The following is a 925,054-nucleotide window of genomic DNA, read 5'->3' as shown; positions in this document are numbered from 1 at the left end:
TAATTGTTCTATATCTTCTGCCAGACGGTAACAGTTCAAAAAAGTTATAAGCAGGATGGGAAGAGTCTCTCAGGATGCTGTGTGACTTCCTCAGATAGTGGGATGTGAAGATGTCATCCAGGGTTGGTAGCTGGAGCCCGATGATATTCTGGGCAATTTTAATGGTTCTCTGTAGAGCTTTTTTGTCCGCTACAGAGCTACTCCCAAACCATGCCAGAATGCCATAGGTTAGGACACTGTCAATGGTGCTACGATAGCAGGACAGAAGTAAATGCTGTGATAAATTTAACTTTCCGAGCATTCTCGGGAAATACAGCCTCTTCTGTGCCTTCTTTATTAGCATGTTGGCATTTATAGTCCATGAGAGGTCCTCTGAGATGTAAGTACCCAGAAATTTAAAACTACCAACTCTCTCCACTTCCTCACCGTTTATGTACAGTGGTAAATGTACATTTCTCTTCCTCCTAAAATCAATCATGAGTTCTTTAGTTTTTTTGATGTTAAGTGTGAGATGATTTTCTTTACATCATAGTATCAATCTTTGTACTTCCTTTCTATAAGCAGACTCATTGTTCTTATTTATGAGTCCCACCACTGTTGTATCATCCGCAAATTTAATAATTGCATTGGTGTTATACAGTGGGGTGCAATCATGTGTGTAGAGGGAATAGAGGAAGGGACTTAGCACACAGCCCTGGGGAGCTCCTGTACTTAGTACCAGGGTAGAAGAATGGTGAGATCCCATCCTTACTGACTGTGGCCTATCTGTCAGAAAATCCTTATAGGGTTTATGATTATAATTATTGTCTGTTGTATGATCATATAATTGTTGAATTTTATTTTTTATTATCGTGGGGTACTGAGAGTTTGTGAGTTTCAATCTTATGTAAACCATCCAGTGTAGCACTTGTACTAGTGGGGTGATATTTAAATCAAATGATTGAATGAATAATTTTGAAGTTCTTCAACTTTACTTTCATTTTTTGAACACCCAGTTAATAGTCTTTACCATAATCTACCTCTGTTTTGTAGTGAAAATAGAGCTTCTCCAATCTCTGCTTTGAATTATATAGTCTATTCTATTTCTATATTGGCCATCCAGTAAGATCCATGTGTATAGCAGTCAATTTTTTTTGCCTGAAGCACATAATTGCAGTGAAAGAATCATTGGCTTTGTGGAATTATCTTAGTCATTCTCCTATTTCGTGTCTAACAGTACAAATTGTTCAACAAGTTTTGTTTTGCTTTAGTTCCTACTTTTGCCTTCTGATCACCTATAATTTTTTGTATATTCCATTTTGGTATGCGAGCATTTTCTTCTTGGACACATGCATAAAAGCTTTTGAGTTCTTCATCTGGCGGTTGGCATGTCTTCTGATATGGGAATTTCATCTTCTAGCACTATATTTGGATTCATTTTGAATGACCTCATCATAGGGTTTTTTTAAAAGTACGTATGAAGATATTCCAAAGTGATTTCCCTTTGCTGCACAGTGCTAACAAAAAAAATAGTTGTCAAAATTTAACTTTTAGGGACAAAAGTCATTGCCTTTGTCCATAAAAGATTCTGCACCAGTGTCACTTTCCAGTACTTCTCCCGTCCGATAGCTATCTTTCAAGAATTTATTTGTCCCCCACCACTGCTGAAATTATGAATTATTTTCTTCTCACGTGGACATTAGTTCCTGAAGAACATGGATGCATCATAGTGGGGTGATTCAGCTTTGACCATTTCATTTTGGATGAGTGCTACGAGATCCCGATTCAGGTCCCCACTGAGCCATGCTTAACTAGCCATGCATTTAGGCCAGTTATATATATAAAATTGGGTGCCATTTATGCCACTTTTTAGGGTTCCCTAGGTAAGGAGTACTTAGCAGTAGTTAGCCATTTCCTTCTTCTGGGGGCACTTCTGGAACTGTGCAACCCGCTGGAAGGTTAGCTTTTCTGGGATGCACAGAGAATAAATGAACTCCCAACTTCTGGCTCCACAACCAAATACCTAACTCATTAGGCTACTTGGACATGATAAATTCAGCCATAGAGTTGCAGAACTTGAATATAGTCCACGAGCCAAGCATTTCCAATGCATGCAATCTACAACAAGAATGTCTGTAACAGATGTCCATCTAATCTCTGATTACTAACTTAAAATCTTACATCTACTCACATCTGGGATGGGGAATATTGGACTTTCCAAATGCTTCTCATGAGCAGCTTCTATTAACTTTCCCCACTAGTGTGCCACCGAGGGCAGCTGGGAATTGTATCTCAACAACTCCCAGAAGAGCATTGGTTGCTAATTTCTTTGCAAGTAAGGACAAATTTAAACTGGAGAAAAAATAGTGTAGTGGAGCCAGGGATCCAAGAGTTGAAGTACTGGACCTTCTTGATTAACAGGGGCAATGATCTGTCCTTTCAACCTACACAGACTTCCCTGCAATTCCCTCTGAGTTCAGCTGCCGTCTTCACACTAGTTAGTGGGGAGCATGTTTTTTCCCCAGAAGCAAGGTATTGTTGCCATTTTGCTCTCGTCTGCTATAGCTACAAGTGTCACCCATCTTATATTTGTGCATTTCATTTTTCTCTAGTCTAAATTTATATTTTCCCTATTGTCTCTCTTTGTATTTGGTTGACCCATGTCTCTAATCTGTTTAAGTCATCTTGAAACTTTCATCTTAGTCATTTTAAATATGCTGAACAACCATAAGCCCAAGACAGAATCTTAGGGTACGCCTAATGTCACTTTTCTCCTGAATAATGTCCTGTCGGGTCAGGGAATCTGACACCTGAACATCTCCCTTGGAGCCCAGCAGAACTTTATTGACCTCCAGGGAAAAATCAGAAGCCTGCGTTAGTCAAAATGGCATTCATCCCAATTAAGGATTAATTCCAGAATGAAATCAGACAATAATTTCCAATGATATCAAAAATCAAGGTCTTTTCATCCTTGCAGTGATTCGAGACAACATCAGTTTGTCTCATTTTACAAGCTATATTCTACATATGTTGCTTCTATGTTCCATACACACAAAAATAAAATCCAAAATATTGAAAACATCCAAAAGTCTTATGGCTAGGGAAAAACTATAGGCAAGAATACCTAAACAGATATCCATCTTTGCAACTTGAGGAATGTTGCAAGAGTGACTGACATCAAAGTTCTTACAACTATGAGAAGCTGAAAATAAAAATTCAGTCAAAACTAAAACTTAAGTTGCAGGCAGATAATTAAGTCAAAAACATATTTCAATTGTAAGTTTATACCTACAGAAGTTACAGGCAAGAACTTAAATGATACTTGAATCCAAAAACAGAGGAGCTTATAGCCTAAAAGAGGCATGTTGAAACAGCAGAGAAAGCTTATCCAAAACACCAAAGTTCTTAAAAGAAAGAATATATAAAATAAAATTCATTTTTTAGCCTTTAAGTTTATTATAAACACACACAGAGACACAACTGCTCACCTACCAAAACCAGTTTGAACTTATGGAGGAAAATGCATGTTCTCCTTGTCTGCTTCTGCTGTTGTTGCTACATGATTGTTGTTGGTATCCAGTATGTGTGTGTGATGATATTTCCTACTTTATATTTCTATCAATGTCCACATCTCCCCTGATCTGTTAACAATCTGTTTTCCAGGGCCTGCAATTTATAGGAGTCTGATGCACCAAGGAAACATTTTTATAGGAATCTTGGTGGCGCTGTGGGCTAAACCGCAGAAGCCTGTGCTGCAGGGTCAGAAGACCAGCAGTCATAAGTTCGAATCCACGCGACGGAATGAGCGCCCGTTGCCTGTCCCAGCTCCCGCCAACCTAGTGGTTCGAAAGCATGCAAATGCGAGTAGATAAATAGGTACCACCTCGGTGGGAAGGTAAACAGCGTTCCGTGTCTAAATCACACTGGCCATGTGACCACGGAAAGATTGTCTTCGGACAAAACGCTGGCTCTATGGCTTGAAGAGCGGGATGAGCGCCGCCCCCTAGAGTCGGACACGACTGGACAAAAATTGTCAAGGGGAACCTTTACCTTTACCTTTACCTTACTGTTTTTACATCTCTTATAACTTCAAGGATTTGTAACTCAAAATTTGGCAAGCTGCCCCAAAGATAATAAATATCCTTATAATGGCTAAAATTCATAAAGCCTGGAGGAATAAAGGTATATTCAGTGAAGAATCTAGTATGCCAAAGTATTATAGAACCAGAACACAGTAGTTACAGAAAATGCAGATTACAGGATTTGCAAACACTCTCTCTGGTCATATGAATAATTGCAACATAAATACGTTCAACTGTCAGCCATAACCAAAATTCTTTTGTAAAACTATTGTATAATAATCTAGCTCCCAGGCCTGGCTGGAGAGCTGTGTGTTTTTCAGCTACCCTTAACAAACTGCTGTTCAAACCTCATTTTTGAAATGCTGTACATTTCCAAGATTGCATTTTCTATACCCCCTTAATTATTTTAGTACACACTATCACATCTTGGCATTTCTCCCTCCCCACTTGCCAGACAGCTGAATGTGGGGATGGTTTGCTCACATATTTGTTCAGTTGTTAAAAAGTCCATTGGATAACCTCTAGTGCTGGAGTTGAATTGCCTCTGTTCAGATGTCATCTGCTTTTGATGACTTGTAACTTTTCTTGCTAGGAGAGCAGAGTCATCATTCTGCATTGATCTTCTCAGCTCTGGATTCAGCAAACAGAGAAACCACTGCTGAGTGAATCAGCAAGACCACAAAGGATATAAACATTTGCATGAGCACATGTGCCACTGACATCACTAGGGCTTACTTTATAAGCTGCCACATATTTAATTGTGAAGAAAGTTACTTAACCACCCACAGTGGTCTTTCATGATTTTAAACCCCACATCACCATCTTTCTCCTCCAAATAGGTTTTACCTGGGCAGTCAACCTCACTACCATGAAAAAAGAGGGGAAAAGAAAACTTGTTTTAGTGAATCATCTCAGTGATGGATTGGGCTGTGTAGCAAAACAGTTATTTGGGGCACCATCTCTGAAAACTTAGAACTGGAGAAACCTGTTTCTAAGCTTGTTCAGAGTGCTTCCCCCCCACCATTAGGGGTTTACTGCCCACTTCAATGGGCACGAAACTGAAACCTGAAAATAAAAGGCTTTTGTTTCAATATGGAGTGGTCACTTGACTATTTAAGAATGATATCATTTGTTGAATTGTTTTAATTCCTCCAATACTAAAACTAGCAGGATTTGATGTCCTACCATTTGACCAACTGCGCTTATAATATCTGGTTTCACTTACTTGATCTCTTGATGCTTTGGTTCCCTTACCACAAGATGGCTCTGTGACCCAACAAATGGGTTATCAGCCTGACTTTCTGCATAGAATTCACTCAGTGGTACGGATTTTATTCACCTGGAATTAACACTGTTCACCCAGTTGGTCTGTCAATCTGCTGTTTGTCGAATACGATGAAGAATTCTGGCTTCACAACTGAAATAGGGTAGGATTGACATCACCCCCTGCCACTGAGGGAAGATCTCTCCAGAAAACATCGCTGTCTTGGGAAGGTGTTGTTATTCTGCCTATATTGCACCTGATGGGTGGGTGGCAGTGGGGATACCTATTGCTATATATTGTCTCAGCTCAGTGTGTGCAAGCCGCTCTTAAAATGGCACAGCTTGGGGAAAATTACTTTGTGGACTAGAACTCCTCACCAGTATGGCCAATGATATTCTGGGAGGTGCCGTTAAAAAAGTTACATTTTTCCAGGTCTGGAAAAGGAAACCCTTTATGCAGCTGGGAGTTAATCTTTGCCGTTCCTGTCTCTGTGAACCCTCTCTCTGTGTCTCTTTCTCCTGGCCAGATACAGCTAGTGTTGATGCTGAAATGACACATTCAGCTTGTTTCAACAGTAGTAGGGCAAGGAAGCTCTAAACACACCTGCTTTTTCATTGGAAAAAGAAGACAAAGCTGTTGTGTGGGGAAGAAAATGATAAGAAATGTGACAAGGCTAATTGAGAACATTATCTAGTGAGCTCTAGGGAAGGTACGGGAGTCAGTGGTTGAGCATGTACTATAGTTCAAATTTTTGGTATTTCTAGTGTATAGGATCAGGTGGTACATGACTTCCTCCTAAGGCGTGGAAGTAATGTGCTGTTAACATTGGTGTTATCTCTAACAAGAGAAGACCATTTGGAGGGGTAATGTGGCCAAAGCAACTTTTATTGTTCTGAAAGTGTCTAGCCGTGGAATTACCTTTTTTGGTAGCATATAATCAATCAAGATATATAATCAATACTTCTAAAACTTTTGTGTGGAAATTTTTCTTAACTGTTTTTTAAAAAAATACTGCTTCTTCTACTAACAATAATAGAAGCAATAACATAATTAAAAAGTAAGACATTATAAATGCACCAGTGTTAAAGTAACAAGCAAAGAGGAATGAGTAATGTGCTTCTTTCCAATAATAATGATGTCTAACACAGAACTAAAAAAAATTACATTACAACTTCTGCTTTTTCCTAAGAACTGAGAGAAATGCCACCTGGAAGAGTATATTGCCCTGGGTCAGCTCAACAGGTTGATTTGCTGTATATCGGCTGCCTTTGTTATTTCCCAAGATTGGAAAAGGGGAATTTGAAGACGAGCTACAGTAAGTGCCAAATCCTGAAAGTGGTACAAATAGTTTACCTTGAACTTTAAGCCAATTTTCTCTGACTCTGCGTCCTCTAGATGTTTTGGAGTGTGATGTCCATTATGGTGAATGGCCATGCTGGCTAGAGATGATACGAGTTAGAGTCAACACACTTGAATAGTGCTATACTGAGTACCCTTCTAAGTAACTAACTAGTGGGCAGGAATGAGGACCATGACATGTATGCCAGTGTAATCATCAGCTCTGGTGGAGGATAAAGCAGGAAGAGAAAGGAAATACTGTATTTGAGAAGGAGCCACCAGTTTGCATGATCACCTTGGAGAGCTGAGCAAAGATGAGGTGCTGGGAAGTGGAAGGGGATTACTCCAGCCCTGTGGCTCAGAGGCTGTTGACAGAACTGGGTTTATTTGCTGGCAGCAGCATCTGTCAGTTTTTGCTGTGCAGAGATAATGGCAAGTTTACATTTACATATCTACTGGTGATCTGTATGGGATTGGATTGTAGAGAGAATTTAATTGGGGTTTGGGGTTTATGCATGTTTAACAAGCCTTTAAAAATATGTTGGTCTGTTTTCCATGGTTCAGTTCTAGATACAGCTTCACCTGTCTGATTTGTGTCACCTCAAAGCCTGATGTGCACCAAAGGTAGGTTTGTCTGATGCATGGTGACCTGTCTTCTCACTTGTGGGCATGAGTGAAAACTGAGGCTTATCATTCCTGCCACCAATGGCTCAAATGGAAACATGTGGCTCTTGGTAAGGAGAACCCTTGATGCCAATTCCTGTCTAGATTGAAAGCAATCTCTCACTGATTACAATGGCAATTTATAGTGAAGATACAACCATATAGGAAGCTAATCATAGCACCCACACTGCTTCTCTGGGTTTCCAATGGAGGGTGCTCTTCACTCCATTGCCGAATCTCTACTAGTGTTGCTACTGCTTAGAAAATGGATGCCTCTAGGTTTCTATTTATTGAAATACAGGCTTAGCAGGAAAGTGGATGTGCAAACATACACGCATAGTAGAGTTTGTGTTGTGCTATTATTTCTCTGTGGAAACCCTTGAACCCATTGGAAAATGCTTATGTTGCTGCTTTTCCCCAAACCTGTAGGAGACTTGCCCTAACAGCCCAGTGTGACAGGAGGGAACAACACTGTATTAATTATGCACATCACCAGAATAACAATACACTATTAGAATGCCGTTTGGACAATGAACCCTTGATTATTTTCCTGAAGTTTTTTTTTTTAAAGACAAGCCATTTTTGCTGTTTTTCAGCAGGTTGGTATAATGTACCATATTGTTAATCACTGGAATTATTGTATTTGGAGATAATAATTGGTGGTAAGTGGTGGTGGAATAAAAGGCGTGTTTTGTGCAGGGAACTAGCAGAATAAGGCATCCACTTTCATCTTTTCATCTTTTTGTTGTGTGTTCAGTTTGTTGCAAACCAGTGGAATCAGCCCTCCTGTAACAAATAACAATTTCAGTGTCTGTAATTTCAATTGGGACCATGCTGTCAATGAAAACAATACGACCTTCCTCCAGATACGTTGTTGTCCTGATTATCTTCTCCAAACACCCCAACTGCTATTTACAAGTTTAGTTTTGTTTTTCTTTGCTTGTTTTCTAGATGATTCAGACACCAGGAAACATTTTTTTAAAAAAAAAATTATGAAATTGTCAATATTATGTTGCCTATACAAATCTGTAGTGTAGTCACATCTGGAATACTATGTGTATTGTTCTTATCACTGTACTTGAAAAGGGACATTGCAGAGCTGGTTAAGGTATAAAAGAGGACAACCAACATTTTCAAGCAATTGGAACAAGTCTCCTAAGAGGCTGTTACATTGTTTGGGCTATTTAGCTTAGAAGAAAAGGGGAAAGGGCAATGGTGCGTTGAGAGTTGGTAAGGAGATTCCCACCACCACGACTCAGACCTGGAAGCTGAGATCATCTATGGAAGCTGATGGGAGATTTGAGGCGTGTTAAAGGAAGCAATATTGGACACAGCCTATAGATACGTAGCTATGAAATTTGCTACTGCCAAATGGCAACTAATATGGGTCCCATTCAAAGGAGGTGGAACAAAATTTTAAAAGGATAGGGCTATCAAAGGTTGCTAATCATGATGGGAAGATATTGCCCATCCCCTCTCCTCAAATCAGAGGCAGTAAGGAACACAAACAGGAAGGTGCACCTGTGCTCATGTCTTGTTCATGGATTTCCTCTAGGCACCCATTTGTCCACTGTGGGAACAGACAGCTAGACAAGATGAGCATTTGGCCTGATCCACCATGGTTCATCTTACATTCTGATGCACAGCTCACTCATCATAACAGAAAACAGCATTTGCATACAGGAGACACTGATGTCAATGAAGCACTCAATCTACTCCAGATTAGTCCAAACTCTGAAATGTGGAATCTATTGGTGTGTGGGGAGGGGTTTGGGTTTGGCACTTTGGATAGCTGCTGTAAAGTGAGCAATAAAATCCAGCATGGATTCATGGACCCAGCAGTCTCCATGACTCTATGGCAATGACATATTGCATTTGTCACCAGTGTGTGTGCGGAAGGCAAGCAATACTTTCCTAAGATATTTTCTCCCCCCCCCCCCCCCAATAATAAATTCCACAGTGTAAACAGTTGGGAAAAAAAGATTCTTGGATATATATTTTATTTGAGTGGTTTAGAATATCATACAGTAAACAAGATTTCTGTAAAAGTTAATTTATCCATAGTGGTGCGTTTCATAAAAATAGTTGCTCACTTACAGCCTTTCTGTGACTATTAATACATGGAATTATATTTATAGCAATAGAGCTGTACAAGGTAAATTCACAGCTAACACTACACAGAAATATTATCTGGAATGGGGTTTAGATGATGTGCTGTCTTCACAGGTTATCAATTAAGCTGCATATAGCAAGAATTGCACAAGGAATTGCTGGCCCCTGTGCAAATTAGAGTTTATGCAAGCATAATCTCAACTGTTGGTTGGTTTTCTTCCCCATTGATTTTTTTCCTCCTGTTCCTTATGTGTAAGAAATAATATAGCCGGACATGCATTTCCATTTGGATTAGGAATGCTCTATCCAAAATCCAGATTTAATAAATTAACTGCAAATTATGCCAAATATCTAGATTGGGGATAAAGATATCTCTCTAATTTCTTAATTAAAAACTATATATATATTTTTGTAAACAGCTACATATCTTTGTGCTTTTTAAAAAAATTATAATGGGACTAGTTCTTAAATAAGCATTTTGTTTCCAAAGGTGCAAAATCCTTTCATTCCTCTTTTCTAGCTACTTTGATAGAAATATGTCTCCATACCTCCTGAATGACAAATGGAATTCCAGTTGCTCTCCCTGAGAAATGGTTTGGGAGAGTTAGTAAGATACCGTTCTCTTCCACCACTTCAGATCTTAAATGGCTAACACCTCCTCACCTCCTCACACTCTTCTCCAACGCAAAATGTCCATTGACCTTAAACAGCAACTGGACTTTGCTCGGTCAAGGAGCAGTGTGTTCTCCAGATGGCCTGAGGGTTTGCTAAAGACATGTCCAAGATATGCCCATCTTTGTGATTTTTTTTTTAAAAAGCCACTACATTATTACTGAGTGCATTTTTTTGCTCTTGTTTGTATTGCTGTTGCTGATTTTTAATTATTTTTACCATTTTTTTTAGCAAACCTCTCAATGGACTAATGGAGCTCATTGGAGAAGCAGCATTTCATCAGTGCAGAATGAAATGTTCTTATGGCACATGAGATTAGAAAGTTGAAAGAAAGAAAGAAAGACACAAGTAAGACTGGAAAGAAGAAAAGCAAAGCACAAGACAAATGCCTGGTGAACATATACCTTGACATAACAAACAAGGTGGGTTAGAGTTTTTTGGATCTCTGTTCTCAGATTCTTAGAGTGTGATGGCGGAACAGAAGTAAAAAATGGTCATACTAAAAGAAAGCTGACCAAGTGCTGAAACAGTTATGAGTTCCTTCAGGAGACAGAAGTTGTTCTGAAAGGAAAACGCAACTTTGAATCTTTGAAGAATCTCCCTCAATATCATAGTGGTCAGGCAACTGTATGTTGCAATTGTCAGTGTTGAAACTGGTGTAGTATCTGGTAATCCATATGGGGAGGGGCAGGGAGTAACCTGTGGTAGACTGCTTTTGAGGCTAGACAACTCCACCCTAACTCTTTTTTTCCTAACGTACAGAAATATGATTTATTCACACAAAAAATGGCAGTAGAAATGGTATCGCACCAGCTAATCCACTAGAGTTTTTCACCTTGCATAATGAATTATGCTACTGGTACTGAGGGGCCTATTCCGAAGTGTTAACAGTGGAGACATGTCATGGATGTACAGTTTCAAATGCTTCAAACCCTCATCTGGATATGTTGAGAACAATTTATATACAACATTTAACTCAGGTAAAAGATTCTATTTCCACTTTCAGCTTGCTTCGTGCAGTTTTATTTTAAGGCGATGTTCCAGTTTGTGATTGCTCTAACTTCTTCCAGTTTCTTGATATAAAGTTTGAATGAAAATCCCAAGTCCTTCATGCAGTGGAAAACAACATACTAAAGCTACACTGCACTGTCCTTGTAGTCAACTGTCCTTCATATTATTTTGGTTTCTTCCATAGCTGCCAAAAGTCTCTGAAATGAAACTGGGGACTGTAGGGTCACATTTAAATACTGTGTGACTACATGTTGGATCAAATGATGGAGATGCTATGCACGTTGTCATGGAATTACACATCACTGCTTCCATTCCTCAGTGTTTTGAGTGTGTATGTGTGTGACTGTTAAAATAAATAAAACTAAAAATGTGAGACAGAAGCTAGGAAGGATGCTCTGCATCACTGTGAAACAGTTAGAAGACAACAGTCACAAATTTATCTGCTCATGGCAGAAGTGCCAGATTTTAGTACACCAGGTAGCTTATCAGAACCTGGAATCTTCCATGGTCCTGGTGAGACAGTTGCCTTCCGAGCTGTCGTGTTGGTGCTGCGTGTGTTTATGGAGTGGAGATGTCCCTTCCGTGGGAACTCACTGGGCTTCCTGTCCAATTCCTTCTGATTGTGATCCACATCACTTCTATGGGAGCTGCAGCTATTGCTACTGTATGCCTTCATAGCACCAGTGGGATCTATCTTGGTGTGTTCAGAAGCTGCAGCCGATTTCTTCTCTGTAGCAACATCAGCATCTTTTGTACCAAGGCATCCTTTACCTTTATGGCCTTCCAGCCACTTTGATCTCCCAGCCAATTCATCATTGGTTCCAGCGCACCCATGATCTCGTACTCCAGCCTCGGCCATCACGTTCAGTCCAGCCGCCTTACTTTCTGACATTGGCCTGCTACTTTCGCTGGTCTTACTTTTTGCTTCTGAGCTTCCTTTCCTAGAAGCCTCTTCATGCTTTGACCTGTCTACCTTCTTAGGACTCGCAGACCTCTCTCTTTGCTCTCCTAACCTTTTCTTTTTGTGGCCATTTGCAGAAAGCTCCTTTGGTTTTCTCATTTCATGTTCCCTCTTAATATCCCAGGTTGGCTCTGGGTTTATGTGGTGGGAAGGGTCAGAGGGTTGGGCTAGATGTGATGAAGATAATGGTGAGACAATGTCATCAAGGGAAATGGTTACTTCCGGCAGACCTGGGGAGGTGGCAGCGGGAGAGCTCCAGGAGTTTGGTTCGTCTGTGGTGACAAAAGAGAATAAGTGTTAGTTCCATGAGTCCTTTGCAGAATACACATTCCAACGCTTACTATTTCAAAAACTTAGATTAAGTCTCCATTAAAAAACAAAAGGGGGCAAAGTGTGGTCCTCCAGATCTTTTTGGATTACAACTTATATCAGCCCTCATCAGCATCATCAATGGTGATAAGGAGTAAAAGGAACTTCAGTCCAACAACAGCTGGAGGGGCTTATTTAGCTCACCCCTGATTACAAGGTTGACATATCGTGGAGCGAACACGGGAGCAACATCAATGGAACTTTCAGCTCAGTAGCGATGGTTGTTTTTTGGAAAATGAGCACATCTAGATGGCACTGTAACTCTCTAGCAGACAGATTCTAAGTATCTCATAAAACTAAAAATTATTTACGATGAAGTCCTGTGAAACTGTTATAACTGGGTAGAGAAAGAACACTCACAGAAAGGAATTCTAAATGTTAGGTTTCAACATAGTTCTTTTAAACTGTCAAATCAAAGCTATAGTTGGCAAATTTGGATACAAACTGTGGCATACAGTGGGTGTTGCCTCTAGGGCCAAAATGCAGCCCCTGACACTCCAGGGGTTGTCACACAACTCAAGTGAAAGTTTTTTGTTGTTGTTTTTTGCTTTAAAAAACCCCTCCCATTTATGCCCTCCAAGTAATGTAATTCTGGCATATTTTGACCTCTCAGCACACTTGCTCCCTCCCAACCTCAAAAATCCTGTAAATATTCTTAAAACTTATTTGGCCACTTGAGGGCAGGAGAGAGCTTCTTAAATTTTGCAAAAGAAAACAATCTTTTAAGAAGAATATTTTTGGTTATGGGTTGTGGTACAGGAGTGCCACTCACCCCCCCATCCTAAAGCTAACTACATGCCCTTTTTGCAGCTAACAAAAGGGGGACTGTTAAAATGAGGAAATTGGCCGATTTGGGAATACTCACTAAAAGCATCCTTCTGCTACAGCCCTACTGCTGCCTGGCAAAGTTACCTGTGCCCATAGCAATTTCCAGTGAGACACTGGTCATTATGTTTAACTTTGGGGGAATGCACCAGATTTCCTAATTCAAATGGCTTACTTTGTCATCTAGGCTGCAATCCTATGTATGTGTACTGTACTTGGAAATAAGCTCCATTGAACACAATGAGATTTGCTTTGGAAAAAATAGGTGCAGTGGTGGGTTTTTAAACTTCATGGTGCTTTGAGTGCCAACTCAGCCAACGAACCAACCTTCCAACCAACCAACCAGTAAGAAACCACAGTTTAGGACCTGTGTTTTCTAGAACACACCTCATTAATAACATTCCTAGGCTTTTATATGCAAGTGCAGAACAATAAAACAGTACATTACCAGAAAACCAAAAGTAGACTGGGGAGGTTACCCTTCTGGGTCTACCGCTTGCTAAACTCCAAACTGTGGGGCTATGGGGTTTGTAGTCTTAGAAACAAGCTCTGTTGGTATTTGTATTGCCTTGGGGACTCAACTGCCACCCAGTTCTCCTGTGATCTGCTAGGGCAATGAATGAGCCATACATAGTAAAGCAGGGTGCATTGTTCCAAGTGTGCATTTGGAGCTTTTGAATACAGGTACTGTTTCTTGCAGCATGCAGCTGGACCATCACAAGGGTGTATTGAACGAGACATCTCCTTGAATCTATACTGCCATAAGCAAGAAACCTAAGTGTATCCGTATCATAGCTTTGGGCTGATGACAACTTCCTTCAGTCTCACTGGTGATACTTTGCAGCCAACTATGAAAACATATGTGATTCCTGATTGGCTGGGCTCAGATAGTGAAGGCAAGCAAAGCATCACAGTTAAAGCATAAAATATGCCACCAAAATGGCAGCAGTTAACAGAACAACAGTTGCAGAAAATGAGAAAGAAATACTGTAGGTATTAAGTATATTACGAACACGTAGAATGCAGGGCTTTAGTTGGCCGGGTTTTGCTTTGCTTGTTGTGATTTTCACACTACTTAAACGCATACTTCTTGCCTTTAAAATATTCAAGGGTACAACATTAGCATCACTCTTCTTCCATCTTCATAAAAGCTGCAGTTTGCTTTTTCTCCGAGTCATCATTTATAATGTGTTGATGGTGGAGGAAAAATCAAACCATCCACAGTGCTGGTCTATTCATTATTTACTGAGCCAAGGCTGTACCAAATGACTGACCACATAAGGATAATTATTTAACACATTTAAGGCTAATTTCATAAATTATATTCATGTTGATGATGCCAAACAGATTTTAATCCCTGCCTCTTCAAATTATCTTTAGCAACGAGATCATTCTGTGCCCTGAGGGATTAAACTCTCAAGTGTGACAATGAGAAGAGAGAAAGAAGGGGAGGGGGGATGAGAGAGAGAGAGAGAGAGAGAGAGAGAGAGAGAGAGAGAGAGAGAGAGAGAGAGAGAGAGAGAGGAGTCTGTAAAGGATAAATATGACAGAATGAACTTCATACTACTTAGGTTTTCATGCATCTAGGAACAGGCCCCTGGGTTGGTATAAACAGGCCTCACTGCCTACTTCTGCCCGTGGCAATCCCTCTAGCTCTCTAAAGAGCCCACATGGCAGGTCAGAGATCCTTGCTGAATGAGGTGAACTAGCAGGGAGAATGAGTTCGTTGAAAATCAGGTGGAAGTATATTTTTCTGTGAGCAGAGCCCCTTCCTCCATAGAAAGCATATCATGGATCTGACTTAATGAAATTGTTCGTCATCTGGTTGTTTTGAACTATTTGTGCTTTTTGTATTCTGTGACTTTTAAATTTTTATTCTTTCATTTTGATTCCTGTGCAGTACATCTCCCATTCTCTTGGCAACACAATTGCTCAATCACTTGCATTATTCTAGAGCAGTGGCAGCAAACCTTTTTGGGCCAGAGTGCCCAAACTGGGACGGGGGGGACACCAAAAACCCAGCGGGTGGCGTGCTGAAGCGGAACCGGAAGTGGCGGCAGAAGGGGAAATCCCGGGCATGGAGGTGCCTCGAGATCCCACTCCGGATCCGCTGCCTGGCCTGCTGCCTGTCGAAGTGCCAGCACTGCAGCTGCAGCTGCCTCCTCAGGTTTGGCTGCGGTGGGGGGGGGGGGAGAGCAGCGATCCGGTGACTTATGGCTTGCGTGCCCGCAGAAAGGGCTTTGCGTGCCAGCTGTGGCATATGTGCTATAGGTTCATCATCACTGTTCTAGAGGCATGCTGCCAATTTGGAAAGTAAATTAAGTGAGATGGAAAAAATGGGCTTATAAAGCTGCAACCCATTCTTTTGGATTCTGTGGCTCTGAATGTCCCAGCTTCTCAAAATTCTTTTGTGCTTTAGCCAAAACGCATCCTTGTGGATAAGGCAGTAAAAGGAAGACTTGTAGAGTTAACACCTAAAGCAAGAAAAAATAGGAACGGGGCCTGTCACGGGAACAATCAGGAGCACAATTCCAGACAGGCTCAACTGAGTACCATGGGACTTGATCCCCAGTAAGTGGTTATTAGGCTTAATAATGTACATAATAATGTAACTTCCTTGTATAGTTACATATGATAGAGATGTGTAGGAGGCCCATACGGTCAGATGAAGGCTACAGCTGCTTCTTTTGATCAACTCATTCAGAGCAGGAACAGACATAACAGAGAGTCCATAATTAGAAGATGAGATTTCAGAAGTTTCTGAAAGCACCTGAGTGCACATCTTTTTCATCTTAAGTCACGTGTAAATATGCTTTGATCTGTTATTAGTCTTTGGGTATTAAGCTCGTGAAGTGTGATTTAGTGAACAAATAAACTGCCTGAATCATTTCTCTTCAGTACTAACATGGCTTCACCTTTAATCATGGACTGTCCATAACATATGCGAGATCCAGTGTGGGGTAGTCGATAAGAGTGTCAGGCTACAACTCAGAGACATAAGTTCAAACAGAAGCTCTTGGGAGTGGGGAGTAGGCAGGTGGCACCAGTAAAACTACTCCTTAAAACATCTCATACACCTTGAAAACTTTAATAGCGTTGCCATAAGTCTCTCTCACAATATCACCTCTTTTGAGGACCATAGTTGTCACCATCTCCTATGAATCTGAATATAGGGAGAACTGGGCTGAATCAATCTGGAGCAGAACATGAACATTTTACTTTCTTGGAGAACTCCCAATAAGTTGATATAAGTTAATTCTTTCCAGCTCTGACTTGGTGACATGATTTTATATGTGCACTCATCCCTGCCCTCATCTGCCTGGGAACCACTTAGGCCTTTCTTTCTTCAGCTGAGAACACCCTGGCAAGTTGTCGTTGTTGTAGTCATCATCGTCTTCTTCTTCTTATGGAACAGTTAAAAAAAACTAGGGTATATTACAGGACGTTAAGATCAAGTGATTAGGATGGACGTCCGGCTTGACGCTGCGATGAGACAGCAGCAGGAGGACAGAGCTCTGTCCCCTGGGCTGAATTCTGACCTGTTTGGGACACCCCAGGGTGTCGAAACCACCCCGAAGAGGTGGTGAACTGTGGGGGGAAGCCTGTTGATCACGGAAGGGGGGGGGGAACGGGACGGTGGTCATCCCCGTTTGATCCAGGAAACTCCATAATCAGCCAACGGGCAGAAACAAGCAGCTTGGAAGCTTGCTTGCAAGTCGTCGGCAGCCGGCTAAGAGAAGCAAGAATCAGCTATCTGGCATCAGTGTTACTATCGGGTGAGATATATTTTTACAACTAATTGCTTATGATTACCCCTGGAGAAGACAGTTCCTATATACAGAAAAAAGAACTTGCTATCAATCTCAGCAATCATAGAGCAGCAGAAAATCTGGAGAGAGGGATAGCTGATGCAAAGAAAATAATTTAAAGATTAATGGGACATTAACTACTCATTCAAATACATTTAAAATATACTTCAATAATATTATAATTTGGCGTTATAAGTTAAGAAATTTTCTCATAAGTTATACTTGAGTCTGGAGTTTGTTTTGTCTACCTGAAGTCTTTTGGCATAAAGCCCAGGACAGTGACCTTGAGTACTCTACTGCTGCTTAAAGCTTGGAAACCTGTTTATTTCTTTTTGATTTTTTTCTGCCTGGCTAGATAAATTAACCCTAAAGTGGACTTTTAAAAAACTGTGCCTTGGGAATTAGTAAACCTGTGGGAATTAGGCCATCAGGCCACGGATACAACCACTGCATTCTACCCTGGTACTTTGGGGGTTTAAATTTGGTTCAGGCCTATTTTATTTATTTATTTATTTATTTATTTATTTATTTATTTATTTTATTTATATCCCGCCTATCTGGTCTGATTGAGACCACTCTAGGTGGCTTACAAAACATATAAAACAGCATATATAAAACAATTCTACGTTAAGAGAGGGTTTCAACAATGAAGGCAAAAGGTGAGGAAAGGGAAAAAAAGGTCAGGAGTTGATTAAGGGCAAGGCCTGCCGGAACATCAATGTTTTTAGTTGTTTTTTAAAAATACCCAGTGAGGGAGCCGCACGAACATCAGGAGGTAGATTATTCCAGAGGCGAGGAGCCACCGCCGAGAAGGCCCGATTTCTTGTCTTTTCCTTCCAGGCCTCCCTCGGTGTTAGGCTCCTCAGCCTCACCTCCTGGCTCGCGCGAGTGACACGGGTAGTTCTTGGTGGGAGAAGGCGTTCCGCCAAGTATCGAGGCCCTAAACCGTTTAGGGCTTTATACGTAAGCATCAAAACTTTGAAGTCGATGCGGAAACGGATGGGCAGCCAGTGCAATGCGGCCAGAGTGGGTGTGATGTGATGGTATTTTTTCACACCACTGAGAAGTCTGGCAGCAGCATTCTGCACCACGCCAAAGCGGACTTTTTGAAATGACTCTGGAAACTTGGAATATCTGTTTAGCTGGCATCAATTTGCCAGGGATCAATTAGGACACAGATACAATTATCGATCTGGACTGTGAGACTCGGGGACTTCGAATCTTGGCCTAAGTGCTTGGGCAGCTGGAACAGAATGGCACAAAAAGGACAATTTTGGGATGAAACAAAATCTACCCTTCAAACAATACTAGAAATAGTGAGATCCCATTACCAAGAGGCAAAATTATTCAATCAACATCTGAATTGTTATAGTCAACAAGTGACAGGGAACAATGAAGAAGGAAATGAGACTGTGCCGGATGATGTATGCCAATCAAAAGAGGAGCTGGAGAAATTTAATGGGGAAAACCTAAGAGAAACAACGTCAATCTTGGATCCGAAGAGAGTATTAAGGGAAGACAAGGGGAGAAAATCAGCAAAATTAACAACAACAAAAAAAAAGCCTGGAAGATCTATTGAAGATAGACCAAGTGCATAAAGAGCTAGTGGACATAAATCAGATGCACAAAATGGTTTCAGAGGGCATGAAAAATGGCAGAATGCCTAGAGACACAGAAACACAAAGTGAAAAAAGAGAAATGAGAGAGGGAATTACTTACAAAGATGAAAAAGGGGAAAACAAGAAGGGGCCCCTTAATGTTGAAAAACATGTATATATTTAACATTGGGAATAGTAAAGGGGTATATCCTTTATATTAAAAAGGAGAATTAAATTGAAATAAGGGAGCCCTAATCAGGGTAAAGATGTAATATGGTGGGTTTTCATTTTAGGTAAACTAAACTAGATTATAAAGCTGGGGCATGGATCTGGAACCACTTTCAATAAGAATGTTATTAGAAGACCTTGATAATATTGTACACTATGAGAGTAATATTATGATAGTAGTCATATTATATACTAAAATATGTACATGAATGGTTTGAATGTCTGAAAGATGTCTGGAATTTGGGGGGACAACCGGGAAGACACTGAGATGTAAAAAACAAATAATTGTAAGCAAAGCATGTAACACGATGTTTGACAAGCACAAACCAATGTAGATAGATTGAAAAACTAATAAAATGTTAAAAAAAAGATCAAGTGATTAGCTTCTCCAAAGGAAAAATCTTCAAAGACCATTATTCAAACCATAATGGTTCATTTGAATTTATTCAACCACCAGTAAGAGCATTGTTTTTCAGAACATATCTAAATATGAAAAATGCACGATGTTATGCATTCAGATTAATCATTTTGCTGTTTCTGTGCTTACAGGAAAATTTCAGGGACATTTGTTACTACTCCTGAAGCCTGTATTTGTCTTAATTCTTTAAGATGTGGCAGAGAGATAAATACAAACTTTCACTATCTGCATCAATATCATATTTTCCCTTTCCCTAGTAAGCTTATCAATTGTTCAAAGAATGTCACAGCATTTTTCTCGAGCAGAAAATGCAAAAATTTCAAATTCTACAGGCTTGCAATACCTTTATCAAAACCAAGTTGAATTCAATGATTGTGGGAGAGCTTTTGAGTTCCCCAGAACTCCTTAATCAACTAGGGCAGTGTTTCCTAACCTGGGGGTTGTGATCCCCAAGGCAGTTGCAAAGTGTTTTCTGGGGGTTGTGGGTCACCATACATGTTTTGCAGTCCTTGTTAAATAATTTCTTCCTTGACCTTTCAGAGCGGGATGTTAAAGTTAGCAAGTATGTGTATGTATGAGAAACAGGCCCTTTGAGGAAGAAAGAAGTCTCTACTTTTGGAGAAGGAATGACTTTACCCTATTAGAAATGCCTTTTTATGCAAGCGTGGCGGGGGGGGGTATCGGTGGTTACTTGGCTATTATAAAAGAGAGTTGAAACTTGAAGAAGACTAGAAACCACTGGGCTAGGTGGTTGGGGAGGGGAAGCAAGTAGGGGAAAGATGTAGTCTAAAATATGTAGCTAAGACAGAGAGTGCAGGCTTGATTAGTCATTGGTAGGTGTGCAGGTATCATGTCATAGCTAGCTATGCTTGTGGGAATGAAGTGAAGATGGTGGGTTGCCAGATGTGGAAAAGTAAGTCTGGCAGCAGTTCAGACATCTGCAGAGGTATGCTTGCTTTCCCACAGACTCTTAAAAAAATCACCTAGTCTGATAAATCCTTCTTTAGGACAATAGATTATGGGTGACATGCAAAAGCAGCAAACATTAACTATTTGTTTGTTGTATTAGAGTAGTTTTACTACTGCAGCTGTGAAGAGGTTCTTGAGGGATTTTCTACCTCCTCTGCCAAAGGACACTGGCTGGCGGTGGAGGAGACATTGCTCATTATTCTACCTTAAACAGTGAAATCTCTTGGGACAACTTTCCTTCTAGCCATTATTCCATATGAGGTCTGCTAGGCTTTAAAAACATTCCCAGATGTCAGTGACAGAGCTGGAAAATACCATGCTACAAGTAACAATATTTGCCTGTTAACATGTTGTTTTTGGGATAGCAATGCTATTAATGCTTTTATTATATTAAACAAATTAACAAAATGCCTAGCAATTTTCTTAATTTGTATTTTGCTTGTTTTTAACATGCCACTGTTTTGCTTCCGACTTATGGTGGCCTTAGTAGGTTTTCAGTGGTTTAGGTATCTGGCTATAGAGCCAGAAGTTGTGTCTCTGTCCGTCCTGGGAGAAGAGTCATCCTGTGTCTCCTTGGGCAAGCTGCATTGGCCCAGGATACTTCCAGAAGAAGGGAATCATCAAATGAGTATTCTCTTCCTGGAAAACCCTGGAAAGGGTTGCCATGAATCAGAATCAACTTGATGGCACACAGTTATTATTTACTAATGCTCCTTGCCAATGAGCTTCCATGGTGTTGCAGAGATTTGAACTCAGGTCTCCTGAGTCCTAGTCCAACACTATTATACCACACTGGCTCTCCACTATTGTTTTCTTAGTTGTTTGTATTTTAATTGTATGTTTAAATGAAGTAATAAGGAACTAACAAGCAATATAAAATATTATGCCGTTTTTATACAAAGAGTAACTAGAACAGCTAACGTCTCAGGAGTAACTACTAAGGAGTTCCACTTAAAAGCAACTTTCCAACCTTTGAATCTGCCTTCACAGGAAAACCAAAGCAAACCTGCATTTGAAAATCAAAATAGCCTACATAATAATCATGTCTACCATGAAGCAAGAGGTTGGCAGAAGGCAGGACACTTTACTCTTTTGCAGCTATAATTATGTAGAAAACTTGTTGATTTATGACATGGCTGCAGTGGTGTCATATCAGAAATTATATCTGAGCCCTTTGCCATGAAATTTAGCTTGTGACTGTCATAAAGCTGACATCTTGTAGTCTTTGATGATTCCTTTCTGGTAATGTGATGTCCATTACTTATTTGTTTGCAGCTTTCACAGCTCTTGAAAGTCTGTGGTTCAATCAATCAATCAACCAGTCAGTCAGTCAGTCAGTCAGTCAATCAGTCAGTCAATCAATCAATCAATCAAAAAAGCTTAAGTGGCAGGAAAGCTGCATCTGGGCCTAGTGTCCTGTTCATAAGTATTGTGGCCAAATCTAGCACTTGGTTTGATCAGCTTCAGTACATGAAAATCGAGGGAGGCATAGACCTCATCTCTTTCTTCACCTCAGGCAAGCACAATGGCTCGAGTTAGCCCTGGGTCACCAGTGGGTATGGGTAAAGTTACATTTGGAAGGTGGGCTGGGGGATCCTGGGCCTTCTAGCTTTGGAAGCAGCTGGCTTCTGGTTAATGGCAGGGAGGGAAGGGTTTCCCTCTCCTTTCTCCTCCTATCTTTCAAATGCTACGATACCGGGGTGTTAACAAAAAAGATGAAGAGACAGAAGAAGGATGAACAGAAGAAAGACAGAAAGAAAGAAGAGGGAGGAAAAAGAGGCCTCACATTCATTCTTACCAGTCCTGCAGTTGCCACTATAGCCAAAGCTGGCTTAGTAGCAGCTGGGAAAGAGCATGGGAGGGGAGAGCCCATCAGGCTATACCGCTGGGAGGTACAAGTGCACTAGATTCCAAATGGGGCTTAGCTTAACAGAACCATTTCCCCCTGTGGGGGTCCGGAGCAGCTTGATTGAGCACACCCAGCTCTGGGCGAAACAATGTGTATATATGCAAGTAAGCACACACATGTATTTGACACTAATCTCTCAGGGAACACCCCCCCCCCAAGGAGAACAGCTGACAATGCTAACCATTGTGAAAGCATTGCAACAGTCAGTTGGTATGTGCAACCAGATACTTTTTGAATTTCCTTTTTTTGCATTTTCTTCCTTTCAAAAGAAAGAAAGAAAAAAGACATGAGTCATAACAGCACTCTAAGAGCCTACTCTATTCACCTTTGCTTATCTTTACTCAAAAGAGGCCATTGTGTGTGTGTGTGTGCACGTGTGTGTGTGTGCTACGTGCTGTTAGGTGAGAACTTGAACTCTCGAAAATCATTGATGCCTCCTGTAAATTGGAAACACTATGTCGGAAGGCGAGATGCTTGCTTAAAGAGGAATGAAGATGAATGTTCTGCAGAAATTACTTCTCAGCAAGGTACCATGAGATGGATATCAATGTATCAAGGGGGAAAACACCTTTCAGTTCAAAGAGAATGTGGCCTTAATGAGAAGAACATTCTCAGGCAGCCTGAACGTTGTTTTGTGCATCCATTTTTTATAGAAAAGTTGCTCTACCAGGAAAGGAAAAAGGCATGGATTTGATTCTGATTAGCCAAGAGATGATGACAGATCAGGAAGAAAATCATTGCAGAATTTAGGTACTGCAATGAATGACCTCATTTGGGGAACATGGAACTCCTCTGATGAATATTATTCTCATGCAAAGCCCATTACTGGGCTTTTGCTATCACTCCATTTACAGGGATCCGCATTATTTCTTAATGGATAAATCTGAAGCAACAGCGAAAATACATCATGAATTTTCAGCGCCATCTCTGTTTCCAGGATCATTTATCCTTCTGTAATAAAGTTAATGACAACTATTCTGCCTCATGGCAAAGTCAATTTGAATGTTGGCTTTTCTTTAACAGCCAACTACAGAGGGAGTTGCTGCTTTTGAAGAGTAAAGAGCTAGCGGCAAACTTTAAGTCCAGAAGTTATTGCAGCATTTGAAAGCAGCACAGTGTCTCAGACTGAATCCATTATGATAATCTGTGCAGCTTATTACCTCTGCACACCTATAGTCGTTTGTGGGGATGGACACAGAAATGGATTCTAAACACCTTGGAGCAGGTGGCTGGACTAAATCCATACTGCTGGTCAGATGCTGAGCCCAGCAGAGCGTTCCAATGGGCCCCAAACTCACTGTTCAGTGATGTTCCTCCATAGCGCAGGCATTTTCACGCCCTCGGTAAGCGAGGGCAGGGTGCAAAAACGCTGCGCGTGGCCATTTTGGGTCTTCCGGCGGCCATTTTGGAACCGCCGAACAGCTGTTCCCCTGACATCGCAATGCGAGGATTGGTAAGCGAAATGCTTACCCATCGTCCCAAAGCAATTTTTGCCCATTGGAACCATCGTTATGTGATCGCATTAGCGATCCAAAAAACGGATCGCTATGCGAATTCGTCGTTAAACGGTGCGCTCGTTATGCGAGGCACCACTGTATCAATAACATAAACCAAATGAGCACGGCCTTTGGAGGGAGTGTATCCAATGGAACACTCAAGCACTGAGCAGTTCACCTGCCTACCTGCTCCAGAGTCCACATATGCTGTGAATCCTTATTAACATATTAGAGGAAATAATTTCATTTCTAATCACATGTGCTAGAGCCTTGACTAGCTGGCAACCATGATAGCCTTTCTTTTACCATGCATAGTGGAAAGTAATGGTCCAGTGAGCGAGCAGGAAGGCAGTGCCAGCAAAACAGGCTTCAAAGGAGAAAGCAGTAAGATGGCAGGGAGGTCCTCCCTCTGAAAGCACGTTGTCTGAATTTCCGTCAAAACCAGCAGTGCTTCTGCTCCTTTGTTTCACTTGGTTACATGATAGCTACGGCAAAATATCTGAATCTGCTGGGTATTCTGCACATTGAGTCCAGAATCCTATCAGAGATTTGCACCAGCATAAGGGTAACTGCATAAACTACAGTTGAGTATTGCCGCTTGCCTTCTTGGTATTTTGCCAGTCACATGAATCCTTTATTTATTTATTTCATTATTTACTTATTTGTTTTTCGGCTTTTACTCCACCCATCTAGATTCAACGAATCTACTCTGGGCAGCTTACAGTCTGAATATAAAACAAGAATTAAAACAAACAATATCAAACAACAAGATGGCAAGATATAGGGAACTAAGAAATGGAAGGGGAGGGGGAAGGCCTGCCTGAAGAACCAAGTCTTCAGCTTGTGAGCAAATTAGTGAGCAGCAACTCCTTAATTAGGGTCAATTCACTGCCACAGTTTACCCAATTACACTTTTCCCAATGTAAATCCCAAAGGATTCTGGCTCTAGTTACCTTGCTAGGACCCTATTTTGATTCTACTCTCTAGCTGATCTCTCTGTTTGAGCTTTAGCACCCTGGTTATTCACATTCACAGTTTGACATGTTAAAAGTAATTAAAAAGGCAACTTTCATATTAATAATTCCACTTTCTTCAAAAGCATTTTGGCTAGGGAGAAAGAAATTCTGCCAGAATGTCTCTTACACAGAGCAGAAGGAAAGCCGTGAAACCTATATCCCAAGTTGCTGTAAAATTAGAAATTATAATGAATTTTAGATTAGTTTTTGTTAAGGTAATTAAGTTATGTTCAGTCACAAGAGATACTCATAAATAACATCACAATATTGTTAACAGTAATAAATTAATAAATGAACTACACACACACACACACACACATACTGTATATATATATACACAGTGGTGCCCCGCATAATGAGCGATTTGTTTAACGATGAATCCGCATAGCGATGAGGTTTTTGCGATGTTTTAGATGGCAAAACATCAAGCGTTTCGCTTACCGATTATCGCATAATGTTGTTTTAAAAACAGCTGATTGGTGGTTCCAAAATGGCCTCCGGGTAAATAAAATGGCCACCCGCAGTGTTTTCGCGCCCTTTCCTCGCTTACTGGGCAGCGAAAATGGCGGCCGGATGGAGGATTTTCACTTAAAGGTGAGTTTTCCCCCCATAGGAACGCATTAAATGTGTTTTAATGCATTCCTATGGGCTTTTTTGCCCTGTATAGCGACGAATCCGTATAGCGACAATTTTTTCGGAATGGATTATCGTTGCTATGCAGGGCACCACTGTGTGTGTGCGCGCGCGTGTGTGTATCATAAGTATCATAAGCATATTTATTAACAAAGTCCATAAGGGGCTGTTACTTTAAGCAATCAAAAATGCTGCTTAAGTGATCAGCTACTGAAAAACTATGAGTTAGTGAGGAAAACAGGAAACTATGTTTGCATGTATAGTAATAATACTGAATTATGTGCAGAGATAATAAGCTGAGATATGAACATGTTTTGAGGCCCTGTGTTCTGGATGTTTGCTTCTGCTTTGGGTTAATAGGGAAATAATCTAAGACGTCATCCATCAAGTTTTGTTAGCTTATTTTGTTGAAACCAGGAAACTATGATTAATAGTTTTGGTATTATCCCAAATATTATGTCATGCCTGGAAACTGGTTTAATATCTTAGCTTGTCTCAAGCCTGTTAACCATGTTTTTCAAGTTAGGGCAGGAGAGGAAACTCTAGCTAATAGAAGACTTCCTGGTTTGCTCACCTGCTCACAGGAAGGGAACGGCAAAGTTCTGCACAGATAGCCATAAGGTTTTTTTTCATATCTCAGTTTAGTAAGCTTACATGTGATTGTTCACCATGGTGAGAGACAGTGTCACATTTTATTCCATGGCTGTTTTAAAATAGACACTTAAAAAATTTACAGGGTAATTAATTACCATTAAATATGATAATAGCCACCAACCTAGAAGGTTGAAGACCATTTTCTGCACTTATCTTCATCTTATGAAAGTAATATAATGGCTGAAATCCTGTCACTTAACATAGTAAGCTGCAGATAGAGTAGGCTCATTAAATCAATGGAACCTATGGAGGACTTGACTTACCAAATTCCCACTGATCCAGTGGGCCTAACTGTAGTTGCTGCTTACTACACTAAACAACAGGAATTCACCCATTGTTTAAAATAACTACCCTCTTACTCTCTTCACAGGCGCGGTACCATTTATTATCGACACCTGTATTTTTCACCTTGAATAGTGGTTCACTCAGAGGCATGAGACTGTTAGAATCTTTTGGATATCATATTTTAATTGAGGGCTATAGAACAATATTATTCACTCCCATTCTAATCCATGTAATTAATCTCTTCTTTTCCACACCACAGGTTTTTGAAATTGGTATTGATAGAAATGAGAGCATTGCTACTGGGAATGAAACATTAATATGAATGAATAGTTTGAGCTCAGTCAGGGCTATCATACGAGCAAATGACAATATAAATTTTTTACTTTTTTTGTCGCATCCAGTGAGGGCGCGAGAGATGGTACCTTAGGAAGTAAGAGGAAGGAGAAGGCTGCCATCGTTAAGCAACAACTAAGGGGTGCCTCCTCCCCTTACCGGTAAGAGACCTGAAGTAGACAGAAGTGGTGTGAGAGAGTCAACCGTCTGGGTCCCCATGCAGCCCCTGTGGCTATAGTTGGAACTGCTAGGTAATTTCCCTGGTAGTGAATGGAAGTATTTACTTGAATTGGGGCTGAGAGCTGACCTGCCAAAGAACGACTTAGTGCGAGAGGAAGCACCTCATTTCCTGGCAAGCAGGCGCCTTCCCCTTTTCACATGTTTTTGGCAAGGTAGCCTCTCGCAGGCAAAGGAAAAGAGAAATTTCTCCATTTACTTGCAGAAAGATCACCAAAGAGAGGAAGGCACAGAAAACAGAACCAAGAAAACTGAAGTGAGAGAGTAAAGGATCCAGAAAAAAATGAGAGAGAAAAGCCATAAAGAGGAAGAGGGAAGCAGAGACAAAGAAAAAAGAGAACCAGGAAGGGCGGGTTGGTGGGTGGAGGGAACCACCCTACTTTTTTGTCATTGAGCAAGCTCTGAGAAAAGACATCATATCACTCCAATCACCCTGGGATTGCAAGTGAAATTTGAAGATGCAGCGTAGACAGGTGGAGGTTGTCCACAAGAACTTGTAGATGGAAATTTAAGAAGCAGAAGAAAATGTTCCTTAACAAACATATCTCACTGTTTGAAATATAAGTCTCGCGAAACAGTCAACAAAACAATCTGTGTACATCTGAAAATAAACTACACTTCCATGTGGTACTCATTAAGAATTTCGTGCCATTTCCTTTTTATTCCTCCAACAAGAACAAAAAGCTGGTGCTTATTTCACCACTGAGTCTCTGGTTACCTTGCATACCTAGCTATTATGCTTCATTAACGTCAATTTACTAAGCGAGCTCATCTTTGGGCTCAGAAGACAATTCCAAGGGTTTTGGCAGGGTGATTCATGCCTTTTGACTAAGCATGTGTCAATTTGAAAAATGGATCCCCTAATAACACAGTACATTTCTCCACAAATCATTATTTGTTTATACCAGTCTCCACTGCCTTTATAGTAAACACCCACTCCACAGTAGATACACAGATATAAAATTTATGAATGATGAATAATTCTGGTTGTTTCAAGATTACAGATGACATCCATCTCATACTTCTTGAGATTCATTGCAGACAATGTGCTGCCTAACTACAAAATTCTGCACTCCTGTGAAATCTGCACTGCGTTTCATGTGTATTCGGTCATGAACCCATTTAAAAAACATGAACAGTTAAAAATGGGTACAACCGAAAACTTAATTTAGTCAAGGGAGGCAAATATGTACAACATCATACCTACGGTGGATAAAATACCAAGACCAAAATCCAATTACAAAAAACAATGCACACAAGACTAATTGTGCAGAAACTATTCTCTGGTGTGTTGACCTTTGTGTGATTGGTCACACTAGTGGTGACTTTTCAACCTGTGCACAACTAGTCACATGACAGAGAGCCTGCTGGACAGGAGGAAGAGGGAGGCTTGTGCAATTCCCTCTTCCCAACTTTGCAAGTGAATGGGATTCTGGGTGAAATCTTAAGAACAATTGCAATGCACTGTTGTGGCTTTTTGTTTTGTTCTGAGCTGAAAAGCCAATTTTAACAGCTTCCCTTTTGCCAGTGAGCTGTTCTCTCAAACTGTCCTGCATTATGGGATGCACTGATGAGTCTGGAAGAAAAGAAAGGCATAGAGAATCTTTTGGCTACTACACCTCTTATCTCTATAAATTCTGAACGTGGAATTTGGAATCAAAACTATAATGTCTAAACTTCTAAATCATCAGTTTTGGCTACACGAGAACTGTAAATTTGCATTCTGGAAAACTTTGTGATGGAAAACTGCATCTGAGTCGGAAGGTCTTTTATTCTGACCTCTTAATTAATGGATGAAAAGTGCATATGGTTCAGTGTATCGTTCTGCCAACAGCTTGTTAAGCTGCGTGTCAAATGAACTGAATAAACTGAGGCCTAATGTATATCCAAATTATCTTTGCCTTCTAGCCATAATCTGTATGCTGCCCTGCATCTTTCAGTACAATCCAGTAATATTAAACACCAGGAGGAAGCCCACAAAATAAACTCAAAAATAGATGAAATCAAAACCAACCACGACCCCCCCCCTTTGAGCCAGCTACAATTTGCAGAAGCACTCAGTACATGGGCCACATAGGGCCACCTATTCTGGACCTCCACATCAAATATGAATATAGTAATAAAATCCTGTTGTTTTGTTCTCTGAAACCAGAAGTGGGCTAATGGTCTCATTTGCTTTTATCGCCGAGGCATGCTGTGATCTGCAGTAATTGGGGTGGGTGTGTCTCCCCCAGTCCCTTCAAGCATGCCCATGTTTGATTTATAGGAAACTTAGAGATAAATACTATGGATGTTTATTCTAGTTTCAGTTCAACTGAATTCAAGTAGACTTTTCCCCAAGCAATATGTACAGTGGACCCTCTACTTACGGAATTAATCGGTATTGGAATGTTGGCTGCAGGTCGAAAAAATCTGTAGGTCGAGTCTCCATTGACCTACAATGCATTGAAAACCGATTAATGCCTTAACTGGCCATTTTTGTTCTATTTTTGTTCCATTTTGGGTTTTTCTGGTCTGTAGGTCGATTCTCTGGCTGCAAGTCGAACTTAAATTTTGTGGCCAGAGAAGTCTGTAACTCGAAAAGTCTGAAAATCGAGCTGTCTGTAAGTCGAGGGTCCACTGTATAGGATTGCAACCTTAAGTTCATGCTTAACTCTAGAAATCAATGAGATGACAAAGTGCACATTTTTAGCAGAGTAATTTTCTATGCTATCATTTTGTAGGCTTGAAAGGGCACTTCTAGCTCAGAAATTTTTGATAGCACTGCAAGGAGAGAGTTGAGCCAATAAAAGCTGATACAATGAACCAGGTTTTTAAAAAGACATTAATTACAAAAAGCATGGAGGAAAGCAGCAAAAATTCCATACACATTATTCTGCAAGTGGAAATGGACTATTTTACTTTGGATCAATTATGAAGATGATGCTATAGATAAGACATACTAAACTGAACATCAATGAAGATAGTACACATGTTTTAGGAAAAGTGGAAGTGGACAAAAATACAGCCAATTCAATTTAAATTGCAATCCTAAATGCTGAAGATACATAGGAGCAAGCACCAATGAACACAAAACCTATTCCTGAGTAAACATGCATAAGATTTGTGCCCAAGACACCTAAGAGACGTCACAACAGAACAACCTACTGATTTCTACCAGTTCAAGTTCCATGAAACTTTTCCCCCACCACCATTTGTATGTTAAGCAGCATATGAACTTCAACATATCTGAACTTGGGAAAACTTATCAGCCAAACCATAGTTCAAACAAAGCAAGTTCAATCCTAGCTTGATAACAAACCGTGGTTTAGCAACTAGTATTCCTTCAGTTTGAGTGTAGTAAGATACTCTGGTTAATTTGAAAGTTTTGTAGATGTTAACCAGTTAGTTAGTTGCAGTTGGGCCAGAGAGCAGCTCAGAAGACAAATCCATGGATCACTGCTTCTAATGGATATACATAATATGAGCCATGGTTTAACATTATGTTCAAACTGGGCCTATGAATTCAATGAGGCCATCTAACCATATGTAAGATTGCAGCCTTAGAACATTTCATGTTTGCATTTTGGAATTTGTGTTACAAAACAAATATTTTTATAAGTTTCATAAAAACACATGAAATATCCTGAAATGTGGTGGAAATTAAAGGATCAAAGCACAATCTTATTTTTTTTAAAAGGTCATGGTTTTACTTTACACTTTTGTATTATAACTTTATTAGTTTATTATATTTTCAGCTTTGAGGATGTTTTAGTATTAAAAGGCAAAAAACAAGTTAATATGTAAGAGAAAACTTGGCAAAGGCTAGTTAAACTATCCTGTAAAATGAAGGTATATTAGTGAACAGTAAATATACATGCAAAGTTTACACACCGTGTCTTTAGGATGGCCCAATAAGTAGAAATATGGGGAGCCATGCTTGTCACTTTTCATGCACATGGAGAGGCTGGAAGGTACCATTCCTAAAGGAAGGGGAGGAACAGCCTAGGACCAATCATTAGAATTAACAGAACCAGTGACATAAAGACATTTATTATTACTACTACAGTACTATTATTATTATTGCAAAGAATTATTAGAACAGCTCAGTAAGATGTTTATAAGCAAAAGCCAACATTTTATAATACAGATTAGACAAAGAAGCATGCAGACAGTTAATATTAGTGAAATAATGACTAGCTACAAATATATTACAGAAGCAGACTCTAGAAAAAAACCCTGAAATGTGACATTCTAGAATGCAACAAATGTTTTCCCCCCAAAAGTTGTCCTGAGTCAGAACACTGAAAAAAAGAAGGTTACTTACCTGTAACCATAGTTCTTCGAGTGGTCCTCTGTGAATTCACACATATGGGTCTTGTCTGCGCCTGTGCTGACGATCTCGGAAGATTCTAGAGCCAAAAGTAACAATTTTATGGTGTGATCTCCCATGAGGCAATGCTCCTCCTACCCACCATCGCCCTCAGTTCCTAGGATATGTCCGCTGGGCTAAAGTTATGGAATTATAAAGGCACCATGACGGACAGAGGGGAGGATGGGTGGGTAGCGTGAATTCACAGAGGACCACTCGAAGAACTATGGCTACAAGTAAGTAACCTTCTTTTCTTCATCATGGCCTCTGTGAATGCACACTTTTGAGTGACTAGCAAGCTTAACTTACTGGCAGGTGGGACATCATGGTAGGAAAGAAGCTAAGACAGCTCTGCCCAAACCAGCATCAGTGCGTGCTCTGACATCTAGCCAGTAGTGCTTGACAAAAGTCAATGGAGTAGACCAGGTTGCAGCATGGCAGATATCTGGAATGTCTGTGCCACGTTGGAAGGCAATTGAGGTGGAAAGTGCTCTGGTGGAATGACCCTTGAGCTGGTCAGGTGGTGGTTTCCCTGACATTTGGTAAGCAATAGATATAGCCTGCACTATCCATCTGGAAATAGACTGAGAAGATGCTGAGTTTCCCTTGTTGGGGCCATAGAAACAGATAAAAAATCTGTTCGTGGTCCGGAAGTCCTTAGTTCTCTTCAAATAGAATGCCAGGGAATGTCGAACATTAATTTTGTGGAGCATGTGTTCTAGAGAAGATGATGGAGATTTGAAAAAGGAGGGTAGAATGATTGGTTGGTTTCTATGGAAATCAGTTACAATCTTTGGGAGAAAGGAGACATCAAAGTACAGAGTCACCTTGTCAGGATGAAATTGAATGAAGGGAGGGTCTGACCTAAGGGCAGCGAGCTCCCTGGCTCTCTTAGCTGAAGTGACAGCTACCAAAAATGCTGTTTTCTAGGTAAGTAGTTTGAGGTTGCATGTGGCCATGGATTCGAATGGAGGGTGCATAAGCAAATTCAGAACAATTTGCAGTGACCATTGAGGGGTAATACGTTGAGGTGAAGGGTGGGTGTTTTTAAGTTCTTTGAGAAGCTTTTTTACAGCTGGATGAGAAAAGAGTCTTGCAGAAGGGGAGTCATCAGTTTGGTGTGCGACGATCGCTGCAATGTAAACTCTGAGAGTTGGGAGAGATAAGCCCAAATTGAAGAGATGAAGAAGGTAAGTGAGTAAAGTTTTGATGGAAACAGGTATGGCAGGTAAGTTGTTGTCCTTCGTGTATTTAAGGAAGGACTTCCACTTGTTTTTGCACAGGAGTCTGGTGGGTGGCTTTCGAGCTCCATCTATGACTGATTGAAGGTCGGGAGTATCCTCCAAGCTGTCAAGTGAAGGGACGATAGGTCAAGGTGGTAGACTATCCTGTTGTCTAACGTCAAAAGATCGGGGAGCAGAGGGAGTCGAAGTATGTCCGTCGAGATCGATTGCAGGTAAGGGAACCTCAGCCGCCAGGGGGCTATCAAGATTGCATTGGAGTGGAAGTGATGGATTCGAATCAAAGTTCATTGTATTAGTGGAATCGGGGGAAAGAGATAAAGAAGTCCCCTTGACCAATTGATCATGAACACATCTCCTATGGAACCGGCATCTGTTCCAGCTCAAGTGCACTAAGTCGTGCATTTTGCGTTTGATCTCGAGGCAAAGACATCGACATCTGGTTTTCCCCAGAGGTGGCAGAGGAGGTGGAAGATCGAAGTCTTGAGGGACCACTCATGTGATCTCAATGTGAGGCGACTCAGATGGTCTGCTAGATAGTTCTCCTCTGTGGAGATGTGCACCACAACTGGAAAAATATGGTGTTGGTAGCACCATTCCCAGAGGTTGACTGCTGGGTGGAAGAGGGAGGAGGAGTGGGTGCCACCCTGTTTGTTGACGTAAAAAAGGGCAGTGGTGTTGTCTGTTGCCAGCTGGTCTACATGGCCTCGAGTAAGTGGTAGGAAAGCATGGAAAGCTTTTATGATTGCCATGAGTTCCAGATGATTTATGTGTAGTGTTGATTCCCATTTCATCCAGAGTCCGTGAACTTTGTACCGGAGGCAATGAACACACCTTCTGGAGGGACTGGTGTCTGTGGTGATTTGTACTGTCGGTTGAAGAGGACGAAATGGACAGCTGGCAAGACAATTGGATGTTGTGGTCCACCAGGTAAGTTGATATGAGAGTTCCAACGTTACTTGCTTGTTTGTTTGCAGATCGAATTATGCGAGGAACCATGCTTGAAGAGATCTGAGCTTGAGTCTTGCATGTTGGATGACTGAAGTTGTCGAGGAAATGAGTCCCAGAAGATGTTGGGTGTGCCGAGCTGTGATCAAAGCTCAAGGTCGAAATGACGCTATGGCATGTTTTAGTTTTATGATTCTTTCTTGCGGAATGAATGCTCTGGCTTGAATGGAGTCAAGTCGGGCTCTGATGAAGGTAGTCATTTGGAATGGTTCCAGATGTGATTTGGAATGATTCACTTGGGGACCAAGGTTTTGAAGAGTGTGTAGGGTAATGCGAGTAGCTCTTATGGCGTCAAGATGAGAGTGTGCTACGATGAGCTAGTCATCGATGTAAGGGTAGATGTGGATACCCTGGAGGCAGAGGAAAGCCACAATCAGTGCCAAGCACTTTGTAAATGTTCTTGGGGCCGTTGAGAGTCCAAATGGGAGGGAACAGAATTGATAAGCCGAGTTGTTGAAGTGGAAGCGGAGGTACTTGTGGTGGGCTGGATGGATGGATATGTGAAAATAGACGTTCTTGAGGTCGATCAGGATGAACCAATCTCCCTGTGAAAGAAGGGGAATAACAGTGTCAAGTGTGAGCATTCGAAACTTTCAAGGTTGGATATAGGTATTAAGATCCCTGAGATCGAGGATTGGATGGAGACCTCTGTCTTTTTTCGGTACTGTGAAGTATTTGGAGTAGAAACCATAAAGGGAGTCACTAATTGGAACCAAAATAATGGCTTGCTTGTTAGGTAAAGTGGAAATTTCCTCTTGAAGGATGTCAGAGTATGGAGTAAATTTGAGATTACTAAAAAGAGGAAGGGAATCAAACTCAATACAATAACCTGATGAAACACTTTTAAGAACCCACTTGTCGTTTGTGATGTGTTTCCAGAATGGGAGAAAAGGTCGCAATCTTGGGGAAACTGGACCAGAGAGAGTTAGAGGGGCATGGATAGGGGTATCAATAGCGTCGACAGCCCTCACCCTTCCCTTGTGTCTTTGGTAGAGGTTGTTGTTGTTGTTGCTGGTTTTGAACACGGGCCGGTCGAAGTCGATGGTCCTGGTGTTGAGAGAGGTGTATTGGATTGTTGGTGTCCAAAAGGTCGGTATGATTGAAATTGTTGGAATGGTTGGAAAGGCTGTTGATAATATTGGGATAATATATTGCAGCTTGTAGGAACGAAAGGATGACTGTTTCATATATGTCTTGGCTGTTTTATGAATTTTATGAAGATTCTCCAGGATGTCATCTGTTTTTTGATTGAAAAGACCGATGCCATCAAAGGGAAGCTGCTCTATTTTGTGTTTGACATCATCATTAAGAAATGTAGACCTGACCCAAGCGTGTCTATGAATGGCTATAGAAGACACTAGAGATTTAGAAGCGGCTTCAGCAGAATGTCAGGCAGCGATCTTCTGTTGCTTTGCTAAGGAGGTGGCTTCCGCATGGGAAATCATGAGGTCTGTTTTGATGGATTCTGGTGCAGACTCAAGGATGGACAGGATCTTTGCCCAGAGATGTCATTGGTAGGCGCCCATCACTGCCTGGTAGTTAGCTGTTCTGAGCAGAAAGGACTGTAAAGAGTAGATTCTTCTGACCAAGACATCAAGTTTTCTCCCCTCTTTGTTAATTGGTGAGATTGATGATTTACCTCTCAATTTGGGTAAATTGGATTTGACTATGATGGAGTTCGGGGTGGGATGCTTGGCTAGGAACTCCATGTCAGGACTGTGGGTTCTGTACATGTTGTCTGTACGTCTGGACATACACAAATTTGAAGATGGTGTATCCCAGGCATCTCGAATTATTTGTTTCATGGCAGGTATAAAAGCCAGGCTGAGAGGCTGTGATTTCTCACTATGGATGTCATCGAAGATGATATCCGCTTCAGGGGAAGGAGGTTCTTCAACCTGGAGCTTTAGTGCAGCAGCCATGCGAGCGACCAGATTGGAATATGAAGTAAAGTCCTTCGATGGAGAGGATGGGTGTGTGTCAATAGAATCAGATTTGGGAGTAGGGATGTTGGGAGGAGATTCTGGTGATGATTCTGCATCGGTGTCATGATCTGAGGCTGATGGAGCAGGTGAGGAGTCATCACCTGAGTGGGAAGTAGTTTTAGATGTGTGTATTTTAGATGGTACCAGCTGAGATGTCGAAGTTGGTGTAACATGCCAATCCTTTAAAGAATGCTTAGGTTGCTTGAGTGGTTGGGCACTGGCGGAGTGAGAATGGCATTTCCTTGATGTGGAGACTGATGTCGATGTCGAAAGGAGTTCCGTAGGCTTCAATGTCAGTGTTGAGGGTGGAACCTGCGAGCGGTGTGGCGGAGATTCATGGACCGTTTCGCGGGGGTTGTTTGAGAGAAGCCATGATACGCTTCCATTTGAAATTGGTTAGCAAAAGGAAAAAAATTGTCCATGCCAAGTTGTTGAAAAGGAAGTTGTTGGTAGGCTGGGAAGAATGGAAATTGGTAACATTGACCAAATTGAGATATTTGGAGCTGGTGGCTCGACATGCTTCTTCTTCTCCTTATGTTTCTTTGGAGACTGAGGAGGAGATTCAGGTTCGGATGGCTCGGTGTCAAAAGCCCGCCCTGAAGTCGGGCTCGAATGGGCAGTGGCCGGACTGGATGGAAACTCAGTCCCGATGTGGCCAGTGGAGGAAGAGAAGCTACCAGGCAGGGTTGGAGTTTGTGCTGATGGAATATGCACCTCATCCCTTTCCACTAAAGAGCCTGGAGCCTCCATAGTTGATTCTTCCAAAATCGGAGAAGGTGTATGTTCTCCGGGTGGATCCAGGCGAACAGATGTAACTTTTCTAGACTTTTTGGTCACAGGTTTTTCTTTCTTTTTCTTAGATTGTTCGTGCTGCTTCGTGGCTTTAAATTTGGAAGCCCTGGATGTATTGGAGCCTTCCTTGGAGCGGGGCGAAGGAGTAGAATGCCCCGGTGTGGTGGATGATGCTTGCCGTGGAGGAGCTGCTTCTGAATGCGGAGCCTCGCCTGGAGCAACGGCAGCAGGGTTCATGGCTGCTTCCCAAATGTGTGATCTTAATCTTTGTAGCCTGTGTTTAAGCGCAGGTTTGGTAAAGCTTTTACAAGCTGCGCAGGACTGGGTTTTGATGTTCCTCACCCAGACAAAATAAACACTTATCGTGGCGGTCTGTAGATGGAATTTTATAATTGCAGCCAACGCAGTGCTTGAAAAGAGCTGAAGAGGCCATAAAGGGCAGGAAGGGAGGAGAGGGGTGGTTGAAAGTCCCGGGGAGGAGAAGGAAGGGGGAAATTCTGGATAATTGTAGGGTTGATCGAAGAGGCAATAACTCATGGGAGATCAAACCAGGAAAGAAATCATTGAGAAGATAATTGAAAGAGGTGATTGATTATTAGCAGCAGAAAAAAAGGTCAAATCTCTCTCTCTCTTCCGTAGAACCTTTCACCATGGCGGAAACTGAGGGGAATGGTGGGTGGGAGGAGCATTGCCTCATGGGAGATCACACCATAAAATTGTTACTTTTGGCTCTAGAATCTTCCGAGATTGTCAGTGCAGGCGCAGACAAGACCCATATGTATGCATTCAAAGAGGCCACGATGAAGAAGTTTAATTTTGTGGTTCAAACCTAATATTTTAAAAATGCAATTTTGGCCCTTACAAAATTATAGGATGGAAATCCAAAGGTCACTTGAGATTGGTGCACTCACTTCCTATATGGGTTACACATGGTATGATCCCTCACTTCATATGCATGTAAAGGGACTATCGTACTCAAGGGAACTACAAACTACCCAGCATTCAATATTAGTGCAATCACTGACTACGTATCACTTCTCTTCCTCATCTTCCCCTCTGACAACACATGATTGTACTGGGAGTCTCCAGTTCGCTAACTGGAATCCTGCCAAGAAAGAGAATAACTGTAGACTAACTTGTAGTCTGCTTTAAAAAAAATAGCTGGTGTCCTACAGTGTGCACACTTGAGTTCATGTGCCGTGGGAAAGAAGGTAGGCATAAAGGTTGAAGTAATCGGTGCAGTAATCCTCCTAAGGGAACATGGTTGCTTGTGTATAGTCATAGAAGCACAATGCACTGCAAGCTATCTGTTATGGTCTATTTATTTTATGGGAAACCAGTTCCATAGTTTGGCCATATTTCTGGATCCCTAGGATTCATAGACTTGGATGCCTAGTTCAAGGCATTTATAAGAAGTTCATAAATCACGTCTCCATCCAGAAAAAGGATTTTCGGATATTTACTACAATTTTTGAAAAATACAAAGCCTGAACAGCAATACTGTGAAATAGAGGGGCATGAAACCAGTTTCAGTTTCCTGAACTTTTTTTTTCTAGAGGTATTTGATATAACCAATGTAACATTCAATGAGTAAACCACTTGTGTCATATAAAGGAAGGAGAATATGAGGCAAAGATACCAGCATCTGGAAAAGTTGTTGATTTCAACAACTTCCAGAAATCTCCTGATAGTGAGATCACAGGAACGCTGGGAGCTGTTGCTGAAAGAAAGTATTTCTACCAATGTCTGAGACAAGCCACTGCTTCCTATGCCCCACAGGGTGGGAACCAGCACGATAGAAAGTGTGTGTGTGTGTGTGTGTGTGTGTGTGTGTGTGTGTGTTTTGATTGATCTGTCTCACAGCCTTTGAGATGCCATGCTAGGAAACATATAACTGTAGACTCAATTGCATCTATTTGGTTTATTGCATGATCTTCAGAGGACATGATTTCTCTTTTACAACAGCTATACTGCTTTCTCCATAATTTCTGGGCACAATTCCAAATGCTGGTTATTATCAGCTATAAAGCTCTAGATGGTCTTCATACTGGGTTTGAATGCAGGCTGTGATATGGAAATCATCTGACTGACAGGTAATTTATATTATTACCATCTTTCAGTTTCTGTCTCAGCCATTGGCTGGCACATAAGAAGAACTGGTGTTTTCTAAACTGAGTTTAGGAGAACAACATGAAGGCCTAAATGACCACAGATCACTTCATGTAGCTTTTTACAATCAAGAAAAAAATTACTACAGCTGTACCACTATTGATATGTACTGGTGCTGGCCACAGGGATCACATAATCCTTCTGTTACAGCAGCTGTGCTGGCTGCCGATCTGCTTCCAGGCACAATTCAAAGTGTTGGTTCTAATCTATAAAGCCCTATGCAATTTGGGTCCAAGCTATCTCAAGGACTGAGTTGCTCACTATGAACTTGTTCAGGAGTTAAGATCATCAAGAGCGGCCTTTCTCTTGGTTTCACCACCTTCACAGGCATTTGTGGTGGGTACCTCAGACAGGACCTTCTCTGTTACTGCTCTCAGACTTTGAAACTCCCTCCCACAGGAGGCTAGACTGACTCCATCTTTGCTGTCCTTCTGCAAGCAGGCAAAGACCTTTCTCTTCAGGCAAGTTTTGCCTCAGTGACTGGCCACCTTAGTGGGTTTTTTAAAGACATGCTTGTACTTTGCTACTATATTTTGCTGCTGCTTTTGTTTACTATTTTTCGTGTGGTTTTTTAAAATTCTTTTTAGTATTTGTATATTTACTGTTTTTAGCTTCAAATATTATTATTTTAACTATACAAACCATCTTGGGTCTTTTTTTAGGAGAAAGGTGAGGTAAAAACATTTTAAACAAACAAACAAACAAATAAACAAATAGGCAGAAAAAAAATAAAAATCAGAACTGCCTTAAACAACTTGTACTGCTCACTATTTTGATTCTCAGAAACTTAAAAAAATTCCTCATTACACATTACCTCTAAACATGGGGAAAAACAATGTACACATTGTGCATGATATGTTATTTGAAAATTAAAACCAAAAAAGTTAATTCTAATTTTCAGTTATTTGTTCCATTGTAACAACTGGATTGCCAAATCAGCAAAATCTGATTCTTTAAGATTTCAAGGCCAGACCATGAAACTTCAGCAGGTGCACTTTTGATGTAACTGGCAGTAAACCATTCAGTAATAATTAGAATATTGTGTGTATGTGTGTGTGTGCACGCGTGTGTGCGTGCATGCATACATATGTTTGTGTGTGTGACAGCGGGAGAAATAAATGATTCCTCAGCCTGAGACTTGGGGCTAAAGCCTGAGAGGTGCCACTCCTATATCAAAGCAAGATTACACTTGGGGGTGGGAAATACATTCAATGAAAGAGATAGAGTGCATCTGTATTGCACAGTTATAACAGTCTGATCACACTTTAATGACTAAGAATCCATCTACAGAGTATATGTAGTTTGGTGGGGTACTTAGAATTCTTCGCCATGCTTCTGGGGAGGGCACTGGAGCTCTTTAGTAGATAATTCTAAGTACTCTTCCAAACAATAAATCCAAAGAGCCTACAGGACACTCAAAATGTTATCAAATGGTTCTAAATATGAAGCAGAGATACTCTCATTCTTATTCTGACTTCTGGAATGCATCTATTTCTCAGATATATTTCACAAGGCCTTCATTCTTCCTTTCAGCATACCTGAGCAAAACAATCTGAGCAACCTGGACATCAGTTTCAGAGGGTTTTTCAAAACTGCATTTCTAGTCTGTGTTTATTTTAGAATACAAATTTACTCTTAGCTGAGATTCTGTTCTCTTCCCCAGTTTAAATGCAAACATGGTACATAAATATATGCTCTTTGAGGTGGGTGGGTGCCCAATTAGCATTTTATTTGGCTAGCATGAAAAGAAAATGTATTTTTGGTCTTGAATTCTATTTGCAATCCCTGATCAAGCCTATAAGTCTTAATTAGGGCATTTTGCAATGCAGCACATCTCAGAAGTCTCCATGTTAGCTGAAAAATTGAGCTACCTTCTGAAATACAAGATAAGGGTTTGGGCAGAGAAGTCAGTGCCAGAGATGAAATGAAATTTTCAGAGTCAGGAATTAAATCTTCAGGATGCCACGCTGAATTTTAAGTACAGCTTTGCAATCCGAGAGGCAAGCCGCCATTTCAAAACGAGGTAAAGCAAGCAAATGGCTTTGATGAAGTGAGAGCTTACTTCCATCCCCCAACAAAAAGAAGGGGGGAGGGCGGGCAGAGGAAGGAGTGGAAGGATTCCAGTGAAAAACTGTCAGATAATTTAGCCTAGAGTGGATCTCTCCCATCCCCATATTTCCCAGATACAACAAGGAAATTACATCATTGGACTAATTGGATATAAAATACCCTTTTCAGTCTATAATCAGCAAGAAATCCCAAAGAGATGCACAGTTAGTCAAGCCAAATCCCAATCAGCCTTGTTTTGGTGTAAAGCCTGGAATTCCCAGTGTGGCATTTTGTGTAATGCCACAAGCAAGTTGTTGTTGTTACATGCTGTCAAGTTGACACCGACTTACAGTGACCAAATATGGCTTTCAAGGTAAGTGAGGTATCTAAGGAGTGGTTTTATCAGTTCCACCTCTCACCAGTGAGTTTCCACGACTGAATGGGGAATCAGCCATTGATCAAGAGTCCTGGTCTGTCACTCTATCCATTCCACCACATTGGGTACCCCCATGAACAAGTTCATGCAGGGAAATTGACATCTGGACTGATTAACTATGCAGCTTTTCAAGCCAGAAATCTAAGATCGGACTTTGGCAAGAACTTAGGAGTTGTGGTCTTGTCCCTAGAATGGTTACATTTACAACCAATTCTTTCCCATGAATGTGCTTATCACTTCACTTCTGCCATGGACCACCAAATCAGCCCTTAAAAATGCAATGGAATGATCTCAAGTGAAAAAAGGTTTTACTGTATCTTCTGTTTGAGTTTGTGGCTCATGAGCCAGAAGCCAAATTGGGGATATTCAGCTCCTGCCTTGCAATGCCAGAGGTCCTTTTAACAGCAACAGAGCAGGAGGCATGATGGACTGCATCATATATGGACTGTTGCTTCTTCTCTATGTATGTGGTTCCAGGGGACCATGGTCTTAGCCTATCCACCAACATGACTTCACAACAGCAATTTTCGCTTAAGGCTATTGCTTCCAGCGATGTTCAATCCCTTTGTTCCCTTCTCTGCCTAAATAACAGGAATGCTCCTTACCTGGGAAAGTACCCAGTGTTCTGTTCAGCCACAACTGTGTGAATCAGGACTTTTCAGAACTGTGGGTCAAAAGGGGGAAGCCCTGAAAATGGGTTCCAGCCCACCAAGCAGCAGTTCAGTTTTTCAGGGAAGCAACAGAATCTCTTTCACTGAAGATTCTATTTGGAGAGTCAGGATAAGTCTCAAGCAGGAATGGCCTTCAGAATGTACTGTTTTCTTTTTCTTGCTAACAAGACATGTATTTTCAAGCCAGAATACCTACAAAAATGCAGGGAACTTTAAATCATGGATGCAGCTGTGTAATAGTTAGAGGTGGCAAAAAGTTGCCTTTGTACTAGTTTCTGGAGCATCTCGGCCACCATAGCCAGTAGTCAATCTAGCTAGCTGTTCTTGGACTTGAAGTTGGAAAAAAAATTCTCCCCTCCAGTAACTGCAAAACTGATTTGAGAATTCTGGATTTCATAAACCTGCGATCAAGTTTTTGTTAACTATTTATAGAAAGCATTTACTTATCATTTTTCTGTGCTTAATGTATAACACATTCTTCAGCAGGTTAAAAACAATTTGAAAAACCCGTTTTCAAACCAGCCTTAAAGACTAAAGCCAAATGGAACACTTGATTTTGGCTGCCTGTTGAAAGCTCAGCAGGGATGGAGCTAATATGATTTCCCTTGGGAAGGACTTGTGCTACCTAATTTGCATTGTCAAAGTTTCTGTAGAGAAAAACCCCCAGGCTCCTGGGATGGCTGGATGTGCAACAAGGCTTCTACTGAGGAGCTTAAATTCCAGATAGGCTTAGACTGGAAGAGGTGATCTTATAAATATTCTGACTCCAAGTTCTTTAGGACTTTGTAGATCAAAACCGGCACCTTGAATTGCGCTGAGGAACAAATGGGACGGCAATGCAGTATGTACAAGACTGGTGATGCATGGCCTCAAAAGTGCTTACTAGGCAACAGTCTAGGCGCTACCTTTTGCATTAACTGTAGCTTCCAGACACTTTCCAAGTGCAGGCCCATGTAGAGCACATTATAGTAATTAAAGTAGGAAGTAATTAAGGCATGATTCATTGTGGACAAAATGGTTTTCCCTAGGAAGAGGTGCAGCTGATGCACCAGAAAAGCTGGGCAATGGCACTTCTTAGATTAGGTATTGTAACAGCAAAGCCTTGAAACTTCAGAGGGATAGTAACTCCACCCAGAACAGGCTATAATTCCAGTCTGAAGCTTTTTTTTGTTAATTAATTAAACTTCTGTCTTGTCTAGATTAAGCCTCTGTTTGATCACTCCTATTCCACCCATCACTGTATCAAGAAAGGCATTCAATATTTCCACAGCCTCTTTTGTATTAGTTGTGAATGAGAGACAAAGTTGGTTATCATCAGCATAGTGGTGAAACTCAACCCCCCAACTCTGGATCACCTCTCCCCATGGCGTCATGTGAAAGTAAACTATTCTATGGGAAAATATTTAGCCTATGCTAATAACCATGAAGCCAAACAGCACCATCTTCTGGGAGTATTTGACCAAATATAATCAGAACCTCCAACTCTGATTTCAGCTAAACAATCCAGAAGAATACCATTAACCATGGTACTAAATGCCACGGAGAGGTCTAATAGAACTAACAAGGATGCACAGCCTGTGTCCAGTTCCTGGCATATGTCTTCCACCAAAGTGACAAAGTCTGTCTCCAAACTAGCCCTGAAGCTATACTGGAAAGGAGCAAAATAAGCAGCTACATTGAAGAAAGCCTACTGCTGTGCTGCCACCACTAGTTGCCCAAGGCCCAATAGGCATGCACATGGTCAGAATCGTCTTGTTTTTAAAAAGCATCAAGGAACCAAAGTTCTTGTCATAATCTGTAGTCATATGCTTTTATTTGCCTAACAAAAACTGATGCTCTAAAGGAACCAAACATTATGTGTCTTAAAAAAATTATAGATAATTATTTAAATCCCCCTTTTGAAAATAAGATTTTGTTTCAGTTCTGAAAACTAACAGTTGTTTTAGTTTTGAACAGATTTATGGTTTTCTAACTGTATCTTCCTGAGTATTTGTTAATTTTTTAAAAGTCACAAAATAACACTAGGGGTATATGTGTCCTATGCAGAATATTACAAAGGGACGCCTGGTTAGAATAAAATGACATCTCCAAACATATATTGATGGCTTCTTGATGGTTATATGCTGCAAAAACCTATATATGGATCATCATATTATGCCTTCTTATATTAAATTGTACTTTAAAAGCGCATTACAATCACAACAATAAAATCAATTAAAGCCCCTACAAACAAAAGAAAAATAATGGCCAAAATTCTATTTCTTAGAATAGTAAATCACGCTACAGTAGGCCTACTGAATCAATGGGGATTTAGTGCATCAACTCCTCCATTAGTTGCATTGATTCAAATTGGCCTACTCTAACTGTGACTTACTTTGCGATAGTCACAGTTAGAGTAGGCCATTTTGAATCAATACAATGTATGGAGGAGTTCACTCACCAGATCACTATTGATACAGTGGACCTTCATTAGTGTAATTTACTATGCTAAAGGATATGAGTTGGCCAATAAAACTAGTGCAGAAACATCAACTAACTAAAAACTAAGCATCAACAGACAAAATAAAATTCACATTCTGGAAATTTCTTATGATGAAAATGTTTACAAATATTTGATTCTAGGAAAATATTGCTTTGGTTATCAGTTGCATTAGATATTTTCCCCACCTAACATGCATATAAAGTTCTGTTCAGGAGAAGGTTGTGAAAAAATGATTAATGAAATGCCTCTTTGGAGCTGATAACATATTTTCGCATATATCTGATGGATCAGAACATGCAAATGTAAAGCAATTGATTCTCTTTTGCAGGCAAATATCTACAGAAAGCATACAACTATTTATGTATATCTATGCCTGGTGCTGAATTAGACCGTTTGACAGTGATGCATAGCACTGAATGACCAGAATTGTACTGGTGTTTGTGTAAAGTTTGTGTAACTTGTACAGCTAACTGTGGTTAACTGACAAGCTACCAGGGTGTGTCTCGGTCACAGGCTTGGTTACAGAACCAGCTGTGCAACTCAAGATGCACCTCAGGACATCATCAATTTGCCACCATTATCTAGGACAAGTTACACAAATCTTACACAAATGACAGCAGGATTCAGACAATGGATGTAGTCAACTTTGTCAGTGAAACAAGCACACTTGTAAAATGGATTTTCTTTTTCTGCTGTAATACACAGGCACCCCAAAATCTTCTCCAAAGGGTTGAGGCACCCTCCAGAGCAGATCTGAAGGGGAAACAGAAAAGAGGAAAGGAAAGCCTCCTGAGATAGCATTGGCTAGTATCCAATAGATATAATCTAAAACATAAGACCATATCATCATCACCACCACCACACATTCAGAGCTACAAAAAATGGCAATATTAGGAACAGCATACATACTGTGCATTTAACAGATACTTAGGATTTTGGTTAAAACTTGTACCTGTTCTATAATACCAGCCAATGTCTTTATAATTTTGACTGTGTCTGTAATAATAATAATAATAATAATAATAATAATAATAATAATAATAATAATAATAATAATAGGAAAACTCACCATATTCTGGGACCTGTCCAGTTCCACGTTTCAACAGCAATCGCACTCTCCTGCCACCAGATTTAATTAGTTCTATTGCTCTGGCATGTGTCATGTCCCTTGTGCTTTCCCCATTAATTTCAATTATTTGATCCCCTACCTGCCAGGTTAAATTTAAAAAAAAAAAGCAAGTTAGTCAGCGGTAAAAAAGGACATGTCATTTTACATATGCACAAACAGAAATATAAAAATATAGCTATCAATAGAGCTCAGTGGTTTAGTTATCTGGCTGCAGAGCCCCCAGAAGAAGGGAATGGTATACCACTTCTGAGTATTTTTATTTATTTATTTATTTATTTATTTAATTTATTTATTTACAATATTTTTTAGCCGCACCATTGCCATTGGCTTTCTCTCTTGAAAACCCTGAAAAGGGTTGCCACAAGTCACAAATGACTAGATGGCACGTGAGTATTATAATACAGTGGTGCCTTGACTTACGAACGCCCTGACCTATGAACAAATTAACTTACGAACAGCTCCGGACACAAAATTTTGCTTTGACTTGTGGCCGGAGCTTTGACCTATGAACAAAAAAAGTCAGAGGAAAGGGGTGGGAAATTTAAAAAAAAACTAACCGTTGGTGGCGAAGAGGGTGTTTATTTGTAGTTCCTTCACCCCAACAGTTAGGGAAAGGGATGTGGCGGTGGTGGTGGTGGGGTCTGGCCGGGAGGCAAGGACCCATCCCAGCCGTGCTCTGGCTCCTGGCCAGATCCCAGCCCGAGCGGCTGACCATGGCCAGGAGGCTTGAGAGGAGGCTTCATGGGGAGGTAAGCGTGCTCCTTTTTACAGTTTTTGGTGGCTTTTGCAGGGTGGGACTGGGCTGGTGGAGTTATATTTGTGTTTTGTTTTGGGTTTTTGCAGCCCCAGGGGCTTGCAGATTTTTATTTTTATTTTTTTGGGGGGGTATTTTTCCCCCCGGCCCATCCCAGCCAGGCAGCAGTGGTGGAGCCCAGGCCAGGCAGTGGTGGAAGGCCGGGTGAGCTCCCGGACGGCTCCCTGCCGACAATGGTTTTGATGGCGGTGGGGCCCGCACAACTGCGGGGAAGGCCGGGTGAGCTCCCGGACGGCTCCCCACCGATGGTGGTTTTGGCAGCAGCGGGGCCCGGGCGGCCAACCATGGCTGGGAGGTTTGAGAGGAGGCTTCATGGGGAGGTAAGTGTGCTGCTTTTTACTGTTTTGGGTGGCTTTTGCAGGGTGGGATTGGGTTGGTGGGGTTATGTTTGTGTTTTGTTTTGTTTTTTGCAGCCCCGGGGGCTTGCAGATTTTTATTTTTATTTTGGGGGGATATTTTTTTTCTTCAGCTGGAACGGACTAATGGGTTTTCAATGCATTCCTATGGGAAATGGTGCTTTGACTTATGAACATTTTGACTTATGAACACCATTCCAATACGGATTAAGTTCGTAAGTCAAGGCACCACTGTAGATGGTTGGATCCATGATCCATGTGCTGGTGATCTCAAAGACTATTGCAGCACTCATGGGGTTTCCCTTGAAGCTGATTTGGGAGCTGCAGCATATGCAGAATGTGGCAGCCAGTTTAATCATTGTGGTCGCTAAGTTTAATCATTATCTCCTCAGAGCTAGCTCAGCTGCATTGGCTTCCTGTGTCCTTCTGAGCCAGATTAAAGGTGTTGGTACTAATGTACTCTTAATGGTTTGGGAACCAGCTATCTGTTGGAGTACCTACCCCAAAGAACAGCAGCCTATGCCACTTGATCCACCCAGGCTGATCTCATATGAGCCAAGGGAGGCACAGAAGATTTCCACGAGGAACTGAGCCTTCTCAGTAGTGGCCCCATCTCCTTGGAATGGTCTTCTGGTAGAGATCCGGCAGGCTCCCTCCTTCCCAGAAGGATTTTATTTTTTTATGTAAAAATCCAAACTTTTGTCTTTAGAGATATTCCCCCCCCCCCCATTAATTATGGCCACTATGTCACCTTGATTGCCATTAGTGTGTTCTGTGTTGGTTTTGGTATTGGCTTGATTTAGGGTGGGAGAGAAGTTTGTTTGGGTTTAGAGGTTTGGCTGGAAAGGTTATTTTATATTATTGTTAATCACCCTGAGTAATGCATGTCACTATACGGGTGGTATATAAATTAGTGAAGTAAATAAAAATAAAAAAATAAATAAATAAAAACCATACATTTGAATTGACATGGCCACACATAATTATTATTACAGATATACAGTAGACATAGCACTTCACAGATAATATTACATTTGTTCCCAGCTGCAGTACAGGATTGGTCCAAGGTATTTTGTAGCTAGAGGTAGAACAGCAAATGGTGCCACCTTTCCTAAGCCAAAACTAATCACAATATTTTGACGCTTGGTCTAGAAAATCCTGGAAGGTCCCCACCCCCTCTCTCTAGCAGTAAAAATACAGTAGCAGTTCAAGAACCAAATAAATGTCTGGGTTTTTTGGGATTATTTTTTTTGTGACTTCATAATTTGCTTGAGGGGGCCTAATGGTGTACTTGGGCTTGTTGAGGTACTGAAGAATTAAAGAAAAGAACTTTTTAAAAAGGAGCCATTGTGTTATATAATTCAGAACAGAGAAAAGAGGAGTTACCTTTGTGGACTACACTTCCAGAATATCTCAGCCAGAGTGGCCAGTGACTATGTATTGGGGATACTCTGGGGGATACAGACTGAGAAGCAACATTTCCCATCTCTCGTTGAGAGTATAACTTGCACAGGCATGCAGGAGAAGAAGTATTCTTATACTGAGCAATTGATGAGCATTCTATAAGTATTCAACAGAACAACAAAATAGATGGCACCACCCCAAACTGAGTGGCACCCTCCAGAGCAAACAAGATGTGCACAAAAATTACAGAAAATAAATCCTGAGAAAATCTCAGCAAAGGAGCAAATTTAAACCCACTTATTTCAACAGGACAGGGTTAATTATACACGTAACTTTCTTTTTCCGAAATATCTGCATAGCCCATTCTTTTTATCCCACCTCTGCCTTGGAAGCCAGAAAAATTATGGGTCTCATGACTAGTTTAAATTATGTTTCTCAGTCCCTCAGAGTCTGTATCTCTGACTGCAAACATCCAACTCTGTAATTCTTGATTCTAAGATCTCAGGATGTAGAGCTATCAGTGTAGATGTGATGGCTGAAGGTTAAACCCTCAGACTTAACAATAGAAACTGATGAGCTTCAAGTGAAATATAATAAGCTAGGGGAGGCTGAACTCTGTCTAGAAGCAAAAATGGCTAAACCGAGGCTTTCAAACTTTGGGTACAGCATGAGAAGACAAGATTTGCTGGAAAAGACAACAGTGCTAGAAAATGTTGAAGGCAACAGGAAAAGAAGAACAAATACTGTATGTGATGAATGAGCTCAACAAAGGAAGTCAGGTCCTTCAGCTTGCAAGAGCTGGGAAGGACTATCAATGATAGGATATTATGGATGTCACTCAGACATAGGTCACCAAGCTGGAGGTAGCTTGATGGAATATAACAAAAGAGATGGGGGTCTCTGGCTGCCACATGCATTTGTGAAATAAAAAGATAAGCCAAGTAGATAAATAAATATGTCTTCAGCTGTAACATAAGTAAGCTTAAGTGTAAGAATCCTAAACCACGCCTGTGATCATTTATCTGATTTTTTTTCTCTTTTGAGAAAAAAAAATTATTTGACATTCTTTTGAAAAGGAATCTGTTCTCTATCAAACTGAATGAAAATGATCAAAACTGTCAAGAGAGAACTTTAGTACATAGCATTAGTGTGTTTTGGAAAAGCAGGATGGAGATTGTGAGTTGTCACTTGTCATATCCTGTTAGGAAGAAATAAGTTGTTCAGGTGGACCTCTTTCCCTGCTTGTTTATGTTCTTTAATTCCAGTATAATTTTAGATTATGCACTGGGTTAAGACAAATCACGAAGTCTGAACTGAATCATACAATCATAAAATTGGGTTGAAAGGGGCCTATAATGCTGTAGAGTCCAATCCATTACTCAATGCAAGAATCCAAATCCAAATTTATCTGATAGATGGTTGTCTAATTTTCTCTTGAATGCTTCCAGTGTTAAGAGCATTCACACCATATCCAGACAACTGTATGATGTCTCAACTGAAGAGGAATGAACAGATTCATTTGCAGGGTGAAGTAAACCAAACTTACAAATCATTATGGATTGGGGGAGGGGAATGGAATCAGATGGGGACAAAAAGCTTTTCAGCCTAGGATAGCAAACTTTAAAGTGGCAGTTTATGCAACCCCCCCGAAACTAGTTCTCTGAAATTTGGCAGGTTTACTCCTCGCTGTAGGGCTTATTGTGTTGCCAAATTTCATTTATATCAATGCAAAATGAGAAAAGGTTATAGCCCTTTTATTTTTCCAATGCATTGACTCTGAAACTTTATAGATCAGTTTTGATCTGGGACACAAGTTAAATTTGATGGGATGCAAATTGCTATGAACACATCCAGAAGCTCTGAACCTACAGACTGAATTTGGGGGGGAGGGACTGTGCACAACCATGATATAATTCCTATTTAGCAAAATGCTTTTTTATACTAGAAGTACAAGCACACCCTTAAGCACAGGCACCACTGGCATTGTCTCTCTTGACAAACAAATAGAAACCAGAACTAGTATGGTCATTTGTCAAGCAAGGCTGTCCAGTGAAGAACAGACAATGACACAGAATGGCTCCCTGAAGCCCACCACTGAGCTACCTCTTGAAATACTGTACCAGGGGTTATCACTCACATGGGTAAGTGAAGGTGGCATCAGTCAAAGAAGTGTGGTATCAATACAACAACAGGCTGCTCGTCAATATTTTCCACTCCAGCTAAAGAAAACTGCAATTCATTTGGCTGGGACATTTGATTGTGGCAGCACAGAATGACAGGTAACTGAAACAGGATTTTAAAAAAAGAAAAGAAAAAGGCAGTACTGCTGGAGGAGATGACACATGGCCAAGCTGGTTAGATAAACACATTTATCAACAGTAGCGCAATATGCCTGGTGTTGCAATAGCTTCAGGTAGGAAGGGGTTTCCTTGCCAGCACAGAGAGAATTCTCACTATAGGGAGTAGTATCTGGCTATGAATTGTGTCATTTTAAAGATGATAGATTGCATGAAGGCACTCTTTTCAGACAAAAAGCCCCCCTGTATTTGTTTATGGAATTTAGTAACCACCCCATATCAAATATTTCAGAGTACTGTACAAGAAACGATGGTTTACAACAAAACCAGAGTCCACAAAGTCTTTGTTGTCCTTATTGGTATTTGTTGCCTATTGAGAAACAGCTGCTCTGGAGACAAGAGGATTCTTGGTGGGCTTTGGAATTACTTATTAAGGTGTCTTGCAGTGTTAGGAAAGCCTAGACTGGTGAAAATGAGGAATGTAGTTTTTCACACTCCCACACATGATCAAGTCTAGTTCTGAGGCTTCCATGTTTCAAGCCCGCATTCCCCATATCTCAAACAGAACAAACATGAGGAAGGGGGAATGTGGCAAAATAGCCAATTGTGCCTCTGAGGTCATGTAATCAGCTGTTTTGAAGCTATTTTTGAGATAGATATTTTGGGAGCAAATAGGGGTTCTAGGGGATGCATGGGGCTTGTTTCACTCCCTCCTTTGCATCCCGGGACAGCAAGACTGAATGTGGGAATCTCTGCATACAAACCATGCATTCTCCATCAGTAACTATTTCCACCTAACTCTATCTCAGGCTGTGGAGGACCACTGGAATGCTGGGCTACCACTATTGTTAGGTAAAGGGGAGGTGGCAGCATTATTCTTGACGGTATTTGAGGCCCCAGTTTTAAACATTATCTGTTCAACTTGTCTAAAAAGTACTTTATAACCCGAGCTTCACCCTCACCTGAACATCTCCTGCCTTTTGTTCTTCAGAAGGGCGTTTTGCCCCCTTAAGCCCTGAAAACACTCAACTGTGTGCACCAAACAATGCTCCTAGTGATTTGCAGTCAATACCAAATAAACAAAATATCATGTTCCAGTGAAATAAAGTAACCAGTGAAATCGTCAATGATTTCCATTTTCTGTATAACTGCAAGTTACATTTTAATTACTCTTTACTTTTACACTTTTCAGAGCAGGGAAATGCGATGCTTAAAAGAAAAAGCCACTGTGGTTCAGATTAATTCAGATTCACCAGCCATGCACTAGAACGACTGAGCTATGAAATTGGGCAGCCTGTTTTGTGACAATAATGAGGAGATAATATTCCTAGGGAACATCTAAGTGACATTATTATTGATAGGTTAATTACAAATAAAAGTGTAAAGCTTTTAAAAACCACTAAAATAAAGAGACTTAGATGCATACAACGTTTGCATGTATGTTTTTTTAAAAATGCCTCTGGTTAGTAGGTAAATCTACCAACTTCTCCCAGTGAGATCAGGAAATGTTTATTGATTTTCTTTGACATATCAGGTTTGCTCAGACAAGCATGTTTATATTGATCCTGCAGAACTCCGTATCTCCCAAGTTTGGCCTCTATCACTGTATGAGAAGTAAGGGAAGAGTGTGTAGAATAAATAAGTACTGCGCCAAAGGATCCCAGTGTAATAATGTAATAGAGCTGGGAAATTCACTTTTTTCAGACTACAACTCCCACCGGCTATGCTTTGGATTCTGAAAGTTGTGGTCTAACAAGTAACTTTTTCAAGCTGTGCATTTTAATATCCAGTTGTGCACCCACACAAGTCTGAGGTGGCTTGCTATGACTACAGTTGTCTTTCAGCTTACATGGGATATTATTGTATTGCACATTTATACAGGCTAGCACAGACTGGCCCATGGACAGTCTATAAACTATAGACTGAAAGAGATGGGTAATAATGCCCGCTGGAACCTACTCTTTCAGAACAAATGTGCAGATGTACATTGGGGTAGGCAACATAATCCTCCAGCTGTTGCTTGACTGCAGTGTATAGGGAGCCAGTGACATACGTAGACTCTAGTGCTGCCTCCTCTACTTACAATCTCTCTGCATTGTTGGGGAAGACCTGAAAAGCAGTTTAATGAAGTTTGGCTGAATGGTAATGTAGAGGCTTCCTATCACATACGGCTTTGTCAGGTACAGCTGAACAAAACTAGAGTTCTTTTTCAGATCTTCCCCAGCAATGTAGAGAAGTCAAGAGTGCTGCAGGAGACTCTACAGCATGCGTCCCCTCTGCTTGCTTATAAAGTTTAACAGGCCACTTGATCAGGACTACTGCAAAATGCATGAGATAATTCTACAGTACGACACTTTGGAAAAGTGGCAGGACCATGGCAATCTGAAAATAAGAGCAAAAGGAAATATTAGGAAGACTGGGGAAGAAATGGACTGTGATGGGGTCAATGGGAAGGGCAGGTCTTAATGGAAGCCTCTGATAGCTTGTGACAAATGTAAGTTATTACAAATATGCAGTGGGTTAGTAAATATTGCATACCGACATGCACGGTTATGCTTATGACGTCTCAAAAGTAATTACAGTGACCTGGCGTACACCAAGCTGCTTACTCTGCCATTCATGAATTAGCTATTCTCTGCCAACAAAAAAACTCATTACAGGTGTACTGCTTCCCTGCTGCACCAGAAATAAATGCAATTGCAGGCGCAGGCTTTCAATGTATGTTAAGTGAGGAAATGTAATGGTAGAAACAGTCTCAAATGATTGTACATGAAGGACACTGCTGTCTGTCACCTTCTTAATGCATTTTATAATTAAACCTCTTGAAAGAGACGAAGTATGGAACATGACATCTCCTGTTTCTATATACATTGAGGTTTCCAAAGTCAATATCTGATACCTTATTATTATTTCCCTGCCCTGCCCTGTGGGAAATTCCTGCCTAAGGTTGTGGCTGTGGTTCTGTTTCAGTGAAGTGCATACGACACAGCATTTGGCCTCAGCCATGGCTACCTCCTTGAACCCCACCTGAGATTGTAAATGTTTTTCCTGTGGCAAGGAGGGGCACTTCAGACAGGAATGTAGATTGACCCCCCCAATACACACCCTTCTAAAAATGCCCCCAATGTCTGATCACTTAATGACTACGTCAACTTATCAAATTGCTTTTGCAGACTATGTTGGCGACATACGTTTTAATCCACCTAAAGACCCTCGCTTAACGTTCATTCAGCAAGTAAACCCTCTACTTTTCCTCCCTTTTCATTTCTACTCTTCTCCCTGATGCACTAACTGTTTTCACTGATGGTGCACCTGCCCAGCGTGCAGAATTTGCTGCCGACTCTGTTCTTTGTTCCTTATTCAGTTCTATTGACAGCCATTCCTTTTTTCATCAGAGTGCTAAAGAACTCCATAAGCAATTTTCCACTTTCTCAAGCTCAAGACATCGTTTCCTCCTGCTCTTCCTGTTCCATGTCTCTCATTTCCTTTCCTTTTGATGCTTGTTAACCCGTGAGGAACGGATGCCAATCAGCTCTGGCAAATGGATGTCACTCATGATCCCACTCTTGCTCCTCTTTCTTATGTTCATCTAAGTACTGTATTGATACTTATTCAGGATACATCTGGGCTACCCATCTTCATGGCGAGACCTCTCGCCATGCCATACAACATTGTTTATGTACGTTTGCAACTATAGGCCAGCCTCAAGCTGTAAAAATAGACAATGTTCCTGCCTATACCTCTCACACCTTTACCACTTTCTGCAATGAATGGGACATTCCCCCTTCCCATGGTATTCCCTATAACTGCACAGGACAGGCTATTGTAGAATGAGCACACCACTCTTTTAAATTTCTACTTTCAAAGCAAACAAAAAACATTAAGGGATTAAGCCCCACGATGTCCCAGATGTAGTATCAATAGCATTATTCACATTAAATCATTTAACTGCATCTACAGGTCAACATAGGTTGTTGCCAGTAGAGAAACACTTTCGTAAGAAATTCCCATGGAATAGACGCTGGTGACTTATAAGCAACCCTCAGTGGGAGGGTCCAGCCCCTTTACTAACATGGGGCCGTGACTATGCTGCTGTGCTTACTCCCACAGGTCCCTTGTGGATCCCAGCTCAGTGTGTGAGGCCATATCGTGGGAAGAATGAGTTGGCTGAATGCTGATGCAAAAAGAACTCTAAATCAGCAGCAGATCCCAGAAACTCCTGAAACTTTTCTAGCAGCCATTATCTCACAGCTGAATGCCAACTCCGTAACGCTGTTGTGTTGTGTTCTCATTCTTGGAACTGTTCCAATAGGTGTCACAGAGGCTCGAGAGTATTTGCATGCCTGTTTTCAATGTAACTTATGGGAAAGGTTGGCAGAAATTGTGAACATCTCTCACTTCTGTCTGCAGGAGGCATACACTATGCATGGATTGTTGTGGTCTGGTCAAACCTGCATTTGTTCCCTGAGCTTCTGGAAGCCATTCTTGGAAGGCAGCTGTAGCTCACTACAGCTGCAGCTCATCAGAAATTATGTAAATAGGCGTCTCGGTCCTGTATACAAGGAAAAACGCCAGCACAGTTGGTGTGGGTTAGAATGGATGTGTAGGAGTGCACGTCTGCTGTTATTTTCTAAAGTAAAGTGCCTCTGAAGAAGACTTGCTTTGCTTGTTGTGCTTCTTTCTGCTGGAACCTTTGCTGAAAAGGCATAACCCTTACATCCAAAACACAACAGGTTATGGTCCAGCCTACGCTTCTGAACGCTGCAAACAACAAGAGAAAAGCTGTTGAGAGCAGTAAGTGGCTTTGGTGAGAAAATAGTGACAGAATGTCGGACACAGACGATGGACCAGAGGTGTCTGGAGGAGCGAGAGCACCAGCCCAGGTGCCAACTATAATTCAACAGACTACTCCTTATCCAGTCTGTCGCCTCACTGAGACAAATTATGCAGCATGGTCCCACAAGATGCGTCTGCTACTGAAGAGGGAGTCGTTATGGTCAGTAGTAGAAGCAACACCCACCCCCTTAACGGGAGAAAATCTTCAAAAAGATAAAAGAGCACAAGCCCATATCGGCTTAAGCATGGACGATGAATTGCTTGTGCACATACGAGGCCTGACCACAGGAAAACAATGTTGGGACACGCTCAAAGAAATCTACACACGCCAGTCTGTGGCCTCGAAAATAAGCCTGTCCAGACGCCTCTACAACACGAAATTAGAGCCTGGAGGTGATTTACGAGCACATCTACGTCTCATGAAGCGAACACTCAAAGATTTAGAGGACGTAGGAGTGAACATTCCTGAGCTGCAGAAAGTGCTAATTGTGCTGGGCTCATTAGATTGCAGCTGGGATGTTTTTGCTCTGACCCTGGAGGCGATACCAGAGAACACATTAACCCTTCAGTATCTCACTAGCCGATTGCTGGAGGAGGAGAAACGACAAGAGCAAAAACAGGAAGGGAAGAGGGGAAAAGCCCATCCCTCTACAGCAAGGACATCGGAGAAGGAAGAGACACCGCACGTATATGCAACACGGAGATGCTATTGCTGCGGCTCGACCTCTCACATTCAGCGCTACTGCCCGTCTAAAGAGTCAAAACACCGTGGAAAGACTGCAGGACGAGGCAAAGTTGCAGTGGTGAGAACACAGGATCCAGAGGAAGGACAATGGCTAATTGACAGTGGTGCCAGCTGTCACATTTGCTGTGACCCGACACGATACACCAGTTTGAATCCCTCCGAGAGGACTCACGTGAGCTTGGCTGATGGAGCCTCTGCAAAAGTTAAAGGGACTGGTAAAGTGTATGTACCTGGTTTGCAAGCTGTAGTATCTAACGCTTTGTGTGTACCCTCCCTCAAACAAAGTTTATTAAGTGTGTCATGCCTGTTGCAGGACGGGTTCATTGTGCAATTTAAAGGGAAAACATGTAATATTACAAAAGGGGGCAAGTGTATAAAGGTGCCAATGAGAGACAATCTCTTTGTCCTCGAAGCCACTCCAAAGGCTGAGATGGCTAGAGCATTGTGCACAAATAAAGAAACCCATAAAGCATGTGCACATCTGTGGCATAATCGCCTAGCTCACTTAAATTATAAATATATTCAGAAAACAGCTGAATTGGCCCGTGGTATCCGCTTGCAAGAGTGCCATAATTATGTGGATAGAGGAGGAGAATTTATGGGCAGTGCTATGCAATCCTGGCTTGAAAAGACAGGAATCCAACATCGGACCACAAATCCGTATTCACCTGCCGAGAATTCTGTTGCTGAAAGAAAGGCAGGAGTACTACAGGTCATGAAAGATGCTTTGCTAACTCAGTCAAGGCTTGGTCAAGCATTTTGGGGGGAGGCTTTGCAATGTGCTACACATTTGACTAATCGCATATATAGTAGATCTATAGATAACATTCCCTATAACTTGTTATATGGGAAAACACCTGACCTATCCTACTTAAGATGTTTTGGTGCTAGTGCTTTTGTACACATACCAAAATCCCAAAGAAAGAAAGGTGCCCCCAAAACTCAAAGACTTTTGTGTGTCGGATACTCTCCTTTTACTAAAGGTTATAGATTCCTAACCAAAGATAAGCGTGGTATAGTGATATCTAGATCTGCAAATTTCTGTGAACAGGAGCTATTGCCTCAAATAGAAGAAACTTATTTCCCTACCTCAGACATGCCCTTCACATTACAGGAGAGACAGAGTGAGTTGCCAAGGCAATCTCTCCCAGCAAAAGCAGATAGCGGGGATGAGGAATACAAACCCTTAACCCCTTCTGTGACTCCAGAAGCTATAAAACAGGAGGCAACACCGCCTATTGAGCACAGCCCCATAGTACAGAAAAGAGAACTCCCACCAAGAACGATGAGGGGTGTACCACCCCAACGGTTCGTTATAGGGGAAGCTGTGGCATATAATGTACAGCTTGAACCCCAAAAATATGAGGACATTCTCGAGTTACCAGTCAGTGAAAGGAAAAAGTGGTTTGAAGCAATGCATCAAGAGATGCATGCCATGAAGACACTTGGTGTCTTCACCCCCTGCAACCTACCACCAGGAAAGCAAGCAATAGGCTGCAGATGGGTATACAGAATCAAGCCCCAGGAGGGGGCAGATCCCATATACCAGGCCCGCTTAGTAGCCAAGGGATTTTCCCAGAAGAAACATATTGACTATGAGGAAATATTTTCGCCCACAGTAGCAGCTCAGACCATTCGTTATGTTCTAGCACTGGCAGCCCAACGACAGTGGCACGTGCATCACTACGATGTACAAACAGCATATCTGAATGCCACACTGGAGGAAAATTTATATATGGAACAAGCACCCGGTTTTGAGCTACCAGAAGTAGGCACAGAGCATAAAGTCTACCACCTGAATCGCTCGATATATGGGCTGCGACAATCAGCTAGAAGATGGGCTCTACATCTAAAAGCAAAATTGGAAAGTTTGGGCTTTAAAGCCACAAAAGCAGATGCATGTCTATTCATTAAAGGAACAGGTACTAACCAAACAATACTGATCTGTTATGTTGATGATCTCCTAATAATGAGTGCTGATGTACAGCAAATAGAACACACGGCACTATGCCTAGAGAAAGCTTTTACTTTAAAAGCACTAGGTCCAGTAAAACAATATCTGGGTGTAGAGATAGAAATAATACCAAAAAAGGGGTTTGCTCTACATCAAACCCAGAAAATTAAACAACTCCTAGAAACATGGAGAATGTCAGAATGTAAGCCGGCTAGAACTCCTATGACGGTAGGAAGCCAAGTTACAGAGGAAAACACTGAACAATTTCCTCACGTAGAACAATACAAGTCCTTATTAGGCAGCCTGCAGCATATAGCCATATGGACAAGGCCTGATATTTGCAATGCAATTAACATACTAAGCAGGTATTCCAATAACCCAAGTCACAAAAACTGGACAGATCTAAAAAGAGTTTTAAGGTATCTAAAGGGTACAACAGATCTGAAACTGAATATTACACCAGTGGGTGCACTAACGATTAAGTGTTATGTAGATAGTGACTGGGCAAATGATACAGAGGACAGAAAATCCACGTCTGGTAATGCCATAATGTTTGGAAACACTTTAGTTGATTGGTCTGTAAAGAAACAAACATATACAGCCTTATCTACATGTGAATCTGAGTTTGCATCACTTTCGCAACTATGTACAAGTCTAGTATGGATAAAACAATTGTTAACAGATCTAGGCATAGACCAAAAGGAACCAATAATTGTCTATGAGGACAATATGGCATGTATCAAATTAGCCAGCTCCGAAAAGGTGAAAATCAGGAGCAAACATGTGGACATTAGGTACCACAACGTTAGGCAAACGGTACAAGAAGGAATAATTACCTTGAACTACTGTCCAACAGAAGACAATCTGGCAGATATACTGACAAAGCCTCTGTCAGAACCCAAATTCAATAAAGGTATACAGATGATGGGTATGAAATGCATATGATGTAATATGTACAATATTTACCGTATTTTTTGCACCATAAGACACACTTTTTCCCCCTCCAAAAGAGGGGTAGAAAGTCTGTGCGTCTTATGGTGCGAAGGTGGTGACTTCGCCCCCACTGGCCCCGTGGAGGGGAGCGTCGCAAGGGTCCGAGGGAGCCTTCCAGGACCCTTGTGATGCTCCCCCACCCCCCCACGGGGCCAGCACAGGCGAAATCGCCAGCTTCCAGGTGGGGGGAACGTTGCAAGGGTCCTGGAAGCTCACTCAGACCCTTGCGACGCTCCTCCCACCGGCAAAATCGCCAGTTTCTGGGAGTGTTTTGAGGCTTCCCAAGCCTTCCCAAGCTTTCCAGCCTCTCAAAAGGTCCTGGGAGCTGGCGATTTCGCCAGGGCTGGCCCCCTGGGGGGGTGGGAGCAGCCTGGCAAGGGTCCTGGGAGGCTCCCAGGACCCTTGCCAGGCTGCCCCCACCCCCCCACGGGGCCAGCCCTGGCGAAATCGCCAGGTTCTGGGAGTGTTTGGAGGCTTGGAGAGCCTCCAAACACTCCCAGAAGCTGGCGATTTTAACCCCCCCTGGCCCCGTGGGGGGGGGGGTAGCGTGGCAGGGGTCCAAGGGAGCCTCCCAGGACCCTTGCCAGGCTGCCCCCACCCCCCCAGGGGGCCAGCCCTGGCGAAATCGCCAGCGCCCAGGACCTTTTGAGAGGCTGGAAAGCTTCTCAAAAGGTCCTGGAAGGTTGCTATTTCGCCCATGCTGGCCCCGTGGGGGGTGGGGGGTGGGAGTAGCGTGGCAAGGGTTTGGAAGGCCCCCTCAGACTCTTGCCACGCTACCCCCCCACGGGGCCAGCGCAGGCGAAATTGCCAGCTCCCAGGACCTTTTGAGAGGCTGAAAAGCTTCTCAAAAGGTCCTGGAAGGTCGCTATTTCACCCATGCTGGCCCCGTGGGGGGGGTAGCATGGCAAGGGTCTGGAAGGCCCCCTCGGACCCTTGCCACGCTACCCCCACCCCCACGGGTCCAGGGGGGGCAAAATCGCCACCTTCTGGGGCTCTTTTGAAGCTTCCCAAGCCTTAAAAGAGCCCAGAAGGTGGTGCATTTGCCCCCTCTGACTCCCGGGGGGGGGCAGGGTGAGTCTCTAAAGGGTCCTGGAACACACTCTAGGACCCTCTGGAGGCTCACCCTGCCCCCCCCACTAGGCTAGAGGGGGCGAAATTGCCACCTTCTGGGGCTCTTCTGAAGCTTTCCAAACCTCAAAAGAGCCCCAGAAGGTGGTGATTTTGCCCCCTCTGGCCTTCAGGGGGTCTGGGTGAGCCTCCCAAGGGTTCTAGGTTGTGTTCCATAAGACAGACCTCTCCATAAGGCTCACCAATTTTTAGGAGAAGAAAACAGATTTTTTTCCTGTTTTCTTCTCCTAAAAATTTGGTGTGTCTTATGGAGAGGTGCGTCTTATGGAGCGAAAAATACGGTAAGCGAAATGTATCTGTACAGTATACCTTAACCAAATGAAGTTTTGTATATATACAAAATGTACTGTAAACAATATATGTATCAACCAGTGCAAATGAGATATAACAGAGAAAAAGACCAGAAACTCAGAAACAAATGGGAGGAGTGTTGTGGTCTGGTCAAACCTGCATTTGTTCCCTGAGCTTCTGGAAGCCATTCTTGGAAGGCAGCTGTAGCTCACTACAGCTGCAGCTCATCAGAAATTATGTAAATAGGCGTCTCGGTCCTGTATATAAGGAAAAACGCCAGCACCGTTGGTGTGGGTTAGAATGGGTGTGTAGGAGTGCACGTCTGCTGTTATTTTCTAAAGTAAAGTGCCTCTGAAGAAGACTTGCTTTGCTTGTTGTGCTTCTTTCTGCTGGAACCTTTGCTGAAAAGGCATAACCCTTACATCCAAAACACAACATGGATTACCAGGAACTTGTTTTAATTCCTGTCTGTAAAGAACCTTGCAACATTGCTATTGACACTGGGCTAGAAAGTGGTTGAATGCTACTGCCATTACAGTGGTGCCCCGCTAGACTATTACCTCACAAAATGGTTTATTCGTTAGATGATGAGTTTTTGCAATCACTATAGTGCTTCACAAATTGGTGTTTCCTATGGGCGATTTTTGCTGGACAATGTTTTGGTCTGTGCTTTGCAAGACTTTTTTTGGGGGGGACCAGTTTTCGCAAGACGACGATTTTGATAGCTAGGTCCGCGATTTGCAAAATGGGTGTTTTTGGGACTGTTTTTCGCAAGACAGCGATTTTGACAGCTGATCCGCGCTTCGCAAAAAGGTTTTCCTATGGGTGATTTTCACACAACAATGACAATTTTTCCCCATTGGAATGGATTTCAATGCATTCCAATGGGGAACCACATTTCACAAGATGATGTTTTTGCAAAACAGTGATTTTCGCGGAACGAATTAACATTGTCTTGAGGGGTACCACTGTAGGTACACTAATTCTCCTAAAATACTTGTATGTAGTTCACAAATACATGAAAGAATATGTGCCTTTGCTTAATAAACAACAAAAAAGGGAGATGTGGGAAACTCCTGCCTAAGGTTGTGGCTGTGGTTCTGTTTCAGTGAAGTGCATACACTCCTGACAGGATGTAGCAGCGGCCAAGAGGTGGGGTAGCTCCTTCTTCTGCCCTACCACTTAGAGATAGAGCATAAGATCAAAGAGTGATTTTAGTCAATCCTAGTTAATGATTAGGTAACCACTATCCTATCTATTGTGCAGTCATGCTAAATCAATAAAAAGAGCCCTCGGGGCGTTCCATGTTACTGACAGAGACAATTGATAGGAAGCTCAATCTTTCATCATCCTGCATAGAATTATTGGACTTGAACCATATTATTTTCATGTCCCTTGTGATGGTAGCCAGGAACTGATGGTTTGTTTGCTTTTTAGGTTAATACTCGAAGAATCTTATTATGTTCATTTTTCTGGAGCCCTTATGATTACCCCTTGAATGTCTATGAAAAAATTGGAAAACATGTAGTAGCAATGTTTTCCAGGTTCCAGTTAAAATTACTTAGAAGGTTAAAACAACAGGTATCTTGCCCATGATGTTCTGCCAATAGAAGCCTTAAAGAATGCCTGTTTAAAATCTTTCATGGATTCTGTAATTTTGCAGACATCATTCCAGAAATTTACTAAATGCCATAATGATTCAGTCTGCAGAGCCAAAAATGTATGTATTAATGCAGGCTTTAAAACAACTTTACTTGACATTTCTGTGTATTTTAGTTTTTTATAAATATTACATTAAATATGATTAAAGCTCAATTTTCTTTTATGGAGGTTATTAAGGATTTGTCTATGAACTTATGGAATTACAAATACATTTTGTAAACAACCTGGGTAGGTTTTCTGCTAAGTAAGTTAATAAAATCTGTAAAAAGATAAACCTTTCCCTGTTCTCTTTATCTTTCATTGAATAAATGCTATGGAATTTTCTCAGCTTTGGTAAAAATACAGTATAACATCACTCAATTGCTCCTGATTTTGAATGGAATCAACTGTAACTGTAGAGCTGAAAATAAATGTAACGTCCTAACTATTTTGCATTTCTTTGCGGCACATGTGATACATCCAAATAATTGTGTCTCTCAGTCAATACACACTTCCTTGGGATCTGCCAATTGTGGAATACTGGGGAAATATATGTCTCACCATATTTCAGGGTGTTACATAGCTATAGCTTCAACATTCACATTGATGCCAAGAATTAAGAGATCAATTAGAAACCAGTGTCAAAATTAGTTGATAACGATGGATACAGCAGAGAATTAGACTGATGTTAACCAAACATCTCTGACATCAGTGCTTTAGAAAGCAAATTATGCCAAAAACAGACTGCAAAGACTATTGGGATTTATTGGAAGTAGACTTTGGATTAAATGTACACTGTAGAGAGACAGACAACCTTATGAGGCAGGATTTTATGCTGAGAGTGGCTTCCTAAGCAATATTCAGATATTTATGGAGTTGACTATATAGATGCAACTCCAAATAGCTCTCCTGTTTTATCTTTCCAACAGCCCTGTAAGGCAGGTGATGCTGATCGGTCAGTGGTACTGAAGGGCTGAAAAGGGTTGGACCAGCCCAAGTCTAACACTTGATTCATGACACCAGGAGGAGTGAACTGACAATGAAGCGTGCACAGAGGATATGTGGAGGGAAGCAAGCTCTGGCCATTCACTAGAAAGTGGGGAAAAAACCAGTGCAAATGCAAACTGTAGACAAAAGCCCTCAAGAGAACCCTTCAAAGGCAGCAAAAAGCCATCTTTCAGGATTTGGCATTATAGAAGACTCCTCAGCAGCTGAGAAACATGTCAAGAACAACCTCCTTATATCACACACATTGATTACAGATACAGAATCACCTCTGCGTGATCTGAGTTGGTTCCCTGTTTGTTTTCATGAGGATCTCCACATCGGTATAAAGCTAACTTTCTTGTTTTTCTCAGATATCTCAGTAACTAAATGTTTGGATGTTCTCCAGGGCAAGCAGAAAATGAGATTTTACTGCTCTGTTGTCTTCAGAACTCAGGGGATTTTGATTTATTGCACTTGTTGAATGCAGACATAATCTGTTTTCAGAGTAGAGTATGTCTACATTCAACAAGTGCAATAAATCAGGATATTTGTGTGATTCCAGAGTAACTACAACACAGCTTCCCCTGGAGGTGTGCGTGTGTGGGGAACATCTATGGATCGTTTGTTTTCCATTCAGCACTCTTTGGGTTAAAGAGTTTTAAAAGAAGCCCAGCAGTCTGAACTGAAGAAACAGGGAATGGAAAGTATACACAGTGCTGGAACTGAACTGCTGGTGTCAAAGGAGAAGTTGAGTGACAGCTGAACCCACCAATGAAGTCCAAGACAACCCCAAGACAGGGAAGGCGAAGACTGAAGTCACCATGTAGTATATCTCCCCTTGCAGCTGCTTGGCCAGCCCTTGTCGAGCAACAGGAAAAAGTGAGGAAAAAATCTTCACAATCCCACACAACATGTTACACCTGCCTGAAATCAACCATTCACTATGAAGCACTTTAAGCAGCTCCACAAAAGCTTAAGCATCACCTGTATTACGAAAGCAGTTACAACTTCTGGCCTGTGCTGATAAGTGCAAATAGATACTGAAAGACAACAACATCCATGACTCACATGGCATCTTGCAAGACACTGGTGCAATATATGGAAAATATATTCACTACTCTTTAATCAACTGGTATTAAAATGGAGGGCCAGATTGGAGAAAATAAGTGGAAGAATGAGGAATAGTGCACACCAGTTCCTGGCACAAATCTTACATATAAATATGAAATAGGTAATAGTTCCCCTCCCCTCCCCTCCGTGGGATGCTAATACATTGTCACAAAGAGTAGACACATGCATAATCTATGATCAAACAAAAGATGTGTTTATCTGTGTATTATGTCTTCCTTACAAAAAGAGAGTGCTTTTGCATTGTTATATTTCAAAAATATGACTTCTCGCTCATTACTGACACAGAAAAACCAACAGCTTTCTTGTCTGTAAGTTTTTCTAAAACATTCTAGCTTTTCTGCAGTCTGTCGGTGCTATCTGACATTTTAGCTCCCCAAGAAAACTCTTTGTTGTGAAGCTATTACCAAGAAATCATGGTTTTAAGAGCTCAAAATAATGTTTTCCTTAAAATATTTTTCTGTATCAAGAATAAAGGGCATCCCCTAAACATCTGGAAACAATCATATAGGAGTAAACAGGCACAGGTTTGCATCTCCCCCTCCCCTTCTTACAGGACGATTCTTTACACGTTTACCCACACATAAGTCCCACTGAATTAAGTATATACAGCACAGATAACCTGTCACTAGAGCTGAAATCAGTGTCCAAGAAACAAGAGTGAAGCAGCATCTTGTATTTGGAAAATCAGAGTTACAAAGGAGGAATGTATGGTTTGAAGAGCAATCATAAGGCAAAACAAGCTAATTTTCAAAGTATAGGAAGTGAGAAAAGTTCCTGCTGGGACAATCACACACAATCAGCACTCCAGAAATCCCCTCTCCCATCAGTGGGTTAATGTATAGTTTGGTCCTTAGAAGGAAAACTACTGAGGAACCTACTTCCAACTAAGTATGCAAGGAAATGCAGCCTTACAATTTGATCCTCTCCATGTTAAATTGGAAGTCACTTGATATTTATTTTACTACTGGAAACTGCCCAGAGTAGTGGAAATACGACTAGATGGTATGTATGTATGTACAGTGGTGCCTCGCACAGCGATCACTCCGCTTAGTGAAGAAATCGCTTTGCTCTGGACTTTTTGCCATTGCAAAAGCGATCGCTTTGCAATGGTCCCTATGGTTTTTTTCGCTTTGTGATGATTGCTTCCCCGTGATCATCGCAAAGCGCCCATTTTCGCACAGCTGATCAGCAGTTTCAAAATGGCCACCGGGTAAACAAAATGGCTGCCCGCTGTGTTTAGGGACGGATTCCTCCCTTTAGAGGCACTGAAAATGGCGGCGCTATGGAGGATCTTCGCTTAAAGGTAAGTTTTAAGCCCATAGGAATGCATTAATTGTGTTTTAATGCGTTTCTGTGGGCTTTTTTATATCGCTTAGCGACGTTTTCATTCTGCAGCGATTTTTGCGGAACGGATTAACGTCGCTAGGCGAGGCATCACTGTATGTATATATGTATGTATGTATGTATGTCTATGTGTAGATATGTGTGCATTATGTATGTGAGTGTATGTATATGTACGTATGTATGTCTATGTGTGTGTGTGTGTATGTCTATGTGTAGATATGTGTGCATTATGTATGTGAGTGTATGTACAGTGGTGCCTCGCACAGCGAGGTTAATTGGTTCCAAAAAAAACATCGCTATGGGAAAACATCGTTAAGTGAAACGCGTTTTCCCATAGAGATGCATTGAAAACCGGATAATCCATTTCAATAGGAACGGATTATCCGGTTTTCTCCCCCACTATCGGGCGCAGCCCTTTGGGAGAAGCCTCGGGGGAGGGGGGAAGACGGCATTGGCTCCTGCCTTCTCCCCCACCATCCGGCTTCTCCCAAAGGGCTGCCCCGACTGTGCTTGCAGCAGCGGAGGAGGTGCCCAGTGGAGGAGAAATGACAGATCGGCTCCTGCCTTCTCCTCCACCGGGCACCTCCTCCGCTGCTGCAAGCACAGTTGGGGCAGCCCTTTGGGAGAAGCCGGGCTGTGGAGAAGAAAGGCAGAAGCCAATCTGATCTTCCCCCCTCCACACTGGGCGGCTTCTCCCGCTGCTCCCGATGGTTGGGAGGGGAGATCAGATCGGCTTCTGCCTTTCTTCGGAGCAGCCCGGCTCCTCCCAAAGGGCTGCCCCGAAGTTGCTTGCAGCAGCGGAAGAGGTGCCCGGTGGAGGAGAAATGACAGATCGGCTCCTGCCTTCTCCTCCACCGGGCACCTCCTCTGCTGCTGCAAGCACAGTCGGGGCAGCCCTTTGGGAGCAGCCGGGCTGCTCCGAAGAAAGGCAGAAGCTGATCCGATCTCCCCCCCCACACCGGGCAGCTTCTCCCGCTGCTCCCGATGGTGGGGGGGGGAAGATCGGACATGGCTGGGAGTTGCCGCTGCAGGTTGGATCCAAGCCGCGAGGGGAGGGTGGGAGGGAGGGGTGATCTGGATGCCTTTCAGGCATCCCGGGCTTGGATCCCACCCGCCGCCAGTTACCCATGGCTTGGGTAACTGGCGGCGGGTGGGATCCAAGCCTGGGATGCCTGAAAGACATCCGGATCCCACCACCCTCCCCCCACGGCTCGGATCCAAGCCGCGGGGTGGTGGTGGGAGGCATGTAGTAGTCCACCACGACTAGATAGGCGGGATATAAATTAAATAAATAAATAAAATAAATAAATGTCCGACTCTTCGGCAGCCGCCACGGCTCGGATCCGAGCCGCGGTGGCTGCCGAAGAGTCCCGCCATGCCGCCCACCCTCCTCAAGCCGCGGGGGGAGGGTTGGGGGATCCGGATGCCTTTCAGGCATCCGGATCCCCCCACCCTCCCCCCTGCGGCTTGGATGCGACCCGCGGCAGGCTACCCCAGGCATGGTCGGACTCCTGAGAGTCCGACCATGGCTGGGGAAGCCGGCCGTGGGGAAGGGGAATCCCGGCGGTGGCCTCAGAAGGACCCTTCGGAAGGGTCCTTCCGAGGCCACCGCAGGCATTTTCCCCCAGCTGAGCTGCGGGAGCGCTCCTTCGGAGGCTCCCACCGCTCAGCTGGGGGAAAATGGTGCCTATGGGGAAAACATCGCAAAGCGATTTTTCCCCATAGGCAACATCGGTATGCGATCGCAAAAGCGATGGCAAAAATGCCATCGCTATGCGAATTCATCGTTAAACAGGGCACTCGTTATACGAGGCACCACTGTATATGTATGTGTGTATATGTGTATGTATGTATTTATGTATAAACAAACAAATAAATAACGTTTGCACCTTCTCCATTCATCTTACCCTCATTCTCCCATTTCTTATTGCTGGCCCATCTTCTGCCAACCTCAACACATAAAGATCCATTTTGTACTCCCGTCCTCCTCGAATACTGAATCCAAATCCTTTGGCTCCTTTTTCCATGTCAACGGTAAAATAATCAAAATCCTGTATAGTCAAAGAACATTGGAAAAATAGATTAATGAACAAAAGCATTCTTTTTTAAAAAAATTGCGGATAAATAACAGCTTGCTTGGATATAAACAGTTGAGCCTAAATCCAATGTAATGCTAGTGGAGTGAAACCCTCTCTCTCTCCCAGTACAGTTGTCCTCAATTTTGCTGTTGCACAAGAGCATCTCTTGCCCTCTTCAGAAGAGCCCCCCCACTTAAGCCTTGAAATCATTTAGGTGTGTGTACCATGGTGAGGGTTCAAGTGGAAAAGTTGTTTTTAGACAAGGTGGATGGATCATATTTAAAACTGATTTTGCACAAATGCTTCTACAAAACTGTACTGCTGGCCACATTTGTACTGCCTCTGAAAATATCCAGTTACTCATACAACAGAACTTTCCCTTTGTGCCATAATATCATTGAATAATCAAGATGATTGACTGGGTTCATAGTAGGGCCCATTATGTACACTTATTACTTTGTGGCAGTCTTGGTGCTGTGGAAGGAGGGCACCTAATATAACGTACTCCAAGTGAAGCCCCCATAAACATCATTAATCTTTCATTCCATTTTTTAAGGTGGAAGAATTATGCAAGGATGGTGTCCAGGTGCCCAGCCCTCAGAATGGTGTACCTTTGTCTAACACTTAAGGAGGACATACCTACTTTATCACTTGTATGTATGTATGTATGTATGTATGTGTGTGTGTGTGTGCGCGCGCGCTCTGCCTTTCTCCTGAAAAGGACCCCGAACGACTTACAGTATTAAAAAACAAACAGTATTAAAATCTAAGAACATTAAATTATTGAAGTATTTAACAAGAATGAAAGATATACAATGTTAAATCTAGTAGATGAAAAGAATTCTAAAACACATTAAAAAACAAAAACACAAGTCTTGTTTTAAGGACTTTCTCTTAGGCAGACGGACACAAAGAGAAAGCCTACTTGAAGACTGTGTAGACTGTTGCCATCCAGTAAGCATTCAAACAAGGCCTAAGATTTACTGACTGCATTTAAGGATAACATTAAATCAAAATTTGTGGTGATGCAAATAGGTCTAAGTGAGCCACAGGCTCTTGTGTGCCATACTCTCCACACCTCTTCTCAGGCTTTTAGTATGGCTGAGAGAAGATTGTTTTTGATTAACCCTAACTTGCTGTGTTATTTGAACAGGACAAAACTGTGGTTGACCTTAGCAATAGTTTATGTGAAACAAGGCAGCTTCAAATAAAGTCCAAACAAGCTCTCAATCACAGGCTAAACTGAGGTTAACCAAATACAGAAGCAGGGAGGTTCCTGAGTCCTCATGTTCACACCAGAGGAAAGGAGGGGAGACTGGAAGTATGCAAGTGCCCTTCCTATCATTGTTTATTGATTGTGATGTCTCAACCCAGACAAAACACTTAGGGTATCAGCAGAATATGTTGCACTCACCCCCTCAAGAAATTTGTGTCACTAATTTCTATTAGTAAAAGGATAGGCGAAAGCCCCTAAGCAACAATCAATACAATTTTGGAAAGGAGGTTTGTAATAAAGAATTCCCATAAAAGGGTCCCGTGGGTATGGGGGTACACTGTGTTTTAGATTGTATTAGTAAGTATTTTGTATTGTTGTATTTGTTTTGGAAATTTAAATTTTTTTTAAAAAAATTGTGTCACAAAACATATTATTCCAGCATTGTGGCTCATTAAAATCTGCCTCAAGCGGGAACGTCCATATAAATAAAACTGAAGAGAGTGGAACAAGCTTACCTAGCAGTAATCCCAGTGAATTGCATGGGATGTACTTCCAATGAAATGATACAGGATTAGGTTTCAGATTGGTTTAAATCTTAGTGTTTCAATTGTAGATTGCTGATAAGGCTGCCAAGGAGATTTTGGGAAGATTAAACACTTCTCTTAGAACATTTGGAAAGGCTGTTTACGCCTAACTTTCAAATGCGATGTTTTCTCATCCTGAATCTCTGAGGAACACCGATTTGAATTATACAACCATGTGTTATACAACCTGTATCACTGCATGCACAGAGTCTCTTTCCCACACATAGTTCAGACATGATCTACTAAATTAACCAAATCAAGGAAAAAAGCTTTCTCTAGATTGTTTGGAGGATGGCAAATGTTCTCCCACTAAGAAACCCTTTGCCAGCTTAGAAAATTTGGAGAGATCCCACACTACATGCCTGCTCTGTTAATTGCCAGCTTCCTATGGGAAGAGAGCTTAATATCATCATCTTAGAGTGGCAGAGCTGGAAAACCCTATGGATCATAACTTCCAGCCCCTGTCAAGGAGACACAGTGGGAAAGTGAACTCTTAATCTCTGGCTCTGCAACCAGATACCTAAACCTCTGAGCTATCCAGCAGTTCATATGAAGGAACATTCAAACATGGTCTTCACCAAGTGCTGTCTAGAATCAGTTCACTTTGGGAAATCTCTAGGCAATTCTGTTCATGTCAATAAACTGGTCCACACAGAATTACACTATTCTTAAAGCTTTTTCCTATGTTCAGTGCAGTGCAAATGATTGATCCAGTTTAGGTTCTAGCAAAAAAAAAAAAAAGAAAAAAGAAAAAAAAAGGATATACATGTGAGTGCATGTTACTTCCTTAATGTAAATCACAAGCCTTTGGCTTCATCCATCTGCCCAGTTCCTAACACTTACGTCTTAAAGGTAAAGGTTCCCCTTGACAATTTTTGTCCTGTCGTGTCCGACTCTAGGCGGCGGTGCTCGTCTCCGTTTCCAACCCATAGAGCTAGCTTTTGTCTGCAGACAATCGTCCATGGACACGTGGCCAGTGTGACTAGACACGGAACACCATTTACCTTCCCACCGAGGTGGTACCTATTTATCTACTTGCATTTTTGCATTTTGCATGTTTTCGAACCACTAGGTTGGCAGGAGCTGGGACAAGCGACGGGGGCTCATTCTCTGTCGCGTGGATTCGATCGTAAGACTGCAGGTCTTCTGACCTTGCAGCACAGAGGCTTCTGCAGTTTAATCTGCAGCGTCACCACATTCCTTTAATATTTATGTCTTAGGATCGGGTAATTAGACTGCTGAGAATGAAAATGACAGGATCTGAGAGCTCTGTGAAGAGAAGCACCTCTTCCATTTATGCACAGATAATGGCAGCTTGCATAGTTCAAATCACAGCGGAAGGACATGCACCCACATGATCTTTGGGCACGGAGTAGCTTCCCTTGAGAGCTTTTGTAGGAAGTTTCTTGACTGCTTAATTACAAGCAGCCCACATCTACAGCAGTGATGAAAGATAAAATACCAGGCAGTAATTCCATTTTGTTTGTATTTGGGCAATCGAATGACTGTGTCTGCTTAAAGGATTCATATTTACTTATACTGTATATAAAATAATTTTCTTAGATTTTTTTAAATAGCTGTGGCCTCCACCTTATGCCATATGTAGGACCTGAGTCTACCAAATATCACCTCTTGTATGGATGGTATAAAAGAAACCATTTTTTAAATTTCTAGGAATTTATAGTGCATGTTTGTAATGTTGGCACTAGTGACTTCCATTAGAAAATAAATAAATCAATGCTTTGATTCTTTAATATATTTAGATTCTACCCTTCATCTCAGATAAGCTCTCAGACCAGCCAACCTTTAAACCAGTCATTCACAACCTTTTTTTTGCCACGTTTTAGGAGCTCTTCCCAGGTTCTATTAAAGCAACAAGGGTCAAACTGTTGTTCAAGTGTAGAAATAACTAGATATTAAAATACAAATAAGAGAATACCAGACACAGAGTGGGGTTATTAAAAATGAACCCAGAGCCAGCAGGATAAAAATGCGTAATGAGGAAAGCCTTCGCCTGATACTAGCAAGGTTAGTCAGCACCAGGTTTGCTTCTCTATAGAGGGCTTTCCAAAATACACCAGAGAAGAAAGCCCTTTCTCATCTCATCACTCATCTCACAGATGGCAAGAGGATCTGAAAAAAAGGCCTCCGAAGGAGATCTAAGGGTCTATGTGTGTGAGCAAGGTTTTTTTTTCTTAAGACACTTATTTTAACATTATTAAACATGGGATTGTGCTTGGAAACACACTGAAAGCTAGTGCAGAAAGGATTTCATTCACCTTTGTGTGAGAACAAGAAACCACAAAAAGTTTCTCCTGGCCTATGAGAGCACGAGAGACCACCTGTAGGTTTTGTGGCGCTGCACAAATGCAGAAACAATTTTAACACAAATAACCCATGTTGTGCAAAACTATGATGGCCGATTTTTTGTTTTACGGACATTTAAGAATTAGAAGCACGGGATGAGTTGTCTGCATCTTCTTGAAGAAATGCCTCATCCTTCTGTGTTTGCCATCAATTACAAGAGAAGGGATCAGGTTACCTCTGTTCAGGAGGGATCAGAACTGTCACATCTGCTTGTGAAAGATGCTTTGTGCCTTGGAAGTCCCTTGGGCCTTAAATGGTAGGTAGAATATGATAGCGTTCACAAGAACCATAGAATAATTGAGTTACAAGGGGCCTATATGGTTATCAAAGCGTGCTGCTTATACACCGCCCCATAGTGCTTCAAGCACTCTCTGGGCGGTTTACAAGTTAATTATGCAGGCTACACATTTGCTTTATCAAGGTGAACCCCCTGCTCGATGCAGGATTCAGACCAAAGCAGATGGTTGTCCAATTTTTTCCTGAATGCCTCCAGCGCTGGAGCACTCACCACCTCTTCAGGAAATTGGTTCCATTTTTAACAGTTATGAAATTTTTCCTGATATTCAGTCTAAATTTGGCTTTTTGTAGCTTGAGCCCATTATTACTTGTCCTGCACTCTGGGATGATCAAGAACAGAACCTGCCCCTCCTCTGTATGACTACTTTTCAAGTACAGTGGACCCTCTACTTAAGGAATTAATCCGTATTGGAATGGTGGCTGCAAGTCGAAAAGTCTGTAAGTTGAATCTCCATTGACCTACAATGCACTGAAAACCGATTAATCCCATAACCAGTGGTTTTTATTCTATTTTTATTCCATTTTGGTTTTTTTCTGGTCTGTAAGTCGATTCTCTGGCTGCAAGTCGAATCTAAATTTTGCAGCCAGAGAAGTCTGTAACTCGAAAAGTCTGTAAGTCGAGCCGTCTGTAAGTCGAGGGTCCACTGTACTGAAATGAGAGCTTGAAGGTTATTTTAAATAAGCAAGTAGTTTCTGTTATAGTTGAAAGTTTTCCTTAGAGTTAATCAGTTATTGTAATGACTGTAGTTTTAAAAATGAAACTCAGCATGACTCACTTAATGAGGCTATATTCCATGTAACCATAAAAGTAATTTTAAATACTAAATTTAACACTGCAAAAGGAGTGAAATCATCCCATATTACATTAAACTGCATCCATTGGTTCATGTTTATCATGACTCTGGAATTTGCAAAGCATGCTAAAGCATGCTGCTTATATACCACCCCATAGTGCTTCAAGCACTCTCTGGGCAGTTTACAAGGCTACACATTGCCTCCCCAGCAAGCTGGGCATTCATTTTAACAACCTCGGAAGGATAGAAGACTGAGTCAACCTTGAGCCGGCTACCTGGGATTGAACTCCAGGTCATGAGCACAGTTTTGGCTGCAGTACAGCGGTTTAACTACTGTGCCATGAGGCTCTATATTTGTGCCACGAGCTCTCTAATTTGGAATTTTTCTTTACCAAAATTTTTATTGCTTTCTATTATTTATTATTTTATTGCTTTCTGTTATTGTTATGTTTGGTTGTGTTTGCTGCCCAGTAGCTTTGCTACTAGTTGGGCTGGATAAAAAATGTAAAGAAAGAGATGAAGAGAGAGAAAAAAGAAAGATTTACTTTTGTAACTTTATAATTAAAAGAAAGGAACTACCTGTTATCTGTAAGTTGTTTCTCTTAATTTCTGCAGACATGTTGATGTTTAATGGGGAGTATGTCAACCTGTCCTCTCTCATTCTTCCTTGGAACTCTTTTCAGTTGTTTAAAGCATCATTCAGTCCCCAAAAATGCTTACACATGGATATGTCCAGAATGAATTGAATGTAAGAATTCACCTCCTACTGAGTCAGGCAACAGTTCTATCCAATTGTGCTAATTGTCTGCTCTAATTAAAAGCATTTTTCATAGATCTCGGGCTTCAGACTTTTCCATTCCCTCCTTTTAAGGAGAGTGTCAGTAGCTTTCTCCACATAAAATATTTGTCCTATCATTCAGGCTGTTTGAGAGTTCAGATGAGGCTTGGGCCATTTCATGTTGTGAAGTGCCCTTATTATTTAGGAAAAGGAGTAGAAATAGTTTAATATAAAGACTGACCTTTATGTATAAAAATGTGTAGAAAGCATGACAGTCATGCAGCCTTGGCTGAGGCGAGCCCCACTGTGATATGAGGCCTGGGCCAAACTGTCTACCATCATTAAACTGTGCCCCTCTGCCTCCCTCTCTCTCTCTCTCTCTCTCTCTCTCTCTCTCTCTCTCTCTCTCTCTCTCTCACACACACACACACACACACACACACACACACACACACACACACACACACACACACACACACACACACACACACACACACACACACACACACACACACACACACACAGAAGCACCAAGTTTGAGTTTTCCATTTTACGTTAGGATAAAGAAAGTCTGAAGTTCATTCCAAAGTGCTTTGCTTTCATGCAAGAAAGGCTAAGAAAACTAGATACGAAAGTAAACAAATACCTGGGGCTGCCTGTAATCTGACAAGGGATATTGCCTGGTATCAGGAGAATGTTGCCTGTAGTCTATCAAAGGAGGCTGCCTGTAGTCCAGTGGAGGTGGTTGCTGGTAATCCAACACTGGAGGATGTCTGTAGTCTATCGGAGGCTGCCTGTAATCCGTTGAAGGCTGTCTATAGTCTGTAAATGGAGGTTGCCGGATGTCGGGTTTCACATCCTGCCTTGCTTTTACCTCTGACCTATAACTAAGTACAAAAGAAATGTTATATTCAAGCCTCTCTTTCTTATGTGAAAAGCATATTGTTGGATTTTAAAACAGAGTCCAATGGACTTTTCAAAGCAATAGAGGCGTAACATTTGTGGTACTGCATGTTGAGGATGAAACCACATAAATGCTTACCTAGCGCCAAGTGGCACACTGCTTTCCGGCTCACAGACTATTTCCCAGCAATTTCCAATAAGCAATTCTTCCCTTTACTCTTCTTTCAGTTGCCCCATCAACAAATAGTCTTCTGAGTTGCCCCTTTGAACCCCACCTCTCTTGCCACCTTGGTTTGCTAATCTCTCAACTGAAACAAGTGACAGCCGATGACTTTTGGCACTAGAGAGGCATAAAGGACCTCATACCTGAATTGATGCACTGCACAGATGTGCCAGAGATGTCAAGGACCTGATATTTGTGCTACTAATGGGTTGCCAATGTACCAGGGTCAGAAAAATGGTCATTAATACCAGCAACGGACTCCTTGTTATAGATAACCACAAGGTAATTATGCAGTCTGGTAAAATGTCTTATGTAGTTACTGACGACATAAACACATACTGTACATTCTTAGAGCCCAAGCCTAGATGTTATCTCCTCAGCAGTCAGTCAGTTGAATTTAGTAGGGCTTGCTCATAGGTAACTGCATATGGGAATACAGTTTTTACAGCAGAGCCATAGGGGAAAATTCAGCTGACTTCCTTATAGAGATTTGGGAAATGGATACTCATTTGGTTAACAAAAAGAGGCTACACTTGTCATATATTGATATATTGGACATATGTAGACCAATGGCAAGAAAGAATCTCTACTTGATTCAAGAGAACTTCTCCCTCCTTCTGACACTTCATCCATCCTGTCAACAGTGCTCCCTGACTTTCTGTGTATAATTTCCATGGGGTGGAGGGGCTGCAGTGTTTGGGAAGACAAGGAAGTATGCTTCTATGAGCCCAGTTGCACACACAGGGATCAGGATCCCATCCACGAAAAATTAATAGCTCCTACTGGGTCTACCTCAAGCTATTTGAAGCCTAAGCTTATACAGATTTTGCAGAACTTTCACCCCAGCCTCCACTATATTACATGAAAATAAGTCCATACATTTTACTGAAATGTGTATCACCAGGACAATGTGTTTAGAATTGTAGCCTAAACCTTGTAGGCACGTTAAATAAAGCTGACATGCAGGACTCTGTACTTGAACCACTACTAATTAGTTCTTTCTCTGGCACAGTCCAGAAACTTTGAAACTGTCATATACTGTTGGGTCAAGGTTTTAATGAGGTACATTGGTAAATCAATGATGTGAAGTAGGTATAAAGATAATGTATTTTGTCATGTTTTAGAAGAGAAAAGTTAATCCAAGGACAAAATATAATTGTCTGAAAATTATTAAATGATCAAAGAATTTTTTAACCTCGTAACGTCTTCTGAACTAGCACTTCCATACTTTTACCTGTGACTGAATGGATGGTAAACAGCAATAACGAACCAGAAAAGCTATTTAGACTGAAACTATGTCACAAAGAAAGCTCTTAATTGTCTCATGAAATGGATTTATAAGACTGCTTTCTTCTTGCAGATGGTGAAGGAGTCAGTTTTAGGACTGAAAAGAAGTAAAATAATCATGACCCTAACAGAGCTGATCTTCTTGTCCACTTTTGATGTGGCAAAATCATCAAACATACTTTTTGTAAATAATTCCCACCCCCCCAGGTTTTTCTGGGACCTTATAGCAAGTCTTCTTTACCAGAAAAAGGGATAATTCTATTTTGACTAGTGGCAAATGAAAGCATTGGCAATTATGACACAGGCTACAACTTCTCCTGCAGTATTTTCTAGATTCCTCATCTATTGCATTCGACTAGTACTGCTGGAAAAGTAAACATCAAACACTTTCACTGACTTCAGGGGTTTGATCCAGAGATTCTATCAGAAAGAATTCTGATCACAGGAAAGGCGAGAGTCGACTGATTTCCCATTCCTTCTAATCTACCCTGTAAAAAGTGCAGTTGAGGATCGGAAGAGCTTTCAGAAGAGTGTGAGAGGTAATGTTGGAGACTCCACAAAGAAGAGGGAAATGATGAAACTCCCCTTCCATTCCTCTCCATGAATGGCAGAGTCTGCTGGTTCACAGTAAGAGGGCTAGTGTGGTTACATGATAAAACACTGAATATAACTGAGCTGTCTTCATTAACCCCCCACCCCCCATGAAGTGGGGCCCAAGGTGAACCATTGAGTTTCATAGCCAAATGACAATTTGAATCTACAGTAGGTCTCTGGAATCCTAGTCCAATACCACCTCTCCTACACTGGCTCTCCATCATGGTCTTGCATTGCACATGTTTCAGACACTGTTTTACCCTGTGCATCACATGAAGCAGCAAAAAGATGGGTTGTCTTTTTCCCCTTACCTGTTTTCATGTCCTTGAGGCTGGAGCGGCTGTGGAGGTGTTGGCTGTGCTACGGGGCTTTGCTGTGCTACAGGACTCTGCTGCGAAAGGGGACTTTGCTGAGCCATGGGGCTGTGCTGTTGCGCCATGGGGCTGTGCTTCTCTGAGCTGGGTGCAGAAGCTGGGCTGTTCAGCTCTGCACAACAGAACAAAAGAGAGCAGAGGGCTGACACAATAAGGCATTTAGTAAAAGGGAAAAGTGAGGCAATTGGTGCTGTTTCTGCCTTTCACTATCTTGGACTGTAATTAGTTTTTAATGCAGTTATACCGAGTTGGATTTGACACAAAGGTTCCCTTTCTCATAACTCCTTTTAAGGCCTGGGAGAACTTAGGAAACGTATGATGTCCCCAATGTGAGAATTTTATTCACAGTGAACTCTATAGTGACAAAGACTAAATGAACCTTAAATGACTTTAAAAGCATATCTTATATTGAGTCAGACAACTGGTCCATCTAACCCCAAACGGGCAACTCTGACTGGCAGAAACAGCTTTCCAAGAGCATAGGGATGGTCTATCTGAGTTGTGTGTGTAGACCAGGCCTCCCCAGTTAGAGGGCATGACTACTGGGGCCTGGTAATGCTTCTGGAAAATTAGACATTTTCTCATCCCATTCCTAAAAAATCCTTTTAATCATCAGGAACTTGGGGGGGGGGGTCCACAGGACAGAAAGAGAGATGACTTTACTGGCAGCTGCAGTTTCCTGTATTTTAGTACCTCCTCCCTCTGCCCTGAAGCTGCCATGGGTTCCCAACAATGAAATGGCATTACTTAGGACCACTGGGGACTTTGAGACAGGAAGGGGAAATGTTTAGTTCCCAACAAATGGTCCTGACTGAAGATAGCATCAGCCTTACATTGAGGTAGACTGACTAGTGGGGTTTCAGCCAATGTCTGGTAAAAATATAAAAACAAAGCGACTGATCACTTTTTTTGTGTGAAATCACCCAAACCTGCCAACTCAAACAGGTTATTTCAAAGAATTTGCTGGAAAGGTCCATCCTGCTATCACTGCACTGCACAAAGATTATACAAGTTGAATATACTAGGAATCCTAGTCCTACTAGGAAAGTTCAGTGGTTTAGTATCTGGCTGGCAGGGTCAGGGTTTGGGAGTTGGATTCTCCACTGGGCCTCCTTGACAGGGGCTAGACTTGATGATCCATTGGGTCCCTTCCAGCTCTGCAGTTCAAAGATTATTATATTATTATCCCTTCTAGCTCTGCAGTTTTAAAAATGATGATGACGACAACAACCTATTGAACCCAGTGGGATTTAAGCCATGGCTAGCTTTTCACACAAATTTCACAGGGAGCTACGTAGGTACGACCGAGTCTGACTGCCACCCTTATTAGTATTGAGCTAAGTCAAAAATGCAGATAATCAAAAATGTTAATGCTCTCACTCATTCCAGAAACAAACAAACAAACAAACAAACAAACAAACAAACAAACAAACAAACAAACAAACAACCCCACAGAATCACAAAGCAAACAAATAGGAAGCGGGGAGGGGGGGAACCCAAAATAAAAACACTCAAGCACATTAGCTGACATCAGTAGAACTGCAATAATGTAAAATGGGGTGAGGACAGAAGAGGGGCTGTGAGTGATGATCTCCAACTACTGCATAGTGTTCATTCTCCCACAAGGGAAAAGAACAGGCCTTGCAGTGCTTTATCAAGAGTCTCCCCCCCCCCACCCGGGTGGTTCAAATATACTTTTTTGCCATTTGAAGTGCTTTTGCAGGGCTTAGGCTCTCTTCAGGCGAGGTCTGAAGGGATCAAGCAGTAACATTTATATAATACCCCACACTGGCTGCCCATATAACAACTTCCCAACACTCCCAAAGGCACAGTTCAGATTAATTGGTTGCTACTTCTATTTTCCTTTTGGGTTTTAAGGGTCAATTACTTACCCTCCTGAGGAATGATGCGAAGAGTTACACTAAGACCAGCATCTTTAATTAGCTTCACAATATCTGCATGAGGCATGTTAATAATAGACTGGCCATTCACAGCTAAGATCCGGTCTCCAACTTTCAGTTTCGCACAGCGGTCAGCAGGGCTCCCATCAATTATCCGACCTATTTTATGGGGTACAGCTGGAAAAGAGAAATATATATATGCATGGTAACACTAGTCAGCAATCAGCACAACATTGTAATACATACAAATGTTTATATACGGGTAAAATGGCTTGCACTGGGAAAAGTCTAGACTGTCTCACTGTGTTCTTAAGTGGCTGGTTCACCCAGCATTTGTCTTTCTCTATCTCTCCCTTCCTTTTCTCTCATACACAAGCTTCCATCTTCAGCACACTTGCCTTTTTGTTTAGCATTTAGCTGCTAAATCAGTGTTACTGGAGATAACGCCAGTAACATGACAGAGAACCAACAGTCACTTTGGAAGCCATGATATTCATTATAATTGACTGCTCTTTTTGATATATCGACCAGATAGGTGGGATATAAATAGAATAAACAAACAAAGAAATAACTATTAATCATGGATAAAATGTCCTTCTTTTTCCTGCACTCATATCTTTGCGATTCATGTATTTGGCTGAGGAAGGTAAATTGAAAGGGCAGAGGTGCAAATGCCCTTTGAGTGCTGGCTATGACACTAAGTAGGCCAATAAAATAGTTTTTTGTCGTTTCCTCTCATGGGACACATGGATGGAAAGACTCAAAAAACCAAATGTGGGGTGCTATATGTATATCCTGCTTCTAATGAAATGCACTATATGGCTAACTTCTACTTGCTAGCACATGTGTTTAATTCAGATTTCAGCCAAAATAAGCGCTCAAGTGTCCTATTTAAGCACTATTAAATGCAGATTAAGTAAACATGTGTAGAGGGCAAGAGTATGGAAAGGAATCCATGGAAGTGCTTTACACAGTTTGGAAACCCAGTTTTCATATGAAGTTTCTCCATGGATAGAGGAGGCTCTCCCCTTGAGATGGTCAGTCTCCACAGCTGGAAGGCAACATAACTGGTAACAGAGATGAGGCAGTGCTAAAGCAGTCCTCTTCCTCCTAATTTATTTACTTAATTCATATTTAACAATGCCTGAACAGGACTAAGGTCGGGTCATGTTTCCTTGCCTGCTATTGAGATAGCTCACAAACCTGCAAATTTAAATGGACAGATCTTTGACTTACAGCAGCCTTGTGTTTAAAAAAAAATGGGGAGGGAGCGCTAAGTCTTCATCCCAGTATAAACAGCAAGGTGTAAGGTGACATCTACATCCCTGCCTATGGTTCATTCTGTCTATAGTTTCAGCATTGGGCCTGATTCTGGCTGTAGACCTCATGACCACATCTTTGGAGCCTTTGGTTGCTCTCCAGTACCTGCCTTTTGTTTCACCTATTCTGACAATGAATTCTGAGGAACTCAGAAACTTGTGCATATTTATGGCATTTTGGTTGGCACCTATTAAAAAACGGGTTCAGTTTTGGATTTTGTTTCCACTGGCATAGCAGTCAGTTGTTCCCTCATGAACAAGTTAATCATTCATGCAAGAAAGCAAAGTGCAGACAGTTAGCAAACTATTTTGGACTGGGATGTATGTGTGTGTGTGTGTGTGTGTGTGTGTGTGCATGCGTGCGTGCACGTATGCGTTTTCTCTGAATGAGCAATGCACCTTCCTTTTTGTTTAGGGTAGGAATATTTGAGTGATCTTGGTTTGGTGGAAACGGCTGCATTAAGGCTGAGAATCTCAAAGCTCATTCAGGTCCTAGATTTAGACAGTCAAAGAAGTATGAAAGTAACAGTAGTAAGTCAAGCTGGAAATCTAGGTTAGAGGCATCTGCTAAATCCCACTCAGTAATTCCCATACACTTTTGTATGAAACTAATTAAACAAGATGAACCAGTGTTCTCTGTCCAGAGAAGAAGTTGCCTGCTTTTGGTTCCTGCTGCTCTGGTTTTGGTTCTTTCCAAGCAATGGCCATTGGGAATTGATCACTCTGATATACTACTCAGCGTTCGATTTTGGGTGATGCACTTTGAGGTCAAAAAGGAACTTAGTGGTCCTGCTGTACCATCTGTCCATCATCTTGCTTTCTACATCTCAGTCCAATCCAGCAGGGAGAGGCAAATCAAGAGGGAATGGTTTCTTCTTCTTGCTTGAGAATTGTTGTTGTTTAGTCATTTAGTCGTGTCCAACTCTTTGTGACCCCATGGACCAGAGTATGCCAGGCCCTCCTGTCTTCCACTACCTCCTGGAGTTGGGTCAAATTCATACTGGTAGTTTCGATGACACTGTCCAACTATCTCATCCTCTGTCGTCCCCTTCTCCTCTTGCCCTCACATTTCCCCAACATCAGGGTCTTTTCCAGGGAGTCTTCTCTTCTCATGGGATGGCCAAAGTATTGGAGCCTTAGCTTCAGGATCTGTCCATCCAGTGAGCATTCAGGGTTGATTTCCTTTAGAATGGATAGGTATGTTCTCCTTGTAGTCCAGGGGACTCTCAAGAGCCTCCTCCAGCACCACAATTCAAAAGCATCAATTCTTCGGCGGTCAGCTTTCTTTATGGTCCAGCTCTCACTTCCATACATCACTAAAAGGAAAACCATAGCTTTGACTATGTGGACTTTTGTCATCAAGGTGATGTCTCTGCTTTTTAAGATGCTGTCAAGGTTTGTCATCGCTTTCCTCCCAAGAAGCACGGGTCTTTTAATTTTGAGGCTGCTGCCACCATCTGCAGTGATCATGGAGCCCAGGAAAGTAAAATCTGTCACTGCCTCTATATCTTCCCCTTCTATTTGCCAGGAGGTGATGGGACCAGTGGCCATGATCTTAGTTTTTTTGATGTTGAGCTTCAGACCATTTTGGCTTGAGAATAGTTTTGCAATTTCTAGATGGCAGAGAACAAAATTAAGAAATCAAACAGGGCTAGGAGGCTCTAGGAGTCAGAGGTCGGGGCTCTGCTCTAGTATAGCCCTTAGCAAGTGTCTAAGATGCCAGTCCTTGGCACCAACCTTACTAATACATCAATGACACTTGCAAATTTGTAATGTGAGTTGTGCTGGTCATCGACCATCTGGGTAAAGAACTGATCTGATCTGAACTGAATGATTATATCTGCACCAGGAATTATTGGATTGTTCAGTCACTACTAATGTATTATTGAGGCCATTCTACAAGCTAGTGCATGCATGTCCTTGTGGTGAGGGTCCCTCAGAAGTGTTAAAGTGTGTGTGTGTGCGTGTGTGCGCGCACATGGCTGGGATGCTCTACAACTATTGCTTTTCAAAATACGTGCCCAGTGTAATTCTGTGGGATTCTGTGGGACATGACTCATCAATGTGCATGCTTGCCACACAGTTGCCCACGAAAAGGGAAACCTTCCTGTATACAGCAGGAGTGACACTTCGCCACATACAACCATCGGAAACACAAGTACTCAAGTCCTTGATATTCCAACTTGAAACTAAGGTGTAATTTCATAAAGATATGAAAACTGCCTCAGATACACTCTTGTTTGTGTGCATTTCCAGATCCTGGCATAAAATGAATGGAAAGCATTTTCTTCTACTCAGTTTCATCACATTATAGATGCAAGGGATGTAAAAAGGAACTTTGAGAGTCATGTGCCAAAACTTGCAAGATCAGCAAACTGACATTGTTAAGTAAACAAATGAATTGCACTGATCACTGTGCTAGTACAATACAGGGCATTTTGTCAGCACTTGCCAGGGTATATTGCTTGCATGGCTGAACAGATCAGCCAGTGCATACTTTTTTAGTGAGTGAAACAAGTAGCTAACATTAATTTCATGATTTGCAAGACCAGCAAAGATTCTAGGTTTTATAGTGAAATGAATTGGATGTTTGCAGTTAACTCTGAATACTTAACTTTCCCATTGCCTTTACACTTTCTCAGCCTGCATGTTAAACCTGAGATCCCCCATCCTAAGCCAGGGATGTCTTTGTGACTTTTAGAATCATCTTCAAGATAATGCAAGACAGTTGAGCACATTGATAATAGAGTTAACCCTATGACATCATAATCATCTTTTTCTGGAGCTGACACAACCAAGTTGTTTATCCCTCTCCTCTGCCATAGAACCATGTTTGCAATGCTTGGAAGTATGTGTAATCTTACACACATAGTTCCTGGGCAACTATGGAAGATGTGATCAAAAAAAGTAAATTATCAAGCATTGCATTTTTGCAACAGGGTGCCGCTTTGCTGTCAGAATTGCATAGCTTGCCTCTCCAATTCCTTGTGAGGCCTTGTTTACAGCCCCAGATCCATTTTTGCTTTTCATAAAGGCCTGTAAGATAGAGGTCATGATGTTGCTTATTATGACTCATTTCATTGAAGCTATAAAATGGCTGTAAAGCTGACTCCAAAAATAGGTACCTAGATGTTTTTCCACCTAAAACAAGAACAAGATGGTGCCTCTCCCCATTCCTTGTACAGAAAGCTGGCTGAACTGACACTTGTATGTCAACATTAAAAACAGGTGAATTTTTTCCACTATACCTGAGGACAGCTGATTTTTGTAGAGTGCATAGCATGTGTACAATATACAAGGCGCAGCCCTCTAACACTTTGCCACCCTCATCTGAAACTTTGGTTCTTGAGGTGACTGCCCCATTTTTGCCTAACAGTAGGGTCAGGAAGTAGTAGCAAACAGTAGCGTGGCAAATCTGTGTAGTAGTGACATAGCAGTCGAAAGGAGGGCTATTCATACTTCTACAGTGTGACATCTTACAGATGTTGGCACAGCAGCTTTGTACCCTTTGTATTCAGAATGGCTGGAGCTTAAATGACTAAAGCTCTTCCACAGTGACAGAATTTAGATCGCAAGAGGTGCCATTAAAATTTTTGCCTTTTTCCAAATGAAGGAACTCTGTGTCACAGAAAATATCCATCTTTGAAAACAATACAAGGTCAGTAAGAAAGTAAGTTTTAATATCAGTTTTAAACTCATTTAATTTTGTACCACAGAGTTTAAAACTCATTGGTGCTAAACATTAGCTTAAAATGGAAGTGTCACGTTGGGAGCGTCCCTGCCTTTTCATCACAGTTTTCCCCCACTCCTGAAAACTTCCTGAATCCATATCAAATACAACTTCTCAAACTTGCTGATAAACTAGTTTTTCGAACAAAAAGTGCTTTCATCATGTTTTCTTCTAGCAACAAGATAATGATGCAGAAGCTTTTAGCACAGAATTAACTCCTTCTCATTAATTTCTAGTGATTTACTTTTAAAAGCACTTTTAATTAAGCAAACTGTAGTTTGATCTAATGCTCTGGTTTAGTAGAAGCGACTTCATTGTTCAATGGCAAACAAATACCAGACAGACTTTGTCTGGTGCTGGACCAGACGTGTGAGACTGAATGGACATTTGCAAATTACTAGATTTAAATAATCTCCTGTCCTCAAAATCTGTTAATTTAGCAAAGGAAAAATTGATGTATGCCAGGAACTGAATTATAACAGATGTATTACATAGGTGAAATGACCTACAGCAGCCATACGTGGCACTAATTTTAGTCAGCCTTTTCTCCCTTGGTCTTGTACTGTTATGGGCTCCAAAGGTTACATGGGCCTCGACATATCCATTGTTTTTCTGTGAAAGATAACCTGGATGGGCTGTTTGCAAGCTTTGAGGAGTAGTTATAGTGAAATTCTGTAAAGTGTAAAAATAATGGGAAGTTTCAGTCCAGCAGTTGTTGATGAAGTTTCCAAGAGTCATCCTGACGCATCTCAAAAATGCACACCAAACAGTTGGACTTGTGAGCCCATAAAAATCAAGAGAAGTCCATGTGGAGGCATTGGATGCACCACTTCCCCTTAGAACTGGATCATCTCTAGAACGTACAACACACACACACTCCACATGCCATGATCTTCACAATTGCTTTGGGCCTAGTGAAATCTATTTATTTTATTTATTTATTTAAAGTATTATTACCCCACCTTTCTCTTTAAGAAGAGCCCAAAGTGGCTTACATCATTAAAAGATAATATTTAAAGCTAAAAACAGTAAATAAATATTAAAAAGCATCAGACAAATATCACACTAAAAACAGTAACATAAGCAACACTAACAACACATTCAAAGCATTTGCCACCCAGAGTAGACCTTTGGTCTAGCTGGGTGGGGTAGAAATGTACTAAAATAAATAAATAAATAAATAACACATAACAATCCATTTGTTAGTGTGAGCAGGACAGAAATTTATTAAATAATCAATCAATTTAAAAACACCACTCAGGCAGCTTGTCACTAAGAGAAAGCTTGCCTAAAGATAAAGATCTTCTTCTGCTTGTGGAAGGACAGTGAAGATGTCTCTCTCTTTGGTAATCATAAAAGTATTACAAAAAGGTTACTGGTAATTATAAAAATCTCTCTTCTTTTGATAATTATAAAAATAAAATTTTCAGCTCTACTCCAGCTGACTGCCATTTAATCCACTTCATAATTTTAGGCACTGCATAGTGCCTTCCTCTTTGGTTCTTTTAAAATATTTATTGCAATTTATCATCTTTCCATTTTTCTCTTCCTGTTGCTTCCCCAGTCTTCTCTTTCTCCTTCACATTGATCTTGTACCTACATTGTCAGTGTCATTCTGAAAGGAATTATACATAATATGAAGCTGTGGGCATATTTTCCTTGGCTTCAGTTTAAAAAAAAAGAAACAAAAATAAAAAATGGCCTAAAAGGGCACAATCTTAAGCAGAAAGCAGGAACGGTGCTTAATCCTTTCTCCTATGGCCATTTTGCTCAGTCTACTCTCCCTGGCTTTTAGTTGTTTTCTCTCTGCAGGTGAAAAGATAATGACAGGACCCTAAGCTATTCCACTGAAGGTGTGGGTAAAAAAACAGACCGGAAGGGCAGAAAAATATCTGAGGAGAAAGAATTAGGCATTCCCCTCTTCTCAGTCCCACACTCAACAAAGCCACCTTCAGTTTTAGAAAGAAAGAAACGTAAGGGTAAACGTACACAAGAGTGCATATAGTGTGACATTTCAGTTTTGTCCATGAAGCAATCCATTTACTGCAATTTATTCTTCTGTCAAAATTTATAAACCAATTAAATCAGGAAGACATGGAGAAAGCTTCTAGAGTGATACAACAGATTTGCAGAGCACTGATGTTTTTAGAAGAGTACATGCCTTCCAAAGGGGCTTCTCTGAGGTGATTCAAAGCCACTTGATTTGGTCTAAAGCAGTGGTTCCCAGCTTTGGATCGCCAAATATTCTTGGACTGCAACTCCCAGAAGCCCTTGCCAGCACAGCTAGTGGAGAAGGATTCTGGGAGCTTTAGTCCAAGAACCAGGGAACCCAAGGTGGTTAACGACTGATCCAAAGGGACTGAGAAACATTTGCTCTCAGATATCATCGGGTACAACTCTCACAATTCCTCATTATTGGGCAGGCTGGCAGGGACTGATGGGACTTATAGGCCAGGAGCACCCCATTATTAGCCCAGTGAGGAAATAACCTCAAAGTGTGGTGGGTAAGAGTGGCTAACTCATTACTCCCCTGGCTGCCCTGACAGAACCCCTACTGCTGCTACGCCATGCATCTTTCCACAACAGGCTACTTCATTAACTCCTGCCTTCCCTACCAAAGATAGCAAGGATAAGGCAATGCCACAGTGTCCAGCAGTGAAAAGGGGGAAATTTTCATGTCCTTAGACACAGTTCCTATGGGCTCTTCCTCTGAGAAACCTCAGAGCCAGGCATTTTAAGGCAAACATATGCCTCTGGGCTGGCTGGCATTTCCTCTTCTTGGTGGTGGTGGTTTTTTCCCCTCTCCTTATGCTGTAGTCCTAGTTGCCACTGATGCCACTACTACTGCACCACATCCTTATTTCTGGTAGCCAAAGAGATGGCCACGGTGCCCTCGCTTGCCATGGTGCCCTCACTTTATTTTCTTTTGTGAAGGACTTTGGGGGGAGGGGATTAGATTCCAACACGGCACACTGGAGGGCAGCGCTTTGCTTGTCACCTCAGGCAGGAGCAGACCATGGGTAGCTTCCGTTGCAGGCCAAAACATCTGGAGGTCCAAAGATTCAACTCCTCCACTGCTGTGCAGAAAGGAGCAGAGTCCTCCCCAGGTGACAGCCTCCAATGTCTCTGGATACATTCTTGGGCAGAATGAGCAGGGCGAGTAAATGCCACACATTCTCTGCCCCGGTCCTATGCCAATTGAGGAAGGCACCCTATGTCCCCCTTTTTCACATTTGGAATGAGCAGAATATGGATGGTTTAAATTACAGTCTCTTATATTAAAAGAGGCTTAGTGCATATTTCATTAGCACGATAATAATGAATCTCTTTTTTACATTAGCCTGGTCTCCTGCAGTCATTCCACACCCCACAAGACCTTTGGCTGCCAATTATCTGAGCTGTCAGCTGCAGGTATGGGTTCCAATCTAGAGAGGTTTGCAGTTCGTTCTGCAAGTGCCAAGGGATTTTTTTTTTTATGCCTTCATTCCCTGACAGCGAACTTCCTTGCCCCCACTGCTTTTCAAGCAGCTTCTGAAATTCACAGGAACTTCAAAGCCATTTTAAAAGACTCTGTAGCACATTACTAGGGGAAAGCCCCCTCTCGGCATAGCAATGACTTTCTGTGTGTCAAAGGGCCCTTGGTGGGCTGCAATCACAGGTCAGAACAGAAGGCTGCTTTCAAAGACAGAACATCAGACAACCCCTGATTTCTTATTTTTCAACAATGGAAAAAGCAAAATATGCTGTTTATTGCCAAATTTTGGCAATACTTTAATGATATGATCTAGACAAATGTATTTACTGCATTTATATCCTGTCTGCCTTCCACCATGGAACTCAATTGAGCAGGTAATGAATACTCAAAAATTTTCCTTGTCCCCCATTTTAAAAAAAGAAAAAGAAAAGAAAAAGAATAAGGAGGGGAATCACTGCAGTATAGCGAGAAACTGAACGCCTGACCTCTGGCTCTGCAGCTAAACAACTAACTTACTGAGTTACCCAGCCACCTATAAATGTAAACAAATATTTGCAAAGTGCTGCCCCTCAAGTGAAGCATGGATAGGATTGCCAGATACATGGGTACCAAAGGGAGGACATAGAAAGACAAAAAAGAGGACAGAGGAGGACGTACTGAATGTTTCATTTGAATTGTTCCGGATTAAATGCGCAATCAATACAATTTTATTACAATAGCTGTCAATAAATGTCTCTTAGTGAACCGACCAAGAAACAGTCATGTTAAAAAATAAAAATAAATTCAATGGAGGCTTTTTTTCAAAATACCAAAAAGCATTATTTAAACAGCCAATTGTACCCAAACCCACCCCGGCCCGGCTGTGGGATCCCCCGGCTGCTCGCATTCTGCACAGGCTCAGAGGCAACCTTGCTTATCTGGATGCCCAAACAAGGCTCCGGCGGAGGCAGGGGGAAAGCAGTGTTGGGCAAAACTGAATGAGGCAACCTCCCCTCCCCCAAGGGTCACATGTTCAAGACTGGGGAGTGTGGGAGTTGGAGTCCCCAAAAGGGACTTTGAACACACGGAGTCCGGATGCTTGCCTTCCCATTGATGTGCTCGGGTGCTGCTTGCTCCTGCTTGGGTCAGCGGGTGGCGCTCTGCTCGTGCTGCCTTTCTGGGCTCCACGTGGGCTGGATGGGCATGGCGGATCACTGAGCAGCTGCAGAGGTGGTGGGAGGGGCAAGGGCTGTGCTCCGGCACCAGCGGCAGGTAATGGGCAGGCAGGCGGGCAGGGGCGGGGAAAGAGAGGGGGAGGGGGGTCCTTCTATCTCTCCCCCTCCCATCCAAAATTATAACATAAAATATACAAAAGCCTGACATTTTTAAAGGTTTTTATTTTTGCCTGCCAGACGGAGGACATGAGGCTAAAAAGGAGGACATGTCCTCCGTTTGCACGACACCTGGCAATCCTAAGCATGGAGCATCCTTTGTGTGCATAACAGCAAAGGGTTTCAGTGTAAAAAATCTCCTTAGATTTTCACAGAATGTTCTCACTTCTTTCAAATCTCATAGTTTCTTCATGGTTTGATGGAAAGTTAAATGCCAAAAAAAAAAAAAAAAAAAAAAATTTACAGACAGTATTTTATGATTACCATGATATGCTTGTTTCCCTCAACATTTGATTCCAGAAAGCCCAAGGAAACACTGGGTGTCATATACAGGATGGTACTTTTCTGTTTGTTTGTTTTACAAAAAAGAATAATACTCTTGACAGAAAATCACTAAACTAGTAGTGAGCTCCAGCTAATATTACAGCATGGCCGCAGACGGCGCTGATCATTACAAGCTGGTGTCACTGACAAATACTGCTTCTCACTTTTACAAGTACCATGCCTTTTAATCCCTTCTGTATGTATTTCACCTAACAGTTGAGGGCATGTTTTGTATATATATTAAAAAGCCTTTTGCTGTCTTCTCACATCGTTTTCATACAATCAGCAAATGTCAGACATTATCAGTTGAAGAGGAGTGCACTGCACACATGTGTAAAAACCCAAATGAAAACCCAAAAGATCTATATTTCTATATGTACTGTATGTCAGATAGTATTTCAATGTTTTAAAAGAAATGTAAAGTAAAAATGGAAAACGAAGCAAAGACTCCAGAGCCAACTGTCCTTTCCTATATATTAGTACTCTGTCCTCAATTCTCCACAGTCTTCACTAACAGAGTGTCACAATTTAATTGGGAGAAATAACATATAATCCATTATGCTAGCTTGTTCACTTTGTGGGTTTTTTGCCATCTAGTGCCAAATCTGTTCGGGTATGAGGTCTAACCAGGATACAATATCTTCATCATGCAAGTGGCAGGCACATGTGTGCTGGCCTTACCCCTATACCCCATAGTACTGGCTCAGTGCTTTCACATCAGGTCCTGGAGCACCACTGTTGGAACTGCAAGACATGGGGCCAATGCACCTGAGGGAATAGGGATGAGGCCAGCATGCATGGCCCTATGTCCCACTCATGTACTGGTTAGGTAACACAGCTGAATACAGTGGACCCTCTACTTACGGAATTAATCCATATGGGAATGGTGGCTGCAGGTTGAAAAGTCTGTAGGTCGAGTCTCCATTGACCTACAATGCATTGAAAACTGATTAATCCTGTAACCAGCCATTTCTGTTCCACTTTTGTTCCATTTTGGTTTTCTTCTGGTCTGTAGGTTGATTCTCCGGCTGCAAGTTGAACCTAAATTTTGCGCCAGAGAAGTCTGTAACTGGAAAAGTATGTAAGTCGAGCCGTCTGTAAGTCGAGGGTCCACTGTACCGCTAGTTTTTCCTGCAATCTTGTCTCCAGGTTTCCAAAATTTGGAAGCCCAAGCAAAGACCCTAAATGTTAAGCCACTGAATTTTGTGGACTTACTGTGACATGGACCTGTATTTACAAAGCCTTAAGAATCCAAAACAGTTGGCTGGAAACATTAGAAGCTCCTTTGTTCTCTGAGTCCCTCAATGTTATGGCCTAACAAAAACATTATGTGGACAGCACTTCATTTCATCAGAAACATAAGTTGCCTGATTTAAATAGGTTTACACAGGCCTAACCCTGCACTAGACTTAGACCACAGCACTGAAAACAGAATTATTGATGTTGCTACACTAGTCTGTTGTGATGACAATGCAACAATTCCTTTCAGACATCTATAAGAATAGTTCTGTGGAACAGCACATACTTCCCAGCATCCATCCCCAGTATCGTCTAACTAAAACCTTGGAAAACTATGGTTGGCTGGCATAAACAACTCCAAGCAAGATGCAACGAAGCTCCAAGTTAGTCTACAGAGCCTCCTACATTTTCTCTACAACGGGTCCTCTACATCAATTCCCAGGATACTGAGAAACATCACTAGCTGGACTTTCCAGGCCAACAATCACTGCAGTGGGGCAGAAGGAAATGCAGACACTGGCAGAAAAAATGCTAGGTTATTAAAGCAGTTCAAAGTTATTCTAAGGCACTTGAAAGCTCCTTGGGCAGAGTACCATGATTAGGGGCCCAAGTAATATACTGACTACTCTTTTCCATTTATGATAAACAAATACACAAATGCACATTAAAACCATACAAATATGACGGCACATTGTTCAGTTCTACACCTATTATAAAAGAAAAAACATGCTTTGTTTCTCCTAAAAAACCCCAATGAAAATCCTATAACAGAAATTCAGATTAGTCCTAAGATTGCAGCCATTTTGTTGCCAAAGCTCGTCCTTCCTCTTTGCTCTTCATTAACTAGTTAGTAGGATAGTCATTCATAGCCTCTGACAAGCTGTTGCTTACAGCTATTAAAGTTGAAGATTTTCACTTCAAATCTCACTTCCATTTGCATGTGTCTGTGGGGTGGAGGTAATTGCTTCATACTATTTTTCAATAGCTAAGCACAATTTTAAGAGTATTAAGGGCAATTAACTATCTTTTTGCTATTCCATGCAAAAAAAAAACACATTGTGCTCTTGATAATCTGCTGGAATGTGACAGGGATGATGGGAGTAATAACCACCATAGACTGGGAATCCTATCCAGAAAGGTACAGCCAGACATTTAAAAAAAATGGAGGAATCAGGTGAATGCTCAAATATAGTGGGCACAATCCAGAGAAAGTGAACAATGAAATCAATGGGACTCAAGCACTTATCTACAAACTTAAATCTCATTGATTTCAACTGAACATTAGCTCACTTAGCTTTCTCTTGATTGCATCCAGTGGCGTCATCCAGCCTGGTCCTCTTAAAAGGCTTCTGGGAGCAGCAACAGTCCCAGTAATTTCCCAAAACATCATGCCTTCACCAAGGGAGCTGAAAAAACAAAACACTTCACAGCAAATTCCTACAATGAATTCCAGCCACAACTGCAGTTGAAAGCAATCAAAATTAGATAATATTCATATTCTTGCAAGAATTTGTAGGATTTTTGTTGGATTCCCCCCCCCCCAATATATTTGTTGGATTCCACACACACCCCAGCTTTTTCTAAGGGCCACACTAATGTTACAATTTCAGTTCATAAGACTTATCAGACGGGTCACTCTTGGGGCAAACACTACAATGTGAATTTTTTTGTATCCCACAGAATATGTTCTTATGATGGACTCATAAGTGGACATTGTATATCCTTCCCATCATATGATTTTTCGTAACAAATTATGCAAATGGGGGCACAAGTATCAAAACTTGTAATGCTATAAGACTTGGTATATTCAATTTGTAAAGTATTGTTTTGGAGGTTCAGGGGAAAATATAAACATATTTTGCATGTTTAATATTTTACACAATTTGGAATATAATTTCCTATATATACTTCTTTCTTTAATCAGATCAGAGCATTGCACAATTTAAAATGTATTTACATTAGATATAGATACACAAACACTTCAAGTTATTACTTTCTGGTCTTATAATTTAAAAGTAGATAGTTGTGTGCGCTAAGCAGTGAAATTTGAAACAGCAGACTCATTGGGCAGATATATTGAGATCAATGGGCAAAATCCTGCTGCATAGCTATGTCAGCATAATTCCAGGTGGTAGAAGCAGTTGCAAACTTTGCAGGAAGGCAGAAGTCATATCTAGCAAGAAGTTCTTCAAATGTAACTGCACAACTAGTTGTAAATTAGACACCCAGACTGCCTGGTATAACTCCTTGTGAACTTCCGCAGCCAAAATCTTATGCTACACCAAATGCAATAGGATTTCAGCCCTTAGTATTTAAACAGGTCATGACTAACTCTAATTCCAGTGATTTAAATGGGTCTACTTTCTATAGAAAGTTAGAAATCTATGAGAAAAGTCTTTTGATCCAGAGAACATCTAAGAAGAGACAGCTTTACAGATGCTTAATTCTTTGCTTACACAATATCTAGCATATGCAGTTGACAGAAGAAGGCTCGTGGGACTTTTGCAAAAAAAAAAAAATAGAAGAATAATTGAGAGAAATATTCCACTTACTTATTGTAGATCCCGATTCAGGTCTGTTCAAGGAGCTAATGATAACAAAGCCAAACCCTTCACTCTCTTTGCGATGGATGACAACATCACTTGTTTGCAAGCTGTGCGAAGCAAAGCCCTCTGGGGGTGTAGCGTTGCTACTCGATCCAGCATGATTGCTGTTCGCATATGTGGCATAATCACTTCTTGGAGAACTGTGGTGTGTGGATACAGAGCCTGGACTTCTACCATTCTCTGGACATGGTTCTCCTAAAACATAAATTATACAAGATTATATCTCATTTGTTTATTGTTAGAAGACATGATCACCAAACTCAAACCTCTCCACCCCTACTTGCTTCTGTAGTGAAAGAGTTAATCTGAATTCATGAGCAAAAGGAGCAGCCTAGCCTTGCCCCCTTTCATCCTTCCCACTTCTCATATGTGGAGAACTAAATCTGAAGAGGAGGGTAGTTTCTATGTGAACAGGAACTTTGATGCATCAGGGCTTCCTGTCAGATGGATAGCTTGCATGGGTAGAGATAGCTCTCTTTCTCCATTCAAGAGTCACCTGTAAGTTGATGGAACAAGTTTATACCTCAACTCATGGATTTGGATTCACCTTTTTATTGAATGGCCGAATAGGGCTTCTCCCTTTCTAGAACACAGATTACTGTACTAGAAATAGCTGAGAAAAATGATTCCACCCGACCACTGTATTTTGCAGAATTTCCTAGTAAGCATGGCCAACTGGGGGATTCTAGGAGTCCAAAATTAACTTTACCAAGCTCTGGCAGAGAGTACTAAAACAAATAGATCAGGCATGGAATATTGGGATTCCTTTTGGATGAGAAAGACAATATGGAGTCATCCTCCTTGTGTTCCAAAATGGAACTCTTAATATGAAGAATAGATGAACATTGGCGACACATGACTCAAATGAAGCACCCTCTGGATTTCTTTGAAACAGGAAATATTTTCTTATAGGGCCTAACCCGAAGATAAGTCCTGTACCCATACAATTAACACTCTTTCTCCTTTTACTGGGTTTCTTAAGATACTAGTCAGTCAGACCCAGAGCGTGGAAGTAAAGCATTATAAATAACAACTTGTAATTAAATACATTCCCAGTAATTAATAAATAACTTTGCGACACTTCAATTGTAACACAATGGATAGCTTTTTTTACAATATAACTGTAACCGTTTTTAGCTACTTTTAAAGTAACACGATGCGGCTTCACTACTTAGGGTATGTTTTGTACCATAGGGCAACAGCTTGCAGTATCCTCATGTTACTTTTTTTAACTAACCAAAGTAATGTTTTAAGTTGTCATATATAAATACGGTAATAAGAAAGTAAAAAAATATTTGAAGTTAAAAATTATAAGTTTGGCTACTTCAGGGTGCTTGAAACTATAATTGTAATGAACCATTTTTGAAAGTAACTTTCCAAGCATTACTCATACTATGACTACAGTTAACACCGACAAGCAAGAAAGGAATTAAATGTTCTATCAAAGCAAGGATGTGAAGATCTATGACTAAGCAAAGAGAAGCAATGAAATCAGTGGTGGCCTCACCAAGATGGTGCTGATTTTAGTATCATTTCCTCAGAGACATTCCTCTACCTGGTGTTAAAACTCGTATGTTTTCAGATGAAATCCTTTTAATTTTCCAAGGCCTTTAATATGTCACTTCTTGTTCTGTTTCTAGCTAGCTGTGTTGTTGGTTGGGCTTTAGAACCACTGGCGTTGTTTTTATTTGTTTTATCTATATAGATTTTAACTTTTCCTGTAAGCTACTCTGAGACTCTCCTTGAAAGCTCAGAATCCAGACTAAATGAGGTATTTACGCAGGCACTAACTGGAGATGAGTTATATTCAGGCTTCTGAATAATGTGGCAGTCCTTTCACTACTATTGACCTTAACATATCTTTTGACTCCAGGGATAAACAATAACTAAATATTATGGGGTTTTGGTTATTCTGTAGAACACAGTGTACATTAATATCACAGTGAACAGTGTTATAGTTATGATATATTGCTGTGATAGGATGGGGAGTTTCATGAAAATGAATCCGGTGTTTCCTTGACGATCCTTGTCTATGTGCTCTATCTCATAAGAATGTTTAATTAAACATCTAGTTCAATATTAAGGTATTTGCCTTCAAACTAAAAGAAGTTCATTAGGCAACTAACAGAGTAATTAGGATTAGCTGCATGGTATGCTTTTAAGGAAAGAAGCTCCCATTCAAAAAGATTCTTGTGTCTGAACTAAAGGCATGATTGAAGGAAGACTAATCCTAAATAATTATTCTGTTGTCAAAGATTGGGTGGTTATTTGGTTGGGAAATAGGATGCTGATCATGCATACAGAACTGGAATAATTAGCCCTATTTATGTGACAGATCAGAAATACTCAAATAAATGTAGAGACAATGTAAGAAGAGAGTAATTGAGCTCATAATATTTTTATCTTTAGTGTTCAATGAAAAGTGAAAGGGAGTGAGAGAGTGCATGCTAAACTTGTATTTTGGACAATGCATTGACTTGTATCTCAGGCAGAAGCTTTATTACAGATGAATCTGAGCACTCTGCGGCCTAATCCATTCTACAAGCAATAATGAAAATGGTCTCAATAAAGGAATAGAGGTTGCTTCACTATGAAGACTCACCACTACCACTCATTGACTTTTTCGGAACTTTGCTTCTGCCATGGAGTATGGAGGCAACAGTCTCTCTTGAGCCTCAGCTTGCCAAACTGAGGTGAATAAAGCTGGCAGCACAATTGTATAAGTCATGGAAGGCTCAGAGGATGCACCAGGTAGACAATCATTTTATTGTCTTGCTAAACTACTAAAAAGAGCCATGAATCCAGCAAAATTATTCCGCTAGCACAAAGTCTCCTGTGCTACTGAAAGTGAATATACAGAATTACTGCAGGAGTGGGATCCATTACAACTATCCATTTTGTAACCTGGCACACAGGATACAGTATTGTACACCATCTCCAGCACGTATGGAATGGGTGCTGTGCTAGTGAAGATTTTATGTCACACAGCATATAGGTCAGACAACCTTAACTCCACAGTTACTGGCAAATCGTGTCCCACTTAGTGACTGAAGTATACACAATGCTGTCTATGTCTCATGTGTACCTACTCAGAAGTAAGCTCCTCTGAATTCATCCCTAACTTTATATATAGAAGAGCTACACTCAGGAACTAGCATTCAGAGACAGAACTGCCTGCCTGCAGCTACACAACAGAGATTGATCCCATAGCTGGATGGCTGTAGTTTTATATAAAAGCAAAATGAATGGCTTCAGTGATAAAGAAGCTTATTAAAAACAGCTGACTTGTTTTCTTCCCACCAGACATGTCATATATAAAACAAGCAATATTGTCAAAGTGCAAAATCATGTTTGGTTTCTCTGAAGCAAGGTAAAGTTGTTCTTTTCTCCAGCAAGCAGGTATGTCCTCTAGCCTTGGGCCTCCAGATGTTCTTGGACTTCAACTCCCAGAAATCCTGGCCACCAGAGGTGGTGGTGAAGTCTTCTGGGAGTTGTAGCCCAAGAACATCTGGAGGCCCAAGGTTGAGGATCACTGCTCTAGTCGCCTTCCTACAACTTTGAAATAAAGTGATTAGCACAAGTACAAGGAAAGGAAAACAAACAATCCATTATGCCGCTATGTTTCGAATTGAAAATCTCCAGAAGTTACTGAACCAGAGCAGCAACTAAATGCTGTAGACAGTGACAAGAAAGTTCTCATTTTCTGGCTGTCACGTTTTAGAAGGCTGAATGCGGTTTATGTCACTGCCAGTGCAACTAAAAGAAAATTATCTTACCCTGCTGAATTACCAACTGCTGCCTCTGCTATAAATGAATGGAACAGATTCCCATTAAGTACAGGAAAGAATGATGAACCAGGCAGAGCAGATTTTATATTGCTATTGGATTTCCATCTATTCTCAAAGATCTATTCATGGGGAAAGGAAGGAAATGGGAAAGTTTAGTTCTGTTCCCTGCAGAAAGTAGTATTTTAATCCCTCTGTCCCTTAAAAAGTCACTCTTTCTTGACTATTCCAGTCTGAATAGTTGGCAATTCTCTTCATTTCTTTTGAGTTTGGAAGGTATTATGACTCTTTTTTGAAAAATGTATGAACTAACTCATTCTGAGAACATTTAATAACCTGGACTGCATGTTTAAATGTAAATCCCTGTATGGGTTTCATGTATGGGCTTATTAGATGTCTTTCCTTCTCACAATATTCTCCACTATACCTATTCTTCAGAGGTAGCACAATGTTTGAAATGTGGGGAAAGGTATTTTCCGGCCGTGACATGCAAGGTGGGAGTCCTTCCACTTAGGTTACTGTTTTTAAAGAAAGACTGCATACTTTTCAGCTTAAGATCCCACCCCAACCCCCTTTCTCCCCAGCCATAGAGTAGCCCTGGGTTTGGCAGGCAAACAATCCAAATGACTGAAGGGTTGGTGTCTTCTGCCTCTGTTAGTTGCTATGCAGGGATGTCTCAAGCTCTCCCACTATTTGAGGAACAAAATGAGGTGCCATCCCCCACAAGCTGTGTGCCCCACAGTGCAAGGAGGTGTTCCTGCCCACTAACATAGGAAGGACGAGATGGCGGTGGCAGCAACAGAAAGGAACTGCTTACTCCCCTTTGGAGAACACTGAGGGAGAGAAGGGGAAGAGCAACACTGTCCTCCTGGACAAAGGCAGGAAGAGGCAGCAAGCCACCTCCTCTGAAGAAATTTCGAATGACATGTGACGGCAGGTAGGAGCAGCCAAGGCCATGTGAAAGTTTTGCCCGCTCTCGCTGCTAGAGAAGAAGGAAGATGCTTGGGAGGCCACCTCCCACCATAAGTCAGCTCTGTGCAGAGCAGGCCACTTTTTTAGTTTAGGTTTTGAGTGGTCCTTCTTGTTCCAAGCAGAGACACTATGGAAGGAAAGATCAGGAAATTTGCCCACTGGGATTCTCAAGAGACAATCCTCCCAATTGGTTCTCCCTGGCACTTAAAAAGATCACAAGATCTGTAAAGAACTGACTTTTGAACAGAAGAAAATTTGTCTATAGCCACCTTATCAACCATCTTAGAAATGCAGAGCTGGAAGGGACCCTATGGGTCATTGAGTCCAGCCCCTGTCAGGGAAGCACAGTGGGGAATCAAACTCCCATCCTCTAGCTCTGTAGCCAGAGGCCTAAACCACTGAGCTATCCAGCAGCTCTGTTTTCTTTTCCTTCTTCTGGTGGCCAAAGTGTACAATGTACACAGCTTGTCCTGACTGCTATTACCTGCTGTCCCTTTTCATTGTTACTGCCTTTGCTGCCACTCATTTTTTTTAATTCTTCAGAGTAATTCATTGTCTTCTGTCCCTCCTCTCCATCTTTCTTGTGTGTGTGTCAAGAGATGAGACCAATGCTGAAACACAGCCCCAGATGAAGACAGAGAGGGGTAGAGCAGAAGTTACATTACTCTGGAGCTGCTGGTAGCATTTGTACTCTTCTGTTTCTTGTCTCTTTGTTGAAGAGGCAGTGACGCAGCAGTACTACTCCTTTCTCACAACCAGGTCAGCTTGGGCCCTTCCATGGCAGTGGCAGGGATGGGACAGGAGCCCATTCACAGCCCCCACCACTGCTACTTGAGGCAACCATCACACCTAGCCTAATGGTAGGGCTGGCCTCCATTGCTAACTCTAAAGATATGGGGGGGGGGGAGAACCAACTTTTAATGTCTCGGCCTGCTAGATGGAGTTCTAGACATAAAGGTCCACCCTCTCCACATTCTGCTAGATGGCCACTGCCTCCAAAAACTCTAAAACCCTTTTCATCTAGCCTGATGGACTTTACCAAGAAGGCCCTTCACAGGGCCAAGAGATTATCTCAGCTGCAGCCGCACATCCAAATCTATTTTGGAATCAAGATACATAGTACCTGTAGCCAAACTATTCTGCTACACAAAGCTAAGGTTTGAAAAGTGCAAGAAGAAATAATTCACTATGAAACTTGTTGCCCTGTTCTTGCATTCCAGACCTATGCGGAAGCAAGCTCATTCTGAGTACCAACCTCAGTAAACGATCCTAAAATTCCTTAAGCTGGAACTATGCAAGTTAAAAGTAATAAGAAATTAATTTAATGGTGGTACAATTACACCTTTTTGCCTACTGGCCTGATGAAACATCTTGGGAAGGGACAACGTATTCCAGATAACCTGCAATAAGCTTTTTACTATGGGTTATATGCAAAAAGGCACAAAAGAGTAGTCAATTGACTAGATGGTCAGGGTGTAATTGCGATAGATAGATAGATAGATAGATAGATAGATAGATAGATAGATAGATAGATAGATAGATAGATAGATAGATAGATAGATAGATAGATAGATAGATAGATAGATAGATAGATAGATAGATAGATAGATAGATAGATAGATAGATAGTGGCTATTTTAATAGCACCTTTTAATTCCTCACATGAACATATTTTTAATTGCTGAGAATTATTTCATGAGAATTACAGCCATTCTCATTCAACAGATGGAGGGGGAAATCCTGTAGGGAAGAATGTCAAAAAGCATAAATTATGAGGTAAATTCTTATGAATAAGTTTCAGTGTTCTTGCACTTATCTTACTTGTGAGGAGGGCGAAGCAGCATTTGTGTGTGTGTGCGTGCGTGCATGCATGCATGCCTTGTCTTTCACTATATAGTCACCTCCCAGCTCCTACCAGTCCACACTTCCTCAGAAAGATGTCACAAGGTAAATTGTTTTATGCGACTTCCCACTGAGGAGTTTGGAACATATACACTTGTTCCTAGTAGTAAACTGTTTAGTGCATTAATCTAGAAAAGAAAGGTAAAATAAAATTCTAGGAAATGGATCCTGCCTAGCAGCGATGATGCAGGTCTTTCATGTTGCTGTACCCTTATGTGAAATGCTTGATGGAGCAGCTGCATGGGAGTATATAGCATGTTGTGACTCAAGTCTGAATCTTCCTTAGTGCTTCAGTGGTTGGCATGTCCATGGGAGTTCTTGGGATTTATTGGGAGGTTTGGCTGTCATGTATTTTCTCTGCTAGCACCAATAGCTCAGTCTTTTTTCATTTCTGTTTCCTCAGTTAGTGCCAGAACTACTGTCTTTGTTTTAAAAACCCCATGAATGCTGGACAGAACACAAAACATGTATGAGGGTATTTCTCTGCCTTGTGGGCAGCGTGCAGTGCTTTAGTCCATCCCATAGTTCTCTCAGAACTATGATTTGGTCTTCTTCCTTCCCCCCCTTACTTGCACACTTCTGTTATCTATGATTAAACAGCAGCTTTCCTCTCAGAAATTCATTCTCCCTCTAGTCAGCAGAACTTACTACTGAATTTTACTGATTTGGCTGAGAACTTCCAGAATCCCATGGGCAGTATGACCTCTGCCATTTTGAGTAGAGGATTCTGGGAGCTGCTGTTGAAAAAGTATCATGTGCAAGCTCTGATTTATTCACTACAGACAAAAGCAGTTCTACTATAACTACTGCTGACATATCTAATGATCACTTCCACCAAACATTCCTTCCACAATTTTACAACCCACAATGTATGCCTGCTTACCCATGTATTATTCCCGTTACTTCAACTTGCACCCATTTTTTTTGTCATCTTGGCAGACCGAACTCAACTGCCTATTTATCAGCTTGTTTACCTACTGTGAGCACCAAACGTCCTATTTGGCAGATTCCAGTATGCCATTTGGCTCCGTAATAAGACAACACAACTGTGTGCCAAACTTTGTACAGCTGTGCAGTGCCAGCACTATTTCGAGCCAGAAAATTCAGTCAGCAAACTGCTCATGGACAAACTACCAACAGCAAATTTGTCGAATGAGTTCCAGACTGGGACCATCATCACACGAGTGTCCACCTGCTTGGCTCATTTTGCTCCACCCTCTGGGAATAATGGCACTGTGGCTGGTTGGCAGAACTATCATCTTTACATCTGCCCTGGGTCTGTGCTACAGAGATTATGAGCAAACAGATTCTTCGCTTCCAAGATGTTGCTACAATGCAGAGGAGGGGAATGTGTGAACCTCCAGATGTTACTGAACTTGTACTCCCATGAGCTCTAGCCAGCCACCAGTGATGGGAGATGGTAGTTGCAGTTCAACAACATCTGAAGACCCACATGTTCACCATCCTATCTATAATGGAAAATGCGACTGGGGCTTATTTTCAAAGACAATTATCAACTGACACTTCCAAACATGTGTCTGTGGGGGCAGCAACAAATAAAAGTGGACAGTCTCACAAGCACTGGCACAATTTCCCCCAGAGAATGAACCACCACCTGCCATATCTATTACCTTGGTTACTGGCCATTTTCCTAGGGTTTGGGGAGCTGCTAGGGGGCGTTGCACCAGGTTGGAGAGCATTTTTCTGACTCCAGGAGTCTAAAATGGGCAATAGAAGAACATCAGTCTTCAAAATGGAATGACTGCGACAACAGGACGGGGGGCTGGGGAGATTGTGCCCCAACAGAAGATGGCACTGTCAACAATGAGATGGATTTGAGTGTATGAGACTTTGGGGGCATCTGAAGAACATGTGCTGGGAACATAATGCAAAGACTAGGCAGAGAAAAGGGGAAAGGCGAGACTTTTAAGGTGAAAATAGGGATATACACAAGGGACATGTCTGCTTATTTCAACATTTCCTAGGCAGGGTGCCTTCAACTGCTATGTTTATAGGTATCCTCCTACAAATGTAAAATGCAAATGTGGATGAACAAGCATTAAATATACATGTAAAATACAGGTGCACTTTTTAGAGACTTGCTACAGCCTCTTGCTGAGTGCCTGGTTTGTTGTTGTATGGTGTGTGGGATCGCTCACATCCCTACCTTCTCTTGTTCTAGTCAGTAAACATAACGTACTACAGAAATATCCTCCTCAGCCTGTTGGAGGGCAAGATCTGCTGCAGATGACTTTTTATACAGATTGTACCTGCTGTGCAAATTACATGGCTTGGGCAATTTGAGTTACAGTACTTACTCATGACTGCAATTATTGCTGCATTGTTAGGTGGATTTAGGGGAATCAGAAGCATTGGGCAAGTAGTTTGCATTCAAAAATATATATATTGCCTTATCATTCAGTGCTTGTCATGTATGCATGCTTTGCATTTTAAAGAGACATGACACTAGATTAACTCTTCATTTTTGATCAAGAGAAGTCCTTGTTATCTCGCTCTCATTCTGGAGGCGAGGAATCTTGCAGGATTTAAAAATTTCTCACTAAGGTAGCATTAAGACTATCCAAAGTCATGAAAATAAAGTATTTTGTGAACATTCTTCAAATCACTGATGTGAAGGTTATATAGCCTGATGTTAGGTTATGTAAAATCTAAAATAAAACCAAAGAAAATGTAAAAAAAAAATCTAACTTCTTAAGACTGAAATAATCCCATACCTATTCTCTAGACTTCAGTGCAATAAAGCTTTTTAAATAGAGATATGCATCTGTTCTATTTTTGTTTTTTGTTTCTCAGTTTGGGTCCAAAGGTTTATAACTGTGCTCCTACTGAAAGGAGTGAGTAGAAAATTCATGAGATGATTTTTTTCCTTGAAGATCTAATAGTTATAATGGTTATTTAAGCTTCCTGCATTCTATTGGTGACATATGGATGTGAACAAGACAGTTGGTAGCAGTACTTGTATGCAGTGGCACTGCTGCTGATGGAAGAACATAGAATAATATAACATGGAACACAGAAACTCTCTTGAGGGTTGTATTTCAAGTATTCTTATCATCCAGAGGATGGAGTTATCTAGTCTTGCCCTACTTCGTCATATCTATCAGCATCTTACATGTTTTTTTTTTAAATTTAACAAGGGGTGACAAAAAGGAAAAGGGGAATTGAGGTTAAATGGGAAGAGGAGAAACAATAACATACTAATGTCCATTCGATACATATTGCCATATCAAAATTCCAAATTACTCTTTTTACTATTTTGTGCCTTCCAGATTTAAGTTCTCATTTCAATATATGCTCTTCATACGCTGCCTGTTGACTCAGTCCATTTGTAGAATAAGTCCCATCTTTCTGTTGCCTTTTGTAAAGGACAGTCCTTCATCACTTCTGATAAAAAGCATCTTGCATGTGAAGGGCAATGAATCTGAAGAGAGAGTGCTCTGTTATTTCTACACACTCTCTCCCACAGGAGGCAGGAGCCGGAGCCTGATTCATATAGTGAATGTGGAAGGACCATGGAGCTCTTCCCTTTCAGACTTCCAACTTTCCACATTTAGAAAAGTCAAAGTAATGTTGGCTTGGGGGCCAGAGTGAGAGCACTCCATTCTCACAACTGTTAAATACTGTCAGTTTAATGTTCATACTCTTTACTCAAACCCCTCATTGTATGTGTCACAAAACAAGCATTGCAAGATGAATACAAATATTTTCACCATGTTCCTTCCGAAAAGGTACCTACTAGTTTTCTGCTCGCCAAAACTTCATACAACTTGTTCTTGACTGCATTGAATCTTTTAATATGAAACAGCTGAGTTCCCTTCTCTTCAACATACCTGTGGGTAGCACCTTTCTTCTCACAGTTAAATTCACTTGCCCATTTCGAGCTGCATTATGCATGAGATCAATCACATATCGGTGGGTTTTGCCAGCCACTGGAATTCCATCCACATAGACCAGCTCATCACCAGGATGTAGTCGGCCATCTCTGTCTGCTGAGCCCATGGCAATTACTGCTCCAATCAGAATCTAAGACATAACACAAAAAGAGTATTACAAACAGAAGTTCAAAATGACAAGGAACAAAAGAAATCCCAACATGTTTCTGGAGATGAGTAGATGGAACTTTCCTTTCCTCCATTCCAAAGGCAGGTTGGAGACACTGTAGAAGTTCTGCACCAACTTCCTGTGGGTAGTTCCAAATTTTTATGCTTTTATTGAAGTACCAAAGTCTCATGGCGGATGTTGGGGCTGGGCTTAGTTTCTTAGATGGAAAGAGCTGCAGTCTGCAAGAGGCCTGTGGGAAGAGGGTGTGGTTCAAACTCTTCCTTAGTTGGTCATTTGGAACACATGGTCTTTTCCCGATTTTTTTTCTGAACTGTTTGTAGAAGATCAGTGAGAAGTATCTCTAATCCTGCAATAACTGGAGAAATCTGTAGCAATTAATATTATAGACCAAACTCTGCAAGTGACCTTTGGAACCCAAGTTTAGCAGAATAGTGATTTATTTCTTCCCCACTCTTGCTTCAACAATGAATGATTTTTTTTTTAAAAGAAAGGAAACAGAAACCCAGTTCCAGGGAGTTCCCCGGACTTCTCTAGCATTTTTAGGGTGCACAGGGGGCTGTGGAGAGGGAGAGGAAATTGCTGATCCTAGTGGAAATCAAACAGAAGCACATCACTGTATTGTGATAGCTCCTTTTCCTAAAGAGCAGTCAGTTTCATAATTCAAATAACAATGAATTTTCAAGAATAAACATGCTGGTTAAGTGCTTTTTGGAAGGTTCACTCCATTGGCCATACTGCTTCCAAAATTGATGCTAGCCATGTCTGATTATTAGACTCATGTACCACGCATAATTCTGGCATACATATTAACGTTAGGCAATGGTATGGTGTTGCGGCTGATTTCCATGCAGAATGAGGTTATGGACAGCCCTCTGCAGCACAAATATGAGCTCCTCATTCTCAGCCTGTCAGACAAATTAAGTTGTGCCATAACCTTCCTTAGGCTGAGACAAGACATTAAACGATCAGCTGCTGCTGAAAATAGCAACCATGCATTTCATTCCTTCTGTCAAAACATATAGTAAAACTAGGCCATATCCTGATACTGAATCCCATTAGCCATCAATGAGATATGATGTGTATATTCAAAATGACGAGGTAGCAAAATATGAATCAGTTTTGCAAGATATTAAATCCATAGGTAGTCTGTGGCACAAGCAGAGCAATTAACCTGAAGTTTGGGGTGGGCTGCTGAAACCAGAGCCACACCAATTAAATGTCCAGTTGATACTAGCGGCATCCATGGTTTTAATGTTGCTATGGCCATGACTTCCTTCACAGTCAGCTGCAGACACTTCATAAAGTGAAACGGTGTGCATTTCACCATAAAACAGATGTATGAAGAGGTTTTTGAGGTTAATACAAAGAATACAAAGAACAAAAGTGCCAGAGACTTTTATTTTACATTTTTTTCTGTATTCAGCCATGTCTTATTCCTTATTTTAGGCTTCCCTAATTTGCCGTAGGATCCCAAAGGGCTAAAAATATGAGCAGAATATACCATTGTGAAACAAAATAAATAACCTTCCTTCTTCAATCCCTAATGCACTGTAGGCTGTAAATCCTTATGGCTGTCATTGATTCCAGAGAAATATCATGGGAATTAGAAGCATAACATTTCTATTCTTATACCATCATTTTCAGTACATGACTAATGAAAGTCATTATCTGATGTACTTTGCAATGCAATGTGCATCATTCTAGGATGTATTGAATGTTTTCAAGAATGAGTAATATGAATAGTAGACAGTTTCAGACTTCAGAATGACTATATTTGTCAAGCAAGACATCTCTCAGGGCTGGAAATCACAACATGACATTCATTTGCTCCTGCAAAATGTGAAATGTTATTTTGCTGCTGCTGCTGTTCAACAACAGGGCCTCAACCATCCCCAGAAACCAGCCGTGTCCTGTAAGTCAGTAACTGAAAGATGCCAAGAAAACAAAGGACACTGTGTAAAAGGCTGGGGACTTAACACAGGCTGATTCACAATGACAGCTTGTAGATGGAGATGCTGATAGCTTGAGAGTCCTGTCTTTTTCAATGTCTGAACAAGAAAAAGTACCATTCAAATATGACCATTATATGAAGTGATATTTTTCTGACTAATACAAAGATACCAGAGATGCAGAGTGGAAAGTTACAAGAAAGCAACTTACTGGCTGTCCAGGTTCATCTCCTCCAAGAATTCTGAAGCCAAATCCAGACTCCATTCTCCGAAGGTGAACATCCAATTCTTTATAATCTGGACCTGATTCAAAATAAAATCTTAATGAGTTGCAGTATGTTTTGGGTTCCCTTACTAAAAACCTAGCTGCCTGATGTTTTGTTCATTAATTAGTCTCGCCAGAGCCAGTAGAAAGAGCAACGAGACAGTGGTTTCGAACACTCTGAGGCAGGAAATACAGATACTTGAGCATGAAGATAGCTTTGAAAATTAAGGTACATGGGAGGATGCCTGAACCTGACACAGAAACTCATTATAGATTGTCCGACATTCTCCAAATAAGATATTGGGAAGTTACTTGGAGGAAGAATGGGTATAATTACATGTTAAAACCATTGTAACTGAGTAGTAGTAGAGTGACACTCTGGGTCTCAATGTATCACCTCTCAGTTATGGACAGCTTCATCATGCCATTGTATGAACTCTTTTTACTAGAAAACCAGGTTCAGACCTAAATATAAATATGTATGTTTAGAAAGTATTGTTTGCTATGTTTAGGAAAATGTGGCTTTGCCACAATGTCTGCAGTGAAATACAAATACTTTTCCTGCCATGGATGCCCAGATTGATTGGGGTGACACTATAGGAAAAGATGTAATGTGCAAAGTGGCTGGAAATGCCATAGTTTTTAATGCATTTACATCCAAACCTGTTTAGAATTGCTGCTCTAATATCTTCTTGGTGCTGTTTTTCTCATTATTTCCTGCCCCAACCAAACTATCTCATAAAAAAATGAGACGTGTCCTCCAGGATCAATTGGAAGCCTATCTAGTCTATACCACATAGTGGCCAAACAGATGTCTTAGAGAAGCCCATAAACAGGAATAAAGCTCGGAAAATTATAACTTTTAAAAAAGCAACTATATTGACTGGGAGGTCCTGGGAGTTAACAGTCCCAAGAAGTAACTTTTCTAAGTTCAGAGTAGGACATAAAGGTAAAAGCCTTCTTCTTCTCCCCAGATGCTACTATTCCTTGGCAGACTGTTTCTGAATATGGAAGTTTTATATAGCCATCAAAGCTCCTAGCTATAATAGACTTGTGTTATTCTAATATCCTAAGACATTTAAACTTGTGATCATTGCCAAATCATCTGGCAGCAAATGGCATAATTTAACACAAACATATAGGCATTTTATTTTAAATTATCATCATTGTTAATTATGTGGGTTTTTAAAATAATAAATAAAATCATATTATTGTTAATTATGTATCTGTAAAAGTTATTTTATTGTATTAGTTCTTTTCCCCTTTAAAAACAACTATGTATGTAGTGCATGAGAAAATTAAACAAAATAAATTCATTGCAAAGAAGAAAAGCATTTTTTAAAAACCAGAGTGGTTTTGTAGGACTCTAAGCTTGCTGTACACTTTTTAATTCTGTGGTTGAGAATGTGTGACACCAAGAAATGACATCAATTCTGCTAAAAAAAAAATGGCAAGAGTAGGCGAATTTTTCCTGTACTCACTGTCAACGCCTCCATCTTGAGAAATGCTAAACTGCTGTAGCAGCATCTTCCCAAACCAAATATATGAAACAGAGTGGGTTCTTTCCAACCCATTAAAAAAAACCTGGTATGTAAAATATCGTATACATTGCCTTTGCTAAGAAGATGCATGGATTATGTTTCCTTTTTTTCACATAAAACTAGACAGGTTCAGTAGAAAATCTCTGTGTTTAAACCTAGTTATTTTCTATGTGATTTTAAGAGCAAAAGTGAGTTTTACATAGAGAATACTAACATCCTCTCTTGCGTTTTAGCGCCCAACAATCTCTTGCCTACAAGCATGTTCCCATTAATGCAGATGCCAAAACAGAACTGGACCTGCCTGAGAGAGTAGATCTGGATTTATAAGTTGCCTGAAAATAATAAACCAAGGGCAAAAATGAAGACACTGCTGCATCATGGTACTTTCACAACTGTAGCAGATGTGGATTGAAAAACATAGAATTGCTGTAATTTTATCTGGTTTGGGCCTGAACTATTGAAAAGTTGCCTTAAATGCATTCAGAATGCTTTACAATGTGAATAGTTTTATAATTCATGATGACTGATGACAGATAGCTCTTTAGAACACATGTATTGTTTTAATATTGATCTTGAAAACAAGGTAATAGTGCTTAATGGTCAATGGGACAGATCAAAAGATTTCTACAGATGTTTCTTAATGGTCACAGATCTATCACTGCCCTCTAATGAAGTTATACTTCCTGTAACCGAGTAACTCATTCAACAACATAATATGGTGGAGCCCCTGCAACAGCATCAGACAACAAGGTAGCATATTACATTGCTGAATTTTTTTCTAACTTCTGGAAACTAAGAAGTAAAAAACTTAAAACAAGCACACTGTAAGAAAATGTTCTGTCCTACCTTCCCTCTGATATGCCAATGTGAAAATGTAGTGTTCTTTTTAAAATATGGACAGTGTTGCACTGGATTAAAATTTGCTATCTAATGTGATATAACAACAGCTTTATTATAACCTAAAAAAGTAAAGATTCCCCTTGACAATTTGTCAAGTCGTGTCCGACTCTAGTGGGCGGTGCTCATCTCCATTTCTAACCCATAGAGCTAGCGTTTGTCTGAAGACAATCTTCCATGGTCACATGGCCAGTGCGACTAGACACAGAATGCCGTTACCTTCCCACCATGGTGGTACCTATTTATCTACTTGCATTTTGCATGTTTTTGAACCGCTAGGTTGGTGGGAGCTGGGACAAGCGACGGACGCTCACTCTGTCATGTGGATTCGATCTTACGACTACAGGTCTTCTGACCTTGCAGCACGGAGGCTTCTGCAGTTTAACCCACAGCACCACCACGTCCCTTTCATATTATAACATACTGTGGTTAAATCATCCATGAACTTACTATGTGTTTCATGAAACATGCTCCAGATGCTGCCATTATACACATACTCATTTCTACCCATCCTACCAAATAACTTACAGTTGTGTTCAAAATTATTCAACCCCCACTGAAATTGAATGTTTTGGCCATTTTGACATTGATTTTGATCATTCAGTCATCTTGCTTACATTTACATGAAAGAGGCACTTGTAGGTCAGAGAAATATAACCTTAAGTTTATAATGAAATAACCACAAATGTCTTTTCTGTGCTCACATCATTATTAGTTTTTATTCAACCCCCAAGTGACATTCAATCTTAGTACTTAGTACAACATCCTTTTACAGTTATAACAGCTTTTAAACATGAAGCATAGCTTGACACAAGTGTCTTGCAGCGATCTACGGGTATCTTCGCCCATTCTTCATGGGCAAAAGCCTCCAGTTCAGTCAAATTCTTAGGCTTGCGCACTGCAACTGCTTTCTTTAAGTCCCACCAGAGGTTCTCAATCGGATTTAAGTCTGGTGACTGCGATGGCCACTCCAAAATGTTCCAGCCTTTCCTCTGCAACCATGCTCTAGTGGACTTGGAGGTATGCTTGGGATCATTGTCCTGTTGAAAGGTCCAACGTCTCCCAAGCCTCAGGTGTGTGACGGACTGCATCACATTTTCATCCAGTATCTCCTGGTACTGAAGAGAATTCATGGTACCTTGTACACGCTGAAGCTTCCCTGTACCTGCAGAAGCAAAACAGCCCCAAAGCATTATTGACCCTCCGCCATGCTTCACAGTAGGCAAGGTGTTCTTTTCGTCATATGCCTTGTTCTTCCTCCTCCAAACATAGCGTTGATCCATGGGCCCCAACAGTTCTAATTTTGTTTCATCAGTCCACAGAACACTATCCCACAACTTTTGTGGTTTGCCCACATGACTTGTGGCATACTGCATTCGACTCTTCTTATTCTTGGGAGACAGCAAGGGGGTGCACCTGGCGGTTCTGGCATGGAGACCTTCATTACGCAGTGTGCGCCTTATTGTCTGAGCTGAAACTTCTATACCCACATCTGACAAATCTTTTTTCAGTTCCTCAGCAGTCACACGGGGACTTTTCACCACTCTACGCTTTAGGTAGCGCACAGCAGTCGAAGTCAGCATCTTCTTTCTTCCACGACCAGGTAGCATTTCAACAGTGCCCTTTGCCTTGAATTTGTGAATGATGCTTCCTATGGTGTCTCTTGGTATGTTTAACTTCTTTGCAATCTTCTTATAGCCATTGCCCTTCCTGTGAAGACAAATCACCTCTTCTCTTGTCTTCCTGGACCATTCTCTTGACTTCACCATGTTTGTAACCGCACCAGTAAATGTCTAGAAGGAGCCGAGTATCACAGTCATTTTAAAGCTGCCTAATTGGTGGTTATTATGCTTGATTGGTGCTCAGTGACATCCACAGGTGTTTTCAATACCTGATCGAAAACACCTGAATGAACCTCTCTTCTTCAGAGTGGTAGTCTTTAAGGGGTTGAATAATTGTGGCAATGAAGAAACCACAAAAGAAACATTTACTACTGTATTACACAAACAATTGATGTTATTTTAGTTGCATTTGGTTCTTTAAAACGTCCTTGTAGGATTTCATTCTGAATACAATTCCAAATGTACACTATAGCCCCTAAACCCCTTTACAGCATTGGGGGTTGAATAATTTTGAACACAACTGTAAGTAGCATTTATGTTGAGAAGACCACACAATTACTAAAAGGTGCCTTGTGGTGCAATAGTTAACCTGCTGTACTGCAGCCAAAACTCTGCTCGCAACCTGGGTTCAATCCCAGGTAGCTGGCTCAAGGTTCACCAGTCCTTCCATCTTTCTATGGTCAGTAAATTAAGTACCCAGCTTGATAGGGGGCAAATGTGTAACCTTCATAATTAAACTGTAAACCACCCAGAGACTGCTTTAAGCACTATGAGACAGTATATAAGCAGCACACTTTGCTTTTGCATTTATTTATTGAATCAGTGGAGATTTGGTGTATCAATTCCCACGTAAGTTCCATTAGTTCAAATAGCCCTGTTCTAGTGTAACTTAGTGCACTAAGCAAGAGGATTTCAGCCACTGAGTAGGAGTTCCCTTTACTCATAAAGAGTACTAAATATCTTCTGCTAGCACGGTTTTATCTGTGCTAGCAGAATTACAGCACCGAATAGCTGCCATTGATTTCAATAGGGATATTTTATGGTCAAATCTAGTGGTGTACTTCTGAGTGGCAATGTTTGCAGTGCATCTTAAAAGCTGTCCCAGAAGGCTAGAAATCCCATGGAGCACATTCGCTGGCATTCAGGCAGTAACAGGAGGGGTAGGAGAAGTCCCTATTATATTGGTGTTGAATACCAAAGTGTATTGGTGGATCTTGAAATAAAGATGAAGAATAGGGTTAATGGTGTCTGGTGACTCCATTTTGAGGGGTACTGTGAATCCATTGCAGCTTTTAATTTGCAATTTACAGGAGGTATCCAAGGTGCTGAATCTATTTGGGGGATAAGTTTCAACACACTGGATAACTTTTACAAAGTTCAGACTAAAACTCAGGGTGGACTCATGGCACTCCCAAAATTGGAGTCGCCGGCCACCTTTGGCACATGTCCAACCCAGTATTTTCTGTTCAGCAAACACTTTTCTTAAAGTTGTGCAGTTTTCATATTAATAGCTCCAAACTGGCAACAATGCAACCAATTCTTTTTTTCTAGTGTGGAGGTGCAAGTTAAATATGTAAAGAGATCTGCCAGAAGGAAAAAAAATACAGTAATCTTCATTATTTCATTGCCTGCCATTATGAGATATCACCTTGATTTGTTTGCATTCTTTTTCAAAAAAAGAGAAATGTATTAAGATCAAGTGTTTCCAATACATTGTTCTTAATGTTACGTCCAAAAGGGCATAGCTAGCACTTAGTGTAATACCATAATGTCAGGGAAGTGAAATGGATTATCTTAAAGTAAAAAAATAAGTGGTACTTCAGAAAGATGACTGCATCAGATTTATTATAGGTTTCATTCACAAAAGTGCGATGTCCAGAGATTAGGGAACCAGGGAAGTTGGCTTATTTTGTTCTTTCTGTAAGGGAGGTTAGTCTATATTTTTGTATACATTTTAAACAACAGTTAACATAAACAATAATTCTTTGTTGTTACTGATCATATGAAAATGGACATGGTTAAATGTTTTCACATATATATTCTTTGAGGGTTAGAACAGTTGCTCCTTCAAACAACAGGGCCAGCCCTACCATTAGGCAGTAGATCATGGATGGCGTGAAAGGACAGAAACGTTTTGGTTACTTAGTTAAAACTGGATTTTTACTGTTGAAGAGAAGGAGAGGTGAATGTGGGGTTTTCTGCCTCTTGTGCTAAAATAATGGGGCTGGGGTTGTGTATGGTGCATCCATACTTGGATGGATATGGGGGACAAACAGCCCTATTAACTATACAAACTAAAAGGCTATATTATGCAGAATGGTGACTGGACACTCATGATGAATCATGCCTCTGAGCCATGATTAAAAGAAGCACAGTCACTTAAGACATGGAGGACAGTTACGTTACAGCACAATGAAGGCTGAAAAATACTTGCCAGAGGAATCCATTCGAAAACCAGTCCTGGGCGGCACTTGCTCTGAATAGGAAAACGTGGAATTAAAGGTGATGTACATTTTTTCCAGACATTTAAATATGCAATACTGCCCTCCCTGCTTTCATATGAAATAACATACTATCAATTCAGTAGCTTTGAACAGGTAGCTTTTACTTTGAAAACTTACGCATTCAGTTTTAAGCAGTGCTTTGAAAGAGAAAAGAAGGTTAAGAAAGACCTTTAATTCAATAATGTGGTAATTATTGTATTTTTTTTTTTAAAAAGATTATGCTTTGTTTTAAAACCACAGCTATCAGGGTCATTCATATGAAAAGAAAATGTCCTGCTACATAAATTTTCAGTGGTGTAAGAGTCGGATAGGTGTGTATGCTGCTGATCACACTTGGATATGGACAAAAGTTATTAAATTTAACAAGTTCTGGCTTGGGCTGAATAGTTGTAGAATTACCTGTGTCTGTACAAAGTGAAATATTGATGCGTGAGGAGAAATATAATCAATCAATTGTTATCAGGACAGTTTACTATTTCTGGCAGCATCTTGAGAGTCTTTACTCTTTTTGTTACCTGGTATCTCTATACCCCTACTCAGGCATTCCTCTCCTTTAGCATGGTGAAAACGCTTATGGGTAGTACCTAACTCTAGCCAAGCATTCTGCAACCCAGGGCTGTTAACTATGATTAGAAGAAAACGCCTGTTCCCTCCCCCTCCAGATTGCATTCTTCATAGCTACTGAGCTGGGTCTGAGAATAGTCCTGTTCACATGTAGGCTCCATATGTGAGGAAGAACCCAGATTTTCTAGGGAAATCACATGAAACTCTTCTCTGCAGACCAAGCAATAAAACTTGGAAGATGGAAGGATCAGGGCTGGGCACAGCCCTCTGAGGGTGATCAAAGTGCCTGCACAGTAGAATGCCTGAACAGGCTGTGGCCAATCCATCAACTTGATCCTCGGATGAAAAAGAGATTGCCATGAATTCCTAAATTTTTCTATTCACTACTAAGCCCTATTTGGTGAAACACAGCTCTTAAATTAAGTATATGTGCATAGCGCTGCAGGCTAAAGTAGCATCAAGTTATTACAGTATGATAACTGAGACAAAATTGTCTCGAATGGTGACGTTTTTGACAGAAAACTGCATTATACGACACTATAAAATAATTATATTCAGCCGTCCATTGAGAACACTTTTGCAGTCAAGATTGGGTGAGTCAGTTAAGATATTTAACTTGAGTACAATGGTGGGTGACCTTCCTTGAAAAAAATCACTATACATTTTCTTAGAAATGCAAACAAAAGCACTACCACACCGCAAAACAGGCTTAACAAAAACCTACCCCACCAGAACACACAAATTGGCTTAGCTTCAGCAAGAAGCCTTTTCAGGCGCCTACCAACTATAAGATTTCAGAAGGAAAAACAGGAAGCAAAAAGTTGTTTCTAGCTTACCATACTTCCCCTTGATGTTTTAATACGTAGTTTATAGCTTATTTGTGTCTGATGTGTTCCCAAGTGATTGATCTGATTTAGCCCCCAAAGTGATGCACATCTGATCTTTCTTCTCCCCAGGAAAACCTGGAAATTGTTATCTCCACAGGAGAGTGTAGCAATTCTCAGCAACCTTAGCAAATACAGTTCACAGGATGCTCTGGGGGAAAGTCATGACAATTAAAGGGATGGAATACAAGGTAAATATATATTATAGCTACATTCCAAGAGTCTGTGGGAGTGCTTTTAAAAGTTAATCATTGGGAGCAGGGGGAAAACCATGCTGGGATTTGTCCACTAAGAGACAGGCATATTTTGATTAAGCTAGTCAAATTGTAAATCATCTTGTCTGCACTAGATTTACTCGCATGCCTTCTGTACCCATTTCAGGATTCACTCATAATGTAAAGACTGGAATATTGAAAACAACAACAAATTAGGGGGAATCAATGATATGAATATGAATGCTTATCAATCTGGAGCCTTTGCAAGTGATCTATACATTTCTGTTCCCCCTTAATTTCAATTAGGTAGGTTAAAAATGCTCCTAGGCAATTTTTATTGGCACAAGAAATTATTACTTGAACATCAATATTTGTTTTATAATTCATTTTCATCCCAGGTATATTCGCAGTAAATCCTATGATACCATATTATGACTTATTTATCATTTATTTCTAAAGCACCAAAAATCAGTCAAGATTATATAAATCCAATTTCTCTTTCTGGATATATAGTAGTAAAGGTAAAAGTTAAAGGTTCCCCTTGACAATTTTTGTCCAGTCGTGTTCGACTCTACAGGGCGGTGCTCATCCCCGTTTCCAAGCCATAGAGCCAACGTTTTGTCCGAAGACAATCTTCCGTGGTCACATGGCCAGTGCGACTTAGACACGGAACGCTGTTACCTTCCCACCGAGGTGGTATCTATTAATCTACTTGCATTTGCATGCTTTCGAACCGCTAGGTTGGCAGGAGCTGGGACAAGCGACGGGCGCTCACTCCGTCACGTGGATTCGATCTTACGACTGCTTGATCTTCTGACCCTGCAACACAGGCTTCTGTGGTTTAGCCCACAGCGCCACCACGTAGTACCATATAGATATGTAGATATCGGATACTTGTTTAATACTAAGGTACTGAAATTTAAAATTTAACTGCTATTATCCAAATCAATCAATCAATCAATCAATCAATCTCTGGGCACATTTCCCCCCATCAGACTTTCCCCCAGAGCTTATTTATGAATTAATGTGCATAATTAATGTGGGGGTAAGGAGAAATAATTAGAAATTGTTTGATGACAGTATTAAAGAATATTGCCTATTCTATCTACCTTGTTTGAAAACCTTTTCATTATATCATTTTTCTCATTTTGATGTAAATTAAATGATTTGAAACATGATCCTCTGTTGGAGAGCAAATCAGAGCAAGTTACAGTTGTTTCACAGAGCTCCAAGCCCTGAAATTAATCTTTCGCTAATATGGGTATTGCTGGCAGAGGCTGACTGCATCAGGGCACGACACAAAGACATAACAAGCAACAAGTTTAAATGATTGTCCAGAAACACTCCTGGCTGCAATAAGACAGACAAAGACTAATCAATGTAAAATAAATAATTGAAAAATTTAAAATGCATGTAGTCAATGGGGCTGACATTTAGAGCAAGAATCTAATATTCGGGGATTCTCTCTACACAGTCATTTAAGGAACAGTCCAATACTCTTGAACCTATACTCTTGAACATCGTCGTAAAGCGGATTCGTCATAATGTGGGGCAATCGTTAAGTGAGGCACCACTGTATTTCTGAGTAATCACAAACAAGATAGATCCATGTGGTGCCACTCCAATGCATGCTTACCTTGGGGTAAGCCCCAAAGAACAAATAATTATCAGCAAATGTTATAAGATTCAGTGTTAGAGGATTAGAAACAATGACTTTAAGTTTATGTGTCCATTCACCTAGCTACATGAAGAAAACGCATGCATTACACCTTAGCACCAAGAACTCTTCTAATTTTCTAAATGTGAATAAGGACTTAGGCAACTTTTGGTAAAGCATACAGCATTTAAGGGAAACAGAGTGCTGTATTTTAAATGCAGCCATCAATTGTAGAGCTGACAGTTTCTATTAGCGTAATTCCTCTGGGGCCTTCTTGCCAGCCGGCAATCAAAATCACTTCTCATCCATAGCACTTTCTCTAGCGTTGATATTTTCATAATCTCATCTGAAAATGCTTTTGGATATATTGTCAGCTCCTATAACCAACCAAAATATTTTGTCATGATGAGTAACTCTTTTTGCCAAGATGAAGAGTATGGGGGAAACAGTCTTCACAGTTTCCATTTTCCTCTCCATTTGAAGTGTATTCCCTGGGATGTCAGGAAGGTTAATGCTTATTTTGTATTCACAAAATGTATCTGCTCTCCCACTGTGCAGATCTGGAGTTGGGGAGGGAAAAAATAGTATCTTTGTGTATTTGCACATGTATGTGTGGAGTGGATGTGACACGAAGGTTAGGCTGCTTGAATGTGACATGTTTTGGAAACACTGTCCAAAAAAATGCACCGTGTTTTGTATTACATGTCAGAAACCATGCTTGGCAAGAAGTGGCTTAGCTTCCTTTTTATAAGAATAAAGGCCAATAAATGATAAATCGTAAAAAACAAGATAGCGCCTTTAAACATTCATTTTTTCAACCTGCCTTTTTTGGATAGATACATAGACTACAATGTTGGCATAGCTGCCGCCAGAGCAACTTCCTTCCACGAAGACAAGATGCTTCAAGTCACATGACTACTGCAACATTACATAGCGTGGATGCTTTACTTTAGGGACAGTGTCCATCTGGAGAGGACCCTAGGCTAGGTGTCCTGGAGGGTCTTCCATAAGACTACCCACCCTGTCCTATCATAAGGGGTAGCACTCTCCCCTTGTAATAGATGTAATTTAAGTTGGCATTCGTCTGCTTTTTTTGTCTATTGTCTTGCTTGTCGTTTGCTGTTAAATCTTGGTTTGTGTTGTGAATGCTTTTCTTGCAAGCCGCCCAGAGTAGTGGCCTTGCTACTAGATGACCGGGGTAAAAATTGAATTAAAAAATAAATAAATTATAAGCTGATTAAACCAGTGATTTCCAACCTTGGGTAACCCAGGTGTTCTTCCACTGCCGCTCCTAGAAATAGTGGCCAGCACAGCTAGTGGTGACGGCTTCTGAGAGTTGCAACACATGAACACCTAGTTGGAACCCAAGGTTGGGAACCACTGGACTAAATGATAGAGAATGGCAGCATTTCAAACAATAACCTTTTTGAAAAACAAACAAACCACCCTGTACTGATAGCTAAGCCAGCCTGCCATAGCCATAATCCCTTTTTCTTTTCTTTTTTGGTTAATCCTTCTGGACCAGGCTAGCACTGGAGTGACATTATACTGGGGACCAGAGGCATTGTAGGAAACAAAGATGGCAGTGTTGGCTGCACACTTCCTATCCATGCTGGGCTGTATAGAATAGCTTCAAATTAATTTTGTTTATTTCAGTTTCATAAATAGCTTTTTGCAAAGCAAGCATTTAACAGAAAGAACCTGCATAACCAAACAATACCTATGTTGGCTTAGATAAATCTGACACAAATCTGACACAATAATAAACCTTAAAAACTAGCTCTCTGTGCTATTCTCCATTCAAAAGTCCTTATTTTAACATATGGAGATAAATAAATTTTGCTGAGTCTAAATAAATGAGACGAAACCAGTTATGAATGTAATATCCAGAATTTTCATGAGAATACAAAGTATATTCCTTTAAGAATTGCCATCGAACATTAATCCGCCACTACACTGCACAAAGGGTCATACCAGGGACGTGCGACTGATTGCCCAGTTCCACAGAGCAATGCCTTGTGGCCTAGCACATTTTTGCCAGCCTTACATTATACCAGCATGAACAGGATACAGGTCATTATGTAATAATTTCTACAAGCATCTACCCACTTTAAAACATGCTAACAGGTATGCTCAGAATATGGCCTATTCCTGTATCCAGAACTTGGGGAAAGGTACTTTTTTTGGACTACATCCATGGCTATCAGCGAAATAAGCGACACGTTCCATACAATGGGTTATAGCAGGCACTGTAAACTCTGCCGCAGCACTCTATCCATCTATTCTGGCATCTCCGTGTACTGATTAGAACCTAGATGGCCCAGGTTATTTTTATTTAAGATAAACTAAGGTGGTTTGACTGTAGCTGAGATCGCTACAGTGACTTGATTTTCCTTTTATTTAATAATCTTCTCTGAGAGCCATGCTAGACATGTTCTTCAACTAATTTGCTTGATTATATATATAACAAATTTGCAAAGTATCATATGCGGTTATATATGGTATGATATAGAAAAGTGTGAAGTATACATGAAAATGTATGAGCACATCATTTGCAGAAAAGGATATGCACTACATTTCTATAGACATTTTCTCAAAAATTCAGTTCCAGGGAGCGTGGTGGGCTTTAATCCCAAGAAAATGGATACAGAATTGCACCATGAGTTACCTGTTCATTTTTGTAGACTAAAGCCAAATCACTCATGGTCTAATTTCATTTTTAATCCATTCTTCTCACTCATTTATAGCATGCTCATTTAACAGTATCGTTATGGCACACCTCAGTCCTGGATTTCAGATTCAAGTGCTAGAAGTCTGTAATAATAACATCTATATATTTTAAACTCACACAAAAAGGCTCACAATATTGTTTTGTGGGGCGAGTAGGAGAGGAAACCACAGAGGATATTCCACTGTACACATATGAATTTGTGTGGATTTCTAACAACTTTATACTTCAGTGCATTATTGATGTTTTAATCTAGGAAGCTTCAGGGAAATTCTCACTTTCTATTCAGCAGTCAGTTTTTAATGCAAAAAAGAAAAATGAAGGAAGGAGAGGAAAACTTACATATTATCTTGGGTTCATTTCATATAAAAGACAAAGAAAAAATAACAGCGCTCTACTTCTGCAAACCATGCCTCGCTCACTTCATTCCACCTATATGATTTCACATGGCCTTTCCTTTGCTTTCATCCAGTTCGATGAAAGGAACACAGTTTATGTTGCAAGAAGAGGTGGATGACGTGCCTCCATTGGGTAAAGATTGTGGAGTCTATAAGCAGTGAATTCACGTGAGCCTGGATGGCATCTATATGGAACATTAATTTAATTTCATTAGTCTACAGCTCCCAGAATCCCACAGCCAGCACAGCTGAATGCAGAGGGATTGGTTACTGCTGGGGTAAGTGACATAATATTACGTATTTCTATTTATTTTATTTTACTGCTAATTGTTCTATACTATTCTTTTGTTTGATTCTTCATCATTTTTGATCCATATGTTTTAAACATACCTCCTCTTGCACAGAAGCTGCCTCTTCCTGCCTTTGGATAAGTGCATAATTAAAGTTTGTTTTTAAAAAGCAAGAGAACTTAAATACTGATACTCTTAGTTATTTCCAGCGCATTGCTGCCCCAAAATATATTATACACAAATTTAAATTTTATTGAGTTCTTAATTTACTTGGCTTTTGTTTTGCAGTGAATCTTTTGTTTTGAAATTTCTCTGGAGACTGAGTGCTCCTTCCCCTCAAAAGTATTTCCTGTATTTCTAGGAGATACATTGGAATCAACCAAAGGACTCACCTTGGTACTTATAGGAAGTGTACGCCTGGGAACTTTCACAGGATAAAAAGTTTTGAAAGCTTCCTCTAAAGACAAGCTAACATTATTTCTGTTTTGCAGTGGTCACCTCATTTTCTATTTAGCTTTAAGGTTTGGGATAACATTTAGATCTAAAGACAAATTAAATACAACCCTGTCTTAACAGTGCGATTCTATAGATGTTTAATCAGGAGTAAGCCACCCTGACTTCAGTGAGGCTAACTTCTAGGCAGTAATTGTGCATAGGACTGCAGGCTTAATATGGCTGTGAAAATCTTGAAAAATGTCTCATTTATCTGAAGGTTGACAGATCTGTCTCTCTCCCACTGATTCATGCCTTTCTTCCTTCTTCACATCCCTTCCACTGATTTGTCCTTTCCTTCATTCTTCTTTATAACTGAAGAATGTGTCTGTGTGTGTGTGTCTGTGTGTGTTTGTGCTCCACAAGCACACAGGCTGTTTTTCCAGGTCAAAGATAGTTTTTACTCTCCACCTTCCTGCTCTGTGGACAATAGTTTTATTCAAGAGCCTCCCTGCTGAATAGCAAGTGCAAGAGTCTGTGAAAAGATTCCATTTACTACTGCGTGACTCCCATACAGGGAGCAATTATTGGGAAAGGACTGCCCTGTCTTTAAAGTATTTAGATCAAGTCAAGTATCTTTCAAAGAAAGATGCTGAGTTACCACAAAAGACTTTTGCTAATTACAGGCCCTCCCTTCATTCCTTCTGACAGCCATTCCCAGGAGGGGGATCACTGGGGAATAACCTTACAATACCACATCCTGATTCTGCTGCTCAAGTCAAGGCTGTATAGGCAGATTTTTTTTTTTAAAAAAAGCCAAAAGTCAATTCATCCTTAAGAGATTTCCTAAAGATAAGATTGAATAAGGCCATCGCTATTTCCATTTCAAGACTCCCTATGCACATTTGCTAACTAGGCCTAGGGGGATTTTTTAGAAACATCAGGGACAATTTTAGAAACATCACAGCCCAGTCTGCACACTTATTCTTATTCTTTACAAGACTCTGCGTGCAAACAGCTTCCTCCACAAAATAGGCTGTGGGGAAGGCCACCGCAAGTGTATCTTTCTCCAGTCTTGGAAAAACTCTAATATTTCTAAGACAGTATTTCGCTGATTGGTGGGCAGTATTCCCTCTCAAGAGAGAAGCGCAAGCACTTCAGGAGGACACAGATCTCAGCTAAATGTTTGGACATTACACTGAACCACAACTCAGCGTTGGGGGAACCAGAGAAAGCGAGCCTTGGGTTTATGCACCACTTCTCCTCCTGTCGTGCAGTTGTGAGAAGCAGATGAAATGTTTTAACTTACTACGTCCAAGCTGAGAGCTGTGGTTATCTTCAAGTATAGCTTAGGGAACACGCATGGATGGTAAATATAGTTTGGTTTCATACTTCAAACTAAGCAATCTGGGTGAGTCCAGGCCTTTGAAATCTAGGAAAAGGTAAAGGTTCCCCTTGACAATTTTTGTCCAGTCGTGTTCGACTCTAGGGGGCGGTGCTCATCCCTGTTTCCAAGCCATAGAGCCAGCGTTTGTCCAAAGACAATCTTCCGTGGTCACATGGCCAGTGTGACTTAGACACGGAACGCTGTTACCTTCCCACCGAGGTGGTCCCTATTGATCTACTTGCATTTGCATCCTTTCGAACCGCTAGGTTGGCGGGAGCTGGGACAAGCGACGGGCGCTCACTCCGTCGTGTGGATTTGATCTTATGACTGCTGGTCTTCTGACCCTGCAGCACAGGCTTCTGCGGTTTAGCCCACAGCGCCACCACGTCCCTACCTTTGAAATCTACTGTAAGCCATATCTTGACTACCAAAATTCAGCAACAAACCAGAGACACCGCTTTAAAAAAAATAAAAAGATGCCCAAAGAGGTTTTTCACAGCTTGTGTTTAAACTTCAGAGTCAAACTGAAAATCCTTTAAAAACATTTTAAAATGATTTTAAACTCCTGGTTTGCCCCTGCAGCACAGTCTGCCACTAAATTTTAGTGGTGATATTTGAGGAGAAGGGGCTGGGAGCCATATATGGTCCATGGGTCAAATGATGACCATTGCAACCTGAAATGCAGTAGAGACTCTGTAGAATTTGATAGATGAGCTGCTGTTCACTGAAACAGACACTGAACACCTTCAATTTTCTTGGAGTTGCACTGTAAAATTGGGTAGTGGTGGCTGCACAAGCTTATGTATAGAATGCTATGCGCTGCCCACTACGTTAATGTGAAGTGAACTAAAAAACACAATTTAGGTTTTTTAAACAGGAACCCATATGAACACCTGGGATGCTAAGAGACTCATTTTTTAAAAAAGATGAAATGTGATACAGGACAAAGTATTGTTTTCATTCTAAAATCAAAGGCCTCTTGATATCCAAATGAGGACAGAAAAATGAAGAGGACACACCGACATTGCAGCACTACTGGCATTGCGGAAAAATGTTGGAATCAGCTGAGTGGATTGGGATACCAACTTTGCAATTAAAATGGAAATGTCATATTCTAACACGAATCTGCCTTGAATCTGAAGATAGGCTAATGTCAACAGAGGGAAAGCACACTGTAACATCAGACCTCCACCAGATATCGGTGAAGCCACAATTCAAATCAAATTATGTTTAAACAAAGTCCTGCTTCCTGTCCAGTGGCTTTTTGCACATAGCATCTCCCGAACACGAGATGGCCTGTTTCTCCCACTGTCACATCTAATCTTCCTCTAGGAAACCTGGAGAGATGTGCACAACACTCTTTGTTACATGCCAGTTGGAAAGATATTTTATATCAATGCAAACCTATGGGCTTCATTTTCCCCTGTGCATGATTACAAAAACATCAAAGAATATACAGCAGATGTACATATTTAATGACTTTGAAATCCAAAGAAAAGTGGCATAGTAGAAATAGTTTGATTTCGATAGCTCTAGGTAGAGATTCAGAGCAATCAAGGTTAATGAAGTGCCTGTTTTTATGAGAACAAATTACTAAAGGCACAAAGCAGAAGACACAGCTGTTGTACACTTCCCCTCCATTTCTACCAAAAATTACCAGCAGAAATTTTCATTTTTAAATGAAGGCAAATTTGGGATAAATGTATGGTTTATTCCCCTACTATCCAAATTAACTGAATTCTTTCTTTGGTGCCAAGGTATGTATTACAGATAGCCCATGTTTAGAAGAGGGAATGCCTTAAATGCTGAGAACATCATAGCAGAAATATATCCTATCTTCTCCAATTGCTTGTTTTGTTTCTGTCCATTCAGTGCTGATTTATATGCAAATATTATTTTTCAGTTATAATATCAGTGCAAACCTATGGGCTTCATTTCTACCTGAGCATGATTATCTATCTATCTATCTATCTATCTATCTATCTATCTATCTATCTATCTATCTATCTATCTATCTATCTATCTATCTATCTATCTATCTATCTATCTATCTATCTATCCATCCATCCATCCATCCATCCATCCATCCATCCATCCATCCATCCATCCATCCATCCATCCATCCATCCATCCATCCATCCATCCATCCATCCATCCATCCATCCACCCATCCACCCATCCACCCAATGCACTATTCATTACATTTTATTTACAAGAGTAAATAAAATGTAATGAATTATAAGTAAACAGTAAAAATTAAAACATTGAGACATGAATCATGTACTTCAAAACCTGCTGCATCTCTGAACACATTAATGGATTTCTTCTTCTAATAATGGGCTATTTATAACACAGAGTTTCATTTGCTGTAAGCCAGGTGTAAATTCATCCATATGAACCCTTGGTTTCCTTTAAGTTCTAAAACTAGTGCCTTTGTGTTGGCTTTGGAGCTTGTAAAGACCAAGGTTTCCAAGTGCTCTGCAGAGGGAGGGAGCGGGGGACTACAGTTTTCACTTACGCCTACTTTCATAAATAGCTCGTGATTTCTCATACAGCTCATATGGGTCAGGTTTTCTTGGGTCGAAGGCCTCTGTTGAATCAGGAAAAGAACTCCTGTGAAGGGTAGGTGGAAAGGGAATATTCTGTGGTATAGCTGGAGCAGATAAACTTGTCTGTGGACTCCCTTGATTCTCCCATCGTTCTATCATCTATAATAAACAATAGGAAGACAACAAAACAACTTTTAGTTGGAAAACCTACAAGCAAGGTCTAGGTCTTCTTAAAATAAAACCAAGCAAACCAACAGATGTACAACAATGAGATGTTTTGCAGTACAGTTCTATTCAGCTTTACTCAATATTAAGTCACTATGAGTGTAACAGGACCTACTCCCAGTTAAGCCTTAGACATTTTATAAATAATAAATATTATTAATACACAAAACGTATTTTACAATTAAATGTTTTCTATGCTTTCAGCAGTCACATGCCAGAACTCATGCCATTTCCTTAAGAAGTTTCAAAATGGGGTGGACTTGTAATTTGTTGGGGAACTGCTGAGCAATGTAGCTGAAAGAAAGTAGCATTTCTCATCTCTTAGCAGTCTTGAAAAGCAGCCTATTGAGATGTGAGGCTTTGGAACTTAATTTCCCAGGAAGTCTGAGCCTTATCCGTTTACCAGAATAGGTGTGGCAAATCTATTATGTAAAAGTCACAGTGGCATACCTGGGAAATAAAAACAGCTGAATCTAAAAGCATTTACACACACACACACAAAAGAAAAGCCGAATTTGTAGTTGTAAAAAGTTACTGTAACAAAGTACTGGGAAATCAGAAAAAGTAAAAGCTATATCTTTTATTATGTTTACTTTCTTTTGGGCTTGGGCTCTTCTTTAAAAAAAGTTGAGTCTGCACAGCGCAAGTGTTCTTTATTGTATTAATGGAGTACACCAAAGAGGCAGGGAATCCAGATTATACAATATCCACATTTAGTTGCCACTAGAAGCAGCAAATATAATGGCTGGCTGGATAGCTCAGCGGTTTAGGTATGTGGCTACAGAGCCAAGAGATAGAGAGTTCAAGTCCCCACTGTGCCTCTTGTGAGTACAGTCAGTCTGTGTGGCCTTGGGCAAGCTGCAGAGTCCCAGGATGGCACCTGAAGGAAGGAAGGGTAAACCACTTTTGTGCATTAGCTACCTGGAAAAAGATTTCCATAAGTCATGAAAAATGCAACTGCTACTTTTATTTAGCAAAGGGTGTCACATTGAAAGTTATGATTCTAAGGTCAAAGGCATGAAATGTTGAAGATATAAATGTTACAAACAAATGGGCATAATGAAGACCCTATACTATTTTTAAATACAAAGCCATTTTACACAGGACTAATTTTATGCGGAGAAGAGACAGGAAGGAGAGAATAGTGAGAGAGCTTAACTCCTTCCCTGGTTGCCATATGCTCCCTATGGTTACCATAAGCATGCTCAGAGCACAAGTCTCACCTTCCTCTGCCTGCAAGTACATACTTTTTCAAGTACATACTTTTTTTTTACAGCTTGAATGGAAAGATATGGTTTACCGTAAAATGTACAAAAATAGAAATAAAGTAAAATATGCAAATAAAAGCATATATTTAACCATTAACTGCATATAAGAAGTATACTGTATTTCACCATAAGCATTTTATGAAGGCATGTTTCACCACAAAATACATAGCAGGTGTATACATTGACAGCTGTTCTCCACTTCCAGTTTAATGCAGGATCCAATGGACTTGTGAATAAAACTATGCAAAACCGCAATGGAACAAAAATAGTTTGATTTGTCCATTCTTATTCCATAGACGGCCATAACAGGGACATATTCATCCATATGGGTTTCCACAAGAGAGCTCAAAGCAGTAATAACTCCTGCAAATCTTTGAACAAAGACAGTGCTGGTAGGACACTGATACACACAGGATACATGTCTAATGGCCTGTATTGTAGCACATTCAACCCTGAGCAATTCTTTCAGTGTTGGACAGAAGCTAGAAATAACAGTCAGGGCCTACGTCACCTCCAAAGAGGTGAAGGCAGTCCAAGGCATATTCTGTTAGAGTCTATGCTTTCTTAAAGTCAAATGATGCTCTGTGCTCCAGAAGGTTTTAATATTTACTGTTATTGGCAATATCTCTGTGTAGAGCCCATTTTCCATGTTCAAAACATTATTACACAACAACATCAACAATGTGCCATCAAGTCAATTGTGATTTATGGTAACCTTTTCCAGGGTCTTCTAGGTAGAGAATACACAGAAGTGGTTTACCATTCCCTTCTTCTTGGGGCACCTTGAGACTGCACAGTTTACCCATGATTGCACAGGCTGGCTTTCCTCCCGAGAAGCACAATGGGGAATGGAACTCTGCAGACAGATACTGAAACCACGGAGCTAAGCTTGCTACAGAAATAGTTTGACACTCAAGAAGTGCTGGGAAGTGTTTGTTTTGTCATCATACTACAAATGAAGGCATTGCCTTTGGCCTTTATTTCTCATTATATTGCTCAACTGATTAACCCTACTTCAGTTCTTACCCTCACTTCTGTGAGGCAAAATTAGCTAAAATGGGATAAAAATGATTAAAAACCAGCAGGAATGGTTCCTTCCTTCTCAGTATAACATCAAGACAAACAACTCCAAGCATTTCCTGCAGTGTTGCTTGACCAAGGACACCTTCAGGATTCTCAACAGTCAAAGTCTGGTTCATGTTGTGCTTCTAAGTTCTTAACAGAGAAATGAGGCACTGACTTGAGTTGATGGCAACTCAAGCACAACATTAACATGGATCGGGTCAGAAACTATGTTAATAAAAACCTTTTGTAACCAGGCTAGGAAAGAGCTAAATATTCCAGCTCCTCTATTTCCTTGATTAAACCAAAGAAAATGGCTTAAACAAAATCATTGTTTAAGACGCTCCCGGACCACGCATCTAAATTGTTGTTATCTAGCTACATAGGTCTGAAATACTTGTCTGCAGCTAGAGCTCAAGGCAATCAGGATCTCGTGTAATTTGCCTATCTGTGGCTAAACCTGCTGAGAAATGGTTTCTGACTTATCCTGAGCAGACTGAAGGATGCAAAGAAGACGGTTAGTGCATATTCAAATACTAAGCTAATTGCCTTCCTCAGAGGTTAGACCTATCCAGTGTCATTCTGTTTGTTTCATGAAGAAAGTAAAGTAGTTAATTATTGTTATAGCTGAGTTTTAAAAAGAAGCATTACTTTCTCTGGTTCTATAAAGTAATTATTGTGTTTTTAATGATGTAAGCTGCCTTGCGCCCTTTTTAAGGAGAAAGAGGGGGTAACAATATTTTAAATAAATACATAAAATAAAATAGTTATCCTTTAATTAGTTTTAAAAATCTTACTGCTACAATGTTTAGGCGTGTGGTATCAATCTGTATTCCTTCCAACTCACCTTGTTGTGGCCTTTGTACCCATGGATTCAACGTATTAACTCTAGTTGAAAGAAACAGCAGCATCTATCTCTTGTCTAGCTATCCATGCTCTGATAACCTTCACTACATGCTAAGTATGACAGTGCCCTGTATGCGGAACTGGCTTAAAAACAATGGACTGAAGCTGGTCCAGAACAAGGCTGTAAGTTTTTTTTTAACTGAAGTTGGGAGGTTTTCCCACATTACACCTATCCTTTGTCAGCAGCACTGGGTTGAAGCACTCATACATCATCAAATACTAATAAGGTAACTGTTTTTCTCAGAGCTTAGACCTACTCAGTATAGTTCAGTTTGTGTCATGAAACACAAAAACCTCCACACCTTTCATGATTATTACCAAAACAAGTTGTTGTCCCCATCACTGGCCACGTCTCCTCTATATGGAATGGTAGTGCAGCCCTTGAAGGGGCCTGGCCTAGAAAAATGGCCACCAGATCCCTGGGTCTTGTTAATGTTTGATCTACAGTATTTATGAACTGCTTAAGATCCAATAAATTCTGGGGTGCTGTCTAACCGTTTTTTAAAAAAATCTATAAAAGGATACAAATATGTATTTTTAAAACTCACATAATACTGTGGCTGGGTTTTTTTCCCCAATTAGGAGAAGCTTTTTTGAATAAAGAGGTATTTCAGCAGCTGCATGAAAGAAACACTGGTGCCTCGCTAAACCACCCAGCAAAGAATTCTACAGAGAGGGCCCTCCTACACGAAAACCTCAGGTTAAGAGCGGTCTCTGACTGTATCTCAAGCCCATATGGCATCACCAGGTGTGCCTCTTTCCAATGACCTCTGTGACCAGGCAGCTTAATGAAAGATAAGGTGTGCCTTCAAGGATATCCTAACAACATAACCCTAAACCTGGCCCAGTAGGCCACCTTCTTATGCAAATATACTAGAAACAAAGATGTACATTTTACTGATCAATCTTAGGCATTTAATTCCTATAAACCTCAAATTAAATATTGTGGGATTCAGCGTCTGGTACTTCTAGTGAGAACAGCATCATCATGAATAGATGCCAGGATCCTGCTGGCTTGTGTGGTTGTGGAAAAACTGTTGTACAAGCGGTGCTAGCTACTCTGGCAATTGTCCATGACATATCTGGCTGTGCTCTGGTTGTGTAACTGAGTACATGATAGACTGATGGCAAAATGCAAGGACATCTTCCACAGTCATCTTTATGCATGTGGTGATACCCGACAGGATTTTGGACAGTGTTGCAACCGAATTAAAATAAGCACGAACTGCTTTCAGTGAGAAAAAAACATAGAGCTAATTCTATCCCAGTAAAATTGGTGAGATTGAAAAGCACTTTAATTCATGCCCACAAATTCTAACATAAGTAATTTCTCAAGAAAACTTACAGGCTTTGGAGTCTTCCATGGTGAAAAGAATCCTAAAACAGAGAAAGAAAAAAGAACATCAGTGCATCTGTCTTTTATTTTTATACCCCAGAATGGACAATAATACAATGTTTTTCTGGTTAGTGCAAATGTGCATATTATGTTAAGGTACAGAAGAGAGCATGCCCCTGGGAGAACATGACTACTGCTGAACAAAAGCTGAGTATTGCAGGTCACCATGACTTGCACTCAGTGAAGTCAGAAATACATCTGCTGTTATCTTTAGAAGCAGCAGTTCAAGCACACATCAGCTAATACATGCTTGGCTGCTTGTTTGTTAGATCGTGACAATCAAGAACATTATTCTCTATATTTTTGTTGGTTGCCAAACTAGAGATGGGCCCTTTGTATTTGGGAGACGAGTATGAAGCTTGCCACCACAGGTGGCCATTCCGATTGGACCCTTCCCCCTGAACAGGGCATCCATTTACCGTTTGTGACATGGTGTGTGAAGCCATCATCCTTCATGCCACACCAATCATGGAAATAGCCTGGGTGGGGCTTCTCTGCACTGCTGACCAACCCAGCAAAGGGGCAGGATGACAAACCTCCCCCTCAGCTGCTGATTGGTCAGCAGCACAAGGAGGCGGGGAAGCCCTAGCCAGGCTACTTCTGTGAAGGACGACAGCCATGCACACTGCACCACAAGTGATAAGTGGACGCCTGGTTCAGGGACAAGAGGGTCCAATCAGACTGGCCACTTGTGGGGGTGAGCTTTGTATTCGTCTCCCCCAGGAGCCAAATACAAAGCTCCTGTCTCTGTTCCAGACAGCTGATTTCAACATACCCAACAGAATAATATTTAATCTGGCCCGCAACTTGGAAGACCTGCAGTTGTTAATTACAAACGATGCCAAATGCTTATATTAAATGGTAACGGTATGTTTTCTGTCAGGCAATACTGCCTACAGAAATCAAACAAGCATGTCTTTTTTTCTACACAGCAAAAATCATGCAGTTGTTCCTTTAGTTAAATGTATTATTTTAAATAACGTCAATAAGAAAGCACCTATCAGGCCTATGACAATGATACTACAATATCATTAATTTCATTCAATCCTGAGAAAACACCACAGTATTTTATCTGTATTGCATACAAGTCACAAAACTAAATTTTAAAAGCTCTATTTTGCAACAGAATTAGATCACAGGGAAAAGCATGGCTTCATATACAATTTAAGAACATTTTAAAAACAAAAAGATATATGAAAATCTGCATTAAAAAACTTGAAAAAAGGGCTTTATTTTAGCATACTTATTATTGAGGAGAGAAATAATTTCCCCAACTATTGCATTCTAAGCTTCAAGGCATTTTGCATGGCTTTTCTTTCCAATGTATAAGAAACCCACCACCCCTGCAATTTGAATCCTAAATTTATTTTCTTTTCATAGAAGGAGCACTCATTTGTAGAAATACAATTGTGCTCATTTTCTTTAATCAGAAGTGATCCTTGTACGAGCAGAACTCTCTTCTCAAAAATGGAAGCTCCTTGTTTTTAACAGGGAAAAAAACTGGGATTCATACCTGCCAGGGAAAACATAAGCTCTCCTGAAAGCTGACTGATAGGAGTCGGCGTAATTGCTCCATCTGTGAAGGGGCCTATAAGATGGTCCCATTCATAACAGAGGATGCAGAAACCCCATGGGAGTGGACATTTTGCTGATAGAATGGGCTGAATTTCGGGACCTGCTAGATCTAGAGTCCCTCAGACTGGGCCATAAGACCTGTGCGTTAATTTTACTTCCACAGTTGAGTGTGGTTGTTTGTTTTTAGGGGGAAAAGATTTTCCTCACTTCCCTCACAGGATTGCCAGCAGGTTTTGAGAACTGGCAGATCTCCTGCTGTGTGCTTTCCATTCTCCTTTAAGATCACTCTGCTCATTGTTAGATGTATTCATGAATTTACATTTGTACTGGAATTAGAGATGACAATGAAAACGACAACAACAGCAATGACAACAATAGTTGTTTATTATTATTATTATTATTATTATTATTATTATTATTATTATTATTATTATTATTATTATTATTATTATTATTATTATTATTCCTCAGACACCTCTACTGTGGGCTCCTGATTTGGATGCCACTGACATAGAAGCTGACCACTCCCATTATGGTTATGTTCTGGTCAAATTCTGCCATTTTATCCTATGCTAATGTTTGCCTTCTCTTGCATACAGACCCTGAGTATGACTTCTCATTGGGGATCACGGCACTAAAAAAAATTGCAAAGCCTAAGATTATAAGAGCTGCTGGATAGGTCAGGGGTTTAAGTATCTAGCTGCAAAGCCAGACATAGTGAGTTCAGTTCCCCGCTGTGACTTCTTGAGAGGGGCTGGACTCTATGATCCACAAGTTCCCTTCAAACTCTGTACAGTCGTGCCCCGCTGGACGATTACCCCATTTAACAACAAATCCACTTAACGTTGAAGTTTTTGCGATCGCAAAAGCGATCGCAAAATGATGTTTAGATTGGTTTTTTTGCTTCACGTTGATCGGTTCCCTGTTTCGGGAACCGATTTTTCGCTTTACGAGGATCAGCAAACAACTGATTGTCGGGTTTCAAAATGGCCGCTGGCTTTCAAAATGCCCCCCCACTGATTTCTAGGATAGATTTCTTGCTATACAGGCACCGAAAATGGCCACCATATGGAGGATCTTCACTGGCCGAGCAGGTATTCAGCCCATTGGAACGCATTGAACAGTTTTTAATGTGTTTCAATGAGTTTTTAAATTTCGTTTGATGACGTTTTCGCTCTACAGCGATTTAGCTGGAATGAATTAACGTCATCAAGCAAGGCACCACTGTAGTTCTAAGCGTATTGATGAATCAGTGCTCATATCTATGCAACTATAATGCACACTGACCCTTGTAATAACTCTTTCTGTCTCAGGTAGTGCTACCTTTGTGCTCTATGTTTTTTCTTCTAGAAACATATTTTTGATAAGTAGAGAGAAAATGCAAAGAGTTCTACTCCCTTGTTTATTCATGTCCAACTTCCAATCTTGTATGATCTCATCTATGGATGAAGTTTATCTCAAGGAACCAAGTGAAAATTAATGAAGAAATTCATACTTGTTCTTGAATCTATAAATATGTACAATTCTTTTTTTGTATTATAGTTGGGCTTTCTACAAAGGATAGAAGGATCATGAATTTCTGTCCTAAGGCATAGCACCAACAGCTGTGCAGCCCTTGAAGCTGAAGACCAGTCCTGTCCCACATACTACCAAGTAGCCTGTCTTCTTTCCTCATCTGACAGTGCATATTGTTAGCTTAGGTGACCTCCTCACAGTCCTGGAGTCAGCATGGTCTGACAGCAAACAATGCATTGCCTGGAAAGACTCCGTATCAAGTGTGTCTTGTTTACTTCACGCTGTTAACCCATTCTAATGCCAACTCCCAGCAAGCACTGGGGGCATCTTCCTTTTCCAACAGGAAATCAGGCCAGAGCTTAGCCTGTCCAAAGCCATGAAGCCTTCCAGCCCAGCTTTTTCCAAGATGAGTACAATTTAGGTATCTGTCTGGCATGTGAAACTCTAAAATGGAGAATACTGGAATTTGGAGGACAAAACAATGATAAATGAACATGCCAATTAATGTCTCCAATGGTTTGACAGCACAAAGAAAGGTATGCTATATTTCTCAGAATTTATGCAAGCAAAGTAACAGAATATTTTTCAACAAAAGTGCTTAGATAAATCATATCATATTCATAGCCTTTTCTAGACATATTGAAACAGCTCTTCTGTTCAAACTATCCTCTCTGAAGAGTCTCTATTCATCTTCTCTTCTGCTACCTCATTTTGTCGCCTGCAGTTTCTCCAGTTACCATATTATCTATCTAGCAATCCCAGGTTTCTGTACAACACAGTTCTATCCACCTTTAGTTGAATGTGAATCCCATTGAATACAAGTAAGCTCAGTGCTTCAAAAGTTACTTTTCAAGAAGAATTCTAACTATTTGTTATTGATACTGTATTTTCCACCAGTGTGAATTTCATCATTCACTACAGGACATTGATAATTCTTGCTTTCTATTACTGTTTAGTTTCCCTGGCTGGGTCAGTGGGTGGGAATTCATTTGATTTTTTAAAAATGTCTAAAAGTCTAGGCAACAATCCTCTCAATATGTGAGCCAAACACTATCTGGCCCTCAAAAGTAATAGGACAAAGCTATAAATATTCATTGTTTACATGTCTGTTCTCATTCTCCCAACACTCAGTTTGAGTGGATGTCCCCTTGTTCTGGTATTGTGTGAGAGGGAAAAGAGCTTCCCTCTCTCCACATTATCCATCTTCTGCATAATTTTATACATCTCAATCATGTCCCCCTCTCAGGCACCTTTTCTTTAGACTAAAGAGCCCCAAACACTGTAGTCTTTCCTCATAAGGGAGGTGCCCCAGCCCAGTCATCATTTTAGTCACTCTCTTTTGCACCTTTTCCAGTTCCACTATGTCTCTTTTTAAAGGTACAGCAACCAGAACTGTATGCAATACTCCAGGTGCGGCTTTACCACCGTTTTGTACAATGGCATTATAATGTTGCCTGTTTTATTTTCAATCCCCTTTTTAATGATACCTAGCATGGAATTGGCTTCTTCACTGCTGCCGCACACTGGCTTGACATTTTCATTGAGCTGTCCACCAGCACACCAAGATCTCTTTCCTGATCCATCAAGAACAGGTCAGAACCCATTAGCTGATAACTAACGTTTTGATTTTTTGCCCCAATGTGCATTACTTTACATTTTCTTGAAATGCGTTTGCCATTTTGTCATCCGTTCTCCCAGTTTGGATAGATCCTTCCGGAGCTCTTCACAATCCCTTCTGGTCTTCACCACCTGGAAAAGTTTTGTGTCATCTGCAAACTTGACCACCTCACTGCTTATCCCTGTCTCCAGGTCATCACCTCTATCCATTGTGAAAATTGCCCATTGACACCTACTCTCTGTTTCCTGGTTCTCAACCAATTCTCAGTCCATAAGAGGACCTGCCTTCTTACTCACTGACTGTGGAGTTTTCTCAGCAGCCTTTGGTGACGGATCGCATCAAACGCCTTCTAAAAATCCAAGGATTTGAAGCCTGTTGAGGTACTTAGGATTCTCTTCTGTGGTTTAGGGGAGTTCACTGGAGTTCTCTAGGACAGTGGTTCTTAACCATGGTTACTCAGGTGTTTTTGAACTGCAACTCCCAGAAACCCCAGCCAGCACAGCTGGTGGTGAAGGCTTCTGGAGTTGCAGTCCAAAAACACCTGAGTAACCCAAGGTTAAAAACCACTGCTCTAGGAGATAACCTGAAGCCCATGTCAAACTGTAATTCCATAAGATGAAGCTGTAGCACTTAAAGTGACATCAAATTGCTGTCGCTGTATAGAGTAGGTATACCCAGTATTGCAAAATTTCTCCCTTGTAGGCCTACTTTTATATGAATTCTGCTACAGAACATGACTCTGGAGAAACTTAACGTCCCCTTCAGAAACAGAAGGGTTAAACTAAAGTTTGAGAGATGCCATCTCCTGTCTTGTGAATGATCATGTAGGTAACACTCTGATGATCATAGTGCCTTTTGTCACAAAATTGCATCCTCACATATGGCTTCCTTTGTTTATTTGTCTATGGTACTGCATAGAACCTACATTACCACAAATGAACAGATGGCTTTCCAGCAGTTTCTTGCAGAATAATTGAGTCTTGGCATGTACTTTTAAGGCCTTGGGTAATACAGGTTTTAGTTAATTTATAACAAAAAGTTTCCATAAATGTCATTGGTTTCCTGCTCAGTTTACATTTCATTTTGTTACAGAATTGGATCTATGTGCAAAAGGACACATTCCATACTTCATCTTTGGCTTTACAGTGTTAAAGTGGAGGTACTTGAATATTCAAAACCTAGGAAAGATTCTGAGTTGAATCTTAAAGATACTCCAGTGTTCATGACAGGGCCTTTGATTATGCTGATGTGAGCAGCTAATGGAAACAGGAAAGCATTTTTAAAAACTAAGTCTAGCTGCTCTAATTCCCCCTGCACTCCCAGCAGGACTCTCAGTATATATAGATGTGCATGGAGGGGCACATCATGAAAATTACCTCCCACTTCGTTAGCAGATACACTATAAGGAGTGCTCTTTCAATGAATGGGAAATAAACTATAGCGATACAGACCCAACAACCTACATGCTACAGGTTTAAGATTCTTATTGCAAATAAAAATAAGAAGTTAGTTTGATATTCAAATTCAAAGTTTACAATCATTAAGGAATTTTAAAAAAATGCAAATATGATGGTTACACAAAGCAAAAGAATGAAAAAGATGGATGGCAGAAGAAAACAGTCCAGGCACCAAGCACAACAGGCTAGTTCAACTTTTATCAAACTCTGCTTGGTTGCTTATAGAGTACCTTCAGAGGAAATGCTTCCTACTATGCATAAAACCAAGTAATATGGATGAAGGAGGTACATGCATATCATCACATATATCCAGTTCTGATTACTAAGTCTCTATTTTTGAGATAGAAGGTTACAATGGTTAGGCACTGTGGGTGTAATAACTCCTAACCCTTTCTTTATCAGCACAAAAGAAGATGGTGTGGCTGCATCTAAGTGATGCTTGGAAAATTATTTTTAAAAGAACTAAATTACAATTACCATACTAAGGAAGGCAAAATAGTTAGTTACTGTTACAGTTAAGTTTTTAAAAAGTAACATTACTTTCCCTGGTTCTACAGAGTAATTAGTTAACTTCTAGTTACTTTTTAAAAAATCTTACTGCTACAGTTTTTAGGCCTATGACAAATATGTACTCCTTCCATCTACCTAGTTTTGGCCTTAATATCAATCTCAGAGCAGGAAGAAGCAGCACTTAGCAAATAAATAAATAAATAAATAAATAAATAAATAAATAAATAAATAAATAAATAAATAAATAAATAAATAAATAAATAAATAAATAAATAAATAAATAAATAAATAAAGTATCATAGATTCAATACATCTGTTCTAGTTGAGACTAACAGCAGCATTTTTCATTTGTCTAGCTATTCATGCTCTGATAACCTTCACCACCTGCTAAGTATGACAGTGCATTGTATGTGCAACTGACTCAAAAACAATGGACTGAAGCTGGTCCAGAACAGGGCTGTAAGATTTTTTTACTGAGGTTGAGAGATTTTCCTCCCCTTAAGCCTATCCTTTGTCAACTGAGTGACTCCAAGTTTCGAGGTCCTATTTACTTTACTCTTTAATGCAAAAAGCACATGGAAACAGCTGTGTGGTTCCCCAGAGTGGGGGATACCTTTTATTGGACCACTAAAATCAAACAAATTGTAAGTTTTCATAGAGAAAATGCCATTTCTTCTGGCTTAGCCCAACCCCCTCATGGATAGTGCAGAAAAAATAGTACACACCTTTAACACAAGTTGTCTTAAAGACTACCTTCTCTCATTTCTACATACCCAAATTGAATGTTCTCCGAAATGAAAGGAGGGTTTATTTTGATGATGGCACCCTGGAAATAGAATAGCTTCACAAGGTAAGTTAATCTGGCACCTAATTTATGATCTTTTCCCAGACAATGATCTTCATATTCACCCAATCCTTTGAAATAAATGATTGTCTGATTCTCTCAGAAATCAGTGTATTATGTGTTTGTTACTAATATTTTTATTAATTTATTATGTATTTACGGATGCCTCTTCTCCTACATAACTACTGTTATGGGGCAGGTGTATAAATACAGTTTATAAATAAATGATATTAATAAATTGTAGGAATGTACACCGAGATCTATTGATACAGGGCTGCTTAGGAATAATTTAACTAATTGAATAAAAGTAAAGTCACATACACAAAAACAGATAACAGAAACCGATATAATTACAAGTGAAATCTTTATGGCCTAATTGCAATTAAAAGGTTCCTTTTTAATCGAAACCTTTCTGAATAGCTGTTTTGGAAATTATAGCTGCCTACATTGACACCAGGTATGAAATATGGCAACATTTAGACATCTATTAGTCTCATGAATAAAAGTAATCACCACAACTTCCCACAAGCAGCTAGAATTAAAGCGTTTTACCTTGCAGTCAAGAGTAGATTAGAGGTGATTGAAAGCTTTAAAGCTCTTCATAAACAGCTAACTGGTCTTTCCAGCTTAGAATGATGATGCTGTGCCATCGAGCGTGGCTAGGCTGACTTCAGCCTTCTGTGATCTGTGTTTTGTTCTTACCAGAGCTCAGGGTCTATGAAGTAGAGGTTGTCCTAAAATGACCACCTCTGGGCAGACTGAGCCAATCAGAACAGGGTGGCTCAGATGCAGAACCAATCACTGTCACCTTCTGCAGCTTCATACACCTTCCTGTACAAATATTGTGTCCACGTCTGCTATTGCAAGGTTCTAAAATAAAGCAAAGCAAAGCATGCTGCTTATATACCGCCCCATAGCGCTTCAAGCACTCTCTGGGTGGTTTGCAGGCTACACATTGCCCCCCCCCAGCAAGCTGGGTACTCATTTTACTGACCTCAGAAGGATAGAAGGCTGAGTCAACCTTGAGCCGGCTACCTGCGATTGAACCCCAGGTTGTGAGCACAGTTTTAGCTGCAGTACAGCAGTCTAACCACTGTGCCACAAGGCTCAGTTATAAAATAAAGCCCTCAAAAATGCACCAAGAAAACTCCAAAAGTTTTTGGGCTTAGTTTTAACAAAAGGCCAGTCAGAGCAAATAATTTTCTAGACACTCCAGCCTCTGATCTGGAAATCTTTGCCCATAATTTATATTCCTACAGCTAGTTATAGTTACTAATCCCTAATGAGGGAGAATAATCTGTCAGTGTTCAGGTTTTGAGAGTTACTTTTTAGTTGCAATTATAGTTCCGAGGCCAGGAACTAGTTAGTAAGTGCTATGGTTGTATTTGTTTTAAAGTGACCATTTAAAACCCTTACTGTTAAATTGAAAAATAAAAAAGCATTATCTCCTTAGTACGTTAATTACATCTGAATGCTACAAACTATTGAGCACTATCTGTGGCTACAGTGCTCCCAGCAAACTAGGAGGTACATCGTAAGCCCAAACTTGAACCGTGTGATATTTCTCCCCATCATTTAGTGAGGCTATTTTTTCATTACTACTAAAGTAATGCAAAATTACAAACACACTATAAAAGGATGGATATTATCTTTTGTTAAGTAACAATTGCAATGGAATGTAGTTATTCCTTTTTCATTACAAAAACACATTTCTACAGGTAGCTAGTTATTTGTAACAGGTTGAAATATTTAACAGCTTAGGAAGCAGATAGTTGTTTGTAACACATTAGTTTCAACCTGCTGTACTTAATACATGCAGCTGTTTCATGTTTCTAGAAGTTTCCTGTCAAGCAACACCATTTGACACATGGGATCATCTGCACAAATGGCAACACAACTCAAACAATGACTAGACTGTGGGACAGTCTGCTGGCTGAGGAGTAACACCCCCTCCTCCATCTCATTGTTTTTTATCCGTTGAAGACTTTAATGCTGCTGAGCTTTAGCTGGAAGTGGCAGATGATGTTTTTATTTTAACTTAAGTCTCCTTAATTGACTGCTTTATAGTATCATTCTTCTGGGATAATAATTTTCAAACATTGTACGTTCCCTGTGGTAAGAGCAAGATATAAATGTTTTAATAATATGCTAAATAAAATAACTTGCACCAGAATTAGAATGTGCTGGGTTTTTTTTAAAGAAGCAAAAACCCATAACATATGCTTGCAGAGTAGATAACATGACAAAGTGAGCCAAGCCATTGATTATCTAAATCATACAAGCTCCCACCCAATCCAACATATGGTTAAGGATGAAAACATATAAAAGATACTAGGAAGCATTTTTTTCCCGCTTTCAAGATGTAGAATAGTAAGACTGAAAGACAGTTTGCCCAGCCTTGTTAGGTACATCTGCGCCACAGAATTTTTAAGCTCAACCAATTAGCAAACCAAGCAGCATATCCATGGGCAAAATAACATTATGACATCCTGGGCTTGCCAGACACTCATGAGTTCAAATGCTACAAAAAGATCCAGTAAGACTAGACACAATTCTTATTCACGAAGGGTCAGTCCTGAACACAGAATCAGTACAATTTGTATGAAACTGACTTACATTGTCTTGCTTCACCACCTTCCTCCTACAAAAAGAGTCTGGAAGCAGAGTGGTCTGAAAGTAGGGCATCTTTGCATATGCAGGTTTCTCTTCTTACAAAGCTTTGACTCTGTGAAGGTTCATGAAGCTTTCTGGAATTTTATATTTTCTAAACATGATTTGAGGAATACTCAAATTTAATGGGTTTAAGTTGTAGGGGGATAGATGGGAAACAGGACTATGCACAGATATATTCTCATTTATTATAATATACTGGAACACAGAACAACATCCAATTTCAAGGAAACACAAAACTTAACTTGCTCTATCTTGGCCTCTCTGGAGATGACACAGGTCTCGGCTGTTCCTCCCAGCTTCTGTCCCAAATGGAAAGCATTCCCTTCTGTTCCTCTCATGTTAGTCCTGAGGTCTTTGGGGCATGCCTTGTAAAAAGGCAGCACAAAGCAGGTTTAGTGTTTTAACAGGCAAAGCAGCCATTCTACCACCAGCCACATTGTATAGTCACTCCTATGGTCTCCAGGCACTACCTGTTTCACCATGTGCCACGAAATTCACCAAACAAATGAAGGAAGACAAAAGCAGCCTTTTCACATTTATGGTTTTCCAGTCTAAAATGGCAGCCACCAAGTGCTTCTCAGCAATCACATTATAATAAACATGTGACATTAGTTGGTTTGATTTATGGGTTTACAGATTGAATCCATGAGACCATCCTTGTTATGTTATGTGGAAGTTAAGTCACGGCAACTAGACTTCTTTCTTGCTAGATTGGAACATTTCGCTACTCATCCAAGTAGCTTCTTCAGTCCGAGGAGAGCTGGTAGGAGATCCCTGATATATCCTCCACGTTGTTTTCACTTCCCCTGATCTGAAAGGCTCATTAGAAGGACAAAGGACTGGAGGTGAGGGGTAATCTCACTTCTGCAGTCTTTGTCATGGGTCATTAACAGTGGTGTTTCTGGTGTGTGCTCCTGATCTTTCTGGGGATGGATAAAAGGGAAGCATGATAAATAGGAGACAGATTGTATCTAAGTCCTTCACCCCTGCTGAGTGAGGGATTTCTATATGCACATATATGGCCTCCCTGACCTCACTCTCAAAACACCTATCTTCTCCATCCCAAATGAGTCATCAAATGAGTGTCCTTTGTCCTTCAAATGAAGGAACACTGCTGATTGTGGTCCTGACCCACTGTGCCTCCTGTGCTGGGCCATTCTTCTATTTGGTGGCTGTTTGGTGTCTCCAATATAGAGCTCTGAACCAATGCAGTCTTCTTTGCATTGGACTGCATATACTATATATGCTCCTGCTGTGTTTTGGTGTCTGGCCTTTTGGGTGGGTGAGTCTCTGCCTTAGTGTTTGTGGGTCTGAGGTGCACAGGTATGTGATGTTTACCAAAAATCCTTTTGAGACACACCTGACACGTAAGGAATGACCAGCTTTTTCCGTTGGCTCTGGGTTGCAGACTGTTCCATTATCCTCCTGGGTTGGGACATTGCCTTCTTAAAGGTCAATTTTGGATATCCACAGGCCTTAAAGGCTGTCTTCAGATGTCTTTTTTCCTTCTTTTTGGCTTCTGTGGAGGTGGGGATGTTTCTTGCTATGCGGTTTAATGTCCTGATGACCCCTAGTTTGCGTTGCAATGGGTGATGAGAGTCAAACTGCAGATATTGATCAATGTGTGCGGGTTTTCTGTAGATTTCTATTCCTAAGCTGCCACTGGAACCTATGATGAGTGCACAGTCCAGGAAAGCCAGCCAGCTGTTTTTGGTGTCTTCCCCGGTGAACTTGATATTTGGGTCCACCGCGTTTATGTGGTTTGTACTTCCTGAATCTTAATCTTACCCCAGGTGTCATCCACATAACTGAACCAATGGGTTGGAGTTATCCCATGGAAAATGTATAATGCCTTCTTTCCCACTTCTTCCATGTATAAATTGGCAATAATGGGTGACACCAGGCTCTATAGGTGAAGTAAGTGGTACTCAGACACAGGTCCAGGAGCAGGCGTATCTGGTCAGGGTTGAGGCTGCTTCTGGTAGAGAGGATATTGCCTTTTTCCAATCTCCTTTTGACAGATGTTAGGGCATTGGAGGTGGGAATGCTGGTGAAGAGGGATGTGGCATCATGGTTTCATCAGTATTTAGTTTCAGTTCCCTGACCTTGGACACAAATTCCTCTGATGTGGTGGTCCAAGTGTCTAACCAATGGTGCTAAGATGGTGTCCAGGTGTTATATGTTACCGAGTTTATGCTGCTGCTGCTGCTGGGTCTGAGGGAGGCTCGTTCCTTGTGTATCTTGGGAAGTCCATAAAGGCAGGAGGGGCCTTCCCAGGATACAATTGGTGGTAGGTCACCCTGTCAATGACATAGTCCTTTTCTAAGTATTTCAAGCATTCTACCGTTTTCTTCCTGTAAATGGTGGGGTCCCTCTTCAGTTTCTTGTATATGCGTTGATCTTCCAAAAGTGACCTTGTTTTTCTATGGCAATCTGTAGTGTTGGGGATGACAGTGGACCTTCCTTTGTCCACAGGCAGTATGGTGATGGTCTTATCCCCGCTGAGGGATGTCAGAGCACTTATTTCCTATCTGGTGAGGTTTGATGGGGGTGGTTGAGTGCTGGAAAGTGCTGTATAAATTTTATCCGGAGTTGTTCAACTTCTGCCACTGGTATATTTTTGTTCCGGACAGCCAATTCTGTGGCTGTACTGAAGTCCACAAATGGAATCTGTTTGGGTCTGATAAAGGTAAAGGTTCCCCTTGACATTTTCAGTCCAGTCATGCCCAACTTAAGGGGGTGGTGCTCATCCCATTTTCAAGCCGTAGAGCCAGCGGTTGTCCGAAGACAGTTTCCGTTGCCACCTGACCAGCGTGACTAGGGAACGCCGTTTTACCTTCCCACCGAGGTGGTACCTATTTATCTACTCACATTTGCATCCTTTCAAACTGCTAGGCTGGTGAGGAGCTGGGACAAAGCGACGGGAGCTCACTCCGTCACATGGATTCGATCTTATGACTGCTGGTCTTCTGACCCTGCAGCACAGGCTTCTAAGGTTTATCCCCAAGACCATCCACTCTGACTAAGTTCCCTGTCTGAGAAATTCTTCACCCATTTGTCCTTTGTGTCCTCTGTTGTGGTCCCCTTGTCATCTTTCTTCTTGTTGAGTTCCCCTGCTGACTGTTTTCAGAAGATAAGAATATCAAATTTATTGGTTTGCCTCTCTGCCTTTGAAATGCCAGGCCAGTTGTGCTTTGTGGACAAAATATCTAGGACGGCATCCAGTGCTGGTTTGGGTACCGTGGGAAGGAGTTCTTCGTAAAGACGGTCTACTCTGTGTTTCAAAGTGTCTATGATGAAGTGGACCAATCTGATCCTTTCATTAAGCAGCTGTTCTTCTGCCTTCTGAATGATCTTGTTCCCCTGTTGGCTTCTTACAGCAGAACGCAGGTTCTTCTTGGGATGATGTTCGGTTTTCTGCCTCTCAGGTTGAATCACAAGTGGTTCCTGTAGTCTGCCAATTTTCTTGCTGTCCTTTCATATTCTCACACCAACTTCAGGGTATCTGCCCCAAATTGTATGGCAATATATCTGTGAAGATTCCCAGTCAGCTATTTTGCCATTTGTGGTGGAAAATCCCACAAGCACCTCTCCCTATTTCTGACACTAAAACCACAGTAATAACAAATGAAATATCTATCCATTATCTGTTCTTGCATAACAGTTAAAACTCCCTGAGGAGATTGCCTTACTCTTCCTAATGGTCGGGCTGGCCTTGGGAATCAGCCAATGTTTTGATGATACTGAGTCACTATAATAATAATTCAGAATATCTTAACTGCTGCTGAAGCAATCCAGTGGGCTTATGTTTCCCAGCAGGGATGTGGCTGTCAGTAAAGGTCAAATGCTGACATACTGGTGATTATGAGCTCATTTCCATTGGAATGAGCAGCCTGCTATCCATTTTATGTGGCTTCCCATTGCTCTGAGAATTGCCTATCAATATCTTTAAGAAACTTCCTGGATAATCAGTAAGGACCCCCAGTTTCCAAGGACTATGAATATAGCACAGAGTTTTTCAAGCAAGCTCATGTTCAAAGCAGCATAAAATAAATGCTAGGACTGGCCAGAGGTGTTTTGTTTCCTGAGCCAAAGACAAAATGGCACCCACTCTATTCCATGCTCCTAAACAAACTGGTCTAGAAGGTGAATTTTATTTATGCACTGCTGATGTAATTGTGTCCTCCATGACATCTAGTTTCAGAGTCTGCAGAACAGACTGTGTGACACTTTCTAACTGCGGCAAGAAAATGTAATGGCTGAGAGAAGGGTCCATAAGGAACACTTTGTTACTTGCTATTGCCACTCCTTCCTATCAGTGTCTGTCATACTACTTCAGATATTTGTCAGAGTGTGCCTAATGTTGGGCTGGGACCTGTTCTTGTGTTTAATTTAATCTAAACTGATTTAAAAAAACACAACCTATCAAAGAACAAGCACTTGTCACTCAAACATATTTTTAATATAAAGACCTATAACTAGACTGACTATTGAGTTTGCTTTCAGAAAAGTATTTTGAGATCAAATGACTTTAACCTGGAGGTAGAAAACTGAAGTTCAATTCCCTGCTCAGTCTTATTGGGTAATATAATAGTTTGCCTTAGAAAACTTTATTATCTCTCAGCCTCATAGGCATACCTCTCACTTTACAATGTTACTTTACAATAATAGATTTGAAACAGAGCTTGAAAGGTTGCTTTTTTGGACCGTAGCTGCCAGAATCCCCAAGCCATCAAACCCCTAGATCTGGTTTTTAGACCTGCTACATTTGACAGCATTATGCTTACACAAAATATGTCACTAGGTAAATTTGAAAACTCGAACACATGTCAAATGAAAAGTCTGGGAAAGTCCAGAAAGCATTTTCCCCCCTATGGTGAATATTACCTTGCTACACAATGGAAATTAACAAGCCAAATCTCTGCAGTTACTGGTGGGAACTGGCTTGTCAGAGTTTCTTTTCCCATCCTCTCCACCAACTATCAAAAGGTGATGCTTCATCAGCTTCTTACTGAAAAAATGGCTCTCTGTGTGTTTTGTATGCCCACAGGAGATTCTTCTCAAAAGCAGACAGAATTTCACAAGCAGATGTTAGATAATGATCAGTGACAATCAATCTCCTCACAGTTTCCTTTGCAAAATCCTCCTGTCAAAAGCCTTCAGAGAGCAGCAGCTAACACCTCATTAACTAAAAGCACATACAATGAAATGTTTCTGTACTGAACAATGCTAGCAAATGTGAGAGTGGGCTGCCTTATGAGTCCCATCATGAGCCTGAAAGAACTCCCAAGAGCACAGGTGATCGGGCTGCAGAAAAGACAACGCAGTGCTGTGTACATTGTGGCTACAGACAGCAGCAGAAGCAGCTCAGGTCAATGTACATAGATTTTAACCTACTAAAAGTTCTGCCACCATGACCAGTGAATGGTGAGAGGGAAGAAATAATATTGAAAGGTATTGAAAACAAGGCTCACATAACAGGGTCCATGCCAATATTTTCACTGGAGCGTTGACAACACCCAACTATAATTCTCATGAGCTTTAAATTGGCAGAAAGCCTCTAAATGGTGAACACTGATTTAATGAATATGTTGAACAGCAGCCCAATAAAAATGGATTCTAGGTTGTGACGTCTACATAGCGAAACCACTGTTCTTAATGGTAAATAGGGAACTAGAGACAGTTGCTACTCCAAAGGCTTGTCTATAAAGGTTACGTATCTGGTAGCTGAAAACAGCCCCCCCCATTTGTATTACAATAGCAAAAGGAATACTTATATTTCTTATTAACAATGCATGGATTTAGACATCCATGTGCTCTAGTTTGTGCTTAGGCCCAATTCTGCTAGTAAAATACACACAGAAAGCAAACACGCAGAAGAAGAATGCACTGGCATTCTTAATAGACTAGCCTATTGCCAGGCACAAAGTGGGGTGGGATGGGGAAAGCATCCTTTGGCAAATCAGGAGCTGCAATTAATACTGATAAAGAAAGAGTGTTTCATTATCTGTTCTAGAAGATTTTCTGGTACTGATTTCAAGCTGGATGGCTGGTAGTTGCCAGAATTTTCTCCCCTCTCCTTTATGGAGACGGGAACAACATTTGCCCGGCTCACCCATTTCCCAAGAATTCTCAGTGATTATAAACAGTGGCTCTGAGATCACATCTGCAAGTTCTTTTGGTACCCTTGGATGTAGTTCATCTGACCCTGGAGACCTGAATTCGTTTATAGTAGCTGGGTGTTCCTATTGATACCCTTTTGCATAGCTGGGGCTGTAAACCTCTCACTGCATCACTGGTTCTGTTTTCCCCAAGTTGAGCACTACTTCTCTTGGAAGTGGTGGGGAGGGAGGTAAAGCAAGTACTGTACTGGGCAGTTCTGCCTTACCTCTGTAACTCATTATTAGCATTTCTCCACACCTTCCACACTGCAGACCTGTCACTTCCCCTTTCTTCCTCCAGCTTCACACAGAGCGTTTCGTTATTTTTAACCTTTCTCAAGTCCAAACTAATTTTAAGAATCAGTTCTCCTCACCTGGGTACCTAGAAATATTGGCCACACTTCTGTACTCCTCCTTGGTGTTTGCTCCTCCTTCCTTTTCCTGTATATGCTCCTTTTAAGCCTCAGTTCATTTAAAAGTGCTTGGTGCAGCCATTTTTTTCCAGATACATCTCACTTTTCTTTCTTGTACGAATTGTATGGGATTGTGCCTCCAGCATCTCACATCTAAAAAGCTCAGTTCCATTGCTTTGAGTATGAATGACCATGAGATCTTACTCAGTATGTCTTGAAGCTTATTAAAATTAGTCATCTTAAAGTCCAGTGTGTGCATCACAGTCGTCAGTTACTCTTTCCTTAGACTGATGAATCTGAAGAGGGCATGACCACTTCCACCCAAACTTCCCACTATTTCAATCCTGCTACTGTAATTGATTTCTCCCTATGGGTGAGAACCCTGTCTATAATAGTTTATCTCCTTGTAGATTCTTCCATCTTCTGGAAGATGATATATAATGCCAAGGAAGTGACAGATGACTGAATAGCTCAGTAATCTGTATGCACGCAGAGCCAACAACTGGGATTTGATTCCCCACTGCTCTTCCCAAGAAAAGAACCAGACTTTGTAGCTTTGGACAAGCTGCACAGACTCAGTACCTCCAGAAGAAGGGAATAGCAAACTACTTTTGAGTATTATATATATCTATAAAAAGTTGCCATAAGTCAGAATTGACTTGATGGTGCACCATGATTATTATTATTCAAAAATACCAGACACAGTCAATTACATTTTTCAAAACATTGACTGGTATTATATAACAGATGCAAGTTTTAACCAAAAACCTATCTGTTAAATATTGGCACAGTATTATGCTGTTCCTAACATTGCTGGCTTTAGTAATTCTGATAGTGTTATTTCTGAGATCTGCAACTGCTTATAATACTGTGTGAAATTTATTGATATTGTTACCAAAGCCCCAATGACTATGGGGACCACTGAAGTGTGTTTCTTCCAGAGGCGAGATGTTTCGATTGCCAGGTCTCTGTACTTTGTTAGCTTTTCCAATTCTTTATTTCAACTCTGGCATCCCCTGGAATTGTAATGTCAACCATCATTCTTTTTTGGAAACCATGGGCTGTTGGGTATGCCTCGTAATAACATTTCATAATTTCTATCTTCGGCGAGAGTCCCAGTTTTATTTATTTTATTTATTTATTTACAATATTTTTTAGCCGCACCATTGCCAGTGGCTTCTGGGCGGCGTAAAAAATTTTCTGTTGGAATGAAAACACACAATCTTGTTCCAGTAGCTTTGCAGCAACCTGTCCAGGTCCATCAACAGGGTCTGCTGAGCCCTGTAGCCCACTTGTCACAAGATGCCCTGGGGCTGTAGCATCTGGCACGGTTTATTTCCTCTCATCATAATTGATGGTTGGTGGACACAGCTGGTCTGGCTTCTCAGCTGAGACCTGTCTGGTTTGGGAAACCCTTGAGCACAGCTCTCAACCTCACTGAAGCACGCAAGGCCCTCTGCCTCAAAAAGGTCCATGGAGGGATGATGATGATGATGATAATGGTGGTGGTGGTGGTAGTCATCTTGGCAGAGTTGAAATTTCAACAAATATGAGGGCAATTGAACTCATTTGTTACTGTTGTATCTCTCCTTTTTGAGTGTTTAGTAATCTGATCTAGGAGTGCATTATCCAAGTGTTTACACTGGCTAAGAGGTCTGTATCAGCCCTCCACAATGATGGCACAGTTTTTTACTACTTCTTTGATCTTTACCATAATGCTCTCCCCTATGAGGAAATATTAAAAGAACTTGCCATGTTTAGCTTTGCGAAAAGAAGACTGAGGGGGGATATGACTGCACTTTTCTAATATTTAAAAGGCTGTCATTCAGAGGAGGGGCAGGATCTGTTCTCGATCATACCAGAGTGCAGGGCACATAATAATGGGTTCAAGTTACATAAATCCAGATTTCAGCTGAATATCTGGAAAAAACATCCTAACTGTTAAAGCATTATAGCAATGGAACCAATTATCTCGAGAGCTGGTGAGTGCTCCAGTACTGGAGGCATTCAAGAGAAATTTAAACAACCACCTGCAGATATCCTTTGATTGCATTCTTGTATTGAGCAGTGGGTTGGACTTGATGGCCTTGTAGACCCTTTCGAACTTCATTATTCTATTATTCTATGAAACACATTTGAAAAGAACTCTCAGCAAAAGTCAACTCAATTCAACAAAAGAAGATGGCAAAATTTCATTGTACTTCATCTCTGCCAGACCAGGTGATACATTCAAAGACATCTTCAGTTCATACAAATCACACAGGAAGTTTGTATCATGGAGAGGATGATGGTAGTAGCATGAATAAGAAAACATTGTGGAAGAACTAAATGTTGCCAACCACAATAGTGGGCTATACCAGTAATTTCCCTATGGTGCATTAAATTTTGGTTCCTTTGTCTAAGATATCTTAAGATACCAACATACAGGTATTTTGGGATAATGTTAATTTCACAATAGAAACCTATTCTTGTAACAATGGGGAAAAAAATCAGAATTAATTGTACTGTAGCCTGTTTCTAGCTTGTCCATTTTAAAGGAACAAAACCTAACAATTGACATTAATGGCTAAATCATATTTTTAAACAAAGCAATGTTGTATAAGTTCAAGCTAATTAGATCTTGTTTGAACAAAAACAATTTACTTAAATTATCAAGTTAGTTTGGCTTCTAGATTGTTTATTTGATTACATCTACTTGTTTGGACAAAAATGAGTCCAGTTTTTTAGTGCTATAAACTAGGTTGAAGGTTCTTCTTCAGTATGTCACGCCTGTTCTTAATTAAAGCTGAAACTGGATGTTTACATATTGGTGGAGCATGCTATATATCTTATGCTGTTGCAACTGTAAAGGTCAGGGAAGTACTTTGGGACCAATCAATCTATCGTCTATAGCCTACGCATAATTGAACTGTCTCCTCCCCTGCCATCTTCTTTTATTGAGATAAATTACGTCCAGCAAAACAGATTAGTAAAGTACTTGCCAATAGCAAGGAAAGCATGAGATTACATCAAGCAAAACTTTAGGGGCTTTTAATCTAAATGTTCACTGGTATTAAATGATTGCACTCTGGTCTTCTGAGCATGTGACTCTAATTTGCAAACAACAAAAACTGCAGTGAGTATTTAGAAAATAACCTGCCTTCTTGTTAGGTGTAACATGTATGTAAATCTGGATAAACATAGAGATAAATAGATTTTCAGTGGTCAAAGCAGAACTTCAACAACTGCTACGACAGCCAGTTGCAGCTGTCTATCCAGATTATCCACAAGTTCTTGATTTTCTTTTCTCTGCCTTTCTGAGAGTTTTTCAATCCTTGCAAGCAAGTTAAGCAAGCAAAAAGCTAACCATCCCATATAATTCCAGTCTTGTGGGGACACTGGCTTCTAAAAGTTTAAATTAAGAGATAGAATTTCTTCCTTTTCTTTAGAAGTATGGCTTCTTTCCTATGCTCACCTTGTAACGCAGGAGTCTGTGGGTTAATCGGAGTGATCCTGAATAATAGCTATGCAAGATAACATCCATAAATAGGGGATATTTTCCCATTGCATCATAATTAATCTAGGAGCTGTGTACAGATCAAATAAAGGAAAAAAAGATCTAATACAGACAAAAAATCAAGACCATTTATAAAATATAATGGCTACATCTGTCAATTAAATTTAATAACATGCTGGAAGAATATTGTCTTGGAAGAATCTTTCTCTCTCTCTCTGGTTACATGGAATGCAATGTAAACATTTAAAGATGGTAATGTGTTGTCTCCTCCCCTCTTTTTGTTTTATTTTGTATACCCCCTGAAGAAAGCCTTGAATTCATACTGAAATACTTTGGGAAATTTTAAATCGAAATAAAGGATTTCTTTTTCTTACATCCTGAGGCTGCAGTTCTTCCTTCTAAATCAGTTACAGTTTTTGAGAGGCACATTGCTTCTCCAATTGCAAGGGGTCCATAGTTCCATATTGTACATTAGGGGCCTCTAAACAATTCCTTGAAACGTCTCCATATGGCCTCCCATTCCTGACTGATTATTTTGTCAATCCGTAAGAAAATGTCTGCCTTTAAAAAATTATAATATTTATTTTATTGTTCTAATGTTAGCATTATTTTTATTTGTTTGTTGCTAGCCTTCTGGTTTTTGTTCTCGAAGGAAGGCGAGATGACAATGCCATTACAACCAAGGTGGGCTCAGCATGCCATTCCTTTCTCCTATAGTCATAACACATAGGTCACAACCCTAATCAAGTTATTATTTACACAAGGCTGGTTTGTTCTTTTTCTTGGCCATGAAATGATATGCAGTCCATCACGAACTGGCCCATCCCTGATCCATGCCTATCCACACCTTTCTGGGTCCTTGTCAGGGACTATTTTATTTTTGTGTAGATTGGGTTACTCTCTTTTGGTTTGGTTTTAGTGTGTGTGATCAGTAGGACTGAACCAAAACTCATGGCTTAAGATGTTACTTTTCTTAAGCCACCTGATGTCAGGAAATTCAAGGCTTCCTTCTGCTCTCCCATGGAGAGGGAGGAGGAAAGCCCTCACCAGGCACTGCTAATGTACTATGCCACTTAAATTTTTTTTAAATTTAAAACTCCCTCTTCCAACCTCACGCAGGAGGAGATAGGAGGGAACAAGGAAGAGGATTCTGCCTCCCCTTCCTTTCCTCTTAACGGCAGGAAGGCCAAATAAGTTTGTTTTGAGATGCAGTGTAATTTCCTGCCCCCACAAGCCACCCTCGCACATGGATTTAAAGACTGCCTCAAGTGACATGCCACACCTTAAAGAAACTCTGATTAGGATGATCTAGCCCAATACAGGGTGGGACAATTTGGCTATCTAATCAAACCGTCAGACGTCCTAATGTTTATTGGCAGATTTTCATGTTATACTAGATTTTCTAATGGGCTCTGCTTGGCTATACTCTGACTCACATTTGAATATAATTATACTGAATACACAGATGGCTGAGGCTTCTGATGATACCTTTTCATTATATTTTGTATCACAATTTTTTAAAAGTTTTGGCTATTATACCCAGGTTGTTACTATTTTGGTAGCAAAAGATGATGGAGGCCAAACAGGTGTGATATTTTACTGGTCTATGAATTGCTGCATAGGACTGTCATTACTTCTTCTACTTCTACAGCAGTACTATAACACGAGACATTCCAAGTGCTTATATTAACTAAATCTTTGAAGTCTGTCTTTTGGGTGGAGACACTATTTCAGCAGTAAAAAAAACACACCTGTCAATATGGAAACCATTTCCTCAGGAACAGGAAATCATACTCTGAAGAAAGTACTATTCGCTGCCCTCCTATTTTTTCAGAGCACAACTCAATCACGTCACTGGATAAATCCCAGTAAAGGTCAGGCATGACTGGGAACAGAGCTACGTATGGGACCCACTGAGTGCTTCACGGTTGTCAGCACCATAATGTTCTTCATTTAACTTGTCATGTTTATGTGCCATTTCCTATTTCTCTAGTATTGAGGGGTTATTTCCATTTTGTTAGGCATGTCTTTTAAATCTCAACAGTCTGAATCAATTTCTGTCCCAAAGAGATATAGAGTACTGTCAGAGGAGGAATGTCACGTGTTCACTGCTTTCAATATTGATATTAAGCTCTCCTCAGGCATATTGCTTTATTGGGGCAGACCTTTCATGTGCTTTTTAATTTTTTTAAAAAAATTAGCACTCCACAAAACACCCTGAATGAAATTTATGTAATCTTTCCAGTCACAACAAAGCTCTGATTGTTTCTAATCCCTCTTTACTGGACAACATCATACAATTACTTGGAGCTTCGGTAAATATGAATAGCATAGTTACCTGGAAAAAAAGTCTTGAGGGAGGTTAACAAGGGCATAATGAAAACATGTCAAAAGTAACAAAATTAGGTAGAATATATTTGTGAAGGCTTTCACGGCCGGGATCTAATGGTTGTTGTGGGTTTTTTCAGCTCTTTGGCCATGTTCTGAAGGTTGTTCTTCCTAATGTTTCGCCAGTCTCTGTGGCCGGCATCTTCAGAGGACAGCACTCTGTGCTCTGGTGTAGTTGGCTTGGGAGTGCACAGAGTGCTGTCCTCTGAAGATGCCGGCCACAGAGACTGACAAAACATTAGGAAGAACAACCTTCAGAACACGGCCAAAGAGCCCGAAGAACCCACAACAACCATTAGGTAGAATCAGTTTTAGGGGGAGTGTACGCTTATGTAATAAGTGAAGTTAGTAGTAGTAGTAGTAGTAGGAGTAGTAGTAGTAGTAGGAGTAGTAGTAATGTTTTTGTTAAAAATTTGTATCTGTTATATAATACCAGTCAATGTTTTTATAATTTCCATTGACTGTGCCTGGTATTTTTGAAGAATATGCCATCAAGTCAATTCTGACCTATGGTGACTCTTTTCACAGAATACTCAGAAGTTATTTATTTCTTCTGGGGGAACCCCAGGACTGTGTAGCTTGTTAAATAGCATTTTCAGAGGCACTTTTACTTGAATGCAGCAAATTCAAAGCAATCATTTTATCATGCATAGGCCTCCTCCCCAAGTAATGAGTAATGTAGCACGTTACTTTTTTACACATTGTACTGAGCAAAATCCATTAATTATTTTCAAGCATTGCATTAAAGGAAACTAATTGGTTTTTAAAAGTAAATTTCCAGATTCTCCTTTACCACTGGGGAATCTTCAACTGCATTCTTGTCAGTTTTTATATTAAAAAACAACCACTGCTTGTCCTTTTTTACATATTTGTTTATTATGTGATAGAACATCATAATACCTTTCAATTTTATATGTTCTCCCATTTCCTGTCCTCTTAATTTTCTATATATATTTTTTGCTTTATGCTCAGTGTTTTCCTTGGTCTACAGCATAGTTATGGGGAAGTGCTTCCTCATTCTGAAAATTAGAAACCACACATGAGCTTGTCTTGATCAACTGAAATGAGTGGGAAACATATGTTCATATTAGGCAGAATTCAAAGAACAAAAGAACAAAAATTACAACAGAAACCTTGTGGCATTTCTTTGTTCTTTGGATTTTGCCTGATATGCCTGCACATTATATGTTCAGAATGTGTAGAGCACATTAAATTGTAACAAAATGCAAGAAGTCAAGATAAACAGACATTGCTGTTTAAGTTTGTGCAATGATGTTGTCTGGACTTGTAAGCCATCTCTCTCTCTCTCTCTCTCTCTCTCTCACACACACACACACACACACACACACACACACACACACACACACACACACAGAGAGAGAGAGAGAGAGAGAGAGAGAGAGAGAGAGAGAGAGAGAGAGCATTTGCGCTATGGAACTCTCATGGTCAGACCATGCACTACATCAACACATTGTGCATACTAAAACCAATCTTTTTTTATTCTAAATGTCCTGTATGTAGACTTGATCCAGATCAGGACCAACATATACAACATTTTCAAACTTCCTCCTCCATCTTTGTTTGTTTGTTTGTTTGTTGAAACTATCCACTCCCTTCACTGGAGAGGCTCAAGAATTTGGAAGAAAACTCTGCTTGGCCTACGTTGCAAATTGGGACCATTTGCCAAATCAATCAATGCAGGCTCATTAAAAAGCTTTGCTAAGGCTGAATGGTAGAAGTTGTTCAGCTTGCTGGACACAACCTGGGTAATGGGGACAAGAATACTCCAAAATGAATAATACTAAAGTATGGGCAACTGAAGGCCATTCAATAAGTCTTCCCTTTCAGTGTATCTCCCTTACAGGGAAAAACATTTACTGAATTTCTGCCTGAAGTCAGCTCTGAAAAATACTGGTCAAGAAAGCAGTGACAGGTAATCTCAACTCCTCAGAGAGCAAAACAACTCTGCTTTCTAGCCCCCAAAGTGTTGCACACAGAAACATTAAAGTGTTTGTTTCCAAGATGATGCAGATTTACATATGCAGATATATTTCAATATGCATGTTTAACATATGCTGTAGCTATCATTTTGGATCTTGTCAGGAAGTGGCTTTTTTCCCAAACGTATGCATTTTCTTAATTAAGTTTCTGTAGCATCAGCCTCTGGCGCTTAATTGCTTCTTATCTAAAATATTTGGTGCTATGCCATAAGTATGACTAGATTCAACTACATCATGACAGAAGCATAAGGCAATATGGCCAGAAATAGCGGCTTCTATAATGTAGAATAAAAAAACATGAATAAAAGACAATTTAAGTGTTCTAACATTTAGTGTTAGGAGATTTAAGGCAGCAATCATACCCTTTTTGGGGGGAAGAGGAGACCCACTGAACACAATTTTACATAAAGGAGAGAGACCCACTCAACGTACTTTTAAGAAAAATGTTTCAGGATTGTTCTATGAATAGATTTGTATTTTTAGGCTACTAGGGAATCAGTCACATTGTACACAATGTGATCTACTTTTCAGCAAACACACCTGGGATGTTTCCCATTTCAGAAGTGAAAACAAGAGGAACATATAGTGTCCTAATTGTTATACAGTGGTGCCTCGTTAGACAGTTACCCCGCATTACAGTTTCTTCACTAGACATTGACTTTTTGCGATTGCTATAGTGATTCACAAAACAGTGATTCCTATGGGGGAATTTCGCTGGACAATGTTTGGTCCGTGCTTCGCAAACCGATTTTCACTAGATGACGATTTTGACAGCTCCCTCCGCGCTCGCAAAACAGGTGTTTTTGGGACCTAAGCTTCGCAAGGCAGAGATTTAAACAGCTGATCGGTGGTTCGCAAAGCGGCTTTCCTATGGCTGATCTTCGCTAGACAATGACGATTCTTCCCCATTGGAACGCATTAAACAGGTTTCAATGCATTCCAATGGGGAAATGCTTTTCGCTAGACAATGATTTCGCTAAACAGCAATTTCAGTGAAATGGATTATCATAATCTAGCAAGGCACCACTGTACCGAGTTTCACTGACCAAGTAAATAGCAAGGCACTTAACCTTATCAGTCACATTGTATTTAGGTGATCTCGGTTAGCCCCTCTCCCAAGAAGCACAGTGGGCATTTGACCTGGTGCCTCGCTCCACAGCCTCATACTCCAAGCAACTGAGCAATAACATCTCTTTTTTCTAAATAGTTGTGAAAACAAGACAAGACAAAACAAAAAACTCCACACATGTCGTAATCTAATAATAGTTCTATGCAAGATGACTCTAGAAAGCGAACACAAGAACTTTATCCAGTGTCTAGTGAATACTTAATGCTGCCTCCTTTGTGGCCGAGATCTCCACAGAGGGTCAACCATCTGAGGTAAAGGATAAAATGGTGTTCCCTATCCTGTTCCATATGCAAAAGATGCCAAAACTGGTAGCTGGATCTTACTTTAGTGATGGCAGCCTCAGTACAGTACTGTACTAAAGGTGCAAACCATGTTGTATGACATGTATTTAGTTTTGGCCTCTCACATCTTACAACTTCTTCCTGTCTGCCAACATCTGTCACCTGAGATGGCTGCCTCATTTGCCAAATAGTAGGGCTGACCCTGGAGCCAATGTTCAAAGACTAGGATCAGGATATCTAATATTAGGACATCTAAAGGACTCACAGCAGGCAAGTGGAACCTAGAGTGAGATATCCTGTTCAGAAAAATATAGCACTATTTGTGCATTATTGCCTGAAACCATGGAACAAGGAGCTGGACTCCGCATGTTAGCACACCCTAGTCCTACCCTTGACTTCCCATTTTGAGCAGCAAGGTGTCCATACATTCACTTAAATGTGCTAGGAATCTTCTCCCTATTCTGTAACTCTGATTTATCAAAAGTGTCAGCTATAGTAAGGATTATTTGCAAAGGTCAGAATGAAAGAGGTATGTGCCAGGTCTGCCCTACCCTTTAATTAAAGAGCTGAATATGGCATATATAAATTCAAAATGAAAGAGTAGGAGAAAATTTGGTATAGTAGCACATGACGAGGATCAGACAAACTTAATGTTATGTAAACAACTGTAAAAAATCAGATCAAAATCAAGATTTATTTAAAGTCACTTGGATTTAACAACCTCACATCATGAACAACTAGATTGTACAGCACTGTTTCATACAACTTTTGCAATTCGAAACATAACCCATTTATACTAAAGTTTGGAAACGGTTTACTTTCTTTCTGCAGCTCACTAATCCTGAATGAATTATTCTACATATATTTACTTCCTTCCTCCACAGCTGCACTGATTTATGTTTCCTAGCTATTAGCGGACCATTCTCCTAGAAATGCTGAAATGTTAATTATTTCTGCTCCCAAGAAATGGCAAAGGATGTGCTTTAAGACTCGTGTGTAGAGATTCTGATTACGTTCTATTTTGCAGATACATGTATGGATTTTTTTAAAAAATAGTGACAATTATGTAACTAACCTCATCTCTACTTTGATTAAGCACAAAAGAGGAAATAATTTTATTAAAAAAAACCAAATAAGGATCTTGCTGGAGCCCGCAAGTAGAATTCACATAATAACACTGTTACAAAAATAGAAATGTATTATTTTCCATATATATAATAATAATGTATTTTCAAGCTGATTTTGACTTATGGTGATCCTTGACAGGGTCAAGGGGGTACAAGATAAATTCAAGCAGAATTTGCCTCAGAAAATTGTTAAAGCATGCAGCATGAAAAAAGGGGAATGAATGGATTAAGATTGTGACTATGAACGGTGAAGTCTCCCCTGCAGATTATTTTCATGATCATATTTTGGCACATGCCCATTTTCCAATACCTCCTATATCAAATTTCCCTGAATATATGCTTCTTTGTATTTTTCCTAATTGTATGCATCCTTGCGTGCACGAGTAAATGGAGAACTTCTCACAAACTCAGGAGAGTGTGAAAACCAAAAGATCATTTGCATTCTGGCTTGTATATTCATTTGGGGAATGCAGATTAGTTTGGTTTGCATTAAAATGTCAAGCAAACAATTTCTCCCCCATCCCTTGGATAGAATGGAAGTGTCCTGTACCATCAGAGTAACACATAGCACTCACTTCTGATACATTTGCGAAAGGTTCTGGTTACACCTCTCGCCATAATGGGCCCTGAAACTGGTTGTTTGGGGGCATAAAAATGTCTGGGTATAAATCTTTGCATGCCTCATGTTTACATGTGAGATCAATAAACTACCTTCCCCCCACCTTGCCTGCAAAAATAATGGCAAATAATTTTTTGCTGGTTTCAAACAATTTTTGCACAAATTCACCAAAATCTTGTTGCTTAGTCCAACAATGAGAAGCATAATTGTACAAGTAATTGGAACTATGAAAGATGACATTGGAATAATGTTGGTGTGATGTTTATTTTCAATAATACTGTATGTGACAAATGCCCTGTAAGTATTTTTGAAAGAATATTTGCTGGACCTTGCAGGTGTTACATCACTATTGGCAATTTTGCACTTCTTTTCATGCAAGATGTTGTACTCTTATAACAACACGTGCCAATGTCACTGAGCAGGCTGGATGGAACAGAGCTCACAAAGTGAGAATAGAGGGGGGAGAACTTACTCTCTGAATGTTTTTTTTTTCAGCCCCTTGGTGTCAAATGTCAGTGCAACTTTCTTCACCTTTGACATCCCTATAACTGGTTGTAACTGGGTAATTGCTAACAAGTAATGTTAAAGATGGAGGAGTCCACTTCCTGTTGCTGTCTTAGCACAGGCCATTCAATGCATTACTTGCAGGTAACTGTATTTAAGTGGAACGTATGAAAGATCAGGATCAAAGGCCATTTCCCTCCAGTTTATTTTAGACTCACCCTCCCAAATTCTACCTCTGATATCTATCACAATAATGATATCACTAGTTTCATAAAATCTTAACACGTTTTATTTCTGTTATTTCTACAAAATATTGTTCTGAGATTACAGATCACATTCTCTACAACACAATGTACTCCAACAAGAGCTTGAGAAATATAACAGAGAGATTATTAAGAAGATAAACACAGGCCATGCAGATCAAAAGAACAGACATTCAACGTATTATCTAATCATTATATATGCCCTAAAAAAGAAACAGCATTCTTTTCTGTTTGTTTAATGTCAGGTGTCTCCGATGACATCCCAGCATTAAGTATCATCTTAACCAGTCTCCCCAGATGTGAAGAGTAAATTTGCTCTGGTTTTGGATGACAAGCTGCAGGTTAGTTTACTTTCACCATATATCTGCCTCATTCCACATCACAGTTAAGCCACATCTCACAATGACAATTGCTGATGCCCCCAAAAGTTGCCATTTCCTCCCAGGACCCATGACATGGAGATCTCAGGCACTCCACAATAAACAATTACAAAGCTTTCAAAAAGGACACAAAAGTTCAAGCCCTTCTGCTCTGACCCACTGTAAGCCTTCTGTCTAATGAAATAGTTTTGCTGCTTAATATGGAAAGAAATGTTCAGATTCTGTCCCGAAGCTCTTCTTGGCAATATTTGAATAGCTACATAATTAAAATTGCATAACATCACCACCATTTGCACACATAGGCTTTACCGTCTAATTCTGCTATTTTATGTAACAGAAGTGCCACTATCTGCATAATGGATATTTCTCCCCCCTTTTTAAAAAAAGCTTTCTTTATAGATTTGCTTTTCCTTCTGAATACAATGTAACTCTCATTAATGCTAACAAAAGTTACACTAGTTGTATATGTTTATGTATATATTTATATGTACGCTATTCCCCAGTAGCTGCACCTTAAATGAACTAACTACTGCTTTTTGATATACGTTTCTTAATATGCTTGAATAACACTGCTTATAAAGACAGAGACCATTGTAAATACTAAAGCCTACCTTAAATATGCAAGAAAAATACATGGCTAACACAAAAAAGCATTACTATACATAAATACACCTCACAAAGGGACAATAGTAACAAATGATATTCATTTCATCTTGCTCATATTTTGGGTGCAAGTGACACAGTTTTTATTGCTAAGCACTACTACTAGTTATACTTAGGTTAATAGCTTCATTACAATAACCTAATTCCAACATATGTAGAAATTACATACTGTTATATGAAGATGTACGTCAAAAGTATGTCAACAATTAGTGCACACTTTGGTGTTTAAGTCTGACTATATAGGCAATATGAAAACCTATGAATATTGGCTCTCTACTGTATATATTTGACCCTATGGCAGTAAAGGTGGTTAAGAATAGAATATTACCAGCTGAGAGTTCTGGAAAGATTTGCACTGACCACTGCTTTAAAAAAAAATGGTAAAAGTGCTACTGCCAAGATTTCCAGAATACCTCTATCTGTGGAACAAAACAGGTTTGAAGCTGATATAGCTGAACTTTTGACAGAATATTGAGATGAAAAGTATTGAAAGAAAAAGTAGAAAGGTAAGTATTTCTTAGGCTGGGGAAAATTAGTGACAGGCTAAGGGATAAATTGAAGGATGCTGATATCACATTGCATGCTACCAGAGAGATTGGAAAGATAAAATGTTCATGGAATTGGATATTTAGACAGTATGGATAAATATCTTTATTTGTCATCTTTAGTTGCCCAGCAAGTCTCCAGATATCTTTCCCTGCCTATGAATGTATGCAATGTATTATTTTGCAAAGTTTTTGTTTTGAAGCCTGTATTACACATGCTCATTTTTGTAACAAAGTGACTGTTTTTCCTTTTCTGAAAGGCCTTTTTTGAGTATCAGTACTTCAGCCCCTGCAGCCTGGATTCTTTCCAAATAAAATCATGTGAATGAGGCCAAATATTCACTTTCATGATAAGCAAGATTAGTAATTTCAGTTTATATGATCTTTTTAAAAACTGGAGTCATTTAGGGCCACCTACTTCTGAAGGGGGTAGTTAAAACAGTTTTATTGTTAAAAAACTCGTAACTCAAAAATCCTTTGTTCAAACTTCCCCAAGTGTGTCACAGAGGAAGAACAGACTGTCTGTGACAATTGTGCCAAGCCTGGTACCAATCTGAACTGCAGTTTCAAAGTTATACTTTTTTGCTTGGGCTGTCCCATTTTTAGAATTGCCTTGTAGCAATCTGATTTGCTCTGGTGCAGAGTACCACATCCACTGTAATACAATCAATAAATATATATATAAGGAATGAATAGGAAGCAAAATGGAAAAGTTATAACTGGCACTGTAGGACATGATCTAAGGAGACAATAATTATTTTTTCTCAGACCAACATATTTCTCTAAATTATAGTGTTGGTTTTATACAATTTTAATGACTTGATTGTTAAATCTGTTTTACTTATTTTTCTTTTTTTATGATTTTTTTTTTAAATGAAGATGCCTTAAGCATCACTTTGTAGTGGAAAGGCAAGACAGAAATGTAATAGCAAAATCCTATTGAAATCTTAGGCTGGCATAAAGCAAATATTGTAACTTTTTAAAATGAATCACCTCAAATTAAGAAATCACTATAGACATTAGCTGTTGCATGCCAAGTCATACAACTCAGTTTCATTAGCCCATAGAGGTTGCATGTATAGAGGAACCTGTCCTCTTCATACTGTCACTCTGGGCCAGGGTATATAAAAATTGGTGATGTTTTTAATTTTTTAAATTTAAATCACAATTTAAGTCAAAAATCATTTTTAAAACTTTAAAATGATTTAATTGTGATTTAAATCAAATTGATTCAAATCAAATTGATTTAAATCAAATCCACCCTGCTCTTGGCTTTAGAATAATAAAGATATGTGAAGAAGTCAACAAGTTTTAATGCAAACCAAGCATACGACCACAGAGAAGAACTTATTGTTCATCTTTCTCTTTTGTGTAGCACACAGAGTAGTTCCCAGATTTTGAAAATTGATTCCTAAAGAGATCTATTGATCTAACTCACTTAGTGCTTACAAAAGGAAATTATGGGTTGCCATCCTAAACATAAAACATTGTGGGACTATTAGGGGAACACACATAAGACTGATCATTAAAATCTCATCACTAAATCTCTCACCAGATTACAGGGAGCATATACAGAGGACAGATATTCTTCTGCATTGGTACTAGAAATAGGAATTCGTTTCTGGATTTACCTACTTTGGGGTACTGAGATCTGAAAAGCTGTGGGACATTTGGTTTTGTCTAATAGCTTTTCTACTTTTGCTCGATGTTCAGTTTTCCTTAGAATCCACTTTGCTCACTTTACTCTTTGGTCAGAATCCAGAACTGAACTTGCTAGAATTTGAAGAGCAGCCTTTGAGACCTTGTTTTCTAGTCTGTCATAAAGAACCATGAGATTAGTGTACACCAGCTATTAAGGCTTTTCTAGAATAACCTCTTATCTTTGAAATGGTTTACTTGGGGAAAGGCCAGCATGGTTTCCTTTTTGCTGGCCTTTATAAGGCTTTTAAGAACCTCTTCATTCCAATCTGCCTTTGGTTTATTTGTGACATTATTTGCTGCTATTGTCTTTGTCTTTTTATCTTATTTACTATTTTTATGATAAATGTATTGAATATTGTATTTCTTATGACTTGATTACTTACAGTATTAATAATCTTCAGTATTAATGAAAAAGAAACAAATTTGATTATGGGAAAACTAGATTTTAAGCAAGAAGTAACAATTGGAAGATGGATGATACTATAATTGCCTTATGACAGTGTTATCCTGAAGAACAGGCTAATCTATGAAATAGATAAATAAATGTATTCAAAAACACTGTTATGGGGACAGCATTCATATGCAGAAAATCCTGAGGCATACTCCAGTTATTTTCATCTTTACTTCCTTCTTAATTAGCCATGCTCTTCATCTTTAGATTTAAGAAGGAAATGTTCATCAATTCAGTTCCACCAGATAATCAGTTCTCTTTGGTAGACTTTTCATTCCTCCCATGACTAGCTGTTTCATGATTACACTAAAGCTGAGATCATGTGTGCAAGATTTCCAGATCACTAAGATCACCAGCAGAATTTTCCAAACTACCAGATTGCCAAGCCATACAGAAATACCAAGACTGTGATTAGCTTTGTTTCTGTCAGTCCCCAGGAGTTGCTGACACTCCAGATGTGCCTATGCTTTCTTGATTTACAACAGCAACAACACACACACACACACACACACACACACACACACAGAGAGAGAGAGAGAGAGAGAGAGATCTGTATTTTAAAACAAAACAGATCACTATTCAAATTAATATAAAAATAGCATTTTGAAGATGGTAAACCAAAAGAGTCTTGAATGTTAAGTGTGCTGCTGTTGTTTCATGTAAAAAAATCCAATAATAATGCTGTGAGAAGTCACTTTTTTTCCACCTGAGATATCAAATATCTGTAATTAAGCTGCTTCACCATTGGATTAAGTACTGTATTTCATAAATACAGAAAACCAAGAAAAAGCTCACTGGCAATTTAAGCATAAAATTCTAAGATTTGTCAGGTTATATTATGTTGGTTGACCAAATGTGAAGTTGAGGAAAAAGAAATGGACTGCATATCTTCAATAATCTACATATCTTTTTATCTTTTCAACTTAAAAAAAGTATTTTTCTTTAACTGAATTGTCAATTTACTTTGCTATTCATTGCTTAAAACACTGATTTAAAAACTATTGTTATTTTAACGAAAATGCAGGCAGATTAGTAGTTTAAGGATAGATATGTTCCAATGTTTGTTTAAATATATTAAGAAAAAGTTGCTTTCCCTTTTTTTGCAGGAGAAAAACATTACTTCCTGCTGGGGCATTCCATGCAGAACAAATATTCTGATGGGCAAAGATTAGGCAGATGTACATGTACGGTAATAAAAGCAAGTTACATGTAATTAAAACATCCTTCATCTTCAGCAATGACTGAACCATACATGCACCTGGATTGAATTTTAACAGTTTGTTATACATTTTATATGCATAAAACAGTTAAAATGAATTGTGCATCGTAAAATGGGAAAGAACTTGTTTTCAGGAATTTATGAAGTCAGAGTACTAAACTGGACTATTAGACTAAGAATAATATTACTTTTGCAAGTAATTCCTATAAAAAGCAGATGAGAAGGGAATTTCAATGGGGTATTTTCTCCAAAAGAGAATTCAGAATAGCTCCAACAGAGTCCTTTAGATTATCTGGTTGACAGATACTGTAATCAGATTATACTCTACCTCATAAACCTAACAAGCTACATTAAACATATTTTTTACATATCTTAAAATAACACTAAATTAAGGAATATTAAGAGAGATGCTAATAATTTTGCATGTCACTATTGTAAATAGTGAAAGCTTATACTTAGAAGTAAGCCCCAATGTGATTAATAGAGCTTACTCCTTGGTAAATGTGGATAAGATTGCAGCCTCACTCCCATGCTGAAGTGCACCTAAGGAAAAATAATAATTTTTTAATGTTCCATAAACGGTATAGTTTTTTAAAACATAGAAGAATGGTTTCATTTCAACATTTCTCCAGTTAGGAACTGAGTTTTAATATGCTATTGAATTTATCAGGCCTTTTGTGGCAGAAAGAAAGAGAAGAAACTATTACAGTAATTTCAGAAGAAGACCCAAATATTAGAATGTGAATACAAAAAAAAAAAAAAAAAAAAAAAAAAAAAAAAAAAAAAACCTGATCCCAAAATGTATACAAAAACCTTCTCGAGCAGCTGGGCCTAGTATATGATGCAAAGGCAAAATAATCTTGAAATTAAAAAAAAGCTTTGGAAAACTTAAGAAACCATATTGCAAAGATGTAGAAGGAGGTACGAGAGGTAGGGGTTTTTGGGGGGGTTGTGTGTGCAAGCAATGTAATACAGTCATATGTTTGCAATGAGTTGCCAAATAATTGCATAAGGACTTTGGCAACTACTTAAATTTAAAAAAATACATAGAAAGAAAACCAAGCAGATACACTACTAGAGGTGCTTCTCATACAGATAGCATGATATGATTTTGGTATGGAAGATGCATGAGATTGACATGAAATAATGACTTAAGAAGAACTGTGGCAATGACATGGAAGAATAACGAAGCCCCTAAATAAGATGGCGTCAAAGGAGGCTAGCATAAAACATCTTTCAGTTGATACGAAGCTAAGAAGAGCCATACACCAATCTACTTCACTATTCTCTTCCCATAATGATTAATCAGATGTCTATCAGGGCCCATAAGCAAGATATGAATGTAACAGTATTCCCTGTTCATGTTCCCTGGCAGATGTTATTCATAGACATATTGCCTTTGCTAGTGGAGGTTGCATCCACCCATTACAATAATAGAGCTTTAATAGTCTTCTCCTAGGACTCCTTCAATCTTTTTCTAATGACCTCCAGGTTGTTACTACACACTACACCTTTTGGTAGCAATTTCCAAGTTTAGCTATAAATTTCCAAGTTTAACTACAAATACAGAGGTATTTTTTTCTTGTATTTCCTCATTCAGCTTCTATGGAAAATTCTTAGGTCCTAGCATTATGAGAAAAAAAATTAACTATCTCTCTTTACCGTCCAAAATTTTATACTTTTCTTTTATGTCCTCCCTTAGCTCACTTATTTCTTAAATTAAAGAGCTTCAAACACTCTAATCTTTCCTCACTGTTGTTATCATTTTGGTTGCCCATTTTTTGACCTTTAAAAAAAATCTCTGCAATATTTTTTCTAAGATGCAGTAACTTTAAGTATACACAGCATTCCAAATGCGGTAGCACTGTAGATATGTATAAAGACATTATGATGTTGACAACTGTATTTTCAATTTTTTCCCTAATAATTCCAAAGATGGTGGCCATTGTCAGTCCTTTTCAATGAGGTTATGCAGAAGCCTATATTCTCAACATTTCCCCCCAGATAATATAAATATAATGTAATTGGGGTGGAGGAAAAGGGATACATTTAGTCTGAATCACAGTCTTCCACATTGATGCTACTCTTAAACCAGGATATATAATCTGGAAAATCTGAATTTTAGTAGGATTGTCAGGTTTGATACCCTATTTGTTTAGGAAAATTAGAACAATTAGGGGTGGAGGAGTTAGACTGTTTCCTAGAAACTGTCCTAAAATTATAGTACTTCTAAATTAGTGACTTAAAATGATTGTTTTCTACAATCTTGTCCAGTAAGCAAAGTCAGTGAGATCATAACAATTCTTTGGCAATCTCTTATTTTGTTTTGCTATCCAATGTACACACAAGAGATATGAAAATAGTAAGCACCGACGTAAGACTTGGTGTAAATACAGGCAATTAACTGCTTGCCATCAGAGATGATAACATACGATTGTTTATTCTTCTGCTTATAGGCAGATAGCAGAAAAAGTAAACAAAGCAAATATTTGAAAGCAGTAGTCGCCACTGAGAAGCGGGGGGGTGTATTCACTGCTTTATACAGTGTAAGATACATAAACAAAGATTAAACTAAAAATAACCTTGGAATTTCTCACTCAGTGTGAGAAGCAATATTTTTAGAGACAATATAACAAGAGTGCATATTGTAAATTGACATGAGGCATGAGAATATCTGCAATGGATTTTACTTAGTGAACTGTACTCTCGCTGATTTGGGTGAGAACAGTTTGGATTGATTTTGTGTGTCTAAACATGCTTAAAGGCTCAGAAATATTTTTCATTTTATCTTTTTGAGAAGTTTGCTATTTCTTCATGAAATTTTAAGAAGTTTTATAATGTTTTAATTTTTAATTGAGTGCTTTTATATGGATTCTTTGCCCTTTGGGGTTATAAGCTTCTTAATTTTATACTGAGTGTTTGTTAAGTACAATTAAAGTTTGCATTTTAATGTCTGCAACCTTTCATAGTTGTGAGACTTTGAATCTTGTTTAATCATATGTGCCTACAGCTTTATATTTATTTATTTATTAATTATTTATTTATTGTCATTGTAAGTATATACACAGTATACCCATACAATGAAATTCACAGACACCCAGAGACCAGACACATGCACACACATAAAATTCCCCAAACACTCCCCACCCACTAAAAAATCCCCCAACACTCCCCACCCACTAAAAGTCCCGACTAAAAATACAAACATCTACATTTTAAGTGTATGTGCCTACAGTTTTCCTCACAACGGTAAGACCGTACTCAACATATTCTGAATTTGTTATTTTTGATGGATGTGTAATATGGAGGAGAAAGGTATTCTAAATAATCAAGCTGAGTTTATTAGTTCAAAGCACTTCTGTTATATTTAAACGTTATCCTACATTGCCTACACATGACCAAGATGCATATTTGGATGCAAAGAAAATAACTGGGAGTAATTCATTAAAAATCTGATATTCCTGCATAGGAAGAAAGATTCATTAAGATGAATCATATTACTTAAGATGTACTACTGGATTTTGAAAGGTTTAGGAAAATCGAGTCCAGGACATTCACCCTCAGCTGCAGCTCCGGGATAAAAATTTCCGGAAAAACATACAGCGTTGGGGGGAGATAGGTTTATTAGAGGTCATAGATATGTGAATGGATGATACAAAATTATCACAAAAAACCCTAAGAGCTAACATTCAGGAACAATATAGATTTTCATAATTTGAATAGTTTCCAGTTTAGACAATGATATCAGTCTGCTGATGTCAGCACTACTGGGAAGCAAACAACTACCTGCATACTCTCTCTGAGGGCCTGGGAAACACAAAGGGTATATATGTGTGTGTATATATATATGTGTTTCCTTTGTGTTTCCCAGGCCCTCAGAGAGAGTATATATACCCTTTGTGTTTCCCAGGCCCTCAGAGGCCCTCTCTCTATATATATAGGGGAAGGGAGGAAAGCTCTGCTGGGCTGGTAGCCGTCCACTACTATATACTCATAAATAAACTAAACTAAGTTATTTAATGAATAAATGCACAGGATTACTTTACTGTTTCCTCTGATAATCAATTTGCGTTAAGACAAAGTTACAAAATCCTTACTAGACAATTCTTACTAGGGATCTAGGCATAAATATGGCAGATGATTCTTTGACATGAACAGTCCCCCATGAAAATAAATCATACTTAAATCTAAAAATTAGCTTATATAATATTCAGCAAATATGACTCATAATGTCTAAGAAATTTACAATGCAGTTGGATAAATGCACACTTTGAAATAAGCCCCACTGAGTTCAATAGTACTGTCAGGTAAGAGTGCATAAGTTTGCAATTTAGGAGTAAAACAGTGTATGTATCTACTCAGAAGGAAGTCTTGTGAATTCAATCCCAGGTAAGTATATACTGTACAGAATTACAGTTCAAGTCATAGTTATCAGGGTGTAAAAGATATGTCTTGGTGAGGCAAGAGACTGCCTTTATCTACTTGAAATGGTCTATATTCAATATACAGTGAACTTTGATTTTGAAAAATATAAAAGATATGATATGGAAATTATTATTCATTTCTTGACTGCTGCCAAAATGATCATTAACCACAGATGGAAGCAAACAGGTACTCTTCCCTAATGAAATTATTGATCAATATGGAAGTGATTATGATTGCTGCAGCCATCCTACCACAGTCAACCAAATATATTCAAGGTACTGTACAAACTCTTTACATTACATCAGCAGGACTTAATTAATTCTTACAGCTGAGATATGGGATTAGTTTGCTTATTATTGACATGATTCAGCAGTTATTTGCAAAGATATAGAGTGGGGTTTTTTTTAATAGAAAAAAACCTCACCGGCACCAATGACATACAGTAAGTACTAAATTATCCTTACCCCCCATCTACCCAACTGCACCTTAGAATCCAGTTTTGGCAATATATAGGAACAAGAACCAAACAAAAAGTGAAACTAAACCTCAGATTATCAGATGGTATTTGTTCAAACCTTCTCTTTATAAAGGGCTAAATCCAACATCAATGGATTGCAATGGATTTTTTTCCTCCTTTCTCCCCTTCCCCTTGCTCTCTTTGCCAGTTGAAAATTGACTCTGGAAGGTTTCCCAGTTTTCTGGAGGTAGTTTTCGGGCTGCTTGGGAGGCTGTAATGGGAAGGGAAACCACCCCTCTTCTGGATCTTACACACCACTGTTCTACCAGCACTGGATCTTGTTTATATACATTCCCCCCTTTTATCATTTTCAAATCTAAATTAGCAGGGCTTTTATTCACTGATTGTTGTTTTTGGCTAGCTGGTCCAAGTTGGTCTCAGTCTTGCCCCCCCCCCTTTTCACAGAATAGGACATGGTGGGATTCACTGAGAAGTCAAACAGCAACCTCTCTCCACACAATAAGCCATCCATGTCCCCAGATAGTTACATCCTCATGTTAATTGAATGAATTTCTTCCAAGTTAATCATGTGTCTTGCTCAGCCGACATCTTCCCCCAGCCACTGACTTTCCCCAGAAGTAGGAGTGAAATTGGGGAGGACTGAACTGACAGTTGACCCTATGTAAGGATAATCAAGGCCTTTGCTTAAAGTACATGGCCTGCACACATTACAATGTGCCCAACATGCCAGCAATTTGCACTGGATAATAATGGTTTCAAGATGGGAAGTAACCTTTTCTCTCTGTATGAAAAAACATATTGTAAGGATGCTTAATCTCTTATTACTTAAATTAAGTCATAGGTTGTATGTTTTTTCATGTGCTGCACTTTACCATTTATTGTTTAATAGAAGTGCTGAAATTCACTTTAATGACTACAGTTCATTTAGGACCAATTTAGACTTCTCCTCAGATCTGCGTATTACAATTACTTTTCTTTTAGGGGGATGTCTCCATCAATTTTGATTTCATGGGATAGCTTCTAATTAAAACTAATCTGGAGTAATTGTTCATGTATTATTATAGATATAAGTAATAATATGTTTTATGCCACAGGTATCATGATCAAATGTGTTATCAAACCTCCTAAAATAGATTGAATCAGACATTAAAATTTCCAAATCAGAGAATGCTCTTAGAACCAACTGCTATGTCTAACACCTGTAAAAGTTTTATATGTGTATGTATAACACAAACAACTTGGCTTCTGGAGAAACCAGGGATTTTTAGCTAACATACTGGTAATCATTAGATTTCCAGTCCACATATGAAAGTTATACTTAAATACTGCAACACTGGGCAAACCCAAACGTTCTACATACATAGATGTCATGCAGAGGAATGGGATGGGTTTGGCGAATAGGGTTTGAAACAATCAGAAACACCTTCATTTCCACTTACAGAGACAAAAATGCTCATGAGTGCTTAATGTCCTGAAACATAAGAAAGAGGGGGTGTGGTTTATACTATAGCACTACATCTTCCCCGTGTGCCTTATTATGTTGGCATTTTTTTTTCCAGAAGAAGAATTTTCATTCATTTAGCACACAGTAATATAGCAAACATATTTTAGATCCTTTCATACATATTATTGCAATTGTGCAGACTTTCTAGACTTACCTCCTCTATGGATAATCAAAGAAGTCTCACTTCCAACTGGACATTCTTTAAGTATATCCACTACTTCTGCATGGCTCAGGTTCTGTACATTCTGCTGGTTGATCTCAACAATGAGGTCACCTTCACATAAACCAGGGCACCCCTGAATGTCTAGAATTTGCTTCACTCTCTGTCCTGTGGGACTGTCTGCTATAGTGAAGCCAAAGCCCTGGGCCCCTTTCACAATGGTTAAGGTCATGAGTTCAGCTTGCGTGGCCCCCGAAGAAGCCATTGAAACATTATCATCATGAGCGGGTGGTGGGAATGTGCTATCAAGCTGACTATCTGCTGGAATGGAGTGCAAGGAATGTGGTGGCCGATCTGTTACATCTGGAACAGACTGAGAAGTTCTAGAAATGTATTCCAAATAAGTTTCATAGTTATGTCTTCCATTTACTACTACTGGAGGCCTCTCCATGACTGCAAGTGGTGGCACCAAGCTGTTGGCAGGATCTTCAGGATCAAAGGGCAGAGGGTATCCACGACAAAGCACCAGGTTGACACTCTGACCAATGGGAACAGACTGGAAGAGTTTGACTACATCTGCGTGAGTATGCCCAAGGACACAAACTTCATTAATATAGACAATGACATCACCTAGAAAGAGAAAAAAAAATAAAGTCATGAGAAAACTTCAACTAGCCCTGAACTTTAAAAAATGAATTAATTTGGGATCTCCAAGATGGATCACCACTCTACTGCAGCTTCGGTTGCAATCAGTTTAAAACAACTGGTCCTGCAGTTGTGTTTGCCTGCAAAAATAATGCTGGTGTCTTGAGACTTTGTCTCAAGTTTAGAAATATTTCTTAATGAAAAATAAAGACTTGAAAAAGATAACTTATTATTTTATGCACAAAGCTGCAGTTTATGTTTTCCCCTTACAGGACCTGATATTTCAGGCTGGCTTATTTTAGCTAACATCTAAGCCTGTGCACATCAGAATTCACCATCATTTTACATCTGACATGCTCATATATTTTATTCTCACAAAAAATGAAGAATAAACTTTTAGTCACAGATATTCTAAGTAAGAATGTGATGATCGCTTTGTCCCAGTATCCACTATTAAACCCAATACATATAACTCAGATGTATTGAAGGCTAAATATATCTACATACTTCTACTCTACAGCTAGGAGAGTATCACAAGAACCACAGTCAAGCCTTCTAATACAATTGCATTTACTCCAGCTGCAAACAGGTCTTGCACTTTAAAGATTCACAAAAAGCTTTTAAACAGTACAGTATATATCTGATGAAATGAAAAAGCACACCAACAAGGCCATAACTTGCAGTTAAAAATAACCTACTTCAAGAGTGACCCTGAAGGGAAAGTGACAAAACACTGCTTATGATCTACAGCGCCCAGCTAAAACCATTCTAAGATCTTATCAGTGATCTACAGCTGATTATGGACAGTGAATTTCCCATCTCACTGGCCTTGGGTGATAAGCTGAGTTTGCTAACATAAAGCCTTCTAATTTAAAATGGCTATTCAGCATCAAGAAGCCACCATATAATAGGGACACAAATACAGAGAAGAGATTCCCCTCAGATGCAAGCTCTGTACTGTGACAAGGCCTAATAACACAAATCATGATGTCAGGGGATGGATTCATCTGATTATCCTTCTGCAGGAGGTACTGATTGTGAAAAGTAGCCCCAGAGGAGAAACACATTGACTCCCATTCCAAAATTAAAAGGTAGTGAGGCATGCACATGAGCTATGCACTTGTGCAAGGAGAAGTGCTCCTGCTGATTTAATGTATGTAGTTCATAAATCATAAGCAGCATTAAATACCAGAAGGTAAGTCTATAAAGCACACACTGAATCTATAGTGACTTAGCTAGCTACATTCCCAGGGGAGTTTAACATCTCTTCCAGAGCCTGTTGAGGTTTATCTTTTTCTTCAACACCTGTCCATTATCCTCTGTCTTGAAATAAAGTACCCATGTCCAGGATCTAATAATTTAGCTCTCCCATTGATTGGAGATTACTGGAGACTAGTAGCTGAAGCTTCTAATCCAGCTGGCTGCAGGGAAATGTAGACAGGACTATAAAATGTAGACAGGACTATTGCAGGAGCCCACTTCAACCAGACCAGCTAGGAGTTCTAATGGTAGTGTGTCTCAGCACCAGTGACAAAGTACAGTGGTGCCTCGCTTAATGAGCGCACCGTAGAACGATGAATCCGCATAGCGAGGGGGTTTTTTCGATCGCAACTGCGATCGCAAAGCGATGGCCCCAGTGGGCGAAACTTGCATAGCAAAGGTCGGTAAGCGAACGCTTACTGACCTTCGCTTTGTGACCCGCGGATCAGCTGTTCGGCAGCTCCAAAATGGCCACTGGAAGCCCCAAAATGGCCGCGCGCAGCGTTTTCGCACCCTCGGTAAGCGAGGGGAGGGCGCAAAAATGGCTGCCGGCCATAGGAAAACATCACTGAACTGTGAGTTTTCGGCCCATTTGGAATGCATTAAACATCGTTTAATGGGTTTTCTTGATCCGTTCAGCGATGTTTTCACATAGCGAGGGTTAATCCGGAACGGATTAACCTCGCTATGCGAGGCACCACTGTACCAGGCTTAAGAAGGAGGAGGAAAAGGAAGAGCAGCACCACCAGCACCCCACAAACGAGTGTGTGCAAGTTTAGCAACAGGGGACAGAGAGTACGTCAGTTCTCCTTTTCTCACCTGTGCCCAGTAAGTAACTTCCTCTTCCTGGTATATAAACTGTTTTAAAAGTCTATGATGGTGTGCTGGTGATAATAATGATGAAAAAAGAAAAGAAAAAGAAAACTAGCTCAAAATGTATCAAAACAGTGGGGGGTGGAAGATGGCCAGTTTATTGCTCTATCACATAGTGTTATCTGCCTGGTACACAAAATTGGTGCAATAATCTCCTAGACCTGAGACATGAAACATATTCCCTTGGAACCGGGATTGCTGAGCTGGAGAAGCTGAGTGAGGCAGAGACAAAGGATGATTACTCCTGTGTAGTCCTGAAATAATTCGGTTCTTGGAGAAGGAGTACGGCACTCTTTAAGAGAGTGAGTAAGGACCCATAGTTTGGTGGGCAAACATATACTAATTTGTGGCTGTGAGAGAGTTGATCATAAGAAACACATTCAGGTAGTTTCTTTATAATTTTGTAGACCACGTGGGTTTATTATGGGCATGTAGACATCAACCTGGTGCAAAGTTTTTGGTTCCATGACTCAATTTGAAGAACTCAATGAATGGTAAAGCTAGCCAAGGACGTTTTCAATGAAATGTAACTTGTCCTATATCCAAGTTAAGCTACATAGGCAAGGTTGAAGCCTGGCAATAACAATGGTATGAAGAGGAGGGCTTTAGGCATATTAGGCATTGGGAAACATTTTAGATAAGCTGGGGATATACAAAGAGTTAGCCTTAACCTAAAATACTGCTGGCATTTAACATTACAAAATAAAAATATTTTTAACATTGTCAGAAAGCTGACAAGAAATGAGTAAGAAAGGTAGTATCACTTTGTATAACGAAGAGCGCGTAATGTCAGATAAACAGGAAATCTTAAAGTGTGCTGAATAATCCATAGAATGACTGCACGTCAAAATACCAGGCCCCAAAAGTGACTTAGTTCTCAAGACATGCTACCATCCCACTCACTAAAAATAGTCTGGATGATTTTAAGACGAGAATGAAATCAGAGAAATATCCAGAGAAGAAAGTCTATTCATAAAGCCCTAAATGGCTTGGGTCCAAGCTATCTCAAAGACCGTATTGCCCATTATGAGCTGGCTTGGGTGTTAAGATCATCAGGAGAGGCCTTTCTCCATAGGTGTGTCTGATGGGGACACAGGAGCGGACCTTCTCTGTTGCTGCTCCCAGACTTTGAAACTCCCTTCCCACTGGAGGCCACACTGACTCCATCTTTGCTGTCCTTCTGCAAGCAGGCAAAGACCTTGTTCTTCAGGCAAGTCTTTATTTAGTAACCAGCTACCTGTGTGAGATTGTTAGATAGATTGTTATGCATTACTGCTTTGACTGGATGTTTAGTACTATTTGTGTTTTCCATGTTTGTGTTTTCCATTTCTCAGTGACATTTTTTTAAAAAAATGTATACTTATTGATCTTTGCCTTAATATTGCCTATTAATATTGCCTGTTTCCTTAGTCATTGTTCTTCTAATGATGTTAACCACTGTTTTATACTCATTGTTTTCAACTTTAAATATTATCTTTCATTTTTGCAAGCTGACTTGGGTTCTTTTCAAGGAGACAGATGGGATAAAAATATTTTAATTAAACAAATAAATAAATATAAATTCATAAATAGCGTCTTCTGTTTTCTTACACTGACAGAAATCTAAATCTGTGCTCCAGTCATTACAGCCATAATATTCTAAATTACTCTGGAACAGAACCATTTGCAGGGAGGTGACTCTTCTAGATGTAATCTAAACCAGTGTAATCCAGTACCTAGTGCAAAACTAGTGAGTGTTGTGGAACCAAAAGAGAAGAGTGCTGCAACACCATCATATTTAATTCATTATATAAAGTAGAATGTGTAGAGGAACTGTAACAGTCACTTTGCCTTTGAATGAAAAACCTTTTCCCAAAGGAAGGAACTATTGCAGAGAAGATGAAAGGAAAAGTGAAAAGGGTGAAATCTTTGTGGAGTAATTGATTGTTAGTTAATCACAATCCAGGCCCAGCTACAGCGTATACTACAAGTAAGAGCTCACAGCACAATGTGGAAGAGGGCACCAGTGTGATTAACAAGTAGTATCAAGAAAGGTAGTAGAGGGAAGAAAGTTAATTTTACAAACTGAAATCTTGCCCAAACAAGAGAAACAAAAAGGAATATAACATGGACAAAATAATTACAAACAAATAATATAAGATTAAAAAACAAAAACAAAAAAGAAAAAAGGATTTTGATGAGTCAGTTGTTAATGACACCAAGACTGACAATAAATAACTCTTTAAATATATTAGGAAGAGAAAACTGGCTAGGGTTGATTCCCACAAAATTAAAGGAGTGCTCAGTGGGGGCAAAGAAATCTACATGAATTGTTTTCATCTGTCTTTTCTACAGAAGATATAGGGCACATGTGTAAAAAAGTCGTGATAAGAGAAGTTCTACAGTCTAACAAACAAAAAAATTACAAACCACCAGTTCCAGATGGGTTCCATCCACAAATATTTCAAGGACAGATGTGAAATTGCCGAATACAAAATATGTCACATGTTCCTGTAACAACAGAGATGGGAGAGTTCAGGGGCTCCCTTGCTCCAATGTTAGATAAAAGCAGGGTATGGCGTACCTGAATATTGCTTGTGAGAGTGGGTTGTCAGTGATATACAGCTCCTAATCGTTCTCACTGGGCAAGCACAGGAAATGTTTTCGCCTCTTTTCACAAACCATTTCAAACAGATAAATCAGTGGAGTGACTTTATGGAATAAAACTAAATGCCTACATGGAATCACAATGAAATACTTGACAGTTTACAGGTTAAAAAGGGAAAAGGAGAAAGCAGAAGAAGGAACAAAAGGCCATTTCTCACACCACAGTGGAAGCGCTTACATGTTAAGGAGGGAGGGTTGGATCCAGACTAAATTAATTTTAATCAGGACATGTCCAGATGGAGGGAGGTGGAGCTAACTGGTTTATGCTTAAAAGGTTCTTATCTTTAACGCAGTCTATTTTATCTCACACTTGAATGATCCTTTCACTCACACTGATCAACATGTCTTCCCCCATGGAAAGGGTCCAGACAAGTCTTTGGAGAACTCCAATTTGACCCTCTTTCAATTAATATCATTTCCGCTCCCTTCCCTGAGTTTTACTGATACCATCATTCAGTGGGCTGCAGCAACATTTCTTTTTTGTTGTTGTTAAATGAAGTTACATAGTGCAACATCAATGAATAGTGAACCATATGCCCAACTGGACCATCCCTCTGTTTCCAATGAATCCAACTGGAGGTGAATTTAGTTATGAATATGCTGGCTGAGGCATTGTGGGAGTTAAAGCCCCCACCCCCAAATTTTCCATTTTTGCTCCTCACGACTAACACATCCCATTGATTTCATGTTCTCTAAACTGACAAAGAGAGTACGGCTCAATAAGAAGCTGACAGCATATACCAAGATCCAGGTCTATAGAGACTGTGTCCTGAGTACACTCCTGTACTGCAGTGAGTCCTGGACCCTTTGTGCACAGCAGGAGAGGAAGGTGAACATGTTACATATGTGTTGTCCCCGACACATTTTTGGTATCACCTGGTAGGACAAAGTTCCAAATAGAGTAGTCCTAGAACGAGTTGGAATTTTTAGCATATATACATTACTGAAACAGCGATGTCTATGTTGGCTTGGGCATGTTGTGAGAATTGCTGATGGTTGAATTCCAAAGGTTCTTGGAGAAGGAGTACGGCACCTGTATGGAGAATTAGTGCAGGAAAATCACCCCAGAGGGAGACCACAGCTGCGATACAAGGACATCTGCAAGTGGGATCTGAAGGCCTTAGGAATGGGCCTCAACAGATGGGAAACTTTGACGTCTGAGCTTTCAGCCTGAATTAGAAGAGACCCTTGTCCAGCAGGTAGAGGCAAAAAGACAGTCCTGAAATCAGCAAAATCAGGGAGCTGGACAGGGGACATATTGTATTTGTCTTCAGTGTGGGAGGGATTGTCACTCTCGAATTGGCCTTCTCAGTCACACTAGATGCTGTTCCCTGACCTCTATTCAGAGCACATTACCATAGTCTCTTGAGACTGAAGGATGCCTACACTCCATGTTTCTGTCAACCTGCTTAAACTATGTGTCAAGAAAAGGCATCACTACATTCCTCCAGAGATGAATGCAAAAATGTTCCACGCGTCATCTCTGAGAATTTAATGTCTATTAAAGCAGCAGCTATTGATCAGGAAACAGCTGCACTTTTTACACTCACCACTCTGTGATTAACTCAATAATACAATAAATGATATTTTTACAGCCATCTGTAGAATTAAGTAGGCACAATGGAAAAGAAGAAATCCACAGAACTGTTTGCTGCTTGTCTACTCAAAAAAAGTATCATGCCCTCAAATTCTGCCTGATGTAATTAATTTCAGGCCTCTCTAGCTTCTTGTGCAACGAGGGTTCCTGCTTCTCCCTTGAGGTTCAAATCTCTTCATAAGAATCGGCAGGCAAACCAGAAATTTATTTATTTATTGGACTTTTACCCCGCCCCTCTAGACCGTGTCTACTCAGGGTGGCTTACATAGATAAAACAGAACAATATAATATATAAAATATATAAAATTATAAAATTAGAATTACAGTTGGACAAATAATTTGAAGATTACCAAAATGGCATAGCATAAAAGGGGAGAAAAATAAGAAAGACTTAATTGGCTGGAGGGAAGGCCTGCTTGAATAGCCAAGTTTTTAGCTGGCTTTTAAAAATTGTGAATTATTTTCTCCAGCGGTGGCTTATGGATTGAGAGATGAGCGAGTCTCATCCCAAAATTTCCAGCAGCTATTCCTGTTCCAGTCATGAGCCATTTATGTTTCTGGAGGTGAAACTACATTGTCAGTTTACCTCACAGTTTGTGTTGGAGTTGGCATGATTAAAATCAGATTATTTACTCGTGATTACATGGTGTAAAGCATGAGGGAAACCAATCTTTCACATGAAGAATCATAGCTTTTTGTTCAGATGGCGGAGGTGGTTTATTTTGCTCCAATTCTGCTGGGATCCATTTTCTCCATTTTCTGACATGAATTATTGCATATCCTGATGCAACGGGCAGCCAAGGGATGTCTATGGTGATGCTTAAAGCAAGGCACAGTATTATAACAGGATGATTCCCCTCAACTGAGCACTTCTTTTCTCCCCTCCTTCAAACAAGTGTTCTAATTTTTTTATTATGCATGTCAAATTTACTGCTGCATCAGATAACTGCTATGTCACTTACAAAGAAAAAATAAAGTAAAAGAGGATGAAGGGAAGGGGTGGAGAAGCTGGAATACTTTCTTTCTTTCTTTGCTGCTTATTCAGAAATGAACAGGAACAAGATTACATGCAAGACAAAATGTGAGGAGAAGGGATTCAGTGACTTGTTTTTTTGCTTAGAGTCATTGGGAGGGAGGTGGGAGGACAGAAAGCCATGCTAAACTTGTTGCACTATTGTACGACAGAAAAAATTTAAAAATTGAAAAAATATAACCTTCCCACTCTGCCGAACGTATCACCTCAAAACATCACTCCAGGACACTGCATCGCCCCCCACACCCCTATTGATTGCTAGGAAGCTATTGATCCAGGTGAAAATATTATGTGGTTGAGACTCTAGGAATAATCATTTACTATGTAAATAATTAAAACTATCTGAGCAGCAGAAAATCCTACCAATGTGGTTTTATTATGCCCAATCAAGTTGAATAAACATGGGGAAAACTTCTCTTTGTAGTCGCACCCTCATACTAACAAAATGCTACCCCAATCACCTCCTTCTATCATTCTGCACAGAGTGAAATGCCTGAAAGCTGGTATTATAATCCTTAACCTGAGAAACAATGAACATGGTCACATAAAATAAAAGTTGACACAAAGTTCTGGAGGTAATAGGTTAGAAGAATCTACTGATAAGCTACTGAGTGGAATGCAGGAGACCAGTATTTCTAGAACACATGACCTCTGAATATTTTGGATTTCATCGTGGCCAATGTTCAGGAATGCTAGAAAGTATTGTCCAAAATATCTGAAGTGCATCAGATTGGGAAAAACTCTTGGAAGTGATTTGCTATCAACCAGCAAGGGCAAAACAATTCTGGCCAATAGGTTGCAAAATGATGAAATCCAAATTCTGACAAGTAGCAGATCAACTAGGTTTAACTGTATGTGTTGATCCAGAAAGGTGCCACACATTAAGAGCCTGCTCAAATGAATTAAGGCATATCAGGACAGGACATCATGCCAACTGCAGTGGTAGCTTAATGCAGATACACATGTGCCAATTGAAGACAGGTAAGTGGCACCTCAAGCTAGAGAGGGATGCTCTTTGCCAGCTCTCACTGGTGAAGTTCTGAGGCAGCCACCTAGAAGCAGGAACGGTCGGTTCATCTACACTAGAAACTGGACAAAAATAGCTATAACAAAACCGTAGAAAAGTAGTAATTCAAAATCAGTATAAACACAATAGTTGCAACTTTATGGAAAATACAATTGTGTTTGGAGTGTTAAACCTGTAAAACACCAGTGGGAATAATATATTCTAGTATGTATGCTGATTTATTTATTTTTCTTTTAGTACCTTTCGAAAAGACCTGCAAAGCTCAAAATGCTTTGAGACATTTTTGAAAAATAAAAGTACAGTAGTATTAAAAGAAAAAGATTTTGCAACTCTGAAAAATAAAAGCAGCACTTTTCCTTTTTTTAAAGAAAAAGATTGTTGGATAGTCTTCTCTTGCTTCTGCTAGGTTACTGTGCTTGTCACACTGTTGTGGCAGAAGGTGGTTCAAATAACTTTCTGCAGCTCCTTGGCACATATGGGCTGGGACAAAAAAAAAAAACCCCAATCCTAAAAGGAATACAGAATAATTTTTATAAAGGTAAAGGGACTTTGGGGTTTATTTGTTGTCAATTTAAAATGTGGCTGCTGAGTGTAAAGAAGAACAGGAAGCAGATATTTCCTCTGTGGAGCAGTCATTATACATAGCCTTCCCTTTTTCTTTTATACAAACCTGGTGTAATACTGCTTCTACCCTATGCACATATTTTAATTAAAAAAGCTGGATTTTCAAAAATTTTGTGCTAAACCAGCATGCACCTGGTAATTACGCCCAGGCAGATATGGATTAGTCAGAGAGGCCATTTACATTTCTATTGTGTTCTGCATACGGTTGTGAGATCTATTTAAATGAGAGCATTTAACTCTTCTCTCTCTTTTTTTTTGTAGGAAAAGAAGAATAAAATAAATTAGGAGATTCTAAAGTCTTTGATTATTTGCTGATGTGATAAACATGAAACAGTGTGGATTAAAACTGCAAAGACAGCACAAAGGTAGAACAAAAAAAAAGCTAGAGTGTAAAGAGGAGGCAGGTCCCCTTTACAGATTCCAGGCAAAGAAATGGTCCTTGAAATCTGAGCTCTGCTAATATATTAGAAACTGAAATAATAAACCTTTTCAAATAAAGACTGCTTGAAATAACAACAGTTTTACTTGCTAAGGAAGCATTCATACCCATTAAGTAAATAAGGCTTGACGTTTGGAAGCCGTTTATCATAAAAAAAACAAACCTTGTGGCTAGTGAACTGCAGGACAAAGCATCTGTGGATTTGAAAACCATAGCAAACATTATCTGCCACACTTGCTCCACTGCTTAGAATCACTTGGAAATGTCTTACCACATGTGGAAAAAGCACACATGTGGACAGGCATGCATGCGTACACATTTTTTAAAGGTAAAGAGATCGGCATTTATAACACACTACTCAAGAAGCTATGGTGTTGTTTCTCCCCATGAAGTTTCACACTGATCTAGGTAACGGCTTTGAGCAGCAGGGAAGTAGCTCAGCTAGCCTCCCAGCAGCCTAAAAGCTCACAGGAGTAATGACAGAGCATGAGGTAACTACAAAGCAGCCACTGTAACTGCCCAGGAAGCCTGGCAAGAAGCCATGTATCCTCAACAGATGAAAATCTTTAACTGCTTTCTTAGCTGTGCTGCCCTGCAATTCTCAGTTCTCCTCAGAAACAGCTCGGTGGGAAAGGGAAACAAGAAATGGCCATAAATGAACTGAGATGGAAAAGAGGGAAATTTAGCCACTGCAACACTCCAAAAAGTGTATAATTTAACCTGAAATGTTGACCAGTTTTACAACAGAAAATTAAATTTCTAATTTAGTTGAGTACAAAATCCTTTCAGTGGTTATGAGACAGGAAGTTGGTCTTATTGGAACGATCTGTTCCTGGTAAACTCTGTGAATTAAGTCTGTGCCTTAATTCTCCCAAAGCATTCAACTTTTTCCGACCAGTAAAGCCTGCCAAACAGCCTGCCAAACAGGAGAAGCCAAAGTGGTGTGACATAGAAGATAAAGGAAATGTACCAGGATGAGAGGCCTAACTAAATGGATATTTTAACCAATGCACCTAATAACTCAATCTAATCATTATTATTTTGCAACATGGATAGGATGTCCCGTACCCAGTGCAATTACAGTGCCCCACAGTGGTGGCTCAATCCCCAAATTCTAGTTTGGGGTAGCTTCCTTGCTTGGACCATGGGCTGCCTACATCATCATAGGCATCCTTCAGTCTCGAGAGACTATCGTGACATGCTCTGAATTGAGGAATGTCTTCTCCAGAGCATGAAGCCCGAGTAAGGTAATATAGAGGATAGGCTGTTACCCAAGCAGCAGATCCCCCCTCTCCACATTGCTGAAATGGTCCAATGGAAAGGCAAGAGCCAATACAACTGGTTCCAGCAATGTCGCAGGAGTTGGCAGAATGACACGAGCTGCCTTCGGGACTCCAGCTCTGGATTTTTCCTCTAGGTTAACTCCTGAAGCCTTTTCCATGAGTGGATATAGCCACAAGGCAGTGGAGGTTTGAAATTGGAGTTTTCCTTCTCCTAGATGGGCTGCCTTCATGGCTGACGAGCCCCACCTACCCGGCCTGCTCTTTATTAGTGTGGAAGTATGATCTCACCCTTAAAACTTTCCTGCCTCCCAGGTTTATGCAAATCTAATTGGATTTCCTATTTACCATATTAAGGCCAGAGATAGAATTTGAGAACGGTGCGCGGGACATGCTCTTTTAAAGCAGAAAGTCCCACCCCCTAGGCCCCACCCCCAGGCCATGTGGTGAGGAGACAAAAAGAAACCCTAGAAAAAAACCTCAGCAAAACATCCATGCAAACATACCTGGCCTTCACCCTCAGCCAAGCTTCCTAGGGAAAAGGGTCCAGGGTCCTGGGACATGCTCTTTTAAAGCAGAAAGTCCCACCCCCTAGGCCCCACCCCCAGGGGGCTGCCTACACGGCCCCAATAAAAACAGTAAGCCTTCAAAAACTTAGATTGCTTTAGACATCCTAAATAATGTCTACAGAAAGAGTCATGAGATAATTCTTAAGTTTAATCACATACATCTTTTATAGTAGTGTAGGATCAAAACACTGCACTTGAAGTCATACAGACAACATCATTCTGTGTAATAATATTTTAATGTGATTGAATAATTAGTATTCTTCTGTGCTCTCAAGTTGATAAAGAATATATGGAGCAGAGTTTGCTATGATCCAATACAGCAAATCTTATGTTCCTGCTTTGATTTTTAAAAATAATTTTCACATTAATTAATGTAATATCCACACCCTTCTTCCTGGGTTTTAATAAATAAAATGGCACCTTTAAAAGTCATATTTAAGATATCCAGTTTTAACAGTTTACATCTAAAAATGTGTCCACACCACTGTAATTTAATTCATAATCACAATAGTTTAGTGCTTCGTGTCCCTTCATCATAAGTTGTCTGCATGGCAGCACAGCTACCATGCATTCCCTCCCCCTCCTCTCTCCAGCTCACCCACTGACCTGCCGATGCACACCGCTCCATCCCTCCCCATTGTATGATATTCCAGTCCAGGCTGGAGCCCAGAGGTCCCTTCTTTGCCTCCTCCAGCAGCTGGCCTCTCAGGTGAGTTGGTGGGACAGGGGATTCTCCAGCTGCTGGAGGAGGTGGAGAAATGAAGTCGGGGCTCCTGCCGGGACTGGAAGAATGCACGATGGAGAGGGAAGGAGAAGCACACAACAGCAGGTCAGTGGGTGAGCCAGTGGGGGAGGGAATGTGCAGCAGACAACTAATGAGGAAGAGGCACAAAGTACTTTGTGCCCCTCCCTACTCCGGATCTCTGTCTCATGGAAGACCAGACTGGTCCCCTCCCTGCTGTCCTTCTGCCAGCAGGCAAATTTATTATTTATTTATTTATTTATTTATTGGACTTATATACCGCCCCATAGCGCTACAAGCACTCTCCGGGCGGTTTACAATTTTAATTATACAGGCTACACATTGCCCCCCCAGCAAGCTGGGTACTCATACCTTTCTTTTCAGATAGGTTTTAATCTATAAAGTTGCTCAGAAAGGGGCTTTAAGGGGGGGAATTGTCATTGTAATTTGTTTAAAATATGTTTCTGAATGGGTTTAAAGGGACTTTACTGAGTGTTTTTAAAATTAATATGATTGTTTCTTAAATAAAGTAATTTATCATATTTGTAACTGTTTTGATATTTGTGTTTTCAAAATCACTTGCAAGCCACTTTGGGGTCCTCAACAGGGAGAAAAGTGGGGAAGAAATAAAGATCCATCAATGCACCCATCAGTCAGTCAGTTATTTTAACTTTGACTTAATATCACACAAAAGGTAATCTTATTTTAAAAATTCCTTTAAATTTATATCTAATATAAACCTGTTACATATAATTTACACTTGATAGGTTAAAGCAAAACGTGTGCAAAGAACTAAAAAAAATCTCCCTCAGTATTTTCCCTATGAAAAATTAAATCCTTAGTAACCCTATTTCTATTACTTTACACCTTCTAGAAAGATTATCCAAAGATAATTTGAATCAAACTGCTCTGTTAAAAATAAGGAAAATATTACTGTTTTCATCCCTTCAAATATGCATTTTGATATGTAAGGTGACAGCTGAGTCTCAGATTTTATCACTGCCCAACTGGAAAAATAGGAGCTGAATTTAGCAAAGGAAGCTGATTAATCCTTAATGAATTTCAAAGTTCATTTCATGAAGAAGTACAGAGAATTTAAGCAGTAGAAAATGGGAGCAGCTTTTTTCATCTTCTTTTAGCTGCAAATATATCTGCGCCATAGATTTTAAGAGGCTGCTCAAAAGGCATAACAAGGAACAAATTAAATCGGCTAAGTCAGGTGCACATGTTCTCATACACCAGAAAAACACTGATTAAAAGCTACCTTTGTTTCTTTTTTTTTTTCAAAGAAAGAAATTGCTTATGTGAACATTGTATAATGTCTGCAAACTTCCTGTCTCCTAAATTAAGTAACAGAAGGTTTGCGTAATTCAAACTCAAAAATACATGAGATTCTAATGGGCACATGAATAAAGCAGAGTTTTAAAACAAGTGACTGAAATTTAGATAATGCACAGGGCAAAATACTTAGAATTTTGATCTCCACTGCATTTGTATTAAACATTACAAGAAATAGCATTTCATTTTAGTAAACATTACAAGAAATAGCAATGAAATGTAAAAAAACATTTACAATGGTGCCTCGACTTACAGACGTCCCTGCTTACAAACATTTCGAGTTATGGAAAGCTCCGGCCGCAAAATTTTGGTTCGAGTTGTGGCCAGAACTTCCACTTACGAAAGGAAAAAGGCAGGGGGAAAGGGTGGGAAATTCAAATTTACTAACTGTTGGTGGCGAAGAGGCTGATTCTTTGTAGCTCTTTCACCCCAGCAGTTAGGGAAAGGGGTGACCCAGAGCCGGGAGGCTTGAGCCTCCTGGGTGCTCTGGTGGCAGCAGCGGGAGCGTCGGAGGCAGTGATCAGCCAGCGCTGGGAGGCTTGAGCTTACCAGGGTGCTCCAGCCACTCGCCCCCAGCCGCAGCGGAGTGCAGGGAGGCTTAAGCTGGCCGGGGTGTTTCGGCTTCTCACCTCTGGCCACGGCAGAGGCAGTGGAGCGCCAGGAGGCTTGAGCTGGCCGGGGTGCTTTGGCCACTTGTCTCCTGGCTTGCCTCCCGCTCACTCCTTGCCACCCTCCGCCATTTGAATTTCCTGCCATGGACAGAGGGTGGCGCGGAGTAAGCAGGAGGTGAGCCGGGAGGCATGCGGCCGAAGTACTCTAGCCAGCTCAAGCCTCCCGGCGCTGGGTGACCGCTGCCTCTGCCGCAGCCAGGGGCGAGCGGCTGAAGCACCCCAGCCAGGCTGAAGCCTCCGGATGGCGGTGGTTGCGGTGGCGGTGGAGCCAGGGCCGGGAAGAAGCAGTGGAGGTAAGGTGCTGCTTTTAACTTTTTACTGTTTTTTTACTGTTTTGGGTGGCTTTTCAGGGTGGGATTGGGCTGGTGGAGTTATGCTTAGGTTTATTTTTAGGTTTGTTTGTTTTTTTTTTGCAGGCCCAGGGGCTTGCAGTGTTTTATTTTATTTTTTTGGGGGGGGTATTTTTGATTTGGCCAGAACGGATTAATCCGTTTTCAGTGCATTCCTATGGGAAATGGTGCTTTGACTTACGGAAATTTCGACCTACGGCTGCCGTTCCCATAGGGATTAATTCCATAAGTCAAGGCACCACTGTAATTGGCAATCCTCTATTTTCATGTGAATAAGCCTTATATTATTTGAAATGTAATGTTCCTATGAATTTTTCTATTTAGGTTTTTTTAAATCCCAAACTCTTAGAAGGAAGACTGAATACGGAAATAGTGTTCATACTTCAAGTAGACCAATGTGGTCGCAGCATTCGCTTAACACCAACATGGCTATACTGGCTGAAGGATTCTGGAAGTTGTAGCAGGAAGTTGTGGTCCAAAAGGTAGCTTGCTTGAGCTGTGTACTCATAATAGCCTTGACCAGATCCAGGCAGGAACACAACTTTGAGCAATACTAGCACAAACAGTACAGTTCCAGTTTCAGGGATCCACAGTGTGCTTTTCTGCTAGAGTCTTGGTCCCACCAGTTGGGATCAGATGCAAATCAATGGTTCATAGCAGAATATGCTTAGCAGAGTTAAGACAGAAAGTGCCTCTTCTTTAATAGGCTTAGACTCAGAATTCCCAGGATCAGAATGAATCAGAATGAATCAAAACAGAACGTGCAATTTTCACACAAACCCTATCTCACCAGTTTTCCTTCACTTCAATGACCCGATTTGTAAAGGGAAAGGAAACCTTCTGGTTGTTTGAAGTCCTATTGCTTAGAGATATATTGAGAATCACTCAGAAATCACCAATAGATGCTGATCTATCTTGTTATCCCAACTAAAGGAAACAATAAACTAATTTCAGATCCCGTTTTGTCATGTATTGGTGGACCTGGGACAGGACCACATCAACAGTACTCTGAGGATGAATTGGGGAGAAGGACTCCATAGACATCCTCTTAAGCTCCTTGGTAGAAGGGAAGGGTACAGACAAACAGCTACAAGAAATATGATAATTCAACAACAAATGTTAGATACAGATTTCCAGAGCATTTTTACCAGCTTGTATTGTCTATCTTTAAAATTGGTTCTTTTTCATTTAAGGGGATTTCTTTTAACTATCTAAAATTTCTTATAGTTCAAAATAGAGGAATGCCTTGGAATGGCATTTTAAGTCCTGCTTTTTTGTAATTTTTATGGTAGCCTTACATAGTAACTCCCCTCTCTTATGTTCCTTCCTAGCTTGAGCAATTCAATGGCTGACAATTTATTTAGTTGCAGACATTTTTTCCCATCTCTGAAACAGTCTTGTTTTAGACTGTATGCTGTAATGTATGCTGCAATAAAAGCAATGTATGCTGCAATAAAAATAAGCCTTAAAAGTTAACCTGATTTGGATAGTGTTATTGCACACTGCATGTATGCATGCGTACATGTCTGTCAAAATGCATTTTAATGTAAATGAAATTATTCTGTATGCCTTTAAATCCAGTTGTTTTATTTAGTTCATGGACCATAATACATTCTTGACCGAGTGACTGACTGACCAGGAGAACTGGTCTGAAATAATGAGATGAGTGAATTATAAAGAGCAAGAATCTTGCTGATTTCCAAGTTCTGAAAGACCTCAAATTACATTAGCATTTGGAGGAGCCTGGAAATGATCCAAATCCACACAATCAGTCTCCTAATGCATTTTTTTTTGGCCACAGACTAGACATCTATGGATTTCTGATATAAGTGGAGTTCTCACACATGTATGGCGATGTCCATGTATTTTAATGGAGGACTAGTTCCATCCTGCACTGAAATGAATCTACGAGTCTGCACATGCAAGATGCCCAAAGAAACTCCAGTGGAGATGTTTGTAGTCATAATGGTCACAAAGTGAAAAAAAAACCAGAACCAGCCATGTTCATCCTTGAGTGAAAGCATAGTTATATGGAAGTATAACATTATTGTTAAAATGTAGAAGTTAGAATTGTGCTCACTGGGAGGACAGATCCTGAAGCTGGGGTTCGAGGGATAATCCCACTTCTGCAGTCCTTCCCCACCCATTGCCATGGGTCGTTAACAGTCATTAACAGTGGTCTTTCTGGTGTGTGGGGACAGATGAAAGGGCAGCATGTCTCCTATTTATCATGCTGCCTTTTCATCACTCCCCAGAAAGATTAGGAACGCACAGGGATCCCCTACCAACTCTCCTCAGACTGAAGAAGCTACTTGGATGAGTAGCAAAATGTTTCAAACTAACAAGAAAGAAGTCCAGTTGCCATGATTCAACTTACAGATTAAAGGTAACATAGTACATCAGCCAAAGTTTTCATCTGAACTGGGGGAGGGCGAAGCAACCTGAGAGGGTTTTTTTTCCCCAATGGATGTTTGTGATTTGGTGTTTTTAAATGTTTTTAGTATTGATTTTATTGAGCATTTTTAATATAACACTTGTTTAATTTTTAAAAAATATTTGTATATTTACTGTTTTTAGTTTTTAAATATTTCCTTGTAATTGTTGTAGGCTGTCTTGGGTCTTTTTAAGGAGAAAAGCAAGGTAAAAGTATTTTAAATAAATAAATAAATAAATAAATAAATAAATAAATAAATAAAATATAATAAAATATAATAAAATATAATAAATAAATAAATAAATAAATAAATAAATAAATAAATAAATAAATAAATAAATAAATAAATAAATAAATAAATAAATAAATAAAAATCAGGAGTGAAGTCATAAAAGAACGGAAAAATTGCTGGAAACACAGTACCGTAATATTAAAGCAGAAATGCAAGATGGGATATTTCAAACTTAAGTTAAATTTCAAAAAACTGTTCTGTGCTACTAATCTGCATATATCATTAGAAAATCTCACTAGCTTGTCATTTCTTTAAGCAAGGTAACTGGATCTTTTTATTCTGTTGACAGTTGCTGTAGTGAAACAATATTCATGATTCACCATTAGTGAATAGGATGAGTAATTAGTTGATGACAACTTTAATTTCCATCACAATTTTTTACACATTTTGCAAATAAAAAAACACAAAGGAACATTACTATGATTTTCACAGACGTGATCCCCTGCTTTGATCAATGTTCTTGACACAATTAATGCAAAATGATAGGATTGCATGTTAAGTCTATGCTACTAGGTTGCAGCTAAAGACTCATCTGTTGGGCTATTTTTGTGCCTTGCTTGCATGGTCCAGTTCATTTCTGTGTGTCTGTTCTTCAATGAATTGCTTATCTGTGAAGCCTACAAAAAAGTAAATACCGGTAGATTCTGTAGTTTTTTAAAATGCTGGATTTAACAAAAATCATAAAGCAACCAATGATGTACTGCTATATTCTGCTTGCATTGAGGCTTTTTGATCTGTTTCATACAAGGTATATATCCCCCATCTATTTGAGGACTGCTGTTTGCTGTACATTTTTATGGCAGTAAAGGTGATGATGACGATGACGATGATGACGATGACGACAGCCTTGTTAATCAACTTTCAAATATCGGGTTAGCCAGGAAGTCCAACAACACCTGGAAGGTAAGGCTACTAAACTAATGACAAATTAGGAAAGCAAGGTATTCCTTTGTTGTTTATGGGGATTCTTCTCCACACACGCTTCACTTGGACTTGTGGTTCTCAACCTTGGATCCCTAGATGTTCTTAGACTACAACTCCCAGAAATCCTGGTAAGCACAGCTAATGCTCTGAAGCACTGGCTATCTTATCTATCTTATATATCATTTTGGTATATATATATATGGGCCCTGTCCTGACTGTATGGATTTCCTCTTGTAATATTTTTGTTTTGTTATTCTTCTATTAAAATAATAAACTATGAAAGATGGGGAAAAGACATGGTGGATTTCAAATACCCCCCCCCCCCCGCTCTATATGTTTTGCTCACAGTCTCAATTCAACTCACAGTATTCCAGGCACCAGGAAAACCAGTTTAGTTGTTCTATCTCTCCTTCTCAACCTTCAAGGAAATTACAAGCCCATCCATCCTTAGATTAATCACTGTTTTTTTTTTTTTTAAAGAAGGCATGTGTACACTTCTGTGACTCATACCATAAGGGAAATAAATACATTTTGTGCTGTCTGCCCTGTCTAGATAATCTGATATTTACAAACCTTGGTGGGTTTTTTAAATCATGTATAATCAAGTAATGCGATGCCCTCCTTCTCCAGAATGTATTTCCATTCTGCATAAGAATGCAGGAAGGCAAAGAAAGCAATGTCAATTTATTATGAGAAACACGAACCCTCAGCAAGTACAAGACAGAAAGGCTGAATAATTTATATTATTAAATCTTAACACCAGATGACTACTTTCTGTGTTGCATGATTTATTAGAAACAAAGTGTTAACTATCCATAACAGCATGTTTAGAGCCATTCCCACAGCTTCAAAAACAGAATATGGTCAGTTATTTAATAAGAAGCAACAACATGGCGTGGGGAGGTAGCCGTTATGACTAATTCTCTATTAAATCCCCAGATCTTACTCCAGGAAGAGATATGAATTACTACAGGCATTCTTTTATTACACAGTACAGAGGGTAACTATAATAAGATGCCATTTCATAAGTGTGGAGCTAAATTAGGCCTCAAATAGAGTAAACTGGAACATAGCTCACAGCAGCCTCTCCATCTTCTACGCTATAATTCCCAGTATTCCTGGCCAGTGGCCATTTAGCTGAGGCTGATGGGAACTGAATTCCAGAATACCCGAAGGGCACCAGCTTTGTGAGGACATTTACAAATCATGGCATGTCGCTGCTAGCCAGTAAGAGTATCAAGCCTAATAAGACAAAGGCCCTACTCTTGCATTGTGCTCCCACAGAGGCCAACCAAAAAATGCCTGCAGTAGGACATGAGTAGAGTAGCATTCCTCCTGTTCATGTCCCACAGCAACAGATATCCAGTGACATACCAAAGGAAACAGAGAGCCATCATGACTGGTAGCCATTGACAGTGTTTGTCTCCATTAAGTTGTCTAATTTCATTTTCAAACTGTCCAAACTGGCCATCAGGATTACATCTTGTGGTAGCTATATCACTGCATATCCTGAGGCAAAAAGATGAGCAGAATACCTTTTCCACACATCTGACTTATGCTACCTGAGTGGAAGCAGTAAATAGATGCCTAGTTACCAAGGTTAGTCACATTATTCTGGCAACTGAGACAGAAAATCTCACCCAGTGACATCTGTCTTTGAGATTACAAATACAGCAGCAGTAACAACAACACATTAAATAACTAGTAATCTGTTGGGTTTTGATAACACCCAGAATCAGCCACTTGATGTACCTGCATCAGTCTGCCTAAAAATCTGGACAGTCCTGTTAGCCAGGGCAAAATGAGCGCGTGCAAATGGCTAAAGATGTCTGTTTCAATACTTGCCTTACCTTTGGAGATTGGTGGATGTTGGTGCTAGTAGGGAAGGATCCCCCCCTCCACTTGAAATTTGGCCAGTGTGTTTTTAAAAAGCCTTCCTAAATTGTTTCGGGGTAGTTTGACCACTTGCCCTGGTGTTATACTACCTTTACTGGCCCACTAGGGAAATGTTCAGGAGCCCCTATTTCCCACTACTTTTTATGTTACTCATTGCCTTTTGTTACCATGGTGGTGGGGTTGGGGGTAACCCATGCTCAAAATTCCTTGCCCAAAAGTAATAAAATTTTTTGAATGTTACAGGTTGTACAGGGAAAGCTAGTTATCTGTCATTACATCACTTTGCAAAAGACACATCATTATGATCTCATCACCCCCAAAATAACATTACAAGATTATTTTTCTTGTAAGACATTACTTTCAAGCTCCCTGCAACTGCCTGGAGGGGCTTAAACTCCTATGTACATACAACAAGCCAAAGAATTGCAAGAGAAAAAAAAATCTGTGCGTAGATTCAAGAAAGAATGAGACAGTACAAAATATCAAAGAGAAAGGTAGCATAGAGAAATCTATACCCAAACTGAACTGAAAACCCAAACAATCATGCATGGACATGCAAGGACGAAGATAATATTTCATATAGAAGAAGAGGGGAAAGGCAAAAATGACAAAGAAAAAATGGCAATGGTACAGTCAAGATCAAAGAAAATACAGGAACTTTTGGGGAAAAAAGGAGGTAAGTAATTAATTTTTTTGCCTCTAGAAGCACACATACTGATGGAGTGCTGAAGCTTTTATTTGAAGATTCTGTCTTCTGCAAATTTAAACTCTTCCAGATAGGCCCCAAACCAATGCCTCTCATATGATATTTCACTTCTGATTCATATCCCATTATTTTTCATCACAAACGAAGAAAGTCCTGAGCTCTGCAATATTTGAAATCTTATTTGAAACTGTGGCTTATCTTAGGTTTTCAACAGTGTGCAGAAAATATAGAGAACTGCCTGGTTCAGAAAGCCGAAGGGAAGGGGTGGGCATCTCTGAAGAAAATGCAATAAAACTGAACCCACAAGGGGATTTGAATTCAATAACTTGGAAATACAAGCGAAGACTTTATCCAGAGATTTTACTTAACATAAATGGGAATATACAGGTATTACATTGGCACTGGAGAGGGCTCAGATTAAATGAAAGTGATAGAATTTCTGTGAGGTTTTTTTTTTTAAAGACACATGTGGTCTGTGAGTTCCATCTACCCCTCCAAGGTCATATCAATACAGGCTGAAACAGGTATTTAGAGAGCATCTTCCTTGAAGAAACATAAGAATTCAAATTTCTGTGCACATTTTTGATGTGAGGCTCTGCGGAAATGTCTAACATGCAAGAGAGAGTGAGAAAGGAAGGACTTTGAGGAACACTGATGCAAGCACTGTCTATTTATAGAGAATATGACACTGAACTCTGAGTTCCACGGAGTTCAGTATCAGAACGTCTCCCTCTGCACCTTTCCCACTCTTTTTGCCCTGTCTTTTGCTATCCAACAGTTGCCTCCTCTTGCTTCCAACACGGCCCCCTCTAAACATGCTCCAAGAAAGTACATCCCAGTGAAAACATACTATTAGCATAATTCCCAATGCATTCTGGCAACATGCTATGTGGGGAGTAGAATGAATCACCTGCATGAACTTATTTGCCTGTTAGCAAGTTATGTTTAACTTTATTGACACAATCCAATGCTTCCTATTTATTATTGAAGGGGTGGACTGGATACGAACTGGTTGAAATAGTGGTTGAAATCTAGTAGTAGGTTGCAATTATATTAGGCCCACTGAATCAACAGGGTTCTACCAAGTCAATCCCTCTATAAGTTCCACTGATTTTAATGTTTGTATTCCAGCTGTGACTGGATTTTAATCAGTGTTACAAAAAAAAATCAAGTTTTACTTTTCTAAATGTGTGCATGTATATAGTAAAACATAAATGCAATCCAAGTGTTCCTTAGTCTGACTGCCTTGAATTCCCAATCCTTATATGCTCGCTGAAATCCTTTTGGCGCAGTTCCATGTGCACAAGGCTGATGACATCATCAGCCATGGCCTTTTATCACTAATTTAAAATTCCCAACCCTCTACAGGGCCTGAGGCTTCCTAGAGATCTCTTTTATCAAGGGTTGGTCTTTGGAGGTCTCTGGTTGGGGGTGGGGGGCAGTAGTAAGTGTCTAAAAACCACAGCCCCTGGTCCCAGCCCCAGCCACTTTTCATCACCAATGCATATTGCTTGTGTCTGTTTTATTGTTTTATCTGTAGTTTCGTAGCAAACAGCCACCTTAAAAGGACCCAAGGTGGCTGTTTGCTGTGGAACTGCTAAGGTGTACACAGGCTACCTGAAATAGACCTGCTGGACTGTGGGTGTCTGATAAGATTACTGAACATGTAAATACACACATATGCTACATAAAGTTGCCACTGCCCAAATAGTCTATGAGTCCTAGTGTCTTGTCTTTGGCCTGATCAAAATAGCTTTCTCAGTTGTCTTGGCTGCTCAGGCGATGAAAGAGGCTGAATTTAAAAAACAACTTGATTAGCTACTACTGTACTTTTGTTTCAAAGCTTATATATACGTACACAAACATTTATATAGAAAGCAATAACTGAGAGCTCGAAGTGTTATTTTCAGACTATAATGCACTGGTCTTACCCATTGCTTTTTAAAAAAAAGACTCCTTGCTTTTCGTTTTAACAATGGTAGGCATGGTGCTTTTATAACTAAATTTCAAAAATATATAATATGATTCCCATGCAAAATAATGTTTTCTCGAGTGTTTAATACACAGTTCTCACTTCGCTAAAAAGTAGCAGTTACTAGTCAGTATGGAACTTTTCAAAAGTAACAATATTAGTAAAGTTATTATACAAAAATTAGCACATTACAAACACTGTTAATTGCAATCTGCTTTTCCACCCCAAGTTCTGCTGGGAAATGACACACCATACTTATTATAATATTTTCTGTCCAGTTGATGTTGCTCAGTCACCTTTGGCTGAACTCCTTCAGATGAAAAACAGTGTCTGACTTACCTGTTTCCATTTTGCCATCCTGTGCTGCAGGCCCATCAGGAATGACACTCTTCACCTGGAGAAATTCATCAGGCTCATCTCCACCAATGATGGTAAATCCAAAACCCATATTGCTTTTTTTAAGAGTTGTGCTGAGGAAAGTCCCCTTCAGCTGTGAGGCATCTCGGGTGAAGAGCGGTTTTTCTACATCAAGTCAACATAAAGGGGAGGGGGGAACAATGTTTGGGTCATGCTGTAAAACATAGATAATAAGGATTGGGTTTCGAAACATCAGCAGAAGCAATAGCAGGCAACAAGGTGGCATTTTGGGAGTGGGGAGCAAAATAAAAGTGCAAGCATTACCAGAGAAACAAAGCATTGGTGAGTTATCTTCTACTTAAGATAAAAACCAGTAGGGGAAAATTTTGTTTATCTAAGGTAGTATTAATTTCTGTATCTTTAATGAACTCTCTACTAATTTGCAGTTGGATTCTTGGGGTGCTAAAAAGCTGTCAAAAACTGAAAAGGTGGTACATAGCAGTTAGTCATGTTATTTTTTTTTTAAAAAAACTTTTCTTGTTGAAGTAGTTTTCAGTAATACTGAACAGTTGTATAACTGAATTCTTCCAAAGCACTACACAACGTATGTAAGTTCATGTGTGCATGTGCTTCTATTCTCAACGAGCAGAATTTTAGTATCTGATAGATGACATTTACAATTTATGAGACCATTCAGCAGCCTTGATATCACCTTTCAGTGTGATTCTTGGTAAAGTGTGACAAAGACCAGCAGGCAAAAGGAAAACTTCACCTGACCCCCAGTGCCTTTGTTCTGTGCTTTAATGTGTGAGAATAGGTATGGAAAAAGGTGAAAAGGTTGGTGACTTTAAAAAAAAACACAACAACTTAGCTCACTACTTTTTACAAAAGTGCAGCCTGGGTAAGTAGCAGCACTCGGACATACCATACAGCCTGTACACTCCAGCAATGTCCCGCCGACACTGAGACAGGTCACTCACACTGCGAGACCTCAGAGGAGCAGGGCGCGGGTGAACATGTTTGGGCCTAGGTAATGTTGATGAGGAGCTTTCTACTGTTATAAAGGAGAAGAAGCCTCATTCTTTGCCTACAAGCTTATGTAAATAATTTAATCTCTACAATACAGACTGTTAACAGCTTCCCCCTTATGTGCATTGAACTCTTCAACACCAATGTATTCATTCTTGTAATTTCCACCAAACAGGACTAAGAAGCCCTTTATATCAGAAACCTGAGGTGAAGCTCCCTCCCTAATGAAACTGAGGCAGTTTCAGTGGGAAGAACATTACTCTAACACAGAGATAGAGAACTTGGTGCCCCTTCAGATGTTTTGGACTACAACTCCCATAAGTCCAGACAGTACTGCCACTGATCAGGAATCATGGATGCTGTAGTAAAAAAAACCCATCTAAAATAAACGTATCCCTACTCTGACAACACACCCCACAGGTTGAGGGGTATGTTCATGAACAGAAATCATTCAGTGCTTGAAGACACCTAGCATTCCTTTAGCAATATCATCTATGTGGGTGCGAACTGGATCAGAACCATGTATTTTATCCCCTCCCTGCTGCAAATCATAAGCCTTGGAAAAGATATTTCCACTGTCAGTGAAGGAAGCTTCCCTCCCAAGGCTAAGAGCAGCTCTGATGGGGAAGGGCCAGGACTATTTTGGCAAGCCTACCATGTGTAGGAGAAGGCTGAAACCCCTTCTGTTCTGCCAAAGTACCTGCCCCTTTGCACCTGTAGTTGTTAAAGAATAAAAATGAAGACCTCCAATACTTTTAAAATCACATCTGTTTTGAACTTACAATGAAGAAGAATCAGTTTCAACCCCAATATATATCATCAACATATTATGAATAACTGTATATCTACTTGTTGAGGTGAAAATACACAAGTTTAATGAGTCAATCTTTCTTTCTTTCTTTAAATGGGTACTTGCCTTTCTGATGGTCCCTCCCTTTGGGGCAGTAAAAGCTTTCCATATTGCCTTATTGCTCCTTTGGCAATAAAAGCTTTCCATTGTATAATTTCCGCATTACTGTTTTGGTTTGATATCTTTTGCCTTCTACCCAGAACAACACATCTCCCCAGCTAAATAGTTTGGCTTTTGTTTTGTCTTAACTGGGCTAGAGATGTTTTTTCTTCTTCCTTGAAACTGTTTTGTTTACCATGGATCAGTCTGAACCACCCTTTGCTAGATTATTTGGTTTTAACATATTTTTTGCTAAATCTGTTATTCTGGAAACTAAGATTGTAAACTGAGCCCAAGTCCCTTTTTGTTTTCATCAGGTTTTTATAATAAAACATGGTGTAGTTTTTAAAACTCTGCATTATTTTAATGTTATAAAATAATGGAAACTTAAGGGAATGGTTTTATTTATAAAATAGGGCACACTGACATGATACTGTACCTCGGAAACCTTGAGCCGGCATAGGCTTGGTCCCAAGTTCTGCGTTGGGCATGGTACGCTGCTGTAGCTTCCTTTTTGCTTCTAAAACTGGGTTTTCAAATTGTGTCCTTCTGTTTATGTGGCTGAACAACAAAAACATTAATTATCCATCAGAGTCATTACTTTTCAAGACTTATATTTTGAAGAAGAACGATTGGCAGTTGAAACAAAGCTGAACAAATGGAAAAATACTCTGCCACTTCTTATGTGAGAAGGATCTTGCAATTTTTGTTGATCACAAACTGAATATGAGCCAAAAGTGTGATGATGCTGCAAAAAAGAGGCTGCATTAACAGAAGTATAATCTCCAAATCACACAACATATTACTTCCTCTCTGTTTGGCACTGGTTACACTTCATCCTGAGTACTGTGTCCAGTTCTGATCACCTCACTTTGAGAAGGATGAAGACAAACTGGAAAAAGTTCAGAGGAGGGCAACCAGGGTAACCAGGAGCCTAAGAGAAAAAGACTGAAAGGTGATGACTCCTTCTACTGTATAAGGGGACTCCTTGGGAAAAAGTTTTTCTTCCAGGGAACACCATATGCCAAGATGCCTATAGGCTGGAAGAGCGGTTGGAAATTTCCTCTACTTAGACCTTCCTGGGCAGACCTTGTATTCCATAATTTTTTGTGACTACTCTGCCATGTATGACCTTGAACTGTTTACTGATTTGTTATCGGATTCTCCTTTTATCATTCTGCTCTTCTGGTTTATTTTTGAACTATCTGCTCTGCACTGACTTGATGATTGGTAGGATTTGACTTTGTCTTCCACTGTGTCCTTGACCTTCCCTTTGGATTGGTCTCTTCTCCACTGGGAACTGAGTGGTCCAGCAAACCTTGAACTGAGCAAACACTGTTGCTGGGTTTCATCTAAAGAGGAACAGGGCACCACAGCACCATAGCGAATCACATGACTTTGCATGCATAACATTTCAAGTTTACATCCTGCAATCTCTATTCATCTCAATTCAACAGTATCAGGTAGCAAAGTAATGGAAAAGCCATTTGTGTAGGATCCTAGAAACACACAACACTGACTAGATGGCTAGACATATGTCAGGTTTCTATCTTCAGCCAGTTTCAGTAAGAACCTGTCAATCTAGTTGGCCATGGTTGCCACTGAGGCAGCACTCATGGCCAAATGTATCAGCTTCAATGGTGAGACATTTATCTATTTTTATGGTTCTAATATTTTGCATTTCCAAGCCTCGGAAGTCCCATCGAGCATGGACAATAGCCAGGGATTCTCGAAGAAGTTGAAATCCACAAAACGCCACACAGAGGGAAAAGCTTGAATATCTAAATTAGGAATGGTGTGTTCAAATCCAAACAAGACAGCATTCACTGTATGGCAATATCATGTCAATGACAGCCTTGCCACATACTGACACAGGTAAAAAAATATCAGACCAGGATGGGGAGAAACTAGGATGTTTATAGGTTCCAAGAGTGGTTTTAACTGGCCACCAGAAAGATGAACTTGTCTTCAGAAGCAGACAAGAGTGGGTTTTCTTCCCTAGTGATGAAATTTGCCAAGCAATCTAACTTTTTATGATTTATCAATTTTTACGATATAATTAAGACACTATATTATAATGGGATATTGTCGCCTTAAAACGAAGTCATCTGTTAAACACCAGTAATAAAAGGAAGTGTAACAGTGTCACTTTTTATAATGAAAAATGGGAAGCAATTTTCACTTCAAACCTATTGAGCTTAGACAGCAGATTAAAACACAGATCTTTATGCTGACTATAAAAGTCTTTATGAACACAGTACGGCTGCACTATAATACCTTTGGGGTTTTACCCTATTATTACAAATCTTAATTAAAAAAACCTTAATTGCTTAAAAAATAAAAAAAACAATAAATGCTATAATATGTAGCAAGACTTCTCCATCCACTAACTTTAAAAAAACAAAAGATATATGGTAGTGGAAAAGAATTAAAATTTGCAGAAGAAAACACATTGTTCTCACGTATAGTTTCTCAAACTTTTTGGACTTAGCTGCCCCAATCTTCTAAACTTTCCTGGCCTCCAACCTCGGCCAGTGTCTTTGGTGAGTGAATTCACAGAGTCCCTGCAGACCTTCTATATACAGAATGTAAAGTGCTTTACCCTTCCCTTCTTTTGAGGGTGCCCTGGGACTGTGCAGCTTGCCATACAGGCTGGCTCTACTTGCAAGAGGCACAGTGGGGAATCGAACTCTGTCTCTGCAGCCAGATAACTGAGCTATCCAGCCAACATACACAATCACCAGAGTTGTGGTCTTTCTTGGACCACAGCCCCAGGCTGGAAGGCAACTGGCTCAGGTATTTTGAGAGATGTACTCCTAAAAAGTAAGTTCTCCTATCTTTGTACATCACCTCTATGGTCTATGTTGCCCCTGCTGTGATTACAACCATCTCGATGTGATCAGAGCTGGAAGAGTTACTTTAAATGCACAACTCCTAGACTCTTTCAATCAACTCAAGCAGTCAGTGATTTATTCCAAGAATATAAAATAAACATTTTGTTGGTGTTATTAGAAGAGGACTAGAAGAGGACTGTAAGACTAGCCAGGAAAAATGTAGGAGAAGAACATGTTATGATAGCCAGAAACTCTCCTACATTTATTCACAGGCTACAGCTTCTTCAACTAGCACAAGGGTTGCCTGCTCTATATTTAATTTCCCTTACTACGGAAAATATAGTTCTAGCTGCAGGATCTGCGGTCTCACTAGAATTTCACATATATCTTTAAAGCGTCCAGCACCTCCTCATGCTACCAGTTCCGGGAGTTCCCAGTAAGATCAAAGGGAGGCTTTCCTTCCAGTACAAATAGTGACTTCAAGGGAGGGTTCATTTCCCAGTGGCCCTTAAGATCTGGAAGTCGAGTGAACTCAACATGGGCCTGGCTTTTGGCCACAACGATTATAAGCAGCCGTGGCCTATTCCAAGGTTTCCTGCACCTATGACAATTACAACTGGGTCTAAACCTTGCAATGCCTAACACCTAGGTGTGGTTTGGGAGTGGGTTACGCAAGGGGAGAAATTTTGTGTGTGTGTTTTGTTTTTTCTTTCTCCATTGCTTTATTTTTTCCCTATTTACTTTTTCTTTTTCTGGTTGTGACAGGGGGGAGGTCTGGGTGGTGGTTTCTTGTTTTTAATTCCCTTTCCTTTTTAAGTTTTGACTTTTAAGTTGCTTAATTTGATTATTGTTTAATTTAAATGTGTATTTTTATGTCACTGTTTGGATTAATTTTGTTAACCTTGTTACCACTGTATTGTTTACTTTTATTAATTTGGTAAATTTTTCAGTCTTTTCTTTTTCTTTTCTTTTGTTTGACATGGAGTGGAAGGCTTGGCCCTTCAGCAGGGGTCCTTTGAACATCCAAGTGATTACAGGTAGAGGGAGGTATGGTGATGGCACAGTTCCTACTCATTTCAGAAGAATGGTGAACAGATGTTTGAAGGCTGTTCACTGTTCTGGCACTGTGAGCAACCGTCAGTCTTGAGGTAGTCAGATCAGGTGTCCCTCCATTCTAAATCTGGTGCTGTTGAATGCCAGGTCTGTATCCAACAAATCCCAGATTGTATTCGTGAAGACTTTCATGGCCAGGATCTAATGGTTGTTGTGGGTTTTTCGGGCTCTTTGACCGTGTTCTGAAGGTTGTTCTTCCTGACGTTTCGCCAGTCTCTGTGGCCAGCATCTTCAGAGGACAGCACTCTGTGCTCTGGTGCAATTTGTTTGGGAATTGAGTATTTATGGCTGTGAGATCAGCTTTTGTCCTTTTCAGGAGATGGGTGATTATGGTGATCATTGTGTCTTCGTGTGGGTGTATTGTTGTGATAAGGAGGAGAGATATCTGTCACTGTGATTGATGGGTCTTTTGTGTGTAGTGATCACCGATCCTTGTGGCTGGGTAGAGTTGAATGACCTTTTGCATTATGTATTTTTCAGTGCTGGGAGCCAAGTTTTGTTGCTGGTGTTTGTGGATTTCAGTGGCCTCCCTGTGCAGTCTAACATAATGATTGCTGGTGTTGTCCAGTATTTCAGTATTTTGAAATAGAATTTCATGTCCAACATCCAATGTTTCTTTCCTCAGCAAAGTGGTAGAGGAAGGTGGTGGCTGACCAGCTCCAGGTTCTTTTGGATGAAACCAATGCCCTGGATCCATTCCAGTTGGGCTTCAGGTTGTGCCACGGTACGGAAACAGCATTGGTCGCCCTGTTTGATGACCTGCTGAAGGAGGCTGACAGGGGCAAAATGTATTTGTTGGTCGTCCTCGATATCTCAGCCGCCTTCGATACCGTCGACCACGGTATCCTCCTGGGGAGGCTCTCCGAGTTGGGAATCGGTGATCTGTCTACCTCCCTCACTGGGTATTTTTAAGAGCAAACTTAAGACCTGGTTCTTTAGGCAGGCTTTCCCTCCTGTCATCACTTGATTTTTTTTTCTTTTCCCTATCTTCAACTATATTGCTTTTTAAAAACTTTATTATATTGTTTTTATTCTGTTTTTATTGTTAGCTGCCCAGAGTAGATTTCGGTCTAGATGGGCGGGGTATAAATTTAATAATTAAATAAATAAAATAAAAGGGCAGTTGAAGGGTTAGGAGCACAGACAGCTGCCTTCTACAGAGTCAGATCATGCATCTGTCCAGACGGAGTTTCAGCAGACAAAGACAGAGCCCCTGTTTTCCATAGGAGCTGACATTTTGCACAGGACAGCTGTCCAAACTATTGTGCTATTTATTAACTGAGCATTAAATGCAAATATGCACTTTATAAAAGGTGTATTTAATACTAAATGCTATTTGGCTATCAGACTAGCAGGTTAAGAATGAGAGCTTAGCAATAGCTGCCAGGTAAGACTGTCCTGTGTTGCTAACAGTACTGTGTATATGAGGAATTCCAGAAGGATATTTGAATGGATTGTCTCACCACAGCTTCATAGGCATCCTTCAGTCTCGAGAGACTATGGTAACGTGCTCTGTATGGAGGACTTGGAACAGCATCTAGTGTTTTGATGCTGTACACGAAGCTGGATTGTCCTCTCCAGGGCACGAAGCCTGGGTAAAATAATTTGGAGGATACGCTGTTGCCCAAGCAGCAAATCCCCCCTCTCCACGTCGTTGAAATAGTCCAATGGAAAGGCAAGAGCCAATACAACTGGTTTCAGTGAGTTTCCAGAATGACACGAACTGCTTCCGGGATTCTGGCTCCGGATTTTGCCTCAAGGTTAACTCCTGAAGCCTTTTCCATCAGTGGATATAGCCACAAGGCAGTGGAGGTTTGAAATTGGAGTTTTCCTTCTCCTAGATGGGCTGCCTTCCAGGCTTTGGACTCAATAGTCCAAAGAATTTAAAAAACAATGTTTCCAAAGCAAAGACAAGAGCTTTCTGTATTTTTAAGAAACAACTAAAAACATTGATGTATAGGCGGGCCTTCCCAACAGAAAACCCTTGACGATCTTTTTTCTTATTCTGTTCTTTATTATTAATATTTTTTTATTTACGTTTCTGCTGTAAAGTTTTAAAATTACATTGTTGTTTTTACTGTAAGCCGCCTAGAGTGGTCTAATATGATCAGATAGGCGGGATAGAAATAAAATAAATAAATAAATAAATAAATAAATAAATAAATATACTTGTGTCCTTGTTTCCAATTTGCTACCAGTAAGGAAAACAAGGCAGGCCTCCCATGTTTGGCCTGCCAGCTAACAATACCTTGACCAAACTTTGTCATCCCACTTTGTGATGCAGTTCATCACCTTTATAAATATCTGGTCCAGCAAAGACTTTTTGCCCCTCTCTGAGGTAGAGCCATGTTGTCCTCGAGAGACAAGAATCTGGAAAGCAGCAGAGGCTTGCTGTCAGCATAATCAAAAAAGAGAGAGGAAAAGACCCCAGAAAACGTTTCCTCAAGCAAGAGATCCAGGGTGGGGAAGTTCATTATAACTTACTGCTTATGTTGCATTTGTGCCTCTCCACCGAAATCACCAGCAGGGCTGGCAACTGATGATAACTCCAAAGAGGGAAAAGAATCAGAGGCATAACACCATTACCAGGTAAAGTATTCTAACAGTTTGGGGCTGAAATAGGTGGCAGGGAAGCCAGGGAGTCTTCTGGAGGCAGACACAGCTTTCCCGGGGTGGGGGTGTTAGACCAGGCCTACCAGAGAAGACCCAAGACCTTTTGTTGGATAAAACAACTGGGGTCAGGGAACCAAGGGTTTTATACTTCATCTGTTGCAGCTGCGTTTATACCTCACCAAGGGAATCACCAGGAGACAAGAACAACGGTGAATGATCCAGAGCCGCCTCGCCTCTCCTTCCTCCTTCTGTGCCACAGGAGTAAAGAAATTCCCTGACTGCCTGCAATATTTTTCTCGGGATTGAGGTGGGGCTGTGATTCCCAGAGTCCTTTGAGGCAGCTCAAATGATACCAACATCAGGTAAAGTATTCTAACAGTTTGGAGACTGAAATAGGTGGCAGGGGAGGCCAGTGAGTCCTCCGGAGGCGGAGGCAGCTTTCCCGGGGGGTTAGACAGGGCCTACCAGGAGCTCTGTTGGCAAGTAGATTCAAAATTTTGCAGCCGGAGCTGTTCGTTTCTTGGACTGACTCATCATGGAAAACAGCTTGGCAACAAATTCTAAAAACAAAAAAAGAGGAAAAGACCCAAGACCTTTCCTCCCCAAAACAAGTGGGGTGAGTAAGACAAATCTATTTTACAGCCCTTGTTGCAGTTGTCTTTATACTCCCCCCCCCAAGGAAATCACCCGTTGCCAGAAGTCACAGCTCCTGTGAACAAGATATGGAGGCACGATACCAACATCAGGTGAAGTATTCTAACCGGAGTGGGTGGGTGGGTGTTAGATCAGGCCTACCAGAGAAGACCCAAGACCTTTCCTCGGATAAAGCAACTGCAGTCAGGAATCCAAGGGTTTTATACTTCATCTGTTGCAGCTGCGTTTATACCCCGCCAAGGGAATCACCAGTAGACAAGAACAACGGTGCATGGGTGCAAAAACCATTGAAATGATTCATATATGATTTCTTTGGGATGTGTCTTATCCATATGTTCAATAGCAATCTTTCTTTTTCTTCTGCCCTAGAATGAACATGAGCAGATCATGACCACCAGCGTATGGCTCAATCAGGTAACCATCCCATGGGTCTTCAGTTTAAACCTCCCAAACTGGAGCAGAAACAATGAAGCAGCTACTTCATATTTACAGCATCTGATCCTGATCTCCCAGTGACCATGTACATGCCCCTCTTCATGCGCAGGACGCATTCCAAGAAAATGGAGCCCCCAGCAGTAAACGGGGCAGTTTAATATTGCACTTTCTGCCAGGGGTCTGGAGGCCTAGGCACAAAGTGGGGAGATAGGGTTTCAGATATTTTGGCGGTCTGGTTTACCACTAGCACAGGGTGAGCTGCCTTGGGTCCTTTTGGAGAGAAAGGTGGCATAGAAAAATCTTGGGTTTGGATGGATGGATGTGGAACAATGATTGAAATGTCGTGCTAAAAGCCCAACCTGCCTAGAGTTCAGCCACATGCTGGAATGTACCAAAGTCCCAAACTAAGAAGTATGGGAGCTTTTTATAATGTTTTCAACCCCCCTCAAAATCAGCCAAAAGATAACTGAAATAAAGAGAGGCCTCTTTCACTCAGTACCTTTTCATTTTCAGGAAGGCATCTTGTTGCCCCACCATTAGATAGTCTCCACAGTTGGTGGAGACACAAGACCGTATCTTCTCCATGGTGTCATCCTAACATTGGAATGCTGTCCTCCAGCTCAGTATCAACCAACTGAACACTGGACCTTAGTCAGGTAAGACCAATTTATCTAGGCACTTATGAACAGTCTGTTGCTCTCTGCTTATTATTCACCAAATGTTTATGGTTTTATCAAATATTTCTTGTTTTGTACTGTACTGCATTCCTGTCATTCTGATATAGCTATGTTTATGAAGGTGGAATATAAATAGAACAAATTACATGCATATTTCCCCCCGAGGGGATATGGCAGAGAAAAGACGTAAGGCAGAAAACTGCATAACATATAGTTGGAAAAACCCTCCCCTTTCCTGCTGGTGTTTATATTAACACCACTTTAAAGCATATATTTTCTCTTCCTCAGTAACGTCTCTTAAGTCCCCCCCCCAAACTGGATGCATGATTATGTTACCAGGGAAAATGGAGTTAATTCAAAGCAAGGGTGATTCTCTTTTAGCAAGAATTCTGCCTTCTAAATACTTTTTTTTCCACAGTGGAGGCATTCAGGAAAAATTTGGCTCAGGCTTGGAAAATCACATGATCTTTTCTTTACACATTGAAGGGGCTTGAACACAGCCAGCATATTTTTCAGCAGAAACTATGAAGAGAAAGAATGGTGGCTTAGGCTCTAAGGCAGTGGTCCTCAACCTTGGGCCTCCAGATGTTCTTGGACTACAACTCCCAGAAGCCTTCACCACCACCTCTGCTGGCCAGGATTTCTGGGAGTTGAAGTCCAAGAACCTCTGGAAGCCCAAGGTTGGGGACCACTGCTCTAAGGGGCTAACTACTACTATTTATACATAGTATACATTTATACATATACATGTGTTACTGAGCTTGGATACTTTTTAAAAAAATGTCTCCTCAAAACACACATGCACAATAGAGAGATTTAGACTAAAGCAGCAGCTGCTAGAGGGGTGCTTGATCGTTTCCCCATTCATTGTTTTTCTACTACAACTTGACACTCAACACAAAATTTGCAATTCAGTGGTAGAACACTGGTTCTACATTCAAAAGTCTCAGGTACAATCCTTGTCTCCAAGATGGGCAAGAAAAGTTCAGTGACTGAAACCCTAGAGGGCTGCTGCCGGTTTGGTAGATGAGTGGAGCTCAGCCTTTAGTACTCCAACTGTTCTGGAAGTCAACTCCCAGAATTGCTGAGCACTAGATATGTTTGTGAGGGTTCATAGGAGCTGAGGTGCTAAATACGTTGTGGGTCAAATGTTGAGTTCCATACCCTCCCTCCAATGTAGAACTAGGTGATCCAGTAGTCTGGATCCATGTAAGGTGGATTTATGCGTTCTCCAAGTTTACTTGCTTAAATGATTGGGAGAGCAGAACAGCGTGAGGAGAGATTTATGTTTCCCATTTCTCTCCTCCCACTCTTCTGCTTTAAATTCCTTCCCTCCATTAACAGAAGGTGGGGAATCAGCACAACAGCCCTTTGTGTGTAGTTAGCCCCAATGTCAGAAACAAGTAAGTAGCTCATAAGCTCATGTGACAAATTTGACACCAAAATTGGAAGTGCTAATAGAAACAAAACTGCTTTTTCACACACACACACACACACACACACACACACACACACACACACACACACACACACACACACACACACACACACACACACACACACACACACACACACACACGGGGAAAAAGGAATAAGGATAAAAGGACCTGTTCTCATGAGGAGAGTAGGTAATGATTTACCTAGCAGGACTCTCCATTTTTTCTTCCAAGGCATAGCTTTCAAGTTAATTAAGGCAGAATATATATTACTCAGTCTTCTTTGTAATTCATTATATTATGGAAGGATTCTGGGCCCTTTGAAATATTGCTTCCTGGAACTTAAATACATAGATTTCTTTTCATGTTCATCTATGCTTTTCTCCCTTTTTTATTAAATAAGATATGAAAGGCATATAAAAATAAGCTAAAAATAGAGATAGGATACTACTCATTGCAAAATAATCCTTAACAAGCATACAATAGTGTATCAGGCACTTTTTATTCTGTTTTCTATAGCTGCAGTAATTTGCAGTGCTCGTACTCTTCCCTGAGTTGGTCCCTCACAACATTCTCAGAAGAAAATTAACAGCACAGGAAACTAATGTTTATACAAAGACAATGCCATGAAATAATGTAGCACACGTCAGACAGTATTATTAGCTGACTTTGCCAGGTAGGTTGATGATCTCTGCGAACCTCATAAAATGTTGTCAGCTACCATACAGACGAGCATATGGAGAAATGAAATGGTGTCTCATAGGCAAAGGTGTCAGATAAAGGTGCTATTTTATCTCCCTTTCTGTTCAATCTGTATAAAGAATATATCAGAAAGCTGGATTAGGCACAGATGAAGGAGGAGTGCAAATTGGTGGAAGAAACATCAATAATTTAAGATGTGCAGATAGCACAGTATTACTGGCAGAAAGCAGCAACAACTTGAAATAAAAGTGAAAGAAGAAAGTGCTAAAACAGCAGTAGAACATTAAGAACACAAAAATCATGACTCCAGAACTATATAACTTTAATTATGACAGTGAAGAAACTGGAACTGTTAAAGGTTAAAAATCACCACTGCCAGGCTGAGTTCACTGGCAGCTCTGATATTTGGTAATGAAAGACTTGATACCAACATCTTGCACCTTCCAATGGCTTTTTGATGATGAAAGAAAAGCATCAAACGGAGCCAGGGTACCTTCAGGAAAGAAACTGGATGTGTTTTATTTCTGAAAAATCATCACAGCTGTTGACATCCTGGGCCTTAATGCAACAGGATTTCAGCCTGAGACTCAGAAGGCAGCTATGAAGGAAGCAGAAAAGACTGTAAAATGTAAAGATGTGTCATTGGAGACCAAAAGCCAAGATAGTCAACACCATTATATTTCCAAGTACTATGCATGAATGTGAAAGTTGGGCAGTAAAGAAAACTGACAAGAAAAAAAACCTCATTCAAAATATGGTGCTGGAGGAGACCTTTGCAGATGTTACAGACCACGAGAAGGACAAACAAGTGGGTCCTAGGCAAGATCAAGTCTGAACTCTTTCTAGATGCAAAAATGGCAAAATTGAGGCTTTCAGAGTTTGGACACCTCCTGAGACGACAAGGAACACTGGAAAAATATAATATTAGGAAAACTTGAGGGGAGCGGAAAAAGAAGACCTAATATGAAATGGCTTGACTCCATTAAGAAAGCCAAGGCCTTGAGTTTGCAATAGCTTAGCAGAGCGGCTAATGATATAATATTTGGGGTTCACTCATAATAAGGATCAACATGGGTCAGAGCTGACTTGACGGCATATGACAACAACCTTACAGAAACTGAAAACAATAAAACAAAACTATTTCCCTATCTGTTCAATATGTATAAAGAACATATCATATAAAAAACTGGATTAGACACAGATTGAGGAGGGAAAACTGGTGGAAGAAAGAAAAGTTACTTACCTGTAACTCTGGTTCTTTGAGTGGTCCTCTGAATTAACACGAATAGGTTAATCTGTGCTCGAGCAGAGTAGTCTTGGAAACTTTCACAGCTTTAAGCACTTAGTGCTATGACCTCCCCTACACCCGGCTATATAACTCCGCCCCCAGCATCCAGTGCCTCAGTTCTAAGAAACTGACTGCCGCTGCCCAGCATGCAATGGCACACGTGACGAACAGTGGGGAGGAGGGCGGGACATGTGAATTCACAGGCGACCACTCGAAAAACCAGAGTTACAAGTAACTTTTCTTTTTCCTTTGTGACCTCTGTGAATACAAACTAATGGGTGACTGGCAAGCTGACTAACCAGGAGGAGGGACGTCACGAAAGTGTAGAAGCCAGGACAGCTTGACCTACCGGCCTTGGGCTGGACATCCAGGTGTTAGTGTGAAATAAGGGGAAAGGAGTGGCGCATGTGGCAGCCATCCGCAATGTCCACTCCACGGAGAAAGGCCTTTGAGGATGCTACAGCTCTAGTAGAGTGAACTCTCACTGATTTTGGAAGAGGAGTCTGTGCCAAATCATAGGCAAGACAGATGGTCTTGACTATCCATCTAGAGATGGTCTGAGAGGAAGCTGGTGCTCTGAAGGAGGAGCCAGCAAAGGTGACAAAGAGAGGCATGAAAAGTGGTTGTGCAATACACATGACAGAGCACGCTTCACCTCTAGAGTGTGCAGAGCTGTCTCAAGTGGTGAAGATGGTGTGCAAAAGAAAACAGGAAGAACAGTTGGCTGGTTCAAACAGAAGGCAGAAAATACCTTAGACAAGAAGGTAAGGTCTGGCTGTAAGCATACCTTGCAGAAAGGAGGATCTGCTCTTAGTGTAGCCAGTCTTCCAGCCCTGCAAGCTAAGGTTACCGCCAGGAGAAACACAGTTTTGAGGTTTAGCAAGTGGAGCGATGCTGACACCAAGGACTTGAAGGGAGGCCTCATAAGTTGCCAAAGAATTGGTTGGAGAGACCGCTGAGATATTAGTGGTCTATAGGCAGGGCGCATATTCTCCAGGCTTCGGAGAAATAGCTTGCAGGTAGAAAGCGCCAGTGCCAGGCAAACAGGTGAAGGAGAAACTGAAGGAATGCATCCGAAGACATTGGCCTAGTAGGCCAATGTCGTCTTGATGCAAAGTGACAGAACGCCTACTCATTATAGGAGCAGGTAAAGGTGGTAGAAGGTTGGCAAGCATGATTGAACATGTCTGTTACAGACGGGGAAGACTCCAAGCCAACAGGTGGAGGGACTTGAGGACCAGATGAAATATCCGACCCTTGTCTCAAGCCAGTAGATGAGGGACCAGCTGCAGTGTGATGTACTCCACAGCTCACGGGAGCAGGATCGAGAACCATGGCTAGCAAGGCGCCCAAGCATGACATTCGCACACTTATGTTGGACTTGAACGACAGTTCTTTGAAGAAGGGGGAAAGGTGGAAACATGTAGAGGAGGCCCCGTGACCAATTCATCAGGAAGGCGTCCCCCAGGGAGTTGCAGCCGATGACAGCTCAGGAGCCGAACATGGCACACTTCTTGCTCGTTCAAGATGTGACAGCGTCTATGTCTGGAGTGATTCATCAATGACAGGGGCAACAAAAGATGGTATCGTCAAGAGTCTGCTCATGAGAGCAGGACTGTAGTCTTCTGAGATGGACTTCCACGAAATTGTTCTTGCCTGCCAAATGTACAGCCACCGGATAAATGTGGTGAGCATAACACCATTCCGAAAGGTTGATGGTGTGAAAAAGAAGGCGTAATGAGTGAGTGCCTCCCTGCTTGTTTATATAACAAACTGCAGTGGTATTGTCTGATGTGACCTGGACCACCCGACCCTGGAGTAGGGGCTAAGAGGCCCGAAAGGCCTTGGTGATTGCCAGGAGCAACAGCACAATGATATGCAGGCCGGCTACTATCGTGGACCAGCAGCCAAGGGCAATGTGGTGGTGTAGACAAGCCCCCGCAGCCTGGAGGGCTGGCATCCAACCCCCAACTGAAACCCTGAGAAAGTGCTGATAGTCTGGCTAGATGCCAGCATGAAAATGAGCATCTTATGGTAAACCAACTCCCTGGACGTAACATGTGAATAACAGAGTCCAAGGAAGCCATACGGAATCTACATAGAGTAATAAAAGAATTCAGGCCTCCAAAATCAAGGATGGGCCAGAGGCCTCCATCCTTTTTGGGGGGTGGCCTTAACGTGGCCTGTGACAGGAGGTACATCGAATTCAGTGCCATTGCTGGTAGCTATGATAGAGAGTACCAAAGTGTTAGACGTGAAGGAACACCAACTGGAAAGATGAGGGATCAAACGGACTGATTGGTCAACGACAGAGAAATCAGGTGCAGTAAAGAGACTGCTCGGTTTTGCAGTCCTGCCTGCAGTTTTGTTGGTCAGGGCGCTGCCTGCCCACATGTCTAGGGGGTGGCGGCTGGTAACTTTGGGGTTGAGGCCTTTGATGTTCCTGGGATGCCCTAGGCAGGTACTTGCAGTTGTTACTCCACAAATGACCATGCTATCTTCCAGAGCTTGAGCAGGTTATCAAGAATAACATCAGTTTTCTGACCAAAAAGCCCTACACCAACAAACGGCAGGTCCTCGACCCGCCAGTTGTTTGGATGCTGGTTTAAGGCATGCCAAGCAGCAATGCACTCGTGACGCGTCTGCCCCATTGCCTCCTAGTGATATGGGAGGCCTTAACTGTAAAGGTGTGCAGGAGCTACCGGCAGAATGGGCAACACCAAATTCCACAAATGGTGATGATAAGCACCCATGGCAGAGGAGTATTTGGCAACATGGCGGTCAGAAAGTAAAAACGCTGACCAAAGAACTCCTTATTTGTTAATGGTAAAGGAGGGTGACTAACTGTGGCAACTGATATAGGTGTAGGAAGATTGGTTGGAAATCTTCTTCCCCTTATGACTTTTGTGAGTCCCAGGCTGAATAAGGTAAGTCCTTCTGATTATTAGGGGAGAAGTCTTTCCTAGCATGAGCCTGACCAAGCTCAATCTCAGTACAGTTGCCAGGACAGAGAAGGCTGAAAGGGTTAACAGCGGGTTTGGTTGAACCCGCAGACACTTTGCTGCTGGAGCTGAGTTCGAGGTAGCACTACACCTTTGAGGTATAGGTGGAGGTACAAAGCACTCCTTAGCCTGTGGCTCAGAACAGTGGCAGGTGGAGTGGGGCAGCAATGGTGGCAGAAAAAGCAGTGGAAAAGGCTCACAGCTCCTGTACCAGATAAAAGGGACTGGTCCTGCATGAACTTGTCAGCATGATAGGACCCTCCTGAGGAAAATTACTCGGGTCTACCTGACAGTGGCAGGGTTCTAGGGTTCACTCCGATGAGTCCTTTCCCTGTGAGCCTATGCTGGTGCTGGCGGCTGAGGTTGGAATGCAGGCTGCTGTGTGAACGAGCCCATTGATAAAAGAGGGCTGTTTTGTGCCAAATTATCAGCCACCAAACAGGTGCTACCACAGACAGGAATATCACTGACTAGTGAGGCTAGCAGTGGGAGCTCCAGCCCCTCCCTTTTTAAAGGCAAAGCTAGGGCTGCCAAATGTTGCCAAAAAGCTCTTGCTTTGGCACCCTAGCTGTTTCTGGAAATAGCAGCTGTGTGAATGAGCCCATTGATAAATGAGGGTTGTTTTATGTCAAACCACCAAAAGGTGTTACCCTAGTAAGGCATATCAATGAGAGGTGGGGCTGGCAGTGGGAGCTGCAGGGGGCCCTTTCCCCAAAGGCAAAGCCAAAGCTTACTGTATGTTGCCAGAACATCTTCAGCCTCAGCACCTGGCTCTCACCAGAATTAGCAGCTGTATGAATGAGCCCATGATGCAAGAGGGCTGTTCCAAGCCAACCTCTCAAAGAGGCTTTTACCCCAGTCAGGAGAATCACTGACAGGCGGGGATGGTGACCGGAGCTGCAGGAGGCCCTTTCTTCTTCCAAGGGCAACCCTAGGACTACAGGTGCCCAACTTACTGCAGACATGACAGCTGTATGAATGAGCCCCTTGATGCAAGAAGGCTGTTCCATGCCAACCTCCAAAGAGGCTTTACCCCCAGTCAGGAGAATCACTGACAAACAGGGATGGTGACAGGAGCTGCAGGAGGCCTTTTCTTCTTCCAAGGGCAGGGCTACAGATGCCCAACTCACTGACTTGCAAAGTTAGCTCAGATGCTGTCCTTTCTTTCTTGACATGAAGAGGAAGATTGCAAACAGGTGGATAGCTGTTGCTCTTGAGCCTGGGGGTAGCCTTGTTAAGCAGGTAAAATAGACCTTATTTGTTTAAGAAAAAAGCCCTGAAGGCTCCAAAGCCAGCTTTGTAAAGGCTTTACAAAGAATACCTAATGCTGACTAGTGCTCTTCCGCCAGGCAGAAGAAACAACTTATTACAGAAGAAAGAACAAGGAGAGGTCAAAGAAAGGAAAGGAATTGTACTTCTGAAGTTCCAAACAAAGCTGCTGCTACAGCAGTGGTTGAAAAAAGAACTGAGGCACTGGGTGCTAGGGGCAGAGTTATATAGCCAGGTGTAGGGGAGGTTCCAACACTAAGTGCTTAAAGCTGTGAAAGTTTCCGAGACTGTTCTGCTTGAGCACAGATTAACTCATTAGTGTGTATTCACAGAGGCCACGAAGGAGAACCATTTGTGAAGAAATTGAGGACTTGGCGAGTAAAAAATAGAAAACTTAAGTTTCTAGACTCTCCTTTGTATCAATGGGGTTATAGGAACTTGACCTTCCAGGGAAGTGGTCAACTTGTAAACACACAAATTCACACCCTCACTTTACCTTTTGTTCCCAAACACATCAAAGAAAAAATACTTCACCACATGATGTTGATGCTCTTCAAAGACAGAATGCTGATAAAGAATTGTAAGCTTCTCTTTTGTGTATCGAAGAAGCCTCAAAAGCCTCCAATGAAGGTTATGCAGGTTTTGGAGCTGGAAATGGGAATGAGGCAGGAGGATGCCTTTTATTTGTAGAATGATCAAAGGGGATTAAGAGTTATTAACAGACTCTGGACATCAGGTATGAAAATAGCCCATTGACTTTTAAAAAAAGGTTTTTTGTTGGCTCAGTCTTTCTGGAAGGAAGGAACTGTGTCAGTATACCATTCACAAAGCTATGCTGGGTCTAGCCTTGAGAAAGGTGACCCAGAACTTCCCTATTCCACTTTGTTTAGGCATGAGTATGAGATAGGAAGATTAGCTTTCTTATTATCTGGTGTGTTATCCTTGAATGTTATAAACCTGTAAAAACATTTATTCCTGTATTTTGAGAAAGCTTTTCTTTTTACCATTTGGAAATTTATGCCTTTAAATTGTTCTTTTTCTTTCCCTTTCTTACGTTTTAATAAATTACAAAGATTTTTTACATGTAGTTGTCTAAATTTTGGCAGTGAGGGTTGATAGCACTAAACACTAGGTCTTGGCTTGAACAGCCACTGCAATTCCTGGGTGTTTGTGTGGGTGTGGTGGTGGCCATCTTCACCAATTTGACACACTGGTTCATGAATGCCCAGTTTCATGGATTTTTGGTCCTGGACTCCCTAGAGCAGTGGTTCTTAACCTTGGGTTATTCAGGTGTTTTTGAACTGCAACGCCCAGAAACCCCAGCCAGCACAGCTGGTGGTGAAGGCTTCTGGGAGTTGCAGTCCAAAAACACCCGAGTAACCCAAGGTTAAGAACCACTGCCCTAGAGCATTGCCAGATCTGGGCTACTGGCATGTTGGAAGGAATTTGGTGCCAGGCAAGAGCTATAGTCATGACCAATGCTCTCTCTAATTTTCATACCTACTGTGCCGGAGCCTCACCCATCTGCGCACAGGGGAGCGGTTTCATCCAAAACCTGGAAGTATACAGTATTGACCCTGGCTGCCACTGCATGGTGCCAATGGAGCTTGCATACAATTTAGAGGGAACATTGGTCATCACCACAACTGACTCTCTGTAGCCTCACACCCCCCCCCCCAAAGATTAATGAGTAATGTGGCTGAGTGGCTATGGAAAGGGAATCCTGGCTGGGAGGACCATGACAACATCAATAATTTTGAATGTGGAAAAATATGAGAACCAGATAAGTAATTTAAAAGAAAACATCTTGCTGTAAAATTAATATAAATCCCAACAATATTTCAATCTCACTTCTGTTAAAGAGGGAGACAGCATTGCTATCATTGTGCTGCCATATAGAAGCTCATTGACAGAAAGAGACCAAATAAGGAAGTGTACATTAATCCATTAATATATGTTCATCCTTCAGTTTACATTCATCCTTCAAGTCTACCTCTCTAAAAACTGAAAAACTACAGCAGAAATTCTCATGTTGGTGCCATCACAGTTGTGAATCATTCAGTGCTTTGTGCAGTTTGGTTTTTCACTGTTTGTGCTTATGTACAATTACTAGGGCATACATTGCCATAACATAAATTGCTTTTAGTTCTGAGAATGTATGCATGAGATTCTGCTACTTAAACTCTCTCGTGAGTTATCAAATACTCAATTTCCTTGGGCTATCCTCCTTCTCGTGGTGGTGGTGAGATATATCTGGATTTGATTTCGTGGAGATACTTCCAAACCTTTTTCTTTGTTCCAAAAATCCTATGCTCATCTTCACACTAAGAAATACATTTGTGATATGAGATTGCGTTCTCATATGTAGTCTGTTTGTCAAAACACTCTTCCATTAAGCTTTCTCTACTATGATCATGTGTTATTACTATCATTAATTTCTGAACAATGTGATTTTATTAGCTCTTCCTACTGTTGTGGTCAAGAAATGAGAAAGCTGATAGTTTATGTGATCACAAGTAATTAAGATAGCAATTAGTTTTAGAGAGAGAAGTTAAAGAAATAAGCCACACACAGAGATGTCTGCCAGCATGTACATGTAGGTGGGGACGGGTGTCCCCCCACACCTACGTGTACATATAAACCCGTACATTTCTATGTGTGAGTCTCTAAGCCCACCATGGACAAGGGAACATCAAAGGGGTTTGTCAATACCGTGCAAAAGAACAGTCTGTGCAGTAAACACAGACTATCCAAATTTTTTAAAAAACAGTTAAAAACCTGGCTATTTAAGCAGGCCTTCCCTCCAGTCAGCTAAGTTTTTTTTATTTTCTTTCTCTCAGCTCATTCTATTCTGCTAATTTTAATCTAATTGTATTAACTAATATATTAATTGTATTTTATGATTAGTTATATTTTACATTGTCTTATTTTATGTTGTAAGCCACCCCGAGTTGACATGGTCTAGAGGGGTGGGGTATAAATTTAATGAATGAATGAATGAATGAATGAATGAATGAATGAATGAATAAATAAATAAATAAATAAATAAATAGAGTACAACAGACTAGAGGAATTCACTGGGTCTCCTTGTTCCAAACCCCACTATTCCTTGGATCCTGAACAAGAGGGCAGTTCAGTCCAAATCCCTTGGGTGAGTCTCTGTACCTCCAGTTCTTATGGTTCTTGTTCCCTTTTGAAGTCTTTTGAACTGATACTCTCTTTTTCCAGAGCTGCAGTTGGGCTGCAGTTGGGGTCAGTGTAGCTTGGGTCAGTCTAGGTACCTTTGGTGTGGGCCAGTTCTTCTCACCGAAGGCTCAACATCACACTGGTCTATTTGCCCCACAGCTCAGACACAGTGGGTTCACAGGGTACTTGGATTCTCAGTAGGATATTCTTGGGTGTGTCCAGTGCATACACAGTAAAAGAGGACTTCTGGTCGCCAAGGGCCCTTGTCCCTCATGAGACATTCCTGAGCATGCACACAGATGTCTCTCTCCTTCTCCTTTTCATTAACCTCCCTTCCCTATCAGTCTCTTCCCCTTTTATACTGCCGCTTATTTCCCTTCCCAAATCTTCTCCTGGGACTCCTGGGTTTTGTGAAGCCTGTGAAACAGTCCCCACAGAGGGCTCCTCAGATCTTGGGTAGGGCCAATGTGAGGAGTGCCAGAGATAGCCCTCTGGCAGGCTGGTGCTCAAAGGGTTGTTGAAGGCATTGAGGTCAATCCTTGCCATAGGTTGACACCCTCCCACTCACAACTTCTTGTGTCTTTGTCTAAAGTGCAAGCACTGGAGGAAGGCCTTGCATTTTCTTCTCTTTCACAGTTGGCAGATACAAAACAGAGCCTTCCCATGATCCCATTATTAGTCTGATCTATTTATGGAAGCAATCTTTAGGCATATGTACACAGAGAACATGGTTGATGGTACAGATACACAGATCTTTCTAAAAACAAATTGATGATGTTAGGGGAAACATTAGAAGTGACATTTTCCATTGTAAATGTCATGAGAGTGAATATATAAACATCTCAGCTCATTTGCAATTAAAACTCTTGCACGTTCAGCATGGGAAAACAAATGAAGAATGGAACCAGATGTAGTAAAATAAATCATTGGTTTTCTTATTCTCCTCCTTTAAAAGAATTAGCAGGATGATGAACAACTGAGAAATATTGTTTTTCAAAGGAAACAACATCAAGGTGTTAAAGTCTGGTTTGAGGTATACTCTGTCCAGTCACCAACCCATGACATGCATGTTGAATTTAGGCTGTGACTACATGGTCAAATATGGCAGGATTTGCTCCACATATAAAGACATTCAAGGCAGAACTGATTCCTTCCAGCCTATTTCCTGCCAAACTGGCTTTTCTCCTCTGTCTCCAGGGGGCCGGATTCAATTGTCTCGTTTCCACTGAAGACATTCCTAGGAAGACAGGCAGGGCTGTGTCATCAGGCGGTGTTTCCATTTGAGGTAAACACTTAGGACAGTGTTAACCAACCTGGGGGTCAGGATCCCCAGTGGGGTTTTCTATGGGGGTGGCGGTGGGTTTCACAGGTTACCTTATGTATGTTGTAAGATAAAGGTTCCCCTTGACATTTAGTCCAGTCATGTCCAACTCTAGGCCGCGGTGCTCATCTCCGTTTCCAAGCCATAGAGCCAGCGTTTGTCCATGGACAGTTTCTGTGGTCACGTAGCCAGCACGACTAGACACGGAACAGCATTACCTTCCCGCCGTGGTGGTACCTATTTATCTACTTGCATTTTTACATGCTTTCAAACTGCTAGGTTGGCAGGAGCTGGGACAAGCGACGGGAGCTCACTCCATCACGTGGATTCGATCTTACGACTGCTGCTCTTCTGACCTTGCAGCACAGAGGCTTTTGCGGTTTAACCCGCAGCAGCATCATGTTCCTTTGTATGTGTTTTAGCCCTTTTAAAATAATTTCTTCTTTTGAAATTATTTCCCACTTTTGGAGTGGGATATTAAAGTTAGCATCTATATGTACATATGAGAAACAGTCCCTTTGGGGGAGAAAGAAGCCTCTACTTTCTGAGAAGGAGTGACTTTGCCTTATTAAAAATGACTTTTTATGCAGATGTGGCAGAGGGATTGCAGGTTACTTGACTATTATAAAAGCAGGTTGTGACTCAAAAAAGGTTGAGAGCCACTGACTTAGGACATGGTTTTCAGGGTAGTGAGAGCAGGTACCCATCCTCATTCTCTCCCCCTGCCTCTTGTCCTCAAATGTTTTTATTTCTTTAAAAAAACCGTATGTGCTTGAATTCTAAGGAGAACCATACTTCTAAAGTGAGTTCTTCAAAAACATTTCTTTAGGTGTTTTATACTACTGTTAAGAAGCAGGACAGGTCCCTCAGTTTGGGTTGCAGCACAAAATCACAATAGGATCATTGTCCAGAGAAAAGTATTTTGAATTTGCTCAAGAAAAAAAGTATTATTTCATTTAGGATTTCACATGTTTCCACATTATTCATATATTCTAGGACTGCTAAACTTTGAAAAGGTGCTAACGTTGAGCTTTGCTGTGTATGTTTTGCAGTAAGAGGTTGCCAAAAAGTGTCAAAGAGTGGTGCAGAAATAGGAATTAAATAGCATTAAATTAAATAGAAATTATACTGTGTTGGTCTCTGCTGTATAAGAAATGAGGCACTGCATAAATATAATACATAAAAAAGCAGGGTGAAATAAACACTATTTGGATCACTGCTGTAATCAAGGAGTTTCACAGCTAACCTTAAAAGGAAAGGAGAGGTGGGGCCAGAGGAAGGGAGGAAATAAGGGTTGTGGTAGGCGGGACTGCAGGTCAAATGAATATGAATAGGGAACTTACAAATCTGTCTGCAGCCCTTGTGTGTCCACTGTTTGTATTTTGAAACAAAATGCAGGCTTTGAATCAAATCACAGCACAGCTGAATCCTTCTGATTCAGCTCTCCAATGTAGCCCCTTAGTAAGATTTCTCTAACATGTACATAAGAGGCCTTCAAACCATGCCCTGTGATCCATGAAGCGTAAGTCTCAGAAAAATCACATGCAAGGCAATTTATTCTTAGTCCTTTCATGTTACTAAATCTGGAATGTGACAGGGTAGACAAGAATCTGGAGTAAAGGGGGCAACCCGAAGAGAAAGTGGAGGAGGAGAGGCCAGACTGATTGGCAGCATCATGTGAAAAGAGATAAAGAGGTTTCTGTCAAAAATGAAGACAGGTCTTGGGAGGACAGAGAATTCCTATTTTTAATGTTCGTAATGTATCTTTGTGGAGTCAAAATATATCTGATTGCTATGAGAAATGTAAATATAATGAATCAAATTGTGTTGCTTAGTGCAGTAAGTTGCAACTAAAGTAGGTCCACTTAAGTCAGTAGGGACTTGGTGAGTCAACTCTTCCAAATGTTCCATTGATTCTATGGGCCTTCTTTAGTTATGAAATACTATGTTAAACACGGGACTTCAGCCAATATTTATCTCTTCATAAAGCAGAGTACTTTTGTCTTTGTTTTTGTGTGTGTAACATTTGGTTGAATCTATAAATAGTTTCAAGGAGGCTTTTTCATTGGGGACCAGACCTGTATAGAATGCTATTTCAGAATTTCAGTGGTCCCTGCTGAACACAAAGAATGTTTAAGTCCCAGAGAGATTACTCTCGCTTAGAGATGTACTAACGTATCCCCCTCCACTTCTCTCCCTCCTTCCATTTATGAAGTTATGGAATGTCTCCTTTTCTGTTCCTCTCTGCCCAGTGGCAGCTTTCTAAAAGTAGAAATGGATATGCTGGCAATGACAAACAAGTTATACTTTCCTGGAACCAGCAACTGAGTAATTCCTATCTTCATATCAGGGATAAAACATTATGCCTTCAAAGAAACATCTGATTTTTGCAATACCTAAGGTGCCCTTAATGGGAAAAGTTCCCAATAGTTATCTGGTCTAAGAACTGAGAAAATATGGTACAGCATAATTACAAAACGTGAAATGTTCTTAGCATTAAAGGCTTCAAAAAGGACACTCTGTTCAGTGATGTTTATTTAGAAAAAAAATGCACCACACTTTTCCATTCACAGATTGCTCTCAATGATAGATTAAAAAAATAGAGTATTTAAATACAGTCAACCCTCGACTTATGAACTTAATCCGTTCCGGAAGGACGTTCGTAAGTTGAAAAGTTTGTAACTCGAATCAGCATTTTTCATAGGAATGCATTGAAAACCAATTAATCTGTTCCGGCTATTTTTGGTTCTTAGGTTGAGGGGTGGTTTTTAAGTCGAAGCATTAGTTCCTATGGGAACTAATGCAAAGCCAGATACTCCATTTCTACCACTAGGGGCAGAATTTTTTTCTTTTTCTTTTTAACTTAAAATGGCGTAGGTTAAAAAAAAAAAGGCAGGAAACCATGGAGGGAACGAATGAACACTGTTTAAAAAAAAAACACTTTTTAAATCAAGCACCTTTTACACCAAAACAGGCACCTTTTCAACCAAGCATCTTTTAAATCAAAACAGCTTTTAAAGCAACCAAGCATGTTTTTACCTAAGCAGGTTTTAACTCAAACCGAGCTCCCTTTTACCCGAGCATTGTTTAACCCAAACAAAGCACCTTTTAAACTAAATTTTACATTTAAAAATGACAATACCCGGCACTCCCAGGCAGTCCCAGGTCTCTTTTCCCACTCTCTAACCACTTGGATGAGCGAGGAAGCAAACAATTAGTCTCTTCGCTAACTGAAAGCTCAAATATCATGCTTTCCCTGCCTTTCCCGCACTTTTTTCCATTTGTAACTTGAGTCCAAGTTAGCAAGTCGAGTCCATATTTTCCTATCAGAGTGGTTCGTAAGTCGAAGTGTTTGTAACTAGGGCCGTTCGTAAGTCGAGGGTTGACTGTATATGGTATTATAAAACATTAAAAGCATAGGGTTTGATACAGAGAACATAATGAAACAATACAGAACAAAAATTTAAATCAGATCAAATATTTGGCAAAAAGCAAGTTCTTTTCATGATACCTTACAGTGGCTCACTGCACAATCCTATCCATGTCTACGCAGAAGTAAGTAAGCAGAAGACTCTACACAGAAGACTTGGTGCAGTGATTAAACTGCAGTAGTAAAGAGAAGACTCTGCTCACAACCTGAGCTCAATCCCAACTGGTTCAGGTGGCTCAAGGTTGACTCAGCCTTCAGCAACCTGAGGAGGGAACCAACCAGCTACACATATGGAAGAGTTCCATAGCGTGAATGAAATAATCAAGAATATATTCCTCTGTTCCTACTATGGTGGCAGATACAGAACATGGCCTCAGAATGAGTGTGCAGATTCATGTGGGAGAAGGCATTTCTTCAATATTCTATGGTCTTGATGGGCACCAGTATCATCTATTGTCAGTTAGTTGCTCAGCTACTCTGATGTTACAGAGAGGCTAGGCCACAGGCATTTCATCGTCTGAATGAAGGCATTCCCGAACCATTTCAGGGAGAGGCACTCCCCTCTTAAGATCATGCTCTCCTCAGTCTAGGTAGTTGAGTTGTAAGGGGTTACTGGGAGATGAACAGCATTGGAATTTTAAGATCCACAGATAATTTTTGCAATGTTTATTTAACTTTGGAAATACTGTTTACAATTCATGTATTTTGAATAACAATTGTTTTGAATAACAATTGTTAGCACTAATTGGTTCAGGAGAATGAAAAGCTGTTGTCCAGAGACAGAAAACAGCTAATATCTATTTTACATGATAGGATATGGAAAAAGCATCGAGCATGTCTCTCATTCTCCTGAGAATCACAGTTACTCTGGATCTGGCTTGAAGAGGTGCAGGTATTTTTTGATAAGTCTTCTATTTCTTTGCAACATCCAAGGTATTTTTTTTTGGGGGGGAAGTAGGGTGTACACCTTCTCAATGTGAAGCATTGCATGGGTCATTAACAACAGTTTATGCAAGATTAATAGTCAATTAATAATGAATTTGGAAACTTACTCAACATAATAAGTGCCATAAATGGGATCATCAATTTTCTCCCAGCCATATGGTAGCTCTGGAAAAAAAACAAGCCTCTTAGTAAACACAGCACAGGATACCAAGATTTATAAAAGTAATGAAAGAGTATTCTTGTCAATTGCCAACTCTATAAGATAGTCTAAATATAGTGCTCAACACCAATGCTGAATTCTAGACATATTCCATGGCACTAACAAGTAGATTTGGAGTGAGAAATTGCAGGAAAATGCAGAATGATCTGCGCCTAAGAATATATTTTCATTGTGCAGTTATCTCTGTCAGTTATGGTAGCATATTGTATAGCATCTCTGACATTATTACCCATGGAAAGTAGATATTTCTGGAGCTTAGAAGCAACTTTTTACAAATAACACATAGTTAATATAAATTGTTAGAAATAACCCTTGTTTCTTTGTGCTGTAAGTAAAGAGAAAGCAGTCAGGGATCCTGGGGAAGATGGTGAATAGTTAAGCATTTTGCACTGAGTTCTAGGCAAGGCTAGGAAATATTCACATCCAAAACTCCGTAGAGCTACTGGCAGTCAAAGTACGGAGAGTCCTGTGCTAGACAGACCACCCATAAAAGGTAACTTCCTTGTTTCTACTTATAGGAATTAGCTATAACTCTGAAAGTAGATGGAATTAGGGGTTATATGGGCCAAGAGGACAGACAGAGATGATAGTGGAAAGTCTGTGCAATCTTTATTAAAGAATGCTGAGATTACAGATTGTGCCAGTGTGCACTGCACACCTCGTGCAAATATGCCATTTAAATGTTACTTCTGTGTGAATACAAGGATAGACTTAGTGGCAGGGTAGGCGCATAAATGAAGCACATGTACTACATGTTTTTTTATCCACATTGGAGTGGATAACGAGTGTTATCTTCCCTGTTGCTAACGGCCTCTCCCAATTTGAAGAGACCCTTGTCCAGCAGGCCGAGGCAAAGAGGCAGTCACAAAAGCAGCAAAATCAGGGAGCTGGACAGGGGACAGATTGGATTTGTCTTCAGTGTGGAAGAGATTGCCACTCTCGAATTGGCCTCTTCAGCCACACTAGACGCTGTTCCAAGTCCTCCATACAGAGCACGACACGATAGTCTTTCGAGACTGAAGGATGCCTAACTAACTCTAGGCTCTAAAACATACCATGTTTTTAAAAATATCTTGACAAAGAAGAAACACAACTATATATAACTTGTAAAACAACTGTATTACAGCCTACCTGAAATAAAAATCTCTATGCTCATGACAATATTATGCCTTAGAGCTGACGTTACTCATTCAGTCCTGGCAATATTTCCATCTCCATCTTAAGGTGGGAGGGCTGCTGCAAACGAATGGAGAACCTACAGTTCTTAAGTAGCCAATCAGATTTGGTTATCTAATGATATTGGTGGGACCAAAGGAAGCTCATTATGAATAAGGGCAATTCAGAAAGCATGGCTTGCACTCCGAATTAACTTTTGTTCATCACAGTTGTGTCATAACATAGCCACATCTGATTGGCTGGTGGAGGACTAGATTCCACCACACACAAGAGAGCCAAAATTGTTGCTGAATGAGGTGAAAATAGCAGTGAACCAACACAAAAATAGTAAGCTTTGAGAAAGACAGAAAGAAAAGAAAACACACACTTTCAACATATTTCCTGTAGAAAATTTCTGCCATGTCTTTTCCCCCTTCAAAATATGTCTCTGTCTAGTACAAACCCTTAAATAAACCAACTCCTCATAAACAGGCTGCTTATTTGGCCACTCCACATACACACCCTTATGATGATTGAAATTGGATGTTCTCAAGGCAGTCATGAACAGTGGTACATAATAGGCATTGAAACCACAAATGGTGTGGTACACGGGTCAACTGAACACAGCAAAAGCATGCGCCTCAACTGTAGTAGTGCTTCTCATTTGTTGTGGATGTTCCATGGAAGCTTGTGATTCCCCTCTTATCAGTTTGAGCCCAGAATTCCATATAAGGATGCAAATACAATATTGTAAATGCAATATTGAAACTACCTCCTATAATATAGTTTTAATACAAGTGATTCTTATAAACACACTGCTCCAATTGTTCTATTTCTGTTCTATATACAGGACCTTGGATCCCTGATAAAGCAATGTCCAAACACTCAAGTGCTTTGGGGGGGGGGGGTCAGAGTTAGCTTTGGTAAGACAGGAACAATATCTCTGTGGCTCTCTCCCAAGGTAATTGAGATAAATGCACAAGTAATGCCCCCTCCACTGTACCAAAGTTGCCACAGGATGAGAAGGTTTGCTTCACTGCTGCCCCGAAACTCCAAAGCTTTCCTAGCAGCAGGTTCCTTGTTTAGTGTGATAATAACCATACAATCTACTGGAAGCTGTTAAAGAGGTTCTTGTGCTGCCTCCCTGGAGCTTAAAGAGAATGTCAGCATTGCTGTTGCTGGAGCTTAAAGGGAATGTCAGTATTGCTGCTGTGCAGCATATTGTTTGAAGAAGTAAGAGAATTATACCTAATATTTAAGATAAAATAATTATCATGTCTCTCACATTTACTACAGTTACTTCCCAAATCGTACTGGGAATCTGCAGTAATATGTGTGGAAAAATAATTGAATCCAATAACCAAAGAACTATTTTGGATTCTTTTAATTTTATTTCCTACATCTATATAGTTGCTCAATAGCACATGTTATGTGGATATCTCAGAAAACAAATTCCAAGTTAAAATGCAATGCAAAATAAAAATAAATAAAAAACCATTAAAATTAAAATGGAATCGAAAGACATGTTGTAAGCTGACATGTCCAGGCTACTATATACATGGTTTTTCATGGGTTTGGGTAAACATGCTGGTCTTCATCTGGGATTGGATAGACCATAAACATTGTGCCAGGAAGACCTTCTCTGGATCCAAGGAAATAGAAGCACAGTCCACCAATCCAGAAAAAAGCAGGTCCTGTTAGAGTAACTATATTTTTTTTGTCACGCTAGCTGAGGGATTTGGGGAATTGGACTAAGAAAAGAAAAAAACTTTTTGAGGCTCAGGAGCAAAGACAGTCAACAGTGTCTACACATGACAACAGGTTTTCTTCCTCCTGGTAGTTTATACTTTCCTAAATCTTTTTCCAGCATTAGCAAGCACTGAGTCATTGTCTAGGACCTTTTGGAAATACTGAGTGTCTTGCATAGAGCTACAAACCAATATACCAATAATGCAGGACTGATAAAACTATTCTTTCTCTCCCTTATTTTTCTTTGATGGATGCTTTATCCAAAGGATTCTGAAGCCAGAGAATTTTAAATAACTAAAGTATGGCATCTTCAATAAGACAAAAAATCTCATTTCATTCATGTTTTTTAATGTACATTTCTTACACAGTAGAAACAATACATGCTTGAGTAAAGTGTACTTATCCTATAAATGCCTTTCAGCTTTCATAAATTCAGTGGTTATATCTGAGGCTTATTCAGTTTGACAACTCAATATTATATCCAAATTACACTTTGCTAAAAAAATTACTATGTTTTACATTATTATTTTTTTAAAAAATCTTGCATCGCATAAATAAAATGCAAGGGCATTTAGATGATAGACAGCTGTGTTTTAGTCTGTGCTACAACTACTCACTAACATAGTATTGCAAATGTACATCTTATGCAATGAAAAAAACATTTTACAGTGTTCTGCAGTTTATGTTAATATGAACTGTTGTTTATTTTTAAACTCCACTATTGTGTGAGTACAAATTTGTCCAGCAGAACATTGTTACCTGTTCCTTTATAATGTAGCCCCTAAAAAGTTGCTCATCAGTTTTGGTAGATTAGCAGCAATGGCATGGGATGGAATTTGAGGACTTGAGAACTTGGGGTTAGAAGGATAAAGGATTTGAGGAAGTTTTACCAGAAAGACCTTTTGAGTGAGGAGAACAAACCAAATATCAAGGAATGTCCCCCACACTTTAGTGCCAGAAGACTGAACATCTCACCTGAGCACAATACACAACACCCTCCCCCCAACAATGAAATACCAGGATACTTACCATGACAGATTACCCAGAGTTATCAGGCAAAATCCACAGAAGCAAAACAAAACAAAGCCAAAACATATGGCATCCTAAAGACTAAAAAAGAATACAATTCTGTCTCTCCATGTCTGACAAAGTGAACATGTCAACGAAAGCTTACTTTAAAATATAATAGTCTTTAAGGTGGCACGTGTTTTGTCTTATGTTTTGTTTTGTTTCTTGGGATTTTGCCTAATATACTTGCACAGACTAACATGGCAGACTCTTCCAACACTGCCCAGAGCTAGAGTTTACAGAAGATTTATCCAAGATAATCCTTCTGTACCCCAGGCTTACCCATTTTGCAGTGAGCATACACAGACCTGAGCTCCAATCCAACCTGGTGCTAATTAAGAATCTGATGCCTGCATTTCTTATTGTACACCAGTCACATGACTTGGCATGCAACAAGAAATATATTTTGGCTTCTTAACTAGTGGCAATTCACAGCTGAAAGTAATGCTACTGGACTTATACTGGCATAAATATTCAATTGGATTGTGGCCATGATGTCCTGGAAAGCATGTAATATGAGAGCACATAGCAATTTTACACCAGGGCTATTTTCCTAAATTCCATGGAATGACAATGCAAATGGTCATCTGAATTATCCCCTTCAGGCCAGTTCACCAATAAATTTTTCTGACACAGAGACTAATTTCGGTGTCTGAAAAAGCACATGCAATATATTGCGTGATTGATGTTGGGAACTGTCATTTCTGCCTGGAGCACATGTAGCAGGAAGAAAACGGAGCTCCATTTGAAGTCCTGTTTTTGCTATAGCACAAATTACCTCATGCTGTAATGTTAAACGGACTTTATGTAAAATAGTCAAGCCTTCTGAGTATATGTAACCTCTGCCACTTAAAAGGAACAAAACCCAAAACCCAAAACCCTCACCACCTTATCTGATAAGAGCCTATCAAACCATTTTAATGTCTAGAACAGCAGAGTTTGGGATGTTCAAAAGAACTTCCCTTTTAACACCTAGATAGCTTCCAGGTTGAGGGAAATTTGGGATAAAATGTAATAACTAGGGGGAAGATTTCTATGACATATCATTCCCCCCCCCCCGGCAACCTATGTTTGATCTTATGGGTGAGTTTTAACATGTTTGAGTAATTTGGTGAAAAAGGCCAGATTACTCATAAACATGCTTGATCTTCCTTAAGGGTTCAGATGTAGGTTGCCAAGAAAATGTGAAACAGAAATCCTGCCCCCCCCTCGCCCAGCAATAACCAATAAGCCTAATTTCAGAAAATGCAGACCATTTCTCATGATTGCATCTTGAAACAACATGCAGGTGATGTGACTTTAAGATCAAGTCATTATCCCCCGTCAACGTTTTTGACAAAATTCCCATGATAATCTGAACAACAAGTTAACTCATGCGGGCTGTATACGAGAACAACTATCATAGAACAACTATCAGGTGGATACACAGTTGGTTACACTCAGAGAGTGCTTATCAAGGACTCCTTTTGAAACTAGATGAAGTAACAAGTGGGATACCATAAGGTTCTGTCAGTCCTGAGCCTGGTGCTGTTTGACATTTTTTAAATGTCTTGGATAAATAAGTATAGAGAATGCCTATTGAATATGCAGATGACACAAAATTGGGTGGACTACTTATACTCTGAATGACAGAAACAAAATTAAAAAAACCTTGATAGGCTCAAGCACCAGGCTGAAAATGACAGAATGAAATTTATCAGAGATAACTAAATATCCGCACCTAGGAAAAAGAAACTAAATGCACAGTTACAAGATGGAGTGATACCCTGGCTCAGTAATACTACATTGCAAGAAGGATCTTGGAATTGTTGTAGATTACAAGCTGAACATTGTGTTTCCCCGAAAATAAGACGGGGTCTTATATTAATTTTTGCTTCAAAAATGCATTAGGGCTTATTTGCAGGGGATGTTTTATTTTACAGTCATGTCATCTTTTTCTGGTTGCTGCACAATGATGCACAATGGTAGAGGGTGGGGTTTCACTTAACTGGGGCTTATTTTTGGGGTAGGGCTTATATTATGAGCATCTTGAAAAATCATACTAGCGCTTATTTTCAAGTTAGGTTTTATTTTCAGAGAAACAGGGTATGAGCCAAGGTGGCATTAACAGAAGTATAGTCTCCAAATCATGTGACCTCTCTATTCAGCACTGGTTCCTCTCTATTCAGCACTGGTTAAGCTAAATCTTGAGTACTGTGTCCAGTTCTGGACACAACACTTAAGGAAGAGTTCAGACAAACTGATACAAATTTAATGGAGGGCAACAAAGATGATCAGGGGATAGGAAACCCAGTCCTACAAGGAACAACTGAAAGAATTGGGCATGCTTAGTCTTGAGAAAAAAAAGACTAAGAAGAGATATGATCACACTCTTTAAATACTTGAAAGGTTGTCTGTCATACAGAGGAGGAGCAAAATCTGTTCTCATGTCTCCCAATCTGCTGGACACATAATGATGGGCTCCCGTTACAGGAAGGCAGATTTCAGTTTAATATTAGGAAAAATCTCCTAACTATTAGAGCAATGCAACGGTGGAACCAATTACCTTGGGAGGTTGTGAGCACTGGCAATGCTGCAGACAATCAAGAGAAAGCTAGACAGCCATCTATCAAGCATATTTTAACTTGGATTCATTCCTGCACTGAGCCAGAGGCTTGGACCCAATGACCATATAGGCCTCTTCCAACTCCTTTATTCTGTGATTGGCATGGGCAAGGCATTAGATTTGATGGTACTTTGGAATTTTTTCAGTTTCAAAGTTCTGTGATTTCCGGACTAGCAAAACTGAGCCAGCCTTCTCCTGAAACTTAATTTCAGCTTGAAATAAATCTGCACATATGCCAAGGCGTGTTGAGCAGGCATTGACCACTTACCAAGTCAGGTCAAAAAATCATTTTCAGATACAATACAGGGGACTGAAAGTCTTCACTTTAAGGGAAAGGCAGGAGGCTGTACTGTGCTCCTTTGCTGCCTCCAACCAACTCTTAGTGCCTCCCATGCTTAAGTCTCTTAAATATGTCAGATACTCCTTGTGCTTACAGCTCAATAACCTTCTGACCTAATAAAGCCAGGTAATAAAACCACCTAACCATCCCACTCTACACTATCTCACACAATTTTCTGAAATGTCTGTAGAGTGTTCATAATAGATTGTCATTTTACTGCAGATATTATTTTCTTGAAAACACACGACAAAGAAAAGTGCTTTGCTTGTGCATCATAGCTAAGAGTTATTTTGGTTGCATATCATGCTGTCTGACAACAACTAGCAGTTACAGCATACTTAGCTTCGTCGTCGTCGTCATCATCCAACAACAATTATATTTATGAAAGCACCTGAGAAATTCTGAGTTTAGAAATCATGTTGAACAATTCCAATGCATTTGAATGACAAGCAAGTATGCACGCCTCTGGAAGTTTATTTTCTTCTTCTTGAATTGTAGCCATCTGCCAAAGCTGACTTGCCCTTTCCATCTCTAAATGCTTTTACTCTGACAGCATGATCAGAAAAGAAAGCCTTCATGAAAAGGAGAGAACTGGTTGTCATCTAAATTTGACACTTTTTCTTTTGCATTCAAAATGGCACATGGATGTTTTGCAAACTGTGGGTCCAACGAATACTCCACTTCATAAAAATGACAGAAATAGTAAGATTCTTAGTGAAATAGGTTTTCGTATTCTGTAGAGGATAAAAATAAAATTGTTATAAAAGATCTAACCATATTTTTAATTAGGTTTCATTAATTCATATTCCCTCTTTGTTTTAAGAATTAACATACAGATTATGTCTGGGGTGTGGAAGAAATAGCAAAATGCATATAAAAATCTTATTCTTTGAGATCATATGTGCTCTTTTTCAGTCTTGCACAATGTTTTATACATTTTGTCAGTGGCACATTTTGTCTTGTAAAATTTCCACTGACACTGAAATTATGGTAAATTGGCTTGGTGCGACTGTCTGCTCAGCAATATTATTCAACATTCTCAAACATTTCCTTTGATTAACTCATGGCTTAAGCAATAGAACCTAATTATTTGATTACTTCTCCCAAAAGGTTTTTATACCCTGAAGCTGTGATTTTCAATGTTTCTGCCCTCAAGGAATCACCTGCACTTACATCCATATGCAATGGAAGGACACTGAATAGCAAAGAATTTGAGAGGCAATTGTCTGCTGTGCTTGACTGCCACACAGGAAACTAAGAATTAAATCCAGAAATGAGAAAATGTGGGTCTTTTTGAAACTAGAGCCATCCGAATACCTCAGCCAGTATAGCTGGTGGCATTTTGGAAGCTCTCATCCAGAGAAGGAATCTTTCCCAACTCTGGCTAAATTCAGTTGGTAGTCCCAACTAAGGAGGACCTAGTAAATCAACCCCCTTCACGGATTGCTGCCTTGTCATGGCAAAAGGGCTTGAGTAATTCAGAGAAGCTGTGGGCTATGCCGTGCAGGGACACCCAAGATGGACAGGTCATAGTGGAGAGTTCTGAGTAAACGCAATCCACCTAGAGCAGGAATTGGCAAGCCACTCCAGTATTTTTGCCAAGAAAACCCCATGAACAGAAACAAAAGGCTAAAAGATATGACGCTGGAAGATGGGCCCCTCAGGTCGGAAGGCATCCAACATGCTACTGAGGAAGAGCGGAGGGAAAGTACAAGTAGCTCCAGAGCTAATGAAGTGGTTGGGCCAAAGCCGAAAGGACGCTCAGCTGTGGACATGCCTGGAAGTGAAAGGAAAGTCCGATGCTGCAAAGAAAAATACTGCATAGGAACCTGGAATGTAAGATCTATGAACCTTGGGAAGCTGGATGTGTTGTGTGATGACAAACCTCAACAGAATCTTAAAAAGCAGAGACATCACCTTGCCAACAAAGGTCCGAATAGTCAAAGGTATGGTTTTTCCTGTAGTGATGTATGGAAGCAAGAGCTGGACCATAAAGAAGGCTGACCACCAAAGAATTGATGCTTTTGAATTGTGGTGCTGGAGGAGGCTCTTGAGAGTCCCCTGGACTGCAAGGAGAACAAACCTATCCATTCTAAAGGAAATCAACCCTGAGTGCTCACTGGAAGGACAGATCCTGAAGCTGAGGCTCCAATACTTTGGCCATCTCATGAGAAGAGAAGACTCCCTGGAAAAGACCATGATGTTGGGAAAATGTGAAGAAAAGAGGAGAAGGGGACGACAGAGGACAAGATGGCTGGACAATGTCATTGAAGCAACCAACATGAATTTGACACAACTCCGGGAGGCAGTGGAAGACAGGAGGGCCTGGCGTGCTCTGGTCCATGGGGTCACAAAGAGTTGGACATGACTAAATGACTAAACAACAACAAAGTAAATCAACAGGAGTTATAAATATGATTAAATAAATCCATTCAGTGGACCTACCTCACTTAGAACTAACAATTGGTTTTCACCCAATCTGAAACACACCAACTCTCTTCCATGTCTATACATTGCAGAGGAACATTGCTAATAGAGGACAGTTGGTTTTACAGGCAAGCTTGACTGCATTATTGATCTATTTGAGGAATTTCTTTTATGCTTCCAAGAAACCAGAGAGAATAGTTTCCAAACAAGTTTTCAATTTCTTCATCAGCCCATGGAGTTGGAGCAGAAACTTGAATACAGTGGTGCCTCAACTTACGAATGTTCCAACATACAACCATTTCAAGTTACGATCAGCTCTGGCCGCAAAATTTTGCTTCGACTTGCGGTTGGAGCTTCGAGTAACAACCAAAAAAAGCAGGGGAAAAAGGTGGGGAATTCAAATTGCTAACCGTTGGTCGGTGAAGAGGCTACTTCTTTGTAGCTCTTTTGCCCCAACGGTTAGAGTGAGTGCATTTGGAGGAGGCTTCGGACTGCCTGGTAAGGTAAGGTGCTGCTTTCTGCTTTCTAAAAACTGTTATGGGTGGGTTTTGCAGCGTGGTTTTGGGTTGGGTGGTGGGATTATGTTTCTATGCTGTGATGGGTCCTGCAAGGTTTGTTTGTTTGTTTTTGTGTGTGTTTTTCCCCATTTCCAATGGGTCTTGGGGGTTTGTTTGCTTTTTGGGTTTTCCCCCCATTTCTGATGGATCTTGGGGGTTTTGTTTGCTTTTGGGGGGTTTCCCCCCATTTCCGATAGGTCTTGCACAGTTTGCTTCCTTTCTGCTTTGCTTTTTTTGCATTTCCGATGGGTCTTGCATGGTTTGCTTGCTTTCTGCTTTGCTTTTTTTGCATTTATGAAGGGTCTTGTATGGTTTGTTTGCTTTTCTCCCCCCCCCCCCCCACTTCGGCCAGAATGAATTAATTGCATTTCAATGCATTACTATGGGAAATGCTGCTTCAACTTAATGATCATTTCGAGTTACGACCATCTTCCAGAACAGATTAAGTTCATAAGTCGAGGCACCACTGTAATGGTTATGTTGATAGGCTGCCTATGAAGACATTAATTGATCAGAATTTGAATTATAGCTCACAGATTCTTGCACTACTTTATGCTTTACTGGTAGAGCCATTCCATTTCTCCTGAGTTGATCATTTCGAGAGAAAAACACTTGGTAATTGTCTGATGGAAAATGTTCTGTTTTAATCTAATTTAGTTCACTCACAACTGTGAGTGATGCTTCTATGTTTCATTCCTTGTTTCATGATTTTGAGATTATTTTCATTTGTACTACTGTATTAAAATTCTAACTTCCATGCTTTATGCAGCTTAGGTCTTTTCTTTCACATTTACAGAAAAGTCTGAGAGGGAACTGTCACATACAGCACTGATGGTACCTGTCTGTCATGGGTTTGGAGGGAAAGTTCCATCCTATGGGGAGTGGAAGGCGGGACATCAGGGGGGAGGAGCTGTACTGTATATATATTTGGGGGAAGTCCATCGTAGGAGAGCTGACGTGGAGAAGTGGAGTTGGAGTCTGTGGGTCAGACTGGGTACAACTGTTCGTCAGACAGTACATACCTGATAGGTTCAGGTTTCTATCTAGGTAGCCAGAACTGATAGGTTCAGGGTCTGTGCGTTACCTTAAAGTGTTCCGTGAGAACCAATCTGTTGTATGTGTATGATTGGGACTATACCAAGTTCCAGTATCCTATTTACCTGATCCTTTTATTTACCCTGTTTGTTTTTTTCAATAAACCTTGTTCTTTTGTTTATTAAAATCCATTCCTGGTCTGGGTGACTTGGTAGAGCGAATGGTTGGTGGCAGCCTAACTACAGGGTGGGATACTCCAGTAGGTCTGGGGTTGCTACATTTATTGGTGTCCAGCGGGTGGGATACGACGGGTCCAGTTGCCCAGTGGTCCAGCAAAGCCTTGGCTAGTGTGCCCAGAGCAAGGGGGGTCTAGTCAGGGAAAATCTGAGGGCGCGTAGGTAATCTTCTAGGCTTACCTCACGGGGAGGTAGGCTAGTGGAAGAACGTGCAAACTCAGATTGGGGGACTAGATTAGGGAGCTCTGAGGCAACCCGTTTTGGCGGGAAAGGGCTGAGGCAAAGCTGCGTGAAGTAACAGTGATCTAGCCTGTCTGCTGAGAGGCCTAGCAGAGGGGGTGGATTCTGCCTAGCAACAGTTGCAAGTTGGTGCTGGAGGGACAGCAGCAGTCTATAGAAGGCTGTTTCTGAGGCAAAAGGAAAAAAGTCGTCGTTTTATTTTGAGGCGTGACTTTTGAAGGCAGCCTGTTCTGGGGGGATTATGCCCTTGACTCGAAGCCAAATGGCAGAAATGGGGGAAGTGAGAGAACCACAGGGAGACCAAGGTTCTGAGGAGGAATTTGGCTCAGTGCAGGATGAGAGCACGGGAGAACTGACCTCAGAACTCAGAAAAATGCTCCTAGCCCAACAGCATGAACTGAGGGTGAGGGAAATGGAGGAAAGGGAAAGGAAGAAACCATGGACTGTGTATATTTTGGTGACCAAAAGTTAAATGTACCTGTTTATTGAACAAGCTTGGTTTGTATTAATAAAGGTAACTTAATGTATTGCAAATATTAATGTTTAAATGCATAAGTGATATGTTTGACCTAGAGTGAGTAAGTATGGGTTATGGGATTGTATTATAATGTATAACTGTTTATGTGTTTTGATCCTGGTTGTTTTGTTGGAGAAAAGCACTTTAGCTTTTCCCCCGCAAAACAACTTATAAAGGGGGAAGGTGTCACATACAGCACTGATGGTACCTGTCTGTCATGGGTTTGGAGGGAAAGTTCCATCCTATGGGGAGTGGAAGGCGGGACATCAGGGGGGAGGAGCTGTACTGTATATATATTTGGGGGAAGTCCATCGTAGGAGAGCTGACGTGGAGAAGTGGAGTTGGAGTCTGTGGGTCAGACTGGGTACAACTGTTCGTCAGACAGTACATACCTGATAGGTTCAGGTTTCTATCTAGGTAGCCAGAACTGATAGGTTCAGGGTCTGTGCGTTACCTTAAAGTGTTCCGTGAGAACCAATCTGTTGTATGTGTATGATTGGGACTATACCAAGTTCCAGTATCCTATTTACCTGATCCTTTTATTTACCCTGTTTGTTTTTTTCAATAAACCTTGTTCTTTTGTTTATTAAAATCCATTCCTGGTCTGGGTGACTTGGTAGAGCGAATGGTTGGTGGCAGCCTAACTACAGGGTGGGATACTCCAGTAGGTCTGGGGTTGCTACAGGAACTAACACAGAAAGGAAGGAACACAATCTTTCCCAGATACATAGAATAAGTTAATTATGGAAATGAACAAGGAACTTATGGGCCATACTGCAAATCCACCGCAGACTGGATACCAGAATAACAGCTGAGGCGGATACCTATGTATCGTTTTAAGGTATTGTGCTGAAACAACCTGCCTGCCTGCTTCTCTTCCTTTTTATTGAGCTCAGTTTTGACAGAACCAATTGAATACGTGACATCACTGTTCAAGAAATAGAAAATCATTTCATCATGTGAATAGTCACCTATTCACATGACCAGGTAGCAAAAGATGGTGGGAGTCATATACATGCATGAAGATCAGTGCCTGTTTGAATATGTAAAAATACTGTAGAACACTGACATCTCAATGAGGGCCTATTTGGTTTATTAGATTTGAATCCCAGGAACTCAAGGTGGCATACGTGGCTTTGCTTCTCCTCATGTTATGCCCACAACAACAGCATGAGCTTGGTTAGGCTAAAAGAGAATAAATGGTTGAAGATTCACAGCCAGGTAGAGATCTGAACTCAAGCCTCACTAGTCCTTGGCCAATAATCTCAACTGCTAAACAACTCAGACTGATCCAATATTCCCATCCATTTCCCATAACTGTTCTGGTGCATGGGGTGGAAAGAAATAATCCCTGTTGATTACAAAAGGGCAATCAAAAGTTAAAGAAGACAGGAAGAGACAAAATACTTTAGCTTAGTGCTTGGCATTTAACTGAATCACATGATGAGGTAATCAAAAGCTGTTTTTGCCTTTAGCTTTTTAAAAAACCTTCTTACAGAAATTTAAATAATTTCCTGCACCCATGTTGAGAGTGGCAAAAAATATATATATCACCCTTACTTTTATAGGCATAAAGAGATTCAAGCAGTAAGGATTCAAATGCAAAAATAAAAAATACCTTTACAAGCCACAAAAAATCATCATACATTAAATTAGCTTTTGTGGATTAAAACACCACTTCATCACGTTTGTACTAGTGTGAAGAACTTAAAGTCCAAAATGTAAAGCAATGAGGAGTTAGGTTGGTAGGGGGCTAGACAATATGATACACCATTCTGTTGGGATAAATTCACTCCTACCATACAGAGTGCTTTAAAAAGTGTGCCACTATCTTGTTTATGAACTTCCTAGCTTTATGTCAGAAGATGGATTGCATCATACTTCTTCGCAGATGAAAAATATAGTCAACTACGATGCTCAAAGGGATGAGAAATGTTCACTCTTTGATGTAATCCTGGAAGGCCAATATCAATGGGTAGTAGTGCTAACATATTCTTTATGTTACTTTGACTCCATAGAAATGTAATTTCTAGAGGGCACTCTATTGATCTGTTATAAAAAGTATAAATACTTACATTGGTTAGGAACAGACCTAAAATACTCAGGCATTCTTCATGACTTAACTCCACAGATAAGTTTGCTCTATCGCCTTAAGTTATGGATCCTCTGAAAACAACCAGATAGATTCCAGACCAATCTCTCTGGCTAGGAGACCACCACTCCTAGATATTGTTTTGGCGTTCTGAACTCTACACGGGACCAAAGTTCTGCTCAGTGTGAACATCAGCAAGAAGATTTTGTCATCTGTTCTTTCAATCCAAAGGTGACAACTCACCATGATTAAATAAATGCCAACCTGTTACAGCTATTGAAATGTTAGTGTATGAGATCCTCACTGGTCCATATAATTCAATGCATGGTCTTGGGTTAGTTGCATTTTCTCAGCTCCTCCTACATAATAGGCTTGTGAGAATAAAACTGGAGAAGGAAAAACATTCAAGCTGCTTTGAGATTGCTGGACAAAATGTGCAATGCATGTATATGTGCCTGTGTGCATGTGTAAATGTGAAGTAGTATTCTCTGAAACAAGGAGAAATAGGAAGTGCTAGTGTGCGAGTCTATACACACAGAGACATACTCTAACAATATACATTTCTTTGCTTCTGAGAGATCCTCCTAAGCCCTGAGGACTTATTTTGCAGTGATGGTGCAACCTAAATATTGGTCAGAGAGAATAAATTGTAAAAACAGTTGCAAAGCTCATCCCTGAAGTGTAAAGACCCAATTACATATCAAAGGGAAAAAACAGAGCAGACTAAATCCACAAATCCTCCCAGTAACTCTATACAAAAGAAAAGTCTACCAAGTGATTCTATATGTCCTCAATGTATATACCCTTTCTTCAAGGCATCCAGTTCAGCAAAACTTAATTAATTAGGGATCATAGTCAAGCAGAAACTGAAACATAAAGTTATACAATGGCTAAGGCACTCGCAGAAATAACCTTCCCACCTTTGCAAATTTGTTTATTCCCCTTTCTAATATGGGGACAGTATATTCTAAATCCAATTGCTGTTCTCTGCTAGAGTCAAGCCACTGAACCGATGGGATTTACATCATGTATTGACTTGCAGTTCAGAAAACTGTTCAATGGCTCTCCTTTGCTTTGGAGTAGCAGCACAATTATTTTCATGTATACTATAAAAGTACTTATAAATTGCTTTTCTGCCCAACAGGCAGAAGAGGAACTTAGTCAACACAACTTACTTATAGTGCAGCCGTATGCTCTCTCTCTGTGCATGTGTCTGTCTCTCTCTCTCTATTTTTAATACATTGGATGATCCCAGCATAATCTTAAAGGGGCAATATCCCTATTATCCAAACAAAGGATAATGTCCAAGCAAGAATGAACACTGAACGCAATTCATCTCCTAAGCTTTCCTAAGCTAATTATCTCAGCTCTGATCTGAGCTATCAAATTGCTTAAAGGGTGAATCTTTATAGCACCAAAAAAGAAAAAGAAGAAAAGAAAAGAAAAAGATTGAAAAAGAAAAAGATTAAAAAAGAAAAACGAAGAAGGAAGAAGAAGAAAAGGAAGAGCAACCTCTAATCACATCATCTTCTGGCCCAGAAGATATTTCCTGCAGCAACATAATGGCAAGAAAAATGGGTTCAAAAGTTAGAAAAGTTGGATTTGTTGAAGTCTTCTCAGAAGAACAGATTGTATCCTGCTCATATCTAATTTAGGAACACTTCCTTATCCTTATTTTTACTTTGTTAGCAGAGTGCTTTTAGATAACATTTATCTTTACAGATTTTTGGGGTGGTGGTGAAAGGGCGCTAATGGACTATAAGATGCTGCTGTGCTACAACATATGGCTAAACTGTCTGCTTTTGTCACTAAGCATTTCAGTCTAACATTGGAGGCATGCAAATGGGCTTATGTAAGGTTTTTTTGTTGCTAGAAATTAAAAACACTGCAAAAACATTGACAGCATGCAATATGTCTTGGAGTGCTTGGTAGAGAGAGGGAAGGTTTGATTCAAAGCATACTGTACTCCCATAAAAAGGGTATGTATTAACTGTTTTCTCTGGTAAGATGTTTTAAAGTTCATATGATTTTTATTCTATCTTTGCAAAAGTGACTTTGAATAGGGATGGAGAATCTGCCATCATCCAGATGCTGGTGAGATATTACTCCCATTCTATCTAACCAGTAGGTTGTGATAGTTGAAATTAATGAGAATTGCAGTCCAACAATATTTGGAGAGCCACAGTCTTCTCAGCTCTTATTAGAAGAGATAAATTATACAATGTTAGCCTATCAAGCAGAGAATAGTGTTGGAATTTTATAGTTTGTGTGCCTAGGAGAGACTTTTCCAGACAGGGAATGGTTTATTCTGCACTAACCAATAGTTCTTTCCAGCCTTTGATTTCAAAGAGGGCTCTGCATCTCTCTTTCTTTTCCTCTCTTTCCTCAGTTGGTAGCAGTTGTTTGTTGCTGTTCATCTGTTTGGCTGCAAAGTATGTGTGCAGTAAAGAAAGCAGCATACATGTCTGTAATTTCATAATTGTGAGTGAAGAATTTTTTTAAGGATTAATTTTTTTTTTCTACAAATGTCTCAGAGTGAGTTACTGAGACTTTTACTGCCAGCTAATGAGAAAGGGATGGACTCTGGAGAACTTGTAGCTATTGTCTTCTGTAGACCTCTGTATGTCTTCGGCATAACAAAAGGGAATTTTACCAGAAATTCAAAACTCTTCAACAAATACAAGGAAGACAGGCAGCAGAACTGGGAAAGATTAGATGAAGGAGGAGTTAAGATGCAAGAAAGACAGTAGGACTAATCAATAGTTGATGAAAGAAATATGGATGGAAGTCTCACTTGATCCCATCAATTCAAAGAGGATGCTTAAAAGCACAGGGACGTTAAAGGTCAGTACACTGTTTGAGAGGCTGGAGTACAAATACTTCATTTGTGTAGCATTCCATGCAATGTTCAGGTTCCCTTTCACAAGTCAGAGGTTGCTTTGTTGAAACAACTGAAGGCTTACTCTTGCACAAGGAGTTTACAAATTATCTCCTTGTGCAAGTTCAATAAAAGTCGACCTGCTCACACAGACCACTACTGTGTGAAGAGGACAGATGAAGAAGATGCTAACCAAAGAAACTGCCAGATCAGACGGGAGCTCGGAAAAGCTAATTTTTAGACTACAACTTTGGACACTCCCACCCCACGCACACACACCTCATATGACCAATGGCCATGATGATGACAATGATGGTGATTCTGGTAGCTTTAGTCAGAAAAAGAAACTTTTCCAAAGTCTGGATCAGACCAAAGATCCATCTGGACCAGCTTCCTGTTTCCCTCCATGGCCAACAAGATGCTTCCAAGAAACTCCAAAACAGGATGTGAAAACAAGAATGCCAAAACTGTTTTGTCAGATAAGACAATAGTAAAATAGGTGAAAGCAAACAAGGGAACATAGCTTGGAGTCTTTTTCCAGAACTGGAAAAATTACATTAACCAGCAAGAGTGTGAGAACAATACCTTTATCTGCCAAGAAAAAAGGAATTGCCCAAACCCTATACAGGAGTCTGGCTCCTTGGATATAGGGGCTAAGCTGGGATGCGGATGTGACTACCCGGAACAGCTCCACCACTAAACATCTCCATGTAACTGGCAGCATTCCAGATCTTTGTATGCATTACTCTGCTCTTGGCAGCACTATGAAAGTGTTTGGTAGAGTCCAGATCCAGTGTCTTATAATGGCTATAGTGCTTGGTGTGTAAAAGTATGCAATTTGCTGGACACAGAGTGAAATTTGGGGTGGTTCTTATATGTGTGCCCCTGGCCTCATCCTCACTTTGGCCCTTCATGCAATATTTTTCACCCTTACATGAATTCAGAAGGACTGGCGCCCCTTTGTCATCAACAGAACATCATTTTGCATTTTTAAAAAGTTGTATTTTGTGCAAATTGAACATTTTTCTGCACAAATAAACACGATCTTTTTGTGCAACTCATACTTTCATGAACATTTCCCCTGAAGTGGTGAAATGTGAAATAATGCACAGAAACGTTCACCTCTCATATAAGGGGAGAAACTTTTCAAATATTTCTTCTGCAAGAACAAACTAAACAATGGTTCACCATCCCTGGCACCTGTACTTTAGAACATATTGCTGTGTTACTATGTGCCATCCATAATGAATGAGATTCAACTTTGTTCAATTCTCAAAGATACATGCAATAAATACAGTGGTGCCCTGCTAGACGATTATCTCGCAAAATGGTTTTTTCGCTAGACGATGAGTTTTTTCGATCGCTGTAGTGCTTTGCAAAACGGTGTTTCCTATGGGCGATTTTCGCTGGATGATGGTTCGGCCCGTGCTTTGCAAGATGGGGTTTTTTTGGGGATCGTTTTTTGCAAGACGTCGATTTTGACAGCTGAGTCCGCGCTTCACAAAATGGGTGTTTTCAGGACTGTTTTTCTCAAGACAGTGATTTTGACAGCTGATCCGCACTTCGCAAAACGGTTTTCCTATGGGCGATTTTCACAAAACGATGATGATTTTTCCCCATTGGAACGCATTAAATGGCTTTCAATGCATCCCAATGGGGAACTGCATTTCGCAAGACAATGTTTTCGCAAAACAGCAATTTTCGCAGAAAGAATTATCATTGTCTTGCGGGGCACAACTGGACATGTTGTGTAAAAATCAGATAAGCCAAGAAAAGGACCAGGCCAAACTCTGATGAAAGGCTATCCACTTCATTTTCGCAAGTTGCTCATGGGTTCTGAAGATATGTGCTGGAATTGGGAACAGGTTGTTATAAAGACTTGTGAAACAACCATACTGATTTTGGTAGCTGTCAGTTCCTGTGCAATGAGGTCATTCTGTTAACACATACACTGAACTTTTATTTTCAGGGGCAGCACTGGTCTCAAAGGGTCTGGTCCATATCTTGTCTCTTTTCTATTAAGCATCATTTTCTGTTCAATTTATTGTACACTAAACAATAGCTCATGTCTCTTTGAATCCTGAGATTACTTTTGGCCACATAATCCCATCTGGTTGAAGTCTATATCCCATCGAACAGCTAATTGCACTAATATAGCTGGTCAGTCCTCTTCTAATTATGCAGGTAACATCAAATTGACTTCTTAGAGTTCCATCTCATTAAACACAGCTGTCCTCCATAATTAGGGGAAAGCAGGATAAAAATGAAACACAAAGATAAAACTTATTGGGTGAAAAAAAAAATTGAAGCTGGTTGGGATTGCTAGTTTAAATGCCAAAGATTTTTCTTGACGACTGTGATTTTTAGCATGCTATGCCCTGGGTTGAGGATGCTCAGCCATCAGCCTAAATGGTTTCAAAAATACTGTTTTGATTTATAACCACAACTGGAATAAAATATGGAACACAGGCTAAACAGGTATCTCAGAATGAACTTTATTATACCAAGCAGACACAGATTCCAACAGATGGCAAACAACTGGGCAAAGCCCCCACCACCAATATGCCCCTGAAAAATTTACATAATTGTAAATAAACATTTGTCTTCTTCTCATTTGGCTTCTGAACACATGGGAGTGATTTTAAAGCACTGGGATTCAGAATATCTGGAGCCTAAGTGTTAACGAATGGCATAAGATAGCTTTAGGGATCTCACACCCAGAGCACCAGCCGGGTTTGGGGAGTGAGGCACCTCCCCTTTATTCACAAACAATTCATGGATGCAGGATCAGACTATACGAGCATCGGCCTTAGACTGGCACACTTCCCCTTCTTGCTGTGTGCTAAGGAATGAAACCTGAAGTCTCAGTTACAGATTTGTTTTGAATTTCAATTTCTCATTTTGTTCTTTCAGGGTGAAATATATTGGCTTGGAGAACGGCTGTAGCTCAGTGACACTGCAAATGTTTTTCCACATGGAAGGGCCCAGGTTCAACCCTGATTATTTTTCCACAGGACTGGGAAAGATTCCTATCCGAAGCCCTGGAAAGCTATCGCCAGTCAGTGCAGTGTGCACGAACTTTGCTGCATGGCTGCTTCTTATATTCCCAATTGTGGTTTGTACAAGTTACAGTTTCTTGAGTTTGGAACAAAACCAGCAAAGAATCTCATGGCATCTTAAAGACAAATCTTTTTTATTTGGCACAAGCTTTTGCAGTCTGCAAATAAAAGTTGCCAGACTTAAGGTGCAACACAGCTGTTTGTTTTTTTAGCTGATTATTCACCTCAGATTGGAGGAAATGGAAATGTTGATTTAGATACAAAACATCTTCTGTTCTTATGTGTAAACAGAAAGGGCATAATACACACTTCAGTTTGTTGCTGACTACTGTTCCTAGCAACAAATCATGGTTTACTGTTACATTTGAATGAAACTTTATGCTTAGGATTTCTATGGTCATCAAGCTAATATATAGGCTTCTTTTCTTTATCCTTCCCTGGTTAGGCTGTAATCCTTTTTCTGTCTTTCTTGTTTTTGAAAGAAAATGATCAGTGGATCTTCTACGAAATAGCTTGCCAGATTTCTGAAGTCTCAAGGAACTGCTATGCTTCTTGGGGTCTCCAAACAAAATTATGAACGAGGAACAATTGGGGGAGAGTTCATGGATACACACAACTGGACATACTGCACCTTTAGCAGCAAGGCATCCTGACTTGGAAGAAATGTGTTGCACAAGCTTCAGTAATAACGGCATAATGCCTGGAGGGGGAATTCCCCATGGACTGGCAGTGGGTCTTCCAGAAGATACAGCAGCTGTGTAGGACCTGTAAAAGCTCCAAATGTATTTCATATGCTATGCAGGATGTATGTCCTAGTGGGAAGGTTAGCTATCTCTGCAGCTAAGGGGTGTATTTTGCAACCTCTCCGGTCATCTAAATGCTCCCTCCCCCTTTGACTGCAATTCCAAGTGTATTCTGGTCCATTTTCCCCAGTCCCCCTCATGCCAGTTTCAGCTAGTCAGCTAGTTCTAGTCCCCATCCTAACTTTGCCCGCCCCTCCTTTGTGACATAACAAAGACCCACTCTTTGGTCTCAGATTCTGTACCTGAAATCTAGGGGAATAGAATGCTGCTGACATGGCAACCATAATGAGAAATAGTAGAGAGGGAGGCAAGAACCCAAATATACAGCAAGCAAAGGGAGCGTTATTAGAGTTTTTAGGGCCCAGCGGTCTTACTGACGCTTGCAATCCTGTTTCTACGGGTAAAATATAATTTGAAGTGAATGGTAGTTAATGCCTGAGAATATTCACAGAAAGTTGTTTTTCTGTACCTTTTATATTGCTTAAATATTACGAGCTTTCTTAGAGCCAATTTAAAACATTGGTCGAACAGGACATGCCAGATTCTGAACAATGGATTGCTCTCTGTCTCTGGCAGAGAGAATAAGACCTGCCATCTGAGAGACAAAGAGCTTTCTGCTTCTGTATCTCTCTCATGATCTACCAGTCCCAGGGTTCCTTGTGCAAATGCAGGAGGAAGAGAAGGCTAATGGGAGGGACACAGCACCACGATAATCAGGGACACTGATCTCAGGGAGAGTGAGAGTCAGCCACAGATATATATGGGTAAAGGTCTAGTATACGCACAAACATGCATACTTATTATACTGCTATATTTCTATATAAATATTAATTAGGAGGCTGTATGAATGGCAAAGGATCATAGTTTGTGTATGACAGCAGGGAATGTTATACGCTTGTAAACCACCCCGGTCCATTATGTTACAGCCTTGATTCACTGGAATGAAAGGAATCAGGGAGTCACACAGTAGGGAAACTGCAAGCTATCATCAAAATTTGGGGCTGCATGTATACAGCAGCCACAATCATAGAAAATGAAAAAAAAAAAGTAATTTAGCATATGGATTGCTCAGTGATTTAGGTATCTGGCTGCAGACCAAGAGTTTGGGAGTTCAATTCCCTACTGTGCCTCCTGTGAATGAAGCCAGACTCAGAAGCCTTGGGCAAGCTGCACAGTCCCAGGATGCCCTCAGAAGAAGTGACTGGTAAACCACTTTGGAATATTCTCTACCTCGTAAACCCTCAAAAGGGTTGTCATAAGTCGGAACTGACTTGGCAGCACATGAGTATGATTATTATGTTGAATGTAAATAAAAGCTAGCTATTTGGGGCTACTGGACTATGACTAACTTTTCTTGCAATAAGGCCCACTGAACTCAGTGGGATCTATTTCTAAGTAGACATGTATAAGATTGCAGTGTTAGTGGGGTAGTAAATATTTTCACTTTGTTTTCCTAGCTGCATTTTATGTATATACACACTCTCCATGCAATATTATCAATAACTAGAACATTTGGCCTGAATGTTTACTGTTCTTGCCAGGAACTGTCATATCCTTGACATCTGCCAGGCAAATACCAAGACAGGCATGAAAGGAAGTAAAATGATAAGATAAAGGACTCTTATCTGAGACAGGAGGAAGCTTTCATTCTAGCCAACAGGGAAACAATTTAATTTTCTTATCAAGGCAAGTGTTGCTGCAGATTAAGATAGCTGAGTTACTCCGCTTGAGTTATGTGCATAGCTGAAATATGTGCATTCTACAGCATGTCATTTTATTGGGGGGGGGGGGAACGGATGAATCTTAGAATAGTGGACATGTTCTGTTTTCCCAGTAACTTTTTTTTTTAAAAAAAATCCTGTTTTGTTTAAATATAGTCTGGTTTGCAATGCAGCCTCCATTTCAAGAGTTTTAGAAAACAGGAAATGTTCAATGACTAACCAAAATCTCTTTTTGCATTGCTGCAGGCAAATTGTATAACTGCTCTCCTGAATGCTTGCCAGATGCAGTAAATGTATTGAGGGAGAAGCTTCGCCCTGCCCAAATGCATCAGGAGGGCTCTTAATTCAAACAGAATAAACTAAACTCAGGTGTACACATGCATGCTTATATAAGTACCCTTCACGAAGAGTGTATTTTCTTGCAATGGCAATATAGGGCTGGCATTGCAGGGATCTGCCCCCAAAGCCAACAATATTGTAGTATATCTGAGAAGAGTATTCTTGGAAATTACACCATTTGTTCTTCTGGGGAGCTTCCTGTAGCACCCTTAGCCTTTCAGAGAAACTACTTTGTGAGAATTTTGGTACATTAGAAAATGAATATAAGCTTTTGGAGGGAGGAAGGTGGCCGTCTACACCCCCTATCTTGAAGGGGAATTTTCTAACTTCTGAAAAGTAGAGTAATAGTATCAGCAGCCCATTAAGCACACCTAATGTAGTGAGTGAGTGCTTGTTTTATAGGTGTCTTTCTCCCCGATAAGGGGACCCAAGGCGACTCACAATATTAAAAAGAACAGAATTATAAGCATAATAAGTGAAAGATTAAAAAACAATTAAACTATATGCTAATTAAAATATAACTGATTAATTAAACTTTTAAAAGGCATTTAGAGACTCAATTATGATTGTTAAAAGCTTGCCTGAAGTGATGGGTCTTCAGCTGTCAATGGAAGGATAAAAGGGAAGGGGCCAGCCTGAGTTACACTTTTAGTCTAAAATAATAATGATAATGTCATGGCTTTCCAACTAAAGCAGTGGTCCCCAACCTTGGGCCTCCAGATGTTCATCGACTACAACTCCCAGAAGCCTTCACCACCACCTCTGCTGGCCAGGATTTCTGGGAGCTGAAGTCCAAGAACATCTGGAGGCCCAAGGTTGGGGACCACTGATCTAAAGAACAAGCAATATAACAAATTACCTTTTTGGGAATAACATTCCAAGCTTGCGTTTCTAATACAGCATGTGGAACAGTACCTTGGAGGATATATGCCTGAGTGTTTTGAAAAAGTGGGGAGTGGATGAAGGGTCAAAGCTCCCAGCAGCAGGTCTGAGAAAGACGTGAGAGTCAGCAGTAGCAGTAAGGGGCAAACTATAAGTCCACTGGACCCAAGGATGAATGACAACAGGCTGGTGCTATGGGATCATTAAGAAGAATGAAGATGGAGGGCTAAGGCAAGGGCCCTAGAACTTCTTCAGACTTTTTTAAAAAAAATAAGTGTTAATGCCTGCCAGGGCTGTCGAGAACAAGCTGGCACACTCCTTAAACATTGTCCCACACATCACCCTGTCTTCTGATTATTTCTATCAACCTAAAAGGGGCCCATGTCCGCATGGACCTATACTTGTATAGTTCTCTCCACAGGCATGGGAACCCAGACATGAAACACACATCCCCAGGTAAGAGATGGCTAAACTATGGGTGTCGTCATTGGGTGAGGCAGTCCCATTTGTTCAAGAAAACATCTTCCTTCTGGCTGAAGAGATCCACTTTGGGACTGTGGTGGAATTCAGGCTCTCTTCTACAGTTACATGAGATGTATAATTTTAATTGGTTTTCGAGGTTATTTGACCTGCATGATAGCTGAGTGCAGAAAGCATGGCCCTCAACCAAGTAATGGCCAATTTTTCAGAGAGGAAAAGGTGCTGTTCAAGCACTTCCTTGTTCCTCATGGGACACTTAGCTCTAATATACATAGATAACAACACTACATATTTGTCGTGTTATGACCTATAAGGGCTTAATTATTATTTCATCTAGCCAAGAAGCAGCGGTGATCCCAGCAAACACAAACAGTAAATGGATTTGTCTGAACTGTACAGTATCAACGTTGGGACCAAAAGTCCCATTTCTTTACCAAGAGGCTAAACTCCCAGTTTCATGGGAAACTAATCTCTGCTCGCTGAAAATGGAAATTATGAAAGTGCAAATTTGAAAGCTAGTATCTGCTTTAAATATTTATTGCCTGCAAAGCCTTATGTCATCACACTGACATCCAAACATTTCATGCTCCCATGCACGGGTGCTCCAAAAACTTGGCACTCTGCCTTTGAGTCTGCTTAATTCTCAGTAATGTGAGAACTGGAGTCAATGATAATAGCTTGTCTGCCATCAACTAGCAGGTCTCCTGATCTGGCTCTCTTCAGCAACCCTGCAGTGCTGTTAAACCTTAGCAAAATAACTGGACTTAATTTTAGGTTTATAGAAGTCCACAAATCATTGCGAGCCAGCAGATACATAAATGTTTTTCAGATAGCTCAGTTCAACAACCTGAGCAGGACTAAACTGGCATAAAGGAAAAAGGCTCCTGCATTCTTTTGTGGAACCCCACCTGAAAGACACTACCCAATTTACAAAATTTAATGAAATATTTATGTGTGATATTTGCTACAAAACTGTAAGAGCACTGTCAATAGACTCTAATTAGTTTCTATAACTCAAAACTGAGTGCAAGGATTTCTTCTCCTAAGGTAGCTACTATACATATGTGCATGCAATCAATACATGTGTCAACAAATTCTAAATCTTAAAAAGCAAACATTAATTTGTGGCTTTATCAGAAATTTCCCAAAACAATCACTGGTAAACATCAAAGTGCCATTACCAGCCAGTGGCTTCACAGGGACAAGGAGATAGCTCAAAAGAATGTTTGTTGATAAGACTGGGTGGTGAATATTTTAAAATAATCCTTAGAGACTAGACTGAAGAAGCTACTTGAATGAGTAGCAAAACATTTCAACCTAATAAGAAATCCAGTTGCGATGACTCAACTTCCAGATAACCTCACCTAGATGACTGAGAATCTCCAAAGATATAATCCTTAGAGACACTTCTTGAAATGCTGTCTTCTATATCAATGCTTATTCTTCTTTACCTAGCAGTTCTATTACATCTAACCTCCCTTGCTGACTAATTAACCCCTGTCCCTCCTCTTCAATTTCTGTCCTGCCCTTAAAAATGATCTCTTGGAACATCTCAGGTTGGTCAAAGAAAGCCCTTGATAAAGACCTTATACAATATCTGAAAGTTTTTGATATTATACTCCTCCAAGAAACCTGGTCCATAACCTCTCCGAGTCTCCCTGGTTATACTTCTTATCATCTATCTGCTTTCAAGCTCAACTAAGCGGGTCGTCCATGTGCAGGACTTTGCTGTTTTGCTAAAGCTTCTGTCCCTTTCTCTGTGTCTTCTCTTTCTTCTCATTCCCTTTATACCTAAGCTTTTTTGCTTCAAGTTAATGACCTCAAAATCTTGCTATTTAATATTTATATTCCGCCCGCAGCTCCTTCACCCTAGACTCTGTGGGAGGACCTTGAGGATTTGGTGTTGAAATATTCCAATACTATACCCCTGTCTTCCATACTGATCTTAGGAGATTTAAATTCTAGAACAGGCACATCCATTTCTTTCTTAGCCCTTCATATGAATTGGAACTTAGAAGATCTGACTCCTCCTTGTTTTCTTACTTCAAGGACTTCCAAGGACCATTACTTTAATAACTACACTCCATTTCTTATTGATCTGTGTACCGCTTTGAATGTATTTCTCCTCAATGGTTCTTTGGGCAGTGATATCCCCAGTGAATTTACTCATTTTTCAGTGAGAGGTTCGAGTGTCATTGATTATGTTCTTGCTTCTCCAGACCTCTTACCCTAGATAACTAATTTTTTTGCAGATACCTGCACTTTTCCTATCTCTTTCCCTCCTCTCCTCACAGGTTCATCCCTTACCTGTTCCTCATAGATCTCTCTACCATTTCAAACTCTCTTTAATAACAGCCCAAGTTTTTTCTTCTTGGAGTCATCAAGCAGAAACCAAGTCTCTTACTGATAATTTAAATTCAGCTTTTTCTCCCTTCACAGCTATCTCTGCATATAGTTCTATAATTTCTGGTTCAATTTCTGTGCATTTCCTGTCCCTTTCAAACACCCAGAGACAACCATAGCTCTTGGTTTGACTCAGATTGTTGGTCCCTAAAAAACCCGAATCAGGACACTATTCCAACTAATTCATCAACAACCCACTATTCCAACTAATTCATCAACAAATTGTATTTTCATTTGTGTAGGGCAGGCCGTGCCTTGTTCGAAGAGAAAAGACATTGGTTTGCCCAACAAAAATAGTCCCAACTTCATCAAGCAATCCTATCACATGATCAAAAGTCTTTTTGGTCTCTGGTGTCTCGGGCTAATTCTCCATCTTTTAAACCATCCAATTCTATTTCCTCTGTTACCTGGATTGATTATTTTACTAAAATTTTCTCCATCACGTCCTCATGTTCTTCTTCAGTAAATATATCACAAGACCTTCCTGAGTGGTCCCCAGTCAACTCTGAAGAAATCCTCAAACTAATTATCTCCCTTAAGCCAGGCAAAGCTCCTGGCCCCGATCTCATTTTTAATGAGATCTTGACCATAAACCCTCACTGGTGGGCAGAGCCCTTAGCTAATCTTTTTACCTTGATAAATCACTCTGGCTGTTTTCCAAACTCCTGGTTATCATCCATACTTATACCTATTCATAAAAAAGACAATCCCTCTCAACCCTCAAATTATCTCCCAGTAAGCTTATTATCCAATATTGGAAACTTATATTCTAAATATCTCTTGAAAAAACTCTGCACATGGGCTGCTGATAAGGATCTTCCTGGAAAGGAACAGATAGACTTTCGTGCCGGAGCGTCCACTCTGGATCATATCTTTTTGCTGACTTTTCTTGCTGAAAAATACGCAATCCACAAAAAACCCAAACTTTCTGTTGCCTTTGTGGACCTCCGAGGGGCATTTGATTCCATAAAGAGAGATCTACTATGGAAAAAAACTTTCAAATTAGAGTATAGATCCACGCCTGCTATTTTTGCTCCGCCAACTGCATTCCCATAATTCCTGCCAGGTTCATTTGCCTGATTCCAACACTCTTACCGAAAAAAAATCCAATTTTCAAAGGTGTCCGCCAAGGTTGCATTTTGGCCCCTTTATTATTTAATTTATTTTTAGCCGATCTTCCCTCTTTTCTTTCCCCTTGCAATCAGTCGGCTCCAGCCCTTAACGGTGTTCCCTTATCTATACTCCTGTATGCTGACAATACAGTGTTGAAGTCTCATACTAGATCAGGTCTTCGTCGCACTTTACTTAAATTTCAGGATTTCTGTGATCTTAAGGAATTATCAATTAACCCTAATAAAACCCAAATTTTGGTTTCTCCCTCTCTTGGTCCCCTACCCCTTGGACAATAGGATCTTCTTCCTACTGTAAAGTACACTCTTATAAGTATCTGGGTCTTCATATCACAAACTCAGCTGGACATTTCATAAAAAAGCTGCCATCTCTTCAATTTCTCCCCAATTAAAAGCTATTTCTAAGTTTCATTATTCTTCCAGAACCGATATATTCCAGCAGCCATTCAGATTTTTCAGTCTAAGATTCTTTCTCACTTGGTATACGGTGTGCTTATATAGATACAATTGGTTAATTTGGATAGTGATCAAGTTGCAGCAATGTGTTTTCACAGAATATTAGGAGTTCCCAACTTAATTTGGCTTTCTACTATTTCTTTAGAATTGGGCATTCACCTACCTTCCACAACTGCCTGGTTACTCACATTTAAATTTTGGCTCCATCTTTTTTAAAATTTACATTCTGGATCCCTGATATATGATCTATTATGTGATTCTTACTCCTTTTCCTGGTTCCAGCTTATTGAAAAAAAAACCTCTTCTCTCTTCACATTGGCGCAGTGGTTAAAACGCTGTACTGCAGCTAAAACTGTGCTCACGACCTGGGGTTCAAATCCCAGGTAGCCGGCTCAAGGTTGACTCAGCCTTCTATCCTTCCGAGGTCGGTAAAATGAGTACCCAGCTTGCTTGGGGGGCAATGTGTAGCCTGTATAATTAAAAATTGTAAACCGCCCGGAGAGTGCTTGTAGCGCTATGGGGCGGTATATAAGTCCAATAAATAAATAAATAAATAAATAAATATCCCTGGAATCTTTGGTAGATATGAATCTCACTAGGGCTTATTCCATAATCAAGGACAAGCTCTGTCACGCTGAATTCCATTACCTATGCAATAACCGTAACCCTCTATGTTCCCCTCTTTCTGTTGGATTTTTTTTCCATCTCAGGATCATTCTCCCAAATATTTCCATTCCCTAGTAAACCCACATCTAAGAAGAGCTTTTATGTTAGCCCGTTTTAATATTTTTCCTTTGGCCACCCATGCCGGTTGATTTCTCAATATCTCTCATGAAAAAAGACTTTGGTGTTTTTTTTTTTTTTAAAGAGACGCCTGACACCCTGGTTCATATACTGTTTGAATGCCCTGCTCATTCCCACCTCTGAATTTTTTTTTCTTGAACCTTGGATCTCCTATTTTTCCAATTCTTCTGAGTCAATTCTTTCTATTTTCATGAGTGATGAATGTAATGCCCTGACCACTGCTGTTTCAGGTATCTTATCTGCAATTCTGAAATTGTCCCCTGCTTCTCGCTCCTAATTTGTGAAATTTGTGTAATTTTACTTCTCCTATTTTGCTTGTGTTGTTGTAATTTGCAAATGCCATTAAAGGTTTCAGAACAGAACAGACATTTCTTGAAATGCCAGGTGGGAGACAAAATAATAAATTGAAATTAAAAATCTAAGTTTAAACAACTGCAGATTAGTGGATTACTGTATTTTTCCATGTATAAAATGACACTTTTTCCTAAAATAATTAGAGGAAAAATTGAGGTTCATTTTATACATGGTAGTAAGGATGGGGGAGGGATCAAAGCACTTTGATCCCTGCTTTCCCTCTCCACTTTTTGCAAAGAAAATGAAGGGGTGAAGCAGCTTTTTGCAAATAAAGTGGAGGGGAAAAGCACTTTCCTCGCAAGAAAGTGGAAGGGGAAAGCAGTAATCAAAGCACTTTAATCCCTGCCTTCCCCCTCTACTTTCCTGCAAAGAAAGAAATTTTGGGTTAGAAAAGTGTCTTATACATGGGGGCATCTTATACAGAGAAAAATATGGTACATTAATTTCACACCAGTCCTGGCAAAATTCAAAATAAAAAATCTCTGTTTTCTAAAGGTCCAAGCAAAAAAACAAAATTCACAAAACCTTGTGCATGAAGCTGTCAGTTACACTCTCCTGAGATGGACTAAGAGAAGAAAATTCAGGGTTTCTGAATAACTAAGTGACAGAAAAGGCAGGTTTACAAGATGCTGATTAAAATCTAGATTAAATCTGAGTGGTGGGGCAATTCTGGCTTCTCTTCTGCTCTCCTTACCAGTTCCACCTGCCCTCATAAGGTCCAAACATAGAAGCACTACACCCTAAAATGTCTCACACTGTGACTACATCTTTCCCCCATATCCTGCTTGGCTGTGTATTAGCATAACAGAAATAAGGGAGGGACAGACTTCCATTTTTCCCTCTTCCCATTTGTCATGGCTTTTCAAATTAGTGAAAGCAAAAGAGGGTGAGTGGTAGAAGAGGTAAGGATATTTGGAAGAATAAGGGTGAATTCAGGAAGTATTTTCTGTTTCCTGGCCCTTGGTTTGCTTTTGAAATTACAGTGGTGCCTCGCTTGACGAGGATAATTCGTTCCGTTCAAATCGCTGTTAAGCGAAATCCTCGTCAAGCAAAATTTAAAAACCCATTGAAATGCATTGAAAACCGGTTCAATGCATTCCAATGGGCAAAATACCTGCTTGTTCTGCGAAGATCCTCCATAGGGCGGCCATTTTCCGGTGCCTGTAAAACGAGGAATCCGTCCTAAAGCACAGCGGGGAGCCATTTTGCACATTTTAGCCATTTTAGAGCCGCCAATCAGCTGTTTTAAAATCGTTGTCTAGCGAAAAATCAGTTCCCGAAGCAGGGAACCGATCATCGTTAAGTGAATTTTCCCCATAGGAACATCGTTTTGCGATCGCAATAGCAATCGCAAGAACTTCATCGTAAAGCAGATTTGTCATTTAACAAGGTAATCGTTAAGTGAGGCACCACTGTATCTGTATTCCCCGCCCCCAATTTCTCACAAAAGAACTTGGATCTTTTCCAAGTTAATTAAAAAGTCAGCAAAGCAGAGAGTTCACTCATCTCTATTTCTGCAATTTATTTTATTTTCTTACAGCATTTATATATGTGGTGACATAGTCCTCTGGGTGGTTCTGCATATGCACAGCATAACTGGATCAGAGAGGCCCTGCATTCTAAACAAATGGTTGGCTGCTTTTAGAAATTAAACCAGGTGAATCCTCATTCCATCTGATATTTTATTGAAACTTTTATGTTTTACTTGTTTACCAGTACAGTACTAGCATGCTTCTGTTACCATCAAATATTTTACAATTAATGTAACTTTTATTTATTTTAGATATTTGTTGAGTTAATTATTTGGGAACCAGGTGGGTGAAATAATTGAAGGTACTGCTTTCCCTGATATGGGCCTGCTCTGTTTATTTTGTCATTTAAAACATTTAAAAGGTGTTCACTCAGTTTATCTTTTTCTTCCTCTTCTAGTATTGTTGTCTTTTAAAATACTGGGAAATAACATGAGTGTTAATTATCCCTTCATTTTATTTGAAACTCTGTATTTATTTTGATATACAGAAGCAGTAAGAATACACACAGTTATTCTCTTGCTTTGGGATTTTCTTTTCAGTTTATTTGGATGCAAAGTGGCCACCAGAGTGAATTTAGCTATTCTCTTGTTTGTACTTCTGCTTGCACACATAGATCTAAACAAACAAAATGAGGGCACTTAGTGATTCTCTCACCTTGTCTGAACTCTGCTTGTTTACATTCAATGAAGTAACATTTAATTCTTTTCGTCCCTTCTTTGGACTTCTATTTGTATCTATTTGGGTATAATGTAATAACCTCTGAAGAGTGTAGAACTTTCAGTTTTTGAGTTTGGAAAGGAATAATATAATTAATCTAAATTATTTAAAGTAATTGAAATAGTTATCTGACATGACTGGAATTTTTAAATTGAACTGTGCATATGATTTTATTGGACTTGTTAAATTATTTTATAATTCTTCTCTTTTCAGTCATATATGAAACAAACTAAAGAGTTCAATTCTATTAACTATCTGAATTTATATATATTAAAAATGGGATCAGAAAAGTGTGAAACAATTCTGCTGAGGAAAAGTGCAGAAGTGGGCAGATCATCTAAATCTCCAGTTTTGAAATAGTTCACGGTTTGGACTCCAAATAACATGAATGTTGCCCCTTTCTACCTCTTCCATTCTCCGCCCCCCCCCCCGCCATTATATATAAATTCCTAGTGTATTATTTTATGGGGGTAGATTGAATAATACATTTAAAAAGCTAGTTCTTGATAAACAACTGAATAATATTTAGGGAGCCAAAATGCTTTTGTAATATTGTGGATAGGGGATGTTGATTGGTATTATTTCCCTGCATTAAAAATGTTTTAAATAATAAATAATAATCTTAAAACTGTGTCCAGTCCCTGTGAGAGAGGCACAGCAAGGAACTGAACTCTTAACCAGATACCCAAACCACCAAGCTATCCAGCAATTCAAAGAATCTGTTCAGTTCAAAGCAAGCACCTTTTAATCGCAAAGTATATTTCATATGAATAATAAACAAGAACTTTGATACAGTGACCTGGACAGTGTTTTTAAAAAGGGAAAAGGAAATGTCACTAAATTAAGTGTATATTTTTAAATTAGGTGCAAACGATTAGATGGCAATTTAGACCCTGAAATGGATATTGTATTTCCAGACAAATTGGGTGAAAGTTGGCCAAATCCTGATAAACTTAATAAAAACATATATTTATCTTCAGGATGTACATATTGGTAAAACATAGTTATTGTCAGGAGACATGCTTGCTGGCAAAGATTTTATACGAGTTGGGAAAAGATAAACATTTGTATTGGTTAGTTAGAAATAAATGGATTAGGGACAAGACTAGCAGAGGTTCAGCACATAACAAGGAGACTTTTTTTAAAGGCATGAGATTTTTGACAGAGTAGAAACAAAGGCTTTGATAACTTTTTCTTTCTCATACTTTAGAACAAGATTCTCATGTAAACAGTGTTATGGCATCAGTGATGACAACAGACTCTTGAATAGCTAACTCTACTTTAAAAAAGATTAAAGAAACTCAGAGACATGTTAATGTTATTACATTGATTTAGCTTTATTACCTTTATTCTCTTCCTCTGTCAGAGGAAAGCTTCCTCCATTGGAAGAAGGGAACCTTTGGATCCAACCCATTAGATTAAGATCTGTATGGGGAGAGGAAATTGATAACTGAGGGCCACGAAGTTATGGTTCTCAATTACATCTACCCAGATACTCTTGCAATGTATCAGGATTTCCAATTTTGAACTGTCAAATTCGGGTTCTACAATATCAGTTTTAATTGACTTATGACACTTTATTCAAACGTATTTATCAATGGGTAATAATTAAAACACTTCAGGTGTCTTAACAGATGGTTAAAGCTTAAGGAATACTAAAAGCAGCAATGAAAACTAAATTACGATGGTCCTCCATTGACAACTTCAGGAGCAATAAGATTTACCCTTTAAACATCTGCAGAATAATGGATGGCTATCCTCTATTCTCTCATATGTACATCATGTGAATGCTAGTTACCTGAAGAATATCAATGCACCAATCGCTCAGATTCAGAAAAGAAAATATTCAAGAGTACTCGCTGTCTCTCTCTCCAGTATACGTACATATGTGTGTGCATGTGCATGCCATTTCTATTTATATGAAAATGGAGAACAACAATTTGCACAGTTTGCTGCAAATAATGAAAGCAACAAAAAAAGAAAAGAGAGAGAGAAAGAGAGAGAGAGAGAAAGATAAAGTGCAGCTATTATGCCCTATTTTTTTCTTACTAAGACATGTAATGTAAGAAGTCACCGTAGGTATTTGCTTGTTATCAATCTATGTGTTAGAGTAGACCAGAGTTTTATTTGTATCTGTAAACTACATCAAAGAGAGACATGGTTTTAGATCAATAATAGATTATACTAAAAACATTACAATGTAATTATAGGGAGGCAGACTTTCTAAACTGAACTGATCCACAGATGACATGTAATCTACCATTTTTTGTGAGATCAGTATTAAACAGGCTTCAACTTGCTGATGAATAGCAATTGCTATACGGGGAGACTTAAGATCATGTTGTAATCTAAAAGTATTTTATTTTATTATTTTGTCTTATGTATAGGCCACCTTTTCCCTGATAAAGGGACTCAAGACAACTCACAGTATTAAAAATAATAGAATTAAAAATACAGTAAGTTATACAATAAAAACGAACTACAAAATTGATGAAAATACACTGAATGTTTGAAGCATGTAAAGTGTTAAAAACTATTTTAGTTCCTTACCTAAGAAATGGCATTCAGTCATAATTGTTAAAAGCCTGCCTGAAAAGGTGTATCTTCAGCTGTCAGTGTAAGAATAAAAGGGAGGGGGCCAACCTCCTGAGGAAGAGCAGTACATAACAATGAAAGTTTGTTTCATCTAGAACTGCTTCCTGTGTGTACCTCTTCTGACACTGTTTATTGGATCCTAGAATGTTAATACAGAGCTGATAACATATTTTGACCACGGACGTACAGTAATCATGTAGGTAGTTCCAGGGTACTATATATAAAGATACTGTACTGGAAATTGAATAATGCATTTTTATATAACGAAGAAATTGTGTATTTTGTTAATTAAAAGTATCAAGGGGGTACTTTCCCCCAACCTGAAATAACTCTAAATGTGTAATGGCTAAATACGTGGGACACCGTCAAAGCATGTCCCATGTATTTACACATATTTTTTGAATTCAAAGCATTCACTAGGAATTGGCCTTTTGTAGCTCAAGGAAAGACCCCAAGAGGTGCTCTTTTGTGCAACTCATGTTATTTTGGTGATTTCTGAAAGATAGCTTCCAACCCAAATGGTTTCGGTTTGACTAAAGAAGGATACCTGAAAGTTTTGTTTCTTTCATTTTCTGTCCTTTATGTAACCTTTCAGTGCTCTTTCACCCTTTGCTGTCTGCTGTCAAATAGCCTCAGAAATTTTTTATCCAACAGTGATGAAAGGGATGCCAGCAACCAATCAGAACATCTAGGGGAGGAGTTGAGATTTTGCATCTGTAAAAAAGAAGTGCTCTTTGATTCCTTTGTTATAGGATTACCGTGTGCTGAACTCCTGGTGCCCTGCATCTTGGATTGCTACCTGCCTAGTGCTGCATGCTGTACTTAAATATGAGAAATGAAGGTATTAAGTGATGGGAGAGAGAAATGTTCTCATGTTCCCTTTGTTTCCTTGCTTGCTTTTCTTGGTCTTTGGGAGAGAGGGCTGTGTGTGTGTATGTGTGCATGTGCTATTTTTTCCTCTGTGTGTGCATGTGTGTGCTTTCTTTGTTTGACCAACTTTAAAAATTGTTATTGTTTCATATAAGCTGTATTTATTCTATTAAAGCTATATATTTTTGAGGAGGTTAGGGACTGATTTACTTTCTTCTTTGGTTGTGTGTGTGGGCTTGGCAGGAGTGGACTTTATAACTATACCAGCGTGCCAATGGCTGTGCAGGTGTTGTTGTTTGGGCATAGATTGGGGTAGTTCTTGCTTGTTGTCCAGATGATGATTTCCCCCCTCATCTACTGTTGCCTGGTTTGGAGTAGATTGATTCTCTGTTGCCTTGCCTTTGCTTTTTTGCAGAGTTTTTAAGGGTTCCTTAAGGATTCTAGAGTTCTGGGAAACATGAATGACAAAATATGAATGGAAACCCCAAAAGAGTCTTTCTCTTTCATGTAACATGAAAGGTCTGATACGTGGAAAATATTAAAATGGAAGAGATACCCCAGAAAGAACTCAAAAAAAAAAAAAAAAAAGAAATATGAAAAATTTCACCATGTACAATCCCTAGTTCCACATTTGAGCAAAATGCTCATCTCTCCAAACATGTCCTTGAAGTGAGATTTCCCCCTGAGAAATCTTGTGTGAAATTCATGGAAATTTTATGGTCATTTTTTTTCTGGAGAAATGCCAAGGTGCACAGGAGTATTACAATTTCTTTGCAGAATGGCAACTTTCCTGCAAAGCACATTAAGTTGCACAGAATTTGGCAATTTCGTGTGCAGAAAAATGTACAGAAAGGAAGGAAGGAAGGAAGGAAGGAAGGAAGGAAGGAAGGAAGGAAGGAAGGAAGGAAGGAAGGAAGGAAAGAAGGAAGGAAGGAAGGAAGGAAGGAAGGAAGGAAGGAAGGAAGGAAGGAAGGAAGGAAGGAAGGAAGAAAGAAAGAAAGAAAGAAAGAAAGAAAGAAAGAAAGAAAGAAAGAAAGAAAGAAAGAAAGAAAGAAAGAAAGAAAGAAAGAAAGAAAGAAAGAAAACGAGACTGTGGTCTCTCTTTACCAGGACGCTAGGACAGATCACTGATGCAAGAAGAATTCTCAATTAGAAACCTTGGCACAATGTGACTTGAGAAACTGCCAAGAATTAATAAATTTTGTAAGCACTTGTCAAATCCCTACATTAAGCTTACTGGTAATCTTCTATTTTTTCTGGAAAGAGAATTGCACTTGAAGTTCTCATTGTACCTTTTATAAACTGAGAAAAATAATGAAAATTTAAGAATAAACATCTAAAATGGGGGATATATTTGATTCAAATCCTTTTAAATAAGCACTATAACTAAAATATGCTGAATGTTTGGAATAAAATATCTTCAGAGATTCCAACTGATAATTAAGTCTCACATCCAAATAATAAAGTTTAATTAATCTATTATCTGCGGGCTGCCTAAACCAATGTGGACTATATGCTAAAAAAGAGGAAATTAAAAGAATATAATTATCATAAAGCACTCCAAGTAACTAGTAATGCAAACAAATATAGGATTTTAAACTCTATTCAGGCATTTGTGCAATTAGAACCACATAAGAAGGGGATAAGGCTGTGTTTTCGCAGCCCCTGTTGCATCCTGATCACCAAACCCTATTGCCATCTGCACACAAGAGAAGAAGGGTTGAAGTGGGGAGTTTGTTTCACACGTGTAAGCTCCAATTGTGAGTTAGGAGCTTGTGTCAGGGTCTGAAAAGGTTACTTTTATGCAGACATGCTGGTGTCCTTCTGTCTGTCAGCAAATGCCAGACAGTTTTAGGGGCTCCAAGATTAGGCCAGTAAGGTTTCATATAGACACAAATATTATCAAGCCAAATGTCAAGCATGCAAGGAGCCAAGTCATACTAGGTTTGGACATGTTGTTTACCACAGTGCTTGCTGGTGCAAACAGTTTTCTTACGCAGATGTTGTCAGCTTCCTACCCATGAAATGGCAATACCTGTAGTGCATCAGAGGGTGCAAGCAGAGACCTTAACTTCCAAGGTCTGGTACACGCACTGTGGTCTTGTCCTTCTCTTAGCCAGGGCCAGTCAGCTTTTTAAATTCTCACTACTTGGGACTTTGAAGAATATCTGATTCTGATTCCACCACAAATATCCCTTCTTCTGGGGAGGATTGCGTCCCCAGTTTTTCATTGTGCTGGCCAAAGCATGCTCCTGCACAGTGTTTTCTTAAAGGACCCGAGGCGTTTGTGTGTCAGCTTTCTGGAGGTTCTGAGTCCTCACTGGATGGTTACTCCTACACCAGGGGATGACATCTTGGTGGTAAATTCTGGCTGTTGCAGTCCAAGAAATGAACTTTTCCAATCTCTAGCTATATCTGGCAGGAATGGTCCCCCCCCCCTTCAATGTAAAACACACGACTCACTGGGAAATCTGACAAGAATTTTGAATGAACATTTTGATTGTTTTTGAAAACTAAAAAGAAACAGCCAGACCATTTCTCTTTTCCTTATGTACCAGAATAAATCTACTGTATTTGATTGGAAATAGTTGATCAAAGCACAGGAATCCATCCATCCATCCATCCATGTTCCTGACCATTCTTATTTTACTGGGTTTCAAGGAAGCAGATGGGAAGACAGAGCACAATGCAGGAAACCTCAGGAGATCTATTTCTCATAAAAAGGTATCATGTCCAGAGTATCAGATCCCCACTTCTCCCTGGTGCCTCCAGTCTTAAGAAAAAGGTTCTACAGAAATTGTGGTGTTGAATTAAGTACTAGTTATATAAGCAAGGGCAAAATCCTGCATAGACAGTTTGTGGCAGTGGATAATAAACAGAAGAGAGATGGGAAGGTTATCACCGGGGCATCAGAACGGAAGTCTGATAGCCCAAGTGGTAGTATCATTCCTCAACAACCTTTAATGGCTTGTGGACCCAGTAAATAAGAAGGCAGCAGGAGATGAACAACAATTTTCACCTCCCCCTTCCAAATGTTTCATGTTTCAGGGTTTCCAAGTCTTTTCAACACATATATCACCACAGTGCAAATTACACCTGCTGATTTTTCTAGAGTAGGGTTGTTCTTTCATCGCTATGTTTAAATTGCAAGTGTTGGTCTTATTATTATCTATTTAGCCAGAGCATCTCTTGCTTTTATTTTGTTCCTTGCAATAAACACATTCCAAATACACAATAAAAAGCCCCTAGCTAGCATTCTGCAACATTCTGCAGTTATATTCTGGCTTAAGGTCCATAACCCAAGCTACAATTTGCTCTAAAGGTAGGCAATTAAAGAGAATCATGGGGGAAAAATACAAAAACAACATTAAAACTCCATGCATTTTAGAGCAAAATTACTTATGTGGGTGTTCTATGTTTTTGCTTTGCATTTATCACATAACCCATGCAGAGTTCTATAACTACCTAACACAAAGATGCCAATGAAGCCTGTAACGTAACTGGTAAATAACAGCAGATAACCCTGTATTACCACCTCAGTTCACTCTAATGTCTTTTATAAGGCAAACATTTCAGAAGTGAATTTTCTCTTTTATTGCCAGAAAAAAGTCTTCATTGACGTTTCTTGCAACCGATTTAAAATTCAAGGATACAGACAAATTACTTGCACAAAATAATAAATAACAACACTACCAATATTGATAACATAAATTACAAGGCAATTTTTAAAAGAAAGAGCAGGAAATTAAAAATAGTTTCACTAGTTTGCTTTGATCATACACTGTGGGATAAAATACGTTAAATAAAAAAGTATGAAGACTTTCTAATCAATTTATGATACACTCTCATTTTGTTATCACAATAAACAGGACTGACGTCGGATGTAGCTGTTTCAACCAAAAGGTGAATTTATTTATTTATTAGACTTCTGCCCCACACTTCATCATCTATGGCATGTCCATGGTGTCAATGGCAGAGATGCACATGGCTACTTAATCATATAATCTATTATAGAAGTAGATAGTGGGGGGAGGGGGGCTGCACCTGACCCCTTTCCCACTCTCCCAGACCTCTGAGGGGCATCCCACTGCCTTGTTTTTGGACAATAGCTATTTTGGCCTTTAAAAGGTGTGGAGTGAGGCTAAAGAGCCTTGTTTAAATTGCAATTTCTTTGCAATTTTGCAATTGCCAAAAATCAGCAATAAAATTGTTGATTTTTGGGGATACAGATGTCAATGTGTAGCCTGATTTTTTTCTTTTTTGCCAGTGGGGTGTTACTTCTGGCAAATCCCACGCTTAATCTATTTAAATGAAATTGTCACATACACTCTCCACAACAACTGATGCAGGAGGTGCAAGTACATGAAAAATATTGTTAGTTTTTGGACTCTTTCTGTTGCCTTTCAAAGGCAAAATCTCAACATCATTTAACTCTGAGCATGCTTTATTTACTTGCTCTTTTCCATTTAGAAAGCTTTGTGATTTCTTGCACAGCCACATCGGATTTGTTTGGACTTCATCACATGAAGTATACAACTCTAACTAGTTGAGGAACTTCAAACAAGCCAAAAAAACATGGCTGCCACTCACATAGAAAATGGAGTACATCAGCATGACCCAAGAGATGATAATGTTTAGGTAGAAATTACTGTCCTGTAGAAGCATTGTAGTGATGCAGAAAGCACCACCTTACAAACTGTTTCACACAATCCAAATTGCTTATTCTTCTTCTGTGGGCTGCAAACTAGTGGTGGGCGGGCCAGGGCTAGGCTGGGGGTGGGGGCCTGAGACAAAACTGGTGTCATTCTCTCTGTCTTTCTCTCTCAAATTCTCTGCCAAACCCTTCTTTCTCTATTCTTACTCTGCTTCAGCCAACTGCTTTTCTCTGTTCTGCCAGTCTCTTCCTCCTGCGCATCTTCTTCCTGCCAACCTAGCAGACTGCCAGGGTAGGGACAGTTTGGTTTTGCCAAAGGTCTGAAACAACCACTTCAGAGGACTTCCCTCCTCCACTCCAGCTATGACTGCCCGTCATTTCGACTCACTGACCTCTCATTTCACTATCCTTCTTAGATACTCCAATTGAACAATTGCAGTGGGCTTTGAGGGGGAAGAGAGAAAATGTGGGATGTGGGCATCAAGAGTGAATTCAAAAAAATTATATCCACTGGCTCAGGTCAAACATTTTCTAATCACGAAACATTTCCTGATCACATTGTCTAAAAAGCCTAACAGAGAAAGTTGTCTTTGTTGTAGTTGCTTTTAGTAGCTGTTTTTATTTATGCATTCCTGCATATGCTTAATTGTTACTTTGGAACTTTTCAATTGGAGCTATAAAAGAGTAAATTGTCTTATTATTTGGTGAGACTTACTATAAAAATACGGTGTGTGTCAGTGATTCCCCTACTTTCGAAAGCAATAAAGTTTATTGTTATATCACTAAGATTCATTCTATGTTCTGTTTTGAAATCCCAACCAAAGAAATTGGGAGCTTTTCTTCTGATAACTTCCCCTCTTCTATCACTTTTGTCACTAAGATATAAGCCTCATTGAAGGCTGTGGAGCTTATAGAGTCAGTAGAGTACAGAATTGCTTTCTGCACAGCTAAATTTTTTGATCAATTCCCACCCCCAGGTAAAAAAAGAAGAAGCATCATTTGGATGCACAACTATCTCCTCACACCAAAGAAAGAGCACTATTTTCATGTCTTCACATCGTGGATATGCACTATAACAAAGCTTTCACATAGGAATTCCACTCCCAAGGCCTTATGCTCAGGCCACTAGTCTGCTATTGGTAAGGTAATCCAAGACATTTTGCTGCCAGAGACAAAGCAATACACGGTACTGGAAACAGAACATTTCGTGTTCCTTGACAGCAGCAATAAAATGAAGGTGAGAACTATAATTAGTGGCATAAATTTTAACAACAGCAATTGCTTTATTTTTATGGCACCCCAAATCAGCTGCCTAATGAAGGGCTGAGGTATTCAATTTATTTCTGTTTAATCATCATCATCATAATAATAATCATAATAAAACATGTATGAAAAGACAATGGAGGAAGATACTGTTTGCAAGTGTGGAGCTGATGCTATGTTGTACCTTTACCAGGTTATACATAAGATAACAAAAATAACACATATTTTCTTCAGAAAAGGGCAACATTTCAATATATAAACAAAGCCGTCTTAATGTTGATTAAGACAGCACTAGAAGAACTCAAATTAGCTCATACTTTGATGACTTCAGTGGCTATACAAGCCAGAAACTGAATTACCTCAGGCAACTTCAGACAAATACCTATTTATGCAGAGTAGATAAAAAAAAGATTTTTTTAAAAAATCAAATCACTATTTTAAAAAAATTAAATCAAGAACAAAATCAATTTTTTATTTAAAACAATTTGGTTTAAAAGAAATCTACCCTGTACGAATGTTATTTTTTTTAAAAGAAAACAACATTGGCAACTACTTATATTTTCTTTTCAGTTAGTTCGTGTATTTTAAAAAATGCCTGATAGCATGATCTAGATGTCCCCTCATAGACAAGAGATGAGGGAATGGAGACCTAATGTATAGAGAATAGGCCATGAGCAGAGGTGGAAAGGGAAGGTTTTCCAGCAAAAGAAATCCTAACCACTTCTCATCAGTACTGCTGCCACTATGAACATGCTATACTATTGATCGATATGCCTGACCATAGGCAGGAAAGAGGAGGAGGACGTTATTTGTAGTGTCTGGAATTATCCTGCCACTCCCAGCTACATTTTCATTCTTAACCATTTCTCCTCCCCATTTTTGTGGGGTGGGGAGCTTTTGGCCCATATGTCTTGGACTACAAACCCCATTATCCTTTTCCAAGTGCCAAAAAGTTCTCATTTCTGATGTAGGTGTAAGGAATCTGGATCGTGTCTGTAGATCGTGTTGTCAAGATTGTGTGGCGAATCCGAAAAGTGGCTATTTGCACATAATAAGAGAGAGATGGATTTAGTTTCAAGCAACAAGGCACTAACAATCACATTCACATGTACTTTAAAGCAGAGGTCCCCAACCACTGGTCTGCGGCCCAATGCCAGTCCATGGCCTGAGCTGAACTAAGCTGTGGAGACAGACCTCCTGCCCCGTCCCCCACATGCACTCACCATCACACAGCTGATTCGCACATGCACATACACTCCAGCATGCCCATGTGAGCATCGTGCCGTCATTTGCACATGTGCACGAGTGCAAGCGTGCCCAGACAAGTGCGCTGCTGTTTGCACATGTGCATGAGCAGGTGCATGCCCACCAAAGCACTGCACCAACATTCACATGAGCACAGAGGGTGCCCCGCCTTCCTCAGCCGGTCCGCAGGGTGAAAAGGGTTGGGGACCCCTGCTTTAAACCTCTCATTTGAGACTCAGTGGTTGGAAACCACTGTCACGAATACAGAAGGCCCATTGAACTTGTGAGGATTTGGTGAATTCACTCTTCCATAGGTTCCACTGATTGAGAATGGATGTACTTTAATTGCAGCTTACTACTGGATTTCAGCCAATGGAAGATTACACAAAAGGCTACTTTCACATGCAAATCCCCATAGCTATAACATGGCTGACATCCAGGAAAACAAATCCTAAAACCAAAAATTAGAGTTTAGCTAACCTTTTAATCAGAGTTATCCAACCTGGACAATGATCTTTTGGTCTAAAAAGAAAGTGAGAGGAGTAAGCTTTTAACTTGCAGAGTTCATTGACAGGTACTCTAATTTTGCAACCTGTAGCAAATGTTGAGAGTTGTTTTTTTTTAGCAGATTGAGAGCCAGAATTAGCTTCAAGGCAGCAGGCCAAACTAATAAAGCAAGTGCCTTTTATTCAAAAGAGTATTCTTATTTAAGGTAAAAACAAAATGAATAGACTGACTTCTCTGGCATCTCCCTCTTCTTCAACTTTGCTCTAAAGCAAGGTTGTGTGAGCAACTTGTGACCTCAGATTTTGTTGGACGGCAATTTCCATTGATTATGGTGCTGAGGCTGATGGAAGTGGTAGTCTTGCAATATCTGGAGGACAAGAAGTTTGGTCATCCACTCCTAAAGAAGAATCCAGGACAATATAGTTCCCTTCTACACTTGTATAAGGACGGGACTATGTTTGGAAAGATGATGCATATTTGCTTAGAGGGCTAGAGGAACCATCTTCCAAAACTCTCACTTTCTTAATTATTAATTTATTAATTAATTTTCTCTCCCCCCCCCCACAACTGTTTTGGACAGTTTTTAACACTGCTGTCATGGCTTGATAGCTGTACTCAATTCTCCTGCACTCTGCTACACTATCAAGGCCTATCAAACATTGTGAGGACACCCTGCGACCTAGACATGGTGGTAGAGCAGGTTGCATGAGTGTACAATGTTGCTTGGGCATCTTGTGATGCGGGGAAAAACAGATGCTTTCTGCATTGATTACATTGACCAACAAGACAAGCGGGATTTGTAGGAATTTATGCTGCATATTTTCTCTCAAGGATTTCTTTGATACATTGAGTTTGAAAGTGAAGAGTGACCTCAGTGAACTCAAGGTCACCATCTTCTCAGAAATCAAAATCCTTAATGGGCATTTTGTAAAGTAGCACAGTCTTAATTGGAAGCTCTTAAAAACAGTAGAACACTTCACAGATGCAGACTAAATAGTTTTGACATGCCTTGGATGCCAATATTTTTTGCATTACCAGAAAAGAAAAGAAAAGAAAGAAAAAGAACTTAAATATATTCAATGCACCACCACCAACAATAATTTGAAGATTTAATGACTCTAAATTGGGAATTCATTAAACATTCAGAAAAGTTTGCAATGTGGCAAGTCTTCATTTGGAAAACAGAAGTCTTAAAAGTACTGGTCTGAGAAGCCCAGAGGAATTGCTTCTGTAACATATCTAGTGCTCTCTGTAATCTGACTCAAAAAAGCCTAGCAGACATAACAACAGTAGCCAAAACAAGAGTGAGCGCCTTTCCAGGGCCCTTTATGTTCAAGAACACCAACTGCAATATTTCTGGAATTGATGAGTCCAGATGTCTTCTTCCTTTTGATGTCATAGTTTCTACTCGCCTAGTTCAGAGCTAAGAAATGAACATCCCTAATAGTGATTAATTATGTTTCTTCTTACTTATAGTGATCTTCCCTGTGTTTTCTAGGTATAAAGTACTCAGGAATGGCTTGCTGTAGCACCATGCAGATTTGCTGAGGCCACACAGATGGCAGGGAACATAATTTCATCATTCTCCTCAGCTGTACATGCTCCAAATGATCTTATCTGGTCCCTCTTCTGGGGGTACCATGAGAATGAACTCTCAGATTCTGGCCCTGCAGAAGATACTCTAACCAACCCTTTACATGCTTTCAGAATCACTGCAACTTACAGAGATTCTCTCAGTGTATATATGAGGTGCCCAGGTTTACCAATTCCTTCTTGCAGTGGCGCTCCAACACAACATGTCCAGAGCTACACAGGTGCCAAGACTCCACGAGCTGCTCATACTTCAGGTGATCTCAGCTGGCTCCTCTTCTGGAAGGCACTGTGGAGATTCAAACTCCTGATGCCTGGCTTCACAATGAGAAGCTCCAGCTCACTGAGCTACAACAGCTACCTACAGTAGCCTTAAGACAAGAGTAAAAGCAGCATGGCCAACTATAGTGAATCACTCTTTGTCACATCTTGTCAGAGCCATGTACTGATATGTGATTCCTGGGTTCAGCCTTGCTCAAGGTAGCTGTACCTATAGATCTCTTCTACTTGAATAGCATGAACCACTAAAAAGCATATCTGCAGCATGGTCTAGAGAGCAAACATACATAAAACATCCACAACCTTGGTAAAACTGCCAGCTAAGAACAAGAGCCTACAGACATCTTCCTGCTAGCAACCAAGGCCATCTGCTCAACATACTCTGAGATCAGGGGCTTCACTTTTGTTAATATGCCTTGGATGCAGAATGTGTATAGAAACTATAAGACAATGCTTCAAGTGCTTTAGAACTGTCTCTGATAATTGCTTTGTGTCAGATGGCATGCTTTGTGTCTATTGTCTATAACAAAGCAATAATAATTCAACCCCCTCCAAACAGTTCTTATATAACTATGGTGTAGCTACGGAAGCACTCTCTTTTAATTGCAGGATGATGGTGCTGAGGCTGGATACAGAAGATCTGAGCACAGTCTGCACTACATTAAAGGACAGGTGTTTGTGCAGATCTTTAGTGTCATTGCATCGGGGCATCTACTCACTGAGAGATGGATCACGTTTTTGGTCTTTGTTAAACTGGAAGGATGTGAAGAATACAACAGCTGTATTTGACACGTGATTGCCTTCAGAAATGCTAACTATTCAAAAGGCAGCTGGAAATACCTCCTTTAAAACTCCAATACATAATCCAAGCAAATCTGAGGTTTGTAAGTTTTTTTCTCTCATGAAGCCAATGAGGCCTGGATTCTGAAAACTTTGAGCCATTATGAGAATGACATCAACAAGTCATTTATAATACTGACAGTTATGTGAAAAACCACTAGAACTGGCACAATCTGCAGTAGTTATGTCACACTCTCCTTCATGATGAATAAAAATGTATTGATCCCAGAGCCAAATCCCCAGAACAGAATTTATGTGTGGGATTACATCAGTCCTGCAAATGTCTTGTACCTGGCCTTCTGTAATGGAAGTCTTTCCACAGGAGGCCAATGAAAGCCCTGAGCTGCCCTCCTCTACACACATCCTCACATACTCTTTCAGCAAAAAGGGTATAAAAGCAGACCTGGCATCTCTATCTACTTTTGAACTGCCGAAGCTCTGAAACATGCTGCAGATGAGAGTGAGAGGCACAAAGGATCTCAAAGGCAGAGATGACAGCATTGTGCAAGTAAAAGAACAAATGATTTTGCCTTCTACCATGTTCTACTATTTATCCATCTAATAATAATAATTGTGTGCTATCAAGTCAATTCTGACCTACGGTGAACCATTCCAGGATTTTCTAGGTACAGAGTACTCAGACACAGTTTACCATTCCCTTCTAGTGGGGGCACGCTGGGACTGTGCAGCTTGCCCAAGACCGCACAGGTTGGCTTTACTCATAGGAGGCAGAATGAAGAATCAAACTCCCAACCCTAGGATTTACAGCCAGATATTTAAACCACTGAGTTATTCAGCCAGATATTTATCAATTTATCCCAATATTACTCATCCCGGTTGATGAATAGTTTCACCAGAGACTGAGTCAGAGGTGTGCCATATTGCTACCAGCCTTATCTGTTTTAGTGTCGAAGTACTAGGAACTGAACATGGGACCTTCTGCATTCACAGCACGGGCCCTGCCACTGCGTGAGATCTTTCTCCAAGCTGTGGAGAGCCACATATGTGCATACAAATTCATGCCTTGAAAGACATGGACGTGATGGGGTGGCTTTCATGTATCTGGCAGCATGAGGAGCACAGAGTGAGGAGTACTTTATATATGCAACAGAGGACATGTGAGTGATATTGCGAGTGTGGCTTTGTATACAAAACCAATGAATCCTGTGTGCAACCAAAGGAATGAGAGCTGCAATATATCATGTTTAATGAATAACTGAGACGCTAATCACAAATGTGCCTATTCAAGAGGATGTCCCATGTATTAAACAGGACTTCCTCCAAACAGGACTGGCAATTGTCACAATAATCATATACTGTACAAGCTACATAATACTTAAATGAGAATATATTGCCTGGGTTAATATTAATGCATTCATTCCTGTCCCTAAAACACACTTTCCTCACACTATTGTTGTTGACTGCCTATTGATTCAAAATATACTTTTTAGACCATTTCACTGAGTCTACTTTCATTGCTGAAGATTAGCTATGAGATAGAGGCCATGTGCCTTTTGACACTGTGAAATAGCACAGAGTGGTTACAACTTGCCCAGGTATTAAGATTCACTTCAGATGCTTTGCTCTTGCTGCCATCCTTAGTATCTACTGGATATTCTTTTCTGTGATTCTGCTGTAATTGTGGCTTGGAAAAGTTACTTGTTCTAGACTACTCTTAGAATATTGGTTTGGAGAGTCTGAGAGTTATTGTCCAAAACAGGGCCATTTCCTAACTTTGATCTCTACAATGCTCACCCTGTTTACTCAGGACTCACATTCAGCCTCACACAAATATGTGGTATAATTTAAATTCTTACTTTACTTATTGAGTACACTATATCATACTGTTCTGATCCATGTTTAGTAATGCTATACAGACTTGTGCACTTTGCTATTGCAGCAATAAAAATGAAAGAAAACAAGCTCAGTCTTGTATCTTTCCATCAAAAATCAAAAACATGTTTTAGCCAATTTTGTAAGGTATGACATCTTCTAGTTCTACTGTTATTAGAGTTTTTGCTCATAGGCACTTGATTTGCTGAATGCTGATTGTATTACATATTTCAACAATCTGTTCTACAGTACTTCTGCTTTTATGATTGTATTACACTGTTCTTATCCATATGTTACTACAGTAGGAGAACAGCATATATGTAAATAAATTGTTGTTATAGCCGCACTTGGTCATAGCCACTGTAATATTTGCATCTATGGGGGCCCAAATGAATACATGCCTAATTTAGCATCTCACAGAGGCATAAACATGGCAGCTGAAGATCTTGAGAGCCTGAGCCAAAGTGACCATTAGCTGAAAGGAAGGAAGAAAGGAAGGAAGAAGCTCCCACAAGCTCTAAAACAATTGTAGCAATAAGCCCTTAATAACTCCTTCTCCCTGGTTTGGATGCAGGCTCTGATGTGGCATAGGGGAACTGCTAGGTTTAAAATGTGAATGCTTTACTGCACACAGGGATCTTGTTATATGCATTTATAAACAGGAGACTTTTGCTTTGGAAATGGAGTTACTCATGCCTAAATGTTACTTTCATTTGGGGAATTTGGGGCTGACACACAAGAACACAAATGATGTTAAAAATAACATCAGAATTTAGACTTTCTTAGGCTTCCTTGGAAGCACAATTCGTTGCTAATACTCACATTTATATGGATATCAACTTCCTCATTACAGGAAAAGTAATATCTCATTTACAGAACAGAGAGGTTTACATTACGATGTAAAAAAGCTGAATGGATTTTTCACAGTCGGACTGCATTTTCAAGGGGCTTGAATTTTAATTTGGATCTTGGTTGTTGTTCATTTCTCTGGGCCTCATGAAACTGCATCCCTTATTAAACATGTAGAACCTTTTTGTTGTTGTTGTTTTACTTTCTATGCATGGCCCCAATTTGGATCTGGTCCAATGTAATGGATGCAGGAGAATTAAATCTTAACTCTCTCAAGCTGCTTTTTGTTTGGAATTCTCTTTTGCTACCCCTCCATAGGGGCTAAAAAAGAGGAGCACTCCATTGGTGTAGCACAGTGATGGCGAACCTTTTTGAGCCTGAGTGCCCAAACTGCAACACAATACTAACCACGACCGTCCTGAAGATCCCACTCCTCCGGCCGTACAACCTCCAGTGCCTGCCTGGGACACTCCTCACTCAGCCTCTGGCTGCAGTCCCTAAAGGCGCAGGCGGCAGGAGCCAGGTTTTTCTATGCCTGCCATCTGGGTATGTGCGCACATGTTTGTGTTTGTGGTGGCAGCGGTTGTTGCCATCTTGGCTCTCCCTCCTTTCCCATGAGTTCTTCCCAAAATCTGGGATCAGAGGACAGGTAAGTATTTCTCGATGGTGACTTATGGCTCATGTGCCCACAGAGAGGGCTATGCATGCCAGAAGTGGCACATGTCCCATAGATTCACCATCACTGGTATAGCATATCTCATCTTCCAAAAGAAACAACAGAAAGCAGCTGGAAATTTGATAACCACAGAGCTAAAAGATTTGCTTATTTATTTATTGGAGTTCTATGCTGCCCATCTAGACCAAAGGTCTATTCTGGGCAGTTTACAAATTTAAAAACAATAAAAACAAAAAATGTATATTATAGATCAAAGGTGGTGAAAGTATAAGAAATTAAGATAGGCTGTGAAAGTATAAGAAATTAAGATAGGCCGTGAAAGTATAAGAAATTAAGATACAGCAAGAGGGAAAGCCTGCTCAAATAGCCAGGTTTTAAGTTTATTCCTGAAAACACCCAGAGAGGGAGCCAGGTAGATCTCCACTGGCAAGTTGCTCCAAAGGTGAGTGGCCACTGCAGAGTCTAGGAGACAGTTAAAGAGTTAGAATGACAGTTATAGAGTTAGAGAGGAGGAGGAGAGAGATAGGGATTTGAAGAGGGAGAGTTAGGAGATTGAATTGAGAAGATTAATACATAGATTGGACAGCTGGAGTGATAGAGAGACTAGGGAAAGAGTTATAAGGAATATAGTAGTAAAAGTATATTTTTGTTGTGAATAAAAATACATTCAAACCAATGCATAACCAAATCCTATTTAATTAATGATCCTGAACATCTGTGATTTCCATTTGTGATTTACATAATAGGAGAATATCTATAATTTACTCCTGTGATTCTCAAACTTGAAAGTTCAATAAACCTGTTATATTTGGCAGCACATGTGTCTGAAATATGTATTTAGTATTATATGAAGAATACTTGGTGGCAGCGTATAAAGAGAAAATGCATCCAAAGGGTGAACCTATATTTAATAAACAAGGAGCACTGGGTGGATGCGACAATGACAACGACAATGACAACAACAACAACAATGATTCAAATCCTGAGGGGGGAAGTTTATCAAAAGTGGACCTTAAGAAATTCCCTATATTTAGGAAGGGTGATAGCTCAGAATCATTCATTATTTTGTTCGAACGGGCATCCTGAGACTTTGAGGTGAGAGGGGTAGAGCGCATGATCATGCTAAGATCTCAGATAAGTGGGAAGTTAGCAGAAATTTATTACCAAATGCCATTAGACCAAGCCAGAGACTATGAGGCATACAGAAAATTGGTTTTCTCAAGGTTTGGAATCAATGCTGAACATCTAAGATGGAAATTTAGGGCATTGACTAAAAGGCTTCAGGAATCCTATTCTCAATTGGGGGCAAATATGGTGAGATACTTGGAGAAATGGCTTGAATAGTCAAAGGTTAAGACATTAGAAGATATGAAAAATATTATAGGCCTTGAACAATTTTATTCAGTTCTACCAGGGGAATTGAGGTATTTAGCAAGAAATAAAAAGCCCAAAAATATTCAGGAGGCAAGCAAAACAGCTGATTATATTACAGAGATAAAACATCCAAAATTCTCAGAGATACAAATTGGAGGGAAAGCTTTGGATGACAGAAGGAAAGAACCCAGAGAGTACCTCAAGAATCAACAGGCAGTTGGAAGCCATTTTAGAGGCAAGCCCTCAGAGCAGAGCCAGCAGAGATATAAGAACTGGGAAGGGAAGGGAGACAAGTCCCCAGTTTTTAAACAGAAAGTCTCTAAATCCTATTTTGGCTGTGGGGAACAGGGTCATTTCATAGCACAATGCTCAAATAATAGAGAGTTTGGTCAGCAAAAAGGAAATATGCCCAAGAAAGTACACTGTGTACAGCGGAATAAAGCAACCACAAAGACAGTTGAAACGGGTGTCATAGCAACCCCAGTTACAGTTACTGCTAAAGCAGAGAGTCAAGAACAACAACTTCTAATAGCAAAAGTTCTCCATTGTTATATGGTTGAAAGTAACCAAGAGTTTCTTTGATGTTCTGGGGGTAGTACTTATATAAATGAGACTAAATATCTAGCTCTAAAAGACTCATGCTCTCAGGTGACATTATGCCATCTCACGAAAATATATTAAGAAATGAAAGCCTCACTGTTAAAGGGATTAGATCAGAGCTAATTACTTTACTGATGGCTAAAATACCAATAAAGTAGCAAGGGTGGAATGGGAGGTGGAAAATGGGAATTACAGATCAACTTCCTGCTCCATGCTTGATAGGGCTAGATCTCTCTGAGCATGTTAAGAGTGTTCTGGTGAATACTCACTCCTGGAGAGAAAAAAAGGAAGCATCTGAGGAAAAAACATGAACTCCCTAATGAAATAATAAGAGGGAATGAAGCTGATGAGACAGCTGATTTAGTAGCTATAAGGAATCCACATAAGAATACTTTTAAAAAGGAACAAAAAGCAGATTCTACCTTAGAACAATGCTTTAAGATGGTTAGAGAAGGACCAATAACCCCTGAGAACCCCAAAAGGTACTTTGTGGGAAAAGACCTATTATATAGAGAGGTCTTAGTAAATCCTAGGCAGGGAGGGGAAAGCTTTAATAAACAACTGATAATCCCTTCTAAATACAGAGAGAAAATAATAGTAAGGGGACACACAGATACCTTTTCTGCTCATTTGGGGATTACACGCACTAAGCAGAGAATATCTCAGAATTTTTACTGGCTGGAAATGGGAAAGCAGATAAAAGCATTTTGTCAAAGATATGACATATGTCAAAGACAAGGGACTAGTAATGATAAAACTAAAGCCAAGTTGTGCCCTTTACCTATTATTTCAACCCCTTTTCAATGTATAGGTGTGGACATTGTGGGATCCTTATTTAAAGTTACCAGGAGGGGAAACAGGTTTATACTGTCCATAATTGATTATGCCACTCGATATCCAGAAGCAGTTCCCTTGAGAAATATAGATGTAGCAGATGTCTTGCTGAATTACATGTGTCACATGGGTTTTGCTTCTGAGATAGTCACAGATTTGGGAACTTCTTTTACATCTAGACTAATGAAAAGACTATGAAAACTTTGTGGCATTAAGCATATAACATCCTCCCCATATCATCCTCAAACAAATGGACTGGTGGAGAAATGCAATAGAACCCTCAGGCATATGATTAGGGCTTACACTGCAGGAAATCCCAATGACTGGGATCCTATTTAATGAATGATCCTGAACATCTGTGATTTTCATTTGTGATTTCCATAACAATAGAAGTACATCTATAATTTACTCCTGTGATTCTCAAACTTGAAAGTTCAATAAGCCTGTTATATTTGGCAGCACACATGTCTAAAATACGTATTTAGTATTGTATGAAGAATACTTGGTGGCAACATTCAAAGAGAAAACGCATCCAGAGGGTGAACCTATATTTAAGGAATAAACAAGGAGCACTGAGTGGATGCGACAATGACAAACTGGGTATATTCATCAAAGAACCCGATCCGTTTTTATTTTCGTCCCCATTTCTAGTTACAACTTTTGCTTTTAAGGCATGAATTACAGATGTTACTGAACAGAAAATGTGGCCATATGATTCATTCATAGAAATACAGTTTAAGGATAGATGATATCTTTATTGGAGCTCCTAAAAGTTAAAAACAAGCTGGTGAGTTCATAATTCTTCATCAGGTAAAGATAGTATAAAAATAGGGTGGGGGGAAGGAAGGCAACTAGTTTAACAATTACCCATGATTCATGAAGCCAGGCTGCCAAGAAGGGAACATGGAAATAGATTCCACCTGATGCAGGGGTGATAAAAGGGACAATGGTTGGATAATACCTTTACTGGAGCTCCAGAAAGTTACAAGGAAATCCAGCTTTCTCCCTCTCTGCAAACAAAAGGCTGACTCTTTCCCCAACCCCCCCCCCAGCCCAGATCTGCCAATGGCCTTTGGATGAGGGAATCCTAGGTAACTTGTTCAAGGTTCACTCAGCCTTCCATCCTTCTGAGGTCAGCAAATTGAGTACCCAATTTGCTCAGTGGGAGAGGGGGGCATGGGTAGCCTGCATAATTAAATTGTAAACTGCTGAGAGAGCACTTTAAGCTCTATGGGGTATTATATAAGCAGCACACTTCCTTCCTTCCTTTTTAACCCTTCCTTTCTCCTTAAAAGGGCCTGTGGCAGCTTATATCGTTAAAAGGACAATATTTAAATGCTAAAAACAGTAAATATACAAATACTTAAAAATATTTAAACAAGTATTGTATTAAAACATTATATTAAACAGTAAATAAAATCAATACTAAAACCACATTTAAAAGCAACAGAGCACAACAATCCATTTAAAAACATATTTATTTATTTATTTTGTTTTGTTTTGTTTTCCCTGATCCTTCTCCTTTCTTGTCCTTGGTCTTCTAGATCCAGATAGGTATACTGCTTTCTTTTTAAACTGTGAATCCAGTGAACACTACTTTTTTTAAAAGAAAAGGAACAAAAGACTCATATATCCAATTTACATCAGTAGGTAAATCTTCCCCAGTTTCTCAAGATACATGAAATATTAATAGATATAAATAAAATGAAAGTCAGTTTTCTTCCCCAGAGAAACCGAGGAAGATTATCGAAGAGGAGCAATCTTTTCTTGACTCCAACGAGCCAAGAGTTATTTGGCTTGTTCAGTAGAAACACAAATCAATGTGTTGTATGCAGTCTTGTAAAATATGGATGCTCTCAATGCTGCTTACTTAAGGTTACAACACATTAGACATATAGCATTCTCAGTAAAGGACAATGAATGAGATTCAGTCCCAAATTCTATTATTTTCAGCCATAACCTCTTTCCCTTTGCCCAAAAAGAATATAGTGTAGGCTTTTCTGGTCATGATGGGCTTTGAGCAGAATCAAACTAATTTATTCTTGTGGTTGTTGTGGGTTTTTCGGGCTTCTTGGCCGTGTTCTGTAGGTGGTTTTTCCTAACGTTTCACCAGTCTCTGTGGCCGGCATCTTCAGAGGACAGCAAACTGTCCTCTGAGCACAGTTTGCTGTCCTCTGAAGATGCCGGCCACAGAGACTGGTGAAACGTTAGGAAAAACCACCTACAGAACACGGCCAAGAAGCCCGAAAAACCCACAACAACCATTAGATCCCGGCCGTGAAAGCCTTCGCGAATACATTAATTTATTCTTTTTTGAGAGATCACTGAAATAGTTCCCTTTTCTTGTCTGCAGTAAGTCTAGTATTTTTATAGCTAAATTATCCCATAGCACCTGCAAATGAATGCAAGAGTCTGGCACGTTCGGTTCAATGTAACATGTGATATTAATTTGCTCTCCCAGCTGTATTTTAATCCCCCAAATAACAAGTATAGGCACTTCATTATCGTTACAGCCTTATCAATATTTATCTTGCATTGTGTTTCTAAGGAAAGGTATCCAGACTGAGCTAATTAACATAATTGAATGTTCAAGATGGGTGATTTTTCCAGTTCAGTGTTTTAGAATATCAGTGCAAACTGCAAATGCACATTACTATAAGAAGCGAGGGGTCCCATTTCACAGAAATATGGAAAAGCAGATTGCTAGCCTGCAGGACAGCCTAACGTGTCTGTCCCACAGCATTTCTGAATCAGAACATATTGCTGTGCCATTTTGTCAAACAGGCCAGGATAGGATTTATGGTTTATTTCATATTTAATTGCTTAATGATCCTACCAGCCTGCCTGTATGTTAACTGGATTATTAAACTAAGATACATATGGAGAAAAGATTTCCACAGAAAATAAGGCTCATCTAAATGTTTGCATAAGGAACAAAAAGCCACTGCTTCGGTAACTCATTGGTTTATGAGGAAGAGTAATGCTGTAATTCAGTGGTTCCCAACCTTGGGTCCCAAGATGTCCTTGAACTAAAACTCCCAGAAACCTTCACCACTAGCTGTGTTGGCCAGGATTTCTGGGAGCTGTAGTCCATGAACAAGATTGAGAACCACTGCTAGCTTATTGAGAAATCTCATGTTTCACATCCGGATTGTTTCATGTTGATATCCCCAGGCAGTTTTAGAAGAGACTCCATACTGTTGTGCCCTGTTAGCATAGCTTCTTCACTTGCTGTGATTACATTTTGCAGAGAAATAACATTAATCATAACAGACATTCTTTCCATTGCCTTTATCCTGAACCGGCTTGTGATCAGGTAGCAACTCTATGAAAAGCCCTCTATATGAATTGATTAGGATATGCCTTGAATTCTTTGCACTGTTAGCCACAGCCACTGGGTAGGAAAGTCTATATGGATGATGAAATAATGGTCAGAATCACATGGTGGTCAGACTCACAAGCTGATACAGTCCCAGTGATAAAATGCAAAACCAGTTAAAATCAATCTATGGGGAAGAAGGAACCGAGCACACAGCATTGGAGGAATGACAGGAGCTGGAAATCAATATACTGTACAGGCAGAATACTAGGAAGGAGCAAAGAGACTTCTTGACCCAAGGCACAATCTTAAGTTTGCCTAGTGAACACTCACTCATAGGATGGAACACATGTCCTAATGTAATTGACAGCAAATGGGCAACCTTCGGGAAACCTTGCTTTCACTTTTAGCAAATAAACCTGTTCACATGCTTTCATTGTAGTATCAGAAAATCACTGACAGAGGGACAGTTCCTAACCCTACTGATATTGGTCTAAACCTGAAATCAATCAGCCTGTTCTTGGTTATGACTAGGGACTTCTTTGAGCTGTCCTTTATCAGTGATTTTCAGGTACTACAATGAAAGCAGGTGAAAATGTTCATTTATTGACGTGGAATTCAAGGTCTCCTGAAGTCTGCTTCATTTGCTCTCAGTCACTTTGTTCAATGTGCTCCACCATATGATTTTCCTGCTATATTACTGCCTAATGGAGGATGGTGCCTGGTCTTTATAATCCAGAGAGTAAGCAAGGTTGAAGATGAGGCTTCATGGACGAGATCTGGTGTGGAACAAATCCTCAAAAGCACATAATAAGTTTCATTAAATATTCAAAATACAGCTGATTTGTTTACAAGTAAAGAGGAAGGGTTTACAGATGGGAAAGAATAGTCAATATATAAAATGTACACTCAAAGACAAAAGGAAGAAACTTATTACAATTGTTACCTATCTTAACTCTAAGAACAGTACACTCTAAAATGCAACTCACAGCCTGATAATGTAGAACTATAAATGGATGTGAGAAATATTGAATCCATGACCTTCTCTCTCTCTCTCTCTCTCTCTCTCAGGCCTTCTGAACTTACTTGATTAGTTCAAAAAAGGAACTTTTTGAAGCTTTGATAGTGTGCATCTTACTGTTTTCCAGGAAAATCAAGTTCCTACTCTCCATTGACAAGTCCCAACTGTTGATCCCAGATGCTGGGAATGTGTCCCCTCCTCTTCTCCTCCTTGGTTCTATCCTGATAAAGCACTCATCAGACCTGGCTCTTAAACCTTTGCTACAGACATTGTACAGTCAGCTCTGATTGGTTGCACAGAGTAATGATGTCTTTCTGTTCATTGCTCCAATTGTCTGGGAGAAGACCCAGTAGTATTTTTTAAAAGTGGCTGCAGTGTGGGAGAACAGTGACTTCCACTTATGACTGTGGAATTCATCCTGGTTTCCATAACTCATTCCAGTTATTTAATGGAGAGGAAAGAATCTAGTCTGCGCTCTGCTACAGCTTTGCAAAGTGGAGTAACTTGTTTCCAGCCAGTATATCTTCTGCAGGGAGGCATTGTGTAAGAGATTCCTTCAAAACTCAATTTCCCACTCTCAGAATATTTCAGGCTTCCTGGCATGTCATTCTGCACCTATTGCTAATTACTTTTTCATCTCTTAAGAGCAGGATATCTTCCTTTCTAAATGTTCTGGGCAATGAATTCTGGCCATCTCAGTTGGATACCATCTATGTGGAACATAACAGAAGATATACAGTAGAAGAGTCTGTAAAATTTATATTCTGGTTTACACTGCCTTCTAACTCTTCTACATGTCCTCAAAGAAAACATGATCATCTCTTCCTGTTCATGTATTTATAAAGCAGCTGCCTACTTCCTCCCTGTCTCAAAACTTACAAGAACAGCCATATGGCCCCACCATTTAACTGCTCCAAAAAGATGGTCCAAATGGCAAGGATTACCACCTCTGTCTTTGCTAGCATAATTTATCAATGCCGTCTTCAATTCCCTGTCATCCTGGATGTGTACAGTGGGGAAATATACAATTAGGTGGTCTGCAACAATATAAAGATTTTTAATCCTTCGACCTCATTCACTGTGTGACCACAAGAACAACTACCGTGTTTTGTTGCTTTAACCTTTCACAATGAGATAAATCATTAGACCACTAAAACATTTGTTTTCATAAAGAAAGTAAGATAACTGCCAAGATGGCATCACTGTTGCTGATTCAAGCCATTATCTATTTCTAAGAGTGTTTCTGTGCTTTATGACTCTAACAGTCTGATACCCCTTTAACTGTCATGGCTCTCCAATGACTTTATTATAAACTGAGCATGCTTGGTACAGGATTGCCAGTCAGATGATACAGTGTATCATATGAGTAAGAGAGAAATATAAGTCAACAAGAATTCACAGCTATTATGGAAGGAGTAAAATGGGTTTGCTTTAAAGAAAGTAATGGAGAGACAGTCCTCCAGAAAGGAGGATATTTTGCCATGTATCTTCAGAGAATTAGCATGCAATTTTGTAGGGCATATTCAAAGTATTTCAACATTACAAAAGCATAGAGCAGTTGTATTTGATGCTTTCATGAAAAATTCTCTCAGGATTTCTGAGACCAGGCTCCTGACACATTTGAAAGGGGAAATTAGCTCCAGGTCTCGAATAATCTGAAATTCTGAACCTTTCAAACAGAAATCAATTGAAATTGTAACTCTTTTCTGGCCAAACAGGGACTCATGCTTGCAAAGGGTTTAGTCTTTGGTTGTAAAATATTTTAAAAAGATATTTAAAAAAGAATACAAAACAAATAGTCAGAAGCTCACTCATTTAAGCTGTGGAATTATGGTTTTTCTTTGTACCTGGGTATGGTTTTACTCAATATTAGCAGAGCTTTATTGGCTATATCCTGTTATAGTCTCAAACATTCCACCTGCTTTGTCATTTATATAGTTGTTTGGAAAACCCCTCCATATATATTATGTGCTATCAAGTTACTTTTGATATATAGTGACTATAAGATATAATGACCTTCCAAATGTCCTATCATTAACAGTTCTGCTCAGATCTTGCAAACTAATAGCATCTCATGTTAGGTTGTTTCTTTTTTCTAATCTCTCCCCCCCTTCCTAGCCATATTGTATTTTTCATTAAGTTCTGCTCAGTTCCTCCAAACTAACGGTTGTGGATTCCTTTATTGAGATACTTTGTCTCATTTTAGGTCTTCCTCTGTTCCTACTGCCCTCCCTACTTTTCCCAGCAATATTGTTTTTTTTTCTGATCAGTTCTGCATTTTCATTATATGTGCATGGTAAGATAGCCTCAGTTTACTCTTCTTTGTTCTAGTGAGAGTTCAGGCTTGACTTGATTGAGCACCCACTATTCTGCACCTCTGGCTATCTGTGCTATCAATAAGGCTCTCCTCCATTACCAAATTTCAAAATGAGTTGATTTTTGTCCCTGCTTTTCTTTACTGTTTTTATTTTATATAGTATGAATGATTTTGCCCTTGGTTTCTAGTGACAATTAATTTTTTTTCAAAAGGCAAGGGGACATATTTTGGAAATCACAGACACAACATGTTCATTGAGTTTTTGGTCCGATATAGGTTTTCTTCTTCAGGTTGCCTAACCAAGGAATGGGTTTGGAAACTTGAACATAGCTTTCTAGTTTGCATTCTGCAGAGTGGCCATGGCAATATTAGTTTATTTTAGAGGTTAAAGGGTGTGTATGTTTCTTCGTTGTATGTTTTGCTCTCACATTTTTGCTTCACCATTTCATCTAAGTCCAAAACAGCCCTTCAAAATATTTTGGCACAGATGGACTATGGCCACATCCAAGCTGTTCTTGCTTTTGTGCTCTCCCAGCAGTCATAGTAGAGATCATGTGCTCATTGTCTGCGATCCTCTAGCACTACATAATTTTATGTGCTTCTTTATCCACAATTCAAAATCCAGGGAATGGCCCAATATCGCTGCACAATATTGTGAGAAGCGAGATGAGAGCATAGAAGCTCTCCTGGGAGTGCCATCCATCTGTAGGGTATCTAAAGAAGTGCAGACCACCCCTCCACCAACCCCGAGAGAGAGAGAGAGAGAGAGAGAGAGAGAGAGAGAGAGAGAGTATACATCGGGGAATAGACACCTGGGAACTGGAGGAGAACCTACGGGGCTTAAGAGTAGCTACACAGACCGAAGGGGAATTGGCGGGAAGGAAGAAAGGGGGAGGTTTGTAATAGAGGTGGGAATGGGGGAAATAAAAAGGGAGAGAGACAGCATACCGGGGGGGGTTGGGAACTAATCTGGGTTGAGGATCCTTGGATGGGGAAATGGGAGAAAGTAAAGGTGCCCCGGGAAGAAGCTGATTATTGCTGGAGAAAGGGACTACCCCAGCGACCTTCCTACTGGGGGGAGCCCCAGGCACGAGAGTGGAGAAGGAGATTAAAAGAGGAGAGAGAGGCAGTAACCCGGAAAGCCGAAGGACGTAGAGTATGGCGTGCGGAGGAAGCACAGAGGATGGCATACCTCCAGGACCGTGGGGTTCCTTTGAGCGAGAGAGGGAGCTGCTTTGGAGAGAGGATGGAGACGAGGAGACCCTATCATTACTAAGAGAAGAGGAAGAACACTTTAACCCAAGTTATGGCCCCTTTTTACCCAGATCATGGAAAACCAAATCCTTGAACCCCTTTGAACCTGATGCCTGGTTACCCTTGTGATGCCCGAAGTTACAAGGAGGACTGTTAAAAGACGTTTTACAGTTGAATGAAACAATAAACCCAAGTTTGGATTTTACTTTAAAAACGACTCCTGTGTTATTTGATAAAGAAACGGAGGCTAGGTTTGAACGCTCACAAATATCACGTCTGCATTAGTAGCAGGAAGAAGGATGCCAAACTTTACATAGCAAAGAGCAGTTTGAAAGTTGACAACAACAATGGCAGTAATCAAGATGGTCTACAGGATAACCTGTTGCACTCACTACCATTCACACTTGTTGAAATACAGCCCTGACTATTGATTTGTGCTTTGGCGAGAAATGGTTAACTGATCAAAAAAGGAGTCAATTTCTGGAATTTCCCCTTTATTTGATATCTCAAGCCTCATGGCCTTTTTTTCCAACCATGTCCAAGGAAGGGGAGACACGCAAAGAGGCAGTTGAGCACTGAGACCTCATCTTCTGCACTTCCGTGAGAGTGCAAACAGGGATAGAGGACAAGTGGAGCCAAATCCTCCCACCTTCTTTGTTTGTTTCATTGCTCTGGCAATGAAACCACCAGTGGATCCACCACCCCAGCCTTAGCATTTTTTTCCTGACAGGAGCTGCAGCACTTACCCCAAATGTCCTTTGCTGCTGGAGACACAAGCAGCAACCGGAAACAGACATGGTAAAGGACGTACCAGGTCCCCATCTCCTGACTTCATCATCCCTTCCTAAAAGGATTATGTCCTAATTCAGGACTCATACATCCCACTCACTTCTCTAGACCTGTATCCCAGTGAAGTCAACTAGGGCCACAGTCAGACTGACTATGCTTGGAGGTTAGTGCCAGAAACGCAACCCCTGTGAACCTGGGAGAAGGAGCAGTTGGACCTGACTCTGTGCCTTTAAAAAAGTTGAGGTGAGTGACAAAACCAAGCTGGAACCCATGGAATTATTGCCTGGGAACTCCGCAGCCCTCAGGATTCACAATATTATAATACTTTTTTTTGTATATAACATCTGCACCAAAAGGTTTATAAGGACTTCATTTTTTCTCCTGTGAAATTATGGAACATTCTGACAGTCATGATTTTATTATTTTCACTACATTCAAGAACTGTTTTCATATATTGAAGATACAATATATGCAAACGAATGTATTGTTGGGGTAATGTTTTTTTAAAACATGAAGTTATTATTTAACTAAGTACTAGGTTATTACATTTGTTTTTTAAAACATTTGTTTTAGAAAATGAGCTACTTAATAAGCCTCACAGATAAGATTTCATAATCTTTATAATTAATAAAAATTATTACATATATTCGTATTTGCTTTGCCATGTAATTTTGGAGTTCAGATAACTCATACTGTACTTGTTCACAATAAAATCTTAATGTACATAATTTGCTAGCCCAATATGTTTCTTACTGAAAATGTTCCTCTACATTGATAAAATTTCCTGTAATAAGAAATGGATAGGGCTAGCTAGTAACATGGGTGTGTTTTGTGTTCAGTTAAAGCATCCACACACAGTTTAAAAAAGCAGTTCAACGTTTACACCAGTTGCATAAAGAGACATTTATTTGCATAAGTGTAACTCCAACTTTCTCAGTGGGAAGCAATACTTGTGCAATATGCAACTAGTATAATCCCATATTTCATAACTGGCAGGTTCTTCTGTTCAGTAGAGTCTCATTAGGATTAAGGCCATGGTTTCAAGACAGGGAACCATGTTAGTTTATTAACCACTGAGCCTCGTGGCGCAGTGGTTAAACTGCTGTACTGCAGCCAAAACTGTGCTCATGACCTGGGGTTCAATCCCAGGTAGCCGGCACAAGGTTGACTCAGCCTTCTATCCTTTTTAGGTTGGTAAAATGAGTTCCCAGCTCGCTGGGGCGGGGGGAATGTGTAGCCTGCATAATTAACTTGTAAACCGCCCAGAGAGTACTTGAAGCATTATGGGGCGGTATATAAGCAGCACATTTTGCTTTGCTTTTATTACTCCAAACACAAGTCTTGTAGTAATTATTTAACTGTCATATTTATCATAGCACACATTACCCTTCCCCAGGTCGGTGACCTTTTGATATATTGAATTACAATCTCTATAGTCCAAAACCAGCATGCCAGACTAGTCTGGAATGAGGGGAACAAGACCATCTGGTGGGCACCAAGTTAGTGAAGGCTCACATAAGCCTTCGGGGATTTCTGTCCAATTCACCAGATGGCATTAGACTTTAAAGTGCTGCAAGTTTCCTTGCTGCTGTTTCTCTAGTTAAACATGTTAATGATGTACTACGAAGACATATTGAAAGTAAATATGTGGTTTAGCAGAACATTTTTCCCTATTAAATACTGCATTTATTTGTTTGTATATTTTCAGTGGTGAGACATATACTGTCCAAATGACTGGTAAAAAGCTTTATATGTAGTTTCAAGGATCTGTTGAAAAATGCATAAAATTTATGATATAAAATTAGTGCAGCTAAATTCAAATTGCATTAATAAAATTTTTTAAGGACTATGCAGTGCACATATACCATTTAATGATATTTCCATTTCTGATAATAAATATGAGAAAGAATGACAAAAGGTCTTTGTCATGAGATTGAAAGAGAATGGGACTTGTAGTCAGAGTTTAAAGGAAAATGGGAATTGTAGTCAATGAGAAAGAGAGAAAATGGAGTCTGTTAGGTTTTAAAAGTGAAAGGAAGACATGGGAATGTGAGAAAACAGAGAGGTTGTTTTTCTTAATTTACAGCCAGCCTCGTACAGCGTGAATTCTGATAAGCGGACAAGGACGGGAGGCGTGGAGAGCACAGGCCCAACAAATTATTTTCTAATTGGAATGGAGATAAGCCACCTGCATCTTCATGAGAATTATGGGTGAAACGGACAGTTACGCCTCTTTGAGTTGATTGCTTTATGGTCAAGAACAAGGAGGTTGGAGTGATGTAGAAAATGGACGGTGGGTTATGTGGGAGAGAGTTTTGTGACTATTTGAGATCCAAGATTATGGATTGATGTTTTGACTATGTGGCTTGGAGGAGAAAGCGCATGTAAGTAAGGGAAAGAAGGAGGTGGGGATAGCCCACCTTAGTGTTTATTATTTTAACGGGAATTGGTTGTTATATTTAACTGTGTATTCTTTTGAACATGTTCTTTATGCTATGCTTGAGCAAAAACAAACTGTTTCTGTGAAATTATATATTTTCTTAATAAAAAATTAATCATAAAAGTCTTCAACAAGGATGGTCTCTTGGTTCAGCAGGGTTTGGCTAAATCCAGAGGAGTGGTAATGGCTATTGACTAGCTACCAGAGGTCCTAATTAACTGAGCTGTTGTGAGTTCTAAGGAACTACAACGCCCATGTGTCTATATTTGAAAAATACTGGGTAAAAGTAAAATGTTCTTTTAATATCAGGCTTATTCTAGGCAGAAAAGCTACTCACTGCTGGAGGTTGAGGACTTGCCCCAGCGTAAAGGTGGTAGATTTGTGGCTGAGGGATTCCCTAACAGAAGGATCCATGCTCCTTAGGGAGAATCAGTCCTGACAGTCTTAGAAACCTTACCATTGTAATAACAGAAAACAATCAGGATCCATTTTCTACAGATGATTTAAAATTTAGAGGATATAGCAATATTCAGTAGATGAGAATTTGCTGACAACAATTTACTTTGCTTCCTCAAAAACTGAAGTTTGCGTATTGGTTAAAAATACTTCTTCCTTCTCCTTTCTGTCCATGTATGGAGTCCCTAAACTAATTACCAATGGTAGGTTACATCCAGTGGGACTGAGCAGAAGGAAGCTTCGTGCAAGGGAATTCCCCACCTACAAGTGTCTTGGTAGTAAGCAGCAGCATGGGAAAAGAATTTTTCAGTGGTCGACAGTTTTGATTCAAATAGCATTTTGCACCTCCTGTCTTTGAGAATTCACAGTTTAAGAGGCTTTTGGCATGTTTTAGAAAAATGGAGTGCACATAAAACCATATTTTAAAATGTGAATAGCTAAAATGTGCAGAGACTGAAAAAGATACACACACTGGAGTCAGTTGCAATGGACACATGTTAGATAAAATATGTAAATGAATTGTTAGATTATATTCTATATACTTAGAACAAACACATTAAAATGCAGTGATTGTGAATTTCAGTGGAGGAAGAATAAGCACCTTCCATGAGCACAGAAACACTTGCACACAGTTGGGCATAAACACTGATGAAGGTATATAATGAACAAGAGTCAGAACAGGATTAGAGGCACTAGATACAAGTAAGACCCAAAAAGTTCTGAACTCTCTAAAGAGAAATTATTATGACCATGGGAACAAGAACTCTAAATTGCTATCATATGCAGTAAAAAAAAGAAAGCAATAAAGAGGGCAATTGTTTCTGTGAAAGCAAAGGAAGAAACAATAGTAGCCTCACAACAACAAATAGTAACAACATTTATAGAGTATTATAAAAAATTGTATGAGACAGAATTAACACCAGATAAAAACATTAAGAAATTTCTAAATACATTACCAGTTAGTTAAATTACAGGTAATCATAAAGAGCTACTTAATTCTCCAGTAACAATAACAGAAATAAAATAAGTTATTAAAAAAATTAAAAAGGGCAAATCACCAGGTTGGATGGGTTTACAGCAGAATTTTATAAAATTTGGGAAGAGGACATCATAGGGCATTTGTTATAATTGTTTAATTCAATACTGGAACATGAAGAAATACCAAAATCATGGAGAACAGCTAGGGTAATAACTATATTAAAACCTGAAAAGGACCCAGTACTCCCCTCATCATATAAATACAATAAAATTACAAAACCAAGACCAAAAGATTTTTTCTTCAGTATTGGCACAGAGAATTAATAGTTTTATTACTAAATATATTCAAACAGGGTTTGAATATGGGTTTATACCAGAAAGGCAGATGCAGGATGCCATATGTAGAGTTCATAAATATAGCAAATAAAGAAGAATGGAAATTAGCAATACTGTTGTTAGACATACTTAAGGCCTTTGATTGTGTAGAATGGCATTATATGTTTGAATTATTAGAAAAAAATGAATATGGGCAAAATGTATTGATGTCTTACAAAATTTATATATAGGGGTGGAGGCTAAAGTACTCCTCAAAGGAGTACAATCAGACAAGTTTTACTCTATTAAGAGGAATGAGACAAGGTGACCCCTTATCCCCAATTATATTTGCAATAGCAATAGAACCACTTGCTGCACAAATAAGAGAAAATTAAAATTAAGGCTTGCTGTTTAAAAATAGAAAACATCATATATACCTTTATGCAGATGACATGCTTCTATTTCTGGAAAACCCAATAAAAACATAGAAACACTAAAAGAACATTGTTATTATATGGGCCTAAAAATTAATTATCAAAAATCTAAAATGTTATGTATAAATATCTCTATAGCAGAACCAAAAGAAATTAAAAATAAATCAAATTTGGACTTACGTTATTCAAGTTTCAAATATTTGGGAATTTGGATAACAAAAAGTATAAGCCAATGAATATATAGAAAATACAAACAATTATTCAAATCAGTAAAAGAAAAAGAAAAAATCAGAAGTTGGATTAAATTGAATGTTAGGGAGAATAGCATTCGTTAAAGCACATATACTACCAAAATTTTTATTTTTATTTCAAAATATACCATTACAACCTGAAATTAAAAAAAATAAAATAAAATATGGCAAAAAAACTAGAAAGGTTTATTGGCAGAAAAGGGAAAAAATTGAGGTTCAGAAACAGTGTTAAATGAGGTCAAAGCATAAAGGGAGGGCTAGGATTACCACAATTAATAAAGTATTATGAAGCCTTTCAAATTACTCAAGTAATAAAGTTTATGCAGACAGAAGAAATCCCAGACTGGGTTGAAATAGAAACAGATGAGGATATTGGTGCGGTTAACACTTATATTTATACAATGGAACCAATTACAAAGAAGGAGCAAGTACAAAATCCTTATACTTGTGAGACATTGAAAATATGGCATAAATACATGAGATTATTTGCTCCACCTATATCCCCTCTATGCCCTATGTTGGATTATCCAAAATTTAAATCAATGGAGAAATATGTGCAATTCAAAAATCGGAAAAGAATTGGAATTTATAGAATAAGAGACCTATTTGACGCAGGGAAACCAATAACAATTAGAGAGTTAGAGGACAAAATAAAGGAGACAAAAACTAATGGCTACGTTTAATACCAAAGTTCCGGACCTATGAGAACGCTCACAGAACTAGAACAATATAGTATAGAAAAAGATCAAAATAAAAGGAAGGGAATAACTTCGGTAATATATAAACATTTGGTTGAGAAAGCATTTCCCAGGGGTATGGGATCTAAAATAACATAGGAAACTAATCTAAATATCAATATATCAGAGAAAGAATGGATGGAAATATGGACTACATATCCATACAAATCATTATCAGTCAAAGTGAAAGAAATGGTTTTGAAGGTAGTCCACAGATGGTATTGGTACCCCACAAAATTACACAAAATTAATGGAGAAATCTCAGACAGGTGCTGGAGAAACTGTGGAAGTAAAAGCACACTAGAACACATGTGGATCTCTTGTTCCAAAGTGGTAGCATATTGGCGGGAAATAATTAAATGGATAGAAACACTGTTGAATAAAAAAATAATTTAAAATAAAGCTTTATTATTATTTTCAATATTTAAGGATGGAAATGAAAATATTCAATAAAGACCTAATTGCACATCGTGCAGCAGGAGTTGAAATTGCACAAAACTGGCGAAATGCTCAAGATCTTTCAGTACAAAACCTTGAGAACAGAATCTGGTAAATGGTCCTGATGGAAAAGCTGACCAATCAAATTAAAATATATAGAGGAGAAATAAAACAGGATAAATTTATGAAAGCCTAGCAACCAATATTAACACATGGAATTAGGTCAAGAAAAGAAGAATGTGATATGGGAAGTAATTTGGATTGCTGGCATGTAATATTTTAAAAAGAATTAAGTATGTTAAAATATGAACTACTGGATGTATAAAGAAAGACAATTTACTAAAAGAATGTGTAAGTAATTTGATAGTATTGTACTACAATTCTAACTTGCATTGTCATACTATGGATGTTAATCAAATTAAAAATTAAAACACACACACACTGATGAATGCTCAACAGCAATATGAGCTCTACATGAGGCTTCTGGGTGGGGTCATCAGGGGGTGTGGGAACTCAGGTGGCGTCTGTGGTCCGTTCTGCCTATTTTCATCTATGGCAGATTGCCCATCTGCGACCATATCTTGATGGAGGGCCCCTCACTATTCTTGTCCATGCGCTTGTAATCTCAAGATTAGACCATTGTAACGCACTCTATGTGGGGATGCCTTTGAGATTGATGTGGAAACTTCAAATGGTGTAGAATGCGGCAGCCAGGCTTCTTAGTGGGGTGAGGAAATATCAGCATATCTCTCCCACTCTGGCTGCTTTGCACTGGTTGCCCATTTGTTTCCGCATTGAATTGAACATGCTAATGATGACGTACAAAGCCCTAAATGGTTTGAAACCTCGATACTTGGCAGATCGTCTTCTCCCACCTAGATCTACCTGAATCACCCGATATAGCCAGCAGGGATGGCTGAGGGGCCTAACGCCGAGAGAGGCCTGGAAGGAAAGAACAAGAAACCGGGCCTTCTCGGCAGTGGCCCCTCAGCTATGGAACACTCTCCCAACTGAAATCCATCTGGCACCCTCGCTTGGTGTTTTAAAAAGCCATTTAAAAACTTGGCTCTTTAGGCAGGCCTTCCCTCCAGTCAATTAACTTATTTTTATTTTTTTCTTTCCTGAGTTATGTTATCTTGGCAATGTTTTTTAGAAATAAGTGTTAAAGTTTGTGTTTCGGATGCTTTTTTTATGTTTGCTATATTGCTGTGTTTTTATTATGTATGTAAGCCGCCCCGAGTAGACTTTGTCTGGGGGGCGAGGTAAAAGTCTAATAATAAATAAATAAAATACAATAAGCAAAATCTTAGACATGCTTATTTCGAAGTAAATAAACTGAATTTAAGGAGAGAGGCTCCCAGCTAGGATTGAAGTCTCAGGTTTTAGTCCAAAACATTTACAGTGGAAAGTAAGGTCCCTGGACTGAATTTACATACGATGTATTCCCATATAAACAAGCATAAAATTGTACTTCCATATCAAAACCCTTTAATTTCAGTATCATTTTGGTGTGCTTATCCATATCCTAAATGAAATGTCATTTCTCTTTCCACCTTCTCTTCCTCTCCCCTCCCCTCCCACTACCCGACTCCTTTCCTAGATTCTGTTTTCATTTGCTGGTATGCATAGTATCAAAGAATGAGAGCATAAAATACTTAGGCTGGCAAAGAGTTCAGATACATCAGTTAAGCATCAGACATTCTGGACATTAGTAAAAACAAAACAAATCCACCATCGATTCATAATTTTATGAGGAAGATATGTACTTCACATGAAATTCTGTTTCTTTCATAAACACGATACAAGACAGAGATCTAAGCATCACACAAATTACTTCTTTCTGAAAATTGAGTCAGGGCTTCTCAACCCCTAAGAGTAGGTTTTTGGGATACAAATGGAAGGAACTGCAGTGGGAAAAGAATTATTCCCTCCCATTTGCATCAGCAGAAATGTAGCACTTTATACTTTTATACTTTATACTATTAGTTCAGAAAGACTTATGTACTGTAGATAAGGTAACATGATATTTATTTATTTATTTATTTATTTATTTATTTATTTATTTATTTATTTATTTATTTGATTTATATCCCACCCATCTGGTCTGGTCGACCACTCTGGGCGGCTAAATAATTAAAGTCCATGCGAGGACGGGAGTTAAACAAGGATGCCCAGTTAGCCCCTTAGCATTTAACCTGGCCAGGGTGGACCCACTTCTCCAGAACATTCCCACACCTGCGTTTCGGAAAAGAGCCATGGCTGCACTCATGTTCAAAAAGGAAGACCCCCTCAAACCTGAAGAGCAACTTCACTATGTAGCACACTCTAAAAGACCGATGGAAGCATCATTGCTCCCTATACCTTTAAGAAATGAAAACTAATTTTATGAATATCAATATTAAAATTCATAGAATTATTAAGGGAAGTTCCAGTGTCTGCCACCATACTTATGGCTTCTCTCTGATTGTCCAAAGGGATGGAGACACCAGAGAGCAATTTCCCCACAATGTCTTTGCTCTCTGGCTGCCCAAAGATTTTTCTCTGTCTTTGAACCTTGAGTATTTTTCCCCCCAAGAGGGGAAAGTGCACCGTTCCTGGAAGCACTGCAATACCAGGTCAATGCGTGGAGTGGACAGAGCAAGCCCTTCTTCCATCTCCCAGCTCCAAAAATCCATTTAATATGTAGTCCTCAAATAGAGGACATATCAGATATTAAACTGATAAGAACAGATACTACACTTGATCTTAGCCAAAAGGCCGAAAAGCTTTTTTTTGTTTGTTTGGCAAGAGCTAAATATAGATCTAATGGCTTTGAAATGCAACAAGGGCAAGAAAAATAATAAGTACTTTGCTATCTGTGTGAACCAAACGGGCCTTTAAAAAAACTGCCTAATGACAAAATCAGCAAGGAAATATTACCCCTCTTCCTTCCATTTTGAAGCCTTTGCTTGCTAACATAGCAACAATGAAAACTGTTGGTAGAATAGAAATTAAATAATAAGCCAGACCTTGCAAAAATAGAGCTAAAAGGGGTGGATAAATGATTTATGGACATTTCATGCAAACAAAAGTAGCAGCAGTGGGGAAAAAACACAGAAAAAAACCCCCAGAATTTCAGTTACACAATTCACGTCTGAGACCCATGGTTAATTTTCTAAAAGCGCAATGCAATTTAGTAGTCAAATTAAATACATGCAATTCATTGATACCCATTATGATAAACTGACTAGATCTTTATTTCTTGGTTTAACTGAGTTGTAAATAGGATTGAAACAGTAATGACCAGAATCCAAAAAATTACTCATGTGTAGGGATCCACAGAGACTGTAGTTCCCCAAACTTGCTACTGTCCACATACACAAAGTTGATGGAAATAATGAGAAGAAAGGAAAGTGTTAGAATACTCTCTTCTACTCAGTGTAACATTATCCCCTAAATCAGAGGTCGTCAACCCCCAGTCCGTGGCCTGAGACGGACTGGGCTGCAGAGAGAGACCTCCTGGCCCCCCACTCACTCCCTCCCAACAGCTGCTTTGTGCATGTGCCAGCGCCGGTGTGAGCGCTCCCCCACTCCTTCACGCATATACCCAAGTGCCTGTGTGAAGGGGTGGGTGGGTTGTGTGCAGGCGCTCCTATGCATGCGCAAAGGGGTGGGGGAGCACTGAAGCTGGTGTTGGTGGGCACATGCGCGCTCCCCCATCACTTTGTGGGCAAGCTCAGGGGGGTGCCCCACCTTCCTCAGAGGCTCAAACGGCCTACGCTTCCAAAAAGGGTTGGGGACCACTGCCCAAAATGAATGCTTGAACAGAGTTCAAGAGTTAACTGGAATGCAATAGAATGAAGAAACACTGAACTTCCACAATTTTTTATATCATTATTGTTCCTCCTTCTTCTAATGGGTATCCACAAGAGGTTACTCCCCTGTTTTTCTAATTTTGCTCATTACATTTTCTAATTTTTCCAGAGAGACGAAATCTAGTAAACTATTTGATATACAACTGCTGTAACCCAGCTGGCTTTCTCTCCAGCAGTTGCTTTTGATACAGTATCACATGGTGTTCCTCATTAGTTCAGATAAATTATTCACGAAGTCCCAGATGCGAAGTCCCACAGTTCACTAAGCTCCCGCCTGGCTTTGACAAAAATGTGAGCTTTTCACATCACAAAACAAATGTGAGTTTGTGAATAATGTGCATTGCCAATTAGCCCAAAGAAATCATGTACTACCTCATGAGTCACTGAGACGTATTTAAAGAGAGTTATAGTGCCCTGTAGAAGCAAAGGACTGTCTTATTGTTTTACTCCAAAGGTCTGAAGTTTATCCTTCAAATTATCAATCAAAACATCTAAAGCAGATTTTTTAAAAGCTGAATTCTCTTTATATATAGTTGAATTTCAACTCCTAGAATTGCTGACCATTGGCCATGTTGGATGGGGCTTCTAAGAATTGAAGCATATGGAGGGGTGAAGTTGAGAACTATTAGCTGAAATCCACTTGTAAATTCTTCCACTGATTCAATGGGCCTACTCTGGACATCAGGCATTATTTTAGAAGATTAACACTAAGGAGCTGTTTTGCATGAAACAGGAAAACTGAGTTTCTTCTTGCCTCTAATGTGTCTCTGAATGGAATACTTGAATCCATACAGGTGAAGTTATGTCTGAAACAGGTAACTGGCTATGATCTGAAGCACATGTTTGCATAAAGTAATCTTTATTACTCCCCCCCCCAACAGTCTCCATTCTACAATTCTCATACCAGTGTGTGTGAGCTTTCTTCACTTCAAATTTTGAACCATACATCTTCAAAAGGACACAGTGCATGGCTATTGTTCTACGCAATGCTTTCTGAGTTGTGTCTCACATTACCCCATTGTGTCCCTAACATTTTAGCCAGCATGATTAATGATCAGGGATGTTGCGTGCGGTAGTCCAAATATTGTTTAGGAAGATCCCAGCATTTGGAGATCTATGCTTGAGAATTCTGTTCCTAAAACAGATCTAGACATAGGAATTTATGCCTTTAAAAAAAAAAAAACTTCTGTGGACATACATTTTTTGGGTTTCTGTGGGGATTGTATCAGATTTGACTTTTCTTCTCTGTTTTTTTTGTGCTGTTCCAACGCAAACCAAATAAATGAACATGTGAGTACCAAAACATTTGCCACTGCAACAATTTTCTGAGAGAAGGCTTGCAGTTTCTGACAGAATTGCAAGGGTGCCAATATTTTTGGCCAGGACTGTACATGTAATTTCTGTAATGCTGCATTTAAAAACTAGCAACAACAAATGCTGTTAAATTACAGTTGTTGCCCAGCCTAATTTGTATTGTATTGTAGAGCAGGCATTGCAAGTATGATGACAGCTCTATATTGAAATCTTAAGATTCACTATAGAAAGGAACAGGAATTGGTGTTTTTTTTTGCAACACCTTTTTGTCATAGCATATTGTTATTCCACAGAATACGCAAGTGAAAAAAGGAATGCCAGGCAAAAACTAAACTGACATTCAGGCATTCTTGTTTAATTCATCACAGCTTTTTTTTTCTTGTTAAAATCTGATAAACATTTTGAGTAGTAAAAATCCAATTTAGAAATGTAACAGATCAGAAAACCAACATAACATGGCTGTCTCTTTAAAGACTTACATTATATAATGTCAGTAAGCTTAGACCAGAGCTAGACAATCTGTGGATCTTCAGATGCTCTTAAACTACAACTCTTATCAGTTCTAGACAGCATAGGAACAGGACTGTAACAACATCAGAGAGGAATACAGTGACTTAGAAAGCTTTAAGCAAAGATGGTATTACATTCTCACAAATATGGGTTTGCTTTCTGAAGTATATGTACATTCCAGCTGTTAATATGCAAACAAAGAATATGTTTGTGTCATCTCAGAAACTAACTCTCTTATTCTGACAGAAGCCTGAGGCTACAATCCTATACAAGTTTATATGCCAGGAGGTTCCACTGAGCTCAGTGGGACTGACTTCTCAGCAGACATGCATAAGATTGCACTGTCAGTAGGAAGCAGCCTACTTAATCAAACGTGTATGCAGACTGAGAATGGGGATGTAAATCTTTACTTATTTCATTCTCACCCGTAAGAATGAAAAATTTCAAATATTTTCTCCATGCTGAGTGAAACTATAAGAACTCTTGTGCTATTTATTTATTTATTTATTTATTTATTTATTTATTTATTTATTTATTTATTTATTTATTTATTTATTTATTTATTTATTTATTTATTTATTTGCTGTGTTTTAGAACTTATTTCTATAAAAAAACCATGGCAATGTGTTTTTTTTGCAAAAAAAGTTGCTTTTCTACAGAAATGATATTTTGTCCAAAAATTTTCTTGTGCAGATTTCTATTCTCCCCTCCCAACTGCTGCCCTCATAGGAAGAGTGAAAAATATAGCCATTTGACTCTTTCTAAAACAGTGTTCTTGATGTGTCAATATTGCAGATATTTGCTACATGCTTTTTGGTATTCTTCAACTGCAAGGCCATGTTATTTTGAGACACTGACCTTTCCATGGCTCCATAGAGCATTTATATAGTCCTTCTACATATAATGAAGGGAGATATCTAGGAATTCCAGTTATAGAACATGAATATATCTTCGATTGTAATCAGAATGAGGATATAGTTCATTATTTATTGTTCTATTTATTGCTCTTTATAGGGATCTTAGAAAAGGATTCTGGTCACCTATCATCTAGTTATATACCTTTTGTAACTTTCAGGAAGCAATATTAAGATTGCTCACTGATAATCAGTCATCTATCACATAGGTTGTGGTGGCAACCAAGCAGTGGGTCTTAATATTCATTGTAATGTATGGTATGATTGGATTGTTGATAAGCACATCCATGAGCTATTTTAATTAGTTTTTAGACTGGGAATTTTCTCTTACATTGTATATTTCAAAGACAATTGGCTGTGAACAATAAAGTTATTGCCACAATGGTCAACCAGATGCTAACAGTAAGTCTATATGCAGGCCAGTGGAACAACAGCACATTTTTATCATGATCTGGAATGTAGAGGGATACTTCTGATATTGGTGGTACTATATAGCCATTATAACTACTGACCCTTGATAGCCAGATTCTGTGACTGAGTCTGGAATGGAATGGAGTCTTAGGTCATATTAGGGGTCCAGCCACTTACTTCAACTGGCATAAAGAATTTATTATACAAATGAAGCATAAACAACCCTGAAATGTGCTCTATGTGGAACTCTCCATGGTCCTGATGCTCAGATGCATAATCTGTACTTGGTCCCAACTGGCCAGAATACCTCCATCTCCAGCAGCTACTAGCAATTAGATTTTAGATCTTTATATCTTTATTTTCTTTCAGGGATGCCTCTTTGACTTATTTTATGTGTACAAGTTTTTTCATTGTAGTTGAAAAGGAAAGTTTTATTTAGGTTTATTTGAGTTTCCCCATGCATCTTTTATTGCACCCCATGCATCTCCATGCATCTTTTATAGCACCCCAAAACTATTCAAGAAAATCAGAGGCAAGGCAACAATCAATCTACTCCAAAAGCAGGCCCAGACACCCTTATAGAAGCAGACAAAAAAGTCTCTGACAACTAAAAATACAAATCTTTAACAGAATAAATACAAGGTAAATTAACCAAATGGCAGTGTTATTTTCCCTTCAAACAGGGAAAGCACACACCTGAGGGGGAAATATAGCAAACCAAACACAAAGCAAAACACACACAAATACCACAAAACCAACAGTCACTTCTCCCAAATACCAAGAACAGTGAACAAGCAAATAAGAGAATAAAAATGCAACCAAACCAGCCCCAAACAAAAACTGCTAGAATGTGGGGAAAATTTTCTTCCCCCACCACTTCTTTTCTTTAAGTCCAGCAGGCAGCACGTGGCATCCCAGGCAGTAGCAAAAACAAAGAAAGGAAAGGACCAATTTTTAAAAAAAATCAAAGGAATGTATGTTGGGGGGGGAATCCCCAAAGAAAGCATAACAGGTTACCCAAACATAATCCCAAGAAGGCAAAAATAATTGCCCCAAAAAATCAAGAAAAAATACAAAAAGAGAGAGGAAATAATCTAAGATGGAGGCACAGGAAGGAGGCTGGCACAGAAGCAAGAGTCCAAGATGGAGGATAGTGGGAGCTCAGTACACACTAATCCCACAAGGAAAAACTGAGGCAAAAAGCACACTCCTTACTGGCTTTCTTATCGACTCCTCCTCTTCTCAGTTGTTCTGACTGACTAAATTGGGACTGCTGGATGCAATCTGGCAGTGATTTGTAACTTTTAAAGTTCCCCCACCCTTGGTCCCAATGCTCTTAAAAGACCTTCCTAGGGCAAAAGGAAGCCCCAGGGAGCCTTGGAACCTAAAACAGGAGATAGGAAGCTATTAATCAGCCTACATTAAATGTAACATGCAGTAGATTTTATATACAGCCAGTCTCTGAGAAATCCATAGCCAGAGCATCACTGATTAGCACCTCTGGTTAGTATGAACTCCATACAAACACGCACACAGTGCACACACACACACACACGGAGGGAGGGAATTAAATATAGATACTGTATTTTTCTGTGTACACGACCCCCCAATGTATAAAACAACCCCCTAATTTTGACCCTTGATGGAGGTGGAGGAGCAGTTAATGGGCAACTGCTCCTCCACCTCCATCTCCTCCTGCTGCTGCCTCTGCTGCCTGCCCAATCACCTCCTCTAGCGCCACTGCCGGGGCTCACCTCCAGCTCACGTGGTCACTGCCTTGTCCCCTGCCCTAAGGAGAGGATTGCTGGAGGAGGTGATCCGGCGGCGGCATCAGGAAGCATGCGCGAGTGCTTGTTTGCCTCTGCCTCTGCAAAAAGCGGCAACCTGCGGTGAGCCCGTCAGTCCCACTGGAGGTGGTGATCAGGCAGGCAGGGGAGGCAGCAGCAAGAGGTGTCTGAGCCCGTGTGAATGCTCCTTCGCCTCCGTCTCCTCCCCCTGCTGCTGCCTCAGCCACCAGAGGGGACAAGGTGGGAGCTCTGGAAGAGGCAGCTGGGCAGTGGCAACAAGAGACGCCCAAGCGTGCATGCGACTGCCTCCTTCCGTGTATAAAATGACCCTCAAATTTTCCTCTAATTATTTTAGGAAAAAGTGTTTTATACACTGAAAAATACAGTAGATAGGCCTGTCAGATTCAGAAATAATTGCTGTACTTTGCATATACTGTAAATACCTGTCACCGTAATGGGGAGACAATGATCTTGTGGGTTTTTCTTTTTTCTTTGCCTGCTTAGTCATATGCTCTTGATGAGCAAATTCAAGGCCTCTCCTTGTCCTTCTCAAAATTCCCGATGTTGAAAGATACTTCAGCTGAACAGGTTTTCAAATAACAAGACATTCTCTGGAATGCAGGACACATGACCAGCCTGAGTCACAAGGTCTTCAGTGGAGAAAACATCAGCAGATGAGCTGTACGTCTGGCCACAGCATAGTATCCTAATTTTCAATATGATTTCAGAAATAAAGTGCTAACACTATGCACATTTTGAACTATTGATGTCCTGTGTTTGGATCTGCCGGCTTCAATTAACATCCTTAACCGGACCTGCAAGGTGGACCAACTGAAATGCTAAAATAGTCTCTGAAAACAGCTCCATGTGAGTAGGACTGGGCACATAGATGAAATCTAGAATGAAAACAGAAATTTCAAATCCAGCCTTAAAATAAGATAAGGCATTTTTTTGAGGAAGTAGATTTCAGAGGAGATTATCACCTGAATTCAATTTCTGCTTTTGCATCGGTTTCTTTACTAGTTTCTTGGAACAATCAAAGAGCAGGGGGTATCATTTTGACTTTTAGATTCAGGTGCAAAGTTGGAATTCTTTGGTGGCATTGTTCTAACACACCTAGAGAGGAATGGTCTGAAGAATCAGCCCATAAGTGATTTTTTTCAATACTGTAAAAAGTAGGGGTGTGCAGATTTGTATTTTGGAGCACAATTGCCAGCATTCTTTGGCCAGCCAGTAGCAGAGAGGAAGTAAATAAAGAGCAGAAAGTTATAAAAGTTTCCCTTGAGGCAGCTGTCCCAATGAAGGAAAATAACATTTACTCTTGAACCCTGCAGTACAGCTGATCTGCTCATATTTCAAATGTCCCCTTAGAAAAGAGATAAGACTGGATCTAGACTTGAAAATCCATGGAAGTTAAGATAGTCATTACTGTGACAAACCCAGACCTACTGGGATCTATCACACAGTTACTAAGCTGCCACCAACCATTCCCTATAATAAGTCACACAGACCAGGGATGGATTTTTAAACAATAAAAGAATAAGGTTTATTTTAAATACAAACAGGGTAAATAAAACAATCAGGTGAATAAAATAAAGTAACGTGGCTTATTCTCACACACACAAGCATACAGTTTGGTTCACCTAGAACCTTTAACTTAAAGCACAGACCCTGAACCCATCAGTTCTGGCTAACCCACAGACACCTGAACTTATCAGGTTGGTACTCTGACACACAGTAGTACCCTGTCAGACACCCAGACTCCCACAACAGCTTCTTCTTCCCCAGCTGCTGCTTCGTCCCAACCCAGTGTCTCACAGTCTGTCTCAGCATCTCCCTTCACCACACAGGCATCACATATTTATACAGTACAGCCCCTCCTCCTGATGTCCCGCCTTCCACTCCCCATAGGATGGAACTTTCCCTCCAAACCCATGACAGACAGGTAACATCAGTGCTGTTATGTAACACCTCCCCTCTTTAAAAGTTGTTTTGTAGGGGGAAAGCTAAAAGTGCTTTTCACCAAAAAACAACCTGCATAAAATACAAAACAACATTTATACATACCATATAATACTTACATATACTTACACTCCAAGTTAACCATAGCAAATATGCATTTAAACATTTATCATTTACATTACATCCATTTACCTTTATTAATACAAACCAATTTAAAACCAGGTACATTTTAACTTTTTGTTTTCATTATATACATATAGTCCATGTTCTTTCGCCGTCTTCATTCTTCAGGTCTTCTTGATAAGGCGTCAGCAACACAGTTCACTGACCCTCTGACCACCTTCACTTCAAAGTCATAGTCCTGTAGGTTTAAAGCCCACCTCATAAGTTTGCTATTGTGGGTTTTCATTGTCTTTAACCATTGCAATGGTGAATGGTCAGTACACAGAACAAAATGTCTTCCCCAGATGTAAGGCTTGGCCTTCTGGATCGCGTAGACTATGGCCAAACACTCCTTCTCCACGGTTGCCAAATGTCTCTCACCTTTTTGAAGTTTCCTACTCAGGTAGGACACTGGATGCTGGTCACCATTCTCATCCTCCTGGCACAGAACTGCTCCTACCCCGCTGTTAGACGCATCGGTGTAGATGATGAACTCCCGGTCGAAGTCTGGAGCACGCAGGACTGGATAGTTGATTAACGCCTCCTTCAACCTCTGGAACGCCGCCTCACAGTCGCTGGTCCACGGGATGCGGTCATCAGCCGTCTTCCTCGTCAGATCGGTCAGCGGAGCCGCAATCTCGCTAAACCTCGGGATGAACTTTCTGTAGTAGCCCACCAACCCAAGAAATGATTTGACCTTTTTCTTGGTGTTGGGTCTAGGCCAATCACGAACAGCTTCTATTTTGGCCTCCAGGGGTTTTATCATTCCTCCCCCTACCATGTGACCCAAGTATTTTATTTCTGGGCTACCCAGCTGACACTTGCTGGCCTTTACTGTTAGCCCTGCTGCACTTAACCTCTGCAGCACTAACTCCAGGTGTATCAGGTGATCTTCCCAGGTATTACTGAAGATCCCTATGTCGTCAATGTAGGCCACTGTAAAGTCATTGAGCCCTGCCAAGGTCTGGTCCATCAGCCTTTGGAATGTGGCTGGTGCATTCCTGAGACCAAAGCTCAGGACTCGAAACTCATAGAGACCAAAAGGGCTGCAAAAGGCAGTCTTTTCTTGATCCCTGGGATCAATTCTTAATTGCCAATATCCCTTTACCAGGTCCAATGATGAGATGAACCGACAACCCCCTATGGTTTCAATCAGGTTGTCTAGCCTGGGCATTGGGTAGGCATCAGGAGTGGTTACACGGTTTAACTTCCTGTAATCAACACAAAACCTAATGCTCCCATCAGGCTTGTCCACAAGGACTATTGGAGAGGACCAAGGGCTAGAAGAGGGGACGATTATGTTCTCCCTCAGCATTTCGTCCAGCTCCTTCCGCACCTTGTCCCTATAGGGTCCCGTTACTCGGTATGGGGATACTGCCTGCGGGGGTGCATCCCCTGTGTGGATCCGATGCATCACTCCCTTCACTATCCCCGGCTTGTTGGAAAATACCTGTTGATATTTATTAAGCAGCATTTTTAATTCTTGCTGCTGGTCTTGGGTGAGTGCAGGACTGATCTTTACCTCCTCTGGGTTGTATTTTACTTCCCCTCTACCCTCCCAGAAGGGTAATTCAGCTTCCTCACTCTCAGCTGCTTTTATCGCGAATAAAACCCTCTGTTCCCCTCTGTAGTAGGGTTTTAGGGCATTCACGTGAACCACCCTCCTTGCTTGGTTCTCCTCTTGCTCTATTAGGTAGTTCAGGTCTGACATCTTGGAAATGACCCTATATGGTCCTGCCCATTTGAGCTGCAGCTTATTCTCTCTGCAGGGCCTAAGCCAAAGCACCTCCTCCCCTGGGTCAAAGTGCCTCTCTCTAGCTTTGTGGTCATACCATGTTTTCTGTCTGACCTTCTGAGCTTGCAGGTTTTCTGCTGCCAGCTCTAGATTTCTCCTTAGGTCATTCATCAAGGTGTCTATGTAAGTCACAACGTCTTGTGGGTCATCCTGGGTGATCTGCTCCCAATTTTGTTTGATCAAATCAAGGGGCCCTTTCACCCTTCTCCCAAATAGAAGTTCAAATGGACTAAACCCGGTACTGGCTTGTGGCACTGACCGATAAGCAAACAAAAGGGATTGCAGCTTCTGGTCCCAATTGTTTGGATTCTCTGCCAAGTAAGCCCTAATCATGCGCATTAGAGTCCCATTGAACTTCTCAGTTAACCCATTGCTTTCAGGATGATAAGCAGTGGTTTCCTTGTGCTTAATTCCACAGATCTGCCATAAGCGTTTCATGAGCTTTGATGTGAACGATGCGCCCAAATCTGTGATTATCTCTGAGGCAAATCCCATCCTGGACATATACCCCACCAAAGCATCGGCCACTGTGTTAGTTTCAATGTTAGTCAAGGGTATGGCTTCAGGATACCTTGTGGCATGGTCCACAATTGTTAGGATGAACCTGTTCCCCCTCTTTGTGGCCTTGGGCAAAGGTCCCACAATATCCACCCCTATGCATTTAAACGGAGTGTCAATCACAGGCAAAGGGCACAACTTTGCTTTGGTCCTATCGCGGTTATTCCCCTGCCTTTGACACACATCACATTGTTTACAGAACTCCCTGATCTGCTTCCCTATGTCAGGCCAGTAGAAATTCTGTGTTATTCTCTGCTGTGTTTTGTTCACTCCTAAGTGTGCAGCAAACATGTCAGAGTGACCCCTTTGTAAGATCATGGGGCGATACTTTTCAGGTACCACCAGCTGACTTCTGATCCCATCTCCCCCTTTTGAGATATTCCTCAGGGTTTCTCTATATAAAATCCCCTTTTTCTCCAGAAATCTCACTGGGGTCTCAGGTGTTAGCTGGGCGTCAGTCACCTGTTCAAAACACTTTTGGAGAGTGGCGTCTGCCTTTTGCTCCTGTCCAAATCTGCTGTCTGTGGTTAAGGTTTCCACCACAGCTTCTGAACTTCCCCCACCTGCTTCCGTCTCTGGCTCATCATTACCCCCCTGAACTGTCCCTGTGGTGGCTTGTGAGCGTGTAATCACTAGCACCCGTTTCACATGTTCAGCCAGGTCATTTCCCACGAGCACGGCTGCTGGCAGAGTCGATGAAATCGCTATCCGCCAATCTCCCCTCCAGCCTTGAAAGTTGACAGGTACCTCTGCTACTGGCAGAGAGATTATCTGCCCCTCAATCCCTGCCACCTTCATGCTCTCATTTGGGATTATAAACTCCCTAGGGATGATATCTGGATGGCATAGGGTTACTTGGGAACAAGTGTCCCGCAGCCCCCTATACTGACGGTCAAGTATTCCTACGTCCACCCCTGCTGTCTCAAACAACTGAGAATCTGTTTTTATCAGCAAGCAGCGCTTTACCTCCAGAAGAGGACCATTTTCCTCAGCCTGATCAGCATAGGTAGCTGTTCCAGACTGAGTAGTCATGGCAACAGGCTCCCTCTGTGACAATGAGCTTTGCTCTTTCTGGACACAGAACACAGCTTTTGGCTTGGTCCCACTAGAATTCTGAGGCACCATTCCTTTTAGCTGCTTTAATTTCTCACACTCTGAGATTAGATGACCCTTTCCCTGACAGAAATAGCATTTTCTGGTATATTTTGATTCTCTCTCATCTTGTTTTGGTTTTCCCTCCAAATTCTGAGGGCTTGGTTTCATGCCTGAGGGCTTCCCTTCACCATGGGCCCCTCCCCCTTGCTGGCTTTTCCCTGGTCCCTGAGAGTACTTGCTGTAGGTTTCTTTGGGTTTACCTACAGATTTCCCCTCACCCAAGGGCTTTCTTATTTGGGAGATAAAATCCGCGATTTCTGCGGCTGCTGCCACAGATTTCGGTTTCCTTTCCCTCACCTGGAATTTCAATTCCCCCTGCAGGACTGAATAGAACTGTTCCAGGGCTATCAAATCTTTAAGCTGCTCATAGGTCTCTATTCCCTCCTGCGATAGCCATTTCTCAAGCAGCCTCACCAGTTGGGCCCCCACTTGGGTGAAAGTCTGTTCTGGTTTTTTAGTGAGGGACCTGAATCTTTGTCTCAGCTGCTCTGCATTTATCCCATGTCTTGCAAACACCAGTTTTTTAAACTCTGCAAAATCTTTCATCAATTCCTCAGGCATCTCGGCATAAACCTCAGCCAGGCTACCACTGATTAAAGATCGCATGATGGTCATCTTCTCAGTTTCCCTCACTGAGAAGTCCACAAACGCTCTTTCCACTAAGGAAAAGAACACCTCAGGACAATCTCCCTTGTGGTACACAGGGAATTTCTTCAGGTCAGCCTTAGACAATTGGCCTCCCTCAGAATCCCTATTGTTATTATTGTTCTGGTTCATCAGTTCCAGTTTTCTTAATTCAAACGCCATTCTCTCTCTCTCCATTCTTTCTTCCCTCTCCATTCTCGCTCTCTCTAACCTTTCCTCCATTTCCCTCACCCTCAGTTCATGCTGTTGGGCTAGGATCAATTTTCTGAGTTCTGGGTCCTGCTCTCCTGTGCTGTCACCTTGCACTGAGCCAAATTCATCCTCAGAACCTTGGTCAATCTGGGGGTCTTTCACTTCACTCATTTCTGTTACTTGGCTTCGAGTCAAGGGCATACCCCCCCTCAGAACAGGCTGCTTTAAAAAGTCAAGCCTCAAAATAAAACGACCACTTTTTTCCCTGCTTGCCTCAGAACCAGCTATCCTATAGAGATTGCTGCTGTTCTTCAGCACTACTTGCAACAGTATCGAGTCAGAGCCTACCCCCCTCTGCTGGGCCTCTCAGCTGGCAAGCTAGCTCGCTGTTGCTACGCAGTTTTGCCTCAGCGTTTTCCCGCCAAAACTAGGCTGCCTCAGAGCACCTTAATCTAAGTCTCCCCAGTTGGCACGTTCTTCTACTAGCGCACCTCCCCGTGAGGTACACCTAGAAGATTACCTACGCGCCTCAGACTGTCCCTGACTAGACCCCCCTTGCTCTGGGCACACCTGCCAAGGCTTTGCTGGACCGCTGGACAACTGGACCAGTCGTATCCCACACGCTGGACACCAATCAATGTGACAAACCCAGACCTACTGGGATCTATCACACAGTTACTAAGCTGCCACCAACCATTCCCTATAATAAGTCACACAGACCAGGGATGGATTTTTAAACAATAAAAGAATAAGGTTTATTTTAAATACAAACAGGGTAAATAAAACAATCAGGTGAATAAAATAAAGTAACGTGGCTTATTCTCACACACACAAGCATACAGTTTGGTTCACCTAGAACCTTTAACTTAAAGCACAGACCCTGAACCCATCAGTTCTGGCTAACCCACAGACACCTGAACTTATCAGGTTGGTACTCTGACACACAGTAGTACCCTGTCAGACACCCAGACTCCCACAACAGCTTCTTCTTCCCCAGCTGCTGCTTCGTCCCAACCCAGTGTCTCACAGTCTGTCTCAGCATCTCCCTTCACCACACAGGCATCACATATTTATACAGTACAGCCCCTCCTCCTGATGTCCCGCCTTCCACTCCCCATAGGATGGAACTTTCCCTCCAAACCCATGACAGACAGGTAACATCAGTGCTGTTATGTAACAATTACAAGATACACTCCACTGATTTCAGTAGGCCTACTCAAAGTATGGAATTGAGCTATCATTGTGTAATTTAAAGAGCAGTGGAAAAGAACTGAAAAAAGGACTGTGGAGAGTTTCTCTAAACTTTCCTCCCTGCGCCTTCCACAAAACAGCATCCCGAGAGGGAAATGGGGAAAGCAATAAAGTACCTGGCTCCAAAATTAGAACAATATTTTACTGAGATCAAGCAAGGTCCACTGACTCGCATTTAAATATATTGACATTTCAGAGTAATATTTCTGCTCTTGATTATTTTGAGGTTCAAATAAGAAATAATTATAACCAAAGGGACTTTGGGGAGCTCTTAAGAAGATGAAGAACTAGCAGAATGTTGCTAATTGCCTGAGCAGTTTCTTTTCGTTTGATTTGACTGGGAGCTTCTTTATCAGTTATAAACATTAATGCATCCTAAATTTGACTTATATTCCTGAAATTCACTAGAGCAAACCAGAGGTATGACAGCTTGTTTCTTCTACTTGATATTTATTTAGTACTCATATTGATTGAAAGGGAATGGATACACTTAGCATGTGTCGGCACCTCTTATATTCTCTACGGAGCATGAACTGAGATTAAAGTAATATGCCAGAGAAACTAATCTCATCAACTGCTAGGTTCTGAAGCTCGAATACTTCTACAAATTTCATATGCCAGACACCCCATTAGTAAACCTCCACTGGCAACCAGCACAGGCCAGACTGACAGGTGTGAGAAACCAGAATGGGACTGGTGAAGAGTAGAGAGCAGCAGACTCACACTTACTGTATATGTCATGGTGTGTTGTCTGGTATCAGCCAGGGGGCAAATGCTGCATGGGGTGGAATGGGGAGGAGGTTTTAGGGCATTTCCCACCAAACTAACTCAAGGGTGGCATCACTGACAAGTTCAAGACTAAAACTTGGCAAAGTTAACTTTCTGCTCTACAAGTACTGGGATTCCCCCAACCAGCACAGCCACTGACTAAATCAGTTGGGGAATCGGGATGCTTCAGTCTAAAAAGCAACATTGCCAATTTCTGTCCAAAACTGATCACTCTTTCTCCAATTTGTCACTTGTCAGGGTAACATGTGAGAAACCACTTATGCTTGACAACTGCAGTGTGCCACCCCCAAGAAGCAGGAGGGACTATAAATAAATCTGTAGCACACAACACAGCTAAAAGCAAGTGTTTTTCTCTCATTCAAGGTCAGCTTTGAGGATTTTGTGAGATGCACATATTTGGTCACATGGAGAAATAAGGCGGGTACTGTATCAGCCTATGTGTGTTGTTTGCTCTTCCTACCAGTCTGAAATAAAACACTAATTTAAAAATAACTCTGCACACATTCAAAGTTACTATGCATCTCGATAAGGTACACATTGCCTCAGACATGAAAATGTCTTGGGCTGTCTCCAAACAACATAATACTAGGCACGTGAACATCTCTCCTTCCATTTTTCACTGTTTCTGTCAATTACATTATTTTCTCTTTTCCTGCACGGAAAATTGTGCATGTTTTCATAAGTGTTTTTCCTAATGTATATATTTTAAGCATTTTAAGCTCTTCTGGGATGCAGAGTGGAGGATTGTACTCCCAACCTCTGGCTCCCCAGCCAGATACACTAAGCTATTCAGCTAAGTATTTATCCATCTAACCCAATGTTATTCACCTTGACTGATGAATAGTTTCACCAGGGACTCAGTCAGAGGTGTGTCACATTGCCTTTTACCTGATCCTTTTAGGCTCTGCTAAAAGGTAATTCTTACTTCAAAATACATGAAAATGACAGGGTGGTTTTCATGTATCTGGCAGCATGAAGAGCGCAGCGCGAGGAGCACTTTATATGTGCAACAGGGGCATGTGAGTGATATTGTCAGTATGTATGTATGGGTCTGTGCAGCCCAAGGCTGCACAGTCTAGTTCTTCCAGGATGCACAGTGAAGAACTGAACTCCCAACAAAGTATTTATTTTTTGTAGCAAGAGGAAAAATGAAAAACAAAACAAAACAAAAAACCTTCCAGGTTCCTTCCAGTTAAGTGAAACTGGAAGACAAGCATTTGTTTTTGTTAACAGTCTTGAAAATAACAACTGGAGAAATTCATTAAAATTATTAAGGCAGAGTTCCTTTCTATCTCTATACAAAATTCCTTCCTGGTATCTGTATGTATATGTTGGGATAAGGGGTGGAAATGTCAAAAGCAAGGCTTTCATAGTCTCATATTTATTTCAGGATGGGGGGATCCCATTATTTTCCTGCATTGCAAAAGCAATTACACGGAATCAAATTTTCCTGGCTCCGTGAATATAAACACAAAACAGAGGCTGATAGTTCTCAGAATACATTTGGTGTTTATATATCCTTCCAATCAGGGAGGGCATCCATGTGCATAATTTACAGATTTTTCTTTCCAAACACTCACCCATGGCAACATGATTACATAGTAAATAAACATTAGGTTTAATTCTCTTAATGTGTCCTTTCTTTAGGAAACCATTGTCCCCAGTGTAACATATGACACATATCTAGGAGCGTACAAAGAACAAACTTTTTCCAATTGCAAAATCACAAGACCCACCAATGACCTGGCTTTCTTAGGCTGAATTTTCAATGAGCTTTATCTCTTTATATCACTACAAAGCTTTACACTTACAATTCCACAAATCAACAGTTTTAAAATAGCTTTTACAAAACATTCCATAGAGAGATGGAATAATATGTATTAGGAGAGATGGAAACAATGTCAAAAATAAGATCATAAAAGTATTTTTTTGTTAAATCTATCACATACTCCAGCATTTAGAAGTCACATTGTGGAGGATTAAGGTAAAGAAAAATGGAATTAGGGATCACATATTTATACTCCATTTAAAAACAGGAAAAGATTTCTTTAGGGATTCAAACATATATCCAATCATCATAAGCAAGTGTGTGACCTGTTGTACACTGTAGGAGTTCATATAACATAAACCACCATTGGTATTATACTATGTCACCACAGTAAATTAATTTATTTCGCTGCAGAAAATTAAGGAGTCCATATTAGATAATCATCCAAGAAAATAGTTTTTAAAAATGTTTTTCAATCTAGAAGCATTACCGTAAAATATGCTATTAGTTCTTCCTTTCTGAAATTCTAGCATGTGAGGCAGAGTTTCCCACATGTGTTCTCTGTGTCCTCCCTCAGGTATCTTCACTGTTCTCAGTCAGAAGATCCCTAAGTTCCCATGAGTTTCCATGGCTGCATAGGGATTCAAACCCAGGCTGTAATCTATCACTCTATCTGTTACATAACACTGGGTGTCACATTGATTTAATATACATACATGGTTATTAAATAAAAATTAATTCTTAGGATCCAGTGATAAATCCACGTTTCATATGCTTCTATTTTTTCTCTTTATTAGCCTGTTTTAAAGGCCACAATTCCTCTCCAGAAGCGGGCTTCTCTTAATTTTGTGGCTGCTGTTCCCATCTGCAGTGATCACGGAGCCCAAGAAAGTAAAATCTGTCACTGCCTCCATATCTTCCCCTTCTATTTGCCAGGAGGTGATGGGACCAGTGGCCATGATCTTAGCTTTTTTTATTTTGAGCTAATGACCATTTTTGTGCTCTCCTCTTTCACCCTCATTAAGAGGTTCTTTAATTCCTCCTCACTTCTGCCATCAGAGTGGTATCATCTGCATATCTGAGGTTGTCGACATTTCTTCCGGCAATCTTAATTCCGGTTTGGGATTCCTCCAGTTCGGCCTTTCGCATGATGTATTCTGCATATAAGTTAAATAAGCCAGGGGATAATATACAGCCTTGTTGTACTCCTTTCCCAATTTTGAACCAATCAGTTGTTCCATATCTAGTTCTAACTGTTGCTTCCTGTCCCACATAAAAGTTTTCCAAACTTGCAGGCATATTGAGTGTAGCACCTTAACAGTGTCATCTTTTAAGATTTTAAGTAGTTTCACTGGAATGTCATCCCCTCCACTGGCCTTGTTGTTACCCATGCTTTCTAAGTCCCACTTGACTTCACTCTCCAGGATGTCTGGCTCAAGGTCAGCAACCACACTATCTGGGTTGTCCGGGATATCCAAATATTTCTGGTATAATTACTCTGTGTATTCTTGCCACCTCTTCTTGATGTCTTCTGCTTCTGAGAGGTCCCTCCCATTTTTGTCCTTTATCATGTCCATCTTTTCACAAAATGTTCCTTTAATATCTCCAGTTTTCTTGAACAGATCTCTGGTTTTTCCCTTTCTATTATTTTCCTCTCTTTCTTTGCACTGTTCATTTAGGAAGGCCCTCTTGTCTCTCCTTGCTATTCTTTGGAAGTCTATATTCAATTTTCTGTAACTTTCCCTATCTCCCTTGCATTTTATTTCCCTTCTCGTCTCTGCTATTTGTAAGGGCTCGTTGGACATCGACTTTGCTTTCTTGCATTTCATGTTCTTTGGGATGGTTTTTGTTGCTGTCTCCTCTACAATGTTACAAGCCTCCATCCATAGTTCTTCAGGCACTCTGTCCACCAAACCGAATTCCTTAAATCTGTTCTTCACATCCACTGCGTATTTATAAGGAATTTGGTTTAGATTATACCTGACTAGCCCAGTGGTTTTCCTACTTTCTTCAGTTTAAGCTTGTATTTTGCTATAAGAAGCTGATGATCAGCTCACAATCAGAACCACAATCAGCTCCAGGTCTTGTTTTTGCTGACTGTGTAGAGCTTCTCCATCTTTGGCTGCAGAGAATATAATCAATCTGATTTCAATATTGCCCATCTGATGATGTGCATGTGTAAAGTTGCCTCTTGCATTGTTGGAAAGGAGTGTCTGTGATGACCAGCTTGTTCTCTTGCCAAACTCTATTAGCCTTTGCCCTGCTTTGTTTTGAATTCCAAAGCCAAACTTACATGTTGTTCCTTTTATCTCTTGACTCCCTATGTTATCATTCCAGTCCCCTATAATGAGAAGAACATTTTTCTTTGGTGTCAGTTCTAGAAGATGTTGTAAGTCTTCACAGAATTGGTCAATGTCAGCCTCTTCAGCATCGATCGTTGGGGCATAAACTTGGATTACTGTGATGTTGAAAGGTCTGCCTTGGATTCGTATTGAAATCATTCTGTCATTTTTGAGATTGTATCCCAATACAGCTTTTCCCACTTTTTTGTTGACTATGGGGACTACTCCATTTCTTCTACGGGATTCTTGCCCACAATAGTAGATACGATAATCATCTGAATTGAATTCGCCCATTCCCATCCATTTTAGTTCACTGACACCCAGGATGTCAATGTTTACTCTTGCCATCTCCTGTCTGACCACATCCAGCTTACCAAGGTTCATAGATCTTACATTCCAGGTTCCTATGCAGTATTTTTCTTTGCAGCATCGGATTTTCCTTTCACTTCTAGGCACATCCACAGCTGGGCGTCCTTTCGGCTTTGGCCCAACCACTTCATTAGCTCTGGAGCTACTTGTACTTGTCAGATGCTTCCTCAGTAGTATGTTGGACGCCTTCCAACCTGAGGGGCTCATCTTCCAGTGTCATATCTTTTAGCTTTTTGTTTCTGTTCATGAGGTTTTCTTGGCCAAGATACTGGAGTGGCTTGCCAATTCCTGCTCCAGGTGGATCGCGTTTAGTTGGAACTCTACACTATGACCTGCCCGTCTTGGGTGTCCGTGCACGGCATAGCCCATAGCTTCTCTGAATTACTCAAGCCCCTTCGCCATGACAAGGCAGCAATCCGTGAAGGGGGAAAATACATAGCACTGTAAAATACGTACAGTGGTGCCCTGCTTGACGATTACCCCATTAGATGTCGAAATCGCTTGACGAGTTTTTTGCAATCGTTATAGTGATCGCAAAACGATGATTCCAATGGTTTTTTTATTTTACGACGATCAGTTCCCTGCTTCACAAACCGTTTGTTCACATTATGACGATTAAAAACAGCTGATCGTCGGGTTTTCAAAGTGGCTCCCGGCTGTTTTCTGGACCTATTTCTGGAAGACAGCGATGCAAAATGGCTTCCCCTATGGAGAATCTTCGCTGGACGAGCAGGTATTTCCCCCACTGGAACGCATTGACCGGTTTTCAATGCATTTCAATTGGGTTTTTACTTTCGCTTGATGACGATTTCGCTTAACAGCGATTTTAATGGAACACATTATCGTCGTCAAGCGGGGCACCACTGTACTCTCAAAGTCAGTTGTACACTTTTCTTAGATACTGTATGTTTCATCTAAAAGATGCTCTGGGCCTTCTCTAGTCTAATATTTATTGCATCATGATTTCATGCAATACATTGTTAAATTGTTAAAGAAAAGCAATATATTAATGTGAAAACATAAAGAAAAGATGTAATATTAATTTGATGTGATAATTGTTGTTGTTGTTGTTGTTGTTGTTGTTGTTGTTGTTGTTATATTATCCTGACCAGACCAGATGGGTGGGAGATAAATCAAATAAATAAAAATAAATAATATATAAAATATTCACATTACATATTTTTAAAATTAGTTACAATTACCAAAATTTGGCCAAATTTTACTCATCCCTTATTACTCTACAAAAATAATCAAATTAGATGCACTCAGGACACTACATGGACTCTTGACATCAACCCAGCTGGACTACAAACTGACAACTTACACATTCACCAGTAACATTACTGATTTGGCTTTAATTGGCTTCCCCTGCCTAGTGAGTAAACAAACCTGATCTTAGCTTTCTGATGGATATTGCTATGTTTCTGCGTGGCCTTTTCCCCACACTCCAGCAAAGCAGGAAACTTTTTCAATGTTCATATAGCAGGGGAAGAAGTATATACAGATTTATAGGCTTTTTTGTCTGAATCGCTGGTTACCAGAGGTGAAGCATTAAACCACACCCCCAAAGGCCAGTTGTAACCAGCTTTGATTTCACCTTAAGGAGCACCTGGTAGATTTCTGCCATGAATTTTTTGGGACACGCACCTGTAATTTTTCTGCACTGTCTACAAATTACTGGCACAGGTATGAAGAAGCGAGTTTTAAGCCTGAAAGCTTGCAGTTCATTTGATTTTTTTAGTGGTCTAATAAAGGTATCACCTTCTATTGCACTTGTATTGTGTAAGGAACACATGACTCTTTTTGTTGCATTTCAAAAATCAAATTAAAGTAATTTAAATCATTAATCATAATGCGAATAGTATTTAATGATTCAAATAAAGCATTCTAAAACTGTTGTTCAATATTGTAACAAATTATGGGTAATGAATTGAGTTTAAATACATCATTCCGAACTCCTTCTACAGTTCAGGATTTCCAGTTGTACAGAGAGCTGTTCTCTTCAGAAAGTCCTTCCATTCAAGACAACAGAAATGGCAATAGAAGAGGTGAAAGTACGCCATGTGTTTAGCCTGAACATATGCACATACATAGTGCCTAAATGTGTTACAGATATATAGCGCCAGGTCATATGAAAATTCATATAATTCCAGCCTTGAAGAACTGCTTTCCATTAATGTTTTTGCAAATATATGAAAGATTTGGATATCACTAATACCAAATATAAAACATCTGTAATACAAAATTTTATATCTTAGTACTTTTTATATGCAGTACTAGTAAAATCATAATGTCAGGTAGCAGACAGGTGAAAATATAGCAGAAATGAACTTGTACCTCCTATGTTCTAAATGGTCACATAAAAGCTGAAATAATTAATCTGTTTTTAAGTTCCGTGGTGTAACTTTTTAAATGCATCTATGAGAAGTCAGTCACACTGGCTCCATGAATGTGTAAAAATGGCTACTGTAATTGTTTCCATTTGAGAACCAAGCGCTAAATAAGTTACTTTGAATGAACAGGATGGCACAGGAAGTAGAAGTGATGGTTAATTAAGCTGTGGTTATTGGGAACTAATTACACATGGTAAGGTGGAGGCTAAATTGTTGCTGTCTTGTAGCCAGGTTTATTTTGTGAGCTCAGAAAATGTTTTGAAAATCTAATCTCAGGTGCAGAGTGCTTTAGTTCTATCCCAGCTACTTCTATTTAAACATTGCTAATTTTCTGACATGTTTACAGTCTTATTCTTGAGAGCACGTTGATACAAATGGAAGCATGAGTGTTAAGTAGCTTCAGGCTTAAGGCTATTTTCTACCCAAAAACCTGTTCTCTCCTATGTTGTAAGCCACCCAGAAAGTGAGAATGCTGAAGAGGGTGTTATAGAAATGGGAATAATAAATAAACATTTATTATATACATAGACCAAAATCCTGTTGCATATTTTAAGGAAGATCATAAATTTCAGTCTGTCCTCATACGTAAACAATTTTTAAGGGTGCATGCTTGTGTTGGCTTCGTGCATGTTTGTATACCCCTTGTGTTGTATACCCCTTGTGTTGGCTTCGTGCATGCTTGTATAACCCTCCAAGTGCTGCGACTAGGGTTCTTTGTTTACTGGCGAGGAACGGATCCAAACTTATGACTTTGCTTACATTACACAACAGACATAAAATGCAGAAAGCTAGAATACTTCAGTCATATAATGAAAACTGAGAATTGTTACATCTTATGATTCAAGATAAAATAAATTGGAAAAGATATGCAGGAAGGAGAAGAAGACATACACTAAAAGAAAAACCCTTGGAGGCTGGTTTACAAGCAACACAACATCATTGTAGGAGCAAAAGAACAAAAAGAAGAATTTAATGTTAACACCTTAGCATCTGTTCCTAGGTTCTGACTTATATGGAGATACAGAATGTTTGAATAGGTCTATATTTCAGAGTCAATGAGTGACATTTATGCGAAAATCTCTGTTCAGCCACGAAATTCATCAGAGGACTTTGGGGCTCATCAGCCTACCTAACAGAGCTCTCATGATGATAAAGGGCTCAGGGGGAGCAATGTAAATAAATGTACAATTTATTGCATAGCATCTGCCCCCTCTTGCCCCATGTAGCCTCTTGAGTTTCCTTGCTACACAGAGGGCTGGGGAAAGACGCGAATTCCCCAGAACTGGGAAAAGGCACTTTCCACCAGTGGAACCCTTCTGTCCACAGACTGAGGCTCCTGGCTCAAAGCCAAAAAAAGTTTAACTTAATAACTAGGGCACACCAAAGGACCTATCCTGTTTTACGCTTTCATCCTGCATGTACATTATATCTGTGATAAATCCAGTTCTGAAGACAACAGCTTCATTTTAGAAAATGTTTTATGAAATTGTTAAACATTAATTCAGAATATTTTCTCTCTGCCAAAGTAATTTTTCTTCAGCTTTTTGTTCAATTAGTTGGTAGTGCAAACTGGGAGGTTTTTGCTAAACATGAACCTCAAATCAGAAACATCATAGTGCTAAACCCCAAGTCACGAAAAAAAAACTATACTAAAAGGGAACCATGTTTTCTGAAGGGACAGAAAAGTATAGAAAGTCAAGTAAAATGTAACAATAAGTAAATAAGAATGCTGTATGGATAGTGATAAACCTAGACAGCATCTAAAAAAGTAGAGACATTACCTTGCCAACAAAGGTCTGCATCGTCAAAGCTATGGTTTTTCCAGTAGTGATGTATGGAAGCAAGAGGTGGACCATAAATAAAGCTGACTGCCAAATAATTGATACTTTGGAATTGTGGTGCTGGAGGAGACTCTTAAGAGTCCCCTGGACTGCAAGGAGATCAAACCTATCCATTTTGAAAGAAATCAACCCCGAGTGCTCACTGGAAGGACAGATCCTGAAGCTGAGACTCCAATACTTTGGCCATCTCATGAGAAGAGAAGACTCCCTGGAAAAGACCCTGATATTGGGGAAGTGAGAAGGCAAGAGGAGAAGGGGACGACAGAGGATGAGATGGTTGGACAATGTCACCAAAGCTACCAACATGAATTTGACCAAATTCCAGGAGGCAGTGAAAGACAGGAGGGCCTGGCGTGCTCTGGTCCATGGGGTCACGAAGAGTCAGACATAACGTAACGGCTAAACAACAACAACAATGGATACTGAGAAAAGATGAGTGCAGAACTAGCTGCATTGATAAGAAGGAATGCTCTGTCTGGAAGAGTCCAAGAAAGTTTAATCTCTAAGGTGCCAGATTAGTCTCCTTGTTTAGTTGTTTCTTTAGAAGGTAGAGGGTGTTTTTTTTTAAAAAAAACTTAGATAAATGTATTAATTGTTATTGATGAGAATTGCCTACTAAACAGTGGATGTGTCGGCACTTCTAGTGTATGAGGACCTTTGAGGTTTTTTGAAAGTAAAGGAAAAAAAAAGCATATACAAATACAATGTGACCTGCTACATTTAAGAAGAATTTTGTCAGGATGGGGCGGGATGGACCCAACACAATATATCACAATACCTCAGTAAGTGACAAAGCTATAGAAAAAGTTAAGTATTTGTATCTGATAAGAAACACTGACTGCAAGATGTTGGTGGATATGTCAATAGCCTTCTACATTCTGTATCTTCCTGGCTAATACACCAGAGCACTGGATTCCCATAATCCAACAGCCAGCATAGCCATGCTGTCCATTATAGATCAAAATGTGTTAGACAGGGTAAGGCTACTTCCCATAGCTGAAGCCTGGGCAGGAGAGCCATTCTCAATACAAATAGCATGCTTTCAATTATGTTTCAAGAAGCATTGGAAGGGACCCAAAAGAGACACCTCCCCCCAAAAAATGTGTTTGACTTTTGATGAAAAGCTGAAGGAACAAATTTTGAAGGGTAAAATTTAAGTTAACATGAATCTACTTTAATATATTCTTCTAACACGATGGACTAAATCAATTTTTTGTCCTACAATATGGCTTACAACAACAAGTGGTTTAGGTATCTGGCTGGGGACCCAGAGGATGAGATTCAGTTCCCCACTATGCCTCCTTGACAGGGGCTGGACACAATTATAGGGTCCCTTCCAGCAATGCAGTTCTAAGATGATGATGATGATGATGATGATGATGATGATGATGATGATGATGATGATGATGATGATGATGATGATGATGATATCAATCTGCCTTCTCATTATGACTTTTCTTACAAAAAACCTTTGTGTAAATTCACTCTCAGGGAAATATAAATGCCTGTGTGAATCATGGGATGCTTTCAAACATCTAACAGGTTGCCATCAAAAGACAGGATGTAAGTGTTAATTAAAGCTACTGGAGGCAGCACAAGTAACAACAGGAACAAGCAGAAGTAGAGAAAAATACACTAGAATTTGAATACAGCTGTGTTCTTCCCTAAGGTACTTCAATGAAAAATGTATTATCATCTTGGATTTTTTTCCCCGAGCCCAGAGAATGTACCACTATGGACCTGGTATGTGGTAGTGGGCAGTTTACACTCAGACTGCAAGATTAATGATTCTTTAGTTTTAAGAATTCTTTAGTCAGCCCACTTACTTTGTAGTAAAAGAAAGACTGCTCTGTAAAAAGAGTATCACTATATCCTAAACAGAACCACAGAAGATATCCGAAGAATGCCTCAACAGCCCTTTATAGCCATTAAAATGGCTTGACCAGCCTCATTTGCATTTTATATTTCTCAGAAAAAAAACTGTCTGATCACCATGGCGTGCAGATCTATATAATTTATATGATAATAGCAGTAGTACTAGCAAATGCACTAATTGCATACTGAAGGCAGAAAAAGGATAAGGATTACATGGATGTTCACTGTTATACAGGAGTTCAAAAGGATACAAATGTCCTTTTACCGAGACAACAACCTTTCTGATAGCTCCTTCCTCCCGCATTGCCTCTCCCCTTCCCCACCTCCAGATACTGGTTTAATCTAAACTGGCTACTGCTTAACTGGCACGGAATTGCCCCTTTACAAAAGAAATCACATCATCATATTCATACTCCAGCTCTGTAACAATTGCTGTGGGCAATGTGTGTTAGCAAAGATTGAAAAGCTTAGAATCTCAGCACACTCTGCCAAACAAGATGGGGAAAGGGCAGCCTAAGAGTCAAATTTGCTACAAACAAGCCACCCTCCAGCCTGAACACACACTTGTTCTTCTCAGCTTTCGATATCACCATGAGAGCAGATATGACACACACGAGAGAAGAAATGCATAACATGTCAGGAGCTAAGACACGTAACTACAGCCGTAATTAGACACCCTTTCCCTTCATTCTCTGAACATTTTCTCTTTATAACAATCCACAGACAAAGCGAACTCTTTTTATGCTCTCTTTAGCAGCAGCAATGAAAACTTAATCGCCTACCATTTTCTTTGCACTCTTCGGGAGGTTTAGCCTTTTTTGCAAGTCGTGGATCCAGCCATGATGTTGTCTTTGTGTTGTGGCTGAAAAGAAAAGAGATCGCCCTGATCAGACACATGCTATACAGAATCAAGTTTATTCCTTCCGATGCAGTTGGGGTGGGTGGATAAGGGGGGAACAGAGATTAGAGCGACAAAATTGTAATCAATATAGTTAATTTGCTTACTGGTTCTAAGTAGACCTGAAGGAGGTGTAAGAGTAATTGTGCAAGGCAGCCTCTAAATTTGGCAGCCGCAGCTCCTTGTCCTCAAAGCAGCTATTTTTATTAAAATCAACTAGAATGTTGCCAAGTTAACCTCATTGAAAATGCAGAACTCATCCAGGGCAAAAGGAATTTACAGCATTCTCCAACCGAAAAGGGGTGCAGCTGATAGGCTTCTATATCCATTTTGTTGGACTTCAGGTATAGAATTTGATTTAACTTTAAAGGAGGAATGTGTATGCACGTATATATTTAATTTCTGAACAGCCACATAGCAGGAAAAAATGCAAATTCCAACATCCCTCTGTTTTCAAACAGGATGATTAATAACACTTCATTAAAAAACAACTATTATCTATTTCATATCTAATTGGATCCAGTGATTAAAGTACATTTTGCAGAAGCTGGGACAGAACAGATTCATTTATTATGACCATAGGTCATCCATCCATTTAAAAGCAACACAGTAGAAATGAAACAAGTAACAACAGTCCTAATAATCTTAAGTGAAGAATATTATACTCAGGACAGTCTTAAAACTCCACTGCCACATTCCATGGCATGTTCCCAATAAGACTGATGGAATGACTTACTAGTTGCTTTCTTAGTGTACATGCAACTGCACAGAATTTTGCAATCTTGGCTGTAGCTTCACTTGACAAATCAGAAAGAAGGAGATAGATATAATACTTATCAAACCTGCCTGGGGGTAGAAGCCAGCAAGAGTCATGAGCCCGTCTTACTGAGCCTGGAATAATCTTGTTTCCTAACCACCACAACAAAAGTGAAGTTGCACAGTGTTGCTCATTACGATAATCACGTCAGGTCAATGAATGTTAAGAACAGCTAACTGCCAAACTTTCTAAAAATGGATGGATCTAGTGGTACTTTCCTTTGCCGTGCAGAAAGTACTGCCGTTCAGGCAAGGTGGAGCACTTGTTTTTTTTTTTTTTTGTTTTTTTTTTGGTGAGCCATGCGGAACAGTCCCTAGTGCTCCCCCAAATGCAGTTTCTGGGTGTTGGAGGAGCCTCTGGAATAGTGCAAGATAGTACACAACAGACGACATATTTAACGGATTGGAGAGGTGGAATTGGTCTCCCACCTTGCATGAAAGGACACACTTTTAGCTATCTTGGAATTATTCTTGGAAATATGCTGAGATATTCACTTCGCACAGAGCCACTGCTGGATGCACCCCAGAATTTATGTAATTTAAAATACATGATTTTTCTCATACATTCTTACACAAAGCCTTCCTCTCTTCTTTCCCACATACACTGACAACCCTTTTTAATTTATTAAACACATCCTGGGAATCCACTTGTTTTGTACTGTTTACATCTTGCTGAATTTTGTACTGTTTACATCTTGCTGAATTATTAAGGCTTTTATTCATGCAACATTAGTTGACTAATTATTTAAAAAATGCATGTAGGCCATTTGTTATGAAGGTGGTGTTGATAGCAAAAGATTGAGACACCTGAAAAAATACAAACACATCACTGCTGTTGATTGACATTTGTGGCAGTGGTAGTGTGACAAGTAAGTACCCAGTGTGGTGTATTGTATAAAGTGATAGACTAGGACCCAGGAGATCTGGGTTCTATTTCCCACTCAGTCATGGAAAGTTACTGGGGCGGCGGCGGCGGAACTGGTAAAACCATTCCTTAAATATCTCAGTTACTTTGAAAGCCCTATTAGGTTCACTATAACTTGGTACAGAACAGCAAGTGTGACAATACTAGTGGGAATGAAAGAGCCTCTTTTTTTGACTTTTATCCTTTATTGTTATTCCTCTTTTGTTTTGAAAAAAGTAGAGGAATTTGAATCTTGAATTTTGAATCTTGAATATGGAAACAAACTTCACAGTGCTTGAATTTTAGAATTTAAAAGCCCTGTAGATAACAGAGCAGACTTCATCTAGAGTTAGTTCTGCTTAGAGTAAATCTAATGAAAACAATGGGACAAGTTAGCCATTACTAACAATTCCCACTGATATAACAACTCCCAGAAATAATATACCATGTGTATAGTTTTGAATTGCTGGTAGAATTCTCTTTTTGTTACACGGTAGAAACACAGAGATCCACAGAGGAGAATAGCTACAAGTACTGTACCCCAGAGTCCACCCCTTTCTCATTAGCTGGCACTAAAGCCTCAATAACACACTCTTAGACATTTGTAGGAGAGAGAAAAAATGTTAAATGTTGCTTGAAATTACAGACTTTCTTTACTGCACACATGCTAGCAACTGAATAGATCAATAGCAACAAACAACTGCCACCAACCAATGAAAGAAAGGGACGGAATACGAAAAAGAGAGGCAGGGCTCTCTTTGAAATCTAAGGCTGGAGGGGGGAAATATGTTAGTGCTAGACAGATAGGCAATCATCCTAGCCCAGGAAAGTCCCTCCCAATCATTCAAACTACAGACAATATGCCAAGTGGTAAAGAAAACTCGCAACACGTCCGCATGCGTACCTCAATCTAGTATGAGATATTCTGTGACTGATTGCCATTATCTGAGTCCGAGAAGGAATTCCAGTCTAGAGCTAGTCTGTTTAGAGAATGACCTTAATTCCCCTCTAGCATAATGACTGTTGCATTGTTGCATATTTTCTGAATGTGGCATCTTGCTGATTGGGTTGTACATAAAGCTGGAATTGGGTAGGGATGTGAAGAACACTCATTGAACTGTTCATTTTGTCAGCTAAGCATTTCTCAACTTTCCGGGACAATTGGGTGTAGAATTTTCAGTGTGTGCAAGATTCCTCAGCCTTAGGTGAGAGCAACACAGAGAGTGCATTTTTTTCCCTGTCACTGTTTCTGTAATTTGCAGAAATTGTTTTTGCATAAAACTATTTATTTTATTTTTATTTTACAACATTTTTAGCCGTGCCATTACCGGTGGTCTCTGAGTGGCGTACAACAATATTAAAACTTTAAAAACATTAAAATAGGCAATATTATAATAATATCCTATATTAAAAGCAATCATTAAAACATTAATAGTAATAAATCCTGTTGCTCATATGGCCAGCTAAAGAATACTATTTAATTAAAATGCTGGCTAAACAGAAAGGTCTTTGCCTGGCGCCGAAAAGCCAAAAGTATTGGAGCCAGGCGGATCTCTATAGGGAGGGCGTTCCAAAGTTGGGGGGCAACAGCCGAGAAGGCCCTATTTCGACATGCCATCCCCCTCACCTCTTTCAGGGATAGCACCTTCAGAAGGGCCTCCTGGCTTGATATCAGAGGCTTCCCTTTGGGAAGCAAAGTGCATGTGTGGAAAGCACAGGAGGAATGGTTGATTTTTTAAAAGATGCAAGTAACCCCTATGATGCTTGTCTATGCCTCAGGTTAGGAACCACCATAAACTAGGACAATTTTTTTCTACTTATTTTGAAGTGTTTATTTGTGCAGTTGTATTTAATTGGCTTAATAGCTCGTGTTCTCTTTTCTCATGGAGAACTCTGCAACATACCATTCCCTATCATTGGGCAAGAATTGCCTCATAGTTCCTCAGTCTCACCCTTATGTGGCAAGAAGAGACCACCAAGGATTTACTAATGTGTAGATGCTTCTTGTTTGGACTAGGTGACTTTCTGTTATCTCTACTTGTGATTCAGTGACTGGAATCCTGTTGCACAGTTATGTGGATGCCATAACTTTGGGAGTGTGAATTGCCATAAGTTAAGAAATCTCCATAAACATCTGTTGCCTACTGAGCCAAATCACTTGACAGGCAACAGATAAGCTTTATCAACATTTCTTAACTTTCACCAATTCCCTTCCAAAAGTTATGCCATTCACATAACTGTGCAATAGGATTTCAGCCAGTCTTCTTCAGGATGGTAGTAGTAACCAGCAACAATCCAAGAGTTTGCATTATCACTTACCCTGTTTCCCCCAAAATAAGACCTAACCTGAAAATAAGCCCTAGTAAGATTTTTCAGGGTGCTCATAATTAGAGATAGGGGTATTCGTATACGGACGGTCCACTCATCGATTGGACATGGACAGCACGATTCTACGAATGGCTCTGCAGCACGCAATCCGCTTGCTACTCTTGGCAGGCGGAGGGAGGACAAGCCTCACTGCAAGGCCAAAGAGTGGTGAGCGGATCGCTCGCTGCGGTGCCATTGGTAGAATTGCACCACCCACGTCCGATCGGTGAGTGGACTGTCCGGCCCCATGGGGCTGGACGCTCGTTAATGCCACCTGTGCAGGGATATTCATATTTATATTTGTTTATGAATACCCCCATCTCTATTTCTAATATAAGCCCTAACCCCAAAATAAGCCCCAGTTAAGGGAAACCCTGCCCTCCGCCACTGTGCAGCAACCAGAAGAAGATGACATGATTGCATTTGAGTAAATGTAGATTGTTGTACATGAAAAAAAAACATCCCCTGAAAATAAGCCCTAATGCGTTTTTGGAGCAAAAAAATTAAATATAAGACCCTGTCTTATTTTCAGGGAAACACGGCACATAAGTGATAGACAAAGTGTGGCCTATGAGCTTTGTACTACCCCTTGGCTCTCAGTGTAGCTCCTCAACACCACTTTCCAGATACTTCGGAAAAAATATTTAAGGCCCTCTGGATTTTCCCTCAGAATTGTGGATAAAGTGGCAAAACTGCCCCCTGTGTCCCCCAAGAGTTCAAAGGGCCCTTTTTAAAGTCACAAATTTTGGTGGGGTATTGGTGGGATACAGTTGTAGCCTAGAGCTCAGGAGAAACTAGTTATACATAACACAGTTACCACTAACTAGTTAATTTATGAGTGTGTAACTAAGTTAATAATATTATAATAATTTTTAAACTATGGATCTAGAAGGGACCATATGGATCACTGAGTGTAGTCCCTGTCAAGGAGGCACAGCAGGAAACTGAACTCCCAACCTCCGGCTCCGCACCCAGATGCCTAAAGTACTTAGCTATCCAACAGTCACACTAAAACAAATTAATAAGAAGTTGCAAAGTTACTTTTGGGGTGGAGTAACTTAGTTACTCCTCTTCATGGATTGCTGCCTTGTCGTGGCGAAGGGTCTTGAGTAATTCAGAGAAGCTATGGGCTATGCCGTGTAGGGATACCCAAGACAGACAGGTCATAGTGGAGAGTTCTGACTAAACGCAATCCACCTGGAGTAGGAAATGGCAATGGCACTCCAGTATCTTTGCCAAGAACGTCCCATGATCAGAAACAAAAGGCTAAAATATATGATGCTGGAAGATGGGCCCCTCATGTCAGAAGTCGTCCAACATGCTACTGAGGAAGAGTGGAGAACAAGTACAAGTAGCTCCAGAGTTAATGAAGTGCTTGGGCCAAAGCTGAGAGGACATTCAACTGTGGATGTGCCTGGAAGTGAAAGGAAAATCTGATGCTGCAAAGAAAAATACTGCATAGGAACCTGGAATGTAGGATCTATGAACCTTGGTAAGCTGGATGTGGTCAAACAGGAGATGGCAGGAATAAACATTCACATCATGGGCATCAGTGAACTAAAATGGATGGGAATGGGCGAATTCAATTCAGATTATTCATCATAGGCATCCTTCAGTCTCGAGAGACTATGGTAACATGCTCTGAATCGAGGAGTGTCCCCTCCAGAGCATGAAGCCCGGGTAAAGTAATATGGAGGATAGGCTGTTACCCAAGCAGCAGATCCCCCCTCTCCACATTGCTGAAATGGTCCAATGGAAAGGCAAGAGCCAATACAACTGGTTCCAGCAACGTCGCAGGAGTTGGCAGAATGACACATGCTGCCTTCGGGACTCCAGCTCCGGATTTTGCCTCAAGGTTAACTCCTGAAGCCTTTTCCATGAGTGGATATAGCCACATGGCAGTGGAGGTTTGAAAACGACTAGTATGGACCCATGATGTGCAAGCAGATCTGATGGGCAGGAATCGTGATGATAGGGAGACAACTTATGTAGAGCTGAATTAAGGTTCATGGGATTGGTCTTGGACAACTTCATGGATGTTGGATTTCTTCACCCTACAGTATGTTGTAATCGGAATTATGTTTCTTATTATTTAGGGATTATTTGTATGTTCTAGCTAGGCATTTGCCTCTGTGTGTTGCTTTTTATACAACTCCAAGACCAGGAAAGGCTAAACAAAGAGAAGTAGATTTAAATTCATCATCGTTTCTATTGGCAGAATTTAAAAAGCACAGAAGGCAACTTAGATATGGCTAAAAGTAGTTTTATCCCTGGTCTTGGCGTTGAAAATCGTATTCTACATACAGTGTCTCTACTCATAAAAATTTTGAGTTACGAACGGCATCGACTTGCAAACAGAGCTTTGACCTATGAACCAAATAAAAGGCAGAGGAAAAGTGCCGGAAATTCAAACTGTTGGTGGCGAAGAGGCCCTGGATTGGGAGACCTCCCCTGAAAAATCTTACTAGGGCTTATTTTCAGGTTAGGTCTTATTTTGGGGAAAACAGGGTAAGTGATAATGTAAACTCTCTCTCTCTCTCTCTCTCTCTCTCTCTCTCTCTCTCTCACACACACACACACACACACACACACACACACACACACACACTCACTCACTCACTTACTCACTCACTCACTCTCTTGTGCTCCTTCCTTCTCATCTCCTTTCTTTTCTCTTCCATTCGTGTCCCACAGGCGGGCGTTTCCCCTTTTCTTATTTGTCCCATTTCCTCTCTTTACTGGCTGGGGGTCTTTCCACTTTCTTTGGGCGAAGGGTAGTACCATTTCATCCTCTTTCTCTCATGGGGCTCCTCTGAATATCTGTTTTCCCCTTTTGGGATCCAGAAGTGTGCACTGAAGAAGCCACTTCTGCTTTTGGGAATTTTGGAAAGGGAAAATCAAATGAAAGATCCCGTTATTAATCTCAACAAGCACAGGGTTGTTTATTCCATGGATTGCCCTCAAAGTTGCCGTGACAAACACCCGCATACTGGCTGGTGGGTCTCCTCCGTGTGGGATGAGCAAAGGAGTGATTCCGAATTAAGGAACTAATTCTATCTGTGTTTGGCCTCTGAGTGGCATTCCTAAATGGGCTATTTGCTAGTAGAAAATTGAGGGGGTAGAAGGTGTGAAATCTAAGCATTTGACTTAGTACAGAGGTCAAGAGAGAACATAATACAGTGGTAAGAAGAAAATACAGTGATAGCACGACTTATGAATGGCGGCGGGCGACTCTCGGGAGGTCTCCCATGCTGGGTAAGCTTGAGGTGGCCAGGGCTTTCCCGCCACCATCGGAGACCTCCCTGGGGTCCCCCGCTGCTGTGGTCAGCACTTTCAGAGGTCTCCAAGGGCTTCCCCTCCACCATCAGAGTACTCCTGGGGGACCTTTTAGGATGCTGATCCCAGCAGAGGGGGATCCCCTCTGGATTAGCCCTCATAGTCAACAAAGGAGTGGGAAAAGCTGTACTAGGATACAATCTCAAAAATGATAGAATGATTTCAATACGAATCCAAGGCAGACCTTTCAACATCACAGTAATCCAAGTTTATGCACCAACTACCAATGCTGAAGAGGCTGAAATTGACCCCAATTCTATGAAGATTTACAACACCTAGAACTGACACCAAAGAAAAATGTTCTTCTCATTATAGGGGACTGGAATGCTAAAGTAGGCTTTCAAGAGATAAAAGGAACAACATGTAAGTGTGGCCTTGGAATTCAAAACAAAGCAGGGCAAAGGCTAATAGAGTTTTGTCAGGAGAACAAGCTGGTCATCACAAATACTCTTTTCCAACAACACAAGAGGCAACTCTACACATGGACATCACCAGATGGGCAATATCGAAATCAGATTGATTATATTCTCTGCAGCCAAAGATGGAGAAGCTCTGTACAGTCAGCAAAAACAAGACCTGGAAGCTCTGATCATCAGCATCTTATAGCAAAATTCAAGCTTAAACTGAAGAAAGTAGGATAAATCACTGGGCTAGTCAGATATAAACTAAACCAAATCCCTTATGAATACACAGTGGAAGTGAAGAAGAGATTTAAGGAACTAGATTTGGTGGACAGAGTCACCATGAAAAATGTCACAATAAGAAAATAAGAATGCTGTATGAATAGTGACAAACCTAGACAGCATCTTAAAAAGTAGAGACATCACCTTGCCGACAAAGGTCCACATAGTCAAAGCTATGGTTTTTCCAGTAGCGATGTATGGAAGTGAGAGCTGGACCATAAAGAAGTCTGGCCACTGAAGAACTGATGCTTTTGAATTGTGGTGCTGGAGGAGGCTCTTGAGAGTCCCCTGGAAATCAACGTTGAGTGCTCACTGGAAGGACAGATCCTGAAACTGAGGCTCCAATACTTTGGCCATCTCATGAGAAGAGAAGACTCCCTGGAAAAGACCCTGATATTGGGAAAGTGTGGAGGCAAGAGGAGAAGGGGACGACAGAGGACGAGATTGTTGGGCAGTGTCACCAAAGCTACCAACAAGAATTTGACGCAACTCCGGGAGGCTGTAGAAGACAGGCGGGCCTGGCGTGCTCTGGCCCATGGGGTCACAAAGAGTCGGACACGACTTAACGACTAAATAATAACAAAAAAACTTAGTTACTTTCAAAAATAACCTGGAAAGTGAATTTAAATCCATTTTTGGAGACATTTTGATAGGGGTTTTTCAAGGTAATGTCATTTTCTTACCTCGCTTACATGGCAAGAGATGTATTGTTTTGTTTACTTTTTTGTGCAAGAATATAACTGGCAATAAGAGGAAACCAGAGAGTATTTTTGCTATATTTTTCTGGCACACTGCTGATTACACAACGAACTACTCTTGCAAGAAGGATGATGATAGTAATAAGGCCAGTCTAGCTGCTGCCATTTAATTAATAGGAGAACAAATTCCTTCTAAGCAGTGGTGTAACTCTCAAAGAGCAGGGGCATCTAAAGGTCTGGCTTATTTTAGTATATATTTACTTAAATAGCTATACACATAAAAATAATGCTTCATTTACAAATACTATAACTTGAATTGATTGATTACATAATATATAATACACTATTGTTCGGTGTACTTTTAGGATTTTTTTCAACAGATATTGTGCAAGTCTTTGAATGCCATTTGATGGCATTGAATGAGTCATATAAGTACCCATACAAGTTAAATTAAATATCCATAGAGACAGCGTTCCATTCATGGATTTCAGACGTAGGTTATTTTATATCCTAAACCTGGCAATGCAAAAGCTATTACCTCAGTTTGTGGTTTTCATGTTTTACAGGTGCACACAGGAGGTATTTTCAACAAAAATTAAAAGAAATAGTTCCAAATATTTTCTGTCTTTGTAAATCCACAATGCTTTATAATTTTTCTGCCCTTAGATGAAAAAGGGCAAACTTAAACTTTGTTGTTTGTGCAATTACAGCCTTCCACTGGTCTTATCCCCTAAAGCACCCATTTACTTTCTACTTCCAGACTGTGCTTTTCAAATGTAATCTTTACTATTCCCGAAACTTCAATTGCACTCAAGTCCTGGAATAGGAAAGCTAAGAATTATTTCCTGAATGTCATCTTCTGCTCCCCAAGTCATTCAAGGCATTGGTGCCACTAATACACTCATTCAAGGCGATCCATTCAAGGCCTTCATTGAAGGCAAATTATCACTGGCAGAGAAGAAAGACTGGAAGGATATAAGAAGAGAATCCAACAGGAGATGATTATTTCAGTGCCATTAACTTTTTATTTTCTGGCTGGCTACTGTTCATCGGCCAAGAATTCAGCTGACCTCATCACTAGAAAAACATTTGGAAAAGCTCAATATCATCTCCAAGAACTTGAATATTAAATTCACTAATTACATTTCAAAAGACTATCATCTCTGCAGCAATGAGGTACATGCAAGAAATGGCAATAATTAGCCTGAAGTCAAGAACAGTTTTCTCAAGACTGCAATCACAGAAGCCAAAGAAAAGATTATAGCTACACTGCCACCATGTCCTGAAATCCTGAAAGAACTGCAGTTTGCTAACACCACCAAAAACTATTTTTCAAGAACGGTTAGCTCCTCATTTCCAGCTACAACATTAAAGTTCATTAGGGAAAGGGAACTCCTTCATAACCAGTTTATGCCTGCTGTGTAAATATTTGCTTTGCAAAACAAAAAAACTGTTAGGGAACACCAGTCCCATTTTATCACGTACAATAATCCTTTGCCTTGTTAAGCAACAATAAGCCCCGTTGTTCAGTGGGAGTTACTTTCAGGTATATGTGCACAGGGTTACAACATAGATGATACAGTGTGCAAGTACTCTTTATTTAAATCTCAAACATTGTTAGCATGTCCTTCAAAAAGAAATGGAAATTCATTGATCTGTTTGTTAACATTTATATCCCATCTCTCCTTTGGTAAGTTCAAGTGGCATCCATGACTGCTCATCTCTCTACCTGGTCTTGACTTTCCCTTACAGTTTACACACATTGCCATCTCTCACTGAAGTCCTACATGATATGAATGTCCCCAAACCATACAGGGAGTTCCTGATGGGGAGACCCACAGACAATTTATCTGAGCAACCAGAGCAATAAAAATGGAGGCATCTCCAGGGGCAATGGGTAGATAAAGAGACCCAAGCCACATAACCAAGTAAACATGATATATAAAAAGTTAGAAGGTGTGAGAGAGCTCTGCCCTGGACTAAAACCCAACAAAGATTACAAAATAATGGGAGGGAGCATTGGGGACCTTCAGTCTCTCTAGGCTTGCAATGGCCTTTTATTGATGGATTTCAGATCCATTCTAGGGTAACCAGGTGAGCAGCACCTCTTCCCCTGAGATTTCAAGGCCAACGTCTGAGACCAGAGAGTGAGTCCCGGTGACATCACAAGGTGGGCTCTTAATTAATTCTGAGCTCACTGATTATGGAAAGGGCAGAAGGGGAATGCAGATTAATGGGCCCAAAATTGGGAGTTCAGTCGGCATAGCGGTTGCTGCCACTCTAGCTAGGATTTGGGTCCCAGGCTGCCTTTCTGAAGCACCTTTACCAGATTGTGTGCTCTCGCTGGTGCCTGCGTAAGGTTCACTGCCAGTCTATGTGGAGTTATCTTCTATGTCCCGCACCACTGCATCCTGTGCAATTCACAACACAAAGGTTCATTAACTGCAGCACTGGCACTCTACTCCCTGTCTTGCTTCTGAGAGCAGAAGAATCTCAAGGGCTGCAATGGTACATTTCCGCACGTTTTGTTCTTCCCTCCTGCCTTTCTGGCATAATGAGGTTGCACAAATGCACACACATATAAGCAGATTCATGCTGAGCCCAGTGAGACCTGGCAGCAGCTGTAAATGGGTGGAGATATGTACCCAGAGTTTTGAGTCATCTCTCAAACACAAATATGACATTCATCTTTTCCACCACTGCCTGCCTTGAGATTGGTCCCCCTACCCAGAGGACCAGAGAAGCTAGACCTGATATCTGCCAGTCCTAATCCAATCAAATACTAATCTAATCCAATCCATAATCTGTTTGATAAAATTCAGCTGTCACTGTTTCTCTCTTGTTCATCAGTACCAGATGTATTATGCACAAGCTAATCACAAACTAGAGCTCAGGCCCTTTAAATATGAGATGATGTACAACACCACCATACCATACCATACCATACCATACCATACCATACCATACCATACCATACCATACCATACCATACCATACCATACCATACCATACCATACCATACATTTTACAGGTAATGCTTTAGGGCTTAAATCTGACATAGTTTAGGACCTCAGCATGACCATTTCATCATAATGCAAATGCTAGATTGTTTTGTTGGGACTTTGTGGTATGCTTATCTACAAATGACTCTTTGAGGTCTCAAGGATGCTTTATCCCAAACACCAGGAAAGGAATTTCTGCTGACCCAAATCTTTGTTTGGCCAGTACTATATAAATAACTACCATATTTTTCGCTCCATAAGACACACCTCTCCATAAGACGCACCAAATTTTTAGGAGAAGAAAACAGGAAAAATAATCTGTTTTCTTCGCTCCATAAGATGCACAGACTTTCCACCCCCCTGTTTTGTGGAAAAAAGTGCGTCTTATAGTGCGAAAAATACGGTATATCTGAAAGGCTGGACACATACCATATATCACCAATGATGGTATTTCATTAAAACATAAGGAGACTTAGAGGCTGAAGGATACCACACTGAGCCCCTACAACTTACTTTATGCACAAAAAGTAGTGATTCTGGAATAATGTGGCTGGTTGTTACCGTGATGAAGCTGTAACATGTAATGACCAGAGCTGAGGACTCCCTAGTCCAGTCGTTCCCAGTCTTGGGTTCCCAGATGTCCTTGGACTAAAACTCCCAGAAGCCTTCACCAATAGCTGGTTTGGCCAGGATTTCAGGGAGGTTCCTAAGGTTGGGAACTGTTCTCTTATCTAATGGAAAAGCTCAGAAACTTTGGACACTTTGTTCACTGAAATGTCAGCAGCAGTCACAGCTGAATATTGGGAACTCATCATGATAGCATTATTCTCCAAAATGATGTTCTCAAAAATAATTTCAGTTTCAAAGGGACGAAAAAGTTTTATTTAGACATAAAGTACAATATCCCATGAGAGCAGACTATGAGAATTACTGGTATCAGTTCAAATTGAATGTTTATTCAAAGGGCCATGAGTAGATCCGCACATATAAACAATTACAGCCATGAGTGAGGAAGTCACTGAGAAGAGATGGAACATTCAAGCAACAGGGGGGAAAACCCAAGAGTTGGGAGATACCATTCATCTAAAATGTTGTTTTGCATCAAATTGTGCATTAAGGGGGAAATGCTCATGAGATTAAAAAAAAAAAAGAAATGGCACTTTTGGAAACCAACCAGCTTCCTGGTGACAGATCCTGCAGCATCTCTACTTACTGTGACTTTTATTTAAACTATTACACAGAATTTCTTTTCCCAGAAAGGTTGGTAGGCATGTCCACTGAAATGGAGAAAAGTAAGTAGACATGGACAAGTTGCCTTTTTTGGACAATGACTCCCAAAATACTGTATCTGATATGACGAGTGGCCATGACGGCTGGAATATCCTAGAAATTGTCATCCCAAAAGTTTCATATTTGGTAAGTGAAACACTTTTTGCCACCTTTAAGTGACAACATTTTAATTTACATAAGGTCATCTAGAGCTCAAGTTTGTTATGTGATACATTGGCTATCAGGAAAAAAAATATGAAAAGCAGTCTTTCAAAATGACTGAAATGAAAAGCATTTTGATTTGATATGTTGGAATTAAAGTGATCCAGTCCCATTTGTGATCAGTCCCTTTTCGATGTGAGCCTGGAGGAATCTGATGAGGGTTGTGGATGTTGTCTTTCATTTACTTCATTAAGATTAAGGTTCCAATAAAGGACTGTGGCCAGGCGTTTCTATACCTACACCAATGACAACATTAACCTGCCAATGGATTTCATAAAAGGAGGGCAGATATCACTCCTTTGGGATGGGAATTGCAGACCACTTAATATATACAAAGTTTCAGATTTATGTAGTACTAGGAAATTCATTTTTCAATTTAGTTTGATTTAGATATTACAGTACTCTGTTTCCCCGAAAATAAGACAGGGTCTTATATTAATTTTTGCTCCAAAAATGCATTAGGGCTTATTTTCAGGGGATGTTTTATGTTTTTCATGTACAACAATCTATATTTATTCAAATACAGTCATGTCATCTTCTGCTTGCTGCACAATGGTGGAGGGCGGGGTTTCACTTAACTAGGGCTTATTTTTGGGGTAGGGCTTATATTACAAGCATCCTGAAAAATCCTACTAGGGCTTAATTTCAGGTTAGGTCTTATTTTCGGGGAAACGGTATCAGTTTTTCATCTATTATTTAACAAGATGATATACTAATTATGGCTTTGTTCATGGAGAGTGTTAACTAGTTTTTTGACATCTCTCCACCCCCACTAAAGCAAGCAGTTTTTTAAACAATGTAAACCAAAATGATTCATAAACAAAGAGGTACAATTTTACAGCAAAATTTCCCACTTATTCCTCTGAAGGTTGGATGACAAGAAAACTCAAAAAGTCATTACTGATTGTCTCAGTCTACATTCCAGCACTTCACAGTAATTTAATCGTCTACTATGCCTCTGAGATACATATTTCAGAACAGAATTTGGTTATGTCGTAGGTCATCCCTTTGATTATTTTGCACAGTATATAGTAATAGAATAACATCCTCGAATGGCACTGTCAATGTCATAGCTCACATTGTCACACATGTCTTTATCAAACGGATAGTACTTACTCAATAAAGTAGACCTCTCCCTTTTCTGTATAAGCCATTTCCCAATTGTCAGGTAACGGTCCCAGCTCATCATTTTCTTCAGGTTTGGGCTGCTTTGTTACATCCATATCTTCCTTTGCCTCTTCGGGTTGGCTGTATAAGGGTGCAGGATAAGGCTGTGAAGAAGCTTCACCTGAGGCACCTGTACTCTTCTCCTCATGTTCACTTGATTCTGCACAAGACATGTGTCAGGACATATGTGTCATTTGTGTGTGATTTATTCAGTGAAAGTAATAATACATCTTCATATCTGAAGGCTTTACCTTGTGAATATATTAAACTTTACATTGGAAAAACAAAACAAAACTCAGGAGCATGGCAGCCACATGAAATTTAGTCAGTCAACAGACAGTAGGTTTGAGCTAGTAGGCAAGAAGGCCTAGTTTTATGACCAAAAACAGCTTGGCACAAGCCAGGAGGGCTACATGATCAAGCCTAAGGACCATGAGCCTGGGTTTGCTTGCTTACTGTTCTTGGATTTTGGGAGAGGAAACTCTCAGTGTTGTGTTATGTGTGCATGCGCGTTTGCGTGTGAGCGAGAGAGCACTGAAAAACTGTCTCAAATACAGAAGACTGAACTAGATGTTAAGAGAGGCCATTGTTAAAAGTCCTTAAATGTCAAAAGCTTTCTGACTGAAGTATTTCTGATATCCTGTAGATTTCAAATTAACTTGCCTTATTTTTATTGGTAATCAGGAATTACATGCTAGTTTAGAGTATGCCTAGATGGTCAAATTATCCTGGCCTGAACCATGATGGATCATGCTTAACAGTGACACTTAGAGGTATCATGCAGGCGATCCTTTCATGTCGATCCTTGCATGACCACATTGTGCCTCTAGCAACCCTGTTTGATCCTTCTTTCTATTTAAAGAGCAAGGACAAGGGGAGAGAAAGAAAGAAAAAAAATAATAACAAAAATCGCCCTCCTTGTCCTCTTCTTGGTGTTTTTCCTAAGCCATTTCATGAACATGGGAAACTAAAAGCTTCCTCCTATTCTCCTGTGGAAGGGGGGAATGTGATACTCCCCCCCCCCAATGATATATTGCATCAGCACTGACTCGGGGCTTTAATAAAACTTTGCTTCCCCTCTGCTCAACCAGGAACAGAAGGAAGTTTTCAATCTTCCAATATTGTCAAGCAGCTTAAGCAAAGACACAGCTTAAGCCACCCGCTTTTGGTTTGATCCCAGCAATCACACACACTGTAATCAAACCAAAACAAAGTGATGCTACTCACACTGAAACAACAGTATCAACCAATCAATCAATCTTTATTTACGGTCTCCGACCCATTAAAATACATACATATAATATTTATATTATGAGGAAGCAATTAAAACATTACAAGATAGTTAAAACAGTATAAAATAAAAGGTAAATTACGTATACATTGTTTTTTATATTAATATTATATACCATCAGTCAATGAAACAACAGTAGCTTCTGACAGGGACACAAAAAGATGCAGGTAGGCAAAGATCATGGATGGGCTGCTTTGTGATGGCCCTATGCCATGTGATCACCTGGGAAAGGAATGAACTGGCCCATCGCTAGAACAGGCAAGACTGTGGGACAACCCCCTGCCCGATGGTACCCTTAGCACAGCTCAAGGGCTGAGAGTTTCAATTCCCACTGTATGTCCCAGGAGGGGGGTAAGCTGAGAATACTTGGGGTGTATGCGGCTACCTCCCCTGCAAGCTATGCCACCTTGGGTAAGCTGGGTGGTCTCAGAGCAGCACCAGAAGAGGGATCAGTTTTGAGTACTTCATACCTAGAAAATTCTAGGAAACTTCCTGTGAGTGAAAATGACTTGAAGGCATACAACTACGATTTGGTTTGCATTCTACTTGCTCAGAAGAAATCGCGTGGCTAAAAACTAATGTATTTTCTTCTGCTTCTAATGCTTCTAAGGCTAACTCTATTCTCTTACTTGGCTCTAGATCAGATTAATGGACCCTCAAATTCAGTGTGTATTATTAATGGTAGCGGGAATTTTTCCAAACCTTAGAATTGTCATAATACTCAATATTTAAGCTGTCTCAGCTGTCAATATATGGCACACAAGCTCTCTTTTAAGGCCCTGCGGTGTTTTATTTATTTCATTGATTAGTATAGGGCTCTATTTGGGTGGTTAACAAACAGTAAAATGACACATGTGAGCACAGGACAGTGGGTTAGAACTGACTTGTCTCCAACAAATGATGACTTCGCTTCAGAAAGAATCGCCAACCTGCTAGTCATGGGAAGGACCATCTTCACATTTGATCTGGGAGTTCTGAAAGATGGAACATCAAGTAAAGAAAACTGCTGTGGTGCATACACCCAGTCTCCTTCATATGAAGGGGAAATACTGTAACTGATGTCAGCTTAGGAAGTGTGAGCCTTTTAATGAGCCACAACACTACTCAGGGTTGTTGTTTTTTTCTCCTGCTTTTTATTTTATTTTTAATTTCAGGTTTCAAAGGAGCAGAAAACCCCAGGAGAGCAGTGAACAGAAAAATATTCTAGGACTTCACAAGGTGTTTTTTTTTAAAAAACAGTGATTAAAAACCTCACAGAAACTGCTTTATATTTATCTCCACACATCATGCTTTTCCTGCAATCCTGAGGGATTTCGTTTGAATGTTTCCCTCATCAGCAAGGAGGACAAAATGATCAGACTCCTTTTCATCCAACTTTTATCACCCAAAGCTCTGTGTCCTGATGCAGTTCATTGTTTTCTTAAGTAAGTGGAGGAGGTAGGAGTTGGTTTAGAACAACAACAACAACAACTCCACAGAGTATTTTGCTGCCTTGCTTAGGTTCACTTGGGAACACCATTTTTAAAATTAAAAATAATAAATAAATATCCAACTATGATGTAAATCAATATATTAATACAGGTAAAGGTTTCCGTGCATGAAAATGAGATTCTAAATTAAGGCTTCCTTCCTGTAACCAGGGGCAACATTCTTGCATCTGTAGGTGACCTACTTTTGAAAAGTAAGCTGCTTCGAGGAGGGGTGGGTGGGAATTGCGCAAAGCTGACCTTTACCTATCACAGGGAAAGGTCAGTTGGTGACTACTTCCTGTTAAAATGACAATAATAGAATAGAGCACAGGGACATGCTAGTTCACCTATTCTAGAATTATGTAGCACTCTATGCTCTTAGTTCACCATTTAGTTCTCTAGCAGTTATAAAATGATCACAGCAATCTTTTCTCTCTCGACTGTCTGCCACCTGGATTGCTATTATTTCCACTGCCACTTATTACCACCTAGCATTTATATAGCCTTCAAAGAGCTTTATGCACATTATCATTTTGCAGTCTGGTGAGGTGTTCAAATAATATTAATTAAGACCATGTTTGAAGTGGAAGGCATAGCTAAGACTACAGTTTGCCTAAGGCAAGGGCAGGCAAATCATAGCCCATCAAATGTTATCTGTGCAATACTTGGGCGGCACAGAGCTCCCACCAGCTCTGTGCAGCACAAGTAATGGGGAGGAACTCCAGGAGCGGCAGTCCATCAACACTAGCTGTGCTGCAGTAGCCCACCCCACGACTAAGGCCAATCAGAGAGTTGACAGCAAAGAAAGCTGACAATGAGATATGAACCATAGCTTGCCTGGCTCCTAGCTATGCTATATCATTTCTAATAAGGGTCTCCTTGGTACCGTTCCCAGATTACTTATAAAGATTCAGGTGCTCTGACTGAGCACATGAGCCATGGCGGGGGAGTTCCTTTATGAGAAGCAGCCTATTAAAGAAGTTGAGGAGGTGGTCACTGTTTTGAATGAATATCTTTCATACACTGTTTTGGTATTCCGAATATTTTATGGGAACATTTTTTAAATACAGTGGTTGCATGAAGCAGTGAAATACATGTCCAAATCATTTCCACTGCACTTAGAACTTGTATCTAACTTGTGTGTCCATCCAGTGATGGCTAGTCCAAATGGGGCACTGCCCCACTGCAGGTTCAGGCTGCCAACCATGTTGCTTTCCTCTATAGTGTACATATATGAATGCTTGCCTGCCTCTCTCTCTTCCTCTCTCTGCATGTTTATGAGAGAGAGAATAACTTCCTCTGTATTAAATTCTAGGTGCTAGTATGTAGTGTGTGTGTGTGTGTGTGTGTGTGTGTGTGTGTGTGTGTGTGTGCGCGCGCGCACGCGCGCGTAACACCCACCCAGAGAGTATATATATACATTTTACTTCTGGTTCTGCTGTCAATGACCACTATTAACTGCTGTGCTTTCCACTCCACCAACCCCAGTGACATTAGCTGTCACTGGCTCCAGCTGAACCCCAAAAAAGCTCCATGTATTGGACACATATTTGGTTCATCTTCATTCAAGGCCATAGTGTTTGGATCTGAATTTCAGGTGTTGAGCGTAGGTAGAACTTGCCAATTGAGAAACCAACAGAAACATCCCACAGATGCCTTCTGTGTCTGAACACTGCCAACGGTGGAGGCAGCGCATACCTAAAACAGAGAGGTTTGAACACAGAAGACGCCAGTATCAACCCCTAGTCTCTCCTGTTAAAACTGTGAGGAGGAAGACCTCTGTTGGGGAGTTTCTGCTAATATGAAAAACAATACTGGAGTATATGGACGGATGGTCTGGTCCGGTAAAATAGAAGACAGTTTTCTTTTATTTTGCTGGACCAGATCATTGTGTTCCTAATTCATATCACAATGCTTATCTTCGATTATATAAGATGTAGCAAGAGCGGGCATTCCTAATAGCCCCCACTTATGCAAATTACTTAAAAAAACCCAACCGAGCCTGTCCAGTCCCCAGTGTAGGTCATCCACCAAGGCAACCAAAGCTGCCTCCACTCTATAACAACGTGAGAAGCTGAAATTGATCTAGATGATCTTTATCCAGCGGCTGAGAAGCCACCTCATGCTCCGATATCTTGCCCCAAAGTAGAATACTGGAGATTAGCCAATAATTATTTAATATAGTAGGATTTAAGAAAGGTATTTTAAAAATAGCCACATATTATTGCCTTAGGCATGGCTGTGCCCTATGTTGCTGCAAGGAGGCAATCACCCCCTCCCCTTGCCACTCAATCAGTTCCCCTTTAGTTGCTTTTATAAGTGAGGGAAGAGCAAATGTCTGGAACATATGTGGCAGCTGTCATGTCTCCAAGGGTCCTGTCCACATCCTTGGACTGCACAAACTGAAAAACATCCACTTTCATAGGACAGATAGGGGGCAAATTTAAATCCACAGGCCCGTCTCACCTACAGCATCCAAGACAGAGAGGATCCAAGAGACTTTCTCTGCAAAGGTCTTCACAAGAGGTTGCTGAATGTTTAGCTACCCTTTCTTGTAGGCATACTGTATGTGCAGCAGGTAATTAACAACCATAACAACTCTGTTAGATGGTTTTGTGCAGACACAGTGGTGGGAAAAGAGAATAGTTTTTTTTTGTTGTTGTTGTTGCCAGCCACTGCAGTGAAGTAGCAGTGAAGAGCTCTAACCCATGTTTGGTCAGATATACACCATGTTTTCTGCAATCATCATTCTAGTCTTCATCCCATTCACTTCATCCCACCCCCAGCTTCTTAGTAAACCAAGGATCTAGTTTGATGCCACTATGTGGAAGGGAATGCTTAAGAGTGTTTGTGTCCATCAGTTTGTCCACGTTCTTATTCCAGAGATCTGCTAGATAGAAGAGAATTGCATGTCATTACAGCAGGAAACTTCCCAAATGCCATCAGGAAGCCATTGGATCCATAAGCCCCCTAGGGAGGATCATTGTAATTGCCCCCCCCTCCTGCAGATGCTGAAAGTATGACAACAGAACTATAATTCCTCCACACTCAAAGCATTGCCATCCTGCCCAGCACAGAAAAGCAGGTCCTGCTTGTTGCCCTGCAACATGAGTGGGATCAGGTATCATTTGGGATGGTGCCATGGGCATCATGATGGGCATGAAGCTCTCTTGATAAAGTGACCTCAACATGAATACTGAAATCACCCCAGTATGACAAGCTGAGATGGCTCCACCACCACCTGAGATCCGGTCAGCAATCTCCAGAAGGTACACTGTAGTGCAGCAGAATGGGTGGAATATGAACAAAATGCCTATTCTGTCTCAGGTTCTCACTCTGAGATACACACACTCAAACCTAGCAGACCATAGCACAGGGCACCTGATGAGGGTGATGGTCTCAAAAGACTGTTGCATCCTAGAATCTTTTTAGCCAACTTGGATCCTTTTTAGGGCAAACAAACAAACAAACAAACAAACAAACAAACAAACAAACAAACAAACAATACATTTTTCTTCCTGCTCCAAGAATTGCCTGCTACTGTGCAAATAATCTAGTTTTTTATTCTGTTTTTTTTATCCACTGAAAGTCATGGGCAAAAAGTAATTGCCAAATGTAACTGAATTACAAAAGTATTTTGTTTGAAAGTTTTGTTATTTCCAGGCTGAAAGAGAAGACATAGCCCGCAGAACACTATAGGGAAAAGTAGACAACAAATGTCTGACATAGGTTATTCTGAAGAGTATCAAATGGAAGGTTTGGGTTTTAAATCCTAATACTAATGGAATTCATTTTTACTCCCTTGTTCTTAACACAATAATATTTGAATTGTAAAAATAGGATTTTGGATCATTTTCATTTTCAAAGCACTACATTCTAGGAAATGTTCTTTCTGTAACATTCAGGAAGCCACTGAATATATAGTAAATGTAGTTCTCATCTCTTTTCCCTCCATTTTGGAGCATCACAAAGGAATCCCTCACAAGGAATCCAGCAGCAATGACACAGTTTCCTTCTATTCTGTTATGACAGTTGAACGCAGAGGGATTAATAGCCAATTTTCTTTTAAACCAGAAAGAACTAATTTGTTTCAGGTTATTTTAATTATTGAAGAACCATCTTGTAGAAGGGAAAACCCAGACACTTGCTATTGTTAATGTTAAAAAATAACATACGGATAATGGCGTGGCTGAAACAGTTTTGAACATTTCTGGGTTTGTTAACTCATACAGTTTTTGTATATACAGATCATGTCACCGCCACACACCCCCTATTGACAGCCTTTCAAGTGCTTGAAAAGTGCTATATCTCCCCTCAGTCTTATTTTCATAAGGCTAAACATGAACAATTATTTCAGTCTTTCTTCACAAGGCTTGGTTTTCAGTCTCCTGATCATCCTTGTTGCCCTCCTCTGAGCTTGTTCCAGTTTGCTGACCCTGTTCTTAAAGTGTGGTGACCAGAACTGGACACAGTATTCTAGATGAAGCCTAGCCAGTGCCGAATAGAGGGGGATCCTGTGTACTTCACAGGATTTGGAAACTATATTTCTGTTAATGCAGCCTAAGATGGCATTTGTCTTTTCTGCAGCCACATTGCATGGTTGGCTCATATTCAGTTTGTAGTCCAGAACAATTCAAAGACGCTTTTTATAGTTTTATTGAGCCAAGTATCCCCCCATCTTGTAACTGTGCATTTGTTTTTCCTCACCAGGTGTAGAATTTTGCGCCCATCTCTGTTAAATTTCATTCTGTTGTTTTCAGTCCAGCACTCAAACCTATCATGATTAATTGAATTTTGTTCCCGTCTTCCAAAATATCAGCTATTCCACATAATTTTGTGTCATCCAAATCATTCTTCATAAAGAATGGGCAACAAGCTATACAATATAACTCAACAAATGAATGCTTAGTGATTGGCTGCCCTGTCCCCTAAGAAAATCCTTCATAGTTGCCACAACCTTTTATTTACTAGCTTAGTAAATAAAACTGTTCTTTATGTAATTCAACACAAATGCATAAGCTATAAAAGTAGGTTCTTTTGTGTTTCGAACTTCAGTTCCCAGGAGATCCAGATAGCATGACCGGAAGAGATTCTGGATGCTGTAGTAGAAAACATTTGGAGGGGGAACTATCCTCAGCCCTGAACACAAAGCCAAGGACAGAAATTTTACAGTGAAGTACCATTTTCATTGGAAGACTATTTTCCCCCCATGATCTTAGTCCCATCATTTCTTCCAAACAAAAGTGTTGTTGTTGCACACTTAATTGTGGGAGAAAAAAACTGAAGAAAGCGGTATATGGAAAGTTTAAAAAGATGAGAAATGGCATCAGCTCTACTCCATGAAACCTTAATTCAAATACTGTATTATCCGTTTTAGGGAAAACATGTTACTGCCCACAATTACAGGAGTAAAGGCAAGAGTGACAGAAATGTGCTCTGCCTGTATCCTTGATAAATATGTTTCCTGCAGTGATTAACATACTTTTAAAACTTTTCTCTCCTTGTTTACTTTTCAGCTGTGAGCTGGGGAACTGAGTTCCATTTTCTTTTTTGTTTTTTATTAGTGATCAAATTGCTAGCTAAGTCCTAAGAACAATCCCATGACTTTGAAATCAGGAACTGAAACATATGACTGCAACTAAGGACTTCAGAGAACTGAGGATGCTTAGTGGCCGTACACAATGTCTGCACAGAAGGGTGAAAGAAACAAAATGAATAAAAGAATTCTACCTACTAGGAGATATGTCTTTCTAGTTATATAAACAAACTCTATGGAAATCTGTCTCCCAGGCTCCAGCCAGCATTCATTGTGAAAATCCAATTGAGAATAAAAATACAATTTGAACAGCATGATATTAGAGTTAAAAGGGGGAAAAAAAAACTTATGTATGAACATCTAGACCCTCGCCTTTAAGAAAAGACCATCTGCATACTAAGCCAGAGAAATTAGCCGTAGAATCCAGACCATGATGTGAGAGAGTTAAATGGTATAGTGCTATTAAATAATGGTTTTTAACTTTTTTCTTTAATTAAAAAAAAACCCAAGCAAACCACTCACAAAAAGTGAAGGCTACCCCAGCCAATAAATAAGATTAAAGATCTTAGAGGTTTAGAATGAAGTAATCCCAGTGTTCATTAGAATTTACACCCTGGTAGTTGCATATGGATTCCCAGTCTGATGTAGTACATAGCGGGACAAATTAGGATCTCTGACCAGGGTTTGAATCCCCACTCAGCCATGGAAACTCACTGGGGGAGTAGAACTGGTAAAACCACTCCTTAAACATCTCTCTTACTGTACCTTGACAGCCCTAGGAGACTAGTAGAGAGACCAAAATTCAGTAGTATTATCTAAATTCTTTTTGCTTCCTGGAAAATCTGGAACAGAAACCTGAAAATCTGTCCTAAATATTTGCTTTAATAAAATAGGATGACCAAGAGAAGAATGATGGCCTTAAGTTAACTGTTAGTTGGAGTATACTCACTGAATCAATTGATGCTTGAAAAGTCAATGCTAATGTAAACCCCACTGATTCATAAGGTCTGTGGTAGCTGGGAGTACCAACTGGATTTATGCCTATGCATTCGTCCTTCTCATACAGCAATTAGTTGTCTATGCATTGCAGGGTACAATAATACTCTCAATAGCCTGCAAAATAGTGATATTCTGATCTTAAATAGTTCCAGTGCAGCTTCATTTAGTATACACGTGTAGTAGAGATTCAGTATAGATTCACGTTTGCAACTTCTCAGGAGGCAGCTCATGAAAATGCTCAAAGAGGAAGATGCAAGCTGGCATGAGAACAGTCAGTGGATAAATACAACTGTGGATGTATAGGAAGGAAAAGTCAGCTGCTCAGCTAAGGAGAATGAAAAAGCTATGTCTTGAAATCACAAGTGTATGCTGCAACATTCCCTCTGTAGAGACCATCACTGTAAAGTCTTCCAATGGGCTCCAAAATGCTTACAACTGTTTTGCTATATATATATTTGTAGAAAAACAAAACAAAACAAATTTAGTTTGGACCAGTTGTTTAAAAACTTGTATTTCTTCAGCTAAAGAAAGAAACGTGATTCTTAGCAGCTTGTCTTTACACAGGCTGTTGTTCACATCGTAAGGAATACAACTTTTGTATGTTTTAAAGTGTTAAAGATTGAGGCAAACTAAATGCCCAAAGTGAGACTTGTAGAAAACCGACAAAAGGAAATATTTATTAGCTGGTGAAAAGAATTTTACAGCTAGGAAAGACAAAAGGCCTTTTGATGCAGTTTTAATTCGCATCTCCTCTCTTAGCTTCATGCGAACATGAAACGAGGTAGGATGGATTTATTGTGTCAATACAGGATCAGGCTGATCAAGCAGCTGTGGGAAAAGGCACATAGGGTTGCTATTGAAAGCTGCAATTTCAAGTTTAGTTTGCTCTCCTCTTCCAGGGCGGGTGAAGCTATAGAAATACAGGAGATGTCTTGTGTTCCTCAGTAAAATTGTAATGGTTGTGTACAAAGAAGGGTTTTCTCCTTTCTCTAAAGTATTATAAGAGAAGCTCCAGTTCTAAACCTTCTCTTTTCTGCTCAACTGAAAAATATAATTTCCTGCTTAGAATTTAGCACTTAACACGCCCCTATTTACTACTTTTTACCTTACAATATTTTAAAGCTAAAAACAATAAGTATAAAAATATTTTAAAAGAATTAAACAAATATTATTTTAAAAACAATAAATAAAATCAAATGCGAAACACATTTAAAAGCAACAAGGCACAACAATAATTTAAAAACCCATCTCAAATAGTTGGATACTAACGTAAAGTCTGTTTGAAGAGAAAGGTGATAATAATAATCTTACAACTGCAGAACTGGAAGGGACCCAATGGAACACTGTGTCCAGTCCCTGTCAACAAGGCACAGTAGGGGATCAAACTTCTAACCTTTGGCTCCCCAGCCAGATACCTAAACCACTGAGCTATCTAGCAGTTCTTTGTCAGGTTTCAGAAGGACAACAAACATGGGGCCAGCCTGGTCTCCTGTGGGAAGGAGTTCCAGAGTCTGGTAGCAGTGACAGAGAAACCTTCTCCCACATCCTCACCAAATGCACCTGTAAAAGTGTCGGGACTCAGAGAAAGGTCTCTCCTGATAATCTTAACATCTGATTAGGCTCATAAAGGGAGACATGGTGCTTGAGATGCCTAAATCTGGGTAGAGCTCAAAGCATGGTAGGCACCCTTGGTGGGCCATCTAGCCACAGCCCTAGTGCCCAGTGAAATAGTATTAGTACAGAGATCCCAGTACAGATGGAGGCTGGGAATAAAAAGGCCAGGGAAAGTCAAACCCAGAACACAGTGCTGCTAGGTGAAACTAGGGAGGAAATGCCAACTAATATATGCAGGAGGGGCTAATGTATGCAGGAGGGGAGATGATGAGACATCCCTGGAGGAGAAGGAGGAGAAGGGCTCCAGTCTGGAACTGGGCAATATAAAAAGTGCACTAGAGGAGGTAGAGAGGCAGGGTTTTCCTTTGTAACCTGGTCCCATTCACCCTGGGTCTTCCTCCTCCTCCGTGTTGTAGGCTTCACCTAACTCTTCCTGGGCCAGATTCTCTTCCCTTTCTGAAGGAGCTTCCTCACGCCTTCCCTCAGACTGAAAGGTGTTAGATGATGAACGTATTGGCTTAAACCTAACAATATGCTTTGCAGGCATCTACTAGTACAATGGGCCTTTCTTCCTGCAGAGCAGTACAGCATTCTATGCCTCCTGATAACCTGCTCCAGATGGCTTCTTGGATCTCAGAAGCAGGTGTTGAGGAAGTAAATGCTTTGATTGTATTCCTGCACTGAACAGGGAGTTGGACTTGATGGCCTTGTAGGTCCCTTCCAACTTCACTTTTCTACGATTTCTATAAAAGGGGTTGCAGAAATCATACCGTCTCCTTGTTCCACTGAAGGTAGCTTTTTCCATGGCAAATTACCTTGTTTGATGTTTGCTGTTACATTCAGCTTGTACAGTATACTGAGAAAAATTTTAATGCAAAGTCTTTCTATCGCCACTTTGAATTTTGAGTGTTTAGGTGTGACTCTTTTTATTGCAATTTATAATAATTAGGTTCCAAATCCAGCTTTTCACACATTTTCTATTTCCACGAAAGAAAAATAGAACACATATATTGGTATCTCTTAATCCTAAACCTGAAAACTCATCTGTTTTCATGCTTTTGAGCTGTTGAGTTCCATTTCTTAAGTTTGAAATACCTTTGTATTTTAAACATTCTCTTAAGAGAAATAATAGCCTTGTCTTGCCTCATCCCATTCCAAGTTTTAGGCACAATTACATAGGGCAGATAGAGACTATCTGCTACTGTACTATTCTGAAAAAAAAGCATGCCACAGCAGACCTCATTTGGCAAAAGAAATTGAGCAATGTCCACCAAAAAATAACAAGGGTGTCCAGTTAGGACTAGGAAAGAATACTGACTAAATGGGACTGAAGGTCAAACTCAGCTCTCTCTCTTAGGCAACTAGCTTCAGCTCTCCCTTCTCACTTGTTTTCTAAGAATATATAGAAAAGACATATATACCTCCCAGGACATGGCTTGAAAGAGTCACAGGTATAACATGTTGTGTGTAGGTTTTGTGCAGAAATCAAAAGTAATTTTCTGAGATAAGCTTCATTAGTCTCTAAATATCAAGCCACTGTTAAATACTACAGCTACTGAGTATGCATCTTTAGCAGATGATCCTGACCTGACCTAGCTTTATAATATTTAGAAGCATGTTATCTGATGAGTCTCTATCTCTGATCTATATTTCTGACAGTTGCAGGAAGCAAAGTGAAGCTTCATAACATTTTGGCCAAGCTTCCCCAGGTTCGTGCTTCTAAATGTTACAGAGGCCTCCCAGGTATCGCACTCTGAAATTTGCCTTACCCATCAGACTGTTCAGAATGCCACTGAATGTGAAGTTTCCCCATTAGAATTACAGACAAGACGGCAATATGGGCATTTCCTTCACACTTTGCAGAGAATGTGTGAAAGGAGCATGAGGTACTGAAATGATGTGAGCACTTCAGAGAAAAACTCCTAAGTACTGGTATGTCACAGGTATAAGTGACAGCAAAGCACACAGTATGGAGTTACCTCACATGGCATTGAGTCAAGATGTTACTTAAGAAACAGGCAGGTCAAATAACTAAGGAAAATAGTGCAGTATTCTTTAAAAACTGTAAAAAAAATGACACCACTTTTAAGCTGTGAAAATGAGCAGCTATCAGAAAAGGGGGAAAAAAAAGAAAAATATTCTTTTTTAAAGGTACAATGACTTCACACAGGGCAGGCAGAGAGTATCTCCATGAATGGTATCTATCACTGCACCATCCTGTTACAACCTCCATCCCCACTGGGGTGTTTGTACTACTACTCTCCCCAGAGACTGAAATGGGGCCAGACATCCCGCCAAGGGCATCCAGACTAGCATCCCCGTCACATCATGTCCCCACCATGCTTCCAGCTCCATCCAGTTTTAGGCTGTAAAATCTGAATAGGGCTCTCTCTCTCATCTTTTTTTTTTCAAGAAATGTACACAGTGCTAGATACCAAAAGTGGGACACAGGCTGGCAGGCAGGAAGGAGATTCATGCAAAAAGCACTGACCTGGTGTTATCGCTATACCATTCCCATTGACGATCGCTCTTTCTTCCTCCTCTTCCTCTGGAGGCTCTATTCCCGTCTTTTCCATATTACTCACTGACTTATTTCTTTTGCGCTTGCCTTCAGCACTGGGGGTTGCACCTGGGAGTATCTGGTCTGTTACATTTAACAGTAATGGGGCTGGCTCTGCTGGAGGCTTTGGAGTACCGTAGTAGTTGTCTAGGAAACCAAACAAAAGAAAAAAGAGAAGAAATAGGGATGTGTGAATCCTACATATTTATTTCCGTATCTTCTTCACTTTTGTGTCCCCAAGGTCTTAGATATTGATGAATACTCTCTAGAATGGCTAAGATATATAATGCTGGGGAAAGAGCTAAATTATAGCAGTGGCTTGATAAATGAACATCAAATAGTGCTCTTAAGTGAAGATGAATATATGCACTTAGATGTACATTGGAAAGTGCATTCCATTGAGAGCAGCCTGTAACAATACTGTGGATATTTGACTACTTTCAGTTGCTGCTTCTTCTCTGTCCATGCTTTTACAAGTGCAAAGAAATTAATTTACAAGGAAATTTATATTCAGACTTTCTGCTTGATGTGGCTAGCATCGGGTTTTAAAAAACAGTACCTTACTTTTGCTGGTCAATGACTGTAATAAAACATTTAATCTTAAACAAACAAACAAACAAACAAATAAGCAAGCAAGCTTTATGTAAATCAACAAATGACTGTGGATATGCGACAAGGTTTTCTAAGTGATGTCTCCTCTATGGTGGCATGATGTAGAATCATGTCTATGGCATATTTGTAAATACTGTACTTGGGTAAAAGAAAAAGTACTGGCGAGTACATGGAATATTCACTGAGCTTACCTGCCATTACTACAGAGAGGTAATTAACAAATTTAACAACACAGAGTTCTTCATGCTGCAATGAAATTATATGGAACAGATGTTTCTGTAATAGTGATGCACTAAAAAAAGCATCATGCCTAATGGCTCTAAAACTCGCACCATGCTTTTAGTATGCATTATGTTGGAATATTATTCTCTTAAATTGACACTGTAAATCTCTTTTCTTACAATTTTGGATCTATTTGAGGAAAAATGTTAACGTCAGACATGGAAGTGCTCTCAGTTCCATTAAAAGGGTAGTCGCTAAGTTGTATTGAATGACCTAAACATCCACTAAAATTAGTGAGTTTGAAGGAAACATGCATATTTTTAGGGAGACCAAAGCCATATTTTCTATGGTTTTTTCTTTTTTCTAAAGAAGAAAAAGATACTCACTGAATTATATTCATAATTCAAGATCTCCTGTAGCCATAACATTGCTTTCATAAACATTATCACAATTTTGTAGCCTTCCTGTTAGTTCACAATTAACTCAAAGTAATTTCTAAGAGATTTTTAAAGTTTGCCCTTTATGGTTGTTGTGGGTTTTTCGGGCTCTTTGGCCGTGTTCTGAAGGTTGTTCTTCCTAACGTTTCACCAGTCTCTGTGGCCGGCATCTTCAGAGGACAGCACTCTGTGCTCTGGTGTAGTTGGCTTGGGAGTGCAAAAGCCTATCTCACAGCCATAAATACTACACTCCCAAGCCAACTACACCAGAGCACAGAGTGCTGTCCTCTGAAGATGCCGGCCACAGAGACTGGCGGAACGTTAGGAAGAACAACCTTCAGAACACGGCCAAAGAGCCCGAAAAACCCACAACAACCATTAGATCCCGGCCGTGAAAGCCTTTGCGAATACATTTGCCCTTTATAATTTCCTGGCTCCTTTCTTCATGTTTCTGAGCAAAAGTGTTGTCTGATGCACCTAGTATTTTTTCCTCACCAAAATGCTTAACTATATGTTGACTTGTGTAATGTGGTCCACATTGAGTTACCGTTGGGGATGGCTTGGAATCTTCAGCTGAACTTCACTCACAAATACATTCTATAGCTTTGTAGCAAACAACTGACCACATAATTTTTTTACCCGACAAAAACATAGTTGAGAGGAGACATATTCCAAGCAAAAAATGGTTCAAAAGTGTAACAGTCAATACCTGCTATTTTTTTAAGTGTATTGTTTATGGTGGCGAATCATCATGGCAAGCTCTCTGGAATTAAGGATTCAGATTGCCTTTATTTACACAGGTGGTTCATAAAAAGAGTGGTTGGAAAAGATATAGAAAGAAATTACAAGATGAATATAAAGATCAGGTGGGAAGTGCTATGCACTGAGGAAAAGAAAAGCAAGGGCAATGTCTGTCAATGAGACTGGGTCCGATGCTTCCTATAGGAAAGGCTATTCCCATGCTTAATATAGCTATTGCTCTCATTGTCCAAATGATAACTTCTCCTGCATCTGATGCAGTAAACCACCAACAATACACTGGGCTGTTCTTTTGTTTATAACAGTTTTGACAGGAGACATACATACTGAAACACTTCAAAGGATGAGATTTACCTCCATTCATCTTTCTCTGTCTCCTCACCCCTGCAAGAAGTGGCACAGAGCCTTTTTCAGGGTAAAGGAAATATGACGGAATAATAATAGATGGAATACCAACTAGAAGAATAAATGAACTTCATTAAAACAAAAGAAGAAAGCTGTATTGTGCATGTCTTTCCCACCAAGATTGGCTTCTAGGTGTGAAACAATTGAAATCCATATAAATTATTAGCATAACTAGGGAATTATGGGGGGTGGAGAGACATTTCTTCTCCAGGCAATTTATGATTGTATCCAGATTTCAAGCCTCCTTTCCCCAGGGACAGGAGGAGCTACAGATGGATCTGGAGACTTGTTAGTGAGATACCTGACAGCATACAGAAGTAACCTATCATTTGCTTCTAGAATTTTTTGTAGAAATCTTCTGGCATGAATCATGGCCAGTGGGGTGATGAATTGGCCTGATCAATTGAATGGGATGGATGGACGGACGGACGGACGGACGGACGGACGGATGGATGGATGGATGCCGCCCATCTGGTAGCCAGGACCACTCTGGGTGGTTTACAACAGATAAACAAAGAACAGAACTGGGACAGGCAAAGTGAGGTGCTCCCCTGTAATGGTGACAATGGCAAAAATGGTGAAATCATTTCATCTGATCCAACTTAAAAGTAAATAATAATAATTGTAAAATGGTTCATGCGATAGGGTTACCTCATCTCTAGAGAAAGTCTTTATGCAAACAATAGAGTATGACACAAAAGACAAAATTTAAAATGACGAACCACATGCTGCCTCTTTCATGGGCACTAAACGTAAGACTCTTTGTGGGAGACTATGCCACCACGGAGAAAATTATGCAAGATGTTGAGGCTGGCAGGCAGGAAGAAAGTGAGCACTGACAGAGTAGGTAGTTACACAGGAGCCATCAGCTAAGTGAGCTATCACACTGGCAGGCATGGGTGGGCAGTTTGACTGCTGGTAGAGACTCATATCTGAGCAATGGACTAGTCAAATAAACATTCAGGCCAGCAACAAACTGCATAATAGCAGGCAAAAGATGCACTGGCTCTTCCTGAGTTTAATAGCATCCTCTGCCCATCCACAGTAATGGTGCTGCAGAGCAACAGAAAGCATGCCAGTAGCTTCCTCTTTCAACAAGTTACATTGCTGTTGTGGAGAGTCAGATAGCACTGCCAATCCACATGGTCTGACATGTGAGTACTTCTGATTCAGCCTACTGCCTCAAAAGGTGAAATGGTTACAACTATATGATTTTTGCTTCTGTTTTTAAATACATCCCACAGACAACAACAGCAAGATGCATCCTAATCCATACAAAATGTCTGCCAGGAAGCAACTAGTAACACAAGGTGTTTCTTGAGCTCTTCATTTAGGTAGGGCTGCCAAGTTGTAACAGAGATGTTAAGGCAAAGAATGACCATGGAGCAGCATCTTTCCACATTGTTTCACCCACCTTCCTCCTCAACTACTCTAGCAAACAGAGAGAGCCTGTATTCTGACCCACAACAGGCAAGGAGGCTAAGGCAGACAAAGAGGAACCAAGGGATGTACTTTTTGATCACCTCAGCATTTTGACGTGCCAACAGCACTTGAAGTCAGATTAGAGAAGCTCTGGCCCTTTACATTTAATGCGCAACACTGCCAAAATGTTAATCTTTGTGACAATTTGAAGCAGCACTTTTTTATACTTCTTGCCGTGTAAAATCTTAGTAAGATGTAAAAGTAGCTACTCTGTTCTCTTACTGCAGGAACAGCTATGTTGGTTTGTAGCAAAAACAGCTAATAGTCTAGAGCAGTGATGGTGAACCTTTCTGAGTCAGAGTGCCCAAACTGGGGGGGGGGAGGAGACCAACCCAGCAGATGGCCGGGGGCGGTGGCAGCAGAAGTGGTGATGATGGAAGTGGTGACAGAAGGGGGAATCCCAGGCACAGAGGAGCCTCCAGACCCCACTCCAGATTCACCTCCAGTTGTGCCCAACCCCACACTTCCTATAGCTTGGCCAGCCCGCCGCCACCAGTATCTGCTACCTGTTGGGGTGCTAGCACTGCCACTGCAGCCGCCTTCACAAGTTGCAATCCAGCAACTTATGGCTCGCGTGCCCACTGAGAGGGCTCTGCATGCCAGCTTTAGCACACATGCCAAAGTTTCGCCATCTCTAGTCTATTATTATTATTATTATTATTATTATTATTATTATTATTATTATTATTATTATTATTATTATTATTATTATTATTATTATTATTATTATTATTATTATTATTATTATTATTATTATTATTATTATTATTATTATTATTAATATCCCGCCTGTCTGATCAGTAGACCACTCTAGGCGGCTTACAACAGGGATAAAACAATAACTAAGGCAACTTATATAAAAACACATTCAACAATTAGATCGAACACAAGGGGGAGAGGCACCTGGAAGGCTAACCCACTCAATGCACCTGAAGGAATAGGGTAAGGCCCATGGAAGCTTAGGCTAAATGAAGTCTGTGCCACAAGATTCTTCACTGTTATTGCTACTGCATAATGAATTCTCAGAGATATGGAAGAGAAGTTATGTGTAAGCTGTTTCTGAATCACCCATCTGCTGGAAGAATTCCTTGCGGCTAATGCTGTGTCTGGTTGAAATTGCATTACCCAGACATAAAGCTAACCTAAAATTAACATCCTCATCCCCTTAAGGTTTATTCCCCTAGCAACTTAAAAAAATATTTCTGAGCTGTTCTAAAAAACTGGATTTGGAAGGCAGGGGAGCCAGTGTAACGATTACAATAAATTGTCTGCCATCCTCCCATCTGTGTTACCAGCAGATTCTATTTAAATTATTCAATTTTGATTATTTTTTATTAAATAGCAGTCACTTGGACTTGCACATTTATATTGATTGTGTCCATGGCTGCAGCTTCTTGGCATCATTCCTGAAGATCTTTCTGTGCAATTGTGTTTTTGCATAACAGCCCTTCATTTCCTCAGTGCAATATACAGTATACAGTGATTTGTGCCTTAAATAAATACTTTCATAAGTTAGAGACTGCCAAGCTGTTAAATTATCAAAGCCCAGTTTGGTGTATTGTTCAGGAGATCTGAAAACACACCATACTTCTGAGGCCTTCTCTAAATAAAATCAAAACAGGGCTCTGTTCTGTTCCCCAAACATGGCACTTATGAATTAGCAGAGACTGCTCTGAGACATATTACTCTTCAAAGTGAATGCCCTTTACTTCTTTATCAACATGCTCCAGTCTTCGTTTACTGCGACAGAAAGGTGCCACATTGAGACTATGTCAGCATTTTTCCCCAAGCATTCAACAATGACATTCTGTGTAGTTTAAACTTTTAAGATTTTTTTATACCATCATATCTCCAAATTTGAGACTATTTTATGCATTTACCTACATCCGAACAAAGGGTAAAGGTTTCTCCTCCTCTCTCTCTCCCTCTTCTCTAAAGTTGCAAGATATACGTACATTATTGCAGAAAGTCATCTGTCCAACTTTTCATAGTCTCAGATTTGTTTCCAGAACCTGAATAATTACAGATGATTTTTCTATGTTTTGTTAAGTCGGGTTGTAGTTTCAGTTATGCTGTCTACAGATGCTGATTGAAAAGGCAGTCTTCCAAAATACTTATTGTGGCTGACACTTTCTTCAAATATTCTAACTGAGCTGTCATAGCTGATCATTTATCAGGTCTATTAATTGATCTGAACTATTCCTGTAACAAACTACTTAATAATATTAGGAGAGACCTGCAAGCACTTTTCCTCTGTCCATTTAATCAAATAGTGCCCAACATTTTGGCCTAAAGAAATTCTGTATTTTGTACAGTAGTTGCTTCCTCCCTTCAGTCAAGGATGTAAGTAGGATAGAACAACTGGAGCTTTGCCCAGACACCAAAATATTTCAGAAGGCACCAAAATCATGTCTCATTCTTATGTCTGAGGAACTGGACTTGATCTATGAAAGCTCACATTAAAACATAGTAGTTTTTAAAGCAGTGAGTCTTTAAAATGCCACAACATTTCTGTTTTTGGTTTTCTTTGTCTATTGTGCAACAAAATCATGAAGAGAATCTACTGGTGAGTGTTAGAAAAATAAACCACAACACCTCCTTACCTTAATCACTTTGTGGTTGTGTGTGTGTGTGTGTGTGTGTGTGTTTTGTGGAAAGCGTAAACTTTTTCTTTCTTTGAGAGGAGACTACATTCTCCTCTTTCTTTACGAAGTCCTCACAAGCATTCCGCATGGCAGAGAGGGCAGGAGATGTTGCTGTTTGCCCTGGGTGCTGAAATGCCTAATTACTGTACAGCTTGGCCTTCAGAGTTCCTATCAAGATGTTCTTCTAAAGTCAAATAAATCTCCATTCTATCCCCACCTCCTCCATTGTAATTCTTTACATACGGAGAGCAACTGTTGGAAGCATATATGAGTACTTTCCACCCAATTATGAGCTCTGGAAAATCAATCCTCAGAATAACACAGAGAGTCTTCATCTATGCAAGGTGTTCTCTACTTCAGACTAGACCCTGGTTAGTAATCTAGTGGTATTCAGGAAGGCCAAACATGCAAAGAGGGAGGGTAATGCTGTCATGGTCCTTCCACTGTTGTTTTGCTCTCATGAAGCGACAGTTCTGAAGAGGGGAGACTCCATGAGGAATTTGTGAGAACTCTCCACTCAATCAAGAACATTGGGAAATCAAGGTTATTGCTCTTATGGACACCCATATACAGTACTAAACAACTGAATGGGGCTAAGTGTTGCTGTTTATGTGAGGAGAGCAACGGGAAAGGGGGAAGGGGTAGAGTACTTTGCTTAGAGAAAATATGTCTTACTGTCTTTCAATAATATAAAACCCAACATTTTAAGACACAAACAAGATTATGATATTCAAAAAGGTAGAGGGAGGTAACAATTTATTGAAGCTGAATATTAAAAAAAGCATTGCAGATTTTGCTCCTACATCTTGAGTCCTTTTCAAGGAGAAAAAAAGGCAAGGTAAAAATATCTTAATTAAATAAAGTCTACAACCCTATACACATCTATCGGGGACTAAGACCCAATTAATTTACTTCTGATTAATATAGGAAATACTGTGTTGATAAGACTATCTTGTTTCTTAAGACATTTTCACAGCATATGACGGAACTAGAAAAATATCTAGATACAGGACTAGCTTAAGAAGTGTTTCCTATTTAGAGTGGAGGTTAACATTTACTATGCTTGAATAATTGATCAAGAGCAGAATCCAAATAATTGCATAACCAGTTTCACATGCCAGGAGGGTCTTCTGTCTTTTGAACAGCTGCCGACTGTGCCAGACAGCACAGTGTGACTTGGCTCACTGAGTGTGCGGGCATGCCCAAGCCTCCATCACACCTAAAATAGCAATTTGGAACCTGGCCGCAGTACAACTAATACAAAAGCTGTTGAGTTTTGTAACAACATGCAAGGATAAAACACAAAATATAGAGAGCTTCCAAAAGGTAGAGTGCACATAAGGAGATCAGTAATAGAAAGAGGATTAGTTTAATAAATAAATCGGGATTACAGTGTGATTTCCCATTAGCCTCTACTAATGGACTATAAGCACTGAGATCGATATCTCCAAACAGAGGCAATGCAAATGGAATTGACATTCAACAGTTTGCTCACTAAAAGGCCAAAAAATGATCTCTTCCATCAAGGACAACCAAATGTTTTTGAAGTCAGAGTCAGTCTCAAGATCAACATCCATGGCAAATTAAGGATTCTTATCTTTGGTTTCTCATGGGCAAGCTAATTTGCCTGGGGCTTATTGTATTTACTAATTTTTCATCTCCTGTGCTGCCTTTCTTGGACACATAAATTTCTGACACGTTTTCAGTAACACTTCTGCTCCCTCCCCATTGCAAACAAATGAAAGATGATACATCATTTTGTCAGTATATAATGCAACCATTAGCAAGCATACAAATGTTTGCACTGCAGTTCAACTACTCACTATAACCACATGTGCTGGATGCCACTAGAAATGCAGAAACAAACAAGATCCTAAACAGATCAAGTAAACATATAAAAGAAGAAAACCTCTGGTCCACAAGCTAGATACAATTTTGGGTGATTACTCTAAGGACCTGAAAATATTTTTTGCTTTCACCTCCCATCCATGATCAAGCATGAGAAGCTATTTAAAGCCCAGAAAGCCATTCCATGGATATGAGCTGTGCTCTGTATGCCTGAAAGCTTTTGTCCTAGTGATAGTACTCCTGAACAGGCATGGATAAAATAAAACGGTGCCTTATATGCATGAATTACATTTGCTTCTTCTTGCTCTGCTTTGATCTCATCCTGTATCCTCTGTGCATACTCTTGGTAAGTGTCCCCCAGGCCCTTCTGAAATTGGGATTCAGACCCCAATGCTGGACACATTTTTTACCACTTCTGGTGATAAAATTACAATGTTGGAACAGAAATCCCCAGAATTAAACTGCATACCCTATAATAGACCTCATTAACCACTACCCTCTAAGGCTTGGTTTACAAAGTGAAGGAAGGGCTTGATGTTCCGCGCAACCATGTCTCAGGCAGCTTACACCACCAAAAGATACAGTGGTGCCCCGTCTAGCGAGGTTAATCCGTTCCGGATTAACCCTCGCTATACGGAATCATCGCTAAGCGGGTAGGGGAAACATATTGAAACCTTTGTTACTTACCCATTCAGCGAGGATTCCAGGTGCCGGCAGCCATTTTCGCGCCTTCGCTAAGCGAGGGCAGGGCGCGAAAACGGCTGCCGGCAGCCATTTCCGGGCTTCCGGTGGCCATTTTGGAACCGCCGATCAGCTGTTCGGCAGCTCCAAAATGGCCGCCACAATACCCGATCTTCGCAATGCGGGTTTTCCCCATTGCGAAGATCGGGTATGTTTCCGTATAGCGATCCCGAAAAAGGGATCGCTATACGGAAACATCGCTATACGGTGCACTCGTTAAGCGAGGCACCACTGTACTTAGTACTCCATAGCCATTTCTGTAACTATAGCAGGAATGTGTGTACTTGTGGTGATTTTACATTACCAATCAAAGTTGGATGTGGGATGTGTGTCACAGCAACACAATTAAAAGGTGTAGAAGGAGGTTTGGGAGATAAAACTGTGAGCTACTGGTGGTGTGATTATTACTTTGAGAGATTCTGTTTGTATATAAGAGGGTGTATTTGTGTGACAGAGTCAGTTATAGCTTAGCTGGATTCAGTAACACCTGCGTTTTACATCAGGTTAATGCTATTAGAGCTGGGTGAGGACTGTTTTGTGATTAAGCTGTGGATAACAGTATGTTCTTGTTAAAACTTGTGTTAAAGCAAGCATCCCTCTTTATATACAAAGAACTTAGAGTCTTTTAAATGATAAAAAAGTATACACTATATAGTATTATAAAGAACCTGACAATGTAAACAATGTTCTAATAGTTTATTGTTACCCATTGTGGCAATCACCCTGCTTTGGCTCAGGTAAAAGATTATTTGCATGTACCAATGAGAGCTGTTGGGAGGCTGAGCCAGAGAAACTAGAAGGGAGGGGTGAGTCAGAGTCTAGAGCAGGGGTGTCCAACCTTTCACCTTCCATGGGCCACATTAGAAGATGAAAATCTGGTTTGGGTCACACATAAATTTGGTTTGGGCCGCATGGGGGGGCAGCCCTAGCTGTCCTCCACAGCCCCGCTCCAAGCACACTTACAGACAGCTGCAATCTCAAACAGCAGAGGCTGCCAGCTTCGACTCCAGTGGCTTTATGGGGCTGGGAGGGGGCCACCTATTGACAGGGACAGCGCAATGCTGTCACGCAGCCCCCCTGTCCCCTCCCCTCCCACTCCTTCCTTCCCTCTCTCCCCCCCTACCATTGTGACGTGCTCCAGCCGCATTCCAGCCGCAAGCGCTGGCAGTGTAACTTGAAACTTTGGAATTTCTTTAAAAATAAAAAATTGCACTGGGCTGCATTACGAGCCGACCTGGGCTGCATGCGGCCCTCGGGCCACAGGTTGGACAAGCCTGGTCTAGAGCAGTGGTTCTTAACCTTTGTTACTCGGATGCTTTTGAACTGCAACTCCCAGAAACTCCAGTCAGAACAGCTGGTGGTGAAGGCTTCTGGGAGTTGCAGTCCAAAACTCCTGAGTAACCCAAGGTTAAGAACCAGTGGTCTAGAGAATTCAGTCAGAGACAGAGTTTTGAGGGGAGGTAGTTTGGGTTTGAGGCAGAGAGAGAATTTAAGGAGTGTTATCTGTATTAGTTAAGATAGAAAAGGTTAAAGGAAACTACAGAAGCTTTGTGTAATTTTAAGAATGTGCTTAAGAACTATTCCTAAAATAACTTGTAATCAATAAACCTGATTTTATTTCGAAGTTAAGTACTGAATGGACCTCAGGCTTTCATAGGAAACATAGTTGGTAAAGAGATAAACTGATGGCAGCGAGGTAAAGGGCGTGTTGGGTGAAACAGGCAGGGGCCACAAGGGTAAACGTCACAGCCATTAACTAATTAACCTTAGAAATAGCAGTCAAAAGCCATTAAAATTGCACATACAAAAAATCCAAGCTGTATATTTCAGCAGAAGCATTCTTACTGTTTTCTAAAAAGTAGTGTAAAGTCAGCCCTTAGCACTTTTTAAATATAAAAGGAAACAGTGGGTGCAACTAGATGGGAGAATTTGGAGTGCTCAGAGTCATGTTCAAAAGGCTCTTATCCAGTACAATCTATTTTATCTCACACTTGAGTGATTCTTCCATTTATACAGGAGACATTTCTTCTCCTGTGAGAAGAATCCAGACAGCACTTCAGATCACACCTGTTTCTCCCCTTTTTGATTACTGATGTTGCCTCTGCCACCCCTGTCTTCACGTTTTGTCATAGCTCTATAAGCTGCAGCAACTTCCCTTTTCTTGTTTAATGTAGCGCGTGTCATAGTGCTACAACAATACATCAACCTAGAAATGGGTACTCTCTTATATCTGAAATAGCACTGTGTCACTGAGGAAACTATTTTTAAAAATTGTAAGAAGTGAAAAATAGAGAAGAGGGTTTCTCCATCATCCGTTCTAGTGTCACAATCCACTGCATATGTCACAGGGTTTTAATCAAAAAGAATGCCACCCACAGCTCCGTTTCAAAGTGAATAAAGACAGCACACAGACTGCAGAATGGCAGTGTTACCAATCATACCAAATAAACTACAAGGAGAGGAACAGCTTGAAAAGGGGGCAGGATGGATCACTGTAACTTAAAACAAATGTGGATGGTAAAAAATATAGTAGACCAAACTAAATAACACCAAACTAAATATTGAGCTATATGATTGTATGTTTGCCCCAAATGGCTGTTTGCCAAAACAGGTGATAGGGATAATATAAGACGAGGTGTCTTTATTCACAGGTTCATACGGTAACCAATACTTAGTGCAGAGGTTTGAGAGTGGTTGTCATTGGGGTGGCATCAAACATGGGCAGAGAAGATCTTTGGTGGAATAGCTCCATCAGCTATTGATGTAGGTGTTGCGGGCACGCTGAAGCCTCTACCAACTCAGGCCTCCAGGAGTGCTCACTCTTCCTCTCAGGTAGCTGCCACCAGGTATTGCTGTTTCAATACCAATAAATCACTGAATCATGTGTTTCTTCAAAACTTAAACTTGTTTATTGGTTTAACAAAATAAAGTAAATCACAAAATGTTAATCAAGGTCTGTCACTCACTGACACGCACAGACTCTTCCCTCACTGACTGTTTGGCTCACAGGCCCATAGACACACTCATTACTCACTCTCTCAAAATCTCTCTCTCCTCTCCTCTTACATCATACACCCCTTTATATATCCCAGCTCCTCCCCCCTCTGCACCACCTTCCGTCCCCTCATGGGCTGATGTTCCACTGCCCAGTTGTGACGGACAGGTGAGGGCAGGGCTGAATGCTACAGTAGGTAGCCCTATTCAGAGATTACTTTTGGTTTGTAGATAAGGGATTCTTGGTGTTCTTTTCCACATAGAGAAAAAATTGTAACTAGACACCTAACCATCTGTGTGTACTTGTACTGAATAGGATAAGATCAAAAACTGTTATCACACTCGGTATATTAAGATGAATATCAGATGACCGGACAGTGGTCTTATGGTAGTTTTGGAAATGCAGATGCTCATCATCCTATAGCCACTCACTGCTCCATAAGAAGAGTCCAAAATGCAGGCAACTTGATCAGTCCATCTCAGCAAATGCAGAATAGGTCTTTCGCAAAGCTAATGGATATTTAATGTCCATTCAAGACCTAAGTGTCCTAAAATACTTTGCATTACAAAAGAGATAGCCTAGAGTGACATATTATTCCAGGAAAAATCAATCCCCCCCTCCCCCATCAATTGCAAGGACTGCAGTAAAAATGAAAGGGATTAGGGAAGCTGTAAAGTAAAAAATTAGATCATTGCCACTGGTCCCATCAACTCCTTGCAAATAGAATAGGAAGATATGGAGATAGTGACAGATTTTACTTTCCTGGACTCCATGATCATTGCAGATGGTGACAGCAGCCACGAAATTTAAAGACGCCTGCTTCTTGGGTGGAAAGTGATGACAAACCTAAACAACATCTTAAAAAGCAGAGACATCACCTTGCCGATGAAGGTCTGCATAGTAAAAGCTATAGTTTTTCAAGTAGTGATGTATGGAAGTGAGAGTTGGACCATAAAGAAGGCTGACCGCCACGGAATTAATGCTTTTGAATTGTGGTGCTAGAAGAGACTCTTGAGAATCCCCTGGACTGCAAAGAGAACAAACCTATCCATTTTGAAGGAAATCAACCCTGAGTGCTCACTGGAAGGATAGATCCTGAAGCCGAGGCTCCAATACTTTGGCCATGTCATGAGAAGAGAAGACTCCCTGGAAAAGACCCTGATGTTGGGAAAGTGTGAAGGCAAGAGGAGAAGGGGATGACAGAGGATGAGATGGTTGGACAGTGTCATCGAAGCTACCAACATGAATTTGACCAAACTCCGGGAGGCAGTGGAAAACAGGAGGGCCAGGCATGCTCTGGTCCATGGGGTCACGAAGAGTTGGAGATGACTTAACGACTAAACAACAACAAAGTAATGTGGGAAATGTCATATTCCTTGTTAAACAGGGATTCCTTAGGCTTTGACTTTATGTTCTCTGGCTCCACCATACCATTCAATAATAGCTCATTTTGTAAAAATCTTCCCATTCTTAGTCTAGGTGCATCCAGACAAGAGTGCCCTTGAATCTACCTGTCATGCTGTAGATGCATACATCTCTCACAAATAGAGCCAATGCACAGCCTTCGTTTCCATTCTGCTGTTCGCCAATTAGTTTGTTCAGGAATTCTCAGAAGAAACTTCTGCAGACTGTTTCCTTCAAATATGTACAGCTGCTTCATGCAACATACAAATAAAAGCATGTTTATACTGTATATTTCTTGATGTTACTATAAATATTTATATACTGTCTTCCTTGCGTAGTTTAATAATCCCTTGAAGAACACTTTTGGATTCTTTAAAAAGGTAAAATGTACCAGGCTTTTTAAAGGTAATAAACAACCTTTCTTAGTATTCTGAGGCACGACTTCTTTGTATGCAAGTTTCATGTGGTTGCTGTCCTGCATTATATATGGGATATATATTTTATTGAGATTGTACTGTAGCTTATTCTGCTATAGCTCAATAGTAAAACACATGTCTGCATGCAAAAAATCTGATGGCAAAATGTTTCGTATGTAATTTCTCCTTTGGGTCCGTTTGGAGAGACAGGCAAGATAGAAATATTTTAAATAAAGAAAGAATAAATTCATTGAGCTTACTCTTACTTTAAATGATCCCAGGAAGTCATTCAGGGAAAGGTCTTTCAGGTAAGCCATGGACCTGATTTTGCTTCATGTACTAAAAAAACAAAACAAAACAACATCCCACCTCCAACAAAACAGCAAATTTAAAGTCTTCTTGGCTAAATGCTATATAAAGTTGATGGTAGAACTTCAAAAAGTATAATGTTTCCAAGATCTGGATGTCAATTAAAAATAACTGCTTTAGCTTACTGGTAGATAGCTCAGTGGTTTAGCTAGCAGAGCCAGAGGGTGGAAGTTTGATTCCCCACGGTGCCTCTTTGTCAGGAACTGGCCAAAGGGTCAGTTCCATAGGGTCCCTTTCAGGTGTGAAGTTCTAAGAGGATGGTGGTGATGACTAGCTAGATAGCAATATTGCAATGATAATGTTTAAAAATGTTTATATATTATTTCGTTCATATTTTTACAATAATTTTTTAGACATATTAATTTAAAGTATTTGTGGATTTACATATATTATTAAAATTATATTTGTGTATATACATTTTCAATGCTTAGAAATTCATTCACACAGATGGCTAGGCATCTAGTTTGCTACATACTTTGTAAGTAGGAAAGAATGTTTTTATAAAATCCTGCATTTCTTCCATCATATCCATATGAATTTAAATTTATTCCAGTGTTCTTTGACATATGCTGGAGATGTAATTGGATGGATGTTTTTCACTTTTGGTGGCATTGTGGGGGAAAAAAACTATATTGGATTGCAGTAAATTGTATTTCAAATGAGATAATCATTTTTAGTATTAACCTCATTCCATTGCTGCATTTACTTAGACTAATTAATGGTATGCCTTTCCTCATTTGAAAAGCAAATTGGTCTGACTTGACTGCACACTAATATAGCCCACTAATAGTGGAAAATGAATAAAAATTTATATTGATTCAGATAGTAAATTTTTAAAAAATGGATGAAAGTGAATAAAATAGTCTTACAGCATAAGTCTATACATGTCTACTCTAAAGGAGCCCCATTGAGTCAAATGGAGGTTTACTCTAAATTAGTGTTTATGGGTCACAGCCTTTATTAAAGAAAATGGAGCTTTACTTACTCTTAAATTTAAAACGTTAAAAGAAAATTTAGCACTTGATCAAACTGATGGCAAAATAAATACAATGGGGTCTCTACTTAAGAACTTAATCCATATTGGAAGGTGGTTCTCAAGTTGAAAAGTTCTTAGGTTGAATCTGCATTTCCCATAGGAATGCATTGAAAACCATTTAATCCGTATCTGCTCTTTTCCGTCCATAGAAACTAGAGTGGAACCTCTACTTAAGAACTTAATCCGTTTTGGAATGGTGTTCTTAAGTTGAAACGTTCTTAAGTTGAAGCAAAATTTCCCATAGGAATGGACTGAAAACCAATTAATCCGTTCTGGCTGTTTTTTTGTTATGTAGAGGTGCGTTCGTACATTGAAGCATTAGTTCCCATAGGAACTAATGCAAACCTGGTTAATACGTACTCTACCACTAGGGGGAGAATTTTTTTTAACCTAAGATGACCTAAGGTTAAAAAAAGAGCAGGAAAGGTTTTTTTTTTCCTGTTCTTATCTTGGATTTCTGTTCTCAAGTAGAAGCAAAATTTAGCAAATGGAGCTATTCTTAAGTTGGCTTGTTCTTAAGTAGGGACGTTCTTAAGTAGAGACCCCACTGTAAACAAAAACCACAAAGATTCAGATTAAGCCTTAGAACTGTGTAATGACATCATAAAGAAACAGTTTATTATAGAAGATAATCATGTTCAATGTTTATGTAATCAGACTCCATTAATTAATATTTTTAAAAAATTAAAAATTGAACCATTTACAAATTTGTTTGGAAGAAGAAATGATATGCTTTCATCCATAATGACAATAGATAGGTAGGCTCCCCTGGTGATTTAAGCACAGACATTCCTGTTAAAAATTGGGAATATATGGATCTAATCCTCTTTAGAAGGCTTATAAAATAGGTAGGTTACGTTACCCCTTTGTTGAAAACAGTAAGGCCTGCCCTGCCTTTCAGTCCCTTCAGATCCCAAGCAGATATGGTAACAATCTAAAATTGAGGGAGTGAAAGTGTTGGATGTGCACTATTTTCTCCTTTCACTTGCTCTGTGGGGCAAACAATAACGTGAAACTATTTCCAAAATGAAAAATTATAGTTTGCACTTGTCCTCTGAACCATTGCTGCAAAATACTGATGAAAAATAGGCTTCCAATCTAAGTATGATGAGTAAGTGCAAGTGAAAATTATAACTTCCTAAATTTGACATAAGTGCTGAAATCCTGCCGGGTGAGTTTTGCCGGCACAATGGGCAGAAGACGGCAACAGATTAAACACTTCCTTCTTCAATTTTCAGATACGTATTTTTTTTGTCATTTTATTGTATGCAAGTGCTTGTTTTTGTTACATGCCATCAAATCAACTCCAGCTCATGGCAACATTACAAATGAATGATCTCTTAAAATGTCCTATCCTCAACAGCCCTGCTCAGCTCTGGCAAACTCAAGGCTGTGGCTTTCTTTAGGGATTAAATCCATATCATCTGCACATGTTATTGTTTAGTCATTAAGTTGTGTCCGACTCTTCGTGACCCCATGGACCACAGCACGCAAGGCCCTCCTGATTTCCACTGCCTGGAACTTCATGTTGGTAGCTTCAATGTCATTGTCCAACCATCTCATCCTCTTGTCATCCCCTTCTCCTCTTGCCTTCACACTTTCCCAACATCAGGGTCTTTTCCAGGGAGTCTTCTCTTCTCATGACATGGCCGAAGTATTGGAGCTTCGGCTTCAGGATCTGTCCTTCCAGAGAGCACTCAGGGTTGATTTCCTTCAAAATGGATAGGTTTGTTCTCTTTGCAGTCCAGGGGACTCTCAAGAGTCTCCTCCAGCACCACAATTCAAAAGCATCAATTCTTTGACGGTCAGCCTTTATGGTATAGCTCTCACTTCCATACAACACTACTGGAAAAAAACATAGCTTCAACTATGCGGACCTTTGTCGGCAAGGTGATGTCTATGCCTTTAAAGATGCTGTCTAGGGTTTGTCATCACTTTCCTCCCAAGAAGCAGATGTCTTTTAATTTCGTGGCTGCTGTCACCATCTGCAGTGATCCTGGAGCCCAATAAAGTAAAATCTGTCTCTACCTCCATATCTTCCCCTTCTATTTCCCAGGAGGTGATGGGACCAGTGGCCATGATCTTAGTGTTTTTGATGTTGAGCTTTTATTCCTCCTCACTTTCTGCCATCAGAGTGGTATCATCTGCATATCGGAAGTTGTTATTTCTTCCGGCAATCTTAATTCCGGTTTGGGATTCATTCAGTCCATCCTTTCACATGCTGTATTCTGTATATAAGTTAAATAAGCAGGGAGACAATATACAACATTGTCGTACTCATTTCCCAATTTTGAACCAATCAGTTGTTCCACATCCAGTTCTAACTGGTGCTTCCTGTCCCACATATAAATTTCTCAGGAGACAGATAAGGTGGTCAGGCACTCCCATTTCTTTAAGGACTTGCCACAGTTTGCTGTGGTCTACACAGTCAAAGGCTTTTGCATAGTCAATGAAGCAGAAGTAGATGTTTTTCTGGAACTCTCTGGCTTTCTCCATAATCCAGCGCATGTTAGCAATTTGGCCTCCAGTTCCTCTGCCCCTTCAAAATCCAGCTTGTACTTCTGGGAGTTCGTGGTCCACATCCTGCTGAAGCCTGCCTTCGAGGACTTTGAGCATAACTTTGCTAGCGTGTGAAATGAGTGCAATTGTACAGTAGTTGGAGCATTCTTTGGCACAGCGCTTCTTCGAGATGGGGATGTAGACTGATCCTGTTAGATCTTGACTCTCTATTTTAGCATTCCAGTCCCCTATAATGAGAAGAATGTGTTTCTTTGGTGTCAGTTCTAGAAGGTGTTGTAAATCTTCATAGAATTGGTCAGTTTCAGCCTCGTCAACATCAGTGTTTGGTGCATAAACTCAGATTACTGTGATGTTGAAATGTCTGCACATACCGCAAAGTAAAAAAGGAAGTCATTAATCAGCAGCAATATACCACCAATGCTAATGTCATTCTCACTGTGCCGTTATAGCTGCACAACAGGATTTTGGCCAGTAACAAACTCAGGGATGGATCTGAAGTAAAGAGTTGGAAGGAGGGGGCGGATACAAAATTTATGTCAGTTCTGTTCATCAGTCCTAGGCATGATTGAGGAATGTTGTGGATTAATCACGAACTAACCCACTCCAAAGTACAAATGGCTGAGGATACATATGCACCTGTGATGGTTGGGACATGGCAAATACAGTACACCCCTATTTCTTCATCACAAAGCCCCATATTACCCTTGCCAAAATGAAAGACAGTGGAGGAAGAATGGTTGTTAAATCAGTTTTACTGAAGCCATCCCTTCCACAACAAATTACAGTAATCTAAATTTAGCACATACCGATATTGAAAGTGCAAGAAATTCTAAATAGTCATAAATGTGTGCTACTGTGACAAAGATAAAAAGACACACATTTTATGAGCATAATGGTGTGACAAGTTGTTGTGTGATGCCCATGAGCCACAAATTCTAATTTCAGGAAGCATTTTCTCCTCATTCAGGATGAATGAGTCCCAACTTGAGACCTTTTAGTTAAATGTCTGGGAAGAAGGGTGTGAATTGTTGTTGTTGGTTGTAGTGATAGTATTTTCTAAATGCTCAACCCCTCTGTATTTGCCTTATAGGGGAAGAACACGTCTGTAATCTTTAACTAAGAAATGAAGCAACGGTGGCTGCATTAGCACATGATTATAGAGTGGGGTGGGCACAGCACAGTCTATGGACCTTTTCAAAGGGACAAAAAAAATGATGGGTTCAGGTCAGTTGCAACCCTCAGAGGTTCTGGAGATCAAAATCACTCCCTGATCTCCACAGGATGCCGATTCTTGGAATACAGCAGTCTGACTCAGAGGGAAACAAGGATCTGGGACAAAAGGCAACACCAAATGTAGACAGCAGCACTAGGCGAATAAATGGCAGCTGAGGCAGACTGTGTAGCCCGAGTGAAGCTTCAATGGAAATAGGAAGTCCTTGTACACTGGCTTGTCTCTGCTGAAAGGGTGACACTGGGGTAGCATCAGTCCAGAAGCTTCTTCAACAAGAAGATGCAATAACAGTATTCAGTGCTTCCTGTGGTTCCTTGGCCAATGGTCTTTTTATTGCAGCTAATCCCTTGTTCATGTCCAAACCATTATGCTCAGTTGGAGATATGGAGGACCTCTGGTTGAATCTCAAGACTTCTCACACAAACAGGTTTGCCTCCCAATGTTGTTGGTGCCCCATCGCTGGAGGTTTTGAAGAAAAGAATGGGCAGGGGGTTGGACTAGAAGACCTCTAAGGTCCCTTCCAGCCATACAATGATTCTATGATTCTGCGTTTAGAGCCACTCAGATAACCAAGGTGAACATGTATTGCCGTGGATTTATTTTTTGATGCTTTGCTATCTGGATTAATATTTTTACACATCTAGCCCAAAGAGACAGATTGTTCCTCCTGGAGACTTTTTTGTTTTGGAACTTCTAGGCAGCCATGTGTCTATTTATACGCACTTATATGTAAGCCCTAAATTTCTGCATGTTCTCGACGTGCCAAAAGCACACCACCAAACAGAGAACTATGTGAAGTTCAAGTCTCCACACACTTAAGATTACTGCAGTTTATTGTTATGGTCCTTAGACCAATCACAGGGAGGAAAACAGACCTTCACAGTTTCCAAAATTCCAAATAATTTGTAAAAACATTTGGCATTAAAAGATAATTTAAAATCCAGTATCTAGTTACCAAAAAATTCAGAATTTCAGTTACTTCATAAAAAGCATTTGGCATTTAAAAGATAATTTAAAATCTATTATCGTGTTACCATGGGATTTCTGAGACCTGAGTATCGCCATTAAAAACTGGCTATTTGGTAAGTGATCTTGGAGTCTATATCAGAAAGAAGCAGCTCCTGAGATTAGGAGCAAGCACAGCAGCAATTTGAGACTCAGGATACATGACAAAAAACATATGCAAAAGAGAATAGCTCATATGCTTATACAATGAAAGAGGCAAGCAGAGAAGTGCCAACAGTATTCTGAACACCAACTCAAGAGTCCCTATGTCATGCCATTATCACACTTCATGTCTGTGAAACTACGGTTGTACTGCTCACACAAAATGGTATTTTCTTTCACAAAGGTCAGTAAAAATAAATTTTACTGCATGCTCACAGACAGGAAGGCTGTTATTTACAATTCAAATGAGCAGGCACGAAAAGCAATAAATTTCACATATAAAACCTAGAGTTATGGTCCTGTTGAAACAGCAAGGCTATGCCTGATCTTTCGATTAAGGATGCCTGAATACATGATCTAAAGTGCTGCTCCCTTCCAATCCTTCAAAGGAACTAATTTAAACTAATTAGCTCTTGGGAAAAATTAATTACTTACACCGTTCTACTAACTTGAAAATGCAAACCATGAAAATAGGAATAAAAAAAGTTCAAAACACTCATAAACTGCTCAGTGAGTGAAATAAACTGTGTGACTTATTATATAAAGGAGAGATGGGGAGGGAGAGAGAGAAGAGGGGAGTCTGAGAATGAGTTCCTCTCTCAGGGCCCTTCACTTGAGTTAACAAAAGTCAATCAATCAAGAAAGAAATTGCTGCTTTCATATTTTGAAGGGCTCTAGAGGAAGTCACCCTCTGTGGAATATTCTTCAGTGTGAACCCAGCTCCTCCTTATTGGCACTGCCAACAGCTCCAGCTACTGCATTTCCTCACCATTCCCACCTAACTACGTCATGAAAACATCTGGGATATGATCAACAAATAGCTGCCTCTTTTCTTCCTTCTTGCTGCTGTTGTCCATTCAATTTGGATCAGAAGGAAAGGTTAAGTGATGGAATGTCATGAGTGAGGATCAGCAGCAAGGACCAGGAGGTTTTTTTTCACTATACATCTCCTGCACAGTATGTGCCGAGGAACAGTGGAAATGGTGGGCCCAGGAAGATCCTGAAGTCAAGTTGAATGCCCTCTCTTCTTTCCAAACCGGCCTCTTCTGTTACAAGCCCCCACACTGTAAATACGTATCTGAGGCTGAAGAAAGCAAAGTATCAGTACTGCAGAACTCATTAAATACTACTAATCAGGCATGAAAAAGAAAACAATAGTCTGTAATAAAAAAAGAAGATAGATTCTACTACTTTGGTCAGCTCCACTACTATTAATTTTCAAATTACAGATCTTTTTGCCTCTCGTATCACATTTGTGCTACAGTATATCTTCTTAAAGAGTCACTCCCTCAGTTTATACTATGATAAATACAACAATTTTAAACAGCATGAAAGACATATAGCTACAGGTGAATTTTGGAACAGATGGTACATAATATCTTCCTCTCAAAGCAGAGTACTATAATGTAGTAATCTTGTACCAAAAAAAGAACCATAGTTTTGGATTCTGCATCCATGTCTTTGAATGTAAGAAAGTCATGTACATATTTCTTTAAATAAATTTTATTGTGTTACCTGTGGGCTTCAACACAAAAAGCCCAGTATCAGCCCCCTTGTTTATACTGTGATTTCCTTCATTGGTCTATGGATGTGTTTTAGAAGCAATGTCAAACAATATGGCAAGGAACACAGAACCTGGGCTAAAGGTCTATTCACTTATGAAGCTCGATGTCTGAGGACAAATCACTATCATTTAGCTAAGCTACTTCATAAAATGGTTGAAGTGGCACAATAAGACAACAGCATGTACTGTCTGCACTCTGCTGCCCCTGCTTACAGGACAAAATGTGAAAGCATTACTTAGGCACCAACATTTGGGGAAGTGGTTGTTGTGGATTTTTCGGATTCTTTGGCCGTGTTCTGAAGGTTGTCCATCCTGACGTTTCACCAGTCTCTGTGACCGGCATCTTCAGAGGACTGGAATAGGAACTCTGTCCATGCTCTGTTGCTGTTTGTTGGATAGTTGAGCATTTATAGCTGTGTGATCAGCTTTTGTCTTTTTTCAGGAGATAGGATAATCAGCATGTTTTTTGTTGTGATCAGAATACAGCCAAAAAACCCACAACAACCATCAGATCCCGGCCGTGAAAGCCTTCGAGAATACATTGAACACCTCTACGAGGAGGAAACGGTCAGACAGACCCGGAGACTAGAAACACTCCAAAGCAAAAGAGCACACCTACTGTGTTCCTTAACATTTCTACTACACTGCAGAGACACAAAAACCATACTAGCCTTCCTTAGGACAAAAAGGACCTTCATTTCCCCTCAGGCTAGTCGCATCTATGACTGCCTGGAACATGCCCTCCTACGGGAAAGAATCCATACAACCCGCAAAAAAATGGACTCCACAGACAAAGAACTACTATTCCTACACATCAACATCAGGCAAAAAACAAAAAGAGGAGTCAAGATTGGGACAAGATCGATACCTTCTCCTACAGAAAGATGGAAAAAGAAATAGTAAACCACACAGCCAGACAAAAACAGAAATTCAACAAATGCCAAACAAGCCAACAGAAACCTACATTAGACACCTTGCGCATGAACACCAACTCTCCCTGGAAGAAACCTCGGTCCTAGCCAAAGGAGGAAACTTTGGAGTCACACCCAGTAAAATTCCTGTGGAAGACATCATTGCCAACGTGGAATCAGCATTATATCATCTTCCAGAACAAAATGCAGAAGAAATAAGAGGTGAAGTGACAAGGATCCTATGAAAAGCAAACCCCCCAAAAAGCAACATAACAAGAAAGGAGAGAAATGCGATGAAGTCCCTAAACTCAGATCTGGACATCATCATTCTGCCAGCAGATAAAGGCAATGCCACAGTAATCATGGAAACAGAAGAATACAAGGGCAAAATCAGGGAACTTCTAGACCCCACCACCTAAAGAAAACTGAAACGGGACCCAACCAACAAAATCACAAAACAAACAAACATGCTGATCAGGAGTTCCTCCCTGCACCCCAACGTCCTTCAATGAACCTACAAGACAGAAGCTCTCCCACCAAGACTATACAGACTTCCCAAAATCCACAAAGACTCAATCCCACTCAGGCCCATTGTAAGTGCCATGGGCTCCCCGACATATGAATTATCTAAATATCTAGCCACCCTCCTACAGACCCACATTGGATAAACCTCATCCTACATCAAAGACTCAGGACATTTCACAAGCAAAATCAGCACCCTGAAACTCAAGCCCAGGGACAAACTGATTAGCTTTGACGTAGTATCCCTATTCACCAAGGTACTGATAAAGGACACTCTGACACTCCTCCAGCAGATCTTTCCAGAAGACATCAAGGCCCTTTTCCAACACTGCCTAATGACCAGCTACTTTCAGTGGGACAACGAGTTCTATGAACAGACAGATGGAGTGGCCATGGGGAGCCCCCTCAGCCCGGTTATAGCAAACTTCTACATGGAGCATTTCAAAAAACTTGCCCTGGCTTCGGCACCCCTCGCACCCACAGTCTGGTTCTGATATGTGGATGACACCTTTGCAATTTGGAGCCACAGTGAAGAAAAATTGGAAGAATTTCTCAACCATCTCAACAGCATCCACCCCAATATACAATTCACCATGGAAAAAGAAATAGAGGGCTGTGACGTGTGCCATGAAGTCACCTGCCTGTCTTGGCTAAGGCTGGAGTTTCCTAGCCTATGGCAGGGCAGGAGGTGGGTCTTAAAGGGGTGGAGTTTTTGTATATAAGGGGGGAGTGAAAAGAGGGGGAAATTAATTAGAGAGTGGGAGAGTGAGAGAGGGCTTGAAGGAAGATCTGTAGACAGGGTTAGATATAGGTTAGGTAATTGAGTAATTGAGTGTTAAGTAACAAAGAAGTTAAGGGTTAAGGTCTGAGAAATACAGTGTGATGAGTGATTCTTTTACTCAGTGATTTCCATTTTATTTTTGTATTCAATAAATCATCATTTTTATTTTGAAATCCATACTAAGTCTGAAGTGTCAGGTTTATGTGTGGTTGGTGGCAGCGAAGTTGTGTGTGTGTGTGAAGGATCGTGACCTGTCATCTCTTGTGGTGACGTAGGAGGAGGTGGCAGTTGCGACAAGGGCCAACCCCCGTTCTTAGATGTCATGGTCCTATGCAAAACTGACCTCTGACTGGGATACAAAGTCTACAGAAAACCCACCCACACGGACCAGTACCTACACAAAATCTGCAACCACCACCCACAGCAAAAAAGAGGCATAATCAAAACACTGGTAGACCATGCAAATCGGAACAGTGAAGCTCAATTTCTCAGCACTGAACGCAACCATCTGAATTGGACCCTACAGGCAAATGGCTACTCCAAAAATGAAATCACAAGAGCCATCAAACCAAGAAAACAACACCAAACTGAAGAAGAACAACAGCGACCCACAAATAAAGTATTTCTGCCATACATCAAAGGGGTCATGGACCTCATGGGGAAACTTTTGAAAAAACACAACCTACAAACAGTATTCAGACCCACCACAAAAATACAACAAATGTTACGGACCCCTCACCACTGCAGAAGTATATTGGATACCTTGCAGATGGGGACAGGTATATATTGGAACCACAAAATGCAGCATTCACATCAGAATGAACATGAGAAACACTGCAGACTAAAACAACTGGAAAAATCAGCAGTAGCTGAACATGCCCTAAAACAAGCTGGACATGAAATTCTATTTCAAAATACTGAAGTACTGAACAACACCAGCAATCATTATGTTAGACTGCAAAGGGAAGCCATTGACATCCATAAGCATCAACAGAACTTCAACAAAAAGGAAGAAAAAACCAAACAGGGCCTACCTCTCAAAATTGAAAAATACAGTTTGTAAAAGGTCAACAAACTCTACCCAGCCACAAAGACCAGGGATCATTGCACAAAAAAAGACCAGCTAACAACACCCATCAATCACAGTAACAGATAATCTTTCCCCTCTTATCACAACAAAAACACGCTGATCACCCTATCTCCTGAAAAAAGACAAAAGCTGTTCCCACAGCTATAAATACTCAACTATCCAACAAACAGCAACAGAGCATGGACAAAGTTCCTACTCCAGTCCTCTGAAGATGCTGGCCACAGACACTGGCAAAACGTCAGGAAGAACAACCTTCAGAACACGGCCAAAAAACCTTAAAAAACCGACAACAACCATCAGATCCTGGCCGTAAAAGCCTTCGAGAATACATTTGGGGAAGTATTTACGGCACACAACCCAAAGGGGAAACATGAAGGATAAAACATAGTAATATAAAATATAAGATCTAAAGAACAGCAGAAGTGTTTATAATTCATAGCTCTATAAACTAGATTACCAGGAATTATTTACAATACATTGTGTTAGATGGTGCACACAGGAACAATTTGGCCTTAACAATAACAAAGTACATTTTATTCAGGCTGCTTATAAGTAACCCATAAATGCAATGTTCTCTTTGAGAACAGGAAGAACTTTACAGGAATGCTGGAGGGATGCATTTGCAAAGCAGAAATCCATCTCTCTGGTTGCAGGTAGAGATTTTAATCTAAATCCAATCTGCTAGCAGACATATGTTGGTTTTCCAGATGCACAAGCAGGTGCTTATACACGTGCTGAAGGACTACATTGCACTGAAGGACAAGATGGTCTGCATCACCTCCTTGTTCTTGCCACAAGAGAAAACGAGTGCACCTTTCTGTATCCACAGACAGAATCTTAATGGTGTTTGCATAAAGTTTGTGCAGTTTGTTGAAGCTAATTGTGATTAACTGACAAGATGCCAAGGCACATTACAGTTGTGCAATCAGGCCTGGGACTGACAGGAGCCCTGGCACCTCATCTATTAGCTACAATTAACTGCAGCAATTCTGGCCTGTGTGTTTGTTTGCTAGAAATAAAACACTACTTTCTGCTAAAATGAGCCTTCTGCTAGTGCAGTAGTAGCTGAGTTAGCCCAAAGTGGCTAAAATGTGGATCTCCAGCTGTGATTTGACTTCTACCCCTAGTACCTCTAGCCAGCGTAGCTAATGGTGAGGAATACTAAGAGTTGCAATTCAACTACATCTGAAGGGCTATTCTTTGCCCATTCCTAAGCCAGTGAAATATTGCCATGGTATACTGACCTTCAGTGAGAAAACTATACAGAGGAAATACAAGAGAGCTAGCTACGGAGTTGTATTAGTTCAAGGTGTGGAGCCTGTCAGTGACTAAAGGTAGAGTAGAGTAATGTGTCTGGACAAACCACAATATTTCCCTCAGATCCATTTACTGATATCCAGAATTTTTCACTTTCGTTCTTTTAATGAAGACAAATGTTGCACCTCAAGACTACTCAGAATTCAGAACTCCGAGTCTCAGGTCATCCGATAGTTTTGGAAACACTTTACACAAACCTTTCTTTATTTACAATAAGCAACGAGATTTCATTAATTCTACTTTTCTTCGCCTGATACCCTGCTGTGAAGTTGTCTTTCTGCAAGCCAGACTCAAAGTGACACAGATGTCCCGAGCACTGAAATAAAAAGGAAGTGGTTTCCCTGGCAACAATAATGGCACAAAAGCTCTCAGAATTTTCTCTCTTGCTCATGGCAGGGCTTGAGTAATCCAAACAGTACAGAAGAATAATAATAAGCATCTGATGTGAATGCACTGCAGCGGAGGGAGGCTGTGAGAAAGAGAGAGAAGGTGTGCATGCATGAGTGTGTTTCTCTCCCTCTCGCTTGTTAATTTGTAAACCTGGACATAGCATACCTTAAGTTCACATTCATTTCTGACTGAAGGATGTATGATGCTGCTTTTATCAAACCAGGATTAAAACAAATATTATCTCAAAAGGCTACAAATGCTAACTGATCAATACATAAAGGAAAAGACTGGTTAACTTTATTTTTCAAACAATGCTGATAACTTTATCACCTAACACCTCTTTATGATATTTGCCCCTGATATGTGTTTGTTTTCTGCAGGTTAAATAAATATGTTCTAAACTTTCACTTTAATTACACCACTACATAACCTTTTCTTTTTTTGTGGAGGATTCAGGCAATAAATTACAGCTACTGCAGGAACTAAAATCAAGGGGAAAATAAGATTAGAAAGTTCTTAGTCTTCTTCTACTGTTTTGGCATTTCAGTTAAGGCATTTCAATTACTCCTGTCCTGGCAGGATTGTACTGTAGAAGGTTTAAAAATGTCCATATTAATGAAACCTTTGAGTTCATTAATATTGAGTGGGGAACATCAGTTCAGGAGGGGAAGTGATGGTGAGCCATGACTGAAATAGGAAATGGGGTATTGTGTTACCTGGTTAGCTGGAATTTCCCAGACTGTGGCCCCATTTACTTGGATTTGCTGAGGGCCCATTTGAACAATTAAGAGTCTCAACCTATGCTGGCTCCTCTTCTATGACAACATTTTAATACACCCATGTGACCTTGTAAGGGCCTACATCTGGTCCTGGGCCTTACCTGTGACATCACAAGGTACCAATCCCTGAATTTCATGGAATGCAATACTGTTAACTTGGCGTCTGTCTACAAAAAGGCATCCTTGTTGAATATGTGTAGGTGAGTTCACAAGCACTGTTATTCTTTTATGTGTTAACTGTGAGACAAAACAGTGAGCCGAAAATGTCAGTGCATGGAAGCAGAATTAGAAAATTAATCAAAAGTGAAAACCCTTCAATCTCCTAACAAGGTGATTTCTTTCTGTGCAAAGCAACACAGTCAAATAGTCACCAGTGACAATTCAGCTTACTTCCCTGTAGGGGAAAAATATATGGTCTTTGTTTTGAATTTACACAACATTTTGGTTTAGATCCAAAGTGCTTATTATAATGTTCATGCAGTTACTGACTGTTAGATGTGTGGAGTGGACCTGTGTAACTTGTGACAATGCATTCATAATATGGTGCCTCTACAAACCTCCTGCTCTTCCAAAATAGGCAGATCCCCAACAAGGGACTTGTCAGTCACTTGGCAACCACAATACATCAATGGTGATTCACAGGTTTATTTATTTATTTAATTTATACCCTGCCCATCTAGACCAAAGTCTACTCTGTTGTACAGATGGCATAGGTCTGGGAAAGACTAATGTCACAGTCCAGGATATCCCAGTCAGTCCCACACCAGGGGCAAGGGCACCAGGACCCAGTCCACCACACAGAGTATAAAGTCCCAAGGCACTCACTGTGCAGTGACTAAGCAGAGGCAGGAGTACAAGGCTGAGAACACAGAGCAGGAACCAGATGCCGAGATGCAGTGGGCAAGCAGCAGCAAGAGCAGGGACCAAGGCAGGAACAGAAGCAGGAACACTGGAGGTAAGACATAGAGACGTAGGGAGCAGGAACAGATGCAGAAGCTCAGGAAGAGCAAGACAGTAAACACAGCATGGCAAAAAAAAAAAACACAACAACCCTCTGTTGGTGAGGCAAGGTCTGGGAGGGAGACCCACTCCTTAAATAGGCCTTCCCTCCAGGTTTCCAGGTGAGTCTCATGAGTGGCCCAGCAGCTGCTACACACGCCAGGGCCTCAGCCTGCAAACACTAGGCCACTCCTGGCTCAGGTTGACCCCAATCCTGCAGCTCCCAGGGCAGTGTGGCCAGATCCTGACAACTAATAACATTATCACAGCATGTTTTTCTGATGCTGTGTGATGTTCAAGCCAGCCCTACTGGTAGGCAGATTAATATAGGTGCCCCAGGCAACAAATTCTGAGGAACACAGAAAGACAGTGTGGTAGTGTCAGGTGCTGCTTGGTGTGCCACTGGGGATTACCCTTACCCGCCCTGTGACAGTCAGCTAATGTCCCAGCCTCAGGTACAGCAAGACTTCAGTACTACTGTATTGCCAGTATTGAAGTAAAGATTCTGCCCCTGGTTAATTTATTCAGATCTATGACTATTAGTAAGCAGGAAAGAAGCAAATAAACAAAGCAGATGGCTTGTGACCGGTAGTGCTGCCACCACAAATCCTACTTTTGAAAATTGCCTCTCTTCCTAGCCAAGTACTGAAACAAGAAGGCATAGTGACATTTTCATTACTCCTTTCTTCTAAGCTTAGGCTTATATATAACTATGCAACAAGAGGTGAAACATGGCAGATATTTCAGTGGACATGTTTTAATAAAGTAGTCAAGGCAAGTACAGGTAGTAATACAGAACATGGAAATCTGAAGTACTATGGATACTCTGGACATCAACTTTCTAAAAAGTTACAATCCCCTTACAATTACTACTTTTGGCAGTATATGAGCTCCTCATTTCCCAACGATTCCTTATGCAAATATCCAAAGAAGTTAATTCTATCAATTCTGGAGCAATTTTAAGCCCAAGTGCTTGAAAAAGAGGAAAGAAGAGGTGTGTTTATCAAAAATTTCACGTATTAAACACCTACAAATAAAGAACACCTGAATAGCAGTCAAGTGTTTGCTTTATTTTTCTAATTTGAACCTTCAAGTGTTTTGCAAAACACTTCAGCTTTCTTTCTGTGAGATATATTTATATTCCAAACATTCACTTGCTCATTTCAAGATGAATAAAATAATCATGTATTCAGTTCTGTCATTTAGACAGAACCTCTATTTAAGTATTTATAAGTATTTGTAATAGGGTTAAAAATCGGAAATGAATGAAATGAGGGAAGGAAGGAAGGCTCGCCATCATTTTCCATGTGTGGATGGTAGCAGTATCTGAAGAGAACTGTATTTCTGTGTGGAGATTCTCAGTACAACGAGGTGCTCTATTTTTCAGAATTCTAGATGCCACTGAGAGCCTTTGTAGAAACTAGAAATTAGTACAGTTCCTCTCCACATGACAACGAGGAGGGAAATGGATTGGAGGCAGGGATAGTATACTTTTCATCTTTATCCCATCGTGCATTTTAAGAGGGCTAAAGGCTGATGAAATTTGTCACTGTCATAGAAAGGCACAATAATGAATGCTAACATGTTTTGAAAGGTAGACCAATATTGCATGAGAGAGAGAGAGAGCATTGCACAAGTTAACACAATCAGAAATAGTCTCAACATATCATATGCTGTGTTACCCAGCTTTCTAACTACTGTTTCAAGATTTTAAAGATTTTAAAATGGCCTCTATGCATGCACTTTTCAGTCATAATAATTAAGGTTGATGACTAATGAATAATGAATACTTTATTGCTTTGTAGCCAGTCAGGCTACATGTAAGAACACAGATTAAACCAATCATAAAATAGTATTTGGCAGGATTAGTATATGTGTGAATTATGAATTGACATTTTTTTCTGATGAATTGACAGACCTATTTTTCAATATGTTTTTGACTTTATAATCCTATAAAATGCCCCCAGGCACCTAGAAATACAGTACCAAAATCACAGAGAAGCTTCTATTGATTCCCCTCTACAATCCCTCCAGGTTTGGTGAAGACTGGGTTTCTGACATCCAAGTTATACTCCCACAAAGTGGGTCCCTGCAGGAAAATGTCTTTTAGCAGCTGGCTTGTGGAAACCCAATCTTCACCAAACCTGGAGGGATTGCAGAGGAGATTCAGTAGAAGCTTCTCTGTGATTTTGGTACTGGTGTCTCCAGATGTCTTGGGGGGGTTGTTTTATAGCCAAATGAATCGACAAACCAAAAATCGCTATAAATTCATTGATTCGTATTCATTTGGGGCATTGATTCATATGAAAACAAATTCATGAATTCACCAAATCCATTCAATTTTTGAATGGATTTGGTGATTTATTTTTAAATTCATGTCCATCTCTAGAGTCTGCACATTTTATTCACTACTGCTGCTGCTTTTAAGAACAATTCACTTATTTTCCCATTATAGACAATGAAGAGACATCAAAAAGCCTTTGAGAAGACATCAAAAACTTCAGCTGGCAAAAAAAAAAAAAAAATACTCTGCCTTAGTTGTGAAACACAACACTTTTACTCATTTTTACTCTGAATCATCTTTAAAGCAAAACTTCCTATCCGAAGCACCGAAACCAGTGCTGAAGTTTTATTTTCTTCTGCACATGCCTCAGTTTGTCCCATTATAGTAATGATGAACTGAGACCATATTTTAGAGCAAATAAAGATATAAAGTGGAACAGAGTGTGTTCCTTGTATGAGGTGTTGGATGCAAATAGCATGTGGTTAATCATTGTGTTCATCAGTGGTATTTCATTCCCCTTACACTTAGATAAGAAAAAGAATTAAAATAAGAAAACAGAAAAAAAAAAACCAAAACACCAAACCACGGCCTGTGATCAACATATTTACAGCATCTCCAAAGTCCTGCTGAGATCTACACAGTTTCTGGCCTGCAATAAAAACAGACATAACGTAGTTGCCTTGCCAGTGAAACTGCAGGACCCAGCAACACCAGTCTATGAGCACAGAAGGTATCACAGTTGTTATACGATTGTTAATTTAGACAAAAGCACTTGCCAGAAGTGTTACATGACCTTAGGACAGAAGGTGCAGGCAGAAATCCACAGAAATAGATTGGTTTGTTCAATATTTGCAGTGCCAGGAAATTCACTTGTTTCAGAGTCTAACCTCTTTGCTCAGTAATTGGTCAACAAAGAGCCGGAGAATAGGGGCCCAGGTACCTTGGCATCTTCTTTCTCATGTCCTGAATGAAGGCCCAAAGCCCTGGAATGCCATTTTTCTCTGGCTCAGCATAGCTTCATAACAGATTTTTATCTGTTTATATGCCTTATGAAATTCTTGTCCCCAACACATCCAAAGCCAACTCACATTAGGCTTCTGTCTACTGAATGCAACCCTTCTCAGAAAATTGTTGCAGTTGGAAATGTTTTGGTACTCACATGTTCATTTCTTTGGTTTGCTTTGGAACAACACAAAAAAAAGAGAGAGAAGAAAAGTCAAATCTGATACAATTCCACAAAGAAACCAAAAAATGTACTGGTCAAAATTATTGGCACCCTTAACTTAATATTTGGTAGCACCCTCCTTGGAAAAAATAGCTGAAATCAATAGCTTCCTATAACCATAAATGAGTTTCTTACACCTCTCTACTGGAATTTTGGACCACTCTTCTTTTTCAAACTGCTTCAGGGCCTTGAGATTTGAAGGATGCCTTCTCCCAACTGCTGTTTTGAAATCTCTCCACAGGTGTTCTATGGGAATCAGATCTGGACTCATTGCTAGCCATTTCAGAACTCTCCAGCGCTTTGTTTGTAACCATTTCTGAGTGCTTTTTGAAGTCTGTTTCGGGTCATTGTCCTGCTGGAAGACACATGACCTCTGGTGGAGACACAGCTTTCTGACACTGGCCACTACGCTGCGCCCCAAAATTCTTTCGCAATCATCAGATTTCATTATACCATTCACACAGTCAAAGCATCCAGTGCCAGAAGCAGCAAGGCAACCCAAAACATCTTTGAACTTTCACCATGTTTGACTGCAGGGACTGTGTTCTTTTCTTTGAATGCTTCATTTCTTTTTCTTTAAACAGTGCCATGAAGTCCTTGACCAAAAAGCTCTACTCTTGTCTCATCTGTCCACAATACATTTTCCCAGAAGGATTGTGGTTTTGTCACATAAGTTTTGGCATACTCCAGTCTTGCTTTTTTACGCCTTTGTGTCAGCAGTGGTGTCCTCCTGGGTCTCCTACCATAGCATCCCTTTTCATTCAAATAGCAACAGATAGTGCGAGCTAACACTGTTGTACCCTGTGTCTGCAGACCAGCTTGAATTTGTTGGGAAGCTAATCTGGGTTCTGTATCCACCATTGAAACAACCCTTCGTTGTAATTTTTCAGTAATTTTGCTATTCCGTCCACATCCAGGGAGGTTAGCTACAGTGCCATGGGCTGTAAACCTCTTTATGATATTGTGCACAGTGGACACAGGAACATTAAGATCTCTGGAGATAGACTTGTAGCCTTGAGATTGTGGATGTTTTCCCACAATTCTTTCCTCTCAAATCCACAGACAACTCTTCGCACTTCATTCTTTTCTCCATGCTCAGTGTCACACACAACACAAAGGCTGAGTCAACTTTTCTCCATCTTAACTGGTTGCGTCGTTACTACATTGACCACACCTCTTACCTGCAACAGTTGTGTCTAAATACAAATTAAAAGAGCATGACATCCTTGAAAAACAATTTGTTCTTACAATTTAGACAGGGTGCCAATAATTTTGGCCAGTGCATTTTTGTGTTTCTGTGTGGGATTGTATCAGATTTGACTTTTCTTCTCTGGGGTTTTTTTTTTGTGTTGTTCCAATGCAGACCAAAGAAATTAACATGTAAGTACCAAAAAATTTGTAACTGCAACAATTTTCTGAGAGAAGGGTTGCATTTTCTGACAGAATTGCAAGGGTGCCAATATTTTTGACCATGCCTGTATATGAGTCTTCTGCAGTTCATCTTGTTGAGTTAATCAGAGCTCAGTAATCTGACTGTATCATGTGATTACTTTCTATCACCAATATCTAGCTGCAACAGATATTAAATGAGCAATAAAGTCTTTCATTGTCATTAAAAGATCAAGTTGTCTGCATCAAAACTTCCTTTCCCCTCCACTACCCTGGTGCTTTCTTTATATGAAGAGCTTGAGGAGAGAGATGCTAACCAGGTTAGGAGCTGGTTACAGGGAGAACTGAAATGTGTTGTCATAATGGCTTCATTAACCAACATTCCCTTGCTGTTATAGTCATTATGCTCCATCAAATTGCACCCAACTTACGGAGAACCAAACATGGAGCACCAAATGGGGAGTTGTGTGTGCATGCCCTGTGCCTCTTTGTTCAAAAAACTGAGATGTGATATCCAATCCACAGCTGCCTCAGCTGTAACTTTAAAACAATAGCCCTAATGCAGCCTGCATCTTTCCTGACTAGCATCTAAAAAAGATGTGCCTGGCAAAAGAATTTTTGAATTTAAGTTCTTCACACCGGTATATGCTTCATGAAGTGGATGGTCCTGATCCATGAAACCTCTCATATTTGTATACCTATTGTTCTTTGCTTTAATATTGCCTTTAAGTGATGTAAGATGCTTCTTTATACTCATTGTTCTTAGTTTTAAATATTGCCTATTCATTGTTTTCAACATTAAATATTGTTTTTCAATGTTGTAAACCACCTTGAGTACATTTCAAGGACAAAGGCGGGGTAATAATATTTTAAATACATAAAAAATAAATATTGTATGATGATTTTTTAAGTTGTCTATAAATGTATAATCTACTCTTGCATTTGTATTTTGTGTTTACCACACAGCTCCCTTTTATTTTTATGAATTAGAGACCTTTGAAAGGTGTATAGCCCTACTTAGTTCCTGTGGTTTCCTTTGTTGATTTAATCCATTTCTTACTTAATCTTCTCTCTTTTCCTGCTGCCTTCAACTTTCTCCAGCATTACAGTATTGACTTTTCCAGTGAACTTTGTCTTTTCATGATGTGTCCAAAGCATGAGAGCTTCAGTTTAGATATTTGTGCTTCCAGTGAGAGTTCAATCTTGGTTTGGTCTAGAACCCACTCATTTGTTTCTCTGCTGATTCAGGGTATTCACAAACCTCCCCTCCAGCACCACATTTTAAATGATTCAATTTTTTCCAGCTCTGTCAGCTTTCTTCACTGTCCAACATTGGCATTGTAGATAACGTTACTCTCCTATGACACATTCTTGTGTTTAGCAACATCTTCTAGTATGTTCATACAGTAATTGCTCTTCCAAGTTTCAGTCTTCTGATTTCTTGGCTGTATTCTCCATTTGGACTGATAGTTGAACTGAGGTATAGAAAATCTTTAAAAAATTTGATTTCTTCATTGTAGTTATGATTCTTGCCTTCTTTATATTCAACTACAGACTTGCTTTTGCACCTGCATCAGTTGTTTCACATCACTGCCGCTGAGGTAAAAATATTTTAAATAAAAAAAATTGATATTTCTTCCTCCAATATTCATTTCTCCATCTGAATCTAGTCCAGCTTTCTATATATGTTTTTATACACTGAACAGAAGGGAGATAAAATACACCTTCATCTGACACCTTTGCCTATGGGAAACCATTCTGTTTCCCCAAATTGTGTCTTTATAGTAGCTTCTTGTCCAGATATAAGTTATAAATCAGGAGTATCAAATGTTGAAGAAGGCCCACTTCTTTTCGAGCAGTCAATAACTTTTCATGATCCACACATTCAAAGGCTTCACTATAGTCTATAAAACACAGAGTAAACTTCTGCAATTCTTTGGTGTGCTCTAGTAGCCAGTGTATGTTTGCCATATGACCCAGTCCACGATTAGGCATAATTCAAAACACTGATTTTATTAAACCATAGCTGATTTGGTCCCAGGTTATTTGAACAACTGCATCACCCCCTACAAGCCTCTTTTGTTTTCAAGATCTTTGGGGGGTGCCCTTCTGTTGGTTCCGCTACTCTCACGGATATGCCTGGTGTGGACACAAGAGATACACTTTTCAGACGCTGGTTTCAGGTATGATACTCACTGCTAAGGGACGTCAGGCTGGTCTCTTCCCTGTTAACCTTGTAACAGCAGGAAAATACCTTTGTATTTTGGTCAACCTTTGACAACTGTCTGGTTGCCAGGCAGGAACTTCAGTAGGTAAAAAGTAAAAGTTTTACTTTTTAAAATAATTAAAAATGTGCTTTTAGTGGCTTAAAATGTTTTATGCACTAATTGTTTTATTGATAATATGTTTGACCAACTCTTAATATTGCCAATTCCTTCTTTTTTTTTAGGTTGCATTTATTTTTGAATATTTTGTAAGACTACTTGAGACCCTTTATTGAATCCCTTTAGAAATACAATGAATGAACGACTGAACACCTACCTTAGAAAGTGAGACACGAGAAAGCAACAGCAGAAATTGCAAACCAGGATTGTAAATAAGCTATTGTAAACATGTCCAGGATGTGAAGACTTTCCAACCCTGGCTTTCAGTTTAATATCATACTCCATGTTTGGATACAAATGTTCCTATGTTCATTGCATGGCAGCTCCAAGCAGCTCTGCAAAAGATGCTCTTTTGAAACCCTATAAAGCTCCTGTCAACAAGGGGTTTTGCTATTACTGTGTTAGATGGACCAGTTATCTGATTTGTCTTGAAGTTGCTTCCTATGCTCACTGTATATTATTTTGTCAGACAAACCACTTCGAGGATTCTTCCCCACCCCCACGCCATCAATGTGCTCAATTGGTTAACTAAAGACAATGTGAGAATGGAAAGGCTAGTCATGTTTGTGAACTCATTTATTTGCATGTTGAGGGCAGATTAAGCAAAGGATGAAAAGATGTTTGGGTTCACTGTGAGTCAAATAGGACTGATTTATTGATTGCTCAATCCTTTCCATGTAGGAAAGGTACAGGTAGTCCCTTGCAAAGAACAAACAGTACAAATGCGACCAACCAGTGGTGGAATCACAGCACTGGTTAACAATACAAAAAGAGATTAAAAATTCATTTTGAATGAATAACAAAAGAGATTCTTTGAAATATAGTGCCTGCTGAATGTAGATTGTTTCACTAGTCTTCCTTAACTAACTCAAATCCACACATTAAAACACTGTCTTGTATTGTTATAAACTTTCATACAGGAAACATTACTTTTAAAAATACTCTTCACAAGCACTGTTCTATTACAATAAACACTGCTAACCAAGATTCTATATTACAACAGAATGCACCGAAAAGCATTTTGCAATGCAAATGGTTTCCCTAAGATATTATCCTCTGAACTTTTAATGCTAGGAGTTGTTTTCTGTCCCACATGGGACACCCTCTGCCATGGATCAGACAGTCCTCCTTGCAAGGAATTTAATCCAAGAAAATGGACACACTGAGTTCTCAGACAGCAGGAGCTCTCCTGGAAGGTGGTGTATGTACAAGCCAAGCCATTTTAAATCAAGCCCAGGGCAGAACCTCAAGTCCATTACAAACCCCAGTTTTATGTCTCATGCTTCTGGATAACTGTGAACAGACTAGGACCTTTTTTATATACTGTCCTCACAGAATGACTGCCACCAGGAAGCCAAAGTGTGTGAATCTCAGTGAACGATTAACCGCATGGGGATAATAGTTCAGAATAATTTCTGCTGTGCCAAATAAACCCTGCATTTGTGGCAAATGATAAGTCAATAATAGCACAGAGAGGTGCCAAGATAATTTATGCTGAGCTGCATCTGTACAGTTCATTCTCTGTGTTGTGTAACATACACAGCTTTTATTATTATAATTGCCTCATGAATCTTTTAACTATATTTAAATACACCAAGATGAGAACTGAAACCAGATGCTATAAGGTACATGGTGTTATATGTTTTCCCTGGTCATGGTCTTCTGGTATTGATAAATCTTTTAAAAGTGGGCCAACATATTCTGTAGTTCCTCCTGTTTCAATTTCCCCATTATCTGGCTTGATAATCATAATTACTGATTTACAGCAATCCCTAAGTACTATTTTGAAGTAATAATTTTCTAACCACAGAGTACAAGGAAGTGGTTTGCCCTTCCCTTCCTCTGGGCCTGTATGACTTTGGGCCTGTATGACTTGCCTAAGGCTGCATGAGCTGATGCTTCTTCCAGTAGGCACAGTGGAGAATTAACTCCTGAACTCTGGTTCAGCAGACAGGTACCCAACTCATGGAACTTGGTACGTGTAATCAAAACTCTATAGTGAATGTACTGATCTGTTGCTTTGTCATACAGTCAGACTAGATTTCAGATTACAGAAAGGAAAATGCTTCCATTTTGCCTAACACGAAGAGAAAGATGGATGCCATAAAGCATGATGCAATGGCCCTCTTTTTCATCAAACCATTCCTTCAGAGAATTGACTCAATGATCAATGAAATTCATTCTACAAACCAACCAATCAGAACAAACTCCCTGAACTGACTTTTTTCTCCATGTCCTTTTGGTCTTTATTTCAACGGATTCTCAGAAACATCAAGTACCTTGCTTAGTAGAATACGTCTGCTACACAAAACAACTAATTCTCAAAACAACCAAAGTACCAACATACTTTAACAAGGCCAAGCTAGAGTAATAACATATTGTTGGGTACTATATAACTGCGATCTCATTAAGACAATGGTATGCTGCAAATATACCAACTTGACAGTAAAGAATCTGTTGTTAAGTGGTGCTTGCTTCTAAGATGTTTTGAAATATTTATATTTAAAGATGAATGGTTATACATTGATTCTTTTTTTTCCTCTGGCCCTTCAACATGTTTTTTTTTGGTCTCATCATTCAGCCATTAATTGTTCTGGACTGGATTTCCTTAGCTTCAAGAAACAGATGGTACACAATTAAAGCAGTCTGGAACCTGTGATACTTCCCGAAGAAACCATTTTTAATTACTTAGAGATGGTGATACATACTAAACCTTCCCCAAGGGAAATTTTGACTTCTGTAGTAGAGTTTTAACAATAAGATGTGTGTCGATGCCATTTTTCTCAGGCTTGTTCCTGAACTGAGCATTATTCCCTAAGGCTTGAATGTGTTGCCTTCCAGCTTAATAAACTATCTGGAAGAATTGGTTAATCTTTGGATGGAAAAGTTACTTCTGATCATCATAGTTTTTTTTTATGGGGATGGGAACACAATATCTGTTTCACACGTGAGTATTATACTCTTTTAAAACATTCTTTATTGAATTGCTTGGAAAGATGCAGAATGAAGCAACAAAAATGATCCAGGGGCTGCAGTAATCTGTCTGCGGAGGAAGATTCCAACATGAACTTTTTGGTTTAGAAAAATGTGAGAGCAGGGCATGGTAGAATTGTAGACAATCATGCACAGTGTGGTAAAAAAAAATAGAATGAGAGAACTCAGTGACAGAATGATTAGCTCCTCACTAATGCCTCCACTGGTCTGTAGTGAATGCAGCATGTGTGAAGTTGTCCTCAGTGCCTTTGTCATCCCAAACGAGGATATGGGATGTTAATGCAACATTTGCCCTGATAATTCATACATTAACATACATGTGTGCATTACATGAATTATCAGGGCAAATGTTGCATTAGCATCCCATATCCTCGTTTGGGATGACATCCTCACACATGCTGCATCCGACTTAATGTTTCTTGGGGATCTGAGAATGGAGGTATATCATCTGTGTGTGTGTGTTCGAAAGAGTCGTCTAGTACCTCCATCCACAGATTCCCCAAGAAGTAGTAAGCTGTGTGCAGATTTCCATTTCTATTTTAACAGCATGAACTGGGAGCTGTGCTGTAGGAAAGAGAAGCCAATCATAGAAAATCTTGGAAAAGTGAAGTTGGAAGAGGCCTACAAGGCCATCAAGTTCAATCCTTGCTCAAAGCAGGGATACAATCAAAGCATATCTGCCAGGTGATTATCTAAGTTTTTTCTTGAATGCCTCCAGGGTTGGAGGACTCACCAACTCCCGAGGTAACTGGTTCCACTGCCGTTGTGGTCTAACAGTTAGGAAGTTTTTCCTGATATCCAACCAAAATCTGGATTCCTTTAACTTGAGCCTATTTTTGCCTGTCTCACACTCTGGCATGATGTAGAACAGATCCTGCCCCTCCTCTGTATGACAGCCTTTCAAATATTTGAAAAGTGCTATCATATCACCCCTCAGTCCTCTTTTCTCAAGGCTAAACATGCCCAATTCTTTCTAACCTTGGGTCGTCAGATGTTCTTGGATGATGACTCTTAGAAATCCTGGCTAGCATAGCTAGTAATGAAGAATGTTCTGAGAATTTTAGTCCAAGAATATCTGGGGATCCAAGGCTGGGAAACACTACCTTAGAGGGAGTGCAGCTGAGGAAAAAATTGGACCACCCAGGACACACTGGACCCTGCGAATCTGCAGTTTCAGGGATACATGATATATTCTGAAATGATATCAACCTGCCTTCTATGTTTTTAGGTTTTCACCACAGCAGAGAGAATTAAGTCTGACATAGAGAAACAAACAGTGAACTGGTAAAATGAACCACATATGACCAGCAGTGCTGTGTCTCACTGACCTTCCTGAGACCAATTAGCAGGCCTTGCAGTGTTGGAGAACTTTCAAGGCAGCTGTAAATTACAACTAAGAACAGGCAGAAAAAAGTCAGTCCTAAAGATCTGCCACTTTTTTTTTAAAGAAAACATTAGTATTTTTGACAGGATCTAAAGAAGCAGGTTATGTCAATGAAAGCATTTATGTAACATAAATAAAAGTCTTCAAGGTGCCATAGGGTTCTTCGGTTTTGGGGCTTTTTGTTTGTTTGTTTGTTTTTTGCTTCTTGAGCTGTGTGTGAGACAGATTCCCATTTCCTTTCCTTTCTTTTTTTCTTTTTTGCTTTACTTAGAGAAAGAAATGTCTTGTCAGCTATCTTGTCTATGTATGGGAGGTCAAAGAACCACAACATTTATGTCCTTGACTTACAAGTGGGTAAGGTACCATTTTTTTCTGGTTCCCTGTTTTGGACCTGTTACAGCCAGCTATGATGTCTCCTGTCCTTCAAGGTTTTGGAGGGAGTTTAACATCCAATAGTGGGAGGAAGGCGGGACATCAGTGGGTGGAGCTGGGATGGATATATATTGGGGAAAGTGTGTCATGAGGGGGTTCTGTTTTAAGCTCTGCTGGAGCAGTTCTGTATTGAGTTTTGTGGAGTTCTGTGTGAGCTCTGTGTTCTGTAGGAACAAACATTTAGAATCTGTTTATGCTAGTGCCTTGATTTAAATAGTCTCTTGTTTTATTTGTTTACCAATCCAAGTGTGTACCAATCAATAAATTTTAGTTCTCTTGTTTTTGAAATCCATTCCTGTCTGTGTGACTCATTAGAGGGAATGGTTGGTGGCAGTCTACCTGAAGTGTGAGAGAGTGTTGATATAGTGTAACAGGCCTCTTTGGTGAAATAGAGAAGGAGGTTGTTACAGGACCCTACGCCCCACCATTTTATAATTGGGGGTGGAGGGAAAACTGCAAGTCTTAGAAGCCTCAAGGAGTGATTATTCTCCAACAAAGCAAGTCACATGGCTTTCCTTCCCTCCCCCTCCCCATAAAAAAGCAGGATAACATCCAGCCGCTTCCAATTTGGGGGAAAAACAATTAAAGAGGGGGGATTTCTGGTGGGATTCAGGCTCCAGTGGGCTGTAGGTGATTTAATCAGGTGCTGAAATTCAACAGTCTTAGTTTAGGCAGGCAGCCATTGCCCCCCCTGGGGCTAATCTGACTCTTTGACCTTTGAAAAGTGCTCTGTAATAGTCAAGGAAAGTTAGTCAAAGATATAAAGAGCAGGTCACCAAAAACAATGGAACTCTCTAGCAGTCCACCGCATGGATCTAACCTTGAACACTGGGAAAACATCTCTTTCTATGATGGGCTTTTTAGCAGAAAAAAAAATTGTTCTGAGGAAAGCCCCAATTGGCTGAAAGCCCCAATTGGCTGCCCCCTAATATAAAAATGAATGCCAATAAAATCATTCTACTGGGAGACTTGGTGATTGAAATTCATCCGAGGGAGCCTGATTCGTGCTCAGAAGCTAGGAGGGCAACGTTTTGTTTAGTTACTTATCTGAACTATAATAAGCCAGGGCTTGTCTACATAGTCTGAAAGGAGTGGGCTGGATTGGGCTAAACAGAGTCACTACAAGGTGTGTTATGTCATTTGGTGTGATCCTCGCATCCAAATAGCATAGGCAGCTTAAGCAACCCTATTTGACCTTCCGCCTTTGCCAAGATTGGGAAATGGCTTAGCCACTACGGGATGATGGCAAATCAATTACTTTCTTGGCTCTGTGGAGGAGTTGAGGAAGTGGGGAAAAAGTAAGTCTGAATTACGGTAATAAATACATGCTGCATCACTAAAAAAAAAAAAAGATAAATTGCTTGTTTTTCTCTTAAAAGTCCAGTCAAAAGCCTGCCTACAGCTGAAATGGGAATTGACTAATTGCCAATAAGCCACTTCAAGATACTGGAAATTAGAGGAAGGCTCATTTTTGCTCTGTTCCCAGCCATCACATGGACGAGAAGCAGACCACACCAGAGTAATCCTATCCGCCCCTAAAGAAGTAGAAGCTCCTGACAGAGGTCAGAAAGGTGTGGGTAGGAGTGCTCTGAGGACAATTATGTCAACTTGTGAGGTAAAAATGCAAGTTTACCTTCTTCATCCTATTTTTTGTTTTATAGAACAATGACTGTAGAATAATGTGCTTCCTTGTAATATTTCAAATGACTAGTTGGTCCAGTAAGAGTCATTTAATTCTGTCCACGTTTCTGACCATCCATTTTGCTCACAGAGCTAGTAATATCCTTATCCAATTAAAAACTATCAACGAAACATGGCTAGACACACATTTTCCTCCAGCCAAACAATGCAGCTTATAGTTAAGATTCCCAGATGAAAAGCACATTAAACATCATCTCAGTTTATAATCCAATTGCACAATTTGGCCAGTATCCTACTGAACTCCTGCTAAGTTGAAAGTCTTGCCAGTGCAGTGCAGTGCACAGAATCATGCTGCTTATGCAAGCACTGGTGTTGTGCGAGCAACAATCTCCAGGGGGAAAAAACTTGCCCTCTGCTTGGCAACGGCAATTCTGGGTTAGACAACAGGATCCCACATCATGATGCTAATAGGATTCCACCCAGCCAGAAACTCAGGTGGATAGCAGTTAAACTAGGGGAAAAAGCTGGGAATAAATTCTTTCTGGTACATAACACTGTATTCTTTCTGCCAATGAAAATATTCTGTTACATAGTAAAATTCTCTTCAAACAACTGCTGCACTAGGAAAATATCCACTGAAACAAATAGGAACTTCACAAAATCATGACTCTGCTCTTGTGAATCTACCATGCATTTTAGCAGAAGACCTCCTGTAGAAGGGATTTACTGTGCACAACTCCTGCACATGCCCAAGTGGTGAATCAGAACTTGCAAACATTATAAGGTCCTTTCAGTAATACTGTATGCCAATATAATACCATTATGCTTCTTCGTGCCTCAAAGCTTGCTAGACCAAAAAAAAAACCTTGTTAAGATATACAGATACAGGATGCCAATTATTAAGGCAATCAATATTTATACAGTAGGTAAAATTCACCTCAGGCAGGTTTGGGAACTCTCTATCAAATAATCTCTGAACTCTGGAAGTATGAAAACATATGCAAGACATTGGTGAAAGTCACCTTCATAGTTTGATAATACAAAAAGGATTGTTAAGTTTTCTCTCTAGGGGTGGGGAAAACAGAGGAAAGGATAATTAAATTTTAATTTCATTTTTCAGTTCAGCAGATAAAGATGTACTGAACAAATAACAAAATGAGTGCACAGATTTTGTCATGGCTGCTGTAAGCCAACTAACACAGAAATAATTGTAATGGGCATGATCCAGTGAATAAGAACTACTTTGAATTCCTGCTGATTTTGATCAGACAGAATTAAACACCTACATAACTTTCACATTGAGACCTTTTGGTGATTTAAAAGACCTGTTGTTACTGGTTTAAAGGTTGTTTACTCACTGAATCACATTGGTCTTATAAAACGTTCAAAGTTCTTTTTAAACTTCTACTAGTCTTTTTTTTAAAATTCCACAGTATAATATTAAATATAACATTAAATAGAAAAATAAAGAGAGAGGAGGGATGTTTTTTAAAAAATAAAATAAATTTTTTTAAAAAAATCATAAACTTTATTACAAATTACAAAACGTGAGTCAGTTTCTGAGTTTCTTTGTGTCCCCAATATGTTTTCTGTAGTATGGTTGTATAAAATTGTCTAAATTTTTTTTATATTGTCTTTGCTGGCTTGTTGCTACAAGAACAAGACTGGAAAACACTTCAGAAGGTTTCAACTTCAGCACTCTCAGGTGTTATATAAGCTGAAACAACAACAACAATAACAACATGAATACCGAAGCTGTGAGAAACAGCAACTTTAGAGAAGTTAACCCAGAAAAGCAAAACAATAGATTTGTACAGAGATGACTTCCATGAGACTTGGTACTCTTTTAAGGTTTCATGACTTCCTTAGAACAGACATTTGAATTACAAAGTGATCAGCTATTCTTTTTCTACCACAATCTACTACTAGGGATGAGAATAGAGCAATGGTTCCCAACTTTAGGTAACTCATAAGATGTGCTGGCCAAAGGGCATTATGATCAGGCACAAGACTCTTCTATTGGCTGGTCTGAGACCTGCTGATAGAACAATCTGTTGCTAGAACTGCTGGCCTAGATCTACCAGCAGATCAGCCAAAAAGGGAGAGCACAGAAGGAGCAGGGTCAGGAAGGAGCCAGGTTACACTCGATCTAAGCCTCTCCTAACACAGAGACAATGACAAAAATGCTGGCATACAGTTAGGCTAGGGCAAAGGTAGTCCTAAATCCTAACACCCATAGGCTAGGTAGGGTGTGGATTCTGCACAACCTCAGCTAGCATAGAGTTGGCTTAGCTGATTCCTGGCCCTTTCAGCCAGCCAAGAGTGAATTCTAAGTGTGCAGAACAAAAGTGGAATCTAGTAAAATACTTCTTCAGACTTCCAATTTGCACCATAGACTCTGGTGAGAGAGATTAAAATACATAGTACATTACAAGAAACAGTGTGGTTCACATTAAAATAGCTGCCCTCCAGCTTATTGCTGGGTTGTTGCTACAAGCACTGGAGAAAAAGGTTACCACTTATATAAACATTTTTTCTTAAATGGACAGGATCAGAGTGAACACACAATGAAACATAAGAGCAGCTGACTCACCAAAATCCCATTGATTTAATGAGCCTAGTCTAGTTGCAACTTACTACACAAAACAACAGTATTTCAGCCACAATGTCCATTTTTAATGCTTTGAAAGTTGCTTTTTAGATTATCAGTCCATCCCTAATGGAGAAGTGGTACGATGATTCATCACCCTTCCACAGTATGGTCACCAAAGGTTTCATTAAGTCATTATATTTATTCTTTTTCAAAATAACTTTCTATACTCTGCCTCATTTTCCTGCTAGGGATGCTGGATACAGTCGTTCCAATTTCACTTGCTGACAGGAAAAAAACAACTTGCTGCCCATGTTCCAAGCACGCTCACCACTACTGTCATCTCTGACTTTCTCTTTCCTTATAGCAAGTTAAATCTCTTAATAAAAGCATATTCTTCAGTATGCCTCTAGAGGCAACCAAACAATCGACTGGAGGCCCACATTATTCTTTGAAAGACAAATGAAATCACATTGTCACACGATATATTACATTTGTTCAAAATGCCCATGACTTTACAGCACACAAACCCATAATACCAAAGGGATACAGGGTCAGAAAAAGGCCTCAGGCAAGATATACTCCAGTATTGCATTTATGACACTGTGTATTAAAGTTTTTCTCTTGAATACAAGACAGCAGCAATGTGACTTGTAAAAATTTGTTTTCATAGGAGAAATGTCAAGCTTATTTTTAGATCCCTCTCCCCTTGATTAGAATAAAATGAAGAATGAACAGCTTTCCAACACGTCTAGAGTATACAAAATGTTTATAAAAAAGGAATTGGTTGATATCAAAATATTAATTTTCTCAGTACTTTATTTATTTGTTTGTTTGTTTGTTTATTTATTTATTATACCCCGCCCATCTAGTCATAGACTACTCTGGGTGGCTAACAGCAAGTAAATAAAACAATTTAAAAGTAACAGTGATTTACAACAATAATAAACAATCATTCAAGATGGAAAAGAAAGAAAAAATAAATCAAGTACTGCCTGGAGGGAAGGCCTGCCTACTTAATAATATAGTTTCTGTTTTCAACTATCAACTTCCAAATACCATATACTTTAACAAACATCTTGTGTATGGCAGGTTTCTATGACTTTCTGCATATTTTGAATTCATTCCTGGTCCACTAACTGGCAATATACTTCCATTTCACACAAGGTGCCTTTAGGATCTCGAACAACGATGACTGAGTTGAAGCAACAGAAACCCTAGGGGCATCATTAAGTTGCCAGTTCTTCACCTCTCAAGAAAGTATTTTAAAATCTACATAATCACTGAAGCTCCTTGTCCATTTGGACTATGTAGTTAAGGTGCTAGATTTTCTTCTTTTAAATCTTACCATATCCAGACTCAGCTTTCTGTGTGGACTGATCTCTACAGAAACATCAAGAATGTGGAAGAAAGTGGAGTGGATCTCTCTCTCTCTCTCTCTCTCTCTCTCTCTCTCTGTGTGTGTGTGTGTGTGTACTTGTGTCCTCAGCAACAGACCATTTGCATTCATAGTCTCTGCCCTAGAAATGTGCTGGATGTGGAACATAGATTTAAGCATTTGCTATAATGAATTAATACTCATCTCAGACCATTACAAAGTATGATGCTGCTCAGCTGTTGGACACCTGAACTTGAAAGCCAGCAACTGGTTTTTGCTTTCATTTGTTATCCCCCTTTAACAACAACCAGTGTGAAGATGCATTACAATTGTAATGAAGCCATTTGTATTTTGCTTTATCACAGGCCAAAAAATTATCATCTGGCTTCTCATAAATTTAAGATACAGTAATGGAGACGATGGTATTTTCTAATGGGATGTCCTAATGAGGTTCTAGAAAACTGGTAAAAATGCACTTACCTTCATATGTTCCACTTTCTAAAAGAGCACCACTTTTCTCTAGTTCCATAAAATCTTCAACAGTGATGAAAATATAATCCACACCAGGGACTTCTCCCTCCTTATGAGGCCTTGTAGTGCCTAATTTTAAAAAGAAAAGATGCATACTACTGTCATGCACAATAATGCGGAATTTAGTATCCAACAGACAAATAAAAAAGTCATGTAATGCAGCCAGAAGTCTTTCATTGATGCAACTTTCTATTCAGTGAGATTAGGAAATTTGTTTATAACTATAGCATAGTATTTAAATGCTGAAATATACATCAGTCAGTACATATAAAGTGAGACTTCACTGAACTGCTATTGTTTGATGGCAAAACAACTGCTTTGCATGCAGAAGGCTCTGGGTTCAATTCCTGGCATTCCCAGTTAGAATACTGAAAGATCAGTACTTGAAGCTTGAAGAACCACTATCAACCAACATAGCAGACAATACAGAGCTGGAACAGTAGTGGTCTGACTTAATATAAATCTGTTTCTGTTGCTGTAGCAGCACAAGTAAAAAAAAAATCATAACCACCATTGTTGCAATCTTTAGCTTTAAAAAAGCAGAGGTTTATACAATCAGACCTAGCCCAAGATGGAAAGTGAGTTTTGGTTGCCCAAGGCAAGAGACAAGATGGTACCTGTACACCAAATTCCATTAACAAATCCAATTAAATCTTTTTTGCATCGCTGGCAGTGTGACACTACCTTCTGCAGCACTCAGCCCAGGCAGCAAAGAGCAAGCTAGATGGCACACAGAGCTCTGCCTTCCAACAGGAGGCATAGCTAGAAGATTGAAGAGAAACAACCAGTGGAGTATGCTTATTTGCTTCTACTGCTTCTCCCAACACCATTAGCAATGGTCACTAAGAATGGCCACCTCACTCTGTCTAAGAGTAAGACTGGCTCTGCACACAAGAGAGCCCCAGCCCTACTGCCTCTGAGGATAGGCTAATTAGTCGAAGCCATACCTATTCCAGTTTAGCGTTAATTTTACATCAGCACATTGTTCTTTCTTGAACAAATGAGATTTAAAGCTGTTGATGGAGCCGATCATGATTACTGCTGACCTGCTCTCCATATCCAAGGCATACGACTGGAATTCCACTCATGTCTCCTGGTGAACATACACACATGTATGTGCAGTTGAGGAAGCAGCTAGATCAGCCACTTACTTAGAGCATAGCTGCCCCTTGGGCTAAACCAGGTAGCAGCATCTTAGGAGAACTATAGTTAGTTGAGGCAGGGAAGGAAGCAATGGGGTCCAGGTTCCTACTTTCCTGAACTCCTGCTCACGTACAGCTCTTAGCAGAGGTATGCAAATCCAGAACCTCCTGACATGCTCTACCAACAAAAACTTTGTTCATTTTTCTTTTTTAATATATTCCTTTTCATAGGGATAGGGGTTATGGTACAAATAGGGGGCCATGGGAAGGGTAAGAAAGGGTAAAATTCCAGACAGCAAAAAGTATTCTTACATCCGCTTACACAATTGTATTAAAGATGGAAATCATACAAAGAGAAAAACACTATAAAAATTTTCCATAATATTTATCATTACTAATCTTCCATTTTCTTGGACTTCCTCTTTCTTTTTATCTTTAAGTTTACTAATTTTATAAGTTTAATATTATTCTGCCATCTTATATCTAGAGTTCTAAATTGCTCTATTGCTCTAAATCACTGTTATAACCATTAATTTGTGTTTATTTCATCATATATTCTTTCACCACAAAATACCTTCTTAGATTTAACAATGTTAAATCTCCACTGCTCTATCTCTATATTCTAAACAATATTTTGTGCTCCTCTTATCATGTTGTCTTTCATTTTCCATTTTATGGACCATGCACCCATTCTCAAGAGCTTCATCCACTCCAGGTATTGTCTCCTTTGTTTCATCTGCCACAGCATGTGTCCCATCATCTTGAAGTTCATAGCAAACTTCGCCGTTTGTTGCACTTCCGCTGCTGACATCTCCATAAGGGGGATTAACAAACTGCCTCTCCGCTGCATTGTATCTTCACCTTTTTCTTCTAGAATCTTCTGGGGTTTAAGAATAAAATTGTATGTCTCCATTTGAGGTTTTAAAAAATTGATTCCTTGTCGTAGTTTCACTTCTTTCTCTGTCTTCACTATAAATTCCATTTGTGTCCCCACGTCTTTAATTTGTTCAGATAAGCATAATGTTTTGAATATTCTTGAGGATGACTTGTTGTCCAATAATTGGAGGTATTATCTTCTAGATTTCTTTCCAGCAGGTAGTTACCACAACACTTATTCACAATAGAAGCTTGGGGCAGATGGTTGACAGGAAGAAGGGCTTTTCCCAAGACTGTTTCTGGCTGCTTCACTGATTTAAATCCATCAGTAGTTTATAGTTATATTGTCCTGCAGGAGCGAGTTTTATTGCCACAATAGAAGTTTTTTTATTCCTCCCCCTTCCTCCTCCTTTCTTTCTGTTTCTCACAGCCAAGCCTCAGATGAAGGGGAGGGGGGTAGTGTTCGCTGGTCCGGCCAGATATAGGTCTAGTCACTTTGTCTGACAGATTACACCCAGTCTCTTCTTTGTTTAGGTCCTTAACAGTTCCATATGTAAAACAAGCCACTTCAAGTTTGGTCAAGATTATTTTTCCAAAATCCTTCTGTACTTTCTGCTCTCTGTCTTGGGGCATTCACAGCTCTGTGCCAAAGACGGTGCCATTTGATTTCTGCTTTCAGAAAAAAAGACTTCAAAGAGAGGCCAATCCAGGCATCCCCCAGCCTTCCTCCCTTCTTAGTCAGATTCTGTTGGTTCAGACTTTCACTTCTCCTAGTAAAATTCCTTTCTCTTCCAAGTATGAAGGGGTTGAAACCGAGTGGTCTCAGTCAGTTTCAGGAGCCTCCTAAAACCTGATCAATCTCACTGCGATGAGGCCCCGATTCCCTCAAATTTTGTTCATTTCTGAAGATACTGTGCCAGCAGATTTATTCAAGATCAGGCTGGTATTATATGAAGGAAGCAAACACTTTGCTATTTTTATTCTTAACTGAGCAGTGAGACAATCTTCTTTAGGTAACCTTTTCGGCTACCATCTAGTAGTTCTATGGCATGATAAAAGGAGGGCCGCCATGCCACCCATGGGGGGGGGCGGAATCTGATTATACAATGAATGAGTCAATTTTGACGAATAATGCAACACCGTGCCTTTGTTATTCTGCCCATAACAGCACTACATAATTTTGAATGGTCCCATGTTTGGATACTAAAAGCAACCACTGTTATAAATTAAAGAGATCTCCCTTTAAAAGATGCTATTTGCATTTTTGCTAAAGTACCTCATAACAATAATGTTGCCACAGCTACTAAGAACAATTAAAAGGCACCGTGGTTCCTGTTAGGCTTTTTCACAATAAAATCTATGTGAACAGCATTACTCAAATGCTTTTACTTGTTGTTTAGTTGTTAAATCGTGTCCGACTCTTTGGGACCCCATGGACCAGAGCACGCCAGGCCCTCTTGTCTTCCACTGCCTCCCGGAGTTTGGTCCAATTCATGTTGGTAGCTTCAATGACATTGTCCAACCATCTCGCCCTCTGTCATCCCCTTCTCCTCTTGCCTTCACACTTTCCCAACATCAGGGTCTTTTCCAGGGAGTCTTCTCTTCTCATGAGATGGCCAAAGTATTGGAGCCTCAGCTTCAGGATCTGTCCTTCCAGTGAGCACTCAGGATTGATTTCCTTCAAAATGGATGGGTTTGTTCTCTTTGCAGTCCAGGGGACTCTCAAGAGGTTCCTCCAGCACCACAATTCAAAAGCATCAATTCTTCGGCAGCCAGCCTTCCTTATGGTCCAGCTCTCAATTCCATACATCGTTACTGGAAAAAAACATAGCTTTGACTATGCAGACCTTCGTTGGCAAGGTGATGTCTGCTTTTTAAGATGTTGTCTAGGTTTCTCATCGCTTTCCTCCCAAGAGGCAGGTGTCTTTTAATTTTATGGCTCTTGTCACCATCTTCAGTGATTGTAGAGCCCAAGAAAGTAAAATCTGTCACTGCCTCCATATCTGCCCCTTCTATTTGCCAGGAGGTGATGGGACGAGTGGCCATGATCTTAGTTGTTTTGGTGTTGAGCTTCAGACCATTTTTGGTGCTTTCCTCTTTCACCCTCATTAAGAGGTTCTTTAATTCCTCCTCATTTTCTGCCATCAGAGTGGTATCATTTGCATATCTGAGGTTGTTGATATTTCTTCTGGCAATCTTAATTCTGGTTTGGGATTAATCCAGTCCTGCCTTTCGCATGATGTATCTGCATATAAGTTAAAAAAGCAGGGAGACGATATACAGCCTTATCGTTCGTTATACCCTCCCAATTTCTCTCAGACAGAGAAAATATCCAGGATTAATGCAATAGGGGTTATTTTCTCTTGGATGAGTGAACCCTGGAGATGCATGGCATCTTTGCAGTTTTTATTTTCTTCACAAATATGCACACAGAACCTAGAAGCTGTGTGCTAAATGCCCAGTGTTTTCCCCATGCTGATTTTAGCTAACCCCAGCAACTCTATGGGCCCCGTTTAAACTGCCAATATAGCTTACTTCTTAATAAAAACTCTGAAAGAATCTGCATCTCAGATGCCACCCTTGTGGGTAAATTTCCCACTGAAGAAAAACAACAACAAGCCATCCTTATTTAGAACTGTGAAGGTTCTTTTGTTAAGCTCTGTGTGACTGCCTATCCCATCAGGTAACACTTTAGGCAAAATTGTAACAATAGACCTATTCACCATTATCAAGGCTGCCATCTTCAAAGCAATAATTGGGAGTTGTTTTTTTAAAGGGAAAGCTTGCAGTTTTGGATTTCACAAAAGCAATGACAGTAGCTAGAATTGTGCGATTCCAGGATTTCAAGTAAATTCCTTAAAAAAAGTGCACTGTGCTTGTTTTGTACAGATTTCCAGCCTTTTTGGCTCCAAAGATATGTTTGAAAAACATGTGTAAAACTTTGGTAAAGTGTTTGCTTAAGATTTCCTTTGAGACATCCTTGCCATGCAAAAATCCTTTCCCTATCTATACAGGACAACAAGGAAAGCCCTCTAGTATCTTTTTCAGAGATGCAGAATTAATATAGGCAGAGCTCATTTTCTTGGTTCAAGATGTTTTTGATGCAGAATTTCATCACTTCTTTTTGTATATTCTTTCCAAGTACACATACCCCTGAATGCAGGGTTTGGAATTTTTTTTTCCTCCAGAGTATGACTTCCAGAATCAAGGATGGCCAGGTTCTCCTTTGTAAAGGATTGGGGGGGGGGGGGAGAGAAGGATAGGCATCATCTTAAAGCCTCATCTGCATTTCTTACCACAGACTGAAAGTGTTGCTTCTTTGGACTGAATCTTGGAAAATCTCCAGTATGGCTTCTGAAAAGTAACTTTTCTGAGGAATCTCTATCACATACGACTGAGAGGGAATAAGGAACTAGAGGTCAACGTATAAAAGTAGTGTAGCATGGGAAATTCCATCATGGCTTTAGAATGTGGTACTAGCACCCATAGCTTTCAGCGTTCATACTCTACAGGCGCACTTATTAACACAATTTACATGGGTATGGACAAGTCCATTCTGACTGTAATGCATACAAAGAAGCCTAACACTGAGCGTTCATATGTGTCCTAGAAAATTTAAGAGTAAATTCCTCTAGTACGCTTAGATGTGTCAAATACATTTCAGAGGGACAGATGAGAAGTGGGCCACTCTGATGAGAAACCTGTTTGATTTGCCCCATTTCTTCTGAACTCTTTCTTCTACGTCGGCCATCATAAAAAATTTATAAGTTGAAAATTGGTGCCTTTCACTGTTTTCTACTTCCTTCTTTGTATTTTTCTTTGGTTTTCTCCAGTACCTTTTAGATCGTGAGCCTAAAGGGCAGGGATGTTTTAAAACACAACTCCCATGAGCCCTAGCCAGCATGGCCAATTTGCTGATGGGAAGCACTTTTTCTATGTTACTTTCCATCTTGAAGAATTTGTCTACCATTTATTGTTTATTGTCTTATACTGATTTTTTTTTTGATATTTGTATATGTTTTCTTTTATATTGTTTGGAAGCTGCCTAGAGTGGTCGCGATGACCAGGTAGGCAGGGTATTAAATAAATAAATAAATAAATAAATAAATAAATAAATAAATAAATAAATAAATAAATAAATAAATAAATAAATAAATAAATAAATAAAATAGAGTGCACCAGGTTAGAGGAAGGCAGTCCCACAGCAGGGGTAACACTGAGTGATCCACCATTTTGTCTAAATAGAAAATTCCAAGCTGACATGACAGATTCAAATCACAAGAACTTACATATTATCAATTACATACCGAAAATATTGGATATTACCAATTTCCTATACTTTGTATTGCTGGAAAAACCCCGCATTTGATTCCTTTTGGCAGAAATCACTCTGGACTAAGCAGTCTGACCTTAGTGACTTCCTCTCAGAGGGCCCCCTTCACTACAAGGTCAGTTGAGAGTCTGTTGTTTTGTAATGCCTGAGGGTTACTTCAGCTCCAAAACACTCCTCAGTCTCCCTCTCTCTCTGCCACTTGGAATTTGCTTGTTTCAGATGCACTTCCAACTAGCTTAAATTTTATGCTCAATTTGCTGACACCATGACAATCTTTGGGTTCTCTGTATGGCAGATGGAAAGCAGAAAGAAAGACACATGGGAGAGCTGTATAATTTATATGTCTTTTTGTTCCTTAGTTGTTTCTCAGGCACTAGAAAGCAAGAGTAGATACAACACAGCTCTCCAAACACACAGGACAGAAAATAGTTCCCAGAATATATGAACAAAAAGTAAGGATCAAGAACCGAGTTCCTATTCCCAGTCTTCACACTACCAATTGATGGAGAAGATCTTAGCAGAGCTTGGAAAAGTTACTTTTCAGGACCACAGCTCCTAGAATCTTGCAACTGTCATGGCTCATGGGAGTTGTAGTGCAAAAAATAACTTTTCCAAACTTAGCATTCAAGCAGTGTTTTTGGCAGGAAAGATAGAGCATCTGAGTGAAGAGCCCCAGATTTAAACCGACAAATCCCCAATACAGATCTTACTTCAGACAGTAAGTTTCTAGGTGGCATTAAGGTAAGCCATTATCTCCTTGTGTTCAGCTCCATATCTACAATAGGGTTGTAACAACCCTATTACCTTGTTATAGTCACTCCACTGGCTGCCAATCTCTTTCTGGGCACAATTCAAAGTGCTGGCATTAACCTATAAAGTCCTAAATGGCTTGAGTCCAAGATATCTTAAAGACTGCATCTCCCTCTATGAGCCTACCCAGCTATTAAGATCATTAGGAGAGGCCTTCCTGTCAGTTCCATCAGCTTCACAGGTGCGTTTAGTTGGGACATGGGAGAGGACCTTCTCTGTTGCTGTTCCCAGACTTTGGTACTCCCTTCCACAGAAGGCCAGGGCTGGCTCCATCTTTGCTACCCTTCCATAATCAGAGGCCTTTCTTTTCAGTCAGGTTTTCCTTTAAATGACTAGTCGACCAAGGGGATTTTTAAATGGATCATTTTATTCTGCATTTTATATTTTAAATCTTGATCTTATTATGAGTTTTAATATATCTGCTTTTAAAATATTGTAATAATTTATTATGTGGTTTTTAACTTCGTTTCTTTTAATAATGTAAGTCACTTTGGATCCTCCAGGGCAGCAGTTCTTAACCTTTTCTTTAGCACAGACCCACTTCAATTTTTTTTTATTGTCACGGACCATCAAGACTTAACTCAAGATTTAAAACTCTAAAGTGCATCAGATATTTATTTAACATTTCTCATGAAAGGTCTTCATATTTGGAAAGAAGGGAGAAATAAGTTAATCTGTTAGTGCACACACTCCTTTTTTCATTGGAATGATTGCATATGAATGTTGTAGTAGTAGTGGTAGTAGTAGCAGCAGTAGTAACAACAACAACAGTTGTTGTTGTTGTTGTTGTTGTTGTTGTTGTTGTTGTTGTTGTTATTATTATTATTATTATTATTATTATTATTATTATTATTATTATTATTATTATTATTATTATTATTATTATTATAGAAACAATATAGAAAAAACACGCAATTTCAAAATAACCAACAATTATTCTATAAGTCAGTAGGAAAAAATGCTGAGCAAAAGAAATTAGACCCATGTAAAGATGATGCTCTAAAATTTTGGAAAGTCGAGGCACCACTATATAGCAATGGAATTTAAACATTTACTTCAAAATTCTACTACTGAAGACTGGATGACAACAGGCTGCACATTTCTAGTAATAAAAGATCACCAAAAGGGCAATGAACCCAGTAATTATCGAACAATTACCTGCCTTCCAACAATGTACAAGCTCCTCACAGTAGTACTGGCAAGATCAATATATAATTACTTAACTGAAAACACTTTATACCCAACTGAACAGAAAGGGAACTTTAAAAAGTCAAGAGGCACAAAAGATCAGCTGCTTATTGATAAAATGATACTGAAGAGTGCAAAAAGATGAAAAACAAAACTTAACATGGCCTGGATAGACTATAAAAAGGCATTTGACTCATTACCACACAGTTGGATTAACATCTGCCTAAAAACATTTGGAATTAGTAAAAATATTCAAAGGTTCCTCAAGAAAAACATGGAAAAATGAAAAACTGTCTTAATGGCCCAGGTTGAAGAAATTGGGGAAGTTAGCATTAAAAAGAGGAATATTTCAGGGGGATTCTTGGTCACCTCTGCTGTTTAAGATCTCACTAATCCCCATGTCAATAATTTAAAAAAAAAACTGGATTGGCCTACCATATTTCACAACCAGCAGGAAAAATTAATCACCTCTTATACCTGGCTGACCTATATGCAAAAAGTTCCATGGAGATAGAATCATTGCTAAAGACAGTTCAAATATTTAGTAAAGATATCCAAATGAAATTTGGAATTGACAAATTTGCAGCTCTGTCTATACACTGTGGCAAATCAAAAACTAGATAGAATACAGTAAAAATGGCAATATTATAAAATCACTCTCAAGTGATGAAAACTTAGAAATACCTTGGAATAGTAGAAGCAGATAACATCGTGCATTTTGGTTACAACTTGCATCTGTTATATAATACCAGTCAATGTTTTTATAATTTTAATTGTGCCTGGTGTTGTTAATAATAACAACAACTATAATGATGTTTTTAGAATATGTGAGGCATTCTTTAGAAATACTGTTATTCATATTATTCCTTATTTTCAAGGCACCGAATGTGTACTAGTTTGTACTTGGACAATGTAATACTCTCTTGCCTTAACACATTTTATACTCATATAACTGCTGTGTATAGTGTGGCTGCATAATTGCTAGGGGCAGATAATGATTATTTTTAATGGTGTGTTATAGCATGTAAAGAATTTATTGGATTAAGATGATGTACAAAAAATAAGTACTATAAGGAATGAACAAAGATCATTCATAAAATGCAGAACGTTAGAATACACCAGGTAACAAAAAACAGAAATTACAGATTGTTACAGCCAATCATTCAAAGCAAAATAAATGGAAATAGAATTGCAGGAAGGAGCAGACCTTACTGGCTGAAGAACTTGGGAGAATAGTTTGGAGGCAACATGACATCATTGTTTAGAACAGCCACATTCAAAGTCACAATGGCATCTAACCTACAAATGAAAAGGAAGAATGAGACTCTTACAGTTTTGTAAACTTTTTCAAATGAAGAGTCTTATTCATTTGGAGATTTTTCAGAGGCCTGCTGTTTCTAGATGAATTACCACCATGTAAAGTCTGAAATAAGGGTGGGGTATGCTTGAACTGATAAAGTGAAAAGACTTTCGGTATCATATCCCCTACTTCAGGGAGAAATATTCTATTAACTCAACAAAGTCTGGCTCCCAGCACTGAAAAATACAGCCTGCAAAAAGGTCAATGAACTCCACCCAGCCACAAGGACCAGTAATCACTGCACACATAAGACTAGCTAACAACATCCATCAATCACAGTGACAGATCATCTCCCCCCTTATCACAACAATACACCCATAACAAAAAACACCCTGATCACCATAATCACCCAATCTCCTAAAAAGGACAAAAGCTGATCCCACAGCTACAAATACTCAGCTATCCCACACACTACACCAGAACACAGACAGAGTTCTAACTCCTGTCCTCTGAAGATGCCGGCCACAGAGACTGGCAAAACGTTAGGAAGAAAAACCTCAAGAACATGGCCAAACAGCCTGAAAAACCTACAACAACCATTGGATCCTGGCTGTGAAAGCCTTTGAGAATATATAATCTATTAAGTTAAAGCAAACCTTTGGGAAAAATAAATTTCATTGTAGCAAGAGGAAGGAGGGAACAATTCTCCCTCTAAGTATATTATGCTCTGTGGCTTTATTGGACACATATTAATTTGAGTGTGTTTTCTAGAGCTGAAAGAGTTTCGTACTGACATATTCATGCAATGCATACTTTGCCTTAATATAGCCAGAGGGCTGTTACAGAGTTGTATTGCTAATCTTAAAAAGAAAATCAGTCGAGACCTCAAAATGACCTTGTATACACCTTGCGATTGTAAAGCTTAAAAATATTTAATGAACTCTTTTTCTTTGCCACTTTGCATAAGGATATTATTGCCATAAGGGATAACACTGGCAGAGCATTTCCACCTACTTCTGTCAGAGGCACATAAAACAGAGAAATTCTACATTTGTCTTGTTCTTCTAAGCTCCCAGATGGCACACACGGTGAATACTATTTTCAAAGAAACTAATTTTATATGTATTACAAGACAGGAAGCCCAAAGGTGTTTATGATACTTGTTTAAAGCTGTAGAGTAAAACATAGCACCATAAAAGTTCAGAAATCTTTCTCTAGTCAGGACTTGTAATGAGAAAGGGAACTACATTGTCACTGCATTATATGCACTGCCAGTATTGGCTAAGGACATGCGGCTATGACTGGCATAAATGTTGCCTTTACAACAACCTGTTCCTGAAGTATCTCTCCAGCTCATGAAGCTGACCATACAGAGGCAATCCGCTAGGACGATCTGGATCTTAAAGAACGGTACATTGCAAATGTAATAATCACTTATACATATGCTTATAAGGTTCAGGATAACATTAATTGGTTCAGTTGCCATTTGGAATGGAAGAAAATAAATCTAGAAATGAAATCCAACAGAATGGTCTTGTGTTTGAAATGTCTACTCAAGGGCTGAGAAGGATATTGGGAAAGCTGCACCCAGTAGGCAATGCTCAGCTACAGGTATATGGTTCAATAGCCTTTGCAGTGCTCAGCTAGATGGTCCGTTACATTGCTTCCTAAACCAATTCCTGTGCTAATGTATAGCCATATTGGGCTGAAGTACTGCTGATGAAACCTTGTGCTCCTATTCATTGTTCCAGGACAGATCTGCAGAGGTATTAACATCATACTGACTGATATGATTTTAACTATGTTTCATTAAACATTGCTGCCTCTTAATATGTTAATTGCTACTTTGCATTTATTTATTTATTTTTATTCTGCTTTGCATTTTTTTTAAATTTGCATTTTATCTTCATAGGTCAGGGAGTACAAGCACCTGGCTGCAGAACCAGTGGTCAGGAGTCTGAATCAGCACTGTGCCTCCCAGAACAGGCAGCTGAGATCACCTAGAAGATATGTGTGTGGCTGATGGGAGTATGTGACTTGCCACCTGTGTGGCTTTGGTATAACCACACAGTCCCAAAGCACCACCAGAAGAAGAGATTGCTAAACGGCTAAGGAGTAATTCACATCTAGAAAACCCTAGGAAAGGTTGCCGGAAGTCAGAATCAACTTGACAGAACATTGTCACTGATGTTGTTGTTGCTGCTGCAATATTGTTAACTCCTTTAAGCAGTACTTTTCTTAAATTTAATAAATAAATACTATACATTTAAATTTAAGAAACAAACAAACAAATACTATAACAATATTATAACTGACCTGTTGGATATTTTCGTAATAAAATATTGTGAGCTGGATATGGAATTAAAGGTGAAACAATGAGAAGGCGTACAGCAACATTGCACACAATGTACTGTGCAGATTAACTAGTGCTTGTGCAAAGATTTATGGAGTGGTGTTAATGGTGATTTCCCTTTCATTCATGGCTCTTGGATCCAACCCCACAACTTGCTGACTAGCAATCAGGGTGTTAATTGAGCCATCTTTGTCAAATTGGCAAACTTCCAATTCCATCTACAATGCATCTAGTTTGAAGAACAGCTTTGACCGAGGATTAAACCCGTCTACAAAGAAGTTCATTCTTAGCTCTGTTCCTGACCCATAAAACATCTTTTCCCCATTATCTTTGCCAAGAGTGCCTTTCAAGATGATAATAATAATATTCACAGAGTGAATAAAGGAGCTACAACCTTAATCTTAGAGGTGTAAATTCCTTGAGTTAAATTATTTAGAAATCATAGGCATTTCGCTGTTTAAGAGCAACAGAGAAATTAGGATCTTAACTTCTTAAGGAATTCCTTACTGTTTATAAAGGAAATAATGAAAAGAGAAGAAGGTAGGTTTGAGTTTTACCAAACTCAGTTTGTAATCTCAGAAGAATGCATATTATGTTTGATTCAGTGAAAATAAGAGCAGTGGTATCAACAACACACAGAGCCCCTTTTAATGAAACTTATGGGTGCCTCTGAAGATACTTCAATAACGTTTCTATTTCTAGAGTACTTTTCTCAACAACCTTCTAAATGAAGCACTGCAAAAAATCTGGATACTAGAGAATGGTAAATATAGCTGAGAAAGAGACCTATCTTTACTGCAGTTATTTTTCAAGAAGCTGTCTTTACTAGCTATCTCTTTGCCCCAAATGTTGAATGTGAAGGCTGGCAGAAGAAGCAATATAAGTCACTGACAATCATAATTTTGTGCCAACAAGGCAATTTCAACTCATGCTGAGCCTCCCAGAGTTTTCTAGTAATACACACAGAAGTATTTTCCACTCTCGGCAAAGTTAATTGACTACTCAGAAATAGTTCAGTAGTCTCTCTTTCTGATGCTGCACCTTGCATCTTGTCCAAGACCGTATAGATGGCAAGACACGTAACCCCATCAACTCTGCTCACTTTGAGCAATTTCAGCTGGACCCTCTCCCGGAATGCACAGCAAGGGTTTGAACCTCTGGTCTCTAGCTCTGAAACTAAGAGCTCCAAAACCTGAAGCTATACCATCTCACATACATGCTTCACTTTTGAAATGTTTTGAACCAGACTTCAAAATCTATGTAAGCGTGTGTTGCTGCACTCTGGCAGGCAGAACCTAGGCAAAATGATATAATCTATTGATTATTTTTATCAGAAAGCTAAGTAGATCCTTAAATCTCCCTCTCTAAATGCTGTTATTTCATTCTTGCTTCCCTGCAAGAGGAACAATTAGCAGCCAATGAGATCAGGACAGAAGTATTGGTGCTATTAATAAAGCTGTACAAAAGCTGCAGATGAAAACATGCTTTTTGCTAGGGCATCTTTGCGATGCCACAATACCTTTGGCTGGGCACCCAGTAGTCACATCTGGTATTATTCAGGGGTGACCTACACACCATTTAATGCACTACATTCAGAACTAAACACCCACTTACTGATAATGAAGCCCCACAAAGTATGGAGGATCTCAGGTCTGGACAGATGTTAGTGAACTGCATTATACAGGCTATGTCTGAGTGTTAGGGTGGTCACTTCCTTATCATTATCAAAAAGAGGATCTGCATCACAAAAACAAGACAAACGGGGCTACTGATTTGTATAAAACTACATATGGATTGCTGCCTTGTCGTGGCGAAGGGGCTTGAGTAACTCAGAGAAGCTATGGGCTATGCCGTGCAGGGACACCCAAGACGGACAGGTCATTGTGGAGAGTTCTGACTAAACGCGATCCACCTGGAGTAGGAAATGGCAAGCCACTCCAGTATCTTTGCCAAGAACGCCCCATGATCAGAAACAAAAGGCTAAAAGATATGACGCTGGAAGATGGGCCCCTCAGGTCGGAAGGCGTCCAACATGCTACTAAGGAAGAGCAGAGGACAAGTACAAGTAGCTCCAGAGCTAATGAAGTGGTTGGGCCAAAGCCGAAAGGACGCTCAGCTGTGGACGTGCCTGGAAGTGAAAGGAAAATCCAATGCTGCAAAGAAGAATACTGCATAGGAACCTGGAATGTAAGATCTATGAACGTTGGGAAGCTGAAGGTGGTCAAACAGGAGATGGCAAGAATAAACATCGACATCCTGGGCATCAGTGAACTAAAATGGACAGGAATGGGCGAATTCAGCTCAGATGATTATCATATCTACTATTGTGGGCAAGAATCCCGTAGAAGGAATGGAGTAGCCCTCATAGTCAACAAAAGAGTGGGAAAAGCTGTAATGGGATACAATCTCAAAAATGATAGAATGATGTCAATACGAATCCAAGGCAGACCATTCAACATCACAATAATCCAAGTTTATGCACCAACCAGCATTGCTGAGGAGACTGAAATTGAACAATTCTATGAAGATTTACAACACCTTCTAGAGCTGACACCAAAGAAAGATGTTCTTCTCATTCTAGGGGACTGGAATGCTAAAGTAGGGAGCCAAGAGATAAAAGGAACAACAGGGAACTTTGGCCTTGGAGTTCAGAATGAAGCAGGACAAAGGCTAATAGAGTTTTGTCAAGAGAACAAGCTGGTCATCACAAACACTCTTTTCCAACAACACAAGAGGCGACTCTATACATGGAAATCACCAGATGGGCAATATCGAAATCAGATTGATTATATTCTCTGCAGCCAAAGATGGAGAAGCTCTATACAGTCAGCAAAAACAAGACCTGGAGCTGACTGCGGCTCTGATCATCAGCTTCTCATAGCAAAATTCAAGCTTAGACTGAAGAGAGTAGGAAAAACCACTGGGCCACTCAGGTATAATCTAAACCAAATCCCTTATGAATACACAGTGGAAGTAAAGAACAGATTTAAGGAACCAGATTTGGTGGACAGAGTGCCTGAAGAACTTTGGATAGAGGCTCGTAACATTGTCCAGGAGGCAGCAACAAAAACCATCCCAAAGAAAAGGAAATGCAAGAAAGCAAAGTGGCTGTCCAACGAGGCCTTAGAAATAGCAGAGAGGAGAAGGGAAGCAAAATGCAAGGGAGATAGGGAAAGTTACAGAAACTTGAATGCAGACTTCCAAAGAATAGCAAGGAGAGACAAGAGGGCCTTCTTAAATGAACAATGCAAAGAAATAGAGGAAGATAACAGAAAAGGAAAGACCAGAGATCTGTTCAGGAAAATTGGACATATTAGAGGAACATTTTGCGCAAAGATGAACATGATAAAAGACAAAAATGGGAAGGACCTAACAGAAGCAGAAGACGTCAAGACGAGGTGGCAAGAATACACAGAGGAATTATATCAGAAAGATTTGGACATCCCGGACAACCCAGACAATGTATTTGCTGACCTTGAGCCAGACATCCTGGAGAGCGAAGTCAAGTGGGCCTTAGAAAGCCTGGCTAACAACAAGGCCAGTGGAGGTGATGGCATTCCAGTTGAACTATTTAAAATCTTGAAAGATGATGCTGTTAAGGTGCTACATTCAATATGCCAGCAAGTTTGGAAAACTCAACAGTGGCCAGAGGATTGGAAAAGATCAGTCTACATCCCAATCCCAAAGAAAGGCAGTGCCAAAGAATGCTGCAACTACCGTACAATTGCACTCATTTCGCACGCTAGCAAGGTTATGCTCAAAATCCTACAAGGAAGGCTTCAGCAGTATGTGGACCGAGAACTCCCAGAAGTACAAGCTGGATTCCGAAGAGGCAGAGGAACTCGAGACCAAATTGCTAACTTGCGCTGGATTATGGAGAAAGCCAGAGAGTTCCAGAAAAATATCTACTTCTGCTTCATTGACTATGCGAAAGCCTTTGACTGTGTGGACCACAGCAAACTATGGCAAGTTCTTAAAGAAATGGGAGTGCCTGACCACTTTATCTGTCTCCTGAGAAACCTATATGTGGGACAGGAAGCAACAGTTAGAACTGGTCATGGAACAACTGAGTGGTTCAAAATTGGGAAAGGAGTACGGCAAGGCTGTATATTGTCCCCCAGCTTATTTAACTTATATGCAGAATACATCATGCGGAAGGCTGGACTGGAAGAAACCCAAGCCGGAATTAAGATTGCCGGAAGAAATATCAACAACCTCCGATATGCAGATGATACCACTCTGATGGCAGAAAGTGAGGAGGAATTAAAGAACCTTGTAATGAGAGTGAAAGAGGAGAGTGCAAAAAACGGTCTGAAACTCAACATCAAAAAAACTAAGATCATGGCCACTGGTCCCATCACCTCCTGGGAAATAGAAGGGGAAGATATGGAGGCAGTGTCAAATTTTATCTTCCTGGGCTCCATGATCACTGCAGATGGAGACAGCAGCCCTGAAATTAAAAGGCGCCTTCTTCTTGGGAGGAAAGCGATGACAAATCTTGACAGCATCTTGAAAAGCAGAGACATCACCTTGCCAACAAAAGTCCGAATAGTCAAAGCTATGGTTTTTCCTGTCGTGATGTATGGAAGTGAGAGCTGGACCATAAAGAAAGCAGACCGCCGAAGAATAGATGCCTTTGAATTGTGGTGCTGGAGGAGGCTCTTGAGAATCCCCTGGACTGCAAGGAGAACAAACCTATCAGTTCTAAAGGAAATCAACCCTGAATGCTCACTTGAAGGACAGATCCTGAAGCTGAGGCTCCAGTACTTTGGCCATCTCATGAGAAGAAAAGAGTCCTTGGAAAAAACCTTGATGTTAGGAAGGTGTGATGGCAAGAGGAGAAGGGGACGACCGAGGATGAGATGGCTGGACAGTGTCTGCGAAGCAACCAACATGAACCTGACACAACTCCGGGAGGCAGTAGAAGACAGGAGGGCCTGGCATGCTCTGGTCCATGGGGTCACGAAGAGTCGGACACGACTAAACGACTAAACACGCACACACACATATAATTATTTAGCGGAACAGCTGTAAAGTCAGAAATGAACTGTTTTAATTTAAATGGAATTAAATACATTCTCACCCTAGATGGGAGGACTGTGACCAGTAAGTAGATCTGTGTGCTAGCCGCAGAGCCTGCTGTTCAGATGCTGACTATGGACAGGCAACTTCAAGATCCCTGATCTTCCTCCTTTCTTTAAAACCTTCTCTGGTTTGGACTGGACAACTAATAAAAAAGACGATTGCCCTCTGACAGTCTTTCAAATTGTGGACTGCCTTCTATATAAAAAAAGAAGGCTCACTGCTCTCTCTCTCTCTCTCTCTCTCTCTCTCTCTCTGTGTGTGTGTGTGTGTGTGTGTATGTGTTTTTGTGTGTACCTCCTCATGGGGAATTCTTGGAGTTGTTTTTATTATGAAATCAGAACTGCTAAATGCATAGAAGGGATTCCTTTTACATGAAAGAGAATACAAAGTGCTGGTATATGCCAAATTTTGATTACTGTGATATCCGTGGCGGAATGGTTCCAAGTCTGCCCCCTCGCAGGAGCCAAAAACCATGTATAGCAAAGATTATATATAGTATAGTCTAGTGGCTGGTTCTGATAATACATCTTGGAAACATGCATTTCTCGTGTTTTCAATTTAGTATTTTCAAACAGCAGATAACTGAAACTGCAGGCACTAGTCACATGGATATGGCTGCCCTTCTGTATGTCCACCTTAATGCAAATTCTCATATATGGTTCCAAAAGCATTAGGCTTCAAGCTAGGCTTTTTTCAGAAGAGCTCTCTATGTTCTTAACCCCAGATATATCTAGTAAGCAAAAAGGGAGAGACCAGCATGTCCAAGGTCCCCAGTGTTGTGTATGGGTCTGGGGCTCTGTTTGCATAAGAGAGGGACAGGAAGAAAAAGCACTAGCTACCTCATGGACATATTGACTGGAATCCTACTGCTAGTGTAGTCACAATTAGAATAGGCCCATTGAATCAGTTGGGAATGGGTGACTTAATTCCACCATAGGTTCCATTGGTTCAATGGGACTACTCTAATTGTAACTCACTACATGAAGCAACAGGATTTCAGCCAGTAAAATATTTTATGCATGGAGATCAAAACACATAAAGAGAGCAAAGAGTCAGCAGCTGATAAACTATTTCCAAAACCAATACATAATACTCTTTAGGAAATCATTGAAACTGAGCAATCAGATTACTGTTTATTGTTCTTGACTAATTCACTTAGCCATTTGTATTTAAAACATGGATTTTACATTCAGACATGGTGTGACAGTAAAACAAACATCTTATCATTCTTCTGAGAGTTAGTACTGTATACTTCTCTGTGGCAATCCTAGTAGGATTTTGTAATTCTCTTGGCTTGAAACTATGGATTGAAATGAGACAAGCTATAAGGGAAAAATCCAAAAAGACAATTCCTGTAGTCCAAAGAAAATAAAAACATAGATAGAAGATTGATGAAACTCTTAAAATTGTTGACAAGAAACAAAAGAGGAGACAGAATTATTGTCAGAATCCTAAATGCAATATTTCAATGCCATGTAGAGATAAAGATAATTATTGCAATAATTGGTGCAAAGAAATGGAAAAGAACAACAAAAGAGGAAAAACAAGAGACTTCTTCCATAAAACCCAACAAATCAATGGGGAATTTAAACTAGAAGAGGGATACTGAAAGATGAACAGAAAAATGGGTTATCTGACTGGGGAAGAAAACATGGAACAAATATAATGAAGAACTACATAGGAACTATACTTCCATCCTCAAAAAGATTAGGAGTAGCAATGGGGGTATTCATATTCATATACAAACATCCCCGCACAGGTGGAAATAACGAGGGTTTTCAGTTTTAGTTTCAATTGCACTGTTCTCCACAATGGATTAGCCACTCTTGTCATCCAGCCTCTTGCCAGGGCTGGGTAATTGATTGTGGACAATGGTGTGATAGGAAGCCTCTGTGGAGCTGGTGGCAGCAGCAAAATCATGAGTGGACAGTCCAGCCCCATGGAGCTGGGCCCTCATTATTTCCACCTCTGTGGGGATATTCATATACAAATACCTCCATCTCTAGGACCACACACACCAGAAAGGCCACTGTTAATAACTGTTAATGACCCATGACAATGGGTGCAGAAGGACTGGAGAAGTAGGATTTTTCCTTTCTCCCAGTCCCTTGTCCTTCTAATGAGCCTTTTCAGACCAGGGGGAAGTGAAACCAACGTGGAGGATATATCAGAGATCTCCTACCAACTCTCCTCAGACTGAAGAAGCTACCTGGATGAAGAGCAAAACATTTCATCCTAACATGAAAGAAGTCCAGTCGCCATGACTCAACTTCCAGATATACAGGAGGGATGCAAGGTTGATAGATTCTTCAAAAAGAAATCTTTGAATGGAAAAACTGCAATTTTTGAAAAGTGAAATAAAAGTTTCTCTCATAGTAATTAGAAAAAAATGAATCACCAGGAGCAGATGGGATATGAACGGAAATATGTCAAGCTCCAGAGACTGCATCTATCAAAATCATAACAAAAATATGCCAAAAAGGAAATATTGAAGAGTAGTAGTAGTAGTAACTATAGGACCGTAGCATTAATTTCCCATGCAAGCAAAGTTATGCTCAAATTATGTTGAACAAAGACTTACCATTTATAGAACAAGAAATACTGGTGATCAAGCTGGATTCAGAAAAGGGAGAGGCACTCGGGATCACATTGCAAAGACAACTTGACTAACGGAGCATACCAAACCTTTATAAGTAACAGCAAAAACAGTTAAAAACTTGGCTATTTAAGCAGGCCTTCCCTCCAGTCAGCTAAGTCTTTTATTTTTTCTTTCTCTCTTCTTATTCCATTTTGCTAACTTTTAATCCAATTGTATTAATATATTAATTGTATTTTATGATTATTTATATTTTATATTGTCCTATTTTATGTTGTAAGCCACCCCGAGTACACATGGTCTAGAGGGGCGGGGTATAAATAAATAAATAAATAAATAAATAAATAAATAAATAAATAAATAAATAAATAAATAAATAAAGAAAGAAAGAAAGAAAGAAAGAAAGAAAGAAAGAAAGAAAGAAAGAAAGAAAGAAAGAAAGAAAGAAAGAAAGCCTTTATCTATCTGGATCTATGGAGAAGGTATGAATTGTTCTAAAAGAAATGGGTGTGCTTCATCACTTGTTTGTCCTAGTTCGGATGAAGGAGGAATGAAAATTGGTTGAAGAAAAAAACAGGTATTTAAGACATATAGACATTACTGGCAGAAAGCAATGACTTGAAACAACTGATAGGCGTGCAAGAAGGTGCAATGACATAACTTTCAAGCTTCCTGGGCTCAAAGCCCAATGAGTGGTTTTACAAGTTCCACACTATCAGCCATTTTACTTGAGTAAAATACTCAATATCTTACTTACTTAAGATACTCAATATCTTACTCAAGTAAGTAAGATTTTACTCAATATCTTACTTACTTGAAAGCCCTATTAGCATTACTATAAGTCAGCTCTGATTTTATGATGCATAACATCATCATCATCAATGTTTACAATGAAGAAAACAACATTGTTAAAAGATTTTCTGTACCTCAGTTCAATCATTAGTTGAAACAGAGAATGTAGCCAAAAAGTAGAAGCTGAGTAGCTGTGATCAAACTAAAAAAGATTCTCAGGTACAAGGGTGTGCCACTGAGACTAAGGCCCAAATCATCTACACACCATGCATTTCTGATTACTGTGTATGAACGTGAAAGCTGGACAGTGAAGAAAGCTGACAAGAAAAAAATGATTCATTTTAAATGTAGGAACATTGTGGATAGCATAAATCACAACAAAGACAAATATGTGGGTCCTAGATCAATCATGTCTGAATTCTGCCTAGAAACACAAATTCCTAAACTGAAGCGATCATGAATGAACAATGCTCACTGGAAAAGAAAAGTTGAAGGCAGCAGGAAAGGAGGAGGACCAACCAAGAAACAGACTGAGTCAGTAAGGAAAGCCACAACTTTGAGTTTGCAAGAACTAAGCAGGACTGTTGACAATACAACTTTCTGGAGGTCATGAATTCATAGGGTCATTATAATTCAGGACCAACTTGATGGCACATAACAACAGCTTGGCTTGGCATTTCTGACTATCCAGTACCGTAAGGAGAGTTTGAGGCCAAGACAAAGAACACTGTTTTCTTAACTTATCCTGATTTAGCTAAAGCTGTTTACTAATGAGTGCAGCTCAGGCACTTCGGGTGAGATAAAGTCAGTTGAGATTCTGTGACTAAACTGTTTATTTCCTAGCCTCCAGAATAGAGTTAAGGAATGCAGCCATGAGTTTTCTCAATTATTTCAACACATTTCCTCCAAGAAGCTTGCTGAAATATGATCACAACTTAAACAGGAGAAACATTACTTGAATGGCCAAGGTTTGGATTAATGAGGTAGTCATCAGCACCAATCAGCTACAATGCAATAATTCAGAAGAACAACTCTTGTTGACCCAAACGTTCTACTTCAAATGAAGTTCATGGATTGCAAAAGTTGAGAATTGGACTTGGACATTTCTCAAGCAAAAGAACAGTGATTTCCCCCCTATGTCACGTATTCAGTGGCTGAAATCCTGTTGACATCAATTTATGATGCACAAGGCAGACAACAACATCGTACAGTAATACGAATCTTTAATTAAATAAAATATTTTTTTGCCCTTCTTTCAGGTTCTGAGGCTCCCTAAGGATCTCTTTTGTCTTTGGGAACATTTGGGATAGATAGGGGGATTCTCTAAAATTAACAAAAAAGTCTCAACTGACTTTCACCCATGTTCTCCAGTTCAGATATTACTACTCAAAATTCTACTCACTCTGAAATGCTGGAGGGAGCTGCCCTTCAATTTAGACCACAAGCCATCCCACATGTCCCCATGACAGCATTTCTTTCTCATACATCACTTCCATTTGCTTGGACAAAGCAACGAGTTTAGAGAAAATTAAAGCCATCCAATGTAGCAATTTGTGTGAGCATTTGTGTGAGCATGGCCCTAACCTAATACTGTACTTCACCAATCAAAGAGCAGTCATTATTTTTTTAAAAGCAGCAATCTCTTTCTGGAAACTGAGCAGTTAAATGAGCTAACACCTTCAATTCAACATCCAGCCATAAAACAGAGCATTTAGAGAATATCTATTTCCCTGTATTTCTTTTGCCTGCACTACAGACAATTTGCCATTAAACCTGTGAAATAGGAGATACAAAAATATGCTACTATAAAAATGTACACTAAGCATATATTAATGTGCCACTTTAGAGGAATGGGGCAAAATTATTATAGTGTTTGAGATGAAGAGGCTGCGTACCATCGACATAGGAAATAAGCACAGAGGAGAGCAGGTAAGAGTGGAATAAAGGAGGGGGAAATGAACTCCTCAGGACCTTTTCTCTCTTTCATTGTTTTCCCCTTGACAAAGTCTCAGGATACCTTCACACACATCACCCTTTAGTGATATAACAGGAAACAGAATTGAAAGAACAGATAGACACAAAATGGATCAAGCTATGCAGACAGGGGTTGACTCAGTTCCTAATGACTGCCACTGAATTCTCTGGACCAGAGAATTTTCCATTGTGGCAATCAGGGCCACAGTGATGTGCGGTTGGGATGAGAAATCTGGCTCTCATCCAAGACAGTGGATTCAACATTTAGTCAAATTGCAAGCTCTATCTCAACAGTGTTATCCCTGACTGCCCATCTATAGTCCTCCCCCAACTAACTGAATGATAGCTATTGGGGAAAAATCCTGTTGACATAAATTTATGGCAGCATAACTTGGATTAGGCACTGGAAATATTTAATTAAAACAAATGGAGAGTGTTCTCTCCCTCCACTTTCAGGTTCTGAGGCTCCCTGATCTCCCTTTTGCCCTGAGGAAGTCTTCGGGAGCCCAAAAAAGTGGGGAAGACTTTCAATATTAAAAAAATTGCTGCCAGATTGCTGCCTGCATTCCCAATCCCATAGGCAGCAATCTGGTGGTGAAGTTTTACTATTAAAGGTGTCCCCTTCCATGTCTCCTTACAGACCTTCACATTCAACATGGTGGAGCCCATGAAGACACTGGGGATGGGGTATGTGTGGCACGAGGGTTTAAAAATAATGTGGCAAAATAAAGCTAGTTGCTTGTTGAGTATTGAGGGTGACCATAAGATTGTTCCTGTCAAATTCTTGGAATGGCAGCTGAACCTGGTTGGCCAGAATACTCCACCAAGGTCTTGTCACTGGCCTTGCTGGTGCACAAGTTAAATGCTTCATACTAACTGGTTCAGCGTCCTTTTGCTTTTAGACAAAGGAACCGTTTGGACATATGCTCTATGTATTCTACACTGGTTTTTACATTCAGTAGTACCTTAATACATGCTGGGTAACAGCCAAGTGGCCCCTTCTTTTTTCTAGCTGTTAGGAATAGAGGAAAACCAGTAGACTCATGGTGGTCTTTGCTGTCTGTGCTGATAATAGTGAGTCAAAGGTGTGCTCATTGGGATGCAGCTTTGTTCTCTTTCTATGCTGTCTACCTTTGAGACCCATCTTATCACATGTTTGGCTCAGTTTTTTACTAGAATGAGCCTCATGGCAGTCTATTCCCGTCTCCCACCTGTCCCTCCACCACAGATTCCAATGCTATATGATTAGCCATTCTGGCATTCTATCCTTATTTAAGAGTTATTTTTCTATCATTCAGTGATTAGCTCTAAGAGTCCAGAAAATCAGCTAAGTTCCCATCTGCCTGAACAGTGGTTGGAATTCACATTGCTTCTATGCCGTAAAGCAGGCAATCCCCTTGCAATGTAGGTCTACTGCTATGTAATTTCTTTTCTTAACTGTTGTCACTGGGAATGAAGGAAGCTGAAGCCCAACATATTTGAAAGGAACCAGGTTGAGGAAAACAGGCACACAGCAAGCACCGGTGCTCAACTCTAAGGTGCATAGTAGAATTTCTTATACATTTCCCTCAAGGGTTTCTTGAAAGTTTTGTGGCCATTTTTAATTGAAATAAAAACTGCAGGATTATTACAATTTCTGGACAGAGTGGTATTTTTCCTGTGCAGAATTTTCTGGAAAGGATGTTAAGCTAGCAGAATTTTTGCAGTGTCAGGTACAGAATGGACCAAAAGAAAGAAAGAAAGAAAGAAAGAAAGAAAGAAAGAAAGAAAGAAAGAAAGAAAGAAAGAAAGAAAGAAAGAAAGAAAGAAAGGAAGGAAGGAAGGAAGGAAGGAAGGGAGGGAGGGAGGGAGGGAGGGAGGGAGGGAGGGAGATTAGACTATTGTCCCTTTTTCACAAAATCTGTGAATTTTATGTGATGTAGGACAACGTCTTGGTGAGACTTGGAAAATCACCGAGAGAGAAACTTTATGCAAATATTCATCACATACTGACTTCTATGCATCCTTCTGTGCTGCCTTTGATGCATGTGGAACACTGAGCTTCTAAAGTGCACTTTGTTCCACTTTACATAAAATTATTTTAAAATTAGCAAGAGCAAAGATGTTTGTTAATCCTCTTGATTTAGAATAAATTGATAAGTGTTGTTCAGTGATCAGCTGAATTGAAAAGAAGGAGTAAAGCATGACAAACCTTCAATTTTCTTAAATTTATCAAAGTGCAGAATGTGCTTTAGGTTGCCACTAAAAACAGAAAACATATTTAGGAGGTCAAAAACTTTAAGAGCAATTTAACTCCATCGTTTAATGCGTTCCAAATAGGCCAAATACTCACCGTTCAGCGAAGCTTCAGGATGGCCGGCAGCCATTTTCGCGCCCTCGCCTCGCTTAACGAGGGCACGAAAACGCTGCGCGTGGCCATTTTAGGCCATTTCCCGGCTTCCGGCAGCCATTTTGGCCGCCGAACAGCTGATCGGCGGGGGTCGTTTTGCGAAGATCGGTAAGCGAAACGCTTACCGGTCTTCGCAAAGCGAATTTTTCCCTATTGGAACAATGTTGTGCGATCGCATTAGCGATCCGAAAAAACGGATCGCTATGCGATTTAATCGTTATACGGTGCACTCGTTAAGCGAGGCGCCACTGTATTGTTCAATATTTTTTTTTCTAACTTCTGCTTCTGTCTTTCAGCATCCCTAATCTAGGTTTAAATTACTTTACTTTTTAACATTTGTTTTACATATTTTTACATATATGCTGGTGACTCTAGTATCTATCAGTCCATCACATCAGTTTCTCATGCAAAGTGACACTCAGGATTTTACAAAAGATTTTTTTTCCTTTTTCTCTTTTTCGTTTGTAATTCTTTCAGTGATTATTGTGAAAATTCTCTTTGGTCCTCCGTACAAGTCAATGAAGCAGATATTTACAGTTTTTTAAAATTGTTAGCTTCACAGAATCCCATAGGACTCATTTTTCTGCTTCATTTCTGACATAATTAATTTCCTCCTGGGCACGTGCATAAAAGCTTTTGACTTCTTCTTCCTCAGCACATTTAGCTGGAGCATCAGCTTGAATGATGGCTATGTAGACAAACTTTCCAAGAAGTCTCACTAAGGCTTTGAATAGGCTGTAATGGCTTGTACTGTATCTTGTTTCTGTATCAGAGCTGCAGTATTTCTTCTGAGTTTGCTATTTACAGAGCAAGATAGTTTTCATTTGCTTGAACGAAAAACGTTGCATTCTAGTCTGCTTTTGTTCTCTCATTCCAAATATTTCAGTATCTAAATATACCATTTCTTGTTTTATTATTTCGAACTCACTTCGATTCATACTTTTCATTTTCCAGTTATATGTACTGTGCATCATCAGGCTTTTCTTTTGCATCTGTGCCCTTCAGCTACTGCATGTCCTTTCATCTTTAATTGAAATAGTGTACTTTATTCTTTGCTCTTCTCCAGTAGCTGATTGACTGCCTTCTGATGTGGGAGTCTCATTTTTCAGCACTATCTCTAGTTTTGTTTTGTTATGTCTCATGGTAAGGTTTCAGGGTACATAACATTTAGAAATGATTTACTTTTGCCTTCTACTATTTATTGTACTAAAGAGTTGGCTTGAATGTCACTGATGTTTATGAATGATCCTTGGCTAGTGGCACCTTCTACTGCTGCTGGTACCTGTTAGCTGTTCATCAAGAGTTCTCAGCCCCATCACCACTGGAGCTGTCTATTTTTTCTACTCATGCACCTGTTATTCCCTGAAAAGGATGGATGTATCTTAGTATGGCTGTTTATCTTTGACAATTCCACCTCGGGTAGAAGTCTAGTTTCTTCATGGAGCCTAGCCTATTGATGGTACTGCCCCTGTTGGCATTCCTCTCAGCTTCTCTGCCACACTCAAATACCTCATCACATTAAGGTGTGCATCCCACATTTAATGACTATGAATGTGAGCCCTCCAACTTTTGTGTTTCTTCTTCTTTTGCTAAGAGATTATTCTTTGTGAATTTAAGAACCAGTATGCATTTCTGTTAGCCAAGAAGGAATGAGAAACCAGTATCCATAGCACACTTGTTCTCATCCTGCCTTGCTTGACAATGCCCCTCTTGGGCTGGCTCCTAAGAAAAGACAGCAAGTCAGCTGAGCACATTAAGAAAAATGTAGTGAAAGGTAGTAGGTAGAGGAATGGCGAGATCTGGTCTTGAGTACAGGACAAGCAATAATGAGCCCAGGTTACAGGATGCCAGATTTAGGCTGGATATCAGGAAAAACTTCTTAACTGCTGGAGCAGTACGACAATGGACCAAATACCTCAGGTGGAGGTCAGTACTCCAATGCTGGAGACATTCAAGAGAAAACTGAACAACCACCTTTCAGATCTGATTTGATTTGGATTCCAGCACTGAGCAGGGAGTTGCATTTGATAACCTCATAAGCCCGTTCTAACTCAATTATTCTACAATAAGAGAGCCCAGAAGGACATTTAGGATTTGGCATTAGTTCCTGCGTTCCTTCCCTATTAATGAAGGTATGAATATGTTACAGTTCCTTCCTTCCTTCCTTCCTTCCTTCCTTCCTTCCTTCCTTCCTTCCTTCCTTCCTTCCTTCCTTCCTTCCTTCCTTCCTTCCTTCCCACTGACAGAATGAAAAAATATTGCAAGAAAGGCAGAAAAAAGGAAACAAAAGAGATGCATCCATTTTAATACACTTGAGTGTAAAGGGGGAGGAAAAAAGGAAAGACAGAAACTGCAGACACCATTTTTATTTTTCCAAAACTGCTGACATTGCAGAACAATAATGGAGACTGCTCACTGTCTGTTAATGTTAGCAGGATGTCACGGAGCAGATAGAAACTTGACTAGAAGCAGTGGAAGCTTTCAATTTCAGGAGGGTGCCATGGATTCTTGATTTTAGAGCCTGTGAAGGCCAGCTGTGAATTAAAGGCACTGCAAGGGGCTGAAGCCAAATAAAGACTTCTGTGGCTTCTGATTGCCACCAAATGACTGTGATGCTTTTCATGCCAGCAAGAGATTTTTATGTCTGTCATCATGGCTCACCCCAGCTGGGTTGATTTGGAACGTTAATGCTTTTGTGTTTTATTAAGAGTAATGTACTTTGCTCCAGAGCTTTTATAATTATAGTCTTGTTTTAATAGTCCCCTTTGACCTGAATTTGCACCTTGAATCAAGTAGCTGAACTCTTTATTAAAAGAGCCAGGCAAAATGAACAATCCTTCCTAAGAGGAGCATGAATTTACACATTAACATCCCCTGGTGTTTAAACTACATTTTAGCTTGAGAATTCGATCTGATGCATATCTATAAAAGGTGCTGTCATCATAGCAAGCTGTTTTAAAAAAATGTTTTTGGCAAGCACTGGTGCACCATGCTAAGGAATGTTACAGTGACCTAGAAAATATCTACTTCAAATTTTGTCAGATGCATTAACCCACTAACAGGTTTAAGCAAGCCACTGTTTTCTCAGCCTGAACACTGCTCCCTCCACAACATCTGCTCTATGTACAGGCAATGGCTCATAGTACTGTTGTAATGACCACTGCAAAGATATATACAGAGCACCGAGGAAAAGATTGACATAAAGTTGTAAGTTTTTGTCTTTTCTTTGACAGTAAATAAAGAGCCAGTTGTGGTGGGGTACAAGTCACATCAAATAGCTATGCTCTTAGAGTACTAGCAAAAACAAAAACAAAAAACCACAACCTATCTATCTAATCCTCTCTTACTTATCATAAGTAATCTATCTAGGAGTGTTCAGCTCCATTCTTCTCAAGCTCCATGAAATCTTTCCTTTCCTTTAATATTCTCTCTTCAAACCAAGTCTCCACACAAGCTAATTAGAAAAAGCTACTACAATCTTGTCAAACTTCTCTGTTTTTGCAGCCTGCCTTGGACTGCAAAAACATGGGGTGGGGTGCAGGTGCTTTTAAAAGGGCTTTAGTTGATTCTTTTGATCATAATTCCATAATCTGATGCACAAGGGGCTTTCTTAAGATTGGTAGGTTGCAAGTTGTATAGGTAAAGGTAAAGGTTCCCCTTGATAATTTTTGTCCAGTCGTGTTTGACTCTAGGGGGTGGTGCTCATCCCTGTTTCCAAGCCATAGAGCTAGCGTTTGTTCAAATACAATCTTCTGTGGTCACATGATCAGTGCGACTTAGACACGGAACGCTGTTACCTTCCCACCGAGGTGGTCCCTATTTATCTACTCGCATTTGCATACTTTCGAACAGCTAGGTTGGCAGGAGCTGAGACAAATGACGGGCGCTCACTCCGTCACATGGATTCGATCTTACAGCTGAAGATCTACATACCTGACAGCACAGAGGCTTCTGCGGTATAACCCGCAGCACCACCACGTCCCTATGCAAGTTGTATAGCTTATGCTAAAAATCCATGTTTGGAAGGAAACTTTCTTCCCTGCATCAACACAAGGGAAGACATATGATGGTCTAGCAGAACTAGCAATAGTTGGGAAGTAGTATGTGCTTCTCTCTTTTTATCTTCCAAAGTTCAGCACATAATAGAGTAGTGAGCTGTAAACAGATGTTTAATTGGAAAGGAAGTTCTTCCCTTCCAAACCACTATTCAGTATTTTTATGATTGCAGTGGTGCCTCGACTTACGAACGTGCCTACTTATGGCCATTTCGAGTTACGACCAGCTCCAGCCACAAAAATTTTGCTTCTACTTGCGATCGGAGATTCCACTTACAAACAGAAAAAGGCAGGGAAAAAGGCCGGAAATTCAAATTTCTAACTGTAGGTGTCGACGAGGCTGCTTCTTTGTAGCTCTTTCACTCCAGCAGTTAAGAGGTTGTGCGATCGGAGGAGGCTGTGGGAAGGTGCTGTTTTCTGATTTAAAAAAACTGTTCTGGGTGTTTTTGCAGCGTGGTTTTGGGCTGGGGGGTTATGTTTCTGTGCTGTGATGAGTCTTGGGGGATTTGTTTGTTTTTTCATTCCCCCCATTTCCAATGGGTCTTAGGGGGTTTGGTTGCTTTTTTGGTCCCCCCCATTTTCAAAGGGTCTTGGGGGTTCATTTGTTTTTTGCTCCCCCATTTCCAATGGGTCTTGGAGGTTTGGTTGCTTTTTGGGTTCCCCCCATCTCCAATGGGTCTTGGGGGGTTTATTTGTGTCGCGTCCACCCAGTGTCCTTTGTTTATTTTCCCTAAACACAAGTCCACCCTCTGGATGCTTTTCCTCTCTTCACGCTGCCACCAATCAACCAGTGGATCTTATCAACACTCTACCAAATAGATGAATCTTAGACATGTGCTGCCAATACAACAGATTTATTGATCTTATAGTTCTTATGCAAATCAGAGATGCAAATCACTGATGTTTAGGATCATTCATTAAATAGCCTTTGATTCTATATTGGTTTGCACATGTTTTTATTCACTTTAACAATGCTCTTTGACTATCTATTTATTCTCTATACTTTTTAACTCTTTCCTATTATCTCTAGCATTCCAAATTTCTCTGTCTTAACTTTCTCTAAATCAATTTGATTTAAAATTTAAAAACAGATTTTTGATGATCTGAATAAAAATGATTTTTTAAATTTAAGATGTAATTTAAATTGATTTTTAAAAAATCATTTATATTTATCCATCCGGCTATCTGTACTTTCATTCAGCCTTACCATATCACTGGCTCTCCTATTTATCAAGATCTGAGACAAAGGAGACACTCATATAAATCAGGCTGAAGTTAGCCAGGTTGCAAATAAGTCAGGTTAGCTCAAAGCTGCTACTTGGTTCATTTTGGCAGATACTTGGCAGGCAGCAATCAGGACCACGGATAGCTCCCTGTGTATTCTGTGAGCTGTGCTGGAATGAAAAATGTCATCTCAGTAAAGTCCTGAAATCAACTCATCTCTTAAAAAGCTATGGGGATTTTTTTCAGCCTGGATATTCAGCAGCTCCACCCAGCTTCATGATGCCTGTAATTCTAAGGACTAGTGATTGCTTCTTGGCTGCAGGAGAAGCTACAAAGGAATCATCCTCCAGGCTACAAACAGATGGGAAAACTATGTCATCAGGCTGAGAGAAGGATAGTGCTAAGGGGGCAGCCAGAGATCTCTACCCAAGTGAGATAACCTGTGGTTCAGAAATCTTAATTTACATGCAGAATGAATGTTTGTGTGTGTTTGCATGCATGCAGAAATGTGTGCAGCAGACTAATTTCTGTGGGAAATCATCCACCACAACATGCCTAGCATATGGCACAGTTTGATGATGCATGCATTGCATTTGTTGATGCCCTCTCTTTCAGCAGACTGCTGCAATGAAGAGGCATCAGACCGGAGTGGAAGGCAGGGGAAAAAAGGGAGAATTGGGACTATGCTTCCATACATTCCATCTGGGAAAGGGCTATCATATAGAAAAAGTGAGAAATACAGACATGTTCCAGGATTCCATACTTAAGCCAAAGAACATTACAACACATGTCATTTTCATCTGCTGCAGCAGAAGAAAAATTGCTAGAAAGGAAGAAACACTAGAAAAGAAAAGGACTGAAAACACTCATTTATATGAGGCACATGTACGGCATTGCCATGGTGATTCTTAGCTCAGGGGTATAACATTTGATGTAGCAAAACTGAATACTTCCTGTGGAACTACTATATAATTCATCTAAAACCTGTTCTAGTATTCATGAGAAGTTGGTTAAGGCATGGGGAAGCTTTTTCAATCTTTAAAGGTGAATAGAATAAGTGTCCCTATTTATGCATGGAGCGTTTTAAGAAACATTCCATTTCCTCTACCTTACTGGGCTGTACATCCATCTACAAGATGCTCTTTCTTGACACCTTTTCTCCATCCTTTCAAATGCACATTTTCCCCCTTGGGGTTCCAATGAATCAAAAGGAAAAAAATGGGGGGGGGAAAGAACCATTTATATAAATTGCCTGCTCAGTTTGCAATACAGGCTTCTACAGTTTTGTTCACCTACACAGCTATTTCACCTCGGAATGGCAACATTTACTACTATATCAGTTAGTTCTCTGTGCTTTTCCTACAGCAAAATAAAATAATACATCTCTTCCCAAATCCTGGGTTTAAAGTTGGTTGCTGATGTTTTTGAAACTAAAACAATAAAAACCTACTTAGTAACAGGCCTGTATCCTGAGGACAGTTCAAACGTATCTTAAATCCTAGTTTAAGGGATGAACTAGGATTCATCTCTTAAACATTATTGGGGAGGGGGAGTGTAGCCTGCATAATTAACCTATAAACCGCCCAGAGAGTGCTTGAAGTGCTATGAGGTGGTATATAAGCAGCATGCTTTGCTTAAAAAAATCCACTATGATGGATTTCAGCATCAGTGTTTATAATGCCTGATAGGGCTTATTTATTTAATGCGGGATTTATAGTCTTTCATCTCTCTCTGTAAACAGGGATCAAGGCATCTCACAATAATAAGGAGAAAGGACATAGAAAATAAAAAAGCACAAAACCAAAATTAAATAAAAATACAATTTAAAAGAAATTCAGAAACACTTTTAAAATACATAAAGAAAAGTACAACATTCAGCTGCTCTAACAAGCCTCATCCATATCAGCTGGTCATTTGTCAAAAGGTTGCTTGAATGAAAGAAAGAGTCTTTAATTGCTAATGAAGGGACATAAGGAAGGTAGCCCATCTACCCCCTTTGGGTAGAGAAATCTAGAACCTTTTATTGGCCACTGGGAAACTTTTCTCCAATATATCTATCAAATATGCTTTTAAGGGTGGTGGGACTATGAGAAGAGCCTTCTCTGAGATTTCAAAGTCCAGGGAGGCTCATTTGGGAATATTTTACAAGTCATAATCTGCACTTTGATTTGTGTTGAATGGCCCAGACACAAACTGGTAAACAGTGGAGCTGTCATAATAAGGAAGCCATGTGTTATCTGTTGAATTGCAGCATTCTGGTTCACTGGCTGAATTTTCCATAGTTTTCAAAAGCACCCTATATACAGCACTTAACAGTAATACAAATGAAAAAAAAAACAAGACATGATTCATCAGGACTTAGTGAGATTTCAGCAGACAGGGGCTCAGTTGGTTCACAAATTTTAAAAACAACAACAATGCAAAACACAAGTCCATTTGTTCTAGTTTTGGTCTAGGTTCCACAGTAAGGAGGGGCAGAGACAAGATGTTTAATAATATATCAAATACATTCATAGCATATTTCTTTAAAGCAGATTGGTATTATCCCAGCCCTGCTGAATTGGAAAAACAGTAATTTGTACAAAACTCACAAATCTATCTACCCTTAGGCATGCCCTACATTTTCGATTTATAAAGTAGTATTTTCCAACTACTTTATTGGGGGGAAAGGAGCTTTCAGTTCATGAAAAATAATCTTAAAAGGCCCTCTGGCGTTCGTCCTTGTTGCCCCTGTTTATTTGGACCTCACGAAGAATCACACCCTTTTTCTCTTCTAGCTGCCACCAGGTAATCTCCTAATACCGATTATGTATGTTACACACATGTGCTGCCAAAACTAAGGTTTACTGAATTTAGGAATCAGAGGTTTCATAACAAATATTCTTTTATTGTCAGGTAAATCACGTATGAACTGTATCAGGTATTAGAAAGGATTTGATTATATATTGGGTTGCAAGTACTTTTATTCCTGACTCCTATATACTTTAAATCAATATCTTTCTTATAGCACTGATAATTTCATTCCTGCTTGCTCAATATATATTAACCTTCTCAATTCACTCTCTTAACACTCTCAGCTCAATTCACTAACCCTCTTCTTCTCTCACCTAAACTCTAACTGCCATTTCACATCCCCAACTGTCTGACTCCGCCCCTCCTGCTCTATCCTTGGCTCCTCCCTTTTGGGCTTCTGTGATGGACAGGCAGAAATGACGTCACCTGTTGGCATTTCGCCACAGGCCCTTTTCCAACACTGCCTAATGACAAGTTACTTTAAGTGGGATAATGATTTCTATGAACAGACAGATGGAGTGGCCATGGGGGCCCCCTCACCACGGTTATAGCAAACTTCTACATCGAACATTTTGAAAAAAAGGCTCTGGCTTCAGCACCATTTGCACCCATGGTCTGATTCCAATATGTGGATGACACCTTTGCAATTTGGAGCCAAGGTAAAGAAAAAAATGGAAGAATTTCTAAACCATCTCAATAGCATCCTCCCAAATATACATTTCACCCACAAAAAAAAAAAAAAAGAAATAATAAAAACACTGATAGACCATGTGTATCGGAACTGTGAAGGTCAGTTTCTCAGCAATGAACTCAACCATCTGAATTGGGCCCTACGGACAAATGACTATTCCAAGAATGAAATCACAAGTGCCATCAAACTGAGAAAACAACACAAAACTGAAGAAGAAAAACAGCCACCCACAAATAAAAGTATTTCTGCCATACACCAAAAGGTACAGACCACATGGGGAAACTTTTGAAAGAACACAACGTACAAACAGTATTCAGGCCCACCACAAAAATACAAATGTTATGGTCACCAAAGGACAAAAGGGACCCCCTCACCACTGCAGGAGTATACTGGATACCTTGCAGTTGTGGACAGGTATGTATTGGGACCACAAAACACACCATCCAAATGAGAACCAAAGAACATGAAAGACACTGCAGACTAAAACAACCGGAAAAAACAGCAGTAGCTGAACATGCCCTTAAACAAGCTGGACATAAAATCCTATTTCAAAACACAGAAATACTGTACAACACTAGCAATCATTATGTTAGACTGCACAGGGAAGCCACTTAAATCCACAAACATCAGCACAGCTTCAACAAAAAAGAAGGAAGTCTAGAACTCAACAAAGCCTGGCTGCAGCACTGAAAGATACAGCCTGCAAAAAGGTCAACAAACTCTACCCAGCCACAAGGACCTGTGATCACTGCACACAAAAGACTAGCTAAAACCTAAAACAACCATCAGATGCTGGCTGTAAAAGCCTTCAAGAATACATAAATCTTAAAAGTGTTTTTCTATCCACTTTAAAGGGAACTTGTTTATCTCTGCACAAATCTTTGATATTCCTCATATAATTTAACTACAAAGATGCTCACTCTGAATTTTGCCCTGAAGTTCACATTAGATGAAGCATGGTAGTCACTTTGCTTTATTGTTGGATCTAGACAATAGATTTCTTGTCTGAAGACCTCTACCAACTAGGGCAACTACTGTAGCTCAGTTGCATCTCTGTGCATGGTCTTCTCAGCTGATGCTATCAAAAAAGAATGCCATTGTAAAGCAATTTCAGTGTGGGTATTTGTGTACAGGAAACAAGTGAGGCACTTCTGGCCTGATTTCAGATATTAAATTTGTTGGATAACTAACCTAGATCATGAAGAACAGGTCTATCTGTGAACTGTGGAGTACAATTTTAAGTGTAATAGGATATAGTGATTCCACATAGCCTTATTCAGAGACTCCGGAATCTAAATGTTGATATTATGGATCTTGATTGAGGACCAACTATAAAAATGAAACTGATAGTGACATCCTGTAACTTTTAAGTGTTCTGTCAGTTTATTATTATTCTGACCACTGACTAGTCTACCTGAAAATAATATGCTTCTCAATATATAATTTTAGCTTTGAGACACTCTGTCTGAGATTATCTGCAGAAGCAGCACTTGGGCATCATTTGGAAATAATCAAAAAGCAAGTGATTATCTGGCAATATCCATCTGAGAATATGCTTTGCATATACTGTATATCACTAATAATGCACATCCAGCATCTTTAACACACTGACTAACCTCATTTTAAGAGACTTTACGGACAGGAAGAGAAAAGTACCAGGCCTTCTCCTTCCTGGTCTTCCCATTAGTAGAATGAACCATTTTTCCATTGATTGTTTCCACTGAGTTCCCTGGAATAACTAGGCTAGCTTTAAAAACATAGTGGGATTCAATTATTCAAGAAAACCTCCAGTTTATGGATGTGGGGGAAAAGCCAATTTTAATGAACTCAGAACAAAGATAAGTAAGGTCCCATGGCAGGAGATCCTAACAAGAAAAGGAGTCCAAGAAGGGTGGGAGCTTCTTAAAAAGGAAATTCTAAGGCACAACTACAAACAATTTCAACAAGAAAAAATGTGGGAGACAGCAAAACAACAAAAACAAAACAAAACAAAAAGTCAGTGGCTTCACAAAAAGCTCAGAGAGGACCTAAAAACTAAAAAAGGAAACATGTAAGAAGTGGAAAGAAGGCAAGGCCACAAAGGCAGAGTACAGACAAATAGCAAGGAACTACAGGGATCGCATTAGGAGGGCAAAAGTTGAGAATGATTTGAAGTTAGCTACGGACACTAAAAGCAACAAAAACATCATCATCATTCTTCAGGTATGTGTGTAGCAAAAGACAAAGAAAAGAAACAGTGGCTCAGAGTAACAGATAAGAAAGAAAAGGCAGAAGTGCTCAATTCCTATTTTAGCTCAACCTTTCCCCAAAGGACAGACTATGATCCCCCAGACACATGTGAAGTGCAGGTGGAGGGGACAAGACTGCAGTTGAAAACTGATAACCAAGTGGTCAAAAATGCCTTATTATCTTGAATGAGTTCAAATCTCCAGGACAGGATAAACGGTATCCAAGAATATTGAAACAACTGGCTGAAGACCTCTCAGAAACACTGTCCATTATTTTCTTGAAATCATGGGAAGTACATGAGGAGCCAGAAGACAGGAGGACGGCTAATGTTATCCCTATCTACAAAAAGGGCAAAAAAGAAGAATCTGGGAACTACAGGCCAGTCAGACTGACATCAATCCCAGGGAAAATTCTGGAAAGATTATAAAGTGATCATTATGCAAATATTTAGAAAACAAAGCAGTAATAACTAGAAGCCAACACAGATTTGTCAAGAACAAATCCTGGCAGACTCATGTGATCTCATTCTTTGATCAGGTAATCTCCCCAATAGGCAGAGGGTATGCTGTAGACATAATATATCTTGACTTCAGCAAAGCTTTTGACAAAGTGTCCCATGATATTCTGATTAGCAAGTTAGCTAGGTGTTGGCTGGATAGGACAACTGTCTGGTAGATACATGGTTTGCTACAGAATTATGATTAATGGCTCCTTCTCAAGCAGGGAGGAGGTAACAATGGAGTACCCCTGGGCCCAGTGCTCTTCAACACTTTTATTAATGACCTGTATCAGGGGATACAGAAAATGCTAATCAGATTTGCAAATGACACAACATTGAATGAAACAGCTAATAAACTGGAAGGAAAAATATTCAAAATGATCTTGATAGGCTGGAGCACTGAGCTGAAAACAACAGAATGAAATTCAACAGGGATAAGTGCAAAGTACTGCACCTTGGAAAAAGAAATCAAACACACAGTTACAAGTCATTATAGATCACAAGCTGAATATGAGCCAACAGTGTGATGTGGCTACGAAAAAAGGCAAATGCTGTTTTAGGCTGCATTAATAGAAGTACTGTATAGTCTCTAAATCCCATGAGGTACTAGTTCCTCTCTATTTGGCACTGATTAGGCCTCATCTTGAGTATTGTGTCCAGTTCTGGACACCACACTTCAAGAAGGATGCTAACAAATTGGAACAAGTTCAGAGAAGGGCAACAGGGATGATGGGGGGGGGGGATGGAAACCAAGCCTTTTGAGGAAAGACTGAAAGAATTAGGCATGTTTAACCTTGAGAAAAGAAGATTGAGGGGAGGTACAATAGCACTTTTCTATACTCGAAAGGCTGTCATAGAGAGGAGGGGCAGGCTCTGTTCTCAATCATCCTAGAATGCAGAAAACACAAGAGTGGGCTCAAATTACAGGAAGCTAGATTCCAGTTGAATATCAAGAAGAACATCCTGACTGTTACAGCAGCATGGCAATGGAACTAATTATCTCAAGAAATGGTGAGTGCTCCAACACTGGAGGAACTGAAGAGAAATTTAGACAACTACCTGGGAGAGATCATTTGATTTGTATTCCTGCACTGAGCAGGGGGTTAGACTTGCTGGTCTTATAAGCCCCTTCCAACTTCACTGGTCTATGATTCTATAACATTGGTCCACAACATCATGTCTGCATTGCCAGCAGGAAAAAAGATGCCAAACTTTACATAGCAAGGGCAGCCTGAAAGTTGATAGCACAAATGGCAGTAGTCAAGATGGCCTGCAGAACACCCTCTTGTGCTCTTTATCATTTACACACTGACATCAAGGAAGTGAAAATCCCAAAAGCTGACTCCTTTATACTGTATATCACTTAACCATTTCTCAGCCAAATACAAAGGAACTGTCAGGTCTATTTTTTTAAAAGTGTGAATGATGTATCATTCTGGGCAAAATGTAGCAATTGTAAAATACTGCTGTCTCAGAACACTGTGTCAACAAAATGGTTCCCAGCTTTTCTTCTTCAATGGGTCTCTATTTCATTTCCTGTTCCATGTGAAGTTGCACCCTTCCCCACTTCTGTTCCTTTAAGCTTCTCTCCCGCTTATTTATTTCTCTTATTGTATTATTCAAAATTAGCCAAGCAAAAGGTGATAGTCTGTGGGAACAACGCTGAGCAACATTTTGTACTGCCAGCATGCAATCACTCCCTCCACAGTATTCCATCACCCCCCACTGTTTATAATGTTGCACAATAGCATATAAACATTGATGCTACAATCTATCATAGAGTTCACCTCTGCTCCTCCATTTCTCTAGCGTTAAACACAACTAGCTTTTTGTTCAACCTGAAATGTCATTTCAATGGATGGATGATAAAGGCATTATCTAGTTAATGTTGAGTAAGTCTGACAGGTGTGCTGAATGTATGCCTTTGTTGACACAAAAATATGTGACAAATTGGAGATTTGGGGCATCTGCACGTTTAAACACCATTGATTTTAGTGAAAAGAGATTCAAGTGTGTGCTTCATTCTTCCATATACCTCAGTGACACTTAGGTTTTTTTAAAAAATTGCTGCATTTTACCTTGTATTTTTAAAAGTGCATAAACAGAAGAGGAAACAACTTCCTTCCGTCATTTATTTCTTCTCCCTCTGGAACTGGGCATTAAAAATATGGAATTCTGAAAAATATATGTTGTCTATAGATTTTTCAGGGAGATGTTTTGCCTTTTATCTTATTATAGATTTCCTGGCAGCTTGGAAACTGGAGTTGCTTGCAAGCTTGTCGAGTCTCTTCAGCACTGTATCATCAGGATTCTGGGACATATAAAGATAATGGTCAAAAGATGGCGCATAAAGATTTCCTTCAGTGCACGGAAGCCTTTTGCCAAATCTTAATTTGCTAGTCTTACCTGACCTCAGAGCCCATTCATGGCAAATATAGCACTCTCTCTGTACTCTGATACCACAGTTCCTAGAGGGCAGCTCTCTAGAACTTTCCTGCTGCACTTCTCAGCCCCATCCCATCTTGGGGAGGGAACCACATCAACCCCCTCCACAAAAAAACAAAAAAACAACTGGAGGCAGAAGCAGCAGTGCCTCTGTTACCTTAACCATTGATCTGGGGGGGGGAAGGAAGGGGCATTTTGTGCATGTAGTCTCTAGTTATCACAGTTGGGTTTGTTTTTGGAAAAGCAGAAATCAAATATATTACTTGCTCTAGAACAGCGGTTCCCAACCTTGGGGTAACCCAAGGGTTATTGGACTCCAATTCCCAGAAACCCCCAGCCAGCACAGCTGGTGGCGAAAGCTTCTGGGAATTGCAGTTCAAGAACACCTGGGTTACCCAAGGTTGGGAACTACTGCTCTAGAACACTGTACAAATAATTTCCTATCCCTTATCCACTAGAACTTTATTTTTGGAAGTTTGGTTCACAGTTTACAGATGAACATGCCCTTAAAAGAAATTTCTGCATTGGAACGGGTGTTTGCTTTGGCATCTTACTCTCTCTGCTTTTCCACTATACTTTTTTCACTGAATAAAAAACAGAATTATTTGTACACCTGTCGATGGTAATCTGTATTCATATATAGGTGCACAATTTTGCCTTAAAAAGCCATGCCTCCACCCCCAGGACCAGGTAATGGCTGTTTGTAACAGACACAGTATTCCTTATTACTGGAGAAACCTTCTGACATAACCAGTATAGCTGTCCATGCATGAGATCAATCCTAATCGTGGGATTAGAAATCACAGGAGAGTACAGTAAGAAGTCAATGCTCATTTTAACATTATTCATAACATTCCACTGTTTTGTTTTACAGTGACTGACAGGTTGTTAGAGGAAGAGAAAGAAACCACCCTCATGTTTACAGTGGCAAACTGAAATTGAAAACTGTGGTTAAATGACAAGATCAAATCTTTACTGTTCTCTACTGATAAATCAGGTTACCTTTTAACACTAGTTCTTGTAAAATATTGGGGTTGAAGGACAAATGCTTATGGAATGATGTTAATTACTGGAGTGCTAGTTCAACCCTATAGCAATACGCTACTAAAATTTGAAATACAGAGCTTGCAAAAGTTACTTTCTGAAGCTAACTCTCATACAATTCCACCGTCAACATGCTTATTGATCACACTGGTTACAAGACTTTGAAATATATATTCCAAAAAAAGGGGTAACATTTCTGAGAGCTGAAATGATTTTCTTTACTCAGACCATTAAGTCTGTGTAGTTGATTCCTACCTACTGTGAGTAGTGGAAGATCTCCAAAGAGTCAAACAAAAGGCCTGTCTTGTCCTCACTACTGTATCATAGTATGTCTGAAGGAGAAAAACATTGAACTAGGAAGAACCTAAAAGATAATCTTTTCCAACCCTATCCTATTGTAAGAAATCTCCTTCTAAAGTATCCCTTTAAACTAGAAATACCCGGATTTAGAACCTTGTAGAAACAAAGTATGCGTAAATCAAGGGCAAAGAATGCCAAAGCCATACTTGATACTTCTGAGTTTACAGATGGGTTTTACAGTATAATTTCAAAAATGGAAGCTCAAACTTTTTTCACTTTCTTGGTCCCAGGACGGCTAGAGGTTTGGCCAGATGAAACCTAAAACCCCAAATTCCCTGGTAAAGCCTCCTGTAAATGTATGCAGACGCTTCCTCTTGTATTACATTGCATGACACAATGCAGATAACATTCAGACTTTTTACAGACCAGTGATATGCCCATTGCTGATTCTTACACTAGCAGCCTTTTGTCTCAACTGCATAATGTTTCAGTTCCTATGAACTATACCTTTCTGTATCTGCATATACATATGTCTATATCCATGTGTGCATACACATACACATGGACCTAAGCCTTTTTTCAGCAGCTGCAGCAGTGTTAACAGTAATGGTGTAACTTTCAGACACAAACCATATCCAGTTAAGAATTTACTGTATACCGTACAGTGGTGCCTCGCTTAGGGACAAAGTTTTTGCGATTGCAAAAGCGATTGCTTTGCGACGTTTCCTATGGAGTTCTTTCGCTTTGCGATGATCGGTTCCCTGTTTCACTTACCAATCATCGCAAAGCGATGATTTTTTAACAGCTGATTGGCGGTTTCAAAATGGCCACCAAGTAAACAAAATGCGGCCGCTGTGTTTTCGCGTGGATTCCTCGCTTTAGATGCACTGAAAATGGAGGCGCTATGGAGGATCTTCGCTTAAGGTTAGTTTTTAAGCCCATAGGAATGCATTAAACACACTTTAATGCGTTTCTATGGGCTTTTAAAAATCGCTTAGCAACAAAATCGCTTAGCAGCAATTTTGCTGCACGGATAAACGTCGCTAAACGAGGCACCACTGTACTTTATCTGTTGCATACTGAATGAATCAACTTAGCTGACAACAGATAAGTTCTATGAGGATTTCATAACTTTAGACAACTGGCACACAAAAGCCACACTTTCACTGTTACTACAACATTCACACACTTTTACTAACTATGTGCACCTTCACCCAAATGACAACTATCCCCAAAAACCTCTACATCAAGTTTGAGTTAACAGGGACTACTTTGATAACAGGGACTCCTTTTCTCAGATTATTCCTATTACCAGCAAAGCCAAACAGTCAGAGTTCTCTTTTATATCACTACTACAATTCTGCCAAAGTTTAAGGCCTTCTTCACACTATCCTTTTCAAAAGTAAAAATGTTTAGGGTGAAACACAGATTTGTTTATTTTGAGATACTATACAAACTATGCATCATAGCATTGACCACTGGTATATGTGGGTGCTACACAGTATATTTAACTTATAAGCAGAATACATCATGCGAATGGCTGGACTGGATGAATCCCAAGCCAGAATTAAGAATGCTAGAAGAAATATCAACAACCTCAGATATGCAGATGGCAGAAAGTGAGGAGGAATTAAAGAACCTCTTAATAAGGGTGAAAGAGAAGAGCGCAAAAAATGGTCTGAAGCTCAACAGCAACAAAAACTTAGATCATGGCCACTGGTCCCATCACCTCCTGGCAAATAGAAGGGGAAGATATGGAGACAGTGACAAATTTTACCTTCGTGGGCTCCATGATCACTACAGATGGTGACAGCAGCCATGAAACTAAAAGACACCTGCTTCTGGGGAGGAAAGTGATGACAAACCTAGACAGCATTTTAAAAAGCATAGACATCACCTTGCCGACAAAGGTCCACATAGTCAAAGCTATGGTTTTTCCTATAGCAATGTATGGAAGTGACAGCTGGACCCTAAAGAAGGCTGACCACCAAAGAATGGATGCTTTTGAATTGTGGTGCTGGAGGAGGCTCTTGAGAGTCTCCTGGACTGCAAAGAGAACAAACCTGTCCATTTTAAAGGAAATCAACGCTGAGTGCTCACTGGAAGGACAGATCCTGAAGCTGAGGCTCCAATAGTTTAGCCATCTCATGAGAAGAGAAATCTCCCTGGACAAGTCCTTGATGTTGGGAAAGTGTGAAGGCAAGAGGAGAAGGTGTCAACAGAGGACAAGATGGCTGGACAGTGTCATCGAAGCTCCCAACATGAATTTGACCCAACTCCACGAGGCAGCAGAAGACAGGAGGGCCTGGCATGCTGTGGTCCATCAGGGTCACAAAGAGTTGGACACGACTTAACAACTAAACAACAACTACAACAATACAGTATCTTATGACTGTTTGCTATAAAATAATGAGCAGGGTTTATAAAGCAAAAAGAGGTTTATTTAAAAAACATAAAAATATAAAAAAATGTTCAGCAAACAAGGAATCATAATATACAAGAACAAGGTTTCAAGTTGACAGTTTATTCAGCAAACAATCATAAACTTCACTTCAAACTTAGTAATTTACTTCCCTATATGCAAGTAGTCAGAAACCATGCAGAGCAATCAACTTACAGTTCCATTCATAAACATTATTTTACACTTCTCAACTGCCATAGGTCAGTCCTGGTACACACCCCACATACATCTGTCAATCAATTGAGTCACTTATCATGCAAGAAAATAACCTGCAGACAATGCTACATATGTAGCACAAAATTGTCATGTTAATGCTGGTAACTATACTGTATTAGAAGACATTGGCTATTCAGTTAGGAGCTCTCTTCCCCTACCTGATCAAAGAAACTGCTGCATGCAAATGTATGCCACTGCAGATACATTTTAAACTGGGTCTAATCTGAGCTCCCCATATACTGTCCTGTGTCATGATTTAAGAAAATGTAAGGACAATGTTGACCGAGGACAACAAATATTGCCAACCCATCTGGCTTGCAAAGAAGCCAGTTACAAATCATAGGCTTTTCATAGGGACTTATAAAAAAAACAACTCCTTTCTCAATAAGATTCCCCCTCAGGGCCCTACATTATGTCACCTTGGCTCTTTATAAGACTTTAAAATGTGGAGAGCGGAACAGATTTGCATCATTAGCCATAGACAGGCTCCCCCACTGTGTCTGCCTCAGTACACATCCTTCTAAGCACTGCCGCTACACCAGTATTGTACATATAACTGATAATGTTAACCCACTGCTCCTAGACTTCCACAATTGTTATGCAATATATTACACATAGTTGCACAGGCATTTTTTCTTTGGGATATATTATTTCTCCAGGAAAGACATGTTAAATTTCCAAGGCACTTTATGTCTCATTAGCAGCTTCTCCTATGGATTGCTATGACCTTTTGTTCCGTTTCAACAACCACAAAAAGTTCTTTTCAAACAATTCTCAAATGCATGTGAGACATACACAGAGAGGCATGAACTACTATGGTATAACTGGCCCTTCTATTCTCAGAAAAGGTATCTGTCTTAATATGTTTTTTATGCTTAATATGTTTTTTATCAGAATTATTGGAAATAATGACAACTTCTGTTTTTATCTCTTAGGTAAAGAACACTGAGAAGAAAAAGTCTGAGAAGTAGGTTGACAGAAAGAGCACTCCTTAGGAAGCTGAGAGTATTTGTATCCTGATCAGAAATATTATTTTCTTCTAGTGAAGTGAATGACAGAATCAGATTGTATAGCTGAGAAATGCTAAAACAGATAGGTCTAAACATCCATGTGAAAATTCACTTCCGGAAACACTTCTGTTTACTGAGAACTGAGCCCAATTCCCTTTTAAAAATTCAGGAAATAATTCAAATTTTCCTTATGAAACCTGAGCCCAAGTGGACCCCCTTTTACGGTCTGATAATATTTCTCCAATGGATATTGTTGTTGGCTGAATTTGGCCCCATTAAAATTTATTAGACAAATTGTTCGTGACTGAAATCCACTGATTTCAATGGAAACAAAGCACAACTAATTCAGTCTGGCCCCAACCCAATGTGTGACTGTGGTTTCCCTGGTAACACAAGTGAGAACAAAAATGGCAATGATGCTCTTGACAAACTTGCACTTGTTTTAATGGGAATTGTGCAGGAACAGGTCTCACTGAATTGCTCCAATAATTGTGAACAAGTGGTGCTTGTGTAGATTTCGGTAATCTTGATATCCGAAGGATCCATTTACAAAAGTTAATCAAATGGTATTGCCAAATAAAAAAAGAAGGGCATCTGTTCCTCTCTCTCTTGTTTTAACTAAGTCTGTTGAGCTGAATGTGGGCAGATATGGAATAAGCATGGGCATTTGTAGGTATGGCTTTTCTTTTTAACTCCAGGCCCTAGAATTCTCCACCCTGTGAATTGTACCTTGCACACAGACACCTGAATTGTGCTCACAGCAAGCATCTGGGGTAGCTTCCAAGCTCTGACTGTTCCAAACAACGAGATGTCCTATCCCAGCCTTTTTTAGGTGAGTACACTTCAGGTAAATTTCTGGCAGGTACAATTCCCAGAATAGAGAAATATACAATACAAATATATTGTATTCCTTTTTGGAGTCCAAAAAAGGAAAACAGACAGACAACAATAGCAAAACAAAATGCACATGCCCAATATGTATACCTTTTGACCTCAACCGGAGGGACCCTCCGAAACATGCTTGCACTCCTTAGCTATCCCTTCAGCGAATCTGCAGGAAACGGACAATCTAAACAGATATGTCCTTTCTCATTCTCACTTGAGGAAAAATTAATGTGTAGGCTACAACTTTATCTTGTTCTACTGGTTTGTCTCCTGTACTTTTAGAATATCCAAGGTGTGGGGAAATCCCCAGGGAACCCTGCTTGGAAGCCAGCCAAATGCTCTACCGACTGAGCTAGCCACTTCCCACACCAAGGCATCAGACAATAGCAGATAATTATCTTATTAGAATTTTGGTTACAGCAAAGCCAATGAGGCTCATATATCACTGCTATAATCTATAGAAGGCGGGGTTATCTCTATTTTGGGTTAATTATGTTATTCATTTTTTTCTGATTTATTTCTGTCTTATACAAAAAAAAATACCTGCTTTCATTCTCCTCATGCTTAAAATTCCTTCAGATTCAGCCTGATAGATCATTGATATGATTTTAAAATGGGCCAGAGGAGCGAAATTGTTGAGAATACACAGGGGAGAATGCACAGGGGAAACTATAACCTTGGTAGAAAGATACTGAATAACAGTAAACTTGAGACTAAACCTATTATAATGAACTGTAAATATTTTTCTTTAATTTGCTTGAATAAGAACTTGCTTCCGCATCATGGATGTAAATGCAGCATCATGTTGAGTTCAGTTTTTACTCCCCCTGATGTCCTGTTTTGTTGTTCCCCACCACAGCTTATGTCTTTTGCAAACTAAATGATGGGACTTTTAATCATGCTTCAAGCATGATTAAAAACAAAACTCAGGATGCTACAGACAGACATATTTAAAACTGATTTAAATATTAGAGATGCAATTTCTGGAGAATACACTGGAGAGAAGTGTAAAAATGCATTTCTCCTGCTATGTATGTATGTATGTATGTATGTATGTATGTATGTATGTATGTATGTATGTATGTATGTATGTATGTATGTATGTATGTATGTATGTATGTATGTATTTATTTATTTATTTATTTATTTATTTATTTATTTATTTATTTATTTATTTATTTATTTATTTGATTTATACCCCGCCTATCTGGCCCACTAGGCCACTCTAGGCGGCTTCCAATATAAAATCAGATCATAAAAACATAGGCAAATACATAATAATCAAACAACAACAGCAGTAAAATAAAGAAGGAAAAGTAAGAGAGAAATCAAGAATTGGCTGGTGGGAAGGCCTGGATAAACAGCCATGTTTTAAGTTGGGTTTTAAAGATGCCCAGTGTGGGGGCTGCGCGAATCTCTGGAGGGAGATTGTTCCAAAGGCGAGGAGCCACCGCCGAGAAGGGCCGGTTTCGTGTTTTCTCCTTCCGGGCCTCTCTCGGTGTCAGGCTCCTCAGCCTCACCTCCTGACTCATGCAGGTGATCTGGGTAGACCTTGGTGGGAGGAGACGTTCCGCCAAATATTGAGGTCCTAAACCGTTTAGGGCCTTATAAGTAAGCATTAAGGATTAACTTTTAATGAAACAACCACCTATCTGAGATGCCTCTGTACCCTCCATAGACATACCTGATTTTTTATACAGCAGCCCTGATTTATGTATTCCTTTGCAGGGCATACAAAAGTCACCCCCTTTGCATCAGGTCCAGCTCCACTTGCAGTTGAATGGAACAGATGGGTGCCACTTCCCTGAGAAGTGTATTTTTCACATGCAGTTCTTAAGTTTACGGCGTACTAATTTATCCAGTGGTGTACAACCCTCTGCCTACACATCAGTGTTTCAAAATATCTTTGCCAGGTATTGTCTATAGCACAAATCTACTGTATGCATGTTTCTTAGATATAAACCCCAGATTCAGTGGGGCTTACACCCATATATGTGTGTAGAGGTTTACACCCTGAGTAGGTCAATCTAAAAATCTGCTCAGAAGTTTCACAGAGGCTAGTGAGATTGACTCCCAGGTATGTATAGGATTCTAATTTTCCACACATGAGTCTGTACTCCTCCATCACTGTTCATATTTAAAATACTTATATAAACAATTGATTTATTACAATTTATTTTTCAGAATTGGAAGAAAATTGGGAGTAAGTCCCTTGGACAGAAATCACTGAAGCCAGACAAAGTTTTAGATAGCAAAGCACTGGCAGAAGGCCACAATTCATGGTCAGATTATACAGAACAGACGTTTGTTCTGGTACCTGGTGCATTCTCTTGAACTGAACTCAGAAACGGAGCAGAAATGGGATTTGTTTCACCATTATTAAAGTGGTTCCACAGTGACATCTCTCGCTCATAATTCTAGCCGTAAGCAATCTGTTCTAATGGCTACCTGTGCTTGGTTCACTGTGGTTAGCCAATATTAAACAAGGCATATGAAGCTTCAAAGTCCTCTAATACTCGGCCACTGAAACTAAAAACATGATTTGAGACACACAAATAAGCAGATCATTAAGTCACTGTCTGTACATGGGTGCAATTACCCAAGAAAAGCAATGATGAATTTAAAAAGTTTTAGTCTCTTCTACAGCATTGTACATTAGATATCTCAGAGGTAGACACAGAGATAGAGAATAGGTTCTAATACTACATTACCATGTACACATAAATATTTGTTATTCAAATACTCTTACGTTAATCCATACTTCTCTATCACATTACAAAGGGAGACCATAGAGTATATAAACAAAGATAGCCATGTTGGTCCAAGAAAACAAAACAAAACAAAAATCTACAGGTGGGCCTAACCTCTAATAAGATCTACAAAAAAACCCTCAGAAGTGTGCAGTCTTTTCAATTTTCTTTATTAGGCTACACCACTTAGCTGGAAGAAGAATTCTGAAAGCCTACATGCTTGTGCAATTTATTTGGTCCTAAAATAAACAATAAGCCCAGCTATGAATGTTGTTGGGTTTAGAACAGCTCGACATAATCCTGTTACATCCACCCGCTGGTATAAATCAGTAGGCAGAAATCTCAGTGAGGAATTGCTGCTAAGTAAGAAGTTGTCATAGGTATTTTGCTGTTGAATACCATTCACAGGATTTGATATATGTCAGCAAATGCCCACATGATTTTTTAACTTGTGGCAAACTGCTGCTGAAATTTATGCAGATAGAGCTATGCTAGCCTAATTTCTTCCATTGTGTTTTGGCCGATATGCACAAATGCTATACAGCTCTTCCCTCTCTAAGCTCCACGTTTCACTTGTGAAATGTACTATGAACTTCTCCATTTTCTTTTTCTTACAGCACATAAGCAAATCACAGTTAAATACCTGGAGAGCCTTTGCTATTACATAACTGGGGCCAAAAAGCAGATCACAATATTTATAGGCCAAGAAATGAGACCATAACGTTTTTTACTGTGATCTCTTCTACAGCTATCATTTTTCTTAACAATTGTGTCTCCAAATAGCCTGGTTTCAGAAGCATTCTTCTTTCTTCTCCTGCTACCTTCTGAACACTGCCTCCATTGACTAATTCATAAACTAAAATAAACCTTCTGGCTTGTATCTATTTCAGGTAGACATATGACTTCAACTATGGTAACAGAACACTGCATTTTTAATATTTTATCCTCATATAATCCCCGTAAATCAGAAAAATAATATTCTTTCCATTTGATCTCTAAAAATGTATTCATAAAACCAAGTGTAGTGCAGCCCAGCTAGGTAATTAACACAGGAAGAAAGGATCAGATGTGATACATTAAGACCCTGTTTTTAGTCTGCCCTCAGCTATGAAGTTCCTGAGTGGTCGTAATCAAGATACTGTACTCTCTGTTAACACAAAGGTAATTGCTAGCCCTCTTCACTAAGCTGATGTAAGAACTGGCAAGATAATAGGTAACATGGAAAAAATACACATGATATTAAACATAAATACGAGCACATTCTCCTTGCATGTATAAGGATTTTTAAGTGTGAAGGAGTCAAACTTTCCATACACAATCTGCAGCAGTCCAGTTCAGAGATTATATACAGGGTGTTTCTGTTGATTGCACAGTTTGACTTTAATAGTTCATTCATCTAGCTCCATTTTCTCTTTCTGAAATAGCTAATCAGATGGCATAGGTGTGTTGCCAAGAAAGGCATCATTTGTCAATCTCAAGCATCAGAGAAAAGTCATTTCCTACCAATACTGTATAAACAAATGTTCCCTTCAAGCTCTGTTCTGATCTTTTCAGGAAAGAATCACCACAACTTCCTATTGCAAAGGGCCCTGTTGGTTAATTAATGCTGAGAGGTGGCATCTGTGTGGAATCTAACACCTGTTGCCAGAGCAAAATGTGCCATGGACTATATTGTCTGAAACAATATGTGCCCGCAATTAGAGAAGATACTTGGAGAAAATGCATGTGGTGGTGACAATTTTAAGATGAAACTTGTTTAGCTTATTTTCCCTTATGCTGTCCTAGAGCTACATCCAAGCATGAAATGCTTGCTGGCTCTAACAGTCTCTGGATCCATGCCACCATTCAAATCCCATGATTCAGAGCTTTGCATACATAATACTTCCTATGGGAGGAAGAGATATGAAAACATATGGGGCTTCTTGTTGTAGTTAATAAGAAAGCCATGCACCTTCTCTCTTGGATCACAACCAAAATGTATAATTATAGCAACACTGATTTTTAGTGTTTTCCAATGTCTGTATTAATGTTTAACTGTTTTAATGTTATTCAAGGAAATTACAGAAAAAGCACCATGCATGATGAGTATGCGTAAGTGTCGCTCTATAAAATTCCTTGCAAAGATTTTCAACGAATATGCTCACACCAAAGTGGCAATGACACTTCATTTTGAATCTTCACACAAAAGGTAACAAATACATGCATATTCATGGCTGCTTAACACGCTCCAAATTGAGGGGGGGATGTTGTTTTTGCAATATTCAAACAGCTGAACAGATTGCAGTTTATGTATATGTCTTTTTAGGACATAAGGAACACACACGTGGATAAAACTCTTCCTAGGGTAATTCACACTGTTACATCCCATTTTAGATGTTATTGCACCCCCCTTCCATTTCCCCTCTTGAGCTTTTTATTGCTTTAATGAGATCATCTTCATCCAGCAGATGTGCATTTTCATTATTACCTGAAAATAGCATCATCTTTTAACCCATTCATCGATTTAGTAATTCATTGCAATACAACTTAAACCTGTTTGTCTCACCTCAGGACACACTCCCCTAAGAGTGTGACCTGGGTCAGGTTCAAAATAATGAGTTAGTTAGAAAGTGGAAATAACAGACAAAGATGGTTTGACCATCGGGTACAAATCTTGGATTTATGTATTCCTACCCTCACATGTGTACTCTTGACTGCTTGGCTTAGACAAACAATAGTTCATATTTAATGTATTCACGAAGGCTTTCACGGCCGGGATCTAATGGTTGCTGTGGGTTTTTGGGGCTCTTTGGCCGTGTTCTGAAGGTTGTTCTTCCTAATGTTTTACCAGTCTCTGTGGCCGGCATCTTCAGAGGACAGCACTCTGTGCTCTGGCCGGCATCTTCAGAGTGCTGTCCTCTGAAGATGCCGGCCACAGAGACTGGCAAAATGTTAGGAAGAACAACCTTCAGAACATGGCCAAAGAGCCTGAAAAACCCACAACAACCAGTTTATATTTATATTGAATTAGTGACTAGGACTAGCTATAACAACATGTGCAAACTTTCGACTGCACTTTGTCCTCCAAAACAGAGCAGGAAATCTACTTTAAACTGTGGTTACCAATCATAGTTTCAAGGAGATGTGCAGTTCTAGTATAATGGTAAACTATGGTTTGTCCAAACAAGGTTGGGGGAGAGGAGAGAAAGTGAAAGAGGAATTACACAAACTCAAAGGCAGTCAAATTGCAGCTAGTGTCTCCACTGACACACTGTCACCCATCAGTGATGATCCAGTGGAATAATAATAATAATAATAATAATAATAATAATAATAATAATAATAATAATAATAATAATAATAATAATAATAATAATAATAATAATAATAATAATAATAATAATAATAATAATAATAATAATAATAATAATAATAATAATAATAATTATTATTATTATTATTATTATTATTATTATTATTATTATTATTATTATTATTATTATTATTATTGGCTTCCCCACTCATTCTGAGACTCCCAAAGGCTTTCCTAGGGAAAAAGGGAGCCCTAGGGAGCCACAGAACATGAAAGGAGGGATAAAAATTTTTAAAACTCATTTAAACTAAACATTTTGAGCATTAGATCTAGTTGATGAGGTATAACTTTATGCCAAAAGGACCTTGTCCACTATTTGAGCCATTAACTGCAATACAAAAATGAGGTAAGTATGGCATCTGGAGGATAACATGCCTTGACTTACAAATGAGACTATACATAGCAAAATAGGTTAGTACAACCCCCCCCCCCAAAAGGGCAGAACAGAGACAGCTAATTCATCAAGCAGGATTGGTTTATGCCAACGTTTACAGAGACATGAGTCTGGTCATTATTATGATTCTAATTCCGTGCTACAGTTATTGTAAAGCACACTATGAAGTGATGTCTCACTAAACCAAAGAAGACCTGATATGTCCCCAAGACGTCTCAAGGAGCTTTCCACTAATAATGAATATTTCAACAAGACTGGGTTTTCATTGCTCAAGAAATATTATTTTAAAACAGATAGTTTTATTAATGTTGTGACATTTCTCTATATTAAAAGAAAATGAAAACAAGTTAGTTAAATTTGCTTTGTCTACTCAAAGCATTGTGCATTCAAGATGATTACATAATACTAAACACATTCAATTAGAATTAATTTAATGCTCCTGGTTTCTACAGATCAAATGTACTCAGTAGGCTTATTATTTCAGAAAATTATGATTTCTGACAGAGCAGCTTATCAAGCAGGGTCAGATTTATGCCCGGGGATATACAACTTAAGAGATTTAAGTAAGCGAACTGGGGTCATGCATTTCAGAGAAGCATAAAACTGATATATAAACGGCTTTAAAGATCAGTAAAACCCATCATATATCAGAGTCATAAAGTGTGGAATCCATCCCACATCCCAAATTCAAACAACATTTCTAACACAGTCAGAGTGGAGAGGATACCATTATGAATAAACAAATGACTAAATGTACAACTGTGACAAAAATATTAGTCCATGGAAATATTTTGCTGCCTACACCAATCACACTGAGTCTAGGCTTAATTAGGATTGCCAGTTCAGCAGCTTCCCACTCCCTGAGATTTTAGCTCCCAGATATGAAACCAGCAGGCAGGTCCTTGTGATGTCAGATGAGGTGGGCCCTGCGCAACAATTACAAAATAATATGTGTGTGAGCCAGTCAGACAATGCAGTTTTTTTCAGACTACCCTAAACAATATGTGTATATAGCTCATCCTAAGTTTCTGGCAGAGTCTGGGAAGGCAAGAATACTTCGCCTGTGGCTTAGTCACAGAGGAAACTACATAATAATAAAATCTCCTAAGCCTGACCTGACTACTGGACTGTCAAAAATATACACCTGGATACACTCAAGTCCCTAGGCTTCTCTCTGTAGAATCAGGGGTGCTCAGCTAATTCTTAATCATTTCTTCCAATTTTTTTTTATTATTCAACAGTTATAAGTGGGACTGTTTATGCCAGCAAGTACCATGCCGTGACAAGAGTTGAGACTTATTCCTATGAGCAAAATGCAGAAAAACATAAACTATGGATTACAAGGAATGTGAAGAGCAAAAGGGAGCGAATGAATGCATGCAAGTGATTCATTCCTTCTTGGAGCCATACACATATTTGGGGATGTCAGTGCTCATAGGTTAGATAAATGAGATGTCCCTTTCCTGAGGCTGTTCTTGGAAGCCAAATTTCATTTAAGGAAACAAAACTGTTGACAGGACGCTATTTTCCTGCACAAGCAGCAAATAAAAGAATGGTTACTTTGGAAGAAAAAGAAATAATTCAAAGAAATAGAATGACTCACTGCCTGGATTAGATTAACAAGGATGGTAAATCAAAGAAAGATGGGTATATTGGGGCAAACTGGCTAAAATTAGATATACATTCTATTTGTAAGATAGTAAGGGGAATATCTACAATGCCCTTTACAATTTATAATGACATTCAAAGCCAAATTTCATTGTCCATTCTCCTGCTATGGAAACAGTAACTAACTATGTGGGCCTAATTTTCACAATGAAGGGAGGCTAGTGTAGAGAATGCCACTGTGACAGTGGTGTAAATGAGATATGGAAATGAGGGGAGAAGTCAAGATGCTAACCCCTTCTCTATGAAAACATAATTCAGCATCCCTAAGGAAGCTTGCCTCCTATTCTGAGAATACATCTTAAGAAGGACACAAACTAAATAGTGTGCCTCTTGATGAACCTAAACACAAGTAACAAAGACTTTCTCCCTAGTCATTATTTTTCAATGTATAATCATAGCCCTAGTTTTCTTCATCCTCCATAACACCTTGCAACTAACATATCAGGAACTAAGAGATAAGAGGAAAAATAACATAAAATATATTTTAAAACTGGTTTTGGTTTTTTCAATATGCTCTTTTGTTTTTGTTCCCAAGTAATTCTCTCTCTCTCTCTCTCTCTCTCTCTCTCTCTCTCTCTCTCTCTCTCACTCACTCACTCACACACACACATACACACATACACACATACACACACACACACACACACACACACACACACACACACACACACACACACACACACACACACACACACACACACACACAAGATTAGTGTTGTGACTCCAATTGATGTAGCTTCTTGAAACATGCCCAGACAACAAGAAAATGGTTTCTCAGGCAACAGCAATTATGTGAAAATCTGTTTCTACCCTTCTTCATTTCCTATTTCTCCTCACTTTTAACTGCTCACAAATATGCAACAACGAGGCACTGGGTCTATAGAATGTAATTAAAAGGAATCAAGATAAATCATTGCAGAAGAGATTGCTTTCAGTTGCTGTATCCTTTTAAACAATGGAGCATTCTGTGTTTGGTGTATGTTCAATAGCAGTTTGCTACAAATATGAAAAAAATGGTGAATAAAATTCAAAATCTAAACGTGCTCCTTCTACGCAGTATGGCCAATTTATACTTGTAAAAATAATAATCACAGGGGAGCTGTTAGCAGCATTTACAAGTTACAATTAGCTTATTTATTCCCACTCTTTTCCCCAAAGAGTGTGCTGAAAAAGAATTAGGAGAGGGATTGGGGTTTTTGAAATCGGTTTAAAGTCATGTGTTTCTTGGGTTGGTGTGTGCATCATCTTGGGATAACTTTTAATCTGGGGTGTTCTTCTTGCCTGTCTCCTCCGAAAAGCACCCCCTTGCCGAAAGCATTCTCTTTTTTTCTGCATGTCCTTTCAATCTACACTCAGGGTATTTTTGTTCAGCTTGCTTTCATAATTCTCTCCCTCCTGCCGCCCCTCCCCCCAACAAGCTGGTTCACAAAGAGTCAGCCATGGAGCTGACAAGCTCCTCAAGGCCCCCCCTCCTTTCCCCTTCTTTTTTTTCCTTTTGTGTGTATGTGCATGCACACCTCAGCACAGAGAGTGCTTCTCAGCCAAAGGGGTTATGCAGATTTTTAAATCCTGTCAGGCGGTGGGGGAGGGAGCATCAGCAGCCATCTTCAACCAGACCCTCGGCTCCAAAGACACACTCATTTGCTTCCCCAGTTCATTCTCCACCTTTCACTCTTAACACTAGACAAGCCACATGACTGGCTTTGTTTATTTTTAGTTTTGAAGTGGCATATTGGTAAAATTATGCACACTAAAAAACAAATAAATACATTGAGAAGCAGATTAAAAAATACTTCGGAGGGAAGACACTCCAGGGGCAGGGAGTGAGGCAGCCAGCTCTGGCAAGACTGAGGGAACACACACCAGTGAATGGCGGCAGTGGCAAATCCTACAATCACAATTTACACCAACAGAGGTGTTCACGTAAGCCAAAACAATTCAAACTGAATCAATTTTTCAAGTGAGTAAAAATAAACAACCCTCTTGCTGCCCAGTAAAACAGTTTGCTTTCAGACCAAAAAAATGCATCCTGAAGGGGAAAAAAAATCTTCATTTCCATGTGTGTTGTGTAGTCACCATTTAAATAATCAATTTAAAATAAGTTAACCTGATTCAAATATGTTTTTTTCCTAGTGTAACCAAGGAAATGTAATATTTTACATGATGTAATATTGTGTATGCTTATTTAATGTGTATGAGCTAGCTAAAGATGTTTTGGGTTTTGTTTATTTATTGTATTTGTTTTGGTCATAAAGTAATGCTTCTCATAGGCATATGTGCTTCTCATAGGCATATGTGTTGTATTGTTAATTTGTACTCACATGCATTACTTATATTCCTCTTTCCCTGTTTGTGTTGGTGGTATGCTGATTTTGGTTACTGTTCCTGGTAGCTGTTATTGTAATTTTTCAGAATGAACCACAGGTTGCATAATTTCAGGTGTGGAAGTGAGACCATCAGCAACATATCAGAAGCATTTAGTGGGTAACAGGAGGGGGCAACTCCATGGTTGCAACAGAATTGTGTGAAATGTGAGCAATGATATAATAATAACTATACTCCTAGAACTGCAGAACTGGAGGGATTTATGGATAATCTTCAGGTATGTGCATAGCAAAAGACAAAGAAAAGAAATAGTGGCTTAGCTACTCAGTGGAAATGGAAAAATGATAATAGAAGACAAAGAAAAGGCAAAAGTGCTAAATGCCTATTTTAGCTCAGTCATGTCCCAAAGGACAGACTGTGACCCCCAGACAATTGTGAAGTGTGGGTGGAGGGGACAAGATTGCAGGTGAAGACTGATAAACAAGTAATCAAAGAATACCTTATTACTTTGAATGAGTTTAAATCTCTAGGACAGGATGAACTTATCCAAGAATATTGAAGGATCTGGCCCAGAACCAATGTACATTATTTTCTTGAAATTATGGGAAATGGTTGAGGAGCTAGATGGAGGAGGGCTAATGTTGTTCCTATCTTCAAAAAGAGCAAAAAAGAGAAACCTGGGAATTATAGGCAATCAGCCTGAAGTCAATCCCAACACTAGAAGCCAACATAGATTTGTCAAGAACAAATCCTGCCAGACTAATGTGATCTCGTTCTTTGATCAGGTAACCTTCCTAATAGACAGAGGGAATGCTGTAGACATAGTATATCTTGACTTCAGCAAAGCTTTTGACGAAGTGTCCCATGATATTCTGATTAGCAAGTTAGCTAGGTGTCAGCTGGATAGAACAACTGTCTGGTGGATACACAGTTGGCTACAGAATTATGATTAATGGCTCCTTCTCAAACTGGGAGGAGATAACAAGTGGAGTACTCCAGGGCTCAGTCCTGGGCCCAGTGCTCTTCAGCGTTTATGACCTGGATCAGTGGATACAGAGATGCTAATCAGATTTGCAAATTACACAGAATTGGATGAAACAGCTAATACTTTGGAAAACAGAAACAAAACTGAGAATTATCTTGATAGGTTGGAGCACTGGGCTGAAAACAACAGACTGAAATTCAACAGGGATAAGTGCAAAGTATTGCACCTTGGAAAAAGAAACCAATTGCACAGTTACAAGATGGGGGATACCTGGCTCAACATAACACAAGCAAGAAGGATCTTGGAATTGTCATACATCACAGGCTGAATATGGGCCAACAGTGTGATGTGGCTACAAAAAAGGCAAATGCTATTTTAGGCTGCATTAATAGCAGTGTGATTTTCAAATCCTGAAAGGTGCTAGTCCCCTCCTATTCAGCACTGGTTAGGCCTCATCTTGAGTATTATGTCCAGTTCTGGACACCACACTTCAAGAAGGGTGCTGGCAAATTGGAACAAGTTCAGAGGAGGGCAACAGGGATGATGAGGGAGCTGGAAACCCAGCCCTATAAGGAAATACTGATATAACTGGGCATGTTTAACACTGAGAAAAGAAGACTCAGGGGAGATATCATAACACTTTTCAAATACTTGAAAGGCTATCATACAGAGGAGGGGCAGGATCTGTTCTCGATCATCCCAGAGTGCAGGACATGCAACAATAGGCTCATGTTATAGGAGGCCAGATTTCGGTTGAGTATCAGGAAGAATCTCCTAACTGTTAGAGCAGTACAGCAATGAAACTAGCTACCTCAAGAGGTGATCAGTACTCCAACATTATAGGAATTCAAGAGAAATTTAGACAACTACCTGGCAGATATCTTTTGATTTGTATCCCTGCATTGAGCGGTGTGTGTGTGTGGATTTGATGGCCTTATACGTTCTTTCCTACTTATTCTTAAGGAGGCACAGTGAGCAACTGAACCTCAACCTCTGGCTCCACAATCAGATATCTAAACCACTGAGCTATCCAGCAGTTAATCTCTTTTACTGTCTTGTGATGCTCAACATACACTTTGGAAGAAAACAGAATTTTATTGTGCAGCTTCTAAAATAAATATACACTCTTGGTGTCTCCAAGATGGGCATTACATGATTATTAATTGGCCAAGCTTGTAAAGTTACATTTTAAAAAATAATTTGTCATGCAGTTTGCTACTAAGCCCTTAAAAGGTAATTTATTGCCATTATTTTAATCTTTCTAGAATTTTAGGACTGAATTGCATTATACATGAAACGTTCTACTTAAAATATCTTCCTCTAGAAATACACTTTTAAAAAAGTCAGAAAGTAAATTAAAAATATTCTTCATTACATGACACCCCACCCCCAATGCTAGCCGTGTTTGTCTGTTTTGATAAATTTCATTTTATTTCTTTGCTGCTTTCCTCCCTGGGAAAAGACATTTACAGTTGTGTCATCCAGATATAAGAAATCTAGGAGTGTTAAAAGACACTCTTGTTTTAAGCAGGCAGGAGAAGATCGACTACACAGACTCAGCAGATAAAACAAAAGCGCTTGTTTATTTTCGAGTGATATCGCCCGGGTGTCTCTCTAAGTGAGGGAGACCCTGATCAAGACAATGCAAATAATTTTTAAACCTTCTAACCACAAGGAAATAACGATACAAAAAAATCTATTGGCAGACAATTAGGTAAGGGGGCTTGACTACAGAGTCTTCTACCTATAGGAGTTCAAGAGGGGCTGGTTTTTCTAAGTATTACATTTGAGCAGGTCCCCCGCCCTGGGTTATTCTAATTTAATAGCAAGCGGTACTTTTCAAGAGGAAACGAAATACACAGGATATCTGTGGTTTAGCCGATATTAACCACAAACTCAGCCATCTGTGCTATAAACCGTTGATCGGTGCTCCAGATCTGCACACGAAAAATAACAGGATATTTGTGGTTTCTGCAGGAACAGGTGTTCAAGAGACAGATAAGCAGGTTCCCAACTGATGCAAAGAAATTCATTTTCTGTTAATTTTTAGAAGAATTGGTGTCTTGTGAAGCATCCTACAATCAATTTTATCAGCTCACAGTTGTTATGCCTAATTTTTGAGGGGAAAAAAGTATATATAAATTACATTAATTGTAGGCTGAAATTCTGTTTGTGTTAGGTTTCACAGATGTCACCAGTTAGGGCATTTTTAAAAAATTAGGCATTTCTCCCTCATCTCCCATTGCCCCATGAATCCCAAGTAATGTCTTTCATTGTTGAGAACCTGCAGATGCCATGGGAGGGAAGGAAGAAATCTATGACTACTAAATATCACAACTGCCATAAAAGCATCCTGGTGGAAATGATTTTTAGCATTTGAAGACTTCCTCCTCCTGCCTTGTGGCTCCCACAGGTTCCCAACAATGAAAGAGATTACTTGATACACATGGGGGCCTCAGGATAGAAAAAGGAATTTTTTTATTTCCAAATAATACATTATGGAACTTACACGAAGAGGATTTCAGCTGTAATGTGTTACTTTTATTCTTCATTAATCATTTCTTTCTCTCTTTGCCATAGAAATGGGGCATTCCTCCTGGAAACCTGCCTTGTTTACTTTTAAAAGTCTTGAAATGCCACTGTTTCTCAAAAATTTCCATATTAATTTTTAAGGAGACCTAATACAAACCAGTATATAATATTTCTCAAATGACTTGTTAGATTTGTGGAAATGACTGAATTCAAATGGTTCTCAGACAGTCTTGATTGCTGAATGATACCAATATTGACCTCAAAGAGGATGCCATTTCTGATTTTCTAATAATCTCAGAGCTATGATAGACAAACAGACAGACAGACAGACAGACAGACAGACAGATAGATTGCAATCTACAATTTGAACTTAATAAATATATTTTGAAATTTTTGTGAGGGAGCATGAAAATGTTTCTGAAAGAGGACAAGATTCATAGCAAAGCCTGATTTTTAATATATTTAAGATACATGTGGGAAAAAATGGGTATTTGCTGTGGGCAACACCTATTTTATAGTTGATAACAATTAGACATAAAAATGTCTATGAGAAATCATCATGTGTGCTTAAATTCAGGGAACAAGCACCCATTCTCAGTAAAATGTAGGTTCAAAGTTTTGAATGCAGTTGGCAGAGTGCTAAATTCCAAGAAGCTTTGAAGTTTGAATGCTTCTCGTAGAAGAGAAGGAGCATGCCAAGAGGAAAGGATTCTTACAGCCATAACATATTCATTCTAACCCGGTCCATTGGCATATCAAATCATTGTATAAACCTCTGGGCAGCCTAAACCATTAGAATACTGCAAACATTTACTTGCATCATTTGTGAAAAAAGAAATTAGGCTCATGTACAAGAGCAACACAATTTTCATGGTTAAACTGCCTGCTATAAAGCTGGCTAAACACAGGGACTTTCATGCTTTTCCCCCCAATTTCTCTGCAAACACAAGCCAAGTTTCTGTTTCTTGTGTTCTGGTCTGATTTAAGCAACTTTTTCTCCATTGCAAACTGTACCAACTCTAAGCATCACTGATTTAGCTACAACAAAGTCTAAACACACAATGGAAAAACTCCTCTTGTACTGTGCCTTTAGCTCCCTTTTCACAATCCAGCTATGTTTTAAATGAAAAGAGAAAGGGACATCACCAGTGTACCATACCCCAGAGCTCCAAGCATTTGTTATAAAGTGAATACACACTATTTTACAGTGTATGACGTACGTTTGTGAGGCAAGGCCACCTAGCTTTTTGGGTCATGAATTTTGAGGTGTTATGTGTCCAATCAGAAAACGGCTGCTATGGGGGGGGGGTTCACCTAGTTCCAAAACACCCATTTCTCAGAAGGGCACAGTGTTAAGGTTGAAATATGACTTTCATCCTTAGTCCCACAATGTGAGTACAAGGAAGATACGTAGTCTGAGCCCCAGAACACCTAACTGCTCCTTTGCATCAACATTTTTTGCTCCAACAGATTATGTTTTTATGGAAATGGAAACCAATTACTTCCCCAAATAATTTCTAAAATTAACTTATTCCACTCAAATACATTTCACGAAATAAGGCTATTCCAAATTATACACAAAAACCATACACCTCAGACTATTTATTTATTTATTTGATTTATATACTTCCCATCTAAACAATGGTTACTCTACCACCTATAAGAACCATTCTGTCTACCTCACTCCCGATTTCCATGCATTCTCTGCATATAAAATCTCTCTTATGTCATCTCCACATATCCCAATGCCACTGGCCAATCCTGGGTTTAAGATTTCCTTGTGGGTTCAAGATTTCCGGCAAGGACAACAGGCTAAGACGCAAGGCAGCTGAACAATAAGCCATTTTTATTGAAGTACAAAAGTACAAAAGTTCAGCTGGGCTTTCTCCTCAAAGCAGAGAGAGACCCAGAACAAAGGGTGAACCAATATTTTTATAATGGTTACAGACAAAGAGCCATAAAAGTACTACATTGCTATTGGTCATCTGTACCCCAACTTTTGGATCTCGGCCCTGATTGGACTTCAGGTGTTTCTGCAGTGACTCATTGGCTAGAGAAAACTATACATTTTCTGACCTGATGTTTCCTTGACCTGTGACCAAGATGTTTCCCAGAAAGTCTGGGAACAGGAGTATCCATTATTGCTGCCTTCCGCCCCTGACATTCCAATGCCACTTTGGGCAGGATATAGAGGGCTCTTTTGTTATTCTAAGTGGGCTGGCTATAAAATGTTTATCAGCAGTGCTATCAGCTAGGGGTGAATGGTCTTTGTTGGTCCCAGGTCTGGGTTCAGGCAAAGTTAAAGCAGGTTCAAGTTTGTAAAACATCTAATGAATGTGGGCTACGTGACCATCTTGGAAAGGCATACATTAATAGGGTAGAACATTAGAGAAATACAGAGTACAAGTATAAAGTACATTTGAGTTAAGTACATTTGTGCTACAAATACAGTATAGTGTTTACATAGTGTTGGTACATAGATTATTGATACATAGCTGGTACAGAGGATACCCAAGTCTTCTTGATACACATGGTGGTAAAAGTTATGTTAAAACATAGTCTCAATATCCTGCCGTATCACTACCCCCTTTTAAAATTCTGACAGCAATAAGATGGCGGAATTTAAACTCTCACCCACCAAACTGCAGTGGCCACATTGGATGTGGCACAAGTACAGGAGGAACATAGAAAAGAAGACATAGTTACACATTTTGCAATGATACCAATTAACACAGCAGTAACAATAAGAAGGACAATACCAATGAAAACATTCTGACAATAAAATGGCTGAAATTAAATCAGCACCTGGGTTTAGCACTGATGCAACATTAGAGTAAACATAGAAATAATACAAGCCATTAAACTTTAAAACAATCAAAGTACAATCCCCATCAAGGTTATGCATATAATCCTTGTTGGAGCAGTATCACATCAAGAGCAAGCCTGTGTTCCAGAGTCCAAGATATGCAAGGAGAAGAAACCCTATCATTTTTATTCATTGCGCTAAATTCATTTGTCCTGTAGTTTAAAGAGAAGTTGATCTTCCAGCCTAGTCTCTTTCTTTTCCATCCACTGGGCGGGGAAGGTCTGCAACTGGCAGGGATCTCTTGAACTTTTACTTGCTTTTCCTGTAGGATGGGAAATTCCAAGGGAAGTTATGCTAATCCTCCCCCCCCCCTTCTTGGAAGGCCTCCTTTCTCAGTCTTGAAACTGGTTACAACAATAAGAACCATTTGTCCCTTTGTAAAATCCTAATCCTTAAAAGGGTCTGAGGAAACTTGTCTTGCAGCTTTTTTTCTACGTTTTCCTTTTTCATAAACATTTCAGTGTCTGAGTCAATGTTTCAACCTACCCCAAATTATTTATTTTCAACAGATTTTACAGGCAGGTGGTACAGCCTCAATGTCCAGATGCCCAAGGACACAAATTATCAAGCAATGCAGTAGCCTCTGCATGTGTGCATCTATGGAGTTCCCACAGAAAGTGCCTAGCTAACAATCTTGGCAGCACAAGCAGGCCATCCTTGGTGGGAGACCAACCCCCCCCCCCCCTTGTGTTTCCAGCATCTTACAGTTCTCCCTCTTTGTGCACCTTGGGAAGCAAGGAGGGGGATGGTCGGAACCAGAACAACCAACAGCCAAGGCTGTTTCTGGAAGTCCTCTTCCTTTCCATTTCCCTCCACATAACTGGCAAGTGCACAGCTTTCAACAGAGCCTTGATCTCCTTTAAATGTTATCTCTTCTCTCCTTCTACTGTCCTGAACTCCCTATTTCTCCAAAGTCCCCCCAAAACAGGCAACACCCCAAAAAACGGGAGTCTGTATACATTTACTTTCTGGCCCTGGGCCAATGTTAGGGCCCAGGGCTGATGTGCGACCAGTTCAGCATTGTGGGCTGAGGTCTGCGGTGGAAGGGCTTTTGCCTCAACCATATCAGAGTTTACTTTAAGGTGAGGGCAGAAGGGTGGCAGAGTTCAAACACGTACTCATAATGAGTCGTAGCTCCGGGCTATCCAGAAGTAAAGCCAGAGCCCCCCCTTTTGCTCCAGCACCGTCGCTACAGCATGAGACACATGGACTGTTACCAGCACTAGCATGCCCCTTTGGTGAGAAGGACAGCGGCTGCCATGGCTTGTAAACATGAGGGTCAGCCCTTGATTATGTACAGTAAGACTCCTGTCTCCACGGGAATGGTATCTGTGGTTTCACTTATCTGTAAACCGAAACTAAAGAGGAAAAAAAGGAACAGTAAAGAAGATCTGGTTGCATGCCATGAAATGGCTGAAATCCTATTGCTTAGCATACACAGTAAGTTGCATTCAAGTAGGCTCACTGAATCAATGGCTAAAATCATCTTGTGTAAAGCATAGGTCATTAAAAGTCTTTTAATCCAACCCCAAGTTCCAAGGCTCCCATGAGATCTCTTTTGACCTGGAAAAGCTTTGGCGGAGAGCCTTAAATACCAGAAAATCACCACCAATGTTCCCCATCCTGTCCCCCTTTGGAGGGGCAACTAATCTTGCAATTTCCTCCTATTCCGCCAGGAAATTTTAAAATATTATTAGCAGTTCCTTTAAAAAAAACAAACATAAAAATGTCTTACCATGAAAATCCATGGTAAGAAAATATTCCATTGCCTGGAATATTTTCCCCACTCCAATATTTGAAGGAGTTAAAAAATAACCTCTTTAGTAAGTTTACTGTGTATCAGCTAGAATCCAGCTGCTGTTCAAACAAGGTCCGTGTAACTTGTCATGGCTAATTATAATTAACCAACATGCCTTAGTGATGTGCCTGGTCACAAGCACAATTGAATGAGTGTTTCCAGCATCTTGCCACTTAGCAGGGATGGGGACTCAAGTCGTGAGATGCACTGTCAAGTTGGACTTATGTTGCACCAGTGACTTGACTCGGACTTGAGTCTCAATAAATGCCTCAGATTGGACTTCTAACTCAGAACCCACCCACCTCCTCCCCCTTTTCTGGGGCAAAGCTTGTTTTCAATCGTCACAATCAGCTATGGCTGGTTATACACACCTTATGCAAATAGCAAGCAGATTCAGGACAATATGTTATTGCTGTTAAGATAAAAAAATAAAATATTTAAGGCTCTTTATTGAGACTTTTTGTGGGAAGCCAGGTGGTAGTTTCCAATGCCCTATCCGGTTTATAGAGGTGGAGCAGAGTGTTAAGGATACATACTTTACCATAGCATGACATTCATGAAATTCTGCAAGGAAGCTATAGTTTTTCATGAGCACAGAAATGAGTAAAATCTGAACCCACTAAGAAATATGGGCTATTTCTCTGCCTTTTTGCAATGTTTCTCATCAGAGTTTTTGAAGCATTTTCTCCTCCTTAGAATGCAGAAAGATAGTAGTGAGTGTGTGACCCAGTCAGGGCAGCAGTGAGCATGTCCCTTCATTCTACCACAGTCATATATTTGCCTTTTAATTCCCAGTTCAAAGAGAAGCAAAGGAAGGAAGCCAGTTTGTAAGTGAGCAGTTTGGACATAAAATGAGGGAAGACTCAGCAGGGAATGAAATGATAAAGAAAAGACCTTCAACTGACTTCAACAGCTGCAGCAGGGTAAAGAACACTGTCTGGATTCCATCATTTTTTCACACAATTCTTCTAGTGTCACAGACTTTACATAAAACCAGCAGCAGACTCAAAGGAAAGAAGGAACTTCATGCCTTATAATAATTTTGATCCCCCTGCCCCGTTTCTACTTAGCTATTATCACTTACACACATTTCATGATTACATTTGAAATAGGATGAACAACAAATATGAATGGAAAACTACATAAATGTTTTTTATCATGTTGCTTAGCTTTGGACAGTTGGAACCAGAATGTTTTTGTTTTCATTCCTACTTTGAACATCTTGCTGCCCTTCTCCAATTTTGTTAAGAAACAGGAGATGGCCATCTTGTAGAAAAGATTGCATCCATGTGGTAATTCTCACAGAATGCTTAGTGTTCTGGATTCCTTTCACCTTCAGGTGGCGCCCAGTACGGTAGAAACCAAAAGAAGGTGCCCACATTCTCAGAGGAATCTAGCTCAGACATAGATGTGCAGAGTGCAGGAGAAGTCAAGTAATGGCATACATCTGTCTACTACTACTAGCCTTATGAGAGAATAACCTAAAAATTTTCCAAGGAATTACTGAGTTTTGAAAATAACAGTTTGAAAACTACTTGACTGCTAGGGTCAGAACAGATAGAGGCTTCAATTCTGCGCTTCTTTGATGCAGTGAAAATTCCCCCAAAGGATTATTTAAGCAAACTGCCAATGTAGGTAAGGTAGTTTTCTTTTTAATTGAATTTTTCAGTTCACATTAAATACCTGTGGCACAGCATCTGACCAACTCCTGTCTGATGGCACTCAGATATAGTTTCTTCCCCCTGAAATCACAAAGTAATCTATAGCTTACAAGGCCTGCCAAATTCCTTCCAAAGCATGGAACACCATCACCTTCACAAACATGCTTGCAGGTTACTTCAGAAAAACAACAATCACCACAAATGGTATTTCTGAATAATTAAATGCCTAAACGCTACTAAAATGATCCTATTCGTTTAAGCCTGGTGTATAGATTTTAACTGATGTTGCAGACTGAGACAACCCCATTTTAAAGTATTAGTAGTCTTTGGCTGAAATCCTGTTGATCAGCATAACAAAAGCTGTAACATTCAGACCATTCCTAATTGGCAATTAAGGTCCCCTGTGTGATTTTCAGGAGAGCATGCATAATTAGTTTGGTGCAAAGTTCAGAATCCTAGGGATGATTGTTTAAATGCTGGCTAGGAAAGGAATGAATGTTATGCTTTTGTTATACTGAGCCAGGGCGGTAACAGCAGGGGTGCAAACTCTTTTTCAAAAGTCATAGGAGCTAGCTAGATGTATTAGGAGCTGGATTTAGAAGCGCCTTCTATCTTTCTTTCATAATATTCCTCTTCCCTTTAATGTTTATATATTGGCATGATAGCATTCATGATAGCAGTGTTGAATAATTCTCTTTTCTCTGTATCCCAGATTGACTGTATTCAAAACATTTATGCCTCCCTCCCAATGGATTTAGACCTGAGATCATACTCTGCCTCTGTCCCTAAGCCTTAAGAGGTAGTTGAGTTCCCTGCTCTGGAGCTACAGTCACCTACCTCTACTCTAAGAATCAGTGATCTACTTCACAGGTTTATTAGCACAATGAAACTTGCACATTGGAAATGTTATCCACAACTAGCACCAACATTTCTGCACATCCTCCTCTCAGATATATAGTAACTGTTCTGGATATGGTTCTCCTACATTTCCATCCAATTGTTTCCTTGTATTCATTTTTCCTAAGGACAATACCCTTCTCCTTATGCTATATCTTCCTTCTCTGCTTTTCCACCTTGTCTTCTTGCAGTTCCCCTTCTTCCCACTATAGAACTATGCCTTAGCATTAAGATGTGCTTCTGAGGCTTTGTCTAAGCTTTCATGACACTGGAGGTCAGGCAAGGTTGTAATTCAAGAAAGGTATTTTCTAGAGTGGTATCTCGATTTTGTGAGTCTCTCTCCTGTGAAATGCAGAGGGGGTGAATGCTTTATCTCTTTGGAACCAAGTAACATTTCTTCATTTGTGGAGGATTTTTCGTTTATTTAACATTTCTAAATTTTGATCCTGCTTTTTATCAGTGAGCTGTGCTTTAATAATTCGATATTCCTTTTGTTTATCCCATTTCTGTTTTCTCTTATAAGAAATGCCAGGTATCTTGGACTGAAGAGTAGAATACCAGTTTTTAATTTTTTTAAAAGGTCCCCTTCTTAACTAATTTTCAAGTAACAGCTTCTGCTGATTATAAGGTAAAGGTAAAGGTTCCCCTTGACAATTTTTGTCCAGTCGTGTTCGACTCTAGGGGGCAGTGCTCATCCCCGTTTCCAAGCCACAGAGCCAGCGTTTTGTCCGAAGACAATCTTCCGTGGTCACATGGCCAGTGCGACTTAGACACGGAACGCTGTTACCTTCCCACCGAAGTGGTCCCTATTTATCTACTTGTATTTGCATGCTTTCGAACCACTAGGTTGGCGGGAGCTGGGACAAGCGATGGGCGCTCACTCCGTCGCATGGATTCGATCTTATGACTGCTTGGTCTTCTGACCCTGCAGCACAGGCTTCTGTGGTTTAGCCCGCAGCGCCACCACGTCCCGGCTCTGCTGATTATACCCTCTTTAAATTCTATGGTTTTGTGTATCAGGACATAATAAAAAATCTGGTCCTTCATTATTATTATTTTTTTAAAAGTCAAAATGGAGAAGCCATGTATGAAAAACTAAATACACCTAATGATTCAATAGCTTGTAGAACCACCTTTAGCAGAAATAACTTGGAAGTAATTGTTTTCTGTATGACTTTTATCAGCCTCTGTTGTGGAAGAATTTTGGCTCACTCTTCTTTACAACGTTGCTTCAGTTCATTATGATTTGTGGGCATTTGTTTATCCACAGCTCACATAAGTTTCTTCCATAGCATTTCAACTGGGTTGAGGTCTGGACCTTGACTGGGCGATCACAACGCCTTGATTCTTTTCTTTTTCAGACATTCTGTTGTAAATTTGCTGGTGTGCTTAGGATCATTGTCCTGTTACATGACCCAATTTCAGCCAAGTTTTAGCTGCCAGACAGATGGCCTCACATTTAACTCTAGAACACTTTTGTATACCAAGCTCATGGTCGGCTCAATGACTGCAAGGTGTCCAGGACCTGGGGCTGTCAAACAAGCCCAAATTATCACCCTCCACCATTGTGCTTGACAGTTGGCATGAGGTGTTTGTGCATTATGGTCAAACCTTTCCACTTTGGTCTCATCTGTCCAAAGGGCATTGTTCTAGAAGTCTTGTGGTTTGTCCAGATACAACTTTGCAAACCTAAGTGTGTTGCCATGTTCTTTTTAGAGAGCAACTGTTGGCAATCCTTCCAAACAAACCATACCTGTTCAGTCTTTTTCTAATTGTACTGTCTTTAACATTTCACATGCTAATTGAGGCCTGTAGAGTCTGAGATGTAACTCTTGCAATTTTTTGAAATTTCTCTGAGTATTGCATGGCCTGACCTTGGGGTGAATTTGCTTGGATGCCCACTCCTAGGAATCTCCATGTCCTCTTACACAGTGGTCCCCAACCCTGGGCCTCCAGTTGTTCTTGGACTTCAACTCCCAGAAATCCTGGCCAGCAGAGGTGGTGGTGAAGGCTTCTGGGAGTTGTAGTCCAAGAACATCTGGAGGCCCAAGGTTGGGGACTACTGCTTTTACATACATAAAATGATTTTGATCCAAGCAGCACAATTTTGGAGATAGCACCTCCTTTCTGTGAAAAAGTTTCAAGAGTTAATTTGAAAAAACCTGCACCACCTACTGGCATAGATGACCTCTGCACCTCATCTCTCCAAGGTTTAAATTTCAATGCACTTCCTTCATTATGTGTTTATGATCAGAGTCTTGGCAGACTAATGGTTATTTCTATCTATCTATCTATCTATCTATCTATCTATCTATCTATCTATCTATCTATCTATCTATCTACCTACCTACCTACCTACCTACCTACCTACCTACCTACCTACCTACCTACCTACCTACCTACCTACCTACCTACCTACCTACCTACCTACCTACCTACCTACCTACCTACCTACCTACCTACCTACCTACCTACTGTATCTACCTATCTACCTATCTACCTATCTATCTATCTGACTGAATGACTGATTGATTTATTGATTTTAGCAGTGGATCTAGCTAATAGGATTCTGGCCATTTAAATCTATATCTCATTCTCTTTCAAGGGTTCAAGATAGCTGCAATGTAGTGTACAGTACATTCATTTCTTCAAGTTAACTCTTGAAGTAATTTTAAAGAGATGACACTTGGATCTCTGAGGGTTAGAACTACAAGTCCTAAATAGCAAGTGTACTTTATTTTATTTATTCATTTATTATACTTCTTCCTTTGTACTAAATATTTGAATTGGTTCACTCCAAGACTGGGATCCTAAAGAATCAAAATATATAGAATAAAGTACTGGTGGAGGGGCAGATGATTAAATTTTAAGAGAACCACACAAGTGTCTATACTATATTGACTGGGAATGGTGAGGCTTCAGGAAATCTAGACTAGGAGTGTGAGGAATACCTACTACTGTACCCTCTCTGAAAGGAAGTTTTAAGTCCCACAAGGTTGCTTACTTGCAGCACAAGAATGAGACAAATCACTCTTTTTTTAATATCAAGGACTTTCCATAATTTGCAGCACATTAGTGTCCTTTCACCCTAACAAGTAATACACACAGAGAAAGAAAGAAAGTGGAGGGGGACAAGAAGAGAACTGGCTGATTGTTCAAAAGGACACAGACAACTTGTCAATGCTTCTGTTGCACAAAAGTCCATGAAACACAATGGGAGCTAGTATAATTTTGTACAATTTGTTTTATTTTGTATTAGTGAGCACAAATTGCTCTTGCAAATGTGGAAACTCTTGCTGAGATTGTCAGAAAATACTCTGCCCTCTCAGAGAAAAACAAATGAGGATTTACATTCCTAGTCTAGACACATACAAACAGTGTGCTGGGAGAACTAAATGAAAAACTTGTGCCACCTCTAACAACTATGTATGTAATCTTTTGAACATCCACAATGCTAAAAGAATTTTTTAAATTTTAAATATGCCCTATGGGGATGGGCGTAATTTATCATTTAAAGCAAGTTGGAAAATGAATGAAATTATAGCCCTTCAGAAGCATTATGTGAGAACCCGAGAATATATGTTAAAGAAATCTGGAAAATGTTCTATGATTGGGTTCAGAAACAAGTATGAACAGAGAATATAGCATTTTTTAGTATTGTGACACAGACATGGAGCCAAGATTATACTGTATAATTGTAACCACTAGGTTATATACGTTTCTTTTGTCTTGTTTTTCTTTTCTTTTCTTATCTTTCTCTTTTCTTCTCTCTTCTTTTCCCCTATGGTGGTTTCTTTATGCGTGTTGTTTATGGTTATTATGTGATGTTAAAAAATGCAAAAGAAAAAAGGTAAAAGAAAAAAATGAAAGAAATTTAGGGGTTCTTACCTCAGGGTGACTGCCAATCTCTAGTTTACATTAAAGTTATCTCCTTTTCTCTTTGACTTGAACACAATGGACCAAATCCTCTTACCTCCTTAAAATTGCTTCACACATTTTTCCCAACCTAGGGGTCAGGAGCCCCAAGAGATTCACAAAGTGTTTTCTGAGGGGTTGAGGCTCACCTTTTATGTGTTGTGGTCCTTACTCAGTAATTTCTTCCTTGACCTTTCAGAGCGGGATATTAAAGTTACCATGTATGTGTATGTATGAGACACAGGTCTTTTGGGGAAAGAAAGAAGCTTCTACTTTCTGAGAAAGAATGACCATCACACTCAAATAACATGTATGGTCTTTCTCCTACACATTTTTTTCAAATGGCCATAACAGTATTCTCTCCAATATTTTGTACCCATTTAATAATAAAAGCATTAACATCTGCTTTGATATTCTGTTTTGATAATAGTTTATACCTTTTAAAAGAAAAATAACAAATACTTTTTACAGATGATAATTATCATTATAAGTAATACTTATTTGAATTACATAATATTCTTATGTGGAAACATTTGAACTGCAATTTTTTCTTTAATATTGCCTTCCTCTCTGAATAAGACCAGATAATACTGTGATATAAACTACTCTATACAGTGCCATAATAAATTGTCCCCCCCCCCCTTTCAAAAGTCACAGTTTGGAGAAATCAGATTCACCCTATTATTTGTAACTCTTTGCTGGCCCTAGAAATAGCTCTGTGTATGTGTATTTGTACATACACATACAAATTAATACATTCATAGAGCTCCCTGGAATCTGACACCCCCTTCTGTTCTCACATGGATCCGATGACAACTAAAGCCCAAAATTTGATAGCAAAATGGTGTGTGGCTTAGATATAGTTCAATGTTGCCTGATCTGCAGGGAACGCCATTAAGTTCCTTTTTTTTAAAACCAGATATTGTTCAAATGGTGTGAGACTGCCCATGGGGATGCTGCTTTGTCACCACGCCAAAATATGTGTCCCACACTCATGTGCTCTCCTTAATTGTCAGTGTTAATTATCCTGTGGGGATGTTGACATCCAGTTTTAAAATACAATGAATCTCTAAGTGAACGTAATGAAGAAGCATGGAATAATCTCCATCTACAAAGCTGCTGAAAATGAAAAGCTGGGGACAAAAGTTAAAGCTTTTCAGTAACCCCTTTATATCTCATTACTCTTATGTGACAATGTCTCACCCTGTTTAATAACCTTGCTCTTAACAAGTAGCTTGAACTGACTCTACTGAAGAAAGGGAGGGAAAAAAGGTAACTACAAATGACTTCCAATTAACCAAAGCACTGCACAGCTAGCCCTGCTAAAAGCCTGTTTTACAAGGACCCACAAATGTAGGTGTCTTCATCAGTCCCTATTGTGTGAAGAAGAAAAGAAAGATGACAAAGGGGAGAATATCAGGAGAGAAATGATGAGTGCAACACAGTTGCCTTACTTATGTGCTGCAGACCCTGCAGATATAATGACACTATAAAGTCTAAAGTAAAACTCAGGTGTTTCATATGCTTAGTGCAGGGTGCTGTTAAATTGCGAAGCCCAGTCTGATAATGGACACTTCACCAGACTAACTCTAGCTTATTTAAAAACATATTGTGGATACATACAACCTGTACATGAATACTGTGCATAACCTACCAAAGAAGGGCCAATAGTCCGCAATAATATTACTCTGAACAACTTCCATCATCTATGCAATATTAACTATATTAATTATTACATTCTCACATATACTCTGCTTCTCAGAATCAGCTATAGATCATTCTGTGGAGTAATGGGTGGCTTTCTAGATGTTGTGGTATTACAACTCCCATAAGCCTTTGCCATTATAGCCAATGATGGGGATGATGGGAATCATAGCCCAACACCATCTAGTGGACCACATAGTCATGCTGTAGACTCAATGGGGGAGTGACAAGCAATTCTGCTTTTACTATAACCTTTTCCCTATAAAAGGTTATTATTTTTACAAAAGATATTTACAAGAAAACCCTGATACAAAATATGTTGATTCAAGACATCTGTACATGCATGTATTTGTGGGCATGTATGATGAAAGAAGGCAAACAGTCAGCTTTCTAATACATGCTCTAGTAGGCATGTGAATCCTGTAGCCACTTGCCTTTGTTGAGAACCCAAAGGAAAGAAACTGTTTTTTCTCCTCCTGAAAAATCTCATGGGAAATATTGTGAGTTTTTTTGGTATTTTTTTTAACCAGAAGAAATATGAATTTGCACAGGATTATTCCCTACACAATACAGACTCTTTCCCGTGCAAGACTCCGAAAAAGGGCATTCAGCTGTACAGAATGTAGTAGTTTCATGTGCAAAAGGATAGATTATAAAACAGCAGCGACTGCAACAGGCAAGAGTGAGGCCACAGTTCTTATTTTTGTGGGAAGCCAGAAAGTTTTTCTGTTGCAGTGCATAGCCATGGCAAGGAGCCTTGGCATCGTATGATTTGGAAAATGAGATTTTTTAGAAAATTATTCTTGGCAGTCCTGTATTCTAATCTATGCAGGTCTGTATATCAGATGTGCTGCAAAGGAACCAGAGGAAAGGTGCGAGTTCTGCAGTGTTAACTGAAAATGCACTTTCCCTCTTATAATGAATAAGGCATCATCTAATTGAAGATCTGCATTATAAATGTAAGGTGGTGACACATGTTAACAGGTTTGTCACAAGGAGATAATGCAATGTCATTAGGTTGACTCAGTACAAATTGCAGTGATTACCCATCATTCTAGTTAACATTGTCTTTCAGAAGATTGTACGAACTATTCATCTACAGTGTGAGTGACAAAGTATAGCAAAAAGTGAGCCATCATTCCACAGACAATACAACATGCACTACTTCTGTTGTAATTTGTTTCTGTAAAAATTAAGACTCAGTCATTTGATTAATTAGCAACCAGACGAGTGGCATGACTCACAAGGAAATGCAAAAATAGATTTGTTTTTGTACACATTTCCAATGTCACAATCTTATAATTAAGGTTTTCTGTTCTAAATGGTACACAACCTTTGTTCCAAACTCTTCTAAACAGTACCTGGTTCACTCAACACAGAGTCTGCAGATACTAATTGGCTAAAGTTTCTAAAATTAGAGAGACCACTCCAAAGGGTGAATGGGGTAACAATGAGTGAATGCAAACAGCTGTCAAAACCTTATTTAAACAGACCTGTGTGTGGTCTGTACATCAGAACAGGTCTTGCAGGGGTGCTTGGAAATATCAAGGTAACTACTTCCTTTCTAAAACAAACTTCACAAGTATTTGTGAGTTCTATCATGTACCCAGCAGAAGTTTCAATTATCTTAATCAGTCCAAGATGAAAGGACTATCATGAGTAGGCTGCAAGTGTAAGATACTTCCTACTTATAAAACCATACAAAGCAGTAAATTTAGTTCCTTTAATCCCCTCTGCAATGTTGGACAATATCTACTGTATTTGCACATACAATAGAAATTCTGTCCAATTTGTACAAAAACCTTGCTCCATGAACCACTGCTTCAGGCACAAGGAATTATCAGAACTGGTATCCTAATTTCTGGATGCTTTCACTTTTCATATTGTAGTTATTCAATATTAATATTGACATGCCTTCTGAATTAGGCACTTTAAAACCTCAGTTCCATTCTGGCTACACGCATTGCACAAATGAGGTATTATTTGCAAGGCAAGCAAATTTATTTACAAAAGAGTCATGACATTATCTAGAAGAAATACTGGATACATTTCATTATTTTGTTAATTATGCTGTGCTGAGATGAAATTTAAATTAAGATAAGCCAGTTATGGGAGTAAACATGGTTTTTCAGGACATGCTTAATTATTCGTATAGTTCAGGCTTATTCCATGATTTACTTCCTCAGTCATGTATGGGCCTGATTTGTAACAGGTCAATGTAGCATGGATTTTTTTTTAAAAAAATAATTTTCTAAAATAACCTAAAATAAGCCAACCTGCATTTCTATAGTCTGGCCATAGGCTACTCAAAAGAAAGAATATGTAATATTCTTTATGTAAAGAATGTAATATTCAACAAAATTTTAAAATTCTCTTTAAGAATTCACATTGAACAATGCTGTTTATTCTACTGTGTTTCATGGAATCATAAACCTTTAGCATAAGTTACTATAAAAAAGAAGTATTTGAAACGTGAACTTACTGAAGGGTGCTAAGAATTTCTTAAAACATTTGAGCTGCAGAAAGCTAGAACACTTTGCTCATGTACTGAGAAACAAAAACCACAAACTTATTACAGCTGATCTAGCAAAGATAATAAATGAGAAAGGAAGTGCAGAAAAGAGAATCTGTTAGCTGAAGGATCAAGGAGACTGGTTTAGATGCAACACTTTTGGAAAAAAAGATTTGAGACACTGAGACAAAATATAAATAATAAACTTTATCTAGTTCTCTTAGGAAAAGGGCAAACAGGATATCCTAAGAAAACAATAAAAGTACTAAAACTACATTACAAAACATACCAAACAGTAAAAGGAATTAAAGGTGACGGCAGCTCAGGCAGCTCCCACAAACTCAGGCAAGCACACACTGTCTCTGCCTCACTCTGTCAGTCAGCACCATCGAAGGGAAAATGGGTGAGAAGGGAGGGAGAGAGGCAAAGCTTTATAGAACCTTATTGACTAAGGTTCTATAAGGATATTAACCCAGTGTGGGTAGAATGTTACATCTTGCAGTATACCAACAAATGCAACATCATTGCTTAGAACATTCATATTCCAAGTCAGGATGGCCCGAGTGACATGAGATGAACAAAAAGTAGTCGTTGTCATGGGTTGTACACCAAGGCCACTGACTTCCAAATGTCTTCCACTTACACATTAAAAACAGCACTTTAGGAAATGCAGTTCTTTCCATGCTACATATGCATTGCAGCACAGCAGGTATTTGTGTTAATATTTGTATAACTTGTCATAGCTAATTGTAGCTAGCAAGATGTCTTGACTTTACAAAACCTTTCTTCCCACCTGCTTTCTGCCTTGGTGCCAAACTAAGATGCATCCTAGTACTTCATCAATTAGCTATAATTAACTTTAACATGTTATTCTGCACTAACATCAGCGGAACTCCAGCCAATAAACTATGAAATCACTATGAGTTTCATGTTCAACTTGCAAACGTCTGTACACATCACACACAGAGGAGTCAGACAGTCTCATTAGTATCTCACACCTTAATTTTTAAAAGCTTTATAAACATGTAACAATATCACAAATAGTTCCTTCTGGTACAACCTTGCTTATGCTGCTTATCTCACTAACCAGGACTTAGACCTCTCACTTATGTAATTCAAAGTTGCCATAGGTTTAATCCTAAAGTTCTAAATTCTGATAAACAATCAACTGCAGACTATAGTCATTTTCACATACATATAAACTAGGTAGGTATGTGAAACTGTTTAACATAATAACATTTTTTTCAATCAGCAACTGGAGAAAAAAATACCTCCATTTGTGAAAGGGAGATTATACTCTTGATATATGGTTTGACAGGCTGGCACTTGTCTTAATGCCTTTTTTTCTGACACCCAGGTGACTTTTTGCTTATATTGATCGTAAACAATATTTTCCTGTGACTTTCCAGTTCTTTTTGTTCAGCTTGGTGTAAAGTTTTGTTTTGTTGGTAGTGGTAGTGATATACTATATGCTATTTTGTATGGCATGGTCTGATCTAGTAGACCTTTCATAGTCAGATAGTTTATGACACATCCAGGAATGTGAGGTGTGGGAATGTTTAACCTTTCTTGTCTCCCATCAGGGTTATCTCCTGAAATATGAATAGCAATACATATTATTTGAATTTGATTTATTCTAATAGCGAGAGATAAGTTCTAAACAGCAAAAAACAAAATAGCTTCATGTTACACTCTCACTTCTGCTGACCTGGTGCTGTTTCTCTTATTATAGAGTGTCTCACACGTCAGCTCTTCCATCACCAAGAACTATCAAAACAATTTATCAAGTTTTGCTTTGTTTTTAAATCAGGGTATGTAGAGACACATTTGCCTAAGGGCAAGATGAAGTGAACATGACAGTTTTAGTTTTTGATGCAAACTGGCAAACCTGCTCTCCAGAAGTACTGTAGTATGTTCAGCCCCTACTTGGCAAATATCAGTAAATGAATCATTTTAGTACTAGACTCATAATAAGATAGCAGAGAAATTAGCAGTTGGCCAGGGAAGAGAAGAAAAGGAGTGAGTTATTGTGAAAAGAAAAAAACAGCTGCTTTCATCTTCTTTGTGGACTGGGTTACTGGACTGTTTCAAAATCACTCAGTTTAGATCAGCCCTTATTTGAGCTCCTAGAAAGTGTAGCAAGTGGATGAGTTGTCTAAGTGAATAATTCTTCTTGCTATTTGATTAAACAGGTGACTAGTATTGCTTAGACTGTGTAGCAAACACCCACAAGAGTTGCAAAGGGAAATATTTGCTTTATTATTTACTTTAACAAAGAAACACTTTTGCTGTCCTGAGCATGAATGTTTTCTTGTGCATTTTGCAGCCACTCAAAACAACATTTTATTCATTCAACATAACAAACAAAAATATGAAACGTTGGCTTCTCTCTAACTACACTTTTTTTAATGAACTGTTATGTACTGTATTTACAAAAGAAAAGGTCCTTTTTGTGTTTGCACTCCAACTGCATAACACTTTCCAAAGATGTTCAGTTAGTGCTCATATAAAACAGGGTAAGGTCATGCCATTTCTTCAAGCACTTGAGAGGAAGATTTCTCAATTTAATTTTTGTCTGCCTTTGCTCTGTTACTCTTTTCTGTTCTGATTGCTTGTTGAGTCATATTTACTAGTTTGTGTGAAATGCTGCTTATTCAAATTTTGTACCTCAGCTGGAAATACTTTTCATGAAACAGTCCAGAAGCCATAAAACAACAACAAACAGTATGTTACTATGAACAGAGAAAGGAACCTGGATATTTCTGAAAAGTTCTTATTCACAAAATATCTGAATGCAGCAACAGTGACTTTTGCTACATACTTCTACATATCTTGTCACACATATCTTGTTTTTATAGTTTATGCAAAAGCTTTACCAGCAAACTTAATAAAATCCTTGTCCTCCTGAAATATGTCAGGCTGTGCCACACATATAAATCCATTTACCTTTCTATAGCCAGATTAAGAAAAATAAATAAATTCTGATGATTGCTTCCTTAAACTGACTGCACCAACTATCCTTTAATAACACCCCAATCAGTTCCAACTTGATTTACGCAGCTTTGGGGGTTCACAATTTTAAAAGCCATGTAAGTGGGGTCAGGATTAGAGCATTCTCTTGCTGCATTTTTTGAGAAGAGTATTAGGTCAGAAACACAGCATCCCTTTCATAAAATGGACTGAAATGCTATCCAGTTACTGACCAAAAAAGTGCCATTCTGCTAAGTGGTTCCATGTCAAGGAATGCATGTACTGTATTAGGTTGTTGCAGTTAAAAAAAACCCATAATGAACTCCCCCCCCCACCCCGTTATATCATAGTACCTTTTGCCTCATTGCAACCTGTGGACCCTTTATGCCCACGTAACAGCCAAATACCAAATAATACAAAACCAGAAAGACAAGGCTGCACCATCACTCCAAAATGTGATAATGGCATTCCACTTCCAATCTCCTTTTGAACTGACACGCTTCAGATCAAATGGCATGTTTCAGTATCCACAGACAATGGCTATTTGAATTAACAAACATCCTGATTTTCAGTGCAGCATGCCTAAACTCTGCCTCCACCTACACTGCAACTTTCTTCTTAATAGCTCTCTTATTTGTAAGATGGGTATTTGTTACAAACAAAATTGATTGATTGTGTGTGTGTGTGTGAACACTTAAGAAGCAGATGGCTCAGTTAGGATGCATCTCAGCTAGATTTCCAAGACACTAATGCCACAAACCCAATATCTAACCCCCACCGTTTAGAAGAATTCCCTCCCCTTTTGTAGGTTAAAACTTTTGAATATATTATGCTGTACTGACCCAGTACAAAGATGAAAGACACAATTAATTTAAAGTACTGGATCAACCATAGACTCCTCCTTTGAACAAACCATATTGCTGCTGCCTCTACAGCACATTTATAGCACCAGAACTGGATCCAGTTATTACTTAGTTTTCTCTAACATCCCAAAGACTATTGCATCAACGATTTGAAAAATCCCAATGGCTGCTGAAAAAAATGCTGCACTATAATGATTCTTGCAACACTTTTTCTTTTAAAAATTGCTGTTAGATTGAGGGGATTCTGCAGCAGTGCTGAATTTCCTTAGTGGTAGTCTCTGTTTTGGATACTTAAATTTTACATACAATGTGGATGCAGTGATTGGCATATTGTTTCTTGCATGTTTTGTTTTGTACTGTACTATTTGTTTGGTGCTGATCTTTGACTGTAATAAATTCAGTTCAATTCAGTGCTTAATGGTACAAAGTCAGAAACACTTAACTTTAATTGCTCCTGATCTCTAGCAGGACAAACACAATTCTTCTACAGAATGCATCTGTAGAAGGAGAATTTTGCACAACAAGGTGTGAGATGTTGTTCTTGTCCAAATCAGCTTAATTAGATTGTGATAAAACTAGGAGGAATACATTTTGTGCTGAAAGTAAAGGAAGATATCTTTTTCCAAATCAATGAATTCTGTTGTATTCAAATTGCTTGCAAACCTTTTAACTGATGCAACTGCTGTTACCATTCACTGTGTTCTAATTCATGTAGTTTCACTGTATAATGAAGCAATATTTATTGATTCACCTTCCTTATCCTACAACCTCTGCATTACCTTTTTGTTCCTATTTATATCATTTCTATCATATTAACAATGAACACAGTGACAGTGTTTCCCACTTCATCTATAATTTCTGGATGAGTCTGAGATGCTTAGGCATAAAATGGCTGCCACATTTGTTCCCAGTAGCAGCTGTCTCTATATAGCAAGCTTTTTGTGTGCTGTAGATTTGGATATTTTCTTCTTACTGCTACCACTGGGAGCAAAAAAAGAACAACAAAAGTTTGCTCTGGGAGAAAATCCCTCTAATAGTGTGGTGGCCTATTTGGGAATAAGTTGCCTTATGGTGACACAGGGTGGATTTTATTTAAATCAATGTGCCGAAACAGAGAGAAGCCTTCTTCGGTTGACTCACCTGACAAAGGGAATGAAGAACATAAGTTAAAACTCGAAACACCGAGCTACTTTTCTGCTTGCTCGCAACGTTTCCAACCCAATCAAATAGTCCTTGAAATTCAAAATGCACTAGCTAACAAGGACAAATGGCTTAACAAACGATGTGCCCTCATTTCTTTAAGTAAACTTCTTCGTATAGAGACCAGCCAAGTAGATCTGGACAAAATAGAATGGCTTCCTGGATCTCCTAACTCAGAAAGAATCCACCTCACCTTCTTTACAAATACACTACCTTTAATGCTCTTGCGCATGGGGAGGTTTCTAGAAAATTTTCAAATAAGAACTAAAAGAGTCTTTGCAACCACAGGGTTAAAACCCCTGCTTACAGGGGAAAAAAAATCCTTGGTAAGCCTCCCTTTTTCCCGAGCTGCTCAAAATATCTCTTGGCCAGCTTCCCAGACTTCCGATAAGCCTTCTGCAATTAACTCACAAACTAATCAGGTGAATCCCCACAGTCACATTCTCACTGAAAAAGAGCAGTCTGCCCTACAGAGTTTGACTCTCAGCCTAGAGAAATCCTTAAACAACATCAGAGGCTCCTCGCTCAAAAGAGGCATGCAAGGAAACTCTGATACGCTACGGAATATTGGCCTAGTAAACCCCCAGGAGTTCCTGATGGAGATCGAGAATTTCCTGGGAACTGACCAAGATCAAGTGGCTGACCCTAGACACCAAGACGATCGAAGGGCTGCCCCTACAGCTGTTCTACCACCTGGCCACGATGATTTTTTTGACCTCTTAACGAACTCTCATAACAAACCTCAGCCGGAAGCAGAGATCATTTCAGTAATGGATCAAGCTAGGACATCTGATTTTAGCCTGACAAACTCCCTTCAAAACTCTGCAAGTTTTGACCCAAGCTCAGGAAAGGCAAATCTCCCAGCCTCTAAACCTACCTCAAAAGACTCACTCCTGCAGCTTGAGTCTGTTGGGGCTGATGCAGCCATTGTAACGAATACTCAGGCTCCGCCCCAACATATGCGTCTTACAATTTCTAACGCCGATCCCATTGCAGTCCCTCCTAGCGAACCCAGCAGAACTACAGTGAGCCCTCTGACAACGGATTCCAATGTTGCTCTGCATCAAACCAGAGACTCTACTAGTTTTCTCGTGGGTCACAATTCCGACCTTGAGGTGATTGCTAATGGTTGCGCCCCATCCCAGTCCAACAACCTTCTAGACCTACTTACTGAATCTGATTGACTGGTCAACCCCCTTTCATACTCCTCCTCCACTTCACCTATCAAGCTAATCTCTTGGAACCTCTCAGGATGGAGGAGTAAGTCCAAGGACAAAGACTTCCTGAACTACCTTCGATCCTTCGATGTCGTGCTCTTCCAAGAAACCTGGGCGTTAACGCAAATCAACGTCGAAGGGTTCAACTCTTATTGTTCTCCAGCCCTAAAAACTAACAACAGAGGCCGCCCACAAGCCGGTCTAGCAAGTCTGGTGGCCTCGCATTTAATTTCTGAAGCTGTCAATCTACTGTCGGACTTTCCTTGTTCAATTCAAGCCACAAAACTCACCATTGCTAAAACAACGCTAATCATACTTAATATATATATCCCTCCATCTCCCAATTCTGCCTCTCTTCATCACCATTGGTCACACTTAACTTCTCTTATGGAGGACCTGGAAAGAAAATTTCCCTCCTCAGAAATTATTCTGGCAGGAGACTTCAATGCAAGGGTTGGTAACGATGCCTTGTTGTTCCACAAGGCTCTTGATGTTGACCACGACACCTTTTTACCACTTCCTTACTCACAAAGCCGACATTCAAAAGACAAATTACTAAACCGTGCTGGCATTTGCTTAACAAAATTCTGTTTTCAGTTTAACAGAATATGGCTTAATGGGTCAACGAACTTCGCCAATTCCGGTGATTTCACTTTCCTGTCACCCAGAGGCTGCAGCGTAATCGACTATATAGTGATCTCTTCTTCTTTTCTGCCATACGTTTATGACTTTGCAGTGGGCGACCGTACAGATAGCGACCACGTCCCTTTAACAATGAAAATTAAGCTTCATTACCAGCCTAGCTCTCTTTTAGCCAAACAATTCCCTGCTGAATCTACCGAGGCCCTATGCAAAATCCATTGGAACGAGGCCTCAATCCAAATATTTTCCAACCTAATCAAATCCCACACCATGCTAGAACTTCGGCTACACTGTACTTCATCTGACGACCCCCCCGAATTTATTAAAAGATACGAGGCTATACTGCTCCACATAGTTGATTCCTTGATCCAGAGTCCAAGATCTCAAAGGAACCTAAGAACGCCTTATAGTTCTCCCTGGACAGACAAGGGGTGCCGTGAACTGAAACGTCTCACCCGTGACACTTACCGCCAATACCGGGACTCCAATGACAGATCTCTACTTCTAAGATACTTTGACCTCAAAAAACAACTCCAACAACTTATCCAGAAAAAGAAAGAAGACCTTTCATTTTCCCAGTGGGAACAGTTATATCAAGCCACAATTTATAATAAACCTAAACTTTTCTGGTCTATAGTATCTGGGTCTTCTCATAAAGCTGATCCAGAGGCTTCCACAGTTTCATCACTGGAGTGGCTTCGACACTTCTCAGCCTTGTTCTTTGAAAGACAAACTGATGTTCCAAACTTTGTAGATCCCCCATTGACCGCCTTACCCAACTGGCCCTTGACCACACCAGACGAAGTCCGTGAGTTAATTTCCCAACTCAAAAATGGAAAAGCCCCTGGCCCCGATGTCATCTCAGCTGAAATGCTAAAGCATGACTCGGACTTCTGGGCCCCCCTTCTTGCTTCCACCTTTTCAATGGCTGACCAAACTGGCTTAATGCCAGAAGCATGGACGAATGCCATTATAACTCCCATCTTCAAGAAGGGAGACCGCTCACTCCCCTCCAACTATAGGCCAATTAGTCTCTTGTCCATCATCGGGAAACTCTATGCAAAGCATCTAATGGCCAAACTTGCCTCCTGGATGGCACAGTCCAAAATCCTTGGGCCTGAACAAATTGGGTTCACTAAAGGGAAGTCAACTACAGACCACTGTCTAGTTCTCTATCATCTGGCCAACAAATATTCACAGAAGCCCAATTGTAAACTCTACACTGCTTTCCTGGATCTGAAGGGAGCCTTTGATTCTATTGACAGAGATCTCCTCTGGTCCAAACTATACAATCTGAACATTGACCAAAGACTGCTCTTCCTCATCAAAAGATTGCATACTTCTACAACTTGCCAAGTCAAGTGTTCCCCCGCTGGAAAACTAACATTAAAGATCCCGGTTAATAAAGGCGTTAAACAGGGCTGCATCCTAGCGCCCGCTTTATTTAACCTGTTTCTCAACGATATGGCCCCTTTCCTGGCTGAAATAGATGCTCACTCTCCTAAAATCGGCTCCCTACAAGTCCCTCTGCTCCTCTACGCGGATGATGCTGTTCTAATTTCCCGCACCCGTGTGGGTTTGAAACGCCTACTCACTAGGTGCCTCGAATATCTTAACCAAAACAAGCTTCCACTAAACTGCGAAAAATCAAAAATTCTTGTTTTCTCCAAATCCTGGCGACCCTTAAAATGGGTAATCAATGGAAACACAATAGAACAGGTTAAGCATTTCAAATACCTTGGTATCAACTTTCAATATAACTTATTTTGGACACAACACCGTAATTCTGTTACAAATCTAGCCACTTCCAGCACCCTTGCAGTCTCCCGGTTTTTCTACAATACTGGCAACCAATTCATCCCTGCAGCCATAAAGGTTTTTAACGCTAAAGTTCAGGCCCAAATTCTATACGGTTGCCCTATATGGATCAGCTCATTCGACCATTCTATTGAGTGTATCCAGTCAAAATTTCTTCGCAAAATATTAGGGCTGCCTAATTGCGTCCCATACGCTGCTCTTTGCCTGGAAACCGGACAGACTTCAATCGAATCTAGAGCCTGGTTGATTACCTTCAAATACTGGCTGAGACTTCATAACGACCCTGATCCAAATAGTCTCATTTTTCAACTACTTCAAGATTCATCCTCCTCCAACTGGCTTGCCATCATCGAGAAAAAAATTAGTGCTTTGGGTCTATGCTTGGACTCCTTCTATATGCTGTCTGCTTCTGAAACGTTTCAAATAATTAAACAAAGAGTCCTGGACATTGAGCAACAAAACCTTTACAATGCGGCTAACAAGACTTGTTCACCAGTGAAATTGTCTCTTCCTTGCAAATTTGGACATATAGCTTCATACCTCTCTGCACTAAGTAACCCCCAGCACCGGAGGGCGTTCTCATTGGCCCGGTTTAATGTGATGCCATCTGCAGTCCTGACGGGCAGATTTTTAAGGACCCCCCACGCAGATAGGCTTTGTTCATGCAAACAAAACTGTATCGATTCAATTTCCCATATCCTATTAGGGTGTCCCAAGTATACTGCCCCTCGTATCCAACTTTTAGAACCAATTTTAAAAAACAAATCAGGCCTCTCTGAAGCTGACAAAGTTTATTTTATGTTGAGTGACTCTTTACAGGATGTATCTGCGAGTGTAGCATCCTTTCTACACTATGTTACAATCCTGTGTAACAAAGACCAGCAAACTGTACTCCTCTTTTAACTTTCCTTTTATACGTTGTCTTGTCTATGCCAATAAAGGTCTGATTGATTGATTGATTGATTGACCTTTTTGTTCCTATTTATATCATTTCTATCATATTAACAATGAACACAGTGACAGTGTTTCCCACTTCATCTATAATTTCTGGATGAGTCTGAGATGCTTAGGCATAAAATGGCTGCCACATTTGTTCCCAGTAGCAGCTGTCTCTATATAGCAAGCTTTTTGTGTGCTGTAGATTTGGATATTTTCTTCTTACTGCTACCACTGGGAGCAAAAAAAGAACAACAAAAGTTTGCTCTGGGAGAAAATCCCTCTAATAGTGTGGTGGCCTATTTGGGAATAAGTTGCCTTATGGTGACACAGGGTGGATTTTATTTAAATCAATGTGATTAAACCATGATTTAAATCACTAGTCAGTAAGACTCAATTTAAATCACGATTTTTAAATATAAATACTCATTCATGCTGATAGTTATAATCTGTAAAATTTGTTATCAGATGAAGATTTCACATTTAGAATAATAACCTGTCAGACAGGTTCTTGTTTTAATAGGTTAATAACTCACATTTGGAGAACTACTTAAATTGTTTTATTTAACTAAAACAATAACATTATATAGCATACATATTCTTGTACTGCATTTGCTTAAACATTAATGTGTTAATTGCAAAACAATGGGATTAAGGTCTTTTCCTCAACTTTGTTTATTTTATACCATTTTTACTGTGAAAAATGCATGTTATCTCACCTGGGATAACTTGGATTAATTGAATCAGTTTACTAAAAATGTAAATATTGCATGAATACACAGCTTCATGCTGCATAACTAAGGTCTAAACCTTTGAACTACAATGTATCTTAAAAAGAAAACTATCTTTAGATAGATTTTCCTCCAAAAGAATTTAATTAAAATAAATTTGATTAAAATAAAAACATCCAACTTAAATTTTAAAAAATCTGATTTAATTATGTTTTAATTTTTAAAATTTTTTTAAGTTTTAAAAAAATTCATCGATTTTAATTCACCCTGTGGTGACAGGTTTCATGGGGAAATATTGATAAAGCAATGTTTTGTAGCAGCCATTTTGTATGTACTGTCTCACCCAACAAATATCTGAAACGAAGCAAAAGGTCATCTACTTCGACACTGTATATACATCCACCACTAAAATCCTCACCAAACTGTAACTTTCCAGCATTCTAAGATTACAGTTATACTTTTGATTTAGAGTTATTTTTCTCTAACTCATTCCTGGGAACCATATTGTGGGGAGAGGATACCTTTTTCTCAGTCCTCTGTGGGCCAGGTGATGGGTGTCACTGCATCCATGGGAGGAGAAGTGAAGTGCCCTTAACCAGTTCTTGAAGGTGGCAGTTGAACCTTGATCTCTGGGCTCAGTAAGCATCTGATTATCAATTAGCATCTAATTATCTATTCAAAGAGTGAATTCAGTAATATCTGATTCATTGATGCCAAAAATAAAGTTCAAAGGTTCTTCCGCCATCCTCAGGGTGAACATTTAAACTGTACTGAAATTCTCTCCAACTGAGAATAGTACTCCAAAAACATTTAATCCAACTGGCACTCCTAACTAGAACTGGCTAGCTGAGACAGTGGCTCAGTGGTGGGACAAGGTTTATGTAAACTTCACGGATTAAATTGATCTACTCTAATTGAGACTACCAGATTATTTCTGATGCTAGGAAGCTTGTTACATAGAAACTATTCTGTTTATTTTGTGAGCTAGAGATGAAAGATGTCAACCAGTTTACTTTAATGACTTCTTTCTTACAGCTGGATGATTTTCTTCTTTCTAATATCAACATGGTAACCTTAATCTAGAGCCACTTTCTTAGAATATGCCTTTGTCCTTCACCTGTACTGAACAGACATAAATATAGCCAACCAATTTCTTTATCCATCTTTTCCCCATCCAACCTCCTTGGAGCAATGACAAATCAGTGCAAGTTGAGAAGACATTTATATGAAGTTATGAGCACCAAGCACCATCTGAGCTACTTTTCCTGTATAAAAAAGCAGAATGAGTCCGCCCCTTTCTATCATTTGACATTCAAAGTAAGTGAAATAGTTAAGTGGGTCTTCTCATATTTTATACCTTAAATTAGAGAGAGAGAGAGAAAGAGAGAGAAAATGTCTTGATGAATGAAAGGAGACACAGAAAAGGATCTCTACAAATTGATGCAGCACACAAATATACATTTTTACAGGCCTATGAAAATATGGGACTATTGAGAAAGAGAGAAGGATGGAGCCTCTAATATAGTGATGACGAACCTATGGCATGTGTGGCAGAGCTGGCACTCAGAGACCTCTCTGTGGGCATGTGAGTCATAACTTGCAGAGGCTCATTTATAAGGAGCAGGCACTTGCCGTGGACTCCAGCCTCTTTACTCCCCATTAACTTGCCTCTGTGCATGTGTGCAAAGAGCGCAAGGAAGGCTGGGACAAGGGGAGGGGGGCTGAGGGAGAGGCTTCAGGGTGGGCAGGGGAGGGTGTGAGGCAGTGGGTTGTGTGGCTGGCAGCTGAGGGAAGGTTTAGACAGAAAACACGAGATGCCCCCGCCCGCCCGCCAGCACAGCAGCAGAACGAAGGGGGAAGGTCCTCTCTTGATAAAGATGCTTTTCATAAGCATCCCCCTCTCACCTTGTGCCAAGGCCCACCCACTCCTTCCTGTGGCCCCACAAACGTAACCCTTTGTGAGCGGGGAAGACAAGTGAACCAGTGGGCTTTGGCCAGGCTTTTTTCGAGGAGGAGGAGGGGTGGAGAAGAGCCAGCGGGAGAGTGGGAGGGAGAGGGGGAAGCCACCCCCACCGCCATATTGGGAAGTCTCCCAATGCGCTGCAATGCCCTAACCAACCCCAAGCCCAGAAGTTAACATGAGAGCAACAATCTCATCGGCTTCATTCTTCCCAGAGCTCTTTGCCAAATGCATGTTTGCAGCCTCCTTGAGCCTAAGTTGCATCTCACAGAACTATATACATGCACAGCATCAAAAGACATCAGAGAAATCATCATCATCATAATTTTGCTTCAGTGGAGAGCTTTCCAGCTGCTGCTCAGCTTCCTGTAAACGACAAGGGTGTTATTGCAAGAAGGACTTGCTCGAAGTGCATGTGGCCCCAGCTTACTCTCTTGCCTTTTTCTCTGCAACCCTCAGGAATCTCTCCTGGTCACACTTTGCTCTGATAAACCGGAACTTTTCTGAAAAGAATTTGGATGTTCAAGTGTAGCTTTTTACTTGTGCTTTTAGGGCAACCAACTTTATTTTTTTTAAAAAAGATACTGCAATAATAATGTGGCCTCCAGTCAATTCTGACTTACAGTGATCCCTTTTCAGGGGTTTTTAGGAAGTGAGTACTCAGAAGTTGTTTACCCTTCCCATTTTCTGGGGGCTGTGCAGCTTGCCCAAGGCCATACAGGCAGGCTCTACTTACAGGAGGCCCAGTGGGGAACTGAACTCCCAACCTGCATACCTAAACCACTGTGCTATGGATTACGAGATTAAAAAATAAGAGCAAGTCTCATTTAAAGATGATTAATAAGCACTAGATCTACTTTACAGAAAAAGTACATCTAATCCAGGTTAAATCAAGATTGTTCTGATACAGTTATAGAAACTATACAGTATGTCACAGAAGTGAGTACACCCCCTCTCATTTCATAAATATTTTAGTATATCTTTTCGTGTGATAACACTGAAGAAATGACACTTGGCTACAATGTAAAACAGTGAGTATACAACTTGTATAACAGTGTAAATGTGTTGTCACCTCAAATTAACGCAAGACACAGCCATTAATGTCTAAATTGCTGGCAACAAAGTGCCAATATTTTGTGTGGCCACCATTATTTTCCAGCACAGACTTAACCCTCTTGGGCATAGAGTTTGACAGAGCTTCACAGGTTGCCACTAGAGTCCTCTTCCACTCCTTCATGACGACATCACAGAGCTGGTGGATGTCAGATACCTTGCGCACCTCCACCTTCCATTTCAGGATGCCCTACAGATGCTCAATAGGGTTTAGGTCTGGAGACATGCTTGGCCAGTCCACTACCTTTACCCTCAACTTCTTTAGCAAGGTAGTGGTCATTTTGGAGGTGTGTTTGGGATTATTATCATGTTGGAATACTGCCCTGCAGCCCAGTCTCCGAAGAGAGGGGATCATGCTCTGCTTCAGTATGTCACAGTACATGTTGGCAGTCACAGTTCCCTCAATGAACTGTAGCTCCCCAGTGCCAGCAGCACTCATGCAGCCCCAGACGATGACACTCCCACCACCATGCTTTACTGTAGGCACAACACACTTGTCTCTTCACCTGGTTGCCGCCACACGTGCTTGACATGGAACCAAATAGGTTTATCTTGGTCTCATCGGACCACAGGACATGGTTTCAGAAATCCATGTCCTTAGTCTGCTTGTCTGAAGCAAATCATATGTGGGCTTTCTTGTGCATCATCTTTAGAAGAGACTTCCTTCTGGGACGACAGCACTGGAGACCAGTTTCATGCAGTGTGCGGCGTATGGTCTCAGCACTGACAGGCTGACCCCCCCCCCACTCCTTCAACCTCTGCAGCAATACTGGCAGCACTCATACGTCTATTTCCAAAAGCCAACCTCTGGATATGAGGCTGAGCATGGACACTCAACTTCTTTGATCGACCATGGCGAGGACTGTCCTGAGTGGAAGCTGTCCTGTTAAACCGCTGCATGGTCTTGGCCACCGTGCTGCAGCTCAGTTTCAGGCTTTGGGCAGTCTTCTTATAGCCTAGGCCATCTTTATGCAGAGCAACAATTTGTTTTTCCAGATCCTCAAATAGTTCATCACAATGAGGTGCCATGTGGAACTTCCAGTCACCAGTCAGAGAGTGACAACACATGCTCCCCCTTCATACCTGAGACTTGTGACACTAACGGGTCTCATGACACCAAGGAAGGAAAATGGCTACTTGGGCCCAATTTGGTTATTGTCACTTAGGGGTGTACTCACTTTTGTTGCCAGCAGTTTAGACATTAATGGCTGTGAGTTGCCTTATTTTGAGGGGACAGCACATTTACACTGTTATACAAGCTGTCTACTCTCTGCTTTATATTGTAACCAAGTGTCATTTCTTCTGTTGTCACATGAAAAGATACACTAAAATATTTATGAAATGTGAGGGGATATGCTCACTTCTGTGATATACTGTACATATATTAAATTTTTCTTAATCTTGTTTTTAATTTTGATATATAGTTAATTGTTTTAAATATGATATTCATATAGTGTTTTTAAACTTACTGTTTTATAGTTTTAGTTGTTGTCAGCCGCTTTGAGCCCCCTATGGGGAGAAAGGCAGTATATAAGTAATATAAATAAATCAAGTAAATATTCCCATTGCCTCCCTTTCTTTGGATATATGTTTCATTCTTGGCAAGGCTTGGTTTCCCCAAGTGCCCTATGTAATAAAACAACTAATTTTAAAGGTAATTTTAAAATAATTTTTATTCACCTATAGAGGCTCATTTGTAAGGCAAGTTTAGCTTTCTTGTTTATCTTGCTCATCCTAATACAGGTTGACTTTTACTTTTACTAATCCAACACTTTTAGAAGCATGTAAGGACCCGGAGTGAGGCTTGCCCTATACAATTTCAGTCGGGCATATAATCATATTGCAAGCTTATCCTTATGCACATAATTATTTTAAAATTTTGTATAAATTACCTAGCTTCAGGCTATGTGTTCAATGTATTACTTTAATATTTTTTTCATTTACTAGAGTTGACTTTTTTTCAATAAAAACTATCATTGAAAGCTCTGTTATTGTGTTTTTCTTTTAAGACAAAATATGTTAATTACTTGGAATGTCTGTATGAGCTGTTTTTTCTATACTAAAATCTCAGTATTCAGGTTTAATTGCAGTGTTGGCACTTTGAAATAAATAAATTGGTTTTGTTTTGCAGTTTGGACACTTGGGCTCAAAGAAGTTCGCCATCACTGCTCTAATATAGCAAAATTATCTCCCAAGAAATGAAAAGGTTAGCACCTTTCAGTATTCTGAACAACAAGAGACATATTGCGGACAACATGCAGATAAGTGAATAAGATAAGCTAAGTGAAAGTTATTTATTTATATTTATTAATTTCTGTTTATGTTTCTATTTATAAATAGCAATTCAGCAATCTCCAGCTCTCTGTTTATTTAGATCTAAGCACAGCCATCGATAAAAACTGATGAAAATTATGACTAAATTGGGATTTGAACTTTCCATGTCCCTAATCCAGTACCAAACTTTATGGCTCTCTTAGATCAATGACCACAAGGAAAATTATGGCAAAGCTGAAACATTAGAAAAACAATGTAACAATCCAGGCATATTTTGCATATTATGCAAATCATTTCAGAGCCAGTGTGGTATACTGGATAAAATAGAAGGCTAGAGCTCAAACGAATTTGGTTCAAATCCTCATTTGACCACAGAAACTCACTGTTTCGCTGACATGAATGAAGCTTGTTTATCTTGTTCTATGTATCTCTGCTCTAAGCAAAAAAAAAAAAAAAAAAAAAAAAAAAAAAAAAAAAAAGGGGGGGGGGAAGACCTGCTCAGGCAAATGGACAAATCTATTACAATCCCAGTTAGTCTTTTTGTCTATAAAGAGAGGAGAAAAAGTAAGGAGCTACCTTAACACTCATGCTGAATCTGCTGCTTCTCCTACCTACACTTGCCTCCCCCAAATTTTATGCCATCTTTCTCTAACAAAGAGTTCTGGAGAATTAAGAAACATGCCCTGATAGTAACATTTGAGTACTGTAATCTAGCTTCTAGTAGATGCTAAAAGAATTTATCCAGATATAAATAATGAAATGAATTTCTTCCTAAAAGACTGGAAGGAGACATTTCAGTAATTTGTCCAAATCTCTGAACTGCTATAATGAGAGAATTAATTCTTCTTCCTTTAGAAAAACTGTGTACATTTTCAAGTCCAAACTGCATTGTTATGTGTGTCCACCCACCCAGCTAATTTTCAAATCCAAGACAAAAAATTTATTTCCCCTCTGAATAGTTTCACTGCTGATTACCACTCAGATTAGCTATACCACCTCTGTAATCAAGAGGAGGAGCAGACGCTGGTTCTGTCAAGGACTGGAAATTTACTTTAGCACAGGGGTCATTCACAACTGATGCAGCAATTGAAAGAAAAGGATTGCTGTGCTGCATCAAGTCCCATTGCCTTTTTCCAGCCACTGCCAATTTTGGATTGTAAAGATCACTTTCATGTAATCAACAGTATAGGATGCACTCTATAAAATGTATATAACAGTACAACAGTTCTTTGACATTTTAAAACAGAACAATACCTTTGTAATATATCCATCAGTAAATGTCTAATAAATCAGCAGATTTACCTTACTACCACTTACAATAAAACTGAATGCTTAGCAGACTAAATTACATCTGAAATTCACAAATAAGAGAGGTTTGAATCTATGTTCTAGAATCACTGAAGGATTCAACCCACTTTTAATGTGCAACTGAAGGCAGTTAGAAACTCAGCACTAGCCATTTAACAAATATTTTTTAAAATATAAAGAGACCATTGATCCCATAGCTAGAAATCAAGAAAGTAATAACAGAATTGCAAGATCAGGTCCAAGAAATGCAAACAGAAAGGAAGAATCTAATATTCTGATAACTCAATTTTTTCAGATAAATTACAAATATTCCTTGTGTTAATTCTGTGCACTAGAACAAAATATGCGAGAATGGAAACTTTAATAAATTAGACAGATTGCACTCCTATAAACATTTATAGAGATGTATGTCCAATTGGGTTCAATGGGATGCATATAATAGCAATACGACTTTCTAAAATTCATGCTTTTTTTTCTTTTAGAGTCCAGGTTCCATTTCAACATTCAGATATGATTTTTTAAAAAGATAAAACACAGGAATGCTTGCCCTTTTGATATGGGAATGTGTCACTTTATTTTTTATTAACAATATGCAATGGCCAAAATTGAATTGTTTAATGTAAGCAAAGCTGTCCATTCCTTGCCAGTGGGGAAAAAAAAGGAGCCCCCACCATGATTCCTTGGAATGTACTTGCATCCACAATTTGACAGGATTTCACAGAGACTGTACAAACTAAACATTCACCTTGTAGTTTGTAAATGTTATAACTATGGGAACGCCTGACTAAAAACTTTTTTGCAGATCTGCCTGCAGACAGTGATCAGGAAGCAATGAAGCCATAAGAACGAATGCTGGCAGGGGGATTACAGGAGCTGTAGTCCAAAAACAAGGACATTTCCAAGCTCTAAAATTATGCATTTCACTGCATTTTCTGCTTGGGCAGGGAACTGGACTCAATAGCCTTTTCAGCCTCTTCCAGTGTTACAGTTCTATTAGTCTATGATTCTACTGGCCTTCCAGAAACATCTGGAAACATTTCTATTAATCATATTCTGCACCATAATATAGACCCCATAACAGTGAAACAAAACAGCAGCTAGTGTAAATTTATATTGAGAAGTGGAAGGAAAATATGGGAGGTGCCACATTGGACAAGACACTTATATTCTGTGTGTATGTTTGTGCACTCACGTGTGTGTGTATGCAGTAATAATACAAAGTATAGTATGGCAGAGGAAATGAAGAAAAATATTTTCTATTTGTAACAAAATATTCAGTCTATATATTTGAAGAAAATCATACTCTGTTTCCCTCTCCCCTCAAATTTTTTCACAGTACACTCACTTTCCCCTGCATTTTCCCCAGTACAGTATATCACTGTGCCACTTTTAGTATTCCTGTACGTAATATCCTCACAGAACTGTAGATGTTTATTTGTTTGCCATCAGTATATAAGTAAAAACGAATGGCAAAAAACAAAAGCCATCTCATGAAAGTACCACAAGAAGTTCCTGGATGTGGCAAAACAGAATTATTTTACCATTTATATATAACCAAAAATGTAAATGGTAGCTTTACAGTATATGGTTCCCTTTGCCAGTTTTTCCTGAAAAAAGAATCCTGAAAGACAGGTTTGGCTGAGAAACACTGATAGTTCAGAGGACACCAAGTAAACGTTGTGACAAAGCCAATATTTGAAACAGGGTTTTCCCCGGCTTGCACTTCATACAACACTGTACTGGTTCTTTCATATTATTGGTTAACATATAGATGACAAAGCTAAGATTGAAATGTATTGGCCCAAATCCTATTAGTTATGTCCACTGGCATAACCCTATTGTAGTAGGTAGTACCGTAGCTGTAGTATACAAATGAAATTGTTGAAATGAACAATTTCATTTGTATACTACTACTACTACTGCTGCTGCTGCTGCTGCTGCTGCTACACACACACACACCTGCAGCTTGGACACCTGAGGAAGTTGACTCTAGTCCATGAAAACTCATAATAACGGCTGCCATAATGGAACTGTTAGTGTTTACAAGGCAACAGTGCCTGTTGTTATTTGTTATAGAAATGGCAATATTGATTCCACATTTTTACTGTATGGCAGCAGGATGGGCTGTAACTATACATTTTTTAAAAAATTGTGTTTAGTGCATTTCCATTTCCAAGGAAGGCAGAATATTTTTATATGATTAATAATGTTTTCTTACCGATATACCAGCCAAGATCACAAAAAGAAATTCATATATACTCTCTGAAGATTTGGATTGAATTACTGAGCACTTATCTGTTCCTGATGCAGTCACTGGAAACTCTACACCCTTGATGACTCTATAGGAGAACACTCTTCAGCAGCTATGTGACTGGCCACGTTTGAAGGAGCCCAGAACTCACTCCTGTGCTAGAAATTCTATAGGCAGTTTTGATGCCCCTTTCAGATTGTCAACCATGCATAGACCCAGGAATGCTGCTGGCATGTGCAGTATCATCAAGAGGATAGAAATAGTTTTAAACACTTCTAAAGGCTCTCTAATGTGTCTGACGAGGTCTAAAGAGTCAAAAATAATTCTTGGCTCATTAAAAACTGTAAATGAAAGTAAAAACAGGTAAAGGTAGACATCAACATGTAGAAATCTAACTGATTTTTGTGAAAACATTTTTCAAATTTTCCACAGGGTGTCAGTCTCTCTCTGCCTCCTTCCCACCCCTTTCTTCCCTTACACATTATTTTTAAGTCAAACAAATTAATAATCAGGTAGATATTTTAAAACACATTCTTTGATTTCTTCATTGTAAATGCCAGCAAGGTGTGGTTTCTGCAATTCCTGTTGTACAAAAATCCAAACCACATTAGCAGAGAACAGAATCTGTTCCAAGTACCCTCTTCCTCTGGACATTATGCTGCAAAGGATACACAGATGGTGCAGAGGCTAATTTTTTTTTACTGTAACCAGGAACAAAATAACCTATAGAAACTCAATGATGACCCATTTAACAACAAAAATAAAGATCAGAGATTAAATCAGCCCACACAGACTTGTTAAGCACACTAATTGGAGAAAATCAATACTACCTGACATTTGTATGGATTTATGGTTGATGGCATCTGATTGGAATAGAGATTAGTTTTAGTTTTTTCTTGTTAAACAAAATGAATGTTTAACATTTATCATTGTAAGACCAACAGTGAGAGCAAGATTCTTTTCACGGGAGTGCTGTCCCTCCTGCCCTCTACCGACAAGGAAGTGCAGACACCACCTATCTCCCCTCCCAGGAAGATAAGACCACCTGGAACAGACCCAGGGACCATAGAAGAAAAGTTGAAAGGAATGACTGTTAGAGAAAGCAGCAATGTTTTGGTGGGAGTGGAACGACAGTCCCGGGTAGAGGTAGAGGTGGGGCTTGTAGATATAAAAAGGGGGGACCGGGCTCATGGTTGGTAGTGGATCTGGTTGGAAGATCCATGGACGGGGAAGGTAGAAAAACTAAGAGTCCCAAACGAGGAGGCGGATGCAAGGAGAAGTGAGAGTACCCCTAAACCCTCTTATTGGGAGAGCGAGAGACAAAAGAGTGGAGGAGGAAGTTAAGGGAAGAGAAGGAAAAGGTGGAGAGGGAGAGGAGAGAAAGATTAGAATGGCGGATGATGGAGCTACAGTAAAGGGGTCCCTCGGAAGACTATGGCCAGAGGATTCCCCCTTGCGAGACCAGACCTGGACAGATGACCAGGATGAAGACAGTCCCCTTAATGGAAGGGGAGAGAGGACAATTACTGAACTCGGACTTTACACTGGACTGGCCGGGACCCCGGAACACCCAGGGGTGCAACCCCATTTAAAGTTGAAGAGTGGAAGTCCCCATCTAACCAGTTTGTTAGAGGGAGGAAACAGTGGGAATACCTTTGTTGACACAAGTTATTTGTTAAACAATCCAATAAACTTTACACCAGTTTCAAAACCGAAGAAGTCTGTCGATTTATTTGAAGAAAAACCAGAGCCCAAACCCGAACCCTCACAATCATGTGTTGTGCTTCATGCCTTGGATTAAGCAGTACACTGAAGCCCTCTGCAGGTGTTCTAAATTTGCGTATGATCAGCACATTGAAGGATTACACAGACCAGGCTTTTCACAGGAACTCTCTCTGTGTACACCACAACACATGGAGGGGACCAGCACAAGATGAAGTCTATATTTGTTTAAAAGCTGATAACTAGAGACAACTATACAGATTTTGTTACTTTTCTGCTACAAAAACCAGACAATTAATGGCTGAAATCCTGGCACTTAGCATAGTAAAATAGCAACAAACAAACATAACAAACACCATATCTCAACACACAACACAACATGTAACAGCAGCACAAGTCAGTGTTTGAACAATGTGATATTCCTCCAATCAATTTTAGTGAATTCACATCTAAACTATAAAAGCAAATAAAAGATAGTTATGTGACAAAGGAGCCAAAAAAAGACCTCACTTTGCATTAGCACTGTAATGCAATGTAGTTACATTTCAGCTACAGGAAAATTAATTACAAATAAATAAATAAATAAATTATAAGCATATTGGTATTTGTATTTAGTTGTTTCTCGTGTTTTCTCCCTGGCTCAGTACACAAAAAATAGAGTCCAAAGTGAGTACGAGACAGATACAACTTCATATTGTAGGCTTGACTTGATGCGTACCACTAAACAGTTGCAGCATTCGGAACAAAATACTTCTGCCCCTACATCAGCCTTTAAAAAAAGTCTGTCAGATTCAAACAAGAGGTGTGATCAGGAAAGCTAAGTGTGGCCATTTCTTTTCCCTTTTGCTAGTTTCTGTCTTCAGAAGTGATCTACATGGTGGCTTCACTTGTAGTATAACCTTGTTTGATAATATGGTATCTCATAATGTTCCCAGTACAACATTCCATAAGTTTAGAATAATGAAGCTTGACATCCTGGGGAATGACTGCAGCTGATGTTTGCGTTTAGCCCAAAGAAATTGGTTTGGGATGTAGGGATGATTTATCCATTAGTAACTGAATAGGTTTTTAAAGACAATTATTGGAATCTCTCTCTCTCTCTCTCTCTCTCTCTCTCTCTCTCTCTCTCTCTCTCTCTCTCACACACACACACACACACACACACACACACACACACACACACACACACACACACACACACACACACACACACACCCCAAGTACATGATTCTATACTTGCTTTAGTGAAAGGTTTTAGTTTCACATCTGCCTCAACACTTTCTTCTTTAAAGACATATATAGGTGGGTGTTTGAATATGACAGAACTCCTAGCACTGAAATTATACATTCAGGTTATTTTGACAGAGGTTACAACACTTCAAACAACAAAGATGTTAAATCATTGTACATTACAAATCTTGAGCACAAGGAACGGGGCATTATTTGTTTGTCTTTTATTCATAATTTCATCCATTATTTATAACCCCTCTATTGTGCAAACAATGATCTTCATCCAACTCACTGCCACAATCTCATTTACAATAATTAAAAAAATAATGCAGAGCTTAGGGGAATGAACACTTGTGACAGTTTCTTCAGCCAAATAATACAATTGTGTTATTTGACTTTCACTGATTTTCAAGGAATATGAACAAACCATTGTATAGTAACTAGAGATGGGAATGTTTGGGGGTTGTTTTGTTTTGTTTTGAAATGACCATGCTGTCTATAGCATTCTGGAAATTGTAGTTCAAAAAACTCAAACATTTTCCATCTTTGAGATGACTCTTGAAATGAAATGCCTATTCTCTGTCCCAAGTGCTTGCACTGAGCAATCAAACAACGCACCCATTGACTTCCTAATCACTGATTTACAGTGATCTACTATCTAATAGCAGTCCTGTGGTCCATTTGTAGAAATAATATTTTGGGTTGAGCGCTACCTCACAAGTGGAGCTTTTGAGTTCTTTCAGAACTCCTCACTGGGCAAAAATGGTATAATTCTTGTAGGTAGGAGAGGAAGCAAAAATGAAAAAAGGGGAGGGTCAAATATGTTATTGTTCTTGAATAAGGATAGCTGGTAATACAGGATGGAGGTTGCACAGCCTGCTTGAGACAAACTGCTATGATTCCCTTTTTACCTTGAGACAGAGATTCTTTTTTGGGGATAAAGTGAAGAACTGCAATAAATCAATAAAGGAGGTATCATTTTACAGTCTTTCCTCTCCCTGCAGGCAACCTTCTATGGATCCACTCCCTTTTCAACTTACACAAGTTCCTTTGTTGATTTGGAAAATAAATAATTGCAGCAAAACAGCAGTTTTAATGCCATCAGAACAGGAGATGAAATGTGTGTGTTCTACAGGTTAAAATTCCATTAAATCCAAATCACTTCTAGTGGGGATTAGAGGGGATGATATCTAGACAAAAGTGCAATCTCATGGAAGGGATTTCTTCTCTGGCTGCAAAATTTGCACCAAGTGGCATAATCATGGTATACAATAGTCTCCCTGTATAAACCACTCAACATTTATCTGTTATATATTTTACATTTATATAATAGGGATACTTGAGCTACCCGAAGTAATGCACATATCCTGTTTTCCCCTCTAGTGAAATCATTGTGACTTATGTATGATGGATGTTGTACCAGACACAAAGCATTGTTCCCACATTATATGATATTGTACCAGCTGGTTCTGATGAATTAACATGTGGATAATTCACATTTCAAACAACTCAGGGGAGATAGCAATAGGTGAAACATTTTACTTTGGAAGGAGGGCACTGATATGATTTGGGAGAAACTCTGAAACCTATAAGTTCACTGTTTTGTAATCCTAAATGGACTTAGTATTTGTCATTGCATACATGGGTTTATGCTCTTAACAGGAATCTTTTTTTTAAGGAATCCAATTATTATGGAGGATCCAATGGTAACATCACAGTTGATTTGTGTTTTGGGAATTGCTTGGCCTTAGCAGGAACAGTTTCCAATAATGAATCTTTGGCATTAGGTACCCACAGTTGTATGTCAAGGGCTTTGTTTTACAGTGTCCTAAAATATCCTCTGTTTATAATTCAGCCAACAAGAAGAAAACAAGTTATTTAGATGCTTGGTTGTGCAGTTAACTACATCTTTCTTTGGAACTTGTGACAGGGAAGGTGAAAAACCACAGGGTTAAGTTTGTCCCTGTTAGGGAAGTTCCACTTTCATTTCACAATGAGTAATACCGTCCATTTGGCCCAGATTACTTCTAGGTGACAGCAATTATAAAAACAACAGAAGGACACACATGATCTACACCAGGGAAAACAAAAACAAACACGGAGTGTGTGTCTTGGTCCTTAAGACTTTGTTGAAGGACTTTCCTAAAAACTTAACTCCCCAGCAGACAAATGAAATAACTTCCCAGCAGACAAATGAAATGATACCTCAAATTTAAAGGTGCACTGAGGAGGAAAAGTACTATTGTCTGTATCCTCACAGTTGTTAAGTACACCTAGCAAGAACAAGACTGAAGAGAATGGCAGCCTGTCAAAGTGGAAAGTCTGAAGTAAACACTTTCCATCGTAAACCAAACTGGGAGCAATTAATCTAAAAGCATATCTCCAGCTGAATGGAAGGCATTTAAAAAAATCTCCTTCCAGTTCAGAGATTTTTTAAAAATTCTACTATCACTGTTGTTCAGGTTGTCAAAATATTCTTGTTTAGGAATTTATTTTCAGTTATGTTTATGCCTACCCATGCTAAGTATAAGTAGTACTATTTTGCATTAGCTGTTAGATATATATCAGATATTAAGAAACTTACAAATATAAAGCCCTGACATTTATTCACATAAGGAAAAGAATGTGTTCAATGTGTCATTAAAAGAAATAAGGAAAATAAGAATGGGGTGACATGGGAAAGGTTATAAATGAGAGAGAAGCCTAAATATAAGAGGGCAGAGGGCAGTTATACTAGCTAGATGAAAAGTGTAGATAAGGTCAGTGATACATGACTAGTAGGGTATATACATGCTAGCACACATTTGTAAATTCCAAGACAAATTGTTTATGTATTAACCCAAGTGTATGGCTTTATTCTGCAGAATAAAATATTAAATACGTCTTTTTGGAGAGGGTGTTCTCTTTTTCTCCCACCTTGTAGGTACAGTAATTGGAATTGGCCTACCAAGGTGTTTGAACTGTTAATTTTTGAAACATGTTCTTCTCATGATATGCATTCAGTGTTGCCAACTTCATGCTCCTGTGTCTTTAGTAGCAGCTTGACCTAAAAACATTAACAGGTGGAAATATTTATCTAGATTTTGCAAAAAATTAAAAAAAAATTAAAAATCACATAACACATTCCTGCAAATCAAGTAGCTACTGAAGGAATAACAGCTGGTCAGGGATGACCATGTATTTCATTCCTCTAAAATTTAAAAGGAAAATGCTTCTTTAGCTGCCCTGTCTTAAACAACAACTTCTGCCTAGGATTTGGAGCCAAGATTTCATGGTATTAGCAGCTTGCTTATGTTACACCAGCGAGATCCGTCTTGTCTGGCAATTTTGAATAGAGTGGAGGGATTCCTTCCCTCCCCTGCTACCGAGAACTATCAGTCCTATGGAGGGCTATTTCAACCAAGCTTTACTGAACATTTATATCATAGCTGTTTTACTGCATTTTTAAAAAATTTAGTAATTGTATGCAGATATGAAATATAGTTATACAAGAAAAATGAAAGCAGTATCACTATATAGACTTTGTGTCAAAAAATATTCTGGCGTTAAATGTTTTTTGTCCCATTCAGTAAAAGAAGTATGTGTATACATTTAGAAAACAAAGAAGAAACTGCGTGGGAGAAGACAGAAAGAAAAGGACAAAGTCAAAATGTATCAGAAGCCAAGAAGCCATAAAATTGCAATATAATACTGGATGCACAGAGAAATGTGAATGATTTCCCCCCTTCTTAAAATAAAACCTTGATTCTTTAGAGTACATAATTTAACAGGTTCACACTAAATTATTCAAGTTTTAAAGGTTTTCCTTAATGTATTATTCTTACTATTCTCTTTAAACAATCCATAAAATGGCTTAATAGGTCTAGCTTTAAGTGTATTGTCCCAAAGGACTAATTGCTAATAAAATGAATGGACAGTGAGGTTCAAATTCAGAAAAAGAGAAGCAATTTTTGTGGTTCAGGCATATGAACAGTTTGTCTTTATTTCCTAGCTTCACAAATTTTCCTACATGAACAAGCAGCATTACAAAGACTGAATTTTGAATATAATGCTCCTATTAACACAAACAATTACAAATGGGTAAGCTACTAATCTTGGGCCGTAATACAGAAAGGACCCGATAAGTTGGGGGAAAAATGTTTCTTTCAGTGAAGTCACACAACCCTTTGTGTGACCCAAACAAAGGTCGTCCCACATTGATTGGTATTACAGTAAAGTACAATGGGGCCTTGAGTTGCAAACTTAATTTGTTCCAGGATGACGGTTGTATCTCAAGTTGGTTGTAATTCAAAGCACCATTTCCCATAGGAATACACTGAAACGCAATTAATGTGTTCCGGCCATTTTTAAAGGTTAAAAAAGGGCAGGAAAGGAGGGAGGGAGGGAACAACGGGGGAAAGAGGAAAGAAAGAAGGTCATCACTGGGGTACACAGGCCCCTCGGACAAAGGTTTGTGCTTTTAGGCACAAAAAGAGAGAAGATAAGGGGGAGAGTTTGGAGTCTACAACAACAACAACAACAAAAAAAAACCATTCCAGCAGCGACTAAAAATAGGGACTAATGCAAAAGCGGTTAATCCATCCACTAAGGCAGGCTTGTCCAACCTGCGGCCCCAGGGCCGCATGCGGCCCAGGTCGGTTTGTAATGCGGCCCAGTGCAAGTTTTTATTTTTAAGAAATTCCAAAGTTACAAGTTACACTGCCAGCGCTTGTGGCCGGAATGTGGCCGGGGCATGTCACAACAGTAGAGGGGGGAGAAAAGAAAGGAAGGAGTGGGAGGTGATGGGACAGGGGGGCTGCGTGACTGCATTGCACCATCCCCGTCAATAGGTGGACCCCTTCCCGGCCCCATAAAGCCACTGGAGTCGAAGCTGGCAGCCTCTGCTGTCTGAGATTGCAGCAGCCGGTAAGCGTGCTTGGAGCGGGGCAGTGGAGGATGGCTAGGGCTGCCCCCCATGCGGCCCAAACCAAATGTATGTGCAGCCCAAACCAAATTTTCATCTTCTAATGTGGCCCAGAAGAGGTGAAAGAGGTTGGACACCCCTGCACTAAGGGGAGACTTCAAAAAAACAACTAAGATTACCTCTGTTAAAAAACGGGCAGGAAAGGAGGGAGGGAAGAATGGGGAAAAGAGGCCTTTTTCTGATTATATCTAAAAGCGCCAGTTGTAAGTAAAAGCAAAATGTTGCGACTGGAGCTGGTTGTAACTCGAATTGGTTGCAAGTCAATATGGTTGTAAATCGAGGCACCACTGTATTCTTACCAGGCAAATTAAATTTCCAGCAGAAAAAGTCAGTATGATTCAAATGTTTCATTGGTATCTTTCCCCTTTAGAGGATCATGTTTTGGATAAAGAGCAGGACTTAACAAGAGAGGGTCTTTGGGAAGGGCTGGGGAGATGGATGTTCTCTTCTCTTGAACAAGAAAATGTATGTCAACAGGTACTCAGAATTCTTGTCTTGACATCATTCCTGCTTGTGTGATTGCTGACATCTACCAATAGGGAGAACAATATGGATGCAGTATAGATTTTTTTTTTTTAAAAAAAATGGCTTATGAATGTGAGATATTGTGTTTCTGTACCGACAATTCAAAAACCCAGTAAACAGCCCTATTGTGACCAGGTTGCTTGCAGGAAAAAGGAGGCTGAGCATTACAAAGCAAAGGGTAACCTGAATGCTGACAACATGAATGACAGCAGTCAAGATTGTCTACTGATTAACCTCTTTTGCGGACGAACACTCCCAAAGTGACACCACACAAGGGAAAATCCCAAAAGCTGACTCTTCCCCCCCGCATTAACCACTTCTCACCCAGACACAAAGCAATTGTCAGGACTATTTTTCAGCAAGTGTGAACACGTAGATTGAAATTACATACAAGTCACCCAAATATATAGTCTTCCCTACTGTGATATCTTGTTTTTCTGTTTAAATAACAATAATCTTTCTGAGTCCATAAATGAATAGCTCATGCAGATCTGTGTCTTTTTGTGGCCTTGGCGGGAGGGTGCGCATTTTTCTTTTCTTTTCTTTTTTCTTTTTTTGGATGATATACAAGTGGATACCCAAGACAAATTGATTCCCTTTTTACACCCACAGCTGATTAAAAATGAACTGCATATCAAGGGAAATGAGCTAAATACACTGCTGTCTCAAAATACTTTATACTGTGAGTTCATGGCACAGAGATTTTTGTTTTGCTTTGCTTTCCCCTAGCTGTATTTTCTGCTCTGTTCATGCACTGTGGCAGAAAGATGAAATTTCTACTGATCCTGCCTCTGTGTGCACTTCAGAGAAGAGGATTCTTCTACATTTGACTTTGTTGTTTCCATGCTACTTCAGCATAGAAAGGCAGAGCTGGAGAAAAACACAGTGTTCACATAAGCATCTGCCATCAGGGATATGGGTAGGAAGCACTATACTAGGTTTGCTATATTACTGAAAATATATCATTATCTGTGTTTTTATGGTGACTAGAAAACAATGTGAATACATATTCTGCATTTTATTTTCTTCTAGAGTAGTCTTTTTTCCTTTTTTAAGGAAAGCATTGTAAACTGTTTATATGTTGTTGTTGTTCAGTTGTTAAGTCGTGATCCCATGGACCAGAGCACGCCAGGCCCTCCTGTCTTCCATTGCCTCCCGGAGCTGGGCCAAATTCATGTTGGTCACTTCGATGACACTGTCCAACCATCTCATCCTCTGTCGTCCCCTTCTCCTCCTGCCTTCACACTTTCCCAACATCAGGGTCTTTTCCAGGGAGTCTTCTCTTCTCATGAGATGGCCAAAGTATTGGAGTCTCCTCCAGCACCACAATTCAAAAACATCAATTCTTCGGCAGTCAGCCTTCTTTATGGCCCTGAAGTTTAAAATCAGCAAGCCAAATACAACACATATCCCTTTATCCTTATAGACATACACTTTTGTATTAATTTCCACACCTCAATCCTTCTTTCTTCTCCCAGCATTCCTACGTTGCTTTAAGTAAATCTTGTTCGTCCTCTACGTCTATTAAATTCTGATAAATTCTACTTCTTATGCCATTCTTTACCTTATTTCGTGCACATAGATCTATGAACAATGGTGGAATTTTTTTTGCACACTTTGTATCTCAACCTAGGACACTGAGCATCTCTTATTTTAGGTGCAGGCCTGCCAGTGGCCCCTTAATTTGAGATTCTGAATGAGTACACCTAGCAAACAGTGACTATTTCACGGATTATAAGAAGACAACATTGTGGCTCATCTAACCCACTGGTTCTTAACCTTGGGTTACTCAGGTTTTGGACTGCAACTCCCAGAAGCCTTCACCACCAGCTGTCCTGACTGGGGTTTCTGGGAGTTGCAGTTCAAAAGCATCAGAGTAACAAAGGTTAAGAACCACTGACCTAACCAACAAGTAGTGGCACAGCTGAAAAAATTAAATGTCTTTCCCAGCACTCCTTCCTGGGTTACCAGCATAAAACTTGGGAATGCCTATTTGGAAAAGCATGAATTCTACTTCTCTTTGCTAAATTATCCTTTGGTGTTCAAATGAACATATAAAAGGGGAGCAGACATTCCTTACCTACAACATGCTCTGACATCTGCCAGTATTGAGTCTTACATTTGCTTTTGCTTATATCACACTACAGCACTTGCTGTGAGTAACAAAAGAGAAAAGAAGAATAAAATGGAAGCAAACTGCTCCCCCAAATTAAACCAATTAAATACATTCATTGTTACCTGTGTGCTCTTTAGCTATCATTTTATAAAATGGTTATTCTCAACTAGCTTCTGGTAGTTTAAAAATATACATTATTCTCATAACAGCATGAAAGAATATTAGATTTCACTGTTATTGCTTGCTTTGCCATATACATATATTTATTGCCAACATTAAGAAAGGAAAGAGGGAACAAGATGTGGGACTGCAATTTCAGTTCACAGCCATAGTTGGCCTAAGTAAAATAAAAATCCTGCTACATGGTAGCTAATCATAGAGCTGCCGACAGAATCTTGTATTCATAGGAAGTTACATAAGAATGTATGAAGCTGCTTCACATTTGATTCAGACCCTTGGTTCATCGGGTCCAGTACCAGTAACACTGGCTAGCCATGGCCCTCCAGAAGTTCAACAGATTGTCTTGACAGGTTCATTATTGTCACAATGACTGCAGAAAAGGTTCAAACTGAATACTTTCCCTTGGAGTCAGATCACTCATTCAGGACTGATCCATGCATGACATTTCAGTACATGATGCAATATGGCAACAACTTTCACTACCAACAGGCATCACTACAGAGACAACATACCAGCCAGAATCTCAATACCTCCTCATGAAATGACATGCTTCTCAGTGGGGTGAGTTCACACAATCAGGAACCAGCTGTCAAGTTGCGATGATTCAAGTAATTGGCCCTGAAATTTTGTAGAGATAAGCATTTCTTTCTGACACCTGCAAAAATTGCTCACAGAAATGGGACTGTCCTCGGTGTTCAGCAGCACTTAACCACAGTTAAGTGGTGAACCCTTTCTCCCACTTGTAAAAAGAAGGGGGCAGAAAGAGCAAAGAAGAGGCTGTAGGTCTAAAGTAACAACTTCTGAGAGGGTTCTTTATAAGAGTATTCCATTATTTGCAAGAGTGCTCCATTAAACAGGTTTAAGATGAGAAGTGAGGTTTTCAGAAAAGAATGGGCGCCACTGTAGTTAAAAACCTGCTTCTGTCTTTTGGTATGCACTCTAAAATAGAATTATATCTGATACAGAGGAGATATAGCAGGAATGGATTATATCACTGTAGGATCAAAGTTTATGTCTTAGTTTTAACTTGTCTAGAGCATCCCACCTCATGCATTAAAAATACATACAAAGAAATTTCGGGGGGGAGGAGGGTATATATTTATAATGTAGCTATAACTGCAATCAGTAATTCAAGGAAAGAGTCAAAATGCTAAGAACAGTGAGTTTATTACACTTTAGAAACTGCCCAGAGTCAAAACAACCAGTGGCTTCAGGGGCAATAATTTAGCAATATATAATGAAGAGCTCTTTCTGTCTGGTTCTCAACTGCTGCCTTTTCTGAAAACATAGATGGTTTGGTGATGCACATGGCAACACAACATATACTCTACTGCAGTGATCCCCAACCTTGGGCCTCCAGATGTTCTTAGACTTCAACTCCCAGAAATCCTGGACAGCAGAGGTGGTTGTGAAGGCTCCCGGGAGTTCTAGTCCAAGAACATCTGGAGGCCCAAAGTTGGGGAACACTGCTCTACTGCACTCTGAAACTTTATTCCTAACAAGGCACCTTACACAAGCTGTGCAAATGTGATGCCAACGCAATTCTTAGAGCAAGGGTTGTAGTGCCAAGAGATAGAGGGCATTTGATCTGTTGTACATGCTGTCACTGCTATTACTGCTTCTTTTACATACCAATTAGTAAATTTGTTTGAAATGCTGTGGAGAAAAGGCAGTTTCTCATTCCAAATCTGTGCGCCAGTTATCAAGCTGTAGTGGAGTGGAAAGAAAAGAGTTGCTTTAGCATTTACATTGGCTCTCTGGGGTTCTCTCTGAAACACACCAACAGCTGCTGTGTGATTTTGAATAAACATTTCTGAGGCCCAGTCCATCCACTGTGTAACAACACTTAAAGAGCCTACTCCTATACACAGTATTTTATCAATCAGCATTAGTCATACTGTACTGCCTTAACGGAAAGGCAGTCCATAGCCAGGTTCGAGGCACTAATAATTCACTTCACTTCAAGATCTTCCCATCCTTTACTTCTACTCTCTTATTAGTGTTACTTCTAAACTTTCTTCAATAACATACTCATTACTTCCAAGCACTTGACCTGAATCAGTATTAGAAGGAGTGGTGGGAAAGCTACAAAAAAAAAGAAATTTGTACAAAGAAGCAGAACAGTAATCGCTTGTAAAGTCTACAGCAGTGCCCATGACCAACCTCTTTTATTGCCCCTGATAACAAAAGTGGTGCTCATCCAAAGAAACTTAATCAAATTATTATTTTTAAATACTATGGGTTGAAATAACACTCTCAGCATTTGTGAACACTAGATTTATTTGGTTGTATATGCCATACAGTGGAGATTAATTTTTGCTTAATTCTTGAACATTAGCACTTTTCTCATAATATTTGGGGGGAAAATATATATGCAAAGAGTGTGTCAGTTACTCTATTAATCCAATTTGTCATTCTATTTGTGATATAAGAAGGAAGGAGAGATGTGTTTATTTTGGGATGGTTGAAAGACAATCAATTAAACAATCTTGTGCATAGCATTCAGTTTACAGATTAGAATCAAAGTCTGAATTCCCATTTCTCCTGTAACCCACAATCTCCTGGAAAATTATGAGAGGTGTTGTGAATTATGAAGGGAGAATTTTTAAAAGCTGTAAATGCTTCTACCTGTGGGCAGAAGTACTCATCATCGTAAATCTATAAGGTGCAATTGTCTCCAGAAGGAAATCCAAAGGAGTAAACACAACATCATAGATAAACAAGTACAATGGTATCAAGTAAAGTCAACAATTGAAATATTACAACAAACTTCTAAATAAGGTTTCCATTTAGGACTTGACTACCCAGTAAAGGAGTATTAAGATAACACTAATGTTTTAATTGAAAATAAATACCTATTCCCCCATGTTAAACCATTTTGGCAGATCATTGAAAGAAACATATTAATGGCAGAGCCAGCAAAACCTAAGAGGAAGCTAGGTGCAAGCAATGCAAATAAGAATGGTAGAGTGTACAGAACGATCATATGTCCAAACACCTTCATGTCAAACCTTCCCTTCCACCCGAGTCTGGATAAAACTATGTTTCTACACTGTAGCTCTCAGAATCTCTCAGCCAGCATAGCCACTGGGGGATTCTGAGAGTAGTAGTCCATAAATATAACTTCCCTATGCTTTGCTGGCCTCCCCACATGGCTTAAAAACATGGTGCTGAATTATAGGAGCACTATTTACTTTACTAAGAGATAGGCAATTGCTGAAACCAGTGCTTCCCAACCTTTCTTGAGTCACAATCCCCTTTTATAATAGCTAAGTAACCTGTGAGCCCCTGCTACACTTCCATTAAAAGGCATTTTAATGGTGTAAAGAAAGCATTTTAAATATAATTTTTCCAGAATATTATTCTAACTTAATATATTATCTACCTGTGGGCCAAAAGGTTTAAAATAAAACAGCATTGTGTAAGCCATATTTAAGATAATACACATAAAAATAATTGCAACTAGAAATGACTGTGGAAAGCCCCTCACAAAACACAAAACACAAAACACTTTGCAACCCCCAGGTTGGGAACCTGCGATTTACAGTCTCTTGCAGAAAAGTAGAATTATCGTTCTAATTTTAAACACACTTATTGGAAAGTAGGTTCATCTGAACTGGGGGGGGGGGGGGCTTTACGTTTGATTACACATCAAAAGAATTCCACACTAAGTGATCCACTTTCAATAGAAGTTTACTTTTTGAGGCCTTTCCACAAGGCGTGCCAGCTTTTTTGTGTGTATTGCTCTTACCAGAAGTGCCCTCTTCTGAGAAACCAGGAAATCAATAAGGCTGTTAGTAACATTTCCTTTCTGCCCTTGTTAACAGTTCCCCCCCCCCCCCAAAAAAAGTATTGTATAAATTGTGTTCTGCCTTCTGTTCTATTTGAGGATGTGCCAATGTGCCAGTAGAGAAGCTGACAAATACCTTAAGGACCTCCCTGGTATGCAGTGAGTAAAAGATCCAAATTGATATACCAGAGGCAGTTAGTATTAATATCAATATTGGTCTGTCTGAAGGATTTGAAGCTCACTAAGCAGATTGCCTTCTGCTAGAAATGAGTCTTCAAAGGATGGAGGAGTGCCAGACATGCTTTTGCACTCCGAAAAGAAAAGAGAAAGGAAAGAGAAAGAGGGGGGAAAGGAAGGAAGAAACTTCTCCTAGTGATTCTAGTAATATACATAATTATACAGGAATACTTTTTTATCCTCAAAGATTTCAAGTTGGCTTAATTATGTATATCAAGCCAACTTGAAATCTTTGAGGATAAAAAGTATTCCTGTGATGACAGGAATGGCTTAAGGCAGTGGTTCTCAAACTGGGATCTCCAGGTGTTCTTGGACTGCAAATCTCAGAAGCCCTCACCACTTGCTCTGCTGACCAGGATTTCTGGGAACTGCAGTCCAAAAACATCTGGTGACCCAAGTTTGAGAACCACTGGCTTAAGGAATGAAAGAGAATGCTCTTTGTTCCATTCTGTTATGAAATGCTGCCTCTAAGTGCTTTGCCATTATTTTATGTGGGAGCTTTCCTTTAATAATTGTATGATGCTCAGGAGCAGGTGTGTTTGGTGGAGACACAGCAGAGGGCCTTTTCTGTTGCTGCTCCCAGACTTTGGAACTCCCTCCCACAAGAAGCCAGGCAGTGCCCAATTTTTGCAGGCAAAATCCTTTCTCTTCAGGCACAATTTCCCTCAGTGCCTCGCTGTCAGAGAGGAATTTTTAAATAGATGGTTGTGCATTACTCCTTTAAATATGTTTTTGGTGTTGCTTTTGTTTACTGTCTTTTAGTGTGGTATTTGCTTGATTCTTTTTAGTATTTGCATATTTACTGTTTTTAGCTTTAATATCTTTTAATTATGTAAACTGTCCTCTTTTTAAAGAGAAAGCTGGGGTAAAATATTTTAAATAAATAACAATAAGATTCTCAGTTCTGATTATGCAAAAACTACCAATGAGCTACCAAAACTTCCTAAACCTGCCCTTATGACAAGGAGCAGTACCTCAAGCAATGCAATGCTACTGTGCGAACTGGAACCTGAAAATTAAGACAGCAAAGTTACCAATCAACTGCTTGTAGCCTAGTCATATTTCTTTCTTTTTAAAATATAGCAATTTACATGGTTCCCTTTTCACCATTGTATCCCCAGAAGAATCACTAACAAAGGCTTTGCTTAGATGTACCGACTGGCTCGAGGACACGAAGTAAGCTTTGCAAGTTAGTTGGGATGTGAACTTGAATCTCTTTGTTCTAGTTTGAACACTTCAACCCTAACACTATATTATCTGTATCAGACCAGCAGTTACAATATAAATATAAATTCTGTCAATACTAAAACGTATTTGTAGTAAAGCATTATAACATTTTTGCATAGTGCACAACTTTGCAAATTCCATCTAATTTGCCTAATATTCAAGGCTATCCAAATTTGGGTAGCAAGAATACAGCAATATCCCCCAGGGCAGCCGTTTTATGATTACACACCCATAAAAGCCATTTTGGTTTCTCATACTGTACTTCCAAATGTGCTTATAAGTCCAAGTGACATAACTAGCAACATTTCACTGCTGTTGTGCCATTGCCGTTAAGACAACATAAGTATGCAACAGGATTTTGTCCAATCCAGGGGATCAGAGCCTGGAAATAACACGTTAATTTTAATGTGTCAATAGTAAATTCATTAGGGATTTTTTTTTCAAACAGGCAGGAATGCTATCAGTAAATATGATTGTAACAAATTATGGTTTTTAATAGATAACACTATTGAATTAATTTTCAAACATAATGTTCTAACCTCTGTCTCATATACAACAGATGCTCTGTTCAAAGCATCTGCACTGGAAAAGCTGATTTCACATCTCCTCCTGACTACAGTCAGGAGCATTTGTTTTCTTATATAAAAATGAAAGATTCCTATTTACACATAAAGTTCTCATTTCCAATATGCTTTTTAAATATTTTGTTATAGCTAAATTGCAAAGTCCTTTATCATAAGAGGTAAGAAACCATTGGTAAAGATATGTATGTCTAAGATTTTCTTCCAACTTTGTCTGCAACATAAAAAAACTAGATAAACAGGAGCTTTCGGCTGTAGATTATCATCTTTTTTCCCCATCTAGATTTTAGAATGATAATTCCGAAATTTGAGGAAAGAGAGGATGATTGCTTTGTCACACTAGGTCTCTATATTTCACACCAATTTACAGTTCCAGCCTTCTTGGTAAGGGTGAAATTGTAAACTTATCACTTATTAGTTGTTTTCTCATCACTGGTGTCTTCATTATTTGATATATCAATAATACTTTAAACACATCTTTGCCCTCTGCCTTAGCAGAAGTAAAAAAAAAAGTAAGATAAAGAACCCATACACAAGTACTATATCCACCCACATACCACCATCAAGAAACAAATACTGTAAGAGTTAGGTTACAGACTAGCTTAGCTTTAACATTAATGACTTTGACTCACACATTATCGGGCACCTTGTTATAGATGAGCAATGTGGCACATGATTTCTTCTGAATTGAGAAATGATTTTAATGAGACAAATTTTAGCATCACAGCTGTGCCATGGGAAGTGATTTTTGCATGGTTCATCTCATGGCATGGGTATATAATTTATAGGCGCATACTGTGCATAAGAATGGCCAATTAAGACTCTTCACACTTAAGATTCAGGATTGGGGATAAGGATATTAATTTAAGGACTCGCTCATGGGTGTCTTCACAAGCTACATCTACACTTTGTTTAACCCACAGAAAATGGTTTCCTTTTGTGACAATAATATTGTAAAGTTTGTGAGATGTTGCTGTCCCTTTCCTAACTATTCTGAAACTAAGGTGAAGCAGCTGCAAAGCCATACAATTATTCTAATGACTCCATATCCCTAAATCTCACCCTTAAAAAATGCTAAACCATTTTTAAGGCAAAACTGTGTTGTTTTTTTTTTAATCATGTGGCAGGTAGAGGTTTTGGCAAGTATGCTATAAATCAAATCAGGTTCAGCAAGAATGAATGAATGCCCCTCTAGTGTGCTGGATAGCATAGTAAGCAGAAGTACCTGGCTATGGAGCCTGGGGTCAGGGGTTCAACTCCGCACTGTGTCTCTTGCGAGAACAGCCAGTCTTGGGCAAGGTGCACAGTCCTAAAGCACCACCAAAAAAAGGGAGTAGTAAACTATTTCTGAGTACTTTTATCCACAGAATACCCTGGCAATGATCGCAATAAGTCAGAATCAATGACAACACACAGTATTAGTAATCAGTGTGCAGTTCAGCATCAAGTGCTTTGGATGTCCTTGTTTCTATACTTTTATGCCAGGAAATAAACAGAAGCGCAGCACTGGTGAAGCAGTCAGAAGAGCAGCTCCAATATCCAGATTCACCAGCCTGAGACTAGCCTTATGCTCTTACAAACAGCTGACACTCTCCCACTCACTAGGCACTCTGTGCAGATTAAGTCCAAATAATCTTTTTTTAAAAAAAGATGACATTTCTTCTATATATCAGCAAAAAGCTGACAAACCAAGAAACATAAACAAAATATATGTGCAAGTTATGTCATGAAATTTCTTCTTTTGAACATTGATGAAAACCATCATTTAAATTCTGCACGCTTTTTGGACATTTCAGTGCATTGTGTAATTGAAATATCTTACCTCACAAATAATTCATTAAATCAATATCAACAAATTGTGAAGCTCATCGTGAAGACTCATTGTGAAACCTCCCAAAATATAAAAATGGCAGGTCACTTTTTTTGTAAAAGAATTCTAAGAAGCTTTGCACACCTTCTGAAAAGTTTCTAGCAATTAATTAGTTTAAATTTTTTTTTAAAAAAAGACTGGTATTCTGATTTCTAAATCATATATAATCATTAATTGAGAAAAATAATTGTCTAACTGACAGAGTGAAAGAATATATATTTCACAGTACTTAGTAAACTATAAGTGAGAGGAGTTTTTTTAAAGTCTGTATGGAAAATCAAATTGAACATTTACACTGGAGTAACCATCAGCATAAATTTTAGCTGCAAATTGCCGTAAGAAGTTAGTACAGATATTTCCTGTCATGCACAGTCATGTGACTAATGTGTGACAATAAATATTCATCCTGATTTCATAAACTGTGGCAATCTACAGCTGAGATTTATGCAACTGGGTATAATTAATGCTTTGTTATGTGCTGTCAAGTTGGAACCAACTTATAGCAACCATTAATAGGAGTTTCAAGGTAAATGAGATATTTAAGGAGTGGTTTTACAAATTCTACATCCCCAGTGAGCTTCCATGGCTGACTGGGGATTTAAATCCAGGCCTCCTGAGTTCTAGTCCATCACTCTATCCACTACACCAGTGGTCCCCAACCTTGGGCCTCCAGATGTTCTTGGACTTCAACTCCCAGAAATCCTGGCCAGCAGAGGTGGTGGTGAAGGCTTCTGGGAGTTGTAGTCCAAGAACATCTGGAGGCCCAAGGTTGGGGACCACTGCACTACACCACAGTGGGTATCCTATATAATATGATTCAAGTAAGATAAGCAGTAGATTTTTTTTCACAGCATGATATGAAAACTACTAGATAAATTATGTGAGAACCTTCCAAAAGATAGTTCAGGGTGCTTTTTCTCAGTTATCCAAATTTGGTATTATTAATGTTTTTTTAAATGTAAAATTTATTTAAAATGTAAAATTTATTATTGCTAAGGTTGGAATCGCAGGGAGGTGGTGGGTACCCCAGGAATATTTTTAAACAAATAAGTGTATTGTAGAAAAATTTAAAAACCCTTTTTTAAAAAAAAGTTACTCATTCGGAATAATTATAGAAACAATATTTATTCCAATAACTTCTCCATTCTATCCAGTTGTCAAGTTGTAGACATTTCCTGGAAATTTGAAATGGAATTTAGAGAATGTATTAAGGACGAAACAAGTTATTAGATTAAAAGACTGGTTGGAAAAGATGGATAATAAAGAGCAAATAATAGCAGTATTGGCACTGGAGAGAATATATTGGTTTAATCTTATCCAAGACGAGCAATGGACTAAAGAATAAGTGAAAATAACTGGTAAATGTTAGGGAGCTTGGAATTTGAAGATATTGTAGCACAGAAGGAAAAGGTAGAAGAAAATATGGTAATGAATAGCATAAGAAGTAGAATTTATTAGATTTTAATAGAAGCAGAGGACCAATAAGATGTTCTTAAAGCAATGTAGGAATATGTAATATTTGGGAGGAGAAAGCAGGTGCATCCTGCTAGTATGGTACACAGCCTGTGTAGATTCATAAGTTTTTGATTCAAATACAGTGGTTCCTTGCTAGATGATGATAATCCGTTCCACTGAAATCGCTGTTTAACGAAATCATTGTCTAGCGAAAAGCATTTCCCCATTGGAATGCATTGAAACCTATTTAATGCGTTCCAATGGGGAAGAATCGTCGTTGTCTAGCGAAGATCGGCCATAGTAAAGCTGCTTTGCGAACTGCCGATCAGATGTTTAAATCACTGTCTTGCGAAGCTTAGGTCCTGAAAACACCTGTTTACGAGCGTGGAGGGAGCTGTCAAAATCGTCGTCTAGCGAAAATTGGTTTGCGAAGCAGGGACCAAACAATGTCCAGCGAAATTCCCCCATAGGAATCACTGTTTTGCGAATCGCTATAGCGATCGCAAAAAGCCAATGTCTAGCGAAAGAACTGTCATGCGGGGTAACTGTCTAGCGAGGCACCACTGTAATGTATGATTTCCTTCCTTTTGAATCAAGGGGGTAATGTCAACGTATATAAATTTTTGGAGGGGTAAAAGGTAAAAAAGTTCCCTGACCCCTATTCTGGAAGGAGGATGGGGCTCCATAATGAAAGAAAAGTTGGTTACATCTCCTGATAGTCCCAGTGAGGGCTGGGGCACTTTTTTGTAGTATTATTATATTGTTTTTCTTATTGAGGTTTTCTTAGTTAGTTGTGCCTCATTTTAATTTTTACAGTTGCTGTGAAGTACAAAAAAACTTTTAAATGGGGGAAATGGGAAAAAAGAGAAAAATTTAGCACATCTTTTATAATACATAATGGCCACAATTTTGTTGTGTAGGTACACTGGTATGGTAGGACTGATATTGCTGGAAATGGCAGATTGCCACTAATTAGACAGTCCCCAATTTGATTTTGGGTTGCATATGACTTTGTTACATTGTCTGGAAGTCGTTTGCAACCTGAAATTGAAGCAGGATTTTTTTAGTTATCAACAATCTGCTGTTGGTAGTAATGCCATTTCCACTTTGCCAGCATATCAGTGTAACACGGTATAACCTTTACAATGTTTGTTTATGAAAATATTTCTATTTAGGCATCTTTCCACATCTCTATATGCACATAATAAAAAACCCGAACCTATTCCCTAATGTAAATATATAGCAATCATATATCAGAATGACAGTGGGATAAATAAGTGATGAATTCCTAAGCTGAAAATCCTACAGTTTTATCCACTGTTTGTTAAATTTACCTTAAACTCATGATCCGACATTTGTCCCTGAGCAGTCGTATTAGTTACAGATGGAGTGACTGTATGAATGTAGTCATGCAAACATAGTTAACAAGCAACAAATGCTGATACAATCTGCTGACAGAACACTATCTCCTTCTCTCTCACACTCTCTGACAGCCAATAAGACTTAGACCAGAACACAGTTACTAACCACCATTTCCCAATATCTTATCTCTTGTTACACTCTGAAATTAGCACACTGAAGAGTGACAGAGCAACTTGATGTCTATTCTGCCCAGTCACAGAGGATCCCTAACACAGACTGCATAAAATAAGAAATCATGTGTACCTATGTTAGGGCTATTTGTAAAGAGTATGTTCTTCCCAGAAACCTAGCAAGGTTGGTGCAGATGTTACCATGACCTTCCGTCAGATCATGCTCTTCCAACTAGTTCATTGATTACTTGCCCACATACTTCTTACTCTCTTCCCTCAAAAAAAGAAGTATGTTCCTTTTCCAACCCTCCTTCTTGGAGCCAATCCTTGGGTCAAACATAACCATAATCCACAAATCAGAAATAGCAAGAGAGCAAGACTGCTCACCAAACCAGTGGGCACGTCTTTCTTTCCACTATGCTCTGTGTAACTACCATATGAGAGAGAAAGCAAAGAGGATGTGGCAACAGTGACAATATTATGGAGCTCAGTGTAGAGTTAAAATATACGAAGGACAATGGGAGTTGAGCATGAAAGCAAGCACAGGCAGAAGTAAAGGAAGTTAATGGAGAGAAGATCTGCTCTTCCTCCTTTTCCTAAAACATTGCTTACTCCACCTATGAAATTTATTGGAAAATGTGGTTTGCAATCCATATTGTAAATATGGACTATTACTAATTGTTGGGGGTGGGGGACAAGACTGAAAAGCTTGAGAGACATTATTGTAGCGGAACCCAGAAAATGATGTCATTCCTGCATGTCAATCAGAGGATAGAGTAGGAGAGGCGGAGTCAGAATGACAGTTGGGGGTTGGAAGAGATAGTTAAGAACAGTTGGAAGGAGAGAGGGACAGAGAGAATTAGGGACAAGAAGATGTGGAGAGAGCTAGGGTTTAAGAATAGATAAAAAGGGGTTAAGAAAGGAATAATGAAAGAGTGAAACATATTGAACAAGCAGGAATGAACACATAAGCATAACATGAGAAATCCCAGTGATTGAATACATGATCTAATATATGCACACCTGAAACAGTTATATATTTGATTCTCCTTATGATTTTGTTCATTAATAAAAGAATATTTGATCAAACCCCTGATTCCTAAGTTATATGAGCAGCTCCTGTCTGTGGGAATTGTAGTGGTATTAGGAGAAATACTTGGTGGCAGCGAAAAGAAGAAAAAAAGGCATGTTTACCTTTGTGGAGCCAAAAGAAATAAAGGGGCAACCAGGGGGATCACCACAATTATCCTCTACTTTTGTATCTTCAGCTTCTTTCAGAGGGCACTAGGGTTTTGTTTTATAGCCCCTAACCCAGACTTGGGCAATGTGCGGTCCGAGGGCCACATCTGGCCCACGAGCCGCTCCTGTCTGGCCCGCCGGTCGTTGCTCCAGTCCGGTGCTCAAGCACTTGTTCAAGCCCAAGACAGACTGGATTTCTCTGACTGAACAAGTTGAACATCAAAACCATTTATAGCTTTTTGTCTAAAGTTCATCAGTTGCTTATCTTTAACATACCGCAAAAAACCTCTTAGTATTTGTGAAGATTAACAAGTTTAAAATAAAAACAATCGTAACATCACTCTTTCATTTTATTTTTAAGTGAAGTTCATACGGCCCCCGAACACAGTTCAGATTTTTCATGTGGCCCCTCTATAGAAATAAATTGCTCACCCCTGCCCTAACCTAATGTATAAATTTCCTTCAGCTATTTTGCTGCTAGGATCCCTGTCTCTTAGTTCCCATTCTTTCGTTCTGAGCCTTCTATTCCTATAGATATAGCTGCACTTATTCTTTAGATCAATGTAAAGTTTTGGTCTCAGACATTCTAAAAACATTGCCGCAGAAGACACCCCACCAGCATTCTGACAGTATTACTCCTGGGACACATGGGATATTCATAAACATTCCATATCATAACACTGGCTAAACAAACTGATTTCATGACATTCACTGCCATATGCGCAATACAGTATAGATTGACTCCAAATGTCAAATTATAATTAGATTTTCAGGTTAAAACTTCCTTCAACAATGTCATAAAGAGGCCTAGCTATTGCTTCACTTGGTGTGCTGCAACTTTCCAATGATGTCTGTCAACAGTCACACTCATCCTTCTACAAAGGGCTCTGCCTTTTAGGCAGCAGATAGTAATCAGGACTCTTGATTGTGCTTATTCTGCAATTTATAGAAATCAACACACTTTGAAGCTTGTTCTGGAATACTGACAGAACCTGGTCTTTATGCTTGGTATGCTGACCAGGAAGCCACCAGGAGGCAGCACAGTACCTAAAACTGCGACAACACAAAGCCACTTTTACTGGTTTAACAATTCCAGTATCACACATTGATGAAAGTTAATGTTCCTGCTCTTCCTACAGGACTGAAGAGCTGTCTGGGCTGCATTGCCATGGCAACACATTGATGCATCTTCATTTAATCTGTAGCTGCAACTCTTCCTTAGGCAACAAATTCAGCTCAAGAATGAACATCTCTTGGGGAAAGGGTCAGAAATGAAAGGGGTGTGGCAGCAAAAATTACTTAAAAATAATTATAGCAAACTAGGCTGTCCTTAAAAGCTTGGGAAAAGCTGTAGCACTTAGTGAGCCCTTTAGCAGAGACTTCTACTGAAGCCTGACATAGCATCCTATGGTTAAATCAATCTCTCTCTCTTTCTCTCTCTCTCTCTGAAAAGCTGGTTCATTTAATAATGTCACAATCTTCATATAGATTTGTATGCCTCCTGACACAATTGTTACTCTATAAATCCACCATATAAAAGCTCCTTGCCTCATTGCTTGCATTCAATGAAGTACAGATAGCACGTAGGACAGATACAAAGAACAAATTCTGGATACCTTGGTTGTTTCACAACAATATTCTAGGTCAGGATGTTTGAAAAAATTAGATTAATCTCAACATTGGGATTAATGATTTTATTCTTAGATTCCAATGCATAATGACATCATAAAGAGCTAATTACTTTTTTGTGTGTAGCAGTTAGACAGCTGCAGAAATTTCAATGAATGTTTGGGAATCTAGGGTATGGAAATGAGTACTGATGGAAAAACTCACTGCCCACTCATAACCGAGGTACCAGAGTTCCAGTACAGACTCATTTTATTAAAACCTGTGTTGTAATAATCATACTGATTCTCTTAGCAACCCCATAGCCACTCATGCTGACTTATGGAAATACGTGTTATGTTAACTAGTAATAACATTTGATATGTTGACTATGTGGGATTCAATGGTTTATAACTATTCTAATGATGTTGTTGTTTAGTCGTTAAGTTGTGTCCGACTCTTTGTGACCCCATGGACCAGAGCACGCCAGGCCCACCTGTCTTCCACTGCCTCCTGGAGTTTTGTCAAATTCATGTTGGTAGCATCAATGACACGGTCCAACCATCTCGTCCTCTGTTGTCCCCTTCTCCTCCTGCCTTCATACTTTCCCAACATCAGGGTCTTTTCCAGGGAGTCTTCTCTTCTCATGAGATGGCCAAAGTATTGAAGCCTCAGCTTCAGGATCTGTCCTTCCAGTGAGCACTCAGGGTTGATTTCCATCAGAATAGATAGGTTTGTTCTCCTTGCAGTCCAGCGGACTCTCAAGAGCCTCCTCCAGAACCACAATTCAAAAGCATTAATTCTTCGGCGGTCAGCCTTATTTATGGTCCAGCTCTCACTTCCATACATAGCTACTTGAAAAACCATAGCTTTGGCTATGTGGAGCTTTGCTGGCAAGGTGATGTCTCTGCACTAATTCTCCATACAGGAGATCTTTTGGAATCCAACCATCAGCCATTTTCACGACATGCCCAACCCAACATAGACGTCGCTGTTTCATTAATGTATAAATGCTAAAAATTCCAGCTCGTTCTAGGACTACTCTGTTTGGAACATTGTCCTGCCAGGTGATACCAAAAATGTGTCGGGGACAACACATATGTAGCGTGTTCAGCTTCCTCTCCTGTCATGAATAAAGGGTCCAGGACTCACTGCAGCACAGGAGTGTGCTCAGGACAATGGCTCTATAGACATGGATCTTGGTGTATGTTGTCAGCTTCTTATTGAGCCATACTCTCCTTGTGAGTCTAGAGAACATGGTAGCTGCTTTGCCAATGCGTTTATCTAGCTCAACATCTCGGGAGAGAGTGTCAGAGATTGTTGAGCCAAGGTACACGAAGTCATTAACAACCTCCAATTCTTGCATGGAGACAGTAATAGAGGGAGGTGAGTCCACACCCTGGCCAATGACTTGTGTTTTCTTCAGACTGATTGTTAGTCCAAAGTCTTGGCAGGCCTTGCTAAAATGATTCATGTGTTGTTGGAGGTCTTCAGCAGAGTGGGCAACAATGGCTGCGTCATCAGCAAAGAGGAAATCCACATGCATTTCAGTTGGACTTCGGTCTTTGCTCTCAAAGAGCTTTCCATCTGATCTAGTCCGGAGATAGACACCTGTCAGCAAGGTGATGTCTCTGCTTTTTAAGATGGTGTCTAGGTTTGTCATTGCTTTCCTCTCAAGAAGCAGGTGTCTTTTAATTTCGTGGCTGCTGTCAGCATCTGCAATGATCATGGAACCGAAACTATTCTATGGTTTTGTATATTGTATCTTATTACATTTTATTAATTTTTTAAAAAAATTAGAAAAGCAACAATCTCCCTGTTACATATGAATCCATTACCTATGAAGATCAACTGGTATTATACCACCAGTAAGTACCGAAAAATTAGTTCTCTGTTCTCAGAGTAAACAAAATGTGTATCTTCTATGTATTTTCAATATATAAAAATTGCAGTTCCCAAAGTGGTTTGACTTTAAACCCGATGCACCATGGCCAGTGGTCACTGATGTGGAAAGTTGTAGTCCAACAACTTTGGGGGGTGGGGTGGAGAATCAGCTTAGATACCACTGTATTAAATAAAATGCTGCCTTCTTTATTTGCCTTAGTTATTGTTCCATCAGCCTTTGGTGACCACCCTTCCATTCTTGGATGGAGCTGGATGGGGACAGATGCATTCCCACAATTCAGAAGCAAAGACCAACTAGAAAGAAGGCCCCTGACCCTCTCCTCTATACCGAAGGCAGAAAAGAAAGCTAGACTTTCCAATTTGATTTTGGACTCTTAAGGTGCTTAAGGTGACTGACTTAAAACAATTCAGCTTTCTCCTACAGCTTCAAAGCTAGGTCAATGATGAGATGGGCCCAGGGAACAAGACACTGGTGTCAATTATCTTTCTTTGTAACAGAGGAGAATGGAGGAGGAGATATCTAGCGCTGATCACAAATGTTAGATTAGCTACCAAGACCAACCATAAATTGCAGGCCCTTCTCAATTTAACTTTCCTAAATTTAGGAAGCATCCTTGCAAGGGCAAAAACCTGTGTAAGTTGCTTCATGCCTTATGCCTTTACTCCCCTGTCATGGTCTTGGAGAGACATCTGCGTGTGCCATTCATCAGTTTCCCTGCAATATTTATTATTACTTCATAAATGTTTATTTACAGTTTCATCTATTAGCATGTGACTGCCTGTAAATTTATGCATCTTTAAAGAAGCATAATATGCCAATTGGTCCTGTGAGTCTTTTCATACTGTTTATTTCCAACATTAGAAACAGTCTGTTATGCTGTAAATGTCTCTGCTATGTCAGGTGCACCAAAATCTTACAACTGCCTTTGTGAAATGAATGTGAGAATTGATGGAAAGCCGAATCCACATAATCTGCACTGTTGTTCTATGTGACATGTATCAACTCTCACAGAAACAAGGCTCACCCTCTTCTCTATCCTTGCAAGGGTATGTGAAACAGTTCCTGTTATATAAGATAATGCAGACTACAAAGTGAAGGGTCTCCATCACTCAAAATATTATTCAGAAAGGAAGGGCAGGCAATAGTCAATCAATTAAGTTACACCACTTGAGGTTTCTTACAGGGGGCATGGGAACAAAGGTAGCCACAAGCATATGGGACAACTTGAGAATGAAAGAATAGGTCAAGGACTTCAGAAACTGGGACAAGGAGCTTCAATGTAGAAATCGTTGGAATGATTTGGAGAAGGGCAGGAAAATGAGATCAGAACTGTGAAAGCAGTTTTGGCAACAGAATCCTGCATCTATGTCAACAGAGTATAAGTGGGAAAGTGGATGAACATGGATTTAAGTAAACATAAGAAAAATTGTGACTACAGTACAGTACTTCTTTTGCTGAAGGACAGGTTCTTGCAGTGCTATTATGTGAGAAGGAACAAGTCTAGCCAACTGACTGAATAAAAGGCAAGAAAGAAGTAAAAATTAATATTGATACTAGGGGTGTACTCCTTCATGCTGCTGGACTTCAATTACCACAATCCTCTAAGTAGTTCTTTCTATAGAGCCCAACTGGCAGCAAGATTATGCCTCTCAGGAAACACGTCAGGAAAAAAAAAAAAAACAATGACAGGAAACTGGAAGAGTCCAATGGTGCAAATAAATCACCCACATTCCTTCTTGAAGAGGGTAAAACCTGCATATAGTGCTTGCTTGGTGTCCTTACTTTGGTTTCTGGACTACAATTCCCAAGTTCTTGGAGAATTCAAAATTTAAAAAGAGCAAACCCCCATTTGACACCATCAACAGATCATTTAAGTATCATCCATGCATTGAAGACCTAAAGATAGGCGTAACACAACATGCTCCTTGTTGGATTATTCTTTTAGTTCAGAAGCTGCAATTGATGCAGAATGAGTTGATCAGGCTGTTTATTAGGTCCTCCTACTGCACAAATGTAATACTAGGACTGAAAAACATGTTCTGGGTACTAATGAGCAACCAAGCCAAGTTCAAGGTGTTAGTTTTGTTTTATAAGGCCTAAATAGCTCAGGACTAAGTTACCTGAACAACTGCCTTTTTTTCTTACAAACCACCCCCATCTTTTTCACATGCTGAGGTGGAGACCCTGATTATCATGTCATGACCCAGGGAAATTTATTTGCTGATAATGTACAGTAGGGCTCTCTTACGATATGCACTATGTGTCCACTGAGAATAGGCAGCTCTTTTTTTCCTATGTGCTTTTCTGATTATTTTCTTGATTACCAACATTATCAATTATCCCTATTTTTAATGTTTTTATTGAACAAGTCTACTGATTGTAATGCTTCATTTTTGTTATTAATTAGTTCTACCATATTGCATTTTGATTGTAAATCACCTCGGATTCTTTTAAAAATAAAAAAGTAATTACAAATCATTTTTGATTTTTTTTTAAACAGAAAGGATTAAAGCAATTAAAATTCATGAAATAAGTGAAATTAAGTGAATGGAAACATACTTATTTACAGCTGGCATGATTTCACTAAAATGCGAATAAACCATTAATTCAATAACACAGTTCTATTGTCTTAAGTTAGGATTATTAAGGAAAATCTGCAACTATAAACATACAATTCAAGCAGGACCTAAAAGGGCTAAACATAACGTTCACCTCATTTACTGGTGCTTTTCTGACATTTCCTTCTGAAGTTAAGTTCCCACATCCTCTTGTGAAGGTCACAAGACCATCCAGAGCAGCATTTAACACAGTATAAAATCTACAGCTGGATAGAAAATTTGGCAATTACCTCATGCATACAAATAAGTGTGCTTTGCATGCATAACCTGTAGTTCCTCCCACAGTAGGAAGGCGTTTTTAATGCACTGATCTCCGCCATGTCTAGATAACTATTTTAGTTGGTGCATTTTTAATTGAGATCATTGGTTTCTCTAGAGGAGAAACCACTATTATAATGCATATCAACAAGACAGAGGAAGCATTAAAGGTAGGCTTTATGTGATAATGAACTGTCACTGAACAATTTCACAGATGACTAAAATAGAACAGCTTTTGGAAACTGCTTTCTTTCCATAGATAAGTAAGGGAACAGTCACATGAGCCACATACTATCCTTTTTGAAGGCCCTTCTCGTGCAGTTGCAAATCATTTTATGCAGCTTCTCTTCTCCTTCAATGCAGGCATGAGCATATTTATATTAAGAAAGCATTTAAGTTTCTTCTACTCCCTTTAAAGTCCTATAGTTCATCCTAGTACTCTGAGTGGATTGCAAACCTGAACATTCTGAGAGCCACAGAATATAGGTAACCATTTTCAAAGCAACTTGGCAATTAGGAGGACAGGCCAAGAAATGTAATGTAGTACCACCACCCAGCAATGTTCATGGTCACATTCTTTCCCAGTTCCTACCAGCTAAAATATTTTTGCTAAATATATTACTCTGGAAGCTATACGAATATATTTAAATAATAGAGCAAATCAGACAGAAGGGTGGAGCTGTCTGCCTTCTCAATTTCTGAAATCTAGCAGTAAGTCACAACTAGAGTAGCCCCACTGAATCAGTAGAACTTAGAGAAACTGACTCACCAAACCCCCAAAGATTTGGACGTAATACTGAATCAAGGTATAGAAAATCTAAAATTATTTTAGTTTCTTCACTGTCACCATTAAAGGTATGCCTTTTTTTATTGTCTTTTGTACATTTAATTGTAATCCTGCTTTTGCACTTTATTTAATCTAACTCATTTCATTTCAAGTTGTTGCTATTGCCTGTCAGAAACATGCTATCATCTGCATATCTTTAACTAAGATGATACTTCCTTTGACTTTTACTCCTCCCTTATCTGAATCTAACCCATCTTCCATATGATATGACCTGAGATAACTTTTCCAATGACTAGGCTTAATTTTAGATTTACTCCCTTTAAGGAAATGTTGGCGTAGTAACATTCCAACATCCTGGGCATTGGCCAAAATTGTCCCATAATTTCCTTAACAATTTTTCCCCAAACTTCTGGTCTGGGTTAAAGTTGAGGCAACTTTTGCCTCCTCTTTCTCCCTCATCTCCAATGTTCTATCTGATTGATTGGTTGGTTGGTTGGTTGGTTGATTGATTGATTTTTTTTCTCCTTAAAAATAACCCAAGGCAGCTTACATTATTAAAAGTAAATATTAAAGTTAAAAACAGTAAGTACCCAAATGCTCACTTACTTGAGCCATATCACATTAAAAATGGTAAACAAAAGCAACACCAAAAACACATTCAAAGCACAACAATCAATTTAAAAAACTTGCTCAGACAGCCAGTCACTAAGGGAAAGCTTGCCTGAAGAGAAAGGTCTTCACTTGCTTGTAGAAAGAAGAACAGCAAAGACGGGGCCAGCCTGGCCTCCTGTGAGAGAGAGCACCCAAATTTCTCTCTTGTGCTTAGAAGAAATCATGAATGCCTGTTGAATAACTGAGTGGAATTCATAATGGAGCTAGATGACACCTCATTGCAAACAAAATGCTTACTGGCACTACAGTGCAAAAATAGTGTGGTTATTATCTATGGTAGTCTGATGTAAAGATTAGGCAACTTTATATTAAAATTTGCAAGGACTCAATTATTCAAGCATCACTAAGTATAAAGTGTGAATTAAAGTACACTCATACAGCAAAAAGTCATACTGTGAATATTATCTTTCTTGTTGTTTTTCTCTTCTAAAGCCCGATAGTCATCCATATGGGACAACAGCCATGGATATGTATGAAGAAATTGTTTGTAACACAGTCTTCACTTCATGTATTCTAAACTTGATCTCTGCACTTAAAATTACCACACTGGGATTCTTCAGCAATTGGCACTTCATTTCTAAAATAAGGACCTCTGTGTCAAAATAACATTGATTTTATTTTATGAACAGCATGTGATAAGAGCTGTTCAAAATTGAACTTTGAAACAGGACATGACATTAACATAGGAAAGGGGAATTGGAATTTATGGTCATTGGAGAAAACTGAATTCCAGCTCTGGGTCCAGATAATGGGGTTAGCTAACACTTCATGTTCACATCTTTTGCAAATATTCACCCACAGGAAAACAGCACTAGAAAATCGGTGGGATACAATAGGGAGCTAAGCTACTTATCTTTCAGTGATGGTAAATGGGAGTTTAAACAACCTAACTGTGAACAGTGGTGATGCCTCATAACTTCATTAAGCATATACAGTACCCTTCATTTAAACCATGGCAACTTGATGTGGAGGTAGGTGGAATGATTGAAAGACAAAGCAAGGTGGGATGGAGGGAGAGCCTATACATATGCACGTATGGAAAACATAGTGCTCTGAACAAAGCACAATTCCCTTATTATTATTACCAAGTGCTCACAGCCAGCTTGTTCCAACCTAAACTTTCACAGGTATTTCATTCTATTACCTGGTTCCCCACTCTCTTTACCTTAATCAATTAAACACTTTCTGTGTATTATGAATTCACTGACAGTTAGCATCTTCCTAACAATTAAGGAACAAATTTTCTTTCTAGCAGCAACAGAGTCATCAACATTTTTTAAAATTAAGTCAAATATAATTATCAATCGTTTTCCCTTCCCTTCGCCAAGGACACCTGGAAGCAGTAGCAAATGCTACTTCAGTAAGGAAAAGAACAGTGTGGGCAATTCTAAATGTAACAGACAGTAACATCCACTGTTGGGAAGCTTAATTGCCAAATGTCCTCTCTCCCTCTAGTTCAAGGTTATAATGAGGATTAACCACTGGGACTGCTGAATCTGCACAGCCAAACTGTAAGTTCCCAAATGACCCTTTTCATATGCTTCTGAAACTAACTTGGGTTAGCCTGACTTCATTTTTTTCAAAGTTCACTAGTGACGGATGACATAATGCAGTAAATACTGTGAGTAATGAATTTGAATTCAAGAAATTCATCATAGTAACAAAGAAAGATCAACATTAGTGATCATTAATAGAGGCATTTTAGTAAAATGAGTATTTTTCTTTCAGACAAATGTAGTGGAAATGAATGAATCCATATTTATGTAAATTAATTAGATATCAGGGGAAAGACCAGATGACTTAATTGTATTTTTCTTTTCTTTTTTGGTTCATATAAGCAGCATTGCTTCCAGTTTTGGGGGATATCTCCAACGGGCCGGGCTCCTGAGTGCATTCCTCCTCCTTGCTTCTATTGCTTATTTGTCTCTCTTGGCTCAATCCAGAAGAGCAGGGGTTCTCAACCTTCTATATCTCCCAGAAATCATGGCAAGCACAGCTAGCGGTAAAGGGAGTCTTGGTCCAGGAACATCTGGGGACCTAAGGTTGGGAACCACTGTCTTAGACGAACAAAGACAAGATAAGCTTGCTGCTGCTGCTTCCTCTCCTGACAACTCAGTCATTTGGAAAGGGCTGGTAAACAGGGAGCAAAAGCAAAGAGGAAGAGGAATAGGGTGTAGAGATTTCAGAGACTGCCATAGACTCTCCTACTGGCACATGGCTCAGTGCATACCCAGCAACATCAGCCCTTTTCGATACCTTCACAGATGACATTGCAGTCACAGAGCACAGGTATGGATGAGCCATTCCTAACATCAGCTGATAGTGGATCATCAGCATGTCTCTCTGTGTAAGTAAGTAAGTAAATAATGGGAGGGGACAATGTTACAACTAGTATTCATTTTTACCACTGAAATACTTGACAAAACAAAGTAGAGTTCTTTAATAAACATAGGTAGAAAGGATGCTGAGAAAGCTTTTGATAACAATGTATTTCTCATGTGTCATCCTCCCAATTGTTAATCGTCCAAAATAGGTTGGCCAGTACCTTACTCTGACATATCTTAGCAAAAGGTTACAAACAATGCCTCAGTATTGTACTCTATGTGTCCCCAAAAGTGGAATTGTCACTCACAAAGCTCACACTGAAGTGAATCTGTCAATCTTAAAGGTGACCCAATATTTGTTCTGCTTTTGTCATTTATGCAACACTTGCTTCTGTCACATATTGATTTTAACATGTGTTTGGCATAACTAAAATCCTGAATACTTTTTAGTAGATGAACAGAATCCAGCAAAAGATGCAAGGAGCTATGTTAAACCCAGAATCAAACAAACTGCCCTTCCAAGCAAGCAGGGCCACCATGAGCGACGGAGCCAGTGCTGCAAGGGCGGGAGCGAGGTCCAGTTGGAAAGAACAACAGGTCTGTCGGCGAGGGAAGTGGGGCCTCATTTCCATCATTGGCTGTGTCTTGGAGCTAAGGCCGGCGCGTTCCCCTCCCTCCCTGCTGAGCACTTTCAATCGGCGAGGCAAGCGGGGCTCCGGTGGCAGGGGATGCTTCCCCTGCTGGAGAAGGAGGAGGCGAGGGCTCCTGGACAGGGCCATCAGGAGCAATGGAGCCACTGCTGCAAGGGCAGGAGCGAGGCACCGATGGGAGGCTCCAGAAGGCGAGCCCCACTCAGGGGCAGCGGCGGAGGGGAAGCCGCCCTCCTGGAACCTCTTCCATGGAGGAGGAGCAGCACCCCATGAGGACGTCCCAGCCCACCTTTCCCACCCGGGAAGAGGCAGCCATGGCTGGGCAGGAAGCAGCAGGATTGGCTGCTTGCCCTGGGTGGGGTGGCGTCGAGCATGGTGACTGGCCGTTGGTGCTTCCCGGGCGGGCTGCCTGCAACAGCTTCCCTGCAGGGAAGGAGTGCTGCTCTCCTGTGAGGTGTGCTGGGGGAACGGTAGCAGGAGTGGGACATGCCCACCCGTGAGCACGGGGGTGCCCCACCTGTGAACCGATCCGCGCATGGCACTTGCCCCCCCCATGGTCCACAGACCGGAAAAGGTTGAGGACCACTGCTGTAAAGTACAAATGCCATAATGTTAATTTGACCCTATTTGTGCTATGAAAAGGGCTCCTCAACACAATCACTGTCACGTAATGTCATCAACATTATCAAGTTGCTCTTTAAAGTCATAAAAGATTTATATTACCCTGAATTTCTAAGAACTAATTTATCTGGTTCCAAGTCAAATTGCTCAGTTGCAGTGTTCTGCTGATATACTGTAGCATTCTAAGTCTAGACAGGCTACAAAATGTATCATCATTGTTACTGATGGTTTATCCATGGAGTGATTTCCCCAATTTTAAATCTTTATTTAGGGAGGAAGAAAATGTAGAAGATGAATTCCTGTCAAGAAACTGGACCTCCGACAGATTTGGTTTTCATCAATCCTCAAGACTACAGTATCCTCACTGACAGATTAACAGAAAGAAAAGTAGCCTTCACAAACTTAATGCTGTTCCAATGTGGTGATCTAGAAGTCCCAGTAGTCTTGGCCAGCATGGCCCAGTATTCAGAGATTGTGAAACATTTGGAGCATGCCCACTCACCTAGCCTTGTTTGGAAGGAATGTCAACTATATGCTGAAGTACTAGTAATGCAGTCACATCATCTCTTTGTCCTAATGAACAAATAGCTAGCTATGCGCTGTGATCAAAGCTGAAGTGAAATGTCCGCTGTTTTGCCATGTCCCAAGCTTTATTTGTTCTGCATGATAAAGCAATTATTGTCTCCTGTTGCATAATGAGTCACTCTACTGGTGTGTCATTGTTTTGTGACCACCATCATTTATGTATTGGACCGGAAGACTTCTCAGACTGATATGCGATACAAATGTTTCAGGACTTTTTACTATGTAAACCTCTCTGTGATGGCTAAAATGACTGAAAACAAAGGCATGACTTCTTCACTGCTTGTATAGTATAAAGTACTGTACTGTCACAAGGAAAGCTTTATATTTCCCACATTTAGTCTACAGCAAGCTTCAGACAGTTATCACAGCGGATTAATCAGCTAAGCTTTAGTTCAACCAAATACGCAACTCACAGGCCATTTACAAACTGAGCCATTTTATCTGGTTCCCAGACAGTCCTCCCAAATTGTATTCATGTTGTGCTAAGAGATTTCCTACAGAGTCCTTTTCCAACATCATATCCTCCAGATGCCCTCCAGCCAGGAGGACCAACATCCAGGAGTTCTGAGGATTTCTGTTTAGAACATCTGAAAAGCACCAGATGTTTGAATTCCACTATGTAGAAGGTCATGTTGGCCTACACTTTCAATTACAAGGAAAATAAAAATGTTATCATTGCTAAAAAAACAGAGGGAAAGGTAAAAAGAAAATGTTTTGAGTTCACAAAGGACCACAATATTGTAACTCACCAAAATAAGATAACCTAATTTGCACCTGTGAAGGTGGCAGAACTGACAGGAAGGCCACTTCTGATGATCTTAACACTTAAGCAGGCTCACAAAGGGAGATGTGGTCCTTGAGATAGCGTGAACCCAAGTAATTTAAGGCTTTACCGTTTATAACCATCACTTTGAATTCTGCCCAGGAACAGATCAGCAGCAATCTAGCTGCTCCATTTTGGACCCATTTTGACTCTTTCCACAGGCAGCCCCATGTAGACTGTGTTACAGTAATCCAGCTGGGATGCAATTAAGACTTGTATCATTATGGCCAAATCAGACCTCTCTAGGAACAGGCACAGCTGGAGCACTAGTTTTAACTGTGCAAAGGCACTCATGGCCATAGAGCAGTGTCTTCTTCAACTGCCATGCCGCTTCCTAGAACCCACCTGACATCTTTCTCTAAGGCAAGACCAGGGCTGTAGAGTTTTCTGGAACTCCCACAATGATCACAACTTGGTGTAGTGGTACACCATTCCTGGTGAAGTGATGGAGTCCTTTCTAAGAGATTTTTTTTTAAAAAATCTGAGGAGTTAAAAAAAAGTAGAAGATTCACCCCATGTCATGAAAGTCCTGTCAAATTTAAACCCTTGGCCCATTACGTAATAAAATGATGCTCCTTCTTATTTATAGATCTAACAAGCAGTTAACAGGCATATTTATTTCCAGATTTATTCAATATTTTTGTCCTCTGTTCCTGTGACACTCTGTGAAAACAGAAGGAAAGCAGGATTTCTTAGTTCAACTGTAAACATCTCCTCAATACATCCACATCAGTGGTTAACATGATGTTTTTAGTTATCCACAATGTGTCCTTGTCTATTTGATTCAGCCTGTGCTTATTGATGGTCATTTGGAATTTTTTTCCTTCTTCTTTTTTTCTTAAAAGATTTTTGTCAGCTTTGCTGAATCCTCCCATACATAAAGACCAAATCTGAAAACTAATCACTTCCTGTTCAGCAATTGCTTTTTATTGTCTAGAATGATGAACATACATGCTTGAAAATCAAGTGGATTGTCTAACATTCAAGACTGCAGCTGCAATTGCTCCATGCTCAAACACAGGTCAGTCAAAATTAGGCATCTGGAATTTCTTCAACATTTCAATCATTTACATTATATGAGAGATATGTAGCTGTGTTCTCTGGTGGTATCACAGAAGACTTTTCAGCGGCACTACATTCGCTTCATGCATTTCCTCATCACGTAAGTTGCATTGCTTTTCTCTGAGCTGGCCAGTTATGATGGTGAAATTATCTACCTCGATAAAAGCATTAATCAGACCGCATGTGCACACTTAAAGGTCCATTTCCACCATTTTCTCTGATGAAGTGGAATTACGCTGCACCCCCCAACCTTTCAATTCTGTGGAAATGAATTCAAACATGCATTGGGGAAGAGTGTCTGATACATTACACCCTTTCTAAACACCACTGAAAGGGCTGTGGCTTTTATACCAAGTAATTGGTGCCACATTTGTGCCACTAGAAAAGAAGCTTTGAAAATTACTGCTTGCTTGCTGCCAGCTATATTCAAAATCCAATAGAAATTATTGCATTTGCAGACTCATTATGGGGTGCTTTGTGGTAGAATGTTAATTTCACATTCATAAAGCAATCCAGACACTATTTTTAGAGACTGCATGTCCTTACTCATCCCATTTCTCTAGCCCACACTTGGGCTGGGAGCTAATACAGTGACACTTTAACTCTTGCTGAGCATTGCAGGAATGAGAAGGAGATTCCCTTTTTCCTTTTAAGCCAAGCACAGCTCTAGTAGAGCTCAGCAAATCATATTACACATGGCATTATGGAGCTCCGGAAAGAGAGTCAAAATTTGAACCCTTTACTTTTCTTTTCCATAAATGCAGAGTCTTTTACAAAATCCCCTCTACTTTTGCTGAACAGAATGCATAGATGATGACGACAACAACAACAACAGTGGTGTGGGTTTGGCAGTACTTGATAGCTGTTTAATTCAGTGACGTGGGTGATTTTTTTTGTAGCGCAATACTATAAAATAAGACTTGCCCCCTTCTCCATTGTTTATTAACATATGACCATGAGTCTTTTCTCTTATACCCAACAGCATAGATTCTCCCATTAAAACACACTGATTCATTCAGAAATGGATGGTATTTTAAAGATTGGTGGTGAACACCTTTCAGTTTCCATTAAGTCCTGCACCTTTCCAGTGGGCGGTGCATTACTTAAGCCACATATATTGTAAAGACACTCTCTTTCTTATTAATACTGTCAGAAGTGATGGTGCTGTCAGCATCCCCACAGCCCATCTGTATTAAACATTTCCTGTCTGTTAAAGCTGTCATATTGTCACGGTTTCACACCATTAAAAAAACATCGACTTTGTAAAACATGCATTCTCTCCTCAGTCCCCACCATAACCAAGTCTCTGGCCATACACAGTACAGATTTCAAAGAAGTGAACTGAAATTAACCAGTCACGAAGCCTGAGCAAAGCACAATGATTAGAACAAACAATTGTTTCAAAGACAGGCATGGCTACTCAGAGGCTATCATCTTGGAACTCAAGAAGAGATGTGGAGCCATTTTTCACAAGGTTCAGGAGAAAATGTCAGCACACAGCTGCTCCATGCGCTGTCAGGCTGCATCTTAGCTTCGCCAAAGGGGGGAGGGACCCAGCCAGTCAATGCTTGCAGAGAAAAATTTAAAAGGCCCATTACAAATCTGAATTATTGGTGTGCTCCTAAGGTACTCTTATGCTATGTGCTGCCGATTTTGATGGGGGCACAGAGCTGAATGTCAGCTGCTGCTAAGTGTGTTCTTCTATGTGTATTTGAGATAATAGAGATTGAAAGATGCCAACCCATCCCTTGCCTGCTTCCCACTCCTGATTCTTTCCCAAATTCCCCCTCCCTCACAGTTTACTTCAGAAATAAGCAGAGCATAACCTAGTACACAATGGGTGATTTGTATACATGGCTCTGTCTTACATTAACATAAATACAAAGCCCCTATGCTTTCTGATGCAATGTTCCTTTTTGGTCATTGTTGCAAAAGGCAGAAGCAAAAGGCATGTTCAGGAACAAAAGAAAACCTGTCTTCGACCAGAAAAGCAAACAGAAATGCATTTTGGTTTGTTAGTTCTAGCTAGCTTTCCACTTTAATGACAACAGACACACTCCGGTGGGTACAAAAGTCTGAAATATGAAATCCTAACCCTTCCCACCACTATTGGGAGCCTGCAAAATTATTTTAAATGGTTTCCATCCTCTTCTCTGCCACCACAAAGTGACTTTAAACTGCAGGCATGATGCTTTGAGTAATGCTGTAGAAGAAAGCCTTCAAAAGTTTCTTATCTTGCCGTTCAGATCATTTGGATATACAGCTGCAAAGCATTCATCTCATCAGTTTCTGACCATGTTGTTACTACTACCTGAAAAGGTTTTTTTTTAAAGTCTGTTCTTTTTGTACCTAAAAAGCCATTAATCAATATCTCAAAACAGCTAAGTGTCAGCACCAGCTTTCCTAACCCTGGCTTTTTTGGTGGGGGAGGGGTAAATGTTATGATGGTTGTGGTGTTTTTTGTTTCTTAAATGACAGCACTCACCTGGCACTCACCTGGATGAAGGGGAAGGGGTGGGGTGGATGTGTGGGTGGCTCATGCAAATAAAACAAATAATACCTATCATCCTTGAGACAGACAGGCAAGGCTCAGGATCAAGTTTCTTTTCCACACCTGCTCAATTCCAGGTAGCACTCTCAGTTTTGAGCTGGCATTGTGAGATTTACATGCCCACAACTGGACAACCCCCCCCTCCTCCTCACCCAGCCTCCACAAGGTCTTCACTGCTCACTGAAACATTAGCTCAAGGAAGGAAGGAAGGAAGGAAGGAAGGAAGGAAGGAAGGAAGGAAGGGCTAAATGACATCTCAGGCAGAGCTTCTCCCCTACCTTTCCTCCATGGTCCTCATTCAGCCAGTCTGCCTTCTCCTGAGGCTGAAGGCACTTGTACTGATCCACCCCATTTTGGAAGGGAAGGAAATAATCTTGTGGAGATGGAAGACGCCTCAGCTGTGCTTGGGGGTTTTCAGCCACAGATGTCTAGAATTTTCCGCTTAAGCCAGACACAGCTACACAAAACTGCAGCTGAGCGCTTTTGTTTTCTCTCCTCTCTAAAGGCGAAGCAAGCAAGCAAGCAACCAGCAGCAGCAGCAGCAGCAGCTTCCCTCTCCTCTCTGCCTCTCGCTTCCCCAGCCCCCACCAGCAACCAAACTCCCTTCTCCTTCTGTCAGGGTCTTTTACGCTTCTGAGCAGTGGTGGTGACCTATTCGGTGCCCATCTCTACCTATTACTCTCAGTTTCCCTCAGATAAAAGCGTGTGCTGAGGTGGAAGTCAGGTGACCCCGCTCCTCTTAAAAGCAGAAGGCAAACCATGAAAGTCTTTCAGCTGCCTTTACCTCCTCCTTTTTAAAAACCAGCCAAATAGAAAAGCACTATTTGCATTACAAAGCCAGAAGGAAAATGCAGCTCTGAGAAGAGATAATTAGTGTTTTATTCCACCTCGTTCTCTGCCTCCCCCCTTAGCCATAAATGGAAGGCAGTATAGCGTGGTGGAAAGGTGTATAATTAAAGTTCTCAGTGTCAAGAGTGTGGATGGTGTTGACAATGGATACTATACTTCTCCACTGCAAGTGCACAAGAAGAGTCATGCACCTACTCATGCACATTAGCAGATTGACCAACCTGAATATTTTTGCTCAGGCAGATATGGGCAGCAGCACTGTAACCTAAGCACATGCAATTCAAGACAAGTGCACAATGGGGATGTGTATACAGTAACTGTTGTGACACATGCGATATGGCTGTTGGGTAATGGTGCCAATTCTGCATTGTTGCAACTCATGATCACATGGTGGTCATATAGGTTTATACTGGTAACCTCTGGTTTTATTTATATTTATTACATTTCTCTCCTGTGCTGCCTCAAAGAGCTCCTAGTACTACTGCTTCCCACTGCCTCATGCTACCCTCAAGACAGCCTTGTGAGGGAAGTTAAAATGAGATAAAGTGCCTGTGCCCCTAGTTGCCCCTGGTTATCTTCCTACCACAGAGCACTTGAAGGCAAACCAAACTCCTCTTCACACACTGCCACCAGTTGATCACTAAATCAACATACTTTTCTAAAGAAAGATGAAGGTCCATTCATCACTGTCTTTTAAATAAAACAGGTTTATTGATCACAGATGTTTTGGTAATAATTCATACGTATCTTCTTCAGGTTTCTAAATTATCAATAACAATCTTCTATTTGATCTTACAGTTATTATACACTGTTCTGACTAATCCCACCTCAGATCTCCCAAATATCACTCTATCTCTCACTCTCACTCCTGACTCCACACTCTTGACACTCTCTGACTGACTCTTCACTCTCAGGCTCCGCCTTGTTATCTCTCTCTCAACTCCACCTCTCAACAACATTAGCCTACAACATGAATAATGCATGACTATTTAACATAATAAGGGTGAACGCCACAGTACCTCACTAAGATTTGAACCTGGGTCTTCCTTGTCCTACTTGACATTCTGACCAATATGCTACATACAAGGACTGTGAGATCAATGTCCCAACTACATTCTGGCATACATGATGGTTTGGCCCTTGCCTCTACTGGGAACGTATACCTCAGTTGGGTTGCTCTGCTGGACATTACAGTCTCGTTCAATCTTTACCAATGCAGTGATGCAGCAGTACCATTTTCTCTCAGAAAACCCCATCGTCTCTTGATTTTGCCTGGGTTTTTCTAATCTAATTATATACATCATTCAGAGTCTTGTGGAGAAATGTAAGAGGCTGGACATTTCTTTAATACTGACTGTAAACCTTTTCAACTGTGAGATTAAAGTGCACAAGCATTTTAATTCAGAAAAATACTGTGCTAGAAGTTTTGGAAAGTGTAATACAGAGGATAGAGATTGTGTTATTGAGTGACTGAACTCATTGTGCATGTGTTTCCCATGCCAATACCATTGGCCTATTGCTTCTTTGGAAAGTACCACATAATTTACCTGATTAATTGGTTCTTGTATGCAAATTTAATTACGCCACATTTAACTGGACAATGTGTATCAGCTGGAAGTGAAGGCACTGAAAAACGTGTTCCACCATATAAGTATTCACGTTTCTTAGGCATCCTTCAGTCTCGAGAGACTATAGTAACGCGCTCTGTATCGAGGACTTGGAACAGTATCTAGTGTGGCTGAAAACGCTAATTCGAGAGTGATAATCCCTTCCACACTGAAGACAAATACAATCTGTCCCCTGTCCAGCTCCATGATTTTGCTGCTTCCGGGACTGCCTCTTTGCCTCCGCCTGCTGGATAAGGGTCTCTTCAAATTGGGAGAGGCTGAATGGTCAGATGTCAAGGTTTCCCATCTGTTGAGGTCTATTACTAAGGCCTTCAGATCCCGCTTGCAGATGTCCTTGTATCACAGCTGTGGTCTCCCTCTGGGGCAATTTCCCTGCACTAATTCTCCATAAAAGAGATCTTTTGGAATCCGACCATCAGCCATTCTCACAACATGCCCAACCTAACGTAGACATCGCTGTTTCAGTAATGTATACATGCTAAAAATTCCAGCTCAATCTAGGACTAGCCGCCTAGAGTGGTCGCGATGACCAGAGAGGCGTGGTATAAATAAATAAATAAATAAATAAATAAATAAATAAACAAACAAACAAACAAACAAACAAACAAACAAACAAACATACATACATACATACATACATACATACATACATACATACATACATACATACATACATACATACATACATACATACATACATACATACTCTATTTGGAACTTTGTCCTGCCAGTTGACACCAAAAATGCGTCAGAGACAACACATATGGAACGTGTTCAGCTTCCTCTCCTGCCGTGCACAAAGGGTAATAGAGGCAGGTGAGTCCACGCCCTGGCCCATGACTTGTGTTTTCTTCAGGTTGATTGTTAGTCCAAAGTCTTGGCAGGCCTTGCTAAAATGATTCATGAGTTGTTGGTGGTCTTCAGCAGAGTGGGCAACAATGGCTGCATCATCGGCAAAGAGGAAGTCCCGCATGCATTTCAGCTGGACTTTGGTCTTTGCTCTCAGTCTAGAGAGACTAAAGAGCTTTCCATCTGATCTAGTCCGGAGATAGACACCTTCTGTTGCAATTCCAAAGGCGTGCTTCAGCATGACAGCAAAAAAAATCTCAAACAGGGTTGGCGCGAGGACACAGCCTTGTTTCACTCCGTTTCAGATGTCAAAGGGATCTGATGTTGAGCCATCAAAAACTACGGTGCCCTTCATTCCCTCATAAAAGGACCTGATGATGTTGAAGAGTCGAGGTGGACATCCAATCTTAGGAAGTATTTTGAAAAGGCCATCCCTGCTAACCAGATCAAAGGCCTTTGTGAGATCTATGAAGGCCACAAAGAGTGGCTGCTGCTGTTCCCTACATTTCTCCTGCAACTGTCGGAGGGAGAATACCATGTCAGTGGTGGATCTATTAGCTCGGAATCCACACTGTGATTCTGGATAGACTCTGTCTGCAAGCACCTGGAGCATCTTCAGCACAACACGGGCAAGCAGCTTCCCTACAATGCTGAGAAGAGAGATGCCACGGTAGTTATTGCAGTCACCCCTGCCTCCTTTGTTCTTATACAATGTGACAATGTTTGCATCCTTCATGTCCTGTGGTACTCCACCTTCCCTCCAGCAAAGACAAAACACTTCACACAGTTCGGTGGTGATGATCTCTTTACAGCACTTCAGCACTTCAACAGGGATGTTATCCTTTCCAGGTGCCCTGCCGGAGGCGAGGGAATCCAAGACCTCTTTTATTTCTGCTGAAGTTGGTTCGCTGTCCAACTCTTCCAAGACAGGCAGACACTCAATGTTATTCAGTGCTTCTTCGGTTACTACATTCTCTTTGGAATATAGCTCAGAGTAGTGCTGCACCCAGGAGTCCATCTGCTGTGCTCGGTCCTGGATGATCACACCTGTAGCAGACTTCAGGGGAGCAGATTTTTCTGTATAGGACCTAAAGCCTGCTTGATACCATCATACATTCCTTTGATGTTACCTATGTCCACTGCTATCTGTATCTGAGAGCAGAGCTGAAGCCAATAATCATTGGAACATCTCCTGGCTGCCTGTTGGACTTGGCTACAAGCAACTCGAAGAGCTTTCAAGTTGTATTCACTAGGACAGGCTTTGTATGCTGCTAGAGCTCTCCTCTTATCCTCGATGGCTGTCTTCAGCTCCTCTGAATGGGCTTCGAACCAGTCTGCCGTATTTTTGGTCTTTTTGCCAAATATGGACAAGGCGGTGTTATAAACAGTGTTCTTGAAGTGTTCCCATTGTTCAGGTGCATTTGCATCAACCAGACCTGGAAGGCTTTCCTCAAACGCTTGGGCAAATTCCTCCAATTTTCTTTGATCACGAGTCTTGCTGATGTCAATACGTGGTCTTCCTTCCTTTTTCATGTGATACAATCTCTTTGTTCGCAGTTTTACTCTACTACACACCAGGGAGTGAGCAGTATTGCAATCAGAACTCTGGTAATTGCGTGTGACCGTAATACTAGGAAGGCTTAGAACGTCTAGTGAGGATCAAATTGAGCTGATGCCAAAGCTTGGATCTTGGATGTCTCCAGGAAACTCTGTGTTGAAACTTCGTATTAAAGAACGTGTTGCTGACACAAAGACCATAATAACAGAAAAACTCCAGCAAGCGTTGGCCATTTTCCTTCATCTTCCCAATGCCAAAACGGCCTAGACAAGTGGGCCAAGAATTGTGATCAGCACCAACTCTAGCATTAAAGTCTCCATGAAAGAACAGTGGCTCTCTTTCAGGGACTTTTTTGATAGTAGCTGCCAGGTCGTTGTAGAATTTGTCTTTCACTTCTGTTGTGGATGACAGTGTTGGTGCATATGCACTAATGAGGGTGACCGGTCCCGCGGATTAGTGGAGCTGCAGAGACAGGATTCTTTCAATGTCCATCTGCAGTCTACTCAGTTCCATTTCGATGACAGCTGTCTTGCACACGTTGTCTATTTCCTGCAGGTCATCAGGAAAGCTGTCGTCAGGAAAACCAGGGGTCATTGTCTGAACATTCCAGGTGCCCAACTTTAGGGCAAAAGTGTTCTTACGATAGTTGTGTGGTGCACAGTGATCAATCACAGTTACTAGCCCTCAAATAATACACCTCCTAAACTTTTCCAAAGTAACAACAAAGAGTCATGGGAACCTTACCATAAGTGACATTAGAAAAAGGCAGTAACCTGGAGAAAAGTTTGGATGTGTTACATTAAATTTCTGTTTATGTTCTATTTTTATTTCAAGGAACTCAAGAAAATGTGCATGGTTCCCTCACCCAATTGAACATCTTCCCTGCCATATTCAGAGCAGATAATGGTGAGTGGCAAGACTAGAATGACAATAGAGGTGAAAGAGTTTCTATTGGCTTGATTTGAAACAGGCTCCATATTTACAAATGTCTTGGAGCCAATATTTCTCAAAGGTTCATTCATTTGCAATAATATTCTTCTGCTCATTATGGCCAAACAAGTTTTGAACCACCACCCATAGGAACTGGCTTCAATTTTCATATTCCAGCACTCAACCCAAACACAGCACCAGCTACAGCAGACAGCCAATTGTAACTTCAAACCCTTCCCCCTTCTGGCAGCAAGTTTTTAGATCTGTACAGGGGAGGCAGCAATCATTTAGAACATATGCAAGAAACTGTCAGGATAATTGATTAAAATGGGAAGATTGTCACCAAACAAAAAGCTAGTTGGTTAGGTTGTCTGATCATATAGTTTACAGCCATCAGAGCATTTCACTGAGAGCAACATTACACAGCTTTTACGCAATGCTCATCACCTACAAAGTAGCTGGCTTTGGGTGCCTGGTCTGTTGAATGAACATTGACTGCTGCAGCAGAATCTCATTTAATATTCCAGTCTGAAGAAGAACATCTGTAGGAAAATACATCACAATCAGAACAAATTTGTATAGTTAACCATTTATATGGCATATGCTAATGTCTGTATGAATGAATACATGTCTTGCTACAATGGCCTATTCACTTACATCAGCCGGGTCTGGGGGCCAAATGTTCTTCCCTGGGACCCTCCAGACTACTAAAAAAATATGAACCCAGAAATGTCTAGAAGTACATTTCCTGTAAAATAAATACTGGGAGTGTTAAACATTGCAGTCCACCCCCACCTATTTAAAAGGTGAATTGCCACTCCTGGAGCAATTCACTCCCCCCTCCCCGGAAACACAGCATTCAGGGTATTTGCCCATCCCTGATTTAAGCTATCAAAGCCACTATTAGTCTGTGTACAAAATTCACCAGTGACCAAATGTTTGGTTCTGTGTTTTTAGTGGCTTTTGACTTCAGAACTCCACTTTGGGAATGACATGGATATTAGGCTTCAGTACCTCCCTCCTGGCTCCCAGTCTGGTATAGTAGAGTGACAGACTAGGATTCAAGAGACCTGGATTAAAATCCCTGCTTGGCCATGAAAACTCATTTGAAGAGGGGAAGCGACACTCATGGTGCAGGGGTTAAACTTCTGTACTGCAGCCAAAACTGTGCTCACAACCCGGGGTTCAATTCCGGGTCGTTGGCTGAAGGCTGACTCAGCCTTCTGTCCTTCCAAAGTCAGTAAAATGAGTACCTGCATAATTGTAAACTGCTCAGAGAGTGCCTGAATCGCTATAGGGCGATATATAAGCATCACATTTTTGCTTTGCCTGTAAAACCATTTCTTAAATATCTCACTTACTTTGAAAGCCCTGTTAGGGTCAGTATAAGTCATTTTTTTACCTGATGGCATCTCTCTCTCTCTCTCTCACACACACACACACTTTCCTCTTTTTTAAAAAAATGACAAGGATATTAGGTGATCAGTTCACAAATGGGGAAATCCAGTTTGAGGTTGTATTTCTAAAGATCAGGATGGACTCTGCTAATGATTAGTGAAAGGAAGCAAGAAGACTGAAAAGGAGAGGAGTTAAGGGAGAGATTGCTACTTTACATGTGGGCTAATTAACCTAGGGAGAGACTGTGTGTACAGGGGAGAGAGTAGGCTCACCCAAAATAGGAGAATATTGCCTGGAAGTGCAGTATTATTCCCATGCTTATGATCTTGGCTTTTCTGGTGCAGCAGTAGTTCCCAGATGTTCCCCGATGTTTTTGGAATAAAACTCTCAGAACCCTTCACCACTAGCTGTGCTGGCAAGGACTTCTAGGAGTTGCAGTCCAAGAGTGTCTGGGGACCCAAGGTTGGGAACCACTGTGATAGAATAACATCATTACTAACAATATGCTACTGATTCAAAGCAGAACAAACTCTGGTAGTAACTTAGCTAATCATGAAAATTTTAAAATATTACATTATTTTGTATGGTTTGATATGATGATGTAAATATATATATATAAAGCAGTAGTACTAAATCATACTTTTCACAAACTTCTGACTGAAATACAAGTAACACAGATACATATTACTAAATTATACAGAAACTATAGATTAAATATTTCCATATTTTCAATACTAACCACCAGAATACAGTATTCTTTTATGATCCAATGTCTGTATTAAAACTCATACAAAATATTTTATTTGTAAGAAACAGAAACCCAAAAGCGTTCAAAGAAGGGCACGATAAGGATTTTTCTATTAATATACAACATATTTATATTAATGTAAAATTTTGTTGCAATATAGAAAATTGAATAATAATAAACATGCAAATTTTGTTTGACATGAAAATTGAAAATAATTTCAATGTAATTGGTTGTGAGTATTGTCCGTGATGTGTTAATTAGGTTGAGAATGAGTTTTCTTCCTAGAAACGTTGATCTTTATTTATAGTTAGCATACAGAAGCACTACCTGTATATTTTCACCAGGCTGATTGATTTGCTTACCTGGGAGACTTTGCAAATATTTGGAGAGTTATTTTTGGACTCCCTTCTAGCATAGCTGCTGCCCATGCTGGCTGGCTGTGGAATCTTTGGAATTCTCGTCCAAAAAGTATTTTTTTTCCTAAGCTCTGCTTTAAACTTGTTTCGTTTCTTTGCATTTTAAGTTGAGTACTGTTGATTGAAACTACATATTTCCCATTAAGATATCCATGATTATGTTCATACTATAATTCAGAAGAAAAACTTCCCAGAGCACTGGTCTGTGAGGTTGTAATTATGTTTTATTAATAAGAAGAAACAAACAAATAACATGCTGTTGCTCAGAGAACTTTCAGTGGCTGTAAATTACAGTAAGAACAATGAAACCATAGGAAGATATTATTTCTCTATCTTGGTTTATATTAAAAGTGGCCAACTGTTGCTTAGTGCAATTTCACACTGTTATAAACAGGGAAAATCAAATACATCAATCAAACTCATGGAAAAATCTTTTGTTCATATCCAAACTAACTCTACTCTTTGTGCTATGCAGGATCACAAGCACACCACATCCTTTTGGGACTGTCACTTTTAACCAGTGATCCATGAGCCCCATTCATGTGCTAAGCCTAAAAGCATGTAGTGTTGTAAACAGGGTGATTATGTGCAGACATATGTAAGCCATGCCCCCAGGTCCCCAAGCATTCACCGCAAAGGTTTGCAGAGGCCTTGTAAGTGCATTCATTTGAATGTGCTGACAGTGTCCCTGTGATTGGGACTTCTGCAAAGCAGGGCTTTGGTCAAGGAAATACTGTTAAGTACGCTGAATGAGCTTTCACAGACTCACTGAAACCTAGGAGATAGATCCTTGCCACCAGTACTTTCTGGAAGCGGTTCTATCAGCCGCTCAGTACTTTCCACCTTGCTCAGCTTGCAGACTCTCACAATTCTGGGACAGCCAAAGTGTCCAAAATTCTAAAAACAACAACAACCAGAACTTCTCTTTCACCATTCATGCTGTGTTGTGTGTGTGTGAGTGTGGAGATGGAAAAAATAATAGAAAACTGTTAACACTTTACGTAACTGCTACTGAGCTAAAAAATCCAATCAAATTAAAGTTAAATCGAACAGGGCAATTTTTGATGGCTACGTTGATGTTGAATTGCTATTTAGGTTAGATTACCATGTGGAGCATGTGGTGGCTGAGCAGCGCCAGGCTCTCCTGGATGAAATGGATTATCTAGATCAATTTCAATCAGGTTTCAGGCCAGGTTATGGGATGGAGACTGCTTTGTTCACCCTGTTTGATGACCTTTCCTGGTAGAAAGATGGGGGAATGCATCCCTATACTGTACCCCATGCTATTCAATATATACATGAAACCACTGGGGGAGGTCGTTAGGAGGTTTGGGCTGAGAAGTCAGTAATATGCTGATGACACCCAGCTTTACCTCTCATTCTCTACCAATCCAGGTGTGGCAGTTGCCGTTCTGACCTCATGTCTGGACTCGATAATGGACTGGATGAGGGTAAATAAACTGAGGCTCAATCCAGACAAGTTGGAAGTGCTGCCGGTAGGTGCTCCGCCAGATGGCTAAAGGGCCATTTCCCTGCCCTAGATGGGGTTACTCTCCCCCTAAAGGACAGGGTCCACAGCTTGGGGGTGCTCCTTAACCAGGGTCTGACCTTGGAAGCCCAGGTGGACTCTGTGTCCAGGGCTGCTTTCTTACAGCTGTGGAGAATATATCAACTTCGTCCTTACCTGAATGAGTCACACATGCACTGGTAACAACCAGACTGTACTATTGCAATGTGTTATATGTGGGGCAGCCTTTGAAGATGGTCCAGTGACTGCAACTGGCACAGAACTGGGTTGCGTGGCTGGTAAGTGGTCCTGCCGCATGGACTCATATCACGCCAGTTCTGGAAAATTTACACTGGCTGCCGGTTGCTGCCTGGGCCCAATTCAAAGTGCTTACTTTGACGTATAATGCCCTAAACAACTTGGACCTGGTTACTTAAAGGACTGCCTTTTTCCATACGAGCCTGCCCATCCTCTAAGATCAGGCCAGGAGGTCCTTCTGAAGGTGCCATCCCTGAAAGAGGGCCTTCTTGGTGAAATAGGGCCTTCTTGGCTGTTGCCTCCCACCTTTGAACTGAACTGAGAACTTGCCTGGGATTTAATTCCCTCATAATCTGTAGGGATGTGCACTTGGATTTGGAAATATTTGGATTTCACTGAATAATGTCATATTCAAATAGTTCCAAATACATCACAACCCAGATTTGATAGCTCCAAATATCTGTAATATTCCTGTAATTCCTAATATTCAGGGTCCCACTTACTCCTATGGTAAAAGCAAAAGGTTAGGTTTCTGCTTGTTATAGGAAGCAGGTCAACAACTTATACCCAAATACAGTCTCTGATTTGGGGCTATGTATAAACCTCTATACTGTATTTGGTGGCTTGAGGCAAAGTCTCCATTGTCCAACTCTAGTCACAGCCTTCGTGCTGAAGTGTCCTGAAGTGAATCCATTGAGTTAGGGTTAGGAGGTAAAAGAAATCTACAGGATGTGCAAGGTCCTCCTGCTGTTGCTGGACTGCAGCTCACATCTTCCTTCATAATTCGCTATACCAACTAAGGCTGAGAGGAACTGCATCTGGAGGGCCACATGTTTCTGACTGGAGATGGGCAAAACTTGCTTTGTGCTGCGTTGTCACAGTTGTCTTCACATTTCCTTCCTCTACCCTCCTGGTCAGTTCCCTAACTCACCAGCTGGCACGCACTGCTATTCTCCTGCACTTTGTGTGACTGTCTAGTCAAAGCAGGAACACAAAGTTGCCTTCTCTGCCTCCTCCAGCAGCTCTCCACTCAAGATGAGGAGGCAGGACAGGGACTCCTGCAGTGCTGTCTTTGAGTTGCCACCTTCTGGAGGAGGTGGAGAAGGGAAGCCCATGCTTCTGCTGTGACTGTACACTCATACAAAACACAGGAGACAAGCACACACACTAGCTGGTGAGTTGGGGAGCTGGCCAGGAGGGAGGGATAGTGCGGCAACTGTGGTGCTGCATCGACAATCTGCAGTGACACATTATGAAGCAAGTTATGCCCATCTCTCTTCCTGACCATTATCCAACAGACTACAGGATGGATGGCTTCCTTGATAAAAGAAAAGTAACTGCAACCCTCAAGGAAGACCATCAATCACCCCCCTATCACATCTGGCTGAGAGGTCTGGGTGGCTCAAATATTTTTATCTCATTCTTTAGTATCCCCTGCACTGAATTTTACCTTCATGACCACCTCGTTTATGCAAATTGGGACTGAAGATTCTATCCAATACACTTGATTGACTTTTTCTTGCAGGTGTCTTCTGTGCATGTTTAGAAATGTCCCTCTAAGGAGGGATAATTTGGTGGTTGTTTATATATGGATGGTGTGACTCTTCAACAACAGTTTGTTCTGTGGCCCTGTGAAGTTCCTGTGACTGATACAACAAGAAAGGCTGACACAAGGAACAACACACAGCTAGATATCTATCTCTGGAGTAAAAGGCTAGGATTTGGTCATAATATGCTTTTTGGTGGTGAAAGCAATATGTTGCCCCATGTTTGGGTTTTCAACAGAGCAGCACATCTTGTAAGACAGAAAAAATACATAAAAATTAAATGTACCATTTCAAAACACATCATGCTTGTTAGTTCATTCAGTGGCATGGGACATCTGTTCTGAAAAGACCGTATGTCTCCTGTAAACTGTTAAGGGTCAAAATGAAATCTCAGTGGTTCCTGAAACAGATCTGTAACAGTAAACAGGAGCTGTAACTGAAGAGACAAACAGAGCAACATTTTTTATTTTGGAAGCCATTCATTTGAAAAACTGGGAGGGCCTAAGTCTTCTCACTGCATCAAATGCCACAAAGAAAGGCCCCAGTGCTCTAACTATAGAAAGAAGAGAACCAAAATGTTATTTGCACAGAAAGAAGAGTGAGGGGTACAATCATAATGGAATGCAATTATATCTTCAACACAGGGAAGAAAATTAACTGTATGTAACCTGTTATCCAGAACCAGTTACTTCTCATCCCTGGGCTTATTGCATGTGCATGCTATTTTATTAGGTATGCAAACAAAAAGCATTTTCCAATTACACCTATTAAAAATTAACATGTGGTGTAGCCCTAAGGTCTTGTTCATGAAATGGCACCTAGATTTGCTTCACATACAGCTCTGTTGTGCAGCGTATGCACATGGTGGCTCAAAAGAATCACTATCGTGTGTAAATAACTGCATTACTATATTTTTCCATTTACAACATGCCCCCATTTATAAGACACCCCCCTCCAAATTTTCTAACCCAAAAATTAAGAAAATGTAGCTTTGAGGATTCAGCCTCTGGACTCAAAACGTCGGAAATATTGCGTCTCTGTTGAATTTTGAGCCTACAGGCTCTACCTCCAAGGAGGTGTGTTCCAATTGGTTTGTTCAAGATCAGCTGATGTCAGTTCCATAAGGCTCATGATTGGAGGAAGCTAAGTCTCCTGACTGTAGGAAACTAAGCCTCGTGGCTGAAGGAAGCCTGTTTACAGAGGCAAGGTATGTGCCGTTTTGTTCTCTCCTCAGCTATCTCAGCTTACTTCTGTGTAAAAGATGCCCCTCAATTTTTAGTATAATGATTTTAGGAAAAAGTAGCATCTTATAGACTGAAAAATATGGTATATAGATATGTCTATGCAAGAATATGATGAGAAGAAAGGTGTGGGTATAAATATTTATTATTCCAATGTGTTTACACTCTTTTAATTGTAATGGTCCTTCAACAGGGAAATATTGTATAATACAGGGACCGAATGTACTTGCTTTTCAGTTTCCTGTGTTGTTATGATGCTTAGGAAAGGGAATAATGAAGACATTCAAATAACTTCATTCTTCAGAATTTTTCTGATTATCATGTGTTCTGGACCTTTATCATTATAAAGGTCCAGAACACATAGGAGTAATAAAGACCAAGTTAATGTTCTTCTTTTTGTTGTTGTTTATCCTTAGTGAGCCATGTGGGCTTCCCATTGTGTTGTATCTTGTTTATATGCAAAGTGTTTCTCTATAGTAGCACTTAAATCATAGAATCCTTTGCCCTGTGAGGTTTAGTCAGCGTCCAACTCTCATGGTATTTCCATTTAGTCAGGCTTTTGTATTGTGACAGGTTTGTTTATTTTTCCCCCAATGCCTTTGTTTTGTCAGCTGCAGCTCCCTCTGCTTTTACTGTCTGGGCGTTTTAGAATATTAGTGCATTTTTGTAGATGAGCTTGAATTGTTGAGTTGTGCATTGAAAGGTTGGATTATAAATATGTAGCTGGAAAAACAGATTTTTGAGGCTTATAATGGTGTAGTCTCTTCCCCCCTCCCGTGTGTGTGTGTGATTGTACCTTATGGGGCACTTATGTGTTCCTTTAATGTAGAGGTGTATTATTTTGGTGGGCCTGTGAACCAAATGTTTATAATCAGAACCTCCATGGACTAGAAATAGTAAAACATTGGGACCCCCCTCCCCTAAAGTGACTGGACACCCACTTTTGGTTTTAATTTTCTGAATCTGTAAGATTCAAAGAGCACTTGCTTCCTCACAAAAAGACATATTTCAGGATGGTTTCTTTCCCAGCAGGGAGGTTTGCCCCCCTTTAATAAATCCTAGCTCATTTATCCCACTGTGAGATAGAGGCGACCAAGGATACAGAGAGTGAGCCATCCCCTCAAGCGTCTCAAGCAGAGTAAGCAGAAAGGAAAGGAATAATGAAAGAACAAGCAAGGGAGGAAGTAGGAGCAGAGTGGGAAATAGTTAAACAAGGGAAAGATCAAGAGACAGGAGCGCGCGAGGAGGAGAAGAAAGGAGATCGTGTGGAGGAGAGAGGGATGGAAGGAGATGACCGTGAGGGAGAAGGGCAGTTTAAACCATTAGAGACATCAGAGGTGGAGAAGGAAAAGGAGTTGGTAGGTGTAAGGGAAAAGATAGATATTTTCTTGACAACTGAAGAGGGCAGCATATCTACCGAAACTGAGAAAGTGACTGTATTTGATGAGAACATAACACGAAAGAAGGAAAAAGAACCCCAAGTATTTTCTGTGCCTAGGAAAAGACCGGGAGCAAATCCTAAAGAAGGTGTAGAAAAGATAACTGCTAGAGAAAGTGTGAGACCTGTTATACCGGGATTGAGTCCAGAAGAATGGACGGTATTAATTTATCCTAAGGGCAAGGGACCGGAGCGATATGTACACCATCTGGTTTCTTGCTCAACAGTGAGCAAGAAACCGCAGGAAGGAGAATGGTCCGCCACCTCTGTGCGGTACGCAGTGGGTACCTGAGACCGCCCACAGAACAAGAGAAGCAAGCCAAAATGTATTACTAAAATAAAGTAACAATGAAAAGTCTTTAATGTGTTTTTGGGAGTGTTCGCCTCCCCAGTTATTGTTACATAGTTCTATTTATTTGAATAAAGAATAAATTGTGAGTTGTGTTAATAAAAGTTCCTTTAATAATAATCCCGACTCATCTTTTATATTGCCTGAGGGGGAACAACCTAAAGTAAATAACGAACCTTCTTACACCCACATATTCTATATTTGGTATGAAACAGTACATGAGCCTAAGTGTTGAGTTGTGTTCCCATTAGTGTGCTCATCAGTCTGAACAGGAACAGCATGAAGGAGTCTTGGAGGAAGAAACTGTTGGTGACTCAGCACACCGTGGAGTCAACTTTGGGAGAATGTGTCTGCAAATGGATTCCAGACACATGCCTTTGCTTATTAACTGCACAATGGGTGTTACACAGTGCAATTACAGATATGTTCTCCATTCTTTTCCCTCATGGCAGTGGTTCCCAATCTTGGGTAACCCAGGTATTCTTGACCTGCAACTCACAGAAAGCCCAGCTATCACAGATTGGGAACCAGTGCTCTATGGTCTTTCAAATTTCCCTTCTCATTGATATCAAAGAGTGAGCACTGTGATCTGAATCAGGGCTGGGGTGCTGGTGAGGAGCAAAATATATCTCACTGTGCTGAATCCCCACACAATAATTGCAGAACTTGTATTCATCTTGGAGGGGACAACAAAGAAATGTAACATGAATGTTAATGCATACTTCCTCATTTGTACTTAACAAGTAACTTCAGGAAGTGGCAATTAGAATGTACAATATTCCACAACATTTCTTGCATTCTGGCAAAAAACGGTGTTAGCTCCTGACAAATGACTTGGCTCACCCTGGCATCATAAACGGGGTGCCAAGTGATTATACTTCCAGGTTCCCTGCCCCTTATGATGTCTTTTTAAAAATGTAATAAATTGAAAAAATGGAGACTGCCATGCCGCAAAGGAACACCCTGCCCCCCCCTTCCAGAGTCTCATCTATTTGACCTCTATTTCACAGGTGTGATTTCAGAAGGGCATATTTATGTTTCAAACTTAGATTAATGGTTTTCTTACTTTTCTTCTGCCTTCACCAGTTTACCTTCTGAAAATGCATGCTTTACAACCAAACGTGCCCACTGCAGCAGCCATGTTGCTCATGACATCACTCCCTCCACCATGATAGCCCTCTGTGGTATACCCATATCACTACTGACTACCACACCCCAAAGGTGGGAGCACATGTAACCTAAGGCTAGCCTGCCACTAGTGAATGACAGAATGGGAATTTCATCTATGATTGCCCAAGCCGAGTCTTACATTCCAGGCATCTCTTTTTCAATACTATTTGGCTGAATTGCATACTGCCTCCTTATTAATTTTCCTTTGTTTCCAGAAGAGATAACTGAACAGAAAGGGTGACAATTGCCTTTTATTACACACCAGCATAATTACTTTAATAAAACCACACAATTTGATACCTGCAATGTATAACAAATTAAATTTCCATCTTGCTCATCTAGCAAGTTCTCACAGCAGGTGACCTACATTTGAAAAATGTTCTCAGTGGGCACACAGATTTTATTGAATGCTGTGGTGTGGATGTCCTTTTACATCTCTGAGGATACAGGGCAATGTACACTCCGAATATATGTTTACGGGGCTGAGAAAACCGTATATAATTGTATTTTATGTAGCTTAACACTGCCTTATTTTCATCAGTGTGTCTGAAGATGAACTGGTCACTATTTCTATATCTCTACAGGAATGCAAAAAATGAGGCATGCAACTGCAGTGTCATCCACCAGAGCTATATCTCAAACATGACTGGGGGAAAGAAATTCATTTCACTACTCACTGATTTTGCAAACTGCCAACTTGTTATTGTCACTGTCGTTAGCGGGGCCCAAATAACTCCCACTGCCCATTATGGATGAGTTCCTTTGTGTTACTGATTCTGCTATCTCTGTAGGCTTCGGGGTGGAAACATTCTTCCCTCTCTCATAATGCTGGAATCCTTGGCCATTCACCAAAGCTGAATTTTGTGTGTGTCAGGGGAACAGGGAGATTTTCAGGAGAGATAAAAGGAAATGCTTCACACACAGTGCTTCGTTAAATTGTGCAAGTTTGCTGCCAGAGGATATAGTGATGAGCTTTCAACTTGGATGACTTGAGAAGGGGACTGGATAAATTTATGGAGAAATAGCTACCAGTCAGAATGGCTTTGTATATCAGTTGCTGGTGAACAGAAATATGACAATGCTGCTGATGCTATATCAAATGGGGGGATTGTGAGAGTCACAAAGGAAAGGGAGCACAGGGGAAAGGTTCTATGGGCACTGTAGTGGTAGAAGAGAAGGCCCCGAAAAAGGAAGGGTGGGAGGATGGGGAGAAGACCAGGACCAGAGGGAAAGATAACACTGTGGTAGACAGTGTTTCAACCCATGTTTAAAAAGGGTACTTCTGGTAATAAATAAAATAAACCTTTCTATTGATTCTGAGATGAAACGTACATGTAGAATGTGGTGCTTTAACTCAATGGTTAGGTGGTTGTTCACAGCCTCCTGCAACACCTTAACATTTCAAAGTTTGGAATGTGTTTTTATGTTTAGATCAACACAGTATGCAGCTGTTTTGGTCATCACATTTTCACTGTACCATTTCTGAAGATGGAAAGCATATATTTTATAGTTACAACAGTCACCACAGTTTCGTTGTTGATAAATCAAACAACTTTTTAATTATGTGCATTTTCCATTATGGCCTGTGTTATCTATTGATCTTCCTTTTTCTAATAGCCCAGAAATCTGCATTAAAATGGATCCAGTTTAACATAGCTCACTTAGAAATTAGATGCTCTACCTCTTGGACAAATCACTGTTTAAATCCAGTCAAATTCAACTGATTTAACTTTAGTTAAGCTTCTATAACAAACACAAATGAATTTTCCTGCTAATAATGGTCATGTGACCATTTGAGCAATGCACTTTTGGTAGATTAGTTCGGCACAACTCTGGATGCTAACAGACTACTGAGTCATGAGGTAAACAGTAAATTAGTGCATACACAATCTCTCTCTAATATGCAGCCAGGTGAACTGGGAATCGAAATTGTAATAATTAACACTAATATATTTTGGTCTCCCTCTGGCAAACAAATGAAGCACTCCTCTGTGTGCCTGCCTGACAGAAACTGTGATTAACCTAGCATTAGCACTAGAATGGTAACATTACATTGATGCTGCTTGCTTTGTCTTTGAGAGCTTGAGGGCTCATAAAAAGACTTTATAATTGTGAAGGAGCAGATTGTACAAGTGAGGCATCCATGATAATAAAGGCCATAGAAGGAGGAGAAGAGGAGAAAAAGGGGGTAGAACAAAAAGACGAAGGGGTGACAGTTACGAAAGACACGGGAGAAATAGAATCAAAAGAAAAACTGGAAAGATGGAGGTTTGTTTAGCAGAAGAGGCAAAAGGAGAAAAGGGGGCAGAGCAAGAAATGACAGTTTGGGAGGAAGATATAAATGATGAAGAGGTACACTGGTTCAGTGCAGTGATAGCAGACTACGAGAGAAAGAGAGCTGAAACCCATAGGGGGGAGTTCGACAGGATAAGGACTCAAGGACTTATAAAGGACTTTCCTAACCTAAAGGTGGGTGGATTGCCGCCTGAACCCACTCCCGGAGGCCCGAAACCAACGCGATACATGACAAGGGAATGGACTGTGATAGTAGTGCTGCATGAGCTGGAATTACAAAGAGAAGTGGAGATAGCTCACAACCGGTTTTATGACAAACTGGACAAAAGAGGCTGGATAAGGCACACATGTTGCGGGACGATCTGTGCCCTTCGAAGTACTCCTCCCTCAAGATCGGACTACAGGGAATGGTGTGGGGGACAACCCCGATGAGTCCATGGGATTATGGCAAGAGTTTCAGTTTGGTTAGTTGTGGCCTGTTGCCAGAGTTAAGAGTTTTTGACCCCATAAGTAATGTGCTGGACATAAGTGTCAATAAAGATGAAAGTTTGAAAGTTATAAAGACGTCTCCACTGTTATTTTCCACCAAAGATGAAGGGTTGCTCCAAAAAGTAGAACCCATTCACAATAATAATTCTAGAAATGTGTACACTGCATTGTACCTAGCCGTTGAATATTCCTGCCCACAGTAAACACACACTTAGTTTGCACGTGTAGCCTCTATCAGATTTTGTCCCTATAAACGTCCACTTTTTTATCCTGATTTTTTATTTTAGAGATGATCTATTTCTCCAACATACAATTATTCTTTGATTATAAATTTTCTTTCAGTTCTTTTAATCAAACCTTACATTTACTATACGAACAAAAATGTGTTTAGAATATGGAGCACCACCCAAACTAAGCCAGTGCACAATTAAGTTGGTAAATTGATTTAGTTTGACTTTATTTCGGAAAAGACTGTTATCCTGCTTCCTAGTTGGCAATCTCTCACTAGCATGTCATAACAATCATATAAAGGATACAGCAGATTAGGAAGCATGCAGCTCAATAAAATCCGACAGAGATATCAAGACAAGCAAGTTTAAAACCAGATAGGGAAGACAGTGGAAAGTCTGTGCAGTCTGTGCTACTAAAAATGATATCCACAAAACATAAAATTTGGCAATAGGAAAGTTTACTGAGAAAGGGCATTCAGCATAGGCTGCCAAATGCAAAGAAGAGCAGGGTTTCTCCACTTCTAAATAATATATAAAGTTTAAGTGCATCTAAAGCTTAGAGCTGTTAAAATTTCCTCTTCTACACAGTTACTAAAAGTGTAGCATCCCTGTACTTTTTTTCTTTGTGGCACGAGGCAACTCTAAGTCTACAAGGATATAAAAAAACCACACATTTTCTACTACTCCAGAAGGCAGGAGGGCCTGAAGAAGATAGTTAGATGGTGATGTAATATTCAGGTGGGCTCCTGTAAGCTACCCAGACTGCATTAGACCTGAACAAAAATTTTGCAGCAGCAGGAAAAGCCTGACAGAACAAAGAAGAAAAGGGAGACAGAAAGAAGCTAGGCTACCAAAAATCAACAAAATTTTTAGAACTTTTCAAAATGTTTGTAAAGGAAAATATTAGAAATTTCTCTCCCTAGGAGAAATTTGGTGAAATTATTCTTCCAATTATATTGCTTATAGATAGGATGGAAAATGATGAGAAGCTTCTTAGGTACAATTATTAAAGAACTCAGTGTCATCCTGATCACTCCAAAATCCATACTGCTATGATACCAACCAAAAAGGCATAAAAATAGTGTAACCTTTTGAGATCATTGGTTCTCTTCATCAGGCACAGTGTTCAAAAGAATGGATGATGAAGGAGATTTGACTAATAGTCTCCATGCTGTTTTAATATAAACCATTATGGAAGAGTCTGTAGATTCTCACCCTGAATGGACTTTAGGCTTGCTATGGAATACGAAGAATTTTGATTGTTCATTTTAAAAGTATAAGTAATCTCTTTTGAAATCTCATAATTGTCTATCAATTGCAAAGTTTGCAGGCCCCCTTTTAGGTGGAGAGTAGAGAGTGCGGCCTTTACTACTTGCCCTCTCTTGACATTGCATCTTAAAACCGCATGAAATTTATAAGTTTGGATGAAATCTCTGCCTGGACCGTTTTCTGTAACATACTACCTAAGGATCATGTTGGTCTGAAAAAAATTGCCCTGATTGTTGCTTCATTTTGATTGACCTAATAATGGTATTGCTGCAATAGATTGTGAATCCTGCCTTATTCCTGTTTTTGATGACCCTGATCACTGCTTTTGTTCAGGACATTGGACAGCTACATCCCCGGTTTGCTTTTTAAAAAGTAATTGTTCTCTCTTATGAAAATACACTCATACTTTTGTAATGCATTGATCACTGAAGCTTTATCATCTCACCACTGATTTCTGGAATAGGACTTGATTTTTAGCTGTGATGTTTAACATTAAAACACAAACTAAAAACACTAAAAAGTTACCACTAAGTGATAACTAGGCTCTAGAGACATTGGTACAGGCCAATGAGAGTACCAGTGGTGCCTCGCACAACGAGTGCACCGCAGAACGACAAATCCACACAACGGGGCCGTTCTATGGCTCAAAATCGCAGAGCGAAGGTCGGTAAGCGGTTCACTCACCGACCTTCGCTTTGCGACCCGCCGATCAGTTGTTTGGTGGCTTCAAAATGGCCGCCGGAAGCCCCAAAATGGCCACGCGCAGCGTTTTCGCACCCTCATTAAGCGAGGGGAGGGCGCGAAAATGGCTGCTGGCCATCGGAGAAACATCGCTGTACAGTGAGTAAAGCTGCTTTTTTTATTCGTACAGCGATGTTTTCACACAGCGAGGGTTAATCCGAAACGGATTAACCGCGCTGTGCGAGGCACCACTGATATTTCATGTTTAGGAGTTAAAAATGTTTGCTCTAGAAAATTGCTTTCTGATATAAAATATACAAAATTAGAAGTCAGCAAGGTCAGCCATTAGTGGAATGCTTGGAGTGCTCAAATGTCTTATGTAATGTTAAGCCATATTTCGCAAATTATATATACTGGAAATATTATCTCTTCATCAGGTTCATTTCATTAATAAACCAGAGGAATTTCAGGATGACATATGAATCTCTTTCTTTTCTTCTGCAGACAGATGTTTGGGATATATTTTAGTTCCATCAATAGCAGGAAATAATATGAGACTGATAAGGCTGCCTCTACTACCAGACAAAATGAGAGGGCTATCCAAGGCAGGACACAGCAGAGGGGGACACAGATGGGGTTGGAATTAGCTGTGCGTGGTACTCTAAGACACCTACGGTAGCCTCCAACCTTGACAGTGGAGGATGCAATCCTTTCACTAGCATTACTGTAAGACTGAGATGCCGGTCAAGTCGGCTTTCATATGAAGAAAGCAGTGTATGACCATCTCGTGGTTTGCCTCAGGCAAAAAAAGGAAAAAAGAAAAATATTTTCGGTTTGCTTGAATCACTATTACAGTCTTTAAAAAATGAGGGGAAAATAACCATCCATCCCTACAAAATTAGGAAGTCAATAGGCACCTTCGCCCCTATAGTCAACAACAGAACAACAGGATATATTTTGGATGAGGCTGCAATTTCCATCATTAATTTTAAGTTGCTTTATATACTTCAAATGGCTGAAAGGGAAAATTCAGATTACTACTAAGAGTATGAACTTAACTGGAGCTTCATCACAATACTGAGAGATAAATTTATATAAAAATCTCAGGACTGTAGAGCTAGAAGGGGCCCTATGGGTCATTGAGTCCAGCCCCTCTCAAGGAGGCACAGTGTTTGTATCGAACTCCCAACCTCATTTGACTCTACAGCCAAATACCTGAACCACTGAGCTATCCAGTAACTGGCTTTGTAAATGTGTTTTTATTTTCTCTATTTTTGTGATACCTCTGGCAAGCTGAGGTAAACTGCTTGATATTCCATATCTAGACCTTTGTCCTCTGTGTATCTGTGGGATAGTTTCATTAGAGAGACAAGTCATATTACAGAGGCTACAGAGACAGTCCATCCAAATCTTGTGAATGCTTCAGCAAGAAGTGAAAATACAAAGCATGGTTACATTTGGAAGTTTTGAATTGTGAATAACAGTCAGATGGAATTTGGATTACATCTGATAACACTAATTATAACACCACACACTTAAGACATAGAAGTGAATAGGCATATTCATTTTTGTTTGCACTCCAAACAAAAGTTGCCAGCAACAGCTGCAGGCAGCATCCTTTTCCAACAGGAAGTTAAGCCTGAGTTCAGCCTATCCTAGATCACAAAGCCCAGGTTTCCTTCAGGTGTATACACTAGATGTCTGTCTGGCAGGTGGAACTCCCAGAATAAAGCATTCTGGGGTTGGAGTTAAAATAAAGTACATATCCAGGAGCAAATCCCTGATAATGTCATTAAAAATAGCCATCTTGTAGACCCAAGTTACGCCAAAATCTATGCATGTAGATTTTGGCCATTGCATCATCTTCGGCAAAACATTATCGCTTAGGTCTAGATTCCAAATGTATAGAACTGACATATAAACCACTGCAGCAGCAAAAGATATAAGATTTAGATATTATCTCATTTTTTAATCCTCAGAATGTGAACTCAGTATTTTAAATGCATGAGAAAACCAGAACAAGATGCAATGCATAAATGGTAGTTAAAAAATAAAAATACAGAAGAAAGGTAAACAATGCAGGTTTCCTCACAAACTACGTAGCCCTTTGTTTGGTTGTCAGATATGACACCAGTAGCTTAAATATTCCATTGCATTTTTCTTCACTCTAAGGGCACCATCTCACATAAATAGAAACCCTTTTTTGACATACATGTCAAGATTTTTAAAATCACACTTTATTTCATTGGCACTCTGAAACTCCTGAAAGGGCAAACCTCTTAAGCACAAAGAAATATACAGTCACAATGTAGGCTGGCTCTGTTAACCCTTTAACAAAATTAAAGCATTATTTTATGTGGTGAAATGATGATTATATTTACATTATTGTGTTGCTGAATTTAGATTTCCAAGTGCAGAGGAATCCTTTGGCCTTATAAATTAGTTTATAAATTCATTTCAAATATTGATATCATATTTTGGGAAACCTAACATGGGTTAGTTAAAAATAAATAAATAAGCAGAAACAAACAAAAAACCACTAGCAAAGTTGTGCTATGCCAAGGGTACTACTCCCACCCCCTTCTATTATAGCTCAGTGGTTTCGATATCTGGCGGAGGGCTATAGGTTCAAAGTTTGATTCCCCACTGTGCTTTCAGGGAGTAGAAGCAGCCTGTGTGGCCTTGGGCAAGCTACATAGTCCCAGGATGCCCCCAGAAGAAGCGAATGGTAAGCCACCTCAGAGTATTCCCTACCTGTAAAAGGATAGCAATAAAACAGGATGGAATTGGCAGCACACAATGTTGTCGTTGTTAAAAAATACCAGACAGGGTCAATCAAAATTATTAAAACATTCACTGGTATTACATAACAGATACTGTACAAGTTATAACCAAAAACCTAAGTATCAGTTAAATATAAATGTTGTATATATGTTGTTCCTAAAACTGTCTCCTTTTTTTGTAATTCTGTCAATGTTATTTCTGGAATCTTAAACTGCTTATTAATACTGTGTGAAATTTCTTGATGTTGTTCCCAAAGCCTCAAGGACAATGGGAACCACTGATGTAAGTTTCATCCACAAGTGAGATGCTTCGATTACCAAGACTCTGTACTTTTTTAGTTTTTCCAGTTCTTTATTTTCAACTCTGGCACCCCCTGGAATTGCAATGTCAATGATCCAGACATTTCTTAGTTCTATTACTACTATGCTTGGTGCGTTATGTTCAAGGTGTCTATCAGTTTGGATCCAGAAATCCCACAAGATCTTGACTTCATCATTTTCTGACACCTTCTCTACCTGATGTTCCCATGGGTGTTTTGGAGGCTGCAAGTTATGACCAATGCATCCACGGATGGGGTGTGATCCAGTTTCATATTTTTCTTGGCAGAGTCAACATCTGCTGTCAGCACTAATTTCTTGAATCATCATCATCATCATCACCATCATCATCATCATCATCATCATCTCTGAATCATTTAGCAGATTTAGCAGAGGTGGTAGTGGGGCTGCTCGCTGCCACAGAGATTATTGCACAATGGAAGACAAGACATATACATGCACATATATTAGACACCTAATAAGCACAAGGATCCTTAACCTCCCCCGTGAGAATGTCTCCAAAATTCCTCTTCATTTGACATTCTTTTTGAAGGGAATTTCTTGTATCCAATTGCAAGAGAAGAGTTCATAGTTCGTACAAGTACACAGGGAGCAGATGGGGGATTTTTAATAAACGTGATCTGGACAGCTTTGTTCGGCATGAATGATTTTAGACAAATACGAAATTGTCTATGGCTTGTCTATCTGAGGATACAATGGCACTGCACAGACAGTAAACCCTATACTGATTTTCTCCACTGTCTGATGCTACAGAACTCAACCTGCAACTCCAGGTTATCAGAATTGCTGATTTCCTCACCTTTTGCAGTTTAACCTACCTTGGCCACGTCTGTATATATTGCATACCAACAAGTCATCTCTCTAGCTCACAGACCGCAGCTATGTACCTGTTGAGCATGAATAACCCACTAAATGCAGTTAATACTATCTGAATGGCAAGGCCCTTGGTTAAACATCTACACAAATAGAAACACTTACAAAACACATTAACACATTTTAATCAGGTCACTTAAACCAATGGGGATTCCTATGTCAATAAACAGTCAATGAGGCAACTACTTTCTAAGTTAACTTATTTACGATTTATATCCAGGCACTGTGGGTACTAATAAAATTAAGAACTATAAACAGATTTGGATACTCAGATCCTCTATGGAGGTAGGACCTTTATCTTGAATTGTGGGGTTATTATAAAGTAAACTGCCTTTCCTCTTCCTTCCCATTCTTCCCCCAATCAGCAAACTGAGACATGAGTGGGTACAATTATGAGTATCAGCATACATGTAAAGCTGTGTGCCTGTAATCAAGAGAATTGGCGGTTTGTTCCAGTCTGGCTGGGCAGCTCTGCAAGTGCCTGACTATTTTTCTTGACTGCTGAGAAAAATTATTGGATTGTTAAATTCAGGAAAAGTGACGTTACACTTACTCCAAGTGATATCATTCTTTCTCTGGTCTGAAACGATCTTTGAAGGCTGTTCTGGACGTACAACGTGTTTAGTGCATGGTGGCCACTCTTGCAAGATCAGTAGAACAGGAATTGTAACAAGTCACTCAAGAATGAATTTGTCCAGAAGTGTGACCCAACCATTCATATTTCCATAGAAGGATTTTATTAGAAGCACAAAGTAACCCCATCACTTAGTTATGTGAGGGGCAAACTGTCCTTAGTCATTCTACTGAACAGTTAAGTTTTTTTTTTTTTTAAAAAAAAGCCTCCTTAGAAATACAGAAGCAGGTACTTCTGAAACCTCTTCAACAATTTTTTATCACTGAGGTAACAGGAAGGGATTACTACTATTACAGGCCAGCCTCTATAAATATACAAAGAATGCAATGTATTTGATCACAAGCATAAGGAAGGGGTACACCATTATTTTACAAAAATGTTTTTTTTTCATGTTCATCATTAAGAAGCCACTTGTCTTTAGACACCATTACAGTGTCAGGTAAATTTAATGTCAAGTAAGAAACACAATCTAGAGAGATATCTGACTTAAAATATATAATACCCCAACCATGCTAATTCACAGAGGGAGTGAAACCACTCCTTAAACACGTCACTTAACTTAAAAGCCCCATTAGAGTGGCAATAAGTGGGTTCCAACTTGATAACACACAACAACAAACTCGTTGATTTTAATGGATATCAGATGCCTAACCTTCTGTCATACTAGACAATATGGTTATTACTCTCCTGTAATAAAAGATACCTGTTTGCCATAGCATACATTTTTCTCGACATCCATATTTTGCATTTTAGTGTGGCTTGTGTTATCACTGGTCATTGAAAGATACAAACTAACCTACTCAGAAGTCTGATTGTGAAGGCATGCATCTTCACAAAGCACTAGAGCCGTGGTTCTTAACCTTTGTTACTCGGATGTTTTTGAACTGCAACTCCCAGAAACCCCAGCCAGCACAGTTGGTGGTGAAGGCTTCTGGGAGTTGCAGTCCAAAACTCCTGAGTAACCCAAGGTTAAGAACCAGTGCACTAGAGGGAAAATTTGTTAATTGCAAGGAATGCAATTTTCCTCTGAACCTCTCAATTCACACTTTCTCTGTCCTGTGGCACTGAGAACAGGGTCCTGCACTGAATGTCAATCCATAATGTTTTTCCACAAATATGAACTATGATAACGTTTTTTGGAAGAAGAAAAAAAACATTTGAACAATACAGTTAAATGGCTGGAAGAGAATTTTTTCAAATAGTTTTGGTTACATTGCACTAGCTGAAAGATAGGAGTAAGAGCAAATGCCAGCTCTCGAGAAAATAAAAATGGTTAAAGTTACTTAATAGGCACAATAGGAAGTGTTTTCTTATGTAGTCACATTTCAGAGAAGGCAAATATTCAACAATATGAACAAGAGAAAAATCTTGTGCAAAGCACACCTATAACTGAAGCTTAAAGTAAAAGGCTATGGTCTATGATAATAACTCTTTAATCGCTGAAGAATGGCAGAAAAGTCAACAGAATTAAATGTAGCATGCCAATAGTGTGATATAATTAGGGGAAGAAATCAAAATCAAAATAAATAACACAAACTTTGAGGCCCTGTGAAAATTGTGCTTCAGCAAATAGGAGACGGGTGGATTAAATGGCTTTTCAGAGTCCTTCATTTGCAGCTAAATCCAAAGTGAAACACCAGGGCATTAGAATAAAAAAAGTTTGGAGGTTAGCATTTTTTTCCAATGAGCAAAGTATTATGAGAAGTCCCTAAGTGAACATTTTCTTTTGTTCTATAAATTCATGTTCACTGAACTGCTTTCCTGTTGGTGGACTCAACTATGGATTAGGTAAATTTGTTCTGAAGAATGCTTTTCATGCAACAAATCATCAGGGTTTTTTTAAAAGATGGAAGTATAATGGAAGGGTTTGTGATGTTTTCCAGAAGTGTGTATATGGAAAAAAAACAAGGGCAAGACGAATATACAAACAGCAGTTTGAAAGAGAGGTTGGGATACCTATATTTATTTATTTTGTATAATTATATCTGTTTCAATGAGCTGAAGTGAATTGACATACACGGTCTCACATTTCCCATTTTAACTTGACATCAGTGCTATGAAGTAGGTTAGGCTGGGAAAAAAGGGGCAAGCCCAAGCTGAGTTTCATGGTGAATTGAAGGTTTGTCCAAAACAAATCGCACAAGTTCTCCCTGGTACTGAAAGCAGAGTTTAGGATATCTGAATAAAATAAATTGTCTACATGAATTCTTCCACAACAGAAATTGTGCATAATTTGTATAATAGATCTAAGCAGCGAGGAGGCCAAAGGCTGAATGTACCCTACAGAGGCTTGATCCAGCCTTGCTTTCTGCTTTAGCAATGTCAGGAGTACAGTGGTGCCTCGCTAGACAGTTACCCTGCATGACAGTTTTTTCACTAGATATTGGCTTTTGGTGATCGCCATAGCGATTCGCAGAACAGTGATTCCTATGGGGGAATTTCGCTGGACAATGTTTGGTCCCTGCTTCACAAACCGATTTTCGCTAGACGACAATTTTGACAGCTCCCTCCACGCTCGCAAACAGGTGTTTTCAGGACCTAAACAGCTGATCGGCAGTTCACAAAGTGGCTTTCCTATGGCCGATCTTCGCTAGACAACGACGATTCTTCCCCATTGGAACACATTAAACAGCTTACAATGCATTCCAATGGGGAAATGCTTTTCGCTAGACGATGATTTCGCTAAACAGTGATTGCAGTGGAACGGATTATCATCGTCTAGCGAGGCACCACTGTACAGATATAAATCCTCACTTTGTTCATCCTCACATGTAAGGCACAAGGAACTACACCATTCTTTCCTCGACAGTAAAGATGGATAGGGATTTTCTGACATTTTTGACAGAATTCTTAAATTAGTGGAAATGATGTTTTGTGCAAACCTGTGCAAATTCTGTAGTTGTGTGAATTGTTAAAACTGGGGAGGGAGGGGTTTACTGCTTTATTCATAAAACTGAAGCACCAGAAGGGCTGGTTGGTTCTGAAGAGTACATTTTGCTTTGTGCGTTGGGGTGGATGGGCATGAGAATTGCTGATCAAAGGGAAAGGACAATAGGGACATTTTATTAAACTTACAGAGATTTTTAGGGTTACATGCAAGGAATCTTGTGGGGTGTTAAAATGTCTAGTGGAATTTTCTCATTATATCAAGAAAGCCAGAATTTATGAGTATTCATTCCATCAGTGTTTTTGTGACGCAATTTCCCATCTTACCTACATGTCTTGGGCAGTAAGACTCAAAAATTGGAGCTATCACAGAGCAAATTTCACCCTCTCATGTCTGAATTATTGGAGTTCTACTATACAGTTTTATGTTGTGCAACTTACAACAGCATCAGCCACAGCCCTTGGGGAGAATTAAATGTTTCCTATTGTCCCCTTCTCCTGGTGAAGCATTTGGGAGTGACAGAATGGAGGAGGGAATTTTTTTTAATGCCCCAAACTGGTGTCACTGGTCCTGACCAGGATCAACAATGGCAATGTTTCGGGCATCAAAGAGTTCCCTCCCTGTTCTGCAACTCCCACAGGCTTTCCTAGGGATTCTCAGAAACTGGAGGGGGGGGGAGAAGCTTTTAGTTCTCTGCAAAGAGCTGCAGCTGATATATTTAGGTTTTGAACATTTATTTTAACAGGACTAATAAGACTAATAGGAAGCAGAGCATGACCGTCTTGACATTGTAACTAGACATAACCCAAGATATGGCTATAGCAATACCTGTTAAGTCTTAGAATACAGAGTGCCAAATTTCCTATATGCAAATAGCATAGCATGTGCCAAGATGGCTCATCTATTTAATATTGACATTTCAATGTCAAATACTGGCTGTGTTATTAAAATTAAAATTTGTCATATCTAGTAACACAAACATTTCTAGTCTACATGGCTGATTAAATGTGCAGAAACATCTGTAGCGCAAATATGCCATAAGAGCACACATGCTTCCAGATCACAGATGACACCTCTTTTTCAATTCCATATTATTTTTAAAAAAGGAAAAAGAAAGAAACAAGTACAGGATTTGAAGTAGGGCACGAGAGGTTTTCACTCTATACCAACTGTATAGTAAACTCCCTGTGAATCTAACAGCCACGGTCTCCAAGGTAATCAAGTGGAGTTTGCTTAAGGACATTTGATATGGCTAGACAGTTTGCCTGGCAGAAAGTCAAGGATATGTTCCCAAATAAAGAAAATTAGATCAATGCCCATGTCTCAGAACACTACAAATCAGGCGGCTTATCAAAAGCAGGAGAAAGAAATGAACATTATCTACTTCATTGTTTCATTTTCACAGATAACAGCCATTTTTACCATTAATGCTATCAAGCAAATTAGACAGGCACACAGCCTGCTTAGGATGATTACAGTCTTGTGTGGTCTTCCACTAACCAGTCTTTAATTTTATTTCACATTTCCTTCTTTTAATAGAAGCCATTTGTGGATAAGGATTACATTTGTATGGTTTACTTATTTGTTTGTAGGATTTATACCCCACATTTCGGAATGCCAGCTGCAGGCTCTCTGAACACTGAAGGCATACCCAACCTGTATTAAATAATCCCAAGTATGCACCCTGGTTTCAGAACATGTAATTGCAAGGGCAAACCAAAGTGTATTCTTGCAGCAGAGGTGGAGCCCAAACGTACCCCTGGCACCCTCACACTCTACAAAACTCTACAAAAAAATTAAAATATTTTTTGCAAATGTATTGTCTCAAAAAGTTCACTTGTGTTCTCTAGACCAGTGGTCCCCAACCTTGGGCCTCCAGATGTTCTTGGACTACAACTCCCAGAAGCCTACACCACCACCTCTTCTGGCCAGGATTTCTGGGAGTTGAAGCCCAAGAACATCTGGAGGCCCAAGGTTGAGGACCACTGCTCTAGACAATTCTATTGTATTTGACCCCCCCACCTCTGAGATGCCCCCATATCCCCTTTTCACACTTTAAAATTATTTTGGCCACTAGAGGGCACAAGTAGGGCTTTTGAGAAAAAGACACTTTTTGTAAGAATTTCTTTAGGGGTTGGGCTTGCAGAAGCAGATGTAGGTATCCAAGATCAAGGGATGGGCACGTGTCCACCAGACCCCTGCCCTATAGCATTCTTCAAAGGTATTCTTGCACCCAACACTTGATGCAGCCAAGTGATCCACTGGAAATTGATGGTTTACTGGCAGACCACAAGTTAACAGTAAAAACTGTGTTGACTGCAACTGTGCTAACAAGCTGAAAGTATGTTTCAGTGAAGACAAAAAAACCCCCTCAAATGAGAGTCTATAGCAAAACCTGTAGTGTCTAGGTTCCACTGTATGAGCCTGATGGGAGCATTGGATGTTATAATATTCTTGAACTTGTTATAGCTCAGTGGTTTAAGGTATCTGGCTGCAGAGCCGGAGGTTGAGTGTGATTCTCCACAGGGGCTGGACTCCATAGGGTCCCTTCAAGCTCTGCAGTTTTAAGATGATTGTATATCTTAGAGTTTGAAATGTTGCTTAAAATAGTAACTATTTCTGTTGCTTATTAGCCCCTCCCCCTGCAGTTTTGGATCAGCCCTAGATTAATGCACTGCATTCTATTACAATACCTGTTCCCCATTTTTGTTATCTGGGAACATGAGGGAAGCTTATCAAATATGTGCCTTCAATATACATGAGGGCTGGATGATGTTTCTTGTCTGTTTTACCTTTAAAACAAAGATTGAGTCTCACTCAAAAAAACACAGATCCTGTTGGTGCTTATGGAATTGGACTCCTCTTGATTCACATGACATTCAAGGCACAGCAGGAAATATAATTGCAGTTAGCTTGAAGCTGAGTCACTAGGTACCAGATTTCACACTCCTTGGGAGTTAGAGAGATCCTCAATAAAAGTGAGTTTTGAGATCTGGTCCAAATGCCTGTGGTTAGTTTCAGATGGTGCAATGGAGGGCCCAGCCATTTAAATCTTCCTTTCTTACTCTCTCCAACATAGGGCCTACTGTTGTGAAATGGAGCACAGTGGTGAACCTTTTCTGTACCTGATGCTAAGTATGTTCATATTTACGGTAGAGGAAATATACTGTGTGGGGCAAAAGCAGACCTGCCATCTGTGGAAGGATATGGCCTAAACATCTGAAGAGAACAAACGGCACAGAATGCAGTCAAGCAAGATCAAGGGAATCCAAGGGAGAGCTGAATTTGGCCTTTGGAGGCTAGCAGCATTTGGGATAGTTAGCTGTCTCTCACTAGGGGTGGACAAAGTACAATCCCCAGCATCTCCCCTAGACCACCAAAGTTATTTTTTTGCTCAGAAATTTATGTTTTGCAATCTAGAGCAGAAAATAGTTTTGCCATGTGTGGGGGCCTCCCAGTTCTCCTGTCTCCATGGGGTTGGGGTAGAAAAGTGTATGGCCGTCAGAGTCTGGAAGCTACTTATCCTTACTTGTAGAGAGGAGTCCTTTTAATTTTTCAACTTTAAAACTTTTTCACTAATAGCTGTCTGTAGCTTGGTGTACTGTTTTCTGAGCCATTGTGTGTCATGCTAATGCTAGAAGTCATTTACCAGGAGAGACAAAGCCCAGGGCAGATCTCTGAGACTGATTTATCCACCAGGCATCATCACAGCTCCATAAGGTGCTTGCCTTTACAGACCCTTTAAATTCTTCAAACAGTTCAGGAAGGAAAACGAATGCTGCTTGGTATGGGGAAGGAAAAGAGTATGATCTGAGCAAAGGTCTGAATGAGCACTGAGGTGGAAGGAGGGGGAAAACCGAGGAGAAAGTAAGAAGGAGTTGTGGAGAGATTAAAAGAAATTAGACTGGGCTGGGGGAATACTCCATATTCTCTTACAATTCAGCCTTGATTTTCATTCTGATCCATCAATTACATGTGGTTCAATAGCAACCTCCTGTGAGCACTACTATGCAACCAGATGCAAAGAACTCTCACAGTGGTGTGAAAATTCAGCTGCTCCAAACCAATGACGACACTTCTTGTGAAGAAAATCTCAAAATAGGGCAGGAAACATTACTACAAATTCCACAGTCCATTGTTTTATTCACACCAGATGGAAATACTGTTTGACTTTGATCAACTCAACAATATTGCTCAAAGCCTTTCATGTATCATGCTTTAAGGATATCCAGTTTCATCCAAATCCAGATGCTTCCACTAGTGTTTTAAATAGATGACAGACAGACAGACAACTGCTGGGATCCAAAACCTTCACATCTCCTGATTCATTTACAGATACTAATTTTGAACTTGACTAACATGTTTCTAAATTAGGTCAACGTACTCCTCGTTCAGGCCACTTATATTTTTCACACCTGTCCAAAGATGATGGCAGACCTTGTAGGGGTCTCACAGCTTCTTGGACTGTGGGCAGAAAACATCATATTTTCATATTAGGAGACTAGGAAAAGAAGAGAACATCCCAGCTTCTCTAAACAGATTTTCATCTGAAGTCTATGAAATAATTAATTCACCAAATTACTAAATTGGTTTGAAAATGAAATGTATTTATCTCCTTCCATTAACACAAAATATGTTCAGATGGTATCTGAGAAACAAAATGGTTCCTTGCAAAAACTGAGAACAAAGCTTTCATTGCATGAGTCTTTATAGGAAGTATTATGAGCAGGAGAGTATTATTCTATACTAATGAAGAAACACAGAATGAACATAGCCAAATTTCTAATACTTAAATAACATAATAAGATGTTCCGTGTGTGTGTGTGTGTGTGTGTGTGTGTGTGTGTGTGTGTGTGTGTGTGTACACTGTGTATATATGTGTATATATGCATGTATGTGTGTGTATGTATGTAATTTTTTGTATATAAATATATAAAGTGTACACACACACACACTTTATATATAAAAATATCTTCTTATGAAACAAAATTAATTAGGTCATCCAATAAACAAAGTGTGTGCCCGTCTGGATAAGAGTTTGTTCCTCTTATCTAGCAAATAAATATTACACAAACTGAAAACAAGCAAATGTTGGTAAGAATAACAGAGCACTTCTTTATGAGTTTGTTTGTTTTGTTTAAAATATTGTTACCCTGCCTTTGTTAAAAGAACGTAAGGTAGATTATATCATTAAAAGATAATATGTAAAAGCTAGAAATATTATGTATAGAAATATTTAAAAAAGAATCAAATAAATACCACAGAAAAAATAAACAAAATCAACACCAAAACTAGATTCAAAGCAACAAGGCACAACACTCCATTAGGAACAGTTTAGTGTAAAGCAAGCCTGACCATGTTCATTGGAGTTTATTCTCAGCTAAGTGTATGTGGGACTTCAATTAAATAATGATATTCATTGTTTGTCTAAAAAACCAAAACCTAAAAATGTTCCTATTGTGCAAGACTCAAGTGACTGATAGGGAATCAGTTTGGCCCCCATCTCTGCTATCACAGATTTGGAAAACTTGGATAACCTGGTATCGGGGGACAACATGCAGAATCACAGTATCTTCACTCATTTAGGAATAGGTAATATATATGTTTCAATCTTCTTTTTCTCTCTCCTCCTACTAACTCTCAGCCAACTTCCCATGCACCCATGGATCAAGCTGGCAATGCTTTCATTGTGGACCTTCTTATGTGTCCTAGTCTCCCCCATCTCTTTATCTGTATCTATTTTTATTCTCTCATCCTTCTGAAGCACTAGCAGTTTCTCTGTCAGTTCTTTCACTTACAATGTAACTCAACTTTCTCTAGCATTAGCAAACAGCTCTGGGTCACATGAAGTAGTTTCTTTTGGGATCCGCCATGCATAAGTTGTAACAGCCATGTTGGTCCTCAACTCTTAAATGTAAACTTTGGTGAGTCTTTGTCTTACTCCTCTTTATAGATGAGTGCCAAAGTATCACCAACATTTAGTATAGTCTAATGTCAGAAGGCATAGTCTTGTGCCATGTGTACCTTATTGCGACATCAGCTTTCATTGCTAAGAACATACCTTGCCAGATACATGCAAGATTTTACAGTGTAGTGGGGGGGGGGCAAGATTAAGGCAAAGTTACACTGAAGCAAACAAGAGCATATTCTGAAATTACCTGTGTATTTCACCTTCTATATACAGTGGTGCCTTGACTTACGAATGTCCCTACTTGTGAAATTTTTGAGATACGAAAAGTTCCGGCCACAAAATATTGCTTCGACTTGCAGCCGGAGCGTTGAGTTATGAAAGGAAAAAAAAACCCAAGGGGGAGGCGGGGAAAGCACAAAATTTGAACTTTCAGTTGACCGTTGGCCAGCGAAGAGGCTGCTTATCTACTATCTCGCTCATCCCAGCTGTGGATAGGGAGAGAGTCTTCAGACTGTCTCGTATTGCCTGGTATTGCCTGGTACTGTACTGTACGGACTGTATATTTTTTTGGCTTTTTTAAAAAAATTTGATCTTTGGATTTTTGACTTTAAAAAAAAACACAGAGAAACTGCCTGTTCTGGGTGAGTACATACACTGTACAGTATTTACTGTATTGTATAGGTTTTTTTGCAGCTTTGTGTGGGGTAGGTTTAGGTGGGGGTTATGTTTCTGTGCTCTGATTGGTCTCCCGGTGTGGATTTAAAATGTGAAAAGCAGACTGCAATATTAAATTAAAATTAAATGTGAAAATTAGACTGCAAATTTAAAATGTAAAATTTATTTATTTATTTTTGCATTCTGTGGCTTCTATGGTTTGTGTACTGTGACCTCTCTTTTGTTTTAAAATGTGTGTGTTTAAAATATGGCACCAAGGTCTGTCTCTTTTAAAATCAGAAAATATTCTGTGAGGGGCTATGGTGCTTGTTGATGCAGGCGGGCAGGCAGGCTTTAAAATGGAGTTTTAAATGGAGTTTTAAAATGGAGTCTACTGTAGACTCAAGGCTCTCCCCCTCCCTCATTGTCTTCTCTCCCTCTCCCTCTATGCTCTCTTTTTGTGATGAGGAGTTCTGTGCTGCAATAATGCTTGCTGGATTCTGTGGCTTCTAGGGTTTGTGTACTGTGACCTCTCTTTTGTTTTAAAAGGTGATGCCGAGTGGGTTTAAAAGTTGCTTGTTTCATTTTAAAATGTGTTTTGTTTAAAAGTTGCTTGGTTTAAAATGTGTTGTTGTAAAATGTGTTGGTTTAGCATGTGTTTTAGACTCCAAACTCTCCCCACTTGTCTTCTCTCTCCCTCAATCTCTCCCTCTCTCTTTGTGCTTAACAGCACAAACCTTTGTCTGAGGTGTCTGTGTGCCCCAGTGATGACCTTCTTTCTTTATTTCTTTCCTCTTTTCCCCATTGTTCCTTTCCTCCTCCCCCTCTCTTCCTGCCCTTTTCTAACCTAAAAGGTGCTTGTTTTTAAAGGTGTTCTGTTTAAAAGGTGTTCTCCTGCCCTTTTTAACCTAAAAGGTGCTTGGTTTTGTTTAAAAGGTGCTTGTTTTTAAAGGTGTTCTGTTTAGAATGTGTTCTCCTGCCCTTTTTTAACCTAAAAGGTGCTTGGCTTGGTTTAAAAGGTGCTTATTTTTAAAGGCGTTCTGTTTAGAATCTGTTTCCTCCCCCTTCCCTCCTTTCCTGCCCTTTTTTGACCTAAGTTCATCTTAGGTCAAAAGAAGAAAAATACCCCCCCAGTGGTAGAATACGGATTAACCGGCTTTACATTAGTTCCTATGGGAACTAATACTTTGACTTAACAGCGCCTGTACATGAGAACCAAAAACAGTCAAAATGGATTAAATGGTTTTCAATGCATTCCTATGGGAACTGGTGATTCAACTTATGAAAGTTTCGAGTTGTATCCACCGTTCCGATACGGATTAATTTCATAAGTCGAGGCACCACTGTATATGAAGATCCTAGGAATGTGGGCTGTTCAGTGGTTTTGAAAGGCAGTTCTGATTAATGTATCCAAAATAAGACCCCCCAGAGAATCCAGGCTGTTTAGTGGTTATGTAAATATCCAGTACATTTTGGTGAAACACAACAACTAATTTCTATGTATAGCTCGTATTATCATTTCTGGTTGCTCTGAAGTGTACATTCAGGTGGAAATATGTTTAGCAACTCATCTTCTCTGAAAATCCACCCAATGGACACAAATATATCTACTGGAGTTATATATCTGTTCCAGATATTTCAGTTGCATGCAAAGAACTAGACAAGAAGGAAATTCTAACTGAATTTTATGTATGCTACAGATTTAAGATGAAAGAGAATAAAAAGAACAAGCTACCAGTTTTGTATATCCTGTGACAGTTAGAGCTTTTTTAAAAAAATCATTTATATTGTTAAATGAAAGGAAATCTAAGGTGACAAACAAGAAGCAACCGTGTTGAATTTAAAGTTGTAGACACTAGAAATCGGGCCTCAGCAAAATTAGCCGAATATACTTTTATTGTTATTTTGAATTATCAGTGGTCAGAAACAAACTGAATAATTATGCTGGCATAAGTCCATTGTTGTAAGTTTCAACAGCAAATTGTCACTAGTTAAAACGTGGGTGTTTGCACTTCCAGTATTTTCACACGACACAATCACTTGCTTCTTAACTCTTGGCTATTCATCACTGAGATTTACACCAAAAGACTTAATGCTGGCAGGTATAAGTAACAGAATTCTGACCAGCAATTGTGCACCTTTCAGTAAGTGGTAATAAGTACATCTGACACTACAGTTTCCTTGTTGGGAATGATATCATGGATATGCTGCTAGCATAACCAACAAAAAGTCCTGAAGTAACTTAAACATTTAACAAATTTTATTTGTAATAAGATTTTGTGGACTACAGCCCATTTCTTCAGATATATTGCATATAGCTTCATACATGTATGTATGAATGAATGAATTTATTTATTACGGTTGGGTGACCAGCTCATAAAATGTATTTATGGCTAAAATGCTATATACAAAATGCGTTTTAAAAATATACAATTCAGAAAACATATTATGTGACTAAAATATACAAAATGCAGTTTTAAAATGTACAACCAGTTCATAAAATATATGTGGTTAAAATATACAACATGCAATTTAAAAAGTGTACAGCCAGTTGTTAGATGTATGTAGAAAAATATAGAAGAGAGGAATGAGAATGTAAAATAAATACAAAATATCCAGCATGGTGGTGCTCTTAACAGTAGACATTAAGCTGACAAGATACAGATCTTAGGGTTTGTTTTCAAAGGTGATTTGTAGAGTACAAGTACATCCATCTCTCTCTATATATATATACAAATGAACATATAAGTTACATGGAGAAGTCTTTGTTGAAATCAATATTGTAGAATGAATATTACCTGCAGTATTGTGCACACACAGAAGCAAGTTTTCCAATAAGAATTTCCAGACTGATGGGAGTTGTAGTCCATTACAGCTGGAGGGTGAAATGCTTCCCCATCCCTACTTGGAACTTCTCAAGAGGACTGGCAGCCAGCAATAATGCTGAGGGAATGCCACCTTTCCAGGGTTCAGCAGACAGATCCAGTTCCCAAACCATGGGAGTTTAGGGATGGGGGGGGGAGCTTTTGCAGCAGGATTTCAGCCATTGTCGTTTTATTAATACAGAATTAGGCAACTCCTGCCATCCAGAAGTTGTACTACAGCTCCTATAATTCCTAATTATTGTCTATGCCAGGTAGGACTGACACCAACATCCGGAGGGGCACAATTTGCCCATCATAGAGTTAGCACAATGACCGTCTCACTAAGAGAAGTCTAGTTCTACATCAAGCACAAGGGGAGTTGGGAATGCAACTGGTTCCACTTGTGCAAACTTAAGGAATATTCTTTGTCTTTTTCCTTCTCACCAGTGAACTCACAGAGATCTCTGTGTACTGAAATGCTTCTGTAGATACACAAAGTGAGAATTATGAAAACAGCAGATGCAGACTACTAGTAGTGCAATGAGGTTGGGGGGTACAGCATGTTTGCAATGTCCAATGAAACTCTGCAAGCACATTCTTTTCCTCCACTAGCAGTACATCGTTCTGGACTTAAATATGTTCTAACAGGTACTTTCTGCATTTACAGAATGGTTAATTATCAGCAGAACGAAGTTGAGTCAGGACAGAAATAATATTTTTAATGACCAACTCATGTTAACTAGCTAACTGTATTTTTCCTTTCCCATTCTTTGAAAAATTTTGGTTTCCTGAAACATTGCTCTATGTTTTTAACTTAGGAAGTAATAATTTCAATGTGTATTCATAACTGTTTTTATTTACCAAGTACATTTAAACTATAAATCAAAATGACTCTTTTATCAAAGCTTGTTTTGACTCCATACAATATAATCATTTTGATTGAACAGCCTACATATTTCCCTAATGATTTTTTTATCTTTTCCTCTGGAGAAATGAATTTGTTACATTCTTGTTTGTGAAATGAATGTCATAACTCATGAAGAATCAACTTACTTCTTGCTTGTTTGATAATAAAATAGTAGAAACATGATGGATGATGCATTACATGTTCTGAAACAGAGATGTTCAAAAGAAAAACATCCAGCCGTGGTTGTCAAGCTGCCTTTCCCTATTTATATGAGAGTAACAGTCCTCCCCCTTTTCATCATTCATAAAACCATACTATTTTAAATGTGGATTTCTTTACATGCTGGATAGTGTTCAAGCAACACAAATATAAACTAGAAGAAGCATCTGTCAAAATTATTCATACCTTGCGTAATCTCTAGAATAATGTGCTCAGAACTTTATATTTACTTTCTCTGGGGCTTCTTAGTATACAGCAGTACAGTACTCGAATTATAAAGATAGTAGACACAGTTACAAGAGTTGAGGTAGTGATGTATGGAGTGCCACATTGATGAATTACAGTCCCATACAGTGGCTGGACTCCTCTTGTTTCTAAGCATAGTCAGTCATACTAGAGTAGGCCCACCCAATCAGTGGGGTTTTGTTGTGTCTGCTTTTCCATTGATTCAAATGTACCTACTCTAATGGTGATTTATTATGCTAAAGTAAGTCACAACCAGAACAGATCCATCTGAATCAATGGAACCTATGGAGGAATTGACTCACCAAATCCCCATGGATTCAATAGGTCTAATCTTATGCAGTTTACTACACCAAGCAACAGGATTTTAGCCAGTACACTGGAGCTGGTGAAGGGAAAAGCCAGTATAAAAAACATATTAATGCCCCGGGGAAGGAAATACAGTAGGACCCCCTTATCCACGGGATCAGTATCCACTGATTCACTGATCACAATCTGAAAATACCCTGTTTCCCTGAAAATAAGACCTAACCTAAAAATAAGCCCTAGTGTGATTTTTCAGGATGCTCGTAATATAAGCGCTACCCCCAAAATAAGCCCTAGTTAAGTAAAACCATGCCCTCCACCATTGTGCAGTATTGTGCAGCAATCAGAAGATGACATGACTGTATTTGAATAAATATAGTTTGTTATACATGAAAAAAATGAAACATCCCCTGAAAATAAGCCCTAATTGTTTTTTGGAGCAAAATTAATATAAGACCCTGTCTTATTTTCAGGGAAACGCAGAATTAAAAATATTAAAAGAAATCCAGAAAAAATATTTTCACACTTATAGAATATTGACAGAAGAGTCAGAGGGGTAAAAATAATATGGGAGGCAGATTTAGGAAAAATAGATAAAGAGGAATGGAAAATGTATGGAAAAGAAGGGTTTTCAAAAACATGCCATTCAGAATAAAAGAAACTGGTTATAAAACAATGTGGATATGGTATTTAACACCAATAAAATCAAATAAAATAGATTCTAAATATTCCAAGATGTGCTGGAGACATAATAAAGATTTGGGTACATGTCTCCACTTATGGGGGAATGTGAAGTAATGCCAAGGGTTTGGAGGAAAGTTTTTAAAGAAACCAGAGAAATATTGGAAGTCAGCATTGAAGCATCATAAAGAATAGCATTATTACTGTTAATAGATAATCATGATGTAAATAACTAAAAAAAGAGATGATTATAAATATAATAGTTCCTCAATTACTGATAGCAAAAAACTGGAAGAACTGGATTTTTCAACCACATGAATGGTATAATAAAATCTGGATATTGTGATTAAGAATAAACTTACATCTGAAATTAAGTTTAAAAAGGAGTGATAAAGTTTAATAAATTTAATGAGATATGGGATGACTTTATAAATGCCATATTGAATAAAAGGGCAGAAACCAGGACAAGAATATATGTATTTCTTGAAGGGATGAGGGGTCTTTAAAAGATGAATGAAACATAGTTGTGTTATATATTATCTGTATGTATATGTATGTGCGTGTGCATGTTGTACTAATGGATAGTCCCTGTGGTGAGGGGTGCACTATTGTTTTGTTTATGTTTTTGTTTTTCTTGTATATAAACAATTTTTAAAAATAAATTTAAAATTTATTTCCACATGCATTGCCACATGCACTGGCCATAGAGGGACCCAGAGATCATGCAAGAATACATTACATAGCATGGTCCATGGCTGTTTAAGGCATCTCCTTTTGAAAACTTTCCCCCATGAGGCAGAGGCGAAAGCGGATCCAGCTTCTCCTCCTGCCTGCTCAGAGATTTTTAAAAAAACCAAATACAACATGGGGGTTTGAAAGCTTAGGCCAGACAATCTAGGCAGGAAGCAGTACCGGTCAGCATTGAGGGCCAGCTGGCTTTGGCAAGCAGCTCAGCATGCAGGTAAGAGCTCAGCCCTCCTTTTGAGAGGGGTGGGGTTCTCATGGACTCCTTTTTTCCCCCAAGGGCTTGCCTTCACCTTCCAGATAGTTGCTGAGGGTGGGGAGGGTATTCGCTATAATCCACATTTTTCAACAGCCGGGGGGGGGGGGGGCTGGAAGCAATCCCCTGAGGATACAGGGGCCCTGTTGTATTCTGATTCACAGCTAGGCACTGGAATATGTCATCACAGACACCTTCATCTCTCACTCAAATCCCACAGCTCACTTTCATACCTGCATGATTTTATGTCTGCATCAAAGTTAATCATAATTAATCCCAGTAAAATTCAGTTGTAACCAGTATGTGCAACTCACTTCATACCCAGAAAATAACAGCTGTTATTACCTAGCAGAATCCCATTCCTTGAAATTTCAGGGCCAAAAGCAAACACCAGGAGGCAGGACTTGATATGTCATGGGGAAGGGCCTTGTGATGCCACAGAGGCAGGAAACAAAGCCAGCACACACACAAAAATGTTTCTGCTGAGCCACCAAACCCCGATGCCAGCTGGGAATGGGTAGAAACTGCTGCCCAGGCTTAAATGCCTCCCCATACAAAAGAACAAACCACCATTCTGTTCCTCTAGCACTGTTTGCACTTTGTTTTCATTCCTGCCTGAAGATCTAGAGATGCTCTGCAATACCTGGAGGTTTTAACTTGCCAGTCCTGAGACCTGTCAACCTGAATGACAATGATAACTCACATGGATGAACCTAACAAAAATATTCAAACAATTCTGCACTGCAGCGACAACTTATACCAGTGGTTCTTAAGCATGAAGCCCATCCTTTGACCCTTGGTTATGGATACTCCATTGTCTATCCCCCTAAAAGTTTCTCAGCCAGTTGCATCTTGGTATAGCCACAGGCAATCATATAGCAGAGGGAGATTTACCATGAAGAGTCTGACAATTAGATCTCCACACGGGGCTTAGCTAACCTCTATAATGTTCTCAGGCTGAGGGAAAATCCTAGAGGGGATAGCAGTGCTTCTGAAAGGGTTAGTAAGAAGAAATAATCATTCTAGAAAGCACCGGCTTCTTAAGGAGCAGTGTTGTCGAAGCATTCTTCATGTTGGTACAGTGGATCAGAGAATCTCTTGTAATAGAAGTACTGTACGTTCTATAGAGCAATCACATTTATCCTTCATTAGCAGTCTGAAAAGAAACTACATTGAGAGTTGTCCTTTTTTTCTTCAATTTACATTAATATCCAAATCAGGCAACAGAAGATTTAAATAAATCCACTAAATATTAAACATTATCAACTCTAGTTTAGCAATATAAAATGCCATTATTTTAAAAACAGGGAATGCACATGTCACCAAATGTCATATCTTAAGCAAGGGAATGTCAACACCTGCTTCACAAGAATAATAATTTAACAATGCTACTGGAAGGGATAGTTTCCCCCTTCCTCTTCCCAGTTCCAAACACAATGGAGATCATCTGGTCTGCCAGCAGTTCTGTGAATCCAAACTATAATCTGGTGTGTAGTCGCAAACAACCCTGAAGGAGCTTGACAGACAATAGTCATAGCCTCAAGTTACTCTTGGTTGTAGAGGCTTTGTACAATTTTGTCCCACAATACTGTACTGTACAAGGAATGAAGGAAATAGATAATTGTGGACATCCATTATTAAATCTGGAAGGCATTTCATATCAGGTGTTAGTCACATTCTCAAAGATAGAAAGGAAGATTAAACGGATTAAATTTTGGAGTGCATGAGACTCATACACAATGCCACAAAGTTGCATGCACTCCAAAATCACCAAAGAAGGCCTTTGATCAGCGGCAATTTGCCACTGTTGATGAAATGATCACCACAGTGCACATGAATGTGCACAATAAGATTTCAGTCACTATCTTCTAAACTCCAGGACACATGGGCCAGTGGAAAATTTATTTATTTATTTATTTATTTATTTATTTATTTATTTATTTATTTATTTATTTATATCTATCTATCTATCTATCTATCTATCTATCTATCTATCTATCTATCTATCTATCTATCTATCTATCTATCTATCTATCTATTTATTTATTTATTTATTATCTTGCTCTCATTAGTGCCGAGGCACTACTCTCAGCAGTTACAACACATATAACAGAAAAATTATAAAAAGATAAAAACATTAAAAACAACCACAATAATCCTAAAAACAGATGACACTGACTAATCATATAAACCCAGAGCGGATAGAGAAAAGGGGGTGGGAGGGAGAGGGGGAAAAGAAAAAAAATGTTAGGAGAAAGTTGGTCAGCTAGGATCAGTGTGAAAAACCTCTCTGAAAAGCAAAGTCTTTAATTGCTTCCTAAATGTCAACAAGGAGGCGGCTAGACCAGATAGGCGGGGTATAAATGGAATAAATGGAATAAATGAATAAATGAATAAATGAATAAATAAATAGATGGAGCTCCTATGAAAGCTGGTTCCATAAAGTTGGAGCCACTGTGAACAAGGCCCTTCCTCTTGTAGAGGATTCATGGGCCTCCCTTGGGGTGGCTGCCTGGAGGAGCCTTGACTGGAATGATCTTGTGGATTGGGCAAATGACATTACGGAAAGATACTCTGACAAGTAACATGGGCCCAAACTGTGGAGGGTTTTGTATATGAGTGAGAGAACCTTGAACCTGATCTGGGATGCTACGGGCTACCAGTGGAAGCAAGCCAGAAATGGAGTGATGCAGTTAAATTTACCCACCATCAGTCTGGCTGCCACATTCTGGAACCACTGAAGTCTCTGGATCAGGCTCAAGTGAAGCCCCACATAGAGAGCATTGCAGTAGTCAATCTGGGAGATTACCAGGACCTACACCAAAATTCTGACGTAGTCCTTGTCTAGACGTTGGGTGATTAGCCTAAACTGGTTAAAGGCTGATCTGGATAAAGCTGCAATCTAGAATGAGTCAAGACAGTCCTGCTCCTCCAGGTATGACTACAGCTGATTTGCCACCACTCTTTTGATCACCTTGACCAGGAATTATATATTAATGATCAGACAGAAATTGTTAAGGTTATGATACTACCTGGGGGCGTTTGATTATGGGTTAGATGATCGTTTTTTCAAATGGGAGGGAAGCATTCCCTCCCTCAACAATGAATTAACAATGTTCACAACCCAATCAATCATAGCCTCCTTTATGGCTCTGATCAGCCACAATGGGCAAGGATCAAGCAAGGCGGCAGTAGGTCTACAGCTAGCTATCACCCTGGAGGCTTCATCCTTTACTACAGGGTCAAACTAAACCAGCTTGGCAGTGGGTGATGGGGCAGCGATGGTCACCCCTGGATCAGCTAGGCTGTTGGTGGAGTCAAGGTTGGCACAAATGGCCTCAATTTTTGCTCTTAAAAAGGCTGCAGACTAGTGAACTCAAAAAGAGGCCTTGAATGGCCAGAACTGGTAAGGTCACAGACCACCTGGAACAATTCTGCTTGTCAGTTCCTAGCCTCACCAATCCTCCAGACATTAAAGGTCTTTCTTGCCCTTTTAAGGGCATTAGCATATTTAGCACATTTAGCATATTTATTGGCCATGAAGACCCATTTTGTACTGACTGATCTCTTCTCCACCTGCTCTCTAGCCTCTCCTTGATAACTTCATAGTTCACACCCCTTCAGTATATCAAGGGGCAGAGTGAGCTCTGAAGCAGAGAGGGCATTTGGGGGTGATTGTGTCAGCCACCTGGGTTGTCTCCAGATACCATGTATTGACCTGGGTTTCGACAGGATCGTCTGTCAGGTTGACCGAAAGTTCTCACAGAGCCTCTTGGAACCATTCCAGGTTGAGAAGTCTGTGAAGGTGGACCATTTTCATGGGTCTGTTCTCCCCGCAGAGGGAGGCTTAATCTCATTAGAAAGTGATCTCTTCCTGACAGAGGGCGGGAGTTCACAGTCCCCACCTTCAGATCACTACCCAATTCTGCAGTCGAGAACACTAGGTCCCGAGTGTGGCCAGCTGAATGTGTAGGGCAGGTGACATGTGGAGATAGGTTCCGGGCTATCATGGCATCCATGAAGTCCAGGGCAGGACCAGACAGTTCTAATTCAGCATGGATGTTTAAGTCCCTGACTATCAATAGTCTGGGCAACCTCAACATTGCAGCCAAAATGAATTCAGCCAGCCCTGGCAGGGATAGTGTTGGGTCATGGGGGAGAGCAGCACCATCTCAAACCTATCCCTATGTCACACAGTCAGGTGTAAACATGCTAAACCTGGGCTCCAAAGCGAGGTGGTCCTACTAGCATGTATAGTCTCTGTCAACTATTGTGACCCACCCCCCTGCAACCCTAGGAGGAGAACTGGGAAAGACATAAAATAACTTGAATCTATTATGTTACATTTGGACTTTTGGCAAAGGAGGAGAATCCCTAAGGTCTTATAAGAGAATAATGATCAGTTAGGTTCTATGATATTTCATTCCTTGCTCTGGGCAATCTTCACTGTTCTTGGTAAATCTTCAAATTGGACAAAGGCACATTCATCAACAAGAGCATGCCTGTTGCTGCTCCCAGACTCTAGAACTTCCACTGGAGGCCAGGCTGGCCCCAATTTTGCTATTTTCCTCTCTGAAGACCTTTCTCTTCAGGCAGGTTTTCCCTTAGTGACTGTCTGAGAAAGGCTTTAAAATGGATTGTTGTGCCTTCTTGCTTTGAATATGTTTCTGGTCTTGATTTTATTTACTGTTTTAGTGTGCTGTTTGTGTGGTTCTCTTTTAATATTTGTATTCTTACTGTTTTTAGCTTTTAAATATTATCTTTTACTGATGTAAGCCACCTTGAGTCCTTTTTAAGAAGAAAGGTGGGGTAAAAATATCTTAAATCAATGAGCCAATCAATCATTTTTCACCAATGAAACCATGTGTTCAGTCAGACATTCTCAACATGGTTGGTTACGACTTTAATTTCTAGAATTCCAACCACTGACTATGCTGTTTGGAGCTTCTTGAAGTTGAAGTTCAAATCACCTGGACAGCCAAAGGTTGAGACCCATTGAATCAGATAATTTAACATGGGCAAGCATACAAGAAAGCCATGGTACATCTCCTTCTTTAAATTAATAAAGACTCATTCCAAATTTGGTCAACCAGACCAGATGGGTGGGATATAAATCAAATAACTAAATAACTAAATAACTAAATAACTAAATAACTAACTAACTAAATAAATAAATAAATAAATAATAAATAAATTTAATAAGGTACAAGGATAGCCTCTATTTTTTTTGGTAGAACTTAAATATAAGCAAATAATATAAGTGTTTAAGTTCATCACAGCACTTTAACAATCTAGTAATCATTCCAAAAGGTTATCTGTCCATTCTAGTGGCTTTATTTTAAACAGATAAGCCTTTAGCATTGAGATGATTGTCCTATAATTGCTGAGACCGAGTGGGTGCCCTGTATCATATGATGATTTAATTGGTTTGAAGAGTGAAAGCTGATTAAGTCAGAGCTGAAATGCACAGCAATAAAACCAAAATTTTCCTCCTAATTAGGCATACAAAGAAACTAAAGCTTTTGAAAAGCAAGTGAATAGCTCAGAACTCGGAAAATATATTCTAAACATTTTAGTTTCTTCTTCTACAAAATGTAATATGTTACTAGGACTGTCCGAAGGTAAATGTAAAAGTTAAAGACCTAAATTTACTTCTAAGTATCAAGCAGAGTAGACTCAACAAATTAGTGGAGTTTACACAAATGTTGACTTACCACTCACCAGTTGATTCAATGGGACTACTCTCTAGTTGAGACTAACAACCAGATTTAGGTCAACAAGTTAGAAAATTAGAAAAGTAAACAACGAAACCAAGATGTTACAGTTTTCAATAAGAGTGTTGTTGTTGTTCAGTCGTGTCCGACTCTTTGTGACCCCATGGACCAGAGCACGCCACGCCCTCCTGTCTTCCACTGCCTCCCAGCAACCATCTCATCCTCTGTCGTCCCCTTCTCCTCTTGCCTTCACACTTTCCCAACATCAAGGTCTTTTCCAGGGAGTCTTTTCTTCTCATGAGATGGCCAAAGTATTGGAGCCTCAGTTTTAGGATCTGTCCTTCCAGTGAGCACTCAGGGTTGATTTCCTTTAGAATGGATAGGTTTGTTCTCCTTGCATGTGATTATCTTATTTTTAATTCAAAACCTCTGAACTTGTGAAGCTCGAGGGATACCCCAGATGTCAAATCAATGATATAGAGATCCTAGAAAGTGGTTGTTGTGGGTTTTTCGGGTTCTTTGGCCGTGTTCTGAAGGTTGTTCTTCCTGATGTTTCACCAACCTCTGTGGCCGGCATCTTCAGAGGACTGGAGTAAGAACTTTGTCTATGCTCCATTGCTGTTTGTTGGGTAGTTGAGAATTTATAGCTGTGGGAACAGCTTTTGTCTTTTTTCAGGAGATAGGCTGATCGGCGTGTTTTTTGTTGTGATAAGGGGGGAGATTATCTGTTACTGTGATTGATGGGTGTCGTTAGCTGCTCTTTTTTGTGCAACGATCCCTGGTCCTTGTGGCTGGGTAGAGTTCATTGACCTTTTACAGGTTGTATTTTTCAATATTGGGAGCCAGGCTGTGTTTAGTTTTAGGCCTTCTTCCTTTTTGTTGAAGTACTTCAACAAAAACACACTGATCACCCTATCTCCTGAAAAAAGACAAATGCTGTTCCCACAGGTATAAATACTCAACTATCCAATAAATAGCAACAGAGCATGGACAGAGTTCCTACTCCAGTTCTCCGAAGATGCTGGCCACAGAGATTGGCGAAACATCAGGAAGAACAACCTTCAGAACACGGCCAAAGAGCCCGAAAAACCCACAACAACCATCAGATCCCGGCGGTGGAAAGCCTTTGCGAATATATCCTAGAAGGTGCTTTCATATGGTCATGATGACAGTCCCGCTGAAACCCACAGTGTCTTGCTGGAGGTGAGATAATATTACAGGAGGTTTGAATTAAGGAAAGCTTCACATCAAGCTATTTGAAGCCAAGACCAAATGTCAAACCTTCTTGCCTGAAGTGAGCCCACATAGGACACATGCTAGGCCTAGTCCCTGAACTGGTGAAATGTTCAAATATCTGTTCCCACCCTTGTTTATTCTTCCCTCACCACCTGTTCTACTTCCACAGAACTGCCTAAGTTAAGCAACAGGCACCTCACCCTGAGGTATAGTGGGGCTGGTTTCCACTGGGCTTATGGTCAATGTCTAGCTGAGCTGTCTAAGCTTGTCTAAAATCACAGCAGAATGCAATATATGGGCACTTCTTTTTAATTTTAAAAATGGACAATTCTCTGTGTGTATGTGTGGGTGTATGTCTTGTGAAAGTAGTTCTATCTGGTACAATGGCAGGGAACCTGTAGCTCTCCAGATGATTTTATTTTATTAGATTTTTTATGATGAACTACAACTCCCACTTAAGGGACGTGGTGGCGCTGTGGGCTAAACCGCAGAAGCCTGTGCTGCAGGGTCAGAAGACCAGCAGTCGTAAGATCGAATCCACATGGCGGAGTGCGTGCCCATCGCTTGTCCCAGTTTCCGCCAACCTAGCGGTTCGAAAGCATGCAAATGCAAGTAAATAAATAGGGACCACCTCGTTGAGAAGGTAACAGCATTCCGTGTCTAAGTCTCACTGGCCATGTGACCACGGAAGATTGTCTTCGGACAAAAATGCTGGCTCTGTGGCTTGGAAACGGGGATGAGCACCGCCCCTAGAGTCAAACACGACTGGACAAAAATTGTCAAGGGGAACCTTTACCTTTACCTTACAACTCCCACTATTCCTTGCCATTGGCCAGGCTGGACAGGATTGATGGGAATTTGAATCCAACAATATCTAGAAGACTATGAGTTCCACAGCCCTTGTCTGGAATATAATCTATACCAAAGGGTTACTTACATCAGGTACCATTGCTGAGTCGGGATCCACCAGCAACACCAGAATTATCACCATAAAATACATGATAGATAACTAAGGACTAGAATCTTAGAAGGATCCCTAAATCTGAAGTATGAAGTAGGTCAGAAAATGTTAAAGGCTACTTCACAAAGGTATGATAGACTTTCATACTGCTTAATAAAAAAGGAAGAGGAAAAAACTCAGTACAGTGGTGCCTCGCTTAGCGAGTGCACCGTACAACGACGAATCCGTATAGCGATCCCCTTTTTCGGGATCGCTATACGGAGCACCCAATCGCCGCAACTCGCTTTGCGACGATTGGGCGTCCCGCGGCCATTTTGGAGCCGCCAATCAGCTGATCGGCGGCTCCAAAATGGGCGCGGGAGGACCCGAAATGGCCCCGCGCTGTGTTTTCGCGCCCTCGGCAAGCGAGGGGAGGGCGCGAAAACGCGGCGCGGGGCCATTTCGGGTCCGTTTTGAAGCCGCAAAACAGCTGTTTTGCGGCTTCAAAACGGCCGCGGAGGACCCGAAATGGCCCCGCGCCGCGTTTTCGCGCCCTCCTCTCGCTTGCCAAGGGCGCGAAAACACCGCGCGGGGCCATTTCGGGTCGCCCGCGGCCGTTTTGAAGCCGCAAAACAGCTGTTTTGCGGCTTCAAAACGGCCGCGGGCAACCCGAAATGGCCCCGCACGGCGTTTCCGCGCCCTCCCCTCGCTTGCCAAGGGCACGAAAACCCCGCGCGGGGCCATTTCGGGTCCGTTTTGAAGCCGCAAAACAGCTGTTTTGCGGCTTCAAAACGACCCGAAATGGCCCCCCGCGGCGTTTTCGCGCCCTCGGCAAGCGAGGGGAGGGCGCGAAAATGGCTGCCGGGGCCAAGAAACTTCTCTAAGTGGGAAGTTTAGGGCCATTTGGAACGCATTAAATGAAGTTTAATGCGTTCCAATGGCTTTTTACTTCCCGCTTAGCGAAGATTTCGTATAGCGAAGGTTAATCCGGAACGGATTAACCTCGCTATACGGGGCACCACTGTACTACACTTTCTATCCCTTGGTATTGCTTTTACCCTCGCTTACTGCTCATATAGCCTGCAGAGCTGTTTTCCTTCTATTGGTCCTATCCCTCTACAGTTGTTGCTATCCCTCAACACACACCCGTCTCCAGAAAAGATCCATTATCTGGAAGTAAATAAGGACTGAAAGATGCCTTTCCCCCCCTCTTAGTAAAACTTTGAAGAACACCAAATTAGATGCATCTTGAATCAAAGAAAACCAAGCACGAACTTTTAAACTCTACTCCCCAGACATTTAATGGGTCTGGGTAGAATCCATTTTTCTCCAAATGTAGCAGGTTCTCATTGCCTTGTCTGGTCTGATCCATCGTTCAAGACATGTGGGACCTTCTGTGTGTGGATCCAACACTGCAGTCTTTAAAGACAACAACAACACAGTAGCCAAAATCCACAAATAAGTGGGTAGTGGAGTAGGTCAATTGAAGTGGAGTAGGTCAATTGAATTGGTGGAATTCTTTTTTTAGCCCATTCAGCCAATAGAAAGGGATTCAACTGAACAAGTTCATTAGAACTCACTGAAACTGACACCAAGTTGTAAAGAGACAAACCATATTGTCTGTAAGAACACTCACTGATAAAGAATGTCAGCTGTATTTCCCAAAATTGCAGTTACACAAAACAAGTTGTAATTTTAGTAAAAAAGCAAGCTGCATATGCCATTCAACAATATGCATAATGTCACTGGCTAGTTAAGCAATAGGACACAATAATACAGTGAATAAGGTCTAATGAACAATACAACAGACAAAAATGAACCATGGAAACCAGCTGTCTCTTCCGGTTTACAAACAACCGGATTCTCAAACAGCCTTGTCTGGCATTTTCAACATCACAAGCAAATTAGTTATAAAAGATCATTTTGATTTTCATTTAAAACTTGGGAATGCTAACTAACTCAACCACCACTTTTTAAAGAGACTTTTAATATCATTGCAATTGGTCAGATAATTAAGGATTTAATGTTGTAATGTCCTTTATTTTTCAGTTTAGATTGTGATCCCATTATCTGTTCACTCACAAAGAAAAAGAGAGTAGACAAAAGTATCCAGCAGTTTCATTTTGTACATGACAAAACAGCAGCAATCAGACGGGTTGGTATCTTAATTACTAGAAATATCATTAGCTTTGTACGCTGGGACAGTTTTCTTTTATTACAGCTGTAATTTTATTTGCCATGCACTTGAATTGCACTACAAGACAAATTGCTGTGTACTCAAAATTCCAGAGAATAAGTGAATACAGAGGCTTGATTCATTAACTTTATGCCCCCCCTCCTATTTATAGACAACCTTAAAGTAGCTAAGGTATTTATGCATTTCCAGTTCAATTTGTAAGAAGCTGATCATAAATAGAAACCAGTGAGTCTGCTGTTTAGATGTGAGTGAAGTTCTTAAGGAACTGAGATGTTGCTTTCCAGCAGGAGCTACCCAGCTTTGCATGGAGCTACAGGCCAAAACAAAAGGAGGAATCGGGAAGATTTAACCCTGTAAGATAGGAACCCCCGTTTTTAAATATAAGCTTACAACTTTTTTCCACCAGTCACTTTAAGGATAGAAAATTTTCTCAGGTTGGTTATATATAAATACTACAACAAACATCATAATTGAAGAAAAGCAGGAAAAAAAACTCCTGTTTGTCCTCTGAATCTTAGAAAAACAATAAGCTAAAAACGACATTTGCATTCATCAGTAATCCTGAAAACAAAACTTTGTGGGGTTTTTTTAGTAACCCCCACGAATCGACAAATAAATTTGTTATTCATCAGTTCATGGGGCAAATTCGTGCTTCATGAGTCATCATCTTTTGACGATTCACGAAGCAGGATGACTCGCCAAAATAGTGACTCGTCCCCATCTCTAGTTTCAACCTAATAAGAAAGAAGTCCAGTTGCCATGACTCAACTTCCAGATAACCTCACCTGGATGACTGAAAATCTTCACAGATATAACGCCCATGTTCCATTAAAACCAGATTGGACTTTTGGAATATTTTTTCTGTCAGAAAAACTTTAAAGATGCTACATGATGTAGCCGGCTAGGTTCTTGTCAACTCATTTCCAGGCCCCGTTCTAACACATTCTCATTTGCAAATCCTTAAATCAGGGCTAGGTAACCTGGTTCCCTCCAGATGTTCTGTACAGACAACATGGTCAATGGTAAAGGTTTATAGGAGCTGTGGTCCAAAACGTCTGCACAGCAGAAGGTTGCCTATTATTAGATCCAGATTATTTCAAGAACTGCCTACACTTTCATAAACATGCCCATGTGTTATGATAATCACCAGGAATCCTTACTGGCTGGCCTAACCATTCAGATGTAAGGTTGGCAGACACAAGGAATAGTATCTTGACAGTGGCCCCTGTTCCTGGAACCACTTTCTGAAACATTCCCTGTATACTGTTATTAAGGGCAAACATTATTAGTTTTCTTTGGAGTACACTGAGATAAATATTGCAATTATGTACACTGATTATCACCTGCAAAGTGACTATGCTTTAGCCCAAAACTCTAAAAGCTTTCCTACAGTCATCTCATATAGATGCCAATAAGCATGGTGAACAAGACAGCAATGTCTGGTAACCCACTGGTAAAGGGGGAACAGAAGCATCCCACCACCATCTGGCACCATTCCTTCAACAAGAATTGGAATTACTGTTCAATGTAATATATGTTATACAGTTATACTTCACTTGAAGAGTAAATGGGAGAACATAAAATGACATTACTTTTAATCCAAGTAATGTGGTGCTTTCATTTCTAGGCCCTTTCCACTCCATTAACCTTACAGGTCTGCTATCAGCTTGGTTGACTATGTAACTGATAGCAGCAAAATCATTTGGGTTGAAAAATCACTTATTCCTTTATCAGCCATTTACCATACCAAGACCAAATGTAACAGCCAACTGAAGCCTCAAGAGAACATGTTGCAGTACTCTCACAACTCTACCAAAGCTGGGAAACTGTATGTTTTATGTTTCTTAGCTAGAAAATCACCTTGAGAATATGAGTTCTAGTTTGTCATTAGCCCATAAGCCAGTTCCCCATCTATAAGGTCTTTCTGATGTACAGGACAATAAAAAAATATGCAACACACACAAAACACTTCCCTTTGTATTCTAAAGTTCTCCTTTTTATCCACTGGGATTAAAACAACAAATAGTCTAGTTCTCCCATTCATCACAATATTTATCTTTCATCACTTCCCAGAACTGCTCTCATACCAGTTCTATAGTTCCTCCCATCAAGAGGACTTCTAAGCTTCTCTACCCAGCTTGAGACTCACCAAGATGAATATCTCTCAAGTCATGCATGGTGAACTACCCATAATAAATGTCTCGGTTTTACTGTCCTCATTATTCTTCAATCTTATATCATGACATGTTATATAGTTCTTGGTTTTGTTCCCCCCCCCCCAAAAAAATCAAAATTTAAATTTTTGGATAGAATATTCCAGAACAGTGGAAAAACACTGTTTATAAGATTGCCTGCTGCTAAACTTTAAAACCCTCCAAAAATAGGGTGGCTTGATATTTCTGCATGATATTGTGTCTGCATTGCCAGCAGAAAAAGAATGCCAAACTTACATAGCAAAGGGCAGCCTGAATATTGATGACACACATGTTAACAGTAAGGATTGTCTACAAGATACCCTCTTTGTGCTCCCTACCATTTCTTCTAGTCATTCTAGACTTCCATATTATGTAAAAGATGGACAGTAGAAAAAGATAGGGGGAGGAAATTCAATTCATTTGAAATGTGGTGTTAGAGATCAGCTTTACCATAGGCTACCAGAAAGACAAATAAGTGGGTGCTCAATGAAGTTAAGTCTGAACTCTCAGTAGAGTAAAAATTAGTAGATTGAGGCTATCCTACCTTGCACATATTCTGAGAATACAGAACTGAGTGGAAAACACTATACAGTACTGCTGGGGAAATGCAACTGCATAGATGAATGGAATAGAGAACAGGACAGAAAACTATGATAGGATATGGGCACCAAACCCATGCTAGCACCAAGTAAGACCATCCCCAGCCACAAAGGGGAAAAATCCACAGTAATTTCACAGCCAAAATGAGTGAATTTTTGTTTTGTATTCTTCTAAAAATATTTTCAATATCTGTGTTTTAAAAAAATATAATATTTTTGTGTCTCCATTTTTAGTCAGACACAGAATCCCCTTGCAAGCATGTTTCTGATAAGCATGTTTGGCCAGGAAGGAGTTAAAAAGTTATCTAAGAGTCAGTTAATTGTATCCTGATTGACAGGGTCAAAAGTTCAGATTGCCCCTCAAATTGACCCAGTTTCCCTTTGAAAACATATGTGAGGAGACCGTTTTGGTCTCAGAAATCCTGAGATAATGTTTACTGAAGATACATGGCATAATATCTCCCTTTCTCGATAACTGTCACTCCATCGCTTTCTTTAAAGCAAACCTTTATATATATTGAAAACCCTTCACCCTAACTTCCTCATATTTGCCAAAGAGCAAGAGCAGACTGTCTGCTACAACTACTATGCCAAATTTAGTTTTGGTCTGAAGCCCAGTTTCAAAGTGAGTGAGTGAGTGAGTGAGTGAGTGAGAGAGAGAGAGAGAGAGAGAGAGAGATGCCCTATCTTAGAATGATTCCAGGAAAAGTATGTTCCAGGAAAAGTAAAGTTCTGTATTATATATAGCTTGCGAATAAATAAACAGCAGTTTTATTCTGCCTTTGTATTATGCTAAATTTTGGGAAATGGGAATTGCTCCAATACCATCATTAATAGGGACAATTAAAAATTCAGTCCACTTTCCACGTACAAGAATGTATGACTACATACTTAAAAGTAATTTCAGTTATTGCTTTAGATAGATTTATCTGATATTTCCAATTAGAGAAAAGATACAAGTCTTTACGGATGAAGCTGAAAGTTATAAAGGCCAAGAAAAGTAGTGAAATAGAATGGCACACACTTTCTATTTCCTCGTGTGCCTGCACCTAATTTGCTCACCCAATCCATGCAACTGTTACCTTACTCTCCAAAAAACAAGGTGCAGAGACAGGAGTGCTCATTGATACATGCAATAGTTGTTGAATATGAGACAGTCTAGCATTTTCACTATGTTGTTATTTTGAATGCAACTTTGGTTTCTGTCAGTTTCCTCAACTTTGGTGATCTACACTGTGGTGCACAGGCTATAATTTTCTGTATTCTGCAGGTGGATCTATTTTGCAGCTGTTGGTTGTTTGGTTTCTTGGGATGAATAATGAGGAAGGAGGAAGGATAATGACCTCAGGAGGAAGGATAAACATGAAATAAAACCAACCACAGCTAGGAAAAAAGACTCCTATGAACATTCAGGCCACTCATTCCATGCGTCATCAGAAACTAACAATGATAGCTAGCAGGCTGCCTGAGATGGGTGGTTGTTGCAGAAAGAAGATGTAGGAAAGAAAGTGGGGAAACTGGAAGACACACATCTGTGTGTGAAATCACATTATGCAATTGTTGTATGGTTCTTACTGCTGATACTATTACTCATCCTGGTATGAGCCACACTAGTATGGGAAGTAACTATGTGCCTCCAAGAAGGCAAGCTGTATATTTCATAAGCTGCTGGAGCAGCATGGAAAGGCACTAAGCAGACACAGTGATCATGGAAACCAAGTCCTGTTGGAAAGACTGAAAGAAATGGGCATGTTTAGCCTTGACAAAAGGAGACTGAGGGAGAGATGATAGCATTTTTCTAATACTTGAAACACAGCCATATAGAGGAATGGCAGGATCTGTTCTTGATCGTCCCAGAGTGCAGGACATGTAATAATGGGCTCAAGTTACAGGAAACCAGATTTAGGTTGAATATCAGGAAAAATGTCTTAACTGTCAGAGCAGTAAGACAATGGAACCAATAACCTCGGAAGGTGGTGAGTGCTCCTGCACTGGAGGCATTCAAGAGAAAATTGGATGACCATCTGTCAGATCTGCTTTGATTGTGATTCCTGCAATGAGAAGGGGGTTGAACTCAATGGCCTTCTAGACCTTTTCCAACTCCATTATTCTATTATGGTGATGAAAGATATAAGAAGTGTTGTTTCATTTAAATGAAACTTCTGAAGGAGGATTTCCCAGACAAGAAACAATTATAAGAAAATATCTAGCACTGTTAACATAGAGAACCAAGGAAACTGCTGATCTTGAAAGACATCTAAAGCAAAGAAATTCTCAGTGCACAATTAAAAGCCATATCATCAATGTTTTGTTAATGAAATGATAACTTAATTACAGTGCTCAGATATAAGTGTAGATTTTGGATGATCATTAAGCCTATTTTTGCCTTCTCCCTCAATCTAGGGGGCATCAACAATGCCTACATTTTCCTTAATTAATCTGTGCTAAAGATGCCAAGAAAAGGCAACTTCAAACATGCCTAAAAAGCAAATTGCAGTATACATTCAGAGTTTTGCTTTATTTACTCTAGGGAGACAACCTATTACTTCTAAACTCCTCCTGCAATATGCAGAGCAGGAAAATTAAGGCATAAGAGTAAGTAGGAGGTATTCTGTGAGTAGACCACCTTAAAGCTACTAGCTAATGGAATTCTTGGAAAAAATGCTTTAAGTAGACTTTACACTAACCTTGCAAGGAACATAGGTTCCAAAGCACCTGAATGCTGGTAATATGAAGCATTTCTGCCCATTTTGTAGCTTCTAAGCATTGGAGGCAGGGGGCTTCCTGTTGACTATCCCTGTTTTGAAATCTACATTGCTTGAACAATTAGTTCTAATTCCATCTAGTTCATCATTCTTTCCAAGCATCACAACAACCAATAACTGCAAAATGGTCCACCTTAAGAATACAGTCTGCCTGTTGCCTACCCTTGAATCTTAATACCCCTGCTTTTGAATACTGTAGATGTTTATGAGTGATAGACATACTCCTTGAGGTAAACAGTAACTGAACATATATTGCTACTTCTTTTTTAGATTTGTCTGAAGTATTGTATCTGAAGTCTGAGTCCACAGTCACAACTATATATGCAATTTGTATATTTTTACCAATTGTTTTGTGAACATATTGTCTTTGTTAACTATTGTAGCAAATTGTATTGCCCCTTTCTTCTTTTTAATCACAGCTGAAGAAATTCCTTCCAATCAATGGAAGGGTTTTAAAATATATGCTTGATTGGACTAGGAGAGAGAAAGCCATCCCTCATGTTTTGTACTGGAAGTTTTTCTGACAAAAGTAGGGGTGAGGTGATAGATACGCCTCACTACTCTCCCTCACTTAATGTCAGTCTCTTATTTATCATGTCTCAGCTGATAAATTCAGCTCAGTGGTTCCCAAGCCTTTTCAAGTTATGACCCTTTTTATAATAGCCAAGTTACCTGAGACACACAGACCCCACCATATCTATGAAGATTCTCAGTCATCCAGGTAAGGTTATCTGGAAGTTGAGTTATGGCAACTAGACTTCTTTCTTATTAGGTTGAAATGTTTCACTACTCATCCAAGTAGCTTCTTCAGTCTGAGGAGAGTTGATAGGAGATCCCTGATATATTCTCCATGTTGGTTTCAATTCCCCCTGGTCTGAATAGGCTCGTTAGAAGGACAAAGGACTGGGGTGAGGGATAATTCCACTTCTGCAGTCCTTCTCCACCCATTGTCATGGTTGTTAACAGTAGTTAAGAGTGGTCTTTTGGGGTGTGTGGTCCTGATATTTCTGGGGAGGGATGAAAGGGCAGGATGAGAAATAGGAAACAGACTTATCTAAGGCTTCCACTCTTGCTGACTGAGGGATTTTCTATATGCACATATGTGGCCTCCCTGACCTCTCTCTCAAACCAGATGTTCTTCTTCTTCTTCTTCTTCTTCTTCTTCTTCTTCTTCTTCTTCTTCTTCTTCTTCTTCTTCTTCTTCTTCTTCATCATCATCATCATCATCATCATCATCATCATCATCTCTTCTTCTTCTTCTGGCTGCTGTGGAGGTGGGGATGCTTCTTGCTCTGTGATTTAGCATCTTGATGACTCTTTGTGTTGCAATGGGTGATGAGAGTCAAATCGCAAGTATTGATCAGTGTGTGTAGGTTTTCTGTAGATTTCTATTCCTAAACTGCCGTTGGATCATATGATAACTGCATAGTCCAGGAAAGCCAGCCAGTTGTCCTTGATGTCTTCCCTAGTGAACTGGGTTTATGTGTTAACAACAATTAACAACCTATGACACAAATTTGTAGGGTTAGCACCTACTTTGGTTGAAGAAAAGAGACCAAACTCAGATGTTACTTCATCATACAAATGCTCTATGCACAGTATATTAGCACTTAAGAAGGGCAGGAGAACCATCTGCAGGCCTGGGAAGGCTGCCTCCCCTCAAATAAAACAATATATTATAAGTTAAGTGGCTGCACAACATGCAGGGATCCTCCTTGAGAGTCATGTGGCAGCTGGGAAACAAAGCATGATCTCTGCAAAGGTATGCTAGGCTCAAAACCTGTTTCTCAATTCCCATTTTTATACAGATGAGTGGGCCATTTTGCACTTGTCGCCAGAAATCACTTTATTACTCTTAATCCACTTTGATCAGTTTTATAAGACAAAGGCAGCCTTCCTGACTCATCAGATCTGCCTATATCTCTAAGAAAGGAAGTGGTTGATTAGATTCCCCATTTGAGGCAAAGCTAACAATTCTCTATTAGTGTCATGTTTTTGAAAAGCATCTAAAACATATGATCCTTCCTTTGAATGAACCCAATGGTAGGAATATAGGAACAGGAAGTAGGGATGAGATGTGACTATGATATTTCCAGATGACCCTTTGACTTGAAAGTTTAAGTTTCCATGCACTTACAGGCACATAAAAAAGTCCAGAAAATGAATTTTATTTGTCATGTTCCTTTAAGTCTTCATTTTCTTCACATGTCCCAATAAAGATATACAGTTGAATCAATTTCTTGTACTTTTGTTCATAGTTTTGCTTTCTTCATTTTTTGCCATAACCCACTCCCAGTAACTGAGATACCATCTAACTTACTTTCTAGACTCTTGTAAAATTTAACAAGTAATTTTATTTTGGAACGATACAGAGTTTACTGAGGGATGCTGAAAGCATGTATCTCAGTTTCCATAACAACCTGTTGACTCTTTACAATCTTTTTTATTTGCAACTGACCACTTTTGTGGTGAGCTGAATGTCCTACAATGAGGTATGATAATACAACTGCAACCCTGAACAACAAGCACCACTACAACCATAGGTGGAATGGGAGAAATTGTAAAAATGTTACAGATCTTCCTTTTCAGTGATATACTTTAACAAAAACCAAATTCGCTCCACAATCTAATGAGCATAGTTTAATTTCATATACAAACAAAAAGGAACAGTTTGGATATGTCCCTACCATTAGCTTTCTGTAATCCTTTTGACATGTACATCTGACTGTTGAAGCTCCATCTGTTGTTCAGTCATGTGAACAATATCAATTTTACTAAATACTAATTTTACATAGAAAATGCTTTTATAGTCTAAAGGTTTGCAGGATCACATGATGGTCTTTTGCCTCTGGGAATTTTGATTATTTCCAAGTTATGTTATCATAATCATTGTAACAAAATTACTCCAAAAATGTTAGTTTGTGAGGTTAACATTCATGAGGAGCTTTGTAGCTATTTGATGACAAGTTATTTTGCTACAGTCTATCGTAAGTTCAACATAGGCTAAACCGAACTGACAACTTATGTGAAAATAAGGACTCAATGCCTCTTGACTATGAATGACATTTTCACTCATGCAATTAAACTGTGTTTTGCTTATATCAAGGTTGCAAGTGGTTGATGTTGATGATGACAGGAAAGATGCTGAAAAACTTTGTGCTCTAATGCTTCCCTCACACCTTTGGCCAGCTATAATGGCTGCCAGTGGCACAGTTATTTATATTTTCTGTTAAATTTAGGAAGCATTTTCTACTGAGTCACAATAGCACAAAATGAGAAAACTGGAATACCATTAAATTCTGTATTATGGGTCTGAATCCTATATTTCACTAGAATCAAAAGCATATTCACTGATAAGGTTAGAGTAACCATGTACTTTCTTTCTAAAGGAAACAAAAATGTCCAGACTTAGTGTAATCCTATACATATCTCCAAAAAGTAAACTCCATTGAGTTTAGCTGAACTTCCTTTACAGTGGATGGATAACTGCAGCTCAAGAAGGTATTGTGAACGTTTCCATTTATTTTGATGATTAACATTCAAAATAAGACAGGCTCGAACCATTATGATAATTCCTACAACTACTCAAACTAGCTACAGAAAAACCTAGCAGCCATCAAGGTTTGGCTTAGAATGGTAATTACAAAAGCTTTCCATAAACCTCATCTGAAAAACACTCATAATTCTAGATAATTATGGTATAATGCAGAGGAACATACATAAGCAATTGATGGTCAAACTAGATGATATGCTCAGCAAGTAGGAAAGATACTCCGGACTTAATATTATTTCTGTTCTAATAACAAGATTTTTTTCAGAGACGCAGGCCATAGCAATTGGAGTGGCAAATTAAGACGCATGCCTACCATCTAATGGCCAATCACAAAACAAATCATGCTGGAAGGTTAAAATGCTGAGACAAACAGACATCTTCAGTTAACAGAGAACTGTTTCTAAATATGTGGTAAGTGTATTTGACTTTGATTGTAAAATGTCCAGTGAACTGAATGGGGAAATCTTTGCTGGTGGCTATGATGCACATGCAGAACATATGGCTGGGTTAGAATGTCTGCATAACGGATGAGGAGCTGCCTCCTGAGATGTTCCAAAAACAACATATCTTTCCAAATAATTGAACAGATGTACTTGCATTCAGTAGATTACAGTAGTCTCGGCTTTAAACAGGATCCTTGAAAAGAAGGGACTGCTAGTTTTACTTATTATGCTTGGTACCAGTTTTGTCTGCCCATTAACTATCTTCATGGCTTTGTGGCTCCTTACCACCGCCATTTTAAGCCACTAGTACTCTAAATGCTGATTTACCTTCACATTTTGGATATGGAAAATAGATAATCAGAGTTTGGCACTTCTCGGAGCTTGGAAAATAAGGAATACAATTAACATAATTACATGTAATCATTGTTTATATTTTCTAATAACTTACAAAACTTACATTTCAAGACAGCAAGTGTAATATGGTGACTAGAGTATTGGACTAAAACTTGGGAAACTAGGTACAAATCCTCATGAAATCATGACACTGACTATGTGATCTGGGCCTGTCACACTGTAAAAGCCTAAATTACCCCATGGAGTAGTTGTGAGGATAAAGTGGGAAGGAGAAGAATCATGTATGCACCTTGACCTTGTTGAAGGAAAGACAGGATTTAAATGTAACAAACTATAATTGACTAAATAAACAGAATAGTGTAATGAAGGGGAATAAGTGTTAAGTTTAGATCACTTTCATCAATTCTAAGGTCATTTGCTTAAAATGAATTTTATAGAGTAACTAAATGAATTTTGCAGAGTAACTAAAATAGGCTTTTATAATATGAATGGTTACTTATTACTTTTGGGGAGTCCACAACAGGTTATGTAATGAATTGCTTTTTAAAGGTTACATTTCACAGCTCTGGTGGCTTATGTTTGGAGAGTACCTAGCACTACTCCTCTAAAGGCATGTATAGCATAAAAAACTGACTGGTAAAGCACTAGTTTTGGGTACGTTAGAAAGACTATTTTAAGTCTGCAAATAGGTGAATCATGCTTTCTATTAACAGTCTCCTGCAAGCCTAAAGGCTAGTCATCTGCCTTTGAAAAGAGCTGATACTAAGGTTCCCCTCCCCTCCCATAAAGAAAGGGAATAATAAACATCCTAAGAGATTTTAGGTTATGTGTGTGTAGTGCATGTATCCATGTATCTAATGCAGAAGTTCTATGCTTAAGTCTGGGCAATGACCCAGAAGTATGAGTATAACATCTGCACATTATTTTCACCACAAATACATAAAAGAGCACCCAGAGGACAACACGAGGGGCAATACTGCCTTGAGCTGCTTGCTCCCTGCAAGTGGTGTGGAAGAGCACAGTGTAATTAACCCTGAAAGACAATCAGCTGGTATGTACAAGCTAGCAATTTCTAGTGCAGCTGTAAAATAATTCTCTGTATGTGGAGCCAAAAAATGCTACAGTCCAGCGTTAGCATGTTGGACATATAAAAAGAGTGATGAATGGATCTTCTTATATATTAGAAGAGAGGGAAATAGGGAAGGATGCATAAGCCAAGTAATCTCAGGACCAGATGTGCTGGTTGGGGCTGTATGAAAAGAAAACATGGCAGGCTGAGCTGAATCTCCTTCTCTTCAGGCAGCCATATGGTTAGAAATAGCAGAGACAGTGAAGGCTGATAAAGGAGCAGTCATTATCCGTCAACACAAGCCTTTATTTTTAAGTTTCATTAAGCTCTAGCATAAAGTTTGGGACTCTGTCCTACTGCTCTCTCAAATACTGATGTCAAAGCTCCCCTTGTCACTTGACTAATTAAGTAATGGTCTCTTTAAATAGTCATAGGAATAAACCTGCTTTCTTTAATAATCTTCACTTATTTCCTTCCTCTTTTGGTGTAAACTACCTTTAGTTGCCCCCTATGTGTGTGTATTTGCTTCTCATACTCTTATTACACCTCCACATAGCCAAACCTCAGGTACTGAGCTCTACAGCATTGGACTTTAATTAATTTAATAAGAAGTTATTAAAATAACAGTGTTCAAAGAATGTTATTTGTTCCTAGTCATTAAATTCATTTAGCACAATTCTTCACTCTCAATATCACCTCCCCACTCTTCTTATTAGAAAAACTCACAGAGACCTATTCTAGAAAGCAATTTATGACCCAAGTAGGAAGGGGGCACCACTAAAAATGTCAGAGTGGGGCACCCCACGTACAACATTCATACAGTACAACCTCTATTTTATTTTGTTTCACCTCTCTCCCGACAGCCCAATTCTTGCTAAAACCTCTTCCTGCTGAGCTTTTCCTTGGAGTTTTATAATAGATAAAAAAGCCCTGCCCATACTTACATTTGTCACTATACATTAAATGGTGCTCTTAAAATGCATTGTGTTAGACAAGACTGACATCTAAATGAACATTTGGATCACAAGCTCTGCAAAAGGAAACATTCTCCAGTGAATGGGTTAAACTGGTGCTGTCTGCTTCAGCATAATTAGCACAGCTGCTATGCAAAGAATTGCACTGTCAGGAAATGTCACTGTCATTAAGCGCTATCCCCCCCCCCTTTTTTTTCTGCCTGGCTCAGAAACATTTAATAACAGACCACAATTCACATGTAAAAATTTAACCGATTCATAAATTAAAACATGTCCCATGTCCTCAATCTAAGTACCAATTGTCTTGCAAAGTCTAACACACTGTATCATTTTTAAGAAATTGTCCTTTAGACAATGCTACTCAATTCTTCTACCTTGTCTTTTGTTAGCTCTGTCAAGAACCTTTCAAGGTTACTTTTGAATTCTTGAAGTGGCTGTTGCAAAATGGGAGGCTGGGGGAGAAGGGAGCAGCCATGTTCGTTGTCTGTATTCCTATAAAGGAAGAACACTTTTTGTGTGGATTAAGAGGAAGAGAAGTATTTTCTTCTTGCAGCAGAAAATACTTTTTTTTATTAGAATGTATAAGAACAGGGCAGAGAACTAAAACCCACTGTCAGAGTACACATTCTGCATGCAGAGGGTCCTGGGTTCAATCCCACACAGCTTTAGTTGAAAAATCAAATAAACAAAGGATTGATGTACTAGGGTTCAGACCACTGGGCAACGGTTAAACAGACCATTGGCCAAATTCACTTTTTAGGCAGTATTCCTAAGAATAAGAAATTACTGCTGGTGCTTGTCTTAGAAACTGAGGGCACATGTGGACAGATGTGTGCTTTTGGACAGCTGCCCAGGGAATTCTGGGAGTTGTGATCCAAACATACAAATCTGCACATCAAGACTTTCAGTCAGCAGGAAGAGCAGGAGAGCCCTCGTTCACTCCAGGTTACTTTACCACATTTTGAAATGGAGTAGTGCACATTGCCATCCATCTAAAAAGAGGGACAATCCCATAAGAGCTTTTAGTTGAGAACCTAAATCCATCTAGCTGCACCACTAATCTTCCATTTTTTTGAGAGCAGATTATTCTGCAGCACCTTTTTAAAATCAAAAGCTGTTGGCCAGTCCAGCCATGTTTATGGAGAAAGCAGGAAGGCTGATTTCCACTGCAAAATGGCAGGAAGGAGGCAAGAACAGAGCAGAGACAAAGCGGGCAGACTTCCATGTGAGTCAATGCTTTGGGCTCCAATCTTTCATTATTTAATGTACTTGCTCCCCACAGCACACTAGTTTCTTTTGTCATATGCTACTGAACATTCTACAATGTGGACCTTCGAAACATTCAAGACAATGCGTCCCATCAGCAGTAGTCAGCACAGTCAATGGTTATGGGTGATGAGAGGAATAGTTCCAAATAGGTGGAGGAAACCAGGCTGTGAGAGGTTGTGCCAGTATGGCTTGGCCCTCTACTTGAGATGATACATTTCTGTGGAAAAAAAAATATCATTTGTTGCTTGGTTACTTGTGCTACTCAGAAGCTTCCATATTTTGCATCATAGAAGATGACTAACTCCCTAGTGATAAAGCTAAGGATCAAATGGCAGCAGCAGCAGTGGCCATGGGAACAAATTACATTGTCTGCCAGTTAATGGCAAAGATTATTTTCTCTTTTGTGGGCAAGGGGGCATTCTATATGAAAACAAATTCTTCACTGCTCTTTTGTGGGCACTCAAAAATAGAAAAGGCTGATCTATAAACAGACTTGCTAACTTGCAAAAACCTTATGACATTAATGTCTCTGCAGCATATTGGAATTGAGAAGTGTGATAGAAGAAACGCTAAACATTTGTGCGAACAGCTACCTATTCTGGTCCAGTGTCTTCACCCCTACACAAAAAGTGCAAGGTTGTTCAGTTGTTTTTCCCCCAATAACACCACTAAGCAAGACTAAGCAATGGCTCATTGAAAACAACAGCAACAATCACAACAACAACAGAGATGTTTTTCATAGCGTTGGTGACATTTGTTCATATTAAATATGATATCCACTAGCCATGGGAGATAGAATATTAGGTTTGCAAATGCATTACAGTCTAAAAAATAGGCTCTAGTGGCAGAGCTGTATTTCTCTGTGACCTACACATCTCTGCATGCATCATTGGAAGGAACAGGGCGGATAGCACTGTAGGTCCAGTGCAAGGGCCAACAAGGGACTTCGTTACAATCTCTGGTGTTTTCTAGCCCTCCTGATTCTTCTCCTTCCTGCTGCTGCCAGTTCGTCTGCGAGAGAAGTAAGAAGAGGCAAAAATCCATGCATGATCCCCCCCCCGCCCACAATACCACCTCTTTTACTCTTTCTGTCCCAGAGGAAATGCTGATAGGGTCCCTAGGGAAAGGCAAGTGAATGGGCAACAGAGAAACTGGTGATAAGCTTGGCTCCTATGGAACTCACTTGTCCAAAAGGTGCTTAGAATGAGCAGTACAATACAAAAGGCAACTGAACAATGGGATTTATTATATAAATGGCTTGAGTCACCAGATAGTGCTTGAATAACATAGAACTAAACTAAGATGTAACTATAAGTTGAAACCTGGAGGGCAATCAAATGGTAGAAAGGCGAAAAGTCGACTTGATATCACAACATGAACAAACAGATTGGATGACAGTACATTTTGTGTTCTCCTTCCTCTTCTCCCCCCCCATATCCCCCTCTACCTTTTGTATTCCTTACCTTACCTTATCCCTAGTTGTTAAAAATAAAAACTAAATTAAAAAAAAAGAATGAGCAGTACAAAGGCAATAAGCAAGAATGGGAACATTCAGTTTGGTCCTGCCCTAATCCTGGTCATTGTGGTGGATAAGGCTGCCAATTAGCAATATCCCCAGAGAATTCAGGGCCACCTAGACGGGTTGACACTTGTGATGTCACAGGAAGAGGTTTTTATGTAACAAACAGAAAATAATGTAGAAGTGCACGCATGAAAGAGCATGAAGACAGTGAATTTTCTGAATTATATATTAAATAGATATTATGTGTGCAACATAATATCTTCCAGATGGAGAATATGTGATATTGGTATTTTTCCTACCACCCATTTGGCTTTTTCCTGTTTCAACACGGACAGCGAAACTCAGGGACAAGATCCAAGATTTCTTAGGGGGGATTGTCCCTCTAGTTCAGCATGGTCTATTTCTTCTCCTGCTTTGTTCTAGAAACTAAAGAAGGGTGGCAAATGTTTTCTCTTATCCCATTGAGTGTTTAGAGATGGATTCTCCTTCTCCTCTTTTACTGCTACCATCTCTCCCTTATTGATTTTTTTAAAAAATGAGGTCCTTTATTTGCCCCAGTGGGCAGGATGTGTAACCAGAGATAATCTAAGGTTATCCACAAGTGTAATTAATTTGAAAAATTATTTTAATCACAGGACATAAACAGGGAATAAATTTCATGAAATGAAGGCACAATATAAGAGAAATCAAATGAAAACCAATGAATTTCTAGTGAAATATAAGGCAATGATGGAAGGAAATGTGCAAAGCAGAACCTGTATTAAAGTATCAGATGAAGTTACAGTTATGCAAAATTAGCCGCAGTTAGCCTTTTATAAAACACTATATTTGCCCCCTAATCTTCCACCAGCCCTCAGCTGTTTGGTCTAAAGAATGAGAAAGAAAGACATATAGCTACCTATTCCAAGGAACAGATTCCTGAAGACTTAGGGAAATGTGTAGGAGAATGGATCCAGAAAAACCCAGATGGGTAAATCAGATGGGAAAATGTAACATAAAGTAGTGAAATTACTGTGTGCGCGCGTGTGTGCATGTGTGCTTGTGTGTAAAAGAAAACAATTTAAGGGAGGTGTAGAATCTCCCAGGATTAGTCTAAGCCATTGTAAAAAAATGAAGCCTCTCTCAGAATCAACACAAACTATGGCCTAAAGGCCCATAGTGGTCTCAGCTCAGTTTTCTGTTGGTAGATGGCAAACTGGGAGAAAAAGTGCATTGCATCATTTTTCTTTATTCCCAGAAAGTAAAACCATCCTATTGTCTTGTGGCACAGGATGTAATCATAGCATCTTATCAGGGCCTGGAGCCACTAAAAGTATCCAGTCTTGTAGCCTGCCCATAATGTTCCATTGTCTTCCAGTTTAGCCAGAGCTTGTTGCCACAGCAATCATGTATCTGTCTCTCCCCCCCACCCCACTCATTCCATCATGCAAAAGTCCAGGCTGGAAAGAATCCTCAACTCTTTTTGCCAAGAAGAGACAGTCTGTGGTGCTGTGTATGAAACAAAGTCAAGATTTCCTTGAGGCCGTTTCACAGGTCAGTGTACCATTCCATCGGCCATGTATCTGTAGGACAGTTCAGTCCATATGTCCACAGGCCTTTTGCCCAGTGTATCCTTATACATTAAAAGTTGGATCTGATTAACATTTTTTTTAAAAGGTACTGGGCAAGGGAAGGACTGGTAATGAAGATGACCTTTGGAGTGGATAGGGACTCCTGCCATATTGCCATGCATATACAGACACAAGCTGTGGGCTTCGGAGATCAAAAGCAGGGCAGGCTTGGTGAAAGCAGCAGCAGCAGGTTAGTTGGAACCTGCCCAGAAGAGCAGGAAAAAAAAACCCAGACAGCAAGTGCACCTAACCAGCCTCAATTCCATCTGACCTGGGCTTGCTCACTCGTGTACTGCTGCTGGATTGGGCAGACTGTTATTAGTAACGGAAGAAGATGTTGGTGGACTGGATGTACTGACCCACAGATGGATGTTGCTATCCAGCAGCTTCCGGAGAAAAGATGGTCATGGATCCTAGTGGCTGTGGCGATGGTGGGTTCTTGGAACTCTAATTCTAAGAGTGGTCCATTGGTCCAGATAGGTGGGGTACAAATCAAATCAAATCAAATCAAATCAAATCAAATCAAATCAAATCAATCAATCAATCAATCAATCAATCAATCAATCAATCAATCAATCAATCAATCAATCAATCAATCAATAATCATCCCAGCTGCAAGGGCTGATGGCTTACAAAGCACTGTTGTAGAGGAGAGGCATTACATTCAGCAGAAATGAGTGTTTCTATTTCCCTTCTCTCTTCTTGGGAAACTTTAAAGAAAGCCCAGCAGTGTATGCATAATGTCACAAGTGCCATTTATGCTGATTGTCCCCTCCCCTTTTGACATGAGGAAGAATGTGTTCAGGGTATTGGTTTGTTTATTTTAAATAGGTACCGGCCTGTTGCTACTTTAAATAGTACTGTGTTGTTTGAATCTTGTAGTTTATATATTTTTGTCCTTTTAGCTGACACGTGGCATAGAAATAAACATGATGCAAAACTGGATCAGCTCTGGCTGGGCATCAGTTCCACAGCAGTCTGAACAGGCCAGCAGAAAGCTGGTTGATGGAAGCCTTTACTTGGGCACCTCGGCTTGAGGGCAAGAAGGGAAATGGCAGAACCTTTCACAAATAAGGTATGCATAAATGAGAAACATGGAAGAGCTATCTGCAGGGCTGGATTAAGACATGCTGAGGCCCTGAATTATGCAGAGATTAAGAGGTCCCTTGGCATTACACCCAAAGGGTATTATTTTAACAATTCTGTATAGCCTAACATTTTGGGTGGTTTCAGCCCTTTAATTTAAAGGCCCTTCACAACCAGAGGCCCTAAAGCAGGTTCTTCCTTTAGACTGTATGTAAATCTGGTACTGGGTATACATTGGTATCCTTTTAATAAGATAATTAAGCTGACTTTGCTTATCTTCCTTCCACTTAAGAAAAGTAAAATCAAATCACACTTTTTAAGCAGAATATTTCCATCTCCGGTTCCAAACCTGCCTGACAGGGGCTGGCACTATATGCTAATTCCCTGTCTTCACATGGAATCCTGCAGATTAGTTCCATACAAGAGCCAACTGCCTCTATACCTGAAGACTGAACTACAAAGTACAATTGAATTGAACTTGTACAGGCAGCCTCTCCTGGGACCAGAATACAGATGAGGAGTAAATGTAGCACTTGCATCAGCAGCATGCCCAAAGCAATTTTCCTGCTTGTCCCCTCCCCTCGGGACATATTTTACTCCACCTTTACCATGTGAATAACATGATTTCCATAGTAATGAAAAGTGACAGGAGATAAGTAATTAGGAAGGTTCCAGCCTGGTGTGCATTTTTAAAAATGGTAAACTGCAGTTCTGGAATAAATGAGTCAGTCCCTTTCCTAATTTTCTTCTTAATTAGGAAGCTGAATTAATTCACTTTTTAATAATTTCAATGCATACTTTCTATGGGTAAATAATCAGAAAGGAAAATATGTTATATAACAACTCATTACTGAATGGCTGCTCAGCTTCAACTCCATTTTATCTGGTTGTAAGCATCTGTCAGCAAAGCCAACCGAAGGAATTTTGCTGCATGAAGAAATGTACAAGATGGCACTTCCTTCCCCATTCTATATCTAGAGGCTGCGTAGACTGGTGTTAAGGAAATCAGAAAATATACTGACCCCCTTTCTTTTCCATAACATATTTCTCTTTGTTATTAAGATGCCTTAGCTTCAGAACACAAAAAAATAGAGTCGATACTTTAGAAGGTTGCCTTCCAAGACACAAAACACAGTCACTTTGGAAAAAGTTTATTTTGCCTACACAAGCAGACAAGGACACTAAGTTGACAGCATGAGCAACCTTGTAAGGACATGGAAAATGTTCAGCCTAGAATCGGATGCCGAATACCAGTGAAGGGAAGTAACAATCTATTCAGATAACAGCTGTGTCAGCATACCATACACTGCATCAAATATAACATGTGAAAGATGAGCGATCTAGTTTACACAATATGCCTTTGTCAAAAGTCACCATTGTCCAGAGTAGCGATTTGAAGTACTAACTTTCGAACATATATGTAACTCTGGGTCAGGATGTTCATGGGAAATTAGAACTTGCTGTTCTGCTGTCACCAGCACTATGTCCAGCCTTGTTATGGAAAGAATCCTGTAAAGTATGTATACATTCTTGTTTCCTTTGAGATGCTTGTATTCAGGTCGCGAGACCCAGGGCCTTCCGTTTTGCAAAACTCTTCTATTGATCTTTTAAAATAAATCTCCCTTTCATATTTGCAAATTTACCTTGTGTGCAGGTTGGTTCTTTCTAATTTTCTCTTTTTCAAATACTTGGTTGGAACTTGCCAGGGGGAAAAAAAGAACCTTGAATTTTACCTTTACAACAATGGCAGTGGAATTTCATTGTATCCTAAAGGCAGCAGAACAGTTTAGAGAATCAGGTTAGGTAATGTGGCACATCAACAGAGTAGAGCAAATTGGGGTGTGTGTGTCCAACAAGAACAGCCAGAGGACTGCTTTGGATGCCTAAGGCTGTTACATCACTCTGCCTAATACTTGCATCAGCAGCGTCTGTTAGGTAGCAACAAGATGCTATCTTGCATTGAAAGGTTTCCAGTTTCCAGACTGCCTGACATCTAAAGCATTTATAGTGGGAAGTCGATTAATTTACAGATCTATAATAAGGGCTCACCACATTCTATAAAAAGGATTGCTTGACACGGTGGGCAGAAGTAAACTCAAACACATGCAGTGAGAATGTAGGGAACATACAGTGGGGTCTTGACTTGAGAACTTAATCCGTATTGGAAGGCGGTTCTCAAGTCAAAAAGTCTATAAGTCAAGTCTCCATTGACCTACAGTGCATTGAAAACCGATTAATCCCGTAACAGGCCGTTTTTGTTCCATTTTGGTTTTTTTCTGGTCTGTAAGTCAAATCTCAGTCTGCAAGTCAAACCTAAATTTTGTGGCCAGAGAAGTCTGTAACTCAAAAAGTCTGTAAGTCAAGCCGTCTGTAAGTCAAGGGTCCACTGTACTCAAAACAATACTTTCCACAGGAGTCTTTGAACAGCAGTCTGTGGAAAGAAGACTGTATGAATTGATTTATGGTTTGCATTGCTCCACTTTGCCTAAAAAATTAACTAGGTTTTTCCTTCCTAGGGTGACTGTCCCACCCATCCACCCACCTTCATGTCAGTACTGTGAACGAAAGATAAAACTGTTGCATTCTGGTGATTCAAGTGCATGCAGTACTTAATTATTGTATAATCTAAAATCTGATCCACTCTGAGGCTCCCATGGGATCTCATATAGAACCTGATTACGTACAGCCCAAGCTAAAGTCATGTACTTGTATATTTACATATCCTTTTAGGGGATATTGAAAAACACTCACCAAGGAATGCTTAGCATTTTTTCCAGTGTCTTTTATAGTTCCTAGAGATTCAGAAATGCTGCATTGCCAGATTAGAGGGAAGGGTCATTTAGTTTAGTGCCTTGTATAAAAGGCCATCCAGAAGTCTTTGGAAAACTAACAAACATGGAATGAGTAGGACATCTTATGTTACTGTCCCTAGGATCTGATAAGCAAACATACATTATTTCTGAGTATGGAGGTTTCATTCATTTATCAAACAATGTTTAGAAAAGTAATTTATGGACTGAACCTCTCAGAATCACCTACTTAGTACTGTAGGGGTTGTAGTCTAAGCAACTGCTTACCCAGGATGAACAATTAAACATAGCATCTCTTGAGAATGGACCAATAATCCTTCCTTTCTCCATATGCGGTGCTACACTATAGACAAAGGAACAGTGAGGGAGGTTACATACTCAGAAGGCAGGTAGGTGGTGAAAAGCTCTCCACCACATCTGTCCTTTTCAGAGGCACTGCTCCCAAACTCAGATCACTTGCACCAGGTGCTCAAAATATGAAAATGAACACTCAGGATAAATCAGATAGCCTGAACCTTCTTGGACTTTGGTCTTCAGTAGCAACTGAAATTAATGGGACTTGCTTTCAATTAGACATGTTTTTGATTGAGGATCCTGGCAAATTCTTTTAATTCCTCCCACCATAGAAGCAATCCAGGAGAGTTATGGGACAAAATGATGAAAAATGAAAGTGATTTCCTTTAGTTCTCGTTCCAACTGATAAAATACCGATTACTGAACTTTTATTTATTTATTTATTTATTTATTTATTTATTTATTTATTTATTTATTTATTTATTTATTTATTTATTTATTTATTTATTTATTTATTTATTTATTTATCCCGCCTACCTGGTCAATATGACCACTCTAGGCAGCTTACAAAAACATAATACAATAGTACAATAATAATAATAATTTTTTAATAAAAGAGTTATTACATTGAATAGTAAAAGCTTCAAGATGGGGAAAAAATGAAAAATAAACCACAAAGAAAAGAGAAGAGAGGAAACAAATATTAACTGGAGGGGTAGGCCTGCCTGAACATCCAAGTTTTTAGTTGGCTTTTAAAAATACCCAGCGAGGGGGCAGCGCGAATCTCTGGAGGGAGATTGTTCCAGAGGCGAAGAGCCACCACCGAGAAGGCCCGGTTTCTTGTTTTTTCCTTCCGGGCCTCCCTTGGCATTAGGCTCCTCAGCCTCACCTCCTGGCTCGCGTGAGTGACACGGGTAGAGCTTGGTAGGAGTAGACGTTCCGCCAAGTATCGAGGTCCTAAACCATTTAGGGCTTTATACGTAAGCAGCAGGACTTTGTAGTTGATGCTGAACCGAATGGGCAACCAATGCAGTGCGGCCAGAATAGGAGAAATATGTTGGTGTTTTCTCACTCCACTAAGGAGTCTGGCCGCCGCATTCTGCACCACCTGGAGTTTCTGCATCAACCTCAAAGGCAGCCCCACGTAGAGCGCATTGCAGTGGTCTAATCTTGAGATTGCAAGCACATGTACCAAGGTAGTGAGCGCCCCTGCATTGAGATAGGGTCACAGCTGGGCTATCCGCCACAGATGGAAAAAGGCAGTATGGACCATCGACGCCACTTGAGTCTCCGTGGTGAGCACCGGGTCCAGATGGATCCCCAAGCTGCGGACACCACTCTTTGCAGCCAGGGTCACCCCCCCAAACGAGAGGGAGTCACCCAACCCGCCAATGGTGGGGGCACCCACCCTCAGCACCTCGGTCTTGTCTGGATTCAGCCTCAGCCCATTTTCCTGCATCCATTGCAGTACGGCCCCCAGGCAGAGCTGAAGGGACAGAACGGCATCTCCTGCAGTTGGTGAAAAGGAGATGTAATACACAACAAAACAAAAAGGCATTGCCTTCTTGATGTTGTCAGATTCTTAAATGAAAAAACAATAGTCAGAGCTCCTAAACCCAAATGTTGTTCATTCTGAATGCAACAGCTACGTTTATCATTCCCATCATCACCCTCCTGCTCTGGAGAAGACATGTTCTAGAGAAGAGCTTTCTTATTTTAAAACCAAAATAGCTTTATGTTAAAATCAGAGGGGTTTAGAAACAACACAAGTCAATATGTAAAGTGGATTTATTATGCATCCATGAAGATGCATTTTTCTCTAAATTAACTCTAAGGCCTGCACCTCATAATTCAATCGGCAGTTTATTCGTGCTGAAAATAAATACAGACATTTAAGATGAAGGATGAAGGCAGCATATTTAGCGCTCTGCTCAAAAAGCTTTCCTTGAGTATTTAGTTTTCTAAAGGTTAGTGCCCAATCAACCTTTTCACCTGGCATTACTGGTGAAACATCAGTCTAGATGTCTGCCCAAGGCATGGCACCTGAGAGGCAAGCCTGGTGTGCAGTGTGTGCTTGTAAAGTATTATTTTATTACATTTTGGAAAAGGAAGAAAATGTGTCTATATGGCTAATACAGACATCTAAGGGCACAAGACACACATTAAGTAAAAAAAAAAACTAAAAAGTCCTATTGCTATGGTTTAATATTGATTACATGATATGATAACACTTGCTTCTCTTTACTGTCAGGGGCATAAAGTGAACCAAAGTAAAACTGATGAAGAGATACAATTGATCATCATAGACTTAGTAAGCAACACCACTGAATGATTAATATTCTGCATCTGACAGATCATCCATAAAAATGGAGACAGTATTCCAGCAAAGAAGCATTACTAAAATAGCATTTACCTTCCAACCCCTATTCAAAAATCTCTAATGAGAAAATTTTCAGGGACTTTACATTCTACTTTAACTGCATCTCTGGCATCATGTGCAGGATATGTGTTTATCAGAGGGAAGAACAAGCTGCTATCTGATGTTTTACAGTCCCCAGAGACCAGTACCTTGGGCCTTTTCTGAGTGCAGTAAATATTGACGGAGGGAACAGAACACTGGGTAACAAAAGAAAAGTGTACAGTATCTATTACTATTGCTTGTGATGAGAGGGGAAAGATAGGGGCTGGCTTTTGGTACATTATGCATTCCCAATTTCAGTGCTGATTAGACTAAAGAGCTCCTTTGGTCCCTTTCAACTTTGTTTCTGTGATGTTAAAATGCAACTAAGCAAAATTACACATTTCAAGCCATATTATGCAAATATGCTCCAAAAGAGCAGTTAATGAACAAAGCACTGCAAGGTTATTATGTTGTTTGTTTACAGAACAAATTGTCTGGCAGTACCTTTTTCACTAGTAGTGCTGGTTTTTTTGACAGTGTGGGGCACTGAAAATCAAAAGTGAAAGTCATTTTTGCATTCAGGCACATAGCAATCTTTAATATCTCACCACAGCCACTTTACATTTAATACACTCCATGAAGAAGAGTGTGCTTATATATTACAACACATGTATGTCATACTGTTGTAGGCAATGTCCTTGTGTCTGACAATTAGCCAAAGTAGGTCAGGAAAAGCTAAAATAAACACTGGCTTCTTTTGATGCCTGCTGTCACTTGACAGAACTGAAGAAAAATGCACGTCATTTTCAAAACAAGACTGATGTACACAAAATGCATTGCTCTCTAAGATGCAGGATGCTAATTGGAAAATGGAAGATAGTGAAACACTGGGAGAAGCATCCAGGACATTCACATTCAAGAAATGAAGAACATTGCTTTAGGCATTTCCTTCTTCCATTGCATTCACCAAGTATGCTTAATTACAGCTCGCTCTAGCTGATAGCTGAGTATGTATGTCTGAATAGATGTCATTGAGATGTCCCAGAATGAGAGTTCTGTCCTCTTGGTGCACCATTGAGTTTATGCCCAGCTTATCTGTGTTGCATGGAAGTTGAGCTCCTAATGCATCACCCTTTTATGAGTAATTTGAGAACTACTTCAGAACTACAGATAATGTTACACTGCAAATATAAACTTCTCTCACTGTTGTTTTTAAAATTGAAGACAAGGAAATATCCTGACTGAGCCCTCTATTTGAGAGAGCAATGTCCATCTATATACTTTCATTTTCACAAATTTGTACACATTTTGCAAGGCCAAACATTGCAAGACTCTTACGGAAATCAGCTTCAGGATATAATTCAAGTGAAGTTAATGTGACGGGGCAATTTATTTCAACCTCGTCTTCACATACAACTTCACTTGGGGTTTTTGGAAAACCTATTGGGCTGAGGAACTTCACTATTGCTTATAGCAGGTGAAAGAAAATATGGTATTCCTTGGGGAATCTTGGGAAACATAGTTTGCTGAGGGTGGTAAACATTTTCTGTTAGTTCCACTCGCCCCCACAGAACTGCAGCTTTTGGGGTTCTCAAGTAAGAGTCAATGACAGTGAAACCAATTTAGGTCTGCAGTGTATATATGTCTATTTAAAAACCACAGCCGAAAACAATAAAAAATGATGCAAAATATATTGTAACAGCTTACAGTGGTACCTTGACTTAAGAACTGAATCCGTATCGGGACTGTGTTCTTAAGTTGAAATGTTCTTAAGTTGAAGTACCATTTCCCATAAGAATGCATTGAAAACCATTTAATCCATATCTGCTGTTTTTTGTTCTTAAATCGAGGTGCTGTTCTTAAATTGAAGCATTAGTTCCCATAGGAACTAATGCAAAGCCGGTTAAACCATATATACCAGTAGGGATGATTTTTTATTATTTTTTCTTCCTTTGACCTAAGGTGAACTTAGGTCAAAAAAAGGACAGGAAAGGTTTCTTTTTCTTTTTTTCTTTTTGGTTCTGAAGTCGAGGCTCTGTTCTCAAGTCGAAGCAACGTTTTGCGAGTGGAGCCGTTCTTAATTTGAATCGTTCGTATGTAGGGACATTCTCAAGTCGAGGTACCACTGTAATTTAAAAGCACAGGGCATCTATATTTAGAATCCAATGCATAAACCTTGCTCATTGGTAGCAGGCTTCCTTAGCACTTACATTTTCAAATTCACTGTTGGGTGTTGCAAGTGCAATACACATGTGTGGCCACCAGTTTAGATGCCATCAAAAGAGGATTAACCAGTTTTCTGTAAAATAGAACTATCAGCAACTGTAAGGCACGAGACAGCTATATTGAGACACTGTGTTCATTCCATTTTCACATTCTGAATAAGAGTTGCTAGTGAGGAAGGACATATGTGTTTAAAATTTTAATGCACCAGGCCTTCCCACAAACCCTGTCTGGGGTTATTTCAAAGCACCATTGTGTCCACTTCTGGAAATATTTATTTATATTATTTATTTATTTCTTAGAATTTTATCCCACTCATCTGGAGAAATCACTACTCTACGCAATTTATAGCAGTGTAAAATAAAATAAAAAACAAAAAACTAAGAAGCTGGAGTAGATGGACCTCTTATGTTAGCCCACTGTTCTATTTTTTCTACAGCATCTTAATGTTGACACTTAAAATAGATTAGTAATAGTTTTAGGACATGAAAAAGCTGAATCAGTGGAATTTATTGCCACAAAGTTGAGAAAAGGAATGGATAAATTTACCAGTGTAAACTAGGAGGGAAGTTTAAATCTAGAAAACCCTGAAAAGTAGAAAACCCTGAAAAAGATTGCTATAAGTTGACTGTACAGCTCCAATGATCTTTCCCCCACAGTATAAATAAAATAGTAGTATCTGAATATATAAATCTCTCATTCTACACCTCTGAATATGCACATCACTCATGAAATGAATATGTAGCACACCAAGGCCACTTCACATAAACAGTTGTGTTTAGGGGCATATTCTTATCCCAAATACTATTTAATATGTATAGGAAGCCCTTGGATGTATTCATTAGGAGATATGGAGTGGGGCGTAAAAGGAGGAGAATACTGAGTGTGGTGTAATGGATAGAATGATGGACCAGACTTCGGAGGCTTGGGCTCGAATCCCTGCTCAGTCATGGAAAGTGGTAAAGCTACTCTTTAAATATCTCACTTACCTTGAAATCGCTGTTAAGGTTGCTATAAATCAGTTCTGACTTGACAGCACATATCAACAAAAAAAGGGAAGCAGGCGAATACACCCCTGGGCAATCTAAGAACACAGTTTGTCTCTAAAGTTATGTAGCTTTCATTCTGAATTTTTGCAGACTTCTTGACTTGAACCATATTCATGTCATGTTTAGAAAATTGCCCACAAAACCAAATCAAATCAAGGCAAACCAAAACAAACCACTCTTTTAGGAATAAGCACATATTTTTGGGACTTGCCTCCGCCATAATCATAAAGGCAGCATTTACACAGAGGTTCTTGCACCTATTCTTTTGAAACATAGTAACCCTGAACTCCTCAGCAACCAGTTCATGAGATGTCAACCCTAATGAAGATGTAGACACTGAAAAAGCCATGTGAGCATGCAGTTCAAGTAACTATTTGAAGCTGGTGACATCAGAGGAGAAAACAAATCTGATGAACCAATCAACATTATGATGAGAAGCAGCCATCCTAATCTTTCAGAAATGAAAGACTGATTTTACAATAAGAATTGAGTTATCAGGTGAACCTTCATTCACTGTCCTTTGGTTTTTGCAAGGATAAAAATGTTTCTGCAAAGTGACCTTTTCCTGAGGCATTTGTTAAAACTTTACAAATGTCAGCACAACAATAAAAAAACAAAACAAAACAAAACAAAACAAAAACCAAGGCTCCAAAAAGGAGAACGAAGAGGAAAAAATATTTAGCTTGAATTTCACTTCAGAATACAAAATAGGTAACTAATCTTTCAGCCATTTTAATCCCAACATTTACCAAATGATTTATCTATCTTAAACATGAATATTAAGATTGGGGAAAACTAATTATTTTTAAACTTAAAAATAAACCCAAGTTAATATTGAGACATAATTGGTGGTGGGTAATGCAGATACACCAAATGCCAGTATGTAAATATATTTAAATTGATTCTCATTTTTTAAGCATAATCTTTTCCTTGTATAAAGAGGATAAGGAACTGTTCTCTTGTAGCTGTCTAAGTAGTTTTGCAAGAGTGATTCCCATGGAAACCATCTTGAACTTTCTGAAAGCACGGATAGATACAAATGTGGTTAATAAACATTCATACAAAATATTGGTCTTTCCATGTTTCTGAAATGTCTGTGTTCTGTTTCTTAATGTGCCTTGCTACTTGAAACCTACCATAAGGTCTTTTTAGTGGTGGCAACCAGTCCTAGAACTGCCTTCAGAAAAAGCTATAAGAAAATGCAATTTGGTGAAATCAAAGGGGGGAAAAATCTCAGATCAACCAACCAACATCATGATCCGAGCTTCTCTAGTCTAGATAGCCAAAAGCACATTATCTTTAGAATATTTTTTGTGTGTTGTATGAGTGCCTTGTGTAACTTTTAATGGTGCAATTTGATAAATTACATAGTTGCACTTCATTGTGAGCCACTGCAAATAGTTATATGAAACACAATGGGTAACTTTAGATACAAATATGTTTTTAATCTTAAAGCAAAATTAAATGTTGCTTTCCCTAAATTACACAACCTCAGAACAAAACCAAGGTTAAGGGTTCACTTAACTCACCACTGGGACGTGGTGGCACTGTGGGCTAAACCGCAGAAGCCTGTGCTGCAGGGTCAGAAGACCAAGCAGTCGTAAGATCGAATCCACGTGACGGAGTGAGCACCCGTTGCTTGTCCCAGCTCCCGCCAACCTAGCGGTTCGAAAGCATGCAAATGCGAGTAGATAAATAGGTACCATCTCGGTGGGAAGGTAAACAGCATTCCGTGTCTAAATCACACTGGCCATGTGACCACGGAAAGATTGTCTTCGGACAAACGCTGGCTCTATGGCTTGAAGAGCGGGATGAGCGCCGCCCCCTAGAGTCGGACACGACTGGACAAAAATTGTCAAGGGGAACCTTTACCTTTACCTTAACTCACCAGAGGTCACTAAGGTGAAGAGTAATTTGACTGTAGTTGAACCCAAGAGAAATGTCACTGCCTTTGGATTACTGGAAAATCCATTCAGAAAAAGAACTGTCAGGAGAGATTCATACAAATGTCTTTGAATCAGAAACTCAAACAAAAGTCAAAGTACAAGCCTGAGCCTCATTCCCTGGCTATTTTCCATTTCAACAGACACTTTCTGAATATTTCTTGAGGTCTAAAATAATCTTTTTCAGATTCCTGGAAATAAACCTGTCCCATGTTTTTAATTTTAAGCAGCAATTTACTCGAAAATGTTGCTTGTATTCCTTGAGGAGTACATAAAACATATAATGGGCATTATTGGCACCATTTCCTTGCAGAAAGGCTTGTTTCTTTTCTCATAGAATAATCACAACCAAAATCGCCACTAAAGATAATGCATTGTCTTCACTCATTATTCTTAGAATCACCGCTTAATATTCTGACAGAGAATTTAGAAAAGAGGTCCCATGCTACCAACAACTGCAGAGTACATGAGGCAAACTACGTGAACAGTAATGAATTAAAAACATATAGTTTTTTAAGTTCAATGATCCATAGGGTCCCTTCCATCTCTACAGTTCTAAGACTTCTGGAAAGTGACCTGAAATATAAGAACATCAACTTAATTTTTATTTAATACTATTAACTAAATAAATGTGATTAATTTATTTAATAAACAAAGTTAATAATGAATTTATATACTACCTTTCATTTAAAAATTAAGTATATCCCAGGATGCATAACTACAGTGGTGCCCCGCATAGCAATGTTAATCCATTCCAGGATTAACGTCGCTATCCAGATTCATCGCTATGCAGGGGGGGAACCCATAGGAACGCATTAAACTCCATTTAATGCGTTCCTATTGGGGGAAAACCGCTATGCGGGGAATCCTCCATCCGGCCGCCATTTTCGCCGCCCGGTAAGCGAGGGCAGGGTGCAAAAACACTGTGGGAGGCCATTTTGTTGACCCGGCGGCCATTTTGGAACCGCCGATCAGCTGTTTGTAAAACATCGCAATGTGAAGATCAGTAAGCGAAATGCTTACCGATCATCGCAATGCAATGTTTTCCCTATCTAAAACATTGCAATGCGATCGCATTAGCAATTGCAAAAAACATGTTGCTATGCGAATTCGTCGTTAAACGGTGCACTCGTTAAGCGAGGCACCACTGTATGTTAAAACAATAAAATACAATAACAGTATGTTTAAGAAAACTAGTAATAAACAGCAGAGAAACAAATACAGAATAGAAATCAAGTCATATCAATTGACCATTCAGGTAAATAGGTTGGAACTGGGCAAAGTGTGGCCCGAGGGCCACATACGGCCCGCAAGCCGCTCCTGTACAGCCCGCGAACAGTTTTGAACATCAACACCATTTATAGCTTTTTGTCTAAAGTTGATCAGTTGCTTATCTTTAACATACCACAAAAACCCTCTTTAGTATTTGTGAAGATTAACAAGTTAAAAATAAAAACAATAATAAGATAACTGTTTCATTTTATTTTTAAGTAAAGTTGGTTCAGCCCCGAACATAGTTCAGATTTTTCATGTGACCCCCCTATAGAAATTAATTGCCCACCCCTGAAATAGGTAGACCTTAGCCTAGTACTGAAATGACAGTCAGGGTGGTGCCATGTATACTTTCTATTGAGAACATTTGAGAGTCAGTGAACCACTATGGAGATGAAGCAACTTCCTGTAAGCTTCTAGCTTTCACTTTCTTTTATGGGAGGCTTGCTTATGGTCACCTTCACAAGGTCATTTTTTTCCTGTCAGGAATTCTAAAACATAATATTATAATAGCACATTTTTCAGCTATTGCAATCATATGAACAGCTCATTGGAATCTGTAGCATAAATGATTTGTCTTAGATATTTCCTTTAGGAAAACAGGGGACATATCGTTTAAAATCCTTTTACACAGGTTCACATCAGTTGGCACAAATAATTCCTATTAGTGGTTGAGCTCCACACATTTTAAGAATTGGATGCCCTATCTGTATATATTTTCACTGAATGTTTAAGCATGTTAAGCAGCAGCTATGTGAAGTCATTAATAAGTACCCCCTAATCAAACATGCATATGCCCATTCTAGCTACTTATCATTCATTCATGTTCAAACTGAAATGCCTCATGAATTATTCAATAGATATCAAATTACCACTTTATGTTTTGTACACGCAGCATTTCGCTCATCCCCTTTTATACTGCATGGTATGCTGCACTATTTACAGTTCCCCAAAAAAGTTAATTATCACACACTTCATTATTCATATCAAAATACAGCCATGTTCCCTATGAATTACTAATATGCTGAGTTATAACAAACTCAGCTGGCAGTGGCAGCACGTAAATGTGATCCATAACAAAACTCTTGCACTGGCAGAGAGTAGTTAAAAATGGAAGCATACACCTGACTGAGGTCATTGACAACTTGTGTTCAAAGTTGGAACAGACCCAAATCAATTTCACCTTTTCAGCATTTATTGATGAGATTATAATTATATGGAACTGGTGTTGGAAGTCAGGCATAAACTGGATAAAGCCAACATAACCAAGGCTCAATCTAGTTAAGACTGATAGTTTTTGGAAGGTAATTCATTGGACCAATGAGCGGATGATTCACCTTTCTGGATTCCTTGAATTTGTCAGTGTTGTGTGTCTATTACAGGAGCTCAAGCCACCCTGACCAATGGTGAAAGAATTTTAGATGTTGGCAATACAAACATCTAGGGATCCATTAGTCGGGAGCTACTGGCCAGACATAATTTTAACACTACTGTTTCATTCACACCTCTACAATAATGAATGAACTACTTGTCTGAGCATGGTACTTTAATCATCATCATCATAATCATCATTAGCAGCAGCAGCAGCATCTCCTCCATGGGCACAGGCCCACTGGAATACTAGAAGCAGACAACATTGTGCACACAAAAGTTAAAGAACTGACATAAAGAGAATATATCAAAAGACTGTGGAAAATCTTAAAATCAAAATTAAATAGGGGGAAATACAACCAAAACCGTAAACATATATGGGCCATTCCAGTAATTAGATACCCAGCTGGAATAATAGATTGGACTCAAAATGAACAAGAAGAATTCAATCAAAAAACATGGAAACTAATGAACATGCATCATGCAATACATCCAAAAAGCGATGTGGACAGATTATATTTACCGCAAAAAATGGAGAATATTTTGAAAACAACAGAAACAACGGCTCACTATAAGAAACAACAATTTGAAAAGAAATTAAACAGCTGGAAAAATAAACTACTACATGGAGAACACCTCAGAAAAATTGATGGAAAGCATGATCATAATTCAACATGGGCATGGCTAAAACTTAAGAGAGAAACTGAAGACTTGATTTTTGTTGCACAAGAATAAGCACTCCAAACCAACGTGATGAAAGCTAAAATCCAAGCAGTTATTGCTAACAGCAAATGTCAACTCTGCCAAGAAAAAGATAAAACTGTGTCACACCTCATCTGCGAATGTCCAAAGATTGCACAAATTACAAAGGTAGACATGATAGAGTGGCAAAGTTAGTGCACTGGTTATTATGCAAAAAAAAAAAAAAACATAACTTGCTGGCCTCCAAAAACCCATAGGAATGATGGTCAAGATCTTGTGGGATTTCCCAAGGAGGTGAAGTAATAAATAGCTAAAAACAGCCAAAAACTAAACCTCTCAAGATCTTGGGAAAGAGATGTCTCTTGCCAGACGGAATGTAAGATGTTGACTGGAAAGAAAGCAACAGAGGAGACACTGACAGAGCTTCAAATAGAGGGTGAATCTGTTCTTGACCCTAAGTTACAAATATTGAAAATGGAAATAATGCAGGGAATGGCAGAGCTGTTAGACACGAAGTTGAAAGAAATACTGGAACCTTTGAGTAGTAGAATTAAAGAGGCTGAAGCAGAGATTAAAGAGCTTAAAGAAACTAACAAAAAATGAAGCTTCCATTCAGGCTCTGCAAAAGGACAATTTTTATATGAAACTACAACTGGAGGACATACAGAATCACAGTAGAAGAACTAATATTCATATGCGCGGTTTCCCGGAGGATGTAAAAAAAAAGAAATGTGGCCAGTTTTATAGTAGAATGGTTTCAATCTCAATGGTTGGACCTCTTTCTAACAGTGGAAGATTTAGAATGTGCACACCGTGCAGTTGGTTCCAGACCTCCATAAACAAAAAAATCCTAGAGATGTTGTACTTTGCTTTGCCCGCTTTAAAAAGAAAGAGGAAATATTTCAATAAGTACAAACCTCTAAAGAGCTTTCGTATAAGGACTGCAAGATACAAATCTTTCAAGACTTAGCACCGGAAACCATTAGGTATTGAAAAGAATTCTATCCCTACATGCAGCATTTACAGGAGGAAGGAGTGAAGTGCAGATGGGGGTTTCCCTTCTGTCATCTCAGATGGGGTTGCCCTATCAGCTACTAACAAGGCAGGAATGGAGGACCTCCTGCAGAAATTAAAGATTAACCTTCCCACAGACATGGGACATTTGGATACAGCTGAGGAAAGCGAAAGGGTAAAGACAAGCATGGATCGGAACTGCAATATTCAAGGGCAGCCGGAGACATCGGGGAGGGAACCACAAACACAATGCACTCTACGGACACATCAGGGCAAGAAGAAGTGAAGAAGAGATGAACTGAAGTAATGAAATATGAAAAGAACATTTCCATAGTGCTCCTCATTCTTCTATATAATAGACTCAGAAATATAGTTTATTGATTTAATACTTAAAGGATAGGCATGTTAAATTTATAATATTAAATATATGGAAAGTATGGGGGAATGGAACCCCTCTTATAATTTGGTCTGAGGGTTCATACAAGGATTACTATAACAGTTAATTAATTTAGAAACTTTCTCTCCCCCTCCACACACATGCCAAGTATAGGTAGTAGGGTAGAAATAAAATTTAATCAGCACCTTGTGGAAGGCAGGAAAGCAAGGCAAGAAAGACCCCACAAGAGGTTAGTCTTAAGGTGATGATCTGAATGGTTTAGGCTGGTGGGAAAATCAATATTATTAAAATGGTAACATTTTGTTTAGTGATAAGTTTTTGGCCAGCCAGGGAGGGGGTGAGAGGGGAGGGGTTTAAGTGGGACTAGGTGGCAAAGTATATATCTTCCAGCTATAGAATACAGGGAAATAATTTATTCAAATGTCTTTGTTTGGAACCAAACATTCAGTTAACTACATTGACTTTCAATGTTTGGGGAGTTTGAGATCCAGTAAAAAGAGCATGCCTATACTGAGTTATCAAAGAGCATAAGCCATCAATACTATTTCTTCAAGAAACACATAAGGTAACTCACGAAGATGTTATTATCCCTAGGAATGAGTAGGAAAGGAAATATGTGGCTAAGGAGACAGCAAAAGGGAGGGGAGTAGCTATACTCCTTCATTCTGACTTAGATTTTAAACTAAGCAAACAGCTTCAAGACCCTAGAGGAAGATATCTTTTTTTAGAGGACACTTTTAATGGAACTAAGTCACTTGCCCTAGCTACAATTTATGCTTCCAACAGAGGTCCACTCCCTTTTCTTAATAAGGTACTTAGGAAGATAAGAAAATTCACTGATAAGGGTGTTATAATAGGAGGGGACCTGAATTGCAACATGCAGGGTTTAGATCCTGGAGTTACTTACAACTCAAAGCCTTCACTGAGGTTAATCTCACAAAGGGATAATCAGCATAAGAAATCTAAGTTTAAAATACCACAGCTATTTAATTTATATGATCTACATGAGGTTTGGTCAGAATTTAATCTGGAAGATAACAGCCACTCCTACTATTCTGCAGCCCATGGGGTCTTTTCTTGGTTAGATACAAATTTTAGTTACAAAAGGTCTGTTGCATAACGTAATGGAAACTAAAATAGGAATGATCAAAGTGACAGATCATGCACCTTTAAAAATGATTTTGAATCTAAATAAACAACAAAGGGAAGACAGAATATGGAGATTCAATTCATCATTGTTATCATCTCCAATACATGAGCATAATATGTGAAAAGGCTTGGAATTTTATTTTAAAGAAAATGCACATCCCTCAGTCTCCAATATTACCAGATGGGAAGCTATAAAGGCTGTATTCCGTGGCATCTGTATAAAATAATAGTCAAATATGAAAAGAAGGAGAAATTTAAAAATAAGTCATTTAGAATCAGAGATAACTTCCTTAATGGTAAAATATAAGGAGAGTGGTTCACAACAACTGAGATCAATCCTAGATAGGAAAGGGGCATAATTAAAAGCAATAGATATTAATAGAACTAAGATAGGGATATTGCACCTTCAACAAAAGTACAGTATTATGAATTTGACAGAAAAGGGTCAAAACGTTTGGCGAATAGGTTAAAAACAAGGAAGAGAAAAACAAGAATTACTGGTATAATAAACAAGAAGGTGTCTAGATTCACAAAAGACTCTGGAAGCTTTTACAGACTTTTATGAATGCCTATATTCTGACCCCTCTTCTACCTCCAAAGACATTAATCAATACCTGGTATTTACAAAGGTGAAACCCCTAGATGAAGTAAAACAAATTTGAAAAATCAAATCACTCTAGAAGAGGTGACAGAAGCACAGACTATAAACTATTTGCATCCGTTTTAGCAAAATGTCTTAAGGGATATCTTGGACATCATCATCATAGGCATCCTTCAGTCTTGAGAGGCTATAGTAACGTGCTCTGTATGGAGGACTTGGAACAGCATCTAGTGTCTTGACGCTGTACATGAAGCTGGAGTGTCCTCTCCAGGGCACGAAGCCTGGGTAAAATAATATGGAGGATAGGCAACCAGCCTATCCCCCCTCTCCACATCACTGAAATAGTCAAATGGAAAGGCAAGAGCCAATACAACTGGCTTCAGCGATGTTGCAGGAGAATGACACGAACTTGCCTCTTGGACAAATGATACATGAAGATCAATTCGGCTTTATTCCAAAAAGATATATTGCGGATCTGATTACAAGATTATTTGGAGTAATAAATTATAGCCAAAAAAAGAGAGCAATCTCCATTAGCATTATTAGCTTTGAATTTCTATAAGGCCTTTGATTGTGTTAGTTGGAAATTTTTATTTAACTCTTTGCAATTTTATAAATTTGGCCCTAAATTTACATCAGTATTACATGCAGTATATTCTCCTGTGCATTCAAAGCTCCAGATAAATTATCAGGGCTTTAAAGAATTTTATGTTTGGAGAGGGACTAAACAGGGATGCCCTCTGTTACCTATTTACAATGGTGATTGAATTTTTAGCCTCACTTATCAGGGCGAATGAGAACATTCAGGGGATACACATTAAGAATTTGACTCATGTCATCAGCTTATATGCTGATGATGTTATATTGATGATGAGGAATCCTATAGAAACAACCCCTCGTATACTAAATGAATTAGAAAAGAAAATTCAAGACTTCAGGACTTCAAGTGAATTTTAGGAAATCTGATTTAATGTGCTTCAATATAGCCCCCCCAGATCAAATTTGAGTAACACAATGGTTGAAAGTCCCGCTGACAAATAAAGGGTTTAAATATTTAGGAGTCTTCATAGCCAAAAGTTCTACCAAGCTTCTCAAACTCAACTATGTAGGTATTTGGAAGAAATCCAAATGAGAAATGAAAAAATGGGAAAATATAAGTTATCACTATCAAATCGGATTGCTTCAGTTAAGATGATGATTTTACTCCACTTTACATATCTCTTTTATGTCTTGCCTTTAAAAATTCAAGTTGCTACATTAAAGATGTGACAGAAAGAAACTGAGACATTTATTTTTAATAGGAAAAACCATAGGACAGCAAAATCCCTCCGTTACCGTCCAATTACTAAAGGAGGTTGGGGCATACCATTACTCCACACATACTATGAAGCCTATCAACTTTATAGTATGATGTGGCTAGACATAGGATCAGGCCAAACCCCTTGGCTTCAAATAGAAATAGAATTACTGGGTACATTTGAGCTAGGAAAATACTTTATGTGAAAAACGACTTGAAACATCAGCTCTAAAATGTTCATAGTACGCTATATCCTGCAATGCAATTGTGGAAGAAAAGAAAGGAGAAGTTCCTACCAGATACCTCCTCTTTAATACCAATATATTGTCACCCAGGTTTCTCACAGGTGATGAGGTACTTAACTCCTAGTGTTTTTGAAAAGATTTATACAACCTCTTTCTAGGGATTTTCAGAGGGACCATTTCAGAGAGTGAGGAATATCATGGCTAATTTGGTATTAAATAAATAATTTTGTTAGGCCAACGCTATCAAAGAGGCCACAAGGTGCCTCACTCGCTTTTCTCCTCTCTCTAGCTGAAGCAAATAAAGGAGCAGTATCAACACTTTATTCATTGCTGAGTGAGGTAGATCAATGGGGTTGTGGGAGATATGGGAACATGGTTGGAATATTAAAATCGATGAAGAGAAATGGTCAGGAATGTTTACAAAATTCCCATATAAAGGTGTCTCTATTACAGCCAGGGAGATTGCATTGAAAATATTCCAAAAACGGCATTTGATCCTTCAGCTCTCACATATTAACCCTGCAATGTCACCAATGTGTTGGAGAGGCTGTAAATGTAAGGAATTTTTTCAGCACCTTTGGTGGTATTGCAAAAAGGTGGACCAATTTTGGGAAAAAGTGTTTAATAAAATAAATAAAATTACAAACCAGTCGATTAATAAAACTCCAGAATTAGCACTTCTTAATCTGGATTATGGAGAAAGCCAGAGAGTTCCAGAAAAATATCTACTTCTGCTTCATTGACTATGCAAAAGCCTTTGACTGTGTGGACGACAGCAAACTATGGCGAGTCCTTAAAGAAATGGGAGTGCCTGACCACCTTGTCTATTTCCTGATAAACCTATATGTGCGACAGGAAGTAACAGTTAGAACTGGACATGGAACAAATGGTTGGTTCAAAATTGGGAAAGGAGTACGACAAGGCTGTATATTGTCCCCCGGCTTATTTAACTTATATGAAGAGTACATCATGCAGAAGGCTGGACTGGAGGAATCCCAAGCCGAAATTAAGATTGCCGGAAGAAATATCAACAACCTGAGATATGCAGATGATACCACTCTGATGGCAGAAAGTGAGGAGGAACTAAAGAACTTTGTAATGAGGGTGAAAGAGGAGAGTGCAAAAAATGGTCTGAAACTCAACATCAAAAAAACTAAGATCATGGCCACTGGCCCCATCACCTCCTGGGAAACAGAAGGGGAAGATACGAAGGCAGTGACAGATTTTACTTTCTTGGGCTCCGTGATCACTGCAGATGGTTCAAAATTAAAAGACGCCTGCTTCTTGGGAGGAAAGCGATGACAAACCTAAACAGCATCTTAAAAAGCATAGACATCACCTTGCCAACAAAAGTCCGAATAGTCAAAGCTATGGTTTTTCCCGTAGTGATGTATGGAAGTGAGAGCTGGACCATAAAGAAAGCTGACCGCCGAAGAACTGATGCCTTTGAATTGTGGTGCTGGAGGAGGCTCTTGAGAGTCCCTTGGACTGCAAGGAGAACAAACCTATCAATTCTAAAGGAAATCAAGCCTGAGTGCTCCCTGGAAAGACAGATCGTGAAGCTGAGGCTCCAGTACTTTGGCCATCTCATCAGAAGAGAAGACTCCTTGGAAAAGACCTTGATGTTGGGAAAGTGTGAAGGCAAGAGGAGAAGGGGACGACAGAGGATGAGATGGTTGGACAATGTCATCGAAGCAACCAATATGAATTTGACACAACTCCGGGAGACAGTGGAAGATAGGAGGGCCTGGCGTGCTCTGGTCCATGGGGTCACGAAGAGTCGGACATGACTAAACGACTAAACAACTCTTTTTCTGGGGGAAAATGAATCAATTCCATACGAAACCTTAATAGGCCATCTTTTGACTGCAGAAAGACAGACCATAGTGAAAGGGAGTATCAATGGCAGCATGGCAGCATGATGTGAGGAAACACATCCAAAGGGTGGTCTTGGGATTAGAGAAAATGAACACAAGGACACAGGGTGCACGCAACAATTAGGAACAGCATACATACTGTGTCAATATTTAACAGATACTTAGGTTTTCAGTTAAAACTTGTATCTGTTCTATGATACCAGTAAAGGGTTCCAAGATTAATAAATGAAGGGCCCAGGACTAATTCCTAGGTTTTTGCCTCTCTAACACATTAATTGATCACCCAGAGACAGAGAGATCCAACAGATATTTGTTTACTTTCAGCTGAAAGCAAGCAAATAGGTGCAAACATCACATGCAAAAAACATGCAGAGAAGACGCGCCCTCCCAGATACAAAAGTATACATTTTTATAAGGCATAACATGAAAGAGGGTCCAAGGGGGTTGGGGGGATGTGGAGAAATGGGAGAGGTTTCTATAAGTGATAAATATTCCTGCATGAACCCAGCTTTGAGCAGTAAATCATTTCTCCGTGTCTAACACCCCTCTTCTCAATGACAGACTTTTCATTAGACCAGTTACTTACAAGCAACGGAATGCAGGTAGCCTCCCTTCTTTATCTATTCTTGTCTTAGTAAGCAAAAACCTAATCATGTAGCAAAGCTGTTACCAAAAGCAAGATGGTTATGCTTAGGCTAAGATCTCTCTCTCTCTCTCTCTCTCTCTCTCTCTCTCTCGATAGACAGACAGACAGACAGAGAGATAGATAGATAGATAGATAGATAGATAGATAGATAGATAGATAGATAGATAGATAGATAGATAGATAGATAGATATAGATAGATAGATAGATAGATAGATAGATAGATAGATAGATAGATAGATAGATAGATAGATAGATAGATAGATAGATAGATAGATAGATAGATAGATAGATAGATAGATAGATAGATAGATAGATAGATAGAACGAACGAACATGTATTAACTGGACCCCTTCACCAGTCAATGTTTTTATAATTTTGATTGACTGTGCTTGGTATTAGTAATAATAAGACTAACAACAAAAACAACAACAATAATACCAAAGTCATGCACATGTGCAGTGGTGAATTGGTAGATCATCACACTCATTAAAATAACATATCGCAAAAGACAGTGAGGAGTACTTACACCAAGGGAGACTGAGGCACTAAAATATTAAACTGTCTCTTCAGTATTTCTTAAAAATATTTATACAATTCTGAATTTTTTACTTTCTGGAAAAAAAAAGTTGAAGAAGCATGAAGAAAACACAGGAAAAAATGTGATTATAATGTAATACAGATGACCCATAAAAGTGATTTGAATACAGACACTGGCTGGTTCATAGCAAGTGTTTAGTTTACCAAGACATATACCAATACATATACATATATGCTTCACATGTATATGATTCTTTTCTCCAACAGTTCTAATTGTCTTAGTATGTATTTTTTCCTTCTTTCTTCTCCCATGACCACATTTCAAAATAGTACCAAGGATGCATGAAGTTATCTAAAAACTGGATCACGTGACTGCTCTTTCCAGTCCTGGGAAGGTGCCTTCTTCAGCTTTGGCATCTGTATCTGGAGATGCCAAGTAAGTTTTTACATCACTGAACTGCACCCCCAGTCTATCACTGAATGGTGGGCCATTCCAAGACAGTACTCCTGTTGTTTTGCCCTTTGCTGCCCTACCTGCTCCCCTGCAGTTTACAATGTCCTGCTCAGTCATAATTCTGGGGATCATATTCGTACATGTTAACTATAACTGAATAACACAATTATTTTATAAAGTAAGACAGCCAGGAAGAGAGACTAACGCCATTGATATTAGTAACCAGAAAAGCAAATTCTGCTGGGAAAGTGGTTAATTCAATAGTTTAAACATCAGTTGGCAAATTAATAAGTTTGCAGTCTGCAAAGGCCTATCTGTTTTGAACCTTATCCTGAAATCATAGAACTATTTTTATATGCATTGTATTACGGTTCCCTCTACTGGCTGAGCTAGTGTATGTACTCCTATTTATATTTGCAATACTGTATACATCTTAAATTTTTCTCTTGAACCCTGCTTAGCCACAAGGGCATTTTCTAGGGAAATATGTTGTCTTCTATAACAAACTTCACAAATAACAAATAACAAGGTGATGATAAATCCAATATTATATAGCTCTATACAACATAGCAAAAGCCAATGTATTTGGTTGTTTAAAGAGGTAATCAAAAAGTACTGAACCAATTTCTCATATCAATAATGCACAGGATTTGATGCTTTATAGTTTTCTTCTACAAGTAAAAAAAATCACCAACATTCTATTGTGTAGAATGTAGTATATGAGAGATCTACAGTCAATACACAGATCCTGTACTAAGAATTTTCAGTTTGGCTGGTCTCTTTGTAGGAGCAATGGCATACACATGTCATAAATTAAGCAGCCATCTTTTAAAAACCTGGAAATTTATATGAAAAAGTCACACCCTTCCAAATCAATTCTTACCTATTTCCATCATACACTGAGATTATCAAAGAACACACTGCTGCAAGATTAACTACCATCAAAAGCAGAGTGGGTGGCCAAAAGGTCCCTGAGATCCCTTCAGCGGTCGTGACCAGTAGCCTGAGATTCTGCACCATGCTGTTTGTTCATAAGGCATTCATCTGGCAAACTTCCTTTTTAATGGCTTTTGCGTGATCACTGAAACCTTTTAGATTGCGAGGAGATTTTAACCCTATACACACACCAGATAGTAAATTTCAATAGAATAGTGAAAGTTACTTCTGAGTCAACCTGTCTGGAATTACGCTGTAACTATGCAGCAGCAACCTCATACATTGAAAATGATAATTTAAGGCCACTTAGTCAACCTTAAAGGTAAAATGACCTTGTCTTTTTCTGATTAAACATAGTTACAGACTTATTGCAGGAGCAATCAAGTCATGTATCAGTAACGGGGGGGGGGAGGCCTGCCATCATCGATGCTTCCCCACACATTTTTTTTCTGGAAACATTCTTACAGCAGTGGATTTTCTTTTGGTACAGCCAGGTCACTCCTGAATGTCTCCTATTTCTGGCTCTGCTAACATACAGACTATATTTTTTCTCTTTGTCTCTGCCCTCTGACTACCCAGGAATGGGTCTACTTTGCTCAGGGCAAGAGAGAGATCTATGTTGCCTTTTATGTTTCAGAAACGGAGGCAAACCATTTGCCTCTTTGTCCCAGAATTTTACACATATGCTTGTATCTACATCTAGCTGTGGTAGTGAACAATGTGTTCAGATGACACTTTCTATTTTAAGATTAGTTCTGCTCCAGTTTTTGTTGTTTTTGTTTCCCCCCCACCTCAGCTTTTTTTCATACCACCAGTCCTTAAAACTAATGCAGAAAGCTTGCACATTGTTTTATGACATTCATGTTGGACTTTATAAAAATATTGTAAAACTGTGGGTTTCAGGTTGGTTTTAACACAGAGATTCATCAAATTATAATTTCTGACGATGGAAACGCCACCCACTAGAATATTCTGCAGTAATTAATTTTGCTATGATATGAGAAAAGTCTATTGACAAAGAAACCTTTTGACTATTAGAATCTAGGTTTCTTAAACTGATTATGTAGTTTTCTTTTGATTAAAACTAAGAATCTATGGTAGAACTGGTAAAAAAAGTTTTCGGAGGGTGCCTGTGTAATTTCTAATGGTTTTATTTTCTGCAGTCATGGCAGATTTTGCTATTAGCTAGTATCTCTCATTCACAGGCAACTAACATTTGAAGTTTTCCTCATAAAGGGGTGTGAGAATATTGATGCTTCTATTTGATTAGGTGGAGTCCAAATGTGTACTTCAACACCACACACTTTTCATGGATCTTCCTGCCAAGATCCGCAGCTGTTCCATAAGAACTGGAGATTTAAACTCTTTGAGCAACTTTTCCTCTCCAAAAGCAGAACTGGTCTCCTTCCAAATTCAAGGCTTTTTATGAATGTATGGTATTATTTCCAGTTAGTCTCTCAAGCGGTGATGGTTCTCTCAAAAGAACCTGTAGGCAAATCAAAGCTCTTATTATATGATTAAAAAAAGAACTCTTAAGATTATAATAGTAGAGATCTGGTTGAATACCACACCTGGTAGAAGCGGTTTACATACACTAGTGCTATAGAAATTATTACAGAACTACACTATCATCAAAATAGTATTTTTACTCCCTTAAACTGATGAACAGATTGTGGTGTTTTGCCTCTTTGTTGGTACCAGCTGGTGGTGAGGACCATCACTGGTGAAGGTTCCATCTTAGCACCACATTCCTGCTGTGCGCGGTCAGATGGGGCAGCTGCTACTGGCAGTTTTTCTGCTGAAGGAAAAGCCCATTTACCTTCAAAGCTGCTCTGCTCCTCCAGATGACTTAATCCAAACCTACTGGCTAAAAATGGCATGGGGAAAATTCTTCCCACTGTGACAAGAAGCTGCTCCATTAGGGAAAAATAAAAACAAATAACACTACCTCCCTGGCCAGCATAAACCAACAAGGCTTCGAGCAAGACTGCAAATTTTTGTGTCATTTCACCCTGTGTTGTCGTATTCCCACCTTGCTCAGACTGTTTTTTATTCACACTCATATATCTATGAAATAACATAGTAAACTTCAAAATGCGTCTTGTTTTGACCAATATAAAACTTCTTTACAAGTTTAGTTCCCCTGTTTAAAAACAAGTGCTCCCTGAAAATTACTGTCCAGGCATGAGATTAGAAAATACAAGGATGGAAGTTAGGAAGGATTCTAGTACAGTCTACAGTATTCTAGACACTGACTGTGCTACACATATGTGGTCATCAGTAACATAACAAGTATTCTCAGCAACAAGTATTCTCAAGACAAGATCATGGACTCTTTCTTGGATATGCAGTGTCTTTTCTAGCTGGGAGAAAAGAAAGCCTGCTGTTATCACTGTTGGCAGCACTACAATCATGTAAATATATCCACACCCACACACTTGTGTGTGTCTGTATCGCTATATGAAGTGAGTGAGAAATTATGCACACATATATTGTGGGTACAGCTCTTCATTTCCTCAGCCTTTTTCCTCCCTTCATTGACCAGAATCATATCCGCTGGAGAGGAATCAAGAGAACCAAAATCAGGAGGCTGGCACAAAATTTGCCTATGCAGTTTCTCCACCACTGAAGTAATCAGTTTGGCTGTATTACATTCTGGGCACTTGTTGTTCTGGTAGAATAACATCTGATCTTTTGAATCTTTCACAGTGTCTGGCAATACCTAAATCACTTCCCACCCACTTCTCTATTTTCCTGCCCAGTAGAGCTTATGATTCCCAGAGACAGATACAAATAGGGACACAAAGGTCCAGTCTGGATGATAATACTGAGGCATGATTTGTTGTAATAACAGTTTGTTGAAACCAACTCACAAGCAACAGTGGGTAACTTGTCTGGCCTAACATTGATTTTTTAAATTAATTCATTTATTGCTATTTTCCCCTTTCCATCAATGATCTCTAGTTGGGGTAAATGGTTCTTCTTCCCCCTGCATCCCCCTCAGAGCTGACCTGCCAGGTTGGTTGGGCTCAGGCTTCCATCCTTCTGAGGTCAGTAAAATGAGTATCCAGTTTGCGAAGTATTATTTGCATAAACTGGACCTGCGCTCCAGGGAGCGGAAGACCTTCTGCCTTCTATAGGCCACTGTGTGAGAGACAGCGGGACCGTGGCTGGGCTGCTGTCGGCTGCCAGCTTTTGCCAAGGGAGCCAGGACTGGGCCCTGTCACTCCTGGCTGCCCCACCCCCTCCTCAACTTCAGCCACCTGCTTGGGGGGGGGGAGAAGGGGCTTTAGAAGGTTTTTTTTCTTTTCTTTTGTTTTTGTTTTAAATTGTGATTATTAATTACCATCAATTAAGAGAGACCCACAGTGGATTTGAGGGAACAGGAAGTGGGGAGGGCATTGGAGAGGGCTGCCTTTGATGATGGTCTGGTGACTGCAACTGGTCCAGAATCGAACTGCGCAGCAGGTGAGTGGTGGGGGTGCTAGGGGACACATCAAGCTGATTCTGTTTAAATTACATTGGCTACCAGTTGCTGCCCGGGCCCAATTCAAAGTGCTTGTTTTGACATATAAAGCCCTAAACGGCTTGGGACCTGGATACTTGAAGGACCGCCTCCTTCCATATGAGCCTACCTGGCAGTTAAGATCGAGCCAGGGAGCCCTTTTGAAAGAGCTATCCCTCAAGGAGGTAAGAGGGATGGCTTGTAGACAAAGGGCCTTCTCGGCAGCTGCCCCAGACTATGGAACGCCCTGCCAATTGAGACGCTGATGACATTTCGGCGCCAGGTCATAATCTTCCTGTTCCAGAAGGCTTTTAATAGAAATATTATAAACTGTGGGTCGTGATGGCAATTTTTAGAGTATATATTTTAATTGTCTTATCTTTTTATTGCATTTTAATTATTGTAAGCCACCCAGAGACCTTTGAGTAGTGTGGGCAGCATATAAGTTAAACAAACAAACAAACAAACAAATAAATAAATAAATAGTAATAATAGAGTGTTTTAGCTCTATGGGGACGTAAATAAACAAACAACAAACAGCTTGAGGTCACACAGTGGCTTCTCTAGCTTAATGGGACTAGAGCCTGGACTCAACACTAACTGCTACACTAAATTAACTCTGATTGTCTGTAAACAATACCCATAACACAGGGGACTCTCAACAGACTTCTCCGGCACTACATTTCAAAAGCATCAATTCCTCGATGGTCCAGCTCTCACTTTCATACATCGCTAGCTTTGACTATGCGGACTTTCATTGGCAAGGTGAGGTCTCTGCCTTTTCAGATGTTGTTTAGGTTTGTCATCGTTTTCCTCCCAAGAAGCAGGCATCTTTTAATTTCGCAGCTGCTGTCACCATCTGCAGTGATCATGGAGCCTAAGAAAGTAAAATCTGTCACTGCCTCCATACATTCCCCTTTTATTTGCCAGGAGGTGATGGGGCCAGTGGCCTTGATCTTGTTTTTTTTTTTTTTATGTTGAACTTCAGACCATTTTTTGTTGATATTTCTTCTGGGAATCTTAATTCCGGTTTGGGATTCCTCCAGTCCAGCCTTTTGCATGATGTATTCTGCATATAAGTTTAATAGGCAGGGAGAGAATATATAGCCTTGTCGTAATCCTTTCCCAATTTTGAACTAATCAATGGCATCTCACTTAAAGGTGATGTATCTGCTGAATAATGACACCACAGTTCACTACTGTGTTAACCAATCTTTAACCTAGTTTAAAAAAACCACAGCAGCAGCTAATTAAAGAGTCCTTATTAAAAAACTTCTATTCATTTGCATGCAAAAATATATTTCATTTTCATAATGTTTAAGACAGTTTGGCAGAAAACGGCATGCACTTTACTGGAACCTAAGTAGTTCTTTTTTTTTAAAGGAAACCAGGAAGAAAGAAATGAACATGGCTAGTCTTACATGACTCAAAAACCTAGGTCCCCTAGATACAAGTGGACCCTCTACTTAAGGAATTAATCCGTATTGGAACGATGGCTGTAAGTCGAAAAGTCTGTAGGTCGAATCTCCATTGGCCTACAATGCATTGAAAACTGATTAATCCCACAACTGGCAGTTTTTATTCTATTTTTGTTCCATTTTGGTTTTTTTCTGGTCTGTAGGTCAATTCTCCGGCTGCAAGTCGAATCTAAATTTTGCAGCCAGAGAAGTCTGTAACTCGAAAAGTCTGTAAGTCGAGCCGTCTGTAAGTCGAGGGTCCACTGTATCTGCAGTGGGATTATATACTTCCCTAATTCTGTTGACCTCCCTAATGTAACAAGTACAGGGAAATTTAATGGAAACAAACAAAAAAATTCCAACAAGATTAAAATCTCATTTCATTGCCATAATACAAATGCTGCTAAATTCCTTCTGCACCAGCTCAAATCCATTACAGATGTACAGTATATGTAAATAAAATGTAATTTTACTTGTCTCTTACTCCCATTGTTACTAAATAGCTCCCCCCAGATATCTTAGAGTTTACCAGCCTAGTCCCAATAATTATTTCTGATGTAGAGTTCTGCCATTTCCAAAGGATGATCTATTTATTTCAGTGGAATCAACAGACAGCAATTACTTAGCTCATGCAAACATAGGTCAGACATGTACTGTACTAAAAAGAATCTACAGAGTGGTGTTTTTCAAACATATTATGTTCATGGAACCAGCTACTGTGTCAGGTTAAATTAGCATCTGGTCCTGGGTTCAACAGAATTTTATAGCCAGTCAGCTCTAACATTTTAAAGATTTTCTGTCTCAGAGCTTGGAAAATTACTTTTAAGATGAATGATTATCATGTTATGCTGAAGCCCTCCATAACAGAAGAGTGACAGGATGACACTATGGGACCCTGAGTATCACTTATGTAAGGCTTCAACACCTCATTACACCAATTCTTCTGAAAAGTTACTTTCCAAGTTCTGCTCCATTTCATGTATTTTTCTGTCAATATTTGTATGGGAAGCATTTACTGCTCTTAGGTGTTAGAAATGTGCTCTCATCACAGGTTCCACTTTTAGCAGCAGATTGTATTTTTATAGGAGCATGCCTCTGAAGATTAGCACTGCCAGGAACAAAGTAAGTTTCTCAAGAGTGTTGGCCCATCTGGATCAATATTGGCTATACTGACTGGCAGCAGCTTTCAAAGGTCCCAGACAAATCTTTCTCCAGCCTTGACTGAGGATGCCAAGCAGAGAACTTCTGCATGTAGACAATGTCCATCATTGTGCTCTAGGCCTTCCTTAGTGTGTTTTCTATACCTTTCTTGCAGAGAATAAAATGTTGCCTGGAATTAATGAGAAAGAACCTATAGATACATGTGTGTGTGTGTGTGTGTGTGTGTGTGTGTGTGTAAACCCTTTCTCTTAAGGATAGATGGATTCTTCTACCTTTAGGTGCAGCCTAAATAAATGTAAATACTGTAAATACATAAGCAGATATCAATTGCTTCCTAAAAAGAACTTTGCTTTATGATTATTTGTCCCATCATGCAGGTTTATTTTGCAGTAGCTGCAGCAGTGAAATGTTTTACAGCTTTTGTGGCAGTCCCCTAATCATGCCCTGTTGGATTGGTCTCTTTTGCCTGCAGTAATTGACCTTGATTCTCTGCAGTCTCTTTAGCTCTTGTTTCCCTGCAGTTCTGGATCCACAACTTGCATCAGGGCCAATTACCAAGCTGTAGAGCACATACTAGGTCAGAAAAGCTTGTTGAAACAAAATCATCTGTGTTGCTGTAAGCTTATCTAAAACAAGCAAATGTTTCTATACCACAAGTAACAGGGCTTATATCCACTACTTAAGTACTATATAGCCTAATTAATTAGATGTTTTATTTAAATAAAGAGCAAAGTGAATATTGATTTACCACATTCCAAAAACAAAAGATCACCTCTAAAATCACATGTTTTCACAGAGTGATGGATTTCTCTTCCTTGTTTCTGAGGTCTTTTCTTCAGTTGTCACACCTGTCAAGAACTTTGGCTAACATCCCTGAGGAACACTTTGCATAGAAGCTGAAATACCTTTAAGCTGCTGATCTGCTGCAATAGATTTATATGGTGTCTCTACAGCAAAGACACTGCACTACATTCAATCTATATACTACTGATGGTTTCTCACAAATTAAAGTTAATTTTAAATATAAAGCATTCTTTCTAACTAGTAGTACCAACAGGAATCATCATCCATCAGGCATCTTGGTCACAGGAGTGGTAGTAAAGGTGGTAGGAACCAAAGAAAAAAATATTATGCAGTATACCCCTGTTACTTCTAGCCTTAAATGTTGTTATTTACATAGTGGCAAGATTTTTTAAAAAAGATCAAGAACCTTTTACCAAACTTCTTATGCATGTAAATGTTTAGTTGCTTCTGTTACACTACAAAAAGGGCAGCAGGCCATTTTGACCATTTAGACTTTTGAATAAAACAAAATGAGACTCAGTGATTTATGCACTATGGAAAGACTGTTGATCAAAAATGCCATATTTCTCACCACATTTGTGAAAAATGCTATAGCTGCAACCAACAACAATTGGAGTAAGTAATTTTGAAATCAGCACGGCATATTTCTAAATGATGTTCAATCCAGAAAATAAAGTTGCATAAATTACTACATTTGCTAAATTAACAATGATGGAAATGATGTTTTCAATGATACACAGAATTTTGCATGATATATTCCTTGACTAGACAATAAATGTTTGCTGACAGTATTGTTAAATTAGTAATTTTACTGCTGGCAGTATTGTTAAATTAGTAACTTTTTCATTACTATTTGTGTATATGTTCCCTTGTAAGGAGTTCAGGGAAATGCCCTGCTAGTTAAGGTTTGCCAAGAGAATACAACCACCCCATAGGAATCTGGTGAGCTGCTTTGTTGAGCAGAAATTCATGTCTGCCCACCTAGTTCCAGAAGCCAGATTTACGCTGAATATAAGGAAAAGCCTCTTAACAGAGCAGAGCAGTACAGCAATGGAACCAATTACCTTGGCAGATGTTGAGCACTCCAGTGCTGGAGGCATTCAAGAGAAAATTGGACAACCATCTGTCAGATCTGCTTTGACTTGGATTCCTGCACTGAGCAGGGGGTTGGACTCGATGGCCTTTACAGGCCTCTTCAAACTCAACTGTTCTATGATTCTATCAAGTTGAGATGCTATGATCAACAAAAATGAAGAATGCACAAGTATTATTTATGTCAATTTTTTTGTTATATCAACAAAAAAGAGGAAAGTTTGAAACTCAGCAAAACTTGGCTCCCAGTTCTGAAAAATACAGCGTGCAAAAGGTCAACAAACTCTACCCAGTCACAAGGACTGGGGATCACTACACACAAAAGACCAGCTAATAACACCCATCAATCACAGTGACAGATAATCTCTCCTCCTTATCACAACAGTACACCCACAACAAGACACACTAATCACCCATCTTCTGAAAAGGACAAAAGCTGATCTCACAGCCATAAACACTCACTCTCTGCTGGCCACAGAGACTGGCGAAACGTTAGGAAGAACAACCTTCAGAACATGGCCAATGAGCGTGAAAAACCCACAACAACCATTATTTATATACTTACTTTGCACACATTACTTTGCATTGGCACATATGTTGATATTGGATGGGTTTGCAATATGTACAATACCACAAACTGTATTATTTGTTTAGAAGTAATGATCATTCCTTTGCTCTGTGTGTATGGTCTTCACTGTATAGATTCCAGAACACAGATCCTTGAGTTTGCTTTCTAAACACAGTTCTTAGGAATATCAACCCAGAAGACATCAGAAAATGAACTTAATGGTACTGCCACAAGACTCTGACACCATTTTTTCAACTCACCGTGCTTCTGAGGCCAATGTAGTAAATATTGCACAACATACTATTTGATCCCTGAGGTTTTGCATTGTACACAAGATTTCACTCTGCAGTGCAAAAATGCAGCACTCTAAAATGTCGTCATCCTTTGCCAAGAAGCTGACAGAAGCTTTAATTATGAATTTCTCAGGGCCTACTCTTACAACGTTATTGTCACCCTTGTAAAGCACATGTATTATTAGGATAGGACAATTATTTCAAAACTCCAATTTAAAATGTCAGCTTTGTAAATAATACACACATTTCTGTTTGAATAGTTTTTGTGAAAAAATGTTACCAGGACCATGTGACATTTATATAGCCTACAGTTAAGGAGCAATGCGTTGTGACACATGATAAGCAATGGCTATTATTTCTTGTCATTATTAAAGATGTTTTAGAACAGGCACTTTCATATTTGGATCACTACCATATCCATTTCTGACTTTGACCCTATCTCAGTAATCACTCCTTGAAAGGCAGCTCACCTGAGAATGCTTGGCCCTCCATTCCTTCTTGGGCCCTATCCTTGTCAGCCATTCTTGTAACAACAGAAGGGAAAAGTCTGCTGACATATCAGTCAATAGCTTCTATTAGAGGTATTTGCCATTGTGTTCGACCTGCTTGTGCCCGAAGACTGCAGTGACGCAGGTCACAACTGAACATTTTAATGCCTCCATTTAAGACAGAATGGTTTAAGCAGATCTTTACAAAGTTACCTTTTTCGTACCATACTGACTGGATATTCTTGGATTCTGTGAATTTTATCAATAATAAAAATAACAATAATTTGTCCAGCCACTAGATTTCCATGGACTGCCTTCTAACTAAGGATAGTCTGCCACAAAGAAAGAGGCATGAGATCTGCAATCCCCTTCTGTGTTCCTCTACAATGCCTGGGTTCTTCCAGGACCTCTGCTTGCCACAGACAGAATATCAGACTCTGTGTTTCCCCAAGAGGCTTATGACACTAATAGCTAAGATTAATATGTAAACATTACGTATATGGATAATCGGCCGCCTAGAGTAGTCCACCACGACTAGATAGGCGGGATATAAATTAAATAAATAATAATAATAATAATAATAATAATAATAATCAAGCCATTATTTTTTATGGGAAACAATATAGAACTCATTACAAATAGTAACAGAAGACGTTGTCTAAAGTGATGGTTTAATGGCTGGATAGCTCAGTGAATTAGGTATCTGGCTGTAGAACCAGAAGTTGAGAGTTCAATTACCCACTATGCTTCCAGGGAGAAGAGCCAGTCTGTGTAGCCTTAGGTGCTAGACCAGTTCTGAGTACTCTCAGTTTAAAAAACCCTATAAAGAGTTGCCATGAGTGAGAATTTGCTTGATGGAATATTGTGATTATGATGATCTGTTTCAAGCATCCATCTTTCAATTTTCTTTGCCGCATTTGTTACCAGTTTTTTAATTCTTCCATAATTTCAACTATTTTGCATAGTCTGGCTTATACTTTTTCATTTTTAACTTTTGAGTCATTAAAGTGTTTTAAGTTGCTAATGTCTGCATGCAATTTGTTTATATTACTTTCCAGCTGATTTTTCCATTTTGGAGTGCCAAGGATTTTCTGGGATTTTTGGAGCTTATAACCATGATTCATGGTTATTATGGTAGCTGTGTTATACATGAGCTGGTTTATTTCGTTTAGCGTGTTGGCTGGGATTCTTCTGATGACTACATTTGCATCTGTCAGTATATTTTTTTTACTGGTTTACTTTGTAATTGGTGCAAAATGGGGAGCCTTTGTCTTTGTGTGTTTTGGCGAATATAGGTCACTATTTTTCCCCTCAGTGATATCCAGGAAAAGGCCTTTCTGTATATGTGACCTTTTGTTTGACAATTGTTTAACTGTTAACAAGGTCTTTTAATGGGCAGGCACTATATTTCCATGGCTGGTCCCTACCTAGTCTAGGTTGGCCACTTCCTTCATATTCACTGGCATAAAAAAACTCCTTGTTTAGGCAGATCTTTGACAACTAACTGAGTGCCAAGGATAGGGATTCTGACACTACTAATCTGTAATTATTTCAGCTGAGAATTTTTAACTATGTTCTGTTTTTAGTATGAAAATGAATTATGTTTAAATATTTATAACAAGTTGTTTTTAATTGTATTTGCTATTTAAACTATAAGCTGCATTAGAGAAATGCAAGATATTAAATGAATAAAATATTTATTGTAATTATTTTAATTGATATGCTTTAAAATGGTTTTTAATTCAATACTAAATTGCATTGAATATTATAACTCACTGTTTTATCGGTACCTGATATTAAATCACTTTTTAGGACACTTTGGCTGAAATTCAGTAGTAAGTTGCAACTAGAGTAGGAGCACTGAATCAATGCAGATTTGGTGAGTCAACTCCTTCATAGGTTTAACTGATTCAATAAACCTGTTCTAGCTGCCACTTGCTATTGGATTTCTGCCTTTCTGTCTCAGTTTTGGGAGAAAGCCAGGCTATAAATCAAGTAAATGACTAAATAAAGGAACATTTTTCATTTATATTTACATATTCAAATACTTCCTTACATTCCCCAGTCTAACATGCACACATGCAGAAACACACATGTGCATTCTTACCTCCTCCTGATGTGATATCATTATACCTTTTTGAGACAATCAGTATAATGAACAACTGGTGCTGTTCCTGCACAGATGGGACATGGCATGCATGGTGTTGACATGGAATGAATGGCCTTCCTTTTTCTGTTCCCATGGAAACTGTGGCCTGTTGATCTGAAGACAATTGCCTTCAGAATAAAGTGCTCTTTGATTGCTTCTTTATTAATAAGAAGCACATCCCTATTGCCCAGAGATATTTAATCACTAATTAAGATGAGACCAAAGAATCATTCACATATATTGGAGACACGTTGGGAACTTAAACAAAGAGAAATGAAGGATACTCTCACTGAATATCAGACTGTATTGACTGACTGACTGACTGACTGACTGACTGACTGACTGATTATCCAAGCCATTATTGGAATGACATACATACACCCCCAGGGTTTTATTTTAATTCTGATTAACTTTTATTTAGATAAATATGAATTCTGTTGTATAGATCAGTTAAAGTTAAGGGTTGGGAATGAAGCATCGTATTCACATTTTTAACAATTACCTCATTTAATTTGTTCTTCCTGTAACAAGGAATTTGTCTGCTCCTGGAATAGATATCTAATATCTCAGTGAAAAATGTTTTTGGCATATGAACACTAGGCAATACTGGTTCAGTCTTATCAGGTATTAAAAAAAGGTAAAGGTTCCCCTTGACAATTTGTCCAGTCATATCCGACTCTAGGGGTCAGTGCTCATCTCCGTTTCCAACCCATAGAGCTAGCACTTGTACGAAGACAATCTTCTGTTGTCATGTGGCCAGTGTGACTAGATATGGAACGCCGTTGCCTTCCCGCCGTGGTGGTACCTATTTATCTACTTGCATTTTTGCATGCTTTCGAACCGCTAGGTTGGCAGGAGCTGGGACAAGCGACGGGGGCTCACTCCGTTGCATGGATTCGATCTTATGACTGCAGGACTTATGACCTTGCAGCACAGAAGCTTCTGCAGTTTAACCCACAGCGCCACCACATCCCTCTTATCAGGTATACTTAGTACAAAAATACTGGCTGTAGTGTCCTGTTGTGTCTTTCCACTTGTATGGTGCTTCATTGGAGGAGTGACTGGACCTTAATGGAGCTTGTATCAGGAGGTACCCAGTATTTCCTTATGAATGGAGAAGTTGAATTAGCCTGGCTTTCTGCAATCTTTGCCTGCAAAACAGAAACTACATTCTGCCCATGTGCAAAAAGGGCCCAGAAGAGCAGTCATTTTGGTTGTTAAGGAGAGGCCAAGCCAACTTTGAGGAATTTCAGTATTCCTTGTAGATACACAAGTAGCCAGAAAACTAATGGAGCATTTCAGACAGTGAATTATACAAGCATCTTGCAATTGTTATAAATATTAATTAAACTTTTTTTCTCACTCAGCAATAATGCAACCATTTAAAAAATACACTTGCATGTCTGTATAACCTTATGTGTACATGCTGACCTAAGTGTAATCTCTGTAGAATGTTACTGATAATGGGAGCTAAGAGATTAATTTAGTGAGGAAGCGGCAATGTGCAACATAGAAATTAATTCAGTAAGTCACTTAGCAAGGAAGTAATTTTGGTCTTGTTTATCTACATCTTGGAATGCATGAATAGTAACATAAATCTTGATGTAACAGAAACTATTTGTTTTAGTTGGAACCTATGACTAAATAATGAGCTATGCCTAACTATAGTGTACTTAAAAAGAGGGCCTTACCCTTGATCAGAGACACATACATAGGTTTGAGTAATAACCCCAGTGTGTTCTCATATTCTGAAGAATAAAAAACTTTGAAAAAGTCCCACTTGGTCTCAGATATTCCGACCCTTGACTTTCCAGTCTCAGGGAGTAATTGGGACGACCCCACAGGGCTACGTGAGTGCATTTTCGCAACACTATGGACATATTTGGGGATGAACAATTTATAGGCTTTAAACCTGTGTAAAAATGCCATAGATTACACACATACACACAAACACACAATCACCATTGCTACAAAAAAATTAATGTGAACAGAGAGGTAATGCAAAAACGTTGGTTCCAGAGGCTAGCCCAATACTCGATCAATAATATAGCCATAAAAATGTTATATTATGGGGCTTTTATTTGTTGTTTTTTGTAAGTTGCACTAAGGGTACACAGTGAAAAATAGGGCACATTTTTAAAAATACATAAATACAAGCAAGTATAGAACTAAAATAGCTAACTTGTAATATATGTTCAAGTTTCTGGTAATACCTTGTGAAACTATGAACAAAATATACACCACATGATAGAGGTGTAGGTACATCAATAAGCTCTTGATGATCATGATTCTACCTAGGATTCCAGATGTTTATTTCCATCTAATATGGGCATGTTAAAAAGCAAATTATCATTCTGGGGTGATCAGAAATTATAGGGATCACAGCAGATGGGATGCTGGAGTTCCCCATTCAGCTTATTGGTATCTTTTTGCATTAGGAGCAAATCTCCCATTGACATCAATTTAACATGACAAAAAAGTATAATGGAATTTGGAAGCTAAAGGTCCCAAGGTGGAAAAAGAAAGATTCCATACACAATTACATGTGACAGGCATCACAGATCATGGAAAATCAACTTAAAATTGAGTGAATGCTTCTCCCTTGAATTGCTTGGGTCTAAGCAGTACAGTTTTGGCTATAAACAGATCTTCCCCAACAAACAAACAAACACCATGCTGCTATTCATCTCCATGAAGTGACCTGAGAAAGGTGAGTCTCAGACTTACCAAAGCCCCGTTGGTGGTGGTTCAGCAGCTGCCAGTCTGAAGGTGGCAGCAGAGCCCTTCTCTCCTGTTATGGCAGCTCCACATGGCAGCAGTGGAGGGTGCTGGGGCATGCTGAGAAGCTGATGCAGGTCAGGAGGTCACAATAGTGTATTGCTCCATGGAGTGGGGGAGAGCATGCACCTCCTTTTTGTACCCAAGAAAAGGCTTTAGCTGCATTCTTGGGGGCATAAGAGTTATGCATGGATTTTTAACTACACCGGAGTCCAGTGTCCCTAATCCCAGTTTTGTTAACTGGAGAAGTGTAATGTAATTAGACTAGGCTTTTGATTTAATTCATTCCTGTTCCTTCCACAGGTATCATAGTTCTGTCTTTTAATGAAGGAGATCTAAACTTAGGTTTTGCAGCTGGCAAATGAGAGTACAGTTGAATATGAGAGCAGTTTATTATTTTATCATATTCACATGCATTTTCTCCTTACATTAGTTTCTGAACTAACTCCTTTTGCCTTTGATGCATTGTAAAAATTATGAAACACTTCACTGGAAATATCCTTAATATTTCATTTGTTGGAAATATGTGGCACTCCAAATCGTTATGCATTGTGGATTAGGAGCAGGATTACAAAGAAATATTCTTGAGAGTGTTGCAGTTAACAAGGAGTCAATGGGAAACAAGTTACAGTGCCATCTCCCTTGAGAAACTGAGAGGAAAATGGAAGGCAAAAAAGGGCAAAAAATACTCCAGAATTTCAAACAGAAGAAACAGAATTGTAGCATTAATGCTGGCTTGAGACCAATAGTGCAGCTGTTCCAGTGGGCTCCATCTTTTCAAAGATAAAACTGATGAAGAAGTATTTTTTGTATACAGTGATGTGTAATACGCTGACTTAGTAAGACAATCTGGTCAGATCTTCTTCCATGTTCTCTTGTAAGGCAGCACTGTTTTCTCTTTCAATCCTACATCAAGGTACTTTGCCTACATCTCACTAAGCTGGAACAGAAACATTTTTTCAGTCACACCTTCAGCTACAGACCTGGCATTCTGTCAGTTCTTGTACAGCTTTTCGCTTCTCTCTAATTTAATGGGCACAGTGCCAGAGTCAAACTGGGAAGCATCTTCTCCATTTTAAACTTTTGAAGACATGGTTTTTCTCAAACACCCATCTCTCCCTGTTTTTCTCTCTACCAATTCTTTGGCAACAAATCATTTTCGTATAGCCTTTGTCCAAGTGATGCCTTCATGAGCTCAATTATACTCCAGTTTTTGTTTTTTAAAGATGTACTTGAAAAAAAATTGATTCTGAAGTGTAAGGGTACAACTATAACACCTAGGACCTATAATAATCTTACTGTGTGAGGGTAATAAGTACACCTGAAACACTTGTAAAACTCTACAGAGCCAAATGCCAGAAATCCAAATTGTACATACTGCTAATCTAAGAACAGAGAAAGACAGAAACTGTTGGAATTTAGCAACCTTTGTATGCTGCCTTCAAGAGGTTTTGGCTGGGAGGGACCTTCCTGGGTTGAAGTGACTGTCTATCAATCAATCAAGCAGCAACCAGTTGTTCCCTCTTTGCCTCAGATTTGGAAGACAGACATGCCTCTCTACTGACGAGTTCTTTTTCCACTCTCTCTTTCACTCAGTGGTCTTTCAGTTAGTCAGTCTCTAGTTAGCGGGAGTTAGTAGCTAGTTAAGTAGACTATGAATCAGTTAGGTTCTGTTCATGTAACCAGTTATTATTTTTCTGAAAGATGCTGTTTGTTTGTTTTATCAGAACTGTGAATACAGTAAAATGGAACGTTTTTATTCTTTTTCCTACCAGTGTATCTAAATGAATTATTGAGACAGTAAGTACCAGTTGATGAGAAGGACCAATAAGGGATAGTCTACTTAGGGAAGACTTAAAGCTAATTCTACTCTGTAGGTCCCTGAACTTTTTCCACTGTATAGTTAGAGGTTTTTAGATAATAAATTTCCATACTCTGCCAAGAGAAACATGGTTGGTAAGGAGCAACCTGACAGGAAGAGCAGCTATTGAGTGCCAATGAAAAACCAGATTAACAGCCAGGAACAGTTGATGACTAATTCGTAGTGGTGTCAGTTGAGCTTAATGTGTCAAAGAGTTTTAAGTGACTGTTACTCCATGTGCAAGCTATACCACTAACAGCTTTTGGGTGAATAATTTTTTAGATTGATCCCATCAGGATGTCCATAGCGTCCATCTGGACTGAACCTAGTACAATAAGATTCCCTGCATGAGTGCAACTTGGAGCAACAAGGTGTAACTCAGATATAGTATTTCTTCTACTTCCGGTATTGCTTTTTAGTCCAGAGTGCTACAGTATCTCCTCTACCTTTCTGTATGTCTTGTTATCCTGGCTTCTCTTCTTTTGGGATGCCCAGTTCTGATGGATGGATTCATTCCAGAGTGATGACCATGACAGGGAAAGGATTAAAAATGTAGAATCAAGATAAAATAGCTCCCTCCACAAGTTAAAAATTATTTCACTGGATTCCACTAAAAGTCTGACTGTTGGGACAGAGGTTTAAATTTTTCTGCATTCAAACCCAGTTAGAAAGTTTAGAAGGGTAAAGGAAGTCTCCCAAGACATTTAGAATGATGACCCACTATTATTAATTTACTTTGGTTATTGAATCCAATACTGACTTGTGATGCTGGTGTACAAATGAAAAGAGCAAGCAAGCATTCAAAGGAGTGGTTCAATATGGAGTGCAAGGAAGCAAAAAAGGCACTCACCATTGCATATAATTCTTTTAAGACTACCATAGGGTCAGATATCCCAAGCCTTCATAATCAATTACTAGAGAAAGAGAAAGGCTAAACAGATAGTGGCCCAGAAGAAGAAAGATGACACTAAAGCTACATGGGCACAACTAACACACACAGCCAAAGACAGCAACTCCACAGTTTTATCTAGAAACTGAAATCAACATTTTTTCCAAGGACATCTTCCCTTTTTGATTCATTAATTACATCCAATATTTGGGAAGCAGACTTTTGGAAGATACATGCTGAGGTGTCTTATGAATTTACTTCACAGAAGATAGTGGATCTTTCTAAATGGTCCCCAAATTCTGTTGAAAAAATTAAGTTGCTGATCAATCAGTTTAAGAGACAGGTGATAATAATCTTTAAGAAAGGGAGGAGGAATGATACAGCCAGCTACAGACCAATTAGTCTACTCAGTGTAATTGGCAAACTTTATGCCAGACATTTGTTATATAAATTTAAGGTATAGATAGAACAAGAAAATCTACTGACTGAAGAGCAGGCAGGTTTTAGGGAGGGTAGCTCAATTTTGGGTGATAGTCTAATTATGCTACATTTAATTGAGAAGCAAGCATCTAAAACTATGGTCTAACTATATGCAGCATTTATTGACCTAAAGAATGCATTTGACTCTGTATCTAAAGAAAGATTATGTGAGAAACCTGAGACCACATCCATAGATCGAAGGCTTTTATATTTATTGTGAGCCTTTTACTCCAATACATCTTTCAAAATCAGATGTAATAGGATTAGATATTTCACCAACTCCATTGCAACATCAAAAGGAGTGAAAAAAGGATGTGTATTGGTACAACTGTTATTCACTTTTTACATTAACAATGTGATTTAAGTGCTTAAAGAACCTTGATATACTGCTTCCTACTTCAGCTGATAGGAAGATTCCTGCAGTCTTATACGTATGCAGAGGATACAGTATTACTTTCGAGAACCCCTGTGGGTCTCAGAAGAGCCTTGTAGGCCTTTAGTCTCTAATGCAGTGATGGCAAACCTATGGCACATTTTTAGGATCCTTGTCCTTGACTAAATAATGTAATTTACCTGGCAAAACTGAGCAGAATTGCTCTAAGCCAAATACCTTTTTCATTTGGTCTAAGGAGGTGACATGGTCCAGTTCCAGCCATTTACTGAGATATTGCATCAAATGTGCCCCAAGCACATTTGATGCAATATCTCCTCAGGTTTCTTGGAAATTGATCTAAATTTTCTTCTGAGGTGCTCTAAATAGATCCCAAATCTGGAATATACCATTTTTCTATATGCCTCAAAATCTCTAGCTTGCTCCAGAGGTATCTGAAAATAAAGCTCAGCTAAAACTCCACTTATTTGTGATCTTAAAATTATCATCCTCTCATAATCTTTAATGTCAAAGTCCCAACAAGCTCTCTCAAATGAAATTAGGAAAGATTCAGGGCAATCTCCATTCCTATATTGGAGAAATTTCTTTAGGTTGGTTTTTGAGAGACATCCCACACTAGAATTATTATTATTATTATTATTATTATTATTATTATTATTATTATTATTATTATTATTATTATTATTATTATTATTATTATTATTATTATTATTATTATTATTAATGAGCAGCTAATTTCAATTTCTTCATCTCAATTTGAAACTGCATTTCTCTTTGCCTGTTTTCTTGCTGAAATTCCCTTCTCCTCTTCTCTTGCTCAAATTCCCTTTCTCTTAATTTCTAGTTCCTTCTCCTTCAGTTTAGATTCTTGTTCTAGTTTCCACTTTTCAAAATCTTGGGAGCTTTGAATATTTTCTCCCTCTGAGGCACTTATTAGTGAGCTCTCAGTTTCTTCCTCACTTTAAATTAGAGGGTTCCCATTTCCCTCAGCTTCTTGAGGTTCAACTCCCTCCATGACTGATTTTTTTTTGTTCTTTTGGGTGGCATATTAGAGTTAAAGTGGCTTTCATTTGACTATTTTTAAAAGGACCTCTCTTTCAGCTGTTTTTCCCAGTAAGTCTGTTGCACTTTACTCAGCAGCTCTCTCTGGCTGCTCCTCAGCTCACAACCTTCCTTACTAAGTGTCTTTGTCTGAGCAATTCAAATTAAATTTATTGACATTGTAAGTATATACATTGTATACCCATACAATAAAATTCACACAGACACCCAGACACCAGACCCACATGCAAACACATAAAAAATCCCCAAACATTCCTCACCCACTAAAAATCCCTCACTAAGAATACAAACATCTACACCACAGGTCAAGTAACACTGTCCAACTATTCACTACTGGTGGTCTTTAAGATCATTATTAAATGCAATTATAGCTCTGGGATAAAAACTATTCAGAAAACGTGTGGTCCAAGCCTTAATTGTTCTATATCTTCTGCCAGACAGCAACAGTTTAAAAAAGTTGTAAGCAGGATGGGAAGCATCTCTCAGGATGTTGTGTGACTTCCTCAGACAATGGGATGTGAAGATGTCATCCAGGGTTGATAGCTCGAGCCCGATGATATTCTGGGCAGTTTTAATGGTTCTCTGTAGAGTTTTTTTGTCCGCTACAGAGCTACTTCCAAACCATACTAGAATTCCATAAATTAGGACATTCTCAATGGTGCTACGATAGTAGGACAGAAGTAAATGCTGAGCTAAATTTAACTTCCCAAGCATTCTCAGGAAATACAGCCTATTCTGTGCCTTTTTCACTAGCATATTGGCATTTATAGTCCATGAGAGGTCCTCTGAGATGCAAGTGCCCAGAAATTTAAAACTACCAACTCTCTCCACTTCCTTGCTGTTGGGATCTGCAAGATGAGAGGAAGTAGGGATCTTGCAGATGAAGCCTCAGGGCAGGGATCTTTCTCCTCAATCAGCAAGGAGAAAGGAAAAGACGGGACACTCGAGTGTATGGCAGCTGTTCAGAGGGACTCTCGATCTCTCCTCTCCTCCTCTTTTATTGTATCCCCTACTACATTTGCTCAAGTTAATCAATACTATTTTAACCAGAGGCATTTAATTTCCTGAATACACAGCCAGAATCGATAGACAGGCTGGTAAACATTCCTGAATACAGAGCAGGGTAAACATATACAGTTAACACCTTAAGTAAACAAGTAAGTTATTACAATTTACCTAGAAACAGGAAATTCTTAAATACACATGCAAGTTAATCAACTCAGAGACAGATAATTATCTTAGATACCAAAGCAGGTTAATGATCATCCTTACTGGAAACTGACCTGTGCCCAAAACAATGTCAGCTATATACATTGTAAAAGCATACAATTTCCCCACACCTTGCCATTTATGTACAGTGGTAAATGTACATTTCTCTTCCTCCTAAAATCACTTATGAGTTCTTTAGTTTTTTTTTGATGTTAAGTGTAAGATTATTTTCTTTACACCAGTGTATCAACCCTTGTACTTCCTTTCTGTAAACAGACTCATTGTTCTTATTTATGAGCCCCACCACTGTTGTATCATCTGCAAATTTAATAATTGTGTTGGTGTTATACAATGGGGTGCAATCATGTGTGTAGAGGGAATAGAGGAAGGGGCTTAGCACACAGCCCTGGGGCGCTCCTGTACTTAGAAACAGGGTAGAAGAATCGTGGGATCCCATCCTTAATGATAATTCCTGTCTCCAGACACCAGAATAACTTTCTTTTTGACTTCTTATTTTCCTGCCACCTCATATCTGTTTTGACTCTAGCTTCCACTCTTATCTCCCACTGCTCCCTTTTTCTCAGAGCCCTGGATTTCACACTAGCCCACCGGGTCTCTCAAATCCTGAGGTAAAAAAGGAGTTTTCTTTAGAGTCGGTTCCCTATCTTAAGTTCCCCCAGACCTGGGTGTGACAAACCCAGACCTACTGGGATATGTCACACAGTTACACTAAGCTGCCACCAACCATTACCTATAAGAAGTCACACAGACCAGGGATGGATTTTTAAACAATAAAAAGAATAAGGTTTATTTTAAATACACACAGGGAAAAATAAAACAATCAGGTGAATAGATAAAGTAACGTGGCTTAGTTTCACTCATACATACACACAGTTTGGTTCACACAGAACCCTTAACTTAAAGCACAGACCCTGAACCTATCAGTTCTGGCTAACCAACAGACACCTGAACCTATCAGGTTGGTACTCTGACACACAGTAGTACCCTGTCTGACACACAGACTCCCACAACAGCTTCTTCTTCCCAGCTGCTGCTTCGTCACATCCCAGTGTCTCTCAGTGTCTCAGTGTGTGTCTCCTTCTTCACCACACAGGCATCACATATTTATACAGTACAGCCCCTCCTCCTGATGTCCCGCCTTCCACTCCCCATAGGATGGAACTTTCCCTCCAAACCCATGACAGACAGGTAACATCAGTGCTGTATGTAACACCTCCCCTCTTTATAAGTTGTTTTGTAGGGGGAAAGCTAACGTGCTTTTCACCAAAAAACAACCTGAATAAAATACACAACAACAGTTTACATACAATATTATACTTACTCATACTTACATTCTAAGTTAAACATTGCAATTAGGTATTAAAACATTTACCATATACAATACATCCATTTACCTTTATTCATACAAACCAAATTCAAAAAACAGGTACATTTAACTTTTTGTCATCATTATATACACATAGTCCATGTTCTTTCGCCGTCTTCATTCTTCAGGTCTTCTTGATAAGGCGTCAGCAACACAGTTCACTGACCCTCTGACCACCTTCACTTCAAAGTCATAGTCCTGTAGGTTTAAAGCCCACCTCATAAGTTTGCTATTGTGGGTTTTCATTGTCTTTAACCATTGCAATGGTGAATGGTCAGTACACAGAATAAAATGTCTTCCCCAGATGTAAGGCTTGGCCTTCTGGATCGCGTAGACTATGGCCAAACACTCCTTCTCCACGGTTGCCAAATGTCTCTCACCTTTTTGAAGTTTCCTACTCAGGTAGGACACTGGATGCTGGTCACCATTCTCATCCTCCTGGCACAGCACTGCTCCTACCCCGCTGTTAGACGCATCGGTGTAGATGATGAACTCCCGGTCGAAGTCTGGAGCGCGCAGCACAGGATAGTTGATTAACGCCTCCTTCAACCTCTGGAACGCCGCCTCACAGTTGCTGGTCCACGGGATGCGGTCATCAGCCTTCTTCCTCGTCAGATCGGTCAGCGGAGCCGCAATCTCACTAAACCTCGGGATGAACTTTCTGTAGTAGCCCACCAACCCAAGAAATGATTTGACCTTTTTCTTGGTGTTGGGTCTAGGCCAATCACGAACAGCTTCTATTTTGGCCTCCAGGGGTTTTATCACTCCTCCCCCTACCATGTGACCCAAGTATTTTATTTCTGGGCTACCCAGCTGACACTTGCTGGCCTTTACTGTTAGCCGTGCTGCACTTAACCTCTGCAGCACTAACTCCAGGTGTATCAGGTGATCTTCCCAGGTATTACTGAAGATCCCTATGTCGTCAATGTAGGCCACTGTAAAGTCACTGAGCCCTGCCAAGGTCTGGTCCATCAGCCTTTGGAATGTGGCTGGTGCATTTCTGAGACCAAAGCTCAGGACTCGAAACTCATAGAGACCAAAAGGGCTGCAAAAGGCAGTCTTTTCTTGATCCCTGGGATCAATTCTTAATTGCCAATATCCCTTTACCAGGTCCAATGATGAGATGAACCGACAACCCCCTATGGTTTCAATCAGGTTGTCTAGCCTGGGCATTGGGTAGGCATCAGGAGTGGTTACACGGTTTAGTTTCCTGTAATCGACACAAAACCTAATGCTCCCATCAGGCTTGTCCACAAGGACTATCGGAGAGGACCAAGGACTAGAAGAGGGGACGATTATGTTCTCCCTCAGCATCTCGTCCAGCTCCTTCCGCACCTTGTCCCTATAGGGTCCCGTTACTCGGTATGGGGATACTGCCTGCGGGGGTGCATCCCCTGTGTGGATCCGATGCATCACTCCCTTCACTATCCCCGGCTTGTTGGAAAACACCTGTTGATATTTACTGAGCAGCATTTTTAGTTCTTGCTGCTGGTCTTGGGTGAGTGCAGGACTGATCTTTACCTCCTCTGGGTTGTATTTTACTTCCCCTCTACCCTCCCAGAAGGGTAATTCAGCTTCCTCACTCTCAGCTGCTTTTATCGCGAATAAAACCCTCTGTTCCCCTCTGTAGTAGGGTTTTAGGGCATTCACATGAACCACCCTCCTTGCTTGGTTCTCCTCCTGCTCTATTAGGTAGTTCAGGTCTGACATCTTGGAAATGACCCTATATGGTCCTGCCCATTTGAGCTGCAGTTTATTCTCTCTGCAGGGCCTAAGCCAAAGCACTTCCTCCCCTGGGTCAAAGTGCCTCTCTCTAGCTTTGTGGTCATACCATGTTTTCTGTCTGACCTTCTGAGCTTGCAGGTTTTCTGCTGCCAGCTCTAGATTTCTCCTTAGGTCATTCATCAAGGTGTCTATATAAGTCACAACGTCTTGTGGGTCATCCTGGGTGATCTGCTCCCAATTTTGTTTGATCAAATCAAGGGGCTCTTTCACCCCTAAGTGTGCAGCGAACATGTCAGAGTGACCCCTTTGTAAGATCATGGGGCGATACTTTTCAGGTACCACCAGCTGACTTCTGATCCCATCTCCCCCTTTTGAGATATTCCTCAGGGTTTCTCTATATAAAATCCCCTTTTTCTCCAGAAATCTCACTGGGGTTTCAGGTGTTAGCTGGGCGTCAGTCACCTGTTCAAAACACTTTTGGAGAGTGGCGTCTGCCTTTTGCTCCTGTCCAAATCTGCTGTCTGTGGTTAAGGTTTCCACCACAGCTTCTGAACTCCCCTCTGCTTCCGTCTCTGGCTCATCATTACCCCCCTGAACTGTCCCCGTGGTGGCTTGTGAGCGTGTAATCACTAGCACCCGTTTCACATGTTCAGCCAGGTCATTTCCCACGAGCACGGCTGCTGGCAGAGTCGATGAAATCGCTAGCCGCCAATCTCCCCTCCAGCCTTGAAAGTTGACAGGTACCTCTGCTACTGGCAGAGAGATTACCTGCCCCTCAATCCCTGCCACCTTTATGCTCTCATTTGGGATTATAAACTCCCGAGGAATAATATCTGGATGGCACAGGGTTACCTGGGAACAAGTGTCCCGCAGCCCCCTATACTGACGGTCAAGTATTCCTACGTCCACCCCTGCTGTCTCAAACAACTGAGAATCTGTTTTCACCAGCAAGCAGCGTTTTACCTCTATAAGAGGACCATTTTCCTCAGCCTGATCAGCAGAGGTAGCTGTTCCAGACTGAGTAGCCATGGCAACAGGCTCCCTCTGTGATACTGAGCCTTGCTCTTTCTGGACACAGAACACAGCTTTTGGCTTGGTCCCACTAGAATTCTGAGGCACCATTCCTTTTAGCTGCTTTAATTTCTCACACTCTGAGATTAGATGACCCTTTCCCTGACAGAAATAACATTTTCTGGTGTATTTTGATTCTCTCTCATCTTGTTTTGGTTTTCCCTCCAAAATCTGAGGTCTTAGTTTCATGTCTGAGGGCTTCCCTTCACCATGGGCCCCTCCCCCTTGCTGGCTTTTCCCTGGTCCCTGAGAGTACTTGCTGTAGGTTTCTTTGGGTTTACCTACAGATTTCCCCTCACCCAAGGGCTTTCTTATTTGGGAAATAAAATCTGCGATCTCTGCGGCTGCTGCCACAGACCTCGGTTTCCTTTCCCTCACCTGGAATTTCAATTCCCCTTGCAGGACTGAATAGAACTGTTCCAGTGCTATCAAGTCTTTAAGCTGCTCATAGGTCTCTGTCCCTTCCTGCGATAGCCATTTCTCAAGCAGCCTCACCAATTGGGCCCCCACTTGGGTAAAAGTTTGTTCTGGTTTCTTGGTGAGGGACCTGAATCTTTGTCTCAGCTGCTCCGCATTTATCCCATGTCTGGCAAAGACCAGTTTTTTAAACTCTGCAAAATCTTTCATCAGTTCCTCAGGCATCTCGGCATAAACCTCAGCCAGGCTACCACTGATTAAAGATCGCATGATGGTCATCTTCTCAGTTTCCCTCACTGAGAAGTCCACAAACGCTCTTTCCACTAAGGAAAAGAACACCTCGGGACAATCTCCCTTGTGGTACACAGGGAATTTCTTCAGGTCAGCCTTAGACAATTGGCCTCCCTCAGAATCCCTATTGTTATTATTGTTCTGGTTCATCATTTCCAGTTTTCTTAATTCAAACGCCATTCTTTCTTTTTCCAGAGCAATTTTCTCTCTCTCTCTCTCTAATTCAAATTGCCGCTGTTTCTCTCTTTCCCTTTCCTCCATTTCCCTCACCCTCAGTTCATGCTGTTGGGCTATGAGTATTTTTCTGAGTTCTGGGTCTTGCTCTCCTGTGCTGTCACCTTGCACTGAGCCAAATTCCTCCTCAGAACCTTGGTCAATCTGGGGGTCTTTCACTTCACTCATTTCGGCCATCTGGCTTCGAGTCAAGGGCATAATCCCCCCTCAGAACAGGCTGCTTTAAAAAGTCAAGCCTCAAAATAAAACGACCACTTTTTTTTTTTCCTTCTTGCCTCAGAACCAGCTCTCCCTAGAGATTGCTGCTGTTCTTCAGCACTAACTTGCAACAGTATCGAGTCAGAGCCTACCCCCCTCTGCTGGGCCTCTCAGCTGGCAAGCTAGCTCACTGTTACTACGCAGTTTTGCCTCAGCTTTTTCCCGCCAAAACTAGGCTGCCTCAGAGCACCTTAATCTAAGTCTCCCCAGTTGGCACGTTCTTCTACTAGCGCACCTCCCCGTGAGGTACACCTAGAAGATTACCTACGCGCCTCAGACTGTCCCTGACTAGACCCCCCTTGCTCTGGGCACACTTGCCAAGGCTTTGCTGGACCGCTGGACAACTGGACCAGTCGTATCCCACACGCTGGACACCAATCAATGTGACAAACCCAGACCTACTGGGATATGTCACACAGTTACACTAAGCTGCCACCAACCATTACCTATAAGAAGTCACACAGACCAGGGATGGATTTTTAAACAATAAAAAGAATAAGGTTTATTTTAAATACACACAGGGAAAAATAAAACAATCAGGTGAATAGATAAAGTAACGTGGCTTAGTTTCACTCATACATACACACAGTTTGGTTCACACAGAACCCTTAACTTAAAGCACAGACCCTGAACCTATCAGTTCTGGCTAACCAACAGACACCTGAACCTATCAGGTTGGTACTCTGACACACAGTAGTACCCTGTCTGACACACAGACTCCCACAACAGCTTCTTCTTCCCAGCTGCTGCTTCGTCACATCCCAGTGTCTCTCAGTGTCTCAGTGTGTGTCTCCTTCTTCACCACACAGGCATCACATATTTATACAGTACAGCCCCTCCTCCTGATGTCCCGCCTTCCACTCCCCATAGGATGGAACTTTCCCTCCAAACCCATGACAGACAGGTAACATCAGTGCTGTATGTAACACTGGGTTTAGAAGCTCCACCACTAAGCCTTTCCACAAAAGCAGGCACCCACTTCTTCACCACAGATCCTAACTAAAAGGTACCCATGACTCCAGAAAATTCACTTTTGTACTTTGGCTTCACTGGGTTTCTTCGTATCCCACTGTTGTACACCAATTGTGATGTACCCCTCTGTGTACCCAGATTATTTCACTAGATTGAGGCCCACGACACTTTCCCTCCTTTACGCTGCCACCACTTGATCTCTGTCAACAATGTTCAATTAGAAAGATTGTGGTCCATGCTGACTGTACAGTTTAACAAAAACAAGTTTATGCGATACAGTTCACTTAAACAGGTTCTTCAAAAACTTTAAAGCAGGGGTGTCCAACCTTTCACCTTCCCTGGGCCACATTAGAAGATGAAAATTTGGTTTGGGCCACACATAAAATTGTTTTGGGCTGCATGGGGGGCCAGCCCTAGCCATCCTCCGCAGCTCCGCTCCAAGCGCGCTTATTGGCAGCTGCGATCTCAGACAGCAGAGGCTGCCAGCTTCAACTCCGGTGGCATTATGGGGCCGGGAGGGGGTCCACCTATTGACGGCGCCGGCGCAATGCAGTCATGCAGCCCCCCTCTCCTCCCCTCCTGCTCCTTCCTTCCTTCCCTCTCCCCACCACCGTTGTGATGTGCCCCGGCCGCATTCCGGTGGCAAGTGTAACTTGAAACTTTGGAATTTTTTTAAAAATAAAAAATTGCACTGGGCCGCATTATGAGCCGACCTGGGCCGCATGTGGCCCTCGGGCCGCAGGTTGGACAAGCCTGCTTTAAAGTATTCAGTAGTTTAGTAACAACTTGTTTCACTCGTAATTCTCTATAAGTTCCAAACTCCGAACTGCCTCCCTTAACCCCTCACTCTACAGCACTCTCTAACTTCCACAGACTGACTGTTCACTTCAGACTCTCGTCTCTGACTCTGACTAACTCACAAAACTCCTCTTCTTTGCCTCACCCCTCCTTTCTAGTTTCTCTGGCTCTGCCTCCCAACAGCTCTCATTGGTATATGCAAATAACCTCCTACATGAACCAAAGCAGGGGGATCGTCACTTATAAATGGGCTTCAGAGGACAGGAGATATTTGAACTACTTTCCCACAGCTAGTTCCAGATGCAATGATCTCTTGATCAAAGGAAAAAGCGTTATAAGCTATGTAAATCAGAATCGCACACAAACAAATCCATTGCTACAGTCAAGCCCTCAGGTACAATCGCATCTGCTCAAACCCACAAGATAGTGACTCCAAACTCAAGTATCTATAAAACACAGTTATCAGACTACAGAACCCACCCAATATCATTAAGGAACAAAGTAACAATGCAAGACAGATAGCCAGAAATAACCTACTGCATGACAGACCCGGAAGAGGAAATGGCAGAACACTTGTAGTTGTCACTTTCAGTTCACAATTGAGACCACTAAAACAGATATTAAGTTATATCCAGCCTGTCATTGACAAGAATACTTCCCTTTCCCAAGCCCTTGGTGGCAGACCTATACTCACTTAAAAGCCGTCATACTAATTTTGTAGGAATTGAAACAAATGGTGCTCTGACTGCATGCTATAGCAAGGCTAGGGGGGAAAGGGAAAAAGACAGAGAAAATGCCATAAAATATTTAAGCACTTCTGAAACTTGCCTCTGAATCACAAAGATTAGAACTCATTCCTAAGAATTTTTCATATCTCTTCTTCAGTATAATCTTGTGCTTTTATTAATCCTCCTGGCCAGCAGCATGAAGTTTTGTGTTTTCTAATTTAACGGATCCAGTCTACGACCATTTCAGCTTTGAAGCATTACTGCTTATATGCATAGCACATCCTTAAAGATACCGCAAGGAATTTACACAATGAACAGAAACAGAGATGCTACAAACATGGTAACAGTGTCCAGGGGACAATATAAAGTCACTATACTATTTTAACAAAATATATGAATGGGGAAAACATGGAATTACATTTATTATTGCTTTTGAATTATCAGATATGTGAAATTCAAGATATCTATATATCACTGCAACAACTGTGGGAGAAAATTATAATATTAAATAGTGTAGCATACTGTGACATACAAGACACAGTGGTGCCTTGACTTACGACCATAATCCGTTCCAGAAGATGGACGTAACTCAAAATGGTCATAAGCCAAAGCTCCATTTCCCATTGAAATGCATTGGAATGCGATTAATCCGTTCCAGCCAACCCCCCGCCCCAATAAAGCACACAGCAGCCCTGTCCGAAGGTGCTGGGGCTTAAAAAACAAAACCAAAAAAACAAAAATGAACAGCACAACATCCCCGTCCGAAGGCCCTGGGGCTTTAAAAAAAACAAAAAACACCAAAAAATAAAGCACACAGCAGCCCCGTCTGAAGGCGCTGGGGCTTAAAAAAACAACCCCAAAAATAAACAGCACAGCAAGCTGAAAAAATAAACACACCAAAACAAAAAATCACAGCACAGAAACATACCCCCTCTGGCCCAAACCCACCCAAAACCCTGCAAATGTACTCACTCAGAACCAGAAAGCAGCACTAGGCAGTCCCAAACCTCCTCCGACACACACTCTCTAACTGCTGGGGCAAAAGAGCTACAAAGAAGCAGCCTCGTTGCCACCTACAGTAAGCAGTTTGAATTCCCCATCTTTTTTCTCTGCCTTTTTTCTGTTCGGAAGTGGAAGTTCCGGTCACAAGTCAAAGCAAAATTTTGTGGCCGAAGCCGGTTGTAACTTGAAATGGTCATAAGTAGGGACGTTTGTAAGTCGAGGCACCACTGTATTTCAATACAAACTGAATAAACGTTCTTTTCCTTGAAAAAAATAATAAATCAAAGTGTGTCTAAGTTTTTGTCCGCTTCTACCGCTCTTCATTTCTCTGAACAGCATAGATTCATTTTCACTCCATACATTTTTCACTATTCTGTTACTCATACCAAACATATGATAAGTTAGTCAAACAGTCATCTATCTCATGCCACCTTTGGTTGTAGCTGTCAGTAGCAAATGGAAGTTCATGTTACCCATTCTATTATATAATATGGCTCATGTCCAGCAAGTCATGTATTAGGTAGGGTAGGAAAGTGCTTATGTTAGTGCAGTACAAAAGGTGTTATCCAGCAATGTACAAAACTTGAGGATAGTTTCAAGGTGTGATCAAGCAGATGCAAAGGTGTGTGTCTAATTGTACTGGAAAGAGTCATAATGGGCTCCCTTGAAGTAATCTTTCTGTCTGCCAAGGAACTGCTCTAGCAAGCCTCCCAAAAGTAGAAGCTCTACAGCTGGACCAAAATATCTTGGCATGAATTGGTGTTGAGCTAGAGCACATTTTGCTATATGCTATGTGACTGGCATGAAATTAACCACACCAGACTGCTCCAAAAGCAGTCCAGATTGTGATTTATTTCCATGAGTGGTCACACCCTCACCAACATAAATCCACATGTACCTAATGGGCTGTGAAAATAAGTACATTTGCTTCTTATTCTTCCAAAATATTACCCACCTCAGGTTTCTCAATTCTTGGAAACGATGTCAGGAAGTTTTGTGGTGAGACTATGTCTCAGGTGGCAGAGTGATGAGCAGATACTTACTGTGCCAAAATAACATCAGGGCTTATTGGAGATAGTGTCTTACTCTGAGGAGTCCTCAAGGCAAGTTATTGGGTGTGTAGTTTCCTCAGATAGCTGGCCAAGCTGTCTTACTTGGAGCAAAGCATTGTGGGTGAGGTTGTCCTGAGCCATGCCTCTGAGTGGTTCTCACCATAAGGCAAAAGGGACACAGTGATGGCAGTAGGGATCTGTACTCTACGTCCTTCTGTCTCAGGTGGCAGGACATTGTATACTGCCACTGACTAAAAGGACTGACTCTGATCAGTCAGAGGAGATATCTTGTTGTATTACAATTATCATCGTTCTCTTTCTCTCCCTCTCTGCATATACTCATAGTCACTTCCAGAGCAGAGCCATGGGACTGGAACCAAGAATTCTACAGGTAAAAATAGTGATACTCTTCTACTCAGAGGTATTCTGAGAAGCAGCTCATTTGGTACACACTGGCAAGACTAAGAAACTCTATAATAAAAATTAGCATGGAATCTTCATGTAAGAATGAAAAGAATTGCATCTCAGGAAGGCATGTCACAGAGGATACAGCAAGTAAAAAAAAAATAAAGTGGTGTTCAAGTGTTGTCTATAAAGTAAATAAAATATGCATGAAGGGAGAAGGCACCAAACTCTTAATTTCTTGCTGATTCCATCAAAAGTGGGAAGATAAGAGTCCATTTTTTCCATGAAGGCTGAAAACCCAAACCCCACTGTATGGAAAACCTTCACACAGAGAGAGTAAGTTCTCTAGGCTGTTGCCTTCTATGGTATAAAATGATGGAGAGGGCAGACTAGCATGAGCCCCCTTTTCTCTCGCATTTCCCTAATCCATGGTAAATAATGCCTGAATAGGCCTTTACTGTATGTATGTACTGCTGCTTGGAACATTACTTCTAAAAAGCAACCTGTTGTGTTACTCTCTTCTGTTATGTCGCAGCAGGCCACTATCAGTAGAGATTATTCTATTGTTCCTGTAACAAGTGTGTTGTTGGCTGATACTAACATGTTGCTGTTACCATTATGCACTTACAAGAAAAATATAGAAAAATACTGTTTGTTTCTTCCCAGTGACCAAAACTAATAATGAACAATGAAAGTATTTTTAATACAGAAATTAATACTTAGAAAATAAATGGAAAACAAAAGCAAGATACAGAGGAAAACTCAGCCACCCCCTATATGTATTTGTTCAATTTTCATTTTGTTTCTAGAGTACTACCGGGCAAGTTGTACCAACTTTTTTTGTTTCCAAAAGTCTGCGTAAGGAAAACGTCACAGTGAGATTGGAATCCCAACTGCCTAAGCCGGCCCTACACATTGTGCTGATGAGAGTGAAACAAGAAGTGCCCTGTTCTCAAGTTAAACAAGCAACAATATTTTGATACACAGTGCAGTATCTTTGAAACACTTATCCTTATTTCTGTTTGTAAAATAAGGCATAACTAACAACATATTCAATCATTAATAATTTGGTCCTCTTTCAGAGATATAAAACCTCCTGCCTGATGTAAGGGAAGAATGTCCACCTTATCTAACAACTTTCAGCAGCTAAATTATAAGCATAATTTTTCATCCAAAGGCTATAATTCATAGAGAGAATTAGGTTAATTCATGGAAAATTCCACATTCTTCCCCTTTCCCCACCTCCCTACTGAAATCATTATACTCATAGAGAATATTATTTTCTTCTCAGCTTCCAGCCTCCTAGATTAGTTGGGGTAAATTAGCTCACTTTGACTCACGGGGTGACTACATTGGCCACTTACATAATATTCAGAGCACATGAATTTGAAGTAAAGCCCAGCAAGTACACAATATAAAGCCCATTGGGAAAGCCCATTATGGAATTACCTCTTTTGAGCAGGGAATTGTCATTTTTTAATCAGCTAGCAGCGGTGGTTTAAATTTGTTCTGAGCATTTTGCCCCCCCCCCTTTTTTTTGCTTTCTGCCCCATGTGATTTCCTGATCTGATGCAAAGGTGTGTTCCAGAGGGCATCACTTCCCCTTGTCCATTTTTTTAAAAAGTTTCAACTTGGAGAGGGAATGGAGGATTGCTAGAAACTGAGGAGAACTAAATGAAAAAAGAAAGCTGTAAATTGCCAATTAGCACCTTTTTATTATCTTAGGGCAGCTTCTGCATGTGCAGCTTTGTGCAAACTGAGCTCACAACTTCTGCCCCTGCTGATTCCTGAAAACTATCATCTGGACAGCTACAGCAATTTCACCTTTGGATACCCAATCTGATAAACTGGAAATCACAGCAGATCAAATTGTATATACTGGACCAGGTAATTTGTCCCCCTTGTCACAGTATAGATAACGAACTAGCAAATGTAACACAATAGATAATGCACATATATAAGGGCTTCCTTAGCTTGAGTGTTACCTTCAAAATGTACTTTATACCAGTCACATGCATACTGTATACATGCCTACCATTTAGAGCAGGGACAAACCACCTCCAGGTGTCCAGAGGCTGCATTTATGGCCACAGGATCCTTTGGATAAAACACTCCAAATGAAACTGGAGGTCAACTTGGAATTCTTTGGTATGATACTGTATGCACCTACCCTGTTTTAGAGAAGCATTGTTTTACTTAAAGATACAATTCCCAATTTTCTTTAAAAAGACAGAAAAGGTAAGAGTGGTCTCCAGGAGACTCAAAATTAGCTGTTTGAGGAATACAGTGGTGCCTCGCTTAACGGGTGCCCCGTTTAGCGAAGAATCCACATAGCGATGAAGATTTTTCCATCGCTTTTTGCATTGTATTGCGATTTTTCCTATAGGGAAAAATCGCATTACGATGATGGCTCCCCCCCCCATCATCGCAAATGCTCCGTTTTTTCAGAGCTTGCGATGAGGGGGGGAATCCCTCATCCCAGAAAAGAACTGGAGCCCTCTTCCCGGCTCCAGCCCCTCCCCCTCCCCGCCTTACAGCTGACAGGCACCCACCCTGACACCCACCCACCCAACTTACACAGCCTCTTCTCCTACAGCCTCACAGTCCTTGTACACTTAGAATTAGGAACATCTTACAAGCAAATATAGATTTTCTTTTCTTTATCCCCAAGAAGCAACTGCAGCCTTTCTTTTCTCATACCTTTTGAATTCAGGTAGATAAATACTGCCTTAGAATTCTGAATTCTTCTGGAGTTATACAGATTTTTAAACAGCTTCTAATTCTTGCAGTCAGTAAGAGAGATCATAAATTTAGGAAACTGTTTTGCTAAGTCAGACCATGTCATAAAAATAGAAGAGTTGTAACAAAAGTTGTTAAATGCCCCGAAATCAGAACTGACTTATAGCAACCCTAATAGGGCTTTCAAGGTGAGTAAGGGTGCAGTTATAATTTTAAAAAAACCTCTGGGTTTGTGTCAGTCCTAACAAGAGTAAAAATCTGTTGAAGTTCAAATTTTCAAGGAAATTGCAACTGTGCAGTAGTCATTTGGATTACGAAGATAAAATGCAAACTGTGTCTTACCAGTGTGCATAATTTTCCCCTCTCAACAAATATCACAATATCCATTGACAGATTTTCTTCAAAGTTTAATTGTGGAACTGTTAAATCCAAAATGGATATAGGATAGAGAATAAGTTCTCATCTAATATTTGCAAATAAAATTAAGACAATATAATAATATTATGCTATTTATTGCACCAGTCATATTGGCATGCCACTGTTTTCCTGATGAAATAATCAAAGTATTGTTAAACTCCAGTAGTGCTGCTATGGTCTACCTTATCTGTATCCTCCCAGACCAGGGCAACTGATTTGCAGTATCTCTCATGTTATGCTTATTACTTCAATCTACAATTAATGTCTTGCTGTACTTCCCCAGTACTAAGTGCACAGTAAGATAATTTCCTTTAATTAGGAATTCTTTGTAGCTCCAAGTTCAAATATATTCTGAAAAGTAATCTCTCTCTCTCTCATTCTTTCACACACACACACACACACACACATACACAAACTCTTCTTTCCCTTTTACTCTCTCTCTCTGTTTCTCAGTCAATACACATATTTCCACTGAAGAAAAACAGAAACCTGTAATTATGAACTTGAGTTATCATCTCATATGTAGCAAATTTCTGAGGTAAAATTAAAAAGCAAAGGATAACCTTCAAATATTTTTAGTTATTCATAATAAGAAATCAAAAATTATTAGGTATCAATGCTGATGACACATTAGTGCACATGTTTAATAATAATAAAAAGGGTAAATTAACATGCTCATTTCACAGTCTGAATACCATCAGTCAGAGTGCAATTAATACATCTCTAAATGGTTGCCAAAAAGTTTTAAATAATCAGAAGAAGCAGAATTGGTTTATAATGTATTTCATAAAGTGTTATCTATGACATATGGCGATTCTTTGCAATCTTTCTTTGAGCCAATATCATCAAATGGAGAACATGGAGAGGGATATATTTCAAGTTGCTACTGCTTAGCTATTTGTAAAGTCATTTCCATCATCTGTATGGCTATGGGATCTGATCTACTAATGTCATCAAACTCTTTCCTATACCTTCAAATCAGATTTGTGTCAGACTTTGACTACCTTGCTACCCGTCTCTTCTGTCCTCGAGGTCCAATGTCTCCTCCCTGCTCCTTCCTTCTCTTCTGTGGGGCAAAGATGGCAGGTCACATAGGGTTGGGGCCCTTGGGACTTTTTGAACAGCAGGCACTATGGCATCATCTAGTATTATGGACCCAGGTGAGAGAATTCCTGAACTGAACGTCCTAACCATTAAATAAACATACTATTCTTAATATTGATCGAATTTACTTAATACAAATTATGGACAGATTAAAAACCACAGCTCTAATTGATTACAGCATATTAGTACTGACACAGCACAAGGAACGGGTGGCCACACTGAACGCCAGCTGATGCACATCCATTACCATACCATAAATGGGTAATCATCTGGCAACCATAGCTGGGTATGCCCCCTGGTGCAAGGCCACTGGGGAGAGCCAACAACACCCCTTGAGAGCCTTTTTAGATGAGATAAAATCCGTCTTGCTCACTGAGGATCCCCTCCCATATGCAAAATGATCCCTCTTCCTAACCAAAGAAGTTGTTACAACATGTACAGACCTCTGTGATCCAGCCCCATTCCATGTTATCCTATTGCCCTTCACAATTACAGTCGTGCCCTGCTTTACGATTACCCCGTTTAAGGACGAATCCGCTTCACGATGATGTTTTTGTGATCACTTTTGCAATCACAAAACGATGGTTTGAAAGGGGTTTTTCCGCTTTGCAATGATCAGGTCTCTGCTTTGGGAACCGATTTTTGCTTTACGACGATCTAAAAACAGCCGATTGTTGGGTTTCAAAATGGCCACCGGCTGAAGAAAATGGCCCCCCACTGTGCTTAGGGACAGATTCCTCGCTGCACAGGCATGGAAAATGGCCGCCCCTGTGGAGGATCTTCGCTGGACGGTGAGTTTTCAGCCCATTGGAACACATTGAACAGTTTTCAATGCATTTCAATGGGCTTTTTTATTTCGCTTTACGACGTTTTCGCTCTTCAGCGATTTTGCTGGAACGAATTAACGCTGTCAAGCGAGGCACCACTGTATATCAAACAACACATACAGTATTGCATTAAAAAGAGGGTGGGCAGGTGTGTGGATGAAGTCTCAATGAAGACTGACTGGAGAAAAGCCAGGGAGTTTCTTATAGACTTCCCTGATGGATGACACTGAAGATTGATTCTCTCTGGTCTTCTACTGGTTGGCTGAGGTTCCCTGAGCCAATTCCTCTTCTGATTGGCTAGGGTTTGATCCCTCCAGTCAGGCTTTGTTGGGGCACAAACAATGCCCCAGGTAAAAGAAGACTGGGGGACCCTAGCTTCCCCTCAGGCTCTTCTGTTTCTTCTGAGTTTGCTGCAGTCCTTATGGCAGTATGGCCATAATTAAGGCTTTACCCCAGAGTACCAACATTTAGAGGGTGCTGAAATCTAGAGGTGAATTAACCACTGAGTGTTAGGAACATAAGCAGCAACCCCACACTGGCCCTATTCCTCTTCCTTTTTTACTAGTATAAACATTCTGTTTCCTTGAGGGGGCACCATGTTGTCATCTTCCTTTTTTTTTTTAAACTTGGCTCCTCAAACCCACACTTCAGGGTGGAATAGATAGGAAATGAAGTCACTTGTCTCGTGTGCCAAAATCACCAGTTATGGCTCTATTTTAGACAGAAATGGATTTGCCCAGGAACAATATCTTTTTGTTAGATATCTCTGGCATCATGCAAAGTATTAGAAGTGGTTCAGTCTTGAATGGGCAATTAAAAGCCATTAACTGCAGAGTAATGATGGAGATTATCAAGATGAGTGCTTCCAGATTTCCCGGGACATCATTTCTTCCTTCTCTTGAAATGCATGTGTGCAGCAGTGTTTGGTACTACTCTATCCCCTGCCTTGTGGCTTTAAAGGATAGTAGAGGGTATATTTATCCTTCCAGCAGAGAATCAGGTATGATAACGTGGAAACTCATTCAACCAAAGTTTCAGATTATTGTGCCACTTGATTAAATGGTAGGGAGCTATTCTGCAGTGTCACTGCAGGAGAGGAGGAAGGAAATGAGCCCAGCATTATTCCCACTGTGGATTTGGCTTCCTTTTCACTGGCTACTATGCTCCACTAGCTATCACTGAGAGTCTCTGGGCTTCTTTCTTTAGAAAGTAATATCACTGATAGTAAGCCTTCACTGATAGCATAACTCTGCATATGTTTAATCAAATAGAAGTCCCGTTTTGTTCTATGAGGCTTACTCTCTAGCAAGTCTGCGTAGGCTTATAACTAGAGATGGGGGTATTCGTATTTGCGCAGGAAGACTCGTCCCTCCCACTGCTTGGAGTGTCTAGGTGAGCAGGAAGAAGGGGAAGTGATTGGATGGATGAGTGAGGCTGATGCTGCCAGTGGACACGTGTTAAGTCCAGCTGCGCAGGGATATTCGTATTTCTATATAAATACCCCCATCTCTACTTATAATCTTACTTCAAAATGTAGTTGGTGTCGGGATCTGCAGATGAAGTTTAGTTGTAGGGATCTGCAGATGAAACCTAATTGTAGGGATCTGCAGATGAAGCCTTTCCCCCCTCTTGACTAGCAAGGAGAAAGAAAAAGGCGAGGCACTCGAGTGTGTTTTCAGGACGGGGATCCGGATGAACTAAACAGCATGCTGTGCAACATGCTGTTCAGTGGGAATTCCTCCCTATCCGTCGCCGCGCCCCCCTGTTATTGTTCTCTACTACCTTTGCACTAGTTAACCAGTGACCATTCTAAACACAGGCAGGTAATATCTTGAATACACAAGTATGGTAAACAGAGGGGCCAGTAAACAGAGGCACGTAAATCCTAAATACACAAGCAGGGTGAACATTCCTGAATACAGAGCAGGGTAAACATAGACAGATAACACCTTAATACACAAGTAAATTAATACAATTTACCCAGAGACAGGTAATTATCCTAGATACCAAAGCAGGTTAATGAATCATCCTTACTGGAAGCAACCACACTGTATACGTGACCTCCGCGCCCAAGCACAATGTCTGCTATATACACTGTAAAAGCATACATTTTCCCCACAAGTTGGGGCAATCTCCTGCTAAGTTTACTAGATGGGCCCTAGAGGTTTGCCCCAAAGTCTTGCCCTTATGATACAACTGATGGGAAGTATCAGTTGCTTTGAGGGAAATTATCCTGGAACATTTCTTAAGCAGTGGAATGTGCGTAGATTGATTAGAATAAAATTTCCAGCAGACAGATTAGGATAACAGTGATAAATCATCTCAACATTTACATTTTCATCTAAAAAGGAGACATCACATATTTTGAATATTATGGCAACATCAACAGTGGGCTTCATCAACCTTTTTCTCAGTATTCATGTCCATATGAATCACCCCATGAGGCTAATGTTATACTAACAGTGCAAAATGCTATACCAGATCCAAGGCAGAGTCTCTATGATGGGAGTTTAAATAAAAATCAAAACAGTAGGTAATCAAATCATGGAACTGCCACTTCTTGTTTCTTTTGACCCTAAGATGTCCTTGTCTGACTTCACTGAGCACAAGCTGTGAGACTGCAAGATCTGACTAAATAATAACATGTTTGCAATTTTAAAAAGAAGGGGAAGTACTCCTCTTCATGTATGTTTATATGGAGAAAAGAACTAAGGTACCATGTTGAGCAGATGCACTTCAAAATTTTCTTATGTACATAACCTTCATTATCAGAATGCATAGCTTTGATTAAGGCCATCCTTTTTGACATGCTGAAGCAATTATATCTTACAGCTTGAAGAAACACCTTCACAAGGGTTCACAGTATTTATTCCATAGTAATTTTTGTGTGCATTTTCTTCAAAGAAGTCAGGATAGCATATGCGGAGAGCTATTATATGTTGTGAGCTGATTTATTCTCAAAACAATGACAGGTGAATAGAAATAGGCTAAAAGAGAATGATTTGGCCACTGGGAAATGTGTTTTGTATCCGATAATCAAACATGAATCCAAGTCTTCCTTTCCAAACACTTATTAATAATGTTTCTTCCAAAAGAAAAGCAAAAACAAACAGCTCCAATTAAGCCACTCGCTGACGAACAAGCCTTTCTGGGGAGGTGTTCTGCTCTTAGATGAAAGATAATTTTCTCTCTGCCAGTACATTTCATGTAGAGGTTGCTCTGAATCAGAATTATGTTCCTCTCTGGCAGGATGACGGAAAGATGTGTTCTGCCACTGTCAAGCTGGAATCCATACCACTTAGGGATTTATATCTTTAAACTAGCTCACTGAATGGGTTGTACTCTCCTATCCAACCTGCTTAATAGATTATTTGTGTGCTATTCTCTCTGCTGTTTCTTGGCTTTGCTAGAAGCAGGAATTTCATCAGAATGTTTTGTTGCTTGCTCTCAGTGTCTCTGTGTTGCATTTCAAGGAATGAATAACATTAGCTTTTCATCAAGTTTCTTTAAAATGTTTGCTGCGTTCTCTCTAGTAGCTTTCATGTGAATTACCAAAACTGTAGAGGGTAGTATAAAGAATGAAACAAATTTAGGCTTAAACTGTCACGTTCTCTCATGTGAATTCTGTTTGGGGAGAAAATGGCAATTTGCTTTATAAATAAATGAGGTGTCAACACCAGCTTCCCTTACCAGGTTAATAATACTGTATCTTCGTGATAAGGGGTTTTTAAAACATGAATCAACAAGGTGAAAAAGATGAATGCTCTCTCCCAAAGTCTGCCGTTTCAATCTTGGTCAGCCTGCCTATGACTGTTAGGTTTAATAATCCCAAAACAGCAATGAAAAAATTAAATTGCATGAATTATGTTCTTTCTGGTTCATCCCTGAAACATATGTCATGTTCAAGATAGTCTAATTTCGAAAGAATGTGATAGGATCTTTTTTTAAAAAAGCAAATGTTATGTCTTAGAGTAAAATGTTCTTCTGTAGATATTGAACACACATGATATAAAGGAATATTTGAGATACAGGTAGCGCTTGAATGCTGAATGATAAACACAAATCAAATTTCAAAACAGATAAATTACACCAGGGCCCGGTTTCTGTTGGTCAATTATAGATTATAGAATCATTCAAAAACAAACAAACAAAAAACAACCCAGAATGAATTTAAAGCAGCTGCCCCATGTTTGGTTTACCTTACAAATTACCTAGGAGGCTACAAGCCTCTTCATGTAAGACCTAAAATAATTTGGTGAAGTAGCAGCTAGTACAGTTTCTAGCTGCTTGGACATTGGGCTGTGCTAGTTTTGTGGGGCAATCATGGGTATCTTAAGCGTATACTTGTCCCACTCATGTTCACATAAGATGTGGGATGGGAAGAGTTTCTACTCATTACATAAAATGGAGCATGTCTGGAAGATGGACAGCCACCTACACCAACTCTGCATTCTGTGGATTTAGACCATATCCCACTTGTCTGCTCAGTGCTTAAACTCTTTGGGTGAAAGTGAGGTAAACTGTGAGAGGAAAATAGGTATGGCTTCCCTACCCATGTGCTCCTTTTTGTATAACAAGTTGAGCACTCAACCCTTGCTTTACATATCTGGTTACACATATCTTTGCCCATCCTCCATAACCCTTCATTTAACTTCATTTCTGGCACACCTTCTCACCAGCTATAATACCCTGTAACCTCCATCAATCAGATATTCATTCTAAAAATCTAGCATTATGGTGACATTTTCCCTCACAAATACTTTGAAATATTTTAGAAAAAAGCCTCATAACTCTCAAGAGGATTCACTTTTCTGTCCCTGCTTCTGATAAACTGTGGAGGAAAAAACGGTTTAATACCATTTCTAAAAACATGCCTTCACACTTAGCTATCTTGCCATTGTCATTCATGTCACTATAACAGTAATTGAAATCTGTTATGATGGATGCTCTAGGCTTTGCCAGGCTTCCTTATCAGAGTAAACAATTTCCTAGTCACCATTCCCAGTCTATTCTAGGAGTTTGAACAGCTTCTTGTTACTTATTTTTTAGTCCATTCTACTTTTACAATACCTTTCAACTCAATTCAAATGTCATCCACAGTGGGAACTCACTTAGAGATTAGTGTCCTTCCTTTCTGCTTTTTCCACATAGTTCCTCCACAGTACAGTACCAGAGGGTGGGCAACATTATTGGCCAAAGGGGTTGCAAGCAGCCTCCTCTTTTCTATGGCCAGTGTTGACAAAACATCAACAATTGTGCTGGAAAACATGGTTTATATATTGGTAAGATTACACTTACAGTAAGTTAGGACTGGGGCTTAAGGTACATACGTACATGGCATAAGGGGATGGAAGGGTCTACTTCTGTATATCATACCATCTGTATATGATGATGGTTTATGTCTTCCCTACAGCCAACAACTAGAAAAACCTAGTTGCCAACAGTCACTATACATTATCACCATCTAGAACAGACATGTGAGCAAAATATAACATCATTAAAAGGAGGAGAAAGTCCAAGCTGTTTGCCATGAAGGAGCAATGACTTCCCCGAAACCAAAACCTGGAATCAGGACCCTATAGCCAAACAGGATGTCCAACTCTCATGTTTGGTGGCTGACAAGTAAACAATAGCAAGAAGTGAAAAAGCAACCCTTGAGTCTTGTTGGGCGCTCCTTTCTTTCATGATATAAAGAACGTTAAACTCATTGAAGAAAATTCATTGAAAGCTAATACTGCAACTTTCGAAAGTACAGTATATCATGCATATATTACAATATTAACAACATTTATCATAGCTTTTCATTTATCTTTGTCTAATGTAAAACAACCCCGATAGAGAACTTATTTCCTGCACTGATTTAAAAACCATTCATCTTCATTTTTTATTTGCTAAACTATGAAATTCCACAAAATTAATTTGTCCTCACTGTCATTAATTCTATTACCCTCATCTCTAACTTGTGCCAAATAGCGGAACATAATCTGCACAAATAATATTTGCAGGTGAAAGTTTGTTTTAGCCTTTTTCAAAACAGAATCAGCATCTTATCTACCGAAATTACTTGCAATTACTTAAATAGTAGAATTTGCTGCAATTGACCCAATATTGTTTTGTAGATATTTTTGGTTTTCTAGCTATTAGGTTTTTCTTCTTGACATTTATAAAGTTTAGTAGACCTTCCACCAGCTCTGAAAACAGCCAATGAAATTCTGAATATTTAGGTGTTCCAGCTATTAAGAACAACCTTCAGCAGCCTATTCTAGGCCATTCTTTTGTTTCTTTAACACAGAAGAAAGCCACTGGTACAGTTAGTAGGAGACAGTATCTCTGTAATACAGCTAGGAAGTGAAAGGGAATGTTCAACATCAGCATAAAACCACCAATAATACTTTCTGGATAGTCCCCATGTAACAAGCAAAACACAAGGGTGGATCAACAGATTGTAGTTCTCAGATGTTTCCATTGCTACCTCTGTTAACCATTACATCAGTAACAATCAGTAGGCTGACATGATAGTAAAAAGATCTTAGACTCACATGGCACAGTTCGGAGGTAGAGATTATCACGGATTATCTGTTGGAGTTCATGATCCACTGAACCTTTCTGGAACCTTAAATTGAGGTAGTGACGAAGATCCTTATCCACAATGCCTCCTGGTAAAGTCAACAATGCACAAATTGGTTAAAATACAGAAAGTGGGACACTTCCGTTTATTTTCAAAAAAATCATTGGCTTCATTTCTAATCAGGAGAGAGTCTTGGGTGCACTATATTTAAAACTAGAGACCTCTCAATTGAGATGTATCATCTATGAAATACCATGAGATATGTTATCTGATAACAAGCCAAGGTTCCCCAGGCTGATTCATGGGGCTCTGTGTTTGAAGCACAGTGGGAGGACAGTGGCAGCTGCCACTATCTTCCTTTTTTGCAGCAAGAGGCCTCTCAGAAGGCTCTGTGGTATGTTACATACATGCTGGACTTGATCAGGAAATCTAGCAGACTGGGGATGCAGAGCAAAATAGAAAGCTCCCCAGTTCCCTGTAGCCAGACTGCTTAACTTTGGCCACCCATCCATCCTTTCACTGGTTCTGGGAAATGGGCAGGCGATATGAAAGACCACAGGGGTGTGTTGTTTTGATACTTGTGATGACTAACTGTACTCATTCCTTCTTTTCATTTTGTCACCATTTTGTTGGTCATTATTTGGGATGGGATTTCCACACAGAAACAGATCAAGGTTGGTGGGGTAGGAGAACTTGCACTCCTAACACAACGTAAGGAGTCTCATCAAGATTCTTGAACTGGAGCCTGGCAACAGATGGGTGTGGCACTAGAAGGATACCTCCTAATTTTAATGAAAGTGGCAGAAGGTATTCTGGTCTTGCACCCAGAGGGGACCTGCCTTCAGCTGCCATTTCAGCACTTCCTTGCAGGTAGACTTGGAAGTGGTCATAGAGAGCTGGGATGAAGGTATCCCTTCCTCATGCTAGTTTTGCTGGAACTAGTAAAGTCATGGCCTTTCTCTGTACAACTTTTTTTTTTTTTTGCTACAAGCAATACCTCTAAACACGTACAATTGTTTTTTTTCCTTCCATTTTATTATTTGTTTCCTTTACAAAGCATGAGGGAGAAAATATTTCTACACTCATCTCACCAATATCTCAACCACTTCCATTTCCAAATCATGGTGAAAGACACATATTTAAATTAGTTTTGTAAAAGTTACAGTCATTTGGGGAAAATGGGTATCACATATGAGACCATTGATAGTAATCTCCACAAAGATCCAAATCAATTTATTCAGACCATTTTTGTGACTACCACAATGTCTTTTCTTAACCTCCAAATTTCTGATTGTTTCTCTGATTGATGGTTAATTACATGTTTTCAGAGGAATTACCTCTGAAGAGGCGTGCTCTGGTCCATGGAGTCACGAAGAGTCAGACACAACTAAACAACAACAACAACCTTTGAAGAGAGACTGCAAGGAAAGAAGAATTCTCCTAATGATTGCAATTCACTTTGTTTTTCTGATTGGCTGGGGGAAAAAAGTCCTGCATCTCCTCTCCCCCCACCCCAGACGGAGTATGCAGTGATGTCCATGCTTACTGACACTGAAAAATAGAAGCTGACGACACATACGAAGATCCAGGTTTATAGAGCCTGTGTTCTAAGCACACTCCTGTACTGCAGTGAGTCATGGACTCTTTGTGCACGGCAGGAGAGGAAGCTGAACACCTTCCATATGCGTTGCCTCCGACGGATTTTTGGCATCACCTGGCAGGACAAAGTTCCAAACAGAGTAGTCCTAGAACGAGCTGGAATTTTCAGCATGAACACATTACTGAAACAGCGACGTCTACGTTGGCTCGGGCACGTCGTGAGAATGGCTGATGGTCGGATTCCAAAGGATCTCCTCTATGGAGAATTAGTGCAGGGAAAGCGCCCCAGAGGGAGACCACAACTGCGATACAAGGACATCTGCAAGCGAGATCTGAAGGCCTTAGGAATAGATCTCAACAGATGGGAAAACCTGACATCTGAGCGTTCAGCCTGGAGGCAGGCGGTGCATCACGGCCTCTCCCAATTTGAAGAGACCCTTGCCCAGCAGGCCGAGGCAAAGAGGAAGTCACAAAAGCAGCAAAACCAGGGAGCCGGACAGGGGACAGACTGGATTTGTCTTCAGTGTGGAAGGGACTGTCACTCTCGAATTGGCCTTCTCAGCCACACTAGGCGCTGTTCCAAGCCCTCCATACAGAGCACGCTACCATAGTCTTTCGAGACTGAAGGATGCCTAACAACATGTAGTGCAGAATGACAAACCTGAATTATTTGCCATCTGGAAAGTGGATGAGTAAGAATGTCACATGTAACTATGGCACAAAGTTTTAAATCGTGGCTTCTCTTTTCTTTACTATGAGGAAGCAAAACCTAAATAAATGGTCCAGTCAGTTTCATTTGTGTTTGAACTCTAACTGAATGTCTGAAATCTTGTTGCTTAGTGTAGTACATTACAGATAGAGTAGACCTATTGAATTGGTAGGGGCTTGGTGAGTCAGCTCCTCCATAAATTCCATTAATTCATTAGGCACACTCTAGATTACAGATGGACACAAATGATTGGTTTGGTGTGATTCATTTACTAGCCCAACAGCGGATCAGGTGCCCTCGTGGAGACAGTGTACTGGCTCCTATGGGTGCTGCCTTTGATTAGGCACCTGCCAGTTCCAAGTCCTCCATACAAAGCACGTTACCATAGTCTCTCGAGACTGAAATATGCCTATCATGAGAGCAGGAGGGGCACCAAATTGCAGATCAGCTGTTGGGCTGGTAAATGGACCATACCGAACCACTGAACCAGTGGTTCATGTCCATCTCTACTCTATGCAACTTGCTACACTAAGCACAAGATTTTAGCCATTGTCTGCTCTTTTATACTCTTAAAGCGTTAGGAACAGTCAAAAGTCCAAGACCTTAAAACTACTCACAAATAAAAAAAAAAGAATTCTAAATAGTTCTTTTCCCAATGACTAAATCATTACTACATTACATTATCATAACAGTGGATAATTTTACTCCTTTTGCAGATAAACTATAATTTTTAAGACTAAAATGACAGTAACAGAATTTGGCCTTATTAAATAGCAGAGGATGAATATCACATGGTTCCAGTGCTGCCTTGTCTTATACCTCATTTTCTGTTGCGGCTGTTGAGGCAATGACGAAGTGAGTATGAGGAAAGCAGGTGTTGTGCACTACCATTCACATTTGTTGAAACACAGCCCCAAGAATTGCTTTGTGTTTGCGTAAGAAGTGGTTAACTGATGAAAAATGGAGTCCGCTTCTGGGATTTTCCCGTTTGGTGTCTCTTTGGGAGTGGTACTAAGCACAAAAGGACATCCTGTAGACCAGTGGTTCTTAACCTTTGTTACTCGGATGTTTTTGAACTGCAACTCCCAGAAACCCCAGCCAGCACAGTTGGTGGTGAAGGCTTCTGGGAGTTGCAGTCCAAAACTCCTGAGTAACCCAAGGTTAAGAACCAGTGCTGTAGACCATCTTGACTATTGCCATTGGTGTTGTCAACATTAAGGCTGCCCTTTGCTATTCAAACTTTCACATCCTTTTTCCTTCAGGCAACGTGGGCATGAGATTGTGCAGCAGTATTGGGCATTCCCTAATTTTTTTAATAGGTGGGGGACGTGGTGGTGCTGCAAGTTCAGCCGCAGAAGCCTCTGTGCTGTAAGGTCTGTACATCTTCAGCTGTAAGATCAAATCAATGTGATGGAATGAGCGCCCGTCGCTTGTCCTAGCTCCCGCCAACCTAGTGGTTCGAAATAATGCAGTAGATAAATAGGGACCACCTCAGTGGGAAGGTAACAGCGTTCCGTGTCTAAGTTGCACTGGCCATGTGACCACTGAAGATTGTCTTCGGACAAAACGCTGGCTCTAAGGCTTGGAAACGGGGATAAGCACCACCCCCTAGAGTTGAACACGACTGGACAAAAATTGTCAAGGGGAACCTTTACCTTTACCTTACAGAAGAACACTATCCCACATTCATAAACCTGAGGTTTTTTTAAACAATTGAATATGTAACTAGTGCTATAATCATAATTGGGGATGTAAGGACACATATAAGTCCTGCTTTTGCTTGCCCTCTCCTGGACACTGGTCAAAATGCCACACATTAAACATGAAGGTCTAAAGAGAAGACTGTTAAGTGTATCTGGCTAAAGACACACACACACAGTTTCCAGTTCAAGAATCCTGACACTGGCACTGTGAGGATGCTGCCTACCCATGCTTTTTCATGCATCCAGGTAAACAATGGAATTGGGCTTATGATTTGCCTTACATTTGCATGAATAGTGGGCTAATAGCATCTCGTTAGCATCTAATTGCTAAAATCAAATGAGACATGAGAAAGATGTTAAATTATAAGATTGGGGAGAAATAATTAAGACTATAGTTGCAGATCTTTGTGCCATTGTCTCATTTTATGTACAGAGTATAATGTGATCTTTAACCAATATAATTTAAATAACAAAGTAAATATGTAGGGAGCTCCAGGATAAGAAAAGTAGAGAAAGGCAGTGTGAAAGGCATGGAGCAGAAGATAGGGGAAAGGAAGATTTCATATATGGATTTATTAAAACAGGTTCACCCTATAGAGGTTTTTGTTTTTGCTATGTCCCTCTTACGGCAACTCTAATAGAGTCTCCAAAGTAATGTGAGATATATAAGTAGTAATTTTAGAAGAGGTAGCCATCTAAGTCTGTGCCAACATATCAATCAAAACAAAATAAAAATAATTTTTTTAAAAAAGGTTGTGGCATCTTAAAGACGAACTGCTATATGTGAGCTTTTGTGGACATGTCTGAGGAGGTGAACTTTTAGGCCTCCCCTAGGCAACGGGTTAGCCACTATGTGAATACAATGCTGAACTAAATAGATCTTTGATCTGTTCTAGCGTTTCCAGCCATGTCTTTATAAGCTGCTTTATCTCTAGAGCTGTTCACAATAAGCAGTTTGTTCAGAAACACACCTAAAGGTATATTAAAATTCTACAATTCATTAAAAGAACCAAGATTACAGAATATTGTTTAATATATTCCATTACAGCTTTTCCCACTCTTTTGGTGACTATGAGGGCTACTCCATTCCTTCTACGGGCTTCTTGCCCACAATAGTAGATATGGTAGTCATCTGAATTGAATTCACCCATTCCTGTCCGTTTTAGTTCACTGACGCCCAGGATGTCAATGTTTATTCTTGCCATCTCCTGTTTGACCACATCCAGCTTCCCAAGGTTCATAGATCTTACATTCCAGGTTCCTATGCAGCATTTTTCTTTGCAGCATTAGACTTTCCTTTCACTTCCAGGCACGTCCACAGCTGAGCGTCCTTTCGGCTTTGGCCCAACCACTTCATTAGCTCTGGAGCTACCTGTACTTGTCCTTCGCTCTTCCTCAGTAGAATGTTGGATGCCTTCCGACCTGAGGGTCCCAACTTCCAGCATCATATCTTTTAGCCTTTTGTTTCTGATCATGGGGCTTTCTCGGCAAAGATACTGGAGTGGCTTGCCACTGCCTGCTCCAGGTGGATTGCGTTTAGTTGGAACTCTCCATTATGTCCTGTCTGTCTTGGGTGTCCCTGCACAGCATAGCCCATAGCTTCACTGAGTTACTCAAGCCCCTTCGCCACGACAAGGCAGCAATCCATGAAGGGGATGGAGGATTACTGCTCAGTTTTATTTCTTAGTTCAGGGCTGGTTATAAAACAAGCATTCCTCTTGCTATCATTATTGCTCACAAATGAATTTTTTTTATTCGCAAAGCAATTCTATTATATTCCTTTGAAAATATATTTGAGATGACCCAGGCACTTCTACTTACTCATCTTTTATCATAGCTCAGAATTTGGTGTGGTATATGTTACTCAGATTGAGAATGTAATCAATTTCATTTCAACCATGAACAATTTGCCTTGGAGCTCAGACGTACTAAGATTAGAAGTGAAACAATTTCATTTTCATTTGAGATTCTAAAAATATTTTATGTAAGCACAGTATACAATTTCAGCAACGTGACTTGTGTGCCTTAGAAAATATATATTTCTCAACTGGTAGATCTGCACAGTTTCAGGAACTATCGGAAAAATGCAACTGCTTCTGCCAGTGGCAGTTCTCCAGAATGGCACACTAGAGAGGTATAGCCCTTAAGCCTTTATTGCAATCTGACAATTGCTTGACAATGCCCCTGTTTTCTCAATGCAAGCAAATAGCAAGAGAACAACAGCTATCCCTGGTAGCAGAGCATATAGCATTTGGCTAAGGAAGGTGAGTTAACAAGTTACACAAAGCCAACTTCATCAATCAAGTAACTTAATGAATCTTCCCAATGGGCCTTAGGTTTCCACATACATTTTATCTGCTGATTTGTTCTGTTATTAACAAGCCTCTGTTCTTCCCATAGCAATCCAGTGCAGCTCACAACAATTAAAACTATAGAATAATCATAGACTGAAAAAGACCATTAAAAACTGTACTATAAACAATCAAACATTTATCAATATTAAAGCCACTATTAAAAAACAATTTAAAAATATTTTTAAAACCTCTACATAAATGAATATAATATTGCTGAAATACCCCTACCCCTTTTTGCTTAAAAGCTGGCCTGACAAAGAAAGTTCCTTGCTTGACAATGGAAGGACAAGAAGGTTTGAAGCAGGAGTCAAGTCGTGTCCCATTAACCACCAGCAGGAACTCATGGGGGGCAACAGTGTTGTTGTTTTTCTTCCTGTGTGAATGGCTATTGGTGCACAGGAAACATGAGATGCAGACCTCAGCCAAGAGTGGGCAGAATTGCGAAAAGTGATCAGTTCATAGCACTGCAGTACTCTATACAGTGGGGTCTTGACTTGAGAACTTAATCCGTATTGGAAGGCGGTTCTCAAGTCAAAAAGGTCTCAGGTCAAATCTGCATTTCCCATAGGAATGCATTGAAAACCATTTGATCCGTCCATAGAAACTAATGGGAAGCTGCTATTCTGCCTTCGACCACTAGAGGGGGATATTTTGTTTCTTTTTTTCTTAGGTCAAGAAAGGTTCAGGGAAGGCAGGGAAAATACAGTCCAGGCAGTACAGTCCCAGGCAGTCCGAAGACTGTCTCCCAATCCACTCTCTAAACGCTGGGAGGAGTGAGGAAGCAGACAGGCACCCTTTTCACTGGCCAACAGTTAACTGAAAGTTCAAATTTTGCACTTTCCCTGCCTCCCACGTGGGTTTTTTTCAGTTCTTCACTCAAATCTAAGTATGTAAGTCAAGTCAATATTTTCCTATGAGAGTGGTTCTTAAGTCAAAATGTTCTTAACTCAAGCCGTTCTTAAGTCAGGACCCCACTGTACCTCACTCTGACTTCACATGACCCGACTCTCACATTCTCTCCCACTTGCTCTGTGTTATACTAACTCCCTCCCCCCGCCCCAGGTACAATTTCTAAACCTGGGCCACATATATGTAAGCTGAGGCAACAACAACAACAAAACATGTTAGACAAACATTTTATTAACATGTTAGACAAAACACAATTTTCAGTATGAATTACACTTCTCTGAAAGAGAGAACACTTGAATCTTCCAGGGCTTGGAAAAGTTATATAGTTGCACTGAAACATCAAGAATCTGCCAACCACATGACCATACTCTCCAATTCTCTAAGTAAACCAGAAAGAAATGGCAAAACCCTGAGGTAGTGAGTGAAAGTATTATTTAGAAGCAAGATTTTCGCAGTGATGAAACTCAGGTAGTTCACTGTATCAGTACAGGAAAATGTAAATAGAAAATAATCCAAAAGCATAATCTATCACAAAGTCATTGTTTTTACTATTTATTATCAGTTAGTCATTCTTCAACAGTACAAACAGACAGCTCTACTACAGAACAAATAAGAGACAGAAAATATTTATTTTGCATTTTTTGTTTAAAATGAAGATGTAGGACAAGGCAAACTGTGCCAATTCAGACACTAATCAACAAGAGACCGATAATTGACTTGTCTGAGATTGGGATGGTGATCTGGCTACAGTTTAACAGCTCAACAGATGGCATGTTTTACCCCAGTGAAACCATTTCTACACAACTTATCTCTGAGAAGCCAAAATACGATTAAACACACAGTAACATTTTCTGGTGTTGAGTCATGTCTTAGTATGAAAATGAAAAATAAAAAGCACTCTACTCAACAGAAAATATATATTCATTTTATTAGATGACTGAAATATTGTTTATTTACATGAGTACTACAGAAATGGGATCAGTAAGGTAGACAGAACTGTAAAAAAAAGTAGTGACGAAACAAGCAAACCTCTTTAGGGCACAATTCAAATATTACAAACAGAACCATATTTAAAAAGTCAGGAACAAACTATCCAAGTAATAATTCACATATTTTTTATATTTGCTGTGTTTTATTACTAATTCTTCCCTTTGCCAGCCACCTATGTGGCAAACCTAATCAAATCCAATATTAGCTAGATGTTTATGGACATTTTATAGTACAGTGTACAGTGCACAGCACAGAAATAAATGTACAGGTGAAAATAATAATATAATTTATTATATTGCACTTAATTTATCATGATTACATATTTGATTAAGTATATAATGATTTTATTTTTGAGCTAACGTATTTCATCTGCTTTTATTATTTTAAATAGTTTGTAAGTTGCCTTGAGCACTATTTTTTAGTGGAAAGGTGGGGGCATAAACAAACAAACAAACAAATATGGCATGGAAACAAAACATTCAGAATTTCTGCATCATCTCATTACTAAAACACACTGAACTGTAAAGCTTCATTAGGTATAAGGAGATAATTTAAATGCATCATTTTCAACGCAAAACAGCACAAGAGAGAAACAAATTGTTTTGACTTGATCTCCTAGAGATGAATTGGTTGTTTAATGTTTTAAGGTACTATTCTGGATATTTTAGACTCTCTGAATTCTTCTAATTAGGACTGGGGGCAAATGTAAATTACTGAAACCAAAGTACTAAGTCAAATTTAAAATCAACCCATTCTCACAAGTCAGTGCTGACGATCCCATAAATTACACTGACAGTTTATGCACAGATAGTCAAGAAAAACGACTATTTTTGTCTAGGTAAAAATGGCGGCTTTCCATCTCTAGGGGAAATAGTGTTGTATTATTTGTTTTAAACACATAAAGGGAGGGAAAACATAGGATTAGTAAATGAAATTTTATTTATTTATTTTCAAGTTTCATTCTGTCCTTTTCGCAGGTGCTTAAGATACATATATGAAGGTCATTTTATTCTCACAAGCTGTGAATATATGCTTACCTTGTAAGCACCACTGCTGTTGGAAGTACATGTAAGATATTTAGAATCTGAACCCAACACACTGGTCACTAAGCTGCCATGGTTTCCCACTCTCCAACCCCAAGAATATCATGTCACAGAATATAAGGACGTGACATCAAGTTTTGTGTTCCATTAAAATAAATATGGTGCTCCATTGCCACAGTCTATTTAGCTTACATGAATGCACATTTGAGTTCATAAATATTCTTAATCATTTCATTGAGTGTTTGTAACATTTTTAACAGTTGTTATAAGTTAATTAAAATAATAGGATAGTATAGGAAAAACAAGGGGCAATAAAAACACTTGGCAGCTTGGATTAAGAGTGACACATTTTCTTCTCTAGCTTTGTACATTTAACTCTAATTGCACCTGGATTTTCCGTGAAAGTTTTGAGCAGAGCCTTGTCAGTTCACAAACTTAAAATACTACTTTCATCTTTCATAATTAAGTTCCAAAAACAGATGAGGACTGTAGAAATTTTAAATAATATTTGGGTGGATGATGGTTTAGAAATGATTTAGAAATTCACCCAAATATACAATTCACCATGGAAAAAGAAATAGAGGGCCAACTCCCTTTCTTAGATGTCATGGTCATATGCAAAACTGACCTCCTATTGAGACACAAGGTCTACAGAAAACCCACTCACATGGACCAGTACCTACACAAAAACTCCAACCACCACCCACAACAAAAAAGAAGCATAATCAAAACACTGGTAGACCGTGCAAATCGGAACTGTGAAGCTCAATTTCTCAGCACCGAACTCAACCATCTGAATTGGGCCCTACAGGCAAATGGCTATTTCAAGAAATAAATCACAAGAGCCATCAAAACAAGAAAACAATACCAAACTGAAGAGAAAAAACAGCCACCCACAAATAAAGTATTTCTGCCATACATCAAAGGGGTCATGTGGGAAAACTTTTGAGAAAACACAACCTACAAACAGTATTCAGACCCACCACAAAAATACAATAAATGTTACGGTCAGCAAAGGACAAAAGGGACCCCCTCACCACTGTATACTGGATACCTTGCAGTTGTGGACAGGTATATATTGCAACCACAAAACGCAGCATTCACACCAGAATCAAAGAACATGAGAGACACTGCAGTCTAAAAGCGCACCTGGATGAAACAGATGCCCTGGATCCATTTCAGTCGGGCTTCAGGCCGCGCCATGGCACAGAAACGGCATTGGTCGCGCTGTGTGATGACCTACTGAGGGAGGCTGACAGGGGCAAAGTGTCCCTGCTGGTCCTCCTCGACATCTCAGCGGCCTTTGATACCACTGACCACGGTATCCTCCTGGGGAGGCTCTCCGAGTTGGGAATTGGTGGCCTCGCATTGGCTTGGCTCCGTTCCTTCTTGGAGGACCGCCCCCAGAGAGTGCAGCTTGGGGAGAGCGTCTCGGCCCCGTGGAATCTCAATTGTGGGGTCCCACAGGGGTCGATCATCTCCCCAATGCTGTTTAACATCTATATGAGGCCGCTGGGTGGGGTCATCAGGGGGTGTGGAGCCCAGTGTCATCAGTATGCCGATGATACTCAGCTCTACATCTCCTTTCCACCTATCGCAGGAGAAGCCGTTCTGTCCCTTCAGCGCTGCCTGGGGACCGTACTGCAATGGATGCAGGAGAATGGGCTGAGGCTGAACCCGGACAAGACGGAGGTACTAAGGGTGGGTGCCCCCACAGTCGGGAACTTGGGAAACTCCCTCTCTTTTGGGGGGGTGACCCTTCCCGCCAAGGATGGGGTCCACAGCTTGGGAATCCATCTTGACCCGGCACTCACTATGGAATTCCAGGTGACGTCGGTGGTCCGAAACGCCTTTTACCATTTCAGGCGGGTGGCCCAGCTGCGGCCCTATCTTGATGTTGGGGCGCTCACCACTTTGGTGCACGCGCTCGTAATCTCAAGATTAGACTACTGTAATGCGCTCTACGTGGGGCTACCTTTGAGGCTGCTGCGGAAACTTCAGGTGGTGCAGAATGCGGCGGCCAGACTCCTTAGTGGGGTGAGAAAATTCCAACATATCTCGCCCACTCTGGCCGCATTGCACTGGCTGCCCATCCGATTCCGCATCGACTTCAAGGTGTTGATGCTCACGTATAAAGCCCTAAACGGTTTAGGGCCTCGATATTTGGCGGAACGCCTTCTACCACCAAGTTCTACCCGTGTCACTCGCGCGAGCCAGGAGGTGAGGTTGAGGAGCCTAACGCCGAGGGAGGCCCGGAAGGAGAAGACAAGAAATCGGGCCTTCTCGGCGGTGGCTCCTCGCCTCTGGAACAACCTTCCCCCGGACATTCGCGTGGCCCCCTCGCTGGGTATTTTTAAAAAGCAATTAAAGACAATGATGTTTCGGCAGGCCTTCCCCCCCCACCCCCCCTTAGTTAATCCTGATTTTCCTTTTTTCTTTTTCTTAGTTTATAATTTCATGCTTGAAAGTTTTCTTCTTTGTAAATTCGTTTTTAGTTATTGTTGTACCCCTGTTGTGAGCCGCCTAGAGTGGTCTATTGACTAGATAGGCGGGATATAAATAAAATAAATAAACAAATAAATAAATAAATAAATAAAACCACTGAAAAATCAGCAGTAGCTGAACATGCCCTAAAACAAGCTGGACATGAAATTCTATTTCAAAATACTGAAGTACTGGACAACACCAGCAATCGTTATGTTAGACTGCACAGGGAAGCCATTGAAATCCATAAACATCAGCATAGCTTCAACAAAAAAGAAGAAAGTCTGAAACTGAACAAGGCTTGGTTTCCAGCACTGGAAAATACAGCCTGCAGAAGGTCAACGAACTCTACCCAGCCACAAGGACCAGGGATCATTGCACAAAAAAGACCAGCTAAAGACACCCATCAACCACAGTGACAGATAATTTCTCCCACTTATCACAACAATACATCCACAACAAAAACATGCTGATCACCCTATCTCCTGAAAAGGACAAAAGCTGTTCCCACAGCTATAAATACTCAACTATCCAACAAATAGAGCATGGACAGAGTTCCTACTCCAGTCCTCTGAAAATGCTGGCCACAGAGACTGGCAAAACATCAGGAAGAACAACCTTCAGAACACGGCCAAAGAGCCCGAAAAACCCACAACAACCAGCGCATGTGTTTGTCAGCTCTCCTCTGCATGCATATACACTGTGCCCTCAATAAAAATCAGACAGCTCTTGTCCATATGTTTACAAATCTGAAACACATGATAGAACAGGAAAAAGGAGTATGGTGGGAAGAGGGCAACACACATATTTAACCACCAGTTCTTAAAAGTTCCCTAAAAATTCTTATAATGACCATCTGAAATGGAAATGGTACTAGCAGCCTCCCCTGCCCTAAAAATGATAAGTTTATAAATCAAACAGCATTTCAGGATAGGGGTAGCATTTGCACCATGATCTGCTACTGAAAAGTCATGTCTGTTTCTTTCTGAGGTTCATGTATCCTAACTACATAAAGTTACATAATTAACTAAAATAATTGATGGGGAAAATGCAAGCTGCAAAAACAGTCAAGATTACCATCTTAAAGATGCTGTTGCAACCATTACAGATGATTAGAAAGAACAGCAACTTATATATGCATGTACTTATACCCATTCACAAAGAGACCGGAACAACTGAAACATTGATTCTTCTTATGTACACATGAATTAAATGCAGTTGTGTTGGATTACTGGAGTGAAAGCCAGGTGGTTTCAACACTCAATTAACAAGGCAGAATTGTACATTAAAATGTAAGAGAACAAAGAAAAGCCAAGGGCTGGCACTTTAGCTATGGAAATGGTCACTGCAGGTTTGACAGACCTATTTAGACTGTCTTATTTGTGACACATAACGAAGAACCATTGTTCCACAGAAGTAGGCAATTACTGTGACAGTAGCCGCTAACTCAGAAAATCTCCAGACATTGTGCTGTCTCTGGATTAGAGCCAAACCACCTTTAATTTGGCTTGAAATAAACAGCCACAAAACATACAGACAATCAAATACCTTAAGACACAGAGGCATCACCTGGATTGTTCAGCTCTGTGAAATCAAGCTCTATCCCCACATTTGAGGCCAATGGTGCTTCATTTGTTCTAAATGACAATGTGATGTAGCAATAGACTGGCTACATAGCTTCATAAAATTACCTCATTCATTCTGTGAACTCTTGTTGACTAGGATCATGCAAAGATACTGAGCCAGAAATGCAGTCATTTCACAGATACAACAAGGAAAAGTAAATTTAGAACGTTTTTCAGGATACCATGGTCTTTAAACTTAAAGAAAATTGGGAAGCAGGATTAAACCCAGAATGGAAAACTGACACAGAAATGAAAGTGCCTAGGGTTCAAGGGATGGTGGTGCGAATGCCTCACCCCATCATCCTCACTTGAGATCAGTCAAATATTTTTGTGTTCAGAACAAAGGTCTGCACAGGCAATGTAAGTTAATTCAGATGAATGTGCTTCATGTCTCTGTGACTGGCAGCCTGATAAGGAAGCATATTCTGTAAGCATGTTCTGTAAATATACTTAACCATGCCTATGTAGATTTTATGCAGTATGTGTGAATGCGATAAAGACATGGGGGGCATTGCCTGCATCTCTAGCCTTTGAGCACCACAAACATCTAGATGTAATGTCTGAATAGGGCTTCTATCAATCAGCTAAGTAAGTATGCAGTTAGCTTAATGGATCAGCCAGCTGTGGGTTCCAACTCTGTGTAACCCACTGTGACTTCCTCCACCATCCTGAAAACTCTGTCTGACAGTGCTAAGCAATAAATGTTGTAGAGTCAAAACTTCCTGCATGAATAAATATTTTAGATAAATAATTTTTTTAGATTACCACACTGTTCATTGCTGTCCTGCTTTATCTAAGCAGTTGAACTGAACTAGTATTTGTCCTTCCTTACATGCAGTCCAGAATCAAAGATGAAATAATGAAGTGCATATTTTATTAACATTAAACAAAGTATATTCAGAAAGTATCTTCTGCACTGAAGATGCTGTTTAGGTATTTTTCATGGCAGGTTGAATAAATATGTTCTTCAAACAAATGAAATAGATCTGACATCAGTCATTATATCAGCAAAACGGATGTACAAGGAGCATATACACGTAAAGCAAAAAGTATTGCACATTTCGTCTCTTGCTCACTGTAAAATTAAGCTACATGCATGCATTTTTTTATAGAACATCCCTTTTTAGGAAATTGAAAACTGTGACAGATGTGCACAAAGCTTTTCTGATTTTCAGTCCTCATTCTCTATCAAAATAGCTGTCAAACATTTTTCTTAAAACAATTTGGCCCTTAGCCAACGTTCATTTCTTGGTCACACCTCTCTGTTTCTTCCAGAATTTTTCACACTCATAATGTGCATCTGTGCCCCCCATTTCTGTTTGAATTCTATAGGTGGAGTTTCCTCTATTCAGGAAACAGGGATGAGCAAATTTGAATCCATCCTTATTTGCACAAATAACTCTGGTGGTGGTGTGTGTGTGTGTGTACGTGGGGAGAGGGCTTGACTGCTTGTTTTAGTATAACTTGTCTTAAAAGCAATTGTGGAATATGAATTAAGTCAGGATTTCCCATCCATTGCCATGCCCTTCTATCAAAACAGCATCAAAACTGAATGTTTCATATTCAGCTGCATTCTTAGCCTAAGTTATGTTGCTTGTGCAAGTAGTCTATTTCCTTGAGCTATTTATTTGTATATCTAATCTCAGGATTAATTCAGTAAATTTCCATGAGATAGAATTAACTCATGCACTGATACTGTAGCCTACCCAAGAGAGCTCTAGCATGCGCTGTATTAGGTCACCTCGCTGGTGCAGAACACTCATTTTAATTTTGTGCTTGGTTAATGCTGCTGAGTCTGGGAGTTCTACAGGGAAAGAGCAAAGGGAAATAAACGGCTTTGAAATGGTATTTGGGAATGTGACTACTTTTATTTTTGAAGTGGAAGCTCAGAGTAATTACAAGCTAAATATGTAGCTGCTGAGCACTGAGACCTGCCAGAAGGCCCTTCCTCTGTTTTTCTCCTGTGGGAGTAGTATCTTATGGAGAGAGAAGGGATATGTATAATTATGCCTCAGTTGTCAAATGGTTTTCTCTCAGAGTCCTGATTGGCATTGATCACAACTCTGTTTCTGCACAAAGCTAAAACATGGTTCTTCAGCCAGGTATCTGACCGTTAATGATCTTGGCTTGAGTAGGTGATGTTATAACAAACATGGATTTTAAATGGATTTAAATTGTTTCGATTTGTTTATATGTTTCAAACTGCTTTTCACGGTTTTACAATAAGTCTTCTTGTACCTATCCCTGAGATCATGTGGCGCAGGGCAAAGTAAAAACGAATGAACAAATGAATGAATGAGTGTCACCTTGTAAATCAAATACAACTCAAGTCATGAAAAACAAGAAGCATCATGGGAAGTGGCTAAGCCGGTAGCAGTACTGCACTTCACATGACCAATGGACATATACAGTAGTTGTACTGTAGAGAGAGGACTGTCCCTGGCAAACAACACACCAGTTAGGTGCATTCATGAGATGAGGCCATCTAAAGCAAAGCGTGCTGCTTATATACCGCCCCATAGCTCTTCAAGCAAGTTAATTATGCAGGCTACACATTGCACATAGAGGCACATACAGAATGTAGGCACAGTGGAAACAACTGACAATGGTGTTTAGGGGCATACAATGTGAAGCAGGGCCTGCTGGAGAGATCTTATTGTCCCTCATGCTATGAACCATAATTGGATAGTACTAAATATCTTCTTCTTGTTGTTGATGATGATGATTATCATAATAGCTACTCCTGGCAGCATGGAGGAGCTGTACAATCAACACTGACATTTGGATCTACATTTTTGCCACAATAGCACACTTTTCTGAGCAGAAGCAAGCTGGTAAGAGTTCAGAAGTAATCATTAATATGAAAAACAGTGACTGAACAGCATTGGTACTAATCCCCTGGTTGGGAAGACTGGGGCAAGTGAGAGGCACCAGTGCTAGGCTGGTTCCATAGTCCTCACCATAGCGAACTCTCCGCCTAAGATAAACAGCATAGTGTTCCTGAGTGACTAGAAAGTGACCCGCTGAATCCAGATTCCATGACAGGGTAAAAATATTTTTTTTATTTTGTTCCCAATTAATTGTTGTCTAGCTGTTTTCAATTGCTGCTTGCTGTTTTATTCTGTTTTTGTTTTGTTTTGGGGTTTTTTTTATACTATTGTTTGTATAAACCTTAAACCTTGAACAATTAACAAAATCTCTTTAAGTTGGTGATTTAAAAAAAAATTAAAATCTATTACAACTGAGTACGGTCTATTCTTTGTCCTTCACTATCTTGCCCGCCACAGAAAACTCTTGAGCTGCATCTGTTAACACCAAAGGTTATTTTCTTTTTAGCACCATGTTAGAGGTAACATTGGTAATTGACTCTACTTCTTGCTTCAGAGGTTTCCTTTCCACTGTCTTTTCATCAAATGATAACAAATCACTCTCAACATGTAAAAGCATACAACTAAACTCCTGATACTGCCACTTATGTGGGATGCCTGTTTCTTCAGTTACAGTAGTACTCAGCATTATTAGTGAGGGTGAAAAATCCATCCTGCCTGAAGCTCCCAAAGTTTCTTGACCGGGGTTGGCCATAATCTGGGTCAGAAAGGACTCTCCCCATGGGGTCTCCCAGGATTTTCTGAACATGTTCTATTTTCACATCTCTGGGCCTCCATTTTCTGCCACTCCTTGAATTTCTGCCTCTGCTCTTTTTCCTCAGTTTCACTCCAATAAGGCAGCTTGTGATACTCTCGTTTTATTCTGTTTTTGTTTTGTTTTGATACTATTGTTTGGGTGAAATCCTGCTGTGCAACTATATGTTGCATAAGGCTGAGGACATCATCAGCTGTGGCCATTTTCAGGAATCAAGTTTCTAAAAACCATCCCTCCCTGAAGCTTCTGAGACTTCCTTGAGAACTCTTGGGAGCTGTGATATGGAAGGCAGTCTTTAATGTCCAAAAATTATTGCACTGGGTAAAATCATGCCAGTGACATCAATTTTTGGACATTAAAGACTTACACACCCACACCATCCCACAGATCTACTCTTATGTTCTGCTAGTTTAGGATAACATTCATATAGGCCGTATACGCGCCTTCTCGATGATTAAGAAAGATCAGCAGAGGAGGCCCTCCTCTCTGTCCCATTGCCAGCGCAAGCACAGCTGATGGGGACACGGGAGAGGGCCTTCTCTTTGGCAACTCCCAGGCTATGGAACGCTCTCCCTCGGAAGATCAAGATGGCCCTTTCACTTTTATCCTTTTTTTTAAAAAAAAAGCTAAAGACCTCTCTCTTCAGGCAGGCTCTTAACAGTTATAACTGAATCCCTGAACCCCATTTTAGCAGATTGTTTTAATTTTTTTCATGTTTTTATGTTTTAATCTTTTAATTTTATTTTACTCCATATATTGTTTAATTTGTTTTTTAATATTTAAGTTATTATGTTTTTAATTGTGTGAATTTTAATGTTGTGAGCCATTTTGGGTCTCTTGTTGGGAGAAATGTGGCATCATCATCATCATTCAGAGAGGAATACCTGCTCACTATTTAACCAAACAGGTATGTGAGGAAGGGGGTGAATGACAACCATTTAAACCACAATTTCTGGAAGTGGTGGAAATAGGAAATATCTGTTATTAGCTATCCCCTTTCTCACTGCAGCCTATACTTGTCATAGCAAAGACTTCAGAAAAAAATGATACACTTATTAATTTCTATGCACATTTTGCTTATTAAATGAGATTATCCTTTCAGCTTTTAAAAAAAAAAACCCCTTATGATTTCTTCTTAGTTTAACATTTTTATGTTGTTTTGTGGCTTTGCTGTTCACAGTAGAAATAACTGATTTCCCCCAAATGTAAACACTGAGGGTTTAAAGTACTTTGCAGCTAACCATAAATTGAAAAGTAACATGACAACAACCCCTAAAGTTAGAAATAATTAATGTTTCTTTGATGTATATATGTAGTTTTTCAGCAATGTTGTATACACTAAGCAACTAATTCATCTTCCTCGAAGCACTTTTTTTAAGATTTAAAGGCATTTTCTTCACATATTCTTACTTTTTCCTCTTATTTATTATCCTAAAGTCTCTTTGGAATGCTCTGTTATTCTCCCTCTCTCCATTCTGGAGGTTTGCACCCAGCTCTTCAGAACTACATGTTGCTCATGCTATGTTATAAGTTACATTAGCCTTAGTACTAGTCTTTAAAAGAAAACTAGCATGCCCCTGGTTAGTAATGTGGAATGAGCAGCTACCCTCCTCACTGACCAGAATTAGTCACTAGTAACTTAATGCACACTATTCTATGTAGCACAAACCCCTTAGTATGTACTAGAGTCTATTAGAGTAGCCTGGCTAGTTCCAAAATATGGCTGAGGCACGTTTGTCCCACCAAATCCTTTGGACCTTTTTCCTGGAGCTACAACCACTATGGCATTTGGTGAGGGGTTGCATGAGTTGTACCTCAGAATACCTGGAGAGTCAAAGATTCATCACACCTATCTTAGCTAAATTTCATTCTGACCAAGGGAAGGACCAACTGCTCCAGGGGGCTGGGAAGGCCTGCAAAATGTGCTAAGTTATAAGCCAGGTTTTCTTCATTTACAGCGATTGACCAATGGGTGTACAGTATAGAGAAGACCCAATTTTTCCAAAGGACAATCTGAACATTTGGAGTTAAAAAAAAAAAAACCAACACCCTGAACTATTTGAAATATACGTTTGTTTTATAACTTTTATAATTGGTTATTAAATTTCTGTGCTTTGGAGCACTGAAATAATATTGAATGCATCTGTATTCTTTGTCATACTGATGAGGGATATGCTGATATAAAGCAATCCTGACCAAACTCTACACCAGTGAGATTTTTTAAAATGCTACTGATATTTATTTATTTATTTATTTGTTTGTTTGTTTGTTTATTTGTTTGTTTGTTTGTTTGTTCGTTCGTTCGTTCGTTCCACCACTGGTTGCTCTGGGCAGTGCACAACAATTGTAGACATAAAACTATATGATCCGTGCATTACATGAACTGAACAAATTTTAGACAAATTAAAAATTGGCGGCAGTTAAATGATAGGCTTAACATCAACAATTCTTAAATTGGCAGATGTTGAAAAGCCTGACAAAATAAATGTATTTTTAACCATTTATTGAAGGATGCCAAGGAGGGAGCCAGGTGAATTTCAGTTGACAAGTCATTCCAGAGGTGGGGTACAACTGCCTAGAAGGCCCAGGTCCTTGTTCTCTCCTTCCAAGGCTCCCTTGGGGTTAACACCCTCATCTGTCTAGCCTGGAAGAAATGCATAGGATGGATAGGTCTCACCCAGGAGTAGATGTTCTGCTATGTAACAAGGTCCCAAGCTGTTTAGGGCTTTGCAAGATAGAACCATCACCTTAAAAGTGATACAGAAACACAGAAAACCAGCGCAGGTCAGCCAGGGTCAGGGAAATGTGGTGGTATTCATTTATTCCCTGTACTAACCTGGCAGCCATAATATGTATCTGCTGAAGCTTCTGCATCAATTCCAGAAGCAGCCCCATGTAGAGTGAATTAATTATGAACTCTTACACCCTGTCATTATATAGGTGTCAACATTATTGGATATATTTATGATTCTTCAAGTTTATAGTTATTGTCACATCATTTTCTTCCCTCTTATTGCACTCATAATAAGGGTGGACTTTGTGATACCACTGTTGAAAGTCCAAGTGTTGACACAGACCAAACTGATGTCCCCATCCTGTACATATTGAGGTGCTAGTGGGTAACACATCCACCATGTAATTTGTAATATTTATGTGAGGTGAAGAAGGAAAGGGAGGGAAGGTGTTAAAAACTATTTTAGCTACTATTTTAAGCTGTACCATCAACAGAAAAATAAATGCTGACTTCTAATGAATTGTTTTGCTCAAACCAACAAATTGTATTGGCTCTGTTCCAAGAATAGATTTTTCATTCTGAACAAAAATGAAAAACCCTACATCCCTAAAAGATACAATTAAGGGTGTCATCACAAGAAATACACAGCTTTTCTCTTCAACTGTGTTTAAAGTAATTATATTGTAAAAGTAGCACTTTAATAATTGGTAAATATGGATTTTTTTCCTCTCTTTTAAACTTGACTTCTTATAAGAAACTGCTGGTGAGCAGCTGATAGTGGCAGCTACTATTAAAAAAATAATCCCTGAGAGAGCACCACTGTTTATTCTCGGAGACTTTAACACTAGAGTTGGTGCTGATAACAATTCTGGGTCCACTTGTCTAGGCTGCTTTGGCACTAGGAAGATGAACAAAAACAGCCAACACTTGCTGGAGTTTTGCTGTTATTGTGGTCTTTGTGTCAGCAACGCATTATTTAATACGAAGCTTCGACACAGAGTCGAAGCTTCGACACAGAGTCTCTTGGAGACATCCAAGGTCAAAGCATTGGTATCAGCTCGATTTGATCCTCACTAGGCACTCTAGCCTTCCTAGTATTATGATCACACACAGTTATCAGGATGATGATTGTGATACTGATCAATCCCTGGTGTGTAGCAGGGTAAAACTGTGAATAAAGAGATTGTATCACACGAAAAAGGAAGGAAAACCACGTATTGACATCAGCAAAACTCGTGATCAGAGAAAATTGGAGGAATTTGCCCAAGCACTTGAGGAAACTCTTCCAGGTCCGGCTGGTGCAAATGCACCTGAACGATGGGAACATTTCAAGAATGCTGTTTATAACACCACCTTGTCCACATTTGGCAAGAATACCAAGAAGACAGCAGACTAGTTCGAAGCCCATTTGGAGGAACTGACGCCAGCCAATAAGGAAAAGAGGAGAGCTCTAGCAGCATACAAAGCCTGTCCTAGTGAGTACAACTTGCAGATTCTTTGAGTTGCTTGTAGCAAAGTCCAACAGACTGCCAGGAGATGTTCTAATAATTACCTGTATTGGCTTCAGATACAGATAGTAGCGGACACAGGTAATATTAAGGGAATGTATGACGGTATCAAGCAGGCTTTAGGTCCAATACAGAAATCTGCTCCCAAACTTTCTTGCCCGGGTTTGGCCATAATCTGGGTCAGAAAGGACTCTCCCTGTGGGGTCTCTCAGGATTTTCTGAACATACTCTATTTTCACATCTCTGGGCTTCCTCCTTTTCTGCCACTCTGAATTTCTTTCTCTGCTCTGTTTCCTCAGTTTCACCCCAATAAGGCAGCTTGTGATACACTTGTGTTTTCCACTCTTTCTCAGCATACTTTCTATGCTCAGTCCATTCTAATCCATTCTTGTACTATTTCCACCCAACCTTTCTCTCGTTTATCTTTTTCCTCTATCTCCTAACAACGTGCCTCCTCCTCTAGCTCCTATCCTTCTCTCCTCCTTTTCTATCCCCCTTTCCTCCTGCCAACATGTCACCTCTGTTGGATCCTTCTTGACCAGGTTTTCATGTTCATTCTCACTTATACAGTGGTGCCTTGCAAGACAAATACCTTGCAGGACAAAAGATTCGCAAGACAAATGGTTTTGACAATGGGGGGTTGATGATTCGCAAGACGAATGTTCCTATGGCCGTGCTTCGCAAGAAGAATGTTTTCCATTTTTTGTTCCTGCCTCATGTTTGCTGATACTCCCAGCCTCACACCTATCAGTAACTTTGAAACGCCTATTGTCATTTATAGACACTGAGGTAATAGCTAAATACCAACAGAAGTCTGAAATTCTTTACTGATAGATTTTAAGTTTTTAGAATAAGCAACATTTGGCAAAAGCTTGAATTGTTTTGCATTGTTGGGTGCTTTAATCTTAAAATATTTCAAATGGAAAGCATATTTTGGGATGAATCTTCTTGCTGAATAACAATAGAAACCCCAACCATGAAAAACTATGGTATTCAATATGTACATGCAATCGAATTACTGCAAAAAAGGAGTTTTCTGTATTTATTACTTTAGGTCCCATTGTGGATTTGAGGCTAAATAAGTGTGAAGCATTTTAAAAAGGCTATTTCTCTGATGACTCTCCAGTCACTGCCTTTTATACCTGTCCAGCACCAAGGGGCTTGTATTTTCACTCACCCTCTGGCCATAACTGTTTGTTAAAAAAAAAAAAAAAGAATACTAATCTCAAGACTGCAGATTTAACTCATGACTATTGTCTCATGAGAAATGAAAGTTCACTCATGAAAGAACCACAATTTCTGTGTCGTGTTTTATAGGTTTTACTGACAAGAGGAAAGTTCATATGGCCACAAGCACTGAAAGAACAGATTCCACAAGACAGGTTTAAATGTTAGCCAAGTACAAAGGATTACTTATTTATTTATGCATGCATGCTGGGAACAGATTGTGGCCCTTTTTGTTCAGAAACATCTCCGCTCATAAATACTCACAAGGACACAAATCACACAGAAATGAAACTTGAACTGTATCATAACAGAGGGGTTCTTGGACTCATGTGTTCTCCTTTGAGGTGCAAATATCATGTGTTGACTTCTGTTTTAGATTAACTGGAGTATAGTGTTCCATCCAAACCCTTAATAGCAATTAATCTTAACTATGATTTACTGCAACAACAACACTTCATAAACAAATGGCCCAAGTTGGTTTCTTTCAGTAAACCACAGTTAGATAACCTGTTCAGTGTTGGATGTGATAATAAACTGCAGTTAGTAAAAAATAGAAGTGCAGTCCAGTTGGGAGTAGTGGATGGGAGCCCTTGACCCAAAGCCCATTCCCATAACAATGAACCATATTCGGCCAACTGTTTCATATAGAAATACTTAGTCGCATTTAAAGTTTCACCCAACTTTTTGATAACTTGAAAGTGAAATGTTCTGTTTCAAAATACAATCTTTAACAACGAATATTAAATATTACCTATTGTTTACTACCTAGATGGTGTGTGTTACTGTAGTGAAGTAGTGCACTACAGTTGTGTTTAGATAGAGTCACCCTAAATATCCCAAGAAACAGATTAAACAATAAGCACATTGATGTTTTATTTGCTTAGCAGCTGTCCTCTCCCGCTTCACTCAGAGGCCTCAGTTTCACTGGCCAAACATAAATGACTTCCTAAGACTCATGAGGAAAAATAATGCCATTGTCAATACACGTTTCTCACACTAAATTGGATTTGTCTGGGGCCTTGTTGATTAGGAATAACACAAACATGCATAGATTGCAGTTGTCACTGGTCTTCTGAGACTATATCATTTCAACACAGACGTTGTCTAGATGTTTCATAAAATCATGATCCGTTATGTGAACACTTGTCATTTTATGGTGTCATAGCAGAGGTAGGGCACTCATTCTCTTTAGTTTTTAAAACTAAAGAAGGTTTTGTTTCTACAGGCAACAGGCCAATAATACATCTAGCCCAGCACCTTGCTCTGCACAGTGGCCAATCAGATACTCATTAGTACTGTTTTATGCCTTCACTATTTGCCTCTCTTTGCTCAGATCATATTTAGAGACTGTGTCTCAACTTGGAGGACCCATATTGCCATAGTCCCTTTCAGATATTGCAGAATCCAGGGTTATTAACACACTTGGAAGGCAGTGCCTCATCACCTTTGCTGTCAGGCTTTCAGTCCCAAGTCTGAAGAGGAGATGTTCCTGCTCAGGCATAGGCTCTCCACAAAAGCAAGAACAATTTTTTTTCCACGTGAGCAGGAACCTCCTCTTTGGACTCCTCATTGCTCACAGGACACAGCAGAGGGCACAGGTCAAGGAACCCCCCTCTAAGCATGTTGGCATAACACTTGAATAGGATTCACATCAGCCAAATATCCACTGACAGACCCTTCTTTCCAACAACATTCAACATGGCTATGCTACCAGTTATTCCCCACTTTTATACATATTAAGAACAAGAATATTGAAATATGGTAAGATTGGGAATATTTCTGCCTCTCCCCTTTAATTTTAAAGAAAAAACAACTATAAATCATCATCATAATGAAACAGAGACAAGGTTAATCTTTTCTTTCATCCTGCCTGAAATTCTTAGAAGTGATTTTATAGGCAAAAAACTGCCTTCTAAATCTCTCAGAAAATCAATTTTACTAGGTCAACCTCCTGTCTGCTGATATTACTGTTCAGCATACACTTGCTGGATATACCATCAAAGAAAGCAAACAGTGACTTTATGCATCGCTGATTCCTTCCCATATCACAAGCAGGTAAAGGGCAACAGCCTTCCAATTTAATAAATAACTTTTTAATGTGTATTTATGCTGTGGTTTTGCATATGCGAGGTATAAAAAATAGTTTGTCACACAGTAAAAAGCTTTTCAGATTTAGTACATGAAAAGCACAAACAAAACAAATAAAACAAAAACAAAACCCAACAGAATATCTAACTAACAATCTCATAATTAAAGATTAATGACTTTCTGCAGCATAACTGACTTATTAAACTGCAAATAACAGTCTGTAGCAGAACTGCTTCTACCAAAGCAAGATCAAATTGATAACACTCTTCTCTTCTGTACCTATTTTCCTGTTATTCTGATGCTGACAAGAATGAACGTAGTAATTGAAAATGCTTCTAATTGCAATTGAGACTTGTGAGAGCTTTTTCAACCCTTCAGTAGCACTGTTTGCACATCATTCTGGCAAGTGAAAATACTTATCTCAAGAACTCCTGATGGTGTTAGTTCAGTATCTTTCTCATTCTTGAGTATCATATGTTAGAAGAGAGTGGGTTCAACCCAGGTTACACTGAATAAGATCCATGCTTTTGTACGATGAAAAGCAGATATAAGACAGAGGGATCTCCTTAGGTTTCCTAGACTGTTCTTTACTTGCTCTTGCCTATGCTGATCTTCTTTCAACTTACATGGATGTTTTAGGATTTCTGATGTCCCTTCCCTCCCACATTTCCATCGTGGGTCTCTTTGGGGTGATAGAGGTAGAATCTTGCCTTTGATCTCGAGGTGAGTGCGGAGGTCAGCCATGGCTTTGTGTCTCTCTGGCTTAGATAGCTAGAACCTCTCTCCACTAGTTTGTTTTATTGCAATCTTTACTCACATCAGAGCACTGCATAATTATAATTACTGGAATAAAAGTTGAGGTGTGATTTCTTTACAAGGGGAAGGGTATTCTGTTTGTTATTCTGACTTTCAGGGTGGAATACATACATTAACTTAGCTGCTGCTTGCTCTGTGAACATTGTAAATATCTCTGTGTGTCAAGATCAAGCATACATAGTTATTTAACAGGAAAATAGCTAAAGATAAAAACTATATGGGTGTTATTATCATCAGAGTCAGGCCAGTTAGACATTTTCTTTCTGCACAAACATTGCATTCCTCCCTAGAAACCAACTGTATGATAGAACATGTCAAAAAGTTGAAAGGGGATTTGAATAAAATATAGTTTGGATATAGTTTGGCTTCCTTCTCAGTAGAGTCCCTGAATTCCAGAATGCAGCTACAATGTTTCTAAAAGTTGATTGTCCAGCATAGCAATATAAATTCCCACATGTTTCCATTCTCAAGCACAAGGAAAGGGAACTGCAAGATCAGTACCTTCACCCATGAGAAGGCAAAGTATTTTGCAACATGGTTGTTGTGGGTTTTTCGGGCTTCTTGGCCGTGTTCTGAAGATGGTTTTTCCTAACATTTCGCCAGTCTCTGTGGCCGGCATCTTCAGAGGACAGCAAACTGACCCACATTGGACAAACCTCATCCTACATCAAAGACTCAGGGCATTTCATAAGCAAGATGAGCACCCTAAAACTCAACCCTGGGGATAGACTGGTCAGTTTTTATGTAGTATCCCTGTTCACTAAGGTACCGGTAAAGGACACCCTGATACTCATCCAGCAGATATTTCCAGAAGACATCAAGGCCCTCTTCCAAAACTGCCTTACAACCAGCTATTTCCAGTGGGATAATGAATTCTACGAACAGACAGATGGAGTGGCCATGGGCAGCCCTCTCAGCCCGGTTATAGCAAATTTCTACATTGAGCATTTAGAAAAACTTGCCCTGGCTTCGGCACCCCTCGCACCCACAGTCTGGTTCCGATATGTGGATGACACCTTTACAATCTGAAGTCACGGTGAAGAAAAATTGGAAGAATTTCTCAACCATCTCAACAATATCCACCCAAATATACAATTCACCATGGAAAAAGAAACAGAGGGCCAACTCCCGTTCCTAGATTTCATGGTCCTACGCAAAACTGACCTCCGACTGGGACACAAGGTCTACAGAAAACCCACCCACACAGAAAGGTACCTACACAAAAACTCCAACCACCACCCACGGCAAAAAAGAGGCATAATCAAAACACTGGTAGACCGTGCAAATCGGAACTGTGAAGCTCAGTTTCTCAACACTGAACTTGACCACCTGAATTGGGCCCTACAGGCAAATGGCTACTCCAAAAATGAAATCACAAGAGCCATCAAACCAAGAAAACAACACGGAACTGAAGAAGAAAAACAGCCACCCACAAACAAAGTAGAGAGCACAGTTTGCTGTCCTCTGAAGATGCCGGCCACAGAGACTGGCGAAACGTTAGGAAAAACCATCTTCAGAACACGGCCAAGAAGCCCGAAAAAACCCACAACAACCATTAGATCCCGGCCGCGAAAGCCTTCGCGAATACATATTTTGCAACTCACTGAACAAGAGAAAAATTGTAGACGAAACTAAGCTAACAATGCAAATAATGGCTCAAAATGGCTATGGCTGATAATCTGTTGCATTGACTATCAAGCCCAAGGTATTCTCTGTCACTAAGAAGATGTTTGAATTTATTTCCCCATTTTCCTGAAATCTGCTGCTATTTCCATTCATTGGTTCTAGTCCTGACATCTGGAGTAAGAGAGAACAGGTCAAATCTAACTTCATGAAAGCCTTTAATCACCACTATCACGTTTACCTTTAATTTTCCCTTTTCCATGCTGAATGTACTTATATCTTTCAACTGTTCCTCACAGGACTTCCTTTCCAGATCCTCAGCACCCTGGTTTATCTTCTCCCATAATATTCTACTTGTGTCATTTTAGAAATTTGGTGTTCAGAACGGGACTCACTAAATGCAGCCTGACTGTAACAGAATAGAGTGAAACTATTAATCCCTATGACCTGTAATTCTTGCAACAAGATGAGTCCTAAACTCAATTGTTTTTTAAGAAGCTGCATCACACTGCTAGTTCAAATTCAGCTATTCTAACTCTGTTGGTTTAAAGTCACCTAGAATCTTTTCACATGTACTGCTCCTGACCTAGGTCCCTGTTTTTGTCTTCTAAATTCTTGTACCGAAACACAAGTCTTTACATTTTATCTTATCATTAAATTTATATTTAATTTAGGTAGTATTGCATTTTACAAGTTTTGATCCAGTGTTCCAGCCTGCCTGTTGTTGTTTAGTCATTAAGTCATGCCCAACTCTTCATGACCCCATGGACCAGAGCACGTCAGGCCGTCCTGTCTTTCCCTGCCTCTTGAAGTTTGGTCAAATTAATGTTGGTAGCTTCGATGACACTGTCCAACCATCTCATCCTCTGTTGTCCCCTTCTCCTCTTGCCTTCACACTTTCCCAACATCAGGGGCTTTTCCAGGGAGTCTCCTCTTCTCATGAGATGGCCAAAGTATTGGAGCCTCAGCTTCAGGATCTGTCCTTCCAGTGAGCACTCAGGGTTGATTTCCTTTCAAATGGATAGGTTTGTTCTCCTTGCAGTCCAGGGAACTCTCAAGAGTCTTCTCCAGCACCACAATTCAGAAGCATCAGTTCTTCGGCGGTCAGCCTTCTTTATGGTCCGGCTCTCACTTCCATACATCACTACTGGAAAAACCATAGCTTGAAAATGCAGACCTTTGTCAGCAAGGTGATATCTCTGCTTTTTAAGATGCTGTCTAGGTTTGTCATCACTTTCCTCCCAAGAAGCAGGCATCTTTTAATTTTGTGGCTGCTGTCACCATCTGCAGCGATAATTGAGCCCAGGAAAGTAAACTCTGTCACTACCTCCATATCTTCCCCTTCTATTTGCCAGAAGGTGATGGGACCAGTGGCCATGATCTTAATTTTTTTGATGTTGAGCTTCAGACCATTTTTTGTGCTCTCCTCTTTCACCCTCATTAAGTGGTTCCTTAATTCCTCCTCACTTTCTGCCACCAGAGTGGTATCGTCTGTTTATCAGAGGTTATTGATATTTCAATCTTAGTTCTGGCTTGGGATTCATTCAGTCCAACCTTTCGCATGAAAGTGCCTCATAGTACAGTGGTTAAACTGCTGTACTGCAGCCAAAACTGTGTTCATGACCCAGGGTTGAATCCCAGGTAGCCGGCTCGAGGTTGACTCAGCCTTCTATCCTTCCGAGGGGGGAATGTGTAGCCTGCATAATTAACATGTAAACCACCCAGAGAGTGCTTGAAGCACTGTGGGGCGGTATATAAGCAGCACACTTTGCTTTTTTGCATTTTTAAATAAGCAGGGAGACAAAATACTCCTTGTCATACTCCTTTCCCAATTTTGAACCAATCCGTTGTTCCATATCCAGTTTTAACTGTTGCTTCCTGTCCCCCATGTAGATTTCTCAGGAGATAGATAAGTGTGATTGACACTCCGTTCAAATGCATAGGGGTGGATATTGTGGGACCTTTGCCCAAGGCCACAAAGAGGGGGAACAGGTTCATTCTCACCATTGTGGACCATGCCACGAGGTACCCTGAAGCCATACCCTTGACTAACATTGAAACTAACACAGTGGCAGATGCCTTGGTGGGGTATATGTCCTCCCCTCTTTATAAGTTGTTTTGTAGGGGGAAAGCTAAGGTGCTTTTCACCAAAAAACAACCTGGACCCAAAACATACAAAAACAGTCATATAATAACATACAATACCATACTTACTTATACTTACACTCTAAGTTAACCATATCAATTAGGCATTTAAACAATAACATTTACAATACATCAAATTACCTTTATTCATACAAACCAATCATGTTTTTAATACACAAGTACATTTAACCTTTGGTCACCAAAATATATACATAGTCCATGTTTCTTTCGCCGTCTTCATTCTTCAGGTCTTCTTGACAAGGCGTCAGCAACACAGTTCACTGACCCTCTGACCACCTTCACTTCAAAGTCATAGTCCTGCAGGTTTAAAGCCCACCTCATAAGTTTACTATTGTGGGATTTCATTGTCTTTAACCATTGCAGTGGTGAATGGTCAGTGCACAGAATAAAATGTCTTCCCCAGATGTAAGGCTTGGCCTTATGGATCGCGTAAACTATGGCCAGGCACTCCTTTTCCACGGTTGCCAAATGTCTCTCACCTTTCTGGAGTTTCCTACTCAGGTAGGACACTGGATGCTGGTCACCATTCTCATCCTCCTGGCACAGAACTGCTCCTACCCCGCTGTTAGACGCATCGGTGTAGATGATGAACTCCCGGTCGAAGTCTGGAGCACGCAGCACTGGATAATTGATGAGCGCCTCCTTCAACCTCCGGAACGCCTCCTCACAGTCGCTGGTCCATGGGATGCGGTCATCAGTCTTCTTCCTCGTCAGATCGGTCAGCGGAGCCGCAATCTCGCTAAACCTCGGGATGAACTTTCTGTAGTAGCCCACCAACCCAAGAAATGATTTGACTTTTTTCTTGGTGTTGGGTCTAGGCCAATCACGAACTGCTTCTATCTTAGCCTCTAGGGGTTTTATCACTCCTCCCCCTACTATGTGACCCAAGTATTTTATTTCTGGGCTACCCAGCTGACACTTGCTCGCCTTTACCGTTAGCCCTGCTGCACTTAACCTCTGCAGCACTAACTCCAGGTGTTTCAGGTGATCTTCCCAGGTATTACTGAAGATCCCTATGTCGTCAATGTAGGCCACAGTAAAGTCACTGAGCCCTGCTAAGGTCTGGTCCATCAGCCTTTGGAATGTGGCTGGTGCATTTCTGAGACCAAAGCTCAGGACTCGAAACTCATAGAGACCAAAAGGGCTGCAAAAGGCGGTCTTTCCTTTTCCCTGGGATCAATTCTTAACTGCCAATATCCCTTTACCAGGTCCAACGATGAGATGAACCGACAACCCCCTATGGTTTCAATCAGGTTGTCTAGCCTGGGCATCGGGTAGGCATCAGGAGTGGTTACGCGGTTTAATTTCCTGTAATCTACACAAAACCTAATGCTCCCATCAGGCTTGTCCACTAGGACTATCGGAGAGGACCAAGGACTAGAAGAGGGGACGATTATGTTCTCCCTAAGCATCTCGTCCAGCTCCTTCCGCACCTTGTCCCTATAGGGTCCCGTCACTCGGTATGGGGATACTGCTTGCGGGGGTGCATCCCCTGTGTGGATCCGATGCATCACTCCCTTCACTATCCCCGGCTTGTTGGAAAACACCTGTTGATATTTAATGAGCAGCATTTTTAGTTCTTGCTGCTGGTCTTGGGTGAGTGCAGGACTGATCTTTACCTCCTCTGGGTTGTATTTTACTTCCCCTCTACCCTCCCAGAAGGGTAATTCAGCTTCCTCACTCTCAGCTGCTTTTATCGCAAATAAAACCCTCTGTTCCCCTCTGTAGTAGGGTTTTAGGGCATTCACATGAACCACCCTCCTTGCTTGGTTCTCCTCCTGCTCTATAAGGTAGTTCAGGTCTGACATCTTGGAAATGACCCTATATGGTCCTGCCCATTTGAGCTGCAGTTTGTTCTCTCTGCAGGGCCTAAGCCAAAGCACTTCCTCCCCTGGGTCAAAGTGCCTCTCTCTAGCTTTGTGGTCATACCATGTTTTCTGTCTGACCTTCTGAGCTTGCAGGTTTTCTGCTGCTAGCTCTAGGTTTCTCTTTAGGTCATTCATCAAGGTGTCTATGTATGTCACAACGTCTTGTGGGTCATCCTGGGTGATCTGCTCCCAATTTTGTTTGATCAAATCAAGGGGCCCTTTCACCCTTCTCCCAAATAAAAGTTCAAACGGACTGAACCCGGTACTGGCTTGTGGCACTGATCGATAAGCAAACAAAAGGGATTGCAGCTTCTGGTCCCAATTGTTTGGATTCTCTGCCAAGTAAGCCCTAATCATGCGCATTAGAGTCCCATTGAACTTCTCAGTTAACCCATTACTTTCAGGGTGATAGGCAGTGGTTTCCTTGTGCTTAATTCCACAGATTTGCCATAACCGTTTCATGAGCTTCGATGTGAACGATGCGCCCAAATCTGTGATTATTTCTGAGGCAAATCCCATCCTGGACATATACCCCACCAAGGCATCTGCCACTGTGTTAGTTTCAATGTTAGTCAAGGGTATGGCTTCAGGGTACCTCGTGGCATGGTCCACAATGGTGAGAATGAACCTGTTCCCCCTCTTTGTGGCCTTGGGCAAAGGTCCCACAATATCCACCCCTATGCATTTGAACGGAGTGTCAATCACAGGCAAAGGGCACAACTTTGCTTTGGTCCTGTCGCGGCTATTCCCCTGCCTTTGACACACATCACATTGTTTACAGAACTCTTTGATCTGCTTCCCTATTTCAGGCCAGTAAAAATTCTGTGTGATTCTCTGCTGTGTTTTGTTCACCCCTAAATGCGCAGCAAACATGTCAGAGTGCCCCCTTTGTAAGATCATGGGGCGATACTTTTCAGGTACCACTAGCTGACTTCTGATCCCATCTCCCCCTTTTGAGATATTCCTCAGGGACTCCCTGTATAAAATTCCCTTTTTCTCTAGAAATCTCACTGGGGTTTCAGGTGTTAGCTGGGCGTCTGTCACCTTTTCAAAACACTTTTGGAGAGTGGCGTCTGCCTTTTGCTCTTGGCCAAATCGGCTGTCTGTGGTTAAGGTTTCCACCACAGCTTCTGAACTCCCCCCACCTGCTTCCGTCTCGGGCTCATCATTACCCCCCTGAACTGTCCCCGTGGTGGCTTGTGAACGTGTAATCACTAGCACCCGTTTCACATGTTCAGCCAGGTCATTTCCCACGAGCACGGCTGCTGGCAGAGTCGATGAAATCGCTAGCCGCCAAACTCCCCTCCAGCCTTGAAAGTTCATAGGTACCTCAGCTACTGGCAGCGAAATCACCTGTCCCTCAATCCCTGCCACCTTTATGCTCTCATTCGGGATTATATACTCCCTAGGAATAATATCTGGATGGCACAGGGTCACCTGGGAACAAGTATCCCTTAACCCCCGATACTGATGGTCAAGTATTCCTACGTCCACCCCTGCTGTTTCAAACAACTGAGAATCTGTTCTCACAAGTAAGCAGCGCCTGACCTCCACAAGAGGACCATTTTCCTCAGCCTGATCAGCAGATGTCACTGTTCCAGATTGAGTAGCCATGGCAACAGGCTCCCTCAGTGACAAGGAGCTTTGCTCTTTCTGGACACAGAACACAGCTTTTGGCTTGGTTCCACTCAAATCCTGAGGCACAATTCCTTTTAGCTGCTTTAATTTCTCACACTCTGAGATTAGATGGCCCTTTCCTTGAGAGAAATAACATTTTCTGCTATATTTTGAGTCTTTCTCATCTTGTTTTGGTTTTCCCTCCAAAATCTGAGGTCTTGGTTTCATGTCTGAGGGCTTCCCTTCACCATGGGCCCCTCCCCCTTGCTGGTTTTTCCCTGGTCCCTGAGAGTACTTGCTGTAGGTTTCTTTGGGTTTACCTATCGATTTCCCCTCAGCACCTAAGGGCTTTCTTATTTGGGAAATAAAATCGGCGATTTCGGCCGCCTCTGCCACAGATTTCGGTTTCCTTTCCCTCACCTGGAACTTCAGTTCCCCATGCAGGACTGAATAGAACTGTTCCAGCGCTATCAAGTCTTTGAGCTGCTGAAAGGTCTCTGTCCCCTCCTGAGATAGCCATTTCTCTAGCAGCCTCACCAGTTGGGCCCCCACTTGGGTAAAAGTCTGCTCTGGTTTCTTTGTGAGGGACCTGAATCTCTGCCTCAGCTGTTCCGCATTTATCCCATGTCTGGCAAACACCAGTTTTTTAAACTCTGCAAAAATCTTTTAACAGCTCCTCTGGCATCTCTGCATAGACTTCTGCCAGGCTGCCACTGATTAAAGATCGCATAATGGTCATCTTCTCAGTTTCCCTTACTGAGAAGTCCACAAACGCTCTTTCCACAAGGGAAAAGAACACCTCAGGACAATCCCCCTTGTGGTACACAGGGAATTTCTTCAGGTCAGCTTTAGACAATTGGCCTCCCTCAGAATCCCTATTGTTATTATTGTTCTGATTCATCAGTTCCAATTTTCTTAATTCAAACGCCATTCTTTCTTTTTCCAAAGCAATTTTCTCTCTCTCCCTCTCCATTCTTTCTTCTCTTTCCATTTTCTCTATTTCAAATTGCCTTTGTTTCTCTCTTTCCCTTTCCTCCATTTCCCTCACCCTCAGTTCATGCTGTTGGGCTATAAGCATTTTTCTGAGTTCTGGGTTCTGTTCTCCCGTGCTGTCACCCTGCACTGAGCCAAATTCATCCTCAGAACCTTGGTCAACCTGGGGGTCTTTCACTTCACCCATTTCTGCCATTTGGCTTCGAGTCAAGGGCATAATCCCCCCCCCCCAGAACAGGCTGCTTTCAAAAGTCAAGCCTCAAAATAAAGCGACCACTTTTTTCTTTTTTCTTTTTTTTTCTTTTGCCTCAGACCCAGCTTTCTATAGATTGCTGCTGTTCTTCAGCACTAACTTGCAACTGTTGCAAGCCAGAGTCTACCCCCCTCTGCTAGGCCTCTCAGCAGACAGGCTAGATCACTTCTACTTCACACAGTTTTGCCTCAGCCTTTTCCCGCCAAAACCGGTTGCCTCAGAGCTCCCTAATCTAGTCCCCAATTGGCACGTTCTTCCACTAGCGCACCTCCCCGTGAGGTACGCCTAGAAGATTACCTACGTGCCCTCAGATTGTCCCTGACTAGACCCCCCTTGCTCTGGGCACACTTGCCAAGGCTTTGCTGGACCACTGGACAACTGGACCAGTCGTATCCCACACGCTGGACACCAATCAATGTGACAACCCCAGACCTACTGGGATATGCCACAGTTTCACTAAGCTGCCACCAACCATTCCCTATAAGAAGTCACACAGACCAGGGATGGATTTTTAAACAAATAAAAGAACAAGGTTTATTTACATAACACACAGGGAAAATACAATGATCAGGTGAATAAGATACAGTAACGTGGCTTGGTCTCAATCATACATACACCAGTTTGGTTCACACAGAACACCTTTAAATAAAGCACAGACCCTGAACTTATCAGTTCTGGCTAACCATACAGACACCTGAACCTATCAGGTTGGTACTGACTGACACACAGTAGTACCCTGTCTGACACACAGACTCCCACTCAAGCTTCTTCTCTCAGCTCTTCTCCAGCTTCTACAGCTTCTCCACACACGCTCCACATATATATACAGTACAGCCCCTCCTCCTGATGTCCCGCCTTCCACTCCCCATAGGCTGGAACTTTCCCTCCAAACCCATGACAGACAGGTAACATCAGTGCTGTATGTAACAATAAGGTGGTCAGACACTCCCATTTCTTTAAGAACTTGCCATAGTATGCTGTGGTCCACACAGTCAACAGCTTTTGCGTAGTCAATGAAGCAGAAGTTGATGATTTTCTGGAACTCTCTGGCTTTCTCCATAATCCAGAGCATGTTAACAATTTGGTCTCTAGTTCCTCTGCCTCTTCGAAATCCAGCTTGTACTTCTGGGAGTTCTTGGTCCACACACTGCTGAAGCCTACCTCGTAGGATTTTGAGCACAATCTTGCTAGTGTGTGAGATAAGTGTAATTGTACGGTAGTTGGAACATTCTTTGGCACTGCCCTTCTCTTGGATTGGGATGTAGACTGATCTTTTTCAGTCCTCTGGCCACAGCTGAGTTTTCCAAACTTGCTGGCATATTGAGTGTAGCACCTTAATAATGTCATATTTTAGGATTTTAAATAGTTCAACTGGAATGCCATCTCCTCCACTGGCCTTGTTGTTGGCCATGCTTTCTAAGGCCCACTTGACTGCACTCTCAAGGATGTCTGGCTCAAGGTCAGCAGCCACACTATCTGGGTTGTCCGGGGCATTCAGATCTTTCTGGTATAATTCCTCTGTGTATTCTTGTCACCTCATCTTGATGTCTTCTGCTTCTGTTAGGTCCCTACCATTTTTGTCCTTTATAATGTCCATCTTTGCACATGTCTGAACTATAAATTCAGACCCATATCTCCTGAGTCCTAGTCCATCATTCCCTTCCAAATCTAATGGAAGATTCTTGCATGTTACTGGAATGACATGGGGCATAGCCAGAGATGTACAGCATTTAGACATGGATTCAAATCCCAAACCAGCTATGAAACTCACTTGCTAAAACTTTGAGCAAATTATTGTCTCTCATCTTAACATATATCACAGGTTACAAAAACTTGCACAGAGGCATGAGTTCCAGTTTTTGTTACAATTCTTAATGGGACAATCATACCATTAGAAATACTTGGAAAGTGATTTTTTTAAAAAATGTTACATTTGCTGAACCTTTTTTACTGACAAATATATTCCTGCCTGTGTACAGTCCATGATTAATTCCCATTAAGACACATTCACTGAATAATGATTCTCCGAAGTACTATAAAGATTCTTAATGTATTTGTGCTGTAGGGATTTCAAGTAAGGCACTTGCTAAGATCTGCATTAGTCCTATACATTTTGCACTACAAATGGAAATGATCTGTGACAGCATTTCAGAGGTAGAACCCTGTGGCTCAGCAGTTGTACACTGAGAACTTTGCCTTTGGCTCTTGGAGCTAACAAATCAATTGGCTGCTTTAAGCTTTATACCGCTAATGTCAGTTTCTAAGCTCCTGTTGAAGTCAACAAGCTGAAGACTTCAGAGGGAGATCATGAAAAATTGCTTTGCTCTTGACACAAAAGACAAACAGAACGTTAAGTGAAAACTTTATAGCTATAGACCCACAAAGAAGAAAGAAAACTGTTCATGATGGTAGCTTTGTCTTCTTAAATAACTTGGGAATCACAGCCTAACCCTTTCGGCTTATACATGATTCAGAATATCAAGATATTGGGGGAGTTCAAAGCTGCTCAAGTTAACAAGTATTTCCTTAATGTAAGTTTTTAGTGGGAAGAAGAAAACAGTATAGAAATGATAAGCAAACAGACCATTAGACAGGCAAAGTTACTTCTATATTGGCATTTGTGGTGGTTTGAAATACCAAACTCAAAGTTTCCTTGTTTATTATATTAGTAACATTTATATCCCGTCTTTCTACCAGAGAGCTCAAGGTAATTTACATTGCTCTCCATCCACTTTATCACTTTATTCACACAATGGGCCTGTAAGGGATTTCAGGTTAAAAGCAAGCGTGACTGGCCCAAGGTGAGTTAAGTCCCAGTGCAGCACTCTACATAATACCAGCTCAAACCATTCACACATCCAGTTAATGTCACTTTAGTGGCCATTCTGAACTCTATAAACAATAAACAATAAACAACACTTCATCTCTGGCAGCATTCAAAATACATTAAAAACGATTTGACATTAATAAGCATTTAGTTATGTGTTTAGCGTGTATTTAATTATAACCTGTTGGATCTGGCACTTAATTTAATTATTTAGTAGGGAAATCTCTAATTAAAGGGGAGCCATTTGACTGGGAACCCACAATCCAGGAAACTACATTAATCCTATTCCAAGCAGTAGAGCTGAATTCTATCAAAATACAGCCCACCAACATTTTGCTTTCTCTTTACACAATATGTTACCAGTCCTCAATACTAAATAGCCAGTAAGAAGAAAATCTAGAGATCAGCTTCCTGCACATAATTTTGGAACTCTAACACAGTTTATTCCATACCTCATTTATTTAGCAGACACTTTAGACATATTCTGAGGACTGAAAGATATTGTTTACAGCTCTGGGTTATAAACAGATTTCACAATATAACAGCTTTTATTTGAGGATAACTCCAATAAACTGGATAACTGGATACCACTCTCCCCCCCTCTGTGTTTAAAAACACTTTACTGCTACTTAATCCATAAACTAATATTTATTTTTAATCATGTTACATTAATAAGGTCCATGTGATTCAACTCATTAACCAATTTCTTAATTAAGTCCTTCTTATTAATGATGTTTATGTTTTCCTTTAGCAAGTGATTACCAAACCACAAAGCGCTCATGAAACTACCGAATGCAGTTAAATATTCTTTTTCCCCCTCATACATCTAGAAAAATATGCATGAGACAGAAAGAGACAGAAACAGAAACACGGAGATAATAAATGTGTGCATGTGTGTGTGTGTGCTTGTATGCTTGTGTGTGTGCACATACACATGCATTTTGGCAGTTTTATACTGACTGCTTCTGCGAAGACTCCTGTTTGTAGGTAACATATGAATGACTAAAATACCTCTTAATTATGCCATCCAACAGAATTGTCATTTCCATCTGCAGGAAACTATAAAATACAAATCCTTGGAGAAGACTGGGGGGAAAGGCAGAGTGTAGTTTTTTTCATCAGAAGAAGAAACCACAAATAAATTCATCCTGTCAGCAGGGTAATGCTAGATCTATGGCTTCTGAGTGGTAATTAATAATAGACTAGCAAGCAGAAGCAGAAGAAAGTAAAATACTATGACAGCAACTTAACTCATTCTCTGCATGGGCAGCTAAATGAATTTTGAGAAATGACAGATGTAAATGTGTAGATGTTTAAAGTTTTAAAAGAGCCTTTCCTTAGGTGCAATAGGTAAATAATTACAACATACATTTAGAGAGAGGAAAACTGGAGAGAAGAGCATTGGTTGCAAAGGGAAAACCTCACTTTATAAAATGAACAACTGACAAAGTTTTCAGAATTCACTCCACAAATAATTGTGTCTGAAATAAATGTGAGAGAGTGGGTTCAGAAAAATGCAATCACAATGTGATGTCGAAGTGGCACTGATCCCCAGCTGGGGTCAACTTTGGCATCTTCCCGGCCATTCTAAGGTTCCAGCTGAAGTTTGTGGAAGGCTATGAATGACTTTTTTCCCTAGGCTGTTTACCCAAGAAGGGTGCAATTTGCCCCAGCAGGGCAATGGGTGCTGAAAGGAGGAAAAGAAAGGGTGGAATAGTTCCCACTTAAGACATCTCCTACCTAGGAGAGTCTATAAAAGAGGAAGCTGTTGGAAAGCAATAGAAGCCTGAGAGGAAGTCTGAGAAAGACTGACATTAACAGAGGAGAGTGAAACTGAAGAATTGGCAGGCACACCTGAGTGGGCAGGTGTGCAGCTACTCCACAGGTCTACGACTACTTTGCTGGACTTTCCTTAACCAACAAGCCTTCTCCATCTGAACCCAGAGCTCCCCGAGACAGCAAAGGTCGAGTGCTTTGGTTCATGGACAAAGAGTACGAACCTGCAGTGGATCAAGAGGGGGTCCAATGTACAGAAACCGGCAAGACTAGCAGCATACATCACAGTGACCCCCAGCCAATTAAGGAGGTGGAAGTGTCAGAGACAGTTTAAGAGTTCACATCAGATGGCAAAGAACTTTAAAGAAGAAAAGCTAGTGCTGTGAACTATTGCCTGTTCTGTTTGTACTTAGGACATAGGGGGACTGGAGGTTAGGAGGAACTGTCTGGAAAGGACAAAGGAACTGGATTACAGGGAAGAGAAAAGTTAAGAGAAGAGCCCATGGGTCCAATGGCCCCCTTGGAAATAGTTCTGCAATCAAGATTTTGCTTTTGTGAGCCCTGCTGGACTTTCCTTACAATGACAAGCCATCCCAGTGACCTTTTTGACATCCCTCTGCCTATGGACAGATTGAATATTCCTGCAGATGTACAAGTGGGAGGGTATTCAAAATATTTCTTATTTTCATTCTTAATAGTAACCAGATTTAATAATCAGCAGAATGTAAGCTGCTTACTGTGACCAACACCCAGATTAAAATCTAGAGATGTTAATAATTGCTTGCCTTATCTCTGCACATGAGGACAAGGGAACTGGAGCATACTTCTCCTTGTTGATGACGCTGTTTAAGAACTTCTTGGCACCCTTCATAGATAAGAGTTCTCACATTACAAGGAGCACTTCTGCACAAACACTCTTTTTGTGCCCAATTGCTGAATTGTATGAACTCCACAAATTGACAAAAAATAGATTGCCTATTTGTTTGTTTGTTCTTTTGTTCGTTCAACAATTATTTTAAATAAATGAATGAACTGAACCACCCTGTGGGTCATTTTCATCTTTTATAATATTCAGCCTTCCAGTTCTTTAGTTCTAGGATGATGAAAATCTTAGGGAGGTTCTGTTCCTGATGAGATCATTAAGTTTTGCCATACAAACATGGCATCCATAGAGTGGCCTGGAAGTATCTTTATTTCAAAAGTGAAATCTGACAAATTAAAGCAGGAGGTAAACACTACCATTTCCAGTCTTCCATTTTAACTGGGAACAAAGATGGCCTGGTACTCCGCCACTTCAAGCATGGAGAAATCATTTTACAGCCAAAACAAAACCTGCAAACAAATCCAATTGGCTTGGCATGAACAATAAATCAGTCTGTCCTCAAAATAAACAACCATCTGCAAGGTCCTGATTATTACTATACATTTAGGGAGGCGTGTAATGTAGTAAAAAAAAAACCCAAATGTAATTGAAAGTCTTTACATCCAACCCTGGAATCAAATTAACAGTAAAAAGAAACTGAGAAGCTATTTAGAGGATCTATTAAGAAGCAAGCTATCATTGATGTCATCTGAAGAGTGTTCTGGCACTGCACACACAGGGCCAGATCACATATCAAGGTAAGAATTTGGGTTTAATACAAATAGGTAAATTTACTGGTGAACACTGTTTGACTCATCCCACCGACAGGAACAACTGAAAAACAGCATCCTAGGTTGCTTGGAAAGAATTAATTTAGGGATCAGATTCTGACAGCACTAAACAAACCACATATGAAAGTTAGTAGGAGAAACATAATGGCAGGGATAGAGCAGAGTGTATCAGCACACCTGTTCGTAATAAAGCAGATTCTTAGCTTTATCTGAATTACCATGATGTGCAAAACAGTCCATAGTCTGAACAAGATTACTTCCAGATTAAGTTGCATAATATGATTATTAACTTTAATTTCTGTTCCTCCCCATCCCACTTCAGTATGTAATTCCTGAAAAGTTTCCCTGAATCGAGATTTGTTACCTGGTATGTTAATTACAAAAACACAGTTGGAGAATTTTGGAAGACACTACTTTATTTTCAATGCTTGGTATTTTTCCCCTATGTCCTTTGCTTCTTAAAGGGGGCAGGGCAGGGCAATGGGTGCTAGTTTTGTGTAGACCACCCTAGATACATTTTGCACAAATTGCAAATAAACTGATGTGCTGGTGGGGAAGTGCTCCTTGTCTCACTCTTACACTGGAATAGAGGAACCTTGTGAGGCTTGAAAATGTCTCATTTCAATACAAATGCTTTCCTGTCTCTAGCAAATGAAATCTTCCTCTTACAATAAAATATTCAAACTATTTACTATTTATAGTTCTTAGAGATCCTGCAAGACACAACCTTACACAAAGCTGTACAGCACTAAAGAGAAACTGGCCAGCCAACTTTTCAACCAAATTTTGAGCCACAGTTTGTCCAGTCTGGACATGACATTCCCAGACAGTTATGGAGCAGCCTTATTCATCATTTGCCAAGAGTGTTTTGTGGTTTCAGCAGATCTCATGAAAGAGATAATAAAATGTGCATAAAGGCATAAAGATCCAGCTCACACTCAATATAGCTATTTCTTGTGACATTCTTAACTCCTTTAATTCACAAAAAATTAAACCTAATTATGTACAGGTTTTGGGTGCGAAGCAGATAAGTCTGTGTGGTCAGTTGATAAAACTGATTAAGGAGAAAACTTCTGTAATACCTACAGCAAGAGTGAGCAGCTGTTGTTAGATTGCAGTTCTCATCAGCCCCAGCCAGAATAGCCTATGGTTAAGGAGGGAGTTGCAAGCTAATGCTAGCTGGAGAACCACAGATTACCTACCCCTTGTAGCCAGAAATGGTATGAAAGATCTAAGTATACAAAGCAGAATTTCTGGCAAATTACAGACAAAAGAAAGCTTTGAACCATAACACGGATTTGGATCTATCACATGATTCCTTGTCAGGAATTTTCTTTTCCACTTTAGAATAGCAATATATGGATCAGAGCCTCCTGTGTTTAAATTGTTAAGAGTGACAGTTTGACTGGACCTTCTGCTACGAAGCCTTTAGCCATCTTGGCTTAGTCCAGCAGAAACTAAGTATTTTCAATGGAGCTGAGGTAGTACTCTTACACAGCAGTCTTTCCCTCTGTCTTCCTTCTACTTAATCCTGTACTGGGATTTCAGACCCAGACACCTTGAATGGTTTGCACCCATCTTTGTGATAATATGGAATTACACATCTCTCGTTATTTTTACCATTCAACTGTACATTTGGAATGGACCACCTCTTGAGACAATTTGGTCCATTGCCAAAAATTAATTACTATTAGGGGCTTTCTAGTTGAACTTTACATTCCTCTTGTGCCATTTGCTGTTTCATAGCACACCAGATATTTGAAGAGTACTATCTGATTTTCCCTTAATCCTCTTCTGTAGGCTCTTACACAGCCCTTTTTATCATTCTTCATAGCAAACTCTTCACCATGTTCATAAAAAATCTACTTTTTTACAGACATGAAAGTGTCACAGTACTCTTCTTTCCAAGTACAATATTTCACTGGCACAAGGCAAAGCAGGGCATCTCCAACAGGGGTAGATGTGCCATCTTCTCTGGACCAGACCCCAACTCCACGCTCCTAACCCCTTGTTAATTCAACACAGATATTCATAATAGAAGATTTGACTAAGCATTGCTTACCTAGGGTACCTAGCTACTGTACCTACACAGGAAATAATGCCTGAGAATTTCCTTCTTATTGAAATGCTTGGTCTTTGGAATGAAATTCTACTTTTCCATGGTGCGGCATTTTGCATAGAAGTTTTTGACTGGAGAATAAATTAATACAACACCCGGAATGAACATTATTCAGTGCCCTTCCAGCATTCCTCTTCCAAGATGTAGAGAATGGAGCAAATCTCAAAGGGATCAAATTAATTTATCTTCTGTGTAACCCACCAGTGCAGCCGCTCTCATTCATCTTGAGAATGTTTCCCACCAAGACCGGGGCCACCAAGAAGATTTCCATTGCTTGAAAATTCTAATTATCTATCATGCATAAAATACAGCAACATGATTAATTAAGAGTGCCTTAAGAGAATATTCACTGAAATATTACATTGATAAAGACAAGGAAAGAAGAAATTTTTAAAAAAGTAGGTACAGGGGTAGAGAAAAGCTCTTTAAAATATCCTTGCACTCCAGAAAAGAAATAGGGTATGATGATGAACAAACAAATAGAAAGCTTTAACAAACAACATTGCAATGGACTATCCAGTGGTCCCAAACCTTGGGCCTCCAGATGTTCTTGGACTTCAACTCCCAGAAATCCTGGCCAACAGAGGTGGTGGTGAAGGCTTTTGGGAGTTGTAGTCCAAGAATATCTGGAGGCCCAAGGTTGAGGACCACTAGACTATACTATTAATATACATGCAATCACTGGCTCTACTTCCTACCTGTCACAGCCAAACCCTTCCCTCCCTTATTTCAAAGCTCAGAAAAATGTAAGCACTTTTGCCAATAATGATGGAATTACAGGGTATTGGATATATCTAGACTATCCCTCTATCTAAGACAACCTTTGACATCTTAGCCCACCAGATGAGTTATCTGCCAAATGGAAGTATTTAAAAAATACACACACACACAGTAGCAAAGTGCTCCTCATTACTGGTGGATAATTTTATTCTGAAAGAATGGAAATCTTTTGCAACACTACCATTTTCTAATAGTGCTTTCACAAAAGCTATCATTTACCTGAACAGAAAGTATCTCAAGAAATGCTGTTAGATTTATTGCATTAGAGAACTATGTTGTATGTAATGCATAACAAATAATATGGAAGGTACAATCACTTTACTACTATGCAAGTTTGCCATCAGCTTGCTTACTCCCTGCTCCTCTTTCTTCTTGTTGTCATGGTTGTGAGGTGATCAGAACCACTTACATCTGCTTTTAAAGTACTGTAACTGGTGTAGCTCACTGCATCCAAAAGAACTAAAGGTCATGTGGCACCTTTAACACTAACAGACTTATCACAATGTGAAGTTGTGTGGACATTAACTTGAAAAATACATGAGGTGAATAAAGTTCTGCCTGTGTACTCAGACACTTTCAGCACTCAAGGAACTAATCTATAACATCTGTTTCGGCCCTTAGAGATCAGTGGCAGAGCATCCTGGGAAAACAAAGTATTCTTCCAATGATTTATACGTGTCTTTTGTGGTTTATGCTGTAAGAGGATTATATAGCAACCCCACTGAAATTCCCTGCATCCAACTACATAAAATTCAGCATAATTCTGGTTAATTTGGACGATGGTTCAGGAATGAGCCAGGATTATAACCAAATATGTGATCCTAGCTATAGCTGCATTGCTTCTATCTTGCTACTATATGCTGTTTCTTCTGGCCCACAAACTAATAAGCTCCAAAGGTTCCTGGCTTCCTTATTTGACTCTATCCAGTCCACACTCCTCTTCTTTTTTCCCCCTGCTTCCTTTTTCCAGGCACTATTGTTTTTCCCAGTGAGTCTTGTTTTGTTCCCTTATTTAGAAAAGGCAGCACATAAGCACAGTTGTAGGGAAGAGTGAGAACACAGGCAGCTGCTGTTTAGGAAAGATCAGGGGAAAGGATGGGGTTAAAAAAAGGAGAGACTCAAATAAAACCAGCTTTTTCCATCAGTATAGAAAAAAGTACCAGTTGGTGAAAGTACTAGGACCTTCTGGCCTTGTCTTTTCATTTAAGCCCAGAAGTAAAGAGATCAGGAGCTCAGCTGGATAGCAATGCAGGACTCTATAGGAAAGAAGAAGTCTTACCAATATAAATGTGACCTCAGGATCTACAGAGGCTGTCAGCAACTATGCTTGCCACCCTGGTGGACTGTGAAGCTGACAAGTGGCAGTATCTACTTTCTCCAAGGGTGTACAGACTTCCTGGTTTTTGCTTTTTTGTTTGCTTGCTTTTTGGTCACCAAAAAGAGGTATAGCGCAGAAACTGTGTTACTTCTGTTACAAGTAGGCTTTCTGTTTTGTTTTAGTTAAAAGTAGAGCCCTGGAAGAAGCCAGCAAGCAAATGTCAGTTTGCCATACACCCAACAGTTGAGGTGGGGTCTGGCAGGTGCTTGAATACTCCTGCCTTGAATACTAGCTATGAGCTTCTTGTGACTTAAGCAGCAGCTGCCTTCCTGACATTTTGGGGTGAGGTACCCCACTTGCTGAACCCATGAACTGCCTATGATCAGTTCTAGAGATGGGCACAAAGTATTTCGTGCCTCTTTCTCATAAGTCATCTGTGCAGCAGTACAACTGTAGTGCATTCCCTCCCCCCTCCCACTTGCTCACTGACCTACTGGCGTGCACTGCTCTGTCCCTCCCCTGTCTAAACAAGGAAGCGAGGTAGGGATTCCTGCAGTGCTGTCTTTGAGTGGCCAGCTGCTGGAGGAGGTGGAGAAGGGAGGTCTGGGCTCCTGCCCAGACTGGAAGATAGTGCAACGGGGAGGGACAGAGCAGCATGTGCCAGCAGGCCAGTGAGAGAGCCATGTGGGGGGGGGGAAGGGAATGCATGGCAGTTCTGTTGCCATGCAGATGATTTATGATGAAAGGGCAAAAAAATACTTCATGCCCATCTGTAGTCCCATATTCAAACTAACTGGGGCTTTCCCAAGTTTTAATGTGATGTAACTTAGGTTAGTATGAAATCAGACATGAAAGTCTGCAGTCTACTCTTCTTTTCCATTCCAACCTACCTTGTGGTTGGAATGCAAAATAAGAAGGAAGTGGGACACATGTGAGCCTGAGGTTCATCATGGCTCATTATTAGAAATGGGGGTATTCGTATTTGTATATGAATACCCCCGCACAGGTGGATATAATGAGGGTCCAGCCCTATGGGGCTGGATGGTCCACTCACCATTCCGCTACTGCCATGACCTGTGCGGAGCCTTCAAAAGGCTCCAGAGATCACGTTCGGCGATCACCCTTTGACCTAGCAGAGAGGCTTGTCCTCCTGCCTCCTGCCAGGAGTGGCGAGCCAATCACAATCTCTGAAGCCAGTGGAGGACTCTGCGGAGGTCGCGGCAGTGGCAGAATGGTGAGCGGACTGTCCGGCCCCATGGGGCTGGACCCTTGTTATGTCCACCTGTGCAGGGGTATTTGTATATGAATAACCCCATCTCTAATTTAATACAAGAAATGTTGGCCTTACCATTGTTTTGCCATACGACTTCTAGTCCTTTCACATTAGCCACATTGGCTCAGGTTGATGGAAAATGTAGGCCAGAACATCTGGGGGGGGGGGGGCTGAGGGTTTCTACCACTACAGGAAAAATGGCATTGAAGAAATCTTATCAGTGCCTCTTTTATGGTCAAGACAGGGTGTCCTAACATGGGAAGATAGCTGGTTAAGGAGTCTCAAACTCCCATAGAAAAATATGCCTCCAGCCAGAGACTGAAAATTTTCCAGAACTGTGGTTTGTACAATTTGTGCAAAAGGTCTCTAGCAATTTTTCTTTTTGTGAGGCTAATGCATGCACACACAGAGTACATGTGAAAGGACTGGCTGACTCATCCTAAACATGTCTATGTCCCACCTAACAGCTTGATGTTTTCAAAAGCCCACACAGCAGTTATTACAATTTTCCATTTAAATAACATCAAACATGTGCAAATTTTTTTGAGACCGCCACCAATAAAAATATCTTGCCACCTTAGAAAAGACTGTTTTCCTTTCTTGCACTTCAGTGCATGAAGGTGAGCCAGGTAATCAAAGGATCATAGAAAAGTGAAGCTGGAAGAGTTCTACAAAGCCATCAAGTCTAACCCCCTGCTCAGTGCAGGAATACAATCAAAGCATATCTACCAGGTGATTATCCAAGTTTTTCTTGAACGTCTCCAGTGTTGGAGCACTCACCAACTCCCAAGGTAACTGGTTCCACTGTCGTAGTGGTTTAACAGTTAGGAAGTTTTTCCTGATATTGAACCAAAATCTGGCTTCTTTTATATTGAGCCCATTGTTGCATGTCCTGCACTCTGGGATGGTCGAGAACAGATCTTGTCCCTCTTCTGTATGGCAGCCTATCAAATATTTTAAAAGTGTTATGATATTACCTCACAGTCTTCTTTTCTCAAGGCTAGACATGACCAATTCTTTCAGCCTTTCCTCAAAAGGCTTAGTTTCCTGCCCCCTGGTCATCCTTGTAGTCCTCCCTGAACTTGTTCCAATTTGGAAACCTCTTTCTTGAAATCCCAAAGAAGGGCAGTGCCAAAGAATGCTCCAACTACCATACAATTGCACTCATTTCCCACAGTAGCAAGGTTATGCTCAAAATCCTACAAGGAAGGCTTCAGCAGTATGTGGACCGAGAACCCCCAGAAGTACAAGCTGGATTTCGAAGGGGCAGAGGATCTAGAGACCAAATTGCTAACTGTGACAGGCTCCTCTCACGTCACAAAGGAGATGTCACGTCACTCTTACGTACACACTTTACACGCTGCCACCAACCACACACATATCTGACTCCTCAGACAATGGTATGGATTTCAAAAATAAAAATGATTGTTTATTGATACAACATAAGTAATAGTAAATCACTGTATTAACTAAATAAGGCAATCAATATAATAAAGTATCTCCTCATACACTCTCTCTCTCAGACCTTCACTAACACAGTACCTCATAACATGCACATGCCCTAAGTCCCTAGCCATACCCTAACCAAGTCCCTATCTGACTCACACATCATTCACTCCCCCTTATATACCTTAGCTCCCCCCTCTGAAGTCCCACCTCCTGTTATGCTATAGGCAGATCAACTCCAGCCATAGCAATGACAGGCAGGTGACATCATCACAGCCGTCACATACCTCCCCCCTTATAAAGTTGTTTTGCGGGGAAAAGCTAAAGTGCTTTTCATCCCAAAACAACTGCACAACAAATATAACAATACATACCCCAATACAATACATAGCACAACCAGATAACATTTTTATGCATAAACATCTCTTTAAATATACTTACTTTCCAAATAAGCAAATGCAAAAGTATACACAGATAATAACGCAATCACAATAACATTTTACAACCTTTTATACTTAATTATAATTTTTAAGAGTCCCTGTTTATTCATCCGTCGTCTTTGGGATAAGGCGTCAGCAACACAGTTCATAGTCCCTTTGACAACCTTAACCTCAAAGTCGTAGTCCTGCAAAAGAAGCGCCCACCTCATCAGTTTACTGTTCTGGGCTTTCATAGTCTTTAGCCACATTAGAGGTGAGTGATCAGTGCACAATATGAAGTGTCGTCCCCAGATGTAGGCTTTTAATTTCTGGATCGCGTACACGATGGCCCAACACTCTTTCTCGATGGTAGACATATGATTTTCTCCTGGCTGACGTTTCTTGCTTAGGTAGGACACAGGATGTTGGTCTCCATTGTCATCATGTTGACACAGCACCGCTCCTACCCCGGCGTTAGATGCGTTAGTATAGATGATGAATTCTTTGTTGAAGTCAGGAGCATGCAACACAGGGTGGTTGGTTAATGCTTCTTTCAGTCTCCCAAACGCCACCTCGCAGTCTTGGGACCAGGGAACACGGTCACTGCTCCTTTTCTTCGTCAGCTCAGATAAGGGTGCAGCAATCTCACTAAAGCTGGGAATAAATTTCCTATAGTACCCTACCAGACCTAAGAAGGATCTTACTTTCTTTTTAGTATTGGGTCTGGGCCATTTAAGGATTGCATCTACCTTGGTCTCTAGGGGTTTGATAAGGCCTCCCCCAACTCTATGACCCAAGTACTTCATCTCAGGGCTTCCTAGTTGACACTTACTGGCTTTTACAGTTAACCCAGCATCTTTTAATCTCTGTAATACTATTTCCAAATGACATAGGTGATCCCGCCAGGTGTTGCTAAAGATCCCTATATCATCGATATATGCCACAGTAAATGCACTGAGCCCTTGCAAAGTATTATCCATTAGCCTTTGAAATGTAGCTGGTGAATTTCGAAGGCCAAAACTGAGGACCCGGAACTCATACAGGCCGAAAGGACTACAAAATCCGTTTTTTTTCTTGGTCTCTAGGGTCTATTCTAACTTGCCAGAACCCTTTAGTTAGGTCCAAACAGGATATGAATTTGCAACCTCCAATAGTTTCAATTAGGTTATCAAGCCTGGGCATGGGATAAGCATCAGGCTTAGTTACTGCATTTAACTTTCTGTAATCTACACAGAACCTGACACTTCCATCTGGCTTGTCCACTAGAACTATAGGGGCTGACCACGCGCTAGACGAGGGCACAATAATTTGATCTTTCAGCATTTCATCTACGTAGCTCTTTGCGTACTTTTTCAACATAAGGACTAGTTACTCTGTAAGGAGTTACAGATTGAGGGGAAGCAGTCCCTGTATCAATTCTGTGCAACACTTCCTTGGCGACACCAGGTTTGTTGGAGAACACTTCTTGATACTTTGTAACTAATGTTCTAAGATCACTTTGCTGTTCACTGGATAGAGCAGGGCTGATCTGCACCTCTTGTGGGTTGAACTTTTGGTGACCCCTCCCTTCCCAGAAGGGTAACTCATGTTCCTCTTTTCCAGCTGCTTTCATTGCAAACAGCACATTTTTCCTTTCTCTATAATATGGCTTAAGGACATTGACATGCACCACCCTTCTGCCTAAACTCTCATCTCCCTCAATAATATAACTGAGGTCACTCATTTTATGAATGACTCTATACGGACCATTCCAGCTTAGTTGTAGTTTGTCCTCCTTAATGGGTCTCAGCATGAGAACCTCATCTCCAGGATTAAACTGACATTCTCTTGCCTTTTTGTCATACCACAGTTTCTGTTTGGCTTTTTGAGTTTTTAGATTTTCAACAGCCAAATCCAGATTTCTTTTGAGGCAGTTCATTAAGGAGTCAATATAAGTGACTACATTTTGGGGATCTTCTTCAATACACTGTTCCCAATTTTGCTTGATTAGATCAAGCGGCCCCCTCACATGTCTCCCAAATAATAGCTCAAAAGGGCTGAACCCAGTACTCTCTTGTGGGACCGATCTGTAGGCATATAAAAGTAGCTGTAATTTTTGGTCCCAGTTATTAGGGTTCTCAGCTAAATAGGCTTTAATCATCCTCATGAGGGTCCCATTGAATCTCTCTGTTAACCCATTACTTTCCGGATGATAGGGAGAAGTTTCTAGGTGTTTTATTCCACAAATCTGCCATAATTTCTTCATAAGTTTGGAGGTAAATGATCTTCCTAAATCTGTGATATTCTCTGAAGGGAAACCCATCCTACTCATATAGTTCACCAGAGCATCAGCTACGGTATGGGTCTCAATGTTTCTTAAAGGAATTGCCTAAGGGTATCTCGTTGCATGGTCCACAATGGTAAGAATAAATCTGTTCCCTCTCTTAGTGACTGTGGGTAATGGACCTATAATATCCACTCCTAGACGTTTAAAAGGCGTTGAAATTACTGGTAAAGGGCACAGCTTTGCTTTAGTCTTGTCACGGTTATGACCCTGTTTCTGGCATACATCACATCTCTGACAGAAAATTCTAATCTGTTTTCCCATTTCAGGCCAATAGAAATTCTGGGATATTCTCTGTTTGGTCTTATTTATACCCAAATGTGCTGCGAAAATGTCTGCATGTCCCTTTTCCAGAATCATGGGACGATATTTATCAGGTACAACCAACTGACTTTTTTGAAATATTGATCAGTTTTTCTTTATAAAGCAACCCACGTTTGATAATGAAACGTTCAGGACATTCAAGGGATAATTCTTTGTCATCCACTTTTTCAAAACAAATCTTTAAAGTGGGGTCTGCTATCTGTTCTTTGGCGAATATATTTTTCTGAGGTATTTCTAAAGAAAATGCCTCAGCCTGGGGTATATTTTCCTCTTTCTCTTGCGATTCAGTACCATTTCTTGCAGCCTTAATTTGTTCTGATAGTGACCGTGTAATCACCAAGGCACTTTTGACATGTTTTGCTAAATCAGTACCAATAAGGACTGGTGTAGGAATTTGAGAAGAAACCCCAACTCGCCAATTACCCCGCCATCCTTGATAATTAATTAAAACTTCCGCCACAGGCAAAACCACTACCTCCTTCCCAATCCCTCTGAGAGTCAGGTGCTGATTAGGAATTATACATTTCTGAGGTACAATGTCAGAGTGGCAGATGGTAACTTGGGAGCAAGTGTCTCTTAAGGCTGTATAGTTGTTTTCAAATATTTTTATTTTGTCACCAGCTGATTCAAGTAACTGAGAATTAGCTTGAATATATAAGCAGTGTCTAATCTCAGCTATAGGCAGATTTTCATCATCGCTTGAAATCTGCTCACTCAAAGTATCAATTTCAGAGGTCTTAGCTGCCTCTGTTTTCATTTCCATGGTTACAGAGCTACCTCTAGAGGGAGTCATCTGACTGTTCTGTATGCAATATACAGACTTGGTCTCTTTTAAATTCACTTTCTGAGGAGAAATTTCTTTATTTTGTTTTGTATTAAAGCACTGGGAAGCAATGTGTCCCCTCCCCTGACAAGCGAAGCAAATTTTCTCTCCCCATGAGCTTTTGCCAGCAAATCTTTCTGATTTTTCTTTTCCCTCCAAAACCTGGCTCTTGGCCTGGCTCTGTCCTGAAGGCTTTTCAACAAAATGGCCGCCCACTTTCGGCTGGCTCTGAACTAGCCCTTTGGGGTACTTAGGGTCCCATGTCTTCCTCATGTATTTTCCCTCAGAATTTACAGGCCCCCTTATTTGAGAAATAAAATCAGCAATCTGAGCTGTCTGTTTAATGTCTGAAGGTTTCTTTTCTTGTACCAAATATTTAATTTCACCAGGGAGTAAGGAATAGAACTGTTCCAATCCTATAACATTTTTTAGTTGTTGAAATGTCTGTACATTCTCCTGTGCTAGCCACTGGTCCAAACATTTTTCTAAATTAAAACCAAGCTGTGTGTAAGATTCATCTGATTTCTTTGAAAGTTTTCTGAATTTCTGTCTCAGGTGTTCTGCATTTATGCCAAATCTAGTAAAAACCATCTTTTTAAACTCTGAATAATCTTTACTGAATTCAATTGGCATATCAGCATAGACTTCAGCCATTTTCCCACTAAGTAGAGACCTTAAAATTATCATTTTCTCTGATTCCCTGACAGAAAAATCTGAACATGTTCTTTCAAAAATCGTAAGGAACGATTCAGGAGAGTCCCCCTGTTTATAAGAAGGGAATTTCTTTAAATCTGCTTTTGATAATTGGACTTCTTCAGGGCTAGAATTTCGGTTGTTGTTATTATTTTGGTTCATTAATTCTAGCTTTCTAATCTCAAAGGCCATACGTTCCTTCTCCAGTTCGAATTGTCTTTGTCTCTCTCTTTCCTCTTTCTCTAGTTCCAATTGCCTCATTCTTTCCTCTTTTTCTAGCTGTTTCATTTGAAATTCATGTGCCTGGGCTAACTGAATTTTCCTCAGTTCTGATAAATGTTCACTAGTAAATTCTTCCTCCTGCACTGAGGCAAACCTTTTCTTGCCATTAAACTCATCCCCAGACCTATCAGACATCTCTGGAGATTTTGGCTCACTTTCAGCCGTTTTACTGCGCGTTAAAGGCATGTTAATTGCACAAGAGGCTCCTTACTATTTCCAAGCCCCTTACTATTTCCAAGCCCCTGTGTAAAAACACTATTTTTCTTTCCTGTGCTAAGGTCTGTTATTTATTAGCAGTGTATTCCAGCTGATCTAACTGGACTAGTAACTGTAACTACGCTTCTCTGGCGTCTTCTTCTTCCCCTTCTGCTGGGCCTCTTGCCAAACTAAGGATACTTTATTTTATATTTCTGCCTTTGGCTGCCTTTAATTTCACCACAGCTCTACCCACTCACAGGTGCTGTTTATAATGGAGATCCCTCAGCTTTGCTGTCCTTGGTCTGTCCCCTCAGAGTTCACCTAACTCTGGACACTCTGACCAAACCACCACAGCCTCCGCTTTTGGGCCACTCTCCCTCACAAAATGGACACCACAGAGCTCATATATCAGTTCTTCCACTCTGAAGCTTAAGCGCCTCTCCACTAAATTTGCTCCCCTTGAGTCAAATTCTAGAGAGTTACCCACGCTTTACACTTCAGGTGACCCTAACTGAAATCCTTTTGCTCTGGTCACTTTGGCCAAGGCTTTACTGGACACTCGTATCCCACCGCTGCCACCAGTTTTATTGTGACAGCCTCCTCTCACGTCACAAAGGAGATGTCACGTCACTCTTATGTACACACTTTTTACACGCTGCCACCAACCACACACATATCTGACTCCTCAGACAATGGTATGGATTTCAAAAATAAAAATGATTGTTTATTGATACAACATAAGTAATAGTAGATCACTGTATTAACTAAATAAGGCAATCAATATAATAAAGTATCCCCTCATACACACTCTCTCTCAGACCTTCACTAACACAGTACCTCATAACATGCACATGCCCTAAGTCCCTAACCAGACCCTAACCAAGTCCCTATCTGACTCACACATCATTCACTCCCCCTTATATACCTTAGCTCCTCCCTCTGAAGTCCCACCTCCTGTCCTGCTATAGGCAGATGAACTCCAGCCATAGCAATGACAGGCAGGTGACATCATCACAGCCGTCACACTAACATGCGCTGTATTATAGAGAAAGCCAGAGAGTTCCAGAAAAACATCAACTTCTGCTTCATTAAGTATGCAGAAGCCTTTGACTGTGTGGACCACAGCAAACTATGGCAAGTCCTTAAAGAAATTGGAGTGCCTGACCACCTTATAAATCTCCTGAGAAACCTATATGTGGGACAGGAAGCAACAGTTAAAACTGGATATGGAACAACTGATTGGTTCAAAATTGGGAAAGGAGTATGACAAGGCTGTATACTGCCCCCCTGCATATTTAACATATGCAGAATACATCATGCAAAAGGCCGGACTGGAGTAATCCCAAATCAGAATTAAGATTGCTGGAAGAAATATCAACAACCTCCAATACGCAGATGACACCACTCTAATGTCAGAAAGTGAGGAGGAATTAAAGAACCTCTTAATGGGGGTGAAAGAGGAGAGTGCAAAAAAAATGGTCTGAAGCTCAACATCAAAAAAACTAAGATCATGGCCACTGGTCCCATCACTTCCTGGTCACGAAGAGTCAGACACAACTAAATGACTAAACAACAACAAATTCTTGAAGTATGGTGTCCAGAACTGGACACAGTACTCAATGTGAGGCCTAACCAATGCTGAATAGAGAGGAATTAGCAACTTGCAAGATTTGGAAACTATACTTCCATTAATGCAGCCTAAAATAGCATTTGACTTTTTTTGTAGCCACATCACACTGTTTGCTTATATTTAGCTCGTCAACTATGACAATTCCAAGATCCTTCTCGCTTGTAGTTTTGCTGAGCCAGGCATCCCCCATCTTGTAACTGTGCAACTGGTTTCTTTTTCTGAGGTGCAGTATTTTGCATTTATCCCTGTTGAATTTCATTCTGTTGCTTTCAACCCAGTAATGACTGACATTCCTATCATAGCATTAGATGCAAAATGGATCAGTGTTCAGCTGTCCAAATATTGCACTTAAATTTACTGTCACCTATGATTTTTAAGAGATATCTAAATCAGGAGAGCACCCTTTATCAATCTCTCAGTCTGCAAGTCAGCTGAAGGTAGATCATGATGTTGAGCATGACGATAACATTCTACTTTCTAGATGTATGCATGTGTTCCCTTTATATAAAGCACAGGTCTTGGACAGGAGAGCGAGGAGTGTTCCTCTACCTAAGCATCTGAACTTTAAAATGTACACACGGTGGCAAATCCATGCCGGTGGAAATGACCAAGACACCAAGAAAAAAAGTGGGTCTTTTGGTCATAGGATTCTAGCCTATAAATAGCTCACTATGCACACATTTGGCAGGTTAGGTTATGTGGGGCAGGCAGGAGCAGTGATGCAGTAACAACCACTTTCTCCATGTGCAGAGAAGAATGCCTGCCCAGGGTTCTCATATTTAGGTCATTGTGAAATAACTTCTTTTATCTCAGAGAACAACATTAAAGAAAAGAGATTCCAGTTTTACTACACTGAGAAGCAGTGCTGTCATCCTTATCTATAGTATTTCTTGACAGAAAAATTCAAAAAGAAACACTTTACAGTGACAAGCAAGCTACATATCAGGAAAACACATCCTTTTTAAAAAGGGATTTCCATTTTTGTATATGAATATACATTCCTTTTGTCCCCACTGGAAGGGGAAAAATCTACCAACCAAGTGAGGGAAAAATGAAGGTTATCTTAACAAACCTCTATTGTGATCGTTTTATTTCACAGGGGAATTGATTCTATGTGAAACCTTTTATGCATCACTGAATTTTCCCTTCCCTTCCCTTTTATTTTGGATATAATGGGACTTTTTTTTTTGCATTAAGAGCTTGCCATTCTTTCTCATATTTTTGAATCAGAGTGGAATGTTCTTTATTCTTGAAACCTATTCTATTTGGAGACACAAGCTTTTCTGAGAATAGGAGAAAGCTATACTAAAATGTGCTGAGATTTTGATATGAAAATGTATTAAGTATTAATGTTGTATAGTTAAATGTAAAATGGCTGATTTTACCTGAGTCACTGTGCTCATTGTATTCAGGTGTGGTATCAAGGATTAAGACTTAATGTTGTACAGCTGTGTACATGATGAAACTTTGTGTAACAGAAAATGAAGTAATGTATTTTCTGATTGGTCACAGGACTGTACATAAGTCATGTGTAAAATGAATGTCTTACTCTGCTGTAAGTCAGATCACTTTTTCCTATGCTGTGTGTTGCTTCATGTCATGTTATGCTGCCAGAAGAATGTCTATTCTCTATGTATATATGTAAATAGACTAAGTTGTTGGTTTTACTCTCAGTGTTATAGTGTCATAAGTATCTCTGATAACCAATATCTCCTCACTCTGCTGATGTTATGAGAATACACATTATAATCAAAATTCTCAACAAAATATACATTTCTTTTAATAGGATGCTAGGCATGAATGGCATTACACCTTTGGTACTTTTTATAATAAAGAGTATATTCTTCCTGCCTCATGAACAAACCATGTCCTTGGCATTTCATCTATTTCACTCTGTTACTGATTTTTCATCCCATTTACCAGTAGTCACACAATTGACATAAGAATAATACAGTATTTAAAACTCTGGATTTGGCTTCTGTTTCACAGAGGTAGAGGACATGTGGTTCTCCAGATGTTGCTGGGTTAGGTGCCATTAGGTGTGGCTGACATGACCAATGATCAAGGTCTACCCGGATCACCCGTGCGAGTCACGAGGTGAGGCTGAGGAGCCTGACGCCGAGAGAGGCCCGGAAGGAGAAGACACGAAACCGGGCCTTCTCGGTGGTGGCTCCTCGCCTCTGGAATAGCCTCCCTTCGGAGATTCGCGCGGCCCCTACGCTGGGTACTTTTAAAACCCAACTAAAAACTTGGCTCTACATCCAGGCCTTCCCTCCAGCTAATTCCTGACTTTTCTTTTAACTCTTTTCTATTTTATTTATTATAACTCCTACTGAATGATTATGTATATTTTGTGGTTTATTGTTTTACCTTGTATTGGAAGCCGCCTAGAGTGGGCCACGGGTCCAGATAGGTGGGATATAAATCAAATCAATCAATCAATCAATCAATCAATAAATCAGGAAGGGATGATGAGAGGGACAGAGCAACAACATCTGGAAAGTCCCAGGTTCCTAAACACTGTTCTATGAAAACAAAATTCCAGTGTCTTGAATACTAAAGAATCCTACTGGAGAAGACCAAGGGTTCCTGTTACCCTGCCATATGGGCCAGTTAGCCAGTTCTTCCGTAGATTCTGGGCATGCCACCCAGTGCTCACCTGAACAATCAACTGGCTTGGATTCCCAGCTGCTTCTGCTTCTTCTAAGCCTTTAGCTTCTATCAAAATATTGACATGGGGCACAGTGCTGTGTGTGGTGAATTCTACTTACCTGCTTTTGAAAAAATTAACCTGTTGCTGCCTTTAAGTGTCTTTAACCAAGGAATGATGATGTCCCAGTAACTGGTTAGATCAGTGGTTCCCAATCTTGAGTAAGCCAGGTATTCTTAGACTGCAACTCCCAGAAACCCTGGCCAGCACAGCTGATGGTGAAAGCTTCTGGGAGTTGCAGTCCAAGAACACCTGGGTACCCAAGGTTCGGAAGCACTGCCTCAGATAATTTTTGCCATTTTATGGAAATCATAACCTGCTTGCAGGTATAGTGATCTGGAGAGTTACTGAAACATATGGTGGGGGACAAATGAGCAAGGGAGACTGAGAATGCAGACAACAGGCAATGCAGATTCAAATTTACTGGTCAGCAGTTTAATATTTATGCTGGTGGAGGTTACTGCAGAGATCAGAGGAGGTTTAGGCTGTGGCATGGTTATATGCAAGCAGCACTTTGCTGGATGGCTGCAGCAGCTTCTGCAGGTTGAGCTCCATATACGTACACATAAATATTGCAGACAACACCAGCTGCTACTAAGGAATCTCCAATAACTTTTATGAGCACAGGAAGGGGAGTGGAGAGGGGAGGAGATAGAACAGACCTGGGCTGCTTGGGGCAATGAAGCAGGAATGAGTCTCCTGTATAAGACCACAACATGCACTCTGTGGAAAACGAATTCATTTGAATTTGCAGTGCAGGGAATGAAGAGGGTACTAGCAGAACAAATGTGATGGAGTGCCTTTCCTTTCTGATTTCCTTGGATTGTGCCATTGTGAGCTTCAATGTCCTGGAAATGCATGTTTTTGGTCTGTCTGCCCCTTCAGGGCAGATGTTGCAAAAAGAAATAAAGGTTCAAAAGCAAATTCGAAACTTCAATTAAAACCAAAAAGATGTGAAGCAAATCCACATCCAAGATGTTAAGATTTAAAAGGTTAAGCAATTCTAGAATAATCCTCACAGAAAATAAGAAAAAATAACTACCCTATAGTAATACTTACAATACAATAAAACTGAAGCATGATTCCAGAGCACATGCAGAGTGCAGCGGAATAACTGACAACCATAGCATTCTGCTAAGAGATTAAGCTGAACTGCTCCATTGTCTGAGTTACTTTTACACTCAGCATCCACCCTTCTTAATCTTTCAATGCCATTCCAACAATAAAATCCCAAATTACACTGAATCTTTGAGAAGAGAGTGACTTTTCTCCAAAGTAACTTCGCTCACCTCACTCTTCTCCCATCTTGTGGTCCAGCTGAAACCTGCTGGAGCCTCTCTCCTTGAGATCTATTACCTGTGCCACCCTCTGTTCCCTGGTTTCGCCGTCCCAATTGGCCAACACGACAGAGGTTCATATAACTCTAAGAACTGGGCCTTATTGGTGGTGACTGCAAATCTTTGGAACACTCTCCTTGTGGAAGTACACTAGGCCCCCTCCCTTTTAATGTTTAGAAAGCTTATTAAAACAGAGCTCTATAAATAAGCCTTTAGGAACATCCTCTCACTGTGGTAAATACATTTTAGCCTACAACTTTCTTATTATTCATTGGTTGGTGGGTAGGGAGCACTCTTATCTAGATGTGAACCACCCATAGTAATGATTCTCCACTAGGTGGGAAGTAGAGAAATGTAATCAATCAATCAATCAATCAATCAATCAATTTTCCCCAATTAATGTACCATGCTGAGAAGAGAAAGCTTGACCTTGGTTCTCATGCATAACAGCCAGCAGTAGACTGTCTCTTAATTAAGGGGCAGTTGTCTCCCTCCCTTCCACTTCTCTCTAGCATTAAAAAAAGCATGTTTTAACAGGGCACTTGACACTGATTAACCCTCTTTTTGCCAGTTCCTTCACAATATTATCTAGATTTTCCCCCCCAAAATTGACTCATATATCAGAATACAATTTTAAGTAACTAAATGGGACTTCCTATCTAGTAAATTCTGTGTGGCTTTTAAGACTAAAAACATCTGGTGGGAAAATGACTGTTGGGAAAAGGCTAATACTGTTACCTATAAGCACCACCTGACAAATTTGGAAACTTGAAGGGGCATGGACAGCACCAGGAAGGCACGCAACTGTCAAATGGCCTGCAAACAAACAGGGTGATATTTCATGTTTTTTCTTAAACCCTGTAAATATCAAAATCTTTTTGGTCCTGATCATCCCTATCAATAAATAAGTAAATCAAAAATTACTCCATGAAAGAAACCAGGTCAAATGGTAACATATGCCATAAAGGAGATTAAAACAGAACACCATGGCTCTGGAAATTGGTCTAAGAATTTATATTAAAAAACAAAACAAAAACAGGGAAAACACACACACACACACACACACACACACACACACACACACACAGAGAGAGAGAGAGAGAGAGAGAGAGAGAGAGAGACATATGATAAAAGCACTCTCCTTACCCTTCTTGAGTAAGGTATTTTGAGGATAGATGATACATTCCCCAAACATAAAAACTGAGATGAAATATCACCTAAAGTAAGATTAGGGCTTGTTTGTTAAATTAGGAGTGAACTTGTTTGCTGTACCAAAGGGACTGGATCAAACATCTTATGTTATTGCAATGCTGCATTTTATTTGTGCTGCTTATGCAGTGGAAATTGGGGCCAGAGAGAGTCCCAACAATGCTTTGCCTTCAGCGTCACTCGCTTCAAGCCAAATCTTTGTTGTTTCAGTTTTATGCTCAAATGAGCAATGGGCAGGCTATCACTGGATTCTGACAGCATTCCCCTGGGCTGGTCTGATAATTAAAAATAAATTCTACCCCACAAAGACATCATTTATGCAATATTAGTTACTAAAAATTCTCCATATGCTGTCTATGCTGTCTTTTATATCCATCTGTAATGTAACCAGTGGCTTATCATTTTGAGATCTGGATTCTTCCATTTGGAAATGGGATGACTATGTGTTTAGGCTGCAAGCTGAGCATAGTTTTACATCTCTGTCTCTCTTCTACCAAGCAAAGCAGGCATAATCTCTTTTTTGACACCATTGTAGCTTTTTAGAGATTAACTTGCAACTCATACACTGTCTTTTAATATGGGTGTTACATACAGCACTGATGTTACCTGTCTGTCATGGGTTTGGAGGGAAAGTTCCATCCTATGGGGAGTGGAAGGCGGGACATCAGGAGGAGGGGCTGTACTGTATATATATGTGAAGCCTGTGTGGTGAAGCTGGGAGAAGCTGGAAGAGCTGAGAGAAGAAGCTTGAGTGGGAGTCTGTGTGTCAGACAGGGTACTACTGTGTGTCAGTCAGTACCAACCTGATAGGTTCAGGTGTCTGTATGGTTAGCCAGAACTGATAGGTTCAGGGTCTGTGCTTCAAGTTAAGTGTTCTGTGTGAACCAAACTGTTGTATGTGTGATTGAGACTAAGCCACGTTACTGTATCTTGTTCACCTGATCATTTTATTTTCCCTGTGTGTTGTTTAAATAAACCTTATTCCTTTATTTGTTAAAAATCCATCCCTGGTCTGTGTGACTTCTTATAGGGAATGGTTGGTGGCAGCTTAGTTAAACCGTGACACACTCCAGTAGGTCTCGGGTTGTCACATTGATTGGTGTCCAGCGTGTGGGATACGACTGGTCCAGTTGTCCAGTGGTCCAGCAAAGCCTTGGCAAGAGTGCCCAGAGCAAGGGGGGTCTAGTCAGGGACAATCTGAGAGCACGTAGGTAATCTTCTAGGTGTACCTCACGGGGAGGTGCGCTAGTAGAAGAACGTGTAACCTCAGATTGGGGACTAGATTAGGGAGCTCTGAGGTAGCCTGTTTTGGCGGGAAAAAAGCTGAGGCAAAACTGTGTAGTAGCAGTGATTTAGCCTGCCTGCTGCGAGGCCTAGCAGAGGGGGGTAGACTCTGGCTCGCAACTGTTGCAAGTTAGTGCTGAAGAACAGCAGTAATCTATAGAAAGCTGGTTCTGAGGCAAAAGAAAAAAAAAGTGGTCGCTTTATTTTGAGGCTTGACTTTTGAAAGCAGCCTGTTCTGGGGGGGGATTATGCCCTTGACTCGAAGCCAAATGGCAGAAATGGGTGAAGTGAAAGACCCCCAGGTTGACCAAGGTTCTGAGGATGAATTTGGCTCAGTGCAAGGTGACAGCACGGGAGAACAGAACCCAGAACTCAGAAAATTGCTCATAGCCCAACAGCATGAACTGAGGATGAGGCAATTTGAAGTGGAGGAAAGATTAGAGAGAGAAAAAATGCAGGAAAGGGAAAGGCAAAGACAATTTGAAATAGAGAGAATGGAGAAAGAAGAAAGATTAGAGAGAGAGAAAATTGCTCTGGAAAAAGAAAGAATGGCGTTTGAGTTAAGAAAATTGGAAATGATGAACCAGAACAATAATAACAATAGGGATTCTGAGGGAGGCCAATTGTCTAAAGCTGACCTGAAGAAATTCCCTGTGTACCACAAGGGAGATTGTCCTGAGGTGTTCTTTTCCCTAGTGGAAAGAGCGTTTGTGGACTTCTCAGTAAGGGAAACTGAGAAGATGACCATCATGCGATCTTTAATCAGTGGCAGCCTTGCAGAAGTCTATGCAGAGATGCCACAGGAACTGATGAAAGATTTTGCAGAGTTTAAAAAACTGGTGTTTGCCAGACATGGGATAAATGCGGAACAGCTGAGGCAAAGATTCAGGTCAATCACCAAGAAACCAGAGCAGACTTTTACCCAAGTGGGGGCCCAATTGGTGAGGCTGCTAGAGAAATGGCTATCTCAGGAGGGGACAGAGACCTTTCAGCAGCTCAAAGACTTGATAGCGCTGGAACAGTTCTATTCAGTCCTGCATGGGGAACTGAAATTCCAGGTGAGGGAAAGGAAACCGAAATCTGTGGCAGAAGCAGCCGAGATCGCAGATTTTATTTCCCAAATAAGAAAGCCCTTGGGTGAGGGGAAATCGATGGGGAAACCTAAAGAAACCTACAGCAAGTACTCTCAGGGACCAGGGAAAAGCCAGCAAGGGGGAGGGGCCCATGGTGAAGGGAAGCCCTCAGACATGAAGCCAAGACCTCAGATTTTGGAGGGAAAACCAAAACAAGATGAGAAAGACTCAAAATATAGCAGAAAATGTTATTTCTGTCAGGGAAAGGGCCATCTAATCTCAGAGTGTGAGAAATTAAAGCAGCTAAAAGGAATTGTGCCTCAGGATTCGAGTGGAACCAAGCCAAAAGCTGTGTTCTGTGTCCAGAAAGAGCAAAGCTCCTTGTCACTGAGGGAGCCTGTTGCCATGGCTACTCAATCTGGAACAGTTACATCTGCTGATCAGGCTGAGGAAAATGGTCCTCTTGTGGAGGTCAAGCGCTGCTTGGTCGTGAGAACAGATTCTCAGTTGTTTGAAACAGCAGGGGTGGACGTAGGAATACTTGACCATCAGTATCGGGGGTTGAGGGACACTTGTTCCCAGGTGACCCTGTGCCATCCAGATATTATTCCTAGGGAATATATAATCCCAAATGAGAGCATGAAGGTGGCAGGGATTGAGGGGCAGGTGATCTCACTGCCAGTAGCGGAGGTACCTGTGAACTTTCAAGGCTGGAGGGGAGTTTGGCGGCTAGCGATTTCAGCGACTCTGCCAGCAGCCGTGCTCGTGGGAAATGACCTGGCTGAACATGTGAAACGGGTGCTAGTGATTACACGTTCACAAGCCACCACGGGGACAGTTCAGGGGGGTAATGATGAGCCCGAGACGGAAGCAGAGGGGAGTTCCGAAGCTGTGGTGGAAACTTTAACCACAGACAGCCGATTTGGCCAAGAGCAAAAGGCAGACGCCACTCTCCAAAAGTGTTTTGAACAGGTGACTGACGCCCAGCTAACACCTGAAACCCCAGTGAGATTTCTAGAGAAAAAGGGGATTTTGTATAGAGAGACCCTGAGGAATATCTCAAAAGGGGGAGATGGGATCCGAAGTCAGCTAGTGGTACCTGAAAAGTATCGCCCCATGATCTTACAAAGGGGGCACTCTGACATGTTTGCTGCGCACTTAGGGGTGAACAAAACACAGCAGAGAATCACACAGAATTTTTACTGGCCTGAAATAGGGAAGCAGATCAAAGAATTCTGTAAACAATGTGATGTGTGTCAAAGGCAGGGGAATAACCGCGACAGGACCAAAGCAAAGTTGTGCCCTTTGCCTGTGATTGACACTCCGTTCAAATGCATAGGGGTGGATATTGTGGGACCTTTGCCCAAGGCCACAAAGAGGGGGAACAGGTTCATTCTCACCATTGTGGACCATGCCACGAGGTACCCTGAGGCCATACCCTTGACTAACATTGAAACTAACACGGTGGCAGATGCCTTGGTGGGGTATATGTCCAGGATGGGATTTGCCTCAGAAATAATCACAGATTTGGGCGCATCGTTCACATCGAAGCTCATGAAACGCTTATGGCAAATCTGTGGAATTAAGCACAAGGAAACCACTGCCTATCACCCTGAAAGTAATGGGTTAACTGAGAAGTTCAATGGGACTCTAATGCGCATGATTAGGGCTTACTTGGCAGAGAATCCAAACAATTGGGACCAGAAGCTGCAATCCCTTTTGTTTGCTTATCGATCAGTGCCACAAGCCAGTACCGGGTTCAGTCCGTTTGAACTTTTATTTGGGAGAAGGGTGAAAGGGCCCCTTGATTTGATCAAACAAAATTGGGAGCAGATCACCCAGGATGACCCACAAGACGTTGTGACAGATATAGACTCTTTAAGGAATGACCTAAAGAGAAACCTAGAGCTAGCAGCAGAGACCCTGCAAGCTCAAAAGGTCAGGAAGAAACCTGGGATGACCAGGAAGCCAGGGAGAGGCACTTTAACCCAGGGGAGGAAGTGCTTTGGCCTAGGCCCTGTAAAGAGAGCAAGTGTCAGCTGGGTAGCCCAGAAATAAAATATTTGGGTCACATGGTAGGGGGAGGAGTGATAAAACCCCTAGAGGCCAAAATAGAAGCCGTTCGTGATTGGCCTAGACCCAACACCAAGAAAAAGGTCAAATCATTTCTTGGGTTGGTGGGCTACTACAGAAAGTTCATCCCGAGGTTTAGCGAGATTGCGGCTCCGCTGACCGATCTGACGAGGAAGAAGGCTGATGACCGCATCCCGTGGACCAGCGACTGTGAGGAGGCGTTCCGGAGGTTGAAGGAGGCGCTCATCAACTATCCAGTGCTGCGTGCTCCAGACTTCGACCGGGAGTTCATCATCTACACCGATGCGTCTAACAGCGGGGTAGGAGCAGTTCTTTGCCAGGAGGATGAGAATGGTGACCAGCATCCAGTGTCCTACCTGAGTAGGAAACTCCAGAAAGGTGAGAGACATTTGGCAACCGTGGAGAAGGAGTGCCTGGCCATAGTCTACGCGATCCAGAAGGCCAAGCCTTACATCTGGGGAAGACATTTTGTTCTGTGCACTGACCATTCACCACTGCAATGGTTAAAGACAATGAAAACCCACAATAGCAAACTTATGAGGTGGGCTTTAAATCTGCAAGACTATGACTTTGAAGTGAAGGTGGTCAGAGGGTCAGTGAACTGTGTTGCTGACGCCTTGTCAAGAAGACCTGAAGAATGAAGACGGCGAAAGAAACATGGACTATGTATATATTTTGATGACAAAAAGTCAAATGTGTCTGTTTATTAAACATGTTGGTTTGTATGAATAAAGGTAACTTGATGTATTGTTAATGGTAAATGTTTAAATGCCTAATAGAGTGTAAGTATAAGTAAGTATGGTATTGTATGTTATTATATGACTGTTTTTGTTTGTGTTGGGTCCAGGTTGTTTTTTGGTGAAAAGCACCTTAGCTTTCCCCCTACAAAACAACTTATAAAGAGGGGAGGTGTTACATACAGCACTGATGTTACCTGTCTGTCATGGGTTTGGAGGGAAAGTTCCATCCTATGGGGAGTGGAAGGCGGGACATCAGGAGGAGGGGCTGTACTGTATATATATGTGAAGCCTGTGTGGTGAAGCTGGGAGAAGCTGGAAGAGCTGAGAGAAGAAGCTTGAGTGGGAGTCTGTGTGTCAGACAGGGTACTACTGTGTGTCAGTCAGTACCAACCTGATAGGTTCAGGTGTCTGTATGGTTAGCCAGAACTGATAGGTTCAGGGTCTGTGCTTCAAGTTAAGTGTTCTGTGTGAACCAAACTGTTGTATGTGTGATTGAGACTAAGCCACGTTACTGTATCTTGTTCACCTGATCATTTTATTTTCCCTGTGTGTTGTTTAAATAAACCTTATTCCTTTATTTGTTAAAAATCCATCCCTGGTCTGTGTGACTTCTTATAGGGAATGGTTGGTGGCAGCTTAGTTAAACCGTGACACACTCCAGTAGGTCTCGGGTTGTCACATTGATTGGTGTCCAGCGTGTGGGATACGACTGGTCCAGTTGTCCAGTGGTCCAGCAAAGCCTTGGCAAGAGTGCCCAGAGCAAGGGGGGTCTAGTCAGGGACAATCTGAGAGCACGTAGGTAATCTTCTAGGTGTACCTCACGGGGAGGTGCGCTAGTAGAAGAACGTGTAACCTCAGATTGGGGACTAGATTAGGGAGCTCTGAGGTAGCCTGTTTTGGCGGGAAAAAAGCTGAGGCAAAACTGTGTAGTAGCAGTGATTTAGCCTGCCTGCTGCGAGGCCTAGCAGAGGGGGGTAGACTCTGGCTCGCAACTGTTGCAAGTTAGTGCTGAAGAACAGCAGTAATCTATAGAAAGCTGGTTCTGAGGCAAAAGAAAAAAAAAGTGGTCGCTTTATTTTGAGGCTTGACTTTTGAAAGCAGCCTGTTCTGGGGGGGGATTATGCCCTTGACTCGAAGCCAAATGGCAGAAATGGGTGAAGTGAAAGACCCCCAGGTTGACCAAGGTTCTGAGGATGAATTTGGCTCAGTGCAAGGTGACAGCACGGGAGAACAGAACCCAGAACTCAGAAAATTGCTCATAGCCCAACAGCATGAACTGAGGATGAGGCAATTTGAAGTGGAGGAAAGATTAGAGAGAGAAAAAATGCAGGAAAGGGAAAGGCAAAGACAATTTGAAATAGAGAGAATGGAGAAAGAAGAAAGATTAGAGAGAGAGAAAATTGCTCTGGAAAAAGAAAGAATGGCGTTTGAGTTAAGAAAATTGGAAATGATGAACCAGAACAATAATAACAATAGGGATTCTGAGGGAGGCCAATTGTCTAAAGCTGACCTGAAGAAATTCCCTGTGTACCACAAGGGAGATTGTCCTGAGGTGTTCTTTTCCCTAGTGGAAAGAGCGTTTGTGGACTTCTCAGTAAGGGAAACTGAGAAGATGACCATCATGCGATCTTTAATCAGTGGCAGCCTTGCAGAAGTCTATGCAGAGATGCCACAGGAACTGATGAAAGATTTTGCAGAGTTTAAAAAACTGGTGTTTGCCAGACATGGGATAAATGCGGAACAGCTGAGGCAAAGATTCAGGTCAATCACCAAGAAACCAGAGCAGACTTTTACCCAAGTGGGGGCCCAATTGGTGAGGCTGCTAGAGAAATGGCTATCTCAGGAGGGGACAGAGACCTTTCAGCAGCTCAAAGACTTGATAGCGCTGGAACAGTTCTATTCAGTCCTGCATGGGGAACTGAAATTCCAGGTGAGGGAAAGGAAACCGAAATCTGTGGCAGAAGCAGCCGAGATCGCAGATTTTATTTCCCAAATAAGAAAGCCCTTGGGTGAGGGGAAATCGATGGGGAAACCTAAAGAAACCTACAGCAAGTACTCTCAGGGACCAGGGAAAAGCCAGCAAGGGGGAGGGGCCCATGGTGAAGGGAAGCCCTCAGACATGAAGCCAAGACCTCAGATTTTGGAGGGAAAACCAAAACAAGATGAGAAAGACTCAAAATATAGCAGAAAATGTTATTTCTGTCAGGGAAAGGGCCATCTAATCTCAGAGTGTGAGAAATTAAAGCAGCTAAAAGGAATTGTGCCTCAGGATTCGAGTGGAACCAAGCCAAAAGCTGTGTTCTGTGTCCAGAAAGAGCAAAGCTCCTTGTCACTGAGGGAGCCTGTTGCCATGGCTACTCAATCTGGAACAGTTACATCTGCTGATCAGGCTGAGGAAAATGGTCCTCTTGTGGAGGTCAAGCGCTGCTTGGTCGTGAGAACAGATTCTCAGTTGTTTGAAACAGCAGGGGTGGACGTAGGAATACTTGACCATCAGTATCGGGGGTTGAGGGACACTTGTTCCCAGGTGACCCTGTGCCATCCAGATATTATTCCTAGGGAATATATAATCCCAAATGAGAGCATGAAGGTGGCAGGGATTGAGGGGCAGGTGATCTCACTGCCAGTAGCGGAGGTACCTGTGAACTTTCAAGGCTGGAGGGGAGTTTGGCGGCTAGCGATTTCAGCGACTCTGCCAGCAGCCGTGCTCGTGGGAAATGACCTGGCTGAACATGTGAAACGGGTGCTAGTGATTACACGTTCACAAGCCACCACGGGGACAGTTCAGGGGGGTAATGATGAGCCCGAGACGGAAGCAGAGGGGAGTTCCGAAGCTGTGGTGGAAACTTTAACCACAGACAGCCGATTTGGCCAAGAGCAAAAGGCAGACGCCACTCTCCAAAAGTGTTTTGAACAGGTGACTGACGCCCAGCTAACACCTGAAACCCCAGTGAGATTTCTAGAGAAAAAGGGGATTTTGTATAGAGAGACCCTGAGGAATATCTCAAAAGGGGGAGATGGGATCCGAAGTCAGCTAGTGGTACCTGAAAAGTATCGCCCCATGATCTTACAAAGGGGGCACTCTGACATGTTTGCTGCGCACTTAGGGGTGAACAAAACACAGCAGAGAATCACACAGAATTTTTACTGGCCTGAAATAGGGAAGCAGATCAAAGAATTCTGTAAACAATGTGATGTGTGTCAAAGGCAGGGGAATAACCGCGACAGGACCAAAGCAAAGTTGTGCCCTTTGCCTGTGATTGACACTCCGTTCAAATGCATAGGGGTGGATATTGTGGGACCTTTGCCCAAGGCCACAAAGAGGGGGAACAGGTTCATTCTCACCATTGTGGACCATGCCACGAGGTACCCTGAGGCCATACCCTTGACTAACATTGAAACTAACACGGTGGCAGATGCCTTGGTGGGGTATATGTCCAGGATGGGATTTGCCTCAGAAATAATCACAGATTTGGGCGCATCGTTCACATCGAAGCTCATGAAACGCTTATGGCAAATCTGTGGAATTAAGCACAAGGAAACCACTGCCTATCACCCTGAAAGTAATGGGTTAACTGAGAAGTTCAATGGGACTCTAATGCGCATGATTAGGGCTTACTTGGCAGAGAATCCAAACAATTGGGACCAGAAGCTGCAATCCCTTTTGTTTGCTTATCGATCAGTGCCACAAGCCAGTACCGGGTTCAGTCCGTTTGAACTTTTATTTGGGAGAAGGGTGAAAGGGCCCCTTGATTTGATCAAACAAAATTGGGAGCAGATCACCCAGGATGACCCACAAGACGTTGTGACAGATATAGACTCTTTAAGGAATGACCTAAAGAGAAACCTAGAGCTAGCAGCAGAGACCCTGCAAGCTCAAAAGGTCAGGAAGAAACCTGGGATGACCAGGAAGCCAGGGAGAGGCACTTTAACCCAGGGGAGGAAGTGCTTTGGCCTAGGCCCTGTAAAGAGAGCAAGTGTCAGCTGGGTAGCCCAGAAATAAAATATTTGGGTCACATGGTAGGGGGAGGAGTGATAAAACCCCTAGAGGCCAAAATAGAAGCCGTTCGTGATTGGCCTAGACCCAACACCAAGAAAAAGGTCAAATCATTTCTTGGGTTGGTGGGCTACTACAGAAAGTTCATCCCGAGGTTTAGCGAGATTGCGGCTCCGCTGACCGATCTGACGAGGAAGAAGGCTGATGACCGCATCCCGTGGACCAGCGACTGTGAGGAGGCGTTCCGGAGGTTGAAGGAGGCGCTCATCAACTATCCAGTGCTGCGTGCTCCAGACTTCGACCGGGAGTTCATCATCTACACCGATGCGTCTAACAGCGGGGTAGGAGCAGTTCTTTGCCAGGAGGATGAGAATGGTGACCAGCATCCAGTGTCCTACCTGAGTAGGAAACTCCAGAAAGGTGAGAGACATTTGGCAACCGTGGAGAAGGAGTGCCTGGCCATAGTCTACGCGATCCAGAAGGCCAAGCCTTACATCTGGGGAAGACATTTTGTTCTGTGCACTGACCATTCACCACTGCAATGGTTAAAGACAATGAAAACCCACAATAGCAAACTTATGAGGTGGGCTTTAAATCTGCAAGACTATGACTTTGAAGTGAAGGTGGTCAGAGGGTCAGTGAACTGTGTTGCTGACGCCTTGTCAAGAAGACCTGAAGAATGAAGACGGCGAAAGAAACATGGACTATGTATATATTTTGATGACAAAAAGTCAAATGTGTCTGTTTATTAAACATGTTGGTTTGTATGAATAAAGGTAACTTGATGTATTGTTAATGGTAAATGTTTAAATGCCTAATAGAGTGTAAGTATAAGTAAGTATGGTATTGTATGTTATTATATGACTGTTTTTGTTTGTGTTGGGTCCAGGTTGTTTTTTGGTGAAAAGCACCTTAGCTTTCCCCCTACAAAACAACTTATAAAGAGGGGAGGTGTTACATACAGCACTGATGTTACCTGTCTGTCATGGGTTTGGAGGGAAAGTTCCATCCTATGGGGAGTGGAAGGCGGGACATCAGGAGGAGGGGCTGTACTGTATATATATGTGAAGCCTGTGTGGTGAAGCTGGGAGAAGCTGGAAGAGCTGAGAGAAGAAGCTTGAGTGGGAGTCTGTGTGTCAGACAGGGTACTACTGTGTGTCAGTCAGTACCAACCTGATAGGTTCAGGTGTCTGTATGGTTAGCCAGAACTGATAGGTTCAGGGTCTGTGCTTCAAGTTAAGTGTTCTGTGTGAACCAAACTGTTGTATGTGTGATTGAGACTAAGCCACGTTACTGTATCTTGTTCACCTGATCATTTTATTTTCCCTGTGTGTTGTTTAAATAAACCTTATTCCTTTATTTGTTAAAAATCCATCCCTGGTCTGTGTGACTTCTTATAGGGAATGGTTGGTGGCAGCTTAGTTAAACCGTGACACACTCCAGTAGGTCTGGGGTTGTCACATTGATGATTCTAGTACTACCCAAAGCCACTGTAGCCTCTTCTCACACTAACACATAAATATTGTATGAATAAAAATATAGACAAACACAACTCAAATGGCCCTCCCTACATCAACAAGAAACTGCTGCTACTCTCAATGTGGTAGTTCAAATAATAACTAAAATTGCCCCCTTGGTGGCATTTCAAGACAAGCCCTTCGCCACATGTAAACATCTGTAAAATGAGAAACGACAGTCTGATTACCAAATAAATTATACTGATCCAAACCAAACATATCTATGTTAGCACAGAACTGATTCCAGTGATAATATATATGGTGTATCATATGGTAGAGCTCTACCTCCACAGTGGCAAGGACATCATGGGCAGCAGCAGACTGGAGCTAATTAAAGAATTTCTCTTTTTTTGATGTTGAGATGTGCATAACTTGTGCTAAATGAGAAGTGGCACCCTGAAGTCCAAAACAGGAACTCTTTGTGTTAAGCTGCCTCTGCCAGTGACTTCATTCCCGCTGTGCAAGTGGAGCTCCGTAAGTAGATACTAGCAATGGATTAAAAAGGAAACATCATACCAGGATCACTTGCATGAAAACGGTTGGCTGATAATGCCAATAAATAAAAGAAATGATGTATTTTCAGATTATGCCACAGAAAGAATGTGAACAGACGCTCCCTGATCCAAAAATCACACATCGTAAGCTGCAAGCTTGTTTATATTCGTGTGAGATGTTTTAGAAAAATCATTCAAAATTTCAGCCAGGGAACACTTCATCCTTAGTAAATAGATTTTCTTCAAACAGTAGATTTAACTACTTCAAGGCCATTAGAATGACACAAGGATCTATCCATGATTAAGCAGAGCAGATTAATCTTACAAAGGCATGTCTGAAAAGATAGAGAGGAACAGATGTCTCAGGGCATGTGTAAAAAGGCAGACACATACAAGTGTAATGCCTGTTTCAGTGTGATGCATCAATAGGCATGTAAGGCTCCATTAAAATTCGGGTTTCTAATATCTTAAAGCTGCCTGGAAGCATGGAGGGTGGTGAACCGTGTTTGGCTCATTGCTATCACAAAAGTCTTTATATTGATTTGCTAACGTTCTTTGCCTAAAGCCAGTTTTAATTCCAGTTCTTCCATCCACTAACCTCAGCCAACACTGAGCAAACAATATTTCTTCTGTATCTAACTTTGAAGAGTGGGCAAAGGTCTGCATGATCTTTCACGCTGCTTCAGTTTTCTAATAAAACATGAATGCAGCTAAACACCCAGTCTGAAGGGTTTTCACAGGAAGCTCTTTGCTGCTCTCTATAGGTATTCTTAAAAACTGCTAATGACTGAAATCACATGTGTTCGGGACAACAGATTTTTCAGTTTCAGAGTACTGTTCCTACCAAGGGCCCAGATATCATTTTACTTGGCTCAGCACACATTTCTAACTTTCCTCTCCCAAACACAACCCCCCCTCCCATTCCATATATGTAATCTCATTAGTCATGGAAAAAAAATTCTATATACTTTTGAAACAATTTTTCTACATTTTTACATGATGGGCCATACTGGGACTTACCTAAAACACACATATGTGCACACATGCACACACCACCTACCATGTTTGTTTAACATGAAATCCAGCTTGAATAGGGGTCCTGCAAAGCTGCAGGTCATGCACATATATACATATGTATGTACATATTGATGTAATGGGGCAATAGTACATAAAACCTTTTAGCAAATGAAGGAGGATATCTCGGTTCATTTTAACTTCTGTTACACATTTTTGCTTAACGTTCAGAAGTATTTGGCTGCCTTGTTGAGATATATATATATAAAAGAAAGAGTGAGATAGAAAGCAGTGGATACAACAGCATGATGTGTTAATCATATATATTTGGCACCTGTAAATCCTACCTGCACCTGGTTCACAGCATCTCTGGGATGAGTGCTCCTAATTATTATGGCCTAAACCAGTAGGCAGTTCCAAGTAGAGTAGAACTATTGAATCAATGGGATCCATGCAAGTGCTGACTTAACATTCATTCATTCATTCATTCATTCATTCATTCATTCATTCATTCATTCATTCATTCATTCATTCAGTGGATTTACTCTAGCTGGCACTAGGCACTGGATTTAGGCCTCCAGTGATCCTTCTTACACACTGCCCTGTCTTTTGCCCATACACAGGGGATTCGGGATTGGTAACTCTCAAGAAAGAATAAGTCATGTAGAATAATCATACAAATTTAACTACACACAAATCTATCCTGTTCTTTGTAGGCAGAACATAAAACTCTGCTTGTAGATATCCTACAATCTTCAACTTGTCACCCGGTCAGTGGAGTTTGACCGGGCTGCTTTCAATAGGACTCATACTTGTCCAAGGAGGTGGTTTCTTGTGTAAGTTTCAGAATAGCCTCATCACATATGCAATGGAGTATAGCACACATGGTACAGGTCAAGAGGATACTGGCCTCTCAAGCTACATAAATTAAATTACACAAGCAATGTATGCTGCGTATTCCAGAGAATCACGCAGGCTGGTCACTTTCTGCTCAGACTGATGCTTGTTTTGCTTCTGCACACACTACAGTACTTCAGATTGGCTCCAACAAGTCTCTAATCACACAGGTTTCTCTAAAATATCTCTGAGTCTCAGTGAAACCATATGGGCTGCTGTCCCCAGAGCCCCCAGAATCAAAGCCAAAGTTCCTAAGTCCAATTGTTGCAAATTGGGGCTAGAGTTTGAAGTACAGCCATTTTAAGGCACTGCCAAGGGACTAGGTTTGTGGAATTTACACTCAAACCAACAAATCCAGAAGTTTTATATTGCTCATCAGAGCTTTAAAAAGTTACTCCTTGGACTACAACGCCTAGTATCTCAGGAGCCATGCTGGCTGAGTAATTCTAGGAGTTTATTCAAAAACATAATTCTTCCAAGTTCTATTGCCCACCAACTGCTGTGTCTGCTGATGTTGCACACTCCTTTGTTGTGCCTAAGTAGAGTGCTCTGAGGATGAAGTATAGGCATTCCCCTGGAGCTCACTTCACTACTATAGGTTCAAGGAAACTGGTACAACCTGGAGTCCCTAACACAGCCTCATTTACATAGTGTTGCCCTTGCACAGTAAGCTGTTGAATTCCATTATCCTATATTACGTGTTGTCAAGGGGAATCCAACTTATAACCACTTTAAGAAGATTTTTCAAGGTATGTGAGGTATTTAAGCAGTAGTTTTATCAATGCCATCTTCTGGTGAATTTCCATGGGAAAGGAAGCATGAATTTTAAGCCAACTGTACTGAGTCCTTGTACAACTCTCTGTCCCATATGTAGTTAAAGAATGCTGCAGTCCTTACAACTGCAAGGCAGACGGGTTTGGTTAACCAAACACTGGAGATTTAGATTTGATGTTGGGAACATTTCCATGTTTCTTTCTGAGGTTGTTATTCATTTCAGATAGAAAAAGATACTTTTTGGGTAACAGACTCTTCCTGCCAACATAAGCAGTGTAGTCTAAACAATTATTTCCTCTAACCCCACCCAAGCTCTGTTTTTGAACCGCTCTATCAATGGGTTGGGTCTAGATTAAATGCTTGTAATTGGGCGTAAAGAAAAGTACAGAAGCCAATCTAGTGCCGTTAAAAGTTATTTTATACAAATATATTTAGCACCTGATGTCTTGTATGTGTAATGCAGCCATCAAAAACCAAATGGCATGAACAGAGGTTCTTTAATATTTCAATACTGATTTAATGGAGACGGTTTAGGCATGTGTGAATTAATCTGAAAATATGAACATAAGCGTCAATTAAATATTTATAGTGTTATATAGGTGTTTGCTCAATCCCATATTCAAAAGCAACAAAAACACTACTTATAATGTTTGGGGTGTTTCTACAGTGGAGATTTACATTTTTGCTGTTTTTCATTTCAGGCTGTCTCCAAAAGTACTGTATAATAGCAGCTCATTTTCCTTCAAAAATTCAGACTTTGATTACATTTAACACAACAATGTTGTGCTTCCATTAGGAAATTATATGCACACATAGCTGTAGCATTTCTGTGTGAATCAGACAAAGCATTATGAACAGAAAATATTATTGCCTAGGCCTTCATTTCCTATTAATTTCAAAGTCAAGTTTCTTAAAGGTAAATAAAACTAATAGGATTCTGCATCTTACTTACTATAATTGACACTTTGGTGAAACAATTGCCCATTTTTTTCTTAAAAAGCTAATAGAAAATATTTGGTGTAAGAATTTGTGCACTTGACACCAAAGTACACTCAATCACTGGTTTAATCAACAGGCAACTGGATTTGGTGAAAAATGCCAACAAGAAGCATTCTGCTTGTATTCCTAATAGCATACACCTAAGACATCACTCTGAAATGTGATATGCTAAAACCATATCCTTTTTACTGATGATTAAATATAGAGCCAATTGTGCTTTACAACCAGAAAACAAAACATATGCCCATGGTAGAACAATGGATGATAAAAAGAACTAAAGAATAATGGATCACAAAAAGAACCCATTCAGAACTATGAATTAATGAGACAGCTACTGTTAGAAATATATAAAGCACGATGTTATATACATTTAGCTTCTTTAAAATATCCTCTTTCACTCAGTCAGTCAGGGTTGGGTGAGTGGACACATCTGTTGCAGTGAAAGGGAATTGTAAGCCATATTCCTACTATTATATGTTTATGACAAGTTTAATAGACTTTTAAATAAAAATAGAGCAAGTGCCAATATATTTTGTACAATGCCCATCTGTGTTTCCTAGACATTTAGATCTTCTTTAATTTTATCCTGTGCATGAGAATCAAAACATGCAAAACAATTTTCTTTGTCTTGCAAAATGACAATGTATTTTGTTGTTATTATCAGCAAGAGTTCTTGCACTCGTAAGAATAATTTTTGCACAATTTGCACCAAAGTGCAGTACTTCCTGCCTTGTTGCACAGACTTTTAAAATCATGAAGCCTTGGATACACTGATTGCATTTTTCCAGTCAATCATAGAATCCTTCTGTAACCATTTCAGTTACAACTTGTATATTCTGTTTCTGAACAATGTGCGTTTCCATGAGCTGGCTGTTGGCATAAATGGTATGAGTGATGGCTCATAATAAATATCTCTATTGCATCTTCTTTTTATTGGTTGTTTTCCCCACCCCAAAAGAGGAATGTATATAAGAGTAGGTGAGTGTTTAGATGGTTTGAAAGATAAAGTTAATTTATTTATTTATTTATTATTTTATTTATTTCATTTATACCCCGCCTATCTAGTCAGTTGTGACCACTCTAGGCGGCTTACAACATACACTATAACATTAAACATATGACATATCACATAACATAATTTGCATTAAAAAATAACATAAAATAAAATTTTATGTTATTTAATATTTTATGTTACATAAAATAAAGTTTAAAGAGAGGAACAGACAGAGACAGAAAGGCAGATAGAGAGATTGATCAAGTAAGAGTATGTTAACATGACAGAATGAGATAGGTAGAGTGGCAGAGCAAGAAGTAAAGAAATAGAATAAGTTAGGATAAATTCAATTTCCATATATGTTGAGATGTTAGAATCAGGATTGGATTGCATAGAATGAAAGATCTTTACCCTGTTTCCATCATTTATCATTTGAACACTCTTCTATTTTATACATAAAAATGCTTCCCAATGGTTGACCATGATTCAGGAAAAAATCATGTCCTTGGGAATTTCCCTGGATACATTCCACGTGTCCTCTAGTCAGGCAATACTTCGATCAATCAAACGCAGACTGTTAGACATCCAATTCCAACATCTGACCGAGGCAGCTCGGAAAACTTGTTCCCCTAGTCATTTGGGCCTACCCCTGAAGCCAGGGCTCTTAGCTCCCTATTTCTCCTTTCTAACTGACGCCCACTACAGAAGAGCATTTATGCTGGCAAGATTCAACGTACTACCGTCGGCTATTCTACTTGGTAGATACCATAGAGTCCCACTTAATCTCAGACGATGCCCCTGTGGTCAAGATGCCATTGAAACAGTTTCTCACGTTCTCTTGGACTGCCCTTTCTACAACAGCTTGCGTGCAAGATTTCTAGAACCATTGCTCTCCAGTTTTCAAGGACGCTCCGATAAGGCCAAGGTTTGCTTTTTAGTCCAGGGGAATATTAACCATGTCACTACCTATGTCGCTCGTTTTTTACATACTGCGATTCAAATCAGAGAGACCATCCCCCAGGCATAGTTGAAGCACTCTCCCAACGTAATCTGGTCATGGCTCTATTACTCTCCACAGCCTTTTTATTGATTTAAGCTTTGCATTAAGCATTCCTAATCTACATGATGCAGTGGTCTACAACTACTGTATACCTTGAAACTATGTAATGCTTTACTCTGCCCACATTGAAGCTTTTTGATCTGCTTCATGCAGGGTATATACCCTCCATCTATCTAAGGACCCCTGCTTGCTGTATGTTTTATGCCAATAAAGGTTATGATGATGACTGACACATAAAAATAAAAAATAAAAATGTATTAAACATCAATTTATTTACAGTGACGGTTATCACATAAACACTCATGTTAGCTGCTTGATCACAGCTCAAACAAGTGGGCAAATAGGAGAAAGTATGACAAAGCACATTGGGTTGTCTGATCAGATTTAGTAGGGCCAAATCTGGGGATAAGAATCCCTGTATATTCGTGCGTAATGGCAACCCATCTGAGGCTTGAGGGGTATCACACCTTCTGTGGCTTTGAGAGTGGTAGTCATATTAGTCTGTGGAAGCATATGAACAAGCGACCAAAACAAAACAAAAGATGATGATGACAGGATCCAATTTTCCAGATCCAAACTGATAAGACACCTTGAACATAATGTATCAGACATAGTAGTAATAGAACGAAGAAATGTGTGGATCATTGACATTGCAATTCCAGGGGATGCCAGAGTTGAAAATAAAGAATTGGAAAAACTAACAAAGTATAAAGACCTGGCAATTGAAACATCTCGCCTCTGGGAGAAACACACTTCAGTGGTCCCCATAGTCATTGGAGCTTTGGGAACAATATCAAGAAATTTCAAACAGTACTATAAGCAGTGGCAGATCTCAGAAATCACACCATCAGAGCTACAAAAACCAGCAATATTAGGAACAGCATATATACTGTGCCAATATCTAACAGACACTTAGGTTTTTGATTAAAACTTGTATCTCCTATGTGATACCAGTTAATGTTTTTATAATTTTGACTGTGCCTGGTGTTTTTGAATTATACTACAAAGACAGTGCACTGCAGCACCTTAAATACTAAATGCTATATTTTAATGTGAACTTTTGTAGAACAAGACCACTTCACTTTCTGTTGTAGATGTCTTTTGCTTTATGAAGAGAAAAGGCAGAAACGTGTTGCACATGTTGAACAATCCTCAATGTAAAAAATCTTTCTTGGCTCATCATCATAGCAGAGTTGAGAAATCTCAAAGGGTGTCAGTGGTTTCTTGACATATTGTTTCAAGAAAGCTTATCACATTGAGAGTAAGTACTTTTTTGAGAATTTTTCAAGCCGTACTATTTCTCCACTCCCAGAACCCAATAGCACTAAAAATTCTTCTCAGTTCTTTCTAATACAATTGGAGAAGCCAATATAGCAGATATGGAATTATGGAGCTTCCACACAACACTCCAAAAACAATTATAAAGTGTATAAAAACAGACATCCTGCAAAAATCATCACTGAACATAGTTCAATACACTAATTGATGGAACCGTGTAACTTTGACTTCTGAATACAAATGGCTGACTGTTGAAAGCCAATGTCAATGAACATATGCATTGTATCATATGACAGTCCGTTATTAAATATGCTCATGTACTGCTTGACAACTCATCACTTGACAAACCTTAGCTGAATTTGTACATTTATTCGGCTGAAAAACCTTTTAAGTTCTGTTCATGGGCTGTTATTATAACACTGGCTGGAATTGTTCAAAGATGCAAAATGTCAGCTAATGTTCTAATCTATATGCCTGTGTGATAACAGTAAGATTACTTGGTTGACAGTCAAATATGTCACCTACTCCTATTAAAAAGAATTTCATTTTAGTGACACAAAAAAATACAAAAACTGTTTTTCATTTGTAAGCATGCATGTACAAATATAAAACCAAAGTAGCAAGATATTTAGTTACAATTTGGGGATGAGAAATCCTTTTCTCTCCAAAACTGCATAGATGAAAGTGCCTGTTTGTTTTCAATGTTTTTTCCTTTTATTTATTGTATTTAAAATTATAATGAGTGATCAATATAAGGCACATAAGTATATTTTATCCACATCATAGATACATATGTACAGTATAACCTTCCCAATAAAACAGCAACATGTCTATATAGACAGATGTACATAGAAGCCATGGACATATTTTCCAAACTGGAGTAAATTATAGGCTGGCTAAATTACAGTGCATTCAGCTTACAAATGAACTAAAACATAGGTCGGAGAACAGGGGTAAATTACCCCAAATGGGGTAAAACTGAAAATCCTGGGGGTAATGAGCAGAGTGCTACCCCCCCTCCCTCTCTCCCACCCCCACCCTCTGCAGCCAAACCTCAAATTGTTAGCACCTCTCTCTGTTACTTCCTTCCTTGCAGCAGGGCACTTCTAAATGCTCCCTTCTGTTAGAGATCGGAGAGATAAGCCTCCCTAATTGGTTACAGGTGGGGATTAGCCCCGGGCAATCAATCAATCCGGGGCTTCTGAATGACTGCTTCCTCCGGAAGTGGATGCGAGCAAGCAGAAGGTGGGAAAGGAGCAAGCAAGGGAAGGAGGGAAGAAAGAAAGGTGCGAGAGACCAAGGACTTCATCAGGCTTATTTAAATGTACATAATTGTAGAAAATGGAGGGAGAAAATGGAGGGAGGGAGGAAATGGAGTGTGTCTGTGTGTCTGTGAGAGAGAGACTGACTCAAAACTAAAAATGAACAGGCAGTCAAGCAAAAGAGAAACTGAATTAAGGCGGGGGAGGGTGGCTTTTTAAGGTGCTGTCTAGGTTTATCATTGCTTTCCTTCCAAGAAGCAGGCATCTTTGAATTTCGTGGCTGCTGTCACCCTCTGCAGTGATCATGGAACCCAAGAAAGTAAAATCTGTCACTGCCTCCATATCTTTCCCTTCTATTTGCCAGGAGGTGATGGGGCCAGTGACCATGTTCTTAGTTTTTTTTTAATGTTCAGCTTCAGACCATTTTTTGCATTCTCCTCTTTCATCCTCATTAAGAGGTTCTTTAAGTCCTCACTTTCTGCCATGCTTCTGCATAGTCAATGAAGCAGAAGTAGATGTTTTTCTGGAACTCTCTGGCTTTCTCCATAATCCAGCGCATGTTAGCAATTTGGTCTCTAGTTCTTCTGCCCCTTCGAAATCCCGCTTGTACTTCTGGGAGTTCTTGGTCCACATACTGCTGAAGCCTGCCTTGGAGGATTTTGAGCATAACCTTGCTAGTGTGTGAAATGAGTGCAATTGTATGGTAGTTGGAACGTTCTTTGGCACTTCCCTTCTTTGGGATTGAGATGTAGACTGATCTTTTCCAACCCTCTGGCCACTGCTGAGTTTTCCATTGATGATGATAAAAAAAGCACACTGGTCCTTTGATATTGGGCTGTGGCACCAGGGTGTGTGACATGACCTTTAGCCTGGTTTGTTCCTTTGTGCACACCACACATAGAATGATTAAAGTGGTAGGGAAAGCCCACCCCCCAATTCTGTGTTGGCTGTCTCTAGCAAGCATGCCATTGCTAGGACCACTCTGGGAGCCACTGATGATGATTAAATCCTCTGCAAGCTAGAAAAATTTAACGCAACTTGCTAGGCATGTTGGACACCTTATTACTCCCTATACCACACCATGGCTGGAGTGCAATGTGTTCCAGCAAAAATAGTGCACATCTGTATCCAATTTGGTGCATCCTGCTAGTTCGGTACACAGCCTGTGTAGATTCGATAATATTTTTAATTCAAATAATGTATGATTTCCTTCCTTTTGAATCAAGGGGGTAATGTCGGCATATATAAATTGTTTGGGGGGTAAAAGGTAAAAAATTTCCCTGACCCCTGAACTAAAAGGGAGCAAAAATAATGTCTTTGTGTTTACATGTATGTCAGCATATTCCTAGGCTTCCATAATACACAATAGTCCCTTTTCTCTAAATTATGGTAATCAAAGGTTGAAAATAACATACTAAAAACAACACACCACTCCACTGTCTACAGCCAAGCCCTACAATAAAACCGTTTCTGGTCTGAACCTGTCAGATAGATGCTTTATACTTGTGCGCTTAAACAAGACCTTTCTTGAATACCAACACTCACCTGACAAAATGTTGGTGGTGGTGGGGAACCCCGAGATCAACAGAGTTAGATGGGAATGATCTTCTATAAATTGCTTGTTCTAATCTACATTTCCCAGCTAAAACCCCTCAAGTTTGTCAGCAATCTATAGCTTATCCTGGACAAGGACATTTCCCTTGATTCTCTAGGTAAGAGGCCAGTATTTCCATAGAGGCAGCCCTAATTAGAAATGTATGCACACCAATAGCAGTGGCTTTTGTAAGAGAGATATACTGGAACCAGACTCTTTTGCAAACTCAAATGCCAATTCTGTGTCTGTGTTTACAATGGACACACTATTGACAGATCTAAACATCAGAGGCTTCTACGCTGGCTCATCTTCTAACACGGTGTGTGCCATCTTTCGCCAGCAGTGCCCTAAACCAGTCTGTATACCAAAGAATAAATAGACATGAAACTGGCATAAGAAACCCCTTGAGTAAAACACCTTCAAAATCAGATTCTAAAGGGAAACAGCTGAACAAGAATATATAAAGAGATTCAACAAAGACAGTTGTTGAAAAAACTCTCTATGTTAATAAAATCACTACTGTACTGTATGCAGTTTTCCCTGTGTTACTATTCCACTGCATTTAGCACAAATGATTTTTCCAACCAGACTATGAACCAACCACCTAGGAGAGCAACTGACTTGGGTAACTGACCTTACTATTGGCAGAATATTTATGCCAACCAACCAGCTCTCTGAAAGGTTATGACCAATGTATATTACACAGATGTGATTTTCTGTATCTGTTTTCATCTTGTTGCACCCCATAATCATTAGCAGTGTACATATAAGCCCTTGGAGTGAATACTGTACTCAGCATGTGTCTGATAAAGTGGACTAGGCCCATGAAAATTGTTGCCAAATAAAACTTACTCATCTTAAAGATGCTACAAAAGCTACCTCTGTGGAAGTGTGTGTGTTTGATTCAAGGAAAGACTGTCTCGTGCTCCATCCATCACTATGCCAGTGAGAAAGACAGACTAATCTGTCTTACTCATAGTGCTAAACAGATTGTGTCGGGAGAGGAAGAGAGATGCAGTGTGATGATGAGAAAATCCAGAGACTGGCTGAGACATGAGGATGACAGACCAGCAGCAGAGCTCTGACTCCTTCATACTCTTTCTAGATCAAAGGGGGTGGGGTGGGGGAGAGAAAATTCTCCTTCTATTTGGCAGGTCTAAGAGGTCGTAAGCCATGTAAAGCTGTATTGTATACTGAGGCTTGCATATTAAATGTATGGATCTCCTGCATTCTTTTTAAATGATATTGCTGAAGAACAATATCTGTTCCCCCACAAAAACACAGCACTTACTATCTCTGAAACATTCCTTTTTTTTAAAAAAAAATCCTGATTCAAATTAACCTATCTTTGCTGTTTTGTGTCTTGTGGGGCAAAATGAAGTGTGCAGGTATTAGACAAACACCTGACAATCTGTGTGTTGGCCAATCAACTACTATTCAAGAAAAGTTTTTCCAACTCCTGTACACTGGCCCAGAAAATTTATATAGTACTAATTTATGCCTATATGCTGAGTTGAAGAAGGTTTTGTCTTGTAACATATTATATGAAGGAAGGACTGCATTTTTATCTCAGAGCATATGTTAATGGCTGGCTTTTTTCTATTTGGAACTGCACTGGAAGGTTGAAAGAGTGTGAAATGATAAGTTCTTTAAGAAGTAGCAAATAATGATAACAATTAACATTATTAAAGCAGTGAATTCTTAACCAACATAATAATAGTGTTCTGTCAATATATATAGTACAAAAACCCCTTTGTGGATTGCTGCCTATATATATACATAGTACAAACCCCCTATATATAGCCATAATAGTATATATATATTTATTTATATGACTATAATACAGTTGGATGGATGGATGGAACTTGCTCACAAAGATGTGGAATTGCAAATATGTTTGTTGGTGAAAATGACAAGTACAAAACTATACTATATATATAGTACAAAACCCCCTTGATGGATTGCTGCCTTGTTGTGGTGAAGGGGCTTGAGTAATTAAGAGAAGCTTTGGGCTATGCTGTGCAGGGACACCCAAGACGGACAGGTCATAGTGGAGAGTTCTGACTAAATGCAGTCCAGATGGAGCAGGAACTGGCAAGCCACTCCAGTATCTTTGCCAAGAAAACTCCATGGACAGAAACAAAAGGCTAAAAGATATGACTCTAGAAGAAGAGCCCCTCAGGTTGGAAGGCATCCAACATGCTACTGAGGAAGAGCGGAGGGCAAGTACAAGTAGCTCCAGAGCTAATGAAGTACTGCATAGGAACCTGGAATGTAAAATCTATGAACCTTGGTAAGCTGCATGTAGTCAAGCAGGAGATGGCAAGAATAAACACTGACATCCTGGGTGTCAGTGAACTACAATGGATGGGAATGGGCAATTTCAATTCAGATGATTATCATATCTACTATTGTGGGCAAGAATCCCGTAGAAGAAATGGAGTAGCCCTCATAGTCAACAGAAGAGTGGGAAAAGCTGTAATGGGATATAATCTCAAAAATGATAGAATGATTTCAATACGAATCCAAAGCAGATCTTTCAACATCACAGTAACCCAAGTTTATGCACCAACCACCGATGCTGAAGAGGCTGAAATTGACCAATTCTGTGAAGACTTACAACACCTTCTAGAACTCATACGAAAGAAAGATGTTCTTGTCATTATAGGGGACTGGAATGCTAAAGTAGGGAGTCGAGGAATAGAAAGAACAACAGGTAAGTTTGGCCTTGGTGTTCAAAATGAAGCAGGGCAAAGACTAATAGATTTTTTTCAAGAGAATAAGAGGAAAATAATAGAAAGGGAAAAACCAGAGATCTGTTCAAGAAAATTGGAGATATTAAAGGAACATTTTGTGCAAAGATGGACATGATAAAGGACAAAAATGGGAGGGACCTTACAGAAGCAGAAGAGGTGGCAAGAATACACAGAGGAATTGTACCTGATAGATCTTGATGTCCTGGACAACCCAGATAGTGTGGTTGCTGACTTTGAGCCAGACATCCTGGAGAGCTGTCATGAGTTCAGCCGAAGAAGATCTGGAATCTGAGGGGTTAGTTACAGCTGAGGAAAATGCTAGGCAATTAGAAGCACAGATGGCTGAATCACCACCAGATTCTCCTCCCCCAGTAGCCAGGTTGAGGGCTACGCTTTGGCAAAGATTCTGACACAAAGGGCAGAAGATCGCATGAATGCTTCCCATAGGAACATCAGGTTGACTAGCCCTGAGTTTTAGCACGATGAAGTGTTTAAATGACTGCAGCTGCTATAAAATCTGCACCGAGGCTTGGAAGTTCGTGGAAGTAACAAGTCAACACTCTGGCTCGCATCCACGCTCCTACTTACCTTGGACCTTGTTCTCTGAACCCTTGGCTTTGGACTCTGACTGCTGACTACGGTTTGTGTTTTGGCTTTGGCATTTTGGTATCTGCTTTGCATCTTCTGGAGTTCTGATATTGGACTGGTATACTGGACTTTTGCCTGTTGAAACCCCCTGGGAACATGACAAGACCAAAGTCAAATGGGCCTTAGAAAGCATGGCTAACAACAAGGCCAGCAGGGGTGATGGCATTCCAGTTGAACTATTTAAAATCTTTAAAGATGATGCTGTTAAGGTGCTACACTCAGTAGGCCAGCACGTTTGGAAAACTCAGCAGTGGCCAGAGGATTGGAAAAGATCAGTCTAATCCCAAACACAAAGAAGGGCAGTGCCAAAGAATGCTCAAACAACCGTACAATTGCACTCATTTCACACACTAGCAAGGTTATGCTAAAAATCCTACAAGGTAGGCTCCAGCAGTATGTAGACCGAGAACTCCCAGAAGTACAAGCTGGATTTCAAAGGGGCAGAAGAACTAGAGACCAAATTGCTAACATGCACTGGATTATGGAGAAAGCCAGAGAGTCCCAGAAAAACATCTACTTCTGCTTCATTGACTACGCAAAAGCCTTTGACTGTGTGGACCACAGCAAACTATGGCAAGTCCTTAAAGAAATGGGAGTGTCTGACCACCTTATCTATCTCCTGAGAAGCCTATAAATGGGACAGGAACCAACAGTTAGAACTGGATATGGAACAACTGATTGGTTCAAAATTGGGAAAGGAGTACGACAAGGCTGTATATTGCTTAACGACTAAACAATAACAAATTGCACAAAACCTGTTCATGCTTGCATAAAGCCAAGTAGATGGTAAACAAAAATACACAATTGCAAAATGACCGAAATTAGGATTACTGTTATTTAATAATTTGAAACGTGGCTGTATTGTTTGCATCTCTCTTAACCATCAACCATTTATCCAGTGCTTGCAGTGCGAGTGTGTGCTCCACCTCTAATGGGAAAGGACTCTAACAATATTTTATACAAATTGATAGCTCAGTGGTTTGGTTGGGGGTTCAATTCCCCACTGTGCCTCCTTGAAAGAGGCTGGAATCCATGATATATAGCACCCTACTAACTCTGCAGTTCTCAGATTAGTGCTTTTAGTGATTGGCCATCACCTCAGTCTGGAAAGGTAGGCCCCATCCATATCTACTAGACTAGAGTCAACAAGTGAGGTTGCAAAAACTCCAACAGAGAAAGCTTGAATAATGAGAATGAGGAATTTTGCAGTATTTCTTTTGTCTCAATGAGCGATACTGAGCTGTCACTCTAACATCTAGAAAGTGCAACAGCTTTGTTACTATTCTCAAAGTATGCCTGAGTCTTTCTTAAAGGACATCAGCCCAGTTATTGAGAGTAGTTGCGGAATGAAGAAAATTTTATCAGTACCTAGAAGATTTTTTTTAATCTGGTTATTTTAACTTAAATAGTATTAAGTAAGTTTAATCCATATCCTAAAGGCAGTAAACCTGCATCAAAGAACTTAAATTTATACCTCAACTTGCTCAGACTCAAGGGGACTGGTGGGGAGTAAAGTGCAGTTCATTAATGTCACAAATCAAGTATATAAATAAATGTATTACAACCTGCATTTACTCAAAGACGGTCTGGTTGCAGAATCCTCAAACAGCAGCCAGACATTCTATTTGTTCATTTTCACTTAAATAATTTAAGATGGTTTCCAGTTACTTCCACATAAAACTGTGTGACTCCAATAAAAATTATATAAGACAAAAATGTAATTGTGAAGGAGGTCCTGGAGAGATTGTGCCGTCCCATGAGAAAGAGAGCGGGGAGGGAGTAAGGAAGCCAGAAGGTGCCGATGCAGAGGTCGATCTAAAGGAGAACTTGACCATGTAGGGGGCGAGAACAGAGCAAGGCGGGGAATTCGAAATATGTCTGGTGGAGGAGAGTGGGAGTCAGATGAAGGAAAAACAAGAGCTGTCAGTCTGGGAAAAGGGTATATGTAGTCAGGAAGAGCGACGGTCTGAGGTTGAACTGCAGTTATGGAAGCATAAGAGAGAGCTGGAGAGGCTAGGGGAGTATGAGAGAGTAAAGACACAGGAGTTGTTACGGGATTTCCCGAACCTTAAGAGAAGCAGGCGAGGGGAGACAGGAGATGCTGGAATGCTCTGTCATAGTCTTCCCTAAGAATAAAGGTAGAGGATGTCAGGTGATCTGCCTGGATTCTTGATACAACACACCTCCCCCCGAGGGAGACTGGGCCCAGCACACATGCTGCGGCACCATTTGTGCGGTGCAGAGTGCTCCCCTCCAGAAACCAACCAACGCAAAGAAGTTTGGCCCAGCACCCCTGTGAGTTCGATAGATGTGGGGCAGGAGTTCATATTGGACAGTTACAGCATGTTGCCTTTTTGATCCAATTATGAACAATACTGATCAACGTATAATCAATAAAGATGAAGTTGTGAAAACGTCTCCTGTGATATTTCCCGCGCAAAACGAGTTGTCAAAATGTGAAACCGAACCTGATCACAGTAATAATAGGCAGGTTTAAGTCCAGTAGAAGGTCCAGGTAAATAAAAGCAGCTCCACTTAATTCCAAAAGAGAAACTTGCATAGAGAAAAAATATCCAAAGATGGGGAGTCATAATAGCAAAGATAATCTTTACTCACTATTTGCCTTACTTCACATATGGAACGTCTCTCCCTAAGATTGTCTACCAGGGCCACCCGAGCCAGCCATATTTTGTGGCTGGGGGTGGCCACACTTAGAGAGACCCGGAAAACTGCCACCAGGAACATGACTTTCTCAGTGGTGGCCCCAACACTATGGAGTGTGTTGCCTGAAGCTATATGCCAGGCTCCCTCCCTTCTGACCTTTAGGAAATATGTAAAATCTGTAATTTTTGAAGAGGCCTTCAGAAACATCCTACCCCTTTCACATCTTCGTGGATCCATGAATTGGATACTGATCCTGATTTGTTGTTGCCTCTAGGTTTGTTGTTATTCTTTGGATCTCATTATTTATGTATTGGTGGGTTGGGATGGGTAGTTGTGTGATTCAAGCAAGCAAGCAAGCAAGCAAGCAAGCAAGCAAGCAAGCAAGCAAATAAATAAATAAATAAATAAATAAATAAATAAATAAATAAATAAATAAATAAATAAGGGAGCTTTCCAAAGCAAGACGTAATCCCACTAGCTGTTCCCACCCCATAAGTAGTACTTTTTGAACATCCTGGTCAGCATGATTATTGTGGATTCATTGCTTCCTTTTGAGACAACTTGGCGCTTTAAAAAGATACCTTTGTGTTTGGTTTACAATCATGTCTCAGATTCTCTTGGTCAACATGAAGACTATTCTACAGTTTATAAATTACCAGGTATAATAGGAAATGGGTGTTAAATACAGAAGCAGTGATTTCTTACTTCAAGGTAACAAACTATCTTCAAACAGAAACATACGTTTATTTTTAAATATCCCAACCATGTGTTATTCATCCAAAATAGCACAAGGTAACATTTTGCAAAACAGTACTTTCCCTTTCCATTCTAGTTCGACACACCATTAACTGGAAGGGGGGGGGGGAAGAGAAGAAAAAGCTGCATTTTTAAAAAATGTTACCTAAGGAAAAAAAAAATCTGACAGCTAGATAGGTTGCTGTAATTATAACTTGAGCAAGCAAATCTGTTAAAACTCATTTACCACCCGCTGTCATGGAGCAAGTTTTACACATGTTAGAAGAACTCAGCTGATCATAGATGTGACTCTTGCCTTTGATTTTGCTATGCGAGAACTGCAAACTTTGAATGACCTGTAGATTTTTTGGAAAAGATACTTAATACAGTATTTCAGAGTGTATTACAGAAAAAGCATCTGCTGTTACTACATACACTCCAGAAACAAGCATAATGTCCTTGTTTTAAAAAGGAGGATTATTTTAGCAGAACTGTATTATAGCAGCTAATTCAAAAGGGAATGATTTTGCAAATTCTGTATAAGGACATAGATTGAAGTAAAAGGAGATTCTTGCAACTAATTATATGGAATGTAAACCTTTGCTTGTCTTGTCCTTGCAGGTAAAAATGAGGAATTTTCTTCTCAGCCACATGGTCTAGTTGTCAATTTGGAAATCCAGGTGCTATTATGACAGTCTCCACAGCCAAACAAAGAAGGGCATTCCAAAAAGACATGTGGCCCCATCACTTGGCTACTAACCCTATAAGCCTTGGCTCCACCATGCCATTGCCTCAATCTATGAGAGGCTGAGATATTGTCTGCTGCTATCCACTCACTATTTTATGCAAGATGCATTTGTTGTTGTTACATGCTGTCAAGTCACCTCTGACCTATGCCAACCCGATGAATGAGTGATCTCCGAAACGTCCTGTCCTTAACAGCCCTCCTCAGCTCTTGTAAACTCCAGACACTGGCTCCCTTTACAGAGTCTATCCATCTTGTTTTTGGTCTTCCTCTTTTCCTGCTGTCTTCAACCGTTCTCAGCATTTTTATCTTTTCCACAAAATCTTGCCGTCTCATGATGTGCCCAAAGAAGGAGAATCTCAGTTTCAACGTTTTTGCCTCCAGAAATTGTTCGGCCTTGATTTATTTTATTTATTTATTTATTTATTGCATTTATATGCCGCCCATCTAGACATAGTCTACTCTGGGCGGCTCACAACTTAGAAGATAAAAACAATTTAAAATATACAGTTTTACATTAAAAAACAAAATGATATAAAATATAATATAAATTTACGATTTTAACAGTTAATTTAAAGCAAAGGGTCCCAAGATGGCAAGAATAAAAGAAGAAAAATAAGAATGACTTAATTGACTGAAGGGAAGGCCTGCTTGAATAGCCAAGTTTTCAGCTGGCTTTTGAAAATGTCCAGCGAGGGTGCCAGCCGAATTTCAGTGGGGAGGGTGTTCCCTTGATTTGATATAAGACCCACTTGTTCATCTTTCTGGCTATCCAGGGTGTCTGCAAAGCTCTTCTCCAGCACCATATTTCAAAGGAATCAATGTTTTCATATCAGCTTTCTTTACTGTCCAGCTTTCACGCCCATACATGGTAATTGGAAAGACAGGAGTGTGGATGATTCCTTCATTGCTGCCCTTCTGAGTCTCAGTCTTCTGATTTCTTGGCTGCAGTCTTTATTTGGATTGATGACTGAACCGAAGTATAGGAAATCTTTCACCATTTCAGTTTCTTCATTGGCAACATTAAAGTTGTATAGTTGTTCTGTAGTCACGATTTTGGTTTTCTTCATGCTCTACTGCAGTTCTCCTTTGGCACTTTTTTCCTTCTCTTAGAGTCGTTTCAAGTGACTGCTGTGTTCTGCCAGTAAGATGGTGTCATCTGCATATCTTATATTAATGATGTTTCTTCTATTAATATCACTGGATACCCAATGTGGTGTAGTGGATAGAGTAATGGAGTAGGATGCAGATCTGTGTTCAATTCTCCAGCTCTGTCATGGAAACTAACTAAGGACTGGGATACTAGTAAACCATTCCTTAAATATCTCAATTACCTTGAGAATCTTATTATGGTCATTATAAGTAATTTCTGACTAGAAATTACCTGACACAAATTGTTGCTAAATTCTGTGGATTTTTTAAAAATCTGAAGCATCTTTTTAAACAATTAGGTAGGATTTTGTTTTTTGCTCTGTTTGTATGTGTGTTGCATGTGCATGTACCCCCAGGCATGCTTCCTGAAGGGAAAGGACACTAGTAAGAATAACACACTGTGAAGCATAAAATACTGCAGTATCACAGAAATTACGCACCAATAGCAGACTGAAAACTCTTGTAGCAGTGGCATTATTAAAGACGTACAAGTAAAATTAGACAATTCGCTCTAAAATATGGAAGTAACAGTTACTTCTTGCCTCTGTGTAATCCCTCAGTCACCATGGGACCTCCAGGGTTACCCTCCTCCAGATTTTGCTCGATAATATGTGGTGCCATTCAAATTAACAGGATTTATTGACTATGATGTTAACTCAGTGACAGAAACAACATTAAACATTTCTGAATAATTATTAGCCACCCAATCTCAGCTCCTTCCCTTTTGTTGCTGATTACTCTGTCCCACAGGGTCCTTACTACTGGGATTTTTAGCCTCCAAACTGCTTGACACTTCAAACTGGTACATGCCAGGCAAGGGGTGTCACAAGAAGGATGGGTTACATGAGTACAAGAAGAATGGGGTGTGTGTGAGTCCTCCTTTCTCCTCCTTCTCCCTCCTGAGTATTGAGGGTTCTGCCATGAGTACTCCCAGGTGTAGACCCAGGGTTGGTTCATGGAGAATGAGAACCCCTTTCTGCCTTGTTCCTGAAGCTGTCATCTTTGTCATAATCATAATTGTAGAACGGCAGAGCTGGAAGGGACCTTATAGATCACTGAATCCAGCCCCTGTCAAGGAAGCACAGTGAAGAATTGAACTCCCAACCTCTGGCTCCGCAGCCAGAGACCTAAACCACTGACCTATCCAGCAGTTTTTCTTTCTCTCCACACCCTTTCTCCCGAAAAGGAAGGTTTCCAAGGGGCTTTAGAACATTCTGCTTCAGCTTTGGGGACTCTTATCCAGTTTCTCTTGTTCAGGGTTCCTCTTTCTGCACCTATTCCCACTCTCCTTGGAGCAGCTCTACATTGGGATTCTCTGCCCCTGAAAGGTAGGACTCTTCCCCTGGTTCTTCCACCATGTCGCCCCAATTCTCTTTCTCTTCTTCTGGCACACCCTGCTCTAGGACCCCAGGAGCCACCTCTGGGACCTCTCTCTTTTCATTGGTTATCTCTTTGTCCTCTTCCTCAGCTCTCTTCCCCTATACTTCATCTTTTATAGCTTTTACATCTCCTCTTTTTTCTCCTCCAGAGGTCAGCCTTCTTTTTCCGGGCTTTGCGTATGATCATCATAATTCAGCCTGATCTCTCCCAAGTGAACTTGGGAGGTGCATGTTTTGAAATTCAGCAGGGTTCGGGAGGAGTCATGACAGTCCACTGCCAGGGACCTGGCTGTCACTGACATTTTTCTCACAATTTCTCTCTAAAGTAACTTCCATCAATCAGAATTTGTACAGAATTATACAAGAATAACAAGAATCACACAGAATTGCAAGCTGTCCCCGATTAAAACATTATCAGTCTGCTTCAGACTTGCCTATGGAAATTAAAAGAGTTACCCGGTGATGAATAGCTGGTTGAACAGTCATCCAAGTTATTTAACACAAACAAACAGTCTTGTGACATTGTAGAAATTAGCAAATAGAACTATACATACATTTAAATGACACAAAATGCATCACTGTTGTTTTTGCTACAACAGACTAGCATGGCTAATTCTAATAAGTGATCACACTGTATGTCTCCTGCAGTCAAAACAGAGCAAGATGCTATGAAGCTGTGCAATCAACAACTGACAATTATGATATTCACCTAAAAAAAAGCACCAGCTGGCTGTACTTCAGAAACATTCAGATTAGACCGAACTATGCTTCTCAGTTTGTGGCTAGGCTAAACTTTTTCAGAGTGAAGGCTGTGGGTCATATGTTCTTCAGCATACGATAGATATAAAAAACACTAAGTATGCCAGGAAGCAAGGTATGCAGAGATCAAAATGTTAGTTTTTACACGATATGACACAATAAACCTTTATTGGCATTAAACAATGTGGACAGGGAAATAAACAGGGGAAAAAAATCTCAGGACAAATAGACACAATCAACATTGATGAGGAAGTACAAAATGATGGGAAATAATACATATTAGCCAGAAAATGGGGTAAAGGAAAGTTCAACATTGTAAAGCAACAATAAGTTTCAAAAGTTCAGTTAAGTACTTAGCCACCGCCACAGTAAGGGGAGCACAGTGGTTACTCAAGAAAATAGGGAGAAGATCAGGGAAGTGATCCGAAAAGGGAATCAGCGAATGATCTTAAAAAAGTTTCTGATGGGAGTGGTGAGCTGGGCATCTAAACAGAATGTGGTCTAGAGTGTCAGGCAGCAAATGACAGAAAAGGCAAAGTCTTTTGTCTTTAGGGATTTTGGAAAGACGGCCAAAATGCATGGCCGACAGGAAGATGTTAAACCAGGCTAGCATGAAAGCTCTCTGTCGTGTAGGGTTAGTGAGTAGATTGAAACAGTTTAAAGGATATTGTAAAGCAAAGGATAAGCCGAAAAATTTTGGAGCATGTGTTAGATTAAGGAGGTCTCTTAGATGTTCAAACTCCCACTGATATAACTTGGCTTTAATATGAGAGTGAGTGAGAGATAATTCCAAGTCAAAAAGTGATTCTAATGAGATATCAATGGATAACAGTTTAGAATGAATATGTTGCATCCATTTAGAGGAGTAAGAATCTCTTAACATAGCATAAAGTAACAAATCCTGGGGTCTAGTTAAGAGCAAGCAAAGCCAATATTTGAAAGTGGGAGACCAAGCCAGGGTTGAATTGGGTCCCTAATTCAAGTAGGATAGTGGCAAGTCAGATGGAATTTGGGAGACCAAGAATCTTCCTAAAAAAAGAGGTTGCTAAGCTGTCAAAGTCAGAGTGGTCCAACACAATCCAAACAGGAACTCCATATAATAATTGTGAAAGAATTGTGGTTTGAAATATTTGAAGGGCAGCTGGGATGAATTGATTGCCAGGAGAGAAGGCAATCACCTTTAGATTCTGAGATGTAGATGAAATGACAGCTTTTTAATGAGGGGACCAATTTAGTTTGTAGTGTAAGAGGATCCCTAAGTACTTAAAGGTTTGTACTTGATGATAAGAGTGGGGACTAATTGACCAGAGGGAAGGGGACCAGCGTTTAGAGAAAACCATAATTTTTGTCTTGTCTGAATTGATGGCAAGATGATTTAGCGAGCAGTATTATTCTAAATAGGTAAGAGAGGAGTGTAAACCTGATTCAGTGAGAAAAAGTAGGGCCGTATCATCAGCATAAAGGAGGACAGGAAGAGGAGACCCATTAAAGGCGGCGGCGGGGGGGTTATCAGAGTTTAAAAGAAGGGAAATCAGCTAGAAAAAGGTTGAAAAGCAAGGGGGCAAGGATACATCCTTGTCATACACCATTAAGAACAGGAATCCTGTCAGTTAGGATATGTGAATTGGGGAGATGGACTTGGGTGAAGTTAAGAGTATGAAGACGGCGAAGCAAAAACAAAAGGCAAGGGTAGAGTCCCCACTTGGAGAGCTTTTCCCATAGTAGACTTCTGTTAATGGAATCGAAAGTGCCTTTAAGATCGACAAAGGCAACATAGAGGTTGGATTGATGATAAATGGAATATTTTTCAGATAAAAAGGATAATAGGAAAACATGATCGGTAGTGGATGCACCAGCATGAAAGCCAATTTGTTCCATTCCAGGGAGATTTTGAGATTGTGCCCAAGATAGAAGTTTGGTGAGAAGAAATTTGGAATACAATTTATCAAGGAGATTTATCGGCCTATAATTACTGCGTTGAGAGGCATCACCTTTTTTGTAAATGGGAACTACGAGAGAAAATAACCAAGTTTCAGGGAATTTGCCGGAACTGTTTACTATCATGAAAAGCTTAGCAAGGAGCTTGGCCCACCAATGAGGGTTGGAAGTCAAGATCTCAGAAAGAAAATTATCTGGGCCCGGAGCCTTATTATATTTTAGAGTATTGATGAGATCTAAAACTTGATCAGTGGTGACAGGGGGCCAATTAGGGAGATTAAGGGGATTCGGTGGCAAAGAAGGAAGGGGGAGGGAGCTTGTAAATAGCCCTGTAAAATGATCAATCCAGGTTTCAGCCGGTATAGAGGTAAATGAATTTGAAGGGGCAAAAAACTATAGATCAGAAAACCTACACAAAACTTGTTCCATTAACCATTACATTAGAATAGCAGGAGTTGTTTTCAGTTTCCATTACTTTATGTGCAAGAGTAACTTCTTCCTGTTCATTACTAATACATTTGCCAGTGCAGCCATTGGAAAATGCATGCATGTGCTTCCTCAAGTGGTCAGTTCTGTTTACTACACAATGAAAAAACAACCAACAACCAAAATTTAGCTCTCTTTATCTCCCTCTTAATTCTCAAGATCCAAAACAGTTTCCCCGAAACAACCTCCATCTCTTCAACTCATGTTGCCACCTAACTCCAGAGAAAGAGAACATGTGTACAGTATATGGCTGTAATCTGTGCTCCTGTTTTCAATTCTTTCCATTCTTCTTCCCCAAATTCAAGTAAACTGGCCTCTTTTAAACATTATTTCCAGTCAGAGTTTATGCACCTCCTATTGCTTCCATTATTCTGCTAACTCCATCTTTTCTACCTCTCAAACTCCAAAGCAAATCATCCTATTTCAAAGAGGCTTTTTTTTTCAACAACTAGTCTCAGTCTTGACAGTTTACATTGCCTTCTTGTCTTCCTTATTTCTTGCTTTGGGGATGGCACGCCAATGCTTTATTTGTCTGTTTTCCTTCTTGCTCACTTTTAAATGCCTCCTTCACAAAGAAAGGCAGGGGGATGTATCAGGGGAAATGAACCATTCATGGGAACCATCTCCCCACCCTCACCACTCAAGTCACTAACAGAGTAACAAGGAAACACCCACTTTCATTTACAACCATGGCCATTACAGGCAACAACGCAATTGTTCCACGTCATTAGTGCAAAAAGTAACACAATATAAAAGTAACTAATTAAAAAAAATACTAGCTCTGAAGCTGTAATGCTGTCTCCCTCATCACTTGCTACAGTGAAGCATATCGACAAGAAACACAAAACAAAAGCAAAAAAAAATGTTGTGGCACCTTAAAGACCAATTGCTTTATTTTAATGCAAGCTTTCCTGGAACAAGCCCACTCCTTCAGACATAAGAGGGAGAATCCAGAGTCTCCACATATGCTTGCACAGAGTAACCAAAACAGCTTCATCAGATTTAGATGGGAAGGAGAGGTAGAGTTGGGTGTCACCTGCATATTGCTTATACCAAACCCCAAAACCCCAGACAACCTCTCCCAGTAGTTTCATCTAAATGTTAAATAGCTTTGAGAACAAAACAGAACCCTGAAGGACACCACAGGCCAACAGCCAGGGTGTCGAACTGGAGTTCCCCAGGACCACCTTCTGAATTCTCCCCACCTACAAGAAAAGGGACCAGAGCCACCATAAAATAGTGCCTCTAAATCCCATCCCAGTGAGACTCCTCAGAAGGTCAATGATATCAAAAGCTGCTGAAGAATTTACAACCAAATTTTAGATATGCTAGCTTTCCTATCTAATTGTACAGTCATGAAAAAGCCTCCACCAACTGCATAAACAAATTATCATATTTTTTCCCCTCCCATCTCTCTAGGATTGGCCCAGGACATTTTGGCTTCCCAAGTAAATCTCCCAAGTGAAATCTCCTTCAGTGTACTTTCAGTATATCTCATTCACAAATATACTCTGCTTGGTGTAGTGGATACTGCGAATCCCTCTAGATCCCTGCTTAGCCATGGAAACTAATGGCATGCAGTATATGTGTTGGGACTGGTAAGATCACTCCTTAAATATCTCACATTGAAAGCCTTATTACAGTCACTACAATTAAGTTCTGGCTTGATGGCTCACAACACAAGACTTATGAGCAATGCACAATGTACACACTAGCACCCTCTTTATAAGGAACCTTGGCACACATTTCTTCAAAGTCATGCTGCTTCACTGTGTTCTGAACACCATATGCACCTGAAGAAACGAATTTGATTGTTTGTGCATTGAGAGATTCACCTCCATTTCTGACACAGAGTTCAGAACAATGATTTGACCGCTAGGTTTAGTTTGTACAAACATGGCACCCCTTTGTAACCATCAGCTTAGCATCAGCTGTACCACTACTGTCCAGAAATATATCCACAGGTACATCTGTAGCGTTCACTTGAAACAGAAGTCATACAAATGAGAAAAGCTGAGCTGTACAGAGATTTCATCTAATTCCACCAGAAACACAACAGGCTAGTAGGAGAGACCGTGGCAATTAGGGACTGATCAACTGCTATAATAAGAAGTAACTGTGAGAGCAATTGCTGTTGCCAATCTGGGCTCTTGTCAGGAGGTGAGAGAGGAAATGTAGTGCTGCTGATACAGCAGCTGTCATCCTGTCTGCCACTGCAACGTCTGCTGCTTTCTACTCCTGCCATCACGACTACAGAGCATCTGCCTCTACGGTGTTTGCTAATCATGATGCCTTTGCTGATGGGCAAAAAAGATGTTGCAAAGGGATCTGTTTGGATTCTCTCTCTTTTTTTTAAGGTGGGACTTCTATGTGTATTTACATGGAATACTGGAATAGTCTGTCTGCAGAGATCTGTCTGGCTCCCTCACTGGATGTTTTTAAGAGCAAACTTAAAACCTGGCTCTTTAGGCAGGCTTTCCCTCCTGTCATCATCTATCTGTTGTTTTTATTTTATTATATTACTTTTATGTCTTATTGTTAGCTGCCCAGAGTAGACTTCGGTCTAGATGAGTGGGGTATGAATGAATGTATGAATGAAAGAATGAATGAATGAATGAATGAATTTAGTTTTCTAGTTTTCTTTCTCTTCCTCTCCATTCTATGTCCTGCTCCAACAGGAAGATAAAAGGTAAGGATTCCTGTTCAGACTTCTCACAAAATCTCTTTTGTACACAAAGTCTTTCTGCATAATGCTGCAGACCACTTCCTTCAGCTTTCTTTTAAAAAGACCCTCTCAAGCTCATTATTAATATCAGTATGTTTCCAGCATGTAACTTTAGAAGAAATCTAAGGTAGCAGCACTTATTTTTCAAATATTTCATTTCTGTATTTATGACAGATGATTTTAAAAATCATAAAAAAGCCCAAGGGAAACTGAAAATGAATAGAACTAATAGAGCATAATCCTAAAGACAGAATATTAAAATTGAAGCATTCTTTACTGCTTAGCTAAAAGCCACCACCAATCTTTGCATAATATCATAAAAAGGGGGAGACACTGCTTAAACTATTATTACAAAATAGCCAAAACACAATCTTATTAATGTCAAATTTATATATCTGATCTATGACAAAATACCATGCCTTGATCAGCAGAAACAAGAAAGGCTCCCTGGGAACCTGTGGTGTTATTCTGCCCAGCATCGACATCTCTCCCAACTGCATTCCATTATTCCCTTAAAAATGGTCTGGGAAACCCTCTGGAGCAATTTTCTAGTGCCTGAGAGGGCTTCCATAAGAGAAGGGGAAAGGAAATCCCAGTTCCACTGGAGTTGGACTTGAAAACACACCATTAAATAAAGAAGTACTTACTTGGATTTTCCCTGTTAAATTAAACATCCTGAAAAGATTGCAGGTCTTTGCTTACTGTCCCAATGACACCTAAGTAGGGTGTGTACTGCAGACATCTGTACACTCACCACTGGGGCTACTTCCCCAGAACTGCAGCTCCATGCAAGAGTGGACAGGAAAGGTTGTGGATTTGTGGGGTTTGCTGGTTTTGCTGAAGGAACAGAAGTCATACAAATCAGAAAAGCTGAGCTGCACAGAGATATCATCTAATTCCACCAGAAACACAACAGGCTAATAGGAGAGACTGTGGCAATTAGGGACTGATCAACTGCTATAATAATAAAAAGTCATAAAGTTAGCAACATAATAAGAGGTGGAAAATACAGTGGTAGCAGCGGTGGGTGCGTTTTTTTAACATCAAATTTCACTTGAAGCTGTAACCCGAAGATGGAAATCTCTTATGCACAGCCCACAATGAAAAATTTCCGAGGCATTTTGCAGACAGTCAATCAGATTCATTCTGACTTGGACACTGTAGTTTATGCAGGTCCTGGTCCTTGTAATTTCGGCTCCTGCTCTGTTATAATGAGCACGTTTCAATCTGTGCAGCCTGAGGATGTGGCTAGGAAAGGCAAAATCAACCATGTGTGCCTATGACTAGGCTTTTTAGACAGACACTACATGAGCCAACAACAGAAACTGTGTTGGCAGCCAAGTCACCATTTGCCTTCCCCTGCAATGCCTCTACCTAGTGTCATTGTAGTTCATAGTACTGAGGGGCGAGGATGAGCAGGCAGCAACTTTAAAAAGGATAGACGGCTTCTCAAAATAATCCTGGAAAGTGGCCTTATATTTCTAGTGGAATAAGAAAAAGATGAGAATATGCTTTAGAAAAATGTGTTCTGAGAAATTTAGTTCACCATTTGTTATCATTCTGCAACATCAAGTGCCTTTTCCAGGCTTTTGAAACATAGCATATTCATAGGAGCATAGTAAATAACATGGTGTCCCTTCAACAGATAATATAACTGCTTCCTCTTATGCCCTGTAGCAGGGAAAGCCACACTGGTCCACATCTCAGAGAAAAATGAAATTGATGATGTGCTGTAATTTGTCTTCCAATTTCCCCCAAAACCAGAACAAGTGAAAATTCTCTAGGAAGGCAATTTTGTGCACAGCACAACTTGGGGGGCAGGAGGGATAGATGTTTTAATCTAGGTCGGTGAAAACAACCAAGACTATTATGGCATCTTACAGGCTAGTAATTTTTATAGGCTGTACGGCCCAAAGAAATGGAATTGTAGTAGCCTTTGGATCAAACAAACAAAAAGAAGTGCTTCTCATTGTTAACGCATAATTAACAAAGCTCATATGGAATTTCTGGCTGTCTGATGCAGTGACAAAATGGACCACATTAAGACAGGCTTCTAAGAGAGGATTGAAGAAATTTACGGTGACCATTACTATGAGTAGCAGCTATTCTAGCCAAATGGATTCTCTGAACAAGGCAGCAGCTGTTAAAGGAATGAGCAAAGAGGGCTTTGGCCTTGAAAACCACCTTGTGGCACTCCTGAAAGGATCTCACTGTTCACTGTTGGAAACAGGATTATGTGAACTAATGGATTCTGGGTCAGACCCAACATACCTCTTTTATGTCCTTACATTTCCGGTATTGAAAACAAAAACATGGAGCAGTCTCTGACCATCATGGCCATATCTGCCCTTCTCCTTCTGTTGACTATTCTCAATAACACACATTTTCCCAACATCTGCTGCTGCTTCCAGTTATAGCTGGTGAGGCAAGAATTCCCCTGCAAGAAGCACAGTAATGCCTTCTTCTCAGGAATACTGGAATGGCATTCCAGAAGGAGCTCCTGACTGAATCAGGACATGCAGAACTGTAGACTAGGACTAGATTATACATTGACTCCTCCTGGCACTTCAGGTAAAACAAAGCCAGTTTTTCCTTTCCTTTCCTTTCCTTTCCTTTCCTTTCCTTTCCTTTCCTTTCCTTTCCTTTCCTTTCCTTTTCCTTCCTTCTTCTGAATATACATATATTACATAAAATATTTATATAGTGCTCAGTTGGGGCAAAAATCTTCCAGAGCAGTTAACATGTACTTTTAAAAACAACAATAATAAACAATGGATAATATTAATTTTAATAAAACACCAATACGGGTTACATTGAAACTTCAATTTAAAAACACACAAGTCCAAATGACATATTACAGATAATCCATCTTTAGAGCTGAAATCATGTTAGCATTCTAAATACTGTGGCACAGGCAGAGAAATTAGTCTTGGTAACAATGAGTGTAGCCCTATTCAAAAGTTACACAGCTTCACATTCTGTTCTTTATAATAATAATGATAATTTAAAAAACTTTATTGGCATACAAAATGAACATAAGCTAATTTGTTAGATTTCTGGATTCTCAGGGAGCATCAAACAAATACATTCATTCTTTATACTTCCAGTGGCAGTTCTAAAAAGAGGAAGGATTCTTCACAAAGATCAATTTGACCAACAGGTGACATGATTAAAGAATTAAGAGTTATGAATAAAGACAAAAAGAGGACTCTTTTTATGTGTAGTATGTTCAAGGAAAAAGCTCATAACTCATAACAACATCAATGTTGCCGCCTAGAGTGGTCTTACAGGCCAGATGGGTAGGGTATAAATAAAATAAATAAAATAAATATAGAGAGGACAGTGGAGGCCTGAATGGAGATATAGGCACATGCAGGGACTTGGCATTGTCCACAACAGCCTGGTGTATGCCACAGATTGCAGAGCAAAACAGGGTTTTATCATGCTTATGGAGCTCCCTCTCCACAACCGCATTGTAGCCATGGGAATGGAGCCAAGCAGACAAGCAGTAGGAAAACCATATTAATCTCTCCAGAAATATAGGGGCACTTTTGACCTGGAAGGTCTTAATAGAATTTTTAGAAGTCAGGGACAGCATTCCAAAGATGCAGATCTCTGAGACCTAGGGAACAGAACTTTAGAACTAAAAGATATTAAGAATGAAAAAGACAGCTCTACCAATAGGAATCTTGCTTGACACATTCATTTATTCATTCGTTCGTTCGTTTGTGACATTTATGCCACCTTTATCGCAGTGAAGGGAGCTCACAGGTCACTGAAACAAACAAACACATTTAAAACAGGATAAACAAACCATTAAAAAGTTATCAAAAATGGAAATGTTAGAATTAAACATTAAAAGCTTGTCTGAACAAGAATGTTTTCAATGGCTGCCAAAAGAAGAGGGAAGAGAGGGCCAATCTAGTCTCAAGAGGAAGGCATTGCATAATCTGAGGGCAGCCACTTTCTTAGGTCTTCATCAAACATTCCTGTAAATCTGCCAGGAATGAGAAGAGGATCTCACCAGAAGATCTTAAGACCCCAAGAGGGTTATATGGGGAGATACAGTCTGCTAGATACATCTGATCTGTTGCTCATATAAATAAAATCAATCATCAATCAGTCTGCTAGATAGTCTAAAGCCAAGCAGTATAAAGACTTATAAGTCATAACCAGCACTTTATATTGGGTTCAAAAACAGAGTAGCCAAATGAAACTGCTGTAACAGGACAGTTATATGCTCTCTGCAACCAACCATTTTGCACCAGCTGAAGTGTATTAACCATGTATTCGTGAAAGCTTTTGTTTGTGGATTTCAAGAAAAATTAGCAGTAGCTGAACATGCCCTAAAACAAGCTGGACATGAAATTCTATTTCAAAATACTGAAATACTGGACAACACCAGCAATCATTACGTTAGACTGCACAGGGAAGCCACTGAAATCCACAAACACAAGCAGAACTTCAACAAAAAAGGAGAGAGTTTAAAACTCAACAAAGCTTGGCTCCCAGCACTGAAAAATACAGCATGCAAAAGGTCAACAAACTCTACCCAGCCACAAGGACTAGTGATCATTACACACAAAAGACCACCTAACGACACCCATCAATCACAGTGACAGATAATCTCTCCTCCTTATCACAACAATACACTCACAAAAAAGCCACACTGATCACCATAATCACCTATCTTCTGAAAAGGATGAAAACTGATCCCACAGCTATAAATACTCAACTCCCAAACAAACTGCACAAGAGCACAGAGTGCTACTCCTGTCCTCTGAAGATGCGGGCCACAGAGACAGGTGAAACATTAGGTAGAACAACCTTCATAACACGGCCAAAGAGCCCGAAAAACCCACAACAACCTGTATGAACCATCTTCAAAGGTGGCCTCATAAAGAGTAGTTGTAGTAATCCAAATTGTAACCAAATCAGACATCTCAAGGAATAGACATAGCTAGCGCACTGGCTTTAACTGTACAAATGAACTCCTGTTCACAGCTGAAATCTGAACTTCCACACTCAGGCATAAGTCAAGGAGTGGGTTTTCAGAGGAAATATAACATAAAACCTCCTCTCTAAATCTGAAAACATGAGGTGGGAGACCCAGGCATTAACCACGTCTGCCTTGAACCTCTTTGGCAATAACAAGAGTTAAACCTCCCATCAATTTAATTCAACCCAAATCTATTTTGAATATACCTTTTACATTCCTAGGATAATCTTTATCAAGTGAAAAATTCATATTTCATAGACCCAGTGCAAACTTTTTTTTAAAATGATACCAAAGTTTGTGCAAGCATATTAATGAAAAAATGCCCTGTATACTCAAGGAGCAGATGCTTAGAATATACTTTTATGACTGAAATTAATTAGCCTATCGGTACAGTTTAACAGGCTGCCAAGAAGATAGGACAACTGCAGCTAGATTGTCTCAGAAGACAAATATCAAAGGAGGTCCTAAGTGCAGATCATTCACCATTTGTATCTCCATTATTTACTAATTTCATGCCATTAAAGAAGTGGTTTAGAAGCGTCTGCCACTATTTAACATACAATACTAATTGTAGAAATATGAGGGGAGGGGACCCACAGTCTTTTATACAAAGACACATATCCCAGTGGGGGTTCTAGTAGAATTGGGTCAAACACACACACACACACAACCCAAAGAAAAAGGTTACAAGAAATTGTCTCAATAAATAATTTTAGGTAACCTAGAACATGGATGACTCACTCATTCGCACATTTGTTTTACCTGCCTTTCAGTGTGCTAAACCAGATTCTCCCACTACTTGCCATTTGCCCAAAATAACAATTCATTTTCTGTGAGTAACGCACTAGAAGCAATGGTCAGCCTGTGATGCCTGGGTATATTTGGAATGTAGAGTTGAAAAATGCTTTAAGTCTTCTATTTTCATACCATGGCATATAGGATCTAATATAACACAGTTTAAGAAGGAAGACATGAAAATGTCTATTTCAAAATCAAAAAGGCAGCTGTACCAATAGATACATACTGTACTTCCATGAACCTTGATACATTCTGATTAATCTGCAGCTAGCACCTTCATATAGCTAAGAGGTTTATGCCCTGCAGATCTGTGGATGGAGCCTAGTGGCATCTGATGGGAACAGAGGACAGTAATTGGCTGTCCAAGGAAATTGCTGGCCAGTAGAAGTAGGAAATGTTAATGCATTTTGATGATGGATCACTGTTTATTATAAAGGAGTATAGCCATCCGGATCTGTGTAATTAACCAAAATGTAAATTATTTTCTGATCTCTCTAGAGTACTTGTTGCTTCTGTTCCAAGTCTGCCACAACTATGAGTATAACAAAACTAAGATAAACAGGAAAAATACCCCAACCCTAATATTGTAAATGCTACATCTACATAAAAAAAGTGATTGCATTTTTCAGTCAGTTTTCTCCACACTAAGATAAGTGAGGCTTCAGATGTGTAGTGCCTTAATATAACTTAGAGCAGTGGTGGCAAAGTGCATCCCTTCAGGTGCTCTTGAACTGCAACTCCCAGCATTCATTGCCACTGGCTGGTTGACTCACATATGATGGGAATTGCAATTCCATTTCAACAATATCTGGAAGGCTCCACTTGGGCCACTTCCAGTGCACAGTGAACTTGAACCAATTTCAAATTGTAGTATTGATGGCTTCAGCTAAGCAGGAAACAGGTAGTTGAATCAGAGGATAAAAAGAAAGAAGGCGGGAAGAAAATGATTTGTAAAATTAAATGATGATCTTCAAAAAATACGCATGTTAACATAGGTATTACTTGTTCCTGCGGTGCCATTTTTACTCCATTTTCTCCTAGGATTATAGGAGCAGTACAGGATTTATGGGACTATGGAAAGGAATGGAGATGTGGAACTGGGGAGAAAATGTTAACTGCCAAGAATTTTGTTGGATTAGACCAATGGCCTACTTGATCTAGCATTTTGGTCATTAAACAGCTAAGAAGTTGGCCATGAGAAGCTCATAAGATGTGGACCTAACAGCTCCTCCCCCCCCCCCGCACCGCCATACTTTTAGAAGCTGTGGACATGGGCTGACAGACACGTTCATTCCATCTAAGTGAACAATTTTGGCTCGGTTCCCATGATGCTCTGATTTTTTTTTAACAGCAGCCAGGGTATAATGGGAACTAATGCATGTGTCCTCAGTAAGGATGATGAAAGATGAGGTGTTCCATTTTGTTTCGAATTAGTAAGACAGGAAGGCAGGAACATACCTGCATCTAACAGCAGAAACTACTAATTAGAACACAAAAATGACAGATTACAGATAAAATGCTAACTATGAAACAATACAGATAATCAAATATATCTTCATATTTTTCAATTTATATTTGTATATTACCACAGACGCATAGTTCCACAAATCTTTTAATCTTTAGGCATTTTAGCTGTCTATAGTCTAATTTTTATTTTTAAAGACAGTAGAACTGGAGAATTTCAGGAAATTTTGAAATTAATTTGCACTTATTTAGTGAGGTTTTTAGTTTTTGTCTCATATATTTTATGCTGTAAACAAATGTATATTACTATTATTATGATGGGAATATAATAGTAATATAAATTTAATTATGACATAAAATAGATATTTTTTATCCATTTTACTCTTTTATCCATTTTACTCTTTTTTTAAAAAAAATTACTTTTCAGTATTTTGTCTACACTTCAGACAAATTTTGTATTTGTTTTCTTCTCCACATAGTGCTGGCTTAATAGTCAGTCTTCATAACCTCACTGGAGCAAAATATTGCATATAAAAGAATCAAATTTTCACCACTGGGAGTTCAGAAAGCAAGAAAAATACTTTTTTCCCCCATTGTGACATATGGCCTGGATATGTGTGTGCACCTGAATAGCAGTAATAAAGCCTTTACGGCCGCTACAGTCTATACACAGTGAATCAATCAGCTTGTTCCAAAGATACGTGACAAAGCAAGAACAGCTAAAGTCTCAGTGTTTTAGTTACACTGATCTCTTGAACGTCTGCTCGAGTGATTATAAAAGCCTATCTCCTCATCAGATCTATCCCATGGTTTACAGGGATTTAAATCTAAAGAACAGGAGCAGTAATGAATCTCTTGTGTTGGAATATACTTTAAAAAGACTTTGAATCCCACTGTCAGCAGAAAATTGAAACTGTATGCTGAACCTACCGATTAACTGTACACAAGAAACATAGGCAGCATACATTCTAATACAGAAAATAAACCGAAACCAAAGATTCTGGTAGAAATAACTGTAATTTTTGTTTGTTAATCTTAGTTTAGTTTTATAATTCCTTACTTATATTTAAAGATGAAATAGATACCTCATTTGATTGTCACATCCAGAGGAAGACAGTTAAACATCAGATCACTTCTGAGGGCTGTTATTAATCTATCATATACATTAAATTCTGTTCTTACATTTTAAAAAAACATTTATTATGCTCATCACTTCTTGACTCAGCAATAATTAACTCGTTCAAACAAACATAATTATTTATGCATACAGATTAATTAGATACATATATCTAGATCTGTAACTGGCTAAAATCAGTAATGTTAGTCTGATGATGTCATCAGCTGCAACCGCATTTTGGTGATTAAAAAATTCCTACCCTCATCCAAAGATTCCAAGACTCTGGGGAAGCTTGTGAGGTAGCAACACTGGAGGCTGGAAGTCTTACACATCTGAAAATCACCACTGCTGGCCTCTGTGGCTGTGGCAGGACAAGAGATGGCATTTTCAGACATTTAAGACTCCCTCCCCCATCCGACTTGTCCCCATAGGCTTCCCAAAGGTCACAGGGAACCTAACAGAGCCTAGATGTATTTTGGTAGGGATGAGGAAACTTTTAATACCAAAATACAGTTATAGCTGAGGACACATTCAGACGTCCAATTTCAGCCCTAGTCTGTATCTATATAGAGGAATGACTAAGAAAAGAGAAATATTTTAATATCATAGCAAGGTGGCTTCCTTTGTCTTCATTGGCGTCCTTTGTCTTTAGCTACTCTGAATAGAGGTATTTAAGGTGACAGTGACAGAGCCCAGAAGACAGAATATTTCAAAGTGTATTCGTAATATTATGTGTTGCCACCCAAGGTTAAAGTCACAAAGTGTTAGAGCACCAAGTCTATAAAACTGGGCAACCTCCCCCTTTTCTAAGGTTCTTGGATGTGCTGGTATTCCAGTTTTCCATTTTGAATGTATATTGATTTGCATACGGGAGTTGCCATATTAGTCTGTCCAAGCATATTCAGGTCAAAAATGGATATTAACTAAAAACAGAATGAAATGCACCTTATGGCACCTTGAAGACTGTTACATTTCAATATGAACTTTCATGGACACATCCACCAATTCAAGAAGTGGATGCATCCACAACACCTCACTTTGAAATATAACAGTCTTTAAAGTGCCACCTGTTTTTTATTTTTTATTTACCTTTTTTGTTTTAATTTATGTCTCAGATACTCTGAAATAAGAGCTACATGACAAGACACAAAAATATACTGCCTGGCTGGAACAATCATTTAAGGGTGGAATAAATGAGTATGTTATTCTTGAACACAAAACTAAAATGATGGAAGTTAAGGAGGAGTCAGAAAGGCAGTGAACGTATCAAATATTACATCTCATTTATGCCATTCTGTTGTACACCACATTCTATTGCAATACCATTAATTCTGATACAAGATCATTCAAAGTTATTGACAAGCTTCCATGTGAGCCTGCTCATACTATAAGATCAGACCAGGGGGCCCTTCTGAAGGTGCCATCCCTGAAAGATGTGAGGGGGTTGGCATGTCGAAATAGGGCCTTCTCGGCTGTTGCCCCCCAACTCTGGAACACCCTTGCTATAGTGATCCGCCTGGCTTCAATGCTTTTGGTTTTTCGGCACCAGGCAAAAATCTTTCTGTTTAGCCAGCCTTTTAATTAAATAGTATCCTGTATGAGTAGCAGGATTTATTAATGATAAATTAACAGTTTTAATATAGAGTATTATTATAATATTGGAATTTTTTAATGGTTTTAATGTTTTTCTAATGTTTTAATATTGTTGTATGCCGCTCAGAGACCATTGGTAATGGCGTGGCAAAAAATCTTACAAATAAATAAATAAATATCTGTCTACTCATAAATAAATGTCTACCCTGTGCATGTGTAATAAGGCTTACAGATCAGGAAGTGGGTCCTGCTGGAATATGTGTAATTATTTTTAGAACACATGGGAAACATTACATTCAGCAACACTCAATCTTCTATAATTTACATTCTCGTACTGAAAGTATACCACAGGCATATCAGAATTCAAACACCAAATATTTAAATGCCGTATTTTCCAGTTCCACACAAAAGTTGAACCCTGCTAACTTCATACCAGTACATACTGTATAAATCAATTCATCAGTATGATTTTGCTGGCTGATAGTTTAATACTGCACTAAAATATCTAGTCTTAAAATAATAATTATAGGTTGTTCTTACTATAAGTATAGTTAACTATACAACTATAATGTGCTACTAGCATTCGTGATTCAGAAACCTGTGACTGCCAATTATCTCTCAGTTTGCCTTTAGAAATCACATGTCAAAGCAGTCTGCCATCCCTGCCTTTCTGTATGCATTTCAACAAGTACAGATAGCAATGCAGTAGATGGCACTAAGGAACCAGTAATGAATTAATGCCCAAGCATGACAACATGATTCCTGATACTACTGGATGCTTGTTCAAAAAATACTCCATAGCACTCTCTCTCTCTCTCCAACAATCTAGTAAATACATTGTTAACTTTGCTCACGCCACTGAAAAAGAACGAAGAATTAACTAACTCATATACCACAAAAACAAGCCATAGTTAGGAAAGGGGGAAAATATTTGAATGTATTATGTTCATGAGTATTTTTAAGTCAACTCAATTCCTGAAAGTTCAGAATGATTTTCTCCATTTACAACTAAAAAAACACAAAAAGAAATACAACCCTACTAGACTGCTGTCTAGTGGCAAGACTGAAAGTTTTTTTTAAAATGTCTTTTATGTTTCAATTATTTTAATTAGTGTCACAAAAGTTCACATTTTTATTTCTATTTCCCAGAGTCTTTGGGAAGGAACAGGTAATCTGCTAAATATAATTAAGAGAAAGAAAATCTCTCATAACCAATCAACACCATAACATTGTTTGTCACAGTCATTTACAAATAATGTCATTTACAATAACGCCAGAATATACTAATTAATCAGTGTACAATCCTAACAAAGTTTTTATTAAAAATATTATCTTTAAATAAACAATTAAAATAACCAACATTTATTCTACTACTAAGGAACGGAATAATGTACAATTCCTTCTGTTTCAAAGGAGAATGAAAAATATATTAATGGGTAATGATAATTTTGTTTATACAAAAGACAGGATACCCTAGCAAATAAAATTACTAGACCACAACACTTTCTATAACATTGTCACATGTCTGTCTATTTTAAAAAGGAGACAAGTGTAGTTATTAGGGAATTAGACAAATAATAAAGCATTTGCCATTCCAACTTCGAGAATACAGTAAAGCATAGCTTTGGAAATAACTTGCCACAAATAACATTGTTAAATATAACTGGTTATTTGGGGGTAATGAACAATGTAACAAGTAATTACAAACTTACTTCCATTAACACAAGTAATATCCACAATATTTATTTCTTTATATGCCGTTAAATTAATTCTAACATATGGTGATCTTTGCTGGTTTGCTCTTACCTGCCACAAATATTATGCCTAGGTTTTCTGTAACCAAAATGCAGCATAAAATAAGACAGGTGGGTTGTTTCCAGAAAGGCAGCTCCTACCACAGCTACAAACCAATATGCAACTGAATTTTCTTACCCAGGAAACTTTGCATTTTCTTACTATGTGCCATCCCAACTAAAGGCTGTGACATACGAACAGCTGATTATGCCATGTCTCAAGTTAGTCATTTTTTAAAGCAATCGACCATCTACTTTGTGGAAACTTTTTAATAAAAACGTACCATCCCATGATGATTTAATATCTCAAAACAAACAAACACACCTTAACTCCCACTGCTGCTAGGCTATAATAAGCAGCTTGAGTAAGGGTACCTTTTCCAACAGTGAAAAGAAGCTTCACCAGCCTGTGCACAGCTCCAGACATGGAAAGTTCAATGGGGAAAAACTGCTGCTCATGGTACTACTACTGCTGTTGCCAAGCTGTTGCAATCCCTGTTCGGGGGGTGGGGGGTTAGCTTTACTCTTTACCCGCTGTTCCATTTTGCTGAAAAGCGCCTGAACTGTCTTCCTCAACCACATTAGCATGGATGTGCTTCAGCAAATATTCCCACCCATTACTTCTAATGATGAGATACTAAAAATAATAAGATCGGCTTGCCAGAAAAGTCTACCACCTTAGGTGGATGCTATCGGTTAGCTGCCATCAGAGCTTAGGGCTGAGGCAACAGATCCGCCTTTTCATTCCTCTCTTTTTCTAATCTCACTTAATATTACACTGTCAGTATGTCAGCCATGCCATTAAATTAAGCAAAGATGTTCTGTAACAGATAAATATAGTTAAGTGAAAGAAAGGATCACACATCTTTCAAAAAGCATTTGGAGGGATGGTGATATTTCTATAAGAACACTACAGTGTATTTTGAGTGTACAGTGTAAGTCAAATGCCTAACCAATTGAGATTTTGTGAGGAGAATTTCCTAGCTGAGACACAATTCCCCATCTCTACCAATAAGCAGAAACGTTAGATTGTTTTGACAAGGTGTGCTTGATGTTGTTAAAAATGAATTTAGATATATAGCACTTCATATAGAGCTTTCTAAATGCCCTCTTCCAATTAACTAAAAGAAGATTAGGGGCAAACTCACTCTAAAATGCTGAAGAAGTGTATCTAATCCCCTAAATAGCTCCCATGTTCATGTGCAAAAAAAAAACTATTCTTGAATAACTTAGCAGTACAGATGAAATGAAATTTCTGTATTATGCACAGACATCAAGGAAAAGAAGATGCACATTTATTCAGTTGGTGTATTTTCAATTGATAGGTGCAAAAACTAAATTAGAACACAGTATTTTTCTCTCTTTTAGCATTTGGTTTCTGTCCATGGAGTTTTCTTTGCAAAGATACTGGAGTGGCTCGCCAGTTTCTGCTCCAGGGGGATCGTGTTTAGTCAGAACTCTCCACTATGACCTGTCCATCTTGGGTGTCCCTGCACGGCATAGCCCATAGCTTTTCTGAATTACTCAAGCCCCTTTGCCATGACAAGGCAGCAATCCATGAAGGATTGCATTAATTTCACACACTAGCAAGGCAATGCTCAAAATCCTACAAGGTAGGCTTCAGCAGTATGTGAACTGAGAACTCCCAGAAGTACAAGCTGGATTTCGAAGGGGCAGACGAACAAGAGACCAAATTGCTAACATGCACTGGATTATGGAGAAGGCCATAGAGTTCCAGAAAAACATCTATTTCTGCTTCACTGACTACACAAAAGCCTTTGACTGCGTGGACCACAGCAAACTATGGCAAGTTCTAAAAGAAATGGGAGTGCCTGACCACCTCATCTATCTCCTGAGAAATCTATATGCGGGACAGGAAGAAACAGTTAGAACTGGATATGGAACATCTGATTGGTTCAAAATTGGGAAAGAAGTACGATAAGGTTGTATATTGTCTCCCTGCTTATTTAATTTATATGCAGAATACATCATGCAAAAGGCTGGACTGGATGAATCCCAAAACGGAATTAAGATTGCCGGAAGAAATATCAACAACCTCAGATATGCAGATGATACCACTCAGATGGCAAAAAGTGTGGAGGAATTAAAGAACCACTTAATGAGGGTGAAAGAGGAGAGCGCAAAAATGGTCTGAAGCTCAACATCAAAAAAAGCAAGATCAAGGTCACTTCCTGGCAAATAGAAGGGGAAGATGTAGAGGTAGTGACAGATTTTGCTTTCTTGGACTCCATGATCACTGCAGATGGTGACAGCAGCCATGAAATTAAAAGACACCTGCTTCTTGGGAGGAAAGTGATGACAAACCTAGACAGCATCTTAAAAAGCAGAGATATCACCTTGCCAACAAAGGTCCGCATAATCAAAGTTATGGTTATTCCAGTAGTGATGTATGGAAGTGAGAGCTGGACCATAAAGAAGGCTGACTGCTGAAGTATTGATGCTTTTGAATTATGGTGCTGGAGGAGACTTTTCAGCGTCCCCTGGACTGCAAGGAGAACAAACCTATCCATTCTGAAGGAAATCAACCCCAGATGCCCCAATCGTCGCAAAGCGAGTGCGGCGATTGGGGCAGCTCCGTATAGCGATCCCCAAAAAGGAATCGCTATACGGATTCTTCGTTATACGGTGCGCTCGTTAAGCGAGGCACCACTGTATAGCATCTTTGTACTCCAATTGCTTCCCCCCAATGCAAATGAATACATGCAAATGAATACATGAATTAACAAGTGGTGCCAGTTGTGGATTTCCTCACAAAGCACCTTCAAAGAAGTGACATTCTCTCCTCAACCACTGAGGGAAAAGTTTTAATTTTGAAAAGCATTAGCCCCCACTGAGCCTTGAAACTCTCTGGGTGGCCTTAGGCCAACCACCTTTTCTCAACTTGACCCACTTCACATGTTAGATTGTTACCCAACATGGATGTTTCACAAAGGCTACCGCTAAGAACAGTGTGGAACAACAGCATAGCAGACTACTTCTACAGGTGAAATGCAAGCACAGCAATACAACTCCTTATAATATTTTCTCCTATCAAGGAGCACCTTAGGTACGAGTCTTTTTCACTCTCTCTTTCTGGCCTGGCTTCACTCATGCTGTCTGGAGATGTACATGACATCTGGTGTTAATGGTCTTTGGTGTGAACACTATACATCTACTAATTTCTCAGAATTTTCCTTGGCTGCTCTTAATAATAATTTGGGGGAGGGGGGTTCCAGTTTCACAAGGGTAGGATATTCTATGTTTTCTCACTGTCCAAAACTGGGTCTCCTGCTTTTCAGTTGGACAGCCTTTTAGCAGAATTCTTACATATGTCAGGGTTCTAAGCATATTGTCTGATTCATTAACTTTTCTCACATCAGACCATTCTGGTGCTAAGCTTTCTGCTAACACAGCAATGGCCTATCCCAAGCTGTCTCCTCATAAAGAATTGAGCTGGCTATAGCTTATAGTTCCCTTTGATGTAGTTCATGTGCACAAAATAAAGATCATCCCTTTTTAAGATTCTCTTGGCAGTCTGCAAAGCACCTTCTCCTTTGCCATTCTCTTGTGAGTAATGTGGGCTGGAAGCAATGTGTTCAAAATCATATTTCATCTGAAACTATTTAAGATCTGCAACTGTGAACTGAGAAGTACTGTCGTCACCAGCTATTCAGGAATTCAATAGTGCGCATATGAGCTCATTAACCTGTTTGTAATGCTCTCTTCTACTTTTAAAGTATAGCATTTCTATGAATCGTATAAAATAGTCAGCCACTGCTGTGCAATACTGTGCCACATATTTGCTTTGGAGGCTAGCAATTGATATATCTGGCAAAGATTTTTTTTAATTAGAGGCTCTTTTTATTGCATACATTTGTGGGGTGTACAAAATTCACATGTAGGCATCTTATTTTTCATCATATACTAATTCCTAGCCATCACACAGTGTCAGGTCTATTGTTCTTTTGTTACTCTTGTAACCCAAAGTAGGACAGCCTTAGTTTCAACATTTTTGCTTTCCGAGAGAGTTCAGACTTGATTTGATCTAGGACCCACTTGTTCATCTTTTTGATAGTCCAGGGTATCCACAAAACTCTCCTCCAGCACCACATTTCAAACAAATCATTTTTTCCACTGTCAGCTTTCTTAACTGTCCAGCTTTCACACCCATACATGGTGACAGGAAAAACAAGAATGTAAATGATCTTGGTCTTGGTCTCCAGTACCTACTGAATGTGATCATTATTGACACATCTGTTTACTGCTTCATTTAGTTAAATGAAATCCTCTGAAATGGTATAATCCATTCTTTGTCAATACCCAGTGTGGTGTAGTGGAGAGACTGAAAATTTAGTACAGTATTCAGGAGACTTGGGTTTGCCTCAGCCAGGGAAGCTCACCATGGGAGTGAAACTGATAAAACTACTTAAATATCACACCTTGAAAACCATAATAGGGTTGCTATATGTCAATGCCTACTTGACAGCACATAACTAGGTGTGGGTAACTTAATCTTGATCAGGCAGATGTCTACTCCATTGCAAATGTGCACTGGCATTCAAATCAGACTGGTAGTCAACCTAGCTCAGAGTTGCCTTTACTGACTTGCAGTTTTCCAGCTTTTCAGATGACATTGATGCTTATGGTGATTTTAGAATTTCAGATATGTTATGAAATGTGCAAGTTTGTCCCAAATTAGGGAGTTCTCCATTTTACAAAATGACCATTGTCCAATGCTTCCTTGTTATGATAAACAGAACACTATAACTTTCCTCTCCTCTTGCTCTGCATGGCAGTTTCATTGTACTCAAAAAATACTGTAGCTATGATTTCCATTATCCAAAACTGGACACTATCCATTAGCCAACTACAATTTTGTCATCTAATATCAATCTAATAGGTTGAATCTTGCTTCTTACCATCTACTATATGCATATCAGGATTATGTTTGAACAGATTCATTTTTTACTTTAATAATGTAGGCACTAATACAAATTAATGTGAATTATATTTACCTCAACGTTTGACACCCAAACCCAACAATCTGTTATAGTTCACCAAGTTTTTTTAAAATTTTATATAATATTTTTATAGATATGTAATAAGACATCATTAGAATTGCATGTCAGTTTGTGAAAAATCACTTTATTTATCAGCATGTGTTTCATTTAAGTGCCTTTTAATTAGCTGGACACTTGGAATAATGCTTTTCAGAAGTATAGATTGATTAAATGTCACAATAAAGATTTTCTATTTTAATATTTAATTACTTTACTGAACAGCCATTTACTTAATAGCAGTGACTAGATTCTGCTGGCAATCGCTGGTTGTGAAAGATGAAACAACTCATGCTATATTACTAGAGAACAAAAATGGTTTATATTAAAGTGCAAAATACATTTGCAGCGTTAAAAGCTATCATATCTAATACTTCAACAGGATAACTCTCATGCATGCTGACATGCAGATATTTAAAACAGCTGAATATTTTAAACATCCCATATCTTATGCAGGGATCTTGTTTCCTCCACAACTTAAGCTGAATATGCATATTATTTAGGTCTAGTCAAATATAGCCCTCACACCTCTAGGGGAGACCCAGAGCACCCTCTCCAATACTGTGCAAACACAAGTACATGGGTAGGACCTAGCCAAGCTCATGTGTTACAAGTGTGACAAGCTAGGGCTCTATGAAGGGGCAAAGTATGCAGAATGGTACAGTGATGCTGTGGCCTCAACACCATCTGTGAGGACACGTGGCTGTTTGAGTTCTGCTGTTCATGTGGACATCTGAGACAAGGGACCCTACCCACATAGACCACTGTATACAGATACTTTCCTTAGTCCCCCAAATGCTGTATGATCAAGGTAACACATCTACACATGCAGGATTCTCCACACAAATTGCAAGTGAATGGAATGTGGGAGCAGGGAGAGAAGGATCACTTTCAGCAGAGTTAAGCCAGAAACACAGACTCTCAGTCCTTTCTAGGTGCTCTGCTCCTTCACTAAAATGTGAAACACATGACTCAGTCAAGATTCTATGGATAATGTGCTCTTACTTTCAAAGAGAAATTGTAGATACCTGCAATTTTGCTGATTTATTTATTTAAAATCCTTTTACTCCATCTTTCTCCTGAAAAGGTTCCAAAGTCGCTTACAGTATTAAAAATGAACAGTGTAAAAGCTATAAACAAATTTTAAAAAACCTGAAGTATTACAGTATTTTAAAAGATTTAAACCAATATATTAAAAACTTACAAATAAAAGCAGTGCCAAAAACATTAAAACCTAACAAAAATGAAATAGTCCTGTTTTAACCCACTCACCACCCACCCTCAGACATCCATTCAGTAAAAGAAAGCCTGCCTGCAGAGAAAGTTCTTTGCCTGCCTGTGGAAGGACAACAAAGATGAGGCCAGCCTGGTCTCCTGTGGAAGAGAGTTCCAAAGTCTGGGAGCAGCAACAGAAAAGATCCTGTATTCGCGAAGGCTTTCACGGCCGGGATCTAATGGTTGTTGTAGGTTTTTCGGGCTTCTTGGCCGTGTTCTGAAAGTGGTTCTTCCTAACGTTTCGCCAGTCTCTGTGGCCAGCATCTTCAGAGGACAGCAAACTGTGCTCTGGGTAGGCTTGAGAGTGGGTGGAGTATTTATGGCTGTGAGAAGGCTAGTTTGGAAGAACCACTTTCAGAACACGGCCAAGAAGCCCGAAAAACCTACAACAACCAGAAAAGATCCTCTCCCATGTCACCACCAAGCCACCTGTGAGGGTGATGGGACCAAGAGCAAGGCCTCTCCAGATGATCTTAAAATCTAGGTAGGCTCATAAATATGAGGTATTTGAGGTTGCTTGGACCCAACTATCTAGCGTTTTATAGGTCAAAAACAGCACTTTGAATTATGCCTGGAAACCGACCAGCAGTCAGTTGTGAACAGGGGTTATGTGATGTTTGTAACCAGCCACTGTTAAAAATCAGGCTACAACATTTTGAACCCACTGAAGGTTCCAAACACTTTCCAAAAGCAGCCCCACATAAAGCAAATGTTTATTTATTTATTTATTTATTTATTTAATTTATACCCCGCCTATCTGGCCCACCGGACCACTCTAGGCGGCTTCCAAATATAAAATCAAATAATAAAACACAGACAAATACATAATAATCAAACAAGAACAGCAGTAAAGATAAAAAGGAAAAGTAAGAAAAAATCAAGAGTTGGCTGGAGGGAAGGCCTGAATAAACAGCCATGTTTTTAATTGGGTTTTAAAGGTGCCCAGCGTGGGGGCCGCGCGAATTGCCGGAGGGAGATTGTTCCAGAGGCGAGGAGCCACCGCCGAGAAGGCCCGGTTTCGTGTCTTCTCCTTCCGGGCCTCTCTCGGCGTCAGGCTCCTCAGCCTCACCTCCTGACTCGCGCGGGTGATCCGGGTAGACCTTGGTGGGAGGAGGCGTTCCGCCAAATATCGAGGTCCTAAACCGTTTAGGGCCTTATAAGTAAGCATTAAAACTTTGAAGTTGACACGGAAACAGATGGGCAGCCAATGCAATGCGGCCAGCATTGGGGAGATGTGTTGATATTTTCTCACTCCTGTAAGGAGCCTGGCCGCTGCATTCTGCACCACCTGAAGTTTCCGTGTCAGCCTCAAAGGCAGCCCCACGTAGAGCGCGTTACAGTGATCTAATCTTGAGATTACGAGCGCATGCACCAAGGTAGTGAGCGCCCCCATGTCAAGATAGGGTTGCAGCCGGGCAATCCGCCAAAGATGGAAAAATGTGGTGCGGACTACCGACGCCACCTGAGTTTCCATGGTGAGCGTTGGGTCCAAATATATGCCGAGGCTGCGGACCCCACTCTTCGCGGCCAAGGTGGTCCCCCCAAATGTGAGAGAGCCACCCAAGCCACCTACCACGGGGGCACCCACCCTCAGAACTTCCGTCTTATCCGGATTCAGCCTCAGTCCGTTCTCCTGCATCCATTGCAGTACGGCCCCCAGGCAACGCTGAAGGGAAAGGACAGCATCACCTGCAGTTGGTGAAAAGGAGATATAGAGCTGGGTGTCATCGGCATATTGATGACACGAAGCCCCACATCCCCTAATGACCCCACCCAGCGGCCTCATATATATGTTAAACAGCATTGGGGAGATAATTGACCCCTGTGGAACCCCACAATTGAGACTCCACGGGGCCGAGACGCTCTCCCCAAGCTGAACTCTCTGGGGACGGTCCCCCAAGAAGGAACGGAGCCAGGCAAGTGCCAAGCCACCAATTCCCAACTCAGAGAGCCTCCCCAGGAGGATACCGTGGTCGACGGTATCAAAGGCCGCTGAGATGTCGAGGAGGACCAGCAGGGAGATTTTGCCACTGTCGGCCTCCCTCAGCAGGTCATCGTACAGGGCGACCAATGCCGTCTCAGTACCGTGGCGCGGCCTGAAGCCCGACTGAAATGGATCCAGGGCATCCGTTTCGTCCAGGTGAGCCTGGAGCTGATCGGCCACCACCCTCTCAACCACTTTGCTCATGAAAGAAACATTGGCGACAGGCCTATAATTGCCAATTTCGTCCGCCGCCAAACTAGGTTTCTTTCTTATGGGCCTAATGAGTGTCTCCTTGAGGGCGGATGGAAATCTACCCTCAAGGAAAGACTCATTTATTATTACTGTGGCCCATTCTGTTGTTATTGGCCTGGCTGCTTTGATTAACCAGGCCGGGCAAGGGTCCAAGGAGGAGGTGGTGGCTCGGCAGCGGTCAAGCACCCTAGAGATGGAATCAGGTGTTACAGGCTGAAAAGAATCGAAAGTCACTGGGTAAGACGGAGCACTGGACATCTCTGCTCGACTCACTGTTTTTAAAAACGGAGAGAGCTCCCGGCGGACGGCCTCCACTTTAGATTTAAAAAAGGCTGCAAACTGGTCAGGGGAAAAACTAGGGGGAGGCCTATCACCTGAACCAGTTCCAGATAGGTCGTGCACTATACGGAATAACTCCGCCTGCTGGTTGGACGCTTCGCTTATCCGGTTAGCGAAGAATGATCTACATGCAGCCTTTACCTTAGTCAGGTAAAGGTTAGTTGCGACCCTGACAGCTGTCCAATTGTAATCCGTCGGGTTCTTCCTCCACCTACGCTCTAGCCTTCTCCTATGTCGCTTCATTGCTCGGAGCTCCTGGTTAAACCAGGGCGCAGGCCGAGCTCTGAGCCGGAGAGGGCGTTTAGGTGCGATCGTGTCTATAGCCCTAGTGGCAGCGATGGACCAGCTGTCAACCAGAGCCTCGACAGGAGCGCCAGCCAGGTCAGCCGGAACACCTCTCATGGCCTCCTGGAATCCAACAGGGTCCAGTAGCCTTCGAGGTCGGACCATAGAAATAGGTCCTTGCTCCCTGCGAGGGGGGAGTGCCACTGAGAGGTTGCATTTTATTAGGTGGTGATCTGACCATGACAAGGGGACCGACATGAGGTCAGTCACCACCAGACCACACTCGCTCCAGTTGGTGGAAAAAACCAGGTCTAACGTATGGCCACCCACGTGGGTGGGGCTGATGACATGTTGGGACATGTTCAAGGAAGCCATGGTTTCCAAGAACTCAAGAGCTGGCCTTGTGGTCTCTGCCCCCGCATGCACGTTGAAATCACCCAAGACCAAAAGCCTCGGGGATCCCAACAATGCCGCGGAGACAAAGTCGACCAGCTCCGGTAGGGAAGTGGCTGGGTCGCAGGGAGCGCGGTAACCCAGCAAAATCCCGATACCATCCCTAGCCCCTATCGACACGTGGAGTGCCTCTAGACCTGGCTTTACCACCGAGGAGCGCCTAGTAACCTCTAAGTTGGATTTGTAGACAATGGCTACTCCCCCGCCCCGCCCCTCCAGTCTACCCTGGTGCTGGACAGCATAACCGGGCAGGCAGATGAGAGCCAGAGGAGGACCCCCCTCCCCATTAATCCACGTCTCGGTTATGCATGCCAGGTCTGCATCCTCCTCCAGGATAAGGTCGTAAATCACCTGGGGTTTGTTGGCTACAGACCTGGCATTCAACAGTACCAGATTTAGAGTGGAGGGCTGGCTGATCCGGCTACCTCGATATTGGGGTTTGGTCACAGTCTCAGAACAATGAACAGCTTTCAAACATCTGTCCATCGTTCTACTGACACGAGTAGGGACTGTGCCAACACCATATCTCCCTCTACCTGTGATCACAGGGATGTTAAAAGATCCCCTGCTGGGCGAACAGGCCTTCCACTCCATATCCAAGAGAAAGAAAAAGAAAAATAGAGACCAACTAACCTAAATTAATAAACCAAACAAACTTAGATACAAAGCAGGTACATGAATCAAATATATGCAATAAAACAGGAAAATTACAAAAAATAAAAATAAAAATCCCAAAATTATGAACCCCCTGTGTAACATTAAAATAAATTATTGAGAAATCACATACTAAAGCCCCATATATAATCCTGATCCTCCCTCCTCCTCCACACAACCTTGTCCATTCAACAATGTCTGTTTCGATGTTACTTTGAATATTGGTGTTAAAGATGATGTTGAAGGAGGAGTAAGAGTATTACTCGTGGAGGTGAGCCAAGTTGTTTCAGTCGCTGGCCTTTGTGTGGGGGCAGAACGTCTTTGCAGATGGTCCAAGAAAGGGAGAGTGCGTGAAGCAGTCTTAGAAAAAGTCCCATCCCCTGGAGATCCAACATGGCGACCAGCCAGCCAGGGAGCGGGACAAACAACTCACACTCACTAACCAACACCCAATATTTCCCCCCTTCCACACTTAAAAGCCTTCACTACCCCTAAGCCAGGTGGCTGATGTTGGGGGGGGTGAGGCAATCAGGAGTAGCAGGGCCTAGTCCTGGAAAACGGAGGGAGATAGAGCCAAACTCCGGATGGCAGTTGACAACAGCCCAGCCACAGTTCTTACTGTCTCTCACCCAGTGAGATTGTGGCAGGCAGAAGATCTTCCGCTCCCCCAAAGGCAGGAATGTTGGTCCGGTGAGGCCCTGAGAACACCTTCGGCTTAAAAGCCTTCACTCACCCTAAGCCAGGTGGCTGATGTTAGGGGGGTGAGGCAATCAGGAGTAGCAGGGCCTAGTCCTGGAAAACGGAGGGAGATAGAGCCAAACTCCGGATGGCAGTTGACAACAGCCCAGCCACAGTTCTTACTGTCTCTCACCCAATGTTGTTGATGATGACGATGATTCTCGCTTAACACAGGCAATCATGTAAATGACTGTTTATAAAAGAAACAAGCTATTACAGTGGTGCCTCACAAGATGATGTTAATTCATTCCGCGAAAATCGTTGTCTTGTGAAAACATCTTGCGAAATGCTGTTCCCCATTGGAATGCATTGAAATCCATTCAATGCGTTCCAATGGGGGGGGGCGAAAATCGCCCATAGAGAAACCGTTTTGCGAAGCACGGACCCTGCTGTCAAAATCGCTGTCTTGCGAAAAACCATCCATTAAAAAAACCGTTTTGCGAAGCGTGGACCCAGCTGTCAAAATCGTTGTTTTGCAAAAAACAGTCCCAAAAAACCACAACCGTTTTGTGAAGCACAGACTGAAACATCGTCTAGCAAAAATTGCCCATAGGGAAAACCATTTTGCGAAGCACTATAGCAATCGCAAAAACCCATTGTCTTGCAAATTAACCATTTTACGAGGTAATCGTCTAGCGAGGCACCACTGTATTAGATTCCACCTATTAACAGCACAGTTCTACATATGCCTACTCAGAAATAAATCTTACTGAACTCAGTCAAGTATAATCCCAGGTTAGTTGGAATAGGGCTGCAATTTAAGTTAATTTTAAACAAAAACCAAATACTGCACATCTTATTCATGTTAATTCAGTATTATTTGGTTGTTTCACTGTGTTCACTGGTGCTTACTTCCAAGCAAGTGTGCACAGGAGTGCAGTTAAAGCTCTTTTAATATCCCTCACATTGGCCAGAATCCAGAGAGACTTGCTCTTATTTAAGTGAAATTACTTAACTCACAGAAGTAAAATGCTGCTAATTAACAAGGTGCTGGTTACATTCCTGAGCAAAATGCTTGATAAAGTTTTTGGCGTTTCCAATAAGATCTATAATCATTGAAACAAAACAAATAATAAGCACATGGTAAATTGCAAGCATTGTTAAAAACATGGTTTTGTTTTGTTTTATGATCCATGTATGCATTTGCGAAATAAAAATCAGATTTAATTAAAAGGTAATTTTACTAACACTTCATTAATTTATTTTGAATAAAATTATCTTCAATAACTACAGTTTATTATTTACAAACATACATTGTTTAAGCAGTTATCAAATGAGATGAAGTATTTTACTGCAGTATTTTAGCTGCTGATTTGTTGTTCCACAAAATGCAATAATTTAATCAAGGCTTTATAATGCTAAAGCATTTCCTATCTTACCAACTGCTTCAGGCACTATGCTTTGCATAGTCAGTTATTACCACATTATTCAACCGTTTACAACACTAAACACACTGAGAAAATGAAAGCCCTGTGATGCAGTAATTAAACTAGAGTACTGCTCTCAAGCTTCTGCTCACAGCCAGATTTTGATCCCAATAAGTTTAGGTAGCTGGCTCAAAGCTGACTCAGCCTTCTGAGTAACCAGCTTGCTGGGGGGGGGGGGGCAAAGAGGTCTTGGCATAATTACATTGATAAATCACCCACAGAGTGCTCTAGCATTATGGGGTAGTATAGTATATAAATTGAAGCAACAACAAGCCTCAATTAAAAAAGAATAGACTAGTAAATCAAGGGTATGCAACTCAAGGGCTGTGGGCTGTAACTGACATCTTGCCTCCCCCTAACACTCCCACAATTGTAATATTTTAAAAAAGGTTTTTGATTCAGAAAATCCCTTATACCCTCGTGTTTTGAGGGCAGCCCATTGTACCCATTGACACTAGCCATGCCACAACGTTTATAAATTTTGTTGGGTCAAAAAAAAAAAAAGCATAAAGGAGCTCATGATGTTTGTGTGACAATCTTTTTGTGGTGGATGTCATGACAGCAGAATTTCAAGATCAAAACCCCCAAAACTGTAGAGGTTGTCCATGCCCAAAGTAAATGAAATAATATGAAGAAAGCAGTATATAACACCTTAGGCAGAATTAACACTTAACCTTAAGCTAGGAGGCTAAACATTGGCTAGAGTGTCAAAGCTGTGCTTTCTCAGCTCAGATTAGGCATCCTTCAGTCTTGAGAGACTATGGTAGCGTGCTCTGAATAGAGGGCTTGGGACAGCGTCTAGTGTGGCTGAGAAGGCCAATTCGAGAGTGGCAATTCCTTCCACACTGAAGACAAATACAATCTGCCCCCTGTCCAGCTCCCTGATTTTGCTGTTTTCGGGACTGCCTCTTTGCCTTGGCCTGCTGAACAAGTGTCTCTTCAAAATGCAACAGGCCATGATACACCACCTGCCTCCAGGCTGAATGCTCAGATGTCAAGGTTTCCCATCTGTTGAGGTCCATTCCTAAGGCCTTCAGGTCCCACTTGCAGATATCCTTGTATCCTTGGTCTCCCTCTGGGGCGATTTCCCTGCACTAATTCTCCATACAAGAAATCTTTTGGAATCCGACCACCAGCCAATCTCACAACATGGCAAGCCAACGTAGACGTCGCTGTTTCAGTAGCCGCCCCGAGTAGACATTGTCTAGAGGGGCAGGGTAGAAATCAAACAAACAAATAAACAAACAAACAAACAAATAAATAAATAAATAAATAAATAAATAAATAAATAAATAAATAAATAAATAAATAAATAAATAAATAAATAAAGTGTACATGCTAAAAATTCCAGCTTATTCTAGGAGTCCTCTATTTGGAACTTTGTCCTGCCAGGTGATACCAAAAATATGTCAGAGACAACGCATATGGAACGTGTTCAGCTTTCTCAGCATGAAAAGTCCAGGACTCACTGAAGTACAGGAGTGTACTCAGGACACAGGCTGTATAGACCTGGATCTTGGTATATGCCATCAACTTCTTATTAAGCTATACTCTCTTTGTGAGTCTAGAGAACATGGTAGCTGCTTTGCCAATGCGTTTATCAAGCTCAACATCAAGGGAGACAGTGTCAGAGATTATTGAGTCAAGGTACACAAAGTCATAAACAACCCCCAATTCTTGTATGGAGATGGTAATAGAGCAGGGGTGGGCAATATGCGGCCCTCCACGTATTGCTAGTCTGCAAATCCCAGCACTATTGGCTGTGTGGACTAGGATTGATGGGAGTTGCAGTTCAGCAACATCTGGAGGGCCACACTTTGCCCATCCTTGTAATAGAGGGAGGTGAGTCCACATCCTGGCCTATGACTTGTGTTTTCCACAGGTTGATTGTTAATCCAAAATCTTGGCAGGCCTTGCTAAAATGATTCATGTGTTGTTGGAGGTCTTTAGCAGAGTGGGCAACAACAGCTGTGTCATCAGTGAAGAGGAAGTCCCGCATGCATTTCAGCTGGACTTTGGTATTTGCTCTCAGTCCAGAGAGATTAAAGAGCTTTCCATCTGATCTAGTCCGGAGACAGACACCTTCTGTTGCAGTTCGAAAGGCGTGCTTCAGCATGACAGCAAAAAAGATCCCATGCAAAGTTGGCGTGAGGACACAGCCCTGTTTCACTCCACTTCAGATGTCAAAGAGATCTGATGTTGAGCAATCAAAAACTACAGTGCCCTTCATTTCCTCATGAAAGGACCTGATAATGTTAAGGAGTTGAGGTGGACATCCAATCTTGGGAAGTATTTTAAAAAGGCCGTCCCTGCTAACCAAATCAAAGGCCTTTGTAAGATCTATGAAGGCCACAAAGAGTGGTTGTCATTGTTCCCGACATTTCTCCTGCAACTGGCTGAGGGAGAATACCATGTCAATGATGGATCTATTAGCTCGAAATCCACACTGAGATTCTGGATAGACTCTGTCTGCAAGCACCTGGAGCCTCTTCAGCACAACACTGAGAAGAGAAATGCCACTGTAGTTTTTGCAGTCAAACCTGTCTCCTTTGTTCATATACAATGTGACAATGTTTGCATCCTTCATTTCCTGTGGTACTCCACCTTCCCTCCAGCAAAGACAAAAGGTTTCATACAGCTCCGCAGTGATTATCTCTTTACAGCACTTCAGCAGGGATGTTGTCCTTCTCAGGTGCCTTGCTGGAGGTGAGGGAATCCAAGGCCACTTTTATTTCTGCTAAAATTGGTTTGCTGTCCAACTCTTCCAAAACAGGCAGGCACTCAATGTAATTTAATGCCTCTTCGATTACTACATTTTGTCTGGAATATCGCTTAGAGTAGTGCTGCACCCAGCGTTCCATCTGCTGTGCTCGGTCCCAGATGATCATGCCTGTAGCAGACTTCAAAAGAGCAGATTTCTTTTGTATTGGATCTAAAGCCTGCTTGATACCATCATACATTCCCTTGATGTTACCTGTGTCTGCTGCTATCTGTATCTGAGAGCAGAGCTGAAGCTAATAATCGTTAGAACATCTCCTGGCAGCCTGTTGGACTTGGCTACAAGCAGCTCGAAGAGCTTGCAAGTGGTACTCACTAGGACAGGCTTTGTATGCTGCTAGAGCTCTCCTCTTATCCTCGATGGCTGGCATTAACTCCTCTGAATGGGCTTCGAACCAGTCTTCTGTCTTTTGGGTCTTCTTGCCAAATGTGGACAAGGCGGTGTTATAAACAGCATTCTTGAAATGTTCCCGTCATTCAGGTGCATTTGCCCCATCCGGGCCTGGAAGGGTTTCCTCAAGCACTTGGGCAAATTTCTCCACTTTTCTTTGATTGTGAGTCTTGTTGATGTCCATACATGGTCTTCCTTTTTCGTGTAATCAATCTCGTTGTTTGCAGTTTTACTCTACTACACACCAGGGAGTGATCAGTATCGCAATCAGCATTCTGATAACTGTGTGTGATCGTAATACTAGTGAGGCTGGAGCATCTAGTGAGGATCAGATCGAGCTGATGCCAATGCTTCAAACTTGGATGTCTCCAGGAAACTCTCATATTTGTATTAAAGAACATGTTGCTGACACAAGGACCATAGTAACAGCAAAACTCCAGAAAGCGTTGGCGTTTCTCAGCTAGTCCTTTGATATCAAAGGGACTTACAGGAGGCTTCCCACTCAACCTACTAGGCACATATGAGGATAAGCAAATAGATCAATTACCTTAGTCTTAAGCTAATACATTTAAAGATTAAACCTAGTACTTCACACTGGACCAGGAAACTGATCAGGAAGCTGTGTGATTAGCACAATGAACTGGAAAGCTCAGTGAATGCACTTGGCTACTGAGGCAGGGCTTGGAGTTCAATTCCCCTTTATGCATTCCCAGAGTGCCTCCAGAAGAAGGGAATTGTAAACAATTTCCGAGTACTCCACAGTTGAAATCCTGTTGCTTAGTGTAGTAAATTGTAACTACAGTAGGTCCATTTGAATCAATGGAGCTTACAAAGAAGTTGACTCACCAGATCCCAACTTACTCTGGTGCAATGTATTACACTAAGCAAGAGGATTTCAGACTATGCCTAAGAAATTCTGGAAAGGGTCCCCATACAATGCAATCGACTTGATGGCACACAGTATTATGATCTTATTGTTAGAACCATCTAAAAATCTAGCAATCTTTAGAAAATACAATTTCTAAGTCTTCAAAAGCAGTCAAATCAGTCAATCAATCACTGAATCAAGCAGGCAAGCAAGCAATATGTATAGCACACTGCAGTAGTCTAATTTAGGGAATATCAGAGCATGCATCACTACAAACAAAACTGACATAAAATTGGTTCCTCGGTATAAGAAGGATGAATGAGGGTGCTGCACAATGGTCCAAAGGTGCATGTTCTCAATTCAGTCTGGGGCCTGCATTCCAAACTGAGATTTGGAATGTATTGATTGGCACTGAGAAACAACACTTGTCATTTTTTTTTCACTCAAGATCAAGAAATGTGGGGTTGTGAAAGGACAGTACAGTGGTGCCCCGCATGACAACGATAATTCGTTCCGTGAAAATAGCTGTTTAGCAAAATCATCATCTTGCGAAAACTATTTCCCCATTGGAATGCATTGAAACCCATTTAATGTGTTCCAGTGGGGAAAAATTGTCATCGTTTTGTGAAGGGCAGCCATTTTGCAAAGCGTCAATCAGCTGTAAGAATGGCTGTCCTGCGAAACATCGGTCCCGAAAACATAGGGAAGCCATTTTGCGAAGCCACCGATCAGCTGTAAAAATCGACGTCTTGCGAAAAAACGGTCCATGAAGCACGGACCAAATCATTGTCAAGCGAAAACCGCCCATTGGAAGCACTGTTTTGCGAATCGCTATAGCGATCGCAAAACCTCATCGTCATGCAGATTCGTCATTTTGCGAGGTCGTCATCTAGCGAGGTACCACTGTACAGTGAATTAAGCCCCACCGAACAACTCTGTGGGAGCCATCTCTAATTTTTTTAAATTTTGAAATGACTAAATCTCTTAATATGTTTCATTAAAGTGCTTAACGGACTGTCAATATGACAGTCTCTTCACAGGGAATTGGCCATACCAAACTGCAGAAAATGAATCTGTCAGCGTCACAAATAGATCCATTTTGTTCTTAGGAGATTTTGCTAATGTTTATTGTGATGTATGTCTGCTGCTTGTGCATGAAGACTTACTACAGTGTATGTGTGAGTCAGCATAACTTTCAGCTGTGAATTGAAGCAAGTTAATAAGTCAGCATAAGTATATGGTGTTGTGCACTGAATCATATGACTGGTTTGCAACAGCAAATGCTGATGCTAATTGAGCATGCAATATGCCCTATAGTTACTCACACCTATAGAATGTACCATGTTTCCAGTAGGTGAGGATTATATCCATTGAAAGCTACACAGAAATGTCTTAAACATATTCCTCTAGTGATACTTAACTCCATCAAATTATTTTAACTTCTTTTAAACTCCTGCAGAGCTTTTACCAATGAAGAATTCATTTCCAATTTTGCTTTAGGTGAATGTTACTGAAAATCTATAGCTGCAGTTGAGGAATTGTGAATAAATAATATAATAAACTTTAGGACTCTTCAGGCATATAGCCTGAAAGCAAGGACTCCTTTAACCATAATTAGACATACAAATAAGATCCATCTCCAGTGTTGCTCAACACAATATATTCATGTGTACAGCCTTAAGGTTCTAGAAAGACCTTATAAGCAAGGCCAGGAAGGATAGGACAACAATGTGTTGCAATTTTCCAGGCACTGTTACAGCTCTCCCTCCTTTCAAGCAATAATGCTTGAATATAGCTAGTATCTGCCCTGAAAATAAATAATTCTGAATTCATTAAATCTATGTTCAGACCACTCCCACTATACTTTGGTACAGGGGTATGAATGTTATGGTCACAGAATCTTTTGCACAGCCCCAAAGGCCTCCTCTGGGCCCCCTTGGAGGGAGGAAGCTTCTTTGCCACAAAGTAAGAGAATTATGACTCCAGAAGTCTCAATTGGACATGATTTTCCAAGGGAAAAAGTACCCCACTAAAAGGACATCAGAAGCAACCAGGGATCTAGTGGTCATGGTGGTAGAAAATGGTGTGAGTTGCAGCCATGAAATTCTCCTCAATTGCTTGCCATGCCTTAGAAAGTATGTTTACTTCCAGGGCAAAATAGCTATGAAGCTTGAAATAGATGGACTATTTTTATCCCACTAAGGTTCGAGACAGAATGGGCAGGGTTTGAGACTAGGCACTCTATCACTGACATGTTTAAATAAGAGATAAGCAATAAACAAAGATATAATCAAAAACAGAGCAAAGTTTGATCCATAGCATTAAAGGGATAGTTAAATGACATACAGATAGCTAAAACCTGTACAAGAAATGTTTTCTTTTTCAACATTTTATTGCTGACAGAAATTTTTCTTGCGATCAAAAAACTTCAAGGATATTTTAACAGTTTCCAGCTGAGCATATACAAATTCAGCAGCCACCGTGGAATACTCTTTGGTTAACAAGTTTGTATAATACAAACAGGAAGATAAACATATGAAAAGAATCCTACGCTAGCATCCCTGTAGCAAACAACCATCATGTTAGGTAATAATTTGTACTTCTGCCTTCCACAAATCATACAGTCATAAACTTTAATTGATATTGTAGGGTGGTTTTTTTTTTTTTTTACAATCTTGCTCAGGAGACTTTAAAAAAACTTCCAAAAAAACAACAACAATCAAACCCCCAAACACAACAACCCTGAATCAGCTTCCAGTAGTAAGAGATGAGTCTGAATGCATATACTGTATTTTTATTATGGTCTACAATGCCAGGGAAATAAGAGTCTCCCTTCATACTTTTAGGTCTACAGAAACAACTAGCTAGAAACCATCATGTACTTTTCCAAGGCAAAGGACACATAACAATTCCATTGGAAAAAATATATATTAAAGGCCACTTAGTGTTCCTTCCGTACAAGAGTGTAGTCATAAATTCAGAGTTGATGGTTCCATCCATGAGACTTACACACACACACACACACACACACTCCTTCCTGAGTACACATGCACATATATTCAAGTTGCAATTTTATTGCAACCATCCAGAGAATAGCTGCAATTATTGGTTTAGTCACAATTATTGTGGCCATCCAGAGGATAGCTCTACCCCACTCTCTTCTTGCATGGCCTGTGTAATGCAGAAGCAGAAGTAGCTAACATTTTTTCTACTGCCCCCCCTGCACTTCTACTTTGTCCTTTCCTCCTTCTCTAGGGTTCAATAGGAAACTGCAAAACACACAAAGAGAGAGAGAGAGAGAGAGAGAGAGAGAGAGATGAAAGTTTTCCAAGTATTGTAGTCTGATAAGTTGCAGGATGGCCCATTTTCCGGGTTTAGCTGACACTGTGTGCACACACACTGACAAAGATCAGAGCACAGAAAACTAAGCAGCACCCATGCCAGCCTAATGCAGCGGATGAACAGGCCAGTGAGAGGTTTAGCCAGCTCCTCTGCTTTGGACAACCTTCAAGGCAGGACAAGATTCCTCCTCCACCCCCAAATGGGGCAGAAATGGAAGTGCTAAGCAGGGGAAATGAGTTTTGAATGAGGGGCTAGTCTGAAAAGAGATAAGCCAGAGCTACGTAAGGGGAAGGGATGGCATACATCCCCTAAAAACATCAGTCTATCACCCCCAGACCAATGGTCTGGTACAGCACTTTAACTGAACTCTTAAAGGCATGCTACAGGAGGTGGCGCACAAGGACCCAATACAGTAATGGTATCTTTTATTGGCTCTTCTGAAGTTTGTCATTTGAGAGGTCCTCCAGGCCTCCACAGGCTTCTCTCCCTTTGAGCTACAGTACCATACAGTTGACAGACCTGAAGACTTTTGGATCTCCTGAAGGAGCACTGGGACAAGAGTCTGAAAGACTCTAATTGTTCATCTAGCAGATCCTGGACATGCAGGAGCACCTCCGTATTGCAGCCCGTCCGGCACTAGGATGGGCCCAGCAGGTGCAAAAAATGCCAATGTGATGACAAGGTAAAGCCCCAAGCATGCACCCCAGGACAAAAATTTCCGCTGTTGTTACCATCTGCTGCAGCAAAGTACTTTGCTCAGGGGCAGAGTCCCTTTGAGGCAGTGAGATGACTGGAACCTGTGGATTATGAAATCTGCATGCCAGACCATCATGGTAATGGGTGTGTCTCCTCACTGGACAGTAAAAAAAAAGACAATAAAGCAAACTATGCATTATATGCATGGCTTTTTTTTAAAAAAAAGACATAATTCTAAAAACAGGGAACTCTTCCCCCCCCCCCCAAAAAAATGTTTCAAACCTGGAGACAATGTGGGATGCTTTGGAAATTTGATCTTTGTTAGAGTTAACTGTGCTGATCTACACCTCTGAGACTAATGCACAAACTGAAATTTACCTCTCTACAAGGTTTCACATTTGTTCTGCCACAGCTCTTTGTTTAAAAAACAAAAACAAAAACAAAAACTTCTGGAAAAATATTTTAAAATGTATATTTTGAGAAAAATACATTCTGAGATGCATATTCTAAAGGAAAACTTTATCTACATTTATTTCAGTATGCATTTAAAGTTTATGTTTACTGCAGATTATAAAAGAAAGAACATTTCAGATTAATGTGTAAATAAGATCAGGAATGGTCCTTCTATTAGGACCTGGCATGTTATGAAAAAGGCAGCAAACTATTTAATATATGGTTCTGTACTCTCACTGTATTTATTCATTCACTTTATACTAGCAGTCTTTACATTGGACAACCTTCGAGGCAGGACAAGATCCCCCCTCCACCCCCAAATGGCACAGCAATCTGAAATGCTAAGCAGGGGAAATTGACTTCATTAAGAAAAACAGATGAACATTTTAACAGGGGGAAGAAGAATGTGCAATTCATTGCTAGGAAGAACACTCTGCCCCTCTCACTAGCCTAGAAAACACAGCAAGTCATGTTCAAGTAGCGTTTTCCAAACCTGTGTAACTAGTGACATTGTGTAACATTACAATCTACTTTCTGATATGTACCATATATCAAGCAGGGTCAGTTCTCCAGTCACTCACTCATATAGGCTCAAACTGTTCCCAGAATTGCAGCCTGGGCAGTGGTAAATTGGTTATTCTATTGTTACATCCAATGAAGAGATCTATTTTCATCATGCAGCCACTCTAAACATTCACCCCATTGTGTAACCCAATCTGAGTGCATGACAGAACAATAAAATGACCACTGATGAGCAAAGAGGCAAAGCTGCAAAGTACAATCCCCCAGAGCAAATGGATGTATGAAATGTCCCTGAGAATAGGAACAGTTCATATATTGCTTCAGCCAGAAATCTTGTGCATTTAACTGTTCACATAAGCAATGTTCTTATTTGAATAGTACAACACTGGAAGACTGAGCCAAGTCCAAGCAATTTGAAAATCCTAGTACAAGTTTAATGAAGCCAGGGAGTGGCAATAACTTTTGTGAAATATAACAAGAGAATTCTTCAGGGCAAGAAGATCTGCCAGACTCCATAATAGATAGTGCTCTAGTAATCAGTGCTAAAAAGCTACTTTTCCCCAAGTGGTCTCTTTGAAACTTGAAACAATGCCCTGCCTAAACAAATGAAAAGTCATCAAGTCATTTTGGAAATGATCTCCGAAGTGCAGTATGCATTTTAGTAAAAGGAAAGTAAATATGAGGCAGTATAAAATCAGTTACAATTTATCTGTCAAATTCTTCCTCCAATTCTTTCTTTATTAATTTCTTTATTTAAAAGACATAAATAAAACATTCATGTTGCAATATAAATAAGGAAGGGAGGGGGAGGGAGAGGGAGAGATTATTTGCAGTGTTTGCAAATTTATATAAATACAACACAATGTTCCCTGTGTTTTTAGACTATCTTTCTAACATTCAGTTCAATTCTGTCATTTGCAAGTTTATTTTGCTCTGACAGTGGAAGAGTAAATCATTTAACCAATCAAAACATTTTGTTTGTTAGTGTGAACTAAAGCTCTTGCTGTTGGAAGATGACCTAGTATTTTTATGAGGTGCTATCTATTCATTTATATCATTAGTAAAGGCTGTAGAAATTAGTCTTTTAAGGACACAAAAGAATTGCTTTTAACTGTGACATGGAAGACAATTTAAAGTGAGACTATTTTTGATACAGAAATTGGAAATGAGATATGCTAGGCAAGATTTTTTCTTCAAAAATACATGATATGTAAAATGGTATTGATTGATTGATCAATTGATCAATTAATTTCACTTACATACCATTCTCCCTGAAAATACCCAGAACAGTACACAACACAAAAATAATACTTACATAGCTCAAAAAACAATAAAATGCTTTACATAAATGATAAAATGCATAAAGCCTAGCAACCATTTTGCTAGGCATTATGTATTTCATTTTATATACATCATCATATAAAAAAGCCTGGCACAGGAGTAGTGCAATAGCAGTTTCTAGCTTCCAAAAGCTCAACAAAACAATTATTTCTGACATCCTCTCCTCAATCACTATAGGGATGCCATACTTTTCAAGGACTCAGGAAGAGAATTCCAGAAAGTGGGATCAGCAACACAGAAATATACTTTCCAAATACATTCAAGCTGAACAGCTGTCCTTAACGGTAGTCCCACAGAGAGGAAATTACAATAGTCTAACACTGAGGTTATGAGACTTCTGGTGAGAAATTTCTGGATCAGGGAGAGATGATGGAATGTTGACCTGGCCACAGTTCCCCTCTGTTTCTCCAAGAGGAGCGCTGGGTCTAATAAGAAACCCAAAGTCCTTCATATATTGACAAGGGGATTTATTCTCCATCAACTATTACAGAAGTGACAGATGAATTCATCAGTTGTCAAGTGACCAGCATCACCTCTGTCTTGTCTGGATTCAGCTTCACTTTGTTGACCTTGGCCATAGCCTCCACATAATGACTAAATACTCTCACAGTTGCTTTTAGTTGCTTAGTTATTATATAGCTGGGTGTCACCAGTATATGATACCCAACTACAAATGTCACTGTCATGAATGATCTCTGATAATGGTCTTCTTAACTACATGTTGAAGAGCACTAGAGCTAAAACTGAGCCCTGTGGGACATGACATGATAAGTCCCAGAGAGCTAACAATCCCCTGTCATTACTTTCTCAGTCCTCTTGCAGAAGAAGGACGACAACTGTTGCATTCCTAGTCCAGCAAGACCCAGGTCTCTCTCCAGTTTCCTCAACAATATATACCATGATTAAAGATGGGGGTATTCATATTTGTATATGAATATCCCCACACAGCTGGACTTAATGAGGGTCCTGCCCCTGGAGCAAGACTGTCCACTCATGCATCCAGGGGCAGTCGCCTTACTCTTCCTTCCAATCACTCCCGGAGCCCTGCTTGGCTAGTGACTCAGCAGCCTTGCAGGGAGACTCATCCTCCCCCCGCCCCTTGCCAGGAGTGACTAGCAGAGCAAGGCTCTGGGAGTGATTAGGAGGAAAAGCGGGCCCGCTGGACATGTGAGTGGATGGTCTAGCCCCAGAGGCTGGACCCTTGTTAAGTCAAGCTGCACTGGGATATTCATATTTAAGTCCAGCTGCATGGGGATATTCGTATTTAAGTACAGCTGCATGGGGATATTCATATATGAATACCCCCATTTCTAGCCATGATCTGTTGTATCAATGTCTATACAGCAATATCAGCAAAGATGACCACTGTTGTTATGTGCTGTTAAATCAAAACTGACTTATAACGACTGTAACAGGGCTTTCAAGATGTAATATTTAAGGAATAGTTTTACTAGTTCTGCTCCCTTAGTGAGTTTCCATGGCTGAGGGGGGATTTGAAGTCAAGGCCTCTTGAGTCCTACTCCATCATGCTATCTGCTACTCCACACTGAATATCCATGCCACATTTGACTACAGGCCATAATGTTTTAAAATATTAAACAATGGGAGAAGAAATAATCTGCTTTTGTCATCAAATAGTATTGATCACAAAAGTATAGAATAAAATATAACATTTTTGGCTATGTTTTTAAATACCTTAGGGCTAAATCCAATTTTATCTTAGAATAATAATTGTACAAAGCAAAGAAAAGTAAAGTATTGTATGCTGCTTATATGCTGCCCCATAGTGCTTAAAGCACTCTCTGGGCAGTTTACAATTTAATTAATGCAGACTACCCCATGAGCTGGATACTCAGTATACCAACCTTGGAAGGATGCAAGGCTTGGGTCAGATACTTGAGCCCCTGGGACTGAACTCAGATTATAAACAGAATCTTGACTGCAGTACTGCAGTTCAACCACTGCGCTATCAGGAGCATTAGAACTGCAGAGCTGGAAGAGACCCTATGGATCATCAAGTTCAGCTCCTAAACTACCAGCCAGATTTATTCCCAACCAGAGTATACCCACTTAAAAACATTAACATACATACCAGTAGAGACTATCCATTCTACTACTAAAAATTAACTTAGCCTTTAATATCTAGGTCACAAAAATCTTCAAGTAACTTAAAACAACAAGGAATCTTATGGCATAAGCTTTCAATTGCCAAAATCCTGTTGCTTAACACAGTAAACAAAACTAGAGTGCGCCCATTAGATCAACAGGATTTTAGTGAGGCAACTTCTCTAACTCCCATTAATTCAAATGGTAAAGTACATCACAGAGGAGAGCCAGCTGAATCAACAGAGCTCACGAAGTTGTTGATTTTCCAAATCCCCATTGATTCAACAGTTGTAGTCTGGTGAAACTTCTTACAGTAACCAACAGGATTCTGGCATAGACTGTACCTCCTTTATATTTGGAGCACTGGGCTACAGTCCATGAAAGCTTATGCCAAGTAAAACTTGCTAGTCTATAAAGTGCCACAAGACTAGGTGCTGTTTTGCAACAACACAGCTTCATACTGAATAATCTCATTTGACACAATATTCTACTGTGGTGAAAGCATAACTCTTGCCTTTTACATTTCTTATGAGAGACCGAATTTAGTTCTGTCTTGTGGGATAATCAAGTTCTGACTGGCAACACTGTGCTCAGGAACATGACCAGAATTGCTCTTGCTAGCTACAGTCACATCCCTGGTTGTAGGCGCATGTGTGTATGTGAAGAAACTGATTGTGGAAGACAAGTTGGCAGTCTTGGGATGGGAGGTGGAAGCTAGAAGTTTGTTCCTAGTCTTGAGATCCAATAACTCTTGCTGGGCTCCCAGAGGACTGGGTGAGATGACTAACAAAGACTCATTCCCTGTGGAGTTTCTTCCAGCTACAGGATTGGGTTTTATCTCTGGCACTACAGTGAAAACGGTGGCAATCATCAAAGGGGAAAAGTCTAGCCATTGAGGACACTATGACCAAGTATTGCTTACTCAATTTCTTTGTTAAGAAATACAATTCATTTTACACTAGCAAATGTACCTGGTTTCACCCAAATTAGAAACTCATTAGTTCCAACCCCCATCCCAATGCTTCATCTCTCTCCTTCCTCAATCCATTTTTGTCATGCTGGTATTTCTCTCCCTTCATCCCAGCACATACTCAGTACATATACATTACTCATCCCAGTGTTCACTTGAGTACTCACTTCCACTCAAAGAAAATACAGTGCCTGTTTAGAAGTTTATAGATACTGATTTTACAATTATATTTATTCAGTTATTATAGCTGGGAAAAAACAGTATTACCAGCCTGCATCATTCATAAGAGTTTTTCTTTTGAGGTATATGTGGGGGTTAATGGTTCATAACATGTCATTAACCAAGCCACTTTTTTTTTTTAAAAAGGATTGATTACAACATGCATTGTTATTTGAGAAAATAAAAGACAGTTGACAGAAGCCTAATGGACAACAGATGAACAGCTTAATTTGTGGCCAGAAGGCAAGAATTTCATTATGCCATAACATATGAAATTAATTAGAGACCTGCAAATGCCTATGATCAGGCACCACCAAAAGGCTATGCTCAGTTGGGTCCAAGCGGGAGACTGAGAGAAACCAGTTTCAAGATATAACAAGCTCTTTTATTTCAATTAAGAAATCAATAATATTTCTGCAGAAATTTGTGTTTCTTACTGGTTTGGATATCTTTCGGGGCACCTTTTGGAAATATTTACAAGATACAATGACACGTAACAAGCACCATTCAATATTTGAAACCTATTATACAGAAATAACATACTATTTAATATATTGGTAATATTTACAAGGTGTGGGACTTTCGTAATTCTAGGATGTGCAGAAGTCATCTAAAATCCCCCAGGCAGATGTCTGGGGCCTGGGAGAGGAGAAACCTGCAGGCAAAGGAGATACCTTCTACTGCCATTGCCTACTTCACTTCACATGGTCTGCCTGGAAAGAAGAAGGAAACGCTCCCTTAGTCACCCCATCTCCTGGGAGTCACCCCACTGCTTCATGAGAAGAGTAGCTTTGCTACCCATTACACACTATAGCTGGAGCCCTCTTACTGAGCTACCATGAAAAGTTCATTTTTTCTTTCCAGCTGAACCATGTGGAGTGAGACAGACGAGGGCAATAGAAAGACATCTCTTTTGCCTCCTAGTCCCAGAAGCCTGCCTGGGGGATTCTGAGTAACTTCCAGGACTTCTGGAAGTCACAGATTTTTTTTTTTAAAAAAACCACCCTTAATACTTTCAACAATATTTCAAGGTATACCTGTATCAGGCCCCCCCCCCCCGGTTGTAGACAGGGGAGACAGGATTGTAACATGGCAGCTTTCCTAAGTCCATCTAGAGAATCTATAAGATACGTGAGATTTGAATCAGAAATATCATGGTTCACATCTCTTGTTCGTTTCACTATACTGTATTTTAATGTGCATGTGTTTTGTCATTTAAGAAGTGAAATACAGGCAGTTGCTTGTGTATGTTGTTTTGTACCTCAATGTTTTTATCTTCAAAGCTAGTTTATCTGTTTCTGCACAAAATACTGAGAAAAAGGAGAATACCCCAGGGCTTAACACAGCAGTATCATGCTTCATCTTGTTCAGCTTTCAGTTATTCAGTCTTTGTAGCTCAATACTCCAGAGGCACAACAATATCCCATCATGACAGATACCCTGCTAGGTCTTCTAGCTCAGCCATTAAATAGAAACACATAAATAAGGGGGAAAACATACATTTGATAATATGCTTCTGGAGACAACAAATGTCTGAGACATACAGGATGCTACTGCTAGAAATGGGAGAGGAGGTATTCTATTGCCACAGTTATGTTACCCAGGGTGCAGTTGTGGTAATGTTACATAGAAAGAATCAGATCCCTTTGAGAGAAGACAATTGTTTATGAATGCGAAATATCACACAGGTGTTCATATTATTACTGTATAAATAAGCAACCAGTTAGGCTGTGTATAAAGAGGCTCTGCTTTTCTGCAAGTCAGTATTGTTTCCTAACTCATCCAAAGTGGCATTTACATCATGTCTACCCCCCATCTCACCTCTAGTAGCAGCCACAGCAACATATCTGCTGCTGGGCAGGCCCATTAGAGACAGGCCAGTTGTAAAATAAAAAGCCTGAAAAGCAGAGTGGTGGTCTTTCTAGCACCAACTGGAAACATGTCAGACAAAAAAACAAAACACAAAAACATTGTAGTACCTAACTAACATGGCTACTCCTTCAAAAATGACAACTGGAAACAGTATCCAAAGATGTTATTCTTGATATCCAAGACTGTTTAATCCATCACAAATAAAAACAGAGATTTTGTACATTAAAAACACGTGCCCTGCTAATACGATTTAATAATGCATCTCCAGTATGATGCCCAAAGAATCCTTTGAAGGCACAATGCCCATGACTCCACCTTCTGAGGAGTCGAGAAGACAATGGGAAGTGAAGGTGGTGATCAAGCAGAGTGTGAGAGTGTGTGTGAGAGATAGGGACAGCGAGAGAGAGAGAGAGAGAGAGAGAGAGAGAGAGAGAGAGAGAGAATAAGAATGAGAGGTTGTGGGTGGATCTGTATGAAGAGGGAGTAAGTACTGTACAAGCTGATTTCTCACAGACTCAAAACATTAATGACTCCAAGTTTAACCTTAATGGCTTTTTCACTTTACTTGTACCTCAGTTTATGAATTTAATGCATTCTACAGGACATTATGTAATGCAAAAAATTTGTAAACTGAAACATGGATTGCCATAGGAATTGGGGGAATGCTATAACTCTCCAGGCACAATGCATCCTGGGTAAACTTCCTTCGTAAACCAAAAAAACACAACCCCTCCCCAAAAAAAACCCCATAAACCAAGGCATTATTTTCAATGGATTTTGTTTCATAAACCAAAAATTATGTTAACTGAGGCGTTCGTAAACCAAAATACCACTGTATTTTAGAGACAGTTCAGATAACTCCAGTTACTGTGTGACTGTTCATTTATGCAAAGTTGCCATTATAGATAAATTAAAACACAATACTTTTAAAATGGACAAAGTTTGTCATTTAAAGTGCCATAATATTTGGCTTTTTTTTCACTCTCTCTTCTCATCCTTCAATTCTGCCAACATATTGAAACAGACTAACATAGCTACTGCTTTGGAACATTTCATCCCTTGACCATATGAATCAGAGATAGAACTGATTGTTATTGTTCTGTTGTGGTTTAAATCATATTCTCTACCTAGGTTATTCAGTGTTCAATAAAAGTGCACGTCAGTTTATTCAGTGTTCAGTATATCACAGGTACATCAGAAGACTTCAGTGCTGCTCAAAAATCCCCACTAATGCAGCTATCCTGGGTTTTCCACATGAAAAATACAGACAATACTGGAAAAATATTGCAAAAAACTAGTCTCCATAAGCCCACATCTATCTGTTTAGATGTGATCCTGGGACTCCACATATGAAAACAGACTTCCAAAGTAATTATAATAAAACAAACAAACAAAATGCAATCATTCTTCATGCTCCTTGCCAGAGTATGCATTAAAAATGTAGATTAATTCGATTCCCATTTCAGATTTTCATCATCATCATCATCATCAATTTTTACTTACGGCAATCCATTCTAGGGTTTTCTAGGTATAGAGTGCTCAGAAGTGAAAAGTGCAGCTTGCCAAAGGCTACAAAGGCTGGCTCTTTTCCAAGGTGGCACAGTAGAGAACCAAACTCCCAACCTCTTGCTCTGAAGTCAAATACCTAACCCACTATAATTATATGCTATCAAACCAATTCTGACTTACAGTAACCCTTTCCAGGGTTTTCTAGAGTACTCAGAAGTGGTTTACCATTCGCTTCTCTTGCAGGTGTTGTGGGACTATGCAGCTGCCCAAGGCTACACAGGCTGGCTCCTCTCCCGGAAAACACAATGGGAAATTAAACTCCCAAACCCTGGCTCCACAGTCAGATATCTAACTCATTGAGTTATTTAGCCAGCTGTATGTCATATAGCCTGTGCAAATATTGTTAGATATAATGCAACATATATATGATGCCTTTGAGAGATTTTGGCTGGGAGTGATCCTTCTGGACTGAGACGAATGTCAATCAACTCAGTAGCACTGTTGCTTCTCTACCTTAGATTGTTTTCTCTGCCTTTTTTTCTAGTCAGAGTTCTGTCAAGAGGAGTCTGTAAGAAGTGGACAGAGGGATATACAGTCTTCTGTCAACTATGTAACCAGTCACTGAGTCAACAGTAAAGCTAATTAACCAACAAAACTCAATGAAGTAACAAGTTAACATTTTCATACAATATAACTGTTTTAATCTGTGAAGAGCTGTAAGTAAATAGAAACATTTTATTCTTTTTCATGACCAGAGTCTCTGAGTGAATGTATTGAAACAGTAATTGCCAGTTGAGGTACATTAGGGGGTGGTCTACTGTGGCTGAGTTGTAGCTCAAACTGTTCTGTAAGTTCCTGACTGAACCATGTTATCTGCTGTATAATTAGAGGAAGTTTTATTTAATTAAGCCACACTCAATTTTCTCACACACTCTGAAGCCCCAAAATGTGACATTTAAACTCCATCCTCATATCTAGGTTTTTTTTTTTAAATTCCCAGTTAGTTGTTAAGCAATAAAATCTGCTCCTGGAGTATGAAACAACTTCTATGCTTGGAGGAGGGGGGGGGAAGCTTTTTAAAATATTTACAACCATTATGAATGCTTACCAAAAATCAAAAACAGAATAAAACACACAAAAATTAATTAGCTTAATTCTTGCAACTTTGCTTGTGACTTATAACTAGAATGCCTAATCTTTCTCATTTCTTTCTAATTAAAGATTAAGAAATTGAAAGAAAACGTCATTTCTTTAGACCCGGTTGAGATTCACATACAGCTATGTTTCATTAAACCTGGAGCAGGGGATATCACTGCAGTCAAATAACTGTTAATTTCAGTAAGACCCATCCAGTTAAAGCACTGAAAAATGCTTCAGCTGGATGGCGACCAATGCCACTCTTTTCTCCCACCATTCAGTATTATGTTCATCTACCAAGAAAAGAATGCACATCCATCTCTAACATGATTTATATGCCATTCATTTGAAGGATGAAACATTTTATTTCATTGCCTCAATAAAGTTTTCCAGAACATTTCCTCTCTTTTGCTTTAATTAACTAAGATGCAGAACAAATTTGGAAAGACCAAGTCCTCTGCAATGTCATGACCGTGGCTTATGACAATGAAACAAGGTAGTTGGGAATTAAGTTGCTGTGGCATCTTCCTGCCATAGAAGAATATCCTTCTGATGCTCAGGTTAATGAGAAGAGGAACTTCCCAACTTCAAATTCTGGAGTCCTTAAAATCAAATAAATGTAAAATTGACGCAATACCAATAAATGTAAAACTGATGTAACGACACGGAAATTACTTACAGAAAATATGCAAAGGATGCAAACTAAGTCACTTGGGGGGAAATCCATTTCCATATTCTGTCCCAGCTCATTGGCTCCTGACAAGAAGAAGTCCACTTGAGGAACAAGTGCCTCTTTTTCTCTTCAGCAACTAGGGTTGCCAAGCCAGCAGCACCCCATTCTCTGCTATTTCAAGGCCAACATCTCTTACTACATAATGGGACCTTATAGTTTCATGCAGCAGGTGAGACAGTTGGGAGAACAGCCAAAACTGTTTCTGACCCAGCTTGGAAAAGAGGGAGGAGACAGGTGCTCTAGCCTTAAATGTACCCCACAGAGAAAATTAAACCCTAGCACAGCCTGACCTGCAAGTGGGAAAAACAAAACAGTTCCCTGAGACTTCATCTGGTTCCCTGAGACCTAACATCTCCAGCTGCAGCCCTTTGCAGGACATTTCTGGAAGGTTTTCCAAATGGCATAAGTCAAATCCTTGCATGAGTCAAATTCTTGTGGTTTCTACCTCCACTAGGATGTGATTGGACCCAAGATTGGAGAGCTAAATCCTGAACTGAGCTAGGAGCCAACAAACTACATGGAAAATAGGAAACCATGATTAAATGACTATTTCTGCAGTAACACATAAGATAGATTTACAGGAAGCTAACTAATGCATGGAAATTTTTGACAGTTTAAGGAGGAAGGCTTTTAGACGTATTTACACTGAAGCTCATTCCAAAGTTACACTGACATAATGTGTTGCAGAATTATTTAGTGCCATTTTCCTGTCAGGCTTCCTGACTGTGTAAAATAAATTATTGCATTTCATTAAATATAACCTAAGTATTTTAAAGGTGAAGATGATTTATAGGATAATACTCATAACTAATTTCAAAGTGAAGAAATTATTATAGGTGTTTTTCCTTTCCCCCTTCATGGACAGCAATCATTCTGATTCATCATATGAGTCATATGAAGTGGAAGACAAAGAATAAAAAAGTAGAGTGGTTTTTTACTTCAGAATTGCATAGACTCTATGTATCTGGGCCATAACTTAAGAAAATCAATTGAACAAAATTCCTGTTTTGGAACAAAGGCCATGATGCTGCATGAGTTGAAAAGGGCCATCCAATAAACTTCACTTAAAAGAGAGAAAAGATATCCAGTGTGGCATGGTAAGTAGAGTGATGGACTAGAGGTGAGTAACATATAAAGTTTTTAAACATTTACTCTTTATTTATCAGATTTATACAGAGAGCTTCATTTTTAAAAAATGAACTCTATCATGGGCATCCCTAAAATAGTTCAGTGAGTTTCGTCATGCCAGAACTGTGACAGCTGCAAAGACAAAGTTGCAGCTTTTCCAGAAACACTACACACTTCACCTTCCGTAAGAGTACTTTTGTGGGAAGTGGTTTGGGGGGGGGGAGGAGAAAATCCCTATAAAGATGTTGATCCCATTGAAATTTTTAACATAAATAACATATTAAATATAGTGAAGTTAGCTTCTGGTGGGTTGAATTCTCCCAAATCTTTCCCTGTTGATAGAGGGCATGGCACAGTTATCCGAGCACAAACATCTTCATCAAAATATCAAGAAAGATCCACACATGCAGAATAATTATACCAAAGTAAGTATAACACATTATTATGGCACTAGAAGGCAAGAATCCATCCGTTTCCCCTTCCTCTTATGTACTGTGAGTGTGTAAGACATTCCTTCTTTTATAATGTGAATAGAAACCACAAGGGAGAAGCCAAGTGGCTAATTGTGTAGTCACATACTCAGGCTACACAGAACTAAAGTACAGTAATACTATACTGTATAGGAACTAAGCTACTAGGTTTGGTTGCTGCCACATAGCTTAGATGTGCAGACAAACTGCATTATGATCTCAAAATAAAATGAAGTAGAAATCACAAAATATTTCTGGGAACAGAATAAATTCTGTTTTTGGACTCTTACAGAAATATTACATTTCTGAGTCCTTAGCTGTGTCCCACAGAAATATTTCACAGTAGAGATGGAAGCTTCATATTTGTATATGAATACGAAGCCCCCAGCACAGGTGGCTGGCCTGATTACCTCCCACTCCCATATCCCGCCAGACCACGTACCAGCTGCTGCAGCCCCACCTTCCTGCTTGCCCAGCCACTCCATGGCTGAGCAGGGAGACTCGTCCTCCCGCCCCCTTGCCAGAGTGGCTGGGCGAGTAAGGAGGCAGGGCTGCAGCAGCGAAGGTACTGCCATGATTGGGGTGCAGAAGATGACACTGGCCATGTATGCCGCACATTGTGCGGTAAGTGGTCTGGTGGGATACAAGGTGGGAGGTAATCAGGCCAGCCCCCTGTGCCAGGGGGCTTCATATTCATATACAAATACGAAGCCCCCATGTCTATTTTGCAGACTTACCAATCTAACATTGGTCTGAAGTGTTTTATTTACTCTACTCCATGATGTTTTCATTTGCAACTGTGATTAATAACAAAGCAGTGCATAAAGCCCTCTCTGGATGATTTGCAGTGCCCCCCCACAAGCATTAGCCCGTTATTAAGTCCAATAGTAACTACATTACTCCCAAGTGCATACAGTACAGTATATGCTCTGTATACACACACACACTTACAATGATAGCAAGCTCTGCTGAAACACATGCATTTATTTCTGAGTGAAAATGCATAGGATTACATTGGCACAGAAATATATAAGAACGGTGGAGCAGTCTGCTCAATTTCCCAACTCCTTACTTTCTGTGTCATGAACCATGCATGATATGCATGTACTTCATTGTAAAAAAGAGAGAGAGAGAAGAAGAAGAAGTTCTATTCACTTGTTTGAACCGTGTGTGCAGTCTACAGGCACACAACCTCCACACATTGTGTTATTCACCTGATCCCGTGAAAGTGGTAGTCTGAGGAGCAGAAGGCAGGTATACCCAAGGAGCCTTTCCATGTGAGCCAGAACATGAAAATAATGAGGGCTGTAGCTCATACCTACATCAGTCTCCTCTTCACAATCTGGCTTTTGTGTGATGAAATCAGTGAATAGAGATGGAGGGGCTAATGTTCTCCCCTCATTGTGTCGACTCTCCACATGTTTTCAGAACATTTGAATAGAGCTAAACACTGTAAGCATTTTTTTCTATACTGCAGTTCAGTGGAATTTGGTGCGGTGAGCAAAACATCCTATTATACTGATAGATTAAGTTCATTTTCTGAGGGCTGAATCAGGACTCATTGGGGACCTGAATCTGGATCTCCTAAACCAGCACTCTCAGCACTACACCACATTATCTGCATCATAATTTGCAAGCATCTTAAACTGTAAATTCTAACTCTTAATCTGCATGAAAAGAATCTTGGAGTTTTTTTAGGCGCAACAGAAGCATATTTATCCTCCCCATCACAACTTCAATGTACCAGTTTATTCAAATGGCTGTTGTCTGCAACAGCATGGCAATTGCTGAAACAAGATTAAAGGGGCAAGATCCTTGATGTATGGGAGGCAGCCTTTCTTAAGAAGACTTCCTCCCACCCCTGCTTGTGTTGTTAAAACTAGGAAACATTCAAAAATGCAGCAACAACACAAGCTCTTTCATGGATCACTATTGCCAGTCAAACAGGAGAGTTTTGCTTGTATTTACCACTTTTTAAGAGATATGTGAATAATCATACCTTACAATATGGGCGCAGATATCTACTGTTTTACAGTCATTGGGAGGGAACAGTTTCCTTCCTTCCTTAGGATCCATTTGCCAAATACTTCAAATGCAGGTAGCTAGGGCTGCCAAAATTTAGAGGGTGCACAAATCTGCTGCAGGAAGGGTTCAAACTTGTGTGCTGCTACTTCCTTCAGGAAGGGTATGAAATAACTCACCTCAAGTGCATATGCTGCCTCCAGTTGCTCCTCCACCAGCAGCGGGAACTACAAAATAGGCAGGCTCAATGCATAAACCATACAGCGGTCACACACGCCTTCTCATTCCTCCATCCTCTCTGTGTGTGCCAATCTCATGTGACCCTGGCTTAATCAACAGGGCAGCAATGCCCCAGGTGCAAAAATCTGACATTACAACTCTGGTGGACCCTCTTATGCAGGGGCAATGGGCTCAACAGTGTCTAGGCAGACAAACATGTTTCTCAGTCAAATCGTATAATACGTACATCCCCCTCATCATCAACTGGCAAGATTTCCCACCGTCTTCTTTTTTGTTGCAGCACATCATTATCGTAAAGTTAGCAGATCAGAAAGAATTCTCATGTACAGCATGTGTGTATAATCTCCAATTTACAGTAATACAATCTAGAAAGTTGTTGTGCCATTTTATATTTCTAAAAATGTATTACAATTCTGGCCGGGCTCTTAATACTACAGCAGACTGATAAGATTATAGTAGAATGATAGGATATTTACACAGCTTATTGGACATATTTTCCTGATTCTAAGCAAGTTTATTCAGAAGTAAGACACACTGATTCCAATGTAATTAACTTCCAGGCAATACACATTCTTAGACTGTATTTTGCCTAGATTCTTAGAAATAACTAATGGAAAAGAAAACCTATCCTTTTCTGGAAATTTGAAATTAATTTGCCCAAAGGAGGAAAAAATGTTAATCCTATCAAGAATTTTTAGAAGTCACGTAGCTTTCTGTTTTGCAGAATTTCTGCATTAATTAAAAGATTAATAACATGGCTTCTTTTAAAATTAAGGTTCAGGATAAATCTGTGTCTATGCTGCATGGTAGAATTAATTTACAATAACCTTTCTTTTTAAAAATGCACTAATGTTTTCAATGCAGTTTTTCAAAAGAAAACCTTACAAGAACCTATTCTGAAATGGTCTCAGCAGCTAAACATTTCGTAGCCCATAAGTTTTTTAAAAAAGGAAAAAGCCATCTCTCCTTCCCCTAGAATAAGATTTAGGTAACAGGGTGATGCTGAAAGAGCATGAGGAAAAGGTTTTACCACTTCTTTCCTTAACAATACAGAACTTGGACAAAAAAAGAACTTTACAAACAAGGATAGACTTAATAAATATGCTGCTGGCTTCAAGGTATGATTCCAACATGAACAGACATCAATGCCATTCTGATTAATTTTAACTAAGGCATGACCACGTATGCTGTTATGGGTAATTCTCACTGAATTCAGTGGGACTTTGTAGTAATTTTTAGTCTACCATTTAGTCAGTTTACTTGATGTGAAAACTTTTCATCATTTAAAAAGGCATTAATTAGGCAACACTATTATTTACTGAAGAGAAGACAACAGAAACACATGTGAAGACAGCCTTTGAGGTTTTGGACAGAAAAAAAGATGGGAAATAAAGAAGGGAGTGAAGTGGATTGTATGGAAAATGTATTTAAAAAACCCAAGAGAAATTTGCAAAAATAACTAATGTATAAAACAGCAAAATATATGGTAAACAAGTAAGAATTTATTTGAAACATTACACACAATTTTTATTAAGGAGGTACAAAAATCATTGAACTAGAAAGATTTTCTGTCAAGTTCCTGTACTGGAACAGCTAATAAACGGCTTGCTGTTCTCGTTTCTCATGTCCACAATAATCTATACCAGCAGTCACCACTAATGAAGAGGATTGGAGAAACATCTGTTTCCAGAGAAGACACTATCATAGCAAAGTTACTTAGTACAACATCAACAATAAAATAAATGAAAGATGTTGAAAGAGAATAGGGACAACAAACAGATATCAGTGCCCAGACTACTGAAACTCTCAAACAGCTAACTATTCTTCTTGCACTGAGACTATTGCAAGGAATACAGTCCTGTACTGACTGACTGATTGATTGATTGAAAATATTTATAACTTGAATTCTGGCCCAGACAAGGCTTCCAAGACAGTAAACAAAATGACAAAGAATATTAACATCAATGTAATCTTGAAGGCTTTCACGGCCGGGATCTGATGGTTGTTGTGGGTTTTTCAGGCTCTTTGGCCGTGTTCTGAAGGTTGGTCTTCCTGATGTTTTGCCAGTCTCTGTGGCCAGCATCTTCAGAGGACTGGAGTAGGAACTCTGTCCATGCTCTGTTGCTGTTTGTTGGATAGTTGAGTATTTATAGCTGTGGGAACAGCTTTTGTCTTTTTTCAGGATATAGGGTGATCAGCGTGTTTTTGTTGTGATAAGGGGGGGAGATTATCTGTCACTGTGATTGATGGGTGTTGTTAGCTGGTCTTTTTTATGCAATGATCCCTGGTCCTTGTGGCTGGGTAGAGTACTGTTCATGCTCAACCAGCTATCTGAAGATTGTAGCATATGAGCAGGTTCTTATTGGAAAATGTTCTTTACAGATAGCCCAGCCCCTAACTTTTAAGAGATTTATAGGTAAGAAATAGCACCTTAAATTACATCTAGAAATAAAGGAGGAGTCCCTGCAGCTTAAATCAATGTAATGCAATCTATATAACAGAAAGCAGAAAACAATTGGTTTGCAGCATCACACGCATTTGCCAAGCACTCTTTAAAAGCAGTCCTATGTTGAGGATAGTGTAGTCTTAATGGGATATGATAAAGATAGGCTGGCAACTGTGGTTCTTCAGACATTTTCAGCACCTAAGTGTTTTTCCCCATATCTACTGGTGAGGCATTATGGAAATTCTAGTTCAGCCTCTAACTGTCAACTGATCAGTAATGTTTAGCACTTTGTATGAGCCAGGATAGACATGCATCTGTAGAGCAAATGGTTAGTTTCACCTCTCCAAGTATACTGTTGATGTCCACAGACTAATTAGATAAACAGATAACTCCGTAACCACTACAGAATCTGAGGACTTTCAATATAAAGTCCAATAGAAATTTCATCAGCAAAATGTTTAAAACCATTATTGTGTATATTGGCAGGGGGTTCTCCACTTCTCTGGAATCCAAAATACAACACCCACTTCACCATTCAGAAGAACCTTATGGTGGTTGTTTAAAATTTCAAAGGTATTACTAATTGGAGGGGGGGGGAATGATCCTGAATTGGAGTGGTGAACATAAAATCGGTACATACATTTATCTGAATGATAGCTGTTCATCCTTCTAGTGATGGCAAGATCATAGTAAAGCCTGTATCATTTAGCTACAGTACATGACAACATTTTAAAATGCAAACAGAGCTAGTTCAGAAAAAAGACAATCCTTACTCAGGAAGCATTTCTCTCAGTCTGTACTAGCTTCCTTCAACCATGATATCAACACATAGGTAACTTATAGGCTATCTAACTAGACAATATTGCTATAAGAAAGAACTGCTATTTTCAAGTAATAATGGCATCAGAGCCGCAAAAGATAAGAGGCTGCTAAGATGCTAACTACAGAGGAAGAATGTAAAAATATCTCACAGCCTCAATTTTATTGCATTCCTTTGAATTCTGCCTGCATTTTCTTCCCCAGCTTCTTTCATAACAGGTTGGAGGACTTTGTTCATCCTTGAAATGCATTTTATGCACTCTTTAAATGTGTGCAGTTATTTACACATTTTATCTTAGATAAGCATTTATTTATGGATTTTGCCTGACCTCCACATTTTCTCCCATTAATTAAAACATATTTCCAAATACGTATTTGTCTAAGTCTACACATTTCAATGTTGGCACATTATTTTTTGCAAACTTTGTTTTAGAACTCTTCTGTACACCTCACAAATGCCTTAATTTTCAAGATGAGTGTGTGTCTTCTTCTAACAACTCAACACTATTTTCAGCAAGAGAAATGAATCCGATTAAATTCTTTTCCATTCCTACAACTGGATCACTGCCCTTTAAGGGCAAAGGTAGAAAAATACCCTCAGTGAGGATGAGGCCAAGATGTCTGTGAGTCAGCCGTATACCTAGTCTTTGTGGCACTGCTTTTGGGGCAGGGTGAGGGGAGAAATATACACCAGAGCATGCTTTGCAAAAGATCATCAAAAGAAGGACACATTTCTCAGCACTTTTAGGTAAAGAAAATGGTTGTGAAATGTTCATCTCATACAGATTATTAGATTAGCCAGAGCAAACAACTGTAAAAAGTAAAGATCTCTGAACAAATCTTGCTGTAATAACTAAGATGAAAAGGTGACACCCCACAGAGAGACCCATGATACATTCTACTATAATTATTATTTCCATTTAAAACATGGGAAGGCCTCCTCACCAACCCACCCTGGAGTAGATAGGTATTATAGTTCTCTGTCAATGTCAGAGAACACATTGCATACATAGTATGTGTATGCATTCTTTTGTCACTACCACTGCACTCATGTGCTGGCATAATGCCTGCTCTGAAGCAGTGTAAGCAGGAGGATGAAACTGGCATGCAGGTATCCTTCAGGCCAGAAACAGAGACAAGAGACAGCCAGTGCTTAGAAGAGGAAAATCCTTAACTTAGACCTAAGGCGTCTGTGTGTCACAGCTGGAGCTTCTCTCATCTGTGGCAGTATGCAAATTAGTGTACTGTGCTTGATGACTGGTCTTCATTCCCTTGATATCACATTTTACAAACTGACATGACTACCTCATACACATCTCTGCAACATTAACATGCTTTGGGCTATCTCTGCCAATTTCTGACTTTAGTCAATTATTTAGGTTGAAAAACACTAAAGAAAGGAGAATAGGCAGAAAAAAGGCAGTTGTCTCTACCAATAAGACTTTTTCCTTATTTTTCCCCACCTTTGAACAATGGCTACTCTTCTGCCTTCTATAACCTTAGTGATGCCAGACCCCATGTAGTTCAAATTCCATGTATAAATTCCCCCACAAATCTAGCTACAATGATAACGTTGATTCACACAAACACGGGGGGGGGGGACACAGATAATTTTACTATATTAACTGTATGCACTGGATGATGATTACTAATATACTGTATTTACAATTCATTGTTACAAAGTCTTCATCTCCACTGTTGTCACATTGAGGAGGTTGGGGTGAGGACAAAGTGTAACTTTATGGAAATATTTCTTTATGGTAGCAATCTTCTTCCACTGTTTGCTTTCATTTCAGTGCCCATATCATAGACGAGTCCATGTCATAAAAGAAGTCAAAAGCAGTCATAAATAATCAGAACTCTTCTGCAAAATTGTCTGTCAATTTGTTTTCTGGTACCATTCCTTCTATGTCATCTTCTTCATTATCTGGCACTGGTTCATTCCCAGCAGATCATCTTCTATTAATTCTTCTGGCATGGTGTCTATCAGTTCTTGATTTTTTCCCTCAAGATCTATATCTTGAAACCCTTCACTCCCAACCTTTTTTTAAAAAACCATACCCACAATCTCTTCCTTGATTTTCTTGGTTGGCTCTGTTGTATATCCTGACAAGTCCTACACAAAATCTGGACTCAATTTTCTCCAGCATGAATTTATTGTTTTAGGCTTGATATATTTCACATTTTTAAATGATAGTATCTTTTTAAAATTTATTATTATTATTATTATTATTATTATTATTATTATTATTATTATTATTATTATTATTATTATTATTATTATTATTATTATTATTATTATTATTAATAATAATAATAATAATAATAATAATAATAATAATAATAATAATAATAATAATAATAATAATAATAATAATAATAATAATAATAATAATAAAAAAATCCATCTATGCTCATTTAACATTGTGTCACCTGGGTTCAGCTTATAATCATTTGTTAATACAACTACAATATATATTAAGCTCTTAATCTATACAACGTGCTTCTAACCATTGATAAAACAAGTTCCATGTTTGATAATATTTTGCATCTTCCTTTCCTTTGATTTTCAGTGTCAGTCTATCCACTTTGGCGCAGTCCAATTTTTTTATTATTTCTTGATCTGTAGGTGTTTCTTCATTTTTCCAGTGTTGTGCAAATGTAATCCTCGCAGCTGTTAAGATATGCAGTATTAAATATATATTTTGTTTATCAACACTTTCTGGCATTATACCTAATAAAAAGAGTTCTGGCTTAAAATCTACATTTTTTTTATTATTTTAACACGCCATATACTTTTTTTCCAAAAGTTTTTTTGCTTTATCACAAGTCCACCAAAGATAATAATAAGTTCCAGTTTTTAATGACATTTCCAGCATTTACTTGACCTATTAGAGTACATTTTAGCTAATCTATTGGATGGTAAATGCCATCTATAAAACATTTTATATAAGTTCTCTTTATAAGATGTTGCCATTGTCATTTTATAGTTTCTAGACCACAGTTTTTGCTATTTTTCAAAGTTAATATTATATCAATTTTTTTTGCCCATTGAACCACAATAGTATCTTTAATGGTGTAATCCTTCCAGGGTTTCATTATGTTTTCTCTATCGAACATTGATAATCCTTTCCATATAGTATAATGAGCCTTAAAGGTCCTTATGATCCCCTGATCTAGAAGCTGAATTAAAGATGTTTTCTTCGGGAGTAAGTAGACCACTTCAACACCTGTATATATTCACCTATATGTATAGGAAATCAGCTTATAACCAAAACTGCACTGCTTGGACCCATGCAATCCAAGGGAGAAGTGTACCTCAAGAGCAGGAAGTGCTTCTGAAGACAAAGATGGAAGGCTGTTAAAAATGGCTTGGGCCACTTCAAACTTGAGTAATTTTAAACCACAAGGGCAGGGGCTGATTATAGATTCTGAAGCCTATCATTCTAAACAGCCTAAAAATAAGCAACTATAAATAGTGTGGGGATTTTCCAACTCTCATTTGCCCTAGCTCTTAAGACTAATACTGTAGTTAAGGATGATGGGAGATAGAAAGTCAGAACTACATGGTTGCCAAGACTTTGCAATCCAACCAGCTAGTAGAAATAGCTGTGGCTGGAGAGCTTAGCAAGTCAGCTGTGGAGACAGAGGCTGGGAGTTCTATTCCCCACTGTGCATCCCAGAAGAAAACCCAGCCTGTGTAATCTTGGGAAAGCTGTACAGTTTTAGGAAGCCAACAAAAGAAAGGAATGGTAAACCATTCCCAAGTACTGCCTGCCTAGAGACCCTTAGAAAGAGTCATTATAATTCAGACTCAACTTGGTGTCATGCAATTATTACTAGCAGGAATAGCCCATAGCATCTTGCAAAGAACTCCCTGGAGATAAGTCATCCTGTTAACTTAACAACTCTCATAGCTGAGCATGAATTGATCTCAACTACTGCTGAAATGCAGTATGAAATCCATTACTTATTTTGACAGTCTTTACTCAAGGAGTAAAGAAAAAATAATAATACATCACTTGTATTTTTGATAAGAAGACAGAGGAGAAGTTTGGCTCAGCAATGTATACCCTCGATTTCACGGTCTTGTCTTAACGAGGTACCCACAGCGTACAATGAAAGCGTCAAGATCCAGCAAACTGACAGATGCAGCATGACGCAGAGCTTCCAGGGAAAAATTATGAGGCTTGATTTGAGACTTTTTACATCTATAGATCAACCTCTCAGCCTTTCCTTGAAGTGATAATAGTCTTAAGGGGAAGACCTCTGGTCTGGCATTCTTCCTCCTCTGTACAGATTCCCTCAAGGTTTGTTACAGGTATTGATGGAACAATAAGGGGAGTGGGTCCCTAGCATGCAGGCAGGCAGTTCTCTAGGGAGTAGTGTAAAAAAGGATAGGTTATGAAGGCTTTGCTTCTGAATACAGTATATTGTCTCATAATGTAGAATTAAGATTACAATTCTCAATCTCTAATCATCTGAACCACTGGGGTTCAGGATGGAACAAAAGGGTACCTGGAAAGCTAGAGATGTTGCCAGGTAGTAGGAGAAGGGGAACAATTATAGAGGCAGACAACCCACATGTGTTTTCCCCCTTTTAACTTCCCTAGATCGAGATTTCATGGTTGGCTTATGCAATGGTGCTATTTAGGAAACTGAAGTTGCCTTCCCTAGTTCTTTGCAGATAACAGATTAGTACATAACATGGCATTTTGTAGATTGGCATTTCTTCTTCTTCTTCTTCTTCTTCTTCTTCTTCTTCTTCTGCTTCTGCTTCTGCTTCTGCTTCTTTGATGTCACTTCCTGTTTCTCCTTGCTGCATTATTTAAGACCTTGCAAGCAGAGATGTGTGCTCTAGAATATTTTGTAAATAGGTTTCATGTTTTCCTCCTGCATTCCCCTTACGAGGCTTATCTAAACTAAAAGACAATGATTTTTATTCTTCCATTATTAGCTCTCTTCAGAGCAGTAAGTACTTTTAATTTCATAGTTTAACATCCAATCTCTGTAGAGAACTGCACCAGTCATTAAAAACAGTCTCATTTGTAGTAATCAGAATACACCTTTGAATTGAAAATTTAATCATCAGGCTAGCTTTACCATTTCAACAACTAGAGAAACCATAAGGCATGGCTCTTCTGGATTAATAAAGTATGACCCAAAGGATTTTGAAGCCAAAGCCCAATGATGGAATGGAGCCAGGTAAAGCTACAGCTCTGCAGCTCTGCAGACATTTGACATGACATCCTTGGAGACAGCATTCTGTCTTCAAAGCAATACAAACGAGCCCAAGTTTCTCACTGAGCCAGCAATTCCAACACTGCAGTTATGTTACGAAAGCCAGAATACATTTCAAAAACCAGCAGGATCATTACACCAACCCTCTGAAGACATGGAAACTTTCAAGTATATTTTCCCTTCTATCAAAGGAGACATCTTTATGAATAATAAATACTGTGTGCATCAAAGAAATTCGTGGTAAAATTCTGCTAACTTCAATGGGTTTCCATTAGTGATAAATTTCATCCAGTACTTCTATGTCTATTCATACCCAGAGGTCCCAAATGTGGCTTTCTTTCTTTTTAGAATTACAGGTGAAGCAAAGTAAAGGGAGCTAAACGACTAAGTTGTCTATTTGAACATAAACATCTAACTACATACCACCCTACAGCCAACTTAACCGTCTTCCATGTTAAAAGCTTAACTATTTTTCTTTCTCTCTTGCAAAACCAAAAGTGCTATCTTACCAATTTTGAACCCCTTTTCCACCACCATTTCTACCCTACTTTATTCTTAAGGAAGATATAAAATCTAGTATAATATAGTGAATAAGATGTGGTATATGATTTTTAAAATCTGTTTAAAATAGCTATAATTTACAAATATATCACAAATTTTGTCTAATAGTGAAGGGTAGGTCAGCATTGTTATTTGTTGAAGAGTCTGTAAAACTTATTTTATAGGTTGAGACTGGGGAAAGGGAATGTTCTATGTGGGAACCCATTTAGGAAATGCCCTATCCAGAGACACTGACTTTGCAGTTAAGTCTTAAGCACTACATTAATAAGCTTTCCTCTTATTTTAGAGTAGCTACCCTACTCCCAAGCAAGCATACAATTACATTTACAACCAATTAACCACACTTTGCTAATAGTGGCAAAAAACACAGACACAACAGAGTAGATCTGATTATAAATTCTATGCAGGTCAGCTCCTCTAATGAATAATGAATAATCAGTACAAGACTTTTTGGAAATTACCCAGCAGGTCATTCCCTCTTCCTCCAGGACAACACTAGTGGGATAGCTAACAACCATGTAAAAACATTATATAATGTTGACTTTGTATGTTCACTTATGTTTTTGAATCAAGTAATGCTTTACAGTGCAATTTGGTCCATGTTTACTCAGAAACAAGCCACAACAAATTCAGTGGGAGTTATTCACTGAACCAAAGTACAGCAGGATAATGGTTTTTTTTAAACCACTGAAAGCAAGTCAACATGTTTCTTGTAAAGACAAGCTGTGGATGAATTCTTACAAAAAAAATGAAAAAGGAAAAATAAAAATGAAGTGCTACAACAAAAAGCACTCACATTTGTGGCCTTTCCCCCACATTCCATCCGTCTTACTTTCTGGGTGTAAGTTAAATGTTATGTTATGTGTCATCACGTTGGAACTGAATTATAGCGACCCTAATAGGGCTTTCAAAGTAAATGAGACATTTAAGGAATGGTTTTACCAGTTCCACTCTCCCAGTGAGCTTCCATGGCTGAGTGGGAATTCAATCCCAGGCCTTCTTTGTCCTAGTCTCTCATTCTACCCACTACACTGCACGGAGTATGTAAGTTAAATCCATTGACAAAATATTATTGGATATTTAAGTAGGAACAATGGGGTATCACAGAAGTTATAGTGGCTAAATGCAGCGAACTGACAAGGTATCATGAGCTGTATGCCAGGTGAGTGACTGGGTGTACTATTGGTACATGACCCATGTACCTGGCCCATCACCAGCTACACCACAACCTCTATCATATCTCTTGCATGTTTGGAAATATCCACCAAGACTATGGCTATCATGATTATAGTTTCGTGACTTACTGTGCCAATGTACTAATACTTCAAGGATGGTGGTGTCAAAAACCTAGTACAGTGACTTTGCAGGAGCTCTATATCAATGATAGAAAGCAGACAAATTCTATCCCTTTTACAATAATAAAGAAGTAGAGTGACACTAAATCTTCCATACAACATACATAACACACTTGAGAAGAAAATCCATCTTCTATATGGTAAGGAAATAATAATTCAGAAGGGAATAGATCCCCTAATTCTAAACTTTTACTTAATTTCTATAGATCTATCACTTAAAATTTTATTACAGCTGTTTTGTAAAACTGATATCACACTACAAATTTTTCAGTGAAAACGTTACTGCATCTTACAGACTCAAGAGAAGACCACAAGAATGGTAAAATACAATCTGCCATGTATCTTTGACTTCTTTATTGGGCTTCTTCCTGTCTTCCTAGACAGGGCAAGGCTTAACAAGGCCTGGTAAGGAAGCTAGCCCAATAGTGAAAACATTGACCCTTCTGGGGGTGAGACAGGCAGCCATTTGTAACCAATACAGGACCACTCAAGGGCTGAGATTGAGTTTGTTAAAGCTGGACATTAAAAAGCGCAGTCAGAACCTGCAGAAAGTTTTTGTTAAAAAAATAAAAACAAGCTTTACAAAGATCTGAAATTTCACAGAGTAAATCCAAGGGGAGGGCAGGGAAAAAATCTCTTTTCCCCTACCCATTTCAATTGCTGCCCTTTCCCCAAAACATCCTTCTCCACTTTTTAATTCCATTCAACCAATTGCAACAGAAGCACAAAGGGCAAAGAAGGACAAAGCTTTCCCTTTCCCTCACTTCTCCATCACACTGACAGGGAGAGTAGCTATGCTATACAATTAGAGCAATCTGATACCACTTTATTGCCATTGTTGCACCCGATGAAGTCCTAGGATTTGTAGTCTGGTGAAAGAATTAGAAATTTTTGCTAACAAGCTCTACTACAGTGAACTACAGCACAAAATGTTAAGTCTCACATGAAACTATAAATTCTAGGATTCTTCCGGATAGAGCCACAAAGTGGAGCAAAACCTCTGTAACCACGTAGCATAGATATAATTCTAGATAACAGTTTGTCAGGGTACAAAGCCAGAGAGAGAAGACACTTCCAGAGAGTTGCTGCAACTGCATGTGTAGGCATCCTTCAGTCTCGAAAGACTATGGTATCGTGCTCTGTATGGAGGACTTGGAACAGCGTCTAGTGTGGCTGAGGAGGCCAATTCGAGAGTGACAATCCCTTCCACACTGGAGACAAATCCAATCTGTCCCCTGTCCAGCTCCCTGGTTTTGCTTCCTTTGTGACTTCCTCTTTGCCTCAGCCTGCTGGACAAGGGTCTCTTCAAATTGGGAGAGGCCGTGATGTACTGCCTGCCTCCAGGCTGAACGATCAGATGTCAGAGTTTCCCATCTGTTGAGGTCTATTCCTAAGGCCTTCAGATCCCGCTTGCAGATGTCCTTGTATCGCAGCTGTGGTCTCCCTCTGGGGCGATTTCCCTGCACTAATTCTCCATATAGGAGATCTTTTGGAATCCGACCATCAGCCATTCTCACAACGTGCCCAAGCCAGTGTAGACGTCGCTGTTTCAGTAATGTATGCATGCTGAAAATTCCAGCTCGTTCTAGGACTACTCTATTTGGAACTCTGTCCTGCCAGGTGATACCAAAAATCCGTCGTAGGCAACGCATATGGAAGGTGTTCAGCTTCCTCTCCTGCCGGGCACAAAGTGTCCAGGACTCGCTGCAGTACAGGAGTGTGCTCAGGACACAGGCTCTATAGACCTGGATCTTGGTATGTGTTGTCAGTTTCTTATTGAGCCATACTCTCTTTGTGAGTCTAGAGAACATGGTGGCTGCTTTCCCAATGCGTTTATCCAGCTCGACATCTAGAGAGAGGGTGTCAGAGATGGTTGAGCCAAGGTACACAAAGTCATGAACAACCTCCAATTCTTGTGTGGAGATGGTAATAGAGGGAGGCGAGTCCACACCCTGGCCCATGACTTGTGTTTTCTTCAGGCTGATTGTTAGTCCAAAGTCTTGGCAGGCCTTGCTGAAACGGTTCATGAGTTGTTAGAGGTCTTCAGCAGAGTGGGCAACAATGGCTGCATCGTCTGCAAAGAGGAAGTCCCTCATGCATTTCAGTTGGACTTTGGTCTTCGCTCTCAATCTAGAGAGATTAAAGAGCTTTCCATCTGATCTAGTCCGGAGATAGACACCTTCTGTTGCAGTTCCAAAGGCATGCTTCAGCATGACAGCAAAAAAGATCCCAAAAAGTGTTGGTGCGAGGACACAGCCCTGTTTCACTCCGCTTCGGATGTCAAAGGGATCTGATGTTGAGCCGTCAAAAACTACAGTGCCTTTCATTCCATCGTGGAAGGACCTGATGATGTTAAGGAGACGAGGTGGACATCCAATCTTGGGAAGTATTTTGAAAAGGCCATCCCTGCTAACCAAGTCAAATGCTTTTGTAAGGTCTATGAAGGCCACTAAGAGTGGCTGTTGTTGTTCCCTGCATTTCTCCTGCAACTGTCGGAGGGAGAATACCATGTCAGTGGTGGATCTATTTGCTCGAAATCCACACTGTGATTCCGGATAGACTCTGTCTGCAAGCACCTGGAGCCTCTTCAGCACAACACGGGCAAGCAGCTTCCCTACAACGCTAAGAAGAGAGATACCACGGTAGTTATTGCAGTCACCCCTGTCACCTTTGTTCTTGTACAACGTGACAATGTTTGCGTCCTTCATGTCCTGTGGTACTCCACCTTCCCTCCAGCAGAGACAAAAGATTGCATACAGTTCGGTGATGATGATCTCCTTACCGCATTTCAGCACTTCAACAGGGATGTTGTCCCTTCCAGGTGTCTTGCCAGAGGTGAGGGAATCCAAGGCCGCATTTATTTCTGCTAGGGTTGGTTCGCTGTCCAGCTCTTCCAAGACAGGCAGGCACTCAATGTTATTTACTGCTTCTTCGGTTACTACATTCTTTCTGGAATATAGCTCGGAGTAGTGCTGCACCCAGCGTTCCATCTGCTGTGCTCGGTCCTGGATGATCACACCTGTAGTAGACTTTAAGGGAGCAGATTTCTTCTGTAATGGACCTAAGGCCTGCTTGATACCATCATACATTCCTTTGATGTTACCTGTGTCCGCTGCTATCTGTATCTGAGAGCAAAGCTGAAGCCAATAGTCATTGGAGCATCTCCTGGCAGCCTGTTGGACTTGGCTACGAGTGGCTCGAAGAGCTTGCAGGTTGTACTCGCTAGGACAGGCTTTGTATGCTGCTAGAGCTCTTCTCTTGTCCTCAATGGCTGGCATTAACTCCTCCGAATGGGCTTCGAACCAGTCAGCCATCTTTCTGGTCTTCTTGCCGAAGGTGGACAAGGCGGTGTTGTAGACAGTGTTCTTGAAGTATTCCCATCGTTCAGGTGCATTTACATTAGCTGGACCTGGAAGGGTTTCCTCGAGTGCTTGGGCAAATTCCTTCACTTTTCTTTGATCGCGAGTCTTGTTGATGTCAATACGTGGTCTTCCTTCCTTTTTCATGTGATACAATTTCTTTGTTCGCAGTTTTACTCTACTACACACCAGGGAGTGATCAGTATCGCAATCAGCACTCTGGTAGCTGCGTGTGATCGTAACACTAGGAAGGCTAGAACGTCTAGTGAGGATCAAATCGAGCTGATGCCAATGCTTGGATCTTGGATGTCTCCAGGAAACTCTGTGTTGCAGCTTCGTATTAAAGAATGTGTTGCTGACACAGAGACCATAGTAACAGCAAAACTCCAGTAAGCGTTGGCCATTTTCGTTCATCTTTCCAATGCCAAAACGGCCTAGACAAGTGGGCCAAGAATTGTGATCAGCACCAACTCTAGCATTAAAGTCTCCAAGAATGAACAGTGACTCTCTTTCAGGGACTTTTTTGATAGTAGCTGCCAGATCGTCGTAGAATTTGTCTTTCACTTCTGGAGTGGATGACAGTGTTGGTGCATATGCACTAATGAGGGTTACTGGTCCTGCTGATGAGTGGAGCTGCAGAGACAGGATTCTTTCACTCCCCACAGTGGGTGGAACAATGCATCTCAGGAGAGTGTTTCTGACTGCAAAGCCAACACCATATTCCCTGGTCTCATTCGATGGTTTTCCCTGCCAGAAGAACGAGAAGTTTTTTTCTTTGACAGATCCCGAGTCTGGCAGTCTTGTCTCTTGCAGGGCAACAATGTCCATCTGCAGTCTACTCAGTTCCATGTCAATGACAGCTGTCTTGCGCACATCGTCTATTTCTTGCAGGTCGTTAGGAAAGCCGTAGTCAGGAAAGCCAGGGGTCATTGTCCGTACATTCCAGGTGCCCAGCTTTAGGGCAGAAGTTTTCTTATGATTGTTGCATGGTGCACGGTTGTCGATCTGCTTGTCGGGTTTCAGCCTAAACCCCACGCACCCCGTGAGGTTAACAGACCGTGGCGAGGTAGCACCTTACTGACTGGGGGCTGCCCAGCTTAAGGCGGGCGGTATCTACCTAGTGAGGTGCAATGACCTCTCCCACCGTCAGAAGTAGCCCCTGGCGTCCTGCTCTACGCCAATTCAGCAGAGACTTATAACCGGTAACTGCTACTTCCCGTGTTGTTTCGACGCTGTATGCGAAGCTGGAGTGTCCTCTCCAGAGCACGAAGCCTGGGTAAAATAGTATGGAGGATAGGCTGTTACCCAAGCAGCAAATCCCCCCTCTCCACATCGCTGAAATGGTCCAGTGGAAAGGCAAGAGCCAATACAACTGGTTCCAGCAACGTCGCAGGAGTTGGCAGAGTGAAAGAAAGTGCCTCCGGGACTCCGGCTCCGGATTTTGCCTCGAGGTTATCTCCTGAAGCCCTTTCCATAAGTGGATATAGCCACAAGGCAGTGGAGGTTAAAATTTGGAGTTTTCCTTCTCCTAGATGGGCTGCCTTCCAGGGCTGACGAGTCCCACCTACCCGGCCTGCTCTCTTTTACCAAATTAAGTAAGAGATAGGATTAGGGAATTTCATGTGACACACTCTCCTCCTCATTCTCTTTTTAAAGCTGAAATTCTGCCCTCCTTCAGGACATCCATATTCAGCATATTGGGGTTGGAGATAGACTTAGAGTATTTCGCGCGCCGTTAGGCGCGCGGTCCAGTAAAATCAGGATTCAAACTACTAGGCCCTCCCACTAGACCATGTGATGAGCCAGAACAAAGAGACAGGAAAAAACAGACTTCTCCACAAAAAGCCTACCTTTCGCCTCCTTCCCAGCCAAAACCCTTAAGGAAAATGGACACAGGCTCCAGTAAAATCAGGATTCAAACTACTAGGCCCTCCCACTAGACCATGTGATGAGCCAGAACAAAGAGACAGGAAAAAACAGACTTCTCCACAAAAAGCCTACCTTTCGCCTCCTTCCCAGCCAAAACCCTTAAGGAAAATGGACACAGGCTCCAGTAAAATCAGGATTCAAACTACTAGGCCCTCCCACTAGACCATGTGATGAGCCAGAACAAAGAGACAGGAAAAAACAGACTTCTCCACAAAAAGCCTACCTTTCGCCTCCTTCCCAGCCAAAACCCTTAAGGAAAATGGACACAGGCTCCAGTAAAATCAGGATTCAAACTACTAGGCCCTCCCACTAGACCATGTGATGAGCCAGAACAAAGAGACAGGAAAAAACAGACTTCTCCACAAAAAGCCTACCTTTCGCCTCCTTCCCAGCCAAAACCCTTAAGGAAAATGGACACAGGCTCCAGTAAAATCAGGATTCAAACTACTAGGCCCTCCCACTAGACCATGTGATGAGCCAGAACAAAGAGACAGGAAAAAACAGACTTCTCCACAAAAAGCCTACCTTTCGCCTCCTTCCCAGCCAAAACCCTTAAGGAAAATGGACACAGGCTCCAGTAAAATCAGGATTCAAACTACTAGGCCCTCCCACTAGACCATGTGATGAGCCAGAACAAAGAGACAGGAAAAAACAGACTTCTCCACAAAAAGCCTACCTTTCGCCTCCTTCCCAGCCAAAACCCTTAAGGAAAATGGACACAGGCTCCAGTAAAATCAGGATTCAAACTACTAGGCCCTCCCACTAGACCATGTGATGAGCCAGAACAAAGAGACAGGAAAAAACAGACTTCTCCACAAAAAGCCTACCTTTCGCCTCCTTCCCAGCCAAAACCCTTAAGGAAAATGGACACAGGCTCCAGTAAAATCAGGATTCAAACTACTAGGCCCTCCCACTAGACCATGTGATGAGCCAGAACAAAGAGACAGGAAAAAACAGACTTCTCCACAAAAAGCCTACCTTTCGCCTCCTTCCCAGCCAAAACCCTTAAGGAAAATGGACACAGGCTCCAGTAAAATCAGGATTCAAACTACTAGGCCCTCCCACTAGACCATGTGATGAGCCAGAACAAAGAGACAGGAAAAAACAGACTTCTCCACAAAAAGCCTACCTTTCGCCTCCTTCCCAGCCAAAACCCTTAAGGAAAATGGACACAGGCTCCAGTAAAATCAGGATTCAAACTACTAGGCCCTCCCACTAGACCATGTGATGAGCCAGAACAAAGAGACAGGAAAAAACAGACTTCTCCACAAAAAGCCTACCTTTCGCCTCCTTCCCAGCCAAAACCCTTAAGGAAAATGGACACAGGCTCCAGTAAAATCAGGATTCAAACTACTAGGCCCTCCCACTAGACCATGTGATGAGCCAGAACAAAGAGACAGGAAAAAACAGACTTCTCCACAAAAAGCCTACCTTTCGCCTCCTTCCCAGCCAAAACCCTTAAGGAAAATGGACACAGGCTCCAGTAAAATCAGGATTCAAACTACTAGGCCCTCCCACTAGACCATGTGATGAGCCAGAACAAAGAGACAGGAAAAAACAGACTTCTCCACAAAAAGCCTACCTTTCGCCTCCTTCCCAGCCAAAACCCTTAAGGAAAATGGACACAGGCTCCAGTAAAATCAGGATTCAAACTACTAGGCCCTCCCACTAGACCATGTGATGAGCCAGAACAAAGAGACAGGAAAAAACAGACTTCTCCACAAAAAGCCTACCTTTCGCCTCCTTCCCAGCCAAAACCCTTAAGGAAAATGGACACAGGCTCCAGTAAAATCAGGATTCAAACTACTAGGCCCTCCCACTAGACCATGTGATGAGCCAGAACAAAGAGACAGGAAAAAACAGACTTCTCCACAAAAAGCCTACCTTTCGCCTCCTTCCCAGCCAAAACCCTTAAGGAAAATGGACACAGGCTCCAGTAAAATCAGGATTCAAACTACTAGGCCCTCCCACTAGACCATGTGATGAGCCAGAACAAAGAGACAGGAAAAAACAGACTTCTCCACAAAAAGCCTACCTTTCGCCTCCTTCCCAGCCAAAACCCTTAAGGAAAATGGACACAGGCTCCAGTAAAATCAGGATTCAAACTACTAGGCCCTCCCACTAGACCATGTGATGAGCCAGAACAAAGAGACAGGAAAAAACAGACTTCTCCACAAAAAGCCTACCTTTCGCCTCCTTCCCAGCCAAAACCCTTAAGGAAAATGGACACAGGCTCCAGTAAAATCAGGATTCAAACTACTAGGCCCTCCCACTAGACCATGTGATGAGCCAGAACAAAGAGACAGGAAAAAACAGACTTCTCCACAAAAAGCCTACCTTTCGCCTCCTTCCCAGCCAAAACCCTTAAGGAAAATGGACACAGGCTCCAGTAAAATCAGGATTCAAACTACTAGGCCCTCCCACTAGACCATGTGATGAGCCAGAACAAAGAGACAGGAAAAAACAGACTTCTCCACAAAAAGCCTACCTTTCGCCTCCTTCCCAGCCAAAACCCTTAAGGAAAATGGACACAGGCTCCAGTAAAATCAGGATTCAAACTACTAGGCCCTCCCACTAGACCATGTGATGAGCCAGAACAAAGAGACAGGAAAAAACAGACTTCTCCACAAAAAGCCTACCTTTCGCCTCCTTCCCAGCCAAAACCCTTAAGGAAAATGGACACAGGCTCCAGTAAAATCAGGATTCAAACTACTAGGCCCTCCCACTAGACCATGTGATGAGCCAGAACAAAGAGACAGGAAAAAACAGACTTCTCCACAAAAAGCCTACCTTTCGCCTCCTTCCCAGCCAAAACCCTTAAGGAAAATGGACACAGGCTCCAGTAAAATCAGGATTCAAACTACTAGGCCCTCCCACTAGACCATGTGATGAGCCAGAACAAAGAGACAGGAAAAAACAGACTTCTCCACAAAAAGCCTACCTTTCGCCTCCTTCCCAGCCAAAACCCTTAAGGAAAATGGACACAGGCTCCAGTAAAATCAGGATTCAAACTACTAGGCCCTCCCACTAGACCATGTGATGAGCCAGAACAAAGAGACAGGAAAAAACAGACTTCTCCACAAAAAGCCTACCTTTCGCCTCCTTCCCAGCCAAAACCCTTAAGGAAAATGGACACAGGCTCCAGTAAAATCAGGATTCAAACTACTAGGCCCTCCCACTAGACCATGTGATGAGCCAGAACAAAGAGACAGGAAAAAACAGACTTCTCCACAAAAAGCCTACCTTTCGCCTCCTTCCCAGCCAAAACCCTTAAGGAAAATGGACACAGGCTCCAGTAAAATCAGGATTCAAACTACTAGGCCCTCCCACTAGACCATGTGATGAGCCAGAACAAAGAGACAGGAAAAAACAGACTTCTCCACAAAAAGCCTACCTTTCGCCTCCTTCCCAGCCAAAACCCTTAAGGAAAATGGACACAGGCTCCAGTAAAATCAGGATTCAAACTACTAGGCCCTCCCACTAGACCATGTGATGAGCCAGAACAAAGAGACAGGAAAAAACAGACTTCTCCACAAAAAGCCTACCTTTCGCCTCCTTCCCAGCCAAAACCCTTAAGGAAAATGGACACAGGCTCCAGTAAAATCAGGATTCAAACTACTAGGCCCTCCCACTAGACCATGTGATGAGCCAGAACAAAGAGACAGGAAAAAACAGACTTCTCCACAAAAAGCCTACCTTTCGCCTCCTTCCCAGCCAAAACCCTTAAGGAAAATGGACACAGGCTCCAGTAAAATCAGGATTCAAACTACTAGGCCCTCCCACTAGACCATGTGATGAGCCAGAACAAAGAGACAGGAAAAAACAGACTTCTCCACAAAAAGCCTACCTTTCGCCTCCTTCCCAGCCAAAACCCTTAAGGAAAATGGACACAGGCTCCAGTAAAATCAGGATTCAAACTACTAGGCCCTCCCACTAGACCATGTGATGAGCCAGAACAAAGAGACAGGAAAAAACAGACTTCTCCACAAAAAGCCTACCTTTCGCCTCCTTCCCAGCCAAAACCCTTAAGGAAAATGGACACAGGCTCCAGTAAAATCAGGATTCAAACTACTAGGCCCTCCCACTAGACCATGTGATGAGCCAGAACAAAGAGACAGGAAAAAACAGACTTCTCCACAAAAAGCCTACCTTTCGCCTCCTTCCCAGCCAAAACCCTTAAGGAAAATGGACACAGGCTCCAGTAAAATCAGGATTCAAACTACTAGGCCCTCCCACTAGACCATGTGATGAGCCAGAACAAAGAGACAGGAAAAAACAGACTTCTCCACAAAAAGCCTACCTTTCGCCTCCTTCCCAGCCAAAACCCTTAAGGAAAATGGACACAGGCTCCAGTAAAATCAGGATTCAAACTACTAGGCCCTCCCACTAGACCATGTGATGAGCCAGAACAAAGAGACAGGAAAAAACAGACTTCTCCACAAAAAGCCTACCTTTCGCCTCCTTCCCAGCCAAAACCCTTAAGGAAAATGGACACAGGCTCCAGTAAAATCAGGATTCAAACTACTAGGCCCTCCCACTAGACCATGTGATGAGCCAGAACAAAGAGACAGGAAAAAACAGACTTCTCCACAAAAAGCCTACCTTTCGCCTCCTTCCCAGCCAAAACCCTTAAGGAAAATGGACACAGGCTCCAGTAAAATCAGGATTCAAACTACTAGGCCCTCCCACTAGACCATGTGATGAGCCAGAACAAAGAGACAGGAAAAAACAGACTTCTCCACAAAAAGCCTACCTTTCGCCTCCTTCCCAGCCAAAACCCTTAAGGAAAATGGACACAGGCTCCAGTAAAATCAGGATTCAAACTACTAGGCCCTCCCACTAGACCATGTGATGAGCCAGAACAAAGAGACAGGAAAAAACAGACTTCTCCACAAAAAGCCTACCTTTCGCCTCCTTCCCAGCCAAAACCCTTAAGGAAAATGGACACAGGCTCCAGTAAAATCAGGATTCAAACTACTAGGCCCTCCCACTAGACCATGTGATGAGCCAGAACAAAGAGACAGGAAAAAACAGACTTCTCCACAAAAAGCCTACCTTTCGCCTCCTTCCCAGCCAAAACCCTTAAGGAAAATGGACACAGGCTCCAGTAAAATCAGGATTCAAACTACTAGGCCCTCCCACTAGACCATGTGATGAGCCAGAACAAAGAGACAGGAAAAAACAGACTTCTCCACAAAAAGCCTACCTTTCGCCTCCTTCCCAGCCAAAACCCTTAAGGAAAATGGACACAGGCTCCAGTAAAATCAGGATTCAAACTACTAGGCCCTCCCACTAGACCATGTGATGAGCCAGAACAAAGAGACAGGAAAAAACAGACTTCTCCACAAAAAGCCTACCTTTCGCCTCCTTCCCAGCCAAAACCCTTAAGGAAAATGGACACAGGCTCCAGTAAAATCAGGATTCAAACTACTAGGCCCTCCCACTAGACCATGTGATGAGCCAGAACAAAGAGACAGGAAAAAACAGACTTCTCCACAAAAAGCCTACCTTTCGCCTCCTTCCCAGCCAAAACCCTTAAGGAAAATGGACACAGGCTCCAGTAAAATCAGGATTCAAACTACTAGGCCCTCCCACTAGACCATGTGATGAGCCAGAACAAAGAGACAGGAAAAAACAGACTTCTCCACAAAAAGCCTACCTTTCGCCTCCTTCCCAGCCAAAACCCTTAAGGAAAATGGACACAGGCTCCAGTAAAATCAGGATTCAAACTACTAGGCCCTCCCACTAGACCATGTGATGAGCCAGAACAAAGAGACAGGAAAAAACAGACTTCTCCACAAAAAGCCTACCTTTCGCCTCCTTCCCAGCCAAAACCCTTAAGGAAAATGGACACAGGCTCCAGTAAAATCAGGATTCAAACTACTAGGCCCTCCCACTAGACCATGTGATGAGCCAGAACAAAGAGACAGGAAAAAACAGACTTCTCCACAAAAAGCCTACCTTTCGCCTCCTTCCCAGCCAAAACCCTTAAGGAAAATGGACACAGGCTCCAGTAAAATCAGGATTCAAACTACTAGGCCCTCCCACTAGACCATGTGATGAGCCAGAACAAAGAGACAGGAAAAAACAGACTTCTCCACAAAAAGCCTACCTTTCGCCTCCTTCCCAGCCAAAACCCTTAAGGAAAATGGACACAGGCTCCAGTAAAATCAGGATTCAAACTACTAGGCCCTCCCACTAGACCATGTGATGAGCCAGAACAAAGAGACAGGAAAAAACAGACTTCTCCACAAAAAGCCTACCTTTCGCCTCCTTCCCAGCCAAAACCCTTAAGGAAAATGGACACAGGCTCCAGTAAAATCAGGATTCAAACTACTAGGCCCTCCCACTAGACCATGTGATGAGCCAGAACAAAGAGACAGGAAAAAACAGACTTCTCCACAAAAAGCCTACCTTTCGCCTCCTTCCCAGCCAAAACCCTTAAGGAAAATGGACACAGGCTCCAGTAAAATCAGGATTCAAACTACTAGGCCCTCCCACTAGACCATGTGATGAGCCAGAACAAAGAGACAGGAAAAAACAGACTTCTCCACAAAAAGCCTACCTTTCGCCTCCTTCCCAGCCAAAACCCTTAAGGAAAATGGACACAGGCTCCAGTAAAATCAGGATTCAAACTACTAGGCCCTCCCACTAGACCATGTGATGAGCCAGAACAAAGAGACAGGAAAAAACAGACTTCTCCACAAAAAGCCTACCTTTCGCCTCCTTCCCAGCCAAAACCCTTAAGGAAAATGGACACAGGCTCCAGTAAAATCAGGATTCAAACTACTAGGCCCTCCCACTAGACCATGTGATGAGCCAGAACAAAGAGACAGGAAAAAACAGACTTCTCCACAAAAAGCCTACCTTTCGCCTCCTTCCCAGCCAAAACCCTTAAGGAAAATGGACACAGGCTCCAGTAAAATCAGGATTCAAACTACTAGGCCCTCCCACTAGACCATGTGATGAGCCAGAACAAAGAGACAGGAAAAAACAGACTTCTCCACAAAAAGCCTACCTTTCGCCTCCTTCCCAGCCAAAACCCTTAAGGAAAATGGACACAGGCTCCAGTAAAATCAGGATTCAAACTACTAGGCCCTCCCACTAGACCATGTGATGAGCCAGAACAAAGAGACAGGAAAAAACAGACTTCTCCACAAAAAGCCTACCTTTCGCCTCCTTCCCAGCCAAAACCCTTAAGGAAAATGGACACAGGCTCCAGTAAAATCAGGATTCAAACTACTAGGCCCTCCCACTAGACCATGTGATGAGCCAGAACAAAGAGACAGGAAAAAACAGACTTCTCCACAAAAAGCCTACCTTTCGCCTCCTTCCCAGCCAAAACCCTTAAGGAAAATGGACACAGGCTCCAGTAAAATCAGGATTCAAACTACTAGGCCCTCCCACTAGACCATGTGATGAGCCAGAACAAAGAGACAGGAAAAAACAGACTTCTCCACAAAAAGCCTACCTTTCGCCTCCTTCCCAGCCAAAACCCTTAAGGAAAATGGACACAGGCTCCAGTAAAATCAGGATTCAAACTACTAGGCCCTCCCACTAGACCATGTGATGAGCCAGAACAAAGAGACAGGAAAAAACAGACTTCTCCACAAAAAGCCTACCTTTCGCCTCCTTCCCAGCCAAAACCCTTAAGGAAAATGGACACAGGCTCCAGTAAAATCAGGATTCAAACTACTAGGCCCTCCCACTAGACCATGTGATGAGCCAGAACAAAGAGACAGGAAAAAACAGACTTCTCCACAAAAAGCCTACCTTTCGCCTCCTTCCCAGCCAAAACCCTTAAGGAAAATGGACACAGGCTCCAGTAAAATCAGGATTCAAACTACTAGGCCCTCCCACTAGACCATGTGATGAGCCAGAACAAAGAGACAGGAAAAAACAGACTTCTCCACAAAAAGCCTACCTTTCGCCTCCTTCCCAGCCAAAACCCTTAAGGAAAATGGACACAGGCTCCAGTAAAATCAGGATTCAAACTACTAGGCCCTCCCACTAGACCATGTGATGAGCCAGAACAAAGAGACAGGAAAAAACAGACTTCTCCACAAAAAGCCTACCTTTCGCCTCCTTCCCAGCCAAAACCCTTAAGGAAAATGGACACAGGCTCCAGTAAAATCAGGATTCAAACTACTAGGCCCTCCCACTAGACCATGTGATGAGCCAGAACAAAGAGACAGGAAAAAACAGACTTCTCCACAAAAAGCCTACCTTTCGCCTCCTTCCCAGCCAAAACCCTTAAGGAAAATGGACACAGGCTCCAGTAAAATCAGGATTCAAACTACTAGGCCCTCCCACTAGACCATGTGATGAGCCAGAACAAAGAGACAGGAAAAAACAGACTTCTCCACAAAAAGCCTACCTTTCGCCTCCTTCCCAGCCAAAACCCTTAAGGAAAATGGACACAGGCTCCAGTAAAATCAGGATTCAAACTACTAGGCCCTCCCACTAGACCATGTGATGAGCCAGAACAAAGAGACAGGAAAAAACAGACTTCTCCACAAAAAGCCTACCTTTCGCCTCCTTCCCAGCCAAAACCCTTAAGGAAAATGGACACAGGCTCCAGTAAAATCAGGATTCAAACTACTAGGCCCTCCCACTAGACCATGTGATGAGCCAGAACAAAGAGACAGGAAAAAACAGACTTCTCCACAAAAAGCCTACCTTTCGCCTCCTTCCCAGCCAAAACCCTTAAGGAAAATGGACACAGGCTCCAGTAAAATCAGGATTCAAACTACTAGGCCCTCCCACTAGACCATGTGATGAGCCAGAACAAAGAGACAGGAAAAAACAGACTTCTCCACAAAAAGCCTACCTTTCGCCTCCTTCCCAGCCAAAACCCTTAAGGAAAATGGACACAGGCTCCAGTAAAATCAGGATTCAAACTACTAGGCCCTCCCACTAGACCATGTGATGAGCCAGAACAAAGAGACAGGAAAAAACAGACTTCTCCACAAAAAGCCTACCTTTCGCCTCCTTCCCAGCCAAAACCCTTAAGGAAAATGGACACAGGCTCCAGTAAAATCAGGATTCAAACTACTAGGCCCTCCCACTAGACCATGTGATGAGCCAGAACAAAGAGACAGGAAAAAACAGACTTCTCCACAAAAAGCCTACCTTTCGCCTCCTTCCCAGCCAAAACCCTTAAGGAAAATGGACACAGGCTCCAGTAAAATCAGGATTCAAACTACTAGGCCCTCCCACTAGACCATGTGATGAGCCAGAACAAAGAGACAGGAAAAAACAGACTTCTCCACAAAAAGCCTACCTTTCGCCTCCTTCCCAGCCAAAACCCTTAAGGAAAATGGACACAGGCTCCAGTAAAATCAGGATTCAAACTACTAGGCCCTCCCACTAGACCATGTGATGAGCCAGAACAAAGAGACAGGAAAAAACAGACTTCTCCACAAAAAGCCTACCTTTCGCCTCCTTCCCAGCCAAAACCCTTAAGGAAAATGGACACAGGCTCCAGTAAAATCAGGATTCAAACTACTAGGCCCTCCCACTAGACCATGTGATGAGCCAGAACAAAGAGACAGGAAAAAACAGACTTCTCCACAAAAAGCCTACCTTTCGCCTCCTTCCCAGCCAAAACCCTTAAGGAAAATGGACACAGGCTCCAGTAAAATCAGGATTCAAACTACTAGGCCCTCCCACTAGACCATGTGATGAGCCAGAACAAAGAGACAGGAAAAAACAGACTTCTCCACAAAAAGCCTACCTTTCGCCTCCTTCCCAGCCAAAACCCTTAAGGAAAATGGACACAGGCTCCAGTAAAATCAGGATTCAAACTACTAGGCCCTCCCACTAGACCATGTGATGAGCCAGAACAAAGAGACAGGAAAAAACAGACTTCTCCACAAAAAGCCTACCTTTCGCCTCCTTCCCAGCCAAAACCCTTAAGGAAAATGGACACAGGCTCCAGTAAAATCAGGATTCAAACTACTAGGCCCTCCCACTAGACCATGTGATGAGCCAGAACAAAGAGACAGGAAAAAACAGACTTCTCCACAAAAAGCCTACCTTTCGCCTCCTTCCCAGCCAAAACCCTTAAGGAAAATGGACACAGGCTCCAGTAAAATCAGGATTCAAACTACTAGGCCCTCCCACTAGACCATGTGATGAGCCAGAACAAAGAGACAGGAAAAAACAGACTTCTCCACAAAAAGCCTACCTTTCGCCTCCTTCCCAGCCAAAACCCTTAAGGAAAATGGACACAGGCTCCAGTAAAATCAGGATTCAAACTACTAGGCCCTCCCACTAGACCATGTGATGAGCCAGAACAAAGAGACAGGAAAAAACAGACTTCTCCACAAAAAGCCTACCTTTCGCCTCCTTCCCAGCCAAAACCCTTAAGGAAAATGGACACAGGCTCCAGTAAAATCAGGATTCAAACTACTAGGCCCTCCCACTAGACCATGTGATGAGCCAGAACAAAGAGACAGGAAAAAACAGACTTCTCCACAAAAAGCCTACCTTTCGCCTCCTTCCCAGCCAAAACCCTTAAGGAAAATGGACACAGGCTCCAGTAAAATCAGGATTCAAACTACTAGGCCCTCCCACTAGACCATGTGATGAGCCAGAACAAAGAGACAGGAAAAAACAGACTTCTCCACAAAAAGCCTACCTTTCGCCTCCTTCCCAGCCAAAACCCTTAAGGAAAATGGACACAGGCTCCAGTAAAATCAGGATTCAAACTACTAGGCCCTCCCACTAGACCATGTGATGAGCCAGAACAAAGAGACAGGAAAAAACAGACTTCTCCACAAAAAGCCTACCTTTCGCCTCCTTCCCAGCCAAAACCCTTAAGGAAAATGGACACAGGCTCCAGTAAAATCAGGATTCAAACTACTAGGCCCTCCCACTAGACCATGTGATGAGCCAGAACAAAGAGACAGGAAAAAACAGACTTCTCCACAAAAAGCCTACCTTTCGCCTCCTTCCCAGCCAAAACCCTTAAGGAAAATGGACACAGGCTCCAGTAAAATCAGGATTCAAACTACTAGGCCCTCCCACTAGACCATGTGATGAGCCAGAACAAAGAGACAGGAAAAAACAGACTTCTCCACAAAAAGCCTACCTTTCGCCTCCTTCCCAGCCAAAACCCTTAAGGAAAATGGACACAGGCTCCAGTAAAATCAGGATTCAAACTACTAGGCCCTCCCACTAGACCATGTGATGAGCCAGAACAAAGAGACAGGAAAAAACAGACTTCTCCACAAAAAGCCTACCTTTCGCCTCCTTCCCAGCCAAAACCCTTAAGGAAAATGGACACAGGCTCCAGTAAAATCAGGATTCAAACTACTAGGCCCTCCCACTAGACCATGTGATGAGCCAGAACAAAGAGACAGGAAAAAACAGACTTCTCCACAAAAAGCCTACCTTTCGCCTCCTTCCCAGCCAAAACCCTTAAGGAAAATGGACACAGGCTCCAGTAAAATCAGGATTCAAACTACTAGGCCCTCCCACTAGACCATGTGATGAGCCAGAACAAAGAGACAGGAAAAAACAGACTTCTCCACAAAAAGCCTACCTTTCGCCTCCTTCCCAGCCAAAACCCTTAAGGAAAATGGACACAGGCTCCAGTAAAATCAGGATTCAAACTACTAGGCCCTCCCACTAGACCATGTGATGAGCCAGAACAAAGAGACAGGAAAAAACAGACTTCTCCACAAAAAGCCTACCTTTCGCCTCCTTCCCAGCCAAAACCCTTAAGGAAAATGGACACAGGCTCCAGTAAAATCAGGATTCAAACTACTAGGCCCTCCCACTAGACCATGTGATGAGCCAGAACAAAGAGACAGGAAAAAACAGACTTCTCCACAAAAAGCCTACCTTTCGCCTCCTTCCCAGCCAAAACCCTTAAGGAAAATGGACACAGGCTCCAGTAAAATCAGGATTCAAACTACTAGGCCCTCCCACTAGACCATGTGATGAGCCAGAACAAAGAGACAGGAAAAAACAGACTTCTCCACAAAAAGCCTACCTTTCGCCTCCTTCCCAGCCAAAACCCTTAAGGAAAATGGACACAGGCTCCAGTAAAATCAGGATTCAAACTACTAGGCCCTCCCACTAGACCATGTGATGAGCCAGAACAAAGAGACAGGAAAAAACAGACTTCTCCACAAAAAGCCTACCTTTCGCCTCCTTCCCAGCCAAAACCCTTAAGGAAAATGGACACAGGCTCCAGTAAAATCAGGATTCAAACTACTAGGCCCTCCCACTAGACCATGTGATGAGCCAGAACAAAGAGACAGGAAAAAACAGACTTCTCCACAAAAAGCCTACCTTTCGCCTCCTTCCCAGCCAAAACCCTTAAGGAAAATGGACACAGGCTCCAGTAAAATCAGGATTCAAACTACTAGGCCCTCCCACTAGACCATGTGATGAGCCAGAACAAAGAGACAGGAAAAAACAGACTTCTCCACAAAAAGCCTACCTTTCGCCTCCTTCCCAGCCAAAACCCTTAAGGAAAATGGACACAGGCTCCAGTAAAATCAGGATTCAAACTACTAGGCCCTCCCACTAGACCATGTGATGAGCCAGAACAAAGAGACAGGAAAAAACAGACTTCTCCACAAAAAGCCTACCTTTCGCCTCCTTCCCAGCCAAAACCCTTAAGGAAAATGGACACAGGCTCCAGTAAAATCAGGATTCAAACTACTAGGCCCTCCCACTAGACCATGTGATGAGCCAGAACAAAGAGACAGGAAAAAACAGACTTCTCCACAAAAAGCCTACCTTTCGCCTCCTTCCCAGCCAAAACCCTTAAGGAAAATGGACACAGGCTCCAGTAAAATCAGGATTCAAACTACTAGGCCCTCCCACTAGACCATGTGATGAGCCAGAACAAAGAGACAGGAAAAAACAGACTTCTCCACAAAAAGCCTACCTTTCGCCTCCTTCCCAGCCAAAACCCTTAAGGAAAATGGACACAGGCTCCAGTAAAATCAGGATTCAAACTACTAGGCCCTCCCACTAGACCATGTGATGAGCCAGAACAAAGAGACAGGAAAAAACAGACTTCTCCACAAAAAGCCTACCTTTCGCCTCCTTCCCAGCCAAAACCCTTAAGGAAAATGGACACAGGCTCCAGTAAAATCAGGATTCAAACTACTAGGCCCTCCCACTAGACCATGTGATGAGCCAGAACAAAGAGACAGGAAAAAACAGACTTCTCCACAAAAAGCCTACCTTTCGCCTCCTTCCCAGCCAAAACCCTTAAGGAAAATGGACACAGGCTCCAGTAAAATCAGGATTCAAACTACTAGGCCCTCCCACTAGACCATGTGATGAGCCAGAACAAAGAGACAGGAAAAAACAGACTTCTCCACAAAAAGCCTACCTTTCGCCTCCTTCCCAGCCAAAACCCTTAAGGAAAATGGACACAGGCTCCAGTAAAATCAGGATTCAAACTACTAGGCCCTCCCACTAGACCATGTGATGAGCCAGAACAAAGAGACAGGAAAAAACAGACTTCTCCACAAAAAGCCTACCTTTCGCCTCCTTCCCAGCCAAAACCCTTAAGGAAAATGGACACAGGCTCCAGTAAAATCAGGATTCAAACTACTAGGCCCTCCCACTAGACCATGTGATGAGCCAGAACAAAGAGACAGGAAAAAACAGACTTCTCCACAAAAAGCCTACCTTTCGCCTCCTTCCCAGCCAAAACCCTTAAGGAAAATGGACACAGGCTCCAGTAAAATCAGGATTCAAACTACTAGGCCCTCCCACTAGACCATGTGATGAGCCAGAACAAAGAGACAGGAAAAAACAGACTTCTCCACAAAAAGCCTACCTTTCGCCTCCTTCCCAGCCAAAACCCTTAAGGAAAATGGACACAGGCTCCAGTAAAATCAGGATTCAAACTACTAGGCCCTCCCACTAGACCATGTGATGAGCCAGAACAAAGAGACAGGAAAAAACAGACTTCTCCACAAAAAGCCTACCTTTCGCCTCCTTCCCAGCCAAAACCCTTAAGGAAAATGGACACAGGCTCCAGTAAAATCAGGATTCAAACTACTAGGCCCTCCCACTAGACCATGTGATGAGCCAGAACAAAGAGACAGGAAAAAACAGACTTCTCCACAAAAAGCCTACCTTTCGCCTCCTTCCCAGCCAAAACCCTTAAGGAAAATGGACACAGGCTCCAGTAAAATCAGGATTCAAACTACTAGGCCCTCCCACTAGACCATGTGATGAGCCAGAACAAAGAGACAGGAAAAAACAGACTTCTCCACAAAAAGCCTACCTTTCGCCTCCTTCCCAGCCAAAACCCTTAAGGAAAATGGACACAGGCTCCAGTAAAATCAGGATTCAAACTACTAGGCCCTCCCACTAGACCATGTGATGAGCCAGAACAAAGAGACAGGAAAAAACAGACTTCTCCACAAAAAGCCTACCTTTCGCCTCCTTCCCAGCCAAAACCCTTAAGGAAAATGGACACAGGCTCCAGTAAAATCAGGATTCAAACTACTAGGCCCTCCCACTAGACCATGTGATGAGCCAGAACAAAGAGACAGGAAAAAACAGACTTCTCCACAAAAAGCCTACCTTTCGCCTCCTTCCCAGCCAAAACCCTTAAGGAAAATGGACACAGGCTCCAGTAAAATCAGGATTCAAACTACTAGGCCCTCCCACTAGACCATGTGATGAGCCAGAACAAAGAGACAGGAAAAAACAGACTTCTCCACAAAAAGCCTACCTTTCGCCTCCTTCCCAGCCAAAACCCTTAAGGAAAATGGACACAGGCTCCAGTAAAATCAGGATTCAAACTACTAGGCCCTCCCACTAGACCATGTGATGAGCCAGAACAAAGAGACAGGAAAAAACAGACTTCTCCACAAAAAGCCTACCTTTCGCCTCCTTCCCAGCCAAAACCCTTAAGGAAAATGGACACAGGCTCCAGTAAAATCAGGATTCAAACTACTAGGCCCTCCCACTAGACCATGTGATGAGCCAGAACAAAGAGACAGGAAAAAACAGACTTCTCCACAAAAAGCCTACCTTTCGCCTCCTTCCCAGCCAAAACCCTTAAGGAAAATGGACACAGGCTCCAGTAAAATCAGGATTCAAACTACTAGGCCCTCCCACTAGACCATGTGATGAGCCAGAACAAAGAGACAGGAAAAAACAGACTTCTCCACAAAAAGCCTACCTTTCGCCTCCTTCCCAGCCAAAACCCTTAAGGAAAATGGACACAGGCTCCAGTAAAATCAGGATTCAAACTACTAGGCCCTCCCACTAGACCATGTGATGAGCCAGAACAAAGAGACAGGAAAAAACAGACTTCTCCACAAAAAGCCTACCTTTCGCCTCCTTCCCAGCCAAAACCCTTAAGGAAAATGGACACAGGCTCCAGTAAAATCAGGATTCAAACTACTAGGCCCTCCCACTAGACCATGTGATGAGCCAGAACAAAGAGACAGGAAAAAACAGACTTCTCCACAAAAAGCCTACCTTTCGCCTCCTTCCCAGCCAAAACCCTTAAGGAAAATGGACACAGGCTCCAGTAAAATCAGGATTCAAACTACTAGGCCCTCCCACTAGACCATGTGATGAGCCAGAACAAAGAGACAGGAAAAAACAGACTTCTCCACAAAAAGCCTACCTTTCGCCTCCTTCCCAGCCAAAACCCTTAAGGAAAATGGACACAGGCTCCAGTAAAATCAGGATTCAAACTACTAGGCCCTCCCACTAGACCATGTGATGAGCCAGAACAAAGAGACAGGAAAAAACAGACTTCTCCACAAAAAGCCTACCTTTCGCCTCCTTCCCAGCCAAAACCCTTAAGGAAAATGGACACAGGCTCCAGTAAAATCAGGATTCAAACTACTAGGCCCTCCCACTAGACCATGTGATGAGCCAGAACAAAGAGACAGGAAAAAACAGACTTCTCCACAAAAAGCCTACCTTTCGCCTCCTTCCCAGCCAAAACCCTTAAGGAAAATGGACACAGGCTCCAGTAAAATCAGGATTCAAACTACTAGGCCCTCCCACTAGACCATGTGATGAGCCAGAAAAAAGAGACAGGAAAAAACAGACTTCTCCACAAAAAGCCTACCTTTCGCCTCCTTCCCAGCCAAAACCCTTAAGGAAAATGGACACAGGCTCCAGTAAAATCAGGATTCAAACTACTAGGCCCTCCCACTAGACCATGTGATGAGCCAGAACAAAGAGACAGGAAAAAACAGACTTCTCCACAAAAAGCCTACCTTTCGCCTCCTTCCCAGCCAAAACCCTTAAGGAAAATGGACACAGGCTCCAGTAAAATCAGGATTCAAACTACTAGGCCCTCCCACTAGACCATGTGATGAGCCAGAACAAAGAGACAGGAAAAAACAGACTTCTCCACAAAAAGCCTACCTTTCGCCTCCTTCCCAAATGAACTGAGCTCCAGTAGATAGATTCAAACTACTAGGCCCTCCCACTAGACCATGTGATAGGCAGAACAAAGAGACAGGAAAACAGACTTCTCCACAAAAGACCTACCTTTCGCACTCCTTCCAGCCAAACGCCAAAGGAAAATAGACTGAGCTCAATAAAATCAAGTTAAACTGCTAGGCCCTCACTAGACCATGTGATGAGCCAGAACAAAGACAGGGAAAAAACGAACTTCTCCACAAAGCTACATCGCACCCTTCCCAGCCAAAACCCTTAAGAAAATGAACTGAGCTCCAGTAAAATCAGGATTCAAACTACAGGCCCTCCACTAGACCATGTGATGAGCCAGAACAAGGCGGAAAACAGACTTCTCCCACAAAAGCCTACCTTTCGCCTCATGCAACCAAAACCCTTAGGAAAATGGACACAGGCTCAGTAAAATCAGGATTCAAACTACTAGGCCCTCACTAGACCATGTGATAAGGCAGAACAAAGAGACAGGGAAAAAACAGACTTCTCCACAAAAGCCTGCACAGCACCGCCTCCTTCCAACCAAAACCCTTAAGGAAAATGGACACAGGCTCCAGTAAAATCAGGGTCAAAAGCTACTAGGCCTCACTAGACCATGTGATAGGCCAGAACAAAGAGGTGGGAAAAAACAGACTTCTCACAAAAAGCCACACTTTAGCCTCCTTCCCAGCCAAAACCCTTAGAAAATGAACTGAGCTCCAATGAAATCGATTCAAACTACTGGCCCTCACTAGACCATGTGATGAGCCAGAACAAAGAGACAGAAAAAACAGACTTCTCCACAAAAGCCTACCTTTCGCCTCCTTCCCGAAAGCCAAAACCCTTAAAATGGACACGGGCTCAGTAAAATCAGGATTCAAACTACTGGCCCTCACTAGACCATGTGATGAGCCAGAACAAAGAGACAGGAAAAAAACAGACTTCTCCACAAAAAGCCTACCTTTCGCCTCCCTTCCCAGCCAAAACCCTTAAGAGAAAATGGGCCACAGGCTCCAGTAAAATCAGGATTCAAACTACTAGGCCTCACTAGACCATGTGATAGCAGAGCCAGAACAAAGAGACAGGAAAAAAACAGACTTCTCCACAAAAACCTGCAACACACGCCTCCTTCCCAGCCAAAGCCCATAAATGGACACAGAGCTCCAGTAGTCAGGATTCAAACTACAGGGCGCACACTCCCACTAGACCATGTGATGAGGCAGAACAAGGGCTTGAGGAAAAAACAGACTTCTCCACAAAAAGCCTGCCTTTGGCATAAACACAGCCAAAACCCTTAAGAGAAATGGACACAGGCTCCAGTAAAATCAGGATTCAAACTACAAGCCCCTCACTAGACAATACAGTAGGCAGACAGAAGACAGAAAAAACAGACTTCTCTACATTGCCACCTTTTAACACTCCTTGTTAAAACCCTTAAGAAAATGGGCAAAACAAAGGCGAAATCAGAATTCAAACTACAAGGCCTACATGACCATGTGACAAACTGAAACAGAGACAACAAAGGAAAAAACAGACTTCTCCACAAAAAAGCCTACCTTTCACCTACTTCACAGCCAAAACCATGCAAGAGAAATGGACACGAGCTCCAGTAAAATCAAATTCAAACTACTAGGCCCTCACTGAAGACCATGTGATGAGCCAGAACAAAGAGACAGGAAAAAACAGACTTCTCCACAAAAAGCCTACACTTCCCGCCTCCTTCCCAGCCAAAACCCTTAAGGAAAATGGACACAGGCTCCAGTAAAATCAGGATTCCAAACTATGAAGCCCTCACTAGACCATGCTTGTGATGAGCCAGAACAAAGAGACAGGAAAAACAGACTTCTCACAAAAAGCCTACCTTTCGCCTCCTTAGCTTCTTCAAAACCATGAGAAAATGGACACAGGCTCCAGTAAAATCAGGATTCAAACCTGACCTCACTAGACCATGTGATAGGCAGAACAAGAGACAGGAAAAAACAGACTTCTCCACAAAAGCCTGCCTTTCGCCTCCTTCCCAGCCAAAACCCTTAAGGAAAATGAACTGAGCTCCAGTAAAAATCAGGATTCAAAACTACAGGCCTCACTAGACCATGCAGTGAGCAAGAACAAAGAACAGAAAAAACGAACTCACAACTACCTTTCTAACCTCAGCACCTTAAAACCCTTAAGAAAATGGACACAAAACCAGTAAAATCAGAACATGGAAACTACTAGAGCCCTCACTAGACAACTGTGATGACAGAACAAGAGACAGGAAAAACATTTCCCAAAAAGCTACATCGCCTCCTTCCCAGCCAAAGCAACAGGGAAAATAGACCGAGCTCCAGTAAATCAAGGATTCAAACTACTGGGCCCTCACTAGACATGTGATGGGCTAAGAACAAAGAGACAGGGAAAAAACAGACTTCTCCACAAAACTACCTTTCGCCTCCTTCCCAGCCAAAACCCTTAAGGAAAATAGACTGAGCTCCAGTAAATCAAGTTGAAACTATGAGCCCTCACTAGACCATGTGATGAGCCAGAACGAGGGGCAAACAGACTTCTCCACAAAAGCCTACCTTTACATCGCCCAGCCAAAACCATGAGAAAATGGACACAGGCTCCAGTAAAATCAAGTTATTCAAACTACTATTTTCCCACTAGACCATGTGATGAGCCAAGGCAAAAGCAGGAAAAGACAGACTTCTCCACAAAAGCCTACCTTTCGCCTCCTTCCCAGCCAAAACTGTAAAGGAAAATGAACTGAGCTCCCGAAATGGAAATGAGATTGAAACTACTAGGCCTCACTAGACCATGTGATGAGCCAGAACAAAGAGACAGGAAAAAACAGACTTCTCCACAAAAAGCCTGCACTTTAACTCCTTCCTTCAAAACCATATGAGAAAATGGGCACGAAGCTCCGTAGAAATCAGGATTGAAACTACAAGCCTCACTAGACCATGTGATGAGCCAGAACAAAGAGACAGGAAAAAACAGACTTCTCCACAAAACCTACCTTTCGCCTCCTTCCCAGCCAAAACAAGCCTACCTTTCGCCTCCTTCCCAGCCAAAACCCTTAAGGAAAATGGACACAGGCTCCAGTAAAATCAGGATTCAAACTACTAGGCCCTCCCACTAGACCATGTGATGAGCCAGAACAAAGAGACAGGAAAAAACAGACTTCTCCACAAAAAGCCTACCTTTCGCCTCCTTCCCAGCCAAAACCCTTAAGGAAAATGGACACAGGCTCCAGTAAAATCAGGATTCAAACTACTAGGCCCTCCCACTAGACCATGTGATGAGCCAGAACAAAGAGACAGGAAAAAACAGACTTCTCCACAAAAAGCCTACCTTTCGCCTCCTTCCCAGCCAAAACCCTTAAGGAAAATGGACACAGGCTCCAGTAAAATCAGGATTCAAACTACTAGGCCCTCCCACTAGACCATGTGATGAGCCAGAACAAAGAGACAGGAAAAAACAGACTTCTCCACAAAAAGCCTACCTTTCGCCTCCTTCCCAGCCAAAACCCTTAAGGAAAATGGACACAGGCTCCAGTAAAATCAGGATTCAAACTACTAGGCCCTCCCACTAGACCATGTGATGAGCCAGAACAAAGAGACAGGAAAAAACAGACTTCTCCACAAAAAGCCTACCTTTCGCCTCCTTCCCAGCCAAAACCCTTAAGGAAAATGGACACAGGCTCCAGTAAAATCAGGATTCAAACTACTAGGCCCTCCCACTAGACCATGTGATGAGCCAGAACAAAGAGACAGGAAAAAACAGACTTCTCCACAAAAAGCCTACCTTTCGCCTCCTTCCCAGCCAAAACCCTTAAGGAAAATGGACACAGGCTCCAGTAAAATCAGGATTCAAACTACTAGGCCCTCCCACTAGACCATGTGATGAGCCAGAACAAAGAGACAGGAAAAAAACAGACTTCTCCACAAAAAGCCTACCTTTCGCCTCCTTCCCAGCCAAAACCCTTAAGGAAAATGGACACAGGCTCCAGTAAAATCAGGATTCAAACTACTAGGCCCTCCCACTAGACCATGTGATGAGCCAGAACAAAGAGACAGGAAAAAACAGACTTCTCCACAAAAAGCCTACCTTTCGCCTCCTTCCCAGCCAAAACCCTTAAGGAAAATGGACACAGGCTCCAGTAAAATCAGGATTCAAACTACTAGGCCCTCCCACTAGACCATGTGATGAGCCAGAACAAAGAGACAGGAAAAAACAGACTTCTCCACAAAAAGCCTACCTTTCGCCTCCTTCCCAGCCAAAACCCTTAAGGAAAATGGACACAGGCTCCAGTAAAATCAGGATTCAAACTACTAGGCCCTCCCACTAGACCATGTGATGAGCCAGAACAAAGAGACAGGAAAAAACAGACTTCTCCACAAAAAGCCTACCTTTCGCCTCCTTCCCAGCCAAAACCCTTAAGGAAAATGGACACAGGCTCCAGTAAAATCAGGATTCAAACTACTAGGCCCTCCCACTAGACCATGTGATGAGCCAGAACAAAGAGACAGGAAAAAACAGACTTCTCCACAAAAAGCCTACCTTTCGCCTCCTTCCCAGCCAAAACCCTTAAGGAAAATGGACACAGGCTCCAGTAAAATCAGGATTCAAACTACTAGGCCCTCCCACTAGACCATGTGATGAGCCAGAACAAAGAGACAGGAAAAAACAGACTTCTCCACAAAAAGCCTACCTTTCGCCTCCTTCCCAGCCAAAACCCTTAAGGAAAATGGACACAGGCTCCAGTAAAATCAGGATTCAAACTACTAGGCCCTCCCACTAGACCATGTGATGAGCCAGAACAAAGAGACAGGAAAAAACAGACTTCTCCACAAAAAGCCTACCTTTCGCCTCCTTCCCAGCCAAAACCCTTAAGGAAAATGGACACAGGCTCCAGTAAAATCAGGATTCAAACTACTAGGCCCTCCCACTAGACCATGTGATGAGCCAGAACAAAGAGACAGGAAAAAACAGACTTCTCCACAAAAAGCCTACCTTTCGCCTCCTTCCCAGCCAAAACCCTTAAGGAAAATGGACACAGGCTCCAGTAAAATCAGGATTCAAACTACTAGGCCCTCCCACTAGACCATGTGATGAGCCAGAACAAAGAGACAGGAAAAAACAGACTTCTCCACAAAAAGCCTACCTTTCGCCTCCTTCCCAGCCAAAACCCTTAAGGAAAATGGACACAGGCTCCAGTAAAATCAGGATTCAAACTACTAGGCCCTCCCACTAGACCATGTGATGAGCCAGAACAAAGAGACAGGAAAAAACAGACTTCTCCACAAAAAGCCTACCTTTCGCCTCCTTCCCAGCCAAAACCCTTAAGGAAAATGGACACAGGCTCCAGTAAAATCAGGATTCAAACTACTAGGCCCTCCCACTAGACCATGTGATGAGCCAGAACAAAGAGACAGGAAAAAACAGACTTCTCCACAAAAAGCCTACCTTTCGCCTCCTTCCCAGCCAAAACCCTTAAGGAAAATGGACACAGGCTCCAGTAAAATCAGGATTCAAACTACTAGGCCCTCCCACTAGACCATGTGATGAGCCAGAACAAAGAGACAGGAAAAAACAGACTTCTCCACAAAAAGCCTACCTTTCGCCTCCTTCCCAGCCAAAACCCTTAAGGAAAATGGACACAGGCTCCAGTAAAATCAGGATTCAAACTACTAGGCCCTCCCACTAGACCATGTGATGAGCCAGAACAAAGAGACAGGAAAAAACAGACTTCTCCACAAAAAGCCTACCTTTCGCCTCCTTCCCAGCCAAAACCCTTAAGGAAAATGGACACAGGCTCCAGTAAAATCAGGATTCAAACTACTAGGCCCTCCCACTAGACCATGTGATGAGCCAGAACAAAGAGACAGGAAAAAACAGACTTCTCCACAAAAAGCCTACCTTTCGCCTCCTTCCCAGCCAAAACCCTTAAGGAAAATGGACACAGGCTCCAGTAAAATCAGGATTCAAACTACTAGGCCCTCCCACTAGACCATGTGATGAGCCAGAACAAAGAGACAGGAAAAAACAGACTTCTCCACAAAAAGCCTACCTTTCGCCTCCTTCCCAGCCAAAACCCTTAAGGAAAATGGACACAGGCTCCAGTAAAATCAGGATTCAAACTACTAGGCCCTCCCACTAGACCATGTGATGAGCCAGAACAAAGAGACAGGAAAAAACAGACTTCTCCACAAAAAGCCTACCTTTCGCCTCCTTCCCAGCCAAAACCCTTAAGGAAAATGGACACAGGCTCCAGTAAAATCAGGATTCAAACTACTAGGCCCTCCCACTAGACCATGTGATGAGCCAGAACAAAGAGACAGGAAAAAACAGACTTCTCCACAAAAAGCCTACCTTTCGCCTCCTTCCCAGCCAAAACCCTTAAGGAAAATGGACACAGGCTCCAGTAAAATCAGGATTCAAACTACTAGGCCCTCCCACTAGACCATGTGATGAGCCAGAACAAAGAGACAGGAAAAAACAGACTTCTCCACAAAAAGCCTACCTTTCGCCTCCTTCCCAGCCAAAACCCTTAAGGAAAATGGACACAGGCTCCAGTAAAATCAGGATTCAAACTACTAGGCCCTCCCACTAGACCATGTGATGAGCCAGAACAAAGAGACAGGAAAAAACAGACTTCTCCACAAAAAGCCTACCTTTCGCCTCCTTCCCAGCCAAAACCCTTAAGGAAAATGGACACAGGCTCCAGTAAAATCAGGATTCAAACTACTAGGCCCTCCCACTAGACCATGTGATGAGCCAGAACAAAGAGACAGGAAAAAACAGACTTCTCCACAAAAAGCCTACCTTTCGCCTCCTTCCCAGCCAAAACCCTTAAGGAAAATGGACACAGGCTCCAGTAAAATCAGGATTCAAACTACTAGGCCCTCCCACTAGACCATGTGATGAGCCAGAACAAAGAGACAGGAAAAAACAGACTTCTCCACAAAAAGCCTACCTTTCGCCTCCTTCCCAGCCAAAACCCTTAAGGAAAATGGACACAGGCTCCAGTAAAATCAGGATTCAAACTACTAGGCCCTCCCACTAGACCATGTGATGAGCCAGAACAAAGAGACAGGAAAAAACAGACTTCTCCACAAAAAGCCTACCTTTCGCCTCCTTCCCAGCCAAAACCCTTAAGGAAAATGGACACAGGCTCCAGTAAAATCAGGATTCAAACTACTAGGCCCTCCCACTAGACCATGTGATGAGCCAGAACAAAGAGACAGGAAAAAACAGACTTCTCCACAAAAAGCCTACCTTTCGCCTCCTTCCCAGCCAAAACCCTTAAGGAAAATGGACACAGGCTCCAGTAAAATCAGGATTCAAACTACTAGGCCCTCCCACTAGACCATGTGATGAGCCAGAACAAAGAGACAGGAAAAAACAGACTTCTCCACAAAAAGCCTACCTTTCGCCTCCTTCCCAGCCAAAACCCTTAAGGAAAATGGACACAGGCTCCAGTAAAATCAGGATTCAAACTACTAGGCCCTCCCACTAGACCATGTGATGAGCCAGAACAAAGAGACAGGAAAAAACAGACTTCTCCACAAAAAGCCTACCTTTCGCCTCCTTCCCAGCCAAAACCCTTAAGGAAAATGGACACAGGCTCCAGTAAAATCAGGATTCAAACTACTAGGCCCTCCCACTAGACCATGTGATGAGCCAGAACAAAGAGACAGGAAAAAACAGACTTCTCCACAAAAAGCCTACCTTTCGCCTCCTTCCCAGCCAAAACCCTTAAGGAAAATGGACACAGGCTCCAGTAAAATCAGGATTCAAACTACTAGGCCCTCCCACTAGACCATGTGATGAGCCAGAACAAAGAGACAGGAAAAAACAGACTTCTCCACAAAAAGCCTACCTTTCGCCTCCTTCCCAGCCAAAACCCTTAAGGAAAATGGACACAGGCTCCAGTAAAATCAGGATTCAAACTACTAGGCCCTCCCACTAGACCATGTGATGAGCCAGAACAAAGAGACAGGAAAAAACAGACTTCTCCACAAAAAGCCTACCTTTCGCCTCCTTCCCAGCCAAAACCCTTAAGGAAAATGGACACAGGCTCCAGTAAAATCAGGATTCAAACTACTAGGCCCTCCCACTAGACCATGTGATGAGCCAGAACAAAGAGACAGGAAAAAACAGACTTCTCCACAAAAAGCCTACCTTTCGCCTCCTTCCCAGCCAAAACCCTTAAGGAAAATGGACACAGGCTCCAGTAAAATCAGGATTCAAACTACTAGGCCCTCCCACTAGACCATGTGATGAGCCAGAACAAAGAGACAGGAAAAAACAGACTTCTCCACAAAAAGCCTACCTTTCGCCTCCTTCCCAGCCAAAACCCTTAAGGAAAATGGACACAGGCTCCAGTAAAATCAGGATTCAAACTACTAGGCCCTCCCACTAGACCATGTGATGAGCCAGAACAAAGAGACAGGAAAAAACAGACTTCTCCACAAAAAGCCTACCTTTCGCCTCCTTCCCAGCCAAAACCCTTAAGGAAAATGGACACAGGCTCCAGTAAAATCAGGATTCAAACTACTAGGCCCTCCCACTAGACCATGTGATGAGCCAGAACAAAGAGACAGGAAAAAACAGACTTCTCCACAAAAAGCCTACCTTTCGCCTCCTTCCCAGCCAAAACCCTTAAGGAAAATGGACACAGGCTCCAGTAAAATCAGGATTCAAACTACTAGGCCCTCCCACTAGACCATGTGATGAGCCAGAACAAAGAGACAGGAAAAAACAGACTTCTCCACAAAAAGCCTACCTTTCGCCTCCTTCCCAGCCAAAACCCTTAAGGAAAATGGACACAGGCTCCAGTAAAATCAGGATTCAAACTACTAGGCCCTCCCACTAGACCATGTGATGAGCCAGAACAAAGAGACAGGAAAAAACAGACTTCTCCACAAAAAGCCTACCTTTCGCCTCCTTCCCAGCCAAAACCCTTAAGGAAAATGGACACAGGCTCCAGTAAAATCAGGATTCAAACTACTAGGCCCTCCCACTAGACCATGTGATGAGCCAGAACAAAGAGACAGGAAAAAACAGACTTCTCCACAAAAAGCCTACCTTTCGCCTCCTTCCCAGCCAAAACCCTTAAGGAAAATGGACACAGGCTCCAGTAAAATCAGGATTCAAACTACTAGGCCCTCCCACTAGACCATGTGATGAGCCAGAACAAAGAGACAGGAAAAAACAGACTTCTCCACAAAAAGCCTACCTTTCGCCTCCTTCCCAGCCAAAACCCTTAAGGAAAATGGACACAGGCTCCAGTAAAATCAGGATTCAAACTACTAGGCCCTCCCACTAGACCATGTGATGAGCCAGAACAAAGAGACAGGAAAAAACAGACTTCTCCACAAAAAGCCTACCTTTCGCCTCCTTCCCAGCCAAAACCCTTAAGGAAAATGGACACAGGCTCCAGTAAAATCAGGATTCAAACTACTAGGCCCTCCCACTAGACCATGTGATGAGCCAGAACAAAGAGACAGGAAAAAACAGACTTCTCCACAAAAAGCCTACCTTTCGCCTCCTTCCCAGCCAAAACCCTTAAGGAAAATGGACACAGGCTCCAGTAAAATCAGGATTCAAACTACTAGGCCCTCCCACTAGACCATGTGATGAGCCAGAACAAAGAGACAGGAAAAAACAGACTTCTCCACAAAAAGCCTACCTTTCGCCTCCTTCCCAGCCAAAACCCTTAAGGAAAATGGACACAGGCTCCAGTAAAATCAGGATTCAAACTACTAGGCCCTCCCACTAGACCATGTGATGAGCCAGAACAAAGAGACAGGAAAAAACAGACTTCTCCACAAAAAGCCTACCTTTCGCCTCCTTCCCAGCCAAAACCCTTAAGGAAAATGGACACAGGCTCCAGTAAAATCAGGATTCAAACTACTAGGCCCTCCCACTAGACCATGTGATGAGCCAGAACAAAGAGACAGGAAAAAACAGACTTCTCCACAAAAAGCCTACCTTTCGCCTCCTTCCCAGCCAAAACCCTTAAGGAAAATGGACACAGGCTCCAGTAAAATCAGGATTCAAACTACTAGGCCCTCCCACTAGACCATGTGATGAGCCAGAACAAAGAGACAGGAAAAAACAGACTTCTCCACAAAAAGCCTACCTTTCGCCTCCTTCCCAGCCAAAACCCTTAAGGAAAATGGACACAGGCTCCAGTAAAATCAGGATTCAAACTACTAGGCCCTCCCACTAGACCATGTGATGAGCCAGAACAAAGAGACAGGAAAAAACAGACTTCTCCACAAAAAGCCTACCTTTCGCCTCCTTCCCAGCCAAAACCCTTAAGGAAAATGGACACAGGCTCCAGTAAAATCAGGATTCAAACTACTAGGCCCTCCCACTAGACCATGTGATGAGCCAGAACAAAGAGACAGGAAAAAACAGACTTCTCCACAAAAAGCCTACCTTTCGCCTCCTTCCCAGCCAAAACCCTTAAGGAAAATGGACACAGGCTCCAGTAAAATCAGGATTCAAACTACTAGGCCCTCCCACTAGACCATGTGATGAGCCAGAACAAAGAGACAGGAAAAAACAGACTTCTCCACAAAAAGCCTACCTTTCGCCTCCTTCCCAGCCAAAACCCTTAAGGAAAATGGACACAGGCTCCAGTAAAATCAGGATTCAAACTACTAGGCCCTCCCACTAGACCATGTGATGAGCCAGAACAAAGAGACAGGAAAAAACAGACTTCTCCACAAAAAGCCTACCTTTCGCCTCCTTCCCAGCCAAAACCCTTAAGGAAAATGGACACAGGCTCCAGTAAAATCAGGATTCAAACTACTAGGCCCTCCCACTAGACCATGTGATGAGCCAGAACAAAGAGACAGGAAAAAACAGACTTCTCCACAAAAAGCCTACCTTTCGCCTCCTTCCCAGCCAAAACCCTTAAGGAAAATGGACACAGGCTCCAGTAAAATCAGGATTCAAACTACTAGGCCCTCCCACTAGACCATGTGATGAGCCAGAACAAAGAGACAGGAAAAAACAGACTTCTCCACAAAAAGCCTACCTTTCGCCTCCTTCCCAGCCAAAACCCTTAAGGAAAATGGACACAGGCTCCAGTAAAATCAGGATTCAAACTACTAGGCCCTCCCACTAGACCATGTGATGAGCCAGAACAAAGAGACAGGAAAAAACAGACTTCTCCACAAAAAGCCTACCTTTCGCCTCCTTCCCAGCCAAAACCCTTAAGGAAAATGGACACAGGCTCCAGTAAAATCAGGATTCAAACTACTAGGCCCTCCCACTAGACCATGTGATGAGCCAGAACAAAGAGACAGGAAAAAACAGACTTCTCCACAAAAAGCCTACCTTTCGCCTCCTTCCCAGCCAAAACCCTTAAGGAAAATGGACACAGGCTCCAGTAAAATCAGGATTCAAACTACTAGGCCCTCCCACTAGACCATGTGATGAGCCAGAACAAAGAGACAGGAAAAAACAGACTTCTCCACAAAAAGCCTACCTTTCGCCTCCTTCCCAGCCAAAACCCTTAAGGAAAATGGACACAGGCTCCAGTAAAATCAGGATTCAAACTACTAGGCCCTCCCACTAGACCATGTGATGAGCCAGAACAAAGAGACAGGAAAAAACAGACTTCTCCACAAAAAGCCTACCTTTCGCCTCCTTCCCAGCCAAAACCCTTAAGGAAAATGGACACAGGCTCCAGTAAAATCAGGATTCAAACTACTAGGCCCTCCCACTAGACCATGTGATGAGCCAGAACAAAGAGACAGGAAAAAACAGACTTCTCCACAAAAAGCCTACCTTTCGCCTCCTTCCCAGCCAAAACCCTTAAGGAAAATGGACACAGGCTCCAGTAAAATCAGGATTCAAACTACTAGGCCCTCCCACTAGACCATGTGATGAGCCAGAACAAAGAGACAGGAAAAAACAGACTTCTCCACAAAAAGCCTACCTTTCGCCTCCTTCCCAGCCAAAACCCTTAAGGAAAATGGACACAGGCTCCAGTAAAATCAGGATTCAAACTACTAGGCCCTCCCACTAGACCATGTGATGAGCCAGAACAAAGAGACAGGAAAAAACAGACTTCTCCACAAAAAGCCTACCTTTCGCCTCCTTCCCAGCCAAAACCCTTAAGGAAAATGGACACAGGCTCCAGTAAAATCAGGATTCAAACTACTAGGCCCTCCCACTAGACCATGTGATGAGCCAGAACAAAGAGACAGGAAAAAACAGACTTCTCCACAAAAAGCCTACCTTTCGCCTCCTTCCCAGCCAAAACCCTTAAGGAAAATGGACACAGGCTCCAGTAAAATCAGGATTCAAACTACTAGGCCCTCCCACTAGACCATGTGATGAGCCAGAACAAAGAGACAGGAAAAAACAGACTTCTCCACAAAAAGCCTACCTTTCGCCTCCTTCCCAGCCAAAACCCTTAAGGAAAATGGACACAGGCTCCAGTAAAATCAGGATTCAAACTACTAGGCCCTCCCACTAGACCATGTGATGAGCCAGAACAAAGAGACAGGAAAAAACAGACTTCTCCACAAAAAGCCTACCTTTCGCCTCCTTCCCAGCCAAAACCCTTAAGGAAAATGGACACAGGCTCCAGTAAAATCAGGATTCAAACTACTAGGCCCTCCCACTAGACCATGTGATGAGCCAGAACAAAGAGACAGGAAAAAACAGACTTCTCCACAAAAAGCCTACCTTTCGCCTCCTTCCCAGCCAAAACCCTTAAGGAAAATGGACACAGGCTCCAGTAAAATCAGGATTCAAACTACTAGGCCCTCCCACTAGACCATGTGATGAGCCAGAACAAAGAGACAGGAAAAAACAGACTTCTCCACAAAAAGCCTACCTTTCGCCTCCTTCCCAGCCAAAACCCTTAAGGAAAATGGACACAGGCTCCAGTAAAATCAGGATTCAAACTACTAGGCCCTCCCACTAGACCATGTGATGAGCCAGAACAAAGAGACAGGAAAAAACAGACTTCTCCACAAAAAGCCTACCTTTCGCCTCCTTCCCAGCCAAAACCCTTAAGGAAAATGGACACAGGCTCCAGTAAAATCAGGATTCAAACTACTAGGCCCTCCCACTAGACCATGTGATGAGCCAGAACAAAGAGACAGGAAAAAACAGACTTCTCCACAAAAAGCCTACCTTTCGCCTCCTTCCCAGCCAAAACCCTTAAGGAAAATGGACACAGGCTCCAGTAAAATCAGGATTCAAACTACTAGGCCCTCCCACTAGACCATGTGATGAGCCAGAACAAAGAGACAGGAAAAAACAGACTTCTCCACAAAAAGCCTACCTTTCGCCTCCTTCCCAGCCAAAACCCTTAAGGAAAATGGACACAGGCTCCAGTAAAATCAGGATTCAAACTACTAGGCCCTCCCACTAGACCATGTGATGAGCCAGAACAAAGAGACAGGAAAAAACAGACTTCTCCACAAAAAGCCTACCTTTCGCCTCCTTCCCAGCCAAAACCCTTAAGGAAAATGGACACAGGCTCCAGTAAAATCAGGATTCAAACTACTAGGCCCTCCCACTAGACCATGTGATGAGCCAGAACAAAGAGACAGGAAAAAACAGACTTCTCCACAAAAAGCCTACCTTTCGCCTCCTTCCCAGCCAAAACCCTTAAGGAAAATGGACACAGGCTCCAGTAAAATCAGGATTCAAACTACTAGGCCCTCCCACTAGACCATGTGATGAGCCAGAACAAAGAGACAGGAAAAAACAGACTTCTCCACAAAAAGCCTACCTTTCGCCTCCTTCCCAGCCAAAACCCTTAAGGAAAATGGACACAGGCTCCAGTAAAATCAGGATTCAAACTACTAGGCCCTCCCACTAGACCATGTGATGAGCCAGAACAAAGAGACAGGAAAAAACAGACTTCTCCACAAAAAGCCTACCTTTCGCCTCCTTCCCAGCCAAAACCCTTAAGGAAAATGGACACAGGCTCCAGTAAAATCAGGATTCAAACTACTAGGCCCTCCCACTAGACCATGTGATGAGCCAGAACAAAGAGACAGGAAAAAACAGACTTCTCCACAAAAAGCCTACCTTTCGCCTCCTTCCCAGCCAAAACCCTTAAGGAAAATGGACACAGGCTCCAGTAAAATCAGGATTCAAACTACTAGGCCCTCCCACTAGACCATGTGATGAGCCAGAACAAAGAGACAGGAAAAAACAGACTTCTCCACAAAAAGCCTACCTTTCGCCTCCTTCCCAGCCAAAACCCTTAAGGAAAATGGACACAGGCTCCAGTAAAATCAGGATTCAAACTACTAGGCCCTCCCACTAGACCATGTGATGAGCCAGAACAAAGAGACAGGAAAAAACAGACTTCTCCACAAAAAGCCTACCTTTCGCCTCCTTCCCAGCCAAAACCCTTAAGGAAAATGGACACAGGCTCCAGTAAAATCAGGATTCAAACTACTAGGCCCTCCCACTAGACCATGTGATGAGCCAGAACAAAGAGACAGGAAAAAACAGACTTCTCCACAAAAAGCCTACCTTTCGCCTCCTTCCCAGCCAAAACCCTTAAGGAAAATGGACACAGGCTCCAGTAAAATCAGGATTCAAACTACTAGGCCCTCCCACTAGACCATGTGATGAGCCAGAACAAAGAGACAGGAAAAAACAGACTTCTCCACAAAAAGCCTACCTTTCGCCTCCTTCCCAGCCAAAACCCTTAAGGAAAATGGACACAGGCTCCAGTAAAATCAGGATTCAAACTACTAGGCCCTCCCACTAGACCATGTGATGAGCCAGAACAAAGAGACAGGAAAAAACAGACTTCTCCACAAAAAGCCTACCTTTCGCCTCCTTCCCAGCCAAAACCCTTAAGGAAAATGGACACAGGCTCCAGTAAAATCAGGATTCAAACTACTAGGCCCTCCCACTAGACCATGTGATGAGCCAGAACAAAGAGACAGGAAAAAACAGACTTCTCCACAAAAAGCCTACCTTTCGCCTCCTTCCCAGCCAAAACCCTTAAGGAAAATGGACACAGGCTCCAGTAAAATCAGGATTCAAACTACTAGGCCCTCCCACTAGACCATGTGATGAGCCAGAACAAAGAGACAGGAAAAAACAGACTTCTCCACAAAAAGCCTACCTTTCGCCTCCTTCCCAGCCAAAACCCTTAAGGAAAATGGACACAGGCTCCAGTAAAATCAGGATTCAAACTACTAGGCCCTCCCACTAGACCATGTGATGAGCCAGAACAAAGAGCATGTGATGAGCCAGAACAAAGATACACTGCAACTGCAGTGTATCTGAAAATGATTTGCTAGGGATTTGAGTGTGTGTGCACACTTACAGAGACCCTTATAAGGCTTCCAAGATACACAAGATATTCAAGGAGTGATTTTACTGCCCTCCCCATGAGTTTCCACATCCAAGTAGATATTCAGACAATGTTCTTCTGAGTCCCAGTCCACCACACTATCCACTACAACCAGTGGTCCCCAACCTTGGACCTCCAGATGTTCTTGGACTTCAACTCCCAGAAATCCTGGCCAGCAGAAGTGGTGGTGAAGGCTTCTGGGAGTTGTAGTCCTAGAACATCTGGAGGCCCAAGGTTGGGGACCTCAGCACTACACCACACTCCAGTCCAGGAGAGGGTGGGAATGCTATTATCGTCATAAGCTGTGGTACACAAGATGCAGTTTTAGAGTTCTGGGCTATGTCAGCGTGACTTCTCCAACTAAACCCATATTATAGTACCCTGTTTTTTCTACTTTTACTGCTTTGATGCAGACCTTTGGAGACTGTGCAAATATGATAGCATATAAATTATGACAGCATATATGACATGGAGGTTTGCATACTGAGCAAAGTTGGCATACTGCTACTTTTGCTAAGGTTGCCTTGCTTTGTTTTGTTGTATGTCTTAGATTTTCCCAACCCTATTTCAGTCTGTCTAGAAAGCAATAAAAGCACTGATAAGGGAATGCAAGGGCACCTCCGTATATCCCTCAATACATCATTTTGCTAGGTGGGCACAATCGAGAATCTGCCCTCAGCTTTCTAAACATCAAGACACATTATGAGGCAGCTGAGCTGTGTACACCCCACAGTTCATTAGGACTATATTGCTACCCAGCTAAAGTCATGTAAGGCAGGTACCCAGTTTGGCATCAAATGCAGTTACCAAAATGCCTTAGCTGGGACTTGGATGAAAGTAGTGCCTATCTTTTATTCTTCTCCAAAGTACCAGCCTCAAATGGCATTCTCAAAAAGCATCATAACCCATTTGCAAAAGAAATCAAACTTTATTATTTTTAACTCTCTGAAAAGAAAAAAAACAATACATTTATATCTTGGACAATGCTTTGAAAAACAGTGGGTTAAATCAGTGCTTCCCAACCTTGGATAACCCAGCTATTCCTGGACTGCAACTCCCAGAAACTCTGACCAAAACAGCCAGTGATGGTGGCTTCTGGAAATTGCAGTCCAAGAACACACGTGTTACCCAAAGTTACTGTAGAAACCACTAGGTTAAAATGTTACCCCTCTTATGATTTATATAATTAAGACTACATGGAAAGTTATGAATGTATGCTAATTGTTTCAATCAGTACCTTCTGATCAAGTTGTCAAAATATGGAAGGTGTTGGAGTTGCCATTCTTTCAGCATCACGTTCAAAATAGGTAGTAACAGGACACTCACTGTCCTAAGATAGTGTTTAATAAATTAGCAGATCAGAATAAATCCTTCTTGAATCTACACTGCTGAATTTGTAATATAGAAATTTGGAAGGAAAAAACTAATGAGGAACACATACCATGGATGAATTTTTATGTACAAACTGTTTGCATATCTGTCACAATTTGTCCTTCTAAATCACCCAGAGATTAACACAACTGTCATTTCTTTAAGACATGTGAGGTGTCTAAATTACTTATGTCACCTAATGCCAAGAATTCATTCATACAAGTTGAGCACCTTTCACACCTGAAGGAAAGTACAAGGGAAGGAAGTTTGTTCTCTTTCAAAATGTATTCTTTTTAAAAAGGCATTACATTCATGTCTTACAAAGCCAGCCCATTTTGGTAGCTTCAGCTCAACTTCCTTCTCTTGCTATACTTTACACTTGAAATATTACCTTAGACAGCACATGATATGCAAAGTATTTATCACTGTCAAACCTGAAAAAGGTTGAAGGCAATATCTCCAAAGTCATCTGTTTTTACAAGACAGTTTATGTCTTCATGCCTACAAGACAAAGAGCGGGGGGACAAACACAAAACTGCATCTTTTGACAGTTGCTCAAACGTTTCATTGTTGATTTAAAAATCCATAGCTGGGCAAACTTCTTATGTTTGTAGTCAAGAGACACAGCACTTCATCAGCACCCAAAACAGGAAGTTTTTTTTTAAAGAACCTAGAAAGAGGATAGAAGACCTGATGACACATTTTCTGCTACTGTGAGAATTCAAAAGGTAAGATGGAGAGCTGAACATCAAACACCAAAAAGCATTTCTTCTATGTCCCAGGCCTTTATCCTGGGATAATCAAAGTGTAGTTCTGCCACTTTGCAGGGGGTCAAGGCTTTAGTTATTCTCCTGAAGCCAAGGGTCCTCCAGGATTCCTTCCTAATGGCTGTCAGATCACTCCCTCCATATCCTCCCATCAAGCAGCCACCAGTTCATCCTCCCTTCACATTCCCTCCCTTCAGACTACTTTTGGCTTTGATCAGGATGGCTTGGGTGCTGGTTGGCCTTCTGTTGGTGCTGGAGATGGAGGATCTGTAGTTAGAGTATACATGTTTGTTTGTCTGTTTGCTTGCTTGCTTTGCATTAGTGCATGGCTCAATCTCATAATCACTGTGGCTTTTCCATTTTTTAGTCACCCCTTTCTTGCTGCATCTTTTATAACTTTTCTTTTAAAACGTATTGTTATACTACATATATTTTGCACTGATTTTCAGAATAATTTTTTCAGCTAATAGTCACTTTAGTCAATGACAGTCCTATGTAAGCACAATGTTTCAATTACCCAAATGCTTACAATTTGTATCTTACATAAATGTATATCTCTTACATCTTTATATACTTATGCTCATCTAATTTTAATCAAAAATGGCTCAGCAACTTTCTATATGTTTAATCAATGCCAGTCTCCCTCAATTCTTCCTGTTCCTACCCACCCATGCCCTTTTTCCCAAGAAAACTCACCACCATTTAAGAGTTATTTGCTAGAGAAAATATATGGGAACTTCAGGTGGAGAAATGCCTTGACATAGTACAGTAACATTCTTTGTGTTTGTTGGGACTTCACATAGCTATGCAGACAAGACCGATAAACTGAGATTTAATACTTCCAGTCTCTCTAAGCCTTATCACAAATGCACACATGGTGATCAATCTATGTGCTTTCTTTACATTCTTTGGCATTTAATCAGTGTTCCTTAAAGTTATCAAGGTAATGTTAGATAAGGAACCTGTACACTTTTACAAAAAGAGAAGTGAGTACCTAAGTTTTAAAGTACAGTACAAGTCTTCCCATTCTGGGTAGCCTGTTGCTGGTACAACTGTTGACTGAAGAATCAGTTACGTACAAATCTAAGCATATTTCAGTTCCACTGAGAGTGATTTAAAAAGTGTTATATAGCAAGCTTCTTAACACCCCTACAACTGTTCTAATTTTCTCTGCCAAATTATTTAAAGTAGATATTATTAGTTCACAGCAGGGCAGCTATTTAAGATGCACACAATTTTTAATTTATATTAAAATTTAAAGAAATAAAGGCCAAGCTAGATAAGGACAGAAGGAGCACTGTAGTACTGTGGCTGTGTGATGCTTAGGAAACTTTTAAAAATCAGCAATGCACCACATGTAAAAAGGTGCATACTACTAATCTAGTTGAATATTTGACTTTTTTCTTTTAACCATTTACACACACACACACATACACACTTCCTCATATCATTGCTCAGGCTGCTTCTGAAATTCCTGATATTCTCAGTATCAGTTTGCCATATGACATGGCAAAAATGCTGCTGTGTCAATGAAAAAAAATCTAAAACTCTTTTTAGGTCAAAGGAATTTATTTCACAATGTTCTTTAATTTAATTTAATTTTTTTAATTTGCTAAATATTTTTATGAATACACTTAAACATTTAAAAACAGACCAATAAACTAAAAAATCTTCAAGACAAAATGTAACACAACACAAAAAGAACAATATAGGTGCATTTTGCCCACCTATCTTGGTATCATGGAAGAAACCATATCTATCTTTTACTCTCACAAAACCCCACCCCGCCTTCCAAAACTGTGTAGATTCCTGTGTCACACTTTGATCCTTCTCCTTCACCACCATAAAGTCATTAAACATTCCCCATATGTCTATAAACACATATCTCCTTATCTTCCCCATTTTCATTTCGAAATTGCATGTAAGTTTATCATTAATTGCTATATCTCAAAATTCCCTATGCCATTCCCTTAACAAAATATTATGTACTGTTTTCCAGTTCTTGGCAATAAGTAATCTCACTGCTGTTAACAAATTGGACACTAATTCTCTAATTGCCCAATTACTTATCTTCAAATATTGACAGAAGCACTGTTTTAGGGCATACCATTAAATTTAAATTACTTATTTCATAGATTTTTTCTTTCTTTCTGCTTCTTTTCAAGGAAAAGTTGAAGGGTTTTACTGCTACTCTTTTATACAAGGTAACTAATAGAACACAATATTGCTGGCATATAGACTTAAAACAGTTGTCTCTCTGTGAAGATATGAAGTGACATCCAATTAACTTTACACAATAATTACCCTTTGGTCAAAGAAAAGAAGGATATGTAAACACTCTCCTGACCATACACTTTCTACATACTTCATATCTTGGCAAAAAGAGAACTTGCATATCTTTTCCCTTGGGAGAGAGCTTAATAAAATTAATACTTAATTTCTGTTTTCTTGGGACAACAGAAGCTTGGAAAGACAATGGGCAACCTATATGCATCTTCCTTCCATCCTTCCACATCACATATTTGGGTGGCACAATTTCCTACAGCATGCCACTTTATCATACTAAAGTATCCTTGAACTATCAAAAATGTGGTCTGAGGATAACATGATGCAACTAAACATCACATTATCACAATTCTGATTGTTTACATTGATATCTGACATGTTCAATTTAAAGGAAGAACTCTTCCTCTCTATCTTAGGGATAGATTACCTGTCATCTTGCCCTCTTCTTTCATCCTGCTATCAGATACATTGAAAGTATACTCGAAAAAGACTGAACATCTAAACCAGTGGCACCATGTTCGGCAAGAATGATGACTAGAAGTTTGCAAATTTAGGACAGCATCTGGAACCAAGAAGAAGTAAACCAGAAGCATTTCTTAGAAAAAGGCAGTTGTTCTCAGCCTTGGATAAACCAGGTATTTTTGGACTGTAGCTCCCAGAAACCTCAGCCAGCACAGTGCGCGGCGAAAGCTTCTGGGAGTTGCAGTCCAAGAGCATCTGGGGGTTGCCCAAGGGATAGGGGAAAACATTATACTGTATACCTCTTGCACTGTCTGTCAATGGCAGTTTGCATTTTGGATCCTCCAGTGTGTGCAGTATAAGTATGTAGCCCACATGCTGCTTTACCCTGGCTAACATGACCTTATTATTGCTCTGATACATTCTAGTCCAGTGATCCACCTATTTTGTATCATATGCTGCCAATCAACACTATCCTGTTACCATATTGCACAAAATATGTAGGGCCAGGCTTCAGAGGTTATATTGTTAATATGTGACCCAATGGATTGACTGCTAAAAGAAAAACGAGCCAGTGACCTAACATGTATGTGACCTTCCTGCTTTAGGGCCTCTGTAGCTTTCTTTCTTTTTTCTTTTCCTAATTTGGGATTTATTTCTCCCCTGCCATCAAAATAGATAAAACAGTATGCAAGTTTCAGATCGAGAACAGAGATGAAAACCAACACATTTTGATACGTTGATCAGTGCTACAGTAGTGAAATGCCAAAAGAGCTTTAACGTTAATCCCTTGCAGAATACCCGGCAGCATTTATTAACACTCTCTGAGCATCAGAATATTTCTAGGCCACGTTTTACTGCACTTTTTCCTTGGCATCAGCATTACTAGCAGCTCTCTGTGCTGCAAATTCAGCAGCACATATGGCTCAAATCACTGCAGATTGACCTCAATATCCTGCATCTGACCCCAAGTAGCGCTGAGCTTCCTGTGCTCAGCTTTAGAAGCCAATAGAAGGCTGTGGCAGTCAGCACGTGGGGCCCTTTCAAAAACTAGGGTTGCATAAAATAGAAGGATGGAATGCTAACTCCAGAGATATAAAACACAAATTTCAAGCCTCTTATATACAACCTGCCTATTTCTTTGCCATTCTTTCTTTTTCTGTTACAAACTGGTGTGCCAGCAGATGTGTGGGATTTTTAGATGAATTAGGGGGAAAGGTAACTTCAACACCTTAAGCACATTCTAATCGGAAAAAGTGGATTGTGCAAAAATGTTTTACAGTATTTGCCAAATGCTTTCTTTTGCTAATATATATATTTTTTATCAATTTTGTTATGAGCAATCCTATTAATCCACATTTGGCTCCGATTCAAAGTACATTTAGGCTCTTTTTGTACATATGTCATGCTACAAATATGGAGCAATTATTTTTAACATGTACAGCACTTTCTCCTGCTCCTTTTCTATCCAGGGGTAGGAAAGTTGTGAGTTCACTAACACACCTGTCTGCACCTGTGATTTGCATTATTCATGGCTGCCTCCCACACTGCTGCAGCCATAATTTTTCATTTCCCTCCCTCCTGCCACTACTGCTTTAGCCCACCCCTCTGCTTCCATTTTGTTATTGTAATTAGAATAGGGACAAAACAATGAATTACTTGGCTCTGACTGTGCTCACTCTTGGCTCTGGCCCTGCCTACTTTTTTGTTTGTCCACCGTCAAGATGCAGCTTAGGTTAAAATGTCCAAAGTTGCTTTCCTTAGTGCCTTCTGTCCTCTTTTCTGGCAGCTGCACCCCACCAAGAATGTCTAGGCAATATGGTCAAAGAACTGCTACTTAGAAGAGCTGATTACTTAGAGCCTGCACTTAAATCCTGCTTGTATCATCATTTCGAAGATGGAATATCCAGGCCAAGCTCAAATTATGGCATTCTTAGAGGAGAAATACAGAGCACAATGATGAACAGTCCAAGTCATTTTTTGGCATGACCAAAAGGAATCCCAAAGGGTTTGGCAGACACAAGCTGACGAACAGTTTGTTTCCACCACTAGGAATAGGTGAGGCAAGTTCATATGGTGTTGCTGTCAGGAACTGCCCCTAATTTACTTATGGGCCATGAAATCTTAGATTTCCATGTGAACAGTGGCATGTTCTCACAGAGATCCTTTTCTGCTAAGGAAGCTGCTTTTCCTGGGGACACCTTTCCTGGAGGCTTGCACTCATCTGAGGATCTCCTACCTAGCATAGGCCTACATTTCATTCTCAAGAACTGAGGGGAAGCCCCAAATCCTCATCTGAGTCTCAAGCCCTCCCTTCAGAAAGGTTTTGCACTTCAGAAGTCCAGGCCTCACTCCATCTTCCCCTGGTGACAGTGTGACACCTACGTGGCAACCTCCAGAGTAAATTCCTCAGTTCTGTCTTTTGCCAGATATGAACTATGATGTCTACACTAACAACTTTATGAATAACATTCACTAAGTTATCTTCTATCCAGTTCATTTGCTAGGTTATATCAAACTGCTGTTTCAATGCTCAGAATAAAAATGTTTGGGACTGGGGATGAAGTAGGGAGGCTTTAATGGTAAAAAAAACCCCACCCCCTCCCTGAGTCTTAGGGAGTCTTGGAATCTGAAACAGGTTTACGTCTGTGTAACTATGCCAACAGGATTTTGCCCAGTACCAACAAGATAAGTAGACCCACCCTCTAGAATAGTTATAAACCTAGACTTACTGTTACTTTCAAAGTATGAAATGTACACTTTACTGCTTTATCTAACAATAGTTCACACAGAGGTAACTATTCTTGTAACTGTTCTCAGTAACTGGGAAGGTATATGCCTTCAAATTCCCTCTTTCCACAGCACACAGACATTTCATTCTAATTCACCACCCTGTCTTCCACCAAGAACTGAATATATTAGTCAAGTGGAAAAAAACAGGAATGAAACTGCTAAATAACAAAAACAGAATCCTAATCTTGCAATGCTAGCACCTCCAGGCTCCTTTTCCATTAAGTGGCATATGTCTGCTAAAGCGAGAGGCTGAAAACACGGTAAAGCAATGAAGATGGAATGAATGCAGAAAGTAACAAATAAGAGAACAGTACACAATCCAATACAAGTCAAGCAGAAACGTCCAGCACAGTCTGTCTTACTTCATTCTTAAACATCCAAAATATTTGGATTCCAAATATTTCATTCTCTTCCTCAATTCAAAATGCTCTCTCGCCACCATGTGTTTGCATTGTTTTTAATTTAGAAGATCATTTTCAGAGCCTTCAGGGTCCTATACAAAAGCACTGCATCCCTCCCCCCTACTTCTCCCCAACTCAAAGCAATCCCTTCTGTGATGTCATGATAGTCCTGATCAACAGCATCACTAACTGATGCTGCTGCCCCAAATCTTGGAGACAAAGCTTATTCAGCATCAGTGGATAAGGCTTCTCATTGGTGGTGCAGGAAACAAAACATCTGTTCCCCTCCACAGATACTCTGGGCAACAGTAATAGGCCAGAACGAGTCTACAGATCTTGTCATGTTTCTAAAAAGCTACGTTTTTGCTTCTCCCACACAGAGATGTTAGTTTCAAGATAATATTACCTACAGGCTGTATTCATGACATACACAATATATACATAATGTTAGCCAAGAACAGATAAGAACAGCCTCAGGGAAATACATCACTAGTTTGCATAGCATTGTTCTGGTTGTTTTAAGAACCCCACAGATGAAGACAGAGAAAGAATAATATGTTCATTTGGGATCATTCTGATATTCTCTGAGCCTCTTGATATTTTGGTCTTTTAGTCTCTCACACATCAAACATGTTTACTTTCATGCTGCAGCTGTGTTTTTAAAGATGACTTAAGGCCTGATCACACCAGCCAAATGTACCCAAGTTTTAAAGATTCTTTCTATACTTCTATTGTACTGAATTGCAATCACGTGGTATGTATACCAGGGTGAATCTTCCCATTTGTTTTAACATTATTGTTATATATACACAATGGAAGGCAGCCACATGGCAATAATGGCAGCAACCTTACCCAGGGACTTGTCATTGGGAAAGAACTGATAGGGGCATTCACACATACAATACCGGTAAGGAATGTTTCAATACGTCATTGGTACAAAATAAAACAACAACTCCCCAGCAAGGGGGAAATAAACTGCAGATACACCACTGGCTGGGGAAATGATTCAATCATCGTCATGCATCATGTGACCAGAAATGTATGCAATGATCTAAATAGGGTATAACAGGGAAACATTTGACTGGTATGCTCAGGCCCTGAGGTCACTCTGACACATCAGTCCATGCATATACATATATTCCATCTCCAATCTCAATAATGACTCACTGATATGGATTTTACATGGTGAGTATTTTTTTAAAAAGGGTTTTATTTATCCATCTAAGCTGCATGCTTTGCTGCTGCCTTCTGTCTAAAATACAATTCTCTTGTATTTATGCAGATCTGACAAAAAGTGTGGTACTGCAAACAATTTAAACTGACATTCTGCCTGCATGTCAGGACACATGATATCTCCTTTTGCTGAACACATCTCTGTAGACCAATCTCTGTAACAGCACAGGAAATCTTTAGTACTTGCACTGCTTGTCAATGGGGAGAAGAGAGATTTAATGAGAGTACTTATCGCACAATCTGGCCTGGCCCTCAATGCACAACAGTGACACTATAAATGCTATACAAGAAAAGCCAACCTTCAAATCTTGATATTTCATTCTATCAGTTTAGACCAGCCATTCTCAACCCTTTTTTTTTTTTTTGGTCATGGCCAAATATTGGCCAAAGCAGGATTGTATAAGTCACAAAGCAAACCATAAGGTGGTGTGTGAAGAATAGCTTCCAGTCTGTGGCCTCCACTGGGAATGGCTGGCATAGACTATGGGATAAAACATTCTTTAAATATCAGCCATTTACTATACACGATCTTTGTCTGTCAAACTGGCAGCATAAGAACTTTCAGCAAACTTCTCTTGAGGCCTTGCTCCAATTGCCCCAGTGTCTGCTATACTATAAAAAGTTATCCATGCTATCATAACTTCTCTGAACTACAATCTCCCTTGGGACAAATACAGAACTACTGTATCTGTAACCTATAACTTGATTTTTTTAAAAAAAATCATGTGATTTTAATATAGCTTAACTATTTTAAATTAAATGTTCCTGGACTGTGATTCCATGAGGTGAAATTTTAGCCTGGAGTTGAAGTGATTTAATGGAGTTTATAATGCTGGAACTCAAGAGTCTTTGAATTGCTTCCCTATATTATTCTGGTATGCCATTTCTTTAATGTGATTAACAAGATTAAATTATCTTTCTTCCCTCACTTACTTTTTAAAAATTCATATGCAAATGTTAATGCTTATGAAATGTGACACTATATGATCTCAAACTTGGGGGCAAGGACAGAGGGAACACATACCCATAAATCCTGAGAAACTATTTGCATATCCTTGAAGCACAAGAAGGTAGAAAATTAAGAAAGTGTGCTGTCAAAACTGTGCATTCCTTTTTCTCCTGCTATATAATGAACACTGATTAATGTGCACAAACCAGACATATTGCTAGTAGAAGAAAGTACAGAAAAGACCCGCTCTAAAAATTTGTGGTCAAATCCAAATATTTATCAATATTATCATACAGTATGCAGTCTGTCTACTGTATGCATGCATACAGTGTTGTTGTTTGGTCGTTAAGTTGTGTCCGACTCTTCGTGACCCCATGGACCAGAGCATGCCACGCCCTCCTGTCTTCCACTGCCTCCTGGAGTTGGGTCAGATTTATGTTGGTAGCTTCGATGACACTGTCCAACCATCTCGTCCTCTGTCGTCCCCTTCTCCTCTTGCCTTCACACTTTCCCAACATCAGGGTCTTTTCCAGGGAGTCTTCTCTTCTCATGAGATGGCCAAAGTATTGGAGCCTCAGCTTCAGGATCTGTCCTTCCAGTGAGCACTCAGGGTTGATTTCCTTTAGAATTGATAGGTTTGTTCTCTTTGCAGTCCAGGGGACTCTCAACAGTCTCCTCCAGCACCACAATTCAAAAGCATCAATTCTTTGATGGTCAGCCTTCTTTATGGTCCAGCTCTCACTTCAATACATCGCTACTGGAAAAACCATAGCTTTGACTATGCAGACATTTGTCGGAAAGGTGATGTCCCTGCTTTTTAAGATGCTGTCTAGGTTTGTCATTGTTTTCCTCCCAAGAAGCAGGCGTCTTTAAATTTTGTGGCTGCTATCACCATCTGCAGTGATTATGGACCTCAAGAAGGTAAAATCTGTCACTGCCTCATTGCCTACAGAAGACAGAAGCATTTATTTATTTGTAAGTTTGTTCACTCTGTTTTATTAAGGGTTGATCTATTTTTACTGTTTCTGTTTCCAAAACAGCTCTTTTACAATAAACACTCACTAATTCCAATGATATAAAAGGAATAATAATAATTAAAAAAACCCAATCTCTAAGCCATCTAAGATCCAATACCTACTAATATCTTATACCTGTCCAGGTTTCTTATCTTTGGTATTCATCCTCATTTCACCTAAGCGTCTTCACTGTATGGTTTGTTCTACAACAACAGTGTATATTTCTTATCTTCTGATATGCAAAGGTGTGCATGCTAAGAGTGTATGGAAAACTGTCAACCATAAATATACGCCTACCAATATATCAGTTCTCAACCATAACAAAGATGAAAGTTTCAGCAATCTGCATTTTCACAATGCTTATTTTATCTGGAGCACTCTATTAAACTTTAAATATTTGAACCACACTATTTCATAACTTTATTCATACCTAGAATAAAAAGAATCATTTAAAAGTTTAGAGAAAACAACTGATTTCCATGCTCTCATGTGTGTGTTTTTTTATTTAATTTAATTTAATTCTTAAGTCAATCTCTTGCATATCACAACGCCTTCAAGGTGATTTTCAACAGAAGAGTGAAAAACCTGGTGGCTGCAGGTGCAGTCACAAATGATCCACCGTATTCTCATGCCATTCTGGTCTCCCATTAGCCACTGCAGTGCTAAATGGTGCCTGATTTTTCTCGTGCTTTTGCTGCCAATCAAGCAGAGAGTAGGCCATCCGGAAGCAGTATTTCTCCAGGCAGACCTAAGCAGAGGAAACTTCACTCAGGTCTACTGGGGAAATAGTTCAGCAAAGCCCTGGCACACTCAGACACAATCACTGCTGGGCCTTCAATAAAGAAGCATCACTTGTTCTTCCATCCCTTCTCCCTTCAGTTATACTGGATTTTCACAGGCTCAAACTAAAGAATTGATGTATGAGTGATACTGAGCAAAATGGAGCTTCACATTTGTACTTTTTTAAAAGCTTGTTTACCACTACATCTTTTTTTATCACAGTTTTGTAGATTGAGCGATTGTGTGCATAGAATGAGATTCAATTTGGAGGAGCATGGCAGGCAGGCCCCATTCACAGGTAGGGGATCCCTTGGAGGGCTTGGAGATATGAGCATGCTCTTCTCAGGGGAGCCACCCACTTTTTCATAATAGACAGTAGGTGACCACCAGCCACTTTGTACCTTGTGCTATGGGGGATACCCTATTCTTATAATTCTATGAGAAACCCAGCAAGTGTACTAGCAAGTCACATTGATCAACAATCAGGTCTCCTTGTGATTGGACTGGGTTATCCTATTCCTGCTATAACCCAGACAGTTGTAGCAATGTTATTGTTCACCTTTCACCAACAAGTTAACATGTTGTCTTTTTTAAGAGGATCTGAGTAGAACATCCACCTAGGTCATTAGAAGTCACCAGTTAGAAGTAATCAATAGCCCAAATTGAAGGACTACAGTCATTATATGAGGAATCAGATACACTGAAAATCCTTTAATAAAAGGGGGGGGGGGTGTTGAACAGTCTTACATTTCAACAGTCTTCCATCCTTCAGTAGTAAAGAACTTATAAATTTCCTTTGAGAGAAGGTTCCATAAAGTGTTATCACCACTGAAAATACACAGTGGTATCATGTTTCTTGGAAGCAATATCCCACAAATTCTGCACAGGGTTACAAAGATACCGAGGGACATGGAAATTGCAGTTCACTGGCTGTATACCTGGAAGGCCAGAACTTGTCCATCCCACCAGCTGATCCAACATTGCCACTGGAGGATCAAACGGCTTTTGTGATACCTACTACTTTCCAGAAGTTAAAGCTGATATGCCATCGACCCTTCCCAGACAACACGAGGTAACATCAATTATTATGATGCATTATAGATAAGCTGCTTTTAAACTCTTTTTGGAAAAATCTATTCTGAATACTCTTCTCTGGCCTGTTGATAGAGACCAGCCACAGGAAACACATTCTGCCTGTTTTAAAAGAGTTTTGCTGTTTCCTGTTTGTTTCCTTCACTAGTTTCTGAGCACAGTTCAAACTGTTGCCTCTGAGTTACCCGGCTTTTAAGGCCCTACAGGGCTTGGGTACCCAAAGGCACATCTTTTCCACACGCAAGTGCCTGTTCCTTGAGACCTTTGTCAGAGGCCTTCTCCAGGCATGCTGCCCTTTAAAGTCAGATGGAGAACAACCAAAGGGCTTTTCAGCTGTAGTGACAAGCTTGCAGATTACTTTCCACAGAGAGGATCTTCTGGCACTTTAGTCCTGGAATATTCCTCTCCAAGGAAGATGAATTTCCTTAGCACTACGTGGCTGCCTTTCCCCCCCAGTTTTTCCAGATCTTCCAACACATCAGCTGAAGCTGTTTTCAATCTACTCCTGAAGCTCACACTTTTTTTAATTATTATCATTCCTTCTGCTTTAACCTTGTTAGTTTTGTTTCATTCTTGTTACTGTCTTGTGCTTTACAGTTTTTAGATGACTTTTGTCACTATGATGCATTTATTTTACTAATGAGGAAGAAAGAAATTGCAAAAGAAAATTAGCAAGCACACCTTAAACGAGACATAAAGACTTAACAGATGCCGCCAAATGGCAGGAAGGAAATGGAAGTCTTCTGGTGGTGACCAAATGCATACAATGATAGAATGTATAGAGACAACCATTGCACATGAAGGAAACACAGTCAAGTAGCTGATCATCTAAGACTTTTGCTTGATTTCATCATGATATGAAGGTGGATAGAAGACAGTCAGAAAATGATATAAATGATATACAGTGGGGTCTTGACTTGAGAACTTAATCCATATTGGAAGGCGGTTCTCAAGTCAAAAAGTTCTCAGGTCAAATCTGCATTTCCCATAGGAATGCATTGAAAACTATTTGATCCGTATCTGCTCTTTTCCGTCCATAGAAACTAATGGGAAGCTGCTATTCCGCCTTTGACCATTAGAGGGGGATATTTTGTTTCTTTTTTTTCTTAGCTCAAGAAAGGTTCAGGGAAGGCAGGGAAAATACAGTCCAGGCAGTACAGTACCAGGCAGTCTGAAGACTGTCTCCCAATCCACTCTCTAAACGCTGGGAGGAGTGAGGAAGCAGACAGGCACCCTTTTCACTGGCCAACAGTTAACTGAAAGTTCACATTTTGCACTTTCCCTACCTCCCACGTGGGTTTTTTTCAGTTCTTAACTCAAATTTAAGTACTTAAGTCAAGTCAATATTTTCCTATGAGAGTGGTTCTTAAGTCAAAATGTTCTTAACTCAAGCCGTTCTTAAGTCAAGACCCCACTGTAAAAGATAGGGACATGGTTACATGTAAAAAAAAACCCCTGTTCTTGAATCAGATTTAGCATGCTTGACAAACAGGGAAGTATGGATTTATTTATTTTTGTCTAGGAGGAGTGGGATTTTTGGTTGGAAAGTTAGATATTTTACTAGGCCATAAAATGATCATTTATTTGAAACTGCTAGTGAAATTTATTTATTTTGAATCGGTTTTGTATATGAGAATACCTCTCTCAGTGTACATTGTGTCTGTGGGGTATGTCAAGTAATGGATGCCAGGATCACAGTTTTAGGCTGCAGAGAAACCTTGCAGTTCAATCAGAGAGAGAAAGGTTGGGGGAAGTGCTCCCACCTTCACAAACCTAGAAGCTGCCGATCTTGTCAATTTCCCTTTGCCACTCACTGGTGTGCCTTCTTGCTTGCCAGCTCCAGTTGTTGGTTTCCTCGCTGACTCTCTTTGTGTGTGTTTGTGTGCATGTCTTAGATTCCAGGGAAATCTTGCAGTTTGATCTGTTTAATCTTTTTCCTGTCTGTCATAATGAACTAGTGCTATGCCAGATGGCAAGACACACACAGAGGGGGGGGGGGTGCATTTCTTTTTCTTTTTTGTAAAAAAATCATCAACCTTCTCAAAAAACAAAAGCTTCTTTCTCACCCAAAGGGACTGTTTCTTATACATACATATGCACACTAACTTAAATATTCTGCTCTGAAAGATTAAGAAAGAAATTATTTAACAAAGGCTACAACACATATAAGGTGACTCATGACCCTCCAGAAAAAAGCCTTGGGGTTATGAACTCGAGGTTCAGAAACACTGCTCTAGTCAGACTCACTATCATATAGCTTAGACAAAAAAACTTAGTTTGTATCACAGAAACTGTATTGCTTATTTCCTTTGAAAAGTTTTGAATCTAGAGAAGTGCACGGCTGTGTTTTGTCCAGTGTGGCACCATTTATGGAAACATCTTATGCAAGACACATTGAACAAGCATATTTTATATTGTCTGTCAATCCCAAACTCGATTAAGTAAAAGTTCCTATGTAAATATATAGCCAGTGATATTCAATTATTCATATTCACATTCCCAATGATACCTGAGAATGTGAAAACTGAACTGCCCTATGTAAATTTTATTTGGTTTTAGTACATTTTTAACCCTTCTTTTGGGGCAAATCCTAATCTTTCTGCCTTCCACGCAGCAAACATCAGAATAACTTTTTTACGTTCCAGTGTGTCTTTATTCAGCAAACTGTGTTTGAAGCTAGCTAACATCTAGGTATGCTTGAAGACACTGATCTTTGCAAACTGTGCTATGAGAGACTCCAATCTACCCTAAGGACAGCATGAGACATCTTCGTTATCCACAGGCATTCATATATCCCAAAGGTTCCAAAAGAGATCTTGGCTTGCTTGCTTTTCACCTATGCCTCTATAGAAACATACAAATATAATTATCGCAAAATACTTTCAAAATGCATGTTTTGAGATAAAACGTATTTTTAAATTTTTTAATGTGAATGTAAATTTTATTCTTAAAAATAGTACAGATTGATGCAGGAGCAAGACCAGACCAACTCAACAATAAATGCCTTGAAAAGGGATACTAACGAGAAATACAACACAAAGGTAGCCTTCTCCCACCTAGATCTACCCGAATCACTCGCCATAGCCAGGAGGAACAGTTGAGGGGCCTAATGCCGAGAAAGGCGCGGAAAGAAAGAACGAGAAACCCGGCCTTCCCGGCAGTGGCCCCTCGGCTCTGGAATAACCTCCCATCAGTGATTCGCCTGCTCCCCTTGCTGGGTGTTTTTAAGAACCAATTAAAAACTTGGCTGTTTAGGCAGGCCTTCCCTCCTGTCAATACTTGATTTTATTTTTATTATAATTTTCTGTTTTCCCATCTTGAGCATTACTTAGCATTACTCATCACTATTGTTTTGAATTGTTTTTAACTGTTTTAGCATACAATGTTTAATGGAACCTGCCCAGAGTAGACTTTGTCTAAAAGGGCAGGATAGAAATCAAATAAATAAATAAATAAATAAATAAATAAATAAATAAATAAATAAATAAATAAATAAATAAATAAATAAATAAATACGGTAAAAGAGGTTACTTAAACCCAAACTACACTTGATATTTCTAAATATTAACTGCTGTTCTTTCTGTTCCAAAGTGTTCCAGGAACTATTTGTATCCAACAACAAGTCCCAATTTCCAAAAGCAAACCACTCTATACTGCTATTTTGGCAAAAATGCAGCCCATCTTTCTATAAAGTAAAAGCAAAAACCATTAACATTGATTTTCATTTTGTTTCACTTTATGACTAATTTTGCACCATAATAAAATGTCTTGCAGAATTTGCCTTCTTTTCTTCCTGGTCACAAAAGAATCTCAAAATGAATGTCTTTGTATTCTTGAGCAATGCCAGACAGGATCAGATGAAATTATCTGCCAATGAGTTTTAATTCCTCTTTTCATATTAAATTATATGTCATAAGGAAGTATCAAACCAAAGACCACAGTATTAATTCATGCCCTTTGCCAATGAAGAATATAAGATAATTACCACTACTACATTACTTTTCCTGATTGACTTCTACTGAAGAAATAACCAAAACAACTCTTTCATGTACAGAATTCATGTGGGATCTGCAGACTGGGCTTTGTACGAAGATATTTCACACATATCAATATGGATTTGATTTATTCTATGTTTGTAACACATATAAAATGAACATTTATAATTTAACATTATTATAATTTATCACTAAAATACTTCCTATATTTAAACAAAGAAAAATGTATACACTATTTTTAGAAAGCATTCAGGATAGATTTAGTATATCAGACTTATCTAATGTATGCACATTTACCATATACTAAGCGGGGCACTCTTCTCCGACTTCCACCATTACTTTCAACACCCCTCAAGAGGTGGAGGGTGATGAGTCTGAAGAGGCACAACCCTGCTATGTTCGGAGGCTTTCCAGGTGGTGAGTGCTCCCATGCTGGAGGCATTCAAGAGAAAATTGGACAACCATCTGTCAGATCTGCTTTGATTTGGATTCCTGCATTGGGCAGAGGGTTGACTCAATAGCCTTATAGTCCCCTTCCAACTCCATTATTCTATGATTCCATGTGACTCATGACCTTGCAAAATCAGGGACCTAACTCACATGGAGAGGCTCATGTATTGTGGATCTCTCTGTCTTTTCAGACTCATTACCAGTCACATGTAGGAGAGTAATAAATGTGATGACTAAGGGTTGTGTGGCTAGAGCACTCCTTTCTACATATACTGTATTCAGTATCCACATATTAGCCATGCTGAAATAAGGATATGCAAGTTGTTATGGAACAAAAATAAGGAAATGATCACTAAGAAACTATGTTAGCGCAAGATTGAAGAATAAGTGTTTGTTTTTAAAACGTTCTCAACCATCCTAAAGACAATTTACACACATGTAGGTGAAGCCGCATAAGCTGCACTGGCAAATTCCACTAATAAACAAAGTGACAGCTGCATTTCTGGTCTAGTGTCTTTTATGTGATAGGGGCACAGGGTGGGCTGTTTTGCTCCAGAAAAAAAAAGTCATAGAATCACTTCCTTTAGGAACAAACCAGCCTATCCCTGCAGCAAATGAAACAGTAGGCTAAATGCCCATACAGTCTCCTCTTATAGGACCACGAATTAAAAACTCAGCATTTGAACTGAACAAAAACTCTTTAGACTGTTGCTTTCAAATTATTCAGAAATCATAAATCAAGATCATATCTTGCTTTATGAACCCAGTGTGCTAGGGGAGGAGCAAGCCAGGACCCCAGATTGGACGTAATGTTAAGCTTTTAATTTTAAATTAATAAAACTGGAGAAAGCAACCATGTCTTCTATTTGCTTGAGCTAAACCAAACTATGGAATGAAGTATTTATATACTAGAAGGGAAAAATTTCTTCCAGTTTGTCTCTATCTGCACTACATGGATAATCTGAACTGAAGTTTAAATTCAGGAAATAAATTTAAAAATGAACCTACTCCTAACAGGTCAGTGGTTAAAAAACTTTGGCTCAAATTAAGTATGTAAAAAAATTTCTCTCATCAGACAACAGTGACTTAACGAAACTGGAAAAGAGTGCAAGCTTTATTTTATTTAGCAGTGAAATAATTACACTGTCTAGCTCCCACGTCACATTATTAAAAGCATTGGCCTTAGGCAAATGCTTCTGTGAAAATTTGTTTACTGCCACAGCTAGCAGATAACACTAGAGATGGGGACAAGGTTAACGGATCAACAAATACGAATATATGAATATTCTTTGATGAATCGATGGATCGATCCGTCGACACTTTAAATGGCTATAACACTGGCCCCCAACAATTTAAAGACACCAAATTTGCAGGGAAGCTTCTTCAGACGCTTTTCTACAACTCCTGGAAGATAGGTGAACATTGCATCACGGAGGACCCCCAGGAAAGCTCCCCCCAGGTACATGGAGACTCCAGAATGGCAACAGAGCTTCCTATGTCTTTTCCCAACAAGCCTGCAAACTTTGGTGAAAATTGGATATCGGACATCCAAGTTACAGTATTCACTCACAAATTAGGTCTCTCAGGAGAGTTTACCACACTGCACAGAAGCCCATTCTGCCTACTGGCTGCCAATCAGCTGATCAGAAGCCAATAGGCAGCCACCCACACACACGGCCAGCCACCCCAATAGCCTACCCCACACCCTTTCCTTTCCCTACCTTGGCCCCCACTCCCACCAACACCCCGTTACCTTAATAGCTGCTGCCAAAGTCTCCATCAGGCCTTCACAGCCACAGTGTGTAAGAATGGAGACTGGCTGCCCTTTGTAAAGATGGTGGCTGCTGCTTCATTTAGGGTAGGGAAGCTGCAGCTGCCGTCTTTGCAAAGGTCAGCCTGGATTCCCTTAAGGCAGGCTAAGGGAATCCCTTAAGGCAGGCTAAGTCTCCATTTTTACATGCATGGCTCTGAGGCCAGAAGACCTCGGCAGCAGCAATTAAGGTGAGAGGGTGTCAGTGGGGGTGGTGTGGTGTGAGGTCTAAGGTAGGGAAAGGAAGAGGTGGGGGGTAGGCTGTCGTATTGAGTGGCTGTGTGTGGGTGTTGGCTGCCTTTCTGCCGTCAATCAGCTGATCGGCGGCCAGTAGGCAGAATAGTGGGTTAATAGTTTTTAATATGAAGGACGATTAAAAATGGGTAAATATTCATCCCTTCGTATTTGTGGAGTTCTCTGGAACACACAAATACAGATTGACGAATATTTAACTAATCAGCTATATTCGGAAAAAGCAATCCGTTTTTTTATTCGTCCCCATCTCTAGATAACACTATTCTGAAGTCAGCTGAATGACATTGCCCCTTTTGGGGAACACAGATATGAAAATGGAAGCCTTTGAAAATAAGTTCTGCTCTTGTTATTTCTGACACTGACTTAATTCAAAAGCAGGAACTGTGCATTTGTCCTGGAATTTTGTAGATCAATATCATAAAAGAGAAACCCTAGTTTTTAAGTTTGATGTGTGTGTGTTTCAGGGAGTAAAAGGATTAAAATCCCATCTCACTGGTTTTGACATGTGTTATTATTAATTAATAACAAAGCACTAAAGTGTACACAGTTGGAGACATCTTTAGTAAGAGCTACCCTCTGAGAACAAAATAGAGTTAAACCAGGTTATTATGAATTTAAAATTATTGTTTTTAAATTACCATAGAATGTACAGAAACAAAGGGAAAGTGGCATAAGTCCCACTTATGTCTGTCAAGCTCCCAAGAAAGTATGCAGACTACTGGACTTTGGTAATGCTAACAACAGGAGCCTTGGTAAGTCCAAGATCTACCCTCACCAGACCACTTCCTGGAGACAAACGGTAGTACAGTATTTCTTCAATATTTATTGATTGAGTACTTGTTCATTTATTTATTTAAATATTTATTTATTCATTCATTCATTGAAAAAAAATCTGTGTATAGCCAAAACAGTGCTGTTCAGACCCATTGCAGAGAGAAGTGTATCAGTTCTTAGATCTTCAACATTTTGCTGTCTTTAATTAAGCAGGACTACATTAAGCCCACAATATATGTACCAATTCCCTGAGCACTGTTATTTTCTAAACCTTTGAACACTCCTGTTTCAGACGTAAGGGATCATACTGTAGCAATAGTTTCTCTTCCTCTTGTGATACTCTCTGCTAAAAATATCTTTTATTCCAGAATTCGTGTTTTATCTTTTAGACCAGGGGTCTCGAAAATACAGCCCGCAGGCCACATCCGGCCCACCCGGCCTTTTTACCCAGCCTGTCCGTGCGGGTGGGCACACGCGGGCCGTGAGTGTGGGAGGGAGGGAGCATTTGTGTGTGTGCGCGTGCAGGCGAGTGGGTGGGAATGCATGTGTTTATGTGCATGCGTATGTGTGGGAGTGAATGTGTGCGTGCATACTAGTGGGCAGGAGTGCGTGCATGCATGCGGGTGGGTGGGAGTGTGTGGGCGGGTGTATGTATGCGTGTGTGCAGGTAGGCAGGAGTGCATGTGGATTGGAGTGCATTTGTGCAGGCATGCAGGTGGTGGGTGCAGGTGGGTGGGTGTGAGTGTGGGTGGGAGTGTGGGTAGGAGTATGTATGTGCAAATGCATGCATATGCACATGTTCCTTTGCCCCTCAAAAATATTGCAAATATATTATGTGGCCCTTCATTTGAAAAGTTTTGAGACCTCTGTTTTAGAGTATAACCATTTTAGGAATACAGAAACTTTGTTTTAAAGGGGTAGCACTTGCTGAAGAGCCATAGCAGGCTGGAACTCTGCTGATACTGTGTAGTCACAATATGAAAGAATAATTTGTTCATTTCAAAATCTGGACAGGTGCAGTCAAAAAGACAGACTAAATTATAGGTTTCAGTACACATGATACAACATGCAGAGATAAATAATTTGTATGGAAGCCAGTAGGTACAGTATTTTCCTGTGTTCTATCTCCAACTTTATCTCCTGAGCTAAGTTTTAAAACACAGCATCTTCATCACATTAAGTCAGAAGAGGCGCCAATAAAACATAGTATTTGCGAAACAAAAAAGAAAGAAAGCAATAATCCTGTTGAGATTAACTGTGTAATCTCCTCTTTCACTCCATCTTTCTCTAAATTGCCAAGTGATGACAGAATTTACTCCCTCATATACCAAAAGCCACCTCTGATTTGGCAAGATGCTCTTTATTTGAGCCAAAGATATTAAATGTAGAGCTGTTTCTGCATAATGTGTTAAACTGTCCTCTTCCTACCAGCAAAATTGGTCTCTTAACCTGGAGATTTGAATCTTTAAAAAAAGAAAGGGAAAAAAATATTAGGCTTCCCTTTTTTCATGCTTTGTTTAAATTAGATCATAAATACAGTTGTGAACTCAAGACTGTAACTTTAGATAAGTAAGAACTGATTCATGTGATTTTTTTAAGACCTGCCAGATTTCCAGTTCGACTGCAATACACAAGGCATAGCAAACAAACATATTTTATACTGTGAAAGGAAATATGGACAAGTAACTTACTAACTAACTAAAGTACTGATATTAACAATATTTCAGAACTGCACTTTTGTGATCTTCTAAGAAAGGCAACATAGCACTTCAGGTGAGCAGAAAAAATTATTCAACCTTACTCCCTACTTCATGATCTCCTTCTTACCGATTGCTATTCAAGAATGATTTTATTAGTATACTGTCTCAAAACTATGCTAAATTAAGTGCATGCTGAGCTGAAGCCCTGTTGTACTCAGTGGGACCTAAATACTAGTGGTTTTCACAAATGCAGATAATGGTTTCAGTTCTAAATATACTTATTATAATGTCAGCTCCATTGAACACTGTGGGACTTCTGAACAAACATGTACAGTACAAGACTGAACTGCATCTTTCTGTTCTGAGTTTGGCAGTGAACAAACACAGATGCTGCATAATGGACCATAAAAAATAGCATGCATTTTTGAAGACGGACATATCCATGTGTTCAAGGAATGTGCGAGAGGGTGGCTAGGTCATGCCTGCAAGCATTAAGCCTTCAAGGGCTAAAGTTTGGCAGCATCATTTTCAGGCATGAAATTAAAGGATGAATTCTGAATAAACCAGAATCAAGGAACACTGCAAATGACTATTACCAGCTGACATGCCCAGTGGTCGTATCAGTGTATAGTTTGTGCTTGTGATCATTTCCACCCTAAGCACATAAAGACATTTCTAACAACAAGTCTAGTAGTACAAGGAAACATACAGCCTGAATTGAGCTTGACAGAACTCTGGAATTTAAAAGGAACATCACAGCAATAGATTTAGTTGTATCTTACTGACAGCACTTCATCATTCCAACTGCAAAAGTGGTTTGAAATGATTTTTCAAGATGTTGGCCCTGTTAACCTGTTGCAGCAAAAACAAGGTTGTCTTACAGCACCTTAAAGATTTGTAAATTTTGTTTGTTATAGGTATTTGGAGACTGTTCTCTACTTTGGCTAATGTCTGAAAAAGCCTATGTCTTTTTTTTCCATCTCAAGGTGTCACAAGACTCTCTTGCCATTTCTGTATGAAGAGAAGCCTTGCACTGTTAAGTCTTCTCTTTAAGTAGACTTAAACTCTTGGATGATTCTTGTGTGACCTCCAAAGCCAATGTTATATCACCCTACTTTTGCCTACAGCCCAGCTGATTCACAGTAGGAATGGTGTTACCCAGCTTTGGGACTGCTGTTCAATCTTCTCCGATGCTGTGGTAAACCACAATCTCAGGAATGACATCTCATCAATATATGTCCATGAAGGGATGAAGAAGGTCTGTCTACATGTCTTTGAAGGTGATTGTATATATGTGTGTAAAGACATGCATATAACCTTCCCTTCAGGACAAAACATTATTCATTGCCTACCTTTCACCATGGGAGTAACACCCTCCAGGAACAGCTGGATTCTAGAGATATAGAATATCTCACATTAGGGAAATATATCTTTGCTCCTCCAGTAATGTATTTGCCATGCTTGCATTCCTACTAAGGATTTTTCTATCATCATGCCTGGCTAAATGCAAATCATCAGCACATGCAAAGTGAACTTTGAGACACACCCACCAATGATATATGCATCCTCACAAGTTAAGCAGGCCTAAACACATCTGTGCTAACATATAGATGCCCCTCAGCAACAACAGATTGCACATAACACACTGAGTTGTGAGTGGATACATTTCCCTTAACATTTTGAAACTAATTCTGATCCCTTCTAGATTAGAGGACAGACAGCTGCATGCAGGCACTACAGTATTTAAAAAGCAAGGCTTGCTTTTCATTCTATAATGCAAGCCAAATTTCACACCCCCACACACATCTTGGACAATCCATTTGACTGATATCCTAATCAGCTAATTGCATGCTACTTCAGTAATTTCTCCTGTTTCTACTGAGTTTCAAAAAGATTGCTTGACTTTAGTTTTTTATTACCATTCTCTTCTCTAGAGGAAGTTTATTCATCAATTCATCATAGAACTTATATGTATAAATAAACAAAAGTAAACTTTTGAAACATAATGTTAACTGGGAAGCCTGAAAAGTATTCCTGCAGTATTATACAGGAGTTAACTGAGCAGCCAGCTTCCACAGCAAACAAGACAAAACAGTTTCCCTTAAGACAAATTCTGGAGGGAAAATGTAAATGCACCAAATACAGGAATTGAACTTTGGCCACAGTTTATTGGATTCATTACCCAAAGTATATGCAGTTTATTCTTGGAGGCTTTCACAGCCAGGATCTGATGGTTGTTGTGGGTTCCTTGGGTTCTTTGGCTGTGTTCTGAAGGTTGTTCTTCCTGACGTTTCACCAGTCTCTGGGGCCAGCATCTTCAGAGGACTGGAGTTCCTACTCCAGTCCTCTGAAGATGCCGGCCACAGAGACTGGCTAGACTGGAGAAACGTCAGGAAGAACAACCTTCAGAACACGGCCAAAGAACCCGAAAACCCACAACAACTATATGCAGTTTATTCAATTTACATGCAACCTCAGATTGCTATACTTGTAGTTGCTGATGCCACTTCCTTCTCATGCCTCCTTTTTGCCCCTCCAAAGAAGAACATTTTGCCTTTGTTCTTTAGAGATGAAGAGAGGCAGCTATGATGACTGACATCTCCAGCTAGGTAGGTAGAACTTGGACTTTTATTTCAATGGGAAAACACACTATCTGACCAGGAGAAAATAAAGAGCAGGTGGAAACAGTATCCTGGAGACATATACAGAAGAGATAAAAGGATGACAGACTCCTCTGAAGAGGAATCCTATAATGAACAATCTGCAATTCTAGAAAGTTAAGAAAAAGCTGCTCTGAAAGCACTGGGAAGAAATAAATCACCAGGAGTAGAAGGAATGCCGACAGAACTATTTCAGGCCACAGAGACTGAATCTGTCAAAATCTTAAGAATATGCCAACACAGATGGAAGACAAAACAATGGCCCACAGACTGGAAACATTCAATATGCATTCCAATCCCCAAGAAAGGAGATGCCAAGGAGTGCAATAGCTATAGGACTGTTGTTTTAATTCCTCATACAAGCAAAGTGATGCTCAAAATATTGCAACAAAGGCCTTGTATGGAGCATGAAACACCTGATGTTCAGGCTGGATTCTGAAAAGGAAGAGGCACTTGAGTTCACGTTGCAGATATCCACTGGTTACTGGAATGCACCAAAGAGTTCCAGAAGAAGACCTTAATTCTAGGAAGAATATTTGTGAACTCTGTCCACTGGGGGGCCAAAGATTTATAGTGATTCCATCCAGAAAAACTGTGCAACTTATGTTAAACTGTTACAGAGAAACCTGACCTCTGTGTCAAGGCTACAAGCCAGTAATTTCAAATATGGGTGGTGCAAGAAACTGAAAGGCCTTGTATGCCCACAGAGGATACATCTAATTCTTAACTTCTATGGTTGTTCTCTTCTCCAAGCACCACTCACAAGGTGCAACAAGTGAAGAACGTTCTGTCCTCAGACAGAAATTGTGTATTTCTCTAAAGCATGGATACAGAATGTGTGGCTTTCCAGATGTTGTTGTACTGCAACTCCCATCATCATTCACTACTGACTATGCAGGGTAGGGCTGATGGGAACTTTAGTCCAGTAACATCTGGTAGATACACCTAAAAGAAGGCATGCATATAAACAGCAAGACTGTTGAAGTATACATATTAAATATGCCTTCATTTTATTTTATTTTCTATTTTTTATTTTTCCTGGAAAAAAAGATAGTACTTCTATTTAATGCTTGGGAAATAATGCCTTCAGCTTGGATAATAAGGGGAAGAAGTGTATTTGTACTCATGGCTAACCCACTATGCATTTTAAAACAACTGCAAATAGAGGTGTAGTTTATTTCAGAGCAATGTATTTTAAATCCAAAGTAGATTATTTATTATTTTATCATGTATGTTTATGGTTTGAGATAGAGTTCTGCATCCACAAATTCTAAATGGGCTTAGCAGCAAAGTGTCCAGTGTCCTCATTACTCATTCTTTACATCCTCTCATTAACACAGAAGGCTCAAGAGCAAGCAGAAGTGGGGGTGTGGAGCAATCTTGCCTTACATCATGGAAACTTCCATAAGGAGCAAACCATGAGGATAAATATCCCTTGTTTGTTTTCTTCCTAATGTTTGTTATCCAGGTCTCAGCAAAACAAAGATGATGTTGGAAGCTGCGGAGAGCCCATTTCTGCAAAAAGGAAATAAGGGCTTGTTGCACCCTGACATAGAAAAATTGTGGACACCTGCTGCTTTGCCTAATTTTGAATTAAACATGGTGATTGGGAAGAGAGTTAGTCTGAAACCTCCAACAGTTGCCTTGTGTACAAACACTTATTATTGCTGCTAGCATATTATTAGAGATACAGCCAGAGTCTTGCAAGATAGATGGCAGAGAAAGGAAGGGGATGAAGAAAAGAGAATCTAATAAAAGGGAATGACTAGAGCCATTTATGCTAAGGGCCTGAGGTTTCCTCCCAAGTCTGTTTCAAGAGGCACATAGTATGTTTCCATCATCACTCAATCTGCCTGGGCACAAATACCATGCCTTGTAAAATGTCATTATTAAACAAACCTTAGAGATTCAGTTAGTTCAAAATGAAATGTCTAACCACAAAGGTAGTGTTTTGATTTTCTATTTTAAACCCTAACAAGAGAACCTTATACTGTTAAGGATTTTCTTCCAACAAACCACCCTCAACATTTCTCATTTACTTTTGCTAGAATGCAGAAGAGGAAACTCGGGCTGGAGGGGGGAAAAAAAAACCTTATTTGCACTGGCTTATCAAAAATCCCATACTTTCTTTAGAAGTGCCATGAGAAGAGAGAGATAAATGCAGGATTTAAAGCACACACACACTGCACACATATACTAAATGTACTTAGTAACAGCAAAAAAATGAGGCTTTTAAGAACAAGATATAGTGTGTTACTATCTTTAGAGTGGTAGTCATGGATGCAGGCCAATGAATGGCATACAGCAACCATGTAGGAAGCAACAGATTTTGGAAGTATCATTGGTCAGAATGATTTCTATAAAATAATCCTCATAAGTGGAACTACATGATGGAGACCATACTGCAATATCTGCACCCTGCAGTTTTGCACCAAGCGCCTCAAAGTTTAGCAAGTAGAGTTTGGAAAAAGTTACCTTTTTTTAAAAAAAAATGCATGCCACAAAACCCTACCCACCTATCCAACCTAGCACAACACAACTCAACTCAGCCCATACCCAGCTGGGCTCTGTTTAGATGCAGCTTTGGGGAACCCATATCTATATTCTCAGTTCTTTATGCCACTTTGGAGTATTAGGCAGAAGGCCCAAACAGTCCCTTGTATTCTTAGGGAAAAGGGAAAAGTGACTAGTCAGGGAAGCCCCATGTAATTGGCGCTGATGGCACAACTACTTGAATTGTGAATGTTGTCCTCCCTCATGGGATAGTTTACACACCATGAGAAAACTTCCATACCTCTCTAACAGAGAAGGTTAGAGTGAAGGAAGTCTTACCCCACAGTCAACTCCTACAAGTAAGCCAGCATCACCTTGTTTGTGTCAAGCAGCAATGGTGCAGCCAGGGGCCACTTATTCTCACCCTGATGTTATACAATATGGATGTGAGCTATGCCAGTTTTTCCTTATGCCAAAGTATCACATTTTTCCCTCCAAAATCCTGGCAGTATGATTACTGCCAGTACAAATTACATCAATAGAAGACAGCCCCATGTGCTTAGCGCAATGGCCACAGTCCAAATCCACTGGCTATCAAAGATTCCTGGTTTAATTCTTGTAGAGCTGGATAAGTCACCAAACCTGGAAAACCGAGACTTGCTGCCACAAAGTGCAGAGACAATGATGGGCCAGGTGGACCAAGGATATGACTTAGTTAAGGCTCCTATAGCACTGTTGGAAATTGACATCCTTAAATATACTTGGAAAGAATGGAACCTGAACTCTCGTCTTAGTTGTTTTGTTTTAATCAGCACACCTTGCAATTGGATTGCTGTCTGCACATACAAGGGCTTCTTTTTCCTATACGTTAAAAGCCAAACCAGGTAAGTCTAGCAGCTAGAGGGCATGGAAGAAAAAGATAGAGTGGAACAATTATGCTTAATATTGCAGCAGTCACAGCACATTGACTGACCAGCCATTACAGAGGATTCTCTAGGCACTGCAGCAGAGATGAATTCAAAGAAGGATTTAGGAAGGCTAATGTAAGTGGCTTTGCAGATAATTAGTTGGATAATTACACTCTGCCTAACCCTAATCCCCGGATAGTTTTAAATGGAAATGGTGTTCTTCACATCCTAGTCCTGAACTTAGGTAGCTCTATTAGGCAGCTGCTGTGTGTTTCCATTCCAGATAGAACCCCACTTCAAGTGGCAATTGGGCTAAAGATTTCACTCAGGATGCTGCACTTCTGGTATACAATTACAGCCCTTTGAAGCAAGAAGTACTGTAGCTATTCATGCTATCCTGTTTCTAGTGTAATGAAAATTACTACCCTGCCCCCCCAAGTCTCATTCACAAGCTGTGTACATCCCCCCAAGATTAGTCTGTTCCAATTTTAGAAAATAAATTCCTTTCAAATGGAATTGTGCAAGGAGGCAAAATTTCAGAGAAATTCTCATGGGGGAGGTTCAGGGTTCTTGTAATTGCCTTACTTATAAAGTTACTGAGGATGTCAGCAAATGTTCTATCTTTCATTGCACAACTACCTCAGAGGCAGCTGGATGCATCTCCACCTTACCACACACTTCAGCTAAAGCCTTAAGGAAAGAAGTCATAAGGTGACTCCTCCACAGGGCTTTTTCATGTTGGCTGCCAGGGAAGCTGCAGAATGATGAAAAGATATGTAATATAGAAAGAAAAAACAAATGCAGTACCCTTAGTCTTCATGCAAAGTAATGGGAAAACAAAGAAATATATATTAAAATAAATTCTAAACAACCTAGAGAATGAGCCAAAAACAGCAGCCTTTTTTCATAGAGAAACAAGACTTGGGAAATCAAAGGATAAACTATGACACAGCAGTAACACCATCTTTTTTGGGGTGTAGGCACATCATTACCCTACCCCTCATACAGGCTACAGGGCTTATATTGCAGGAAGGGTACTATAACAATATACTGCAGCAGGGGAAAAATGTATAAGCCCTCCAAATAGTAATATTAGGGGAGTCCTGGGGAAGAGGCTGAACTATGAAGAATGACAACTAATGTTGAGCCAAAAAATTTCAGAACACATTCTCCATAGAAATACAGTAAGATTTCACTTCTTCTTACTCACTTAGAAATAGAAGGCCCTTTTGCAAAACTGTCCCCAAAATTTATAGAGTGGAGTGCCTCCCCAGTGCCATCACCACTATATGCCCAAAAATAACACAAGATAGAGGGTACTGTGGAAGAAGCAAAATGGTAGCTAGGCTAGTGTCACAGTTATTTTTCCTGCTACAGTATTTGCAACAGTAGTACAAAATACAACAATGCTTAGAGGGGGGAAAGTCTGTGCTACACAATCAATGGTGAACCCCATTTCTGGAAAATGTCTATTTGCACTGGAAATTCAGTACAATTGCATCCTTCATTTCTCCTCCACAAATAGTGTGGAGAATTTTGGGAGACCATTTGCACACAACTGCAATTCGTATGAACATAAAAGAACAGCTTCACATTTATCTGCTACGCCTTGAAGACTCTGCCAATATATTCCAACAAACACTTCAATGTTCTTAGTAATCTTAGTTCTGAATATAAAATCATACTGCATGTTAGTCATAATGGATCAGACCAAACCTTAGGCTAATTGCCGAATTATTGTCTGATGATTGGAAATGACCAGCAGTCTATTATGTTGCTTCCTCATTGTCCCTCGCAAGTGACTTAGACCGAAAACAGATATACAAAATGATCCTTCACTGGGTGAGAAGAATCATTAAGTAACACGAGTGTTATTTCTAGGATTATTATGATTAGCCTGTTTTGTTGTGTGATTGCTCTTCAAGACTTAAGCACTGAAATATGAATTCACAAACATAAGAAGCCTGCCTCAGTCATGTCTCTGTAACACTGAAGTATTTTCTGTCTTAATTATGATCTATCTTTAATGTCTGTTTCTTCCCAGTTAGCACCAAGTTAGCACTCACATTATCAGTCACTACAGTATAGGTAATGTCAAACTTATACCTGTCAGAAACAGGTGTGCAGCTGTGCCTTTGTGCTTCATTGATTGGTGGACACATAAGTGCAGGTATTACACAATCCACAGTGATCTTCACAACTAGAAGTGAAGGATGAAATGCTTGCATAAAAGAAAGGAGTAGTGAAGCTAAAGTGTACTTACCATATCCAAGTCATTATTTGATGACTGAGCAGAACTGCCTCTGTGCTGCATTATTAAGCCTGCAGGCAGAGCTATCTTGTAAATATTCTGATTTGCAAGGATTAAATAAACAACAAATAAAACACTTAGCATGGGAAACTCTCACAGATCTAGTCTGGGATGACTGAGCTAAACAGCTCCACATGGTAACATTCTGATACTGCTGATATTCCGTATCTTACACATCCCATTCACACTGGATTTGGTTTTCTGTACTATAGTTCTTGCGAGCCTTGGGTAACCCAGGTGTTCTTCAACTGCAACTCCCAGAAACCCCAGCCAGCACAGCTGGTGGTGAAGATTCCTGCAGTCTAAGAACACCTGGGTGTACTCATAGCCTGGAGGAAAAAAATCAGTTATACTTCTGAGGAGAAAAAAGGGTTAACATATTTGATCCTGAAAAGCTGAGTAGAAGTCATTTTTTACCCCACATGTTCTACACATGAATGAGTGAATACTTTAGGTATTATTTTGGCAATAACACCCTTTTAGTAAAATATTCTATTGGATTCATAAGTGTTTTTATGTCATATTAAGTTGTATGTCAGAATTAATTAGCTTATGATTCATTTACATATTGTTCAGGGTAAGTGCCTGGCAGATTTATATGAAAACCTTGTGCCAACCAAGCTTTTCACTGTAGTGCTGAAGTATGGATATAAGTCAGTAGGAAAAACTGTAGCTCATCTATTAAAAATGTAAAAAAATTAAAACAGAATGAATTAGTAATTACATTTTCAGGCAGTTCTACTCTTAGACTACATGAAAAGCACCAAGCTAGTTCCTCCCCTCAGAAAACTCCCCAGTGCTGTCCAGACTGTATATAATAAAGACCAAAGGTAAACAATCTGGTGTCCTCTGGATGATTTCTAGTACAATTCTCATAAGCTGCAGCCAGCATCATTCATACGCAAGTGCTATGAGGACACCAGGTTTTCAATCTTTGATGTGGGTTACATGCTAGAGTCTACTTTGAAATTTTAAAAAAAGGTGGTGGAGAGGGGCAAAGTAGAATTTTCCACACAAAAGCCCATGGGTGTTTGCTACTACAATTTATACTGTGCTCCTTCTGCCAAAGTAAGAGTTCAGTAAGGGCTTGAAAGCATTAGTTCACTGTTCTTGGCTGCCAGAGTCACAGAATGAAAGGATCCTGAACAAAAAAATTATTCAGAATATCAACAACTTCATCTGTTAATTTTCCTAATGAGCCATGTAGGACCAATCACTATGTGCTTGAGGATAATATGATATTCACACCAAGATGATTATTCGGAGTATGTGGGCTAATCACATGTGCTTTGTAGTAGGGGAAGGAGGAAGAGATTCTTCCCCAATATTTGACTGGAAATATGTGTGACAGTTGAAAGATCTTAACAACCTGAAACAATCTCAAATTATAAAACTGCACCTAAAATTAAGCTGAGTGAGTTAGGTATCTGACTATGGAGCCAGAAATTGAGAATACAATTCACCATTATGCACCCCAAGAGAAAAGCCAGTCTGTCTAGCTTTGGGCAAGTTGTACAGTCCCAAAGCGCCCCCTGGAAGATGCAAATGGTAAACCCCTTATTTAGAAAAACCCTGGGAAGGGTCACAGTTAAGTCAGAATAGACTTGACAGCACATGGTTATTATTTGTCAAGCAAATAAACAAAAGTACAGCACAGCTCAACACAGGCTCGAGGGCCATGAACATATGTGTTTCATGTCTCTGGGGGTGAACCACGGAGAAAGAAAATCAAGGATCTTTTTTTTTTTATTCCGGCTTAGCTCTACTATTCACTGGTTTTCAGTTTCACAGTGCTAGTAGTTTAGGAGAAGCCAAATAGCCCAAATGCAGAAAAAGTCCATGAGACCTGAGACCAGGAACAGTCAATTACATTGGGTTGCACGGAACCTAATGTAGATAGCCTGCAGCAAGGGCTTTTTCACTCATTGTCTGAATTGTACAGAATTACTTTCTTTCTGTGCTCCTCCTCTTCCATGCTTAGTTGTAGCTAGACGGAGGTTATTTAAGTCACAAAAGTATGTAAGCCAGGCTTGTCCAATCTGTGGCCTGTGGGCCGCATGCGGCCCAGGTCGGCTCATAATGCAGCCCAGTGCAATTTTTTATTTTTAAAGAAATTCCAAAATTTCAAGTTACACTGCCAGTGCTTGTGGCCAGAATATAGCCGGGACATGTCACAATGGTAGGGGGGAGAGAGAGGGAAGGAAGGAAGGAGCGGGAGGGGAGGGGAGAGTGGGGCTGCGTGTCTCATTTTCCCCACAGCTCCGTGACTGCATTGCGCCATCCCCGTCAAAAGGTGGACCCCTCCTGGCCCCATAAAGCCACCGGAGTCGAAGCTGGCAACTTCTGCTGTCTGAGATTGCAGCTGCCGGTAAGCGCGCTTGGAGCAGGGCTGCGGAGGACAGCTAGGGCTGCCCCCCCATGCGGCCCAAACCAAACTTATGTGCGGCCGAAGCCAAATTTTCATCTTCTAATGTGGCCCAGGGAAGGTGAAAGGCTGGACACCCCTGATGTAAGCCTTTCCATAACTCTGACAATTATAACTGTTAAAGGCATGAAAATTCTCTCACCATAATCATCTATGTTCATCAAACCATTCAGAATTATTTTAAGTTTGCTGAATGACTAAAAGAGGATGCCTGACATATTTTAAATATTTGTTGGAATAACGAATGTCGCAACATTGATAGAAAAAATAATTCCTGTGTTGATAAAAAAGATAGCATTTTACTTTACAGAAGTTCAGAAGAGAAAGGGAGAAGCAGCAATGCATGTGGTGGGATGAGCAAATGTGGCCCTCCAGGTGCTGTTAAGATTGCTTCTCCCAGCATTCCTCTCCATTAGCTATACTGGTTAGGGTGGATGCCCACTCTGCTGAAGACCTCCAACAACTCATGAATAGTTTTAGCAAGGCCTGCCAAGTCTTTGAACTAACTATCAGAAAACACAAGTCATGGGCAGGGCATGGACTCACCTCCCTCTATTATCATCTCCACGCAAGAACTGGAGGTTGTTAATGACTTTGTGTACCTTGGCTCAATGATCTCTGACACACTCTCTCTAGATGTTGAGCTGGCGAAACACATTGGCAAAGCAGATACCATGTTCTCTAGACTCACAAAGAGAGTATGGCTCAATAAGAAGCTGACGGCATATACCAAGATCCAGGTCTATAGAGCCATTGTCCTGAGTACACTCCTGTACTGTAGTGAGTCCTGGACCCTTTGTGCATGACAGGAGAGGAAGCTGAACACGTTCCATATGCATTGTCTCTGACGCATTTTTGATATCACCTGGCAGTTCCAAATAGAGTAGTCCTAGATCAAGCTGGAATTTTCAGCATGTATACATTACTGAAATAGTGACGTCTACGTTGGCTTGGGCATGATGTGAGAATGGCTGATGCTCAGATTACAAAAGATCTCCTGTGTGAAGAATTAGTGCAGGGAAATCGCCCCAGAGGGAGACCACAGCTGTGATATAAGGATATCTGCAAGCGGGATCTGAAGGCCTTAGGAATGGACCTCAACAGATGGAAAACCCTGACATCTGAGCATTCAGCCTGGAGGCAGATGGTGGATCACAGCCTCTCCCAATTTGAAGAGACCCTTGTCCAGCAGGCCGAGGCAAAGAGGCAGTCTCGAAACCAGCAAAATCAGGGAGCTGGATAGGGGACAGATTTTATTTGTCTTCAATGTGGAAGGGATTGGCACTCTCGAATTGGCCTTCTCAGCCACACTAGATGCTATTCCAAGTCCTCCATACAGAGCATGTTACCATAGTCTCTCGAAAATGAAGGATGCCTAATCTAAATCTAGCGTGGATGCCAATGGCATTGGCAACAATACCTGGAGGGCTATCCTTTGCTTGTGGCTGCTGTGTGGTCTGGTTCTCTTGGGATAAGTTAAGCAGGGCAGCATGTGAAGGTTCACAGCTTGGGGTTCATCTGGATCTGGCACTTACCATGGAAACCCATGTAGCGTCAGTGGTCCACACCGCCTACTTCCATCTTTGGTGGATTGCCCAGCTGCATCCCTATCTTGATTTGGGGCGCTCATCACTCTGGTCCATGTGCTTGTAGTCTCAAGATTAGGCTACTGTAATGTGCTCTACATGGGGCTACCTTTGAGATTTATGCAGAAACTTCAAATGGTGCAGAATGCGGAAGCCAGACTTCTCACTGGGGTGAGAAAACATCAACATATCTCCCCCACTCTGGCTGCCCTGCATTAGCTGCCCATTCATTTCTGCATTGATTTTAAAGTACAGTGGGGTCTCGACTTACGAACGGCTCGACATACGAACGTTTCGACTTACGAACTGCTCTCATAGGAATATATGGACTCGACTTACGAACTTAGATTCGAGTTACGAACCCTTTTTTCCTTTTTTTTAAAGCTAAGTCATCTTAGGTTAAAAGGAAAAAAGAAAAAATATCCCCCTCTAGTGGCAGAAGGCAAAATAGCAGCTTCCCATTAGTTTCTATGGACGAAAAGAGCAGATACGGATTAAATGGTTTTCAAAGCATTCCTATGGGAAATGCAGAATCGACTTAAGAACTTTTTGACCTGAGAACTGCCTTCCAATACGGATTAAGTTCGTAAGTCGAGACCCCACTGTATTAATGATGACATATAAAGCCCTAAATGGTCTAGGACCTCAATATCTAGCGGAGCGCCTTCTCCCACCTATATCTATCCAAATCACTTGTTCTAGCCAGGAGGGGTGATTGAGGGTCCTAATAGCGAGGGAGGCCCGGAAAGAAAGAACAAGAAACCGGGCCTTCTCACCAGTGGCCCCTCATCTCTAGAATAATCTACCCCCAGAAATTTGTCTGGCTCCCTTGCTGGGTGTTTTAAAGACCAAACTTAAGACCTGGCTCTTTAGGCAGGCCTTCCCTCCTGTCATTACTTAATTTAATTTTGCCATCTTGAATCATATTATGTTGTTGTTTTATTTTATACTGTTATTGTTTTTATGACTTTGTTATTAGCCACCCAGAGTAGACTTCAGTCTAGATGGGCGGGGTATAAATTAAAAAAAAATATTAAAAAGTATGTGTATGTGTGTGAGAGGGAGGGAGAGGGAGATTACTGTGTGGTGAGCTGAAACTCTGAAAGCTGGTTGTCCATGCTACTGAAATGAGTAAGAATGTAACATCTGTATATTTCTTTCTCCAAAATGCAGGAGTTATTCCCAAAAAACAAGGCAGCAATCTGGTGCATGTGTAATCCAAGACACCCTGATTACTGCAAACTGGACATTTTTAAAACAAAATCAGTGAAATACTGAGGCATGAAATTCACCTAATAGAGAGGCCAGCATTCCTGCACAGAACAAGCCAAGCATCACAGAGGATGGAATGTGGGAGTGTGGGAATAATTTACTTCTTCGAGTTTAGCTTTGGAGAAGGAGAGATTTTCTATAGCCATTGGAAACACAAATCTATATTTGGAGAATGCAAGCTTCATTTACTAGCACATATATAATTAAAGTATTATTACCGTATTGAGAAAAAATGCCTAAAGATGATAAACTTCATAAGATTCACTATACTGTAAAACTATGGATATGATATGGCAAACACTTTCCAAAAGTCATGTATAATTTAGCTAGCATACCGGTGATATCAAATTTCAGTCTATAGGTCCTAGGAGCTCTTATTAGTCCCCAACAGCTACAATTTTATTATCAAACAATTGCAAACTGTTTTTATATGGAAACTTGCTTTCATAAAGCAATAAAAACCACTTCTGCTTAACCTTTTGTTCACAACAGGAAATCGTATTTTGTTCTCGGTACCTTTGTCTAAAGTTCTTTTTGTACTGTATATGCATTATTTTATGCAACTACTATATTCATGTAGAAAAAACCACCACCAACAAAAACATGCCATCAAGTCAATTCTGATTTATGGTGACCTTTCCCAGGGTCTCCTTAGTACAGAGCACTCAGGGGTGTTCTGGGATTGCCCAGGTCACCCAAGACCACAAAGCCTTCCTCTACAAAGCACAGTGTGGAATTGAATTCTTGACCCCTGGTTCAGCAACCACACATTCTAACTCACTGAGCTATCTGGAAAAATAACTACTAGGTGATATGTAATGCTACATTTAATTCCACCATTTTTACACCACAGATGTCACCAAGTGCCAATACTCTGCTATAGTTCCTTTAAAAGACAAATAAGCCACTTCACAAGCATGGAATGGGCTGACTTCTGCTGTGCATGGCCTAGACTGCTGCTGCTACATTCTATTGCTCTTTCACTAGCCATGTTTTTAAAAACAAGTCTACTGTACAAATAGATGACTCCTGATTATGAATAATCATAATTAAGGCAAAATCCATCATCTTTCTGGTGTAAATCTGAGTGTGCATCGCCTGCCTATCCAGATATGAACAAGATGCATTCCCTTCATCTTAGCAAGAATCTCAGCAACCAGCAAGCATGACAAGGCAACAAAGACTGGTCCATAGATTATAGGCTACGGTTGGCCCACCAATAAATAAAGTATTACACATATAATAATTATAAGGCAATGAAGAAGTGCTAAGTACTGTAATTGGAAACTCTTTGTCCATCAAGACTAGAAAGGACACTTAAATCTACATCACAAGGAGGGTGAGTGAAAAATGAAACCCGTTACCTCTAGCTGATCTACACATTTGCAAACTCCACTCTGAAACTCCCTTTTGGGGAGCAGATTTTTCTGTTGCTTCTGTACCACCATCCCAACCCCTGGAAGCTCTGCAATGCAGAGCCTGGTGAAGAGTTTGGAAGGACTTGAAAAACAGCATCTCTTTGTGAGTTGCAGTGGTCTAACAAAAGTATCACCTACCATCACGTGGCATTATTGACTTTTGTTGAAGAAAGGGGACACCATTTCTATTTCTTTCCTCTTCTTCAATATTTAAAGCACACAACATCCACAGGGCCAGTCTTACCATTACACGTGAGGAGGTAGCTGCTTCAAACCACTGATTTTGAGTGTCACCTAAGGGTAGCAAACTGACTACTATTTCTTGTTTTTATTGCCAGGGATTTTCTGTCTCAGCTGCCAAAACATGACCAGAGATCACTAGCGATGGTGCCATTTGAGGCTCTGCCCCAGAAAGCAAAATGTCTTGCACTTCTACTGAACACATTCTGCTACAACATCACATCTTTCCTGATTGTTGCAGTTCTTAGGTGCCATCAAGTCCCTTCTAATTTATGGTGATCCTAAAAATTGGTACCCTCCATAGAGTTCTACTGTTTTAAATAATCCTTTTCAGCTCTTGCAAACCCAAAGCTGTGGTTTCATCTTTTATCTAGTCTTCCTCTTTTTCTGTTGCTTTCAACATCTCCCAGCATTATTGTCTTTTTGTTTTCTCATTATGTGTCTAAAGCATGATAGTCTCAGTTTAGCCATTTTTGCTTCAAAGGACAGTTCAGGTCTGATTTTATCAAGAACCCAATTATTTTTCTTTCTGTGTCCAGGATATCCACCATGACTGCACCACAAAAACATGTGAATGGAAAGCAAATATGCACAAAATGTCTTATGCATTACTTGTACTATCTGTTTCAACAAAATGTACCAAGATGAAGTACCCACAATATAACTCACATCTGTTCTATGATCTATTTTTCATGGTCTGCTCTACAGTCTAGTTTCATGCTAGGTGACTAGATGTCTCTAATTCAGACAAGATATACCAAGATACTAGCTTATTAAACTCCTGTCTTAAAAGATGTTGTGTATCACCTGTTCTTAGGTTCAGGTGCCCTTTGTAGTGAGCTACAAGAATAGTTCAGAATTTTTTCTTAATAAGTAACAGACAGAGATAAAGATGTTAGACAACATCTAGCAAAATCCCTGGGGAGAAGATAATATGATGGGAACATTTCTTTCATAGAATCACAGAGGTGGAAGAGACCACAGGGGCCATGGAGTCCAACCCCCTCCCATGCAGGAACATCCATCAAAGCACTCCTGACAGATGGTGTGAGACGTGAGGCAAGGGGGTAGAAGCCCTCACTGGAGTGTCGTCCTCCCTCAGGAAAGAACAGGAAGCGCAAACAGACCTGCTTGCATTATCCGTCGAGACAGTACAACCGGGAGTGGACACCCGTGAACTAGAGCAGGAGTTGTCTAAAATGACAGTAGCCACTCAAACCGAGAGGGAAATGACAGGAAAGGAAGAAAAGGGGCAGAACCACCATGGAGGCGGGCATAGGGGGAAAAAGGAGTGAGAGATGAGATACCTGGGGATTGGGAGTTACTATGGATGGAAGATCCCTGGACTGGAAAGTTTGAAAAGGTCCAGGTTCCCAGGGAGGAGGCAGACTACAGGAGAAGGAGAGGTCTGTCTCCACGACCCTCATATTGGGGGGAATCGGAGGCGCGTGAGTGGCATCGGAGGTTAAGAGAAGGAAGCTGTGGAAAGAAAGGAGAGAGAGAGAGAGACGTGCATGGAGACTGGAGGGAGCCCAGCGGAGAGGGTTCCTGTTGGACAATGGGCTCCCTTTCGAGGAGATGGGGACCCCTTCAATGCAGAGGGGAGAGACGAGGAGACCATGCCATTATTAGAACTGGGGACTGACACTTTGGACTTGGATGGCAGCAGTCCTTTTACCAAAGGACCCTGGAACGATTTAGAATATAACCCATTCACCAAAGATGTTTGAATGCCCTCGCGGGACCCATTGGCAGCAAGAGACCATGTTAGAGTTGACTTAGAGACAAGAGATTTGATGTTAATGTTCCAATAAAACACAGTTTTGTCTTCGCACAACAAGAGACTCCAGTGTCTTTGTCGAAACCCAGAGAGGCCATATTTGAACCCTCACAGATGGCCATCCAGCCTCTGCTTAAAAACGTCCAAAGAAGGCAACTCCCCCATACTCCAAGGCAGCATATTCCACTGCCGACCACCTCTGACTGTCAGGAAGTTCTTCCTAAGATTCAGGTGGAATCTCTTTTCCTGTAGTTTGAAACCATTGCTCCTTGTCCTGGTGTCTGGAGCCATGGAAAACAAACCTGTCCCTTTCTCAACATGACATCCCTTCAAATATTTAAACATGGCTATCATGTCCCCTCTTAACCTTCTTTTTGTAAGGCTAAACATTCCCAGCTCCCTAAGCTGCTCCGCATAGGACATGGCTCCCAGACCTTTGACTATTTTGGTCGCCCTCCTCTGGACACGTTTCAGGTTGTCAACATCCTTCTTGAATTCAGGTGCCCAGAACTGGACACAATACTCGAGGCAAGGTCTGACCAAAGTAGAATAGAGTGGTACTGTCACTTCCCTTGATCTAGATACTATACTGCACTCCTATTGATGCAACCAAGAATTGCATTGACTTTCTTGGCAGCTGCGTCACACTGTTGACTCATGTTCAGTTTGTGGTTTACCAAGACTCCTAGATCCCTTTCACAAATACTGTTGTCTAGTCACGTGTCTACCATCCTATATCTGTGCAGTTCTTTTTTTCTGCCTATCTGTAGAACTTTATATTTCTCCCTGTTGAAATTCATTTTGTTAGTTTTGGCCCAGGACTCTAATCTGTCAAGGTCATTTTGAATTTTAATCCTGTCGTCTGGGGAATTAGCAACCCCTCCCAATTAGGTATCATCTGCAAATTTAATCAGCATACTCTCTATTCCTTCATCCAAATGATTGATAAAGATGTTGAATAGCATAGGGCCCTGAGGAACCCCACTAGTTACCTCTTTCCAGGGTGAAGAGAAGCCATTGGTGAGCACCCTTTGGGTTCGGTCAGTCAACCAATACAAATCCACTGAACAGTAGCACTGTCTAGCCCACATTTTACTAGCTTCCTTGCAAGAATATCATGGGGAACTTTGTCAAAGGCCTTATTGAAATCAAGATATGCTACATCCACAGTGTTTCCTTCATCTATCAAGACTGTAACTCTATCAAAAAAGAGATAAGATTAATATGGCATGACTTGTTTTTGAGAAACCCATGTCGACTTTTAGTGATGACAGCATTGCTTTCTAAGTAATAACTGTTTAATGATTTGTTCTAAAAATTTTCCAGGAACTGATGTCAGGCTGACTGGGTGATAATTATTTGGGTCTTCTTTTTTCCCCTTTTTATGGACAACATTTGCCCTCCTCTAGTCTGTGGGGACTTCTCCTGTTCTCCAAGAATTCTCAAATACTATTGCCAATGGTTCCGAAATTACTTCTGCCAACTCTTTTAATATCCTTGGATGTAATTTGTCCGGCCCTGGAGACTTGAATTCATTTAGAGTAGCCAGGTATTCCTGCACTAGTTCTCTACCTATTTTGTGCTGCATTTCTGCCACTACATCACCTGCTCTTTGCCCCTCAGGTTGAGCACTATTTTCCTTTTTGGAGAAAACTGAGGCAAAGAAGCTGCTGAAAAGTTCAGCCTTTTCCTTGTCCTCTGTTAGTAGCTGGCCATCTGCTCCATGCAGCGACCCTATCATTTCCTTGTTTTTCCTTTTGCTGCAGGCATAACTAAAAAGCTCTTTTTATTGTTTTTAATCTGTCTGGCAAGCCTGAGCTCATTCTGCACTTTTGCTTTTCTTACCTTCCCCCTAAATATACTGGCTATTCAGTTGTATTCCTCTTTGGTGTTTTCCCCATTTTTCCATTTCTTGTACATTTTTTTTAACAGTTCAGTTGAAACTTCTTTAGTCAACCATTCTGGTTTCTTTAGATATCTCTCATTTTTCCTTCTCATTAGAACAGTTTTAGATTGTCCCTTTAGTATTCCCTTTAAAAAAAATTCCCATCCATCCTGAACTCCCTTCTCTTTCAGTATCTTTGTCCATGGAATTACAGCCAGCAAATCCCTAGGTTTTATTGAAATTGGCCCTCTTAAAGTATAGAATGCATGTCTGGCTGCACTTGGCTTCCCCTTCCCACTGTACAGTATAACAAATTCCAAGAGAGTGTGGTCAGTCTCACTTAAGGATCCCAGCGACCCCTTTAACAAGGTCATCCCTGTTGGTTAAGGTAAGATCTAAAATAGCTGATCCCCTTGTTGCCTCTTCCACCTTCTGGACTATGAAATTGTCAGCAAGGCAAGTGAGGAATTTGCTGGACCTTATGTTCTTGACAGAGTTTGACTGCCAATCTATATCGGGATAGTTGAAATCTCCCATTACTACTGCATTTCTCCCTTTTGAATGTGTGGCCATCTGCTCCAGGAAGGCATCATCGGGCTGGCTTGGGGGTCTATAGTATACCTCCGCAATGACATCCCTCTTGTTTCTCTCCCCCTTAATTCTTATCCAGATAATCTGGCTTCCTGGATTTAAGTCCTGGATCTCTTCACAAGTATAAACATCCTTGACATATAAAGCTCCTCTTCCTCCTTTCTTGCTAGGTCTATCTCTCTGAAATAGTTTATACCCCCCCAATAACTACATTCCAGTCATGAGTTTCATTCCACCAGGTTTCAGTGATACCATCACACAGTGGTGCCTTGCATAGCGAGGTTAATCCGTTCCGGATTAACCTTCGCTATAGCGAAACATCGCTAAACGGAATTAAAAAAGCCATAGAAACGCATTGAACTTTGTTCAATGCGTTCCTATGGCTTGAAAACTCACCGTTAAGCAAGGTTCTGCCATAGCGCCGCCATTTTCGCGCCCTCGGTAAGCGAGGGCAGGGCGCGAAAATGCGGCGCGGACCTTCCAGCGGCCATTTTGGAACCGCCGATCAGCTGTTCTCCCCCGCTTCGTTATGCGATATTCGCTAAGCGAATCGCTTAGCGAATATCGCAAAGCGAAAAATCCCCATAGGGGCCATCGCTGAGCAAATGCTCCAGCGATGGCCCAGAGCGCCTCGTTAAGCGATTTCATCACTCAGCGAGGCGCTCGTTAAGCGAGGCACCACTGTATTTATTTTGCTGTATTAAGAGTTCCAATTCATCTTGTTTATTTCTCATGCTGTGTGCATTAGTGTAGAGACATTTAGGACCATGTGTGTTCTTCTTCCCCTTGTTGTTCTCTAGTACTATTTGCCCTGCTGGGCTTTTCTCGCCAACACTTGCTGAATTTTTTGCCCTGAAAACTATTGTTTCCCTGCCCCCCCCCGAACTCAGTTTAAAGCTCTCCTGATCAGATTTGTGAGCCTCTTAGCAAAAACATTACTGCCAACAGCTGTAAGGTGCACCCCATCCCCTGCCAAAAGACGGTCAATATATATAGTATTTGTTTGCAACTTCCACTTCTATATTGGGGAACTTATCATTTTGTCTTCTTCCCAGTGGCCTTATCAAGTCCATTCTGGGACTAAGTTTCCTTGCAGATCTTAGCAGCTTAAAACATCTAACCATTTCTTTTAGACTTTGATTATTCTTTTGCTCCCTCTTTTTTTCTTTTTCAATATGTAGCTTGAGAAAGAGTTCCATAGACTTGTACACTTTTGTATATTTGTTGTTGTCTCCAATGAAAGCATCACCCACTTGTCGATTTTGTGTTTTGTTTTAATCTTATGGATCCAACACTCTTTTTCATTTTCTGTTTTACTATTGCTCTCATTGCATACAACTAATGTAGTCATTTATGCAAAATGTGTTGAATACCTCAAGTAGCCGCTCAGAGTGGTATAAATATACCAGATGGGCGGGATATAAATCAAATAAATAAATAAATAAATAAATAAATAAATAAATAAATAAATAAATAAATAAATAAATAAATAAATAAATAAATAAATAAGTGATAACACGTAAAATGGATAGAACAAATAGACTCTCAATACTTTAGTGAACACACAAACTTGCTGCATATTTAGAAAACTGGAGCTTTTGTGCATATGTAGACTACACATTTTAACTTCATAGAAGCAAACCACTACACAACTGAGAAAGAAAGAACAAACTCTTTCAAAAGAGCCAGGGCTGAATCATTGAGCAAAGGATGCAGAATGCCTTTAGGTTCAGTCCTTGGTATCTCCAGTCAGGGACAAGAGACTGCTGTAGTTTGAAATCCGGAAGAGCTATTACTTCTCAGTGTAGACAGTTGTCAACTAGAAAGGCCAACTGTTCAACAGTGGAAGGATGTTCCCTATGTTTTTCCTCCTATGTTATGGAAGCAAGAGACAGGGCCATGAAATTGCACAACATTGTTTAAGGTCTATTGCTTAAATACTGTAGTAAAATTGGTCATCGTGTATAATAAGTATGTTACACTCATCTGTTCCTCTTCAATTTCAATTACTCGACACAGAAACATATCTCAGTTACAGACAAATCTTTACTTCTTTCTGACTGAGAACATGTTTTCCTCTCCAACATTCACTAGCTAACAGATATGGGATGTAAAACACATGAAAATAAACACTGTGTCTTCAGCATTCTTAAGAACAAGAAACATTTTAGTCACATTATTCCTGTATCAAGCAAGTTCATTTTTCTTGGTGTTATTCACCCCAAATAAGCAGGAGTAAATGTTATCAAGCTTAACATCCTGAAAAACACAGGATAAAATTAACTCATTCAGAGTCTCTAAATTTGCAAAGGATATATTAAACTAATATAAATATGGATTACACAAAATTCCTAGCAGTATTAAATGAACCTGTGGTCTATCTCCCATTTTGAACATTTTTTACAAAGTTTTAAATTAAAGGTGGTGACTTCAGAGAATCCTGACATTGTTTTTTGATCCAGAGAACCCAGTATTACTTGTTTTCTTAATTCTATTTCTATACTTTTGTTTTGTTTCACAGAATTGGGGAGATCTGGGAGCCCACCATAACATTTTATGGAGAAAACTACTGCTCTTGGAGACTTCAGGATTTTTTTTCTTCCATGGGATGTGTGTCTGGGAGGGCTGAGGGCATCAAAAAGGCTTTGAGGAGCCACATAAAGCCTGCATGTTGTCCACCTCTGTCTTAAATAGAGCAGGAATGAGAAACAAGCAAGAAATATCAGCTGACTTGGGTCTTTTTGATGGAGAAAGGTGGGATAAAATATTTTAAATAAATAAATAAGTAAATGTGAGCAGGAACAGAATGACCCTAAAAGGCAAACAAAATTGCCCTTTTAAACGTATTTTTCTTTTCCTCAGAGAATAGGAAGCTGCCTTACCCTGAATCAGATACTGTACTTGGTCTATCTAGTTTAGGGTTGCTGACAGTGGCAGAAAAACCTGTCATCATAGTTTCTGACAAGGACCTTTCTCAGCCCTAATTACAGCTGCCAGGGATTAAAATTATGACCTTCTGAACACAAGGCATGTGCTCTACCACGAAGCTACAGCCCTTCCTGATTCTTGATCTGGCCACCAAAGTCCATTATCTAGACTACATGGCAACATATACAGTGGTGCCTCGCTAGACAATGATAATCTGTTCCACTGAAATCACTGTTTAACGAAATCATTGTCTAGCGAAAAGCATTTCCCCATTGGAATGCATTGAAACCTGTTTAATGTGTTCCAATGAGGAAGAATTGTCATTGTCTAGCGAAGATCGGCCATACAAAAGCCGCTTTGCGAACCGCCGATCAGCTGTTTACATAGCTTTCTTGCGAAGCTTAGGTCCCGAAAACACCCGTTTTGTCAGCGCGGAGGAAGCTGTCAAAATCGTTGTCTAGTGAAAATTGGTTTGCGAAGCAGGGACCAAACATTATCCATCGAAATTCCCCCATAGGAATCACTGTTTTGCGAATCGCTCTAGCGATCGCAAAAAGTCAATGTCTAGAGAAGAAACTGTCATGCGGAGTAACTGTCTAGCGAGGCACCACTGTATAAACCCTCACAAACCAACCTGGCAAAAGGAAGCTTTCTGCAGCATAGCTGCAAACCGCTTTAGAATCAATTGATGATTACAAACATCAGTGTCTGCATGAGGAAAAAGTGTAATTAAAATTGCACTCCTGCAGCTGGGAAGATCATTCATTCAGTCTAGACCTTTCTTTCTAGAAAGGGCCTAAAAAGGTCAAGTCCAACCTTCCTTTTTTCAAAACAGTAAAGAGCATCACATCAAGATACTTGCTGAGAAAACAGATTCCCGTAACTTGAGTGAATCTGGCCTAGTTAAGGCACAGCCCATTAAGAACACCTGCTTGCTTCCAAAGAAATTCAAAGTACAATCAATCGGATGAAAGCAATGCTGAAATCTCAAGTTTACTTCTAAATTAAGAGCTTGAGAACTAGAGCGTTATATATGGAATGGCATCTAATAGGTCTGCTCCAAAGGGACCAGCTTTTCTAATGTAAATGTCCTACTAAGAGAAAAAGCCATTTCCCCCTAAATCACTCAAGCATTACAGAAACATAACATTACTTATCACTGATTGTCTAGTCCAGAACTGTTGACAATGACTGGTGGCACCTCTCTAGGGTTTCAAGTTGGAACTTTTCCAGCCCTATATGGAGATGTCATATAGTAGAACCTGGAACCTTCTCCAGACAAAGTGTGCCCTTTATCAATAAACCTTTCCCAAAAATGGCCATTAAAATAAAAGATTATAAATGGGTAAAACTCTTTTTATTGTTGTTTGAAAAGCTAGATCTGCTGAAACAGAACTTCAGATGATCAAGACATACTGTTCTGATTTAATCCCGAAAGGCTTCAAGTTTTTGTGAAACAGAATTGAAACACTAGCTAATTTCATTTTAACAGTGGATCTGACAGCTCGTTTTGAGGGACTTCAAGCGGGGGATACTCTGAAGGACCTTCAACAACTACATTCAAGGTAGAAATTTTCTCTCTGCACATTTTATACTGTGATTTAATTCTAACTACACTTGATTCAATGAAACAGAAGCCAAATAGTCACATGGTCCATTCAAATTAATGTTTTAATTAACCACCTTGACTGAATCATTTATAAAGAGATCAATGACAAATGTATGCAGAAATTATTATTATGGCTTCATCAACTTTGAGCCCAAGCAAGTCTTATAAAATAGAGACAATAAAGTTACAAAATTCACTGACTATCCTTTCCTGTTGTGTACATAGCTTGTAAATAAAGCAAACAAAATAACTAGAAGTAACTTTTTTTATATAGGGCCTGTGTTTTTCAAATAAGGAGCATAGACTGCATGTTTAAAGGTCACATCTATGATATATAAAATTGGCAAATTTTCCTCTGTAAGAAATCTGCATTCTGCAACTCACATCCTCTGGAGGAGTTATCAGCAAAAAAAGACTGCATGTAAAATAAAATTAATATCATTCATTCATTCATTTAATTTTTTAATATACCGCTCCCATTAGTGTTGTAGCACAATCTCATAAAATAGAAAACACAAATAAAAATAGAAATATTAAAACTGATTTAAAAAACTCTTTAAAAAGAAAGAAAAGAAAACGAGATGGCACTGACTAATTTAAGAGTAGGTAGACGAAAAGAGGGGAGGGAAGAGGAGGAGGGAAGAGAGGGAAAAAGAGGTCAGCTGGGTTTGGTGTGGAAAGCCTCCCTGAAAGGCAGTGTCTTTAATTGCTTCCTAAAAGTCCAGAGGGAGGGGGCTAGGCGGAGCTTCTCCGGAAGGTGGTTCCATAAGGTTGGAGCCACCACAAAGGCCACAAGAGGTAACTCTTGTAAAGGATTTATGAGCCTCCCTCAGGGTGGCCACCTGGTGGAGCCTAGACTGGGATGACCTTGTGGGTCAGGCAGATGACATTAAGGAGAAATGCTCCAACAAGTAATATGGGCCCAAACCATGGAGGGCTTTGTATGCGAGTGTCAAAACCCTGGACCTGATCCAGGACGCCATGGGCAACCAGTGGAGGCAAGCCAGAACTAGAGTGATGTGGTCAAATCTACTTGCACCAACTACCAGTCTGGATGCCACATTCTGGATCCGCTGAAGTCTCCGGATCAGGTTCAAGGGAAGCCCCACATTGACGGCATTGCAGTAGTAGATCCAGGAGATGACCAGGGCCTGCACCAAAGTCCTGATAAAGTCCTTGTCTAGGTAGGAGCAAAGTTGGGCAATTAGCCTAAGCTGATTTGGACATGGCTTCAGTCTCAGACTCCCAAGAGAGAGCTGGGTCCAGAAGAACACCCAAATTGGTCTCTAAACTGGAGGGGGATACCATCCAGCCCAGGGGCCATCCTGGGGGAACCTATTGGAGGTCCCCCCAGGGAGCAAATCTCTGTTTTGCCTGGGTTCAGTATGAGCCTGTTATCCCTGGTCCATCCCAGTACTGAAACAAGGCAACGCTCCAGTGTCCAGATGCCATCCACTGCATGTCATCAATGTGATACCTTACTTCAAAACTCCTGATGACCTCCCCCAATGACTTAACATAGATATTAAACAGCATTGGGGGTAGTGCCTATCCCTAAGGAACCCCACACTGAAGGGTCCAAGGTGCCGACACCTCCCCTAGCTGAATTCTCTGGACACAGTCCTCAGGGAAGGATCAGAGCCAGCTCAATGTTAAACCCCAATCCCAACCTCAGACAGCCTGTCCAGAAGGATACGGTGGTCAATGGTATCAAAATCTGCTGAGATACCTATTTAAAATCTTTTTACCCTACCTTTCTCCTTGAAATAAATTAATTTATTTTTATTTATTTATCCTGACCTTCTAGTGCCCAAGTACTATTCCAGGAGCCTAACATCAATTAAAAATACAACCACCCACCACAGCCCACAAAGACACAGATAATGAAATCCAAATCAAAACAGTAATAACCTAAAATATAAAACAAACCTAGCAGCAATGGCCGATCAGAATAAATATCCAATTCATGGATCCATGGGAATGTCAAAGGGGTAAGATGTTTCTGAAGTCCTCTTCAAACAAGAGAGTTTTTATCTGTTTCCTAAAGGTGTGGAGGGAGGGAGCTTGGCATATATCCATGGGTAATGCATCCCATAGCATTGCAACCACCAGTGAGAAAACCAAGATCCTGGTGGTAGTTTTTCAGGCCTCTCTAGGGGTAGCCACCTGCAACTGTGAAACCTGGCTGGACTGAGTGGCCTGGCTGGACAATCTTAGGGACAGATGCTCTGTCAGGTAACTAGTCCCAAACTGTTCAGATTTGTAACATGTTCTATGACAAGATCATTTGTACTGAAGCATCCAGTGAATGTGACTGCTGTAGAACCCAGTGCCCAGTTCCTCTGTCACTCTGTAAGTGACTATACAAACAAGCCCAGTACAACACTACTGACTCACATATTTCAAAGTGTTACATTCAGGAATACATTTCTAGTCTGAAAAATAACACCACCACCCCGAACAAGGGAAGTTTAGTGCTAAAAAAAGGAGATGAAGCAGGATGAAGTGTGTACAAACTGGGACATGCCTTTTCTTTAAGAAATCTGAGTCATGTAACTTACTCCCTTTAAATGAACTCCCAGCTCAGGATAGAGAAGACAGGACCAGTTTACTACAAGGAACAGGTGATCTAATCTAAAGCTTATACTAAAGCCTGGGCATAAGTCTTTTATATAATGATATGCAGCTCCAGCAATATATAAAAACAGAAGCTACTTTAGAATATTTTCATTTATTTTATGTTTAGGCAAAAGTAAGACTGAGATCAACAGGTAATATGCCATGAACATTTATTTGTCATTGCAGTTCATCTGAAAGTATCTAAAAAGCTGAAAACTAAGATCAGGAATTTAATTTATGCAAGATACAATATATGCCACCAGAATCAGTAAACGTGTAGAATAATAATAATATATAACCAATCCAAGTTCTCAAACACTCTTTTACAAGATAAAGCCTTTTAAAAAAAATATCCCCCCCTTAACTGTCATGTGAGTGGGAGGCAACAAAGAGATTTGGCCTATCAAATGCCACTTCATTTGCAAAACCCAATATATAATAGCTATCAGGCCTGGCATTGCTATGAGAAAAACATCCATAATATTTAAATAGTTGATTCAAACTTTGGTTTAGATTCATCATTTGAGGCAAACAGAAACATAGAGATCATTGCATATAGTCAGCCAAAGATGTATCTAAGTCATACCATTGGATGTTGAATGTCATTGGAAAGATAAAAAGTTACCCATTAAGCTTGTTTATTACTATGTATGCTGCTTTTATCATGTCAATATCAAATTACTGTTATGCACACCGTCAGTTGTTTGTGCAAATTTTAAGCAGATGAGCATCATATGCCCTAAGATTACTTTCTAAAGAAACCCTCATCCTACAAACTCAAGCTTGGTTAACTGGGATAATTTCCCTGCAGGACTTTAGAATTTGTCACTTAACAGTGCAGTCCTATGCTTGTCTATTAAGTCAGGTTACATTGCAGCCTCAGGGAGCCCTACAAATCTCTTAAAGAGTATTCGCAAGAACCACACAACACTACAACCAAGTTCCACAGACACACTACAGTTAAATCTTGTATAAATCAGCCTTCTCCCCCCCCCATAGATATACCCCCAAAGAACCTTTATACTTTAAGCTTCTATTTCTCTTAGATTAGGGGGTCTAAGACTTGAGGCCAGTTTTCCAATTACAATTTTGACAGGGATTGGTGTTTCTATAATTAACAACCTTCCGCTGTTTCCTACAGGTCAGTTGCCTTGCCTAGCTCTATTTGGCTACAGCAAAGACAAAACTCTTTACCTTACTTTACCTTACCTTACTACCAATCTTTTTTCTGACATAAACACACACACACACACACACACACACACACACACACACACACACACACACACACACAGAGGAAGCTTTTCACTGAAGCATGCCAATTCTGGCTCCTTCAACTCTCCTATCAAAATATATCTTATTGCTGGCCTTCTTTCACAATCTTTCACTGCTGTCTGCCCTATGCACTTTGAAGGCAGATGTACAAGGATAACACCAAAACAAACAGAAAGAAACTAAGCATGTTTAAGCCTGTTTCCTCTGTTGCCACAATCCCTCCTTGAGTCTCAACCTGACCTGCTGCCCTTTAAAAACGGTAAATATCAATGACACTTTTCTAGCGGTAGGTCTCAAGTCTGGCTTTCAGTCCAGAGAGAGGGGCAGGGCGAGGGGGCTCAGAAGGTTTCTGCAGGAGAGAAGCGCTGAGAGACGTCAAGGTCTGCCCAAGCCAGGCCTTTGGGCAAAGGGCCTCCCCTATTATGTGGATCCCGGGGAACACCCAGCTCCTAAATCAAGCCCCCGCCCTAGACCTGGTCCTGCCTTCCCACTGGATGGAAATCCACACTCGGAAAGAGAACTGTCATCAACCCAAGCAACTGAAATGCTCCGTCTTGCACATTGCAGGGTGTTTTTTTTTTTTTTTAAACAGCACAGCCTGGTCCAGTATCTCGCCCCCCCCCCCAGTCTACCAACACTATCCCGGAGGGTTAATCACTTCAAGGAACACTCTTTATTTAAGAGCGGTCATAATGTTTATCCATACTTTTCCTCCTCCTTCCCTCCTTCCTCTTTCTCCAGGGCATGCATTCATTGCCGCTACCATTCCACTTGCATTTTTTTTTAAAGCCCCAAATCGCATACATTCCTCGAATAGCTTCCTGGTATCCAGATCCAGGACTTATTGCGGGAAGGCCGGGCGGGGCAGAGGGAGGCAAGGCTTAAGCCTGCCCGTGTGCCGGGCCATCTGTCCTCAAAGCCGCGCAGGCAGATCCTACGGCTTTGGTTCCATCCGACGCAACCCACTGGAGGCTCGGTTTCAGGACTGCCGCTCGGCGAAGGGGACATCGGCTCAGAAACACGCAAACATCTTGCGAGAGTTTCCTCTCGGGCGTGGACTGAAGCTTTGAATCCCTATGTATCCCGAGGAGAAAAGGCTGCAGCCAACGACTGAAGAGACGGACACTCTGCACTCGCTCAGAAGAACTCCCTCTCATCTCCTCCGGCCTTCTGACACTTAGCTTTAGGAGCGGGAGGGGGAGATCGTGGGGAGCAGGATCAGAAGAAAGGGGAGCAGATCCCAGGAGTCACATTTCCAGCCCGGCCCATACACACACGCCTCCTCTCCCGGTTCCTGCCAGCGTCCGTCCCGGGTGCGGATGTGTCCCGGCTGGGCCCTCCCGAACTTTCTCCGCGCCTGGACAGCCCGACCCAGCTGCGGCCACTGACGCACATGGACTATCGCCCCGCGCCACGCACCACCAGGCGCGCCACCCGGTCCACGCACAAGGGATGCCTCGCCGCCTGCCCTGCCCCCCCCAAAGCGCCAAGGGGGAAGGGGGGGAGATCCAAGTGCCCCAGAGTGAAAAAAAGTTCCTTTTCCGAGAGCCGCCGCCGGGCCGCCGCGCACCCCAAAACCCCCTCCTGGGTCTCCGCCGGCCTCTCCTGCCCTTACCTTGCTTGACACACTTGAGCCGGATGGGGTCCTTGCAGTGCTTGATCACGGCCAACACATCCCGGATGGTGAGCCCGGCTACGGGGGTCTCGTTCACTTCCAAGAGAAGCTCCTCGGGCACCAACTTGCCGCCGCTTTCGTAGACCACCTTGCCCGGCTTGACCTCCCCCAGGTACGGGAACTGCCCGTTCTCGGCTCCCCCTTTTAGCTCGAAGCCCAGCTGGCCCTCCTGGTTCCTCACGATGACACACTCATGGACTCGGCTGGTCCAGTGGCTTTTCTTCTTCAAGCCCTTGGACATTGCCGTGGGGTGAGGGCGAGGGGGAAGGGATGGGCTTGGTTAAAAAATAAATAAATCTATATATGTATCGCGATCGAGCGCTCTGTATTGATAATTGTCTCCTTCTCCTCTCCCCCCCCTTTTTTTTTTGCCTTGGGGTGTCCTTGGAGTTTCCTTTGGCTTGTAGTAGGGAAAGAGGAGGAGGCGAAGGTAAAGGGGGGGGGAGGCTCTGATGGGGCGGGAGGGGGGGTTCTTGCTGCTGCTGCTGCTTCTCTTCCCTGTCGTCTGAATAGGTGGAGGACTGAAAGGGGGTAAGGTACGGGGGGGGGGGCAAAGAAGGAAGGAAGGAAGGAAGGAAGGGTGGGGGCCTCTTTCTCCGGCTCTCCTGCCCTAACTGCGTGTGCGGCGGCGGCGGCGGCGGGAGCGGGAGCTGCTAGCCATGGCAGCAGCGAGCAACCAGGATGCTGGCGTTGTGTGCGCGGTGTGTGTGTGTGTGTGTGTGTGTGTGTGTGTGTGTGTGTGTGTAAGAGAGTATATTAGTTGTACAGTAACTGGATGGAGGAAAGGGACAGAGAGAGGGAAGGAGGGAGGGTGGTGTGTGTGTATGTGTGTGTGTGTATATGCTGGAGTAGGAGGCGGGAGCGAGGTGGGGATATGTCTGTCTGGCTCTCACACTCGCTCTCCTCCGCGCCTGACCCGGTAGTGAAGACCGAGAGAGCGAGAGAGGCGAAGCCTGAGCAGTAGCAGCAGCAGCAGGAGGGAAGAGAGAAGGCGGAGAGCAGCCAGCGGTGGGTGGGGAGGAAGGAGGAAAGAAAGACCGAGACAGGCACCGAGAGCGCCGCCAGCCTAAGCCGTCTCCCCCCCCCCTCAGTCCCACCAGCCCCTCAGGCTTTGGCGCGCCGAGCCCTCCCCTCCCCCGCGCGCCCTCCAGAGACTGGCTTCCATCCGCCCGGGCCGCAGAGGCGCTCGCGCAACGGAAGGGCCGGCGCCGCAGCTGATGCGGCAGCAAAAGCCGCCGCCGCCGCCGCCTTGACAGCAACCAGGGGAATGCCGAGAGCGTGTGCAGCAGGAGAGGGGCAGGGACAAAACGACGCCCAGTTGGGTCCCGGGGCCGGCCTGAAGGCTTGGGAAGAAGGAGATGTCAACGGCAGATCAGGCATTTGCTTTCTGAAGGTCTTGCTAAACCAAGTCCAGGCGGGAATCACTCCTGGGTTTGAAAGCGTGTTCGTAACTTCTGAATCCTCCATAGCTGTCATCAACCCGCGTTATGCGTGTTGCTGCCAGTTTAATTGACGCTGCCTATAGTCTTCCGGCCATAGACGGCTAATAGGGGAAGGCGGGGACACTTTGCCCTGCTGCTAGGCTTGCGGTGCTTCCAGACAAGGCTTGTCCTGTATAGTTGCGATTGTGCTTTTATTGTGCAATTGCCCTGCCTCGTTTTTGGATTTTGCAGGCATTCCAGACAGTGTCAAATTCCGCTTGTCATCTCTCTGTTTTCCTCCCTCTTCTTCCCTTACTGTATTTTTCTGACATATCAAATCTGTTAGGAGGGAAATGAGGGAGCAGCTGCATAACAACTAGTCCTCTTGATTACTGATACTATTTATTAGTTACATTTATCCTACCTATCTTCAACTGAGTTCAAGATAGCATACCTGGTTGCATTCCTCCACACTAGATCCTTCCCACCAACCTTACAAGGCAGATCGAACTAAGAAAGACTAGCACAAAAAGTCACCCACTGGTTCAGACCAGGATCTCCCATCAGTCTAGCACCCTCACCACCTACACCTCACTGGCCCCACAAATCCTCTAGATGCAATCTTGGATGCAGTCCCATGCAACGTGTAACTCAATTTTCAGTATTACCTGCCTTATTTAACAAACTTTCTAAGTTTGTGTTAAATAAGCATTTATTTTCCTAAATACAATAGCACAAGCCTCACTAAAAATAACCGGCTACAGCAGAGAGACAGATGGGCCATTCCAGCATCTCTCCTAGAACATCAGCCCCATTGGTCTTCTCTTATCTCTGAGCTGTTTCTATTCAAAATGGTTGCTGAAAGAACATTATAACTTTTAAAAAAATCAATGTCTGTGTTTCCATGTTTCCTCTTTCTTTTCTCAACTCTTTTTTTTTTGAGGGCAGAGACAATCTTGTTCATTAGTGACTTTGTGGGAGGCTTTTTATCTGAAGGAGCAGCTCAAGATTTCTTGGAAAATAAGTACTGCTTCCGAATATCCCTTGTCTTTAAGGCAAGGATAAGGAACCTGTGATGTTTTTGGAAACTTTCTGTTATCCATAATTACTGGCCATTTCTCACTCCCACTCAAACAATCTCAGGAAAACAAACATAGATCTTTCTTCTCCATATTTAATTCCCACGTATTTTGTGAGATAGGTTAAGGTTCCCCTTGACAAATTGTCCAGTCGTGTCCGACTCTAGGGGGCGGCGCTCATCCCTGTTTCCAAGCCAAAGAGCCAGCATTTGTCTGTAGACAGTTTCTGTGGTCATGTGGCCAGCATCACTAGACACGGAACACCGTTACCTTCCCACCGAGGTGGAACCTATTTATCTACTCACATTTTACATGCTTTCGAACTGCTAGGTTGGCAGAAGCTGGGACAAGTGACGGGAGCTCACTCCGTTGCATGGATTTGATATTACGACTGCTGGTCTTCTGACCTTGCAGCACAGAGGCTTCTGCAGTTTAACCCGCAGTGCCACCACGTCCACGTAGATTAGGATGATAGAAAATATGAATGGCAGAATGTAAGTGAATATTATGTGTAAACAAAAAATCCCAGTGAGTTCAGATTTGAATCTGGATGCAGTACTTGGGTTGGACTTTGGCATCTTTTGACCATAACACCTCCCTTTACTTTTGGGGGGTGAGATCTCCCTTTTTGCCCACAAAGCACCTCCTAATCCTAGCGATAATGACCACTGCTCCTTCCTATGGTGAACCAATACCCTACTTTCTATCCTTATCACTATAGCCCTGGTTATTCCACTCCATGTACTTGGACCAGAATGGTTGAGTCTCTTCCCATTGCTTTTGCACGGAGGGTGTTGCCTCTATTTCCCAAGACTCCTAAGAGCAGCTACTATAAAACATCTGGCCTGGCAGTAGCATATGTGAAAGCAGTTCAGGGATTTTAGTAGACCAGAAGGTAAACAGGACTCAGAAGTGTGATGCAGTGGCAAAAAGACAGAAGAGGGAGAAAAGCTAATGTTGAATCAACTGAAGTATAGTATCCAGACCAACAGAGGTATTGGTGCCCTTCTGGAGACCAATTCTGGGTACTACAGTTTAGGAACTAGATTTGGTGGACAGAGTGCCTGAAGAACTATGGATGAAGGCTTGTAACATTGTATACAAGGGAGCAACAAAAACCACCTCAAAGAAAAGGAAATGCAAGAAAGCAAAATGGCTGTCCAATGAGGCCTTACAAATGGCAAAGAAGGGAAGGGAAACAAAATGCAAGGGAGATAGGAAATGTTACAGAAAATTGAATGCAGACTTCCAAAGAACAGCAAGGAGAGACAAGAGGGACTTCTTAAATGAACAGTGCAAAGAAATAGAGGAAAATAATAGAAAGGGGAAACCAGAGATCTGTTCAAGAAAATTTGAGATATTAAAGGAACATTTTGTGAAAAGATGGACATGATAAAGGACAAAAATGGGAGGGACCTCACAGAAGCAGAAGACATCAAGAAGAGATGGCAAGAATACACAAAGGAATTATGCCAGAAAGATCAGGATATCCTGAACAACCCAGATATTGTGGCTGCTGACCTTGAGCCAGACATCCTGGAGAGTGAAGTCAAGTGGGCCTTAGAAAGCATGGCTAACAACAAGGCCAGTGGAGGTGATAGCATTCCAGTTAAACTATTTAAAATCTTAAAAGATGATGCTGTTAGGGTGCTACACTCAACAGGCCAGCAAGTTTGGAAAACTCAGCAGTGGCCAGAGGATTGGAAACGATCAGTCTACATCCCAATCCCAAAGAAGGGCAGTGCCAAAGAATGCTCCAATTACCGTACAATTGCACACATTTCACACAGTAGCGAGGTTATGCTCAAAATCCTATGAAGTAGGCTTCAGCAGTATGTGGACTGAGAACTCCCAGAAGTACAAGCTTGGTTTTGAAGGGGCAGAGTAACTAGAGACCAAATTACTAACATGTGCTGGATTATGGAGAAAGTCAGAGAGTTCCAGAAAAAATCTACTTCTGCTTCACTGACTACACAAAAGCCTTTGACTGTGTGGACCACAGCAAACTATGGCAAGTCTTTAAAGAAATTGGAGTGCCTGACCACCTTATCTATCTCCTGAGAAATCTGTATGTGGGACAGGAAGCAACAATTAGAACTGAATATGGAACAACTGATTGGTTCAAATTGGGCAAGGACTACGATAAGGCTGTATATTGTCTCCCTGCTTATTTATATGCAGAATGCATCATGCGAAAGGCTGGACTGGATGAATCCCAAACTGGAATTAAGATTGCTGGAAGAAATATCAACAACCTCAGATATGCAGATGATACCACTCTGATGGCAGAACGTGAGGAGGAATTAAGGAAGCTTGTAATGAGGGTGAAAGAGGAGAGTGCAAAAAATGGTCTGAAGCTCAACATAAAAAAAAAACTAAGATCATGGCCACTGGTCCCATCACCTCCTGGCAAATAGAAGGGGAAGATATGGAGGCAGTGACAGATTTCACCTTCTTGGGCTCCATGATCACTGCAGATGGTGACAGCAGCCACGAAACTAAAAAACGCCTGCTTTTTGGGAGGAAAGCAATGACAAACCTCAACAGCATCTTAAAAAGCAGAGACATCAGCTTGCCAACAAAGGTCCACATAGTCAAAGATATGGTTTTTCCAGTAGTGATGTATGGAAGTGAGAGCTGGACTATAAAGAGGGCTGACCGCCGAACAATTGATGCTTTTGAATTGTAATGCTGGAAGAGACTCTTGAGAGTCCCCTGGACTACCAGGAGATCAAACCTATCCAGTCTGAAGGATATCAACCCTGAGTACTCACTGGAAGGACAGATCCTGAAGCCGAGGCTCCAATACTTTGGCCATCTCATGAGAAGAGAAGACTCCCTGGAAAAAAACCCGGAGGTTGGGAAAGTGTGAAGGCAAGAGGAGAAGGGGACGACAGAGACAGAGGATGAGATGGTTGGACCATGTCATCAAAACAACAACAAAACCACAGTTTAAGGACTCATCCAGATGGAGCATTTATTCTTCTCATCTTTTTGCTGGTTGGTGCAAAATGTACAAGGATCTTACTGGGTTTCTGTCCACTGTTCATGCTTATTCCTAATACTTCTCAGGATTTTAAAACTATTTTGTAAAACTATCCTCCCATTGTCAAATTAGGAAGCTTGGCCATCTGCTTTGTATGTTCCACCAATCCTCTTCCAAGCATTTATAGCTTTATCTCACACTACCTCTCAGCTCATAATCTCCATTGTACCGATTTATCACCCTTTATAGACCAGAGGTATACTGCTTCATCAACATCTCGAATATAGCCTGTCATCCTGAAACACAGGGTATGTGTATGGTGCCATCTCCCTCTCCCCCTCCCTCTTTCTTTTACTCTCACTCACATGCATGGATGAACACCCACACCCCACACACAATGTCCCTTATCTATAGAAACCCATGTGCCCAGTGTAAGGCTCTACAATAAAAAGAACTACCTGATACTCCAACTCTGTTTTAGACTATGCAGGAAATTTTCACAGACACGAGGTAAGGTCAGCAGGATTGGAGTTTGATGTTTGTGCAGTTTTATATCTGTCTGCAATAATTAGAAGAAGATGCCTTATTTTTATTTTCTAGCAGGTAAGGGTCCTTAAACAAGATTGGCTCATTAGGATTATGTGATGTTTCCTGTGCTTGTTAAAAATCGACCATTGCTGATCTGACCAATATACTCTTTGTCTTGTTTCCTAAGTGATACATACTCTTAATTTAAATGTTCTGCTTTTTAAAGTGTTCCCATTTTAAATCTTACCAATAGCAATTTGCGCCTACATAGGATATTAATTAGTAATGAGTATGATATTGTTAGATAATTACACACCTTTGATTTCAGTGTCAAAGGAGTGATGGATATGGCAACTATAAAGCTGGGACTGCTCATTGAGAAATAATAGTTCCACAAAAGGGAGTTTGTGTCAATGAGTTCGCTGGGGCCACAATTCAACACAGAAGTTGGCCATGCTTAATAACTACATAACCCAGCTGGAGATTTTCCATTATTAAATTCCTTGGACAGAAGACGGGTGATGAAAAACGTGTATTGCTGTATCAGTTTCATGAATCTCAGTGACAAGAAACATTCATCTTGCTAGATTTCTAATTAATTGGTACCATTTTATTTATTCTAAGCATTTGCAGCGCTCCCATCATCCTTGCTGGATTCTAGAGCAGCATGCAATCAATTTTGCATAGTGCAAATAAAGTAAGTCAACCACAGCTATAATAATTAAAATCACACACATGCACATGCACATACACACACTAACAACATGTCTAGGTAAATAAGAAAGCTTTTGTCTGGTACTGAAAGGTTGGCAGTATAAGCACAAAGTTTGCCTGTTTGGCCATTCTAGCTTGTAGGCTATTGTTAAAAAGCTGGAAAGGGAGGGAGGGAGGGAGGGAAAAGAAAGAAAGAAAGAAAGAGAAAGAAAGAAAGAAAGAAAGAAAGAAAGAAAGAAAGAAAGAAAGAAAGAAAGAAAGAAAGAAAGAAAGAAAAAGAATAGTGCACCTCCAATAAAAGCCCACCTAACTAGGACAGCCTAAGTAAATGATCACAAGACCAAAGAATATTGATGTGGGGTAAAATCACTCCTTTTGTTTCTGTTCATGGAGGATTTTTTGGCAAAGATACTGGAGTGGCTTGCCAGTTCCTGCTCCAGGTGGATCACATTTAGTCAGAATTCTTCACTATGACCTGTCTGTCTTGCCTGTCCCTGCACAGCATAGCCAATAGCTTCTCTGAATTACTCAAGCCTCTTCGCCACGACAAGGCAGCGATCTGTGAAGAAACAGCAAGGAGAACAAACCTATCAGTTCTGAAGGAAATCAACCCTGAGTTCTCACTGGAAGGCCGGATCCTGAAGCTGAGGCTCCAATACTTTGGCCATCACATGAGAAGACTCCCTGGAAAAGACCCTGATGTTGGGAAAGTGTGAAGGAAAGAGGAGAAAGGGACGACAGAGGACAAGATGGCTGGACAGTGTCATCGAAGCTACCAACATGAATTTGACCCAAGTCCGGGAGGCAGTAGAAGACAGGCGGGCCTGGTATGCTCTGTCCCATGGGGTCACAAAGAGTCGGACATGACTTAACAACTAAACAACAACAAAAAGTCACTCCTATACCATTTAGATATGGCATTATAACTTCCAGTACTTTGTGAGGGGAATTTTGTTTTGAGAGACTAGTGTGGTAAAGAAAATACATAATCTCTTTTCAAGAATTTGAAAAGGAATTGATTTGGAAGCATGAGCAAGAGGAAAGTTGAAGCCCCACACCTTCTCCGCTGCAGTCTCATAAAAACTCAGAAAAGGACTCACTCTGCTACACATGGAGTCTCTCCATGTGATTAGGAACCCTCATTTTTCAGGATCTAGTTGTGCAGGGAGATTCCACATGTAGCAGAAGCTTTCCTCTTCAGACAGTCCCTCATGTGGCCGTAAATCAATGACCGGCATATAGCTCATTTTTATGTTGGCGGAAGCGGACTTGATTCATGAAAGCTCATATTAAAATATAGTAGTCTTTAAACTGCTGTGTTTTTATCTATTGGGCTTTTTTTTTGTCTGATATGTCTCCCCATGGAGACAGCAAGGAATAAGGGGAAGGGCTAGCAGTCTTTACTTGCTCATACATGTAAATTAGGCCTCTTTGAAATGCCTTAATAGGGTTCTTGAAGCAGCCTACAGCTTGATCCACATATGTCTGCTTAAAACCAAATACAGTAAGTGTGCAGGGTCTTAGAGACTGCATTTCTGGTACAAGGTTAGCTAGGAATCAAGCTTGATTCAAGACAGTCTCATACAAAGAGAAAGATACACCTAAAATTGACTGGTTCAGTCATTCTTTGTTCCAAAACATTTGTTAAAAGGACACCAGTGTGTGGGTTTAAAAAAAAAAACAATGGAGGAAAAAAGTGAGGAGGCTAGACTTCCACCTCTTCTCTTCTCAGCCAATTATGTAAAACTAATGTTTAACATTGAAATTTCCTTACTGAGACTATCAGTATAGCTACAATGAAAATGTAAATGGGTTTAATAGTCATGTCTTCTCCCAAGGGAACCTTGGGAACCATAGTTCTCACAGGGCACTAAAAATCTTGGAAGAACTGCAAAGAGGAGTAGCTATTTTCCTTCTAGCATTTTTCTATTTTTCATTTCTCATCCTTTCTTTAGAAGGCAAATAAGAAACAGAATCAGATGCCGGGAATGGATGAGAAATGTCCCCCCCACCACATTATACATCTGAAAAACACTGTCGTTTCTGAAGAAACAAAACAAAACTTTAAAACAGCTTTTTAAAAAAGACTGACATGAGATTCAGTGTTGTGTTTGGCCATAGAGCACTTCAGTGAGGGCTATGATCTCAGTAGATAAACAGAAGAACAATTAGGCAGAGTTCTTCTCTTCAAAAATAGCCTGCTGCTCCCTAAAGACTGGATCCAAGTTTAGACTGCGGTCCTGTGCACAAAGAGTATGGAAACTTTTCCCTCTTGAGGGGGAACACCTGCCAGCCTTTGGTTAGAGCCCAAAGAGTGTGTGGCCTCTCCACTTCTCTCCTGCGCACACCATCCATACACGCACATATTATCAATCCCAACTCATTCATAAGCTTATTTATTTATTTATTTATTTATTTATTTATTTATTTATTTATTTATTTATTTATTTATTTATTTATTTATTCATTCATTCATTCATTCATTCATTCATTCATCTATCTATTTATCTATTTATTTATTTATTTATTTATTCGATTTATATCCCGCCCATCTGGTATATTCTACCACTCTGGGCGGTTTAACCTATGTTATGTTATGTTATGTGACCTCTCCATGGAGGGAGAGAGATCTTTACCTCCATAAGCAATCTGCTGCATTTTGACACTTTGCAGTGATGAAATGGAGCCCCTTTGTTAGTATGCCGCATGGAAGAGTTATTCTCTAATACCGTGTGGTGAGTGGGCATTTTGAGAGGACATTTTGTCATGTTTCTTGTTATAGCAAACATGAGGTCAACACCCAATGAAGAATCCATGGACCCCCAGAGTGCAAGAATCCAGATTTCGTGAGGTGGAAAGGCCAGGCCATTCTGGGCCATCCTGTTGGGGAAATTATTTTGGTTATTCTCTCTTTTTTTTTAGCAGAATAAGAAATGTGGAGTGATTAGGCCTATTTCATCACTACCTCCCTCCCCGCAGACTAGCACCTTTTTGGTATAAAATAACTCTAGAAGCATTTAAAATAGAAATCAAGATATTTTTACTTACAGTTGCTGTATATAGTTATAATCAGAAGGATAAAGGGGGAAAAACAAAGAGATATAAGTCTCAGCCGTGTGGGAAACAGACCATCTGTGCTGGTTGCATAGTTGAGATCAGGATCAGAGAGAGAGATCTGTGGGGCCATAGGTTTTTGGTGGATTTTAATTGCTGAGAGAAAACGGAGTATCTATATTTGGATGGTGAAAGTTGTGTATATTTTAACTTTTTTTTGTAGTGTTGTCCAGTTTTACCTTGGGGAAGAGCACCTCATTTCGTTGCACCCACTTGTGAGCACAATGACAAATAAATTTCTTATGTCTTATGTCTTATGTCTTAATAAAAAAAGTGAAGCATGCAAGGTTGTTATCTCAATGAATCCTGTGAATGGAGAAGGATAAAAGTTCAGGCTAGAGCAGGCTTTCAGAAAGAGTGTGAGACTCTATGCAAAGCCTCCTCATGAATAGTAGCTTTCTCAGGAGCAATACATCTCCATGACAGCAAGTCTCTGTTCATAGAAATGTAAGGTTAGCCTAGGGAAAGGGAGGAGCCTGGCAGAAGCAGCAGATAAACTTTTAGTTCAACAAAAAAAGCAGTGCGAGGAACAAACTAACTTTGTTGAATTCTTGTTTGTTACTTTATTATCCTGGCTTGACTTTGTTGGGTCTAATGCTTCCCTCTCTCCTTTAGTTGGGACTTCTATTTGCTGTTTCCTAATAAAAGATGGTTTGTCTCGGCTTTGGAAGCTCCCCGTTTGGAACTGATGCTGCCTGGTACGACACAACCTTGATTTACTGTTTTCCTGGACTCTTCACCAGTTTAACTTTTCTGCATTCTCACTTAATTTGCTTTCTGAATAAGTCTATAGGGATTATCCATCTGGAAGCATGACAGCTTTAATTGCCTTTTCATGATATCTCCCACCGTGCTCAGATGATCTGAGATGTTAGCCTAGTAGTAAGAGAACGGGAACATGGGGAGATGGAAATAGCCTGGAGAAAGAGCTACAGGTTGGATGAGGACACTTTTTGACTAAGTTTGATCTGAAAACAGCAGCACATGCCTTAGTTACATCCTGTCTGGACTACTGCAATGCATTGTATGTGAGGATGCCTTTAGAATGTGCTTGGAAACTTCAGTGGGTCCAAAACAGTGCAGCCCGATCGTTAATAGGAGCTGGTTACAGGGAACATATAACTCCTCTATTGCAACTTTTTTTATTGCCTGCCAGTCTGTTTCCAGGCACAATTCAGAGTGCTAGTTTTGACCAACAGCCCTAAATGATTTTGGCCCAAGCTCTCTCAAAGACCACATCTCCCTTTATGAACCTGCCTGGGTTTTCAAATCATAAGGGGGAGGCCTTTCTCTCAGTTTTGCTGCCCGCACAAATGTGTTTGGTGAGGACACAAGAGAGGGCCTTCATTGGTGCTACTGTGGAACTCCCTTAATTTTGGGGGGGGGGCTTTTTCTACTGTTCTTCCACAACTAGGCAAAGATCTCTCTCTTCAGGCAGGCTTTTTCTTAGTAACTGGTTGCCTAAGAGGGTGGTTGTTTTTTTTTTTAAGAGTCTGCTGAGTATTTGTTACTTTGTGTTTTTAAAACTGTTTTAAACTGTTTTTACCCACTGGTTTTACTATATCTGTCTAATTATTTTAAATATAATAATGTATATTTTTAAACTTTTAATATCGTTTGTTTTAGTATTGTAAACTGCCTTGAGTCCTCTTGAGGAGAACTATGAGGGATAAAGATTACAGATCATGGTTTCCTAATCTGGGAGTCACAAGGGGGCTTCAAAGTGTTTTCTGAGGGTTCACCATGGTTGTTTTTTGTTGCAATTATTTTTTATATTTATTATGTTAAATATGGTATACGGAATGCTGTTTTATTTTAACCCTCTTGACCCACAGAGGCAACCTAGAGTTCTTAGTTATTTCTGTAACTTTTGGGTGGATTTAATGCATTTGCAACACTCCTACCTCCTCTGAAATAGCCATTCTTGCTTGACATCAGCCCTTCAAACCCGAGTGTTAGCCTGGTTCAGAGAGGCCTGAATGAAACAAGTCCATCGGGCACTCCAGGAATTCCAAAGCTCAAGATGGTGGCAGGATTGACAAGTTGTGGCGGCAGCAGTGCTGCCTTCCGCTCTTCCTAAATCTCCCACTCTCCAAGGTGGGACAAAGGGGGCACAGTAAAAGGAGGTGGGATGTGGGTGGGGATATGCCTCAATGCCCTGCCTGAGTCATGGAGGAGGAAAGCAAGAGGGACAGAAAGGTGAGGGGGGAGAACCAGGGAGGGGTGGGCATGAGGAAAGGTTAGTCTTTATTTGGGCTTATGGGGATAGGCTCCTCACTTAAGGGCTTTTCTGGCAAGAGGAGACGAAGGGAGGATCATCTCCTCCTCTTCAGAAAAAAAAAGTAAATTAAACACAAATGTAGTGACTTTTTTTTCTTTCTCAAAATTTATTTGGTAGAGGCAGAATTATAGCCCCCTAATTATATGTTGTTACGTGGTGAAACCGCCTCTGTGCTGCAGGGTCAGAAGACCAGCAGTCATAAGATCGAATCCATGTGACGGAGTGAGCTCCCGTCGCTTTGTCCCAGCTCCTCGCCAACCTAGCAGTTTGAAAGCATGCAAATGTGAATAGATAAATAGGTACCACCTCGGTGGGAAGGTAAAACGGGGTTCCCTAGTCACGCTGGCCACATGGCAACGGAAACTGTCTTCGGACAAGCGCTGGCTCTACGGCTTGAAAACGGGATGAGCACCACCCCCTAGAGTTGGACATGACTGGACTAAAAACAAATGTCAAGGGGGACCTTTACCTTTACATTAATATTAGTATGTTAAGTTAGAATTATATTTTGAAAAATCTATTTTAATGTGTTTTCTTTAGCCCATTAAAAAACTGTTTTATGCAAATAAGGTGCAGGGGGTTGCAGGTTACTTGGCTATTACAAAAGAGGATGGTGATTCAAAAAAGGTTGGGAAGCACTGTGACAGGCAGTCGGGCCAGCAGGCAGGCAGGCAGGCAGGCAGGCAGGCAGGCAGGCAGGCAGGCAGGCAGGCAGGCAGGCAGGCAGGCAGGCAGGCAGGGAGGGAGGGAGGGAGGGAGGGAGGGAGGGAGGGAGGGAGGAAGGAAGGAAGGAAGGAAGGAAGGAAGGAAGGAAGGAAGGAAGGAAGGAAGGAAGGAAGGAAGGAAGGAAGGAAGGAAGGAAGGAAGGAAGGAAGGAAGGAAGGAAGGAAGGAAGGAAGGAAAAATTTGGTCAGTAGATCAGAGATCTCCAATATTTGCTATGCATATATCTGGGATTAAGTAACACTTCGATCTTCTACACAGAGTTGTGTGAAGTTGTGCTCTTAGAGCAATTCAGATCTAATTAACCATAATGAACTTTGTAAATGATGACTATGTCTGGATCCAACCCTAAGAATGTCATTAAATACAAAGAAACTTCAGAAATAAAAATGCTGCACATTTGCTTTATTTCTTTAAAAACATTGCGTGTGCCCCAGGATTTCTGAATATTTCTGTTGATTTTAATGATTGATTCAAACATTGGGGGGGGGGGGAGAATGCAATAACAATCCTTCCTTGAGATTTTGTTATGCAGATTTTTTACACTTCTTCCAATTGCTGTGGGTTGTGTGAAAGTGCTTCTATAGCCTTGCTTGCATATTGATGCTATAGACCCTTGTGACCTCGTTTGTTAGGATATTGTGTAGAAAAATTAGCTCCCATCTGGCCTCCCTTGGATTCTGTATCATTAACTGTGGAATCTCAGATGGAGGTCACTTTAGTACCATCTTGTCAAATTGTTTGGATCAATTCCAGATGATTTAAACTGAGGATGGGAACAGGTTGACATGCGACTCCATGCAACCGCTTGTGGTCTGGGAGATTGCCAACTTATAAAATGATGTCAGAAGAGACTAACTTTGATCTTGAAAATAGTAGTCAGTCTTTGTAAGGTAATAAGCTAGCACCAATAAAAACTGTGCATAGACATTTAAAGCTAGGCCAGTTCTGGATGCTTTGCTGCCCAAGACAGAGCAGCAAATGATGTATGTTGAACACCTACGTAAGTGAAGGTATACAAATATCTGAAACTACCCAGGTTATTTTGGCAAATGAAGCAGTAAACTCTACAAAAGCCTCCCCTATGTCCCTGGTAGTAAAATAAGAAACTAAATAGCTAGCAATTTGCTGCTGTTTCATGGTACTCAACATCTGCTACTTCAAGTGGTTCTCTCACTTTGCCTAATGGCAGGCTCTGCCATGTTCAACTGTATATAAAGTCATTGCAATGTTGTGGGATTGGGTCTGAGGGGAGCAAGGAATGGAATAGAAAGTAGGATTGTATTTCTGTTTGGCTATTGACTTTCCTTGAAAAAGCTTTTTTGGGAGTGTGGGGCGAGAAGGGAGCTACCTAAGGGTTGTTTGTTTGTTGTTTGTTTGTTTGTTTGTCTGGCATAATGCTCCCAGAAAGCTTGGGGGGGAAATGAACAAGAAAATGAAAAACTACAGATGTTACAGCTAGTCATTTATAGGAAATTAATAAGGGGCAAGTGCAGGAAGGAGAAGAATTTAATGGCTAACGAATTCAGCTAGAGAATCCAATTAGTTGGGAGACTGAGTCAAATGTAACACTTCATTCTTTAGAGCTGCTGAATCCAGAATCAAAATAGTTGTGATGATGTCTAACCTTCCGTAGTTAGACAGGAAGTCCTTACGACAAGATAACACTTGCAGAAACAAACACATGCACACACACATCAGAAATTGCCACAATTCCTCAGCAATCTTTTCTCCAAAATGATGTGAACCCCAGAAAATCTTCCTGCTTCTCACTCTAGGATGAAGTAGGTTTCATGTTGTTATCGTGTAACACAAAGCAGGCACTTCTTGGACCCAAATGGTTTATAGCTGTAAAAGATCACAGACGGCACTGTCAATTGACCTGGAAATGAATAGTTCACCACAGGTTAGAATACATCCAAGCTGATGCATGACTAGGATTAAAAAGCAAAACATAAGAAAACCACTTTCTCCTCTGAAACAAAAACTGTCCTCTTCCCCATGCCTTGTTACAAATTGCATTTGAAAGTCCATTTAGTGAAAGTGTTCTCTCTTTTGGTGTTGCTGAAGTTTGGTATTTAAGCAGAACAAGCCCAAAGCCCTTTTAGGCACACAAACCAGGCTGTGTAATTGTGTGGATTCTGGTGCAGGTGCTTTTGCTTTTAAACATTTAACAAAGCCGCTTTAAATCACTGGAACTATCATTTAAAGTTTACCTTGCCTCATCCCCCCTCCCCTCCTTGATCACATTTTCAGGTACAATAGTTCTGTGCTGAAAGAACTGCCAAGTTAGTTTAGTATCAAACAAGCAGTTATAGTTATCCAAAAATTTGTAAAGGTCTACATGAAACTTAGCAGTAGGGGGAGGTTTTCTATGACATTTTACATTTTCTCTGCAACTTACATTTGAACCCATAAACAAGTCCAAACATGTTTATGAGTAATCTGGCCTTTCTCACCAGCCTACCCATAAACATGTTCTACCCATAAGCTCAAACATAGGTTGCAGGAAAAAATATGACATGTCATAGAAATCCTTCCCCTACTTACCAGTTTTCCACACCCTGTGTATCTGGAAATGAGCAATTGTACCAATGATACTTTTGCTTTTGTTATTATCAAAAGTGACTCATTAAGCAGCTTTGAACTCAAAAATAATATTTTTAAAAACTGCAAATAATTAAGCAACCTTATAGAACATGCTTTCATTTCTACCACAACCACCTTGTTTTACCTAAGCTAAAGGTATAGGTTCATTTTTTCTCACCTTGCTAATGGATTCTCTCCACCTGTCTCTCCACTGCTGTCCACCTAAATGATTGATTTTCTCCTCTTCCCTTTCCTTCTCTTCAAAACCTGTTCCAGATGGTCCACATAGTTTACCAGGAGATGATGTACAGGAAACTGAATAGGGCAAGGAGATTTCCTCACTTCTCCTGTTCTAGTGTGAGTGAATGACAACAAATGGAACTCACCTGTTGTCACCAATATAGTGACCTAACAAGAAGAAATTGAGGTTGGGGAGCTGCCTGGGATGAGGAGGAGAAAAGTGCCTAGCTCTAAATTTCTTAGATTGCTCCAGCTATTGATCCCCTCTGAAGCAAAATTGCACATATAGTTTTGTTCAGATATGGGGGTATTTGTATATTTACAATATATGAGTACGAATGCCCCCGTACAGCTGGAGTTAATGCGGGTCCACTCAAGCATCCATCACCAGCCCTGCTCTTCCTTCCAATCACTCCAGAGTGCCCGGTCAGCTAGCCACTCCTGGCAGAAGGAGGGAAGACGAGTTTCCCTGCCAGGCTGACAAGTGGATAGCCGGTTGGGTGCTCCAGAGAGACTGGAAGGAAGAATGGGGCTGACAGCAGTCATGTGAGTGGGCCATCAGGCCCCAGGGGCTGGACCCTCATTAATTCCAGGTGTATGGGGGTATTTGTATACAAATACAAATACCCCCTTCTCTAGTTTTGTTCCATTATATTGCTATAGTTGTTCCAATGATTTAGTATAATATGGTTCCATTCTGTTACAAAAGAAGATATGTTGTCCCGTTTATGTTCTTTACAAAAAATTGGGTACAGGTTAATGTCTCCTTCCATTTACCATCTTTCACAAACAACAATTCCTTTTCTACAGTTTACAAATCTCTTCCTAAAAACTGCACCAAGAAATCTGCCTCCTGGTACCTTCATTTATTTTGTGCTACCACTTAAGCTATCGGGCATACAGCTATTTTCATGCTCTACCCATTGTGCATTTGCCCCCTCTTAAATCAAGAATGACCTTCCAAAACATGATTTACCTTGAGGATGCCATATAAAAAATGATTATACATCTTTGTTCCACCAACTCACAACATATGCCAGTTGCACATTAATCCAATAAGCACTTAATTATATATTAATGCCACACACACTTGTGTTGGTTCTAGTCTGTAAGCCAGCAGTTGGAATAATCAGCAGTGATATATTGCTATGGAGAGTAGTTGTATTAACATTAGGAATGTTTATTGGCATTAGGAATGTGGAGAAGTCACTGAGTTTGCATTTCTTTATAAAAATATACATTTTGCAGCCCCTGATACAGGGATGAAGGCTTGGAAATCCCTCTAAGGCTTTTGATGCATTTCCGCAGAAATGTGCCCCAAACCATATATTCATCTGAAAAACTGTTCATGACTGAAATTGCTCTCTAGTCAACAGGGAAAATAAACACAAATGCAAACCTTAACGTCTGTGGGTATTTCAGACAATTCTGATTTGTGGTGACCCTAGCAAGTTTTCCAAAGTATGTGCAATAGTTAAGAGGCTGGATTTACCAGTGCTAACCCCTTCGTCTCTGTACCTTGCCATGGCCCAGTGTGGACTTGAACCCAAGTCTTCTGAGCCCAAGTCTGACACTCTATCCACTACATCACACTGACTCTATAAAGTTGGTGAAATAAATACATTGCCCAATGTATATATAGAGAAAAACATTTAAAATTTGCATATTTTTTTTGCAACCTGATATTGAACTGAGACTAAAAAAGAATATTAGTATATTCTGAGGGATGGATTTGAAGAAACCTGACATAAATTAACCTCATTTTTACAGTTGGCATTTGTAGATTTGGAGTATTACTGTTAAATTCTTCTTGTCATTCCCCTAGCTGTTTTTTTTCTTTGTTTCATCCAAGGTTACTTCCATTTGTGGAGAGACAGAGAGAGAGAGTTGGGGACTTTGTGCAGAACTGGTTGGCAAACCTTCTAATTCTCTTCTGGTCATAACATCAGCCTTTCTAGGAATATGAACACCATGTTGTCCAGGTTACATAGAGTGAAACCCAAAGACTGTGGACCCACATTTTCTTTCACTGACATCAGTTGCTAGTCCCTCTAATTGAACTTGTATTCTGGTTTTATTTTATTTTACATTTCCTGATACGGCCTTTCAAGGCAAATCCTGCTCAAAGCAGTTCATGATGTTAAAACAGTAAGCCCAATATGAAGCCCAGTAGTAACTGGCAAGTGGACATTGTATCAGTGGAGACTTGGTGACTCAGTTCTTCCATAAGTTCTGGTTATTCAGTATGCCTACTTTAATTGTGACTTACTACTGGATTTCAGTCAATGAAATGTAAGACATAATTAAAACTTCAGTATAAATCGTTTAAAATAGAAACAATAATAAAAGCTGTAAAATAAAAATGGGCACCCATCAATTTAAACCAGTGAGTTCCCAACTTGGGTTGCCTGATGTTCTTGGACTACAACTCCCAGAAATCTGAGCCAGCACAGCTAGTGGCGAAGGCTTCTGGGAATTTTAGTCCAAGAACCTCTGGGGACCCAAGGTTGGGAACCACTGGTTTAAATTCAGTTTGCAAAATCCAGGTTTTAAAGATTCATTTAATAAGAGAAGACTGAGAACATTTAGAGTAAGGCATCCTACAAAGATGCTGCCCAATTTCCCTTTATTTCAACTGGACCTTTTGGGTCACTGGGTGCCCTAAGTGTAGTCCTTTCTAGCAAGCTATTTTTCCAGTAGAAAAATAAATGGGGGCAGAGGTTGGGTAAAGCTGGCCCTTCATATTCTAAAAGTTTAATGTCAAAGCAATTTGGTGACACAGTAGTGTATGTCATACTGTAACTGAATTGCTTAAACATTTGGCTGGTATAGATTTGTCTCAAAAGTGAGCCTCTCGGGACACACATTTTATTTTCCTTCACTAGACTGAACCCATTTCCTGCAAAGATCTTGGGAGCATAACACAACACAATGTTTTTCAAAGGCAATGAAATAAATGTTGCCCTTTCTAATCGTATTTGATCTTCTAGGCATTTTTTTTTCAAAATTATTTATATCTGGTGTACATTTGTCACTCTAGAAGCCATAGTTTGTTCAACCAGTTGTTTCTTCTCCTGTAACCCATCTGTCTTCACTTTTTCAGTCACAACTCTTACTGCGGCACAGAACTGCACCAAACAGTATTGCACAACAAAGCAAAGCAACATTCTACAAGGCATTTGTAAAAATGGGGGCGCCCCAAACAAAATATAACTTTGAATCTAGACATTCATACCTGTTGAAAAACAGCCCTGACCATTGCTTTATGTTTGGGTGAGAAGTGGTTAATTGATGAAAAAAAGGAGTCAGCTTCTAGGATTTTCCTTTGTGTGGTGTCACTTTGTGAATGGTAATGAGCACAAGAGAGTATCCAGAAGACCATCTTGACTGCTGCTATTGGTGTTGTTAACAGTCTGGCTGCCTTTGCCATGTAAAGCTTGGCATCCTTTTTCTTGCTGGCAATGCAGGCACAATATTGTTCAGCAATAGTGGGCCATTTCCTGGTATTTTGAATCATGGATACAGGAAGCACAGTGTCCCATATGTATAACCTAATTGAATTAAAAGTTTATGCAAATACTCAACAGCAGTTCCAGGGGCCTGACAGGCTTCAACGCTTTCCTGAAAACACCAGCTGAATGTAAGGCTGGTTTTGTATACCACTTGTTATTCCAATCGCTGATGGGGGATGAGACCTCTGACCATCTCTGAGCAGATATAACCACAGAGATTCTTGTCTCTGCCAGTCTTCAGGGGATAGCGGTTGGGAGAGAGGAGGGGAGCTTTGGCAGGGGCTTCTGCAGGTTGGGCGGAGAACCTCTGTAGGCCAGATGAGTGCCAACCCAAAAAGTGGATCCACGTAAAGACCCAAGGAGGATTTAAAAGTGGAGGAGACCAGGCCACTGACAGTAATGATTGATTATGTTAAATATTGCATACTGTCTCACCCCGCATACTCATCCCAGCTGGCATTCCGTGCCTTTTTGGTTTGGGGAAGAAGGGGATTGAGTCAGTCTGTTCTCTTCAGCTAAAGAGACTACAGACTGCAAAAAAAGTATGCCAAACCTCTAATTTTGTGGCTCTGATACCACAGTAATGAATGTAATTTAAAACCCCGGCTGGTCCAGTGTCTTCATTGACTGCTCTTGCAAGCTCAGCTGATTGGTACCATTTATCCTACTGTCAGATTGTGCATTGTGCTGATTTAAAAAAAAAATCCACATGCTCAGAAACCATGTGATCCACTCATTTTGGTGGTGAAAAAAATTAAGCAAGCAAGCAGTATTCAAAAAGATTCAATTGTGCTATTGTACGGGCAGGGATTGACACACAGAATGGCATTCTCTGACCAGAGCTGAGTAAGTTACTATTTTCGAATGGTACAGATGATTCCACCAAAACCTGTCCCTGACCCACTGGCTAATAATCTCTGTCCACACAAGGACACTGAAGTGACACTATCGGTTGCTGTAGTGGAGAGTAATGGAGCTGATGGGTTCTGCAATCACATTAAAGTGAGTTATCACATTAAAGTGAGCCTACAATCATACTTTTCTCTAAATCTCCATGTTCTCCTGTTTTAAGAGCAAATTTATGTTTCATAATGAACTCACTTCATTCAATGAGCGCTATCAAGCTAGCTACAGAGATTGTAGCTGACCCAGCGGTGAAGGATGGATGGTAACTCTTGGATTTGTTTCCCCAAATATATCTTTTAAAACCTCATAGTTTCCTAACATCTCAGAGCTTGACACTGGGTCTGTATGTATTCACACAGCAGGTTTTTCCTGACATCAGGGGGTCTGTTGGAGTCTCTGGGAATTCCTAGGCTTCTTCAGGTTCTCTAGTAGGGAAATCATTCTCAGGACATGTGGTGTAAGTTCTCTCTCTCTCTCTCTCTCTCTCTGTCTCTCTCTCTCTCTCTCACTCACTCACTCACTCACTCACTCTCCTTTCTTGGTATGTGAGATGGATTCAAATTTGCACATCCCTTCTATAGGATTGCTTTATCTGTGGATTTCCTGCTTTGGGCTTCTTTCCAGCTGTATAATGATTCTATGACTCTCCTATCTCTACCCATTCCCAGCTTGTGTCAGGACTTTGTCTCTGTAAAGGCATTTGTCTCTGTGTTGTATCTGTACAGTGCTGGTGCACTAAAAAGCCAGGAGTGAGGTCAGAGAACTAAGGAGAAACTGTGTGTACTTTGGTCTCTTACGCTATTTGGAAAAAGGCAGGGGTGGAGTACCAGCATTGTGACTCATGAGCTTTCTCGTTGCACAAGTCCTTACAGAAACTGTGCAGAGTCTAGGGCACAAAGGTTCCCAATAGTGTAATGGTGAACTTTCCGCAAGTTCCAGATGTGGTATAAGTTCAGGAAAAATCTTATGTGTCATTGGTACTGTAGCCTTAGGGGACTCATAGTTTTTTGAGGGACAGTGTTCACAGAGGCTAATGGGATAAGAGACTACAGTAGTGCCTCGCTTAATGACGATAATCCGTTCCAGCAAAATCGCTGTAGAGCGAAATCCTCGTTAAGCAAAATAAAAAATCCCATTGAAACGCATTAAAAATGCGTTCCAATGGGCTGAAAAACTCACCGTCCAGAGAAGATCCTCCATAGGGGTGGCTATTTTTGGTGCCTGTAAAACAAGGAATCCATCCAAAAACACAGCAGGGAGCCATTTTACACAGCGGGCGGCCATTTTGAAGCCACCGATCAGCTGTTTTAAAAACGTCATAATATGAAGAATCAGATCCCGAAGCAGGGAACCGATAATTGCAAAGCAGATTTTTCCTATTAAAACATTGTTTTGCGATTGAAAAAACAATTGCAAAACAATCATCTTATAGCGGTCTTGTCATTTAACGAGGCAATCGTTAAGCGAGGAACCACTGTATCTGTCTCATAATACTTTGTAGCACCCTTAGAGCTTAACCACTCCTAGCTATTTCCTTCTACAGAGGCAAATGGTGGTCACTTGAAAGACTACGTGTGAGGGAGAAAAAACTCCTATGTGGATCATAGTTTATTTGGCTGCAGCTCCCAGAATTCTGGCTACAGGGATCCCTGGAAAATTGTGGGGGTTATAGTGCAAGAAATCCAAAAGCCCCAGACCTATTGGGCTGCAAGCTCTGAATCAGTGAAAGCTGCTGTGTGATAGCTAGGGCGCCATAACAATGAGAGCCGGAGGGACAAATTCTCTCTGTACTGAAAACTTACCCCATCTATGGAAAGATGGGGTAATCTTGCTAGAACTCTAAGCTAAACAAGGGACTTTCCTGGCTTCCTTCCATCACACCATCCAATTCATCTTCCCTTGTCTGTTTTTCCTTTCTTGCTAAATATTCCCCTTCCTCCTTTCCATTGCTCTATTCCCACCCCCCGCCTTCTGACTCTCCACCCCTTCTTTCCATACTCACATGAAATTAATCTAGAGACGGAATTAGACTGCGAAATTGGGATAAAGGATCTCAGAGTTCAACTCCCTACTCAGCCACGAAATTTGCCACAATACATTAGGTTAGGGAGCTGAAGGAATTCTGCCAACAGACTGTCAAGGGTTCCCCAGCTGCCACAAGAGTTCTTGTCTCATGGATGAGAGAAAGACACTGTGCATTTTGCTTTCTGTCAGAATTTGTGCAGTTTTCACAAAATGTCTCTAGCATCTTCTCAGTTTTTATAGCTATTTATACATATCTATGAATGCTGTGGTTTTACATATCAGGACATAATAAAAACCATTTGGTTCTTAGAAGGTCTGGAAATTAGGTAAATATTACCTCAAATGAACAACAACACATTACATATTACAATGTGTCATTATTTATTTTACAAAAATAAAGCCAAAATGGAGAAGCTATGTGTGACGACCACCCTGCTTTGACTCATGTAGGAGGTTGTTTGCATACACCAATGGGAGCTGTTGGGAGGAGGAGCCAGAGAAACCAGAAGAGAGAGGAGAGACTGACGTGAGAAGTCAGTTGAAGTCAGAGATGAGAGTCTGAAGTAGGAGTTTGTCTGTAGGAGTTAGAGAATGTGGCAGAGTTAGGAGTTAAGAGTGTGGAACTGATAGAGAGCTAAGAGAGTTAAGAGTGAAACAAGTTATTACTAATCTAATGAATACATTAAAGTCTGTGAAGAACCTGTTTAAATGAACTGCAATCAATAAACCTGTGTGGTTCAACTTTATACTCAGCTTGTACCACAAACTTTCTAATTAAAGGATGTTGACAGAGGTCAACTGCTGGCAGCATAAAGGAGGGAATGCATTGTGGGCCTCAGGCTAATGAAATAACCTGGGGACATGTGAGGGGTGCATCACACCATGTGTGAAAAACTAAGTACATATTGTAAAAAACTAAGTACACCTCTAGCAACAATAACTTGATGCAGTTGCTTTCTGTATGACTTTATCAGTCTCTCACATCATAGTGGAAGAATTTTGGCCAACTCTTTGCACCGTTGCTTCAGTTCATTGAGGTTTGAGGTTTGTTTATGCACAGCTCTCTCAAAGCATTTCAATTGGTTTGAGGTTTGGACTTTGACAAGGCCATTGCAACACCTTGATTCTTTTTCAGACATTCTGTTGTAGATTTGCTGGTATGTTTGGGATTATTGCCCTGTTGCATGACCCAATTTTGACCAAGCTTTAGCTGTCAGACAGATGGCCTTACATTTGACTCTAGAATGCTTTGGTATACAGAGGAGTTCATGGTTGACTCAATGACTGGAAGGTGCCCAGGTTCTGTGGCTGCAAAACAAGTCCAAATCATCACAATTCCACCACCATGCTTGACAGTAGGTATGAGGTGTTTTTGGTGATATGCTGGGTTTGTTTATCACCAAACGTGGCACTGTGCATTATGGCCAAACATCTCCACTTCAGTCTCATTTGTCCAATATACATTGTTCCAGATGTCTTGTGGTTTGTCCAAATGCAACTTTGCAAACCTAGGCCATGCTGCCATGTTCTTTTTAAGAGGCTTTCTCCTGGCAACTCTCCCAAACAAGCTATACTTCTTCGGTCTTTTTGTAATTACACTCTCATGAACTTTAACATTTAACATGCTAACTGAGGTATGGAGAGTCTAAGATGTAACACTTGGATTTTGTTTGTTTTGTTCTTGCATTTGCTCTGAGCATTGCGTGGTCTGACTTTGGGATGAATTTGCTTGGACGCCCAGTCTTGGGAAGAATGGCAACTGTCTTGAATGTTTTCCACTGGCGAATAATCTTCCTCACAGTAAAATGATGGACTTAATTTTTTTTTTGAAATGGCCCTCTAACCCTTCCCAGATTGATGGGCAGTGACAATTGTTCTCTACAATCACTGCTGATGTGTTTCCTCCTTGGCATTATGTTACCACACACCTGAATGGTTGTCGTAGGTTTTTCGGGCTGTTTGGCTGTGTTCTGAAGGTTTTTCTTCTTCCTCCTAACATTTCGGCTGTTTCTGTGGCTGGCATCGTCAGAGGACAGGAGCTGGAACTCTGTCTGTGTTCTGGTGTAGTGTTTGGGATAGTTGAGTATAACTGTGGGATCAGTTTTTTGTCCTTTTCAGGAGATTGGGTGATTATGATGATCACGGTGTCTTTTGTTATGGGTGTATTGTTGTGGTAAGGGGAGAGATGATCTGTCACTGTGATTGATGGGTGTTATTAGCTGGTCTTTTGTGTGAAGTGATCACTGGTCCTTGTGGGTGGGTAGAGTTCATTGACCTTTTGCAAGCTGTATTTTTCAGTGCTGGGAGCCAGGCTTTGTTGAGTTTTAGACTTGCTTCTTTTTTGTTGAAGCTCTGCTGGTGTTTGTGGATTTCAATGGCCTCCCTGTGTAGTCTAACGTAATGATTGCTGGTGTTGTCCAGTACTTCTGTGTTTTGAAATAGAATTTCATGTCCAGTTTGTTTCAGGACATGTTCAGCTACTGCCGATTTTTTCGGTTGTTTTAGTCTGCAGTGTCTCTCATGTTCTTTGATTCTGGTGTGGATGCTGCGTTTTGTGGTCCTAATATATACCTGGCTACAACTGCAAGGTATCCGGTATACTCCTGCAGTGGTGAGGGGGTCCCTTTTGTTTTTTGCTGACTGTAACATTTGTTGTATTTTTGTGGTGGTCCTTAATACTGTTTGTAGTTTCTCCCATGGGGAAACTTTTGGAAAAAAACAACCTACAAAAAAACTACTACAACTATTGGATCCCAGCCATGAAAGCTTTCGAGAATACACACCTGAATGTTAACACACACCTGAATGTTAACATACACCTGAATGTTTATAGAGGCGGTGGTGCTTGCTGATGATCAATTACTCAATGCCCTTTGGTTAGTAGCACCTGGCTGCTACTTAGCTTTTGAATTGCTATGGAAGCAGTAAGGGTGTACAGTACTTAGTTCCTCACACATGGCTTTTCTTTAACCAAGAAGCATCCAGATTCATCTCTCCCCCCACCCCCCATTTTTCCAAGGAAGAAAATGAGACTGGGCAAATCTCTCCATGCTTTTCTCTGAACCAAAACAGGGAATGACCAAACTCTAAATCTTTCCAATGATGCGTATTATCCAGCTTTTCTTTGCAGAAAGATAGTATATAAAAAAATGAAATGAAATGAAAAACTATGCATCTCTGCATGAAGACCTCTGAAAATGAGTTTCATTTTAATACATTTTATTGCCTGAGGATAGCTACACAAACCTATTTTCATGTACCCCCATGGGAAAAGTAAACAGCACTTGCAAACAGAGGTGGCTTGTGGCCAAAACCACAGGCCATCTATACCTGTCAGATATTGTAAGATTTGCTGGTGCCAAACAAGGATAGTTTTCCAAAAAAATTAGAACAAGCAACAGTTTGAAGAGAGAGCTGATGGACCCTGGCCTTGTTGAAAGCGTGGAGAAAGAAATGGAAGCTTCCGAAAAACTCCCCCAGGGTGTTGAAAAGTGTTGGGAAGAGATCTTGAGGTCGTAGAGATTATGTCTAGCAGCTGCCACCATGCCTGCCAGACTTACAATTTGGTAATGGGAAGGGGGCCTACAGGCTTACTCTTTAGCTCCCTACAGAGATCTCAATCCATGAGGATTAAGCTGAATACCTGCCACCCTATAAAGACAGGCAATTTTTCTTCAGAAGCTGAACACCTGAAGAGGGGCAGCCCAAGACATTTTGCTGCCCTCAGGTAAAGGACAAGATGCTCTTCCTTTCATTCCATGTCTAAAGGCTGAGTGGACTGGCAGGGGAAACTTCATTTGAAAGGACAGTGGGATCGAAGATCCTGAAAGTAGTAGTCCAAATGAGTAACTTTTCCCAACAATAATAGAGTCCTTCATCCATATTGTATATAGAGCCACAGCTCCACCACAACTGAATGCAGCAGGATAGTTTAAGACTTCCAAGACAGATTGTGAGGCACACCTGACACGGCTTTCCAAGAGAAGCGAATGGCTGGGTGGACTGGAGAAGAACAGCTAGAGAACTGCCACTGACTTTTCCATGCATCTGCTACAAAAAGCATGGGCCTCACTCTGTCTATTAAGTCTGATATGGGATGTGTGTCTGTGTTAGGTGAAAGTGGGGACCAACTCTGTCTCATTCAGCACACATATTCAAACATCTGTAGAAGCACCTTGTGTGTGCTCCCTCTTCTCAGGGGGCAACTATATTTACAAATGATATGGGAATTGATCCAGGATTAGGATGGTCAGATTTGCATCATCTTCCATTGACTACATGAAGTACAAGTCAATGTGAATCAGCCCCACCTTTTCTCACTCAATCCGTTGCTTTTTCCTCCACAGCTGGGACTTTTTTAAATTTGCAGCAAATATACTTCTGAACTGTGGGCGATGAAGCAAGAGGGGAGATGGCTGGAGCACAGGTGGAGGAAATCTCGCTGGGAGTCCGATCGAACACAACCTAGAGCCCATTATCAGGCCTATTTTGTGGTAATACGGCTGGCAAAATGGCAATATTTCTCCAGCCATATTGCTTCCTCAGAATGTCATCCAACAGAGCTGTTTCAGGTGGTCCGTGATCTTCTTCAACCGGGAAATCTGTGGAGATCCAGGATTGCCATTCATTTTGAGGAAAAAAATCGCTCAGATTCGCAGTGGGTTGGACTCCACCGTTACTGTAGAATCAGAAGTTGTGTCCAATGTGCCGTGCTTAGGTCAAGTATTAATTGATACGTTTCAATTGTTGAGACCTGAGGATGTGGACAGGGTGCTTGGATCTGTCCGTTCTACCACCACTCTGCTCAACCCTTGCCCATCTTGGCTAATTGGAAGATCTGCCAGGGGGGTTTGCACCTGGGTCCAGGAGGCCGTGAACACCTCTTTGAGAGAGGGAGTGGTCCCTACCACCTTGAAAGAGGGGGTAATTTGTCCACTCCTTAAAAAGCCTAACCTGGACCCAAGGTTGCTGGTTAACTACTGACCAGTGGCGAACCGCCCTTATTTGGAGGTTGGAGCGGGTTGTGGCTGGGCAACTCCAGGCGCTGCTGGATGAAACGGATTTTCTGGATTTATTTCAATCAGGTTTCAGGCCAGGTTTTGGTACGGAGACTGCTT

General features: G+C 40.4%; 1 protein-coding gene, 2 long non-coding RNA genes and 1 other non-coding gene across 53 annotated transcripts; 1 reads left to right on the top strand and 3 right to left on the bottom strand.

Moving 5' to 3' along the window:
- Nucleotides 1-9,295: 9,295 nt before the first annotated feature.
- Nucleotides 9,296-898,424, bottom strand: MAGI2 (membrane associated guanylate kinase, WW and PDZ domain containing 2). Of its 50 annotated transcripts, none has more exons than XM_073000722.2 (26): nt 897,760-898,424; nt 655,351-655,467; nt 388,790-388,909; nt 341,898-342,113; nt 328,447-328,657; nt 313,918-313,997; nt 251,835-251,915; nt 218,799-218,856; nt 194,226-194,347; nt 192,734-192,862; nt 191,791-191,973; nt 168,128-168,763; nt 127,984-128,015; nt 123,147-123,336; nt 112,004-112,045; nt 105,456-105,547; nt 103,064-103,256; nt 100,844-100,930; nt 92,501-92,749; nt 78,483-78,668; nt 76,528-76,702; nt 73,856-74,096; nt 67,003-67,146; nt 45,115-45,253; nt 30,735-30,845; nt 9,296-12,354 (listed from the first exon to the last, which is right to left on the bottom strand). In XM_073000722.2, the coding sequence occupies exons 1-25, from the start codon at nt 898,058-898,060 to the stop codon at nt 30,784-30,786; spliced, it is 4,086 nt and encodes a 1,361-aa protein (XP_072856823.2). In that variant the 5' UTR covers nt 898,061-898,424; the 3' UTR covers nt 9,296-12,354; nt 30,735-30,783. The 50 variants fall into 50 exon arrangements, with proteins under 50 accessions (XP_072856823.2, XP_072856822.2, XP_020645626.3 ...); XM_073000721.2 differs by having other exon boundaries at nt 30,735-30,823; XM_020789967.3 differs by lacking the exon at nt 30,735-30,845.
- LOC140707417 (uncharacterized) lies at nt 33,300-36,390 on the top strand. Its single transcript, XR_012087469.2, has 2 exons — nt 33,300-33,383; nt 36,307-36,390. It is a non-coding gene; the product is annotated as an uncharacterized LOC140707417 (long non-coding RNA).
- On the bottom strand, nt 287,827-288,017 carry LOC140707898 (U2 spliceosomal RNA). The gene has a single exon (XR_012088036.2). It is a non-coding gene; the product is annotated as a U2 spliceosomal RNA (small nuclear RNA).
- On the bottom strand, nt 382,030-385,846 carry LOC144589508 (uncharacterized). Its single transcript, XR_013545663.1, has 2 exons — nt 383,114-385,846; nt 382,030-382,659 (listed from the first exon to the last, which is right to left on the bottom strand). It is a non-coding gene; the product is annotated as an uncharacterized LOC144589508 (long non-coding RNA).
- Nucleotides 898,425-925,054: the final 26,630 nt, after the last annotated feature.

Source organism: Pogona vitticeps, chromosome 5 (assembly GCF_051106095.1).
Source record: "Pogona vitticeps strain Pit_001003342236 chromosome 5, PviZW2.1, whole genome shotgun sequence".
NCBI lineage: Eukaryota > Metazoa > Chordata > Lepidosauria > Squamata > Agamidae > Pogona > Pogona vitticeps.
The sequence above is the reverse complement of the archived record's forward strand: the minus strand, read 5'-3'. Positions and strand labels throughout refer to the sequence as shown.

What these genes read in the sequence shown, in the direction of transcription:
- MAGI2 (XM_020789967.3), bottom strand. Translation starts at nt 898,060, where the DNA reads ATGTCCAAGGGCTTGAAGAAGAAAAGCCACTGGACCAGCCGAGTCCAT. An exon ending in CGAAGAGTGCAAAGAAAATG is followed by an intron (nt 251,916 to 313,917) that starts GTAGGCGATTAA and finishes CTCCCCATACAG; the next exon opens with ATCTTAATCTAATGGGTTGG. An exon ending in GAGATGAACCTGGACAGCCA is followed by an intron (nt 103,257 to 105,455) that starts GTAAGTTGCTTT and finishes GTTATGTCTTAG; the next exon opens with ATTCTGATTGGAGCAGTAAT.